Raw genomic sequence first — 1,137,045 nt, forward strand, 5'->3', positions numbered from 1 at the left:
GTTGTGAAAATTGTTCTGCTTATATTCATTCAAATTGCTACAAGAAAATTATTTTCTTGTGTCACTGAGTCAGCCACTATCACTGCACTGACTCCCACATCAGACACTAGCTATCTATCATACTTTAAAGCCCTTTGTGGACAGTTTCTATCTTATTGTCTTACTTACGCCATTCCTGCTCCACATAATGTCAGTCTCATTACTTACCTGCCAAGATAACACTTGCTCTGATACCTTCTCATTTCCGATTTCTAATAGCCCCAAATAGCACAAGACTATTATGAGACCTATATCTGCATATGCCCTCACTCAAAAACTATGTCTGCCCCTCAAACCTCCAGAATAAAGTTTTTCTATCCATTTTTTCCTTTGTATTTGTTTTTTATTTTTGCAAGATGTCTTTTACTCCCTTCCAGTTCTTAGCATTCTTCATTCTTGTCTGTCAGACATGAAAATAAGACTTGCAGAAAAATACTGTTTCTGCTTTCCAGGCCTGTTACTGGAAGAAGAAGCAGGAGAGGACAGCTTCCCTGAGCTACAAAGTGGTTGCACTATTCTTCTTGTATTTAGTCTTCATCAAAGAACAGAAATACTACTTCAAAGCAAAGTTCTGTCTAGTCTTCTATTCTGTCCCTGAAAATGACCAAATTAACAAACAATATACAGAGCTGACATGTAAGTTGAAAGATCTTAATCTTAAATAAAGGAAATCTTCACAGTTTTGATTCTGCAAGGTATATATAAACACAAGTAGCCAAGAGTTTAAGAGTAGCAAAAATTTCTAACTTCAATTAAGTAACTACATCTTTTTTTTTTTTTTTTAATTCAACTTACTGTTCTACATTTACATTCTCCTTTTTGGTTTTCATGCTGAAAGCTCCTTTCTGTACCAAGGGTTTTCTTGTATCTTCTCATTGCATATATATAACAACTTTTCACAAATTGGCTGGTATATATATATATATATATATATATATATATATATATATTTTAACACTCTCTTACATTCATTGCAGAAGTTGCATAGTCCTAATAAACCAAATAAATTGATATGTTGTATTTTGTTCAATTAAAATTCTCAAGTCAGTGTATAAACATGAAGTCGTAAAGTTCATTACAGAAAACAATTGTAATATCCACATTTTACTCTAAGGAATGAGATCACACTTGTGGAATAAAAAAAGGCATAGAGACACTTAATGCTTTATAACAGAAATGCTCTAGATCAGTAAGGCCAGAAGCATTTGTGTGGAAAATTTTACCTACATCACGCTCTACTAATTTCTGTGAATGTATCAGCACAAAGAACTTGAGTCTTACCGTGGTCTCAAGCTGAAACAATCCATTTTCAAATAAAGGGACCAAATTTACATATGGGAAAAAACTGTGGACTTGAAACTCATACCTTCCTTTAAGAAATTAATTTTAAGTAACATGGCAATTGTGATCAGAATTCCTCCTACTGTTTTTTTTTTCTAGAATGCTTATTGTTATCTTCCAGAGGCATACAATATCTATCTGGTGTTTGGGGAAGGACTTCCCACTTCCGCAAAAATGTAATGTTTAAAGCTCACCTTTCCACTGAAGAGGAAGTGACAATGCCCGATAACAGAGGAAAAATGCTCCATTTACAACAATTTTTGTGGCTTCTTCTGAAAGACTACTGCATAAAATGATGAATTTTCTGTAGCACCTGTGTGGTGGGTTGGTGTCTGATGAGGTTTTGGTAGCGGGAGAGGGGGCTACAGAGGTGGCTCCTGTGAGAGGCTTCTAGAAGCGCTCCCCCCAGCTCCAGTTTGGACCCACCTCTGGCCAAGTCCAGGCCAGCTGGCACCTCTGTGAAACTCTAAGATGCTGTTCAGCAAGTTCTTTGTTCGTGGTTCTTTGTGGATGAGGGGAAGAGAGGAGGGGGATGCGAGAGAGCCAACCATGCGGACACCCCGGTCAGTGAGGAAGGAGAGGGGCAGCTGTGCCGGAGCAGAGGTTCCCCTGCAGACCATGGTGGGGTGGTGGTTGAGCCCCTGCAGCCCCTGGAGGTCAGCGGTGGCCCAGCTGTTGCCCTGCAGCCCGCGGAGGGCCCCGGGCCGGAGGAGCAGGGGCCGGGCCCGAAGCAGCCGCGGCTCCGAGGCAGCCAGCGCGGGAGCCGCCTGTCGGTGGGAGGGCGGCAGCCCCGGGAGGGACCCGCGCTGGGGGGTTCTGGGGGGCTGCGGCCCCGCGGGGAGGACTCACGTAGGTGCAGTTGGAGGAGGAATGTCTGCCGTGAGAGGGACCCCGCGGTGGGGCAGGGGAGGGCTGCTGGGGCCCCTCTCCCTGAGGAGGAAGGAGCAGCAAGAGACATCTTGTGCCAGACTGACTGTGACCCCCATTCCCTGCCCCCTGCGCTGCTGGGGGGGAAGAGGGAACAGAGCCCGGGAAGACCGGAGGGGTGTGCGTGTGGGGGGAAGGTGTGTTGTTTTTAAGACCTGGTTGTATTTCTTATTCTCCTTGATGATGGTGGTTGTTCATGAAATTGATGTCATTATCCCCAAGTTGAGTCTGTCTCTTGCCCGTGACCATAACTGATGAGTGAGCCCTCCCTGTCCTTTGGGTCGACCCTGGAGCCTTTTGGTTGTATTTTCTCCTCCCCATCCCTCAAGGGACAGGGTAGCGGTGAGCAAGCAGCTGCATGGGGCTTTGTTGCTGGCTGGGTGGGCTCAAACCCACGACAACCTGTCAGTCTAAAACGCTGAAAACATGAAAAGAGGGTAGGCTCATTGAAAATTCTGGCTTGTATTTGTTAAAAAGTCCTGAGTTTCAGCTACATCTCCTTGGTTTTAATTTCTCTTAATTTCTGGGGAATGATGTTCTCAGGTCTTTAAATGTATGGTAATTTCTCACAGTTTTTTTTAGTCCATGTCCACTCGAAGCAGTCAGCCTTGCCTCATGCCACTAATATCTAAACAAACACTGGTCAGTTAAATATTCTACAGACTCATAAATAAAAGACCCACCAGCATTACTGCTTTGCCATTAAAGTCTACTTCACATATGTCTCAACGCTCACTTGTGCAGGCAGTCCCAAAGGACACACAGATAAATTGGTAATTTTTAAGTATCAAACTTACAGTGACTACCAAAAAAAGCATTTTGTATTCTTTCTGTAGACCTCCTAATTTGTATTGAAGTTTTTCATGAGCAACCACACTGTTCTTCAAATCTTGCCTTAAAACCTGCACCTTTTTAGTAACCAGGTAGCTAGCAACCCATATTCATTCCTCTATAGCATATTAAAAGCATCTGTTTGACCTTTTAATTGCTAGCATTTATTGTGCACGTTTTATATAGCAAGGTCCTTCTCTTATGTATACAACGCTCAAAAAAAATGATGGGATGTGGACACAATATCCAATGGAGATATTTGAAACCCTGGATGCTGAACCGGACAAACAGAGGTAAAAAATGTAAGCTGTTAACAGGTGTGGAGAAACCCAACTGCCACATTTTGCTAGACCGGCCATCATGCCAACAGCAGCTTCTGTAGCAGTATTTTGCCTGAGTACCTAGTGGGACACTAAATTTCCCAATCCCTCCATCACCTGAAGACCTATCACAGGAACATGGTCCCAGAGACAGAGGAAAAGGAGGGGGTCTCTTGTCCATACACTGGGAAGCCCTTTTTAAACAGCACGAACCAACCCATTGGTAAAGACGGCCACCCTTCTAATTCTCATCATCCGCTTCAAGCCCCTGCTGTGGAACCCTCAGACAACCCCAAGGGCTCCCTTGGCCAGAAGCCGTGATGCCCCGGCCTGCAGTCCTGGCAGGACCTGCACCCACGCAGCAGCTTGCCGGCGGCTCCCGGGGAAGCTGCTGTTCTCTGTACCCGCACCTGCGGGGTCCCCTCAGTGACTCCCAGAGACGGGGCCCGCCCGCGCTCCCTGAGCCCCAGCACAGCAAACCAGGGCGGCGGCCTCCGCCTCCCTCACGGCGTGTCCCCCCCTCCCCGCACCGCGTATGCGCCTTACGCCTGCATCCCCCCTCCTCGCAGCACGCTGGCGCATGCGCTTCGCTCCCCTTCAGCGCGGCCCGCGGCCCCCGGCCCCGGCCCCGGCCCCGGCCCCCGCCCCCCCCGCCTGCCCCCGCCCTCCGCCTTGCGCACGCCCACGGCTTGTCTCTGCCCGCTGCAGGGAGGAGGGGGTGGGGCTCGGCTGCGCCGCGCCTGCGCAGCAGGGGGCAGGGGCCAGTCACGCAGCGTGCGCAGCTGCCGCCGTAGCGTGGAGCCGCAGATGGAGCCTCCCCCTGGCGCCGCAGGTAGGGGCGGCCGCCGCGCGCGGGGCGGTTCGCACGTGCAGCGAGGGGGAGGGGGGCGGTGGCGGCAGCGGCGGAGCGCGCCCTTTTCCCCACCCCCCACACCCCCCCTCCGCCGCCGCCGCCGCCCGCCTCGCCACGGCTTCCCGCGGGAAGTCCCCGTCGCTTTTCTCTGCCCGCCGCTTCGCACACGCCGGCGAGGAGAGCGGGCTGGGCTGCACCGCTGCCGGGTGCTGGGAAGGGCCACCCTGAGGGGCTCGGTGCGCCCTCGGCGGGCGGGGGTTGCCCCGCCGGCAGCTCCCGGCGCCCTCTGGGCAGAGTTTTCCCCGCCGCGCCCTCCCGCCCGCCCTCGCTCCACAGCGGCCGTGACCTCCGACGGCAAGACGCGGGGCGCGGCCCTCCGGGGCGCGGCGCCCGGCCTCGCGGCAGCGGCGACACAGTGGAGGTGACCGCGGGGCCTTGCCACCCGGCCTGCTGTAGCCTCCCCGGCTGTGTAACAGCCGTGAAGGCAAAACATCAAGGTTACGCAGTCCTCAGCTTCCTATCGCCAAGATCCTGTCCGAACAGTTACAGCCACGTATCCCCAGGAGTGAATTTAAGCCGGTGTCCTTCCACCCACGTAATGTTCGCTCACCCACCCTCTTCTTGAGGCAGGTGCCTTCGGCTGAGTAAGTTGGTGTTAAAAGGCCAGCCCCCTGACAGAAGGAGCCTAGTGAAGCATTGGTGTGCTTCAGCTAACGCGAGGTGTTGAGACACCCGTCGTCGGTGGTGAGCTGCACCGGTCGTGGCTGTGCACCTCTGTCCGTGTGGCCTGAAGGATGCCAGCCAAGGCCAAGTTCTGTTTCTGATGGAAACCTGCCCTGGGCCTGGCTGTCCTGCAAACGAGGCATTTGTAGACTAATCAAGTTCTGGTTTTGTTAATTGTGTCATCTAAGCATAGATCTGTTACTAAATTAAGAAAATGTTATAAAACTTACCGCTGCATTTCAAGTGGGTGTTGTTCATCTACAGTGTAATTTAGCTTCCCAGTTGTCCTTTGGAAAAAGTTTGTTTACTACACTAGCTTAAGTCAAGCTATCGTGTGTTCGGCTTATAGCAAAAAGGATGGCTCCAAACACTGAAGTTAATCAGCGTTCTGCTTCCCTGTTTATGTCTATAATGACATTGTATGTCCCTCCTAATCCATCTTGTGGTTGTGTGTTAGCTGTGGTAGAACTATTGAGGATGTACTTTTTTGAGCTACGTGCTATGTGACACCAATACTGAGATTCATCTGCTGAGCAGTGACATTGCTTACTGACACCTCTAAATCTGCTGCCTTGTTATCCAGTATCTCTTGCTTACCTCCCCCCTTGCATCAGTCCCTGGCTGTTGAAAACCTCAGAACGTGAACTAAAAGCGGAGATGTCTAAGTGATGTTGTAGAGAAGCTGGAATGATAGCTGCAAGAGGTGTGAGCTGCCCTGATCCTATCGGTAAGGTGTTAACTCAGATACCCTGATGTGGTAGTTTTTAATGTCGTCATTGGTGACTGCTGCTTGGCTCACGTACGAGAAAAAAGAGGGAGGATTACAGTTTAGTAAATTGCTACTTGTGACTGATGCTTCGTTTTATGGTCACAAAACACGCAGATATTCTCATGGGTTTTGCCATGTGGTAGGGAGTGAATATCAAGGTGTCCTCTGAAGCTCAGAATGTGGAACTTGTGAATTATGTCATTATTTGTATGGGAGGAGTTTTTTTGACAGCCACAGTTTGGAAGGAACTGTGGCTGTGTCATTAAGTGATTGCACCCAGTGAATAAATTGGTAGATAAATCTATTGTCAAAAATTTATCTTGCACTGTTTTGCTTTATCCTTCTTCAGAATGAATGTGCTGCAGCCCAGCACTGAAGCTGTTTTTTGTATGCAGCACTCTGTAGGGTGCTGTTTTCAGTAGTTTTCGTGGATTAATGGAAAACTCATTTTCTTTTTAATGAAATTTGGTTATAGCTGTAATTTTCAGATGGTGCTGTCAAAGATTCACAAATGGGTAAAGAGAAAAGTAAGGTTGTTGGTGGTAGCTTATAAACACAACACAGATTTTGTTACCTATCCTGAACATTTTGAGGGTCTTAAAAACAGAGGGGTTGAACACTGGTTTCATAATTTTCCTCCTAGAAATGTCTGTTTCTTACTGTCATGTGGAAATCTAGGTTGTTAAATACAGCAGCAGTATGTAAGTGGAGGGAGAGAATTGAGATTGCAGAATGGTTGTGACTTGTTTCAAAGTGGCATGGGCGGTAAGACAGAGCTAGAAAAATATACTGAAAGGGAAGAAATTACAGCTTCAAAAGACAGAGAGGCAAAAATAATGGGAGATGAAGCAGTGTTGAATTTAAAGGACAAAAATATGTAAGTAAAAGGAAGAACAGTTTCAGCTTTAATTAAAACTTATTTTAGGTAATATTTGTGATTAAGAACAGAAGTTGCCACTGTCAAGAAGGAAGTTGGATAAGAATTACCTTTTTGATATTCCTAGTGTCTTTGACCTGTGTTGGGAACATGAAGGGAAAAGGTAATTGTGATTTCCTGCACTTGCTTGGCAGCACATTTTAAAGAACTGTTTTGGGAAAAGAACTAAAAGATAAAAGATGTACTGGGATGCTCCAGTGAGTTTTATAATACTGAATGTTTTGAAAGGATTTTTTAGAGTTTAAAATCCAGAATAACGTCTGCAATCCTTGTGTTAATGTAACCAAAAGGCTTTCAGCCTTCTCTTCGTGTCAGAACACCTCATGCTCCGCAACTTTTGAAAACACTGGTATGGTCTGGTCATATCTGTGATATTAGTTTCTAAGATCTTCATTAATTTGTGGTATATGTACTGATTGTTCATTAAATACATTGGTACAGAAATCAAAGGTAGGCATTGTTTTTTCTTGTATCTTAATCCTTACTTCCAGGTAAAAAAAAATTGCAGGAAGAATGGTATTTGGTCCTGTTATTCAAAAGCCTTGGTCTTAATTTGTGGTGGTGTTTGTTATTTGGAACGAAACGTGTAAATTTTATCTTGAAGGGAGTGATTAGAGAGCTAAATATTCAAGCTCTCAAGGAGTTTGGGCAGATTTTTTTTTAAAATGAAACTTTTATTTGTGATTTACGTTATTTTCCTTTATGCCTTATCACACAACTTTGAAAATTAGTAAAGAGGAGTATGTAGTGCTGGAGCCACCAATGAGAATTATTTGGCATGGTGGGAAATCTTAGATGGTTAGCATCTCCTCTTGTAATAATTGGGGGGTTTCATGGGTTGTTACATTTTTCTGCATCCGTTCTTCATCCAGATGCTGGTTCTTTGATCTTTCTGTGTAGGTTTTACCTGTTACTCGTCTCTTGTTTCTGATGCAAATTGTTGCGCAGTTCTTGAGGTCACTGCTTAGCTCCATTATGCGTGGTCTGTTTCATTTATATACTTCAGATAATTTGTAATTTTTGCAGGACCTTTGTCTGTTTCTTACTCCAGGTAGAAGTAAGCAGTGAATTCTTGGATGACATCCATGGTTAGTTAGAAAGGATGTGGAAGAGATGAGGATGGTGCACTTGGGACTGGTTTCAGGCGAGAGGTGCGCAGAAGTTTGGGCTTCTCTTGGAACCCCATGTATAGGAATCCAATCATGTCTGTGCTATAACTATATTTTTGCTGTCCCAGACAAAACCCCGAATGTGTATTTGGTTGCTGAAATATGGCTGCATGATGTCTTTAAGTGACAGAAAGTTGTGTTGAGGATTTTACATCAGTTGCCAAGTGAAGCATTCAAAAGCGGAATTAAGGCTGTCTGTGCTATTTTAGTCCTTGACCAGTCCACGGCCTGAGTTGTTACTGACTTTGTGTTTTGTGCATTTTGCTGGAATCCTCATCTGCAGTTGTCAGGAGGGGTTTGAGGTGGGGTGGGGTCATTCCACTTACAGGTAGCTCACATCCTAAGTTTTCCTAACTGACAGGTCTGTCATACTTGAACAGTACTTCAGTCTAGGTGTTAATGAACCTGCATTATTTTCAGCAGAATGTAATGTGCCCTGATGTGCAGTTATTTTTTGGGCCCTGTAACTGGCTTTGCTGTATGATCAAGAGTGTAAAAATTCCTTGTGTCAAAAATCTTTGCAAGCAACTTCAGGCTTGGCTTTACTTATTACTCACTAGATGTATGACCATTTGCAATCAGCGTGTAATTAACAAATAAGTGTGCTTTGTTGGGTCTGCTTTTCCTTTTCTTTCTAGATATTACGGACTTGCTGTAATACAGCCATTGTTCATTTTTAGCGAACAGGCTTGTCAGTATTCTTGTAATCCAGTACTGCCATATTGCAAGAACATGAGCCCCAGAGCAAAATGTAAGATAACAAATTCAGCCAGTGAAAAAGGTGAAAATTGACTTTGAGGTGATGCTAGAATGGTGAGAAGTTAAAGCTTTGGAAATTTTCCCTGGTGTTGTCATCCCTGTACTCCATCTTAATTTAAAATGATGTCAGTAATAGACAGAAAGATCTCAAAATCTGTAACTTTTTGAATACAAAGAAATTTATTCCTATACATTAAAGAAGAAAAAAATGGTTGCTGCGTAGAGAAGCTGCACTAATCAGCCTCTTTTGCTTTTAAATCAGGGTTTCAGGGTATCCTGTATGTTGTTTCACTTGGGTTATAACACTTCTGTCACTTCATGTTGTTCCTTCTATACTTTAAAACCTTAGTAGAGACTAAAGTTCTTAAGACTCTAGTTCATATGCAAACACCTACGTGCAAATAAAATTACCAAACTCGGTAGCATTGCACTTATGCATAAAAGTGTTTGGTCCTGGTCCATCATCGGTGAGTTCACACTGGATGTTTTTAACTGATAAAATCCATTACCTTTAACTGAATCCTGGATGTTTTTTGTGGGACCGAGGTTACAAAGCAGTATGCTGAAACTATTTGTCCCTTTGACCCCATGAACATCTTGGCAGTAAGGGCACAGGAGCCCCCTCACAGACTACAGGGTTGTGCGCTGAAAATATTGATTACATTGATATATGTAGGAGAAAACCTTAGATTTTAGAAACATATATTTTTTTCTTCCCATGACGTGAATGGGTCTGTCTCTAAATTAATTTGTTCCAATGTGTAACTTAGTGTTTTTTGAGTAGAGGTTTTAAGTAATGGGTAATATATTCAATGATACAGGCTTTTTTGATAACTGTTTTTATGATGCGCATACGTGCAAATGATCTCGCATAACGTAAGATTGGTAACTTCTATTTAATACAAAGTGTATAAGCTAGGCAGAGTAAAGGAGATGAAACTTGAGTTGAATGCATTCTTTTTCTGGAGGAGTAGTAAGCTGTAATTGTCTTTGCCTATTCAAAACACTGTTACAAGTACACTAAAATAAATCTGAAATGTTTTTTGAAAAAATTTAATCTCTAGAGCCAACAGTCTGATTGATGAAAGGAATGTTTGCCAGTAAGCATGCAATTAACATCGTGCTGCTACTTCTAATAAAAGTGTGCTTTTTCAGTGTAGTTTTATAATGACCTCATAGGCCAGTATTTTAAAACAAAACTTTGGGATGAAATAGGGTATTTACAGCATAGAAACTATGTTTACTAAGTGATGTAAAAAATAACTGAATCCCTAAAATTAACGCGCTTGCATAATTTAGCTATAAACTTGTTATTTGTTCTCCAGCCCATCTTAAGTTTATACTTAAGTGTTGTTTGTACTATAGTTTGGCATATGGAAAAAAATGAGAGAATGGCTGGTAAACTCAAGTTTAGTAGTCTCATCACAGGTGAAGGCAAGACCTTCCCTCCCAGGAAAAGAACTGTGTTACACTTCTTTAGAGTGGAGATTTTCTTTAAATGTGATGCAAGTTAAAGAATGAGAATTCTACATGTATTTCTTCCCTTTCACTGTAATAACGCTATTACTTCTGCTGCTGAAGTTTTCATTAATACTTTTTCAAGGTCTATTTCTTAGCCTAAAAAAGAAAGGCATCTTGGAAATCTGTTCACTGACAACTGCTTATTTTTGATGGCAGCTGGTAGGAAAAAAAATAGTAAGGTGTGTTTAAAAAAACCGGTAGCTTTCATGGCACCATTTCTGAACCAAGGTCCCTCAAAAATGAAAGTGATTGCTTTAAAATGTTTTTATTTTGAAGTGTATTATATTTTTTGACTTGGATTCTTGAACCTTGGTTGAACTTTCTATAGCATTTTTGCTAGTGAGTAACATAACTGATGTCAAAAATTTGATATTACAGGGACATAAAGAAAAACATGAGGTATAACAATTGCTAATGAAAATATCAAAAACTTAATAAAACTTTTTCTGTTCATATATACTGTGATTCTTACTGAAATAGCTATAACATTTAAAGTACTACTTTGAGCTATTTTTCTAAAATGTGCATAGATAAACCAAACCAAGAAAATCCAAATTACAGGTTATATAATCAGAAATGCATGTTTTGGAAGCTGTCACTGGAATCACTCGACTTGCTTCCTCTTGCACACAGAAGGTATGAGGCTTCTGTGACTATCCAGGCAGACAAGTTTTCAACTTTTTCTCAACTTTTCTGAGTAATCTGTGTCCCTGCTGCCTGAACTCATGAGAGAGGTGAAAGCAGAGCTGTAAACTACCAGCAGGACATAGTGACAAAAGGGTGAGTCAGTTACACGCTGTGTTGAATGAAGAGGGGAGATGATACGATTTTTCTCAGGATGCTCTTCTAGGAGAGCTTTTGTCTTGGTATCCCCTTTTTGTGACAGTCTTCTAATTAATGTGACAAGCCACTACAGTCCCTTTCGTTATTAGGACTGTACAGCAGCTTTGTATTTCATTCTCCTCTTGTCCTCTTAAAGGTCTGCTGCCTACAGCATGGGTCTACGCTGCGATCCTCTCTGTCTCGAGGCCTTCCTGGATCCTGTGGTCAGAGGCTGGGAAGTCAGGACAGTATTCGTCATCTGGTTTCCCAGCTTTGATACGGAGTGAATTTGCTGTGTGTTGTGTGCTGTTCCAGTGGCTGTGATGCTCTCCTTTCTATTGATACATTTATTTCCTGATTTTTTGGGGTCATTTTTTAAAAAGTAATGAAAACCGTTAAACCGAATGGCTGTGGTCCTTGGCCTGCCATGGCAATAAATAGCTTTTGCAGCTGAGGGTTTTGACCAACCACAGAAAACTATTCCAATTGTAGTTTTGTGCCCTACATACTGTGTGCAACCAGAGAACTGTTTCAAGCATTGAGATTTGCCAAAACCTGCAGATTTTATTTCTTAAAAAAAAAAAAAAAAAAGGTCTTAAATGTGTTCTTAGTCTTTTGCTGAGTAGGGATATCTCCCAGTTTAGTAATCTGTCTCTCCTTTCTTTAATTCTTTACGCTGGGCTGAGGTGATACAGAAAACAACTTTTACAAGAGGCATTCCCTTTTCCGTAGTTTTCTCTTCCGTCCCTTTTTTCTGTCAGCTGCAAGCTTACAGCCTCTATACTGGCTGATCTCTGGCTTTAGGAAACGTTCAGTGGTTTCACCACACAGATTCCTTGGCTGTAGCCTTACTCACATTTTCAAGGAGCTAGTGACTTAGATGCTGTAACACCTGCAAGCTTGCATTTGGTTTTAATTCTGGCTTAACTTCTGTGTATATTTTTACAAAATACTTAGGTTTTACTGTTAATTGTATTTAGTCTGCTTTTTGTAACCTTCACTCAATTAGCTTGTGTTCATCCATCTGTCTCTTGTAATATTTGATGGTACTAGGAAATTTCAACAGAATGTAAGGTAAAGTTAGAATGTCAGAGTATTAAGTTACTCTAACAAACATGCCCAAGTTTTGGCTGGCAGAGGGAGAAGGAAAAGCTGCTGCTAACATTTATTTGGCCCTCTGGAAGCTGAGAGGTAGCGTGTTCTTGTTGGTTCACTTTGCAGCCAAAGGCCGTGATCATCTTGAACAGCCTACCCAGAAGGCCACGCAAAGTGTGTGGAGGATGTGAGTGGGAACCAAAGGTATCAGCTTTCAAATTCAGAAGGCAAACTGTGGGAAAACATTTCTTGCTTGTCTACGGATAATTTTATTGATGTTTGGAAGATAAACAGTAGTAGGTCTGTTGTAATGCAGATTCTTCTGTAGGCACTAGTCTGCAGCAAATCCAGTATTAGAATTATCTTAGTGCAGAATAGTGAACTTTCAAAAGGGGAAAAACATACTTAGTCTAAAACAGTAATATAGTGGGGAAAAAGGCAAAAGGAATCGATGGTTTCATATCATGTCTGTCTCATGTTTTTTGATGAAGTCTTGCTTCTGAGCTGTTGTTTCTTTGAAAGTTCCTGCAGAGCTGATTAGGGTGGATTGATGATCTCCTTGCAAGTGCTTATACATTGGTATCAGAAATGCAGTTACTCTGCATGTAAACATGTTTTTCTAACTGGTATCCACTATTGTTAATATTTGTGCCTCATTTTTCTTTAATATTTTGTATAAATGCTAGAGATAGCAACTTCAGTAAAGTGTTGTAAGATCCTTGAAGGAAAATCACTGTAATTGTAATGCAGCAGATAGTTTAGAATCGAGGAGGAATATTGAAATACTTAAGACATTACAATTGAAACTCATGAGTAGATACAGTACTGTCCAAACTGAGCATCTGCATTTGAGATATTTGGAGAGATGGTGTTGTGGGTTTGAGCCCACCCAGCTGGGAACAATGCACCCCACAGCCACTTGCTGGCCACTACCCTGTCCCCTGAGGGATGGGGAGGAGAAAATACAACCAAAAGACTCCAGGGTCGACCCAAAGGACAGGGAGGGCTCACTCATCAGTTATGGTCACGGGCAAGAGACAGGCTCAACTTGGGGATAATGACATCAATTTAATGAACAACCACCACCATCAAGGAGAATGAGAAATACAACCAGGTCTTAAAAAACAACACACCTACCCCCCCCACACACCCCTCCTGTCTTCCCGGGCTCAGCTCTGCTCCCTCTTCCCCCCCAGCAGCGCAGGGGGCAGGGAATGGGGGTCACAGTCAGTCTGGCACAAGATGTCTCTTGCTGCTCCTTCCTCCTCAGGGAGAGAGGTCCTGGCAGCCCTCCCCTGCTCTGACATGTGGTCTTATAAGTGCTCTTTAGTCCTGTTTCCTTTATACTGTTGAACAACTACCTTTGAATTACTGTTGTAGCTCTCATTCTTCATACTGGACACTGCCCTGTGTCCTGATGTGCCTTCTCCTTCCTGCATTTTTCAGCCTCTGTAGGTTTGACAACATGGGACTAAAAAGAGGGAGTTTGCCTGGAGCACAGCTCTGTCATTGGTTCTGGTTGAGCTGGTGTTAACACCAGTACAGTTACTTCTTGCTCTCAGTCTTATGCCCGTTTCCAGCCACCTCGGCCAGCGGGGCATGCCTGGCTGCCCTTCCCAGGCCCTGAAGACTTCTGTGCTATCCGCTACATTTCCGTGTACGCTGGGGTAGACACTGATGTACAGAAGTTAAATGAAGTAATTATTGTAACTCTGACAATTAGACCTGGTAACTCCAAAGTGTAAACCAGCTGAGAAGCACTTCTTTGCATGTGTTTGAGTTAGTTTTCTCTGTTGAACTGGACGCTCACTGTGTGATTAAGTGCATAATAGTGCTGCTGTGATAGGGTTGGGCGAGGGCAATGGGGGACTGTCAAAACTTCTCTTTTGGTGGCAGCTAGCAACCACCTTGCCTACCTGTATCCACACTCGTAGATCAGCTTAGTTTCTGCCTACTCTAAACACCAGTATAACTAATTAAAAAAAAAAATATAAGGGGAAAAAAAAGCCAACCAGAGGCTTAGGCTATAGTTTGAGGCAGTGGTGCTCGAGACACTTACAGTCTTCCCTCTGCTTGTTCTTAGTCTCACACAGTTCCCTTTCCTGGTCCTTTTATGCTGTTATATAGTGAACTGGATTGGAGAATTTGTGTGGGCAGAGGGGAAAGAGCCTTACAGGGATGGGGAGAGGCAGGACTGCAGTAATGCCGGCTTGCTCTGGCTGAAGTTGCTCACAGCAGAGCTGAGGCACGTAGCTTGGTGGTGCTGTTTCCTGCCATGTCACTCAGCTGAACTGACTTGTCCTGCTTCTTAAAAAACATGCGTCAAGTTCTGTGACAGCTTTGTGTTGTCTGTAACAGAATGAGTGGTCGGTACAATAATTGTACTGATGTTCTGCAGAAAGTTAAAATGAAGGATATTTAATTCTAATTATTTTATCTCGGTCATGAAAATCAGAGCATAGAAGCAAATCTAAGCTCTGAGCTGTTTGTGTTTGTCGTTTTTGTTGTATTTACAGAAGACACTTTGTTTTCTTTCTTTTGCTGTAGAATTTCCAAGTAAGAAATTTTTGAGGAGAAAGAGAAGACTTTTGTTCAGATTCTCTATGTTGCTTATTGTAACTGATTTCCTAGTGATATCACAGATATTACTGTTACTGTGTAACCTCATAATGTAACCTCATAGCATTAGTAAACTTTAAAATATGATGAGTTAGAAATGACTAGAGAAGTTTTAGTCTCTGTTGCCTTTTGATCTAGAAGTAACTGCAGATGCTCTGAAAAATAGACAAGTGTTTGAAAGTGGTAGGTAAATGAAATTCTGCTTCTTTCTTTAATTTCAATGTATCACACTTAATTTCTTTCTAATTTTTTTTCTAAACAGCTTTTAAATTAAATGATTGTCACTCAAAATAACAGTGTATCTGGCAGTTTCCGTAATGTCACTATCAGAGCTGATGCTATTCTGAAGCGTAGTATTGACATGAAAGGGTGAATTAGTGCTGTGCTTGAAGAGGAAACCCAGGTATTTAGTGTAACTGCGTTGGACTGTACAGTATTCTGAACAAGTATCCTTTAAAGGCTTTTTAACTCAGAAGCTAAGAAGTAAAAAGTTGTGCTTGATAAATCCTCATCCTGTTTTGAAGAAAGTGGATTTGGAAATGCATTTTCTAAGTGGTCTGTGTTGATTGAGTATTCAAAATCACTAGCTGTACTCAGAATACTGAATTCTGATTTGAGACAACTGAAAGCAAGCTGCAACTGCACAGATTTCAGGCAGCAGCACTTGTTCTTGTTAAGTTGAATTTCTCAATAAAAAAATTCTAGATCCTCCATTGAAGAGGCTTCTTAGGGTTTTTTTTCAAGGAACTGAAGTCTTCCATATAGCAATACAAATTTCAACCTTTATGCAGTCTATATGCAGACCTTCTATTTAGATAGGCAGAAATTAGAATGGGCTGCCAGAATTTTCGGTTCATTGTGCACATTGAGCAGAATAGAAATATTCAGGATAATGCTCCTATTTGTATCTGAGCAATTTTAAATCTTGGACTTTCCTGCCTTTTGATCTGTGTGGTCCTTCCATGGTACTTTATGCGGCTTGTTTGTGGCAGTTTTAGTATACTGGTGTATCTTACATAAACAGTGCTGTGTTATTTATGTAAATTGACTTTCTCTGATGTATAGATAATTTTTTTTGGTTTTTTTTGTCACTCTTGCAGAAAATTCTAAGCTCAGACATGTAGAAAAAGATGTTCTGATCCCACAAATAATGAGGGAGCGAGCCAAGGAGCTGTGTTCAGATAAAGTGCAAGGTAAGAGTCAAATATTACTTGGGAGAGCAGATGTATTGACTTTTGTGCCCTGAATATAATCCTTGTTTTTGAAGTCAAGTAGTCATAGGATTAATATGTATGATCTGCATCTTATCTGTACACTGTGAAACCAGTAGTAAAGTGATAGATCTGCTGTATTGGCTTTCGCTGCTTGGTGATGTGGACTGTTTTCCAAAATTACTTGTTCTCGAGGGTTGTGGAATTTAATATATAAAACTTCCCATATCTTCGTCTAGACTATGTGATGACAGAGCAACACAAGATTTACTATGTTCCTGTACGTAATACTTGATGCTTACATAAACGGAATTGCTTCATTTGAGCCTTCAGTTGGAGCCTCCCTCACTATGATCAATGTATTTAAATATTCCCACATAACCGCATCTTTTCTCTGCCCCAGTATTTTAATGATACATGCACATAAGTGCACACCTGTTATTAGACAGACCTTGAAATAGGATGATGCAGTCCACTTTTGCATATTTTCATTTTCTTTTGAAGAGTACTGGACAATAACTCTTTAAAGTTGGGAACTGCCACTACTTCTGACACCCAACTGTTCATATATTCCTGGAAGAAATCTGGAACTTTTTGAAGTACCAGAAAGATAGAGCTACTTAAACACAGGTTAGCTGAGAATGTTCCTGTATGAAGGATGCAAGAACGGGAAAAAAAGAAATAAAATTAGACCACAGAACTATTCTGTACAAGTGGCTTTCAGCACTTAGTGTCTTGTCATCTAGATCTGTGCTTTCTAAAATTTTTTAATCGCACACCCCACCAGTAAAAAATTTCTGAGTGTGCAATCTGAATATATATATTTATTTGTAAATTATATACATGTACCACTGTTGTACTAGTAAATTATGTACATTATAAAACAGAAAAATAGAAATTAAAAAAGGTGAGATAAAGATGAAATAAACAGTACCTCAAAATAATTTTTGTTATTTATCAACGGTACAAAAAACTTTTTGCTCTGAAAATATAACTATCAATAACAATATTTTATTGAGAGCTATATGGTTCAATATACTTTTCTTTTTTTTAAATCTTTGTTTAACACTTTGCGATACAGCAATTCAAAGATCTGGCTCCAAGTTCAGTTTGTTTCAATACTTGGGTTTAATGGGTGTCACAGCTGAAAAAGACACCTCACAAAGGTGTGCAGACCCCAGTGGAAGAACTGCATCATTGCTTGCATTTACTGAATCATAACATTCATTTTTCAATCCCATCCACAAGTTTTGCAAAGGTTTTGGTGGCAATTGGGCTATGAATGACCATCTTCCTTGATGTCAATCAGTTGTTCTTCCAAACTAATCGGGAGGTGTTGCATGTTTACGTTTTTAACAAATAGGTTCAAAACCCACTGAAACACTCCTTGGAGAGACTTTAAAACAGGTTAGAAAATTCTGTTTCTAGCCTTTTAAAGCGTACAGAGGAGAGGTTTTGATGGGTGACACACTCACATTGTGTTCAGCAACAGAAACAAAACAAACCAGGAAATCACATAACGAGGGGAACATATCCAAACATGTGTTTTCAAAACGCTCTCTCCGTGGCACAGGTTTCTTTTGAAAAGCAGTTACTTCCTCACTCTTTGTTAAAATGCCACCTTCACCTCGAAGGGACACATTAAGTGTGTTTGTTTTTTGGAAATACGTGCTAGGTACCAAACTACTCGCAGCCACCTGTCATCACCGAAAAGGTCAGCAGATTTGGAACACTTGTCTTTTTGTGAAAGACAAACGTGCAAAGTTTGACAGCTCGTTCGAGCGCTTTGCCACCAGGTAACCAGCGAAGCTCTGTGCAGTGCAAGAGATTTTCGTGGTCCCTCCCCAGCTCATCACCAAGTCTGGTAAAGATGCTCCTGTCTGAAGGGCTTGTTTTCGTGAAGTTAACCACATGGATGTCACCTGCAGCACTTTGTGCACTCCTGGCTCCAGCTTCTTTGCTGCCGTAGCTCGCCTACGAGCGACGCAGGGAGGGAGTTCCACCTGCGGTGCCGCCTCTGTGACCCCGCCCTGGCATCCCTTTGCTATTGCAGTCAAAGCAGCCGCCCCATCAGTGGCTACACGGGCACAGCTTTTCCGTAGAACGCCGAAACATTGGGGGTTTTAAAGCAGCCGTTTCCCGTTGAGAATACACCTTCTCCGGTACCTCTCTCCTTCAGCGGTGCACAGAACCCGTACGTTCTTCATGCGTTTCAGTGCTGAAATGCAAACGCTGTAGCCGAGAGAAGTCAGGAACATCCGTACTTTCACCCAGCTGTCCAGCAAACCTCCCACACGGTGCAAGTTGTTCCAATAGCTGTTTCTTCAAATCCTCAGCAGTGTCTTCTACGCATCTTACAACAGAATCTACTGACAAAGGAATGCATTTTAGTTTGCTGCCATATTGTTTTGCACGTGGTATTTCAGCAATTTTTGCTGTGGCAGGAAGAACAATTGTTTCCGCAGTGACATGTGGCAGCTGCTTTTAGGGGTTCTCCAAAAGACATAAAAGCATAGTGTTAAAATAATTTTAAGGTAAGTGGGAAGAGAGTTGGGAATATCTGCCAAAGGGAAGTGGCATCACATGACAGGTAACTTCCAGTGCTACTAGAAGGACTTAATACACCTTTATTTTTCATTTGAATGGTAGTTTAATAATTTTTACTTTGAACTCTATAGCTGTTGGGGAAAAAAAATGAAGAGGAAAAGCAATTACTGTGTTGGTGGTTAGTGAAAGAGGATGTTAGTTAAAAATATTTTGAGGGCATGCTATTTGTATAATTTTTTTCAGGGATTGACCAAAGGGGATGTGTGTGTGTGTGTATGTTTTTCTTCTCTGAACTTTCTCTGTGTAAGATAAGGACTTTGGTTTCAGCTTCTTAATTTTCTGTGGCAGCACCCAGTATTGGAGGTTTTGAGCTGTGAGTTGTGTACCATTACCTTGCAGCTTCTCTATGTTTTAGCCTCCGTGAATTTTAAAGCAAAACACTGTCTTTGTTTTTCCTTTCTGTGAGGTTAGGCAAAACTGTAATTTTTTTCTTCTCTCTCCTGAATAGACTTCAGTTGTGTATCTTTAGGAAAATGAGGCTTGTGGATGCATCTGTCTCCCCCTCATTCCTCTGTTACCTGTAAGCCTGTTACCAGCTTATAATTGTGTGGAAGTTCGAGATGGACACTGAATTATTTCTGATGTAATTTTTATGGTCAAACAGACAAGCAAACCCCATGTTGACATCCCTGTTAAAAAAAGGTGGTGGCATAAGTTCAGCTATTTTTGTTGTACACCTTTTAACCTGGTCTGGGCGGGGAAGAGACCACCACAGGAAACGAAGCTTAAGCAGTTTTGTGAATGGGAGAATTTATCTCTTAATTCCATCGTGAAATTATTCCTGGAGTAAATTTGTCTTTTTAGTACACAGGGATAGGTGTTAATCAGAGTAAATAGGCTACACTTTTTATGCTGTAAACAATTGTCAGCTATGAATATAAACTGTGTAATTAAGTAATCAAAACCGCTGTGATTCGGTTTGTGGGCTACAGAGTGTACACGTGTGCATGAAATTGTGCTGTTTACACTAAGTGGCTTAGCTACTCATGTAACTTGCTCTCACTGTAGGATTTTTCTGCTTTATGTTAATTTTGTTTGAACGGCTCATACTAATACATTTTTGTTTCATTTTGTCTTTAGGAAATTGTTGTAAATGCATTGGTAATATAGGAAATAAAGCTATTTTACAAATACGGGCCTTTACAATTTACTTGATGCTGCTAGGTTCGTGTGTGTCCCTATGGGGAGCCCCTATACATTCAATAGTGCTCTGCATGAGCACGGGGGTCCATCTGTATACAGTCCGTTACCTTAGCCTGCAGCCATACCACCTAGAGCTGTGTGCTTATCAGAGCTAATAATGCAAGTAGTGACAGCCTGTCCAGCACGTGTTCAAGAGTCATCCAGGGAAAAGAAACCCCAAGGGTTAAAAAATAAATAAAAAATAAAGGTTTTGTTAACTCAAGAGGTGATCCTGCTGCCCTAGCATGGTTAAATGGGTAACCCATTGCTGTGCTTGGTTGTTAGCATACCAGAGGGGATGAAATAACCATGAAAATGTGTCCATAGCATAGTTTTTAAGAACAGTTGAGTATTGTGCCTGGTCATGGTTCATTTCACATAGATGATTTAAATTTATTTTGAACTTTTTTCAGATTGTTCCAATATCGTTCTTATGTGTGCTGCATGTTTCTCAAGGATTCAGTACCCCTCAGTTGCAGAATAATTTCTGCGTGTTTAGGATTTTCAAGCACTTTTTCAGTGAAAATGGATATATTAGTAATTTTCTTAAGAGAGTAAACATGCTTTCTGCAAAACACTAGTCAGTTTTCCATGACCATTATGTAAATATGCTTTATTGTATCAATATCCATGCACTGTGTGTGTGTGGAATTGTGGGCTACTGTAGGGAGTATCAAAAGTGTGTAAAAAAACCAAGCAAACAAAAAACCCAACAACATTGTCATACAGGAACTTTTCACTGTGTTTGTACAAACTGTAGCATGAGTTTGTCTGAAATAATATTAAATGCATGTATTTCTGTGTCAGTGTGTCCTTGGCATATAAAAATGCGTGCTTTCAAACTGAAGTAGCTAAAAAGAAATATTTACTTGCCATTGCCTTATCTATTGCTTTTAGGAAACAATTTCTTAAGCAAGCTGTTTTCCTTTAGAATGATAAAGTTTTTGGCTTTAATTTCCAGTTTTAAAATTTAAAGTTGAGTACACTTCTTTAAAGCAAAATCATAGCAGATTTCAGGAACCTGAAGTTAGCATTTTTCATGAGAAGGGTTATCTTTAGCTTATCAATACTTCTGTAGTTTCTGGCTGTGCTGTGCTTTCCATGAGTCCTCTCTGCTCTGAAACTAGGGACACTCACTAAAAACGACCTGCAAGAGCTTTGGTTGATCTTGATCATATCTACAGAAATATTTGTTCCATTTCTTAAGAGCACTTATTCTGCTGTTCAGAGTTACCGGTTCTGAAACTTAACTTGATGAGTTGAAGTGGAGAAGAACTGTTGAGGAGAGAAATACACCAACTGTAAGGATTGTACAGTCAGTTCAGTTTGATTTTGGGTTACTTGGCTTGGAAAATAAAACCAGAAACAGCTGACTGACTTTGACAGGTTGTGGGTTTAGACTCCTTTGAAGAAGTTGTCTTGAGATCTCAAAAAGAAATTACTTGATCACATGAGATCATAATTTTGCATTATATTTGTTGTATATGTTTTCTGTATTTGCTCTATTATAAAGCAATTATGCCCACCTTCCAAAACCTCACAATTTTTTTTTTTTTGCTGGGAGAAGATCAGTCTTGCTACACAGACAAGAGGATTTAGTTCTAAACTTTTTCCTTCTAAATTTTATTGCCTGCTACTGATACACGGTCTGGGTTTGGGCCTTTCAGGGTCACCAGGGACAGAGAGTTCAAATTTGCCTGGATCTGCCATTAGGAAGGTGATGAAGTAAGGGAAACAATTTGTATGATTGAAGACCTGATCCTGCCTGTGACTCTGCAAATAAGAATGTGGCTGTTTCTTATTTGAAGCTTGTTATGGGAGATGTCTCTTCAGCCAAGATGACAAGTTGTTTTTTGTTTTTGTTTTTTTGTTTTTTTTTTAAATGAGAGGGGGATGTTTCCACCTGTGCTGAGTTGAGGACCTTCTTTGGAGAAGACTTATGTTCATTCTGTTGTCTTCAGTGGGAACTGTGTAATTAAAGCAACTGGATTCACATTGCTGAAAAAATTCTTGATACTTGGCAAGGCTTTAAAAAATGGTTTGGAAAGCGTGGCTGGAAAAGGACATTTCCAAGCAGCCACCCTCCTCCCATTCTCCAGTTTCCCCATTAGCCCTCTCCTCCTTAGGGCTCATGTTGATACTTAGTGAAAATGATGGGATGCAACACTACTGCAGGCTTCTCTACAGTTGAGCATGACCAGTGTCAACCAGAGTTTTGATAATGTGCAGTTACTCAACAGTCCTGTCACTGACATTATCTCTGTCCCCGTAGGGACCACCTGCTCCAGACCATGACCCTTGCACCTGACATATCAAGGCCCATAAACCCAAAGAAATTTCTGATGGAACTACATGTGATGCTGCACATTCAAATGCCTAAGCACACCTTTAGATATTCATTCTTCAAAAAAAAAAAGTCTTGTTATATATACTTTCTTATCAGAAATGCAGATAATGAAATGTGTGAAATACTTAGCAGATTTCAGCTTGATGTTACTCAGTGATGTTGCACACTTTCCTTTGTATTGCAGGGCAAGTTCTGTTAATTGGTGCAAACCCTTGCCGAATGCTGGGGGAGGATTAACCTGTTGGAACCTACAGTCATGGTTCTGAGGTTGACACTGGAAGATGCTAAGACTGATAGTAGTGAGAAATTACACGACAGCTCACATTTAAAGATTTTGATATATCTTATTTTCTTGAAGCGAATTAAAATTAAAATGACCATTTGTAAGTGAAATTTGCTTATCTGCTTTGCCTCATTGTGAAAATATAGTTGTTACCGTTCTTTTGTTTGTGATGATCTTCTAATTGACCAAAGCAAAAAGATCGAGTGACCAATAAAAATCAATGAGTTAACATGACAGCTCCTGGTAACTTTTTTTTTAATTAAGCTGCCGTGATCAGAAATTGCTTACATGTGCTTGTGTACATATTGTTCAGAGTTTGATGGAAAGCCTGAGAGGTTACATGGGAGGAATCAGATTTTGTGACTGGAATAGCCTTCTCTTATGAGGATGAAAAAAGAATGCTGCCTTACTACCTGCAACTTCTTTTTTGTGAGAGGAAGGTTAGTATAATTTGAGAATATAGTTTCAACCCAGCGACAAAACTACAGGTGGAGAAAGGAAGAAAAATGTTTTCCTCTGTTGCTGTATTTATTGTCTTAATATTAAAGTACATTGTGCGTGACCCCATGACCCTATATGAAGCCATTGAGATTACTGTTGTAAATGCTGTGCAGTTGTCAGTAATTTAAATTATTTTAGATGTTTTGATAGTGTACAGCTATATTTAGTACTGGTAATAAATTACTACATTGTTTTCCCTGCCTAGCATTTCTCAAGAGTAAGATGCTGAATTTTTATATGATGATCTTGCTTGCACACAGTAGCTTTTATTTTGAAAAAATTATTCAGTGCTATATATTCCCAATGAACACTTACTCTCGTCACATTTAACTATGTGAATTAATACAATCTCTAGAGGGATTATGGTATATTGAGCTTTGCTCCAACAAACTGGGCAGAGAGAACAGCTATATGTAAATTACAGTTTGAAGAAATAAGATACTAGATCTCGTGGTCTTTTTTTTTTTTTTTTTTTAATAATGATGCTTACAGCATTAACTACCCTAAGCTAATTTGAGGGATTTAATAGAAAAGAAATATGAGAACATATTGTGTTGCTTGGTGTTGGAAATTCAAGTATTCTAACTAGTGTTAGGACTTCGAAGAAAATGTTCAGGGAGGGAACTTACCCTATTTGATTACTTTTTTTTCTTCCCCCTCCATGTCATTTCAACCCAGCTGATGACAAGAAATGGGTCAGACTGCTAGCTTTACCACTGCAACTTAGTTGTGTGGGGTTTTTTATTTTTTTATTTATTAGGGAATGGAACAGCTTTTACAGGGACAAAGAGAAATGAAATCACTTTCAATGAAAGAAAGAGGCCTCATTATAGCCACCAACAGCAGTTATTGACAGCTACACTTCCTATTAACAAGGAGCATTTAAGAGTTTGGCTGTTGGATCTTTGGACTTGATCTAATTTGCTAGCATTAATTAGTTTCTTTTGAGCACAGACACTTGGTGCTCACAGCTATAGATTTGGAGGACTAATTAGGACAGAAAATTGAACAGAATGGGGTAAGGCATTAACCTTCAACCATTACCAGCTGGGGCTCTGATAAAGACCACAGAGTCCAAATGCTCCTATTCATGCAAAGAGTACTCTAATGAATATCAATTTCAGCCAGGTTGCTGTATCCTTCAAGCGCTGTCTTAATTTTGATTCTCTTACCTGGTAGAGATTTTTACGTATAGATATTAAAGTGATACTGGTAGTTCAGAGCTCATAGATGACAACCTCAAGAGGTGACTTATGTTTTGTCCAGTCTCACAGTTTGGTTTTCTCAAGTCAGAGATATTACTGGTTTCCAGTAAGATCCTGAATTTCAAATTGCTTTCCCTGTCCAGCATAAATGTATTAACATAGCATAGATTCATTACATGATATTAACAAATGCTGGTTTAAATAGAGGATGCCTGCATGGTTTTGGATTATTGTAGTACATGGTAGTAATATCCATGACAAGAGCACTGACTAAGCTAACTGCTGAAAGTTGAACAATAGGATTGCTTTTTTTTGCAGCTTTTATGATAAGATACAGTTGTTATATTGTGGTGTTAATTTGGTCATCCAGTTTTAGGAGAAAAACTGTTCTTTCAGACTGTGGATTGATAGTGTTTTAACATCTGCAAAATGGAAGTACTTTAACCATATATAAAGAAAGGAGAAAAACGACTGTCCTTTTGTACCATTGGATTATTGGAAGTGTTGGACTTGAAATTAAGATCCAAAGTCATCGGTTGTTTCTACCCTTTAGTTGTATTGCTACTCCCCATCAAATCTGGATGATTGCTTCTCTCTTCATGTGTCTCTTCATGCAACTTCTGTATCTGGAAATTCCTTGCTTAGTGATGAGAAAAGTGTAAAGTCTCTTTGACAGCCTTTTTTCAAACTTGTTTCTTTCGGGAAGGACACTAGCATTAATGTATATCCTGTGACTTTTGAAGAATTGAATCTGTTTGGGCTATGTCTGGTGTTTAGCTCTTTGAGGCCGAGATTGCCTTTTATGTGTTCTAATTATTTCCAGTTCTCCTCTGGTAAACTCTATCCATACAGTTAGGCTGAATAGCTGGTTCCGTGTCTTAGGGTCCTGGTGAGGTCGGTTTGGTGCAAGCTGTGGAAATACAGAAATTAGAACTTGCCTGTAGCTGCTGATCTTGGGGTATTTTGTGGTATTTAGGTCAGTCTTTAGAGAACGACTTTTGCTGACTGACTGTGTAGGGCAGCAGCCAGTGGGTAGAGGAGACCTGGTCAAGTTCTCCCAACAAGAGGGGAAGGCTGGGGTGGTTACTGTTGCAGCCTCTCGGTGATACCAGATGTGTATCTTTCCCTAGGTGTTGTATACAGTGTTTGCTGACTCTTACAGTTTTCTTTCCCAGTGGACGTGTTTTGATTCTAATGTGTCAGTCATTCTTACTGCCAGCAAGTGAAGGCATACTTGGGATACTGTAAGGTTTTTTCTTTCCAGTCATTGGTGGTGATGATAAGCTATAGGTACTGTAGCTTGCGTATTAGTGTCTCTCGGTGCTGTATTACTATGGCGTAGTTGCACATCGCAATGCATTGTTAATGGCAGTGCATGTGACTTATCCTAAATGTTATTTTAACTGCATGTCCTTAATGATGCATTAAGGAGTTGCTTTGCAGTTTTGGTTTATAAACCCCTCTTAGATCCTACATTCAACAGTAACACAGTTAGCACTTTGTGTAAATAAATCTGATACTTTTAAGAGGTTATGCTATATTCCCATTGCATGTGTATAAATATTTATATTGTATATTAATTATGAATATTACCCTGGGGTTACTTTCACACAGAAAATAGGTTATTTTTCAACTGTTGAAGTCAGAATGTATTGTGTACATACCATTAGGTTCAGCAGAGGAAAATAAAACTTAGTTTGGCCAAAAAGTAGCCACTGTGTATTCAGAAATACAGTGAATAGTGAGATTTCAGGTAGCCCGCAAGCAGTGTGTTGACCTTGTAAACAGCATATGATATTCAGGGTAAAGTAATAGGGGAAAACTTCTGTCCGCCATTCTTTAGAAAATGCATAGAATTGGCAAGTGTATTTGACAAAGAAAATTGCTCATCCAAATCACAAAAAAGAAAATGAAGTATTAATTCCAGTTGAACTAAATGGGAATCAGAATAGTGGTTGTAGTTTCATCTAATATACTGCGATTTAATGAGCTAGTGCATTATGAGAGTTGTAGTTTTGATCTCCATTATTTCCTATAGACTGGAGAGCTATACCTGTTGGGCGTATCTTTGGCTCTGCTGACTTGTAATATTCCATGCAGTCAAAAAAAGGGCAGGGATCACAGGCCTTATCAGGCAATAGGGGAATGCAAGTTAAAGTTGAAATACAGTTGGCAAATACACTCACTTTCAACAAGATGTGGTGGTCTAAGTGTTCTTCATGCTTTTTGCTGCTCAGGAAACATCAGTGTGTGTTTAATGAAATCTCAGATTTTCATCCTGTTTTGGGATGAAAACATTTTAAACTTCTTTTTCCATGTGGAACAGTAGTTCTAAAGATTGCTTAGCTTAAATTGGGTTAGCTGTCCCTCAAAACAGAGTTTTGTTGCTACTGTAATTGTTTTCCAATAGTCATCTCTGTGGTGCTGCATAGAAAAAAAGGTCTGTGCTCTGAAGAGTGTTCTGCTTAGGTCTGATGCTTAACAAGGCAGTAAAGGCTACAGTAATAAAAGATCATAAAACACTTGTGCTTGATTGTCATCCCTATGAATTTTATTTTTAACAGCTTATCGCCCTCAAAAAATAAAGGAACCTTGCAGAAAAGAGCACCTGGAGCGTGTGCTGCCTAAGATCAGGATAGGTACCTTTATGTGAAGTGTAAGCATATGACGGAAGGCAAGAAGTATTTTGCATGAGGAATCGAGCTGCAGAGCTAGTGAGAGGATGTGAAAGGGGATGGACAAGGGATACTAGAGCTGTACAGAGCTTTGGTGGTATGGATGAGGCTTTTAATTTATGATCAGGGAAAAAACAATCTAGCTGCTGTATTCTAGATTTGAGAGGGATACTAGTAAAGGGTTTGAAAGGAATCATCTAAGGGGTGGAAGGTAACCATTCTGATGGGATAATGAGTAGGAAAAGAATTTATTAGGAATTTTGAAGAAGATAGTGTAGAAGAGCAGTGCATGGACAGTTCCTTGGATGGATCAAACAGATTCTTCTCTTGATAGCCACTGTATAGGGAAGGAGTTGAAATAGTTGTAGGGAATTTTGGACTTTAATTATGGTATTAAGAGATCTGTCTTCATACCCTTTTCCTAACATGAGTTTAAAGAAAGGTTTTCTTAAGTCTGAAATGTCTTTTTTCACTTCTAATAGTCAAGTTCAGGATTTCCTTGTATGAATTTTACCACATATCATGTCTTTGTAGCCTGCTTCCTTCCAGTCTGTGATCCAGAGTCTCAAAGAAGTATCTAGTCGTTCTTCTTTTTCCCCCTCTTCAGTATAAACTAAATATGCCCTCCAAGCCTCCAGATAAATAATGTTTTAGGGATATTTCAATAGCCCTTTTTGAAACACTAAATCATACAGTCTGCTTGTGTGTGTAAATTCATCATTACACTTGCATACCAAGCTTGGTACAGGTCTTGCTTTGTTTCTTGGTGACAAATATCTTGCACGCTTTCCTGTAATGGGATGCTCATGAATTTGGTGAAAAAGCACTGCAAAGGAGTGGCTTGAGATGTAATCTTACCTGTGGCTGCAGACTGTAAATCTAACCTTTTAAAAGTCATTTTATGGAGATACAGCATATGTTGGCAAAAAGGACTTCTGAATGCTATTATTTAATGTGTGGGAAATGTATAGGAAGTGTATAATGTGCAGGCACATAGGAGAGAGTTGAAAGCAGGAATTCTTGATGCAATCTAGACTGGTCTAGTTGTGCTTTAATAGCATTAGCTTCAGTTTTGTAACGAGAGTGTCAAACCTGAGTGCTCTATAAAATTACCTCCGCTTTGGAGGCTACAAGAAGAGGAATGCAGGGCTGGAAAGGACTTTTAGAAGACACTTTGGGACATTATCTTATCTTGTGGCCATATCTAGTATGCCTGTGTTTGTCCTGTAGTCTGATTAATGTCGCAGATTCTATAGACAGGCTGTTCCAATGCTTAGATATTTTTTACTGTTCAAAGAATGTTTTTTGATTTTATAACTTTTGGGGTTTTCTGATGTCTAAACTAACTTTTCTTTGTCTATCAAGCCATTCTCAGATGTTCTGAGCTATTACATTCTCAGATATTGGACAGATTGCTGGTATTGGTCTGAATCAAAGCAGCGCTTCGAATGGAAGAAATAGGACAATCTGTTTTATCTAAGAAAGGCAAAAAAGGGAAAAAGGGAAAACAAAGGGCTTGTTCAGTAACCATTCTGGAAAACTGTTTCTACTGCTGAGTCCCTGAGATGGCTTAGGGAAGGTGTTAGACCCTGAGATTCCAGAGTTGTTTTCAGGAGCATGAAGAAATTAAAACAAAAACCCAAAAAACCTTAATGCCATGGTGTAAAAAATGATGTTTAAATTTACAGAGAACTAGTACTTTCATGTTGCAGAAAATGATACATAGTAAACAAGAGTGACCACAGTCTGCAACTTCAAAGGCTATACTTTGTTGCCCATTACTTTTTTTTTTTTGCCTTTGGGGTGGTAATTTTCTACAGTGAATCTGACAGCCCAGTCAAAATAATTCTTAAGGCAAATGATGAAAAGTACTCTTTATTTTTTCTGGTGTAAATAATCTTTGTCATTCCTCATCTGTCCTGATTTCCTCCTCTTGTTTCTTTGCTTTGTATTTTCTTTAATGCTCCTTCTCAACGTGTGTATAAACTCTCCAACTTACAGTGTGCCTTCTGTTCACTCTTTAAGGAGCGTAACAGAAGTATAGTCTAAACATTGCTGAAGAAATTGAGTCCTAAATATGGAAAACTGCGTGTTACAGGTTTTGCACAAGCATTAATTTGGCCATGATGCCTATCCTGAGTACGGCTCTAGAATAGTAACTGGAGAAGGTGGTGCCTGACTTGTGTGTCATCCCATTTCCTACCCCAACAATGCAGCTTGCACAAAGTTTGGCTGTGCAGGAAACGTCCCTTCTACTTATTTCCAGATTGCAGAGCACCTCAGGGAGGGAGATATTTGAAAGCAAAAGTCAACGTGGTTGAAGAAACATGGCATGCTGAGTGAGACCCAGTGCAGCAGGGCAAGCACACAGACTGCCAGGGATCAAGTGGGCATGTTCCTTCTGCCTGCCAGGAAGTTCAGGGTAAATTTCTGCCAGGTCATAATGTTTACATTCTGACTTTGTTTTAAGGCACTGCTCTGCGTTACTACCTTAACGTAGGCTTCGACGTATATCTGGTTAATGAACAGAAACTTACCATAGAATATGGAAAAGAAGAATGTAAAAGAATGAGTACTGTTTGGGGTTACATAACCAAAGATCTAATTACTAATTAATTTGTAATTAACTTACTAATCAATCTTTAAGAGGGTACTAACAGAGCTCTGAGCTTCTGTAGTGTCTTTGGGGACTTCTATCCAGTGTCCTACATTTAAAATATTTCATATTATCTACATTTAGTGGTGCTTCATTAGTGTTGAGTAATAATACTAATGGTTCTTCAGCTTTCTCTTTGTAATGGAGGTGTCCTCATGTTATATTTTTGAAAACTATTCCTGATTTAACTAGTTGGAAAACAAAAAAGCACATACATGTGTATGTGGTGGATTATTTTATATTATATACTTAAAACAGCTTGAGAAAGTTTTAAGTCCTTTCTGGGGAATGAGAGTGGTGTAGAAAAGAATCTTCGTACTTCAGCAGGACTATTGTGTAAGTTCATTTTGATATGCTTCATCTGTTGAGTAACTATGAAGCTTCAGCAGTTTTAAAACAGAATATTGTTTGGGCAATCTGTCCTCTTCAGTCAAGTTCATGTAAATACTACTTACTGACTAAGCGTAACCTTTGGAGAAGCATTCATTGTTGGGCAGAGAATACTTAGTAAATTACAGCACCAAAAAATAATTTTTGCACTTCTGTAGAAGGAAGATATTTAACAGAGTTTGCAGCTTTTGCTTTAGCTACATTCGTCCAACAGACTAGTAATTCAGATGAATAGTTCTGGTCTCATCTTTTTGTCTTCTGCTCTTGCCGTTTAAACATCAATTCAGGAAAATGCAGCATGTGATTAATCTTTTTTTTCGCCTGAGTGAAATATGCTGGTTGCAGTCTCTTCTAGATAACTACTTACATATTCAAATATGCATAGGTGTACCTGAATTTAGTTCGTGTCTCGTTACTGCTATTGTTTGTGAAAGGTAAGATTCCATGTTAGATTTTTAAATGCAAAAATATATTCTTGTCTCTGTGGAAAACAGCTGGATTGGCATGACTACAGAATGAAGTTCTCTTTTAAATGATAGCTAGTTGACCTTAGGAAACCAATGCAGCATTTCATAGGAAATTCTATTAGTGCAACCTAATTCTGGTCTAATGATCTTACCTCTGGCTTGTAGTTCACAAAAGTATTTTCACTCTGAGGCATAAGGAGTGGTCTCAGTGCAGTGCAGTTTGTTCCAGACCTGACGTTACTTGTCTCCATTGCCCAAGCGTTTGAGTTGCAACAGCCCGACTTGCCTGAAATCTAATTCAGCCACTCTATTAAAGAGGAGAAAAAAAAAAAAAAATCACCTCTATGAGTGTGTTAAAAGTACTTAAAGGTAATTTAGTTTTTGCATTACCATATTTCAGATCCGCCTAGATACATTTCACATAAAGGGTAAATTGTAAGAGTGACTGTAATTGCTTTATGTGAAGCAGGTGGAATTCCCTAGTTCCTAATGTAACACAGTCAATGTCATAAGTTTGGTGAGAAGGTTGGTATGCTAAAGTTCAGGTTCTGCCATGGGCTCTGGGCATCCATATAAAGAGATATGGTAGCAATGAGAGTTTTGTGTGTCCAAACCCAAACTGATTGCAGAATAACTTTTTACTTGGGCAGGTTTTGTACTAACAGTTTTTCGGTGCTCAAGCCTTAAGCCTTGGCTGAACTTGTGGCAAAAAGTCAGAACGATCACTTAGAGCTTGTTGTATTTCAGGCAGAGGGGATGAATCTGAATGAGAAACAAGTGTCTAGCCCTTCTCTTCTCCCTTCTGCACTCTTTCAAAGCTCTAGTGGGGCAGCAGTTACTTCATATTGTTGCGCAGTGTTCAGAGAAGAGACCCTTGTGAGTGGAGCGCTAGCCTTGGAGGCTTGTGTCAGCTCCTTGAACTCCTCCTTTATGATTTTTTGTTAAGTCATGTAGGATGGGAGACCTTTCATCCCAGTTCTAGCCTGAAAGATACGTCTAGTCTAAACTAGTCATCCTGTTTAAATCTCTTAGGTGGGACTTATCTGCATTCTGGAAGTACCTTGCCTTTCCTCGCTCTTTCTGTTTTGTGTCAAGGCAACAAGAAGGACAGCAAGGTACTTCCAGAATCAGCTTTAGGCAAGACATGTAAATTTCAGGTGGCTAAAATTAGGTAAAGTGAATTCCACTGGTAGTCATTTTTAGTCTCTGTTCACACATGTAAATGAGGCTAAGACCATATACGAAGGAGAACTGTCATGGTCCATGCATATCTGGCATTGCATTGGTGTGCATAAAGCAAGGACGGCTATGCTATGGATTTTTGTTAGGGTCTTTGATCTCCTGCAGAAGCCACGTAGAAACCCTTGGGCTTTGTGAGCATTTGCAAAGGGTTCCTTTGAGCTGTTTTTTTCCTCCCTGTCTCAGGTTGTTTCCACATTGCTTGAGAGTCCCATTGATTTGTTAGTGCCTCCTCTAACGTTAAACACCAGTGTGTCTGCAGGTTCTGTGCAGCTGTGGACTGGCAGGATGGTAAGTGCCTTTCAGCTTTGGTGGAAAATAGGGGAAAGGCAGTTGATGTCTCTTAGTTCATTCCAAACAAGGCTCAGCTGGACACTGGAATTACCAGTTTTAAAATTTGGGGAGAACACTTGGAATCCATTGAAGATGCTTTACTTTTATGGCCCAAATTACTTCCTGTTTTCTTCTTTCACCACTAGCAGCGGGCCCAGACACTAGTGGAAGACTGAAGAATAAATGAAACTATTTTCCGTAGCTAATCTGATATCTTATTTCCTATTTCATCACTTTTTTATCTGTCCCCAAATACTTAAGGCTTAAATCATAGTATGTAGGGGAAAACAGGCAAATAATCCCAACAGTATAAACTTAAATTCATAAATCTGAGACTTGCAACCAGCCTGCTGTACAAGAAAACAGATGCCATGCAATAAATTAATACTAAGCTGAATAATAAACAAGATGTATTGTTGAAGGTCTTTAATGCAAAGAAAGTGATTTCAGACTTTCATATGCTTGTTTTCTGGCTTTGTTTAAATGAGGCCTTTGCATGTGTTTTCTTTATTGTTCTCTTTTGCACACATTTGAGCTTTGTTGGGTGGAGAACTCAGTCCCTGGTTGGGCAGTGGTGATTAACTTACACTAAATAGGCAGCAGTAATGTGATTTGAGAATGAAAAGGATTCATTTCTTTTAAATGAGGGGAAAAAACCCCAAGGTTGAAGGAAATAGTTTACATAATCTGTAAACTAGTTAAGGAGCTGAATATTTATGCAGGTTGAAATTGAAGCTTAGTTGCCCTCTAGGGGTTTTACATTAATACAGCATATGCTAGCTTTTGGGTGGGTTTTTCTTCTTTCAGAATAAAGGTGAGAGAAATCTTTGGAAAAACTTACATATTGACAAATCTGTGCTGGTGGAGGCATGTGTACATCTGCATGCAGTGAGTAAAGCTCATTTAGTTCAGAACTCTGAAAATGGAGGAAAGGTTTTTAGCCGGATTATGTTCTTGTAATTTCAGTGTGCCGGTGGAGAAAGTACTCACAGTCATGCGGTCATAGCAGTGAGAGGTCCCAACTGGGAAAGATCCTTACGTAGAAGTCGCGATACACCCCAAAGAGCTTTCAGTCATAAGTAGACACGGAAGACAAAAGGCTACACGAGGCTGTAATGGTGCTGCTGAGAAGGCCGTGGTGATGGCAGCGTTAAGACCCTCAGTCAGTTTCTGCTTGTGTCCTAGCCACTGAACGCTGCTTTGAGTTCTTGGTGTCCTCAGCAGCCACCGGCTAATGCGCAGGGGTCCTCTGGCACATCTCGCCTTGCAGCAGCTTGAGCCCTGTTGGTGAATCATGCTGTGACTGAACTTGTTAGAGATTAACTTTGTCTCCTTTAGAAAGCAGTTGACAAAAACTGAGTAGTCCTCGTTTGTTTGGGTAGCGTATGCTGTTTCGCAGGAAGTGTCCTCATGCCACGGGAAGAAGCATGGCTCTCCATAAGTAGAAGAACCTGAGCTGATTGCTCTCTCTGCAGAAGCTTTTGGTCCAGAATGGATCTGCTCTGTAAGGTTGTAACAAGCTGCTGGTCTTGCCTTGTTTTGGATAGCCTTGGCCTCATTTGTTCGGTTTAATGTCTCTGAAAAGCTTGAAGAAAATGTGTGTTACTAGCTCAGGGAGGGTGTGTGGCATGGGGGAGTTCCTGATCAAGGGGAGTATCGTAATCACCCTGCTGCTGCAGGCAGTGTGCAGTGCTCACAGCTCATGGAGAGTCTTCCAGGACCCAAACAAAATACTGAGTTGTAGTGCTTTGTCATTTGAAAGAGCTTTTGTGCAGCAGTTTCAAAGATACAGGAAGAGTATGGTGGCTGGATTATTTGCTGTCTGGTATTCAGTCCTTTTTAGGTACCTGGTCACTTTTTAGGTCGCTTACTTAAAACAATTTACAGAAGATGGAAGATAAATCTTACACAGTTAATACCAAATTTCCAGATCTTGCTAAGCTTTGGTGATGTGCTTTCTTGTCACATCCTTAAAACTCGTCTCTTCAAGATCATGAAATGAATAGGGAAGTCTGAAATTCTGACTGCCTATGTAGTGAGTGATGCACTTTCTTTTGAAAAAGCAATTATACATCTTTTATCACACTGTGGCCACCAGTGCAAAGGGTCAAGTTACTCTTCAGTATACAGTTCAGAATATAGACACAGCACAAAATGTTGTGGGTTTGTTTTTTTTTTTTGTCTGAAAAATTGCACTTCTGGTTCTGTCCTCCTTACAAACACTGAGTAGTATCTCATTCAGCAGGAATTCTTCCCACACCTCCACACCAGCATACTCTGAAGGTTAGGAATTTTTGAAAAAAGAGAGACTGAGCATACGCTGCAAACTAAGGTAAGTACATGGTAGCCGGTATTGGCGTGTTGGAATGGTGGTTGGAAAGGAGTGTAGGATGAATTGCAACCTGTAAGGGAAAGTCACTTCCTCTTTTAAAAGAGCACACGTGTATTAATGTTTAATATTGAATCCTTGTTGGAGTGCCCAGAAGGCCCGAAACTTTAACCCTATTCTGTACACCCCATCCCACCCCCACTCTCCAGCTGCAACCCTGAAATCAGTTTCACTTTTGCTTAGAGGATACTTTGGTTCATTCGGAGGAAGAAGAAATAACAACAACAACAATAATAATAATAATAATACCCAAACCTTCGATATTGGAACTTTGAATTAAAGTCGTACTTTTGGAAATACAGTAAATTGAACTGACAGGAAAGAAAACTACCCTGAAACAGCATGCTGGAAATTGGAGCTGGTGTCATGGTGGAATAGCTGTGTGGTTGCCTCCACAGGAGTTACATAAATGGCCTGCTCTATCTCCACCGTGTGGTAGAAGGACATTACTGCTATTTCTGCCAGTCAGTGAATATCTGTCTTTTATAAATAGCGATTTTTTTTTTTTTTTTTTAAAACTTTGGAGTTCAGCTAAGGAATCAGTCACTATGGGACAGAGGGAGGGGGATGTTGTTTCCTTTGATCATCTGTTACGCTAACTTCTCAGCTGTCCCTGAGTGGCTCAGCAGCTCCCGAAGGAGGTGGGAGGATAAGCAGCGGCGAGGCTACTCTGCGCAGCTCAAGCTGGATGCGCTTGTGTGTATAGAAGCAGGCAGTGACAGACAGTAGCCATGGGGGAACTTGCATTTGTTCCAGTTCTGCCTCTTCCAGCGCCTGGTATGATAATGCTTGATGTCAGGGATACTTACTGCAGGGTGGGAGGAAAATTAGATCAAGTCAGTCTTAAAGGAAGCAGTTGTTTAAAACCAGGGCAGTTTACCTAGGTGGCTGTGCTCGTTGGGTGTGCTTTACCTGAAACCTTTTACAGAAGGCAATGCTGTACTTGACCAGAATATTGCTAAAACAAGTATCTTTAGTAGACAAATCATGACTTACCCAAATAAACTGTTTTACAGCAATGTGTTTACTTTGCTTAAAAGGATTTTTTTTGTTTTGTGATTTCAGTGGGAAGAAAAGGAGGTCTGCTTTTCTTGACAAATCTGCCTGAATAGCCCAGCAGATTGTCATCTTTGAGCATTTAAATCTACCTTGCCTGACAAAGTACAGTCACTGTAAAACCTTATACATAATAGTTATGCCCTTGCTATTTCTCCCCTGTCTTCTGAGGACACAACCCTCTTCTTTGTCCTGCTGTGCTCTGAGTGTCTTGCTTAGTCAGAGACAGGAGGACTTGTCTCTTAGCTCCTAAAGAGCTGGGTTGCTGGAACTTACTTCATGTATGTGACACTGTATTGTATTTCTGTGTGTTGGGGCAAAATACACATGCATACAAAAAATGCTGACAAATCTGGAAATCCAGGATGGGACATCAGATCAGGTCAAGCTTGTGCCCGCTGCACTAAAGCTAACAAGTAGATATTTCTCTGCATCATCTGTGCCAAAGCTCCATTTGCTGTTGGAGTCCAAGTTCTGTTGAAATTCTAGTGACTAAATGCATATTACCAATGAATTATGCCTACCACAGCGTTTCATCAGGATTCAGCAGTAGTCAGTTTAAGGTGTATGCTTTTAAAAAATCATCTTTTCTGGTTCTGTGACTACTTAAGGGAACGCTTTCTCTAGTCAAGTTTTATGTGTGCATTCAGAATTCTTATCAAACTGTAAACTAAGTTTAATCTTTCCAACCCTGGTACCCCAAAAGACATTTTGTCAGATCACATGTGTGCAGGACTGATACAGAAATGTGGAATGAGGAGAGCTGACCTGTCCTTGTCCAAGTGGCAGAACTAAGAGCTGCTGAAAGTACCATGAGATTGCATGTATATATTTTTTTTCAGAACTCTGTTTTTTAACTCTGATTACTTTAACCTGGCATATTTTTGTTAACAGTCTTCAGTATTTGTCTATTTTTTGTTAGTTGTACTGATTGGGTTGGCTCGAATTACGGTGTTTGGCTGTGTTCCTCAGTTGCTTGGGTTTTTTTTAAAACAAAACAATTTTTCTCATTCTTAGATGTGCTGCTTTTCAGTTCCAGTCTCTTAGTGCTTACTATGAAATCAGAAATGTCCAACAATCTGCTGTGGACAAGTGTGGGTTAATTGGGACAGACGGAAGTACTTCCCTGCTGTTGCTTGAGATTTCTGGATATACCTCTGACAAACATCCACAATTCTCGGTCTGAATGGGAGCAAATTTTGGACTGCAGAGCATGTACAGTGAGTCCGGTGAGAGAGGTTCCCCCAGTGTGACCCTCTGCATCATACGGGAATGGGACTGTGTCTTCATCCTTCATGACTTTCTTGGATTTCTTTGTCATTCCTTGATGCTCGTTTCTTAAAATCCTTTTTTTTTTACCAGAAATTCAGTCTTTAACGATTGCTTGGTTTGAAAACAACAGAGGCCTAGTTAATGTTTCTGTGGTAAAAAGTAGACCAGCAGCTGAGCAATTACTTCTGTTTTGAATTAAATGGTGTCTGCGAATCCTTACATGTCTTAGGTGTGTTTTCAGAATTGGTGTGATATTGTGGTTTCTAAAAAAAACCCAACAAACAATACAAATGAAAAAAGCAATTATTTTTTTTATAACTTTAGAAACAGAAAGTTTAAATAAGCCATGAATTTCCTATATTCATTTGAAAAGCCCTTCTAAGCCTTGATTTCAGAAAAGAAATGTTCTTGCCAGGTGTGAGCAGTTCACCAATCCCAGAAGCTTGTAATATCTGTGCGTTTAAGAGATGAAAATTTTGGAAGCTGTTGCTTCCAAGTGAAGGTAGATGGCATTTACAGAGCAAGTAACTGGATTGTTCTGAAAAAACCCCAACAAAACAACCACCAACCCCCAAACATTTTTGATCTGTGCAGTGTGCCTTTCCTCCCTACTACTTTGGCCTGTTGTACATCCAGCCGAGGGATACTTTGAGGCCAATTAATTTTTGCAGCAGGATTTTGAAAACTTGCTAATGAAAAAGGTGTCCATGGTTTGACACAAATAACCACACTTGCAATAGTTAGGACTTCAGCAGGACTTAAGCAAATGGGGGCAAATAGATGTTGATGGAATTCAGGCTAGCATATGCCTCTTGGGTATTGGGGTGTTTTTTTCCTCTTTTCTTCCTCCTCTTCTCTTGGAGGCTTGTCAGTTTAGACCCGCTGTGCAAGTGATCGTAAGGGTTTTGAAAGGCATGTGAGAACTTTATGCTTCAAGGTATAAGCCAAGCTTGCAGTTGATAGGGCTTAGGAAGAAACTTCACTTGAGAAAATGTTTTTCTGTAATGTAGACCTTCTGGCACCTTTTTCTGAAGCAGCTATTACTGGCTTCTGAGAAAGATGGTGTGCAGGACAAATGGGCCCTTTGTCAGATTCAGTATGTTATTTTCTCATCTCTAACTGTAAATGTCCCCTGAAGCAAAGTCTTCAGATTTGTTGCTCGGGTATTGATAGCTTGTATTCTTTACCCCAAGGCAATGTGTTTAGACAAACAGTTTCTGTTTTTTTGGGAGATACCTTCCTCTGCAGATTGCCGTTGTGCTATCTGCCTTCCTGACTATTCTCTCCTGCTGTGTGTTCGCCTCTCAATCACAACACAAGGGACTTTTCAGCGTTTCATACTGGAGTGCGAGAGATGCTGTAGTTTATTGGAGGATCCTCTGTTTGTATTGCGTACTTTAAGACAAAGCTGGTGTTCTGTGCAAGGGGTGCACTGGAAAAGATTAGGCAGGAGGGCAGATCTTTAAAAACGTTGAATATCTCTTCCCTAAAATTCCTGGATTCCTGGAATCATCTCTCCTTCCCAGTCCTGTGTTGCATGCTACTGCATCATGATCGCCTGCCCTAGGACAGATGCCCCCAGCAGTATGTTGGAGCTACAAAAGCTGAAATGGAACAGCTTTTTGGGAGGTGGTGATGGGCAGGAGAATGGAAAGTATATGATTATCTTTATGTTATAGCAAATGAATATTTGTGGAGACAAAGTATTTGATCTGGTAACAGAGGTTCACTTGAAAGAATCAAGGTTATTCTATGTCAATTTTCTCTTTGCCCTATATAAGATGCATTTAATTATTTCATGCTATCTTCCTCTACTCAAATTAATCTGTCTTATATATATTGTTGCTCAAATTAGAATAATGCTTTAATCAGCTGTGTTATGCATGCCATAGTAGACTAGAATAGGAAAGCTACTCCTGGCATACTGACGATGCATGTATTTTATTTGTTATTGTAATTTAAAAGTAAAATCAGAAATATTGATTTCTACTTGACTGGAGAGATGATTTAGTTTGAATATCAGACTGATCTTAATCAGGTGAGAATTAATTGAGTTGGAGGTATTAGATATTCAGTGATGTTAACTGAACCGTGATCAATCTACAGAGAAGCTTTCTTTTGTACTGTGTCGGAAATATCAAATAGCTCATACTCTACAATGGAAAACAGTCTTTTCATGTTCATCCTACTACTTCCTTCTGCTCATTAAATGCACCGGTAATCTGTTCTGTGCATACTGAGTAATCTTCAAAGTAATAAGCTAATAAATCACAATTTAATACAAAATTAAAAGCATAACAACTTCGCCATCAAATGTTGGTGAGAACGTTTCGTATAAGTTTAATGTTTTTGTACACATTTTACAAACATAGATTTCAAAATCTTGTCATTGTTTACATTTTAAAGGGAACTGCTTCCTCCTCCTTCCACCATTGCCCCCCAAATCCCCATTGTTACTTGGGCATCTTTTCTCTGCCCAGTGGTAGAGCTCAAGGAATGACCCAAACGTTGGCTGAAACTATTTCCTTTTTTGTGTGAAGGAAAAAACCTACCCCAGGAATAGAACATTAGCTTGGTCTGGATCATGATACAAGTTTTTTTTTTTATTTTAAGAGTGTGATAGCAGTATCATAAGTGTTGAGAAAATATAAATGGTGAGATGACACCTCTGTAGGACTTTCTCTTAAGTAGTAAAATTGTAAAGCCTTTAAATAAACTAGAGCCAGACCTGAGAGGATCAATTTATCTTGATAATGGGGAATATTTCATTTATTTTGTGTACAAGAACACCTGCAAAACAGATACATAATTATGACTGATAAAACTACCGTTCTAATAGTATATGAATTGCGCAACGCTTTGCAATATGAATCAGTACGAAAGTGCCAAGTATTGTCATAATCTGAATCTGCAAAAAATGAACTCTCAGAAATAGCCTTCATGCTACGTACAGTGCATACACTGAAAGTAATAATGGTGATCCCTTGGCATTGCTGCATCAGCACAGTTTTCATGGAGCTGTTTGTCTGGAGGTAAGTCCCAAACATTTTGTGTTCTTCTCTTGCTTTGCACATGGAAAGATTGCCATGTTTGCAGAAAGAAATAATTATCTAAAATTTTTAAATATTTAAGTTTTTTAAAAAATTACTCCTGAATATCCCCTACAAATGTAATCTGCTTGCTGGTTGTTCCCCTTTATTAAATCACAATAGAATAAAAACTTTCTGGTTATTTTTAATGCTTGGGGCAGGGTGTTACAGTTTTTCATAAAGCCTTTCCTTTACGTATATGTAACTGAAACTTCTGCAGCCCAACACACCGATGCCACCATTTCATTTTGAGTGTGGCACAGTGACGAGACCAGCCTGCCTCTGCTTGGCGGTGCAGCAGCGTTGTAGGCTACATAAGGAGCACTTACATCTTAAATGTGCTGCTCTGCTTTTGTTGTCCACTGTTGGTAGGTCTGCAGACACTGAGATTAAGAATGTTAAATTTAACCTTGTCTGGGTAAATGGTGTGGGAGAAAATCCTTATCTTGATGCAGCGGAGCTGTGGCTCTGTGTTATGCCAGATGTTGGTTTGTCCCTTTGAGTCAAAACCATAGAATTTTTATTTTCATCGTACAGGAGTGAATATTTCTTGAACCTATGAATACGTTCTAAGAGGAAAATGGGCAGTACCCTGGCTTTTTGTTTCCTTTTTTTTTTTTTAATTAAGAAGTCTATGTACCAGGACATCTGCTGGTGGACCGCCACCAACATTGTTGTATCTAACTTTCTGATAATGTATCTGATCTTTCAAAATTTGAAAATCAACACTTCAGTGTGCTGATTATTGCATATCCCCCTCTAACTGCTCAGATAGACAGGGAAATCATTTGTTCAGTCTGTATTCTGAGACAGGTGAACTGTTACCAGTTTCACTTTGGTTTCCATCTACTTCCCGTATTATCTCGTAGTAAAGATATAAAACAGAGTTGGGGGAAAAAGATATTAAAAATACTAAAGAAAAACGCTCTTCTTGGATACTATTTTTCAGCAAAGATTTACGTGGACCGTAAAGATCTTTATTTACAAAGATCTTTATTGTGTCAACTGTCTAGCTAATTATCAAAGAAACCTTAATAAAAGACTGCTCTGTAACTTAAAGCAGTTCTTAATCAACCATCAAATATGCTAATAGTCAAGACATTCAAAAATAATTCTTGATACCTCCAACATAATTTGTATAATTCTGTATCTGAACAGAATTATATGAAGACTCAGCATAGGATTTTTAGAAAAAGCAGAAACATGCATGTATGTCCAGACGGCTTTGAAAAGCTCTTTCTTCCATTGTTCTGTGACCTTACGTGCGCCAGGATCTACAAAAGAGCTGGTTTTCCACTTGTTCTCTGTGTCCTGCTTTCTAAAGTAGGTAAGTTGAGATAGGGAGACCCAGTGAAATACTGCTCTTGGATCCTGGGCAGATGGGGATCTGGAGGTGCTGGAGACCAAACTGAGCCGCTTCCCTGAGCTGCTCAGGGCCCGAGATGCTCCATGCTGAAGAGCGTGTCCATGGAAGGGCTCCCTCATCACTGACTCAGCCACAAAGCCGTCATCTCTGTCCCTGAAAATTGCAGGAGCTGAGTGGTCTCCCTGCAGATCACCTATATATGCTAGCATGCCGTGGGCAGCAGGTGAGAACTGGCAAACCCGAATTGCTCTGTATTCAGTACGGGTGTTCAGCGTTTGCTCAGTTGAAAGCAGACCTTCATCTTGGCAAGGATACTGTTTGGCCTTCCGTACTGGGTTGGTTTAGAGAAGGTACTGAATTGCAAGTTGCTTTAGCAGTTAAAATCTCTCTATGTGCCTCTAATGGCCAAAAAGTAATGAGACTTAAAATTCTCAGAACTGTGCCCAAACCTCATTTTGGATTTGCCTTACAACAGAAGCGCAAAGCTTTCTTCGTGAGAGAGTGGAAGACGGTGAAATCTCACCTCAAATCGGTGAACTGGTCAGTGAACTATTTCTGAGCTGTAGCCTCGAGCTTTGCTCAGTGTGCGTCCCCTTAGACACAGCCTATGGCACGGAGAAGAGCCAACCTATGTCACATGTGATGTCATGAACCATAGCTGCTGCAGGTGAAAGAGGGGTCCATAGCCAGTTTCCGTGGTAACTGGTAGGCACCTGCAGTTCCTTGATGCAGTACTGGATCTGTCCTTCTCTGGACATCGAGTGTTCAGTGATGGATGTAGGTAGCTGTCCTGGCAAAGCCTCCTCAGGGTTCCTTTTATGGAGGGCAAGCTTTTTTCCCCCTTTCTAACAAGGCATTTTCACTCCTGTTTTGCTGAACTCCATCCCTCGTTTTGTATTTGTAAATATTTGGGATAACTTTTCTTGTTTGTTTGAAACATTTCTTTCTGTTGTGTTATGATCTGCAATGAATTTGCACACTGGCCCCAATGCACAGCTAGTTTTGCTGCTGCCTGAGGTTCTGTTTGGTTAGCTTGCTGCTTGCAAGGAGAAAGAAAACGTTCTATCAGTCCACGAACTTGTAAAGTTGTGGAAAGCCATTTGCTGAAGTTGTAAAGATTGGGTGATGCACAAGATTTCAAAAGACCAGTTCTGCTTTGAAAGAGCAGTTGTTCTTTGTGTCACGTGCAGTGTGTCAGGAAGGAGGTTCGTCCGAGGGCGAGACCGGGTTCCCTAGCGTTCTGATGACCGCTTGTGGTTGCTGAAGTGTTAAACTGCAGTGGGTTTGTAATCAGATCCTGACTGTTGCTCCTTTTGTGGTATCGTGCTGCGTACCCTGAAGCTTTGGTCTACAACGCAGATACTGCTTGAGTGAGGAATGAGTGGTGATTGTCAAGATTACAGAGGTGGAGATTAATTCTTGGTTTGAGATTGTATCTGGAACTATTGTGCACTATTTGTGAGATTATTCTCCAAACCAGTAGTTTTAGCACTCTTTGTGCTGCTCAACATTGAGATGTTTTGTTTCATGAAAGAGCTGTGAGCAAGTCATAGCATAATTGAAAATAAAACAACATTCTTCAGACTTCTGTAAGGTTTCCAGTAAACGTTTGTAGCTAAATCTGTCTTGCAGCATGCTCCTTATGTAACTGTCGCAGAGATTTTAAAGTGCTGGACGTAAGAGGAGAAAGGGATAATCAGGTTTTGTGTGCTCGTCTGAGGATGCCCAATGTGCTGTAACCTGCTCCTTATTTCCCCTCTGTTGTTAAGCATCAGCAACGTTAAAGCTGGATAGCTGGAAGCAGTTTTATCACTTTGCAACAGCGCCTGGCCACGTACCGAAGTGGGGCCTTCTGCAGCCAGGGAACGCCTGCCACTGCAGGTCGGGTTTGTTCACTGGGACATCACGCCTTTAACTAATCAAGACTGGTGAGCTAACAAGTGAGAGGGCCCTCCTGTTGTCTTCAGTGGTTTTTTTACTTTCACAGCTTCCAGAAGGAATGATTACTATGAAAAAAACCAGCACAGCACTTACGGAAGTGCCTGTAGAGAGCAGAAATCAAACTGGACAAACCATAAGCTTTCAAAGGCTTCTGATGTTGTTCCCAGAAAAAAAACAAAGGACATTTTTAGAAACATGATCATAAGTATGATTTTGCTGAGATACTGAGGTAGCGACATTCAATGTAAACAGTCCAGGAAACAGAAGCAGCATCAAGTTCACCTTTAAAAACCAAAGAAACATTTTGATAACCTAGTAACATGTTTCTCATATTGTTCTGAGCTTACACTGAGTTGTAAACTTTAGCTATCCAGGAGTATCCTCAAAGTTGTGCATGTGTACTTGGATATTTGAGGTCTAAAACTAAAACACGTACCAAACGAGATCTTAGAAATTGGTTATGGTTGTAACTAGATACCTTTGAGCACAGGTTAGCATCTTCCCAACTGGTAATTAACTGGTTCGTTTAAACCCATTTTTTGCATACTTTCATCTGGTACGTTTTCGGGTGGCGTGCAGTGATGTTACTGCTGTACAACGTTGGTGCTGTGTTGGAGCACGTTTTAAGTGTTCATCAAGAATACATTCAAAGTAGGTAAGATGTCAGTTCTTTGCAAAGTCTTGCAAGGATACATGTAGGTTTAGCAGTGTAAGGACGCTAAGCGTCATCATCACTTTCAGCAAATGCTACTTTTTTGTGTAAATAATGTAATCAAAAGCCTAATTAATACAGCCATGGGAAGCATATTAGCATTACCTGGGTCTTGCTTGCAGCTGTTGGATCACTTTCTCCTTAAAGTCCTGCCAGTAATGTCGGAGATACCAGAAGGTGGATTTTGTTCCTCTGAGGTCTGTAATTGATTAATGCCTATTTCAGTGGGCATCTGCTATGAGCAAAGGACAGGATTGCTGCTTTTATAGGTACAAATCTCTGTTTTCTTGTTTAAGTTTTGATTTAATGGAAGTTACGTCAGTGTACAGCATCAACAGTTACTTAGTAGGCAAATCGGAAACTTCAGCTACATGTCTTGAGAACATACAAGGACAGGTACAGGACTGCTACAGTTGGTGTGTTTAACACATATTTTCACATGGTCAATAACCTGCAGGTGCTTGAGGTGCCTTTTTGATGCCCAGCGTGACTACAGTAAGCTCAAAGAATGGAAGTTTTACAAAAATTGCTATTTCTGTAAATACCACATACCTGGTCACTGTGTACAAAAAGTGGAAGATTGTAGTGTGAGTACATGAAGTACAAGTGTGTGGACAAAACAGAATGAGAGCAATGCATTGGGCATACATATGTGTATACACGCCCATACGATACTCAGTGTGCATATACTCAATGTGTGTAAGCATAGTGTCCGTACGCACTGAGTATAGGTAATGTGAATCACCCTTTGTATGATGGAGCATCATCAAGTTTTGATGTTACTGGATTAGCTGTACATTTTGCTAAAGATGTGCAAGAATACAACAATCTCTGTATGCCCAAAATTTGCTGGATATTAAATCACTGCCAGGAGAAGATCAGAAGAGCAGAATTGGACGGAACTCTGGAAGGGGACGCAGTGTATTTGACTTTGTTCTTGACCTGGCTACTGGTTGATCTTGGACAATTGACGCGTGTGTGCACACTTGCTCTCTCTTTTCCACCTGTTAAATGCAGATGATTACTAACCCAGACCCCTTATAACAAAACAGTTTGAAATCTCCTCAAAGGAATTCTTATCTAGAGTTGTTATTTAGTGAAACATCTGTACAAGGTGCTAGTAACAACAGGGCATAATCTTGGTTACTCCCAGTTAAAAGCACGCCCTTAACCATGACTTTGCTGTTCTGTTTCAGTATCTCACTGACTTGTTTGTAAGTCTCAAGGCCCTTAAGACTGATGGGTACTTTCACTTCATTGAGCAAACAGATTGGGAAGAGACAGATCATTGTCTCTCCCCCTTTTATATTCCCCTGGACTTAAATGCCAGAGGTCATGATCCCGGAAATGTAGATGATCGTCAGTACTTTTGTGGGCAATGCTCTTCAGTAGCTATTTGGACTTTGAAGGAACTCCATATCAAAGCACAGCTACAGGCCACTACACAACGCAGCGAAGACAAGCGAGAACGTAGCAGTCCTTGCTGGGGCACTGTCCCGCTGTGGAGTACAGCCTGGCACTCCCAGCGGATAAAGGGCTGGCTTTCTCCTTGTGCTCCCAGGAGAGGTTTTTGAAAATGCCAGGAAAGAACCAGTTTCTTATCTCCTGTCTCAAGGGAACCTTCACAGGAGGCGATTGACAGTGGCATTTCTTTTGTTGCTGTCAACATTACTGCCTTCCGAAGTTGTAGATACAAACATGCTTCGGTAATTTCAAAAGCTTTCACTGTGGAGGAAACGCTGACAGCCCCAGCTTACCTAATTCTTCATGCTGCCTTTTGTTTTGCTGCGATAGGCCTGAGTCAGTATGAAAAGCAGGTACAAGAATCATGGATTTGCTGCAAGAATAACTTCAGAAATTTGTTGGTACCAACAACAGCAGTATGTGTGTGAATGTGTTACATGATATGAGGGGAGAATCCCAATTAAAATCTTGTTGCTAAATGGGTGACAAAGACCTTACAAACGGTATGAGGCTGCAGGCCAACTATGGTTATATTAATAATAATAAATCAGATCTGGTCTATGAGGATTTTTCTATGGAACAGTATATACATAGGAGGATTTTTTTTAACCAATTGTCATTTTTCTAACTGTAATTTAGTGTTTTGGTTTTTTCTCTTTTTTCCCAGCATTTACTAAATGCTGTCAAGAAACTGGTTTTCTTATGGTGGTGAAGTGTCGGCAAGAGAACACAGCACTGAAAGACTGTCTGGTTGGCTAGTAAGTCCCTCACGAGGTTTTGTTGGTTTTTGTTGCATGGCCTATACTAATCTAGAAATGAGTCAGAAACCTTAAATCTTCTCAAAAGGGTTACGCAAGGTGAGTGACTTCAGTGTATTTTCTGAAAATTGTATCTTTGCTTTATTAAAGCACGTGCTGGTCAGGACCCTGACTGACAAGATTTTATTTCTCAGTAAAGCCGACCTATGGCTATAGGCTTTCTTCTTGGTTTAAATGGCGACGGATCTAGATCTTCCAGCCCAGACGCCACGTAGCCCTTACTCACTAGGCTGAACTAATACGTGGGGATGGGGGCGAGCTGTAGAAGCACCTTCACCCCTGTTAGGGAGGCAGGACAAGTTTGTTTTGATTTTGCTTCCTGACCTGTTTTTCAAGTTTTAGTCTTTGTCCTGAAAGTTTCCTGCTGTTGTGAACAGCAATAGCAGCAGCAACGAGGAATCATTAGGTCTTAGACAGGTCAACTTGCTGCCACAGGGGATTGGAACGTCTCTTTTGGAAGTCCCGATTTGTCCTCTGTGCCAGCAGGCTGAAGTGTCAGATTCTTGAATTTCCCGGGGTGAGGGTTGGGGATTTTTTTAATCTGGCTGCAGGGAGCAGGGTGTTGGTTTGGTTTTGGTGGAATGTGTGTCCTGTTAAGCCAGAGATTAAGATTAAATGTCTTTGAACTAGTGACAGTTATTCTCAAGTATTTGGGAACCGATGAAAAAACCGGTGCAGCCAGGCAAGAGTTCAGGCCTAACTGCAGTGAGAACTTGCTGGAGTTACTCAGTTTTATTCGTCTGTGCCTTTGCCTTTTCTGAAAAACAAAGCAAAGCAAAACAACACTACCCAAACAAAATGCTACTGAAAAAATGTTTAGTACTTGAATAATTATACTTAAAATCAACATTATGAGAAAAATTAATTTAATTTAATGATCAAGGACCTACATGTTTCTGTTCGAGACATACTCTTGAACCTGATCCCAGTAGTTGCTTAGGTGCATAAAAAAATGTAGGTGTACTCCAGCAGATTCCCATGCTGAGGAAGGTAACTGCAAATAGAAGCAAATAATTTAGCTGAACTGAAATACCAAATGTCTTTCCCTTTTTCTGCCTTTCCTCTTCATGGCTTCACTGCAGATGCTCGAAAAGAAGTATGCCTCAAGAGAGAGCTTAGTCATAAGAGAATATCATAAGAGAATGCAGAGCAACTCAGCATTTAGAGTTTAGGAAGATTACTTTAACTGCCTACGTATTTTATTATATAAAAAAGGTATTTTATTATTGAAGGCAGGTAAATTTTCTCTAGGAGTGTAAGGAAGATCAGTTATGAGTGTTATTCATGCAATACCTTTCTATATTTTAAGATAAAAACCAGTGTTCTGTATTTGTCTGTCTTGTAGCTATTCTGATCCATCATTCTATGAAGAATGCAAAACAGAGTATTTGAAGCAAAGAGAAGAATACAGAGCAACTGGAATTAAGAAAAAAAGACAGAAGTTTACTTCAAATGTGTAGTTGAAACTTAAAAAACTCTTCAAATTTTATATCCAACTTTGATTTGACTTGATTTAAACAGACTTAAGTCATCTGTGCACCTCTGTGTGGAATTTAACTGAAATTCACAAAACGAGATGAATGGAGAATAAAATAACCTCTGCATTTAAAAGTAATTTTTAAAGTTTTCTGTAGTTAAAGATACAAAGCATGCTGTCACAGTTTGCAAGAGAGTTGCCGAGGCCGGTTCCTCAGTCTGGGCTTGAGGTTTTGTTAGCAATTTACAGGTGGCCTTTTGGAATGTAAAGCTTGGGTCTAGTTATGCTTGACAGGCTACGTAAAAACATAAGAGTGAAGAGTTTAAGTTGTGTTAACTGGTCACACGTTGGGCCTATGTTAAAATTGGTCTCTTTGTCATCTGAAGCTGAGGGTGTTTGGAGCTGCTCTTGGTGCTCTTACGAGAAGAGATGGGTGGCAAATGCAGAAGAGAAGAGCTTCTAGGACCAGTGTGATTTCATGAAAGTGTTGAGTCATACAAGAGCCTGATTGTATTTTTGCCTACACTGTGACTAATTTTTAAGTCTACATTGTCAGAAGAGATGGATGCTCCGTGCCTGTGTGTGGCCCAGACTGACTGTTTTGACTCTAGAGAAAAAAGTCATCTGATCTAGACCTTCCCTGAGAATGGGAGAAGGCAGGCTGAAGGCAAAATCCTTGAGAGCAGTATCGTCCCCTGCTTTCCTCTTTCAGAATGAAGATGATCGTATAAGCTTCCACGCTTCAGGAGCGAGTGAGTGACCACACTTGCAAAATTATTACAGGTAGAGGTGAGTAAACAACAAAACTAGGTGTGTAGGGTTCAGGTCACTTCTTGCAGAAACTAAGTGTAAGCAAGTCCCTGTTAAAAAAGGGGAACACAAAGACTCTTTTGCAGACTGATACTTGAAGCTGCGTAATTGTAGAACTCTCAAATGCATAAATGGCTTCACTAGGGATAGTCTGTAAAACTTTATGTTACTATTTTGGAGTATCTTTTGAAGCACTTTGAAATAAAAAAAATTCTTCACAAGTAATGGAAGGCTGCACTTAGAAAACTTACTCACATGGTAACTTTAATGCCATGATTAAAAAAAAAAAAAAAAAACACATTTGTCTAAGTAGTAGGATTTGTTACTTTTCCATCAGAAAATGCAAAATTCAATTTGTTTATTTTAGTACTGTTTCACTACAAAAGCAGTGTTGCTCTAAAACTATTCAAGTAGGAAATTAAATTCAGACTGACACACGCGTATGTGAAGTACTTAGGTTAACATTGCAGGTCAGTCCTTGCCCTTTATTCTGTGCCTCTTACTGGAATGATCAATAATAATGTTGCTTCTGCTCTTAGGCAGCAGATTGGCTGGAGGACTGGGGAATGCTTGTGAAAGGAAAACTGAGATGGTGCGCAGCGTTCCGCCTTGTCAGGCAAACCGAAGTGGCATTCAGCTCTAAAACTAACCACCTTAAAGTCACTTCTGCGGAATAGTCTCCTGCACATGTACTTGATCTTGGCTCCTTAGCTCAGGCATTTTAGAAAACGAAAATATTCCAAATCAGTTACCGGAAAATGAGTTATTTTTCTGTAGGTGTTTAAAAAAAGAGGATACTTAAGGTAGATGGTGAAGTGTAGTTTAAGGACAGCGACTGTTCTGTTATCCCACTATGGAAATCTGCTACATTTTCAGCCTCTGGAAAGCGAGCCTGGGTGTTTGTAATTCTTGTCAAAAGCCCTTCCAGAGGGGCTTTGGGCTGGAGCGAGTGTTCTCTCAGAGGCAGGTGCTGGGTGCTGCCAGAGGATGTGCCTGCACTGGGGGCTCACCTGGGTCTGGCTCAGGTTCACAGCGCAGCTGGGGAACACCGACAACAGCACCAGCCGTGGGCTGCTCCTTTGCTGGCTTAGCAGAAGGTGTGTTCAGCAGGTGCTGATAACCGAGCTCTGCTGTCCAGCCTGAAAGGGCATGTTCTGAATTAGGCTATCGGCCATTCACCTCTCTCTCCTGACACTGGTGTGTGTGTAAGGCAGAGCTGAGCTTGCCCTTGGCTCTGGCATCATCTTCCTCTGTAATACACCCGTGGCCTTAATGCCATGCTTCCTAGGTCTGAATTCTTGAGCTCACACCTTCCACTCTCTTACGGTCTTGTGCAGTGTCCTGTATTTTAATTGCATTTACATCTTGTATTGAAATGAAAGAATGAGTACTATGAGGTGTCAAACTCATACTAGTAAATTGCTTTCAGTTTTGTTTTTATCTCGGCCTCAACCTCTTCTTCCTGCTTGGGTTAAGAGGAAGCCACCCTAGATGCTCATCAAGCTAAGCAAACAGCAGTAGTATTGACAAAGCCTTCAGCTGTGCTTCAGCAGTGAACTGGAAGCAATTTTGCCACACATTGAATATTTTTAAAAAAGCAGTTCTATTTTGTCAGAAGTTGCTTGTGGACGAGGAGGGGGTATGGCTCTGGAAGCCTGGCTGTCTCCCCCCCTCAGCCCCTCCAGAACAAAGCCTGTACTTGCTGAGCGCAGCCAGCTGGAGGGGGTGCGGAAGGGAGCCGACACGGCGCAGACATGCAGTGCTTCACCTGCCCATCTCCATCTAAACCGGAGGCTGCAGCTCTAGATACTGGTCCCCTAGATGTTTCTTTGTATGTTTTTTCATTTTAAAATCAATTCTGCAGGATTCTTACTTTAGTATTCTGCATAGGAGTAGACAGTGGGTGGCATTAATCGAGGTGCATCTGCAGTGCTTTCCTTAGCCTATTGATGTAAAAAGACGACTTAAGTGGAGGCAGGGACTAAAGCAGGTCAGCCCGAAGCATGGCCACGCCCGTAGCCCATCACACTCAATAGCTCCACAAGTGCGTGTCTGATGTTTTCTCACACGTGACCTCCTTAAATACCACAGCAGCATTACCAAGTGTTTGCAGTTCCAGTTTTAACTCTGCCTGTTACAGCCAGGAGTGTTCACAAAGGATTTCCCTGTAGCCCTACAACTAGCCTGCGCCCTGCGCTTTACCTCCTTTAATGGGAACCGCGTGCTCAGCCAGTTTAAAACCATCTGCTCAGTGTCACTATGGATTGACATTGAGGGAATAAGGGCTTAAAACTGATTTGTCACCCAGCACCCTCGCATGGTGCAGCAAGGCCTCTGCCCCAGTTTCTGCAGCAAAGGGGCCTGTCTGTGCCTCCTCATAGCACTTGGGAGGACTTGGCAAGCACCCAAGCTACCCATTTTTCACTTGATATTCTTTCAGTGTATTAAAGCTCTCTTCAGACTCATGAGACGAGCCCCCTATAAATGCGAGATCTAAAAGGAGGAAAAAGGTGTTACATACTTATTTTAAAAGTTTGCCTTCATAGAGGAAAACTCAGAGGAAAGATGAGTGTCAGTTTGTAATGCACAGGGTTTTCAAAGAGGAGTGGAACTGCCTACCCTTGCAGGCTGAGACATCACCCAGCGATTAATCTGTAAGCCAGAAACCCGTTCTGCCTCAGATTGAGTACAGCCACCCCCTCATTTTACTACTTAATTACTGTATCTTGTAGTTTAAACTACTTTCTTTTCCATCTTAAAATACAATGAAATGAATTCTGCTGGACCCTGATCTCAGTTCACATCACGTTTATTACTGAGTTCTGAGTTAGTGTTGTTTTTTTTTTAATGGTTCAACTGCAACTCCATTAAAATTAGTGCTGATGATAGTAACGAAATGAAATACTTTTGTCCACTGTCCTACAGTTCATACAACTGCAAGTAGCACAGCACTTGCCCTACAGAAAGGGGCAAAAGCATGAGCCCTAAGAAACCAAAACAAATAAAAGCCACCCCAACAACACCCCCACATGCTTTTTTACATTCAAACTACACAAAGCACGAGGACCACCTACCGCCCTGCAACCACTGTTCTTCACAGGGCCTGCCTGACCATCAGCAGAAAACGCAGGCGAGTCCGTCAGGTACGGGAGCTTTTCACTGCCTTTACCAGGCCACAGCACCATTAAGGTGTCTGAGCATAGGAGTCTCGCTGTCTGCTGCAAGTTGGTTTGAAATAAAATTAAATCTGCTTTACCTCACCAGTATAGTTCATATTGTACTTATGTGGGCCTGTGTTAAATTCCTCGGAATGGATTCTGTCTGACTGTAACTCCACCATAGGTCTAGCACTGCTCTCCTCTTTTCCCAGCCGTAACAATTTGACAGTGCATCACAGCTAGTGTGGGAGTTCGCTTTCTTCAGCAGGTCTAGGTCACATAAGAGGAAAACTAATCAGTTGTAAATCCACAAAACCAGCAAGGAGACTTAAAATGATCAGATTTTAGGACTATTTAAAATGAACCATTTTAAATGGAAGTTTACATACGAGTTATCAGCAAGTTAGTCCGACTCTCCAAATACCCAAGTACCTACTCAGCAGCTTGCTGTACGCTCACATGCGCAAAGCAGCAACCTCCTCCTGCCCCGAAAGCTGTCTTCCATTTCTGTTAAATGGAATTAGTGCTTTCTTACATTAAAAATGGCCAAACCAGTGGCTTGGGTGAAGCATTCAAGTGTTCAAAGTTCACATTCAAGTTAATTTTTTGGGGGCATCATTTAACATTTGAGGACTTTGGTCTGTCCTTTGTGCAATTTTACAGTTCTCTATAACAAAACACCCGTGTGTGCACCAAGCACCAGAACCCTTTACTACAGCTGCTTCTGCATGTCAGTTGCTGTCACTGTGATGAAAAGATTTCACTTCTGAAAATGGGAAAAGCACCGTAAGCCACTAGCGGCATGGATTTAAATGACTTTTCCCTTATGAGTCAAAATTTGATTGTATGCCTCGGACCAGCAGATGTTTCGCAAGCCAGGTACCTGCCATCTGGGGCCTTCCCTTTCCGATGTTAGGGCTCAGCCCCAGCAGGGAGTGAGGGGATTGGGAACGCCGCCTACGGCCAGCTCTCCGTCCGGCACCCTGCCCTCCTCGTCTGGTGTCAGCAGTTGTGCAGTCCCTCTCAGCAGACAGCGCTGCTCCCTTCTCCAGCACGGCAAGCAGCACCAAGACAAACAGAGTCAGGAAGTTCAGGCACTGCACAGAGAGGCTGAATTTTAAATTTCCCTGTCACACAGCACAGGACAGGCTGACCAGGGACCTTTGGGCACGGGTAGTCAAAACCACAGGAACACACCACAGCTTAAGGTAACCAAGTCCTTCAGGTTTCAACACCCACGAGAATACTCTTCCCAGAGCACAGCGAAGCAGTCTGCAGAGGATGTCTGGGTTTCTTCCTGAATGGAAGAGGATGAACCTCAAATGTAATTGTATTTGGAATGACATTTATACACAATCAAGAAATTAAAACTAAGTAAAAAGTTTTGTGCTAAAGATGGAAAGGAGGTTTGTAAGTAAAACCAATTTCAAACAAAAATAAATTTATTTAAAATCTTACACATTAGAATTCCTTCATTGCACAAATCAAAGTATTATCATGTTGACGTCTGTTGGAGAATACATTACTTAATAAAAAAACCTCAGTCATGTTGAGGTGGGGAACCCCCAAAAGCAAGTTACATTAGAACTAGACACCCTATAGCTTACGCAGCCACACAAGAAATGTTTTCTGCTGCTTTGTTATTACACAGGTAGTTGGTTCTATCAGCTGAAGCCTAGTGACTTGGATTTGTTTTATGCATATTGGGTTTTGTTCTATTACTTTCCAAGAGATTGTACTCCCCTGAGTCAGCTGTGTTCATTGGTCAGAATAAATTCCAGCATCTGACACCATTTCCATTAATCACAGACAAGCCCGTATACATGAGCAAGGTAATAGAAAGATAAAAACAATATCTGGTGACTGGGAAACATTATTTATGTATGCTGTGCACCAAGACAGTAGAAGGTATCTGGAATGGATTTTTTCAACTTTGATAGACAAACTGAAAGAGAAGACGATGGGCATCACATGAAGTACTCACTCCACACGGAAAAAAGCATCTGGAACCACACAGGTCATGTAGCACCTTGGTACCACTGTTACAGCACAGCATTACTACGGCTATGCTACAGCCATGGCCTCCCCACTTACTTGCAAGCAATTTTAAGATAATTTGCTACTAAACAGCTGTGAAATTAATTTTTATTACACCGATATAAAACTGGATCTGTGAAGTTGAATACTTCACCCACTCACCCACACGTCTGTAAATAACATATTTAGTATTAAGGGTCTTCCTACCCGTTACAAGTTAGGCATCATGGATCTAAAAATACAAAGCATTTTTCTTCAACACATTGAGCAGTCAAGGCATTTCACTTAACCCTGGTGTATTAAGCCAGATATGAAGCAGAGCAGTTTAAAAAAAAAGGCATAAATTGTATTTGTCTAAAAACAATTCTTGGCCTTAAAAGAAAAAAAAAAATAGTACTCTGACACCCATAATCTCTAAAGCGGGCAGCTGCAGTTCACGTAACTAGTTCTCAGTGGCAAACTGAAGACACCGCAAAAATACTTTGTATTAAGTTCTCTCTTATTAAGTCCAATTAAATTAAGGCTTTGTTTCTTTAATAAAAGAAAAGTTAGTAGCCCTCACCACCACACAAATAAAGTCACGGTTCTGGTGCTGTGCAGAGGCGGCACAGCAGGGATAACCGCGCCAGGAGCAGGATGGCTGCAGCAGGCACCGCTGCCCTGAGGGAACTCACCTGCCCACAGCACGAACCGAGGGAAACGGGCTGAACACCAAGATCACAGCGCTCAGCAGCGTTACTTGTGATCCTTTAATTCACAATAAGGCCCAAAATGGCGCAATCTAAACAGGATGGCCTAGGAGTGATTGTTCTCTTGCCACTAATAGAAATCACGATTTTGACCAAAAAAGAAAAAAATCTCACCTACCTTAGTCAAAAATGACTTAAAAACTCATTTCTAAACCAGAGGAATCAAAGTTAGTTGAAAGGAGGAAGGGAGAGAGAATCCAATTCTTCATTTTATGTCTTACTCTGAAAAACCCACTGTCAAAAAATCAGCTTAGAGCTGGCACAAGTTTTAACAGAGGATACCAAGGATTTTCTTGATAACGTACAAATAGCAAACAAATACAGAACTGGATTATTTTGTTTTATTCCAAGAACTCACTTTTCAGTGTAATCCTTTGCAAACGTAAGCCATTCGCAGTACAAGACTATCTAGGCCCCGTGCTGGATTTCTTTGTGCTTATACTAAACCAGCACAGCTTTAACTTCGAGGAACTTGCTCCTGACTTACAGCAGAGGAAGACTAGGCTTTCTGTTTCACAACTAGAATTAAAAATAAAGAACATTTCAGGCAATTTGTTTTCCCTCTTCCAAAGTTCAAGCGTCAAGTGCCTATTCAGAACCATTCTAAAAATGCCTCAGTTCAGTCTAAAAATTGTTTAACTCTTGTGCAGACAGTTTTGATTACACTGATCCAGGTAATCTGCTGGACAGTTTAACAAAGTTGTTTTATTTCTCATTTCCCAAAACACATTCTCATTAGGCTTTGGAGGACTTGGGAATACCCAGGAATTATCTTCCAGAGAGCTCTTTCCATAAGAATGGTGTTCCTGAAAGGTTCTGCCATCAACTGGAATGGGTCTCTCGTCTGTCCATGGTTGTAGAGTCACCCTTTCAGGTGGGATTTTTACGTCTCTTGGCAGAGGGGGAGACACAGCGTTGCAGAGTACTTTATCATTTTGTGAGAGTTTTTTATAGACTACCCCAGATGTCAAATTCAGCTTTGAAATGTTCAAGTCAACACATGGTGCTGGTGAAGTAGCAGCAGCTGAAGAAAGAAAATAAAAAAGATTTTAAAATTACATTATCTAATGCATTGTTTTATATATTCCAAATTACTGCAGTACAGCAGGGATGTTAAAGCCAGTGTTTTCAAGTTTTTCAGATGGTATGTTACTTCAGTAGCTACTTAAGTTACAAACGGAACGTACCAACCTCCTCCATCTGCTTTTGCAAGATGAACCAGAGATCCTGAAATCGCAATGTCTAAAATACACCCACCACCAGGGAACCCTCCCAGCTCCCACCTGAACACAGCTCAGCTGATGAATCTTTCTGACAAGACTGGAATGAATGCTGAAACAGGATCTTCATGCACTTGGAGAAGTCAACCCACTTCAGAACGCTGCTTACTCAGAGCATGCTGCCTCCTGCTCTGCTGACTCTTTTAACAAGTTGAGTTCTCAGGCTGCCAAGAACCTGAATTCTCACTGTGAAGCAGTAAGCGGGAAACACATGGTGTTCACAGGTTCTCTGTGCGCCACTACTGTCTGACCTCTGAAAGTAAAGTAAAGGAACCGACTGCAATGTTCTGCCACCTGAAATTCCAGGGGAGTTTTAAACCATGCCAGGAAGGGGAGGATTTTGAAACAACAGCGTCTACCTGAGAGTGCTGCACCTTCAACGCATGTCTGAACGGATGGCCAAGTACCACCAGGTCAATTGCTTGTAGTGATAAGTTGTATTACATGTAATGGGAGCAGATTAATGATTCCTGCAGTTAAAGGCATTCACATCTTACCGGTAGTTTTCTAGAACAGCTATGAATCTTGAGCATGAACTGTGATTTGTAACTTTAGTGCCTAAGGTGCAGAAAAGGGGAGCCACTGTCTTGGTCAAAGAACACAACTTTTGTCAGTCCCTCTAACTTAAAAGGCAGCACCCAATTTGCAAATGTCGGCCAAAAGCACTTTCCAATAGACACGGTACAGCACTGAGTTTGGGCTCTTTGTGCTGACAGGTGTAAAAAGCAATCTGAGGTCCACAGACCTTTAGAAGTTAAAGAAAACTGGAATCCACTGAAAATGGATTGAAGATGTAAAAAAAAAAAAAAAACAAAAAAAAACACCCAACAAAAAAACCACAGACACATTTGCACATTTGTTGAAACTACCTCCATACAGGAACGGCAGCTAAGGAGAATCTGCATGGTGAGCAACACTGTTAAGATCTCACACAGAGCAATGAACACATTGTGTTCTGCAGACTTTACACACCTTGGGTAGTGGCAACTAGTTTGTACGTGGTAAACCAGCTAGTACTACAGGGATAGAAGGGGAAGTTTTAAGTCAATTCTACCCACATTTTGCAAAGCCAAAATGTTCCTATAAATACAAGCACAGATATATGTGCACTGCATTCGTGAGTGTGGCTGACAAGCAAGGTCAATAGAAGAAATAAATGCCGTTTTCATTTCTGCAGAACCTGTCCACTCTTGGAACTTCTAAAAAATTACTGAAAAAAAGCCTACAGAGCAGAAGGCAAAAAGCCCACTGTTTCCTAATCAATCAATAACGCCTTTTATAGCTGTGGATGTACAACTGCATTAGCAACTGCAGAAAATCAGACTGTTTAAGTGGGAGAAGAGAAAAATCAGTACCTATGTCATGGCAAGACAGAGAACTCCAAGTTACAAACAAGGACAGAAAGACACTACATAATCACATCAAACCTTGACAGGATTAAAAACTGTTTCAGTTCCCAGTTTCTCTGCTGAAGTTATTTGACAAATGTGTCTTAGAATTGTAGGAATACAGACTCACCTGGTAACAATATGGCCAAGCCTACAAAATGTATTGGCAGTTTCTCAGCTAAGTACCAGAGTGATGGTTAATCACTGCTGGCCACAGACAGAGGCAGTGATTGACCTGGAGGTGAATCCTATCATTACCTCACCGAGCCAATCAAAGCTGTCTAGAGACACAATGTCTTGATCTTGTAATGGACAGGGACATCAGTCGCCCACGTACTGTAACCAAGTTCAGTCTTTCACCGGCACCCTCTGCATTCCGAGCACAGGAAATACCGCAGTTGCAGTGAGCAGAAGAGAAAGGACATAAACCCAGTGATAACCAGTCAGACGGACGGTCTGGCCCCACCAGAATAAGAACGCTCTCTCATCAAGCATTTGGCTTGAGGGAAACTTGTGTATGAAACAGAATCTGATCAACTGCGCACAGCAATTATACATGTTTTATGTGGAAATTATTTTCCCCTTAATTGTTTGCCACGTAGCAGCAGAAATAAGGCAGTTTTGCAGCCTCAGTACCTGACATTCAGAAATGTCATCTTGTGTAGCATTTTGCTAGAAAAGACAACTCTTCTGAATGCCAACATAAACAAATATGCAACTATACAGGAATTTCAGTCTACTAAAGTCTGATTTTAAGATGTTGCCAAACGAATACTTTATATATTCTACACTGGGAAAACAGGACTGTGTTTGCAAAAAGATTTTTCTCCCTCTAATATGAAGTAGTTGTGGTAAAAGGTCAAATACGAGTAAACTTAACACCTCAGCCTTGTGCACATAAGCAACACTTGACTGAGAAAAAAGCCACAAGGGGAACAGAATACAGTATTGAAGAAAAAACACATCAGCAACACCTTTATGTGTGAAGTTGACCAGTATGAGACAGAAGCAAAAGCAGAAAATGGGTAGGCTGGAACCATAATATAGTCTAGCTTATCAACTTCAATTGATGAGATTCTGATAAGATATGATGGCTAGTTTCTTTTTAAAATGGTACAGCTTGAATCAACGTTTGTGTGTGTAAGGTCTGTTACTGCAAACACCGACTTGCCTTTCTTGGTCGCTGTTGGGTTTATTTTCAGTTTTCGTACAACCTCGGCCTGCATGTCAGTCACTAGACGCAAATTAGACATTTCTCTCTTCAGTTCCCAATATGCCTGTTGCACGCTTTCAAAACAAAATTTTTTTAAGAAGTTAAATAATTGCCGCCTCTAAAACACCCTCATGCCAATCAAGCATCAACTGTTAATAAATCAGTTTTGCTACAGTACCATAATTCAAAATGAATTAAGCAGTGCTGATAATTACCTTAAACTGGTGGACCTTGGTATATTTTATTTGACTCTTGCATATTAAAATATAACGTATTAACATACTACATGACGTTAATAATTTCAAGTTCCCCAAATGGAAAGAAACATGAAGCACGTTCTCCAATTTCATTATTTGAAACTAACTGTCTTCCCATAAAATTAGTAATCTCAAAGGAATACTTTTAAAAATATATATGAAATGGCCACTAGACTGCAAACAAAGAGTATTAACTTTGAATGCCTTCTGATAATGACCACACATACCATCATATGTTATGATGCTAGTAATGTTAATTGATCACGGTTTTAAATATTCAAATCAAAATCAGTATTTGGGTGTAAATCAGTATTCACACCATTGACTTTCCTACGATGAATTCAGACTAGAGATCAGAGATCCAAACTGAGCACCCACACACAGACCAAGCTAAAACATAAACCATACTGGGTTTGTATTCAAGTAATCTAATTTATGTTAATACACTGCCTTATCAGACAGTGTAAAAAATAGTGACCCAATTCATTCTCTGATGAGACAGCATAATATGAGAAACATATTTAGCAACAGCAGCACTGTTCCAATATTGAAGTTTCAGGTTAATAGCTCATAAGAAAATCAAGAACAAAAAAATCAGAAAAGTCAGCATCACCATATGTTTCTTGGTAAAATTTCAAGCAAAGGCTCACTGAAGGCCACATTTATGTTGATTAATAATTAACTTAGTATGCAAAGACACAAGGATACAGTTACTTCAACTTTAACATTAAATCAATGATTTAATGTGGTTTTGGTGGGGTTTTTTTGTTTGTTTGTTTGTTTTGTTTGTTTGTTTGGTTGTTTTTTTTTAATGCTTAACATTCTACCAAAACACATTTAGTGAGGACAAGTTTTCAGAATATTTCTTTCTTCCTCACTATATTCAACTAAAAGACGTTCATTTGAAAGCAGTGCACTACCTCAAACTACTGTTGAGATGACCAAGAACTATTAAGCTATATAACACGTGGATAAACATGCATATATACAGATTTCTGTCCCTCTCAAATAGCAATTTAGGATCACCTCCGCATGAAATTTATCAGACATGAATGTGTTCAAAAGCACTCTGAGAAACAGCTATTATTCTGTTCCGCAAGATAACACTAAAAGAGTTCCCTTGAAGAAATTAACCTTTCTTCTACACACTGAAATATTTCCCCAAAATATGAACATTCAGGTTCAACAGCTCTGTTAAATAACAGAGGAAGCTGATAGTTTAATAGGTAACGTATTAGGTATCACCAATTCTGATAAAGTTAAATGTTTCAGAACTGATACTTCAACAAGTGCAGCTAAACCTGTGGCCTTTTTACTGCAGACTCCATTTGGCTGTTTGAACTTTTAAAAGATGACAATTTTAAAATCAAGTTGACGTGGCAACCACACTTCATTTATTTGTGTGTTCTGGTCTCAAAAATAATACCAAACAAACCTTACTTATATTGAAACAGAACTGCCCAATATCTAATACAGAACTGGTAAATCCAAGAACAGCTTGGTGTCTGCCACCAGCCAGAAGGAAAGTGCTTAGATAAATTTTGTAACGTGCACTTAGCATTTGCAATTGAAAACCAAGGATTCCACGTGCTTGGAAGTTTATCCCATACTGCCTTCTAACATGTAGTATAAACCTCAAATATGATAGCCTACTGAAATCCACAGCAAAGTAGAATTTAAAGTCATATTTGCAGCCTGCTGACAAATGTGAAGTAATTGCTTTCCAAAAAGTTAGCTAACTGCAAATGCCTCCGTCTCCCATAAACAACAGGATTGATTGCTACAACGAATGTTTCACACAGGGGTTTTTTTCAAGTGTTTTAACACAGATTTTTGGATGGGCTTAGATACTCAGTGCACATTACACAGTCATGATTTACGTCCTATTACAATGAACACTACTCTGTACAAATGCCAATTCAGATGGCTGCCACCTGAACGTCACTTTGTGGAATAAATTTGCTCTGGAAGATCAAAGAGGTAACTGCTATACCTTGAGATAACACCTTTTTTTCCGGCGTGCAAGACTGACTATGAAGCTGCAGCAGAAACCACAAGAAAAAGTGTTAGCTGGCTAACTCTGCAGCCAAGGTGAAAGGTGAAAGTGTAATTTGGGTATAGGGCGTACAATATTATCATCATTACACCAGAGAACATATGAAAAGAAGTATCTGTACTGTTCTCTTTCAATGACTGATTTCCTTTCCCATCTCTACAACAGCCAAGTAAGCAACAAGGAATTGCGCTAAACAATCTGTCGTTATGAAGGACCACTCTTCCCTCTTGTGGAAAATCGCAGAAGTACACCAATAGCCAGAACCGAGTATAAAAGATGCAGTTACTATTTCATTTCTGCGAGACAGAACATTCGGGAACTTTCATGCATTCATGAATTGTTCTTTTGCATAAAGAACCAAGGGATATATATATTTTCTAATACGGTACGCGTACTCCAGGCAGGATAGTACAGGAGTTTAGATCCTTAGATTTATCATAATTATTTGAACGGCTGGAAAATGAGAACAAATGCTTTCTGATGTGTTAGCATTTTTGTGGAAAAATGCTGCTTCTTTTTAAATAGGTCACACAATGACTCCTCAATAATAAAAAATAATCCTTTACAATGTCTTCTAGTAGAAATATTATTGCACTGTGCTAAGTAAGAATGCATTTTCCAACACTAAGCAGAAGACTTGAAGCCATCAGCTATGCAAATACAGAAACGACCCCATATGCAGAATGAACATATTCTATAGCTGGGATGAGACTTGGAAGTTTACCTACCACCTCCTCAAGTCAACTAATTATTAAAAAGCTGACTTTTAAATACAAGATAATTTAATTATCATTTTCTGTACAACAATCTGAAGATGTAAATGTTTTCTTATCATCGTCATCCTGGACTGCCAACAGAACAAAGAAAAAAATGACAGTGATCTTGCTAAATCAGTATATACCTAGACTTTGAATTAGATTATGTAAATTGAAATAACACATTTGAACAGGCTGCAGGAATATTACTTGTTCAAATACCTGTCCCTCAGTAAACTAAAAATAAAACATGAAAGTCACTTGACTTTCGTACCTCTGGACATCCTGCCTTTGAAGGTCTCCATGTAATGGATTTTCGTCTTGAGCCTGGTCCTGCATAACAAAGTGAGGGGAAGACAGAGAAGGAATGAACATATGATTTCAGATCTATCTCAAAATACTGCAATTTAGAAGTAAAGTAGCCTTTGTTTGTGTTGGCTGGAGTGGTTTTCAAAATGGACATGAAGACTTCCACTGAGAATTTCCACTTAAAAATGCTTAAATTGCCAACTTGCATGAAAGCATTGCTCAGCCACCACCATACTCTCTCCCCCCCCCACCCCCCCCTTCTTTTTTAAACAGCTGAGCTCTCAGAATTTGTGATTGTTTGAAAAGCAAAAATTGAGAAAGGCTTTTGACTTCCATTAAAACAAAAGTAATCAGTCTTGTCTTGTTCTTTCCCTGCTCCAGTATATAAAGGCTTTTAAATTAATGCAAACTGTTTCAGTATAGATTTACTTCCACAAGTTAGTTTTATGATAGAACACAATTTATCCCTTGAGTCTGAAAGGCTGCTTTAAAATTGTGCATAGAAGCAGCCTCACTGAAGTTAACAGGACTGTTTAACAAATCAAACATTGGGCTTGCTTCATTAGCTGTGTTTCTGTTAGACCCTCACCTGTGATGAGTTCCCAGTCACATCCCTTCTCTTCCTGTTCCCTTCTGACTACCATTCCCTCTAGCCAAAGCTGTTATGAATTTAGTACCTCCTACTGTGGCTTCATGATGGCCTATATACATTTCAAGCAACTTGTCAACAGAATGTACACGCTGCATCGACTACAATGCAAAACCCAAGTAAGAGTATTGAAAAACAGAAAAAAATAACACATATACTTCCCTAAGGCAGAAAACATCTGAAAATACTAACTAATGTAATTTAAACCAGTAATAATGAAAATACCAGCTGGGTTTGAAACAATGCTGACTTGTCAATGTCCATTGATCACGTTTCCCTATATTTCACCTGACAAATTTTTCCCCTTCTCGAGACTATCCCACCACCACCCATCAGAGATTCAATTTCACAGTTAAAAAAAACCCCAACCAGCAACACAAATAGTTGCACTATATTAGCCCACATTTGAAACCTTGTACCTTTTTATTTCCCATATTAAGCAGTTACCGGGATCAAGAAAAAATTATATTAAAAATAAAAAAAGGAAAAAAAAAAAGAAAAAAAGAAAAAAGCTGTTCCTTATATTTGTTCTTTGCAAAAAATGCTGCTGGCATGATAATTATTTAAACAGTGTCATGTCTAGTGTTCCTTACAACTGCTATTTTAGTCTGTTCTTTCTAGCAACATTCCTTCTCACAATACAATCTGCAATCTTCAATTATTTATATAGCTGCTACTCTATTCTATAGAGCCACCTGAAGACACCAGAACGGCACACGAGTTACAGTACGCCTTCAGAATTTACAAGTTACTGAAAATACCTAAAAGAATTCCAGATACAAGTGAAAACAACCACTAGTAGTCACGGGAGTTAACTAAACACCTCACCTCCAGGTGACGTGCTTTATCCCCACCTAGTGGAAAAAACAGAGACTGAATCCGAGAAGACAATCGATGCACATAAGCCTGTCCCTGTAAGCTAGGAGGGTGGCATGACAGCAGCAGATGTGTAGAGACACGCTCAGTGCTGAGAACCCAATACCCAAACTATATATGCTTTGAGGGCAGCAGGGGAGAAGGACTTTACTTCAGGCTAGCTCTAGTCTGGTCCCTGAATGCCCAGGAGAGGTCGGGGTGCATCTTAAGTAGTTTCATCCTAAAGAAATCCAGTTCCCCCACTCCAGAGTGCTCCGTAACACAAGGCACAGTAGGCAGCGGCAATCAGGAGATTTGCTTCAGAAGTACATTTCTGTAGTAATGTGAATGTGCTCATAAGACAACGTGCCAAAGAAACATTCCCAGATTAAACCAGACCTTGTTTGCAGGCAGGGTGAAGGCCATGGATGATGGATTCTATCTGCAAGTCTTACGTACCCTGAATATTGACTCACTTAAATACTATGTGACTCAAGATTACATAATCATAATTATTAATGGCTGTAAGGAACCTCAAAATTATCTGCCTCTTCAAACACTATCATTTACATCTTTTAAATTTACTGTGTAACTTCAGTGTGACTGCAGAGTCCTAGAGACTGCCACTGTACCTTTGACCATGTAAAGCAGTAAGCATGCACTAGACAGGTTGGGTTTTTTTTTTAAAACTTCATGTATTTTATTACTGTTAAGATATCTCAATTTCTTTTTTGAGATCCTAAACTCATCGATGTGACACTAAAACCCTCACAACAGACCCTTGCCCCAGAAACGGCAGGGAAGGGCACTAAACGAGGTGTAGCAAGATTCTGGAAACCTTGTTTTCCTGACAAGCTGCATGGAACTACCCTGCCCTGCTAGAGCTCCTTAAAGGAAGTTCAGGATATCTTTTAACATAAGCATTCTACTGTTTTAAAAGAAAAAACAAACCAACCAACCAGGTCTTGCCCAAACTTTCTAAGTCCGGCTGAAGACAAATATAGAACACTTCAACCTGATCAGCTACTTTAAGACATTGTAAGGCTTTATTTTCTGTTGTTATATGGACAACAGCTAGCAAATCTCACCTATGGAAGTATAAAATATCCAAAAACCCAAACCAGTCTATGAGAATATTTAAGGTAAATTTTACTAGGATGTTCATCTCTCACTCAATTATATACTTTATATCTCTTTGTTTACCCTTTAATTTGCTTCAACAAGGGATTTAAAATAATGCTTCAACACAGACAAGTCTACTCATACAAAAATTCCTTAAAAATAAAGGTACCTTCTGCTTGGATTTTTGCAATTCCTTTCTGAGACTGTTGCACTCTTGCTTGAGCTTTTCTAGATCCTGTTCCAGACTATGCACTTTCAGGTCACTGCTCAGCTTCTCTATCTCCCAGCTGGACTGAGTACAATTCAGATTTTTCATCACTGTAAGAAGACAAGCAAGACAATTGGATTTCAGCTGCAGTTCAAGAAATGTAGCTCAATATGTAAGGTTTCACTTTAACCAGCCCATGCCCTACAAAAAATTATCCTGTACCTTCTGAAGAAACTGTGGTCTATGACAACAGGGAAATAGTAACCCTGGTAAAGTTGTTGGCAGAGTAAAAGTCTAGTTTCTGAGTTTAAAGTACGAAGCCCTACTTTCCAAGAATGCACTGGAGACTTTACGTACAGAAAAAGGAGGTAACAGCATAAAAAGGCACTGGAAATACAAAAAAACTGTCGATGGCAAACACGCATGATGTATACACCAACCTGTATGCTTCTTACATGCTTTGAAAATATGAGGCTTTTCCTCCCTCAGATTTGTATCATTACATAATTTACCCTAAGTTTTTCCCAAGTGTAATATCAAGAAGTTCCAAGCAGAACTACAAAAGACACAATCAAACCAAAAGGGTAAAGTCTAGAAGCTACATAAGTCGTCTTATTAGACAGAACAAATTCACATGATTTCTATTAAGAAGCAACCTAAGACGTGGCAAATCAGTAGTAGGAGGCTACCTCGGCAGCAAGAAAAGAACGAACATGACAGGCAGGAAACATCAAGTCTTAAACTGCATGGTACACTCACTTCCAGATTCAACAACTTCAACAAGCTTAAGCTACACTGATTTTTCTTAAAGTAGGTACTCAGAACCCACTTATGAGTAAAATTGATTACTAAATAAGGCTTGAAATCACCACATTTTCAGAGCTCTCTATAAACTCTGCACTTGTTACCTCCTTAAACCATGATATCCTCAACAATGATACTATTATTACATATGGTTTGTTCTTCTAGGTTTAAAAACTTCTGCAACTGAAGTAGTACAATGCATGCTTGAGGTCCTCTTAAAGTAATCCAATTCAAGCACAGCAATACTCACAAGCACCCTTCAAATGACTGCGTTTGTACAGAATCTGAAGTCCAGTACGTATCTCTAACTTTACATAGATGGCATTTTCTTCTTCTCTTTTCTTGTAACGGTACATTAATAAAGATCACTTTTTTCTTCCATAGTGTTTTATTTTGCATGCCTATCATCTAGACAGCACTCTTTACAATGGAAGTAACAGAAGCTGGATTTGGGCTTTTGGAATTGCCAGGGTACACCGTTTGCTTCTCTTTCTTTTTTCCACCAGACTCTCTACAACCAGCACCTTCGTACCATTCCTCACTCCCCCCCAGCCCTTTACATAGCTGTTGTTGCCTGCAGCTATAGCTACACAGCATCTTCTTGTACCTGTCATATCCCAACAGTGAAACAAAGCAATATACCAGATCATCTGCAGGTACCAGAGAAAGAGGTATTGACTGGACAGGGTTGATACTTGAACAAGTATGCCCCCACCCTACTCCGAGGAAAGGTGGTGGGGTCCAGAGCTGTACATGATGAGCCTATACACTGTCAGGTTGTGCGTGTTTCTCAAATTATTAAATAACCTACAGTGGGAGAACATGACAACCTCAGATCTTTACCATGGAGCTCCGTGTCTATGATAATAAAATGTGCCTGCCACCACTCATAAGAATGAAAGCAAATACAAGCTCAAGGGACCTCACTGCAGGATACTCATGTCTTCCCTAGCCACTATAAAGGGTTAAACCTCTTCATGCCCCAAGATCATAATATAACCACTAAGTCTAGTCAACCTACATTAACATGAAGTAGCCAAAAGCATACCTTGTTGAGTCTCCACTTCAGTTCTTAGTTGTAACAGCTCTACTTCTTTAGACTGCAACTGTTCATTCAAGGTTTTCAAGGATTCCGCACTTTCTTTCATCTGTTGTTTTTTGGGGGGAAGCCATTTAGGAATTTTTTTCTATCATATCTGACAATTCAACTTTTTTTCTTTAAAAACAAAACAACAAAAAACCCCAAACCAAAACAAGAAAACTATTGCTTTGGGTTTTTCTAGCATTAGCCTAGCCCAGTAAAAAAAAATCTAGATACTTAAAAATTGTTATTCCTACAAAAAGTATTGTCATGGACTTTAAAAACCTAAAGGAGTGACGAAACACACACCACAGATCTTCAGCAAATAAGTCATTCTACAGTATACGTTTACTAATTGTGTAGTACTTATCTGACATGCATTTAAGTGAAGTCATTACTTGAAAAGGCCTACCATTTTATCCAGTTTGCTTTTCAGACTATCTCGGTCAATGCAGGCCTCTCGATAGGCTTGGTATGCCTTATTGACTTGTTCACGTCCAACTGAACTGCATTCCTCTTCCAGTCGGGAGCCAAGCAGCTAAAAGTTTAACAGACATGAGAAATAAGAAGTTTTGTATATTATATTGAGAACTGCAAAATTTTAAAAGTGCAATACTACAATCTGCAACATTAAGCTAACAGTATACTTTTTTCTTAGTTTAGACAATGAATTATTCAAATACATTGATACAGACCAAAATTTTTTACAAAAGTGCAACAAATGCCATCTACAAATTCTGCAGTCTCTAACCATACTTAATGCTTGCTAGTTTACTGCTACGAGTATTTAAAAACCATCCACAAGTCATGATCACTCATATGACAACCCCTTAATCATATTTTTTCCAGGCTCTGAAGATGTACAAAATGTTTTTTAGAAAAAGAGTTTTAAGCATATAAAGACACAACATATAGAAAATTAAGAGGAAAATGAGCGTAACTTTTTATAATGACTCATAATTTAAACAAAGATTTTTTTTTTCAGTGTATTTATGGGAGAAAAGCCAAATCAGAATTATTTTACAAATAACTATTAGTTTCCAGGTCACCACTATCATTACCTGCTAAAGCAAGAGACAAGCAAGGGGGAATATGCACTACCAACTACATTGTCAGAAAGAGGGGAGCAGAGTTAAAATATATTCAGTGTTTATTTAATAAGACAGCAAGAAGAGAAGTCTTATATCAAATTACATCTGTCCATATAAAAAGTTTATGTTTTGACCAAGTATTGCATTATTCGTTTCATTCTGTTTACCCTGCACACTTGTTTTAAATCGTTGAGGCATTTAAACACAATTCAGTGTAGAATGCAACAGATTTATATATATTTTCTTAAAAAAACCAAACCAAACCAACAAACAAAAAAAAACCCACCCCAAAAAAACAGTGACAGAATGTATCTACTTTTAATACTTCCTCCTTTAGGCGTCCTCTCAAAAGAAAGTTTAGGAAAGCAAGCCATAAAGGCAGGAAGCTTCTGACCCTTGCTTTTTTTATTGACCCTCAAAGTAAGTGTACTACTCATTTTAAGTTTTGTACTTTACATTCCGCCCCTCTCCCCAGATAAAGCTATGGAGAGAGAACATAAGCCTTACCAAAGCTTCTGGAAGTTTCCATACACTTTGAAATTTAAAACTCAAAAGGGGTAACACCCCATGTATTTTGTTATCATACAGGTATACTAGCCATTAACAAAGACTAAACGTCAGTTCTATTACTTAACAGTCTGAGCCTTCTCAGTGCCCCTCTTGCATAGAAACATTTTTATGATATTCACATACTAAACCAAAAGTTTTCTCTACGGAAAACAAAGTATCATCTTCAGGACAATTAAGCTGAACCAGGCCAAACTAAAAGACACAAGACTAAACCAGACTGTCAAGGTCATCAAGTCCTGTTTATTTTGATTTTGAGTAACCACGTGAAAGATGTTACACTCAGCATGGTTCAGAGAATATTCAGTCTAGAGCTCTATTCCTATCCCCACCCACCCACTGCAGGACCTTTATATATGTAAAGAAAGTGCTCAGAAAGTTTTACCTTTTGACAGAAAGTCAAATTAGTCACCAAGAATTCCTGAATAAGTGTTTCAAAACAGTATTAAGTGTGACTCAACCTCTCCATTCCAATGCCACAAAATAATACATACTTTGTAAGCTTTTAAGCTTAGGACTAAGTCCCAGTAAGTGTCTCAGCTCTACTCTAGGATCTATCTTTCTATCCTATATTAACAAGAAAGCAATCTATCAAAGTCAAGACCTTCTGCAGTATAAAGACATTCACTACTGAATGATGATACACATTTCGCAATAGCATTTTCTTACATAGGGAGAAAAGCCTGTATCATGGTCAATTTTTAGTTGTAATGAACTTTGCTAGACTAAGGCTATGAGAAACTGCATATAAAACAAATTCCTAGATTCCTTAATGTTTTGGAATTACTGGATAAAAAAACCAGCCAGCCAACACCTCTATGTTAAGCATTGCCTCTTTGTATTTCATGTTTGAGACTGCTACTAGCTAGACCTAGCCAGATGTACTTAACAACCAATTTTCCTTTATGATTTCGGAATGCTGAGCCCAAGAGATTCTTTTGATAGACACCTCCTGGATTCTGACAGTTTAGACCTGCCACCTCACTATCTAACAACACTAAGTCACATGTGCCTAAGTTAATAAATGCCATAAAGAGGCAGATGAAATACAGTAACAATCCAAAGCAACTACATGTCTTTCCGAATCAAAGCTAGTGTCTTTGCAGGGCACTATGGCATTGCATCGTACACGCCCAGTAAGAATCAAATATCCTAGTATGATGTAACTAGTCTACCTGAGGAACAAACTGTGTTTCACTTAAACAAGACATTTTACCAAAACTTTTTAACTTGGACATTATTTTAAGCATGTATTTTAAATACTGAGCCATCTGCTCTGCCATCCAGTCAGAAGCAAAAAAGTAGCTGCTACCCAAAGCTGGTAAACTGATGTTTTTCTTACCTTCTCTTCTAGAATTCTCACCCTTTTTTTTAAAATGGAGTTCTCCTTCTCTGTCTCCTTTAGTCGTTTCTTGATATCTTCATATGCAGTGACAAGTGCGAAGTGTGAGGCAACAGACTCATCTCCACTGTAAGATGAAACAGGAATCTCCCCATCTCTCCTGTGAGCATTGTCTGCTTTTTCATGGTTCAAAATACAGATGTCATCCTCTACCAACTCCTCCATGACAGCTGTTAAAAAGACAGATAGGAGTGCAAAATTTTCACCAAGACAAATTCATCAAGAGTCTCAAGTCTTAAAACCTTCCAAAATAATACTGCAGGGTGTTTCTGTCTAAGTATGACAAGACTGAATAATGAGGAAATATCTTAATCTTGCAGAAAGATCTTGAAATCGATTTGACATTGAAATTACACTGGTTAGAAAAGAAGGATCTTTCAGTGTTACCTGATGAAAGTATTTTGAATACACATCAGATTTATGAACCCCCAAATTTATTTTTATTAAGGCTTACATCATCCTAGAATTTGGCTAGTACCAAACACCTGAACTCCAAAGGAATACTGTATTGTAGTTGTTGCAAGCCAGCACTGAGCAGTAAAAGAGATTATAGCTGCAAGAAATCAACTAACTACTGCTGCTCCTGAGCACAAGTGCCAAATTTCCTTCATTCTTGAATGCAAATACTTATACTTTTCCCAAATGTTAAAAAGTGATCTCAATGTACCCTTGCATTAGTCCTTAAAGAGGCTGCATGAGTAGCTATTCTTCACTTGGTCACAGCAGAAAACATCCTGTTGAACAACAGTTACAGTAATACTTGACTGCAAATACGGCGAGAAGGAAAACAGTCAAAACCATGATCTGCCTCAACATGCATGGACAAAACTGACAATAATCTGACAATAAGAAAAGTATCACCCTAAAACACTAGGCAAATCCACCTGAATAACAAATGCAAAGTAACCATTAGATTGAGTTTTTGTTGCAACACACATCATTTAGGCACAGCAAAACATTCAATAAGGAAACAGCACCTTTAAAAACTCCATATACTTTACTGAACTCCAGGTCTTAAGGGAAAAGCCCCAACAGCATTTTCCTTAATGTTACCAGTTATCAGGAACAAGCTCAGGGATTTGATTTAAAAACAAACAACCCCCCAGAAAACCAAACCTAAAACCAACCAACAAAAAAAAAAAAAAAAAAAAAAAAAAATCAAGATTCCTGGCATTTATATGCAATACTAACAAATGCTATACAGTACCTGATAACATTTCTCCCTTGCCTTAAACAAATTACTGATGCTACTTCTACCAAAAGCAGAACATTTTTCCCCTTGAACAAATCCTTAGGTTCATGATGATTAGCTAATGAACCAACAGAAATGCTGGAATGAAGGAATTCAGCGTAATGAAAACAGTTTGTATTGTAGGAAAAAAGTTATTTCAACAGAAAACTGACCTGATCAGCAGAACATCACAGGAAAGTCAGGCTTCAGTAGGGGAAAAACCCACAGCCACAATTGCTACCTCTACAGTATATTTGCTATTTAAATTCGAACTCCACTTCCATTTGTCTAGCGATACTAAGAGGTAAAGGGATCAACTGCCCTGGCGCTTATCTATGTGGTCAAATTTCGCTCACCGTGCTAGCAATGGGAAAGCAACACGGACTGCAGCATTATGAAGGGCTGTACTACAGCTACAGCTAAACAATGGTGCTGTTATCACATTTGTCTCAATTTGCTGCGAGGCAGTTAGACAACATGATAAAAAAAGCTGTGACAGCTCGTTTGTACTAAATAGACAGCAATGGAGTTGCAACAGTGAAAAAAGACAAGAAAACTACAACCAGAACTGAAACGCTTTTAATGGGTATCTTAAAGGAGGCAAACAGATGCCTTGTATACTGTTTGATGCATTCTAACAAAACAGGTAGCCTAAGCTTCCCTTGCCTGCTGCTCTGCCTCATACTTAGGTAGAAAGAGCCTTGCAAAAAACGTTTGCTTCCTTTTCATTGCAAGAATAACATCACTCCACGCACAAGGTGACCTTGACCAAAATCACTACATCATTCAAACTGCACTGACTGACTGAAGGAGTTGCTCATTTTGTCTTCTCAGACGAGCGTAACACGCTAGCTTTTCCTTGCCCGTTTTACCAAGGGCCCTGCAAGTCTTGTCACCCATCTCATCAAATTCCAAAAGCTTGCCTTCTCAAGGCAACACTTCTCTGAACACTAGACTCAAACGTCATTAAGGAAGTGTCACAGCTTATCATTATCTCTTGAAGAACGCAGCAGATTGTGTGACCTTGTACATAAACACATCTTTATCCCTACACTTTCCTACAGCTCCTGAACTTGAGCATCATGCATTCCTTGCTTCTTGCACACATCAGTTCCACCAGGAGATGGCAATAAGGGAAAACAGGAGACAACATGAGAAGACCAGACCATATTCATTCTGTATTTTGCTAACGAAAACTACTGCCTTTATGAGCTTCCAAAACAGCAAGACCTTTCAAATAAGACTCAGCATATACAAATACAGTTTCATAAATTCAGGTACACACTTAACCTGCACCTACTAAGAGGACTAGTTACACTAACATTTTTTTTACTAGAAAAATCTCATTTAGATCACAGATGATTCAACTCTGTTTTTCTGACACTGCTTGCTAAGGCAGCACTGGCTGCTATTTCTAAGATAAGCGTACATAATGCCACATAATTCAAGGGGCTTGGAATATACATTTTTCTAAATTTCTACACACAAGATAACAGTATCAGAAAGATCCGATAAACACGTTTTTGACTAAACTTATTGGATACTAAGTGACGACAAACTGCCTACAACACAAAAGCCTACTTCTCCTGAGACAGGTGCCCAAATCAGACACCTTCCTCTCAGCTCATCCCTTTAAAGAACCGATCTGATGATGTAATACTTTGAAGGGGAAGTGGCAACACACCTCACACAGGCTTAAATGAAGCAAGTGGGATATTCAGAAGGAATTGTGCAATTTTTAAACTTTTTGCTTCAATTATAAATAAATTTGAATAAATAATTTAAATAATTTTATTTAATATTTAAATAAACAAATAATAAGAATAAAGAAAATTATCACGAAACATGCTTCTCTGTACTGGAAGCTCAACAACCTGTCAAGAAGGGAAAATCACCACAATATTCACATTGTAGATACTTATTTTTATTCTTTCATTATCTCTATTACATAAAGTATTAATAATATCCACACTCTGTATTACACTGCCACAACCACAAACAAGTGTGGTCATTTCAGCTTTACAAGAAACATGACTCAAATCACCATTGTCATCATGCCCAACCACATCAAAACAAAACCAAGACTTCAAACACACATCACTTTCAAATAAAGGGACAGATTTACATAAACTGAAATTTAAATGCAACTGAACACCAACTTACTCAGAGTTTTAGGGCATCACATGAAAGAATAATGTAAATATTTTATTATATTTTATTATTATAAGTTTAGCATAAGATCTCTTCAACAAGCTACAGCATACACAGTTAGAAAACAAAAAGCTGCTGCTACTTTGACAGTTCACCCTATCTTGTAAAGGACATTTCTGCTTTCGGAAAGGAGTAATAATCTTGAAACCAAAAGCACCTTTTCTGCACAAAATAAACAAGCCACTATGATTTCTAAGAGATTTCATGATGCTACTGTCAGTCAGTCTGAAAGGAAAAGTCTTTACATGTTTTATTCTAAATAGCTCCCTATTTTCTCCCATAACAGTTATTCTACAAAACCACACAGTTGCACTTAAAAAGAAACAAACAAAAAAACCTGCAAAAATTGTTACAAATTTATAGAAGAGGAAAAAATGCATTTATCAAATCTCAGGTTAGGGTTGATACAAAATAATTTTAACAGTTAACTCTATTAGTAAACATCAGTCTGTTGCCTGTGCTTACTAAATATTCCTTTTACTGTGTATTTCAGAAAGTTTCACATCTCACAGTCTACAGAGCTACATAACAGACATTTCCTAAGGAAAAAAGTTCTATGACTTCTGTATTGGATAGCTGCATGATGACTCGAAAGTAAGTCATAATATATGCACCACTAACTGCAGTGTACATTAGATAAGCATGAGGAAAAAGTTACATTAGAAAAATTAGAGCAGCATTGCTAAATTTATCTAAATAAATTAATATAATCTAAAAAAGAAAACAAAAATCTCCAAACAGTTTATCTGCAAAAAGTTTTCTGAATTATTTCCAAAGAAAAAAAAATAAATGCAGAGTTACTTCTCCAGCACCTGCTAAGCCCATATCAAAAGGCCAATAACAGATATAAGCTCATATAAGAATAAAACCTGGCTGTTAAACAGTGTGAGATCAGCAGTTCTATAAAGGTCATGGTGAAATGCACAGTTCACCCAGCTCTTTGTTTTGCTATCAGGAAGAAAAAAAAAAAAAAAGAGAAAGCACGCTCACAAATACTTCCTCTCTCCCTAAGAAGCTCTCTCATGCTATTAGAGCAATAGACAGAAACCCTAGAAGACAAAACCTTACAAAATGGGCCGTATCTATAAGAAATCCCCGACTACAGCTGTAGCCTTTAATTTTACTCTTTAAGGACAGGAATCAAAATTTAGTTTCTCCAGTATTATATTACATAATTTGAAAAATATGAACCATAAGCAATAATCAAAGAAGTGCTTTCTGACACAATACACGCATTAGCTTATTCCACAAGTTGTGACTCCTCAAATCTGGCAGTTCCAGAAGGGCTTGCAGGATGGCTCACCGAGTCTGCCCGGGTTTTATTCTGTCTGGCTCTCCAGTTGAAGGCTACACTTGTATGCATTACTGCAATGCCCCAGAGCTGTCACTCTGAAGCACTTATGAGAATTTTGATCTCTCTGGAGTTGCAATTCATGAGATTAACTGGTTACTCTACTACAGATTAAGTGAAAGATTCCCCACTAAAATATTTAAAGTAATATACAGACAAGTTAATGTCTATGAATACAACTGATGTCCATCTCTGCCTTCATAAAGCAAGCTTTACAGGCCCACTCGCCAAACATACCACCTCAAGAAAGGTCTCCCTAATAATTTTGCCTGTGACAAGTAAACATGTTACATTTATACTCTTTTTTTTTTTAGAATGTTCTGCACATGAAACAGCCTATTTAAAATGACTTTAAGGTTTACTTCCAAAAATAAATACATTAAATTAATAGCAGCACTAGTGTTTGTATTAAATAATGTTTTAAAAAAACAAACAACCTGAATACACTGTTGACAGGATGTAGTATTATGTTCTAGCAGGAGTAATTATGTCCACTGATTTTATAAGCATATGAGTTTGAAGAGAAGGCACCATTTGAGTTTTCTTTCACATACCATAGAAAAGAATGATTTCCAGAAGCCACTTCTGTTGTTCATGGATGCTTAATGTAGGTTATAGAACAACTTTAGGATTTAATATATACTAAACATCTTGAGAGTAAGAATGTTTTCCCATTTCTTACTAATGCTTGGCAGAAATATAGCTTTTCTCTTCACAGAGCTTTACAAATACTAGTCATTAACACCATGGGAGGTAGTTAAATATAAAACACATTTTACATATGAGGAACACAGGATGCAGAGGCTCTAATAGCAAACAGACTATTGCACGAACAAATTTCTGTAGTTTGAAATGCTAATCTTACTCTCGGACCAGGAGCAGAGATAGTAAAAGCAGGATTATATTACATTTTTTCCCAGCATCGGCTAGATTCCCATTTACCCCCATCTTTTGATTCGAAAAAGAATAAAACAGTTTTCAAAATATTTCCAAACGTCAAATGCAAATAATTTCAAGATAGTATTTTCCTGATTTTTTTTTAAAGCTACTGAGAGTCTGAACTATTTTACATTGTTTACCTTCCAGACTTGAGGGGTCTGACTTCATAATGGTAGTATGAACTGTCTCCAGCTGTTAATAATAAGAGTACAATTTTTGTACTGGTTTACCTTGCCTTACATAGAAGGGTGCATATATGCATGCAGACAAAAACCCAAACAAACCACATGTTCAAGAAATGCCTTTGATCCACAGGAATACTGAATGACTGTGTTGCAGCCCTCACCTTAACTTCAGAAAAGCTGTACTACTGCTTTTTTCTTTTTTAAAAGACACTCTAGCACAGCAACAAAAACCCCACAGGAATTCCTGCAGTCAGCATCAAAAACTCCACACAGTATATGGAGTGTATGACACATGATGTTAAAACAAGCAAGACTTCCAGTCTCTTTAAGCATCTATAATTTTGCATCTCTCCCTCAGAAATCTTGGGTTCTCTCTGATTCCAGTCATGAACAGCCTGTTCTACCGAGAAAGACAGGGTTTTTTTACGGATACTTGCTCCATTTTTAGAGCAAAAAATCTGCATACACGCATCTCAGTAACTGCTAGCTTTGGCCACTGCTTATCCTTCTGTACGGACAAAGTTCACAGCCCCAAAGTACCCCCTAAGAGTCCCGTACAGCCCCGCAGCCTCAGCGTACTTGGTGCTTTTTCAGAAATACGTCAGCACACCAGCTCAATGAGACCTCCAAATTGCTTTCGTTTTGCTGCCTCCAGGAAATGGAAAGTTACTGTCTCTAAGCTCACAAACCAGATCACTGTAGTTCATCTATCGTGAACATCTGGGTAAGCCAGAGGAGACAAGCAAAATCTCCTTAAGGACAACGGGCAATTTTTCCAATTTCAAGCTTTTTACAATAATCTACTTTCCCAAGAACTAGAAAAATACTAAAAAGCAACTAACAATGGTGCTTGATACATTTTCCTTTCTCTGAACAATTTCATACCCCAGTATCTTCATGACTAATTTGCAAACCCGATGCATCCTCAACATAACGTATTCAGTTTGCCTTTCTCTGGACGCCATCACAACAATCACTTTCCCTGACGACTATCAGAAAAGAGGGGGGGAAAACCACCAAAAGTTGGAGTCAAATTTGCCCTCTCATTATCATATAATCCTGTTTAATAAACTATTAAATTTAATCTTGAAACTAATGAGAAGCAATACTGCCAAAGAAACACAAGTAGAGGCAAGATGGCTTCTCGTTGTTAAACCTTTCTAGCACCAAATACAAGCATACTCAAAGGTTACTGCAAAACCCATATATTCTCATGCCAACACTGAATATTATTTTAATAGATACTTTTTTTGGTGTTCATTTCTTCCCATTTTAAAATATAATCTTTATAAAGAACAACTATTGATGAAAGCTAAGAGGATTTGTTTTGTTTTTTTCAAACCTTCTTTTGTAAAACGAATAGTAGGTCCTACCTCCTAGTCATAAGTTTCCTCCCACTCAACTGAACTGTCATATTAATTAATGTTCAGTAAGTTCACAAGTTTAGTGATAAGGTATTATGAAAGCCTTGTATAATTGAGTTAACTTTCAATTCAACTGGAAACATACCTGACCTGTTACAGCTATTAAAAGGCAAGTTAAACTGAGTCGCACTGACAGCCCTCCATCATCCTACAATTCACTAACTTAACGCCTGGAGGTTTTCAAGACAGGACTGGACAGGGTGCTACATAAGCTCATCTAGGCTCCCTTTTCCACAAAAGGTTGGACCAGATGATCTTTGCACGTCCTTTCCAACCTGGGCTGTTCTATGATTCTATATTCAGGTATACATCTCATTCTTTCGGACAAACCTGGTCATTTGAACCAAGTTCCTGTGAGCAGCTCATAAGTGAGTGACTTTGAATGTACAAGTTACTTATGCTTCACTTCCCTTCTCAAACTTCATTTCTCCTCCCTCAATGTACTGCCAAGTTTTAGTAGCATCTGCACTAAGAACTCCACATAAAACCATTATACAATCATGTAAATAATAGTTAATTAATGCAATTATAGTATAATCATATAGCAAAAATGTAAGACTGATTGCAAAGTTGACTGTGGATAAATCTCATCGTATGGAATATCTAGAAGTCACCCTCAGCAGAACCCACCATTGACTTCTACCAAGCTAGTTAATTAGCCGGACCCTTGTATTAATCCTGCTATCCCATTTTAACAAACTGGATCTTGTTGCCACTGCAACTGTTTTATTGAATACGGACCATCTATCTAGACTGCCTCTGTTTAGAAAATACCTGTGAAAGAATGAAAACATAAATCAAAAGGTAAATCCACACTGCATTTTATCCCATTTACTTCTACCTTTCTGCTTATTTTCTTCAAAATCTATTCTAAAGAAGTCAGGCATCAATAGCATGTACAGCAATAGGTCTCCACTTTTTCCAGGGTTGTTTCCACTTTAAGTAGTCATCCCACATTTAACATTCGCCGGTCATAATGCACAATCCCCAATTCAATTCATCTATTGATATAAGAACAAATGTTACTCAATTTGCAACTTCACGTACAGTTTTTCCAACACCGCAAGATGAAGTTATTCTGTTTCTCCACCCTGAGTACACTAAATGGTTTGTTCATGTATTTGACCAGAAAATTTTCACTTTCCCCACCTTTTAACTGTCATACAGAAAACAGAGACATACTGAAAAGCAAATCAGAATAATTTGCTGAAATTTAGGCAATCTTAAAATCACATAATTCATTACCTGGTTTTGCTGCACAAAGATGTCACTTCATCCCCTTTGCTCTTTTATGCAGCTTTTTACTATTTAATTTTCTCTGTAAAACATAACCTAGCTAGTATTCTGGCAAAGGTCACTTTATACTCTTCTGAACTGAAAACAGCAGCATACAGGACTGGAAAACAGTAAGTAGTTCTAGAAAAAATGTGCAGTTTATTTGGGGAGGAGTTGGCTAAAATCCTCATATAATCTGAACTAGAGTTCACTCAATCTACGTTTTCTGTCTTCTCACTTAACTCAAGAGTTGTTAACTCAAAAATTGTGCTTAAAGTTTGGGGCAGGGGTCTACTGAGTTATAGTACTACCATCTCATAAACACTTCTATCACAAGTTCTTTTACAAAATACCAATTGTTCAAAGAACAAAATGTAGTAGTAATCTTAGATTGGTTTTGGTTTCTACAATAAAAATTCCATGATACATGTGCTAACAGGTAACTGGTATTATTAGCAGCAGTATCATCTGATCACATACCAATATCCAGGAAGGAATGCAAAAGCTCCTAAAACCACTCACTAGACCAGCTTACAGCCCAACCTCCTCTCACTTGTAACTTGCCGGGGGACGGATTTATTTGATGAGATCAGGGTAATTTCCCCACCAGGCGAAACACCAGGATTTAAGGCTATAATTTCTTAAAAGTTGAAAGCATCACTAGCATATAAGACTATCTCAACACTCACCCGCACTCCCTTCTTACAAACCAACACAGCCTGCAACACCTGTATTCCAGTCTGCTCCTGTATTTCACCGTGTTTCTGATTTCTCATCTGGTGCCAATAACCCTGCTTTGTTCGCTTCCTTTGCCAGATTCCCCTGTACCAACGCACAAACTGCTGCTCTAAGAGCCCACGCGGCTTTCCATCTTAACTAGGTGCAGCTCGTTAACTGTTTTTATTGCCCAAGACCCACTCCCAACTCGTTAGCGGTACCTTTAAACTGCGCTCGCCGTCCCTCAGCGGGGCCGCCCCTCCTTACCCTGTCACCCCTCGCCTGCAGGGCGAAGGCAGGCAGGGACATCGCACAGGGCTCCGCCAGCCTCCTACGACACCCGCTCTATTTTAAGAAAACGAAACTAAAGATCGGCCAGAGCCGCCCCTGTCCCCAGGGGGAACGGCTCCTATAACAACGGGGCACGGAGCTGCCCAGCGCCCCGGGCACCCCCCTCCCAGAGGCAGGCCGGGGCCGCCCACAGGCGCCGTGCCGCCGGCAGCCCCGCCGGCCCCCTGCGCCCGCCCGGCGGGCCCTCCCCCGCGCAAGGACCAACCTCCACGGGCCCTGCTCGGGCCGGGCGGGTCAGTGACGGGCCGTCACCGCGCCGGAGAGGCAGCGCCGGCCGTCGCGGTCTCCGCTCGGGCCCCTTCGGGCTCCCATCGCCTCCGGCCCGGCCACGGAACCGGCCTCCGCCACCGGGGGAAATTCCCGGGCGCCAGCGCCGCCCCCGGCCGTTCGAGGAAGTCAACAAACGCCTCACGTGACGCGGGCCTCGGCCCCTCCGGTCCTTGGCCCCTCCAACGGGCTCTCGCCGCGCCCGGAAGGGGAGAGGCGGCTCTGCCGCCTGACCGGGGCAGGGCGGACGGACTACAAATCCCGGCGGGCGAGCGGGCTCCCGGGGAGGAGCCCAGCGCCTCCGCCCAGGCCCAGGCCCGGCTCCGCCCGGCGGGGGTGGCGCGGCTGCTGCTACCGCGGCCTCCGCCCGACCCGGAGGCGAAGCGAGGGCAGCCGCCGGCCGAGGCCCCCCTGGAGGCGTGAGCAGAAGTGCCGTGCTCGGGGCCGGCGGTCCCGCCTCTATAACGCGCTCCTCTGCCGAGGGCACGGATTCGCTGCCCCCAGCGCCTGCACCGTAGGGCGCCGCCGCCAGAAAGCCGCGGTACAAAACCCCTTCCCCCCTTTCAGAGGTACGCCGAGCTCCCCAGCCCCGTTTATAAAGCAATAAAATCGCTGCCTCTCACGGGGGCGCTGCCCTCGTCTCAACGAGCGCGCACGGCGGGAACGGCGTTTCCCCGCAGGCGGGGCGCGCGGCTCGTTCCGAGCGCTCCTCCGCAGAGCGGCGCTTTCCCTCCCCCTATTTTACATTCTTTAAACTATTTCCAACTTCTGACAAGATCACCGTGCGTAACCTCAGCTTTTTCCCCTCACCCAAGTGCAAAGTGAAGCAAGAATAAATCTAAATCACCGTTCGGGACCTCTGTTTCAGGGATAAAACCAAGTGGATTCAAGAAGCCTCATGTACAGCTCCAGGGGAGAGCGGCTGTACTGTTCAGACGAATGTAAAACTAACAGGAGTCTCCGGCTAAAACCCCAAGCAGTTCCCTTCTACGCCATGAGAGCTCCCCGGCCGAGGCCCAACGGGCCTTTTGCGACTGTGCCGCAAAGTCAGCGGGAGCGAGGGGCGGGTACCCGCAGGCGGGCTTGGTCCGTGTGCGGGAGAACATTGCAATACTGAGTCCTCCTCAAAGGCCGAATCGGGGCAGGACCCCGCAGTCTGCCGTGCGGAGGGAACTGTTAATTGGACAAGAACCCGGATTAAAAACCAAAACCACAAGATCTCCGTTAATCGTGTTCCCAGACCTCAAAACAGCTTTTTAAAGTTTTCAGCATACTACCATTATTAATATTTTCACCAGAGATTTAGGTTACATACAAACTTTGATTTTTTTATGAGCCAAAGTAATGTAGTGCTCCGTTTTCAACTGCATTTGAAGTCCTTCTTAATAAAAGTAGCGTCCTTTTAAAGTCCAAAAAAACAACCATTTCCAAGTTAACATCTCTGTGATAATTAATATGGCACAGATACAAATGTGTTTGTATGTCGTTATGTTACAGACCAGAGGTTTTATTACATAAATCAGCATTCATTTGAACTAGTGCCATTATGAAATGCAGAAGAAAAGCATTTAAGGATTTAGAGTATCAAATATGTCCACTATTTTTGTGAATATCATTAATAGACTAATTACCACGTTTATTTCTTTCTATGTATTTAATTTTTAGTCTTTTTCCCCATTAAAAATTCGAGTTGGGATCATATCTGCAGAGCCATTAAAAAAATAATAGCCCCAAGCAATGGCCAATATCATAAAACCTGGTGGTACACATCTAAGACCAGTTTAAAGGCTGTAATATTAGAATTAATGTCAGAATTTATTCCTGTAGTAGAAAGCCTGTTTTTTCTTTGAAACGTTGAATATTTAAGTGGACAACAGTTCATGGTGTCAGTTATCTTTTCTGAAAAAAAAAACACAAAAAACCACAAGTATTTTAATTTCTGAAGACAGAAGAATTAATTTATTATCACCCCATTTGTATGGGAAGTACTATCCATCCAGAATATGGATTAAAAAGCTAATTATAAAGTGTAAAAACATATAGTTCAGCTGCACATGGGCATAAAATGTTTCTGTTGAAAAACTATAGAATGAAAAAAAAAGAGAATGAAATGTACCATTATATTGACAGATTTTTCTTGACACACCATCATGTTGCTACATAGCTCTTTGTAAGCTGTCCAGCCTAGATCTCGCAAGCTACCAAGCATTATTATCTAACCAGCAAGGCATTTCTCCGTACTTCCGTTTGACATCGAATTCCAGCACATACAGTGTAGTTATGCACGTACAGTGTAGTGTCTTGCCAGGCACAAGCATAAGCCTGCAGAACCAGAATACTGGACTTTTAAAACAAAACAAGAAAACCCCACCAAAACCAAGTCCCAAATATTTTCAAACTCTTGGAAATAATTCAACACAACCAATGGTACAGGGATGTGGGCCAGAACATGCGGTGTCAAAAGGCATATCGTTAACTGAAACTACTAACTTTTCAGTACTAAATGCACCCCAGTTTGATGACCTACCAGAGAAGTATGTCCATTAAAGGAACAGATTCCATAGCTTGTTTTCCAGGTTTACGGCAAGACCGTGTGTTTTACTGTGAAATAGAAAAGTTAAAAATTCTATCATGGAAAAAAACACTGATCAGCAATTAAATATAGTTGTTTAGTATAAGCTATATTAAACCAAACCACATCAGACTTTAATCTAGAAAACTGTAATAGAAGATGTAAGATTCAGAAATGTTAAGGCCCCAGATGACAATTACTCTGATGCACTGGAAGCATGCACCTAGAACAGCTTACTCCCTGTACGCTGTTGAATTCTCATGACTATTCCTATTATGTGTGATTTAAATAACATATAATTAGAATTATACAAAATTTTTATTGTATATAATTAGAATAAAATGAACTTGATATAAAAATCAGCACGCTATAAAAAATATGAAGTCAGATTCACTTTGGCAGATGCAAAAGCTGTTTTAAATACACCCACCTATTCATGCAGACTAGCTTAGCCTCCAAACTAAATGTGAGTAATCATAGGCATTACTGTCTCCTCACACAGTGCGAATCCTTGCAAACAAAAAACCAACTCACAGTTGCTGTCCTCAGGTCCTTTCCTGTACTTCACCTTGTACAGAAGCAGCACAAACATCATAAAACACGTCCTGCCCAAAGGTAATGCCTTAGCAGTCTTCACATTCTCTTTGCAATCCTTCTCTACCAGTCAAGGCAGGACACAGAGCTGCATGACAGTAAAAACTTGGAAGAACTAAATACTAATATATGCAATTAAAATCCTTGCCGTGTATTTCTCTGGAGTGTTGATAAAGCACAAGTAACATTTAAATACAAGGGCATTTGCTGACTTTTAGTTACAGGTTAACCCCTCTCTATTACATGAAGCATAAATTCTTCTATGAGAGTAACTATTTCTTTTTCAAGACATATCACTCAAGCTGAAGTATTGAATGTAGTTTGCAAAGTGACAGCATACTTTTTCTTCAAACACCCACTAGATTGAAGCTATTTCTACAATATTGTTTCATCAACTCATCAAGTTTTCAGGCTACTCACAATAGAATTTTGTAACAAATTAACTGAAGTCTTTCAGAGAGAAGTGGCATATACACAGACCTATGCAAAACAGGACACCGCTCCATTAATCCTTCAGACACCGTAAGAGTTGAAGTGCAGAATTTTCCTGTCTGCAGAGTATGTCTTATGGAAAGACAGATGGGAATGTAGCTCTACAGCCATTAAGTGTGGTAAGTAGAATCAGGACTTCAACCAGTATGGGTTTGTTCAAGGTCAGTAGCTAGCTGTAGAGGTAGAAAAAAAGCGAAAAAAACCCCAACGCCAAAACACTTTACAATATGATTTCAGTAGTCCCTAGTTTATGGATTTCTAACAAAACCAAGGCCTGCATTAGATGTTAAAAATGTCCACGCAGTAGCACCCCTGGCAAACTCTGGGGTACACAAAAACACAGGAACAACAAACCCCTCACCAAAATTGCTAAACTTTGTAAGATGTTGGTATTTTTTACCTGGCTATCCTGGCAGGCAGCAGAACATGCTGAAAGGTAAATCTCCACATTTTTGGTGACTCAGGCAGGCAGGCGGAGCTTGTTCCACCCTGCCCATTGTTACAGAGCCTCTTTATGAATGATACAAATTGAGGGATATGATAGCACAAAAAAACAAAATCAGGGAAATAATTTAGAATATGTTTATAATTCATTACTTTATTAGGATTTTTGTTAAGAATTAAAATGCAGAAGCGTAACTGGGCAATTTTATGACTGGCAAAGAGTAAGCAAAGACTAAGAACAAAAGAAAAGCAAAGCCTGCCTTTATTTTCATATCAAAGTGGGTTCATTTCCCACAGTTAATTCTGAGGTATTTTCAGTCCCCTAAGAAAACCATGACTGAAAAAACCCTTCACCAGTTCAGTACTGCGGGAGGGACGGGTGGGGGTGACAATGAAAACAAACACTTTACAGACACTGCAGTAAAAGACAACATCTTTCGTTTGAACCTTACAGTATGTATTAAGCAACTTTATTCCTATTGCCGTCGCAAATGAACTGGGATAACAATTTCTAAAGGTTTAGGAAAAAAGGATTTGAGAAAGAGGTTTAAAACTAGTTCTTACTAGGCAGGGCTTGCTGACTTGGGCGCCAGGGGGTCCTGCGGCGGAGGAGGTTATGCAGACACGTCTCCGCGTGGGCAGGGTCTTACCCAGCGGCAGCCCCAAGTTAAGAAGCTGGCACGGCCCGGCACAGCCGGCTGCAGCAACCGCCGGGCCGGCCGCGGTTCCCCCCGCCACGGGCCGGCGCAGCCCCCGTGCTCCAGCCGCCGCTGCCGTAGGGAGCAGCGAGGCCGCCGGCCCCTTGAGAAGCCCCCGCGGAGGCGGAGCCGGGGCAGGGGCAGAGCCCGCGGGCGGAGCGAGGCCCGGCCGAGCACGCGCCTGCCGCGGCATTTGGCGGGAAACCCGCCGGGCGCGCGAGGCGAGGCCAGGCCCGGCCGCGGCGCTGCTCTCCCTCAGCGCGGGCCGCGGCGCCTGTGGAGGGCGGTGCGCTCGGGCGGCGCCGGGACCGGCTTGTTCGAAGGCGTCTCCGGCCGGCTACGGGCGGAGGAGAGGTGGCGGTGCCCGGTTTGCCTGCCAGCTATGCGGCTTCAGGGCGTCTGCCGCCGAAAGGGACGGTCCCAGCGCCGCGGCTCACCCGCCCTCCCGCCCCAGACGCCTGCGGCCACGTCCGTATCGCCTTGCGGCTCGGCTGTGGCTTTCCTCGAAGCGATGGGCGCTGCTGCAATGTCTGACACCAGCAGCTGGCCCCAGCGCGGGGCAGCCCCTCGGCGGGCAGGGCCCGGGGCGGGCGGTGGAGGCAGCCCCAGTGCGGGCGCTGCCGGCTGCCCACCGCCCCGAGGCCGCCCCGGGCCCCAGCCCCGAGGGTGTGCCGGTGGTTCGGAGGGCGCTGCTCTCATCTCGAAAACCTCCCTTCCTTTTCCTCACCCAGAACCGTAACAGGTTGAAGGACGAAGCGGTTGTGGTTGGGAGCTTAGTGTTTGGTGCGTTTTGGGGTTTTTCGTTTGTTTGTTTTGCCCTTCTTCTGTCTGAAAAAGCCCTTCTGTAAGATGACTAGCCGCGATAGCAAGCTCCTTGGAGGATTTCGGAGCTGAAGAATGTTTTCGGTCACAATGGAGCCATGTATCTTGCTTGGTTCTAATGCTGCTGCCTTGGAATCCATGTTAGTTGAGGTGGCGAATCCTTGCAGAGAACAGCTGCTTTGGCAAATGAAAAATTAAGTCCTGTTAGGAAGACCGTACTTTAAAGAGACTAAAAATATAAAATACTAAATTTTGAGCTGTCGTCATCATCTATAGCTTATGTAGTTGAGGTTTTTTGGTTGAAAAACCAATGGCAAAACTTCCACTGAATTCAGCTGAGCTACATTTCTTTTGTTGTCCCCTTAATGCCTATAGATTTTGAAATGCTAAAGGTTTTGTTCTTTAAAATGGAACATTTCTTGTTTGTACTTAGATGAATATGATTTGTAGACATTTCTACTTTGTCTTTTAAAACTTCTTAAATCTTTGAAGTTGTAAACCAAAAATTAGCCCCTATTTGCATTTGGGAAACTTCACTAACTTTGCTTTTTGTGTAGCTAAAATACTTATGCCTGTTGGGCTTGTTCTAGGTATCAAAAGAAAGAACTGTCTGTTTGAAGCTTTCTACAATTTTATAAATGACTTGAAAAGATTCTTAGAGGTCGTATTTTTACTTTTGTTTGATGTAGCCAGGAGGTAAATATGTGTGTGAATGAGAAGAGAAAGGAAATGGAAAGAGGTCTGTCGGGAACTCAATTGTGATAAACACTGTGCTTTAGAATGGTCAGTCATTTTTATGAAGGAAACAGTGTTCTGAAAGAGAATGTAGTCAACAAAGTGCATAAACTTAAAGACACTACAGCACTGCCGTTCTGAATATGGCGCTTCACAAACTTTTGTACAGTTTTTAGGGAAATGGGTTTTGGATTAGAAAGGAATCAGGGATGAGGAGGGGAGGAAGCTTAGAGTATCACCTGAGTTTTGCCACTGGCTTAGTAAGTATGGCATCAAGCTAATGAAACATTTCTTGTTTTAATTGACATTTAGCTATTTTTACTTTTTTTTCCTACCCTGTTTCATGTATTCATTCAGTACAGTTAGGATATGATGGTGCACATGGGCCAGAGTGAACACAGTCAGATATTTTCAGTATGATAAAGAAACACCTGTAATTATTAGTATTGTGAAATTCATAAGCTGAGTAAGTAATATTTTTATTATCAAGGTAGTAGCTAGCTCTGTCTTAATTTATCTGTCAGGTGTCTCCTAAATTAAAGCCATGGTCTGTCTACTGTTACCTTTAAGGATTACAGCCGAAGAAGGTGGTAAGAGCTCAAATATCTCAGAAAATTCCAGTGTGCTATGACAGCTTCCCGTAGCAAATTGTCCTTGTTGTTTGCTTGACTCCACAGTCAGATTTGTTATGGCTTATTATGTTTTCTTCCCTTGTGAAATACTTTTACTATCTTATGTAACTTCATTTAAATTACCATATAGGTTAATGGCTTACGGGTAAGTACCTAGCATCTTCTGTCATCTCGTTCATAAGCCTTTTTATAGTAAGTCTTTACGTTGTGTGAGTATTGTTATTTTCAGTTATTCTGTTAACATGTAAAAAATACGAGGTGGGAGTTTTCAGAACTCATACTCTGAAAACGTTAAATTATCTGAATTAAAGAACTACCGTATCCTGAGCCATAAGCACTGTCTTCACCTCTTCACCTGTGGAATGTTCTGAACTAGCTGGTGTCTAGTATTTTGTTACTCTTCAGCAGTGTACAATCAAGGTATCTGAACCAGAGAGATCTGTTGGCTGTCAGGACAATGTGTTCTGGTAGCGTTTCAGCTAAGCGAGGAGAGCAAGGTCTGGTCCTGAGCATGCTAACTCGTTCTCATTAGTTGCAACAACTTAAAACTTACATATGCTAATGTGATAAAAGCAGTTAATATTCCGTTACCCTTTTCTGACTAAGCTTTTTAATGTTATTTCAGTGTTAATCCCAAACTGTTCATCTTTTACTTATGAGTATTTAGAATTGGAAATTTAGCTACTTTTGTAGCTAAAGGTCTTCAGAATTTGCTCAAATATAGGCTTTCCCACTGTTTGGCTGTTTCTTTATTGATTTATTGTACAAAATTTAGTGAAATACATTAAGAAAGCATAGGGAAAGGTGAAGAATTTGTGGGGCTTTTTTGCCCTTTTTTTTGGGGGGGGTGGGGAAGAGGTGTTTTCGGGGGAGGAAGTCTATAGGAAGGAAATGTTTGTACTCCTTATTCCCAGAAGTTACTAAGTGGTACTGTGATAAACAGCTGATTTGGTGCTATAAAAAGAATGAGTAATTTTCTGCTGAGATAGTTATGTTAATTAGAGACTGGCTTAGTAAGTCTCCAGTTCAGTGGTACACACTGTAAATGCTTTGTTTTCTCAAGTTTTCCATAACCAATGGAGCTCTTTTCCATTGTTTTTCAATGTTTTGAATATCTTAGCTGATTCAGGAAAACTGTGACTTCTCAGCTCAGAAAAACTGAATTACTTTCTCAGGGCCTTCTGCTGATAACACAAGTGTTGTCCTACTGCTAAGGGGTAGATCTCTTTCATGAACCAGGAGGGTCCTTTGGCGTGGTTTTTCCACCTCTGTTTTATACCATTAAATACTGCTGAATCACTCACAATCTAGGATGACAGTTCCAAAGCCTTAAGTTGGTTAGCATGAAAAGAAATGTGTAGAGATGTCCCAGTCTGCTCCGTGGTGGATCTGCATCATGTTACAGAAGGCCAAGAAAGAGAATTAATTTTGTTACTTTTGGAAGAGTAATCACAATTCAGAATAGATTGATGCACTCCCCAGGAAAGAAGACAGAGAGGTATAGATAGGTATACTGTAGTGAAGGTAGGCTTCGTGTTCTTTGCACTTCTCATCTTTTCCTTTTTTTTTTCTTCTACTGGGCTCTTACATGAGAGAATGCATTTTTGGATGAGTTTCCTGGTAGTCTTGAATGTATCTTACAGAAAAGTAATACAGAAAAAGAAAAGTCTCAATGAAGCCTGGACTTTATATCCTGGTATCAATATACATTTTTGATTTTTTTCTTTTTCCCTGCATATGTGTACCAACAATGTCATATTCTGCAGTTAAACCACTTAAACCAGTCCTGGTTTGAAGTTCTGCCTAACATGCTCTCTAATCACTGCACTGACCTGGTAATGTGGGCAAGCGTCTTTGCTGTCATACTTGATCTCATTTTGAAGCACCAAAGCAATTAATTTTTAAGAGGATTCCTTTCCTCCTTTTGTGCAATATTCTGATTAGCAAAATTAAAAGCAAAAAATGTGTTATAGTTATGCTTCTGTGATAAAAGAAAACAGAGCTGGTTTTGTAAATTACAAAATGAGTGAAACTAGGTTATGTTAAGATTTCGTTGTTGAAGTGCCATTAATGTGCATCTTAAATATCTGATACTCTTTCGGGTGTAAGAATTATGAAGAAATGGAGATCTCAAGAGACTGTAGTGACAAATGTTTTATATGATCCTACGTTTTCTCAACATCTTGTTTTGCCTTTTTTGTTTCCTTCTACACTCTTCATTACTTGATAAGGAAGTAGCTGAAGTAATCTGTTACATACCCACTGATTGACTGTTGGTATCTTTGTTGAATGTTAAGATAAAATGCTTTTGTTACAAGATGTTACTTTTGGATCATAAGGAGAATTAAAAAATAGCCTTACTGATAAGTAAATCTTCCTTGAAAAAGTCTGTTGAACTGGTTGTTAACTTCGGGCTTTTTCATTTTAGAAAAAAATACAGTTCAATGCTTTTTTTCAGGATTAGCAAAAATTTTACTTTCCTATGGCTGAAAGAAATGAAAATTTTGTTTGGATAAAGTGTGGGTTCAGAGTGAAAATGGAAAAAATGTTTAAAATGGGGACTGTTTTCAAGAGATGATGCTATGTAAGTTTATACAAATTAGCCATGATATTGTGAAGTGGCTACTCATCCATGATTTAATGTGTGATTGACTTCTGGCAAGTATTTTCCTGAAGAGTCTGAGTTCCACAGAAGTGGAAGTAAGTATATCTGTCCAGAGCTTCCTCTAGGAAGAGGTTCTGGTAAAAGTGTGCAGATGGCCAAGACAAGATTACAGGTGTTTTAATCTTCACTTTTTGGTTGTCATCTTTTTTTTTCTTGAGATGCAGATACTTACTTTGTATTATGTGCAGAAATATTTTAGATGCTCTGTGTTTTTCTCACATGTGCTCTAGTACGACAAACAAAAATTAGTTGTGAAAACCCACAATATTATCTCAATCACTGTTCAATCTTTACTCTGTTATTGGAGTAAGATGATTTATATCTAATTTTCATCACCAGTGTTATTTTTTTATTAGCTTGTACTTCATGTTGTCTCCATTGATACCTATTTAATATTACTGACTCATGTTTTGTAAGAAGTGTTTGTTAAGGATTTCCAGTTTCTAGTACCAGTTGCCTTTAAGCAAGGATGACTTTTCTGATGATCTAAGACTTGGTATTAGGTACACAGAAACAATAGAAACATGCAAGCCAATTTCATCCTTTTAACAGACCAAACTCTGACCTCCCCACCCCATTCCTGCATTTTTCAAAGCTTTCTATTCCTTGGGGCGCTCTATTCATTTTGCTTTCTTAGAAACTGTACCATTATCTTGTCCATGAATGAATACGTTGAACTCCTCCAAACCTTTGTCTGATGCGCTTTGACAGACAACTGTTCTTCTCTGGAGAACCTTACACCGAACACTACCCTCTCTTAGGCCGTGCCCAGAGCGCTGCTTTTTATAGTGCTCACAGACAAGCCTGTGCCCTGGCTTAGTTTCCAAGCCTGTTTGCGTTGATTCTAAACAGCTGTGGCACTTCTTGGAGCAAAGGTGAGCTCTTGCTTGCCAGCTGTAGCATTGACAGAGCGCGTGGACCTTTGCGGAACAGGAAAGCTTTCCAATTCCTTTTGTGAATTTTGCTTTTATAAAAACGTTAAAAATGTAGAAATCATAAAATGTGCATCTTGCGTGCCAGTGGAAGTTCTTTCCATTGAAATTTTACAACCATTATTTATTTTGAGGTCAGGTGATACTAGGATGATATTCAACTGAGCAAAATTGCACAACTGTGATATTTATGTTACAGTGCTGTTGGATTTTAGTATTGGCAGGCCTTTCAACTCCATAGTAAGAATTTCTGAATGCCTAGGAAGATGATCACGATTGGAAATTTGATAACTGAATGATCTTTATGCTTATAAAAATGCTTTTTAAATTAAATAACAAGCAAATCCATAAAGTCAAAATAAAAAGAGCTAGTGTGTCCTGCCACTGCAGGAATATCAATGAAATGGGAAAATAAATTTGTTAAATTTGGACTTGCTGTCTCTTGATACAGAGGTTTATCACAAAATTCAGATGAAGTTAATATGGATGTTATATTACAGAACTTTGAAAGTAAGATAAGGAATTTATTTCTTCCTCCCGATGCATTTCATGCAGTAGTTGATGGTAACAGAGGTGTGGACAGATTTCCCAAATAGACTACCTGTGAAGGTATGTTCGTTTGTTCCAATCCTTTGTTAACAGGAAGTGCATGATGCATGATACATGATTTATGTGGCTTTGTTTAAAGCTATCATGTTGAATTCCTGGTTAGTCATTGTTACAGAGCTTGCATTACAGCAAAACATATTAACAGTTGTTCCAACCTACTTTAAGGTTGGGAAAATAATTACTTTATACACAAACGACTGATAGAATATTTTCAGGTATGTGTTACTGTATATATGCACGCTTAAAGGTAGGTGGAAATCAGCTTTGCATGTTATGTAAGTATGAACAGACATAAGAACAATGTGCTAATTAGAGAATTTGGGGATTTTTTGACTGGCAAGTCAAAAGTTGAAAAGTTAAACTGTATTTTAAAGTAGATTGAAAGATTCTATTCAAAAGTAAAATTTAAATACAAAGTACATTTAAAAATGAGGGTTATGTATACTTTCAGATAACTGTATGTGTATCTACAGCAGTAGTATGAAAAACAAGTAAACAAAGCTATAGCTTCACTTCGGAAAAAAGAAGGTGCAGAAATAGGATTGAAAATTCTATGATCACAAAGGCAGTGAATAAAAGAACGTGGAACTGTTACTTGCTGAATCTCACAGTACTAGAACTAACTGACAATCAATTAAGGTAGTGGGAGGTGAATTTAAAACAGATAAAGTGCTGCTTTATGCAGTGAGCATGGAACTTTTGGAATTTACTGGAGATTGTAGAGTCAGGTAGTAAAGTAGGTTCAAAAGAAATAGTCATAAACAAAATGACAATTTAGTAAGAAAAGGAGTAGGCAAGAAAGGGCCTTCTGACATCTCTAACCCAACTTTGTAGATGCTGTGCAAGTGTGCTGGGAGGAACTGGCTGGATCTACATGTTCTCCCTAAATGGCATTTCTTTTTGCTACTCTGAAGTACTGCACTAGGTGGACCTTTTGACTTAGCAGGACAGAGTTCTTGCATATAAAACCTTCAATTTTTCTCCCCAAAATATTTTTTTCTACTAGCACTTGCTGGCAACCTCATAGGAGCTTACAACTGGTATGAAAAAAGAAGAGCACTTTCTTTCTAAATTACTTGTAATTTTTTGTGTGTGTTCATTTTTGCTTTTTATAGGCATTTGGAACATCAGTATGCATTTCTTGCCAGTGTGTACTAATGAAAATGTCAGTTATTTACCATAAAATGAAACTCTCTCATGACTGTTGCTTTGACTGCTTTTCAGTGTTTGCAAGAGATTAGACTGTGGGTATAATTTTTCTTTTAATAACTTTATGTTAGATAGTCCTGCACTCTAGTTTACCCAGATTTGTGCCAGAACAAATCAAATATGAAATAGCTGTCTTATTTATTTTGGAATTCTGAATATAAAATAGCTTCTGGATATTTTAAGAGAGTATGTTCTGTGTGCTGTCATCAGCTATAATCCTCTCTTCTTCCAGTTATTCAGTGTATTAGCACTAACAGTTCCTCCGTGGCATGCATGTTTTTCTGGGAGATGTTACTACTTACATCCCACTTACAGACCTGCAAAACAGCTAGCTCAAAAGTGCTGTCTCTTTTGTTTAATATTATCTGAACAATTTTTCAGATGCCCTTAATTTTCAGTAAATCAGTAATGCATTGCATGCTACTTGCTATATTACCCATAGCCAGTGCTTATTTTATACTGATAGAAATAGCAGAATGCTAATATATTTACACAGGAGTCTGCGAGTCTCAATATTCACTTATTCGGGCCAGAAACTGTTGAAGTACTGTAATTTTTGAGTGTTCAGGCATAGCACAGCTCTGTTTGTAGATACAGACCCATACATACATGCATGCCAGTAAACTAGAATTTTGAATGCTGAAATTAATAAGAAATTGCTTTTAAATAAAAATAGTCCTTAGAGATGAAATATTTTGTGCGGAAAGGGGTCTCAGATAATTTTTTGAAACGTTCTGTAGCATTACCGTGAACTTTTGTTACTTATGTGTGGCTTTACTAACCTAAGTATGAATGTCCTTTTTTATTTTTTTTGTTGAGTTTTTAGACTACCATTCTAATTGGAAAAATCTGAAAAGGCCATCTGTCTTGTTATGTCTCTGCGAAGTGTTTGAGTGGTTCCTTTAGGAAGGGTAGTGTGTTGCCACTGATTTTTAGAGCCTCCAACAGATTATTAAAAAGTTAAGGTGTAGAGTGTGGACAGATATGCCCTCAAGCAGAGTCGACAATTTAAATGGTTTTCAGTTTGTCTTAGATTGCCTGAAAGTATTTTTTTCTGTATGTGGGGATAAGTTGAACCTTCAGCCTTTATGCCAGACCAAAAGTATTTTCCAGGTGCCTGGTATGACTTCAGTTTAATTCACCTAACTCATTCATGTATTTCTTAATACACTCATTTCTGTTATTTTCAGACACTTCAGTTCTTTGTCTCGGTAAAGATGTGTACATTCTTGTAAAGAAAAAAAGTCTCTCTTAAAGGAATTACTGTGTTCTTGTCTTTGGCTGAGGCATACCTCACAGTTAAGATTGTGAGGAAACTTGCTGTGCAGCTCTGCAAGAGAAGCAAGACTGCACCAGAGATTGATAGTCCTGTTGACTTCTTTCATAGACTTTTTTCCTAATACCTGTCTGAGAAGGTGATTACCTACAGCACTAATTGGCAGCAGAGTTAACTCCAAATGGGTACTATACATGAGGTCTGTGGAGCATTCCTCCAGAAGTCTTCAGAACCATCTGCTAGTGAGAACTCCAAGATAATGTGCTTCAGGACTTTATTTCAATTTTCACATCCATCTGTTCTGATCGTTAGACACATCTGACCTTCCTGTTGGAGAGGCTGTCTCTGACCAGGAGGGGCGGGGTGGGTGATGCTGCTTTATGTAAGTGTTCAGAGCTCTGACCCCTCTCCTTCTGTCCTCCTCTCAAAACTGAGCAAGAGATGCGTCTTTCAGCAGTTAACACAAACAAGAAGGCTGTGTTTTAATGAACATAAGGGAGGATACTTATTTTCATTCTGGTAGTGCTTTGAGACCAGTATCTAGCTTTTCAGGTACATCTGGTGCTAGCTTTGCTAAGCCGCAGTAAAACTCTACCAGCAGGACTCAACTGCCAGTTTAAAGATTTCATGAGTGCTGGTTAGATTGTGGTGTTACACCAGACTTGCTACTGGGGAGGTGCAATGATCTGCCTGTAGATAAATTATGACCTAATGGGTAGGACATATTCTCAGTCTTTGGTGTCAAATACAAGTGGATGTAAACTTGATCATGAATGGTTTTGTGTTGGATTTATTTTTGTGAGTTTCTGTCAATTCTAGTAGTAATCAGACAGGTACGATGTGATTCACAGTGTGTTGTAATGGCTGCTTCTATACAGATCTGACAGTAGTGGAATAGACATTTTCTCGCCTCTCTTACCAATATCTCCTTTCCATATGGCTAACTCAGAAAAGCTTGTCTGAGCCTTATCTTTACATCATGGCTTGGTTCATACAACACAGCGTGTCACTGACTTTGTACGTAAGTCAAGGCGCTGGCTGGGAATGTGTATGCTGTACAATGCTTCACTTGGGAGAAAATACTTATTTGTAGCACAACAATGTAGTCCCCCTCATTCTGTGTCTGTCTGGTCACATTGTTTATTTATTGTGGTAGATATTTGTAGTTTCTCTGGGCCTCTTATTTAGGTACTTGTGTCTTCCCTCTGAACTTACCTTATGCCTTGACTGTGAGCCTTCTGGAAGGTCTTACTAATGCTTCAATCCTTGTCATAAAAGTCATTCTGTTATGTGACCTCACCCTGTTGCTGAGAATTAGATTTTTTTCCTTCTGAAATGTTCAGAATGCTCTTTGCTTAGGTCGCTGAAGACAGCAACTTTATTACTTTTTTAAAAAAAAATAACAGGATACTCAAATCTTCACTTTGCTGTATTCCACGGGAATGTATTTAGTTCTCATATAGGAAAAGCTGGCTTGCAACTTAAATTCCAAGGGAGCATTACCTATGCTCATTTTATTAAGTTAATGCTAAATTCTTCTCAAGACTATAAGTTGTGTAAAAAGAAAAAGTTGATTAATGTGATTTGCAACACAGCTGAGCTTTTGTCATGTATAAACATTTTTTAAACTGTTAGACCAAATACTAATTGAGAATTTGGGAGAAGAAAATCCCCTTGAACAAGTAATGGAAAAGTTTTGTAGGACTTTCTAAAGGTGTGAACTCTCTTGTGGTTTTTGCAAGTGAATAAACCAGGATAAATTCAACAAAGCCAGGTAACATAGTAGCTTCAGGAGAAAGCACATCCCGGGAATGACTGTCATGAGCAAAGCTCATATGATGCTAGCTGTCCCAAGAAGGCCAGCTTCTGCTCCTCTCAAAGGAGCAGTCGCCACTTAAAATATGGACTGTAGAGAGCGAATGAGGGTGATGGCAAAAGTCCAGCTATTCTTCCACTTGCACATTTCACTGAATTCCTCACTTTACAAATAAATCTTTTGATAAAGAAATACACCTTTGTTCTGACATCTTGAGCCAGAGACATCTCAGATACGAGTACCCATTAGGTACATTTATGTTCCTTATTTTTGATAGTCTAAAGAATAAATTAAGTTCAGTCATTAGTTCTATTAGCTTATATTTGCATTACTTATTTTAAATAAACTATTACCTTGTAAGGAAAGACAATTAAGCAGTTTATTTTTAACAAGAAGTGTTGGAAATGCAGAGAATGAATTAGAGCTGATGGATAGAAACAGCTTATTTTTACTACAAAACTTTCTTGTTCTGCTACTCTCCCTACAGAAGGTAAGTGTATCAATATGCAAGTTAAATAAAAAGTCTTGTTAATATTTCTATATGAAAGTAGATTTATCTAAATGATTGTAAGTAGTTAAAATGTTTTTTTAAAAACACCTTGTCACTTCATTCATATTTTATTCAAGATAGATTATTTTTCTGATTTAATATTTCTGTCGAGTTTTTTTAGATTTAGTCAAAATTGGCACTTGAATAGGTATCTCAGTGAACGTGTTATCCAATATATTTACACTTCAAAATTCAACATTAACTATATGATATTGACTTTTAAAATGAATTTAAAATTCCATCGCTTCAGAAACCTAAAAGTAGGTAAATTAAAGTATCTGTAATAGCTGAAAGCTCATACTATAGTTGTGACAAATTCTATATATCCCTTTCTTCTAAGCATCTCAAAATAAAATTATTAGTATTGCTTTTGCTGTGCTGGGCTGAATGGCTCTAAAGGGTGCACAGAGCCAAAACAAGGGATGGGAGAAAGTTATGTTCCAGAAAGGATTTCCAAATGAACAGATATGTTTAATTTCCCATCAGTCTTTAAGATTCTGTGTGTCCAAGTGTCTGGTAGAACCATACCCTATGTGTCTGCTGTAACTCAAATCCAGTTCCATTCACAGCTGAAGGAGCATTATTCAGGTGGTCTGTGATTTTTGGGGTTCAGATTAGGCTCAAAATTTAGCCTACTTTCCTCAAGAATTGAGGTTCTACTTAACAGCATTAAAGAAAGCATGTCTGGTTTAATGGTAGAACAGCATTTAAGTCAACTTTTTTTTTCTTTCATGTGTCACTCTAGACCGTGTCACTTGAAAACTTGAGATCTAACAGGCCATTCTAATAACGCCTCTTAACTTGTAGAAAAATAACCATATAGACGTAGAAAACAAGTAGTGTCTACCTCTGCTTTTATTCCATCGGCGCCCCATCACTGATTATGACTTCAGGGTCTCTGCTTTTAATATCGAAAGCAAAACTAAAGGTGCTCTGCAGCGTTATATTTTTAATGCATTTACACTGCCAGACCACTAGATGTCACACACCTATCTCTGAATGTGTGACAGCTTAACACCATTGATTGAGTTCTTTATAACCTATTTGTACAGAATTTTTTTGTCTTTTTTTTTTTTTTTTTTTTTTTTTTTTTTTTTTTCCCTAGAACTCTAATTGTCTTTGGAAAAGTGTTTCTTAATGGCAAATATTTCAGTCTTCAGCTGTCTTTCTCACTTGCTCTTTGTTTGCTACCTTGGTAGTCAAAATACTTCTGGCTTGTGACAAACATTCATATGCACTTTAGCGTTACTATTTTTGCTTTCTGTTTTAAGTAATAGCTCTTCCCTTTTGTTGTTGTTTTAGGTGTTTATTTTTGTGAGCATGTAGTAAAATAGGAAATAGAAATTAAAAAACCGTGAACAAACAAAACAAAACCAACCTCAAAAAACCCAAACCACCAAACTAGGAATTCCAGAAGTTCTTGAATTCCCTTTTGGTTGTGGCAAGTGTCTGAAAGTGCTGTCACTCTACTAATATTCCTGCTAGTAAGTTAGTTTTTCAGAGGCCTTTCACTAGTCTTCAGGCCAGAATCCTCTTTCTGTACACAGAATTCTATTTCTAAAACTTTACTGTTGTAAAAAAAATCTGATCCACCTCCCCCAGTGGTTCTTTTCTACTGTCAGTTTATTTTGTCACCTCTTGAAAGGGTAGCATGTTTCATTTTCATACTTGGTACTTCAGTATGTCACTCTTTTTTTTTTTTTTTAATTTCTTTCCTCATCTTGCATAATATATTAACTTTTTATGTCCTTATTTCAAAATCTTTGTTTTTCCTGTCTTCACATTCTTCCTCCTAATAACTTGACATGTTTCTTTCTGAAAGAGGGTTTGGGGAAGTGGTGAAATGAATGTATATAATACAAAATTATAACATAGGAATATTTCTAGCAAGTCAGACTGTTGGTCCACCTTCCCTTCTCTGGTCAGTCATTACAGAGTGTCCAGCAGAGTATATAAACAGTGCCAACATGTAGTAGTGCTTCTCTAGGATGCTCTCGCAGCCTCCAACAGTTTGTAGCTGTCAGGACTTCCTTTACAAGCAAAGGTCTTGGTGGTTCATTTCCAGAAGTTGTTCAGTTGCTTTTGGAGCTTTATAAATGTTTTATGTGATGTGGCAAGGAGTTCTTCGGTGTAACTACATATTCTGTGAAGTATCTTCTTTTGTTAGTTTAGAGCCTACAATGCACAAAAGTTGTTTTATGCCACTTAGTTCTCATGGTAAAAGACAGTGGAAATCATTCCCTATTCACTTTCCAGTTTAAAATTTTAGTAGATCTCTGTTTTACCACCTTGTCAGCCATACCTTTTCTGAGCTAAAGAATTTTACCTAATGTAGTGGTACTTTAAAGTCATTCTTTACCTTGATTCATTGTTGCCTCTCGCTGTCTTTTTCTTTTTTTTTTTTTTTCTCCGTCCCCCTATGTTGTTGTTGTGATTGTGGAACCAAAATGCATGCAGCCTGTAAGATTTGGGAGCACTGGGTAGTCACACATTGGCATGGTGTTTTCCTCTGTTCCATCTTAATAGTTCCTAATACTCGATTTACTTTTTTGATTGCTACTGAGCATTGAACCAATGTTTTCATAGAGCTGTCATAACTTCAAGGTGACATTTAAATGCCAATTTTCAATTCAGAGCCTGTCATGTTTGTAAAGTTAAGATTTGTCTCTCATATTCGTTACTTCTTGGTTTTAATTTACACTGGATTTTATCTGCCATTTTATTGCCCAGTCAGGACTAGAAAGTGAGGGATTTTGTTGGGTTTGTTTTCTGTTCCTTGTCCCTGTGTCTTTCATTTTTCTGGAACAAGTTATTATCTTCATTGGAGGATACTCAGAGATTCATCTCAGTGTTTACTCCCTTTTCCAGGTAATTTATGAACATGTTGCACAGCAAAGGCCAAGCAGAGACTGGTTTGAGATTCCATTACTGAAATGCCGTTACTGAGAAAACAAACCAAATATTCTTTTACCCATTTTTCTTTTTTTTTTTGTCATTGGCTTAGTCATTTGAGGACCCCTGTTCCGTGGAATTTTTACTTGTCTTAAGAGCTTATGGTGAGGAATTAAGTGTCTTTCAAATAACTAAGAAGATTGTATTAACGTGATTTCTTTGTCCAGATATTTGCAGACTTCTTCAGGGAGTTTGAGTGAAAGTAGTAATCTTTCCATCTATATTAATTCTCTGTAGTAAGCTGTGACTACTCCCATCAGCTGAAGGGTCTTTGAAGAACAGCGGTTCTTCAAAGCAGTGATTCAGCAGCATTGCTTAGATCCGTTTTCTCCATACTAGCACCACATATCCCAGCACTGTATCCTAAAACTCATCTGGTACAGCCTTTACACTATCATTATGGATGTTTCTTCAGCCATGGCATCATCTATCCCAGTTACAGAACTTTGGTGTTAAGAAAAAGCAAGAGAATAGGAAGATTATTCTTCTGTGCAAGTTCTTTTGAAAGGGAAAATGGCACTACTTGCACTATGATGTTATGCTGTATGTTGCCACTCTGAGGTCTTAAAATTTCAGTCTTACGCACAGCGGAAAAATCAAGAATCAGAAAATAATCTGAGCAAAAAAAAAAGGAAGTCTTTTGTCTTGTAGATAGGTAGTTAAGTGGGGATTTTTTTGGTTTCTGGATTTTGTTGTTGTTGTTGTGTGGGGTTTTGTGGTGTGTTTTTCTTTTCTTTTGTTTTTTTTTGAGCCTTGTTTGTTCTCTATGCTTTTGAACTGCTTTTTTTGTTTTGATGGGTGAATACTTCACCTGTTGAATTCCTGAAGGCTCGTTTAATTTCAAATGCTTATTTCAGTGGCCATGAGATTTGTTAAGGATTTTGTAAGCTTATCGTCAGAGGCTGCTAATTCCACAAACAAGAATACACAGAGGTAACTCTTAACAGTAAATTTTCTTCAACATGATACGCTTGAGAATCTTTATTCTCCCGTTGACTTAGTCTCTCCAGTTTCAAATCTCTCTTAAGGTGCTGATTTATTTCTTGTAATTTGATGTGGCAAAATGTAGTTCATTAAGAGCTCCACCCTAAAGAGTGGACATAGGTTTTGTTCAGGAACCTGAGGGGACAGGTTTTGGACAACAGCAAACCATTAAAGTTTAGTCTGATAATGCTACTCTCAGAAGGCTTTAATGGAACTTGCATTCGCATCCTACAACTGCGGATCTGGTCTGGTGTGATTAAGCTATGTTCCAGTCAAGGTAAACGTCATGTTGAATAGGAACTGTCAAGTTACAACGCCATCCAAAAAATTCCAAGTATAAAGGTCCATATTTTTGAAGTAGCCATTTCTCTTCATATGGGCAGTGCTTGATCTCTTCAGATGCGAGTCCTGGTACGTGAGTATAGCAAAATCCAAGAGTGCTGTGAATGTGTTGAAGATTATATTTGTTTTCAGATGTGAAACTTTGCTGAAGTTTAGAAGGCAAAAACTTAACAGTCATCCACTTTCTTTTCTTGTCAAAAGGTGGAAAGCATGATCCCAAAACCTATCTGTTCTGATCCTTCTTGTAAGATTTTTCGATCAAGTTGCTAAGATCCAGTTCAGTGCTCTTCTATCAGAGAATTTCAGATAGGCTTATTTAAAGCTGCAAAACCAGAGATCTCAAAAGGATGTGAGATTTTAACAGAAGCCATACAGTAGGATTTGAAAATGTAAGTCGTTTATTTTTGTATGTCTGTTCAAGCAGATTACAGGTATAGATTTTATTATTGTTTTATCAATGGAACGTGTTCTGTTGGAGACTTTATGCTTAGTAAATGATAGTATTTGGACTTGTATCAAATTTAGAAATAGTTACTAAAAAGGTTAACTTTAAATTATGTTATGTTTTGCACTTAAAATTTTTCAGATTTAAAATCACCAGTTTTAATAAGTAGCATCTTTTAAATTCAAAAATTGTAGGAAATAATCTGCATTTTAGCTTAGGTAATGTCATAGCATGCAAGTCACCTGACCTACTGAAACTTTATAGCTAGTCAGAGGCATAATGCTCCCTGAATGATTACATTTTGAGTTGAACAGCGTTCATAGTGGAAGATAGAGAACTACACTGGATTTCCTACAGGTGGCCAGAGTATTCACATTTGGGTAGCTATATAGAAAATTACAGCAGTGTTCAATTCAATTTGTTTTGATGACGTTTTCAAGTAACAGCTTCTAAACCTGTTCAGTATTTGTGAAAGTTCCGATTCTTGATTTATACTGTCAACTTCCACACGCTATCAAACAGCTGTCATCTGGAGGTAGATACTATAAATAGGCAGCTGGGCTCAGTGATTGCTGCTAGACTAGAATGAAGGCTGGAAACAAGATGAGCTAAAGTTGAATTATAAATTAGGAGTAGCACAGAGAGTCTTAAAAAAAAAAAAAACAAAAAACCCCCCAAAACCAAAACAAAAACCAAAGCAAGCAAGCAACCAAAAAAACCCCAAAAAAGCGTACTTAGGAATCAGACTTGGAATGAGAAAGCCACAGAATCAAAATGTACGCTAAACTGAAGGACAGGGTAAGAGTTTATTTCAAGCAGCAGTAAGCTGTCAGGCAGACTAGTTGGGAGTGGGAAGCAGAATTAAGCAGGTATTAATGGGGTCTGAGAAACAAGCCGTGGTGATGTAGTTGCAACCGATCACAAATAACTGGGAGATGGCTTGGATGGCATGTCAGGGATTGACAAAGCCGGCGTTCAGACATACAGGCTGGTCCTTAACTATTCAAACTGGTCAGACTTATTAGGCCTCGCTGGGAAATTTCCTCTCCCTTCAGTAGAACTCCAGATTAAAATGTGTCACCAGCAACATGACCTCTTTGGGTTGTTTGTTTTCCTTGTGATGGCTCTGCTCATACTTGCTTCAGTGGTTCTCCAACTGTCTGTCTTTAAAGAGGGGGGAACCAAAACCAAACTTGGACGTTTCAACCTCTTTGTAGAGCAAGATAATTCAGTTACCTCTCTGTCTTTGTTCCAGCAATTCCTTGTCCTGTTATTTTTTTTTATTTTTTTTTATTTTTTTTTTTAAATATAGCAATACCCCTTTGGCACTGCATCCGATGGCTTTGTTGAGAAACTGGTACTACTGAAAAACTTTTTTACTTGAAGCAGGGCCTGCAGGATAGTGGTAGAGACATTTTCTTTTTTTACCAGTAGCTGTAAGAAAACAATGTGAAGAATTTGAATTTTATATGAATATAATAATTTGGATAGTGATCATCTAGACCAGTGGTCTCCAAAGTGCTGTGTGCACACACCAGGAGGTACACAAGATGATCCACTGGCGCGTGAGGAAAACAATATTATAACTTATAGTTATTTTCTATAAAAAAGGAGCGATTAAGATTTTGCACAAATCTGTGCTGGTGCCCTCACTCGATCTGTATGTCAGGTGGTCAAACCACGTATGGTACACGAGGCATCCTGGGAGAGGAGTGGGTGTTCCACAAGGCAAAGGGGTTGGCAGTGGCGCCCTCACTTGTTTTCAGTGTGTTGCTATGTATTGCAGTTCACCTGGCTGGCTTAAGTGGAATTTCAAAGTGTATTACCTAATTTTAACTACATTGCCGCTCACAAAATGGACAAGTGGCTTAAAAAGTTTCCTGCATAGAAACCATGACTGAAGATAATACTCAGCACAAGCAAGCAACAAGAAAATGGCAGAGCTGAAACTTCTCATGTTCCGAATATGAGCTCTTTGTCAGGCACATGAGATCAAAAACAATGGTGATCTGGTCAGATCTAACAATAAGCTGAGCAAAAGCATTAAAAATTATCAAGACTGTTTAAAATATGGATTGACATCTACTTGTTATGGCAAACTTTGTGCTGAGATATAGCTGGTGGTAGTATGGAGACATTAAAGTAAGCACATTGTTTAGAAAGTAAGCATTCAGAACATGAAGACAAACCTTCACAATTTTTTTCAGCAATGTTTCAAGTTGTGATGCTCAATCCAGCACTTTGTAAATCACAGTGATAAATATCTAGAAGTTTCTTAGGTAATAGCAAAAGACAACATACCATTGGGGAAACAATTGTTCTTCCTGCCACAGTAAAAATTGCTGAAATTGCACGTCCAAAACAATATGGCAGCAAACTAAAATGCATTCCTTTGTCAGTAGATTCTGTTGTAAGATGCGTAGAAGACACTGCTGAGGATTTGAAGAAACAGCTATTGGAACAACTTGCACCGTGTGGGAGGTTTGCTGGACAGCTGGGTGAAAGTACGGATGTTCCTGACTTCTCTCGGCTACAGCGTTTGCATTTCAGCACTGAAACGCACGAAGAACGTACGGGTTCTGTGCACCGCTGAAGGAGAGAGGTACCGGAGAAGGTGTATTCTCAACGGGAAACGGCTGCTTTAAAACCCCCAATGTTTCGGCGTTCTACGGAAAAGCTGTGCCAGTGTAGCCACTGATGGGGCGGCTGCTTTGACTGCAATAGCAAAGGGATGCCAGGGCGGGGTCACAGAGGCGGCACCGCAGGTGGAACTCCCTCCCTGCGTCGCTCGTAGGCGAGCTACGGCAGCAAAGAAGCTGGAGCCAGGAGTGCACAAAGTGCTGCAGGTGACATCCATGTGGTTAACTTCACGAAAACAAGCCCTTCAGACAGGAGCATCTTTACCAGACTTGGTGATGAGCTGGGGAGGGACCACGAAAATCTCTTGCACTGCACAGAGCTTCGCTGGTTACCTGGTGGCAAAGCGCTTGAACGAGCTGTCAAACTTTGCACGTTTGTCTTTCACAAAAAGACAAGTGTTCCAAATCTGCTGACCTTTTCGGTGATGACAGGTGGCTGCGAGTAGTTTGGTACCTAGCACGTATTTCCAAAAAAACAAACACACTTAATGTGTCCCTTCGAGGTGAAGGTGGCATTTTAACAAAGAGTGAGGAAGTAACTGCTTTTCAAAAGAAACCTGTGCCACGGAGAGAGCGTTTTGAAAACACATGTTTGGATATGTTCCCCTCGTTATGTGATTTCCTGGTTTGTTTTGTTTCTGTTGCTGAACACAATGTGAGTGTGTCACCCATCAAAACCTCTCCTCTGTACGCTTTAAAAGGCTAGAAACAGAATTTTCTAACCTGTTTTAAAGTCTCTCCAAGGAGTGTTTCAGTGGGTTTTGAACCTATTTGTTAAAAACGTAAACATGCAACACCTCCCGATTAGTTTGGAAGAACAACTGATTGACATCAAGGAAGATGGTCATTCATAGCCCAATTGCCACCAAAACCTTTGCAAAACTTGTGGATGGGATTGAAAAATGAATGTTGTGATTCAGTAAATGCAAGCAATGATGCAGTTCTTCCACTGGGGTCTGCACACCTTTGTGAGGTGTCTTTTTCAGCTGTGACACCCATTAAACCCAAGTATTGAAACAAACTGAACTTGGAGCCAGATCTTTGAATTGCTGTATCGCAAAGTGTTAAACAAAGATTTTTTTTTTTAAAAAAAGGCATATTCAATCACACATAGATCAATAGAACCCTGATCTACACATCTATAAAGGCAGTCATTTGAAAAGCAAGCTGAATTTTTTTGATACTATTCTTTAGTGTGACATAATAAATCAGTTACAACAGCTGTATTATTTCAACAGGTAAGGAGTATATTTATGTAATGAATAACCAGTATAACATAATTTGTTTTTTTTTGTCAGAAGTATTTGACTTCTGTTTATATTGGTTTTGAAATGTTTTTTTGCAGTGTAGAAGGTCAAGCAGGTGCTATCGCAGTATTGCTCAAGAGAAGAGTGAGAGCTCTTATAAAGTGTTGTGAAATACAAATTTCTAATGTTCTGATTAAGACTGATGATAAGCATGGTAATAGGTTCATATTTTTTTAATTACCATATCCATATTTTTTGCTGTCAACCACTTTTAGACTGTGAGCTCTCAAGATACTTTGAAAAACACAACTGGGGAAAAAAGCCCCCCACTATTCTGGTGGTCTTTATGCCAGAATAGTGGTTTTGTTTTGTTTTGTTTTTTTTTTTAAAAAAAAAAAAAAAGCTAGAAGACTGTAACAATGCGTTTTAAGATACATAAAAAAGTAATTCTATATGCAAATATTTTTTGCATTTCTTTCATATTACTATTTTTTGCATACGTCTTTCAATTTTTTACATGCTCTTTTGTGTTTATTTTCTGTATTTTAAAAGTAGATATTTCAAGTGCACCACTGTAGAACTGTTAGGTGCAAAGGGGGCATCCTTTGAGGTGGAAGAAAGCAATATCTAAAATCTGAAAACTTGGTTAGTGGATTTTGTTAAACATAGTTCAGGCTTATATGGTCACATATGAATGTTATTTAACAAGTGGCCTGTAAAATTTTTTGTTTATGTGGGATGCCCAACAGCATAATTTAGCTAACCTTGAAACTCTGTTTCAATTTCATTCAGTTTGTTAGATTTTCTTTAAAAAGGTAACAAAACATTTTTCTAGTTTCTAATAATCAATGTCCACCAAGTTGTTAGAAAACTAACTCCCTAAGTCAGTATTTCATTGCAAAGACTGTGAAAGCAAAGCACATTCATTGCGCCCACTGTGGACCTCCAAAGGAGGCACTACAATGCAACTCGGTGGTGGGAAAAGTAAGAGCTAACGAGTTATGGTTATACATGAATGAGTTGCTGTAGGTTAGTATGCTTCAAGACTCCATAGTCTGTCAAGTTTCTTGTGCAGAATAGTGAGCTCTAACCATGTTCAAAACTTGCAGCAAAGATTTTGGAGGGTGCCTTTTTTTAACATTAAACTCCCATTTAACATATATGAAAACAGATTGCCTACATTTTGGCTTTTTTTCTTGGTTTTGTAATTGAAAATTTTTTTTTAAGAATTTTAGCTACATGTATGTATTCTTGCATCCTTTGCCTCTTTGGTCAAATCAGTGGCTTTAGACACCTAAACAGGTGGACAAACTTCCAAAAAATCACATCACTGAATACCAAGCTCTCTTAAAAATCAGGTCACAGGTATTGTAATGGGTCCCAGGATGTACAAAGCGTGTCTGAAAGTCTTGTACCACGTACAAGGGGTTGCTTTGAACAAAGCTGTCTGAGTAGTTTTTGAATTTTAGAGAAATGGTACTTGATCTGAAGTTTTTTAACTTTACTAGTGAATACTACTAGTGTTTCAGATATCGTAATATTAGTTTGTAAAAGTGCTACCATTTTTTTTATTTAATAATTTACCAGTCTGGGCTTGCTGTAAAATAGGTTTTTTTTAACATACTACAGTCCAACACCATAAAATTGTATCTATTATCAAAAATACAGAATAACTGTTAAATATGGGATTGACAAAGAACTTCTAAATTACTAATACACAGCCAGTTGCTCTGCTGTGGGAACTGGTTATGCTTTTGTCCCTTTAACTGGAACTAGAACTGTACTTTTGTGATAGCTAAAAGCCTTCTGATTTCCAGCCTGAAGTGATTTCTGATAAATTTATGACCATTTTCTTCTGATGTGTCCTTACATTTAAACAGCTATGCTGCTCCTTGGTGTTGCCATTCAGCATGCATTTATTAGCAAACTAATCTCCACTTGCACTATGAATTGGCATTGCTACACTTACCTCAGCTTCAGGCCTTATATTCTGTGTGCCAGCATAGACGAACATGCTCAGAAAATAAACCCCACCAGGAAACTGATGATTGAAAGCTTTTTTTTTTTTTTTTTTTTAATGACTAATTAGTTCCTTGACCCAGTTCGCTGCATAGCTACGTGAGTGTTTGGGTTGGTAGAAAGGTGCAGGTGATGCTGAGGCAGAAGCAAACAATGATGGGATTGGGAGTAAGGAAGAACCATAGTGTGTCATCACTTTATGCAGGCATAAGATACTTTACTTGGTTCTTATAAAACAGGATTTTCCATTCTCTGATCATTCTAGTAACATTTCTCTGCACGTGTCCCAGTTTAAATCCATTTTTCTTTAGTATAGGTTGCCAGAATTCTGTATAGCTGTATACACAGGGGCTCATTAGTGCAATGTAAAATAGCATGAAGACTTTTCTTACTCTATTGAAATGATCTTTTCTGATTTAAAGTCATGTTTGCCTTGTAGGGTTGCATCACATTGGTGGCTCAGTTGTCCTGAGATTGACTAATATGTTATGATCTTCATTTCCCTAATAGGTTTTCAGTGTGTTAGTTTCTGAGGAACTGTCACAGAACTAGATTTAGGCATAAATAGTTGTGTATGGTGACAGACTGATGTGCTGCAAAATCATCATGGTACAGAATTGCTCCCATAGCTCATTCTCTCTTAGCAGCTCAGGGTGCCAAGATCATGCAAGCCTTAATTTCATATGGCTGCTGCTATGCTGGCTGCATACTCAGCCCCTTCTGCCCACACCTCTTCCCCAACCCTGTCAACTCAGCTCTGGAAGGAATAGCAAAACAGAAAGTTCATTTCAGCATCGGGGAGAAGATGGATTTAAGGGTTTAAAGCTGGCACCTACTTCTGGCAGGGCTGGGTGTTTTTAGGTGTCATAGCCACATACTACTGGCACTGGAAAGTTTTACTCAGTTGTGGCTTTTCTCCTGTCCTCTTCATTTCTCCAGAGTGGACACAACGTAGTGTTCTAGGAGGATTTGGGCATTGGCAGAGGTGAGCACAGAGCAAACTGGGGGATCTTGCTTATCTGGTGCTGGAACTGGAAGTTCTTTTGACCTGGGATGTGCCTGTTTCACCTCTTTGCCTCTGCCGGCAGTGTTCCATTGTCCTCAGGCAGGCTGCGATGACCCAGCCCCAAGTCAGAGCAGCGTTTGTGCAGAAGGCAGTGGGACTGTGGCCATCTGTTATTGGTGGTAGGGATGTTGCTTAGCACGACAACGCACAAACTTTTCAGGGAAGATGTTCCTCTCCTGGTTCCTCTGTCATCACCATGAAATATAGTTTTGATGCCTGTTCATGCTGAGAAAATAAGTAATTTTATCCTCTCCTTGAGGGCATCAAAATCCAATTTGGTATACACTGCTAAGAAGCCTTGAGCGCTGAGCCTGTGTGCCAACCTCATACTTTGTATTATTAAATGTCATGACACTTCTATTACTCCAGTCCCCAAGTCACCCAGTTTTTCCTTTATCATCATTCAGTTCTTTGTATTGACACATGGTTAGGAGGCATTGACATTACTCCTACTTTTTATGCCAGGCAGTTTTCAAAATATTTATTAAGATTGTTCCCAAAGATGATCTTTGAGGAACTCCACTACTAAACTCACTCTAGGGCAGAGGTCTATCACACAGGAGTTGACATCTCCTCCATAGCCACTTCCTTGCTTCTTAGAACGGTAGCATTAATCCCCAATTTATGTAAAATTTCATTGCGGTGTATTACAGAGGTCTGGATAAATCCTATCCTGCTTTTTCTTTGTCCATAAAATTTGCTCTTTTATCAAAGACATCGTCATTCTAACAGGATTGCTTTGGTAGTCATGTCACTTTATCTCGTTTTCCGTTTACCCTCATATATTTAATGGAATTTTAGAGAAATTATGAAATAATGGTCTAAATTTTTAGAGAAATAATGGTTTATTTTCTTCAGAAGTTGTTTTAGATCTTTTGGGCTCTAAGATCAGAGTAATGTGTTTAGGTGGGTAGATCACTTTTTCCTGTACTGTTTGGTGACATAGAAATGGTATAGCAATAGAGAAGTAGGACAACATTAGCTAATGGCATAAGTTAGATTATTCCTGTAATATTATTTTCAGTTATGGTTGTTATATTTCAAAAAGGAAAAATTATTGAAAAAGTGTTCAGAAATAGCTATAAGAATGTTTGTGGGCTTTTTGTAATGTGAGTTATAATGAGAAGCTTAGAAAGCTCAATCTGCTCAATATGTTTGAGTGAGGATTCAGGTGTAATTTGATCAGAGTCCACAAATAGGTGTATGAAAATGAGATTTCTTGTATTTGATGGCCTTAAAAGAGTAAAGAATATAATAAGGTCCAGAAGCTCAAACCTGAAAGTAGACAAATTCAGACTAATAAATAAGGTGCATATCTTTTAACAATGAGGATACCTTTGGAACACGTGATTTAGGTTGTCACTGCTTGGAATCTTTACGAAGACATTTAGTTTTGATTTAATAGGAGGAGATTCTTTGACCTGTATAGGAAGTGTAGTCATGATAATCTAGTTACAGTCCCTTTTGGCCTTGATGGTTTTCTACTTCTCTATTAAAATTCTGAAATATAAAACAAGTCCCTCCAAAAAGCAAAAGAAAAGAAATAAGATTAACCTCTGTTTTCAGTTTGCCACGTACAATGCACCTATCTTCATTTTCTGTACTTAGGAGGAAAAGACCTTACAGAATGAAACCTGCTTGCCCTCCTGCCTTGATAATCTGCAAATGATGGCATTTTATAATCATAAATTGTTGGAAACGCCATCTTATTTTTATAATACAATAAAGTTTATCATTTAGTCAAGATTACTTGAGCTTGAATTAATTCCTAGTCAGTCTGCTTCCAAATGAGCATTGCTTGCTTTGTGCTGTGAGAACTATCAAAATAAAATAGCATTTGTAAAAATATTGAAAGCCACTTAAAAAGGAAAAATGTTGCACTTGTTATGTGTGGGAACCCAGCTGTAGACTATATGGGGAAGTGTTGGGGGTTTTTTGGAGCTGAGTTTTATGGAGAGACAAAAATTCACTGAGAAATATGGGCAGAGAGAGAACAGCAGTGGTGCTGATTTTATCAGCCATACAAAGTGAGGAGTAGATGGGCCAATGCTTGAAGTGACTCCGGCATGAGGATCTCTGCTTTGTTTTTTTTTTTCTTTTTTGTTAATAAAAAATTTGTAAGTTCTATGCTTTATACTTACCATTCAATGTACAAAAGGAAAAAATACTTAATCTTCTGTATTTCTCCAGACTTCATTAGTGAATAATTAAGGAAGACATTTTTATTGAACTATTAGAAGGAATAGGAAAAAGAGATGAATAAGCTTAAAAATATTGCATCTTAAAATATTTCATTCTGTCACTTTCTCCTTCTGTTTTCCCATGTCATATCAGTTGTTTTTGTGTTGCCTGAGCAATTTAAAAGTTGTCATCTCTTGGGGAAAAAGAAGAATGGAGAAATAAACATAGTTTGTTTTGTTTTGAATTTAGGAACATTTTCACTTCAAAAGCAGAGAACTACTGATTACTGTGGTAACATTCCTTGACATTGTGCAAAATATAAAAGTAAGACTGAATTAACTGTGACCTTTTCAGAGAAATCTTTACCTAGATGAGAGAATTAAACATGGATGAGCAGTCTTTGACAGATGGATTAATGGATTGCCATCTAGAAGACTTTTAATACCAAAATTGTTTAAATAGCACTCTCTTTTGAGACAAATAAATTGACAATGTCACTAGCAGAAAGTTGAACTGATGCAATTTCATGAATCCGATCAGAAATCTTGAGGATCTAAGGACACAAGAACAACTGTTTCTTACAGAACTGCATAAAGAGAATACAATATTCTTAGATGTTCAACAGTTATAATTATTTTTTCCTTGACACCTGATTCAAGAACATAAAAAATACGTTATAGAAGACAAGGTAGGCTTTTCCAGTAAGATTCTGAGTGATGATGCAATGAAAGCATAAGTGAGCAGTGTGGTACTTAATCTTGACTGGAATTCTGTGATATGTTTATCTGGAGTATTTTTGGTCCAGAATAGTTGTGGTCATTTATTTGAACATAAATGGGGTTTAGGAAACACTTATTTTAGAACTGTGATGAGGCTAAACATAGTTGTATACCATTACATAATTTCATTCTGCAAGGGCAAAATTTGAAGCAGACAGTACAAAGTTCATCTGGATTTGTCAGTTAGAGCGGATGTCCAGAATGAATACTGCATTATTTTAGTCATTAAACAGGAGATTTAGAAAGCTTCTTGTTTTGAGTTGCGCTGGAAAGAGCTATAAAAAAGAAATTGATTTTAATGCTGAAGATAAGTGAGCTCTTCTGTATAGTATACATTATATAATATTCTGTTAAAGTTGTAATATTGTTGCTATTCCATTCACAGCAGTTTTTATGTGTCACATTAAATCATGCCAAATTGGAGCGTTTTTACAATGATCCACTAGAGGACATAGGAATATCTATTCTATTTTTAAATGTTGAACTTGCTAAATAGTAGCTTATTGCTTCAGCAGGTTTTCAGTGCACTATTTTGCCCTACAGAAAAAAGTTTAGGGAAAATCTACAGCAGCTAGGACTAAAGCATCACGTTAATTGATCTGAAGTATATTCTCAGTAGTGATGTTTTGAAAATAATTGGCATATTGGTACCATACTTAGGCTTTCTTGTTAAAAACAATTTATTAGAACAAACCTTAACCTAAACATGGAATTCACTGTCGCTGTTTCTGCTGCTTTCAATTAAAATTGTTATTAATCCAGCATCTTTTTATAAAAATCACTTATTAAACAGAAGTGTGGGACTTTACATACTACTGTTTAAGCAGTCAGTCCTTGTTTGCTGAACTTAAAAAAAAGTTCAAATCTACCATGAAAAAAGAGTGTTAAAAAGGGATAAAATTAGTATCACCTTAAAAATAAGTTAAATTTACACGTTGAAAACATTTAAATTGCTATTTCTTGAAACTACATGTGAACACAAAAGTTGGGGTTGTTGAATATGTTATTACCAGTAGGTAGGAGGTTTGCAGATAGACTGGCTCACAATAGAACCTGAGAGAGCAATAGCGTAGGACCGAGAGTGTGGATATTCAAATAAATGGTAATGAGATGTAATTCACACTCTTGTAACTATATAATTGTTAGTCTTATAAGGAGGGAAAGTAATAATTATTGTTATAACCAGTACCATTGGTGTGACTGAAGACTTGCAATAAACAGACTGGGGAACTGTAATGCTTTTTCATCTGATCACATTTTGAAGTAACAACTTCAGGATGTCTTGTCCTTCTAGGCGTTTGAAAAACAAGTATGGGTGACTACTGCTTTTCCCTTGTGACTGACTACAAACACCCAAAGATGTTTTTGACAAGGTGGGTAGAATCTGAAATTCATAAGACTTGGGGAATAAGAGAGAAAGGCTCGAGGAAGGAAAAGGAACATTACTGTCATGGGTAAGAAAAAGGGTTGAGACAGTTAAATTATAAGTTTTCTTAAAATGGAGACTTTCTGGGAACTACATATAATATTTATGTAAGCACAGGTAAAAGTCGGAGACCATAGGTTTTGGTTTGTTTGCACAAAGTATTTGCAGGGTTTATGTTATGGTTCCAGAAAGAGTTTCAAAAAGACAAATCTTAGCTGTTCAGAGAGGTTCAAGATTTGATGTGGGTAGGAACTCCTTAAGCTGACTTCAACACACAGGCTGACAAACCAAGAAGTAGCTTTAGATTTTAAGTGTCAGTACAAGTGGCTCTTGAAAAGAAAGCTATTTATTGTTTGCCTGCTTTGTGCTTCTGAACTGATTGTGAACCATTACTTTTTTAAATTATTTTTTAAATGTATTTTTTAATGATTACTTATCTACCATTTATTGAAAATAAGTTTTTTCTTAGTGTATTCTAATTTAGAAAATCTTAAAAATAATAGTAAATTTCATTATATAGTATAATTTTTTATAATATATAATAGATTTTTATTGTATATAACTTTTTATATATACAATAATTTTTTATTACCTCTATTAAGTGCATCAAAGAGTCTGCTCCATGGGACACTGGTAGAAATACACTGAAAGGTAACTCCTTCCAAATATTTCAAAATGTGTATAAATACACCTGACATTATCAGAAGGAAGATGGGAGACTCAAAGAAATGAAACGCGTTACCCAACATTTCAGAAGAGGTCAGTGGCAGTCAGAGGTGAGCCCCACATCCCCAGACTGTCTTAACCAAATGACCAGAGTTTGTTTTCCTTATAGTGTCCTGAAATTTTAATAAACAATTCTAAGGAAAACTAGGGATGAAGAGGAGTTTATTATATTAAATAGGTTTTGTTCCTTTTGGTAATAAGTCTGATCTTTTTGTCAAGAGTCCATCAACGTGGTCTTCTTTACCTTCCCTTTTTGGTAATTAGAGGGGAAAAAAACCCCAACAAAACCTCACTGTGTTTCAGGCAGTGCATCAGGGCTAGGGTCTTAACTGTACTAGCAAAATTCTCAAATCTTGACTATTTACACAGACGTGCTTGGTGTAACATCTCATTTACTTTTTAATTGGAAAAGCTTCTGTAATAATAAATTTAAACGTAGATTGAAGTTAATTTTGTAGCCAAATTTATTAACATACAGTAGAAATAAATAAAGTATTACAGCTAATAGTCACACAAATTGCAGAATGAATTTTTACTCTCTTAGGGAGAACAAACTCATAAAACCAGATATGGACAAAAGAGAAAGTTTTGAAGTAGGCTTTTAAAAATGTTTATGTAATCTAACAAACTGTAAAAACTGGTAACTCTTCATTACTTGGTAACACTGTGACTAGCACTCATAATAATTTACTAAGTTATTTCTGTAGTCTTCAGCTAGTCATTTTGTATCCATGGTTCATGTGGCTACAAGTGTCCTTTTAGTGTGTTTCAGAGTGGGGTGAGTAACTACAAATGGAAAACCTGTTCTGGGATATGACCACTACTTCTTAATAATAAATTCACAATGCTATTGGAAGGAGGAAGCTTCCTGTGGTTGCAAGATCCCTATAACGAAGAATTTTGAAGGAGAAGGCACAGGTAAGATAATAGTTAGAAATTTTAAAGATTCCTAAAGAGTAAATATAAAGTTGTTTTGTTCCGAAGTTAGAAATGTTATTCAGTAAGAATTCATTTTCCCAATTTCACATCTGCTCATCTTGCTAAATAACTTATTGCTACTTCTAATGAGTTAGATTTTTCATTGTGATTTTTATCAGGCTTTAATTTTTGGTCCAGTCTGTATCAATGAAAACAACAGCAGATGCAATTCTTGTTGGGTAACAGCATAGACCATTTATACCTTGAAATGTCTCATTTATCGGTGAAATTAAGTACTTAAAGATCTCTATAACTTACATTAGTTTGCAAGATATTTAGGCAATAGAGTTTTGCCTCATTGCTCGCAGACCAAAAAGCTGCGTTTCGGACTGTAGAACTATGGAATCATTGCCCTGTTAATAAATTGCAGCAGAATAAGCCAAGTACTCTATAATTATTGCTAAATGGTGAAAAAAAGGAGCCTTTTTTCACAGTTGATGCCCAGCCACTAACTGTTTTATGAGATGATATGGCTGGAGATCATATTTCTGCTTTTGGAAACTGTGAGTCTCATGGATACTTAACGATATTTCACAAAATGATGCGATCTTTTTAAAGGAAAGGTGTGCTAAGGTGCTCTGTTGAAACAGTTGTGGGTATGTAAGATACATATAGTCTCTTGTTTATTTGAGGGTTATCTTATCAGAACTTACTTATCTACAACTAGCGTACGTGTGAAATATTTAACCGTTTCTCTAGGAGGAGAAAAAAGTTTATTTCTGATACAGCAGTGTTTTCACAGGCAAGTCAGATGTTTACTTCAGGCCCAAAAAAAAGCTGGTATGCTAGTGCTGTTTTCTCCTGACTGTATCATTTGGTCTAAGAAAAGATTTTCTTCTTACAGAAATTGTTGTGGGTTTGGTTTGTTTTTGTTTTTTGTATAAATATCCTAAAACGATCACAACTGTAATGATACTATTACTATAATAACTATATATAAATAGTATAAAGAAAAAATCCAAAATAAATGACATCTGGTATTGCCACATCACATTTCAAGGTAATGTAAATTACAAAAGCAAGTAAACCTGTACCTTTTAGAAGCCATATCCTTAGTCTTTCGGTAACATTTTCAGGTTGGTGCTGGAAGCAGTGACAGGACACAGGATGGCTTGCTAGTCTGCTGGGCCACCTTATTGTCTTAATAAGTATTGTGTAATGAAAGATTACAACATTTACTTTGTCTCAGATTGTGAAGGGCTAGGTTCTGTGGTATTCCTATGTCACAGGCTGCTTTGTGCAGCACCTTAGATGATTATTTAATTTGTTTATAAACTGTGTGGAGTCAAAAGACCCCACTCAGTAAGAGCTATGATATTACAGAGTTTTTAATCTAAGTCTGTTGAAAAATTGAGGTTGAAATGGCTATAATTCCCAGCCAAACTCATCTTTGTATAAGCTACAGAGCATTTGGAAAGGATGGGAGTGGAAAAGGAGGAGCAGGGTTGAGGGAAGAGAAGCTGGACTTGCTTTGCTTTTATCTTGGCTAGAGATATAGTTCTGTATGTTCCACATGTAGAAGGTCAAATAAGTGCAACTTAAGAAACCTGAACCTCATCTATACTGTTAATTATAAAAGCATTTTTGAAATAAACAATAATCGTAGAATTAATTTCAGTATTGGTAAAAGGGTGTTTTTCCTCTATTTTGACAAGAGTAAGTATTCACAAGTTGTTTTGTCCCAGTGATTCCAAGTGGAGTTCCAGCTGTTTATACATAAACCTTTTCAGTCTCTTGTATCATTTTCTTTGGCCAGTTTTGTTTTTGCTAGATATGGCTGTGCTTTCCAGGGAAATAGTTGACAGGCAGAAACAGGAAATGAAAACAGCTGCTTGACTAAACTCCCTTCTCAAATGCACTACAAATTACTTAAAACTGCTAGACTTCACAACCAGTTTTAGAGCATGTATTCTTGAGGTCTGAGACCTTTTTAGATAAACTCATGAAGTGACTGTGAATTACAGTGTGTAGAAGTGTAAGAAAATAAAACTAAGTGAAGTAACCCTGCAGTGTAATACTACCGATATACTGGAGGCCAAATGGCAACTATTTGTTTTATTTTGCTGTTTTCTTGTCTGGCATTCCAAACAGGCTAGCTATGGTCCAGTTTGAAAAGCCCTTGAAAATACTGTATAGAACTCTGTGTAAGCACATCCACAGGTTGTGTTTATGAATATGTGGACTGCAATCAATCAAACAAAAAGAAAATGAAGTCAGGTCCCCCAAAAGAAAACAAGACAAACAAACGTCCTGAAGTAATAAAAGCGGAGTTCAAAAATCTTTCCCCTTTTGCTTTTCAGATTTCTTGCTGGGCACTCTCAGTAATGACATTGAAAGTGATTAACAGTATTAGGTTTTAGAATATATAATAGCTGTGTACAATTGTGTTTCCTTAGATACAGCTTTGAAGGGCTCAGTTTTCACAAATATTCTTAATACTCTGAAATGTCCTGAGGATAGGCTGCAATAAAAGCAAAAAAGTGAAATTTTAACATTTCCTGTGTGTTTTAAAATATTTCTCCCTGTTACTTGGTATGTAAGTTTTCTTCGAAAAGAGGAATTTTTATCAATAAGGAAGAAATAAATCATAAATAAAATAACCATTTGGTGTTCTGATAGCTGGTTTTCACATAAACAGCAAGAAGCTGCTGTAAATTAGATGTTTCCTGCTGATCCACTTCCTTTTAAAACACAGTAGGAGGGGCATTAGTTAACATTAAGGCAAAGACAATTATCTGCTGACTACATTGTATTAAAAATAGCTAACAGCAGTAATTCTTTGGCTTCTTTCATCGTTGCAGATATGTTATAAAATTAGTTCATATAAACATGTTGGACAGCAGTAAAATACTTGTAAATGATTTCCTGTACGCCAATGTGATCCTTGGCCACTAAAGTAATTTTTAGTTGTGAAGAAACATATGAACGACGTTTAGTATGACTGGTTTAAAATTATTTTCAGTGGGTGCAATGAAAAGAAGTATTTGTGGTAAACATGGAATAAACCCTTTTTTTAACATATATACTTTATATATAAAGTATATATTTTCCTCTTACACTTGTCTTATATCTATGTATGCAAATATGGAAGATGGTCATGTATGATCCATTTGTCCCCAGAATCCTGTTCTGTCCAGATAGAACTCCCTCAGCTACATTAATAGTGTATCTGAGAGAAAGATGAGGAAAAACTAACCAAATAAAAAATGCACAGCCCTTTCTGTTTTGACTTGTGTGTATAAATAAAATGTTAATCTTAAGTATTTGCTTTCAATGTTTTTACTAATGTCAGTTATAGTATTTACCCAATATTTTCATATTCAGATACAATTATTTGACTATTATTCACTTATTTCAAGTAAGTGAAAACTGATAATTTGTGTCCTAACCTCAAGTGAAGGCAATCTCTGCTTAGATCAGTATCAATGAGAGCTGATTTTTTTTTTTTTAGTTCTATATACTTCAACAATGTGAAAACCATTTTTTACAGTTAAAATCATCATTTTTCTTTCAAACAGTGTCCTTCTGAACAGCTATTTTAAATTACCAAATAACAGAAATAATTTTGCGTAAAAGAACGTTTATGCTACAACTTTTGGTTTTTAGTTATTGCCGATAGATCTGGAACTAATTCTGAGACATGTTGCAGAGCTGTTGTTTTAAAACAGCTTGCGAGTCTTGTGGAGAGATAAGAGATATAACTGAAAAAGTTACAAAGTATACATATTTTTGCTGATAACTGATGACGAGACATTTTTGCATTTTGGAAGTATATTTATAATTATAAAATGCAATTTTAAAATTCCTTTGCAATTAATAAAAACTAATTCTGAAAACCAGTTACATTGCTGAGAATTCCAAATGTTAACATATATGATAAATAATTCCTAATAATTCCTCCTATGAGGAACTCCATGTATTTTCAGTACTAAAATTTGAATCTCTTCTTGTTTGCCTACAGAAATTCCAGGTTTGTTAAGGGATGCGGTACTACTCGTTCTGAAGTAACGTACTTGACCTGTATATGAAAAGGAAGACAACTCTTGTCGCAGTTTGTGTATAGCCAGAACTACTATACTCTGTCCACGTGTCCAGTTAAGTGGTTATATTTTATTCTAACTCATTTGATCAGTGAGAATGAGTGAGAACTGATTGCTTTGATCACTCTTGACATGGATCAAGTCCATGGTGGTGCAATTCAAAAGGGCTGCATCCTGTCTGTGCTCTTATTTTAAAATACTTTTTTTTATGTATCCAGTATCAAGGAGAGTCAGATATGGGAACTCATTTTCACATTGTATTGACATTTCTGTTGCTCTGAGGCAGGATGCACAGATTGCAATGCTAGCGTGTTTGTTTTCTGTAAGCCTTGAAGTGGGCCGTCATATTCTTAATGAAGGTCTTGGGTGTTCTTCTAAGATCAGATCTTTAGAAAAAGAGTCAGAGGTACTCCTTTCTGCCTCATTGTGTGCCCAAATATTACATCAGAGATCTGCCTTTCTGAGCCTCAACTGGAGTCAATACAAACTCTGTCTTGTGAATGGAAATTAATTTAGAGAACTGCAGAGAATAATGAGAAATTACAGTCTTACTGTATATGGTGGCGTATGGAAATTATGAACTGTAAGAGTCAAATGAGAATGACAATCTCACAACAAACCATTTTGATTACACAGACCTGGTGTTCCAATGGTAGTTACAAACTTAACAATGAGTAGCACACACTGGAATTTGAGCACAAATACAACATCTGAAATGGAAAAGATAATGCTTGAGTAGGTACCCAATTTGTGTGTGTGCTTCAACCCTTTGATTGCCATGGAAATTTGCTATTGGGAATCTGTAGGGATGTATATTTGGCTGCCTCTTTTGTGCAATTTATTTCTAATTAATTTTGAAGAAAGAAATTTCTGTACCTCATGAAGATGTCTCAGTCTATTGCAGCATATTTTAAAATACAGCATTATAACTCAGTATATGTTATTATTGTTATTCCATATACTTTCTTTTGTTTGAAAAAGAAATATTTTTGCTAATAATCAAATGGCAAATTAACTTTTTTCAGAAAAATAATTTGTGACCTGGGACATTTTTTAGACTCTCTTATGCTCTGTTCCTTTCACAGGCTTTCAAATGTTCATGGTCTGCACTGTCTTTAGACGTGAGGGTATGTTTCTTTTGCTGTTCCCTCCTGGGAGCAGTATCCCAGGGAAGCTCAGAGTTTGTTATATCTTTCACTAGGCTGTTTGGTTCCCATTATATTATTCGTTATTCATTATAGGAAGGCCTTGTAAGAGAAATGCTTTTGACATACTTGAGCTCTCTCAGCTCTCTTCTGTTTCTTCTATTCGTTTCCTCATCATGATTCTTTAGGTCAGACGCAGTAAGGCTACGTTTATATAATCTGCATGTATTAGCATTGAAATGCATCCTTGTGTGCACTGCTTGTAGAGCCTCTTGGGCATGTTTTGGAAGTTGTTTCACCTGTGTGTAGGGGCCGTTTTTGAGTCAAGGTATACTATGGTGTGAAAAGGGATAGGTGCTTTGCACCACTCACCAGCCCCCGAAAGGGATCATGAGTTCATGTTGGTTTTTTTTTCTGTAGATCTACATCTACTTAAAGCAACTGGGGAGGGCTGTACAGTGTTTAAATATTCTGCATGATCTGAAAGCTTTGCTGATTCTTTTGACAGGGTGGTTTTGTATTTATGCGCAGAGGGCCATCCGATTGAAACTAATACCATTTATAAAGCAATGGGTCATAATCTTTGCTTTAAGAGAAACGTTAGACTTGTTTGTTATCTATTAGTGCAGTGTACTTTGAGAATAACCATATTGGCCTAAGACATTTCTTCAACTGAACTTTATTATAAATCTTTTTAAAATGCAGAAAAATGAAAGTTCTCTTTTGGAATATCAAATAGCATGTATTTGACTAAGTTGAATTCAGTAAGTGTATTTTCACATAGTTGAAGTCAGTTGTCCTGAAGGCATTTGACCCAAGGCATGGTCCAGCTCATAAGGACAGAACTCGGAAGAGGAAGTCCAGAAGTGATTGTCTTTTAGGCTTTACCTACTCATACATTAGGTACAGAGTTGTTAGGATTCTGGATTTGTGACAGAGGAAAACTGTAACAGTGATTGAAGTAATAAACTAAAATGATGGAAGTGATGTATCCTATGATAGTAAGGAAGAGATTTTTCTGTTCCTTCATTATTTCTCAGTGTAAATAAACTGTCTCCAAATGTTAAAAGCAAAATGGGATAAAATACTAGCTTTGTTATTTACTACTTGTATTATCTCCTGTGAAAAATTTGGTTTCTTCCAGTGTTTCCTGAAAGGCCTTCTAACAGTTAGAAAATTTTCGTCAAATTATCTTTGTCTTTTGGATGATTCTGCTATGGTGTTACGTTCTAAAGAATCTCTAAAAAATAATCTCCCTATTATTTTTCTCTTTCAGCTTTTAAAAACAACTCTGGCAAGAATAATTTTACTGTAATTTGTTATTCAAAGATTTGTATATCAGACTTTGATCGTGTTTCTTGAAAGTGAGCATGTATATGCAAAAAATTAGGGATAAATTATCTAAAATTTGTTTAGAAAATTGACCTCTTCCCACAAACTCTTTTAAAGAAAATAGCAGCAGCAGCAGCAGTACCAGAAGGCACTGTACTCTTATACATGGTACCCACTTGACCACAGTCCTAGTATAATCTTCAAATGAAAAATGATCTATGTAATTATCAGTATAGTTTAGAGACCCTCATAAAGCACAGAACGCTGTTCAGTGTTGTGAGTGTGCTGCATTCACAGGGTGTTACCTCTCTTTTTTCTACATAGTTTTCAGTCTCCCATTCAATAATATTTTATTTCAACATACTCTTGCTGCAGTTCTGCAGTATCAGATCATTATAGCTACAAATGCTTTGAAAGGCTTTTGTATTTCAGGACACATCTGTGATGCAGGAAAATCTGGGCAAAAACTGTGTGTGTTCCTACCATTGCATTGCTTTGCCTTTCCTAGGGGCAAAATTACTCCATCATGCCAGGATTATCACAGAATGGTTGGGGTTGGAAGGGACCTCTGGAGATCATGTTGTCCAACCCCCCTGCTCAAGCAGGGCCACCAGAGACATTTGCCCAGGACTGTTTCCAGATGGCTTTTGAATATCTCCAAGGATGGAGACTCCACAGCCTCCCTGGACAACCTGTGCCAGTGCTCTGTCACCCTCACAGTGGAAAAGTGTTTCCTGATGTTCAGAGGGAACCTCCAGTATTTCAGTTTGTGCCCCCTTGTCCTGTCATGAGGCACCACTGGAAAGAGCCTGGATCTGTCCTCTTTGCACCCTCCCTTCAGGTGTTTTATATATGTTGGTAAGATCCCCCTGCCTTCTCTTCTCTAGGCTGAACAGTCCCAGCTCTCTTGGCCTTTCCTCATGGGAGATGCGCTCCAGGCCCTTCATTGGATTTTCTCCAGTATGTTCATGTCTATCTTGTACTGGGCAGCCCAGAACTGGACACAGTACTCCAGGTGGGAAAGGATCACCTCCCTCGAACTGTTGGCAGCGCTTTGTGTAACGCGGCCCAGGACACCGTTCACCACCTTTGCGATGAGAGCACATTGCTGGCTCATTGTTACTGATGGGAGAACATTTTGAAGATGGAGATGCACTGGATACTGTTTCCTACCATAGCTCTCTTCAGAAGGATATGCTATATAAGCAGATACTTTTTCACTCCGTTTTCTCAGTAGCATCTTCAGAACCATGATACCTCCACTTTCAAGAGTACTCTGGCAATGGGAAAAATACTGCAGAGCCTTTTGAAAAACAGTTATTTTGTACAATGCAGAATAACATTATAGCCTGTCATAAGATACTTTTCAGAGGATTCTTGGTAAAAGTTGGGAGGCAGGGGGTTTGCATATAATTTTATGCATGCTAAGATGGTACCGAAATAATGACAGGATATAAGAAAGATTGTTTTATTAGTTTGTTTTTTTTTTTGTAGAATCATAGACTGGTTTAGGTTGGAAGGAACCTTTAAAGACCATCTAGTCCGCCCCCCCTGCCGTGGACAGGAACACGTTCCACTAGGCCAGGTTGCTCAATGCCAGATCCTTTGCATTTACTTTATAACATATCTTGGGATTCAGTGGTCAAAAAATCAGTTAGGACACCTGTATCGTCACACTGTCACTACTCCCCTGCTGAAGTGTTATCCACTTTCTCACAAACTCACTGGTACTCAATGAAGTAGAATTGTTTGAACTATTCAAAGAAGTAATTCTTTTAATTAAGCATTACATGACATGATACAATTGCCAACAGGCTTGCTGTATGTTCAAGTTTAAGGTTGAAAACTGAAGTTGTGTTTATTTTTTTTCACAAAGTGTATTTATTGACACTTTACAAAATTTTGGCTAGCTGAAATATGACTGTTCAGATAACTGTTAAAATAAATCCAGACAAGCTTCTCTGATTCTAAACATATCTTCAATTCTCAGTGCATTCTAGCAAGATGCTGAATCTTTGTATGTTTGGAATGCAAACATTTCAGCAGTTAGAAACTACATTTCAACTGTATAATCTTGACTACGTTCCTTTTTTTCAATATTAAACAATGGGGGTTTCATTGTCCTTTGATCCTTATCTATAATCACTTTTGGTTAACATAGTTCAAGTTCGGTGTTGGAAAATTATGTTTTGTAAAGTCCAAGTTGTCTCTAAGAGTTTTTCACTTCAAAATAGTGTGTTTGTCCAGAGGAATATTAGCATGCTTTTAGATATGTTAGAGAACATCTAAAGTATGCTCATTGCACTGTCTCACAACTAAAATTATACTTAAAAAAGAAAAACCTACAAAACATAATAAAGATCAAAGCGAATCTCTTTCCTTCCACCCCCAGGAGTAGGGAAGGGAAAGAGGAACGGAACAAAGTGGATAAAAATGGAATTAAGAAAGAGGCAGAAAGAGACAGATAAAATATTAATGTTAAATGTGAAGGCTTTCACTTCACTGTTCTACAGGATAAATGGTTGTCACCCCCCCCCACATTTTTCAATGAAAAGGCTTTTAAGATTATTTTATGCTACTTTTTGCAATAATTATAAATAATTTTGTTGAGGTTTTATAAAGAAAATATTACTGAAATGATTCTCAAAACATTTCTGTTTCTGAAAACTGTTGTTACTTTTTTTTTTTTCAGATAATTACATATTAGTGTTAAGAAATATTTTAAGTAATACATCACCTCATTTAGGCCGGTCATCTCATAGTAATTTTTATGGCCGCAAGCAGACCTAAGTTATCTTTGAAAATACTTTCTTGATACATTTTGCTTGTGACTAAAAGACAAAAGAACTCCCAAGAGCAAAGCAGAAATGTAAAATGTGAAATTGATACTATAAAATCTATATGTTGTTTCAAGTTAAAAAAAAAAAAAGTATGTTTGAAAAGTGTCTAGTGCTGTTCCCATCTTCTAAAAGGACTTGAGAGTGACTACAGGTATTGCAGTCTGGCAAATTTCTCTTCAGTATTAGAAAAACTGACAGGAGTATAATTAAGGACAAAGTAATGAAACGCTTGGATAAATATATGCTGATGTGATAAGATCAAACCAGCCTGGTTGCCACAAGAGTAAGTCATGCATTCTTGACCTGCTAAATTCTTTGACTCAACAGTACATTGTATAAAGGGCATTTTAAGGAAGTAATTTACTTTGATTTTTTTTTTGAAAGGATTTTTGATAAAATCTCTCACAAGAAAATAGTAAGAAAAATAAAGTAGCCATGAGGTAAGGCTAAGGTTCTGAGAAGGATTAAAAGTGAGCAAGCCAAAATAAACAAAGTTTTAATAAATAGTTTCTTCACAAACTAGGGAGGAATTCTCAGCAGGCAATATGATACACTCAAGGAAAAAATACAGTTTTATGGTTTTAACCAATAGCTGATAGTTTACCCTGTTTTAGTAATTTTGCTACCTAGATTGGTCATTTCCAGGAAATCTCTCATGATTGCCTTTTCATCAGTTTGCTGCAGTAGGACCGCTGATGTGTGTAAGGTACCATTTGATTTTAACCTGTTTTCTAATGTTGTAGCTTCAGAGCATCAAACTGACACTGCTGCAGTCCCGTCTTTCTGACTGGTGCTTTGTTTTTGTCAGTGTCACTTGATGCAGCTCAAGCATTTGTGTCGGTGTTTAGTAAATTAGATCAGAAAAACAGTCCATATCCCCTCCAGCAGAGTGTGAGTGTTTTGTCAGGTTACTTTGCTGATCCAGTTCACCATGTAGCCACATAATTACACCTGATGACATAAGAGAGAGAACAGAGCAAGGGCAGGTATAGTGGCTGCAGGAGATTCCTCCTTTTGATGACAGTTCCTGTTTATGCTTCGTGTTATTCTTGAAGCTGCGGCTAACTCTGAATAGAACAGGTAGTGAAATCAATTCTATACAGTTCAAACTTGAATTTTAGTAATTGCCAGCAGAGATGTGAAGGCAAACGGTGAGAGATTTGTGATAAATGCAATGATGAGAGATATCATAAAAGAGCTGTAATAAAGTATGATACGTCTTTGAGCTATACATTAATTTTCACCAGGCAGTGATACTGGGATCCAGTTCACTTTACCTAAGCTAGACAAACAGACTAATTGGTGATCATTTTAAAAAAAAAAATAAATTAAAAATTACTTGAGCTGGCAGAGTTTTAACTTCATTATGATTAGAAATACTTAAAAATGTAACTGAACTTTATAGAATTCTTGAAAGTTTATGAAACAAAATATAAGCATGCATGATGTATGTATTAAGCATATGAATATTAATTAAGCATGCATATTAATATAACATTTCACATGTATTCAAAAAGACAATCTTCAGTCTTTTTTTCAACTGGATAGTAGTAATAGAGACAGCAAAAGCTGATTAGTTAGCTTAAATCCTAGTCTGAGAGTTATCTGTCACACAGAGGCCTCAACAAAGCGGTAAATCTTTCACCATTCAAATAAATAAGTGAATAAATAGCTTAACTCATGTGATTTTTTTTTTTTTTTTTTTTTTTTTCCAAAAGAGATGTAGAGGTGAGAAAGATGTAACAAGAAATACCCTGGTTCTTTGGTACCTTGATTACACCTGAACATTTTGACCAAAGATGGTAATGGATATTGGAGAAAAGTCATCTCTGAGTGTTTTCACTGTTCAGGTACTCATAACGGATGATTGACAGCCAAAGCATTATGAGCAGTGTGAGTGTAGTGGTCTTTCTGGCTACCTTGCAAGAAGGTATACAGCACACTATCTCATTTCAGCTGGCCCTTGGCGTTGGACAAATGTAGTCTGCACAGCAGTATTTTAGCATGCATGGAAGAGGTCTAGGTTAGAGTTAATAGATCGATTGTGGCTGGATAGGGCACAGTTTCTTCAGAGCAGTGGATTTATAAAGAGTCTCTGGCTACATCTACAAGTCATGAATCTTCTACTTAAATTTAGCAAAACTTGAGTTTGTGAACTTTCTGAGGATAAGATAGGAATGGTTTTTGTTGATGGAAGATCAGACAGGTGCCAGTTCCTCAGAACACAGTACTCTTTCCCAGGTGATCTATGCTACCATTTATTCAGGTCGATCTTTAGGGAAACAGATTTCTTCAGGTTACATGGTGCAAATAATCATTGCGAATGCAAGGAAAGAAGCTATGCAATCTCTTCAATGTATCTTCTTTAACACTATTAGTAATCTGAAAGAAGGAGGTGTTAGCAAGTTTCACAGATGATGCTAAACTAGGAGGTGTTACAAATATTAGTAAACCCAGGTATAATACAGAAGAGCAAAAGGAGGTTACAAATACAGGAAGGAAATAGCTAAAACAAGGAAAGTTTTGCTTAGAAAATCCAAAGCTAATTTTATAGAGAAAAATAATATGAAAAAAGTTCAATATTAGAAGTATGGACAGTAGTAACACTTAAGAAGCTACAGGGACAATAATTGAAGTGCAAGTTGAATATGAAAGTGAACTGGAACATGGAAGAAAACAAGCAATTTGATTTGGGAGGCAAAGTCCCTTCTCTACCGAGCACATAAATCAACTGTATCGTCTTTTGGTATAGTGCATCTTGTTATCTCAAGTTTACCTCACCAATTTTGTGAGCTGGTTGCAAGAGAGGATGCATCACCACAGTGTAGCATTTTTGTCCTGCACGAAGTTAACGCACGGTGTGAGCTACATTGCTGTAAGCAGGGAAATGATAATCCCTCGCTGTATCTTTGAGGCCAGAGGCAGACACAGTACAGCTGTTAATGGCAAAGGGGGAGGCTGTGTCCCATTTTCATTGTTTCAGGTCATTCCCTGCAGACTGGGTCATATGGTGGGGCATGCTGCCAACCTAAGAGCTGCAAAGCATATTTTTCGCACTCATACTCTCAGGTGCTGCACAGCACTGCAGTTTCTCTCCAGCACTGGAAGAGCTAGAAAGAAACTGCAGTGCTCCGCTAAAGTCGAGCCCAAACAAGTGAGTTGCTGGTGCAATGGTGGAAAATGAGAGAAGAGGTAGACCACTGTAATAATAATACATCATTATTAGCTATAAGCATCTTGGAGCTTTCTTTTCTCTGCAAGGAAGAAATGAAAAAACTTTTTGATACTGGAAGGGTTGGCTTGTTGAAAAGAGTAAAAGAACCAGACGTGTTCATGGATATGATTATGTCTACATTGCACCTTACGGGCTGGACCATGGAGCTCACTAAAGCTGCTGTGCCCCTTGATGTGTCTCAGTGCCTTGCATGGTCAAATACAGGACACCTGTAGCATACCCTACAGGCTTAGAAAGGCTTCTGGAGCTCAAGCAACCTACAAATCCGCCTGCCTTTGTATCTCACAACATTGGGACCCTCCTAGGAAGATTCCCATAGTTGGCTTGTCATTGGCCATGTTATGTCACTGCAAGGCAGCTGATGCTTGGCCAATGTATAATTCAGACAGAAGCGTACTCCAGCTTGCTCGGACTTCATCTGTGTTTTCAGTCTGCAGCATGCCCCAAATCTGTCTCACTTAATGACATGTTTATTGTGAACTTTCATATCCAAACAGTGTGGGCCTGAGACAACTATGGGCCTTAAAAAATGGGCTTTAAACATAAACCAGAGACGAAGCCTATATAACATGTCTAACAGATAGCAGAAGAGGACTTAATACGCATTCTCTAACAAAATATGTACTGTATAATAAAATGGAAATTGTCATGTGAAAGGGTACCTGTACAGTTTAACATGAGTAATAGTAAATGAGAAGACAACGTTAGGGTGCTGGAATGTGTGAACTCTTAAGAGACCGTGGATACGTACCCTCCATGCCAAAGCCTGCTGAATGTACTGGAAATCTCTTTTGCTGTTGTCACTAAAATACTCTCTCGTTCCATGTCATTGTGTTGTGTACATATACCCAAACATAGAAAGTTTGCACAGCTATCATCTTCCAAGGGCACTGCCAGGTTTCAACAGCTTCATTTTATGTCATGGTTGCATTCGTCCTTTCTGGCTACAGGTATCTTAGGAAACGGCAGTTCAGTCTGTCTCCTTAGGCACTCTGTGTCCTTCATACCTTCTTCAGAATTGCTCTTGACATTTCAATATTGAAAATTCAGTATATGTGATATGTCGTGTTGATTTCCGCACTTGAGTTGGGCATCAGGAAGAGTTCAATGTTCCTGCCCCAAAGAAACAAAATATTTCAAAGGACTGAGTCTTAAAAAAAAATTTGAAAACAGGAGATGTGAGACAGAACAAATTAATTTTAAAAACAGTGTAATATAAATATTTTGTAAAAGAAGTACATATGCAGTGCACTATTGATAAGCTTGGCAGACAGACATCAACCCTATCATAAAAGAAAAGTTCTAAAACAGTAGAAAAATGTTAACAGTTGGCCAGCTGTTAGTGAAAAGCCGTATCCAAGTTCTAAACACTAAGCTGCAAAGAAGCAAGGATCTTAATGTATCTGCAGCTGGGAAGCTGAGCAGGAACATGAAATCAGTGCCAGCGGGACGTTCTCTCAGGGCAGGGCCCTGTTTTACCATCTAAGCACTAACTTGAAGCAATGTTAGTACAAATGTGGCAAGTAGATGTACCTATTTTTGTCAGCCTTTCTCCAGCTAGGCTAAGTCAAACTGTAGACTAATTGAGTTACTCTGAAATTAATCCTGGCAGAAGAGGAAAGTACAGTGCTACTGGTCTCTGACTGTTTCCACTGGCACTTCCTTAGACATTTCTTCTCGTCCAACCTAGATTAAAAGCTTGAACTTATACAGCATGGTCTCTAATGTCAAAATTTATCTTCCTATGAAGCATTAATGCCTACTGATGCTTATACTAATGCCTAACTGCCTATTAAAATCTGCTAGCATTATTACATCCCTCCAGTCTTCTTTTTTATATTTGTTCTTTGGAGTAGGAGTTGTCTTTGTTCTCTTTTTTGGTACAGCTCCTAGCACAATGGGGCCCTGATCTGAGACTGGTTTTCTTGAGTAAAAAATTTCTAGAGGAGATGTATTTGGAGTAAAAGTTTCAAAATAGACCTATGCCATCTGAGCTTCTGTGCTTCACTGCATGACTCCCATTTTGAAGACAGGGTCAGATTCAGGAGTAAAATAGTTGGAAAGATAAAGTGGGGGGACTATGTGAGACTCTACCAAAAATAAGATCCTCCGTCCATAGCCCTGCAGTCTCTGAGACTGACCTGTCATGTTGTGAAATCATGTACCTTGTGCCAGCCCTCATTCGTGTGTTGAGAAAACACAACGACAGAAGGTTCCAACTGTTTCCAAAAAAAAAAAAAAAAAAGTTTAATACTAAAAATATGTAAGTGTCATGCAAAGATTTGATAATTGCTTAAGTAATTACTTGGTTGACTGAGATACTGTATCATGTACTCAACATTTTGATCAAAAAGTAAATTTCAAAATAAGTAAATCTTGTATTAGTCAGTCAGATAATATAAACTGAGTGACTGTGAGACTGAGAAATACTTAACAGGAGACAGAATTTACTATTATTAACATTGTTTTTAAATTTCATTTTTCTTGATTGTAAAAGGAATTTTTAAGGAATCTCTATTAAAGAACAGGGAAGTATTATGGAGTTGCGTAAGTTCTTATTGATAAGCAAACCTTTGAATCTTTGAAAATCTCTTTTCTTTAATAATTATAACAACTGCCATCCCCAACCTGAAAGCAAAGCTTAACTGGCCCGATGACTTGAGAAAGCAGTTGTCTGAGGAGGCTAAGCAACATATTATTCTGCATTTATTTTAATAGGTATTTACACACATATACGATTTGTAAATGCACAAACTTTCATACGTACGAGCAAAAAGAACAAAAAGACCTCAGCAAACGATACTGTTGATGATTTAAGATTCCATAATCCCCTTTATAACCCCCTAATAGGTGTTGCAGCAAAAACAAAAAAGGAAATTTTCCGTTTTAACCAGGCCTCTTAATCCTGAGAAGTATTTAATCTTTTGGAAATGCCTCGGTGGCACATTTCTGATGGCATGCAACAAAGGTAGTTGACCTGTCCCCTGTGGAGCAAACCCAAGGCAATCTGCCTAATCTCATCCTGGGAATCCAGTATCACTGCAAATGGAGAAATCACATGGGTATTTTTTCAGTTGCCTTGAAATTGCATACACAAATATTATTAAAACAAGCTTTGTTCAGTTCACAGTTTAGCCTTTTTGAAGTATCTCCCATGCCCTTGAAGAACAAAGAAGCCAACTCTAGTTAAATTCTGTCTGCAAATGACTCTCATCCCCTTGAGAGGAAATAACTCGATCCCCACAATGCCAGGTTTCAGAGGAAATATTGGTGCAGTCAAAATCTAAAATAAACACATATAATTGGCAGAATAAAAAAATCCCTGTATTTAAGACATTTTCTTTTCCCATTATTAAGTGTCTTAAGATATAATGCATTTTTGCTAAATTTTAAATACTCAAGTTAAAGTTTTCTGTGGCAGGTGTCTGCCTCAGGCTGAAACGTGTGTAGTTATTTACTTGTTCTGGAAGGCTTAAGCTAGCGCAGCACATCCGTGCCTCACAATAGGTTTCACAAGAAAATATTTTTGCACCTATGAAGAATGTTTACAATTACCAAGGAAACTGTCTTATCTTCACGTTCTGGAGCACTGGTGTAAAATTTGGCATGAGCTATCCTGTGAAAATCTGCCTACGTTTGGCTTGCATTTATAACCTGCTGAGAAAAAAAAAAAAAAACAAACAGAAAAATCTTCCGTGTTTTCAGCCATTAGGGTTGGCAGCTCTCTTCTCCAACGCTTCATCTGCACTGGGTCTGCACCTTGCTTGGACTGAAGGGGCTGAGTGGGACTTTGTGCAATTCCTCCTCTCTTTGACAAGTATTGTGGTTTGGAGAACAGAGCTTGTAGCAGGAGATTATGTCTCTTTTAGTGTCAAAGAACCCCTGCTGATGCCACAGCAATAAAAGGAAAACTGCCTAAGTGGAGCATTAGGAGCTGGATCGGAGTGTTACAAGGATGGGGGCAACGATGGAGCACAGGAGAAGAGAGAGTAACTGAAATTATTAGCCAAAACATGTGAAGACAGAGAAAAGTGGAGTTAAAATGTAAAAATAATAGAGAGGAGTGGGAACAGTCTGGATCTCAGAAAGGAATTATTTGACTGAAGGCCAGCAGGGAATCTCTGCCTGTGATATAGATGTACTGGAAATAGCACCAGTGGAGGATTTATGTTTGGAAAATGATAGATAGGTATATACCTTTGCCCGCCCCCTAGAACTAGTCTTTTGCTCCTGCCAGGGAATAATTCTGTAGGCCGGAGGATGTGCACGTCTCGCCTGCCTCTTGTGGCTGGTTCACAGAAAAGCCATGGCTTTTCACTACTCAAATACTTTTCTAAATTGCATGTCGGAGGTCTGGGCTGTACCTAAAAACTCAAACCAGCTGAGAGCATGTGCATGTGATGTAACTTCTGTTTATAATTTTTACTTTTTAAAAGCTAGGAAGTTGCACTGACTTTCCAAACGTAGTCTTACTGTTCTTTAGGCTTGTATGCATAACATACTTACTTCATCAAAAATTCATCATGGCAAATTTTTCACTGAAACCCGATATGAATCCCTTGTTCTTAGAATACCCGTAAGAGTCTACATGCTTTGTGCTTCTGTCATCACATGTCTCTGAGGAGGGAAACTCTAAATCAGAATATCTAAGGAAAGAGAATATTTGAGACATATTCAAGCTCATGGAGCTTAGAAGACAGGGATATATGTGTAAGCTCAAAACACAGCTGCCTGAAAAATGTTCAGTGATGGGAAATTTGCAAGGACTAAGGACGGAAACTCAGCAAATTTCCCTCTGGTCTTTGAGCTATGCTGCCCAATTTACTAGAGGCCTGGAGACAGGAGTCGACCCGCTCCCACACACCACGTGGTGCTCTGTATTTACAAACTTGGGTTGTGTCAGTAAGCACTGAGGAGTTTCCTTTGCCTTTGTACAGTAGCACTAACTGGGCTGTTATGCAACCTTAATACTTTTTTTACTAATTACTGTTTACCATTTCTTGCTTGCTGTCATTCTAAATAGCGTTGATGTTTACTTCTACATAAAATTACAAATAAAGTTTTGTAATGAAATAGAAAATAATATTTTGACTACAGTTCTGCTAAGTATGCAATGCTTTGTCATGGTAAATGCTTCCCACAGGTATCATGTCTTATGACCACTGTTGCTTAGAATTAAGAAAAAAACAAACACCGAAATGCTAAAAGTCTATTGCAAGATCGGTGGAACATACTGAAACTCCACTCTAGCTAGGATAATTGAGTCGTTGCCATGACTAAGAGAAATGGGATGACTTACTCGTAAATCCCTTGCAATCTTCGTCTCTTGGACATCATAGCGAATGAATAACCATTTGTTTACAAATAGGCTCTGTCATCCTCTGGTAGCTGGAAATCTGTGAAGCTAGATCTTATTTACCTCTTTCTGAAGCCTTACAATAAAGCTTCTGAAAGGTTTCCCTTTGACTGTCTTATGTCACCTTAACCCTTTTGGGTATCTTTTCTCAAACTGTGTGAAAATCTTGAACTATCACTGTGAGGGTTTTTTAAAGGTGGTTTAATTGCAAGCCAGTTTAAGTGACGTAATGTAGCTGCATTTCCTTTAGCCTTTAATTATACTTAACTGAACAGGTTAATTACTTTTTGCAGTTAGGATGTATATTTTTTCCTAAAATTTATAGCTATCAGACAACTGAAAAGTTTTCAAGATAATAAACAATGTAGAGTGCATCCTGGTTATTAGAGATGTTAAACAATGAGAAGTAAACCCAAAGTTTGATTACCAATGAGCACCTAACATTAAGAGGAAACTGGTTTATTCAAATGGTGGATTCCAAGAGAAATTTTAAAAAATTCTCTCCTGTTTGAACGATTTTGTTTTGAAATCTCTATTTTTCAGTGTAGAGAAAATGTTTATTGATAGAAAATTCCTTCTGAAGAACAGGGATTTCACTCATCAAACCACCGCCATCAGTCGTAAAGGCTGTCCTTGTTTATGTTGTCCCTACAATCACATTCCTTTCAGTTGCCTCCTGAAGACAAAATTTCTTTAGTCAAGTATTAGTGAGATAACAAGGAGTTGTATTTTAACTAGTACAAATAACTTGGTTGCTGTTCCAAAAATTCAAGTTTTCATTTTGAAAAAGAAATTATTCCAGAGAATTTTTTTCCCCACAACTCTTAAAATATGTATCAGCACTAAATCAGCACCCTTTCATGGACTCACTTAAAGACCTGAGCTGTGAAATTTCAACTCAAGAAATTCAGAATTCTTTGTACTATGACAAGTAATAAATGCTAATCTTCTTACCCAGAACTGGCCAAATGAGATCTTCCAATATAAGGGTATCGTTTCATCTCTTTAGCGAAATCAATACATGTGATTTCAACTTTCCAGCTTTTCTGAATTTCCACTTGAGGGCATGTGTGGCAAATATGGTCCTTCATCCTGTCAGTTTATATCTCTTCTGTCTGCCACTCATGGATCATAAACTCGTTCTTCAGCCAGTCTGCTGCATCCGTGTCATTTAAACTTAGTCTCGGCTGTCTGAATCAGGCTGCTGTTCTTTTAATACTTGTCCATAGTCAGCTGCACTAATTAGTGACTTTTTGCTCAGATTAATTTATTTTCCCAACATTTTAGAATTGTTTCAACAATCAAGAATTTATTCTATTTTTTCCTTGGGAGACTGCTTTCAATTCTCCTTTGTGTTTGAAGGGAACTTTCCAATTTTCATTGATAGACACTGTTTTTTTCTTGAGGATATTACTTTTTCCAAATGCTGTAGCGTTTCTTGCTTCTAAGTGTTTATCTGGTTAATCCTGAAACATGGCAAATGGGGCTGAGCTAAAAAGCAGGGATGTTTTTGTTTGCCGTCTACCCTCTATTCCTTTCCACATATGGGGGTGTAGGTATGTCTGTATTATACTGAAATATATGCTTTATATACGTTTGTGCTTTATATACTGATAGATATCCATATGTTTAGATGCACAAATACACAGGGTCATCTGAGTGGATTTTTTAAGTGAAAGACAGATTTTTAGCTTTAATATTTTCTTGTCCTCTTTGTTTTTGTGTACACTGCAGTTGTACTTGAAACATACTAAGTATTTCCTGAACAGGGAATAAGAAACTTTTCAACGTGCTATTCTTGCAGTTAATTTGTTGAGAAAGAATGACTGAAAGGCAATATTATCTGCTTGTACCTGTTCAACCTTCCCATCCCTCTGATTCATGACCCAGAATACAGGTTTCTTTAGTAGGAGGCAAATCTTAAATAAGAGCTTGAATGTTCTCTTAAATAGATTGTTATGTTGTTATGACAGGTAAAAAAAATAAATCAGGTATTAGATGTCACAGGACTGTAGAATCACCAGATTGTTTAGAACTTTAGTCTGACTGATAGCACTGCACTGGAAGATGCAGCTATAGAAATCAAAATGCGTATCGAAACAACATTGAGCTATTAGCCATGTTGTTTGAAAAAGTAATGTCTGCTGATCTGCATTTGCTTTGCTGTACCTTATTCTGGATTTTTAAAAAGCCATCTAAGATTCTTAGAGTATTAGACCTTTATATGGGTAGAGGAACATCAACAATTACAGTAAGAAATGTTTTTTACACTGGAGATAAAATTTGTTATTTTGGGCATAAATTAATGTCAGCGTGCTGGGAATTATGAGGAAATGTCGAGCATAGACTAGTTATTGCATATGTATTCAATACTTTTGCCTACTTATTTTCCTTTGAAAAGCATTTGGCACTGGGCACTGTCAGGGTATTGAAGCAGGAGACCTATTGGTCTTACCTAGGATGTCAATTCCTAGTTTTCTTCTAATTTGCTTTAGAAAAGACAGAAGCGCCTAATACAGTAAACACACAAATGATTATTTCAGAGCAGTTATTGTAGTAGGGTTAGCAAAACAGATAACTTGACATGCTTATAAAATCTGTATAAATATAGCCAAGTACGTAAACTGTGATGTTTCTCATTAGAAAGTAATAGAAATGCAAATTGATTTCACGGAAGGCACACAAAATAGTTTTTTTCTCCAAAAATTGTTTTGTTATTGTGAGACATCAGTGTGATAATGCCACGAGAAACAGCAGGCATCTTGCTGTTGCTTAGTTCTAAGAAGATGGGGGTTTTCCCAGTACCAGGCCTGTGCAGATTAATGTACAGGTCTATTATTTCTAATAATAGCTGCTTAGCTCTTTGACTGTCTTCCGGACAAAGCTCTTGCATTAAACCAGAAAACATTCACTAGATTTACTTCACATACATTCTGTCTTCACGGACGTAACCTCAAGCTCTCAAATTTGAATTCTGTTTCTAAACATACTAAATTCTGCTTTGGTGGAATATTGTTTATCTTATGTTCAGCTGTGAGCTGACTTTCATGAGAACACAAGGTAATTTAAGAGCTATTACTGCTCAGGGCTTGAATCCTGACTACTTTTACATGTACACAGAATGATGTGAGGACTCGGGTTTCACATGCTGGCACGGTGTTCCCAGAGGGCCAGAGCTTAAACTCTGGAAACCAAATTTCAATTGAGGTAGGTACAGGTATATCAAAGGAAAGTACCTTTTGGAGGTTGAAAATAGATTAAGTGGCCGATGAAGAAGTAAAAATATGGTCTCTCAGATTGCTATTGGACTCTGACTTCAACTGTTTTCTGCAGCTGAGAATTCTCCTGGTGCTCATACGAAATGAGACAAATAGCTGAACAGATAAGCTCACAGACTATGAGCGAATGTGATTTATTGTATGAGGGACAACATTGTCTTTCAGAGGCAAGTGCAAGAGTTAAACTGGACAGGGAATGGCTTAGCAGTCCAGTTCTTTTCCCTGGCAGTTGAGTCTTGGGTTTCAGAATCTAAGCATTCACTTTAAATAAATTTTCTCTAGCTCTTGCTACAATATCATGTCAAGCACAATTAAATAATGAAATAATAGGTTTTAAAGGCAAATAGGCAGAGCCCAGTGGATCCCAGTGCATTGTGATCCATTGGGTTATGACAGCTGGGACTGTGCTGCTGCAGAATTCAGTGGAGGACCTAGCTCACTGCTGAAGATGGCACAGGGAGACGTTAGCTGACTAACAACAGCCTCATAGTTGTCCTGATCCGGGAATTTTACTTCTGGTTATGTGACTGACACCGTTGTAGAGTACAGACATGCCATGAGTCTTCATGGCAGGATCAAACAAGAGTACTAAGAGTTACGAATTGTGCCTACTTGTAGCAAAAGAGTAGTAACTTTCCTGAAGATAACTGACCCCTATTGACTGTCAAAATTATGAACTACTTCACTGTCAATTAAAGGGCACAAGAAAGGAAACAGACAAACACATTCTAACATATACATGTTGCCTGGTGTCTTGTTTGTTTGATCTTAAATTATTTTATCTTATTTTGGTGTCATTACTGGAAATAGATTAGATTCTAATTGTATCTGCGGCATTATATTGGGGTTTTTTGTTTTTCCTGAGTGCTACTCAGAACCAGATTTTCGAACCTTCTATTTTTCAGGTACAATTTTGAGCACTGCTTTTTCTGCAAGCAAATGATAAAATATACAGATATGCATACAAACCTCAGCTGTATGTGCTAACTGAATACAAACTAAGCACAAATGGGCTTTTACAGATGTAAATTCTATCATTTGCTTGTACAAGTGACAGTGATAAACAACCACACACACCAGTGATTTGCATGCACAAAGTTGAAGTTTAGCCCTGAGTGCTTTTTGAGACCTTGAGTGTCATACCCTGTTGACAGCATATTTGACCTGAGAACATCAGCTTTTTAATGAAAACATTTCCTTGCAACTTCAGTTTATTTTCTTTATATCCATTACCATGTCTATTTATTTTTAATCTGTCATCAAAACATCTGTCTTTGAGTGGTTAGGCTGACTGTTGTCTTCTGCTGAACTATTGCTAATATGCTGGCAGGCATTGCTGTTCAAGTACATTTGCCTAATTTTGGGTCTAATCCTACTGATTTTGAAATTACTGGACATCCTTCCATTGGCTTTTCGATTGTACACTCCTTGGGGCAGGGCCGTGTCTTCCATTGTTTTTTGTGAGTGCAGTACCAGTGATGGTATCCAAGAAATACAAGTAGACAATAACCTATTCTTTCAAGGAACAAAAGGGTGTTCTTTTTGATGCATTCATCTTTCATCTCTCTTGAGTTTGCCATTCAAAGTCAGAAAACGGTTTGCAGGATTTTTCACTTTCATCAATTTCCTAGGTTTTTGCATCTTACAGTCTTCTCATGTATCCTCATTAACTTCCTTCATACTCAGTTGTTCAAATGTCTGTTTTTAACTCTACAGTTGTGGGTAGAAAAATTAAACAAAAATAAATTTCTTATGTTGCTTTTGGAAAAATGTATGATATCCCACTCAGCAAATGCTTCTTTAAAGTTTTTACTAGGCTTTTTTTTTTTTCCTATAGCATCCTGGGAAAGCAGAAATAGTGAAAATGTGGCCTTTAAAATTAAGGAGGCATTGTTAGCTCTAAAGTTTGCATATATTGAAATTATTTATGGAATTCAAAATTATTTTGGAAAGGGAAAGTTCAGGATTTTGTGTTTCTCCTTCAAAGCCCAGTCCTTCATTCCACCTTGTAGTTGTAGTATTGACCTCAAAACAGGTTTATCTGAGGCAAAGACAGCAAAGTCAGACTCTTTCCTAAAGATTAATTAAAGTGATGAAGACTGTACTGTTTACATACATACTCTCCGATTCACTGGATTCAGCCAGTTGCAGATTAGAACCTGAACATAGTGAACAAAAATGTAAAACCCTAAACTCAAGTCCCAGCAGTTGAATAGCGGAGTAATTGATAATGTATGTGTATCAATTTCTAGTTTTAAGAAGATGTAATGAGTTGTGTTTGGTTTTATTTATGCTTAAACATGCTTTGTTTCTTTAATTTATGCTTAGCACACTGGTTTTTACTCTAGGAAATTTGGTGAATTTAAATGTATTACTAATCTGCAAAAGGAACAAGGAGAGAATGGGGCCTACCTCAGCAGGGCCAGAGAGTTAGCAGAAGTTGGAAGAAGTAGTCAAATTGAGCAGTATGCATTAATTTAAAAATTAAAAGCAGAAACATTTTAAGAAAGTAGTTTTATGCATATTGTTTACACAGATACTACCAAATGAATTACTTATCTATTTTCATCATCAAGAAAATTCTCCAGACTTCAGTTTTGACAGTTTTAAACAAAACCCATCACCCCAGCTCCAAACTGTGTTTGCATATGTATGTATGCAGTCTGCTGCTGCAAAAAAGAAGATGCCATTGGCACACTGAGCCCTTATGCTTCTCTGTACTACAAGGGACAGAAGCAGTGAGAAGAGATTGGGAGAGGGGGAAAAAAAAAAAAGCAAGGAAGAAGGGGATCAGTGGAGCTAAACAGCTAACTGTTCTGGGCATTCTCCTTGCCCCATGGCATGTTCCGGCTCTGAGGGTGTTTCCCTAGGATCCCACTGGGTGTATCAGAAATAAGGGCATGTAGGAACCCTCCACAGCATGGAAAATCACGCAGGAGTTAGTGCTCCTAAGACCTGCAGTAGTTCCTACACAACCCTCCTCTGCACTTTGCACAGCAGAGCTGTGTGTTGTGTGTGAGCGTCAGGTCAGCTGGGGAAGCAGAAATGCCTGAGGGCTAAACCCGTACATGTTCTTGTTGTCTCTGTCCATCCCTGTTAGTGGGACTTTAGTGGACCAGTCCTTGTGCACCGATCCTTGGCTGCCACTGGAGATGATGTATCCCTTGTAGAGCATTCTCATGCCTCTGTCTGCTCCTGAAAGTTTAATCTCTGGCAGTGAAGATTTGGCATCCATTCGTATAGACTAATTCTTTTTCCCTTGTTTTAGTGCATTTCCCTTTTGTTGTTTTTGTTTGTTTGTTTGTTGGTGGGTTTGTTTTTTGTTTTGTTTTGGGTTTTTTTTCCCTAACAAATGATTATTATGACAAATTTACTTTTTCCCACCAATTTCTAAGTTAAGTGAACTCAGTGGGATTTTCCTTTCCAAAAAACTGAAAACTAGGTCAAAATTTTCAATTTGGTGTAGAGCCAGGCTTACCAGAGGAACTGAGGAGACTGCAGCATCACCCAGTGAAATATAGATGTTTTCAGATTGTGTGAAATAAATGTCTATGTGGCTGTGCTTCCCGCCTATTCACCTCAGAGCTGTGTTTCCTTTCTTTGAGTCTCTAGGTTAGGCCTTCTGTCTCACCCAGTGGTGTCTTGGCTAACTATGAGCCCGGGCCAACTCTCAGAAAAGCCAGTGGAAATAACTGCTTCTTTTTCTACGTCTCACAATAGTTTTGAGGGGAATAAAGCCTTCCATACACCCTGCAGGACAGATACTTACATACTCAAATCATGATGCTGCTTTGGAAAGTGAGTGCAGGGTCTGCATGGCCATTGCTCTCTTTGCAGTATCTTGGACAAGGAAGGATCAAGCTCTGGCTATGGCCAGAAGAGTTTTATTTGTCAGTTACGTAGAATATAAACTCCAAGGAGCGATGTTCATGTTTAAAAGTCAATAAGCCTAGCAATGCTATTTTGATGGCTCTCCAGAAAAGGAGCTGTAGGAGCTCAGGAGACCTCCCAAGAGTTACAGGATTTTTTGTTCCAAAAAAGGAGCAGAGATAAGTCTTTAAAAGGCTAAAAAAATATCACTTAGGGCTTGAGATGCGCAGCCATTCTTTGTGGTTTTGATACTTGTGAGCAGAAAGGTTAGAATGCAGGGGAGAACTGGTATTATTAAAATTGTGGGTGGAAAGCTAGAAGACAGGATGCTTTTGAAGATGAAGCTTGTAATATATCCATTTTGGGCTGTGTAGAGAATGGTGGAATTCAAATAGTATTTTCAGCTTTTGCTCTCTAAGAATATCCACAGCATGTTTTTATATCCCCGTGGAACAGAATTCTTTTAGGGTAGCATTTATTAAGCATATACAACTATAGATTTTCCGAGAGAGAAAATACCTGCATAGATAGATCTCGAAAGTTACAGGAGCCCCCAGGTTACCGCATGTTTGCATACCTGCAGTAAAGCACCTTAGAGAACAGAAGCAGAGATCGATGGGTGGGAAAATGACTCAATGAACATCTGTGTTAGCCACTTTGAAATGTATCTTACAGAGGGAATTATCGATAAGGTCAGAGTCGTCATGAGAAAGAAACTCTGTTTGCAACTCTCAAGCAAGAAATTAAATAGCCTAGAATGCAAGTTGACAGATACAGTGGTGAGTGAGGCCCCAAGGAGCTTGTGTTGACAACAGGAAACCTTTGATTTGAATTGTCTAAGGGTGGTAAAAGGTCAAAATTATTCAAATGTTGAATGCAGTGGGTAGGTGAATCTTGCATCAACATATATCTGAGGCAGCAGAAAGCCAAATGCTCTGTCTCTCCTACAATGATAGCTGTGTTTTTATAAAGATTGCATATATCCTGCTAACTCGTAATAGCCATTTTTGTACATTTGACATGCAGCACTTTCAGTTTATCCACATTAACATAAATGTGATTGAGAAAGACCTGAAAATACCTTTGAACAAGCATTGCTGTGTAAGTAAGTGTCAATAAATGATTTAGCTAGTTTCTGAGCAGTTAACTTAACTATTCATAAGAAAAAGCGACAAATTGCTCAATGAAACAAATGACCGAAAGAAGAGACATGGAAAGGACATAAATGTTCTTTTTAATCTGCCACTGAACTACTTTATGATCTACAGCATTGAATTTGTGCATGTTTTCCCACCATTTCTAGCCTTATTAATTAGGACTAGAGAGGATTCCCCTGCCACGTGCCTTGCACAGTATTTATGTTGTACTATCATCTGATCACCAAGAATAAGAATGCAAAAATGACACTTGGTTCTAGACGAAGCAATCTTTGACCCTTTCCATCAAATTGTTCTGATACTTGGCCTGAAATTATATTCATAGTGTCATCACTCCCTAATTTTAGTATTTTGAGACGTGAAGAATGTCGTTGGTCTTGAAAGGTTTTCGTTTTGCAATTTAGAACATCAGTGTCTCTGGAATCTGTTTAGTCACCTACACCTGTTTTACAGCACAACCCACAACTGCAGAATGTGCCGGAGCATGAAGCATGTGTTAATGAGTAGTAGTATTGATTTCACCAGCAATATTTTAATGCTGTTTCTCTTGAAAAATGAACAATAGATCTGGGCTCAGAAATTCTTAATGCGTGTTGTACATGGTAACAGTCCATATTCACTAATGTAGTTTATTCTACAGAGAAGCTAAATTATGTGCTGTTTTACCACAGTGAACACGAGTGAAGGTTCCATGCTAATTTTTTTTGATCTGTCAGCACATCTGGAAAGCATTCAGCACAATGTTGTTTTCTTACAAACACCGTCTTCCTGGTGTGGATTGACTTGCCAGCCAGTGAGACTCCCTGGTTTCTGCTTCTCAATGCATTGTCTTCCAAGGCAGTTGCGATACAAGATTCTGGCTCGCCATTCTTCCACCCCAGCTCCAAATACTATTCTGTGGACTTACATTTTGAGTTCGATGGACGTACCAAGGTAGTTGAAGGTACCAAAAACTTTTCATGCCGCAATACCAATCAACTGTTCAGCTCTGTGGCTTGTTGCATTATTACAGTCTGTAGCCCTACTCTTCTCTCCGTGCTTGCCAAAAATATTTCGGGCTAAAAGCTCACGTGCTTCTGCCTGGACCTGAGGAACCTGATACTTGTCAGAAGGACCACTTAGGAGACTGGAAGGAGGTCATAGTTCTTATCTCCTCAGCCTGCTGGTTCAGGTTTCATTTGTCTGTCCAGTTTGTTGGTGCTCCCCTAGAAAGTATGTTTGGCCTGAAGACTGTTATTTCTCTCTCAGAAATTTGTGATGATTATTCAGTCCTTTACGTTAGCCTGACAAAATATATGCTACTTAGGATTCGCTTGAAATCAGCAGCTGGGCAGAAACCTGGTTTGTGCAGAGAACAACTGGAGGCACACTGCTCTGATGGATTCTTTGCAACAGTTTTATCTTTGCAATAGTATTTTAAATCTTTTGCAGCACAAGAATGAAAGATGGGGGAAAGAAGAGAAAAGAAAGAAAGGGAAATTTGAAATTCAGCCAAGTACAAATGTTAGTTCTGACTTTCATGTAGTCTAGGGCCTACCCTTCTCTTCTTGTGTATGATCATGTTCACTCAAACCATCTAAGAAGTTTCTATTAGTATTGGGGGTTAAACTCTCTAGGATTAGAAGCAGAGCTTTCTGAGTCAAGGGCCCCCACCTCTGGAATTAGTTTTCCTTGGTTCTCTGCCAATGTCCAGCTCCTGTAAGCTTCAGAGCACATGGTGAAATGTTTGTATTTGAGTTAGCTTTTCTCTATTTTTAGATTGTTTGGTTTTGCTTTGAATTTTACTTTACAGATCTGGAGATGGAGGATTGAGAATTGTTATTTTCTAACAGGATTATTTAGTATTACCCACCACAGGAAGGTTTCTGTGTCATTTATCAGTAATTTTCTAAGTGTGCGCTGGAGCTCCTGAATGAACTGTATTTTTATTTTAACTTTTTCCAACCTGTGATACTGGAAGTACTTTGACCTAAACTGGGAAAGGTCTTGTGCACAGAATTTTGTTCCTTGTGTGCTTTGTGTGTGTGGAAGGAGGTGGTGACTGTGCAGGCGGACTGACAGGGGAGTGGCTTGTCATCTGTGTGGGCTCCTTGCTTTGCCCTGGGCGGTTCTGCAGCAACGTCCACGGTCTGTACGTGTTGTGCAGCCTTCGTGGCTCTGCAAACAGAACCCCCAGAAGTGCCTGCCTGCAGTTAGTACTGCTTTTTGCTAATGGGGCTAAAACTACATGAGTATCCAGAATGTTTAAATCCTTCCACCCCAAAATGCAGACTATATTTAAGTCATTATAAGTAAATGATTTAAAGTAGTCTAAAGTACTTGATTATAAACTTTAAAATTGTCTCGATTGTCTTACTATTTACCTCCTTTTTAAACATTGATGCCGGTAGTTTCAATAGAAACGCTCCTTATTTGCACCAATCTGAAATGACAACGGAGCCCACAAATACTTGACATGCTTTGAGAATAATTCTAAAGGATCTTTAGAGATGTGTGTTTTAAAAATATAGCTTTGGTGTGTGACAAAGAGGGCTTTTTTTCTGTTGCGAGATTAGCCTTTGCCCTTTGTCCAAATATATTATTGCAATAAGACCTGTTCAGGCTCTCACAGTAACAATCCTGGTGGGGAATAACAGAACCCAAGGCAAGGAATAAAAGGGCATCACGTAGTACCTCATAGCCACCCGCTTCCCAAAGTACCATGGGACAGGCTCTCTCCTGGTGTAAAATAGACCAGCTCCTGGGGAAGCGGCCCACTATGCCTGTGGAGCGGGTGGTTGCTGTTGGAGAGGTCAGTCCATGCATCAGACAGCTCAGGGATAGATCAGATACGTATCCTGATGCTGCAGGCTCTCAGTAGATGTTTCCAGTTAACTTTCAAAGCAGCTGCTCCTCAGGACAATGTGGTGTTATATTTAGAAGTGCAGACTGGTCACCTGATGGTGTCCTGATTTAAGAACGGTTGGGTCTACGCTCACCATTCGTCTCTCCGAAATGAAAAGGGGAATAGCAGAAGAGTTGGCTTGGCTGTGGCGCCGCTGAAGAAATTCTTGTTTTGGTATAAAACACTCTTAATGAGGCTGCATTTTTCCCTACCATGTCTAACTTCAGTCTGAGAAGGGAGCTAACACAGGGAATAAAATAATCGTGTGCGCACTGCAGTCACGACTGATTTAGCACCTTACACGCGATTTCTTTTCCTTTCCCTTCTTCTGTTTGTGCTGATAAAATCGGAGAGCCGGTGGCTGGTACTGATTTAGATTTCCAGCCTGGATTTGCTTTTGTTTTTCTCCTTACTCCGGTTCTCCTTGTGCAGTGCTGCGTGGCGCTGGCAGCCTGAGAGAGAGGGAGCTCCAGTCACACACATACACTCAGACCACGGAGAGGAGATTAACATCAAGGAGCCCACATTTGCAATAGCGGGTGGTGCTGGGGGGGAGGCGAGGGGAAAATAAAATAAAAGCAACAATCGGGTAAATGCTGATCTCTACTCGTCACCAGCACCTTGCACAGGTCTGAAATCGCTTGTTTTGCTTTGCTGTATTGCGCTTGCCTGGGATGTGGAGAGGGGAGGGGGAGGGGAGGAAGGGGGAGGTTTAACTTTTACTTGACATTACCGGGTTATTGTCAGTTCTCCCGTGTTAAACCCAGGTGGTTTCCCCTCGCCCCCACCCCCTCGCCGGGCTCGGCTCCCTCCAGTTAACTTTGTTCAAAGGGCTGCAGCCAGAAGGGCTTGTCCGGGCCTGGGACATAGATAGCGTAAAGTAAATAACCACCACAATTAGGCTGGGGCCGGGAGTTGATCTTCGTGGCGAGAGATCTGCTTAGTTAGCGTTTGCTGTTTCGGGGCGATTGAAGGCCATCGTGCCAAGGACACGCACACACACGCGCACACACACACTCTTGCACACACGCACACACACACACACACACGCTGGATACAAAAGTCTGGAGGATCTAAGGGAGAATTGCAGCCGCCGGATCGGTGCAGCAGCGGCGGCCAGAGCCATGCGTGTCACGGCCTCCTGAGGGGGGAAAAGAGGAAGGAAGGAAGGAAGGGGGAAAAAAAAGGAAAGAAAGAAGGAAAAAAGAAAAGAGGGAGAAAGGAAAGCACAAGAAAGACGCGAGGTGGTGGAAAGTGTTTGCCTGCTTTTGTCTCGCAATACAGTGAACTGGAAGATGGAGATGGATGTTAAGGGAGTTTCTCCGTGCCCGGAGCCCATCCCCCCGGCGGCGGGGTCTGGCGGCTGCCCGCACCAGCGCCCGCACCACCGCGATGGGCAGCCCGCGGAGCCGGCCCCCGCCGCCGACAGCGGCCACCCGGAGCGGAGGCACGGCGGCGAGAAAGAGGACAAAAAGGTAGGTCCGCTCCGCCGCCGGCCGGCCGGCGCCGCGCCCGCCGGAGGGGCCGGCTGCCCGGGGCCGCGCTCGGCGGGGCGGGCGGGTCCGCTCCGCTCCGCTCCCGCCCGGCCGCGGCCGCGCCGCCGCGGGCAGCCCCGCGCCGCCCTTTGTCAGCGCGGCGGCGGGAGGCGGGGGGCCGGCGGCGGAGGTTGTCTGAGGACACGGGGGCGGCGGGGCGGGGAGGGGAGGCGCGGGGCCGCCGCCGCCGCGGGGCCCGGGGCGCCGGGCATTGTTCCGCCCGCCCTGCGGGAGCGGCGCCGCGGGCGGCGGCCCAGGTGCCGCCGCGAAAGTTTACCTCACTTCGAGGGGCCAGCGCCGGCAGGGCCGCCGCTCCCCTCGCCTCGCCCCGGCGTTCGCCCGGCGGCGAGGGGCGAGTCAGCTGGGGGACGGAGCCGGGGCGCCGTGTCCCTCCAGCCCTGCTGTGTCATTGTGCACCGGGGGACGGCTGCTCGCTGCCGAGTGAAAACCTGTGGGTGACGGAGTTCGGCGAGAAATGGGTCAGATCGCATCCTGTAGTGCGGATATGTCTGCCGCTGGAAGAATCGGAAAGTAGGGAGGATGGGATGGAAAAAGGTTGCCATTAAGATAATGTCAGCGGAGTGCATTGATCAGTGCTTTTGTCTGTGGGCACTGTCTTAATTTCCATTCATGTTTCTCGGCATGGGTTCACCGAACTGAAGCCGATGAATTCTGCTGTGTCTGTAGGTCTGTAACAGGCAGGGACTGATAAATGTGTAAGTTTCGTCGTAATACGGTGATGGTTGCAAGGAGAGATCCGTGTGTGCTAGACCATAAAACACATCCGTTTATATTTTATTGAAATCCCAGTAATTCTCTGAATGGACAGATACCCCAAAGCAGATTATAATCCTAGCGTAAATGGAAGAAGAAATGTTGCCATGTACTGGATTTGAGCCATGTTTCTTCAACTAGTTTTACTGTAGTTTGGTTTTGTTAGAAATGTGCAAGAGAACAGTAACACAAGGAAGGAATGTAAACCAGCAATGCAATAAATTAATGCAGCAACGATGTCACACCACATATGTGCATGACTGGAGTTGCAATTATTATGAGAAATGCAAGGTATTTTGAAAAAATGGTATCTTTAACTGGAGACCCCAAGTTTGTGGTATTTACCTCCTATACTTTTAGGTTTGTTACTGTTTGGCAAAATCTGTCCTATTGTTTTAATTAAAAGAGAGTATCAACAACCGATCATTTGAACAGGGCCTGTACAGCTTGATAAGGTGGATAAAAAAGGCTTTATTTTTAAAATGGTAACTGATGATTTACATACTGTGATAGATGAACACAGAATTTCATCTCCCTTGAGTTTATGAATATTTCATTCTGTCATGACGGCATGTTACTCTGTGTAGCTAAATGATTTGTGTGTGTGTGATTGTTTCTAGGATCCCTTTCCTTGCATTGTGACACTTACTGCAACTTAAAATGCTTTTATTTCAAAATAATTAAAATGTAGAGACAAGGTTGCCATTTACACGAGTTGGTTGTGCCAGTGCCTTGAGCATTTAAAAGCCCTGCCATCAGCAGAAATCCACGCTCAGTAGTTGCTTTCTGACGTGCCACACAGTCTGTCTAATGTTTTACCAATCGTGGACATGAGGAAGGCAAACAAGGTATGACTGAAGGTGAATGAATACTAGAAAAGGCCTGATTATGGTGTGGCTAATTAATGTGTTTAGATAACACAGTATTGCACTGTTTTATTCTGTATTTGCCATCATTTTCTGGACTTGGAAACAAAAGTGCTACCTTTTTCTGTCCTCGGTGTAGCCATGCTAAAGTGCTGTGATATATTCCTTTTTTTTTAATCTACTATTAGCTTTTCCAGGCTCTCCATTGCCAAGGTGGTTGCAATGACTAGCTTGTGGTTTTGGGAAGTGCTGTGATATTTCAAACCTCCCTAAACGTATGTATCTTTTTTGGATGCTGTCCCAGGACAACCAGTACTTCTTATTAGTGCAGAGGTATTTCAGATGGCTGGTAAAACAGTGGCACCAGAAATGTGATGAGAAGGGGAAAATGCATTAAAGCGATAGTAAAATCTAACACCATTGTGAAAAAACCATTCCAACCACAAAACAAAACCCAACTATTGCTGGAAACATCATCTAAGAACTTTCTAAATGGATTGAAATAACAGTACCATTGCTTATTTGACCCTTAAACAAACGTCAGAGGCACACTGATGCATCCTAGAAGTGTAAACACTCTATGTGGAAATTGTAAAGGATATTAGAAGCTGATTTCCTGACACCTGTATACTTATGAATTACTACATATTAAGGTTTTACAACATCACATGATTCCACGTCAGGACTTGCTTTTTGGGGTTGTGCTTCAATTGTAAATAGTCTTATATTTTATCACTGAGCTCCATTTCCACTGGAGGTAAAAAGAGTTTTGCTTCCATTTGAATGGTCAAATTTATGCTCTAACAAAGCTGTTTCTTGTCAGTACCTCTAAAAGGATCGTTGCTGAATTAACCAAAGAAAGGATTCTCCTAATTCTATGGAATTTCAGTGGAAGGTACAACCATAGTATGAATTATATGGATATTGGCGGTTTTTTCTGCTGTATGTTAATTTTTTGTTTGTCTTTGCACTTCAATAAAATTGTGAAACACGTGCATAACTTGAAATATATCCCACTGTCTTCAGCTGGGATGCTGACATGCTGAAGTGTAAGCTTAAGTGCTTTGTTGGAAGAAGACCTAGGTTACCTCCCATATATCTATCTGTGTTGAAACCATTTCTGACCAATGTGTAAGAAAAGGAATGATGAAGATTGACTTTATAATTTATTAAGTACTTGGTGCTTTAAAACATAGTTGCCATTTAGGTGGGAGAAAATTAAGGAGAAATAGTAGAGGGTAGGATTTGGAAGACGGTTGATTTTATAAGGATACTGTTGTTTCTCTTAAAGCAAAACACATCAGAAGGTGTTTTTCAACACTCCTGCAATGGTTTCTGTGATTTTAGTTAAAAGCATGTAGGTCTAACCCTATATACAGCAGCACGTTGACATTCTCCAGTATGGCGAAATGAGTGACTGGGGGAGAGAACAATGTGTGATCTTGGCTGTTTATTCCCGGCTGGAGGCGCAGCTGATGCCTGCGACAGGTTGTGTGGGTGGGCCCTCACACCGTCTTGCCACTCCGTCACTTGGTGCAAAGGGACGCAGGCCCATAAATTTTACCAAGCATTCTTTCCAGCTTATGTTGGAGTGGTAGCATCTTTGCAAGGATCGGTGTAGGGCGCACTTTGAGAATTGAGGGCAGCTCTGCAATTCCTTTGCGATTGGTGACTGTGGGTGACATTTGTCACAGCTGACATTATGACCAGAATTTTCCCAGGGGTGGTATGCTGAGTGAGGACTTCCAACCCCTCAGCTACAGCCAGTGTGTTACAGTGTTTCCATTTGCTAAAGTACTGCGTGGCCCCCAAGTCCTCCAAAAGTTGGTCCTAGGCATGGATTTGGTAATGTAATGTTGCATACCCAAATAAAAGCATTTTGTTTTGTTTTCCACTGAGGAAAGCTTCTCAGCTTTGCACAGATCATTTAGCACAAATGATTTACAAGCACACCCAGAGCTTTCACTTTATACCTACATTCCAGATACAAAACCCCCTATGAAATAGCTTCAAGGTGAAGGACTTTCTGTGTGTTTACATGGAAATGTGCACACCAAGGTTACAGCAAAAAGAAACCTATCTGGGCTGGGTACATTGTATTCTGGATCAAGAACAATTTGCCAGCATTTGATATAAGAGTTCTGAAGTGTTTTGTGGGCTTATTTGTCTGTCATTTCCCAGAATTCTCACCTATGATACAGCTGTGCAAGAGTGCTACCCAGGAGCTTCTAGAGGGGAAAAGCTGAGTGCTTTGGGGAAGGGCACTTGGTATTAACTTGGGAATCTGTTCTGCTGTACACGTGATCTGATCTAATCATCAGTCTCTGAAAGCCTTCCACTAGTGTATTTACAGGACTACTGCTATCAACAGTATGATAGTTGTTCACTCACCCTCCACAAGCAGTGGGTGAGGAAGACTCTTTGGGGGCAATTCTTTTTTAATAATTTCTCTTACGTATTTAGTTTTGTTTGGTTTGAAAAGCCATCTGTTACTATGTGTTTACATAGTGTGTACACATAGGAGAAGGCCTAAGAAATGCAGTTTATGCTTGAAGCAGATGGTGGGAAGTTTCTTTTTGGTGGCGGATCACTTCAGTCTCAGGTCAGATGTGCTTATCTTACCTTGGGCAGTTCCATTGTGCACAGGAGAGTAGTTGTCAACCACTGTCTTTTTCCTGGAGGTTTAGGGGTTTTTTTTCAGATAACTTGGACGCAGCCCATTGAGCAACTTGAAGTTAAGATCCAAAAGCTGAAACTGAAATCGGTAGTGGATAAGGAGAACAAGTCTGGAGTGTATGGGACATAAAGCAGAGATAGACGACACCACCAGTTGCTGATGGTAGCAGCTTGTCCTGATAATCGTATAAAATGCCACACCTTGTATTAGCTGGAGTTTCCAAGTGCTGAAGGCTTTGTGCTGGCTGTACTGTGGGCTATGGTCCTGCCAAGATGTAATGCAGGCATGAATAGTCAAGGTCAGGCCGTTGTCTGCCTGGATGGACAATTTCTTAGCCACCCAGAGATGGCAGAAAATTTTACTTGCAGCTGTTTCTATTCTGAGAGTTTGATGCCAGACACAAATTCCAGTGAATCTTTAAAGTGTGGACAGAGCTGGAGAATAACGGGCCTTTCTCTAACTCATTGCTAAGAATGTTTCAGAAATCATTCCTCAGCTCAGCAACATCAACTCTGTCTTTTGCAGGTCCACTTCTAAGCACCTATTCTTCATTCTTAAGCTGCTCCTTACCATGCTGTGGTCCATTATGATATTGGTATTGATCTGCGTAGTTCAGTGTCTTCCTGATGAAATGGTCTGAAAAAAAGCTTATTCTGTGCTAGCACCCTGTTCTTCGAGAGTTCCCAGAGCCTGGTGGCTGTCTAGTGACGAGTCTGTCCCAAAGCCACAGACCCAGGATGTGCTGAGCCCTTCATGTTCAGATGTTTGTCTTGCAGACTCCACAGCTCCAAGGCAGGCTCTAATTCATGGCAGCGTGGGGAGGCTCCCAGGCACATCTACCTGGAATGACTGCCCAGAGCCACAGTGCCTGGCAGGTGCCTCTGGAAGGGATGTTTTGGTCCTTTGTGTTGCTGCAGTGGGCAGCAAAGCTATTAACCATGGTTTCGGTGGGCAAGGCCCGAGGGCCATCTGCTTTGAAGAGAATAAATAAAAAAATTCAGATTAAAAAAAATCGAAAAGGAAATTCACTGTGAACTGAAAGCCTTGTTTTGCAGGCAGGTCTACTTCTGCATTTCCATGCATCTGATGTACTCTGCCTCTCACACTTCTCTTGCCTTCTAGTGAGGGAATCATTAGATGAACCTAGGATTGTGCCTTTATTACAAAAATAAGCAGATGAGAAGAATAGAGAGAAAGAGAGAAACTGTTAGTACCTCAACTGAAGACAAGACTAATAAACTCATATTTTATTAGCCAACAAAGAATCCATAAGGAGAAGAGATATTGAGAATCAGGCCTCATAATTTTCATAGCTCCAGAATTGCTTTTTATCTCGTATTCTGAGAATTCCTTTTACTGATATGGGAAAGAATCATACCTTAAGTAGAGTCAGTACACATTTAATATGTATTTCTTTGCAGGTGACATATTGAGAGTCTGGAATGTAGAGAATAAGGTCCAGCACTGGTTTTATATTTGAGTTAAAGCATAAAGGTGGAGAGGGAAGAATTGACTTCTGCGTTTTGCCTGTGTCTGTACTAAAAACTACACGTGATAGTGCGTATGAATGATTCTTTAAAATCTTGCACAATACTGAGACTTCTGAAAGAAGAATACACCATTTGAAAGAGTTCTCCCCTTAAATAAATTGCATGAGAAATGTTTTGGCAAAGAGCGAACAGCTGTTTAAATTTTTCAACCAGCTGATCAATAAGTGGATGAAGCTTGAAAAGCTGATCACACTCTGACTGGTTCCTGGGGTAAACATAGAAATATTCATTGTAATGCAGAGATTTTGTGAAAAGTAAGTACTACTTACAGTTATTACAAAGTGAAATTAAGTGCATATGTAGTTGATTAGGTAAGAAATCCAGGGACATAAACAATGAACATCATGGGTGGGAGCTAAACAACACACTTGAGTCATCAGAAACACAACCACAAATTTTGTATGCAGAAGACACAGAACTGGCTCTCTGGCTAAAGGCAAATTCGTCTTGGCTGCAGAAGGGTTGCGAGGGTTCCTACTTGGAGGAAGATGCAGCACTGAAAAGGGCATTGTTATCTCCTCTTGAGCAGTTGGGACACTGCCTTGACTCAGATGTAGTGGTATGTGTTCGTGCCTATGTGCTGAGACTGGAAAGCAGTCCTAGTCAGGACTGCACATAACAGCCCAGAGCTTGGCCGATGCATGGCGTATCCTTCCCACTTATGTACAGCTTGTTCTCAAAAGCCCAGTATTCACGGGAATTCCTGTCCAAGGGTTGAGTGCCAGCTTGTAACGAATCTGAGGCTTCAAACAATAGATAGTCAATGAAGCTAGAAAAGAACAATACCCGTGTTGTTGCATGCTATTTCCAGTGTTTTGCTAGATGCTCACAATGTTTTTACACCCTCTCTATCTGTGGTAAAAGCTTACTGTGTCATACTGCACCCTTCTGGCCCAGTGATTCTTACTATACTGAGGTTAAGGTTTACTTAATTGCTCGGAGCTAAGAGGGAAGTACAGTTACTGATGTGTGAAGTGGTACAGTTTTTGTTTGGTTCCATATTTGGTGGTTCTCTGCCTGGCTGTAACCATGCTGCTCACATAGTGACTGGGATTATTTCCCAGCAGCTCGTGCTAGGTAGATTACTGACTAGCTGCCAGTAATAATTATCCAGTAAGGGTATAAAAAGTTTCACAGTCTCAGTAGAGTTATTAGATTCTAACAACCTACTTCGGAAAATACCCAAATAGTAAAGAAAATGGGACTGCAGATGTAAATAGGAAAAATAACAACAGGAGCACTGGTAATAATTTCCATAAAAGTAGTGGTCAGATCAGGTTCTAATGTGATGTCTAAACATCTAGAAGAAAAAAGGACAGGTCTGAAAGATATTACGGATATTAAGTATTCTACAGTAGTTTCTTTGCTTCCTTGCACCTCATCCTTTTTGCACAGCTCTGGAATTCTCTTCTGTCTATGATAATAACCTCTGTTTTGTTTCATTTCCCTACGTTGCATTCTGAGCTATAAGGGGTATATGAATCTTTCCAGAAACTATAGTAACCAGTACATCTTAACTGGGATAAAACAGACACAATTTGGCTCATAATTTGGACAAGGATAGTCATGAACAAAATTTCTTAGACAGCCATGATTTACTAGAAAAAGAGTAATTCTTCCATGCCTAATGGCTTCTGCCATGTGTTTAAATACAGCTGTTATTTTTGTTATACGTTCTATTAGGTGAACACCGATCTTGTTATCAAAGCAGAATAGAAATAGTTTCCTTGACTGGTAAACAAGTATTGCGTGAATAAGAATTACAGACTCAAGCCCCAAAACTTGATTAATGTACTTACTGTTCCTGGGCTTCTGAGTTCATTCCATTGAATACCTTGGCATATAGTTGTAGAGTTTGTTCTTTCCAAAAAAGTTATTCTACACAAGTTGTTCAAAGTGATAATGTGATCAATGACTGAAAATACTGCAGGGAGATAAAGTGAGTATTTCCCCATTTAGTTCTAGACCATCTGCAAAGGATTGTTATCATGGACTGGAGAATGAAAATAAAATGGTGTGGAACCTACGCCTGTTCGGTTAGCATAGGGTCTGTGTTAATTGATTTCAGCAAGTGCCTCAAGCACCACAGATACCTCTTCTTCGCTGTTAACTAGTGATGGTTGTCTCACTGAGGTTATTACTGAGTCTATACACTTTTCCAGGAGTCTGTAGCAGAAAATCCCTTTTTGGATCCAAACTAACATGCTCAAGACAAGTCTTTGTGGAAAGGGAGCTAAAGGCCTAGTATCTACCAAAGATAGTTGTTGTAGCTGTTTTATTTAGTAGTAATATGATATTAGCTGTAGTACAATAAATATGCATTGTGCTTTGCTGACAATTCAAAAAGAGTACGTTATTGCCTTGAGGTAGTTACCATCTGGATCAGACATAACACAGGAAGGATAGCTGCAAGTTCTCACAGACGGGCAGGTGAGCATGTTGTGTAGGAGCAGGATGTAAATAACTTCTCCTCCTAAGGAGAACTAAGAGTGAAAGAGAGTGGCATGGAGGGCAGAGAGGGAGTCCCTGCTGGAAAGCTAATTGAAAACAGCAACTTTTGAATAGGACTGGAAGGAAGGAGTTTGTAATGTTCGTATTTTGAGACGAAAGAACTTTATGAAGTGTGTATTGGGTCCATGTGGAGTTAAGGAAGCACACAACAGAACCTCGCGGAGTTCGCAAAATGCCTATCTAGGCTTCACAGACATTATACAGTGCCCTGGTTAGCCTTGTTAACTTTATTGAGTGTGCTTCGAGGACATGCAGACTTTCAAAGTATGGGAAAGCCACTTTTAATAATTAATTGGCTCACTCTCCTACCTATTGCTTCATATCTAATAAAAGACAACAGCGAGTCCTTGCCAGCGCCATCAGATATAATAATATTTAGGTTAGTTGGGTTAGAGATATGACAGGCTAGAAAGGGTATCCCCAAAGATCTTAGAAGTGAAACAATCCTCATTTTTTGTCCTGTCTTTATTTCTCCCATGACTTTTATATGATGTACTCGTAGACTAAATTTTCCCTGATCTAGTAAGTGATTTCAGGGAGATCAGTCCAGTTTTAGAGACCAAGAAGTGTGTGTGTGCATCTGGTTGAACTGATTTATAACTGGAAGCATGTTTCAACTTTACTGCATGAGGGAGACATGCTGAAATTTCCAAGTGATAAACTGACTTCTGCTTTAAGTGGAGCAGCCACCATCCACACTGTCGTCTACCTCCATGGGCACGCATTATGACACGGGAAATGACACACCATTATCAGATGGCTGTTAAGGTGGATGTAGGGAAATAGTGAGCTTGCTGGCTTGACCTCAAAGACAGCCATCCACAGATGTTCTATAGTCACTGAAGTGTGTGCACTTAAAGTATGCCTGTTGTGTACTTGGGGAAATTTTTGTTTAAACAGAGAACACTTAAGTTTGGCGGAGGCCATGAAGATGTTTCCAGAGGGAGAAGGGAGGAGACCAGCAAGCTTAATGGGAAGGAAAGCCTTATAGGTTTTCAAAAGACCAAGAGGAGCAAGGCAGTAACAAAGGGTCAGACATTCATCCTGAACCTGACTTTACCTGCTTCCCACGGTAGGGAGGCAGTTAATGTGGTGGAAGCTTACTGTCACCTGCTACTGTGGTCTTATGCAAAGCATAGCCTTGTTAGACCTTAAAATGGGAACCGAATGGGCCACTTCTTGAACTTGTCAGGAGGACATACCCTGTGCAGAAGATAAATAAATGATGAATCAATTCTAAGAGAAGTCATGTGGAGGCTAGAAAGTCAGAGGCGATCAAGGTCAATGTGGCTCAGGGAATCTTTACAGGAGGGGTTGTACCACAGGACTGTCATGAGATAATCGTTCAGATCTACATCAGAGCTGGAATCACTCAGTGCTGGGTGATACTGCTCATGGTGGGAACAAGGTTCTGGCTTCTCTGCCTGGTCCGGTCTCTGCAGTGCATGTTCTGCATGTTGGTAAGACTCACCAACCTTCTCTCTTTAGGCACTGTTTCATAGTCATATCCTTTTGCATGCTGTTGCATGCAGAACAGTTACTAAGGTCTTTCTTACTAACTGGTCAAATAATGCAGTCACAGTTATACCTAACTGCTATTGTTTTAGGGTTAGACTTACATCCTCACAACAGGCTGTTTGTTAGATCACACTGTCCCATGGACTGTGGCTTTATTCCTGGTAGCTCAGAACTATCCATTGCGCCCATGTTGTCTGCAGGTACAAGCAAAGCCCATGAAAAGATGTTATTCTGCAATGCCAGTCTGCATGTCACAGTTTCTGTGCATGTTACCTATTGTGACATTTCTTAGTCATACATCTGTGTCTGATGGTAGTGACTGGAAGAGACCAGATAGCCGTAGATAACAGGAGCTTATATATTATGTACTATATGTTATTGTTAGGAACTAGGAGCAGGAAGACACAGTGATAGAACAGTTAACAGGTGCTAAAGCATTACTGTCTTATTTGCTGATACAGGTGACTTGTTTCTCACCTGTGCAAAGGAAAATTATAGATGAATCTGTCGTAGGTAGAACTTTTGCCATTTTTAAGATGCGGGTCAGAGTGGTTGCACCTGTCGGCACACAGTTCTGTGATACCACTAGCCTCAGCATGCGGTGCGGTCCTGGCTTTGTCATACATCATGAGTTCCCTTCTAATGCTGTGGCAGAGACTGCCGCAGATACCCTGAAGACTGTGAGAAGGAGTACAGGATTTCAGCAGTCAGGGTCAGGACCCCTGAAAGGGCGGTGTGGAGATCACTCCAGAGAATTTAAAAGGTGAGGTACCAAATGATAATTATCAAAATGCACTGTGCCACAAGCTACTCTGCGCACAAACAGAAGTATATGTATCATGCAGGTAAAGGCAGAAAATACCAAGTTCTGCTTCCAACCAAGATTTGTTGTATTATAATGGTACATACAATGGGAAAAAAACTTAAGTGCAACAGCTGGGCGAGAATAATAATACATTTAAAAGCCAAAACAATAGAAAATGCATAAATGCAGCGATGGGATCTAGTGATACGTTTGAAATGCAAAGTTAAGGAAAAGAAGAACAAGGCAGTTTATCCATCTTCCTCTGTTGTTAGCAAGTGTGGAGGAATGGGACCTGCTTATATGGCAGGCCACTGCCTGATCTGAAGTACCTGGGGGCACATTCACCATAGGTAAAATACTCTTCAGGTACTCTGTCTGTCCAGGTGGCAATGGATGCCAGGGCAATACTGGCCATAGTGGGGGACAAAGTGTCACCTCTGATCTGTAGTCAGTTACTGTCCCCTTTCCTGATCTCCTTCCAAACCAGTGCCAGCATGTGCTGGCAATGCTTGTGTAGACTCAGGAACAGAGAACAGAGAGCGCACTCTTTACATGAGTATTACTGTATCTCTCTGACAGCAGCTTTAGCATATTAGCATCAGCCCAGATGTGCAAGGGTCAAAAGGACTAGTAAGTTAATAAATTTAAAAAACACAGAGTTTGGAAAAGTGCTTCTAATATGCTAACAACGTTTTTAAAGATGAGCTCTAATTTTTTACTTCAAACTAGGCTAAGGACAAATCTTGTATCCTGCTGGCAAAGGAAGTTCACCACTTTTTTGCAGGCATGTTATATTTTACCTTCTTGAAATGATTTATGACTGAGTAAAACTTGTTATGAGTAGAAACTGCAGGAGGGAGTGGGGGGGTACAGACTGTTAAAAATAATCAAGAGGAAGGTGAATTACTAGGCTCAGATGACGTTGTCAGATGTGCATTGTCAGTGCTCTAGCAATTTAAAGGATTCTTATATTTATGCACCTAGAAGGAGATGCTATAGCATGAATGGGAAATTGAAACTCAATTCTGTGCATTAAGCTCTTCAAGGTCGTAAGAGAACTGTTTTGCCCAGTGTAATTGTGGGAGTAGTTTTCACATATGGAGAAAAAGGAAGGAACATGGACAGGTCATGGTTTGAAATAAATCTGGGGGGTGTAAGTTTGTTAAAATAGCGATTTTACTGAACATGCATAGCCCAAATCTTACTCTATTCCACACAAAAGACAGAAACTCTCTTGATGAGATTTTGTTTGGGATTAGGAATTATCCTGCCTTGGAGCAGGAAAATGCTGTACATCTTCCACTTCGTTCTTGTATGATTCTGTGCCGGAAAATGCTTTGATGCTTTTTAAAATGAAACTGCATCTACACAGAGTTGTCAGATGTACTCAAACTCCAAAAGCTGATATGAATTACCTGACAATTGTGTAAAATGAATGCAACTGTAAGCAAAATTACTCAACTGCAGTCTCACAGTCAGGTGTGCACACTTGCAGGATCAGATGGTGCAATTTCGAGCTTTTGAGGGGGAAGTACCATCTCTCGCTATGTATTTAAACATTGCTACCTCAATGAAACCTGTATAGTTATATGTTCGTGTAGCACTAAGTATAATATTTCAACAGTGTAAAATTGTATTTCCTGCTATATCAAAACCAGTCTTAGAGCTCATTAAAACAAGTGTGCTGGGGATGTCATACCTAACCTGAATCTGCTTTTGGTAGTAGGTAGTTCATATAAAGTGCTAGTGTAATAACTGAACGATGGTTTGAAGCACTTTAAAAAGAAAATGTATTTTAAAGTTGAAAATGCAAACTTGCATTTTCCTAGGGTGATACCTTTAAAGCGATATTTAATTATAATGCAATATTTCAAGTTCCAAGTAGTCTTTTTTCCGTGTGGAAGGTGTGCATAACAATGTCACGTGTTGCTATTGATACTAGAGCCTTGGCCTCCACAACAGATTTACAAGAGCAGAATGCACTGTCCTCTCACTCTTGCAGGAGCATCAGTTTGAAGAGTAACACATCTGTGATAGATTCAGGTTGCTTTTTTTATCAGCAGCCAATGGTGACACTTATAAGAAAGGGCCAAATTCTCATACCTACAAATACATTTGTCAACAAAATATGAGCATGTGAGACAACAATTCAGTCACATTTTGCTTTCATTTTTTCTCTTTTGTGCTAGGGTGTAACTTCCAACTGTCAGCTCTTTCAGCTGAGTGTCAGCCTTTTTATAATTGCTGCAGCATGTCAACCCCTTTAAAATTACCATATGTCATCTGTGTACCATATCGACTGAAAGCACGTGTGTTGGCTTGTTCCCCTTTGCCCTACCTGTGTTGCTCTTGGTGACAGCCAGGTGATTATTTTAGCTGACAATTCAGCCACTGTCAGGAATGCCCCAGGTGTATTCGATGTGGCTCTGCTGAGTCTGGGAAAGTCAGTCAGTCGCAGAACCAGACAGCGGGAAGAGTGGGGCTGGGTGCTGGATGTGCTTGGCAGGCTGGCTAGTGAGTAGGCAGACTTACGGACCTAATCCCTTCCTTCCTTGCTGAATATTTAGACAACCAGGGGACAATGACACTGTAGATTGTGTGATCTCCATGGGAATTTGCTTCTGAGAAGACCTGGCTACAGAAGCAGGAGAATCTGTTTGTCCTAGTGTCTGCCTGAGTTTTTGACTAATGCCATCACTATAGGATGTTAGCACCTTGCAAATATTTAAAAATCTTGCAATAACCCTTTTTTTCCCCGTCCTTGCTGACAAAAAGATGAATGGCAAAGGGCTTACTCATGGCAAACCTTGTGTTAATGGTAATGTGCCAGTGTGTGTCTGGTTTTGGACTGTGTCCGGTGACTGGATCCTGACTGAAACAGAGCTTTTGCTGGCATTTTTCTGTGTCTGACATCCAATTTGGACCTGTACTGCAGAGGGAAGCAGTAGTAAGCTAGTAACAGAGTGCCAGATAGTAAGAGGATGACAAGTCTTTTCCAGTCTTGTGTGAATGTTATTGAATGAGCAGTCAGTGCGCTAGGGGCCAGTGAGCCAACAAATATGTTCAGCGTTCCCACAAAATAGTCTTCAGAATAGTAGGAGGTGTGATTACAAAGGGGAGGCATTCGAAAGCTATAGATAGTGGAGTTAGGCAGGGGAAGTAAGCTGGCAGGAAGGCGTTTTGAAGCTAAATGGGACTCTGTGTGAGCCTTTCCCGCAGTGGCTCTGCCCATCCAGCTAGTGCTTCCCGCTGGCATGGAGCAGCAGAGGGCAGGAGGCTGCCGGCATGCTTCCCTATGGGAAAAGAGGAATGAAGGTTATAGGGAAGTGTCCAGGGGACACACAGACGGGGAGGACACAAAGCAGTCTGAACAAGGGGCATCTCTGCCAGTACCGCAGCTGTAGCAGTGACCGGGGCTGCCTGTGTGTATTTCAGCTGCTTTCACCAAGTTTCTGCCTACAGTTCTGAGGCTCTCTAAGGCTGAATTGTTTGACATTCTCTCCTTTTATATTAGCCATATTACTTATGAATTTCAAAAATTATTCAGTAGGGGATAACTAGTGTTCTGAGATCATGATGGGTCTAGTCAGCTTTCCAGAGAGTACAGCAATTACCGTGTGAATAGAGGTGAACTTGATGGACAGGCCGGGTGGCTGCTCTCTCTAACCCAAGCATTGGTTTTCTTGTGTTTATGTGCAACCCTCTTCTCTGTGATTAGCCTCAATGGAAACACCGTTGTGAGGGTCCTGTTGGCAGCAACAACTTAATAGGCAAAATGGAGGGGGGTAGGTGTCCTTCTGTCTTTTTCATTTTTAATTAAATAAGGCAAAATACACAGTAAGTGAAGTCTGATTTGTGTGAAAATTTGTATGCATGTATAATAGATCTTAATGTTAACGTGGGAAATTAATTTCTTTCAACTCAGTGGCCTGTATATTTGATTTTTAGAATTATTTGCTTCTTTGTAACTTTCGGTAAGTTTCTATTGCAAAATAGTGCCTCTAAATTCCTTGTGAAATACTCAAGCACTTTGTAGACTAGTAGATAAGGACATTGCCTTCTATTGAAAAGTACTTTTTATTAAAATCCATTGGCAGCTTTTCGATAAATTCTTCTTTTTTCCTATGTCAAATGTATTATTACGAGTATAACAATGAACGCTATCATTAAGAAATACCATGCATTTAATGGCCATAATTTAAAACTTCTATTCCACGGGCAACTGTGTATGTGTGCGCCTGTGTGTGTAAAAGCCAGTTTTCATTGGATTTTTGAAAGCAGCTATGTCTTGGAATGAACTAGCAAATATCCTTTGTTTAAACTTAACAATGCTTGTATTTGATATTTTCAGAATTAATTTTTATAGCAGATTTCATTGTATCTCTCTTGTGTGCTGGGTACAATAGGGCAGCTCACTTGCAGCTGAATTAAAATCTGTGGTTTAATAGCAGTTTGACTTGCCTGGGCAATAAACTATCTCCTGCAAATGGAGGTGCTATCAAGATAAAACATGTTAAGTTAATTCTGTAACAAATCCCTGTGTTGCTGATGGAAAATATTGTGGAAGAATTACTCCCTGCTATGCATGGGGGCTTCATGAATTTCAGGATAATGGAGATTACTATCTCTGAGGGGTCTGCTGAAATATACCCTTTCCCAAAGCACTGTTTGAATTCTTCTTGGAAGTTTTGTGGATCAGAAACTGTCTATGGCCTGACTGCACTTTCATTTGCTCTGCTTTAACAAAAGGTCTGTTTTAAACTGACTTTAGGAATTTGGTGAAAAATCCTATGTGGATACACTTAGTTCAGTTAAATCTAGCTAATACAAATTTAATATGCATGGGTAATTTATAGGTGTAAGCTAAGCTAACAGAGTAAGTTTTAAACTGTTTACCTAGATCAGTTTTTAAACAGACAAGGAAAAACTTTCATACAATGCAAGATTGAGAAGATTGGGACTGTTTACCTTGGAGAGGAAATGAATCAGATGAATCAGAAGTGGAGTGATAAAAGGTTACAGGCAATGAAGGTGTAGGCTCCACAGAGCAAGAAATGCTGTTCTACCATCAGGGAAGAACAGGGAGCATTCAGTGAAGATTAAAAGTGGCAAAGTCAAAAGTAAGTAAAAAGAAATGCTGTGCCATGCAGTGAACTAGTTGCTGATGGAACTCATTGTTGCTGGCTATTTCTGAGGGCAAGAGTTTAACTGGACTCCAAAGGAACAGAGAGTTATGTGAAGGGTACGCTTAGGCTTGACTTAGCTGAAGGGGGAGGTTTGAGTGAAGGAGAAGGAAAGAGCTCTGCAGCTTAAGGGTGCAAGAGCATGCTGATGCTTAGAAAGCTTTACTGTATACACTCACCTGTTTATGCAGATAACAAGGGCATCCAATTGCAATGGCTGGGATTAAAAAAACCAAAAAGAATGGTGGAAAAGGTAAATGCCTCTTTGGTTCAAGCTGTTCTGCTTCTGCTATTAATGAGGTCAAAAGGACTTTTTTCCTGTGCCTTTCCTTTATGCAGCTGCTTGTACAATCTTTTGGTTGCAGGATTCTGGCTGGGTAGATCTCCAGTAGCAATTTCTTGTTCCTGTGCAGATTACCACAGTTGTACCCATTTTCTTCCAAAGGCTCATCGTGTCTGGTTATGCCTTAAAAGCTACAGCAAACTCCATTGCAGTCTCATTAAGGAGTTTGAATCACTGCATTTCACTGTTTCTAAGGAGCGAATGCGGCAAATTTGTCTGTAAAGGTGACTGTCTCTCCCACACACTTGAATAATAGGAAGTACCTTTGTCTGGTTACAAGAGTATGAAATAGGACAGGCCTGGAAAACTTTCAGTGTTGCTTAATGCTTTGTTCTTGGGAAAGGAAGTGGGCCATAAGACAATGTGGTTTGTTCATGGCTGTAGCTGCTAATCAACTGAACTGGGGTCCCTTTGTAAATAGCCATGGAGAAGCAGTGCAGGCAGAGCAAGGAAACAAAGATTGTATGTTCTCATCCTGCGGCCTCACCTGATGGCTCTAGTCCCTTAGACAGACAAAGACACCTTGGACACAGTTTCTGGAGGTTAAAGGGGACTACATTTTGCTGATCAGAGCAGGTGAGCCTGGAATCAGGCTCCTGAATTGGATTTGTGGAGGCAACAGTAAAGACTGCAGTGCACAGTTAACCAGCGCTTTTGGGTTGGTCTCAGTTCAGGCTGGAGAGCTGTGTGCTACATGGAAGAGAGATCTAGAAAGTGACTTCTTTTTCATGTGGGTTCTTGCCTTTTTGTTGCTTACTGCTTTGCAGCAGAAACTGAGGGTGTCTGTGCTGTCTCGTGGCTCTCCTTAGTCAGCAACTGCTGCTTTGTTATCTATAGAAGAAGCCTAATCATCTCCAGAGGTAGGCAGCTAGGTTGTTCTGGGACCCAGCTGCTACCTGGATCTTCTGTGCCGCTGCTGCAGACTGCACATTGTGGCAGCCCAAGAATGTGTGCACTCTGCTATTTCTTCTGTCTTATGTGCTCAGCTAACCCTGCCAGGTTGTTTGATCCACACATTAGTTCTGTCACTGTTCGCTGTTTATGATGGAATGAGGTCACAAGTTAAGTCTAAAGCCATTTAATCATTCACTTTGTCTCTATCATCTACCCTCACATCCCACCATCCTTAGTCATGTCGACAGTACCAGTAGACTAGTTGCACTATGGTGGAAGGACCTGACATGCAAATCTGCCATTGCTCGTTATTGTGGCCTGGTTTGTGCGCCAAGTCTTCTGTTTCCCATGAACCACAGGGTTACAGGCTGTTGACAATGACCCAGTCATATTCAAAGGCTGAGAAGTGCCCTCTATGTACAGAGGATGTATTTTTCTTTTATTTTGTTTTGTTACTATTCTGTTGTTCATCACTGATGTAAGAGTCAGGCATTGGACAAGAGACGGTCAAGATTAACTTTTTTCCTACTACTTTTTTCTCCTCCCCTTCATTTCTCCTAGTCCTTCTTTGTGGATCTCTGAGGACACAGCTTCATCAGACCTGGCGGACTGGAGGTAGAGTTGATGGGTCGATGGGGGAGGAGAGCTGGTCAAAAGATTTTTGCAAAGTATTTTTGAAACACTACAGATTTGATCTGATTTCAGTAAATCAAAGACGGGTTCTCACAGTTGCATCTGGACTCATGGCAGGCTGAAGGGAGCCTGTTACCTGAAGGTATTCCTTGCAGAAAAGCCTGATACCCTTGCACTTTGACACTTCGTTGGGTGGAGCCAAGACTTTGAAAACTGTGGATGTCTCAGCAGTAAATGGTGCTTACCTCTTAGATCCTCAGCAGAAAGCCTAGATATTTCAAAAGGTCAGCTAGCCTTGGAGAGGCAGCTGGACCAAAGGTTTGGAAGCTCTGTTTTCCCAGCCCACAGTGGTATGGCTGCTGGGAGGGTACTGGGCCTTCCTGGAGCCCTGGCCCTGGGAGGCCCGGCAGCTGCTCAGACAAAATGATGTGTTCTACAGTCTCGTGGCTACTGCTAGCACAGATGCCGGTTTCCCTCAGCCTTGGAGAAGAGGTTAGGGGCCACCTCCCCCCTCCAAAGCAACAGCCTACAGACTCTCCCAGCTTTATGGCGGTGGCAGCTTTTAAAATTTTATTCTGTTTGTTAAAATATTGCTTCAATCTAAAGGAAAATGAAAGCAAATAGAAAGTAATTTCTGGTGAACATGAACTGCTGTCTTCTGGCTGGCTCCAAAGGGGAGCCTGGGAGCAGCTTGCCACTGCATTGGGGAGCAACTTCTTCCGTTAAAGAGATAGGGCAATGCATTTCTCTTCCCAGCTGGCACACACTGCAGCTCATGCATATGGCTCTTCCCAGTGGAAGCAGAGCTCTCCAGAGGACTCCGGGCTAATAACAGAGTCTAATGAAAGGGCCCCTGGGCTGGGTGATGCCGAGGGTGGAAGCATGAGCCTTACAGCTTGCGTTAGAAAGTCAGGCCCTGTAACTAAAACCTGTAATGATTCATTTCCTTCGTGGACGGACTATAGAAAGGCATGTGTAACGAGCAGTGACGAGTGCTGGGACATTAGTAAAACCAATATAAAACAAAACTGTGCTAAAAAAATGTCAGCAAAGCAATAAAACAAAGGTGATACATGGCTCATTCTACAGCCAGGAAGTTTTTGTCAGTCTTTCTTATGAGAGTATCAATTGTAATTCTGAGATAAGTAACATTAATACTGAAACAAGACTTTTGTGCATGTATACAAATACAGGTTTTAGAGAGGGTGGTAGTTCTAGAGAAGCCCTATTGCACTTTTTTGAAATATTGTTTGCGCGCTAAAATATACTGCAAGTGTGAGAGTATGTCTTGTATTTAGATCTAATGTTATGATGGCTATAAAATGATCCATTTAGAGTAATATGCCATTGGACTCCGTTAATTTTGTGTGTTAGCCTAAAATTTCTGCTGTAGCAAGGTTATTTTTATGTAAATAGAGAAGTTTGGATTGTAAAGTAAATAATTTCCATTCCATATTCAGCGACTGAACTATATTTCTTTTTGACACTTTTGCAAAATGTGTTACACGGGATTAGTAAAGAAATCACTCACTAGAACTTTTATATTTAATCTCACATGGCTATGCTAACTGAAAGAGGCAGTACTATGTCAGAAATACACTGTTTTGCTTGTTTGGAGAGGAGGATGTTACCTATGGTTTGCTTTCTTGTGATTATTGGTTATTGGGAATGCTACCGTTTTGGAGCTGAAATTAATAAAGTTGAAGATCCATTAAGCAGAAAAAAAAATAAAAGAGAAAAAAACATGTGAAAAATCCCTTTGTAGGTAATAATATAGCTATGTGTCATTTTTTAGCTACTGAAATGTAAAGTAGGTAATTGGAAAATGCCTATGTTTTCCAACTCCCTAGGATACTAATAAGCATACTTCTGATACGAACACTGCATGTAATGGTTTTACCAACTCAGCCTGCTGCTGACGTGATACCAGTACCATCAAATCACAGGCCATGCGAAATGTGGTTAGGTGCTGTCCCAGTAAATTTAACCCTTGTCTGTATGGGAAAGAGTCCAGGTGAAAGGTCACTTCCAACACCAAAGTAGCCATTTAATGTTTTTATTTCTTCTAATTGGAAATGATAATCAACGAGAATCATTTATAAACTTGTCCAGAGTAGTGATTCTCTGCTTAAAATGACATCTTCTGCCTAAGGCACCGTAATTGCAATCAGGTTTATGCCATATGATCATAATGGGATTCAGAACTTAATGATCACAGAATCATAGAATCATTTTGGTTGGAAAAGACCTTTAAGATCAAGTCTAACCATTATCCTAACACTACCAAGCCCACCACTAAACCATACCCCTAAACACCACATCTGTATGTCTTTTGAACACCTCTAGGGATGGTGACTCCACCACCTCCCTGGCCAGCCTGTCCCAATGTCTAACCAGTCTTTCAGTAAAGAAATTTTTCCTAATACCCTATTTAAATCTCCCTCCCCTGGAGCAACTTGGTAGTGTCTATGGTTAACTTGTTTTCAGTACTTGGCAAATAGACCTGAGCAGGTTATTTCTCCAATAGGAACTTCATTGCGTTTGCCCTTTTTTTATCCAAGGTTTTGAGTAAAGTATTACCTTCTCTGGAATTAGGTGCTTGAGTAAAACATTTCATGGACCTGCTTAACAGTTTGTCTGTGCTACAATAGCAATTAACGTCTGTGTAAGTAAACTTTCTATTTTAAAGGTCATTAATTTTCTTTACACAATACAGCTCAGATCCTGCTACTAAAATAATTGGGAGCTAAAGGTATTGATTTATGAGGGAGGATTAAAAAGACCAAGAATCTAAAGATTAGCTAAGTGATGCTAGGGAAGGGTGTGATGTAAGTCTTTCTCTTGCTGGTTTTGTTCGTATTGCATATTCGGGTGAAGTTCTTTGGCTTTTGTTTCAAGAGAGTCGAACTAGATGTTCTAGTCATCCTTTCTGGTCTTAAAGCCCATATACCCTACCTGTCTAATTCTTTAAAACTTGAGGAGGAACACGGTTCCTCTTTACATGGAGAAATATTTGACCCTACAGCCAAACCAACGGGGCCAGCTCTGCTCTAAGACTTGGGGGCATAAAGGCTGTTTGGGTGGTGATGCGGCTCCAGTAACACAGTTGTGCCACTACATTGTTTTCCTGGGTCAGGGCGGAGCGTGTCTCAGGCAGCTCTTGTTCCACGCAGAGGCTGCTTTGCAGCGGTGTCTCACCACTGTGTTAGGAGGTCCCTTTTTTCTCTGATGGAAAATGTTCTTAGCCCTGGCTCTCCTTTACGCAGGTTCTGACTCAGATTGATTTGAGTCACCTGTATGGGAGTTACTTTGGTTTTACAGCTGTATTAGGGGCAGCCTGTGTTTCATTAACTTCATGAAGACTATGCTAATGTGAACAAGGGTTTGTAGGGCTGAAGCATTTCTCACTGATGAGATTGATTCAACAGTAATTCCTCTTATGGATCTGTTTTGGATTTGTCTTCTTCAGTTGGCAGCACAATTAGTTCTGTAGCACCTGGAAAATGGTTGTGCATCATACATTACCATCATAAGAATTCTTATTATAGTATATTATTTATCTGTAGCAGTGCCCACTATTTATTGGGGCTTTCCAAAATGTAAGATCATCTTTACTCTGAAGTAATTGCAAACTAAATAAGCAGTAGCTTACCAAAATTTAGAAACTAACCATTGTTGCCAACGAGATCCATAGAGAATATTTGATGGCATGGCTCATAGTACATCAATTAAGAATTGCTGACGAGAATCCAACACAGTAAGTAAAAAATTAATGGAAGGACAAGCAGTGGAGTTTCTTGCAGTATTTCAGTATTATAAAGCGCCATTTCTAAATTAGGGGAGTGTGCTTTACCAGACTTTCAACTTGTTACTGATCCAAAACTGAATGTTGCCCATTAAACGCTCTGGGACAGTGTCATCTTTGTGGGGAAACCACGTGATGAACTCTGCAGGAGAAAACAACGTTTTCTTTGGCAATTAAAAAATAGGTATCTGTTCGAACCTGCGCAGAAGGTGAAGTGTGAGAAAGGCAGAGGGAAACTAGTCAAAAGAGAAGGAGAATAACTGGAGCTGAGCCTCAGTGAAAATGGGATGAGGACTCAAATACCTGGCTTCTATGCTTTTGCTTTTGGTAGTCTTGTGGGGCTGAAACTGCTTGTACGTGTGTGTAGACACAATGCAGTGAGATTGAGATCCCTAATCTGGCACTCCCAAACAGCAGCAATAGTTAATAATTTTTCATCGTATTTTTCTAGAAACTGCTCAGTGCTCTGAATTGTGAGAAACAAATTCAAAAGAAAATGGAGCTGCAGAATTCTATTGCTTAACCAATATTTTGCAGTATACAGGCTTTCCTTTCGCCTTTTTTTTTTTATGAAAAGAAGAGTTTAAAACATCATGTGAGGCACGTCTTCTGATGGATTTGTTTTAGTTTTGTGTAAGATATTTCTGTGGATGAATGTGAGTTCTCTTCCCCTTAAGACTTCCATTGACTGGGAGAAACCATCTGTTTAGGAGTTTTTATGCCTGTTTAATTGATAATCGAGACTGAATCCTGTTTAGCAAATCTGACTTGCCTGTTTGTAAACCGTATTCCCACATTGAACTCTGAAGTATAGAGCACACAGAGAAACGAATTCCTGACCTGTAATAAAACTGACAACCTGTAGCTTCTGCCAGTATCTGTAAGTACAGCCTTTTTCATCATTGTCTAATTGAGGCTTTGGTATTAGAAGGGATGAGGAGACTGTTAGAGCCTGAAGGGACAGTTTGTCTTAAAACGCCAAGAAAAATTCCCAGGCTCCCTAGCACACAGAGTAATATGAGTTATGTTCACCTGTCGGGAAGGGAAATTCAGCAGTTCTGCTAGACTTTGCAGTTCAAATCATGAATCAGGATCCCAATGATGAGTGTGGCTGAGGACTGATGAATGATTTATGAATGACTCCTGCTTTTTAGCTTCTGGAGGAGCCTTCTTTTCAAGCTTTTTCTTCTGCTCGGCCCACCACCTTTCTTTAAGGGAAATGTGCAAGTGAAGCAGAATACCTTGATTATTAGAACTGAAGGTTCAGGGGAAAAAAACTGTATACTGTAAAAGTAGGAATTTGATCATGAGAGGTAGCAGGAATGTGCCTAAGGCTTCTTTCCCTACCCACCCTTCCCCCAAGTCTGTGTGTCTCTAAAGGGCGTGTATGGTGGAAAACTCTTATTGCTGTCTCACATATGCCCTCTGTTCTCTTAGTGTTCCCGGCTGACTCCAGGTCTAACTGATGATAACTGCAGTAGTGCTTTCTGCTGGAAGAAACTGCTGGTCTCCAAATCTTGGTTCTTAGTGTGTTGGGCAGTAATCAAATTCAGAATTGAAAGTAGGGTAAAGACAAATTTTCTTTCTGCTATGGACGTACCTCAGGAGTTGTAGATTGTGAGGCTTCAGGAATTTGAACACACCAGTGGCTGGTCACAGCTGTCTACTGGTGTGCTACTAAAGCAGTAACTTTCAATGTAGTTTGCAGACTCACAGGTTTCTGTTGATAGCTTTTGCAGGTGGCCATTGCCTTCTCTTTACCATGAAAGGTAACTAAAACCATGTAAAAAGCTGCAAAGTTATAAGGAAGCCTGCATCTACCCTGAAAAAATTGTAGGAATCTGAAAGGGTGGGAAGGCTAGGAGGTAGGTGGGTGGGTGGTTGAATGAAGTTGACCCAGAAAATTGCCAAGTAATTAAAAGAGGGAGCTATGGTCTACTCCACGGTCAGTGCAATTGTCTTCAAAATGCATCTGTGCATAGAAGTATGCATGAGGAAATCCTTGCAACTGTAAGCAAAACTCAAATGATTCTCCGTGTTATTTGTTTGAGGGAAGGGATTCCTTTTACTTACATGCAAACTACGTGGCAGGTTTCACTCTCCCAGACTCACACAGCTTCTTCTAGTTGTTCTGCTGCAATCCATAAGGTTCAGATTGCAGCTAAGCATTATTCTTGAAAGCCTTAGTGTTGAAAGACAGGTATTTCCAACTGCTACAGCATAAGTACCGACATTCCTGTTTGAAATGGATTGATTATGTTTGTGCATGTAAGAGTTTTATTTATGGCTGTTGTCTGAAGCATCTTATGCTCTGTCTCACAAACGTGGTGCACATGTTTCAGGACTGAGGCATATATTTGTAAGGATGAGAGTGGTTTCAGTTGCCCATGAACACACAGCATGTGGCTTGGTTATATGGAAGGAGTTTTTGTAAAACACTACTAGGATTTGAATTTAGAGTATAGTAGCACTGTGCCAAATGGGTGATCCTGCCCCCAGAGTAGTTCAGATTAGGTGCAAAAAGGAGGCCTTAGTGCAGAGTAAGAAGGCCCAGGTGAGAGTTAATGTAGAATAGCTATAACTTGCTCCTTCCCCAAGTAGACAAAACCTAGAGAAATTTACTCTTTAGCCATCAGGCCAACAGAGACTCTCTTTCCTTGGATTCCTCCTTACATTACAAATCCTTTGTAAATATTTCCTTTGGCTTTAAATGCAACATTTCATAGTCCTAGATTTTTTTTTCCATCATGTAAATGAGCGCTTTCTTGTAGCTTAAATGGAACCAGTCATGATGCTGGCTTGTTTGCTTGCTTTGTATCGAGAATGTGGTATGAGACCTTTTCCTCATTGTGGTATGTTACTTTCTTTCTTTGGTATCAGACTTTTAAATTTATTTTAAAATCAGAGCAGAATATGGTCTCTTGAAATCCTGGTAGACTTGATGAGCAGTTTTTCTACTTAATCTCAAAGCTCTACTGATGCTTTTCCACGCCTTCATGATTTCAGTCCCAGTTTGGCCCACTGCATAACAAAAAGAAGCATGAAGGATGCTGTAAGTTATATTGGCATGTGGGTTCCCTTGAGAGATAATGCGCTGATTCATCCAAGTCCCAGGGTACCCTGACACCCATCTACCAGGGAACTCCTCATCTGCCTAATGTGGGATTAGATGCTGTATGAAGCACTTGCTTTCTCTTCCTTTTTAGTACATTTTCTGAATACTAAATATCCCTTTCTACACCCACATAGCTTACCTCTTTCATGTTGTTTTATAATAAGTATCCGTTATTAACATAATAACTGCTCAAAGTGACATCTTACATTGTATTGTCAAAGATCCGTGTATTAATATTTCCACAGTTCTGATGCTATGATACATTGTAGTACTGTAATTTTACCAGAGATTATTATTTTTATGTCAAAGATCTGCCTATTCCATTTACATACCATACAATGACACCAAAGCTACTGATAGTGGGCTGTTCTGAAGCTTCTGTAAAGCAACGTGTCAAAAAAAGTGTGTGAAAGCATACCAAACCTCAGAGTGCTTTGATTGCTTCTTGAATTGCTTGAAAAAGGAGAATGAGGAAATTCATTCATGCAACATTTCCCTGTTGTGTATGTATTTGTTTATCTTAAAATTGCTTAGGCCTGTCTTATATCCTGCCTTCTAAGCAATGTGAGTTGGCAAAGGCCAGCACGCCAGTCTTAACTCTATTTTATTATTTATCAAAAAGCCTTTGTATAAAGATTAACTGTGTTTGCTCTCTATTTGCTATTATTTCTCCTCACTGTTCAGAAGTACCCCAAGCAGTTTGATAAGATGATGGAAAGGTTGTCTGGTTTCATTGTTACTCTTCTCAGAATCTCTTGTATCCTCTGGCGAAATGTTATCTTGTACTTTGTTACAGTAATAGTCCTCAGTGATTCAAAACAGGTTTTCTTTTGTCTCCTACCCTAACAATGCACATAGGGGAGACTGTTTGTTCTCTTTCACTGGCTTGCTGCTGTTAACAAAAGCAACACTGGATCAGAAGAACGGCTGTCTTTACACCCAGTATCAATAGAATCTCCTTCCTCCTCCTGCATGATGATAAGGGGTGTGTGTGTGTGTGTGTGTGTGTGTGTGCGAATAAGTAAAATCATCTTGACTCTTTCCTTGCTTTGTAGGCTACAGACTTCCCTTTCCCTCTCTGCTGCAAGGCGTGTTTTGGTGCATGGTTAGAGAAGATAACAGTGGTACTTGTGCATACGTGTACCGTTGCAAGCTACCCTTCTTGAGGTTCCCCAATTCTAAGCCAGAGTCCATAAAATAGTTCTAAAAATATTTACTTGAGATGACAATAGCGTACTTATATGGTTTATGTGGGTAAAACTGCTAAATCCATACCCTCTGTTTACATGTAAAATTTTGAATCTAGGAAAATATTTCATCCAGCCACTCCTTTATTACCATTCACTGCTTCTTGAAACTGATCTTACTGTCATCACATTTTTCAGTCTATAATGAATGCTAAATCAGTGGATATGTTGGTTTAGCCCTCTGTGCTTCATTTGGGGTGGCAGGGAGGAGTTTATTTTTTTTTGGGAAACTCAGGAGAAAACATTTTACAGAAATCACTTGTGTGTAACAACTAGACTCAGCGCTAAGGCAGCTCACTTCATCTTGAGGTTTTCTAAAGAAAACCAAAGGAATGAAGTCAGAGATGGGAAGGGGAGAGAAGAAAGAAGGAAATAGTGCTCATTTCACCCCACAACTGGAGATCCCAGAGACCTGGTCTGGATTGTACTTGGCCTTGGCTCAGATCTTTACTTTGTGCAAAACCATCTCTCGCCCCGTTTTGGGAATGCTCTCACTTCAGAGCTCTAGGTTCTCCTGGGATGATGTTCTATTATCCTGAAGCTCTTCCATCATGAAAACAATAATGCTAATGGTCATAGAGCCAGAAAGAGAGTGAGAGTGACTTGGAAGTGTTATGATTTTGGCTTCCATAATTGTTCTGTACAAAGTGATACAAGCCCAGGTAGAAATAGTGATGACAAATCTACCTCAGAATAGCTTTCAACCTAATAATTAGATCTGTGTCCTCAAAAATGAAAGTTCTGGGTTAATGTTCCTTCCCTACCTGAGAGCAGCGACTTGAAATGAGGACTCTGTCTCTCTGTTTGTCATAAATACTAGCACCCCATAAACATGTGATTGTCAGTGTAGAAATCGTAACTTATAAAGACTATATTCCAAGGTCTTTCAGTGTTTGAGGGGTTTGGGTTGTTTTACTGAGCCATAGTTATTTGCCACATATTACCTGAATTTCTCATGAGCAGTATTAAGATCACAGTGAATCTAAAAGGTATGCAGTAAACCCAATGTCCTCATCCCCCAAGCAGACTTTGACCCGTCCCTGATTGCAGTCTTTGCTAAGAGAGAAAAAAATTTGAAATGGTATTTTGTTGCACTGCAGCACCTACACATGGAGTTTGCCTTTCCATCCTCTGATCTAGTCAGGGATGGCAGGCTCTTAGTTTAAGGACTGTAAGATCCATAGAAATGAAACCCTAAATAAGAGAGAGGAGAATCAGTGCATTTTGTAGTTACTGTAATATATTTATTTGAGCTTGTTCAGTTAAATTATTTATGGCTTTAAATATTTTGGCATGATTTCCATCTGTATGGTGTTAATCATTTCAAAGGGTCAATAAGAAGTACAATATTTTCTGTACTTATTTCCATTCTGACTAATGAGACTTCTTGTGGTATTTAGCTATGCAACAACATACTGCAAGATAGGAAGAGACCTTTTTCATGAAGATTTGGAGGGACCTCCCAGATAGGCAGTTTCTCTAATATGCCTATTGGTTCTCTGGTTTCTCTGATGAGATTTTTGTTGTAATGTGCATTTATGATGAAAATTACAACTTCTGTACATCTGCAGTAACTCTAGCAAACTGCCCTGTTGAGAGTGGTTTGTTCCACAGAATTAAAATGTAAATGAGCTCATTATTTCTAATAGAATAGGTGTTGTACTCCATAATTCTTGCAGTACCTGGCTGAACTCTTTCTTACACAGGCACAACTCTTACTGATTTCTGCAGAAAGTTTGCTGGAACATCATGGACTAGGACCATGCATAGAAGTGTTCTTGTACTGACTTAACCTGCTGGTGAATACTGACTCACCAATTAACTTCAAAGACAAACAAACGAACACCTTCACATTTTGTTTCTCTGCTCAATAATAAATTCAAAGGGGTAGGCTGGACCACTGGTAGGTAGGAGAGGACTGTGATACCGATGCTGGTTGTATTTATTAAGACTATGTTAGGGTGTAACACGGTCAATTTATGTTTTTCCTTTAACATTCTAAAGTGCTTGGAAACAGTAGGTTACTGTGTTCTGTTGATGTAAATCTAAGTGGCTTTGGGGAAAACTGCTTCCCTCTCATCTGTGTCAGTAACCCATTTATTTATTTGGGATTCTGGACTTGGAGTTGATTTTGTTTATGTGCTTTAAGCTCCTGCGAAACAGTGACAAACATTCCGATGTCTCAGTAACTCTGCAGATCTGATTATCTGAAGTCATTACATTATGTGACCTCTCACTTTCCAAATCTTGAATATTGGTGTCTGTTCTAAGAAGGTCTCTGAGAGTGGCTCCAGGAGGAAGATCAACTGCCCCCAAAGTGAATTTTTGCAATGTGGGGAAGGGGGAAAATACTAGTTCACTTTTTCACTAAATGTTTATGTCTCCATCTTCATTATATTAGTTAAAATTAGGAAGTAAAAAGGCTCTTTCTAACCAGGTTTGGGAAACACTGTAGTTCATGTGCTGCTTAAGACTGTACAGAAGAAGCGAAAAAGCTGTGGAGATGAGCTTGTCCAAGTTTGCTGAAAAATACAGTTTAATGAGAATTTTTGCTTTAATAATAAATAAGGCTCTTCTCCTTGAGTCACAGACTAATCAAGTGGCATTTCCAATAGTGCTGCTCCATTGGGCTTCTGATTAGTAGGAGCCTTAATGTGAAAGGATACACTGCATCTTCAGATGCTTGACTGCTGTGAAGTACAGAAGTAGTGTGTCTGTTTTCAGGCAGTGTTAATCACCTATGCTTTAAGGCCATTTGTGTATGGATTAATGCAGCAAGAGCCAGGGTAGAATTGGATCATGAAAATACTTAGGCCTAATTATATATTTATTAATTCATGCCTTTATTGACTATCAGGGGACTTGATTACACATAGAGGCAGCTAGGATCAGGACCTAAACGTGCTGAGGGACTACATTGGGGGCTAGGGGAGAGAAACTCTGTATAGAGGAGTAAAAGAGGAATGGAGCTGGGTTTTCTTCTTGAGATTGTTACTTAGGAAAAGTGAGTAATGTTTAAAGTTATCCCAAGTGAGTTACTGCTGTCTGCCCCGCTCCCGCCCCCTCTGGAAGTGTCAGAATTGTTACAACCAGCTCCCGGCTGGCCCTGGGGTGTGTCTCTAGAAGGGCACTGTTAGATAGCTTTTTGTAAATGTTTAACACATTGTTTTTTCAATAGTTATTATAGCTATTATTTAATATTGTAGTAAAGCAATTTTTATTTTAAGAAAAATACTGTGGAAGAGAGGCTGTAAAACCAGACCTTTTCATCTGTTCTTCCAGAATTTTCCCTATCTCATTACCTTCTTATAATTCTTATGCAAAATTCTATGGAAAGAAAACCCTAACTCATTAAATTAGCTCACTGCCTTCCCCCTTGTAGTTTAGATACTTTTTTTTTCCTTTTTCTTTTCTTTTTTCAATATTTTATTCACAGTCTGCTCAAAGTGATCATACCTCTGCCCTGCTTTAGTTTGGGCTGAAGGAAGCCTGAGCAGGATGATGATCAACACTTCCACAAATGCTTGCTCACACCTGAAGGTGCTCTTTGCTGGGAAGCGTAGGTTGAAAACTGGGAAGGATGGAGGTGAAAGGGGAAAGCACTGGACTCTCTCTAGTAAGTTCCCATGCCCTCCTCTGCGAAGTCACAAGGACTAAGCCCAGCCCTTTCTAACGCTGTTTGCTTTGGAACGTGGCTGTAGCAGGTTTCACAGTCTCAGATGCTGGCTCATGGCAGTAGACAGTTCTTTACTCCAGCCATAATCTAAGCCCCTTTTTCTTTCTGTCTGCTCCTTAATAGTCAGCACATCTTTCACGTGTGCTCCACCTCGCAGGTGTTTTCAATTTTGCACAATCCTTTTACTTGACCTGCTCTATATTCTGAACCTTTTTCCTCCTCTGGTAAATATTAATTATATTGAATTTGGAGCAAACCCATTGTCTCAATGCTGTCTGTGTCTCTGGCTGAAATCCTGAGCTTTCTGCTTTCAAAACGGAGCCTCTAAAATGTCCATCCTAAGGGTGAAGATGGTTTTCTGGTTTGGGGGTTTAATTTTTTTTCCTTTTTTTTTTTTTTTTCCCACCTCAGTTCCTTGAGGTGTTGGTGATATTGAGTAACTTGTAGCTGGGTAAAACTGTCTTTACCACATGGATGATGTGCTGTGATAACCTCAGCTGCTGGCTAATAGATGTGAAAGGGGTGCCTTTTAAACCCAGTAGAAATCTTTGGAGTGGTTGTGGCAGCCAGCAGACACAACCCAAATACAGATTCCTGTAATCTCAACAGACAGCAGCACTGAATCACTTCCAGCAGTCTCTTGCCAATGTAGCACTGTGTGTTTCAGAGGTGGGGGTATGTGCAGCCCTACAAATCCGTATGGCACTGGGCACTGCTGAGTAGCCTGGCATCATGTAAGCAGGGCCCTGAGCCCCTCAGCCCCAATGGAGCCAGAAGAAGGTGTTAAACCTCGGCTGCTGCTGCTCAGTGCGTCCTTAGCAGAAAGGGAAAAGAAACAGAGAGGCCTGAGACTGAAAGAAGTAATCCTGGCATCAGGGTCACAACTGACAGTTTAGACAAGGAGCCTGATCTTTGTTGACCTGGACTTTTGTAATGATCCGTGAGAGCAGAGTGAGCCTGTTTCATGCCCATGCTGCTGTAAAATAGCGCAGGATGAAAGGCACCGACCAGAAATTCTCTGTGTCTTTCCACTGGCAGCATTTTTTCTGTCCATTTTACAGAGGTGTACATGACTGCAAAGCAATGGAAAAAAATTACTTTAGTACACATTGTTGTAAGTGTCTCACGTCTCTGCCCAGGTTGCAGAAGAGAGGAGGAGAGGATTTTAAATTTGGATTTGTTTTTCTTCCAGAAACTCTAAAAGATCAACGTTTTGTACTGTTTATATTTAGCCTAAGAAAACTTCTCACACTCCTATTAGTTATTTTAAAAACCTTTCTGATTTTAAGTACTAACCAGTACAGAATTTGCAGCTACTTTTAACAGTTGCTTTATTGTAGTTTGTCACTATTTTGAAACGGAAAGCTGTATGTTTCAGGGTGATTTCTGTATGAACTTCTGGCTTGCATAAACATGGGTTCAGTCGTGAAACTAGTGTTCAGTATATTAAAGAATTCAGTCTGTACCCCTTTGCATATCTCTTAATTAATATATACCCAACATTTTCGTATTCTGTTACTTGTTATGTGGAGATGTCAGACAGTGAGTTTCAAGACAGCCAGACAACAATAGCTGGATTCATGTGTTTAAGACATGATGAGGTTGGAAGTCTTGGTGGTTTTTGCGTAGTGATTTGGTAGTACTGAATATAATAGTAGAGAGATTTTCTTTTTGCTAGTTATGAGCTTCCATTTCAAAGGTTGGAATCAGCAAGTAATATCTTCTAGTCCTGTCTTTTGTGGACTTTTGCACGCTGAAGAAACACCCTTAGATGTTTCCGTGGTTGAGCTGGGGTTGTTGGGCACTTCTGAAAAGTAGGCTACTTCTTCCTTATTTAAAAACATGACAGAAGAAAAATTTGTGTATAAAGGTGATTTCAGGAAAAAATATGTAGTATTTCAAATAACCTCACTGCTGTTTGTATTCCTCAAACCTTAGGAGAGAATTAGCAGCAGGAGGCAGGCACTCTTTGGCTCTCCTTCTGCAGAGGGTCAGGTGCTGACTGGCCAAACCCCTCTGCCCTGGCTTTCCAGTAATGCTCCTGGTCATCGGTTTCATGCTCCGTGTGTGTCTACCAATTCAAGGAAAACTGTTTGTCCTTGTGGCAGAAAGCATTCTCAAGAGGCTCTTCACCACATAGGCCTTCACGCTTTTGTTTTGACAGTATCTCTTCTCACACTGTCATGTTCTCAAGTCCTCAGCTTCAAGACTCTTACGTAAGGAGTGTGGAATTGAAGTAAATGTAGAGGGCCAAATGGTCCTGACTTGATCAGTCACAGAGACACATCCTGGTCTTGCAAGAAAGCCTTGTCTGAGAATGGCCTTTTTTGCTTTCCCGGGTAGATAAATGATGCATCATTCCCCAACCAGGACAGAAGGTTGAGCATGTCCACACCCCCTTTTGTAAACATACCGTCTGGCAGTTCTGGCTGAGAGCAAGAAAAGGCCCCTGGCGTGCCATCTCCTGCGGTGAAGTGTCCTGGATACAGAGAAGCAGGAAGAGGGTTTATTTTACAAAGGTACAAGCTATTCTGACCCTCTTGGGACTGGGTAACTTCCCACTGCACTTTCCTTGGGGCTGTGGTGAAATGCCATGATCTAGCCCACATGCTTTTGCTTGGAAATCTGAACCTCCAGGCGTGAATAACTTACTGGAATTAATCTTCAGCTGTTGTCCTCCAGTATTCAAATATTAATGTGGCTGATCAGAGTGAGGCAGTGCAACCATGGTGGTCTTGCAAAATAGCACACCACACAAGTGACATTTCCTAACATGAGTCAATGTTTGTTCTTCTGTAAAAGGCGTTCTAACATTTTTCTTCAAACTGCCAGGCTAAATGGCTTGTGCTGGCCCAAACCCTGCGCAACAAACAGTGCATCTGTGCTGAACGGCAAATATCAAGAAGCAGTATCTGAAGGGGGAAGGAGGAGTAATGGAAATGCAAGAACCTCCCCTGGAAGTGATTAAACTTCTGAGATACTACAGGTTTAGCAAGAACTGTCTTTCCTTCTGTCAGCTGTGCAACCAGCATAGCACTGGGAAGGAAACGACGCCAGGGTCTGAATGAAGTGATCCTTCCAGGAAACAAATGACCTGGTAGTTCTCAGAGTAGCAGGTGAGGCAGGGTCACGTTTCTAGATATGCCAGATTTACTTTGTGCTTTGAACTGGGAAGTTTTACGCAAGTTCATGAACTATGACGGTGATCGAGATTTCTTTCAGCCCTTTTACTGAAGGACAAGTGTCACCATGAACTAAATCATCTTGGATCTGGGTTTTTTGTTTCCATACAGGTGGCTTGTGCTGAAGGAGGTTATGGTGCGCTGCTCTTCTCTTCCAACTTACCTCCCAGGTTGCAGGGGGACCTGGGACATATACTTTCTCTTGGGGCTCTGTTTTTCGCATCTCACAGATTTTATTTAGCAAAGTTTTTTTAAGTAACTGACAGAAAGTGCCATGCAAAACTTGAAATCACTGTTTTAAATAAATTTGTGAACAAATCCCAGAACAATACTGTCTGTGCTCATTCGTGAGAAGGAATGCTGTCATAAGTCAATGAGGCTTCTCAGCTTCTCAGATCAGCTTTTACTTTGGTGCATGCATCTCGTATGATGCTAGGATTAAAAATCTCTTTGAAGGAAAGGAGGCTGTACTGTTAAATACGGCCATAACTATTTCTCAAGCATGTAAAATATCCATTTTCTCATCTCCTCTGCAGTGCAAGGACTTTATGCAAGGACAACATGCACATTTCCCAGCAAGTGAAAGACGACAGAATTTCGTAATTCTCTTTGAGCTTCAAGAGAAGGTAGATAGTGGGGCACCATAGAGATGGGTCCAGCTGTAGGTAACCAAATCTAATCTTTTAAAATAAATCTGCATGAACAGAGCAGAGGATGAGAGAGGCACAAAGGAAGAAGTTGCTCCCTGCCAACTCGCTTTTTACAAAAGCCGATTTAATAATACGGTGTGAAACGAACACCTCTGTGAGTTGTTGCACAGACTGCAGGTCTTCCTGTCCGCCACACCAAGCAGGGCCACTTGGGCTAGTGGAGTAACTGGTGGCCCTCAAGCATCTTCCCCGCAGGCTGGCATGAAGGAGCATCGATCTGCTTTACGATTCACTTCACAGATAGTGGACAGAAATCTCCGTTTTTGGCTCAGCCACATGGAGTCATCTGATCATGGTTTTACTTGTGATCCGTCTCTGCTTGGACTTTGGTATTTTCTGCCGTGTTGGTCTGTTCCCACTGAACCTCAGGCCTGAGCTCATTTCCGAAGGTACCTCAGCCAATTGATACCCCTTGGACATAGTCTCAGCATTTCTTCTGCATCCAAGATCATCAGAGCTGTGACTCTCGCCCACTTTTCCACACCATATTGACTCCTTGCCATGGTTTTCTTTGCCAGATTTCAGTGCCAGACTTGTGGATGATCTCAGTCTCCCAGACTCTCAGATCCTCTTTCTCATCCAGTCCTATTTTAGCCTCTCCAGGCCACTCATTAGGAGCCTAAGGAGACATTTCCCCACCTACATACTGTCCCCCTGAACTTTGTAAGTCCAACACTTTTGTCCCTACTACGTTTGGTTCTGAAAACTTTATCTTCCATGTTCCCTGGACCAAGCAAGGGATGTTGGCTGGGAAAACCCTGATGGGGGAAGAAGGTATCCACACTTTTGTTTCAGAGGTTGGGATATGGCAGCATTCACCGTACTGGAATTGCAGTTCCAAGGCAAGCCCTGCTCAGCCTTAGGCTGGAGCAAACCTGCTGGATTGGGAGCCTTGAGGGAGTGGCTGAAATTGCCTAAGCAGCTTATCAGCTAAACCAGCTAAAAGTCAAATACATCTTTATTGACAGTTTTTGAACTGGAGTTTTTCTTTTTTTGTTCTATTTGAGGACTTACACCTTGTCAAAATTCAGGTAGGTTTTTGTTTAGACACATTCCTAACACAAAGGGCAAATTTTTGTGTCTTATTTACTGTCAGACCTGAAGCAGGGAGGTAGTAGGGAGCTGTTCTTGAAAAAGAGCCTTCCCTCTCCACAGCTTTCCCTGTAACCCCTTTTTCAAAACTGCCTACAGTATTATGTCTAGAAACGGTTTCCTCCACCCCAAATCAGGCTGCAGCACATAGTCAATGCATTTCCACCCAGATTCCCATGCAAGGGGGCCAAAATTTTGCAGTTATTTACAACTGAAAATGAAATTTTACGTAGGGAAGTATCAAGTAACCTTGGTAACAAGCAGAGCTGTGCCCCATGATACTCCGAGCTGACACCCCCTCACCTCCCGCCTGTGCCTTTTCTTGCTGCTTTATTTAGCTTGAGGTTTCTTATGATTGAGCCGGTTCCTGTTCCCAGCTGAAGTCAGTGACAAACTTCTTGCTGGCTTTGAGGCCGAAGAGTTCATTGCTTGATAAAATGGGAGCACACTCAAGGGATCACTCAGAGGGTCACAGACCCTGGCTGGCTGAGGCCACTGCAGGATGTTGTGCTGCTTAAAAATACAGAATAGGGTTGGATGTGCTGTTCTGTTTTGTTTTAACTTCATAAATGTCAGTCCATTTAAAATACTCTGCCTTTTTTTTAAAAAAAAAAAAAAAAAAAAAAGAAAACTATAGCTGGAGGTGTTGGAAGCAGGAAGAAGATAAGTTGTTTGATGCCGCACATGGCACAAAGCTTGGGGTAATGAAGGAATGGGTATGATTCAGGTCAGCGTGAGTTCAGGCAGTGAGGTCTAAATAGCTGCTGGAATGGCACAATTTATCATTGTGTGAGAGAGAAGGTTTTGGTTGCAATACCAGTTTGTCTATGATCTATGTACCTTTTGAAATCACAGTGCTTTATTTACCTTAGCAGAATAGAGGTTTAGATATAAACTGAAATATATTTTTTTAGCGCACTAGGAGTTTGGGAGTGTCCAGATATTATGATAATTTTATCTTAAAGTGTGAAGGTGTGGAAACACTGTAAAACAAGGTAAAATATCTGAGACTAAAGTAATACCTTTGTGTAATTCTTACCTGTCATTGGCTATTTCCTTGTGGTGTTGGAATGGGATAGAACCGTATGGTGTTCTTTCCTTGAGGCAAGACTTTTTTTAAGCTAATGTGAATTACCCTGCATTTGCCATAGGCCAAAAAGTTTACATGTGACTGGTTGATGTGAATCAACAGATGTTTAGCAACTGATTTGTAAGTCTAAGTCCTTACTACAGTCATATGTTGTCATATCACTGGCTAATGGCAATAGGCTAATATGTAGGCTTTGGGTTAAAACAGTTAAAAAATATGATTCGTTGAATGTGCAGAAATACATTGAGTTGGTATGCTTCAGGATACAGACTAGGTGAGCTTTTTGACCAATTTAACTATATATGTAACTACATATGCAAAGAAAAAGGAGAGAAAGTATAGCTATTGACATTAGACTCTTGGCTTCTTTTTGATAATGGCTTGTGCCATGTGAAGTCATCACAAGGTAAAATTGAAGCACTTTCCCTATAACATTTAATAGCAGAGAAATTAAAGACAGGGCGGGGAGTGTGTGTGATTAACATAGCAGAATAAAGGAGGATTTAAACATGTAGAATAGTTAACAGAAGAGAATATACTTGCATGAACAGTGATGAAAGAGGAGTGGTGCAGGGCAGAAGGTAGAAGTTAGAGTTGTATGGCTGCAGAGTCAGCTAGTCATGAAGAAAACCTAGAAAAGAATGCCATTGGTAGTGGTTCTGAGGTTTGGTGTTGTTTTTAAAATGTGCTTTCAAAATAAGCTTCTAGCAATGTCTCAGGATTATCTTATTGCTGTCATTTGTATGCACTGTTCAGCTGCAGCTTTTCATATGTGCTGGAACTGTGTGAGCTGGGACTGGGGATGGCACACAGGAGATTCCTGCAGCATTCAAGAGAGGAGGAGACTAGAGGCTTGAATGACTACTATGGCTGAGAAGAAGGAAAATGTATCAGCACATTTGGGAAGTATTCCAGATGGGGGGAAAAACTCTTCCCTCCATGTCAGTATCTGCCCTGTATCAAAAAAGATCTGACTCAAAGGCTTGATGCTGGAAGAGGGGAGGGGATATATGTGCTGCTATATAACTGTGGGTGCTTCTCTGAGAAATTTCTGGAAAGCTTAGGGGGTATGCCAGGTTTATTTAGTAAAAAAGACATGAGTAAGGAGGGAGGAGCCCTGCAACATAGAGAATTTGTCAAAAAATCCATAATTTTGATTACTGAATGCCTGCCCTGAAATCCTACCCGGAGCAATGTTTTGTATTGGATAATGAAGTGTGTCAAAGTTTTTAGGGGAGAAAAGATGTTCTTACACTACTGTAAAAGGTAAATCAGTAAAACTACACTATATAGCAGAATTTCTAAGTTAAATCAATAACCCTACACACGAAAGTAGTGCTTTGTAAGCTGAAAGTGCTCTACACATCATACTAATCCTTTGAGAGTGTAGAGAGTTTAGGAGATTGGTTATACCATCTGCAATATCAGTAAAATAAAGTATTAGGTTACGTATGCCTACTAAGGCAGGCATCAGTAAATAAGTATGTGATATTAAAAATTTGACACTTCTAAGTTGTTCTTTGATAGTGGAACATGTGTATTGGTATGTTGCATTTACCTTTCTGTGTATGTGATCTGAGTGAAAATCAGTCCTCTGGTAGAGCTAACAGGCCACTTTAAGCATTTACCAGTGTGTGGACGAACCTTGAAGATTAGTGCTGTAATAGAAACAGGAGTTGGAGGGCTGACGTTAGTTTCAAGAGGTCTCTGGGGTGACTTATCTGCAGCCAGAGAGGCTGCATTTGCCATTAATTTTTAGACGGTGAATGAGCTGGGCTGAATCCACTCCCTTCTCCCGGCTGCACTATGTCCTAGGGAAGCAATGTGTGCTGCAGGAGGTGTAGTCCTGTCCGGGCTGGCAGGGGGTTGACTGCTTTCTTCCCACAATGTTTATGTCCTTGAAAGTGAAGATTGGGGTTTCCACTGGGTGCCCTGGGGAAATCCAGAGGATGTGTGTAATGAATAAGTACATCCTTTAACTCTGGTGTTGACCAGTTACTGGAGTAGTCTCCCGGGAAGAGAAATTACCAGCTGCTTCTGCGCTCTAACGTTGCAATGGGCAGAGCTGTACTGGAGAAGGCAGAATCAGAATCTTAACAATATCTGTTTTCTTCAAGCTTTACGTTTTTGACTTTTTGTTGCTTGGGAGCAATTATTTACTGCTTTTGGTGCAGTACCTTGGTAAAGGGTCTGAGCAGACACCTTTCTATCCAGTGCACCGCACTGCAGAGACCATCCAGCCATGTCAAGGCTGGTGTGTGCCATGGGCCCATACTTAATGTGGCAGAGGTCCTGTTCCTAAAGAAGCTCCAGGTTGTAGCGCAGCCATCGCCCCATCTGTTGTCGTAGTGATCCTGGAGTTGTGCTTGGCTGAGGTTGAATTGCTGTCTGAAGCTTGGAGTTCTTTCGGTTTTGTACTTTGCCATACCTGTGCATTTTTTTTTCGTTATTCAGGGTAGCTGGCTTTATCTAAATAATTTGAATTAAAATTCTCATCTTGGGTTTCTGTAGTTAAAGTGCGTGCATGCGATGAGAATTGCCTCCTTTATTATTCTCAAAGGTACTCACCAGCTCTAGTCCCCTGAAGGGTTATTGGCATTATATTTGAGCCAAGTATTTTTATTTAGACGATTATACTTACTCATCTACTATAATATTAAGTAACCAGGGTTGATACTTTTCTCTTCCTGTAGCGTACATTTGCTGAGCTAGATCTGCAAACATATGCATCACATTCCTTTTTATTTGATGGGCCTCAGAGTCTAAATTGGGACTTTTGAGCTACTCTTGAACACTGGGAAACCATATGTGGCATTGTGTTGTTTGAACAACATTCAAAACCAGAGGGTTTGTGTAAATATGTAATTGAAAGTACAGCTCAGTCAGTGAAAGAACATGCACCATTGTTCAACCTATGCATGCGTGCAAGTGGGCTGAGAATGGGAGAGAAGAGCTATGGCATTTCTAAATAAGAAGAACGGGAAAAAAGTCTTCCCAGATGGGCTCTACAGAAAAGATCTGCAGAGCTGGTGTCTGCTACTATGTACCTTGGGTTAATGGTGCTGGAAGGAATGAGGCATTTGCAGCCTGTAACTGCTGGTAATCCCAAGGGACTGGAATGGGCCTTCCTGTTTGGCAATTCACTGTGATTAAACAAAACCTGGTGAGAAGAGCCCACTTCAAAGGCAAGGGGCATGTTCCCCATAGGGGGCAGGTAGATCCTGTGGGTGGGGAGAAGTTGTTCAAGGGTATAGATATGTGTGCTCTTATTTCATGAAGAAGCTAAAAGCTTGGTATGTGAAGGGTAGGAGTTGCTTTAAAGAAGGATTGGACAGTGGCAGAGATTCTTGAGCTTCAGAATGTTTGTGCTTGTGTTATAATCCAATAAACAAATTTTCTAAGTTTTTTTTTTAATGTATAAAACTTTTTATGAACTCAAGCTGCCATGGAATAAGGGGCAAGGTCCTTGCATGGATTAATAATTATTTCAGTTTAGGAAATAAAGGTTAGGGAAAAAGTGGCCAGCTTTTAAAAAAGGAGTGGAGTGCCCAGTGAGGTCTCTCTATTGAGTCTGGTGCTGTTCAGCATAGTCCTGAAAGAGATGGAGAATGAGACAAAGAAGCCTCTTGATGATACCAAGTCAGGCAGGATAGATGAGGTGAGGAGGTACTAGGGGACCGCAGAAAGGCCTCACACTACAGAGTGACTGAAGTGCGATGTGGCAGTTGAAATTCAATGTTAATGAATACAGAATAGTGCAGAGGAGGAGAAACAATCCTAAACTGAAATATACAGTGACGGAATCTAAACTATCCCTTGGGAAGAAGCCTTGGGTTATAATAATTGTATAAAAATATCTGCTGAATGTGCAGTAGGAATAAAACAAAGAAAAAACAAAGAGAACTGAATACTAGGAATTATTGGTAAAGAAATTGTGAACAAAAAGGAAGATCTTTATGCTACAGTATAAATGCATGGTACACTTGAATATTGCATCCATCCTTGCTCCCTCATTTTAGAAAGGTTGCGGCAGAAGGGGAGAAGATACAGGAAACATTGACAAAAGATGTGGAGCGACTCCCATATGGAAAACAACTTAACACTTGGGGAGTTTCAACCTCGTATCTGAACAGAAAGAAAACAAAGATCTATCAACTCTCAAGTGGCATGGTGAAAGCAAATAGAAAATGACAATTCACTCTCCCGTACTGTGGGATCCAAGCAGCCTCAAATGAATGGTTAGGTGTCAATTTTAAAACTAGCAAAAAGGAGCTATGAAATTGCCCTGGGATATTGTAGATGAGAAAAGTTCCCATGCTAACAGTGACGTTTGGACATACCCCTTAAAGAAAACTCTCCTGGGGGGTTATGCAGTTCTGGTTCAGGGAACCACCTCGCCAGAGATTGCTGGGGTCTGGGGAGGCCCAGAGGTTGGGAAGCTGGGAGCGGGGGTGGTGTCCTATGGCCGTATGCACTTAATTGGGGAGAAAAAAGTGTAAGTTGTGAGCGTGACTTCCTCAGTCTCTAAGATGATCCTGCCTGGCTGTTCCTGTGTAACTACACCCACCTTGTGCCAGGGTATTGTTTTAAACACATGACAAAATGTGTTAAAATCAATTTGAGCTTTTGGGAAAGGAATTCAGTGAGTGTCCTCGCAGAAGAGAGAGGCAGAAGAATTTAAAAAAAGAAAAGGCTGAGATGAACAAAATGTGTACTGGGTGAAGTCCTAATTTGCAAAGATATGTTAATACTCTTGGAGGGTCTTTTTGTCTTAATAGCTATACATAATACATGAGTATGTCACCCATGTGTGAATAACAGTGATGTTGACGTCTGGCGATAATCTCCAAATTGTGAACATCTTTGTATCCAGGCATTTGCTGTAGCTTTTCAGAGAGACTGAAATGCAGCTGACCTGAATAAAATCTACATATTGAAACACCTGATTTTCTTTTCTTTGAGGGTATTGTAATGTGTGCAGTGTATGTGCTAAATACGTTGCTTTCTAGTTGGCTCTCCACGTAATGTTGGATTGCAACAGACTGCTCTCTGTCACACCTGATGACTAAACCTGTCTCACCCACGCCATGGGAAAGTACTGGTGCGTTGAGCCTTCTTAGAATCAAGCTTTAGGTTGTCCTCAGATTTCAAATCTCCTGTGCACATTTTTTAATATGGCCTCTAACTCAAGAGATACAAGCACAAATGGATTCCAGGCAACAATTAATCAGATAAGTATTTATTTATTTAACTCAACCTATAGAATTACACTGGCAATAGTTTTTTCAGAGTTAGACTTTCATTGAGCAAAAGACTGTCTTTTAAAGACTCTTTTCTCTTTTTCAGGCATCTGCACTGAAACATTCTGGATTTCATTGGGCATGGTAAGAAATTCCCTCTTAATTATAGAAAAAGAGTCAGTTAACAGCTGGCTGTTTTGTTTACCTCCTGACATGTTCAAAGTGGAAGTATGGCTGTGGAAATTAGATGCATTTGATTTATGTTGTGCATTTTAAAACAGGAGGGAAAGACATAACTAAAGCAAGCATACATTGCAACCGTGTGGGACAGTGTTTACTATTGTAATACGAAGAAGTGGGTTAAAGTTGGCTGTAAGCTGGGGCTGAGACGCCATCAGAAATTGTGAAATGTCTGTCTGCATGACAGAGAGAATTTTTTTTTAAACTATATATAATAAACCCTTTTAAATGGTCTTAGTGAGCATACAGTTGCATACTTGATATGGTAAAGGTTGCCTAGCAGACACATGGTTACCAGAGTACGGGCAGGAAGCAAGATAAAGCCAGGCAACTGGGGAGGATGCACTGTGCCGTGGGGGCAAAAGCTTGCAATATAAATGTTGCTGAAATATGAAGTAGTTCAATCTCATTGAGATGAAGGCTTTAGCCTTGCTGGCACAGCTGTGTCAGGAAGGGATTTATTGTATTTTTGTCCTCATTGCTATGCTAGCAAAAGCCCTAGTATATATGAAGTTACACCAGGGGGGAAAAAAAAAGATCTTTTTCCTTGGACAACTTAATTTGCTCATGGAAATGTTGTAAAACTGTACCTGCAAAAGGCTTTTTTGCTAGTGTAAATTGCCTGTGCTTGTATAACTATACCAATAAACGGTTACAAGAGTCTACAAGGACTTACTAAAAAGAAATCATCTGTCTGAAGGTAAAGACAACAAATAAACCTCAGTATAAATTGGCTAATTCATATGACTGCACACGGTAAAAAAAAGTAAATACCAAATCCAGGAATGCCACAAGATTTTGGGGAGTTTGTTTTTGTTTGGTTTTGTTTGTTTTTTTAACCACCCCTCTCAACATGTGGTTGCTTTTTGCCTAAAGTTCAAGCTGAGAAAAGACAGCACCACGTAGATGTTTCTTCCTCCTTGGGCATTTATTGTCTCTGAGGGACTAGGTACTACTGGTGGGGCTTAAGACGGTGAGTCCCAGAAAGCCTTGCGTCCAGACCGTGAGAAGTACCACTTTTCTTGGGCAGTGCTGAGGGAGTCTCTCTTTAAAGACTTCCTCCCACATCTGTATACTGGGCTTGAAGCCAAGCCTCTCCTCTGTAAAGAAACCTTGCTAAAATTTCTCATTTCATGCCCCTTTATGGAGAGAGAGAGAGTGTGCAAGGGAGACAGAGAGGGAGGTACGTGCCAAGCGTATTGAGAGAGCATAGCAGAGTAGGCTCTTGGTTTTGTGCGTTGTTTGAGGACAAGGGGACAGCAAGGAAGAAGAAGGCTTTATATTAATTAGCACCATATTTGCCATTCCTTCCTCCCACCTCAAAAGTGATAAATTCTCCTCCTTCTCCTCTCCAAAACACATCTCTGTTCTTTTTTTCAGACAACTGTTTATGTTTGAGTCCTTTGAACTAGCAGAGGTACTTGAAATAAATGCACTTATAAATGTGCCTCCTGCCAGCCTCTGTCTAGTTTGCGTATGGACACTTAAAAGGGTTGAAGAATATGTCTTGCATATCTCAGAAATATGCTAAGTTCACAGTGGTGGCACCTGAAATAGCTTTATTCTTCCCTCCCCCTTAGAGTACAGTGGAATTGCTAGTGTATTATTTGATAAACAATCACCAATTAGTCATTCCAATCCTTGCTAATTCAGCAACTGCTCTCCAGGGCCTCCAGGCTGCTTGTATGCCAGTTCATGTGCTCACCCCAGGTAGCTCTGAACTGAAGGAGTTTCCTTAATTGTTTTTGGTGTTGTGTCAGTTTAAAAGGTTTTACTGCTCCTTTCAGTGAGCTGGGTGGTGTATTACAAATGTTGTACGCTTGCTGTCTTACCTTTCCCCAGTGTGCTGTTAACAACATGAGTAACATAATCCCGAAACGTAATGCTACATCCTTTCGGTGCCTCTGCACAGGTGGGTAGAAACACCGACTTTGTGCGCCAAATGGAGGGTGGCCTTGCTGCATGAGAGCGACAGGTGTCATGCTGCTTCACTTCCTCAGTCTTTTGTAGTTTGGGTACTGATGGGTGTCTTCATGGATAGCCCAGCCCAGCCCATGGATAGCACCTGCTGTACACCTAGATCACAGATAAATCAGAGCTCATTCATCTGCTGATCATAGAGCGGTGCAGGACAGGAAGATGAATTAGTCATCCTTGATAGATGTTGGAGATTCTTGCAAATTCAGTTGTGCAACAGGCTGTGGATGGGAGTTTTGTCTCTCTGCTAACCCTTGCTCCTTGTTCTTTTGTCTTACAGGTGCCTGTCGATGACTACGAAGTCTGCTACTGAAGCAAGTTCTAGAGGAGATGGCAGACCTATGGTTATGGATCGTTTGCACATATAAATGTTGTTGTGTGTGTCTGTCTGACCATGGTAGGATATTTAATGTATCACAGAAACAAGTTTTGTACCTCCAGACCCAGTGTCACTCTCACCATAGATCCTTCCTTCCAGACATATTTTCACTTATTTGAGTCTTTAAAAAGAAGAAAAAAAAAAACTAAAGAAATGTAACTTTCTATTATACCCTATTGTCATCTTCTGGGGAAGAAGGGAATTTTACTGTATCCACTGTTGTTGTAAGTGGAATATGGTGTACAGCATGCTAAGTAACTGCTCAGTCAAATGTCAGTGTGAACCCAGAAATCCTCAGTAGAGGAAAAAAAATAAATATTTTTATTTTTTCTGAAAGCTTCCCTGTAAAATTCTTCTAAAGATTTTCTTCATGAGACAACACAAGACAAGCAGATGGGTGCCTCTTCACTTCTCAGCCTGGTGGCAGGGTTGTTGGGACTTTTGGCCAAATGCTCTGAAAATGTTCTAAGTCTCCACAAATATGAAGCCTGGTTGTTAACCAGGGATATGCCTCATCTGTGGTGAGCAGGAGACTTGAGTATTCGATGTTTCTATTTTAAGTCTCACTGTTGCCCCTTTATCAGTACCTCCAAAGAAACTGCAAAGACAACTGATGTGAACCTTCTCTGCTCACAGGGTCTGGGCAGAAAGTTGGGCAAAGATGTGCAGCTAAAGTAATTGCTTTTTTTCTTTCCTTTCCTTTCCTGTGCAGTGACATCCTGCCTTTTGAAGTATATGTCATTTTTTAACGTTACACTGCCTGTGCGTCAGCATTTTCATTCTGATTTGTAATTTTTTTTTTTTGTAGCACTCTTAATTTTCAAACATGCTTTCTTTCAGTCCTTCAAATGTGTTGTTTGGCCTTCACGTACATAATCTTTCAGGCTTGTATTGAAGATTGTAGAGAAAAGCTGATACCACAGCATAGTATTTGCAGTACAGTGTGTCGTCTTGTAACCAGACTAAATAGCAAGGCATTATTCACAAGGAGGTGAGGTTATATTGGCTGCTGCTGTGTTCTTAGCTGTTCAGTTTTAAACTGGATGCCTCGGTTTCTTTTTATGGAGTGCCTGTTTACTCTTGTATATTTTTATAGAGTAAAAGAGTGGTGGGGAGAATGAGGGTGTTATGTGCAGTAATGTTATAAATAACCTTGGCTTTCAGGTTATTTGCATTATATCCACTTGCCTGAATGCGTAAAGTTAAACAAAAAAGCCTTAAAAAAAAAAGCACAGAACAGTGGCATGGATAAGAAGTCTAAAGGAATTGCTACAGAATATATTTGTTGGGAAGTATTCCCTACCTAGCTAATAAGCCAGACAGAAAATTGCTTACCCCTCCCACAGCCTCAAACAGATCAGACAGAATATTAAAGCCTTAAAGATGCTGGTGTAAGGAAGAAGGAGGGTTACTCAGCACCCATCACGCTGAACATGGGGAGCATGCTGGGAGCAGTGCTACATTCCCAACCCAGAGACGGTGACTCTAGGGTAGATGACATGATGAAATGCAGCTGTGATGGAGAAGGGAAAGCACACACAGTGTTTGTTGTTTTTCTTGTCCTTTTGCTCTGTCTGTGATATACTTTGGGGTAAATAAACAAGAAGTGCTTACTTTTGAGCTGTGTTGCAATCAGTGTGGTAGTATTTGGTGCAATAATGAGACATCGATAACTCTGCAAACTTCTGAACAAACAAGATGTGGGACAGGGATCCAGGGGAGAGCAGCTGCAGTTCCTCCCACGGACGGTGTGTGGGACAAGGATGCCAAGGTCCTAGTCCTGCTGCTGCTGATACTGGAAAGGAGGCAGACTCCGATTTCAGGCAAGCAAGGACTAAGCCCCAAGGACGTAATACTGTCATTGTGAGTGCTGTCTGAAAGATTTCAGAGTCTGTCTATGTCTGTGATTTTTTCAATGCTGGAATTTAATTTCTAAAGTGTAGTAACACCAGTGCATGCTTGTACTTTTATTGTGTTTTTTATTATGGCTATCATTTACAATTACCCTGCTATCATATTGGCCTCTGGTATGGTTTCAGTAGTCTCCGACTCTCCATCTAAGATGGTGGAAGTGAAGTTGGACCATTTCATACACGCTAGGTTTTCTTTCTTCCTGTCTTTCCTTCTTCCGAAGTGCTGGTTGAGTCAGTGAGATTCTTCTGGCTTGTTCTTTTCTAGCGTTTGTCCTCAAAGGTACCCAGCGTCCAGGTGACCTTTCCTCAGAGTAGGATTAAATAAAACTCCTTGACAGAGCTGCCTCCTTGATGCAGCAGAGATCATGGAAGACACTGTGTCCTGCTCATTTTTCCTGTCCTTCCTGGATTGCTGATTCCAATCCCGTATCCGAATCTTGAATTCCTGAATGGCAGCTGGGACTTTGAAGCTGGGAATTCAAATTCTGGAGGGCTTTGAGGCAAGAAGAGCCCTTGAAGGAAGTAATACAGAAACACCAGTGAATCTGCACGGGTGCATGGCAAATCTGCACAGGAGAGCAGGGCAATATTGGAGCTAGCAAAGCCCCGTGAGAAGAAATGGTTTGGCTAACAGCTCGAGCACGCACTGCAGAGTGCTCCAGCAGCAAACCTCTGCTAGACCGATTGGTCCCATATGCCAGAGGACTTTGATTTGTGGCCGGGTTTTAACAGTGATCTGAGGCTCGTGTCTCTTCTATAAATTCTGTTGAAAACAGAGCTTTAGCTGTGAATCAGTTACAGGCGTAGTTAGTTAATTCAGTGATATATTTAAGTAACACTTTACATCTGGACTTGGCAACCAACTTGAAATCCTCGTTTAAAAACAATAGTAAAGTACCAGAGAGATTATGGCATGATGTAGTCCACCAGCATTTTTTTTCACAATGAGAGCTGATGTTTCAGTGATCTCCCAGCATGGAGAATGTGTTGGAGAAGTCATGAGTAATTGGAAACAAAATGCTGTGAGTGACAGGTCTTTGACAAAGCTCTGGACAAAAGATTACAGAAACTCCAACGTTATGGTTTGAGGAGCAAAATGCTGTTACGGGTGAAAGCTGGGGAGGAGAGTTAGGCTAATCTGCTGGGATAGAAAGAGGCATCTGCAAATTAACTAAGATTCCTGTTTTAACCCATTTATTGCTGGTATTGACAGAGGGCTGGAGCCATAAAGTTGCAGAATCTGTAGTGGAAGTACTTACATAGTCTGTTCAGGAGCAGTAAGAACTACGAATACCTTCAGAGAATTGTAAAGTTTTCCACCAAGTGAGCAGAACAGTGCTAGATAAAGATCAGTGGTGAATAAAGAGAGTAAGACTGAGTGTGAACAGTCAGTCCTGCTGGATCCAGGAGAGCTGCATGTGAGAGATCAGTGGGGATAACCACAGTCAAAACCCAGCTGTGATATTAAGTTGCGTATCGTTCAAGACTACTAAGAAATTGAATAACTGGGAGGGTATTATACAGCCTTTTGTATAAAGCTGTGCCTGTAGTCTCAGCTAGAACATGATGCGCAATTTTGTCCTCCCAAGCTCAAAAAAGACATGGCTGAAACAGGGGGATTGGGAAAAGGGTGACAAGAACATTCAAGAGCCTGGAAAAACTCCTGTCAGAAAAGGGACCAAAAATTTAGCCTCAGAAGATAGAGAAGAGGAGAAATGATACAAGTATGGAGGATACTGAGTATGTTGGAGCAAGAGGTCAGGAACCTGCTCTCTTCTTATCCCGTAGCGTAGGCCACAGGAGAACAGGATGAAACTTCACAGTTGTTCAAAAAGATACTAATTATGACTAATTGGGGAGGTGATATTAGCAGTTCAGGCTTCATGTTGTAAACTCAACTTCGAGATTTTTAAGAGGGGGAAAGGATAGGCGACAGCCGCAGTCCTACAAAAGCCAAACTCCTGACAAATGTACCTCTTCAGAGGGATTGTTACTTAGTTACTTCATGCTCCAGTTTTCAAACTGTTACTTGAATTTTTCCTGATTCATCCCTCTTCTGAAATCCTGTTTACATTCTGTAAGAGGAGTTAATAATTCAGTGTACTGTGCTCATTTACAAAAAAAAAAGCCTTTGATAGAGATGTCTATGCTTGTGCTGTTACAGTGTCTTTCAGCTGCTGTGCAACTTTAAAATGTCTTTCCTAATATGCAGTGTCTCATGATTGTAGTTTGTGTGCTTTGGAAAAAAACGGTGCATTTAATTGCTTGATTAGCTGGCCTGAAGCCACTTAGGTGTGTATGAAACAAATGTGTGTGTATGGGTGTTTGCATGCACCCACAAATTAGTTTATGGTGAAACATGGTGGGGGTTGCTCGGCAGGATACAAATAAGAATAACACGGTGGGTTTCTTTCCAGTGGCTTTCATGACCTCCTTCTTTCAGGACTGTACACAGATGGCTCTTTCCCCAGTGGATCCTAGTTCCCTTCGCACTGTCAGAAGGAAGGCTGCTGCTTTGAGAGATTGTTCCGTGAAGCAGAGTCATCATTTTCCCTTCCGTTCCCTTTTCCAAATATACTGCTCCTGCTCTGGGCCCACACATTCCTTGTGCCATGGCAGTGCACAAGTTGAAATTTCCTAGAGGCATGATGCATCTCTGAAGTAATGTGTCTGTTGATGATAAACTTGCTGGAGAGCATAGACGCTAATGCATGGCCTTAGATATTTTTGCACTTCTTGGAACACGGATATTAATCCAAACATCTATCTGCCCTTTATATTGATTTGAACTATATGGAGACATTGAACAGCTGATCTCAGAAAAGGTCTGTCATACAGAGCCTTCTCTCTGTTTAGCCTGCTCTGAAGAGCTCTCAAGAAATTAGATATTTTTTTGAAATAAGACAAACAAAAATTCTGAAGCCTGATTCTTCCCTCTGACAGAAAGCTTTTTCTTTTTTTTTTCTTAAAGAAATATGAATAAATTTATTAGATTTTTTAATATAAATATTGTTAAGGACTCTCTCAGGCTTGTAAAGAGAGAATTGTTTATTTTAGAATGGTATATTTTTCCAGATAGAGATCAATTACTAAATTATTCATTTTTCCCCTTTCTCCATTTTATTGCAGCTTTCATTTCTAGGTGGCTGGAATGATTAATGGGATGTGCTGGATTAATGCCTTGTGTTTGGGTACTCAAATGATAGAAGCAGTTTTGTGCAAAGCTTTTAGTGTGGGTGCAAGATTGGAAGATATTTTGAAGGCAGCAGATTGGCCATGGCACTTCCACTTCCCTCAATTTAGCCATAAATCAATTGTGAATGGTTTTCCCACAATAATTTTTTATACAGTTTGAACCTGGGTAATGAACATCCCTGTCCTGGAGTGAAATTGTGATTTTTCTAGATCTTGTTGAAGACATGATTTATGAAGGGTGACAATAAAAACCCATTACATTTTCCTCTTTCTTTTGCCTTTCCACCTCTTCTCTTCCTTCCTTCCTTCCTTCCTGCCTTCCTTCCTTCCTGCCTTCCTGCCTTCCTTCCTGCCTTCCTGCCTTCCTCCCTCCCTCCCTCCCTCCCCCCCGCCCCACCTCCAGCCCAACTTCCCTCCCTCCCCACACCTCCCAAGCCCACACCTCCCAAATAGCTGTTACAGTATAATTCTTACATGACAGTGGCTCTTCCTGAAGGAACATATCACTGACAGATAGCAAGAAACAGCAAGAACCTATTCAGATCAAGTAACACTACAATGTGAGCAACTTACTACAGTTCTGAACGTTTTTTCCCCCTCTTACTCTTGCATTTGCTTTTAACATTGCTTGATATCAAAATACAGGTCTGCTTAAAAAGGACCTGTTTAGAAATAACAGTGTGGAATCTTCCATTAATTTTGTCTCTTCCTCAGTTTCTGTATCAAATGCTCAGTTTGAAAGCAAAAGGATACTTTTTGTTTGTTTGTTTGTGTGTTTGTTTTCCTGGCAGTCCTCAAATCTTCTCTGGACTCTGAAGCTCAAGGTAGAGTAATTTCTTCCCTCACTCTCTCTCCCTCTCCCTCCCCATCTTTGCTATTGACTGAAGTGAACCTGCCAGTATGAAGTAACACCGTTGTCTGCTAATGGTGCCCTTTGTACCAGCACAGCAAACCCACTTGACAATCACATTGGAATACTGCATTTATGTATTGTGTAATATTCTGCAATATTGTATTTCTGTCTTGCTTGGCTGGTAGCTGTAATGTTGAGTTGCAATTTATTAGCTCTGGAGCAGAGAGCCTTTCCTTGAGAAGGACCAGCTACGTCTCTCAGGGGCGTTTGGCAAGTCATATGTTAATAAGCACTTTTGTTTTTCATCCAATAATAAATACACACACATGCAAACTCATTTGGCTGCAGTCTGCCTGAAATTAAGTTGCAGATTGTATCTGGCCCTTGGGCCAGGAATTCCTTGTTTCTGTATTAGACAGTGTCTAATAGCAGTTGAAAGAGAAAATTTTTAGAAATCATTTTGCAAGTGACTCTGGAGAGACAATGAATGTAAATCCTTGCAGACTTAGAAAGACTGCAGTCAGAATACTGAGTGAAACTCAAAGTGCAACATCGCAGTTCCTCTCTACATCACAAGCTTCAAAGATTTAGTATTCAAAAGAATGTGGGAAATTGGGTCATTTCTATACAGTTTAAAAAAGATCTGAGGTTACCAACTTTCTTGCTTTAGCCATGCAGAAACTGAGTCTGGATTAGCAGGGAATCTGAACAGGATTTTCCTCTGCATTTAACAGGAAAATCTAATAATTCTGATTTCATTGAACTCAGTGAGTAAAATTCTGCCACCATTGAAATGGATGTCAAAATTTCCATTGGCTTTTGTGAGAATAGGATATCACCCCATAAAACCAAAGTAGAATCTCTAGGTCTTAAAATGCAGTAATTTCTGTCAGGATATACTTATTGTAAGACTTTTTCAATATCTCATTTTAAGAAAAGCAATTTAGCTTTCTTACTCAGAAATAAATTTTCTGCCTTTTAATAATGGCTAAAATTTACTTTTCAGTAATTATCCCTTAGAGTGACATCTTAAAAGATCTGAAGGTAACAAGGAGGTGGAGTTAAGTACTATCAAATAAATACGTGTTTGCTATCCTTCCTGCAAGTAGTTTAAATTTCTGTTACTCATTCCCCGCTTTGTTTTTGGTGAGTAATACAAAAGGGAGTTGCTGTAACACTTTTATAGTCCCTGAATAGTTTTCAGAGTTTATGGGATTGTATTTTATAACTACATTCTGTAAGCAGTGGTGTCTTTTGAAATGGCCATGAAACGTTATAGTAGAGATTTCAAAAAGACAGGGTCTTGGCATGGCTTTCTGCAGGGAGAAGAAATTCCTTTGGACTGTTTTTGAGGACGTCTCATGCCAGGCGATGGCCCCAGAGCTGCCTGGTTTTGTAGGCTGATGGGTCCATTTAATCAGATGGGAATTAGCAGATGTAAGAATGGCCAGAAACAGGTCAGACGGAAAGGCCATGTTGCCCATGCCTGTCTCCAGCCCTAGGAAGTAGTGGGTGTTTCGGTGAGCTTATGTTGATACCTTGATATTCTTTGCTAGATTCAGGAACTTCCTAAGCCAGAGGGTACAATAATAGCATAGCAGTGGCGGGGACCAGGGGGAAGGCAACATCTGTTTTTTCTTTCTCTGTGACAAGGCTCTGAAGGAAGTCTTCCTTTATCCAATTTTTCACAACACCTGTGTCTCAGCAATTACCCTGCTAGAAATTAGTACAAGCTGACACTGCTTTTACAGGGAGCATAAAAGTAGTTAATGCATAAGTTACATGCAAGAAAATCTGATTGGGAGAGGTTGAAGGAAAAGCAGATTTAAAGAGGGCGTAAGATAAAGGGATGCATGGCTTTTTTATGGTATTTTGTTCTTAATTACTCTTTCAGATGATTCCCCCTTCCAGCATCTCAACGTGCAAGGTAAATCTATTATACCCTGTGTGAATGCCTACTAAGTTTGATGTTAATTTCTTTTCTGTATACACTTGTTTTTTCAAACCAACCCCAGGCCAACATTTTGAGTTAGTGTACAATTTGCCCAAGAAAATAAAGTAAGCTTTGGCAAGGAAAAAAAAATTCTAATGGTATAATGGCAGTGTAAGTTCAAAGGCATAAATGATAGTTCCCATAAAGATTATAAGACATTTTGGTAGCAGGTTGTTAACCATGCTACTAGTACGTTACAGAAGTCTAGCTTGCAGTTGTCAGCATTCCAGAGTTTCACCCACTAAGTCATTAATTTGTCCTCATATCTGGAAGATTTAGCAAGCCACTATAGTTTCTTGCATTTTAATTTTTAATATATTTTAAAAACTTGTAACTAAAATGTTTTTTGATAATAGAACCACCAAATACCTGAGATTCCATTTCTTCTGTTGAATACCAAAATCAATTATAGCATTAGCTGTATGTTCAGCTGACGGAAAAGAGAAAATTCCCAGATTTGAAAGCCTGATGAAAAATCAGACTGAAAAATACCATACATTGAAAAATACAGGCACTTTGTTTTCTATGCATGCCTGAAACTGAACATAAAACAAGGTATTGCTGCTTGTCATATGAAAAGATGGACCCCGCTATATTATCTCATAAAACATATTTTTCCAGTTTCTAAGAGGAACAGATTAAGACATTTGAACACCTCAGCTAGACTTCTTAGAGGTTGGCTGGAAGTTACTGAACATATGGCGTTTTGGGTAAACAGAGAGCCACTAAGAAGCTATGAGAAATCTTTCAGAATATATACGCCAATCAAATTCTCATTGGGATCTGACACTATTGCATGGACCTCAGATCATGTAACTGCTGCTTACCCAGCTCTAAAACAGGAAGCAACTAGCCTGAGCTAATTCTTTGGGTTCCCTCTACAGTCATGGCATTAAGGAGGTAAATACATTGCACTTAATTTAGAAGCCTGTGTTGGAATTAAATGGATCTTTAGCTGCTTGTGTCCTCACCAATTATAATAGGAATTAGCTGGCTAGCCTAGGTTACCTGCCCTAACTTTGAATTAAAATATGTTAAGTGAGATGAATCCTGTCTCAAATGCATTTCTTTCCTGCAATGTAGTCCAGGTAGTGTTGTAGTCAAACAAACCAGTATTTGTGTCGACTGACAATTGTTGCACAGTGTAAACTGCATAGAAAAATGTTCAGGATAAAGGATGTCCAAAATACAGGACGGGGAATGAGTTCTGTTGTTTTTTTCAGGGATTTTAGGATTGCAGCATCTGAAAACTGCTGGAGAAGTTTGCATGGTTAGAGCTGCCAGATAGCAATTAAGCCTAGCAACATGGGCTGTTTGCTGTCGAGACTGAAGCATATGAGTTGAGTACACCCTGTTCTAGAGGGAAGTTCATGGGCTGGCTGTTTTGCTTTTGTTGAAAAAAAAAAAATCCCAAGATGAAGGAAAAACCCAGAGTTTGCATTTTCATTTCTTCTTGGTGATTATCACTAAGGCAAGGGTTCGGAGGGACTGGGATTTCACTTGAAGTGGTGTAAGGGCAGGCTGATCTTTGCTGTAAGGCTTGTGTCAGCAACAGTGACCGGCGCTAGTCCTATTAAAGTGTTACTCTCATTGACTTCAGCGGCAGCAGATTTAGGCTTATATTGAGATTTGCTGTTGACAGAAATTGAGATGACAGTAATGAATGTTCTGTTTGTCCAGAGTGTTCAGAAAGACAGGATTTGGGAAGGAGGAGGGAACCTGAAGTATGCTGGACAAACAGAAATTAGCAATATTTAGCATACCTTGCCCTTTCCCCCCTTCAAAAGTAGCTGTTTCTAACAATGAGCTACACGCAGGAATCCTTCAGATAGAGGGATGAATGCTTGTGGGTTTTAAACCACGCTGTTACCAGTAGGCTTACAGTAAAACAAAGTTCTCAGTTAAAAAATCACTATGCTCTGCATCCATACAGGCATATAGGCAATGTATCAAATGAAATTGTTTTTCAATGTCTCTCTCTTTCTGTCATTTTAGACCTCTTTTAGAGGTCTGCTGCATCATGTTGTGAGAAAAGAAATAGGACCTTGGCTGGTCGCTTTCCTTCCCTCCAGTTTAGCAGATGCTAGGGTATCTGTGCTGAAACTGCAGAACACCGGTCAGGTGCAAGGAGCTGTTTGGGTACCGGTGGCCTCTGGTCAATGGTTGCTGTATGCAAGTCACTTCATTTCTGCAACTAAGACAAAGATCTGCAGTGTATCCATAGCATTCTTACCTATGATGCATGATGGATCATCAAAATCTCATGGTATGCCATTTTAAGTTTTTTACATGTATCATGCTTTTCCTGTGTCTGCCACAAAACTTATCCCTTAACCTGAGAGGAAGATAAGATGATAAATTCATAAGGGCTTTCTGGTCTTCAGAATTGGATGCACATCAGCTCTTTGGAGAGGATTTAAGAGAGAGGAAGAACCTGGGGAAAAAATAGCTGATTTGCTTCAGATTATGAAGAGTGTCTAAAAAGTCTTTCCATTACATACATAATGTAAAATACTTTTTTTCTTTTTATTTATCGCCTTCCCTGAAAACACAATAATCCAATCAGCACTAAAAGTTTTTTTGATGTCATTGGTTTGGCAAGCTAATGCACTGTCTAATTTCTTGTTTCTTTCTGGGATGACTGAGAAAATGGCAAAAAGCCAACCTCAGAAGCAACCAATCTCGGCCAATATGTTAGACCCTCTCAATTGGACTTTGGACTAGAATACAGCAGAGATTACTTTTGTGTTGCTGATGGATGATTTCTTAGTCATAGCTCATAGACAGATTTATTTCTGGCCTGTCTAGAATATTTGACATTGTGAATAACGCATTGCAGCTGATATGCCTTGAAGATCTTGCAAAGATGTAAGCAAATGAAATGGATTCAATCCAGCTTCAGTGGCTGAACAATAATGCATGACTGCAACTCTTCCCACAGTATTAGTCTTCATAAAAAAGCCTGCAAAATGCTATCTTCTCTTCTGTCTTGGTATAAGCACTATGAGAAAATTAACTGTACCTTAGCATTTACAAGCATTTCCTTTGCATCCAACTGAGAAAATACAAAACTCCTATTTCTGTAACCAAGTTGGAAAAAAAAAAAAAATACTGAAAACTTTCAGGCTGAAACCAGACCCCGGCAAAATAAAAGGAACAGAGAGGAAGAGCTAACATTTTTCAGACTAGATAATACATAACATCATCACTTGAAGATAGTTGCCTGTGGAACTATTCCAAATATCATTTACTCTTCAAATAGGGTCTTCACTTTTTTTTTCTGCTTAGATCATGGACGATCAATTAGTGATGACTCTCAAAATGTTTCCTCCCTCCTCTTTGCGGATTTTCTGTGGACACATGATATTTTGATAGTATTCCAACATATTCTTAGCTCAGGTTATATTGTGTTTTCATATTGAAAATGTTATCTTCAGGATGTCAAATTCCCTGTTAAGTTCTCTGGGTAAAAGTTTGCCATCAGTATTATGCTCTGCTCACCTTCTTGGCTTGTGTCAAATATGGGATTAGGTGGTGAATCAAGCTTTACAGGGCTTATGGTGAAGAATCTGTCTTTTTCTGTTGTTACCAAAACCTACCATGGCATCAAGCATTCATCTACTGGGAGAAATGAACTTGGAGACAAATTGTTCATATGTCCAGCTCCCAGTTTCATAATTGTCTCTTAGAGATCAGGCTTACCGTAAAACAGCTTGAAACTGATTTGATTAATCCACCTGTCCTTAACAATAATTCCCCTAGTAGGAGGCCAAAGTTGTCCTTAGCTGAGGAACAGAAGAAGAGAGAGACCCATGAAGTTGGAAGTGTAGGCTCATATGCAGATTTCTGGGACAGGACGGTACTCCTGCAAAGATATTGCACAGACTCTGGATGGTAACACTTTGTTATCCTATGTGAGCTGTAAGACTTTTTGTCCTGTTCTCATGCTCCTCTTTCAGAACTAGCTGCTTACCTGCTTGTTGTTTATTGTCTTCTGAAAAAATGTAGATAACACTATCTGGATAGGGTAAAATCCCCCAAACAGCAGCAAAATGCCTGCTGACTTCACCAGAACTAAGACTGCATATGAAATCACAGCTTTACCCTATGGATCACTATTCTTCCATTCCTTCATAACATTTCAGAAGATGGTGTACTCCAAGGAACTTTGTTTTACCTATTGCTAAATGCTAAATTACACAGTAAAGATGAAAAGAGCATGTAAAGGCATGGTTGTAGTCTATAGTGATTATTTATTAATGCTATCATTCATATATATTTCCTTGCCATACCCTTATGGTATAGAGTGATGCTATCAAAGCATAACAGATTCAACTAAGCAAACATTTTAAATACATTTGGGTGATTTTAAAAGCTAACTGCATACTCTGAATCCTTAGTGGGACTGAGACTGAAACTGCTGACCGAGATTAATCAAAGTGCTTACCTTCCTCCCTCACCCCCCAGTTGTGTGCCCTGTAGTTAAAAGTTGGATCTAGTATAAAAAGGCAAACGTTGAAGAGTATGAAAACCCAATAAACTAGATTATGTTAATTTTAGGCTATAATGGAACAAAAGCATACAAGGGATGGGTCAAAATTGTGTTAATTTTGTGAATGAGCTTAACAGGAAGGTAGTTTATTTTTTTGCCGCCTCTGGCATGAATTCACTGTAAACAAAGGAGGGATTTACTAGGGGACTACAATGAGATGTCCCTCACATAGCAGTGTAGCAGTTACATTTCTTTTCTACTCTCGCATGATCTTTGCCCTGCATTGTTCCTCTTGTTGCAACACATGTTTCCCAGGAGCAATGTGCGAGGTTTACCTCCTCTTGCAAAAAACTAAGCATTTTTTCAATAATCTTGAGTTATTATTCCATGATATATAAGGAACGATTTCTATTACCACCAAATCCTAGAAGAGATCCATTGTGAAAAGCTGTTCAAAGCCCAGGGTGAGCTTTTCAAAGGTATGTGCTTTTATGGGGAGTTGGATTCTTATCATCCTGTGATGTGTCTTTGAAACTCTCCCACATGTGACTAAGACCATGTGTGTGACAATGTGCCTAATTTGTGAGTAGTCATAATGATCATACAGTAATAGGCATGCAACTGAGTCTGAGTTTTGTTCATAACTCCAAGTGCCTTTAGCTGAATTTTCAAAGAGGCTGAATTCTCACATCTCCTGCTACTTCAGCGGAGCTGTAGGTGCTCTGGGACTGAAAATCAAGGTACTGACATACTGAAAAATTAAAGCTGAGATGTGAATGAGTCAATCACATATCTACTGTTCATCTGTAAGTCAGACTTACGAACTGGGTCTTAGTGAGTTTAATGGAGGCTGCGAACAGTCTTTCAGGCGAGTTTCAATTTGAGAATTTCCTCCTCTTGTCACCTTATCACCCAAACTTTAGCCTTATGTAATTGGTATTTTCTATTCACTGCTCCCATTTTATTCATTGGTTTAGGCATTTGGTAACTAGAGGTCGGTGGATGTTCTGTTCTTTTTGTTCTTCATATTTCTTGTTTACATGCAAAACTTCCGATCTAGGTTTTGGACGGTCTGTTGGCTGAGCCATAATTACATTCTCAAGGCTGATACTCACTTTTAATACATAGAAATAAAAATTAATAAAACTTTCTATCCAGCCTGAGTCAGCAAAAAGTACTTTTTTCATTAACGTCTGTCACATGTAAATATTCGTACATGTTCACACTTAATGCATGTGAATAACTCCATTAACTTGTTGGGCATACTGGTATGTACAATTCAACATGTATCTTCATGCTTGCAGGTATTTTCTTTGTATTTTTTCTCCTGTTCCAACCTTTATAAATCATGTTATACTTCAAAAACATGATGTTGGCTAAAAAAAAAAACAACGGGGCTTTAAAACAAAATGTGCATTCTTTTTATTTGCCTTCTGGTTTTTGAACTTTTATCTTCAGCTTAGTGATGTTTTCAAAATGCCTCTTTTCAATAATGAAGACTAAGAGCATCTGGGTTTTTTATTTTAAGCAAAAAATTAAATCCTTACATAAACATATCATTGAAGGAGCTGGGCTTTAAGAAAAACACCAAATCAAAAGACACAAAGTAAAGTTATAAGCCAGAGATAGAGAGCAAACAGAAAGCATAAAAAATAGAGTATCTTTTTAGCAGTTCAATGCTTAGAGGCACTGAAGTAAAGTTTCAAGGAACCATGTGAGTTTTTTAAGACAATGTAGTTTCAGGAGTCTCTCATCCTTGCAATGCTTAATTTAGACCCACTATCAAACAGGTCTGAACTTTGCTTGAACAAGAACTTTATGTCTGGATTCTTGCAGGCACTAACTGTTTATTGATGAGTAGGTGGAGGAATTTTGTCTTGTGTGGTTATGTACATTGGCATTTTTCACTGCAATAGCTGTAGCTGTTTGCAGTGCTATCTGCAACCACCTCACTTGAGGATGAATTTTCCTTTGATTGTCGTAGAGGACTCATCGACTGTGAAGAAAACATCAGTGCTTAAGCATGGTCTATTCAAGTATATTCAAAATACGTTATTTTTAGCAGTATTGTTAATATGAAATGTTCCACCAACCAGCTGGAATTATGCAAATCCTAGCACATGCGTTCCTCACTAATCTGCACTCTTGGATGTACTCTTTACATTCATTTCGTTTTATGAATGTCTTTCCAGCATACTTCCCTACAATAGGAGATTGAAAAGCCTGCAATTTTCTTCTTGCCTGATTCTCCCATTGGGTTTTGTTAGTATGTGAAAAAATAAATTGATGTCTTTTTTTTTTTTTTTTTTGTCCAGATTGAGGAGAAAATCAACCTGCCAGCACAGATGAGTGGGGAGAAAAGGAAAGGCTCACAAACTGCAAAAGCTGAGTTCTTTAGGCGGTTCTTTGGTGACTCACTGTTTGTAGTAGAGGTAATTAGGGCAGTGTTGGAAGGAGCTCTGAAGGTCTGAGAAGTTTTTCAATAGCTTGATCTCAAGCCTAAAGCTCGTAAGCTCTGTCAGCTTCACTGGTATCACCAAAATATCATGTGTTTTGGGACAATTTCTAGATGAAAAGAAAAGGAAGAAGTGATGGCTCTGTGGCATTGGCTTGTTTTACATGTGGGTCGACAGAACTTAGACATGGCCTTTGTCATCATCCTCATCACACCAATGTTCTTGCTGTGGAGATAATGCACAACTTCCTTTACACACTTCTCCTTCCCGCTAGGAGAAAGAGAAAACTTGACATGTTTTAGGAAGCTTATGTATGTGTCCTGGTCCTCATGTATTTTGCATCCCTGTTGATCTGTGTGAGCAGGCTTCCAGTGCCTTCTGGCATCTTCATAGGCACAGCTGTGGGAGAGGTTTCTGTGTGGCCATGGTCCACCTGCTGCTCGAACAGTTAGTTTCTTGCTTGCTAGCATGTTCCCTGAGGAGCTGAAGGATTTATCCCAGAAGCGAGCAGCCTCATTTCCCAGTTTGAATTCCCTTGGTTAAATGACATTCTAAATCTTTGTTTTGCCTTCACCTTGTAAGTTGTCCGTTTTAAAGTTTTCTTAGAAAAATTCAATTTTAAAACTTATTTACAGCTCTAGTTCACCTTGTCTCCCTATAAAGGTCTTTTCAAATCTGGTAACTTCAATAATTTGTTGTGTCTCTTCATTTTTGCTGAACTTGTGATTTCCAAATTGAATTGGTACAAGGTTTATTTGCTGCTGCTGTTTTAGTTCTCCGCAATGGAAGATAAAACACAGAGCAAGATAGGATTTTTCAGTCTTTTTCTGACTGGAATAATAAACCAGCTCCAATTGCTGCTAATCAAAAGCTGGTGATACATTTCACATTAAGCCTCCTGGGGCAGAAGTGATCCACCCTGTGTGTTCTCATACACTGCCTAGCACCTTCAGGTCCTGCTCTCAAAGTCTGATGGACACTGGGATTTTTCACTGCAAGATTCTTGCTTTGCCTGAGGCCATCTCTTTCCTTAAGCAAGGAGAGACGTTCAGAGTTATCACTGTGCACAAGAGGTTTCTCATTTCTCTAAGAAACACAAACTTGCAGATCTGGTGGCCTAGATACATGGTCTCCCGTACTGACCTAGAGCTCCAAGGAGTGATAGGGGGTAGGGGTTTATTTATGAATTGCTTCAGTCAGTCCTGACTACTCTAGTTTCTGCTATTTTTTTAATCCACTTAGGACCTGATTCTGATCTATGTTTACTAACACTGGTGTCTTAAACAGACGGAACTTTCATTGAGCTACTGTTTGAAGAAGGCAAAAAGAAAGGGAAGATCACTTTTAGTTTGAAAACTGCCCTAAAACTGACCTTTATTTTGCTAGTTTAACGTTTATCAGTCTTTTGTAAACCTTAGGTATCAACAGCTCAGTCTTAGCTAATTCAAATGAGATTGTTTGATTGAGACCTAGTGATAAGTTATATCTTGACCAGAGCACATTTGAATGCTGATTTTAAGTATTCTGGCATTGGAACTATTTCCTCTGGTGTGATGGTTAACCATAAGTGTTAACCCCATACACTAATAATGTAATACCATGATTGCTTTACAACCACAACTAATTTTTTCTATTCATTCCTTCTACCGATGAGTTTGCATTGTAAAGCAATCTGTCCTGCTTCATTTGATATGGTTTCTGGCTTCCTAATGTTTTGATAGAGTTGCAAAATGTGCTTGTTTGGAATTATTGCTGTCCCCATGACCTCTGTTTCATACTGATTATCTCTTGATATAAGTGATGTTGGTCTGAATAACTTTCAGGCTTGCCTAAACCAAGAGTTTAACTAATTATACCTTAAATTTGTGAAGGGGGAAGATCATAACTCCTTATGAGTTGTGCAAAACAAAAAGATGTATCAAATGATTTTTGGACTGTAGAAACTGAAGCATTCAGAACAGAGTAGAGTGAATGGAAGAATGAAAATTTACATTTTGAAGAATATATGTTTGGGTTTAGATAGATTTCTAAAACACTTCTTCCTCCCTTAGGTTAATCTTCTTCTTTGGATCCCTTCATCAAATTCTGTAGGAAAGAAATAATCTTTTGTCTGTGTCCATTTAATGGCTGGTACAATGAGTCCAGATCATTGATTGGAGCTTCTACGTGGTATTGCTATGCAAACGATAAATACCCTGCACAAACGATGTGCAAGATACATTGGGAATAGCGTAAAACTGCAGCAATACCTCTTTGCTGTCATTGATGCAATATTATATGGCCTCTTTTCACAAAGACACTTCCTGATAGCTGTTTTAAATAATTTTAATAGGCAACTCAAAAACCTGCAAGATTAATACCTTAGTATCGACCAATCAGGGCTTCAACTTCCCACTCAACTGGCAAGGAATTTCTACTCAACTGGTATGGGATTTCTGGTTTTGCTGGGTGTGTTCCAGTCTTAGTGATTTCCTCTGCAAGGTTTATATCCTCCTTGTGGTAAGTGCTGAGGCTCCAAAAGCCTGTGCTTTTCAAAATAGGAATACAGGCGTGTTCAGCATAAGGCAATACATTTATTACAATCAGGTTTCTCGTGTTTCTGAATTACAAACAAAGAATTACTTTTTCCTTTGTTGTCTTGCCATGAATCATGGAAAATTAACGTCAAAGGAGTCGTTCAAGGATTAATTTGATTGCATACATACATGCATACAGAGAGAGAAGGAGAAAGAGGTGTTTATCCTTAAACAGCATTTTCTATCTGCCTTCACTGACAGTGGGTAATACTGGATCATTCAAACAGGAATGGAGGACTTTGCCAAAATAATCCTCTTTTTTTGAAAGATGGAAACCCCTTCCAAACATGAAGTCAACATATGCCCTGAAGCAGATATATTAATTACCCTTAAAAAAATTGTACATCGTAGGTTCAGCAAGGTTCCTACCTGGTGCAGTTTCCCTGCATGGAGAAAAATTCCTCCATACAGCAAAATTTCACCTCACAACAATCTTTTCTGCAAAGTGGTGTTTGTGACATATTGGGTACAATAGGTGCATAGTTCTCGTAGGAAACTTCCTAATCCGAGCAGCTGAGTTGCCACAGGCTAATTATATACAATATAAAGATGTTTCCTATTGTCTTATTCTGTCTATAAAATGTAAGCACAGTCTTAACAAGAATCAGCAGCACATGGTGCTCTTTAGAAGTCAAAACAGTTCCAGCAAATCTGACAATAGGACTGGAGAAATGAAATATGTTTCTGCTGGTGAGAGAGTGTCAGAAAGCGGGGAGTGGTGGGTCAGAGTAAATTGGTGAAAAGAAATATTAAAGAGGAAAGGAGACTGAGGACAGATCCTCTTTGAAACGTCCCACATTTCACTTTGAATAGTAACGTACACATCCCTCTTCCTGATCCCCTTTGCTGTGTCTGGGCTCTGAAGCAGGGGGGCACTCATGGCTTTACCCTCACACACTGGCTGCAGCTATGGGAACTAAGGGGCTGAATTACCTCCGTGGCCCTCTGGCCTGTGTGCCTTCCCCGGAGACCTGGCACATGCTCCAGGCCCAGGTCTCACACTGATGGGGAGCTGGAGGGCACTGGGAGGATGTGGGGCTCCGTGCCTCTGCAGGGCACACACATCTTTCTGAAGGACTTGCTGTCTTACCACACTGTTTTTGTTGCTGCTGCTGTTGTACATAGCACAGGTATCAAAGGCTTCAGGTGCCTTTAAAATGCAACTCAAATACTCTAAAAGAAGGTTTGGCACAATCGTGGACTAGAATTGAAATCCGTTGCAATGGACAAGACTCCTGGCAACTACCATTTTGGTTTCCATACGAAGCAAATGGCTGCCGAGAAGGAATTTAGAGGCAGCAAAGGAAAGAAATACAATTTTTCCATGGGGTCAAGTAGAAATAAAACTGTTTGTCTCTGTCTTAAGAAATGTTGACAGATTTCAACACCCCGAGGGAAGGAGTGGTAGACGATGGATACAGCACAGAAAAACTTGTCTTAAGCAATAAGTTGGAGCCCACCAAAAAGTGGTTGCCTAGTGATGGTGCTTTGTGAGATCCAAAAAAATTATGCCGGCAACTTTAGAAGTGGATTGATGCGGTCTCCAAAGAGAGGAGGTTTTCAGTTTCAGGCAGCCTTTTACAACATGTCTGTCTGTGAGTGGACTAACGTTTGGAGATGGAGGGCGAACTTCACACCATTGGGTACTCATCCAAATCCACACAGCACCAGGAGACGCAAATAACTTTATTTCAAAATGGCTCTACTTTTCTGTTCTACACTGTTTTGATATGCAAGTTTTTGATGGATCCCTGGTCCCTAGCATTTGTTATGGTCCTTTACCTGGGCCAATTACTCTATGTTTTCACTGCTACAGCTGTGCTGGTTGGCACAGCTTTTATTTAGAAAGTGGGAAAATGGCTGGGTCCGTGGCTCAACCTGCTCTTCTTGTTCCTTTATTCCTCCACATGGAAGCAGAGGCAAAGTTAAATCGCAGAGCATCAGAATTCCTGAAGAGCAAAGTGCTAAGGAAAGACTATAATTGATACAGAGCAAAGTTACTGTATGGTGGAGTGATGTTATGCCAAATATTTTTGCCGCATTTCTAAAAGTGGGAGCATAACTTTTCAAACAACTAGGAAGTGCTTACAAATTGCCCAATGTGAATTGCTTTTCTTTGTTTAGCAATATTTAGGAGAACTGAATGGTTTTGCTCGATTATAGCAGTTAATTTGATCTAATGCAATTGAAGTAAATCATGTAGTTAGCCTGATTTATGTCAATTGTGCCAGCAAAAATTTGTTTATAAACCAAGCCCAGAGTGTCTTTCTTTACACCAAAAGTATTTTTGTGACAACTGCTGCTGTGAAGTAGAATACATATTGCCAGGCAAACAACATTTCAATTGTATTTTTGATTTCTTTATGGGTCTGGGTAGGGCAAAAGACTTGAATTATTAATTACAGAAATGTGACATTTTGAGGTAATTTCTTAGCAGATTTGGGAATTTCATTTTTGAAAAAAAAAAAGCTATTATGTTCAAAAGACATTTGGAGAAATAGGATGGTGTTTCCTCACTAATGCATTTCCAGTAAACATGGAGATTTAATTATTTTCAGAGATCTATAATTGTATGCTGACAATTCCTCCACTGAGGAAAGACCACTCTACTGAGGAACAATTGTCCCACATGTGGATGATTCAGAATTCCTTTTGCAAGGGTTTTTGTGGCTTCTGTGGGAATTTATTATGGCATTTTAAAATATCATGTACCAGTCTTAAGTCAGTAACATTTGCTGGCTTGCTCTTCTTTCTCAGGATTCTCTTCCGTTGAATCTGTAGCAATTTCTCAGGGATCAATGAAATTACACTGGTATAAAACTGCTGTGAGAGGAAAACCACAGTAGATGCATGCAGGTATTTTTACCTTATGCCTCTCTATTATCGGTAAAGGCATGCTGTATATTTATATGTTTTGAGTATTTAAAAAGAATGGCTGTTTTTTGATCTAGCTTGAATAATACATCTTGTAATTGTTAGTTTAAGGGTCTTTGAAAATCAGCATACAAACAAACAGCTTGGGTTTCCTGTTACCTACTGCACGTATATAGGTCTTTTGAGGGGCTCCAATAGCAACAACACGCAGCATGCTCCTAGTCACACCTCTCCTTTCCGTATGCACAAAACTGCCATATGTTTCTTCAGTTTCTCTGTCAGCTTCACTGTTCTTGTTTCTGTTAAACGCAGAGCCTGGAAGGTAGATGTGAATTGCCTCCAGAGCAGAGCAGAAGTAGTAAATGCGACCCTCTGAGAGGGAAATTCATTATGTGCAAATGCTGCCCAGTGGCATAAATCAGCCCCTGAGGAGTTTGGGAGGAGTGTTTCACCCTCTCCAGTCTCTGCCAGCACAATTTAAGCTGAGAGTCAGTTACAACCATGTTGTATATATGCTCTTCCTACAGAAATGTTTGGGTTCTTTGTTCCAAGTTGACCGTGTCCCTTCCCATTGAATAGACCAAACCGCGATCCGCTGTACGGACAAATTGAGTAATTTGGTTTCATGCAAGCTTGAGACACTGTCTTCTTGCTCTGCTGCCTCAGTGCCATTCTCTGGGGATCTGTCACAAACCTCCAGCTAATGCAAGTTAGGAAAGCAAAGTTGCTGGCAGAGCTAGTTCCTAGGATTGTTACTATCCCCAAAATCTGACTCCGTCCCAAATCCTAATGATGCAGTTCATCTGGCTCAGGGAAAATACACACTTGGTTATACATAACACAGACACGATTACATTTTCCATTTGGTAAAGTCATAGCGTAGTTCCAAGTCCTCTAAAAATAGAGACATGATTCAAGTTCAAACAAGATGGAAGGATTTCAAATGGTTGCATTACACATAAAGCAAGCAAAGTGAAATTAATAGGAAAAAGCTGGTTTGGGGACAAGGGCTGTGCTCTCTTTTTCTAAGCAAATGCTTAGCTGTGAAGCTGTGTAAATCAACAGTTCCACTGTTGCAAGCAGAAAGAGTCTGGTTTACTTAAAATGTAGGCTGTTGCAGGCTTTACCCTCCTGAAATGACAGAGCAAAGAAACAATTTTTCTTAACTCACTGACCCATTTGTTTACTTGCTGAGTTGCCAAATATGCGTTTACAAAAGATATTTGCATTGGCTAGAAAATCGGTATATATATGTACAGTATCCTTCTGCACCTTTTATTAGGAGAGACTGAGGCTATTTTAATTGCTAGTTTTGCACTTCCAGTCCCCCGTTACCCACAGCAGCCTCACTGACCTCTGCAAAAGCCGATTTAAAATTTAATTGCAATTATTATTGTTTAAGCTAGGAGCAGGTTAATAGGGTGTTCTTCTCGGCCCTGGGTGCAAGGGTCCACTATGCCAAATATCATTTAATGGATAAATAGGAACTGCATCTGTCAGGCCAGGATATCAAAGCCTTTTAAAAGGACAGCAACATTAGTTTTACAGGGAGAATTATTGGGGGAGAGACCTGGCAGTTTGTCCAAGACTGCAAAACAATGCCCGAAGCATATGAGGGGAAGTCCCAGGCTGATTAAAGAAGTGATGCTCCTTAAAAACACTCCTGATTTATAGGTTCAGGAGTTAGGGCAGTAGACTCTTGGGGCTCTGGTCTTCCAAATCCCATTCAGGGATCTGTCCAGGCTCCTTGTGTGATCTCATCTGCATTAGCGATTTCCTAGGCTAGAGGTCTGAGAAGGTTAAATTCAGGTAGGAAAGAGAAAGGAGATGTCTAGGTGTTGTTATGGAGATGAAGCCAGAATACAGGCTTGGTGGGCTGTTTGCACCAGAAAAGTCCTTACTTTCTGCATAAGGGCTTGATTTTAGTCTGAACTGGCTAGAGACCTGGCATTTTCCAAGGACTGAGAAGGAGAAGGTTCCCTCCTTCTCTTAACTGCCTCTGGCGTGTTGGTCTGCATCACTGTTGCCATCTCCCTTTAGGAACTGCAGATCCTGTAGAGGGAAACAATGCACATAAAGTAAAATGTGCCTTACGTAGTTTGTAAAATAGCATATTTGTATAGAGGTAATTAATGTATCCTGTAATTAACAGCAAACATTATACTCTCTGCATAATAAATATCTTAAAATAGGGAATGTATTTCTGTAGTACTGAATATTTGATTTTCCAGAAAGGTAAAATCCTATGCAAAGATTTGAAGCTTACTTCAAAATAATATTCACACATGCTACTCTACATAAGCATTCAAATATAACCAGTGTGCTTTTTGGAGAGCTTATGTACTTTATTTAATTTGTTCTTTCTATTCACAGTGGTTTTGGTGTTAAAACAAATTAATAAGAAAAGCACAAATGTAAATATCCAATTAAGATATCTATTGTTTATTTCCTTACTGATGCACATGAATAAAAACTGTATGAACAGGAAAAAAATGATAGAAAAGGAGAAGAAAACCCCTGAAAGCACAGAGCAGTGTACTGCAGCACACACAAGGTTTCTCACTGTAACTTTAATGAGGTTTATTAGGTTTCTGACTTGTGCCGAGGCTGAGGTTATGACCAAACCTGACTACCTGGTATTCCCATGGACCAGCACTGCTCAGTCTGCCCATGTAATTATCCATTTTTTCTGTCCAACACATCCTTATGGCAACCCAGCTCCTGAGAGCCCCTGAGCTACCTGGAGTGTGATGCCTTGCTCTTTCGGTCTCACCTGCTTGCACAAAGGGTTTTCTGAGCACAGTCAACATGGCAGAGACCACCAGACATCCTGACACGCTTGTAACACAGGCAGTCAAGAGTCAAACTAATCAGAGGTTAGACCTGGCTGTTAATGGGTGCTGAGTCCAAGGACACCAATCGGAGAATGTAAGTGTGGGGAGTCCCACTGGTTTAAACTGGAGGTACGCAGATGGTTGCCAGGAGTTTGGTAGTTTGCAGGGATTCACTTCTTCATTCTTGAAGAACCTGCAGGAAAGCACTGTCCTTCTGCTGCCACAGAGCCTTCGCCTTGCCGTGTGCCATGGGACAGAGCAAATCCAGATTAAAAAAACCCACCAAGTGTCATTCCATTTTATCTTGTCATTTCCTGTCACTAACAGCAGATAATGATGGAATAATTTGTTGCTGTGTTAGAGCTCTAGAGTATTGTAAATTCCCCTAATCTAACTTAGCCCATAGGTAGTTCATGGGAAAAGAACAAGAAATTATCCAATAACTCTCTCTTTTCTCTTTTGTAAAGAATGTTGAACCTGGTTCTGTGCTTGAAAGCAATTAGTTTTGAGGCTGTTAAGAATAAATTGCTGATACCCTAGAATCCTCTTAATTGCTATTCTGATCAATGACATGCCTGCTTAATTGGGATGATTGGCAGGCAGGTAATCCTGCGCAATGCATTTCAATTACTCTAAACAATATATTAATGGCCTGCCTGTGTTTAAGTGGCACATCTCCTGTTGTCTTCTGCCACTGCAAGCTTTCCGTAAGAGATATAAAGAGAGAGCAGAAAGCTTGAGAGGAGATATGGCCTACTTACGCAGCTCCCTGCTTTCTTCCTGTTGTTCTCCCACTTCTACATCACTCAACTTTATCCCAAATATTTAACACAAAATTACTGCATGTGCACTTAAAGACAGAGTATTTCCCAGCACTATGCATTCCCCTGGTCCCTGATACCTGGAAGAATCACTCAACTGGTTGGTTTCTGTTTACACTGGGCTCTTCGTGCTAAGCGGACTGTGCCATTACATGTAGCCTATTCCTACAGTAGCTTCACACTTGATTTTCTAATGGTATAAAAATGTGTAATTGCACAAGCCTGTGGTCTTACTATTAGAAAAGAATAATAATAAGGTATATTAATGTTCTCTTGTTATTAGGGGAGCTCTTTTGAAAAATGTCAGTGTTTTAATGATGAAAGAGATAGTTGTCTAGGAAAAAAAAAAGTAAAAATGCATTTCATTTTAATTAGTTCTAATTAGATGATTAGTAGATTTTAAGGACAGAACGAGTCATAGCGATCTTTAGGGCTAGCTCCACAGGATGTAGTCACGTAAACCAAAACAGGTCCAGCCTCTGATGATACATCAGTGTGCATACAGCAGATATCTACTGCTTACTGGTCATGTAGACCCATTCTTCTCTTAAGAGGGAGGATGTGATTTTCACCTCTTAAGACATCTAAAACAGTTTAAATTGACCATGTCCTGAAGACTCCTAGACTAAAAAGATCCATAGTCTAAAAAGAGAATCGAGAGTGACTAGGTCAGTAAGGTGGACATAACAATATAGATTAAATTAATCCCACTATCTCATATATCCCACAAAACAGTGAAATAAGGAAACCTTCAACAGTACCTTAGCTTGGAGGTGTCCTGAGCAGGGACATCTTTAGCTGGATCAGGTTGCTCAGAGCCCCGTTGAACCTGACCTTGAATATTTCCAGGGATGTGGCTTCTGCCACCTCTCTGGGCAGCCTGTTCCAGTGTTTCACCACCCTTATCATAAAAAATTTCTTCCTTATATCTATTTCATCAGGAGGCAGATATGGCTGTTGTCTTTTTAACTCACCAGAGGAAGAAAAAGGGAGCTGTTTTCCATACAAATGCATGCTGATCAGGAACACTTTCAACCATTTTTTTTTTTTTTGGTAGGAAAACTGAAGTCAGTTGCTGTCTCAGTCTGGGTTCATTCAAACCCCACTGTCCTGCCTCCAAGCAGACTGCCCTAACCCCAAGGCTATTACAAAAAAGGTGACTGTGCAACTGGTATTTGAAAATTCATCCCTGCTTTCCTCATTCTCCTGCGTTACAAATCCTGAACCATGCAGTAGGTGTGTTTATGCAAGAGAGGAAAGGTGCCCTTTCTGTTTCCCCTGCCATCCATCCAGCTCAGCAGGGGAGCCTGTCTCTGGCTCTCCCAGTTCTTATGCATTCACAGCATCAGTATCGCATCCTCCTTCTTAGTGTTGCCAAGTTGCTTGCTCTAGATATAGGATCAGAGTATGGATTTTTTGGACTGCCTCTGTGAAGTGTGTATTTCTTCCTGTGAACAGGGATCCCTTACATAAATCTCGTGTTTGTATTCAACCTGGCAGAAGGAAGGGACATCAGGTTTAGGATTTGCAGATTCTAATAGGGAAGTCTTCATGTCTTCCTGGGTTTTGGTCACATCTTTAGTCCAATATTCCATCATAATTCTTGACAAACGTGTAGCTAAATTATCTGTGCTATGGTTCCAGGTTTTGCTTACCTAACTCTGTCTTTACTCTACAACAATGAATTTGACGTAGATCATTTTGGCTCAGTTAAATTCTGCTTTTAGAAGCCTTTATCCCATGTGAGTAGCTACTGATGTACTATGTAAGTACATAAAGCAATGATTAGGTGACTACTTAGCTTTTCTTTGATTAGTAATAGACCACATCTCTTAGATCTTCAGCTTTATAGTAACAGATAACAACTGTGGTACATATTGTTAATAAACAGAATTTCAAAAATTTGCAAATAGGAAAAAAAATAGGTGGATCCTTTATTAGAGATGTTTGTTTCTGTGCATCTGTTTAATGCATATTTGTTTATGTTTATGCTCTTACTCATGCATTTCCTGAGACGTGATGAACAAGCAAATGAATTGTTTTCACAGCACTTAACATACCTGTAAAATAGGCTCTTTTATGCTATATATTAAAACTCTACAGAATTGTAAAGATGGACTTTGAGATTTCTATGTTTGCTATACAGCTTTGCAGACTTCAGTCTTATTATGGTCTTTATACGTATAATCACTGCCCCAGGGACACCCTTCCTTCCAAGTAACAGTGTGTAATTGCTGAATCTGTGTTTTTAAAGAAATCTTTCTTTTCCAGATCTTTATTTTCCTGACTCCAGAGAGCAGAGTGAAAAGGACAGATGTTGGTTTGGTGACAAGGACAGGAGACTGAGTAGGTTGGAGTATTAATGTGGTTTTTTAGAGGAGCAGAGGAGAAAAGGGAATAGTGATATGTAAGAGTCAAAAATACATAAGAAAAATGTGTAGATCTGTAGAAGATAAAACGAAAGGAACAGGGATGAAGATGAGTTTGCAGTGACGCTGCAGGGAAGTAGATAATGGGCGCCAATGGTGGCTATCTTGGGGAAAGCACTGGGGCACAGGGAGGGCTGGGATCTGGAAGCAGCTGGGGTTCCTCCGGGTGGCAGGGCAGGACCTTGCAGCCAGGCCCCATTCCACCACCCGTGGTCAGGAGCAGGGCAGCTGGGGGGCACTGGGGGCATCAAGGCTCCTCGCTGGGGACGGGACAGGACGAGGTTGGGACAGGATGGGCCATTCCCTGGGGTATGCATGCCATACCCATAGGAGAGGCAGGGAAGTAAAGCAATGTGTGTGTGAAAATGAGTTTGTCTTTGCCTGTCTATCCCGGTGAGCACGACAGCAGAAGAGGTGCAGCATGGCCATCAGCCAAAACCAGTGCTACGCTGGGGGATGCACAGGGACTGCAGACCGTGTTGCTCCCAGGGTAGACACTGGCTATGGTCGGGACAGAAGGGCACCGAGACAAACTTCCGTGCAGTGGGGGAATAGGGCACAAAATCTTTGGATTCACCTTTTTCCCTGCGGTGTTACGGTCACAAAAGCAGACATTTCTTTTGTTTGAACTGCTTCTCTGTATGAGTAGCATTAGGTTGTGTGGGCTGGGTATGTAAAATAAGTGTTAGCCACCAGGATTGTAATTTATGTGCAATTTCCTAGTAGGACACACAAGTGAAGGTGTGTGGGGAGATGGAGACCTCCTCTGTGGACTCCTTGTGGTGTGTATGTGGCGTACCTACCTGATGCACAAGGGAGGGCAATCTTCAGCTATGCCTTTCAATATTCTTCCCTCTGAGGAATGGGACAGAGCTTCAAGTAGACTTTTGATGGCTGTCTTCATGAATAATGCTAATTTCATCATAATACAAAAAGTTTAAAACTTTAGCTTTTGTACAGTATGAAATAGATGAACAGTGCATCAGAAACATCTGTCAGGTTATAGAATAAAGGCTTAATTAGCATTTTTGTGTGGTGTGGAATAATTCATGCTGGGACATCAAAATTTGTCTTCTCAAATGTATGGGAAAAACACATTTTTTGGTCTTTCTTGTTGCTCTCGATAGACTGGTTCAGGCTAGGGGGAGGGAGAACACAGTTGTACTGTGTTACCACAAATGAAAATCTGCAGGGTGCAATGCAGTAGTATGAGCATCTTCAAAGCACCTTACAAATAGGAATTAATACATTGATGTTGCACAGGGATTCTGTGGCCAGGATAATGCTGCACTTCTATCGAGAGTTCAAGAGAGTGATTTTCAAAAGCACTTAAATGACTTTACGATTCTCTTGCCTAAACCCTGTGTTGAGTTGCAGTGTATGTTGAAATACACTGCAAATACACTGAAATAAAGATAGCAGAAAAAAGGGAAGAGAGGAAAGACCTCTATGAATGATCTGAGTTCTGGAAAATCTGTCTCTCTATCACATTGCAAATTCCGTGCATTTTAATTAGTGCGGAGTTGTATGTATGGCAATAGAGAAAGTAGCTGCCTATTCAGTCTAGCAAATGAAGTATACTGCCAAAGACAATAGTTGGAAGGAACAGCTATCAGTAGGAGGAGGATCTTGAGCAGTTCAGAACAGAAATTGAGGTAGTTATTTATTCTCCTAGTCTGCTTTTAGCTCTTTCAGGCATCTCCTTTAGACACTCTGACTCAATATGCTGGAGCTGACTGACTGCCTCTTTTCATGACTAGGCAGGGAACTCTAGTCCTTCACTTTGATCTGTTGAATCATTCCTAAGCTAGATACCTAACATGGCACGCATATATGGTGTGAAAACCTGCTAGGATGTATATTTTTATCAGTGAGGCTATGTTAATTGGAACAAATAGCTGGAAATCTCTAAATGAAGGTTGGATACTTTAAAAAAAAAACTCTTCCAGAAACTGTTAGCTTTATGAAGGAATCAGAGAGTGAAATCCTATGGGCTTGTGTCATGTGAGTAGTCATATTAGAAGAATAAATTGTCTGTTTGGCTTTAAAATGAATATGAAAACCATTGTTAGCTGCTCTCAAGTCTCTTATGTTCCCTGAGCAGTGCATCCTGGGCTATAGGGTCTAAGGAGGAGAATGCAGCATATTCATGGCTCCATTGTGTTAGAGAAATTTAAGGAAATATAAATAATCAAGAATTTATTAACCCCTTGGTCTCACTTTTATTCTCCCTCCCCTTTGTATACTGTAGACACACAGAACATTTTCATTGACTCAATTACAAGTATGATGGGAGGAGTTAATGGGATTTATATGCTTTGTATGTACTTCATAAATTCTGAAGCACTATAATGCATTGAAGTTATAGATAAATTATATGAAGAAGCTGGTGAATTGAATAATAGAAAGAATAATAGGAAACCAGTAATTGAAAAACCTATAAACGCCATTAATGCATGCCCTTCCTTTATTAATTTGTAATAATAATGTAGTGGGTAAATCAATCAAGGATATTACAACAATAGGTGACTTAAAATGTTCTCTTCTAATGAGATTTCTTGTGATTTTATTCTAATTTCACACACTGAGTGAATTGAGGATGGAGTCAGTCAGGTACTGTTCTGTATTATGCTGGAATGATTTTGAGTGGAGCCATATTAGTGTAACTTGGAGCAGAATTTGGCCCTGAGCTCTCAGTTACCATGCGAGGAAGGAGAAGGGAGAGAGACACTCCCTAGATTTGCCTGTAGTTTTCTAATTTGAGATTTGCGCAGAATGAAACCCTGAACCCAAGCGCCTCTGTATCAATGGCTGCATACATAATGCATAAGCCGTTAAGTGTTATGAAGAGTGCTCTGCTTGTTGGGTAGCTGCAGAGTAACATGGCTAACAGATGTTGTGCTTCTAAAGCAGTTGAACTCCTGAGTGTGCTTTTATCTTCTGATCTGCAGCGTACTGTGGCTCCCTCACTAGTGCACACACAAGGCAGACAGATTAGCGTTAATTAGAGAGAGGCTTTGCTCATTTTTCAATGCCAGTTTCAATTTTGGCTAAAGTGAATGTTTCTCTCCTTTACAATTTCAAATAAGGGCATTTTAGTATGTATGTGCGGTGGGGGGGGGATTAGGCATTAATCAGTGATGCTTATGCTTAAATTGGCTGGTGCAGGTCTGGAAGTCAAGTATCGAAGTCCCAAAGTGGATGAAGTCTGGTGGGGAGGGCGGGGAGAGCAAGGCCAGGCTTACTGCTGGCTGTAGGACAGGGGTCCTAAGGGGAAAGCCAGAGGAGCCAAGAAGCCATGCCATTTTGCGTCGTGGGTTCATGAGAAGAAGCATTAGCTGATTATTCCTTTTAGGACATCACTGAGCTTTATTAAAGCATTTTGCATTGCTGCTTGTAATAAGAAGGAAGGGGAGCTCTCTCCACCTTCTGACCCCCCTCCCTCAAGCACCAATGCAAGGGAGGATTTATTGCTTCATTAGCAGCGTGATCACACTTCACAATGAGTATTGAAATATTGGCTTACTGGGTTATTTAGGGAATGACTCTTCCCCCAGCTATCCCTCCCTCCCACTGCCATCACACCCCCACTTTGTTTCGTATGCTTTTGTCATTTAACCATCACAATCAAAATATCACTGTTTCCCTTTCTGTAGCAATAGGACACTGGCAACAGAACAAATATTTTTAGGTTGGCAGTATATTACAAAATTGTAATGTGGGCAGGCTAAACTGAAATCAAAGCAGAACCAAATTCCACTCATTCTTCAGATTCCCAGGCAGACTGAGACATCTTTTGCAGTTCATTGATCTTTTAACTTGGCTTAGAGATCATTCCCAGACAAGGGGAGTACGTTCCCAGATGGTGATGGCTATGCTCTCTGTTCCAGTTGTACTTGTTTTTTTCCCCCACAAGTCTATATTTCCTGTTGTGAGAATATGGCAGGACCTCTGCAATGCCTGCTTTTACCTACCCTCTTCTTAATTACCCGTTTGCAATGGTATTTTATCAAGTGACATAGGTTCCTTTATCTAACGTCTTCCTGAATACATCAGTGATAGAAAATAGCTTTTGCTTTTGCAAAGCAGTAATTGTGGTAGGCTTGTGAGTGTTGCTTTCTTCTATCTTTAATTTCAATTATGTCCTGTTAGGTTTCTGCAGCAGCTGTCCAGTGGTGAGGCTCTGTAGGCCACTGTGCTTTGTCACTTCATGTTGTCATTACGTTTAGAAAAGTGAATTCTCACTCAGCCCATCTACTGCCTGTATGGTTTGAGTTATATTTGCTTACTTTACTGACACAAACACATTTTTATTACTGCTACCATCACAGTGCCGATATACCTCCAAGCTGCAGGGTGGCCTGTAATCTGCTCCGTCTCATGTAGCCTCAACAACATTGTCAGCAGTGCTTTAATTGTAGATGATATTTTGGCCCTGATGCTTGGAATGGACTCAGCTTGGTCTCCATCCACAAAAAAAATTGCGACAGTGTTATTTTTTTCTTTATATGTTAGGAGGCAATTCTCTACTTGGTACTTGTTGGTTTTGTCACGAGTGAACAGTGTTTGATACTACCAGAGCAGCAGTCAGAGAAGCTAGGGTTCAAGGCACTTCTTTGATGAACCTCAGGGGTGTTCAGCAGATGCATATGCTCACTCTCTGAAGTGTCTTCAGAGACAACGTCCTTGTCGGACTTCCTCCATTTGTATGAGCTGAATACTCTGAGCCGCCTACCTGTTTCCCTGTTTTTTCTCTTGGACTTGTAAGACTGCTCTGCACACAGAATTTTACTATCGAAAGGTATGATGCTTGTTTTGGCTCTGTAGTTGATACTTGTTTTGGCTCTGTAGTAATGAATGGAATTATTTTTAGCATTAAGCCAGGCTAATTTGACGGTGCTATTGCAGTTTAACAAATTAACACTTCAATTTGTCATTTCTACCATCTCTTAGGGAAGGGCTTGTTCTGAAGGGTACTACAGTTAGCAGTGGTGGCAGGCACCACTGTCATCAGCAGCAACAGTTCCTGACTCCTCGCACTTTTGAAATGGTGCAAGCATCAGTACTGGCAGCATGTTTTCATAGTATGGGAGCACCTGCATTACGAACACTGAAGCCAGGATGCATTCTTGCTATGGAGAAAGGAATAACCAGGGCATTGCAGAACTTTTCCACTACTAGTATTAGTACTGAAGATGAGTTCTATTCTCATCTATATTTCACCACTGGTAACGCTATGGCTGTCTCTCCCTTTAATTTTTAGGACTCCCTTTATGACCCCAGGTCTCGACACTAAGAAATAAGTTGTGCCAAAGATTCTTTGCTGGCCCTAAAGCCAAGGGATGTGGCACAGTGTGTGTGCACACTGCTAAACTCTCTTGCCTGTCAAAACTTGGTGACCTGATTCAGACATCCTATGGGGAACATGTGGTCAGGGATTAAGGTAACACCCAGAATGGCCAACGACATGCAAGTGCTGGAGCCCATGACCTGGACTTGTTATTTTAGCAGCATAGATATAGTACTTGAGGGCAAATAATTTGTTTGTCTCTAGTATCTTGCTCTGTATCTGGTATATATCAAGACAGCGCTTCCTCTGGACACTAAACAGAAAGCTTTAGGACCAACATGGCTGTTGCAGTGGTCTTTATTGTGTTCCTTCACTGAATCTTGATGATGCCTCTCCAACGTGTGTTTCCATTTCTTGTTCATGGTATGGCATCTCTTGGTTCAGTGCTTTTGTGAAGGTCCAAAAAGTCTTCCAAAACCTGTGTACACAAATAGAAAGTCCAAGAAAGTTTTTTTTCCCTTCCTCTCTTCCTTTCCCACACCAAGGCTCCTCCAAGGGTAGGGCATCCAAATCCCTCTGTATCCTCTTAGGAAAAGGTGAAAGGATCTCATGGGGCATTGCCGGAGAGTCCTGGCCTGGCAGACATGGCACAGATGGTGCTGAGTCCTGTTCCATGTAGGTGCACGTGTGGGTGAGCTTGTAGGGGCTGTCTGCTGCTTTGTCTGCTTCAGGAGAGGCAGATATAGGCAGGCCCCTGGCAAAATGCTGGTCCTCAGTCTACATTTGCCCACCTCCTCCTCACTTCTTTAACTACAAAATTATGAAAGTTGGTGGGTGCTGGCGTGGTTGGCCATGGGACAGCAGATGAGCTGGGCCTGGCTAAGCTCTAGGAGGATCTGCGGGAGCCTGTAGGATGCATGTAATCAAAACACATATGATTATCATGCAATCATAATTTTTGTTGTTTCTGTGGTTGAGAAGCTTGGCTTTGATTTAGCTAGGCCCCGAGCACAACCGTATCATTAATAATCAGGAAACTCTTTTACTCTTTGTGTTTAGTTGAAAGGAAATTTCTCCACTATTTGCCGCATAACTACATCTTTTACCATCAGAGTGTTATTTTCTGGCAATACAAAACTTTAAGAGGTGAATACATCTGAGCCCAGGCACTGGACAGGATAAATACCCCATTTTTAGTGGCAATGATTGGCATAGATACTCATAATTAATATTTAGTTAAAGACATACTGGATCAGGCCTCAGAATAACTTGTACATAAAGGATGCTCTCAGATTTTGGCAAACCAGAAAGTAAGTACCTGTTGCAGGAATGAAAAGAGATCACTATCAGCACATTGTCAGTCACAATGTTTATTTGTTCTTTTTTTTTCCATAACCTTGTTTCATGGATTTTCAGTTTATGACATTTTTTTTCTCACAGTGTGAATGATATGTGGGGATTAAGGCATTAACTCTAAGACAAGGCTTTCCAGTTTCTAAGTTACCTCACTTGATGATGACTATACATGAAGTTTCATATTACAGCTCTTCAATTTGCAGAGTCTCCTAGCTTGATCCTCTTACAGAAGAGGGTTTTCCAGGGGGTTACAGCTGCATCCAACTCTGCTTTAGTTCCTGCCTTTAACAAACATTTGAAAAACTAAGGCATGAATCTTACAGGGAAAACCAGTTCTTAAAGCAAATCCAATCAGGTACTTGTAACACATCCTCCCAAATATCATTTTTTTTGTAGTTTGCTGGTTAATGTGTCAGGTTGAAAAATATTTTAAAAATATTTTAGGATGCTAATCTGTTAGCATGCGGTAGATTTTGTCTGACCTTTGGTGAATTATAATTTTGGATACATAAAAATTCTTTCAGTGGCACTTTATGTAGAGATCATTTTTGAGGCAGAACACTTGAGGTACTTTACTGTTCACTGGCTAAAGAAGGACTCAGGGAGTGCTCACATGGTCGTTCAGTGGTTTGTCAAGTTTCACATTGGCCAGACCGCAATGGCAAACCTCCATTTTGATGTAAGGTGAACCTCAACTCTTCCATAGCTGTAGGGGTTTGTCCGCACAGACAGCTGTCATTCCTTCAGTATCTTTTCTCTGTTATGGCCAGACAAGGAGACAACAGAGTTATCAGCAATACCTCCAGGTAAGAGGCTCTTTGGGCAATATAAAACTTTATTATTCCCAAGAGCTGTGAATGGAAGGGCAAGAAGTGGGAGCTCTGTCCTCAGTGAAGGATTTTGATTTTCCTCCCTAAGCATTCAGCAAGTCTAGCTCAGGATTTGCCACTCAGTTAACACCCACATTAACTCCATTGCAGAAAACTGTCCCTGATTCCTCAGAAAGAAAACTGTATCATCAAATCTGATTTTCATTAATATTAAACTGCTCTCTTTTCGTGAAGTCCAGCAAACTGCAATTCAGTAATGCATTTGTATAGACAGACAAAGTTATGTTTTCCTTTTTCTTTCTTCCTTTCCGGTAGCCTGCAGGGCATGGATCTTTTTTTTTTTTTTAATGTAGAAACAATCCACGATAATCAGATGGTTCTTGTAATCTTTGTGCCCTTTCCTGAGCCATTCCCTGATTACTACAATGTAATTGCATTTGCTTTTATTAATTACTCCTTTTTGCTTGTACTGTCATATTAGTTCTGAAATATTTCCATTGTAGGAGCCATTTAAACCTTCCTCCTTTAGATCCATACCAGATAATCAGGGCAATTTGATTAAAATGGGAGGCTGACTTTTGATTTATGTTTCTTTTTCTAAAATGAGGGAAGAAAGTTCAGGTCATCTTTGAACCACACATAATACTAGTCAAAAATCAGTGTGATAATCCTGACTCCAGTGGTCTTCATCTCAGTACGAACTTAGATCTATTTATCTATGTGTAACTTTTATTCAAAATATGAATTAAAACAATGCAATTAAAAAAATTACCACTGCTCACACAAAATGCAGACAATCATGCTGAAGAATCTGTAGAGACATAAATCTTCTGCCAGTACAGCAGAAATAAAATGTGTCCATAGTTCTCATTAAGAAAAAAGAATGAACAGTGAGATAGCAAAATGTGCAGAGGACATAGCAGTAGTTAGATGGGAGAATTTCAGAGGATACTTAAAAATTCTAGTTGGGTGATCAGCACAGCAGCCAAGAAATTTTTGTCCTGAAAAATGCAGATTAAGGTATGCTTAGAGCTAGATTTCTTCTTTCTAACAATAACCACTTGGGAAGCAGAGGTGGACATCACTGCAGGGAGTTCTGCATGCAGAAATGGTTGAAAGGCAAACACAATACTTGCTTTGGTAGCTTTCTTCCTGTCCCTGGAACTTGGACATTTTTCTCAAACTGTATTGAATTTTTGGGGTTTTACGTTTTCATAAAACTGACTTTATTTTAAAGGACAGTCAGTTCCTGCAGGAGTAAATAGTCTGGGTTTTTACATCTTCATTTGTTTTCTTTAACACATTACCAAAGCAACAGATAGACATCTGAAAAAGTGACTGACTTCTGCCTCTGAATATTTGTGCATTTGTAGAATATATTTCTTTGTTATTATGTTTAATTGTGCACGGTCCTATGTAACCAAGACAAATGATAGTAATAATAAGTACAAATCAGCTTTTCAGACTTGTGTTTATATGTTCATTGTAGTTATAGTACAGTTCAAAAGAGGACTACTGTGATGCTGTTGCTCTTCAGTTTCTATTTAGGAAAGATCTCTTAGCTTACCAATATATGTTGAATATCTGCCTTCACAGGAAAGGAGGATTGTTGGAGTTGTCATAGTGTAGTATCAGATGCTGTCAGAGACTGTAAAAGGGTTATTTTCCTCATTGCCGCCTCTTGACACTGGAGTAGTTATCCGAGAAACAGTATTTCTTGTATTTCCCATTTTCAGGAGTTTTTGAGGAGCTTTCAGTGTTCTGAGGGTGACTAACCCTATGTCCCCAGAGCAGCATGGCATGTGGCTGTGCCTGTCCATGTTCAGCAGAGCAGTTAAGTGCATTCTTAAGTTTAAATATGTGAGTAAATTTAAGTATGTGCTCCACTGCTTTGTAAAAAGTTATGGCTGTCTCAGTCTTGGCCAGTGAAGACTAGTTTGCTGACATCTGGGCAAGCTGCAAAGGCCGGTCCAGCTGGGAGTTGCCATGTCTCCTTTCTGCTACGATTCGGAGGCATCTTCAAGAGGATATTGTGGTTGAAGGACAGCCTCAGAGCGCTGCAGATTACAGCTTTCCCTAGCAGTGCCTGCATTTTCTTCATTATACCTGGCACAAACAATCAAATAAATGCAAACCAGAGAAGCAAAATAAATCAGACAGAAGCCTCAGAGGTAAATGAAGAACCTTTGTTTTCCATTTAAACCTGCTGGATGCAGTAGTCTGTATGCTAGACCTCGGATCTCTCGAAAATGACTTACTCCCAGCGTAATTTGCCACCTGCATTAGACTGAATGAAAATCCATCAGTGAATGGCTTCCAGGTAGAGACTCTGCAACATTTGGATTTAGTTCCAAATTTCAAAGGTCATTTAGAAAATCCAGGTCAGGATTCAGAGCTGAATTTCAAATGTCCCTGAAGTTCATGTTTGTTCAGACCTAAGCCTACTGATCTGAACTAACATGATAATGCACATTTAAAACAAGAACTTCTGGGTTTATGCAGAATCATTTGTTCAACCCTTGGTTACTTTTTTCTCTGTGGTATTATTTACCAGTCACAAGGGCATGTAAAATAACTACTTAATAATTATGAACTGCTAAAGCCATTCATTATGCATTGAAAATGTGAGAGTGCAAATTCTCTAAATTATGTGGAAGTTGGACTGTTGGGAACATTCAGATTGTACGTTATCAAAGTGTAGGCTAGCCTGTACTACATTTGTCTGATATACAAGACAATTTCATCTCAACTTGGATGAGATACAGAAGTGTAGGCTCTGTGGAATATGAAGTGGGCTTGGTGGAGCAGAGGGAAATTCATATTATGTTCAATGTGCCTAGTAAATAATGAGATATTAAATTATAATGTGTTCCAGGAGTTTTCAACTGTATTTTCTCTTCAATCATTTCATTACTCAGAGTCCTTTGTTTCTGACTTGTGTCTTTCATTAGAATTTTAGGAACTGCGTATGTGTGTGTGGAGCTCTGTGAAGGTCCCTGTGGCACCTCCACTGCATTAATTCCTTCAAATAAGGAGATTTGTCTGCAGTAGAATCACTTTTTGTTTCCTGAGCTACAGATTTCTGCTATGGGCGTGAGCTCCTGGTCAAGCCTGTGAAGACAGGCTTCATCTTCGGCAGCCACCATGTATAGCTGGAGCTCCCTTGGACTGTATCTCACTTCCATGGCAGCATACTGCGAATGAGCAGATGTGAACCCTTTTTCAGTGAGACTTGCAGCAGAAGTGTCATAGTGTGACTGCAGGGGTAGAAGCAAAGGAAAGGACTCTTGTAGCCTTATGTGAGCAAGCGTTATCCTGCTCAGTGTTCCTGTCCCTTGGCATCACTGTGTGAGCGTTGGACCAGCAAGCAGGATTGGTGCTTTCAAACAGATGGGCCTGAGCACAGTCTGAGCCAAGGGAAACATGTATGTGAATCACTTGTGGGTGTTAAGGGCAGGATTCCCATTTGATATTCTCAGCATTGGAGCTGAGGTATAAGGGTCCAAACATTTAAACAGCGAAAAGCACTTGACCCTCTTAAAAATGCATGATAGATAGTTTAATTCCTGTTAGTGGGATAGGGAAGGAAGCTTCTGCAGGTAGGCTCACCAAGCAGCAGAGGATGTAGGGATGTGCAGTCTCGTTTGTTACCAATGAGCCAAAGAAGCCCTTGCATGTGAATTTGGGACCAGGAAGACAAATAGGCTTCTAATGTATGGTCTTAGTGAAAATCAAGGACAGACTTTTCAGCTGTTTCCCTTTGATTACTAGGTGTTAAAGTGTCTGTTACAGAAAAGCAAGGAAGGTGCTTTAATTATGTTTCCATAAACCAAGATCCTGATTTCCTGGACTGAAGCCTCAGGGAGCATTATAATGTGGCAATTGGTATGGGCTGGTGTACTGGTTGTTTTGTTTTTACCTTGTGCTATTCAAAGGAGCCTAAAGGTGTTTGATCCCTGGGTGCTCATGACTTTCTTGGGTTTTTTTGAAAATCTCCTGTTTAATGTTCACTGTAAAATAAACCCTGTTGACATTGGCTACGATTATGGTACCAGACTGCAAGAGCTCTCCTTTCTGTGCATCCCAGTCCGGGCACACAAACTAGCCATGCTTTATTTCCATGTGGGATAAGACCTGGCCATGCAAGTACGCTGTTCTCCCAGCCCTAGGGTTTAAAGGACAGGAAATGTGCATGGGTAGGAGCAAAGACATGCTCCAAGGGATGTCCTGCCCGACTAGGCGAGCAGGAATGCAAGTCATAGGTTAACATACCACCACTGGTAAATCCATACATTGACACAGATGCTACTTTTGTATCTTAGTACTTTTTATACACACAGAATTTATCCAAATATGATGCTTATTGAATACCTTGCCATATTGTTTGTGAAAACACTTATTTAGGTACACAGTTATTTTGCTTGCATTCACGTGCCTTTTTTTTTTTTTTGATGTGAGTGAATGGACTGGTATAGATGTATAGTTGTCAAGGCCACAACTGGAACAATTTAACCTAGTGCAAATAAAAATCCAGAAAATATTTGTGGTCTTGGATAAGGTCGCACTTTCAGTGTGGGTCCAGGGTTGACACCAATTAAACTTATATAACAGCAGTAAGACAATGTAAGGTTGCAAAGATCGCACTCCAGAATTGGAAATTCTTTGGTGCATAATGGTATTGTCTTTCACAACAATACATAAGCACACATACCCTCCCATTATCAGCCAATGGCAAATGTGCCCATAGATGGCACTCAGAAAAATGTGACAGTGTTTATGGCTTTTGCAGGATCAGTAAAGTTCATTGTTGTGTGGTCCAAATAGCTCCCTTTGGCATAGCTCTCTTTACGGCAGCTTTGAACAATAAAGCCCTTGTTGGAGGGTTTTGAGAAATGGTAACGTAGTTTGAAAGATGCTCATATAATATATATGTATTTTACTAAATTGAAGCATTTGATAAATTATATAAAGCCAGCATCAGGAAATATTAAATGCAGTTTAATTTGGCTGCTGCTATAATTCAGGTTGTTCTCAAATAAATACGCACTTTTATTTCAGAAGATCTGTATTGCTTTGCTTTGTTGGTAGGAAAATATGCGGCGTTGATCTGAAATGTGACTTGAGAGTTGAAAATATAACCTAGAACTAGCAAAAGGAGTGAAAGAAAACATGCTGGCCTGCCAACCTGTTAGCTTAGCGCCTGACTTACAGATACCCTACGTTCAAAACATATATTTTTGTTTTTTAAATGCAGATTCATGAATGTATCTATTTCATGATTATCTCCACGTCTTCCTCCACATTCAATTCCTTTTCTGAACAACTGCTAACTGTGCTCTTGCATACTTGGCTTGCATAAGCTGGCTTGAATCTTTCATGATAAGCGCTTTCAAAACCTAATTGTATGAAGTTATCTGGAAGCACTGAAACCTTCAGAGAGGCAGTGATACCAATCTTCTAGGGGTAAAGACTTCTCTGCTTGGAAGAGGTTCTTTAGTGCATTGGCTACTCTGCAGCTACCCCAAATCTGCAAGCTGGTGTCAGACATAGTGTGCTTTGTTCAACCTGTGTAGACGGACTATACCATCCAGATTCAGTGCCCTGCTTGTATGACCCTGAATCTTTTGCAGAGAACGGGGAGGGAGTTGCCCAAAGAAGTGATGGTGATGGATGGGCTGGGCAAGTGTTAGTACGTTTTCCCTGGCACATCAAACACAGCGTGTGCTGGGCTGCACGTGCTGAGATGAGGTGTTATGGTCACCCTTGCCTGCAGTTTCAGATGGATGACAAGTTCTCTCTGAACACGTCATGCTGTAATACTCCATCCTGTTTCAATATGGCAAGGAGTCAGATTTGTACGTGCTTACATCTAAATACAAATGAATATAAATAATAGGTGAATATTGTCATTTGATATTCTGTTCAGTGAATTGGTCAATTGATTAACCTGCTGTTCAGTCCATTATTCAGCGTTGTATCACGATGAAGTCACAATTATTTATGAAACTTTGATTAATTTTAAATATGTTCTTGGCTTTAGGCTATCAATTAAACTATATAAAAAGAAGCAATTAGTCACTTTACCTTTTAAGAATTTTTTATTTAAGTTCATACAAAGATTTATTTCTGTCTTGAAAAGACTATAGCTCTATGCCACTGTGTTTATCTCTCTTAGGTTTGTTATTTCACCTACTGTTTTCACTTAATTAAAAGAAAATCCTGAGTACTCGGCACCTTCCCAAACTGGGCTACTTTGGTGTCATCGCCTAGGTATGCATTCAGGCATTAGTTATAGGTAGAAGTGTTGCGAAATGCTGGGCAGTGGTTATTAGCAGGAACGTTAATCTTTATGAGCACCACCACTGAGACTTCGGGCTTTGAGGGCTACCCCTTGAGGTAGTGAGAGAGCCTGTGTTTCAATGATCCTATCATCTCTTCTGGCTGGAGCTTTAACTCCTGGTAGGGCCACTTTAGTCTAACAGGTCAAAGAGGCAAGATGAAATGAAGATCACTGTTTTGCCAGACTGGCAGGTGATTGATAGTTCTATAACTTACACTCATTAGCAAAATAAAGTCAAGCGTCAAAAATACACTAAGGCAGTCACACAAGCAAGGTAAGGGACTCAGCAATTTTTGCAAGTCTTGAAGTGAGTCATTGGTAAAGCCAGGCCTCTATGACAGTCTTTTCTGAAGTTAAGTATGTAAGTAAATTTCTAGAGCAGTAGAACAATAGTTTGAATAATAAAATTTGATAGCGGTAATGAAAGAAATGGACAAACACAAGCCCTAAATCCTTGGAATATGCAAACATCAGTGCTGACAAAAAGCAATTTAAAAATGAGAAAATCTGTAATATATCCAAGGATGCAAGATAGTTACTATTCAGTGAGCATAATTTTAATTCAGAAACAGCATCGTCACTCATAGGCTAAGAGCCAGTTATGACTGTGGAGTTACTCATCAGCATGCTCCGACTGACAACATTGCCGGGCTGGTATCTTTGCAATAATGGCCATAACAAAAATTGAGGCAGTGAAAATATATTGGAGAAAGCAATGAGCAAGCACAATCCCTCTATTTTAGATTAGCATGAGAAAAAAAAAAAGATAGTTGGTGCCCAGTGTCAGAGTTCAGAGTTAGTAGAAACCATTGTTAAATGTGGCTGTCCACAAGTCATAGGAGTCACTGGGAATTGATTTGATTGGTTTGACTTTTCCTAGAAGGAAATTTAGGTCAGCTCTTGAAAACATGAGATGGTATAGATGAGCTGATATTAGAAGTTACCAGCTTTTTTGTTTGGTACGACTGAAGGACAAATTCATTAAAAAAGCTCACCCCTTTTATGATGATGCTGGAAGAACATGAGTGACACTTTGGGATGTTTTAAATTTTTTTGTCAGTGGCAAGAGTAGTGCTCTGCTCCTCTTGGAACTGATGTAACTGCAGTTGAAATACGGTTTTGGGAGCCGGGCTTAAGAGTCGACAGACCAGATAGACCCCAGAGGAGGGTAACAGGAAAAGAGGATTAGAAAATGCTCTTATGGAAACAAGGTGAAGCAACTGATTTGTCTAATTTAGCAAAAAGAGGCCTAAGAGGAAACTTCATCTCCCAAAACATACACAAATGATGGGAAGGAATAGTGAGCAATTGTTCTAACACTGGGACAGTCATTCAGGGCTCCTCATTAGAGGTTTTTGAAAAGTGGTTAAAGGAAACTCTGCCAGGGATAGTCTAGAACTGCTTGATCCCAACTTAATGCATAGAGTGGGGCCAAAACAGCCCTGGAATTCTTTTCCAACTCTTCTTTTTTTATGATCCTAAAAAAAAGCATAATGAAAAGGCTAATCTAGACACAACAAAACCAATTTCCAGTTGTCCCAATTAAAGGAGTCTATGTGTGTCGAGGCTCAGATCCTGTACATGCCAGCTGTGATGTGCCATTGTCTTGTTTTGAGTGATCATATCATAGATGCTGCAACAGCTGTTATTGATTTTCAGAAAAGTGTCTCTGAAGTCTGCATAACTGAGGGACAGAAAAGAAATAAGCCAAAAAAAGCATTAACTCCTCAGAAATACCTCTGAAAAAAAGAGGCAGCAAAAAGTTGTAAACCAAAGGACAGTGCAGTACGAGGCAACATGAGTAGAAATGAAGGGAACGACAAGGATAATTTCATCAAGAAGTTGAAACGGTTGGTTAAGGTGATTGTAGTAAAGTATTTTACCAGCTCAACTACTGAACTTGGTTAAGACTTTGACTGTTCTGAAATTGCTATTATGGCACTTGCTTTACTGGTACAGCAAAAAGATATGATAAACATTCATAAACTTGAGAAAACTTCAAGTGAAGCTCAAACCACCAGGGAGAATGAGATGGCTGATAAATTACTGAACTCTTTGGGAAAACAAGGAACTAGGAAAATCTCGCAGAATTACAGGGAATGCAGCATTATAGACAAAATACCAAAGAATGGAGATGTAAGCAGTCATAGCAGTTAGCAAACTAAGCAACGGTTATACTTCCAGTGACAGGCAAAATCTTCCACATATTCATATAAACCAAAATGAAATAAATGGCTGTGCTGAAGCCTGGATTTTGACCTGGAAAATTAACCTGTCAACTGATTTTTCACATGAGGGTTAATCATCGGAGAGAACATCAAATGGCTTAAAAAAACCTTCATACTTTTTCTAAAATCATGTGACAGATTTCTTTATAAATTACTCCGAAACATCTTGATGTGTCATGGTGTGCCAATAAAAATAATTTTATCAAGGTGCAGCGTGCACAGCTAAATCAATGTAAACTTGAGTGAATGATTTGATAATAGATAAATGTCAACCATGGGTGTATTATCTCACCTCTGGTATTTGACTGGTCATTATGTGGAAAAATGTAGGTGGATACAGCACAAGCACTGTATGACTCAGAAGCTATACTTTGGAATTAGTTAGATTTTGCTAGTTGTAGAATTCTTCCAAATGGCAAAAATCCCTGACATATAGTCTAAGACTGCTCAGCATTATAAACATGAGCTAGTTATCAGTCAGGTGTGAGTAAACTAGAGATACTGCAGCAAGAACCCCCCCAGGTCCCAGCTCACATGTTATTTTAGGAGGCAGACCGTACAAGCAGTAATGCACATCCTTTGCGGTAGGTTATGGGTCAGTACAGGAAGTGCTGTCAAATAGCTAAAATGTGCTTCCACTTAAAAGAGACTTGTTTTTCAAGGATCTACGACTGGAAGGCTAACTTTACTTCTGATAGAGAAAGAAAGTGCCTTAAAAGGACTAGGCATGAAGTGGAATTAATTTATAACAAATACCAAAAAAATTCATTGACGTTTTCAGATAATTATGCTTTATCATTAAAGCTATTCAGAAAAGAAAATGGGAAATATTTCCTGGGAATTGTGAATCAAGGCAGGGCATCAGCCATGACAGCTGTGCCATGGGGCAGTTGGAGGAGCACAAGAAAAAGGCGCACAAAAAGAATGTCTCTAATTGAACTTTATGCAGTGTGGGAAATTGTGCAGTATTTAACAATTCTGGGAATATGCAGAAAGCTGTCCAAATCCAAAAAAACCTGGCAAGGCCTCATTCTGGCCCTAAGCTCCTTTGGATGGCAGAGGAAAGAATCATCCTGGCGTTTAAGGATCTCTTGTGCATCTATAGTCCTTGCAGCTATAAAAGGTTTGTGTGCGGAATATAACTATTTCATCACTGAGTAATATATTACAGGGGGCAACTAGCTATTACTAGTTCATTTAAGAAAATACTTTCAAAAGGCACTATGTGCCAAAATTGCAAGACTAAATATATTGTATTGTAAAAAAAGGCATTAATGATTGCTTCCTGGAAATGAGCATTATACATTTCAATTTGTCGCTACAAAGCAATGAAATTTTCAGTACACTCAGAAAATTGTATATTGTCTATGTAGTGAATTGAAGACTTTAGAAATGGATATGGGTGTTCAGTTTTTATATCCACACAACTGTGGAAGAACTAGGGAAAAACACCTGCTTTGACTTGACTCCTGAAGGAAAATGCTGATGCAAGATTGCTAACTAAAAGCAAAAGAAAAAAATCACACACAGACCTCACAACTTGCTCAAATGTGTTCAGCACAGGCTTCCTATAAGCTACGAGAATCACTCAAGTGCTTGTAAAAACGAATAGAAAACTTCACTAGCTTCAAATCAGTGCAGGCTGGGCAATCACAGGCTCCCTTATCACTTCCAAAAATGACCTGCTTAGAGTAAATTGAAGTGCTTTGATAGTTCAGATAGCTGTACAATTCGCATGTTCAGAGTGGTGATCACCTTCTAATTTAAGCACTTAAATTAAGAGCTTCAATAATTTTAAATTGCTATGTGCCACTGAGTGGCAGACAGAGACTCGAGTGCTACAGTATTTTGAAAACACTTTGGTGTTCATAGAATCACAGAATGGTTTGGGTGGAAGGGACCTTATAGATCATCTAGTTCCAATCCCCCTGCCATGGGTAGTGACACCTTCCACCAGACCAGGTTGCTCAAAGCCCCATCCAGCCTGGCCTTGAACAGGGAGGGGACAGCCACAGCTTCTCTGGACAACATGTTCCAGTGCCTCACCACCCTCACAGTGAAGAACTTCTTCCTAATACCTAATCTAAATCTCCCCTCTTTCAGTTTGAAACAGTTACCTCTTGTCCTATCACTACACTCACTGATCAAGAGTCCCTCCCCACCTTTCCTGCAGGCCCCCTTGAAGTACTGGAAGGCCGCTATAAGGTCTCCCCGGAGCCTTCTCTTCTCCAGGCTGAATAACCCCAACTCTCTCAGCTTGTCCTCACAGGGGAGGTGCTCCAGCCCCCTGATCATCTTCATGGCCCTCCTCTGGACCCACTCAAGCAGGTCCATGTCTTTCTTATGCTTGGGGCCCCAGAGCTGAACACAGCACTGCAGGTGGGGTCTCACCAGAGTGGAGTAGAGGGGGAGAATCACCTTCCTCAGCCTGCTGGTCACATTTCTCTTGATGCAGCCCAGGATGCGACTGGCTTTCTGGGCTGCAAGTGCACATTATTGGCTCATATTCAGTTTTTCATCCACCAACACCCCCAAGTCCTTTTCCTCAGGGCTGCTTTCAATCCACTTGTCACCCAGCCTGTGTTTGTGCTGGGGATTGCCTTGACCCAGGTGCAGGACCTTGCACTTGTACCTGTTGAACTTCATGAGGTTTGCATGGGCTCACTTCTAAAGCTTGTCCAGGTCCCTCTGGATGGCCTCCCTTCCCTCCAGCGTGTCGACCGCACCACACAGCTTAGTGTTGTTGACAAACTTGCTGAGGGTGCACTCAATCTCACTGTCCATGTCACCAACAGAAATGTTAAAACAGCACTGGTACCAATACCGACCCCTGAGAAATGCCACTCATCACTGGTCTCCACTTGGACATCAAGCCATTGACTGCAACACTTTGAGTGTGACCATCCTGCCAATTCCTGATCCACCGAGTGATCTGTCCCTGAAATAAATGTCTTTCCAATTTAGAGGCAAGGATGTCACGTGAGACAATGTCGAATGCTTTGCAAAAGTCCAGTTAAATGGCATCAGTTTCTCTTCTGTTAATCAACCAACACTGTCAGCCCATCATAGAAGGCCACCAAATTTGTCGAGCACGATTTGCCCTTACTGAAGCCATACTGACTGTCTCCAATCACCTCCTTATTTTCCATGTGCCTTAGCATAGTTTCCAGGAGGATCTGCTCCATGATCTTGCTGGGCATAGAGATGAGAATGACTGGCCTGTAGTTCCCTGGGTCTTCCTTTTTTCCCTTTTTAAGAATAAGTGTTATTTTTCCCCTTTTCCAGTCAGCAGGAACTTCACTGGGCAGCTGTGACTTCTCAAATAAGATGGATAGTGGCTTAGCAACTTCATTTGCCAGTTCCCTCAGGACTTATGGATGCATCTTATCAGGTCCCATGGACTTGTGCACCTTCAGGTTCCTTAGTTGGTCTCAAACCCGATCTTCTCCTACAGTGGGAGGTTCTTCATTCTCCCAGTCCCCGCCTTTGCCTTCTGCAACTTGGGCGGTATGGCTGGAGCACTTGCCAGTGAAGACTGAGGCAAAAAGTCATTGTGTATGTCAGCCTTCTCCACATCCCAGGCAACCTGGACTCCCATTTCCTTCCAGAGAAGGCCCACATTATCCCTAGTCTTCCTTTTATCACCAGTGTACCTCTAGAAACTTTTCTTGTTGCTGTTGACATCCCTGGCCAGATTTAATTCTATCAGGGCTTTGGCTTTCCTAACCTGACCCCTGGCTGCTCAGACAATTTCTCTCTACTCCTCCCAGGTTACCTGTCTTTTCTTCCACCCTCTATAGGCTTCCTTTTTGTGTTTGAGTTTGTCCACGATCTCCTTGTTCGTACACACAGGCCTCCTGGCATTTTTGGCTGACTTCCTCTTTGTTGGGATGCATCGCTCCTGAGCTTGCAGGAGGTGATCCTTGAATATTAACCAGCTTTCCTTGGCTCCTCTTCCCTCCAGGGCTGTATTGCATGGTACTCTACTGAGCAGGTCCCTGAAGAAGCCAAAGTCTTCTCCTGAAGTCCAGGGTAGTGAACTTGCTGTGCACCCTACTCACCGCCCTAAAGATCTTGAATTCCACCATTTCATGGTCACTGCAGCCAAGGCTGCCCTTGAGCTTCACATTCCCCACCAGCCAACAGGTTGACCTCCATGCGCTCCAGCTGGTCATTGACATAGAGGGTGACATCCCCTCCTCGTCTCCTCTGCCTGTCCTTCCTAAAGAGCCTGTATCCTTCCATTCCAACACTCCAGTTATAGGAGCCATCCCACCATGTCTCCGTGATGCCAATAAGATCATATCCCTGCAGGCATGTGCACGCCTCTAACTCCTCTTGTCTATTCCCCATGCTATGTGTTCTTGCATAGAGGCATTTCAGTTGGGCCCCCGTAAAGCTGACTTACTGGCTGGGGTGGCTGGAATTCCTTTGTGCTGCTCTTCAGGTGCTCTCCTGCTGATCTGTGATCCCTCCCCAGGCTCTGGGCATCTATTGCTGGCACTGGTATCAAACCAGTAGGAGCGAGATGGATTGAGGTTCCCCTCCTCTGGCCACTTTAGTTCTGCTAAATATTTTTATTTCAGGGATTTCAGAGAGGGTTTCTATAGTCATGCATGGAAAATGGACCAGCTTCCAAGATTAATGTAGAAAAGTAAGCGACTTCATGTTTTTTAAAAGTCAGAGCAGAGGAAGTCTTCTCTGGGGAACGTACGGCTCCTAAGCCCACACTTGGTCTTTTCTCTGAACTGTTTGACCCATGTCCTTGTGTGGGCTGTGGCAGAAGGTAGAAAGAGAGGTAATAGCGTTTACATGGGCATCAAGACCTTTTCTGTCTATTTACTCTCCTGAAAGAGCCTGTCCAGGTTAGATTTGTTTCCATGAGGCATTTCTGCTTAACACCTACTTCTGCAGAAGCAGCTAGGAATGAAAGCTTTACTGTTCTTTGAATGGTTCCCCACTTGTGGGTTCTGATATATATATATTTACCCGGCTGCAGGTTTGTTCATTTGTTATTTTGGATTTACTAAGCTTCAATTTGATGTCAGGGAAATTCTTCCTGTGTGCTTTTAACTAGCCCCATATAGCATTTATCGATGAAATGCTTTGCTGAAGACTGAGCTGACCTGTGAGTGGCTACAGTGGACTTTGTCTCAGCAGGTAGGAGAAGTGCAGAGCATACGACAAAGACCCTCACAGCCCCACAAGTCTGTCAGGCTCTAGATGTGGGGAGCAGGATTTTTGAGTGTAATAGGAAAGTCATACATCAGAGAAAGTTATTCACACCTGCTTGGGAGGAGGTGCAAGTCTGTGGACTAGGAAAGCACCACTCCAGCCTCCTGCAGTGCAGCTGACAACAGGTCCTGCTCTTCAGGCTGTAAGGGGAACGGACCAGGGAGCAGCAAACTGCAGCCTCCAGAAAGCTTGCAAATGAAACGTCAAGGATTGAATCTTACCTGAAGACCCTAGGAGAAATTCACTGGAGCTGATACCTTGTGACCTCTCATTTAGCAGTACGAGACCAAAATTAGGCTCCTGAGAGGTAAATGTGAATAGTGTCTTTCCCTTACAGAAAACGACAATCTTGCTTACAGAGATTTTATTATTGAGGCTGCCACTTTAAATGCTAATCACTATTTGCAGACTCATTATTGCTTCAGACTGGCCTCTTCAAAGGAGTGAAGGGGTATTATGTCTACTAGCAAAATCTGAACTGCTTTGAAAATCCCAGCTTGAAGGTACAAGGTCAGAGGCCAAAGGTGAGTTCAGTGATTGTTTTGCCAAGGTCTTTTTCAGTATCTGTGTCTCTGAGTACAGTCCCAGCCTATACAATGATCTTGTGTTGGCATACCTAAGTTGGACCCAAGGGGTGTTTCTGACATCAGACCAACATCACACAGCTGGAAGAGAACTGGCTGTTTCTCTGAAAGAGCTGCAATAAGCTGGACAAGCACGGAGTTGCTCCCCAGTACACTGTGCCGAAACAGCCACTGGTTAAACAGGGAATTTAGAAGTGCTGATGTTAAACCTATTAATGCGTCGTACTGGATGCAACTTTTATGTTACAAGGAAAGCTGGCCTGCTTCAACTGCAGGTTGTATTTCTACCAGCCAAGTACCCTGGTGTAGGATTTGGCTTAATACACTGCTGGTATTACACAACTGAAACTCTTCTATACACCAGGTGAAGGACTTGGGTCTCCACTGGATCTCTGCTCTTGTTTGATGGTCTTTTTTGGTTGAACTTCAGCAGGTTGTGTAGGTTGAGTCGTGGCTTTTCTGCCTGCAATCTGAACAGCCAGATTAAATTTTAAACTAACCTTTCCCTGCGCCACTCCTGTCTACTTGAATGGATTAACACTCTATTTAAGTATGGTAAAACTGTGTTGAGCAATTTATTCCATTTTTAATGAATATCAGCTCGCTTTCCTTCTTGTTTTTTCCAAGAGCATACTTTTTTTTTTTTTTTCTTGGTGACAGATCCCAGGAAGATCTGGTTTTCCTCTGTATTTCAGCTTTTACTGCAATATTCCAGACCATTTGTAGTTTGGATTTATGAGTGTGAGCTTTTCTCTTCCACACACCTGACTTCCTGAAATCCAGTGCTAAGGTGTTTAGAACTACTTGTCTTAGAGTTGCATCTGCTGACTGAAGCTTACATTTCAGGTTGTGAAAATTTTCGTACTCTGCCTTCCAAAGTGTTGAAAGCAGGCTGTGAACATTTTGTGAACAGCCATGCTGATGCTTGCAGAGAGGTCAAGGCTTTTGCATGTGGTTGAGTCTGGTGGTCAGCCTAGGTTTGTCACTTGTCTGTGACGTGACAAGAAGGTGTTAGAAATCACCTAGTGCACACTTAGGGAGTTTCTGCCCAGAGTAATTGCGGAGACCTGGAGATATGCTGTGAGGCATCAAGTTTTATATATTTCAGTTTTTTGGGGAGGTAAAATCTAAATTCATTCTGAGCAGAAGTAACAGGTTTACATCAACATGTTATTTGAGAGGTTTGGGTATTTAGGGAGGCGTGTTGTTAGTTTCCCCCAATTTTCTGGTTAGAAGCCTGAAGGTGAGTATCTGAGAGGACTGTGAAGCTTGCAGATTTTGAAATAATGGTGTTGCTACGTTTTTGATGGCATTTGCCTAGGAAAAGGAGACAGGCAGAAATCAAACTGTATTTCTTTGAGTGAAATTATTAGCCAGTGCTTGGGTCACAGTTAGGTTGCTTTCTTGTTTTTATATAAGGAAAAAGCAGTAGTCTTTGTCTCATCCCTGAGTTTACGCTGGCTTTCTCTAATGTTTCAATATGAATTTATATTTTAACCCATTACAAACTTTCATTTCTTGTGTTCTTTCTCTATTAATAAATTTCCATGTGTTCGTTCACCTATTCAAATTCTTTTTAATGAAAGTTGCTGTCCATAGAAGTAATTTTTATAAGAATATATTAACTTTTATAAGTGATATCAGACAGTTACTTCGCAGTTCAGTTTTGATACCACATCTGCAAATGCTGAAGGACAGTGGATATACCTGACTAGCCCTCTCACCAGCCTGGGCCTGAAAGACTTGCATGTAATGGGAGAAAAGACTAGCATTTTTTTAAAAAAAGTTTTATAATGCATTCCACAAAAACAGTTTCTTCTATTATCTTTCCAAGTCCGCTAGCCTTGTCTTTTACAAGAAGCATGCTCAGCTACCTTGTAGAGTAGCCTTTTAATTTTAGGAACCTCGTTTGAGTTTCTCAATAATCCGCAGTAAGTGCACAACTGTCAGGACAGACTTGTACCTCTGTACACCCACGGCTCTGTCTGGGTTTTCCCAGGGATGTGACTTTGTCATGGAAACTGCACTCCTTACCAGTAAAATTGTGAACATATTTAATTTCCTCATGGGAAGGAGAATAAAATTAATTCCAAAGCTGAAAACGTTGAATGGCATTCCCAGACTCACCAGTGGTTTATATAACAGAATCTGTCAGTTCAGAAAATTCATAACCCAATCTCTCTTCATAGTACAAGCAGTCTTATAATTTAACAGCATAAGAAAATTCAAGAAAGCCAATGTGGACACCCCTGTGTTTCACTGCAGGAAAGAATTATAGCACAGTTCTCAGGAATTCTATTGTGCAAGAACTAGCAATAGCATATAAAATACTGGTATTCAACTAACATGCCTTTCTTTTACACTGTGTCTCAATTGAATGAAGGAAAAATACCCAAACACAACTGTACTGTATTTTGATTATTACAAAATCATGGTTATGTTTTCCATCAAAACAGTTTCAGTAAGTGTATATCACAAAATCACAGAAAATACTGTTCCTATAAATAAAGATAGCAGCACAAGAGGTGTCTGAGTCAGTGTGAAGAGTAACAGGGTTTTACTGGCAAAAGGGCGATACTTTGAATACTCATAATTTATTTACTCTATCTTAAAATTTCAGCCCATCAATTATACATGAAACTGAATACCACAGTATAGGAGGGGACAAAAAGGCAAGTATTAATTTCCAGCTCTAACATCTCGGTCTTTAAACAGGACCTGCTCCTTAGCATACTGGTAAGACAGATGGATAAGTGTTGGTAGATATGAGATTTATAGTTTGACATTATTTAACTTCTCCGTAACTTGATTGTACTAGTGCCCTTGAGACGCATTTTTTCAGAAAGTCTGATTTTTCTACATTTATTCTAGTATTGGTATATTGAGAGTTGTTAAGGAAATTGAAGTCCCATTTCAGGCTCCAGTTCAAGAAAGCATTTAAGTAATGCTTAACTTAAAGTACGTCTTAAACCAAATCCTAATTAAGAAAGGAAAAAAAAAAAAAAGGAACCTTCAGAGGGACTTCCCCACATGGTTAAAGAGCATGGGGTTTTTGTTAAAGCGAACTTAGAAATGCTGCCTGTACCACAGCCTCAAGAGACTTGTGGAAAGGGACATTTAAAGAAGATATTACCTGTCCAAAAAGCCTGTGTGATGTGGTGAAGGAGGCCAGGAAACTCAATTCAAATTTTGCAGCAGAATGTAGAATGAACTGGATTTATCATGCTTAGGGGAAGTGCTTTGAGACCAGAAAAAAAGGTGTTTTGCAATGAGAAAGAATCATACCTCAGCTCCAAACTTATTGGGCAGTTAGGCGTGTTCCCCCGAGGCATCATGACATTGGAGGCCTTGCTGAAAAGCTAGAGAAAAGACCTTGTCTAAGGATGAGTGGAGAGACTTCCATCAAGCTGGCAGTTAAATCCCTTGTAGCTTTCTGTCACTAGTAATGCTTCCTCTTTTAGTAGCATGGTCTCTGCTCCCTGTTCTGGAGCAACTTTAGGGGGTTATATTAGCAGGTAATGATTGTTTTAAAAAGCTTGCCTGGTACAGACCCAGGTCCTGTTAAAGGACTTGAAAAAAATTGATAGATAAGTATCAGATTTGGTGCTGTGGAGCATAAACTGTATTTCTGGTTTTCCTCAGCAGCATGATACGCCTTTCTGTTTTCAAAGTAAAACAGTACTAAAAATATTTATGTCCACCTCACCTTCCCCAATAAATTGAAAGCTGCATTTACAGTAATAAACCCAGATACAGTTATTTTCTTCATACAGGTCATCTTCCTTATGAAAATTCATTCATATTCACCAGGAAAGTACCTTGTGGCTTTGTGTTTTGTCACCTGGTGTGATGCATGCAAGGTAAAAATCCACAATTTCACCTGTGAAGACACTCAGATGACCAATAGTGAGGAAAAGAAAAGTAACTTTCTGGCTAAGTAAGCTCAGTTTCCTAGTTGTTCATCAAAGATTTAAGGAAGAGAAATTAAAAGTAGCCATCAAGAACAAAACAGCTATCATGATGACAAAACCATTTCTCTGTTCACTATTTTGGATCTTTAGGGAGATCAAAACATATCTAAACCCCAAGGCTGGTCAGAGAAAAGAAACAAATTTATCATGTTTAATGAAGATTCCCCTGTGACAAATTCAGCACTGCAAAATTGGTTATTTTTCCATATGACAGTATAGGGAAAGCTCAGACTTCATAGCTTTCTTGATTAGTTATGTCTCTATATTTCAGCATATGAATGAAAGTTTTAACAGCCTTATAGAAAATGTATAAATGGATCTATAGTGAGTCTAAACAAACACACATTAATATGTAGCTAATGACAAAAAGGGCTTTATGTGGTAGCAAATTGCGATTAAGCAGAAGAAGGTTGATATTATATTGATATTGCACTGCACAGTTCATTTCGCCACTTCTTATTTTAACTTTGAGACACTTATAACTTCTACTGGGTACTTTTTATTAAGTTTGTCTGAAGAGGGCAGCCTTTCCTAATGCACTTGGAATTTTCTTAATTTGGCAAGGTTACTGTACACTAAACAAATTCATGCTTATGATCCCAAGTTTGCCTCTCATTATTGCCTGTGTTTTCCTTGAAGTCTCTTCCCACGTATATTTATTGACCAACTTCAAAAAATTTTATTTTAAATATTTGACCTCTCTGCTAAAATACAGTCCAATTTCGCTTCCTCTGTATGCTAAATGAATGGAGACTTGCTGTGATATTTCTAGAAAGAAATTTAAAGGGGAGGTTATTAGGAGATTTCTGAAAATATGGATGATGTTTATTCGTACTACAGTCTAGAAGTGTCTTAAGTACTAAGAATGCGTGTGAATAAAGGAGGGAAATATCTGTCCCTTTCTGTTGTCAGTTCTCTCTATCCTTCATGTTTTCCATCCTGAACTCCTCTCCAGGATTCAAAAAAGAAGCATTAGCCTGAACACAGAGAGAGTGATATTACTTTTTCTTTTATTTAATGCTTTAATCGTAAGGAAACATTAAAAAAAATAATCTTACAGCAAATTCATGCATTGCAATGTTACCAGGAAAGATGAATGGCTACTCCACATTTAGCAATTAGCATGATAGATTTGAGGGCTCTTAGAAGAATTTATTGCCATGGTGTGCCTTGATCACAGTCCAGGGAGGGCATTTGAAGAAGCCGGGATGTTACGTTTTCACAGTTATTGCTGCTCTATACCCTATCTTGCGTCTCTCCTCTTGCAGTCACAGCCAAATTTGAATGCCCATCTCACTGTCTGTGGTGTTGGGATTTAGGTTGCATGATAGGCCTGGGGGAGGAGGAGCACAAGCTGAATGCAGGGAGCAAGCACAGGGGTTTCAAACAAGGAGGAGAACCTAAAGGCTTATACTGGTAGAAGAGGAAGGTACGCGGAGAAAATAGGTGTAGGATTTCACAGCCTTTAGATAGACAAGCATACTGTTGGCAAAAGGGTATTATCTGGATTACTAGAATCTCTCTACAAAAGTCACATCCAACACATTGCTTAGGCAGTAACAGTGGTAGTGTGGATCCTGTGCAAAACAGGCAGCTAACTGTATTCTCTGTAGAAATGTCTTCAACAAAATAAGATTACTTTATGTACCCAGGAGCCCAGCAAATTTGCTGTAGGGCTTGACAGGTAGTAAACCTTGTACCACTTCACAGTCACAGCAGCTGTCACCCACGCTAGTTATATTGTGCTAGCACTGACTACAGTCTAACTGCAATACAATGTCACCCCTTCAGTTTGTCAGCTCCTTGTCTCAGCTGATGATCAGGCAGTATCAGTGCTAATCTAGTCAAATGCTCCCTTTTTTTACTTCGGTAACTTCACAGGGTTTTTTAGGAAAAAAGTAGAAAGACTAATTTTCCCTCTGTCACTAGGGTTAAAGTAGGAAGTAATTGAATTTCTTCCTCCCACAAACTTATTATTTAATGCTGCCAGGTGTTTAAGCGACCAAAACTCATTGCAACCTCATGTCGTTGCCTGGCTTGCTCAAAATCTTATCATTATGCAGCTATTTACCTGGTTTTATATTCCTTGAATTTTTCTTGCTGTGTTCACTGATCTGAAAACACCCTTTTCCTCCTACCTTGGCTTTTCTAGAGCAGCCACTTGCCCAGAAGGCAAGGCAGATTGTTTCAGTTCCTTCTAGCCCCAGACTCTCCCAATGACTGGACTGCTCTAAAAAGTATGGGGCTCCTTCCTCTTCCTGCTTTAGCCTTGGGTTGCTGTGAGCAGAAATTTCATTGTCTCCCTACTTAGAAAGCGCTCAACTCTACACATCAGAAACAGTTGCATGTTTGTGCTATGGTCTTCTAAGATGTCAGATCCTCTCCCTGCAGGCCAAAGGCCCACTAGCATATTCTTCCTAAATCCTCTAAGAAATTACACTTTAATTGTGTTTATATCAGCATTTTCTCTTGAGACAACATCTAACTGAATTTGATTACTTGTTTTCATTTTCGTGACTAAACTTGGGAGGGAAGTTCATCGTCATGCTCTTTGCCAGTCACCAGTACTCACTGTCTCTCACCCTCTCCTCTATTTAATGAATATGTGGCTGTAAAAGGTGTGGAGGATGGATTTTTGAGGTTGTAATGAGAAGAAATGTACAAATATTACAAATAATTCTTACATTTCCAATACATCCCTATTGTGAAATTGGAAATGTGACTTTTTCCTGCCGCTACTTGGGAATGTTTTCAAAATTAAGTTGTAAAAAATTTGACTAAGCTTACTGCATCCTGGTCTTAATAATTTAGCAGGAATTGTCATAATCTTTCCTGAATGTCTAATTGCCTTTTGAATACTTTAAAAATTTGATTCTTCTGAGAATGACTCATTTATGTAGAAAATAGCCTTTTGTTGTTCACTTTTATCTGTCTCACCATTAAAGAGATCATTAGAGTACCTCCTCCACCTTTCTGATTGCTTTGTTTACAAATAAAGATTTTTATTTTTGTACTTTCCTGAACCTTCATTATTCATGTCCTTGCCTCCCATACTGAAATACATGTAAAATATTCTGATTAGTACATCTACTGTATACCATGTTTTGCTTCAATTTCTGCACTCTTGTCTTATCAAGGCTTTTCTTTGTTCTGGCTTTATTATAACCTTCAAAGTAAGCATAATTCCAAATTCTTATTATTTTTGGTGAACATTAGTAAAAGAAGGAAAGATACACACACACCTTTAGGAAAGCATCCATTGTGTTTGTATTTGCATTTGTTCCTCTAATAATTTTTGATACTTTCTATAGTGTATCTCTGAAGGTCTTCTACTCAGTGTCAGTCTTCTGTGTGGTCACTTCATTATCTTTTAACACCTCAGACCTGGTATTACTCAAAGATTCTGGATCACTTTCCATATTTCTGCTTTTTTAATGGGACAGTCATCTTTCTCAGATTAGCTGCCTGAAAAAGAAAAGCTCTCACCACAAAGAAATTCTTTTACATTCCTGGTGTTATTCATTTGTCTCAAATAAACATATACCTGTTAATTCCATTTTTGCAAACCTATGCAAATTTCTGAAGAAAGCCACATCTTTCAGTCCCGCAAAACTAATCCTGTTCCACTGTCTGCCATAACCAAGACTGTCTTTTTTGTAGTTCATTCCCTACACTTTCCTGTGCCCCAGCATTTCATTTACTCAGGAAACAGGGGAGAATCCAAAGGACAGAAGAGATACCATATTGTCTACATTTAGCCCATATGCAGGGCTAAACTATAACAGTTGCTCTATCACCCAACGACCCCTCACCAGCCAGGAAAGGGAGTCAGGAAAAGGAGACTAGACACATATGTTGAAGGGAAAACAGGTTTAATGAAATAGCACTAACAGCAACAAAGATATACAAAGTTATACTCAGCCAAATGAGCCTAGAGCAGTCCTCAGGAGCAGGAAAAGGAGAAACTCCATGCAGAACCCCAACAGGAGTCCCACAGGAGCTCCCCTTCTTCATCAAATCTTCCCCCGCTATAATGCCCATGACATTATGGTGTGGGCTACCCCTGTAGCTAACTCAGGTCAGCTGCCCTGGCTGACTCGAAACTGCTAATGGCCTGCCTGGCATGGCTGGGCTGGGATTCTGTCCCAGCCAAACCAGGACACATATGTTCCAAGTTCTTTTGATAATTCATCTTCTATTTCATTGTGCATTCTTTCAGTAGGGGTAGATGTCTGGGTAATATCAGTACAGTTTTGTTCCCTGACTGGTTGTTTAAAGTTGCTGGTAATATAACATTGCTCAACATAATACTATACTTGCTTCCTACCTTACAGCATTTTTTCCACAGAAGCAGCTGCTAACTTTTAAAAATCCACTTTCGGACAATATTATCTCTCATATGGCTGTGATGTGCTCCCCTAACTTCTCTGTAGTGCTTGGGAGAATTCTTGACCTCAAACCATTGAATGTTTCCATATTCTCATTTTTCTTTTTTTCACTCAAGCCGAGATGATTTCTCCTCCTTATTGTGTGTTTCCAAGTCTTGTGACTTTCTTACAATTTTTTAATTGTACATTTTATGGGATAAAGATTCCAACTTTATGTCAACTCCAGCTGGAAGACTTAAAGGTTGTTCCTTAATCTCTTTGCAGTTTATCTTCAAACTCTCTGGCTTTGGGAGAAAGTGCTGACTGCACAGCAAATCATTGTTTATGTAGCATCTCCACAGAGATGAGAAGTTCTTTCACCATATTAAAATTCCTGAGAAAGACCTTGTTGCTTGTCACCAACATTAACAGTTGTTCAGCTTGTTCGTGATTCAAGCATGCTGCACTTCTGTTGGCCCATGCAAATGTGAATGTAGAAGGCATTAATGGCTACAGTATTGAGGCTTGAGCTTGATCAGCCAGTTCTAAGGTAGATGTGGTTTGAGATGGGTAGTGCAACCTCTAATATCAGTTCTTATTCTGTTTGTGAGATATAAAAGGCTTGTGGACTTCATCCCCTTTTAAAGATACACTTTGAAATTTCACATACATTAGTTGTTAGTTTTAACAATCAAGTAGGACATGGGAGGTCATGAAGTGAAGTTTTTGTTTAACACAAAACTCCTGGTTGGTGAGTGTTAAGAGAGCTTCTGGAAAGAGGATTTTTTTCATCCCTGGCTTTGTCCAGAATTTTTTTACTTCCACTGTGCCAAAATATCTATATTAAATTGGTGAACAGGAGTGGACAAAGAGAAAAAAAGAGGGAATGACAGTGTCATGACAAGCCCTACACCATGGTTCAGAGCCCATGTCAAATTGCGAAACTGTCAAGAGTCCACTGTTCGGGTGAGTAGTAGATGAATTATACTACTTTTGGTAATTTCACCTCAAAAATTATGAGTCACTGTGCTGATGACCAAGAGTAGACAGTGGATATAAAATGCGAGTGAGTACCTTGAGTGAGTGCCTGACTTCCTATAAAAATGTCTACTGAATGCATTTTCTTCATCAAAGGCCAAACCCACAGGTTCAGAGAGATGTACTCCTAAGCTTGACAGCTCAGTCAATATCTCTCCTGCTCTGTCTCTTGCTGTCATAAAATTGATTTCCGTAAGCTAGAGGAAGTAATCCCTGATGACATCGTGCAACAGTCTTAAGGAAAGTTTGTTTTTTCACTGCGCATGTTTTCCTACACAACTGATAAATTTATCTCAATTACAACATACTTACAAACTTTACCGCTCATAATTCTGTTACATTTTATGTCCTGACCATGTATCCAGATCAGCTGCTTTTCAATGCTTTCTTCTTGATTTTATACTTTAATGAGACAACATATTTGATGCTTCTCCTGCAAAACAGTGATGTCACTTTGACATATGCTGCCAAGCTAGCTGAAGAATGAATCATGTGCCCTTTGCATGGAAGAGACCATACTGTCATGCCACGTACCGTCATTCCACTGCTGTCAACATCACTACATTTCATCTCCTAACCCCGTGATCAGCAATATTCACCATCAAGTGGTAAAAACTGCTGCATAGCTGTAATGAAATGATGTTCCTGTTATTAATCTAATTGTCAATCTTTTCTGTCTTCAATTTTCTGACCAAAAAAATAAATAAATCCATCTCTCTGAAATTTCATGGTGTTAGTCTCACTAGAAAGCGGATAGTTTTCTAGGCAGTTCTGGAGATTTTTAACTGTGAGGAATGAGAACCTAAAAATTAGTTTTACATGTATGGTATTGAAGAAACCATGGATCTTTGAAGTGCTTGCAATTTGTTTTGTCTTATGTCCAGTGTGGCACTAGCTATGAATTTCCAGCATAGTATTGGTATTGTCAAAAAATGAGATGAGGTTTTGAAGAGAGCAAGGGGTCGTGTATATTTATGGCACAGAGGTGAAAATGGCTTAATGGGTGAGCGGCACATCTGTGATGAAGAGGAGTCAGTGGGGTGTTTTTCCCCATGGATCCCGGTCTGATACCAGATTGGAAGCACAGAGAGACCCTTTCCATTGAGCTGACTCCTCTGATCCGTTGAGAAGGCGTCTGTGAGGAAGAGGCTGTGAAGGATCTAGTGTCATTAAGTGTGCAGAAAATCAGCAAGGCTTAAGGGTGTCTGGAGCCAGACCAGAGGCAGGGATGGATTGATATGTAGGCATGAAGTCTATGTTCTTTCAAGAGATATTACTGGTTCAAATTTCAGACTCTCTAGTTCCTCTAAGCACTATTTTTTATCGGATAGAATCAGATAAGTGGTCACCTTTTCTATTTAACTCATATATTAATACGAGTCATTTAATAACTTGTCATTTTCTATACTGCATTGATGTATAATAAGCTCAGTAAGTAAAAATAAATAAAACTTAATACTTCAAAACCCAGCTTCCCACCCCCATCTGCTACAGTTAATGGCAAAAGGACTTCATCCACTATTTGTTTCTGGAGAGTCATAAAGGACATACATAGCGGCCTTCCAGTACTTAAAGGGGACCTACAGGAAAGATGGGAGGGACTCATTGTCAGGAAGGGTAGTGATATGTTGAGGGGTAATGGTTTCAAACTGAAAGGGGATAGATTTAGATTAGATATGAGGAAGAAATTCTTCACTGTGAGTATGGTGAGACACTGGCACAGGTTTCCTAGAGAAGCTGTGGCTGCCCCCTCCCTGGCAGTGTTCAAGGCCAGGCTGGATGGGGCTTTGAGCAACCTGGTCTGGTGGAAGGTGTCGCTGCCTGTGGCAGGGGGGTTGGAACTGGATGGTCTTTAAGGTCCCTTCCAATCCAAACCTTTCTGTGATTCCATGATGACATTATAGCCCTTCATAGTATGAGAGGTTAAAACTTTATTTTTCACTTGTGTTTCTCTTCATAAACTCCTGCTGTGAAATAAAATAAAATAAACAAGTGAACCCAAAATTCTGTATCTGTCAATAAGCAGCCATTGAACATTGTTCCTTTTTAACATAACATTACTGGTTCCTCTTTGCAAAAGTCACTGATATACAAATCTCCATGACAAAAAGCAAGCCAACTTCAAAGAAAGAACTTCAGTGCCTTAACATCTTACAGTGTTGTCAGATGCCACTATTACTTTGTTCAGCAAATTAATTTTCAAATTAAAGGAAAAATCAGGGAAATTCCATAGCAAATAATAGAAAAAAAAGTAATCTAGATATTGGACAGTGCAAAATATATCCTTAAGTTTGTTGTCATTCTTTGCATAAACAGCCTGACTCTATACTCTTTAAACAATCAACATCTCCAGTAACACTGATGAGCAAGATACCTACTGAAAGCCAGCAAGATCTTAGGACAGGAAATTGAAAAGCCCAGGAATTGGTAGTATATCATGTAACTATAACTGTATTCTCAAAGAATAATGGTTTCAATATGATTGTTTACTATTATCTTCAATTTACTTTCATTTTATATTTTCTCTATTTAAAGTAAAAATCTTTTCTTGACCAGCCAAAAAGTTCTGACTAAGTCCTGAAAGTCAAGACAATACTTCATGTCTTTGCCAGCGAGCTGCGTTTGAAAGATTAACACAGTTTGTAGTAGTTCACAAGGCAGTTCAAAAGTACCCCCATTATACAGCAAATTTGCTAACATAATAACCCTTTAAACCCTAGAAGAGGACAAATTGCCTGAATCTCTTGGTAGAAAGGAGAGCAGGGAGTGTGGGTAGATTTAATTTCACCTAACATTAGCCGTCCAAAGCTAGATGTCTCAATTAAACTGGCTGCTTATCCTCCAGTGAGCGGATAGAAAGAGACAGGTACTTCTAGACAGTAATTCATCCCATCTTAAGTTACTTTTCCAAGCTAATGGGATGAATTGCTGTGCCCATCAGAGGGCTTTAGAAGTTTATTTGGCTGTAGAACAAGTTATAAACTTTGGCTTTGTCATCTGAATATATACTCTTTTTTGCTTTTAGAAATATTGTAACAACGCTCGTAACTCCTCAGTGCTCTGCCTTTCTTTCCTAATTCTGAAGTGTGCCCTTACATTGAAGCTGTCTTGACTGAACAAGAAATTATTTATGGACTGTATATAATCTTGGCTTGTATTGTGTATAGTCACTAATAGCCTTAGACCATAAATGAAATAGTAACATATCTTTTCATGAGCTCTCCTGTTAAGCCATACTCAGATTTCCATGTATTATCCTAAAAGTTTTTTTCTGGCTTCTTGCTATGTTGTTTACTGTGTTCACTAGTAGGAATCTTCTGAGAAAACAGTTTTCCTGTAAACTGCATATAAAATAGCAGCTTTGCACATAGACTACATCATTTGCTCTTCTTTTATCGGTGCCAATTTATTGCCATGAAACGTACTTGTTTCCTGCTCTTGCTGGGATTTGGAGGCAGTCTGGTGTTTCATCAGCATTCCTCACATTCAGGCTTGAGTCTGGTTGTGTGCTTGAAGCACAGATTTCACCTGAAACTACATCAGACCTTCTTCTCTCATACAGACTGGTCTAGGCAGCAGTGTGCAGACCACCAACTTCCCTCTCTCTCTTTTTTTTTTTCCCCCTGTAACTTCTGTCTTCGATACAAAAACCCCACACATACAGTTAGCAGTTTTATTGCCTTCAGAAGTACAGGTGGCTATAAAAACTGTTGTACTTTTCTAAGGTTTTCAGCAGACATTCATTGGTCTTAAAGCAACTGGTGGTCACCTGCGGCTGTGTGAACTTAACCTCTCTTCACAGGTGGGAGGAATAAGGAGGAAGGACAAGGACATCAGGAACATCTTGGACAAGGAGGTAATTAGAGCAGTTGGTCCTAATTAGCTTTTAATAGTTGGGGAGGGTTTTTTGTACCTACATACAGCTGAGACACAGCTTGCAAGGAGCAGAAATGAGCTGGAAAGGTAGAAAGGCTAGATACAAAATTAGCTAAGAGTGGGGACTTGCTAGGGGCTCTAGGAGAGCTGCTAGGTTTAGATGTTTCAAATGATGCTGTCAGGGTGCTCTGCAAGACCAGAGAGGGAGTTTGTGGTCAGGACTTGTGCTAAGGTGCTAGTTGTGCCAGAGGGAGAGTCCTTAAATGTCCAGTGTATGTGCTGCTTCTTTCTCAAAAGGAAGAGTGATGAGGAAAGTGATTTTAACTGGAGAAGCAGATGTGGCTTAAGGAGCTAAATGCAGGCCGTGTTCTGTTTGCTCTGGTGAAATGCCTAGTGAAAATGCAATGCCTTGAGGTCTCCTTTGTGGCGCAACCTGTAGGCGAAAGCTGTTAATACAGAAGAGAGTGTGGTCTAGCTTGTGATCTCGGCTGCTAGGTGTGAAGGGTCATGGTCCAATTTCTAGGTGCTTGTCCAATTTCTACTGATTGCAGTGAGATAGGAGCGAGCATGTGCATGTATGTGTGTGTGTTTGGATTTCATGCTTTTTTTTTTAAGTGATCTTTCTCAAATATTTTTAACTGCTGAGACAAAGAGGGGATATGGTTTGGCTTCCAAGTTTTTTCCTGTTGCCCCTTGGTAGCTGGGGATTTTGATTGCCTTGGAACATCCAAGTGTTCCTACTCATTGGTCTGTGAATGGAGGAAAAAAAAGCCTGGGAGGATAGGGGAAATAAATGCTGATATTAGACATTTTATGCTACTATTTTTACAATTTTTTTTTAAAGTGCCTGCCTCTTCATCAAAATGGAGGTCAGCTTCTAAATACTTCTGAGGCTCTGGGCCTTTTTTGTTTCTAAAGTTAGACAATAGTCATCTGCCTTTGTCTTTGGAGGTATTCATCTGCTGGCTGCCTGGCCTGGAAAGGGTTCTTTTGTTTCTCTGTAATATTGCAGTACTGTCTCTCTGTGGCATATCTTTACTTGGGATGCCCTTGAAACTGAGGTGGAAGAGTTCAAAAGAGTGATTGCTGTGGAAGAAGTGTGCCTACTAGAGGTAAAAAGGTGTTGGTAATGAACCCAAATCCTGCTGTTTATGTGTTTAGACAGGAAGAATATGCAGTTTTTATTGGACAATACTGAAGGCAGATATACATTGTATGTATATTAAGAAAGGTGCATCGTACTTGTGGAAAGGCATCTTGCTGGAAAACAGCTTCCAGATGCTTCCAGAAAAACTCTAGCTTTCTTGTTATTCAACTTGTTATTCATAGATTGACCAGTCTTTCTTCTGAAGCAGATGGAGATAGTTTTCATAAGTTTTCATAAAGCTGAAAACAGCGATGTGTGCACTTTGTTTTTTCTGAAGTTTCTGTCAAAAGAAAGTGTTATTCTGTTGCATGGTGCATCTGTTTATTAAAAAATGCCTGCCCTTCTAACAATGTCTAGTAGAAGCTAAATATACTACACAGTAATGCTAATAATGAAATTTGTAAAATAACTTCTCTTTGATGGACTAATGCAAAAGCAAAATTACAGCAGTGGCTGTTTCTTATTAGTGAGAATGACATGCCAGCTTTAGAATACGTAATGATGTATAAGCCCTAGTGGTTATAATTGGCATAGAAATGTACTATATCCTTGGGTGTTAAAAGCCATAAGCTATTTATTTTCATACTTACAAAGAGTATACTACATTGTGGTATAAATCTTACATGGATTGTCTTACTTGCAATTTTTTAATATAATTTATGTCCATATGGTTCAAATATGAATCTGTCCTCCTATTAGCATCCTGCTGGTGACATAATGTACTGATAAATTAGTATCTCATGTCTGGAAAGCCTGTTTCAATTCAGATCTCAGAAGCAGGTAACTCAAATCTACCTGATCTTCCTGATACAGATAGCCTTGTTGTCACAAGGTTGCTGTAATATCTGAGCTTACACAATATGGTAGGGATAGACTTGAAAGATACTTGGCTATTGACTGTGGTGTCTTGGGGATTTTTTTGAAGTACCCAATTTACATAAGGGTGGGGTAGATTTGGAGGAGCTCTATTACACTAGGCTCTAGCCTAAACTAGGAGTAAATGGTGTAGAAGTTAATGGTATAAAATAATTTTGAAATGGGGGATAATGTGTTCTACTAGACACCACATGGCATTGATTCTTCTGCAATATGAAAGGCAGTTTGATTATAAGGTCTGTGACACACATGATACGGAAATATGATATGGATATGAAAGTCCATAGTCTTGTCTCTTTTCTTAGTGCTTCAGAAAACCAATATAGGGAAATGGGTGAAAGAAGTATAGGGATAAATCATAAAGACTGTTGTTTCTTCAAAAAAAGTTGGTAAATAACTAATGTCATCTATTACCTATTCCAAAAATATCCAGGTTTCTTTCTTGAGTAAAGTGAAGTGATTCTGAAAGCACAATTTTGCTTTATTTTCTGAGTTAAGAACAGCTTCTGTAAAACTAGTAGGAAGTATGGAATGAAACATCACTATGAGTTGGGGAAAAATATAGATATAACTTGTCAGAACAGGCAGACAGACCCCCTTAATGATGCCTTTCTGGAATAAATGTGTATTTAGAGCATGTTTGCTTAATCTGAGTAAATTTCCTGGCTGAAGGGTAATTGCAGCCCCAGTTAGGTTAGGGCTCAGCATTTAAATGTGCAGTCTTTGAGAAGTTGAGGTGAAAACTGAGGTTCTGAGCTCCAAAGCTAAACGGAGCATTGGTAGAAAATTCAGCAAACTTTCACCTCTGTTTTTAATGTTATTGTGTCGTATTTATGGTTTCTTGAGGTTTTTGTTTAGGTTTTTTTTTTACTATGGAAGTTTACATGGTTGAGATTGATGAAGCTGACTATGCGTATGACGGAGATGTTGGTGAATATTTGACATGTCTATCTCTTATTTTGCAGAGAACTACAGCCAACAAGACTTCTGGTGCTCCTTCCTACAGCAGATGGTCCAGTTCACAGCCCCATCAGGTAATATGCCCTTGTCAAAAAGGATATGAAGCTCAGGTTGACACGTGCATACTTTTAAAATGAATCTGTGAGGGGATCTGAGAGTGTTATCTACCTGCATTAGCTCAACTAGGACATGCTGATCTCTGAGGTTGTTGCAGGATATCCTGTGGCAAACTGTTAGATGCAGTTGCTGCTCACAGAAGGGCTTGTACAGCTGTGACTCCTCTAATGCAGTAGTGCCTCTCTGGGGGTTATTGGGGACGGTTATCCTTTGCATCTTGTCACTTAAGCTAGAAGTGTGTTTGTTCTTCTGGCAATGCATAAAGTCACGTTCTCCCGTGCTGCTCCCTGCCCCAATATCTTTGCAATACTTAAAACAGCTCAGTTTTGAAGTGGTTATGATGGCCAACATTTTCAGGAAAACTGAAATGCAGACTGAAGCTGGAAAGCTGTTCAGTGATAGCTTGGAAGCAATATTATTGTTAATGTTTTTTTGGTAAGAATTTAAATGTTATTCAGGGTTTCTGTTACTTTATCAAAACCAAAAAGACTACTTTGACTATAGACAAGGATGTGGCTTGCTTTGTAATCAAAGAACAATGTATTTCAACTAAAGCAACTTCCTCTTTAAAAACTACAAATGTCTGTTCAGTGATTGCAGTAATGTTGCTTTCCCCCAGCCTCTACTTTTGCTTCTTTCTGACCTCTTCATACTTTCACTTCCTCTTAAAAAACAAAACAAACAAAACAAAAAGCAAAAAAAAAAAACAAACCCAAACCAAACAAAAAACCCAAACTAAAACCCCGAAGCAACACACCCCCCCCTGCTACCCTTGACACTATGAAAAATGTAAGTTACACTCATGAGCAAATCCTTGATCTAACATACTGGATTTCTGTTTGGTTTGGGGGTTTTTTTGTTTGTTTTTGTTTTTAATGAAGGGCATGTGTACACTAAGAGATGAAACTTACGATAAGCTGAGATTGGCCTCAAAAACTGAAGCCAAAGAAATTGTCAATTTCATTTGTGTTCAAATTAGGATGGGAAACAAGGTGGCTAAATGCTTTATGGGCTGTTAGCTACCTTTTTCACCATCCTTACAGTCTTAATAGTTCGGCTTTCATAAAGTATTTTAAGAGTCTTGTGCCTCCTCTCCATAGAAGATTATGTTATTTTTACTTGCTAAGGTTTCCATGTTTTCTTTTTCTTTCCCTTTTGGAACATTGAATTTTCACTTTTGAGGGGTGAAAATGAAGAATATGTAGGCAGAAGATTAATTCTTTCCAGTGGTTATTGCTTGCCTCGTCCTAGGGGATCAGATGGTGAGCAAGAAGTTCATGGAGTATCACTACATTGTACAAGGCTGAAACAGCAATCACTTCTCTTTGTGTGTCTGCAGTTGCCCATTAACGTTAATGGGAGACATTCCTAAGTCGGGAGGAGATCATTCTAACAAATCGTATGAAATGCACTTTACACTCTACACACTTGATTTCCTTTTTGAGGAGGGAGGGGAAGATAAGTACATAATAAAGATTGCTCGTAGTGTTACAACCCTGTGAAATCATTAGCGGAGTTGCGGGATTAACTACCAGGAATGTTGTTTGAAAGTATGTCTAGACCATCCAACATCTGCAGGAAAAAATTGTTGTACTGTATTAAAGCATGCCTGTGGTAATTTTCTTCCACCTATGTTGTACCCCACATATTTTAATCTCATCTTTTTTGTCATTTACACTCTAATCTCTTATTATTCATCCTCATTTATTGTAAGATTTTGTTTTCTGTGTTTTGGGTCTAATAAGCTTATAAACTTGCCTCATGGATTTTACAAATACTAGTCCCAACTGTGAAGCTGTATAGCCGTGCTGTGGTTCAGTTTGGGAGATCTCAATACTGCTGTGCACTCTCATGAGCTAGGTGGCAAAATATTTGTATTGGATCAGAGATTTGTATTCGGCTTTCCAGCTTGCCAGCCTCTATATATAGTTTATTTAAACATTTTTTTGAAGATGGCTTTCCAGGGAAGAAAAAGATTAAAGTTCAAATTCATATTGTCTGCATTTTCTTCAGTCTCATGCAGTGAACCCAGTGAAGGCTTTTCCACATACATCTTACAAGAACCCACACAGAAACCTAATAGAACTACATGGCTGAGACCTTTGATGCATCTAAGAAATCTTAAAAGTTAAATTGATTTTTCTCTTTCCCTCCCCCAAGTTTTCTTTTTTCATTTTCTCTATCTGTGTGAAGCTTGAAAGTCCACTGGGTGAGAGATTTGAGGGGATTCTGCAGGTTGGGTCAATGAGTCACTGAAAATAACAGATTTTTCACTGACTTATTTTGCTTTGTGCTACCCAGACATGCTTATATTTTGTATTGGATAAGCTGAAGCATGTTTAGCTATCTCAAATACACTAGCTGGGGAAGGTTTTTAATAAGTTCCTATTAACTCATTGCTCTCGTGGACATGTGGAATTTGTGTGCTCAGGTTTTTTTGATGTGAGTTGTTCAGAGAATGGTGTAGTGTGGTGTGTTGTCTTGCTTTGTTTTGTTTTTTTTCCCCTGCCCCTTGAGCATGGGAAAGTATCTTGTTGCAGGGAAGGTGTCTTTAAAACTTGATTAAGAGGTTCCTTCTGACTGTCATGGGAAAGAGGTATTACTACCTGCTTTAAGCTAGGTTGTGTGGGTTGTTTTTTTTTTCCAAGCACTTCACTTTCTCAGTGTCAGAATAAGAAGCCAATAGTCTAGAAGGCTGATCTTCTTTTGGAGCCAAGGAATTAATCTGTTAAAGGATTGGGGGGCAGGTGGGGAAGCCAAACTAAATCTCAGCTTCTGAACTGGCATCAGTGGAGCTGTGCTGGACCTCACTGCCTTCAGATGCACTAAACTGGCTTGAGGGATGGAATCAAGGAGAAGATACGAACTGACGCTAATGACCTGAAATTGCCTATGCTGATGTTCTTGGCTAGTGGCATCACTTGATGTGTGAAGAAGTCTTCAGCAATTTTGTGTGAATCTCTGAAGTGAACTTAGTCCTTCTGTGGTACTCTGAAGACTGTGTGTGCTTCCTGAAGTGCAACTGGCTATTACTGTTGATGAAAATGGAGGAAGTGGTGCTTTATCAGGCATGATGATATAGCTGATTTCTAACATGATGCTGCTTTTGCTGAGCAGGATGGCAGCCAAGGCAGTGTCTTATAGTGATCCATGTGTGGGACAGTCTGTCTCATTAGGAATCATAAGTACATAGGCAGGGTGGGACACAAGGCACTCAATATTTTAGCTCAGCTGTCCCTAGAAGCAGTTTTAACATTAACAATTCATTCGTTACTAGTAATGACTTGAGAACTAAGTGCTAGGAACTATTGGGGTGGTATAGTTAAAGGAGATGTAAAAATGAAGAAAAAAATAGATTCGTTCCTTGGAAAAACCAGAAGACATGCAGTATTTCAGATGCCAGCTTAAGGTTGAGGCATTGAAAGAAACCAGAGGTGAAATGACCTAAGAAGAATGGTACAACAATCCTAACTTGCTTGTGTCTACAGTTGATGAGTCAAAAAGTGAGTAGCACCTAAACAGATCTCACAAATCCACTTTATATGCAAGCAGAAGACAGTGATACCTTCCCCCTGAATGACTGATATAGACTGTCTTTTTCTTCCTTGTGGACATACTAGGGAGCTGGTAAAGTCCAACAATTCATTTGATCCCCACTTCTGGCTGGCATCTTTGTGACAATATTCCAGGTCTCTTGCACGAGGGTTGTTAGCTAGAGTATCTTTAGAGATGCCTAGATTGTATTGCTTTCTAGAAATATATGAAAGCATCTTTAGTATTAGGTGCTAAATGAGCCTGCAAAATAATTGGTGTGTCTTAAATGCCATTAAAAATAATATAAAACATTTCAGCATCTTTCCCCGCCCCGTATCTATTAGCAAACCAGTAGCTTATGAGCTAATGAAGTTAAGATGCAGAAAGTAAAATGGTGTCCAATGGGCTGCAGGGCAGGAGGGCTCTCAGCTAAACTTCCATTATGTTCCTCTGTCTGGCTCCACTGCTACTCTGTTACAGAATTATTGCTCTGGCTTTCTGCTGTTGGCAACACAAGCTTCTTGCTTTCTTGCAGGTAGTCAAAGCTTTGGCCATTACCGAACTTGGCATCGGTGCCTTAATTAAGGCCAGAATGTGTTTCTTCTTCACTCTCCTGCTCTTTGAATATAGAGAAGTACTGTATTTTAGTACTCAGTGGTTAGCAGTTTTCTTGAAGGAATTGGTACAGACAATGGATGTTGATAAACATTCAGTGTAGGATCTAAATTCTAAATAGGCCAACTCCTCTACCACTCCATGGGATAGTTTATAATACAGCTTATTCATGATTGAGATGATGGAAATACCAGCCAAGAAGACAGAAGCTAGGAAGGGTGATGTTACAGACTTGTGGTAGCCGTTTCATTGAATTCCAGGTTAGAGGTTTCAGTGTGTAACTTGGCTCTCTTGCTTCCTGTGTGTGTGCCCCTGCTTTCCCCTTGCCTTGTTTTTGCACTTGCATTCTTCCTCTATAAGAGTTGGAGCAATAGTGTGTTGCTAAGCAGGTAATTATACATAGTTGTTGTTCAGTAGTCTCTTTCACAGTGCATGCAGTCAAAATGAACCTTTTGATCGATCGTTCAGCATGACAGTAGAGCATTTATTTGTCTTTAAGAAGCCATTCCAGGTATGGCTGCTGGTAATAGTTGGAATGGTTCAACCAGTAGTGGTTGGGATTGTTGGAGCCTGCTTGTATCCAAAACAATAAGGATCTGCAGGTGGAATTCATCACTTGTCAGAGCAGGAAGGTGGATAACGGTGAGTTTTCTTTATGGGATCTGGCACGTTACCTGAACACAAAGGTTATTGAAGCGTTTGTTAGCAATGGCTCAGAAGATGAGTTCCTGTGAAGTGGCTTTTCTTTTAAACTGCTGGAAGATACCTAGTTCTAAATACCATAAAGATTCCTGTATTTGGCTGTTTTGAATCTTGTTTGGGTGTTTTTTTTCCCCCTTCAGTGCCTCAGGTCTGACTTGGAAAAAGTCACTATTGAGAAAGTCACTGTCTCCCTGATGATGCAGCAATTTGCCTTTCTGCTGAGCACTGCAAACTTTAAGTGCCTGTCCACTAGAAAATGTACTTAGAACACCAGCAATTTTCCCAGAAGCCACTGAACAACTATCAAATGGCAACAACATCCCTTCACTGTTGACCTAGGCTTGAGCTGCGGCAGTCTGCTCATCTAAATGAGAGCAACTTAGTCCAACTACTGGGGTTAAACCTTATTATAAAGGTCAAATGAGATCTGGCAACTCTCCAAAAGCAGGCCAGACAACCCAAGCAACAGAAATATGTTACTGCCTCCTAGCACTTGGCGTATAACCAAAAACCTGTAGCAAAATTCAGTGGGCTTAATCAAAGTTAATGAGGGAAATTTGTCAGTTTTGCAATAAATTGAGTATAAAATCCCTGAATACCTCCTTTCCATAATACATCTTTTTCAGAACTATACATACCTCTACATCGTACATCATCATAGTTCTACACCATTTGAACTTGGTTCTCATTGTGCTTTGATCGTAGTTACATTTGGGTTTAAGTTGTCTTTGGGTAAGCACATGGAATAAAATCAAATATGGAATGTAAAAAAACACTCTGAATTCTTGAAGTTTTTTTGGCATGTCAAATGGACTCACTGAATTTCAACAGGCCTGTGTTAGGCTTACCTTAGGTAATTCATTAAACTTGAGCTTGGGGTGGAGGCAGTGCCTTGCAGAAGCAAGTTTAGCTAGCTAAATACTCATTGCAAGGCATGATGTATAAATTATTACACTTCTAAGTTCACTAGAGGATTGGAAAAATAAAATATCTATGGTCAGTACTCCAAGTTTGCTGCTCTTATTACATCTATAGTAGATGCCATGTTATGCATGTTATAGCTTTGTGTGATTTTTTTTTTGTCTACTATTAATAAAGATGGACCTGCATAGTAGGTAGCTAAGTCAAGTACAACCCTGACTACTACATGCTGTTTTTCTGTGTCTTGCCTCTTGTAGCACTTGCTCATTTCTTCTGCTAGAGGTTGCTGTTTTCTTCCAGTCAACTGGAAACCCAGTGTTAAAGGCTCTGCTTGACCTCGGAGTTTGATGCTTCCCCGGTAAAATCTGTGGGCCACTGCTTCTAGCATGATGCTTTTGGTAAGCCATCGTAAGGGAAGATTGAACCTGGCATCTGTGTTTTTAAAGCAGTAGGGATCTGCTGCCTGTGCTAACAAACCCAACTTCACCAAGGTCATTGGCAAGGGCAGAGCAGACCTGTTAATCTCTGACACTGCTATGCAACTAACAAGAGAGCATGGCACACTGGGTTGGCTACTCGGTTAAATGCATAGGTACAGCAAGATGTGTAAGCTATTTTTATTGTATGAAGGTAACTCAGCCAAATGAGACCCAGGAGCTGCTGTATCTGTTGCCAAGCAAAGTACAACATAAACTTAGCTTTGAAAAGCTAAGATGTTCTTGAGCAAAATAAGAAGGGAACTAAAAAAGGAAACTGATTTCTTCTGGTCAGTGGCAGAATATGAGTAAATGTACATAGTGTTATTCAAAGGTTGCTCATCCAAGTATGCTACCTATTGTGTTGGCAAAATTGCCAAGCAGCCTGCTGAACTGATTGTGAAGCTGTTTTGTAAGCTGCAAGCAGGAAAAGACCCTGTGCCTGGTGGGAAGCAATAGCAGTAGATAATATCTAACCCTATTCATTTTCTCACTGCTTCTGGAGAAACTCTTTGTATCTGATAGCATCGGTAGTCTTCATCCTGCTATGTTAGCAGTTGTGTATCTTTAGAAAGAAACTAAAACTTAATTTAAAAGCAAGGCTTATGCTTCATGTGTTAGTGTACGTGACAAAATGCAGGTTAACTGTCCTCTGCGAACTATATAACTGGTCCCCCTAGACTGCTCTGCAGGTTGGAGATATATATATCCCTCACCTAACATGGGATTTGGGCATTAGTTCTATTACACAACGACTACTGAGTTTAGTATTAGAATACTTAAAAGTCTGGAAGGTGCATGCTTTACAGAAGTTATGATGACTTAAGTCTTGGTAAACTAATTATGCTAGTTTTCTGAAAAGTTAGGTGTAATTGTCATGGAAACATAAGAGAACTCTTCTAAGATGCAGTAGTGTGTTTTCTCTTCTACAAGTGTGAGGAAAATATAATGGGTTTCCTTTCTCAGTCAGGGATACCATTGGTATTTTGTTGCACTTTCAAGTTGAAGTTCAGCAGATTCCATCTGTAGTCCGTCTAATCTTAAAATCAGCATGCAGGGAAAAAAGCTTGTGTTCAAAACGGTATTTCTAAACAGCTGCCATAATGAGATTTTTTTCTAGACCAGTTAACTTTTTTACTCTATTTACTTGTTATGTAATTATTTTTGATGACAAATACCAAATGAGTATATTATGCTAAGTGTCTGCTCAGCATGTTCAAGTTTGCCTAGAGAAGTGTGTGTGCTGGGAATGAGGGGAAGTAACAGCATTTGTGATGGCTTCCGTAGACATGAAACGTTTCCAGAAAGTATCTGTCAGCTGCACTTATTTTGTCACTCAGAACTATTTTTTTCTAGAAGGAGAATTTTGTAAGACTTAAAAGGACTGAAACCAATAGGCTTCTACTACTTCTAAACCAATACAGTAAAAATTTTCCCTGTGTCACATCTTGTATTGCCACTGAAAGCTGCCCTCGCTTTTTTGGAAACCTCACTTCAAAACTGTGGAGAGTCAATTTGAGAACTTCCTGGAATGTTCCTCCCATAACTCTTTTGCCTGCTTTTCTTAGTGAATGAGGCTTATTGATATTCTGTGAATGCTGACTGCTCCCTATAAATTGGCCTATTTTGAATGACTTTGGTGAAGAAAGGGAAGGTACAATTTTCATGAACCTTCCAAAGTTGTGAAGTTTCTGCGTGAATTCTAAGAGCACAGCAGAGGAGAGAGGCTGGTAGTGCCACACCAAAGGAAAGCGTGAGATCACCTTGATGAGCCGTAGGACAATTCATGGGGGAGAATGATGTTATGGATTTCCTAACAGTGGGGCAAAAGACTCAGTTGTTGGTGTCTGTGCCTTTTCAAGAGCAAGACTAAACTTTTTCTCCTGTGCAGATGTTCTGGTTAAGGGATAAGCTCACCCCAGAGCTTAAGGGATAATTCAATTAAAGTCAATCAGCTGCAAGACACATGTACATTCACTATCAGGCTTAATTAGTTTTGTTGTTACACAGCTACACAGTTGAATTCTAACAAAATTCTGTATTGGATTGATTGAATTCAGAACTCTTTAAAATCTCTGAGTCTTAAGGAAACTATCTCCTTGCTGCATCTACCAACATAATTCCTGACTTTTGTCAAGGTTCAGGTCTTGTCAGATAAACTTCAGATAACACTGTTTAAGGCAGCACATAATCTTACAGCGGGGTCTTTCTGTTACACTGTACTATCCCTGATGTGTGCGTGTGGACTAATAGAAAAAATTGACAAAGGATTTTACACACGAACATCTTGCCTCATGTTCTACTAAATATGTCATTTGATATCTTCTACTGTAGACTTCTTGGTTTTGACTTTGCTGTGATATCTTCTAAAAAGAAAAAGAAGCTGCCAGCAGACGATGTTTTAACACTTGTCAGCAATTTGTCATGATTCTTCTTACTTTAGATTTAATTGTTCTTAGAATGAACAGTTCACAGGGATTTTGTTTTTTTTTTTAAATTCTGCTTTCTGGTTAATGCAATCAATGTGATACAGAAGGTAATTAGTATGACAAGTTGCAGCCTACTACCCTGTCGTTTCCCCCTGCTTTCTTCAGTGTTCCAATGTTTTTAAAGATGGGAAGATAGGTGGGAGCAGAAGAGTTTAAGTTATTTTTAGGAGACTTTTGCCCCCCTGTCCTATTAGTTAAAAGTAACAGATGGACTCTGCTCTCTGTGCCTCTTGCCTTTCATACTCCTGAAGCCTTAAACCTGGAAAGGAAATGCAACCAAGAGACCATGGCTGGATCTACCATCAGCTGCACTAACAAAGGAGTTGATGGTTTTCCAGAGCAAACATTAGCTGAAGGGTAGGGCTAACCTTCGGAGGAGAAACAGCTGGTGTTGAGCTGCGTCCAGGGCCAGGTCTGGCATTGGGCTGGGGGCATGTCTAGGGAAGATGGTCAAATCGGGGCTGGTGGCATAGAACTGTTTCTCTGCCTTTCTAAACAAGGTCCTGACAAAATGTTATCTAAAACCTTCCACCTTTCCTATCTTTCACATGAAAGAGAACCAAGCAGGCTGATGGATTGTTTCAATAATCTAAATTATGATCATTCTGCTTGATAATTAACCATGCAAATCGGAGGGAAACAATTGATGGATCAACAAAAATAGATCTGCAGGCTACATTTGGGGTAATAGCTGAAAAAGATAACTTGGTTATAAAGATAGGTTATGCTTTGTAATGAGAAATGACAGGGGATTTTGCTGCAACTGTCATGGCAACTTTAGAGCTTCTTTATATAGTCTAATTAAAAAATGTATTTACCCCGTAGCAATGAAATTGCAATCTATGCATGAATCATAAGAGCTGGAGGTGGAAAATACCTCTTGAACATATGGACCAGTTCCTCAACAGATACAACTCATTTTAACTCAAAGTCAGAGAACAGATATTTTCTGTCTTCAAAGAAGGTCTGGTTGTCCTGGGTTGTTTTCTGAATGTGGACTCTAGGAAGAGTCGCCTTGTCTAATCTTGGAGCTGGTCTTTGCTAAGAATCTCATTAATTGGAGATCTCAGTATTTCAGTTTTGCTTCAGCAGTTTGTGAGCTCTGCTGCCTACTACATGACTCTGCATAAGCTTTAATAGTAATTGAACATTGGGAAAATTCAGTTATATCAGGATGCTTACTAGTCTTCATGTTTCAAGGTACAGATGACTTGCCTACTGAGTTAAGGTCTTGGCTGTGCAAGTACTCCTTTTTTCTTCAAGCTATGTTGGTAAATGAAATCAAACTGTACTTCTTACGAAATGACAGATTTTATTGCCATTCTGTGTTAACAGTGAATCAGTTACTGGTTAATGCTAAGCAGTGGTGGAAGTTATCTGAAACACATGAATGTGGTACTAGAAAGAAAATGAGACTTTTATATTGGTAGTTGAATTCAACATGAGGTTCAGGGTGATGGTTCTCCCAGCATATCTAGAGATCCTCTGTCATCCTGAAGACCAGCTTTTAGATTTAGAGGGAAAATCTTGGGAATTTCTTGACATGTTCCTAGCAGAAACTACTTAGCTTCCCCAAATTCGCCAAAGCTTGTATTACTCTATTTTATCCATAGTTTGGTATCCTACTGAAGAGTTCCATTTCCAAGGTCCATGATGGTTATCTTTAGTACCCTGCACTACTTCTAGTGTCTGAGAACATTCCATAGAGTGACCATCACCCTAGCCATGAAGTGGGCTATCAGCTTTGACTGGGATTATTTTAATAAGCACCAGAGTTTCATGCATTTGGGGGATGGGATTGTAAAAAAAGCCAAGGGCCTACAAATAGCTTTGAGGTATTACTCTAAGTTCACTGATGTTGGAGGCCAGGACCCTAATTCCAGTCTAAATGAAGTATTTGGCTCCTCTAAGAAAGAAGCTGAAGTAGGGATAATGTAGGCAAAGAATTGGATAATGCAATTCTGTATGAGCTTGGCTTAGATTTTTTCATAAATCCACTGTATTTCTTGTTTCAGCTGTAGTGAATGTGAAAGATAATTATTAATGTGGCAGGGGAAAATTTGCACAGGAGTACACATTTGAATTAAACCTTCAAAAATGAAGGAAAAGCCACTAACAGGCTGTTGAAAAGGCTGAAGTAGTGAAAACAGAAATCCTGTAGGCTTCAATGGAAACATGAAGTTGTGATCAACAATATAAGAGCTTAACTCCCAAACAAAATGAGCAGTTTTGTTGGTTTCTTTTGCTATTAAGTGTGAATGGTGCTCAAATGGGGAAAGCATCTGAACTGCACTGTGTGAGTGACAGTGCCTTATGGCTGAGATTGATTTGAATCCCTCTTCATGCAGGTTAAAATGCAGTTGTTAATTGGATAATGGCAAAATTAAGAAGGGAAAACTAGAATATTGTGTGCGGAGTGCTAACATACCCATCCAAAACTTGTAGAGGAAAATAACCTGGCAGACTTATGGCACACAACCTTTCTTTTTGTAGTTTACATTTGTGGGCAGTGAAAGTGGTAAGCAAAATCGTGCTCCATAACCATGGCTGACTGTCAGGAGTGGAGGGAAAAAATGTTGTTAATCCTCCCAATGACTTTTAGATGTATCTCCAAAGACTAGACAAAGCTCTAAGTCACTTAGAACAACTGAGCTCTATTGTCTCCTGCAGTACAGTGCTTGCTTATCCTGGTAAAGATCAACCTCTGCTTGTATCCATCTAATAGGAATATATTGAATCTTGCATGGAGTCCAAGCAGGACTTTGATCAATATTGCACGCACTTTATTTGAGGACCTACAGCAGAGGCCCTACACTTAGAAAAACAGTTGAAGTAGGTCTTGGGAACACTTGACAGAATACATAAACAAATGATGTTATGGTCTCAGTGGAAATCTAGCTGTATTGAACTGAAAATAGACCATACAAGGAGAAAATTGAAGAATACTTAGTCCTTGTAGTAGGACACCCTGTGCAGTAGGCCAGCAAGCTCTGTTTGGATTCCACTGGAAAATAAAACTGCAACAAAACTATCTCCCTCAAAGAATGTAGTACATCTCCCCATACTACCCTGTGAACGTCCAAAGGAGGAGTTTCTCTGTCTTACTGAGTGAAGGGTACTATGACTATCTGATAATAAAAAATTAAAAGCATGAATTGGCCAGAAGAGGACATTGTAGGAATTGTTCATGAGGTCTTGCACTTCTTTAGGGGGAAGCATGAATCCTAGGGTTAGTTTACAGTTTGGCAAAATAAATTTATTACCCCGGAGCTTTAATCACTTGTGTTCCCTCTTCTTCTGGGCAATAGGACAATGCTCCCATCAAATTACTACTTATTGACAAACTGTGGGTTGTGAAGCATTATCTGAGCTGGATGTCATCTATTTGTTTGTATAACTTTCTGCATGTTGATTTTTATCTAGGAATGTTGTGCCAAAGCACTTACTTGGAAAAGTAACTATGGAAAATTAAGTGAAAATAGCTTTAAATTCTGATTTAGGCCAACATAAACAGACAGTTCAGAATGAAAGGCTTTCCATGTCCTTTGGCTACTTGTTTTCAGTTCTAGTAGCAAGGCTAAAGTCTTTTATCACAGTATGATAGTTGGGCATCCTTTGTTTTCAGTCTGTTATTCAAATAACTAAATTGCATCCTGAGGTAGATACTTATTTTATCTTTGAGTTTTGTTCTTTTTAATATCCAGAGTCTTCTCCTACCTTCTTCTTAGTCTTGTTTCTTCTATGATGTGGTTTTCCAGATGTAGGATCTGAGAAGTTTTATAGTTACCAAGCAATAGTGGCAGTACCAGCTTTTGCAGCACAAGTATTAATATGAAATCCTGCTTGTAATAATGATTGTAAAACTGCTGATATAGCGTAATTAAGAAGTATGAGAAATAAGTTGTAAAAGGCCATATGTTTTGACTGGTATGGGAAGTGTCCATGAACTGGAGTGTTCTCATGTCACAGTTAAGTGGTTACTCTTGTGCCAGAACTGTTTCAGTGTTCCTCATGTTTAAGGTTACAGTGATTATCTTTTTTGTCTTCAGTAAGGTTTTTGGGGGTTTTTTAGGGACTCGCAGGCTGTACTTTTTAAAAAGAATTCCTTATGTACTTTGCCCTGTTACGATGTAGAAGCATCTGCAGAATTCATTTTGAGTCTTTTAGTCTTTCTTCCATATTGACCTTAATAGGATCTTTCTCAAGAATCACTCTGGTTTTGTCCCTCAATACAATCAAACTGTCACAATTCATTGGGCTTGCTCAAGAGCCACAGGTAAGCTAAAACTATTGGTTGAGCTTGCTTAAAAGCCAAAGGTAAACTAAACTGAAACCACAAAACTTCCAGATGCAACTTACACTTTGTCACTTGTCTTGGAGTTGTTGAATATGATACCTGTCTCCCAAAGAAGTGCTGGAGTCATATATATCAAACTTGCACCAGCAAGGATACTGATAAAAAACTTTTCTGTAATTTAGGAGTGACATAAGGGCATCTTCCGAGGGAAGGTGAGCATCTGTCTGAATTCTATCAAGGAACTGGCAGACTCCTAGGTAAGAGTGGTATGAATCCTGCAATATACTTGGCTTTCAACATTAAGAGTCTGACTGGAGTCCTTCACTGAAGGTGCCTGAAACAAACTGAAAAAACTCACTGAATCCTCCTAAGATGAGGAAAGGTCATTCTGTGGATTAATAAGATGTTGAAAGGGTAGGAAAAAATTACCCTTTTTCATAGTAGGGAAACGTTGCCATTGAGGTGCAATTTGGATTGGTTCTTGTATTCCTAAATGCTCTGAAAAAGTGTGAGATGGTACAATTCTAGCAAATAAAAAGTGCTTGGGCAGAGTAGGCTGAAAGCTCGGCTGCACTGTGAAAAGTTTTAAGGGTGTATAGAATAACAGCTATGTGGAAAAAATTAATAGAGATTCCATCTCCTGTGACTTCTCAGGAGCCTGCAAGGCAGTGATCAGGCAATCTGTTCCAGAACAAAAGGAAGATTGTTCTCATGGAAGGAATAAATAATATAGGGGGCTCACTGCTGTGCGGTATTGTGGATGCAGAAAGTATGGATAGGTTCAACATGATTAAATGAGGCCTAAAAAAAAAAAAGTCTACTGAGGTGTATTCAGCATAACGATGCATATCTAACTCTTGGATCTGAAAGCTGTCAATTTAGTAGGGGTCAGAAGACAGGATTACCCACTCTGGAGCAGTATCAGTCCAGGCTTGCACTGTTTCTCGTATCTTTTCCTGAAGTAGTTGCTACTCTCAGGACTGGAGGAGTGTAGGACCCACTTAGACCTTTACTCTGAATTGTTACAGCTGTCCTGTTGTTACTTCAGTGCATGTTGTGTGTGATGTATCTCAACAGTGAAGGCTGTGTTAGGTTACAGAGAACAATTTTCATGTGTAGGGCAGGCTAGCTCTTCCAGTGGCATATTGTATTTGTGTCAATGCAGCAAAATGAGAAGTAAGCGTCACACAGACAAAGGCTCAAGCAACTTAAGGTTTTCCATGTCAAAGCCACCGATTCACACACAATATTTATGAAGGGTAACTGAGGTAAAGTCAGCATTCAGAAAGTGCTGAAGAACTTTGGGCTCAGCTTGCTAAGGCCTCTGGATGAGTACTGGGATGCTGCTCAGCTTTGCTTTCCCTTGAGCTGGTGCCTGCAGAGATTTGCCAAACAGCCACAAACTCAGGAAGAGGGGGGGGAATGCCAGAAACTTTCCAGTGAGTTTTTTCTTGCTTCTTTTTGTCCTGCAACTTCTTGTGGTTTCTCACTCAGTTAAAAAATTAACTGTAAGCTGGTTTCTGCTGATTTTTCTAGGAAAGCCAACACTCGTGGTTTTTTTTCCTGAGCTGAGAGATGCATTTGCAGCTGAACTAGCTCTTCAGGGAGGCCCATTCTAGTGTCTGCCACAAGGCGGCAGAAGCATTAAATCTTAAAATACTTTCAAACCAGGCCATTGATATGTATCTCCATTTATTAAAACCATGCTTTGCAGTATCTATAACTGCTTCTGATGTATACAGATGATTGCGGAGAGGGAAATTTTGCAGGGGAGAATCTGAAGCATCGAACAAGTTTGTACGTAGTGGAGTTTTACTTGGCATTTTGACAAGGTGTGGGGAAAAAAAGTCTGTTATAAAAAACGTATCAGCAACAATTAAAACAAAGACACCCCACCCACCCGGCACCAGTCATGTGACAGTTTCCCACCCGTTGCATTTCACAGTTACCACTTTTGGTCACTTTCCCTTTGTAAAGGCAACTTTAAAGTCCAGATCAGTGACAGTGACACATTAACATTGCAGTAATTGTGTTTTCAAACATGCCTGGCTTCCTGTTCAGCTAATATGTTGCTTACTCAGCTGCTTGTGGTAATTTAGAAACGCAGCATGGCGTATTCTTGTTTTTCTGGACTACCTTCTTGGTGAGGATGTGGTCTGATTGCAGTGTGATAATTCTCTTAGAGGAACGCTATAGAGAATTCTAAAAAGCGCGAGTGGTTTAATTGAGTCTGATCCCTGCACAGCGCTACTGAATGCGAATGAAATCCCACTTGCATCCTGGTGAACAGGGTATTGAAAGCTTGATGGTGGTTGATTGTATATGCTTGTTACACTTGGTAATGCACGTGAAAGAAATGGAGAAGGGGAGGCAAAATTCAAAGTGAACCCTGGTATTTTGTCCTTAATTTGGCCTGCTTTGCTTAAGCATGAAATCACATATGTCAGAAAGGTCACTCAGTTATCTGAAACAACTGCAGCTCAATACATACCTGGGCATAATGGAATTTATTTGAGGACATGGTGTCATCCATAATGTCAGATGTCCTAGCTGTTACCATCTGTGTCAGACTTCATCTAGCTGACTGTAAATACATATCCTCTGCTGCATGCTTTAGACCACTAATCTCTGTTAATGTAAGTTAGTTCATGTGTTGGAATCCACTTAAAAGAGAAATTTCTTCCTGACTAAAAATATATGTGTAAGGAAAATCTCATCTTCCTCTAAAGGGATGCTGCAGACTATTGTATAAAGATGTATTACATGTTTAAATTACAGATTATGACACTGCAAAGGTGCTTTCTGATACTCTTGCAGCAATCAGACATACAGTCACGATGTTCCTGCGCCTTAGTGGCTTACAACTAAAAGGAAGGGAAAAGGGATTTGATAGCAGATCTGCATTTCTATAAAACACCATATTGTTTCACTGTCATTCTGTATGCAACCGCGAGTGCATATCGCTGAGGGCAGGCTTCCGCTCCCCCACTTCTGCTGCAGTGCCCAAGCAGAGTAGTGGAGATTGTGGAATGCAGTGTGCTGAGCTACGTGGGGCTTGTAACCTTCATATGCTACAAGCACTGTCTTTATATTTCAGCAGGATATTGAGGACATGTCTTTATGCAGCCCAAGGCTTGAATTTGGGATCACATCATCTAGCTTCTGCTCTAATTAGTTTTTAAGTACACTGGACATTTTCATGTGTTAATATCCAGTGAGACTGGATACAAGGTGGTGAGTAAATATAGCATCAGTATATTTGTTATTTCTTAGGTACTGTGTATATCAAGGCGGTGTTACACCTACTTTTAAACAGGGAGATTTTTGATTTTTGTTTCAAGCTTTAAGGAAGCTTTGGATTGAAAATAATCATACATTTCTAGTAAAATAGTTTCAATAAAGGCCAGTTTCTGACCTAAAATTATTTTCTTCTCACCTTTTCAGATTAAATGCAGCTTTAAATTTTATGTTGTTATTTTCATTTTATTCATTGTGAAGTGTTAAAAGAGAGAGAGCGCCAAAACAGTTTAACATTCAGGCTCTCTCCTTTGCTTTGCACTTTCTCATGCTTTCATCAAGTGCTTCCAGAAAAAAATAATCTATACTATGTGTTGTTCTGCCATAGGCCTTACATATCGGTAAATTGTCTCCTGTGAGAGAGATCTGTTCAAAACACTATGAGGAGAAAAAATAAATACATTGTATACATAAACTGTTTAATGTCCTGTTAGAACCAATAAGATGTATGTTGTCCTGTTAATCCAGGTAATCACATAACCTTTTTGGCAACTGACCTTTCTTCTGCTGTATTTAGGAGGGTTCTTGCACATCTCAATGCTGCACAGTCGTGCATGTTTGGCAGATGGTAGAGTACATGTCTTACTGTTCACACAGGAGCTGCCTTACACTTGCTTCTTCTGGTGTTGCAGTGTTTTATCACCTTCTTCAGTTAAGAATGGCCTGTCACACGTTTTCTTTCTCATCGTGAATAGCCATAACAATTTTAGCTGCTATTCAGTTTTGCCATTTGACTGACTTCTGTGTTATGGAAATAGTGTGATATGCCTGAGTTCCCACTTCCAGGTAAATCACACAAAGACAAGGGAACCCAGTTTACTGTAATGATACTTCACATTTTCAGATATCATGGCTGAGCAAATGGTCCACTGCCTTGGTTGCAGTGGTGGTCACTGAGGTAATGTCTGACAGATTTTTTTTTTTTTTTTTTCAGTTCCCAGGTGCCTAGATAATAGTCTGTGATAATGATGTTATTGTGTGCTTTTTGTAGTGAAATGGGCGATTCCTACTATGCTTCAAAATCTGCCTATTGCTTAGCCTGGATATCCCAGTGTGCTTCACAGCACTGCATCAGGTCTTGAACAGTCGTGGCTGAGGAATGCAATGTATCTTTAGAGCCTCCAGAGAAATGTTTCTATTTCAGAATGACTTCCACATACTTCTGAGAAACTTTTTTAAAAGTGTTTTATGGTCTATAGCCAAAGTGTTTTTGTCTCACTATGTGTAACACTGAAGTATTTTTCAAATCACCTTGAGAGTTAAAATGTTCTTGAGTGTCAAGGGTTTTTTTTCCCCACAGTGACTGACTATGCAAGTGGAACTGATATAAATTTTGCCTTGTATATTTCTTTTTTAATTTTTATTTTTTTCCCTAGCTGTTAGCTTGAAGTGGTCTGAAACTGTTTTTGTACAACAGTTCATGTTCTTGTTCAGATGCTATGCTTGTCTGTTACAAGACTTACAGGTGTCAGCAATATATCCCTTGATAACTTTTTTCCTTGTGGTTGTGCTAGCAGTAACCTTTAAAGTCTTCTCTGTCAGTGATACTTCCTATGCACAACTTCCCATTCTTGAAAATGATTACAAGTATGGTGCAAGTTTAACTGCTTGTCAGATTATTATTTTTGTTTTTTTTTTCCCATTTGGGTGATCGTACGTTCCCTCAGGAGAAGTGACCCTGACACAAAAGCTCTGGACACTGAGAGCTGCAGAAGTGTATGCTGGAAGGTCCCTTTTTCCTCACTGAAGAATGACAGGACTGGATGGCTTTTTAGCACAGTTTCAGTGAGACCCAGCTCTTCCTGACTATTAGACAACTGCAGCGTAGTTTGCAGAGTTGAAACTTAAGAAGAAGTTCTTACAGCTTGTAAAGCTAAATAACCTTTGAATTTACTCAATCTTTTTAGGGAAAGATATGTGTTGTAATGCTGATACCTCTTCAGGTAACACTGTAATCTTTGGGTGGATAGCAAGCATATGGTCCCCGTACATAGTTCTACTCTTCATCAGAGATTAATATTGTTTTTCTTTTATCTTGTGTTTTACCTCCCTGGCTGTTTCTAGCAGAGAGGTGAAGCTGTAATTCTGATCTCCCTTGCTGTCTCTGGAGCCACTTGTGTTATCTACTTTGTCCTGCTACACATGAACACGTCCTTGATATTGATACTAGCCTGTGATGTAAAAGTGCTCTCATGCAAGAAATATCTGGGCAGAGCTTATTCTAGTTGCAAGTGAAGGTGCATCTAGAGAGGAAAAGCAACTCTTGGCCTTATTGCTCTCCAGGCAAGGATTGTGTTTCAGTTGGATTTGGGGAGATGATTTATTTATTTTTGGCTAATATTTATATATGATTCTGCCTTCATATGCACTTTGGAAACATGATTCTCCTGAATATCTGAGAAGACATATATGCTGTTGAGTGATGTACTTGCATAGAGTTTCTAGGAATTACTGGTCCTTCTCTCTACTGTTAAAATGTGCAGATGGTTTTGACAAGTTTTGACAAACTCTTGTTATAACAAAGAGTAGGGCTACTCTTATTGTCCCTTTAACAATTCAAAAGATTTGAAGGGTTTTTTTCTCTTCTGATCAACAGATAGTCTACTGATGAACATGTCTGCATATTCATCAGTCTGCTCTAACACAGATATTGTGTGACATCAGTTGTTGTCTTTTGTTGAATGTTTGCAGCTTTTTCAGAACTCTTGATTTCTAACTTCTAGCATGTCTGTAGGAGCTGCCTTGTCTTTCCCTCCCATTTTATGTTTAGCATGTGTTAGAAGCAAGACAGCAAAATGTTCTTTTTTTTATTCTCTTCCCGTATGTGTTTTGTGGTCCCTTTTCAAATACCTTCTGAAAGTACAGATTCTGGAAAACTGGCTTCCCGTTTTAAAAATCTGTTCTATCTTCATTCATGTGATTCTAGTGACTGTAAATATAGGTCTTCCTTTTATTCTTTGTTTTTTTTTTTCCTCCTGTTTTATTGCTTTTTTTTGGTCCTCTTTAAATATGAGGTGGTGGGCTGCATGGATGTGTCTGTTCTGGTCTATTTCTGATGTACAACCTGCTTTGGCTTTCTTCTTTAATATGTGAGATGTCAGCGTAGCACTCCAACAATATGTGAATATGTGCTATATTGACCTCTCTGGTTGGGTTATGAAGATCTGATCTTGCAAGTATTTAGAAATATACTTAATCTTAGGGTCCTGAGCAAACTTACAGGCTTGATTGACATTACTAGCAATCAGGGCTTGTCCATGCATATGTTCCTGTTGAACACAACTTTTTTCTCTCCCTTCCTGCCCCCCACCCCCAGTTGCTATTTCTAAGATACATACCACTCACTAGTTAAATAGCCTAGCTTTTTAAAGTAGACCAATTTAACTTGAGGACTGAAATCATGGCTCTTCCATGTGATCTAATTAAGAGTTTGCTGACTTGGAAGACAGTATTTGCCACATAATTTTTTATTTCTCATATAGTAACCTTGAAGTTATTGGGGTTATATTAATAGCTGTAGCAAAAAGTGAGCAGTATCAGTACCCTACACTGTTCTTTTGATGTGATAGTAAGCTGCATTAGTCATAAATGCTGATCCTTGCAAATTAGTATTTATTCACAAGCCTCTCAGTTGCTCTTAAGTATTTACTTTTGGGGTATTATTGACTTCAAGGAGCATTAACAAAATTATGATTATCTGTTGTTTTAAAGGCTATGAATGTTTAGTACTTCAAGCAGAACGACATTGATTTATACTTGAAATCACTGGTAATAAAAGGGAACATGGCACTTGAAGATATGCTCTTACTGATGTTTCCCTTGGTAGCTCAGTTGGAGGCAGAATTTTTCTATGGTTGTGCATTTCTAGGGGTCTCGAGTGTAAACTAGTTGCAAGGCTCCACCCAAGCTTCCTGTGCACCCATTAGATAGAAACAATGCTTTACCAGGTTTTTTTCTTTGTTGAAAATAGGTGATAATATGAAATGGCACAAGTGTTCCAAATTTGAACTATTATGCAAAGAACAGAACAATGTGAATGCCTTAACTAGTGCCTTACTTCTGTTCTTAGTGCCTGCTGTCCTAGTCCATTGGACTACTATTATGAGTGTTGAATAGTTACAATAAAAGAAAAAATAAAAAGCTGTATGTTTCTAGACCTATTTTACAGCTGAATGACACATTTCTGGGCAGATAAAAGAAAAAGGGTGATTGGGCAAACAGTCAGCATGGATTTACCAAAAGTAAATCATTCCTGACCAACCTTTTGTGGTAAAATCACTGGGTCTGTGGACAAGGGAGGAACAGTGGGTGTCATTTACCTTGATTTTAGCAAAACTTCTGCCATATTGGTGTGTCCAAGTTAGGGATGGGTGGTTAACTAGGTGCATAAAATATATCTGTTTGGATGATCAGACCTAGGAGCCAGATCCAGGTAGATCCATGCCTAAGTGACTCTGAGTGGAGTAGTACAGGGGTCTGTACTGGGACCTGTCCTGTTTAACATTTATTAGTGACTTGAACATGATGGAGGACACTCTCATGTTTGCAGATGACACCAAACTGAGGAGAAAGAGCTAATAGGCTTGAGAGCAGGACTGCCATGTAGAAGGACCTAAATGGGTTTGAGGAATGGCCTGGGAGGAACCTTCTGAAAGTCAGCGAGGGCAAATGCAAAGTCCTACACTGGGAATGAAGGAGCCTTGCAATGACACCAGCTATGGCTGCCTGGCTGGGAAGCGGCTCTGGGAAAAAGGCTCTGGTGGAAATGGCAGCAGTCAGGCCAGCAGAGCAGGTTGTGCAGTCAGTGTCCACACATGCATCCATGGATATTTTCAAGACTGAACTGGATAAAGTCCTGTGCAACCTCATCTGAGCTCACAGCTGGCCCTTCTTTGAGCAGAGTTTGGACTAAATACCTTCTGTGGTTATTCTGATCAGAATTTTCCTATGATTCCTATGACTTTTTGCAATGAAATCAAGGTCCACATGAAATACTGTTTACTTCCCATAGAATATTTTGGAAAATGCTCTTGTTTATTTAGGAGCCTGACAATTTTGATTTAAGATTCAGGAAGAGTTATTTAATCTCTCCAAAGTAGTTGTAGATATAAATTTCAAATGCAGTAAGCCTGAAGTTTAGTATATTGATGAGTACAATGAAAGTGAATTTATTAACCTGAGAGTAATCTGGCCAGTAACACAGTAAGATGTGCATTATAATTCATTCAGGTTCTTCCACAGTACTCATCATCACAGTGCAAACTGTACTTAAAATATGCGCACAAGCGCAGAAGGAGCATCCAAAGTTACCTACTTTCTTATGAGCTTAGAAGTTGACGTCTGCTTTTGTGACTGCCACTACGTCTGCCACTTAGGGACCATTTTGCAAAACATGCTGCTGTTAGGGTTAGGTTGCTCATGGGGTCTCTTTAACAGTTAACCAAGACAATGCTTTGTCTTGGTTAATGCCTTTACCTTGTCATAAATCTAGGCTTTCATGTTTTAGATAAATCTTCTTGCACATTTCACTTAAACTAGTGAAAATTAGAGACATCTCAATGAATTTGATGTGAAATAAATCAGAAACTTGTCATTTTTTAGTAGAAAGCTCCTAATGTACCATGTTAGGTGAAATTCAAGAGCCTCATTCTTGAAAAATCTATGGCGACCTGCTTTTTAAAGTGCAAGTTTACTGACAGTACAGTGACAAAATCTTTAACCCCAGTATCCTCTTACAGCTTCCCTCAAAAGTGTTAACACTTTCTATCTTAGCAGTAGACCTGCTGCTAATTGTATCAGCCTTGCAGTGGATGATCTAGTAGCCTAGCTAAGGTTCTGATGGCTAGATCTGAGACTGCTCTCAACAATAGGCATATTTTCAGGACATCGGTCATTATCCAGCGTGAGCTAATTGGGTCTTAAGGGCATGACCGCAGTGAAGATGATGTTCATCAGAAGGGCATAATTCAGTTGCTCATAGCTGCTTTCTGTCTCTATGGGTCATCCCACTAGTCTTATATGGCAACTTTATATAGGAAATTTCCTATAAGACTTAATCCTGATCTGAATATATTTACAAGGAGGTTCTGCCCCCAGCATTTCTGCCTGTCTGTTCTGGGTTAGAAATTCTACATCTCCCATGGGAAGATGCTTGCTTCTTACCCATACACAATACTGACTTTTTTTGGTTGCCCGTGCACCCCAGAAGGTACTGTACAGTATGGGAATGACAACTTACTGTAGCATCAGCCTGAGTTGTTAGGGGAAATAGCATTAAAATATCTTAATGTTGGAAGAGGGTTGATTATCTCTCTTAGACACTTCGATATATTTGTGCAAAAAATTGACAGCCTGTAGCACTAACTCATAAATTTAGAAGCAGGGATTTTTTGTTTTGGTTTACTCACTGCATAAATCAAATGGAGCCTTTAAGAAAGTATAAAAAATAATGACGCTTCCACTGTTATAAATTTTCTGCTGCTAAATAAAAGGAGAGAAACTCGATATGAAACATATGAAGATACAAAATGATAAAAGCAGGTTCTTGGCTCTAGAAATTGTTCCCAGTTATTCCCAGCACTGGGGATTTATTCCTAGGTTATATTTCACCCTTAAGTGTGTGGCTGCTGTTTTTCTTGAAACTGAGATCTGCCCGCTCATCTGAGGGCTGATTTTGTCCCTCTTGAATTTTAGTAAGTATATGATGCTCTTGTAGCTGAATTTTACATGGCTTCCTGTGATGAGCATTACAGGCTCCTGTGAGAAGAGATATCGTGAGCAGCTGAAGTTTGGCAAGCCCCAATGGATCCTGTTAGAGATCAGAGGAGTAACCCACAAGCAAGGACATGGAGTAAACAGCGATACATCTGTCAGCAGACAGATGATGAAATCTGTGCTCTCTATATGGTTGGGGATAAAAGAAAATATTCGCATCACTATTTCACCTACCTTGCACCTCACAGCCTCTAGTAAAAGAATGGCCACACTGTTGAATATAGACTGCTCCACTAATGAGAGATCATGTGATGAGCGAATATATAGTATGGGTATTGGCACGTTGGGTTGCAGTGTGTCTGCTTTGGCAGTCTGTGGAAAAAAAGGGAGCAATGCTGTCTTTGTTCAATTAGGTTTTCTGTACCAGAATAAAGCAAAAGTCAAGAAATAGAGTTGTTCAATGAAGAGTGCAGTAAGAGAGCTCAGTTTTCACTATTAAGACACTGAAACTTTTGTTTTAAAAATGAAAAGTATATAAATTGTTTTGAGAGGATGGAAAGACATCTGATTAACATTTATTTTCCTAACTAGTCTCACTTATTCTTTTTTGTTTAAGAGATTGGAATTATGTCTCCTTTTTTAATTCTGAGCAGTGAAAATACGAAAAGAGAACTGAGAGACTTTATAATTCTTTTTTTTTTTTACAGTAATATTTAGTCAAGGACCATACAGTAAATTAACAAAACTTAACAATTGGCATTTCATTCTAGGCATTGCATTATGTGTGAATGTAATATCTTTTTACAACAATTTCTTTAGACTAGTCTAACTCAAAGTGCTCCAAAGAACATAACTGAACATGGAGAACCAGTAACTGGTCCTGCTGGTCCTCCTGCTAGCTGGAGGAAGTGAGCAGAGATCCTGGCACACAGATGCCTCTTGGTAGACTGAGCTGCTGAAAGAGGGTGCCATGCTGCTCAGTTACACTCCTACAGCCAGGAGTACTTTTTTCTTCTGAGCAGACATCAAGTACATGCTAATTCGGTGCTCGATACACAGGTTGGTTCTTTCAGGGCTGGTTTTAACCTTCTTTGTAAATAGAGAAACTCCTAAGACTGGGCCTAGAAGCATTTCTGGTGGAAATTACTTTTCCTTCTGGCATTAGTTTTAGGTCTGAACTGCTTGGAAAAAGATTTGTTCCAACCGCAGTTGAATGCAGAGTGTATCCGAGGTTGCACTTATGTGAGCATTTTTGTTCAGAGAGGTAGTGCAGCTCTGAAGCAAGTGTGCTAAACCTCCCTGATTATGAGGCTCTGGCTTGATTCACAGTGTGACTCGGGAGCACATGGATTAGATCCTGTTGAGGGCAAAATAAGCTTGGATGTCCATGCTAGGTGTTCAAGCACGCTTGCTAAAACCGGAACAGGGGTATAAACATCTGAACCAGAGAGTGGTAGTGCATGCAGCTTGGGGGGGGGGGGGGGGGGCGGGGAAAATTCGAGTTCCACAAGTGAGGCCTCTAGTAGCCTTCTTGGATTGACGCAGAGCTGGAGGCCAAACAGATGAAGCTATGAAACTGATATTGCCACACCAAGGTGGGATAAAGCAAGACCCAGCATCCCACCGATTGTCTTCTGTGGGAATACTGAAGTGTAACTCAATAGCTGGCTGCCAGTTCCACACAGGGAAGAGCATACCACTGTAGATTTAAAGCTCTTCAGTTGTGAGAGTAGTAGCTGCTGCATAAAAATGTATATCCAAAACATTCATTATGGCACAGATGGATGAATGGCACTGTTTACACTTTCCTATTTAGTATCTGGGTATTTAGATTATTTTACAGATGATCCAGTCCTTTAGCAAGAGTCCCTAAGGGTGTTGGAGGATCAGAAGGACGAGGGAAAGCCCTCAGTTGTATTGACTGCTGTGGAAGGCTCGGAAGAGCCTTGCAGAGATGTGCAATAGACTGTGGATAGAAACAGCACAAAGACTTAGTATGACCATCCTGGCCCTGTCAGGTTTTTGGCCGGATACTTTGGTGGTGGTGCAGAAAATCCCACTTTGGCTCTTCGTGTCCTTAATGTAGTTGATGGGGTTTAGTAGCTGGTTCTTTTTCACTGTCTGAAGAATGTGATTTACTTCTGGGACAGGGGTTGGGTTCATGTGGTGCCACAGTTCAGCCATTGGGAACTGGAGGTGCAAGTTAGTTCTGCACGTGGGTATAGGGAAGTGCTTAAACCTGAGCCCTGGCTAATTTGCAGTCTGGCTGGTCTGTTTGCGGAGAGCAGAAGCCATCACAGTTGCGTTTTAGTGTGGCTCTTCGTTCGTGTCTTTCTGGATCTTCAGAACATGCTGAATTTAGTGTAGTTACTCTCACCAGTGTAATATTGTCTTAGGAAAATGTTTTTTAAAAAATTGAAAACTTAATTGTGTGAGAGAAGCTTTCAAAAATAACTAAGAAAAGTGTTGTATTTAGAGCTGTAAACTAGATTCTATTGTTTTTACTCCCAAATATTGATGTCTGAAAAATTTCTAGAGATTAATGTTCTGCAGGATATTACACAAGATCTAAAAGTAATATTAATGAAGAAAACACTGAATCTTTCTGTAATGGGAAACAAGGCTATAAAGATGTTATTTTTGAGTTACATTTGCACAGCTTTTACCTTTAAATGGAGAGCTAGCTTGTGCAAGAGCTTGAATGCAGTGTGTTGTCTTGTAAGTAATGTGTAGACATGTGACTTCAGTCCTAGCTGCTTATGCACTGGTAAATAAAATATTTACGGTAACTTTTTTTAACATAAGAACACACTTTGAATTTTTGGGGTTGGCCTCAATTGTCCACGATGGATCTTCTATTTGAGGTTTTGGTCTTCTGCTTATTGCTTTTCTCAGTTTAATCAGGAGCAGCAACTGGTATGCTGTAATGGGTTTGCATGGCAAGTTTTTGGTAGTGAGGAGGGTTACAGGCATGGCTTCTGTGAGAAGCTGCTTAGAAGCTTCCTCTGTCTGATACAGCCAATGCCAGCCAGCTCCAAGAAGGACCCGCTGCTGGCCAAGGCCAAGCCCATCAGCAGTGGTGGTAGCACCTCTGGGATAACATGTTAAACGGAAAAAACGTTACTGTGCAGGAGCAGTTGCAGCCAGAGCGCGGAGTGAGAATGTGTGAGAGAAACATTTCTACATCAGTGATGACAGAGAGGGGGGGAAGGAGGTGCTCCAGGCGCCGGAGCAGAGATTCCCCTGCAGCCTGTGGTGAAGGCCATGGTAACACAGGCTGTCCCCCTCCAGCCAGTGGAGGTCTATGGTGGAGTAGATATCTGCCCACACCCCATGGAGGACCCCATGCCGGAGCAGGTGAATGCCTGAAGGAGGCTGTGACCCAGTGGGAAGCTCACGCTGGAGCAGGCTCCTGGCAGGACCTGTGACCCCATGGAGAGAGGGGCCCAGGCTGGAGCAGGTTTGCTGGCAGGACTTGTGATCGCATGGGGGGCCCACGCTGGAGCAGTCTGTTCCTGAAGGAGTGCACCCCCTGGAAGGGACCCACGCTGGAGCAGTTTGTGAAGAGCTGCAGCCTCTGGGAAGGACTCATGTTGGGAAGTTCATGGAGGACTCTGTCCTGTGGGACAGACCACAAGCTGGAGCAGGGGAAGCATGTGAGGAGTCCTCCCCCTGAGAAGGAGTGAGCAGCATAAACAACATGTGATGAACTGACTGCAACCCCTGTTCCCCATCCCCTGCGCTGCTCAGGGGGAAGGAAGTAGAAAAAATCAGGAGTAAAGTTGAGCCTAGGAAGAAGGGAGGGGTGGGGGGGAGGTGTTTTTAAGATCTGGTTTTATTTCTCATTATCCTCTGATTTGATTGGTAATAAATTAAACTGATTTCCTTAAGTCAAGTCTGTTTTTCTTGTGATGGTAATTGGAGAGTGATCTCTCCCTGTCCTTGTCTCAACCCATGAGCCTGTCATATTTTTCTCTCCCCTGTCCAGCTGAGGAGGGGGAGTGATAGAGTGGCTTTGGTGGGCACCTGGCATCCAGCCCAGGGTCAACCCACCGTAGGTTCATTACTTTATTGAGATGCCATGAAATCCAGAATGTTATGTGGACAAGGAAACATACATTTATTGAATGATGTTTTTCTGCAATCTAAATTTAGAAGAGCTGACCATGCCTTTCACTGTTTTGTACATCTGATGACATCAAAGCATGAAGGGTGGAGTCTAATATATGAGGCTTTCACCCAGCAGTAGCCTGCTGGAGTCCAGCTCCACACAGTCATGACCACATCCAGTCTTCTACCAGCCAGCTGAGGAAGAGAGACACTGTGTGGTGTCAGTCTAGGCCCTTCCACAATGGATGTCTGCTTCCTAGGAAAGAAAATTTTGGAAGTTTAATTGGAGGAAGTGCCAAATCAGCCCAGACACCAAAAAAGCTACAAGAGACGGAACAGCAGTGGGTCAGTGCAATGCAGTTAGTGGCACTGCTGTCTCTGGAAATACTCTTTACTCTCCAGGAGTGTGAGTAAAGGTTGCTGAGTTTTTAAAGGAATTCTGTAGATGTTTAGTGGAGAGGAAGGTTGTTGCTGATAATGCTGGTGTGGGTAAGGAGATGGCTGGCCAGATGGCTATCTGACACTAAAAGGCAGATGTCTGCCTCTCTTGTTTAAGAGTCTGTACATGTCTGTAAGATAGCTGCAAAGAAGGACTGCTTTTTATAAGCCCACTTGAAACCACCTGAGAATGTCAGTGTGATTAAATTACTGATGATGTTATTCAAATACAAAGAAACTTTTTTTTTAATTAATAAAATAAACTATGAAGCATAACCTTCTTGCACACATATAGTAATTTGTTTGCAAAAGTGGTACAATGAGTACAGCTGCCAGATTATGTTTGTTCAGTTAAAGAATCCTAATATTTTGATGCAAGCTCAGTGTGTCCAAACATGGATCTGGTAGATCAGGAGGCACTGAGGCTAGAGATGAATCCTGTTGCCGTGAGTGCCCCCTGTCCACAGGGCTTTTAGGAAAAAGGCAGTCTTTAAATAGCAAGGATTTCAAGTGATGTGGGATTTATGAGCTAAAACCTATGCTTTGAGTTGCGCTTGAAGACAAACTGATAGCCAGTGCATTTTGAGACTGTGCGTTACTCTCTGCAAAGGGCTGTGCAATGCTGACATAGCACATCCTGATAACAATTAGCTATAGCTGTACTAATTGCATTCCTGTACTGTGGGGGAGCACAGTACAGGAATGCAGTCCCATAAGTTGTGCCTCACAACTTACAAAGGATGTTAAGGTATCTGAACACCTCCAGAGGAGGGGCAACAAAGGTGAGGAAGGGGCTGGAATGCATGTTCTCTGAGGAGCAGCTGAGGACACTGAGTTTGTCTAGTTTGGAGAGGAGATGACTGAGGGGTGACCTCATTGCTGTCTACAGCTTCCTGAGGAGGGGAGGTAGAGAGGAAGGTGCCGATCACTTCTGCCTGGTATCCAGGGATAGGGTGCGTGGGAATGGCTCAAAGCTGCATCTGTCAGGGGAGGTTCAGACTTGACATGAGGAAACGTTCCTTTACTAAGAGGGTGGTCAAATCCTGCAACACGTTTCCTTGAGAAGTGGTTGATGCCCCATGCCTGTCAGTGTTTAAGAGGCATTTAGACAATGGTCTTAATACCACGTTTTAACTTGTGGTCAGGCAGTTGGACTAGATGATTATTGTAGGTCACTTCCAGCTGGATTGTTCTATCTTCCTACCTCCTCCTTTCCCTATTCTGAGATGCTGAGGAAATCTCCGATGATGTTTCTTTGCAGCCTTGCACTACCACAAGGCGTTGAATGGGTAATCATGTCCCAGCCTAGGAAGTGGCTCTGTCACTTTGTGGGAAGGAGGCATATACTTTCTTATGGAGGTGAAAGCTTTGGATTGTCTTTAGGTAATTTGACAATCTGAATAAATTTGCAAAAAGTCGGTGTGCAGTTTTTGAAAGTCGTCTATGTTCATCCAGTTTAACTGAGTTTCTACAGCGTGACAAAAACCTCACACATCTGATAATAGCTGGGACTGGCCTCCTCTGGGACCCACACCATCTCCTGCCCAGGCAACATGTCTCCACTCAACCTGAGGCCTTCAGTTCATGACTGAGCCATGTTGTAGGTGTGCCTGTCTCTGACCCTGTCTCCCAGATGGGCCTGGGACCTTCACTGCAGATAAGTGCTCTCCTGGATGGACCCCTTAGCCTAGGTCATAGCTTGTCATGCATAACTCTAGGCATAACACAGCATAACTATAATCTAACTGTTCCATGCTCTGTGTCCCCCATGAGTCGAATAATGATGACACTGTTATTTGCCTGAAATGCCAGGGATTTTTTAGCTTCAAAAACACTTTCAGTGGCATATATCACAAAGGTTACAAGTGGAAACAGGATTTTATTTTATTTTGTTTTATTTTTCTGAATCTGTTTCAGAGTTGATGCTTACAAGCATTAACACAATGCACATGTGCAGCCAGGAGCAGGATGATGCATTCTTCAGTTTAGCTTGAAAAGACATCCCTTGCAGTCTGGCAAAGGCAAGTCATGCAGCTGCAGAAAGTAGCAGCAGGAACTGACAAAGCAGTCCCTGTTTCCCCAAGAGTGAGAATGTGGAGAATGAGGATCAGGACTGACCATACACAAAAGAAGAAGAAGAGGTGTGTGGTACCATGGGGTATTTTCCAAATCAATGATAAGCATACTTTTTTGCCTTCAAAAACTTGCTCCGCTGTGCTTCTTGGCCAGTGATGCATGAAAAGTGCTCTCGTGCCTGCCCTGAGCTTGCACTGTGTGCATGGAGAGCTGAAAAGTGGCAGCTCCTGATGATACCGCAAGCCTGGAGCCCTTCCAAGCACAAGCTGTTTTCACAAGCAAGAACACCTGGGGAAGTGGAGCTGAGGGAAGAGCAGAGCTTGTTCCTGCTATAAACTTGCAATGGAAAAGAGAACCAGAGCGTGCCAGGGCATGAGTGGCGCCTTGAAGGTGCAAGAGCAGCAGGCAAGAACATAGCCAAAATGGACCAGAGGAGCCCTGACAAAGGGCTGTGCTCAGTGCTACAGAGGAAAAGCAGCAACCCCTGGGCACAAGAACCACCTTCATGGAGCGTGAGCATTGGGCACCTAGGCAAAATGGCCCAAAGGAGCCCTTGCAAGAGGCTGTGCTCAGTGCTGCAGAGGAGGGCAAAAAAAACCCCATGGGACCAGTGCCAATCTGCCCCAGGGTAAAAAAGCCTTCCTCCCTGCAACTGCAGGGTATGAGAGGCCATCTTTGTCATCTTCATGGTGCATGAGCAGCAGGCATTAACTTAAACCAAAATGGACCAGAGGAGCCCTGACAAGTGGTCATGCTCAGTGCTGCAAAGGAAGGCAAAAAGCCTCAGGGACCAGTGCCAATCTGCCCTGGGGGAAAGTTCCTTCCTGACCCCAGAGCTGGCAATCGGCTGTTCCCTGAGCAGGTAAGCAAGACCTGCCTTCTTGTCCCACAGGCTGGTCCTGGCCCCCAGAAGATGCCTAACCCCTATTCTTCCTCAACCTGGAGCCATTTCAGGGGCTTCCAAGTGTGGCCATATGTCCCCACCCTGATTGACCTTGGGGGCAAGAATCCTGCACGTGCCTGGCAGGATACCAGTGGGTGCTCCAGAGCACTGGGACCCCTTGCAACATATGTGCATCCCATTTCTTAGGGCTGCTGCCCCAGAGGATGAGGACAGAGCACTGCAGTGCTCCTCAAGAAGGCATTCCCTTGGTCTTGCCATGGGGGTTGGTGGTTCTTCTCATCTTCTAAGGAGCTGGCATCTGCTCCCCAAAGATTAAAGCAGGATTTCCATCCATCAGATGAACTTTGAATATGGCCCCACAAGGAGCTGGCTTTGCAGTGGATGACTTCCAGCAGCCTCGTCCAGCCTCCAGTATTCTTCCCTCCCAGTAATTCTACCAGCTCCTCAAGGACTTCTTCTTGGATGTCTTCGGGTTGCCTGCCAGGCAGGCTGGCCACGGGCAGGGGAGGATGCCCCCTTTATCCTGCCCTGGGGCATTGTGATAGCTGTGTTGATGGGTGGTGGCACTGTGACACAGGGGGTGACGGAGCCCCCCACAGCCCTGCCCAATGACCCTCTGCAGAAGAAAGTGCATGCTGTTTTCTGCCAGCACTGAGCAGGACAGACCACACTCCAGCCATGGGGGAGACAGAGCTGTATCTGCATAGCCTTTCCCATCCACATTAGGGTCCCTGATCCCGCAAAAAGTAGAGAGGACTGCCTACCTTTTGAGCCTCCTCTTTTTTTTTTTTTTTTCCTAGTGAGCTCTTTCAGCAACTGTGCAAGACTTAAATCACCCCACAACCCACCATAATCTTCCCTGTTTCCTTTGAAAAACGAACAGCAGGTGCCCAGCTGTGGTTTCTGATTATGGCTCACATGGTCATGCATGCACGCACCCGTACCTTCTAGCACTGGGAGAGGTTTTGAAAACATCGGAGCTGATGGGAGCTGGATTTTCCCAGATTGAAGTTTTGGGACAAGTAAAAAATCCTCTTCCAAGCAGACTAAGAATAAAACTTCAAAATCTCATATGAAAGGTCTACTTCTCCCCCTGCTCCCACCCTCTTCAGAAAAAAAATTAACCATTTGTTTTCTAATGTTTGGTTTTTTGCTTCATATAAGACAACACAAAAGCTATGAATTGCATTCTGAAAAGGTCGAAGTTGTTCAGTTTTACAGGAATGTTTTATTTTGTTTTTTCCTGAATGAAACTTGTGTTTCCATAAGTGCTATTTTTAACAAAGAAGAGCTTTCCCATTGAAATATTATTTTGGAAAATGCTGGATTTATCAACAACTCATATAATCGTTGCTCCCTGCTATAGATAGTGGGACTTTTTTCCTGAAGTTGTGTTACAAAAGTCCTTTTTAATCTGTAAGTTTTACTCATTAGTAAAATTAAATTATAGCCAAAAATTAAATGCAAATCACAGGAGAAAACTAATCCATTATCTTTATTTTGCCTAAAAATACCCTTTCAACTAAGTCTTACAGGTTGTTTTGTTGTGCTCTTGGGAATGTTCTTTAGTTGCTGTTGTTTATTTTATGCTCTGAGTTTAGATAATATCAGGATAATGTACCATGTAAGTCAAGGAAATAATCTTAATCTTCTGTTTGGAATATGACAAGTGTTTCTAATTGTAATTAATAGCTCCTATATTAAATAGTCAAATTAGCTTTGACTGTTCAAGCTAGAAACTGGTTTCACATCAATGACATGAAATTGTTAGGCGGTCTTTCTGAGGATCAGATCATCCGATCTGCCATTAGGCTCTCATTTCTTTGGTCAGATTATTTTCTCAAAATTTCTCCCTGTATGCATGATTAAATCCCACTGAATTTCTTGTCAACTTGAATTTGGTTTCTTAGGTGACATTAGAATTTTAGCAAGGTTTTAACATCTAGCTAAAATGTTTTTCAGTAGCGTTTTAATCCATTACTTCATAATACCTTCTATTGTACAGCATCAACTACATGCATTGCAGTTTCAAATGCACATGTCTGTCCCAGAATCTTGAAAGCCCTTGGTTTGCAAGTGTCTGAACTTCCTCAGCTAGCATAGACTTACATCTTTGCATGCGAGCTACCTGGTTTAAGAGCAGGCAAGCCTCCTGAGCCTTGCCTCCCGCTCTTCCCTGGGGCTGTATCGTGCAGCTGTGGTGCAGGCTGTGTCTGCAGGTAGTGCGAGTTAAATGGAGCTCAGCAGCACCTCACCTTTCTTTTTTTGGGTGGCTTAGCACAAGACTTCCTCTTGAGCAGAAGTCCATTGTTTTCTAAAAGGCTTAACTGATGTCTATGTTGTTTATGTGAAAATACAGTTACTGACTGGCATCCACCCTTCCAGAGAGATGCTGTAAAGTTTAAACTATGGAGCAGACTGATAGCCCCATCTATTTTTCATTTCCTTTGTTTTGGTATGGGTGTTATCACCTCTTATGGAAATATTTCCTTTTCTTTCTCCAATTGCAAAATCTTGATTTATTTTAAATGTGTTTTTTTCAAAATATATTTGTAAGTCTCTTTCTCTTCTGACCAGCTGTAGGGATGTTACTGGGAAATTTCTGAGCAGCAGCTTAGTGCGTTTCCAGTTGTATTCCACATAATGAAAGCTCCTTTACCCACAAACTGTGCCACACTAAATGGCAGTGGTGCTGGTGGGTTGGAATCTTCTGTGGTGGGTTGTGGATGGGCTTGTTGGATTGCCCTAAAAAACTAAATTTATAAGTGGAGATGCTCCTCTATATGCTATGATAGACTCTGCTAATGAAGGGCTTGGGTGAGGTGCCTTCTCTGTAGCTTGAGGCAAGTGCTGTATGAGAAGGGGAAGCAGGAGAAAATGAGGAAAAGCTTGCTGCAACTAATGTTTTGCTGTGAGCATGTTTGCAGTATTAAAGGAAATTCGTTTTTATAGCCTTGTTAGTTTTAACTTTATCGCCTTCAATTCAATTCATAAACTTAGAATGTCTTATGTAAATGCAAAGCTAAAAATGCCAGTAGTGAAGAACAGGCGAAATAGAGTTATCCATATAATTTATTGAAAGAATGTAAACAAAGATGAATGAATAGACAGACTGCTCTCATGGGGACGAGGGGAAAGCAATGTCAAAAAATGTACACTGCATGAAGCCATGAAAAGTTAATACAGCATAATGCAACAAGGTCTGCAGAATATTAGGTGAAGCCAATTACTACTTTTAGCCTACCATGTTTAATAGTGTGTTCTGCCCCGTCCTCTCAACTAATTCACTTGGGACAACACAGACAGGGTCTTAAAGAGGCTACAAGATGTGACTTTCTTCAAACAATTCTTCCATGTTATTAGCCGTAAAAATGATTGCATTAAGGTCCCTGAAACTCGGAACTAATGTTCAAAAATTTCACAAAACTTTTACTATCACTTGTAACTAGAGTGGAGAGAGCCTGATGTTTCAGTAGATACCTTGACCAAGTTTGTGTGTTTCACTTACACTTGTTTGATCCTTAGAAGTTGTGTCCGCAAAAGCTGTGGGGTGGAGGTATGGAGGGGGATTTTTTCAGTAATTATTAATTTAATAACTGGCACTGTCACAGCTTGATTTGAACATATTCCTTCCCCTTGACTTACACAGAGCTGAAGCAGCACTGCAATTACTTTTCTGTATCTCCTATGCTGTTAGTCCTAACACGGCTGTAGTTCACGATGGAAATCCGTGCCTAGAACTGAGCAGGCATAGGGTCAGCGCTGGTGTTTAAAAAGTGCGAATCCATGCGGTTGTAAGTAGACAAGGCTGAGCTTGTTAGGTCCCTTGCTAGCCACAGATAAGCCAGTTGTGGGGTGGAAGTATTTTAGCTGTGCAAATGTAGTGCTGTTCCATAAAATCTGCCTCTTGCTTCTGTGAGGGTTCTGCTAAGTGATCCTTCTCTCTCCAGCTTTGCGTGGTGGGCATGGGGTATGAATAGCAGGCAGAGATAGAATACTAAGGCTTTTATGCAAGTCCTTCAATGCCAAGCTTTTAATTAAATGTGTTTCATACATTCTTTAATCTATCTTACATATTTTGGCTGTGATTTTCATGGCTACCTAGATAAAGTAGCAGGTGATGACATAGTAGGAAGGAATAGCTACTCTTTTCCCAGGAAAATCATTAGAAGTTGGAGGAAATGAACTCTCTCCCGTAAGTTAGGGAAAAAATATAGCCAGTCTGCAGCTTTGGTTTCAGCTTACAGCCTTTATCCACTGGGCTGATATAAAGACCGTGTCCTTACCCCACTTTGGTTGCCTTTGTCTGTAACATTAGTATAGGGTGTAACTATACAGCCTTCTCCTGCACTGATTTGAAAATGGACTTGGAATTAGTCTACGTAGGGCTAGATACATGCTTCAGGTTGTGTGGGTTTAAAATATTTTGCTGAAATGACTCAAGAGCTTAGTGGTTTGTAATGCTGGGGGCATTTATGGCTAAGTGCGGGACATCTCCAATATTCATGAGAGGACAGCAGCCCCATCATGGGACAGCGTAGCAATAAAATGTTTTTTATTATGGCTTTATAGCTCTCTTGAGATAAAGACCTGGTAACAGAATTTGTGACCGTTCCTTCAAACGTGTGCATGAGGACATTATGTTTCTGCTGTTTAATTTCAAGCACTGCTGTGAATCTTCAGTTTAGAGTATGTAAAGATTTTCACAGACATGGATAAATAAACAAATGCCTCTGCGTTCAGTAGAATGGGCAGCAAGTCCTACTCTTTTAACATAGACACATTAGAGGTTTCATGGCTGCTGTAACTTTGCTAGGAGGCCTGAGGACAAAATTCCCACCAACTTCAGCATGAACTGTTTCCATAGATGCTTTCACTGAGAGAAAGTCTACTCTGAAAGGGGATCTTTTACTGCTAGACCCACAGATATAGTGAGGTGCATAGAAACAGGATGTGTTGTAGCCAGGAGGAAAACTTATATCTGCATTTTAATGTTTTCAGTGTATGCATTGTATATAGCTCAGAATTTATAATTAAGTCACCATAAAGCTATAACTTTGTAACATTTGGACCTCACCTTTTAAAATGTGGAACTTACCTTTAATGATATCCAAATGAGCAATACAGCACAAGAGCCTTTGCTATAACACAATAAAACTTTTAGCAAAAATAGAAAAATAAAAAGTCAACTCATCCTTGTTGCCAATTTTGTTAAAGGCTATTTTTAAAACAATGCAGATTAAAAAAAAGAAAAAATTGGGGGGGGGAGTCGAGGAAGGAACTTGAATTTCAAAAGCAGCAGAGGAAATATTTTTCAAAAGCAGCAGTGGAATCCTGCCGAGGATACACACTACACATCCTGGTTGACATAGAAATTGTCTACTAGCAAAATTTTGGGAGCTAGAAGTAGAAAAGTGGAGAAGGACATGCAACTAAATGCTCATACATGTGTAGTGTTGCCTCCTTGTTCTCTGAAAACCACAGAAAAATGCTGGAGCCCCTGGACTTGATATAGTTCTGCAGTTTTAGTTTTTTAATATGCACAGATGCAGTGGTGGGATTCTTGCAAGATAGCATGTTTTGTATTATTCCCAGCAGTTGCTTAGCATGGAAATTAAGAGCATCTACTTAGTCAGCAAACCTGCCACAGTGGTGCAAAATGGAAATCTTGATCCTTGTTTATCTCTTGGATGGAGAAATAACTCCTTCAGCAGCCTGAACGAATGCTGCTTGTACTGTCACTGTAATGCGGGTGAACATGTGAGGAGGTTGTGTTCTGTGTAGCATGTTGCCATGATCGTATAGAAAGGATAATGTGATAAATAGCAGATGACTGATGATTTAGCAATAAAAACCAATAAATACATAAAAAGAAGATACTGTATAGTTTATTGCAGTTTTCTCAAACAAGAAAAGATATTGAATTTCTTTCAAGAAGGATCTCAAGAGCCTTCCTTAATGCACAACCAAGGCCAAGCTCTTGAAAGGCCCATGTACCGTATAATATGGCTAACAAAGGAAAAACTGTGCAACAAAGCAGGGGAGGGGCTCGTATTGACTGAATGTGGACAGACTGTGATTGATAGTGTTGCCTTTTTTCCCCTTTGTGTGCTATGCACAATAATTACTGTAGGCAGAACCTCATGTTTTAATATATTGTACAATAGCCTCTCTTTTGATTGAAATTCATGTTCATTTGATCTTGACAGCAATGCAAAGTTGGTTTTTCCCAGTAACATTTTTAATAATTAAACAAGCTATTTAAAGCTTGGCATTTTCATTATATTTGCACCAGTGCTATCCATTATTCTGATGATCCAGTGATTCTTTATTAAAACAAAAAATATTACATTCAAACATTAAATGTCAGGCATAATTCATAAATGTAATGAAAGTCATATCTAGCTTGGAGATGCAGGCCCCTCATGCACCTCAGTGGCCAGAGATTGCAGCATCCTTTTATGCTGGGCCACCTGGGTGACCATGGATACGCTCCTAAACCTGGTGGCTGTTAACCCTGGCATTCTCCTTCTGGAGAAGATTCTCTATCGATTTTGAAAGTAGTCTTTTTGTGGATAGAAACTAACAGCAATGCTGCATCACAGTATTGTTGAAGTTGAAATATCTGGACTGTGATAGGCTGGGCCTGTTATCCTGGAGGGGCAAAAATGAAAACTGAAAAACCTATTTAGTCACACTGTGGTTTAGGTGAGACTGTGATACACCTTCTGTGAAATGTCATCATTCCAAGGGTTATATGATGTAGAAATATCACAGTTTAAGTTCAGAGCTTAGACTTAGCTTAACTTTACCCACTCCATATCCTTACCCTTGGAAAATACCTAAGAATGTTTTCTGTAACAAAGGTAAGGAGTCAGAGAATATTAATTTCTTATTGAGCAAGGAATATTGGTAAAATAGACTATTGTGGCCGCTTCTCTTCTGAGCAGTACTTGCTTTTTGTAAAAAATCTCCATCTGCTTGGACTCCTGCTGTAGTTCAGGAAATGTTACCCCGTCCTGTGCATTTGTCCCTATGTGGCACAGTCTCTCTGACTGACATCCTGACAGCTAGTGAATTAGCAATACGGATGAGCCATGAGCCTCTTCTTTGTCCTGATGTGTTCCTGTGGCTGTAAAGGGCTTTGTCCAGCTGATTCACTTCAGCGACACAATCCCAGTATGGTACGTCTGTGACTGTTTGCCATCTTTATCCCCTGTCATTAAGGGGATGGCATACTCATCACCGCTGATCAGGGTGACATCTCTGTACTCTAGACGAATCTCCTCCTGTGCTCTGCGACTGCTCGCCCAGAGATGAGATCTGTTTGAGGAAAATATAGCATTTTCCCCTCATTTGTTTTTTCACAAACACACTGTTTTTGCCTGAGTTGGACCAGTCAAAAAGAAAATGTCAAATCTTGACTTTGCCGTGAAGAAATCCATGCCAGACGGAAGCTCACCTGGGAGGGGGGCAAGGAGTCACCTTGTGGGAAGGTAATACATGCTTTCCCAGCAGTGGAGGTATCATTGCTCCTTCCCCGCATTGTTTTTTTTTTGCCAAGAGGATGGAAGGGTTGGAATTAATATGTTTTCAACCTATATGGAGTCCCAAAGAACTGGAATCAGACCAGTGGCATCATCTGGTATTATTTACAAAGGGCAGCAGCTCTTGGGCCGTTTCCTCATCTACCCCCAGATATTTAATCTCTTCTGGTGTACAGAAATGACATGAAATGACAGCTACCTAATATTCCAGAGCATAACATAAAATAGAGAGTAGGTACTAATAGGTACTATAGGCCAACTGTATGTGTAGATTATTTAAATGATTTTTGGGAACTTAGAGATTTTCTTCAGCAGCAATTTGTGGACCTCCTTTCTAGCCTGTTTCTCTACAGATGGCTGGATATATCCAGAGAGAAATCTGGGGAGAATTGTGTCTGCTCCATCTGAGATACAGTGCTTTCCTGGGGTTCCCAGGCTGGTTTTACACTCAACTCTTTGCTCAAAGCTCTGCCCACAGTGGCAGCCTTCCCATTAGTATCTGGCGTGCCAGCTTGGACAGTGGGTTTGGAAGCCCATGCCTGTGGGTCGGACTGTGTGCGCTTCTTCAGAGTTGCAGGAAAGCTGAATCTCAGGAGTGTTTCCAGAGGGGTTTTAAAAAGGGGACAAGGTTCTCTTTTTAGTACATGGTCCTTTTTGTTGCTTTTTATTATCTTTCTGTTATTTCATTTAAAAGGACCCCCAAAGTTTTGCTATGTTTTTGTTTAATAAGGGTAAAGCCATTAAGACAGCATTCTGGGATATTATTTCAGTATCAATGTTGCTGAAGTGCATTTTTCAATTTAGTCTGACTTTGAAGCCATGGGAGCAACTTTGCATTTGAATCCAATCAAGGAACTCTTGATGTAATAAATGAAACACCAGGGAAAAATCAAGGGTAACAATTGTATTTTCCCCTTTTGACTTCGGATTTTTAATGGGAAGAATCATTTCTGAACATTTTGAGAAATATTAAGTCTTTCCAGGCGAGCGTGCTTTTGCCTATTTGTTTTTTATGTGTTCTTGCCACATAACAGTGGGAGATTTTTAACATACAGCTGAGACTGAAATATAAGCTCCCCTAATGAGTAAGATATATTGTCAGTGTCAAGTCAAATACAATAAAAAAATGAGTGAATAATATGTGTACAAAAATGTACCATATGCCATTTCATGATGATTTTTATTATCATACTTACTCTTAAACTGATGCCACAGGCAAGCAAGCACTTCGTACCTTGTGAGGTTTTTCTTTGAAATCTCTGTGTGTATTTTATTCAGCTGATGCTAATCTGCTTCTAGTTCAATAATGTACGTATGTCTGTGCATGTCTGTAACGGTATGTAGATACATATGTGCATGTTGTGAAATTCATATGACAACATAATATTGCTTGGTGACAGTCAGTGTCTCTGTCTTTTTTCTTTCTTTTCTTTTTTTCCTTCCAACCCATGTACTCAAATTGAAATGCAGGCTGTAACCCAGGCACAGGCCAAAGGTTTAGTATCTTCCTGGGAGGCTACACCACTCTCCAAGCTTGCTTACTCACTACAGACACTTCGTGTCCCTGCACTAGGAACCAAGAATTGGTGAAAGCAGCACCTGAGCCCTTACTTGGTTTTACTGGTAAAGCTCTTATTGTCATTGATGGGAACTGCATGATGTGTTTAAAAAAGAAATAAATTCTGATTTTGGCCTAGTTTTGTAACTTCATTAAACTTTCTGGTGCTCAGAATCTCGTTTCAATCATATGCAGGTTTTAGCCTGGCTTATTCTTCAGCTAAAATTTACTGATCTTTGCTGGTTGAGCAGGGCTGTGATTTATTATCGTTTTTCCCACCCCACCTACTTCTTCCCTCCACTGTTCTACCCTTCCCACATATGTTTCTTCTCTTCAGGTCTTTATTTTTTTTCCCCAGTTTGTTTATTTTCTTTCCAGCATGCTTACACACTTTATTGGCTGGTTTAGACCTTCAGAAATTTAACTGAGGGGCCTTATTTGAGTGCCAAATGCAAGATGCTTTAAAGAGTTTCAGTTTTGGGAAGATATCTTGATCTTTGGATAGGAGCTCTGTAAAGAGGTTGTGAACAAGGTAGCCCAAACTTCTAGTCATGTTAACACTGCTTTTAATTTAGTGAGTTTTAAATTAAATACGTTAAGATGCCATGACCAAAAAAATTTCAAATTATTTTCACTTATATTGAGTTGAAAATATTGAAGAACCTTGCTCTAATACTTCCTATATTTACAACTACCGTGTGAGGTTCAGCTGGGAAAAACTTCTACCCAATGAGAACTTTAAGGTTCAAGAATGTATGAAATTCTGACTGGAGAGTGGGGAGGGGGGAGAAATGCAGCTTTAACCAGATATTTCTGAAATGATTTAAGATTACTATTGAGTGGAGTGAGATATTATTTTGGTTTGGTTTGGTTTTTTTTAACCTAGGTTTGTGTTACGCTTGCGTACGAAACTTAAACCAATTTCCTCTCTTTGAGCAGTTGCTCTTCAAAACCCACAAAGTGAGTCCTGAGTTGAAACAATGGTTAGAGCATCGTGGGTCTAGTTCCCTGTCCTGGGGTCAAATCATAATCAAATTGTATTTCGTTCTTGACTTCTTCAAGGTTGTGTTATCAGCCATGGGTTTCTTTTTAAATGAAGGGATGCCTCTATTCTACTGAGGCTGGATCCAAATGAAACTCAATTTTCCATCTCAGTTGTCCAAGTGACACACTTAGGGTAGTACACAGTGTATGTAACTAAACATAAGCCTCAGGAGATATCAGAAAATTCTGTAATATGGACTTGAATAAAGCAGTAAAAAGTCATATGATGTGCATCAACCTTTCTGCATATAAATAAATAATGTGTCCTGTTACCAGGCTGTGAGGCTTCATTGTGCCGCAGTTATGGGCTTTTCCTGGCCAGGGGGGAAATAAAAACGATGCCTCTATAGAAAAAAATTATGGGAACATGTGTGAATTATGTATGGACGTTTCTAAGAGTTCTGCACTGTCCTAGGTTAGTGTAGCTGTTCCTTCCCTTCTTGTGGAAATGATGATTCATGCAGGGGCTGCAAGTTGAGAAACTAAATCATTTTAAGTATGTTAATAGAATATTTGTAACAGTTGTGAAATATGGGAGGAAGGGTAGAAGAATGAAACAACGAACAAAATTATTAAATAAAAGTGTAAAAATATGTAATGATCAGCCACTTTTACAGCATTCCCAGAGATTCTGCTTGAATCACTTGCTGTGAGATATCGACTGTTATGACCTTAGGGCCTGATTCTGTAAGTGTTACATTGCTGCCATAATCCCACTGACTGCATTGGCATCACTTCGTGGAAATCTTTCCAGCACCTGGCACTTAGTATCCCAATACTGAAATGTTAAAGTAATATTAAAGAATGACTGTAAATGCTATTTAGAGTGTATTCATGTGCATCTGCGTATATGTCTGAAATAAGAGACAGAAAAAGCAAGAACTATTTTGAATCCTGGGTGAGCAAGTATTTGCTCCACTAGCTCCCTCCATTGTTCTTTGCATTCATTACAAAAATCTTGTGCCATGCATCTGCAGTTTTATAAAAATATTTATATGATGCAAAACTTGTAAGTGCTATGGCATGCTGTCTGCTCGTTTCCTCATTTCCCTGCTCAGTATTTTGCTCATGTTCACATTCAAGAAAATGATTCCAGCTCCCAAGAGGTGAGATTGAATCAGAACTGCTAGATACTGTAAAACATCAACTTTTCTGTTCTTCTTTCTTACCATATGGATTTCAAACCTTTAGGTTCATGATTTTACATGGTTCATTGCAACCTTGAGGGCTAGAAACTTAAACCTACTTGTATGGTATTTATGTCAGCCAAATGGTGTGAGGCTTGCTGGAGTTAAAAAACCAAACCAACCAACAAACCAAAAAAAAAACCAACCCTAACCCACCGTAGATTCACAAGTTCATAATGTTAGAAAAGAACCAGTTCAAATACAGAATGCCCTTTCTGTAGAAATATTAACACCTGAACTATTTAATCCCAAACTGGAAACATCTTGGGCTTTTGGGTTGTCAACTGCTGCACTGTAGTTTCGTTTTGGTATTTAATACAGTGTCTGTGCAATCTTTTTCTTAATAAAATTTTGAAGAATGAGAGCATTTCTGCACAAAATCTTGATCTTTTTATTTCTGGAAGATAGCATTTCTCGAGAGAAGTTCAGTAAGATTATGTAGAAATAAAATTAATCAGCTCTAGTGCTAGGACTTTGAGGGGGTTTGGTCAGCCAGCTGGTTGACACCTCTCAAGAAGGTGAAGCTTTGTGGATTTATTTTAGCAAATAAAAGAGAGATTCACTAACCTTCAAAAAAACAACCATCTCACTGGTGGAGGGTGAAAATGTCTGCTTAAAAGAATAACATAGCTGTAGTGCGATTTTTAATGATAAAGGCTACATTAGAATGCACCCTCCTGTTGCAATATGTTACGTATTATATCAGCAACAGTGAAAATTTCACTATATGCTTCCTGTGATATAGAGGATAAACTGTCCTTTATATCACATATGAGGTTTGTGCATACCTCTGACCTTTTAAGTCTTGCTAATCAATTCTCATCCATCAGGGTATTCACAAATTGCTGTATGACTTAATAGAGAGGGGAAATTCTCCTCTCATTATACACAGTACAAAAGGTTTGTCTCCCCCTGAAGCACGAAGGTACTGCTGGAGGCAGGTTACTGAAATAGCTGTACGAGTGGACTTGATCTGTTTTGGCACATCCTATAACGCCAGCATGAAGACACAGAGAGTCATCGTTGGGTTCCAGTGTCACGTTAGGCCACAGCAATGAATGATGCCTAAGTTGACAATTCTGCAACTATTGCTGTCAGCGTGGTTCTGTGCTGGGAAGATTTGTGAAAGTCAGGGGAGCTATACCAGTAAAAAGGTAGAAAAAGCCAACGGTGAATTATATCCATTGAAGAGTATTTTATTTGGCAGGGGATGAATGCCTGTCTCTAAGTGCAGGATACCTCTTGGCACCCAGGGGAGTGGTGGAAGTCCAGGATCTGCAATAGTCTGGCTGTGGGAATCTGACTCTGCAAATGCTGTATGTCCCTGTAGGGTAAAGGGCACCTACATAATAGTAATGGGATGTGATGTTAGGAGAAATTCAGGATCTTAGAGGAGTCTGCCGTTAGTACGTGTCCATAGTGTAATACTCGGAGCTTTGACTTCAATGGCCTGTGTTGCTCTTGCGTGGCATGCTTCATTTGGGAGGGAAAAAAACCTCACTCATAAAACAAAATAGTGCCCTAATTCTACAAGTTCCTAGTGCATAATCAGTCTACATGCAAGTAAAAAGCAGCTTTTTCCCCAAGAAGTATTCCTAAATCTGTTCGTTCACAATTTTTGCAGATGTTTATTTGAGTGCAAGCAACACAGTGTAATGAAACAAATGAGTTGGAAGTGTCAGAATGCCCAATTATACAACTCACTGCCTGTCTATGAGGCTGAACAATGGAAACTACTAGGCATGCTTTACTCACTTAACTTCGTTTAAACTATTCTTGGCATCCATTAATGCAATAACTTCTGTGTGGCAATTAACAAACTGTAGCTATTGGAGACATTCATACGGCATGCTGGGGGAGGGTCGCGGGCTGGGCAGTTAGCTTTTGGCTGACTTCCTGGTGGACCTGAAAGGAGGGAGGAAAAGATTCAATTCTGGGTTTCTTCTCTCAAATCTGAACAGGAAAAAAGAAAAAATCCCCATAAAATCTAAGTAGGAGTTGCTGTTGCTCCTCCCAAAAGGACCTAAATTCTTCTCTTTGCCAGTTTATTCCTTTAGCCACTGTCGTAATTTCCTCTCTTTACTTTCTTTCAAGTCCTGTGTCATAGAATAGATGGACAAGGGAAGCAGGATGTCATTGTCAGGGAAAAGTTTGGAAGTGAATGGGGAGAATCAACTAGAAAAATGCAGAAAACCTCATTATATTTAGGAAGAGAACAGCTGGAGTAGTAACTGCAGCTGGACCATCAAGGGAATGGAGAACCTGAAGATGAAAGAGCCAGTCCTAAGCTGCACACTAAGGAATTTTTGAAAGAATAAGCTTGATCTTATGCTCTGAAGGCAGCCAGGCAGGGCCTGTTTTCACAGACATTGTTCTCATTGACTTATATTTAAGTTTTCTTTGAACAGAGAACACAGATTTGAACCTATCTTGTTCAAATAGATGTATCTTTTATATATGCAAAATGTCACTTGACTGTAAATTATTTCAGTCTGCGCTTTCTCCACTGTCTAATATAAAGTGGACTGAGACACACATTATGCAGAATTCTGTATGATTGTTAATAATAGCTGGCCGGCCATTCTCCTACAATTTTATGGCTTAAAAATAACACTCAGCTGTTCTGGAACAAGAGGCCATTGGAAAGGGGTGAGGGCAGAATCTTTCATAACCTCCGAGTGGGAACAGTAGCCGCTGATCTGTTGGCACAGGAATTACCCAAGCCTATTATTATTCTATAAAAAGTAAATTGTTACTACCATATGTACAGACCTCCGTTTGGCGGTGCAGAATGAGAACAACTCTTTCCTGACAGCCCGTGCTTGTTGTAACTGTGTTGTGTGTGTCATACAAAGGAGCTTCTTGGGGATGGAGGATAACAAAAACCACTCATGAAAGGATGACCACCTACCGTGTGTAACTGCAAGGGCTCTTCCAGGGGGCGTGTCCTCCAAAATTCCTATCGGCAGTAAAACAGTATGGCACCTTTCTTACTTTTTTCTAGTGGAGTGCAAGACATGACCATACTTGGGGGAATCACGCTTTTAGTGGCCAAGCCCACAATCCTCAGCCCTGTTTAGTGGCATGTATTCACATGGGAAGCAAGAGCAAATGAAGGCGTACAGAGCTGAGCTCTCTCTAGACAGTTGGGGCATTTGACTTTCCTAGCTTCAGGAGAACATTAAATGTCTTTTTCATAATAAAGCTTCATAAGTGTGTCATTTTGCTTAGCTCAAGGCTGAAAACCCAAACCCAGGTCCGTGCTAAAGCAACCACAGTTGTCTTCATGTAGGCTAATAGTATGACTCGGCAATTTTTGTGTCAGATCACTGAACGCTTTTTCCTTGGTGAAACTGACTTCCAGAGAACCGTTTGCAGGAGTAATTACTAGTAACAAATAAGGTTTACAAAATTGGATCTTAAGTCACCTGAAAATTCGGACTGTTTCATTTTTGTAAACTGTGCTTATATTTTCTAGACGTATTTCTGGAAACTGTAAAGTGTAATAGATACATGGCAACTCAAAGGTAAAAGCATTCAGTGCCTGCAGTCTGCTTCTGAATAGCGTTGCAGGAATATGTGTTTGTGCAGGGATGTCACAGCTTTCCTGCAGAATTTGTGTGTCTCACTAGATCATGGATGCGTAAGAGTAATTGCCTAATTCTGCAACTTGTCCTTATACTGGCGTGGGGTGGGTTTGCTCCACTGGGTTCTCAAATCAAATATATTTTAAGTGTGAGGAAGTGGCTCTTTATGTTCACATACTGCATGAAGCGCTTAATCATTCATAGCTGAAAATTAGCTGAGTGTGATTATTCACCAAGGTACATTAACAGCAGCTGGTGTTTTACTGAACTCCCACAAGAGAACAAAATACTGGTCCAAAAGGTATGCAGAGCTTTTATAGTCTTCTGGGTAAATACCTAGTTGAAAATGGACCAAGTCTTCCTGCTTGCACATTTACTGACAGAGAAAGTCTTGTTTTCAAAGCTAAACTGAAGGATGAAAATGTTTCTTGGGCAATGTGGCACAGAGGCCAGCCCAGACCACTTCTATGGTCTCCATGCCTCTGATTCTGGTCTGAAATGGTGCAAACACTGCATACCTGCTCCTTGGGGAGGAAGAGAGATTGAGCTTGTCACATTGTCTCCTCTTTATTCCAGAATAGAAGCCAATTATTGTTGTGAACCGTACTCATGCCTGTGAATTCTGCTGCGCTCCCCTCTGCTGCCTTGGTTGGTGTACCAAAGTTCAGAGAAGATGCTGTGAAGACATCAAGCACTGGTCTAGTGAGCACTCGTACATTTTCAGAGAGAGCGCTGGTCTGCCAGAAACTCAAACGTGTTAATATTCCAATCACACTTATATTTCATAGTTACAGTGAAAGTTGAAAGAAAAGAAGGCTGTAAAGGAGAGGTCATTCAGTCCATCTACCTGTCCCAAGACAGTACAGGTACAACCAATATATTTCAGGCAAATGTCTATATATTTGTTCTTAAAAGGCTTAAATAATGACGATCACAGGATCTCTGCAGGCCAACTCTTCCAGGGCTTAGCTATCCTTACCATTAGAAAGAGCTTTCTAAAGTCTAACCTCAATCTCCCTTGCTGCCATTTCAGCCTACTTCTACAAGTCCTGCCCTTAGCTAACATGGAAAAGGGCTCATTTCCTTTCTCTTTCTAGCAGCCTTTTTCTATATTTGAAGATTGTTATAGTGTCTCCCTTCAGACATCTTTATTTTTAGACTAAACAACTTCTCCCCAGCTTTCCTCCAAGGATAGGTTTCGAGACCTCTGGTGATAATTCTTTTCATCTGAACTCCTTCCAGTTGGCCTCCGTTGTTCTTGCATTAAATACTGCACCCAAACCCGGCTGCAGTATTCCAGCTGCGGGAGCCTTACCACTTCTTAGCAAAGCAGAAGGTTTACTTCAGCTGTCTTACAAGCAGCCCTCCTGTTTATATATCCCCCTTTGATATTTGTTTTCTCCCAAAAGCAAAATATTCAGTTAGTGATCCATTATGATTCCCAAATCCTTTTCTGAAGTAGCTGCCTCTCCAGTTGTGTCCTGCCTTATATCTTTTGTCAGCTGCACAGATGTATATATGTATATGCTGTTGGAACATTTCATAGTCTGCTACTTCATACTTGTTGAAGTGCATCCTCATTTTTCCACACACTTTTTTTCAAGATTGCTTTGAGCCCTAAATCTCTGCACTAAAGAATCTGTTGTACCTTCCCAGCTTGATACTCTCTTCAGACCTGGTGTTTTATCTTTCACCATACCAAATTATTAATGAAAATGTTGAAAAGTCCCAGAATGAAAACAGGTTCCTGCACTTAATTCAGCTTTCCTATTTGGCAGTGAAGCACTGCTTGTGCGATTTTTCAAATAGCCATGAACCAAACTGAACAGTTTTGCCTAAACCTTAGTTGTCTTGTTTATAATAAATTTGTGAATGAGCATCAAAAGCCTTATGAAAGTCAAGACCAAGTACAGCCACTGCTTTTTCATTCTCCGTAAGATCCATCTTGTCATGGAATAAAATTGTTTTGTTGGGTATGTTATGTGAGTCATTTGTGTTTGTTTATAGCTTTCCTTGTCTGCTTAATTACTACTTGCAAATAATTTAATTTTGTTCCGTATCTTTCTGGGATTTGAAGTTACACTGATTAATCTGTAAGTCTACTCAAGGTATTTGAAAAAGTGAATCACATTTTATCAAAGTCTCCTTCAGGTCATTGTCTGGATACATATATGCATTTGTCTACCCATCTGCTTGCATTTTGTTATGTATATGCTTGTCGGCAGCAGGATCTGTGCTTAACATGTACTTGATTTCCAGTCCCAAATTTCAAGGTACTTGTCAGCTAGTCACAAAATTTGTACTGGCTGGCTGGCCTCCATCTCTGTCTACCTCTTGAACCTGGTTCATTCAGGCTACAGGGAATGATTTCATTTTTCAGTGCTTTGGGATAATAGGCTTCTCCTCCTTAATTAGGCAAGAGAACTTCTGTTCAGCCCAACTAGGATGAGAAACGGTACATAGTTACAGCAAGCAGGTTTATGCTTGTGAATCTGTGATACGTATTCTGTCTTGGTTTTGCACTTCATAAATGTATGTGAGTGACTGAATGACTGAAGCTTTTAAATCTACCTCTTGGTATTTTCAAGGTCCCTAGTGTGTCAGGATCTAGCTATAGCAGAGATTTGTTCCTGCAGCTTTGTTCTTATGGCAATATAGCTGTCACTTCGACAACACTTTGACTTCTAGAATTTTTTCACCATCTTCCTCTGGTGTCCTTAGTTGTACTAAGTGATTACATTCTGCCTTTAGTGACGAGCAGAGTTTAGACGTAATTCCTATTAAAACCCAGCCTGTCTCTCTGTCTTTTGCACTGCTTCAAAATAACAAAATCAAAACAACAACACCGTAGCAAACTCCACTTTCCAGTTCTAATCAGGAGCAGTGCCTGTGCCAGATCAGCAGCTCTTAGTTTTAATAGATTCATTCAGAAGCTTTTCCTTTCTTTGTTGGGTTTGTATATTTTTTCCAGATTAACTGATTTATCTTCCATGTTTTATAGGGTGCGTCACTAGCAGTGCCTACTTTTAAGCTGCTTAAAGCTTTCTGTTACAAAAGATGCTTGCAGCCTTTCCTTTGAGGAGTTCCTTCTTTCTCCTGTTTGCAGCGAGTCATTGATATGCAGCATGAACGATGCATTTTGGCTAAGGAAATGCCCTTTGTTGTTATTTTTTCTCCTATTCCATAGAATGACATCCAGCTTGTCCTAAGATACCAAATATTAAAAATTGCTGCCTCACTTTGTTGCCTTGTGTGCTCCAAGAAGTGCTGGCAGCCCACAAAAATCACAATGCAGTTTAAAGCCAGGCTCTTGCTTGTACTACAAATGCAAAAGTGGAGAAAGGACTATAAGTCTCAGGAAGGCAATGGATTGATTATAGCTAAGTAGTTAAAAAGAACTTCTGCTTTCCAGGGAGCAGAAAGAAACTGTCTCTCCCAGTGCAGGTTTAAAGCAGCGTGTTGCTCAACCTCCTTCAATGTACCACTTGAGGATTAGAGCTTCTTGAGATGTCAGTGAGGCGACCTGGCTCCTCCAATCATACCTCATCTTAGAGAAAAACCATACCAAGCAGAAATGTCCAAAACTTCATCACATGTTCAGCCCATGCACTCTGAAAGAGAAGGTCCAGTGACAGCAGGCAATGGTCTGTACTGTCACAGAGGTGGCTGAATGCAAGCCGCACTGGGCCGTTGTAAGGCCAAGCACTGGAGATGTTGGACAGGCCACCTTTATAAGCTGAGTAACAATTTCCTGAATGTGGCAGAGTAAGGTGGCTGGGTGATTAGATGTTTTGAACCTGATCCATGTTACTGATGCAAATGGATCCTTGATGCTCTCCCCGACAGGCGCTGGCTCTCTGCAACTGCTCAAAATGACCTTTTGAGTCATCTGATGCCTCATGCACCCAGAAGCCAGCCTGCCCCTTCTGTGCCTCACCTGCTAAGTCTAGTCTGGTGCTTCTACCTGAGCAAAAGCTGTTGCTAATTTTAACAGAGGCCCTGACTAAAACCTATTGCTGTGTGATACTGTGGAGGCAGGGTTTTCTGGTGATTAGTCTTGCCCTTTGATCCTATCCTGTGTGCAAGGCAATATACACTTCAGTTCCAGTGCATGTTCACATATGTAAACGTTGTGCATGTGAGTCTCCAAGTAGTTCAACCAAAGTTCAACTCTGAATCCAACCAAGTAGTTCAGCTCTGAAGGTAATGGTTGCAGAATCAAGCTTGTTATCATCAGTCCTTCCATTGTGTCAGGTGAAGCAAAAAAAGTGTTTCCATTTAACTTCTCCTTCCATCTGGGATGGGAACAAACAATCCACAGTGAATTCTGTCTCCTTCCATTCTCTCTCCGTTCCCCAGGTATGAGTTTCCTTTTGTTGTTGGAGGGAAGTTAAAAAAGCCCCAACATGTTGAAATTGCTACACTTCAAGGCAGAGTGTTTTGAGAAACTTCTGGAACCAGCAGAGCTATCACCAGTCTCCAAGCCCTGTCTCACTGCATGGCTGGAGAGGACCATAAGGGCTTAAGGACCTGCCACCTGTGCAACTTCAGGGTAAAAAAGGGCTTAGAAAATGTTAACGTACATTTTAGCAGTGGGAATATCCCGCAGAAGAGAAATCTGATGCAACCTGGTATATTTCTTAAATATGGATTCTCTGGCACAAGTGACTCTTTTTCAGTGTTTGCACTACCCTGCTATGGGTTAAGAAATACAACGGCAATTAACATAGATGCACTCTGATAACTTGTTGTGCATCAGTGCTATTAATATCCATCTATCTTTCTGGCTAGTTTCGAACAGGAGACAAAAATAATCCTCCACAAAATGCTGAGGCAATACCTTGCGTCGTAAACTGCTGTAACTGTAATGAAATCAGCGTTACACCACTTTATTTTATGAAATCTGTTTTGTCAAGCTTTTGACAATGCCCCTCTGTTATCGAGGGGGGTAGGTGGGGGTGGATACCGTGTGTCTTGCAGTGGAACACAGCCGTTGCCATTTGTGTCTCAACTTGCCCAGCGTTCACACGTCTTTGAATTTCCTGGCACTTTAACTTAGACGATAAATGTAGCTTTCTTTTCTTCTTGAATCAGACGTAGCTATTTCCCAGCAATGATAAACCTGAAGAAACATCCTAAAAGCTAGATATATACATGTCTCTTTCACATTTATTGTGGATGTAAAATACTCTGCAAAGAATATAAGCTGCTGCCAGGCATGTAGCCACAAGATGGGTGTTTTTCTCGCATATGTATCCATTTCCTTTAACAATGAATAATGGACTTTATATTTAAAAGTGACGTTTCTATGAATGTGCTAGATTGTGCTGTATTTCTTTCACATGAGTATATCCCCATCATGGCAAACTTCTCACAGAGCTTGCCTTGGGGGGTTTTGTTTAAAGTAATGTTCTTTAATGAAAAAGAGCTGCTGAAATTTGTCAGCTTCTTCCAACATGATTGCACTTTGGTGGTGGTTTAAAAAAAGCTTTACCCACTTTATGATCTTCATGCTTATTCCAAAATCCCGCTTCATTTTTAAAAGTAAAATGATATATATGTACACACATATTATCAAAAGCCCTAAAACTGCCTTGGACCTTTTGCATGAATAGTCTCATTGAAGTCAATGAGTAATAGAGGTAGACTTCAGCTGTGTGCAATTTTTAAGCTCAGGCTGTGGGGTAATTTCAAATATTACAAACAATTTGCAGATATACACCTTGCATGGCGTTTTCAAAGCCAGCAATATGTTTTAAGGACTTAATATCTGATGAGAAACGGATGACTGATACAGTGTTGCCAGTAGGTGGTTTTGGAAATTATCAGCCTTGAGTCATTGAACTACAGACATCTTTGTAAGAGTAAGGGCAAAGAATGAAATACCCTTGTACTTGTAAGGGTAATGGCAAGTGAGTGTGCAAGTTCTTGTGAGTTTTTAGTTTCTTGTGTTTCCCTTGGGAGAAGTTAAAGTCCTCTGGCACTGGGTAGATGGGAATGGCAAACCATGTGGCTGTAGTGGTCTGTGATATGCAGGTTCTTGATTATTTGTTTCCTCTTCTCCAGGGAGCCGTAGAGAAGACTAACTCAAAAATAAAATTTATTTCTATAACGTCAGCTCTCCTTTACCAGAGGCAGTAAAGGCCTGGGTGGCTGCAGTGCTGAAAAGTGAGGAAATATTTAAAGAGGGCAGCTCAGGCCTGGTGTGTCTGCTGCCAAGGTAGACATTGTAAGCCCTGCTGGAGGCAAGGTGGCCTCTGGGGTGCTGCTAAGGTGTGTTGGAGCTGGTCTGGGGGAGATATACCATCCTGTGGGGCAGCAGCTGCACTCCTGCAGCCCAGGCTGCAGAACTGTGCTCATGCAAAGCACTGATGAAAGAAAAGGTCTGCTTGGGCAGGAGCCCAGCTCTGAGCCAGCACCGGTGGCAAAGATGACCTGAGGCACAGTGATCTGGGAGCAGCTGGAACAAAACTTACAGGTGACAAGTGCAGGATATGCCACGCATTGTCCTGGAAAAAGCTTCCTAGCTGCAAGCAATGTGCTGTGTTTACAGACAGTGGGTTTCTGTGGTTTGGAGGAGATAGTGGGCACTACCGAGTATTCAGGTCATTTTTGAATCAGACTGACTGCTCCTGTCTACTAAGTATCTTGGTGGATCGTGGCAGATATAAGTTCAATAAGGTCATCAGGAATGATAATTTTGAAAGTGTATGTTCATTTATGAATTCTGGTGGAAATCTGAAAGATGTACAATCCACACACCTGAAGAATAGAAATATGAAGCAGAAATATTCCCTCAGAGGCTTACTAAGCCAAACATTTCAGGCTACATCTGATTGCCCACTATGAGAGGGTTGCTGTGTGAGCCTTGCCAGGAAGGACCTGCAGATCAGATGACCGTTCCTGGTACACAAACTACAAAAATTAAGATACCGATCCTCAGCACGTCCTGACCATCCAGTCACTCACTTTTCCATACCAAAGATCAGCATCTGTTTTCCAATGACAGGCCTTGCCTTATTGCTCAACAACTGTCTCAGTTACTTGACAACATCATAATGTGTCCCTAATAGTTGGCTGCAAAACTGACACTTGGCCTCCCTTTCTTACTCCATACTGTTTTAGACAAGTGAGCATTTCCTCCAGAGCCTGGACTTGTTTTTCTGTAGAGATGCCCAAAATTTCAACAAACAGCCCTGTGCAGTCTCAAATAGTTCAGTGAGAAAACACATTTTAGAGGTTATTAGATAAAGATGAAACCTGTAGGAACTCTGTAATCTATGTAAATTCCTCGTCAGTAGGAGGAAAATTCTTTCAATGTAGGAGTAGGATTTCTCCAAATTGATACTCCCCTCTTCCCTAATAAATATTTAAGAATGTAAAAAATACTAAAGTCTCAAAACAAAATTTCAGCTTGTATCAGAACATGCCCTGAAAGGGTAAATGAAGTTAGAAAGGGCCAACAGTTTTGTTATTGATTTGTATCAGTTATTATAGTGATGGATAGCAGAAAATGAAGTGGTGCATGGTCTTGAGTGGCATCTGTTCCTCTTTCTAGTTGCTTTATGTTGTTTGAGCTTGCTATTAGCTCTTCTGAAACATTCTCAGCTTGTTGGGAAGATACTTTGTTATTGAGTGATTTCTTTTTTCCCTCCTGCAGCGAGATGTCCATGCCAGCTTATTTCCCTACCCAGTTTGGAGTGTTTTAAGGTGGCCGGAATTCTGTTCTGTTACTGCATATGAGGACCAGTCAGGCAAATGCTTCCCACACAAAACCATTTCTAGACTAGCTGGTTTTGTAACTCATGTATAAATGTCTTGCGGAGCTCTCTGGAAATTTTTGAATTGCAAGTAACATACAGACTGAGTTATTTGGTAGTTGAAGTGTGACTAATACTTGTTTTACATAGTTCAAGTTGATGATTACAAACTTTGAAGCTTGGATGAATAGAATTTAGTACCTAATACTCTGCAGAGCTTGTTTTCATTTTACATTTAATAAATTGATTTTTCTTTTAATGGATTCTCTTTGAAATTTATTTTATGTTTGTACCAATGCATAGACTTCACTATTGCTATGTTGCATTACCAAGGGCAATATGAGTTTAAATCACTTTATGATAAAACTTTGCATAATCTGCTCATACAAACTAATTAAATGTCAGGTCATTGTAATACAGAGCGCATATTATCACCATGGGTCACTAGAAACAGCAATTAGTAATTCCTGTGTAATCCAGTTAAATTCCAATTAAGAAAAAGAATGTCAAGTCAGAGTTTTGTTCCTAATTCCTAGTTTTTATAATTTTGTACAGGTTTATGGGGGCACCACTTAAAAACACAGCTTCAGAATTGGTTTTTAATTTAATTTGATTTGATTTATACTGCTCAAGCATGGGTCTTAGGTTGTTCTAGCCAATGGTCATATGAGTGACTTGTACTTAGAAATTAATTAACTTTAGAAAGTATACATATTTTTAATATGTTAATCCTTGACTAGCTACACTGTTATTTTACTGATGGATATTTAATGGTATGAAGGACCTCTGTATTCAGCTTTCGCAAGCAGAAACAAAAGAAGTGGCTGGTTGTTAGGTGAACTATGCAATTCACACTGTAATAAAAAATGGAAGAGTACAACAGTAGAAAGGCATGGAGGTTGCTACACCCTGTCTTGTGTGAGGTAAAGACAAGTGAGAAAACAGGAAGGGGTTTTCTTCCACAGCTAATTCTGCCCTGGTGGGGCAAGGGGTCTGTGCTGGGGAAGCACCAGCTGGTGCTCTGTCAGGCGGGACATCCAGCTCACCCCCTGGTTTGAATCGCCCTGTGCCTCAGGGAAAATGTACCGCAGGATGCGTTGTCTTACCCTGCCATGTGTGATCCAGTTTCTGCAGCCAAGAATTTATCAGCTGCGGTCGGTGTGCCCTTACTGTAGTACTCAGTCTTGCTGTAAGTGTTCTGCTGTCAGAGCGAAATCTCTACTGCTACAGTCCTCCTGCTATTGCTTTTTTTTTGTTAGAACTCCAGATAAGAAGGGTGTGCTCAACATTAGTACCATCAGCTTGCTCTCTATATAGGCTTTATAGGCTTTTCCCTTTAATTTTCCTAGATATATTTGGAATCAGTCTTCTTAGCATTTGCCTTTCTTTGGTTAAAACCTCATTAGGCTCCTATCATATTTCAAACTAAATAGAATATCCTGACTAAAATGTCAGTGACATTCTTATAATGGCCATGTCTGAAAGAAGCTAAAATACTGGTTGTAATTTATTTATATAGCATGTAAAGGTCGTAAGTGATTTAGAGAGAAGTCTAAAGACAAACAATCATTCTGATCATGTAATGGTATATCTCAGATTATCTCAGCTTTATCAGAAGACTTTTAGTTGGTGCAAGCAGTGTCGAGCTGGGTTAAAAGTCACAGCGTGAAGACACCCACCATTCCCAGCCCTGCTCTTTAGTACTCACCATATCTGCACAAAAACGGTCACTGGTTTCACTGAATGTCGTATGAGACCTGTTGTGCATTGCTTTCTCAGTAAAGAAGTCTATTGAAATCACTTTGAAATCCATTAAAGATGAAAGGAGCAGCATATTCCAGGGCACTTTTATTTAGATGAAACTTGAATTTAAGTATCTGACTTCAGCTGCCAGGTTTAAAAGAGTTGGACTTTTTTTTTTTTTGTCTTAACAAAGTGAACATTTGAATTCTAAATCACAATCAGCTAAGCCCATCACTGCCAAATTAGGGATGACAAGTATACCCCGCTGTGCATAGTTTCAGAGATGTTTTCAGATATGAATTTAGCTTTCAACAAAGGCATGATTTCTTTGTAGCTTTCCTGTCACATTCACTTTGTAGTACAGTAGTCACTGAGCACTCACAAATAAGTGGTTACCCCAAAATAGTGCTTGTGCTCAGTTTATTAGTCTGTGCAATACAGCTGTGTGTTGGTAACCCATAATATTGCAAAATACCGAAAACTTGAACTGCAGAATCAAATAGACATAGAGATTAATCAAGTGCTGTGCTAATCAATTTTTCATATGTAATTAAAGAAAGTGTTTTGCTTTGGAAAGTTGCTGTAAGAGCTGCAGATTTCCATTCCCATCCCAGCAGACATATACTGAACCCAAGAGATCTTGCCCCATGTGGTACTTGGGGCTACTGGGCATCAGAGAGAGCTGGACACCTGGAACTACTGAGTGTGGAACGTGGAGAAGGCTGCAATACACATACCTCTTATTTTCTGCACTTAGTAAGTATCACACAAGGCTGCATCATTTTACATCAGCTGAGATCCTGGCCTTATATTATGGAGAAAAAAAGGAGTGTTTTGAAAAGAGGGAGAGACGGACCAGACTTATGAAGGACCTGGAGATGGGAAGCTGGCAGGCTACCAGAGCAGTCCTTGCTTAAGTGGAACTGTATTTAAGTACTGCTGTGCTCTTTGCTATTGTTTCACAAAGGCAATTATGCTGAGTTCATTAAGACGGCATCAAAGACAGAGAGCTCCCACCATCTATTGTACAAGCATGGCAGCAAGTATGCAACTGTACTGTTCATATGCGGAGAGAAATAGTAGTGGGTATTTTGTTTTCCCACCTTGCAGCCTAAGTTCAACATAATTTATAAACAATGAAATCAATGAAAAATTTGAAGAATGTCTCTGAAAATAAGCCTGCTTTAGAGTAATTATGTCTCAGTGTCGTTAAAGGTTAATTTGGGCAATACGGAAAATGGAAGTTTACTGTCTTTATGTATGTTACAGACCGTGGCATCAACTCCCTTCCTGCTGATGTTGGCAGAAAACTCTAGATGGTTTTAATGCTCTGGGTTTGGTTTCTAAATATAGTCTTAGATCACACCTGCCCTGCAGTGACAGCAGGAGTTCCCAGTTTACCTCCCCTTGTTGGCCTAGGTACTGTAGCAGTGCAGCTGCAGCCACGCATGACTCGGCCCAGGGAGTGAAAATGCAGGTGGCCCTTCTGAGGAAAGCCAGCCACAACAACTGGAAATCACACGGCTGTCCCCCTCCCCTCAAAATCCCTCAAAGCTGTTTAATTTTATGATAGATATCTTTCATATTTGCTTGTGACTTTGAATCATGTGGTTTTCTACTCATAAGGGCTTAAATGTTAGCTTTTACTAAAAAATTTTTTTTTTTTCCATGCAATTGCATAATGCTGGAATATGAGGGTTTTTTTAAGAGAAGACATCAAATGGTAAAAGAAAAGTGCCTATTTAGTGGCAGTGATGCCACTAGAGTGGGCATCATCTGAAAGAAGGCATGTTTTCTCATGGGCATTTAAATGTTTGGAGATCTTTAGTTATGAAAGAAGTCCTGTTAAAGAATGCATATTGAAGTGACTTGGTCTACATGGGAATGGGAATGTGAATGTGAATGAGGATAAATTTAAAATTAAATTAGCTGTGAAACTAGAATGCTTTCATCACTGGTAATGGATGAGTCAAAATAAAGTACAAATATGCTTAAGATCTGATAGGTTAAGTTTGGCTTGACCCGTAAGTGTAACAGTGTAAAAGCAGTCTGGTCTCACTTGTGTTGCACAAGCTAATGGAAATGCCAGGATTAATTGCCTGTGCACCCAGATGATGACATGAAGCTGCTTGTATACACTTAGCAAACAAAAGCTGTACAGATGTTTCTTCTACAAAAGCAGTACATATCGTTGTACCACCTTACACAGCAAGAAGAAGGCCACTGTTCTTGGTTTCTGGAGATGTTACCACAGGCACATCACAGACACTCCCTGAGTGTCCCCCCCTTGATGTGATATTTGCAAAAGCTGCATGCCGTATGTTGTGGTCTATGTGGGTGCATTTAGAAAGCAACATGCAACCGTGCAAATATAAAGCACAATTGGTCTTTTCTGAGCATGTGCCTGTATGAATTCACCATGACTGACAGAACTAGCATGCTGCTTTTTCAAATGTTTTTTTTGAGGGGGAAGGTCTGTAGCTATATATGGAGGCACTAGTGAGTACTAGTGTAATAATACTGATACAAATATACGTTGCCTTTTGTGGACAGCCAGCGGAGTTGCCTTTGTGCAGACCAGTACTACCTCTGTGCCCATGGAAACAGCAGCCATTGAAGAGCAAAACCGCAAAATTCTTGTGCACATTAGCAGGAACGTAGAGGGAATGAGATTGTGGTTGCGATAAATCCCTTACCTTTTCATATTCCTCCCATTCACTTCGGTAAATGCAGAAGCGAGAACTCCACATTCAACTTGATTCTACATCTGTTCCCTTCTTTCTGCCCCTGTAGCTCTGAGGCACTGGGCTCAAATGTTTCCTGCTAGGATACTGCATTCCCAAATACGCTTTATGCAAGCTTTCTTTATAACCACAAAACCTACGTGTTGGTTGGCGGACTCTGGGAATGTAGACTGCCTCAGCATAGGAAGCTTCAGGTTGCTTCGGTCTGAGAGGCGAAGCCACGTCATGTGCAATAAAGATACTAAAAATGCTTCCTTTCATGGCAAGCAATGTCACTGCTTGTGTTTGCTCCTAGAAAAGCAGTTAATTTACACTGCCCTGCTTTGCTTTCATAAATGTAATCTATAGAAGTAATGATAAGCCAAGCAAGCTCTAAGGGTCCTGGCACCGTCAGGCTCTTTAGAATTCATTGTAGCAGGGGAGAACATCTGCGATCTGAAACCTCAGGAGGTTGGAACGAAAGACTATTCTGTGTGTTTAACCGGCAATGAACTATTTTAAAATGCCTCTCTTATTTGTTAACACTGAAGAATGATAATAAAAAGGAAAATGTGTTCTTGTGTAGCTTCAGAAGACACTAGGCCATTTCTCCAAAATTCTTGTTTCTTCAGCTATGGCTTCTTCCCTCATCCCTGACTAAGTCTTGTTGATGACTGTGACATTTCTAGTGGTCTGGATATATGCTTGCGCTGAGGTCCAAAGTCCTGAATGTGTGTTGAAATTGTTTGGAGATTCAGAGAAGGTCATCATCGTGCTGTCTGCCTTAAGTATGTGGCAGTGGGCAACCTTCCATTATATGTTCCACCAGGGAAAAATCACGCAGCCCTCCCAGTGACTGACAAGAGGCAGTGAAATCTCATCGCTTTCTGCTCTCCATCACCCTGCTTCAGCCCATCAGCTAACTGACAGATGGTACTTGGTCCTAATGTGTAGCTGCTGGGAGATTAAAGAACAACTCTACAACAAAATAAACCCATAGGACACAAATAGCTTTTAAAATGACCTCAGGAGATGTGTCAGTCAGCACGCAGTATGGGATTTTCTCAGGTAAGAATTGCATTTATGGATTGTGTGTGTTGTTTAAACTGCAAAACACCCTACTGCCAACCATTTGCCCCACTGTTTATTCCTGAGATGAAGGAGGGAGCTGGATCTAGGGCTCCCTGTGTCCATAAACAGAGATTATAGATCTATTATTGGTATCTACCTGTCAATATTGAATGTCTCTTTTTAAAATGACACTGGCTAAGTTTTATGTGAACTGGAACAGAATTCTCCTGTGATGTTGATTACAACACACACTGTGCACATTTCTTATTTCCAGGAGACAATGACTTAAAAAGTTGTTGAAGCAGAGAGAAGCACATGGACCTTGGTATAGTTTAATGGCAAATCACATTTGTCAAAAGGGCAGATACAGGAGCCTCACTCCAAGCAATTTCTATAACAAAACATGGAAGAAATCTTGACCCTGGACTCTGTGCTTGCTGATCTCAGTGTGGGAGTTTTGCTTGTAGGGGAGTGACGGGATCAGTTCTTTAATATGAAGGGCTTTGCCATGGTCTGCCTTTCATGCCCTTCCCCCAAACCCCAAGGGGAGAATTACAGCCTACGGTTTTGGCTTTTTTTTCCTGTGGAGATGAGCAGAAGCCCTCAGTAGCTTTGTAGTGGATTGTGCTGCGGTGAGGCACCAAACTGGTGTGTATGCAGCTTGCTTGTGTGCAGGAAATCAGCAAAGTGTTTCCTGTGGACAGCTTCCTTAACTGGTATTAAATTCAGTAACTTTCCTCTTAATTTGAGGGTGGCTGATTTGTTGTACCACTCAAGTATATAGATATTTTGGGGGAACAAGTCTTTCACGGGACAGTTTTTTCTTTGTTCCTTACATGGAAGAGACCACGGCTCTGTGTGAGATACAGGCCTCAAGCAAGAGATGTTTGACTACATCCAATGCAGGCAAGGGGAAGAAAAGAGTTGAAATCAGTGTGTTTGCAGGTGAAATCTCAAGTGCTCACAGGATATTGCACTAAGCTTACCTATGTGCTTGGCTTAAAACCAAATAAGCACTTTGATTGCTCTGGAGTGATTTACTTTCAAGAAGAAAACCTGACTAGTTTTTTGACTATCAAAGCTAGTAAGGACTCCTTTAGAATTTCCCATTTTAAATTTGTTTTTTTTTTTTCTTGATTTAATTGCCTATGCACTTGTAGACTGTGTAGCACAAGGCAGTTGTGAAAGGTGAGAGAAAGAGGAAAAGAGCTTTTGCAGTGGCCGGAGCCACTGAAGAAGCGGAGACAGGCTTCTCTTTAGTTACAGCAGGAAAAGCTGGAGAAGCTCTGCTGAGGAAATTAAAAATTGGCCGGGCCCAGTGTTTCTATCTTGATCCTTCAGTCAAAGCAGCCAGTCCTCTGGTGTTAGATCTATAAAGAAACACTGAAGCACCTTCAGGGGAAACCCACCTTCTCTGACAGACAACCAGTTGCCCCTCAGGTCACTTCGTGAGAGGGGCAGCGCCTCGGCTGAGCGTTGCTCCCTTGCAGCCTTCAGGCCCTTCTTGCTGAGATGTGGCTGCCCTGGACTGTGGACGAGAGAAGGTGTTGGGACAGGGACACGCTTGTGCTACAGCCTGGTTACTGTCTGCCTCTCCTGTGTAGGAAGCAAGGCCTTGACTTTGGTCTAAGCAGTACTGGCAAATTTATAAGCAACTGAAAGAACTCTGGAAAGGAATTATATGTGATTTCATCTACCATGACATGCTGTAGAGAGTTGAATTATTAAAATGCATGAGAATTTTTCTTTTGAGCCAAATCAGAAGCTGCAACTTTTCTCTGATCTTAGGCCTGGCAGTAGGTCAGATTTTTGCTTTCAGCGTACAGTAAGTACAAGACATTGCTCCACCTGCTTTCCCTCGGTTTTCTGAGATGGAGACTTGCCAGGTGCCTCCTCTTTGTGGCTGCCTCTAAGTGCTGTGGTTGTGCAGGCTGCAGCCTGAGACAACTCCACATGGCTCAGCAGGAGTGGTGCCCAGGGGCCGCTCCTGCTGGAAAAGTGGTTAGAAAGTGAGCTTGGGCAATTTTCATTGGAGTTCTTAGGCACAGGAAAACAGACTGAAATGTCTCCTCTTTCCCAGACTGTGTTGGCTACTAGTGAAGAGCAAATAATGCAGAAGATGACCGGTGAAGTTGCTGTGATTCCTACCATGGAGTAGAAGGTACATTTATGGTACCCTTCAGGCTTTACTGTTGTGTAAAAACACAATTGTGACTTTAGCTATCAAGACCAGATCTCATCCCTTAGGAAAAGACTTGAGGAAGCTGCTCAGCAAAGAAGCTATATTTCTTGGGGTTTTCATCAGGTTCCTCTTAGTAAGCAAGTGCTCTCTTGCTGAATGGGCGGATGTTGGGTTCCAATAGAGCCAAATGAACATAGGGGGGCCAAGACTCACTGGCATGAAGGGCTCATGCTCCTGGCAGGCTCAGAGATATTTTTCCCTTATGTAAACACTCTGCTCCCCCTCAGTACTCCTCATCCCAATTTCCTGGCACTAAAAGGCTCATAAAATTGTGCTGATAAACAAGGCACCCTCAAATACTGCCTTGGTGGCCATCAGTGACCATGAGAGACTTCATGTGTGGTCACCATGTGAAAATATATAATTTCAAAGAACTGCAAGTATAATACTTCCACTGTAGCTGGAAGTTTGACAATTTACTGGAGAGCCTCACACACAGCTACTGCGAGCTTTTTTGAGAAATGCCGCCCCAGGCACCGCTCATCTGGCTCTTAATTTCCTCCTTGGGAGACAAGGTGTATGTGTGTGTGAGGGAAGTTGTCAGGACAGCCTATTTAAAACTTCAGTGTAATCATGAGCTGGATGAAACTTTCAGCAGGTTCCTGCAGAGTGCGCACAGGGAAGGAGTGTGAAGCGCACACAGGCATACACATACCCTTGGTGGGCAGAGCAGCCTCTGAGACCTGAGGGACGAGCAGAGCTTCTGGAGGCAGGAGGAGCCCACCCAGCCCTCCGTACTGCAGTGTGAAGCCTGCCTAGGTGGTTCAGGGAAGCTGATGCAGGTCATGATTCTATGCATAGCTTATGCTGTGTATGGAAAAGCCCCTCCCTCCCAAATTAGATGTGTGCTCTTGGGCAGCGTGGGGTATCGGCAGGGCTTCTGTCTTTGTGTTTTATCTCTGAGACATTGAAAAATAATTGGAAAGATGGAGTTTTAGAAATCTTTAAAGGCGCTTTTTTTTGCTATTTTGTATTGAGGATTTTGGAACAAAATTGAAGCCTTTTCTGTTGCATTGTTGTGTTCCCAGAAGTGGTGATTAGCAACCGAGATAAGTAGCTAAGGCTTTTCTGCAGAGATACTGTTCTTGGAAGCAAGGCACAGCTATTCCCACAGCAGCGCTGCCTGCTCAGTCCCTGCTGCCCAGTGCTGGAGCTGAGACACCATTTTCATTGCATCCTTCCTAGCAAATCAGAAATAGGAAGTTGGATGGTTTTATCCTGTAACTTGTGTATAAGAAGTAACTTCTTTGTCTTGGTTTGAAAAGACAGGTGTCTGTGGAGGAAGGCAGGAGCCTCCCTTGAAATGGAGAGTGCAACCCCCTTCCCTCCAAACTATTATAATTTTGAAATTAACGGGCCTTCAGGCAAAGATATGGGGAATAGGAATAACAGTTCTTTACTAATATATGTATATATATATAACACAAGGCAGGGAAAAACAAACAACCCACTGGTTTACACTGACAGAGTCAGGAATACAACCTGACACCCTGTTAGGGTGGCAGTAGCAGTCCGATAAGATGCTGGCTGCAGTCCTCCTGAAGTGATGGATGTAGTTCTGTGGAAGCAGCAATCAGGTAAAAGAGTCTGGTCTTCCTCCGAAGGTCCAGTGGTCGGCAGGTAGCTCTTGTCCTCTGGAACTCCAGTGGGGGGAAAAACTCCTCTGGGAATCCAGTGGAAGAAAAGGCTGCTAGGGTGTTCAAAATCTCCGTTTTTATTTGGCATGGACTGCTTGGCTCCTTCCTCCCCCCCTCCCCGGGCGGAGCATTTCACAATGGGATGGGGAGTCGTGAGGCAGTTCCTTGAGGGGCCATTAACAGGAGATAGTCCAGGAGCGAGTTACCGATGGGTCAGGCGATAAGGCGTTGTTGTGCCCAGTAACAGGAGATAGTCCAGAGGGGGGAGGCAGGGAGCACCGCCCCACCTGGTCTCAACAGCTCCTGAAGATGGTAATAGAATATATTTTTTTTTTCTTTTGGCACATTTTACACTGTAACCCAGGACATTCTTCCTTCTGGCATTAAGGTATTTTCCTTTATTCAGCATAAAGCACTTCAGTGGGTTGCTGAATTACTGTTAGCTCCCACTGGAGAGTACATGAAGTATATTCCTTGTGAAACAAAGTTGTAACATGCTGTAAGCTCCAAAGCACTGATGCAATATTTATGTTGTTCCACGTTCTATTGGCAGATTTAAGCATAATATTGTAGACTGGCAGAGGGCTGTTATGATCTAAACTCCTTGATTATGTCAGTGTTTAATTTTAAGTTCTGTTGCACACAGCAATGTATCCAGTTACATTTTTGTGTATGATCTTTCTTCTAGGAAGCAGAGCTATTGGTGGTAGTGACCTAGGCTGAAAGGCATAGAGTTTTCTTCTCACTCAGAGTAAACCATGCACGGTTTGGGCTCTGTGGTCTCAGTCATTTATCCAAAAGACATGTTTTTTCAGTGCAATGGCAGGTGGCATATCTCTCACTGGTGCTATGTTATCTGTAAGTCCGACACTGAGATCCCATTATCCCATTTAATTTGGAAGCATGTGCAAGTACTGTTAGGAGATTGAAAATGTAAAAGACCTTTCCTCACAATGCCTTCAGTTTTATGCCAGACTCATTTTTGATTTACGTTATGCTGGCAGAACAGAGTAGCTGCTTCCATCCAGTTCCCTTGTCTTCTCCTTGATAAGGTCCATCAGAGCTAATGTGCACTGCCTGCGTCAGTCCTCTCTCTGAATAATTAGTTGTTCATTTTTGAATTTACTGTAGGGTGATCTCAAATTGGCTTCCTCAGTCCACAGTCTTAAGAGAGTACTGGAAGCTTTATGGGTGATCAGTACCTATGAAACCGTTACTTTTTGTGAAACACTCAGCTCCCGCTTAAGCATGAAAACATCTTGATTTGAAAAGTTGTGTACCCATCATGCTTAGCAATTAGAAGGAGTTTCATGGGTAGTTTTGGTTTCAAAACTGAGTTTCTAGAAAACTGTGAGACTTGCTGATCTGAGTCTTTAGGTGCTACTGAAAATCTGTATATGAGCAGTTGCCTGTTCCTGTTGATGGTAGCTGTGAGACTGATGGCTGATTTGCATGCCTGAAGGTTATTTGTCTGGTATATAAAGTAGGTTGCCCCAAATGGTTGGCCTTGTCCTATAAACTGATGAATTCCTGTAGAAGACATTTTATCTTGGTTCCATAAGTAGAGATTTCATGTAAGAGAAGTTGGGTTATACATCTTTTTCCGTTGTGCGTGATGCTCATCTAAGTAGTGCAGCCACAGCTTCAGTCAGAAAGTGCACTTATGTTTTTAACTTTAAGGACAAGTAGAAATTTTTGCTGCAATCCTTAATGCTAAGAACATCCTTGAAAACTTAATTGCATTTGTGATAATGTAAGCCCACTCCATAGAAGGCATTTTATCATTTTAGTTCACTATAAACACAAATTTGTTCTTGGCAGATAAATATTATTGTGGCTGAAATTTATCCCAGCTGACTGAGGAACTGTAGCTTCCCTGTGTGGCCAAGAAGAAGTCTATCTAATCATGTCTTAAGTGGGCTGTAGCACCTTTACAAGCATCTATCACTGATTGCATCAGCCACTCTCCTAACTTAAGTACTTTGATCCTTAAAGTTAAGGATGAACGTAGACCTGAGGAAGGCTCTATTTTTTGTTGATGAACAGAGCTAAAATGCTTACAGTCCAACCAAATGCTTTTCATTCCTTTATTTGTTGCTGTGGCTGTCTGTGAATGTCTCTCTTCCTTTCTGTTAATGAATACAGATGTGCAACTGCCTGCACCCATCTGGCTTTGTTCAATAAATGTGCAGGCACAGACGTTTAAATCAAATATTGATAAATACAGCCTTTAATATGTAAATTTGTCTTGTAAATGAAACTATGTTGCCTGATTTTTTTCATGGAGAGGCATTTCTGCCGTGGTGATACTTTTTTTGATTGCCATTGTATTGTCAACAGTGGAACATGTATTGATGCTTCAGAGTCAGAGAGGTAGAAACAGTTCCTGAAATATATTTGGGGACAGGAATAAAAAAGGTAAAAGGAATTCTTTGGCCATAATAATTCTTCTATTTTGATAGCAACTTCTTCCTCAGCCAAATGTCTTTTCAGCAATCAGAGACTTAATGTGCAAGGTGCACTAGAGAAGTCCTAAATGGTCCCAAATAACATCTGCAGGACTGCTAGGCAGGAGAGCATTAAAAGGTGCGTCTATGTGTGTACATGCAAAAAAAAGCGAGTAATAGTAGCCCCCAGCTTTCAAAGTTTATAACACTCTGGAAATAGTGAACTAAAGCCCTGCTGATATGTTTGACAGGTCCTTAATGGGGTTATAAAAGACCTTAAGGTGACTTGCAGTGGGGGAGACCCTAGCCAAAGGTTGTAAGCAGAGATTTATCTCTCAGGGTGGTTTGTGATCAATTATCACACTTATTGTTGATTCCAAGACCTTTGGGACCTGTGATTTAAAGATTTTTTTTAATTTTTTCCCTCCTTTTTTTGACAAGAAGTTATTAATCAGAAAATGTCTAGTGGAAAAGCAGGAACGAGTCAGCTTTGTTATTTTCACAGGAGAAAGTTGCAAGTATGGCTTTAGAGACAACACTGTTGTGTGGGTGTTCAAGGAGCATGTGGTGAACTGACTGCATGGCTATGCACGCCTTTTTCCCCTTTAACTGCTCCAAATGTATTTTATTTTGGTCTTTTCAGAAAACCAGGTATAAAATGCATCTTACTGCTGAGAAGTGTGCTAGTAAAAGCATATACTTTTACTTTTTCACAAGTTTGTAAATATACTTTAAATTGCATTTTTTTGTTTTTCTTCGGTTTGCAAAAGTTTCTGCTGATTTGGACTGCTCAGGATGGAAAGAACTCTATTATCTTCAAGTATAGGATATTTGAGTTCCTCCTCCCCACTTTCCTTGTTGTTTTTTTTTTTTTTCTTTTTCCTCTGGAAGCCAGTTGTAATGGATTATCAGGTCTGCAACTTGCTTCTGGATTATTTGATGCCCTTTGCTACATAGGAAACGCTTGTCCATCTAGTCTTGTTTACTGGACAGTCAATTGAAATTGCAGCTCTTGTGGTACATCAGGTTGAAGATTTTAGGCCAGGGAAGATAATAAGAGGTGAAACTTTTTTTTTTAAACTTACGGTGTAGTCTCAGCATACTTTATCTGGGGGCAAAAGGAGTAGAGGTAGCTCCTGTGTGCTCCAGTACCTCCTACCCCATGACTTGCTGGCTCCTGTGCTGTACAGATACTGTTACCTGTGAAGTTGCCTTCTAAAAAGGAAGAGGCTCATCCCCAGGAACCACTACTGATAGGTTTCTGTCAGGGCTCAGCCCTGCCACTGCAGACGTACAGCATTTGTTAATGTTGCTAAGGGGAATTTTAAGAGGAATTAAGGTAGAGATGTAAAACTATAGGGTATGTGTAGTTACTCAGTGTCATAAAATGCAAACTTAAGCTATTCAGTCTGTTAAAATACTTTGGTTTCCTCATCTGACCTCAGAACTTTCTATGGAGAGTACTTGCATGTCACTTAGGGCATTTTTAGTATCTACAGACATGTCAGAAATTCTATTAGTTTTTCCAGAGACACATATGCAGAAATAGATGGCATTGTTTCAGTGGTTTATAGAAAGATTACTGGATTAAACTACCTTTTTGTCTAGACAGACTTCATCAGTTGCAGTGTGGTATGAAAGTAAAACTGGAAATGTATTAAAAATCAACATTTTATTTAATGCTATAAATTGTACTTCAAAACAATTTAAATGACATTGCCATTATGTACGCAAATGCAAGGAGCAATGTCAATAAGTTGGAAGCTCTGTGGGTTGTATTTTATGCTTTGTACTGTGGTAAAGGAATGTATCAAAGAAACCTTTCAAATATACACATATGTGGTAAAAAGTAACACTATAAAACATCAGGATTTGAAATACTTGCAGTAAGTGCTCTGTGGGATTATGCTGCCTTCATAAAAAGGTTGTCAGCACAAAGAGACTAATTCCATCCTTAAATTAGCTAGCTCAGGGGAGCATGTTTTGGTACTGAGTGGCAGGGCTTGTGAATCACTCCTGGAACATTTGCCCTGTATGTGGAGGAAGAACATGGTCCATAAAGTTCACAATGGGTCTGAAAAGCAGAAATGTGTGTTGGAATCCTATTGCGCTCGTTGGCTAAACCCAGCGGTGGGGAGCCTGTGGTTCATCAGCTCTGCGTTCATTTAGGAAAAAAAAAAAGGGAAAAGCACACAGAAAAAAAAAAACCAAACCACCCGCACATGGGGGAAGTTCCTCTCATCCTGAGCCCTTTTTTCTTCTGTTTTCCCACAGGTTTTATTGTCATCCTGGGCAGAGTCTTAAGCTTTGAATTTTACATAAATGTTTTCTAAAGAGCGGTGCCCAGATAGAACGGGAGAGGGAGCGTGTTTCACCCTTCAGGTTCAATGTCTTCCAGATGCCAGAGCCCGCACCCAGCACTCTGCAGGCTCCCAGTACCTCCGGGTGGGAAAGGCATCTCCTCCCTTCCTCCTTCTCCCCGCCCTGGGCATATTATGGCTTGATTAAACTGTTCCCGAATCCTTCAAGTCCTTCAAGCTTTTACCTCAGAAAGCACAGCTCTTGTGAGGGAAGACCTGCCGTTCCCACCAGCACTTCCCAAAGTGCATGGTAATAACCAGAAATGTGAAACTTCCTCCCATTATACATCAGAGCTTTTTCCTAATTCCCTTAGAAAGTAAGATCACTCTTGCATGCAGGGAATCAGTATTTGATCAATGTTATTTTGTTTCAAAAAAAAAAAAAAAAAAAGAGAAAAAGCGAGACTCTCCTGGAAAGTCGATTGCATTCTACACTTTGTCCTGGGAAATAAACACCTACCTTTACTGTGTTGTTTTAACGCTGCTTTTAACAACTTGTGCACATGCAAATACATATTAAGCAATACTATGCCTGTTAAGTAGGTGTTCATGAGCTGTGATAAATTACTTTTAATGGCTGGCATTTACCTACTCCTTCAAACCTTCTGTGATAGGCTGCTGCTATGGGAGAGACGGAGCTGAACTTTGTGGGTGCAGAAGGCCCAGCGCCCGGCGCAAGGAGTTAGAGATCTCACCAGATTATTAAGAGCACCGGACTCTGTGCCTCCTGTGCTTTCCGTCTCTCTCTGGCTGGCCTATTGCCATTTTCATGCCAGTCTCCATGGTAACTTCTTTCGGGATAAAATAACAGAAATGTGAGTTAGCTGCCTGCCCACAGGAAAGCTGCGATGGTCCCGGTGCCAAAGCCCTGGCGAGACGCAGCCCCAGCACACGCATTCCGGTGGGGTTAGGCAGGTTACAACAGCTGCTTCCAGTTAAAGGTGAAATCTCTCCTTCCCCGCTAGACTTGTTGGGCAACATCTCCTCAGCCCTTCTCTCTCATGTTTGGAAACTTCCCCCTGTAATTCCTCCGTGGATTACTGTTCCCCTCCTGTTTGCAAGTTTGCGTGATTCATTTTACATTTTAAATGGCTTTGTCAATAAAAGCTTCAGTTTTCAAATGAAACATTAGCTGGTAACTGGGGAACTGTTACAGGAAAATGTTTACTAACAGTTGTTAGTAAATTAATGAGTTTGCTGTGCCACAGTGTACATAGGAAATGGCAATATAAAAAATGATTTAGAGAGCCAGGCAGTTTATTAGGAATAAAGCACCTGAGTTCTGTCCTTCCCTTGGCTGTTCGAGTTGTGTGACCTTGTGAGAAGTCTCTGTCAAGTCCTGTGCCTCTCCTTCCCTAAATGTCAAAAAAGCAAATCGTTACCACACTCTTAAATGATTCTGAAGATTATGGATGAACTGCTGTCTAAGTGGGGCCCATAGTGGCACCACCTGGGGTCTTCAGAAACGGATGTTCGTTTTTTGGTGCTACATTAGGAAGTGACCTGTGTTTGAATTCCCACATAGTCAGTTGTAGTGGGAAGTAGAAGTAGAGGCTCTAGATGTTTAAAACACCTTTTTTTCTACAAAGTCTTGTAGATTTCTTGCAAGTGTATTGCTTTCATTACCCTTTGTTCACAAGAAGCATCAGCAGAGATCACAACCCTGTTGTTCCAAGCTCCCTACCCAAACCTCCAGAGAGATTTCCATGAATGACTCAGGCTAATTAGATGAGACAGAGACATGTTAGGAAATGTTATTATCCCATTCTGGAATGGCCTGTATGTCACACATGAAATGTGATAGACTTGGAAGGTGAGTGTGAGGTTCCTGACACTCTTCAACTGAAAAATAACCTCCCTCTTTTGGGGTTGTTGGGAGTTGGGGTGCTTCTGGGGACAACAGCTTGCTTAGTTTCATATGAAATCGGTGTCTTTAAAATGCCTGTTTTCCTCTTTGCATTTAGAGCTGGAATTCTTCTCAAACAGCTACCCCTACCGTCTCCCACAACATGAACTGAAGTTACACAGATCCTCCAGCAAAGTCAATGAATTAGGTAGCTGGTTTGAAAATGTTATTGTCTCGAGAACCTTTTGTTATGGTATATGGAAACAATTCACAAGTGGAGGGATCTAGGCACCTTTTGTCCTACTTTCTTGGTAAAGAAGGCAGCACTTGAAGTTGCATGTCCTTGGCCAGGTACCATAACCCTTGCACACCTCAGTGCACAGCCTCGGCAGGCCCTGTGCCTGGTGTCGGACGAAAGGGTGTATAACAGGTTATCATAATTCCACTCATCATCCCCAGTGCCCTTCATAGCAGGTATTAGTCAAATGAGGAAAAGGGGCAGTGAAGTAGTCCTTCGCGGTCCTTCTCATATGCCTTCTTTCCCACAAGGTAGGAGGCAAAGCCTTTGAGGTGACCCTAACAAATGGGAGCGTGCGTAAACTCCTGTGGGGAACTTAAGGAGCCTTTCTGCTAACCGCTGTCCTCTTTTTTTCTTGGGATGCCTTCTGCTGAATCTCATCAGAACTGGAAAGTATTTCCAATAGGGATGGTATAATAAATCTGGTGGTTTAGCAGATGCTGGCCTTACGCATTCTTCCCTCTTGTGCTGAGTGGTGGGCATTTATTTAAAGTGTTGGTGAGGCATATGGTATTATTTCATCCCAGTGAAATAATACATGGTATCATTAATTGTGGGTTGTTGACAAGATTTTTGTGGAAGCAGTGGAAAGCTACATTCTGCTGTGTGGAAAAATTTAACGTATAAATAGAAAACAGAGCAAGTGGAGGCTTTCATTTTGGCACTCATGCAAACAGGTGAAAACAGATTTTGAATGCAAATGTGTATAAAAATAAGGTGTTCAGAATGAATAATTTAGCTTCCTGTGGGAGTGTATGAAATTGATCATTTGCTCAGCATCCCCAGTTTGGAAATTGAAGCTGTGTGTTCTATCAGCCTGACAACATTGCATGCTCCTTGTACATCAGCATCAAGAGGCAATTGTTGGTCAGAGATCATTAATATTTACATGTGCAGGCCAAATATAGCATTTGGTTTTTGAATTGGCTTCTTCATGGTAACTCTGGACAGATTATCTCTGCTCGGGGTGACCTATGCAGAAGGGAGTCATAGCAGGGGTAATCTCTCCATTCTCCATGTTGCCCGTTAGGGAAGTCAGTTTCATTTGACAGCAAAAAGCTGGACCCACTCCCAAAGCTGCTGCTCCTGTGGAAGGGCCATCTCCCTGCTGTTGCTCTGGTTCCCCAGCTGCGATAGCTTTTCTTCTAAGAGAGCCCTTCCCCTTGAGCAGTACCGTGGAAATGAAGTTTGGCTCTATTCTGGCAGGTCTCTACAGAGCCCAGACAGATAAATAATGTCTCTGGGCTTGGCCTTTCGTGGTTTAGTTCTAGCCGTAGTGTGTCTGGCCCACCAGATCACTGAGTCTTGGAGAAATCTGTTAGCTACTGACAGAAACTACTGATGACGTTGTGGTAAACACGGCTGTCTCCTCACGCTCTGGGCAGGAGTCCTTTTCTTGCAGATTTCTGAAACAGGGTGATTATTTGTTAATTTAAAAATACAAACAAAACTGATACTGCTATCAACATGGGTGAAAAGAAAATAAATAAAAAACCTTGCAAAAGCTAAAAACCATGCTATTGCCCTTCATATTAAAGACAGTTGGCTTCTTACAAACACAGAGCAGGGGGTCTATTGTTCATTTGCTTGTTTCATTCAGAAGTACACAGACATTTTTTACAACTGTACTGAAAGTAGTAAAACCCTTTCTCAGGGTGTTTGCGTTTAATCAAGTGTACGTGTTAGGCAGACGAATTTATTGATGAGCTAAGTGTTTCAGGCACTATTAAAGTTCCTGTCAGATTTTGTACCTCCCTCCTGTGCATCCTCCTTTTGCTGGAGAGGTGTCCTGGAGCTGTCGTTTTCCGCTTCTCCAAGTGTCCTCCTTGGAGGTACACTCTTGTTTCTCCTTGCCCGTAATTAATGGCATGCAGTACTGTTTGCAAAATAAAAGGACTCTGAGATCACCCTAGCAGTTATTTACTGTCACCCAGTTGCTTTACTTCATTATCCGTTTCACCAAGTAACGTCTGTGTGTGTGTTCACATGGAAAAACCTACTTGTCACCTTTTTAAAGTTGGTGTGTGAATCCCTGTGCATAATGGTCACTTGTCCTTGTTCTGCAGCTTATAAATATGCCACTGGACACAGGAGAAAAATGGGTACGCCCTCTTGGGATGCAAACCCTGAGAGAAGAGCCAGTTGGTGACTGCTCTGAAACTTTCTGCTGAACACTGCTAATCCAACTTCCATTTCTGCTTTCCTGCTGCTGATGCTTCTGCTACTATGGGAGATGTTGCTGCTTTCTGCTTCATTATACTTCAGGGCCTTCCCTACTGTCTTCGGATCATTCAAGGATACTCAGCAGCCCCTCCCGCACCCCCAGGCAAATAAGTAAATAAAAGGAAGAAAACCGATTCCCTTCTTCCATGACATAGAACTGTCTGGTTAAAATAGCAGTATGTGACACCACTCTCCTCCATCATCTCCAGAGTGATTGAGTGATCTGCTGAGAAGATATTGGTGTAGAGCAGGAGCTCCGTTAACTTGTTTGGCTACTGTAAGTGACCAAAGACGTAAGAGGCAAATGGTAACACTACTGCATCCTGTATGTAAGTGGCCAAAGATTGCCTGTGTGTTTATCTTCATGCCAACTGCATAACCTAAAGAGTAAGGCACTGGGAAGCATTGTAGTCTGAACTTAGATTTAGGACCTCGGGGGTTGAGGATTAGGTCCCGTTGTCCCTCAGGGTCACACAGTTCCATAACAAGTTGCTCAAACTCGCTCTGCTCCTGTTTCCCCACTGTAAAATGACGATGGTTGGGCAAAATACAGCTCATGCTCATCAGATCTCCTAAAACCACAATGTATCTTTGCTGAAGGTAACTATTTCCATTTGTATTCACATTATGGATTTTCTTAATGCATATTTAGTATTTAATATTTTGAAAATAATTTCAAATAGATAGGTGCTCTACATGGAAAAGGATTTGCATACAACTCAAATAAAATCTCTATTGCAAATGATAGGATATAGGATTTTAGAAATTAGAGGTAGTGGAGATTTCTTACCTCATTCAGTATAATACGCTGACAGTGAGGAATGTAAGTCTGCAAAACAAGTTTACAGGGGATGATGTGTTTTGCCTAGACTGTGGTCATTCAATTTGCCAGCATTGTTTAATGCTTCTGCACAATCTCAATTTTGCTTTTAACCCAGGTGCCTTTTGTTGAGAAGAGTCTGCATGGCACTATTTACATCCAACAGAACTTTAATAGTTTTGTAAGATTTCACAATGGCATTTGACAAATGTGGCACTAAAATTCAAATCTGTTATGTCTGCCGAGTTCCCGTCATCACATTTTGGAGGCAGGGGGAAGAAGATCTGTCGAGTATAAGAGTGATTGTTATGATTTCTTCCTCAGTGATCAAGCTTCCTGGAGTTGTCAGTTATTTTCCTTCGTAATTTTAGCGTGGTTTTCTTCCCCCTTTCTGACTATTCTCTGCATTGTTTTACAAAGAAATTACTTTAGACTTGAAAGTGTGTGTTTCATAAATATCATCTGATTAATTGTCATTTGCTTTACTTTGTTCCTTTAGTGTGTCCTCATGACTTTATAACCTGAGTAATCTTTGGTGCATGCTCAAAACTCATTTGCTCCAGTTGACTTAAAACTAAGTAGATGCTTTAAAGGCTTTGCAGCAGCAAGATCTCAGTCACCAACGGCTTGAGAGATTCATTAGTTAAGTTCTTTAAATACCATAAAATGCATGTTAGAAAGCCTATCCATAATCTCTCGTTTGGCTAGGAGAAGGTTTTTGCTTTCAGTTTGAGGGGATTTTTTAAATTTTCCTTTCTCCTCTTTACTTCTTTGAAAATGCTTGGTATTTCTAAATGGAGCACTGTCCTAAAAATTCCACTGTCCTTGAAAGGAATTTTCTGAATTCCCCTGTGTTTCCATAGCAGAGACACCCCCTTTATTGCTGGTTAGGTGGCACTTCAAAGCTCTGGTTTGTGAAATTGCTGGTTGGAAGTCACACAAGAATTTTTGTTTTAAGTTAATGGGAATCAGAATCAGATTTGGTTTTTGTCAGATTTTAAAATTAGAAAAACCCACACCAGCAAGACCACGAGCACTTGTTTCATGCCAGCCAGTTTTATGATGATGTTTCATCTTTTAGTTAGGAGTGGGCATATGATCTACCACCCTGTAAGCAGCTATGCAGTAAAATCCAAGAAACCAGTATTTCCTCTCTTCAATGTTCTGCTCTTACTTACACCCCTGCTCCCAACACTAACTTTAGTAAGAGTTTTAATGGGACAAAAGATTTGTGATTTGACTCGCTGACTTTTAGTAATATTGTTTGAAAGAGAAGTATTGAATTCTCTCATAGCTAGGATTGTCCTGTACTTTTTATGATGAAGAATAGACTTTTCTGAACCATCTGTGTAAAATTCATGTTGTGGTAGTTTTACTCAGCTTAAGCAGATCTACCTTCCTCTGAAGAAAACTGTGCATTTGAATGGCTTTGTGGTCAATGGCATTAGAAAAACAGGTTGTCTTGGAAAAATACATTTGCCAGTGTTATGTATTGGAAAGTGATTTTTCCATCCTTCCACTCATATTCCACTACTGATGAAAATTACAGCTATTAAGTTAGTCTGCTTTGTCTCAGCCCAGCTAGCGTTTTACTGGATCAGGATGAATATTTCTACTTGTCTTTTTTTCAAGGAAAAATACAAGTAGAATCTATTAACGTTTTGCTGTAACAAGAAGCAAGGCTGCTCTTCCTTTAAAAGTGATCTTCGCATGTTGCTATGCAGTCAACCATAATTTCCTCAAAAATGAACGTATTTTGGAAGCCAGATATGGGTTTCCTTCTACCTTCTTGCATTGTCTGGAGAAATCACTGTTGTTGCCAGTGGGATAGAGAAACCACTGTAGCCGGGAAACCGAATGGGTCTTTACCTGGGGGGGGGAGGGTGTTAAGAAATGCTAGATTTCCCAGGTTTGAATAATGTAACCAAGACAAAGCACGTGAAAGCAAAAGAACTGTAAGAATGTTAATATGGCTCCAATTGCTGAAACATATGGAGCCAATCATTGGCATTGCCTCAACACAACTGGGAATGGAAATTAGCATTTTTCTCTGAGAAATATGGGATATTTTTCCCTACAGTTTGTCTAATTTTTGTGGCATTTTTCTTGTATAAAACAGGGATATTTTCAAGAGCAAGGCAAGGCATTTTGCCTCCAATATTGATTTCTGGTCTTGTTTTTAATGCCTTAAAAGTAGGAGAATTATGTGCAAAGCAAGAAAAATATGAAGAGGACTTAGTATGCGGTTGAGCCCGTTCCCTAACGTTGACATGTTCTTCCTGATCCTACCATGGTGCACACTGAGGGAGGAACTGCTAATAGTTTTGCAAAAAAACCATGCTGATACTTGTACAGTGGTACCCCAACAAGCTGTAAGTTTAAATTATATTTGGGTTGCAATGCACCTTCCTTGATCTTTAACACAGATCTGTATTTCAGTTCAGTGAGGTGATGAGTCACTTTTAAAAATTGGACTTCTTAAAAATAAAATTTAAAAGCTTTTAAAATCTTAGATTTTGATCTTAAGAATCCTTTAACAGCAAAACCGATATGGTAATGTCAAAAATAACTGTGCTTCAAAGAAGTGATTGCTTGATTTGTGCTCTGAGGTGAACTTTCCTTGTTCTGCCTCCTTCATTCCTTATCTTCTGATTTTAGAAGTGTTCCAAGTGGAGAGAGGGGGGCTTTTTTCCCCTGTAGCCCTGTAATTCCCCTGTAATTTTTAAAGGAGACATTTTTGCTGTTTTCTTTTTCCTTTATAAAGAACTTTTTCTAAAACTTTACTTGTTTTTTATTGCTATATTACTATTATTATTATTATTCCCTAATACAACAAGTACATATTCAGGTTTATGCATAGTGACTTAAACAGACATAGAGCTGTTTGCTGGAACATCACCATGGGTAAGCACCAGCAGTTTAAGGACGTGTTTTTTGGTAAATATAGTTAATATCTCTCGAATCCTTTGCCTTCAGTTGGCAAGCTCCCTATGTTTCTAATAAAGCAGGTCATCCCTGACATGACTGACAACAGCACTGGAAATACTACTTAAACTACTTTGTGTAAAACGATGAAAGAGAATTCATATATGATATATTTTCTTTCTTTCGTTATATTCATTTTGCCATTGTGTCAGAGGGGAAAAGTAAGGCAAGAAAAGAGGATAACTTCCATTTTTTAGTAATTTAGATTCAATTTCTTTTAAAAATCTATTTAAATAAAGACTGCACATTCCTTGTTATTTAAAATTATCAACTGAAAATGCCATGCGTTTTGGTAAGCAGCAGACATAGTTGAGTGCTCACCTTATACACAGCTCCCGTACACACAGCGACTCAGTGGGCGGTTTCTTTTATGAACTCTGTAGTATCTTCGTTGGTTAGACTGGAACATTTCCAGGTTTGAAACAGCTCAGAAGAAAATTGCGACTGGGTTCAGTTACATGGAGTGCAAGAACTGGTCGGATTGTCTTATTTATTTATTTTCCCTAGGTGGAAAGAACCAGTTTTGTCAGAACCGAAGCGTTTATAGGAACATAAGCTTTTTTGATGAAATGTTGCCGGGAAAGAGCCAGGTAGAATTTCTCATAGAAATACAGTGCTATTGCATGTGTAAACTTGAGGATGTATTGAGTATGAAAAGCACTAGTCAAGAGGCATCCTGCTGTGCTGCTTCCTTCCCTGCTTCCTGGCAATAAATGGCTTAATGGCTCTGAGGTCAAGGTTGCATACAGGCTGTTAGCCTTCACAGTGACCACTGGATCTGTCCTCCATGAGCTATTTTGAAGCTATTTGTACTTCTGGCTACCAAAGCATCTGATGGCTGTGAGCTGCACAGCTTAACTAGGCATTTCCTTAAAAAGCTCTTTCTTCTGTTGGCTTTGAGTCTGACAAGTAGCTTCTTTGGGCAACGCCTCATCCTTGTATTTCTTGCCACTTCTCCACATCACTCCTGTTTTCTTTAATAGAGCTTTATTGCCATGTTCTCCAGGTGTTGTCTCTTTCCCAAAGTGGAAGCTGTTTCATGCCTCTGATCGCTTTTGTTGTCTCCTCCTGTAACTTCTCTGTGTTGTGTATGTGGTTATCATGAGATGAGGTGCCCAGAGAGCCAAGCATTATTTCAGTTGCAGTTGCAGCAGAGCATAACAGGGCCCTTTCTGTTTGTTCAATATCCTTTCGTAAGTAATTTCTAACGTTCTGTCACTCTGGAGGCCATCTTTCTTTCTAGCCTAGGGCTCAGCCTCTCCACCCTGGGGACCTCTGTGCCAGTGAGGTCTGAAGGGATGGTCCCAAGGCACCACTGTTTGCCAGTGACAAAATTCTGCTTTGGCATGAAATAGGCACCCACCTTCCCGTAGTGAAGCTCATTAAAAACTGTAGATTTGCAATCATGTTCCTCAGTTTTTTATGTATCCCTTACTTTAATAACCCTGATGATAATCTGAGCCCTTCTGAAGAGTGAAGTGTTGCTGATACTGATTTCTTTGTTCCTGCCCTCAAACCCAGACAGTTCTCAACAGCACATGGCTTTTAATGACATATAAGAAGGGAAACAACTCCCATTTAATGCCACAGAAAAATGTCAGATTTTGAATAGAAAAATAGCGTTTGGTATTGGGTTTGTTTTTTTTTTTTTTTTTTCCATTTTGTTTTGTTTAAACATGGATGATCCTGACTACTGAGGTATGAGGAGAGGAGCTGTGTCCTATCTCCACTTTTACGCTTTTCCCCTTACCAGCAAAGTATCTCATTTTCCTGCAGGGAGATAACAGCTCCACTTACCCAAATCAGTCAGAGTGAAAATGAGAAAGTCAAACTTGTAGGGTTCTTCAGCATGTTTCTGCATTTTATAGCACATTAACATAAATTAAGGCAATGTTTTAGTTACCAAAAGAGTCCTCTCATGGTTCTATGAGGTTTAGATTTGACTAATTATAATTTCAGACTATTTTTCTGCATTTAATGAAAGTTTTTCCTCCAATCTGGGTCTATTGTTATGTTTGGTCTCTTGACGAAGTACAATGCTGAAGCAATGTTTTCATTTTATAAAATGATTACTAAATGTGAAACATTTCTTTCCCCAAAAAATACATATAGGCAATTTTGTTGAAGGATACCCCAGAAATTAATTTGAAAATACAACCCTTTGATATTGGTAGGTTGTTCCACAAATAATGGCAGGGAAATAAGTAGAGGTAAGAAAAATGAAGAAAACTAACCTTTAAATTACTGTTTAAATTCAAATTCTCAGCTTGAGTAAAACAAAACTGCTGTGCTGAAGTGATATGATCTATTTTCACTTAAAACTATTCTATCTAAATCAGCGGAAATAAGCTATTTGCACAAGCTGGCTACCAGGGTATTACAGAGATTGTCCTAAGAAAAACAGCTACCTTGTTGATTCAACAGTGGGGCTTTAATACTTGATAACTAAAATTAGCCAAATAGTTGATGTTAGAATTGCCCAATTTATTCCTACTTTCAGTGAAGTATGACAAATCGGAGAAGGACTGGCAAAATCTGGATCCAGACTTCTCCTAAATTCCAGTATTTTGGCTCCAGAGCTCTGGGTTGGAACACTAAGTAATTTTCTTTCTGTTGAAAGTGGGTTGAAGCTATTTCCTGCAAAAGGAGAAGGATGATGGAACCCTCTGAAGGTCTTGTGCAAATGGCATCTGACCTTCACGTGGGAACTTCAATGGGTTGGTTGTCAGTTCAAATGAAGAGGAACTTTCCAATCTGCTGTAAATAAACAAGAAAGCATCAAAGGACTTGAGCTACCACAATACAAATGCCATGCCCTATATCTCTTGTATTGATTACATCATTCTCTAAACCTGTGGACATTTGACACCTCAATCAGCTTTCCCAAGTTGTGCATCAATTTTTTTTTTGTCATAACAACTCGACTTCCAGCATAGATACAGCACAAATATAGAAAGGTGCTTCAGCAAAAATGCTAGAAAGGCTTTACAGTTTACATTTGGGGCAAGGGTCAGTAACTCCTTTGATATTTTCTTTTCCTCTTTCTGCATGGTTCATTAAATTCCCTGAAAGGATGTTGCATGTTTGCACATAAATGAAATAGCGATAACAAGGTCCTATCACTTAGGACTAGCAACTAGTTTAAAAAAACCCAACAAACCCCAAACCCCTCCTCTATTGAATGGGGCTATTTCCACACAAGTAGTGTCACAAGTGCTTTTAAGTCTTTGTAAGTCCACCCTGTAAGAATATATAGCACTAGCGAGTTGCACAGACCTTTGTTAGACAATTAGTCTATTTATTATTAATTAATTTAATAATAATTAATAGGTAATGTAGGTCACATTGTTAGGTATTGATGTATCTAGTGTTTAGTCTCATCATTGTGTTCATGGTACAAAGCAAGCTGAAAACAAGGAGTTTTTCTGGCTCTTAAAGGGCAGTTGCTGCAGCTGGCAAGAGGTGTTGAGGAGTAGCCTTGTGAATTCAGCATCTGTGACCCAGAGATTTGCCAAGTCTACTAGTTACTATACAGTTTATAAGGCAGAAATGATAAATTCACATTGTCTGTGTCCACATCTCCTTTCACATTATTTAAACCAAATTAATGTAAAAATACCATATTGCTAAACATTACAGTAATTTCTGTTTTATAGTTTGCAACCTGCTTTTTTTTCCCGTTTTGCAGAATTTTTCATGTTTTTTGCTCCAAGGACTCTCCTGATAACATTATTATTACTATTATTAAAAATATTTAAAAGATAAATATAATTATAAATACTTAATGAAGAAGTGGGGTTTTTTTCTTTATCAACAATTCCTGCAAACATCCATCTTTACAGAGAAGGCTGGTTTGTAAATAGTTTTTTTCATGAGAATTTATCACACCGAGCTAATACTGATGTGGTTATTGGTATACAGGTTTTTTTACACCAGCTCTCACTTAAAATGTTATGCTTTTTCAAGCAATTTTTCAGCATTTGCCTAAAATGAGCCTTTGCTCTCTCTCCTTTCTGTGCTTCTCAGGCCTTGAAGGAAGTAGGACCAACCCAGGAAGATTAGCAAGGTCACTAAATCTGAACTTGGGCAAGATCAGAGCCAGTGCAGTCTGTGTTTATTCCTTCCCTTCAGGATTACAGATGCTCCTTTCGCAGCTAGAGTTCGTAGGACAGGGGAACTGATAAAGATGGGAAAGACGGAACAACTGAGGAATTTTTGCTGTGGTAACATAATCCCTAGTACAATCCTTAATTATATTAATGGGCTTTAAAAACAACTTGTTTTCTCGCTGCCCAATGAGGACCTTACGTAATATTATCACATTGAACTCCAGCCGCTCGCTGCCTAGAAATCACAGGATGAGTCAGTGCAAGCATCAGGAAAAGTCATTGAGTTCTGTTCTCCTCTCTAGTCTTACGTGGTGATCTTTAAAATATGACCTTGGAATTTGTCTGAGTGTAAATAAATGAAACTGGACTAATAATGTTAGTAGTGCAAGTCCATTTTAGTTCAATTCTGCAGTAAAAAAACCCGTTTGAGGTCTGCTGCCTTGCCAAACACTTCAAGGGTGAAGTAGATTTTCTAGTGAAAAAGCTTGACTTAAGGAAATAGGAAGAAAGGGGAGGAACTGTGTAATTCAAAAGTGAAAACATTTTTTCTTATTTCCCATTCCTGCAGTCCAAGCGTATTTTAATTCTGTTCCTCTTGCTGCTTCTTCCAACTGAATTTCTTCCTTGATTTTTTAATTTTTTTAAAAAATTCTCTCCTTTCCTTAGACTCATTGTGCTTTCTTTATTTGGTAATCGATAGCTAAAACATGAGATGAGTTGAGCTGGATGAGGAATAAAAAAATAAGTGTGTGTAAGAGGGTTTTAGGAGGAAAGGCCTTCAAGCAATTTTACTAATAAATATTAGTTTTTATTTGTATTGCATTCAGGATAAAGGAAAAGCAGAACGAAAGAATTCTGTGTTTGGTGTTTGCTAAGAAAAAAAAGTGTGCTCTGAGGCATTGCTTGCTATTAATGACTGCTTAATTTTGTCTGTCTTCTTGCATATTGATAATATTTATTAAAATAATAACCTTTTCTTCACTGTCCCTTCTGCTCCAAATAGTATTTTTGACTAGATGGTTGGTGTCGGTGTGGATTTGGTAGCTTTAAAAATCAGAGAAGTTAACTGTTACCTTATTTATTGTGATATTTGTATATGAATTCCTTAGTTCACACAGGTTTTATTTTGGCAATGGTAAGAGTCTGGTTTTCAGCGGTCTGGCTGGCTGCATAGTTCTCTGATTGTCCTCTGTTGTGTCTGAAGTTTTGAGGATGCCTTCTTCACCCTGACGTGACCCCAGGGCAGGGAGTTGCTCTCACTAGTAACTTCCCTTGAGTGTGTTTCCCTTAAGTGACAGTCTGCTTGGAACCTAATGAAATGTAGAATTGATAGCCAGAGCTGATCTATATAATGCCAGCTCTGTAACCCAAGCATAATCTAATGAGCTGATTAATTAGCACTTTTTAAGCGTCTCTACTGTTGAGGTGAATTAAATGAAATGGATAAGCTCTCTGAAATGTTTGCCTTTGGAGTCAAAAGAAGTACATGCCTTGGTCCCACTAAGCTTTCTTCAAAGCAATTTTCCAGATTTGAATTTCAGGTGATGTAGAACTTGTAATGGTCGCTCACATGCATCTGTACATGAAAGAGATGCCCACAGAGATACAGGCTTATTTGGTTTACTCCATTAAATATTTCCAGTACCTGTTTCTTCCAGAATCATGGAGCTTCTTGCTCAGTAGCCATACCTGGCAGGTTGTTCCTGACAAAGCTGGTGGCAGCTGTTGGAGACATCCAAACGTGCAGCCCTAGGATTTGAGAGAGGAAGTCAGCAGAAGGGTGCTGGGGCCAGTGGTTTTAGCCGTCCCGGTAAACCTTGATTCAGGGAAAACCTATTTTATCAGCTTTGGTTGGATATCAGGCTGCGATCAGAAATAATCTAAGTACATGTTTTCTTTTGGCTACTAGTTCCTTGCTATGGTTAGTTTTCTGTCTCAGGACTTGAGCAAGCAAACAAGATCTTTTCCTGTTATAGCTGTGCATGAATTCTGCTATGGATCATGCAAGTACGAAGACTAGTAATTATATGTTGGAGACGAGTCATAAAGAAAAGGTCCTTTCAATTTTTTTGTCAGCCAGTCTTAATATAAGAGATGAAGCAGGAGGGATTGGCTAGTTATGTTGTTTAGGCTCTTGGATAGGAAATGCAGCATGGAAAATTACCAAATCTGGCTGCTTGTGAACATGACCTCTGCCCACGTTTACGTGAAAACCAGGTACAACGGACTTTGTTGGGTTTTTTTTAAGGCACTGAATAGATGCTTGCACTTGATTATAAGAAAGAAGGATGTTAATGTGAAAGGACTTTTCTTTATGCAAGCATGGGTAGTGATGCTCTGAGACCCATGACACTCACTTATTGAAGAGAGCTGAATGTGTAGAATGAATAGATGAAGTGACCAAAGGTATGCTTGCTTTATAATGTTTTTTTAGGGTAGGATGTCTAATCAAGAGCTGTTTCGATTGACAAAGGTATAGTGAGAATTGTAGACTTCCTTGATAGAGATTGTAAGTCTAACTGAAATTTCTCCTGTGTTAAAAGTAAAGAAAAGTCTAGAGGGGTACTTATGGATCGTTTTATCTTAATCTAACATGAAATGAAGATTATATTAAAAATTTTTAAGTGAAGAATAATATGTAGTGCTCACCAAATATTTAGAATTGTGTCTGCGTGTGGAACAAAGCCAAGTTATCCCAAGAGATCTGGTGGTAGTGGTAAGAGTAGAGTCAGTTTGCCAAGACGTCTGCCAATTTTTGATTATCTAGAATAATATTAGACTGTCTGTTTGACAGACTTTTGAAATTTTTTTCTTTCTCAGAATTGTATTTATATTGTTTTTCAAAAGGAATTAGGTAGTTTTCCCTATTTCTGGAATTAAAGGAGTGTGTGGATGGCTGAAGACCCTGGCAGCCTTCAGAAGAAAATCTTTTGCTAAAACCGTCTAATACAGGGCATGTGCCATTTGCGCACTACTAACAGCATCTTAATGCTTTCATTTTGAATTGCATCTTTTCCAGTAATCTATGGAATATCTAGAATGTCTAAAACAAGTGGGTTTATTGTAGTAAGAGCCACTAAGATGAGCATTTTTTTGCAGGACCTTGACAATTATTTGTTTATGTGTATAGTCACACATCTTACATGAAGCAAAATACATCCAAAAATCATCTGGCCTTACTTGAAGGTAGTCTTGATAATTTTTTTCCAGGATCCCCAAAACTTGTTTTCCTTCTGCTTAGTCTCCAGATTCTTCTTCTTCTTTGTATCTCCAGTATCTCCCATTAATCTGTTTGGATCGCGAGGCTTACAGGTCTTTTCCACTCAGAAAACTCACCTTTAACAATGGTTTCTGGTAATTCCTCCTTTTTTGTTCTCTGCAAATTAGCTGGTGGAGAAATGAGAATCTTTTACAGTTGACCTCTATAGTGTATTCATTATTCTAATTAGTTGGAATCATTCTATGCTAATTGTTCTTGAGATTATCAAATGAGTGCTTCCAAAAAGGGTGCATGATACATGAAATGGTCCATGTCAGCAAATGGTTGTTCAGTGCGTAGTGGCAAACTGGAACATTTCACAAAGACAGTCCTTAGCATGACTTCATTCTCTACATTGCCTGGGGCAAGCCTATGTCTATTCAGTGACTCTGGTGGGAACACAGTCTCACTAGATTAAACTCTGCTTTTGTAAATACCCCCTCAGCAGTACAGACCTCTTTCATTAAATCAATCAGAATTTGTCAGTTGTGGATGGACAAGTTTCTTAAACATTTGCAAGTCAGCTTTCTCCTGTTTCTCACAGGGAAGTGCTTATGCTCCTATTTGAAGAGGAACCATTTAGCCATCTCCAGTGAAGTTGTTATGTGGTTTTGGCACCTTGCAACAGTGCATGAAGCTCACTTGTTGAGAGGCTTTTGGGGGGCAGAATGGGAAGTATCTATCTCTAGTGAAGGCTTTGGAGTTGACAACATGAACCCATCCTTGCTGTTAGATATGGGGGCAGAATCCTGGTGCCTGGGAGCTGGGGTTTAGGGAAAATACCTGAAAATCCTAGTGCCTGGCCCAGCTATGGCACTTTAAATTGCCGCTTCTTCTAAATTTTTTTAATCAGCTGTTCTCTTATTAGAATCAGTCGGCAGCAGTTTTTCTTCTCCTCCTCCTGCTTTCCACTGCTCTGTGAAGAAATGTGTGGCTCTTAGGGATTGCAGGGAGCAGCTAACAGAGCAGTCAAGAAAATTCTTCATATTATTAAGAAATGGGGAGATGGCTCTTTTGCCTGAAGGTAAAACTAAATTTGAGCAGCAGGGGGCATGGAGAGTGTGAGCATAACTGTGAGCTGGAAAGCTAATGTCTTCTCGCTTCTGCACCTTGTTCAGCAAGGCCAGAGGGGAGTTTGAAAGTCTGCTTCAAGTGTGCTGGATTGAAGTACTCTTTTCTAAATTTCCCAGCTATAGGGGACCTGATTTTTCAATGAGAAGTGGGCAGTGCTAGGATGAAATGCCCATTTGCTACCTTTTTGTGAGTCACAATGTCATGTGCTTTGAAAGAACTGTTCCTATAATTATACCTGTATCCAGATGTTATTCAGACCCTTTAGCTTAGTAGCCTAGAGCTCTGCATGCATCTCAGCCTGTGGTCTCAGAGGAGGCCGGTGCCCTTAGGAGAAGGACTTGCACCTTCTCTTACCCTCCTGCTCTCCTCTTAAGCATCCTTTTGTACACCTAATATTTTTGAATTGGTGTTGCCCCAAACAGAGGCTTGTAGAAAGGATTTTAGCCCAAAAGGCTACTGGCAGATTATTCCCTCCGTTGTCCCCTAAAAAGGATGGGATTCCTTAATATTCTGATTCATTTGGAGCCATCCTCTCCACTGCTGAGGGAGGGATGTGAAGCTTTTCTGCCACCATCCCTTTCAGATACACTGCTGAAAGTGCCACTAATCGTGAGGAAGAATTTCCCCTTCCTTCCGGCTGTTGCTCAATGTTTCTTGGTTTGCCCTGGGTTGTGCTTTTGGCTGGTATCATTGGGGCCTTTGACTGGGAGCTGCGCCTGCATTTCCTTGTATCTGGAGGCAGTTTTGGAAATAACCCTGCCCTGCCCTGCCTCCATTATCTTGGCAAGGCACATGGCACGTCCTGTAGTCTGTCACCAATTTGTCTGCACCCAGAGCTCCTGGTTCTTCCTATGTTTCTACAAACACCTGGATCACACGTTGCAAAATGTGGGATCACTGGAAGGTCCTGTACCTTCCTCTGCTTCACTGTTGGACCCTGATGTTGCTTCTGCAAGTTGCTGAAAATGTGAGTCCCTGGGCCCAGGACAGTATTTTTTTTAATTTTTATTTGTTCTCACTTCCGTTTGCTAGCTGGGATCTGAGTTCCTGAGCTTACTTTCTTAGCTATAGGAAGGCAGCAAAGCACAGTTGTGTTGTAGACATGCAACTTCAGTCACAAATATACTGTGTGTCCTTTCAGACTTGCATCATGAGCAAAAGAGGAGAAATAACTCAGGGTTTCTCAGAGAGGGCTAATACGCTGCCACAAGGTCTCTGAGGCATGGTCACAGCTGATTTTTACCCATTTGTGCCCTCATCCTTGGAGGAAACAGCATCTTCTGTCCTTGACAGCAGGCCCCAGGAAACGTAGCTTGGGACTGTAAGCATTTTCCTTTAACTTTGATGTGATGAGCACAACAAAGTGCTCAAGTCAGTTTTGAGATTTTTTTTTAGATATGAAATAATCTGTTACATGCTTGAAATGCTGGTCTGCTGAGTCCGCACACTACCCTGTAACGTCACACATGCATGAAAGGTGATCTGGGGAGCTGGCAGAGATGTGACTCCTCACCCTTTCTCCACTGGGCCCAGTCATCTGGGAGGAGAAACTCCATCAAAGCCAGTTTGTGGTTTTTTACCCAAAATGCCCCTATGGCCTATTACAGATATGTGCTGGGCAATTGCAGAATGGCTGCAGTGGTAAAACCAATTTTTGTTTAAATAAGTCCTTCTATGTGTAGTGTTACATGTGAATGTTATTAGGTAAGCAACTACTTTAAAGTAAATCAAGTTCAAATCAAGCAGTCGTCTTGAACGTACCATGTGCAGTGTTCTGGGGAGGTGAAATGAGAAGATTGGGTATTTAAATTGCACAGCAATGTCACAGATGTTTACAGTAGCAGAGGACCAATATTCCTGGTATGATAATGGTTTTTCAGTTATTTCATGTTGCTTAGAAGTGGTGAAACAAAACAGTAATCCTAGGCTTTTCTTCTTCTTCCCTGTATATTTTATTTCAAGGGATAGGATCATTTCAATTGCTATGGAATTTGCTTGCTGTAAGTAGTATTGAATGCAGTTAACAATTACATCATCTACTCCATGCTGTATAGACCTTTTGACATGGTTTTATTATTGCCTTATAATCAGTAAGATTTGCTGCTTACTTGAGTGTGGGAACCAGAGTTTCCTTCTATTTGGCAGACTTTATTAAAATCTCAGGACTATCAGGACCATAATAAATTAAGGATGTACACAGGGAATTTGTACAAAGATACATAACCCTACATGTTATTAACTACTAATATAACTTTTGGATCTCCAAACTGTGATTTGTCAGTGGTGGTCAGTTTGCACAGGGCTTTGGGGTTCACCTATAGCAAGATCTTTCAGTGAGGCATGTGAAGGTATGGCACATTATGGAAAGCCTTGAAGTTCCCTCGTCTCTTCTGAGCTGACCAGAGGTTTCATGGCAGCCTTCAGTGAAGCAGAAATTATTTGTGTGTGTACCCTTGCTGAGAAGTGGAATTCAGGATTTCACATCTGCTTATACATTGTATAGATGTACTGAAATTTCAGTTAAATGTTTGATCTAATTTCATGGTGGTCAGTGATCAGTGGTAAAGACCGTCAGCGGACCATTGGCCTGAAAGTTTGGGACTTAGTGATCTGAAAGCCATTCTGCAAAACACAGCCTTGTTCTGAATGAATGTCAGAAATGCAGATTGCGGTGAGGGATTAGAAGATGTTGCCTAGAAGCTAATTAAATATCATCTAACTCTTCAGAATTTTTTTTTACGTATTTGTCCCATGAATGTACACTTCAATTCCTGTCCACCTGTTGGGGGTAAAGAATTGCTTGAGGCAACTCTTGAGTGAAATTTTATTTCTCAGCATTTAAATTTCTGGAACCTTTATGTTTAAATAAGAAACTGTGTTTCATAAAGGTGTATGGTTATAATACATAGGCAAAATATGTATTATTACCTGTCCTGTGCTTAGCTTAATTTTTGTGTGTTATACCTGCAGATCTTCCTAGTTTAGGATTCATTCAGAAAAAAAGTCATTGAATTGAGAATTTCCAGTCTTTCAGGGGCACCCAAGAGACTTAACTTAAAATTGGTTTCTTTGTGATGATGTTGTGTTCCAGGATTTGCAGACAGAAGTCTGTTGTTTAACCTTACTCAAATTAAACAATGCTGTTTAGCTTGATTTAGCAAGATTTCTAGCAGGAACTGTTGGACCACTATATCACAACAGCTGTCAGATGCTCTGTAAAGATAATTACCCCCAAATACTCGGTTGACCCTGTAAATTAAATTTGGACACACCTTTGAAATATAATTGGCCACACTAGAGTTAACTTTTTCTCTGGTAAAATGTCATGGTTTTGCCAGGTGCAGGGCAGAGGAGGAAGCAATAAGGGGGGTAATAGGGAGAGTGGAATTGATTATAACTGGTAAAAATTTCAGATGATGTAAAGCTCTTTGTAGAGGGAAACCAGTGATTAAAGACCTGGATAGTTCTACCCAATTGACTTATACTCTAGAGTGGTGTTCTCCAAATTACAAAACCAATCAACCACCCTAATTGCCTTCATTCAAAACCAGTCACCAGTTTGATTCTTTTACCAGCCAAATAAGACAGCATAAATCAGGCAGCAAGAGTGTTGGGGAATGCACGTTTGGGACCCAGCCAGATCTTATGTAAACCTAACAATAACCAAGTATTAAATCCATGGCTAGGAGAGGCTTGCCATTCTCATTTTGGTGTAGCATCTCCTTTCAGCTTTCTGCAATGCGGTGAGTGTAGGACTGACATGCTCCAGATCTGAATGTGGACCCCAGCTACAATGGTGTGACTTTACAATGGCTATGGTGTAAGTGAGGGCCGGACAGGGCCTTTACTTTGTAGTGTCTGCTTTTATTAGGGTTTTTCTGTAAAAGACTCTAATGGGATTTACTTTGCTCCCATTGAATCAAACTGTTACTGACATTAGTGAGAGCAAGTTCAGGCCCTAGTCAGCTTTTCACTGTTGTTGTAAACGCATTTGTTGGTTTCTTTTAGTGGAGTGGAGCTAATTCATTTTCGTTTTCGGCATGCATTCTCTTTGTCTGCTTTTGTGTGCGTGTTCTATTTTTAGGGGAAAATAAAATATTTCCTTATTTTGAAATCTGATCCTTTTTCAGCATGCCTGTCACCCATTAGTATGAATGGGAATTGGAGTTGTATGGCAGCTTCTGGATCTTGGACACTTTGAATGACTATGAAAACAAAGATTGCACTGTGCCTGAGGAGCCTTTGCTTGGAAAGAGGACTGAACTGCTCTCTAGCTATCAGTAGGACTGAATGCCCATTAAAAATTCTCCAATCCTGATCTGATTGTCTGTTTAGGAGGTGCAGTCACAGATAGGCAGTAAAAGATCTTGCTGGGCAGACAGCAGTAGTTAAAAGCAAATAGATTAGCTAGATGCTTGAAGCAGAAGAACAGAGAATGTATCTGCCACTGATGGGGCCTTGTAAGAAGTCTTGGAACAATTTTGACCACTGTACGCATGAATCTAATGTGAAGAGTCATGACTGAATTGTCTAATATGAAAAAGGGGGAAAATTTCAAGAATTTAGAGAACTTTCATTTCTTTCAAATGTGAACAAGAGGACAGCATAGATGATTGACAAAATGACAGAACAAACCTGGAAAGGAGGTACAGAACATTTCACTGACACATGAAAAACTGTGAATTCCATGCTGAACACTTTACCTGTTCCTCTTTCTAATTCTGCCAGTAATAAAAGAACATGGAATCTGATTTCTGATAACATATAAGGGCATTTCATAAAAATAAAGTAATGCTTTATGCAGAAAATATTGAACTTGTGATACTTCTACAGAAGGATACTAGCTGTGGCCACATTGTGGCTATTATGACCAGTACCTTCTGCCTTTACAAAGATTTAAATATAAAAATAATTAATTCTTAGGTTTCAAGATACTTACATATCTGAAAAAGAATCCTCTGCTGATGAATAGCATTACCCAGCTTTCCAGGTGTTTAATACTGATTGTTTTCCAAGTTCTTGAGTAGATTACCTCTAAACTGGCAAACAGGATACCAGATTATAAAACAATGGCAAATATTTACCATAAGTATCTGAAAAAATGTATTTCCTGTTGATGAATGTTTTCTGAAATAGCTGGAAGATATGCTCTTTGACTTCCTTTGGCTGTTAAGTGGAGGTAAAATGCACCATTCTGAAATAATAAAGAACTGAAGACACAAGGACAGTTGCAACCAGTTTCAAGTAAGGGGACATTGTTATAACCTATGAATTCTGGTTAATTTTATGAAATTGCTGTATCATTCACGGCTTCATATCTAAAGGTATGTCATTCCTCAGCTTGGACAGGGGAGAGAAACAGAGGGGCATGCTTGTGTTGGACATGATCGCATGTTCAGGACCTGATCCAGAAGGAAGGAAGCTAGCTACAAAGCAAAGGTTATGCATGATTTGGTAGAGAAGTCAAAGGAAGGGCAATAAGGACTTTTTTAGGAAGGTCTGACCTAAACGTAGACAACACTTCAGACTGTTTAGAAAACTAAAAAAATTTATTGGCTATCCGTACAGTCCCTTCTCAAGCTTGTGGGCCTGCCTGCTGGCACCAAGGACATGAACTGTGAATAGGATAACTAAAACTATGAGGAGGAGATATCCCCGTGTTATTAGAGGATGCACAGGAGGGAAGTTGGCCCACTGGAATCTGATGATGACAGGAGAAGTAGAGACAGTGAGGTTCTACTTCTGTAAAGAAACATAGAGCTTCTGGGCTGAAAGTGAGCTGAGGAAGCCAACGAAGGGAACAGGAGCCTCTTCTCCCAAGGGTATCGTGAGTGCCTGCGCAGAAAGCCCCTAGGGCTGGGGTTGGCTCTGCTTGAGTACAAGTATCCCGTTCACTCCCGCAACTTTCTCATCTGAAAGCCAAAATGCAGTGATCTAATGGAAGAACCTGGAAAAGAGCATTGGAGCCTGATAGGGATGAAGCAACCCTTCCCTCCCCGCTTCATATGCCTAGGGGAGTGTGGAGAATTTCTTCTGAAAAGCAGTATTGTGAGCTGTAAGAGGAAGGAATTGAGTGCTTCCCCACATGAAATCTAATTGCATAGTAAATACTTTTTCCTTCTTTTTTGACTTGTCCCCTTTTTGTTATTTTCTCTTTGCATCTCCTGATTTTCATTCCTTCATAGTCTCTCATTTTTCTTCCATTCTGATTTCTTCTGTCATTTCATTGTCCTGTCTTCTTTTGCACTGATTTTGGAAAAATATCTAAATAATTTTGCTAATTATACCAGTACTCCAGTCTCTGTGCCTTTCTCCTCTAAATGACCATAGTCTGGCCCACGTACCCCATCTAGCCATGCAGAGGTGACTCGTTCCCTCCCCACATCCCAGAAGTGGAGAGCAATGAAGTCTGATGTGGGGTTTAAAGAAAAAAGCCATAGGTGCATATATTCATTTCCTCCTGGCAGCAGGCAACTGATTCTGTGGAAGCAGCACTACATGAATAAGATTGTGTCCTGCCAAACCTTGAGACGATCTCAGCTACTTCTCTTCTTAGAGGGAGCAATGTATGCAACATATTGATCTTTCTTACTCCTCAGAAAAATCCCTGCATTTTTACAGTGACTGGTCTGAAAGATCTGGTTTTGCAGGATGTGAACAAAGAATCCCAGATTTCAGTCTGCAGGCAGATGGACCTTTAAACAAAAGTCCCTGCACAGCAGGGACATCTGTTACAATTTGTGATCTGCAAACTTTAAGGATACTCAAAATTCAGCTATGGGGCTCAATCCTTAGCTAGACCCAGCAGGAGAAGTAAAAGGCAAAGTCTGTGTGCGGTGAGATTTACTAAGAGCTGAAACAGTTCTTATAGCAAACTGGAACAATGTGAAGTTAACCTCATGTTATCCAGAGCATGGCTTGGACATATTTTCTTCCACTTCTTTATCCTGACTTAGGAGGTGGGGACAGTGACAAGCAGCTTGGTGGAGCCATTAGAGGAGTACTGTACATTAGGATGATATTTTTTTAAAATAAATCATTCCTGAAACTGTGCCAATGGCAATTTTTCATTCACCCTGTGGACGAAGGAGACAGCCCAGTTGTTTGCATTCACATTTAATACTTTCTACATCTTCTGTTGGGAGTTAAAGGGTACCAAATGATTTTGACACTAGAGTCCAGTATTGGAGACTGTAGAACTCCTTCTGCCCTACTTTAAAACAGGCTCATTAGCTGGTGAATGGTACATATTTAGGACAAACATAATTTTCTATTAAGTTCCAGGAACTCATTTATTCAATACATCTTTTCTTTAACAGTTTTTCAAGGTTTTCTGGAAAAATTCTGTGACACTCTTCATTGCAATGGTCACTTCTGATAGTGCTGCTAACATTTGTGCAGACATTACATGATATTTTAAAATGTTAATTATTAGTTTGGATTTTTTTCCATGAATGGTTTGTACTAATACGGGATAAGGGTCATTTAAGACAGGACTGAAATACTTTGCCTTATTTGTCACTCATTAAATGTGTCTGCTTTGTTTTCATCAGCTTAATTCTTTCGGCAAATACTTCTTCATCTGCATTCCTTGCAAACATTAAGTGAGAGATTCAAGGCACTTTGGTTAGATGCTCACAATGTGTTTTGCTTGGACTGATAGGACAAACATAAAATTCGTAGGACTGTGTTGCTGGCACACCACATGCTATATTTTAAAAGAATTCTATCTATCTTTAGCCTCCCTGTTCCTCATACTTTTAGATATGAATTAGTATTATGTTTATAGAAGTTCTGAACTAATATCTGTGAATATATTCCCAAAAAATCCAGAAGGTGCAAACTTAAAGGCAAGCAGAGCCAAAGCAATTTCTATTTCTTCTTTCATCAAATATTTAGGAGAAATATTTAGATATTTTAAGTTCTGCTTGACAAGTTTCCCTTAATATCTCAGACTCTGCTATCCCTAATTGCTGGTGTCACAGCTTTTCTGCAGTACTGCTCATGCCAGCAAAGGCTTGGAAAAGCCGTCTGTAATTCAAAACTTTATTTTGAAATTCATTTCACAGGGTATACCTGGCAAGAAGTCAAAGTGCTTCACTGTGTGGTATTTCCACTCTCTGCGCTACATAACATGGCTATAGCTCTCCTCGCTCTCCTTTCAGTGGCTGGCTTCCCCCACCTCAGATCTGTCTCCACATGATCTGACCTTTTTCATTCTGGGGTAGAAATGTGGAACCACAGTGTGAATATTAATTTAGCAATTGAACTGTGTTCTCCAGCTACAACATTTTCTCCCGGATGAAACAGGCAAAAAGAATTGATTTTGCATCTGCTTCTATCAGACTGATACTTCATTGCACCCCCTTGGAAGAAAAAGTAAAGAAGGAGATCTTCTACTTGGCTCCTCTTGTTTCTCCCTAGTTTAAGATAACGTTAAAAGGAAGAAACTTCTGTTGATAACAAACCCAGAGTGACTTGGCCGTTTTATGACCTTTAGGGAACATTCAGTAGAAGAAACTTACTGTTTTTCACAGTGGCCTATAGTGTTTTTTATCTATTGAATAGTTGATGTTCGGTGGAGTGTCCCATGATGGTATAGCTCTCAGTATTGCTTAATGTTATTTGTAGATATCATTAAGCAAGAATAGTGTTTCTCTATAATCCTTGAATAACAAAGTCCCTGTGGAAGTGTTGTCAGCTGTTCTCCTGTCATTTTTCAAATTTCACTCAGGTTTAGTCATCTGTGGATTTTTTTTCAGATTATAACCTTTTTCTTCACTGATACTTGAAAAAATGGTGACAAACACATGTTGCTTTTAGTAGACTTTAACTTGTCCTGGGAAGAAGGAAAACCCTAGATTGTGCGTTCATCAGGAAAGTAGTCAATTATTAAGTGGAAGGAGGGCTACCCCTGGGTGTTTCTGTTTGCCAAATTGCAGTAAGATATCTTTTTCTAAGAAAATACTAAATTCTTCTAAGATGCTAATAGAGTGTGCTTACAAGAACATGTTTGAGCGTAAGCAGCAGCACGTCTGGGTTTTGTAGTGACACTGAAGCATGTAATGGTGCATTGCAGATGGCTTCCTCTTTGAAACCCTTTCCACGGTGTTGCTGCTCACTTTGGGACTTTAGAGTGAATTCTTCTTCCCCAGTTAATTTCCCCCATCCTTCCAACCAGGACAATCTTGTGGCTGTTTTTCTTTCTTATAGTAATAATAATAATAATAACAGCAGCAATAATTAAGAAATTAGAATATGTTATACAATTATAATATGGAATATATTATAACAATATTAATATTATATAACATTGTATACAATTAATGCAATATGTAATATATAATGTAAAATATATTTCGATATATAATATGTAATAATAATAAAAATAAATGCAAAATGAACCTTAGGGAAACTGCACTGCAGCCTATACATTCCAGTTTTAGTAGTAAAAAAAATAATCCACAATCTCTCTTCTCAAGAATATTATAAATTTATGGATATCTTTCTCCACATAACTCAGTCAACCTTGAAGAGTTAAAAAAAAAAGAGACAAAAAAGAAAAGCTCTTAAAACCAGTGGTGATGTCTGTGCTCCTTATTGGAGGCAATTAATAAAAGTAGATTCCTTCACGTCAGGCATTTGGATACAGAAGCTTTGTTGGTCATTCTAAACTTCAAAATCTTTTATTAGCTATTTAAACTTGTACTTTCAATTGTTGTTTGTTTCCTGATAGTCAAATTATAAGGGTACAAATTTTCAGGTGAGGATTCTTTGTATTTTGACCTAACTTTAAACCGTTAACAACATCTAAATAAAGTGAAAAAGTTTCGCCAGAAGTGTGTTTGCACACACTTAGTCTGCAAATTCTTGACTTTTTAAAGGCAAATGTAAGTGTTCAAGTACAAATTACAAAACCATTTGTTTTCTTTCAGTCATCCTTTCTCATGCAAAAATGTGGATTTTTTTTTAAAGGTACAGAGAATGGCTCATCTTTTGAACAGTTTAGCCCTAATAGAAATGAAGTAGAGGTAAGAGCAATGCGTGTGTAGAAGAGTATTGAAAGAAAAAGTAAGTCAGTGAAATACTTCAATTATTTGTTCCTGTTGTTGAATCTTCTGTCTGTAGACCTCAGCTGCGGCAATATTTCCTCCAGGAAGTAGGAGACATAATGGATGTGTGTGTTTTTTCCAAAAATGAGTTTATTAAAAGAAAAAGGTCAATAGGGCTTCTCACAATTTGCAACACCGATATGCACAGAGGCAATGTTCTGCCAAGCACTTACAAACACTATTGACTTCCCTTAAGTTCAGAAATTTTGCATGATGTCTGTATTGATTGATTTATTTAGTTTTAAGTAAGGAAATACACAAGGGAGAGAAATGAATAATCTGATGATATGTTTTAGAGATTAGCATAGTGGAATTCTCATGTAAAGATCAAATAGGGCCATATGCTCCCTCTGGTTTTGATTGCTGTATCACAGTGATCGATGCGGCAAGGCTGTATCAGACCATTAACCATCTCTTGTTCCATGAGCCATTGCTAAATGCTTCAGAACAAGGTGCAAGATATCCTGTAGACAGTAGGAGTGGAATATGCTGCCCAGAGAGTATTAATCTTCTTAGCCTTCTTTTATAGTCTGCATCATAAAGATTTATATCCTTTTAAAACAAACAACAAAATCCCCCCTTTCGTATCTAAGTCTCCGGCTTTTTGTTCTTGCAAAGAAATACAATTTTTGTCTTCAGCGCAGGATCAATTGTGTTAGATATTTAAGCCTTTCAAATGAAAATCTGTGTATGACTAGTACTACAATGAATCCTCTGGACTTCAGTAGGCTTCCTCCTGTGCTTACAGCTATGCATATGCGTAAGGATCTTCATGCACAGGGACCTCAACATCTAGAACAAAATGGACATCCAGCACCGGAATGGCATTTCCTAAAGTTATCAAATTTTTACAGATTAATAGTTAGCAGAATCTTGCCAAACTGTATGATTCTGATGTTAAAGAAACAAATAAACACTGTCTTTTGCTTCATCTAGCAAGTTTGCTATCCTTTGATCAGGTAGATGTGATCCATGAAATCAAACAATTACTTAAAATTTGTCTTACCATAACTGAATTCTACTGTATTTATAGCAACTATATTCCTGTGTATTTTTTCTTAAATTTGCGGATACAATAAAATATTTATTTTTTTGAGTAAAATGTTCTGCTTCTTAAAAATAATTTTTTAAAATAAAAATATTTTTGCATAAGCTAATTACATAGTTTTGCATTAACTACTAATTTCTCTAGAGTTTTTTATGAATTAAAATGTTTCTGACTCAAATCAGAATTTTAGGCAATAGCAAAAAAAAAAATGTATGCATATTCTGTCTGTTTGAACTATCTACCTCAGTTAAAAATTCTTATTAGGAAAATCTATTTAGGAAATACTCATTTTCCCGTATCCTGGCCAACATAAAAGAGAGAGCTGTAAAAATAGTTGGTAACCTCAAATCTTGGTGTTGCTGGCGTCTATTCAGTGTCCATTTAATAATTTTTATTTTGTTAACAGGTTGAAAATGTCATCAAATATTTCAACAGTTTATCTCTGACTATTCCATTGTGCCGCAGCATCTGCAAACAATTTGGGTATAATGACAGTCTACAACAGAAATTTCTAAAATTAGATGAGTTAGGGGCATAAATATATTTAGTTTTTAGAATACAAGATAAATTTTTTCTTCCATATTTAAGCTGTAGAACATTATATTTTTTCCTGTGCCTTTCTTCATCCATGTTACATAAAATCTTAGCAGTGGTCAGTTAAAAAAAAAATTACCTTTTTCTCTGAAATAAATGTTTCTTGATGATTCTTTTTAGATACAACATTTCTACAGACTATTCAAAAAGTTGTAACAAAGTCTGGTTTTAATCTCTACGAATTAAAGAATAGCTTCACAACATTTTCCCCCCATGTAATATACACATAGATGTATAAATGTAAATATACATAAATGAGATGGATCAAAGCTCTATTACTATGATTCAGCTCCTCAGATCTACTTTCTCTCATCTTTGCTTTTGTATGTGCTTTAGCCTTCTTAAATCCACCAAATTCATGGTTCTGCTATTAGCTTCCTTAAAAAATTACCCTGCCAATAGATTTAAGCATCATTGAAAATATCCTCTGTATTCTGCCTGTGTTCTTTATTTCACTTAATTATGCTTATGTATATGTATGTGAATTACTGGAAAAGCCTCTCTGTGTCTTTTGTGGTGATTATTTCCAGTTATAGTAGCTTTCATATTCATTATATAACTGAAAATGGACCAAAAACTTGATTTGGCGATTAGGTGATTGGTGATTGATTTGGTGATTTAGGACATTACTGTTTTATATGAATTGACAAAAGATGTCATACCATCTCCCAAAGGGTGCAAAAGAGGAGGCAGTAAAATGTCTGTTATAGAGAGCAGGAAGGAGTTGTGGAAGTTTGAGTCAATAAGAAGCCCAATTCAGAGCTAATGGTGAGTTTTGATCTTCGAAATAATAGTTTGCCTCTTGAGGTGAAAGACCATCCTTTTTTTCCAAGTATAGTAGGCGAGATTCTTTCCTTTTCTATCTATACCTATTAACTTTCTGTCTTAGTATCTACGTAACAGTTCACTAGACACTAAAAGTTGCACTTAAATAATAAAAAAGCTCTGTATAGGTGATTGGAGTTTTTAAAAAACATTTTAAACTGGACAAATAATGTATCCCCAGAAATATTTTTTGGCCATTTTCAAAGAGATTTCCACCAGTCATTCTGATAGATAGATAGATAATAGGGTAAGTAATATTGTAAGCTTCTGTACAGATCTTGTTAATATTACTGTTTTTTCCTGTTTCTGCTGTAAGGTTATGACACCCACACGTGTCAGGAAATACAATGTACGACTGAATATGCTATATGGCAAATTTTCCTGAAATGTATATTCTAAGCACAGAGCTGCAGAGACTATCTGCTGACATAGAAATACAAAATTCAAAATATACCTTCTAAAGGAATTTCTATGGTAACTGTATTAGTTTAATTTGCTGTTAATCCTCTAGCATTTTTGGACCACTGTTCTTATAGAGTGGTAAGAAATTCTACCCATCCTCAGGCTTTGGAAATGCAGTCGTCAAGTCTAGAAAGGATTTGACTTGAGAAGTGGAGGTTTTAAACCAACTGGGAACAATGTGACAGAAATCTCCATCTGCATTCATTTCGTGTCTAGTCTTTTGAGAAGTAGGCTCAAAAACACAAAACAGAAAACACAGATGAGACAGGATAGCATCTGTTTATCCTCAGACCCTCCTGCTATGGTTTCTGGTCATCTTCTCTCTTGTCCTCAGTCTCTATTCCTCATCACTCATCTGGTTCTTGAAGCCTGGACATGACTGCTGTACTTACATTTTGAAATATAGATTTTAACGTTTTAACAAATGTTTGGGGCTAGGAAAGGGGGGCTCCAGTTACAGCAGGCAGAAACACAAAATAGAGGTTTTGAGCTTTCCTTCATTTTTTCCCCCTCTTTTTGCCTGTCAAGTTTATGATGTTGAAGTTCAATAGGAAACATCTGAGTCTTCTTCATACCATTGAGCACTAGGGCAGAAAAATCCCTTAGACTGAGCTGCACTGGGTTATTCCCCTAGCTGTCAGTATTTCCTAAGTAGAGAAGTGCAGCCTCACACGCCAGGCTCTGAGGAGCCTCAGCTGGATTTCCTCTCTCAAGAGTCGATGACTTCTCTCATTTGAGCACCCTCCAACAGGATTCAACAGATCTCTGCTTTCCACTTTGAGCCCCTCAATGTGTAATGTGTTGGGGTTATTTTTTCTCAGCAGTGTAATTTCATGAAAGCTGAAGCTATTTTCAGACCTGTGTGAGTTTTCCTTACTGCAGTTAAGTTATTGGCGTTTTGTTGTTGTTATTGTTGTTATTTTGGTTTGTTTACCAATTCATAGAGTATAAAATGCCAATCTGAAACACTTGTGGCACGGCCAAAATGCAAGTCAGACCATAAAACTCCTGATCATTAGCTGATAAGAATAAAAGGAGTGGTTTATATTTTGAAGGAAAGGTACTATGAGGGGAAGGTTACTTGTTTGTATTCACATTGATACTTGAAAGTAAAAGTGGTTTTATCTATTTAGAAACATTTGATTGACATTATCTAGAAGGAAGTTTTCTTTTATGATCTGGCCACATGATAGCGCTTTGTGTACAGTAGACCATTATGCAGGAGGGAACCATGTTTAAGTCGAGGAGTAGTTTCTAAAAGCTTTGTCAGGGATCTGTTTACTTGTACTCATGGTTTACTTTAAGTTCGTGATAGTCCCATTATTTTAAATGCTGTGCTGACCAAGCCGGAGAAGCTTTGCATGGTCAGACCTTAGCACGTGTTACCTCTTGCTGCTTTATTCCTTCATTTAAGATATTAAGCATAGACTGGTTTGGGTTGGAAGGGACCTTTAAAGATCACCTAGTTCCAACCCCCCTGCCATGGGCAGGGACACCTTCCACTAGACCAGGTTGCTCAAACCCTCATCCAGCCTGACCTTGAATACTGCCAGGGAGGGGGCAGCCACAGCTTCTCTGGGCAACCTCTTCCAGTGTCTCACCGCCCTTGTAGTGAAGAACTTCTTTCTAATATCTAATCTAAATCTATCCCCTTTCAGTTGCAACTATTGCCCTTCGTCCTGTCACTACGCTCCCTGAGAAAGAGTCCCTCCCCACCTTTCTTGTAGATTATTCACTAAGTTTTTAATTGACTAAATAGCATTTTTGTTTGTTGATGCCCATGTCTCCTTCCTAGTAGTTTGGACTACAGGATTGTCAATAATCTGCAGAATTATTTGGATTTTAATAGCCTTTCATTGCCTTTTTTTTTTTTTTTTTTCCTGGGGGAATAAAATCAAAACAAAGCAAAATCCCATAAGCTCTTGTGCCTTAATACACTATCTCTCAGGTATTTCTGTGGTCTTTTATATTGGGAATTTTAATGTCATTTTTCATTGAGATTTACTCATTTTTTAATGAACTGCATAATCTTGTATTGATGTATCCTGGAAAACCAGTCTTTGCTATACTGAATTCAAATACCTTATAGTGAACTTCCCAGTTATAATTTGCTTATCCCTTTTAATAAATTAATGATCTCTCTTCTCCAGCATGAGTGCCCAAAGCTTAAGGGAAGAAAAAGCAGCCTTTTTAGGCAACTCTGTAGCCTTGTGTGCATGTTCTTCTGTTCTGTATTTGATTCTCAACAGATATCTGGGACAGTTGAAACTGAGTGTGAGTATCCTGAGAGCTGGTCTTGGATACATCTTCTTATTTTCTTCTTCTCTTTGTAGTTCATTCTGCTTTCTCCTTTATTTTTCATACCTCCCACTGAAGTCACAGAATGGTTATACTGACTATTACATTTCTAATGGATTAGTTGAGTACTGGAAAAGCCAGAGGATATTAGCCTTTTCACATTCAAATGTGTCATATACAATATATGTGGTTCTATGAATATTTAATATGAGTGAAAGGCCTGTCTGAGAATGATTTCACCGAGTAAGAAATCACTTTTCATTTCTGGATTTACTGGATATCCAGTTTGCTTCCTTGCTTTTTAAAATGTTAATTTAGCATTTTCAAACAAACTGAAATGTTTGGCAAATCCTGATCCCAGTAACGAAATTCATATTGAGTTTTTCTTTTAATTTTAAAAGAGAATTTTGTTTCTTGGATTCATCTGACATTTTCTTCCTCCCCCTGTGTTCCCTCGGTTGGATCTTTAGGGGCTGTCTTGCCTGTAATGTCCCTCAAGTGATCAAACATGTTGGCTCTTAACAACTAATGAGAGTTCAGGCATGATATTGAAAAGAAGTAAGCTATAATTTTCCCTATATTACTTAATTCCATAAGCAATGTTGTTGAGTTTCAGATTGTTATGTTGGAAATTATAACTCCATGGTCAGAGAAAGCAAGCTGTTTTATTGTCAAGGGAGCAGGAGCCTGTTCCCCAATCAGCAGTAAAACAATTTATGGGAGGAGTATTTGTTTCCCCAGCAGAAAATAAAAACTGTTTGCAGGGTATTGTAGCTAATGACAGGATGGATAAATCATGCACCTGCAGAACTGCTGGTATACAATAGATAGAACATTGCAGGAAAGAAATCATAGCTTTGATAAATGTCCTAATCCCACAGTGAGGTTTACAAAAGCATGCAGGACCATCCACAGGAGTTAGCTGTAGAATGGTACATTGGGTAGCTTTGCAGGATTTATGGAATTCTTCCCAGTGGCCAAATGCATTTCATAACTGCATTGCATTCAGTAAAGCAAGCATTTTGTGGATGTGAAGACTTGTAATATGCATGTGATGCTGGAATCAATGCTTTGCCTACTGCAGCTGAGGGAAGAAACCTGACTTTTTCTCATTTGGTAGAATTGTAGTAGTGATGTTGTGCCACAGACATTTTTTGGTTATTCATAAGCATCCCTCTTCCCTGGTATGTGAGTCTGGATTGCACTCACTGGTTAATGTTTCAGACTTGCTTAAATTGTCAGCCAGCTGTTACTCTTGGGACTGTCTAAAAAAAAGTATATTGCAGATCTAGTGTGAGGAAAATAATTTTGTATCTGAGACAGTGGTTGATTTATTGTTCAGGGAGTAATTCAATATACATGTAGTAAACAGATACATCAGAAAAAACATTAAGATACTGCAGAACATAGTGAAACATACCTTTGGGTACTGTAAAAGGGGAAGGAATTCAAGTGTTAATGAAATAATTATTTTTCTTCCTGAACTGTCAAAAAATAATGGCTTTCACAAAAGATGTTAGCTATCTGTAAAAAGTTCAAATTTAGCCGATAGTTAAATGCTAAAATCAGTCATTAATCAGTAAAGCTCCTGAACTTGTGTTTCAGTCAGCAGCACATAGGTCCACATAAAAAAATAAGGCATAGGTAAAAGTGGTTTGTTGACCTATAGCAAAACTAGTACAAGAGCCCTCTCTACCTGGGAATGTGATCCTAGGAAATGCACTGATCGCATTATGTTTTTTTTCAGTTTTTGCAGCATCCCTTTGTGTCCTCTGTTTTACCAAAGGAATTATGCAAGTCCCAAATACTGCTGTGTAGCTTGCAGAAAAGATTTCAAGAGAGACAACTGTCATACATGAGAGAGGAATTCTTAGACCTTGTAAAAATTCTGATCCAGAGATCTGCCAAGATCAGACTGGGTATGATGTGTTTTGTATGTAATCAACAACTTTCCTTAAGATTAGTGTTCATCCTCAGACTTTCTTATCTGGCATAAATCCTCCCCTTCAAGTTCTTTGCCGCTGTGTCTCGTGTGCTCAACAGCTCCTGGTGGAAGAACATCCTTTTCTCCAGTCACTCCATACAGATGAGCTGTATGAGCATTCATAGGAGTATCGGACTGAGCGATTATTTTATATGGGTGACTTCTCTAGAAATCAGAACTGTGCGAGCCATCTACAGCAGGGTCTTAACCATTGCTATTTTGCCAGAACTTACTGGGAACACTCAGATCATGCTCATCTTGGGTTAACATGCTTCACTACTTTAAATTATAACCTTGGTGTTGTAAAAAAAGGCTGGAGTAAATTTTACAGATGCCAATGTGTTTTATTTTCAGAAAATAATTGCTTAATGACCTACCATTACAAGGTCATAGTCAATGTCTTTCTGAGGTTGTTATGACTTAAAATTCACACAGTAGATTGACTAAATAGCATTCTGAACAGAAGAAACTTTGATATGTCCTTATTCTTTTCAAAGTGGAGGAGGCGGAGGAGGAAGGGAGGAGAAGGGGACTTGGAGTCAAGATAGTCACTGTGTTCAAACCTAAATTAAAGGTTTAAACTAGACCAGTAAGAATCCCTTCTAACAACATACATTTCAATCCCAGTTTACTTTTTACAAATAACCTAACAAAGATAAACAAATGAAAAAAATATCCTTTAGAATGTCTCCTTTCACTTTTCCTTCTGTGAGAGGAAGATGTACAAATGAGCAGTACAGGAGCAGGAGTGTCCCCATTCCCTATGGCTGGGTACAATATGGGTAACAAAACCAATACAGTTTTCTCTCATGCATGCAAAATTCCTTTTCTTATTCTGGAGAAATCAGTTTGAAGCACAGGAGCATTTCTTGTGACTTTTACTTGGTGTTTGCACTGAGCTTGCCTGCTCAGATGCTGGTGGTGGTAATGCTTTTTGGGAGGTGCATGTATGCAGGAGTTGACTGCAACGCAGCGATCCTTTGCCTAATGAACCATCAGGTAACAGCAACTTTTGATTACACGCAGGCCTTCCACACAGGTCACCAAGAGACTTCAAGGCTTTTATCTGAATTGTCACTAGCCTGTCTCTTGTTACTAATCCTTCGCCACATGGTACTGATGTGGAAGGTAAGATGGCAGAAAATGAGGCTCTTCATGGCCTCTTCCTCCATCCATGAAGGCCTTCATTTTTTCAGCTCCCATGCTCACTCTCTGTAACTACGACAGCAATGTTTCATACTTTGCCCAGGAAAAAAATGCTCTTATGATTCAAGTAACAGTTAAAAGTACAACATGAATTACAGTGTTGAGTCACTGGAAATGACAGCAATTCTAACCAGAAAAGTGTGAAAGCCATATATTTTTGTTTTCAAGGCATAACTCTGGGGAAAAAAAATGAGTGGCACACTTTTTCTAGAATTTTTTCCTTGAGAGTTAGTTAGTTTGAGACATATCCTAAAAAGTCTCTCAACTTAGCATTCCTATTGGGCCCCAGCTCTATGTAATTCAGCTGTGCTAGTTGTGTCCTGCAGGCCTGAGTCCCCTTCACCCTTTTGGCTGGGGGACTGTTGAGCAAAGCTAGCCCACAGAGAACATTCCTCTCCTACTTACTGGGAGCAGGCAGATGGATCGTGCTCTTGGATCTACTGGATGAGCTATAGCCTTACATGTATGCCGAGATATGAAATATAGCCTCATCATTTCTCTGCGGTTTCAGTGGAATGCTATTTCTCTCAGTTGATCCTGTTTTTCCAGGTACAGTATATTGAGTTTCAATCCCATGTCTGGAAAAACAATGTTTCTCTTGAATTTGGTCATGTCTCTAAGTTTTTTCATAAAGGTTATGAGACAAACTTGATAAACTCGAAATCTGCAGTGGCCAAATATTAAGAGCTCATTTCTTACTGGAACAGATGGAATCTGGTTCTAGGCTGTAAAAGATTTGCAAGCTATAGTGAAAGATTATGTTGGGAAAAGTAGCAGCACAAAAGTCCTCTGTCCTGCTATTAAAAAAAAAAATCTGCAATATCTTCCATGTTTAATTTTCATAACAACTCAAAAAGAAAAAAACAACCACCCTCTCTCTCCAATTTCATAATTACCACAATCTTTAAGGTCTCTCAGGTGGATTTTGTGATGAACTAACTTCAGATTTGATTTGCCAGTTTCATATTTTCCCTGAGCAGGAAAGCAAATGCATGCAATAATGTTCCAGGCAGCTATCTTCATTTTTGACTTTTCCAGGTTATAGGAAAACTTTGATTTCTATGGGAACGGTAGTATTTTGTAAAACATCCAAACTTTTAAGAGCACAGGACTGTGCTTTGCATCACGGTCTGATCCAAATACAGGAATAAAGAGTTCCTGCAAGCAGTATCTCCAGAATGGCAGTTTCTCTACTTGGCCTTTCCCAACTCATGTAATCAATTTGACATCCAAAATAAGACATGTCAAATCCCTTGAAGGGATAGGGGGAAGAGGGTGGACACTGTTTCAAACACACTTTACGAAAAAAAACGAGAAGATGCAGTTGAAGACAGAACCATTCTGTAATCAAAATCCAAGGGACTGAAGACAGTTCAAATTATGTGGGCTAAGAAAATGACATCATAGCTCTGGGAAGTTGCTTTTAAAAGATGAGGTATTGGGAGTCCTAATTCAGATGTTATTTACACCTCTTTAATCCCACTTGTCTTTTTTTTTTTTTTTTTTTTTTTCAGTCAATGCAAGCAGAGAGGTAATATAAAGCAGAATATTTGAGCCTCTCATCTTTTGGAGTGCCAAAGCCAATAATAATCACAGCATTTTGGAATAGTTGACAGAAGGGTGTCGGGTAGATGTAGTCAGTCTTGCATTTGACGTGATACAGAATTTCAAAATTAGCACACATTTTCCTGTTAGTTTACTGCATGATAATGCTGTATTGTGAAAGAGTGGAGAGCGTGTGTGATGGCATGAAGACTAAGTCTATGTCAGAACTATTTATGTTGCTTAATGTCCTAGTCAAATGGTGTGCTGTACTCACATACAAAAAGGAAGGAGTGGCTGCTACTTCTTACATCTACTACTACTTTTCACTGCTTTAAAAGTTGGAAATGTTGCATCAGTCAAAAATTTTGCCACCATTTAACGTTTTCACGGTGCTTTGAAGATAAAAAGTGCTCCATAAATACTATGTTCTATTTTTTCCACTTCACACATCAGCTGTTAAAAGAACTAAGAACTGCAAGCAGTGAAGCTCAAGAAATAGTAATAATACTAATAATACTTTGCACTTTGCTCATGCTTACGTCCAAAAATGTTCAAAACTTTTACAAACATGAGGAAAAATTTAGCCTAGAAGTTTTGAAGTAAGATTATCCATACTTAGAAGCCCAAGAAATTACACACAGGGAAAAAAAGGTTCATATTTTAAAATATGCTTAGACATGTAAATTTTACTGATCTCAATTTTAGATTGCATTGAACTTTTAGGGTATAAAGGTACTGGACTGACTTATTAAAGGAAAATAAAATTCTCCCCTAGCTTTGTAATACTTGTTGTTTCTAGCAAAACATAGCAAGGAGGGCAACACCTCTTTTTTGTTGTAAACTGATAATTTTCTGCAGAAGTTTTCTGAGAAAAGCTGATCAGGTTGCCCCAGAAGTGGCAGTGGTGGTCTACCATTGACAACCTAAGAGATATAAACAAGACAGGGTTATGGGAAGCCGTGATACCTTTTATTGGGGTAACCAATAGAGTTAGGGGGAAATAGATGCACTTTCAGATCCTGAATAAAAGCCTGTGCACCACAAGACCTACCCGTTTGTGGTGAGTTTATCTTTGCTGGCTGCCAGGCACACACCCAACTGCTCTTTCACTCCTCCTCCTCAAGAAAACAGTGACAGAAAATAAGATAGAAAAGCTTGTGGGTCAAGACAAAGATAGGGAAATTACTTAGCAATTACTGTAACAGGCAAAACCAGACTCAACTTGGGAAAAATTAATATATTGCCAGTTAAAATAAGTTTGGATAGTGAGAAGCAAGGACAAATTAATACAATACCTTCCCCCTGCCCCACCCTTTTCCCAGGCTCAGCTGCACTCCTCCATTCCTGACCCTGTGCCCACTCCCCAGCCCTAGTGGCACAGGGGGATGGGGAATCACAGCTCCTCACTCCTGCTCCTCACACTTTTCCCCTGCTCCAGCATGGGCCACAGTTCCTTCTGGGCATACCCACCTTCTCCAGCATGGGATCCTCCACGGATCCTTTCCTGTACCTGCTCACCAGGGCTGCAGGGGAGCCCCCTCACCCTCCTCCTGCTCTTCCCACGGAGGTGCTCACGGGGATGCTTCTCACTCGTTTAAACTCATTCCTGGTCAGCGTTTTGTCCTTTCTTAAACATGTTTTCCCAGCGGTGCCACCACCTTGGCTGCAGGGCTCAGCAGTGCCTTGTGGTGGGTTGGTGGGAGCCGGCTGGAACTGACTGTGTCTGGCACGGGGCAGCCCCAGCCTTTCCTCACAGAGGCTGCCCTACACCTTGCACTGCCAGCACCTGGGCACCTGTCTCTGGTGCACCATCTGTCCCTCCCAGCTATCCCAGTTGGCCCAGTGTATTTCCCACAGGTGCCTCTGCACCGAGCTGTCAAGGCTGCAGAGATGCGCAGTGTTTTGTTGTTCAGAGGACACCCTGAATTCAATACGTCAACGTTTGAGGTCCCTGAACTCACATCTCAGCTCCCCAACCACCCTAGGTTAGAGCCGTGAGGTGACCAGGCTGTCCTGGGACTTGGTGGCTGGCTGGCGCTGCAGATGTCTCTCTTCTCTGGCTGACAACCTGGATAGCTTCAAGATTTCAAAGCCAATTATCCCGGGAGTGTCTTCATGTATTGACTTTTGTTTTGTGTTGTTTTTCTCTGGAGGTAAGCCAGCAGAAAGAAAGAAGCTTTTATCATGTCAGAAATGGTAGCCTCTGCTACAACGCCATTCAGAGCAGAGGGCTCTTCTTGCAGGGACCTCCCTCCCACAGCTGCCCAGCCACCCCGAGGGGAGCGGGGTACGTGGGGTCTCCCTTCTTGCCTCTGTGTCCCTGAATGGGTAGGACTCCTTGTGCATCCTTGATGGTCTGAATGGCTCACCATTTCTCATGCACCCCCCATGAGGTGGGAGCTGGGTGGAGGAGCAGAAGGGGGGCAGGGGCTCATCTCTGTGCCTGGATTTAGAGCCAGGGCTGAAGCATGCCTCCAGTTTGGTGGCAGATACAGGAATGTGTTTTGTGTGGCACACAAGTAGGAAACAAAACTTGGTCAACAGGCAGAAGGTTGTTCAGCATCTGAGGCAGGCTGTTGTAAAAGCTGGCTCATTTTTCCTCCTGTTCTCTAATACAGGAACAGGTATTGTGCATGTTTGTGTAGTGCTAATAGCATGTCTCTCCTTACTCTAGTGAAGCTTGCTGCTGTAGTGAAAATAATCAGTTAACAATTATCACAGCTGACAATGCATCTTCACATCCCATCAGCCACAGGTATTTTCCACTGGTCCACACAATGCAGACCCATCAGAAATAATAGGAAGGAGCAAAGCTATTGTTAGGATACAGCAGCTCAATATTCACAGAAAATTCGGCTGGGAATGAACTCCTCAAGAGGAGTTAATAAGCAGCCACACTTGAATACCTGATGTTTATAAAGGGGAGAAATGTACATGAAGTACATTATGGCTAAAAACCTACTTGATCTGTCTGGAACAAAACCTAGCCTTCATCTCTCATGTAAAAGCAAGTTTACCAGCGCCCAGAAAGAGAGATTTGTCTTTGAGCAGTGATCTGAAAGATAAGTAATACGTCAAAGGAAAGAAAACGCAGTTTTTGCTCCTTGGGGAAATAGGGTAAAAGGAGAAGGGAAAAAAAAAAGGAAAAAAAAAAAATTAAACCCCTTCAGTTTTTTCCTAGCTGTAGCCATAGCCTCTTTCCTTTCATTTGTCATGATTTAAATTCATACAAAAAGATTTATTTCAAATAAGTCCCTTTAACTATAGGGGCAGATTTTTTTTTTTCCCTAAAGCCTTTTGTAAGAACAAAGTAACCACTTGTCACACACAGTGACTAATGAGAGTTTAGTGTGGGTTTTAGTGTTCATTCATACGCTTTGTGTTCAGCTAGTCGCAAGTTAAATCTTTAGAAATCACACTGCAGGAATCCCTCGCTTAGGGGTGGGGGTGGGAGGCGAATCTGTCGAGATACTGAGAACTGGTGAGCGGAAACTGCTCTTTTCAGGCTTCCTAATCGGAGGCGCAGGAAATAAACACATGCAGGAAGTCATTTGGCCTTTTCTTGAACTTAAAGTTTATACAGCAATTGATAACCGAGGCAAACTTTGTGTACTTAAACTTTTGAAAATTAAATGAAATAAGGAGGGCATGTTCAGCCAATGCCAGTGTGGCCTGTAGTTTCTAGTACCAGCTTGTCTAAATACAGTATTAAAAACTGGAAAGATTATACAGGGTATATATTTTTATAGCTAGAATGTGTCCTTGAAACTTTTTTTATGTCTTTGTCCCCTTTTCCTTCCATTTCACTAATCCTCTCCCAATGAAACTGAGCTGAAACATTGAAATGAAACGGAAAGTCATGTTTACAAAGCTGTTTTCTCTGCTTCTCCATCAAACTCTGCTCTTTCATCCTTTCCCTGACCTTCTCATTTATCTTGTAAGCACTTTGGGGTAAGGATGGTCTTGGACCATGTGAAACACCTTGTTTGATGGTGGCCCATATTGATATTTGGTTAATGCTACATGTATCGTGTATAAAAGTTATCTTTGAAAGGAGGGTGAAAATAAATGAAGCATCATTCTTGAATATAGCTTTTGAAATTGATAGCATCAATTTACTAACAGGGACATTTATAAGAATTTCTAAGAAATATTATTTGTGTTTATATTTCTCAAGCTTTTGCTGTATGACTAAAGTCACTGTGAATTTAATGCTTTAAAAAGAACAGTTTCAGGTTTACAATAATTACAATGAGTTCGTGTAAATTTGCATGGGATATTGAGAACACCTTTGCCAATAAAAAGGAAGGGAGCAAAACCCAAATGCAGACCAGAATATGGAGAAAAAAGTAGATTCGTGTGTCTTTGAAGACTAGCCTAAATATCTGCTAAAAATGCATCCACTTCTAATGCATTTTCTACTCTTTTTGAAAATTGATTTTTTTTTTCCTGCCCTCATAAACCACCCCTATCAGTGCAAACATTTATTAGGAATATTTTTATAAAATGAGGACTAGAAGCAGAAAACTGCAGTTAGAATACAGTAAAATGAGAGAAAGCCAGAAACAATGAAAGTGAATTACACATCCATAGTCTGAGTTATTTTCAGACAAAGTTATTGAATTAAGTTAAAAAAAAAGTAATTTAAGATTTTTTTTTCTGCTGCTTTTTAAGTAATTTGAAAATGTCGTGAAGTTTCAGAGTCTGGTTAGACAGTTACATATTTGAAATGTGGAAGTAGCTTTGTGGCGGCTTGGCCTTACCTAGTCACTACATGGGATTTCAAGACTTCAAGAAATGTATCTAAACATTGGCCCCAAACTGCCATTTACTGTAAAATGGACATAGCTGATCAGGAGCTCAATAAATGTCAATATTTAGTTAATTATAATAGAAAAATATGGAAGTTTCAACTATTAATATTGCAGGATTGTACCCTGTACACATTTTCAGAACATCCCCTTATCTCCGTGACTTATCCATTGCCCATTTGATGTACATCCCAGCCTGAAGTCTAACAGTCATCAGTCTTTCTTTTGGGCATTACAGTGACAGCTGTTTCACTGGTACCTTTGAAGGAATCAACTTTTTGCTTTTCCCAGTTCTTTACAGGAAACATTCACGTTTGTTCCCAACTGTGTGGGAGTATGTATATGTGTAATGATGATATGTAGCTGCATTGTTTGTATTCTACCCTAAAAGCTATTTTTACGCTGCATTTCTTTCTTTTTTGATAGTCCAGCTCCACAGTGAGAACGTACCAAAACAGTAAATCGAGAGTGACCATGAGCCCTGGCTTTAGCTCCCAGTGGAATAGCAGCCAACCTGCTTGGAATACATACACCTTTCCAAGAGCAAGCTTGCACTACCAGTCTCATGCTAGCTACACCTACTGTGCTGGACATCCTGCTGTAAGTAATTATAACCTTTTCTGCAGTTACCTGAATAAGCTGTATGATTGCCTGGGAGGTGGAGGCGCTCAGCGGCTGACAGTTCAGCACACTTCACCCGTGCTTTTTGTGTCCCATGGAAGTCAGGACAACCATAACTCTAGAAAATACTAGAATGAGTCTAAGACATAAATGAATGTGCAAGTTTCATAGCTCAGTAGAAATACATATATTTTTATATATTTAGCAATCCTTCTCCTTGCATGAAATTACTGTTGTGTGCCTGGGTTTCAGTGTCAGGGATGTGAGCTGGAAAGCACTATTATTGATGGCTTCTTTTCTGTTTCTAGTGAGTCTGTTAGATGAATGAATTATTCTTTCTATTTCAGAGATTTTAAATTATATGGATGAGTCAGTGGAGGCCATCTCTTCTCATCATTAGATTTGTTAATATTCGCTACTTTATTGTTAATGTGATCAGTAGTGAACATGCAGTCTTGTTGCTAAGCAAAGACTACTGGTCTTCTGTAATGTGCATGAACTGGTGGCCAAAAAGAATGAGGAGGGGGGGCTCACTGTTGTTGTGTGTTTTAATTTGACAACCATGAAAGGGCCATAACTGAAGGCTTGTGGTGGGTTTTGTCATATTCCTGTAGCAGACTGCTTATAGCAGAGCCCTTTCATTCTTTTAGTTTCTGATTTTGAAAAACTCTGAGAGAGTTAACTGGGGAAAACCTCGTTAGTGTAAGCAATCTTCCTTTTTTCCCACTCTACACTTTGTTGTTTTAATGTTTGGATTTGAACTTAGCTTTGGATATCATTAGAACTTCTTAAAAGATGTACTATCTTAACATCCTGTCATGTGTATGCAATGAAGTTTTGCTGTCCTACAAGGAATTCCAGTAGGAAAATAGGGGAAAGTGCAGCTTTTACTATAGAGGGGAAATTGTGCTAGGCAATCTTTTTGCAAGTTCTCTGCGATTTGATTTAGATCTTCTGTCTTACCTGCCAACAGGTTTTTGGCCAGAAGTTTGGGTTAGGAATTGTCTCAAGCATTAACATGGTAATTGAAATAAAGGAGGGGAATAAATTTGTAAAATCTTATCTCTTTTCTGAGGTGGTGAGGTCTCAGAATGAATTAAACGTCTCTATGGATTCTGCTGTTTGCTCAATTCCATTATGGTGTCATTGAAAATGATAAAAACTGTTTTGAGGGTAAAAAAGGTATTTGGCATTGGAAGGGCACACATATTTTCCTTGTTTGGAATAATGGCCCAAAAAGAGTTCCTATATAGCTTAATTTAACTTAAACTGTGGATATTCAAGTCATTAACTGTTCCTCAGCTTTAATCATTTAGAATTAACACTACCCTTTCTGTAAGTCAAGCCTTGACTCTATTAAGCAAAAGAGCATGCAAGAAGAATGCTATGTATACTTCCTGTAAGATGGTTTAAAAATGGAGACGTCTTTGTACCCATGTGAATTAAAATATCAACCAAGGCATGGGAGTCTTTTTTAGGCTAATTCATAGTTCCTCTTTCCTTTGTTTAGACTAAAGTTGATGGTACCTCAGCTGGAATTGCTTTACCTGTACAATATTTGTTTTCATTGAGCACCTTTAATATGTAGTTGTTGGAAATGATACTTCAACGTGGAAGTTGATCTAGCTGATTGCTGGAAAGTAGAAATTTCAGAATATCCAGAGTTGCATAAACTTGTACAGATTGTTTGATTAGTCCTGCCCTCAGTGTCCCTGCGTTTGACCGTTTAGAAAACTTGGCACATTTCTTGGCTCCTGCTCATCTAAGAGGCTCTGCTGCAGTGCTACTCAGCAGATGACCAGACTGATTTCCTAGGCTGGTGGTAAGAAGCTGTATCGGGTTAGCTGCCATTGCAGTGCCTACCTCTGTGATCACATACTTTTTCCATACCTTCCCTATTTCTGCGTGCTCTGGAGGTGAGTCCATATGCAGGGCCCAGGCAAGGCACTCCGGCAAACTCAGCTCCTCCCTCCTGCAGCATCATATGAGGATCAAGCTTTCCAAGGGAAAACAATGCCTTAATATTTCCTTGAATATCTGTTTCAGTGTCTATAATAAAGTTAGAATTAGTCTGGTTCCTGTTTCTAACTTAGTTTTGTTTAATCTGGGCACAAACCAACACTTTTATGGCAAACGACAACAATAAAAGCTGGATACGGAGAAGCTCCTTTATTTGTGAATCTTCTCAGTGTAACATGCTCAATTGGGTATCTACTGTGCTTCAGAGGATTTTATTTGCCCTCATCTGACACAGGTTCACCAGAAGAAGCTGTAGGTTTTGTTGCTATATGAAGCTGTTTCTGCAAAACCTCCCACATAGGATATGTCTAAAGATCGTTGTAGTTTCTTGACACTTTGGAGGCTAACAAACTTATGAGCGCTTTGCCAGTTCAAGGCAGATAAATGTCAGGGAGTTGGATCTGGCCTTGAAGTACTTAAAGATATTAGTCCCTGGAGAGAGAGCCAAGAGAAAAGTTTTGGGTTTCTCTACTGTTTGGAGAAAAGCTGAAGGAGACAAAAAAGATTCATGTTAATTGGGCCAAATGTAAGTCAAACAAAAAAATCCTCTAATTCATTTTTTTTTCTAAATGAAAGAAAAAATATCATACAAACTGCAGTGTTAAGAGACCCTTATGACTCTGGCTGGTCCTGAGAAATACGTCTGAGCCAAAGGTGGCATTTTTATTTTGTTTTATCTGAGAGCACACTCTGCATCTCTCTTCCATAGTGCCATGATCGTTGATTAAAAGGCAGTCTTTCCACCCTAGGAAAGAAAAGAACAGGAAGCTTGTTTAAACAGAGTGATTTTTCAGCTCTTGGAGTTATCCAAGGGAAAAAAAGGCTGCATATCATTCCAGTCAACAGTGCAATGCAGTTTTCGAACAGACAAGAAGATGCTAACTTCTCCTAGCTACACTGGGAGACAGGATGCCCTGTAGGGTCTGTGTATACTAATATGAGTGATAATGTGGTAAATGGCCCTTACAAAGTATGTCACGACTTCTTTTTGGCATTAGGGGCTAGAAATTCCCCTGGCATTCACATGCAGAAGCTTGTAGCTAGAAAAATACAGCATGTAGTGCTCAGAATAGGAGAAGACACCTAGCCGTTTAACATGCTTTTCTCTTGAGCTTTCTTCACACAGGGAAGATATAAAGGAAGATAAAAAAATAGTCAAAGTAATTCTGATTATCCCCATTGGGCAAGATAGGAACAGTCCTTTGAGCACTTTCACATCTGTGCAGTTTTGCTACCCATGCTTTTTCCAGTGTCTCAAAGACTTACTTAATTTCCCTTTCTCCACATTTTGCTGGAAGGATGATAGAATTTCAGCAGATTAGAAAATCTTGTCCAGTGAATTAACTCTAACAAATGACTACTTAGATTGTGCTGTAATTTTAAAGAAGTACATGTGTAATGTGGGCAAACAAAACACAGATCTCATCTGCTTTTGACTATTTCAGCTGAAATTGTAAGGGAGTCTCTTACATCTTTCTTGAATATTCATGTAGCAGTCACAGATATCTGCCATGCTTATGTATGCAGAAGTTGGTCCTTACTTATGAAGGAATTTGGCAATGTGATACTCTTTGATGAAGCACACAGTACTGTTTCAGACTGAGTTGCCTTGCAGGGTTTGAAACCTTTGTTATAGGTCCATGGGACAATGAATTCAGTTGCATGTATTCATTTCTTCATATGCATCTGTCTCTATGGCATATGTGGTGCCTTTGCATTCCTTATCTAGATCTGCAACTCAGCATATGTAAGACTTTCCACTAGAATCTATTCTGCTCTCTAACGGGATTTGGTCATGCTCCACTAGATCAGTGACAGCCTTCAAAGCATGATTGGTTAAATCTGTAAAGTTATTATTTGGAGTTCCACAGATAATGTTTACAAGCTGTTACATCTGAGATGTCATATGTGGATCAGACAATCAGTTTGCTTAGCAGTACTTCTGTCCCTATTCCAACAGTCTGTCCCCAGACTTCTCTCTGCTAACTTCTTTAAATGCGTGATTGCTTCTGAAATTATGCTGTTAGTGGGAATGTGCAAAGCAGAATTAAAAAAAAAAAGAAAAAGTGACACAGAGCTTTATGAGATGCTACTGGCCTTCTCTCACTCACTTCTCTGAGCCTTAGTAGGATCTCAAATCTTTACTCTTAGGAATCTTAAAACCCAGTAGAAGGAGCTATAGCTCCTTTTACACTTTCCCGCTGACAATCCTTGGACAGAAAAGCAGAAAGGGAGCAAGGCTGTCACTGTGGCCAAGACTAATGGAAGGTCCTACTCACTGTCAGCATGACAATGCAGAGTCCATCAGAAAAATTTCCAGTGGCAGGTAGGTAACCCTCATTGCTGATGACAGAACTGCAGGACTGCAATGTTGCACAGCTGTAATACTTTATGTAAACTGTTTTGATCATTGCCACACAAATCAGATTAACATCTGTACTGAGCTCTCAATGACTGACTTTTTTAACAACTTATTTATATACTTTTATAAAATTAGAAAACCTGCCATTTTTATGTGATTAGATAATACAATATTTAGGGACCACCTGGGAATGTGAGGTGCAGTTATTAATTTGTATGTATACATATATATATCTAATGGCTAAATTAATAGTTTGTATATACATGTTTATGTACACAGATCAAGTTTTTGGCTAAAATCCTTGCAGAATGACATAGGAAGTTTTTCAACGCAGGGCTGGTCTTGGATGTCAATCTGTCAATCTCTAATCTTCTGATGTGATCCTGTCATCTGAAATGTAAACCTAGTTAGAGAACACTTCTTGTAAGAGTAATATCCTACTCAAAATCGGTTCTATAGCACAGAAATAAGGCAGACAGAAGCAATATACTGATACATGCCAAATTCTTAAGATAGACCATAAATGATGTGACCATACGCTATAACACAAAGATAATGTTTTAAGAAGCAACTTCCCTTAAAACCAGGGAGTATTCATTACATATAGTGTGTGTATCCTGTTCAAAACAAGCCTTTATTTCTCTAGAAATACAAGTAGAATGGATCAGCACACCAATTTATTTTTTTTTTAATACCAAGATTATTTTTTTAATACCAGTGAGTAATTCTGTTGCACCTCTTTTTAGAGAATGAGACAGTGCTACGAGTTAAATGCTCATGCAGTATAATACTGTCCTATGCCATCACTAATTTCCAATATATCTGTTTAAACAGAAGCTGTCACTTTCTAATCTGGCTTGAGCCTCCCGCCTGATTCATTTTGTAATGTCACGAATAGTGGATAGTGGATTCATGGAATAGAGCTGGTCTGATTAGAGATGAAGAAACTTCCTTTTACACATGCATATCCTTATAATCAGCAACGATGGGAAAGGAAATAAATAGTACAGTAGGCATGAACTGGAAATGTCTCTGTAAGAACCTCTCTATTTCACCTGAAGTTCTGAAATCTGTTTTCTTTGTCCTTAACATTAACCCTTTCTTACCTTCAAGTGCCTTTCCTATAAGATTGATCCCTACCATTCTGCAGCCAGTATTTCTTTGGTGCTACTGGCCATTGTCATTATAATAGCCACAGGTAAAAAAAAATGGAAACCTGTCCAAAGAATCATACACTATTGAAAGACCATTGAGCAAAATGTCTGCTGTGTGACACTTCGGTCACAGTCTTTCAGTATATAAAGTGTAAGAGATATATTTTGATTCTCTAAAGATGGTGATCACTTTTCAGAGTACTGTCATAGCCCCAGCTTCAGAAGCCCACTAAGTTAATCTGAGGAAAGCTCAAGTGTGGGCTGGAGAGAGGTGGGAAAAAGAGTTCCCAACTAGGAGGAAAAAAAAAGGTTTATCACCAGAAGCTATTTTTTGTAATTGCTGATATGTTCCTTATGAAAGAAGTGAGGGAGCAAATGAAAGAGGCAGTCATTAAAATGAAAATGGAAAGGATGACATCTCTGTTGCTGGGTGTCAAGTTGTGGTATAAGAGAAAAGCTGTGCTGGGTAGGAGGAAAGTAAATGAAGAATTGTGGAGAAAGGAATATTTTTAATTGACAAGATGTTGTAGCTATCAGGTGCAATGAGTAACTTAGTGATCAAGTACAAATCCATATGCTAACTGCTGACATAAACTATTTATTCTGTTTATCTATTACCTCCATCTACAGGAACAGAGCCTCAAAAACATGAACTTATTAGGCCGCAAACGTAAAACACATTTTCACTGTGGCTTGGCTTCTTCGGAGAAGAGAGGGTGGAAATTTCAAACCCCCAAACAAATATGTCTCTTAATTAACTTTTCTCACCATCTGTGCTTACTTATAGCTGAGGCAAGCGGTACCAGTGACTTGTGAGATTGCTTTCAATGCTGCCTCTTTAGGCCAGCTTTTCAAAGCAGCAATCACATGCAGTTAATTCTGATCAGATCAGCTTATCAGCTCAGTTCATTGTAGCGCTTTCATAATCATTCGTGTGTGACAGCCCATTAAAACTTGGCCAGGCCTTTAAAAAAAAAAAAAAATCACAAAATCCATTAATGTGTTTTACATTCAGCCTTTGAGGTATCCAGCATATTTGTTTTGTGTATTAAGCTTTGAAATTGAACTTCTATGAAGAGGTGTAAAGAAAAGTCACCAGTAATACAGGACTTTAGCCAAAGTAGTTTACTGTATTTTACCTCAAAGAGTAGTTTTATTTGAATATACATATATGATGCTGTGACAATTGTATTAAATGCTGTCTATGGCTCTGCTTGGCTTCCGCAAAGGTACAATGCTGTGGATGCAGCTAGTCAGAGCTGGGAGGGCTAATGTGGAGTGTGTGAAGGGCCACAGCCCATGGGCGGTTCAGGCTGACCAAGTGAGATTTTCCTTTCTGGAGGACTTTTAGTGGATGGCAATTACTGTTTGAAGTTGACTGCCCTGGTCAGAAATGGCAGGACCTCTCAGAGTGGAGAGCACTGACAACGCAAAATGTTTCAGCTGACTTGCAGCAAATATTTTTCAAAAAGTCTGGGGAAATGGAGAAGAACCACCTAAATTTGAGTTTGGAGCTGTTTGATTTCAGAATTCTGATTTCTTTGTGTGAATGTTGTTTTAATGTTGGTTTTTTTTCCTGTACCCACTATTCATTTACACATCACATATTTTATAACTTGTTATTCTTTCTCCACAGATTAATTCAAAAATGTTGTGGATTGATATTTGTTGATGTTGTTTGTAGATTTGTCTCTAGCTTGTATTTTAAAAAAAATATCAAATTTTCCACAGAATATTTTTTCTGAACTTTTAATATTAAAAAGATTGAAAAAAAATCCTCTGTGTGTAACTGTTATGCACTTATTTTCAATAAGAAGGATTTCTTTGTGGAAAATATAATTGAAATCTTTGAAATGACCAAAAATATATATATAGGTATATACCCACAACATTGGTAAAATACGTACTACTGAGAAGTTTCTCATCACCTCCTAGTGCTAATAATGTTGACCATTTCGGAGGTGGGAAATTTTTGTTTACAAACAGACTCTATAGGAATTTTCTTGATGATTCTGTGTTCTTATTCTTGTGTATAGAAGTGGCAGATACATGTAGGAAGAATGTATTTTTGAATAGGCTTGAAAAATACAGATGCTGCCTTTTTTCTTTCTTTCTTTTTTTTTTTTTTTAAAGAAGGGAAGAAAATTCCCTAAATTTAGACTGTAAAATAGACTTGTAGGAGGCAGTAAATACAGATCTCAGTAAATGTCTATAATTTACAACTACAGATATATAGCTACCTATACATATCTCTATGCAAATTTATGTCTGCATCCATGTATGTGTGTGTATCTCTATATATGTATACACATTCTTCTAATGTTTATTTTGGTTTTGGCTTTCTGCTTTAATTTAGCAAATAGGAGGTCTGTGGTTCTAATTTAGCTTCTCCATCTCATTTTCAGTGAGCCAGACAGGTTGTCTTTAGGATTTGTTAGTAAAGGTGATGAGTTCCTCCAGGCTCCAGCAAAAATCCTGGTATTAGGGCTTGAGAGTAGATGCTACAAACTGCCAACCTGTCACATGTTTTGGAGACACCTGACACTTTTTGAAAGATTGATTATTTCAAAAGGCCACCAACTGTGTTGCTTTCATTTTATATAAATAACATGCTCAGGAGACTTCCTTGTTGTATCGTAGCCCCCAAGGGTGAAGAGTTTTGGACTAGTCTGAACAAATACTGCTTCAAATAATTTTGCCGATGTAGTTTTTATCTTCTCTGTTAATTTTAATTGGGAGTATTGATTTAAAATAACTCCACCCAATTTAGTGAAGGCATAGGGGATGAAAATTTTCCTTTTGCACTTAGACCTACCTCCTCACCTTGAGGTTTTATTTGCACCAGTTTTGTAAATGGGTTGATATTCAACAGCACTGTCAATGATGGCTTCGTTTTACAAAGGAGGCTGGAAGAAATGCATGTCTTTGGGAAATACTGATTTGTCAAAATTGAAATGTTCTTTTAATGAAATTTCAGATTTTTTATGCTTAACAAATTTCAGATCTTGTTGCTTCACTGGAAGCCCAAATGCTGACCAAAGATCATTTGTCCCTTGCTGTTTTCTAGCATGTTCCACCAGCAATTTAGACACTTTGTTGAGAGCACGTGATATAAAAATGACCAAAATCCTAGAGTTCCTTGCATGGCCGTGATTAATCTGCTAAGCAATCTGAATTTTGATCTTTGTCACCTTTGTTGAAATGTTTGCTGCTGCTTTTGACTGAGTTTCCTTTAAAAGAAACACCTTGGGAGTTAATGTGATCTGTGTGTCTGTCTTGGGACTGTTTTCCAGTCATTTGTCTACTTTTGGTGAGTGTCAAGATGAAGGCTACCGTGGGAGAACTTACTCTGTGTTGGAGAGAGTGGATGCATTGTGTGGAAGGTGTTCCCAAAGGACACATGAAGGAGGGAGCTGTAGTTTTTGAGAGGGAAAACAGAAATCCACAAGAAACCAGGCTTTATTTTTTTCTGCTACTCAGAGAACAACTCATCACAGTGTGCTCTTGGCTTTTTCCTGGATAAGGACTCTGTTGAAATCAGAATTGTATCAACATACTGTAAAAGAAAATCCCTGTCCCAAAGCATGTAACTAGATGGGACAGAAAGTAGGAAGGGAAGCAGGGGCACTGAGAGAAGGGATCCTACCCAAGGTCATGCAGCTGTTGAAGGAAAAGAATGGCAGTAGGCTTTGGTTTTCTTTAATTCCAGGTTCATGCCTTTTCTGTCAAACCAGGCTTTTTTTTCCCTGTATTTTTCCAAGTATATAACCAGGCAGTGTTTAATTTTGTTCTAAAACCTGAAGCTATAAGGTGATGGAGGTGTTTCCTGAAGACCAAAACTTCCAGCTGAAAGCAGGTATGTTAGTTACGTTCTTTGTTTTTAAGCAGTTTCTCTCTTCTGTGCTGTATCAAGCCTCATTAAGGATTGACATTTGAGCTTTTGGGAAAAAGAGACATGCTTCCTGTGACGGCATCTCCCCCCAAGGCATCACTCCTTTTCTTCTTTACTTTTATTTTATTTGGGGGCTGTCAGTATTTTAGTATAGTTTTTCATTCCTCTTTATTACTGCAAGATGGACTGCCTGGATTTTGCCAAATAGACGACCTTCAGGTTTCACAAGGAGCAGAATATTTTCCATTTGTCCATTCATGTGCAAATAACTGTCTTTGGGATACAGGCAGCTTCCATGCAAAAGGAAAAAAATCGAAAGGGCCTGGAAATAGCGCAAAGACCTTTGTGGAGATTCTCAACAGTTATTTTCACCTTTTGCACTTTTTTCTCATCTTTTTAAGCATTAGCCCTTTGACATGGTCAGGTGCTAGGAATCTCCTGGCACTAAAAGCAAATGTTCTGTTGAGGCTCTGTCCTTCTGCCCTGGTGACCTTCCTTGGACGTCTGCCAGCATGGTTCTGATGAAACCAGTGCCACTGCAGATCTCTCTGCCAAGCACTTGCAGTCAGTAAGAGCAAAACTCAGCCTTTATGTTCAGTATGGTCACAAATTCTTTACAGTTGGACTTGATGATCTTAAAGGTCTTTTCCAAACTAAATAATTCTATGAACAGTGTTAAGGTTGTCAGGAGATCTAGGTTGCTGTCTGTTCCAACATATTCACTTCTATTCCATGCTAGGTTTTAGTACTGCGTCTCTGTGTGGTCTTGGAAAAGATGTATCCCCACATCTTACTTTATTTCTTCATTTATATCATATAAATGAGAAAGTTTGCCCACAAACACTTAGATGTGCAGCTGATTTTTTTTTTTGTATTGTCAATGATTTATTTTAAAAGTAGGCTCTCAGACTTCTAGAAAGCACCTCAATTTGTGCTTTGTTACCAGGGTAGTCTTTCTTTGATTGAAAACTTCCTTTCTTCAGAACCTGCAGTAGTAGAAATCCTCATATTGTATAAAGCTGGATGAAAGGTTGGATTGAGTTGTTTTCCTACCAAACTATAAAGTGGTTTTCTTTTTAAATCCTTCTTTCCATTTGGCTGCTACTTAATGTCTTTTGTCTGCTTAAGGAGGACAGGTGCAATTATTCACCTCTGAGTCCTGGGAAAGAAATTGTAATTCAGCATGGACTCTTAGAAAGGAATGTAATTCACTGCCCCACATACAGTACATTATGCAGGTCAAACAGAATTGTGAAAGCTGTAGCAGCGTCAAGGAGAGCATACGATGAACAATGCTTGGTACCAAATCAGGCTGTTTATCTTAATACTTTATTTGGAAGTAGAAAAATAAAATAATTAATTATAGATTGAAGCTCGGTAGAATTGTCTTTTCAGTCTTTTAAGGACAAAATCTCTTGGCACTGCTACATGAGGAAAAGGATGCATGAGTGTTCTCCAACTAGTCCATTGGGATATAGATTTTAAAGCAGCGGTAGTAGATCTGTCATTAGTTAGACTATTTATTTTTTTTTTTATTTTCTTTTACTGTGATAAAAATGGGGGACATGACTTCAAAAATGTAGCACAGAATTTGTTCCTGAAGGGAGGAAGTTCTCACCCTTTCCTTAAAGAGCAATCCTGCCCACCATGGCTTTAAGATCCTCTGTCTGACTACATAGAGATTTCAGCCCAGAGTGAATATATTCAATAGATATTTAATAGATTAATGATGTAAGAGATCTGTTTACAGAACAAAATTCTGCACTGGGTAAACTAACAGAGTTTCTAGCATTGGTCACTTACAACTGCAGACCAGCTGTGTCCCAGCATAATTATTGCTTGAGAATGATACAAAATGAACAGATTCAAAGAAATTTAGTTCAAGTTTCCAGACCTTTTTTCTCACCTATGGGGAAAATAAGTCAGGTTACTGTTTATGTTACCGTGGATAAGTCTTTTCATTGCAGTCCCTGTTTTTACTTGCTGATATGTTCATGACACTTGCACCTTTCTGGGAAAAACTGCCCAGGTCTGCTTTAATCCCAAAGGCAAGTTGCCACAGAATTTTGAATAGAGTACTTTCGTCTGCTTCATAGTCAAAGAAGTCGGATGCACATTTCCCACCTCTTTTGAAATAAATAATTTAATTGCCAAATCTTTTCCTCCCCTAAATGCAGGACTACGATTTATAGAATAGATGCCAGGATTTTCAGGCCGTTAAATGTTCATGCCTCACCTCCCCATGATCAGTTAATTCAGGAGCAGAGAGATAAACTTGGTGCTTTCCAGTAGAGGGTGTGTTAAGCAGATGTTTGGTCATTTTGATTTTTTTGAAATGCAAAATGGAGTAATTTTGTGATTTTCTGCCATGGCTTTTTTATCCTCTTTCTTGCACCAGAGGAGTTAATTCAAGGTAAAAAGGGCAATAGAAAGAGGACAAAGCATTCAACTTGTTGTTCTTACAACTAAGTATTCTACAATAGGCAAACTGAATATGGAAACTGTATCTGCTTATCGTAAGATGTATAATTCTCTTCAGAGAAAATACAGACTGCTGTGTAGATCTAAAAAATGCTCAGAGTCTGGGAATAAACAGCTGTGCTGCTGTTCCAGGACTGAGTGTACTACATGACAATCACTTTGTTTTTCTTTAAATGTTAGGGAAGTAGAAAAAAAAATAAATCACATAACATTAATAAAAGACAGCCAAGCATGTTAGCGCTTTTGTGAAGGCTATGTTGCATGGCTTCGTGAGTAACTGCTTTTTAAAGGGCAACTAGCATTGAAATCTTGTTAACTGACTAAAAAGAAATCAATTGGTTTGAAGGACTACATCTAATATTGGCATTTTATTTGAAGATGTTCCATGTGAACAAACCCTTTTTCCTAGTCTTGTTAAGATCTTTAGGGGTGTTTGCATTGGTGATGGTTATTTTGCAAGCTGGACCACAGGAGGTTCCACATGAACATAAGGAGAAACTTTTTCACTGTGAGGGTGACAGAGCCCTGGAACAGGCTGCCTGGAGAGATTGTGGAGTCTCCTTCTCTGGAGACAATCAAAACCCGCCAGGACACTTTCCTGTGTGATCTACTCTAGGTGGTCCTGCTCTGGCAGGGGGGTTGGACTAGATGATCTTTTGAGGTCTCTTCCAACCCCCAACATTCTGTGATTCTGTGATTATGTGGTCTCTCTGGGTAGGCAACTTGCATGATTAAAATAATTTTTCCTTTGTTAAGAAAAAAAGGAAGGGGGAGAGGATTTTTTCCTCTGAAAAAGGAATGATAAACCCACACAGAAGGAAATTGCCAATTAAATTATGTTTTTGGAGAAACAGTTGAACTGTCTATAAACAACATGTCAAATATAAAGAAAGACAGGAAAAAACCAAATACAATCTCTTTCAGCAACAGTGAACTCAGATTGTTACCTTTAACATTCTTAAGGAACTTTGTTTTCACTATATTCAAGTCAGTCCCAAAAAACCCAACATCCTACCCCAGCAAAAAATCAGACCCAACAGACATGTCATTCCCACTGAAGGAATGCTTTTTAAACTGAGCTTATACATTTTTAAAAGTAAAGGGGAGGAATAAAAACATCTAATTTCCTACACCCAAAGTGAAAATACTTCATCCTGATTTAAACTAAAGTGAATCAAATGTAATTCAAAAGCAGAGGTAAATAAGGCTAGCAATCACAAAGGGATGAGTTGCTTGTCCAAACAGGGAACTGGAGGAGAAACTTGAGAGTCATCCTGCACAAATTACATAGCTGGAAGGAGAAGCCTTTTTCTCACTTTGCATAATACTCAATTTTGTGAGGAAGGGAAGGTTTCTTCAACAAAGTGCTTACTACAATGATGTCCAGTGATGGCTGTAGTATCAGCAGATCTGCAGCTGCATATGAGACTCCTTGCTGATGTATTGGACATTTATAATGCAGCTTCCAGTCTGAAGAGGTGATGGTCTGTATCGCTGCACAGAATGTCTCCCACAGGTATTTCACTTCTGCTTTTCCTTCTAAAAAAACCCCAAAGTATACGCTTGCTCTTCCTGTGCAGAGAATACAATCGGACAAGCTCTCAGATGAGGAGAGGTGTTGAAGGCCCATTGGCCTCAACCAAGACATTCCTTTTTCAATTCATTGATGGTCTGATGAGCAAAAGTAGCTGAAGGGTGTGCTTGACTCCGATGTGGACTTCTAATTGATGTACTTAAGTCTTTATTGTCTATTGTATCAATACACTGAAACAAGCCTGGTTCCTGTGCTTCTAAAAAGAGGCAAACTGGCTTTCTGAGTTTTGTCCTGACCATGTTGCTTTAATCACATATATGTGCTGTTTTTTTCTGTCTCCTTCTGGCTTTTCTTGAGATCATGGGTGAAAGGAAAATACCTTTTTCACATGGGACAAAGAGGTTTTTGGGGTTTTTTCCACTATTTTCTTTCCTGTGTGTATTCTTTCACAAGTGAAGTGAATCCCCCACCTACCTGTGGGGATTTTAAGAGAATAATCTTTTAATGTGGAAGTGTTTATGTTCTCATTAAGGGGTGAACATAACATTGATTTCCTCTACCCTCATCCAAAATCTAATTGCAAACTGTAGTGGCTGAAGATAAGGCTGCTCACCAGGTTTAATGGTGTTTTACTACTTTAATTAGTCTTTGGGTTTAAGGTGTTTCGTGAGAAGAAAAGGGCTCCTCAATAGTTGGGTTAAAAAGGCAGGGAGAAACAACAGCCGTAAGGGCACTTTCCCATGTACTTGAGCATGATTAAATGTAGCAGGGGGTTCTTCCTTCACTGAGTAAATTACCTTTGTCCCACGTGTATATTGATATAAACTTTAAACATTTGACTTTGCAATATATCTCAGGCTGCTTCTTTTGCTGGTCAGGGTCAAGAGAGAAATTCATGAATGCTGACAGGAAATCTCTTTCTAAGTATAAGGAATAGGTATCCAGTTTCTCAGATAAACAGAAGATTAAAATTGTCAAATTCTTTGTGTGTTTACTTTTAAACAACGCACACAGCAAATGAACCTTTTCAGCAGTTGTGTATCAGTGATTCAGATGCTACATCATTTCTCTAGTGTCATGGTAAAAAATCCCTTGAAAAATCAGCCTCTCTGTACAAATTGTTTCAGCCTGGTACAGTGATTCAGAAAAATGTTGGTTTGGGTTATTTGTTACTGTTTTAGAAGCCAAAAGATCTGAGCCTTCAAGAACTCTACCTGACATTGCCAGATGCTACTGAAGTTATAGTCGCATCAGGGTGCCATAGGGTTTTAATCGGAAGAGTGTGCATTTCTTTTTCAGTGTAGGAAATGGAATGGAATTCATAAACTTTTTAATTTTCTCTCCTACTCTTCCATCTCTATCCATCTTAACATATTTTTATTTGTAGCATTATGACAGATTTAAGACCAAAGCTGAAACGTAAGGCATAAATAAATGAATAAATGATCTTTTTAATCCAAATGTAATTCGTTAAAATCCATTCAAAGTCTTGCCTAATAGGCTAACCTATATTTTAATTCTGAAAACCTTATCCCTTGTATCTGGAATTACTTTAAACCATTTGGGACTGCTAAATGTTGGATATATATATCAAATAGAGTATTAATATATTTATATTTTTACATTTTAATTTATTAATACTGGACCAAATACGAAGTTTCCTTGAAGTTTAATATTAAGACAGCAAAAACTTGTGATGTGCTTTTCAGTCAACCTGAAGCCATCTTCTTGGATCCTATTTTTATAACAACATGACTAACAGTTAAAAAGAAAATGAAATGGTTCACACCAGGGTGCATAAATTTTTAGGTACTAAAATGAGACCAAACCAGCTCTAACAAAACACTTTCTGATGTATTCACTCAGTCTATGCCATAGTCCCTCTGCTTCCTGTGGGCTTCTTATGAATTTGGGGTACACAGCCTTCTCTATGGAGGTAAGTAAGATGGGATTTAGGCCCATGAGGTTGTGCCATCTAGTGACAACTCACCCCACAGAAGTCACCGACTACCAGGGGGTCTTGCCATGGCTCTCATGCCACCACCAGTCTACACTGGTTCCCAAAATATCATAAATGACATTTGCTCAACAGCAAGCTTTTTATCTCAGTTTCTGAGTGAGAAGTACTTCAGTGAATATTCTTGTTCATTAACTACATACTAGTTTTAAACATTTGTTCCATTTTAGCCACTCTTTAAGCATGCTATTTCTAGCTCTTGCTCTGAATGCACTATTTTATAACGATGGTGAGCAGAATAACTGTAGTCATATCACTAATAATCATCTTAACCAATCTATTGTGTAGCTGAACAGATCAAGTTAATGCAGAGTGGACGGGTTTGGAAGCAGTTTCCCTATCATAAAAATATAAGACCATTCACTTGTACTGATTGATTCAGTTTTGAAAAAAGCAAATTGCTGATCTGAACAGAAATATATGCCAGTTAGAATAAATATTGGCCTCAATGAGAGTTATTTTGTTGGAGAAAGGGATCTGATATCCAGGAGACTCTTTAGCTATGGTAGTTGTTGAGTATTGCTTATTCAAGCAGTAGAATTGTTGGGCTGAAGCAGGGAAAGTTTATTAGCCCTGCCTTGGGCATCAAACTATTGGATTTCATGTAATATCATCAGGTTTATAGGAAATATTTTACACCTTCATGAGTAAATGTGAAATTTTGGGCATCGGGAAACTATATGAGCATTGTATTTTTTATACCATTTTCCAAAGAGTGCTTGGTTCTCAGAGATGATATTGGTTTTATTACAACAAGCATTATTTGTCGCTCTGTACTGTTGGTGCTTATTTTCTTTTTTTAAGGAGAATATAAGAACAAGTGCTGATATAAGGTACTGCATAACTTTGTTAAAAAAAAAGGGGCGGGGGGGATGGGAGAGACCTGCCTCAGACAGATGAAAAATGCCCAATATGTCAAGGAAAATGTATTCCCTGATGTCATTTCATGCTCCACAGGGGTCTGTTTTCTTGAGTCCAGTGTAAATGCATACTCTCAAGAAAGCCATTTTCTGCTTAATGTGGAAAAGAAGAATAAAGCATTTTTTTATTCTACTATTATACAATCTTGTCAGGAAAGAGAGGTGGATGAAGAATTACAGTCTTCAGAGATGGCATCAAGACTCCCTAAACACAAACCTTACCAACCCTAGTCTGTAATCATGTCAAATTTCACAAATTAAGCAAGACTGGATTCTGCTTTGGACACCTCTAAGGAAAACCCATGATACGATAGGAACTAGCATGCACAATTCCTTAAGCAGTTCTCTTTTTCCTCTGAGTGAACAGTGATGAGATGAATATGGAGAAAGTATGCAAGCCCTCCCTTCTGTTCTCTGGAAGAGGTCCTCCACCACCCCTCCCAGCTCCCCAAAATTAAAGCTTGCTCTGACCTATATTTTCATACTTAGTATTCCCTGTGCTGCATGCTGGAGAGCAGGCACAGAGCAGCACTGAGAGTTCATGCACCTGCCTGCAAAGAGAGGGAATGCAAGAACAAGCTAAGACAGGAGAATTGATCTCATCAATGTCCTGGTGGCAGACATGTAGTGTTCAGTTCCTAAATGGGTCTAAACAAAAGTTCCCTGTGCCATTTGAAATGTCGTAGGGGTTATCCTTCCTTGGCCACAGTGCTCTGGAGGACCGCAGGTCTCCTGTAGGTTTTGTGTGATACCTGCCAGGCCTCTGTGGTTGCCAGGGGTACTCTAGGGCATCTCAAATGCCACTAGGCAGCTATAATTAGAAAACTTAATCAAGCCCTTAATTCCTAGGACTGCTTTGCCAAATATCTAATTTTAGCTGTCAATGATGCAATGAGTGGACATTTCAGATGCTGCAGAAAATGAGAATTGTCACCATATGACCCACCAGATCTGCCAACCCGAATGAAGTGCTCAACAAACTGTGAAAAATTCAAAGACCAGCACCTGTAAATGGGAGTGTACACCCAAAAATAAACTTAATTTTGGCTAGTCACTTTCCTTCCATGGAATTTTGTGCATCAGATGGGAGAGTGCTGTGCAGTAGTAACAGCAAATGAACCCAAGGAGGGAAAGAAAAAAAATGTCTTCCTGAGATTAATTAGTGTAGACATTAACACCATTGAATATTTTGAAGAATCCTTAAAAGACTCCAAATCACATAAAATGGAATCCTACAAAGGATTTGCTTTCATTGTAGGTCAGTTTAAACCTAAAAGTTTGGAGAAAAAACTTCTTTATCTTGGTAGTATTTTATTAAATAAAGTCTATAAATAAAATTGTAACATAGCAATAATTTTCCTGGAGTACTGCATGATAATTAATTTACTAGGATGGGTGGGGAGAGAGGTAGTAACACTATTCATTTTAACAAGCTGCCTTGATAATACTCTGCTGCATCACTTCCAGAACGCATAAGCAGTAATGTTTGGTATATTTCTGAATGTGATTAGGAAATTCACCTTTCATTTCTGTATTTGCTCTTAAATAATATGAATATAAAAATAACAGTATTCCTGCAATTGGTAAAGGAGACAAATGCATAGTCTCTAGGGAATGGCATCTATGAGAATGCTCCCATGGAAAATCCTCATGCTCTTCTTATTGATGCAACAGTTAAAATATTTTCATGTTATATTCCATCCCCATATGGTTTTCTTCAGTGTTGTTTTCTCAGTTGATGGGAGGGAAATTCCCTAGACACATTTTACATAATTGCTTGTATGGTTGCTGTTGCTTACATTTGTTCTGTCAATTGTGGACAGTTCTTATTTCCAACTATTTTGTTAGAAGTGTTCAGAATGCTTAAAAATGCTGGAATAAAGTGTATTTAACACAACCACCCACTTGCAGAGCTCTACAAAGCTGGAATTCATCCCTCAACTCTTCTCTCAGCACCCAGCTCTGTCTCATGGAAATACCTTTACTGTTTTCCTTTACTTACTGTAACACTTTTTTGAATTTATTTTTGTTAATTTTGAGAAATTATTTTGGTAGTTGTGGAGGATACATTTTCACCGTCACATTTTCAATGCCAGGAATTGTGAGGTTTCCTTGCACTTCGGTTGACAATGATTTTTATATTAATTAATAAAAGGATTCTGTAGCATCCTACAAGCATTGGCAGTTATCCTCAGTATTTCAGTGCGGGAACATTTCTTTTATAGCTTGGAAGAAGTGTTGTACAGTGAAATTAGATGAAGAGCATTACTGCGATTGGAACGTGTTTCTTAATACCACTACCTTGCTAAATGTACAAGAAGGTATTACTCACCCACATTTTTCTGTAGCATTTTCTCCCATAACAGAATGAAGCAGTAATACTTGCCATTAGCCATCCTGATGTTTTGAAACTAGTATCAGTTCTGGGGCAGCATTAAACCCATGTGCATAGAGATGATTGCCAGAGGTAGGGATGAAGGTGGCCTCCCCACATGGATCTCCCTGCAGTATTTGGGATATTTTTTCCCCAAAGTGTTTGATCTCTCACTTTGAAATTCGAAGTACAAAGTCAAATGAAATCTGACCTGGTCAAGTAAACTATTTTTTCAATACACTTGCAGAAGCCTCCACAAATTGGATCTATGATTTAGAGAAGTTACATAGGTTTTTGGTTTTGTTGGATTGGTTGGTTTTTTGTTTTTTGATTCCAAAAAGTGTGCTGTTGGACATATTAGAGGTGACATGAGGGTGAACGCTTCTGAAGCATGTGTTCTGCAAAGACTTATTCAATACATTAATCTTTTAAAACCCAAGTATCCTGTCTTGTAATAAAATAAGATGACAAATCTCATAAGGCAAGTTGTTTTATTTGGGCTTTCTCCATTTACTGAAAAATTACTTGGTAAAAACTACCTTGAAAGTCAAACCAAAAGCAATAGATTGTGCCTGTAAGAAATCATAATGTTCATTATGTACACAGCGATGTGGCAGAGGAGGAGAGCTGAATTTTTAGTAGCACTGGATGAAAATTAAAATAATCCTGGGTAAGTAATATGTTGCAAAGTGATAGTTCAGTAAGTTTGAAACTCATTTGAATTCAGCAGTGATGATAAGTGAGATCTTAACAGAATATTTTAGAGTGGCTTTTCAAGTCTGTAATCTGTAGGACAGAAAGATTTTTATTTGATATCTGAATAAAACAAACAAATAAAGTTTTTGGCTTTCTTTTTATAGGATGAATTTAGAACACTTGTCCAGTTTTGTATGTTCCCCTAACCCTTCACTGGGGAAATAGTCTGTCATTTATTCCTGGTTTTCATTTCAGATTTTTACATTCTGCTTTTAACACAAAGAAGGTGAGAAGTAAATCTAATTTCCCAAGTGATTTTGTTTTTCCTCATAATGAGAAATGTATTTTGTAATGTTTCAGACGATATAGAAATCAGCTACAGATTTAAATGGCAAATTTCCACTTTCCATTGATATGACAGCTGAAAAGCCTCCTTTCCCTGCATATGTGGACATCGTGCCATCAGTCATATAAGCAGGAGGTGCTGTACTTGGGAGGATTGTGGATTTGTTTGGTTTGGTTTTGTTTTTTAAACTACTTATAATAAGCCATAGTCATCTATCGGGATTAATTTTAGGGTACAGAAGGAGAAGCACTTTCCATTTGAGCTCTATTTGCTGTAAATAAATAGCAAGCTGAGAGCTACATAAGCCAGCCACAGCATAAATGTAGTTTGAAACTAAATAAATATATAAAGGAAATAGCCCTCAGAATTTGATGATGAGTCCTGATCTGATGCCACAGGAAGTTTAGAGCATTTATAAATGTTTCTGACAATAGTTTACCATCCTAAAAAGAGCAAGTTATCTGCCCCAGTATCTGTTAGACACAGGACGCCGAAAAAATGAAGAATATTTATTTGGTGAAGGAGAGTTCAGTGAAGTAACCTTAGTTTTGCCTGCTGTTCACCAGTAATGTCATGACAGCGTAACAATTTTAACCAGTTTCTTAAATACTGTTCTCTAGTATAACTCCCCAAATATGTACATTACCATTTTTTCTAGCCTTTGTTTTCTTGCAAGTAGTATGGATCTGCCAGTTTATGCTTCCCTTCTTTCCATTTTGAGGCATTTTCCCATGATGTTCTTCAAAGGGCAGAGCTAAGGGTGTGGGGGTTTGGCTCAGGTAACTTGGACAGGATTGGAAGTTTCTGCCAGCAAACAACTCATTTGCCAATGGGGTGGCTTCACTTGTTCCCCATGCTTGGACTCCCTAGTTCTCTTGAAAAGTTGCAAAGAAGAGTGTGGCTATATCTCAAAATATTACCTCAAAGAGGGTCTGATTATCTGTGAGAAATTACCCTGTACTTGCTGTTCTGTTTTGTTTTCACAAATTCAGAGCCTGGGACCCCTGTGCATATAGTCAGGCTGCCTCTGAACTGGGGAAGAGAAAAAAAGGCCATGCTTGCCACAAACAAGTTCTGGGCTGGCACAAGAGACAGCAAGCAGATAAAAAAAGACAGAGTAGTGCAAAGAAGCCATGCGATGGTGTTGGTAGGGGTTTAAAACAACGGGTGGTGTGGGAATGAGCAAAACAAAGGTTTGTTTAATCCAGTTACCTCTTTTCACCGATGACAACACAGATGACTAAGACATGGTATGGAAGCAGGGCAAACTTGCAATGCCAGACACTGCTGCTCTCCCAGCCTCCGAGAGGTTGCGCTTGAGGCACTTTCTGAGCCAGAAGCGTTGGGTTTTTTAACTACCAACATTTTTGGAGGCATTGCAGCAATTCTAAGGAAAGATAGGAAGAACAATTGTTCTCAAAGATTTTTATGGAGGGCTCCTCCCTTAAGCAGTTCCTGTGAGGGACAGCTGGAGGGAAACATGTGTTTTTGACAATTTAATATATGGTTAGTGGGGACCAAGATTAAAATTGCAAGTAGGAGCTGACTTACTGGTACAAAATGAGAAAGAATACATAATTGTTGCATATGAGAGCGAGGGTCTCCTTAGAAAGACAGATTGCTGTTGTTTCTGGTAGAAATGAAATTATTCACTTGCCTGTATTGAGATGCCTCTCTTTCCTGTAGAGTTTGAAGCGGAAGAGGCACTGCTCCAATCAGTAAGGGCTGTAATAGCCCATTAGATGTACTGAAACGGATGTCAAACTACCTATGGGCTGAAGGGTTAGGAACCAAAGAGCTAAGATGGTAGAAGGACTCAAGTGCCTTCTGCCGTTTTACTTAAGCTGCTGCTAACTGACTTGATACCTCTCATCTGAACAAACACTTGAACTGAAAATATTTCTGTCTTTTCCCAGTGAAATGTTTCATTAGTTATCAATAACTCTTGGGTGTGTGTACAACCACCTTCACGAACAAGTTGAAATCTGAGGAGAAATATTTTTTTTTAATTGTATCATTTAATATTTTTTTAAAAAACCCCTGCTTATTCCCATGATATTTTTCTGAGTAAAATTGAAATATAGCAAAGTCTTTGTTTCTAGGACAAAAAGTTAGGTTCAATTTTAATTATGTCATCAGGACACCTGGACTGCATTGTCAAAGTATGAAGACTATCAATATGCATGGAGCACTGTCACATTAAGTAAACGTTTCCCAGTACCTCTGTTATCTTCCTTCTCTTTCTTTTTGAAGTAATATAATATTCAGTGAGGTAGACAACTGTCCGTGCTGGTAGGTATGCAAAGGAAAAGAATTAATTTTTTAATTTAAATTTGAGTTAAAATAAATTTAAAAAATGCACAATTAAAATTAGATAGGAAAAAATAATACATTAATTATAGACTATAGTTACTCTCTATGGGCCAGATTTTGGATAAATCACTTTGCAAAACAGGCCATATATTCTGATCAGAATTTTGGTCCTTGGCAGATAATAATCTTTCCTTCCTAGCAGGTCACCAACAAATTCCATATTTCCATCAGTTCAAAAATGTTTAGTGCTCTATCGGTTAGCTCTCTCTCGGTTTGAAACACATACCCAGACATCCCAGGGCTTCAGGAAAGACTAAGTCAAATTCAACCCTAATGCCCTGATCCAGGTGCCTTGGAGAGTGGTGGAGAGAAGCTCTTGGCCATGCCTGTGAATATGCAGGACCACCCAGACAGGCTCAGGCCATCTCAGAGGGCAAAGAACAGGCTGTTAATAGGACCTATGTAGTGATCTTTCCACTAATACGGTTTTCAACCTTTGGCAGTGTATGAGTTCCTTATCCCAGTTACATGTGAATCACTGTTTTTTGTAACTGCTGATGGCCTTAAGATTTTTCAACCATTCCATGCTTTTGGACTATTCACTATCTTCTAGCAATGAGTTCCATAGTTTATTTATGCTTGCTAGGAAGAAACATTTAATTAATATTTTGATGGTTTTTAACCTGTTGCCTGAATGGGAAATGATGTATTCTGAGTATCTTGCAGAGGTCTGACTAACATTAAAATGGGAAGAGGATATGTTATCACACAGCAGAGATAACCATTTTGTCCTTTTCCACAAGCTAAACTTAGGATTTCTTGTGGTAACTGTGTAGTCAGGAGCTATATCTACTCGCTCTCTAACCAGCTTTACTGGCTGGGGGTGAAACCCAGGGCCTTGGATCAGACTTTAGAAAATCCAAAAAACCCAAACTATTTCACTAGAATGATAGCAGAATCATTTATTTGTAGCACAGAGCATAGCTAGTGCATTTTATTTTGAGATGCTGTTTATAGACTTTAATTTTTTTTCTGTGAGACCCAGCTTGAATTTACACTCTTAGTGCTCTTTAGCAATAATTAAAATTTGTTTTGTATAATCTTAGCTATATAATCAGCTAAAAGAAGCAATGAATTTCTATAGCTTCTGAAGTTTGAAAAGTTATTTCTTTTGGCTAGTGGCTATCTGCTATTAAATCACTTCAAAGCTTTGGTATGATCCTTCGGTATGGCAAATACAGGATATTTTTAAAAGAAGTTGTTTGGAGAGTAGTAAGAATGATTACTTTACAGAAATACAGCTTGGGTGAAATTTGTGCTAAAATAAAATTGATTACCCTCTTCCTCTTGAGGAAAGATGAAAACTGCATTACTCTTGGTGATCAATTTAAGTGACCATTTCTAAGAAACTTATTCTTTATTAAATTTCTTAAGGACAAGAGCAACAGGAGTAGTTGCAGAATGTGAAATGAGTCGCTCTAAGAAAAATTACGAAGAAAGATGGAAACTATGTGTTCATTTGAACCAATACAATTTCTGAATAACTTCTGAAGCTGATCAAGTTTCTGTGAGTTTATTGGTTTAGACTGTGGAATGAGGAGATTAGGATTTACCTCAGACCTTCCCCAAAATGGAAGTAAAAGTTTTTGTCTATGTTTAGCCCATATCCAGGGCTAAACTGTAACAGTTGCTCTATAACCCCATGACCCCTCACCAGCTAGGAAGGGGAATCAGGAAAAGGAAAGTAAACCCATGGGCTGAAGTGAAAACAGATTTAATGAAACAGCACTAACACCAAAAATTACTATGCAGCTGTCACAATCAAAAGGAGGGCAGTCCTCAGGAGCAGGGAAAAGCCAGAGGAGGAACAGAAGGAACCCTAGCAGGAATCCCACAGGAGCCCTCTCTCCTCAGTAAACCCTCACCTTTTATAATGACCATGACATTACGGTGTGGGCTACCCCTGTAGCTCACTCAGGTCAGCTGCCCTGGCTGACTTGAAGCTGCTGATGGCCTGCCCAGCATGGCTGGGCTGTGATTTTGTCCCAGCCAAACTAGGACAGTTTTTAAACCCAAATCAAAAGGACATACGAGTTCTCAATTCTGCCATATTAATCTGAGTGTTAAGAGAATCCTTTTTTCAAGGAAATTTTTCTACAATATATCTGGGCTTACATTTGAGCAATGGCTTATCTATGCATGAAGCAGGAGCCAGTCACTGTCAATCAGCTGGCCTGTACTTTCTTGCTGCTGTGCAAGGCAGCCAGCAGGAATTCAGCAAGATCTGGCTGCTCAGCATCCAACTTGCCCTTGGATGAGGTGGGCTTGTAGGATTTCAGTGCAGGCTGCAGCTCCTGCTATCTCACTCAGCACTTAAAAGTGGGTTGTGGGGGAGAGGGTTTGGAGAACAATGATCATGAACCAGGAAATCAGGAAGGGATCTGATGGGAAAGTGGAGGAGGACGTAGGAAGGCTGTTTCTCTTTTACAGGATATAAGCATGTTGAGTTCTTGAATTCAAGGTCGTACTTGCCCTCTTAAAAAAGATGTGTACATATGCAAATAAATAAAAATAATGGTCTCCTTATATTCAGGTAAAAATAGTAATTTTACTTTTATGTAATAATTGAAGCAGCCCTTCTGCTATTAATGGAGTAGCTCCATATTAATATATCTGAGTTTAGAGACCCTAGCAATATAATGAAACGATCTTCCTATTGAAGCATGGCAAACATCACTGCCCGGAGATTCCTGACTTTCAGTGAGAAGGAAATTGGGCTAGCACTGTGCCTGCACTGAGAGGGATGCTGGTCTGCCTGACCCAGCACTGATTCAGTCTTTTCAACTTCAGCTTCTATGGTACCTTGAAACCTTTGCAGAGTTCACAGCCTTTGTTCCTGTTAGGAATCCTTAGGCCAGCTGTTGTTATGTGCCAACTTAAGGGATAAGAAACCAAATCTACCTTCCAGGGTCTTATCTTTGCCTGTGTTCCACAAAAACTGTGGTCATTGTCCTGCAGAAAGGCATGAATGCAGAGTCATTACTTCCTCACTTGAAAGATTAACTACATATTACTGCCTAGTGCAGCTTTTTTATTTTCTCCTTACTTTTCAGTTCACATGCAAAACTTTGGTTTTGATCAGTTTGACAAATTCAAACTCACCCTGTGTGGTGGTGTTTATTGCAGATTTGACTAGAACAAGGTACTTAAGACTGGCAATATTCTCGTATTACGTACACATTCAAACTTTTTACCTGTCTTAAGTGCTTATTGCTTTTATAGCATTTCTGGCCAGCCATTACAGGCACCTGGTAATTCCATATATTTCTTTTCTACATAATTCAGGTAATCCTCAATTGCTGCACAAATGTCAACACTTGACTTGGGTAAAAGTAACTTAAAACACAACCAGAAAGGGGCTTTCTGTGGAAACAGTCATGACTGTAGGATTGTACCTACCCCATGGTCCAATTACCTTGTCAATGAGAGAAATACACTCTGAAGAAAGAAATGGAGATTAATATATACAGCCAATGTCTGAAGATCAATATAGTCTTGGATCCATTTCAGATTTATTAAAAATGTGGATAGCACTATGGATGTAAAAGGAATTTGATAGATAGATAGATAGATAGATAGATTTATTCATATTTTCAAAACTGATAAGCAAATTTGATCCTCAATGCTTAGCAAGAGGCAATTCAAAATAGTTTGATTTTTCTAAAAGTGCCAAGATACCAACATTAAAGATTTGGTCTCTTTTGGGAATTTCTGATTGAACATTTCTCCATAATCGAGGAAGAACCAAAAAAAAAAAAAAAAAGTCAATTTCTATGTCCTAGTAAATTTCCTGGTCTCAGGAGCTTCCATGTTATATATACTATGATATCAAGAAATAAATGAGAACTATCAGCTGAGGGTGAGGGTAAAGTGGGACAGACCGCAAAACTGCACAATAGGGCTATGTATTTTTGCTGGATGTGTATTTGTGGTATGGAAAAAAGTCATCTGATAACGGTTGCCACCCTGACTCAGGTATTCTATTCGTATCCTGAGATAAATGAACAGGAAAATATTTCAGATGCCAGCCTTAATAATACAATACTGTTATGCTCTGCCTTTCTCACTGTCGCTTGGTTTTTATATAGTTCAGCATAATGAAAACACCAGCAAAACTGTATGTGTTGGCTGTCCAGTGTGAAAACATAGTTGACACCTTAGTCAGACACATCACAAAGGAAAACTGTCTCTGAAGGTTTAGCAAGAATCTCAGAAGATATTGCTGCTAATTTACACAAGGCAAAACAGCACGAAAATGTCTTCTTTAGGGAAGATGTCCCAGTGTTGTCCCAAGACAACAGTGGAGAATCTGTTGTCTTTGAAAAACAGATGTTATGCAGGGAACATGAAAGACAACTGGGAAAGCGGACCAGACTGAAAGATTATGCAACCATACATTGCTGCAAGATAGAAGTCAAATGCATTTGCTTTTTGTTGCTAATGGAAAAAGCTTTAGCGTAAACAGGAAAGTCACGTAAAGGGGTAAGAAGCACAGGTTTCTTCCTCAGTAATTCTGTGCATTAGGCAGAGCAGACTATTGCATTTCTTGTACTGGAAAAAAGAAGGACAGCAAGGGCAGTCCAGTCACAGAAGATTGCTGATTTGTGCAGGGTTGCAAAAATAATGGCAAGTCTGAAACTGAGCTGGAATTTGTGTGGCTTTAATTCATCTCTAGTTTCAGTCAACGGGGACTGTGCCTTTCTCAGCATCACTCAGTGCTCAGTGGCTAAGCCTGCAGTGATTCCAAGTCCCTGTCACTTCAGGATTTTGCAATCATAGTTCTGTTTTGTGCTAATGTTCATTAACCCCCCTCTTGGATAATATGAGTTCTCAAAAGGTGAAGCTTGTTATACATTTAGACACATCCTAACTATTGATTAACACACTTTTGTACTCTAGGAAGTCTGTTGCATTGCAAATGTACTGCAGGCTGTATAATCTACTTTCTGACTGAGGGAGAGAAGTAAAGGCTCTCTCCCCCACCCTTCCATCCTCTGCCTTTGTTATTTACCAGACATCTTAAAGTTCTCTTAAGCTAAGACTGATGACTGCCCTTAGACCTGGAAGAGTGCCGGATCCTGCAAAAAGGCTAGCATGAAGAAACACTCAGGAAAATTTGGTACATTTTCACTCTCCAGCACTTTGGGTTTTCAGTTCAACATAGACTTAAATTGAGTCCAAACCACTGCAGATCTGTCTCTTTCCAAAACAGCTTCTTGCCAACATCTCCATTTGAACCATTAAGCATTGGCTCTATATTTCTTCCTGATCACTATCATCTTAGCTAGGAGAATTACACACCTTTCTCCACTCAGTTTGACAAACTTCCTCTTCAAAACTGCCCCTGGAAATTTTTGCCTAAGACTGTCCTTCCTCTCTTGCCCTAATAAGAAAGTAACTTGTCTTATGTTTTTATCCTTCAACATGCAACCTCTACGATTTCCCTACGACACTAGAATCCTTCCCCATAGTTTGTGGAATTGTATCACAAAGTAGAAGTTCTTCGCTGTATGCTAACAAAACCAAGATAAAGTATGAAAACCTGGCATGTTTAGAAATGTTCAGGTTTTCTGAAGTGTTAGAGAGTATTGTTAGGTTTTTTTTTCAACAAGTCCTAGCAGGAAGTGTCCAGTGTATTAGCTACTCCATGTTGCTATTGGGTAGGGAATGGATGCGTTTCAAATCCACCTAAATGCCTGAGGTGATTGTCATCCCTTCCACCCCCCGCAGTATGATAATTTTCACACTAAAAGCAGTAATTTACTACATTATTTCTAACATCACATATTTCTGTCCTAAAGGCTGCCAGCCCCTGTCTGTAATGTTACCTGGTGCTATGTAAAAGTGCTACAGATGAATAAAACTGATTGTCTCTTTGTAATTCTCTCTGAAATAGTATTTTGTATCCTGGTTATTGCAGCAATGAGAGAAAGTCTGGCTGGTTAAAACTGTCACTGAGAAGAGGGAAAATTGCGCCTAAGTTTTAGAGTTGCTGCTGCTGTTGTCTGCAGCAGCTGCAGCTCTAGCAGAGTTTACCTCTGTGGGTATCTAGGAAATGCTTTGTGTTGTGCTTGTGCTCTTTCAAACAAAACGTTGAAAGTTTCATTGATCTCCAAATGTTTGTGCAATACTTTTTGCCATTATTATACTCATTATAAACGTGTTGGGAAGTCAGGTAGGCTTCTTTGGCATGTAAGTGTGAAAGGGGTTAAATCAGCCAAATTAGATGCCAGTGATTGAAGATATGCAGTTGCCCAAAATGTACACAGAGGTACCCTGGAGTGGGTGTCCAGATGCTTTCTGAAAATTCTCCATCATGTATCTGTTTAGGAAATGGAAGACCCTTGTGATTCTGGCACCAAGTATGCACAACTTCTCTTAGCTGGCTTAAAGTGAAGTTAGTTTACAGATGAAGTAACATCTTTCCATTCAGGTGAACAATAAACATTTTGGTAAGTTTGCCAAAGCTAAGTTACCAAAGTAACCAAGTATAGTTACCACTTTAGATAACTGTAGTCCCTCAGATTTCTTAATTTCAAGGCTAGTTTGGTCACCTGGTCTTTAATTTGTACATGATGGAGACCATGAGCACTCCTTGAAGGGAATCCTATTTAATGCAAAACCAAAGGCCTACCGTAGCTGTAGATGAAGCCTTGCCCTATGCAAGATGAATGGCACCATTGTTTGAGCTGATGTTGACTGCTGTGCTATGTGTTCCAGCAGTGAGATCACAGCTGACCTCACTGAAATGTTAAGCTCAGCTTTCTCTAATTTATGCTCAAGGAAGTCACCTAAACCAAAAGCAAATTTAAGTCAGTTCTGTCTGGTCAGGGTCCAGAACTGTGACTAGCACAAAGAACATGCAACACTTGTTCTTTGACACAGGCAGGATTTCTGAAGCTCTTTGCTAGTCAGCCTAGCTATCTTTCTGGTATAATGTGGCCTCAAAATGCAAAGCAAAAAGTGGGCCTTGGGCTTCTGATGTCTGAATACAAGTGTTTCTCCTTAATGTCATACAATACATGAAAGGAAGCATCAGGAAGGAAATATACCCTGTAGCATCATTCTCAAGGGAAGGTATACTTCCACAAAATGAAAATAAATGAGTTGGTATTATGATAGTCTAATACTGTGATGTTATGTACAACAGATGCATTTTTCTGCTAAGAGTTTAATCCCTTCAGGCCCATTAAGCAAGGGGAAAAGTTTAGAAGGAATGCTGTTAAAAGAAGACATTAATGCACCTTTAAAAGAAAGTAGCTGGAGCACAAATCACAGGAGAAATACAGTACAAAATAGTGAATGAAATATTTATACTTTCCACAGAAGCTGAGTTTATGCACTTGAGGGAGAAGCCCTGTTGAGATGGGTCTTCCTTTTTGTTCTGTATCTATTTTTCCAATTGCTCAGACACAGCTGTTGGTTTCACAATCACTCTGAGGTTTGATTAGATTAGACATCATAGGCCTGCCTGCTCAGCCTGGCCGATGACGCACAGAAAGTTCTAAGCATATAGTTTGGGTAAAGGAGATTTCTTTCCATGTGCTTCAAGACATATATTAGTGGGACTAGATCAACCTTCCTGTCTTATTCTAAACAGAGCAAGTTAATATGTGATATAATGCTTGTATATGTTCATGCGAAATCTCGCTTAAAGGACAGATATGCAGCTAGACTAACTTGGCATAGGTTCACTGACATATCCAAGGCCCGTGATTCCCACATTTATATACCATTACTTTTAATTGTATTTCTTCAACATGAAGCAAAACTGAATAATAAAAAGCTATGAAAGCTTTTTGGGAAGACTTTCCAAAGCAGACGGAGGAAGGTGCCTGCTTGAGAATAAATTGGTCTTTGCGCCTTTCAGAACCCTCTCTTTCTCTTTGGAATTTGACACTGAGATTGCTTATACAGGACCAGTCTCCTTTTAAAACAATTATTTATGGTGACTAGAAGAACATTCTTTATTTTCAAGTATCTTCTAAAAGAAGAGAAAATTCAAAACCAATTTTGTGCTTTGTATTCTAAAAAGGGTTCTCATGTTTTCTCTGCATGGCTCATTTCTTCCTAGAGGGTCTTTTCTGAACGCCACCCTCCTATTCAGTCTCATTTATACTACTGGCATTCAGCTAGCTACATCCCCTGCCAAAACTACAGCCGTTGCCCAAATGGAAAAGTGAAGAAAAGGTATTGTTTGGTGGGATTTTTTGATTGGTTGGGTTTTTTTTTTTAACCTTAATTTACTGCGATTTGTAAATTTGATATTTGATATAAAGGACCAAATGATCTTGGCAAGGTGTCCCTCTGTGTTTCAGTTTCATGAACTGGTTTTAAGCTCACAGTTTTATGATCTGATATAATGCCTTCACCTGCCTTTTTCATAGCTTTTCATTACAATACACAGATCTCTTGGGTGTTCACATTAGCTCTTTCATATGGAACATTTAATACTCTTGGCTTTTTTTTGCTTAGGAGTGGCCTTCTGTTTTTCAGATTTTTTATATTTATTTTAATAAATAGATTTAGATTTTTTAGAAAAATCCAAAGGTGCAGAGCTGCAAGGCATATTTCACAACCCGCAGAATGAGTAAGCATCTAAACTAATTGTCCTCAAGTAATTTTACAAGGAGTATGCTTTGTGCATGCCTATTTCTTAAGCATATATAAGTATATAAGACTAAGCTGGACTGGACATTAGAGAATATAATTTGCACAGAAAGTCTTAAAATTGTAGCCCTCAGGAATGGTTTAGGAACATGATCAGGGGCCTACTGAATAACATTTTTATTTGTAGTGTCAAATTAAGAGCATATGTAACAGTGAAAACCATTCCTTGAGAACTGTCAAATCTAATCTTTCTTTGTTTTGCTGCATTAATGAGTAATCGATATATAAAGAGAGGAAATGTAGTAATTCCCCCTTGAAAAGATCTTCTGCTCAGTATTTCAACAATATTTAATACCTATGGAGCTTTTTTCTTCCTCAAAATGTGTTAAAGATGTGATCTTATTTAATCCATCCATATTTAATCCATCCAACACTCCACTGAGACTGGTAGTTATGTACTACTATTTCTGTCTGAGAAGGAGGAGAGGGTGGGTGACTTAGGTTGCTTCATTAACTTTTTTGTGGACAGGATAAAGAGGCACAGTTGGATCCCATTTTAGAACTAAGGATTTCCTGGGTTTTAGTCTTCTGTTTACACAACTGCATTGTGCTGCTCTAACTTGAACTAAGTATTCCCTGGCTTAGGGGACCAAGGTGTTGTAGATGTAATCAAGATGTCCAAGCTTGCATATCCAGTAGGCACACTGGTACTTTGCTGGCTGTTACACGAAGCCTCCTGAAAATCATTTGGTGTTGTCCAAATGTATCTCGTAGTCATGGATCCATTGCCTACTGGTTAATTTAGGACATTGTGTTTTCTCCATAATTTTAAATCAAAACGCCGTAAGATACCGAGCTTTGGTAATTTACTGTATTGAACTGAAAGGTGCTTTGAGACATTTGCAAACGTGCATTGTAAGGACAAGGTAGCATTTTTCTTGTTTACTTCTTCTTAGAACTTTTTGTTTTCTGATATTAAGGATGCTTGTTCAGGGTGGAACACAGGGATTTTATTGTGTAACACCTGTTAACAAAAGAGGGACTTGATTAATTTCCCCACTCATAGTGCTGAGAATGTTCCCCTTTGTTGTCATTTTCTCAGGGTTATTACTCATTACCCTTATTCATTCTGCTTTGATAGAGGTAAATAGCTTTTAATTCCCCCTGCCCCCAAACCTTCTTAAAGTTTCCTTTGACAGCTTGTTGTAATTATGCCCCTCATTGAAGACACAGTCATTATTCTCTGTTGCCCTGAACAAGATTATTTAAGGCTCATTTTGGATTTACTTTGTGCATATATGTTAAATGTATTTCCCCAAAAAATAGAAAATAGCAATATAGGGGCAGTGTGAGCCAGTGGTAAATGTGATACTGATCACAGCTTGTTTGTAGTTGGAGGTGTTTCAGTGAACATGAGCAATGCCCTTGTCATTACACTACAAAAAAAAAAAAAAAAAAAAAAAAAAAAAATGCCAAAAGGATACAAGCAAGAAACTATCCAAGCTTGCTGTAAAACCTGTTATTGAGTAATTGTTACATACAGTTTACTGTTGAGCTGTCACTGTATCCTCAGCTTTAATAAAATATGAGGCAATATTTTTTTTTTTTTTTGCTGTATCAGTAGTCTTCTTTTGGAAGGTATCCGTTGGCATTATGAATGTTATTCATAATGTTATAATATTGCAACGTGACATTATTACATCCTCATTTTCTCCACTTCAGCTCCCCAGACATAACTTACTTGCCAAAATTAACAAGTTCTTGGGAGCATCAAGATTCTTGCCTTGCCACGGGCCTTATTTTTACTGAGACATCCCAGTGCTGAAGCATTTAACGAATAGCTCAGACCATTCCTGAGAGGCAAGGAAAGAGGGCACTGGTTCTTCATTTCATGTCTTCTCTCCTTTCCCTTACAAAAGGGTGCTGCTTGGTAAGGCTCTGTTCCTAATTGCTAAGGCTATTAATTCACTGACAGACCAGACAGCAGGGGTAGTTCCAGAAACATAACTTTGCCCTTAAATGAACTTGAATTCACTTGAGTAACTGTAATACACTAGGGCTCCTGCCCAGAAAAAAAAAACACCACCACCCTAACACAGTAGTTATATACTTGCTTTATTTATATATATAAGTAATCATATTTAAATTATCAGCTCTTGTAGAACCTGCAGTCACAGATTTTCTAACTATGTTGCATGTCATCTAAACAGACGCTTTCATTCGGAGATAGCAGGTATCTTTTCCTTATGTTCTTAATTTTGTCTTCTTGCCTCCTCCCTTTTATGTTAGGAATTGATATGTTTTTTGGTATTCTAACAATCTAGTTATTTTAAATTTCTAGTTATTTGAAAACAGTAACATGATGCAAGGAACGCTGTAGAGATTTAAGGGAAACATTAGTTACTTTACAAATGAATAATGAACACTAGTTCCTAGCTTATCATCAAGAGTATCTTCAGCTACACATTCATGTTATGAAACTCTTTGCTTTATGGCAAACATATTCCTGATGGGGTGAGTTTTCAAATACAGACACCGTTTTGCCTGTAAATAGTCCATACAGAACGAATGCATGTGCATAGATTTTTAACTGGTTATATTAAGTTAAAAAAAAAAAAAAAGTTTGTATAACGACATATCTCAAGTAAGGCGTGTCTACCTTTTTACAAAATCTGGGTTAGACATAGGTGGTAGGTGCAGACAATAGATATAGACTTACAAAATGTACTTGTATAATTTACTTATTCCAATTACTTTTTGCTTTGTCTAAGCCACAGAGGGTCAACAATTGTGTAAAGATGTATATTGGAGGAGATCATTGTTGTTGAAAACGAAGAGGCAGAATAAGGATTGAGAAACAAAACTGGGAGTACTATGGTGGTCTAACCTTGACACACTTGTGTTTGCTGGCTACTTCCAGGGTCCATGGTGTATTGCACTTGCTGCCCACCTGATATAGACCTCCTGTGAGCAGCAGTTGTTTACCTGGGATTCCTGGATGTCTGCAGCAGAGGCTGCCAGAGCATCAACAAACCCCCTGAAACAGCAAAGAAGTAGCTTGCATCCACAAAAGGTGAAAATCCACCCTAGCTAGCAGATTTGGCAGATCTGCGTTTGCTCTAGAACTTGTATAAGTTTACTGGTGAACTGTATAGCTACACACATTATGTGTGTTGAGACATGTAACTTCCAGATGTACATATGAGTCTGTGATTTACAGTAGGGTCTGTGTGAATAATTACAACTGTTTGCATGCACACAGATTTCTACAGGATGCTTCCAAGAATTTTGAACAACAAGGACACAGAGCCAGTGCATATTTCAAAGATATCATCATCTATATGTGTGTTTCTCCTTGCTTCTGAGTTCCTATAATTTGGAACAATCCCAGTCCAAGAAAAAACCCTGAGAAATAGTGCAAATAGTGCAGACTTTTTATCGTAATGGTCTGCACATGCCAAATTTAAATGTGCACACAGATGCCACTGAAATTGAGATAGATCCAAACCCGTCTCATGCCTTTAGCCTAACAAATACTTTCTCATTTCCCAAGAGAACATGAAATCCCCCACTGAATATGAGAGATTGTACCTTAAAAATTATTTCAAGTGATTATATTTATAGGCTGTTTATGAGACTCATTACTATGTACATGAGCACATAAATGAAATTAGCCTCACAAGAGGCGTCTATCCAAGGACACACAGGATGTCTGCAGTAGAGCCAGGAACCAGAAGATATCTTCCAAGTTTAGTCCAATATCTTAACCACAATTCTATTTTTGCTTACTTCAGTCCCAGTGTACTCCATTAGCGACCAGAAATCTTCAAGCAAAGCACTCTGCTCTGTATTTCCAAACAAGATCACGTGTGGCTTGCGTGTTCCTCCCCATTATATTAAGAATCTCAAAAAGAATATGCGCCTGTCATATGCGCCTAGTCATCAGTCAAGATCACTACTTCTAAATGACTGTAGCAAATAGCAAAAGGAAACAAAAGGCATATGTAAAGTAAGATATTACAGATCTCATGCTTCTGCTATAAAGAAATATCCTATTCACAGAAATCCATTACCCAATTTAGTATGGAGGGGATAATCTACTGTGGATTTTAATCCTTTGGAGTCTATTTTAGCTCTCTATTTCATAAAATTATTGTTCCATTCTCTGATAATTTTGCAATTCAGTATCACTAATTTTATATATAGAAAAGGATTGATGGAAGTGCTTATTGTTAAGGTTTCCCATCCTTTCCCATTAAAAATCTTTCTTTTCAGTTGCTGTATGAGTAGGATTAAGTTTACTGAGCAAGAAGATTGAGGTTAGCATGCGGGTCCAAGGCTTGGAGCAGTACCTGCCTGCCAAGGCTCAGCAGGTCTCTCGGCTGCCAGGGTAGGCATGGGGCTTGCTGCTGCAGTTCAATGGGCTGACCAGAGAGAGGAGGACAGGAAGGTCTTCTTGCTACTGATCACTCTGTTAGCGTTGTGGTCGAGGCCTGTTTGAGAAGGAGCTGCAGGTTTTAATGTTGTGGAGGAGCCATGGCAGGGATGGCTTACCTGAAACCCCCCAGTTTACATATGAGTTAGGACCAATAAGTGTATGTCTCCTGGCAGAAGCCTGGGCTTTGAGCAGGACTGTGCTATATGATGCACAGTATTCTGAAAATGTAGGGCCTTCCTTAACTGTGCACCAAAACCGAGTGCTGACTTTTTAGTTAATTTTGTATGTGCCTCAGTTGCATACCTGTTAACTGGAGACGAACATAGTTCTCTTATCTCCTCAAGTGTTAGGAAGATAAATTTACATGTGTTAGAATCTGTAGTGAAAAACACCTGCTCGAAGGTCTATGTAAACATTAATAATTCTGCCTTCAGAGCAGAGTTTGAATTCTGTACAGTACATATGATATGGCATTAAAAAGTGATGATAAAATAAAATATGAAATATTTTGTCATTCAACTAACAATGCCCATCCAACACTGAGAACAGGGCAAGGGGCCCTCACATTAGAATTAGATCTAATTCTGCAGATTTTATTTTAATGAAGATTCTCAAGGGGGTAGTTAAGGTGGAATAAGCAGTCTTAATTCTGGTACTCCAGAAATTTTAGCTATTTACTTTGCAGCATGGCTTTTAATATGCTTTCTGTTGTGTTACGTAAAGCGACTAAAGTGGAAATTTAGAAGCTCCATCAGGCTAACGTAGAAATCCTAGTATTATATTCCAGAAATCCCAGGCTTGGTATGACACCTCTTCCCCAGCCAAAAGGCATTGGTATTCGTGCTGGCAGACATGCAACAACCGCCAGCTCTGAGGAGGAGGCCCAGAGCTGGGGACTGAGCACTGAAGGTATAGTGGAGCCACACACCAAGCAGAGCCACAGGCGTTGTGGGTCCTGTGGGAGCAGGAGCGAGTGGCAGGGAGTGCAGCTCGCAAATCCACTGCTGGAAGGGGGTTTTAAAAGCTGGTTCAGGAAACGGTTGCAATGTGTAAGAGAGAGTTCTGCTGAATCGGGTCAAACTGCTTCCAGACAGTCCCGTGGGACCAAAATGTGCAAAGGCACACTGTCATCTACCGGCCTACTTGGATCATGGGTTATGTGTGTGTAAGTGTTTGTATATAGAAAGCCGTCCATCATTTCAGTTCAGAGATGGTCCTTTTCAAAGCAGCACGTTGAAATTTAGAATCTGTTTTTGTTCATCTTTACAGGAGTTACAGCTAAGTATCCATATATCACCTGATTTTTCTTTGCCTTGCTGGTTAGTGCTGTTACAAGGCTAGCTCTTGAATTAGTTTTACTGCGTTTCCTTCGTGCAAGGAGGTGGCAACTAAATTATTGCATAAAATTAGAGCTATAAATACTGTGAAGTCCATATACTGCTCTTTGTAATGTTGAAGAAGTGAATGACTTGCTCTGACAGAGAAAGCATGGGATCTCTGTCACCTTTCTCTTATAGCCAAGAACTTAATAATAGAAAAGACCAATTCAGAGAGGCATGCAGAGAGGGTCTTTCATTTGCCCTATCGTTCTTCACTACTGTTTCCTTCTACTTGATCTCTCACTTTACGCCTAAGACGTGTTTCTCTTGCTGTTTGAAGAGTGCTGAGTAGAGACTGGCTCTTATCTAATATTATTTAGTGTTAACTCCCCTTTTCCACTCAGACTGCCACAACTGCTTGAGGGTCATGCGGCTGGAAATGAGAACGTGTGCTCCACAGGCAGTCAAGTCACTGAGCTGGCCCCAAAAGTGTCTGCTCTTTACTGCAAACAGGTTGGTTTTTTTTTTTTTCTTTTATTGCAAATAGAAATCTCAGCTGCCAAGAGAACCACCTGCATATAAGCATGCAGGTAGTGTAGTGATGACTGCTACATGGTACACATTAGGATTCCAGTCTGAATGATGCAGATGTTTAGGGACTTGCAGTGGCTTTAAGGTGACCCAGAGTTGCTAGAGTGACAAGGAATTGGGACAGTCCTATGGGGCATTTATTAATATTATGATACATTGGAAACAAGAGCTAAGAAGTTGCTAAGAGCTGATATTTGCAGCTAAAATATGTAATGCCTGAAGAAATGCAAAAGCAACCCTTATTAATACTGGCTTTTCCTAGCAGTAAACTTGAAATATGATGATAGTCTGTAAGCGTGCAATGCCTCTTTCCAATTAAAAAAATATGCCTAGTACTATGTCTAAGCAGGGGACAAGCAGCTAAGGACAGCATGTACGACTAAAGTAATCGGCACAGTGTCAGATGAAAAGGAATCAAGAAAATGGTTGATGCTATGCTCTTGGCCGCAACCCTAACTGAACCATTAAATATTTAATCGTGTCCTGAAGCCTCGTTAACTTGGGGTTGGTTGTTAGACCAATGGAAGAAGCAAAGTGCAGAATCAAGAAATTTTGACAGAACTGTCATAAACACAGCGGCTTTAAAGGAGACAAAACAAGAGCTTGTAGCGTGGTCCCAGCTGTTGAGACAGGAATTATGAACGTGCAGAGAGGAAACAACCAAATGCATCCCTCACTATCTCCTGGCTGTTGCTCAATGAGGTAATCGCTTGCCTCTTCTCATACTCAGTACTAAAATTTGTTTGAAAGACATCAAGGAAATATGAAGACTGCAGATGGTGTCTGGAGATTGTTATATATCATTACACAGGCACAAACAATGTTAAAAAAGCATTAAGGTTGCAAAGTCAAGTGTTCAAAAGGTATAAAATTACAGAGTAATGGTTGTCTACGCAGTTGTAATGGGCTTCTCTGTGAACACTCATTATCTTTTTATTATTCATTATAATTATCCCATTACTTATTAACCTTAAATGTGGGATCACATGGAATTTTCCCCCTCGTTCTTTTAATTTAATTTATGTGTGAAAAAGGTTTTAGCTTTTGAAAAAAAATAATCTGAAAATGCCATCCCATGGCATATTGACAAATGGATTGTCAGCCAGGTTGAAATCTTTCTATTTATCACAGAGACATGGAGAGTCTGGCAGCATTAGATTTTAATCGTCTATGTGGACCAGTGCTAGAAGGGGCTGGATCACTTTGCAGCTGGGCGTAGATGATTTTTGTTGACAACAGAGGAGTGGTCAATGTCAGGAGCTTGGGGTTTATGGCCAGGATGCAGAGGGGAAGGGCTGTCCTCCTCTTTCCTCATACACATCTCTGCCCTCTTCCATTCTTACCCATTCTGGCTCCTCTCTTGTCCTGTCTAGCCCCCCAAATCAATTCATCTCTTCTTAACTACCTCGTTGCCATTGCTGCTGCTTTTTTATTCTTAATTTTAGTCAATTCTTAATTTCATGTCCCATTTTGCACAGGTAGTTCCAGCTCCCCATTTGATTTTTCTCCACTCTAAACTGTAACACTTACTCACCCTCGGCTCCTTTTACAACACCAGTGCCTTGACGTTATAGTCCTCGTCTCGCCCCATAACCTAGGCATATCCCCATTTTATTCCTCCTTTTGTGCTCCCTCCTCCACAGCTCTTCATCTCTGTGAGTGATGGGCAATACCCCAACAGCACAGCAGTATCATAATTGCAAAAATAATGCAGTACCCCACAGTACTATCAGAGTTAGGTGTCAGTGTCTCCTGTCATATCTGTGATCCTTGCCTCCTGCCGCGCTGCCAAGGTGAGACTGGTGGTGCTCTGGGCAGCTCCTGTCTGCAGAGGTCTGCGGGACCAGGGAGGGAAGCGGGTATAGAAACTTGAGGGAGGTATTTGCTGAGCGTGCAGGGACTATGCAATTTCAAATGATTCTCATTTGGAAAGTTTTCACAAGAAAGTCAAAAGGCACATCCCTAGCAGAAGGACTCACCCCTTTGGCCAAATTTCAGGTCCCTCTTCCACATGGAGCAAGAAACTTTGCCTTCCTTTTGGCTCCTTCCAGCCGCTGTCCAAGCAGAAGAAGAAGCTGGATGAGCTTGGACATTTTGGCCTACATTCGGCACCACTTTATTCCAACACAGGAAAAAAAAAACCTTGTATCTTTCTTGAGAAACAAGAAAAGGACAAACGGTTTGACTGAAATTTCTCACCATGAACTTGAAGAGAGGATGTGATATACAGGATGGAAATACTCAGCCGAAACGGTAGAGATCTGACAAACCAGCAGTTCACTCAAATGGAGGTCTGATATCATGGGAAATGTCAAAGCCCCATCGTGACAGAACAATAGTGGCCCTGCTGATAAAACAGTCCAATAAGGTGACTAGCACAAAGAAATATCTATCGCTAAAATACAACTCCCAAATTAAATGAAATTGTTTCTTTTTTTTTTCTCCTACCACCTCTTCAGAGTACAGAAGCATCTGCCTTTGCTTGGTGAGAATGTACAAAATGGCCAAACCACAAATTATCTGCAAGCTGAATTTGTGTCAGTATTTCAGCTGGAAAACTGAATCAAAAGATTAATACTTCACTCCTACTCGCTTTTAGTGTTTTCTCCTTGTCATTCTCACCCTGTTGTATGTGAGGTGAGAAATCTTTGGCAAAGACTGTTTTTATGTTTTTAAGCTGATATATTTTGCTGCTGTAAGATCCTGAAAAGAGAAGCATGTTGATGTCAGGGGCATGCAGCTTGCGATTGTGAGGAGAAGGGAAGCTGTGTGCATTTATACCTAGCAGAAACTTCTTTAAATCCCTTTGTTGAAAATACATCAGTAAGAAGTGAGATTGATTGGATCTTCAGTTTATGAGTCCCAGTTCCTTCCCTATTAATGAACTTAGTATCTTCACCTTCTACTATGTTTTAAACTCCCTAACTGTACACAATTCTGCGGAGGCACCATTATTTATGTGTTTGTGGCACGCAGTGATTTCTCCTCCCATCTAGCGGGTTGGATTTACAAGTTAAAAAGAATAGCTTAGTGGTATCTTTTTTTTCCCCCATGAATATTTGGTTCTGCATTCAAAGAACTGCAACATAAGTAAGAAAACAAGTGGAGTCTAAAGCACCTGTGACTGAGGAATCAGGGCAACAAAAAAAAAACAATGGAGAAAAGGTTAAGAAAAGGAAAGTACTTGTGCTGGCAAGAAGGGGTTAGGTGGGGACAGGAATGAAGAGGAGACAAAACGGATGAAGGATTACAGAGTAAAAACGATTTGGGAATAGGATGTTAGGAGAGGTGAATAGGGTAGAACAATGGGGAAGAGTGTTTGCTGAATGTGAATAGAAATCATTATAAAGTTTCCACCATCTCCTAATAAAAATACAGTAGCCTTGAGTCCCTGTGCTTTATTAAAAACTCCATCTGGAATATATAAAGGAAGGCAGGCAAATTCTCAAAACAGATAACTTTTAGATCAAGGAAAATGTAGAGAATTGATGAGATTTTTTTGAAGGCAAAAGATATTTGATGAACAAGACTGAAGAAAAGATGCACCAGGGAGGGGAGGAAGGAAAAGATAAAAAGTGGTAGCGGAAAAAAAGAGGGAAGATTTGAGCTGTAATTAGCATTTGTCTGTTTGCAGGAAATAAATGATCTCTCACCCTAGGAATTTCTCTGGTACAGGAAAGTGGCAGTCCTAAGTCTGTTTTTGTTAGATGTCAGCTATCACCCTCCCTTTTGTTCTGGAAAGTTGACAAGTATGGATTGGGAGGTTAAACATTTCTACAGTGTGCTCTGTTCAGAATGGGCTTGGTACTGTTTAATGGACAATGAGCTATATTGCAGCTGACAAAATACAGGTTTCCTGAACCAAATATATTCAGTTCAATACATTTTCTTTGGTTATGATGGACAGTAATCTGGCGTGACATAGGGTTTCATTTTGCACGGCAGGTTGCATTGGTTCTGTGGTAAATGGAAGCTGTCCATTACAAAAAAAATGCCATTATTCCTATAAAGGAGTGAACTGATTTGAAAAACGGAGAATTGGTTTGAGTCACCAGCTTACCTGCACATGGAACTTTTTACCCAACTCCCAGTACTGTACTTCACCATTTGCTATGCATTTTCTCCCTATCTGGGTGAGACAGAATTTGAGAGCCGGAAATTCCCCCTCTGTTGGGAATTGTTATGCACAATCTTTTGATTCCATATTTAGTGGACACTTAGAATTTTTCTTGTAATGTCACGGGGAAGCTTTACATGTTGATAACAAGGCACAAGAGGTCCTAGTAAGTGTTTTTATGTGCTTTCCACTTTACTTCCTGATTGCATTTAGGTGAGAAGGAAAAGAAGAGCGTTTTGTTATGGCCGAAGATTACAGTTTCTCATAACCTGTGGTTTTTCTTTATTTATAAAATTCTTCGGACTGAATAGACTCAGAATTACTGTAGGGCTTACGAGGGCAAGCTAAAGTGCAGATTGCTTTTCCCAGTCATGAATTTCAATTAAAACCAAACAACTGATGAACACATTTCCCTACAGACTGATTTAAATAGTGGTATTTCATCTACGTAATTCCTAAACAATATTTTCCTATGTTTGTAGAGAAGAAAGAGAATTTTTGTGTAAGATATTTTTGAAAACACGTTAGAGACCTTTTTTTTAGACTTTGATTTTTTCTTTTTCAGGGAGACCATGTAGGGAAGTTTTTGTTGCTGTTGGGTCAAGGCAGAATTTGTATTAAAAAATTAAAAAATCAAAATTTGAACTAAACTGAAAAAAAAAGGTCATGTTTTGAGATTTCATCAAAACCATAACATTTGCAAGAGTTGTAATGAAAAATTATTTTTACAAACAGTTTTGAATGAAGTTTTGGGCTAAATTGCAAGGGTAATGCCATAATTGTACTGTGTTTTAGAAGGGGGTCTATTAACAGATGTAATAAAAATTATTAGCAAAGGCTCCTTCAGGCCTTATTTACAGCCAGCATTAAATGAAGAGTTCTTAGTGGGCAAATAAGCCTGACAGATATGAAAGAGACAAGAAGAAATGTGTCTCAGCTTGCTGGGGAGGATAAGTATGGAGAAAGCAGAAAGTATTACATTCGATAGTGATGGAATGTAGCCTGAGATGACCCTCGATTCTTGCCTATTGTTAACTTTTTCCCATGCAAAAAAAAAAAATGCCACAGCCTATGAATTCTCTAACAGCAGCTGTCTGGATGGTGGAAGAACAAAGCTGTTTACATACATTATTACAGATTTCTGATGATTTATTGTTTTGGTGCCCTACCAAAATCAAGGTTCCCCTGTGGTACTGTGAAAACATAGAGATCGTTCTTGCCACAAAGAGCTTCCAGTCGAAGCTCATGAGACAGAGCCAGAAGGGAGGGAGAAGGAGAAGTGGTTTCTCCAAGGTCACAGCATAGGTCAGAGGCAGCACCAGCAGGAAAACAGGCCCCAGACGTCTAGTCTTTCCGGGCTTACGTAAATAGGGGCATTTACCAGTGTAATTGCTCCCAGGTAAGAATGCCCACACGAGGCGTTACCCGGCTGTAACTCTAGCTGTCGAGGATGCTGGTGCAATTACATTAGTAAACATTCCCAGGCAGATGAGCCCCTGCTTCTGGGCTTTAACTGCGATAGCCCCATTGCAAGGAGACCTTCTGCCAAGGAGTGTTGTTGGAAATTTAGCTAGAGGAAGGAAAGAAAAAAAACAAAACAAAACAGTCCTCACTTCAATTAGAGGAAAAGATAATTCCTTTCAAGTTGAGAGGCTCGACTCCTGCTGGCCTTTGTTCTTAAGCTTACCCTCGCTGTAATTTCATAGAGCAACTTGAATAATGCCAGTTTGTTCTGTGATTACCCTCAGCTGGAGCACAAAATTAATATCTCACTAAGTAATTCAGTACATGATGGGTGAACATTTAGTTAAACATGCCCTAAAAAGCCAGGATTTTCTGTGTTTGCTGGAACTCTCTCAGTGACAATTAATTGCCTATGTTCTTATGTGTTTATGAGCCCCAGTAAACAGGCGGCATATTTACGTCTCCCCAGTACCTTCAGAAATAAACTTCCTTAAGAAAAAAATCCCATGTTCCCTGATTACAATCTGATTTTAAGTAAACAGAGGGTGGGGAAAGTGACTAGTAAGCAGGACTTTGGAGGGAGGAAGGTGGGAAGTGGAGAATTTTCTCCCTTTGAAATCGTGCCACATCTAATGCTGGTAGTTCCAAGTTAATATGCTGCAAGAGTGAAATGGCCTTGGTTAGTCCTCTTGCAGTTTAGGGTTTGTTTGCCCTTTTTATCCTAAGAGTTTTGACTCAAGAACAGACACAATATTTTACTAACTTGTGATATGAGGCTGGTATAGAAAATACCTCCTTGAAAGGCATGTCTTCTAATCTGTGCAAAATCCTGGTTTTCTGAAAACCCTAAATTATTGGTGTGGGATCCTATTTAAGGGTAGTGATACGCTACAGCAAATGTTCCTCTCCCGTTTCTTCAGGTTGCATTTCTCTACCATTGCACTGCCTCATGAACCTCCACCAGAACTGAAAGGAAGTACCAGTCCTTTTCCCCATCAGTCGTATTTGCTCTGGCCTCTACCATGTAATGAGGGTTTGTGAGGAGAGAGGAACCCACTGTTCTTTGCAACAACTGGGGCATCGCTGCTGACTGGTCGTGTTACTTCTTTTCTACATCACAGAATGAATTAACACTTGCAAAGCATTCTGAGGTCCGTAGGAAACAAGACCGTAGACAAAAGAATAAGATAATATTATTTACTTTGGTTGTATCCATTAACATCTGCAGAAAGAGGACTTTAACGCCTAACTTTGGGCTGCCTGTACATCTGGCTGCACGTTTCAACTGCTTGTGCAGGTAAGAGATTCTATCAGATGGAAAACACTATTTGGTAGCAGTGAGTGTTCACTGTTGTTCAATTTTTTCCCAAAATTTTTCACTCTGCTGCTGTCTGAAGATTTCCTTTAGGACTGGTCCTTTATGTAAAAGCAAACCAATGGAAATACCTGAGCCAGAGTATTAAGATAGAAGATGATAAAGTGAAAAATAATGAAATCTAATGATACATAGACAGCAAGCCTTTGCTGTTATCCAAAACGTCATACATTAACTTTTTCAGATTTACTCTGGGCTATCTGCAGCTCTGCCTAATTCTAGACTTTGTGGTGCTGTGATGGTTAGTGTTTGAAGTGTGGAGAGCAAACCTGGCAGATTTTTCATGCAGGCAGGAGGGGTATGTGGGGGGGGGGAAGCCACCCTCAGTGGTGTTTGGTCTCTTGTGAGAGGAGGACATCTGAAAATGGTGGCATCCCCCACCTCAGGGAGATTTTGTCGATCCCAGACACTTAATGCCGTTGTTGTTAAGCTAAGTGTTTTTTTCCTCTGTGTTTTTTTTTCCCCAGTGTCTTTTTTTCCCCACCTCCTCCACGGTTATCACATGCCTTACTGATGGTTGCACCAAGATATATCGCTTGTTAGAAACTCAGTTAGCTATCCTTAGGCAAATCAGCTTGATTAATGAACTATTAAATAGCAAGATTCTGTGTTCATCAATAGAGTTTTAAGGTACCTGGACTGAAGGAGCTGACAGATCTAGAAATAAAATCGGTATTCTTCTTGTAACCCATTGTAAACAAGCTGTCAAGCATCACTATGGTCTCCTTTGAAATAGTTTTAATGAGTAAATAGAGAGAATAAAAGCAGAAAGACAGTGTCAAAAATGTAAGCCCAAGATAATTGTTGTTCTTTTTTTTTCTTTAACCTATTATATTGCTTTAGGTGGTGATAGCTGTATTTCCACTGCCCAACAAGCACATTTTCCCTAGTCCTGACTTAGACAATTTTTACATAATTTTGTCAAAAGTTAATACTTCTAGAACACATATTGCTGCTTTTCAAGAGCAAGAGCTAGAAAATATTTGAATTGCTCCCTGATTCTGATACCTGTGACTTCAGAAGGTTTTCACAGGCTAGGTAAAAATCTTATTTACAAAACCAAACCAGAGAAAAAGTAGATGTAGAATTGTATTTTAGCAAAGAGCCCTTTAGTCACATTCTCCTACTAGATGTCTGCTTTTTTCTTTTAACTCACATTTTGTGAATGAAGAAATCTGCATTTTATGAAAGGTAAAAATACATCCAAGCCTATGTAATTTCTGTACTTCAGGCAGCCAGGAGGTTTTTTTCCTGTCAGTTGACTCTGGGTTTCTTATCCACGGCTTTGGTTGTTGCCGAGTTAATATCCTTTGGCACCTGCCTTTGGCTGTATTTGGCTGCCTGATTTACAGCTGATCTGTTCCCATTTATTTTATTTCATTTCTGAATTTCCCATTGAAGAGAACCTTATTGCTCGCCTGTCTTATGAATCTCCCCCCAGGTCGGTGACACGGGTGGCAGCAGCTCCTTCGCAGGTATGCTGGGACTCAGCTCGCTTGCTGGATTCCCGTGAGTGGGCCTGGCTTGGGCCTGATAATGAGCCTCCAATAGGAGGAAAAAAGTTGTGAAGTTTTCTCGCTGTTGCTCACTGGGATCGAACAGCTTGTCTTTTCTTTTGAGGAACATTTATACTTAACACTCGGTAGGCAAACTGCTATTTCAGTTTGCAAGTGGATTCGGTTATTCAAATGCACAGGCCAGAAAATGAAGGGGATTCTATTTAAACAGTGTGCTCCCGAGTCACAGATGATCTTTTTGATGTCTGTATTTTGCAAATGGAATTTTTCCATTTTCCAGCACTAGCATTTGTTCAGAGGCTGTGTGCTATCTAAATCTGCTTTTGTGGCTGTTCATTTGCATTTTTGCTATGCTATATTGCCTCCCATCTTCTCCCTTTGGCCCCCCACTCTTTTATATTGAATTCCTATTTCTGCTGCCTCCACTCTATCTTGCACCTCTGGAGGCTCAATCATGTAAGGTGCTGTGCACACGGAACAAACAGCAGAGACTGCTCAGCACCTCAGCAGGATTATAGGTGAAAAGGGAAATCCAAACCATCTGCATATTTAAGAGTTTTGCTGGGAGAGAGCATGAGGAAGACGGAGCTGTTGCCCACTCAGGTAACAGTCTGGGTTCTCCTGCAGCTCCCGACCTTTTCCTAGTTGCAAGAACTGCTGGCGCTACTGGCCAGTGTGTCTGATGGGGGTGTGTGTGTGGAAATAGTGTGTCGAGATTTTATGGCTCGATGTGAAATACTCACAGTAGTCAGGTGACATAGCCAAAATGGTCCTTCCTGGACTTAAAATAATGGCCACAGCAAAGTTTGCATGTTCAGATAGATCCCTTGGTCAGAATGTGCTGTTTTCTGCTTCCCTAGTATTTCTTTTTTTATTTCACCCTGTACACATAGGTTCTTTCTTCTCCCAAATCTGGTTACATCCACTTCTACAAGCAAACCGCTTAGCAAGAAAAACTGCATTAATATCCTGAGGGAAAAGTGAGAAGGTGGGGAGAGAAGAACAACAACTTAATTCTGGCAGTTGAAAGAACAATCTGAAAGTTGTCAGGCTCAAAGTATCACGTACCGTCAAGTAATCACTGCTCACTTCTGCAGATACCAACCCTCAAACAGTCTATTTCACCCTCGGGGAAAGCAGGAGGGGGGGAGAAAAAAAGATTGTAAGCAAAAGTATCACTGGAGTGTCACACACTACCATGAAAGACAGTGTATTTAAAGCTGAGCGGCAATATAAACTGTAGGGCTGGGAGCTGGGAATTACAGGCTTCTCCTCCCATTTCCTCTTCATTCACCTCTGCGGAGCTTCCGAGGGACCATGCAGTCCTGGCCAGTTTGGACTTGAGTAGGAACTGAAAATACTCAATAGTTTACCCAGCTGGGCCTTTCTTCTGAATCTGTTTTGGCAGGTTTGGAAGCTGGGGCATTGGTAGTGCTCCACAGTGCTCTTCTGGATGGGCAAGAGCAACCGGTTAATGCCCATACAGTGCTCTGAGAGCAGTTTTTCTCCTGAAACAGGGGGCAAATACCTGTGTAGGCATAGCATGTTGTTCCCACTGTGTGGTACAGGACTAGTACCTAAATATCAATAATTAGTAACTATTAATGTTTGCACAGTGTATCTGTAGTATGCCCAGATACACAGGCAGTATTTTGAGCACGTGTCTGGCTTCCCGCACTGCTCATTTCCTTCAGCTGCTTTCTTTTGCCCGTGAACTAACTGGCTATGGGGCAGTTATAGGGTTCCACAACAAACCCCCCTGCTTATGAGAACAGCAAAGTGCCAGAGTAAAGTGTGATATTTCCATGTTCCTGTCATGTGCAAGCACGTGCCCGCAAACCAAAACACAGCTGGCAAGTCTAATTTTAGCTCTACCAGCCTTGAGAAGTGTCCCTTTAAAGAAATTCTTTTTATAATTTTTTTTTTTTTCTGAAGCAATTTGGTTGATAATACAGCAGCTGACAATCCTGCTGCAATACTACTGATGATTTAAATAAAAACAAAAAGAAACTGCTGCCCCACGTACCCCCCCCCCCCCCCCCCCCCCCCCCGAACTTGTAAATAGGCAAAACCAACGTAGAAAGGCCCAGGAATTTGATGACGTGTTAAAAGGAATAAGTGATTAAAAAAAAAAAAAAGAGAAACGCTGGGATTTGTGTACAAGAGGAAACATTTTGTGATTCACGCACTTTCTTCCTGGCGATTTGCAGTCCTGCTGCAAGACACACTCTTCCTCGGAGTCCTTTGGAAGGATAACCCTTTGGGCGGATAACCCTTTGGGCGGATAACCCTTTGGGCCGGCTGTGCTGACACAGGTCCGGCACGCCCGGGGTGGGTGGCAGGTGTGCGGTGCGGTGCCGGTGCCACACCTGGACCCGGCCGGCTGCGGGGCGGGAGCCGGGCTGCTGCTGCTGGTGCGGGGAAGGGAGCCGCGGGTGACTTTGTGGCTCTGTGGTACTGCCATACGCCTGGCTGGAAGGCACCCCTAAGCCAGGCCGGGCCAGTTTCCTCTTTACCCTCTTCCTCCATTTTGTTCCAACTTTAAATAAACCAAGTCTTATATAAGCGGGCTAACAAAGTATGTATTTAATATGTCTGGCCTCGGGTCGCCTCTTCGCGAAGTGCCGGATGACGGCACGGAGTAGTCTGAGGGGGGCCGGGGCCGGGGCCGGGGCGGGGTGGGGGGGAGGGAGGACGACGACTTCCCTGCTCGGCGACCAGGCTCCGTGACCTTCCCCTGCCTGTGTCTTTAAAATAAATAAATAAATAAATGCGTCGCGGGGCTTCTCTCCCCCTCGCACACAGCCCGCCCCCGGCGTTAGGATTTCCCGAGTCCCACGGCCGCTTTTCGGCGCCCCTGCTCCGGCGGGGCGGGGCGGAGCGGAGCGGGGCGGAGGCCGCGGCGGCGGCGGGGCGCGGGGAGCCGCGGGCGCGGCGGCGGCGGCGGCGGCGCGGGCGGGCGGGGGCGCGGAGGCGGCCGCGCGGCCTGCGCCGGCCTCCCGGGGGAGCGGCGCGCCGAGGTCCCTCCCACTGGCGGCGCGGCGCGGAGGGGGTTTGAATGAAAGACAGGACGAGCCCTGAGCACCATGTCACTCCGTGAGGGAGGCAGCAGCAACTAGGCTGGGGAAGGCTCTTCCTTCCCACCCCCCCTTTTTTTTTTCTTTTCTTTTTTTTTTTCTTTATTTTTTCCTTTTTTTTTTTTTTTTTTTTTTTTTTTTTTTTGTTGGAAGGGGGGTGGGTGGGGAGCGAGAGGGGAGGGCTCGAGAGCGGGGCGAGCCGAGGAGAGGACGAGGAGAGCGAGGGAGCGGGTGGCTCTGCGGCGGTTTGGAGTTGCGCCGCGTTCCCGGCTCCTCTCGCAGGACGCTCCCCCTCCCAGCCGGGCAGCGGGCACCGCCGGAGGCACGCTGCTGCCAGCGGGCAGGCGGGCTGCTCCGCCGCGGGCAGCCGGGCAGGGGGCTTCCACCCACCCAGCCCCGCGCAGGCACCCCGCTCGCAGCACCCCCCTCCCCTCCTCACACGCGCACATATATGTGCGTGCGGGCGCGTTTTTGGCCGCGCTGGAAGTAGCGTGCGATAGGCGACGAGGAAGTCTCGGCAGCCTCCTCCGTCGCCCGCGCTGTCAGGAATAGCGGCGTGAGAGGAAGAAAGGCCCTGGGGCACTACACCCTGCCAACGAGTTCCCTGCACCAGCCAGAAGGACTCCAGCTACATGGGCAAACGCCTGGACCAGCAGCCAATGTACCCCCAGTACACCTACTACTACCCCCACTATCTCCAAACCAAGGTAGGGTACGGCGGGGCCGGCGCTGGGCGGGTGATGGGGAGCGGAGCGGCGCCAGCTGCGGGCTCGCTTCTGCTCTTCGGCGATTTTTCCGTCGCTTCCTCGGGTTCGGTGTCACGCAGAGCCGAGCTGGTAGGCAGACAGCAGGCGTGAGAGAGGCAGGAAGGTTACTGACTGCCCTCCCCTTCATTTCTTTATTTATTTCAAAAATTTTTTTTCTCCAAGGACTGCTGGCGTCGGCTAATTCCTTTTATTGTTTGGGGAGACCGGTGCGATTAACGCTATCGTGACAGCGGGCAGGTAGTGTGTTTATTATGGCATGGGATGAAGATTGCTCTGGACAGCATCAGGCACGAAACACTGTTTTGGTGCCTCTTCGAGTGATCTCTACAGTTTACTCGGAGCTTAAAAGCATTTTGCTGTTAGAAGAGCTGTCTGTGGCAACTCAAACTTTTAATCAGCTGGCGAGATGCTGTAGAGCTTGGAGGAGAGTGGGGAGCTAACACTGTAAATCTGGTGGAGTTTGTTTCAGTGCATTGCGCTGCTTTTAATATTTCATTAAATATCGAGGATGATACAGCTGTACGCTTGAATTTAAAAGGTCTAGAAATACAGGGAGGCTACTTCTGGAAAGCGTGTCCAAGTGCAGACTCTTCCTTTTTCTTTCTTTCTTTTCTTCATAATTTTTAAGATGCCAGCAGACTGGAAAGCAGGCCTGCAGCTCTTAAAGACGCTGAGTGAAGTCAGTGCTACCTGGCCATGAGTTAGTTAATTAAAGCTTTATTTTTCTAATGCCATTGTATAACAGTCTGCTCTCTGAAAAGAGTTCCTGTGTGACCAAGGGACAGTAACAAAAGAAAGCCCTAAACCGAAAGTTTGCAACCCTTGTTAGGACACTATATTTAAAAATAAAGAAGAAAAAAAGATTACTTTTCTGAAGTGTGACCTCACAGTCACAGATTAACAGTTTCAGTCAAAAAACGAACATCCTTTGAGGGAAGGGGGAGCCAAGTAGGTAGGGTGCACACACGTGTGTATGGCACTGCGGACTCACACACACGTCGTGCTTGTGTGGCAGATTTAACACATGGGACGTTTGACGTGTGCGTCTGTGTGTGGTGAAGTGCCACGGGGGAGGCTGACTTCTCCAGACTTTGGTTTGAAGCAGATTGATCTGCATGCAGTTCTGAAAGGATAAGTTATATTTCCTTGTTAATAAAATTACTTTCCCGTTAACGTTTATAGCCTGACTTACCGCATTCTATAAATTAACTAATTGTCAAAACTGCGGTTCGTGCTGGTTGGAGTTGCGATGACACCAGAACCGCTCAATACGATTACAGCTTTGCAGTTCATGGCAGGGTTACCTCTCGCTTCTTTGCTCTGCTGTTTCTTTCACTGTATCAAGCAGATTTTTTTTTGTATAAAATTTAGCCTTTTTTGATTTTCTCTTTTGGAGTGATTTTTTTATCGAGTGTTTTTTTTCTTTCTTTCAAGGTCGATCCAAATTGCATTTTACCTTTGTGACCGTTTAGTGTGTATGGTTGCCGGTGCAGCAGCAGCCGGTCAGTAGCTTGACTGCAATATTGCCTGTAGCTTTAACTGTTTGGGGGATTGGGGGATGCAGACTGATGCTATTCCTCAATACCTGGCAAGCCAAGGACATGAAACAATTGATGGCGTTTTTTTGAAAGAACAATAGCCTCGAGTATTGGAGGAGAAATATTGGACATTCCATGGCTTTTACTCACGTAGCTTACATTTTGCCAGTCTATAATTTTTTTTTCCTTTTTTATTCATTTTTTTTAACGTCTGTAAAATAAGCTTTTTGAGGAAGTTAACCTTGTATTAGAGCTCAAAATAGTAACAATAGCTTTTCCATACTGTGTCTTTTTTTAACCCAATGCTTTAAAAAATAAATTAAACACACTTTTATAGCTGGTGTATAAAATTATCAACCCTGTGAAAAGTCATGTGAGTTTGTCTTTGCACACATGCACTGTTACTGTAAGCACAGGTAAAATTGCAAATCAGTGATACGTTTTGTACGGCATTAATTTTTCTTATTTTCCTTGCTTCACGGTTAAGTGCATACATAAAACCTAAATAATAAACAGATATACGCATGCATATATATACACATGCGTACAAGTATTTCTCTCCTATAGACCTTAGGAGTTTAGAGTAGTGCAGACAGGCAGCATCTGGATTTTGTTACCTTAAAGCTAGCCATCAGCTTCTGGGACATTTTAAAGCAGTTAAATCCGTTGTATGTCTAAAGCTAATAGTCAGGTAATCAAATAATGTTGTGGTGGAAAGCTGTATCTTTTATCATGCCTAGTGGAGCAACACATATTAATAAACCCCTGTATGATTCCAGCCGTCCTGTGAACTCCAGCTTTTTATTTTCCAAAAAACTGCTCTTTGTACTGAGCATGGTAGGATTCAGCTCTACAGAAAGAATGTGTTTCTATTCTCATAGTCATGCATGCTGAGGGGGGATGCAGTCATTTGTAATTAAGAAAGAAATTCTAGGCTTTCTTATGGTGATTGTGTACAGCTTGTGAAACACAGAGCGGCAGCATATTCAACGGGTAAAGTTCGGAAATTCACGTTCCCTAGCTTATATGGGTGAAGCGTTGCTTTTGCCTCACTTGTTTGGTGAAGTTGTCTCGGTTCCTCTTTGAGAAGTATGGTGTTATTGTACATCGTGCCCTTCTCACGGGGGAGCATGGAGCTGTGCAAGATGTCAGTCTACCGTCTATGTGTGTGTGTCTTCTAACATAGCTAGTGTGTAGTTGTGCATAAGTGGTGTCAATGAATAGCTGTATGGGTAATGGGATTATAAATAGAAAAAATGGATTCCATATGTTTGTCTGATTGCTTTAAATTTTTAGCATTTTGTGGCCTTTTGTGGAAAATGAAGAATACACTTTTATTATTCAGTTCACTTGTGCTGCTTCATTATCAGATGCCACTGCTGAAGCTAAAACTGTAATTGCAGGTTTAAACAAACTTCTTGTGATCCAAAAATGAAAAGTGGGGGGATGTCAGTTTTTAAGAGACAACTGCAAGGAATTAATATGTCTCTTAAGGACAAGCACTGAGTTTGAGGAAAGACGTAACCTTATTTTTCCTCATTTTGGCATGACACTGTCTGACAACTGCAGTTTGAAAGTACAGTGTTAGAACTTCTTCAGGCAGATCCTGAGTAGAGTCCAGTTGTCCTAGCAGTTTATTTCAGAATAAACATTTTTGGTTACATTTTGGTTCTAAGTGAAGGATAGTCTTATGTTCTTGCTGCAAAGAATATTGTGCAGAAGCGGTTCAGCCCATGTATATCTGATGAGAATCTGTAGTAGTTTTTATATTATTTTGAGACATTAAGTGGCTTTCCTTAGTTGCATCCTTGCTGATGGTATAACTACTCACACAACTGGTTTACAGGAGTATGTTGTAAATTCTCGTATGGACGATAATGATGCCAAATCTTGCATTGTGGCCTGAATTTCTTTAGTTTCTTGCCTGCCAAAGCAAATTCTTGTCTCTTTGCCGTTTTGCACAGAGGAAAACAAAACTCAGCACCATGAAATATCAGGTAGTAATGATGGGAGGGGCGAATATCAACTGAACTATTTGAAAAAGTCTCTTTAATTTAGTAGATGCTTTGTTTTATCTTTGTCCTCTGCAGCTTATGATTAGACCTAGCACTGGGGTGAGCTTTCCCTGCAAACAGTCTACTGAAAAAAAACTATCACTTGGGTAGAGAGGAGGAGGTGCCTGTTACTTGCTGACAGGAATTTAGTTTACGATCGCCGTACCTGTATTTGGGGTAAAAATATGCCGGTTTAGCAGTTATTTCCGTGTGGTTTGCTTTTATGCATTCCCCAGATATTTCCTACCTATTAGTCATGGTTCGGGTTTGGTAGTTTTAACTCTCATCGTGTTGATTCTGCCACGCAGTCGGAAGGCTGAAATACCCTGAATGGACAGGCAATGTTTACTGTACCCACAATACCTCTTCGTCTCTGTATGCCTGATGTGTATGTGAACGCATGCAAAAGGAAGAAGTGTGATTTCCCAACGCTTGCAAAATACTGTCTCTGTGGATGTGAAAAGTGTGCAGACTGGCCTGCAGGAAACTGTGGCTTAATGAGCTTGTCCATGAAGTGACAGGTACATGCCCCAGCTGAGGAAAAAAACAATTGGGAAATTCAAACAGGTGTATTCAGGAGAGTCTAAGCTTGATAAAGTCATTTTATCGGTACACGTTTGGGTGTCTGTATGTGTTTTGTTATGTTTCCTGTTTCCCATTTTTAGGGCATCGTTTGGCATGAAGGAATTGGGGACCTCTTTCAGTTGCATGCCGCAAGCACGCCTCCCAGCTCACTCAGTCAGCCTCTTGTAGAAAGCGTACTTTTGGAATTGGCACAAAGCTATTGCCTCTCTTCACCTTGTACCCACCAATCCCATGCTTTTTTGTCACTCACGTTTCTATTTAGCGAGTTTACCGCATTCCCCACTTTTGGCCATCTGGCCGTACAGAAGGCCTTGAGGAAAGCGTTCCAGATACGGAGGTGCCTGACAGGGCTTCTCTGGCTGGTAGTGTTCGGATTGTGTTTGGTGCCTGGTGTGAAGCAGGGGTCAGGTGTAAGGAGTAATTCATCAACCACACACTGATTTCAGGCCGCATTTCCAACCATCTGCAGCTTGGATTGCTGCCAGAGCTCAAAAGTCTAGCTGGAGCCCATGTGATCGTGCCAAAGTAAAGGCAAACACTTGCAAATAGAGAAATGCATTTCTAGGAATGAAGTTTGTTCGCGCTAAGCCCCTGTTCGATGCAGTACGTTGCAGCGTGTTTTAAATGCCTTCGAGAGCTGCCCAAAAGAAATACAGATTTGTTTAAATGCCATTTAAAAATACTTAAGCCTGGCTGTGGTTTTGACAGTAATACTAGTATCTTAACTAGTATTTTTCTAGTTGCTTTAAACAATAAGGAAGATAAAAGTTATGTTACTCTGAAAAATGCAGAAATAAATGAACTCGTTTGTTTTCCATTACTATTTGACATCTATCCTTTCATGCCTGAATAAAAATACTTTTGTTGTGGTAACGGATACCATGATATATATATTAAAATGCTGTTGAATCTCTTTGTTGATATTTCTTTCATGTGTTGCCTCAAGTCTGTTTAAATTAAAAACAAACAAACAAACCAAACAAAAAAAAACCCCCACCAAACTAAACCAAAAACCCCTAAAACTGTGGGAAAGGAAATTCAAATTTTTACTCTTTCAAACATCTGTGTATTACTGCTTTCTACAGAGATTTATTTTGCAAGCAGATATTTTACTTCCATAACAAAAGATGGAAGTTACAAGCATCTGCCAGATTAGGCTACATAGATCTTGCTGTGGTGAGTGCTGTGTGTTAATAGTTTAATTTAGAATGCCTTTTGCAAGGTGCCCCTTCAAAATAAAGTACAATGCTTCAGAAATGGGCTGGTTTGTTTTTTTTAATGCATGGGGGCCTTTCAAAGTAAGCATGATGGTATATTTGCGCTTGCTTTAGTTCAAGTATCTTGGTAAAAATCATCAAAGTGTCAGTTCTTTAATTTCCATGAATTAAAAACGAGATAAGAAAGATGTATTCCAAGTGGGATGCCTGAGTTCATTTCAGGTCTTGCTGTAAGTAGCCTGGATAATGTTCACTTTGCATATAATTACAAGCAGGGTTTTTTAATTTTTTTTTTTTTTTTTTTTTTTTTTTTGGTGTAGGGGAAGTGGGTTTGTCACTATCTGTGCTCCAGGCAGGGACTTTGAGATCATTTGCAAACAAGCCCATTTCGGAATGTCCAGGAAGAGAAGCAGATTTTAAAAAATGAGTGGGCTGGGTTTTTTATGATTTTTTTTTTTTGGTTTTGTTTTTCTCAAAGAAAAGTCTTTTAATGTTAGAAATTTTATGTAGAGGAAAATGGTTAATGTGTCTCCAGAACTTGCTTCCAGTGCTGCATTAAAGTTGTGTTTTGTAACAGTCTCATCAGCTACAGCTGTATGTGATTAAATAGTGTAATATCAAAAGCATGTGTGAATGAGGGCTTTTATGATATAGTTGTTCCATACCAAAGACTGCAGATGGGCAGAGAAGGGAGACAGAGAACAGTGATTTACTCAGATATTGTTACAGCCTATATTGTGAGTGGTTGTGTGGTGATGTTTTGCAATTGCTTTCCCACTTGTATGGGCAAGATTGAGTGGTGGAGGGAAGTTTAGAACTAAATGCTTTTACACAGAGCGCTACTCTAAATGTGCAGGGTATCAGCCTGAGAATGGTGTCTACTGATGCTGAATGACATACCAATATTTTAAGTAGCTGATTAACAATAATATTATTGAATAGAAGTTATAGCGAGAGGGATCTGTTGTGCTTCCTTTGAAAAATCAATGAAAGAGCTTCAGTTGTCTTCAGGAAGGCAGAATCAGGCCCACAAAGCACATACTGTTCTCTGTGGCAAAACTGGGACAGCTGAACAATACGCAGGTTAAAAAAAAAAAAAAAAGAATTACAAAAGAAACAAGAACTGTCTATCAAAATGATTCTACATTGTACAAGTGGGTGAGGACATACTTCATCTGATATTTAACAGCATTTTTGGTTTTCTATGGCTATAATTTATATTTAACATTATTTATTCTAATTTATAATTTTAGAGAATGAGCAGCAAAAACCAGATGCTCTGTCTGTCTCTGCCCCTGTTGAGATATGATTTATATGTAGTGGAAGTCTAATTGCCATAGGAGATGTCTCACATGGAGCTCAGTCCCTGTGATGAAGATGAGCAATTTCTGAGAGAGAGTGTGTGTGGTTAATCCACAAAAAGTAACTGATAGAATGGAGAGCGGGTTTTGCTTTTATTTATATAATTCTTAAGATTAAAATTCTGTGTAGTTGTTTTGAAATTTGAAACGAGTCAGTTTTCAGCATAGGTCCTTTCTGAGGACACAGTGTCTCCAAATGGAGAAGTGAAGCAAAGGTAGCTTGTCCTATCTGTAGTCACAGATTGGAGGCTCCTCAGCCATGTTGAATTCCTCAGCCATGCTGTCTTCTTGGTTTTATTGGTTTATGGCAAAGTCTAATCTCTTCTCCTAGAAGTTTTTATTAGCTGAAAGACTTTGACACTGTCAAATAAGAGAAAAAGATGATTTCTTCCTACTTGTGGATGCGAAGACTTTATTTTTTTTTCTTGTCATCCTTGTTGGTTTCTGTGTTGGCTTGCTTGCAACCGTGGTGGGAATAAATTCCCTCTCTGCTTATTTCTGGTAAAGTCAACTTCAGTATCAAATGTGGTTGATTATTAAAATGTAAATATTTACTTTTTAAATAGTGTTTCATTTGTGGTAAATTTATGCAGATGAAATTGTTTGGACAGTTTTTCTATAAAGGTTCCTCTGTTAATTGTATTGACTTCATTCAGATGCAAATGAATGAAATAAACCACCTGACTTATAGATCATAGTAGAAGCCAGAAGATGTGTGAGATTGCATGTTTACAATGTAAAGCTTTCTGATATTTTGTTCCTCATTGGTGTCTCCATGACATATGTTTTATGGTTGGTACCATGTGGTTGATGATGATTTATGGGCTGTCACGTAGTGGAAGTGATGTCACTCCTGTGTGATTCAAATTTATTCAAGAAGAAAAGTTGTTGAACAGATTTGTATCCCCACTCCCCAAGTATAAATCAAGCAGCAGTTTGTTCTTATTCTCTGAGTTTGTGTTAATAGTCTAAATCCTGAAGCTGCACTTAAATACTGCGCTGCAGAGCATGGCAGAGAAGAGCAGGAGAGTCTTACGGGTGGACCAACATGATGTTGTTTTATTTAACTGATGGCTCATTTGGCTTCTGTCCTATTCCCTTCCCCACCCCCTTTCGCAGCCCTTCCTCTGCCCAGCTATATTTAGAGACCAGCCAGGCTGAGCCATTCAAAGTTCAGTATCGGCACTGTGTGGGAGCCTGACCTTTCCGCATTCAGCCCTGTGCCGATGGGAGGTGGCAGGATTGGATCAACCATTGAGTCCTGTTTGACTTGTCTGCAAGAAACTCTCTGGTTATCTGAAACAACGTGCAATGCAATCTAGTTGCCTTCCTGGGTGAGAAGCTGGCAACCTTAGCACTGGGGTTACTGGAGGGTGGGAGGCAGATTGAAGATGCAGTGGATAGGGCAGAGGGCTGTTTTGGATGTGTGGTGCCAGAGCTGGCAGAACCTTGAGGTGGTGCATTGGTGACCTGTGAGATAAAGGGAGATTAGGGGGCTTTGGATGGAGGCGTTTTGCAGAGGAGGAGATAAGGGAGCCTAGTGCTCCACTACATCACAAAAGGTTTTTAAAGCTAGGTATCCATAGTTACAGCAGGAGAGTTAAAATCTAGATTTCAGGGACTCACCTGCTGTAATGTCCTCCTTCCCTTTAAAGAAGAAAGATTTGGATGTTCTTAAAGCTGGAATGATGTGCCTGTGTGAATTCCCTGGTGCTCAGAGAAGGACCTGTTTAAAGTTTGCTCTATTTTCCCCTCTTCTAATTTTTCCAGCTATGGAAGAAAAAAAAAAAAAAGACATTGCAATTCTTAGCCATATAAGGGACTTGTTAGTTTCTTTATGTGGTTAGGAATTGTTTCTCCTTTTGGTCTTCAAAGGCTGTTGCTGCTGAGTTTGCTTTAAAGGGAAGGAACTACTTCTTGCCTAGACAAAGGTTGCAATCCTTTTTTCTTTCTCACATCTCTGACCTTTTATTGGGGGACATGCAGATAAATAAATTCTGCTTGTTGGTATCATGCAAGTTGATGGATGCTCTTACAAAGAGAGAAGCATAATGGGAAATGCAGTCTTCATTTCTGATGTCTCATTTTATAGTGATGAATTTGGTTTAGTGCCAGTTAGTAAGTACATGACCTTTTCCCTACATCTTTTGATTCATGACAGGGGGTGTCAGAACTGTGTTAGTGATCTCTCGTTTCGGCTTTTAACAAACTATGAAATATTAAAAATGAATTAGGTCATTTGGAGCTCGACTAATGTGTCTGTGATGCAGGATGGTGATTTCATATTAATGAAGGATAACACACAGCGTAAAATAAAAAATTCAGATTTCTGTGAGCGCACAAACAGGAAGGACATAATGCTTCTAAGTCAGAATATTTTATCTTGAAAATGTTACCTTTTTAAGACAAACCAAACAAGGTATTTTGCAAAGATGGTGTTATTGGCAGCATTTGTTTAGTGTTCATTCTAGAAAATTGTATCTGCCTCTCAGACTAATTAGAGCTAAGTTTTTCCAGTGTATTTACTTTAAGATCAAAACTGCCAACAAGACTTCTTTTAGTATCAGCTGAGATGTGTCTACACAGCTGTCTATGTTCTGCTTAGCTGATACACACAAACCAATAATCTACCATATGTACCTAAATGGTATAATATATACTCGTTTCCTGTGCAAATGACACTTCTGAAATTGTTTAGCAGAGGGGAGACTGGTGATGAAAAGATCTGTGAGCAGGACAATGAATAAGGTAAAGAATAGGACCAGTAGCTCTTACATGAGTCCCTGCCTGGTTTTGCATTCACGAAAAGAACCTTTAATACTGCTGTATACCTGAAAGAAATCAGAAGAAAGTCAGATCATCGCAGTCCTTCAGATGTTTGACAAAGCGTGCAGTAGGACTTAGTAAGCTGAATGTTTTACCTAGGCTGTACTAAGCTGACGTTTACTGTGTCAAGGTAAAGCTGCACTAAGTACTGTTAAACAACCCTTCATGAAAACAAGCATAAAGGAGACATATTGCTGTGGCCTTTAGCAAAGCATCTGGGAGCTTTCTGCCTGGGAGAGCATAGCACTCGCTGGATTTTGTGTTTGTGCTCTTTGTATCTCTTTGGAGCTTTTGCATTCTAAAGAAACGTGGGTTGATCCAAATGTTTCCAGTAAAAGTGTCCTTTTCGGTGGTGCTTTTCCTGAGGGTGCCGGCTGGTAGTGCAAGATGGGATAATAAAAAATCTGGCTGATGTATGGTGACTCTAGGATGGCAGTAGTGGTACACGCTGATCCCACCTGTCGTTGCCTCGCAGATACAGGTGTACAATGCACAGAGTCATCTTGAATTTTGAGATTATGGCTATAATTCCCATCTCTGGAAACAGCTGTGAGAAAGCCGTAGACTACTGGCCCTCCAAGACATACTTGTTATCTGTGTGATTTAGAAGCCTTGCTGGCCACTCAGTTTCTGCTTTATATCTCTGCCGTTATACAAAATCACTGTAATTGTATACAGTTGTCCCTGTGTAACATGCAATTTCCTGTAGCTTGAAAAGCTTTCACCATAAGATTGTCTAAACTTAATAGCATAAACATTAATTTACTGTGTTTGATGGGTTATTGGGAGTTTTTAGCGTGCATAAGTCTGGCAATAATTGTGCTGGACAGAAGAAACAAGTTGTTTCCTTCACTTTCTGCCCTGACTTTTACTTAGATGGATCCCTGGTGATGGTAGTACTTAGTGTGTAGCAGTCACTTCAATTTTCACTGGGCTGTATAAAGATTGATTAATCTTCAGAGCCCATTCTGAGTGGTATCCTAAACACCTTATTTGCTTGTGTAATGGCCGCATGCAAATAATGGCCTCAGCCTCCAGAAGCCTGTACCGGATTATCAAGAGTTTGGGGACAGACTTGTGTAGCATCTACACCTTCTCTTTTTCAGGCAGAACCTGGAGGTGGGGAATGTTGTTGCTGCTTTACAAGCAAATGCAGTGTGTGAGTGGTATAAGAGCAGAGGCAAAGCTGGGAAAATAAAAGGAAAACATTTGCAGAAGGTAGCATGTTAATCTCTGGTTATCCAGAAGTGCTGAGTGCCCACAACGCCAACAGATGGAAGTCTCAAAACCCTTTGAAGCTAGACTCCGTACGACTCCCAGATGAGGCATCCAGCATTACGGAGCACTTGGAAAAATCGTTTACCAGAAGTGAGCGTCTGAACCAGCCTAGCTGATTCAATGTTACACCTTCCAGCCCTGGAGCCTTTCTGTTGGGGAAGAGGAGAAATGAAGCAGGGTAAAAGGATGCACTTTGTGGAGGAGAGGAATTCCCCATTGTTTCAGTGTTGGGCAAGGTTGTTGCCTGCAGTTCTAACATGGTGCCCAGGTGAAAAGGGTGTTTGTGGTGTGTGACCTGAGGGGCAGATCAGGGCCCAGTTTGCACTGTTGTAGAGATTCAAGTAGCGCTTGGCCCAAACTTTTCCAGAAGACATTAAAAACTTACTGGACACCTGCATAAGGATACAAAGGACTACTTCATTTTTTCCAAGTAACAGAGGGAAAAACTCTTTCAAATAGTGCCTGTGCACAACCCCCGGTGTCACTGGTCCTTGCAGAGCTTCCTGTCAGGCACTGATGGCGAGGATATTTGAAATGATTGTTATGATTTGGTCAACATCCTGTAAGGACTGGGTCTGTGTTAGAGTCCTTCAGGATAATTTTTCCAATCTACAACACCCTGATAATCTGCAAGGGAATAGCAAGGAAGTTATTTATGGGTAGGTGATAGCTAAATAGTAGTTGACAGATACAGATCCATCGGAGCCAACTGGCTTGGGTTTTCTCGTGCCTGACGTTGTGTGTCTTGCCAAGACTTATTTTAGATTTTTTTGTTGTCGTTACTTTTTTTTTTATTCCTCATCTTGGCTTGTAATATTATCATATGTGCTTCCCTTACTGTGGTGTTGGAAGTAGTTGCGTTTTTAATAATTACATCTTGTTTGACTCAAAGGTACATTGTGGATGGGAGAGAAATAGATGATAGTCCCGATGCTGATAACTTCTTGTGTCTCAAGGGTTTTGTTTTTAAATCTGTGAAAACACTATAAACAAGGATGGTTTATTCATGTTTTTAAAGCTCAACAAGGAACTGTGCCAATGGCCACAAAGATGTAGATTGTAATTTTACAATGTGTGTTGAGGAAAGAAGTGTGACTGCCATGCTCCAACAACAGTCGATGAAGTAGACTGCATTTATGCTTCATCTCACCTGGTCTTTTAGCAAGGAAGTAAATTACTAGTTGTTTATTATTTCTTAACCTTCAGTGGGTGACTTCCTTTCTGTGTTAGTCAGCTCTTCTTCTTCTATGAATTTTATTTCCTTCCTCCTCTCTCCCACATTCTCATTTGCTTTCAGGAGAGATTGTCAGGTAAGTTCATGCCTTCTTTTTAACCAGCCTAAGTGGCAGGGAGGCGATCCTATGCTTAGGTGACAAGGACAGACCTTGAAAAGGCTGAGGCAGAAGGTGTGGGTGTTGTTAGCATAAAATGAATGTAAGGAGAGCCAGAAGTCTTATTTTTATTCCAGATTTTGTCCATCTTTTGTGATTTAGCAAATCTACTTCTTTACTGTTTTCTTTCAGTTTTGGAATTTTTACCCTTGTTTTGTTTTTTCTCATCCTTTTAAGAGCTCTTCTGGTTCTTCTTTTTTCTTTCACCTAATGCTTATGTATATGTCATGGTGCTTGTTCTGCCATTTGACCATCACAACTTTTTTTTTTATGTAGATACTGCAATTGTGTTTCCTAAGCTAGTCATACTCTTCCCCTCTTTATTTTTTTGATGGTGTTTTACTGTTTGCAGACTGCCTCTGACTCTGCAGTTCTGTTATGCTGAGCTGCATACCAAACCAGGGTAAGATATAGTCCCTGCCTGCAAGAGTTTGAGCAATGTAAATAAGGCAGTCTCACAAAGGTGGATAGGAACAGGAACGGAGAGAAGTGCTTGGCGGGAGGTTGCATTGCAGAGCAGTGGCGGGACCTGGATGGTAGATGGTAACTAGGGTCTCTTGTTTACCCATATACTGTGTGCTACTCCATCACCTTGGGAATGAGTCACTCTACCTTCCCAGTTCATGCGTTGCTAATTTTTTTCATTTTCTTTCCTAATATTTACGGTTGCAGTTGCATGCATTCAGCTCACAACTACCTTTACTCTTCTCTGGGCTTTGATTTCTCCATCTTTGCTGTTTAGTGGTCAGTCTCCTGCGCGTTGCTGTCTGGCAGATTTCAGGTGTTGGCAGCAAAGTGGAGGAAGGTGTGGTGTGGTTTTCTGGAGGTGACTGTGTTGGTATGCTGGCACTTCAAGAATACAGTCATAGCTGATGTTCCTGGCTGGCTTAATGGGGAATGAAATGGGACTGGATAAAAGAGCAAAGCAGCCGAGGTCAGTGTGAGACAACAAGTCTATTCCCAGCAGATGAGAGCTCTAGAAATATCATGGTGTGCAATAGCTGGGGGCTTATGCTTGGTGAAGATTAGAGTTGGTACTTTTTCATACTTGCTTCCCATTTTGCTAGGGTTGTAACATTGCATGAGAGCCATGTTTCCCACAACTGTTCAGTGGTTTTAAAAAGTAAGTACTGTGGGGGAAAGGGATGTGTATGGCTTGCACTTCAGCAGGTTGGCTGCTGATAAATGTTAGGCTGGAATTTGAAAGCGACAGTGGTTTGTACAGTAGCTTGGGGCCTCAGAGTCAGAAGTGCTGGTCACCTGCAGCTCCTATTAACTTCAACTAGAACCGTATGTCCTTTGCACTTTTGAAGACCAGGAGCTCCTTAGGGCTTAAATGTTACCTTTTTTTTTTTAATAGCAGTTACAAGCTGACAGGGAAATCTTCTCTCACTTTTATTGTATTTTTCTTAGAGGGGGAGAAAAAGGGTGTTGGGACACAAAGGGAAGAACTTTTTTTTTTTTTTTTACAGCAGTGACAGAATGTATTTCCAAAATCAAATACTTCTGTACCTCTTACAGGTAACACTTCATATTGTTAGTAGCATAATAATAATGATTTAAATAACTATATTGTTCCTTTGCCTTTGGCAACTGAGATTCGATGATGAGGATGGACATAATTTCTTCCCTTTATTTTTGTAATTTTTAAAAATCTTATGTGTTTGAGATGCAAGGGCTGTCACAAAGTGATTACTTGCTTGGACAAGGAGAAATGTGACAGAAGCTTCTCTAGCAGTTATGTGGAGTTGATTTTTATGAAACATGCATTTTGAAAAATACTCATTGCTTTGGTCTGCTACCAGTGCTCATGGTTATATTAGGTGGCAGGAATTTATTATTCTTAAAGGTACATTAGTTCAAAGGGATCTAAATTTTCAGTATGTGTGTTTGTACCAATTTTTATCTGCCTCTAGGTTGTAGAGAAAAGCTTGAATGTCTAACCTAGGTATACCTAAAAGGCTTGAAAGTCACACAAAAAAAGCAGAATGCGGTCTTGTAAAAAGGTTGGGATTACCAGGGCTCCCTGCATTTAGGTGTAGGTTGCAGTCCTGAGTATTTCTTATGTTTATAGACTGAAGTTTTGGGGTTAACACTCAGCTGATGATCATTGACTTTCTTAATTAGACATGTATTTTGAAATTCTGGGTTTGTGTTTCGCATTGCTGCTGAGTGCTGCTGTATCTGTTGCTTACTCAGCATTAACAGTGGGAATATCCACAGCAGACATCTAGAGGAAAAACCTGTGCCTGATTTGTTTAGTTGGTTTAATTTTCCTCCCACTCTTGTTGGTAGAAGTGATTTACTGATAAATGGGTTGCCCACGTTGGGAGACTGAACTTGTGATGAAGTGCCCAGTCCTGTGGGCTGGGTGTGCTCGCAGCTGAACATCGCCTTGTGAGCAACTCTGGTAGAACCGCAGCACTGCATACATGGTGAGAAATTATTCAGCGGGAAAAGGAATGGCAGAATTTGGCCTTTAGGAAAGAAATTTCATTTTGTGAGCGTATTAGAAACGATAGAGAGTTAAGAGATGAAAAACTGCCACTACATAGAAAAATAATACTGTTTCAATTTAAGCCTTGGTTTAGTGAGTTTGCCTGGAAAGAAACTTGTTCCTGTGGGCATTTTATCTATTTTTTCTTTCTCTCTTAGGGTTTTATACTGCTGCCCATCACTGCAGTATCTGAATGCTTTCTATATAGAGACTGATAGCAACTTTGAAGTCCCCAGTGAATTCTGCAATCTTTGGCACATCTTTCTTTAGGGGGCAAGAAAATGTTTGGTGTGATTTTTTTTCAAATAAAATACTAGCCTTACTATTATAATGTAAAAATAAATAAGGTCGTTTTAAAAAATTATTTCTTTGGGAGATGTTAAGTGTGTTGTTTTTTTTTCTTCTTCTTCTTTTTTATTATTTTACTGAGGTTCTGGGGTACAAGAAGTGCCAGTGTTAAAGTCAGAATAGATTACTGACTTTTAAAAATGTGTTTTCCTAAATGTCACATCAAGCAGATAAGGGACAAGTTATCTAATATCAAATGTTACAGAGATTTTCTTTTTTGTTCAATGTTATCTAGATTGTTTGAAAAACATTCTAATAATATTTACATTTTTACAGGTGATGCATACCAGCTCTGTATCAGCTCATGAGAACTGTTAGATGCAGTCTTTTATCTTCAAAAATGATTCAAGTAAAAGTAAATGTTTAAATTAATAGAAAGGAATAAATTCTTAAAACTAGCAAGATTACAGTGAGAGGATTTACTCACTGATTTGGATATTTGATTCTGAACCATTTCAGTATTAGTCTTGTATGGCTAATCTATCTATCCAGCTATGTAGTCTGTTTAAACAAGGTACTTAGCTCTTCCGAAATAATTTCAAAGAGAAATAAAAATAACATCATTGTTTTCGCTATCTGTCATTCCAGTCTGTCAGAGAAATACCTTGATTAGTTTATACTTAGTTTAGATGCGTGGGTGTCTTCCTTGGATGTGAACAGTAAGAAATTTTTGAAGAAACTCAAGTTGTAGCAATGAGTCCTGTGGTTAATTCAGAAGATGACTAGTGCTGTCATCGTTTCTTTGTTGTTGCCTTTTTTTTTAATCTCATGAGATTGTGAGCTCCAGATATTAGAGCAAGCTTGTAGGCCTACCCTGCTGCCGACATTTATGAGTGCCTCCAGTAGCGTCCCAGTGAAGATAGATGTTTCTGGTAACTTTTGACTGGGAAGTGATGCTGGTGGTAGCTAGAGTTGAAGGTAAACCACTCAAACAGTCATGGATTTGAAGTAGGCTGTGCATTTAGTGGGCAGTTTGTGGAGAAGGAGGAATTCTGGTAGAGTTCAGGAGAAATGGGGAGAGCAGGCAGGATAATCTTTCAGTGAGAAGTTTATTTCCTTGATGGACTGATAGTATTTTGTTAGAGGGGATATAGTGTTAGAAGAGACGTCGAGAAGTCATCCAGATCATCTTCCCTTCCTCAGAGGTGAAATGAAGTGGATTTACATAATCTCCATCAGACACTTCTTAGTGGCTTGTGTTAAAATGAGACACAAGGTGAGCGATGTGGCTGAGGAAGCTGCTGAAGCCCTTACTCTCTGGTTAAAGATGTTCTGCTACCTACCCAGGTACCTCAGCCAGTGTGCTAATAATTTTATACTGCCTTTATAAAGGCAAATTTGTCTAATCTTTTATTTTTGTCCTTCAAGGAGGGCCTGTTTTCCCTCCCCAGTAAAGAAACTTCATTCTGAATAGCGTATATGGAGGTGAAGGAGCACACTCAGCTCAGGGGTGACAGCTCCATCTGAAATGTCTTTAACTATTATTTTTTTACAATACCCTTTGTTTTTTGCATTTTTCCTGCAGCTGTTGTTTTAACTTCACATAGTTTTCAAAGGCGTTAAACATGTATTATCACATGCGTAAGTCACAGTTTTTACCAGTGGATTCAAGAAGTCAGCCTGTATATTCTTGTTTCAAAAGTTTAGCCTTATCTTATTTTTTGCTATTGAGTGCCCATTAGGTTTGGTGGGAGCTACTGGGTGCATAGTATTTTTGGAAATCAGGCCATTGAAATATACTTCAGTTATAAATAACTGTGAGCTAATTAGGTTTTAAAGCGGTGAAGATTCACAACCGAAGTGCATCTTTCTTGCCTTTCACTAGTAGAGAGACGAGGTCAACTTGGATGATTTCCTCGCTGGTGTGGATGGTGCCTATGTCTCAGTACGTTCTTTGAGCAAGTTTCTTTTTTGAGGACTGTGAGTCAGTGGGGTTTTGAAGTGGATGAGTCATAGACAAACTAGCTGAGTGATGGTTACCAAGTGGGTGGGGGAGGCAAGGATTGTATTCTGGGAAGGTTTAAATGCAGACAGAGGCCAAGTCTGGAGGTGAAAGAGGCCATAGGATGAAAGGAATTAACTGATAGGAAGCACTGAACCTGTGTTTGACACTGGCTGCTCTTTGTGGTTTGCTGCAGTGATGCGCTTCCTCATGGCTCAGTTTGATGATGCTCCTGTGAGAAGGCTGTGCCTCTTGGAGAGCAGATGTCCCCAGTGAACAGCAGCTAATCCCGACAGATAATAGAGAAACAGTTACTTTGCCGAGAGTAGTTTCTCTTCAGGAGTTAGACTTCTGCCCAAAAGAATTCAGGCTAGTCTATGCTTCAGCCCTTTCATTCATACAGAGTGTAAACCTTTAACATACCCTCTGACTGGGACAGGCAGCAAGTGCTCCTGTGCAGAACGTATTAGTGTGCCGACCTCAGACAGTGGCATATTGTATTGTCTGATGAATCTTCTTGTAGGGCTTAGAAACAAGAATGCAAACCACATGAAAATACCCCGTTCTGGATAATCCTATTTACTGCTTGGTAGAAGACCAGAACACCACTCTGGAGCATCCCTTTTGTGTGTTTCTCATGCGTTCCTGCAACTCCTCAAGTTGTAATGGAATTTGAAATGAGATTTCCCTTGAGGTGTGAGGATTTTTTTTTTATTACGCAGTGTTTTGTAACTCAACAGGAAACCAGAAAATATGACTATGTATCCTTGCCACCAGAGTTACTGCTGACCACATACCTCTGTTTGTTAGCAGATGGTGACAGAATCTGAATTTTTGGGATACGTGCAACATTTTTGTGTGTTTTCTTAGAGTGGAATAGCAGCATAGCTGTCCATCAGAAACCTTTGGAAGGGCCTGAAGAACAGTGGCTTAGCAATCAAGCTGCTTGCAACCGTGGCTCCCGTTCCCTTCTTCCCAGTATGTTCAGATAGCCCAGCAGAAAGAGTAAAGTAAACACTTCAACTGATAGTATCCTGGAGTTTTCAGAAACTGAAGAAGGAATCTGTGGTCACAAGATTCCAGCTGTCCTGTTTCCTTTTCCAAATGAAAAGGCTTTTATCAGGATAGCATATATAAATATTTTTCAGTGCAAGCTCAAGTAATTCTAAAACTATTTTGATTACAATGTTTGTATTCCCTTGATTTCGGTTCTAGAAAATGTGAGGTACTGAGCTGAAGGCTGAGAGGCAATCCGATATCCTCTCTATAACAAATACAGAAAGAAATTAGTCCGGCCTAGTAGAACAAAGAGAGAGCCAATGGCTGAAAGTTGAAGCGAGTAAAATTCAAGAGATGACACAGTGTGTGTTTTGAAAGGTAATGGTCACTTACTGCTGGAACAGATTGCTGAGGGGTGCAGTAGATTCCTGTATCACTTGCGGTCTTTAAATCAGCATTGGGTGTCTTTCTCATTCATCCTCAACTTGCTGTGTTCAATACAGGGGTTACTTCATGCTATTTGATGGCTTCTGTTATGCAGATGGTCAAACTAGATCATCATAATGTTCCTCCTGGTCCTAAAACGAAGGTGCATGAGCTGTGGCTGCTTGTATTATCTGAGTAACAAATTCAACTGCTCGTGGTAATGGAGGACATGCAGAGCCAAATCTCAAATTCAATCTAAGTGATGGGGAGAGTAGATGTGCATGTGAGAGACACCTGGCTTCGCTAGCTTCTGTGTTACATTGACCTAGATTTCCTTAGAGTCATGCTCACTTACCTACACCCTGCCTCTCACTTGGCCCATTCTGTTCTGGGGATTCTCAATGGTGTAAGTCACAGGCTGAAATGGTAAAAGGAGGGAGGATTCAGGACAGATTAACAAAGAGAACAATATGTAGGAAAGCATGACTTTAAGTGCCCTCAACTTTGGGGCCTTATAGCATTTCTGACTCTTTGGCATATAAATTGCATCAATTTGGAGTCCCTCATGCATCAATAGATTGGGTAGAACAAGTTCTAAGGGAATCCGAGTGAGCGTAAGTGGGTATAAATTACATTACCTTCCAGATTGCTTGTGAATTTGGCCCAGATTCTTTCCTTTATTTTCATTATGTCAACTTTGTGCATTGGCATTATGGTCTTTTCAGCAACTGGCCTGACAGCTAATGAGTTCTTTCTACGAACAGTAAATCAACCAAGTCAGACAATGCTGCTCCGTGTAAATACTTCTCTTTATGTTCAGAGTATTCAGCATCCCATTAAATTTTGAACAGTGTGCTAGTAGAAATGCATGTGGAGAAGTACTGTAAAAAATGCTGATTATTCATAAGCCACGTGGTTTCTTCTTTGCTCCCCAGCTTACCATGTTCTGAGTCTTGGGGAGAATTAGAAGGGGGTTAGACAACATGATAATGCTGAAATATAAACTGCTGTGTTGAAAACAATAAAGTCCAAATGGCTTCAGGAAGTTTTTTCAACTTGTGCCTGTTTGTACTCCCCAAAATTGCTGCAACAAATAAGATTAAAAGGGAAAAGTCAAGAAATAAACTTGTAACGCTTCCATTTTTGGAGAGCTGAAACAAAGGAAACTTTAACTGTAGTTCATTAGGAAATAGAATAGAGTTTTCCTTTTATTATTGAATGGAAGAAAAATTGTATTTGTATGTTAATTAAGTTACAGTAGAATTTGCTTTAGGAATAAATTACATGCTATGCAACTTATTTCATCTCTTGGTTCGGAGTATATTGCTAGAAGGCTAGATCTATCCCAGATTACAACATTGATAAATATTTCTGTACCACTTCATTACATTTTAGAGAATTTTTTTTCTTCTTCTGATGTTGGCACTTCAGCATTTAAGAAGCCATGGGGTAGGTAGAGCAAGGAATTTCTGCCTGGTTTCTTCTGCCTTGTTTACCGTACTGTATGAACTGAAGCAAAAGTCACTATTTTGTGTCTTCCTTTTCTCATCTGAGATCGGTAAGAAGCCTATAGAATCTTATGAAAGATGTTCAGAGATACAGTTGATGTTTTTTTTTTCTTTTTTTAATATTCTCAGGTGGTGGGAGCTATATAAATGCAAACTACCCATATTATTTCCTATCATATAAGATTTTCTATCGTGCTTCTCCTCCAGAATCCCTGTGTTCTCTTGAATGATGAAATTGCAAATGTTCCATAAATGTCAGTGCAATTTATTATCATCTTTCATTCAGAGCATTACAAAATGATTTGTAGATGCAGGTGTTGCTAATGATTTTCAGCCACCCTCCTTAAAGACCGGAGAACATAATTGTCCCTGTTTCTGTAACAAGGGTGAAACTCATTAACTAAAATGAAAAGGCCAGTTTTGAAGGTGAGTCTGGGTTGCTACTACATCATCTTGTGGGTCTTTTAATACTTTCTTCTACTTTGTCAGTTATTTTTGCTGAGAATCCATTGGCTGCAAAGGAGGTGGGAAATTGTTTTATGTGCAGAAGGATGCTTTAGATGAAAAGAAGGGAATAAAGGAGGAAAAAATAATGCTGCTTGGCAGGACTAAAAAAGTATGTTGCAGTATTTAACGGTGGACATTGCGGCTTTGTCATGTAAAGACTCTTAAACCTCTGTTTACCCCTAAACCCTGTTTTAACAGTTTCACTTGCAGTAGCTTGTAGATTGCCTCTGATTTTGGTTCTAAAAAGTTCTTAGTTACTAGGAGGCGTTATATATAGCTCTTATTGTGGAGGGCTTGAATAGGATGTGTGGGGAAACATTTCTGGCCGTATTTCAGACACGCTCCTTTGTTAAACTTCCTGGGGAGGAAGTTGCCTGAGAAATCAAAGCTGTAAATGGAAGTGTACCAGAGGCACTAAATGGTTGAGAATATAGAAGTCTATAGACTTGACCCCTTGTTGGTGAGGACATTGGATCAAAGATCCTGGTGATAGGAATGACATATATATCAGTAGCAAAAGGACAATATTCCCTCTTTCTGCAGGACTGAGCAGGTGTGGTTGGTCCTGGTTGCATAGAGGTGCACAGATTTAGCATTTTTTTTTTCCCTGCAGCCTCTAATGGAGGAAGTACTGTAGAGCACTAGCTGCAAATTAAAACTTTCTTCCAGTGGGAGAAACCCTTGTGGGAAGGTTGGTGCAGTCATGTCAGCTCTCTCCTGGGGCAAATCCTCTTAGGCATTACTGTATAAGGGGATGCAATTTGCAGCCACGTGCCAGTGGGAATAAGTCAAGTGGGGTGGCTAAAGTGGCCAATGTCAAATGTATTTCAGTACAGATGTGGTTGTGAGATTGTTGTTGTTCTCTTTAAAGTGAAGCTGTACGTATTTTGCTTGTGGCAGCTCTCTGAAGGTTCACTGGCTCACTTCTTATTTGATTTTGATTAAAATCGACGTTTCTGCCAGCCTTAGTGGTCTCGGGAGTGAGATATCCGAGTTTTGATTCCTGGATTTGATCTCTTAGCATGTTATATGGTGCAGGGAGTCCCAGCCTCCCTCTAGGAGGAAGGCAGAGCTTCAGATCTCTGTGCAGCAACCCTGTTAGGGGTGGGGTGGCTTTGATGGGCTCCACAGGAGGTGCCTTTTACTAGTGATTGGCTGTGGAAGTGCACTAAGCAGGCATTCCCAGCAACCTAAGCTTCCCAAACACAGGACAGACATGGTCAGTGCAAGTCTCCCATCCCTCCCTGATAATCCAATTTAATATTCATTTGGACAGATCAGGTCTTGTGCAGAATAGTGTACTCTGTGTCCTAGGTTCACATAGACCTTTGTGTTTCTCCAGAGGCTGAGAGCAAGGGGTGCCAGGTAGTCCTTTCCTCCACTGATCAGAGATGAAGATGGCAGGTTGTGAAGTTGTTGTAAAATTAGGCTGGGATCTGAACAGTGCGTTGTTAGTAAAACATGTTCTCTATTAAGAAAGCTGAGGCAGGCTTAATGGCTTAGTTAAACTATCCAAAGGTTTGTGAATTAGTAAATGTGCACTGCTAGACCAACTAATTTGTTTAATCTTGAAGAGGCAATGTTTGTAGATATTTAAATCATCTTAAGAAGTGGCTGTCCAGAGTCATGGCAGGATTGTGATCTACGCAGTGCTGCAGACACAGATCTGTTCCCTTCCTTCACTGCAACACCACTGAGCTCTGTAGAAAGTGAGCACATTCCTACCATGCTGCTGTCTCATGGTTATTTAATTCAGTCCTAGTGCTAGAGGTAATTCTGTCCTTGCTGGCAGCTGCTCCTTCCCTGGTGCAGGCATTTGCTTTTGTGTGGCTACCAGGTGAATCAGGCTAGGGAGCAGATCTGGCTGAAAGCTAAGGCATTCTGTGTTGTTTTGGTTTGGTTTTTTTGGGTGTGTGTTTTTTGGTTGTGGGTTTTTGTTTGGTGTGTTTGTGTGTGTGTTTTTTGTGGTTTGGTGTTTTGATTTGTCTTTTTTTTTTTTCTTTTTTTGTCCTTGGGCTCGCTGAGCCAGCTCAGCACATGGCCAAACAAGCACTAGTGCTGGCACCCAAGAGGGAGTGGGAACAGCCAGCCAAGGGAGGTGGCGAGGGCAGAGACAACTTGCACTTCGGGCAGCTTAAATTGGTGACAAAACTACAACCTGAGTTTACATGCCTGTTTGTGTAAATTGAATAGTTTACTGATTTCTGGCAGGAGTTGTGTTTGGGTTTGCTGAGGTCCAGGGACAAAATGTCAGAAGCTTCACTATAGTGACTGAGTCTTTCAGCTTCCTGTGTGATTCTTTGCCAAATTAAATAGAGCCAGAAATCTCAGCATCAGCAGCTGTAGGGACTTAATCCCACCCAGATCCAGATTAGCCATGGCACATTCTTGTAACCGTAGGCATGACAGCTTAGTGTAGACAGCTGTTCTGATAAACTGATCTGGGAATCCTTCCCTTGGAGGAATGTTTGATGTGTGTTGGTCACAGAAGTTGTTTGGAAAGTTATGGTGAGACAAACTGGTAGCCTTGATAGCAGTTGCATGTTATTGTCAGTGTTGTGATGGCAATACCACATGGTTACTGAAAATGACATGGATGGCTTCACTTCTAAGTGCAATGAATTTGTATCTCTACCTGAGTTATATAGATACAATGCTAGTACTTGTCTCCGTGTGTTGAGGGCAATGCCTGTTTGCTCGTGTACTAGAGGCTTGACACAGAGACACAACAGGTGTAGAGACGGACAGCTCGCTTTCTACCCTGAGCAATATTCTTTTTACAAAGATTTTCTTCCCTGCCAGTTTCACTCTTGTGGCCTGTGTTGCCATCACTGTTGATGGTGCTGGCTGGATATTTGGTGGGAGGGCAGGGATGACTGAAAACTAGAGGAATGTGGTGATGGTAGACAAGGACAACTGTTGACTGGGTGAATGGAGGTGACACCTTAAGTTTGGAGCTGTAAAAGTGTGTCAGCTTGGGTAGCTGCATGGGTTGAGCTGCAGACTTTGAATCCTAAGGGTTGGGGATTTCAGTACCAGTTAAGGAAAAAAACATGGTTTGCCACAAGAGTATTTTGATGCTAGAAGTTCATGTGGGTTCAAAATGAGAATGGATAATTTCATCGCATAGAAATCCACTAAAGATGCTAGTGGATTTTCCTTGGAATTGCCTCCAAAAGGCTGTCTGTGAAGTGCCAAACCCTCAAGTTGTTGAAGGCTGGGAGTGTGGTCAAGGGTGGTATTTGTAAATTTCCTCTGTTCCTGTGCTCTTCTCTTGGTATCTGCTTCTGGTTATTGTTAAAAACAGGAGTAGGGACTAGATGGACTTCTGCTGTGACCCAGCATAGCCGTTTTTGTGACTTGAAGGGAGAATATTGTTAGAAGTATCAGAGTCCAGTAAGCAGAGTATTGTAACCATAGGCATGATAGCTTAGTGTAGGCAGCTGTTCCAATAAACTGATCTGGGGATCCAGCCCTCATAGGAGTGTTTGATGTGTGTTGGTCACAAAGTTGTTTGCAAAGTTATGGGGAGACAAACTCATAGCTTTGATAGCTACCTTGATAGAGTAAGTCGTCTGGAAGGAAACCCATTATTTTCTGGGCTTTGCCATTAGTGTGCTGTTCATCTTGGGACAAGTTATTTCATCTGTTTGACTCGACTTTCCTGTTCTCCTGTCACGCACCCTTTATCCATGTTGCCATTTCAGTTGTCAGCTCTGTCAGTTGAGGACTTTCTTAGGCTGTACTTGCACAGTCACAAGCGAGGCAGCGCGTTTCAAGGACTTACCTCTGCGCTGCTGGAAGTTCTGCCTCTCAGCTGAAATTTGGTAGCCGACTGTGAAGGCTTTATTTTCATTGTGGATATAAGTTAAAGCAGGTTAAATTAAACCATCCTAAAGCATTGCCACAAAAATGGTTTATACTAACTTTGAAATTGTAATAGGTCAGGAGCACAGATGTATCAGGTAAGATGGGGTAATGTTGCAGGGTGTACTAACTCACTGGCTTCCCATTGTGCCAGTGTGTCCCCTATGTTCTGCACAGTGCTTTGCTCAAAGGAGCTCTCAGTCCGTTTTATGTCACTACTCACTATTCTAGTAATAATAATGATAAATCTGAATAGCAAAATGATTCTGCTCAGATGTTCAACCTCTGCTGCTCCTTTGATTAAGGAAAGATTTAATGCTTTAATTTGAGACATGTTGTGTTAAAGAATGGAGAGCTTTGATTTGCCTGTTTATAAAGGGGTGCACTTCCTGAGCAGAATGGAAAACATTCTTTGCTGGTGAAGGATGTTGAAAGTACAGGCACTCCCTGCAGCTGATGAATTTGTTCTGGACTTGTGTTTATCAGTACATGTTAACAGAAAAGAAAAATGTTGAGGTATTGTTCCACAAACAAGGTAGATATTCCTTCCTGCCCTTTTGCTGAGACGGGTGCAAAACCTGCAACTCCATCTGAGTCGTTTCTTGATGTTAGGACACCATAGTGGCAGGATTTCTTTCTTGGATTGTGGTTTGTTTTTTTTTTTTTTCTTGATGTTCATTCCTTTCATTCGTATTTTTGTCAAGTGACTGTATCTAACTACAGCAAACATCTTAGAATGGTGTTTTTATGGCAAATAATATGCTTCTTAAATGAAAATAAATTTTACTGTATTAGAAGATAATTTGAATTGCAAATATAAGACTCCCAAATCAAACACCAACAAATTCCCCTGATGGTTTGACTTCCTGGTCTTTTTTGAAAAAACTTGTGGCTGATTATGATAGCAAAGACAAAGGGTTTTTTCTCCACTTTTTTTTCTGAGGGAATAGAAGTTGAGTGTGTATTGGAGAAAGAACATTTGTTATGTAAACTATTGGTCTTTTAGCTACAGTTTGGCATTATGATTTTATCAGCTCTGTAGAGTGTCACTAATATGATGCAGAGCTTAAACTTGCTACTGTCACTGTAACATGTGTTTCTTCTAAAACTATTATTGTCAGCCAGCTACTGAAGTCCAATTCCACATTCTAGCATCCTGTCTGAGAAAGCTAAGACTTAGCTTATCATCCTCTTGGCACAGAAAGGGATGTGGTTTTGAGCTCTGTAGGGTGCAATCAGAGCTGAGGAGCGCTGTTCTCCAGGAGCAGCACATAAGTACTGAGTTTCAATCTGCTTTCTCCTCAAAACCAACATGAGCATCCCTGGCTTGGCCAAAACTCAAACCAAGAATTTTCAGAGTTCTTAAAAGTGGGGGTGAGATTACTACAATTTGAAAGATCTGGGGACCATTACGGCTTGAGCGGAAGGAAAGCTTTCAGTTGTGCTGTAAAAGACTGGCCGTTATTGCCAGTTTTGAGAAGGTGCAGCATGCCTGTCCTTTTCCCGTGTGCAAGGCAAGTTGATTGCTACAGGAGTAACAAGCCATAACCCTCCTCAAGTGCTTTTGAGAGTCTGGCACTGGACTACACTCCATAAATTGGAAGTCTGCAATCCTGGCTGGCCCTGGAGAAAATACGTTGTGTATTGTAGGGTCTTTGTGATCTTTTCCCCTTTGCACACCTTCACAGAATCAGGCACAATCCAGCCCATTATCTGTATGTGGGAATTTTCACTATTATAGACTTATAAAAGTTTCTATTAGCAATTCTGATTTGGAAAGGACAATTGGAAGCTGAAAGAATGGCAAATGCAACCTGGATATAACTTTTTGATCGCAGAACCCAATTAAATTTGTGGTTTTAAAGTGCATGTAACTCCTGAGTTCAGCTCTAGTACTAGATTTATATTATTTCCTGAAATGAAAGTCACTGCAGACAATTTCCAGAGGAGCATAATAATGATCCAGTGAAAAATGAATCCAGCTTTTGACTTTTTTTTTTCTCCAACAGAAAGAGAATCAATTTACTTTTATATTGGCTATTCTTTTAATGCTCAGTAACTTTCCTACATCAGTGACTTCTTTTTTTCCCAGATATCTTCTTAATTAGTGCTGCTGGTGCTATACGGTGTTAGTGTGCATTTGTCTTGAGAGGGTTAATGCTATAGCACTACTATATATTTGGGGAGAAGGAGAAAAAAAAAAAAGAGAATATTGGTTGATGAGAAACCTTTCTTATCAAATATACTATTCATAAGCGTACTTTTCATGAATAATTACTATTCTGTGAGCCATGTGTTTCTTTTTTTCATCTTGTCAGGGTCCTCTGCCTAAAATGATGCCTGATCAGTTAAGGTAAGGAGGAACTTCAGGTATCAGTAACCATGAGTGCTCTGCACTGAGCTGCTGTCTGGCTCAAAACAGTCTTCATCCTTTTGGATTATTATTAGAGGCACTTAAGTTTTGGACTAGCGTATTGTATCCATGTCTCATTCCTAGTTACATCACAGGACAACTTTGTCTCACAAGGAGACTGGGATCTTAATTCTGCTGCTTCTTGGGGTTTGTGGCACCTTTTGCTCTTCCAGACCTCTAGGAAACAGAACTGAGATATGCCAAAGATGAAAGCAAGTGTCCCTGTCCTCCTCTTCACTCCCCTTACCGAGCTCTTTGCTGTGGAGTTTGCCAAGTTTTGTGGGTAGTATGAGGTTTCTGATCTGTAAAGTGATATAGTTGAGAGCTTTGGGGAAAACCATAAGTTATTCTTAAGGAGAAAGTGACTACAAATTCTCTTTTCCATGGAAAGAAATGAAGGTGGTGTGAGAAGTCTTACTGCTATGGCATTGATCGCTTCATCTTTTTTTTTTTTTTCCTTTTTTTTTTCCCCCCTACCTTTGATTTCTGGCTCCTAATTTTGGGGACACTCGCTACCTGTAACATTTATCATAATTAAATTTTTGTCCAGCAAGACTGTGCTCTGAAAATGAGCAAGAATCCAAAGTGCAAATGTGCTCCCTTGCTGCTACCAGTGGACTTGCATGGACATGAATGTAGCTGATTTTGTCAGCTACCTGAGGTTGGAGCAGTGCAACCCATTCGGCATTCACTTTCTAACTCCACTTTCGAACTTTACTCAAGCTGAGTAAAGCTCTGTCTGGTGTGTGTGTGTGTGTCTGGGTAAGTTCCAAAAATAGGTGCATCTTCATATTCTGTCTTTAGTTTGAATATGAATTGCAGCTTTGTTTTCAGCCTTTGGTTGCTGCTATCTGAATGTTTTCCCAGATAAAGCTAAGGTACTTGTGAAGTAGAAGCATATTCAGTTTTACTTCTTCCTGGACTTTTTTTCCCATCCTGATCTGAGCTCTGTCCGGAGACAGAGTTGAGGGAAACGTACATAGTAATGTAGTTCTTAGATTATCCTGGATTTGCAATAGCCACGGACTCGGGGGATGAATGCTGTCGAGAACAAGTTTCAGCTCAAATGAATGTTAACTGAAGATGAAAATCACTGTGAAGAAAAAGAACTGTTGCCACAAAATCAAAACAGCACATCCTTTTTGAAGCCTTTGGGAAAGCCTTTCTTCCACAAAAAAAATCTTCTGTGAATCAAAAAGATATCCATTAATTCCTGTTATCCCTGCCCCATTTCATATTAGAAGATACCTTGGCTATGACGATCATCACCTTTATTCTTTCTCTGCTGTCTTGACTGAATACAGAGTATGACTCTGGTGTGGTCAATTTGGTCCTTATTTCAGATGGAGAGGAGAGGTGCTCGTCTGTGTCCAAAATCAAAAAGCAAAATATCCATCCACCTGAACTTGGTGGTTCACTGAGATCTCACAGCAATGCTTTTTTCTGCAAGCAGCTTACTCAAACTGATGCTGATTTGCTGAGTAAAGGTTATTGTATCTCTCAGCATTGCTTAATAGAGGGAAAATTCATCAGAATGAAGACCTGACCCTAAATCAATCTATCTTTTTTTTTTTTCTTTTTTTCCTTTTTTTCACTCTAAGCCAGTTTGGTAGTTGACCACTTTGCACCTTGGAAGACCAGTAAAGTACCTTGTGGCCTCTCCACTCAGAGCGAAGCATGAATCACAAAACTGGGCTGTATCTCTTCATCTACTTTTTTCAGACTCTGGAGAACAGCGTTGCGCTTCTCGTGCTGATTTTGAGCTGAAGTTCCTATCTGGATAATGTATCCCTGGATATATGGTATGTTGAGCTTGTGGGTCTGGTCTGCTGCAATGAAATCTGGGACCAGAGGAGTTGAAATGGATACTTGTATGAAATCATTATTACTCTGACAGACTCAGAGAGGTAGACGTTCAGTAATGGCTTAGACAAAGTGTATTGTTTAAAGATCATGTTAAACCAATTCCTCCAGGAGGGCTTGCGTTTTTATGGAGAATGCTGTCCAAGCAGGAAAGATCCGTTCTTTCTTAGTCCTACAGAGTAATTGCATATCATTTTGAAACTTCAGTCTGCTTCATATGTTACTCTCCAGGTCAAATACCTGCAAAAATAAATAATATAGTACTTTTTCCATCAAGATAGACATGTTTAGAGGCCTTGTTTCTAATCAGATATTTTTTGAAGCCTAGTTTTATACTCTGAAATCAGAGTAGTAGTCTTCTCCACTGATTCACAATTTTTCCGAAGCAAATTTAATAATTTTCTTTCTTCTGCTAAACTTCAAAATGTAGTCCTGCAGAACTTTTAGGCTCTCAAGGTGGAACAGTCACTTTGCCTGGAGTGACATGGGCCAACTGGCTTCAGGGTTAGTGATACAGAACTTCACCATTGTGCTGCTTTGCCATCAATCTGCTACCAGTTCTGTGAGTGTGTGTCTAAAAGTCTTCTCTGTGCATTGGTGCTTATTGAGAGAAAACCATATACAACTTGTCTCATTCTGGATATTTATTTTCTAAGGATTGCATCTTGGAGGAAGAGTTGGAAATTCTCTTTACAAAGGATCTTTGATCCCTAGGATCATGATTGATAGGAAAAAATGTGTCCGCATTTACTTCAAAATCCTCTTTCTTTGAACAAGAATATCCACAAGCACAACTTTGCTTGAGATATACAGACCAGGGAGCAGAGAGTCAGAAAGTGACTTGGTCACTGTTACTGGGAATGCATCCTTTGTATTTCATATTTTCAGAATGTGTTATAATAACTTTAAAAGTTGCTTATGAGTTTTTCCCCAGCTTGTACTTGGAAATTGGCATTTCTGTGTGTAGGAAATGACCAAGAAATAGAGTATCCTGTCAAAATGTTTTGTATGCGAATAATTAATGTCCTTACATTCAGTGTCTTGTATGAACCAGAATGATTCTCATTTGCACTTGCACAGACACACAGACAGGCACACACACATGCATTGCTTGTGAAGTTATCCGTTTGTAGAGATGAAAGTTGTCTTTGCAGTCTATGGTGTGCCTTAAACCTCTTTATTACCAAGATGTAGTTATAAATAAGGTATCAAATTTCCTGTTTGCCATTTTATTTTCTTGATACGTGAGCAAGTCTGTACGTTAGTTCTGATTTGTAGGCTTTCTTATTTGTAGAAGTGGGTTTTGGCAAGACTGTGTTTCTCTCCAAGGTTCTAATGATGTAATAATACATTATTTTGCATTACGCGGAAGTGTTTAATTTCTGATTTTGCTGCTCAAAGTGATAGGCATTTGGTGAACTGTCTGTGCACGAGAAGGGTTTTCTCAACACATTGTTTAAAGGTTTAGTTATGTTTTGAGAGGTTGCAGTCTGAACAGGGTTTGCATGATACTGAAGATGTGCCCGGAGAAAACCTTTATTTTCCTCTGAGAGTTTGATGCTGTTGGGTAAGTAGTGTAGCACATCAACACGGCTGGCTCTTGCCATGCTAAAGGAGTGTTCCAATTTTAGCTTAGCCTTAACTGATCTTAAACCTTCATCACGTCTTCAGTGCTATATAATAGGCACAGCTGAATGGCATGAGGAAGGTTATGAATTGGAGTCCCCAGCATTGTTGAATCTTATTACAATGGTTAAGAATTGTCATGAGAGTAAAAACTTGAGGTTTAAAAGGAGATGTGTTTGTAGGTAAAAATGATGCATCATCACTGACCTGACAGTCTTGTCTACTAATGTCTCATTGTGCTGGAGAGGAAAGCCTTCATATCCCACTAGCCATCTCCTGAACACTGTTCTCTTCCTTCCGCTCACCCATTGCCAGTGATCCTTATGAAAAGATAGAGGGCTAGGTTGTGGTGGTTTGGTTTTGGTTTTTTTTTGTGTAGGTGTGTTTGTGGTTTTTTGTTTTGTGGTTTGGTTTTTTTTTTTTCTTCCCCCCCCATGGGATAAAAGAGTATGGTATCCGACTCCCTTTTGAGCCTCAGTGGAAATGGGCTGTCTGAGTTCCGTTCCAATACAATAAATCATGAATATTAGAGCTCCTAAAATAGGCAGCTGTGTGTGCATTTCTGCAAGAACTACAATGCTTACAAAAGCAAAGCAGAAATCTGCTGAGCTCTAAACAAAATGCTTTCTTCCTTAGGAGATGTTTCAGAGTACAGGTATCTCAAACAGGTGGGAGCAAGGGTTCACCAGCTTGATATTGCCATTGGTGATGCTGTTGCTGGGAGATGGTGCTGGCACTAGGAGCAGCATTCAGACATGCAGAAGAAGAGATGTTTGGGCAGCAGTTGCATACTGCTGCTGCAGAACCAGTGCAACAGTTTGGAGAAATCTTGATTCCTTTTTGAGTAAAGATGCAGTGGTTACAAATACATAACCATTTGCTAAGGGCCTCTGTGCTCCGTTTGGGTGGTAAGTCGCATTTGAGCCAAACATAGAAACCCAGCAGTTTCTGTAGAACTGTCTGTGGAGTGGGATGCCACACAAGTAGCCCCAGCAAAATCTGGCCTTTGTTGCCAAGAATGTAATGAGGAAGAAATGTTAATTCTTTTCATTTTCTACATGCATCTTCAGCTATTAGCAAACAAAAATATAGGCATGAAAATGTGTATGTCTTTGTTGTGAAATCTTTGCTTTTGTAACTGTTTCCTCATACTGTAGAGCAAAGTTAACAAAAAAAGTAGTTTTATGAGGCAGTGGTTTTCATGTCTAGCTTTCTCAAAACAAACCTGAAATAGATAAGTGTACAGCCAGAGTATGATTTGCAAGCAGTATTAGAATAAAGATAATAAAGAATGACATTTCACTGTAAGAACTCAATTTAGTTGCATCAATCTTAATGCAGTGTTACCTTTTCTGCATTTATAGAAGTAAAGGAATACAGCGATAGTGGCATTAAAACCTAGATACTTCAATGTAGACAGCTGCCAGCAGTATCCAGTCTTCATTAAGAAAACAACTTGTAGTATTGCAATAAATTATTTTTTAATTAAGACTTTTCTGTATCTTTATCCTTCTTGGTCCCAAGGAATTGCTAAGTTAGTGGTTCTGAAATACAGGGCATATGAATAATGCAGCTTTACAAATAAGAAACGTGTGCAAGAAAAATCATTAGATTACAGTATCAGTCTGTTGCTGAATGTTGATTTAAACAAGTGGATGCTGTTCCATACATTTCTTTTGAATTCCTATTATTTTAGTTTGTAAACTTTTTGAGGCAGAGATACCTTGTTTTGAGCTTGTCCGGGGAGCACAGTTTTGACTTAGACTTGTCAGTACTGCTAGGTAAAAAAATAAAAGTTTTTGAAGGGAGGGTGAATCACCAAAAATGTGAAAAGTAATGCAAATTAAAAGTGGAACTTGAACATACCACATTTCAAATTCTGTTTGGACTTTGGTCCATCCAGATCAAATGGTAAATGGAAACTGTAGTGAAAAACAGCTAAGAAGAAATTCTATGGACTTTCCTAAGCACATTATAAAGATACAAATACAATGAATATAATGAAGTAAGAGAGCAGGGTTTTAGAATGTATTTCTAAGAAGTAATCAAATGGGATTACTCAATAGCTGGTATTAAGCAACCACTACTGTCATTCTTAACCACCTACAAGTGTAACTTTATCAAGAGTTTTTTACTGTATGTGCTTATTTTGATTTACTTAAAGTTGTGATGTAATACCAAAATACTCATAATTTAGGCAGGGGATTGTTCGTTTTATTGGGAAAAAAATAAAGAAAATACTGTTGATTTGCTAAAGTAAATGGGTGTTATTTTCAATCAATACCTTTTAAAGAAACTTCTAATCAATTCCTGTGGAATCTAAAAGTTCAGTAATATATAGTTTGTCATGTTTTAGGGCCACATTTTTGTTTCCTGAGACTTCTTGTAGAGGAAGAATAGTTATCAGAGGATAACACCTCTTCTGTGTGTTTCTAGAGTAGGAACAGAATTCCTGCTTTACCCTATTGCAGTCTTTCCACTGCCTTCAAAGGGACTTGGATCAGACGCATAAATCTCTGCTCACTTCTGTAGGCTATTTGAAGGCATTGCTATAGAGTCAGGCTTCTTCCATTCATAATCAATTCACAGGATTGACGGTATTTGACTGAAGAAAATGATCAGCGATACCTTCTGGCAAAAATACTCCTCAGGGTGTCATTATCTACTTCTCATTATTATAGAGGGCAGGAAAGGAACAGTTGTGAGCATCAGTGGTGGTACACAGACCAAAGTTGTTTACACCTTTTCTGTGACTGTGGAAGGTGGTGTCAATTTCAAATGCTCTGACCAAACCAGGAGCCGTGTGCCTGTGAAAGGCAGGAATGTCTCTTTCCATCACTGCTGCATCCTTGAAACTTTCTCTCTGCCAGAGCTTCCAGCTCCATATTAGGCATGACTGAGCTTGTCGGGTCAAGGGGCAGAATTACCAAATGCATTAGTACTGAGGTCCATTTTCCAACTTTTGGAAGTTCTCTTTATCGGTGCCTTGGTTTTCCTTCATGCGCTCCCTCGGTAATAGAGAAGCTGTGGTCTGAAATCAAAGGAATCTGACCCTATTCATAGCAGGTTGTTTTTTCTGTCTCTTTTTGCTAATGTATGCTTTTCCAAGGCAAGTGAGAGAAAGATGACTTTGCCATTGTGTGCATGGTTTTAAAATGGTTCAACAAAATTATTTTTCAATTCTAAAAATATATTGCCAGCTCTTGATGTAATACACTGTCTTTAACTGTGATTCTTGTCCTGGCCTCAAAGTACAAAGAGCTAGATTTTCAAAATTGGAGGTGTCCAACTGTGGCATTCCTCACACTGGCCAGTACCTAATCACAATACCTCATGCAACAGGTGTATTAGATACAGCTGCCCAGAGATACCATGGAGGTCGGAGCTGTATATGTTTAGGATTTAAGAAATGCATTAGTGAGTGGCCCAGTTGTCAGCATCTGGCTTTAATTATCTTGTAGAAACTGTTCTGCTGCCCTAATAAAGTTCCCGTAATAAAGGGGAACTAGAGGGAGAATGGAGGTAGTATTTAAAAATGGACTTTAGATTGGCTTCTGAGTGGAAGAAATATCCATGTGTTTTTAATAAAATTTAAGGGAAACGTTATCAAAAGTTTTTAAGGTGACTGTATATCTTCCTCCTCTCTAGCCCCATCAAACAATAATTAGGAAAGATTCTATTTGGAGAGATGGGGTGTTACTCAATGGGAATTGGGGTGATGGAGGGGTGATTTTTGCCTCCTGTAACACTTCCCTTCTTATCACCTTCAATTGTTCTTTTTGTACCTATACAACAGTGGGATTTTCTTTACATTAAAGTAGGGCTCTTTCTTTTAACTCTTCACTCTCACTGATACTTCATCTTGTGAGGTTTTGTTTCTAACCATTAGTGGCGATGTTGTGCAGCTCTTTGAGAGCATTTTGTGAGGGCTGCCTTAAAACACAGGTTGGTGCTATTCAGAAACACTGTGAACACATGTGGTTTTGGTTATGTATCACATAACTGAAGTTATAATGAGGTTTGACCATGGATAAATAGAGACTTCTGTGGTCTCTTATAATTTGTGAATTTGTCTAACTGGTGTAGCAAACATCTTACTTGTGATAGGTCTACAGCACAGTTCAGTGAAACATTAATAACCCTAGAAAAGAAAAATTTCATCATTTCTTCTTCCAAATATGAAACGATTCATATGTCTCCTGAGTAAGGTGTGTGTGGGGTTTTTTTTTGGAATTTGTTTTGTGTTTTAAACTATGAGACTACATGGGTACAGGGAACTCTGTTCCTACAGCCTCATTGTAAAAGCAGTTTTATTGGAAAGGAACATTACGTTCTCCAATGTTGTCAGTTTGGGGAAAAGTTTCAAGGTAACGTGGGGGCGATAAGTGTGGAAATCACATTATTTGTTTATGGGACTATAAAAGCTGAATGAGAAACTAATTCAGTATGGCATGTTGCTTTTTCATTTGTGACTCTTGAAGCGTTGGTCTGTAACATCAGACAGCACAAAGTCAGCATCCTTAAACTAATTCTGAAACTGTTTAGATTTGTAGTGGAATATGCATAGAAAACGTACATATAGTGACTCACTGGAAGGGGTAGGAGCCTTTGTCCTCCAAATTTGAATTAAATTTCTGCAGTTGTGTATAATACATAAGCTGGACAGACCTAAAGCCTTTTTGTTTTCCTTTAACACCTTTTGACTGAGAATGTGAAGTGCCACAATACCTGTTACCTTCTATAATTGCTGCTTTTACACATTTAACAAATATGTCCCATCAGATTTGATTTTTCATTTACATACCGTGTCCTCTCTTGTGAAATTCCTTTCAGTTTAGGTACGTTACTGGGACTGCACTGGGGTAAAGGTGACAAGAACAAAACCCAAAGTCTCCCTGACTGAAAGATCTGAATTGAAATCTCTTTGCTTGTGGTGATTTCTGTCTTTCCTGGCAAACTGTTCTGTTCTGTGAGCTACTATTCTTTTTATTAGAATCCCTTCATGATGAATATCACATTCTGTGATTCTGTAATATACTGGATGCTGAAGCTCATTTCCCTTGATGATGTTTCCCTTCCTGGATAGTCTGTTACCAAAGACTTAAGCAAAGTGTGTGAGTGTGTGTGTGTGCAGGTTGCTTGTCTCAGCATCAAGAAGTGTCTGGATGTGAGCTGTCAGCATGTGAATAATGATGCTGTTCAGCCAGTGCCACACAAATAGTCAGTGACTGACTTCGTCCCCACATCTAGCCCAGCCGTAAGTCCTCCTTGTCTTCCTCAGGTCTCTGCAAGGAGGGTGAGGGCTTTCTAATCATTATTGAGTCTGAGCATGTCATAGCCCAAAGCAAATGGGGTAGAGGTGGGTGATAGCTTTGCATTGCTTCATCTTGGGCCTCAGTCTAATTGCAAAAGGGTTACTAAAATGCGGTGCTGGGTAGATCTAGCTAGGTCCTTGCCACATGTGCTTGTGAGAGTTTGGCTTTAAATTCTACAGTAATACAGAGATGTCCTTAAATAGCACTGAGGAGCCTTATAAATTAAGGATTTGTTTAGCCTTTCATTGTTCTAAGGAATCTGCAATTATAGCATTGGTTTGTGCATGAATGTATACTATTAAACCAGTTTTAAAAAACGCATAGTGCTTGGAGAGCACTGTTTTGCAAAGTTGAAACTTGGCATTATGAATTCATTCTTTAGCATTTGAGTGAAACATGAGGAAAGAGTGCAAGTCTGTCAGAAAGTAACTCCTCATGGTCCTTCTTTCAGCTATCAGAAGTAATGGGATGCCCTCCTTTCCTTCTGTGGTGATTTAAATTATTTTCTTGCTTTAAAGATTTGATAAAATTCTCAGGATGCCCCTTCCAACCAAGCAGTCTGTCCCCAAGTCCCTGCACAGGATCAAGTACAAACTCCTGACAGATCCACTTCATGCTGAAGTTTGCAGGCGCCTTGTTAAAGCTAAACTGGAGCCAATACGAAGTCCTCCATCTCTTGGGATTAACAGGCACCCTTCAAGAGTAGGGGGGCGGGAAGAAGCCCAAACTACTCTTTGTTCAAGCTTGCCTCATACACCTTCACCTTTTGAACAGTTCTTACTATAAGCAAATTTTTATTTAAATTCAAAATAAATTTTCTAGTTAGTCATGTTTTAGAAAAAAAAATCTTAATCTTAGTGGAAAGGAGTCTGATCCCCTAAAGTGATTATATGTAAAGTACACATTGGGTTCTTTTCATTTTGCTTTGAATTTTCGAGACATCAAGGAACATTTCGTTCCCATTCCTAGGCTTTTATGTACAACATGAGGGCTGGAAGTATGCTTTAGGAAGTGAAAGCGGACATTCTTTAGATGATCATTTGTTTGGATGAGCTGGAGTTTTAAATAAAACATCAAATATGAGAAAATAAGAACTGTCAATGTTGTTATTACCTGAATGCAGTTCAGATCAGCAGTGTTGAAAAGTTGTCATCTGATGGTTACAAGATGGCCTGTGACACAGAGCAGTTTTCTCAGAGACAGGTGTGTATTAGGTTGATGTAACAAAATTGCTACCTGCAGAAAGATAGGCAGAGCTGTACTTTCATTCTTCATATTAACTTCATCTGTGATGAGGTTAGGAGACCATTCTAATTGTGAAGGCAAGAAATACTGAGCTATTACTCTGCGGAGAAAAGAGTCTGCCTGTACTGAGAACAGACCAAGCTAGTAAGAGTGGTTTTGCTGGAGTCTCCTTTGGAGGCTTCATTCTCCTTTTAGCCCGTTGCGTCAGTTCCATCAGAGAATGTAATTCTAGCTTTTTTATCTATTTATTTTTTTATTTTTTGTGTGTCTGCGTTGGTTTGAAAAAACTAAATTTGACCTGCTGGTGTGAGTCAGAAGTAGTTTTGGTGTCTGCTTAGGCAGAAGGATGTCTAGCACTTGGCTGAGGCTGACTGGACAGAAGAGCTTTTAATTCCTGTGCAAGTACGTGGAGACCTGGCACCCGCTTCCAAGGGCAGCTGGGGTCAGTGTTACCACACACATGCTCACAGATTGTTCCTCTCCTGTAGCACAGCAATACTTGCAATCCGTTCAAAACTTACTGATTTCTTCTTTTAATTGGAGAATGTGCCTGGGGATGTGTATGCTCCTGAACGCTGTTCCTATTGTAGGTGAGAGCCTTATAAAAGTGTAGGGAGTACAACTAATTCCCAGTGGAAGTGACAGGCAGAGGAGGTGAAGCATCTCAAATCCTGCATTCAGCATGGCAGAATCCTGAATTTGAACTCAAAACTCATGAGTCAGTCTGGAGCTTTAGTCAAAGAACTATTCTTTTGTCTCTTGCAGTCCTTCGTTTTCAAAGATGTTCCTGTTTAAATGTGTCTTGACCATGTACAGGTGACCTGTGAGGAACAGGAAATCAGAGCCTCAAGATGCTCTGTTATGCTTTATTTCAAAGCCTTGACCTTTGCAGGATGCCTTCTGAATGACTCTGGCTATCTCTTTTCCTTTTTGAGCCCTGTATGGCAGATCTTTTGTCATGGGTTTCCATAAGTGAGAGCAGAGAGGCTGTTGGCAAACCTTGTGCCCTTTTAATATCTGCTTGAACATATCTAAAGCAAATGAGGGAAATAATATTTATGTAGCACGGTCATGAAATCATTAGCAAGCTGCCTGGCAAATTAGAATTTTTAAAAAAGGGAAATTTAATGAAGTAATGACATAGTTGTAGTGTGGTTCATATCCTCCTCCTAGACAAGCATTCATTATAAGCTTGAGTAAATATTAGATATTTATCACATAGGATGTTAAATATTTAAATTTTCCTGTAACAGATATATATATTCCTGCCTGGTGGGCTGCTACTCCATATTGAATTAGAAGGACAAGTTTCTCTTACGTTGTTTTCTTGCTTAGGTGTCAAATTGTAATATACAAGCACTGAACTCATTGAAAGTAAGATTTTGATATTGTAATTTTGTGGTTAAGTGGCTACTTCAAGTATTAAGGCTTTTTATTTCAAAAGGATCTTGTAACAGCCTGGTCCTGAAGAGTCTGGTCAGTGGCAACCAACACCTGCAACTGGTACTGTAGGGTAAAGGCACAGAAGTTGTTCATTGGCTTTCATGGAACATTTCCCCTCTTGGCATTTGGCATAAGGACTTTTCTGGAGCGGGATGTTAATCAAGCATACTGTGAGCTCTCTTTGGCCAAACCAGCCATGGTGTTTCTCATAAGTATCCGTACATCCTAGCTGCCATAGCATTACTTTGCAAGCTTATACAATGAGTGTTTGGGTGACAGATGCAGGTCAAGCTCCGATCTAAGAGTAAGTTTTGCTTGGGTAAATTTTCTGAGGCTCCAGGTGTGTTGTATTTCCCTCCATTAATGTTAATGTTATCCCTCTCATGGATTTCTAGTCTTTAGGGAAGAAGCTGCAGGTGATTCCTACAATTCTTAGCCATGAGGCAGTTGGTCCAGGATAGCTAGAGTCATCACATTGCTCATTGATTAGCAGATCTTGGTAGAAACTTGTAGAGTCTTGTAACTACAAGTTTGCTTGGGACAGTGAAAGACTGTGGAGCCAGAAGGAAATTTATTATTACACCTTGTGTCTGCTTTGTAACTGTGCCACCAGCTGGAAGGGAGTTTGAGGTATTCAGCATAAGAAATGGCTTACGCTGAAATGGGATTGGCAAAGTAGAATTGATTGTGTTATATGTGATGCCTTCAGCAAAGGTAGTCTCATGTTATCTCTCTGTTATCTTCATTTTTTTTTTTTTAATTTCAGAAGACATACACCAGCTATTTGTAATTTTAAATGCATTAGGAAGCAGTCAAAATAGTGACAGCTAGGTCAGAAAAACAGATGTGTTCCTCCATCGTAATTACATATGATAATCCTCTCCATTGTTGTTATTTTAAAGGAAATTATACTGATTTTAAATTAGTCTTTGATTTGTCTTCTGTGCAAGAACCACAGCTGAGTTATCTGTGCCTTAGAATTGACAAAACTGCACTGTTTGTCATTCGTTTAGTAGCAACTCAGCAAAGGCAATGCTGTTCTACAGCATAACTGTATAAATCAAAAACTAATATTTGCTACCACCTTTTAAAAAAGTTGCTGACATATTAGAGAGATGCTAAATGAGCCTTATTGATGTTTCATTCTAATTAAATACAAGGTAAATCCTCAGTAATTGCACCTTTCATTAAAATGTGAATGTGTGATTTGCAAGCTTCCTGGCGCTGCCCTTTAAAAATCATCTGAAAATATTTTATTCTGGTGGCATTAAGTCACTATAGCTTAGCAATATATTGGTAACTTAATAAGCTGCTGGCATTTGTTTTGGAGAAATTGTCCTTTGTATGCAAAGCTGTCAGACTGCTTGACTATATAATTCTTTTTCATGTGAAATAATACGATAAGGTTATCTGTATCGAATTGGATGCTTTACCATGACCTGTGCTTGGGATCTTTGTGGAATTGCTTCATGCAGAAGTATTGTTTGGTGACAAACACGCCAATTCCTTTACATCCATCTATCTGATTTACAAGGTAGACCACCTACTTTGTGCTGTGCGCTTAGGACGGCGTAGTTGCATGTTGTGAAATGGAGCCGGCACCCTGGTTATTTTTGATGATTTTGGAATGAATAAATGTTGAACTTGCACTGTCAATACTGCAGGTGTGTTTATGTCTCCTACAAAAGCCTGACACAAGCCGGTTTGTGGGAGGAGGTAGGGAAAACTTACATTCTTGCCTGCTTTAAATTAGGATCTGTATTAACGATTTAGACTATTGTGTTATGAGAGCATCGATTTCATCTGTTCCAATGATTCCTTTTAATGAAATTGTTCAAGGCTCAGTTCACCACAGAGGAGAAGCTGCTGTCTGTGTTATTGGAGCCAAGTTAAGGTCACAGATCTTGGCTCTTCCATCATGAGAATCGTTCAATAGCAAACATGGATGGGCCAGAGAACAATTTTGAGCTAATTCCATGATTGCTTTGAAAGCAGTGGTGAAAAGCACAGGAGTTAATGAGTCTCTCCATTACTTACCCATTCCACCTAACTCAGCAAGCCAAATAAAAAAACCCCTAATTTTCAGCTGAAGCTATTTTTTTAACTGTCCCTAGAATAGACCTGTTTCAGCTGAGGAGGCCTGCCTCTAGTGAGAGAAGAGATCAAATGCTTGAAAGACTGACGATCCTGCTTTCTGTTCTCTTGTCTGTCAGTGGCCTTGAGGAAGTCGCTTCATATTTATTTCTGTCTTCTCATTTGAAAAGGTGGTATTTTCCCACTTTGAGGACTCTGACTTCATAGTGTTTGAGCTGCCTGAGAAAACACAAGTGCAATTAACTACAAAGTATTCCTATTGGCTAGCACAATTAAAATAGTGTTTCCTGTTCCTTAATGTACTTGCTATATGTTACATGTAAATAAAAAAAAAATAGATAAAAGCACCACCAAAATGCACCAAAAAACCAACCAACCAAATAAAAAGCCAGTCCAGATCTTTTCTGTTTCTTCATATGATGTGTCTGACAAAGAGTCCTTTGAAAAGAAAGCTAGGCAGGGAGGAGCTGCGTGAGTATGAGTTATATTGATAAACTAGTCTCTAAAATGTTAAGGAAATAGTTTTCATCCCATTAAGCATACGTGTGATTGAATTGGAAATATGTTGCTATAACATGTTTTGCTATATGTATGGATATATTTATTTAATGTAATATAATCAGTATCTATAACAACTATAAAAAAAGATGTAAGCATGTGTGCTTGTGTACTGATAGATAAAATTTAGTAGGTAGGATAGTAACTGGATAGGGATAATAATATACTTAATGTTCAGTATGCCCTTGAGCATCACTTCCCACTTCAAAGACGTTTCCATAGGTTACTGCCCCGTAAGTATCTTTATGGTGGCAAACTCGGAAAGCCTGCCTTCTAGGGCATCCTTTGTGTGTTCCCTAGGTAGCACTGATAGAAAGCTAATTTCCTTGTTTCCATGTAGACAAGGAAAGCTGCAATTCAGAGTGTTTTGTCTGGCACAGAAGAGGCAAATGATAGTAATAATACTTACCTGTTACATAGCGTATCTCGAACCATTTGATCTAACTATGAGTCAGGTGCTATCAGAGCATACCAATTCCTTATATGTTATCATGGCGTGAGTACTGGATGCTTCCTGGGTCTTGGAGGACTGCTACATTGTGTTCAAGGATGAAAACAGAGGCAGCCAAAATTTAGGGCTTTCATAAGGTGGAAAAGACAGGAAAATAATCCAGGATTATATGCTTTGAGAAACATGCTTTCAGCAGATGGAACTCATTCCCAAAGGCACCCGAGTTGTGCTCTCACTTATTACGCTGCAGACATGGATAGAGTTTAGAGATCCCTTTCTGCATAGCACGGCTGGGTTGTGATCCTGCCTCACGCTCCAGTCACAGCCCTGGCAGGAAAATGGGCAGCGGTAGCTGTTCCAACTTGGTGGTCGTAGCTGGGGCATGGGAGCTCACGTGGGCTTATCTGGAGGTCCTGTCTCCTGTTCTCTGAGTGTTTCTGCAGTAGCTTACCACTTCTTTATCATTTGTCTGTCTCTTGACCTATTCTGATGAGAAAAGTATCTCTAAAAAATTCCTCTGGGAAATACGCTGAAATGTCAGGAAAGCCCAAAACCCCGAAATCTGCATTTTTAAACTGTGGCTTGTGGTCAACTCTGAGAATTTGAAGTGATCATCTTACCCTTGCACACACTTCACTTTCAGGAATGTGCAGCCTTAACAGTTGTGTGGGAATGACTGGAGGGGAAAAATGCCAAGGAGGAGGCAGATAACTCCTGGACCAGATTTTGTATCTTAACTGCAGCGTCACTGATGTGAATGTGATTTCTAGTCTCCTCGTCTGGTCTTTGTAAGTGATGTACGACTTCTGCTTAGGCTGCTTTGCATTTTTTTTCCCTGATGCTTCCAGACTCTGAGATGCGAAGAGGTCAGCTCTGCAAGGAGGAGCTGACGTGATGAGATGCAAGTCCTGAAAATCCTTTTTAGTGATAGTGGGCAGGAAAAAATTGTTTAATCGGGGTCAAGGCATAAGACTAGGGCTGGAGTATATGGAGGCTCATGATTACTGAGTGCTCCTTAGAAATAATTCAAGAGCAGTGTGGGGGAAATAAAGCTTTACTGGTCTGGATTGCCATTCACCTCCCTACCTTAAAGTTGGCTTGCTGAAGTAGGACAAAAAGGCTACTTAAACTTTGTGGATGTTCTTCTGTTGCCTGGCTATGTAGTCATGTGTTTGAGTTGGCTTAAAATGTTAGTGAATGAGCTAGGAAAATACACAGACTAACGTATTTTGCAGAATTTACAAGTAACAAAATCATCAGTCCTTGATGCATGGCCATAAAGAGGAGCTGAATGCCCTATGCTTGTTTTAGTCAGACCTGCTGAACTGTGGAAAGTGATTTACTGCTCTTTACTTTTTTCAGAAAGTCACCCTACATAGTAAGAGTTGTTTTCCTTATACCACGGTTTGTCAACAAGTGCTATGTGCCCATCAAAACATTTTCTAGATAACAATGGAGGCAGAGATGCCAATAAAGGTCTGTGAGTGTCTGCATGTGAAATTTCTATATTAAATATATAAGGAACGTTTTGCTTAGGATTTCTGAAAATTAAGGTAAATATGACCACAGGATTCACACCTCCCTGGTGGAGTGTTTAACAGTGGTAACAAGACTTATGCTAATTTACACCCTTATTCTTGGAAGTAACTCTTCCTACTGGTGCTAAACTGTTGTAGCTCCCCCTAATTTAGTGAGAACCTAGAAGATGCTCAGTTCGGCTAACCTTGGTTCCAAGCGCTCTGTGGACTTACTCCTGGTAGAGTATACCGTAAATAAGTTGACTCTGAATGACCTACGTATCTACTTCAGATTGCTGCTTTTTTTTTTTCTCCAATTTGTGATTTTTGCGGCATCAGTCTGGCAAGTTTCGTAATGCTAAGTACTCTTAGCAGGAAAATAATTACAGAACAAAGTGAGTAACCAGTGATATTGGAAATGGAGAGGGAGGAACCCCAAACAATGGCGTTTAAGGAGCAAGTGAAGTGTGCGTGATAATTGAGAAGTAATCTATCTCGGTAGAGTTTTGCGCTGTGGAAATGCATCAATAGTTGCTTTGTTAAAAGCTAATAACTGTAACTCATTCAATTAAACTGTTACATATACGCTTGTGTATACACATGTGTGGATGTGATGGAAAGCATAAAATGCAGTAGTCTACAGCATGAATCTCCACGTGCGCGAATTTAGGACAGGACAACCACGGCTTGGCAGAAACCAAGTTAGAGAAGTTATTTCCAGTGAAGTATCTTTTTGGATCTGATTTCTCAGGTCCTGTTCTTAGTTAAAAGCTACTTCCAGGTGTTAGTATGTGGCCACTTGGACTTTGTACATGGGTTTTTTTTTTCTTATTTACGTGAAGATTGTGGCATGCAGAGAGACTTGGAGAAAGATTTCTGAGGTGGAAATGCATTTCCAATGAAATTAGCGCTCTCTTCATTTCTCTGCTTGGAAATAGGAAGTTTTTCAACTTGCCCTCTGTATTTGGTGCTTCTTAAGTGGGAAGGGAAACACCTTAATATAAGAGTATAGGTGTTTGTTATCTTACATTGCCTTGCTGAGACCTAAATTTTAGTTAGATATCTGTTTTGTAGAATTACTACAGCTTCATAAAATAGTCAACTATTTTAGTTTTCTCTTAGGCAAATGTTGAATTCTCCCTAAATACACGAAGAGGTAATGTATAGGTAATGAAACCATGTGAACATGGCTTATATGATCATCAAAGACAAACTTTTTTGTTAAAAATCCTGATTTATTGAAACTGTATTGCATTGAATAAACTGTTTAACGATGCATACATTTCATTCCCTTTTTCAATTTTGTGTTTATTGGTTTTGCTGTGCTAGCCTGTGTTATGCTCTCAGCAATGCTGCTTGCTCATTGTACTTTTTTGGTGTTCTTCCACCAGCTCTAAAAATCATATAGTTCATCCAAAACAGTAATTAGGAAAGAAAAGGCTGTGATCAGCATTACTTGAACGTGAGATGTTAAAATTAGAAACTGCACAAAAGTCTTCTTCGTAGATCATCAAAAGATTCATCGTATCAGGTGGTGCTTTTTTTTTTTCTCCTGTTGTTGAGAGGGAAGAGAAGTAAACCTTCTTTATTTCAGTGTCTGGCCTGGCTAACTCTAGGATTTGCATGTGAAGAACATTTCAAAGAAGAAACCAATCCTGGCAATTACTACAAGGGAAAAGGAGGGAATAGAGGCCAATGAAACTGTGCAATAAAGGAAGGCAAAATGGAAATGGAGGGGATATGTAGGCTGTTGGTGAAGTTTATGTTCCGTAAAAGAAAGATGCAATGGAAATCCATGATGGGAAAAGTGGTTTGATGACATAAAAAGCAAGAGTTGTTTTCTTTGAGGGAGATCATCAGCTGAGTGAAATATTTATACAGAACTGCCTGATTTAAACCAGGACAGGACCTGTTCTTTGAACTTCTATCTCTAATCTTAAGGGAAAAATCCATTTCCATCACTGAAAAAAACAAACCAGAACTCTTTAACTATATTGTGGGGGAAGTCAAAAGACTAATATTTTGCTGGCAAACATTTTAGTAATGTTTGTAAACTATATATAGATTCTTGAGTCATATTTCTTAAATAATTGCTAGGCACAATTTCAGTCTACAACAACTTATAAGAGATATTATGGAATTGGAGTAGAGATGAATTCCTTACAGATGAAATTACCAAAATAACGCTTAGACCACTTTACTGTATGCATTTAAGTTAAAATTTTACCTTAGAACCTCGCCATAAAGCACAACATGGCATCATTCATAAAATTATGTTGATTGATAACAAGCTTTTAAGAATACATCTTATAAATCTGTTGGATTACACCAGTAATGTTTATGTAGAAAATATGTTCCAATACAGCCTAGACTTTTAGGAGACAGAATTTGTCTGCGTGTTACTTTGCATGGGTAATACTTTGACTTCATTATTAGCTGGCTGATGATACTGATGTTCTCAAACAGCTAAATAGATTCAGTGCATTACAAAATGTCTTCCTATGGGATATTCAAAGGACTTAGATCCAGCCTTGATTGTTGTTTTCTCTGCTTACTCTGTGAATGAAAATAGACATTGCAGATCTGTGTGAAAATTATAGAAATCTCTGGAGTTCAACCTTAATATAATTGGTTTTTTTCCCTTTTAGTCACCCAGTGCCATTCAGGTGCTAGCTGATTTTAGATACCAGCATTGTCAAGCACCAGATATTCCTGTTAAATGATTATTCGGAAATTTGATGACAAAAATGAGCTGCCTCTTGCTTTACAAACCCCAAATGCTTGATACTTCAGGAAGAGAGCTGCTTTCTGTATGGCAGGCTGTCCTTTCCTGGGCGTGTTATTCTTAATTTGTAAGCAGCTGTAGTATGGAGCAAAATACCTTAAGATAGCAACTGGAAGTTGTTTTTTAAGCTTTAATGAGGTGGAGCTTCTTCCGTGACTGCAAATGCTATGTTCAGTATAGGGGGCTTTCCCAGTGCCCTGGAAACCTGTGACCCCACCTTACCTCTGGCAGCCTAGGCAGGCCTGGGCGAATCTGCACCTAGCTCCATCAGGAATGCTCGCATGCTGCACTAGGTAGTCAATCAGCAGGAATTCTCTTGAGGAATGATCCACCAGGGGAGTATTGCATACTGAGACCAGGAGAATAACAGGCATTTGGGAAGCAGCACTTTTATAACACAGCTTTCTTATGATCCATCATAGAGCCTAACCAATGGGACTGTAGCCCTATTTTATGTCTTCCTGTAGGATGGAGATATGTGTATATTTTGCATTCTAAATAGCTAATTCATGATGGTTCTACTTGCTTTTGTTTTCTTGCTTCCTGGTAACTGCCACCCCCCCAGATAAAAAGCTTCCAAGGGGGTATTTCAATGAAGAAAACAAAACCCCACTCTTAGATAATAGCCTTTTCTGTAGCGGAGTGTCAATTGTTCTTAGTTTATATTTGATGGCCCAAAAACTGATCTCTGTGTAAATGCTGGAGGCTGGCATGTTGGTAAGGTCTAGTACTGCACCTTGGCCCTTGTGTGTGGAAACCAAGTAAATCGCAGTGAGTCTCAGGGCATCTCAATGAGTAATGATTTGTTCTGGGTGGTACTGGTGAAGCTCATCTCTTGAGTTAACGCCAGCATTGTAATGGAGTGGTGATGATGACAGCATCAAATGTAGGAAGGAGTGTGACGTCTTCTCCTCTCTGTTAGCTGATCTTTCTGCCTTTTTTTTCCTCAGCATTAGCTGCAGTCCTCTTGCTTGTTGAATGATGTGTGTGTGATATACTGCTCTGCTTCTTGCCTGCCCTCCTCTGGCTTGAGTATCGTACATGACTGGTTCACGCTAAAAGGAGTTCGGTCCAGAGGAGAGATGGTCCTGCTCCTCTCGGATCTCTGCTGTACTCTGTCCTGCTTTGTTCAGGGGCTGAAGGACGTATGGGCTAACTCCATACCATGGACGGAGTAAAGTACATTCACTGCCACACTTGTAGTAGATGATACTTGTTACAGGGAAGGGTTTAAAGGTTTGACATGTTTCTAGCAGCTTACTGGGTTACTCACAGCCTTTTCTCCGTAAGGAAGCCGGAACGCCCTCCTGAGTTAGGCCAGGGGTCCCATGAGCTCAGTGCACCATCTCTGCTGGTGGCATGAGCCTGACACTGGCCTGTTCCTCCTGTATTGCCCCAGCGTCTGCAGCTGTTTGACTCGGCATGAGAGGGGGGACATCTCTGCTCATTGCTTTTTAAGTGTCTGCTTAGATTTGTTGTCCTGTAGTTTCTTAGGCCTTGTACAACCTGTTCATGCTACCTCCCAGCCCGGCCTCTGGGGGCAGCAGCTTCCAGCAGCTTCCCACTCCAGTGTGAGGTTCTCTTACATGTTTCCGACTGATTATTTCCTAGTTTCCGCTGTTGTCTCCTGGTTGGTAGCATGACGGGGTTTGGGAAGTAGCAGTTCTGCATTCACCTCTTCCATTGCCCGCACAATTTTTGTAAACCTTGCTCTTATTACTGCTCACCCCCCTGCTAGCCGTCCCCTCTCCAGATTCAGTTGTCTCAGCCTTTTTAGCTTCTCATGATAAAGGGCAAGCTGTGTGGCCAAACTTCAGGCAAAAAGTCTGACTTAAGACTGTTTTGCTTTAAAATAGCTGTGTAAAATTAGGCATCCCAAGCACTGGTCTGAAGGGACCGGAATAAGTGTCCTGTTTTTCAAACTGCTAACACCCAGTAGTTCCTGTGCAATGATTAGAAACTGCTGAATCTTCAGCAATTTTGAAAATTAGGCCAAGGATTTAGTTGCCCGAGGGTGGTATTTTCAAAAGAGTATGGGTTAGGCCAACACAAAGTGCTTGTAAGCACCTTGTTTCAGTAGCAGATTTAAGCGTGTGACTTTACAAAAGCTGAAACTTTTCTTAAAAGGATAGTTATTTAGTTGTGTAGAGGGGCGGATGGGATTTATGGAAGCTGAAGTGGGAAAGAAAATGCAAGGTATGCATACTTTCAGGTGCTGTATTGTTAGAAATGTTAGCTTTTGAGAAATATTTCTGAGTAGACGTGGAGAGCAGCCAGTCTGGGAGTTTAATAACATGGTTTTGATCTGTAAATGTTATTATGCCATGGTTAAAAGGTAACTATATTTTTCTTGTCCAGTAATCACTGCTGGCTTAACTGCGGTGTATTTCCTTTCAGAACCGTGTGGTTGGTTACAGCAGAAATGAGCTATTGACTGGAATCTTATCATTTATCTAGACTTCTTTTGGTTATTTGAAATGTGCCTGAGAGGTAATAGGTGGCAATTTGCATTCTTTTGTTCTGTGAATTTTACCTGACAGTCTTGTCTACAGGCTCTTTTGTAAGACTTAAAGGAACACTGGGGATGGGAGGAAAAAAGCTGAGCAAAATCCTGACCTTACTGGTACATATTTTCGTGGCGTCAAAATTCTGCCAATTTAGAAAGGTTTAGCTGAAGCAAATGCAGAAACGGGAAGGAGCACAGCTCATCACAAAGAGGAAAAAGCAAGAAGTAAATTCTCACAGCGAGGTGGTTTTGTTTGTTTTCTTTTTTTTTTTTCCTTCTCTGCTATATTTCCATGTAAACTGATTTCTCCCCTGTTACTTTTAGGATGATTCAAATGAAAGACAAAAATTCCTGTCTTCCTGAGACAGGAATTCCAGGAGTGTTTTGTGGCGTTTTTTTGTTGTGGGTTTTTTTTTTTTTCCATGTGCATATGAAAATTCAGAGTGTGTTCTTTGAATTATTTAAAGAGACCGTCTATATGAAGACTTGCCTATAATGGAATCTCCTAACATGTAGTTTAGTTATTTAAAAGGGTATTGGGTAAAAGATGTATGGCAACAGGATCTCATTAACAAACCAGATTTGATTTGAAGCCCTGATGCAGCTGTTGACAGCATAATTAAAATGATTAATTTGGAGTAGAAGTACTTTGAACTAATTTGAAAAAATGGCTGTGATCTTGACCATACATCTGACCAGTGTTAGGCAGGTACGTCGAAATACTAAGAGGAAAAAAAACGTGGATAAGTGTTTTAGCTGAAGAAGGGAAGGCTTTGTCTCAGATTCCTGTTTTTTCAGATGTCAAACACTTCCTAACAAAAAATGAAGACGGTAAAAAAAAAACCAAACCCACAAACCTACAACCAAAAAAAACCCAAACAAAAAAACCCCCATGAAACAAAACCCGACCTAAACATATGAACAAAAGCAATTACATATGATTTCTTCCCTAAATCTCTAGGGATTTCTGCATGTGCTATTTTGTCACAAGAATCATATTTAAAATCGTAATTAAGACACTAAATAATATTTGCATTTAATTCCATCTGTTTTCCTATTCTGAAATGCAATTGACTACATGTTGTTTGAATATATATATACGCACACACATATATATATATATATACACACACACACACATATATATATATATTATATATATAAAAATTTAAAAAAACCCCACGTTTATTTTTCCCTGCCTGGATCATGGCGGGAATTTCAGTTAATGCCTGGGGCAAAGTGCCCTGCAAGGATGTTTGGAATTCCTTTGCTCCCCATAAAGGAGATCTTTGGAATCTGTAAGAGGGTTAGAAAATACGTGGTTGTTTTATAACAGTTGGCTTAGCTTCTATTAGTTCCTTTATTTTTCTGTTATAATAATTAAATATATTTGATATGCTTTAATTATATCCTAAAATAAGAGCTGGGCTGTGTTTTCTAGTTCTTAAACAGGCTGAATTAGTCTGTCTTCCTGTTAATGTCAACTGTGGCAGATGCTGTATTCTCATGGACGCTGTTATATATGTGCATTTAAGCTTAGATATGTAAGCTTTCCTTTTGATTGAAGGTTTTATATCTCAGCATTTAATTGCTGAAAACTTTGACATGGGTGCTATTAATCATTCACACAAACTGTGTTTTGCAGTTTATGTGATATTAACCTGGTCAAGCATTTATTTTTATACTGCTTCATACCTTTGTGTAGGCAGGGTTTATAGGGCTGTAAGGTGCAGAGAGAAAACTAAACCGGGCAGAAATTTAGCTAGACAAAGTATTCAATTCTGTAGTCTCTTAATGTTTTTGTATTAAAAGTGCATGTATGTTTAGAGTAGATGTTTGATAGTTTTGTTGGAAATTTAGAGCTTGAGGACTTGCTTGTGGTTTTTGTTTCTCTCCCCTCGGCTTCTAACTTCATAATTGCTTTTCCTTACTTCTTATTATGGTAAAGATAAAATGTTTTTATTGTAGGGGAACCAAATGTTTTGCTTTGTAAACACAAAGCTGCACACACACACACACTCTTCCTGCAAAATTATTCTCGACACCGGTGCTTGTCCCATCTGCATGGGTGTCAAGGCATGACTGGACCATATGTGTAACATCCTTTTCTGTTAAAATGCGCGAAGAAGTCGCCAAAGCAAGTGTGCGGTGCTCTGTTCCATGCTCCCAGTTTTCCTAGTCCTTCTGCCTGAAGTTGAGGCCAAATGTACTATGTATGCAAGCAGTTTTCTTTGCTAAAGTTCTGTTGTGGGATACTGCCTTAGCGAGGGTAACCCATGTATTTTCTGACAGGCTAAATGCCTGATTAAAACATGTTAGTTTTTCTTTACGCATTAAAAAAAAAAAAAATAAAAAAAATAAAAAAGCATAACAGCAACAAAAACAGCACAACCTCAAACCAGCCGGATTTCTTCAAATGATCTGCTTTTTTAAATCGTGGACTGACCTTTGGAGTTAAGCCTCTCTGTGGTGTATAAATAAGTGGTGACCAATTACTCTTGGGAAGAAGGAAGTTTGATGAATCACAGGAAATAGTAAATTATGTGGATTCCACATGATTCCCAAGGTTGAAACAACTATTTTTTTCTTTTCCCCCCTTGCACAGGGGCCCTAAAATATCACCGATGGGATGGTAGGCTCCAGTTACTTCTGGAGGGCACAGTGCGGGGAGTGAAGAAGGGAAAGCAGATTTCACAGTTTTAATCACACAGTGTAGGTAAAATTTGCTCTCTTTGTTTCGTCCCTGGAGGGTGGAGAAAAACAATCGTGGTGTGCTAAAATTGTTCAAAAGCATACCAGCTATTTGGGGACAGAAAGTGATGGAAGTGGGGCCTTTAAAGAAAAAAAAAAACCTCTGCAAGGCATGGCTGTGGTGCTGATAACCTATTAAGTTTTACTCTGCTGGTCTCCTGTGATTTAAAGTTTCAGCCTATCCATGAAGTGGTAGTAATATAAATAGTTAGGGTGGGGAAGGCTGAAAATACTAATAGCAAATAGTCTCCAGGATGTGAGAGCAAATGTGGAAACGGAGCCTTTCCTGGTCTGCTCTGTCTCTGTCTCTTTGCTGGTATTCTCTTGGCTTCCTTGTCAATTAAACTAATTGGTGCTGAAGATATTTCCCTAAAGGAGATCTCATACTAGGGCATTTCAGGCAAAATCATTTGCAAGACTTTTAATCTAGTCAGGATATATTAATAGTATGCAGGTTTTTTTATGCGTGAAGGGAATGCTCTGAAATTGCTACATTGTTCATGGTCCATATAGCTAGACAAAACACTCGGCACTTACTGTCTCCAGAAAATGAAAGTTAATTTATACAGCGTAGCAACATGCTTTGTTGTGGAGCCACATTAATATAATATAGTTTGAGTCGCAGCAATTTTTACTATTTGATTTGGTCTTTTTCATAACAAAAGTAACTTTTCAATGTAAAAGAAAGAATTTCCATTTCCTTTCCCTCTTTTTTTTTTTTTGGTTTGTTGTTTGTACATTTTACATGAGTAGGTCTATGGCCTTTATTTTGCTTGAATGTCTGATACCTGCATTGTGCCACTAAAGGTTTTCATTCTGCATTTGCCCTACCGTAGAATTTATTTGTGGTGTAGGGTAATAAAGTTTCTTGGGAAGAGGGTGCCAGAATGGTACTAAAAGTGGTGTATCTAGCAGGAATTTATCACGCCTTTGGGACAGTTAATTTAAAAAAACCAAACCCCCCCCCCCCAAAAAAAAAAAACCCAACAAAAAAAAAAACCAAAAACAAAGAACACCCCAAAAAAAACCCCAAACAAACAAAAAAACCCAAAAAACCAAACACAAACAAAAAACCCCCAAAAAAACCGAAAAAAACAAACCCAAAACAAAAACCCCACAAATGTCTTAATGAAATTACAAGCAGTTAATTATTTAGATGAACCTTTGTGAAGTCTGTTTTGGTCACAGAATTTCATTTTTTGTGTATCCTCAAAGACATAAATTGCTATTTTCTAATAGCATTACCTTACAAATATGACTGTGCTTGCCAGAGATGAACTCTGCTTGGAAGGGCCTCTGTGCCTAAGAGAGAGCCTTGCTGTGATCAAAGGCAACTGTAGGATGAATACCGTTTCTTAATTTGAAATGTTTCGTGCTATTGGCATGTATTCCTTAGTCCCAAGGACGGATGTGATGCTTTGTAAGAGTGAGATGGAGTCCATATTGTGCAAAGTGTACCGTGGCTGTGCTCATGCGTATGCTGTCAGGCTTACCTCTGTGAAGAGCTCCAGTAAAGGCTTTTAGCATTGACGGTGTGGTTGGAAGCTAGGTAAGTACGTTTTAGTCACTGCATGAACAGTGTTGAGAGCACTGCAGTTTTCCACAGGGTAAATGCCTGGGACAAATGCGATACTTGTGGTAGCCTTAAAACTGTTCTCAGTTCAGGCATCTTTGGGGCACAAGTGAGCTGCAAGGTTTTCATGCTACCACACCCCTGGGATGCAGCAGAAAGGAGCTAATGTGGAGAGTGGCATCTTGGTCTAAAATGTAAAAAACCACCACAGCTTTAGCTCGCTCGGAGGACCTGAATTTCAGACAGTTTGAGCGTGGCTCTCAGGAAGACTGCAGTTCCCACCTGGGTGACTTGCCAAGAGCACCGGAACGCTGACCTGGCAACACAGCACTTTTCCTTTTAGATGAGGTACTTGGCTTAGATGCCTTCTGTTGAGGGACACTGAAACTGTTCTGACCTGGGCACTCACCCGTTGAGTTACCTGTCATAAATTGGAGCAGTTGAAGTCAGGAAACAACAGTGATGTAGGATTGCCATAATTACCCACCGTTTTTTCAGAAGCTCATTTGTGCTTGGGTGCTAGCACCACCTGGGGACATCCACCCCAAGTGATGTACAAAGTGACCCAAAGGAGGACTGGGACAAGGAGTGAGATGCATTACCTGTACAGCTGGATGTATGCAAGGCTTTCAAAGCTGTTGATGAATTGAAAAATTTATTTGTATTGAACAAAATAAATGTAAAGCTTTCCATCTTAGTTGATGATTATTTGCCCTTTAATGTAAGGGTGCTTAGATCAAAAAACTCCACCTTTTCTGCTTGGCTTCTCCTGTGTGTTGCTCACTTCTGGGTTTCTTTGGGTTTTTAATACTTAAACAATGTCAATTTCAAGTCAACTGTTGAAAGACTTAGTGAAAAATATGGAGAAAAACTTTGCCATGTTATACATTAAATATTTCAGTTAATATAGAAGCTGAAACCTTTCTTTCACTGTAACTGTCATCTGAGTTTGAACCATGGATAGTTTCTGTTTGTATTTCAAAATACAGAATAAGTTTTCCAGTGTATTTAGTATTGATTTCCTCTCCCTTCTGAAAGTGTTATGTGCTTATTTTTATTTGGAGTTGCAGGTACATGATTAGCTTTCTAGAAACCATGACTCAACTTAATCCAAGGTCAGTTCAGTTTTCAGGCTTGCTGGGGCTCTCAGCGGGCGTTTAAACCAATTTTCACTGTGACTGACTGCTTGGAGAGAGTTGCAAGCAAAGCTGGGCAGGAAGTTACAGAATACCTCTTCTTCCAAACTTAAGCTTTTCCTGCTCAAGTGCTTACCATTTCAACAAAAATCTTTATGCAACTATTTGAGGTGCACGATGAGTTTTCAGTTGAGAGAGAGGAAGAGTTTCCCCATTGTAGTCACTAACACCTTTCTTAGGGGAGTCACCTGCAGAGAGGATGATCACGGCGCAGTTTCCAGGTGTTTTCCAAGTTGGCTGTATTCACTGATTTCTGGGTTTCCTACACCCAAGCCAACATGTTTTCCATCTCTTAGATTGCTTCCATTTTGTAGAATTAAATATAAATTTATTCAAGAGGGACGGCGCTCTGACTGTGTGGATCAGGCATGTACCATGGCACACACAGCAGAACGACCTCTTTTGAATCCTTCTGTTCGTTTGAGGAGTCTGGAAAAGAACTTTATTCCAGGGTGGAATGTCTGGTCGGTGACTGATAGGGAAAGGATTTAATGGAGGAAAGGCATGAGTTATGTTTTCATGCTAACACCACCCCCACCAAATACAGATGCATGTTAGCAATGCCTCTTTACTTATGTGAATAGAAAGGATATCTAGAAATTTTTTTTGGGGGGGGGGGCGGGGGGTGGGGAGAAGAGATGGAGGCAGAGGCAGGCATCTGTGCGCAAATGCCTCCCAGCCACTGCCCTGCGATGAGGCGGTTACTGAGGTGCAAACCTGGCAGCACAGGCAAAGAGTTCTGAGCCAGACTTTGTTCCAGTTTTGAATGCTGTTGGGTACCAGCAGCTCACAAATGCTTTCTGTATGGTGGTCTTCCTCATGAAGATCCATTGCATTGGTAGTATCAATGACGTCTCTCTCAGACCAGGCAATATGTTTGTACTAAAGAGTGTTCTTCGTAGCCTGTTTTCTTTGAAAGGCAAGATTTTGCCTTGTAAAGGAGCAAGATGAGTTGTAGGAAGGGAAGTGCATGTATATGCAAGTAGGGAAACTTACGTTTTTGTTCCCTGGAAAAATATTTGCTGCAAGTACTTTCTCCTGTTTCTTCATCTCGAGAGGCTGTTGTCTCATGAAACTTGAGAGTTGGAAAAGGAATTCCCTTGTATCTTCTTGTAATGGGAAAATGTGTGGTTGCCAGCAGACAATTTCTTGGTGTCATCTATTCTAATCAAAATGTTCTATCATTGGGCTGTTTTCACAAGGAGTCTCATTTGGCTCTCTTTCTCCTCTTGGAGTAATGACAGCATCCTTTCATTCCCAAATGACACCCAGAAGTCCCCTGCTATTGAGAGTCAGACAGCAGTGTGATGGCTGTGACTTTCACACAATCTGATAAGTATTCATAAGTCTCAGGTTGTTTCTGCTTAGCTGGCGCTTATTGAAAAGTGGCCACTTACAGCAGTGAACTGACAAAATGTCTTTGTAACCAGAATCCCTCAGTCAGTTTCGATGGGGAAAAATAGTGAATGTTCTTGTCAAATGGTTTAACTTGATCTCTACTTCTGGCCATGCCTCACAAAACAGAAGTCATGCAGTGAAGGGGAAGAGAGCACTTTTGATGTGTGTATTATCTAGTCTTCTGCCATGGTGTGAGAAGTGCTTTAGCCAGCTTGTCTGTTTACCCAGCTAAAAAGCAAATCAAGGTTACCCATAATTAGAGATGGTTGAAGAAGAGGGTGTTCAGATCTGAGTCTGGATTACAGGCAAGCTGCAGTTTGTGTTTGAGGCTGAATGATCTTGTCTGGCTTCAAGGGCACTGAAACTGGAGATGTGCGATTCTCGGGAGTATTTTGGCCTCAAATGCCAGAAACGCACGGTGTGGTGTTTATAACTTCCTCATAAGGAGAAGAGAAATTTTTGACTCGGAGTTAGCCCCCAGTAGCTGATCTAGAGAATTTCACACTGTCCTCTCTGTGAAGCCATTGTTTAATATTCATTGCCATGATATGTGAACTCCGAGGAGGCAATGAAGTGCCCTTTATGAAAAAGAGCAGGGAGCTGTTGCACCAGCCCTGATCTTTTGTTATCTATGGGAAGATCCTGTAGAAAAAAAATTGTGGCTTAATTGGAACTCTATTTTCTGCCACCGGCTCTCTTTATTCTCTGCTCCTGGATGATTTATGTGGATCACAGGAATGTTTCTTCTCTGTTCTTGCCTCCCCGAAGAACTAGGATTTCATCAGTAAGGAGAGCAGATATAAACATTCATTTACTAGATGAGTGCATCAGATCGCTCTACTAGATTTCCAAAAATCTAATGCTGGGATGATTAATTATGTTTGAGTTACCAACATCACAGTAATAGGACAGAAGATTTGTCATGAACGTGCTGTTTAGGGCTCGAGAGTAAAGGAGAAGAGCATGAAGACTTCCTGCCTCCCCCTACCCACCCCAGCTATTTGAATGGTTACATATTTACGTCTAAATATGTGAGCATGGTCTTGGAATGCTAAAAGCAGATTCTTTTCAGGTTTACAGATTAATCTAACAAAGAGGGGTTAACAGTCAAATAGATTTGATGGTATCTATCTAAATGCCTTTTTACATAATTTATACTTTGCTAGCTATAAAAAGATGCTTTGGAAATGATTCAGAAAGTCCTCCAGGAATAGTCCCAATCTCTGCAGCCTTATTAAATGCATACAGGCATGTCTCCCAGTGAGAATCTCAAGCTGTGAAAGTCATTAGAATAATAAATTAAACTTCTATGTATACAGGCATTTTAAACTTCAGGTGAAAATTCCTTATATACCATGTTCTAATTTTCAACTCGAGGGCTAAATAAACGAGGCTTTGGAACTGATCGGTGATCTTCTGCAAAGTTTTACGTGTGTAGTGAATCACTGGGCTGCACTGGCTCTTGAAACATGTTGCAGAGCTTGAGATGTTAATGCCTTGACTCATAGCACTGCAACAGCTAAAATCTAATTAAGGGGAATAGACTATTTAGTGGTGAAAACTACACAGCTCATAACAAAGTGCATGGTTTCTGTCTCACTTCTATTAATATTTTAGCCAATCTTATATTGTAAAAGGGACTCCTTGCATACATGGTATAATCAGGATGGCAAATGGATATCATCAGGTTTTGCAACTGGAGAAACATCGCTTAGAAGAATAACTCCAAGAATCTGAAAGTCAAGGAGCCCATGGAAACAATACTTTCAAGGAAAAATCTGAGACTAGTACCTCCATGAATCTGCAATTGACTCTGGATGAAAGGCTAACTTTGTGTTTTATTATCGACTTTCCAAAAACACCTTGCGCGTATTAGATTGGTTCATTTGATGAGTGTATTTGCTTAGATGTTTCAAGGTATTTATCAGCCAGTTTATGAAGTGGGAAGAACCAAAGAATATACTTTGTGTTCTGTCAAACTGATGTATCTAGAACCACTAGAATTAGCTACTTGACCTGAAAAATTTTATCTAAATGTTCTCGATTACTTAACGCATGTCAGAGTACTTGTCAACGCCATGCATGTGAGGGAAGGAGAGGAGCACAATATGCATGAAGGAGGACAAATACATGAGGAAAATAGTAAAAGGGTTGGAGAGAAGTTTGCAAGTGGGTTATAGTCTTTATCTTCCAGTAAGAATTTGCTATATACCTTGACTAATTGATATGGAGTGCTGCCACATAAATTTCACTAAAGTCTCTTTGACTTCACTAGAGAGAAAAAAGTATTTTGTAGTTAGACAAAAGTTGCAATTTCTTCCACTTTCAGAATTCTGATTTTTGTTGGAGTAGGAGAATTCAGTTAATGACATTGATCGCTGTGAGCTGAAGGACGCTGCCTAAAAGCTAGGGAGTGGAAAAACTAGAATTTCTTGATTGTGCGGGGTTTTTTTTTTAAATATCTGGAGGTTATGATTATGGAGGATGCTGGATCCTCTGATTAGAGATTTCTTTCTTAGTTTATACCTTAGGCTATGATTGCCAAATAAAGTATTTTAGTCAGAAAGTCTGGCAAATGAAAATTAAGAAGGGATACAACTTTAACTGGAATCAAATGTGTGTTACTGGCTTCAACCACAGCTAGAATATCTTCACAATGTGTGTGTGGCATCTAACTATGCATGGGTTGAGTAACTTAATCAAGAACATTTTGATTCTCTCATAGAAAATGCAGAAACTGTAAGAAAAAAATCTATATGTAGGAGAGTTTTGAGGGGGGGAAAAAACTTAAATACTTTCCAAATAATAACATTGAATCCAACTCCTGTTCATGCTGCCGCAAAGTAATCTGTAGCAACAGCTGTGGCTCAAACAGCTAAAAACACCGAAGCATCTATTTCAATGTGAATAAAAATAGACCTAAAAATGCTTAGTCTGAACCTAATTCAGAAACTAATCCAAAACAAGTGTATTCTGGGAATTGGCTGTATTTAACAACTGGTCATTTTTAGCATTTCATCAGGCTACAGTGTGAAAGAAATTACTATAAAAGTCCTGAAGAACCTAGTCAATCACAGAGCAGAGGTGGATAGAACAAATGGTAGCAACTGGTGGTGTTTCCATTGATTTCAGTAGACTCTCAACTCATTGTCTGGTGACTATTTGCCCAGACTCCTGGGCTCCTTTTGGCCTGGGTGAGCAATAGCAATAATGACCTTAGCCTGCATTTGTTTTCCCTGACACAGAACTTTCAGGATTTATGTATGTAGCATTTTTCACACCTTCCTCTCATGTCTGGATTAAAATTAGCGTCTGTGGAACTCTATTTTTCTTCCCCAAAGTCTTTGGGAAACATCCATCTCTTAGCATACCTTCTGTCTACATTTAGCCTGTATCTGGGGATAAACTATAGTAGTTGCTTTGTCACCTGATGACCCTCACCAGCCAGGAAGGGGTATCAGGAAGAGGAGAGGAGACCCGTGGGTTGAAGTGAAAACAGATTTAATGAACACTAATACCAACAAAGGTATATACAGAGTTATACTCAGCCAAATGAATATACAGCAATCATCATCAACAAGAGAGCAGTCCTCGGGAGCAGGAAGGAGGAGCTCCACAGGAACTCCCTCTCCTCAGCAAACCTTCCCCCTTTATAATGACCATGACATTACGGTGTGGGCTATGCCTGTGGCTAACTCAGGTCAGCCGCCCTGGCTGCCACAAAACTACTGACAGCCTGCCTAGCATGGCTGGGCTGTGATTCTGGCCCAGCCAAACCAGGACACCTTCTAAGAGCGATAGGAGCCACTTGCACATTGACTAATTGCACCATCAGCAGCTAGAGGGAAAAAAGAAAACATACGTTGTTTCTAGCAGATTTCTGAGTTCCGAATGTGTACAAATGCAGTTCCTCAGCACTGAGACTGCTCATCCAGTCTGAAATTCAAATTCTGAAGGACAATTGCAGAGTCAAGGGGTGATGCCCACGCCTTCAATCAGCCTGGGCAAAGTTGCAGTAGTGAATACTGTGTATTGTTTGCATTGCTTATTTTCAGAGTTTGTCTTGCATGTGGTTCCCTTGTTTTTTTGGATGTTGCAGTGCAATGTCCTGTTGGCATTATCCCTTACAGAAAGGGAAATGGAAATTCTGGGTCACATTTGTTCTCTGTTTTACGTCCTCTGTGCTAGAGGAGAGTTAGGGCTTAGGAGATACAGGCTTTCCAATTCATGCTCCTTTCCTGTGCTTGCCAGAGCAGGTTGCTAGAGCATGTTGCTTTGGCTGCTGTGTTCGAGTTGGGGCTGGAAGTCAGGGGAAAGCACTGAAGACTTGACCTCTGTCTATGAAGAATTCAAAACCCAAAGGGAATATTCTTCTGGGAAGCAACAGACTGAAGCCACAAAAACAGTGTCTACCCACAGTGGCCTCAAGTGACTTCAGAACTCCATTCCACAACTAATTAGAAAAGCCTGAGGGTGGCCCATGTTGATGCTTGGTCCAAACCTGTGGGCAGCAGTTTACAGGAGGAAGGTGTCAGAAACAGTACAGTGGCATTGAGGGCTGTGCTCAGATGATGTACTAAGCCCCACTCATCTCTTCAGGTATGAAAGTCTTCTCTCCTTGCCCATCAGCTGCTCTATTTCCAAGAAAGACAAAGAAGAGAAGGAGATTTTTGTAAAGCTGTTTAACAGCATGAAATGGTGATTTCCTGAAATGTCTGGAACCATACCTTAAGGAAGAGAGAACCTGCAGGCAGACAAAGATCCCCTGCATTCTTGCTGTATTTCAACAAGAGGACAGAAACAGGCTTTTGACAGGTAGTAGGCAAAGTTTGATTAATTGATTTATCTATGGGAGATAGAAAGAACTGCAGCAGTCAGCAGTCTGCTGGCTTATACCTCCCTAATATAGTTCTTTGCAGAACAGAGCAGTCAAATGATGACCACATTTCCCCCCGCCACTTTCTAATGAGTTTTTGCTGAGCCTGTAGTTCTACTAGGGACGTGCTCCTGGTTTGATAATTGATACACAGAGTCTAACCTTCCCAGGGATGGATTTGTAAAAGAATGATTTACAACCAGACTTAGTGTTTTCATCATACGTAGCATGCCTTTTGAACTGTGGACTCTTTATTGCTACTGTTACGGTTGAGAGATCTTCCCATATTTCTGTCCTTTGGTTGCCTTTAGTATACAATATGTGAATTTTAGAATCAAAGTTTAGCATGTGATTGGCCTGAAAAGTTAACTGCTGCTTAATCATGAGATAAATCCAGCTCCTCCTCCGTGTGACTAACAGATGGATACATCCACTGTGTCATGTTAAAGGAATAATTAAAAGCTTTGTTCACATGCAATATGAAATGACCTGCTTCGAGATATGCTGTAATTTGTACTATTACTTTAGATGGTTTTGGTTTTCTAAAAATAATAAATGACCCTCCAAATAGTAGTTGGCCAGAGGCATACAAGAAGCAATCCATAGTGTATGGATTTGTTCAATGGCATTTAAAGGACCTTGATTAAAATTCAGCCCAGGCTGGAGTGATGAGAAGACTGTTTACTGAGGGCTGTTTGAAGTCGTACATTGCGCTGCAGACAGACCAGAGGGATGCACAGATTGAAACGTTTTACCTTGCCTGTCTGAATCCGGCTGTCAGGAGCCGATGGCACTCTGCGAGAGGTATCAGCATTCTTGAGCGGTTTGACTGCTGCTTCTTACGAGTTTTAATTTTCATTGTTTTCAAGTCAGTGTCTGCATAAGCTCAGCTTCAGAGATCATGGCAATAACAGTCTTGTTAGCTGGATCCATGTGTTTTCTTGACTACTACAGATGCTACGTTTAGATACTTCATTTTAAAGTAGTATGCATTTGAAAGTTTGTGCTGTAAAACAGACATCACTTTATTCCTCTTTTCCCTTAGCCCCATTCAAGCACATCTCCATGTGTCTCTGAAGAAAGATGAAAGTATTATTCTCTCTTACTTCTCTATCTCACTCTCTGACTAGAGTATGTAAGTACCATAGACAAAAAAAACCCCACACAACAAAAAAACAACAACAAACCAAAACAAAAAACCACCAACCAAACCCAGAAAACCCCACAAAAAATCCTGCATGAGGCAAGCACGATGTCCAGCCTCCCTATTGTTTTATATTGTGGGTTTATTTGTTTGGTTGTTTGTTTTTGTTGTGTGGTTTTTAAATTTTTTTTCAAATGGAGAACCTTATTTTTTTATTTATCATATGTTTGATACTGATTTTTAAATCATATGATTTAAAAAAATAGATAATTTTTTTTTTGCTTGGTTCTGGCTTTTGACTAGGTTTCAGGGTAACAACTGTAAAAGGACTTTTCTTGTTCTATATGTATGCTTACTCATAAGCTGTGTCACCTTGGGAAGGTGAGATGCAGGTGGTACAAAAGCATTTAAAAAAAAAATTGGTTTATAAAGTTTGAAGAGTAAGGTTTCCCTTCCAGAATGAATCCTAAATAAGAGGAATGCAAGCAGGGTACATCTTTCACTGTTAACACAGGCAAAATTTGCACTATCTTCAAAATGCTTTCTCTAGTACTTACCCACTGCCTTCCTTATGAGTCCATGGAAATGTCTGTTTGATATATAGATGGCACTGGTTAATGGAAATTATGAGAGTGAAAGCATCATTAATAAATGAATGAAGTAGAATGCAAAGTGCCGTGCTGTTCAGGGTAAAAGGAAAGAGGAAAAAGAAATTCTGGCTAATAAAGGAAATATTTTTAAAGGGCGTTGATGAAGACTTTGAAGCACCTGACTTTGTATTTTATCACTCAAGGTAATTCTGCTGGCCTGCGGTGCCGAGAGCTTTGCTGCTTCTGCTCCAACTTGCTGCGGTGTGAACTGACAGTTTTGCTGTTGTGATGAGCTCAGATGCCTCTGCTGGAAGTTTTCTGGAAGTTTTCCCTTTTGCAGGTTGTCAGACATTTGGATGTTTTGTCAACAGCCAGTGTGTGTTATCAGCCTCTGGTTTAGCTAATCAGCTTCTGAATGTGCTGGGACAAGTCATGCTTGATTTGGGGTATCTTTTGCGGTTCTTGTTTCCTGTCTTGAATGGGTTTGTGCAGCTAACAGGTGAGTGTAGGAGCAGGGGAGCCAAACAAGTGTGGTCATGTGGATGTGCAGTAGACAATCAATTAATTAATTAATACATGAGAAATCATTGTGATACTGATTTCTCCAGTATCTGCTGGAAGTATGTTTGGCAGACTAAGCTCACTTGCTGAAAAGGGGTAGGAGTTGCTTTTAGAAAAGATGGGACTCTGAGAGCTTATTCATCCTGGTTTGTGCGTTGCACTTAGATATAAGCAGATACTCTAAACTAACATGGTCTCATCCATCGTTAATCACCATTCCTGGATCTAGGCCATGGAGAAAAATTTACCTGACATATCAATATTCCTCTCTCAGCTTCAGGCAGGGTCCTTATTACAGGCTAGGCATTTTCATTAAACAACTAGCTGGATGTATATTGTGAATAATAGTCATTTACTAAAGTAAATTATGTGGGAAATGGAACACACTGAGATGATTATCTATGAAGTTGGGAAAAATAAGTAAAGCTTGGTCCCAGTTTTGGGAGAAGTCATTGGTATCAGTTTAAAACTCTTAATTGCTGCTTGTAAATGGTTATCACTAGTTATTACCCATTTAGAAAAAGTAGGACTGCTGACATCTGAAATGGAGCAAAAAGTGGCAAGTAATTGAGCCTTGAGGGACTCCTTGTCACTTAGGGAAGCATAGTTGATGTTTGTATTGCAGTTTATGGGTGCCTGCCTGTAATGAATGCACTTATGGTTAATTATTTTTTGGTCTAACATTTGCTGAGCTATAATCAAAACTCATCCAGAGGTATAAATGATCACGAAATGTGAGGGGCTGATGAGCTAAAAGGGTTCATGATGCTGCTCAACTAGTGGTGAGCATCTGAGTTGCAGTCTTGTGAGCTCTAGTCCCTACATGAGAAACGTGTTTGAGGTATTCCTTTACTGTGTAATGCAGAAAGCTTCTAGGCTGAGGCTTATTTTTCAGTGACTTACTGGTGTAGCTAGCTAGTTTAATAACTTTAGTCCGAGAACTTGGCATGGATGTAAGCAGAACTGACTTAATGCTTTTTAAGGAAGCTGAAGCATCAGTCTCAAACAGTAGTTTAGAAATTGGTAAGGCAACCAAAAAAGACACAGGTGTTCACCTGATGTCTCAAGGTGGGGAGGAGGGTAGCAACATAGTTAAAAGTATTTTTGCTTTTTTCCCCAAGGATGCAAAATTTACCGTCTTATACTCTGTGCATCTGGTAGTTTCTTAGATGTCCTGCCTAACGTTTGAAGCATGTGCAGTATTGCTAGCAAGCTTTAAAACCTTTAGTGAATTCAGTGGAATGTCAAGTGACTGCAAAGTGACAGCAGAGACCTCTTGGACAAACAGGTGAACAAATGCATTGTGCAATGTAGATTAAGAGTTCAAAAATCAACGTTATTTGCACTTTGGGTGGGTGGGGGGCAAACAACAGGGAGAGAAATGTGAAAGAAGTCGAGGTAGCTGACAAACAGGAGCAGAGTGAGTAGTTCTGGTAGAAACCAAAGCAGCTTCATCCAGTGGCAGGAACTGTGCATTTAGCTTTCTATGGGTTAAGTGATCTAATGTACCGAGAAGCCATTTCCCAAAATGCTGTTGCAGACAATAAGGAGCACTGTGTCACTTGACAGCTAATAAGGAAGCAGAAAAATCTCCTCCTACCTCTGATGCTTTGTCTGTTAAGTCTTCAGCTGTACAGTGGAAACACTTCTGAATGGTACAGATTCATGGTATTTTTGCACTGCAACATTAATGGTAGTGTTAGCTGCTTGATGCTAATAAGATAAACATGGATACAGTGTCTTCAAACTCTCTTACAAAATGCAAATTAGCTTCCTCTGAGGTCTTTGTTAGTTCTCAGGCAAGCCTGATTTGTAAGGCCTTTGCTCATGCCCTGTGTCATAGAAACCTTTTGAAGAAATCTGTGCTTCATTTTTAAACATTGTGTTTTCTAAACTCTTTTTTTTCTGCACAAAAAGCATAAAACCAAAAGGCGTTTCCAAAAAATTGTTTCAGTTAACTCCTTTGCATTCTTAATCTTGAGTGCCTCAAGTATGAAGGCCAGTAGAGATTTACTCATTCTTCCTTGTCTAGTTTGCTTCACGCTCCAGATCCCTCTGACACAGGTTTTTTTGTGGCAACTCTTTCCCCTTGCGTTCCTTTGACTCCCAGTTGCGTTACTAGGTCCCCATCCCCGTCTCTTCCATGAGAATCGGTGGTGCAGTGTCTCTCTAGGTAGTTAACGCAACAGTACCTTTGGACAGCTGTCCTTATTCCTTGTTGTAATGATTAATCCCTGCTAAGGTGAAGGCTGTGATGAGGTTTGACTGATCATGAGTACGTGTTGGGTGCACATCAATGCATAGCTGCCAACAAAACTCCAGAACAGGGACTTGCAGGGTAATTCCTGTTGCCTGTGAGCTGGTACTTATCTTTCCTTGCTTTGGATCAGTCTACCTGTAAGTCTTGTCAATAGGAATCATACTGCACCTGTAATCTATTTGAAATGCAGCATAACTCTGTTTCACAAGGTAAGAAAAATAGATTTTCAGGGGCAATCTGAGTAGAGGACATATACAAGTATGCTCATTGCATTCCCCTAGAAGGCTGGTAGTTAATCATGCACGCAACATCTGGCCTGCTGAGACACAATCCACATGTTGTTTGTGGCCTGTAATTTCACTTTGTATGGTCTAATGCAACATGACTTGTATCTCCATGTGGGTACTGCTAAGGTCTAGCTTAGTGTGGAGCTTCCAGTGCTGTATGGAAGTTATATTTGGCCTGAAGCAAGCAAAATTTTTCATATCCCTTTGCTAGACCAATGTATACTAATCCTGCATATAAAAATTACTCTGTACTGGAGCAAGTAATTCATCTGGGGACAATATAAGAAGTATGATTTTGGGCAAAGGAATACAGTTATCTTCTGCTCTAGTTTCCGTGCCTGTATAGGTGTTCACTTGTGTCTCTGAGATCTTGTAAAGTTTATAGATATAGTAGTTGCATGAAGAGCAATTTGGGATTGAAGTTGTGCTTGCTGAGTACTTGATCTGTGGTGCAAGAGAGCTGTTGGATGAAGCTGGTCAGTGCTGTGTTTGTGCTCAGTACAAGTGAACATCATCTATAGTGTGGCTGTCACTTAAAGATAAATTTATTTTTTTTTAAACTAATGTTGTGTAAGAAATAGAGGTAGTAAATGATAAACCTTTGAGCATACTCCTCTTCTGTGTGTGCTTTTGAAATGTAGTTTTTGAGTCTTAAATCACCCTAACCAGGGTCCTGTATGTTCTCGACGACAAAGCTGATTGCATCAGGAGAGCTGGATCAGCTACTACAGGGTAGCAGTGTGGCAGAAGGTTGTTCCTGCATGTGTGACCTTACTGCCATGACGGTCTTTCAAATTGATCTGTAGAGGAGGATTCCTCTTTCTTTACGGGCAGATTTTAAAAATCAATGCAGGTTACGACTTAAATGCTCTCTGGTTCAGCGCTTCAGATGAGATGTAGAGTAGGGGGACAGAGACTAACAGAGCCAGGAATGGGTAACAGCTTTTAGAAAATGTGATATGGTCCTCAGTGAACCTACTGCCGAATGTAAGCTGGATGGAAAGTATGGGGGAGGAAAAAATCACCTCAGCCAATGCTTTGTAAAAAGCAACAGCTTTTCATGCCACTAAGATATTTACCAAAGTGAGAGTTTGTTCAGGCAGTTTGATGTGGCAGGACTTGGGGCAGGTAGTAAAACTTACACCCTTCAGTTATATTGTTGTCTTGCCCAGAATTATTCATCTGACAGTCAGTGTTGGTTTTTATTATGGAGTAGCCACAATCCCATTGCAAGTTATGATAACATCACTGCAGCGAGTGGCTGTATCAGCGCTGCTAGTGGAATTCTGGCTCTGTACTGGTGGCTAGAAGGAGGACGTGTGAAGGGCTGCTTCTGTCCAAGACACTCTGAGCTCTGAAACGGGTATCAAGCACTTCTTGCTGCTCCAAAGGCCACCTTGAGTGAAGCTCGTGCTTATACGTGTTGTCAGGAGTCTTCAGCACTGTCAGGAAAAAAAAAAAAAGCAGCTTTCTAGTTAGCTCAAATTACCTTGTTCTGAGTAAATGAAGATTAAAAAAAAAAAAGGAAAAGAAAGAAAAAAGGCTGTGCTGTCCTTGTTATGACAGATCTGGCTGTCAAAGGCAGTTCTGTTGCAGTGCTGCCCTGCAAGGCAGCTGCAAAGTCACCTGGGTTGTTTGGCTGCGTTGCTATCAAAATAGTGTTGTGAGAGCTTGCAGCACTTGCTCAAGTAAGTGATGTTTCAAACAGGCTACCAGTGAGAGCAAGGACAGCAGCCCCAAATACTATACTAAAAAACCACTTCTGTTACTGTGTTTTCCAGCTCTAGTACTGAAGGGGTGTGGCCAAGAGGGGGACACTATAGCTCTTTGGGCTCTAGGAAACAGCATACCTAATGCTATATAATGCATAGTTGCACTTGCTTTTAACTGTCAGGGCATTAGGAGGGTGACAGGCAGATCAGGGCTTCCCAGGTGAGGCCACAAGAGCTGTGTTAGCGTTTCAGTGATGGGCGGCGAGGGCTGAGGGCTGGTGTGTGCTTGCAGAAAGGGATTGGGTCGGTAAGTGGAAGCACATGGTGCTGGCTGGCATTGCTGCTCCCCGTGTTTGTAGTAGGATAGAGTTTCTAAAGGATTAGATAACATGCCTGAGCTCCATGGCATGCAGTTTTTAAACTGTGTTTACAGTTCAGGAGGTACTGTGAGTAGAGATGATTATGTCCTTTAAGTGCTGTTTTTGTTGCAGCTTCTGTGATAAAAGGAGGCTCTGGTGAAGACGTTTTTGCTGGCAGATACATATTCTCTGAGCAGTGGCTGTGCAAACTTTTGGGGGATGGGAGCAACCTACAGAGATACCTCAGCACTTCCCTTTAATAAAGGCACATCATTAAGCCATTTCCTGCACATCTGAGAGGCTGTTGGAAGAGCAAGATGGTATTGAAATGAAATTAAAGAACTGCTTGATTTTTTAAAAAGTATTATGTAATTTAATCTTTTTGGAGTATTACTGTTTCTGGGGAAAAATAATGTAATGAAGACAGCAGAATTACATTGGCTCTATGGTCTGACTAACTAGAGGGAGAAATTCCAGTCTCTGCTTTGCTTTCCCCTTCTGAAAATACAAAATATGAAAGGCAGTACAAATTGCAAAATTGTTTTAACGTGAAAACTATTAACGTGACTGATACAATCGCTGTTTATAGTATAAAGAGGCCTTTTGCTGATGTGTTCTCTACTGTGTGTATGTATATATGTTGTATACATTATGTAGGCAGAAATATACATATCAGTATCTATATAATGTATCCATTATATTCTTATGTAATGTGCTGTAACATAGCATAATGGAAATAAAACAGAGGAGAGGAAAATAAAGAAGCCAATTTAGGCCAAGTGAACTTCATTGGGTCTCAGACTAGTGCTGGGTACTGGGCAGCGGCATGTGAATGGGGCAGGCACTGGGTGGCTGCCAGAACTGGCCTGATGGGCAGGGTGGGTGTCCCAGGGGTGTCCTAGCATGCTGCTTTCTGTGTGGCTGGCCATCGCCACTGACTGTGGTGGGGACGCGTGGGTAGGGACATCTCAGATAACCAGCACACTCCCTGGAGAAGAGCTCTTAACAGTATCCCCTTGTCTCTCCTCAAGGCAAGAATGACACCTCTGTGTCTCCACTCTGTAGTGGGGATCATGAAGAGTTCTTCTGGCTCTTTTGAGCAGAACAGCTAATATGGTTTTGATGGTAAAGATGAAACAAGTTATTTAGATTTTTGGTGATGTTTGGAATTGGAAGATCTTACTCACCACCACAGCATTTCTGTTGGTATGTGAAGAACCCAAAACTCGTGATAGAAAGATGTTTTAAAAAAAAACCCAACAACTTCAGAAAATCCAGACTTAACTGTACAGCTTAGAGTATTCAACGGAGTCCTTGTGTGACCTTTATTCAGCAAGGAGGTGGTCTTGCAGCACTTTACTGCAATAGCTTTTTGCAGCATATTGCTCAATATCATAATGGCTGCAGAAGAGCCAAAACACCATGCTCCTTCTGTTGACTTTAATATTTTTTCCAGAGTTCTGAGCCAGCTGCATCTAGCTGGCTCTTTCTTTTTTTTTTGTAAAGGAGCTGACAATCCCACTGACTTCCGTAACAATGAGTTATCCTCAGTTCATTTGTATGTGGAAACTACACAGCAAAGGCAAGTCGTGTCTTTGTAAGTCAATACTGAGACATGGATGAAATGATTATTTGGCATCCTAAGGATATGAGAGGGGTGGGGTTTTTTATTGCTGGTCTTTGAATTGAAATGTTGAAAATATCTTTTTATATGTGAATGTGGACATGGTATGTGCTGGATTTTTATCTGTCACACTGCATTTTACTGCTTTCCTCAGAGAAGATGAACCTCTAAAAATGTTTTATCTGAGAAAAGGTATTATTTTCTCACATAAAAGCCTTACACTTTGAATAAATATTAATGCTTCATGTTCAAAACTGTGTTAGAATATGCTGCATTCTGTTTGCAATTTATATGTATTTTATCTTCAAAATGTGGGTATGTTTTTGACTGATTGGTAAATGCATGGCTGAGTCAAATTGCTGGAAGTATAAAATCAGAAGAAACGAGTCTGAGCTCAATCCTTCAGTTCTTGTCTCCAACATACTTGTTTGGATTACAGATTGGAGTGAGTGACTTTTTAAGTTATTGATCCCGAGGCAGCTCTGTGCTTTTGCTGGTGTTGAGCTGAAAGGATGGGTCAGAATTAGCTTGACATCATGACAGCTTTCCATCAGAGGACTGGTTTGATTCCAGGTGCCAGATGGAGCAGACTAAAAGTTGCTGCAATTTTATAACTCACTGGTGTCATCCTGCTGCTGATGCTCAGGGTTTGCTATGACAGCACCTATGCTTTCTATGCTGTCTGTGCTGTCCAGCTGTGGGGAATTGTAACCAAGGGGGTGGTAATGTGTCTTAGCAATAGATGCTGCTTGGGAAAAGTGAAGGTGAAAGAATTCTCAAAAATAAGAACCACCAGAATACATACAGTAGTGAGAGGGTTTGTCTTAACTTCACATCTTAAATTACCAACATCTCGGTGTGGTCTGAAACCATAGTTCTTGCATGAGAAAAATGTCCCGGTGTATAATCAAGTTAAATTAAGTGTGTCTGCACCTTTATAGGGAAAACAGTCATCACAGCATCACATCCCATATGAAATGCAAAGAACTCAGCAAAATCAAATCCGTGTTCTTTACAGTTATATTGAATCATCTGAGTTAATCTGCAGAGTCAGATGAAGTGCATGTTTTAAGGGAAAACAAGTTCCTTGGCAAACACCAACTTGCTGGTAGGAATCTTCTAAAGGAACTTTTCAGAAGTCAATGTATTTTCCCATAGTGTAATGATATAGTGTGTCAAGACAACCATTAAGTAAAAGGATGAAGTGGATTTTGAGAAGTTTCCCATATCTGTAATCTTTTTGGGTCAAAGAAAGCTTTACTTCTGTTTCTCTCCAGTTTGAAGAATGACAGCCAGATTTGACAAGTGGCACTGATAAAACTGTGTGCTGAAAACCAAGCATAAAAGATATCATGGGAATGTTGTTTATAGTTGTTCAATGGTTTGTAATTATTGCTGATTTTTTTAAAAAATAGATTTATTGATGAGCTGTCTTGTAAATTCACCATGGAAAGTTAAGGCAAACACTTCTTTTTTCTAGCTGCCTTCAGTCGTATAAGTAATATTCCTATTGATGCAATACATGGCAAAGAAAGCCTGGCTGCATTTCTGATTTCAGGAATGGAATGAAACAATGGTTTTTAACCTAGAATGAAACATTACTTCCAACTCCTAGCGTTCTGTGATTGGTGTCTCCACAAACACAAATGAACCACACCACTGATGAAGCAGGTGCTGTGTTTACCTGTTCCCTTTTTCTCTTGGCCAAGAGTATGTATAATAGAATCTGTATAATTGTGGCTAAAAGGTTTTATAAGCAGTTCCAATATCTGAAATAAAAAAGTAACTGCCGAAAAGCATACCTGCCTATACATACAAGATTGCCCATACAAAGTATGACTTGGGAGGGGAATATCAAGAAACAATAGTAGTTCAATAAAAACAGCAGAAGTGCCTGTTATTGGGGGCCTATTTCTGTTTTGGTCAAATACATATTATACTTTTTCCATATTTTGTGTATTTTGTCTTTTATTTGCCATATCGGAAATACATGTAATGGAATATATTTTTGTAATGACATTTAGCATTTATTATTTTGGATCCACTACTATATGATCCCTTTTATTTTTTAATCATATTTTTCTAATGGAACTAGATATAAAAACACAAAGAAGAGAAGTGAAGATATACTCTATGGTTCAGAAACTTCATAAGAAAGGACTGATCCTACTTCCCTTGTCATTTGCTATGATGTTGATGAGTGCTGATAAAACAAAAGTGATGAGACCAAAAATGGAAATACGTGAATCTTCAATTTTAATGAAACTTACGCTTCAGATCTGTTTTAGTTTGAAGTCTTTTAAGAAATAGTGAGTGTTTATTGCCTCTGCCTCAAAGAAAACCCCAGCACCTGAACTTCAGCTCCCTTCCCTCCTTGCTAAAGTACACTCTTTTCCTTTCCACCCTTCTCCCTTTCTTTGCTTAAGGCTATGGTTACAGTAGTTAATTTTTAAAACAGGAAAATAGAGAATTAAGTAGAATTACAGAAAGACGCCTTTGTACTAGGTACTGTACAGTATAGTGTTTAAAAAGTCAGAAAATATGTTAGCAGAAAATGCCTAGACTGTAATTTAGATAACAACCCAGACAATGAGCTAGCTTGTTAATTGTAAAGGCTGGTGGAGAACTGCCAGTTAGAGAACTCGTCTTTTTATATCCCACTGCTCCTTGCAGCTCTGCTAGATGGTGAATGACAGGACATGAACTTTTTTGGTTTAGACTGGGCTTTTTTTACCATTATTATTTTTATTGCCTTGATTTCTACCAAAAAAAAAAAAAATTACCCATGTATCAGAACAGTTGTCAACTGAACTTTTATAAGAGTAAGTAATAATCAATACTGTGAGAAAGCAGGCAGGATGGCTGGTCTGGAAAGCAGGGTAAACAGGGTCCTACAGCCCAAATGTTGGTGCTGTAGACATCACTGTAAGTGCTCTTCAGACCAAGTGTGCAGTTCGCAAACAGTGAATCTCACCAGATTGCTCATCTGAGAACTGTTGCTGAAATAGCGGCTGTGAGGTATGCGAAGTTACAGGCTAACAGCCATCAAATCGTTGGTTTTTTTTTTTTTTGAGCCACCTTAGAGTAGCTGCAGTGATAGAGGGGCAAAATAGGAGTGCCTCTTCGGTCAGGCTGTTCAACAGGTTTGTGTCCTGTCTCTGGTAGCTCCTGGGTAAGTTTGTTTGGGGAAGATGAGCCCTGCAGCACTCCAGCCTTCCCATCTCATTTCTGAGCGGTCACTGGATGGGAAGATGATGTGACAGGCTGGTCCCCCCACATTGATCCTCAGCCTGTCTCTGTGCTTTTAGATGACAGATTTTGAGGAGCAGAGATATAAAACCTGTTGAAGAAGAATAAAAACCAGTAACTTCTGAGCTCCCAGCAAAGAATTTAAGTATAACTTGCCCATAAACTCCTTAAGTAACTCTATTGCTTCTCTGCAAAATATTAAGCATGTGGTTAAAGTATTCTGTTAAACGAGGGGCAGTAAGAAAGGAGTAATAGCTCTGGTGGAGATGTGAGCTGCCCAGTTCATCTCTGAGGGGTTTTGGCATGATTGCTTCCTGCTCGTGGTTTAGGCTAGGATTTCTTAAAGAATTGGAGGGAATTAAGCGCAGGACTGTCACTGCATTTCAATGGGGTTTGGGTGTCTGATGCTGTAAGGGCTAAGCTCACATAGAATGTCACTAGTCTGATTATATGATTTCAAACTGGTGTAGTTAAACTGATGCAAAGGACTGTATGTGTAAGTCTAAGTCAACATTTATAGCAGTTTGGTTTAAATCAATCAGGATAAAGGTTTAAACTAAGGTAAAGTAAGTCACTCTTAAACTGAGCTGTGGGTATATTTGCTAAAATTTAGTGCAGGTAGATGTACTGTAGGTGCACAGATAGGGGTTTGCATTTCCTGGTCAGACCAGCTTAAGTTGCCTGGGTTTTCGTTGCTGGAACAGTGTCAGTTCCACAGAAAACCCTCTGTTTGTATGCTTCCACAAGCTGTTTAGTTTATTTTGTAGTTTCCTTTTACTTTGCTCAGTCTTAGAATTTTGTCTTTCATTTACTGTTCGGCTTAAGGAGTCCAACCATTGGGCCTAGACACAGTGTAAGGTAATAGACAAGGTAGCCACTTTTGTCTTTAGAGAAAGCTGAACCATCAGAAGGGCTGGACCTTTGTGTTTGTACTTTATTGTCTTCTTGACTCTTTGTATTAACTCATCTCATCTTAAAGTTTGGTAACACTTTTTAAAATTTACACTTACAGTTTTGGAAGGTAAGTGGAAAGTCAAGATTTGTATGCCCCTACTGTAGTGCAGATATTGGTGGAGAGTCTCTGTGTGTGCGCGCACATGTGCTAGTGCCAAGCTGGCTACTTGTGGAATGAATTTATTTGGAAAGGGATCTCTTCAACAGCTGGTGGTTTCCTCTTTTGACCCGTGCTGCTTCCAAAGAGGACTCGAGATGGTTTAGTGGTGATGAATTGGCAGACTTGTCACTAAGCTGTAAATCTTGAACCTGCCTTGCTGTATTGAGGTGTGAACCCGAGAACTAAAGGAGGTCAGCATTTTAGACTGCTGCTGTATGTATAAAACTCTTAAACCTTCCTTAGTGAAGGAAGTACTCTTAATAATTTTTCCACTTTTACAGTCCCTTCACTATTCCAAAATTATTTGGTTGACATCCGTATTATCAAGTAAATACAATTGAGTTGAAAACAAACCACTCAAACAACAACAAAAAACCCAAACACAAAACAAAACAGAAAAACACTGAAGTCAAGTCCTGAGTATTTTTGTTCTGATAGGACTTTTCATTTTTTCTACCTCCAGGACAGATATAGAAGAAACAAGAACTCTCCCTTGTTTAAATGTTTCTTACAAAATAATGCTAACACTATTTAGTGTTATTCTAATGTTTCCATTAGGAAGATGGATTTCTGCACAAGCTCCAGGTTTTTAGACATTTGATATTGTTAGGCTGCATATTCTTCCTACATATAAAATACTTTTTTTTTATACTCCATATACTTTACCAGATTGTACAAGGGACTGTCTGCCTGGCATGATGCAACCTTAAATTACTTCAGCTCATTTTGAATGAGCTCCTGGGTTTGTGCTCACTACTGCAGAGCAACTAACTCAGGTGCGAAAAGCAGTTTAACTCTGCTATTAGGCTTAGCCTGATTATGACTAAGCCTTAGCTTTACTACTTCTGGCTCTGCTATACTGGCTATTTTGCTGCTGGTTATTCAGTCTGTGTCTAGAAAAGATGAAATGAGGAAGGGCTGAAATGGTATGTTGTATTGGTTAACATATTTAAAAAAGCTGCCCAACTTATTTATTATAATGTGACCACAACATTTTCACCTGATTTGTAGAAATTAAATGAATTACATGTTCAGTGGCTAGTGTATTTCCTTGAAATATATATTATTGAAAGTCTTAGAATCAAGCAACATGGAAGAGTATTTTAAAAGCCCTGTTACTAGCTACTGAGTAGGTACATGCGTACTCCTGTGGAATTGAACTGAATGAGGAATTTTAAACTGAAATGCTTATTCATCACACTGAGTGTGAATCCTCTTTTCATGATAGAAGTCCAGCAGATTAAAATCACCCAGAGAAAGGGTGGATCTCAGCAAGCAAGAAGATTTGTCAGGGTTTTAGCAGAATTTCGCCACAGAAGGCTTTGCTCACATGCAGTCCCGTTACTTCAAGTACAATCTACTCCAGCTAAAATTAGCATATATAATTGAATAGTGCTAAAGGCTGAAATAATTTACACTTAAGCTCGTAACATTTTTGTAACACTAAACGAATAGAGGTACACACATAACCCAAGTAAAAACACCCTTTGGGCTTTATATCTCTCCACCCTCTCTAATTAAACAGACTTCAGAACCTGGTTTGAGGTATTAGGATGACTGAAGATGCTTATCTGGAAATCCTGCAGATTTCTGACACTTAGTGTTGACCTCTGTCTTTGCTCTAGGTTTGCATATAGCTGTTAGATAGCTCTCTTGTGCACTACTCTCCTATCTGATTTTGAACAACCATGGAAGTGGCAGAATATGTGACAATAATGATGTTCATTTATAGAGCTTTTCTACCCAAAGATCTCAGAAGTGCCTAAACCCAAGTTACTGTTCTCATTTTGCTTAAAAGAAAGGGAAGTCCCTAGTGACAGCTCAGTCAAAATCACCCAGCCAGCTGATGACAGTGTCAGAAATAGTACCAAGGTAGCCACATTCCAAACTAGGACCTAACTTCTTGGTCCTCTCTATGTTCTCATGATAGATGTTCACTCAACATGAGCAAGGAGGTCATAAACAGATCACAGATCTGCGCACCCTTTTTTACCAAGGATCTCTAGTGTCTAGTAGCATCACATAGGAGTTTATTCATTCAGTGTTGTAGTAGTATGGCCCAACTTGGTTAAATTCTGGCCTTTTTGGCCCAGTTTTTGTGGTCAATGATATTGTTTGACACTTTCCAGTGTACATTTTGTAGTGCTGTATGCAGAGTTTGGTTTCTACAGCTGAATCTTTCCTCAGGAAAGCCTCTATTTGCATGCTTAATTTTTAATCTGATCTCTAGTAAATTAAAAAAAAATTAATTTAAGCAATGGCAGACCCTCCAACGTGCATTACAGGCAAGCTGAAAGGAACGTGTCTGGAGAAGGCGGCACAACAACAAAACTTCAGGTGATTTCAAGGGGCTGGGTTTTGTACAATTTGCACTTTAACCCCACTTTCCAGTTGCACCTTATTTGCCTGGTAGCTGAGTTATTTTAATATGACAGAGAACAGAATCTAGAGCAGAGGTTGTGATTGCTGGGCAAATATGAAGTATGCGTGCTTTTTCCTGGAGTGAGTGAGAGCTGCAACAACTCAGCAGGTAATTCAGCTATCCCCAGGGCTTGACCTTGTGTTTCACATCAGGCTGTAAATTTTTGTTTTGAGTCTAGTCTGAATTTTTTGTTATTCTTGTTAATTTGTTAAGATGCGGTCATGTGTGAGGTGCAAGGAGATATGAAAGACAATCTGGACTCAGGCCTGAGAAAGCTTAGCCTTAGGCTTAGCTCTTGTACAGAGCAGCAGCAGCTGGGCTCTTGTACCTGCATGGGGCTCTAGTGGTGTTATTCTGGACTCCGTTTAGGCACGGGAATCAACTCCATGTGATTCTTTTTGTGGGGTTGGGACCAAAATATATCACTAATATAGGCAGACTTTGGGAGACTCCAACAATGTTTTGCCTTTTTTTTTTTTTTTTTTAAAAAAAAAGAGGAAAAAACCAAGCTAGTAATTATCTGGTGGTGTTTTTGTTCTTCCATTTTGCAAGAAAACTGTGTTGTTGCTTCAGCCCATTCCCAAGAGCAGGAACTTGCTGCCTCAGAACTGGATTTCAGCGAAGCTGCTTCTGTTTCTCTTCTTCCCCCAACGGGGGCGGGGGGGATAGCAAGCAGTAAGAAGTGATATTGTGTACAAGGCTATTACACTTTTGTCTTGGCCTGCTTAATGTCCTTGACACATACCCATTTCACCCAGTGACAGCCAGTATGCAAATTGGCTAAAAGCTCCATTAGGTTGTTCAAGGCTGGGGAAACCCATCTGTCAGTGTCTGTGACACAGCCGGGCTGGAGTCTCACGTGGGAATCTGTCCTTGAGATACCCAGGCAGCTGAGTTTCTTCTAGCCTCTAGTGTTCCCAGAATCAAAGGAAATTGTTGTATGCACTTCTTGCTGCAGCTTGTATTTTTGCTGTTCCTTTTCTCCCCTGATCCCTTCTTAGAAAAGCAAAGGCATAGAGCGAGAATTGACAGGGAAAAATGTGTGTTACTTTTTAGTTGCTTTTCCAGAAGTGAATAATTACGTATATTATTTGTGGAAAAAAAAAAAGAACAGTAGCTATTTGTTATCCTAAAAGAACAACACTTTATAACCCTTTTCCATATTTTCCTGTGTGATCTGCTGATGACAGGCATGAGGCGAGTATTTCAAAAAGGCTTGCTGGGGATCATCTGTAGCTGACATCTGTGAGCGGACCAGAAGTGCATGATAACCTAACAAAATACCAAAGAATGCACCTGTGAAAGACTTTCATTAAGAGGATTTGAATGTGGGGTCTGGAACTGAGAGTTGCCCCTGCAGAGGCAGAGAAGCACAGCTCCTGCACATAGGTTTGGGAGCAGGCTTGAGTCTCTTCTCAGCTTGGCATCCCCAGGGAAACATTCCTGCGACAGCCACAGTGCTTACTGTTCATCTGTTGAGGGAAGCCACTTACTTGCTTTTTCTGCTGGATGGAGGTAGGGCTGCAGAGTGGCAATTTTGATGTTTTCTGCTTTCTTTCTGAGATCTCAAAGACCTCCGTTAAAATGCTTAACCAGTGAAGCACGCCAGGATGGATGGTACAGAAGTAGTCGTTAGCCTGTGAGTGCTGTGGTTAGCAATGTTACAGCCATTTGTAATGCGAGACAGTGACAGCAAAATAGTTCAGATTTTCATTGCATTAAAGCAAGAAGGCTAGGTGTATGCCATTGGAAATAGAGCCTTTGAAAATTTGTAAGGTCTGTATTGACAGGCCTCCCAAACTCTTTATTATTTCCTGCTGGTGTCAAGAGTGAGCCCTGAACACAGAGTATCTGGCGCAATAGCTACTGTAACTTCAATGCCCAGCGGTGTTCAGATGCGTGAGGTAATTATAGCCTTCTCCATAGCAGATGCTCTGTTCTCCAGTTTGGCACTGTCCTTCTTTAGCATGCAAATAATTTTCTCTAACTAAGCTGGTGGCCATTTTGATGATACAATTATAATTTTTTTTTCACCAAAAAGTCAGTAATTTGTTTTTTATGGGAATGCTTATATAGCTAAGAGAGTGGGATTTCCCTTTATTATCCTGTTGAGGAAGAAGAAAAGCCCTTTTGATACTACTGTGTGGAGACTGATAACACTAAGAATTAATGTGTTGGTATAGCCAGGAACAGAATAAACTTTATATTTCCAGAAACAGAAGTCAGCAGTTCAGCAGTAACTCGTCATTGCGAAGTGCAACTTACTCAAATCATGATGTATTCTGCTTTTTGTGTTCCAAACCCGGTCACGTAATAAGGAGGCTTTTAGATTAGCATATTAGTTAAAATTGCAGACATACGATTTTACTTCTCAGTCTTATGCTCCCAATACTTCTTTTTTCTCTTGAGGTAACTAGACCTTGCCATAGCATGTAATTCCAACTAAAAAAAAAAAAAAAAAAAAAAAAAAAATTGGGTAAGAGATGGTATGTGCCTTTTTCTAGAAGTTACTTGTGGCTGGATTTGCACAACCTTTGCTCTCACAGTTGAGTATATTTTCACCCCACCCCAATTATTTCAGTGCCTCTATGAGTAGCTCAGATTTGCCAAGGGGAGCAGAGGGCTTGCAATCTTGCTGGAAGCCGTTTCTGTATTTATGTTTTTCTGGCTGTCTGGTCAGACTGCCACATCCTAATGGGAGACAAAATGTAATTAAACTTTGGTGAGCTGAACAGCTTGCTTTGAAAAGAGGTGGACTCTGCTTCATGTGACAGTGAATCAGCCCTTTAAAAAAACCCCAAAACCCCCCCAAAAAAAACCCAAAAACCCAAACAAACAAAAAAAACCCACCAAAAAATCAAAAACCTAAAAATGATAGGACATAAATATTTGGCCTTGCCTGTGCAGGGGGTTCCTGTGTGTATGCAAAGCAGAAGATGAGCTGGGTTTTTCACATGCATTTAAGGAAACTGGGATGCTCAAAGCCATTAGGAACAAAGAACCTGCTTTGTCCTTGCCAAAATTTTGGGTTTAATATGAATTCCGATTTGAGGAGTGAATAGTCCTCAGGGCAAACTCTTCCTGAGATTGGCCCCATATGCAAAAGGGCTGAGGACCTACCCCAGGGAATATCTTCTTCAGCAGAGGAGGAGGGAAGTGCAGAGCCTTTCTCACAGCAGGTCCAGGGCACAAAGGCCACTGCAAAGCATAGACATGGAGAAAATGATGAGACCATAAAAAAAACAACCCTCTGAGACTTGCTAAATTTTTGTGGCCTATTTACTAAGTCCTGAGAAATGGATTTTAATGTTAGTGAATAGTCTACAAGCTTGTCAGTGGAGCAGCACAGGGGGACACCGTTCTAAAATAGCTCTAGCAGATGCCACAATAATACAAGTTCTCCCTGCATTTCTCATTTATTTCTTGCTGTGTGCAGTTTCTTACTAAATCTGTTCCCTTGGTAAATGCAAAGATGTTCTTGCCATTGGATAGAATAGCTAAGTGCAATTGTCACAAACACTAACTAGCTTAACCTTCTCATTGCATAGCTACTACTGCTGTTAAGTATTTTCTGGGCTAACAGAGATCTTTGAAATGAGTTTTAAAGGGTTTTCTTTTTATATACACAGAACATGGCTGTTAAACAGAGGCAGCTTGAATAGAAGCTGGTTTAATGATAACAACAATAGTGTCAGTTATTTGGATATACTGTCGGTTTAGAGAGGGAGCCCAGCCATCAATGGATCACTGCAAGGGAGCTTAGAAAACAGAGAAAATTAGCGTGCTAGCATAAGCAATGCCACCAGATCCTCACAGAGGATAATTATCCTTCTACTTCGCTTTGCACACAAGTGTTAACATTGGTACTAAATGTCAAGAGACCTTCTATCCTGCCAACTTTACCTTCCCTGAAGAAAGGTTCTCCTTTCATATTCTTAATTGCTTTAAATTCAAAATATGGTGAGTTGATACTGATTTGTAAGGCATCTTGGTAATTGCTTACCAGCCTTGTTATGTGACATATTATTTATTTTAAAACTTATTAATTGATACAGAGTACCAACCCCACTGTCCGCATTAATTTCTGAGAGTTTCCCCTCCAGTGCAAAATGATGGATATGAAGAAGCAGTCAGGTGCTTCTGCAAGGCAGTGGGCTTCAGCTGAGCAATGCCGCGCTAAGAGCCTGGTGACCTGCATCCCCTTCTTGACGGGGGACTGCTGTGCGTCTCTGCCTAGTGTCTCCGTTGGTCCTTGTGTGTTAGCGCTGTCCCTCCTCGGTGACGGTGAAAGCATGACTGAGCCCTTAGACCGTAACCCTGTGGGAAGGTGTCTGTCTCTTGGGGTGCGTGGGATGGGGAACGGAGCTGATGTTGTGCGCACCTCATAACTGATGCCACGTTGTAGCTGATAAATACAGCTAAGGCACTCTTTAAGCCCTTGGCTCCTGACAGCAAATATTGTGGGCTTAATTTGGATGAAGTGTTGAGAGTTGTTTGTTATTGTTGCTTTTTTGTTTTGTAGGGGTGTTTTTTTTGCTGCTGTTTTTCGAAGAAGCTGAGCTCATTTTAAAAATCTATAAATAGGAATGACAAGATTACAGGGAGTGAAAGTAAGCTAATTTGGATGCTCGTTTCAGTAAGATCAGCTACTGCTTATGAAGATGAGAGTTTGTCCTGTCCTGATTTCATTAATGAATGTTGTATATATTTTAAAAAGCTCTGATAAATAATGAAATATTTCAAAAACCACTTGAAATTCGAAGTCGTGAAATTAATCAGAAACAGTCACATAATTTTATTAGTACTTTTGTTAGTATTTTTTCAGTGCAGTGGATAAAACCCTGGTGCCTGGATTCTTGACAACGAATAAATAAAAAACCCCCCTTAAACCCATCTATTGTCTGTGAGCATTTCTTCCTTAATTTTCAACTTCCTCTTTCTTTATTGTTCTGTTTGTAATGACTCTGGGCCTTATTTTTGTTGCCAGTAGTTTGATGAATGGCTTGAAAGGAATCAATGGCGATGGATGGCCTTGTTTGCTCCTTAGCCGTTGTGGCAGGGGAGGGGGTTTTGGGTGTGTTTGTCTTTAATTCCCTTTTGTTGGCATAAATGGTTCTTATTAAACATCAAGGTCAGTTCACAAACTTGGGATGTTGGGTGAGAACTGCTAATCCAGACGTCCTTTTTTTAAAAAAAAGATGTCTTTAAATTGGGACTCAAGTGTAAACTGTCAGAAATGTTAAATTATGATCAAGTGAGTAGCTGATAAATGCTATTTTAGCAAGTAGGCTACTAGCCTGTGGGGCTGCCCGCTGCCAGGGTGTCTTCAAGTAAAATGCTGTGGCTAATTTTAAAAAAGCTCAGAACATTTTAGGACCAAAAATAGTGATGTTTGTAATTAGGAATGCTAAAATAGAAGCAGTCAGATCCCTGGGGATTTGCAGAAAAAATCTCTGCCTCTCCCTACCTTAGGTCTGCTGAAATTGCTGTGGCTTCAGCCTGTCCAGGGTGCTGCCTTGGCAATTTGTGGCCAAGCCAGTGCCTTGCTTCAGGGAGAAGTCATCCCTTCTCCTCAGCCACAGGCAAGCTGCTGCATCAAGAATAGATGAGATAGTCGAGCTGAGCTACAACTGAGCCAGTGTGGTGATGATAAGCTTAGAAGCAGGTTGTCAAAGCTTTGTGTAAGTTGAATCATATTATCTATAGGCACTCCTGTTGTGTGTATGCTGTGTAGTGTTATGCAACACCGTGACATATGTCTGGGGTTTTGTGTATGTACGAAGGACTATTCCTGCTCCCCTTATGCAGGAGGAATAAAGGTCCTAAATGCACTGATAATTTGGCTATGCTTTCTTTATGTGTGCAGACTGCGATACAACTTCAGCAGATTTAATTCTACCCTTCGTTTTGTTTGAATTAGCAAACTGACTTAAGTAAGTCTGATTTTGTGTGTCCTCTGACGAGGTTTTGAAAAAGAAGGGCTATGGCTGCGTTGCATGGCTGTTAAGGACTGCACAGTTTGGGAGAAAAAAAGAAATATGACCTGGTGTTTTATTTTCCAAATCTTGCCATTCAGCCTATAATCAGCTGCACTTTAGTAGTGCAGGAGGGAGGGATGTGGCCTGCAAAAGAGTTGGTAGTACTCCTGGCTGAAATGTAGAATAATGGTTATCAATGAGATGGATGCACTGAAAGGTTTGTGTTATCTGTACAGAAGGGTGCTAGATAAAATAGGCATCTGGTAACATAGTGGTGCCCGATTAAAGCAATTTGTCTGTGGCATAGACATGAAGTAATTTGATTCAGGCCAGACTGGGTTGTGAAGGAGCATTTTTAGAGGTGGTCATCTCTTTGACTATGCAGAAACATGCTAGTAACAGATGACATGCCACAAGAAGCTGCTTGTGTAAGTGTCCTTTAATTCTAAACTGTAATGGAGATGGAAGTATTCAGACTCCACCTTTAGAAACATATTGTATTTCCCTATTTATGTTTGTTTCCTATCATGTGATGAGGTGCAAGGGAAGGTGCTGCTTGCTAATTTTAGCCTTGCAGATTGTCACTGCAGAAATCTGGCAGTTAACGCTTCTGGAGGGTAGTGCTCTAAGGAAACCGGGCTATACTGTGTTTCATCGTACTCAATGGCATTGGAAGGGGGAAATACTTCAAAGTCTTGTTTTCCTGGCTTGTCTTAATGTACTTTTAGCTTCCTGCAGAAGAATTACTAAAGGCTGTAAAAAGTATTAATGAGAAAAGAAAAACTGTTTCTTTGCTGAATAAATGGAGATGGAGAAATAGAATGAATGCGTATGTTTAACTTCATAGCCATTGCTGTAGTTCTCAGAGCTGTGGTACTAATTGCAGGACTCACTTTGTATATTGATCCTCACCTGTACTTGCCCATTTCACCATCAGAGCCCGAACAACTCCTCTCCTTCCAGATGCTCTGAGGCATCTTTATGCAGCTGCTGATGTTTAGGAGGGGGGAGGGAGAGAAAGGGAGGAGGATGCCAGGAGGCTGCTTGTGGCTCAGTAACCCTCAGTATAGAGACCACAAAGGAACTTTTAAATTGTGGTCATCCTTGCCAGACCAGTGGATTGTCAAAGGTGGTCTGGCTACAGAAGCTTTTTCAGATGTGTTTGAAGTGGGATGAGGTCTCGTGTGGGGGCAACCAAAGACGGGGGCAGGGAGACCCAGGCTCTGTGTGGCAGCAGAAGGGTATGGCAGGGTCCCTCCCAGGGATGATGCCATGTTGCTGCATATATTTCCTCCTCTGTAGTAGAGTTTCATCTGTTTGGGGTGGTAGGATGAGGGAATTGTAATGATAAATGGATCTCGGTGGAATATATGATAGCGTGATAACAGGTTGTTTCCTTCATGGAAAGACATTTTCCCCTGCAAGAACTACATTAGCCCAGGGTTCAAGAAAGGAAATTTAGTGGCAAATTGTAAACAAAATATTAGGCATATGAGGGATAACACAAATATTTAGCGCTAGTAGAGTTACAACATATCTATATTTTTAGTCTAGGATTTCCCTTTTTCTCTTTTCCTTAGGAGGCATCTCTAAGAAGAAACTTTTTTTAATATAGATGTTTGTTTTTCGAAGTGTGATAAAAACATCTAGCACTTTTAATAATCTAACTCTGTATTTTGGCACATGCATCACCATGTCAACAATGTTTCTGTTTACTTGCAAAAAGATGTGATAGTAGTCCCCCTGACTGGGTGACTGCCACCTCCTCATGTTTTTGAGGATTATCCGTGTAAGACATGGGATATGATATGACAGAGGTTCATATAAAATATTCTGAATGGTAGGAAGAAGGTGGAAAAAGAACTACTGCAAAATTTTCTTTGTAAAACGAGAAGGGGTGGGGGGTGGGGGTGGGGGGGAAACAGCACCAATTACCTTTTTCCTTTTTTTTTTTTTTTCTGGTGGCAAATTTAAAATAAATGGAGTTTTATATTTTTCTTTAATATAAAGTTCTAAAACTGATTCCCACAAAGAGATTTTTAGAGGACTAAAGTCTAAGTGAGTCAGATCATGGAAGAGGCAGGACCTTTGGTATGTGCTAGGTTAATGGTCCACATACAACCTCTGGTTGGGAAGTCCCAGATTGAAGGGTCTACTGGGAATAATTGCTCCCTGCTTGCATTTCTTATGCTATTTCCCCAAACACCTGTTATTAGCAACTCCCAAATGTAAAGCGCTCTGCTAGGTGGGCTTTTTGTTTTCCCAAATGCAATGTCTCTTACAGAAAATAATTGTTAGCTTCTGTTATCAGACTCTGTTAATTCTGTTAAAGGAAGTTAAGGTTATACAGTCAAGGAGTCAGAAGTTACGAAATGTTGGACCTCTTCATGAGTCTGTGCAGTCTGAATTTGGATCCTGTGTGAGTAGTTATTACCGTGTGGTCATTTAACTACTTGATTAGATATGTTCTGCTTTCCATGAGACCCCAGCCTTTGCAGAGCTATTTAGTGATAGTTTAGTTCCTCATGTTGTAAGTAGGATTCAGTCCTGCAGCTGTACTAAGACGCACTTTGGAGACCTGCAGTATTTGTGCTGATGTCTTCAGTGTTCTGTTGCAGTTTTAAGGTAACTGAACAAGTTATTTCTCAAATTTTCTTAGGCCAAATTCCCCAAAAATTGAGGCTTAAGTTGTAGTTACCACTTTAAATCTATTATGTATGACATTTTATGTCTGAGGTTGAACCTAGATACTCTGAGTACTGCTCTGAGCACACTGCCAGTTGGGAGCTATGCCTTGATGTGACTGGGGGAGTCAGATTGCCTTTCCCATTTTAACAAGAAGGTAAAAAGTCTTATTTGTTATAACTAGGGATGCATTTAATTAAAAATCTTGCCAAAATTGAACTTTGATTATCTGATAGCAGCTGGCAGTGGCAGTAATTGTGTAACTTTTAGTCTCAGAGATTTTTTTAAAGATATGCCGGTTTTATTTTAAATGACTGAGAACCAGACTGTCTTTAAAATCTTGCTGTTTATTCTTGGACTGTTTCCTTAGACTACACTGTAGGTCTTCAAAGAAGCTGAGGAATAGGATTTTCAGCATTTCTAATTCTTTTAACCCAAAGATATTGCATTAGTGTGAATACTACTGCTGCTGAAATCTTTGTGGAACATTGTTGTTTAGTAGCAAATAAGCTAAACTTGAGGTCAAAGCAGAGTGTTCTGTTGGATTTTACACAGATGCATGACGAAGCAGCTGAGTCCCCACATTGCAAGGCTCTTTACCTCTGAGCACACAAATTCAGGTTCTTTGTATTGTTACACACAGTATGGAAAAAGTGCATGGCACAAAGCCCAGAGTGGTTTAGGAGAAACATCTTCAGCTGAATCTGTATGTTAGTAAGATATTTGCCTCATCATCCGCCACCATTTAGCAGAAAATGATGATGATTTTAGGGACATTAGGAAAGAAAGTTGTCAGGATGAAATCAAATTTCTGCACTGGTTATAAACCATTCTAAGCATATCAGGTTAGGTTACTTTTACCAAACTGCAAGCTCATTTTGTATGGATATTTTAATGGAGTCAACAGTTCTGAGCTCATGATATCAAATGATATTTGAAACTTTGGACAAGCACCGAAGCACAATCCATTGTTGAAGAAATGGTAAGAGACTGAGAACTTATACCATAGTAAATGTAGATCCATTTTTCCTCTCCCCTGCTCCGAGAAGTGCTAAAAACCAGAGATGGTGGAAACATTGAAGAAAGAAGTAGGAATTAGAAGGGAAAGGACTTGCTGAATAGTACTGGATTACAGTGTAAGAAATGATGGGTCTTTTGTATATCTAACCAGCAGGGCAGGTGTATGTGTATTCAGATTCACTGATTTTGAAGCAATATGGACATTCCAAAGTTATTTTTACTTTTTTTAAAAAAGTACATGATTTTTATTTACCTTCTAGCAAAAACACATGCCAAAATCTCACTAGGTACTAAGAAATAGTTGTCATCTTCCAGTAACTTGAAGTATTACAAAATGTAGCAGGAGAATTTAATCATTCAGTAGTACTGTGGATGTTCCCAGGACCTTTAAGTCATGACAACGAAGTGCGTGCTGGGCAGTAACTGCTGTGGCGTCTAGTTACACAGGTGGTCGAATACCCCTGCAGGTGGGCTGATCAGTTTGGACCTTTGCCTCAGTCTGCATTTGGTGTGAATGTAGGATGTATCTTGAGGGTTTAGTGTTCATGTTTCAATTCAGCCAAAGGTACGTATCTTATCTTCCTGGTAAGAGTATGAGTGGAAACAAAAATGTGGAAATATTTTATCTCATAGATTCAGAACGACAGCAGTGTTGGGTTTTTTTTACTCATGCACAGCATGCTTAAGTAAATTTATCCTCAAAACCAATATCACTTACAGAAAGTTGAAATGTAAGGAAAAAGATAGAAATGCCTATAAATAAATTGAGTGTCATTCTGAAAATTTAAAAAAAAAAAAGAATAAAGAGGTTCTCTAATTTTTGCTTTAATTGACTAGTTTATTTAGTGAAATTTGCCTTAGGTGGATTTGATTTATGTCTGGAAGAAAACTTACATTTAGGTTATAGTAGATGCTTGTTAAATCAAAGAAAATTAAATACGATTTCCCACACTACCTCCCAAGTCTGCCACATGAAATCTGGAGAAAGACACCAGGGTCTACAGTAACAAAGTGGAGAGTGTTTATCTGTGTTCAACTTCCTTAGCATATGAGTTTAAGCACTTAGTGACACTAGCTGAAAATGAAAGTGCTTAAATCCCAGAACGTGTCATGGCAAATCTTGCTGACCTTTCTGAGTACCCAGTGTTTTGTGTGCTCCTGGGATGTTGGTAGTGTGATGCTCAAAGCTGCCTTTGACCTGATGAAGGTCTGGAATTCATCTCATTACCAAGTACCTTTAAGGCTTGCAGAGACCCATTCCTTCAGTCTTTACATGGGCCCAAACAGTTTCCTAGCTCATCTATAATGGTGACTTCATTGTAAAGCTCACCTTCTCATACAGACAACTCATTTTAAGAATATGGAGAGGTACCTAGAATGGGACAGAGAGGTTGCTAACGTGGGGTTTCAGATCCAGCTGCCTGCGGTGAGGCCTGTGTGTAGCCACCCTGGCTTCTGTGCCTCCCTCAGCCTTTCGTGGTACAGTATTCGGGGCAGTCAGAAGTGCAAAGGTGCCCAGCACCACCTTGACAAACTGTCTTCACAGGCTGACGCCTGAATCCTAACCACTACTGTTAGATTCTTGTCCTCCTTACTACTGGAAGGCTTTCTAGCTGTCCTTTAAGTGACATTACATACATCAGTCTCATGAGATAGGAAGCAGAAGAGAGAACCAAAGTGGGGAGTTAAGTGTGAACTGTAATGACTTGTACGGGAAATTTTTTAAAAGCTATTTGCTATCATGAACTTGTTAGAGGAGCTTGAACTGGAAGCAAAAATGTGGTGAGGTTTGTGATGACTCATATCTTCTGTGGGCATCCTCTGACTCCCAACCTGGGAGCGGTGTGTTGCTGTAGCCCAACAAGTCCCAAAGAAAACATGAACTCCAACTGTTGTGAAATGCCCCAAATTCTGTCCTTATGGTGTCACACTGTTATCTTTGGGACAAACCTTTCACAAATTCTTGTGTTCTGCGGATTCCTTTGGCCACAGGAGGGGAGGCACAACTCATCTTTATATAGAGCTGGGTGGAGGGGGCAGAGGTTCCCCATACACATCTACAAAAGATTGTTGTAGTAACATGGGGAGATGATGGGGGCCATCCCTAGGGAGCTTTGCCACCAGTGATTCCTCCATCCACTGCTCATGCCAACAGTGGCAGATTAATTCTTGATTCTTCCATAAGAATGACAAACTGACTAAACTTGGGTTGGATTTTGAGAAACCTTTTTGGCTGGGCTTTCTTTCTGCAAAACGAAAACACATCTGCTTCTGATCTCTGCTCACCAAATACTCAAGTGGAGAGGAAAGAGACGATATCGATGTTTTCGTTTTGTTCTGTGCTTTAAGTTTGATTTTATGTGATGGGCTTTTATTATATTCGGGTTCTTACACTACTGTTGATCCAGTGGTATGTGTGGACTGTGTATAGAAAAGCAGTGCAAAAAGCACGTGCTTCCTACGTCTCATTTCCAAGATGCTTTTAGTCTGCCATATGTAAACAAATACCCAGAGAGTAAATTTAGTTTCTCAGAACCAAAAATGTGTTTGTTTCTGCAAACATTTGGAAAGTTAAGTATCAGCCTTTTGATCTGCATTTTTATTCTTATCCTTCAAATGGACTGACAACTCATCATTGTAGCCCCAAAATCAGCTACATAGAAATGTAAACACAATGATTTCTGCTGAAATTTGTTATCCCCCCCCCCCCCCTTTTTTTTTGCCACGAAGTTGTTGTATCACAGATAGTAGTTGCTGTCATATTTTGATCTGTGCTCTAAAATATCCTTATTAGGGGAATTGCAATGTTTTATTGTCCAGCTTGCCCAGATTTAGTATTTTTAAGATCTAGATTCTGTTCACATTTTGTCTCAGTACATCAATAAAATATGAATAAATTGGATAATGAAGCAATAACACTAATTTATGTCAAAGAATATAGGTTATTGTTTACGAGTTTGCCAAAGTGCCAAAATACTTTATCTATAGAAAGAATTCTTCCCCCTTGCTGAGAAATAAATAATGCCAAAGGAATGGTCTATCACACGAGCCTCCTGCCATGAAATGAATGCGAGGAGACAAGGCAATGAAGGTTATTTCCCACTCTGGAAAATATTTATGTGGTGACACAGCTCTTATTCCTAGTCTTTGGCTTTTTAGTGCTAAGGACTAAATTGTACCCTCCTGTCTGAATGCAAGGAGCCCTAAATTCAGGGAAGCTACCATAGTTTAATCCAGAGCAACAGGCAGGCCACAGATAAACAGAAGATCACTTATGAGGGATGAGTAGTTTTATCTTTGGTATACCAACATGTAGGGAGGAGAGGGTGAAGGGCTGAAGTTGTCGGCTTGGCAGCCTACAGCTCTTTAGTGACCAAAACCCAGGGGGGCAACGATGACCACGGTGTTCTCAGTCTGCAAGTGATGCTCTTCAGCTCTGTGCCATTCCCTTGTCTTGGACTGGTTTTTCATAGGGCCTGTTCATCCTCAGGTGAGATGACTGTCAGTCTCTCCTTATGATATGTGCTCTAATCCACTTTATTATTATTTAAACTTCATCATACTTCAAAATAAGCTGCTTTCCACCCAACCAGTTTCCTTTCAAGTATCCCATTGGTAAGGTGAGAAATGGAGCAACATATGGATTGATGTATTTTAGTCTGCCATAGTGGAAATAGAAGGTACTGTGATCAGTGAGAAAATTTTCAGCCTTCTGGTGCATGTCACCCTGGCTAATGATTTAGTGCTCTTCAAGATAGCCAAGAAGAGTGAATTGCTGTTGTTTTTTGGTTGGTTGGTTGGTTTTAATGCAGAAAACTGTATAAAATGAGACCTACTTTGCAGGTACTGTCCAAGAAAGGACTTCTTCCTCTTCCTGTGGATGCTTTGCTTCCTATGTATTGTCTACCTGTAAGTGCTTATAAAGTGCTAAAAGCTGGGCAGTCATGATTTAGAAGAGAAGTATTCTGGAACAGAGAAAATTGAGTCAAATTGTGCCTCATCTCTTTGGACCTCTAGTGCTTTGTGCCTGATTCAAGGGAATTGTAAGCCCCAGGAGTATTTAGCCTACTAATTTCAACAGCTTTGTGTGTGAAACAAAGATCTTAAAGTATCTTACTGACCGGTCAAATCCCAATTTTAATCTGACTGTTGAATGACTACTGTGCCTATTGGAGCACTAGAGGGTTGTTTTTTTTTTCGTAACTGTCATTTTTTCACAAGTGTTTTTTTTTTTTTCCCTATGTGAAAAGAAAGGGTAAGCAAAACACAATGACACCTTTTTCCTGTGGACTAAAGATATAATTTGGAATAGAATGAAAAAACAAGTTCAGCATATACAAGAAGCATGAGCAAGATAGCACTGTATTTGAATAAACCTAAGTTTGTTTTCAAGTAAAATAAAAGTAATTATTTTTAATGAGAAAGCTAATTGGATTGGCATTTTATTTAAGCTTTAAAATTATTTCATTTGTTCAGTTTAGATACAGAGTAGCAAAATCATTGTATACAGAAAGAATTAGGGATAGCTTTAGTTGTTAAGTTAAATTTTAATAATATTTTCCCCATCTGTAAGTAATATTGCAGTCCTCAGTAGCGTCTTTCATCCAGTAATCACAGAGCATTATATTAACCTTGAAAATGTAAGGAAGAATCATTACAGATTGGTAAACTGAGGCATAAGGAATCTAAATGACTTGCATGGAGTAGCACAGTTAATGTAGTAGCAGTACAGAGAGCGTAACCCAGCAGCTCTGACTCACTGGTCTTCTTGTATCCAGCAAATCACTTTTAAAGGCCTTGGAAGGGATTCGGAGAAATCAAAATCCTCTTGAGGTGTGTTCTGGCTTTCTTGATTGAAAGAACTGTGATGGAACAGACTTTGAAGCTTACTGTCCATCTTCATTTTCTGAGTTTACTTACATTTTTACATGCCGTTCCTTTACAAAGGGAAAAAGCTGCTAGGTGGTGGGTTGTTGTTTCTACAGAAACAGTCCAGGAAGCTTTGTCACTGGGCAGAGAAGTTAGAAAATCTGTTCACTATTACGTGTTTGTTTTCTGTCAGATGTCTAGGGAAAGACTTAACTATGTAGGGAAGCATTCAAGAGGAGCTCTGTCTTGCAGGCCTTTGTTGGCCAGATGGGAGCTAGACAATAGTCATGGCTGGATTCTGGGCAGGTGAATGCCTTACCAACTCAGGGAGAAAATTATGACTTGAGCTCCCTTGATTGCAGCCTTTCTAAAACACATGAGGCTTCTGTTGCCAACTTCAATATTCATCTTTTGGTCACTTTTCTGCTCCACCTGGCTATGGATGAGAAATACAGCTTGCCTTTTGGTGCTGCTCCTCACTGAGGAAGCCAGCCGAAGACAGAATAGTTGATATGGCTTTTGTCTAATTACTTTTATTGTATTTGCCCTATGTCTCCATTTCCTCTTCCACTGTGACAATTATCTTTTGCTTATTGTGAGATTTGCCTTTGTCAGCTCCAAAATCCCATCAACAGGCTGATAAGTTGGTGGCATCTTCTCATCATTACTGTAATTTGCCAGTAAGAACACTCGAGCTCTCAAAAATTATTCCTTTGTACAGTAGGGTTTAAAGAGAACAGTGCTTTGGTAGTGTGAGCTGTAAACTGAAATTTGCACGACTTAGTTATATTTACTTTGCCTTATTTTATTCTCAATCAGGAGCTAAGGGAATTGTGTAGCAATTGGGCTCCAAGAGAGATGAATCTAGCAGCTGGAAAACACTGTTCAGAGTGAAATGCATAGTGTATGTTCACAATTGCTTAATGCATGTTTTAATGCAGGACTGTGTGCTGGACTCTTTTTTTTTTCTTTTTTCTTTTTTTTTTTTTTAATATAAAATATGCACTACGATAGGAAGAGTCAATGTATTGGTGTTAATGGGGAATCTTTCCAAGACCTTACTTTCGAGTAGATAAAAGAGTACAAATTTTGGATAGCCAAAGGTGAATACAAACAAATTGGCTAGTCCATTAACATAGCTGTCCAGCTGCGTCCTAGGCTCTCAGGCCACTCCAAAACCACAAGCCCGACCGCCTCAGAAGCCTGCCAAGAAGCCAGCTGCTACTAATAAAGCAGACTCTACAACTTGGCATCTGGGGCCTGTGATTCCCATCCAAAAGGAATTGCATGTGAAAAATATTTGAAATTTGTCTTTTTAAGTAAAGTTTTGCTTTGGAAGAAAAATGCTTTAGACTAAACTTGCAACAAGTGAAAAACTACGTGAGAGTACTGTGGTTGCCATGGTAAGATAAATACCGTTCTTATGTAAGGAGGCTGGATGTTGGAAGATGGAGTGTTGTTCATTTAGTAAGAAGGGGCCTCTGGTTCAGCATTTCTGGGTTATTAAGTAAGAAAGATCAAGGTATCTCATTATTCATGCTTAGCTGTGTGCACTTGCATGGGACACTGTTTCAGAGAGCTCAACGGTAGGGTTTGAGCACAAGGGTGCGTTCCTGAGAGTGGATAAGAATGAAGCACATTAATTTCTCATTTTTAAGTAATGAAAAAGGAGAGATTTCATTCATTTTTCAAAGATGAAAACAAATCCTATTAGCCAGCCATGCTAAATTGATAAGCTGCTTGGAATGGTCTACAAACCAATTCATTCCCCCCAACTCCCCATTGAATAATGAAGCATAAGAGTTGGAAAATGAGTTGGTTGCATTGGTTATTTGAAAAATTAATGGCAAAGCCAGCTCTGAATTCCAGCTCTCTTTTGAAGTAAAACATGCAGATTTTGCCTAATACTATTTTTCTAGTGCTGCAGGTCCTGCGCTCGGTTGTGTTGGCAAGATATCTTTCCCATGTTTCTACAGCTGGTGTCAGGGTGTTTTGAGCCACTCTGGAAAGCGATGCTCCTGATGGCTCTTATGGCACAGAAGTGCTTTGCCCCCAGCCATAGAGGGGGCCAACATCAGAACAAGGCACAAATTTCCTGGTATTGTGTGTGCAGGGGCTCCCCAGGCCATGCTTCACTTTGGCATCATCCTAGATCCTGTAGCAAGTGGTCCATATCTGGGATCGTCATCAAGTTGCCATTCATTTCTTTCACTCCAGTTATTACGTGGAGATTTACGAACCAGACCCTTTGCTCATTTGGAGGCAAAATGCATACTTCTGCCATCAGTCATACCCTCATCGGCTCAGGAAACAAGAATTCAAAGCTTTCTTCTGACCTGAAGCTTTTAGTCTGGCAAACAGCCAGGTGTCATCAGCCCTAGTACAGGCAATTTTGTAATCTTTCTGTGGATGGTATTCTGGGGTATTGGATATGCATGGGAATTACTGTGGGCTGCAGTGGCTGAGATTTATTAGTGAAGAGGGTTTGGACCACAGCAGTGCTTGCTGGTCTGAGAAGATCAGCATCCTCCAAAGTGGAGTGCGACTGCCTTTCTGCTCACCCTTAAAGCATCTCCCAGGATGCTGCAGTGAACCTGGGCATCTGTGTATGCCCATTGTCTGAGCAGCTCTTACTTGAGAGACCACCTGTCTTAATGGCCTAATTCTCTGGGTGTACTGAGGACTTTTATTTTTTTTAATAGCTGTGGCCTTAAAATCAGTGTAAATGTAATTCATGTTCACTTCTAGGTCCCCTTTCTGCTGGCCGAGACGGATAAAATGTCTTAAGCTTACATTAGAATTAGGCCCCCAGTGCTTTCCTCTGTGTGAGGATAAAGATCTTATAATAGAATGAAAATTGTTCTTTGTATTTCAGAGGTATATTTCCACTTGTTTTTTTTCTTGCTTATTAGGTTGGTGTGAGAATAGGCCATTTACTCATTATCCCCTGTGAAGACATATATAATAATAACAACAATTAATAATTAAAGTACATAGAACTTTATTGGCTTACAGAAAATTCTCTCCTTGCTTTACATCATTTATGTGTGTTCAATGTGTATGGTAAACTTGGAGGTGTGAGGTAAAGCAGTAAGAATGTTACCTTGACTTTTTTTTTTTTTTTTGACTTTACCTTACCAATGCTCAAAATGTGCAAGATTACCACAGGACATTTCCTGAGCTCTTGATGTATTAAAGCCAAACATGTACTATACAGAGTCCCATCTACCTCTCTACCACGGCTCTGGAGTGCCTAGAGATTTAAATATGCTTTCAACCAGCATATTTTAAGATGCATGTGTCTATGTATTTGTTGGAGGCTACTGTTGCCTGCAGTTTTACCTAGCCACACCGTGGCTGTGGTGTAGTGTTGATTTCTAGGACACATCTATGGCGCTGGGGCTCAGTCAAGTTCCCTGTGCTGGTACTTGGGGCTGCTGCTTCAGCTCTCTATTTCTGGGAATGACATTGAAGCTCGGGCAAGTGGGGATTACCCAGTGATAAAATGTGTGTGCAGAGAAATGTGATCTGTATGCGTTAAGTGCTTTTGATTGTCAGCAGAAGCATCTACACAGATACTCAGGGAAGGAAGCTCATTGCCCTTTCTCTTTTATTGTAGATGAGAGTGAATGTCATTACTTGCTAGCATGACGATTGCATTGTCTATTAAACTGAGTTTTCCTTTTAATAGGTCCTACTTGTGTCACATTACAACCAGACTAGGTTGCAGAGGAATTCTGATGTCCTGACACATAATGGTGTGTTCCCATTCTCCTGGATTAAATGGGAGAAACTGGGAAGAAGGAGGGAAAAGGCAGCAGGAAAGGCATTGCTGAAAGTGTGGTGCTTTATGTATTTCGTTGAAGCCTCTGATCTTCACCTGTCACTGGTGTTCCCCTTATGTTCTCCAACTTTTTTTGGTTCAAGTAAAGGGACTTGTTTGAAAGAGTTTAGAGCTACTAATTTAAAAATGTCCATCTATTGAGGCTCTGATTCAGTGTGCGCATAATTATAAGCAATAAAGTAGGGCCACTGAAATGAAAGGGGCAGTTGATTAGCATGATCAGAATTACTCAGACTTAAATATTTTCTCTGTTCAAGGCCTAAATGCAGAATAAGTGTATTAGAAGTCACTAAAGTGTCATTGCTACTATAATGAAAATTGCAGATGTTTTGCTTTTATTAGTCCTTTAGCACATCATGGTTAACTTAGTGGTGGCCCAACGTTTACCTGCTGTTGTAACCATGCGTGCTGCTAGCAGAATATGCCGATCAGCTTGTGGAAATGGGATTTCCCTCCCCCCTCCTCCCGCCCCGCAGCAGTTGGTTATGTTCCTGGAGCTCTGACTCCAGTTCCCCCAGCTGCACAGCCAGAGCCTTGGCCCACAGAGTCCTCCAGCTTGCCCAGCTTCTCCCCTAGATCTCACCTTTTCTGCATAGGTCACAGGGGTGACAGGACACAGCCTCCTCCTTCCACCACTCCTCTGTTCTCCTGACAAGCACTCTGTGCTGTGAGTAAATATGCTGATGGTCAGAGAGCCAGGGCTGGTTGCAGCGGCTTAAATTCCTTGTTGTTGCCACAGATTGGAAGTGCTAAGGTAATTTTTACAGTATGCAATGCATGTGTCTTCTTTGAAAGCATGTATTTACCAGGGAGTTAGGGGAGAGTGTCGTTTTTCCCTGTGAGAATGCCTCCCTTTTTAAGTGACATTTCTCAGTTGTGTGTGGTTTGTGGTTGTTCAGAAGTGGGTAAGGTTTTGAGAGCAGGAGGTCTTAGCCTTATCATCTTTTCCAAACCCTGTTTCTCTGTTGTGAAAGATGTCCGTAATGACGGAGTCTTTTCAGGCTGCTCTGTTTTTGTGGGTATTTTCCCTTCTCCTCAGACTCTTTGCCACCTGCCTGCACATGTACTGGCTGCTTCTCATTTTTGGAAAAGACTAACTAGGCATCTGACATCAGCTTCCATTTCTTTGGCTAGATATTCTTATTTGTGTCTTAGAGTATTCTTAAAGCAGACTGTATTAAACTTCTTTTTTTTACTACCACTTGCTCCTGAGTATCTGTCATTTCAGAGATTTATTTTGTGATCTAGATAAAATAGGCTTATAATCTAGCTACTTTAATTCCAGATGAAAAAAATAAAGTAAAATAATGCACTACATACCCATGGCTAACTCCAAAATCTCAGCCCCATTCTGTGTTTTGAAAGGCATTGCTTGTATGGGGTGTGTGCACATGCTGTAGGAGAGGGTGGCTGGAGGCGGTCAGGGAGGGCAGGACAAGCATGCCCTCAGTGCATGGCTCTGGAGTTACCTGGGTAAAGCACAAGTCCTCCATGCTTTGGTTTTCCAGTAACAGCCTTTTTGTTTTGTTTTGTTTCGTTTCCAGCAGTCCTATGCACCAGCTCCCCACCCCATGGCTCCTCCCAGCCCCAGCACAAACAGCAGCAACAACAGCAGCAACAACAGCAGTGGAGAGCAGTTGAGTAAAACCAACCTGTACATTCGAGGCCTTCCACCCGGCACCACTGACCAGGACCTTATCAAGCTGTGCCAGCCGTAAGTGCACTTAAAATAGTCGATGTCTTTGGGCAGGAAAATGTCAAAGCTGGCTTTTCAATTTACGCTTATGTATGTCCACCAAAAGACATCAGAAGCTGCCTGCACTTGAAGGTTAACCGTTAGTCCTTTAGTTTGAACAGCTAATTAATGCCTGTTGAAAACCTTCTGGTCATGAATTTTGGGGGATAGAGGTGAAGGCCTTCACATTGACTTAGGTTTATTTTAATCTGGTTTCTTTTGTATGTTAAAAGGAGAATTTGCATGGCAAATAGAAAACCTAACTAATGAGGGATTTTATAGTTACAATGATCTGTGAATCATAACCTGGAGCACAACAAGACATAGGTGTTCCCACCTCAGTCATTTATCACATCTTTTGATTGCTGTGTCACTCATTGCCAGGTTCAAAGATTGGGAAGTATGAAACCCACTGAAGGTGGCTTTATAGCAAACATCTAATTAACTGCAGTTCTAGTGAAAACTTCTGATGTAGAAAGTAGCACCTGCAATCTCCCTGTTTATCTTGAGAGTCATGTTCACCAGTTGTACTGATAAATATCAGTTTTATTGTGTTTTATTCCTGTTGAAACTGAAGAGGCAGTGGAAAGGAGCTCTTTGCTCCTCATGCATCATCAACAGAATTGTTTCCTAAAATGGTGCACCCTGTTATCCATCTTCTCTGGACTGAATGTAGTGGGTGATAGGATAAGAAGTGAGAACCTGATTAGATTTCCAAATTCTAGATTATTATTGATGGTGTGGGAGGGGAATAATTCCAACCAGAGATCACCTGGGTAGAATTTAGGATAACACATTTTTTGTGTTGGAATAAGAACATGGAGAGATTTGAAAAATAAAAATCCACACCTGTGATTATACAGAACTGCAGAATAGTCTATTCCAAAAGACAACAGTGTCTCTGACATTTTTCATCACAAATCAGCCTTTCAAATAGAGGTCAATAAATGAAGTTTGGTAAAGTAAGAAACAGTCTGGGGCTGATCTGCTGACTTGAATCTGAATGTCTGTTGTTCTGAAGCTTGCAATAGGAGTAACAATTTAATGGGATGTTACAATTTTATGTCATTCTGCGTTTAGTATTTTGAGCAAAAGTGCTGAAAGACTTCTCTAAATATGCTTTATGTGGACACGGCTGGCCGGGACTGGAACTAGCAGTCTTACTATCTGAAGTGATTACTGAAGTGATATCTGAACTTTAGCAAAATTACATGAGCTTGAAACTGTTCCCTGTGACTCTCTCCAGCTAAAACTGCTACAGATAGAACTGGCTCACTGTTCACAGGAGTATAGCATGCTGGTGATTTTTCATATTTCATGCAAGCTGAATCGCTAGTGTACCTGTCTGACATTTGTACAAACTACATTCATTGACACTTCCCGCTTGTGACAGTCACAGATAATCCCAGTTCAAGGGCCAGATCCTCAGTAGGTATAAATTGACTGTAGTCTGCTGACATTCAAAAAGCTATTTTGCTATACATCATCTTGTGGTCTGACCCTTTCCAAGTTCAGACAAATGCTTTCCGCCAGCCGGTCAGGAATGAACTAACTATTCCTAGAGGAGCCTTATGGCTTTGGTGCTTAGTGCTGCCGTCATGGTGTGAAGCTGTGGTATGAGCAGCACTGCTTGAATCGTGACGTTCAGAAAGCATGTCCCTACCCCTCGTCTGTGTATGGGAAGTGCACATCAACTGAGAGCTTCCTTTTGGCACTGTGGCAAAATTTTTAATGCACTCCACTAAACTTAATCTCATCTATGATTAGAGGGCTTTGTCTTGCTATCATGGAGTTCCTGTGTGAACAGATGCTCCTTAAGAAAAATGCTGACATTCATTTTGCTGATTTTCTATCCTTTGGCTGAATGGAAGCGAGGAGAAACCAGATAGTTGTTCTGTCTTTTTTCAGAATATTGAAAGTATTTATCAAAGCAAAAGAGAAGACAATATAGGGAAACTTAAATATCTCGTAATACAAGTTTTTGTTGTGACAGCGTGTGGATTTTTAAAGTAATGTATGGCAAGACATTTTCTTTACCTTTGCAGAGGGTTACATAGTGGAGGTGGATAAAGGTCCAAATCCCTTCTCCCCCCCATTCCAAATGCAGTATACATAACAGCAATGTGCTGCTGTATGAGCAAGATACACATTTGTCTCTTCAGAAATGATTGTCTTTTAGCTTACATGGCTGGGGTCTCACCATGTGTTAAAGACTTCGTGTGAACAGGTATTCACAAAGCAGCAGAAGGTGCTGGCTCTTAGGTTTCCTGCATAGAAGCATTAGCATAATTTGCTACAGGTTTTGAGGTGAAAACCTGAATTCCAATCCATAAACCGTATTATTATTTTGCAGTACAAGATTTTTTGAAGAGGTGCATCTAAGGAGGGTATTCCTCAAAGATGGCTTATGCTCAGGGCACTGGTTCCCCCAGGCTAGCTTCCAGTGCCTAAAATGAGCCTTTCTGAACCCATTTCCTCTGCTTTAGCGTGTGACAAGGATGCCAGCAGTACAACTGTCACTTGTAATGTCTGACATTTGGCAGGTCTGAGAACATTATTACGTTCTAAACCCACAATATTTCTCTCTCGGAAGTAGAGGGAATGCTGGAAATGCTTGTGGTTATGTACATTTATCACAGCCCATGCCATTTCCAGGTTTGTTCCAGCAAGGAAGCCACCTTCTAAGTGATGTGAATGTTTTTTATTTAATTGCATTTTGCTGGGTGGGTTGTGGAAGAGAAACCCTTTAATCAGAATTGTTTGATGAAGCACAGGGCTGTTTTGGTGGATCCTGCCTGCTTTTCTGTATTTCTGCTGTGTGTTTTTGGGTGGTGTGTATTGCACGCTAAACAGAAAACAGCAGACTGGAGTGCCATTGATGCTTGAAGCGCAGAGTCCATTACACATGATGTCAGACGTTTCTGACAAATGTTCTGACACTATCAAACCTTTTATCAATTTAAGAGTAACCTTGTCACAGTAATCTGCCAAACTGTTCATATAACTAAAGGAAAACAAGTCATCATAGGCTGTACAGTAGCTGAGTAAATGAAAAAAAAAAAGCTACTGGCATATTTTTTTGTGTGTGGTTCTGATGCTCAGTATTTGATTTAATGTGTCCAGCAAAGTTGCATGAAATTCTCTTTTGCAGCAAGGGGCTGTTCGGTTGGTGCTGTATCTTTTGGGACTTTATACAATGACTCTGTCAAAGGTTACATGCAAAAAAAAGGAGTCAATAGAAATGTTTAGCAAGCAAGAATCTGTTGTTTGTCTATGTATGTATCATCTTGATTTTAATAAACACTGAGTAAAGGAACTTCCAAAAATGGACCTTGGCCTCTTTTAACCTTTCTTGCATTTTTTTAAAAAAAGAAGCTTTATACCCATCTGTGGTCATATTGATCATCAGAACTTATTAGTCTAAAATTTTTATTTTTAAATATTAAAATAGTAGTAAATATCACATCATTAGCATTTATTTCTCTGAGGTACACAGTCTCTGCTGGTGTAGTGGTACACACCATTATACATGTATCTTCCCAGTCAAAATATGCTTTTCATTAAAAGGAAAGATAATTAACCTTAAGATGTAAAATTACACATTATAGACAGAAAAACGTGCATGATGTGTCACTGTGCAAGCAAAATATAAATTATTATCTTTGACATATTCATAACCTGCCACTCTAATTTTCATGCATGGTGTTATTTTTCATTTAGAAGAATTCCAAAATTCTCTTAAGAACATATACAGTTGGCTTAGTCTCCCTGTTGGTATACTGGACACATCGCATTCTTACTAACGACATCCTGGTGGAGATAGATTGAAGGAAATCTAATGCACAAATTAAACATTTGAGCTTTATTACTTGAAACATTTTTCATTTCAAAAACTCAGAGTCTGTCTCTTGAGATTTTGGCCTTTCTGTCTGTGTTTCCTTACATGTTTGTACTGAAGAAGAGTTAGGCCCAAAATTTTTCAAAAACATAAAATAAGTTTTGGAGAAGAGAAAAGGAATTTGGGAAAGGATATATAAAATACCTCACCACCTCCTATAATTTTGGAAAGAAAAATTGGCTTAAAACCCCTGATGTTTGACTTAAAAAAAAAAAAAAAAAAGCCTGTGCATTGCACAATTAAGACATTGGCATGTATTCAGACGATAATCCCTGTCCATCTTGATTCAGTCATGAATTTTTCATGCCCAGTCTGTAGTCTGAAAAGAAAGCTACTTAAAATTTCGGTGTCTGATAGTTTAAACTTAGTTAGGTTTTTGTCCTGTCTTAGTCCTCTTCCCCTGCATCTATAATGTACCTTCAGAAATCTTTTTCCATCTGCTTTGTACTTATTTGGATTAGTTATCTCATCACCCTTCAAGTTTTGATTTCTTTGTGGTCCAGGGTAAAATTAAAGGACTTAATCAAAACACCAGTAAAAAAATCTAAACCTAAAGAGCAGCAAGTCTGTATGCTGCTCAGGCTGACTCTTGAGGAAGATGAGACAGAATCTCTGAGATAAATGGTTTTCCAGGTATGGGAAGTCCCTACTGAATCATGATTGTCATGAGTGTTGCTTTCTCTGACTAGCTTCTAGATCCATGTTTTCTGCAGATTACTCAACGTTTGGGGTTTGTTTGGGGGTTTTGGGCGTGGGTTTTTTTGTGTGTGGGGTGTTTTTGTTTGTTTGTTTGTTTTTCCCCTGAAGGTATCCTGATCCTTGACAAGTCATCAAGTGTGAGATTTTAACCTCTCATTTCAATCTGTATGTCCTTGGTTTTGTCCTGTGGAACATCTGAATAAATATTCAGGCTGCCACTGTTTGGATTCTGCTAAAGGGCTGTCCCCAAGGATAATGTAACTGAGGTTATTAATTGAAAATACACACATTACTTTGCTTAAATCCTAGACTATTTTTGAAATGAACTGTGTGCTCCTTTTGCCCCTACAGAAAACTGCTGAGTTCATCGAGGTTTCAGAGGGGTTCAAGGTGCCTTTCAGGACAGGGTCTCTTGTTAATAGCTGCAACAAGTACAACATTTTCAATTACATCAAGCTTTATAGCAAGCTTGTGATGGCCATTTCTGCCACGTGTTAAGAGAGCGAGAGTTTGACATTCGTGGCTATTTTTATTTTGTTTTTCTTTTGTGAAAATAACAAGTCCATATTACACGAGAACTGATGAAATGAAGGTATGGGGAAAGTAAGTTCCCCTCCTTTCCTTTTTTTCTGCGTTAAAATGTTAATTAAAAATAATTGCTGTGACCTATACGTAAAAAAAAAAGTTGGACCAAAACAAAATCTCCCTAGTGAGCTCAAAATCAAAAAGACCAGAAGAATCACTGCAGTAAATCCTGTGTTCTACAATGAAGTCAGACCAAGTTTGTACCCAGTGTAAACTAGTGTTCTTATCCTGGCCCTGTTGAAGTCAAAACCCAAACTATCTGAGACTTACGTAGTGGAGGAATGTTAGCCTATGTCTGCTCCTGTATTTTTAAGAAGTAATCTTGGAGACCTAAAGGAATTTATTGTGTTCTGTAACCTTGCATATGTTAAAGCAAGGTGCACTGTGGCTTCAATATTAATTCAAACACAACCACATAATCTACATCTCTCCTGTAATTAATATCAGCTGACACCGTTGCTCTCTGATATAGCAGAGACTAAAAGGGCATGAAGGTGGGAGCTCTCATTTGGTGGGATTAGCTCATATAGGAACCATGTGGCATCATATAGAGTAGTTTCTGCGTAAGTCTTTTGGATGTTTTGATTCGGTGTATCCTGGTAATATGAGAACTGTGAATGGCTCTGAAATCTGCTGAAGAGATCAGTCTTCGTGGGAACGAAAGAAATGTCCACACTTGAGGGGAAAGAAAAAAAAAACCTCCAAAATGCCTGGATTTTCTTTGTTATTCCAAGTAAAATTGGGAAAACAACATCTTAAGAAGGGTGTACTGTTGGGCCAAGCACAGAAAAGGTGACCTGCTGGACTAAACATACTGATTAAAAGCAATGAGGAAACTACAACAGTGTCTCTCATTTCTTAATGTGTGTGTTTGGACCACAGAAAAACACACTGATGTGTTAGCTTGGAGATTTCTCTATTCTTCTGAAGTTCTTTGTATCACTGACTTTTAGGAAAAGTTTGTTAAGAGGGGTGGGAAAGGGAAAAGAAATTAATTTCAGCTTAATACTTTAAAGTCAAAATGTCTTTGATCGGGAACCAGATGGTGAACATTAAGGATGCGTAACGTAAACATAAAAACAGAGGAACCTAATGCTGTGGAGATAATTTGTTAATTCTTGTGTGGAAGACTTCTTCATAGTGATGATGCTCATTAATGCTGTTACAAGCATTGTGGGGTTGCTCTCTGGGTCTGAAATGGTACAAGACAATGAACTTGTGTTTGTCTGAGCAACATCTTCGTTTCTGAAATCAGTTGATTTGCAGTTTTGCACTCAGTTATATAAATATTACATCTTTGCAATGTGTAAATATGGCATGGATGTGCATAGGTTTTTTTTCTCCTTTACCTGATATAATTAAAATATTGTTTGTATAGTCATTCCCCATTAAAATAATCTCTAAACATCTTCCGTTGTTAAAAACAAACACTAAGGTTGCCCCGGTAGGCAATGAACCAATCCTCTTCTTACCTAGCCTCTTTCAACAGGGAAAGCAAAGCTGTAGGTCAGCAAATGCCCACAGCACTAGAGAGCTCCATCTGGGATGTGAACATTCTCATTGACAGGAAGAAAGGCAGAAAAATAATCTGCGTAAAGTAATAAAAGAGCACCTGCACTCTTCTCTGTTTTGAATGTGCCCATCTTTTCACTGGAGTGTGACAGAGTGTCAGTGAGGGTTTCTCATCTCCTTTCAACTTGGATGAACCTGATTTAATGGAAGATATGGGAGGAGGAAGGGTTCTTAGACACTGCTGCTGAAACTTTCTTCTGAATTTTAATTAAAGTCCTTGGGAAAAAACCCCACACCCCACAACAAAACAGAGAGCTCATAACAGACATATTGAGGCTTCTGTATTGCTGTGTGAAGGGCATGACCATAGCAGCCACTTGTTTTGCTTACTGTGCAGGAGGGGTGTTGAGATAGAAAGAGGGCAAACACACTTAATGAGCTGCTTCTGACCTGTTCCAAAATGTGTGTGTTTCCAGTCTTCCCTTGTCCTCTTTCTTTCTCCACTTCTGCAGCATATTTTGTGTGCAGCCAGTCAACCGTGGCATCACCATCCATCTGTGAGGCTATCATCCCCTTATTGATGTCAGCATGTAAGAGTCTGAAAATGCTCATGGCCAAAAACTGTACAAAGGATAGGCAAACTCTGCACCATGCATGTCTGTCAGACAAATGCCTGGTTTTGTAATGTGAATGTTGCTCTGTGGAAGGGCCTTCATGACCATGGGATTCTTGACAGTCTGAATTGTATGAGGTTCAACAAGGCTAAGTGCCAGGTCCTGCACAACAACCCCATGCAACACTATAGGTTGGAAAGGTGCCCTGTGGAAAAAGACCTGAGAGTGGTGGTCGATAGCTACCTGAATATGAGCCAGCAGTGTGGCCAAGAAGGCCAACAGCATCCTGACCTGTGTCAGGAACAGCGTGGCCAGCAGGAGTAGGGAGGTGATCGTGCCCATGTCCTCACTGCAGCACTGGTGAGGCTGCAGCTCGAGTACTGTGTGCAGTTTTGGGCCCCTCACTGCAAGAAAGACATTGAGGTGCTGGAGAGTGTCCAGAGAAGGGCAACGAAGCTGGTGAAGGGCCTGGGAACAGGTCTTATGAGGATGGCTGAGGGAACTGGGGCTGTTTAGTCTGAAGAGGAGGCTGAGGGGAGACCTTGTTGCTCTCCACAACTACCTGAGAGGAGGTTGTAGTAAGGTGGGGGTCAGTCTCTTCTCCCAATTAATAAGCGATAGGACGAGAGGAAATGGCCTCATGTTGTGCTGGGGAAGTTATTAGGAAAAAATTCTTCACCAAAAGGCTTGTTAAGTGCTGGAACAGGCTGCCCAGGGAGGTGGTTGAGTCACCATCCCTGGAGGTGTTTAAAAGATGTGTAGATGTGGTGCTTAGGGACATGGTTTAGTGGGACTTGGCAGTGTTGGGTTAACGGTTGGACTCGATGGTTTTAAAGGTCTTTTCCAACCTAAACAATTCTATGATTCTGTAAAACTCTGATGGTCAGTTTCTGCTTTCCAGTGAGGAGGCTGGTTGATGCACTGGTGGTTTGACAAAGGGTCCTTCACTGCTGTACTTCGAGTCATCGTGTTTGTTTTTATTTTTTTTTAATGAGAATAGTGGCAATGAAGGTTCTGGTTATGTTTGGTGGTTCTGGTTTGAAGCTCATCTACGTATTTTTGATTTTGCGGTTTTGGTATTTGTTCTCCTAAATTCTGTGGTGTTAAGTTCAGTGAGTCTTTCTGATTTCTTGTCCTTTGACAATTGATGGTAGCAGTCGGAGAGCAGAACTGGTGGCTATATTACTTGTGCAGGCAGTGGAGAAGGAAGTAGGAAGTTCTCTGACTGGGATGTGGTTTATACTCCTTAGGAGTCATGGGCTTTTGGGAGAGGGTGGAGACACACTGCTCATGTTCTTATATTTGTGTAGCAGAAATGTTTCTGTAACCTTTCTCTGTAAGGTATGACATAAATAACATTCTGATCTGTTTGAGAAATACATTGTCCTAAAGCTTTGCTGGAAGGAAACAATACCAGCTATGCTTAATACCACCCCCCCACCCCCCCATCCTTAAAAACAGGGGTAACCTGAACACTGCTTCCAGCTGATGGCAAGAACCTTAGAGCATGCCTGCAGTTTCTGTACAAGGGGAAGTGGCAGGCCAACTTTGATGGCAAAGCTATTGAATATTATCAGTATGAAAACAACAATGTCATTGTGTTCAGCTGCTAGACTTTCCCATACCGTTCCAAACAAGCATCGACAAGAGCGCTCTGTGCTAAGCAGCGTGCAATGTCCTTCATTCCAAGTATTTGGTAACTTCCCGGAATTATTTGTGTGACAAGCATTGCTGCTAGATTTGTGTTAAAAACTGGAAAGTCTTTAATTTTTTTAAAAGATGTTCTCTAGAGGAGGAATTTCTTAGAACTTTTGCAACTACGTCAGAGGTTTTATGTCTGCCCTGTTATAAAACAGTCAGGAAAGATGGAATGTTTTCAGCCTAATTTTTAAAAGCTGTTCATCTGACACAGATCTGAAAAGGTTTTTTCTTTCTTTGGGCATGTATTTTCTGTGTCCCCGTCATGAGCTCTAGGGAAAGTGGAGACCTCTGGATTCTGGTTTTCTTGGAACGTACCTAGCCACAGCTCTGGGGGCAACCCGAAATAAAATAAAGCAATGTGGAAAAATATAGGTCCTATTCTGGAATAAACTCTCTGCCAACAGACACCCAGCCTCATAAGCTTCATGGAAGCACAGCAGTCTGTTCAAATAGCAGTTATTGCAGGATCAGAGCCATGTTATTGTTTCAGTGTAATACAGGTAATAAGTGCAGCATTTATGGCTATTACTGCCTGGTGATCACATAAAAAAAAAAAAAAAAAAAAAAAGAAAAGAAAACAGACATGCTTTCCTTACTTCAGCTTTCCAGTTCAGCATTTCCATATGCTCCTGGGGTTATAATCCAATTATGAAACTTCAATTATTTTCTGTAATTCACTGATTCAAGAAGAACATTAACTTTTTAGCTTCTTTACAGTAGAGAACTAGTAATTAAAAGGGATAAAATAATTCACAGATTCATAGAACTTAAGATCCAGAAGAGACCAAGGGACGGTCTACCATTATTTTCTGGTTGATTCAGGTCCTTAAATTTCCCTTATTTGCTCCTGGACTGAATATAGCAATTTATTTTGATGTAAGGAGTATGTTTCAGAAAAAGCACCCACTCTGGGTCTGAAGATATGAAAGAAGCACCAAACCTACCACTGTTGCTAACAGTTTGTTCCTATTACCTGCATTACCTTGTCAGAATTTTTGACCCACTTCCAGATCAACATTCTGGTTTAACCTGTTGGTTCTTGATGTAATCAGATGAAAGACCTTTCAGATTCTCTCCCTCAGTCCTCCTCCCAGATGTACTTACGCACTATAATCAAGTCGCTTTTCAGACTTTTTTCTTTAATAATCAGAAGAGATGGAGTTGTTTTAAGTTTCTGATTATAAGACAGTTTTTCCCAGCCTTTGGATAATATCATCAAGGACTGCAGGGGTCATTTAAATGTTTTTAAGACTAATTACTTGAGGTTAGAAATAATTTCCTCTTCGTGTTTATGGAGATGTGTTATTATGTATAGTTTACGTAGCCGTTTCTGTTTGTATGTGTCCTTAAGTGGATGAAATGTACCATTCTAACATCTGTGTTCCTAAGCTGGAGAAATGATGTTTGAAAGCTGCCGTAGTGTCCTAGCAGGAGGTGCAACGTGTGCTCTGTGGAGATCACAGTACATTGGTACTGGCAATATGTCAGAAGCAAAAGATCATCTCTCCACCTCTGAGCTTTTGATTACCTTTAATTGTAAGTCAGGTGTCTGTCCATCCTTGGCTTTGAGTAATGAAAACCCATAGAATGAGATAACTGAAGCACCCTTGAAGCTTTATTTTAAAAAGCAAGGAATTTGGCTCTAAGCCATACCTAAATTAATTTTGTAGAACTTAATTTCTCTACTAGTCTTTAATGTTTCTTATCCCCTCTGCTTTACTTAACACCAAATTTAGGATTGTCAATTGAGTATGGTTATAAAGTTTTTTTAATTACTCTACAATGATTTAGCACAAATATTTCAATATAGTTTATTAAGTGCCTTATGAACTGCTTAACAACTGAATTCCTGTCACATATACAAACATACAACCAGTTCAAAGAGCTGAAGGATTCATATAGAGCAATCTCTTGACTCTCAGAACAAAATGAACTCAAAGCAATTGCTTCTAAATGGTAAAGGAAAACTGGTGGCTATGGTGGAACAAAATGGAATATGGCAGTCATTGATGGGGTTTAAATCAAAGCAGGGTGCTATACTTATGCCATGATTTTACTCATTGCCTAATGTAGAATTGGACTAAAGACATGATTGATTGCAGGTCTTACAGATGCAGCAGACAGGCAATAATGATCCAGCTATTAAATACTATCATCACTTTTAGGTTGTGAACAACACTTCTAGTTGTTCCATCTCTGTTTTCAGTGAGTAGTAAAAAAACCCTGGCTTTGTTGTAACATGGATTTGCAATTGTTAGTTCTTGTTAGGTTCCTGTGTTTGTTTGATGGTTTGTTCACTTATATATAGTGAAACAATAATTTCTCTTAATCACAAGACCACATCACTTGTCCCTGCCACGTCCCTGCTATGCTGTTCCCACGGTACGATGGGGACATGGGGCTGCTGTTAGGCAAGTGCTAACAGCTGTGTCTCCCAGTGGTGCTGCGTAAGTATAGCTCTACCAGCCAGCGTAGGAGGCATTTCATGGTGAGGAAGAGGTGGGTCAGAGTGGCGAGAAGAGTGACTAGAATACATTGCAACTCCGTGGATGATGTCTGTCAGTACAGTTTAGTGTGTACTGGGCTAACTATGTGGAACAGACTTAAATTCCTTGTCCTCCTTCATTCTTCTTCCCATTGCCACCCCCCCCACCCCCCCCCGCTCCCTTCTTCCCTAATGCAATCCTCCTCTAAAGAGGGATATTTCTGCACAGCAGTCAGGGTCATCATTTGCTTAGTAGGCGCTGGTTAGCGGTGCAAGGGTATTGATGAGAAAGCTTGTGTTAAATCTCCCTTTGGAGGCTGAATTGTTACAACTCATGTACACGTGGCATTTTAATCTCTCCGCAAAGACTACTGAAAGTGATTTTTAAAAGACTGTGCCACTAGTTAGTAGCTGTTACCAGTGTGTGAGGCATGGTCTCGGTGGAGAATTTAGTAGCCCTCGTTTGCACCTGGAGTCAAAATGTCGCCAAGTAAATACATCTCTGTCTTTTCAGACTGCCAAGTCACAGCAGCACTGTGTAGGACTTGGGATGCTGAGCCTGCAAGAGGGATCCCAGCACTCTCAGCAGATTCCCAGGGCTGGTCACTTTTTTCAGCCAGGGGACCTGCTGCATCAGGCTGTCTGGTAGGGACTTTGAGATGAGTTTGACATGCTGAGGGCTCACGGGCTTCAGGCCGTGTGCAGCAGTAAAGTGCTCGCCACCTCCTAACGAGGTAGCCCTCTAGTCCTGCTATCAGGAGGTCTGCAGCTGGTCTGCTTAATGGTATTTGGTAACAGTATGTGCAGTAAAGCATTCTCTCCTGTTACACAGAAATCCACTAATGCTGGCATCAAGAGCGGTGGGTAATTCAATCACACCCACAAAAATGATATTAACATAACATTAAAGAGCTGTGTAGACTAGCAAAAGACAGGAAATTATGGAGTTCAGGCTTGAAACTTTATCCTTAACTCACCCATATTGTGCCGAGGTATTTGGAAATTTCCATAGAGCGTGTGATTTTATGGAACCTACAGTGGGGTGGATTGTCCTGTTTGTCTGTGGAGGATTTCCTCTGCTAACATCAGCCAGCATTAGTGAGAACTATGTAAAGAAATCCTGGCACGATTTACAGAGCGTAGCTGGACAATGTGAGCTTTAAATATGAATTTCTCAGCTTGGGCAGTTCACCCACCCCAGCATTTCTGAAGTGCTGCATCAGGTGTTAGCTATGTTGATTATTCTCAGATGAAGTTGCAGTTCAGTAGCTAAGCCCCTTTCCCAATTTCAGTACTAATTTTTAGGGTGGTTTTTTTCTGTTCAACACTCACTAAAAATTTTTTGTTTTGTTTTAAATTACCTTTTGATTTAAAGACATTTCTGCTATTTATTTGAGATTTCACTGGCACTAAGATGAATTATACTTAAAAAAAAAAAAACCCAAAACCTCTATAGCCATCTTTGGGCCTCATTCATATTTTTCCTCATTTTTTGTCCTGCTGAAACTGGTAGTGCAGCTCAGTAAGCAAGATTAACTTCGTCACATAAAAATCCTTCATTGGAAATGGAAGAAAAGGCATTGATTACCCCGTCTTCTTCCTTGTGGCTTCTAGTCCTCCATTGTACCTCTCTGTACCAGCAGGGACAAGAGAACTTCTTGCAAGGAAGGAGGCAGGGAGTCAGTTTACAGTCTATCCACAAGATGTTTATAGAGAAAGCTTAAGCTGTTTTGTGAGTACAGTCATTTTATTTTACCCATTGGGATCAGAGCCATGAAGGGCTATGTGAGGAATTGTCTGTCACTCCAAGGATGGGATTCCCTGCAATCAAACATAAGATGGCAGAACTCCCAGAGACGGTGAAGCCAGCAGGTACACTGCTTGCAAAGTACTTGAAACAGCAAGAAGTGCAGCACCCAGGTATTTTCTCACATCTTCAGTCAGGTTTTGCAGGCTATGCTGAAATGCGATACCCTGATACCAGTGCCTAAGTAAAACCAATGTGAACTCAAGCCACATCTGATTTAGAGTTCATTCCCATGTGGCTCTGGGAGAGAGGGTTGTTATGTGGGGGAGATTTAAAAATTTTAATCTAGTGCAGTGGAAGTAAAGAGTGACAGAAACCAGCAAGAATTATTTTAGTCTCATAATAGCTCATTTGGAGATTTCGTATCATATTTTCTGGAGATGATGGACTCTTAGTACGGTTAAGCTTTGAGGTTGTTCTGATTTTCCTCCTGTACACTTTCTGCGCTGGGGAGGAGTGCCACTGTGTCTGTCTCTGTGGTGAACAGGATGGTCATTAATGACCATGCATAGAACAGTAGGATGGCTATATCCTAGGGGAAATCAATTTTCTGCAGAGAGCCAGGCTTGTAAAGAGTAGAAAATTTCCACTGAGAAGGGGAGGGGGGGAAGGGGAGCCAAAACTGGCAGAGCAGTGATTAAAAAATAGAAAGGCTTCAAAAGTGAGGGAAGACTCAAAAGGCTTTCTGTTCAAGGTGTTTTGTTTTTTGGATTTTTTTTTTTCCCCGCTTTCAAACTTGAGCAGATCTTGAACCTGCTAATCTTAGAGATGGGAGAGAGAATGGCCTTCTGGAGAAGCTCTGGGATGGGGGATGTGGTAAGGCTGGGGCCAAGTCTGCCTGGGGTTTAGAAAAATGGTGATCCTTTTTTAAAGTGTGTTTTTCTTTTAGACAGAGAACAAACATGCAGAACTGAATTGGTGCTGTGCATTTAACTACCTGAAGGAGCATCTATATTATGGATGCTTCTGAGTTTGAGCCATGCAGTGAAACCTGGGACTAGCTTAAAGCCAGCTGAGGTAGCTCCATGCTCTCCTGCGGAACCAGCGTGACTGTGGCATGGACGAGTCCTTCTGTTCCTCATTGTGTGTGTGTGTAGCTGGGAACGCAGACTAGGGTCATTTTCTTCTGCCATGCTCTGCTCTTATGCATTTGTGTCTCTCCTCTGAATCAGAGAGTTTCACTGTGGCAGTAGGTGTCTTTCTCAGCTTTGGATGGCGCAGTGGCTATGAAAGTCCTCCCCCAAACTGTAATGGTTTGCTTCCCTCTCTTCTTTTCTGCTGCTTAAACCTTGCTGCTCATTTGCAGACAAGCTGGAGAAAGCTTGTTTTCCCTAGGATGCCGTCATTTTACTCTCTTAACAAATTTTGAAAAAACTTATTTCACAGGGGAGATAAGGGAACTAAACTGTAACTGGTGTTAAATATCATCATTCAGATAACAGCTCTAATAAGAGTAAATTTGCTTAGACTTTGTAAGTATGTTTGTATGTTTATGTATCTTAAAAATGTAAGCAGACATAAATCTTTACATCTCAAACAAGAGGATGATTCTTTTCTGGCTCTGCTCAATATTAAAGGCTAAACCAGAGATAAGATAACATTCCCATAAACATGGGAGCTTGAACAAAGGAGCTGTTGTCCTGAGAATGTGGGAATCAAAAAGAAACCAAAGTCTGAACTTAGGAAATTGTCTTAGAAAATGGAATGTTGCATGTAGAGTAACATTTAATGGCTCTCAGAAATTGCAGAACAGGGCAAATCCATAGGTCTTTCTCTCAGTGGTCTCTGGAGCAAGCTCAAAGAAAGCGAAGGGCAGAGGCATATGGGAAATGAATAGCTGGAGTGGACCTTTTCTTTTGCTTTGCTTCTTATTCAAGACACTGGTCTTTTGAGAACTTTCTTGAACAGCAGAAAGGGAAAGGGTTGGAAGCTCCTGTGGTCTGAGTAAGTGGGTGGAAAGAGTGCAAATGCAGTTGATGAATGAGATGTTTCAGGAATGTGTAAATACATGGCCTGATACTGCAAGTGCTTCGTTAATGAGAGTAGGCCATTTGGTGCATTCAGGACTGTCCAGAGTATGAATTCAGTTGTACATAGTTGTAAATATTTGCAGACTATACAGCTCTGTTTCTTGTAGAATGTGTCTGACTCCATGAAGACTGACTGTGTCCTTTTTACATTGGTTTTGTGCTTTTCCTGCTACTGATGGGATATTCAAAAAGCTGTCAGCTTGGGCCTAGAGATGATAACTGTAAATTTTGTGTTACTAATTTTTAAACTCAGCAGATTTGTCAGATTATGTTTTGGCTGCTGGAATATAATTTATCTGTATAGGATATACTTGCTGTTTATGTTTGTGATAGCAGTAGTAAAGTGAGGGGTGTCAGCATTGGTTTTTCCGTAAATCTTTAAATCCAGCTCTTTTTATAAATGAGATAATAGAACACAAGGTGGATTTGTTCGTTGTTACTATATTTTTTTTCTTTGCAAGGTTGTTTTGTGGCACCCAAAACATGCAACTGCCAAGCAGGTTTTTTTCCCTAGCTGAGGATGTTTGCTAATATTTCATGAAGATGTTGCCCTTGGTGTTGCCAACCCTCAGAAATTTATTGTGAGGTTCACAATATTTGTTTCTTAAATCTTTAGATCCTGAGGCATGTGATAAGATGGGAATCTTGGCTTTCCTTTTTTAAAAAAAATGTGGGTTTCTCTTCTTCAAGGCTGTAAAGAGAGGCATGAAAATACAACCTGAGTCAATCTCAAAGGCTCGAAATATATAAGCAAAATAAAAGGAGATCTCAAATGTATTTATTTCTTAGCTATTTTTTAGTATCAAAAATTGAAACTTTCATAACTACTTTGGTGTATTTGAGAGCAACAGGAATTGTCAGTACTATACTTCTTGGCCAGTTACAGGAAGAATTGTGGGTTTATCCCAGTGAATCACAGTTCTCTCTCAATGTATGCACAATACTTAGAATGAGTTCTCAGTTTTTCCATGTGTATCTTTATATTGTTTGAGGATTGTGTCTTTTTTAATTAGTTTATTTGAATGCACCTGAAGACAGTTATATACAAAAGCCTTTTCTTGCGGGCTCCCACGCAGCTGAAGCTAATTTGCTTCAAAATCTAGTATTACTGATCAGATTTCAAGATGGACTCACAGTGTTTTTCAGTGAGTCTTTTGTTTCTGGGGTAAAATTTCTCAGCAGAAAAATAAAATATTTAAATTCTTGCTCCTTCCTCCAGATCTGCCCATGTATATTTCAGAAAGGATGGGCTACATAGCACATCTTTTTTCATAACTCTCTATCTGGGGTTCTGCCTGGCAGGATCAATCAAGTGTCCTTTTAAGGACAGAAGACACTAAATATATAAAGAGCGTATTTATTTTGTGAATCCCGTGGCTTGTCTAACCCCTTCCTGGTCCATGTTGGCTGTTTCTGGGTGCAAGCTGAACTACATCAGAACACAGCAGTTGTCAATGTTGGATTTTCTTCTGTAGGAGACTCATGGCCAAAGTGTCCAAAAAGCCTGAGGAGTTTTTGGTTGACTAAGATTTTGTTTGTCTTTAGCTCAGAAGTGCTGACTGATCAGCAGAGGTACAAGACGTGCCAATTGTGCTGTATTCCCTGCCCCTTAATGTTATCTTACATTGTAATGTCAACACTCGAAGACAGAAAATAATGAGGCAGTTGCTCCATTGGTGTAAATTGGGGCAGCCCATTGAACCCAGAAGGAGGGCACCACATTTCTGGAAACCAAGAGCCTGATGCAAAGTGCAGATTTTAGTAAGCTCTCCCTCTCCAAAGATATTTACCAGCCTGACACAGTGAGGATAATATGTTCAATTATGTCCATCTTTGGACAATAAAGAATGAAGAATTAATTGTTTAATAGACAGGGGCTCTAAACTAGATATCTTTTTAAACCTATGTGTTTTTTTGTAACAGGTGACTTAATTTAATGCTGTATTTACTTGCAGGTTTTTAAAGCATTTTGAAAACAAAACAAAGTTAACACACAATTCATAAATTATGTATCTATATTGCATGCTGGGCAGCTTCACCTAGTTTGAATTTTATTGTTGACAAAGCTGTAACTTAAATGAAGGTTTTGGAGAATACCTGCTTTGGGACCCTCAGGAGTTATGGTGAGTTACCAGCAAGGACAGTTTTGTCCTCTTGAAACTAAGTACTGTAGTAGTTACAGGCCTTGCACTGAGGAAAGCAAAGCACTTGCTGATTGGAAACATGCACTTGCATGTCCCGTGTAAGTCTGTTTACTGTATCAGGGCTGTAAGGAGGACTTTCCACACCAAACAAGCACGTTAATTTATGAGCCTACAAACATACTTTAACCTTAAGAAATGTTGATCATCCTGTTTAAGTTCAACCGGGCTTCTTAGATGCCTGAAGTTGTACACATGCGTGAATATTTAAAAATATCATGGGCAAATAGCTTATCGAATCCATTTTCACACCCTCTCCTGAGGCTATCTGTGTTACAGAGTTCCCCAAATAAATGGACTAAAAAATCTTTGCTTTTAAAAATATACTTGGTGGAGCTAAGTAAAATTCAAAGAAACCCAAATCCAGAGATATTCTGTCACAGTCCTGGGCAAGCACTGTGAACTTTTGTCCATGTAATTATTAAAATCCAAATACATGCTTTTGTTGTTTCTCCTTGAAAATTTCAGGCAGAGAAAAATGTGCTTCTCTGCACCACTTTTGTCAAAGTTTAGCCTTTGGAAAATGAATACAACTGTGACATTTCAGCCCTGGAAATAAAAGGATTAAAATAAATATATTCAAGAAAAAGAAGCAATTCTGTGAGGTAGTTCCTGAAATATGTATTTTGCAATGTAAAACTCCTAAGAAACAGTTCCTCTCAAAACTATGTTGTTTCCAAAGACATCCCAAGTACCTGGATTTGTCCAATTTGTAAATAATGAAATGGGAGCTCTGTGAACTCAAGAAGTCTCACTCACACATTTGATTCAAATGGCCTCTGTGTGAACTCTATGAAATGCTTTAGCTTTAAATTATCACTTTGAGTTTGTGGTCCCTGGTGGTAGCTGAAGTTCTTGCTTTTTTCTTTAATTTCTTTTTCTTTTCAATTCTCTTTCTTTTTTTGTCTGTTATTGGAGAGGAACCATCTGATTGAGACTATATATGTGTTATGATATATTTTATGATATGCTGCAGTCATTGAATTCTTTCAAGAGTAAATTGTTTCAGTGAAATGTCAGAAAATCTGCACAAACTGAACACTCAGAGTTCGCTTGAATAATGAGGCTATTGTTAAATGATTGAATACTTTAGAGATTAATGTCATGGTATGCTGGCATGCTGGTTTATACCAACTGTAATTTAACAATGAATCCTCCATAAGTAAGCAAGGCTATGAATGAGAAATCAGATACCAGACAGCGCAGCAAGAATGCAAGAACATACAAAGTAAATAAATTTTACACGCAGGAATGATATGTTGGGGGCGGAGTTTATTTCCACTGTCTCTGAAATAATTGATTTTTTGGATAGAAGAGATTCTTCATGTTTGAAGATCTGCATAATTTTTTTTTCCTATGTCGGTGTGTCTACATTTAGCCTGTACCCAGGGCTAAACTGTTATAGTTGATCTGTGACCCGATGACCCCTCACCAGCCAGGAAGGGGAATCAGGAAAAGGAGAGCAAATCCATCAGCTGAAGTGAAAAGAGATTTAATAAAACAGCAGCAATACCAACAAAGGTATACAAAGTTATACTCAGCCAAATGAATATGCAGTGGTCCCAGTCAAAAGGAGAGCAGTCCTCAGGAGCAGGAGGAACCCCACTCCTCAGCAAACCTTCCCCCTCTAGAGTGACCATGACGTTACGGGATGGGCTACCCCTGTAGCTAACTCGGGTCAGCTGCCCTGGCTGACTTGAAGCCGCTAATGGCCTGTCTGGCACGGCTGGGCTGGGATTCTAATGCAGCCAAACCAGGACATAGTGAGCAATTTCTGTAAAAAAAAAAAAAAATTTCCCCTTGTTCTTTGAAAATTAGGTATGCCTGACATTATCATTTGTGACAGGCTACAGTAAACCACATCTCATTCTGTGAAGGGTGTCAGATCACTAAGCTGTCTTCCCAATAATGCATCCTATCATTATGCAGAAAATTTAGCAGCGCTGATAAGTATTTGCAAACAAAAGTTGCATTTTATTTTTTAAGACATCTGAATTCTTGCAAATATAGAGTAATTAGTAGTTGAAGATTTAATGATGGCCCAGAAGAAGGACTGAAGTGTTCTGCATGAAATCATAGTTATTAATTTGTGCATGAATTTCATTTTCCGTACTTAATTTAGCAACTGTAGAATATTTGGCTAATTAATTATTAACACTGGTTATTTGTCATGACGGAACTGTGAGGGAAAAACATAGCTTTCTCTCAAAGCAAAAATATAAACGTCACAATTTTAATTTAAATATGATATACAATAATGTAATCATGTTTTAAATAGTCTTAAATAGCTTCAATATTCAAACGTACACATATAATATGAGTATAATATATAGCACTAATTCAGAATAAACAGTGTTTAGAATAAAAACTGCAGCTAAAAGCCAAGTGTCTTACTTGCAACAAACGGGAAAAACACTGTAAAATGTCAGGCTTTTATGGGGAATGCCACTGTAGGAAGTCGCATTTTATTCTGTCTTGGGTTTCAAGAGTGTGACAAATCTGTAGCCTTATTATAAGCACTGTGAATAGGGTTTGAGCTTGTACATACTGAAAGCAATGAAAAAACTGCCTTTGATTTCTGCAAGTGTTGGATCAAGCACCTTAATTTCATTTAGATGCAGAGAAAAAATTGTTGTTTTTTTTTTTTTTTTATTTTGAAAAGAGCGGTCTACAAGAAAAGATACCTTTGAACTACTAAAGTGACATACTACTTATAAGTCTGAAAGTTCAAGTTCTTTCTGTTTCCAGAAATTTAGTATCTGTTTTACCTGGCTTAATTTCCCAAGTAATGAAAACAATTACAATAAGTCTCCAGAGCCTGTACACTTTCATCTGTGACTATTTTTCCAGAGGTGAATGTGCATATGATGTTAAAGTGTATGAATGCAGATTAGTTTGAATAGGAGGTAAGACTATGTCTTTTGGTAAACATCTGCGTTCTTTTGTAAACACATTTCTAACTTGAATGTGAGACACCTCTATCGTTTTAGTGAAGATGAAGGCGAGATGCGTTCCTGGGATTTAATAGCAGTAGATTTTAGGGACACTGGAAAGGAAAGCTAGCAGTTTAACATCATAGGGATTTTTTGTTTGTAGGTGTTTCTATACACATTTTAAGAATTTTATTTACAGTATTCTCTGCCCTAGGTTGTTGAAATTTTACAAGAAGCAAACTTCAGTAAAGCTACCAAGTTTTCCATAGCCTTCAATAAAAGAGCACCGAAGGACTTATACAGCCCTGGAGCAGCTGTATTTAGAGCCCCATGATTTGAGCTAAATGGTGCTTGCGTCTTCTTCTGAAAAGCAGGATTTCTGAATATGATCTGTAAATGCAGTGTAAAGTAAATGGCCATAATCTATAATGGCCTGTTAGGTTCTTTCCTCCTAACATGGAGATGTTATTCAAGAGAGTGATGTGATCTTGGGTTTTATTTGTCTAAAACAATAATAGTGTTCATAGGCATATGCATATAGTTCTTTTATGGGTTTTGTAGCTTTTTTCCTCTCGTACTTCTGAAAAATATCTTTTCAGTGGACACGGGGCGTTGGTGAGTACTAGGCGCACGTATGAGTCAAATCACTACACCCTTAGTAGTAAATATCTGTACCAGAAGATATTATTGAATATTCAGTGGTTCATCAGCTTGCATTCTCTTGAAAATTCACTTCTCATAGGTGGCTACGACATTCATTACTGTCTGCTTAAAACTGGGCTCCTAGATGTGTTGCTAGGAACAGGAATACATGGTCTGAGTTTCAAAATTACTGAGCAACTCCAGCCATTACAGACTTCAGTACTAATGATTCAGGAGCCCTTCTGAAAGTCCAGGGCCATTTTAGATATACAACCAAATGATTTAAAAGACAGCCCCCCCCCCCCTCCCCCCCCCTTTTCCTTTTCTGTGATGTTTTTGAAGCTCTTGGACAAGTTTTTACGCTTAAATTGCTGTACTGCCTTATATTTACTGAAGGAATATTTTTTTGTATACTTGACACCCAGACTGAAGTAAGTAGAGAAGACAGAACGGCTGAATGTTTAAACTCTTACAGAAGTATTGTCTTGTTAATCCAGTACGCTGTAGGTTCCCTGCAACTACCTCCTCCTGTTTATTCCTCAAGCCATGCTCCAGTCTGTGAAAATAAAAGGTGCTCTGAACAGCATGAATTTTGTTGCTGTATTTTTGAGTGAACAGAAGAGTTTAATCTTAACTTTTCCTTTTATTAATTAAAAATAATATACAGAGAAACAACAGCAAAGCAGCTCAGTCTTTGTTAATGGATAGAATAGTACTGTGTGGTATTTTTGAGAAGAGCATTGAAAATGTCATGCAATAGATTTAAAGCCCTGAAATAATCATGCAAATCAGAATTTTCTTTGAGTGAATTTCCCTTTTGTGTGTATTTGGATGTGTCTTAAGTTCATGTGGCAGTGTATTATAGGAACAACATCTTTCCAAGAAACCCAGCAGCAGTTCCTTCTGTACTTTAGGCCTTCATAATCTGGGGCTTTTTTTTCTCCTGAAATCCATGATTTCCTAATAGAGTCTGCTTTAAACAAAATAAACCCAGTTATGCCATTTATATATTAATTCACAAGAATGAAAGAGCCTCAGAGTTGCTTATCTAAATCCAATTACTGCTGGTCAAATTCATCCCAGTACAAAAGTTCCCAAGATAAAAGCATATATTACCTAAATGCCTAGAAATGCAGACTGTTTTCAGTTGGGTGAATTGTGCTCTGAGCAATGCATGAGGCCTTGAGTGAACCCTAATGCTTGAGATATAATTATTAAGCTCTGAACCTGGAAATTACGTGGTAAATCCATTGGTTTAACTAAGCAAGGAAGAACTCTGTACACTGGTTACTTGAGTTTAAATCCCAAGTTTCACGTTTATTTAAAACAGAGAAGCAGTAACTGGAATTAGCAAAAGCTGTGTTTTTTAGATGCCTGTGCATCTCCTGCCTTGGAGATGAGGATGGCGGTGTGTGTATGTAGCACCGAGTTGGGCGAGTGGTGAGAGATTCGGCCTTTGGCCATTGATGGTCATTTTGTGTTACAGAACTAGCCATGGCCAGCCTGAAGGTTGGTCTGAAGGACAGAATAAGACATACCTATCCCAGAGGCTTTTTTTTTTTCTGTAATGACACAGAAAACCTGAAAAGTTTGAGTTGCCCCGACCGATCTGGTCTCCCAGGAAATCCCTTGTTTGACCCAGCAGTTCCTGGTGGCACCTGTCCCTCAGCAGGCTTCCCACTTTGGTGTATTGCCTGCCAGCACTGGGGTGAGTGGCACCTGGTTCTTCTGCCTTGAGCTAGTCCCCAGCTGCATCTCTCTCGCTTCCTAACCCTGGTGACCCGTTTGCCTTCCCTACATCCCTAGCTTCTCACAGGCAGAAGTAGGAATGGCTCGAATCCTTTGTGTGCCACGAGACAGCAAATTCCCATCAGCTTGAGGTTGGTGTGGGCAGTGGGTAAGGTTCCTGCATCTTGCAAGTGGTATCGCTTGCAGCTGAAGTGCTTCCTTCAGGAACTCTCCATTTTAACAGCAGTTATTTGATAACTTCCCAGGAATGACCGGGTCGAGCTTTGTCTGCAGCGGAAGTGCTGATCGACCGCCTGCTTGTAAGCTCTTGAAGTGACCTATTGGTACTGCAACTTTGATGTACGTTAAGGGCTTATTCTGAATTGCTTGCATCTTTCCCGAGTCTGTTGAGTAGTCAGAAAATGTGGGGTGCAGTGGGATGGGGCACATGAAAGTGGTTTTTGACATAGGTCTGTAGCCAGGAGTGAGCAGGGAGATTGTTTCTCTGTGCACAGCACTGTGGGGTCTTCCCTTAGTCCTACCCTCCATGTGGCATGGTGTATTTTACCACCATTTGTAGGTGAAGTGTTTATAAGTGAATCTTGTAATTTTAATAGCAGATATCAGATGACTTGAATGGTTTTACCCCAAACTGATGTATACAAAAGAAAGTAAGAATGTTTATGTTTGAAAGAAGGTGTTTCTGCCCTCAAATTAATGTTCTCTCAGAACACAGAAATGGCTGGGCTGGGTCAGACAGTGTTCTTTTTTCAGGAGCTGTGGAGGTGCCTGACGTTAAAGGAGAGACAACATACACTGATACTACTCTGGTATGCTCTCCCAGTTTCTGTCAGTATGTGACTTTCAGGGCCACAAATACGTCTTTGCTTTTAATTATTTGCCAGATTTTCCACCTAGAAGCCATCTGATAGCTTTTTATAGAGATGCACTTTGTGGGGCATCAGCATGGGCTGTGGCAATGAGTTCCACAAGTAATTCTCCGTTCTGGGGAAGTGCCACCTCCTGCAGTTTTTAAACCTTATAATTTTCTTGGCAGTCCTTATGTATTATGAGAAACAATGAAGACAGCTAGTCAACATCTCACTGCACTTCTTTAATGAGCCAAAGTCCTAGCGTGTGTAGTTGCTCTTGACATGGAAGCTCTTTCAAATATCTGATCACCTGGTTTTAAGTGAAAATTATTACATAGAAAAACATTAAAACCTTAATTGAATATAAGGGATTAAAAAGATTTTTTAAAATGCATGTAAACAGTTTTATTTGTGCTTACTATGCATTTAAATAACACTTCAGGAAGAATGTGATTAAAAACAACATGTTTGTCTGGAAATCTTTTGAATAGCAATTTCAGTTCAGGTGTTTAGTACATACATTCTTGAGGTAGCCATCTCACAGATTCATTATGTCTACTGCGATGCAGTAGGTTATCCATAATGATACAGTCATTGTGTTGAAGAGTTGGTAATAAGGCATTGAGATGAACTCAGTGCCACAATTATTTTTTTCTGACCCGAATTTTTGATTCAGAATCTTCGAAAGTATACTACCATGTACTGTAACTTAGGAGGAAATTAAACAGTGCTCACGTTTTCTCATGACAAGCAAACCATACCTGGTATTTTTTACATTAATAATATCAGTAGTGTGTAGAACAGAGGTGTGCAGGCTGTTGAATTTTATAGTAGTTTCAATTTAAATATAAGGAAACAAGAGGCCAGCTCTTATGATACTCTTTACCCTTATTTCTGTGGGTGTTCACATTGAAGAGTATGTTTTTGGTACTTCTGGGTGAATCAAATCACAGTGAAAGGTCACACAAAGAGAAAGCCAAGCAACTTTGGAGAGGAGACATAGCTTGATATCACTCTCGGTGCAAGCAAGAAAGAAATATGACTAAACGTGCGGGAACAAAATACCGTTGTGATTTCATGCAGCACACAAACTAACATTCTTCATCAGAACTGATGTTCTGATTACTGTAAAATAATTACTTGAAATATTTAGGAAAAGAGTGTCCAAATTAATTCCAATTACTTTCTTGTGGTAGTGCTCAGAGTTCATAGCAGTAGATTAAATCACCTGTATATGCCTAATTGCCTCTAACAGTGTTTGTTATTGTGGTGCCTCTTACCGCTCTGTCTGGTTTTGCAAACGTGAAGGTGTGCTCGTAACTTTGTATGTGGGAGGAAACCTCTTCTGAACTGAACCCAGTTACAAATCTCTAGTGTAACTAAGTGTTTGCAGGATCACAGTATGTAGCAAATAACTCTGGGGAATCTGTAATGAAAGCAGTGGAACCACAAATGCCTGTCTCTGCTGGCAAGAAATTTTAACTTTTAGCTTTCACGTGACTTGGATGAAACAACATAGCAATTCATTAGGAGTGGCTGGACTGAAATGGAGGCTGGGTGTAAGTTTTTGTTGGCGGAAGTTTAGGTAGGGGTTGTGTTTTATTTGAGGTTGTTGTGGGTTAGCCGCTGGTTTTTATTGGATTCTTTTTCCATTTATCTGTCAGAGGCCCTTTACTGTAGAAGATAGGCATGTTTTTTCACGTTTTTCATGTATTTGATTTTAAATCTAAATAACTCACATAAATGAGGATGCACTGCACGGGCCAAATTTCCTGCTGGGTGAGTTGGCCCACTGAACAACCATAAATCACACTGGCAGCGAATTTGGCTTTGCCTTCTTAAGATATATGCTCTAATGTCTTCGAGGCCAAAGTCAACTTCAGGTATTACCATGAAGAATTATAAAATTAAGTGGAACATAAGTGAGTATAAAGGCCCCAATTCCGGAAACACCTGAGGTTAGAAAAGCATGTGATCTCATGGTTAGCATTAAGTCTGTTCTGTATGTGTTTGGAGTGGAGCCAGCTATGGCAAAATAGACCTACATCTACCTGCCTGTGTACCTGTCGTGGTAGAGTGTACAATGGATTATGCCTGCCTTCAGAGCACAAAATCCTGCCTGTCTACAGAGCCAGCAAAAGAGGGGAAGTATGTGGAAGGGAGGAAGGCTTGTAAGATTATTTTTCTTTGGTTCTTAAAAGATGGCTGAATTGGGGCTTAATTTAGATTGCACAAACTGTTAATGCCTTTAGGTCAGCTTGCTCTCCTGACTGGTTTCCTCCCCAAAATGAGAGTCAAATGCAAACAAGTGCTTTTGCAGGTTCTTAAGGAAAGGAAAAACAGCGAAATGGACAGTCTCACTTTCCATCAGTCATGAAAACAGAGTAAAGAGAGATGGAGAGACAGTGGCTTTTATCTAAAGCTGAGTGGTTACATGTCACTCACAGTGTGGAAACTTCAGCTGAGAACTTTGTCAGACACAAAATTGCCTCGAATCTTCTTTGCTGGTACTAAAGAGTATGTTTAGGCACGCTGTTCACAGTCTTTGCTGTTGGTGTTGCTCCCCCTTTATGAGATATTTAAGTGTTTGCTGGCTTCCAGACTGAAACCCAGAGGTCCGTTTTCCCCTGTGAGTGATGATACCAAGTCTTTGGCTGCCTGTCTTTTTTTTTGGTCTTTTTTGGGTTTTGGTCGTCTTTTTTTTTTTTGGTGGTTTGCTGAGTATGTTTATAGACTGGTAGGACAGAGAGGAGCATGCCCTTGAATATGTAGTGCAGTGCTCTAGCTGTCCTTAGAGTCCTTTTCTGTATAGTAGGTGGTGTGAGTTTCCTCCTGAGGCAGAGAAGGGAATTGAAGCAAGGTCTTCCACATCCTGGTTTCTGGGCTTCAAGTAGAAGTCACTAAGACTAAATTTGTATTGCTGTTAATAAAGATTAACCAAATAAAAATTAGTCTGCCATACATTTCAGTGGTTTATCTTTTATGGAAATACGTCCTTCATTAATGATGAAAGTTATGTTCCCTGGAAAAGTCTATCAGAGTGTACCAGTAATGCTTTTTTAAAAAATCTGGGAAGGGACAGTTTAGAGGAAGTTCTCTTCAGTGACGCAGAGACCAGGACGTATTAGTGACTTGAGAAAAAAAAATATTTTCCTTATTTTCCTGAAGTTTTATATTCAGCCATAAATGCCATCTTCGGTGATCTTTTACCAAGGTTTTATGATACTTACTATTAAGTCTGCATTTTTAGTCTTAAACTGTGTGAGGTAAAGACTGATACCTATTTTATGGTCTAGTTGCTTAGTGCAACAAGTTATAGCTGCCCGAATTCCCTCTTCATCATTCTGAGTCTATCAAATTGCAGTGCTGTGCCATGCTATCTATGGGAGGTGATATAAATTCAAATAGGTATTAACATTGATCTTGGAAACAGCTAGGAGATGCACATAAATCACAAAGTTTATCCAAAACAGAAGTTTAGAACGTATATGTGCAGGCGTGGATTCACACATGAGCACAGTTGTGTGTTCATGCATGTAAAAAAATGCCCATAAATCCTGCATTGTTGTTAATTCTGGAGGAATCTGGTCCATCTGTATTAAAACAAGCCCTGTTTGGCAGCTAAAATTAAAAAAATATATTTAAGCACATGTAATTAATTTAACTAAAGAAACCTCTTTACTAGTGCTGGTGTCCTAAAATCCTTACTATAATCAGCATTTATGCTGGCAGTGCAGCACAGTGACCAGAGATGGACAGGGCATGGCAAATGGCCGGTGCTTTTCAGGTGAACTCTAAAGGTGTTTGTTGAACTGCAGTGACAGAAGGAACCTCTCCAGGAGTATCAGGCAAACATTTTTAAAGAGCACTAGATCTCTTCCTAGTATATATGTGCAAAAATAACTATATATGTTATTAAAATTCAGTAACATGTATTTCTGGTTTTTGTTTTCTCCATAGGTATGGGAAAATTGTATCTACAAAGGCAATTCTTGACAAAAACACAAATCAGTGCAAAGGTACGTGCAAAACACCCGCCCCGCGAGTTCATTGTCTGTTTGAATGATTGACTGGTGGCTTGACTGCCAAGGCTTTGGCTCCAACTGTGTAATCAACATAATGTACGGTGTATTACAAACATATTTAATAATGCCAAAGCTTTGAGTTGTGTTTCCAGTAACATTGCTCATTAATTTTTTTCATTAACAAACAAAATGAAAATCACAAATCAGAACAAGTATCAAATTGCTTCGGCAGAGAAGTAAATTACCTTCTAACCACATAGTGCTGTCTGATTTGAATGATATCATCAGTGATGCAAATTGATTTCCTATATAAAAATGAGAAACCTCTGGGAAAAGTTTCCCAAGCAAAACCTGGTTTAATTTTTCTATTTTTGTGAAGTGTTGGCCTACGCTGTTGGAAGAGGAAAATACTCTTTATGAAACATAGATCCACAAGTTGCAATATCAAGATATAAAAATGATTCTTCTTCCAGTTTTATGTTCTTAATTTTTCTGCTAATGTATGAAGCGATTTTTTTAGTGAATTACAACATGTTTCGTCTGTGTGTATAACTATGTATATATTCTAGATAAATATTGGCTAACATTTCTAGTAGTATCTCAGGACTGTTCATTTACCAGTCTGAAGAGCCATCGAGTCTATGAAGGAGAAGTTCTGCTTTAAAATGACTCTGTAACTTTACACTAGTGATACAGAATCCTTTTGGAGTAAGGATCTACTAAAGTGGGTTCTTCTGATAAGAAGCACATTCTGGACAGCATTTCTATATGAGTTAGTAAAAAGAAAAAACACTGCGATACGGGAATATGTCATGAGTGGCCAGATAAAATGTGAAGAGAAGCAGCAGATTTGGGAAATTACAAGATGGGGCAAAATCCTTCGAGCTGTACCAGTGATGTTCTTGCAGTTTGTAGAAATGTGTGCCTTTACTTTTGTCTGCCACAACAGTAAAGGCACAGTGTTCATAAGCCACTTGATAAAACTAGGCTGGCAGACTGCAGTTCTAGTCTTACGAAACTCCACCAATCCCATTGGTCACGGACCATCATCAGAAGTGGTAGTGCCATGCGTTTGGTGGACATGCGTTTTCTTTTCTTGGCGCACTATTCCATCAGAGCTCTGATAACATCGCTCTGTATTTCTTTGAATATTACACCAGGAACAAGACCTGGTTTGGTTTATTATTTTTTTTTTTTTTTGTGGGAAGACGGGCTAGACCAAGTGGAGAAAGCTCTGGCAGGGTGGCTGGAGGGGCAGAGGTGAGTCCTGTGGTTTCAAAGCTGGGAGGATATGGATGTGTCTGCTGCTGGCTGCTGCATGGCCAGGAGATTTAAGTTTTGGAGGTAAAGTGCGGCATGAGGAGCTGTAGGGAGGGGGTGACTTGCAGCATGATGGGGCTACAAAGGGACTGAATAGATCAAATTGGCTCTGGGCTAGTTTAACAAGGAGGAAGAGTTCTGTGGTGGAGCAGAAAAAGCTTTGGAGTAGGAGTACTTGGGGTAGGGTTCTAGGGCAGGAAGGAGTTTGGGCTTAGGCCTAGGAGAGCTGGAGGGGCCTGAGTTCCTGATGTTGAGGGTTGACAAGTAGGAAGTCTGTGGCTGGTAGGTTGGGCTTTCCCTGAGGCCACTCTTCACTGACTTACCCTCCAACTAGGACCTTCCTTTGGGAATAGAGACATTTGGATCCTTGTCCCCCTTCCCACTACCATACAAGACTGAGATGTTCTCTGTTCTCTCATGAGTCAACACTATCCTTTTTTCATGCTTTTTCTGAAATTTGTCGAACTGAAATGGCAAGACACATCAAGCAGATGGAGTTGGAATTGAACTGGGCTGTATGTTGAATAATGAGATGTCCATGGGAGAGAGAAATGTATTTGTGACCGCTGATCTTGGTGGTCTGAGACCACTGTATTGTCACTGTAGGTGCTTCAGCTGGGTGCCTAAAAGTTTGTGGAGAGAAACTGGGGGAAGCTTGCTTGATGATTGTTCTTAACGTTTTGTTTTGTTTTTAAATGCATGTTTGACTGATAACCACTCCACAAACATGATGCCGTGTGATCAGAACTTCCTTCTGTTCCCATTGCCAGGGGTGAACAAGGAAAGGAATGGATCTGTTTGTGAAACACAAAATGTGAAGTGAAAAGATTGTAAAGAATATGAATGGTAGAATTTTGAAGAAAAAAAATATCTGGGTTTGGTGTTCTTTACGTTGAGTTAGCTTTGAGATTATTGTAGTAGGGTCTCTATAACAGTGAGTTGGAATTTTGTAAAATACGCTGTTGTGTTATACTGTAGGGCAGAGATATTTATTTGTATTTTCAAAGATGGATCTTTATGACATAAGTGGTGCCATTGAAAGATCGTAAAAATTATTGAATTTATTAACAGTATGCTTAACAGTGGCATAAAAAGAATAGACGTTTTGCTGCTTTAAATGCTGGATATAATTTCCTACCTCTTCAGTAAGGCTGCCAAAAAAAAAAAAAAGCAAAAAAAAAAGCTTCCCAGGAATCAGAAGTGGAAGGGACTTGAAGAGGTCAGGACCTGCCTTGGGGCAGGATCAGCTCTAACCCACTGCTGAGGGGCGTTTCTGTAACCTTCGCTCAAAGGCCTCCGGCAGTGGAGATTCCTCAAGCTCCTCAGTCAATATGTGATAGCGCTCCCTCTCCTCGCTATAATGAAGTATTTCCTAATGTCTAACCCAAATATCCCTTGATGCAATTTAAGCTGTTGCTTCTTTTCTTGTCCCCAGTGGACATGCAGAACAGTTTATTCCTTTCCTCTTGACACAAACATATGTATTTGAAGACTGCTATGTGTTTGCTTTATCTTTTCCTTAGACTAAACAGTGGTCCTTTTTCCTTAAAGGAATTTTTTTTTTTTTAAGTTTCTGGTTATATTGCACTTTGCTGGTCTCTCTCTAATTGGATTGCTTCTTACTTGGAGACCTTAGTGCTAGGCACAGAATATCAGATGGCCTAAATCTTACCATTTTGAAAAGTGTGGAGAGGCTATTTCATTTGTCTTCTCTGTGATCACATGACTCTCCTTGTTGTGGTTTAACCCTGGCTGGCAACTAAGCCCCATGCAGCTGCTCGCTCACTCCCCCACGGTGGGATGGGCGAGAGAATCGGAAGGGTAAAAGTGAGAAAACTCGTGGGTTGAGATGAAGACAGTTTAACAGGTAAAGCAGAAGCTGTACACACCAGCAAAGCAAACCAAGGCATTCATTCACCACTTCCCGTGGGCAGGCAGGTGTTCAGCCATCTCCAGGACAGCAGGGCTCCATCACGCCTAACGGTTACTTGGGAAGACAAACGGTTACTTGGGAAGACAAACGGCATCACTCTGAATATTCCTCCCCCTTCCTCCTTCTTCCCCCAGCTTTACGTGCTGAGCATGATGTCACATGGTATAGGATATCCCTTTGGTCACCTGGGGTCAGCTGTCCTGGCTGTGTCCCTCCCAGCTTCTTGTGCACCCCCAGCCTCCTCACTGGTGGTGCGGTGTGAGAGGCAGAAAAGGCCTTGACTCTGTGTAAGCCCTGCTCAGCAGCAACTGAAACATCCTTGTGTTATCAGCGCTGCTTCCAGCACAAATCCAGCACAGCCCCATACCAGCTGCTATGAAGAAAATTAACTCTATCCCAGCCAAACCCAGCACGCTCCTCTTTGTTGATACATCCCTGTAAATAACTATGTGTACCTGTACCTGAGGCACAAGGCATTGCATGAGAACAGCAGTGCTGATTTATACTAAGAGATGCTCTGCAGCCCCTGGTTCTGTTACTCTTTTCTCTAGCACTGCTGCCAGCCAGGCATTCCTTATTGTCTGCTCTGCTCTGTGCTGTTGCTTATTCCCTCCTAAGGCTAGTACTTTTCGTTTGTCAATATTGAATTTTATCCTATTTTTTTTTCCTGGCTGCTCCTTAATTTGCTAAGATTATTCTCAAATCTTAAGTCTCCAGAGTGCTTGCAGCACTTACCTCTTTAGTATCCTCTTCACAGTTAATAAATGGTTTCTCTAATCCAGTGGACAAGATAATTTGGAAAAGACTGAATAGTGACAGACCTAGGGAAGACTTTTGAGGAAGCAGTCTCAGTACACCAGGTAGTGCAACACTGAGCCATTGAGAACTTTTTTTTTTTTTTAAAATTGGATCTGCTAATCAGTTTGGCACCTACATCACAGCAGTCTTAGCTAGATTGTATTTCTCCCATCTGCTCAAGTTAGGAGAGACAACCAAGGTTTAACTGAAATATATAGTACTTACCTATCCATAAGATTAGTTACCTGCTTCCATATGGAAGCATGATGTGACATTATTTGTTTTTGCTAAATCCATACTACATGATACTAATCGCCCGTTACCTTTGAGTGTCCATGAATGGATTTATATGACTGTTTGCTCTAAGATTTTACCAGAAGCTGAAAGTCTCTCTGATACTCTGGGGCCTACATCCATTCCTTTAAAAAAACCAAAACAAAACAGAACAACAAAAAGCAAAGAACAGGCAATTTGTGTGCTCCTTTCCAGTCTTATGGATCTCACTCACTTTCTGCAAAGTACAAGATATCTTGTTAAATGAACACATCATCCTGTGGTGTGTATCCAGTGCAGTAGGGTGGATTAAATTCAAGATGATAGAAGAAGTTATCACATGATTGGAGATTTCGGATTCTATTTCAGTGTCATTTGTGTGCTGATGAAGGTATAGAGTAGAGCTGAAAGTGTAAAATAGTTAGTGTGGCAAAGAAATTATTTCAAATACCCCATGTATTTTGAATACCCCGTGTAACAGCAGATCTGTAAAAATAGGTTTGCTTAGGAAGAAGTGTTAGGTTTCCTCTTAGAAAAGCAAGGAAAACACTCTGCAATGAACTTTTAAGTCGTTCTCCAGTATTCCTCAGTTTTTCAAAAAGATACCCACTACATTCCTGTCATGCTAAGGAATAGTGTTATCTGAGGATTTCTCCCTGGTATGAATTAAGCTGTCGGGTCTAAAGTAATTGTATATGCTGCAAGGGAGTTCACTAGGGAAACCTTTTGATGTAACCTCTCATTTTCAGATTGCTCTTTGTTGGTGGCATAACTGCTAAGTGAGGCAGAGAAGAAGCAACAATCACCCTGTAATAGAACAATATATAAAACAAAATAAGCACAGTCATGACAAAATGGCCAGAAATCACTGAACAAAGCAGGGAACAATCACATATGGAGAATAATGAAAAACAGACACATGATTCATTCAGATGTTCAAACACAAAAACCCTAATGAAGAAGTCGGAGAGTTTTGGCTGCTTTTGCTTTTTCCCTTTCCCTCCCCTCTTTCCCTCTGCCCCTTGCGTATTTCCCTTCTGGATCTACTGTATTTGCCAATTTAAAAAGTAGGGGAAATGAAATATAAGAAACCATTCAAGAGAAGCGTTAATCTGAAATGTGTAGACTCTTCTCTTTCCAGCCCTTGCCCCCCGCCCCCCGCCCCCCCCCCCCCCCCCCCTCCAGACTGGCTTGCCTTTGATAGACCTACGTGCTTAGAGCTGAGGGAATGAGTAATGGTTGTTTCACAGTACAGTTTCCATACCTCATAGCAATGGAATACAGAACAGTTAATCTGCCAAATACACAAGCCCATTTCTTAGAGTATGAATTACTGTCATCTGCATCTGCCCTTGCAGACACTTTAATTGCATGCATGCAGATTTACTTCCTGGTTTAATCAGGAGCTCATATGATTTTAAGCATTTTGCTAGGACCTTGGAAGATAAGCACGGGAGAATGACTGAAAGTCTAAAATCCCACCTGTGGGAAATTTTTTTAATAAATAAAACCTATGAATCACAGTAATGTGTAGGAGACAAACACTTCAGCTGCATATTCTTCATTTTATATATATTTTTTCAAACCATGCGTGACTTGATTTGTTGAATAGGAGTGTTTGTCTTACAGAAATGTGGCTAACATGATGAGGGGAACTATAGAGACTCTATTTATAATTTTAATATTTCATTATGACATTTTTCTTGTTGAGAAATGTTAGCAATGATCTATTCATTTTTAAAATACGGAAACTGGGGATGCAGATATGCAGTCATTAGGATTGTGGTGGGTTTATGGTAAAAAAAAATGCCATGAGGTCATCTGTGTTAACCCACCATATATCACATACAATTTTATTTCTCCAGTTGCCTTGCTGTTTTTAGACCAGGATTTGAAATTTACTATGACCTATTTTATAAATTGAGAGTTTATTTGTGTAACAAAAATGGGATACCTGGAGGCTTACTGTAAGTGGTGGAGAAAATGGAAATGGCATGATAAAGTGGTGCTTCGTATCTCCCAGAAGGAGGCTGTCCTGCCTTGTGTCAGTGGTGCTGCTCATCTGCTCAAGTTCACCAGCATTCCTAAGTACCCTAATGCATTGGAGCTTAATAAGCTGGAGGCTTCAGCTCTGGTGTTCTGATAAACAGAGCTTGTAAGCCTGTAGTAGATACAGCTTGGTGTGTATGTTAGACTACATTCTTTCATAACTTAAAATTTTAGAAAGTAATTTTTTTGCACATATTCTATGAAGTCTAAAGGTTACTTGTGATCATATGAAATTATGCAGTTTTACTGTATATTTATTAATTCCTATTCCTCTTATTCTTGAGATGGCACAATTTGGTTGTGACTAGCAACATGAAGTCTATGTAAAAATAATAAGCTAGTGAAGAAAGAGCTAAACTGCAAAGAAAGCTTTTTAGTTAATAAATTGTATTTATTTGGAATAAGCTCAAATTGCAATAACTGTGCTGTGTTATTTATGATTCTCTGAATTGCCATTTTGAGAGAGAAAAAAAAAATCCAGCCAAATAGGTCTGTGCCTGATCACAGACTGTAAACTGTTCACACTAGGAGGCCATGCACAGTGTGCTTCAAGGGGAAATGGATCTTGCAGAAAGTAAATAATTTGTAAAACAGACGTATTTAATTTTAAACCTCTAGACTTGTGTAACAAATAAATCAATCTTGTTTTTGATGCTGGGATAGACAATAGATGTGGTGATCTTTTGTGCGATAGTTTTGTTTGTTTTTGTTTGGGTTTTCGTTTGTTTGTTTATCAGCTCCAAAGTTTTATGTAAACAGTGGCATAATAGTTCAGAAGGTATTAAAAATGTAGCAATATGGAATATTTTAATTCATCAGATTTTCTGACAGTGAGGCATTTGTGAAGGCTGGATAGATGCCAAGTGTGGGCAGGCACTCAGCATGTTTTATCTATGGCTCTGCTGACCCGTCTCACTACTGACCTGCAGCAGCCCCAACTAATCTGGTCATTCTGGTCCTGGGTCTCTTGAACAGAGAGCCCAGACTATGCGGAGTTGTCCCAATTCTGGTTAGCAAGCCAGCTAATAAACCCACATCTCCTGAGTTAGAAGGACAAAGACTTCAGCAGTGTCATTAAATCCCCATTTAAAAACAGTAAAAAAAAAAAATCAAACTTGCCATAATAAGTTTTTTGATAACAGGAGATACATTTAAGCATTGTGAGGTTAGTTGTTTAAAGTTTGTAAGTGTTTGGAGGTTCTTTTAGTTTGTTTTGTTTTTTGAAACCTTAGTTTCACTCCTGTGGGTTTTTTTAATAAGTAAAGGTTGAGATTTTGGGTTTTTTACTGTTTAAATTAAAAAGTGATATTACTATGTAACCACATGAGACTGGTAGCCAAGTCTTTAGGAAACGTACCTAAAGGAGATATCTAAACACCCTAAAGGCAGACATACATCAAAATAAATTTAAAAGAATTGCCAATAAAAAAAACCTTGAGGTTGTTCACTCACCAGTGAAGTGTTGTAAGTTTACACCCTACCTTATCAAATGGAAGCTTGTTTGATCTGCAGGCTCATGAACTATGATGCTCTGTAAATCTGATCATTTTAAGAAGTTTCCAGAAACCAGATGGGAGAAAAAAAGAGTGCATGTGTAGCTATCCCCTTGAACTTACAGATGATGTGTTTATGGATGTTTAGGTAACATAAAGATGCAATGGCACTCAGTGGGAGTGAGTGATGTCGTTGGGTGAACTATTTTCCTGGCACCTGTTGGGTTGGCCAGCAGGCGTTATATGTATCTTGGCAAATAAGCAAGGGTTTTGCAAAATCTATCTTTAGCTTGGAGGTAGAGATTCTCCTCTTTGTATATTTTTGAATGCTTTCCACATCTGCTGAAGTGAAATAGGAAAGGGTTTGATGAGTCTTGCTGAGCAAGTCATCATAGCTGGAGCATGCCAGCACTGGCTGCTGCCCTGCCGTGGTGAGGACTTGGAGACGTACCTGCCTCCACATCTGCAAACTGTTGCTGCCAGTCAGCACACGGTCTTGACTGCATCTAAACAGTGCTCCGTCTCAAGCAAGTCCTCTAGAAATTGCTTATTGAGTTTAAAGCCAGGCCCTCTACAGAGGAAACTCCTTTCTAATTAGTTCCCAAGACGCTTTCTTAAATGGCTTCTTTGCAATTAAGGAAAATGTTTCCCGGGTCATTATCTTTTCATAAATGAACTCTTGGCCTAGCAAATATTTTCTGTAAGGAGACTCAAGATCCTCAAGTATTCTGTGACATATCTAATCTATGATTATTGTTAATTTACTGCTTCCAAAATTTGCAGGCCCATATCGCTGGCAAATAATTGATTTAATTTTGTTTCCTTCCAGAGAAATAAAAAAGTTAAATTTATTAATGCTTTGATTCATTGGTCTGCATAAGACTTTGCCAATAGCTTGGCATGTGTTTGAAGTGCGTTTTGGGACCAGGTAATGTTAGTAGGCTCTTAGTGGTCTCGGCAGACTTGGAAATATCTATTTCATATCACAGAAGTAAGCGAAAATAATTTTTTTTCTCTTTGAATAGCAGCTTGTAATCAGCTTTGTTGCAAGCTTCCTTGCAACGCGTTAGCTTTTTCAGCTGTCTTGCAGTACCACTTTGCTTAAACATTTTTTCTCTGATGCCATGATGTAGCACCTTTTGTATCAGTAAATCTGTTTGGCCTCTGGTTGCTTGAAGGCAAGTCACATTTTCTAAAAGTGGTGGTACTCTGCTGAAAAGTTGGTTTCTCGAAAATCTCTAGACCTTGAGTGCAGCAGCTGACCTGTGGAAACCCCCAGGCAGAGGCAGAGGAGGACAGTGCCCAGCTCCTTAGTTTTGCTAGAGCTGACTCCATTATGTGCTCTCAGAGTATACAGCATATGCAAAACAAATGCTTACTTGATATAGCGACAATTTGATAATAAATCCAATCGACAGGCGCTTATTGAACATGGGTACTCAACAGGAACCCTTCTGAATCAGATCTGTTAATTATAGTGGGCCTTCGCTTCTGCGGTATGCCAGCAATCAGAGAAGTCACCGTTTGCATTTTCCCCTATTAGTACACGTCCCTGGCTTTTGTTTAGAAGAGTAGAACTCTCTTACCCAAGTGAATTAAGTAAATGATCTCCTTCTTGGTAGATATTATACTGTGAAAGTAAAACACTAATAGAATGTGCCATCATTTTTATTAAATCTGTCTTTCTGGGTATTTGAGGGCTGCCTGTCTGGAGAAAGCGTAGGATTGCTAGAGTAGGAATATATGTGCAACACAGGAGAAAAATCATAACCTCTGGCAATAAAGATGTAGATCCCTCAACGCTGAACAAAAACCCCACCCACACCAGTTCTGGGGAAGGAACTGGTGGGCATTATTAATATTACTCCATCTGTTTAGGTTATGGTAGCCATACAGCAGTAAAACTCCAGGTGCTAATTGACAGTACAGAAAACAATTGTACTCTACAAAAATTAATTAAAACACAGCCTTGTCCTGTGGACTTTGCAGCCCAGGACTTTGAAAAAGAGCGGGTTCCACAATTCATTTAGGTACTGTGAGTAATCTTATGACTTTGAATGGAGTCAAATGTTTTTTTGAAATACTGAATTCTCCAAAAGAGAAAACCCCAAACCAGTCTTTCAGCTCTCCTGAGAATAGTCATACATTTGGATAACATTTAGTGAGTTTTTTCAACCCGGAATGTTTTGAGGAGAGCTAGATTTATATATGAGAAAAGGAGGAGGCCATGTTAGGGTAGAAATGACTTTCCTTCTTGATGAAATAATTTTTGTCTGATGGGGTCTCACTGGGTCCTCCTTGGGACCAATGATTGGCTGATGTTTTCTTCCATTAGATGGCAGTGGTGTGATATGTGGTTACTCTGGACCGCCAAATTACAAGTTAAAATTAAAAAATTACAAATAGTTCAAATTTTCTTTTATTTTAAAAAACCCCATGTCTTAGTTTCATTTATAATCTCAGAGTCTCTGAGCTTCCAATTTTTTTATTTCTATAGAATTTTATAACTTAGTTGCCAGTTTCAAGGAAATGTGCCAGAGTACTGGGACTTTTAAATACAATCGAGTTAAATATTTTCAGAAGGCAGCTATGTAGAGGAGAGAGTCAGTGCTCGCACAGCAGGAAATGCAGTGTGGGTTTAGTTTTCCTCCATCTAAAGTAACCACAGTAAATCACCACTTGCTCATCTATGGTGGAGCTAGAGATTGTACTGGTTTTACCCAAAAAAGAGTTTGGGAGGGAGATACGAATATTGGAGGGGAGGGTGGAAGCAGTAAGGAGTGCTTGGGGTGGGGGGTTGAAGTTACTGCAGTGAGTTGTAGTATCACACTTATGATAAGATATGGGCAGAAACAGGAGAGATGGGGCTCAAATGTATAAGACAACAGGCTTTGTTCACGTCATTGCTTGTAGAATATTCTGCTTTATTCTGAACAAAGGAGAAAACCAGAATTATTTTTTTTTATAAGATCTTTCAGCCATGTGCCCTTGTTGTTTGTGATATTAGTCATGGTGGTGTTGTTTATTAACTTATTAAATATGGAGCAGTAAACACCATTTATTTTTAAATGAATTAAAATGGACTTGTTGCCCTTCATGGGTTTTTATTAATTGAATATTTTTGCTAAGCTGTCTGCTTTCAGGGCAAAGGTTGCAGCCAGGAGATGGGGGTCAATGGGACCTCCATTTAAATGGCATGTTATCGCTATGTTAATTGCCAGCATTTTTAACCAACCAAGCATGTCATTCTGCAGAAAGTAAAGGTTTTTGTGGTCAACCTTTAATCATGAAACAGCAAGAAAAAGTCTGAGTGACCTGGTTTGCCTGAGGTATCTTGCTTGCTCTTGTCAGTCACTTCAGCTCACAGTAAATTGCAGGGTAAATTCCACTTAATTGATGGAACGTATTTTTAAAAAAAGCACCAAAACTGAGGAAAAATCAGTGTTCAAAATTTTAGTGCTTAATTTTTGTTTGTTTTTTTGCACATTGTATTAGTTATTTAATTTAAAAAAAAAAAAAAAAAAAGGATTTTATTTCTGGTATCACACAGAATCACAGAATGTTAGGGATTGGAAGGGACCTCGAAAGGTCATCTAGTCCAACCCCCCTGCCAGAGCAGGACCACCTAGAGTAGATCACACAGAATGCGTCCAGGCGGGTTTTGAATGTCTCCAGAGAATGAGACTCCACAACCTCTCTGGGCAGCCTGTTCCAGTGCTCTGTCACCCTTATGGTGAAAAAGTTTTTCCTTATGTTCATGTGGAACCTCCTGTGCTCCAGCTTGTGTCCATTGCCCCTTGTCCTATCATTGGCCATCACCGAGAAGAGCCCGACTCTATCCTCCTGACACTCGCCCTTTATGTATTTATAAACATTGATGAGGTCACCCGTCAGTCTCCTCCAAGCTAAAGAGACCCAGCTCCCTCAGCCTTTCATCATAAAGGAGATGCATCACGCCCTTACTCATCTTTGTGGCTCTGCGCTGGACTCTTTCAAGCAGTTCCCTGTCCTTCTTGAACTGGGTGGCCCAGAACTGAACACAATATTCCAGATGAGGTCTCACAGATAGTTGTTGGAGAAGAAAGTTACAAACAAATTTAAATATGCCCTGAGTTTTGGAGACAGATACATATGTATCAGCTTGAGTGAATTTGAGTTCTTACATCAGAAAGAATTCCATAGCTACTGCTTGCCATGCTCTCCTTTCTTGGGCTGTTTCTGTAGAAGTATTAAAACAGTTACATTTAAAGGAGAGGGGTGTAGGCCATGCAACAAATCCTTCTGAGGCTGCTGGGATTAATAAGTCTCTGTTTTGTGACTTTGCTGTCTGTTGTCTAGTGTCTAGTAATGAAATTAGGTTTTTGCAACTTCAGGTATTTGAAATTGCTACCTCTGTCAAATTTGCTTAAACAGGGTCAGTTTGTTCAAAAGTTATGGGGAAGGAGGGAATGACAGGGAAATGTATGTAGACATTTCTGCAGTATATTCTTTGCCTTGCTTTTTACTCCTTTTATAACAATTCCTAGAGTTCAGTTTGCCTTTCTGAGCAAATATGGAGCTGACATTTCTGTGGACAGTTCAAAGGGCATAATTTTATAATGTGAAACTTGAATTTTCTCCCATGTGTGTCACTACATTTATCTACATTTAATTTCTTCTGTTGGTTTATTACCCAGTTGCTTAGTTTAATAAGGTCTTTTGGCAGTTCTTCGCAGATGCCACCTCTGTTTTGTCTACTGAATAATCTTGTCATCTCACTATTTAGCCTCTTCTTGTCATTTGTTGCATCAGATTGTGCAGATGGGTCCTGGCAAAGCTCCATATGGAAGTCCATTGGTGCCGTTCCCCTCTTATAAGAAAGACCATGCCTTCTACCCTCTGTTTTTATCTTTTAACCAATTGTTTATCCAAGAACTTTCCCTCTTAAGCCGTGGCTGCTTACTTTCCTAAGAAAACTTCTGTGAGGGTCTTGTCAAATGCTTTTCGGAGATCCAAGCAGAGTATATTAGCCAGATCACCCTTATCCACAGGCTTGTTGACCTTTTCAAAGAACTCCAATAGGTCTGTGAGGCAAACGTACAAAAACCGGGTTAACTCTTTCCACATATTGTATTTCCATTTAATTTACTTTGTTTCTGCAATTTCTGGTAATTTGACACCAGATTTACAGGCCTGTAGGTACCGGGATCTTTTCACAACACTGCTATCGCGTGTGCCACCTCCTGGTCCTCAGGTACCAAGTTGGTTTTAGAAAAGAAGCTGCACACCACTTACTAGCGTGTGTAGTCAGGTATCGCATCCTGGAGCTCTTTTCAAACAGGGAGGGTGAATACCATCTGTTGATGCAATTTGTTAGTGTTCACTTTTGTCAATTTGTCCCATAACCTTCTCTGTGGTCATTTCAAATTAAGAGTTGCATCTGTTCTTCTGGGCTTCCTAAGCAGCTGCTCTCCGAAACAGCACCGGAAAATGTGATCTTTGCATTATATCCCATTTTGTCCAATCTGTGTAGGGATAATTAACGTCCTCTATGAGCACTCCACTTTCTGCCTTTACTGCTTTTCTGCATCTTCCTGTGTGTATTGCGGTTGGTGTTGCCATTCTGATGGGCAGTCAGGAGCAGAGAAGTAGCTCTCCAGTAATGCAGAACTACTGTTCTTTATGTTCAGGGCTGGGATTTCAGTTCTTGGGCTGGATTTTCAGTTCTTGTAGGTTGTGTGTTACTTTCTGCCATGCTTAGCCTGATCACTTCTCCATCACCAGCACGGCATGCTCTGTGTGTGCCATACATGTTATATCTTAGTGTTATGGTGGTCCGCTCGTTGCCTCACTTTCACAGTCTTTCTAATACATTAGCGTTTTCGTACTGTAGTATGTATTGCAGTTCACCTATCTTATTTCTTATGCTTAAAACAGTTAGGGAGCTACTAGTATTTCAGTTGTGCTGTCAGCCCTGTATTTGAGTGACTCTGTGGTTACTTTCCACTCCAGTATATCCCCTTATGTTCTCTAGCCTGTTGTTTGCAAAAGGGATGGATCTAGTGATCATCCTCTGATTTTTCTCTGAGGTTACCAGCTCCCCATCTGTTTGCCTGGTGAGAGAGATTGCCATCACTCAACCTGCTCCCTCCTTCTGCTTAGCTCCAAGTTCTAGAGGGTCGCTTTCAATGGAAGAAGATACAAAGTCAGCAGCAATCAGTGGGGAAGATCCAGCACAGGATCACATGCTGCTTCACTGCCTGAATGCTACCTTCAGTTGGCAGCTGCCCTAATGCACTTGGGCCTGCGGTATGACACTGCTGAAATATCCTCTGTGAACCTCTCCATCGTCTCTCTTAGCAGGATTTAGCGATAGGACCCCTTAGTGATAGAACAAGAGGAAATAGCCTCAAGTTGTGCCAGGGGAGGTTTAGATTGGACATTAGGAAAAAATTCTTTACCGAAAGGGTTGTCAGACATTGGAACAGGCTGCCCAGGGAAGTGGTGGAGTCACCGTCCTTGGAGGCGTTCAAAAAACGTGTCGATGTAGGCCTTCTAGACATGGTTTAGTGCCCGTTTAGGGCCAGCCTCTCCAGCCTATGGAAGTCCCTCGGGATAGCCTCCCTTCCCTCCAGCCTGTCAACCGCACCACACAGCTTGGTGTCATTGGCAAACTTGCTGAGGGTGCTCTCAATCCCACTGTCCCTGTCACCAACAGAGATGTTAAAAAGCACCGGTCTCAATACCAGCCCCTGAGGAACACTACTTGTCACTGGTCTCCACTTCGACATTGACCCTATCTCTTTGAGTGTGACGATGCAGCCAATTCCTTATCCACCGAGTGGTCCATCCCTGAAATTAGTGTCTCTACAGTTTAGAGACAAGGATTTGTTGGGACAGTGTCGAATGCTTTGCACAAGTCCAGGCAGAGGATGTCAGTTTGAAAGGGTTGTTTCTTCGTTTTCTTTCTATGCAGGTGACCTGTTTGACCTCCTCTACTGTTGCTGCCCTGAGGATAAAAGCTAGAGTTTTCTCCTCCTTCCATGCAGTCAAACTCATGCTCCTGTGGTCTCAGCTTAGCTCTTGGAAACGTTGGGGCTCTTCTTACTCAAGAGTGTAGAGGGAGAGACTGGTGAGGATTGGAAGACATACCATTTAAGAGAACATTCACAAAACCAAAACAAAATAGGAAAGTCACTGTCTGTGAAGAAGTCAGTGTCTGGTATTAGGTGAGGGGATAAAATGTGTACACAGTGCTGGCAGCAACAATAAATGAGGGGAAATGGGCCACGATTAAATTACAGGTGAAATACGAGTGGGAGTTTCTGACTGCTACAGTAGCAAAGTTTTGGCACAGGAGGTGGAGCAAGCTCAGTTTTTATGATGGGAGTTGTGGCACGAGGCTACTTGAGAGTGGGCTGAAGCTTCAGTGGCCAACTACTTGTCCAAATGCATGCACTTATTTCATAGAGTTACCTCAATATTCTGAGTTTGGTGTCAGGCGAATATTGTAAGATGGAGCTTTTCAGCGCATTGTTTCATTCAGCTGCTACAATAACCTAAATAGCTGCACCTCCACAGGGAGCACTGGGGAGGGAGCTGGGAGACATACTCTCTTTAGAGCTGCTCTCTTTGGGGCCATTGCAGCTGGTGTGGGAGCTCGGCTTTGGTGGACGCTGGCTGAGGGCTCCTGGGGCTGTGGTATGCTCTCACACGCTCTGCCACTCTTCTAAACAAACCTGTCCCTGGAGAATGCCTCCTGGGGCAGCTCCTTCAAGAGCAGAGCCCAGCTCTTGGGCTAAAGGGGAGGGCAGCAGTCTTGCTTGTCCTTAGTCAGCTGACGAGCTGCGTTGGGGTGCATGGGGATGGAGAGGGGAACTACGGTGGTTTGCTGAAATGCTGGGGAACAGGAGCTGGAGGAGTGAAGTGTGGCTCTGTTATGGTTCATCTCCTTCCAAATTATGTGTGTGTTTGCCGGTGTGAGCCTAGAAAATGTCTTTACGTTTGCACATTAAAGAAAATAAAATCATTTCAAAATGGTTTTGTCAAATTAACCTTCAAAAGCCTAGCAAGGTGAGCTCACTGTGTTTTGGGAGTGAGAGTAAGGCAGAAGAATGGCTATGAAATGCTCATTATTTTAACTGGAAGTTGAGACTAGCACTCAGTCATTTCATATTAATAAGGCTCATAAGAAAATGGAATTTTCAGATTATGATTTTAAAGCCCCATGTTGCCACTGTGTTTTAGGGAAGAGTGGAAGCACATGTTGCCCACAGGAGTAAGTGAAACCAGAAACTTCATTTCAGTTTAGACAGTCTTTACTGACACTCTGCTCCTGGGTTTGGCATTCGTGGAAGGGAGAAGTAGAATGTTAAAGGGGAGAAACTTTCCCATCAGCATTTGGTTTGAATTTACATATAACTTTTAAAAAGAAAGGTAAAAAGGAAAAAAGTACCATTATAATTTCAGTGTAGGTCCACTTTAACCTCAGAAACCCTAGCTGTTCTTTAAACCTCCCGTATGCCTTTCGTTCTATATGCTTCATCAGTGTCTCTGCACTGTTATTTTACTTTGGTAAATAAGGATTTCAATGGAGAAAACTTTGCAATATAGAAATGTTTGGATTTGCATACAGAAAAGTGTTCTTTATTTATTTTATAAATTAGATAGCTCCTTGCATTACTTCAGAAAACAGAAATAAGATCTTGTATTATAGCTTATCTCTTCTCTAGTAGAGGTCCACACTGTAGATTGCAGATTCAGTCTGTGCTGTTCAAGGTGTAAGAAAATCTCGGAGTTAGGGTAAAGAAGGCCTTCAATTTTAAGACCTCAGTTGCCCTGTGCAGAGTGGTATTATCAAGGAGTTTGTGATTTTTTTATATATATATATGTGTGTGTATATATATATATGTGTATATATATATATATATACACACACACATATATAAATAATGTCTGTGTGTGTGTTGAACTGCTTTTAGCAGTTGATGTATCAGTCCATCTCATAATACCTTGCATCGTTATAAATCAAGAATTGACAGTGGTAAGCGTTTAGATGTAAGTTATTCAAGTCACAATTCATAAATAATAATTAAAAATGTAAGTTTGGTCTAGTGATTAACTTTCCTAGGAAAAGTAATTTAATTATGAATTACAAAATTATCATGGACATTTGATATTGACAGTAGTGTTCAACTCCTTAACATTTCCATTTTGCATGTGTCCTGAATTTTCTGCATATAAAAAGGGCCACCTTAGGATGTGTATATTTAGCATTAGATGCATGTTGAAGCACAGTACTGAAGAAGGCTTTGAGTCTCACTAAAATCACTCTTGATAAAACATTTGTCAGCTCTGATGCATCCTGGTGCTTCAAAGTTCATTTTAGGACAAAGGATGCGTAAGCTCACTGTTATAGGACCCACAAATGCTACTATTTATACTGAGTCCTACACCTCAGTATTTTATTTTATAGTACTGTTAGAAATATCAGAGGCCTGAGGATATATTTGAAAAGCTTCCTCTCTTTTGTGATGATGTAAAGGTAGTGTTCACAAGTCTGATGTGCTTGGAATGAATTTGGTCATTACGGCTAGACTGCGTGTCAAAAATGTTATCTCCATCATTTCAGTGAAACCCTGACTACATGCTTGAGATGGTAGCCTCAAGGAATATGTATAGCACTCACGTGGAGGGGACGTGATACTCCTGATATTTATATTGGCTGGCCTGCATGCTTGTTTTAAACATATCCTATTTGGATCTTTTGGATCACTTTTCAGATTTGGTGCTGAGTCTTCAAATATTTGTCAGCTGCTCTCAAAAGTGAGACACAGAGGCGTGCAATGTATTATGCTCACATGCCTGAAAACCTATTATACTTTTGAGAAAACAATACATTGCTTTTCCTGATAAATGCTTACTTGCTCTGCTTGCACTACTGCACCTGAAGCTGTGCTCTGATCATATCCTATGATTCGAGTACAGTTAGTGGATTATTTTGATGCGCAGTTCTGCAAGCTGTTACTTCTATGCGTATGAGTGTGAATATCTCCTTAAATTATTAAATGGGACCGCAAGATGAGTAAGGACTTCTGGAAAGCTCAGAGTTAATGCAGAAAAGAGGACCTTTTGCTTTGCATGCTTCTGGGAGGAAAGAAGGTATTTTACACCAACTGGCAAAGAGCTTACAGGGCATACTTCCAAACCTTCAGAAAAAGTTTCCCACAAAGACTTTTTTTTTTAGAAGTCATGCTGCAGGAATTAAGTTGGAGATATCACTGACCGAAAGGACATTTTTTCTGAACGAGCTGAGAACCAAAGGAAATGACTCCGGGGTTTGAAATCCTTTTATTTCCTCTGTGGAAGATATCTGTGCAGCTGAAACGAACCATTCTGTCTGGCTCCAAGCCAAACTTTATGGGAACTGAGATTAGGAAGTTCTATGGTCAAAACAGCCATTGAACAAATTGCTTCCAGTTTAAAGCCTCAAGTTTCCTGATAAAGCTACAGCAGTTAACCCTTCCTCTTTTTTTACTTGGGTGAACGACCTGCCCGTTATTAGGCACAAACTGTTTATCCAGGTCTGGTCCCTACAGTGCTCTCAGAATTGCCTGCAAAGCATTTGCTGATTTTTACTTTTGAGATAGGCAGAACAAAACCCAGAAAAACGTTAGAACAGGTTCAGGTGACGTTTCCCACTTAAAATAGCAGGAAACTGGTATAAACAAGAAATCAGATTGCCAGCTGCACTGTGGCATTTTCATCTTGCAGCCCTTTTTGAAAGTCTGATTTGGTTTGTTTTATGGTGGGGTTAGCTGGCTTGCTTGGCCTTCATGAACTAAATGAAGAGGCAGCAGCAATAGCAGTCGTGCCTCTGAACTGCCATATTTACTCCGGGAAGTGCTAAAACCCAGCATGCTGTTACTAGAGCACCAAAGCTGGTCTCTGAATTCTGTGGCATGGGCCAGCTAATCTCCAAAGTAACAAAATACTTGAATTAGAATACTGAAAATCTACATTTTTATTTATGGATTTCTTACCTTGTTGCCTTCGAACTGGTTTGTCAGTAGTGGGTAACTGCATGCTGAGGAAGGCCCAGAAGGGTGGCAAAGAGAGTCGGTGCTGGAATTGGGAACAAAGTCCGGGTGTGCTGATGCATCCTAACCCCCCATGCTTGGGACTGTGTTGGGTCAGCCACTTCTGCCACCTGTGTGCCCATCCACACATGCACAGGCCCATCTGTTTTCCATGTGGGCAGTGCTTCCAAGCAGAGCTTGGCCGACACAGGCGTAGGCTGTGCTGTGGGCAGTTCTTGAAGAGGATGTTGGTAATTGCACTGCAGTCATAGAGATGTGACAAGATGTAGCCGCATCGGCTCTTTCTGTTCCCTCCAGCACTGGTCTGTTCCCCAAAGTAGATATACCTTTGTGCGTAATTTGTGTATCATGCATTAATGCCTTTCGCAACCTAAATTTAAAAGTCCTAAATCTTAGACAGGTGTTTCCATCATTTTACCTGAGAGACTAATTCCCGAAATAATAAAACTCATTATTAGTAAGGTTTTTTTCTTTATACTCAGCCTAAATTTTCCTTTTCCTAATTTAATCCCACTACTCTTCATTATCCTTCCTCCCCTACCTCTGGGCACCACACTAATTAATTCATCTCCCTCTTTGGTTTTTGCTTTTTACCCTTCAATATTATAGTTCAATGTTAGAATGCATTCTTCTTTTCTTGTATTTACTCAGCTCAACAGATATATTTTAGCTCCAGCAATCTTTCCTTGTAAAACTGTTCCTGCTGACCTCTTTTTAATGTTATTGTTCATCAGTGAACAAACCCTCTGGTTTCTTTACAAATTGCTGGTATGAAAGTGATCAGAACAAGATGCATTACCCCAGGTAAGTGTGTGAGTGACATTTTAAATTGGGAATTTATACATCAGTGCCCTTAAACCGTTTTGGTTACTTTCTCTTCGGCTTTTTTTTTTTTTTTTTATTTTTTAAAGCGGGGAGACTGACCATCGTTTTTATGATCAGATTTGAAATCAAACCAGAGTCTGACACTTCTTAAATGTACTTAGGGAGTCCAATTTAAAAAATATTTAATGCATCGGTGTTTTTAATAATTTGATGATTTTTGAAATGTGTTATACATGTGGGTGACCTGATATAAACCTTGAAAAGTCTTTCCTTTTCAATCAGCACTATTTCTGGAATGGTTTCTGAACATTGTGAAGGCCCTTCTTTCCTATTCTACCCATTGTTGGTAAAAGGAATAATCAGACTTTCTGTTCCTTCATGACATTATCTCATGTATTTGTAGACAGCTATCACATCTGCCCTCCCTTTTTATTGTTTTCCTGTTATTGTCTGTGTCCTAGACAGAATTTGCCAGCGCAGCTAAGCTTAAGCAGGTCATATCATAGAATCATAGAACAGTTTGGGTTGGTAGGGACCTCAAAGATCATCTAGTTCCACCCCCCCTGCCATGGCAGGGACTCCTCCCGGTAGACCAGGTTGCTCAAGGCTCCATCCAACCTGGCCTTGAACACTTCCAGGGATGGAGCATCCACAGCTTCTCTGGGCAACCTGTGCCAGTGTCTCATCACCTTTGTAGTGAAGAACTTCTTCCTTGTATCTAGTCTAAACCTGCCCCCTCCCAGCTTCCAACCATTACCCCTCGTTCTGTCACTACATGCCCTTGTAAAAAGTCCCTCCCCAGCCTTCTTGTAGGCCCCCTTCAGATACTGGAAGGTCTCCCCAGAGCCTTCTGTTTTCCAGGCTGATCAAGCCCAACTCTCTCAGCCTGTCCTTGTAGGAAAGGTGTTCCAACGCTCTGACCATCTTGGTAGCCCTCCTCTGGACTCTCTCCAACAGATTCATGTATTTCTTGTGTTGAGGACACCAGAGCTGGACACAGCACTCCAGATGGGGTCTCATGAGGGCAAAGTATAAGGGCAGAATCACCTCTCTCGACCTGCTGGCCACACTTTTCTCGGTGCAGCTCAGGAGGCAATTGGTTATCTGGGCTGCAAGCGCACATTGACTGCTTATGTTCATCTTATCATCCACCAGCATGCCCGAGTCCTTCTCCGTAGGGCTGCTCTTAATCCACTCATTGTCCAGCCTGTGTCTGTGCTTGGGATTGCCTCAACCCAGGTGCAGGACCTTACGCTTGGCCTTGTTAAACTTCGTGAGGTTGGCCTGGGCCACCTCTCAAGCCTGTCAAGGTCCCTCTGGATGGCCTCCCTTCCCTCCAGCGTGTTGACCTCACCACACAACTTGGTGTCGTTAGCAAACTTGCTGATGGTGCACTCGATGCCACTGTCCATGTCGCCAACAAAGATGTTAAAAGTCATTAGTGAAACAAATGCTTAGTTTGTTATTAGTCATCTGAATCTTGACCAGACCATCATTTCTTCTATTCCTTCTTCCAAAAAGGGCACCTAGGATAATTTTTCTGTTTAAAAGTCCACCCTCCAGTTACAAGGGAGACATCAGTATTACCAATCATCTTAAACAAAAAAACCCCAAAACCTAAACAAACAAAAAACCCAAGCCCAAGGCCCAGATGATGCACAAATAAAGTCTGGAAAGAGCATGTCCTTGTCATCTCGCAAATACGGTATATACCACCATAAAAAGTAGGAATTGTGTGAGCTCTGCCTGGAAAAAAACAAATAATTTAGTAGAGACACTGTCTGTTAGGACACATTGACCAGCTCCTTCTGCAAAAAGTCCTGTAAATTATCATTTGAAAGTTCCACAGGGCTTTATTTTTCTATTAATAATTCTATCAAAATATTATCTGTGGTTTTCTGTCACCTGACAAAGAAGAAATCCTCTCTGGATCATGTTCCCATTGGAGATTGATTAGGAGGAAGGGCCAAAGTGTGCGAAAGCAGTGATGATACTACTTGGGCCAAGGAAAATTGCTGTAGGCCAATAATAAATGCCAAGCAGGAGAACTAAGAATGAGGAGTACTCTAAAAGGATACTCTAAAGTAATGCATTTTTAACCCTTACCTTAGAGGTGATGGAAGACTCCTAATTCATGCAACAGGAGCAATTAGTAAGCTCCAACTGGAGAACTGTCACGAATAATGGACTACTGTTAGCTGGAGAGGTTGTAGTTAATAGGCGTGTGAAGTGATTCTGCAGTGTCTGTATCTAAATGGATCAGCAATAGGACTAAATTATTGAGTCAGAACTTTTATTCCTTAAAGCAGTTTAATGAACTGAAGATCTCCTCACAGGATGTCTGTTAGTCTGTTTTGAGATCCTTTCATGGAAACAGAAGTTACAGGAGGAAGGAGGAAGAGATTGTCCTTTATCCACACTCACAGAGGGAAGTGTTGGCAAATCTAGGATTATACCTTCTGAGTTTTCTTTGCTGTCCCAAGTGCATCTCACAGAAGTCTTTGCAAGTGTCTCCAGGAGCTGAAGAATTCATAAACCCCATTTAGACTAGAAAAAGACTGCATCAATGGGTGTAATTAAAAAAACACAAAACAAAGAATCCTGGCAATTGAAATGTAATTACTGAATGATAGATATATAGCATGTATTTCAAAATCCTGCGCAGTAAACCTGGGTTTAAAAATGGAGATGGCCCCTTTAATTCCATGTTTTTCTTATTGCACAGTTGTAGGGAATGTACTTATTTCTGGCCGTGCAAGCTACTAGAGCTATTATGAAAATTCCAAATTTATCTGCTAAAAATATGCAGCAGTAGCCTTCATGCAGGTAATAGCTACAGTGACTTGGGTAAATAAAAATGTAGTAGTAGTGCTGGATAAGCACTTAAAGATATGTTCCCATGTGTATGCTTTTGAATTGATAATGAGTTTATTGTGGCCATACATCTTTGTGGTCATTCTCCATTAATATTTGCATGCAGCGAGTTTCACTGCTGTCAGTGTTCATGGAAAGTACCGTTTAGATTAGCATGAGACACATTTAGTCTTGGAAGCAGAGTATTTCATCAGCATTTGCCATCAGAAAGCAGGAACCTGGTTTTAAATTTAAACTCTATGAGCTCAGCACTTCACTTTTTCTAGAGAGAATCAGATGAATTGCTGAATGGGATGTTACGGAATGACAGGTTTTTGATAGTTAAAAAAAATTTCAGACAACTGTATTTCCTTTTAAACGATTGATTGGAATGCCTATGTTTTCCTGGAAAAGCTTATATATATATATATATATATGTGATGTAGGAAAGTACATAGAACTTGATATTTAAGTAGGCTGCTTTTTTGCCTACTCGTATAATTGAGTTCTGAAATAGTGTTGTCATAACAAATTGCTTTAAATTATTTATTAATATTATAAATATGTGATTTGCATAGCTCCATTTTTTAAAAAATGTGTTGTTTTGAACAGGACATTTCTGGAGGGCTGAGCTTGAAGAAATTCGTAATAAAACTTTGGTGAAATGTTTCAATGGTGCTTATTCATTTACAGATATGGCAATACATTTTTCTGATTTGTAAACACCTTTGAAGAATACTGAGTTTTCATTTGAACATTTGATAGTAAAAACAATCATTCTGTAAAGTGTTGATTTCCCGGGTAGTTTAAATCGCCACACGTGGCTGTTTTGTACATGGGAAATACTGTGGCTGTGTAACTGTTGTGATTGAATGTGGGAGGTATAAACTCTCTTAACCTATGATTATCTTCTTATCAGATCTATCTTTCAAAAAGTGCAAAGTTTGCAGTAGTTCCCATCAGTGAGAACTTTAGTTTCTCCCTCCTTCTCCCTCCTACCTGTTTTTTTGTAACTCTTGATCTGATTTCCTAATCTATTGTTGCAAGCAAAGCTAACATAAACAAATCCCACAGGCATCTCTGTCCTCGCATTTACAGCTTCTAAATTGCTATTCCTTCATGGATAACTCTCTTCTTGAAACTACCCAGGCAGAGGTATTGCCAGTGGAAATAGAGTCATTCTTCCAATGTCATTAGTTGCTACATTGGCATGAAACTTGTTTGGTAATAGAAATCCTCTTGGTGCTCGGAGGTGTAAGATCCTGCAGAAGGATTGAGGCAGAGCTGGTGCTGCCACCTTGCATAGTAAAGGATTAGAAGTGACAGCCAGCTCTTCCCTTGACTGACTTAAACAATCGCTATCAAAATGAGTATAGTCGTGCTGCATTCAGTCATTTTGTGTGGTAATATATGCTAACACCAGTGATGGGATAGAGGAGATGGTGTTTTATATTCGTTGGCCTATGTCTGCTAGTCACTTGTTTCCCATGCTGATATCTCCAGTAATGTTCTTCATGACGAAGCTTGTTCCAAACATCTGAGGTACTGGGGAGAGGGGGATGGAATTCTCTTTGCGGCACTCTCCATGTATTTTTTTCGAGTGACAAGTTGTATAACTTCTCTCTGCTTCAGTGTTTCTCCATCTGGTATAAATGAAGATTATCTGTCTATCTTGGATTCCTCCATGGCTTGCATTGCTGAAGTACCTCGCAGTCTTCAATGTGTTTGATCTCCCAGCACCCCAGGATGTGAGAGAAGTACCACTAGTTCCATTTCACAGAGTTTTTCAGAGAGTGTGTGGTAGAGAAGATTTTTCCAGGTCAATGTTTGCAATGAGACATTTTTCCCTCTGATTGACCATATGTAATACCCAGAGAAGTTGAAGGATCTTGAAAGAAACATTTGGTTTTTATTATCCTTCTGGGTGAACACATCAGTTGGGTGGTTGAGTTGTCTGACTCTGAACTTACTGCCTGTCTTAGCCAAGGCAGGCCCGCTTACATTATAATCAGGACAGCCTTTTAGGAAATAGGCTGTGACACTGACCGCACCGCTCTAGGTATTCCTAATCTGATTAGAGCTAGGTGGCCAAAGGTGCTGTTCGCACAGTAGCCTAGCCTCTACCTTTCCTGGACTGAAGAAGATCAAGACCAGAGAATGAACATAACCTTCCTTTTTGTCTGGCGGATGGTGCCTAGTGTAAGGTTTTGGTAATGTTTAAAATATACCCAATGTTGTGTTTAGCTTGAATTTAATAATTAATGAGGTAAACCAAGTGCAGGATAAAGTAAGTGTCTTGAATTTGGCGCACAACACTGACATGTTTTACAGCACCAGAGGGGCTCATGTGTTGGTATTACAAACTTAGAGGAAAGATTACTGTCTTCGCGGTTAGAGTTGATGCTTTTATCCCCAAACAATTATATGTTGTGAGGTGTGTACACAGGAATGAACTTGCCCTGATTCTTGTAGCAAGCTGTGAAGGAACTGGCAGGAAGGAGCCCCAAGGAAAGCGAGGATTGTCCTGAGAAGTGTTGGGGATGCTCCGAGTTCTGTAAGGAAACAGGATCTGGACTTGAGCTCAGCCTTCCAGACCTCTTTTTCCCTTTAACCAGCAGATTGCCAGGATAAACACTTTTGCTTTTGAGACACTGCAAGACAGGACAAAGTCCCAGTACAACTTGTGATCAGACGGTTTCCCAAACTCGCTGTACTGTCACTAGGAAGCACAGATCCTAATTCAATATCGGCGGTGTCTCTTATTTCCTAATGTGTGGAAGTGGTTCAGGGCAACAGCACTCCACGCTTGTTCCTCTTTTCTTCCCTCTGTCAGCAGGCAACAGGTATGTGACTTGTTCTTGGTTGGTCTTTTCAAGACATTCGTGACTTATGGGACATGTGTGTCTTTTGAAGATACCTGTACTTTCTTGATACTCTTCAGATTTGTCCACAAAATTGCAATTAGAGAAATCTATTTCGCTGCTTAGTGTAGGCTTGCATTTGCAGGAGCTATTTGCTCTGTGTTAGTGCAGAACATTCTGATATATGTGTTTGTACAGACAGATTTATTTTGGTTTTTATGAAGCCTAGGAAAGATTTTGGAATTGCCCAGGATATAGTACTGGGGCTTGTGCCTGTTACTGTTGCATTGCCCAAAGTGCATCTAGAAGAAGATGCTGTAGTTCAGGGATTGCTGTTTTTGTTCTTGCTCAGGGTGAAGCACAAATACACATCTGTGTCTCCTGTGGTGTCTGCACGGGGTGATCCCAGGGCATAGAAGGACGAGTGTTTTCAGGGCCCCAGTTTACTCCTAAGTCTGTTCAGTGTGTGTGCTGTGGGCTGGTGCTCAGCCTTCATTTCCTCCTTCCTGCTAGAGTCAAGGACAAACTCCTGTCTCTCAGTACATTAAATGTGTCAATGTTTGACATAAGCAACCAAAAGATTGATGAATGGAATGTGAAGCAGCTGGTTTTGGGGGTGTGTTATCTTGTTACTGATAAGCCACCATTTTTTTAACAACAAAACCTGTTTCAAAGGTGTCTTTTCAGTGATTATTTAAGGTATTTTAAAAGAGGAAAAAAAGTTCTGTCATGAACACCCATAGTGACTTGTCCTGGGGGTCACTGTTTCTATGCGACCCTATAAATGTCCATCATTAATGACTTCTAATGAAGGTGCTAGAAGGGGATTTGATACAGGCATTTCCAGTGGTTTTTTTATAAAACCTTAGCAGTGGTAGAGCATTTGGAGGTCAAAGATACTGTGTTCTGCTCTGAAGCATGAGAGGACCCTTCTCGGTGTTCACCTAGGATTATAGCCAGAGCTCTGGGTGTGGAAGGACCATTCTGAGGTTTCTCTGTTGATCTGGATTCTACTCCTTGCTCTGCAGAAGTGAATGCTTGGCCACCTTCTAGGGTGCAGGGTATGGAACCCTAGCTAACTCGCTTCCTCACCATTCCTTCCTCTCTGCTCTAGTAAACCCTGCCTGCTTTTACAGAAAAAGTAGCCCACTTCAGCTGAAATTCTGCAAAATTTTCCTCTAGAAAGGCCTTCTTAAATCACAGCCTAGTATTTTACACCTAGAATGGTCTTTTCACCCATCTGTCTTTGTATAAGCCTTATATTTTCTAATGTTTTTATGTTACGTTTTTATCAGAAACGGTGTGAAGGGCTGAAATTGTGGGACTACTGATGAACGTATCACAGTAGGATCTTCTTTACTATCAAATCTCTTTAAATATCCTCTCTTACTAGTGGCAATAATTAATCATTAGGAAGGGGAAAATCTATTTTCTAATTATTTATTTGGCAGGAAGCTTTTTCTAGGAAGATAAGTAAATACCAAAGGAACAGTGGATTGAAAAATATTGTGCAAAGTTTATGTAAACAAATTATGCAAAGATAAACAAAAAAAATCCAGAGTGTGGGCTTTTGGCTCTTGATTAATGAGTTTTTCCGGTGTTTTGCTGGACAGGATCACTAGGTTACGCCATGCTGTGTACAAAACCCTTCTAAGGCTTTGTGCGTCTGTTTCTGGAACTCTCTCACCCAAGATATGTTTTTATTTAAAAATCCTGATGTGTATCAATAAGTGCAGTGGGCAAGTAGGTCTTGGTGTAACTTTGAGGTCATTGGAATCATACCAGAGTAGACTTTGGTCCCAGCATCTCTTCTCTTGCAGATGGCCACCCAAGTGCAGTAGCAGTGTATTCATAAGTATGGATGTTTGTTTTCGTCTATTTTTTTGGGGAAACTTAACACTTGTTGAGCTCATATTGTGTTGTGTGACAGAATGAGGCAAATGCTCCTTATTCAAAGGTGGTGTAGGCAATAGAGAGTGATTACATCTCTGTTCATAACATAGGGCAAACCAATTTCTGTTCTCTTTAACACTTCAAGAGAAAAGGGATTTTTTTTTTTTTTTTTTTCTGAAAGCTCCAGGACTATCATCTGAAACTTACACGTTGTTGTGGCCCTTAGGATCATTTGGACACACAGTTCAGTTGAAATGATTTCTATTTAGCTTTTATTTTAAACCACAGACTTTTATTTTGTCTCCAGAACCTAAAGTGCAGTGAGAACCTACATCATGTCACAAATAAACAGGATTAAACCTAAGGAAAAGAAGAGACTCCAGTGACTAAATCAGGATGTTGTAATTACGTATGGCAGATACATATGTTTAGTAGTTTTCGGGTTTGGAATCCAGAATCTGGTGGCAAGGATAATGTAGTGGTTATTTATCAGTGCTAGCCCCAAATGCTCTGTTACGCTTACATCTCACATTAAAGTAACTTGTAGATTTGCATTTTCAGCGTGTTTTGTGTGTTTGTTTCAGTTCTTTAACAGTGCAGTGATTCAGCTATCCTGAAATAACACATGGATAGCAGCTGTAGGAAATCATGCACAAATTTTATTAAGCACTAAACTCTGGAATTGCCTTTTTCCACTACAAATGCACTGACATCTGGGTCAGATCTTCTGGTTAATTCCAATGTGCCTGACGGTGCAACACACAAACAAACAAGAGGGAAAACAACACAAAATGCACAAAAGAAGGAAATAGAAAATCAGTGTTCCTTGTGTTTCAGACACTGTACTCTAGAATATCTTTCACATTTTCCTAAAGAATCTATCTGAAGGTCTGACTTCTAGAGGGGTTGACTACAGAAAGTCAGTATGATAGAGCTGGCTACTACTATCATGAAGTTTTGAGGTTTATTATTTTCTACCATTCAAATTAAAATTGCAGAAAGTTATGTGCGGAAGGTAAAAGCATGTGTCCTCCATGGGTTTTGTTACTGGGCATTGGAAATAAAAGGGATCAGAAATGATTCTGAAGTTTTATGAAAGCTTTTACAGTGAGAGATGAACGTAATTTCAGACTAACAGACAAAGCAACAGAAGTGCCAGCTGAGTAATGACTGACTGTCTAAATAGCCTAAAATTTATATCTATACAAATGTGTTTGATAAAATTGAGATTTGTATGTCCACTTCATACATAAGCTTTTGAACGCTAATCTGTCTTTTAATATACAGAGCTTAACATGAGAAAAACGTGTGTGTCCTTAGAAATGAAGAAATACAGCAATGAAATGTGCAGTAGTTATAGTTCTTCAGCTGGTAGTTAGCTTAATATGTATAACGTTTCATTAGTTAGAAACCATATTTATTACAGGCTTCAAATTATCAATGACAGGTAGGTAGTTTAAACCTGTTGTTGTGAGAGATATTCGATGTAATTTTAGCATAAATTCTGCCGTTTCAAGTGAGATTAAAAATGGGGCTCTATAAAAATAATACTTATAGAAGATAAGGTTGGTAAGAATTTATGTAGTAGATCCACCTGATCTTAAGGCAGGCTTGACAATCTCTAATTTATTTCCTTAAGTTATTCCTACATTCTATCCCCCAAAAGTTCCATGACTGGGATTCCTGAACATTCCCAGGCAATGCATGCTATGCTTACCCACAGGTTTTTTTTCTGATCTCTCATCTATTTTCCTTGCTGTCTTTTTAGGCTACTGTTCCCAATGGGAAAAATAGTTTTACCTTTACACATTGCAGCAACTGTTAATTTGCCAGAGGACTGTTATCCTGTCTGTCCTCTGCCTTCTCCAATAACTGACCCCAATTATTTTAGTGTTTCCTCTTAGTTCATACTGTCTAAGCTTGTAATTATGTTTCTATTTTACTCTGGACTTAACCAGTTGGTTATGAAATGTGGTTTTCATAAATGTGCACAAAACTCCAAAGTGAAGAGTCGAAGGATTATTTTAGTTGTTTTTTGCACCACTTTCGTGTTCACACATTTCAGTAGTATCTGCTCTTTGGTGCTCCTATGGCATCATCTTTCAGTTTGCTAGCATTGTGAACCCCAGCATGTGTTTTTCAAAGCTGTTGCCAGGCGATCATTCCCCTTCTTAGTTAAAAGGATGTCCCCAGTATGACCTAAGTATCATATTAGATTACTTTTGTTGCAAATCTCTTCTAACCACTTTTAGTCTTGCTATCTATATGACAAAGTCAACAAAGGAAGGAGAGAGGGAGTGAAGGCTTATATGAGTGAGTTACCGTAAGGCAACAAGTTCTTGCATGCTCCTCAGTGACTGCTCACGTCCACACACCACTCAGTACGTTGGGGTAAATGCAAGTTATTTATGAGAAGAGGTGACCTTCAGCAAAGGAGCAGCAAGCTGCTTTGCATATTTCAGGGAGTGAGAACTTGCAAAGAGGGTAGCCAAACAGATGATGGATGGTAATTTTTTCCTGTATCGCTAGTTTGGTTTCATCCTGAACTGTAAGAAAAACTAGTTAACTACGTTTTAAATACAAAGGCCTTTATAAGCATACCATATAATGAAAAGGTTTCTCATAAAATTAAAAATTGTAATGAGGAATTTTAAAATCTGAATTATTTTTGTTCTTTCTATTTGTTAGTGATACTTTTTGAGCAAACTGACTTCAGGGCACTCAGAAATTTTCTGGCAGTAAGGAAAAAGAATCTTTCTATTTTTAATAATTCAGTTGAAATTTTTAGACATCCAGTTAAAATTACTTGGAGAGGACTCCACAGTCCAGTTTTAGAAAGTCATATTTGAGCTCTGCGTCTCATTTTAAGCATATTTTTTCCTAATGTGCAAAAGAAATTCAGAAGCGTGTTTTCAAAGAGGGGTGAGGGAGAGAGACATCTGATTGAATCCCCCAAAGCTGCACACAGTAAAGTTGCAGGGATGGCTACAGACAGATCTTCCCATGCAAGAGATGTTTACACGTTCTCTGTATGTACAAAGGGCTATTGCAAGTGAGGTAAGTGATTGGTTTTGTGGTTAAGCAGCTAGTTTGGAACACCTGTTGTGATATCTAAAGGGCCTTCGTATGTCTGCCCAAAGTCCCATTTTGGAGATTTTTCAGTGAACAAGTATCTTTTGGCACTGGCGATGCCACTTGGTTCAGCTGCCTGGAAGCTTCTGCTTCTCACAACAGTTAACTCAGAAGTGCTTAGAAACTAGTTGGGTCTACACGTACTTAGTATTTAGTGTCAGTGCACACACAGACATTCTGGAAATGCAATTACTTTCTATCCATGTGTGGGTTTAATGAGATTTCCGAATAGTTCAAGAGCTCATTTTTTCCGAGATGCTGAGAGAAACACGAACTCGTTCATACAGTACTCTGGATTGCTTTACCTAAGCCTTTCGCATTCGTTCACCATCTATTGATGTGCAGTATGAAGCAGTGGACAGTATCTAAGGAGAGAATAAGAATATCCTTTAATCGAGTAAAAAGTCAATAAGACACATTTTTAAAATGAGCCCGAAGGCACAGGCTATTTTTCATAAGCTGTGATCTTTCTTCTTTGGTCCTCTTTTCTCTCCAGTCGGGTTTTGTTATTAAGCACTGTGGCTTTTTAATCAAAGCCCGCAGTTACCCAGAGTACATTTTTATGCTGGCTCTGGCCCAGGCGCAGGCTGCCGAGGCTGCACATCGACAGAGAGACCAGAGAAGCGTTCCTCAACTTGGACCTTTTGTCCCAGCTTACTTCCTGTTGACCGACAAGTGGCCCTTTGCCTGGCTTCTTGTCAGGTTGTTCACACAGAAGAGAGTTCAGTGTTTCTAAGGGCAGCAAAATCTTGAAGCAGATTAAAAGTAGTATGTGATGCTCTTGGAGCAAGAATGCCAGCTTTTTTTTTTTCCTTTGTGGGTTTGCTAAAGGAGAAAGGTCGCAACAACTAGAGAGTGCTTTGGTATGCTGGGGTGTAATTACACTCCTACTAAGGAACAACACAAGATATTTACTGGCTGACTGTTCTCTTTAATGGCAGGGCTGAATCCCTGACCATGTGTAAAGCCTCGTGAAAATGTACTGTTACTTGTCAGAATACGGTTGCTACAGCTCTGTTGCAGTATGTCCAGCATTGTGTTTAGTAGCTGGAGGAAGGAACTATAAATGGATGTGTCCTTTAATGCAAAGCCTGTAGTATGATGTGTTCCTCATATTATCTGTAAAATCTCATTGTCTAGCTCACTTCCTCCGCTACATACATGTGTGATACATGTATATATGCACATATGAATATGCATAATAGTTTTAGTGTTTATCATAGGAGTGGAAATACAGTTGTATCTGTAGCAGTGCAAGGATGATACAGGGAGCCCTGAAAAGGTAATTTGTGTCCCAAAGCTTTTCTCTTCTCTTCAAGCTATGTGAGCTGGACTAGAGAAAGCCACTGCTACTCCCTACAAACTTTATAGGCTTTGCCTTGCTTTCTTAGTGCTTATGGCAGAGAGGAAAAGTACTGTAGTGAAAACCTCTCTGTTCAGTTAATCCTGTGCACACTGTTCTTCTGGCACACAGGTATTTTACTGCTGTCCTGAGCTACTAGGGATTGATATGAATAGGAGATTCCTTAACTACCTGGCCTGGAGGATGAATTAGGAGAGTAAGGTGAAGGCTTACAGGATTAAGTGAAGAGAAGTAAGATGCAGCTGAGCATCCAAACCACGCGTCCTGAGAGCAGGCCTGTGGCATAGCCTGCCGAGGGCACTGGCAGGGACCCTGCTGTTTGGGTCACCTCACTGAACACAGCGGGGCATGGGACACGAATACCTGTTTGTACAGGCAGGGGCGGCAGGAATTAACCCAGCATTTGCAGGCTGAGCTCTCAGCCTGCTAAATAAAGATGGATGTAGTTCCAAAAATGGTTGAAGGGTTTTTTGTGTATGTGCGTGTGATTTCAGTGACTGAAAGCTTAGCTTTTTCAAGAATTTCTTAGGATGCATCCAGGTAAAATTCAATAGGAAGGAGCATGCTTGTGTGAGGTTTAAATAGGAAGCTGGCTCACAGCAATACAGAAGGAGGTTATGAGTCCTGGTGTGTGTCTTTCTCACTAATTCCTCATTTCTCTTTCTGCGTTCCTGAGGGACTCCTTCATATCATGAAGCCTGTTTGACTTATGACCTGAGACAGATTTTTTTTTTTTTCCAGCTCAACAGAGGTGAAAGGCTAGGGCAGTATCCCACAACCAACCTAGCTTCCACATTTTTTCCCAGTCTTAAACACTTCAGTGCTTGCAGATAATTTTCCACTGTCAAGATACCTGCTTCCAATGGCTGAGGATAAGGGGAAATTATGGGGTTAATTAAACATTTTCATAAAGTTTGCACAGAAAATCATGAATAGTTGTTAATGCTAAATATTTTTTTTAAATTATGGGGGAAAATATGCTGGTCACTTTTCTAACTGGAGAATGCCATTAGTTGTTCCTATCATTTATCAATATAATTTAATTTATTGCTGGCATTTTTTCCCCTCTATACATTTCTGGTATCATTGTATTTTTAATATCATGGCTATCAAATTATTGTAAAGAGAGGGAACTAATGCTTTATGCTTATAGGAACAAACATTATTAAATATGAAAAGTAAAAATGTCTTTCACTTTTTCCTTTTTGCTGGATATGGGTATTTTGGATGGTATTTGTTCCACACTACTTTCCCCTTTGTAAAATACTTTTATATTAATACATAGCTGATCTTATTATACATGGAAAATGATCACTCCCCCAGATGTTGGGACTCAAGAACCATGTTATTTAGAGCCAGACCACCTATCCACACAGTTATTTCTCTGATTTTTATGTCATCTTTCTGGTTTTGGCATGGGCAGCCAGACAAATTAGCCCCCATTAGTCCATTTTTTTACCTCAACTTCTGAGGTTTTAGGTGCCTGAGAATCACTGTGAAACCTAAGTCGGTCTGTAAAGTTGTGCGGCTAATAGATCACATATAGTAAAAAAAGAAAGGGCCAAATTGTTCTAGAAATACCCAGAGGTAAAAAAAAAAAAAAAGGGGAGGATTGGATTGTGAAATGGAAGGCGAGAGAAGGCAATGCACATTTTTTGCTGGGAATGTTGGGGTTTGTTTTTAATCTTTGGGCAAGACCAGTGGGCACCAGTGGTGACTGCAAGCTGAGAAAGCAGCAGGTCTTTTCAAAGTTTGAGTGTTAGAGGACTTCTTCAAAGTTTGTCCATTTTGAAGGACTACAAAGGAAGCACAATGATATCAGAAGTGAACACAGTTAAGAGGAAATCTTCAGTCCAGCCCTGGTGGTCACAATACTGAAAGGTTGGTATGAAATGGATGAGGAAAGAGTACGCACGCCAATGGCACAAGAGCAAAAAGCTGCTAGCTCCCAGATGGCTGAAAGGACAAATGCTCATACACACACACAAATAAAATGTTTCTTTGACAAGGTGTGTTGGATTACACCCAGGGAAAATTCCACACAGCCTTAAAACAAAAAAGAAAATCAATATACTGTTTTACAAATATATTTTTATTCCCTGATTTCAGCAACTTACGTAAGCTGCGTGTTGGGTGCCTGGCTTGTAGATACAAGCAGCGATGATATATTAAATAGCTGAGTTTTTAAAAAAACTTTGTTTTCTTTTTGACATAAGTGAAATATTGAAGCATCTACTGGCAAGCTTGTTAAATTAGTTGCTTTTTATTCGATGTCACTGGTGAAAGAAGAAATATGTAGTGCAGACATGTGCTTGAATGCTCAATAAAAAAACTTTTAAGGTGGTGGGATGTTGGTCACATTGCTTGGCCTTTTGGGCCAGTTCAAAACATCTGCAGATCTCAGCTGAGTTGTGTTTTTACCGTTGGATAGCAAAGACGATGTCAATACAGAGTTTGAACTAACGGAAGGGCTGTTTTCTTGGCTATCATTAAAAAGCCAGGAATGTGGACCATTCCCAAACATAAATGTTTTTTGTCTGTAAATATTTCAATTATAAGTATATGTAGTTACAGATACCTATCTTAAACAGAAGACCCTGAAATTCATCCCCCAAAATCTCTGCACAATTATTTTGGATCCAAAATGGGTTTTTTTAACAAGTTAATTTATTTTTGGAAGATGCATATGAGCAAGAAGTGTCAGCTGGAACAACACTTCCATGAACTCCTTTAGGTTAGAAATAAGCTTTTGCTTAGTACTTTCCTATGTCCATTTAGAGTGCTGTTTCAGTAGGTTTTTTCCCTTCGAGGTCCAACTGCTCTGTCAGCTGCAGTCAGCAGTGGATTCATACTCTTGGATGAAACGGCAAAAAATGGGTTTCCCATCTGTTAAGTCTTTTTGAGGATTTCTTCACCTAGTCTGTATGGGGGTGAACCCAAGATTTTTTGAAATGGAGATAAGGGAGAAAAAAAGGTGTGTGTGTGTATGAACAGTGCTGCTTTTTCAAATCTGAAGGAAAGCTTGTGTGTGTGAAAATATCTTTTCCAATCATCTGTTGGTCTAATAAAAGGTATTTTCTCTGTACCTGCTTCTCTCCTGTCCTTCGCTTGGCACCATTAACAGTGTCATAACCACCAGAAGGAAACACTCTATCCAGACAGCTGGCTGAGAGGTGAAAAACTCAGGTTGGAGCTCTGCATTTGAATCTGTCCTCACCCTGACCTCTTCCAGCCCCCCAAGGATGTCCTGACCCTCAGGCTGCTCTGCCACACTTAGCCTTGTTGCAACTTCAAGTAGAAATTACAATGTGGAGGTGAAAGTTCTGTGGAAACCACTATGTTGTTTTGTGTTAATTTAAATGGATTGGATTATTTTTTCAGAGGAAAACTATTTGTCTGGCAGCTTCCCAGTCTGTTCCACTGTTGAGCCTGCAATATTTGTGTCTGCCTTAGGTACAAGTTGCAGCAAAATGATGAATGCCTTGGCGAGTCGAAGCGTTGGATTATGTAGCCCAGGAGAATGAATGCGCTTGGGTCCAAGGCTGCTTGCAGGCTGCGCTTGTTCTGAGGAAAGCCCGAAGCAGTCCGATGTAGTCTGCAACTGCAGTAAGAGTGTAAGACTAGAAGGAATTAGAGCAAACCAGTATGAAGTTCAGTGGTCTGGCCTAGAAGTTTAGTTTAATGAGAAGAAGTAAGCATCCAACTTTTAGACATGAGTTGAACACCAGCACTCAGCAAGTTGTGACCCTGACCACTGGAAATTGTGGGGCATTAAAAGATAGATACTGACTCCACCAGGAAGCAGGAGAAATCAAAGTCTTGTGAGCAGGAGCATCTGGCAAGAGGTCATAGTAAGATGTAGGAAAACCTTTGATTTAGAAATTAAGTAGCTACAGTAACTAGTATAAACACTGTAAGACAGAAGGTTTGTGACTGATAAGAGGATTAAAACATTGCTGTGCCGTTAGATGTTGTGCACTTCCCATCCTCCTCCCTTAGGTGAAAGTCGCTCTGTAAGCCAAGACATTTTGGTAGTTACCAGTTGAACATTAAGAGGAACATGCTGTCAAACGTTAACTCTAAATTAAGATGTTTGTTACATTAAGCGATTATCTCTTTAGGCATATACCCCCAAATGACTATCTATAGAGAATCTTTTATAAATAATTCTTTCAGAAAATGATAATGATAAAGTGAGTTGTTAAGGAAGAGAGGACAAGGACTCATTCCCTGTGGTGATGCCTTGTTTATTCTGAAGTGTATAAACAAATGGTGTGATAATTTCTTCTCTAGAAGGAAGGCTACCTTCAACATCCAGTTTCAACCAGGTTTTTCTTTCTGTTTTTTTTCTAAGGCTATATAAAATTCTCTCTTTTATCTGGAGGAATAATCACAATATCATAAGTAAAGCTGTATATAAACTGATCAATAACTGGGGATTCCAGAGACTTAATTTTTTCCATTTTTTTCTAAGTTGTCTTTCCTTTCAAATTCTGCTGTGCCAAGTGGAATGCTGTGCTGTGATTGATCTGTCTCTATAAACTAGTTCATCTTGTATAATACATCTGCTTTCTTTGCATCCAATTCATTAGGCTTTTTGAGAATACCTTGGGTGAAATGTTGAAGGGAAACCATACGTTTAGCCATACATGGCCTATATGAATGCAACATAATTTCTTGGGACGAGCATATGGTAGGGTTCCACCAGTCCTCTCAAAATTGATCTAGCACTACTGCAATAGCTTGTCCCAATGCTGTCAGAAACACCTCCTTTCTGATACAGAAAAGCTATCAAAGGTATCCTATGTAATTTCTAGCCTGACATATCATGGCCACAAGATCCCGTGATGTGCCATTGTTCCATTTCATTTTCTTTAAGTAAGTGGGAAGATAAAAGATCTCCTTAAGACTGAGATCAAGCTAGTTTTTCTAACAATATCTCAGATGTGCTTTACTGAAAACCCTGATTTTCTAGAACTGAAAACACAAAACCTCAGAATCTGATTTTAGCTACATCACTGTAAATTAGAACCATCTCTCGTGTCCTCTGTATTCTCCAGGTATACATTAAGATCAGCGTCTGGTCAGTATATTTCAATTTCAAATCTTCAGTGTGGTGACAAATTAATTATAAGTAGATAAGCTCTGATTGCCCATCAAGCTTCAAGTATAGCTTCACAGTTTTCAGCACTTTCACTGACATATCTGCTGACACAACATGTTGTCTAGACTCAGTGGGCAGTTATAATAAGAATAACATGTTAATTAGTGTTGTAGGGGGAAAAAAAAGAAGGGGGGACAAATTTGCTGCCTCAAATGAAAATAATTTAAAGGGACTAAGAGTGTGAAACTGTCATCAAACCCAAATGAAGATGTAACCACAACAGTAGTGTGTTATGATAACCATAGTTAACAGAAACTGCATAGGTAAACTTGGCAGGTGAATGTGGTCTATTTAAGTGGTAGAATAATGTAATATTTTAAATGTACAGTTGATGCTAATGTATGATTTTCAGCAATTTCCAGAATGCTTTTTATGATCAGAAAATGTGTTTTGCCTGTCTTACTAGTTGCACAAGATGACTTTAAAGTACTTCTAGTCTGGTGCAATAACATTAGTCCTTTGTGTAGCACAGTGTCCTACAGTGTGCATAATGACAGTGTAGTTATCATAGCTGTTAACAAATGGGGCTTAATGGTTGCTTCAGTCTTTATGACTCAGGCGAGACCCTTTAAAAATTGTACTGTAAACTCATTAGATGTAATTTGAATTGGAAGTTCTAGAAATAGATGCTAGCTGATAGACTTTGTTGATGGTCATAGAGCAAAACAATTAATCCCTAGTTTATTTATCCTAGGGGGTTGGTTTTGTGCTTGTTGATACCTCACTTGTTTCTTTCTCTGAGCACCCATTAGGGTGTTTTTTTTTGAAGGGAGGCAAAAAAAGAATCTATTTTGTTTGCATAAATTCAGTTTGAGGAGCTTAAAACACCTGGTTTTCAGTTCTGCTTGCTGCCAGCCCTCAACTGTCCTGGTAAACTGTGCTTTTTCACAGATGTGAGGCAGACTGGTACAAACATCTGTCCTCTTAGTGAAAAATCGAAGCATTAGATCAGTGTTGATGTCGTTTTTATTTATTTTTTTTTCCTTGAATGCTAGTAAATAGTGGCTGGAGTTCATGTGAACAAGGATGTTTAGAACAATATGTTTTGGCTGCCTGACTCTCAAAATGAGGCAATGTGTAATTCACATGAACCTTCTGCAGAAGTTTCTGGATCACATACTAAATGCAGTGCTGGCCTCACAGCACAGAGACCCTGCTTGAAGTCCAGCTTGCAGTTCCACATAGACTCATTTTTTCCAGGATAGAGCTCTTTCCAAGAGCACAGAGCACAAATGAGTAGTTACATGATGTTTGGCTCATCAGCTGTTCAGTCTTGTGATAGAGAAATAGTTCCCTTCCAACATTTGCCATTCTTCTGAATGGAGGTGCTCGGCAGAGTCACTCAGTTTTGGTAACAACCAAAAACATCCCCTGGCCAAGGCCATTAAAATGTTCTTTGTGAAGTATGCAGAGTATGGCCTGGATGAGCCAGGTGCAGTCACGTGAGCCAAGGGGTGGGTGTAAGACACTAATTAGGCAAAACAAAATCAAACACAAATTTGGAGCGCTGTATGGGTCAAAGCCAGTAATGTCTCCTGCTCCAGCAGTGATTTATGGCACTTCCTCAAATATGAAACATCTGGGAAGAGAGATCGGTAAAGTCCCTTCAAGAAAGCGCACACAAAAGGATGGTGGAGGAAGGCAACATGTATGAAAACTGCCAAAATCTTGTATAAGTCTTTTTAGCATTAAAAAGAGCAAATAAATAAGTAAATGTTGCTTCCTTTCTCTGTAGCCAAACGTAATGTAATGCTTCTGGTGGATAAGGTGATTATTTTATTTTTCCCAGATAATGAGGACTCATTTGGGTTGATCCTATGGCAAAGCACCCCCCCAAATTTAAGCCCCAGCTCCTGCCTGATCTGTTATGTCATTATTTCCGTGCACCCATTGTTTTACCACATAGTACATTTTATTTGGTGTAGTGAGCCTTTCTGTTATGATACTTGCTGATATGGAACATATGATATTGTGACTAGTCCACGTTTTCTGTCATATTTTGCTAGCATAACCTTGCAAGTGGTATGAAAGGCTTTTACACCTGTCAGAAAGGCTTACTTAACTCATATGTTAGAGCTACTGGAAAACCGGCTTGCTGAAATGAGCTTCAAATTCAAAGCAGCATATTGAATTTTGTAATTTATTTGTTCACAGTACAGGTCAATTAATTTATTTCACAGTGATGTAATATTTAATATTTGAAAAAATAGATAAAGCATGGCTGAGAAGCTGTTCTCTGTTCAGCTGAGCAAAACAGCAAATGTTTCTCCTGTTTGCAGCAAATACAATACATGTCATATGAATAATACTATCCAGTGAATAATAGACATGCTTGCTCAAATGGTTTGGACTGTATTGTTTTTCCTGTCAACAGAAGATTCCTTAACATTCCTTATTAAAAGGCACAGTACAATTAAACAAACAAATAACTCTTTCCCAGACAGGAAAAATAAATAACCTTTCTGGGCCTCCCAAGCTTAGATTGTCATGCATATTTTAGCCATACTTCTTTGAGACATGAAATATATCTCCCTTTTGGTTTATATGAGGCTTTGCAATGTGTGGCCCAAGCTTGGTATAAGCCTTTCCTTTACCCTACAATGCAAATAATCAATGATTGTTGGAGCATCCTTTTTTTTTTTTTTAATCATCTTTTAAAATAGCACTCAAAGAGGTAGCATTATGTGCTTAGTCAGGTTCGTTTATTGCAGTTCCTCTTTTGCCAAACCCAAACATTAAAAAAAAACCCAACATCAAATCACAAATAGTTAGGAAAACAAACTCTTGAGTTTGACTTAGATAAGTCACTAGTACCGAGAAAGCTGAGATGGAAGAGCTGCCAACAGTAGAAATCCAGTGGTTTTTTTATAGCAAGAAAAAAAAAAACCAAGCTAGAAATGCTTGTAGGTCCAGTGGTATATCCTGTGGAGTACAGACAATAATAGAATAAGGACAATAAATATATATAAATGATGTATTATAACTGGAATACAACCTGTAATCTCAAATAGTAGCTCATCCTTGTACACATGTTGACACCCCTGGCCTGGTCTTGGTGCATTCTCTCTATCAGATCCCATATATTATCCCTTCCTGAAGAAAGTCCGGTGGAGAGACTCCCTTACGTGTTCCCCAGCTGCCTGGTGGTGCTCCTGCCAAGATAGCTGGTAAGGCTTTGTTCCTAGCAAATGAACTAGGTATTTTCATCCTGGTTTTAGGGTAACTATTTAGCGATGAAATAGAGCAAATACATCTTTCAAGGGTATTTGTCTTTACAAACTTGTTAAGGTGAACAGTACTTCAGTTGCAGTCTTAAATGTTGATTTTGATGGCCCGATTTTGTTTTTTTTTCTGAATGAGTAAATGCTTAGCAGTTTGCTGATTGGTCTTCATGCATATCCCTCCTGACATTCATGCCAGTGCCAGCCTATATGAACTCTGCCATTTTTTCTGCTTCTTTACTTTCCAGATTCATTTGTGATTTGCATTTTTTGTTAACTTACCATTAACAGTATCTTGTTTATGTTATCATTACTGTGTGTGAAGTTTTGAGGCATGCCTGTGTGATAGTTGAACTGTGACTTTGCTATTTTGGCATTGAATGTCAAACCTTACCTCCTGCTAGAAGGCTAAGCTGATGTTTACATAGTATCCCATTTATCCATTCTTTATAACAAAATCCATGGTAGTGTCCTGCAGGAGGCAAACAACATCTTTTGCTCCCATGCCTTTATTTCATTGCTTCAGTTTGATAGCTGATGTTAAGACTTGTGGTTATTTCTCATAGGAGCCTATGGCATATAAATTTATGGAGTTCCTACAAGTGGGCAAACAGCAGCCTGGACCAAAATTGGCAGTGGCCTGGCTGTGTATGCTACCTGTGGCAGAGCCCCAGGAACCCATATTTTTGGTGCTGTGGCCAACAAGGTGTTCAGATGAGCTAGAGCATGGCTACTGCAGGGAGAGGTAGAAGGATAACAGGGCCCTTTCCACATTGCCTTTCAAGACAGTAAAAATAACAAATAGTTTATGCTGTTCTCCTTCCACAACAAGAACAACCCAGCCATGGCCCCTCGTGTCTGCGACAGCAAAGGTCTGATTTGCTCCTGATCAACCTTCAGATGCCTCTGCTTGTATTTGAGTGAGCAGTGATGGAGGCTGTCAGATGCTATCAAAAACTGATTGAGTTAATGAGCTTGTTTTGCCACTCAGTAACTGTTCTGAAGGTGAAAATCTGGTAGGCACATGAACTTCTGCACTCTGAAATCCAGTCCACTCTTCCCTTAGATATGCTAATATGGGTCATCTATTTTGTCTGTCGCCAATAATCAGAATCATATAGATCACCTTTGATTTGCACACTGTTCTCCTCCCTTTTTCTTCGAGGACTTATTTTTGAGGTAGTAACGTTTGCTTTGACTTGTTCTCTTTCTCATGCAGGTATCCTCGCTTATCCAGGCTTTCAGATGAACCTCCCTGGAAACTATTTGAGGCTGTAGCTGATGTGTTGCCTTTCGTGTGTCATATAGACAAAATTGTGTTGTGTCAATAGTGACTTCCTAAGTTCTGAACTAGCCTAAGAGCACTGAAGCCTGCTCTTCAGTTCAGCTTAGATTTCTCTAGTGATACCAGATACTCTGTTGGATCCTCCAGCCCTCTGCTATTGCTTTTGCTAGCACTGTGAGAGAGTCAGGTGTCAGGTTTTGCTTAGCTTGATTTATAGTTTTACTAATCATAAATTAGACTGCTTATGACTCCTTTGCTGTCCTGGGGAGGTGGTCTAATACATAAATACATTTCAAGTCATATGGTGGGTACAGATATGGGGAAATGATGCTCTGCTGGTCAGCTTGGTCTTATACTGAGTAGGCAGTGGTTACCAGTGTCTAGCTTGCCTGTTGTTATCTCTACTTCGTTGTCAACATCCCCAATACTACACTGAAGTTTCCTGTTCTAATTCATTGGAATTTGCCAATGAAAAATTGTAGAATTAATCTTTAAGATCATCATCACAGTCATCTTTTAGTTAGTAACATTATGTAATTGCCATTTTCACGTGTTTTGAAAACTACCTTCGAGCAATCAGTTGCTAATAAGTTCCTACAAGACGAGAAATCTTCTTTTAGAAGTCCTAATTAATGATGCTTCCTGTGAGTGGTAACCATCTTGTCTTTTTGAGTAAATTGTATTTTTATTTTTGTTTTTCAGTGGCTTTCTGTCTGCTTCTCACTATTAACTATTGCATATTCCAGGAAGAGTAATTACTCCAGGATGAGATTCTGTTTGTTTGATCCTTTCATAACCTTTTTTTGGTTTTTACTGATGCAGCCATGGTCCAGATGTTCCAGAAATCTCTTTCAGAAGTTGTTGGTACATCCTCAGAGATTTTGTTTCTTTTCAGCTTTCAACAGGAGTTCATGCTTGCCAGTACAGAGTCTGTTACTTCAATACATTCTGTGCCACACATCCATCTTTCTGTGTTGCTGCCTAGTGTAACTTTTCCTAGACAGCCAGAAAGGTCTTTTTTTAATTATAATCTACCCCTTAGCCCTGCATAATTTAGATGTCATGAACAGGAGTGAAAGCCTAATAGAGTATTACAATCTTTCTGCAACATCATGGCACAATCCTAAGGAAGAAATTTATTTAAATGAAATACGTGTGATATGTACGTGTATGTGTGTATATATATGCATGTACCTAGCTGAAAGACATTCTAGGCAAATGTGGGGGTTTAGAGATTAGTTAAATCAATTTTTGGCCATGAGTAATCGAGTAACACATCTGTATTTTTGGGCGGGAAAAACTTTTTCATTTTCTTATGTTGAGGATTTTTTTATTATGAGTCTGATTAACCGAAGCACCTAAATGCTGGTTTTACTCTTAAGTATGTGCTTAAGGACTTCTGCTTTTGGGAATCCTCGCTCCATGGAAAAAAAGCTGATCACACAGTATTTTGAGCTACAAGCTTTCTGTGAAATAAGCTGACAACAGCTCCTTAACCAGTTGAAGACTAGAAGCACAAGCCTGCATAATCAGTAATGGTCCTGCTTTTATTACAATGAAACTGCTGCCAATAAGTGAGACTGGATATTCAATTTGCCAGCTGGCATCTTCCCTTCCCCTCTGAATTTTCATTATTTTTACAACAATAACAATAAAACTTTTTGTTACCGTAATGCTTTGCATCCGAGGAGCTTACAGGGCTTTACAAATGCACAATGGTTAATTGGATTAGTTACTCTGCCAAAAGGTAAATATAAATGTATTATTCCCATTTTACAGAAGAAGAAATTGAGACAGCAAGAGGTTAAATTATAGGAAGGTCTGCAGGCTCTTTAGCATTGGTGTAGTGAAGGGAATAAAAAGGGTAAGCTCAACTGATAAATAGAAAGGGAGATAAGGTAACGTTCAGTCTTTGGCGATCTAGGACAATCACTGAAAACCGTGTCTTTCATTTCACCCTTCAATTTGTAGCCCTGTGAGCTGGACAAACTAGTGCTTCCTTTCTGAGAGGAAGAAGAGTAGCTCCCCCAAAGGGGAAGCTGAGATAGAAATGCTTTATAGATTTTTTTTTTTTTTTTTAGCATTGTTATTTTTGCTAGGAAAGTGGATGTGGCTGATAAAGTTATGATGTGAGTGTAGCCAAAAGAAGAAAAAAGGTCCTACTTAGGCTGTGCGAGGAGTGAAAATATTTGCAAGGCACTTGCTGGGCTAACCTGGGCCTGCACTGACCAGTTTCCCTGGGCCCTGCAGCTGTATTGCTTCCAACACCCAGTCTAGCTCGTTCAGAGCTCTTTCAGGGATCTCTGCACACTCCTACGCCATGATGTATATATACACCATCAGGCTCGGTCGTACCGAGGGCACTAGTGACCTCCAGCATCAAAACAGCAAACCTGGTGCTGGTTTTGCTGTGACTGTAATGCAGTCAGCTGTTATTGATCCCCTGCTGGGAAAGAGGCTTTGCACATGTGAAGTTACTGTCATTGTCCTTTTCTCAATTTACTGCCCTTGCCTGGCACAGAGAGATTTGGAAATTTATGTGTGTTGTGTATGAAGCAGGTTATTGTATTTTAGATTAAAAACAGTAGAACTGTCCTTGAAAGGGTACAGCCTGGGGAAGTAACAATGAAAATGGGCTTAAATTATTTTAGTTAAGAGATTAAGGAAATTGCTTTGATCTCCTGTGGTAATGATGAACTTCAGCAGATAGACTTCAGATGAAGTCTGTAATTCTTTCTTCTACTTTCTCTCGGTTAAGTAAAAGACCACCAAAATCTACAACATGTGGTTTCTGCATTTGTATTTCAAAGAGAATCTCATTGAGGGTGAGTGAAATGCTCGTTAAATCGAGCGAGCTTGGTAGATACAGAGTTATTTCCACTAGCTAGCTAATCTGTTGAGCATCAGAATGATTACATCTGCGTCTATGCAGTGAGTTGTTTGTTCCTTGGTGTATCTATATCAATCCACATTTGGTTTTGAGTAATAGTACATATGTATTATGCAAATTTAAGAAGGCACTTCAGGATTTAGTGCAGTGCTGCGTACTAGGAGGGGTATGTAGTCAGTCTGGTAAATTACACCAACTGAGAACTTGACCTCCTATTTTTATTTAAAAGTTATTATGCATACATATAATACTGTGCATGCTTGTATACTCCACCTACTTTATAAGGGAAAAAAAAACTAAAGAAGAAGGGATTTACTGGTTTTAATTAATTCAGCTTCTTAAAATATACATAGTAACACATTGCTCTAAAAAGATGTAAGGGAGCAGAAGAATTTGAGGCAAAAATGTGCATGCTTTCCAGCTTTTCATTGTATTGGTTGCTGTGGTTTGCCTGCATGACCCAGCTGTAATGAATGGAATCAAGCAAGAGCTGTTTGCCTGAGCCTTTCCTATGTGCTAACAGGAAGAAGTAGTGGTGACAGTCGTACCCTTCATCAGCATTGGGAGAGAACAGAGAGGGGAGGGAAAGAAAGACCAAGAGCAAATGAGAACAATATTTGGCCCAGATTAGTTTTCTTGACCAAACACTTGGTATTTTTGTTCCAAAGGCCCCTGGCTCACAATGAAAACGAGCTAATCCATATTAGGAATTCTTTCTGGATTTTGACTGGAAAGTGTTTGGTGTTGAATGAACACGCTTTGAGAGAAGCTTTTGTCCATGTTGTGTTCTCATTAGCAGTGTTCTCATTAGGGGAGCCTTGTGATAAAAACGGGAACATTGCTGTAGTTTTTATTTATTAGAACTAAAATCCAATGTGCAAGTATCCCTGATTTTTTTTTTTCTTTCCTTATCCATCTATGCCATGCCTTGCATGAGTGCCTTGCTGCCCTGTCCCTTCCTCTGTGTACAATCCCAGCATGAGAGTCTCGCCCTCCTTCCCTTCCTTTCTTCTCCCTTTGGCACATACTGTGAGCTGGCTCTTGCACCACACTGTAAGCTTGATGGTGGCTGAATAGTAACATTTGCAGGGGGAAAGTTCACCCTGCCTGGTTTTAGAAACAAAACTCCCAGTTTAAAAGTTAGTTTCTCTAGACTGTATATAACTTGCAGTGAGAAACTCCTTCAGAAGGTGGTTCAGAAAATTAATTTAGCTTTGGTGCTGTGAAATGTTTTATGGAGGAGCTGCTTTCCATTTCCACTGACACATGAGGTATCAGGGGTTCCCATCCTCCTAAACTAGTCAATGTTACCTGAAGCTGGGCAGAACTGAAGTTCAGAAGCTGAGCTATCTTCAGCTGTTCTCTAGTGAATAAGTTTTCTCCTGTAGCAACCATACTTTGAGATGCAAAATAATAATCTTCTAATACATGTTCCTTCAATAAAAATCAGTTAGTTTAATTGTGATCAGAAACTTCCCAAGGCTCCAATTCCATCTTGAGTGTTTTCTAGCTGTGTTTAAGGGACAGAAGCAAGCGCCTGTGAAGCAAGTTGCAGCAGGGAACAGTTGCAGCAGACAACCAAAGGCTGACACAAGCAGAGTATTGGCTTTCTCACACTGCCCTAGAAAACCCTAGACTGCAGCATCCATCAAGGCAAGGTTTCAGTTTCTTTTTTCTGTGCCCTTGGCCCTTCATCTGGGACCAAGCTGTACTTTGGGAGGGTGTTGATAGCAAAGCCCCTCCTGAGGCTGTTAGAATGAATCTTACAAAGTTGGTTAGCATGTTGGAGTGTTAAAAAGCTAAGTACAGCACATTACGGGCCTAGTCTTGCTTGGGATATGGGTCTGGACACTTTCAGGAAAGAAATTTTCCATTTAAGTACGTAGTACTTTCTGTTTCTGATTTATCTAGAAATTCTGGCATTTTCTCTGTCTAAAAGTCTCATTAGTAGGAAGACTCATGATATTTTGGCAAGTTTACTTCCAATTTTGGATAGAATCTGTAAGTACAGAAACATATTGGACAAGAAAAATAATGGATGTAGTATACTAACTTCTTTTTTTTTTTTTTTTTTTTAACTGAAAAAAGCTTCAATTCCAAGCAAAGATTTGCATTACTTTCCCCTTTATTTCTCCCTAATTTGTTCCTTTGTTGCACTACCATTTCAAAACAGACCTTTCTGCTTGCTTTTCACCTTTTTTCAAAGCCCTTGTATTCTGTACTGGACTCCTAAGACATCTGTTGCCTCTGTAGTTTTCCTGTTTCAAGTTTAGAAAGTAGTGGGGTTTTTTTTTTTGAGAGCTACCATTTCCATCTTAATAGGTGAAATTAGCAGACAGGGGAAATTGAGGGCTGGAAAGGCTAGAAAAACAGGCTAGGAAAGAGGAGATGATGGAAGAAAACAACAGAAATACATAAAATGCAGTAAAGGAAAGATCTGTTTGAAATACAGCAGGAAGTATGGGAAAAACAGAAAGTGTGGGTAGAAAAAGCAAACAGAAAAGGAAAAGAATGCCAGAGCATGAGGTCTTCACTTTCTCCTTGCCTCTGTTAGTATGATTATGTATTTGCTGGAAGCATGCAGGGTTTTATGGAAACATCTTCCCTGTTGTCATCCCTGGATAGAATGATTCCTTTGAAATGACTTATAGGAGTGGAAAAGTCATTAATTATGCCATCTTACTAGCCTATGCAGGAGTCTTCCTCCTTTTAAGTTACCTTAGAAGAGCAGAGAGAGGAGGAGCTGGAAAGTGAAGAATAGGAAAGATCATCTCAGGGCTGGAAAGAAAATGGACAAGGCGGTCTTGAAAAGAAACAAAAAGAGCAGCCTGCCACAGAGCTTCTTAATACAAATATGTCGCTAAAAAAAAGGGAGAATAGATTTGTGTGTGATTTGCTAGAGGAAGTAGAGGAAGGTCAAAAAAAGAAAAAAAAAGGCTAGCAACTTTTAAAATTCTCACTTTCTACTTTACATATATAAAAATAAAGTGAAAACTTAGATGCAACACTCGAATTTTTTTTTTTTATTTTTTTTTTTTTTATTTTTTTTGGTGTGTGTGTGCTTGTTTAAATGGTACAGTGGCCAGGAATTGTTTGTTTCAAGGGGATCTGCTTCACCTCTTTGTTCTGCTATGGGAACAAGTCTCTCGTACTGTTTGTGTCTCAAGAGCCATGCCAGAAGTCTGCAGTTCTTGTCTTCCTGCACAGAACCGTTTTACTTGGCTGTGAGCATGAAAGCTCTAGGGAGGCACTGTCTATTAAGGCTAATTCTGTTTCAGCCTTATCCAATGCTTTTTGTCTTTTGTGTGGCTCTCTTGCACTGTGTAGTTTGGCTGTAGTTATAATCCATGTGCCTCTGGCTTATGAAATGTTGCGCTGGTTCAGTTGCTTTCCAGTGGCCATGTTCCATATGCTCTTCCTCAGCAATTCACAGAGTTTAAATGTATGCACTGATCTAATCTGACCTCCTGCACAGAACCAGCTAAAGAATTTTGTGCAGCAATCCCAGTAAATCCAGGTTGCATCCGACCATGGCTGGCACTGACTATGAAATGTAGCAAATGGGGACAGTGGACATCTCAAAGTAGGTTGTGCAGGAAATGGGGTTTTCAAAAGCTCCCGAGCATCTAGGAACACACAGCACGGTGCTGTACTGAGTAGACCTCTTCAAACTAGCATTGAAACTGGTGGCATGGTGGTGCTCTGCTAGATCTTTTTATACTTGATGAGAAACAGGCCTAAATATCCTGGAAGGGCCATGCTGTTAATGCACTGCTCTGTGCCATGTAGGAGTACTACCTGGTTCAGTGCTGGTGGGAAGGTCTGTCATGGATGCTGGTGTGGAGCAGAAAATCCCATTGATTTCCAGTGGCACTTCTAGAAGTGCTGCGGATTTATTGGAGTGTTTCTGATAAACCCTCTTTAATTGGCTTCTTTTGTGGTCTGCATGGGTTGTTGCTGTTGCCTCTGCTGCAAAATGGTGATTTGTATTATGGGAAGTCCTGGAGATCCCAAAGAAAACCAAAGTGCTGTGGTTGTGCATGCTCTCCACACATGTAGTGAAAACCAGGCCTTGCCCCAAGATCTTACTGGAAAAGGCACTTTTTTGTGATGTTCTGCAGAGAAACAGCGTATATTGGGGGAATGATTTTATTCAAATTCTTAAGAGGATACAGTGATGAAGAGCTTCGGTGCTACACGCAGTATCTGGGATGATATCCAAAAAGCCCAGATGTTTAGTCTTCAGTGGCTTCATTTTAAGCTATTAAATGTGGAGTTTATTTTTTGGTTGGAAGCTAACTTTTTCTCAGTTTTCCTAGTGTACACTGAAATGTTGACTTTCCTGAGGGAAGATTGATTCTGTTGGTTAGCCTGTTAGACAAGTGCAATGCACTTGTGCCACATGTATGCATTAGCATTGGAATCACATGATTTGCTGGGCATTTCTTTTTAAAGGGTTTTCATTTTCATTATCTGGGACAAAAATGCCTTGACGCAATAAATGCAGATTTCTGCAGTGACAGAATCACTGATAGGAGGGTGAAGTGGGCATGCCAAGCTAGACGTAGTTGCAATGTAGACTAGACTAAGGGAGGGAAAGGCTGCCTAATGCTGTAGCCCGTCTCCCAGTATGTCACACCATCGTGTTTCGCATGAGGTCCTTCATCTGCCTCGTTCTTGTTTCTATATAAAGGCAAAGAAAGGCTACTTCTTTTTCATGTAGAGTGTTTGTCCCAGCCATCTAGGGAGAAAAATTAAACACTAATAAAATGAGAGAACAGGATGGTATGATTTCCAGAATGCTAGAAGGTTTCCTCATTCCAAATGTCTTCCATGTTTGTTGCTGAACCTGCTATTGTCTTTCAGTGCAGGATAGAGCACTAGGGAGGGTGAGGCTGTTACGCCTCTTGACTGGATATGAGAGTGCAATCCCCATTTCCTTCAAAGTCTCCAAGCATGGTGTATGAGGGAATCTGCACCTCTGGGGAGTGATTACTTGAATTAGACACTTGCCACCCTGAGAGGTAAGAACACGAGGACTGTTTTTCCCTTTCCCAGCTGGATATAGTGAGCAGGTACGTGTCACCCTCACCCCCACCTTTTAACAGTGAAAAATACACCTGCTGTCAGGGTCATATAATGCAATATCATCTCTGTGTAATAGAAATACCCAGTACAGGATCTTGTGATGGTATTATATACAGAAATACATGGATATGCCATCTCCTGATTCATGTACCACCTGCCTGTGTCACCTGATGGAAGCTCTGGAAGAAAAAGTCCCAGGTCTGCCCCAGAAATACAAAATAGTGACTAGAAAGGCCTAATGGTAAAGTAGCAAGCTGCTGCCAAAGCTGACATCTCTGCGTAATGGAAATGAGATGGATTGCCTTTTGTGGACACCCTTTTAGTCATGGGTGCTGAGTAACTCTGTGTTTCCCTTAATTTTTTCAGCCAGCTAGTACCTAATCATCTTCCTCCCCACATGTCTCTCTGCTTCCAGGGTCTAGTGGGGGTATGGAAAATTGCTTTCCTTTGCATTTGTTATGAAAATGGCTTTGAGAGCAATAGGACAGTGATAAACCAATCAGCCTGCAAGTTTTGTAGTACAATATTTATGCTCTAAGAAAGCATAACCATGTGTGCCGGATATTCCTCTGGCTAATTCTTGCTGTTGACAGGAAGCAGACATTCAGTCTCAAAACATTTACACATCTCTGCATTGACAACACCGACATGTATTTGGCATCTGTGTAAGAGATGCGCTGCAGTCCCTTTGACTAGTAGCTGTCTTGCCTGCTATAGCGAACGTAGGCCAAGTGACCAATAACGTACACATACAAGTGTGTGAGATTTCAGCACCGTTTCTTGAAAGACTAAAAAATAATTTTTATGTTGCTGATTCTTTATTTCTTTGATGTGGTGTATGACGATGCTGCTGGGCATTTAAAACATCTTTTTCTCTTTATGGGCATTTTGACTTCTTCCTAGACAAAATACGTTTGCTGGGTTTGTGTGTCCTGGCAAAACTCCTCCCTGCTTTCTCTTTCGTTTTGGCTTATTTGATGTACTAAGATGATACAGAAGCACTCTCTGCAAACAAACTCAGATCATGCTACAGACTTGAGCATCTCTCAGTCATTTTATGTATGATTTCATTAAAAAATCTGGGGTTTTAAAAAATCAAATATCCCTCATGAATAAGAGAAAAATTATTATATTTGAATTGTCCTCACTTTAATTTTTAAAAAAGAATATTTTAGCACATAAATTCTCTCTCTCTCCCATTTATCTTCTGTTATTAACCACTGAAATGCACACCTTTCTCTAAATGGGCGTCATGGGCTGAAAGTTGTTCTCTGCTGTATATTTGGCCTTTCACTGGCAGTATGTATCAATGAATTTGCTCTTTATTTAAATGCTTAAGGTTCTCCAGGGATCTTAAACAAAATGTTTTTATGTTCAGAAGGTGCCTGAACATTTATGAAGAGCTACTGAGGATAGCCACTACTGATATAGCTCCTTGCTGATATTATCATTTGAATGCAGGCTTGGACATGTCAGTCAGCATCATTAGCAACACCCACCTACCTCTCTCTTTCTTAGGCACATACCAGATTTCCCATGTCATCCTTAAAGATACTGTTACCAAAACTCTCTTGATACCTGCTTTTTACAAAAAGTTGGGAAGCATTAGGCAATTACAGAAAGGTAGTTAGGTGATCCTGAAGACTGGATTGTGAGAAACAGGGAACAAACAGTAAAATCATCTGCTTAGGAAGTAATAGGAAAAACTCTGCATGGGAGGTTGGAAGCTTATCTGTGGGGAATAAAGGAAAAAAAGATTACAGAAATATTAGGTGGTCTTGTAAGTGCCAGAGTGAAAAACGGGCAGAGCTGTGAAGGCAACAAACATGGTACAAGGATATATCAGGTGAGATCCTTCCAGTAAGTAGAGGGTAATGTTAGAGAAATTATGTGAGTCACTGGTGTGACCCCATCTGCTTATCTACTGTAGGCTTATAGTCATCCACTTCCCAGAAAGACCCAGGATGCCTCTTCCAGGCCCATATTTGTACCTCCTCTCTCTACCATCTGTGTGAAGGCTTGTTGTGGACATGAATTTCAGTGTGCAAGAAGCTTCCTACAGAGTGGCATTTGTGCGCAGGGGATTGTACTTCTCGTTTGAGCTCTTGATGCCTCACAGTCATCATCCAGGTGGCTTCAGTATGGCCTCCGGATAGCATCTTTCATCATACCTTTGTGGTGTGTGACTGTCGTGTACTGTACCAGCAGGTGATTTTAAATGCAAGCTGACAGTCAAAATAACGCTAAATAGCTACCTTAAGGCATAGAAAGAGAGGAAGAAAGAAAGAAAGAAAGGTGTTCGCTTAAGATGAAAACATATTATTTACTTGATTCTTTTTCGAATGTTTGAGGTACCTGATTTGTAGTGATAGGAAAAATTCTACAGGTTCAGAAATTCAGATTAGATTAAAAGCCAGCATTTCAACCACTTTATCTGCATCTTCCACTTACCTAGGTTGTAGAACTATCTTGAATCTGAAAAGTTGATTGGAGATATTGAAAAGAGATTTTCTGATGTGATTTCTTCTGCTTTCTTCTCGTTTTCTTTCTCAGCCTGGAAGACTAATAGCTATTTCTAACTGCCATAATAATAGCACTTTTGAACTTCAGGATACAGATAATGTGGTAGATATATGACAAGAGGCTCAGAAGGTGCAACTGGTATTTAACCACAAAAGGATCTATTGCAAAACAAAATTAACACCCTATAAACAGTGATGGGCAATATAGCTATAATATTATAGGGATGCTTAAATTCCAATTATCTGAAATACCTTGTAAGACCAAAATCATTGGGCATTGAATCTACACAGTATCTTTAACATGGGTTTTGTTCTGACCTGTGTGTTGTGGCTTATCCTGCTCTGTGCTGCCCATCTCTGCTGTGCCTCCCCTACATAGCACAGGTGTAACATTGGTTGTGACCACCAACCGTTTCTTGAAAGCATGCTGCCCTCTTGCTCAAAAGGTCATTGGTGTTTTAGCATTATGGTGATCGTGGTATCAGGATCCTTTTCTTAGTATCAGAATCATGAAATATTCAGAAGGTATTGCTCATCTCTGCCTAAAGCTCCAAGATATCATGAGTGTTGATAGGTTGGAATAGGAGCTCTTTGCATGTTATCCAAAATGTTTATCATAGCAAAGGTTGACGTGCCAGAATTGGCCAACTGGCATGAAAAAAACATTTCACTTTCTTGGGAAAGTGCTATCACTTTGCTGCCTTTTAGAAACTACAGTTGTTTTCTGAATTACAAGTGGTTTGCATAAAGAACGTAAATTGCTGTGCTCTTTATCACTGCTTACTGTATGACAAATACACAGTCCAATTTTTCAAGTGTGGTGTCTTGAAAATGAATGTGTATTTGAAATGAAAACCATTTCAGTACTTGAGCATCCTCCCTCTGGAACAGGCTGGATAATAACATGTTCATCACCTTGGGTTATTTTAATATTTCCTGAAGCCTGCACAAGATGCTTTCTATTTGCTTGTCAAAACACACTGAAATGAAAATTATTTTTAATAAAGTGCAGTAATCACAGTGTGATCACCAAGTGCATCTTCTCTTGTCAAATTGTTTCTTCCTACTTGCAAGTATTTGTGGTTACTTAAATGTTATGATTGCTGAGCAATCCAGTGTGGGGAGGAAGGGAATGGAATATGGATACATCCTCCTTTGTCTTCTAGAATAGTATCATTGTTTAAACCTAATGTTGGAAGAGTTGACTGCTGAAGGACTTCATTTTTTCACCCCCAGTATTTCATTGCTGGCTGTCTTCCATAGGTACTGTACACTGGAAGTAGTGCTCCCATTGATACTCTCTTTTGTCCATATCTGTCCATAAATGGCTGCTGGAGTGCTGTGACAGATACCAAGCCTGAAAGGTGCATGACAATATTAACATTTAGTTCTAACTTAGTCCATGAGAGCACTGGACTTAGTCTCATAGCTTCTTAGGCTATATGGTCTTTTGGTGAACAGCTAGTGGGTAACTTGCTTAGCTTCGGGTAAACTGAGGTCCAGTATTTAGAAGAGAAAATTGCTTGTCTACACAGGCACTGGGAGCTTTCAGGGATAATGACTGAATGATTGGGTTTTAAACTGTTTCTGTACACCAGGTTTTTCACTCAAGTTGCTCAGCTCTAAAATAACTGATGGACAAATCTCAAGAGATTTGGTTTCATATCTTACCCAAACATTATCCAAGCTAAGTAAAGCTCTGGAGTCTGCATAACTGAGCATGAAACCTCAGAAGAACAGACTTTCTCATGAGAGTGTCAGTGTTTCCTGCTGACTGGAAATACCAAGAAAATAGTCTTTCTTGTGGTATTTTGGAACTTCAGCATCTGGACGTTACTGTAATCAGAGAGGAAAGTGAATATGAAAAATAATTGTTTAAAAAGTTAACCCTTTTTCAATTTTTGGTGTGAGATTCCTTTCAGGTTTTTCAGTGAAGCTCTTAATTGATACCTTAACTCTGTATCTGAAAGTAGGGGGTGTTAATCTGAAACTGCAAGTTCTGACTATTTGGTTCTAGGTACTGCAAAATATTATCACTTGTGAGTCACTGAGTGTTTCTTCAGTCAAAGGAAGAAAACGCTATTGTGTCCTTCCCTTCCTTTTATGTAAATATGTAACTAAACACGGCTCTTGGAGTACTTGTTTTTTAGGAGAACATTCTGCTTTCTTCAATCACTGCTTCAAGTGTGAAATTTAGCTCAGCTGCAGAGCCACAATGAATGTCTCATGCTAAACAAGTATGGTGAAAATAATGTTAATGATTACATTATATAACTAATAGACTGATAAGAAATGTTATGGTACTAAATAATTGTAATATGACATCATACATTGGTTTATATGGAAATTGTAGACGTGAACTATCCTGGTATTTAAAAACAGAGTTAATCTTCGTTTTGGATTTTGACAGTGAATCAATGGGACTTGCAGAGAGAGAATCTTCAAAAGTTAAAGATGGAAAATGGTGTTTATCTCTTGTCCTTCTGCCACTGCGAGATTTACAATATATTCTCTTCTTTATTCAGTCCATATTTAGCAACTTGAGCAATGAGTTTTCCATCATTGTCTTTGTATGATTAATCCAAGTTCTCAATGTTAGCTTAATACCAGGAAATATTTCTCAACTTCCCTCTCAGTTTACTTTCACCAACGTTTTCATCCTTTGACAGGTCCTCCTGAAGTCTTAGGTCTCACTGTTTATGCTGGTCATGTGCTGCAATTTGGTTGCCCATAGGTACTCACTCAAATCTAGGTTCACTTTTAAGGCCCCAAACATTTGGCATATTGTTTGGGTTAATCAAATAGAGTTCTGCCATTTGCAAAATCTGGATTCTTATATTTGTTCTCTTTCCAGAATTTTCTCCGATTTGCCAGTCTTTGTGGTTCTGAATTACCAGGAATGCAGAGTGAATGTTAAGAGAGGGTAGTCAAGTGCAATATCATTTTCTTGATACATACATTTGCTAAATTTGTACTGCTCACCCCTCTTGCCCTTGCTGTTGTTATTGCAACCATATTTCACGGAGAGCTGTTGTCAGTTTTGAAGTCTACTTCTGTTCTTTCACTGAATATGTTTTTGGAAGGATTACCTTCCAGAAAAATACACATACATATGCATATACATAGAGTTGCTTCTTTATTGTGTGAGTACTTCTTTCCCACATACCAAATTTTATAGGTTTCTTTGTACTGTTACCTTTACTTATTGGACATTGCAAAAATGTTTGAATGTAGTAACATTTTAAAATAAAAGAACATATCATCACGAGTTCCATACTTCGGTTTTGCATGTAAATAGTATCACTAATTGGTTCTGCAATTAATAATAACCTGCATTCATATACACTCTGTTTAAATCAAAGTAATTGAATGTTCAAATTAAGAATGTGTTTGCAAACAGATGTCTAAAAATTGTTTGTTAGTTACCTACAGTGCTGTTTTCTCTGGTTCTGTTGTTATAAATGGGATTCAAATAATGCAAGAGGCAAAAGAAATCACCACAGGAACATAATCAAAGTGACAGTTTTGTGCCGTATTTCCATATCAAGCTAAAGCAAACAAAAAAATTCAGCTGTATATGCGTACTTAACAATGTAGGTGTGTCTCTGGGGAGTGATCTGAAATGAAAGGACTATCTTTTCTTTCTCTCATTTAAGACTCTCCATTTCCAATTATTTTTCTAACTATATATTAGCTGTTTTAATTAAAAGGTGATGATTCACCACTTTCTGGCCACTGAGAACTTTTTTATCAAGTAGAGGTTTAAAAATAGTGAGAATGTAGACTATTTTACTATTACTCTGAGCACTTGGAGCTGTAGGAATATTTAAGCACAATTTGAACGATGAAAGAAAAAGCTGTTTGCAGTAATTTTGTGTTCAAGGGTGTTTCAACCTCTTTGCTTGCTAACTCTAATTTTCCAAGGCTTACAAGACTTTAATTTGATTCTTTGTCTAAGCATAAAACAGTGTCTGAAAATTGTATAGTAAATTTCTGGATAATCATTTCTGTGTGGACTACCTGATTGTCAGAATGAATACTGCCTTTTAAACGACACTCTACATAAGTACTGGGCAAAAGTGAACTTCTCAACTCATATTGAGTTAGGTTCTCATGAAATCCAAGTGATTTTATCTATGTGTGAAGGAGAAAGGTCTTAATTGTGTATATGTATTAGTGTTTGTGTAAAAACTTTGTGCTAGTGTCTCTAAATGTGTGCATGTATGTCTACAGATATGTATGGTGGTGACATCATAAAGTGAAAAAAAAAAAGATATTTGCCATAACTATATTTTATTTCATCGTTTCTCAGCTCAACACATAATTTTAACTGCTGCCTCTTCCTTAAGCTGGTATTCTTCTCCCTCATCACAGCCCCTTTGGGGAGTGATTTTCAATTTCCAATCTCTAAGTAATGTTAACAAAACCATTACTGAACAAAAGCAAGGACTCTCTTAAAATGACTTTATCCTCCTTTTTGTCCAAACAGCCCCTACGCCTCTTGAAGACCCAACCTGTATGATATGCTCAGTCTTGTCGGTTCTGGATTTCAGATCTGATATATTGAATTCTAGACGGCCAGAAACAAGGACTGGGAACTTCCTTACATTAAAAAGAGATTGTATCCCAGTGAGAAGCAGAGTTCCGAGTGGTCTGGTACATCAGAACTAGAAAAACAGGTGTAGGTATTGCAGGATTGTTGTCATTACACATCAGCAAATTTGGGTTTATCTTTAAAAAGAAAATTATCCACTATTAAATTTTACGCAAAATCTACACAAATTTTGTGTTGCCAAAAAAAAAAAAAAGTGGGTTTTTGCCACAAAAAAAAGACATTGTGCCAAAGTCAGACACTCAAAGGTGGGAAAATGGCAGAGCTGGAAGCCCTCCTTTGCTGTAGCTTCCCTCAAACTCCCATGTCAGCTGCTGGTACAGAGGGACCTGCAGGAGTGAAAGTTGGGTGAAACAGCAGTCAGTCAGCATTTCTCATCTGTCAGACTGGATGTGTTCTCCTGTTGATGCAAAGATGTTAGCTTACAGAAACAAAGCATTAAAACTTTTGATGAAGTGAGTTTGTTGACATCAGTGAGACTGGAGGAATTCTTCAGTATGTGTGAGCTCCCCATCACTCTATTTACGTACTTTTTTTAAATAACAAGATTAGTTACCAAGGCACATTAGTCGAATTAACATATAGGCTCCCTGCCAGTCTCCTGGCTGGGTCCTTCAGCTGCCGTGTGTGTGTGTGTGTGTGTGTGTGTGTGGAGGGGGGAGTTGGCAAATGCAGAGTACTAGTTGACTTGAATTCAAATGATTTAAAGCAGCACCTGGTCAGAGGTCAGACATGATGTTTGGCCTTGTGACAGGGTGAAGCTGAGAGCTCACCAGGCCGAGCTTATCCTCCCTCGTTCGTTATGGCTTCTCCTTTCTCAGCCCTGTGCTGGAGGTTACTTCCTTTGCAGAGCTCCACCTTAGCAGCATGCCAAGGCGCTGTGCTCCTCGCTTCTGGGAAAGCACACTTCTGCACTTCATTTTTCTTTCGTTTATTGTATTTTCACCTGGGTCGTCAGGACAGAGCTGGGATGGGTGCAGAGCTGTGGCTGGCTGTGTGTTGCCCTTTCACACCGCTTGGTGGTGGTGGGGCCGTGGGTGACTTGGTTCAGGGGGAAGCACCAGCAGGAAGGAGGGAGCTGCTGTGAGGACGTGGGGCTGTGCCGTCAGGGCAGGAAGGAGGGCAGAGCCAGGCCAGTGCAGGTGCCGATTAGTTCAGCAGCTGTGACAGCGCCCTTTCCAATGGCGTCAGCAATGACGTCTGCCGATGGCGAGTCTTCCATGCAAAAAAGTGCCGTGGTGTGCTAGCTGTAAGTACTGATTGGGGGACCAAGCTTCCAGGATGCCCTGAAACCTCTGTTCCCATTCTCTTCCAGTAACTAATGCTGCTTTCAGCAGTGGCAAAGGAGCTGCCTCAATTCTCCAAAAAGGCAGCTAGGTCTTCGCTCCTGTCACTACACAAGTGGAGCTCCCCAGAGGCAGACTGTGAAGCCCACGTGCGCCAGTGGGAGCTCGCCTTTGCTGTGTGCCACCGCTCCAGCACTTTGCAATAATTGTGGGAACCGCAAGTGGCAGGCAATCCCTTAAATTATTTGGCATTACCCTTAAGTACCTGATCAGTCCAGGGCAATTCAGAGTTTGATGTCTAAGAGCTCTACACACCTGCAATTGCTTAAATCCACAAAATTGCACCCATAGGTATTTGCAGGCACAAAAACATTGGCATAAAATTAGAGACCGTTTCCTAAAACCTGTGCCTAAATTTTGATGATATACTATATGAGGGGTTGTTATTTTGAAATGGATTTGCGGAAAGCAATTGAAAATCTCCAGGCGTCCCATCTGTGTTTAAAGTAACAACAATAACAAAACTTTAAATTAGCATAGGAGATTTAAGACATTTCAGGAAAACATTGATTAAATCTGCCAATGAAATGAATGTGTTTGGCGAGTGACCTAATTAGTGTATACTTGGTTCTTTTTCACTGCACTGCTTACCACTAATTGCTGTTCTGCTGGTCTTCTTCTGACAAGTAAGAAAAAACAAGGATGAGGGATTTGTTGAGGAAATAGTGACATTCAGTTTTAATTCATTTGAACCTGCTGCCAAGCTTAATTATGGAACTGAGAAACTGAGACTGGGAGGCCCCCAGCCGTTTAGGTTATAGGAGACAGAGTTGTTTAGTGTCTGCCAGTGTATTTGGGTAGCACTTACTGCAGCTAGCTATAAACTTGTGCTTGCTGATGCTTAGCTGTTTTCTTTCCCCCACAGGTACAAAAACACTGGTTTTATTCCTTAAATTTAATTATTTAGCTCTAATGGCATCAGGCCAAAACAAAATTACAGGCATTTTATTTCTTAGAGGAAAGGTTTAACAATTAATCTAGATAGTCGTGTCTTGGGTTTTTTTGTGTGTGTGTTTGCATGTACAAACTAGTAATATGTCATTCTACAAAAAAACCTTGGGATTCTGGCATACTTGTTGTAGCACTGGAGTGCCAAAGTCACCCTCAGTGTAAGTGCACTTGAGCTGAGGTGCTCACGTTAGTGATAAATTCAATTCCCGTCTCTCGAAGCAGCAGGGGATAGTATAGCTTTGCCTATTTGTATTTGGAGCTCTTAAAGGAAAAGGGCAGGATGCTTCATGAAAAAAGAGGAAATAGTTTTGGTTTTGGTTTCCTGTGGTGGTGATGGATTCTTGTGAGTAGTGTCTGAAGGTCCCAGTTTAGAATTTGAGTGCGTTTTTTATGATGTTCTGTACAATGACTGGCGGAAAAAAAGTATAATCCCTTGACCAGAATGTTTACAAGACAGTGCACACACGAGACAAAAAGAAGGACTAAAAAAAAAAAGCGGTGGAATTTGAGGCTAGCGGAGGGCGGGGATGGTGGGACTTGCACTTGTTTTTAAAAGAGGAAAAAGAAATGTAGACGTTTTCTTAGAGCAGCAACATCTGATTGGCAGACCCTGGTCTGAATCCCTCCTGGGAGATGCTTCCAGCCAGCCTGCTGCCTTTTCCCAGGAGAAGCCAAGGAGTAGTCATCTGAGCAGGGGTGGGTGCCTGAGCAGCCAAACCTGCCTGTGCTGCACCTGCCAGGGCAGCCCCAGCAGCCTGGATCTGTCAGCGGGGCCGGAGGGGAGCACAGCCTACACCCACTCCAGCCACAGCCAGGGCAGGAGGGAAGGACTCTGGGCACAGGGAGTTTGGGGATTCATTTATGCTGTGGGGAGAGCTGGAGGGGATGTTCCAAGATGAAACTTTAGCTTCTGTGGGGACTAAACTTCATCTACCCTGGAAAGTATATAAACCAGAACAAAACCAAACCCCAAAGAAACAAAAATCCCAAAAACCCAAACAAAAAAGCCAGCAGTACTTTGTTAGTCCCTGAGACCCAAAAAATGAAGTGAGATTATAAACAAATGAAATATGTTAGTGTAGGTCACCAACATAGGCTATAAACATCTACATGGAAGAACATAAACTGTAGAAAAAGGCAGCGTGCCTGGTTTTCTGTTATATAGCATTGCAGGGTTCTTGTAAGGATACTTGAATGCTGAAACAGCCTGGGAACTTGGCTTCCCTTACGGCAGATTGATGTTCTTTGGACGTGTTTTCAGCCATGGAGTGATTTTGTCCTGATGTTCTGTGTGTGGTGGAGAGATGTGTCGGGAGCGGGGAGGGCCAGAAAAAGATACTTGGAATGAAAATGAACTTGAGGGAAGTAAAACGAGCAGCTTTGCAGTGAGGCTGGGAGTAGTAATACTTGAATGCGTAACGGGCAGCTAAAGATGCAAGGGTTTTTTTGTCTCGAGACTCTCACTGGATCTCTGAGATGGTTATATAGCCCCTTGTGCCCATTGAATAGATGTTTAGAAGATATTAACGGACTGCTGTTAATCTTCAGTAATGCACTATGTTAAATATAGCTGAGCTCTATAATACAACACCGGAATATTCTTACACATTCTGATTTATATTTACAAGTGGTTCTAACTTAGATGTGAATACTTACCATGCTGTCTAGAAAGTTGTGTTAGAAATCATTTCCTTTCTATTACTGCAAACATGAATCCTGCAGTGTACACTGATGATAAAAATCTAACCTTATTATTTGTTTTTAATGCCAATATTAAAACTTTTGCATTTTCACCTCCTAGTTTTTGAGCATAAAGGTGGTGAGAAATAAAAAGAAATTTAATCTCCTGAGAAGAGCACCTTGCTATCCTAAAAAATAATTTGCTCTGTGTTTGATCCAAGCCATCCCCTGACATCCCAAGGCATTTCAGCTTTCCCTCTTGGTAGCTCTGGCTTCTTGTCAGGATTTCTCATCTAGCAAGATGGAAGCTGCATCCAATTGTATCTCTTCCTTGCTCCCAGAAGCTGCTCTCCCAAAGGGCAAAGGCATTGGAGAAATCCAGGGAGGACTCTTGCTCTGTTGTAGCATGTTTTTTGGTTCAAAGCAGCATCACTTCACTGCTACTCTGCAAAGCAAAATGCAGTGTAGAACAAGCTGATTTAAAAATGGCGTGCTCAGTAGCAATAAAAAGGGAAAATCAAATGGGGGATTCTGAGCAGGTTAAATATCCCCCACCTCCCCAAGTTGACCAAACTCCAGTGCACTTCTTTATGGTGATGTTTGTTAGATCTGCTGTCCCATTGTACGATTGTTTTAGGCTTTCCCTCAATTTGTAGTAATGCCCTACCAAAAAATTCACACAAAACAAAACAAATGAAAAAAAACCAAACAAACACAAAACTGAGGGAAGAACAGAAAAGTTCAGATTTTGACTTTGTTATCAAAATAGTGCTTTTCACAGTCTTCAAGTAAGTAAGCAGCTTCTTTAACAATTTTGGCTGGGTTTTTTTTCCTATTTCTTTTTAATTTTCTTAAAACTTTGTGAATGGGGTTTAAGCAAAGAAAACAAAAAAGTCCACATGCACAAAATTCTTTCATTAGTGGTCTAATCCCTGCATCGAGCAACACATACATACCAGAATAAAGAGATGTTTATAACTTGGGGGGCAAGGTGGTCACAAGCATGCACTTTTATACCTAGATCTGGTGTATAGAGGAGGGCAACGAGGCCTCCCAGGAGCAGGAAGGAAGGATGGCAAAAGAAATAAAAATGGATACAGCAGGAAAGCATGTCTGTGATTACCTCCTGCATGATGTGTATTGACCTAGTAAATGGAGATGTCTGCAAAGGAGCTGCTATGCTATAACTGTGCTTGTGCTAATATTATTAAAGCTTTCAGGCAGTTCAGGTTCGTCCGTATGGCTTCCCAGGGAGATGCCAAAGAGGTGGCCCCTGGCCTCAGCTTGTCCAAGCAGCACGTGCCTACCTGCACTGTAATTGCTTAATAAGATGTAGGCTGGGGTTTTCCCTGGGTAGATTGTGAAATATATGCCGCTGCCTAAATAGGTGCTTAACTCTGTTGAAATCTTTATGAGCAAGATACTTGAATGCTGTTGAAGATCAGAGGTAGCTCAGTGCTTAGAAGTTGTGAAAAGTCCATTCCTGACTCTCTTTGCCCTCTGTATCTTTAGGAAAATAAAAATACTTCCAGAGTTGTTGATATCCAGTAGGGGCTTAAAAGCACTGGTCTTGCTTGAACATACCAGTCTTGCTGGTTAAAGGAAGAAAAAATGGAGAGGGACGAAGAGAAGATAGGAAGTGACTGGCTGATTAATAAACAAAACTAATGCGAATACTGAGGAGTAGGAAAGCCACTTAAAAGCAGATGGTTATCCCTTGCCAGTCGTTAAGATCTAACCTCACTAAGCTGCTGTTCAGATACCCTGAAGCAGTTCCTGGTAGGGACCTGGCCCTTGTTCCAGCAGAGATGAAAGGGATGTGGTTTAACCAGGCTGTGACTTTATTATCTTACCATCTTCTAGAGCTATCTGGCAGTGACTTGTAGAGCACAGGTTGTGATTTCTCCCTTGATTGCTCCCACCTGCTGGAAGACTGCATTCCCTGCCCCTACACAGATGGTTCCAGCCTGCCACAGAGGTCCACTGCCCTCCTCTTCTGAAGCTTAAGCCTCAAATGGGTTCAAGGGACAGGGAAAGGGTCTTGTTTTAGTGTGAAACCAGCCATTGCAAGCTGTAGCTTTGTATTCTAGGGAGGACAGTTCTGCTGCCTTCTCTTATGGAAGAGATACGGCAGGACTCCAGAGCACCAGAGCCCTGCAAGCACGCGCCGTCCTGTTCCCCGGGACATTTTATCTGTTAGGAGAGGCAAAAAGCTGCCTTCTTTCCCCCTCTGCTTCATACTTTCCTGCTTTGAACTTTGAAGGTTCAGGTCATTGCATTTCCTTAAGCTCCACTAGGGAAAGGTGTGAGAAATAGAGGTGTGATGGCTGGTGGTGGTGGTGGTGGCAGTGCTACTGGAAGATTATGAGACAATGTGAAAGAATGAAAAGGGTTTCCTTCTTTATAAAAATAAAACCTTTATCTATGCACATACACATGGATGATAATGAAAATGTTTATTTATCTGTTTATTTTTCAGGTTATGGTTTTGTAGATTTTGACAGTCCAGCAGCAGCACAGAAAGCAGTAGCATCTCTCAAAGCAAATGGTGTGCAGGCACAGATGGCAAAGGTAAGAGCAACCATGTTATTACAGGATTTTCTGAGCTATTGCGTTAAATTTCCAAGACTTTGGTTTGCTCCTATTTTTCTTAAGGTTTTGGATTGCTTATTCCAATTGTTTTTTTGTCCTTTGGCTCCAGCACCTTATTCATCCTATGGTTTGTCTGTGTTCTTGAGAGCTGAGTCTCATGTGATGGGTTCTTGAGAGCTGAGTCTCATGTGATGGGTTCTTCTCTGATACTCTCTCTGCCTCTCTGGAGGGGGCTGTAAGGTGGAGAGTGCTGGCGTGGCAGAGCAGTTGGAAATGCCTTTGTGCTGACTGCAGTGTGAAAGAGTCGCCTTTTCTTCGCCTCAGAGTTGTCTTCATTTGCTTTCTTTGCCATGGAATAGTTATTCTTTTCCGATGTGCCTGGTGGACTTCTCTGAAGGAGTAATTGACAACATAAGGAAAGTTTGTTTGATCTACCTCCATTTGGCTTCTTCTGTCTTTTTATTTTGAGGATGTAAATGGAAGTGTAGCAGGTCGCTGAAAGAGTAGTTGCTGGAGGTTGTCTGGAGGTGACAGGCTTCTGTCTTTCAGAGAGGCTGCAGGAGCCATGCTGTACATCTCTTAGCAAGTGCAGTGAGCTCAGATACTCTGGTCCTGGAATTGTCCTTTGTCACCGAGGAAAGGGGCTGGTGGGGCGATGGGGTTGTGGTGAATGTCTGTCATGTGCTCCGGCTGTTGCCTTTCTGAAGGCATAATCATGTGTCTTTGGGCTCCAGACTGTGTCGGGCAGCAAAAATAGCTGTTGCTTTGTGCTTTAAAAAGGCCTTGTTGTAGAATCACAAAAAGCTCTTAATACTACCTGATTTAGTCTGTGCAGAAATTATGCTGGCCTAGAGTCACAAACAGTAAAAACAAACAGGTAATTACAAAACCAGAGGCGAATCAACTAAAATCACTACATTTGAAGATTCCCATTTAAAGAAATGCTGGTGATTTAAACCTTTGTTTTTCACCAATATCATGCTAAAAATGTTGGTTTGTTGTTTTTTTACTACAAACAAAAAAAATCTGTGGTGGTAAATGAGGTTCTTTTGCCTTCTACTGAATTACACTCACTGTGCCTTAAAGTTACTGGATGTCATCCATGTATTTCTGTTTAACAGTGCCCGACAGTGTTAGCTATGGTGTTTTATTGGCTCTTAGTTTTTATTGACATGCGGTGATAAAAAACATTGGCTTCAAATGGATAAAAGATGGAAAGCTGAAGAATGCGAACACCTATGAAGGACTGTGCTATTTTGTTTTTCAGAAATACTGCATCTCTTTGTTAAAATATAGGCGATTTACTGCATTAGTCAAGCTGTGAAAAAGAAACCAAAGACAGGAGATAATGTTTTGTCCTACTGGTTGATACCAAGTAGCCATTTCTGGGGAGGAGTAAATAAATCTATAACAAAGATTTACATAGAACTATATAAATCTATAACATTGTCAATTTAAAATTAGAGATTTAAAGATAGGATTGAAAGATAAATCTGCATTTGCTATTCTCATGATTCAGAACAGCAAACAATTTTAGCACTTGCATGAGTGGAAATACCAAAACAGAAGGTGACTTAAAATACTGTGTTTTGGATTGTGCAATATTTTAGGGGCTAAAAGCAAAGTCTGATGCTTTCAGAGTAGGAAGAGCTGTACCAGCCACTGAGGTTTGTTTTCTGGGGCATCTGTGGCAGGAGCAGTTTTTTGCCCTGTGTGATTTTGAGGTGGCTGGTGTGTACACATTTGTTTGCATAAGGCTGACTGTATTTTTATTATTTAGCTGTGGTGCCTGAAATCCCAGATAGGTTCTTTTTAGTGCATTTGATAGTTCAAGATAAATATACAACTGACTTTTCCTATCTCGAAAAAAATAGAACTATTTAGAAAAAACAAGGATTCAAAGGAAATTGAGACGTCTCTACACAAAGTACCTCACATTGCTGAGAATACAGAAGCTTTGGAAAGCAAATCTATCTGGAGAAACATGTTGGTTCTTGTACATATTGGAAGCCAAGTTGCATAACAGGACTGAAAGACAACGTTACCTGCCCGTGTCTGAAATAACAGTGAGGGCTCAGAAGAGGTTTGAAGAAAGAGGCAGAAGAATTAACTAATACTTCTGGAAGTTTATTCAGAGCAGTTATGTTTCAAGAACTGCTTTAGTTAATGGTGAATGGTAGCTATCAAATTAAATCAAAGGAAAAAGTGTAAGTGTGAAGAAATTACCTAAATGTTTTGCATGCCATACCTTTAAAAATACAGTCAATATACTGTATCTTCTGGTCTGCATTACAAAGCAGTGAAACTGCCCTGTGTAACAGCCCAGGAGAAGACTGTAACCTGTGTTCAGCGAACGTCTCAGTCCAGTTGTGGATGCTTTTGAATAAAGGTGAAAGAGACGTCAGCCAGCTTTTGCTATGCACTGGCCTTCTCCAGTAGCGAGAGAAAATATGCTGAAGTGTCGGTATAGTCTGTGATCTTTTCCTGGAGAGAAATCTTGCTCGGAAAGAGGAGTTCTTTCTCAGTTTTAACACAATATAATTTTTCTCATAGAAATCCAGGAATCTTCTTTGAAAAACAAAAAGCAGAACTGAACCCCCACCCATGTTGGCTAGCAGAAGTATCTTGTGGATATTTGAATAAAATATACTCATTTTGTCGATGCTTAAATACAGCCACCTCCCTCCTTTTTATAGCATTTGGACACCCTTTTTGGCTGATATTGTTTTAGAGTGCTGCCTCTGGAAGAAGGTTAAACTCTGGTGGATTGATGCGCCGAGTCTCATCATTGTTGGAAAACTTGCACTGTCGAGGCTAATGCACCCCGTAACCCTACACAAGGAAAAACATCATTAAACGTGTTTGAATCACTCCTTTTGTTCTCTTGGATGCTGTTCAGCTTGCTGTAAAGTAGTCAGGAGAGGATTTGGCTGAGGGAGAGGAACGACAGTATTATGCCTGCAGAGGCAGCGGTGGCAGCTGGGAGGTGACATCTCATGGGTCCATGGGTGGCTGCCTGCTTGGTGGGACAAGGATCCTCACAGTCTTCCACCCACGTGAGATCTGTTTGAGGCTCTTGTACACATGTGTGTTGTCACCTTGCCTCTTTAGCACTTCCTGTACATAGGTACCCAAAGCAGAAGTTTTGACTACTGCTGCTGTCCTTTGTCCAATGAAGTTCATCTAAGTTGTCCGTCATTTTCAAAATGATTGCTTATTATCAATTTTATTTATTGAGAAGAATTAATGCTGTGGAGCTGCTGAGCGATGGTTTCTCAGCTGGCCTGGCTTATTTTACTATGTGCTTCCTGCTTGCCTTTGGAAATAACTCAGACGTGCAGATTCCTTTGTGTGTATGTAGTGCCTGCTCGTCCAGGCTGGTAGAGTCCAGGTGGTTGGTTGTTTTTGTTTTCCTACAAAAAATGGCACAACCGATATGCCACTGGATAATCTCACAGGAATTACTGATTTCTGTGTCTCTTTGTGCTAGGGACTACACAAACATGACACAGAAAAGACAATTCTTATGTGCATGATTTATATTATCAGTTTGGGTTTTTCCATCTTCTCCTTCCCTGCATTTTCTAGAAAAATGTCATAGAGAGAACATTGAAAACTAGTGAGGAGAGTCTTAGTAATATGTGAGTTGGCTCAACAAGTAGGCAGGCAAGCTAGTACAGATGAAGAACGTATCAATGTTATAATAAAATCTATAGCCATATGTATTCTTTGGTTTTGCATTAGTCCTTCACCCAGAATTACATATTCATGAGGACACTTTTTAATCTGCTTTATATGTAAGCTTTTAACGATGGTGAGGAGTCTAAATCACCTGAAGAATCAAAGAAGTTCTGTTGTCTAAATAAATGTGAGCATCTGAACTTGAGTCAGCCTGAAGTTGGTGGACTGTGCAATCAGTTTATACCTTCATGGACATTTTGTGGTCCTCTCTACCATCTTTATTTCCAGTTCTAGTCTGCTGTAAGATTGCGTAAAGTGGAAGTTCAGGCAAAGGTAGATTATTGCGGAGGGTATATAATAGCTTCTTTAATATCTAGCAGCCCATCAAGAGTGTTGAAACAAACACATTGACCAAGGAGGTGTTTTCAGTCCTGCTGTTACTCCAAGTGCATTTATAAATATCAAAAAATGTATTTGATGATGCATGTATTCTCTGGGTTTGCCTTTTGTATGTATAATGCATTTAGACTTCCTCAGCACCTGTGTGAGAAATGTGGACATCGAAGAAATATTTAATTAGCGTTGACAGTTCTAAGTCCAAGGAACATTTCTCAACCACTATGCTGCAGTGATTGCCATCCAGAGGGTGCACTGAAATAGCTGCTTCTGAAAAAGGACTGTGCCAATAGGCTCTGATGTGTTTTGCTCAACAAGGGAATTACAAAATGTGATTTTGCTTCTTGTGTGATATTTTTTTCATCTCTCCATCATGCAGAAGCTTAAACACAGGGAGTAATCACCATCTAGGTGAAACATAAAAAGAAGATGTTTCCCACAGAACAAAGCCAAGCATAAGAGCTTCTGAAGAGGAACGGAGAGCTGGTCGCTCTATAGTTAAATAGACAGTTTTTCTCCAAGGACCAAGGAAAAGGAAATCCCACTAAAGAATTTTATTTATTTTCCAGGCTTTTGCTTAGGTTTCAGGAATTGCTCTGGTATGAGTCAGCTGACCAAATAAGTCCATTCTGCCTGCTCATTTTTCAGCTTCGTTTTCTCTTCTTTTTTAAATGACTTCCCTTTTTTCTTTGTTGTAGACCAGTACTTTAAAGGGCTTTTCTTTAAAATGGAAACAGCAGAAAAAGAAAAGACTGTTCAATGAAAGCCTGTTTTCCTAATTTTTTTTAATCTAGTTTTTTGATGGAAAATTGTAATTCTCTGTATTTTGTGGTTTAAAAATTAATGAAAATACTTAATAAAAATGCTATCATTACAAAATATGAAATATGGCCTGAACACCTAATACACTGAACCCCATGAGTGGTTTCTTAATTCATAATTGAAATGTGTGCAAATTTTAGCTAACCAGTCTTCAGGATACTGGTTGGTTGTGTTTTTGGACAATATTTGTGGATAACAGCCTTATTGACTAAGTTAATTTTCCTTTCGATACTAAAGCAGGATGCTAGGATTTTTGGAGTTCAGTATTGAAATTGTCAGGCTTCGTTTTAATCCAGTTCTTTAACTACCTGATCTGATCCCCCCCCACGCCCCCCAGCAAACTGTTCTATGAAGTCAAATATTTGTATTGGCTTTATAAAAGATTTTCTTCATTTGCTGCTAAAGCAGGAGCTGGTGACTCTGGAAACCCCAGCATGCTCAGCAGTGTAGGAGAATCTGAGAACTGTGCTGTGCTGACGCTGGCCACCTTCCACGTCGTTTCTGAACGAATTGCACAGCCAGGCGTGGGCTGCTGCTTCACCAGTTGTCAGAGATGTTTGGCACAACTGAGTGTATGTGTGTGAAGCGCTCTGCAGTGAGCACTCGTCTTCCTGAAATGTTATCTCTCCCTGAGTTTATGCACAGTGCATACTGACTGACCAATACTGACCTGCATCATCGATAAAAAATCCTGGGTTAAATGACAATGAAAAACTACAGCTATGAGGGAGTGAAAGGTGGTTCAGCTTAGATCTGAAAATTACAGTGCTGGTGTCTCTCTCCTTTGATTTCTTTTACCAAGTCAACCATACCAAATAACCACAAGCCCCAAGTTTCATATAGTGCCACTTATCAAAGCCATGCCCTCCTCATCATCTCTTGCCTGCTTACCTGTGTTGTTGTTTTGCATAACTATCTTTCACTCTTGTAATGGTGAATCATTGTTTCCCAGCTGGAGCTGGCCCTTAAGTGCAGTTTTTTGTAAATATAGGATATTTTTCCATTCCTTAAAGGATAATGATTGACACATGGAAGAGATCTAAACTACTTGTTTATATCAGATTTTACCACAAAATTTCTTAGGAAGATATGCCTTTCCAAACCTGGAAGGTTTTTTTTTTTTTCCAGATGAAGCACTGTCTAAATTCAGGATTCAAATTACAGATGTGCTATAGCAAAGTGCTAATTTTAAATTTCAGAAAATCTACCGTAGCGGATTACTGTGTCTTAATGATCTTCCTAGATAACCAAGACTAAAGCAGTGAGCAGCTTTGTAAAAACAATGATGGATTGGGGTGATAGCAAAGACACATTACATTAATGGCAGGACTTCATAGTCTCATCTAGCCTGGAAAAGTTCATGCTTGTACCCTAGCTAATGTGAAATCAGCTTATGCTCCCTGTTACTTCTTCCAGATGCACATTCACAAGACAACATAGAAAGCATTAGCTGGAGCCATTCTTGAAAGAACATCAAGTAATCCTGGGGATATTAAAATTCAGCTGTCCCTTCACACTTCCATGTATTGCTCCTAGAAAGATGTAGGTCAGTATGAAAGGGGGTGTGCATTGGCAATGCTTGTACCGCACCTGACAAAATTATACACAAAAATTTCTTTGGGGGTTTTCAGAAGTGCTTAACTTTGCATAATTCTACGCTCTAGAAGTGAATGAGACTTTGCTGTTGGTTAATGGATAGGAATTAGGTCAGTGCTAGGTTCCTTTGTTCCCAAAAATCTTAGCTCAGCACCTTTCTTAACCACTAAGTTAGCTTAGAAAATCTTGCTGCACATACATGTTTATTCTCTAGCTATCACCTCAAATAGACCCTGCCATGGTATTTTACTTCCCTTTTCAAGTGCTTCTTTAGTTTCTAGATTGACTTGTTTTTTTCTCGTACTGTAACTTCGTCTAAGATTAAAACATTCCTCTGCCTTTGAAAATTGCAATGTAAATAATCAGTAAATGTATCCACCTTCATGGTACTAATGCCCTGCACCACAGAACAGATGCTGATAAGTGAAAGATGTAGCCAACTTTTAGGCTGGAGAGTAGTGGAATTACTGGGTTCTTTTCGGGTTATGAACTTCAGCCAAACAAGAATTGGCCTTTTTTCATAAATACACATTGTTCTTGGGTTTCCTCTGACTTGGAACACATTTGAATTGGTAATAGTACAGCTGAAATCTACAGAGCTTTGGCATTTTAAGCCAGAGAGAAGAATGGGGCTCCCTATCTTTAGCACTCACATAGCTATACATCTTGGAAGCTCTTACGTACTCTTTGCAAACCCTTTATGTTTGCAGAACAGGAAATCTGAGTCCTGCAAATGAGTTAAACACTGGAGTCAGATTAATTCTTTTTTCCCTCCATACTCGGGAAACTCCAAAAGCCCCACGGAGGAGTTATCCGACCACAGCTATGCATTTTGGGAATCTGCAGCTCAGACTGAGAGAAACAATGTTCTAAATTCAGTGAGAGCATCTTTATACTCACCAGGAAAAACCCAGTGCACTCTGAAATGATCAAAAAACTGTGGTTTTAGAAAATATTACTGTGGTAGAGAATGGACATAGCCTTTCTCTCGGTGACATATCGTTTAATCATGTTCTTCTGTAGCTCAGCATGAGGACAATACTTTTGTAAGGTGAGAACAAAAAATCGTATCTAGCATGCTTCATCGGGAGAAGGAGGAGATGATTCACATGACCACCAGTGGATGAATATGTGCATGCTTTTTGGGGTACCACTTAGTCTGGACTGAGACACAGACTCAACAAAGCAATGTGATTTGTGTGAAAATCAGGCCACTTTCAGATTACTTTGTGTGATGTGGAAATCAGGCGTGCAAACTTCAGTAATGTTTCTTTTGAGTTAATGTGAGTGCCTATGTAACAGCTCATCAGCCTGGAAATACACAGGTGCATATTCTGACAATAAACACAAATCTACTAGTAATATGTGTAGATAGTCCCTGTGCACGTATGCATCCCTCTTTGAATATCTAAATGTTACTGTATTAGAGAATACTCTGCTTGTTATGTCCTTATTAATGAATGTCTCCCATTCAACTGAGATGTCTGAGTGGTTTGGCTGTAATCTAAATAAATTTAGGTTTAGATGTAATTTTGTTCACCAATGAATGATAATTTCTGTTGCTGGAAAAGCCCCTCTATTTTTCCATTCTATAAAATTATCAGATTAGGCTCTCCTCCTGATAGGTGCAACAAACTGAGTCATGGTGGCAGCTCAATGAATTTTTTAGTTCTTGGACTTTCCCTTTATGTATTTTGCTCAGAAAGAGAAGTTATGTTATGAAGGGTTAAATTCTGTTTGTAGTCACATTACAGTAATTTTGGTGTGATCAGAGTAAATATAAGTGATATAAGACTGTAAAACTGGCCATATCGGGCCAGAACAAAGGTCCCCCTGACATCAGATTCTCTTTCTGATAGTGCACTATAGCGTTTGCCAACAGAGGAGCACAAGAACCAGACAAGCATCTGAAGATACTTCCCCAGGGTACTTTCCTAGCCTCCAACAATTTGCAGTTTGGGGGTTCTTGAACTTGTATTGAGTAGCCTTCTGTAGAACTGCCTCCCCACCCCCAAATAAAGAATTTATTCTGCCTTTTTTTCCATGTAAAATTTTGGCAGCACAGCATCCAGACATAAGAAATTCTTCAGTTTAACTATATATTCTTCGAAGAACCATCTCATTTGCTTGCTCTAGACCTTCAATGTTGATTTCATTGATTGCTTGCTAATTATTTTATTAGAAGAGACAGAAGGCTTATTGTTCCTTGTGAATCTTTTTCATGACACGATTTTATAAAATGCAATCTCATAATTTCCCTTAATCCCTGTTCTTTTTCCACTTTAAAAAAGATGTGCCAGGATGGTGATGTGTAAATAAGGATGTGGCTTTTACAAGCAACGAGCAGTTGCTAAGTAGTGAACATGAGGCATCATAAAGTCTTTTTGTAATACACAGCTGGTAGGAAGCTGAGGGTCATTTTATATCAAGATGCTGGACATGAGGTGAGTATTGCTAATGGTGTGTAGTGCTGCAGCCTGGGAAATGGGAAAATGGAAAGACAGAAGAAGGGTACATTTGGCTGGTAGCAGGTATTTTGTAAGGCATTCCTCATTTTGTACAAGGATAAATGCACATATCTGATTAAACCTAGGAAGATCAATTTTTTAAGTCAGAACTGTCAGCTTTAGAAAAATGTACCCCAGAAATAATTGAAGTGTTAAAAAAATGTGTCCTAACTATTCCTTTAAAACAGCAACTGAAGAAAGTACAACCCCAAGTATGAGGACTTATTTTCAATGTTGTGTCAAAAGGAAATATACCCCCCAAAACACTCACATCTGTGTATAAATAAGGCATTAGAAATGCCTGCCTTAAATTCTGAGCTTGTTCGATCCCAGCTTTCCTTAAATCTTAGATCAGATTAGTGTCTGTCATATTGCTGAACAGTACCTGAAACTAAAATGCACAGGGGTACTTCAGTAGCACCTGGCAAAGGTCTGCTGGCAGAATTGTCCAGACATTGATCCACTGGTGGCATTATTGTGCACTCAGTGCTTGGGCATGATGTTACCAGCAGTGCTGCGGGACGTGCGTTCATATCTAAAAGGAGGAAAGGACTGCAGCAGACCTCTTGCTGTGCAGATGAATCCTTATTTAGGAAGGATCTATATTAATGTGGTTCTGCTTTCCCTAGTGCTTGTGGAAGAAACTGACCCTTTTATGAGCCCTAGTGCAAAATGGTGGACACATGGGAGAACCTAGGGACCTGAAATTGCCAGTTTCTCTAGCTGTGTAGGCAGAAGAAGTACTCGTTTAATTCCCCAAAAAACCTATACAAAGGTATGTCCTAGGGACCTCTGGGAGGTTTACATCTACCAAAGACACCTCTTACACTGCAGTAATGGAGGTATAACAGTTATTTCCTGTACTACACCTCATAATTTTGCAGTCTCGAAAACCATAGAGAACAATGAAAACTTTGATAACAGCAGCTGTAAGTGCATATTTGTACTTGGAAAAGTTGGACCTCCCGTGGGTGAACACAGAATTAGACTGGATATGATATTTGATAGGAGATATATATTTCACATGTTAGAATGGATATGGCTTTGTTTATCTGGGTGCCAGTAAGTAATAAAGCAGGGTGTGTTCAGTAATTACCACTCATCTGCCATCTGCAATCTTGATGATACTTTTATCAAGATTCAAAAAGGAAAAGAAATAGTGAAGAAGAGGGAGTATGAGATGTTTCATTGAGTCAGAAAATTTTGGAGTTGGGATGGTTAAGGCTTGGTGCTGGAAGGCTTGACTTTGAAATCCTCGGAACAAGTGGATATACCTTTCTGAGAGTTGGCACTGAAGTCTGTGACTCAGACATCATTTCTTCATGTGGTTAAAACATTCTTCGTTCTTAAATGCAGCTGATAGATAGGTAAAGAAAGAGAAGATGCCTTGAAGAAAGGTTTCCCCGTCTTCAAAGGTGTCTCTGCCACTTTACTATCCCACTTGTTTAATACACAGTGCTGTTTCAGTGCAGTACCACAATTCTGTCTCTCAGTATATGGACATACGGGGTTTTAGTGTGTGCATGCGTAGTTGATAAGTATTCAAGTAACTATTTATATAAATTTATGCACAAATTTATAGATTATAATTTAGAAATATTCCTGAGAAAATTGTATAATATAATGCAATTATCATGAGTAGCAAAAAGTATTACAGTGATATTTTTATAGTATGTACTGTTAGAGTGCGATTATTTACTAGTAATTCTTCTAAGCACTGGGAATAAAATGCTGTGTGTTTTTTAGGAACATGCTGTAGAAATAGGAAGGCAATTGGAGGTAAATTAAATCTTGGTCACATTCAACCAGTATTTTTCCATCTGTCAGCAAAAACTGGCAAAAACCAAAACAACAACAAAATTGTAAAGTCTGAGATGAGATTTAGTGATTTACTATCTGCTTTAACTGTGCCTGTGGCTTGAGGGTAGCGCTACAAAGCCTCAGGGTTCCCCAGATATTTCCATAACTTATTTGTCCATTTTACATAAAAGGTTATGATCCCCCCATTTGTCTAAACATTTTCCTAGTGACCTACTCCAATTATAGCTTGTTATGGAAAACGAGGACTATCATTTATATGGCCGTGTTGCTTTATTATAGCGACACAACATAAAGCAGCATGTGGAGTCAGTGAAGGGAGGGTCTTTGCAGCACCTTAGCTTCCAAAAAATCTTTTCCCTCCCTTAAAAACTGTTCAGCAGTGAAAGGTCACCACTGCTAATAGCATGACCTGGTTCGTATCAGACAACCTTCTTATTATACAGCACATTTCATGTGGTAGAACTGTGGCTTTGGTAAAGGAGCTAGAACCAATCCAAACCAGGTGGAAATCTGGCTGTAACGGGGTGGCAGGGGTCTTGCTGCTTTGCCCTCTCTCCTGGGGCTGCTGGGCCTATGGTGATGGAAATGTTTCCCTTTCAGAATAAAAATTCTATTAGCTGAAATATGTAAAGGCTCTCTCTTGTATGACCAATCTTCTAATTTCTCTTGAACTCAGACTTTCTATGTTAAAAAGGAGTGTTGGATGCAGACTCTGCTTTGCTTTGCTTGAAGTTCAAATAAATAGTTACATCTTACATAATTGTGCTGTTGCATGCTATTCACTTCTCTTGAGTATATAAGTAATTTCCAGATTGGTTTATGGGAGTACATTGAAGAGGCTGGACATTTTATGTCAGTCAGCAATTAGGTTAGTTACCAGGATACCTCTCTGCACTCCTATAAGTGACTATTGTACTGGCTTTCTTTGATCACAGGACATCTGGGAAGCTTGGTACAGGCTTATCTAAAAGCCATGGTCTGACAAAGTAGCAACTTAGGCACTTTCCTCCTGGGAGCATCGTCTAGTACCTTATCCTTTATACTGGGTTTTATTAAAGGTTTCTCCATTCCTTTGGTGACAGGTCTTTTGAACTTGTAGTAGTTGAGACCTGAGACACATTATACTGTGATGAAAACCTCTCACAAAACACAACTCTTTTGAGTCACCTGGTCTTAATGGCCCATAAATCAGATCAGGCAGTGGGTGATACCTGTAAATACTATTTATTGCCTGGTGCTGATATTTCTTTGATAACCCTTTCCCTTATGTGTTATCTTTCACTTAATATTTTGGAAATTTTTCGTAGTGATCTTTGCCTTCGCAAGTGTCTTCCCTTCTGTAATGTCCCCCTTTGTTCCCATGTGAGTGCAGTCCTTTCACTTTAGTCTTTTCCACCTCTGTCAGTCCACATGAAGAATTTCTAAAGCTGAATGATATCCCATTTGCATCCTTCATTTTGCTATTGTAAATATACCACATTCTTTTTAGGACACACTTAGAACTATCCTGTTGCAATTACATGAATTTTGAATCTGAGCTGGCTGGATGATGTACAAGGCAGGCAAAGTCTCTCTTCTGGGAGAGACCAAATCTTGTGATATTCCAATAATCAATAGCCCTTTTCTATACCTTTTCTGCTTACAATCCACCTTTCTTGAATGTGGTTGAGCAGAGCTGTGCACTGGTTTTCAGAGAGAGTCTTTGCAATGCTGCAGTACCATCTCTCAGCTGGGCAGTACCTTGCCTAATATGTATATTTTTGGATATACATAGAAAGTAAGTTAAAAGTATGTGTTTCTAAACTTTAAATGCTTTCTAAAATGCTGCATTTCATAAAGAAAAGTGGAAAGGAGACAATTCCAGTAGAGGGTAGATGAGTTTCTAACATGCTACATCTTGGTATTTTTGCTCCAAGGAATATTTACTTCAATCATGATAAAATCTCACATACTTTAAGAAATGAGGATTATGTTTGATGGGGTTGGCAGGCTTTTATTACATTTAAGATTATTTTTAAAAAACAAAACACCCCACAACTTTGTATTATCTATGCAGATATGTCACTGCTAAAGTTTTAACATGAAGATAGAATGGTGAGAATTATAGGCCTGAGTTACAGATCTGTAAGAAGCAAATGGGTATTTTACTACTTCTCCTTCCATGTTTTTGTTTGCTTGTGGTTTATTTTGTTAGAATTATTGTTCACATAAATATCATGTAGAGAAAAGCCTTGAGACATGCAAAACATGTTTGTGAAGAGAATGATCTACCCATTTCAAATTGGCACTCTGGAGAGAAGCACTGTTGAGATACATTTGTGTCTAACACTTGTTTTAGACAACTGTGAAATCTTGCTGTCCCTATATAAATATCCAGATGACAAATTCATGTACAAGTATTTTTCAGGGAATATCAAGTTCAGTTGTTTAAGACAGAACTTGATTTTTGTGAGCAGGAGCAAATAATCTGGAAGTTTGGATGATTTAGATGACCCTCAGCCTTGTTGGTACTGCCACTTCTAATCATGTTTAAAAATAAAATTGCTCAAAGTTACATAGCAGTGATTTGTGGTTCTGAAGTTTGCCAGTTTAGAACATTGTGGTGGTTTGGCCCTGGCCAGATGCCAGGTGCCCACCAAAGCCACTCTATCACTCTCACCCCCTCAGCTGGACAGGGGAGAGAAAATATAACAGCAGGCACGTGGGTCAGATAAACACCGTTTAATGAAGCAAAAGCAAAACAGAAGATCTGATTCTCTCCTTCCCATCAGCAGGCGATGTCCAGCCACTGTCTGGGAAGCAGGGCTCCGGTACGCATAGTGGTTGCTCCAGACGACAAACGCGAAATGAATGTGTCCCCCCCCCTTTTTCCTGTTTTCCCCAGCTTATATTGCTGAGCAGACGTCACGTGGTATGGAACATCCCTTTGGTCAGTCTGGGTCAGCTGTCCTGGCTATAGCCCCTCCCAAGTTTGTACCCACTCCCAGCCTACTGGGGAAGTGTTGGGGAAACAGCCTTGGTGCTGTGTGAGCCCTGCTCAGCAGCAGTCAAAACACTGGTGTGTTATCTAGCTGCCACTGCACAGCACGGTGAGGGCTGCACCTCAGGCAGACCCATTACAAACATGGACCTGTATTTTTGACCCAAAGTTAGCAGATGTATTCAGCATTCAATACTGGAATACGAAGTCTTCTGTTAGGAAGATGTGTTGGATTGCTTCAAGATTTTGACATCCTGCTTCCCTAGCTGATATTCCACCTATGTAAAATACTTTGGTGCATCATCTATGCTTATTGTCTTCTTTTGCAGCAGAAATTTGATATATTGGAGGGGTTTTGATCCACATGTGATCTCTGTTGATCTTTTCATTTTAGTTCCATTAGCACTAGTTCTTAATTTTTGTTTCAAAAAAAATAATCCGAGGCATATGTATTTGGCCAAAAAACCCTCAAATCTTTGATACTGCTCTGCTTGGTCATCGATAATAACCACCCCCACTTAACATATTGGTTAAAAAAAAAGAAACAAAACAAAACAACCCAACACTCTTTTTTCTTTAAAAACAAACAACAAACATTGGTTTCGTATAGACCTTGCTTTTATTTTCACCTGTAGCAGCACAGTGCAAGATTTTATTCTGGAAGAATTTAGGAGTGAGAGGTTTGAGTTGCCTTTAAAACTCAAGTCCCTCCTAGAGGAAAATAACCTTATTAAATCATTCTACAAAATTCTTGTGTCCATCAGCGAGGTCCCTGCATGCCTACCGTGGATAGTTTGAAGCCCAAAGGCAAAGCTGAGATAACAGAATCGTGCCCAGAGGTCAGCTTGACCCATCAAGCTGGAACCGAAATCTAAGTCTGGCCTTCTGGGCAGCTCTCAAATTATCAGCGGCAGTCAGTGATATGCGCTTTGGCCTGCTGAATCCACGAACCATCTCCCTCACAAATCTGAGGAGTTGAAAGGAGATGCAACTGAGGCATGTTGGAGCCTAAATCATAAGTAAGGTCCCAGCAGTTTCTTCAAGAGTCACTTTTGAAAGAGGATCACATCTGATTTGGGTAAGCAGTGTACATTAAGGCAAATATTTCAGCTGTTTTAAGCCATCTTAGAACTTCCAAAACAGTCTTAACAAAGTAGAAACCCTCAATTAATCTGCTTGCTGCTGTTTAGAGGTCGATAGCTCCTTACAGCTGCAGAGTTTAAAAAAGAAGCCTTGTTAACCAAAGCTGGCCATTCAGCACCCTGTCACACCATTACAGTTCACTAAGTTCTGTGTTTTTCAAGCTGGGAGAGTAGCATCAAGAGTGTTATTAACTTCTGCAGCTCACTTTAAGTGTAATGATTTTGTTTCTACATGGTGATTGACAGATTAGATCAGGGACCAACTGTGAAAAACTAAAGGTTCTGACACATCAACAAATTATTTCAAAGTAGTAAATTGGTGGTTTATCCTTCCTTTATTGAAGGATAAACTACCTCAAATTGCTGCATGTATTTTCGGAGAAAAATATGCACGTTGATGGTTTCTGAAAAGTGGCTGATGTCCAATAATCTGTTCTTCGGTCAAAGTCCTGCAGTATGCACAGGTTTAATTTTAGTGGTCTGTGACGAGTAGGCCACGTCCTGGCTGAGTACTGTGAATAAGTACATAAGTCATTTTGTAAATAAGTGATTTAGATTAAGAGGTATTGCATTTATTTAACAAATGTATTTTCTATTCTCCTTCATTACTTGAGCACCAACCTTGTGCATAGCTCTGTATATGGTACAAATTAAAACCAGTGCTTGCAGTGAATAAAATACTTACCATAGGAGAAAATATTGGCATGCCTTGGCCAGAAGTTGATTTCAGACATCTTGTTTCTGCTTATGTGTATATGCACGCCTGCCTGCCTCACACACGTGCATTCAGGGAAAGAGAAATGAAAAGGTCAGATGCCTGCTATGGATATGATCTTTGTTCATCTTGCTGTGCTGATGAAGTTTTGTTGATTGAATGTAAATATGCCTTAACTCTTCCACAGCATGTGCATCAAAGAGGACATTATTATAGAGAAGACAGACATTTGTCGGAACAATGGAAGTAATACTGGATGTGCAATACTGTTTAGAGGTGGTGCATAGTGGTGTCTGGATATATTTGCATCTAAATGAGCTGAGTGTTTCTTTTCATACAGCTTTGATTTACCTCAGTTGCTACAGGTTTTTATTCCTTCTGGGATTTGGGGAACCGTATTCCCATTATGCACTCATCTTCCCTTCACATACTGTCTGCCATCTTCAGTCAGTGCCACCAGATAAGTATGTATAATAAAGATCTTTTACATCAGAGCTGGTTACTATGCTGTCAAGCCAGTTACTGTGTTCTGGGCCTCATACAGCATTTATTTAAGTACTGCTTCTTTTTTATGTTAAGTATTGACTTATCTGAACCTGCTTCAGTATTATTAATGTTTATGAGAATGATTGGATGATAATGCATAGTTCCAAATTTTTTGTTTTAGAATTGTTTTGAGGACATTGATTGTCCGTTTATCTTTGCCTCCAAAGAGCCTCAGCAGCCCATTAACCAGCTTCCTCACTCAGTGAGTTTGTAGATTGTGGTTGGATGTTTCGCATATGTCAAGATGCTCCATTTGCTACATGTGTCACTTAGTGTGGGTCATCTAAGCAAAACCATTTCTTGGCCCAGCTCTTCTCTTGGTTGCACCAAGTGGCACTTTAAATTGAAGTCACAGTAAATCAATTTAGATCTCAGTATAGTGCTGATGTATCTTAGAAGGTGGTAAGAGCTTTAGCACTTCAGGAAAATAATGTAGAAAAGCATTTGGGAAGCAAAATTTGTAAATCAAAATATGAAGGCATGGATGAGCTTCTTGTGCTGCACATTATAAGCTTTTGCTTTGCATTAGTGCAAGATCATTTTCAAATCCTCCTTTGCATCAAATAATCATTCACAGAAGTTTTCTTTGCTGTATTCTGCAGATTATGCAAAACTTTCTGAACTATATCAGCATTGGAAAAGAGGAGGCTATCATTTGTTGGTCATTGTTACTTAGATTGCAGTACCTTCCAAGAGGCACTAGACACTTAACAAAGACGGAGGAAGGTCCATCCCATCCCCTAAGGACTGTATGATTTAAAAAAATGAAGGCAAATACACAAGGTAGTAACAGAGTTTTGTGTGTGCTCTTCTAATGAGAAGCAGAATTATCCCTGCTGTCTTTGCTTTTTCATTCCCTTTTGTCATTTCAATGAAGGATTTCCTGTTTCTATTCTTACCTATTTAACCAGATTTTGTAGGCTTGAGTCTTATGATGTTAATGTACATTTCCCTTCAGTGAAGCATCTCCAGTATTTCCCTTTTTGTTCCCTCACCAATTCACTGGGACAGTCTTATCCTTCTGACATGCCTAATGGGTTTTGTCAAGTCCTTGGTGTAACCATGTTTTATTTCCATGAGTAATGAGATACTGTGGCAGGGCATCTTGTCCTGCCCTAAACGAGACATGCCAAGCCAAACATGAAATGGAATGCCAAACGTTATGTCCTGTGTGTTTGTCAAGTGTGTGATCTATTTTTTAGAGACCCAACTCAGTACACTGAAATATTTTACTACTTGTGAACTTTAGCTTCTGTTAATATGATTGAAGCAAGTGGAAATGGAAATTGTCAGGGCAATTTAACAAAGAGAGCCTGTAAAACTCATTACATCCCAGGTAGTAAAATCACTTTAGAAGGCACATTCTTCAAACTTGAGCTTTATTCAGTAAACTGCATTGGTGCCTGACCTTTTAAGAGCTTTCCCTTCCTTGAGAGGGAGGCGAGGGAAAGGCCCTGTTGTTCAGAGCTACCTATCTTAAATTATAAACAGCAGCCAGACTTGACTCTGTGCTTTAGATCACACAGGATGACAGAGTGTGCAACTGCTCCAAACAGACAGTTAAATGGCCAGCTATTTAGATGAGTTTGATGTGTATTTCATGTAATTGTATACTCCATAAAGCAGTAAAAAGCCAATGTTGTGTGCTGGCTGTATTTTAGCACAAAGTAAATCAAGGTATCAATCACAGGTTTGTAATTCAACTTAATCTTTTCAAGACCCGATGCTTTTAAGAAGCTTTAGATTGATACTACACAGTGGATGTGTGAGGGTTAACGTTACTTTTGGGAAAATAATTCCTGTTATGTCTGTATCTAATTTGCTTAGCAAGTTAAATTAGGTTGTGGAGAACTCTCCGGGACCATGGCTGGGTTTCTGCTGCACTGGAGTGGAATCATGCCCCTAAGTGTGCCTCCCTCTGCACTGTCTCCAGGCTGGTGTAAATGGCTGGCTTTCCCTGCTAAGGTTGTGAATGAGCTGTCAATCCAGTCTAGATAGCAAATTTTTTCTAGTTATAAATCTTTTATTCTTCCAATCATGCATCACAAATTTTGATTAGTGGAATACATGAAAAACAAATGTGTCGTGGGCTGTGTCTCGACCAGTTCATTATTTCTGTGGTTTTCCGTTTTCTAGCATCTAAACAATTATGAGCTGCAGGGATTGCATTTTCTTGTAGCTATCTTCTGCCTTGCTCATGGGCACAAGTCAGTTTGCTCATTAGTGAGCCCACACACTCAGGGTTTAGTCCAGCAGCCTTTGAAGTATATGGAAAACCTCCCACATATTTATTGGGTGTCAGATCGGACATTTAGTGCACATTGTGGCATTACAAGGTTTTGTCTAATTACACAATAAGGCTTTTGCCTTATCTACGCAGTTTGTGAGATAGTATTACTTATGGGAAATACGTTAGAGCTGATTGTGGGAAACTTTGAAAAGAGAGCTTGCCTGCTCTGCAGTTTTCATGTTGTTTCATGTATTTTTTTTGCCTTTAGTGCTATGCATTTTTTATTTCTCCTGGATCTGTCACCATCTTATCTAGAGGTTTCCTGAACGTGTTTAATGGAAAGTTGATAAAAGACATAAATGAAAATAAAAGAAGGTTAAGAAAGGATTGAGAGTGAGGAGTAGAAACTAAAGAAAAGGAAACTTTTCAAAAGAATAATTATATAAAAAAAGAAATAAATACTTTTGGGTTTACTGTAGGCAGGAGAATTTTCAAATGCATAAATGGTACTGCGTGCTTCATGCAGAGAGGATAGTCTGGTCCTTAGGTGACAGATAAAAAGCTATGTAAATTCACAGCACTCCTGGTAAGATTCCTCCTTGTGTACGTAATCCACAAAAAGTTTGCCAGCATAAAGAAATGATGGGAGATGGTTACACATACAGGTAACTGAACTCTGCAGCAGGATGTTTTTCCACAGAGAAGTGCTGGTCTTTGTGTATAAATTGTTTCACATCAAGTGGAAGATGGTAGTAGCCCAGATGTAGAGCCTAAGATTATTCCTTTTTGAAAATTTGGCCTTTTCTTATCCAGAAAAGAAATGCTCCTTGCTTTCTAACAGGTGAGATTTATTCCATTATTCCTATACATCTGTAGCATTTCCTCTTCCATGTTTAAATTCCGTTTTCCAGTGTGTGGCAGCGCCTTAGGTTTGTAGCATAGAAAAGACAGCATTTATAGAAGAAACTTTAATCTTTCTGAAGATGCTGGGATGTAAATCATCTGCTGTCCTGTGCACAGGAATGCAGATGAACCTTTGATTGTAGATCTATGTGGTGTGTGCTATGATTTTCTTTCATAAATGCTCTCTCTCTTTTGCAGGCAACAGAAATAGGGATAGCTGGGAATATGCTCTGTTCCACTAATCAACTTGCAAACTGTCTGCTGTAGCAATATCGCCTTAATATCTTTCTTTAGTGCCTGGGTGTTATGCCCAGCATTTAAAAAAATACTTAAAATATAGCACAGTGTGTTTACTATCCATAGCCAGTTAACCTATAACTATTATTGAGGTAGGAAGTAGTTTTGAAAGTTTACGTTTCTGTAAGCAAGATTGATGTTCATTCAAGGGAATTTATTTGAAAGTATTTATTTAAATAGATGGCTTGCCTCCATTTATTAGAGTTGATTATTTCATATAAAGCAGTTTTCCAAAAGTCTTACTGTAGAACCAGCTACAAACTACCTGTGGTTTCTGCAAACTCCACTCCGGAGCTCATGAAAATAATCATGAATTATTTTATCTTAGTCAAACATTTTTAACCAGCAGTATTTGTTCTGTCATTTCTGAAATGTCAGATTTTAAGGCTAATTATTTCGTCTTTGAAAAAAACAGTTAATGCTGTGTAAATACTCAGTTCAGCAATCACTCTCTCCCTGCATGTTCCTCTACTTGACATGCAGGTCAAATGGTGAAGAGAAGAAGGGGAAAAAAAGAAGAAAAGACTGCATTTTGGAAACAGCACTGTGATTGAATATTCAATCTCATTCTCTATTTATATGCTTTGTCACTATTTTCTCAGCTTTTGCAATGCTATGGTTACATTTTAATTTCTGGTCTTTTTTTTTGCCCATTTGCATTATTTTACATGTGCTGTCTTAAGTGTCATCTTCTAGTTAAATGCTTTATTGTTGGTAGCAACTGAATTATGAGTCATTTACAAGCCATGTCTGGATGGGCTTAGCAAGAAAAGCCTTCCATCTTTTTAACAGGTTCTGTGTGAAATTGAAAATGAAGCCCTAGTTCAGAAAAATGGTTTAAAATATGCTGCAATTATAGTACTGTAATTGATCATATTTTTGTTCAGGAGAAGTTGAGCTTAATTAACTGTGTGTTTAAAATGAATTATATGAACTGTTCATCAAGCTTTTTTGTCTATAGCTCAACTCTCTTCTAGCTGCAGCTTTCTGATGTTCAGTTCACTCAGAACATGGACAGAATGAGTTCCTGGAGAAATACCTACAAAATTGCCCCATAAACACAGCCCCCTTTCTAATGAAAGGGACTGAGGCTGTCCTTGGGGCACAGAGTCATACAGAGTGAGACTAGTCAGTGCGTTGGATATGATCTTTCTAATAAATTGTGTTAGCTTGAGTTGCAGTTTTGGATGGTGACTTCTAGGTCATGGTGTGTAAGCAAGAGCTAGTCACAGCCTTGCCCACATATTTAGACTGACTGTGGGTCCTCCACAACTCGGGTGAGAGAAAATGTATTAGACTGTATGTGCTTTAACTACCTGGAGTAACAGAAAAAGATGTATTTTAGAAAAAGGATGAGGAAATCACATTTACCTAAGGCATTTAGTACCCAGCATAAAATAAAACGGCATGGATCACGATTCTTGGAAAAAATTTTTTCCCAGATAGATGGTAGGTATATTTAAAAGCATAAGACTCAGACCTGTTTGTCTTCAGATGGCATGACCACATGTATTGGAAAGCAAATGCAGATGTTTGATATATATACACCATTTTGCTGGTCACCTGAATCTATCAGTAGCAAACTGAAATTATGCATAGATTTATTGTGGAAATGATAAGTAGTCATAAGGAGAATACCTACAGTCACTCCCTGACGTGATTTCCCCTCGTATATTTCACCAAAAAAACCCATGTTGGCAGGAAGATATGATCCCTTGTTAAGCTATTTGGTTTTATAAGCAAATCACTCATATTTTTATGTTAAGTCACTGGATGTGTTTCTTTTGTCTTAGTGCTTATCCTTCCAAGTCATGGAATAATTCCAGGATATGATTAATTGCCAGTAATTCTCACCGATTTTAGTGGGATTCGAAAGCTTTCAGTTCTTCACAAGATCCTGTGTAGAGTGAAAATAGGTCTTCTATATAAGTATGTGTATATGGGAAGCTAGAGCTGTATTTGATAGAAGTAAACATTATTGAGCACATTATGTACAGTCCTGTTCAATATAAACCCGTTTTCTGCACTACACTTCCTATTTTGAATAACTCTTCTTTCTTTTTCTCAGTATTGCCCATATTTTTTTTCTGAAATTATGTAAACACCCAAGCAGCAAGAAAGACACATTGAGAAAATATAACAACTAGGTGCATTTTTGTAGGCCTCTCTCTTGTTTTCATGCAGTGGAATGTAAAGGATTTGTTTAAATTGTAAGCTATGGAAAGAAGAAGAATTCAACAAAGGACGTTCGGGAAGCCTCACAGCGAACACAGTGACACCTAGAAAGCATGCTGGTGCCTTCTAGGGACTTGGAGAAAAGAGAAAGTATTTTGCCTCATTGCAATAGCAAGCAGTAGCAGGTTTCTAATTTCCTACAAAAATTGCTAAATTTCCCCAAAAGTATTTTCAATGACAGAGAGAAGGTACTTAAATCTTCACTTTATTTTATGATTAATTGATCCAGTAACTATTTCTGGAGTAGCTGTATTTTGAGTAAAATGTTAATCAACATTAAGGCAGCTTGGCTAGCTGCATGGTGTATCTGCTTAACACTTGCTACTTTTTGATGGCAGTTTCCCTCTCTAAGAGGTTGCAGAGTTAGGGTTTGAGTAAGCTGGAGAAGTTTCTGCCTGGTAGGGTATACTTGATACAAACAGACAGTGTGCAAAGCAGTGCTTACCATAGTGCTGGCTTAAAATATTCAGCCTGTAGATTTCTGGGGAAAATTTCCAAACGGGTAACTGTGTCATATTTTCTTTCAAAACACTTATTTGTTTTCTGTAAACAAAGAACAGCTTTTGTATAGGTAGTTGAAAGTACAAAGGGGTCTCTTGGCAAATCATTCATATTGTTTAAAGTTGCTAGTTAGCATTGTAGTTCTTTTCCATAAATTAGAAGAGGAGGGTTAACCAAACTTCTCATGTTTCCTGCAGCAGGGAGCAAGAAGAGTGCTGATTGTCAGGGGCAAGGACCCCATTTGATACTTCTATTAATGTATAATACCTTATGTATTACTCAGTAGTGGAGAAGGGAAGGGGAGAGACAGATGGATGGGAAAGGAAGAAAAATTAACTTGGTTTGTTTACTTCATTAGAAAGGTGGAAGACAGGCTTAACTCCTCCCCAGCTTCTGTAGGTTAAATGATTATGGATTTCCTTCTGCTTGTCAGTAATGATATGAATGCCAGTGTTTTCCTCATGCTTTGTTTCTGGTGACACACACATGTCAATCAGAAAGTGAGTGGCCCTGGTCTCAGGCCACACAGTGGGCATCCACACTGGGGGCTGGCAGGGCAAGGACTGCAAAAGGTGAGACTCTGGCCCAATCCAGAGAAGATCTATAAATGTCACCACTGAAAAGGGCAGCTGATCTCTCTCCTCCTCGTTGAGGATGTTCATCTAGTTATTATTTTCTCAGGGGCATGACTGTGTCACCAAGGTGCAGCTCATGGTATGGGGTGGAAGCTGAGGACCTTCAGAGAGAGGACTTTCTTCTCATTCCTCACCGTGTCTGGATGAAGAGCTGTTGGTTTATTCATTCAAAGGGAGTGTCTGAGTTTGCACAGTGTGACAGTGCAGGTAGGGAAGGAGGAGACTGCCACCCTTCTTGCTCTTGCTATTCAGGGGCAGGCTGCTTGCACGCAGGCTCAGAGCAGGTACAGGGTGACTGCTGGGCTCCCCACACCCTGGTGCCCTACAACAGTCACACAGGCAGGAGGACTGGACTTCAGCGTCCCTCTGTCCTCCTTTGTTGTACCTCTGTAGTTTGTTCCTAAGCTTTTGTAACAAAGCTCTTAATTAGCCTTCTTCTAAGGGCTCTGAGTCTGACTCTGCTGCTCATGAAGGGCTCTTCAGGTAAGTCAAGTGTGGGATGTTCTTCTGTTCTGCATTATGATACAGCTTGACAGCTCAGGGATTTCACATACTGGCATGGCAAACGCTTTTCTTTGTATGTATCCCAGGACTATTACTCTTACAAAGCGCTTTAAATGTATTTTTAAAAAACACAAGGCAAAATGCTTGTCCAGAGGAGCTTGCACCATGCTGGTGTTTGCGGATTAAATATGTACAGTGTGCAGCTATACTGCGCTAGTGGCTTTTCATACTGAAACATTCAGGATTCTCCTGTGATAAAAGCTGGTGTATTGCCTGCTTCCTTATATGTTTCTGAATAGGGCATAATGATGTTGAGGATGTGACCAAGAAAGCCTGCAGCTCCAAGCAATCACAGTGTTACTTTGCATGAAATTAATGGACGTCATACTGAAAGATGCATATGAAAATTTCCTATGTTACTCAGACCTTTTAATACACAATACAACATTCCTCTTTAGCAAAAAACCAAAAGGTATTTCTCATACCACCTGCCTTCTGGGCAGTAGCCCTATGTCATTCCTGTTCAGTAAAATTTCCCAAACTGTTCTCTGGTTGAATGCCTGTGCAGAGATGCATGCAGCATGGGTACTGCAAAACAGTACCACGAAATTCCTGAAACCACAGGAGGCCACATTTTGTGTAGGAGCAGAATGGCTAGTCATCTTGTCCCCTTGATAAACTTCTCAAGGGCTGCTAAAGTGGCAATCCTCTGTCCCCAGTTTAAAAACTGCTGCTCTCCAGGCTAGGGATTAGCTCCAGCTCCCTGGTATACAAGGTACAGGTACTGTTCATCTTTAGTTCCTATGTAGTTTAGAAACTTGATTTAATGAAGACAAGTATAAAGACAATGTTTGTTGACAGAGGACTTAATATTGCAAAGGATATTAATAGAAACATAGAAGGCAGAAAAATGAGATGAAAGGGAAGTCAAAGGTTGGAAAATACAATTCACATACAGTGGATTTTTCTGTTCATGTATATTCCTGAATTCCCTTTCCCATTTTATTCTGTTTTATTCTTTGCTTGGGTTTTGCTGGTTCGTTTTCACGATGAAGTATGTGAAGAAGGGCCAGATGGTTATAGTGTCAGGATTGGTGGCAGAAAGTGAGTGAATCATTTTATAATATGAACAAACTTCAGGTTCTAGCTGTTTGATCTCAATAATTTTTTTCCTAGATTGGAAAGCCCTCTATTAAATTTCTGTTTCCCATATGGATACTCCTAGGCTGAGATAAAGTCACCTCTAAACCATCTCTTTGATGAGTTAAATAAATTGATCATCTTGCATCTCACGCTGTGAAGCAAATGCTTTGATCCTTTCATCATTCTTCTTGCTTTTTCCCCTGCAACCAGTCTAGTTTTTCCAAGTCCCTCTTAGTGTGGAAGCACAAACTTGGACCTCACAGTTCCTGTATTGTGAGCCAAAGGCAGAGAAAGTGTTGTACTTACCCATCCCGTATCTCCCCTTCATCACATTAGCCTCTTGGAGCAGGACTGTAGTAGGAATTCATGTTCATCTTGTCATTTAGCATGACCTCAAGACTTTGTCAGAGGCTCAGCTCACTCGAGCTCACCACCTAGAAAAATGCTCTTTATTTCTTATTCCTAGATGAAAGCCTGTATGCTTTTTAAATAGCACATTGTTTCATTATGTGGATGCATGAGAGAGCACGCTGATGTCAACTTTTAAATCAGTTTGATCTGGAGCTCTAATGAGAATAAATAGTTTTTCTATTTCCACTGAAACCAAGGAGTGACAGGGGAAAAAAAGAAAAATACTTTTAGATGCAAGTGAAATGGGAAAAGGATCATGCATAGGATTGGTTTGATTCTGGGTTGGTTTGTTTTTTTTTTAAAACCAATCCATTAATTCTAATAGCCTAACTTGGAATATTAGTTTCAAAAGTCAGAGTTTTGGCATTATTTTAGATGGTTGTTTTGTGTTCCCATGTTTATATAACAGACCTCATGTAACTGAGTATAGAGGGGGGAAGAAAATCCTTTGATCCTTCAGCAAAATGTTTTTATGTAAGTAGCCTTCTCATGGTGAGTTCTGGAAGTCTGGACAGATCATTGTCCATCTGTTTTTACAACTTTCTGTGATCACCGTCCAGCAAATGCTGTTTAATCTACAGAGAATAAACACTTCCAGAGTTGACAATGTGCTTCCCAGGTGCCGAGGGGGAGGGTCACACAGCCAGGCTGTTCGCTGAAATGTAGGAAAATAGTCATCCAGAGAAAACAAATATTCACAGAGAGCTTAGGGAAGAATCCCATCCCTTTCATTTTCCTTTCTTTTTAGAAAGCAGAGATTCTCTTGAAAGGAAATATAGAGGTATTGGTAACTTGTCTTGTGCTGGGTGGGCTAGTGCAAAAGGGGGGAGAGATGCCAACGACCTTTAGAATCGGTAGCTCCTTTTTTAAGATTAAAAGAGTGCGAAGGAAGTGTGTGTTTGTGCAGAAGGCTAATGAAACAAATTCCCGTAACTGTGTTTCCATTTGGAGCTCTGTTGATTGCTGGAAGAGGGATCGGAGGCCCAGCGCTGTAGCATGGAAACGAGCCGCTGGTGTCTGGATCATGTCATGGCAAGGCGGCTTAGTAGCTCTGGGGTGCTGCCCTCATTCCTGCTGTAACCTAACATCCCCTCCAAAAAGTAACACAGCTAGCAGGTAGCTAACCCTCGTTACTGCTCATGGCAAGTACTGTGCCTGTCTAGGCTACATTCAAATTAGAAATTCTGTACTGGTTTTCTCACCCCAGGATAAGTTCGCAGGGTTTAGGCTCTCTGGCTCAGGATGCAAGTATTGTACGTATGGTTTTATGTTATGGTAACAAAAAGACATATGCCACTGGTGCTGCCCTAACTACAGCATTGCTAGCTTCTTTGTATCTCACACTCAGCTGTATGTTTTGTGTGCCTTTGTGAGTGTTTATATTTCTGTTCACAGGATTTTCCTTCATGGAAATGTAAAGGGCATTACAAAACCAATGCACCAAACTTCCTGTGGTGTAATAACCTGCTTCAAATACTCTGTGCTTCTGAAATACCCAGAATATCCAGGATTCTCTCCTTATTTTTTTTAACAGTTCTTCTCTCTGAAGAATACAGGAGCCTGTGCTTCCTGGAGAGTTTATTCCCAAAAATCTTCAAGTGACCTCAGCTCCAGGCCTTTTTTGTGGGATTTTTTTGGGATTTTTTTGGTTGGGTTTTTTAGGGGGTGGAGTGGTGGTGTCTCTTTCTAAGTAAGTGCTTAATAAATTAGATAAGATGTGTATGGGCCTACCTTTGGGACACATCTGACTTCCCTGACATCCCTCCATCAATCATGTCACCTGTGTGCAGCAGAGTTCAGATGGGGAAAAGGGAGAGGGGATGAAGCGATTTGGCTTCTTGACTGCTTCTTTGTGACCTTTTTGGATGGAGTGTGACAGATCTTTACTCTTGATCGGTCCCCAAGTACGTAAGAATAAATCTTGTCCAAACACATGCCTGCCTCTGTCTGTGGCAGTTTCAAAAGCAAGTTGTCCTCTGAGCTGGGATTCCTTCTGTGTTTTCTCATCCCATATTTAAGGCTTGGCAGTTTTAAAATGTAAGTAAAAGTTTCCCATCTTTGCCTCTAATCCATAAATATCACGTATCATCTAAGCTGCTGAAATTAATCAGTGTAGTGAAGAAACCACATACACACCCCAACTGGCCTTCTTCTATGGCTGGACTAGGCCAACAGCACTGCCTGCCAGCAGTATCCATCGCTGCCAAGTGAGAGTCTACTGGAGAGCAGCAGTAGGTTCATGAAGTATTTTGCCACTACAGGTCAAGCAACTGAATATGAATATTGGCAGGATCACATTGTAAGGGCGTTATTTGATGAGAGCTGGTCCTTCTTAGAAAATTACTTTTAAAGTGAACTGTGGAGCTAGCTCGGGACTTGAGGGTCTTGTGTATCTGACTGAAAGAAAATCTGTATAAACTAACAATAGCCAACATGAGATGTAAAAGCTGGGAAAACTCCATCCCCTGAACGTGGCTGAGTCAAGTTCAGGGTCAGCACACTTGTATTCTGGACAAGAAGAGTCATACCCATTCCCTGCTACCTGTGAACACCAAACAACTGAGGTTACTGGGATTTGGTTTTGTTCTAATCAAAGTGGGAAATATAACTACTTTTTTGTTTGTCATGCCTTAGGCTACTTAGAACTGCATCAGCTGTTTCCATCTTGCTAATTATCTGTAGTAAGGAAGGATAATGAAAATTTAAAAATAATTTCTGCTGTCATTTTGTTACCCATATGTATTTTTCTAGCCTGTCATGATTTCCTGTTAATCTAGAGGATATTCTCTATTCAGCAGTATGAAGTTTAAAAACAGTAATGATCAAAGATAATTTGTGAATTACATCACTTCAGAACAGACCTTTGAGGTTTAACTGTGAGGCTAAAGTCACAAGGCACTGGTTGTGACACAAGGTGCTTTATCATCTGCAGAGCTTAAGTTCTGTTTCTTCTTTGAAAGCCAGGAGATGCCTGCTGAGAACTGGTTTATGTCAGGTTGACCTTACCAGCAAGAGACACTGTGAGCAGAGGTCTTTAAAAGGGGTGCTGATGAAACATTTATTTGCCTCTCTGTTACTGATAGTACTTTGAGACATAACCTCCTTGCAGAACTTCATTAGGTTCATATAAGGGTAAAGGAAAGAAGAGGGGAAAACTACTTTGTCTTGTCAATGCATATTATTTAGATTTAATATCTAAAGACATACATATATGTGTATATGTATGTATATATACATACATACACAGCTCTAGAGAGAGGACTATTTAACCATTTTTTTACTAAATATTTTTAAATGGTAAAATGCTTGCCAGAATTCAGGGCTCTGGCATAGGCTATGAGAGCCTCAAAATACTCTGAAGCATGGCACATAGTATTGATTATAGAATCAATATCTACATCTAATTCAGATTTTGGTCCTTCTCTCTGGACTGTCAGGGCATAGGTGACATAGTGGATACTAAGGTTAAGAGGTGACATAGCCTACTGGACTCAAAATTTGGGATAGCTGTTCCATGCTCTCTTGCTGGCCTGCTCTTGACACTTGTCAACTCATTTCTTCTCACCATTGTGTTTTGGTTTGATACTTTTTGCTTTTGGACACTTTCTCTGCAGAACATTGCAGAGCAGCGGTGTTCTTGGCTTCAGCTACTGTAGCATAAATAGTAGTGAAGAGAAAGAGAGAAGCACTTCTCTCTGGTTGTTACTTAAGTGTTGTTTCCGTTGAACACTAGGGGATACTGTGGCCAGGTTGACTTGAAATTTGGAAATGAATAGAAGGAAAAAGGGCTTTTCTCAAAGTGATCCCCCTCCTCCCTCAGCATGGTGTGGATCCTGCTGTTGGAAAGCTGAACGTTAGCTTCCTGCGTGTGATGTAGCTGGTGGCTCTGCTGGTAATACACCTGCTTAAGTACTTTTTGCTGGACCACAGCCTGAACAAATTGTGAATTCCTTGTCCTCTTGTATCTACATTACTATGTCCTTCAGAGCTGTAGCAAGGCATTTTAGTGTCCAGGATAACACCTTGTACTTGGCAGCTCTCCTCCTCCTCCCGCATGGTCTCCAGAGTGTCAGCACCTGGGATGGGGGAGGCTCAGGAAGCAAGTACCAGCCGCAAGGCAAGCTGCTGCAGCCCACCTGGGCGGCTGCCTGGCTCCCAGCCCTGCTGCTGACACTGCTGCATTTTTCTCCCCTCCGTCTTCATTTAGAGATAAACACACATGGTCAGGGAGGGCATGCTTTTGCCATTTAAAAGGGACTGCTTTTGCCCCCTGTGTGAAAAGGTTTGGGCAGTGGCCAGGGGCAGGCCGCTGGGATACTCCCACCACCCAGTTTGGATGCTCCTTCTGTTCCTGGCCCTGTCTTCCCACCAGAGATTTCCCTGCCCTGCCCCAAGCCATGCTTTTGTCAGTGTCAAAAACTCCCAATCTGCTTGTATGCAGGCCCTGCTTCTGAAAAGGAACTTTTATGTGGCATGATTTTATACATTTAGACTGGTCCCAAATCCGCCATTATAGTTGATCCATTTATACAGAAGCCCCATAACTCCTATATTTTTGACAGTAAGCCCTTGTAGGTATGTCTGCCTCCAGGAAAGCCTTTGAGATGATTGAAATGTAATTAAAAAGTGAAGACCAGATGTTTCTTCCCAGATTATGTTTTCAAGATCACAACAGTCCTTTCAAAAGGGAGGAGAGGGAAGAGAAACAAGAGAAAACCTCTACTGCTCTGCTTTAACAAGGGAATTTCCTAAAGAATATACAAGAAAAATCTGGATTTCGTTCATTCTTTGGTTTTTTTTTCTTCCACACTGAAGTTTGTAAGCGGCTTGAAATGGTAATAAAACAAAGTGGACTTTCTGTTCCATTGTGCAAAGCCAGCAGATGTGTTTTTCCCCAATGCACCTGCTTTGTTGCTCAGCCTTTCCAGAGACGGGAAGAAAAAAGCTGATTTTTTTTTTTTTTTTTTCTGGAACAGTGCTTTATTAGTATTTTTTTTTCTGTATTTTACCACAAAGAAAATGTTTTCTTGGATATACTTTTGAAAATCTTTCATTCTGTTCTATGAAGGCAAACAGAGATGTGGAGGGGTTGGGGGAGAGAGCCCACACAGATCAAAAGCAAAAAGGAATGTTTGAATAGGTACAGATCCTTCATAATAAAACTGCCAGGAAACATGTAACAGTAATGCAATTATGGCATGGAATTGGCAAATTAGACAAGATCTGCTCCTGCCATCTTTAAACAAGCCACTTCCTATACAGACAAAGGATGGCTTGATAGGTTGAGGCTTCTTCTAAGTATTTAATTTTGTTCTGTGGTCTGTGTTTTATGTTGTCCTTTTACAGACTTTGATGACAAAAAGCCCTGTCAAAAAAAAAAAGATTTTTTCCAGGGGGTTATGATGATGCTTTGTGTCTTGTAGGTAGCAAATACATGGGCAAACTTTACAGGTATTTGCTTACTATCTTTATAAAAGGTTAGGTACAGATATGTTATTTATCTTACCAACTTAAGCTGACTTTTAGAATTCAAATGCTACTAAATGACCTACAAACCGATTCAGGACACGCTAAGTCTACTTTGTGCCCAACAAATATGTTTTTCATTACTCTAGGCAGCACACACATTTGCCATGACCATGAAGGAAGGAGATCTTGGTTAATGGTCACTAGGACCACATTGCTGTAAGTTCTGTTGAAAGTGGGACCTACAACAATAGTGGGTTTTTTTCATGGGTTTGGTGCTTTTCAGGACATGTTCATTGTGAAAACTATTATGTCATTCATAAAACCAGGTTTGGTAGTCTTTTTTTTTTTTTTTTTTTAATAAAAGGAAATTATTAACTAATCCAGTTTCACACCACGAGAAGAGTATAAATACTTGAGTAAGTTTTCTCTGGAAGTAGCAGTGGTACTTCCACAGAAACCATGAAGAAATTTTTAGCAACCAGATCAGTGTGGTGTTTTCTTAAACTCTTGCTCCAAAGCGTTCAACATTTCTGTCCAGACCTGGGGGCAGTAGTGAGCAGCCAACCTTTCTATCCCTAACTAGACTCGTTGAGGAGTGAAAGATGTTGTATACTACCTTCTTGGACACTGCTGCTAAGAACGATGCCAGAGTGAGGCAAGGGGACTAGAATGATCTCTGATTCTGAACTCCTCATTCACTTGCTCATCTTTAGATCAGCATAATCCTGTGAAATTCAGTAACAGAGAGAAAAATGGGTCTGTTGTTTTCAGCTGGGCAATGTTTGCTGAGCTGAGAACTGTAGGGCTTTGCCCAAGTCTAGCATTCAGGTTGTGTCTACAGTAAGAAGCAATGTGGACTAATGGGATCAGATCTGCAGAGAGAAATAGTGCTGCAGAGCTGACGTCCACATTGTGCATTTCAGTGGGGTTTTATTTCACACTAGTTCTTGTCAGGTCCTGTAAGGACTTCATGTTCAGTATTTCCCAATACACTTCAGAAATACAGCAAGTGTAGTCCTGAACTGAGTTTCTGGGTAAATTTAATCTGAAGAGACCTTAGTTCCTGTGTTCCACAACCACTCTGTGATATGGACCAGCACATGGCAAGTGGGAATAATTAGGAAATTTGCATCAAAGACACATTCCTGATGCACACTGAAATGCAAATGCAGATGCAACCTTAGTGAGCTTCGTGCTTTTTATACTTGGGCTACTTTGTACCTCTTGGAAGATGTGAAGGAAAGAAGTGAGAGTAGATTAGGCTATGGGAATAATTGCACACTGGGTAAGTGAGAATCAAGGCTAGTAATTGCCTTAATTTATGTTGTAAATAATTTCATACAGCCAATATCAGAAAAAGAGCTTATTAGAGCAAGTAGGTTGCTTTATAAGGTTAAATGGAAATACTGGATTGTCTTTTGCCTGTATCGTTACCTGTTCACTACAGTGTAGATGCTGTTTTTTAGTTACGTGAGCCCTTGATGCATTATTGCCCTTTGGAAAAAAAACTTCTCCTCAATATATCCTTAGAATATTGCAGGATGTGCTGTCTAGAATAACAGTTATCTAAAAGCATGGAGAAGAAAAAAATGTGTAGTGCCTGCCATTATGTCTCTTTGAATGTGGTCTGGGATGAGGACCCACAGGGTTCAAAGCATGGTGTGATACAGCCTGAGCTAAGGTGCTAAGTGCTTATGTTGAGTAGCGTTTCAGGCTCATGGACTCAGGCATGCAGGGGGGATTTAATGTACATTTACTAGAGGATTGTTGTAATGGTTTTGTACCTTACGTTTTAAGGATTTGGGGAGTTTTGTGAAGAAGGAAATGTTCAGGTACTGAAGTGTGGTTAGGCGTCCTGCACACTGCCAGGGCTGGCCAGTGGCAGAGAAGTAAGCAGAGTTATGATGCCTTTTTCCTCTGGCCTCCTTTCTTAAGTAGACTAAAATTCTTTTGCAAATTGTAGCTATTTATAAGAGATTCTCATCTGGGCTGTCTCTCCTTAGATTTGCTATTGTGGTAGTCCCCTGGCTCCCAAAAACTGTGCTCTAATCAACCTCATTGACACCTCTATAATTAAATGGGGAGACAGGAGCCTGAAGAAGTAGGAAAGATGATAAAGTAACAAGAAGGCCTTCAAAACAGCTCAGAAGTCTCTGGAGCCGCTCCTGACAGAAGAAGATTGGCAATTCCTGAGTTCTCAGGATTTAAAAATAATTAGGGAAAAAGAACTAAAAATCAGATATTTGCTTGTTTTGTAGTGGTTGGCTGCTACACATGTTCTTCCCTCGGTGTTTTATATCAGTGCTGTAGATTACCATGGTGGAGAGTATCGCCGTAGACGTCTGTGTCATCTGGAGCTTCACTGTCCTATCTTAGAATGTAAAATATTTTGAAATGTGCAAAACCAGTCTGAACCTCCTCCTCCCTCTCAACTCTGGTTGTTTCTGCTCTTCCAACTTATCTCTCTCAGCTTATTCCTTCCTCCCCAGCCTCTTTAAGTCCCAGACACTAAAATACCTGCTGAACAAATTTTTATTATGGATTGGAAAAGAAATATTTTTCAAAGAGTTGAGGGAGAGAAGGGGTGCCCTTTGTTAAATTTCTGACTGATTTGAGAAATAACTAGTTGCAGATGCAGTTTTAATATCTTGTTTATTTGTAGTAGATCACTCAGAGGGAGGCTCTCAGTTCCTTTTTGTACAGAACACGTTGGGTGATTGAGGACAAAGGGCATTGTGGGAGGGCTTGGTGGGTCTAGTTGCAGAATCACAGAATGGTAGAGGTTGGAAGTGACCTCTGGAGATCATCTAGTCCAACCTTCCTGCTAAAGCAGGTTCACCTAGAGCAGGTTGCAGAGTCCTCCTCCAGCGGCGCTGTTGGAGCCCATGCGTTGCTGTGGCTTCTTGTCTCTTGCTTCCTCCATGACTGCAGAGCCCTGCAGAAGCTTCGACTGCCACTGCATGGAAGGAGACATGCCTCCAGTGGGGCTGCATATAAGGACAGCAGCTCTGCTTTGTGACAGTGTATCAAAATCCTTCACAGGTACCATATGGAAAAACAGGATTGTACTTGACTGTCTGGCCTGGTTTTGTTTTTTAATGCTTTTGCTGCAATTTGGAGAAGTCCTCAGCAGCCTTCCTGTGAGCATGCTGCCAGAGAAGAGTGTGAGTGCGTGTGTATGGAGGGTGCTGCCAGGACTGCCTGGCTTCCCGGCTCTGCTCCTGAGGGGTCTTCTGCCAGTCTAACCCTGTAGCCTGTCCTCCTGGACTGACTTCAGCCGCCCAGGCTGGGCCATGTTTGTCCCTCTCACAGTTTCTGAGCTTCAGTCTGCTGAAACTTTGTTTGCATGGATATATGGGCGCTATCTTTCTGTCCTTACATGAAAGTTTATATAGCTGTTTAGTACAAGAGGATTCACTCTCTGATTTTGAATTCAGAATTTTGGTAGTCTGTGCCACAGGTTGACATCGGTCGCTTCCAGACTTTCCTGGTATCCTTTCCAGCCTTCAGACTCCTGGTTTCTGCCTCTCTTGGGACAGGGTTGTGCAATTTTTCCATATTTGGATTTGAATGCCCCGAGCAGGAACACGTGTTGGTGATTATCTCAGCAGGTCTAGTTTGGACTCAGCAGCTGCAGCTCTGTGCCACCTGGGAGTACCATAAGTGGGTGACTGTCATAAATGGCAAAAACCTTGCTTAAACCCAAGCAGTATTCTCTGAGTACCAAAACACTTTAGAAAGGACAGTTTAAAAAAAAAAAAAAGGGTGCGCCTTCTCCTTTAAGTTTTAGAAGGCCAAATTCTTTCAGACTCTGTGGTCTCTGCCATGAACAGCACGTGAAAATGACTTCCTGCTTCCTCTCCCCTTCCTACCAAATTTTTTTAACTGCAGTTCTCCCTCTCAATCTCTAAACTTTCAGTACTTGCTGATGTGAGCTTGTGCTTATGCACTGGAAATGAGATACAGGCCCCTCAAAGCTGGTCACGCTCCCTCCACCATGTGTCTCAAGATGGCTGGTTTGAACCTTGGCTTGTGTTAAGCTTTATCAAGGTAGTCAGGAGGTACCTCTGAATCATTTACTGTGATTTTACAGTTGTGACTGACCATGTTACATGTGCTGTTCACAGCATTATTCCCCCCCACATCTCTGTGCCCACTCTGGACCCAAGACTTCGTCTCCTGGAGCTGCATTCTAATGAGCAGGTTTTTTTCTGATGAGACCCATGTAGCATTGATTTGGGCTTGGCCGGTGATGAGGTTAGTGATTGCCAGCCTGAGAGCTGCCGAAGGAGGACTATAAAATGAGCATAGCCTAATGAATGTACAGCACTTCTGCAGCCCATGGCAGGATTTTCAGTGTACTGAAACACAGGTGTGTTATTTGTCTGCACGTGCTATGTTCATTACCTGTATAAGATTGCTCACAAAGCACTTCTAAGAGCTTTCAGAGAGAAGAGTTTAATTCAGTGAGGAAGTTTACTTTAGAGAAGTAAATTTTGCCAGAACAGTGACTCAAATCTTTAGTCTGCTAAGAAACTTTAATGAGTGTATATTTGTTTACTGTGTTAAATTATTATACAGTAATGGAAGAAAATAGGAAATGACTCAGACTGCAATAAAAAGTACTTTTTTCCCAGTCACAGCAAATGCATTACGTAGCAGTTTGTGGTTTATAAGTAAATAAATAATGAAAGATGCTCTTCCAAATAAACCTGCTTTGGTTTGTGATGTTTTCAAAACATCAATGCAGGATAAGTATCAATAGGTAAAAGTAAAGGGAGAGACCTTACAGAGGTGAAACACAGGCAAGCTTTGATGATCTCAATTTTATTTTGTTTTATTTTATTCCTGTACTTTATGGTTTGCTCCTTTCAGAGTTTGTATCCATTCTCCTTGTTTATGAAGGGTTTTTTTTTGGTTTGATTCCCCTGTGTTTGCTTGCAAAACATTACCAGTAAGCAGAAACTAATTGTCTGCACCGTACAGCTCTCTTGGGACTTCGAGCTCCTTGAGGTTGGCTTGATTATATTTCTGGTTTTCTTTCCATTTTCAGAAAATTTGACTGTGATTGCAAAGGATTTGTGTAGTAGCCATAATGCATTTTATGTGACAGAAAGAATATTAAGATCCCAAAGCAATGGAAATTACTAAATGCTTGCAAAGGACAATGAGTGGCTACTTTCTGAGGTGAAAGATATGAGTATTATGATAAATAACATATGCTGATGTATTAGCAATTATCTCTGACTTCAGCATAACAGAAGATACTCGCCCTGTTCAATTTATTTTGCAATGTGTTGTGTGAACAAATTATCTTTGTCCTGATCGTGTATATTAATCTACACTATCACCTGACGAGTTGCTGTGTTCTGTGTTGAAATCACAGAGTCACAGAATAGAAGGCGTTGGAAGGCACCTCTGGAGATCATCTAGTCCAGCCCCCTGCCAAAGCAGGCTCACCTCAAGCAGGTTGCACAGGACTGCATCCAGGCGGGTTTTGAATATCTCCAGGGAAGGAGACTCCACAGCCTCCCTGGGCAGCCTGTTCCAGTGCTCTGTCACTCTCAGAGTAAAGAAGTTCCTCCTCACATTGAGGCAGAACTTCCTGTGCTCCAGTTTATGCCCGTTGCCCCTTGTCCTGTCACTGGGCACCACTGAAAAGAGCCTGGCCCCATCCTCTTGACACCCGCCCTTTAGATATTTATAAGTGTTGATAAGATCCCCTCTCCGTCTTCTCTTCTCCAGGCTAAAGAGCCCCAGGTCTCTCAGCCTTTCCTCATAAGAGAGATGCTCCAGTCCCCTCATCATCTTCATAGCCCTCCACTGGACTCTCTCCAGTCGTTTCCTGTCCCTCTTGTACTGGGGATCCCAGAACTGCACACAGTACTCCAGATGTGGCCTCACCAGGGCAGCGCAGAGGGAAAGAATAACCTCCCTCGACCTGCTGGCCACATTCTTCTTCATGCACCCCAGGATACCATTGGCGTTCTTGGCCATGAGGGTACATTGCTGGCTCATGACCAATTTGTCTACTAGAACTCCCAGGTCCTTCTCTGCAGAGCTGCTCTCCAGCAGGTCAACTTCCAACCTGTACTGGTGCATGGGTTATTCCTCCCCGGATATAGGATCCTACACTTGCTTTTACTGAACCTCTGCCCAGCTTGAAATATGTTAGGTGAATTTATCATGAAAAAAAAAGGAAAATAAATATGTTAGGTGAAATTGTTTTCCGTGAAGAAATTCTATTTATCAAGACCCTATACTTCTAATACTTCACTGCTGAAGTCCTTCCAAGTGCAGTTTTCTGAATGCAGAATCAAGGAAACTTCAATTCATGTAGGCTTTTATCAGTTTTCAGTATTTTTACCTTCTTCCTCCTGGACTTTAAAAACTTGTTTTGCATCTCTCTTATTTCTGTGTAGGACCCTTCATTGTGGATCTCACTGGACCACCTAACCTCACTTCGCTTTGCCACTTACAACAGTAGATAAATATGGTGGTAAAAATGGTGAGGGTTTTTTGACCTTACCAAAAAAAAAAAAACCCCGACCAAAAAAAAGCTGTAGAAATTTATTTAGACAAAACCCCCTAGAGCTTCCAAAATGTATTTTAATAATGAAAGAATGTGTTTTCTTCAGAACAGTTAATAATTCAGAGCTTGGAGAACTCATTTATGTTTTGGTGTCTTGGCTTCAGTCCTGTGTCAGTCTGATTTGAATCAGGGGCTCTAAGGAGGGTCTTTTACATGCCAGGTGATTGTCCCCCAAATAAAATTATTGTCTGTCTTTAAAGAAGCCTCTCTCATTCTCTCTCACCCAGACTGAGAGAAGCTTCTCTCATTCTCTTACATCCAGACCTTTGTATGAATAATTGAATAATCATTGGGGCAGTCCAGGAGACTAAAGCTATAGCCTGCTAGGTATCAGGGATGTAGAGCCTTGAACCCAGAGCTCCTGCATACTGCTGGAGAAGCCCAGAGTCCCTGTGGGACCTTGTGCTGTCAGATTGTGCCATACACTTTAATGTTCTTTTCTGGTTTCAGCAAAGGCAGGATAATCTGTCAGCTGTTCTTACTGACTGGCACTCTTGTTCCTCTGTCGAAGAGGCTGCATAGCCATCGCTGTATAGGTTTTCTTACTAATATTCTGTGTGCTGTAAGACATACTACTTAGTCCACAGAGATACCCTGTTGCATTCCTGGCTCTCAGGATTCCTTCTTTTGTACAAAGCAAAAAATAGTTTATTCCTGTCGTAAACAATGTCTGTTGTTTATCAGCAGCTTTGATTAACTGAGACTGTGCAAAAACCTACCATCAAGCCCATTTTGTTTATAATTAAACCTAAGCTCATTTGGTGGTCAGGGAGTCTGAGTTTTTGGGTTTTTTCTTTTTTCTGTACTAACTCAGTGATAATGATAATAATGGTAATAATGAGAATTAATCTGTGCGTTCTTCACTGAAATTCATTTAACCGGTGTAAAGAGCAGATATGGAGGTTTCAGCAGATAAAAAGCAGAAATGCTAGAGAGGGGAAATTTGTGTTCCCGTAACGAGAGGCAGGTGTCAGAGACCCAGCACAGAGTTCTTGCTATTCAGCTTGCAGTATGAGCTGTGGACCTTCTGCGTGAAGCGGTTGCTTCGCTGAAGGTAATGGCAAAACTCTTGTACATTTTGATCCTATTTTCAGAAAAACTGGCTCTTCTGCACCATCTTGTGTCGTTTGATCCTGACCTTAACATGGACACCATGGAGACTTTATTATTTGTGTTAGAGTAGTGATGGATTGGACCCATGACTCTGCTAGGGTCTGTAAAAATCAAAGGAAAAGAGCAACCCTTGTCCCAAATAGTTGAAGAGATTGAGGCTGGAGACAGCAGGTGATGACAGACATGAGATAATACTCATCATGCATTAGAGGTTGTCCTTGTACCTGGATGTTGTGGTGTCTTCACTGCTCTCTCTGTATGTGGAGAGAGACAGTTGCAAAAGCTTGAAGCCTTTCAAGGTTTAGGCAGGATTTTTCCTGCTGCTTGACGAAATGGTTTGCATTCTAAGAATAGTTTAGTAGGAAGAGAAAATCCTGGATTTTTAGGCTTTGTTAACTAACATTTTCACATAACTCTGTCAAATTACTCAGCAAGAAGTGAAAATGTCAGTAGTTTGATATTTGTTTACACGGCATCTTCCTGCCAACACTATTTCTCTCTATACATCCATTAATAAATAAATGCCGCTTGGAGCTGAGGACATGGTAGAGATCAAGCTTGTAAGACAAAACCTGCCGATCTCAGCCCATTTTGATTCTAGTCTGCCAGTTCTGTCCTGTAGCTGGCAAGTGCAGAGTTACAATGCACAGGACAAAAGGTAAAGGGGGCTCTAAAAGAGCTACTGTCCAGTCGTACCTACTGCTGCACTCCAGCTTGGACATAGGCCTAGGTTCATTGTGCATCAAGCTGCAGGTGGAGTCATGGTGGAGGCGGGTCTGAGTGTGGCTGGGTCAGGCTGCCCTACACAATGTCCCTGAGCCCGGCCTAGCCTGGTCCTCTTGTTTTCACATCAGGACAGCTTCACTATGTTCTTTTGCTCTCACATTACGGAAAGGGCTATTTATTACTATCAGCTCAGGAAATGACCTAATGTGGCCTTGTAAGGCAGAATTAATTTGCAGTGACTGGCTGAAAGTTGGTTGTCTTTTAACTTAATAACTGAAGAACTATCAGCTTCCTTTGAAGTTAACAGCAGTTGTGATGTTGAAATAGAAATTGTCTTAGAGGAAAGCAAACTTGACTTGATTTGGGTTTGCAGTATGTAGCGTTTTTCTCAGTGGAATAAAGGGAGAGGGGTGTTTAGCTGTAAAACAAAAAGCATTCCTTTTGTGTTTAAAGAGAACTCTTACTACGTTGTGCCTTTTCAATGCAAACTTAGCAATGATGTTTTGCAGTGAACATTCAAGCTGGAAATATTTAAAATGTGACTTGTAAGTTGTGTGTTTTTTCATAGCAGGGACCACACACTGCAAATAAATGCAAGCCTATTTTGGCTGTGCCGCACCTTACGTTGGGATACAATTTTCTGCAAGGTGTATGAAGCCCTGTTTTAATTGTTTTTTCCTTAATGATCAGAGGAACGACTCAGCTGTAGGATGAATAAAGGATTTATTGCTCTAGATGCAGGGCTTGTTTATTATTATTTTGTCTCTTTAAGTTACGAAAACTTTAACAAATTGGTCATTTTAGGTTATCAGTGAACAAATCATGTGTATGCATGTGAATGTGAAAAATATAGCTGTTTCTAATTTAAACTAGAGTTTATTACTGCTACTGGATCTGCTTCCTTGCTGCTAATGACGTTTTAGGGATCCTCATAATGTAACAGCGTGAACAACCTTTTGTCAAAATAAGGCCACTCAGAGTATGTGAAATTGTGGATACTATTTACATTGTTGGTTTAGTGCATTTAGTTTTCATGAAGGTACTGGATGATAGCCTTTCAAATTGAAAAGCACTTACTCCCTAGCACATGTAAAAACAGGATTAAAACTCTTTCACTTCTACAATAGTGGCTTTAATCATATCCCACTCATTATTAGCCAAAATGCGTTAACATCTGATAGTTGTATGGCACTGTGAAAGGTATAGGTGGTTTCCTTTCAGCTCATGTTGGGCAGGTGTCCATATCAAAGAAGACCTTCATCACAGTGAGCACAAACATACATGCTCCTGAACGAGTCTGAGGATGAAAGCACAGGGAAATGGAGTTCCCCTGCTGCCGCTGCCAGGAAAGGTTTCCTTCAAACAGCATTATCAAAGCAGCCTCAAAGGGCGAAGAGTTACAGTGCAATTAAGGAAAAGCAGAGTATTTCAAATTTTAGTCAAGGTTTTATGAGTGCTTGACCGCATGTGCATGTATCTATCCATCTGATAAACAACATGGACAGGTGCATAATGTATTTGTACTTATGTCAGCATTGACTTTATATTAATCCATCTCTCACAGGTCATTTTCTGCCATTCCAATTCCCCAGGCAACCTTAAACAAATGCCATTTTGCTTCTGTCAAGTAGTCAAAGACATTTTTCCTTCCTTTCTCAGAGAAAGAATAGTTTCTGAAAAGATGATGCCAAACCCCTTTCTGTATTGCTTTCAATCCCAGCCCACTGAGTAGTGATCAAACGTGTTTATACCCAGTAGCCCAAAAGTATCAACCCAAGGATCTGTCTCATCAGCAATTTTCGTATGCATAGTTTTGTAAGAAATGTCATACCTCTGGGATCGGAACAGGTGAGAGTATGTGATAAATCATGCCCTTGATGGGTACAAATCAGCCTGGCTCCACTGAATTGAATGGAGATTTGATTACTACAGTTCTCTGTTATGTGCACAAGGGCCCTAATTGCTGGGAACTTTAGTTTTCTGTGGAAACTTAGTTTTCTGTAGCATTCAAAAGACATATGTAAATGGCAAGGTCTCTTCAAGGAGCTATGTTGCTAATCTCATTTCTGTTTGACTCATAAAGTTAACAAGTTAGCAAGTATTCACAAAGAGAGTTAATATAAATATCTGAGCATATATTCCATTTTATTGCACCTTGATAGAAATGATCTCATAATATTTACTGTCCATCCCAGTCTGATATTGGAAAGAGTTAATTTGAACATTTTGGTCAAATTCTAATTCGAGTAAACCTGTTATAATCCCTCTGCTGTTTTCCTTAGGTAAAGTGTCACTCACTTCTTATCCAAACTTGCTGTTTGATGTTGCTGGGCACTGTAAATCAGCCAGTTCATTTTCCCTCCAAGGTGGTTCTGTTTCAGCCGTAAGTGAAAAAGACAAATGATTCTTACCAAGTTTTATGAAAAACAGAACCTGCCAGTGGAAAAAAAAAAAAGGTATCTCCATATCATTAACTTGATTGTTTGTTATTCTAACTATTGTTGCGAGTCCTTGGAACTATTACTCATATCAAATATGATAAATATACATTAGTATTGTAAATACAAGCTCTATAACAGTGATTTGTTTCTTAACATTAGCTTTTCCTCTGTACATTTATAGTTTACTGTTTCAGCTGCTTATCTACTCTCTACTTCATTGCTATGGTTGTTTATAACTCTACCCCTTCCCCGTTTCATTGGAAAATAATCTCATACAAGTCTAAACTACTTTTACTGTTTAAAATAAATTAAAAAAAATAAAAGTCATTAGAAGGCAAAAAAAAAAGAAATGGAGATATAGCTTTATAGCTTCAAATATTTTTGATATTCTGACATACATTATCAGAGATGTTCCACCTTTTCTTTGGCTTCTATCTCCGCTTTCTTGTGCAAACTTCAGAAGATACATTTTTCATCATGTTGCATAAATTTGCCAGTGAGACCAGATGTACAGAAAACTTTAACTTTATTAACTAGCTGTGGAAAGACTCCAAATACGGTGCTATTGCATAATTTAAAGTGGGAAGGAAAAATACTAGAATGTCTAAAATGTAAACTTTTGTGCCTTGTTCCAAATAGCAGCCTTCTTGAAATCCACAGGAAGAAAACCCGTGGTGCTGTGATAGCTAGTGGGTGCCTCAGTGGGGGTATCAGGTTTGCTGTTGGGACAGGGTTACGATGTGGCAGCAAAGTTCCTTGTCTTAGGTCCCCTGTGTTGGTTCCTCTGTGCTGTTCAGGATGATGGAAGTCTCACCACTGTTTTCACCTGAACTAAGCTACTGTCTCAGGTTTGGCATGTGCCCATTGCTGTCTTTCAGAAGACTTTTCCCATCCAGTGATCACTTCAGGAAGAAACATGAAATTTAGTGGTCTTCATGAGATTCAAATGTACAGGTTTGACAATAGTAACATTATTTGTATGTTTTCAGAACTAGTAATTCAACTTTCCGTTCTGGTCAGATAAGAGAGTTCATGTCAAGCTCTTCAAGGAGAGAATAGAGAAACCAAATGGCATAAATCTACCACTTACTGTTTTAACAACATGTCGTGCAGTATCAGTTGTGGGAATTTAGGAATATGAAAAGCTTTCACTTCACACATTGAGCAAATGTAGAAGATCCAAACATACCTGCCAGACCTTGGAGTCAACAGACCGCCAGAAAGAGCATGCGGATGAGAGGCTTGGTTCTCTGTGAGCAGAACTTTGAAATGTTAACTTCTTTACCCCCTTTAAAGTATAATTTGATTTTGCCCTTCCATTAAGTAATCAGCCAGATGAGTGTTCAAAGCCTTGTGATTCCTGTTTATCAAGTTGAATTAAATGTTTCTGACCAGGTTTATCAACTAGGTATGTTTTGATCAAATTATTAGTAACATTTTTAGTGAAATAGTAAGTGCACTGGACGTTTTTCTTATTGGTCCAGTGGAGGTAGAATAGGCATTTACATCCTTTGAACATGAAAAGCACTTCGTTTCGGTCCCTGTTTGTTATTGTGGAACATGACAGTTATCTGAAGAAAACCAGCAGGATTTAATCTGACAGCCCAGTAAGGGAAGAGTGCCACCAATCTAATTATCCAGTAATCTAGTCAGAATGGGAGTAATTCTAGGCCTTTCTCAGTCAGTTAATGACATTTCCCATGCATTAGCAACTGCACATGCAGAGCTTTTAGGGATGAGCTCTTAGACCAGTGTAGCCCATGGTAGACACAAGAATAGCATCATGTCATTGGCTTTGTTTGTTGTCAGGTTTTTTCCTAAATTATGATAAAGTGTTTCTGTTCAGACTTGTTTTCACTCTTTGAGATAACGTTCTCTTGATAATTTCTCAGTTCACCATTAGCTATTAACTACAAAAGACACTTTTTAATTTTGGGTGTATCAAGATGGAGTAAAAGGGGTATCATCCTCTGCCATTGATAGTATTGTCAAAAATTGTCCTACCTCCATCCTTTTTTTCTTCTCCCTACTGTCCCATGATAAACTGAGGGGCATAATGAGTTAAAAACAAAGCAAAACAAAACACTTAGGTTTTAGCCAAAGATTGTCAAGTTATCTTCAGGCTAGGTGTCAAACATCATGACATATGTATGGTATAGAAGGTGGGTTGGAGAGATTATTCAGGGAGAGAAATTAATTTAGTTTGTGACAAAAGGTCAGAGGTTTGCATTTCTGCTTTTGTTGTTTTTTATTTAACACTGCTTAAGGCTTGATTCTACTGTTTGCCAGTTGTGTGACAGGCACATTTATCCTGCCTGTCATTTCTCCCCCCTGCATTTTATTGTCAAGCCGGGGGAGAAATTATTTCATAACTCGGTCCTCAGAGGTATAACTTGCCAGTCTGAAATATCTGCTTTGGATTGCAAGTAGTTGGGGCAAAAAATGCTGATCCCTGAATGTTTCATCATTTTTTGCTAGGCCAGCAGACCTTGTGCTGTCATATATTTATTTATTTTTGTGGTCCCACCCACTGTTCTCATAAATGGGCAAGATATGTTATACTCTTATTTCAGTGGAAGAAGAAAGATATATTCTAAATGTGTGCCTTTCCTACACTTGGCATCTGAAAGAGGATTCTTGAGGGCTGCCAGAATATATTTAAGTGCTTGCTTAGCTTTCCTTGTGACAGCAGAAGGTTTGAACTCCCTGAAAGCTTAGACATCACCGAGCACCTTGTGGCTTGGTTAAGTCCCTGTGGGACTGCAACGGTTTGCCTCTGGACAACATCACAGTACATGAACAAGACACCCATATATAAAGCAGAAATAAATTTCAATTAGAGGAAGAAAAAAAAGAAAAATGCATGGTCAGATCCCTTCCCTAAGCCTTGCCTAATTGGAAGAGCATTAATACACCTGATTTGCTTCAAAGACTGCTCCTTGAGCCAGGACAGTACAGAAACTCTGCCTGGAAAGCCAGGAATGGGGTTTCCTCCTATCTCTAGAAAAGACCTGATTAGTAAAATATTTGAAGTTCGGTGGTCTTCTCATTCAGTGGGCTTTAAATTTGGTCTCAGCTCCATCCTGAAAATCGCTGTCTCTCCATCCAACAGTGACATAAGAAGAACGCTTTGGATCCAGACGTTGTAGTTCAGTTTGATTTCTGCTCTATCTGAATTCCTTTCATCTTTCTCACCTTGTTTGGATTAAAGAGGTTGAGCTGAGTGAAGACAGTTTCTGCAGCAGCAGTCCGTACAGACTGCTTTTACATTTTTTTCCAGCTTTCTTGTTACTTGTGTAACTCTGGGTGTTGTCACTGACAGCAGGAGCTGATTTAAATAGAGGAGCTGGTTGTTTTCCATTCCAGTTTGACGGGGAGGTGATGGAGGTCAGAAACGAAAGAGTTGGCATCAGTGATGTGGATATTTCAGAAGGGCAAATGGCTCCAATTAAAAATAACAATAATTCCTTAAAAAGATATGCCAATGTCTCCTTTGAAACCCTAGTGACTAAATAGAAGTCAACAAGGAGGCATTACGCTCCATAAGGGAGATTGGGAAGAAATGACCCTGCGAGATGAATTGAGCTAAAATTCGTGCCAAGTTTGGCATTTCACTTGCAAATGAGTACCAGATCCGAGCTGATCTTCAAAAACGCATTTGCAAAGTTCGAAAACAAAGTATGTAAGAGCCTGCTTTGCAAAAGCATTGGTCCTTTATAAATTTTAACTTAGTGGAAACAGCAGTTACACAGCACTTCCAGGAACTGAAGGTGCTGCCATTACCTGCCAGGATCTTGTTGAATCATGTAACCAGTTGTTAATATGCCCAAAGCAGTTATATTTTTGGAACGAGTAGCAATGAACAGCAACATATTTAATATGCAAATATGGTTCTTGTAAACAGCGTTTTCTATTCGGGAGCCTCAGATCCTGCTTTTCTAGGTTTTTGGTTTTTTTTTTTTTTTTTTTTTTTTTTTTTTTTCCTGGTCAGAAGTCATCTGTAACCTTGTTGTGGTTTGGCTGGGACAGAATCACAGCCCAGGCAGGCCATGAGCAGTTTTGAGTCAGCCAGGACAGCTGACCTGAGTTAGCTACAGGGGTAGCCCATACCGTAATGTCATGGGCATTATAGAGGGGCAAGGTCTGCTGAAGGGAGAGAGCCCCTGTGGGGTTCCTGCTACCCCTCCTCTGCCTTCTCCTGAGGACTGCTCTCCAGTTGATTGTGAGGACTGGATATTCATTTGGCTGAGTATAACTCTGTATATTTCTGTTGGTATTTGTGGTGTTTCACTTCTACCCACGGGTCTGCCCTCCTTTTTCCCCCCATTCCCCTCACTGTCTGCTGAGGGGTCGTTGGGTGATAGAACAACTGTTATAGTTTAGCCATGGGTACAGGCTAAACATAGACCTACCTTTGGAAATAGCAGTGAGATTCTTCTGAAGTTCTTTGGGAGTCTTCTTTTGTTGATATTCTTTAACAAAGTACAATGGAATTAAATTTCTACTCTTGGATGTGATACTTATGTGCACAATTTACTTGTGTGATTTACTTTTTGAGACCATGAAACCAGCATATCGCAAGAAGCAGGACTTACTGCTTTTAGAGATTTGTGCTTCCTTTTGAGTATTCCTGGATGGATAAATAAGAGTCACATGCTTTGCTCAGCTTTTTTCTTAAAAGAACTTTAGAAAAGTAAAACTACCTCAATCTGCAGCTAGGGGACTGTGGAACCAACCTCATTAAGTAGAAAAAAGCATCTTCATACTTCATCTCGAGAAGAGATAGGAGAAGTGAAAGGCTTCCTTGTCTTTTGTGGTCCATTTTAATTGGTTATTTAAATTGTGATTAATGAGTGAGATGTTGAGACTCAGAGCATCAGTTTTAAAACTCCTGCTTAACAGTGCAGCAACAATGCATAGGTATGTACAAACCTGAAGGTCCTTTCACAGCTTTATACCTTGGGTCTTAATGTTTCTCCAGTGATGTTCAGCTGTTTGTCAGCAGACACTCTGATTTCAGTGTTCAAATTAATATCTGCTGAATGAGCAGTGCTTTGCAAAAGTTGAGCTTTGTATCTTGTTCATTCTTAACCAGAGGCCCTGCTGCTGTCTAAGGAATTTCCCAGTGACAAGAAGGGCTTTGTGGAAGGAGTAAAGGGAAAAAAAGACCTTAACTGACGTAAGGGAATTATCAGTCTGCCTTTCTGTACAAGGAAATAACTGTGGACTTTGAACTCTGGAAAATGATGATGGGGTTATCGTTTCAAATCTTGATGTAATATATAGGGCCTTCCATTTTTATCCAATTTTTAACTTGTTTGTTTTGCTTTGCTTTTTCATATTAATAATCTGTGGTCACATTTCTGACTGATTTCATCCATGTAGACGCTATGGTATTTCAGTTTTTATTTTTTGCCCATCAAGTGGAAATAATTTGGGATTGAATTACAACATTTCTATTTAACCAGAGCACGAATTCCAGCCTCATTTATTAGTTTAGTTTTTGTCAGACTTGCTCAATCCTGCTGCCAGGCCATAAATACCAATGCTACCAGTAGTATTGCTCTGTGTGAAAATGTTCACTTTCCCTTCTTCAAGATCAGCTGTTTGGCTGTCTTTGTGTACCTAAAGTGGTACAGTGTGAGCAAGCAATGTTGAGAGACAAAAGTGTTTGTGGTCTGTGTAGTATTAATAAGACCATAGGAGGAGAAAGAGGCCCAAAGAACTTAAATCACTTGGTTGAGGCCATTATGTCAGGGCTTGGCATTATAACCCATCTTTTGACTCCCAGTGTAATACTCGGGTGCCACACCAGTCACAGGCTTACACCTTTGCTGCATCCACCTGTAAGCTTTTAGTGTCCAAAGAGATGCTGCATATAAAAGTGTTTATTCCAGGCAGCTTTTCAACACAGCACTGAAGCTACCCCAATAAGCCTCGGAGGTTAGTTCTGAAGAGGAGGTCTTGCACCCATATCCAGAGCTGAAGCTGGAAATGTTCTGAACGGTTGTTTTTCTTGGGTTTTTCTTTTTGTTCTGTAAGTGGGTTTATTTTTACTAGAGCTCTAGCTAACAGGACATTAAATCATTGATTCAAAATGTTTAAAGAAAAATATTGAAGTAAAAGAAAATACTACAGTAGACAAACCTAAAAGGTCAGCACATACCACACAAAATGCTGTGAGTATTGGAAATATGTGACAAAGTCAAACTTCGCAATGGATGGAAAGAATGACCTTTTAAGGGTGCCCTTCCTCTGCGCTCTATGTTCTCCATTTTGACATCTGCAGCCTCATCTTCAGGCTGTCCACTGCCTATGGTTTCTTCTGGTATTTATATTATTTTTCATTCTTTTAAAAGGACTTAATGTTCTTTCCTTCCTGTTTCATAATATGCTTTTGTTAGCCATTACTCCATTTATTTCTGCTTTTACTCCCTTCGTCTTTCCCGATTTTTAACAAATAGCTTTCTTCCTGGTGTTTCTATGTTTTCCATCTCTGTGATCAGCTTTTTTCCTTCCCTTCATTTCGCTCTACTTCTACCACCTATAAGCTTACTTTTTTTCTTTTGTTATTGTCCTGTCTTAATCCATTCTGAATCTAGAATGAAGGCTGTGCTCGTATTAAAATGCAAATAATTAAAATTTATGAAGTTGAGAGATTGAGAAAATGAATTGGCAACTAAACTTTCCAGAGGTGAATGAGTAAAGAGCTAAGAATTTAGATATTCAATACTCGTAGGCTGCTAGAAAATGAGTTTGCTAAATGTACTTGTCTATGCAATCCTCTTTTATAAGCCTATATATTTTACTCTGTCAATTTTCCATTGGTTGTCTACTATTTACAAACTTGTAAGTTTGTAAAATATGTAGAGTGCAAAGCTGTCATGTTGTGTTTGTGAGGCAAAATATTTTATCCTGGTCAAAAACTCTGTAAAAGAAGTTGAGAAGTCAGTTTAAAGAACCTGAATCTCTCGATGTGAAATCCTTGACTTCAAAACTTGACAAATGAACAGTAAAAATATGATGTAAAAATGCATATTTATTGGTCTTCTGTGAGTAATAGATAGAATAACAGATTTGGAAGAGAAATTACTATTTTTTTCTTAAATGTAATATATTCTTTATTCTTCTACTGTGAATCATTCAAATATGCTAAACATTTAAATAATACAAACAGAATTATTAATACCAGTGATTATCACCCCAGGTTAGCTATATTGCATAAACACCATTTTTAATACAAATTGAGGTGGAGTAACAATATCGTGCAGTCTGTATTTTGGGGGAGATGCTGTTTATGTTAGCCAGGCTTTTCTGGCAACTCCCTGGGGACTAGCATCCGAAGTTCATGTTGCACCCTTTCAGCAGACACGCTTAAGGTGGGGAAGAGTGCCAACCCTTACTGGAAAACGCCCTGTCTCTCTCTCCTGCTAGCTTTCCTCTTGGGGAGCTTGTTCACCAGATTTCAAGAAACTCATGTGATAAGCTGAAGTCTGATTTTTCCCATGGGACAGTAATAATAATGTAGCTCGGGAAGAAGAAAGATGGAAACTGTGTTGACCCTTGAGACTGTCCTGAATACATCAGTGCTCGAAATAAATGGAGCATTTCCTATTAAGGATTAAGTATTGTAAATGTGATGAAAGACTAGACGTGGGTCATAAAGGCAAACAATGACTTGGATCCGACTTAATCATCCTTATTTCACAAGACAGTCAGTCACCTGTGCTGTTCTTTGAGCTCTCGGGGTGTGTGAAACTCCTGGCATTAGTTACTTGGTGAATCCAGGCAAGAGGGAAGGGTGTAGGTTGTTACTATGGTTCTCCAGCCATTTACTCATCTGGCAGCCCCCAGCAGGTTGCTGAAATGTCAGAGATCTTTGGGCATCTGTGAATTAAAAAAAAAAAAAAAAAAAAAAAAAAAGGGGAGGAAGAAAGATCCGGTGTTCGAAATTCCACAAGAGATCTTTCTGCTCATTTGGCAACTTGCAGGTGGCAGCCTCAGGAATCTGCTTTGATCCCTTATTGCTCATGAGCTGGTGTGCTGTGACCCTAAATAGAATCATTAAGGTTGGAAAAGACCTCGAAGATCATCAAGTGCAACCACCAACCCGACACCACCATGCCCACTAAACCATGTCCCAAAGTGCCATATCTACATGTTCTTTTTAATACCTCCAGGGATGGTGACTCCACCACTTCCCTGGGCAACCTGTTCCAATGCTTGACTACTCTTTCAGTGAAGAAATTTTTCCTAATATCCAATCTAAACCTCCCCTGGTGCGAGCAAGTTGTTCTCTTCATCTCTGATCAGATGGCCTGCCTTGGTTAGAGATCCAGTTTGCATAAAAATACTCCCTCAAACCATCTACTTGCCTTGTTTTTTTCTCCAACTCGTCTGTGTTGCTTTTGCAGCACTTGAAATCCATCTTCTGCCCTGTAAAGGACAGTGAATAACCACGCTTCAGCCTTGTGCCGGGTTGGTAGGTGGGAGACCTCTTGAAGACACTTCTGTATCTCCACTAGCCCTCCTGCCACTGTTTTCACAGGCAGGCTCATTACTGGGCATCTCTGTGCTAGCTATGCAGTACAGAGGTAAAAGGTACCCTTCCACAGCATTCTTTAATTATGGTACTTGACAAAAAATACAAATATTAATTACCGAGCTGTTTTTAATGGAATATATGTCTGGAATATTGAATTGAATATACTGGACCTCTCAGGATCCTTGTTTAAAACAGAATGGAGGCATCTTGATTACTGTTTGAAAATTTTTATTGCTGCATCAAAGAAAATGTTATCAATCTGTCAAACTCAGTAACAACTTACTTGGATCAGGTACAAATATTTCTTTTGCCACAGATTTATTTCCAAAGTCAGACTAGGCAAAGAGTGAGACACTTTTTTTGCTGCCATCATTAGCACAGCCTCCTTCAGGACAAATTGATTTAATATATGGAACAGTAGGGTTGTACTTGTTTTGGAGATATTTTAACTGCCTTCAGAGAGGGGAGGGCTATCTGAAAACAGACACGATGGAGCAGTATGTACAAACACGTCGTCCACTCCCACTGCACTGCAAGGCATGCTTTCCACAGACAAATTTTTTCATTGCTTGCATGGATGCCGGCTTTTCCTAGGGAGCCATCTCTTGGAACACATTAGTAGAATGTGTTAGACTACACCATAAATAGAGTTAGCACACAGTCACGTCCAAATGATGGTTTTCTTAGAACTGAAGAGAGAGATCTGTATTTGCAGGCACAGCACATGAAAATATTTTTATTCCAAGCTTTGTCAACTCTCCCGTCTAATTAAAAAGCATACCTCTCTAGGTATAGAAATTTGAATGCTTTTAGTTCTTCTTTTTTTTTTTTTTTCCAAATGCCATCAGCATTCAAATAGCAATTTACAGCTCAGTTCTTCCAGCAGATGTCTTTTTTTCCTGCAGATCTCATTTAAGAACGTGTTCTGCTGGAGGAGATCTAATGGGACACAGTTCTAATACAAAGATTTAATTGCTCTTGCTTTCAAAGTGATGAGTTGGCTGATTAAGTTATGGAGGCTAGATGGGAGAAAATGGGACACTGTTGGCCAGAATTTTAAATTTATTTTAGATATCTAAAATGCAAATAGGCTTGTAAGGAGATTTTTAAAAGCAGATAGGTACCTAACTCCTAAGCATGGAAATTGCATAAAAGAACTGACCCAGAGTGCTTTCTGGAAAATCTTGGGCTAATGGTATGTTCTGAATTTCTCTCTCAGATAATTCAGCCTCTTGTGGGAGGAAAGAGTGTCCAAAACTGCAAGTTTTAGTTGTCTTTCTTGGCTCTGTTCACTATAGCTATGAGGGTTTTGTCAGGTTCTTAACACCCTTAAGAGCAATATCTAATCTTGCACAAGATTTATAAGGTGCATATGTATGCTTTCGGGGCCTGTCTAGGCTATCTTTAATGTTACAGCTTTATAGAGGAATTACTAGCCCTTAATCCAGCCCTGAACTATTGAAAACCAGGTTTTTTTATCTAAGCCTTCTATTATCTGCACCTGTGTTTAAAATAATTTTCCCAAGAGGAGTCTAAAAGCAAAATTGAAATCCACAGGAGGTATTTTTATACTAAGAGCTTAATAATCTTTGTTATGTGTGTTTCAAACACGTTGTCTCAAGGTAGTTGTCTTGTTAAGAGGTAAACAGGTTAATTTAAAAAAGTTTTAATTCCTTATAGCGTTTTTAACTAAAAAAGTTAAAAGACCAGTTTAATTGTTTCGAATCTTAATCTGCAAGACGGCACAGAAACACAGTGGCAGAGGCGGGCTTCTGATTTTTATTCTCTTTAGGGCATTTTGGTGTTGTCTTTTTCATCAGTAGTACCTCAGTAGCACTCTAGCTGTGAGTTTTAAAAGAGGGATATCAGGCTAACAGATTGCAAAACCTTCTTAACATTTGTGTGGGCATCCCACAATGTAACTGCTGGCAAGGATGAGCCTCAGGCTGTAAGATGCTTGGGCAAATACCCCGTCTGATTTGATAGCAGTGCCTGGTGGTTCAGAGGAAGAAAGGTAAGCTGTGATTTACAATTTTAATTTAATTTAATTTTTTTTTTTATTTAGCCCTGAGCAAGAGAAGCTAGAACTGCTTCAGCCATGCAGAAGAAAGACTGGCTCTGAAAGCAGCATTTGGAATGGGTCTGGGATGTTCAGCCTTGGAGTAGTACTGTGGAGTGAGAAACTAAAGGCTTATTGTTAGCTTTTCCTCCCTTTCGGCCCCACTGGGCTACCACACTCTTGGCACAATCTAAGCATTGCATTATTTTTCCTGACATGAAGGCACATTGCTCAGCCTCTTTGCCTTTGGTCAGTTATCAGCAATACAAAATGATGCCTTTGTGTAGCAGTTTTGCGAGGAGGAGTAGCTCTGGTCAATATTTCATAGATTCATTTTATTAGTCAAGATCTAAAACCTTCCCTTTTTTCTCCATGTATGAGGGAGGGACACTGGTTCCACAAAAGACTGGTTCTCGCAAGACAGTAGGACATTTATGTAAAACCCAAATTTAAATCTTTGAGAACTTTTCTTCCTTCCTTGTTTTGTCTGGAACTGGAAACAAAAGGAGCAAAATTCCCCCCCAGAAACAAGTACAAAGACTTTATGGAGCAGGCCATACCTCTTGAAAGCTTTCCATTTCAAACTGCATCTCAGATTTTCCTTACATGCATGGAAACCTTGCTGTCTTTCCATGGCTGCAAGTGAATGCCATTCAAAAAGAATGGGCTGAGTACTGGTAGTACAGAGCCCTTGCATTGGCACAGTGGCTTCTCCAGCATTTTTGCTTTTTGGTGAGATTGTTTCACATGCTCTTTATGATCTTCCGATTTGCAACACTTTGGAATTACACCTGGGCAGGCTGCTGACCCTCTCTCTCCAAACTAGAGCATCAGAAAACTTTTGTGAAGTAGTCTCTTCTCAGCATTTCTCCAGTACTCTTCCAAAAAGATCTGAAGAAGTTTTACAAAAACTTGGGAAAGTGTTAAAATTTTAGATGCTTCTCTCACGCTGCTTATTACAATACGCATCAGTAAGAGGGGATTTATCAAACAGGGCACCCAGAAGCTATTCTAAGATCTGGACTGAAACATTGTCTGGGGTTAACACATGCCAGATTCACTGGACTCTATAGTAACTCAGGCTTTCAAACAATGAATCCGTTTTTATTGTCAGTTCTGCTACCTGCCACATGTGGTTTACTAGCTCTGAAGTTAAAGCTTGCTCTCTTCTTCTGCCTTGGTTGTCTGTGACACACAGTGGATTGGAAGACAGAGGGGATGATAGTGCCTAGCAAAGAGCAGGATACTGTAGAGGTGTGCATAGGAAAAATGGAAAGAAGAAAATGAGTGGAAAGTAAAGAGAAAGAAGGGGATGAATGAGGCCCAGACAGGCTCTAAGTGTCCAAGTGAGGAGGCTGTAGAGGGAGTTGGAGCCTGAAAAAAGAACAGTTTGGTATCATCTGCTTCTTGATATCGATTGCTTTGAATCTGTACAAAGATAGAGCTTAGCCACAATGCAGAGGGTGAAAATAAGGTCTCTGGCAGTGAATTTGAGCAGCTACTTTTCTGAATACCGTTTAAGATACCAAGAAGTATGTAAATTGGGCATGTGAGACTAACAGTGTGTAATTGTTGTTGTATTTTAAATTCTCTTCCCAGACCTATGTATCTAAAAAAAATTCCTACCCAGACAGAATGGATTGGAAGTGTTTGACTAAACCAGATGTGACTGCAGTAGGATAGTATTAGAATAGTTATTTGTAGCTAAAAGGTGCCATTAATGCTCCATAAACATTTGCTGGTTTCTCTTATAATTTGGAGAGGATAGTATTTGGTCTACAACAGGCCTTTCTCTGACATTTTGTTGTCATATTCCAAGTTAAAATCAAGTTAAAATCAATGTATTTTCTGTGCTGGTCGTGGAACATAGTAGATTTGTAGGAATTCTGCAAGTTTTGACCAAATCTGTTTATGAGCCTTCAGAGGAGTAGTACTGTGTAAACCTGAGGCTTTTTGAATGAAAGTTAAAGGATGAATTTCTGCCTCCATTGAAGCCAAGAGAAGTTTTACCACTAGTGTCAAAGGCGCTTGACATTTCCTCAAAATGGGCAAATTTAGTCTATATCAGGGAGCTGAGTGGCTTCACACTTTCTACACTGTAAGATACCAGAATGCTGTGGCTGATATATGCAAAGGTGCTTGAGTATAAAAGAAGTTTGTTCCTATTAGGTGTTCTCCATAAGAGCTGATTTCTTCTGCCTGTCTCCGACTCAGCTTCTCAGTCCTCCAAAGCAGACCTTTAGGACTGTCCTTTAGGAGATATTTAGGAGTATTGCTGAAGAAACAACTTATATAAAAAATGGGCACAGGCAAGGCAGACACTTAAGTTTAATTTTTTCACTTATGTGCAGATTTTTTTACTCATACAATTGCATGCAGACAAAAGCTGCTGTACATTTGGAGATGTTGATTTTGGTGGATGTTGTAAGGAATTTTCAGAGAAGCCCAGGACCTAAGGTTAGGTCCTCCTGTCATTTTACAAATTTTTACCTAATGGAATGAAAAATTAGCACTGAGATGGTAAAATACAAAGGAAGATTTTTTCAAAGTTCTTAATTCAGAGCTAGTCACTGGGCAGGTGACGTGATGTGCCAGCCCTAACACCAAGTGGGCTGTCGTGCTGCTTGGTGAGAGTCTGGTTCCCCAGTCTGGTCTGGGCTTTCCTCACAAGAGGATGCCAACCATCTTTGCATCTGCACCGCATCTTTCATCCATGAGTGTGAGTTTATAGATATCAAGATAGTGGGCCATTGGTCTTCATGGATTCAGGTACTGAGATCTATTCTACTAGCACAATCTTTGTAGAGGAAATGACCTAACTTAGAACAGATAATGGAGAAGAGTTGAAAAATACTGACAGCCATCAGCAATTAAATGACACTAGGAAGAAAGCCTGTGGCTTTTGGAACTTATTTGCAGCATACCTAGAAGTGCATCTGCAAACGTGGCTGAGAGAATTTTTGCCCATCTTTGCTCTGGCTGACAATCTCTGTAGCAGCCTAAGGCTCCAAAGTAGATCCACATGGTAGCAACCTTTCTGTGTAAGCTGTCTGGTACCAGTGAAAACACAGTCCTACTTAGGTCAATTTATCGTTGATTTCAAGTAACTCCTAACTTTATGCTGTTGCCAGCATTTGGACCCTTTAGAACCATGGTGGGATTAATCGCCAGCTGATCTGACTTCATGTATGTTCATTTTAAGGGGAGATGAGGTCTCCTGAGGGAGATGCTGATCAACTTGTGCATTTGATGAAGGAAGGTGTGTTAAGAAACAAACTATAAAGGCTAATGAAGTGAGAGAAAAGGGTCAATAATATGATAAAGCTCTGAAAGTATATACAAACTTCTTCTAATCCTGCAGGATTTCAGATCACATTGTGCACAGTTTTACATGAATCTTTATGTTGGTGACATGCATCCATCTTTGTACAGGTAGACCACAATGTTTTCAAGGCACAGCATTAACTCTCAGTGCTTTAGGCAGATGGAAAACAGTACTCAAACGTAAGGTATGCAGGGATCCAAAGTATGAAAACTGGAATTTAGCCATGAGATCAGCTTAGCCAGATACCTGCCTCTCAGAAAATTATCTTTGGAACATCAGTGGCATGGTGTGAACCTGGCTTTCTGAGTCTCAACATTGCACTTGCATCTTCCAAATCTGCTTAGATGGAAAGATAAGACAAGATCACAACCTGGGGTGTTCAAATCTACTATTTTAATTTTTTTTTTCTTCCCCAAAGCAGACAAGGAACTCAACTGTCCAGGCAACAATAGGGTAGTGATTATAAAAAAAAACCCAGAAAGAATAAGGCACTGTAATGTCCAAGCAGAAAAGAGGAGCAGCACTGAGAGACGAGCAGTGCATCTTCTGCGGTGTGCCAGCAGCAGGCTTGCTGTATTGAGGGAACGCTTAAAGGCGAGCTGCCTTCCTCGTGGGGAAGGTGCGCAGGGACAGTGGGAGTCATGGTTAAGTGTAACAAAGATGGAAATTAGGAGGAAATTCCTTTTTAGCACATTTAGCATGCTCAGCCACCTTGCGTGGTAGGACTGCCGGGGACAGTAGATGGATATTAATAGGTGACATTAAATAATTGCCAAATGTAAATGCAATTGGATGCCTCTCTCTGCAGCTGTCTAAGTGTTCATTATGCCATAAAAAGTAGGTTTTTCCCCTCTGTGGGTAGAAAGCATTCACAGTAGCAAAATTAAATTTACATGAAAGATAAGAAAAGATGAAATAATTTTTAAGTCATTTTTATTCTGTAATTTTATTGTGAACAAATAAACTGTGTATATCATATTGGTTTTGTCCAAGTTTACACTAGATGTTAGATTATTTCAGAAGATGAAAAGAGTCAAGGGTAATAATGCAAGTCCCTATTTATAAATGTGTTTTGTTGAAGTCTGACATAAGTACATGAAGGTGAAAAATCGGTAAATGAAGAAAACAGCACAGACATTCTCATAATAATTGTGGTTCACATAAAAATTAATTACTGGAGCATCTTGCTTGGTCACTGACTGCATTCAAAGTTAAGTACAGCCTGTAGCTTGTCTGTAAAAATCAAATGCTCTTTTTCAGAGTGTTAATGGAAATCTGTTACTCATGGCTGAGGGTGCACAAGTGATGCTTGTAAATAAGCTTTGGCTTTTCTTCTTAGGGTTGTTTGGGATTTTGAGAGAGCAAAGCACTCGTTCCTGTTTGATAATATTCTAGTTCAGTGAGAAGCATCCTTGGGGCCTCAGCAGCAAATTTATTCTGAAAAGCAAACTTAGTGCATAAATTAGTCTGTTTAAATATCTAAAAAGGTTTTGATTTTCTGACTCCCCTATGAGATGTGATTTCTGGCTTTACCCAACTCTCTTTCCACAGCAGACTTTTTCCCCCCAGCAACCTGTGTCATTAGCTTATCAAAAAACCTAGGGGAAGGTTAGGGGTATTAACAAAGAATAATGGATGGCCTTTGAGGTACCTTTTGTTTCTCTGACATAGTTCGATGTGTCCATTCCTAGAGTAATCTTGACTGCTTCTGGGTTTCCAGTGGAATAATTAATCTGGGTCACTGCTTTTAGCAGCGTTTTGCTTCTCCTGTGTCTTAAAGCCTAGAAATTTCTGGATTCTTTGACACATATTGTTTCATGTATACTATGATATTACTTAGAACAATCTCATTTGTACTTGAAATCAGATTTCGAGGTTTAAATCCATCTAAGCTTAAGTATTTGCCCTCATTTAAAGATTTATGTCCTTTCTGAAACAGGAGAAGTGGTTTCAGATGCTTTTGTCAAGTGGCTGATATATGCAGAAAGATTCAGTGTAAATGGCTGGGTTTCTCAAGGTTGCTCAGAAATTGCTCTGTGGTCCTTCAGGCACTGACATCTTACTGTATTGCCACCATTTTGGCCTAGTTTCAGAGATGGTAAAGGGCACACAGCAACCAAGTGTCCCATACAATTCCATCACGTTTGTAACGTTCTTCTTCACAAGTAGAGTCCAAAAAAAAAAAAAAAAAATCAGGTAAGTCTGATCCTTTCCAGAGAGGCATTTTTCAAAGTCAAGCTTGAAGGGCAGTTTAAAACCTATGGGTGATTTTGATCTGTTGCTACGTGTATTACAGATGTTCTGCAATGAGATTAGCTCTGATCTGGAAGCCACTACCTGAGCTGGTAGCCCTTATATGTCACCCGCCTCCATAGGGGTCCATCAGTGGTGACTGATGCACCACTTCTGCTGGAGGAGACTTGCTACCTCTTCTCTGCTATCCAGAGGTTTTGTGCTTCCTTGGAAAAAAGGCCTGAGCTTGATCATGTGGTTAAATTTGCAGCTCTTGATGGAGGTGCTGCAAGAGGTATCACGGTAGGTCTGGTCTGTAAACCAGGATGTTCAGACCAGCATATCTTCATGGGGAGACAGCATCTGTACATTGAAATTACAGGCAGGGAATCCTCGCTAAATCCTGTGCCCAACGTCCTCACAACGTGATCCTGGGTCAAAAATACTGCCTTCACATGCTCTTGAGCTTCGTGCAGTCACTTATCTCTGCAAGATCCTGACAGGAGCTCCCCATCCTTCACTTGGTCTCCAAGGTACGTGAGGAGGAGGAGAGCTGTTCTGCTCTCTCCTTACTGCCTGGCAGAAGGAGACGGCACAGCTGCCCCGCCAGGAAGCCCTTGTTGGGCCCTCCGTCCCCTCTGCCCCACGCGGGTGGGGACAGTGCCTTCAGGGCACCTGCTGCAGGGTCTCCTCTGCTCCCCTGTGCATTCTGTGCCTCTGCACCACCAGCGCTGGCACACAGCAGTCAGGCTTTCTACTGCCTGCCTTTTCTCCACTCTTCCCTTTTATTATACAGCTTTCTCTTCTTTATGTTCCTTGTTAAAAGCAGATTTATTCATCATAGAGTCACTGTCTTTTCTTTGTCCCAACCTTCATTTATTAACAAACCTTTTCCATCTCTTTTCTGCCTGACATGAAGTGTTTGTAAAAGCCTTTCTTACTCCCCTTAATCCATTTGGCTATCATGGACTCCCCTTGCTTTTCTGGTACTCTTACTTTCCTCACACATCTTAACTGATTCTCTGTAGTCTTATGTGGATCCTCTCTATTTCCAGTATACCTACTTTTTTTAAACCCTCAGAGTAGTCCCTTGTGAAGACCCGCTGGCTGCTCCTTTTTATTGGAATTTTTGTGTATCACAGGGACTACAACAGATTGTGGTGTCTTTAGCATGCTTGTTTTCTGAGCAACCGTGACTGCAGAAGGTGGCAGAACGGGGTTGGATTTTAATCACCCTTTTGGAAGGAACAGGCTATATCCCTCCTGCCCACAGGTCCACCTTTCAATTTGCAAATTAAATCTAGTAATAAGGGACAGATTAAGCAGCATCATGCCTGGGTGCACTGATGTGAGAGGCTTTCAACGTGCCTGTGTCTTTTTTCTGAGGCACGTAAGGGTATGGTATGCAAATACAGAAGTACACATAACAAGGTCCCTGGGTTGGATTGCTCCATGCAGATTAGATCTTTTTTCTGTACTTACCATTTTGTGAATGCACACACCTTAAATGTCCTGTGTCAGCGAGTTCCGCAGTTTAATTATTTCTGTGTAATTGTTTTGGATCTGTTGCCTGATAGTTTTATGTTATGTTCTCTACCTCTTTAGAGAGAAACAGGGCATGACCCTTCTGAAGTTACCGTCTCCATGCTGTTTAAGATTGGATTGGATTTTATATGCCAGCAGGTCATTCAGTCTGACCATTTTAAATAAATACGTAGTATCTTAAAAAAACCTAGTGTGGTGTACGCACATTTTACTTTAAGCATTTTGTAAGGCAGGCTGGCAACATTCCTGTCTTTGATTTCAGATGTTAGAGGTGTGTAGCATATATGGGAAGATACATAGAGATATATTTTCCTTCTGATAACAACAGATATTTTAGAAAAAAGAAGGGCATCTTCTGTCTTATGCTGCAAGTGAAAAACATATTCAGCATTAACTTGACTAGCGTCCACAGGAACATCTACTGCAAATGAAGTAATAGGTGAATATTGCAGTGACCCATGGTGATGAGTAATGCAGTATCCACCCAGTAATGTAGCAATATAAAGGTATGCGAATGAGGCATGAGGCTGTGTCCAGCGCTAGAGTGTCTGTAAGCCCTAGAGCAATGCAGAACAACAGTTGGGAAACCAGAAACACCTTCCAAAAAGAACATGTGTCAGGCCCAGGGTCCTGGCCCCAGAGAAGGATTCCAGATGACTTTCAGAAATGAGGTTATTGCATAAGTGCATAAAATAAGATGCCTGCAAATGCATGTGGTCACCAGAGCCTTGTGACTGGTCATTTTGTATCTGTCTCCTGCTAGAGGCAGAGTGCTGCTTCTAAAAGCCTTTTACCTCGCTGTCATTTTAAGTGGCAAGTAGGCAGAGTCGAGTCACGCTCTGAATTTCAGTAATAAGGTAGCAAAGTGTCACGACCTGTGTTCCCTTTTTATTCCCTCTTGTTCTGAAAACCCCGTGAGTTTATTAGCAGTGCTGTTCTGAAGGGAAAGCAAACGCCAGGATCAAAACTGCCTTGTCATGTCCTTGTACGTGGTGGGAGCTGAGCTCTGCCGAGGGCTTGACAGCGAGACCTGCTGAACTGCAGTGGTGCTTGTTAAGCTGCAAGTGTGTTAAGATACTGGTAGCATCAATTCCTCCACATGAGGTACTCACTTTGCACATGAGGGAATAACTCATGCGCAAGACTTTTTGGCATAGATATTACTGTCATGGTATTAAATAAGAGAGAATATGTAGGTGGAGGCACTGGGGTAATAAAAGAGTTTTACAAAAAAGGAGGAGGAACAGGAATCCTCGTGTGGATGTAATTTGTTAAAAGCCCAGAAATATTGTACGCAAGACAGCGATGTTACTGGCATGCAGGGGAGCTGGCTCAAGTGCAAGCAGTGCAGCTACAGTCCTGGTACTATCTGGAAAGGAAGGAAAGACTTTTGGCTGCAAACAGAGTTGAAAATGCTTAGTGGGTAAAAATTCTAAGCATAAATAAAAATAGGCTTACGTTCAGACTTTTAGTAATAATTATATTAAAATGACACAATTCATTAAATAATGCAATACATTCACATCTCTAAATACACAGCAGCTGTTCACTTCTGTCAAACACAATTCCTTTAGGGACTGAATAGGGAAGAGTAACATGCTGGCTTGCATGGTAATGTCCTGACAAGCACTAGGATGCAGCCTGCCCCCAACATTTACTAACAAAGGGGTATCTCTCTGCCAGCACTGTGTCCTGAAGGTGCCCCTCTGGCTGGTCAGGAGATGCCAGCTGGACAGGGTAGAATAGGGAAGGAGTGGGTACAACACAGGCCTAGGAATCATCCTTCTCAGGCTTTGTAGAAACTTGAGTTTTAAAAGATGTTTCAGCCTTAGGCTATAAGCAGATGAATTTGGCAGGCTGTGATGTGCTGGAGTTGAAACTTATAGGAAGATTTTATTTTAAAATAACAAAAAAACAAAACAACAACAACAAAAAAGCTTGCCAGGTGATAGCTAGTTGAGACAGGGAATTGTCTGAACATAGTGTCGTCTGTCTCCAGCCTTTGGTTATGGAAGTCATATATCCCTCCTGCTGCCAAGCTTGTAATATGTAATAATTGATCTCAAAAATTTATTGATGCACCAGTTAACCAGCCAGTAGTTATATTTCCCATTGCTTTCTAAACAGAGGACTTTTCTTTCACATCAAAACTGAGGTGATGTTCAGATAGTGCAGAAAATACAAGTGTCTTACCAGCAAATGATAGGCATTTGTGAAGAGCCCGGCTGTGAGTAGAATTTGAGTTGCCATTGTTGTCATCACTTGGTTACTTACAGAAGATGGTGAGCTGTGTGTCTCCTTTACTACCATACTTGATTTGTAGACACCCCTGTGCATCAAGAAGTGTAATTTGGCCTTTTTTTCTAAGCATGGCGAGAAAGTCTTTGTATCTTCTACCAGTCTTTATCAAATTAAAGTAATTATATGGAAATAAAATCTATTTGCAATAGAATACTGATCCTTGAAGGTATTATCTTTTACTTCTGCATCTTACCATTTCAACCATCTAAACTTACATACGAGGCCTAGCATTTGGCACAACAGCATTTATACATAAATTTATACATGTTTTACTTGTGCCAAACTTAATTTTCAGATTATATTGAATCCAATATTGAGAAGCACATAGTCCCTCATGTATGCAAGAAGAGAATTCAAGGTTAAAGTTGGCTCTTGAAGCCTCTTTGTAACAGCATCTGTAGAGAAAATAGCAATAATCTACAAAATTAGAAGCCCAGAGCTTGTAATTTCCTTGTTCCTTTTCTGTCACTATAGTTGTATAAATAGATCATGGTAGCTTATTTTTATTTGCTGGTGGTGGATCTGGAGTGTTTGTCACCTGTGCTCTAATATGACTTGTTGTTTATACTGAAGGTTTTTATCTTGGTAAGGATTTTTCTCTCTTGTGCTTCATTTGGGATTATTTTCCCCTCTTCATTGTGGTGTTATTCAGGCATGAGCTTTTCATTCAGGATCATAACATGGGTTTGATAAGAACACTCTAGAGAATGAAATTCTGACATGAGAAGAGACTTTAAAAAGAAAGCCACGATTTTATTAACTTGTAGACTACATTGTGTAGCCCAACATTTGAAGTTTAAAATGGCTCTGTGTATTGGTGAAGTGGAGCATAAGCACAGGTGTATGACATTGACAGGCTTCTCATTTGGGTAGTGTGTCGTTATCTGCTGCTGCTTCATACCAAACAGGTGAGCTTACCCACTCTTCATATCCCCTACATGCTAACTAACCAGTATTCAGAACTTTCACCTTTCAACTTAACATCCCCAAGTCTCAGTCTCATTGACTTTGGAGACAAGGAGAATAACAGAATCACAGAATGTTAGGGGTTGGAAGGGACCTCAAAAGATCATCTAGTCCAACCCCTGCCAGAGCAGGACCACCTAGAGTAGATCACACAGGAACGCATCCAGGCAGGTTTTGAATGTCTCCAGAGAAGCAGATACAACCTTACTACGGCTTGCCAAGGGTTAGCATCTCCCCTCTTTTAAGTCTTAATATGGATTCTTTTCTCAGTCTTTTGTTTATCTGGCTGCTTTGTGCCTTTACCCCACACTGAACTCGTCATGTAGGTGAAATTGTACTTAAGTGCACTTAATAAATGCAGGGCTTCTAAATCCTTCTCCTTTCTGAACTATATAAAGCCAGGCCTCTGGAATGCAGTGGGAAAAAGCAAATCCATCTACAGGTGTCTTCTGGCTTAATGGGAAGGGGAAAAAAACAGGGTATTTGCAGTCCCTTTGTTTATCCTTTCAGGATCACAGAGGTTGTCTTTTCTCTTTTGGTGAGATTAAGCATTTCCAGAGGTTACAGGAGTAGGGGTGCTGCAGGTTATATATTAGCATATTTCATGTCCAACAGAGAGCTGGCTTTGCAGTAGGACTTTTAACTCTTTCTGTTCTAGAGCCACTGATAGAGGTTGTCTGAATTTTTGAGCCTCTGGATTTATAAATATTTTACACATTGTGCTATCTGTTTATTGCTGGTATAATAATTAAAAATAAATGGTTATAATTTAATTAGTTCCACTCGGTTTTGTTTGTCCTGAAGGGTTTATTTTAATTTCTATTCTCTCCTGCCTCTTTCTGCTCATCCAGTTGCCACTGCTTTTCCCCACATCCTTTTTGCACAGAAAATGGTATGGTGCTGCTCTCCACCCTCAGAGGGCTCTGGACCTTCCTCTCTGACTAAGGAGGTACTTTACAGCCTGTTATCTCCTGTCTGTCTTCACAGGTGGAAAAAAAAAAAAAAACAACCCAAATCCTCCAGAGAATAGCTCAAGCTGTGGGCTGCTTATTCAATAGGTAACAACACAATGCTGTGCAGTAAAGGCTGAGTAGCTAAATTCAAGCACCTTCACTGAAAATGTCCATCTAGCATCTTTCCTGATAGAACAGTGACAGCCCTTCAAATTTCCCTCGTATAATTTGTACTCTTTGGTTGACTATAGTATTGATTTGTGCATCAAGTATGATTTAATCTTTCTTCCCTCCTCTTCTTAAGAGGTTTTGAAACCCTACCTGGAGTCTTTTTTAGCTTTTGACATCACAAAGGGAAATGTCAACACATAACGAGATAAGTTTCAACGTCACAGAAGACTGGAATAGAACTTTCAGGAAAGATGGATAGAGGTGACACTTACCAAAATAAATTTAAAAAAAAAAAAAAAAAAAAAGAAAACGAACAACAAAAGTAACAGAACCCTTCGTTTTTAACATCCATCCGTCTTTCTGTTTGGCTGTTGCTGCATTATAGTATTTATTAGAGTTTGTCTTGCTATACAATGGATTGCCAGAATCATGATTAAGAAGCTTATTCAAACGAATTAAAAATGTTTAAATGAAAAAGACCCGGAGAAGTAATTGCCAAAATTTAATCAAGGATTTAATTTGTAGCACAGACCAGCCAAATGGATTTTGCCATTTTCACTGCACTGTTTGTACAAGGAAATTAAAAAGTATAAAGAGTCAAAGACTCAGCAGTGTAACCCTTTAAGAATATTGCAATGTGCTCACTTATTCTCATTAGCCGTATTATATCAAACTTGTTCCTCAGGGCTTGCAGTTTGCAAAGCCAGACCACAGACAGTGGGGAAAAAAAATGATAGCATTTTTTCCAATGTCATAAATTACTGCCAGCACACATTAGATGATTTCTCCACGCATTGCTGTAAGCATTTCAATGGTAGGTTAAATATCCCGCTTCTTAATGCCACTTAGTAATAAATGCCCTCATTTTAGCATGTCATCTTTAGCTGAACTGAAATAACTGAGACTAAGGAGCTGTCAGGGTTTGAAACCGAAACATTTCACTTGCATTTACTGCCGAGAAATACATACATGGCACCATTATGCTGTCTCTGTTTCATTGATGATAATAAGGTATCATCAAGCCTGGCATATCTGTTTGAACATGTTTTGCAGAAGTCTAATCATTAAGTAATATGTATCCGATTTCATCCATCATTTCCACACAAAGAGCTGTACAATGCAATTGACAGAACAACATTTTATGAGCCTTGAATAGCTGGAGCAATGATTACTTCCAAGTAGCATATAACAGACCCAGAACTGTGCTCTAAATTACAACGCTGAAGGGGTAGGAGGAAAGATGAGAAGTCCCTGCTTGTGAGGAGGAGGCTGAGATCAAGCGTACATTTCTTTCCGCTTAGTTGTAGTTGAATTAAACATTCAGCAGAGTGCCAAATACTCAGCCTTTTATTACAGGCAGGGAGCGAAGATGCTACTGCAGCGGCGCGCTGCTTTGCAGAGCATACAGCAGCAGTCAGGATGGCCCTCAACTGCGGGTGAAAGGGTTCAGTAGCTGTGAACTTCCTTTCTTCTGAAACTGCTGACAAGGATGTCAAAAGAGGCAAAATGAAGAAAAGATGTGAACCGCAATTTGCCACATTATGAATGGCTTCTAGCTAGCCCAGAAGAGTTACGGGTTCTCCCCTAAGCTGAAAATAACATTAGTGATTTAAAAAACGGAGGAAAAAAGCTTCACATTTAGTACAAACCTGAGGTGAATCATACCAACTGTAATAACACAAAATGGCAGATAAGCGTGTAACACAGGGTGCAGTGCTGCAAGACTGTTCCCTTACTGCAGTGAAAAGGATTTGGTGTTTGTTTACAACTCAAGTTTAAAGGAAATATGTCAAGTCAGTGAATTCTCACCCGTATGTCCTTCAGAGAGATAAAGGTGATCTTTACTATTTCTTCTTTTTTCTTTTTTTTTTTTTTTTGCTCCTGTAGCACCTAGTAAGTATTAGTTTTATAGCAGAGGTGGGCTCAGTCTCTTCCCACAGAGGATTAGTGTTTGACACAATAAGATACTTTCTAAAAGGAAGGAGCCTTCCTGTAAGCAGAAGCAAGAACAGGCTGTGGTTTCATCTGTCCCTGGGAAGTCCTGCTCTCATGTCCGGTGTGTTGGAAAAGTAGGGGAGTGGAGCTTTTGGAGAATGAAAACTTTCTCTTCTTGAGATCCTTGAGCTTATGAGCTTGCTTAGCTTGCTTCTGCTCATAGTTGTTTCTGGTTTGCATGTTGCTTTTACACAGTTATCTTCACAGAGCACTTTAATTTAAGGAATCTCTTGCTTGCTCAGTTACATGGTTGTAATTTTATTTGCACAGCAGAAGAGTTGCTAATAAACAAAGTTAAGGCTTTGGAAAAGGAAGGAGTCCAAAATCCAGTGATTGGGTTCCAAATACTTGAATTTTTTTCCTTACCCAACCTCCTGAGCCTTTTAAGCGGTAAATTATGCAGCTGCTTCTCTGTTTAAGTGGAAATTAAAAAGGTCACTTTGTTACATGAAATTTGAGTTAAATTCATGCATGTGTTTACTTCTCGTCTCCCTTTTAGAGACATAGCTTTTTATAAACTGTGGTTACTATGCAATTTAAAGAACAAATACTCTTTTGAACAAATAAAAGCAAAAACATAATGGTATGAGGTATCAGTGGATATTATCATTCCACAAGTAATGTTGTTTTCACATTTTATTCTAAAACCGGTTTCATTTGCTATTGCATTTCACCCACACAGATCTTAACATTTATATTGTAGAATTGGCTGTATGTTGATACTGTTTCCGGTTGATGGAGCCCAATTTAGTGTAGCTGCTTTCCGTAGTCATAAAGGAAAGTGACTCGGGTCACTTTTAGATTGTACCTAAACCTGAAGAACAGCCACATTTTCCTTTAGTATTTTTGCTGCTTGTTTGGGAATCTCTGCTCTACTAGGATGTTTCAGGAATGCAGTTATTTGTCCAGGATTATTCTGAATGCCCAGTTTTGAAAATGAGAATGAATAAATCTGTCCCATACTTCTTCATGGGATTTCCTGAGCAGAAATATCTGTGCATGGGCCATTCAGCCCATGTGTTGTGGGTTTGAGACATTGAGGAAAATCTTGGACAAACGGCCTTCCTTTTTTTTTTTTTTTTTTTTTTTTCTGTTGTTGGGGTTTTGTTTGGGGTTTTTTTGTTGTGGGTTTTTTTTTTCTCCCTTGACAAAACTTCCACCAGAAAAATAAGGCACATGCAGAGAAACAGGAATTCATGGTAGTCCTGGTCATTCTACTCTTAGCATGAGAGTCATGCAAGAAGAGAACGTGGTGACTTCTGTGTGAATTGTGTATCCCCCAAATACCTTTATTTTTATTGGTTATTAATAGAGGTAAATAAAAAGATACAGACTGTGGAAAAAAAGTGGGTTTTTTTCTGGTGACACTGTAACAGAACAGCGTTGTGCAAAACCTCTTCCATAGCCTGGCTTTAGATTCTTAAGGGGCCCTGGTCAGGACACTACTGGTTTTATAACCAGCAGGAAATAAAACAGGGAGTTGCTGCCTTGACCCAAATGGACTTGCACAGCATCTCATCAGGGAAACAGCTGAAGAGGAATGTTTAGACTGATAAGCTTTTAGAAAATATTTCTGGGAGTGCACTTTTTGAACTGGTGAGCAGAGACAGTCTGTCTGTATCGGGCACTTGTCCTCCTCCTTATCATGGAATTTACTATTAAAAAAAACCCTACCACCACCTCCTTGAGCGTGGAGAGAGCCTTTCACAATGCAGTTTCTCAGCAGATGACACTCTGGAGTCATGCTGGAGGTAGTAAATGAATAAAGCCGTTTAAAAAAAAAAAAGTGAATAAAGCTATAGCATCTCAACTATGTTAGAGAATCAATCATAGGCTTGAGCTCATTTGTTCCACTAGAGTGTAGTCTTATAAGAAGAGAACTGCTTGTTCCAGAAAAAAGTGTGAATAATGTGATAAAACAAAATGAACTGCAGAATATATTCTAGCCAGCAGCCAAGAAATTATTCACACTGACAGATATTACAGGTACAGTACATTTTCTGTCTAGAACACCACCTTCTAGTTTCTCTTAGCATATGCATTATGGTTTCTGTTTTCCTACTTTCAGTATAGAAATGCACCTGGCTATATGTATCTGTTTGTGACACGCTTTCTTTTTTGTATATCATACATGGTAGTTAAAATAATCATTCTTTAGTTAGAGCAACTGCCCAATTATTCAAAAATATTTGGCTGTTTTGAAACTTTGAATATTTAGGAGCATTTTTTTTTCTTCTGTTTTTACTTTGAACTGATGCACACACATGCACATTTATGTTTATAGAAAGATGAATAGACACGTGGGCCAAAAGAGTAGAATCGATGTGGTCTGAAGCAATAACTGTATGGGCTGCAATTTCGCTTTAGCTCCGTTAAGGAACTCATGATTTTCTGCCCCGTTACTTGGGGTGGTTTCTACTGTATCGCTGTACATAGCACATAGCATAATATGGATCTAGATAAATAAATTCCTGTATTTAATCCTCATCTTGCATTTCTTGAATTTGCCAACACAGTGTTCTATAAAGTAGTTGTGCTGATGACAGCTTAGCTTTGTTAGGTATTGCAGGCTTTACCACCAACTCATGAGTATCGATATGTGCAAGAGTTGCCTAAATTTTAATTAGGTTGCATCAAGTATTAGCAGTACAGCCCACAATAATAGGACAGAAAAATGACATGGGAGGAGAAGGAGCCAAGGAGGAGTTTGAAAGGAAGAAAAAAAAAAAAAAAATCCAGTCTGAAAATGGGCAGACCAAGGGGAAGAAGTTAAAGGCAGGGGAAGGAAAATAATTAGTGGTACACACATGTAACTGTACTCTTCTGCTTATGGGTGCTGTGTTTAAAAAATAGCATGTTCCTTCCACTTCCTTCTCTAATTGTATTTGCAACCTGGAGCTTCATTTGTATGATTATTTGATATGTGATTGTTGTTTTGCTCTTGACACAAGGACCTTCTGTTTTTCTTCCTATGGAGGATTTTGTGCATCCTACGGAATATGTGTATTATACGTAAGCAGCTGCTAATCATTTATAAAAGTACATTTGAAGCCATACATGAAAAACTAGGGAGTTTGTCAATACCGGTAAGTCGAACTGATGACACGAGTCTGTTAGAACATTGCAAATTGCTTATTTTTTAAGTCATGGATGTGATTAGCATGAGCACCTTCAACCAGTGATCAGGTTTAAATGAATATGCATTTATAAGTCAATTCGTTGCTTTTACCCCAAGTGTACTGTGATGGCAAAATCTTTCAGGATGCTGAGAAAATGGATTTATTCCTTTACTAAGTGGACAGAAACATTGTTACATTGATTACACATTTGTAATTTGCCCTTCACTCTTGGAAGTGAACTAGCAGACACTGGTTTCATGTTTCACTCCACAAAATGTTTTGTTTGGGTCTGATTCCCTTTGAGAGCCTGACTGGAGAAGAATGAGGTAATGCATTTTGAAAGTACATCACTGTATGAGGATTTTCTTTATGCATAGCTTCTTTCTGAGTCAGAAGCTTATTCTGGCGTGAGTAGCTGCTTATGCCGTGTCCTATAAACTGTGTCAACTGAGGACACACCTTTGAGTAGTGGAAAGCAGAGAGTGTGGTAACAAAGGACCACAGTGGGTTTAGCTTAACGTATGGGTAAGCCTCCATTTAATCTCTGAAGCCTGCAAAAAACAAACCAGTGCCTTAACTCATTGATATTCTATGTATGTGAAAATCAGGTTTTTCAAAATCACCAATGGACAGCCAATATGTGTTATGCCATTGACTTGATACTGGCAGAGACAAGCAAGCGCTTTTAGTAATGTTATGTGTAGGGCTATTGCTTCAGCCCAGTCCTCCTGATCAGAGCTGCATGGGAGTTCTCTTCTAAATGGCAAGGTAGTTGACATATTGTGTCTCAATTTAAGCCCCATTACCATTCATTAGACATGCTCCTTGTTAATTATTTTAAAAAATAAATGTAAATAACGAGTGTTAATTATACCCTCGAGGCCATTGATGTGTACCATGTTGGCATTTCATGTTGGAAAGGCTTCCTGAAATTAGAATAAAGAGCAGTATAATGCAGGGAGGACGTTTCAGGAAATATTATTGCTAACATAATATTTTATTATAGCAATTTCATCAATTATAAGCCTTAATATTTAAATAATATTTTATTGAGAATCTGTTATGAAAAGCATTTAGGTGATTTGCTACCAATTGTATTTCCCTCTGGATTTGAAAGGCTTATTTTGTTAAACGTGGTTTTCAACCAGCTATAACATCACACAGTGTTTTTGGGGAGATTTCTGTACATGTTCAGTTGTGAGTTTGTGTCCTGTCACTTTTGAACATGGACAGTTTTCTAGAGAAAGGTTATAATTGTCTTCAGTTCCCCAGTGTTGTTCCTTCTTACTGTCTGCTCTGTGACTTCACTGGATTCCCCAATAAGTTTTTTTTACTCTTAGCCAAAAATTGCTTCTTACCTCACTGTGTGGTCAAATAAAATGGATTTGTCTGGCAAATCAGTTTGGATTCTTATCTTATCATCGTTTTCTGGCATGGGATGTCTGAATTAAAAAAGAAACCAAAGAGAAGCTACATAAGCTGTGCGTTTCAGGTCTATTTTTCTCTCTTAAGGCCATGTACTGTGTGATGTGCATTGGGTTTCATTCCTTTTCCTTAGAAAAATTATCTTCTCAGTAGAGTCTGTAAGGATAATCAGATGTACACTTTCAGATTCTCCTCAAAAATAATTTTGGGTTGTTAAATTTAGAGCATGTTATGAGGGAGAGCTAAGGCAGATGTTTGTTGGACGCAAAGTGTTGTAATGTGGAAGGATAAAACTCCGCACCTAGATCTGACTCAAGATCAAAGAAGGAGTCTGGGGTTTGCTCCAAACTTATCCTGGTGATAATTGCTGGATCCAAACCCTCAGTCTGTTGCTCCTTCCCAGGATTCCTTGGCCATGCTGCCAACTGGGCAGTCAACTGGTGTTGTCTGTGGGTGATACGTGTCTGTCTTGACACCAAGAAAGGCTCCAGCCACCCAGTCATCTGCTCTAGGGAGTCTCCAGCCAGTTTGCACCATGGCAACATTTTTTTACAGTCAAGAGACAGTTAGATATTCACATCTGTCTTCTTCACGCAGGGCATCCCTCACACTACTGGGCAGTTGCACTGCCAGGAGTAGCTGGCATCAGGACTTCCTGTTTGTGGAAGCTTCTTCTCTTGCCTGCAAGTAAAGGTCAAAAGAAAGTGAAAATTAATGTCTATTGCTAGAGGACACAGTGATGAAAGAAAGTGGGAGAGGGAGAAAGAAAGAAGGAAAAGTTTTTTCTTGTGCTTGAGGTGGCTGTACATAGAGGATTTTCTTGTAACTCCTGCATCCTCTCCTGATGGCACATGCAGTCCTGCAACAATATATTGCTGCCTTCTCATGGTGTCCATATGTCACCAGAAGACTTCAATACTGGCCTACCTACCTTCCAGCTCACACTAACTCAAAAGTTAGGCAGATTGCAGTTCAAATCAGAGTGCATTTTGTGGAGCTGCATAGCTTGCACTAAATATCATCCCTGACGCTTCCAAGCTCTTGTGGATAAATATGAGGTGTCACTTCCCCTGCAGATCCCACTAGCAACAGCTTCTCTTCCCCCAGTGCCTGAGGGGCTCCCTGCACAAGCTGCCACCTCCCTCCACCTCTTCCTTAGCCTTGCTTTTACATTCAGACCTGGCAAAACACTCATGAGGAGCTGCAAGGCCGTCCTCTGCGACTCAGCAGGGGTCTAGCATCTTTTGATTCTTGGGGTGAATGCAAGGACACCCGTCTCCCAGTGACTGCAGATAATGCATCTTTTATCTCCCGAAGCTATCCACATCATATTACAGGCTGTCTTGGCTCATTTGAGAGGCAAAAAAAAATTAAAATCTTCCTCTTCAAATCACATTGTGGCTTTCCATTACTTATTCTGTGCATAGGGCTGCAGTGATGCTAATAGATACCTCCGTGAGATACACAGAGTGTAAGTCTGCAGGGCCGAGTCTGGGTGCTGCCGATAGTGCTTTGCTCTCACAGGGTATTCTGAGAGCTGGTCAGCGTGCCAGACGGTGGCATTATGCCGCATCTCCTACAAGAATGTAGACATGAACTATCCCTCTTGGATTTTGTGACCAGGGTAAGGACATGATAAACTGTATGCTGAGGGGTATGTGTGTAAACTATGTGGAAACCTGTTTTTCTAACTGACTGGTCAGATTGTGTATTGTCCTGTGATCTTTCCATGAAAAATAATCACAGGGCACCTTGTCTGACTCTTGACAGTGTTATTGTTTGTCCTATATTCAGTAATAATATAAGGAAATTGCAAGTAATTTTATCTTGTATTTGTAAGGAAGGGAATGAGGGGTGTTTTAGAAATTTGGAGCTTTATATAAACTGCTTCAGGCATTCAGATATGTTCCTTTTGCTGCCTGGAGCATTCTTTACCCCTAAAATACCCGAAAAGTAGCAATGGGGGGTGGTGGTGGTGGTGTGGTAAAGATATGCCCCTGTCACTACTTCTGTTGGTTGTCTCTGCATTAAGGTTGAGATTGAAATTAGTTAGTTTTTAAATCTATTTAAAAACATCCACAAATGAATATATGAGAAAATGTTGCCCTAAGCATAATTTTATGACCCATACATTTTGAATATTTAAAGCAGTACTAATAAAAATAAAGCAGTGAATATTCTCAAGGGTTTAATTTTGCTGGTGTGTGTTGATCTGATGGTTTGTGAGTTTTACTACATTTCATTAGGGAAATTTTACCAGAGAAATGGAGTTGAATATACAAAATAGTTTTTCCTAAATTGGCAACAGGAATCCTCAGTAGAGCTTGTTTACAAGTACTGATTCACTTGAACACTTACTTTATGAAGAAACATTGTGGAAATAATTTTATTGCCTGCAGTACTTAAGCTGGAAAGATAGAAAAAGACTTAGTGAAACAGTCTTCTTTTGGATGGGACTCTTTCAGTTCCTTACAAATGCTCTGTACATTTATTCATGTGTTGGACATTACTTTCCTATCCATCAATATAGCTTGAGATAAGTTCAATAAGCTGTTCTCAGATATCTTCACTGAATTTTTATTAATATTGAAGTTTGAAATAAAATAAATTCTGTGAAGTCAACAGCACCGAAATTTTACTAAATCTCAGCCACAAAGGAGAAAACTCTTCCAAGATTAAAAACACTGAAGGCAAGCACGCCCTTTCCTGCAAAACTTGAAAGTTTGACTAGACACGCCTCTCAGAAAATAAACCATGTTAGTATTACCTAACTTTCTGTTCACAATGCCTTAAGTTAGTAATCTAGCTAGAGAAAAAGCCCATGCGTATGCTTTCAGACTCCTCGAAGACAAATAAGAGATGCAGTGCTTTTAAAAGAAAATTGTCCTAATGCTGAAAACAGTAAGGGGAAAAGTGTCTTTTCTTTCAAAACCAATTTGCGTTATCACTGGATTAGTAATTTATGCCTTTTTTTTTTTTTTTTAAATTGTTTTCATTTTATTTGGGGTTAGTTTTGGTGTTTACTGAATGTTCTCTCCTCTAACCCACACTCTAAAATTTGGAAGCAAGTTAGATTACTGTTTACTCTCCCTTGGAGAATACTTGCTTCATATTTCCTTTTTAAGATAATGGAGGAACTCTTTGAAGTGAAGCATTTCGTTGAAATTAAGTATTCTGTGGGGTGAGAGAGTGATTTCAGTCAGTGAGAGTTGAAAAGAAAAAAATGTGGGGTTTTTATTCAAACTTTTTTTTTTCTTTTATTTTCTTGGTCTTTTATCTTGGTATTTGAAGCCTGACTGCAACCAGGTATTGGAGAAATACATTTCTGTGTTCACACAAGACTTCTTTTCCTGATTCCAAATCCAAAGAGATTTGGATAGACGTTTAAACAACTCCAGACATTTCAGGGCTGACTTAGCTTTAATACTTCTGTCACGTTTCTCTACCTCTTCTATTGTGTTGACTGATGTTTAAACTGTTATTAGAGGGTGTTATGCACTATACTCTAGCAGTCATGTTTTACAAGTTTAATGAAGACCAGGCAGGATAAATTTTTAACATGGCCTATTGGATTGAATGGAAACTTCAGTTTCTCCCTAAGTCCCAACATGAGATAGCTTTACAATGTGCTGAAACTAAGCAGTGCTTAACAAGGTTGGACCTGCTCCTCGCAATGCCCAAGTGAGCTATAAAGCAATGCCAGTTTGTCATCTTTTACATTCGTTCCTTTTGTTAGAGTTTAGTTGCATTGCATTTATAATATTATGGGGCTAGTAAAGAGAGCCATTTCCAGTTTGTTATTTGATAAAGGGATTTGATAAGCAAGAATAAAATAGCATTTAGGTAAAAATTTGGGTTAATATAAACAGGAAAAGAACAGCAACCAGAATTATTTAAACAAGTATAATTTATGTGAGTATACTTTAGAGTATAATACCATCTACCAGTGAAGAGAATGTTGTGTCTGTACATGTCTCTCTACACGTCTGACTGCAGAATGTGACAGCTACGTTTCAGGTTGCATTTACATGTAAGGGAAAAGAAATGTAAGGGAAAATAAAGTATTGAGTATACCAGCTTGTGTACAAGATGGATTTTGGACATTTTGACCTGCATATTCCTGTAGTTCATCTTTCCTGGGGTTTGTTTTTCATGGTTGAAACTTTTGAACAGCATAAAGCGCACATCACTTTGGTGATCTGAAAAGGAGGGGATACTCCTTCTGCCGTGATCTCATTTTCACTTTAAAAAAGGTGGAAGTTACCATATTTGACTGGACTGTTGTCCACTCCAAGGTAAGAGCAGTTGCGATGAACTTGGCCAAATGCAGTAGTTCATCAGAGTGACTGTTGGCAGATGCTTAAGGAAGAGGCATAAGCGCTGTGAAAATGTAGTAGGGTATTTCTCTAAGCGGTATAGTAATATGCTTTTTTGTAGCTAGGAGGGGAATTTTATTTCTGTAAAATAAGAAGAGAAACACACAACATCTTAATGATTGAAGATTTCAGTTTATACCTGAATGACTTTAGACTTTTAAATCCTAATATTGCTGCGGGAAGACAATTTTCTGTAAAACTTCAAAACATCTTTAATTGTTCTTATTCTCTACTCTCCTTTTGGTTACCACTTTTTGACAAGGAAAGGAAAAAGCAAAGCTTACCCACACAGGAAACCAGCGAGTAATAACAAAGCATATAATATGATTGTTCCTAAAGAGCCGCCCCTTACTTATGATGCTAGAGTCTACATCCTTGCATATGCCCTAGATGTAAGGAAGCACTAAATGAGAAGGAGCCTATTAATAAATAGAAATGTTATGTGGAAAAATTTGTGTGTTTGTGAGCAGCTACCTCTTTTCACATGTGGTCCTTCTAAAAGTAATGGGCATCCATAGTATTCATAGATATTGGTGCAACAGATGGCTTTTTGGACAAAACTGGCCTTAGAACCTCACTTAATTGCTCTGCATTAACCCTGAAATATCTGACTGAGTGTAAGGTTTGACTTAGTCATGGCAAATGATGTAGTAAGGGAGGGAGTGTATCACCGGCACGCAAAGAAGGGCTGCTAGTACTGGCAAATACAGTCTGCAGCCCAGGAGTCTGTATCCAAAAGCGCATAAAGTATAATCATGGTTTGCATTTTAGTGGAATTGTCTTGAGGACAAGTTTGCTTTCCCCAAAGTTTTCGTATTGAACTCGAAATTATGATCATTAGTGGTAGCACCTACAGTGCATCAGGCACTTTCAGGTACAGTTCTGATGCGTGCACTGCCATTGTGAAGTCTAGCATTATCAATATTGCTGTTGTTTGAAACAGTGCTTCTTCATAACCAATAGCTATGGGAATGGAAATGAAGGGATAATATTTCATTAGGCTTTGAGCCACGGAAATGGTGACTATCAATATTCTTTGTAGTGTTTCCCCCCAGCTAACAACAGTGGAAGCTGAGTAAAGGCAGTGTGTTGGACTCTACAGGTCTCAGTACTCTTAAAATCATACCTTCCTCAGTTATGATATTGCTCATTTTTCAACTTCATATTTGGTTCTGGAGAAGTGTTACAAATAAATTGTTCAGCTAGTCTGCTGTTGGTGGGATGACCAGTTTGTGCCCACTTTCAAATGGGGAAGTTTAAGGCAGGTGCATTTTTTTGGAAGTACATTAAAAGAACAATGTTGTTTAAGCTTTGAAAGCAAGAAGTCGCTGTGGCTTCTCAGAAGACGATGGGGGCAGCCTGGTGCCATTGTCACTCAGCTGCTGGCTTTGTGGAAGGATTAGGGCTTTGTTCTACTCTAAGGGAGACAGTGCTCTTTCCTTTAGAAAAATGTACTGTGTCTACTTGCATTATTCTGTCTTCAATCTTAAAGGGGAAAATCCTCCTATAAAACATAGTTGTAAAGGAGATGACTAAATAGCACTTGTTTTTTTAACATTGTAGCCAATGACTGAAGAAGTGGTGTAACACTGGTGAACAGTTAGTCTCCTGTCCTCCCCGAAAGGTAGATAAAGATGACCATAGTATTTGAGATAAAAAGAATATAGCTAAAAGAATAAACACTAATTTTTAGATGTCTGGTTGTATTTATTTTTCTGAGTTTTTGAGTTTGAGTCTGTCCTTGTTATATCTGGATAATATAAGAGACTGTTTAAGGTAAGAATTGCCCTTTTTTGTTTTCATTGGCTAAAATAATATTGTGTTTCATTATGCTATATCATTTTTATATGAAGTAGGGCTGCATTGCCCATTTCAGATAATACTAGAAATGTTCTGAACCCTCAGTCATTCTTTTGGAATGCAACCAGCCACAGACATGCTAGAAATTTGGCTGGTGACCATTCAAATTACAACTCCAATTTTGTACTTTGCCATATTTTCTTGGGCAACTGCAGGGCCCTTGCTTACTTTCTGAGCAATTCTGGGTTTTTTGTCTGCTGTCCCGTCAGGAGATTTGAAGGAGAGCAGTAATAATACGAGACAGTTGGGATCCCAGTTGTGGTGATGCTCAAGAATGTCTTCAGTCTTGAGAATATTTTTGGAGAGAGGGAGTTGCTATGTGAAGACACGTCAGGGCTGGGGGATGGGTCAAACTGTCATAGACAGACCTCAGCTGCGGTGGCCCATTTGGTAGTGGTGGTGGCAGATTAGATAATCATTGGTTTAATAGGCCATACAAATATAATTCATTTATCCATATCACATTATTTCTGATGTGTGCCTGTCATACTTTCCGTGCACCAAGTCCTGTAACCAGAATTCCAGAATTGGAGCAAGGAGGCAAAGTGGTTTGTGCTTTTGTTGGAAGACCATGAGTAAGAGTAAACAAGTGTCTAAAGCAAGTGGTAGACCGTAGTGGTCTGTAGAATACAGAGAAGGAAACAACTCATACTGTGTTTATTGAAAGCAATCAACCAGAATAGTTTAACTTGTAATGAAATTGATTTATTTGGATGTCATTTTCTATCTGAGAACTGGGGTATTTGACTGTGTCAAAAAAAGGAGTGTAAGTTTGGTGAACAATGGCTGCAGGACTGTGAATCAAATGAAACAGATCTATTCTAAAATATTCAGAGGTTTATGTAAAAATTTTATATATTCTCCATGTAAAGTATATTTCATGGCCAAAAGCACTGAGCAAGATGGATCTTTTTTTTCCTAAGTCAAAATGGAGCACTGTGTCAGTTTAGACAACAAAAACATTGCACGCTGCAGCAAATACAATGATGTTCTCCGATGAATGCTCTCAATTCTAATTTTACTAGTCTATCTTTATTTTCATTTCTAATTAGTGTAGTCATTGTCATAAAAAAGACCCAAAAAAGGCATTTATTTTATTTTTATTTTTTATAATGAGTTTACAGGTTAGTGTAATGCAGAAGTATGTATACAAGAGTATAGCCTTTCTCTATAGTTCCTAACTGCCTTTTCCCAAATAAAATGTAAAGCATGGCAAAGTTTGTTTTAAATACACTGGAGAAAAGAAGAGGGACCTGGGTGAGGTTTTGATGGAGCACTCAGCAGCAACTGTTGAAAGTTTCCAATGAAACATTTCCTGTTGACCAGTACAATGCTATAAAATGTAATAGAAATTCCTTGTCATTATAACTAGCTGGCCTCCTGAATTCACAGCATTATACTGGGAAGCCGAAGTGCCACTATGCCACATGTGTGGCTTGGTTCCTCCACCACTGCCTTTTATTAGTGTTCATGGAGTACTACGCTCTAAAGACTGCCTTTCTTGCTGGGAGGGGGGAAAAATGAGGTCTCTCAGCCTGTAGGAGAGGCTTTCTCTTCCCCCTCTTTCTTTTTCTTTCTCTTCCCCCTCTTTCTTTTTCTTTCTCTTCCCTCTCTTTCTTTTTCTTTCTCTTCCCCCTCTTTCTTTTTCTTTCTCTTCCCCCTCTTTCTCTTAACTAAGGACACAGTAGAGGAACACAATAGAGGAACCTCTCAAGGAGGTTCTTGCTGCCATGTAGCATCTCGTTTTTCAGAAGCCTATAGAGATGGTGTGAGCTTCTGGGGTCCTGGGTTTGTCCATACATAATGGTGGCATGAGGAGGCAGAGGGAGGGCTCAGCATCCATGGCTGTACTCTCCCCACAAAAGAGGTACAGCTTGCGATGCAGGAGTTCTGACTCTCCCCTACTCTCTTTTCTTAATCTCCAGCCTCACGAAACCTCCCCCACATTGGTGCATGGGGAATTGGGGTGCAGGGTTTTTTTCCTTCTTTAGCCTATCCTTTAAGGCCACCCTAAAAAAGGAGCTGATTGTGATGGCAGCCTTCTTCATGAAATCTTCATTAGGGAATGGGTTGAGGCCATCCATCATTTCATGGGAATCACTGAAACGGTGTCTGGCAGCCACAGCACTGGCTCTCTGGAGCTGGATTGAAACTACAGCCTCAGGGAAAAATGTACTTTCATCCTTTTTACCCAACAGCACCCCCAGCCCCCCAATTTTTACATAGCTTTGTCAAGCAGCCGATCGCGCACTGAGGGGAGTGGATGTTTTATGTGTAGTTGAATGGCAACTCTCCTAGGGCTCTTAAGCATTTAACTCATTTTTTCTTTGGGAAGAAAGAAAAGAAAAGCTCCAGATGTTTTGAGTTTACTTTTCTGGAATTGGCACATTGCAGACAGCTCCTGTGCCTCCCTGGGGAACAGGTAACCACCCAAGCAGTCCTCCTGCTCGTGCAATGGTCAACTCTTGATAACTGAGGTACAGAAGGGAGTTTCATAAAAGGAGCATTACCCACTTTTTCCCATTAATGTCTTTCTTTTCCAAACAGGATTGTCTGAAGGGATTTTCAAGGCTTTTTACTTGGGCAGTATGTGAGACCTTTGTTAAACTCAACTCAACTCCACTTTCACTGCCAGCTGTCTTAGGGATCCCTGGGGAACTCTGTGCACTGTAGCCATGTCCACAGTGTGCAGATGTTGTGCGGTGTGGTTGGAGTCACTGCTCATGCATGCTATTCTGTGTCGCAATGCACAGTAAATCCAAAGCATTGAGCCATGAATGTGTCACCCAGATGATTTGTGCAAAACAATAAATCCAGCATTTATTGTGTTGGGATTTACATGTGGACATGTCAACTGTTTGTAAAGAACATATAGAGTATTATGTTCCTAAACTGAATTTACCAAGTATGTGTAATAGTTACAGGCATAGATTTCTCTCAGAAAAATTCCTGGATAAAAATTGTTGAAGTCCACACAGAAGGATAATTTCATAAGGCATGGGTAGAAAAAGTAGTGTTGATGTCACCGATGTCATACACTGGGTCTCTATTTTTGCTTGTCATTTTCTTTAGGTTTAATTTGTATTATTCATTTTTGCATCAGCAACTCAAACAATAGTTGTCTTTCAAGAATAAATACTTGCTGCAGTGACAAAATTTCTTTAGGTGAAAGTGCTGCTTCATGGAAAGCATATTAAGTTGGAGTAGACTTTTTTTTTCATGAAGGAAGTGACTTGCTGTAGTGGATTTTTATACATTGTCTATAATTGTTTTCAGTTGCAGGTATCACATTTTCCACAGTATAACATATTTGATTATACTTGCAGAAAACATTTGAGGTGTTTTCCTCAAAATTAGTAACTAATAAAAATGACAAAAGAAAAATCCCATGCCATTAGAGTTTGTTACAGTAGCTTTCATGAAGGAAAGACATTCTGGCTTTGCCTGAATTCCTGTGAAACTAAAGCTCTTTCATTGGACATAGCAATTACTCTAATTATAGTGCTGGGGATTTGGATTGAAGCTGGTCTGCTGGGCTCTGCCTCACACCCAGCACAGCCTGTGTGTGCTAACTTCAGCTGAGAATACTCACAGCCGGAGAGAAACTCTGGGTCTCTGAAGTGACCTTCCTTGTGATAAATACTTGTCCTCTGGGAGAAAAGAATTGAGTGGAGGAAGGAAGGAAGGCAAGGAAGACGGGGAAATATTACTCTCTGTCTAGCCTAGACATAGGGAGGAGGATTGCGCCTGGTGCTGAGCCATCCCTGCCCTTTTCTGTGCTCCATGGCCAGATAACCGTCCTTTGCTTCTCTTACAGCTTGCCTTGCTGTATGTTGGCGAGGTGGCAAGGGGAGCTGCAGCTATAGGAATGAAAGACTGCCTATGCAAAGTGGCAGCGGTGCCACTGGCATTGCACTGAACAATCCCGTTTCACCATGGTAGGCATCTCATTCCTGTTCATTTTGTCAGGGAATGGAGGAAAATGAACTCTTAGTTTTCTGATTAGTACCTACATTGAATGGGCACTGTCCGTGTCTGTCACTCATCCCTACCTTGCTCAGGAATGGAAATAGTAAGTGAGGGTGTCAGTACTAGTAAACCAGGAGTCCAAACTGGATACCACATAGTAATGAGAAATATTTATGACTGGTATTCAAAATGAAGTTTTGACTCTTTTTTTTTTTTTTTTTTTCATTGTGGAAGAAGGAAAGACAGGTCTAAAAGCTGTGCTTTTTCCCTGAGTTCAAACCTAGAATGGGGATGTCTTTTTTTTTTTTTTTTAATTACTTTTTCCTGGTAATAAGTTACGCACATTCATTGTTAGTGCACACCTTTCTGATGTATGAGTGACAGCAGCTCCACTTGTTTCTGAAGGCAGGGCCCTAATTTCTTAGGGATGTGAACTTCAGCCATCACTGAGAAATACAGAGAGCTGCACAGCTGTGTTGTCACCTGGTGTATCACCACGTTGCCCCTACCATGCTGAGTCCTTCCTTGCAGTGCAGGGAGGGGAAGAGAAGGTGCTTGTCCCTACAGCAGATTCAGAGTGGGTAATGCCAGCAGTATGAAATGAGACTGGTGGTCTGGCATGATGGGCTGCACTTGAAATCACTGGGATGTAATGTGCCAGTGTTATAAGGAATCCAGAAAATGGTCATTTGAAGGCTGAATTGCTGTTGGCTTCCTGAAGTAGCAGCAGGTGTGTTAGTGAGGGCTCTGCTTTCTTCCCCATCATCTGGTGTCATTTTTGCCTGGCTGGACAGTAGTACTGAGCTATGGATGTGCCCAGGACCTGGTGGCACAGGCTCCAGGCTGCCAGGTTGTTGTGACAGCACAATTATGAGTGCGTGCAACTGTGGCAAGTGGCATCAATTCTGCGGTTTCTGCCACTGGATGTCAGGAACAGAAAATTGCATGAAAACCGTAGTATGATTGAAATTGCCAGGAACATTTAAATTACAGAATCACTGTGCTCCCAGGCTGTAAAATTAAATGTTACTGCTCACTGGAGTAATTGAGTTGAAATGGCTTGCAAGAAGGCACTCAAGTAATTGTCACTTGGAGACAGTATTGTCTGCGTTCAAGTTTCCATATTCGCTTTCTGGATGGGGAAGCCAGTACAGTGCTTCAGGGACATCCATCAGGAGTGACGAATCAGCCAGGCTAGAGCACTGAGCCCAACCTCACCTAAGACGCGCCACAGTCAATGGGAGAGGGGAATGCAAGGATGAAAAGATGAACAATTTAACATGCAGAAGCTCCATGTATAAATGAAGTTCAGCATTTTGCAGCATCGGTGCAGATCAATGGGGATGCAAATACAGTGGTAATTCAGGCAACTTGAATGTTCCTGTAACTCAGCCACCCATGGTGCAGGCATATCAGAGAGCGGAGCCAAGAAAGGACGCTGCACAGTTAGCTGCAATGATATTGTTAACACATCGTTCCTGAGCACCAGAACTAACAAAACTTAATTTCCTGCAGATTTCTGTTGGAAAGTTGATTGATGGGGAAGTTTCAGAAGCTCACAAGATGTGAGTGAAACTTTTTCACGATGAAGGCATTTATAAGGAATCTCTCCTGAATACTCTGCTAACAAAACATGAACACATACTACGTTTTTTCTTACAACTGGGGGAATTTGCTTGGTCTCTCATCTCCCTTTATGGCAAAAGACATGTAGAACTGTAGTTTATCTTTGAAAACTTCAGCTTTCTGTTGGGTTTGGCAATAAGTTGGCATTGTGTTAAGAAATTACGAACACAGACAAACAGCATGTTTGCCTCATATCCCTAGGAACTAGGATAACTAGATTATCCCTAGGATAAAACAGCCACTGTTTACTGATAGGAGATGGGCATGAAGTCTACTTTTGTTTTTCTAGTCATCTTCCAAACATGGCGGGGTAAAAGAAGACAAGTGGAAGTGAAAGTGTGTGTGTGTGTGTGCACATGTGGAGTGGAGCACACATTGGTGAGGGAGGCCATTCCCATGGAGCTATTCCCCCATTCTCTCTGGCATTCAGGTAGAAGAAAAAGCTCACTCTGAGCTGTGGGTTGTCTTCCACTAGAAAAAAAATCTGGGAAATGAGTAGTTGTGGTTCCTAAGAGCTTAGCTGAACAGGAGCAATTGCTCCATCCAGTTGAGAGATGAAGCAATAATTAGGTGAAAAAAGAACAATGTAGGGCATAGTTAGTTGGTCAACTAATCATGCTGCAATGCAATGCATGAACAGAGGGAGCTCTTGAATGGACATGAGACTGAAAGCAAGTCAAGGAAGCATTGCAGTCACCTTGTGGAAGATACCACGCTTCCACTTAACATTGCATTAGCTAAGCAGGAGGGTTTTGAGTGTGGTATTTTTCTTCCTATTTCATATCTGCCCAAAGTGCTGATCTGTCTTTATCTCTGTGTATTGATTTCTCTGTGCTCTGAGCCCTAAGTAACAGTGAATCTGCCCTTCTAACTTGTGTTGATGTATTGCGTTGGGAACTGTCTAAAATCAGATTTGAGAATGACACGTATTAGTTTAAACAGTTTTCTCCCATCAGCGACACTGATGAGACTGAAATGTTCTTGCTAGCCAAAGGAGAGTAAAGTGAGCAAATTCTACCTCAAAATTGTTTGCAGAGATTTTTTCTGATATCCTTTATTCCTCATAACTAGATGGTTCTGCTGTCTCAGTTAAGCAGCAGTCACTGATGGAGAATAAAAACTTTCCTCTTTTTCAGTAAAGTGCCTTGAAAGAATATGGGTTAGATTCAAATGCTTGCTGCTTTATACTGTTCCAGTGATGTAAAGCAGCTGCTAACTCACCGTAACCATTCGACTGAACTGGATTTACAATGCTTTGCATTGCTGTGATGATGCAAGGCAGCTGGAAAAGACCAGTGAATCTTTTGCTTTAAATGAAATAAAATACTTTGATAGTACAATGCTACTTTTATCTGTTTGACATTTGGTTTTTTTCTTCAACTCCCTGTTTATAAAGACCAGATTGTGCCCATGATTGCCATAATCTGAAATTAAAGGGAATGTTTATGGAAAAGAGTGCTCCTCAAACTGAGGAAGAGCAACAGAATTCAGCTGTGGGAGACACATGAGGAATAGCAGCCTTAAAGTAACAAACCTGTTTGAATTAGGATGAAAAACTATTCAACTCTTGTCAGGGGACAAGTACACCTCTATTAAACAGGTGTTCTGTTCATACTGTCTCTTGGCCAGTAGTTGATCAATTGATCCTATTTGCTATCATTACAAACCTTTATGGTTTTTTGTTGGGGTTTTTTGTTGGTTTTTGTTTTTTTTGGTTTTTTGGGGTTTTTTTACCAAATCTGTGCAACTCTATCAGTAGCCACAATTGTAATTAAGGGCCTAATCCTGCACATTGCATCCCCTCCTGCGCAGGTACAGAGCATTGCAGTTGCTTTCCTCTGGAGCTGCCTTGTAGGATCTGCAGGAGAGCTGGGCCTGTCTGGATTGAACTGTGGCTTTCTAAATCAGAATACATACCTGTTATACCAAAATATTGGTCACACCTTTCAGTGAGAAAGTTCATCTCTCTTGATTTTTTTTTTTTCTTATGACTGTATATTCTTCCTAGCGAGACAAATGTGCCGCATTTTGGGGGTTTTGCAGTTGAAGAAGTAAATAAATTTCTCTCCCTTTACTTACGTGACCTGTTTAGTTACTGTAAAAAAAAAGCAACAAACAAGTTAAGGCAAGCCAGCATAATATTTTGGCTATGAATGAGTGAAAAAGTAGACTTTTTTCCTTTTAAAAAAAAAAAATCCTGTTTGCTAGTGAGGAACGGTGATGGTGGAACGCCTGGTGAGGATGTGTAGGGAAAGACATGCCAAAGTGAGCTGCCGTTTAACAGAAAAGCCTAAAAAAATGGCAAAAAGGAAAGTAGTTGTGTCCTGTAGCTGCACAAAGAGGTTTGTGTGGTGTTGTTTTGTTTTCCTGCTGACATGTTTGTGCACGTTGGTTTGTCTGAAAGGCGAGCTGGAATGCGCCGTGATGAGCTGCCCTCTGCGCGGGCAGCACGGCACGAGAGGGCCTAGCAGCAGGTCTGGCGTACGGTGATTGATCCCTCCATTTAGGAGGCATAATGCCTTCTGAAGCAAAGAGCAGATCAAAGACTTTAATGATTGACAGCAATTTATGCCACTTTTGTTTTTAATTCCTTGACTCCTGACACTTTAAGACGGGACTTTATAAAAGAAGGATGCCGTATCCTAGGGTTACGCCTCCTTTCATAACAGGGAAAGCTGAAGGAGCTGTGGAGACCGATACCCAGATTTCAGATATATTAGTTTTTATTTAAATCTGAGGTTCAGAGGTTTGTGGGCATGCTGTTTCTGTTATTAAATCATTATTCACCTACCTGGGGGGAAAAAAAGCCAACAATCTTACCAGGAGTGCCTCTATAAACATTTCTTACTCTCTGTAGTGTAAGGCTGGTATATTAAAAATTCTTCGAATAGCTGACCTCGACAGGTGTTTTATTTGAGCAAACAAAACAATAAATAGTAATATAATCCCTGTGGAGCTGGCATTAGATTTTGTGGGAAATGCATAATTTCCTTTACTAAATGTAGGAAGCTGTACAAATTTAATTTCTTCGTTTTTGTCATTAATACCAAACCATCCTGGAGCTCTTTGCTCCTCAAGGCTGAGGTCCAAAGCCTGTTCCACACAGTTACACAGAGGGTTTTTTTTTTCCGTGGTTTGTGTTAATGTTTTTCTCTCCTTCATTGGTGCAGATGCTCTCGAGGGTGTCTGCCAGCTGGGGCACAGCGTAGAGCAGAGCAGCTCAGCAGCCCTTTTGCCCTGGGAGCAGGCATTACACCATTGTGCTTGCAGGAAAACAGCAAGCAATCTCTTTTCTGAGTGATGCTGGATATGCTGCAGCACTGCGCTTGCAATCGGCTCCACTGTCGGTCCCTGCAGTACGGTATAAAGCAATTATTGTACTTTTGGCTCCTTGCTTCTGGAAGGCCTCATAATTTAAGGACTGGAGTGTTTGTTTGTTAGTTTTAATCTAGACCGTATGTAGGTTGCTGTTTTAGTGGCTGTATTTGACATGTTGTGGAAGGATGATGTCTACTTAAAAGATGCCCTTTTCTGAAAACATTTTGCCATTCCTCCATGCAGCAGAAGCCATGGTGTTGTCCCAGGGACTCCAAAGAGGGGGATGATTTCCTAAATTATTGCCACTGCCATACCAGGTGAGACAGGGGCCAGGCAAGAGCCAGTGTCACGATGTACGTGAAGCCTTGCAAGTTCCTAACCCAGCCTTCCATTTTAATGGAAACAGAGCAGTCCTGAAGAAACTTGAGGTCTGAAATGTAAGTTAATTTAGGCTCTTTTCTATGTACTATATAAAGCAGTGATGAGACTGATATTTTCATTTTCCCTTATATATGAGTAAACACCACTGTTACATTAGTAAAAGCTACTGCTGCTCTTGCATTGCGCTGACAAAAATGATACTAAAGGGATGTGATCTCCAGGTTAGGTGGACCAGCAACCCCACCCAGGATGGCAAATGCTGCCTTTTTATGCTTACTATAAAGCATGAGGTCCTGTCCGTTGAGAGATGATGGCTGAACTATGGAAGCCATTAGAAACGCCCATCACTATATTTTATTGTTCTCATAAAGTTCTTGAATTAAGAGCCGCATTTTAAGCATCATTTACTGTTAACTCCTCTATTAACTATTTATGTATCTTCAGAAAGAAAGTGGTCTTCTAGTGGTTCTCAGGGGGTTTGAACTATGCTTAAATTCTGGCTTGTGAATTCTGTTCAACTTGCTAGGAACAGAAATATTTCCTAGCTTTGAACATATTTTCAGAAGAAGATTTCAACTAAGTTTGGTCCTCTTTGTGTTGGAAAACTAATGAATTTGGTTAAAACCATATGAACATGGGAGTCCAGCAGCCCAAGTGTTGCTAGAAGTTTGACAGTGTTAAAAAATGGGGAAAAAAACCCCAAAACACTAACGTTTCTTTACAGTAGAGTGGGCACAAGTATAAGATCCAAAACCTAAACCCCAAAACAGAGGGCTATTTTTTCAAAAGTAATTCAAAACAGCATTTGGTACATGCTTTCCTGATACTGGTTAAGAATGTTCCTTACTTTAGGTATTCTTTAGAAGCTTACGAGATTAGTGATGTGCACTCTTTTATTGTTTCTATAGCCTTTCATCCTGGGATTTACAAACAGTATTGTTCTTTGGCTTGTACATAACCCATCCCATTCAGCATAATTTGATGTTGAACCTGCTTGGCCAAGTAAATATTTACTCTTTGGTTTTTATTGTTAGTTCAAACTTAGGTAATTAACAAAAAGCTTCAATGAAGTGGGACCAAAGCTTAGCTATATCAAAAATTTCCAGATTTACTTACACATACAGTATTTAGAGCAAAAGATTAGGAAAGATATTCCTTTGCAGCTTAATTTTGGTCCTGTTGGTGATAGAGGTTTTCCAATAGTTAGTATAAGTTAGATCAGAAAAATGGTCAGCTGATTAAGGCATCACTGATTTATATACTAGAAAAAACTGAAACAGAAATCCATTTATACATTCATATTTTCTTTTTTTATTTGCTGATTATTTTGTGGGTTTTTTTTTCTGCTTACTGACTTAGAAATACAGGTTCTGGTGTTGCATATACTTTTCAGGCCATATCTGCATATTAGCGGTTGCTTATGACAACTAGCTGTTCATCTGCCCCACTCTGAGCCTTGCACTCGTCCCTTTAACGTCATCTGGCAAGGAAAGGCCAGATGCTCAAAACCACAGGGGATTGCAGGGGGTGATATTGAAACCTGTATGAGAATGAGATCTGAAGGGACAGTACCACTTTAGGATGTTGCAAGCAGCTTCTAGGATCAAGCTGGAACTCAATTAGGAATGAAAGCAAACATAACCCAAACTGTTAGTCAAAAATTCTTGGGCTGACCTTAGATAGCAAAGTTAAATTTAGCCTAGTCATTTAGAATTACTTCTTCATCTCATTTCCTTCTCTAAAAGGTTAAGCATAGACAGTTTGAGGAAAAAACTTTCAAAATCAGACACATCCCTCAGGCTGGGGTCTGCAATCCATACAGTCCTCTGCCTGTTCACATGGGCTTTAGCACCAGGTGCAGGTGCTAAAGCAGAGCAGTTTTGGATTAGGATAATTGAGGTCCCTTATGACAAATAACTTAAGCTAAAACATCTCTTAAATATCTCTCATATATGCTGGAGGAAACTTATGTCATGAGGTACGTACTCCCAAATCTCCTCCTTTCTGCCACTGTGTCCCAGTGCAGCCAGGGAAGGTGAAAAGGCTGTTATCTCCTGCATGGTCCGAGGGGCTTGCTCTCCTACACTAGTATTCAGTTTAACCAAATACTGCAGAGAAATATTAATATTTCTGTTGTGAGCCTTAAACTTTAGTAAATGCTTTTCTTTCCGCAGTGTGCAGTCTGGACAATGCCTGGAAAATATTCAGGTTTTCTTTTTTCTTTTTGGAAAGCGCAGCCCACATTAATGGCCAAAGCATAATTAACAGATAAAGTGAATAATTCAAACTGTTCTTAAAAGTCAGTTTGAAAAATAGAAAATATTATGCTTGCAAGCACTGTGTTTAAAATCAGGGAAGTCTTTTTCCTTTTACTTGAAGAGCCAGAGTGGAACATACAAAGCCAAGTGTATAGTGCACATCCAGACCTCCAAGGGGTGGGCATGCAGACATCTGAGCACATCCCTCTGCCTTTGTGCACAGTTCAGTCATTAGCAAGTAGCTTTAAGTGCAACCATGTGCCTTCAGCTCCAAATGCCCAGTATTATTCAACTGCAGTGATACCATTTTTAATGCAAAGATTTGGGGTGCAAGACAGAAAGTTTTAGTTTGCATTTTTAAAAGAATCCTGGGGAAATCTCTGCAAACCCAGTCTTTTCTCCAAAAGGGTACTTATTGTGTAAAAATACTGACCCATTCTCTAGAATAAGTAAGATTGACATACCTGTGAAGGTGTATTTGATCACACTGCAGAAGGAGAGATGCTTAGTTGTACTACTTGCCTGTAAGCACGGTTGTGTTATTTTCCAACAGCACAAAAACTTAGCCTAAATAAAGATTGGTTTTAAGATATAAAGGTTATCATTATATTTTAAAGTGTTTGCAAACTAACAGATGGAAAAAGTTCAATCACTCTAAATTATAGGACAAGGAAAGCCCCGAGTTGTCTGTAAAAGACAGCTTTTGCAGCATGACTTGAAGGTGGAAGGTGTTGAACTCTGTTGGACTCAGCAAGGGGGATGAATTTCGACAGTGATCCCTTCCCGGAAAACCTCTTGTCACGTCCCCTCTTATTTATATCTTAAATCTGTCGGCTTGGACACCACAGTTTGTCATAAAGAAATTATCTGATAGGAGTAAGATGGTTTCAGGAGGGCAATCCAAAACACTTATAGGACAAAATGCTGTTGAAAATGTTTCTTTTACTTCTGGGTGGAGTTTTCCTGATGAGATGGCAAAATCTGCTAACAAAGTTGCATGTTGAAAAGCTTAGAGGGCCCCTTCCTTCTTTTTACTGTCCCCAAGTGAGTATCAATCAGTTCCAATCCCCAAACAACTGGCCAGCTGAAACTGGTACAGCCCTTTTCTTGCTGGGCCTGTTTTCAAGGAAAAAGTTGGGATTTGCCACTGCTTTGTTGCTTAGAGTGCTTGACACGGAGGCAGATACCTCCTCTGCCCACGCTGCTGATGGCCACACTTCAATGGTGGCTGGTCCGAAGCCTCTGTGGCTGGGAAGCAGTTGAGAAATGTGATCACAGTGGCAGGGTGCGGGGATGTACTTGTGTGCGGTCAGCAGGCAGGTTTTCCTGCTCTCCTCACTTGGCATGGGTTAGGTATTCCCAACTGAGCATGTGAAGTCAGAATTATGTGCCAAAATAGTTGGATTTCAAGAGCAATCATATTGCGTTTTGTCAAGAACTATAGGGATTGAGCAGTACTCTTCAGCAAGGCTTTGGAGGCTACATTTTCATTGCCCATAACAAAACCACCTCAGTTTGTACAGTATCAAAGCATCTTTTGCTTTAACCACATGCCTTGTTTTTGTCATACTCTAGTCTTCCCTCATAAAGTTGCTTTCTTTGAGTTTGTTTGATGTAGACGGGAACACTCACACAGAATCCCACCCCCTTTTTTCCGTAATTAATTTTGTAATCTTTAATGTGAATATCTCTTGTTGAATCTTTCAAACCCACTTCTGAAATACCTAATCTTCTTCACCAGTTTGGCATTGCACTTTCTTCCATTCCTTTCCAAAATATTTAGAGGAGGAAAGGGAACAATTTCCCCCTCTTGGGGAGACAGTCCACTCATTGCTTTGGGGAATATTTTGGAATAAACAGATAAAGTTTGCACACAGAATTGAACAAGCTAAATAATAGTCTCAAGACTGTTTCATTCAGTTTTGTCCAGCACCAAGCTTACGATGAATCTTGTGAAATCTCTGTAGAGTAGTCACTGTTCCCGTAGTTCTTACTCACACTTAATTTTTAGTCTGTTAATGGCTTTTCTTCTTCTGTTTTTTGAATACCAAAGGAAGCATGGTAGGTGGCCCAATAGAAAAGTACTTGGAAACAAATACTTCAGCTGGAGAAATCAGACTGGTGTACACTAGCATCAATTGATAAGATTTGGGCTTCTTTGCCTTGGGGTTGGTGAGACCTGTAGATATTAGAGGCGCAGTTGTGACCCTCCTGACTGAGGAGGAGGCAGAACATGCTGTTACCACATCAAAGAGGATTGTTTTTAACTGCTGTTTGCAATGGCTCGGTATGTAACGTGGCTGGCTTTGAGCTGAGAAGGGTTGAGCACTGGTTACCCTGATGCAGTTGGAGAAAGATGTAATTTTGCTGAATCTTGGAAAGGTGTTGTCTTCTAGCCATTAGGAGCGGTGCTGTGCATCTGCTGGAGAATGCGTAGGAAACATATGTAGAGCATCCACAGGTTTGCTGAGGACTCGAGTTGTTTGTTCTGGTGCCACTGTGCAGACACAAAATGCAGCCCCCTCAGTGAATAGTGCAGGAAGACATTTTCAGCATGAAGAGTGACCATATGCAACTAGCATTAGCGAAAACACCCACCAAAATTCTGAGTCCTGTGCTTTGAGTCCAGAAAAATGACACCCAGGGCAACAAAGTCTACTTGGGCACAATTTGGTGGGTGGCTTGGGAGAAAAACATAGATTGTATTTCTGCCTCTGAAGGTGTTTTGTTTGGTGTTGATGGAGAAAATTGAATTATATTCTAACAAAGTAGTAGCGATAGCTGAGGTTTCTGTGTTGGGGGAGGGTTAGTACAGTATGCTAGTACATTTTGCTTTTCTGTTCAGAATATTAGTGTTGTTGTGGGTTTTTGTTTCTCCCTTTCAATGGAGGAGGTTGACGGAGAGGTTAGATACCAGTTCTGCCTCAGTGATTCATTAAAGCAGAGCTGGAGGAACGGAAGTTGCCCTGTTCAAAGGTGTAAGGAGTGTTTTATTGTTCTGCATGGTGCTGTGAATGCCAATGATTTTGCAGCTGTGAAAAGGGCTCTTAATGAGTTTCAGCATTTTAATGTACTTCAAGTTCCCAATTGTACAAATTTAAGAAGCTTAGCAATTCAGTATCTCCTGAATAATAGCATTTATTTTATACTCTAAATACACTTGGGGAAGTCTCAACAATATTGCAGGAAGTCTTGGTAATATTGCGGCTCCTTCCCAGTCTAACAGCTCTAGAGGACCTAGTTGACTTGAACAGTGGAATTGGTCATTTAAAAAACATGCACACACAATTTTTGATTAATGAGCCCCATAATAAATCATTAATCTTTTTTGGCTCAAAAAATGATCTGAATAGTTTTCAAAGTAGGAAGTTACATATGTTTTCCTAAACTGTCTTTATGATACAGTGCATGCATTTCAAATTTATCATCTTAAATTTACAGGAAAAAATAGCCTAACCTAATTCAATTTTTAGAAAAACAGTTCAAAACTCTGAACTACTACATTACTAAGAGGCATGTGAAGAAACATCTAGATAGAAGTACTTCCTCTTAGAATAATAAAAGCACTGTAAAATGACCGTGTAATAAGTGTCCTTCTTCCTGAAGGATCCCAAAGTGCTTTTACACATTTTCTGTAGTAAATGTGGGTCATTCACCCATCACTTGAATGAAACCAGTCTTTACTGGCTGCACTAAACAACACTTTTTATAGGAAGGAAATCGCAAATAACTCTTGCATTTGAAACTCTAGGGAGAATTTGAGGTAGGCAGATTGTAATTGCCCAACTTGGAACCGGGCCAGAAGACTGTGATTAATATACCCAGGCTGCACTTTAATTGTCCCAAAGTAGTCAGAGCCTTGGTTTCAAGTGCGCTTTGTCTCTGAATAGTATTTCTTTTTCTTCATGTTAATTTTGGAGCTTATAGAATGGGTGGCAGGTTTAGCAGAATTGAAAAGTAGGGAAATTTTTTACTTGCATGGTGATCAGCAATATTGGGACATTGCAAAGCAATTTTCTACGTGTATCTCAAGTCACAGAAGCTGGTTGTATATTTTGTTTTTTCTTCCTATGACTTTCTGATTTGGTTGGCTCCCTCAAAATATTTTACCCACATTTCATTATTTTGAACTCTTGAAGTATTATTATTTCAGGTCTTAAAATCGATAGCGGAGTAAATGCAAATGGCTCTACTCCTTAACTTTTCACTTTCTCTGGGAATCGCTTGATATTTCAAAACAGCATAATATCTCAAAAACCTGAGAAAGGCAGCCTAGCAGGTTAAGTTGATTGATCTATAAAAATAAGGTTATGTAACTTGAAACTATTTCCTTTAAAAAGCAAACAAGCTGCAGAGGCTGTTGATGCTTTTCTCTGTGGAGCCAGCCTCATCCCCTCATCCCTGGCAGGGTAAGGCTGGGAAGCCTCTGAATGTCAAATCCCATCCTGAGGCTGCTGGATGTGCGTCTGTCTGTCACAATCACTGATCTGTAGATCCACAACTGAGTCAACATCAGGCTGAGACATTACTCAGTGGGATCCAGTGGATATTTATTTTTCTCTGGGGAACCTGAGAGCTTTTAAGGGATTTTGTGTAGATAACAACCAATTTCCATGTTTAGAACATAGGGGTGTTTTGGGGGGTTTTCTTGTACGTACCTCACAGAATACATGTAACATTAGCTTGGTCTGTTGACAAAGTTGTGCTGAGCAGAAATTTCTCAGGACTGCGAGCTATCAAGTTTGGTCCCTTAGGTTTAAAGTGTTTACATGGCTTGTAAAAAACACACACACGTCCACAGCTGTATGTGTTTTACCGTGAGCCACCAGGAATCGCTACAGTTGTGATGGGAACTTCACAAGCAAACTGGAATTTCATAGGCATCCACTTAAAGGCATTGTACATGGTAGCTTTCAGTCCTGCCTCCTTTAGGAACAGCTGCCTTTTACCTTCTGAAAAAATGGTTGAAGTTGTTTCCCAAGTATTGGGTGATTTTCTGCTTACGTCATCAACTGCTGATATCGATATCAGCAAGCATAAGCATGGCAGGAGGAGTGTGCCTCTGACAAAAAACTCCTAATTTACATGATAAAGTGGCTTTCTTATTCTAGTTCTTTGCCCTAGTGGTGCAGTATTAGATAGCTGAGAGTTTAAGGTGTTTGGCTTGTAAGCCTTCAGCTTTTCTTTTCACTGGAACTGGTTTGGAAACAAGTTGTGAATACAGCACCTGGAAGAGGTAATCCAGAAGACTGAAGTTTTCAGTAGTTCAAGTTCCTTTCTTTAATGCTGTCTTTTTAGTTATAAAAAAGATTCTGAAGCCAGGGCAAACCAGCTCAGATCATTTAAGGACCAACACAAGAGCCAGATCCAGCTTTCAGCGTCCTAGGAGGAGACCCATACCACTCCCTCTACACCCTGCTGCAGATTCTCTTTTGCCTTTAATTCCCATCTACTGCATCCAAAATGCCTTCTCTATAATTTCTTTCCATTCTCAAGGAATGCCTATGTATCTTGTCTCCCATTTTTATTACTGCAGTAAGTTCTTAGAGTTGCTTACGATTTATAAGCGAGAAAGACGATAATAACATCATTCATTTGTTGGATTGATACAGCCATCACTTTTTATATGAATGGTTTATACACGTAAACGAATAAATGTCAAATATGGTTACATGCAGATATATTTAATCACAAACAAGCATACCACCAGTTAAGCATATTAAGTGACTATGTATAGGGATATCTCCTTTGTATACACAATCACTCACACATATGTATGCATAATTGCAAATGTGCCTCGTTTTTTGGAAGTCTGGGTGTAGTCGCCTTTACAGAGGGACATCTGTTTACCCATATCTTCAAAATTGAAAGCACGCTTAAACTGGCATGCACTTTTATGCGTGTAATATATTTTGTTGTTACGTATGTAATAGAGCTGTACTTACGTACTTAAACACATCATTCCCATGCATATACACACACACGGGCACATGCATCTACAGATATACATTCACCACAGCTGAAATACTCTATAGACATAAGAAGAGCAAATAAGCACAAGCCACAGAGAGCTTAATATTGGAATGCTAGTGCTTTTTTCTCACATGCCAGCTTAGTACAACACAGCAAATAGTTGACACGCAAGCAGTCACAGCCAGTTGTATGCTAGGCAGGGCAGCCAAGTCCAGATTTCTGAAAACAGAAGGAAAGGCAGAGTTACAGGGCTTGGAGCATTTCCTTCTTCTGTTCCTCCTCCTCACAGGGACTGGTCACATGTACGCAGGTTCAAGTATTGTGCTCTGTCCTGAATTTCAACTTGTAGTATCTTTCAATCTCTGCTATACTGTTCTCTTATCTTGTGCCGTTCTTGTACAGTTTGCCTCCTGGTCTCTTGGTTATGAAGGAGCTGAACTGCGTGAGCTTTTGCAGATAGGCACCCTTCATGCAGCAGTGCCTCTGAGCTTGTCCTCGCTGCCCTATGAATAGCCCTGTATTGCAGAGCTCCTGTCCAGCCACCCCAGTTCTGCTGCCTCTCAACAGTGGACTGCAAACAACTATGTCCCTTATTTCATTTAAAATGCCAGACATCTTTGCTTAACAGCCTCCTCAAAGCTCTTCATTTCTGCCACAAGGACAGCACATGTTCCTTTTCCCATCAGTTTCTTGAGCAGAGGGAAATTCTTTTTCTCTCCACAGCAGCATGGGGCTATGGCTTCTCATGGTGCAACATAATTTGCTTTATAGCTCTGTCTTGATCTATAGTAGGTGGATAGAACGGGCCATGTTGTCCACCTTGCTATACCTATTCTAATTTCAGAGTGGTTTTCTGCTTTCTTCTGCAGAAAATTGTTGGCTTTGTCTTTTCTATGTGAATATGCAACTGGAAACATTCACTGGCTTGGAAAACTTGAGTCAGCATTCGCTGCTCAGAAAACTGCACTTTTCTAGCTGATATGGAAGGTGGAAGCAACTAATGAAAGGTTTGTAGGAAAATTCTCATGAAGAACACGTGCTTTCCTCGGTTTTGGAAAGTAAGAGAGTTCATAGACTCCTTTCTTGTTCACTCCTCCTATCTTGTACAGACACTATGTTCTTTGTAGGTAGAAAAGCACAGTTATCTACATTTAGCCTGTAGCCAGGGCTAAACTGTTAACAGTTGCTCTATCACCCATGATCCCTCAGCAGCCAGGGAGGGGAATCAGGAAAAAGGAGAGCAGACCCATGGGTTGAAGCAAAAAACAGATTTAATGAAACACCACCAATACCACCAAAGGTATACAAAGTTATACCCAGCCAAGTGAATATGCAGCAGTCATAATCAACAGGAGAACAGTCCTCATGAGCAGGGAGGAGCAGGAGAGACACCAGCAGGAGCCTCACAGGAGCTACTCTTCCTCACCAAACCTTCCCCTTTATAATAAGTGTGACATTACGGTATGGGCTAGCCCTGTGGCTAACTCAGGCCAGCTGTCCTGGCTGACTTGAAACCGCCAACAGCCTGCCTAGCATGGCTGGGCATTCTGTCCCAGCCAAACCACAACAACAGTAAAATTGCCTTTTCTCTTTGCTTTCATCAACTGGCAAGAAAGAACCATGTTTCTCTTAGTGCTCTCTCTGTCCTTGGTTTTTTTCTTGCAATATTGTAGATTTGTAGTAATGTCTACTACTCTCCCCATGGCTTTCCCCAAACCTCTAATGTGCTGCTTAGATCCCGATTTTTTGCCTACACAAAGCATAATATACCCTTCAATAATGCTTTCTTCCCTGGTGGTGCTGTGTTTTTTGTGTCTGGGAAGGGCAGCTTTGACACTTTGCTCATCTACCTCTCCCAAGCAGGCTATGAGGAATGACAGATGCCTGGCCCCTTTTCCCTATCTTTTTCGTCTGGAGACTGATGTGATGTCTATTCTGCTGCTGCTTGTCCAGTGGCCACCATGGGTTATTGATTTGTCTCGTGTCATTGCTATGCTTTTCTTGTTCATTAGTTGTAGCCTCTGCTGCTCCCCTGGAGCTGGTCACAGCCCCAGGTTAGCTGAGGACAGAGCAGGGAGAGAGGTTGGTCCCACGTCTCCCAATCCCTTCTTCAGGATACCTGCTGTCTAGGCTCTGCTTTTTAACATTGACTGCAGCTGTGGAGCAGTGGACTTCTCTGGCAGCAAAACCACGGTGGGATAGTGCCAGCACTGCTGGTACTGCAGCCTGGACAGCATGGGAGAATGCCTGTTTGATTTGGCAAAGAGGCAGGATTTTAGCCCCATCATTAACCCGTTTTCGTTGCTTTCCTGACACTGGACCCTAATCTCAACTTCATTTACCAGGGCAGTCTCGTCACAGGGAGCAAGAGTTGCTCTGATGAGTGCTGAGGAGAGCACAGACAGCTCAGCTGCTTCTGTGTGGGGAGATTCAGCAGTCGTAATCACAGCAATTCAAGACTGCCTTTTTGTTCTATTTTAGTATCTTTTTTAAATAAAGCAAAGTTTCAATTTCATCACTTACTAATAATATTTCCTCATTTTCATCTGTGGGGGTGGAAACGGAGTATTTCAAGGCCTTTTTGCTAACCCTCTGCTGAGACTTGCTGACTCAGCACTAGGAATTCCACAGACAGGGAGAATATGGTATTGCTGTGTCTGTCATGCTTCTGAGCGATAATCATCCCTTGTCACATTTGAAACATGACTTGATTGCCTTTTTATATCTGATACACTTAGGAAAAATGTATATATTTCTGCAGTGCATGTTTTGTGAGTTGTGCCTGATCTTAAATGGGAATGGTATTTTTGTCTGTGTTAAATACAGATTTCTCAAAATAAAACTGTCAAGGCTGTGTTTTATGGTGGAATTTGTTTTCCTTAAGCAGTATCTATGTAGATTTTTTTCTTAAGTTTCTGTAGTAGTTAAAAGAATCCAGACTCCCTGAAAATTGATGCATCCTCAAGGACCAGTAGGTTTCCATTTCTGGCATCTGCATCAAAATGAATAACTGTTCACTAGCAGTTTGTATGGACTCAGGCTAAGTAGACCTCAACCTTTATCCCAACAGGAATTCCCAGACAAAAAAATTCTGACTTCATTTATAGTTTATAGGAAGTAACGTAAAACATGACAAAAGAAAGCGTTCCGTTTTCTTCACAAGCAATCACATGGGATCTGTGTGCTGCTTGAATTCACCTTTGGGTCAATAGGTCAAATATTAAAAAGCATTATACTGTCCCAAAAAGTCCTGTTAAAGCTTCTAATGCTTTCCCAGTGCTGATAATTTACTGCCGTTAATAGCTACACTCTTTTTTTCCAGTGCAAGTGTAGACAGTTAAATGCTAAGGCTTTGAATTTTACATTAAGAAATCTGAGTTTGCTGACTTAGCCCCAACCTAGAAAAGCTTCTGAAGAGAAATGCCTCTTATTGATCTACAGATAGATGCAATATTGTTAATAATTTAACCCAGTGTGTGTGTATGTAGCATTTCAAATCATGTTGTCTTCATTTTGCTGGCAGCTTTGAAAGGAAACATTAAAGGCAGACAATAAATGCATGATAATCATCAGAAGAGATGCAACCACTTGGGTTTTTGCATCTTTATTGATCTGAATATATTTCTGAAAGTGTTTTTCAAGCACAGATCCTGATATTGCCATGTATGACCAGTGAAAATTTTGCTGTAGGACTCAGAGAAGGCTCAGGCCATGACAGAGCAAATACTCTCTCCTTAGAGAGAACAGTTGCTAGGAATAGAGGACAGAAATTCCTAAAGCCACCCTGGGCAAGTACTGTTTACGTGTGCATGAAAACATCTCATAACTTGTGCCTCTGCTGCTTCATTATGATGTCCTGTGGCCACTGCAAGATCAGATGGTAAAACCCTCCCCTTTGCCACACTCCTGTTGTTTAGAAAGTCTCATTGCTTCCTCTTCTGAGCTTGAGGAGCAACGTGCAACCTCTGCTCTAACACCTGGCACAGTCTCCACAAAGTATGTAGGAGGGGTTAATCTGTAGGTTGATCTAAATGCTTTAAATCTTCATTTTGAGGAACCCAAGTTTTTCCTCTACAATGCCAGATTCTGTCTGCACTGAGCAAGTGGTATTATTGTATCCTGATATAGTTTAGGGAGAAAACCATTTATTTCCATTACTATTTGTAATCCTTTTGATCCAGTGTTACTGTCATGAGAACAGAGACATTCTACTTGAAACTTTGAGGTAAGAAAGTAGTGCAGCCCAGTGAGCTCCAGGAGTCACCAGATCATGGCTTGAGAGTTGCCACCTTGACAAATGTAGACTAAAAAAGCAAGATCTAGAAATTTTGTAATAATTTTAACCATTTACTCTAGAATCTCCATTGCTTTCTACACAAATCCAGCTTTTCAGGATCTGTTATAATAACTTTCCAGATTTAAGTTTATGCAAAGCAGAACAGTAGAATTCTTGAAAGGGTTTTATGTTGTCTGAGTTCTATCTTGAAACTCTCTGTGTTTGTCAGGTGTTTGGGAGTATTATGATTTTAAGTAGAGCAAAACTAATCGTAATTTTCTTTTTCAGGTATTATTACAATTGGATATTTTTGCACTGAATATTTTACATTTTAAAAAAATTGCATTTCAACAAGTCAGTGTCACTGGCAACTGCAGATCTCTTTAAAAGAACTAAAGTAAGCAGTGCTACTAAATACTTACTGTTTGTGTGTACCATGGTTTTCAAATTGATAAATAATGACAAGAATCCGTGATAACAGGATGGTTTTTGTGCATAATTCTAAGATCTTTTTTAAAAGCACTTTTAAGTTAAACTGTGTAACTTAATTTTATTGATTTAGTGCATACGTTACTTTTAGCTTGAATTAGTTTTCTTTCCTCTGTTACTGATAATGGAAAGTTTATACTGCAGCCTTATTTCATGCTATTCCTCTGCAAAACAAATAATCTCTTTTGTGACCTCTCTGTGTAAGTATATCCATGCATATGTACAAATGCACCCTTTCTGTGGGACAGTATCACGTACAACACAATTCAATGAGAATGTGAATAGTAGGAGTTAAATTGCAAGGTTCGTTGATTCTGTGGAGGGGCAAAGGACTTGACTCCTGTCTAAATATTGGTAAGAAAATCCTGGAAAATATATGTCAGTCAGCATGTCATTAACCCAGTGTAGCATAAAGCAAATAAACATACTTGATGCAATATTGTCTAACATGCAGTAGGACACTGTGTCTTAAGTTCACTAGGACACAATGGCAAATCAAAATAAATAGGTAAGGTGTTCAACTTAGATTGCAACTCATCTGGCGAATCAGCTTTTTGCTTCCAGAGGTTGTCAGTGAGTTTCTAGTTTAGGGTTCACGGCTAGGAGATTATGTAGCATTGTCAGAAATTGTTGTAGACAGCCTTCAGATAATCTGAGGTAATTAATTGATTCTTACTTAACAGCAATATAAATAGCAAAGCAGTCGTTAAAACATTGTGAAAGAGAATATGGAGGCAACTGAACACCTTCAAAGGTAGAGTGACAATGATTTTTGCAGAGGTTGAGCTACCATTTAGGCTGCAGTTGTGCGAGTTGGAATCTGTGGAAATTTATTTCTAGGAAAACTAAGAAGTAAAGAATTCTAAATATCTCACCTTGTAATGGAAGAAGTATGAAAAAATAGATTTTTATATCAGTCTGTGATAGTTCTGGTTATGATTGTATTTTGTGGAAATACAAGGTGGTACCATATATCTTATACAATGCTCTGAAGGCAGCGACCATAGCAACTCAAGTCCATATTTGTCAGAAAAGATGAAGGGCAAATCAAATCACCATTGGCAGATGAAATGCATGATGGAAGGTTCTGCAGCAGCTCTGTGCTGGACAGACCAATAACAATTTGGTTCCAGCAATATTTAGCTTCTGTAAATGCTGTGCTGTCCATGAACAAACTTAATTAAAAGAAAGTTGAGTCCAGCTTACACACCACAGCACAGTGAGAGTTTGCACAGTGAGAAGAAATCCTGGGCATATATAAACTGTGAACTCCAAGTTCATGGTTTTAATTAAAACAGTGCTTATAAATAATACTGCACTGTGGAGCTCATACAGATACTTTTGTTCTTTTTCATGGTATTTAGGAATTTGCTTGTTTGCAATTTTTTGACAAAATTTGGTAGAGTCAATTTAGGTTATGCCTTGTTTAAGAAGTAACTGCAAGCAGAATGTTTCAGTGAAGGCACAGAAAGGCTTTGTGCCTAAGTCACATCTCTCTTTTCTGGCTAGATGATCCTGGGCAAAGGATTTCTAACGGCAGGAGTTCTTTTCTTGGGTCATTATAAAGCTCAGAAATGCTTAAATTTACTTATGCAAATAACAATAAAATACTTTTTAAAATCATTGGGAAAATGCTTTTCTTCAGAATAACACTTACTCCGTGTTCATGTGCAGAACCACTGTGTCTTTTCAGAAAGTGTCCTGGTTGTCGTTAACAGGCTTTTGACATGACATGTTGACAATCAGGCTTATACAGAAAATGCATGCTGCAGGTTTACTTTTAGCTATATTTATAATGTTTGATGGATTGGGCTTAATTATTGCTGTGCAATAGTTGCATAATTATGCTGAGGCCAAATCTCCTGCAGCGCTATAGAAAAAACACATTGCTAATAAATTTTTAACCCTTGTAGTGTAAAAGTTGTGCAGGGTTGGGTACAGAAGAAAGATAATTTATGAAACATAGTCAACACTCAGTCTAAAAAGGCACAGTGACTACTGAGAAGTAGATGTGACAGGATGAAAGAGAGATTTAACATCCTGAGATGTTAAATCTTTATGTATTGGAGCCTTTGGAAGGCCATCAAACAACACACAGATTCTTTTGAAGGTACCTAAGCAAAATAAGCCTCTTTGAATACCCCAGTGTCCTCTGCTCTTCAGTACTTTCTCTACGGAATCTTGAGTGTTTAGACACAGTCTTGGTTGAGGAGATAGCTAGTGCTTGCAGCAGTGCCTGCTGTCAAGGACTCTTGACAAGGTGGCCAACATTGCTTTTACCAGTGTCCTACTGTATCTGTTGGATTATCAGTACTTAGTGCACTAATAAAATCCATGTAAAGTTTAGGCTTTCTGTGCAGTCTTGTAAGCCTTTTGGTGTGCTGCTCAACAAGAGAGTGAAACTAGCCAGGGATCAATAGTTGACTGGCCATTGATTTAGCTGTCTACGCTGTTAAAAATGTGCCCACACAAAGGGAAGCAAATAAGCCAGTAAAAAGTCAAAGGGAACCCTGGCAGCTGCACTTGATTCATTATGTTCACCCTGTGTTACTGCAGTGATGGTTCAAAATATGTCATTAGCAATTCTGAAAGGCTATATATGGTCAGGACCATTGCTATGGCAAGTGTTTCATGTGAGTTGGTTTGTTTGTTTGTTCCTTCTTTTTATAAAAGCAACCATAATGTGAAAAATCTTTGAAAGCAGGGCTACTATCACTTAATTCAAATCAGTGCATCTTCATTGGTTCAAAAGGCACCGCATGGACGTACGTGGGCAAGTTCCCAGTCCCCAACCAGTGCACAGAACCCCTCCCTCCCACCCTTGCTAAGAAGGAGGAAGAGGGTTTTCTGCCATCGCTTCTCTGATACCAAGAGGTGGTGGAGTTTGGGGTGACTTTCTTTTAACTTTCACAGCACCAGCCTGTATTCATCCTGTCTAACTGTGGTAACTAAGTTAGGAGCATCCTGCCATGCTTGGATAGGTAACTGAAGAGAGAACCTCTCAAAACATTACTTGCAGATGTAAGGTATTAGATCTGAAGTTAAAACACCTGAATTATAAATTCGGTAGCTTACTCTGTCTGAAAACCAGGCATCTTTTACATATGCGCAAAAACATGCCACATTAGTGTGAAAAAGCAGCAGGAATAAATGGAGAAACAATAGAAAACTGGGGAAAAAAGTCTTTTAATTCAGATTTTTGGTGTGTGAATCCAATCAAATGCATATCAAATCGGCTTTCAAATGAACGTCTATTTCAGATGTCCTGGAAAGTTCTCATGATCTGCAGTACTAAAAAAGTAAATATTAAATAATAAAAGAACAAGAAGAGATATTGAACATGAATCTACTGAGGGAAAGTATTAGATGCTTCCTCTAAATTTCATTTAAGCTCAGTGGCTTGTATAGAATCCAGTTTAGAAATAATCTAATAAACTGAAGATGTGACTGATGCTACCGTACAACTACAGTTTTCAAAATACTGAGCAAACACTGGAAAATTTATTAAATGGTATATAAATGTTTCCATATAAATGATCTGGTTTCATATAAAAGCTTCCACATAAATGGCTTTTTCCATAAAAAATGTTGAGGGGAGACAGAAGTTCAACCCAGATCTTTAAAGGAGAGAGGAAGTTACATACGTAGCCTTAAGATCTGGGCAGTGGCCATTAGGCAGAGTTGAACTAGTTCGGGGAAAATACTAATGGAGAGTGATTTGAAGCTGGGTCTAAAATGTTCAGAAAGACAAGACCATGCTTCTAAAGGTGAGCTGTAATATTGACCTGCGTCAACGTTAATATGATGAAGTTTCAATTTATTAAAGACAAGAAAAGCATATGCTCTATTAATACAGATATTGATTATATCTTTAAAAACAGGAGTTCAGATATCAATCCACATACAAAGTTATATTCCCAGAATAAGTTCAGAAGATAGAAAAAGGAATCGTTTGAACTGATAATCAGTGCTTAGCCTCCTAGAGCAAGCTGCTTTAAGGGAGAAATAATTTAGGTTGAGTAAAAAAAAAAAAAGGTACATAGGGTTCCCAGATAAACCAGCCACACTTGGTTTCCAGCCCTACTGAGATTACAGGAGGTTCCTGTAATTGAGTTCCTTTTGGGAAAAAATAACATAGCCAAAAACTGCCCGCCCCTCCCTACACGTGTCTTTAAAGAATGCATTACTAAATGTACCACGTAAAGAGGCTCAGCCTCTTCTCACACCAGCAGGAATTGTCCTTTCAGCTTTTCATGTGTTGCTTCCAAAGATTATCTCAAAGTGGGAGGGAAAATCCCATCTGAGTGTTGTCCCTTCTTTCAAAAGTGTCTGGGAGGGTCCAGCAAAGCAAATAACAAACTTTGAGTTGCAGCTCACACTCCGCTAGGTTTTATCCATTTCAAATGCTGGTGGTGTACTGTGTTTCAAATCCTCTGCATTATAACCTTCTTTTGCCTTCTTGGCACAGGCCTTGGGAGCTGAGTGACCAGCCCAGTTCTTGCTAAAAGGCAGTGACAAAATTTCTGGCTGTTTCCCCAGTACAGCTGCTCCCAACTGCTGAACTCCAGAGCCTTGCAGCAGGATGCCTACTGCTCTGAGCTAATTGAAAACTTGGTTTTGACATACTGTTATTTTGCAGTATTCACAATTTTAAACCTTCCTAGCTGTGTTTTTGACCAGTTTGGAAGTGTCTTACCACAGGCACCCCACCAGACAGAATGGCTTAACTACAATGTATGCATGCAGCTAATGCCTCTGGCACCCACAGGCCAGAGCAGCTGAGGTGTTTGGGCTACAAGGATGGTGAAACAGGCTGGGGTGGGAGCAAAAGGAGTTGCAAAAAGCCCTAAACTTGTCTGGAGAGGAACTTCAATTGTCTTAATTTCTTTTTTTGTTGTTGTTGTTGGCTCATTCTGTGGCACTCCGTGTACCCATGCAGACTGGACACACCAGGACCCCAGAATGAGCACAGTCTAGGGTGTGAGGCTGTGTCAGATTTTCAGAGGGTTGGGGCTGACTGGGTGAGTTCACCCTTGTTTTGCTGGGGCTGTGGTGCAAGTGCAAGCTGTACATGGGAAACGTGACCCTCTTTGGGCTGTGAAGTGGGAGATCTTGGGCAAAATGAACTTCAGCCAGGACGGCCAGGAGCAGGCTTTTGATGGTGCCTTGAGGCTGCGCTTGCAAGTTCGCATGCCTTGACCATGATCCTTTTGCAGCTGGCACACACAGCAGGCTCCACAGCTGCCTTCCTGCTGCCTTCAAAAAGCTGCAACTTCGCCTGGTCTTGTACGCATTAATTAGCTGCGTTTGGCACACGGGGTCTGGGAAAGGCAGAGGAGCCATGCCACTGCACTGCAGCGAGCCTTCTGCCGCCCTCAGAAGCTCCCTCAGCGGCCTTGGTCGTGCTGAGGGGGACCTTCTCACACGTGGGGGTTTAAACCAGGGAGACCACCGTGCTTTGGGAAGACTGTGTCAACAGGTGTGTTATTCCCCTGTGGTGCAGGACGAGCCTGGTGTCCCTGGTGGTGGTCTGGCGGGGAAAAGCGGGACAGGGACTGCAAAGCCCAGGTGGTGGTGGGGGCTCTACTTGGCTGCTGGCCCCTCTGCAGTGGCTCTAAGTCAGCAGCCGCAGGGTGTCCGAGGCACAGTGCTGTTGGAGGTGTTTGTGGGGAGTGTGTGGCTTTCTGCCACCCCACCCCTTCTGGTTTTTTCCAAAATATTGCAGGCATAAGAGGAAAATGCAGTTCTGAAGTGACTGTGAGTATCACACAAATGACTTTCAGCACACTCACTGATGGCTGTGATGACAGCAGGGCCTGGAAGGAAGTAATGATTTTAAACTGAAAGAGAGTAGATTTAGACTAGATAGAAGACTTTTTTTTACAATGAGGGTGGTGAAACACTGGAGCAGGCTGCCCAAAGAGGTGGTAGAAGCCCCATCCCTGGAAACATTGAAGGCCAGGCTGGATGAGGCTCTGAGCAACCTGATCCAGCTAAAGATGTCCCTGCTCCCTGCAGGGGGGCTGGACTAGATGAGCTTTAACTTTCTGACCCAAACTATTCTGTGATTCTATGACTGGTCGGGCAGTCCAGTTTGGGACCAGACACAATAATAAACAGGATTTTAGCATCCCAAGGTGGGAAGCAGCATTTTTTAACACTAGGGAAAAGCCATGGAAAGAGTTAAATGAACCAGAGGGGGCCTGGGCCACACTGCAACCTTGGCACATGATCCTTCACTGAAGGCAGAAACCTGACTGTCAGTTACTTAGGATTATGAAAGGCTAGTAATTTGTGGGGTGATTGGACTTACGGTTCTGGTTAGGCTCATCTTGTCAACAAATAGGCACATTTTGAACAGTAAGACACCTGCCTTTCATGCTGAAAAGCTCAGCAGTTACGCTGGGCCAGGCAGAACAAGGAGCATGTGTCAGCACCTCCACACTGTAGAGGGGATCTCTGCACAACTGGAAAAGCCCCAGTGCCAGAGGCTGGGGGGGGGGGCAGGGCGCAGGAGCGAGCCTGAGAAACAGGGGCTTGTAAGTGTGGGTGGCCGTGGGGTCTAGTTGTGTGATGGCAGGGCAGCCAGGCTCCGTGCTGCTCCTGTAAAGCCTGCTCAGCTCCAGGCTTCGTTGCTGGGAAGGTATTTCATCCTGTTTCAGTTTGTGTGTGAGATATGGCTTCTGTGGGGTGATATTTCTCTTTAAAGGAAAGGGGTATTTCTCTAAATGTTATATTTGTATAGTAAGGAAAAATAATGTGTAATTTCTTTCCTTTCTTAGAAAACACTGTTGGATTGTGGAGGTAGCATGAGTGGCCTCATCTGTCTCTCTCTGCTTGCAGCTCTTATTTATCACGTTGATAAAAGATAGGCTTGGTAAATCCTTGTGAGAGAGTGACTATGGCCTGCTAGTCTTTCATTCATCCTCAGAGTGTATCTAAACTTTCCACGGATATTTAAAACAACGGCTTTTAATCTCTAACACAGTTAAAAGGCTTATGTGTTCCTGCTCCAGAAGTGAGACACACTGGCGGTGTTTCTTACTTATTTTATTTGTTTGCCCCAGCTTGAAAACCAAGTAGTCGAAAGAAAAGTTCTCATTTTAATATTATGCGGGACTGAATTGCTTCAGTGGAAGCAAAAGCTCTTGTGCAGTTACTGATGCGTAACTCTGGTTTTTTCATATTAGTCTGTCCTTTGGCTACGGGGAATCTCATCTGCATATTTTTTCTAAATGTTGACAAGGTTCATCAATCCCTGAGCAGTGATTGGTTGATTAATCAAAGTCCTTAACCAATCAATGGGTAGAGGTTTGCCTAACAATGTGATTATTTCTGAAAAATTGTGCCTATTGGAATTGCAGACCTTTCTACTTTGATTTGCTTCCATAATGCCTCTGCTTTAACCGCCTCCCTTGCTCATATTTTCAGAGTACTTAGTAACAACAAAGATGCTTTGTAACTCCTCTATCTTTCCTTTTTCTCTGTGGCCTGTGTGGGGGGAAAAAAAAAAAAAAAGGTAACAAGCAGTAAAACTTAAAAATTGTTTGCATACAGAAAAGGGTAAAAGCACGGGAAAAAATGAAGGAGACAGAGAATGTTTTGGGATTTTGTTTATTTTTCCCAAAGCTAAAAGTGTGATCTGAAGCTCTTATTCCTCTGTTTTCTTTCCTGCGTTCCCTCCAGGACAGTTTGCATGATTTTCCTCACATTGTTGATACTGTACCAGTTCTGACCCCTCACTAGTATATTTTGGTTATTGGAGAGGAACTAGCTTTCAGATCTGCATGAATGTAAATTGAAGTGAGAGAAGGGAAGATGACTGGAAAGGGAAAGTAATTTTTTCTAGATTTGGGGTTTGTAACTTCAATTTGCAGTAAGTTCTCTGTTCACATATGTGTGGTTTTCCTCTCCTCTCCCCCATACTATAATGGCATGGTAATAACTGGGTATATTTTTATGGACAGCAGCTTAAAAATGTGCCTACTTTGTTCTTCTATTTCTGTTTTGGAAAATAGTGGAGAATTCAACCTGCTCGGTAATGTTTTGTTTCATGAGGTAATGGGTCTGGAGATGCAAAGCTAGAATGCCATGGGTGTTAAGCAGTGCGTCCAAAGGCAAGTGTTCACAGCTCTTAGGTCAGAATCCAAATTATTGCAGTAGAACAGTACTACACGCCTGCTGATTTTGGACCATTTGGGGTATCCATTTGCGACTTTCCTTCTCATCCAAAAGGGCTAATATTTCCCTTGAGCCTGGGATAAAGGGAAGCTGAAAACTTTCTTTGGCTTCTGATTCTGGTATTTAGCTACGGTAGACTTTGCTTAATAATTCTTGTCCCTGCAAAGATGGGGTGTGTGAATCACAGCTTGAAATTATTTCTGCTTCCATTTTCAAGGCCTTGAATGTGAAGGCAGTGATTGAGCAGACATCTTGCTTCTGTCCTGCCTTCATACATCTTCCAGAAATAGGATGTGCGATTCTTTGTGTTTGACAAGACACATCTGCACTGATTTTAATGGAGTGTAATTTGAAACTAGTTTAGTTAAACCAGGGCAGATGGCTGCAGGACTGTGTGTAATTTCTTCGGTGTAAGGTTGTGGTGCTGCTGCAAGATTATTAATCTGGTTTTAGGGCACCTCATAACAAAAAATAAAGGTAATAAGGTTGTCGTATAAATCTCAGTGTTGAACAAGTACAAATTAATTCTGCCCATTAAAAGTGTAATGAAAAAGAATCCAAAACTCTGTTTCAGAAGACTTCATCAGATTGGCTTACTGCACAACATGAAGATTATATCTTATATATTTGGTTATTAAGCATTAGCTAAAATTATGCAGTCATGCCAGATCCCATCAGGCTTGCACTGACAGGTGATCATATATTATGCAAAGCTAATATCAACGAAAATGGAACCAGAGCCATGAAAATTTGCAAGGGTTTAACTAAGTTGGTTTAAGTAATCAAGACCTGGTTGTCTGTAGACAAGGTTTTTATTTACTGCTGTAATACGCTTATTTTACAGACGGCATCTATGCCTCTCATGTTTCTTTGCAGTAGTTCAGCAAACAAGAATAGAAGTTGGAATGGTTGCCAAAATGTAAAGTTTAGTCTAAAAATCAAAAATAGAATGAGAAAGCTGACTTCAAATTTCTTTTCCTAATTATTCATACTACAAGCTTTATTTTGTAAGATATTTTAACTCAATCTGAGAATAAACATATGAGCTATCTCACCAGGACCTTAGATTGAACTGCAGAACTCCCCCCTGCCTAGTTAGGTCTTGTTGCACATTAGCAACACAGACATTTCTGAGGAGGAAGAAAGAGGCAAAGATACTATGGAAAGTGTTCTCTGTTTTCAGCTAACCTTGCTCATGATAGACTTGCTTAAGCAGGACCAGAGGAGGGCCATGGAGATGATCAGGGGGCTGGAGCACCTCCCCTGTGAGGACAGGCTGAGAGAGTTGGGGTTGTTCAGCCTGGAGAAGAGAAGGCTCCAGGGAGACCATATAGTGCCCTTCCAGTGCTTAAAGGGGGCCTGCAGGAACGGTGGGGAGGGACTCTTGGTCAGGGTGGGTAGTGATAGGACAAGGGGTAACTGTTTCAAACTGAAAGAGGGGAGATTTAGATTAGGTATGAGGAAGGAATTCCTTTCTGTGAGGGCGGTGAGACACTGGAGCAAGTTGCCCAGAGAAGCTGTGACTGCCCCCTCCCTGGCAATGTTCAAGGCCAGGCTGGATGGGGCTTTGAGCAACCTGGCCTCGTGGAAAGTGTCCCTGCCTGTGGTGCAGGGATTGGAACTAGGTGATCTTTAAGGTTCATTCCAACCCAAATCATTCTGTGATTCGATGATGAACAGGTTGAATGGGAAGTCTGCAGGCTGGAAAGCACATCTGCTTAAAACATGTGATGAGTTTTCTTTCTTTATTTATGTTAACAGTGAGCACATTTGTGGAAATCATGTTTTCTTCACAATCTGTTTGTTAAATTGGGACACAAACCCGAGAATGCTTGTGCATGAGAGTAATTTTCTATAAATGAGTACTGTCACTGAGTTCAGTGAGAGCAGTCACGCACAGAATTAAGCATATGCATGAGAGTTTGCAGAAATTTGGCAAGTATATTGTCATCATGAACAGATTGCCCAGCTTTGCTTCTAATGCAGCTATAAATTCTTGGCTTTGTCCTATTTTGAGTAGCCCTCATTGTAGGAGCCATAAGCTGTTCTATTGTGCTAAGCCTAACTGACGATATTTCTCTTATTTTGTCATAGCAACAAGAGCAAGATCCCACAAATCTATACATCTCAAATTTACCCGTTTCCATGGATGAACAGGAACTGGAGAATATGCTGAAACCTTTTGGACATGTCATTTCCACCAGAATATTAAGAGATGCTAATGGAGTCAGCAGAGGAGTCGGCTTTGCCAGGTGAAACTTTTACTTTTTTTTTGATTCATGCGCATTTTCTGGCTGTGATCCTTTGCAAATGCTGTCTGTTGCATAACTTTGAAGCCTCATAGCTGTGGAAAATGCAGAGCAGCACCTGTATCAGATTGTATGTCTGTTCTTTCCACTGAGCTGAAGAATACCAATGCAGAAGGATGTTCATTTCATTGCTCTAAAACTGTAGTTCATTGTATGTATGTATATGTGAATAAAAATCACTAGGAATAGTGAGCTATCCATGCAGTATCAAGCTTGGATAATAATGAATGTCCTACAGCCAAAAGCACACACTTGGTGAAGAAACTGTTTAAATGTTTAGCAAAGATTTTGCAACAGGAAAAAGCAAATTTAGCAGTTGGAAGAGCAAAGGGGAGGAACTATAAATGAGGAAATGTGGCTTCCTTGAAAGCTGCAGGGAACTCAAGCCTGTGAGAAGAGCTTAAGAAGAAATATTTGCATATAACAAGCCCTGTCGGAGTAGTCAGATATTTTAGGCAGAATGGGCAACATATTATTACAATGTACTTCATTGTCATACAGATAGACAAGTTCCCATGTTTACTCTCAGGGAATATTTACATAGATTCGCTTCAGCTTGAAACATTCTTAAATCAAATCATTTTCTTTTGAATAAGAGCTATATATGGAAAGGCATTGAAAAAGCAAATAAGAAATTTGCAATTGTGCTGTAAATCGGTCTTCAGCTTCAAAAGAAAAGGAAAAAGAATCCCAAATCATTGTTTCTACAGAATATTCATAACATTGTGCTTTGTAAAGGAGGCAAAAGGAGTTCGTCATCTTGCAGATTTCTTTGAAATACACCGTATCTTGGTATATCCTGGCACTTCTGTTAGTGTCGTAACACCCCTAAGTGAAACGGGGTACTGTATGATAAAAAGGTAGCCTGCATGATAAGTGACACTGTAGTGTTACCTTTGTCCTTGATGTGAAAGATCATCATGCGCAAAGAATGTCAAGATAATATTTTCTGAATTCATATTAAAAAAGGTAAAACATTTGTGCTGAAAGATGACACACTGTTCCTTATGCGTTCTTGCAAATAATATGAATTTTTCTAACTCACGAAATATAGATTAGTGTAACAGACAGATAAACTTGCACTTTATAAAATTAACTTTTTTTGGGGTAGTGTATTTAATTATGTAACGTATTTCAAGAAACCCTTAGCGATCTAAAATGAAGGTTGAGTAACTCACCATGCAAATGACAGAAGGGTAGAACCTTTGCTCCGTCAAAGTATACAGCTGATTGCCCATTGACTTGAATCAGGCCAGAGTTAATCCAGGACTTTAAAACCATAGCTGAATGCTGATTCTTGTGCTTGCAGAACTATCAATACAAGATTTAATTACATGACCATCTGACCTTCTTTTTGTAATAAAATACTATTTGGTATCTTATTCCTGCTTGTCAATCCAAAGAGATTAATTTGTTAGGCTGTGCTTCTAGTCATGAAGGTTTCATTCTAGTGTACCTACAGTGTGAGCACACGGTGAGTGGGTGTAAATACGGTACAGGTAGGGGATGGCAGCCTTATTTCAGTCCAGGTAAGATTTCAGAAGTTCAGATCAGCAACCCATGTGGTGATCCTGGCTATTGTACCTTCTAACCTGGGGCCTTTTATCCCAGTGTATCTTGCTTGCTTGTGGATGTGCCATGCTGCTTAGTATAGCTCTTAACTGAGCCACAGAAGCATGAGAGAAAAAGGTGCATATGCTAAAATGATGCACCATCCAGCAATATTGAAATTTTATGTTTCAAAGTTATTAATTGAGCTCTATGATGATTAAAAATAACTTTTTGAATCTGCCCAATTATGTGAACAGTCAATCTCAAAATAAGTATATTCAAAAAGCAGTCGGAAGTAAAGACTGTGGTAGACAGCTATTGTCAGATTTTTCTCCTAAATGAGTGTCATTAATTTTATACTACTGCAGGTGGCTACTTAATAATTTATAACCTGGGTAATTTCAAGTGTTCTTGGATCAGAATTATCTGAGTAATGTCTGGCCGTATTAGAGTTCAGCCTCCTTTAAAGTACGTACGCACAAGGCTAGCTCTTTTTTTTTTAAGCTGTGAAAGCGTTTACTCTCTTTTGCATCCCTAAAAAGCAACTGGACAGATTTTCCCAAAACTTTCCAGAGCATTTCACCATGGCTTGAATGCAACTGTGCCTAGGTATGCCTCAGGGAAGATGTTGGGGAGGAGAGTTACAAGCAGAGGGCCAGAAAAGGGAAGCTCTAGACCCCAACTATAGCTCCACAGAAGTCCATGCAGTTGAAAGAGAACTGCCATAACGTCTGGACACCCACCTTTGCTTTGCCCCTGGCCTGTGCTTTGTACTTCAAAACCATGCTACATGGCTCCAGGCTGTCCATGGGAGCTGGCATTCTGCGGGGATCATATTGCTGTTGTCATTTAGTAGTGTGGGGTTTCTGCTGTCTCCAGCAAACAGAAGCTGGGACTAAACATAGCCTATTGTATAGCAGAGAGAGAAATTAGGCGGCGGAGGAGGAAAGAAGTAAGGAATTGGGAAAAAGAGGCAGTGCAGGTGAGAAGCTTTGAGTTCTGTTGTAAGATTGTATGTTGAAAGAGGGAATGACACAGTGTTGTCCTCACACAGGGTTTCATCACAAGACTTAAAATTGTAGGTGTTTCTCTTAAATCCCTGTTGCTGGGAGTCATCTAATGACTTCAGCATCTTAACTTTCATTTAAAAGTGTAAGTGATTTCCTAACCATAGTCCTTCATCCTCAAAAAAAAACCCAAAAAACCCAAAACCAAACAACAGAGGAAAAAAGCCACGGAAGACTTTTTTCAAGATACAATTTTGAGTCTGATCTCTTATGATTTGTGTTTTGCAAGCAAGACATTAGCAATGCTGGCGGTAGTGTGAGTAAAAAGGAGATCAGAGGAAGTGAGTAAGTGAGAAAGTCTTTGAGGGAGGCTGGAATTACTGGATAGGAGAAGGTACAGAGAGCATGGAGGGAAATATTTAGCTTCATCCTGAAGGTGTGTTGTCACTTAGAAAGAGGTAACTCTATGTGCTGGAAGACCTGGCTTTCCACACGCCTGTAAAGGGTGAGTTCCAGATGTTAAGGTGGGAGAAGATAAATAACACAATCATAGTGGAGCCAAAGCAGCAGTGCTGTTCTGCTAAATGAAAGGGGGAATATTTCGAGGGAGATTTCTGAGGACCAGTGACAATGCCACTTGGAGGCAGAGAACTGTCAGCAGCACCAAGGGATAAAGAACATCCAGGCAGTTTAAGGATGCATTTGTGAAGAGGGGAAATGCTTCGTTCTTCCTTATTCAGGGATTTAATTGAAGGCAGTTGGAAAGGTGCTATAAATTTAGCTTGAACATATCCATCATCTGGGATGGTAGTGCAGGCTTAGATATTATAAGGATTATTCCTACTTTCAGTCAAAAGAATGATCTGTCACATCCTACATCTTACCCAGGAAATTGCTTTATAATTAGATATCTCAGATGAAACTGGAAATCCCAAACATGCCCCAAAAGGCTTTGTGTGATATCTGTAAAATATTCCAATGCCTGTGGTGATAAATTTCCGTTGAAAGGTCTCCCTGGAAGGGAGATCACAGCATTATTGCAGGGTGCTGGGGAGGTCTATGGGAGTATGTTATCTCAGAGACCCTCGCATTTCCATCTGGCATTGCAACCTGGACCAAATTTCGGTAGACTCAGTACATCCCTAAGAAAATTCCCAGGCATGGAGCTGCATTTTCAGGGAGAAGCAAACTCCAGAGAGGGACAGGTGGGGCAGGATCCCAGGACAAGTATCAGTGGGAGTCCATAAAATGAAAATAGATATGAAGCCCTTAAAGACAAAGAGGGAGGAATAAGGAAAGTTAGGAGCCATCAGATAATTTGGCTGAGCCATTTTCATAATCCAAGCCCGAGGTACTGTAAGTTTAATTGAAGAACTCCCTGGGACATGGAAAAGGGGACAAGGAGGCAGTGGGATATACTTTGGGGTGGGACTTACTGATACCACTAAATCAATTAAATAAAAATTGCGTTTTATAACCTCACAGTCAGATACTATTCAAGTATTGTTTAAGTATCCTCCCTATAGAGATAGTAATAGTAATAATACCGTACATACATGTACCACACTCAGCGGAACAGCGGAGCAAGCATTTTATAGGTCCTTTTAAATGATAAAGTACAAAGAAAGTTAGAAACCACTAACTTTTTTATTTTGTTTGCTGTCTTGTAACTTAAAACGACCTTGCAGGATTCACCCCCCAAGCGACATTTTACAACGAAGTCATAAGCCTCTGAAAACAGAAATTTATGATGGAAATGCTGACAGTCAGACAGTCAAGTATTGCACTGCTGGCGGGCACCAGTATAATGCTTAACCTGAGACTGTGAAGACAGTAGCATAAATCAGCCTGGGTCTAGGTGGAAATGACTGTTTGTTCTTACTGTTCTTTTCCTGTAACATGAGAAAATTTGTCCAACACAAACTGTCATAAAAGAATGTTATGATGCTGTTCCCAGCAAATGACCAAAGTCAAGAGATTCTCAATTAGCTGTCTCTTATCATCTCAGAGCAAAAGGCAATATCAAGCAGATGCTTCTGTCACTTTGTTACAGAGCTGGGGAGTCTGAAGTGAGTCATGTACCCACTTTGTCCTTTGGAGTTTGGGCATCATCCTTATCTTTTCCGTACCTTGTTCTTCTGGAAGAGCTTCCAATGGGATGCTTTTCTTTGCATGCGTATGTTTTTTATTAAAATTATCTCCTGTTTGTCTGCATTTTCCATGTCTTAATTTCAATCTTTGGAAACAGTATTCAACTCAGCAACTGAAAGAGAGCAACAGAAAATGGGAAACAAGATTTTGAGCCCCCACAGGAACATTATTCTATTTATAGAATTTTTGCATGGATTTCAGCAGAAATGAGTGTGCTCCAGTTTCCACTGAATCGAAACAAGAGAGCCAAGCCTTTCATTTATATGGTCTTTTCCTCAAAGGAAGCTGTGCATCGTTCAGGGTTTTTCAGGATAACATAGGTGTCATTTAGTTATATTGGATTTCCTCTGAAACAAAGGAGTTTCTCAATGGAGAGCACTAGTTCTGTGCAGAAATGCTCACTCAGGCAGCTCAAAATGGTCACCTTGGCATAATGGGTGATGCTGCAAGGTGTGGACCATCTCACCAGAAAAGAGGAGTCCATCCTGTCCTCACTGGAGTGGTTTCTGCAGATTTTGTATATTCATCTGAGACAATTTCCTGTTATTCATGCAAACAGGACTGAACATGAAGAGTATACAGGCAAGACGTGTTGGGAAAAGATATAATTTATGAGGGCTGAGGAGAACTTGTCAAAATTGATATCTCTTCCTAGGCTGTAAATGATAAAGGGAACGTTTTTCCCAGCATAAAATGGATTCAAACCAAAAAAGCACAAACATCTCAAAGCAATCTCTTGCCAGCTGAAAAGCTCAGGATATAAGATATCTAAGTCAGTTTCAGGAGAGAGGAAAATCACAGGTTGCCGCTGTATCAGGGTCTTAGAATGCCTGGAATTAAATTAGCAAAATAAATCACATTGGTGAACATATTGCCATAGAAGGATGAAGAGAACATAAGGAGGTACTAAGAAAGCTCATACTAATCAAACCTATCTTGCAACTTTATCGTATTTAAGATGTTAAGATCATTTTCCCTGACCTCTTTTATGTCACAGGCAGTTGAAGTACTCCCAGTTACCCGATATTGAGATAATAGTTGTCTTTCACTAAAATACAACTTTGAGAAGTGATTGAAGACATCAACCAGAAAAAAAAAAAAAAAAAAAAAAAAAAAAAAAAAAAAAGCCACCTCTTTTCTATCTAATGTGTGCCAGTGGATCATCTTCCTTGCAATTAAGTGTTTCTGCCTTTCTGCCTAATTTCTCTTTCAAATTTATCTGGTTCTTGTCAGAACTTTCTCAGCAAGATTAAAGTACTTAGTACCTAGTTTATTCTCCCCACAAAGGTACTTAGGCAGTGCTGTCAGACTGCCCCTCTAGTCATCTTTTTGATATGCTAAAGAAACTGAGTTCTCTGGTGTGTATTCCAAATATGGCCTCAGTTCTCTGGACTCCTTCACTGTATAGTATTGCTACTACCTACCAACTTCCATTTTTGCAAAATGCCTTAAATAGTAAAGAAACATTGCCACCCAAGATTTATTATTCCGGCTCTTACAAGAAAACAACAATGTTCATATGCTGATCATAACATAAATTTGGTAGTAACAGTTTATTCTTTAAATATTTACTCTGGATATAAAAAATATAGTCCTGATTCTCATTTACATTAGTATTATTATTAAGCAAAGTGACTATAGGGTATATGTAAACCAAACCCACATTTTACCACTAACTGATAATTACATGGTACTGAATATTTCTCCTGTAATAATTATGTAATTGTTATGTTATTCCTTGTACATAAATTTTATTAGGTTGTTTCTTGACACTGCATCAATCTTTATAATAAGCATGTATAAGAGCTTTAGTTTTAAAAAAAACTTTTTTTTTTCATGGTAAATGTTCCCTAGTGCTTGTAACAAAACATAATGAGTACTTTGGAGCCACAATGGTCTGTGGAGAGAGTAATGTACCATTTTTTAAATGATCTAAAATAAATATTTAATAGCAAGACATGAACTTCAAATTATTTGGTTGTGATACTTGCTTAAGCACCCCCCATTTTTCTGTTTTTTTTTTACTAATTGAATTGAAATTTGCAAACTGTGGGTAGAAAAAGAAGATAAAAAGTCTTCCTTTTCAGATTTTTTTAAATTCACTTCCTTTCCAATCAGGTAGGCTATAAACACTCTAATTACTCGTATTTGTGAACTTTACGACTTAGTCTTCAGAACCTGGAGATATATGGACACAGGTGAAAAATACCAAAGATATTCTACAACAGAGGAGTGCCTCAGCTTTTTGAAGAAAAAGTAGGTAGAATTTATTAGTGTGGACCTAAGCAAAGTGTATTTTTATTGGTCTTCTTCCCAGGTATGGCTAGTCTTCATGGCTGGAACAAGAAGAAAAAGAGGAATATCTGAATTGATGTGTGCAGATAGGTTCAGCTCATGGGTGGGCACCTGCCATAGACATTGCCACCTAAGTGGTTGGTGTTGATCAGAGTTTTCACTAAACTGAAACCAGGGTCTTGTGATGGCAAGGATCAGACCACTTTAGCAATAAGCCTGGTTATTCTATTCTCATTCTTCATAGTCAGTCAGTGAGCTAATCATCCTGAAGAATGAAATTCGAAAACATTATTTTTGGAGGTGTCCCTGCCATGGCAGGGAGGTTGGAACTAGATGATCTTTGAGGTCCCTTCCAACCCAAACCATTCTATGATTCTATGATTTCTAAAGAATAGGTATTGTGGACAAGCGTAAATTACAATTCGTACTTAGGTGGCCACGGGATAGATGCTGCCCTGATTAGTTAGCAGCTGCCTGGCCAGCCTCGGCATGGCCAGAAGGAAGGTCTACCCCACAGGCACACGTTGCAGAAAGCACCTGGGGACTCAGATAGGGGAGAAGAAGGATGGATGCAGTTGTTACTCAGCAACACATCTGAAGAGAACACGTATAGACGGCTTTGTCTATTGTGCTGCCTTTTCAAACTGAGTCGATAATGCCAGTGTCGGTTTCAAGCAAAGCGTGTGCCAGATTACAGATAGCTAGCAATGGCATTTGAGAGCCGTTAATTGTGAAACTTGAGAAGAAAATGTGCACATTCTTTTTCAGAGTGCTATTCGAATGATGGCCTTTTTATCCGAGAACACTGTGGGTTTCACTTTTATTCTCTTCCCACATAAAATGCATGAAGTGCACTGAGTCTCTTTTGCTTGGCAGCTTATATATTGCATTCTTTGCAGGGACTGCTTTGGCTTGTTAAAATGTACCCCATGTATTAAAATGAAATTGTCACTGCTGCGTGGTGCAACATAACATGGTTTGACACCAAGTGCCTGCAGCTACAGAAAACAGACTTTTATTGCATTTATTCTTTCAGAGACAAGAGTCTCTAAAGACTCAGTGCAGACATTCACTTAGTTAAATCTGAATGAAGCCAAAGTGAACAATCTAAGTTGCTGTCTATGTGTTTGTAAAAATGGCCCAGCCCACATGATATGCAGTGATAAAGTCTGGAAGGGACAATTTTTAATAATTCCACCTGAAACAAACTGATGAAAGAGTTTGACTTGCTCAGAGAATTAATCAGGCAATCAGGATTTGTATTTTTTTATCAGTGGTGGTGGGGTGGTCCTTTGAACTCTGGCAAACTTGTATCCTGGGAAACAAACTGCTGTTCTATGTGAGCCACTCTTTCCCAAAAACATGGGACAGGAAAGGTGGTGGATAAATTCATTTAAAAAAGATCTAGACTGGTGAGAAGTAAGCTATATGTCTATCAGTGGAGTTATTTTGGAGAGAGTACCTGGAGGTAAGCACTGTTGTATGGAAGGAGCACTGAGCATGTATTTTAAACAGAATTTTTCTAAGAAAAACAAAAGCAGTATGGTTTTTCTTTTTGCTTGCTTATTAGCTTTCCATTTTTTTCTTTCCTTTCTTCAAAGTTTCTATACCCACTCTGTAGCAAAGTCAATTGTTCTCTGGACTAGTGAGCAGTCAATTTACAAGACCTCAAGGAATGGTGGATTCCCAGATATGGTGTAGCTGTGGTTTGGGATTTGACTAGTCGCTTTGCGTTCTTTACAGTTCCTTCAATAATATATGTACCAGTTCACTGCTAATGCTTTAATGTCTCAATGCTGAAAGTTATCTTGTAGTCGTATGAGATGAACAGTAAGACATTTCACTTACCAGTATTACATGTAAATTTCTGTCTTCACCCAAAATTTGGCTATGTGTTGTATAGGCATACGTGCATTGTCTGTGGTTTTGCTACACAGTCGGTCTTTGCAGGTTATTTTTTTAACACTGTAATCCTTAATAATTGTTGCTTAATCCTCTGGATTCTTCTCCAAATCCTGTTTGTTTGTTTGTTTTCATGCTATTTGATGTTATTTTGGGTGCATAAGGAATCTAGAAGCACATCCTTTGCCTTTCCAAGCAGCACATGAGAACATAAAGGATGTCCCTGTTCAGGGTGATCCCCTGGAGCCAAAAGGGGACTGTTCATTGACGCTGCTGCAGCTCACGCACAGCTGGGCACAGCTGCAGGCTTTGAGAGTGGCAGGTCCTTCTCACAAGCCACACCATACCATAATAAGCTCAACCAGTTTCTCTGCAGAAATCAGCAATAACAGCTTTGAAGATTTCTCTCAGCGACTGTGCTTGTCCTTTGCTTCTCCTTTTGTATTTTTTTTTTTTTCTGACTGAGAGCTTTCATAACAGTCTAGTAACACGTCTTGCCTCTACCCCCATCCCACTCTCTTTTCCAGAATGGAGTCTACAGAAAAATGTGAAGTAGTAATTCAACATTTTAATGGCAAATATCTGAAAACCCCACCCGGTCTACCAGGTAAGTCTGGCCATCATTATGAAATTTAAAATTCACTGAAGAGTTTAAAATACAGAAATGCTGGAATTCATGTTGAGAGAGGCTTATATTACTGGCCCTGCTAAGAGGGCATACAACTTCCCTGGGTGAAGCCTATCCTTTATGACTTATAGCAACTTCTTCCTTGCCCAATTTTGTATTATTCAAGCATTTATGCCTGACAGCAGCAAATTTAAGTACATATAAAAATCATGTTGTCACACTGTGTTTGTTTCTTTTAAATGCATATACTGTGTGTGACTTTTTTCCAATTAGAGCAGAGGCCACATAAGTAAATGCCCATGCTTTTCTAACAAACTAGTAATATAACTAGATCAGTAACTACATTATAGGGTAAAAAAGCCAGGATTTCAGGTTATAGTAACTTTTTAATCTTTACAGTTACTTCTTAGTGTTATTAGTTACTGTTACTAGTATTAACAGCAACAGCTGTTAATACTGACTGAGGATATTTCAAATATGAAGTGATTTTGGACCATTTGTACTTGCCATAACGTAATGAAATCCTGCCGTTTTCTGACAGTACCCGTAGAATACATTCATTGGCATGTCTATGCCACATTGAAAGCCAAGTTCCAACCAGTATCTTGTTTTTGAAATCTTCAGCTGTCATCTATGTGGCCATCAACTGTTCAAAGTTTAGAAGAATCAGTTGCCTGATTCTTAGTGCTTGACAAGACCTCCCCGAGGCCACAGATCTGCAAAGATTTCTCACTCAGATTGTCTGAAGAGCTATGTTCAATGAACAGGAAAACCTTGCAAGAATTGTCTCCCAAGTTATTCTCTTTTTCTTTTTAACTTCCATTAAACTATTTCCTTTTTTGGTTACTTTCATTAAATTGCTCCTTATTCTTTGCCTGGTTCTTTATGCAGAAGATACACTAAATACTCTAATTAAAAGAGAGCCATCTGCACAGCTAGTGTGTGCAGTAATTGAGTGCTGCAATGTACATGTAAATTTTAGTCAGATCACCTTCATGAAAGAGTATAAAACTTTTAGTACAAGCTGCAAGACTCCATTTTATGTATTTCTTTTTCAAAAGTAGTCACTGACAATTTTTCTCAACAACAACTAATGAAGTATACCACCAACTTTGTGAAGTACAACAGACTCGGTCTGTGTAGAGCAATGGGCAAAGCATCATAGGCAGAGACCTTAAACCTTTGGCATGCCTTTCTGTATGCATACACTGAATTCCAGTAGTAATCTGTTTAATATCATAGCAACACCCAATGGAAAGAGTGTGAATAGCAAGGAATCAGTAAGTGCATCTTTGTCATTATAACCCTGCATGCTCCATGGTCACATTTCCAGTTGTCTCCGAGAGGAGACATCATTTGACCCAGAAATAAAGTAGATTATTCTCACAGTTCCTGCCAGAGACAAAAAGGCTACAGGGTAAAGAATGAAAGCTGGGCATTAAAAATAATTTTCTTTTTTTTTCTTGCTTTTAATTTTTAAATTAGTCAGGAATATACTGGCTATTCAATGTGAACGATGTGGGACATCAAAATGGGAGTCTTGATCAGATAGTATCATTACTTACTTTTGTTCCAAGAGATACACTGAAATTGGATTTTAATGGTTATAACTTTTGCTGCTTTCTCAGTTAAAGGACATGATTATTTTCCTGAAGAAGGTGTCCGTGTGGGAAAATTGTCTACTGTGTTTCTCTTGTGATTGTGATCAGATGGCATTTAGTTGCAAGGATGAGCTGGGAAGTGACTATTTTAGGAGTTTTCATTTACCTGAGAACTGATCAGATGCAGTTAAAGCATAATGCAGCTTGGGCAAAGCCACTCAACCAGTAACTGAACTCACTTAACTATGCACTAGATGTCTGTAAGATCCCATTTAGTCCTCCATTTTTGGAGGACAAACCTTGTAGCTCCAAACACAGATAATTGAAATTATCATAGGGTATTTGATCCGATAAAAGAGAATATTTGTGCCTCATTATTAGAGTAGGGCACCCTTTACATCCGCATTGAAAAGATTTTTTGCATTTATTCGCCATCTTAAGAAACCAGAAGACAAACATGATCGCTTGAGTGGCTGGGTTGATTCAAGTGATACTTGGCCACTCATTTACCTTTGATCCAGTGAAAAAACCCACTTGATCCTGGTTTCTTCATCTTGGCGTAGATTCCTGTTAGAGCTTCTACTCAGCTTATACATCTGTACTCTGAACCTGTATTTAAGCCTCTTAGCAAAGATAGAAGCATCTTGCTTTATTTCCCTCCTGGCAGTTGCTTATCTTGCGGCATGGAGAAGGAAGTCTAGTGTACTTGGAAAATCACAATCAGAGCCTGAAAATTATCCTCCCAGCATCCCAGTAATTGGAATAGAAAGAAAATAATCTCTGGTTAGTGCTGTGTCCTCTTTATGGATTTCAGTTAAAGAATGAGGAACTGGAGAACATTAGTGGAAGTATGCAACACTCTCTGTTATTAATCTCTACTGCTCAAAGACATGATCTTACTGTGACAGAAAATTAGTCAATCCTTTTAGGGTTAAATTAAATTGATTTAGGTTTTTCAGCTGGATTTCTTTCAGATGTAGCAGTGAACTGGGAGGGTTTTACATTTTTGTGAACATCTACTTTCACCCAAGCTCTGATGTTTTGGTTCATGCTTGCCAGCTAATAGAAGGTTGCTGGTCGAGAAAGAAATTGGCCTCGCTGCAGGCCGTTTTGTACTGCCCTGGTTCCTGAGGCAGTGGGATTATGGACCAGACAAACCGTTTCAGCAGCTAGCTTCCATCCATACAGTCTTCCCTAGTTGTGTTCCCTGAGATGTAATCCTAGTCCCACAGTGGGATGTATGTGTGTGGGAATACCATGTCTGTAGGAGAAGGTGTTCATATGTTCTGGGGGTGGTTGTGCCTGGTTACCAAGTCACAATGGAAGAAGGACTGGAGTAGGTAGCTTTCACGTGATACTGAACAGCCCGTCAGAAAGCCTGGGCACGATGGCTCTGGCTTTCAGAATGGATAAACCATGGTCCATGGCTTAGTTATATCCTCCCAAAGAGTTATCTCAAACATTCATTTTGAATACAGAGCTCTGTCCCAACTAGTGTTTCCTTGGCAAATGAGATGCAAATTTAATTTGATGTATTTTTTTGTTTGTTGAAAATGGGATAAAAATTGTAGGAGAGTCACTGTGGTGTATCTGGACATTTGAGCCTAGCCAGGAATCACTCATCTAAGCTGACCCAGGCCAACAATACAGCAGGAAAGGGTAAAGCTGTGATGCATCTGCAAGGAGACGAGGGTGCACAGGGCACTCTGGAGGCTCTGGATTCTATATGTTCCCAAGGCAAAAATACATAATTCCTTGTTTGACTTTCTAACTTCAAGTGCTGTCTGTTTTTTAAAAATTGTAGAGCTGACCACTCTGCTTTAATGCAGTGACGATGTAAAGGTTATTTTCTGACACTTGAAACATTTTGCTGGTCAGATATGTAATGCCTAGGTAAATTGAGCAGTATTGCGTCTATGTTAGTGAATTATTATTGTTATTATTGTGCTTCTCTAACTCCTTGGTTCGTTCCGTTCCAAAGGGAATTGCTCCACTGTCCTGCTTGCTCAACTAATAAGAATTTCATGATGTTTAGTCTTAGATATACAGTACAAAATAATTGTTTGTCCCACAAATAATTAGTTAATATCTTTGCATTTCTTTCAGACTTAGAAGGTATAGTCATCTCCAGAAATGTGCAAATTCAGTGCTTGGCAGATTCCATGTGAACTGCATAAATACTCTGAGTAGCTTGAGCGATTGTTTTTTTAGTGGGTTTTTTTGTGGGTTTTTTTTGTTTCTCTTTATTAGCACTGCTTGTCTGAGACAAATAGATGAGGGCCTACTGGACATATTTTCTTCCTATACAGAGTGCAGCCCCACATGAAACTAATTGTATAGGCCCGGTATTGCCACTCTGAAAGAGAAGTCAGCAAGTGAATGTATCAGACTATAGTGCTGTACATCCCCATCAAGATGCAAAGGGCACTACTAATGATGCAGGTAGCTCGCCCTCAGTCTTTAAGTGCTGCATCTCTTTTTATGGGTGAATAGGAGACTTTATGTGAAATCCTGCTAATCTGTCACATTTTGCAATCACTGAATTCAAGTAATTCCTAGCTTTTCTGTCAGTGACAAATTGATTTCTCTTTGGATGGACAAGCTTAGGGTACAGTCTGCATAGAGTTTTTGTTCATCTTCTGGTATCCTTGGATGTCTTTAAAAAAACTTCATTTTCTCTTTTTGATTAAATGCAAAGACTTAATGAGTTCTTACTTTTCTCTCTGGAATTTCACAGGAACATGCCTCAATTGCGGTAATTATCCTCTGCTGATATGTCCATTATGCTCCCTCACAGCATTTTCTAGTCATTATAGTACTTCCTAAATTTTGTTTGCTTTGTAAATACTTTTGGTTGTCAGAGGACGTTGGGCCAATTCCTGTCTCAGGGAGAATTTCAAAAAAGTGAGACACATGAATGCTGCAATGCATGGTCAAGAATCTTCCTGTTTCATAGTAGCTCTGTGTGGCTTTTATTGATAATTTTAATGGTTACAAATATCTGACAAAAAGAAAGAAGGGAGAAGTACAGTTCTTGTGGCATTTGGGGGCTGGCTTTTACTAGAGCAGAAACTCTTAAATAGAAAGGAATTATCTGCAACAATACAGATGTATTTACAAATAACTCGTATCATGCTTTAATCATTATTGGCCATGAATTTTTCTCTTTAAAAGGTCCCAAGCACTGCATTTTTATGGATTCATTTCACTAGAATGAATGAATAGTTTGTGCCTCTCTCCTTAGTTTAAATATTTCTCTTAGGTCATCTCTTAGATTCTCCATCCACAGAGAGTAAATTCAAAGACTTAATCTTTGCTTCAGAGAAGCAGACTTAGAACATTGAATATTGTATTCGGAGCAACATGTTTTCTAGGAGATTTGGTCATGAGAAAACAGTATTCTGGTTGAGGGTTAACTATGCAATGTATAGTAGCAACATTTTCCACTGTTTTTCTCTTAGTAGATGAACAAACGATATCTTGTTTGTCATTAGTGATGCTATAAATTGTTTTTCTGAATGAAAGAATGAACTTAAAATGTTTTGTTTGATAACTCTCTAGCCCCTTTCTTTTAGTTTGGTGCTTTATCTTTTTATTTAATTGTCTTTTCATTTATACGCATAAACCACTGAAAAACTCTCCCAAAACTATATTCTTGGGGAGCTTACCTCGCTTTCTCAAGGTAAGTAATACATTACTATAAATATTCATGTCTTTCTATCTAGCTCTGTGTATATATGTATATGTGTTTGACATTTTAAACAAGACAAAATAGTAGCGAAATGTAGAAACTAGATATCAGGTTGTAGTTAGCTTGAAACATCTTTTGAGTCCTATAGAGAAGTTAAACAGAATAAAGGATATTCTGCTAGGTTTAGTTCTAGTAATACTCGGTGGAGCTAGTTTAAAAAGGGGGTTATCTTTTACATATTGTTATCCTCAGAAATTATCTTTATTCAAAAACCCCAAATTCCCTCACTTGTGTCCTCAGTTCCTTTAAATATATGATGTTAATGTTATCTGAATCTTTTATATTGTCTACCTTCTAAGAATTCAGTTCCGTACATATTTTCGTTGTTATCTACTGACTGCAGTATATAAATCCTTCCCTACTGTATCAGAAAATATGATCCATGTAAAGACCTTTGTAAAAAATAACTGGTTAACAATTTTTCTATTTCTTTATCCTGTTTCCAATTCCTGGCTGTCATTTTTTATGGAATCGCTCTTATCTTTTGCTTTTTGTGCTCCACAAATGCATGTGCTCAGCTCATTGTTAGCAGAAATTTCTTCTACATCTCAAACCCTCTAAACATCCTTTTAACTTCTCTCAGCTTCCAGTCTTCATCTTTGACAGACAGTTAAAATCTTTAATTCCTTCTGTTACTGTCCTGCCTGAGCCCTGGTTGCCTGAGTCCTGGTGATGACCATGAGGCCGCGGTAACTCCTCCTGCTTTGGACCTCAGGTGCTTCCCACATCCTCAGCAATGTGCAGGCGGCAGTCCCCAGCTCAGGTCTCTCTGACAAACTGTGCAGTGCAGAACAGGTTCTGTGGACCTGTTGTCTGGGTCATGTCGGATGTTAAGAGGTGCCTTGGTGGTATATGCAGCTGTCAAAAGAGACTGTCCCTAGGGAAATAGAGATTAATTTAATTTTTTGGACATCACGTAATGGTTAGGATCATGTAGACTTTGCAGGTGATGGTCATAAAGATGGACTTTCTAACCAAGAAACTACAGAATGGATACTGAATTAGTAGAAAACAGAAAACCCTTTGCTTAGAAAGCAATTCCCTGTGGCTTTGTTTACGGCTTGTGCAGACTTCTGTGGTGTGTCCAAACTCGTCAATGCTGCATGTTCTGCTCTCCCTTTTAGAGCCGTGGCTGTCACACACCACCAGCAGAGGCTCCTGGCTTTGTCCTCCTTCTGGTGCTCGTCCAAATATCGCTTGTAGTTAATCCAGCCTGTACTGACTCTTCAGCCATGTATCTCCAATAAGTTGTGACTTCAACTGAAATCAAGTGTTTCTTGGTCTGTCTCTTTCAAAGGCAGCCTTTAAAAGTCAGACAACATTTGTGTTGCTTCATGGCATTCTTAAGAATTTCAAATGTGAAGTGTGTCATTTTGTATCACTGAACAAGACAGGTTTCTCTGTCTTTAGGTCCTTTTTTTATTTCTACAGAATTATGTTTAGGTAACCTTCAGGTGTCCTTGCTGTGCTGGCATAGAATCATAGAATCGTTCAAGTTGGAAAAGACCTTTAAGATCATGAGTCCAGCCATTGACCTAATGCTACCAAGTCCAACACCAAACTTCGTCACTAAGCACCACATCTACATGTCTTTTAAATACCCCCAGGGATGGTGACTCAACCACTTTCCTGGGCAGCCTCTTCCAATGCTTGACAACCGTTTCGGTGAAGAAATTTTTCCTAATATCCAATCTAAACCTCCCCTGGCGAAACTTAGGCAGTTTCTTGTCATATTGCTTGTTACCTGGGAGTGGAGACCAACAACCACCTTGCTACAACTTCCTTTCATTTGTATAGATGCTTCAGGTTTCATAGCACACATCTCCATGTCTTGCCGCAAAGATCCATTCCAAATTTCCTAGGTTTCTTGGATTTTGAAAATTATATCTTTTTTAAAGGCAAGGGATACTTTCTGGGGAAAAAAAAAGTCTGTCTACTCAGGATTTGATCTCATTTCCATTTAGCTCAAAGACTCCCTTTGACTGGGAAGATACAGAATTAGATGTTTACCCAGTAAATCCCAATAGCTAGTATGCACTTATTTCTTGGAGGAACGCGATTGAGCTGATTTGTATTTCAGATATTAGGTGGTGTGTATCGGTGCTAAATCATGTAGTTTGGATTTGTCCAGGAATTTGTGTGAGAAAAGGCAAGAGTGCTGACATTGTCTAAGTCCTGCTTTTCTAGAACAAAAGGTGGTGATGATGAAGATAGTCTCAAAGATACGATGTGCTACATATTTACACCTTGTTTTATTTGAGCTTGTACTGGTCTGTAAGTTGTTGGGAAAATAACCATATCTTTTTGTATTTTAAATAACCGTATTATAAAATACTTATTTTTAGAATCTGGCTGTATAATTAATAAGAAATTCTTTCACAGGGTTTTTTTTTTATTGTTTTGTAACTAGAAGTAATAAAAACCACATAAGATCAGTTTGTGGTATTGCAGTAGGTTAGGTCGCAATGTATAAAACAGCATTACTGCAGTTTGGATTAAGATCTTTCACTTGGTTTATAAGATTGAAGTTAGAGGTTAGAGAACAATATGGCATATAAATGAGAAAAGATGATTCCTTATTTCTTTCTGTCACGGTATCACCTGTCATATCTTTCATAAGATTTCTGGGAAGTCTGCAGCATAAATGGAGAATTGCAGTCCTTTTTCATTTGTAATATCCAGTGGTAATGAACTGTGCTACAGTTTATCTAAACTAATTTTAATATATACATTTTTTCTTTTAGCTCGAAGTGCGTTTTTGCTGTGAAGAGTGACTATGTAAATCTTCTAATTCAGCAAATCCATTCCCTTTGTATGCAAGGGCAGATATATTTGCTTGTGAACAAAAAAAGTCTCTTCTGTATGTTACTGCTGCATAACCAGTGCAGCTGAGAGCGTGTGCACTGAATTCTGTCGTGCCTCATACATCAGCGGAAGTGTCGACAAGTTTCTGGTCTAGGGACAGTGCTGTTCCTTGGACGCACTTGTAAAATCCAAGACGAGACAGACGAGTTACGCAGGTGTTATGGCAAGCAAAATGTATGAGCCAGAAAGATTCACAGCTTGAATTTCAGATTGTTTAGGTCTAAAGGGCTGGCAATTTAAAACAAAGGAAGACAAACAAATAAAAACATGCAAACCAGAGCATGAAACAGTGTGGAACATTGTAAAGTCATTTGTACATGATTCAGATTTCAGGGAGGAATTCTGCTTTTGCATCAACTGTGGCCAGCAGTGGCACAACTCCTGTTTCTTCCTTTCCTGCATTACTTTATTAGTCCCTTCAGGACACTTTAAATGATGGAGTACATCTGCTTTGCAGGCCCTACTGCTGCAGTATAGTTTTGTCACACCTGAGCCAGCTAGTTTAAAACTCGTTTAAAAAGCTAACTTGAGCAAGGGTATCAATCTAGCTCAGCACAGACTAACCACTTGAGCTTATAGTGTCTTATGCTCAGTAATATCCAGCAAGTGGTTTACATGATCTTTTTTAACCAAGGAAAATTATTTCCCTCTCAGTCCTTTCATAGAAAAATTCTTTCTTTCCTCCTCCTTCCTCCCTCCCTCACACTTTTCCACTTGCTTTACATTAAACATTTTTAAATATAAGTATAGAGAAGTTTCAGTCTGAACCTTTGCCCTGTAAATTCCAGCTAACCTGAACAAAAAAGTTTTATTGAAGCTTAACAATATACGAATAGATACTTTTTGACACACTCCTTGGGGCATCCGTATTTCAGCCAGAAGTAGGAGCCTCTGGGACTGGACTTTCCAGATGTCCCAATAAAATTGGAGCATTGATTTTTTCACACGTTTTGGAACACCGCTGTAAATCGGGAAATGTCCAGATGATGTGTGCCTGATCTGTGCTGCCTGTGGGGCTCAATGGGGACATGGCAGCTGCTGCCTTTGAGCACACTTGGGTGGCTGACAGCCTCACAGAGGCTCTCAGATGGGTTTGCTCCATCAAGGCTAGTATATGGAAGGTTTTGTCCCAATGCATTTTTACTGGCAGAGCTTGCAAAGAATTAGGTGTCTTGAAAGAGAGTCTATGTATCTGAACTCCTGAGTGCTTTTGTGGACGGAAGTCAGCCTGTGGGTGTTTGGTGTGTCCTTAAGCATTTTGGGAGAAATTTAGTGATGATGCTTTTAGAAAGGGCTGTGTAGCAAGAAAGGGAGTGTAACAAGAGAGGTAAGGCACATAAAACAAGAAAGGAGTATACGGGGTCTATCCTCCCTTCCTGGTCTTGCCTTTCTGCCACTTTCCCTCCCTCAGTAAACCTTTCTGTGCCACCAGAGGAGCATAGAGGACTCTTCTGCAGGGAGCCCACCCTGAGAGTGTGAAGTAGCGTGAAGTGTCTGAAGTAGTGTGTGAAGATCTTTCCCTTTGTGATTCGTATGGACAAAGTAAGATGAGCAGGATCACGACAGAAGTTTCCATGTTTTGTATACCAGGAGCTTCTTGTGTAATTGAAGTCTCTCTCTCCCCCTTCTCCTCCTCAAATGATACTGCACAACAGAGGAAAGCAATTCAGCCACAAAGCACTAGGAAAGCAGGAGGCTAACTTTTTTTTTTTTTTTTTTTTTTTTTTTGGTCACAACAACAATGTCATTATGCTGGTCAGCAGTCCTTAGCAGCTGTAAAAACCCCATTTCTTGGCCATTTCTGTTAGTCTTTCTTGTTTGAATGGCAGCATTTGATCACAAGATCATAGAACAGTCTTTCCCAGGCTCAATCACTGGAACTTGAAAGAGGGGCAAAACAGCTTACATTTTACTAGGACTGCCTTAGTGTCTATGATGTGTCTGCAATTTACCTTCTATGAAGTAAGAGACATCAAGAGGGAGGGGAAAGGTGTTGAATGTCTGATTCTACATTTATCCTCTTTGTAAAAGCTCATTAAAACAGCATTTTATATGTAGCTTTTCCCCCACTACCTTATGTATAATCCTCGAGTATATTGTATTTTCAGAATTGCTGCAGTTCAACAAAGAAAAAAGAAACCAAAAAATACGAGAGGAGGAGGAAAGGAGTAATTTAACTTTTTGATTGCACGGATATGGTATGAGAAAATACTTTTCAAAGGCCAAGTTTTACAAGCCTTACTTCACATAAGACTCTCCATTTAAAAAAATACGAATTTTAACCACAAAAAAACCCTAACAAAAGTAGTTTGAGTGAGAGGTGTATCTGTCCCATTAAATTATATGGATACTTAGGTATTGAAGTCTCTTAGGCTTAGATGAAACTGTCGACCATTAATCAACATTAATATAACCAAGTGTATGAAAATTAATAGATGAAGCCAGACTGTCAGACCTGGGAAATAAAACTGGTTCTTTATCCAACAAAAACAACTTGGAAACTGAAAGCTTCTATTTGTCACACAAGAAAGATCCGCTCAGGCTCAGGAAAAAGATCCACCCTTCCTTTAAGCCAAGAGTTTCAAAAAGATGCTAATTATATTGATTTTGATAGTGGTTTTTGTTCAGCAGATGTTTTTCTCCTAGGAAATACATAAGGACCACCAACATACTTCAAACAGACCCCTAAAAAAGGGCAATCACCACATAATGGTTTTCAGTCACCACTGACGGGTCTGAATCAATGGCTAATTTGTTATCTCATTACCATTTTTCATGCATCAGATCCTGTACCTAGCAGTGAACATGAAAACCTTTCTGCCTGGTTGCTGCACATCTTCTAATAACATACACAAACTTAATTCTATTTATTTTCATGTTCCTAACCTTCTGCAAGGGAAGAGCAATACAGGCAGAGACTAGCAGTAGCTGTTGTGCAAAATTGCCATTGTAATTAGCCCTTTTTCCAGCAACACAATGAATCCCAAGCAGTCCAGTCTCAATCAGAAACCTGTAATAGAGCCCTAAGGAGGCACTGTGAAAGGCTTTAGCCAGCACAGGCACATATAGTAAAATTAAATGTGACTGTCGAAACTTACAAACGCTAGTTAAGAAATCAGAGTAACTCAGTTATCTAACACAGCTGACAGATTCCAGCAATGGGTCTGTCAGCAGTTTATGTACACTAAGGGGGATGTGGCAGAGAAAGTTCAGTCAGAGGAAGAGATGACACCAGGTTAGTTAGGATGGCAGTCCTTCCACCAGACCTATGAGCAGAGAGATCTTTGTTAGGTACCACAGTGGAAACTCCACAGTGCATGCTTTCTCTGAGAGCTGCAGCTGTTAGAAATACTGTATGTTTGCTCTTTTTTTTTTAAAAATTCTTATTTTGTTACATTTTTTTAGTGTTTTTTAACCTGCTGCTTTCTTGGTAAATGCAAACTTAACCTGTACAAGCAGCTACTCAAAGAACAGCTGACTGCATCTCACTTTCCTTCCTGCTGATCAACTTGGAGTGAGTATCTTGATTAATAAAATGGTTGTCCATCACACTTCCCTGTTCCCAGCAGGCTTAGCGCAGTGTGCCTTCCCTGCAGCTAGTGTTGCCTTGCTGTCACCGTCTCTTTAATGCCAGCATTTCAAAAAATTCCTCTATGGAAATTTTGAGCAGCCTCAGACGCACTGAACTTCTTGTAAGTACAATCCTGCATCTACATGTCCTGTGCCTGCAGCACTGGATCAAACACTGTCTACATCTTGTCACTTATCTGCTCCTGAAGGAAGGGGGTTGCTGGCTGATGACACAGCACAGATTCCTCCACTCTTGGTAGATAGACTGGACACCAATGGCTTGGACCTAGAGCCTATCCGCTGCTGTCCATTTCTCAATGCAGAGTCAGAATTGCTTAATGTTTTTCAATGTGACAGATTAGATAGGGGAAACCTTCTGTTGTCTGATAACCTCTTTTGATAACAAGTTTGTGTCATTGGAGCTAAGTCTCCATGACAGCTACTTGTCTTTCTTTGTCTGTTTTGCTTGGACTTTTTGAGCTGTGATTTGTGTGAAAGATGTTGACTTGAATATGCCTTGCATTGTTGATTTTTGTAGATGAAGATACAGCCTAACAGTCTGAGAAAACTTGAGTTGTGGTCCCACCTGTCACACCAGATTTTCCCCCTAAAAATGTCGTTGATGACCTTGATTAAGAAAGGTTTCTTAGCACATATTAAATAACCCTTACTAAAATTTTAAGAACATGCTTGATATTTGTCCTAAACTGCAGTGATCTTCCAAGTCTGAACCTTCTATTTAAAGAGTAAAAGAGCAGCTGGGTGAGAGAGCAAAGTTCATTTTCTAACATCTGCTGAGGTTTTGAAGGACAGTTTTGAATCTTTTTCTTAAAGACAAATGAAAGTTAATAATTTTAAATAGATCAAAATCAATTTATCTGACTTATTTGAACAAGCTAGGAACGCCTCTGAATCACCCTATTTATAGAGGCATGTTGTCATCCAGTTACATTAAAAAGCAGTTCTGTTCTTTTTATACTTTAAATGCTTTGGACATTTTTGTTTGTTCAGTATGCATATCTGTTTCCATTCCTTCCAATGTCCCTAATACTTGAGCATTTTACAAATTAATTAACTCACAGGATAATGTAACGAGTAATCTTTGGCCATTCTTTATGACAGGGAAGGTGAGACCAAAGAAGGGAAGATTTGCTTCGTATCATGTAGGAAGTTTGGAGTGCTAAGAATAATAAAAATAATCAATGCATAGCTTTTCCATATACTTTTTCACTAGCAGATCTCAAAGAAGTCTGGGTTTTAATCCTACATCTTAGTTCAAGCTCATTAACTCTTCTTAAAGTCAGATTGTGTTTGGTTTGATGGTTTTGATGGGGTTTATTTTGGTTTTAGAGATTAGAAATCTGTTTTCCTAGGTAATCCTTTTTAAGGAATTAAGTTTCCTGATATTTTTCCGTTATGTGCCAATTTTTGAGACCACTGCTGTCTGCATCTTCCATCTGGATACTGCTTTTAATTTGTTGGCATGTGTTTTTTTGCTGAAATACCTGTGTCTTGGAATTAGATCTCATCTGAGCTGGATGGGGAATTGAGACAGGAATGTTAACATTCACATGCATCAGTTCATTTTTACAGGCTTCTGCAATTGATCTTAGCTCTTAGAAAAGGACTCATGTTTCTTTCAAAGAGGATATCCTTTCGCTCTTGTGGCACTTTAAAGGTCTGTGCCTAATATCTGCTAAAACCAAAATAACAATTCCTTAGGTATTTCCTGTTTTCTCTTGTTAGGAACTCTAAAGCAACTATCAGCTTAAAACAGTTCCTCCTCTTCTGTGCTAGCTTTTAAAAGTTGCATCAGTCTTAAAAACAGCCAGTTCTCAGCACATTCCCTTGCATTCAACGTCCTGATAGAGTTTTCTTTTGCTGTTTTGTCTTCAATTTCATTGTTTTTTTCTGTGTGTTGAAATTTCTTCGCTGCTTGTTGCCTGTTTGGAAATCTCAAAGCTCTATTCCAGACAAAAAGACAGTCTTTGAGAAGCTGAGTCTCCTCCTTTGCCAAAATTAGAAACATACTTAAGGCTTTTGTTAGATCCTGGTTTTAATTTCCTGGTTAAAAGACTTCCCCTCCTTTTTTTCATAATGCCTTTTATTTCCCCACCCCAACCCCCACTTACTTGCCTTAAAATTGGTTGTTCATTGCATAGTAAGATGACAGTTCTGAGAATGTCTTTGGCTTGTGAGCTCACAGGAAGAGGATGCTGGAGAATAGGCACTTAACAGCATTATCACTGCTTTCCCATGGCTGTTACTGCTTGGTTGAGAGAGAAGATTCTAATCTACTCTATTTATATTCTTTGTTATGATTATTGGGGTTTTTATTGTATAAAAATAAAAAGGGGCAATTTTGGAGCTCTAGATTGTAAGTAATATCATTTTAACAACCCACAGATTTTTCCTCCTGAGACTCTTTCTGATTGATTGGTTGTCAGAGTTCAATACTCTCTGACCAGGTTCCTTCAGATGTTTCACATGAGAAGAGTTCAATATTTTAATACCTGATTTACTTATATAAAGATATTTGACATTATGTAGGATTGTGGTTTAGAAGAGTAATACAGAAATAAGCTGAAACTAGAATATAAGCATGATATAGCAATTATTATATACAGTGGAATCACAATAGAAATGTGATTCCCAGGGCCGGTCTCTATATTCTTCACCATCATGACACTGAGTATTCTCAGTCATTGGAAAGGAATATGTGGCTTGAAGCCAGCTCAAACCTATTGAATTTTTCCAAGTTTGTGTGTTAGTTGTCCATATTTTATACTCAGACACTTCCTCTGTGCTGGTCTGGCTGGCTCAGGAGGACATTCACGCCTTTTGGATTAACTCAGGAAAGTCCGTTTACTCAAGCAGGTGATCCACGTAACTGATAGTGCCATTTATCTAAAACAAAGGTCACTTTGCTGTGCCCTTTGTGTTAAGCTCAGTTCAGCTTTCCTTACAAGGCTGCTGTCACCCCCTACATTCTTCCCTGAGCTTCGTGAGCACATACCTCCTCTGTGCCCATCTCCTCTGAGTTTTCTTCACTGGCCAACACCTCGGCCTCCTTGGATCTTCTACCCCATCTCAGACCAGCACTAGGGATCACTGGTGTTGCACAGTGAGTTTAACACGTTCATCACATGAATGACCAGCCCTCTTGCCTGGACACAGTGAGGGTGAGAACATACGCCAGTGGGCCCACCCCCATGGGTTCAACTCTGACCTTTGCTCCATGGAGTCCACCCCGTCATCGTTTACACAGGCACTGATGGTGACTCACGTGCCAAAGATGTAATCCCAGATGTCCCTCTTAATCCGTTGCCTTTCCTTGCCAAGCTGAATGATCCAGTCCATGTCTTGATGAAGTGCTTCTTTGGCATGCCACCCAAAGGACAGCAGCCTCTTCTTGTCTGGATCCTGCTTGCTCCAGGTCTTTTTGGAGACACGGCGCATCAGAAGGCTCTGATGGCCATTGTGATAGTAGCCCGGGCATGTGGCTGTCAAAGCTGCCTCTTGATATCATGAGCCACTTCACTGCCTTACTTCCTGAGTCCTGCAGAAACGTAGACCCCTGCTGCTGGCCTACAACTTGCCAGCCTCCTCATCCCTGTAGTGCCAAGGAGACTTGGCAGCTGCCAGTCCTGTCATCTGTCCTACGGGTCTGAGGCAGCAGGAGGGTTTAATGTTTTAATACCAAATTTGGGTATTTGAAGTTAATTAATGTCACATGGGATTTTGATTTAGAAGAGTGATATAGCAGTATGTGGAAATCACAACGCAAGCCTGATGCAGCAATTGTAATACACATTTAGAATATTGAATAACAGTACTAACCTGATTCCAAATACCAGTGTCTATATGCCCCACCATCACAAAGAGGGAGGTTTTTTCCTAATTAGAAAAGCCTCAAACACGTATTGAATAAAAAGCAGCCTGGAAATTTTTAAATAGCCTACATAGTGAGGCATTCTTACTATTTGTTTCCTAATAGTTTGCATTCTGCTGCTTAATTTGTAAGAACTAATGTTGTGGGGGTTTTTCCACATTAAGCTATGGCTCTCATTTTAGCCAATACTTATGAAGGACAAATCTTGTACTTCACTAAAATTGAGTCCTGAAAGTTGTTGGGGGAAGAGGAGAGCCTACATAATGCCGGGAGCTATTTGGAGATTCAGAGTCAAGGACTCTAGGGTAATTGTGTGTGACATTTCAGATCTGAGATCTGTCTGCTTCAGGAAGAGGGACAGCTCACTTGAAACATTTCCCACTATCAAGGCTTTTTCTGGCTCCATCAGGAGTTTCAGGTTTAAATGGCAGTTCAATCAAATGTATCTTGTGCCATCAGCATGTGGATGCCAGCTCAGGCATGCAGGGACAGGTTGGCTTTCTGTATGCTGTTGTGAAGTTACACCAGGATGTAAGGCTGCATGGGATTAATATAGCATAAAATACCATTGCTGTTGATTTCTAGGCTGAAGTGAGGCAAAAGCAAAGCCACTATAGTTAAATTTCTGTTCTCCATGCTAAAAAAAAAGGGAAAGAGGGAGCAGACTCGATAAGATGTGAGTAATGCAAACCATATATACATGAAGCTATCCTAACCTTTGATATACTTGTAAACAGTTTCTGTAGAGAGCAGGGGCAGCTTTTAAAAAGTAGCAGCCAAAATGTGAAGAGCAGTGGGCATTGTGCATCCCATTTTCCATGCCATGGTGCTGGAGCCAGGGGTGTCTGATGAAATGTCATAATGGAACATTTGAATGCTTTGAGCAGTTGAACACAGCTCAGCAAAGCAGAGCTGAACTAATGTGGACTGCCTGTTTGCCAGTAAACAGGTAATTGCCCTCTGTTGTGTAATTGAATTTTCCTGAAGCTAAAATGTACTTTGGTAAAGTCCACCATGAAAGCGTGTTCTGCTTGTGGAATCCTGTATGGAGGGGATCAAATTATTGGGGGGAGATAGGGTGTCTGTTTGATACACAGATAAGGCTTGAGGTTAAATTGTTACAAAAATAATACAATTTCCACATATTATGCAATTCAGCTGTTCTTACCCAGAAGGTTTTTCATTGCTGCTGCTGTTATCATTAGTGATCTGTTCGTAGGTGGGTTAGAGTCAGGGAATGTTATTAGGCCACAAAAAGTTCTTTTGTTTTTGCAGAACAACCTTGCAGCTGTATCGTTCATACGTGGTTAGTTTGCATTTCTTGGCTACCAGCCATTCTAAATGGTAAAGAGCGTAGTACTGGACAATGTGAGGTTTTTGTGTTGGGTTATGTTTTGGTTTTTGTTTTGGTTTTGTTTTTTTTTTTTAAAAAGGAAAAATCAAAGAATCTTTCTGATTCATGTTCTTTCTCACGAGGCTATCATTTCAAAGGCTCGGCATGCAAGTTATGTCATCATAACCTTCTCTGTTCTTCTTGACTTGCTTCATGAGCAATTTTCTCGTGGAGCACAGGCTGGATAGTCTCAAGAACATTCTTACTCTTTGAAAATAATAAAAATTTTCTGACTCCCTGAGGTGCTGTGGGCAAGGTTAATAATTCCTGTTTGTTGATTCCTTCATAATCACTTTCTGTTGGGCATTACAACCTCACTCTTATTTACAATTCTGGAATTTGTAGGCTGCAATGGTGAATCAAGCACAAATACATGACTCCCTCATGGGTCTTGCCAATAAAAGCTGAAGAGCCTGAGCAGGGAATCTCTTGTCTAGTTTTCAGATGTCCATTTGGTTAAGATGCCTAAAGTTAAATGCCCGAAGGTAGTTTTCAAAGGTAGAGACCACCCAAAGTTCCACTGCTTAAAAAAACCTCAGAAAAATCATGCTCTAGATAAGGAAACAGACACTTTTAAGAACAAAAATATGGGATGGCGGGGTTCTCATAATTTGCTAATTCCTTCATTTGGTTAAGTACCTGGAAGGAAGATGAGTAAATGTTAACGGTGTTTCTGGAATTATTACTGTCTCTACTTGGTATGGGTAAAAGCACTGGTCCAGAACTTTTTTTGGATTGAAGGACAGCCTTGGTTTTCTGTCAGCCTTCAGAAGGTTTTGAAGATTATCATATCACCACCTTTATTATTAGAAACACCATTCTGTAAGTTTGCTGTGAAGACTTTGGTTTTTGGCCTCATGGTCTATAAGAGGTGTTATACCATGGTATGGAAACACACTGTAAGACAGTCCTAAAATATCTAGAGTAATATAATGGTTGTTCATAGAGTCCTGATTCAGATGCCAGCAGCATATTTTCTTTAATAAAACCCTGTCCTTGTAAGGAAGTAATCCATCCCTCAAGTCAATTTTAAAGTTTCTTGTTCACTTTAAATATTTCATTACATTAATTTTTCAAAACAACAAAACAAACATTCATCAAGTGAAACTAAGCATGTCACGCTTGAATCTGTACATCTGTTGCTCTCCTGCTGCTTTCCTGCATAATTCATTTTAATACATTTAAAGTGTACATCTCATTAAAATTCCTTACACACATTTATGTATACAGTTTGCATTAAAAAGGAGAAAAGGTGGGAAAGGGTTTTATGGCAAGGAGATTCATTAACATGACTGTTTCTCTTTTTTTCCTTATTTTTTTAGTGTATTGAATGTATACCTGTGCTCTGCCTCTAATCACCTACCTCAGCATACACTGTCATCTTTCTCCCTAAGTTTAAGTATGAGTCATTTCTATAATGCCATTAGAAATTTCCTTCAGGATATTTTCTCTTACTCTGGATGTCTTTGTTCCTCTTAAAGTGCATACATCCTCTTTTCTTCATCTTCTTTTCATCACTTCACATAATTTATATACACAATGTGTTCTGTGCATCAGTCCTCTTCCTGGCCAGGAGAATATCCATCATTTGCTCAGATGTTCTAAAGAGTTCTTGTGGGCTGGCTGCAGTGTTGAAAAGGGCTTTGATTTTCAGATTTTATTCAGTTTGTGGTTTCTTTTCCTCTATCGATACTTTCAATGATTGCAGGGTTTGGTTTGGTTTGGTTTCATTTCATTTGTTTTAGCATTGTGGGGTTGTTTGTATTTCTTTAACCAGCTGTAGAAAACAAGTCAGTCTGGTAGCTTGAGGAGGCAATCCTTTAAAGTCAGTGACTTCTTATTTCAGTGACTGCTGAAATTTGTTCTCTGAAATCTGTCATAGGTGTTTAAGATTATGTGATTGTTAAAAGCAATCTCATAAAGTGTTATCATAGCTCTTGACAAGTCATAACAAGAGCTTATAACTGCAGAAGAAAACTCAAAATATTTTGAAAGGAAAAGGAGGTCCATATTTGAAAAAGAAAAAAATATAAAATGGTAATTTGAGGAATAAATGAACATTTTATGTAAGGTGGTGTATGGTTGTGTCTTCCTGGTTTCTTTGGACTTCCTCATTTAGCTTTTGACATATATTGGTTAGAAATCTCATGAAAGGTGTATGATAAATGACATTTAAAAGTGAAATACGTAGTGATTGTCTACTTGACTAACCTTTTTCCTTCTTAGAAATAAGAGTTGAAATACTCTTTCTGGAAAAGTTTATTCAGTGTTTGCATTGGAAGCTCCTCTGCTTTCTGGAGATGATAGTCAGTGAGGAAGAGATTGAAAGTCATGTATGAGCCCTTTGAAAAGATTAGGTCAGGTGCATTCAGTACCATGGCTTCGTTGAAATTGAGTAACAGAAAACGCAGCTGTGAAGGGAAAATTGAGTTCCCTTCTGAGCAAAAGTTAGTTCATTTTATTCAGATTACCTAGTTCAAAATGGGCAGCATGGGTTTGGATTCAGCAGTGTGCAGGCAGCGCTGTCAAGTATAGGTTATGAACTATGCGAAACGAGCTCAGCCCTGGAAGGTTGTGGGTCGGGGGGCAGCTGAGCTCACTGGTAATACTCCCCTTGCAGTTCAGTGAGATTTTGGTCTCTTTAATAGCAGACAAGCACAGCTTTCAGGTGTGGACTGTCGTGGCATTAATTAATCCATGTTCAACGTTGAGAGAAAGAGGTATTCGCATGGCCTCTAAACCTGTTGTCTGTGTTGGCCCTATATACACGTGTATGTTGCTGGGCTGTAGAGTAATTCAGTTGTATTATTATGGGGTTTTATCTGGTGTATTATCTAATCCAAGCTTTTATGTAAAGGCAACAACTGTTGCATGTTACAATGACAGAAAAGGTGGAGATGGGGAGCAGACTTTGAGGACAGTGGGCTGCAACAATTTATCTTCAAAAGGTCTTAGCAGTAGGAATAACTGATGTGAAATTTCCTTGTTTGTGCTTTTCCATTGCAGTCAAATGTGCAGCAGGGTTTTGCATGAAGGGTGGGAACCATACCATTTGTTTCAAGGCGTTTCAGCTACTGGAAGCATGTGAAATTTGAGAGCAGAGTTTGGTTCACAGGTTGATTTTTCCCAAGTAGTGCTAGGTAATTTCATATGTATTCCAGTGAGATTAATGAGTGAGAATCCTGCAATATATCTTAAGTGACTCAGAATGACAAGGCAAATAATGTTTTCTTACAGGCCGTTTATTTCACAGATGTCTACAGTTTGCTTTCTTGAACTTTTCTTTTTATGTATCGGATACAGAGCATTGTCTGGGGCAGACTGGGCATCAGTCTGATTGGGTGATTCTGGTTTGCTGCCACAAGCACTAACTTCTCTCTGGCTGCTGTGTTCCCCTCAGCTGTTCCTTTTTTGGCTTGTGTGGCACTGCATAAAATGAAATTGGGACAAAAGCTACCAAAACACTTTCTTATTATTTTTATAAGGTAGAAAAATAAACCAAAATAAGTTTCTTACTCAGAACTACTAACTGAACACCTAATTAGTCTATGAACCCAAGTGATTTTATGCTTTTATCCTCTCACTACTCATCTTCCATTTGTTCTGTTGGACCACCTTTATTTAATTTCATCCTAAATTACCTAATACTTTAATCTCTTGATGTCAGAGACTGGATTTGTCTCTGGTTTGGAAAGCTACCAGAAAAGTTAGGCTGGGAACCGTCAAGTGCTACTGCAGTGCAAGAAATGGTTGATTAGACTACAGTCAGGTCAGTGGTTTGCTCCTGATCAAGAGAGAATTTCATGCCCCTCCCCTTGTATTAAACTTCAGTGATGTGTAGCATACTTCAGTCAATAAAGAGCATTTTGCTGCTCATGACCATTGGAAATAATACATGATGCTGCAAGTATTGATCAAAGAGCTGTACTCTGTTAATCCCTCTGCTTGTAGCAGTGTTAAATATTTACAGATTCTCCCTTAGTATCCTGAAGAGTGTTTTAGCCCTGCAGAGCATGCTGAAACTTTTTGCTTAATACGTGTTTTACAAGTATTTTCTTTTTTTTTCCTCTTTTTTTCAAGCACACATGCATGACAAAGCATTATACTATGCTTGCACCAGTTTTAAAGCTTTATTGCATTAGTATGTTGTGAATGTATACATTGATTGGGATGATGTAGTAATTCAGAAATAAAGAGGATGCCTCAGAGAGAAAATTCATCAGTGCCTCATCTCCAAGTGGCTGACTTACAGTAAGGACAAGGAGAGACTAGCCCTGTGCGGTATTGTGAGATTGAAGATAACAAAGATGACGTGTTCATATCAGGTTTATTTATCCAAATATTCATGAAATTCCTGGAAATTATGAGTGCTAAAAAATGAGTTATTTCCCTGCTAACTGATTGTTTGTGATACCTGTATACCCGTCAAGAAGTCTCAGAGGTTTATAGCAGAAGATACAATGAATCGTGTAGGCTTTCTGTCTCCTGTACTTGTTCATTGACCTCATGTAAATGTAATCATTTATCCTCAATTTTTTATACTAATATATCAAAGGCAGACTGGATATTGTCAGACATGCAATGGAATTCGCTCCAGGAAACCTTCCTTCCAGTGGTGAGGTGACAAATGAAAAAGAAAATAAAAATGGATTTTGCAATTTAAAACATAGTGTGCTCAGGGAAGAATGCATAGCCAGGTATAATGTGATATGATTCATTTCTATATATGCAGGGAAGAATTTTACACAAAAGCTTTATGGGAGAGGTACAGGATATTTAAAGTAACATGAAATCTATTCTACATAATGGTGCTTGCTTTATCTATCATAAGCTAGAAGAAAGGTTTAAATACTTGTGTTTGCCTTCTTATCTTTCAGTAAAACGTCACGTTATGCCTCATTCCATTACCTATTTAATCATCCTTTAGACCTGTTTATGTGTTTAGAGAGGGTTGGTAGAGAGAGTAAAACAAAGTGCACACACGCTTCTCTCACTAAATGCCTGAAGATCTTGTTCATGCTATGTTAAGAAATTACGTTTTAGATATCTACAAAGCTGGTGCAAAAGAAAGTGCTTTAAGTTGAAAATTTTACATGACTTTGAAGGATCTCCTGTTCTTCTACGTGGTCAATGACAAGTGGATTTTGATGGTTTGAGCTGCTGTGGTGCTCCCTAAAGATTTGGGGCATGTTTTGTTCAGAGTTCAGGTTTCATCTGAGCACAAACATAAATATCCAACCTTCAGATCCTTAAAGTATACAGTCTTAAATGTCAACATGGATGTTAGAAGGGACAGAGCACTCTTAAAAACCTACTCTTTATGTAGTTGATTTTGTGGGGTGGAACTGTATGAAAATCTGGCCATTACTGGGGACAGGGCTTAGGAGACTTCAGGGGCTGATGGTGCCACAGAGTTGTGAACAACAACTGCAGCTTCCTGTTTCTTCCCTCATGCCTGAGGATACAAGGCTGTTCATATGTAGGACCCATACAGGGATACTATCTGTCAGATCCTCTCAACAGATTAAGAAATCTATTTTCTCTCAGCAGTATTCAAGGTACTGTTTTCCAAATACCAGTTATTTTAACTTCATTCGTTTCTCCTATATGACAAGAACATCCCCGTTTCCCCAGTAAAGAGACTGAGGTATAGATGCAGTGAGGTGATGGGTAGGAGTGATTGATACCTTTTGTACTCCGCATCCTGCTCAGATGAGTTCACGTGGCCTTCCAAAAAACTCCTGCCCTCTCTGTGAAATGCATGGGGAGCTGAAGCCCCTAAATTTTGCCCACTGAATTGCTGACACAGTTGCTGTGTAGTCAGTGTGAAAACCTCCCAACAAGACTCTAAGGCCTAGACAGAAACAGAACCCAAATCTCTAGGTTTCTAAACCTGAACCTTAGTTTTGACACCAGAACAAATGTTTGTTATCCTCCTAATCTCTACTGACTGACCCTCAAAATAGAGTATTAATCTTGGGATTAGTGAGAACTGATTTTAGTGCAAGTGGGTAGGTCCTATGCTTTTTGGAGCATTTCTGTTTAAAATGTACTTCACTGATTTTTATTGGGGTGTTTTTATTCATGGCAGACAGCTGTATCTAGATATGTAATTTATTGGTTTGTATTACATTTTCAAGCTGATTTTTCATCGTCTGTATATGTCTACATTTAGCCCGTACCTGGAGCTAAACTGTAACAGTTGCTCTATCACCCGATGACCCCTCACCAGCCAGGAAGAGGAATCAGGAAAAGCAGAGCAGCCCTGTGGGTTGAAGTGAAAACAAATATAACGAAACGGCACCAATACCAACAAAGGTGTACGAAGTTGTACTCAGCCAAATGAATATGCAGCAGTCACAATCAACAGGAGAGAAGTCCTCAGGAGCAGGAGGAACCCCATCAGGAACCCCACAGGAGCTGCCTTTCCCTAGCAAACCTTCCCCCTTAATATTGACCATGGCATTATGGTATGGGCTGTCCCTGTAGCTAACTCAAGTCAGCTGCTCTGGCTGACTCAGAACTCCTAATGCCTGCCTAGCATGGCTGATGTATGATGCTATCCCAGCCAAACCACGACAGTATGTAAATCAATTGCGCTGCCAAAGTTGGGAATTGAACTCCCAAGGTCTGCCTAGCAATCATGACCAGATGTATCCTCAGGTGAGTTGACTGCATCTTTAAGAGTAATGATTCCACACTGTCTGTGCAGAATGGGAAGTTCACTCTTATGGAAGGTACAACCACCTCTTGTATCCTCCGTAACTGCTCATGGGCATACATCAGCCAAGGTGGGCTTCCATGAGTGAGGAAACCTGTCTCGTCTCTGCGTACAATGGTGTGTTTTGCTATGCAGATGATTGACAAAGGATTTGAAGCTTGACATTTCTCCTGAAATATTTCCTAATGCTCTAGACCATGACACAAGGAAGTGGCCCCTGCCGTCCCCTGCTGTGGATTCCAGGTTTCCATGTTTCATGCATTATATGCTCAAATGATAAAGCAGTGGTTGCTGCACTAGTAATCTGGATGGGATAGAATTATAGCACAAGCCTTACAATCAGCTAAAAGTGTTCTTTAAAGTACCTGTATAAATACATTTATTTGCATCATTTGTTTGATATGTTTTCTATATTTTGGTGGTAACATGCAATTACTCTTAGGATTTAGTGAACTGCTGAAGCAGTTGCAAACTGGTACCCTGTGGTGAAACTGAACTGATAACAGAGAAGGCCCTGTAGTGGATGGCAGCTGGCAAACCTCATGGGGAACAAAATAATCGGCGATTCCTCATTCTGGAGGGAGAAGATTGCTTTAAAAAAAAAAAAAAAAATTATTAACTTAAAAATGTAAGGGATGCACTAAATCATAAAATTAAGAAAAAAACCAGAGCTGAGTGGAACAGACTAACAACATGTGGAAGCGTGCTGCAGAGCATAAAGTACAAGGGCATATTATTTTTTAGTTTGGGAATACTTGTATGAACAGAGCTGTGTGATGAAGAGCTTGTAACTTTTGTAGGTGGTTGTTTAGCAGAGTGTATTTGCCGGAATATCTGTTCTTCACAGCAAACAGCTCTTTTGTACCTTGTAAGCCCATGTGGCCTGACAAAGGTAGTTTTGTGTCGATGCTGAGTGATTGCATGCTTTCTGGGTCATTCATGTTAACGTTTTGATTATAGTGGTGAATTACAGGGGATGAGCTGTAGAGGCTGTGATGTTATGCTGGAATGTACTAACTCAGATGAAGAAAAAAAGCATTTCTCTAACTGCAAAGCTTTGAGACAAAGCGAATCACGTAAACGGGTAATCTTTAAAGCAAAGTTTCTTCTCTGTATTCTGGTGGTGTTGTCAGCCGATGGCCTAATCTTAGTGTCCTTCAGAGTTTGCTGTGATCCAGGGAAGTCTGTATGAAATACTAGGATGGGCTCAGTGATGATAAGGTATGAACCCTTATGAGACCTCAGTTTCCCTGATAACTCTGTCATGTATTGGGAAAATATACTTGATCCTGGAGAGCACACAAATGAAAATGGTAAGGAAGAGAGAAGGGTGTAATCCTGCACGGATGAAAGCACTTTGCATTATAACCAACTCTGTTCTGCCACTTAACCACCACCAGGAGACAAAAGACAAGAGTAAGTACTCTGCTGTTAAGCCTAAGTGTTATGTCTTGATTCTTTTCTGACAAAAGCACTTCAGACTAAGTGCACAGCTATACATTAGGCTTGAGACTCCCACTCAATTTGGAATTTTTACACCTCAGTGCATCTATATGCTGACTGTATCTGTGCTGGATGACAATAGTTGCTACTCTTTGTTGGACAGTGTACAGACCTGCATTATCTGCCTCTAAATGCAGTTAATTCAGTGTTCCTTTAAAAAAGCAACAAGTAAAACCCCAGACCTATCTTTGGCTTTTAGTGAACTGTATAAAGCCTGAAATAAATCTTCTGCTAGTCACAGAGGGCAAACTCACCTTCCTTGAACTTCATTTTTAAGACTTATCTACCTCAGGGATCTCTGTTGCTCATTCCCTGCCCCTTCTATGCATAGAATTTCATTGATCTCGATGGGATTTCTGTGGACTAGGCATCATCAGGATATACAGCGGAGACCTGTGGTGCAGATCAGAGATGCAGAACACGGATTGGAAAGAAAATATGTGCCAGAAGATTGCCTACCAAGAACATGTAGTTAGCTTTTTACACGGAGAGTGGCACTGAGATAAATTTAAGTACAGTGTAGTTTATGTTTCATACCATTTTCATGCTTCATTTATCTATGCCTCTGTGAATGCCCCAGGTCCCCCTCTGCTACCTTGAGCTGTAGGCTCCCTGTTTAACATTTGCTGAGATGGGTATCTGTGGCTATGAAGCATACATGCATATAGTACAGTGTGTAAAATTCTATGTGTAAGACGAAAGGGGCATTCTGTATGTGTTTTAATAGTTAGGAGAAGTATTTCTTGGGGTCTTGGGCGGGGGCGAGACACTATATTCTGAAGGTAGTATCAGGTGCTGGATTGACCTGCAGCTGTTGTGTACTCTTGCATTGTCCCACTAGTGCTGCGTCGAAGCTTTGGGGGATTAGCTTTGCAGCAGTGCAGGTAGGGAGATATTATTAGAAGCATAAAGAAATAAGAATAGAGCTGTCTTGTTTGTAAACTGGAGAAAAATAAGTGGCACTCTGCTGTTATTTCAGCCGAATAGTTCTTCTCATACTCTGCAGTGCCTGGGGTGTTTTCACAGAACAGTAGGGGTGGGCAGGTGCTCTGTCATTCTTAATGTAAAGAAGTTTTTCCTCATGTTGAGGCCGAACTTCCTGTGCTCCAGTTTGTGCCCATTGCCCCATGTCCTGTCACTGGGCACCAGTTTTGACCTGATTATTTTAGCTTTGGGTGTCAAATTTAAGGGAGAAGCCGTCTCCTTCCGTTGTCCATGTTGGTGTACACAAAATGTTAATAAACCAAGGTCAGAGGAGCTATCAGGGCTCTCTTCCTTGTATTGGTGTTAGTCTCTCAGTCTTCTCTCATATAGGCTTCAGCTCTCATTAGGCTTTTTTTTTTTTTTTTAATTTAAATTGTTTTTATCTCACATTGCCAACAAATCAATCAGAGGAGCCATCCCTATGAATACAGAACATCCATGGAGGCCAACATTGATTTCTCCTCAGCTGCTTCTTATTATAAAGTTCCCTGGTGTGAGGAAGATGCTAAATAGAAGCTAATAGACATTACATTTCACATGCATTTTCACATTCTGACAAATACAGTTTGGGGATTATTTTTTTTTTCCATTAAGAATTTAGCTGTTCTTTCTTGAAAAAGGTTAAAAAGTGCATTCCTCCTATTCTCTTTTCCTGTGCTGGAGAGTAGAAACTTGCACAGATATTGGGAGTCATTATTTGTCCTAAGCAACAGAGTGTGACTGCCTTGCGATGATTGCTTGCATGGTAGAAATATTTGTATTTCCTGCTGTGTTAATTGGTGTTACTAGTAAAGTCTGGAAGACAGGTATTTCTCAGCTACCAAGAAGTCACTTGCTACCTGGTCTGATTAGTAAAGAGAGTGAAAGCCAGCCAAATTATTTTAATGGGAGTTTTAGCTTTTCCAGAAAAAAAAAAAAAAAAAAAAAAAAAAAGAAAGAGATTGCAGAAACAAAAATAGACCACTTAGAAACTTGCTACTTGTTCCTATTAACACCTTGCTGTCTGTTATGCATGAATTTGTGAACTACCATGAGACCAATGGCCAGTGTTGTGAGGGGCAGCTGCATGAAGATAAGGAAACCCAGGACAAGTAGACTTGAGGTTCCCTTGTTGACAGTGAATGTGGACTGCTCCTTTTATGTCACTGTAAGAAGGTGTCCCAAGTCATGCTTCAACAAAGCCAGCTTACCCCTTTGCCCAAGCAGCGCTCCTTGGTTGAGTGTTCTGCTTACGGTGATTGTTACAGTGGTTGTAACAGTTAAGCAACTTCCTTCCACAGTTACACTTTCCCCTCACCTCTTCTGACAGCTGGGTGCCAGAGATCCCCAGCATGACAGAAGAGTCCCAATGGGCGCTGCTGTCTCTCCTACTTCAAATTTTTTGGAAACAGGAAAAACCCCACCTGTCCTCTGTGAGGAAGAGCTGTTGGCTCACCACCTTTTCCCACTGCAGCTGAAATTCTTGCTGCAACTTCCTCTCTAGCATCTCCTTTAATTCAAAGAAGGGTCAGAATAGGCTTGTGAATGCATCAGGAACATGTGAAGACAGCTTTCAAACAGGTCTGTTCATTTTCATTCCTCTCTCAGCTCCTACGCTGAAGGTAGTTGGTTGTGTTGGTTAGACACCAGAATCAGGCCTGCTGGGTCCAAAAATCTCTTTGGAATTTTCAAAAGGGTTTTTTTGTTTTCTTTTTTTATCCCACCTTAGTGCTATCAAGTGGCTACTTCCTAAATGACTGTATGTAGGCTGTTGGCTTATTTTTATCCCTGTATGTGTTGGTTTGCCATGATTAAGTCAACCTAAGCATTCTTCAGATGCTGACAGCTTTGGAATTTAAACATAAGTTGCTTCTAGGAGAAACAAATCAAACTTGCATTGCAGACCTACCAAAAAGCACATTAATATATATTAACCTGAAAGTTCTTGGTGCAATAAATTGAGAGGTTCAGCAGTGCTTTCAGCAGTGCCATATCCAGAGATATTTAAATTAATTTTGATTTTAAATTTAGTTTCTTTCCAAATTCCAGGCCAGAGCAGCAGTTACCTCTATTTCAAGAGTTTTTAAGGGAAGCGTCTGCTGTGCTGGACTGATGTTATATAAGAATAGGTGAATGGCTAAGGAAAGTAAGGGACTGACTGTTCTGAAGAAGATCAGGCCTGGGATGTGGATCAAATCTGAATGTCTTTTGTAGGTAGGGAAAATTTGGCGATGGTGATTTCTGTCATTATTTTTGTCATTCACTCATCCGTATGTTGAGGATAGTTTCCACAGACAAGTCAAAAAGAGAGATTCACTAGAGTCTTAATCAAACTCTTTATAATCAGATTCCCTTTTTTGTTTTGCACAACAAAAAAGGCTGAAAGGAAGCCTTTGCCCTGAACTGTCATTCACATTCATCCATCACCATGTCAGAAATAAGATCTGTTAAGCTAAAGGATCAATTAATCTGACTGTAACATAGCCCAAACGAAGAAGAGAATGTCCTTGTGCGTAAGCAGCTTCACTTGGTATTGAAGAGAGCTGATACACATACCTACACATTCTCTCACCAACACACAGATGTACACATGCACACACAAACACATGCATTTAGTGTATAAGATCAAGGTTCATTTTGCCTTTGGCTTTGGAAAATTAATTTGGTTTATAGCAGGGCCAGTTGACATAATACTGGCAGCATAAAGTGCCCTTTGCATTAATATAAATCAATGACATCAGCTCCTGCCATGTCATTAGCAAGCAGCCAACAAACTCAGATTTTCTTAATCAGAAACACTAACTTTCATATGTAAAGCACTATTGCCTTCTTTCTTAGCTGCTTTTATGATTTAACTGTCCTCTTTCTTTTCTACCTATTTTTAACATGATCAGTATATGAAGTATATTGCTGTCTTTGTAGAGTTGACAGCCAGAAAGGTTAGAAAAGATCACATCTCACTCCATTTCAGTAAGCACCTCTATGAGTAGCAATTCTAATCTTCAGGCTCAAGAGACTGAATTTAGTCACCAGAAGCTGAATGAAGAAGCTTAATCCCACTACTTCACCTGGTCTCCTCTCATAACTAATGGAAAGAAAGAGGCATTTTTAATTCATGTTTCTTCTTGTCCTAAAGTTGGTTATATGTCCCAAGTCACCAGTCTGCTCTTTTATCTCTTAATTGATTATAAAGGAATCCTGGGAAAAACAGCTCACATGTAGAGGTCTGTAATGCCTGTGTCTGTTTTAAGATGAAACAAATCCTCCACAACTGTGGAAGTTCAGCACTATGAGGGAACTTTGCGTACTAACCGTAGAGCTGATGTCAAAGGGCATCTTCGTTCTTGGTGTGGTTCCACCATTTTCTCCATGTATGCGTAGTTTCTTCTGCAGCATTGTCCCTGCCTCTGGAGAGAGGACACCTCTAAGCGGTGTCCCTAAGCAGGGTTTTCACCAAATGAGTGTGTATATAAACTTTATAAGGAAACATGGTATTACTAGATGTAAAATATAACAGTTGTCCCTAGTGAAACCTGCTTAGTTTGTTTTATTTTGGCAGATTCCAGCAGAAGCAGGTAGCCATCATCCTGTAGCATTATATGTTCCTTAGAGAAATCATTCTGAGAAGCCACCCCCATGCTCTCTACTTCATAGAAAATTAATTCTTTGGTTGTACCTACAGTAAGTATTGGGCTGGTGGTCTAACCAAGTTTCTCTTCAACAAAAATTTGATTCGGATTGCACAGAGCAAGGGGAACAGCAGCATTGGTTTTCACAGGTCTCTTAAAAAGTTGTTTGGAAAGGTGCTAACCTGCCAGTGTGAGAGAAAGGCAACTTGTTCAATGTTAAGGCTAAATACTGAATGCAGCAGGATATGAGAAATTACTTGAACTGCGGATGGCACAGCACAATCTTTTATTACAGACTTGGCTGTAATGACTCTCTCTTGCAGTTCATTTTGGCATACAGATGAGACTCCCCCACCTCCTCCCTCAGAAAGCCAGTGTATAGATGAGCATGCTGAGCATAGTCTAGTATCACAAGTTACAACAAAATATGCGGTAACACAGCATGCTTGGCTTGAGGTTGGTAGTTTTTCAGCAATAAACATTATTTACTTTGTGCAGTGAACACAAAAACCTTGGATTGAGTTGTAATGTAGTGCTATGGTAATAGTGATTGATTCACCAGATGTCGTACTGTAGGTAGTGCCTGTTACCAGTATCAGATCAATAAATACTGGGTTAGCACACTTACAGAAGGTGGTATAAACAGTAAGGAATATCCAGGGTTATTATTACATAGGCAAGTTTCCTTTTATTTACGTAGAAAACCAAAAGTATTTAGCGGCATGGCTTAAAATGCAAAAGACAGAAGAGCAGGTAGCTATAAGCCTTATTTTTAAAGAAACTCATTTTTTAACTACTTACGGATGAGACAAAACATGACATTTATCGGCTTCAGAGAAATCTGGGTCTAGCCCAGCCTCATCATTCTCTCACAGTTCTCAAATGTATGTTATAAACAGAAGTAAACACCTAGGTAGAATTTCTTGGTATTTATATCTTTGCAAATACAGCAACTCTGCTGCAGTGTGGTAAGATGTGTCAATTTAGAGGAGTTAACAAAAAAAGAGCAAGAAATGTTTATATGCACTATGTGTTGTTTTCAATTCATTTATGTGCAAATGGGCTATTCAAAGGCTGTATGCATTTCTCATTATATTGCCTCTCTAATTTAGATTGTATACCCTTTGTGGCATAGATATTATCTTGGTATTTTCCAAGACAGTACGCACACAGTGCCACAACTATTCTAGTAATAATCAAATAATCACGTACTGAGTCTTTTCTTATTTCTGTGATTCTTAATATACAGATGTGACAGAATTAATAGTTGACTGTTGAATCATTCTGAATGTTGGTGGGTTTAGGGTATATGTATGTGGAATTTAAGTCCTTGAATGTGTGCTTAATACTTCACTTTTGTTGTTTCATGAGAAACACTGGAAATGATAGGATTCTTTGTTCAAATTTAATGTTAGAGTTAGTTCCAAAGTGCAAAAAAATGGAAACAACGGTCTGTGAAATGTGTTGTAACTTAAGAATTTTGTTTCATAAGGTGGGTTAAAATACAATTTCAGTGTTTTCGTATCCAAGAAACTCTGAAGCACAATATATGTCAGAAACATAAACATGAAATGTTTTAATGAAGACACTGAGAATAATAACTAAAAGAAGTATTTTCAGTGAAAATGGTGAGAAGAAGGACTCACAAAGAAAGTATCAACAACAGCAATGCTGAACTTCAGCTGCTTTGATCTAATTTTCATTGTGTCACTCAAAGCAGGAGAAGTTGCAGTCAAAGTTGGATATATCTAGACAAGGACACATGTTATAGAACTCAGAAAGAATTGACAAGCTCTAAAAGAAGTGCTGATTTTTTCCCATTTAAAATCGAGAAAGAAACTTTTAAGTTGAAATAACAAAGAAAACTGAGAACAAGGGCAGAAAACTTGAAGAAAAAAACCAAACCAACCCAAAAACCGAAAAAACCTTCACAAGACAACCCAGAAAACTTGGAACCAGACAAAAGTGCAGGATTTTATTTAATTCCCAAGCATTTATTTTTCTGTCCAAAGTGACATGATTTCATGACATTTCTCTCCTGAATGAAAATTGCGAGAAGTTCTTACATTATGACCAAGCAGTCAAACCTCAGATATTTCAGTGGTCCTGAACATGAGTTTGAACTAACTTTCATTTGGGCTGTGACACCTTTCTCTTAGTCCATCTGTACTGTAAAATGTGCAGTCTTTTTTTTTTTTTTTTTTTTTCCTGTTTTGTATGTGTCTGGAATGCAGAAGTGTCTGTAAGTCCCCATCACAGTTCTCCTGATCCATCTTTAAAATTCTGTTTGCAATGACACTACCAGAAAATTGACATGAGTTATATTATTTGTGCATAAAGAACAGTGCCAGATATTGTCTTAGGTTTCTGTTGTTTCTTGTTTCATACTTCAGTAGTAAACACTTTGTTCATTGCTTGCAGGGAACCTAATACAATAGGCTCCCTTGCGTTCCAGTAATTCAAACCCATAATAATGGTGAGGGTGATGATAGGATGTTCAACCCAGTATGCCAGAGTATTATAGGAATGAAATGGTCCATTTATGCCTTCGGAGTTTGTTTGGTGGGTTTTGGTTTGTTTTTTTTTTTTCTTTTCTTAGCTTTATTCTGTAAGTGGAATCATAGGGTTATTGAAACATGAAACTACTTTTAGTCAAGATTTTTACTCTTGATTTATTGAGTGCTGTTAGACTCAAGTCAACCAATTAGGTAGTCAAGAAATAAGTGTAACGGAAAATAAGATGTCACCAAATATGGAGTCATTCAGTGAAATAGGGAAAACTGTATTGGTAGGAAATTGGATCAGAAGGAGATTACCAAGTGAGAGCTGATGTGAAACGTGCTAGAACACAGTGTTGTAAGGATAAAGGACCATTTTGTTAACTTGCTATGTGATAAAGTACTGAAGCATCCAGAATCTTCAAGTACCACACTCAGGAGAACTGGAAGAAGGAGCCAGCAGAGAGGAATGAGATGAATATTTTAATTTTTGGTTTTATGCTCTGAGTTTTGTAAAACATATGCGTTTTCATGGTACTCAAAAAATGGGAACTTCCATTGTATCTAGCTCTGCATATGTGTTCCAACTATAACTAAAATGAAGTATGCACATTTCAGAGACCATGTACTTTGGAAATGAGACAGGTGCTGGCAAATGTCCTAAACTATGTTCTTGATTCCTTGCTTACTCTCAGTTGTGCGTTTGCATCCTTACTAAACAAGGAGGAAAAAATTGAAATGGCAGCTATTTGAGATGAGGAATACTGAAACTGTTGTACAAGTTACTTTACACACACTTTCTTTTTAAAATACGAATTGTAAGAGGAGTAGCCGATGCCATTATGTAAATTTGTCCTTCTAACAGTGATTTCAACCAAGTAAAGACAATATAGTCAGAATTGTGTTTGATGGATTTGCATAATTGCATGTCTGAAAGACTTAAGTGGTAATAACCGTTGTTAAATTACTTTGTAATATGATTTTTTTGAAATTCAAACTGAAGTTTCAACAATTACTAATTGAAGGGGCTTAACTAGGCATGACTATTAAAAACAAACATGACCATTGTCAATCTGATCTTAAAACTGAAATCGTATGATTTTCCTTGATTAGCTTTGCTGGCTTCTCGCTTGTCAACCTTGCCTTATTTAGTTCCTGGGGCTAATGTTCACATGTTTATATTGATCTCCAGAAAAGCCACATAAAATGCTGATCTGAAGATCTGATGAGATCCAGCTTTCAGAAAATAATTTTGGCCACATGGAAATGAAGAATGCATTGTAGTGATTTTACAGCACGATTCCTATTAACAAACTGAATAAAACCATGGGACTCTCATGTAGACTGAGTGGGAACACTTTGCATCATATGGTAGTTCTGTGCATCTGAAGATATATTTTATTCAATATACCCCCTTGATTTTGAAGTGACTGGAAAGACTGCAGAAAACCAGAGGCGTAGAGGAAGTAGCCATACATGGTATCACCATGCCTGAATCGTCTGTCAGATGCCTGGCACAGTAAATTGGAACACCCTCCCCTGGGGTGGACCCTATGTCATTTCCCTCTTTTTGTTTATTACAATAATGCAAGAGAGGGCAAATACCAAGAATGTTTCTACTAGTGGGTCATTGAGATCCTTTCATGAGTCCATACATATAAATGAATGCAGTCCACTGCAAATGATAGTGTTCAGATAGCTCAGAAACCATAGCAATTGCATTATGTACACAGAGGCCTTATGGACAAATAAATCTCCTGCATGTCATATGCTAACAAAGGTAGCAGGTGTTGAATTTGGAAAAGAGGACCAAGTGGCAAAATATTAATAATTGAAAAAAACAGATGGATAAATTTTTAAGCTACTTGAAAAGCACATTTGCAGAATGATTTTCATTTCTTTCTCAAAAATTTTTCACAAAAAATCTTTAGTTTTCTTCCTAATGGGGGTTTTCTTTTTCTGAGTATAACTTGCATCAGTGTAGAATAGTCCACATAGACAGTAGAGTAGGAGAGTAGGAGAAGCATAGCCATACCAGCATGTGGCAGAAAATTGCTTTCTGAGAGCTGGATTCCTTCAGAACCTCAGATTGCAAAGGCAGGAACTGTGTGAGTGCGCTTGAGTGCACGCAAGAGGGGGGAAGTCATTGCATATCCTCTTACCAGCATTTATTATTTTTAAAAGATAATGAGTGGCTAAAGGTAAAGTAGAAGGTGGCAAAAGTTTTAGAACAAGAAAATGCTGTGTTGAGGTGGGTGCTCTGCGTGGTTTTAATTATTCTGATCACGTAGCCTACGTTATGTATTTATGAAATATCCCAGGCAGACATGCCAATTGAGTTAAACCCATTAACGATGAATCTTGCAAGAATCCCTACAGCCTCCCATCACTCAATATCAGGCATTAAGATTGAATATAGGCATCAACATAGAAGATTACAGTCTCTGTAGAACCGACACTGGAGAACGGAGACAGGCAAGTCATCATCAGGCACAGAATTCTTCTGCTCAGAATAATTGCCTATTTGCTCTGCATTCCAGCTCTATTCCTTGGGCTTAGATCTCCAGCACATCTAGTTAGAACTTGCAGAATTAATATCAAGTTTCCTGTCACCACACTCATTACTTATGTCAGGGGAATTCAAGCAGGAAAGTCAAAAACATGTTTTTAGAGGCTATTTCTTAAGGATTTTTCTTTTTTTGTTGTTGTTTAAATAGAAACCTGTCTGTTAGCATGTCAGGTTATTTCTTTAAGCTACACCAGAAAGGACATCTGAATAAATTGCGATTTTACAATACAGGTATTGTTGCTTGAAGATCATTATTGTGTTATACTTTCTACCCACAACTGCACCTTCAAAAAAAAGAGACTTTAGAACAGGAAAAAATAGGTTGAATAGCAGACTGGATGTGTTCTCGTTAGACTTCTTTTTCAGAAGACTTCTTCTGTTCTGAGTCTTAGAGCATGGGAGCAATGCTTTGAATAATGTACCAATCCAAAAACAAGCTTAATTTGTTTAATGTAGCGCTAGGAAATCTCGATGGGCCTTTGTGTAAAGAATGACGATACACAAATGGCATATTGAGAATCTTCACTGGAAAAAAAAATTGTCTCCTAGTAGTGTAGGATTCTGGCAAAGAAAAAAGACAATGATCCTTTAAACTTTTAAGTACTGTTCTTTAGAAAGCTGACCTGCTTTTTCACACATTTATAAACGGAGTGGTGGATGGACATGGAGTGCCGTAAGACCAGTAATGACATGGTCCCACTGACTTCAACAGATTTATGCTGGCAGAGAAAGACTGAAAAAGCAGTTTAATTCTTCATGCAGAGTAAATTGGAGTGAATTAATACAATCCCAAATATACACTCAGAACAATTTCTACTACAACCTGCGTTGTTCCAAAGAGTGTAAATGCTGTTATGGAAAATAAATTACTGGACTTCGTTGGTCACTGCCACTGAAATTAGTGAGTGTACTGGAATACTTACTACTTCTCTTCCCTTAACGTTGTGATGTTTTTTGCACACGCATATATGTCGCTCAAGTTCTAGCCATTATTTCCTCTCTCTATCATATAAAAATGTAAAGGATGCAATTTTCATTTCTTAATTGTTATCTCCATGATCTGCCTAATCGTTAATTAGCTAATGGATCCTTGCAGTAGAGTAACAATACCAGTCAGTATTTGACAGAAAAATACATGTATTCTTATGCTGAAGTCTTGTTTTGTCCTCACTCAACTGTTTTCATGTGGTGTATTTATTTTAAAGGTTAACATACACAAAATAATTATTAGTTCCCAACGTAATTTTGAAACCATCTTGGAGACAGTGTGCATGAAGCAGTTCAACACAAAAAGTTAAAAATATGAGTTGATTTCGCTTCTCTACGATCATTGATCTTGGCTTTGTTGTTTTAAAATATCATTCTATATGTTATTAAAGTGAGGGAGCTTCAGATCACACAAAAATTTTCTGGAAAATAGATTTTATATCAGAATTGGAAATGAAATGAAAAGTAATGAGTAAAGAAATTAGGTTAAAAGGCCAGAAAACCCATTAGAAACTCTATGTTTATGTATTGTCCAGGAAATCAAATGTCAGGAGAAGACATTTGTGAAATAATTATCAATCATTTAAAACAAAAAAGAGGCAAACAACAGAAGCCTACATTTTTATATTTCAGGGACGAAATCCAGGCTGCTAAATCCATCAATAAGGCAATTACACAGCATTACTCTGATTTTAAAAGATGTTGAACAGTCACAACTCCCGTTGCGGTTGCGCTCCCAGTGGCTTTGCTGGAAAACTTGACTCCCCAAACATCGTTTTCTGTTCAGAGGTAGCACATTGTTGCTGAAGTGAGGGGAAAGGGGACCATTGAAATGGCATTCAGCAGAGTTGGCACAGCCGTTGTATGCAAGCTGAACAATGTTGAGAGTAAATGTGGAGACCTGGGGATGGACTGGGCCTTGCTAACAGGAAATGGGCTTTACAAAAAAGAACATTGATTGCAAAGCAGCGAGGCAATAAATGCAGGGAAGAAAATGACCCTTCTGTTTTTCCTTCATGTTTCTCTTACGCAAGCATACAGATTTGTGCATGCTATTCTTTAAGGCTTTGGTATCTTGAACTGTCTCTTTACTTGTGCCTAAAGCTGTTTGACATAGGGACATGGTAGGAAAATCCTGGAGGTTTGCAAAGGTAGGTAAATTTTGGATAATCAACTGTACTTTGCTGTTCTTGAAATCAGACTGCAAAACTTCTTGAAAGTAAACAGGGACGAGTCTATGTTTAGCTAAATTAAATTTTATTAAGTACAGACTTATTTCTGTCTGTCTTTGCAATAGCATCATCTTTGGCTTTATATGAAGATGACAGGGACGTGAGCACAACCTGTTAGGTGACATTGCCCTCTAGGGATATAGGAGTGTGACCTTGGAATAGCTAAATATTACAGTAAATCATACAAGTTTGTTTGAAGCGTTAGATAGCTGCTCTTGGACTGTTCTGTTGTTCTGTATTTGATAATTTTCCACAGATACCTGGTAACATTCACATATATAGATATATGTACACATTATGTGCAGAGACACAAACACACACAGGGAAATGTATATATGTACACCTGTAATGCAATCCAGACCTTATCGTTACAAACTCAGTTGTCGTTGGTGCTCTAGATCAAACTGTCCTCTGATGAAGCATTTTAGTGACATGATGGTGGCATTGCAAACTTGGATTAGTGAAAGAGATCTTCCCTGAAACAGAGTGAAGTGGGAAATGGGGCTGAGAAAATAGGGCACCTAGGCAGAGTTCTTTGAGAAGGGTTATCTTATGAATAAATATTGCACAAGAACTCAGGAGGTCTTTACTCAGTGACTGTGTGACACTGGACAACTTGCATTATCCCAGTGCTGCAGCTCATCTCTTTGTGAAACAAAGGAAATACTTCACTGCCTACTGGGAGAATGAATTCATTAGTGCTTGTGAGGTGTTTGCAAACAAAGTCTCTGATAAGCATCATAAAAAACCCCAGCTGATCAAGTATACAAAAAGTGGCAGCAGAAGTTACCTTGAAGGAGCATGGCATGACACAGCTTCAGAACTACATAAGCATGCTCGTACCCTAATCCTGAAACACTAGTAAATGTTGCATAATGTAAATATGAATAGTTAGTTAGTATGAGAAGACTCTCCTACAACAGAATTATAAAGCAGGAATAAGACATACAGGATTAAGCTTGTGATAACTCTTGTGTTCATTTTGTATGCTAGGTAAACACAGTAAAAACTGATAATAAAAGCAAGTTAGTTTGGTCTAAGCTGACCGTTTCAAATAATTATATTTTTCTTCTAGTATTGTAAAGCAAGTCTTCGTGGAGCAAATGTGCAATATTATTCTGGCTTGGCACAAATGCACCCTAAAAGCAAGAGCTTTTCCCCAAATGCACTTTCATCTTTGCATATCCAGGGGTAAAAGCAGCCTGATGCGAACAGGCTGGGCTGAGTCCTGGGTTACCATGATTGCATCTGACGTCACATGTGCTTCTATTTCTGTCCAGGAAATACATTCTGTCCAGGCTAGTTAAAGACCACATGCACAACCAGTATGTTTCCAGGAAATCTCGTATCACTCTGTCCCACTGAATGTGTAATTTGATAGATGCACATTAATTATATGGTGCACATCCAAGTAGTCCAGTTCTCTGGGCGCCTCAAACAGAGGTGGAGACAAAGAAGTCTTGTATTTTTCATCTCATGCTTTACCAGCAAGTCCATGCTGGCCTATTCAATAAAACTTCCTCCACCATTAGCATAGACTCTTAGTATCACTGGTTATCTTATCTCCAGTGTTAGAATTTCGTGCTTCTCCATTTGGAGCTGAGTTTTAGAGCCTGAGGCTCTGTCCTCCCCTGGGGTTAACAACCCAAGAAGTGGAACTGTACTGCATAGGAATAACAGAAGTGGCTTAATGGCAGCATTTTTAACAATTATTTGTGGCTCCTTTTAGGATCAAGAGTTAGCTAGAATCCCGATGCTGAATAAAATCTAGATTTCCAATATTCTTCTCCTCAACACTGCTATTAAAGGTATAAATAATCTGTTTTCTACCATGTTTTAGAGTTACAATGAAGTCTCCCAAGGCAGTACGATATTCTACTGTTGTGTTAATCCTGTGGCATTAATGCTGACATCAGTGTGTTGTGGTTCATTATCCGGAGATGTTATTTGTGTGCAGATCCTAGCTGAAATATTTGGAAAATGTTTAAAAATTTGGGTACTATTCGTGCTTTTGTTACTCAGTCTTTACCTTACCCTTCGTTTAAACTTCATTGTTCCTCTTCTGACCATCCTCAGGACCGTGGGATTTTTCTTCCACCTCTGGATCTGTACCAGAAGACGTTCTAGAAAAGGTGTTCTCCCTGTCACTTCAGTCTGTTTGTCTGTCACCTGGTTGTAAAGTTCAGTACTGAGCTGGCCTTCTCATGGCAGGAGAAAACCGTGAGGTCTCTCCTAGGCCTGCCACATTCCTCAAAGCAGAAAAGTTGTTGCCCTTTAATTCTCACTCTGCTGTGTTTTCAAGATTTATTAGCAACATGGAGTGGAATTTGTTCTCTGTCTGCAGGGAAATACTATGTTGTAAGCAATAAAGCTGGCAAAAAGAAAAAAAAAAAAAAAAGAAAGAAACTGAGAGCCAGATTAGCATCTCTGTTAACAGAAGAGTAAAAAATATGATCACGTTTGCAATGGACTCTTATTAAGCTGGTGGAAATTGCAACCCAGAGGTTATACACTTAGTCCCTGACAGCAGAATGTTGTCACTCCCTGCTGGCTGATTCATGAAATCATTTTCTCTGAAGAAAATTGCTGCTTCACATCAGCCGGACACAGCTTTTATCAGGCCAGTCTCTGATGCTGCTCTTTGTGATCACGCTTTGAATAGAGTTGCACACAGACTCATGATGCCAATGTGGCTGCATCCACATGCTTGTAAACCAAGGAAGGTTCCCACCCAAATGGGGACAAAACCTTAAAAAATGATTGGATTTTGGTGTCAGAGCCTGTTACTGTTTCTCATAATGTAATTTATCTGGAAGAGAGGTCCTTGATTCTCATCTTTCATGTAGTCATCTCTAATTTTATCTCCTCTGGCACATAAGTGTTAGATCATCTATTGAGTTTTGAGATAATCTTTTAAACCAACTTTGGTAATGGAGCCTCGGTTTTTTTGTCTGGAGGAAACTAGTCACCTCAGTTTCATTCATGTCTTGATGCCATACAATTACTCTGAGACCATCCACGGACTTAGTGGATTCCTCATAGTGCAATAGAACAGGTCTTCAGTCTCTGTTTTCAGATAAAAATGCAATTTTTATGACTTCTGTCATTCTGTTTGCTGTAGACAGTGATATTTAGCCCATCCACTTGCTTTTTCAATTACAATGTTTTCTTGGTGCAGTCTTTGTGAAGGCACCTATTGTCAACCAGAAATGGAGAAGGACATGAGTTGCATTTGTTCTTGTGTAAAGCTAGAACAAGGGCAATTCAGAGGCATTCATTCCCCTTCTCTTCCTGTTTTCACTTCATTTTCGTAAGGTGTTTTTCTTTGACTATTTCTATACCTTTTTTTTTTTCTTTTTCAGCTATTCTTTCTTGTTGTGCTTGGCTTGCTCCTGCTCTTATTATTCCAGTATTTTTAACTGAAAGAGTAGAGGGCTGATTTTTACTTCATCAGTCTTAGCATTGAAATCATATTTCTTTTGTAATTTCTGGACCGAGGGCAAAGCAGGATCTAGCATGACCTTCATACAACCTTCGAGATATGTATTACACAGAGTTAAAGAAGATTAGGCTATCACACTGTCTCTAATATGTAAGTTTCCTTCCTTGTCTACCCACAGCTGAGCGCTCTGCAATTGAAAATTTCAGAAGAGTTTAGTGTTATCTATTTAATATTCTAGGATATTGTCTCAGATGGTAATAAAGGAATTTTAAGCTGCAAGGTTTAGAATTTTCCTTATGTCACAGCACGTTAGATTTAGTGTTGGTATCATCAACACATTTTCAAAAGAGCTAAGAAGTAGCTTGCCTTGGGAAAAGATTATAATTTCACTTTTTTGTCTTTCCCTTGGATAAAGTATCATCATAAATATATGACTTAATGGAAAATTCCCAGTGAAACCACCGTGCAGTTTTCTGTCATGGAAATCACAGGTACAATTGTGCCTTGAAGGCAGAGACTTACTTTAAGCTAGTGCGAAGCCTCCATGTCCTGGCAGGAGCTCCAGGTGGTGATAGGCTTCAGGGGCTTGCTGCCTTCTTGCCCTTCAAGGAATTGGAAGCCACTGAGTAATATTCTTTTTTTCCAAGGCCCTTTCTTCTTTCCTGGCACATACATGGCAGTGCCACATTTGCTCCCTACTTGCAGGCACTTGGTGAGGGGAGCAGTGACGTTCAGTTCAGTAGCACCCAGCAAAGTCTGTCTTGCAGACTCAGAGCTTGGAAGTTGCTGTGAGGAGCAGCCAGTGCACTGAATTGGAGCTGCGAGGGGTTTTGGTGTGTCCCATGCATGCTGCATGGTCAGCAGTCCATGCTCTGAGCTGCTGCTCGCCTCTTCTGTTGGAGAGAAAAAGGCAAGGGGTGTCAACGTCCTTACTTATATGTTGTTTGTGAAGTATTCCCTCACTGCCTTTGGGCCTGTTTACAGGAGAAGATGGTAAGAGCACACAGTGAGGTTTTGTGGTACACAGTAATTATTCTGTCCAAGGTATTTAGTGTGATTTGGATATTCCCTACCACAGAGAAATGAACTCCTGCCTTTAAGAAACCGTCACCGTCTTATAAATGCTTTCTGTTGTGTAACCTATACCCGGCCACGGTTCTGACACACTCAGGGTCAAATCCACTTTTTAAAGGTCTTCCTGCATTTAAGTGAGGAAACTGGTGATGCTTTGTGTTAGCTTCTAGCAAACTCGCTCATTTTAGGGCATACACATTATGTCTCTCAGTGAATGCAGAAGAATAAAATGAAAGAAGGGCAATAACAATAAAAAGAATTTCCCATCAGCTTTTCCTTCTTTCTCACAGTAGTGGCAAAATTATATTGCTCAGCTATGTTTTAGCTTATAAGTGGTTGGAGTTTTTGCTGCTGCACGCAGTAGTCGTTGGAATGTGTGTTAATTAGAACTGATTTAAATAAGAGGATTTTCATTAGGCAGTGTGAGAAAAAAATCTGAATATTTCTGAATATTTTTAAACTATTGAACAGATTGATATCTGGTTAAAAATGGGGTTTATTTTTTCATTTACACAGGAATATTTCATGCATCCACAGTAATCAGTGCTTTTAGGAATATGCTTTTTCAGCTCTGATATCACGAAGGTCATGTTACTACTTTGACCGTGCACAGGGCACCTTTACCTAAACCAGATCGTTTATCTTGTTGTAACAAATTTCTACTGCTACTCTTTAACAGGCTATGAGTAGAGCTGCAAATGTTAGCCTTTTATATGTGGCCACGTTTTTGTTGCAGTGACCATTCACAAAGACACAATAGATGTGTCTTTCCTCACAGTCGGTAAACAAAATGTAGTATTTAAGCATGTATGTCTGAATTATATAAGCTAATGGTCATAACTGAAGCATTTTTTACTCATACAGTTTAACACTGAGTTACATAAACTCTTCTGGACATTGATGGTATACATATGTTGGAGTGTGAGCAGCAAAGACTCAACCATAATTAGTCAAAATAAATATCTGTGTACAGCAATTATCATTGTCATTATGCTAGTGGAAAGAAATCATTGTATTGACATAAGACATTTGGCCAGGTTTCCTTGTTTATATTGGAAATGTATGTTTGAGAATAATTTTCTTTTCTCTAGTGTTAGTTCTAGCAGTATCACACAAACAAGGGTGATGTGATGGTGATACTAAATAAATACTAAATAAAAAGTAAGAAATAATTTAATAAAATTAAATTTAAAAGAAATTAATTCAGTACTTAAAAAATAAAGAAATACTTAAACAGTGACATGAAATAACCTTGTATTAGCAGCGCCAGAATTTATTCTTTGTACTACATAAACTCCGATCGTTTTGTCTCTGGACTGTCAGTCCAAGTAAATTTTTCTTAGTGGGATAATAGCAAAGTCTCTGGATCAATAATATTAGTTTATGAGAATAGTAAAAATAGATTTTATAGCAGAAGTGCAGAGCTATTGTTTTGGGAAGCAGCTTCGAATAAAAGCTTTGCATTTGCTCTTTTCTCCTGAGACTACTAAAGAGAACGCTAAAAAGTGAAATGGGTGACCACAGAAGCAAGTAGGGTCACCCATTACCAGGGATTCATTTTATTTCCATTAGAGGGGAACTAGAAAGCATCTTACCCTATTTGTACCTGATTTTCCATTATAAATTACGGTACATGAGATCATTTAAAAATCGCTGAGCGTTTCAGATGAAGCTGACTGTTGCTATTCCTTAATAATTGAACAGTAAGAGATACAAGATCTCCATTTTCATCCAAACAAAGTAACTTCTGAGATTATGGGAGAGGGAAAAAAGGTATATGAAGTACAATCTTCCTAAAAGCTCATAGGGCAGTCTCAGAGTGGGATTTGAAGAGTGATTTTGGGTTCACGTTTAGAAGGTGAGGTTTTTTTCAGTTGACTTCTACCTGCAGATGGGAGTCCTGGGACCGCATGTCAGCTGGTGCACCTTGGTACAGGAGCTTTCAAGTGCTACACCAGTATGAAGTAAATGCACTAAAGTCAGCGTGCTGCTTCTTTAGGAACATGATATAACTCAGACCTCTTCTCTAGTTCACTGCTGCAACATATGAACTTTCAGCTTTAACGCTTGTCTGGAATGAGGGGCAACACAGTAAGACAGAAGAACCCCACTGTGTATTTTTTTGCTGAAAACTAGTTCCTGCTGATGGGCTAGCAGTTTTCTTGACTCTCTTTACATGTTGTTAGTAATATGAAGGGATTGCAGCTTTAGGTTTAAAGACCAAATAAAACACTAGTACCTGTAATTTTTGAGTGGTGGCACTGAAAAAAAAAGTTCTGGGAGAGAAAACAAAGTTTGTAAGAGAGACTCAAACATAACTACTGTAGTATTTAATTCTAGTTCAAGTCATAGGCTAGAAGCCTGTGCTATGACCCATTGAAAGTATTGAAAGTGTTCTCATACAGCTTCACTGGATCTTGCGATCTTGGGTTGGATCCAGATCACTCCTAGCTCCTTGTCGCACATGGAAGAAACGTGTGCCTGTGTGGCAAGTCTTGGTCTAGGAATTCACAGTGAAAAACAGTAAAAAGTTTTAGAATGCTTTCAGGAATATTTTTTGAGTTTGGCATTTTTTTCATCTCACTTGGAGGAATCAGCTCCTGCCCAAGTATGAAGTCTAATGAGCTTCTGAAGCAGTAAGCCAATGGCATAAAAATGGTAAAAGCAACACCCTTTCCCCCCCTTTTTTTGATCATAAAAGTCAGAATCCCAGACAGTAATTAGCATTTGCAAAATCTATACAAAAACATAAAAAATATTTTTTATTGTTTTTCTTTGAAAACTGTTCACACTTGTCAGCTATTGTCAACAGAGAGAAGCTCTTGACAGGGGACCATTGCATTATCTTTATTCTACTAATTACTTGTATAATTTCCAGAAGAGCTATATAGGCTCTTCTTTCTTCAGTGTCTTGCATAGCTGCTCTGGCATGAGAGAAATACAGGGAAGCTGTGGCATAAGTTCCAGACAAAAATTCTTCAAGCATGGAAAGTTGGGTTAGTTTCTTAAACTTTCACTTTTTAACAGTGCAAGTGTGAGGCTTTGCTTATTTAACAAAAAAAGCTATTTTATATCTGCTTGTTTTGGTATGTGTATATTCTCTATCTCACAGATAATATGTGAAGTGCTTTCAATGACTTGTAACCAATATTGCCCTTCAAAATATGATACTATCTCAGTTTTTTGGTACATAGCTTTTTCCAGTGAGGCAGGAACCCAAGGGAGTCTTATCAAAGTGGTTTTTGGAGGAGGTGTTAACCCAGCCAAATTCTGATTTGCAGTTAGAATTGACACATTAAAACAATGTGCCCAAAATTTCAGTTGCTTATGGGTCCTGTCTGAAAGTCATGGAAAACACAAGTTTAAGCATAGGTGCATGAAATGAATTCTGCAAACTGATGCACATACTTAGTTGGTTTGGTTTCACATTCATTCAATAAAAGGACCCCCTCTTTTGCTGTAAAGGCTCTTGGAGAAGTTTAAAAAACGCAAATTAAATGACTCCTCAAAGACCCCACTGCCTCTTCATCCAACAGTTAAAGGTTGTGAAAAGCTGTCATGGCACTGGGCGCAAAGGATCAACTACAGCTGATATTCTTCAGTGTTATGCTGGGGGCCTCCAATAAGGCAGAACTTTGCTGTATCATCAAGTTTGAGGAAGCTGCTTTCTCTGGCAAAACTCACAGCAACAGCAGCTCTGCTCTTGCTTGCAGTTACCTCAAATTTAAATTTGGCTGAGAATTTCTCTCTGACTTCTGTGAGCTCTGGTTCAGGCCTTTTGTGTCAAAGAAAAGGCAGAATCCAACATTAAAGTGCAGTGTATTATTTAATTAGTTATTAATTATTGAACTCTTTAATTCTGTTCTGGATTTGCTCTTCATTCATTTGTGCTTTCCAATGTAGACTAGCACTAGAGTTGGTTGAGAGATGGAGTTTGTTACAATCAAAATATATCGTCGTATTACAACATTTCAGAACTGTTTTAATACTCCATTTCAGCTTTGCTATTTTGGGTGATTTTATTTAAGTTTCAATACCATATTGAAGCATCTGTTTCTATACATTATCTCCATAAAATAATGTTTTAACAGTTATAACAGTTTCTCCTTATCAGCAACGTTGGAATGGAGCATTTTAATAGGCCTGAATCATGTACTCTCAATCTGCTCTTCTGTTGAAAATTTAAAAATGAAAATAGTTTTTTGCACAAAATCAAACCGTAAAATGAATGTTGCAGTTTCTCATAGAAAGGAGACTCTGCTTTCTGATCTGCTCTAACAAGTCTTTATGGGGGCTTCTGCAACAATGTGATTAATTATAACTTTTCTGTCTAGTAGCTGGAATGTTTGCATCGATTGCAACAAGATGTGGACCACGCTTCACAGTTGGCATGATGTTTCTCCAGCATATGCATATAGTTAGCTGTTCTACCTGCTTCAAGTAATTTCTGTTTCACAAAATAGAAACACTGACTTTATGCTTGACACACTATTTCTCCTCTGGGATTTATTTTTCTTTTCTAATACATTCTTCCTCTTTAGAAATAATTATACAAAAAGATGAAAGAATTGCTTCCCATTTCTTAAGACAAAGAGGTGAACTAGAGATAATTACTTAAGCTATAATACAGTTTATCAAAAGTAAATCACTTTTTTTTTCTTGCTAGCCAAACAGATGTTTGCTTTTTAATTGTTGCTTTGGGGTACTTTTCTGTTATGTAAAGCTGTTTCCTCAATTTCTATAATTAAATTGTGAAAGTGGTATGTTGTAGAAACTAAAATTCGATGTTAACTCATTGTTTTGCTTTCATAATCAGCTGTACAGGTCCACTGAATATCCTGTAGTTAAATTTAACTGTAAACCTACTGGACAAGTATGCTGCATATTGCTTGACCTGTGTAAAAGCACTGGCTCTTGCAAAAACACTGAGCAGCATTTGAACATGTAATGGTGTGCTTTCATTATACCTCTATATGGGTGTATATGTTAGGGTCTGTCCTGTGACATCACATCCTGTATCATCTGCCTCTGGGACAAAATGTATTACTGTGTTCCTCAACAAGTCAAGCATTCCATGTGGGATAGGATAATGTGTTTATTTGCTTCATTACTTACACTTTCCTTACTCATCTAACACCTTGTCCTTACGTGTCCTTTTGTCCTTTCTTGTCACGTACCATCTTTTGTAATTCCTCATCTTCATTTTCCAAGAGCAGAATAGCTGTGGTTGTGTTTTAAAATCTTCTTTGATTTATTGCTTGTTTATGACTTCGGGATGAATCTGTGTGACAGGACTTTCCTAGAAGGCAGTGGACTCACTAGAGCAGAGAGTGGCTCTATCAATGGGGTCCTGAAACTTTTAAAATTTTAAAGCTTACAACAGCAAATTTCCTTTTGTAAATAAACTCTGTGGGTTCTATAAAGACCATAGTCCTGCTGGGTACATCCATCTGAGCCCAGGTATAGAATCAGAACTTTAACTTGCTCTGTTTCTAGAGCTTTTGTGTCCCTCATGTCTCCCTCTGAAATATGGTATGAGTAAACAGGTTTGCTTACAAAGTGGCTTTGATGTTACTGTAGGATGGAATTTTTCTTAAAGTCTAAAAAGGATTGATCTGTGGCAGGCAAAGGGCTTGGTTCTTGCAGTGTTTCAATCAGATATTCTGTGTGATTTGTACATGAAAATGTTATCAAAATTTGGAAAGGAGTTAAGAACAGTATTTATCAAAGCTTTATCAGTTTGGATGCTTAGTGTAATTGTGAACTTAGTTACTGCTCTGCTCCAGTTTTACTGTGGAGGAGCATTTGCCAAGGCTGAAAATTAAATTAATCCAACTTTCTCATAAAAACATACTTCAAAAAAGATCATTGACTGTACACTGACCATTCACTAATATACCAATGACTTTCTCATAATTTTTCTTCACATTAACAAAATGAAAGCATTTAAAGACCCATATGAATGTTCACAGTGCACTTGTTGCTAGGCTGTCTACTGGAAGTGTTACTTTCATTTTTGAAGAAGATTAGAAGAAGAGATTAAACTCTTCCTGACATGCTGAAAAATATTCTGTCTTCAAAAATATTCATAGTGAAAGCAGTTGAAATACATAAATGCGTTCTTGTTATTACTTTTATATATATATAAAATTCTTGCCATTGCTGGACAGATGATGCTATGTGACTGAATCTGAAGTTGGGAAGGACAAACTTTTCTCAGTAACTCTTAAGATAGAGAAAGTTTCAGAGCACCTGAAATAATGAAAAAGATTCACTGAATACAAATGACAGCTTTCCTCTTCCTTTATGAAGCACATGCTCATGAATATATACATTTTTGCATATGTAAAAGCTCAAGTGTATCTGCCTTCCGATGAATGAAAGAATAAGGAAATTATGTATTCAGAACTAGCTAGAAGTTTGCTTTTTTTCTTGAATTCTCCAGTTGCTTTCCTGAGATGGAACATTTCTAAGAGGCTGCTAGATTGGAGAAGGGGACACTGTTATCCCCATCTTCCATCTGAAGGTTTTGTCCTATTTTTAAATACCGGTGTTGCTTTTGGTGATACTAACAGCCTTTTGGAAGTTTAGTGCTGTCTGTCTGCACGGTCAGTCCATCTAAAGTAGTGAATCATGAGAAGCTGATCTCCTAAGAGAACTCCCAACAATATTGACAGGCTTGACTGGCATAAAACCAGTCTCTCTCTTTCACCTCCACTAAAATTCTAGAGTAAATTCAGGGCCTGATTGAAGAGAGATAGGGCTTTAGCCATTGACTTCCGTGGGAACAAAATTTGAACACTGGCAACTACTGCCCTCTAGTCCTAAAGCAGCCCTGAATATCTTGGCAAATGCTGTTTAGAAGCACTATCAATTTGATCCCACTTCCTTCTGAGGACTGAAAGCCAAGTTCAGGCCTATTTATGTCTTATTAGCTAGAGCAGGCTTTGAATGGGAACTACAGCAAGCGTTTAAATCTTCTCCTTGAAAAATGTGTTATGGCTTAATGAACCTTGTTCAGGTTAAAGCTGTTATTTATTCTTGATATTTTTATACTGTATTATTTGTTACTGTCAGGTAGAAGTCAAAGAAAGAGCATTGCCTTCTATCTTGAAGAGTTTATCAGGGTGGAATAGACTGAAATTTTTCTCAAGTGAATCAGTTCTCACATTTCTGACAGGAAAATACCAACAGTAGATTTTCCAGATATGCTTGAAAATACCACACATGCTCAAAACTTTGAAGATGTCAAAACCATACAAAACGATGTGCTTATCAGTTCAGAATATGAACATATACAGATATCCAAATTACATTTTCTATTAAGTCAGCAATATAAAAGGTGAGAGAAGAGGCAGGGTCAGAGGCATTTATTTTCAGTCAGTGTGTTCATGCAGAGGAAAAGGAGAAAAGTAAAAATTCAGTCCATAAATTGAAGAATGTCTGTCTGGAATGGAAAAGAGCAAAAGCAGAAAAAATTTCAGACTCCCCTTTTTTCCGTCCTCCCCTTCTGAAGTATTTGGGGGTAAAATATCCCACTTCTGCTGCAATCCTTTGATATTGTTCATGTAATGTTAATATTGTTTGAATAGTTCCTAAATATTTTCTTTTTTGATTAATAACCGTAGTACCTAATAGTGAATTTTTTCATTGTCTGAAGTAAATTTATTATTTTGAAAGCACTTCTGACATTTCATGAAACCATTGAAAAAGAATGCTGCTTAGAAATAGTTTTGCTGACATAGTGGAGTAGGAAATGCTCTTTCTGGTATCTTCCATTATTATGTATTTGATTAGTAAGAATGATGGTACTAATGTCAAATATTTATGTGTATCTGATCTTGCAAAGACTAGAAAATCTTTCTTACAAGGGATTTCAAAGGGACTGAAGTAAACCAGAGATATGAGGAGGTCTATGTACTTAGAGCAACATGTTTGAACTCCTAAGACTCTGTTACACTCTACCTTTTGTCCTGAAAGAAGACAGATTATTAAATTGATTTCTTTATATTTTGAGGTTGGTTACCATAGTTATTTCTGTGTGTAAACCTTTAAGACCTACACTACTGCAGAGCTAATAAGATAATTTTCTGTCTTACTGGATGTAATGTGCTACGTGCCTGTGGTTTTCAAAAAAGAAACACCAACAACCTAAAACCATCTTATCTGGACTCTGTCTTCCTGTCAGAACATTTTCTTTTGATCTTCTTGCTTATGTTAATGTTGAACAACACAGATCAACTATTTTCTAAGAATTCCCCTCAGTTTGCTTGGAGGAATATAACCTCCTGTGCAGGAGTTTGCCTGTGAAAGGCATGGTACCATTCTCCTTTTCCATCTTCTTCCATGCTTCCTGAGAAGTCTGTACAATGTTTTTTTCACATTTTTTCGGGGGTTAGGGTAAAGTTATTTGGCACTTCTGTTCAATTTGAGTCAATTCAGTTTAGGAAGCCCCAAGTTAACAAATAAGAGGTTGTCAGATGGTAATGCTGGATACTGGGAAATCCAGAAATGGCAAGAGCCTTCCTATTTGTGGTTGGCTTATATATAGAGAGGATATGTAGTAAACCAGATAATTTCCTAGCTTGCTGAACCACATCATAGTATATGGGCTAGTACCGCATTTGTACGTTAGCAGATGATCATGGCATGTGTAAATATCCAATGTGCAGATTGTTTTTACATGCTTATCCTAATGGTATTGTATGTTGCTTGATAGTTATTCAGTGCTTAAAACAAAAAGCTTTTGAAGCTTCAGATGTGATGTTTAATAGGTCTTTTTCTAATGCTGTCTTAGCACCTGCTCCTCCCTCACAGTCACATCAAAGTGAATTGTAAGTAACCACTCTGAAATCATGCAGCATCGTGCTGTGGAGTGAAACTGGTGAAGGTGCAGGGCAGTCATCCCTGTAAAATCTCTCCATCTGCAGAAGGAATCTCCATAGCCACCTGGATGCTTTTAAACCTTCATTATTTTAAATTTAAAATGGTTGGCTGAGCATTACTTTGACCAAAATCTGATACAATAATCGAAGTCAGAGGTGGGAGAGGACCTCTGGGGTCACACAGTTGAGCTTTCTGCCAATAATGGATTGTTCCCTGCAGTTCAGTTTCTAGTGACCTTGGAAATTACTAGCCTGGTAAAATGGTAATGAAAAAACAAAGCTGTTAAAGCTTCAGAAGTAGCCAAAGTGATGCTGTCCCATTGAGAAATTGTGGTTTTGATGTGAGATTCTCTGTGTGCATTGCTCTGTGGTTGCAGTTTTCAAGTGATCGTGGTTTTAATCTACACTTTCTGACTCGTTCTGAGCCGGCTGTAACTAAGAGGTTGGGGGAGGTGAGCTTGTTTTGATAGTATTGGAACTTATCTTATCCTTCAACTGTATCATGATTTTTATTACAAATAAATAAGTCGGCAACTTGGCTAACCCCCCTATCGCAACATTTGCTTTGTGTCCCTGCATTTTTATTCTTTCAGCATTTCTGCCCTCCCAGAAACAGGAAATGAGTAGGAAAAAAAAAAAGATATTTTGTGCTTTTTTCCATTGAAACCCCTGGTTAATTAATTAGAGCCTCTACTTGTCATGCCTGGAAACCCAAAAATTCCTGAAAGGATTCAGATAATTTTTAGGTTTCTGTGAACCAAGCCAATATTGGTTTACTTCTCTGTTGATGTAGGCAATAAATGACAGCCCTGACATGTACCTAATGAAGTGGGTAGAATTTGGCCCCTCTTTTAAGAAGGAGGCAGCAAAGGCAAACTCCCACAGGCAAGCTAATTACAGTTTGGACTGAAATATATTTTAAGAGGCTGTTGAAAGCTGGGTAGGTGGGAAGAGATCCCAAGACACAAAGTTCCCTTCCTGTTGTACCCATTTGATGTGTGGTAATTTCTTCACTAGGGGGCCCTATTGTGAGCTGCCTTTTGGGGTGTGCAGCTCTGTGAATATCCTTTCTTCCTGGGACTGCGGCCCCCCGACTATTGTATTCACACACACCAGATCTCAGTTGGAGAGGAAAAGGGTTTTCTCAGCTGCCAACTTGCTTAAAAGAGGAGTTAAGAGGAAAAGAAAGCTAATTGGACTGTGCTTGGCAAAGGTCTCTATTTTATTCTGTTTATTCAGATTTGTAAAGTATTGAGTGCTGAGAAACACAGAAATAGTGAGAACACTTATTCCTTAAACAGATTCTTGCAAAGTTTTTACAATAAAAACAGAAAGCTGCTTTAGTAAAGCAGTGTTTATCCTTGCACTAATGCTGGTCATGAATACGTGTCTAACTTAGCTGGAACTAATGCCTGACTCTACTATTCCACTACAGCAACTTAACATTCTGCGTAGGCTGATTATTTTTTCAACAATATTTGCTAAATTCTTTTAAGGGCTGCCAGTATATATTTTTTGAAGCTTAGTTAATAAGAACAGCTGCCAGTGGAGTCAAGGCTAAAAGAGGCAAAAAATATCTGCAGAAGGCAAGATTTTACTTCAAAGATCAGTATGACAAAGCACTACTGTTGCTGGTATAATCACTTTCTTTGGGGGGGATGCTAATATAGACTGGGTTTCTTGTCTTCACAGCCCCCACTGAGCCTTTGCTGTGCAAATTTGCTGATGGAGGGCAAAAGAAGCGCCAGAATCAAAGCAAATACACACAGAATGGAAGGCCGTGGCCCAGAGAAGGAGAGGTAAGTGCCACGCGGCAATTATTTTCCTGAGGTTTGGCAGAAGTCAGCTGCAGACCTGGAGGTCTATCTTTCAGGGCTATGAAGAAATCAGATTGCACACAAGATACAATAGTTTCACACAGAAAAAGGTATATAAGGAGGGGGGAGAAGAAGGCTTATAATACCGTGCAGAAGAAAAGAGAATTTTAGAGCTTGGTGTCGAGCTGTGTGCAGCCTTTTCCCACTGCAAGCTCTCTGTCTGCAGCCAGGCCTGAGCCCAGTGTTCTCTTACTCGTGTGCCATCTGGACCTGTGGTGTACCTTTTGTAAACCTTAAGTCAATTTACGCTTAAGCAACTCAACAATGTTATTTCGTCCGTATAGTTCCTGGTGATAAAACATTGTCAGGGAATAGGTGGGTTGTTACAAAAGGGAGAGATGCACTTGCACATCCAAATGTATGGTTCATGTAAAAGTTTTTCAAAAGCTTGTCTGAGCTGAGCTTTTCATTCTGTCCAAGACAAAACTGTTTACAGTAGCCTTGTGTACAACGTTAAAAAAAAAAAACCTAATGGTTGCTTTCTGCTCCACTGCACATAGTCTGTTACCAGAGTTTCCTTTCTGTGTACTTGCACATGAAGTGACTCCAAATGTGGGTGAAATAAGAAAGGAATTTATTTTACTCTTCAAGAGTTTTATTTACTCTGCTTGAATGTTATTATGGGATAAAGACACTTGAATAAATGAGGTAGGTCTGGTCATAGTACCTTCTTATACGTGATTATAACTATGAAAGCTGAAGGACTTACAAGTACTTCTATCCTAAACACCTATTCTTTGTGTTTATGATTTAGACTTCAAGGAAAAAAAAACTATGTTGCTCAATTGTGACCCACAAGAATACATGTTGGTGGGGTGGTTTTTTTATTTTTGTTTTGTTTATTTGTTTGTTTGTTTGGGTTTTTTTTTGGTGGGTTTTGCTGTATTTACTTCAATTTTGCAAAACAAATTAACAAGAAAACTGTTTGGTATTTCTAAGTTACGTGTTTCTAGAGGGTTTCTGCTTTTTTGTAACTACTTGATTTTGCTAGCTGGTATTTTTCAGACCGGTAGCTTATGACATATATACTCTAGGACAATTAGTCAGCTCCTAAAACAAACAGAAAGGCCTCTTGGAGGCATAAAAATTTCTCCCTCCAGCAAAACGGTTATTGTACTGTGTTCCAACAGCAATGCTCCAAAATATTTTTAGCTTTGTGGGCTGAAACTGCCGATGTGGCAGCCACATTTGCTACAAGAGATTGCAGAAGTCTCCAAAGGTTCATTGCAGTCTTTTATGTTGTACGTCTCAAAAAATAGAGGTGTCTTCTTAGGAGCCATTATGGTTTGTCATGTTAAGGATCTGCTGAGGAACAAGTTCCCAAGAAGTACATCAAGCAGTAGACTCAGGTCATCGTATTCAGAGCTTTGAAAAACAAAGGTCTGTATATAGGAGACAATAATAAACCCTCAATAAGGTCAACAATCCATATTTTAAAGACCTCTAAAATCCCTGTTTAAATAATAAGTGCCATCAGAGCTATTATCTCCACTGTTCTGTAATTCCTTCAGTTCAAATCAATAAACAAGAGAATATAAAGTTAAAGCCACCAAGCCACCATTATGCCTATGGCCTCAGGGCATCAGCTTATTATATCGTACATAGTTCATTTGCTGGTAGTAGAGTGGCTCATATATGGCCTAGAGGGAGGGTGTAGTTGGTGTGTTTATATTATCAGCATTTAAAAACTAGTTTTTAGTGCTGGGAGACACATTCCTTATTGTTGTTTGCAGTCAACTACAGAGCTGTTTTCATGGTATAATCTACAAATGTGGGAAGATTATAAAGATAAAACCTCAGAAATATTTCAGGCTAGGAATGTGCTCTGTTTTCTTAGACTCTCTTTGCTCTTCTCTTTTTACTAAAAGCTGGTTAATACCTTGCTGCACATTGGATATTTACTACTGAAAGCATCAAAGACAAGAATGCATGTTCTTTTTTAGGGTCACTCATTTATTGGATTTCTTCCCCACAATTGTTAATTTTCTTCTTTCCAATGTAAAAACCTGCTGTATAAATTACTCTTATATTTTATATGCAATAGAGTTTTTTTTAACTTTGTCCTTTAATGATCTTACTGTAAGCATGATGTACCATTCAGTTGTTCTCTGTGTAGCAGCCCTCAGGTAACCTTCCTACAATTACTAGTGTCAACTTTAATTTCTTTGAAAAACAACAGGCAGTGAGTAGCGAGAAATAGTAGATATATGACAACTGTCATAGTTCTGATTATAAATGGGGCCTGGAAATATTCCCTGCACCTCTACTTTTTCTTGGTTTCTTCCCCAAAGCAAAGCATTAAAATAGTGTCCAAGAGATTACTCTCTCAGCATTTCTACGCTGGACAAATCCTATGGTATCTAGACCAGGATGTGTTTGGCTATTGTTCAGATAAGCCTGTGCATTCTTGAATACTTACGTGAAGGGCATTTCTAAAACTTCTGAGGTTTAACCAGCATTAACACTGAGCGTGCATGAGGATTACTGCTCGGGAGGGCAGACCCCAGAGAACTGGCACTAACAGTTCTGTCACTGGTCTCAAATTTGAGCATGCAAAGTAGAGACAGGCAGCTGTGCCCAATACTCTGCTGTAGGGGGAAATATCAGGAGATTTAGTGGGGAGGGGCAGGTTTGCTGCAGTGTTACCTTTCTGGCCAAGCTGTTCTCAAAGGTTTTGCTCTCTTTTGTGGAGAGCTTCTGCAGAATTTTATAAGAGAGGATTACTTTTTTTTTGGTGAAGTTTTCAGGCCGTATTGCAGAATGTAATAAAAAATCTTATTCCTGTCATACATTTTTGTAGATTACTTCATAACCATGTAGAAATACTTCAGTTGTTTGTTAAATTGGTTTACCTTTTGAAGTCAAGTCTTTAGGAATACACTGAATTTCTCTAGGGCTTTTTAGGGGGTCTTTTTGGTGCTTGGTTACTTGGCCAGTTGTGACCAGGGAAGAATGCCTGACCTTGAATAGCACTTTGTAGTCCTTACCCTTCCACTCTTGTTTGAAGCCTCAGGAAATACTCAGTAGATTTACTGAGGCATTTGACTGAGGATTTGTGATGGCTGACCGGTTCTGGACTAAGGAGCCAAGAGCTTAGATTACTGATGGCTTTGTAAAAGGCTGTCAAATTAGGCATCTGACATACAGATGCATTAAATATACAGTGAAACCTGCAAATGTTGGAAATATTTGCCGTGAAATTCTGACTTAATAACTATCAAAATTTCTGCACAAAGTTCAATTATTTTTTTTCAGGCTAGTTTTTCTAGAGTCACACTGGTTTAATTCAGCCCTCTGTTTTGAAACTTGCCCTGACAAGATGATATTGAGATGGTGATAGAGACTAATCATATTCAAATTCTGTCTGTAAAATATTTTATTTATCTCTAAATTGGAATTGACAAGTCTAGAGGTGGGTGACATATCTAAACAAAAAATATTCATTAGCTGAAAATGCATCTGGGGAATCAAGAGTAGCTACAAAATGAGATCACAGTGGATTAAAACCTGAAACTTAAATTTTACAGCATAATCTTTTATTGCCGATTCACTGAAACTTTGTTTTATTTATCCAGAAATAAAATCTTTTGATATGTGTATTTAAGAGAGGATTTATTTGAAATCTATCTGGTAGAAAGGGAGAAATCTCATTTAAACTGAAAACAAATGAAATGCTTTGCATCAGCCCAAAGTTTATTATTGTTTACATTCCTCTAGAAAGAACAGTTCTAGAAATGGTAGACTTTCTATACGTGGTCAGCCCAAAATGATTTTTTTTTTTTTCCATAGTCATGGTATATTGAAACCTTTTATACTTCATTTGCAAGTTTAAAATTTAGACCATTTAAATATTTGTGTTGTCTTTATTGCAAGAGAATATCACCATTACAGTATTGGTACATATATCACAACAGCAACATGCACCGCTGAATGAGACCCCCTCTTGTCATTGAATTTGGTCTGATGTCTATAATGATATTTAGTAATTGCCACCAATAATTCTTCTATTGATTGCTTTCTTCCTTCTGTAATCTGGGTTACATTTTTGTTTCTAAAGCTGAGAGGTTAACTTCCTTTTTCTCCCCTTCCCTCGTTTCCTCCTCTCCTTCTTTCTCCTTTGTTTTCTTTCAAGATCAGTTGGTAAATGTCTAAAGAATTAAATATGGTTTTAATTCTTTCTTAAAAAAATAAGATGACTTAGTACTTTGGGAATGTTGCTTTTGTTAACAGTTTATCTTTTTATCTGCTATTCATTACAATTTTGTCTAATGCAAACAGTAATTTAGAGAGAAAAACATACAATAGGTAATTTGAGAGACTTCCCAAATTTTTGTGAAATCAGTACCAGCGAAGGGCTGAAGCAGTTGATCCTTGTGCCAGTCGTCCCTTCTTTACCAGCAGTGGGCATTTAGAAATTATTAGATCTGTGCCAGGCCCATGTATAACTTGGACATAGATCTCTTCTTATGCTTCCAAGGAGATAGGTACTACTCATTTGTGTTCCATAATCATCAGTGTCTAGGGCTGATGTACCTTATACCTAGACAAATCTTTTTTTCTTTTCTGTGGGAGACAATTTCCAGGCGTGTCCAGATATGCAGTAGAACCCTCATATGCAAACCACACACAAAGACATTTACTATATATTTAGCGTGCATATCGTTAGACATTGGTCAGTATTTTGCATGCTTACTTTCAGCAAAAGCTTAGTTTAGCAAAGAGAGGAATTGAACTTGAAGAGAAGCCTACACAGAGGGAGAAAGTAGAAGGGCAAAAGTAACAGTCATGTAAATGAAAAGACACAGAGCAATGAGTTAAAAATTCTTCATGACACAAGATGTTGTCATTGTGGGCAACGTTTTGAAAAGGTGCCTACATGGCAAAAATACCAAAGACCAGTTTAAATGGTTGTATTTTGAGCTTATAAAGCACATAGAAATATTTTAAAATAATGACCTATATGAAATCACTGTCCCTGAAATTAGGATTTTAAAGGGGCTGGCTTTACTCATAATAAGGGCCATGGTTTGGTTAAGTAGAGTCAGGACTGTTCCTGCTCTCTGAGATTAGTTTTAGTTTTCATTTTGGCTTTCAATTTTCTTCTGTGGTGAAAAATATTATGCCATTTGCCCCAGGGGTTTTCTTGCAGTTGGATTTTCCTCCAAATTCTGCTGCTAAGACAGTGTTTTCACATGCAGAACAAACAGATGTTGGAGATGGGGAGAAGGACATATCTTTTTCTGCACTCTGCTCTATCCCCAACAGATTATTTGGTGAGCCGTCATTTTCAGGAGTGCTGCAATCTATCCCTGGAAGTCTTCCCATCTCACTGTAACATACACATCTAGTGTGCAGATGTGATTGTAATCCACAGCTGAGTTAACACTGGATCAGACTGATGGCAAAACGGGTATGCCAGATCCCCAAAAGCAGATGGTTCATAGGCCTGAAGATGTCAAGGTTAAATATATGAATTGGCTGTGGACACAGAGTAGTTATATAGTATTATATATGTCTCTGTGGGGAGAGTATTACCCTCTTCTTTTTTTTTTTTTTTTTCTTTTTAACTTTTGTAAACTTCAGCACTTATCTTTTAACTCATCAGATGAATTGAAGTGGGAACAAAGTGACTCAACCCCAAGAACAGGAGCTGCGTAGATCAGACTTCCAGTCCAGTTCTGTAGGACAAGAAGGGTTTCTTGTAATTCATTTGGGTATCTGAACTTGTCATTGTGTTTATCAGCTCAACCTCTGACCTTCTGAGGTTCATGAATCATTTCTCAAGTTTGACCTCAATATTATGTATTTTTCTCTCCACAACCACTTTTTTCTCGGAACTTGCAGCTGCTTAAAGAGCACACATCACTGGGATGTGCTCTATTTCTTTCTAATGCATCTATATAGAGCTGTCACATTTACAGTCTAGATTTCTCTTCTATAAAGGAAAGGTGTTTTTTATTCAGAATTAAATTCAGAAATATTTCTAATAATGTGGAATATTACTGACAGAACTGTTGAAATAATCAAAGGAAGGAACTCTGCCAAGTTAACGTCACTGGTGACTGAGCTTATTTTATTAAATCAGTATTTTAAATGAATCTCATTTTGGTTGTTGGTTTCTTCCCCCTTCTCTCTCTTCCTTCTTCTAAGTGTTTCAGTCAGAGTATCTGCTGTCAGGGCACAAGGGATCCTTGTGTTGTGATGCCTGGCAGATATTAGCAGTGGCAACAAAACAAGTACAGGAATTTCAGTGTTGAAATTTCAATTGATTCCACTGTAGTAGCCAAGAGCACACCCATTCCCATGGGATGGCAGTCCTCCAGCATGAAAGGATGAGGGGATGAGTCAGAGATCGGGAAGAGAGACTTTTCTTCTGGTCTAACTGCCACAGTGGTTCACTGCAGAAATCCCTTGAGTCCTAGGGTATAACCTTATTTTTGCAAATCTCACCTTAAGGAGGAGAAACCCAGGGAGCCTCCTGCTTGGAAAGCCCACCACATCAGTGGATTCCACCCCTTTTTAATTTGTAGGCCTCTCCGTTTTTTTCCAGTGGGACTGTGGCTTTCTGCACAGTGAGAAATCCTGCAGTGACAGCAGCCTTGCTTTGCACATGTGCTCCAGCACTAGGCATAGGCTGGCCAGAGCAGGTTAGAGGAGATGATGTGGAATATTCATCTCTGAGATAGGCACAGGACATATTTGTACTAGGTTGATATTATGCTGAATTTTTGCACAGTTGCACACAGTGAGGGAAAGACGTGTGCACTGAGAGTAGGTGGTGATAAGTTGGTCATGAAAGCTGCTTCACAGCAACACAGAAGATATCATGCAACCTAAAATTTGGTCATTTATAGGTAATTATGTTTGCTGGAGCACAGATGCTGGGCTGATAAAGGTGGTGGTTGTGAGAGTTCACAGAGATTTGAGAGAGAGATAACAAACACACCTTATTTCACATGATATTGAAGATGTGATCATTTTTTTTAATAATCACTCCGCAACTTAATCATTTCTTTGAGAGATTTACAAATCCACTTGACATAAGAAGTGCAAATGTGATGATCTAAGAATCTTTTTACTGAGGCAAATGTGCTTATTTATGTTCAAAGCATAACAAAAAGAGGGGAAAAAAAACGAGAAACAGAGCACCTTGTCTTTGCCCATGGAAAATTTTTCACAGTAAAGTCTTGAGCAAAGGCCTTCAAATTTCCTGGGGGAACCCTTGCCTTCTAGAGGCTTTCTGATATTTCATGCACTTTATTGAAGGAAAGAGCTTAAATTGAAAGAAAGGTGTAGACTGGGTCTCTTGTTATTAGAATCTCTTTGTTCACTGATGTCAATAATTAGAAAACTGCAGCAACAAAGTAGCAAAAATCTTCATTCCTTTGTCTTAAGTTGAGACACTTTGATAAAAATAAGTGATAAGTAAACACACTTGGTTTAAATAGTCTTTTGAAAAAATCAGTATTTTAAACAAGCTGGTTTTATTTCTGCATCACGTGACATCCTGAACAGACCAGTCGAGTAATCATTGAGAATGATCTTTATTTATTATTATGTGTGAGACTGATAACAGATATCTCCCCCCCCCTTTTTTTTTTAATACTTTAAGGGATTGCATGTTGAAATTTTGAGGTGTAGGTTTTTCATTCAGTAGCTGAGTGTATGTCCATTATCCAGCTGAGCAGCATAAAGATTCTGTTGTTCAGTTGTTCCTTCATAGAAGATTTATCTGACAGATATTTTCCTAAAGCAGTGTTCCATCATCAGTTCCACACTCTCAGGTGGCATTTCATCAGGACGTGTCACTATCAGGAGAAAGAATAAGATCCTGTCCTTCCACTGAAACATGGGCAAAACAGTGGGTGAAAAGACCTGGAAGGAAATACTCTTCAGCCCTACAGGGGACTGCTATAGAGAATCAGCCAGTGCTTCAGTGTGGTTAATACCATATTAAGCACAGTGACAGCTATATTCAGTTCTGTCTTTGACAGAATATGCTGGACCTCTATCGTGTGGAAGTCTGAGGCCAACCCTAATATTCTGTGTTCGGTATTTTTGGAATTCCTGTTTGTGTGCTATGGAGGAAAGTGCAGACAATTTTCCAGTAAGTTATTATTGCTCATCAGTTTTTGTTCTTGATGAATGAGAATGCTTGAGACCATAAATCTTTCACTGGTCCAGGCTAACTGTTGCCTCTCCTGGGCTTCCAGCCAGCATAATTTTATAGGGAGGAATTACACAACTTGATGAGAAAGAAGTAAATAGTCCTCTGTTAGCTGCTGTTTAAGGCTACTCAGCTGTGGGGGTATTAGCAATATTACTGGGCGTATCGTAGGTGGTGTACCACATGCACGTATTGCCACACACGGTGTTGTATTTGTCTAATGTGAAACTTTCATTTACTGACAAATGCAATAGTGATATTTATAGTGGTCGCTGCTGAAGTACTTGAACAGATTCTGGTAATCTGCCAGCATGAGGTATGGATGTGGAGTGTGGATAAGGAGATGAGTGTCTAGCCTTCCGTATTTTGTACTCACCAGGGCCACAACAGTGTCCTTTATTCCTAGTACCAATAGTATGTAATGGCCATGATGCTAGTGTATAGACAACAGAGTATGTGAAGTTTTTCTGCATGCACCCACACGCGGATCTCGGGCATGATGGAGTTGGAGGGCAAGCTGGGGTGGGGGTCTGTGCACAACCGAGTGCTCAAATATCCATGAGACAAGTAACTGAAAGCATCGTAAACGCGTACTTGCAGGTCTCATGTGGACACTGAGCATGGTTAGGGCTCCAGTGAAAGAGCTGCTGCAATTTATCCTTTCTGTACCCGCATTCTTATTTATGTCAAAGAAACTGAAATAAGAGCAATTGTTCATTTTCCCCTTTCCTCCCAGCCATCCCCCCACTTGTTGCCGCTTTGTCCCCAGCTCACACTAATACAAGCTGTGGGATATAGTGAGCTCTGACCCAGGCAACTCTTAAGGACTGTGAGATCAAGAAACTCACTTATTTAGAGAGCTTGGATCTCTTATTTCCCAATGAATTATAAGGGATTTTTTTCTTAGTCTTGAGTATATGTGTGATGAGATGTTAAAATGTCAACACCTTGAATTACAGGGAATATCTTAAGTTATTTTAAAGTTTTTTTGAAAATTGTTAGAACTAATTTTTCCATCTGTCTAGGGCTTGTACATACTATTTAAGTTGTCTTTACCAGCACAGGAATATAAAAGAGAGCAATAAGAAATTTTACAAGTGTTGAAAAGAGAAAGGAAATTAAGAGAGGATTTTTTTCTCTAAAATGTATTGCAGACAAAAAATGTTTATGATTTTAAATTTTTATTGGCTCTTTCTTGGGATGAACTGTATATGTTTCCATTAGTAATTAATGCAACCTTACCAAACAATATAATATGCTGAGAATGTATAAGATATAAGAATATAAAAATAAGTTAAGTAGATCATCCCTTATGATTTCTAGGCAAATATATTTTTTGCATCAAAACGAGGAGTGGTTTGGGGTCACCCTAAATTTGATTCTTTGACATTTTAAACTTCCAGAAATAGCTGATTTTATTTTCCTTTGTATGAAATGAATGAATTTTTAAAAAATAGCCATGTAATCTTGATCTTAGTCTCCTGAATTATCTTTTGCTTGGGAGATATTTTATTGAAACAACAGTATTTTCAATAAGCAAAGCATTTGCCCTAGCATCTGCTTAAAAGAATAATGAGAAAAATATACAAATTTAATAATGACATGAACTATTTTTTTGGCTAGATAAGGTAATGTGAAGCCTACCCTTTTGGATCAGAAATTAATTTTGGCCTCTGGAAACTTGGACCATCTCCTCTTAGACCGGTGTGCAGCTGCCGGGCTAACCTGGCTGCTCCAGGAGTGCTGCCCACTCTCTGCCTGATCGTCACCAGGGCATTTACCCTGGCTGCTCACCTGCCTGCATGGGAACCAGCCAAGCCCAAATGCTTTCCTGACCTGTCTGAGCAGCCATCTGGAAGGAGGCAGATGCCATTATTTAAAAGTACTTTAGTAGATGGGTCCAGGGGCATTAAAAGCTCCCACCAGGAGTACAGACCCTGCTGCATGGTTGGTAAAGCACCTGTCCTTGAAGCAAATGCTGCTGTCTCCTGTCTCAGGCAACGAGCATATGGTCTGTGTGACAAGCGGAGAGAAATACAGTGCCTTGGGGTGCAATGGTGCCGTGGCCATTTTTCAGCTGCTCCCAAAGAGAGACCAGCACCTTGAGTAATGGGGATCCTCTCGTCTCTGCTTCTAGCCCTACACAAAGGGAGATGTCTCATCTCCTAGTAGTAACTTACCTTGGCAAGTATTTCACAAAGGGAGGGGAAAAAATAAGGAAGACAAAAAGTCAAAGCAAATGCAGTATGTGGGAGGGGACATTGTCAGTCCCACATCTCAGAGTAAATGCTGAGGAAAAATCTGGTCCTTCCTGCACAGCCCCAACTGCTGTCTTGGAGCATAAGGTGGAGCAGGAAATTTAGTCTTCAGCCCTGCTCTTTCCATGCCTTCCCTGCTGTATCTGTGGATATGTCTGCTAATGGTGGCAGTGATGACTGTTGTTAACTAGATGCTGTTTTGACACTGCCAAATCCTTTCTCACAGGTCACCATCATCTTGGTGGTGAAGGGCAGTTGAAAGGCTCTGCATAGCCCATTAACAAATTCTTTTGCTGTCTGAAGTATTTTAATAGCTTTGTTTAAAAGCTCAAGCACCTTTTTTTTTTTGGTTGATCTTTTCTACCTCACAGCCCACTTTTTGTTTCTTATCTCATGGTAATGTATTAACTGTAAGTATGAGTGGCAGCCGAGTGGCAGTCCGGGCAAACTGGATGGCTGGGGTTATGTGGGGTGTGGCCTTTGTAGGAAAGATGAGACTCCTTCCTGAGAAGCTCTCGTGAAGTTGTCTTTAGAATATTCACCAACTACCTATCTCACAGGCGACAGCGGGATTTGGCCCTGTCATGTTCTAGTGAGTAGTCGGATGTAAATGCGTTGATTTCAGTGGAGTTATTAACTAATAATGGTTCAACAAAAACGCTGTTTGCCCTAAATGTTATGGAGAGATGACAAGCAACATACTGACTAGATCTGGTTCTCAGGGGTCTCTCAGGCAGGGGAGGTAGCCAGTCTGCTCATGCTGCTTTGGACCATCTGAGCTTTCCTGGAGAATTTAGATTTACATCTAAGTTGCATTGAGTATTTATTCATGTTGGCTTAGAATATGTTTAACGTCTTTTTTTTTTTTTTTTTTTTTTTTCCTGCAGTAATAGTAAAAATCTGTTTTTCTTCCCTAAATATGTGCAGGCTGGCATGGCTTTGACTTATGATCCAACAGCTGCTATACAGAATGGGTAAGGAATGCATGTTTTCTCATGCCTTTTTAAAAATTATTTTGAATGCCATCTTCTGTTTTCTCTTTCTGTGATGAAACTTATTCAGAAGCAAATTCATTCAGTCATATTTTGTCTGAAGCATGTAATTCTATATTGTCAAGTTCTTCTTTTAGTTTCCCTTTTGTTTTTATGCCCTCTTGTTTGTAATATCCATTTGAATGGGAAGTTGTTTTTCTTAATAGTTTCCATCTCTATTTGGCAAATGCTAGTGGATGTTTTTTTAATCTCTGTCGGTCATGAAATAGAAACCAGTAAAATTTCCCTTTACTGACTTTGCTTTTGTTAAAATAATCATTGAATATTCCAGTGTATTTTGGATAATAGAGCTGTTACTTCATCTGGGGTTCTCTCTACAGGCTGGCTGGCTTCCATGGCATTGTCTGAATAGAAATGCCGAATAGGGAGAAAACCTTAAATTAGTATGTAAGCAGATGGGATTTAGGGGTAAAATTCTAAGCAACGCTTCTTTATTTCTCAACTACTAATTGCCGACAGGAAGAATTGTAACTTTTTTTCAAATTTAGCAGAGAAGGTTGCGTCACCATATTATTTACCTGCATCATTACATTTCCAATTATTTAATGAGCTAGAAAAACAGAGCCTTGAAACCTAGCTATCCTTTCAGATAGATTAACAACAATTTGAAAAGAAACGTTTTTGTCCCTGAACTCTGAGAGTCACTGTTTGATCAGAGAGATGTTTGATATGATTATCAAATTCCATGCACACTGCTGTCTGTGTTCTCCAGCTGAAGGGGAGAATGTATTGATATAGACGAGAATGGGTTTATTTGTTAAATATTTGTTAGGGCGCTGCTAGATGAAGCATTTAGGAAAAAACTAACATTCCCAGTAGTTTTTTGAAAAAAATCAATAACAGTTAGTATACTTTGCTTAATTGCCCTTTACAAGCAGTAGCTTTGTAGGGCTCGTAATATTCACATGCTGTGGAGGAAGCGGCCAAACCAGAGCAACTCAGAAAAAAGAGGGGGTTTGCAGAGTTGTGATTTCAGAATCCTCTGGTTCTGTTTCCCTGTTCTGGCTTCCAAAATGAGTCTTTCTTCTCTATCGTAATACTTTTCAGCTGGTAACACATTGTAGGCTATAAATAAAACCATCACTAGTTCATAATCCACCAGTGTTTCATCCAGACAACTGGCTTTTTAATTCCTGCGTGTCAGTTGCATGAATGTTTTGGAAACTGTAATTTGAAGGATCCTTTGAAATTAATACCATTTTACTTCAAGAATAATTTTTTTGAAATTTTGAAAGTTATCTCAGAATCAGACATTATTTGTATCAAACTGCACCCATACTGGTACTCAGGTGTTCAGGCTGCTCAGGTGGTTTGGTCACTCAATTGTTTGAACATGCTGTCACTGATCATTGGGAAAAGAAACAGTACCTAATGGAAAATTTCAGCTCTGCAAATTTTTTTAAGTGTTCTTCTATTTGTAAAGAACAAAATAAACTGCAGCACTGGATATCTCTCTAGGAGTGACAATTAATTACCACTTTGATATGTCTCTTCTTTCTAGAGTATCAAAATATTTTCAATTTCGTCAGGACAAAACCATCTCATTCAAAATGCTCTTTTGGTGAGATCTTGACTATATATAGTATCATGAGGAGAAGCTCTTACTATGCAGAAAAATTGTTTTGTCCACCAAAAGTTACACAACTGTTGTTCCATCCTTTGGTTACATCTTTAAAATGCTGTCACCTGAGGATCACCAGGACCTTTTGGTTACACAGGTTCTTTTTAGCCCCCCCGGCATTCACTTAATAGTCTCTACATATACTGTTATTACAAATTTTTGCTGTTCTTCATAAGCCTCCTTACTTGAAAGTACAATAAAAATCTAGCTCATGGATTTTATTTTAGAGAAGTCCAGGAGCACTTTGATGCTTTGCTTGTAAAATGAACAAATGTGATTTGTTGCTCACTGACACAAGACACAGGTATCATAGCAGGCGTCTGGCCATGGTGAAAGAGAGTGAAAAGCTCTTAAGCACTATGAAGTAAACCAGCATAACTTCATGTTCAGTAAAGAGATGTTAGGCAAACAGTGCTCTACCTCACAGTGAGGACAGTCTGGAAGAGAGCACAAAGCTGCTGCTTGCAGCCCGCTTGTGTTGGTGGTATGTCCATACCTACCCTGTGGGTAAAATGCTGCATAATACTTCAGCAGTCAGGTGTAGCAAGCCATTAAGGTTTGCATGGAGCAGTGTTACCCAAAGGTCTGTAAAACAAAGACTGCTTCCTTGCAGGAGGCCTATTCAGAGCAGTGATCAGGTTAAGCGGGTGTTGACCTTGCACGCAGATCAGGACTTGTTGATGTGCTGTGATAAGCATGAGCCCCTCAGTCCTTTGGGTGCCCGCTGGCATGGTGGAGCTTAGTGAACTGAGTCTGGACATGGGAAAGATACCCAAACCAAGGTGAAGATTCAGGTGATGCATGATTACCAGTAAAACTTAAAAAGAAAGATTGACTGCACATGCTGACATCTGTTAGAATCCTTTATAGGGTTGATAGATGCATTTTGATGCACGTAAATTGCTAAATCCATGCCGGATTATAGGGAGGATGGAAGCCTACTAGACAGACATGTCTCTGCAGGTGTCACGGGGTGGTATTTAAAATTCACAGTTCCTTAAGAGGCATGGATTATATTAGGTTTTGGGTTGGGGTATAACCAAACCTCAGGGGAGATTCTGGATTCTTGTATGCTGTCCAGATTAAAAGGTCAGTTCTCATTGCTCATGGTGTAGTACTATCACTTTTATTACTGTATAACTGTGTATTTGCCTTGAAAATCTATAGTAGGAATAAAACAAAAGACAGCGAGAGGCTTTCAGTAAAAATAGCCAGGATTTTTTCCCCACAAAGGAATAGATAATTTCCGTCTGAGTCTATTACATTGTAAAACTTGATTCTGCATTTCATTATATTGTTTTTATGCCCATGTAACTCTGTTTAAGCATCCAGTGGAGTTACATCAGCGTAAAACTGGTATAATGGAGTGGAGAATCTGGCCCATAGTGTGCCATACCATTGCAGTATGAGTTACTGAAGACATGGTAACCACACACTTAAGTAGATAGGCTCTTTTTCCCTGCCAATCTCTGTGTGCCTTTTTCTGTTTTATAATCAGCCTTTTCTGAATTGCATTTACAAAGGTACTGAGGTTTTATTTTGGGGAGTAGTGTGCGTGTTGTAATATGCTATTGATTTTTCAATTTGTGGTATTAATACTGTTTTAGTGGTTTAATGCACTCATACGAAGAACAAAATAGAGCTCTTGTACTTGCACTGTAAGGGTGCTCATTTGGAATGTTCCCGAGGCTTGAGTCCTCCTTGCCATTTGACTAACATTGCGATGTACTGTATCAGTTTAATATCTGATATCTGGGGGACTATACTGCACATTTGCTGGCCAATGGGCTCAATATTCAGATAGGTCTTTTTCATCGCAAACATCTGACTATGTGGCTTATTGCAACAGAAAATTGCTGCCTTGATAGCGCTTGGTAATACTGTTACATTGTGTGAGCCCCAGGATACTATTTATGAATCTAACTTTTTCCGTACTGCCCGCAGGCACGAGGCGTGAGCAAATGGTGTTTATTGCAGTGCAAATAGGATCTTACTCTTGTGCAGATTCTGTGTGGAAGCTTTCACATTCACCCATAGGATGGGAACCATATGGATTTTTTTTTCCTGTTTTTTGGCAGGGAAATAGCGACCAGACGCTACAGATAATGCAGTCCCCAAATGTGGAGGGAGGATTGATGTAGGAGGAGAGTATGTGCTTTGTCTGTTAAGCAACAGAAATTGTTCTTAAAGCATTGCCTGTGTGTGCTTGATGATGTACTGGGAATGTGGTTCTTTTTACCATCTCTTAAAAACATTTCTTTTAAGTGGTTTATAAACCCCTCTTCAGAACCATCCAGGAACATCTATTTATCTCCTAGTGATGAGTCTTCCCTGTGCTTAGGGTATTGGGGCATGCTGAAAAGGTCTATTTAATACAAGGGCAATGTCCATTTTGCCTCACCCGTGCCACCTGCCTTTCTACGCTTTTGCTTCTAGCATTGCAATTGCAGCTGAGGAGCAGGGACACTGCTTGTGCCGGCAAAAGACTGCACGGGCCGATATAAGGATGCAAACTGCATGTGTGGAAAATGCAGCTGAGCCTTTTGGAGCGCTCTCCTTAGACCCCACAGGTCAACTACCACAAAGCCTGTAGCTCTCAAAGTACCATACCAGATACTGTACATTTTAATGTCAGGAAACATGGGGGCATAAGTGAATATATTTAAAATGGGTCAAAGCCAGTATAATTCGTATCTCTTTCTACTCCTTTTTCTGCTTTACATATTCCGATGACTGAGAATCCTGTATTTCCTTGGACTTAACAACTTGCATCTTCGACCTCATTTCACCCCTCCCTGAGCCTAAAGGAAAAAAAAAAGGGGGGGGGGGGGGGAGCCTAAAATCAAATATGGCAAGGTCAGCAGCTGCAGATCTTGTTGGGATGCTGTGGGATTTATACCACAACAGGCCACTTTTGCATTTTTGCTCCTCCTGTCTTTTATTAGGTACCCAGCATGTAACTTACGCCAATTACATATTAGGACATTAGCTTCTTTGCATGTAAAGGGAATTTGAGCATCCATGTCCTGTGAAAGCATGTCGAGCCCTCTTTGTGAGCAGGCCCTGCCAGCGTGATGCATGGCTCCAGCACTGTGGCAGGTTAAGCATCCTGTGCCTGGGGGGCGCTCTGCTTGAGTATGTCCCCAGCAAAGTCACCCTTATCCTTACCATTCCACTGTACTTCATGCATGGCAGAGATAGCCACATCCTTTTTTTAGATCCCTTTGGGCACAAGTGATGCTGTGGCAGGAAGACAAGCCTTTGTCTTTGGGTGTAAGGGATTCCTGATTGCAAAATGTTTGACCTACAGGCTGTCACAGTGACTCAGATTGTTAAACTTGATTTATTAATATTAAAATTGAAATTTATGAACTGGATTTTCTCACATTGTCATTTGCTGTGTCAGATTTCCTTTCTTTCTCTTCTTTGATGCTCTGGTGCATAATTTTCACAACGTAGCTGAGTATCCTCGTAGTATGTTTTATTTGATGCTTATTTGAGAGCATTCCAAACTGCAACAGATAAATGGTGTTGGCAGGGGTGTTGGAAGGGCTGTATTTTTCACATTACCAGAGTGTATATTCTACAAGCTTATGTACTATTTAGATAACTGCATCTCTAAGCTGAAACTGAAATGGTTAGCTGTCTGTCAAGTTCTTGGCTTAGCACACGTTTTCTGTATATCTGGTAGTATTTGCTGGGATTTATTGGAGAGTTCATTCCAGAGAGTCAGCACTACTTCCAAATGGAAAGTTGTTTCTCTCCTGCACTCGTATTTGTCCAAGCAGTTCGTACACAGCATGAGTATGAGCACAGCATCAGTGCCAGGCTGATGGATGGAATGAGAACAGAATGAACAAAAATGTGTTGTTTTCCCAAAAGAGTTTTGTATTTATACTGTCCTTCAGTTTAAGATGTTTATATGTATTTCTATACGTTATATATTTTACCCATAGACTATTGTGTCAGTCTGCCATTGACTGTTTTCATTTGCCACCTGCAGCATTTCTTAGTTCATTCATGTAGCAACAGTATAGCCAAAGTGATTTCTGGTTAACCTTGATCTGGGAGAAGACCCCTGTAACAGGGCTTAGATAACATGTGCATCATGCTAATGCCATAGATGAACCCGGTTAATGATATAAAAATCCTTTCTCACACAATGTTGTGTGAACTTAATGTTTGATCCAAGCAGTAGGATACAAATACCTCTAAGTTCTCATAATAGGATATATATAAAATTGGGCAAAGGCATCGTTTTAAAATAGTCTCTGTGTGAGCATTGTAAGGGCAGATAAATGTTCCTAAAATAGCAATGTATTTCTATTAAACAAAAAATCACTCAGACGCCACCTGCTGCTTTTGGCATTTTAAAATCTTTTTGGAATAGAGAGAACAAATGATTGCTTCTCTGTCTCCCTCTCCCCTCCTAACTTCGAATGTTTCCGCCCAACCTTCAAAGACGGCAGCCTGTTTTTCTGAGGCTATTGGTTGGATGAAGTCGGTGGTTGTTTGAGCCTGCATGCAGAATGAATGCATCCAGTCTGAACTAGACTGATTAGTACTAAATCCGGGATGCCAGGGCGATCAGGAAATGGAGCACTTGTTTAAACACCAGTAATGATTTTTTTTGTTGCGTGGCTCTCATGGAAAGCTACTGTTGATTGCCTCAGTGTGGGGAGAAAAAAACCCCAACGTTAAAAGACAGGGAGTGTAATCCACCTCACTGTTACAGAGAGAGCATATCTGCAAAATCTTCTGTTACTCGTAAGATAGGTGCACACTATGTGAGAAGGATTTGTATGGGGTTTAAATTGGACAAGAGAACGCTGCACAGGAGTGTTTCTCTCGGAGTCCAAAATATCAGCATTTTGACATCTGTAAGACCACAAACATTATTTTTTTTAAGCGATTTTATTTTTGTGACTTGCAGTTAAAACTAGAAAAAGGGTAAATGCAAAAATCTTTATGAGCACACACATATTAAGTACTTCCACAATCCACAAGTAGCAATATTTTTTCCAAGTGATAATTTTATCAATAGTCATTAACCCACAGGAGAGTCGAAGGAATTTAACATTTATTACCATCAACCAAAGATAGTGCAACTTTTGTTCATAGCATGCAAGTGGAAATAAAGCCAACTATATCTGAAATTTTCAGTGCTGCCAGGGGCATTTAGGCTCATAATTCCTGATATATTTCACCAGAAGGTGGGTTTTTTGCTCTCTGCCTAGATGAATATGAAAATTTCAGCCAGAGTTTTTGTAGCCATCCCTTAATAAAATAATTCAAGCATGTATATGGAATGTGTTATTCTCAGCACTGAAGCATCAAGATCTGAAAAGAAAACAGCACTGCATGTAAAAATGAAATCAGTAATATTGTCTTTGATATTGTAAGAAATTTCCATTCACTAGCTAGCACTCTGGAAAATCAGCTGTCTTTGCATTTCAGATAATTACTTCTTGTATCGTAAAGTTCTATATTTGTGCTAGTTGAAGTGAAAAAAATATGCTTTGTGTAAATATTCCTCCTCCTTTCGATTTTCAAGATCTGTTCAGTGAAGCCATCACATCTTCTTTATTGTGGTTTTGGAAATAGACGAACATAATTACCTGTGTAGACTCTTTCTGTCTTTGCCTGGAAGGCAGTGAATTAGTCAGAGCCTAGCAGTCGAAAGGTTCAAAAAATCTTGCTTTTGTTCTTTGTTTGCAGATTTTATTCCTCACCATACAGTATTCCAACAAACCGCATGATTCCACAGACATCAATCACGCCATTCATTGCTGCTTCCCCTGTCTCTACATATCAGGTACGTCAGATTTGCGCTTGTCTACTATGTTTCCCAGTTAATTATGTTTTGGATGTGGATGAAGGCAGAGTGTATACCACAGAAAATTGTGTGAGTGCTTGCGCTCTTGAGTCATACTTTAAACAAAAGGCTTTCTAGTAGTATTCAGGTATCATTTGGCTTAGGGGTTTAAGTGTTTTCTGCATTCTTTACACTAGCAGTGAATACCACCTTAATTTTTTATTTCAATCAGCTTCTCAAGTAGACAGCATTTTGCTTCTTTTGCAGTTGACAACAGCAGAAGCTTATCATTCTTAGTGAAATGTGTTGTCATTTGGCTCCCCTTCATTAGTAAAAAGGATTTTTTTTAAATGCATTTGTTAATAATTTATGTTGACTCCATCGTATTTTGACCTTTTGACCTCAGCTATGTTTGCTTCAGCCACAGCATCCTTTAAAAGCACTCATCTTTGTCCAAAAATCCCTGACAAAGCGAGTTACTTGAGGATAACTGTCCTCATATCCTTCTTTAGTCTCCCACACGTTTTGTTGTTCATAATTTCTCTTTTCAGCATATCCTTCCCATATCTCCACTGGGAAATTATTGCCATGCTCTGGCCTTCTGAGATGGAAGTCAAAACCAGCTTGCATAGTTTTATTGTTAGCTGTTCTCTGGGAACATAGCACTTCGCTCTGAAGCTGGTCATTGGCTGTACATTTTCCCATTGCATTTACTTCTGTGCTCTTCCAATCCTGAGTCCTACCTGAGATAAGCTGCCCAAGTTTGCAAAGCTGCATGGTGGGTAGTGTGTAATGTTAGGGTTGGTTTGTTGGTGTTGGGTTTTTTGAGGTGGTATGATACTGCCTACAGGTAATTTTGCAAGGTTGTGCTTACACTTCCTGTGTTTTAAACTTGATCTTCTTGTCATTTTCTTTGACTTCTGTGTTAGTTAATTTTAGATGGCTGTGTAACACTTGCCAAACAAAAGTTGTTTTGATGAGATAAATTCAGTAAGTTCGTTAAGTGGCATCACCAAAGAAGTGTCAGTGCCAGAGACAAACGAGTGCAGCTCACATGCACTTTTCTCAGTAGCAAAGCTGGCTTAAGAGTAACACCTCTTCCCTCTTATTTAAGCCACTGAATTCGGGCCACCCAGCCAGTTATTCACCACACTGCTCTACAGTTCACAGTTGCTCACTTTTCCCATCCTGACTTGTATCGGTTCATGGTTTGGTGCATTTGCACCAAAACCATTAATTTTTTTTTTAACTCATATCATTCTCTGTAGATAGTTTGCAGTGTAAGCCCAAAGGCATTTGCCTTGGTACAGAGAAGAAACTGCAAGGGTGCAAGAGTGAGAGCAATGAACAGCAGCAAGCTGTAGCAGCTGTAATGTATTTGAATTAGCGGGGATTTACCACAGAAAATTTTGTAGTAGAGGTGTGTTTGCATGTGTGTGTGCTCGATTTGGTTCTAAAGATGTTTCATTGAACTTGCTTTTCAACAAAAAAATCTACTTTGATAAACTTCAACGAGTGTGGAAGCACACAATTATACAATTAATTCTCACCACTTGCTTCATGAGCGAAATCACAGGGCATCTGGAGAATCGGGACCTTGTAGCTTACTCCTAGTCATCCCTGTCCATGCTCGGTCTGAGAGGCCACATGCCCATCTCTTGAGCTTGGGGATAGCTAGTGAGGTGCCCACTGATGGCTGTAGCACAGCTACAGTTTTTGTGCACTTGCTGTGCATGGTGGTGCTCAGGATGATGCAAAAGGAAGCTAGGATACATAGTCCTTGGGGCTGAGTCTGGGTTATGATAGCGTGGGGGCCATTCACACTTAGCACAGGAGGAGTTATGGCTCAGAGCTGCCACCACAACTGTGCAAGCACTCTGTAATGCGTTTAATTGTTAGTAAAATTGGTATATCCGTGGAGTCTCTTACATGTCAGTCATGAGGCAGAAAGACAAAAGACTTTGGTGAGGCATATAGAGTTCTGGTGAGAATGGACCCCATGATGCCCAAGGTAAGAGCTGATCCTGGGGGGCAGAGACATCTTAAGCCAGCTTTGCCATGGAAGCTTCCAATTAGAATAAGCTTTAAAAACTGAATTAGTTCTGCAGTTTTTACTGAAAATGAAATAAATCATTCAGGGATCTCTGAAAATATTATACCTTTGAAAGTTCATACTGATACTTTTGAAAATAAATTTTGAACATTTTATGTCTCCTGCACTGTTGGTTGGATGACACATTCATGATTGTATCAATGGATGAAAGCAGACAATACAAATGGAAAAACAGGACAACATGGAATATTGCAGACTGCTTTATGCAATAAAATGGTGTGGATCATAGAAGTGGTGCAGTCGCTCAGACTTCTGACTTTGGTAGAAAACATTATGAAATGAAATTTGAACACTTTTTGCTTTATCAATAACTTTATGAAGCATAAATTAATTTTGCATTGTGTTGTATGACTTAAGTCTTTTGCCAAAAATAGCTCTGTAGTTGTAATAGAAAGAATGTTTTCAAGTAAATCTTTTAGTTCTATTTTAAACTTTTCTGTGCTAATTAAAAGTATTTGATATGCAGGTCCAGAGTACTTCATGGATGCCTCATCCGCCATATGTTATGCAACCAACAGTAAGTGGATACTTGCTTATATCCAGCTAAAACTGCTTACACTGTAGCCTCACTCTGCTTGTCAGCCACATTAAAGTCCTGGGTCATGTAAAAGCAACCAGCTGCTCCCTTTGACAAGAGCCCTCCACTGTAAAGGTTCTACTTCTTTAAGGACCACCATTTGATTTAATGAAAAGGGGAAGATGGGTGATATGTTATCTAATTGCATTGATTATAAGAGAATAACAAGCTCTAAAGTGTTGCTTCTGAAGTTTTACTTAAGGGACTGCAAGATAACTGCATTCCTGCATACTTTGAATTGCGAGGATCAACACATTACCCCTCCCTTACAGGCTTATCCATCAAAAAGGTCCTTTGTAGTTGTATGTACTTTAAAGGCTCCTCAGTGCCTCAGTAATGCATTTCAAGTACTGGAAAAGGGTAAAGCACAGCTGTCTTACAGAGTCTCTGCCAAATCTGAATCTGCTTTGTGATTTGGCCAGTCCACTCCTTTTTTTCTTTTTTTCCCCTGAGTAAATTGTCATTCTTCATCAATTTAGAACTACTGCTTAAATATGCATTACACTTCTACCAACATTCATGAGAAGCAGTGCAGGTGATTTTTTGTTTACCTCACAGAAAAGTTTTGATGCACTTTGGCTAAATATTAGCGATATACCAGAAGGAAACAATGTACTGAATCCCAGTATGTACAGATTGCTTTAGTTTCATTTCCTACCTTTGATCAGTTTCTCAGATATGGATCCACTTAACAGTGTCATTAATCAAAATTCGAATGTATACTCCACAATAAGCATCAATACACTGACTTGTATGAGGAAGGTAAAATTAAAATCAAAGTGTATAGTTTAGGATTGTTTGTTATTCACGTTTGTGTTCAAATATTTTGACTTCATAATACGAGTAACCTCTTGTAGGAGTTAGCTATACAACAACATGTATATAATTACACTACGTATGTGTTCAGTAGCACAGGACTCTCATCCCAATTTGAAGCCCCCTTCCACATCCTTCAACTCTTTGGGTACAAGTTCTTCAGTTTTCTCTCACCAGGAAATGATAGTGGTGTGGAACTGACTGTCTCCTGGAAGCCCAATTCCTACCGCTGCAGTGCTGCGCCTCTCTCCAAACCCTGATGGAACTTTCCATGTCAATGGAGTAAAGCTACTGCTGCGTTCCTTGTAGGGAGACAAATTGTATCAAACAAACTCACCGTTAAAATCAGTCCTGTATTCTAATATTTGGATTTAATTGCAGATGTGGAATTAAAAACATCTTAGATGTGTGTATATGAAGATTATCAGACTTGTGGAACCCAAAGGATCTCTGACTCTTGCAGAAAGACTCCCTTTCTAAAAGGAAGACCTAAGCACTTTACCAATCCCACTTTTTGTGTATATGTGTGTTTCTTTGACAATGTTCAGCAAAGCATTTTCCTGCAGTACTAGAAAAGGTATTTTGGTGTAGTAATTGGATGTATTTACCCCTTAGTAAAGGGCTGTGAAGAGAAAAATAACTTTTATAGTGAGTGGCACCTTCAATATGCCAAGTTAAATTCATGTTCATTGCCAGACAGACAGTTGTGTCAATGAAAGGATGTGTGCTTATATGTGGAAAAGCAGAGGAACAGTGGGTAAGTTCTGTAACATTTCAGTTCCAGTGTCATTGCCATTGTGGGTTACCTCTATGTGTTGTCTGTAGCAATCTCAGTCTCTTGACTGAGAAGGGTTTTTCCCATGTGTTTCCCCAGATTATATTCTTAAATAAATGGACATGAGGCATTTAGTACTGAAGAAGTATAAAAGCTAAAAGGCAGAACTACCATTCCCCTGGTTTCATTCAGAGATGAATTTTTTATTAGAAATGTCTGAAAAGATGTCAGAGAACTACTACACAGAGGACTCAAGAGGCATCAGAATTAATGGCCTGATTTGAACGAAAATAAAGAATCTGTGTCCATTGTAAGTTTCATGCCTAACTATAGAGACTATTCTAGGCACCTCCATAGCTTAAAAAAAATTAATAAAAGGTTACAATACTTTGTCAGAATTTAAGACATGAGTTTAGGTAACCCTGTGAGCTGAGGAAACTGGAAACTTTCTAATTTGGTTAGCTTTTTGTTTCTTCTTGTAACTTAGTTTGTCATGTCATTATCTAAATTGCCACCTCTTTAATTCATAATATTTTGTGAGATGATTGATGGTGGCACATGCTGTCCCACTGGAAACCAGTGCAGATAAATATTACATTCCCTTTTCCCCAGGAAGGAGGACAGTTTATTAAGCCTCTATTATTCTTTGTGAGTAGAGATGAACTCATACAGAAAGCACAGTTTGAATTGCTCAAATGCTGGTGGTTAATTCTTTGTTTTGATTGTAAGTATCCACTAAGTCATGTTACTGGATGATTAGCTTTTCATTTCCAACAGAAAGTCCTACTTGATATTTATGTATAATTTAACACCACGTAGTGTCCCTCATGACAGAAAAATAGGCAGGACCATGCTGTACGGGAGACAAAGGAGGTTTTTCATTCAGCGGGCTGCACACGGACAGGACAGTTTTCTCCCAGGCTGGCAAGCTTGTCGACAGAAGAGAAGGGTTGTGCTGCGTGGCACTACTACCCTGTGAGATGCCTGCCTCTTCTCTGCCTGCCCACCTCATCTCCTTTGCCACCTGCCTGCCCACTCATTTAAATAGCATGCTCTCTCTTCAGTGATATCTCCTGCAGTAGGCTGGCATGCCAGACGTGTTGCTCATTTATTTCCTGTTTTATATTGATTTCAGCCACATTTTCCTGATGTGTGCATTCTGTATCTGTTTACTTGGTGGATTTAAAAAAAAACCACTATAGTAAAAGATTGTATCTCCAATTCCTTCTGTAGCTTTTTAACTACAACCAGATAAAGCTCTGACCCTATCAAATAAGAGTAACATATATATTAACTGGAAAATATTTGTGTCTGGTGTCCGTTGCTTTCCATTCCCCAAGCTTGTTTGTCTTCTTACTTTTGTGATCTCCTTAAAAGCAGATAACAACCAAAATGGTATTGTATGAGGAATGAACAGTCAGAAAGTTTTTTTCTGAATGGGAGAAAGTCAGATGGACAGTCAAGGACTCTGCAGATATATCATAATTTACTCATTATTTTCCCTGTAACTTTTAACCTTGATATCGTAGGTCGAGGCCAATGAGCAACTGCAGATACAATTTTAAAAAGGTTTCTATTTTTTTTATCAGTGATATTTGCTAGCCTTATACTAAGAACCATGGGAAATTAATATCAAAGAGGTTAAGGTAGCATTACTATTTCAGAATAAATAATATTAAAAATATTCTTCTGCTGGCATAGTTGGGTCACATTTGAAAAACCTCTCACATCTTTGTGCTTGCATGACCTTCAGGATTTTGGAAAACAGGAGTCCTGAATCATGTGAACGTGATGAAAAATTACCATGAGGCTCATGTGTGACTCAGACAATTTTGAAAAATGTATTCTTTGTGAATGGAGCTTTCACCACTTTTTGACCATATTGAGTGCACCGTGTCCAAGTAAGAATGCCTCATATTTGCCAGTTATGTTGCTTTGCCACATATCCTGGTCTTTCTGACTAGCTGTAATGGAAGACAAGCTCCAGAATAGTTACGACAGTGTGGGTTTGGATTTATATTGGCATAGCATTTAATGCACTGATGGAAGTCTGGGCTCTGGTTAGTTAACTACAGCTTTCAAAGTGTGGTGCTCACTCATCCCTACTTGAAACAAGTCTTGTATTTCATTACTGCCTCAGGATAAGGATAGATGGATAGTGATGACAGAATCAAAACATAAATGGGATAAGAGTTATTCTGGGGATTTATAACATTTGCCATGTTAGTGTGTTTTTCCTGTAGTCCCTGAAGACTGTTTGATGGTTTAGGGAAAACTTTGAAAAACATGTTGGTTAAAGTCAATTCACATATAGATAATCTTCATTTTTAGTAACGATGACATTTGTGTAAAACTTTTTGATTCAAATCTTTATTACAAATTATACATGTACCTTCCTCTCTAATTTTTTTTAGTGAACCAACAGAAATTCTCTACCCTAATACTGTATGTGCACACTGATTTTACACTTACACTCTTTTTATTTACAAGTAAAACTGTGACCGTAAGTAATCACCGGGTACACACAGATAGATGCTCTTGTCAGTCTGAAGTAGTTTCTGCATAATAGCTGCAGAAGGAATATGCCAGTGTCAGCATGAAGGGTGAAAGCAGAGCAGCATATGGAAAAGCCTACTGTTGATAAAATGCATTGGAGAGAACTTCTCTTCTGGACATTTCTCAAGCCCTTGCAGCCCTTGTAGAAAGGTCAATGTCTTAACAAACGCCCGTATTATTTTTTTCTGTCTTCCTTCCTTTGGCCCATGGCTGAATGTAATCTGTCTTTACAACCATCAACAAAAACGTTTCTTATTTCATAAGCAGTGTAAAACCCCTACTTTGGTGAGAAGCGAGGCTGAGTAAGGACTCCAGATTCTTGCCTTTTGATTGTTGTGCGTGAATGTAGCATAAAAAGTACAAACTGTCCAACTGAAATATATCAGTTTTCATTTTCTCACTAGCGACTCTGTTGTTTTGGATAATACCCAAAATACCACAGCAGTTTCAGTGTTTTGATTCCTGCGTGCTCAGACAAAGAAGTTCCTTGTGCTCCATTCGGTGTCCCTCTCCCCAGATGGCTTTCTCTACCTCCTGTTTGTGCTCTACCTTTTTAGCAAATAGAGCTGGGAGTCCATCCTGCATTTGACTGTTTGAGTGTTAAGGGAACAAAGTACGTCCTCTGCAGACAGTTGAATCCTGCCTCCAAGATGAAATGTGAGAGTTTGGTTAGCTGGTATGAAAAGTAAACAGGAAATAATCCTTAGAAATTGGAATCTCCAGCTAGTCTTTTAACTTTTAGCTGTGTATTTTTAAGAGATCCTTTGAACATGAACTTACTTGAACTTTTAAGGCTAAAGAGTTTAGAGGTTGAAATAACTAGCCAAATACCAGTGCCAAAGTTCTCCTGAACAATTTTAATTCCAGTGTTTCCCGAGGCAGAAAATCAAGGACTGCCAATTCTATAACTCTGATAATCAAGACGGTAATTGGCAATGTTCCTTTGGGACAGGCAGGCTCGCATGACGTCATCTCTGCCTGCCTCTCACCCAGCACTGGCCGTATATAGATGTTATCTCAGTGCTCCTGAATGGGAAATTTCAGATGCAGCTGAGCACACGCTTACCAACCCTTTTTAATGCCATGTGCCGTTGTGTTGAGGAGTCTACCCAGGACAGCAAAGCAGTGCCCAAGCTCAACCAACTCACACCTCTAAAAGGAAATAGGTGTAAACAATTCACCCAAGATCCATCTCATACTCAAGTGTAGCGGTTTGTACATTTGATTATACAGCACTTCTGGAATCATGTCAAAGTATTACTGCAGTCATTTGTTCTGCTGTTGTAGAAATTAATACAAATTAATATGAATGGCATAAAAATATATATCCAAGTTAGATTTCCAGCCCCTTTTGACACTCTGCTAGAGCCCCCTAGTGAAACTGGACACTTTTTGTGATGGCAGCAAGACACACCACATATGGATTCACTTAGAAAACACGGACGGGAGATCTACAAGCATTTCCAGTAGACAAGCCCTTGCACTTGAGGAACTTGTGCTTTGCTGTTTTATCCTAAAAAGGCTTAAGAGTTCTAGTAAAATCTTCTCTTCTTTCAAATGTTCTACAGATAGTGTGAATACTAAATGGATAAACCATCAGTCTAAGATGTTTTTAAAGACATTTACATTAGTGGAAAAAACATATATATATATATATATATATATCATACAAATCTATAAATGTAAATGGAAAAGGTGTTTGGAAAAGAAGGCTGACACTGAATTTGAAAAGTACCCCAGAGATTTTGAAGCCAGGAAATTCTGGTTGAGGTTATGGAATATTGATTTCTTCTTAATAGAAAAGATGCAACTTTAACCATCAGCCTTCATTGTTAAGAAAAATCTTAACACAACAGCAGTTTAAAAGCAATAAGTTTTATCAAAGGGGGCTATTTTTTTAAAAGGTAGTTATTAATCAATAGACATTAGAGTACCTTCTGTGGAAGAACGTAGTGCATTTTAAAAAAAATCAATCTCTAATTTTCTACAAAGCCTGTAGTCTGTTTTAACTTTTCCAACTTCATGTACATCAACTAAGACTGAAAATCACTAGTATTTTATTTAGTTCATGTAATATATGTAACATCTCTGGTTGAATGTATATTTGAATTTATGTCAAGTTTTGAATTTACACCAAGTCGAAAACCTGAACATGAATTGTAAGGTTCGTATGTCATGCTTGCCATTTTGAGCAAAAATTCCTCATTTGTTGAGCACTGGTGAAGTTAGTTATTGTCCAGGTGTTAGATCAATAAGTGAGCAGAATGTGATAGGATCAGGAGAAAGCAATGGACTGCGTAAGCACATGGTATTAATTATAAGCCAAGGGTTAGATAAATGAGTGTGCAGAAAGTAATGGGTTCAGCAGAGTGGTGAATTAGGTAAGCATGTGATATAAATTTGTCAGATGATTTCTCAGTTTAGCTCACCATCAAATATTTTGCCATGTGTATTGCATTATGGATACGCATGCATACGTGTGCTGTGAACTAGGGAGGAATGTGATACACGTGTATTACAGGCCTCTAAAATTTATTCTCCATCATGGACCATCTCTTATTTTTTGCATGGTAATGTCCATTGTCTTGCAATTGATGCTAATGTTATCCAGCCTCTGCAGTGAGCTCTGCTACACTGGCTTAAGCAAATCAGGCAATATGCATGTGGTAAGTGGGACACAAGCCTGCTTGCAACACCGATGATCATATAGTGCAATTGTTGAACGTGCAAGTTCTGTGAGAGTGGAAAGGCAACAATTTTCATCTCTTACAGGTAGCAAAAAGGTTTAAATAAGCTCTGTGCTCTAGGAGCACTGAGGTTTCACACAAGTTGGTTACGAGGCTGCGAATGATGTACTGTGGGTGCCTGCTGCACACAGTAGTAGGTCCCTTTCCCATGATGGAGATGTAGTTCTCCTTTCCATAGTGCAGTTAAGGATAAAGAATGTTACTGCAGGACAGTTGTCCAGCAGAAAGTGATGTGGATCTTCTTTCAGCTTCCCAAACCCCATCCCTGCACTGCAGAAAATTAGCGTTTCCATTACAGATGAGGCACTGGGCAGCTTTGAAGAAGGGAACAACCCTATGAATGCAGAAGAGTGTTACTGAGGAACAGCTGTGTTATACAACTAGAGTAATGCAGGGGCAGCACTGTGACTATGATGACTCCAAAATAAGAATTATAGAGGCTGGCACAACCTGTCAAAGTTGTAAATGTGAATTCCTGATAGTGAAGGATCAATTCAAATTTTTAGCTATTGCCAAGATGTCAGTTTATATGCAGCTGAGTAGGAATCAAGGTGTAAACTGTGAAAATAGTTATTGTATTACTTTTTTGTTAAATGTGGTATTCATATGGGCTTTTGTCCCAGAGGATTTAACTGTTATTGGAAGCAAATTCCAAATGGAAATCGTGCATACTTGTTCAGCTATAAATCTAATGTATAGCTATATTCGTCCTTGCTGGAGCTCCTTTTTTGACCTGAGCCTGCCTTTCTGGTTTCAAAGGATGCACACAGGCTTAGAGCACTTAGTGACAGATACTTTTTCTTCTACCACTAATCTGTTGTGTGACCTTGGAGAAAACATCTTTCTTCTCAGCCTCAGTTTCTCATTTGTCTTTTTTCAGTCCCATCTATTTAGATTATAAAACTGTCATACCACTAAATAGCTTTTACTAGGTGTTTGTGAAAATTCTGGTGGAAAAAGGGCCTATCTGGACTGATGCCTCTAAACACAGCCTCACAATTATACTATTAACGTGTAGGGTTTCCCTGTTAAATATTAAAATGAGCCTATCTTAGCTACAAAGGGAAATATTGAATCTGATTTTTACCGGTACAAATCAAGAGTTATCTTCGCTTAAGGAGATTGACTTGCATAGGTGTGAAACAGTGAGAATGAGAAAAGAATCACGCCTGCAGCTATAAGTTGATGAAGGAGACTCTGGCACCTTCCTAATCCTTAGAACAAATGCATTCCTATAAATTACCATTGTGTTATGCAAGTGTCTTCAAGGGCCAGTTTACATCAGTAGGGGAAACTGGCTAATCTATATATATTACTTATGATTACATCATGATTTATCTAGTGCAGGAGTTGTGTAAAAATTATAATAATGTACTCTAAGGACTTAGTGACCGGTTTATAAGACTCAGGATTCCTGCTGTATCCAGGAACCACACTATATAATCCCTTCCAAAACTTGATTAAATAATTTGATTTTTTGCCTTTTGATAATCCTATCAGGAGGTTTGGTTCAGAACACCTTTGTTCTAAGGCTTAGCACTGCATTTTTTATTTCCAACATAAAGGTACTCCTATTCATTTTACATCTATCTGTTCTTGTCAAACATTCTCCCCTGCCTTCAGTACCTCTTCTTTCTGGATGTTTATCACATTAATTTATAGAAAAAAGTCTTACCTGCGTCTTCATTTTCTAAGCTAACCATGTCAATATCACTATGCATTTGCAGTAACTTAGGATTTTGTACCTCTGGCTGTGACAACGACCCCCCTTTGAATGTGTTCCACTTTGTCTGTCCCAGAAAGATTAATTCAATGCTCACAGTATTCCAGCCTTTTTTACAATAGCATTAATACTTACTTCTCTTCTCCGGGAATATTTTGCTACATTGTAAGATAACATCTTATTTCCCTTGTGCATGTGACTGAGGTAATGCAGTCATCCTGTAATTCACTGATATACCTAGCTTTTCTCCTTCTTCCAGGTTTCCAGCAAATACTCCTTTGTTATAAAGGAAACCATATATTAGCCTAAATGTCTTCATGCATTTGCACATTGCTCTGTTTAATCCATTCCTTCCTGTATGGTAGTTCAATCTGCCACTTTACTGAATATCTCCCAGCTTCTTAATTTCCCCAAATCTTATTATTCAAGAGCATTATTAAAAATACTGGATGAGACCAATTCATATGGAGATTTTAGTGACCCTCCCACTGAAGTGGTATAGCTTGTCTTTTAGCATGACCTGTTGTCATTTCCTCTTTAGTTAATTCTTTATCATCCCCAAAGTTTAGTAGTTTCTGATGTAGTACTGCCTGAAATACTTCATTGACCTTCAGAGAGCTTAGATCTGCTGCATGTCCTTTGGCTAGAAAATAGGCCATTTTATTTTAAAAAATGAGGTTAGCTAACTCTATCTTTGGTCTATCTATGTTCTATCTTCATTAATATCCTTTAGTCATGGCCACTGGACCTGTACTTACGTGTGTCAGCTCTTCCGTTGCTCTGCAGTAGAGACAATCCAGTCCTGGTTCCTCATTTCACTTGCACCCCCATCTTTAGTTCAGTGACTTCTCTGTATTTTTCATCTCCTTTGACTGTATTCATTCCTCTGTCCAAACTCTCATTCTCAGAAAGCTACTTCTGCTGTCTGGTGGCTCATGTGGGAGATTGAGGCAGTGTCCTTACTCTGCCTCAAGTTGGGGCTACTTCTGAAGTACCTTTAATGTGTACCCCACCCTCACTGCATGGGGAGATCAGCTCTGGGTTCTGTCCTTGTTTTCAATTATCTATGTAAGAAACCTTTTGTTAGGTGTTTGATATCATTTGGAAAGTCTCAGACTTTTAGCGAATCTTACTTCTGGCCTCTGGATGTAGCTCTTTTGTGTTCTTTTTTCCCTTCTGTGTTCATTCCTGATATACTCATTGAGGTGTCTGAGTACGTGGCTGACTAATTAACACCCCTTGACTATGTACTGGTGAAGCGTCTTAATAACACAATTATTTTTAAATTATTTCTGCAGAGACAGTGCTAAAAGTTGTGGGTTTTTTTTAATATGAATGCATAAATGTACACTGTGATTTGAGATCCTGGAAGTTAGAAATGTCCAAGACTTCATAAGTAATAGCTTATTATTGAATGTAGTCAAGTCTAACAGTATTTGCCATTCATTTTTTACTCTATTAGATAAAATACTTTCTTTTCAGTTCAACTGTCTTTATGAAGAATGTAATATTGACATAAGCTTTGGAGTACAAAGGCAAATGTAGATCAAATCGTGTGTATCTTTCCTAAACTGATTTCAATCCTACTGAAGTGGAGTGATTGCTTAATTACAGTTTTCAGGTTGTAACCTTGTGGCCTTGTTTTCCTCTCAAACGGGTGTAAATTAGGAATAAATCTATTCTAAGTCCATGCATTCAACAGGCTTCTTGTTATGATTATGATTATGTTATTGATTCATTGTTATGAATCAATGGTATCTGCAATGTTGTTGAGAGCATAGTTTCAACATCTTTTTTACATATTTGCCAAAGCGAATAGTGAAATGTAATAGTATAAACACTGAACATTCTTTGTTTCATAGTGGATTGATGAAGTATGAGTTGTGTAACACAGTGACAGGTCAGCAAAGTCTGAAGAATTTTGAAGGAGTGTCAAGTTGCTATTTAGTGAAACCACAGACTGGTTATTTTTTAGACTACCTGCCAAAGAGAGATGCACTTCCAGTAGGGTAGGTTTTCTTATCCAATGGCCTATTGTCAAAAGGAAGGTGGAAATTAGGCGTTGAAATTTCACTTCTTCTAACTATGGTTTAAATGCAATTTGTTATTTATTACTGACTACGGCCTTGAGCATGCTGAACAGCCTTCCCACTCCATACCTTTTAAATAAGTTACCCGGGAGGTTTTGTAATGTTGCTGCAGGACTTGTGGCCCAGGAGAGCCCCTGACTCTAACATCTGTCCCAAATCCCCGATGTAGTCCTTCACTACTCTGTTTTTCAGAGCGAGCAATCAAATGAAAGTTACCTTTTCTCTACACGCTGCAAACCACACACACATCCCAAAGCAGGAAGACAATTGGGTTCCTTATTATCAGATGTCTACTTCCACCTACTAAAAAGCTGTATAACTCACAGAGAAAACACATGTGCAGAGTCCTCATCCAGGACTCAGTCCAGGATAACTTGAATGATTTCTTCAGCTCCTAGCTGAGGGTCACGGGGTTGACACCCTGCTACTGATCTCCATGGTGGGACAGAGAGGGTTGCATATGATTCACACAGCAAACAGCCTGCTTCCAAACAGCCTTTGTACTTTTCCAGTACGACAATCTGTAAATCATTATGCACCCCCTCTTTGCCCAGTCCACACAGGATGTGAGTCTGTGTCAGCTCCCAGCTTGATAGCCTTCCTCTTTAGCACGATCAATAAAAAATTCCTGCTTGCAGCTTTGAATATTGCTGGTGTATCGCCTGCCTCTAGCCAAGAGGGTGGGCGTCACATTCACAGATGTCCCACATCAGATGAAGTTGAGGCTAGAGGCATATTTTCCATTGGCAGGTACGAGTAGAGACCTGCCATTGTAAAGGTGGTCCATCCATAGTGCCACAACTGCTCCTTGCTAACCCCAGGTTCCAGTGGGCCAGGAGCACCAGCAGTGTTTCAGGAAAAGCATGGTTGTACGCACTCCCACTGATATTTCTTCCTACTGGCAGGCCGTGTCATTTCTGTGGAAAGGAGAGGATTGCTCTAGGTGTACTTATTTTAAAAGGGATTGAAGTGTTTGATGCAATGAGTGTTTCCTGGTGCTTGTCACAGGTCTTACTTCAGGGAGAAGATAGGGTGGACATTTGACAGGAGGAGTTTGAGTGTTTCTGATAGGCAAGCAAATGCAGCACCCTTTCTCCCTTAATTGTGTCTGTGGAAGTAGCAAAGCTGTATTAGCTCCCTCGCTAACTCTCACTCCAAGTTCAGCAAGCAAAGCCACCCACCGTGACAGCTAAAGCTGTGACAGGCCGTGTCTTCCCCCAAGAATGGCACAGGAATAACAAGAATTTGAAGGGAAAGATCTGTGTAATTCCCCTGGTTTCATGCTGCCTTCTACAGGCAGTAACACCCAGTTCACATCTTCAACCTCCACTTGATATCCAATTTTATGACATTTCAGCGTAAGTCTTCACAGGTGTTCAACACTGGGCAAATTGGTTTTAACAGGAGGTGAGTATAGAGCCAGTCTTAGGCAGTTGCTTAGAGGAGGGTGATGGTGGGAAAATGATCTTTGAAAGGTACTGTTGCAGCTGCCAAGAGGGAGTTTGGGCTCCGTTCTCAGATTTGGACTCAGAACAGCAAACATACCTTCAATCTATGCCACTGTTCATGGTAAAGGCAGATGTGACTTTCTTGGAGTACCTCCCAGAACCTCCATACTAGTTTTCCCCTATCCTTCGTTTTGCCTCCACTTTCCAAGGTAGTAAAGCCAGACTGTTTATCCTTGGGTGACAAAGTTTGTTTTGGTATAACACTGAGAAAGAAACCTTTTGCTGGGACTTCCCAGGTGATGTGCACGTCTTTGAGACCCTGGGCTTTGCACTTCAGTGGATAGTAACCACAGAGGTTTCGGCATGGGGAATATAAATAGGTCAATGTATGTAAATGCCACCCATTCAGAAAAAAAAAGTATTGCAGATGTTTGTGCTGTAAGCTCATGGTAAAGATTTTGGAGTACAGCTTGTGGAGTATCAAGTACCGTAATCTAAGAGAACTTCGTCTCATGGGGACTGGATGTTCATCTGTGTTTATTTATCATTCTTCCTGGAGTTTTACATGCCATTCAAATCTGTCTTCCAGATAAAAGTCAGTGACACAGGTCATTGCTTTGAGAGTGTGGGCTATGGTGATTAGCCATGATCTGTTTGTGGTGGTATCTGCTTGCCTCTCCAATATGCAATGTATTTGAATCCTCTCTGAGCCTCTTTTCATCATGTTGTTCAACAGACAAGTAAAAGAGTAAGTAGGAGCATGCCATGAGTGCTATTGTGTCAAGTGAAGTATGAAACTGTGCCTTGCTCTTTCTGTTCATCTTCTTGGCCAAGCTGGGACAATATGTAACTGGGTATTATGCCATATTTATTATTCTCACAGAAGAAAAGGCTAAGTTAACTCTTCTGTTCCGGTAAAATTCTTGTGGATAAATACAAATGACGGAACTCTTTGAAGTTAATAATTCCAATATCCAGTATAAGTTGTAGGTGCGTCACAGACATCGCTTTTGTACGTTATATGTGCCAAAGGACAATAGTTTTGCTCAAGTGTGGTGGTTTCCCTCTGAGAAGTATTTTCTGTGTTTCAAAGAATACTATCTGTCATTATGACATGCTCCAAAGTGGAAGCCAAGCCAAGCAATAGCAGAATCAGCAGAAAGTTAGAATGTGTGGCAGACAAAGACTTAAAATCCCAGGAGAGTCTTCTCTCAGGCACCCATTTTTACCCTAGATATCATCAGTTAATTAGTTGCTGTGAAGTCAGTGCACACTAATGTGAAATTGTTTAGCTTCGCTGTGAGTGAGTTTGTTTGGCCAACCTCTGACTTAGGAACTACAGTAAATGTCATGAGCTGCAGCAAGCTATTCAGGCCTTCTGTGGTGATCTGCTTAGACCCTGAGGCAGCTGACCCATAGGTATACCCAAATAGCAAGTTTATAGCAAATACGCCTGACCAGAAGTGAAAAGATGAATCATCATCTCTAAAATATAAGACAGTTGCCAGCAAGTTAAAAAATTTTCTCTGCAGAGCTAAGGGACTTGTAATGCAACTTCCTAAAAGTGATGTATCAGTTCTGATGATTGATATAAGGCTCTAATTTTGCTGAAGGTTTTCAAAGACTTATGAAATGTTTCTGAAATATTCCAATAATTGATGTTGTACAATATTAAAAATCCTGCCAAGCTGTCTAATTAAATACAGCCATAGTTGCTTCTCAAAACCGAAATTAACTACTTGGTTTGACGTATTGTGAGCCCTCTTACACAGGTGAATAATTCAAGCTCCACAAGGAGTTTTGGTCACCTTAGTTTCTCAGTTCAGTGGATCTGCAATTGAATAATTTCCTCTTAATGGGTGACTTCACTAAGTGGTTTGAAAGTAATTAGCAAACCCAGTGGATCTGATATTGAAGTGTATGATCAGCATCTTATCAGGAGCTACTTATTTCCTGTGGGAAACTGCGATCAACTTCTCAACAAATTCAGAAGGCAACTTGTTGCTCCTTCTTCTAAAGAAGCTAATCGAGGAATGGTTGCACCATCCCAGGCATGTTTTGACTTGTGATGAAGTGATCCCAGCTGATTTTAAAGGCATTTTCAGAAAGTCTATTTTTTATTAGTATTGGATGTTTTATTTGGTCACTTTTAAGAAGGAGGTAATTGACTTCTTACAGACACAGACTATTTTTTATCCACTAATACATTTTATCTTTGTGCATAGCTATTAATGGGATGTGCTCCCACTCCAGAGCAATTCAGATTGATTTTGTTTCTGCCTCAGAAATATATTACAGTAGACCCATAGTATATAAAAGTGCTCAGTGTGTTGAGATGAACTAGCCTCGCAGTATTTGCAGCTTCTAATGGGTTCTCAGTACATTTAGAGAAGAAGTGGTGATTGATTGCCTGGTGCTCAGGCTAATTGATATGGCACTGAGTTAGTCAGAAGCTCTCAGCTCCATCAAAATCACACATGACATTGCACCAGTGCCTCTTAATATTGACTGGGTAGTTCATATGATAAAAGCAGCATGTTTTGGAGGAGACTTCCAGAGCTGAGTGAATCTGCCTTCAGCATCAGTTACATTCTTTCCAGAAAGGCTTCCTGCCTGGAGTAGCATTACTCCTCTGTTGGAAATTTTTTAAAAGGATGTTCTCAGGTCTGTTTATTTTTTATGGGCTTGGATGCGGTCACTGAGATCCTGTGAGATCAGAAGAATGGAATGAAAGTGGCCACAGATGACACTTGAGCTATTTCCACAGCTGGATGCACACCAGCCAGAGTAGGCGGTCCTCTGCGGATGAATTAGTTCGTTGAAGTACATGATACAAAACATCTGTTACAATGAGAACAAACAAAAACAATGTGCCTTTGAAGACTGTGATTTGTTGGGAGCTGTTTGCAAGGGTGCTGAATGAGGCAGTTGTCAGCAAGGAAACATTTTCAGGCTTGCCCTTGTGTGAACTAAAGCAAAACTACACAGTAAAAATACCTAAATTCAATCAAGCGAAAGACCTACTTTTCCCAAATTTTGTTACTCTTATTCTTGATATGGCAATGGGAGCAAGAGAGACCTTCTGTGCCAAATGTTTTTTATACTCTAAACCACTTTTGATACAATGGTATATTTCCAGCTGAGTGGCTGTAAAAACTTAGAAGCTACACTGCTACAGTAACTGTTATTCTGTCAGTCGTTCCCCACACTGCTTTATTACCAGCTGTCTTGAAGTGCAGTAGACGTTTTTCATTGTCACTGCCACCTAATGACAAATAAAACCTTCAAAATGGTTTTGCTCTAAGGAGTACCTCACAGCTCCTAGCCAGAAGTAGACCTTTCACGTCACCTTAATGAGCAGAAGTGATCCAAATGTTCCCACCTCATTTTACTCTTATGAGACAGTTACTTTTGGCTGTCTTTGATTTTTTTATCACAGTTGAGCTGATGAGGAAGTACGAATATTAGATATTTTTGGAGTAAACAAACATTCTGTGTGTATAAAGGCTGAAGACAGATCAGTCGAAGCCAGGTGTTTATCAGTTGTTACAGGGCAGTATTGTTCTTGTAGACTGTTTAAAGAAAATGCAATACTCCTAACACAGTCTGTTAGCCATGGTAAAGATGAATTAGATGCAGGTATATACCAAAGCATTGGTTCCTCTCTTTTTTTTTTTTTTTTTCCTAAAGTGAGCATACTAAGTAGCACACAGATTTGGTAGATAAAAACTGTATCCTATATGCATGATAGAAAAAGTCTACACTACCAAAGGATGCTCCCAAAGAGGGTTGGTGCCCAGTCTGTGTGTGCACATAAGGTAGACAATGGTAGTAGAAGAAAGAAATAGAAGTTAATACTTTAGATCAAGTAAGTAGTAGGGTTATGTGATTTTGGACATGGAGATCCTTTAGTTCTTTCCCTGCTGATGGCCCGCTGTGTCTGCACAAGGCAGCTACATTTGTTTTTTAAAGGCTTAACAACTGAAACAGTAGGTCTCAGGGTGAGCCTGGGCCATTGGGAGACGGTGTCTTGCCTGGCTTTGCATCTGTGATCCAGTGGTGGGTGTCAGGAGAGGTGAGAAGCTGCTAAGGAAGCAAAGTTAAACGAGATTCTTGTTTAGTTCAATTGATTCTAGTTTATGCTTTCCTGACGAGCAGGGTGTCTGTATACGTAGTCATAGTTTATTATAGCTGTACAAGACAATTATGTTAATCTTACTTTTATTTCCTAATATTCTTTGATCTCGTACACATCAAAGATGTAAAATTTTAGTCTTGTTGGTAATTAGCTAGAAAGCAAATATGTTGTCTGTCAGTACAGAGGATATAAAGCACAAGAAATTGTCCTGGGGGAGTCTAGATTCTAGTCTAATTTTTTTTCTCCTCATCAGATTTTTATTTCCCTTTCATCAGTTGCCTCAGCCATTAAATAAATGTACTGGAAGTAAACTTCGCCATTGTGAAATTCATTCAGCTTTTTAAACTACCTAGTCACTCAGTATGTATCCTCAATTGAGGAAAAGCAGTTTGGTACATAAAACAAAAATGTACATCAGTGTTTCCCAAACTTGCAACAAACCCTGGCAATCTGTGTTGGCAAAGGTTTTGCACTTGCTTGCTGTTAGCTTTAAGCAAGCCAGGGCTAATGCTGTGCACAGTTCTGATGTGATTCACCCATTATAGTCAAAGGCTTTGATTCCTAACTTGTGATTAGTGCTCTGGTCAAGAGCAGCAAATAAGTATATGCTAAATTATTTGGCTCTGCAGTTGCTCTTCGAAGCTGTCTTTCTGGAAGGAGAAAGCACACAGGGATTGTTTTACAATTTCTGTAGCGAATCTCTGCATCAGTACTTTATGACTACAGCTGGTGGATTTATACATTGCAATTTATTCTGGGGATTGACCCCTCCCCCCCATTTTTGTTCATGAAATGCAAAGAGATCGTTATCTTCATAAATTTGTTTACTGTCCAAAACTTTTGTATGAATAATTTATGGCAACATTTCAGCATAACAGTGCGCATAACAAATATTTATTAGATGGTTTCATACTGGAAGTTATTAGACTTGCCACCTTCCTGTTTCCAGGTTGGTTGTCCTTATCTTTATTAATTACTTCAGCTTCTAGACAAGGTGGCTGTCTTGACATAAAATAAGATTTTATTTCTTGATTAAACAAGTCTGCAGGCAGCCATAGGCTGCCTGTATGGCAAGTACTGCAGAAAATAAAAATAACACAAAATTTAAAGTTGGATTGTAGGAAAAAAAAATATCACTGATTTACAGTCTGAATCTGAAAACAAGAGCAAAATCATCTCTGTTTGGGATTATTAATTAATGACAATCTGCCTGTGGTATAAAAATCTATTGGATACCTGCATAGTAATATACAGTTTGGCATCTGTCTCTGAGAATTAAAGCAATGTGAAAACCTGGTAGCATTCAAGTCTGTGGCAAAAGTCTAGTTGATTTCAGTGAGGTCAGGATTTCAGGCCAAATTTTTCAAATTCACTAAACTAAGATCTGTATGTTAATGTGGTTGGATTGTGAAGGTTTTAACCATTGAAATTTCAAAGAGCTTCTGCTAAAAATTTGTCCTCATCTAGTTCTGCTAAAAATTTGTCCTCATTTAGTTCTGATTTTGTGCTTCAAGCTTGTGCGTTTCTCCATTACTTCACTGCGTTTATAATCATTTGCAGTGGCACAGGGCTGAAACACCACAAAACAGGGTCTTTCATGATACCGCAGTTCCTCGATAGTAGCAATAGTACCACAAAATACCACAAGAAATACTACCAGAAAACCATTTCATGTACTTTTCAGTCCCACAAATGGATTTTCTGTGTGCCTGGAAAAGCCACTGCAGAAGAGAAATATGTCTGCCAAGAGGTTGGTCTCTACTGGAGTTTATCAGAACATCTGCTGTTAGTTATGTTGTGTCTTTTGATGTAAAAGACAAAACAAGGGTTTATTTGGTTTTTGGAGGAAGGGGTTTCACATGGAATCAAGATTCACAAGCATGCAGTGCACAGAGTCCAGCCCTCGAGTCCCTGTCACTCTGGAATTCATTAGAGCACTCTTTTTTTCTATCCAGACAGCTCTCAAGAAAAGATGGGAGTATTACCCATTTGCCTATCATCTTGTCGCTATTTATCTTCCTTTGGATGTTTCTTGTTTCCTTTTCCTCTGAGGCTACCCTTCGCTTCTGGCTAGGACTGACAAGACTATTACATATATAGTACTCTGTGAATAATAAAATTTGGCTTTGTGGGCAGAATCAAATAATAATTCTAAAACTTGTCTTGAAGTGGAAATGTGCAGGGGGAGAGGGTAGCGACATGGAAAAAGTTGTGAAAATGTTGTTTTGACTCTACTCCAGGAGAGAACGTAGGGAGTGGGTAGAGGGTGAGAAGAACAAAGACAAAATATCTATAATCTTTCTGTTTTCATTTCTGGGTTATTGAACTAATTTTGAGCTTTTCTTCAAATTTAGATAAATTCTGAAATGACATGTCATTTTGAAATATGGTGGAAACATTGCATTTTGACAGCTTCATTTTTTTCATTCTTTTGGTCACAATTATGTGCCAAGTGTGACCTGAATTCACAGGATGTTTTATTCTCCCTCAAAGTGTTTTTTCCAAATAATTTACTGTTCATCACAGCAATATGTGTATACCATCCAGCTGGCCTTTTTTTTGCTAGCTTATACTATGATTTATTCCTCCAAAGTATAGGGGTCTTCCTACCTTCATGTAAAAGACATCTCCCTGAACTCATGGCAGACTCAGCTGCCCCATCTGTGCTTCCCAAAAGGCTGACCATCCAGTTTGGGTCAAAGACTCACTCTGGTACAGTAGTGGGCCACCAGCTTAGTCTTCTCTGGCTGCAGAGCAAAGTGCTCTACGTCATCTGAGACATTTTCACAGCAGTATTTGGTAGTAGGTGGTTTCTAGTCAGCTGCCTTGTAGCCTGAAGAATTGACTTCTGTTGGGTAAGTGTAGAAGTACGGTTTAGAAAAGGACCTTGACAATTCTTGAACTGCTCTATCTTGGCTCATCCTTAGGACCTCTGAAGTTAGTGTTGACTGCAATGATTTGATTTCTAGATGCCAGAGAAAATAAAACAAACATAAAGATTTTTTCCAGAGAAAAGTGAGCACCTCTACCATATTCAAATAGCTGAAAGATATTCAGGAAAGCAGCCCAGAGAAATATCTTTGACTTCAACCTAAAATCCTGCAAATCAGGCTGTGTGTGGAGGACACAAAGCCATAAAGGAGTAAAGAATGTCTTCATCATATGTCAGGATGATCTGACTGCTGTTCTTTCACATGGGCTTGTATACAGTGACTGGCAGGAAATGGTGGTGCACAAAAAAGCTATAATAAATCAAAGCTTTTTATAGAGATTACTGCAGCATGTATGGATAAATGTGAACCAGCGAGACTTGCCTAATTTACTCCAATAAATCCATACACATTAGAAAACTGAAGCAGCAAGCTTGGACTTCATTTGCCAGTGTTGCTTTGGCTGCTTTTTTGGCTACATTGGTTTATGACAAGAGGCTGCACTCGAGCAAGGAGCCCGATTCTGAGAAATGCAGAACTTTCTGCATTCATCTGCTTATGCAAAAATTGACTAATGTTTTTGAGTAGGTTGAAACAGATTATAATTTTACGCAAATAGCAAGAGGTTGCCATCTATCAATGTAGAGAGAGGTAATAATAAAGTATTTGGTCATTCTAGGCATTACTGTAACTGGGGAGCTGAAAAAGTGCTCTGTCATCTGCTTTCTGCCTTCATTTAACTCATATCACCAGAATTCCTCTGAAACTAGTAGCATGATGGGATGGATGTGGTCCATTCATTAGTGTGGAAAATGAACTCCTTTGGGATCAGTCTTCAGTGGTTAACAACTTTTTGATAAAATAGAGTGCCCTGAAAAGACATGGTAGCAATAGGCTGGTGATGAGCACCCTCCGCAGACTGGGCAGCATGCAGGGCAGTGACTGTGCAAGCCCCTTCCCTCTGTGCCATCAGTGCTTTTCGTCTGGGAGATACCCTGTGGAGTGCAGTTGTGGGGATGCATTCCTCCAACTTTTGCAGTCTTGGGGAAGGTTGTTGGACATCACCAATTGTGGTAATGTATTTTTGTGATGAGAGTTTCTCTGTGGGTAGCTGATGCCTGAACATAACTGAACAGCTGTAGCTTGGTAATGACTTTCAGTCCTAGCAATGACCAAACCTGGTGACCCAGCACTGAGACTCCCTATTTTGTTACCAGTCCTCTGAGCCGCTCTGTTCCCTCCACGTACTTTCAACTTATTTAACATGTTACAGCTGTGCTCACTGCTATACAATAGTTAAGAGGACTGCCAGCATTTCCAGTATGAACTCATATTTTAAGGATAATAACTCAGCTGTAAAAATGTGCTCCAGGCTGAAACTTTATAAGGAAGATCTCAACCCAGGAGTGACTTTATCTGGACAAAAAAAAAAGGAAAATATATCAATTTAGTCATTCTTAATCAGTAGTGATATATTAAAAAGAAAGTAAGTAATCCTTGCTGGATCACTTATTTACTTTGTCTTCTTTTTAGCTTAATAATAGCCAAAATCTACACCTTTTTGAACTTTTCGCATCCACTTTTTAGACTAGCTGGACCACTTGCACAATGAAGTTTTACTCACAATGGTCAGTTTTAAAGTACTTTTTCTCAATGTTTTCATCTTCTTTTAAAAGACAATAAAATATGAAGCATGATAGACTTAAGCTAGCCATTTTCTGTTATTTACTTCAAATCTCATGCGCAGCATGAACCAAGAGGTAAAATGTTTCCTTTTCTTGATTAATTTGGCCTGGACTGTGTGATCAAAACCACCTGTTCTCTTCAGACCTGTAATGGTGATGACCCAGGCTGTACCCCCCAGTCTGAACGCTCATGGACTTGGGAAAGTTTAGATGTAGATCCAGACCCATCCCAGAACTCTGATAACAGACCAACTCCTGGGTCCTCTACATGTCACATAGTTTGTAAAGCACTTAGAGGTCTTTGGTAGAAGGGAGACTTATAAATGACAAGCATTTATTGTAATACACAGGGTGGTTTAGTGGGAAGGACTTTAAATTAAATGAGAACTTAAAATATCACATTTTTAGTTATAAAATGTGTTCACCCTCTATAGACTCCTATTTATGGACTATTGACACAAACTGAGGGCATGAATTTGATTTCATTTACATCAGTTGTACCCTCACTGGTACTGGATTTAAATGTGGTTACCTTTTAAGTGCATGCTCTGTGTGCTTGCTGCCATTGGCTTTACTGGCTTCTTGTGGTCTCATGCCCTAGGGAGTTTTTAGGTAAGGACACTTTTGCAGCTTCAGTTTCTCCAGGTTGTGCCTATATTATCAGTTGTTGAAAACAATGGAAAAGTGCACAGGTGTCACTGAGGGCATCATCCCAGGATGGTGGAGTTGTCCAGGTGCAGCAAAAGCCACATGTTGGCAGCATTAGGCTTGTACAGAGTCATGTCCAAGCAGCAATTGGTCTGGTTAGAGTCAGAAAAAATATAGTTAAAATCTGTAAAGGCAGAAGAGAGGCGTAGGCTCACATTACTTTTTATGACAAAATATAAGGTAGGAAGACACTATTGAAAATCTGTGCCTCAGTCTTGGTTTTGAGGTCTGTCACAAAGCTGACACTGCCAGGTAGCCAGTCAAAAGGACATATCCCAATACAGAACAGAGTGGATTTCACCCATAGCCTCCCCTGAGGTGTTAACAAGTCCAGAGGATGAAATGCGATTTGGGATCTGGGGCAGGGCGTTTAGAGTGTAAATGAGAGGAAAGGCAGGGCTGGAATAGTTTCTTCCTGTTACTGTGTGAGAAAGGGCTTTGTTTAACATAACAGATCACAAATGTAACAGAACATGACAGAGAGACAGATTTCTGTATTCATCCTCTCTAATAAGGAGACATTTCTAGATTTCAAGATCAGAATGAACCACTGTGATCTAGAACTAAATACATAACATGTACTGTGGCTTAGTACAGGATTTCCCCTGTCTATCAACTTCAGGTCTAAAATCTGTTATTGAACAGAAGCATATCTTTAGAAAAACATCCTCATCCACTCAGGGTTTGATTTCTAGCATCTTCTGCTATCTGTCTTTCCTAATAGGCAGGATAAGAAGGATTTTTGAGAAGATTATGTGGATATTACTGCCCCTCATCAGCCTTCCAGAACTTTTAAATTTGGAAAGTGGGATGATGAGAGAAAGGACATAATTTTCTCACCCTCCATACCTTTAATCTTCTTTTCTGCAGGAGCTGCACAAAAAGGAATTTAGACATAGGCAGCAGATGACAGTGCTGCTCTCATGGAGGATGGACATTGGGTTTGTAGCTGAATTTTGAGAGTGATGCAGCAACATGAGCCTCAGCGTTTCAATGTGCCTCTCTCCCTGGCCCATGCAGCTGGATACCTGGTTTACTTGGCAGCCCCTGCATCAGCATGGCTCTGAGGGTGCAGCTCAGATTTGGGCCTAGTTTAGGATTTAGCTCTAGTGTTCGAGAGGTACCTTTGGCTCAACATTGCAAGGGCCACCATGCCATCCATGAGCAACTGTGTGAAGCATTCTTACTTGTATTGACCATCACTAATAAATTCTGGCTTGGAAGAGCCTATCTGAACTTGGAGGGAGACATGCTGATATCTACCCATCCCTTGACCATTCTTCCCATTGTCAAGGATTAGGGATTTTACGGAGCAGCACTCTGATGTCTGCCACCCTGGCACCTCCATGTATCCCCTATCATTCAGTGATTCCACCTCACTTTTCTGAAAGCTGAAGATGTTTCCATTTTAGTCTGGTTGTGGTTAGGTCCTTCTAGTGTTGTGGAGTTAACGCTATACACAGCTATGCTGTTTTTCTTTGGCTGAGGTTTGTAGGATGTCATTGTGTCATCCTACCTCTGGTGGATACAGAGGGCTATATTACCCACCTGCTTTCCTGTTGTTTTTTTTCTCTTGTTGGTAGCCAGTTCCTCAGCATTTCTGATGTCTCTGAGTATCTGTATTTGTCCTTCTAATGAGTGAATCTTTTCTTCCAGCACAGCCGCTAGATTGCAGCTCACACAGCGCGAGTCCCTCCTGGTTTCAGGCAGGAAATGAAACACAGCACATCTGTTACATATCACAGCTTCTGTCCTGTCGCTGGCTGTTGTAGTGTCAAGCTAGAAGTGCATGTAGAAGAAATGTCACAGACATTTCCTCCCCAAACCCAGTTAGCCACTCTCTGTGCCTGGCAAATAACCTATGTACTAAGTCTTTCCAGGAAAGCGGAGATCAACAGTGCAGTGTCTCAGACATTTGGTCTGATCCAGTGTCTGTTCTCATGACTTCATGGAGACACACAGACAGGCAGGGCTGTCTCACCTTGCCTGTAAGGCTTGAGACCCCAGGAGGGCCAAGGTCCTACCACATTAAACACACCATATGTGCTCTTGTGCAACCAGCCTGCTCTGCTCTTCTACATCCAAGTAGAAGCTCTGGAGGCAAATCTTGCTGTTAGGCATTTTTCTTGTATTTTGAGCATATGTCCCTGAGTAAAATAAAGTAAGTGTTTTCAGCCAATAACAGAAGCTCTTGCTCATCGTTTATTAAGTGTAAATAAATAAGAAGTTTAAAAAACCTGTCACTGTTGCTTTTAGTTACTTTTGTCATAATAAATCTGGGACTGAGAGTTTCAAACATAAAAAAAAAAATTATCAATGTGTTGAAAAAACAATGTGGGTGTAATAGAAATCGCAATATCATTTGTCCTCCTGTATGCAATTATAAGTGTGTATGTATGTGTATCTATATATGTGAGATCAGACTATCAAGGATGCAAATACGACATCCTTTCTGAAAGTTTCATTAGAACCCAGTGAAGCAGGGAAGTGAAAATTTAGGCTAAACAGTGGTGCTGACTCATATTTTAATTGTGCTGTTTCATAATTTCCATTTTGCACCTTGGTAGAACTAGGATGTTCTATCAAGTCAATTTTCACACCTGATTATAGGCATGAAGGGAGGGAACACAGAAGAACTGTTTGGAGAGGAAGTATTATTTAGATTTAGCTTTAATCGATGAAACTCTATTCTAATGCTGAGAAAAGCTGGTCCACAGGAAAGAGACTCTTGATTCCCATTTATTAGGATGGCACACCAGCCACTGGGAGACAGTGGATGTAGGAATTAGTCCACATCAGAAGGTATGTATAAGAATATAAACAGAATGAAATTTCCAAGCACAGCGCTTTAGCATGCATCACATACTGATTAGGTATAGATCAGGAGTTCTGTGCAGGAAATAAAGATTTGTTTTCACTAATAGTGTCAAGGTTTTGAAATCTGCGCTTATTTTGACATGGAATAAAAAGACCTTTGGACAGTTTTTGTGAAATCTGATAGGGAAGGGGAGGAGAAGATTTATTCTATATATTCCAGTGGTTATGTCCCAGGCAAATCACAACCTCTGTGTTTCCTCCTTGTCTTCTAGGGATGCTAAGCCTTATGTGAGTGTTGTAAGGATGCTTTTGTTAGTGGTAGCTGTTCTTGACGGAGCAAAAGCACTGTAACGTGATTTGGATATGTAAAGCCAGTATACAGCCAAATGCACTTACAAAATTAACGGGTAGGAAAAAAAAACACCCAAGAAAATGTGATTTCTTGTTCCCCTCTAGAATATGTCAGAAGAGGGAGTGAGAGCTGTCTGTGGCTTCTCTACCTGCTCCAGCACTTGTTGGAACAAATGCCCCACTGCAATAGGTCATTTCCTAACTGCTGTGGGCTCTTTCCTGTTAGCAGGCCCCAGCAAAACTACCCCCATTTATTCAGCCACATAACACCAGTAATTTTATTTTATTCCTGGAGCAAGTTGGAAAAGGGTATGAAAACTACTGTTTCACTCAGTCTAGAGAGAGCATATGGGCTTGTGGTCCAGGCTGCATGTGCAGACGGTAAGGGCAAAAATATAGTATGGGGCTCTCAAATGCTGCCTCAGAGTCCCTGTAGCAATTCACATATATTTTCCCTTCATAAATATTGTCCTTTTGTTCAATGGCCTGTCTCTTGTGATCTTAGTTTGGTTGGAAGGATTTCAGTCACTGTGCAAAAGTCTCTTTAGGCACTGAGTGACACAGGCAACTTTTTGTTTGCAACAAAAATGCTATCTCTTTTTAACAGATAGCAGTATACTATGAAACTTACTGGGTTTTAAACTCTAGGAGCATAAACTGCTGACATAATATCACAGTGGTGCCCCCTGATGTAATACATTTATTAACCAGGATCAATATAGTTGCAGGTATTGCTTTATTTGTGCACACAGCTACTGATACAAAACTTTGTACTGCATCAACTGCATTTTCTTTATCTCTTGATGTTCCCATTTCTATATCCTTTTAATCTGCATTTATACATGTAGGCTAGTTTCTGTATATTATGAAAAGCTGTATTTCAAACCAGGAGACAGGACATTTAGTTAAAGGCAAGAAGGACAATGGGAAAGAAACCATCAAAAACCTTGGCTGTTGTAGGAAAGGTGGTGCATACACAAAGATCACCTTTGATCTTTATTTACCAAACTATATTTGGATTCTTAAACCTTTAAGACCAGTTACTTCTGGGTAGTAACTCTCTTGGACCTATGACATATATTTTCATCTGAGGAAAGAAGTTCACAAACATACAGAAAAAAAAAAAAAAAAAGAGAGAGAAAGCGAAAGCAAATGTGTTCATGGCTTCAGGGAGATTCAACTAAGGTATGAATGTGATGTCAGACAAGAATTTGAATTTATGCCCAAGATTAGAAATACTACAGTATGAAGTTGTGTTTTAGTACTTGCCGCAGAAACAGGACTCAAAGTTGGTGAACGTCTGTATCAGGTTTTGCCCATTCCAAAGTTAAAGCTGCTTTAATTTAGTGCAGGGTTTGGGCTTCCTGCTCACTTCACCCCATTTTTAGCAAGCTTTTAAATTGAACAATGTAATGAAATCAAATCAAATCCTAAGGTTTGCAGAATATACATTATTAGCTGATGTTTGCTAATCTTCTTCCCTGTACTCAAATTGTGATTTAATCTCTGATCAGCTAATAAATGCCAAAGCAGTTGGTAACTTTTCATTGAGAAAGGGAAAATAGGTTTTCTTGATTTTGAAGTATAATCAGTTTTAATGGAATATCAACAAGTATTCCCAGCAAAGTTGATGACAGAGGGCAGAGATGATTTCACAGCTACCTTTAATCTTCCTACTATAGTCATGAAAGTTTGGCCACTTAACAGTGAGTTCAGAGTACTTCACCAGGCTCACTGCTCTGACAAGGGGACCCTATTTTTTCTGCTGTCTGTAAGAGGCAGCCCAAGGAGGGATGACACAAGTCAATCTAGACAGAACAGTATATCAATAGAAATATGGTCATCATTTATTCAGTATGCAGAGAGACTACATTTATCTGCAAAAAAAGTATGCATGTTGGGTTTTTTCATATTAATTCTTGATAGACATGTCTGTCTGATAAATATAAGGAAAGTCATCCTTTCACTCAGTATAATAAAACCTCAAGAAACAACATGTTCTCGATAACATAAAGACATTCGTTTGGTAGTAAGGTAATAACTTTCCAGATGGAATGACCTGGTGCTTATATGACTACACAATGTGTCTGTAAACAAATTTGAAAAGTAAGTTTGCTGCAGTAATGTTTATTGGCTTTACATGGGCCAGTATTTACAAAGCAGAATTTGTAAGTATGCTTAACTTGTTAAAACTTCCTAAATAAAGAAAAAGTAAACTAAAATAAGCAGATGCTTACTGTAAGCTTTAAAAGCTATTTATTCAGCTGGTATTTGTGCCTTAAGTCCAGTATCAGTATTAGAACACTGGAATAAAACAGAAGCCTTTAATACAGTTCATTATTCTAGAAAGCTGGAGCTAACTAATCCTTCTTCCCACTGGCCTCCAAATGCGTCTCTCAACCAGTGAACTCTTTGTTCCTAAAGCCCCTTAATACACTTTTTATTTCAGATGTCACTTTCCCACCGTTCAAGGAACATAAGGTGCCATGTGTCATTGCACCAACATAAACTTTATTTCTGCTGATGCCTTTTGGTAGTAAGTAAGAGATAGCTTACTTATAATAAACAGGCTGCATTTAGTGCCCTTTCTGTCATTTTAGTTTGTTGCCGTACAGGGAGTGTACCGTGTTTGTAGTTGATAACGTCAGGCTTCTTTCTTTGTAAGTGATAGACGAGAAAATATTCTGAAATGAATATATTCACTTTCTTATATGAAAGGTATGCCCATAGGGCTTAGAGCATTTTAAAACAGCAAGGTCTTTCAAATGAAGTGAAGAGGAATTAAAGTCTATATGTCAATGAACTTATCTTGGGTTTATTGCAGTGTTGCAAAAATCGTGCATTTTCTTCTGTATCATTGATTCCTTGCCATTTACCCTGTTAACTGTAATGTCTTTTAAAGCCACTGTAGCATTGACAGAATTGTATGACAAGTCATATGCCAAGAATGTCTTGCCAAATTTAAAAGTCATTATAGTAACCAGTTTCTTGAAGGAATTACCAAAAAACCTAATCATGCTGAGGTAACAGGGCAGACCTAAATAACTGGCAGTCCAACTACTTCTTTTGGCAGACAGTGGCAAAAACCTCATCATAATTTCTTCTACAAGTTTTTTCAACTAAGCTGGGCCTTCAGTAGTATTATGCTGTGCTAAGATGTCTCTCAGTACAGTTTACAAACTCAGTAAAATCAGACATACAAACAGATGAAGGTGAAGAATGTTTGCTGTAGCCTTTGCCAGTTGCCAAGTGGGTGTTTATCAGCAAATACCTATTATAGGCTGAAAAGAATCAAATTACTTTTAATGTGATGGCAACATCTGATGCAAGACATTGTTGTCTTCTACAGCTAAATAAGTTGAACATGAAGGGACTTGACAGCATGTATTATGAAACACATTATGGTCTGGAGACTGGGTGTCGCCCTAACAACCGGACAATATTTCCTTAATTAAGTATAATTTTTTCCCTACGTGATCACAAGAGGATTCTGCAAACTCTGGTAAATGAATGGTCTGGCAAATGCATGTAATTCTCTGCTTTAGGTAACTGTCAGCTTCAAATGAGTTAAGCTGTCTTAGGAAAGCTGCAAATACTTGATTTGTTTTCCCAACTTCTTTTCCTCACATATTAAACAGCATATGTTTAGAGACTAGAATAGATGTATTTTCTATTTTAAAATAATACGTTTACTGTCTCTGAGCAATTTTTTTGTCCTTGATATATTTCTCTCCAGTCCATATTTTTTTTAAAGTTTATTTGCAAAACCTGTCTTGCTTACTTACTTACTGAAAGACATTTGCTATCAGATTTTTCCACTGTGTGTCTGGCACTTGCGTTTGCTACAGTAAATCATAAGACTTCCTTCACTGCTTCCCCTTCTTCATTTCCAGGTTCCTGAATTCATACACAGGAATAGCTATCAGTCTGTCACATCTGTAATCACAGCAAGTTCCTCCAACCATACCTTTGCAATAAACATCTTTGCAAAGAAAATTTGGTATTTTAAGGCTTTGGGACATCCTAAATTAATTGCAGCCATCCTAAATTAATTGCTGGCAGTGTGGGGCTCCATGAAGCTGTGGTGTGAGTGTGACTTTCTGCTTAGCCCATCACACATCACAAGTGGGAGCTCACCTTGTCTGTCACAGAAAGCCCTGAGGCAATTCTCCATCTCTAAGCCAAAGGAGAAAACTGCTCATAGAGGGAACTGAGTACTGTTTATCAGTTGACAAATGTGGTTTGAGCATTTATGGATTGGTTCAGTAAAAATGCTGTTTTGTGGTGTGGATCATTCTGAGCATAAAGCTTATGATTTCTTACCGTAACCAAAATATGCAGATGGATGTCCAAGCCTTATGACCTTGTCTGGCTGCGTGGTATCCCAGGCTACTGATTTGGAACATACAGTAAAATCGGCATTTTCCTTGGGCACGATGCTACTTCACACCCTTGCACCGAATCTGCTATGCAGGGACTCCCAAATGGGCTGAATGAGTGTATGTCCTGCAGATTTGCTTTCAGACTTTTTCAGGAAAAGGGTAGATTTTTTTCCTGCAAAAAAGAGAGGAGCAGCATGAAAGAGAAGAATGTCATTTAAACAAGAAAGAAGGACTTTTTGAATAAAGTTTTAACTCCACTATGCTGAAATAAATTTTGTGGTGAAAGTTTGTGATTATCTTGATTTGTAAGGGCATGCACCAACAAGAAGGTTAGCACAGTGGTAGCTCACTAGAATGAGTTAATCAATGGATTAATCTGTGTAAACCAGTGCAAATTAATACAGCCAAGAAAGAGGCAAGAGGGTTCACAAGTGTTGCAGGTTTGATACTTGCACACTGATCAGCTTGTTTTATAAGCATTTATTTGGAATAATGACAGATATTCTGTGGAGGCTAGTTTCTGTAATTTACCAAATTTCTCAAGGGAAACGTAATCCACTATGTGACATAAAACAAGCGTGTATGTTTTTCATATGCCAAGAGTATTACAAAAAGGACTGACCAAGCTGAGTCTACCTCCTCTTTACCATTGCATGCAAGTAATCAGTTTGCAGATACTGCAGAATCTGTCGTTCTCAGATAGAATATGCATAGGCAAAACTTTGCTGGAAAGAGAAAAAATTGAATTGGTACTTCCCCAGCATTGTTTATTTTTGTTTATTTTATAGAGTCACAGAAAGGTTTGGATTGGAAGGGACCTTAAAGATCACCTAGTTCCACCCCCTTGCCATGGGCAGGGACACTTTCCACTAGACCAGGTTGCTCAAAGCCCCATCCAGCCTGGCCTTGAACACTGCCAGGGAGGGGGCAGCCACAGCTTCTCTGGGCAACCTGTGCCAGTGCCTCACCACCCTCACAGTGAAGAACAACTTCTTTACATCTAATCTAAATCTGTCCTCTTTCAGTTTAAAGACATTACCCTTTGTCCTATCACTACATGCCCTTGTAAAAAGTCTTTCTCCAGCTTTCTTGTAGACTCACTTGAGGTACTGGAAGGCTGCTATAAGGTGTCCGCGGAGCCTTCTCTTCTCCAGGTTGAACAACCCCAACTCTCAGCCTGTCATCATAGGAGAGGTGCTCCTTCGCTCTGATCATCTTCGTGGCCCTTCTCTGGACTCACTCCAATGGGTCCATGTCCTTCTTATGTTGAGGGCCCCATAGCCGAACAGAGTACTGCAGGTGGGGTCTCACCAGAGCGGCGTAGAGGAGGAGACTCATCTCACTCAGCCTGCTGGCCATGCTGCTTTTGATGCAGCCCAGGGTGCAGTTGGCTTTGTGGACTGCAAGCACATGTTGCCAGGTCATGTTGAGCTTCTCGTCAGCCAAGACCCTCAAGCCCTTCTCTGCAGGGCTGTTCTCAACTCATTCTTCACCCAGCCTATGCTTGGGATTGCCCCAAGCTAGGTGCAGGACCTTGCACTTGGCCTTGTTTAACTTCATAAGGTTTGCCTGGACCCACCCATCAAGCTTGTCAAGCTCCCTCTGGATGGCCTCCCTTCCATCCAGTGTATAGAGCGCACCACACAGCTTGGTGTCATCAGCAAACTTGCTGAGGGTGCACTGAATTACACTGTCCATGTCTCCGACAAAGTTGTGAGTATTCAGATATGCAACTGAAAATTTGGTATCTTTTGCTTCTAATCAGATCCTTGGAGATGCAGTCACATAGCTCTACATAAATGTGAGACAGACACTTAAGAACAGGTGTGCCGTGGGTTTTGGAACTGGTTTATTTTACATTCTTATTTATAGGTGGATTGTCAGTAATCTCAATGGAAAAAGTGTCAGTTTTCCTTTTTTTTTTTTTTTTAAGAAATATATCCATCCACATTTTCCACACTTTGTAGCAGATGTAATGTTGTGATTGTGCAAATTTGTAATGTGTGCACACAAACATACGTATGCACAAAATAGAGCTATTATTTCATATTAAGAAATAGCTGGAAATATCTCCTTATTTCACTATCTGCGAGAAAAAGAGCAGACCATTCTTTCTGATGGCTTTCTATAACCAACACAGGAAATAGCATTTTACACCATATAACTGAAGAGAATCAACACTTCATTAAGGCATGAAGTTACCGACATGGGAGCTTGGGGAGCGAGAGAGCAAAAGCAAGGAATATGAATGGCAAAGAAGCTTTCTTCAAAGCTTCTCTGGCATGTCTTTTGTTTCATTTTTGTTCAAAGTCTTGTTCTTGCTTTAGTTCATATGCTGTTTGTTATTAATGTCTTTGTTTTTCATGCAGAGAAGAAAAATGCTTTTAAATGCTGTGTATGTGTTTTAAATGGGTGTCACTAACAAACTCACTGTCAATAGCTGGTCTTACTTAATCAACTATAAAATGTCATTAGTAAGGGTTCTTAATTGAGACTGGAAAAACCCAAGATAATTACCATAATAGGTTGAAGATCTTAGAGACTGGGTTTTAGAAGTCAGAGAAAATTTGGGACATATGTGTTCTGTCTGTAATATTGTTCTATATAGGATATGGAAAAATAGAAATGACAGACATTTTGCAATGTACAGTAGCATTCAACATAGAAAGAGCATATGCATTTGTTTGTCAGAAGCAATGAAGTAAAAAATGATACTTAATTGGAACTGACATAAAATGGCCTCATTAGTAGTACAAATAATATATGTGTGTAGCTTGGTTGTCAATAGGAACAAAACATATTTCCTCTGACAGATATATTAGTCTCTTTTAAGATTCATGTCAAGTTTTCAGCCAGGTTCACTCGTTTAGAGAATGCTGCTTTCTTTGTTAAAGTGGAATATTGATGTGTAAATGGTGTGTGTTTGAAGGGTGCTGTGATAACACCAACGATGGACCACACTATGTCAATGCAGCCAGCAAGCATGATGGGCCCTCTGACCCAACAGATGAACCACCTTTCCTTGGGCACAACAGGAACGGTAAGATCATAGATTATACTATTTACTTTCTATATTGCAAAACATTTATTGCTTACTGAATTTCTCAAGGTTAATTTATTACTTGTGGGTTTTCAGTGCTTCACTTTTTTGCAGTTTAATACTGCCATGGTTTACCTTTTTTTTCTCCATGTCCAGAGATGTTTGGTGCTATCCGGCTAAACATATCAAAGTGCCTTTCATCAGGGCCCAAACATGATGTACAACGCAAGCAGTATCCTCATATTGCTATGTCATGAAAACATGTATGTACAAATATATTTTTAAAACCATCATACAGTCAGCATTAGGTATTATAGAACAGAAATGACAAAGAAGTATGAGTAGTAAAACAGTAGGACAACAAAACTTAAAATACTTAGCAGAAATTATCTGTACTAATTCTCATGTAAATATGGAAGTACTCCTTTATCAATTTGCTTTTTAATAAGAAATTGATTGCTTGTCAATGTACAAAGTTTTATACTATTGGGAAATGGGAGTTCTGGCTTCATGGTAGGATCCACTACTCTCTTCTAAATCATAGCAGCCAGCCATACATAGTTTGCTCTAAGCTCGGAAATGTGATTTTGGGTCAAGGTCAGCTGTGTTTCCAGTATATTGTATTTAAACATGCATATTTCAATAATTATTTTCTCTTTAAGCTGTGTAAGTCAAACTCAATTAACTCGCCCAGAGTCAGAGAAAGGCAGAAAATACTCTTATTAGAGATTATTAAAACAGTCTGAAAAGTTCCTAAAATACAACAGCCTACATACAATATATGGTGGTTTGATATGTGAATGTGCGCACACTGCATGTACACGTATATTTTTCTGAAAATGCAGGAATAAACATTGCACTTTCATGTCTTTAGCCCACATACTCTTTACATAATAATTACGTGAAAGATCTATTATGCACTTACAAATTTTTTTTCTATTTCACCTCTGAACTACTTGATACTTTTCTATAGGAACACAGTTTTCCAACTTTGGTTTGTTTTTTTTTTTTTAATTAACTAAGGTACTGAATAAAGTTGTATCTGTACAAAGTTATTTAACCCACTAGTTTGGGTCTTCTCTTCCTCTTCCTGATCCTTTTATCTTCCTCTCCTTTTTTTCTTATCTGTTGAATTTAATTCTAACTCCAGTGTCTTTTCCCCCTTTTTTAAAAAAACTCTGTTAAGATATGAGACTCTTCTATTTATTTCTGATGAAACTTAAATGTGATGGTTTATTGTTTATTCCCATTATTTTAAATGTTACATTCAATAATCAAAAGAAGTAGGAGTTATATCTCAAAGTTAATATCCACATTTTCCCCCTCCGAAGAAAGGAAATTGAAGGAAACACTTGGACTAGTGAGAATTTTTGCATGTGTAATGACTGTGATTCAAAAGTGTGTTTAAAAATTAAGACAAAGAAATGGAAAATGAATTCTGGTTGTGCTGCTGGGCAGCTTGTATGAATTCTTCCTTCTGTCTATCATTTTCATTTCCATGACTTTTACAGACATTGTCTTCTGTGCTCATTTTCTCACAGTCTTAATGCAAGCTAGAAAATTCCCAGCTAATATTCTCTTCCAACTTGAGACCACTATTAAAATGCTCATAGTAAACAAATCCATTTGGGGAGGCAGGGGAGGGACTCTGAAAGGCAGTGGGTGATCTAGTGGGTGATAATAAGATCCTAAGTTTATTTTGCTGCAAAGAAAATCTTTCCATACTTGTCCTAGCTCTTTACAAAGTCTTATCTTTCAAGGCCATAGCATTCCCTGATAACTTCTTGAAATACGTTCAGATGTATACCATATAGGTTTATGTTTGCTATCTTTAAAACTCCTAACTCGTTTACGGAAAACCTGAAGAGCAAGAAAGAATGGGTGTCACAATATCCATTGGCTTTTCCGAAATCTCAAATGACACCCTTTTTTTTCATATACAGGATTTCTCTTTGGTAAAAATTCCATCAGCACCATATTCAGTTAATGTCCTCATGCAAGCAAGGTAATCATGGAGGTCATTGGGAATTCCTCCTCTCAGGAATTAAAGGGAGAACTTCAGGATTTGAGCTACCAGTAGCAGTTTTGTTGGATGTATCCATCATGACTTCAAATTGAATCTTTCTAATGTGTTCTGTTACAGAAAAAATGTGAGGGAAATGGACAACCTATTTAGAAATATGATTTATTTAGAGATATTTGTACTTCATATATTCTGGAGTCTGAATTTCAGTCCAGAGAGAGCAGCATTGAGAGCATAAAGCCATGATGAATTCAGCCAAATCCAAACCATGCGTACTGTGAGTAACTCAGCAGGACTAAGTTTTATGGGAGATAAGACATAAACTATACATTTCTGTTACGAATATATTTTTTAATTTTATCCTTAAAATTGTGCAACAGGGTGCCATAAAGAGCTACCAGCTATCTTGCAAGAAACCAGCCATATATTTTTAAGCAAATAAGCCAAAAAGTCACAAATGATTCTGCTCGGTGTGGCTGTAACTCTGTCCGAATTTAACTTAAAAGCTTGCAGTATGCAAAGCACTTTTTATTAAAAGGCTTTTATACATTCACTTCCTTAGACAAACCATTTTGCTAATTAACATAACATATTTTTAAGCCAAAACAGAACTCTGTGGTCACTTAAGTGAGAATTGACTTCAAACCCACTTCCAGACTTGCCCAATTCAGGATGAATGTTAGGTTTCTAAAACAGTGCTTCCAACAGAAAATCTCTTCCCTAGTGAGTAAGCTAGAGAAATAGCATAAGGGCCTATGCATGCCTTATATCTTGTGGGAATTATTCTGCCTTTTGATGCTTTTAAAAGATTAAAATACTCTGTCCAGGCTGAAGCCATTCCAGAGGGGAAACCTTTTACAGAGGAGCACTGTTTAGCACTTTGGTGAGGCGAGTTACCTGAGTAAGAGTGGCCTCTGCCAATTCCTGCCTCAAAATCAAAAATTGGATTTAAGTTTTGACCTCTCAACCCTGAAGCACACATTAAAACCCCATGGGAATTTGAGGGGCAGCTGCCTCCATCCCTGCTTGCATTGATCATTTAGTCACCAGCCCAGGGCGGGCATTTCTGGCTAAATGCTGGCAGGGGTGCTTACTTCCATCTGGGAGCATCCAATTCAGCAGCCAAAACAGAGCAATTTTCCTACAACCCCACTCACAGCCAGCTGCCTTCCCCTTGTGCTATGGGAGGCCTTCAGTTACTGGCCACAAAAAGGACAAGGAATTTTGTTTAGGAAACCATTTGCCATAATAGGAGCAAGAAGTTTTCTTTCTCTCCAAAAATCCCAAAGAATGTGCATATAATTTTATTTTATTATCTTTTTTTAACATTCTTATTTCTTATCTATTATTGAATTGTCTGCATAAAATCAGACATCTCTGCTATGCTAAGCACTCTTTAATCAGGTGGATGCACTAAGGCTATCAAGATGCCAGGCCAAGTGAAAAACTGCAAATCCATCTTTACTTGATTTCACTGCTGACCTCATGAAAACATACAGCTGCAGCAAATATTCCAGGCCAAAGGATGGTAAAGCGCACCAGGGGAAGAGAGGAGGTAGTGATCTGCAGTTCATGGCAACTTGACCCTATGTTCCTGTGCTGTGAGATAATTTTGTACAACATTTGCATCTCCCAGTTACTGTGCTTTGTGCTCATCCACCAAGAACAGAATTCCTTTCTGCCTTTATGAAAATCAGATTGATTTATGCCAGTGAAAATAGAGTTTATGTTACTGATGAATTGAGAGGCAAGTGTGCTGCTCTGATCCCCTCCCCAAATGTCCCTGAAATCTTAAGCAGAGGGTCTGCCAGAGGGGTGATTTCTGCCATATTTGTATGTATATTTCATACATATGTCTTCACTCAAAAAGAGCAGAAAGCATTTACACGGGTGCACTGGCTGTGGGCAAATATGTAAAGAAAACCTAAGCGTAAATTATGTCAAGATTACAGCAAAAAGGTGAAAACTCTGAATATTCTGATTAAGGCTGACAACCCAGCCTCGGCTCCTACAATTGTATTAAAATGAAATTTTAATGCTGAGAGGCATAATGTGAAGACAGACAACTGGGTTTAACCTTGAAATTTTTCTTTTGTTTACTAGTTTATTATTATTTGTTACAGTAAGTCTTGTTTTTCCCATGTAATATTCATTTGCAGTTAAGTCTGCTATTAAAAAAGGTACCATAGAGGGAGAATAAAGTGAGTGAGTCTATAAGGGTAGCTTTGAAAGAGCAGCATTAGTATGTGTTTAATAATGTATGGAGGCTGGAATTGTTCCATCATCAGCCTGTCATTCAAAATGTTTCCGATACAGCCATTGATCTGACATCTGTTTCGTGGTTTAATAAAGTTGTGATTGATGCCTGAGTGGATGTAATACAAAAACCTTTAGAAATATAAAAACTGAGCAGTCTGATCACTGCTTTCAGTCACTGTTGCTCAGCTCCCTTTTACTGTGACACTTCCACGTTTGGCCGTCAGCAGCAATAATCCACCTCTTCAGTGGAAAGAAGATTTGCTGTGTTCTTTCTCCTCTGCTGCTCGTTCCTGAAGGAAGTTTTCTGTTCTGCACTTTCTTGGTCCAGATTTCTTTCCCCTCCCTGCTGTTAGCATCCATTTCTGATGCTGCTTGGGTTCCAGTTTCATTCAACAGATTAAGGCAGCCTTTGTTACTCCTTATTGGCAGGGAGGTAATTCCAGCTTTTTTTCCGCTCTCTTTTGGAACTGCCTTACTGTAGGCTTGTTTCATCTTAAACCTTTGAGGCCTACACCAATGGGAGAGTGAGTACAAGCCAGGTTTTTTACTAAAACTGCTAACTCAACTCTGCTGCTTAATTGTTCTTCACGCTTCCAGATGGTTCACTCAGCTTTCAGTTTCTCATTTAGAAACATAATAGGAACTTAGAAAATTAGTTCTCCATTGCACTAAAAAAAAAAAAAAAAAAAACCAACAAAAAAAAACGTAAAATAAATTGTTTAATTGTTCTGGATACCTCTGTATTAAAAATGCAGTGAGGTGGAAGAACTGCTTTGGCGTAATGTAGGATTCTGTTGAAACTGCAAACTACCCTAACTCAGCTTTCCTGGTGTGTAGTATCACTAGAAATCTCTCAATGGAATAACAGGCTTGCTATGCAGGTACATCAGTCTTATCTTTCACTTTGTTGGTTCTTTTTGTTGCCAGCAGAGCTTGATGATATCTCCAGAACCATTCAATGGAACAACAAGCTTGTTATAAGTTTTTTATCTTTTATTTCCTTTGGATGCTCCATGGTCACCAGTGGTTTAAATGTCACCTAAAGGCCTCAGCAGAATAGCTGCATTGTTAGATAGGGTTGGGTTTTTTTTTCCTGTTTAATCTGCAATTCTATTTGCACATACTACAGCTACATCATCGCATCAGACATCATCGCATTCCCTTGATGTTCAGATCCTTGTTCAAAAAGCACTCTCTGTTATTCTAATTGTATGTTGCAAGGTCCCTGGAGAGTTGGAGAAGTAAAGTTTCTTTGCAGCTTTGTGCTTTTCACGTTATCAGGTTTTAATCTTAAAGCTCTTTTATTTTATTTGTTGACTGACTGTTTCAGTTACTGTTTGTGTAGAAAATACAGGACTGAACCCATTGCAAATGACATTAGCTTAGTTCAGGCTGAAACTACGATCATCCTTGTCCATTTACTCAGACAAAGTCCAAGGCAAAGGCAAGTGATTAACAATATGGAGCGGTCTGGGGCAGGAGAACCATTTAAGGAGAAATCGTTCTGGTTGGAAGGGAGAACAGCATAAGCTCTCTTGAGATTCACAAAAAACAAATAGCTCCTCCTGCACCTTCCTTCCCAAACAGCCTCTTGAAAGGCAGCTCCAATTTGCCTGATACATAATTTGAGATAAAAAGGGGCACTCAGTACAACTGAAAAGCATCAGATTCCAAGTAGTCAACAAGGAACAAATAACATTTTGATGAAGCATTTAATCAATTTGCAGATTTTGCTGCCACTAAATATTGTTGAGACAAATAGGTTAGCAATCTTAAAAAAATAGATTCAACGTTTGCAGGTGCAGCAGCAGGGTGGAAAAATTCTTAATTTGATGGTATAGGCCAAACACCTGGTAGGGTGAACAAGGAAAGATGTGATTTTTCCCTTTTTGGACCACCTTGAAGTCCCACAGAGTCTTGTAAGAATTGAGTTGATCAGCCCTCATGTGGAGGAGGCTCTTTCTAATCAGCTGTCTCAGCATGGGTTCCACAGTCTACATTTGACCATAGCTATGCTTAGATGGTATTTTTGAATGAATAGAGGTTACAAAATCCCATTTCTGTAGTGTTCCCCCTTCTCTTTTGAGCTCAGCTTTACTTTCATACCATTTGTTGGTAGTGACTTACTGTTTGCCTTTATGTGCAAGTGTGCCTACCCTCAAAGCAACTGCCTGCCATAGACAGAGAAGGGGAATGTAAAAGGAGAATAAACACAGATCGAGGGAATTCCATTTTTGGTTCAAGCAGCCCTTCACATGAGCTCAGCGTGTCAGTAGCTTTTATTCTGTGTTAAATTTTACCTTCACATGACACTTCCACAAATGAACAAGTGCTTTTGTTGAGGACTCCTTGCCTCTCTTTGAGGTATCAGCTGCTGACTCGAAGTGACATTAGCCCAGATTCCCTTTCAGAGGAGGACTCAAGTCCCTGATTGTGGTGGTAAAAAGTTAAATCAACACAAAGCAACAGCGATGGATTGGCAAAGCAAAAAGTATCAACCAGAAGATCCATAACCAACACAACTTCATTTTCATAATCAGGCAAATGTCATTCATGTAATTAATTTGCAGCTGACTTCACATATCTGTGAACTAGAAGATTTAGAGGCTTATTTCTCCTATGTTTTCTTACGTATAGCTGCTGCAGTTCTATTTTGTGATTTTTTAAAGTGCTACCTAGTGGTACTTTGAAGGACAATGGGAATGTAGTTCAAAGCTACCGCTTCCAAAGCATGTTTGTTATTTAGTGATAGCCATGCACTGCATATAAAATCAATTTTTTTAATTTTGCAATAGTAATAGAAACCAAAAGCCATAAAACTTACATTATCTGGCATATAGTTGGTGGTCTGCAGCGTATACTCCCTTAAAAGGCTCACCTTTAGTCATACTCCAATAAATTTTTGTTCATATGTCTGCTAGAGACAAACCAAGATTGTGAACTTGTCTTTCTAGCTACTAAAAACCCCTAAAACCTTTGAATATTAAGAGGAAAAAAGTGTATGTTCACACATGTGCATGTGAAATTGTGCTGATGCCACAAATGACAGGGCAGGTTTTGGGGAGAAAAGATTAGTTTAGTTTGATTCGATTAGGCTTTAGTGATTTGTATAAGATTCAGCTGAAAGAGGCTCTTTATTAACAGACAGGGAAGTAGAAAAGAGGAACAAATAATAGGTTAAAAAGAGCTGAATATAATTCTAGGTTTGAAACATCCTGCCACACCTACAACTGGCAAACTCAATAAAAGGTGGAAAACAAAAGTACTCTAAATGTCAAATCTGTCATCTGTATTTTCTTGATGTGTTTCTCTTTTGTAAATGTGTTTTCTGTTTTGTAATCAAGAATGTAACTCTTTGCCTTATTAGAATGAAACTTGTTTTTATTGTCCTGCCTGTGTTTAAGGAGAGTCAGGTGATTCTGACAGAAATGATGAATGTGGCTTTCCAGAGAAGTAATGAATCCAAATCATCAGTGGTGCAATCTCTGTGGGGCCTCTGTAATGCAAGACAAGTTTGAGGATGTGGTCATGTGAAAAGCAAGGAGTGTATCCCAGAGGTGGTGCTTCCACAGGTCTTCTCTGCCAAGAGCTGAGAAACAGTCCTGTGGTCATGTCTCCACATGCTACAAGTGCATGTAAGCTAAGCAAGAAGTCCTGAAATCCTTGAAGGGGCTGTATCCTCAATGGAAAAGAACAACGTGATAAATTATATTGAAGAACAACTAGTTTCTGCTAAGTACTGTTGCAGTCCTTCACACAACATGATTTCTGTCTAAGGTGAAGTACTTGAATTGTATGAACTTCAACCACAGATGTTGTAAACTTTAGCTGAAAGAAAAGGGCATGAAGGTGACAGACAACAGTAGCTTATAACACAATGTAGGTATGTGAAGGGCATCCAAGGAAAGGAGGAGATGGTTTTGATGGTGCTAACAATACAAATAAGAATCTGAAAGTAAAATAGAGAAAGCATAACTTGAATCTGTTGCAGAAATTGGTAATATATTAAGAGCTAGACTAGTGTTTGAAGTGAATCATGGAAAGGTCATTGTTTGGGATATCTAGAACTCAGCTGGGCCAAACACTTTAAAATCCGCAGGAGTGACTTGCAGGTGTTGACACAAAACAAGAGCAATGGTCTAATAGCCTTTTTTCATCTCCAACCTGTTTTTCATTGGAGAGAAACGTTGTTATTTCAGTTAAAAGCAAGTAATAATAATTTAATTTGTATTTTCTATTAGTTTGAGTACTCAGAATTCAGGAAATTTTAAAAACTTTTAAAAATATTTACTGACCATGATGTACCAAGACTCAGAAAAGAGCTGTACATCAAAATAACATTTTATTTACGATGTCTGAAGTTTACACAGCCAAAGAGTAAACATATATTCCAAGTGACCATTCACATATTCACTTAGAAACAACATTTGGAAGCAAAAGTTAAGACTGACTCATTTCAACATGTGTTGTGTGGATTAGTAAGTATACTGCGTGCTTTTGGCTTTTTTTTTTTTTTTCCAATGGGATGGATACATTTTGTTAAGCAAAATGTTTCTGCTCTGAGCAGCAACCTTTGAATTACATTCCCAGTGTTTTCTCACAGGGAAAACTTCATTTCCAGGGGCATTGGGACTTCAGGTTATAGATACTGACGTGTTTCTGAAGGTGACACATTGCCACATTATTGAAAACACACACAATGAAAGTGAATTTATTTTGAAGGATGTTAGGTATTTTTCATATTTTATTCACAGTGACAAAAATAACCTGTGTGTTTGGCAAAGGCCTAGGTCTGCAGATGCTCACAAAAATAATATTCTGTTGAATCTCACTATCGTAACGTATCCCACTGAACTTCCATGCACAATGCATTTCACAGTTAATCCACGTGTCTTATCAGATGGTTGGCAAGCTGGTAGCCCAAAGGTTTGAACTTCCTCTAAGACAAATTGCCAGTGCTTTTGAGATATCTTTCTCACATTCATCCAGAAAGAGCAGCCTATTCAGTGTTCACTCATTTGTGAAGCAAGGTTAAATGAAGAAGTTGAATGTACAGTCTTCGTACACTGTGTAAGACACTGGCATCCTGTATATACAGTGATTTCATCCTGAAGTTCTCAAAAAAGGGTAGGCTTTGTTCAAATGATTTACAATTCCATAGGGAGCTGCTGATGGCTATAACCTCTGTGCCCTCAGATGGTATTTTATTATTTGTGAGTTATGGGTGATTCTGTGTCAGAGCTACAGCACTGTAGAATCCTCTTGCTCCTAAAAGACTCAGTTTGGGAGGAGAGTTCTGCTATAACTAATATTTACTATGAAACAGCTCAGTCAGCACATTTCATTAAACTGTAACAAGGGGTTTGAGAGCAGCTGCATTGAGTGAATTTGGGAGTTTGCTGAATTGAGTTGTTTTTCTAGCAAGGTAAATGAACTGTTGAACACAGCGGATTTCTACTGGGTGGCAGATGAGCGCTGCACCGTGTTGAGTTGGGTCCAGGGAGCAATCGTATCTCAAAGAGGCATATCCTTTTCTAGTCCCCCTGGAGGACTGCTATGTCCTTTGGGATGCATTATGGCTTTTGAATGTGACAGTCACACCTGTATGCTTCTAATTTTGCCTTTTTAATTTTAGTAGTTGTAATATAGCAGCAGCCAGCTTCTTAAGAGTTTAGTATCTAAATGTCCAAAATATTGCACATTTGCCAGCCTCAATTCCCTGTTTTCCTGTGCAGGGGTTTCACTCAAATCAGTGTAATATTTCTATGGCGCAAACTGATTTCACTGATGCAAAAAATTGATGTTGTTTGTGTTCTCTGGCCTGCCAACCACTGTTGTATGCAAGGTTTGCAGCATAGACCAAAGAAGTTATAATTTCCAAAGTGACTTTTTTTTTTTTCCAGCCACTAAGGCACCTGACTATTCCTTCCTCCCTTACTGTTTACTCTGATTCTGCTCTGCTGACAACCCTTCCCACCTAAAAATCCTGCACGGGGCTTAAAAATTGGTTCTATTTGTTCTTTTTTCAATTACTGTTTTTGACAGTGCTAATTGCACTGACAGAAATATAAGTGAGTATTTGGCTGTGATGTTATTCTCACAGATGATTTTGCCTAGTCTATACACAGAATCCAAATTGGGGCTCAAAATTTTAGTAGCCAAAGGTAATCTTCTAGCAAAAACTATTTTGCTGCCTTTCTTTTAACGTGGAAGTCCTCCTAACTAGCTGTTAGTAGGGCTGATTTCCTGTGAAGATAACAGATTTTTCTCAGGAAATTTCATTTTCTTGTAATAAATGGCTACTTCTTCAAAGTTGGCCATAATTTGATTCGTTGTATGTTATTTTAATTGAGGCTTTCTACTTTTATGTAATGTAAAGGATATTATTCTAGAAGATTAATCATATTACACAAAGTTTATTAGTAAGTAGAAAATAATACAAGTAGCAACAACTTCAAATTTCCTTTATGTGTTATGTGACATAGGGAAATAGTAGAAACAAATTCCATTTGGTCTATGGACACTGGTTGAATAAGTAGTTTTTATTATTATATTTATATAGTTTGTGCCTGAACTATTGAGAGCAGAAGACCACTGACCTTCCTGAAATTTCAATCCTATATAACAGAGTTGGAAATCAGAAAATGATTGATGGAAAAAGTTAAAGTAATTAACCTGCAAGAGAAGGCAAAGAAAAGAACTGATGCATTTCAAAGCTTATAAATCCACTTTTCCTTTTCATTAATTTTTTTTACAAATATCATGAGCAGCATTATATTTTCTTGTGTTTCGAAAGGGGAAAATATGGCATCATCTTGAGTTTATTTTTAATATTAGGATTTTTACTTTAGTGCATACAGTGTTGGATATGTGTTCCAAGGAATCATAATATATGATTGCAATTACAAGTCAGGCACAGAAGTGTAAAGGATTAGTGTCTCTGGCCTATAATTATTCCATAGAGATCTTTGCGGGCAGAGTTAGATCCATTGCAAACTAAGAAATTGCAGCACTTACTGTTAGTTTGAAGCACATCTTTTTCAGGCAGTTCAGTTTATGTAGCTGTGGAGTGTCTTTGGAAATATTTTAACTGCATCTGTATGTATCATGCAGATTTCTGCTAAACGTTTCTTCTTTCTTTTTTTTTCCAAATTACAAGTGGTACAGGAGGGAATCTATAGCATTTGCTATTCCTCCCAAACATAACAGGACTCCAGTCTTTTGAGAGGCATCCTGAGGTGGAAAACAACTGACAACAACAGCAGCACCTATATTGCATTTTGTAGTCCCAGAGAGCTTTAAAAACATTAATTAAACCTCATAACACCACTTAAATAAATAAGCAAATTAATGCGAGACCTTCAATTTCCTTTGAGGAAAATGAACTCCATGCGGTGTAGTCTTTCTTACAGCGTGAACAGCATCTCCTCTTCCAAACCTGGGGATGGCTCAGCTGTACTGCTAATGCAAGCAGGACGTTTGAGACAAAGCCCAGACTCTCGGCGCAAGGGACTGCTATCAGCTGTTCCAGTCATGACAGCTGAACTAATTGGCCTCTTCTTCTCAGTAAGTAAAGAGTAGGTTTTACCAGTTCTGGTTAGCTTGGACTTTACTCCTTACCTCTTCATTGTGTCTATGTCATGAATGTCAAATACATTTTGGCATTTGTATTTCCTTGAGTTCACTGGCAGCATGGACAGCTGTGTCTCGGTGGTTGTATTTAACAGTTTTAATCTCAGTCTGTTTTCATCTTCATGCTCTGTGTAGTCTTTCTCATGAACCTTCACAACAAGCAAAAATTTGCAGTCCTGAGGCTAGGATGACAGTTAAGCAGATGCTGTTTCAGTTCACAATGACAATTCCTTCAAGGCTATTAGGGGATATTACAGCTGGACAGGCTGGCAGACTAACCCCCCCAACACCCCCTCCATCCAAAGATTAAATTCATTGTCCCTGACATCAGCCATTAAGTGAGAGGAATCTGCAAATGCTCTTATTCAGCTTCAGGAATAGCCAGTTTTACACTTTCTAAATATTAACTCTGCTAATTTGTATTTTAAGAGTGAGGCTTGGGAGTTCAGTATAACACTCGTATGTCAGCAGCAATCCTTCTTTGTAAGGTGAATCATGCAAAGTGCTATGGTTTTAAAGGTGTTGATATTAAGTTATTTGATGGAAAAATGGCCACTTTGTCGTATCTGTCATATTCTTGGACAATAAAATGTTGTGCAGTTAGGACTTTCTCCATTGCAAATATTTGCACAGCACTTAAATCTTTTTTTTTTTCTTTTTAAGTGTAAAAGGAAAGCAGAAAGGGAACGTTTCGCTGATCCATGAGCACCAATGCAAAGTGAAGTTGTCTGACCTTTCCAGCCAGTCCATGTGCCAAAGCAAGAAATGCATCAAAGAATCAGAAAGGACAGCCTAGCCTAGAAATAGGTATTGTGCAAGATCCTCCTGAGAAGAGCAATTCTCTGACTGGGCTGCGGTGTTTGTAAGAGGCCAGGCTGGTTTCCCCCATCCTGCTTGCCTGTACAGGCTGAGGTGCATTTGCACAGCATTTGTTCCTTTTCACATGAGCGGAGCAGAGGGATCAGAAAAGTTCACTGAAAACTCCTGTTAGGGCCTGTGAGGAATTTTTTTTTTAAATATACGCCTTTGAGGAAAGCTAAAGATGATTGAATTTCAGTTTGATACCTGTAGATGGGCTTTCTCAGCTGTGATTCTTATATTTTTCCAACGCTGTACGTTGCGTCCATGCCTTGTCACCAGTGGCATTTAAGAGAATACATTTCTCAGCATTGCCTGCTGATGAAAGGAAGCGTCAAGATGTTTCCAGATTCACAGTCCTAGTGTTTCTTGTTACTATTCTTTTATAGCAGGTGGGGGAAAGTGTTAACAGCCTTTTCTTCTGTTCCCCAGGTGGATCTATCTGAAGCATTCCCAAGTATCTGTAAAGAAGCAGTGGTGTCCCATAGAGGAAAGCTAGATGCCCTAACATAGATTTGGGAGAATGCACGAGACTGGCTGTCCTGCAGGCCTTATTGCTTGTTATAGTTTTGCTGTTATTGACAGTAATATTTCATTAATCTGTCACATGGAATTCCATTTCAGAGGAAGTAGTATGTTAGAATTTTTGTCAGTTCTAATGCCCAGCAATGATTTATAATATTCTGTGAAATTAATATATTATTAAAAATATGTCTACAGCTCTGACTGCGTGTTATGACACATTCAAAGGATATTGTCCTCTCTTAGAACACCAGTCTCCAGGCTCTATTCATTTCATTTGCCATTTGGAACATGTATCTTGTAGCGTTTTCAAGCTGTAACTATGCAGCCATTGAAAAGGAATGAAAAAATGTTTCTAAAATTTGTATTTCGGTCAGGTGTAATTTTAGAAAAGCTCTATGCCATCAGGATTAAACATGTAGAAATTGCATATTCAAATATTCAGATATTCCAGGGTGTCCTGCAAATTGAGCAGTGCGTCTTTTGGTTTTTTTTGTTTTATCTCCTTTATGATGAATAGCTCACTGGTCTACAACATTTCCTTTCTTTCGGTTGAAATGGTTTTTAAATGTGCATCACTGCAAAACTTCCCTTAAAGCCAGTCTTGACTGGGACTTTTCCCTTTTTAAGTTTCCCTTTTCCCAGCCTTGCCTTTTCTTATCTTGAATTTGCCTTTGGACCAAGACTTAGCCACGTTTTTGAGCCGGATGCAAAGTTTCACAACCCCTCGATCCCTCGGTCTGCTCCCACCCCAGGGAACCACAGCTCAATCTGATGGTATAGTAATGTGTGACGGACATGGTAATACATTGCCTGGATGAGACCTGACAGTAGTTTGAGAAATATGACAGTACCTCTGCCCTTGATCAGGCTTCCCATTTGAAAGTTTTCATTTTGGTAATTACATCCTTCCCAGATAGTAGCCATAGTCATTGATCACCCTAATATCATTATAACTGATTCCCGTAAGTCACCTTTTAAAGACACTTTCTATGGTTTCTTTCCCCCCTATATCTTCTTCCTCTGCAGTCACAGGATAAGACTTTTTCTGTCTACCCTTCTTCTGATTGATTAGAAATGCCACATACTTCCTTTACGTATGGCCTGGTAATATACACATCACATTTCTTCCCTTGGGATCTTAATCAGAACAAGTAATGGCCTTTAGCTTTTGTCATTAGGAAAATGGAAAAGCACCATACCCAATCCATTAGAAATACAGCATTGTAATATGAGCTTATAGAGAAATGGCTGTGTGCCAGCAGACATGGAGTGAGTTTACCTTAAAGGATTTTTGAGTAAAAAAAAAAAAAAAAGTAAGTCACCCTTTCTGTCTGGCGAGCAAACGTTTTGAGCCATAACTCATCATGCCTGTCTGTCAAGCATTTTGCTGTTGCTCCTTAAGTGCTGTTTGGACAGCTCTGTCATATAAAGGGCATTCATAAGGAGGAAATATGGGTGTTTGTACATGTATTAATGTCTTCCCGAGTGTTGATTCCCTTCATGGATTATCCTCCTCATATTCCATCTCCTATCAGAATTAGAGGGAGGGGAGGAAGTTGGGAAGATTTTGTTACATTTTGCTTTGCTTTTAATTTTTCACAGAATGCACTAACCTGAAAAAATGTAACAAGAACAACCATTATGGCATACTCATCTATCAAGCTTTTTACCTGAGACTGCTGCTATGCTTTTTTTTTAGCCCTGCCTAAAACTTTTTGCAATCAGTACACTGAGAGTGAGGACAAGATTGATGAAGAGGGTTTTTTCCCCACTGAAGTGATTTGCTTTTCATTCGTCCTGGACTTTATTAGACCTAAAAAATAATAAAATTCGTACTCCGATATTTGTACTTACATTGTCCAGAACTGTAAGAAGGTGTTAAAGCACAAATCCGTACTGATTGGTAATTGTATATAATTTGAATGTATATGAGCTGACTGTCTCCTTTGGAAAGCTAGCACTGAAGGAATACAAAGAACAGCCTTGGAATGCTGCTAGTCTGCCAGCACTAAAACACATCTGTTTTACTGGTCCCTTCAAGCATTGCTAATGTGATCCTGGGAAAAGAAGTACTAAACACACCCATAAGCTGTATTAAATAATGTCTTATGGTGAATGGGTGCTTGCTTAAATACACCTCAGGTTTCCTAGGTCTTAAGTTGCTTACCCTGTACAAAGAGATTCAGAGCTGAAACATAAAGCTAGCATTCTTGGTTGCTCCACTTATGGTTCCTCAGCTGTGATGATCACACTTTCCTAACAAAATAGAGCGTCCTAGTGCAAGGTAAAGAAAATAGTGCAATGAAATAGTGTGAAAGACATGCAGTAGTCAAAAATGGGAGAAATTCTAAAGGGACCTCTGTAAAACAGTTTAGGGGGGGAATTAGTGATTAGATGACAAAACAGGTAGGCTTAAGGAAAGGAGAGAGGACTCGTTTTTAAAGTGTTGGGCATTTTTTTTCCTTCTTTCATTTTCTATTTTGTTCTTTTGCTGAGTTTTTTACTTTTTGTTATATTTCCTCCCCGCCCTTGTCATTTGAATGAAACAATGACGAATTGGGAGAAGTTTTGTGTCATTTTTACCACAAAGTAAGTTTAGGACTTCAACACTGTAAGCAACTCATTACATGGCAGACAAGCTCATGACATAGCGATATAGTCCAGTCCACTTAGCCAGCACCCTGATGAAAGGCAAGATTTCGCCTTTGGTTATGCAGCCTTGGAGCTGATGCAGTCTGATGTGTCTCAGATATCGATCCTCACACAGCTGATAATTGACATAGGGGAACACTCTGTAATATTCTTACTCAGTCACACTCTATCAGTAGGGCATTAACAACAATTTTAAGGGGACCTTTCTCCCATAAGAATTTCAAGAGTTTGTGAAAAGCAGGAAAAAGAAAGCTCTCACAAAAATTGGTACTATTGGCACCTTCCAGAGCCCTACCATGTAAGCAAAGTTAATGATCATGTAAATATATTTAAACATTTTAAGAGACCACTTTGTATGCTAATAAGAAGCAATATTTTGTACTGTATTATGTTAAAACATAATACTTTAAATGTATTGAAGTTGACACCAGCCATTCAAGGTTAGTGTTCACTATTATCCCCACCCATTCCAAATACGAACATGGCTGATCCTTTTGCCCAAGTTACAGACATAAGAGCTGGCTGAGCAACATCCATGGTTTCCAGTTTGTGAAAAAACTCATGTTATGAAATTTAGTTTCATTCTGATTCATCTTTTAAAAAGTCAAAACAAAACAGAAAGATTCTGCCATGAGCCAGAAATTCCAAACAAAAATTAATTTTCAGAAACAATGGCTCGTGGTGTTTCCAATACAAAATACACTCCGCAAGATCCTGACAGCTGCCAACCAATTTAAACATCCCTCTCAGTTGCTGTCCTGCTCCATGTCAGCTTTCAGGCAGCAGCTGCAAAGCACTCCCAGGATTTCATGTTCCAGAGCAGCCTCACCATGTCCGGTGCTTTGGGCAGGCTTCCAGATCTCCGAATGAGTCAGCTTACAGATCTGCTCCCAGTCGTGGGAGCCAAGTCAGAAAACCCCAGGAACGTTGCTTGGTGGGATTGTCCTGGAATTAAAGTAGTGCAGTGGCTCGAAGACTGAACAGGGACTGTCAGTTCCCAGGTGTGCAGGAAGAGGCAATGATGTCCCAGAGCTTCACCTTAGACCTAGATGGAAGTGGGGCTCTCAGGCCTTGCAAACTCCCAACTCAACCACCCCAGCTCTGTGTTGAGCAGCCTGGAAGCCCAGAGTGTGTGTTTTTCAGGACATTTGGCCAGAGAAACCTGTCAGCAGGCTTATTTTCCTTGCGTCCTTTGTCATAAGGGCCCAGCATTCCCCAGAGGGAATGTGTTTCCCCCTGCCTAAGCCTGGACTTGCATGTTCACCATCAATACAGGAAGGCCAGCTTTTAAGGCATCCCTAGTGCCATGGTTAGCTTCCAGTGTAAGCCCCAACAGGAACCACAGGCGATGTCTGCAAGGTGTTTTGTGCTCACTGAATTGGTAAGTTCTCCTCCATTTCTAAATGCAGGGTACTTGTGGACGTTTCATGAAGTTTTGAGATGATTTCTTCTCTTTTTTTTTTCTTTCTTTTTTTTTTTTCTTCTTTGTTAAGCCAGTGATAACCTTCTTTGTGGTTTACCAAATATTTTGGATTCTAGGGATCTTACAAAGGACTGAGCAGTACCATGCTTCAGCTGCTCTTAAGAATGTCCAAGGTGTACTTTGGTGGTGTAATGCTATTATCTTACTACCTTATGTCTGTTAGACATGACTGCATTTTTGTGCAGGAGATCATGAAATTCCTCCTGCTTCTAGGATAATTAGAAATACTACTATGTGGGTGACTTTTTGTGTATTTCTACTGTGCTTGGTTTTTTGTGGTTTTTTTTTTTAGCTTGTAATTTTCCTTGCTTTCATCTGCTTCATTCTTGTACAGTTGGCCCATGAGCTGTCCACTCTTATGTCTGGTCTGAAAAAGCAAATGGAACTTGTACGTGATTGATGAGCAACTGTTATTTAACAAGCCTAAGCGGTTCTCCTATTGTTTTAGCAACTTCATCCGTACAGTAAGGACATTTGCACACAGTAGACTGCTTCTCTTTAGACTCTTCAAATTCATTGAGATTTAATAGCCTCTAGAAGACATGTTTACCTCTAGAAAGCAATTATTTGTTCGTATGAATAGATATGTTACGAATAACAGCTTAATGTGCTCATGTGTTGAGAGTTTCACTGACACATTTATTTATTTACTTATGTTAAAAATATTCAAATGTACAGATCAGTCTTCTTTTCATCTTACTAGCAGCCATTCATCAGGGACTAATTGAAAGAATTGTATTCAGAGGAAATTCCTAAGAATTTCCAACCAACGGGGTGCATAGGGTATTTTTATGTCAGAAAAAGCAGTTATAATTCTGATGCATCACCCCTTTAATCTTCAGTAAACAGGAATTGAAAGAAGAATATAGATGTGACAGAATCTCACTGATTACAGACCCTGGCTGACCAAGACTGATGCAGTATACTCTTTTGTTATGATACGGTTACTATGCCCTGTTTTTATATAGGGTGCTGCAGACTCATGCACTAACCCGTGCTCAAAAACTTGCCCCAGAGATCTCATAGTATACATTCAGAGAACAAGTACGTAGAGGGTATTAAAAAAAAAATTTAAATTCCTGTTTTGTAGAGAAATGAGTAAGAAGGGAAGAATTAAGAATTGAAAGTACAAGTCACCAGAGTCTTAATCTTTGTTTTAAGCATACGAGAAGTCTTGCTGTCTTGCAAATGTATCCATCAGACGGATGGCATTATTCAAATTATGCAAAAAAGCAGTTTTCACATCTTGAGGCTATTCATGTATGTAGACATACATGGAGACTCAGTCTACTTTTCTGTACAGCCTCCATGGATCCCTGCCTTTAGTGGAGGCTTTGCCATAAGGAACACAAGAGTGAAAATATCATGGGCCTAGGTACACTGACATGGACTACAAGGATCATTGGCACCCTGAGGTCAAGTTCCATAGCTGCATATAAACTGATAAACGTAATATGCACAAGTTGTTATAAAAAACTATTCCTATTACAATTTTCGCTTGCCTTAAATGAAAGATACAATCAAAATGAGAACTTAATTTTCACATCTTGATGGGTTTTCCTCCATTTTCTCCCTTTTCAGACATTGGTGAGATATCTGAAAGTGATTTGAGACTCACCAAGTTCCTTTGTAATGCCAGCCTTTAGACTCTAAAAGGTGGTTAAAAGTGAATGAGACTGTTTTTTATTTATCTCTTTCTATAGACATTCCTGGAGTGCTGTTTGTATTTACTACAGTTTTTACAAACGTGGGATTTTCTGTGCTAGTGAGACCATGGTGCACAGCTGTATGTGGTAATCTGACTGTTCTCACATTTGTTACTCTAAATAGTCTTTATCTGGTTAGTCCTGATTGCTCTGCTTTAGTGGCAGGCCTGAATTTCTGAAATAAAGAAAAGACCTGTTAGCTGTGGGGGGTTTAGCTCATCTGCACTGTTTCTTCTATACCTTTGTATTACTCTGATTTCCAAAGGCAGGGATTTGAGAAGGATGCTTAGAACTCCTGAAGAGAAAAGGAGATTAGTTAGTAAATATAGTTCTTGAAGTTATTATTCTCTCTACCTTGATTTAACTTGCTCAGAGAATTAGGTAACATCTCATTAGGAAGGTTGAAAGGGAAGCGATAGCTGGTGTTCCTAAATGCGTTTGTATTACTGAGCAGCAGGGAAGGAAGGTTAAATCTTGTAAAGATTTCTATTCTCTGCCTGAACAATGAGTGCAGTGGCCCAGTGATGGGATTCTCTTGAATGACAGTGCTATTCTTGATAGGGCTATGGTAATTGTGTGGTAAAATAGCATTATATTATTATATTTTAGGCCAGCCTGATAATTATTAGCAAAAATATTGTAATATATGCAAAAACTCTGTATCTTTTATTCTCACATTCTTTAATTGGGAAAAACTAAGATTAATAACGGCCATTGAATAGTTACAGGATTGAGCTGAAAAATGAGAATGCTTCTGGGTAGCAAAAGATATTTGAAGTTTAAAGTAAAAACTGTGGCAGTTGGATATTCTATTTCATTGAACTGCCACTGGCACTGATGAACTAGATGGTCCTTTTCTCTTCCTGAGTTCCTACATCTCCATGCCAGACTATGGGATAAGAGGACACAGCAAGACAATGTTCTTTTCTATTGGAGAACAGGGTATTTTCAAATGAGAAGGTGGAACCAGGGACAAAAAAGCAGCAGTTTTATTCTACATTTCATTAAAGTTATAACCACTTCACAATGGTTGAAGAGAGATGCAATTTTTGTTCTTTGCAGGGAAAGAGATTTGAAAGTGGGAGGGCAGGTTTCCTTCATGGAAAAAAATAAAATATAAAAATGAATCAAGCCAACAGTCTCATTTCCTTCAGTTTTCCTGCAGTGCAAATGTTTTCACATAATTCTGTTAGTGATGCAGTGTCTAGACTTCTCAGATGGTTTAAAAAAAAAAAAACACAAACAAACTCCGGCATTAATTCTGAGAATCCTAAAAAGTTAAGTCATTATCACTGTGCTATAGCTCATGCAGTGATATAAAACCACAAATACTCACTGAAGACCAGACTCTGGAATCCTTGCTCATTTAAGACACATGGGTTGGCATTTACTCACGTAAGATCCCATTTAGTCTCCCTTCAGCCGTCTGCTGTGGTGTAAATGTTTACCAGCATATGCTGGTACAAGGCTTCTGCAATTTGGCTTTCACCTTGACTGAAAAGGCTCTGTGCCATCTCAGGAGCATGCAGGTTGATGAAATAACGAAAGCAGTCTTTGAATCTTGCAACAGATACACACTTATGTAAAAACAAAGCGAAACACCAGAAAGCAGCATTTGCACATCGATTTTATGAAAGGCCTCTTCTTTAACTTTTATTCCTTGCTCATTGTCCCTTGTCCTTAGTAAGCCTACTAATTCTGAGTAAACGTTGTTCAAGGTTTCCAAATCTACTGCAAACTTACATGTTAATATCTCATTTTGTAAATTATTTCTGATTTTCTTTATACCTGGAAACTTGTTCAATGTTGATCAGGTCATCAACTGTTGTCAGTCTGTAAAACCTCACAGTACTCATAGTGGCCAAGAGAGTTGATATATCCAGTAGCCACTTTCTGATCACAGCTGTGTTGTTTTCTAGGCAGCTAGGCCTATAAATAGAACTATACTTCAGGGCGGTTTCTTATACTTCCTGTTAATGATGACCTTCAGAATTTAAACAATGTGTGGCCAAAGTCTTCTGACGGTGTAAATGAAATTGTTTGGTCTTACAAGGGGCACTCACTCTTTCAGCCAGTGTCTCAGTTGAAATTCAGTAACTAATAGCTGGTGTGAGAGCTGTTTGCTGTGTGTCTGGGCTGTTACGTGCTTGCCTGACTCTGCATTATCCTGGGCCCAAGAAAGGCAGGCCAGAGGCTTACTAGGGCAAATGCATAAACGGACATTACCTGTGCCATAGTCTCTATGTAAAAGCTCCTGCAAATTCCCTACAGGTCGCTCAGCTCCACCTTTGATGGGTGAAATGTATTATCCTACTGTGACATGCTTCCTCACTCTGCCTGGTGCAGGCAGCTGCCTTCCTCCTGTTTTCTTCTTCCCAATGGCTGCCACCTTTATGGGTTTGGTGTTTGCTGCAGGCTTAACAGGAGTCTTGCTGGAGCCAGGCTGGGATACCCCACTGTTTGCAGATCTGTAAGAACTGATGTTGCTCTCTGAATTAAACATCATCCTTCTCACAGTTTCATTTAACTCCTCAGCCCACCTCCTCATTTGTTTGTTACCTCCTTTCATTTAACTCTTTTTAGTCACAGAGGGTAATGTCTGAAAGGAGAGCAAAGGTGTAAGTGTATATTACTACTCTCATTTTCTAGCTATATATTTTTTCACATACTTTAGCAGTTTCAAAAAGGTAAAAACAAAAATCCCATTGGACAAAGTGTGAGTAGAATTGTTAATGTAGCATATAGGCTAAATTGGTGGCCTACGGGTGTGGTCTGAATTAAGCAGTCAGGCATTGTAAAGCATGAATTGTATTATAATACTGCTCATCCTCAGTGCTGAGAACATGCATTCTGTATACTGTATGAAGAAAATAACAGTTTACAAACAAATTAAGAGAACAGTGCCACCAGCAATGTCTTTTTTTTTTCTCTTTCTGTAGTAGAAATTAAAGCTTTTAAAGGATCAGATCTCCAAAAAAGCTCCCTTATACCCTCCAGATCCTTCATCCATGCCTGTAGAGTCACTAGTCATTTTACTATCAGAAATAAGCAGCTTCTACTTTTAGACCCACAAAGCCCGTACAGTTGTGGAAGAATGAACAATGTTTTCATCTGCCTTGTACATACTTTGCTGAATGACTGGTCACATTACAGCTCAAGAATCTTTAATCCTGATGGAAACATATGACAAAGAATTAATGGATCTGGATTTTTCAGATTCTCTCATTTCGGTGCTTACATTACTAATGTTTAGTGGAATTGGCTTGGTACTGCTAAGCTGAGCATGTCAGTCATGCTGTCTCTCACACGTACGTTAGTGTGAATAAAGGTAAAGAACTTTAGTGAGTGTGGTTCATGGAGAAAATAAATCTCAGTGATGGTCTTCTGACATAGATGTCATCTTTGTTTGCCAGCTGCCTACTTCCAAGTTGTGTTAGTTTCTTGAGGTAGGTGGGAAGCCATATGCAGACCATGTACATCTACAGGACCTGTGGTCCCCATGGAGCTGCATTGCTACAGAGTCCCTCATCTGAGGGATGTCCTTAGAGCAGAATCTTCATCCTGGATGGTTCTGAGCAGGGTAGATATAAAATGTTAAACTTTTCTTCTGAGTCTCACAATTCTTTCTGAATCTCTTTTCCACCTTCCAGCGTGGGCAGCCCTCACTCCAACACATCCAGAGCACACTGTTTTACAGAATAGCTAGGTAAAGTGTCTGGGAGACCTAGGGAGAGACACAGACTCCAGTGGGCTTAGTGTGTACTGGGTATAGAAGCTGCTGAAAAGCAGTGTTCAGGAAGCTTTCTGCTAACAACCAACTTTGAGTATTCCTGACAAGAAATTCAGCTCTTGCATTATCCAAAGCCATTGATGTAAGTATTGACACTGACATTGTGCCCTAGCACTGTGTAATCTTTAATGTATTTATCCTGTGAGATCAGACAATTAGGATTATGTAGTTCATAAAGGAAAGACATACATTTGAACTTGATTGAGCTAATGTCAGTTACAACAAAAATTAATCTGCACTCTTTTTTCATTATACTGTTAATAAACAAGATAAACTAAAGCAGCTTCTCAGCTCTAGGCTTCCCATGGTGAAAACAGATCCAGCAGGGCAGACACTCCTGAATTCATGTGGTCTCAGCTGGGACTCCCTATGCATGCGAGGGGACTTTAGATACTTAAGACCAATTGTGTATCTCTGAGAACTAAGCCCTAGTTGTCCATTATAGTTTTGTAGTTTTTTACAGAAGCCTCAATGGATCCTTAAGTGAGAGTCTGGAGACTGAGAATCAGTTCCAAGCCATGATAACATGTTTAATTTTTGACCTTGTTACTCTCTTCTGAAATGATGAGGGTATCTTTACATTCATAAAGATAAATGCATTAAATATGTTTGGATATTCCACTGAAGGGTGCGATGTGTCTACCCATAATACAGACCAGTCTGCTGCTTGTGGTTAAGGGCTGGTTGTTAAGCAGCAGTATTCTGTAGGATTGAGCCTTGGTTAACTTTTACTAGAACCAAATTCTTTGCCACAAAAACTGTGACTTCATTTATGCCACCAGTGGAACTAATTTGGCCCACATAATTTGTTTTAATTGTAGAGTTCTAAATGATTTAACCAAAAGGTTGAACCACCATTACAGTGGACATTTAGACAAGCAGAATATGTTACATACAGGGGAGATGTCACATTCCTACAGTTCTTCAGGGAGTCTGGCAAGTAACTAGATGGCTTTGGTCTCCAGCACTGTAAATCACCTGCTGTTCGGCTGAATTCAGTTAAAATTCATGCGAAAAAATTAAACTGGGAGAGTATGGGGAGGTGTGAGTGTCTGGAAAGATGAGGGCAAGCAGGGGTTGGCCAGGGCCACCAGTCACACTCAAGTCAGCAGAACAGTTTCCGCTAGAGATTGTGTAGCAGTGAAGGAAGCAATGTGAAGTAGTCATAATTAAGATCAGGATCTGCCTCATGAGGAAAACCATAACAATAGAGGTAAGCAAAGACACCAGTTAATTCCCAGGCAGTTTCAATTGTTATGCTACAGAACTCAGTGCCAAAGGATTTTGCAGAAAGTGGCCTGGTCTGAATTAAAAGGCAGTTGAATAATTTGATATTTGTGTATCACAAATACACACTCATGTTTGCATGTAAGGTAAGATAATGGCAGACAACTGCATCTTATACAAGTCTGAGCATTGATCTTCTGCTGGGTTCAAGGAACAGCTCAGAAGTCCAAGTTGAATAAGGCCGCTTTATTCTTTAAATTAACACTTTAAATTAAAATCTATGTATGTTTGTCCACGTGAAGCTAGCCTGTGTAGGTGTTTAAAACTCTTGTAGATATTTGCAGAACTATAAGAATGAGTGCTTCAGGTTAATGTTAAATATTGACACATTTAGACAATGCTACACAGCAGATGTCGTCCCAACATGTGACGGCAACAGTACAAAGCAGAATGAATGAAGCGGAAGCAGCTCTGGAACACCGTGCTGTAACATTCTCATTAGCTCCTAATCCTTAAGGCAGGAGAATAGCCCAACTGTACTGGGTACAATAGGGATATTCGGCCTAATGTCTTTGGTGGGTTAGCATTAATAAAAAAACTATTGAATTCAATTATCGTTCTGAAGAACAAGGAGAAGGAGGTGCAGAAAAACATGGCCTGATACAGGCACACAGGCACTGGGGACACTCCTGTCTCTTTGCTCAAGTTAAGGAAAACACTGTGTATTTTAGCATAAATACTGTAATGGTTTTCAACAAAATATGCTACTCATATTGCAAGTATACATTCTGTGTCACCTATGTTCGTCACAGATTTTTTTTTTATATAGAAAACAATTTCATTTAAGTATTTTTTTTCTTCTACTTTAATGAAGCCTTCAGAATTTAGCTGTCAGTTTCTTAAATATGCTGTTCTCATTTCCTAAGGCCTTTCTCCAGTATTGCTGAAGAAACAGCACCCCACTATGCAATTTCATAATGCGTGTCTGTGACAGGCATATCAGACTGTCCAGTTAGTTTAGAATTGAGGTAAGAGAGTGCTTTAAATGTAAATTTTACTGTAAACAGCAGAATAAAATCTTGCAAGCACTTCCTGGCTCTGACAGGAAGCAAAGCTATATTTAACTCATTTTAAAATTCATCAAATACATCCTGGGCTGATTCAGATATTCAGTGTGTCTTTGAAGATAACATGTAGTGGAAGTGTCATATAGTCAGTTGTGGGATTGGGTACATTCTGAGATTCTTGTCAGTGAAGACATGCAGTTAGGACTGTATTGTAGAAAGAAAAGTACATAATAGATCTGACAACTTAATATTGATACCTTATTTGAAGTATCTGTTGCATTCAGGTCAACAGCTTTTTAAGAAATTCTGTATATCATGAGATTAGTGCCATACCAATGGCAAAATACACATGCAGTCATGAATTTTTAAAAAAAAGATTGTCTTGTAGTGCTTGGGAGAGACAGTACTTTAGAGAAGGTTAACACAAAGTGTTGCTGTAATAATAATTTGAAGAAGTTCCTAAATGTGTAGAAAAGATCCCTGGATATTAAGAATAAACCATAAGAATTTAGCTAGGGATTCTGTGTACAACAGGAGAAACTTCCAGATATATCTTCCTCTTCCTTTATGTTTCCTGTCTCGGATTGCACCTCCCTGCAGTTTTGTATCCCTGTAAACTGAACTGCTGTTATTGGTAGGGTTAAATATAGACAGGAATAAGCCTGTCAAATTTCATGCTGCTTTTTTTCTAGGTGTCATTACATAAGATCAATAAGACTCCAAAAGATTGCTTAGACTGTTTTTGTATCTGTAACCACTATATATACATGCTGCTATCATGTCTCTGTTGGTTTTTTTGTAAGTACAAATAGGAGTCTCTCAATTTTAGAAGCCATGTGAACAATAGGAATCTATCAGCAAGACGTTTGCTATTGCCTATATTCAGATATGACCCAACTTGGAAGTTCAAGATTGTGATTTTTAATAGCTAGGTAATTCCTACCATTTCCTAAAATCCTTAAGTAAAAGAATAATAGGCTTTACACTAACCAAAAGTCTCTGAACAGGAAATAGAAACCATCATGCTTCTGATATGGTTTTATGCATCTTGACTGTGGTTTTCTAATGTTCATTTGCCTTTGATTTGTTCTAGTACATGACTGCTGCTGCACCTATGCAAGGGACCTACATTCCCCAGTACACTCCTGTGCCTCCAACAGCTGTCCCTATTGAAGTAAGTTTATCTCCATCCATGAAAGTAGAGTGAAGGGGTAGCAGAACTCTTCTTGCACCTGTTGTTTTAAAGGGGCCTAAAGTTACTCTATGGAATGGTGGCTGGAAGCTTCAGGCTTTTAAAATTAGGAGTGCACATTTCTTTCTCTTTTCTTTCTTCCTCCCCCTGCCCTCCCCTCCTTTTTTTTAAAAAAAATTTATTTGCAAGGGCTGTTGTTTTGTATTTGCTTTGTTGTACAGCAGGACATGCAATAAAACATAAGTGATTATGACTATTTTTTCCCCATGTACTTGGGAGGGAGATGGGAAGAGACAGGAAAACAAACCCAGCAGGCAGACCACGAACCCAAAAGAGATTCCGAGAAGATTGCAAGAGGGTTTGATGCGGTCCTTAGCAAGTATAGGTAATTGCTGAAATATTTAGCCACCAGAAAAAGTGATTGAGCAATGGAAACCTTCCTCTTGTATATACAGACATGGAGGATGCTGCACTGACTGAGTGCTTTTCATCCTTGAGGAAGGATTCGCTCCCTCCCTCCTTGGGGCTGAGTCATGCTGATGACAGTCTAATGAGTAAGTATTTACTCAACCCTGTAGACCACAAGCTGCCGGGAGAGCGTCAGCTTGGCCTCCACTTCTGGAAGCTTCATAAGGGCCGCTGAGCACAGCAAGAGGAGGGAGCCATGGCATCCTCTTCCGTGTGTGCTTCTCTTTGGTGCTACCCTCTTTTATTAATAACTTCTCCCCTTCTCTTGGGTAATGAGAGGAGTGCCAGGGTCTCTCTACATCTGTCTTCAGCTATGTGGACTTTGGAGTTTGTGCTGTTTGCTACTCTGTGCTTTGAGGATGCTGTCTTAGTGGTATTGTTGGTATGGCTCCACCAGCAGTCAAGTGGACTCATCCTGGTTTCTTCCAGTTCTTTGCAAATACTGAGGAGAATCCCAAATGAGGTCCCACAGGAAAGGCTGCTACTGTTCTGTCATACCAAGCTGGTTGTGGTTTTTGCCTCAGGATAAATTTGCACTAAACCTTGTTTGTTTACAAATGGGCCATGCTGCCTTCTTACAGTTACCTTTCTTAGGTATTAAACTGAGCAGATGCAAATCCAAATTAAAAGAACATGGTGGGATGGAGAGTGGCTCATACAGCAGTACTGTCTGCATACTGTGCTGACCAGTGCGAATGAGAAATTAAGTTGATTCTTCCTGAGCCCTTCCTCCCCATCACCCGCTGGTATATTCATGCCTGCTAAAGTAACATGATGTTGTAATTAACTATTGTAATAATCAAAATATTATCTGAATATATAGCCTGTCTTGCTCTGATCCAGTGAGAATGATTATTGTTAATGTTTATCTGTATTCATGTAGCATCATGAACCAGAACCCTAGTGTGCTGGGTGCTCCACAAGCAGAGACCAAAAAATCCAGTCTCTGCCCCAGAGAGCTTACAATCTGAAGATGGGATGGACAAAAGCAGAAGTATAAAGACAAGGAAGTAGACAGAGAAAGATAGTACTGACAGTCTGTTAAGCAATAGCTATGAAGAATTTCTGAAAAATAAAACTAGTATTTTTAACAGATAATTTAAAATAAACTACCTGTTGTTTACACAGGACTCAAAGAAAAACAAAGCAAGTGCTTTGTGCTCCCTCTTCTGGCTCTGTTGTGTGCAATACAGTTCCCTGAAGAGACCTGCTGGTGTTACTCATGTGACCAACACACCAAGCATAAAAGTAGAGGGAAGAAAACAGGGCTTACTTTGAAAGTGTACAAAAATACTTAAAAATAGTATTATTCAGACTGTCTAAATAGAATAAGAAATAGTGCATAATGTTAAATTCATACATATAATCTTTTTTCTGTTATCTGTTTTTTTGGAAACATATAAATAAAACAAAACTTCATTGGAACTTTGACTTAACAGATAAAAGTCTTTAGTGTAAAGTAATTTTACTTTTGAAGGGAATATTCTTAAAAGTAGTGTGTACAGGGGAGCAATATTTTTCTAAGGTGGCTAAAATTCTGTTGGACGTGTAGTAAAGCACACAGCGGTGGGCCTAGATTCTGCCTTTATCACATTGCAAATCAAACAAAATAAATGTGAACTCACTGTGAAGTTGGGATAGGTAAGTGAAAATTAGAAGAGCCATGCATGTGTTGTAAAAAAGACAAGAGGTAAAATCCAAACTCACAGGGTTTGCCTCTGTCTTTGAATGGGCAGGGAGCTACCCTCAAAGGTGGAGGTGTTTTCTACTGCAGCCTGTGAGAGCAAAGTACTGCAGGGGCTGGTATGATAAGGAAGCTTCTTGTTGCTGGATTAGCTCTCTAAAACTGACGGAGTTTGCTGTGTTAGCATGTGGTTCTGCTATATCAAACTGTCTCGACCTCTAAAGAAATAAAGGAATGGTGAGCTGGTGCTCAGCTCATTTATCTAATACATGTTTTTCATGTTCTCATTTCATTCCCTAGGGTGTTGTTGCTGATACTTCTCCACAGACAGTAGCATCTTCATCACAGGACGCCAGTGGTCAACAGCAACAGATGACAGTGGAAACATCCAGTGAACATGCACCTGCATATTCTTACCAACAGTCTAAGTAAGTAGGCATATGCGTTGTAACCAGGAGGATTTGTTTCTTGATTATAGCAGGCCAAATTCTGCTCTCCATTTCAGCAGTATAAATTCTGAGTAGCTTCATTAAGTTCAGATGAATTCTGGATATATAGCAGCGTAATTAGCGAAAGGTTTTGGCTGATGGCCTCACCTTGGCAAAATGTCCTTGAGTTCCTGCCTGCAATGATATGCTCTCTAACTGTCTGCTGTTTTTCTGGACTCAGAAGGATCTTAACAACTGTGTTAACAATCATCACACTGGGCTAAAGCAGCATCTGGCATCAGGTTAAAAAGAGAGCTTAAATTTTACAGTGGTGAAAATATTGGTATGGTACACATGTAAAGGTTTCTTTCTGAAAATGTAGCTAATAAAGTAGAATCAATTGCTCCAAGTTGGTATTTGTGATTGTGCAAAACTGGTGCCGTGCAGACACTGAGTGGGCAGGAACTGTAAAGGGAAGAAGGGATAAGACAGGGATGGGGAGAAGCACTGCTCTGTCCTTCTCCTGTCCTCTGCTCCTTTTGTTTACTTCCCATGGAATACCTTGGAAAATTCAAAATTTATACACTGACAGCTGGATCTAGAACTGCTGAAGAGTCCCTTCATCTTCACAATAATCCTCAAACACTCCTCTTTGCCACAATAGAAGTGGTCCTCATGAAGGGAAAGTTATTTAGCGACAGGGTACTCACCGGGACTGATGAATGTTGAACAGATTCTAGGAAGGAGCTGAAACCCAGTCCTTTATTTATACATGTATATTGAACAACAGCCTCACTGTGAAAAGAGAATTACACATTTCTTATCTTGGGGAAGGAAGCAGACAAATAGCCAGACAAGAAATATCTTAGATATGTCAGTCAATGCATCATGACATAGTACCTATAGAGGCATTAAGATACGAGCTGGTATAGGAAAGATTAGAATTATACCAATCTGTCAATTGCTTTACTTCATTTTTGACCTCTGGAAGTGGAAGATGCATTTATTTGTCTAACGTATGAGTAATATATGGTTTCAGATCACACAATGTCCCTTTTTGACCACCGTAAAACATAAGACCTCGTAGTTTCTTATGTCATGCACATCTTTGTCTATATGTACACATCACAAAAGCAATTGATCACAAGCTTTTTATTGATGCACCCAATTGGTGACACAGTCTCCAATGTGTATCCTTTCTAGTCATCAGTCTCTCTAGAACTTTTAAATAAATGATGGCAAAATACTTACAGGATATATAAGTGTACAAAGAGAGAAATATATGTGACTGCAGTGTCCTGTTGGCTTGTTTTGATGACTGTCATCTGTAGGGGGTTGGACCATTCCTGTGCTCTGGTTCCCTTTTGCTTAAGTCTCAAAGCAGAAGGACTTAGATTCAGAAGCCCTCATAAGGTAGCCGTCATAAAGTAGCTGTAAGCAGCGGATTCTGGCATTTTTCCCGTATAGGAGGGAACTACATTGCAATTCTTTATTGAAATGGGTGCTGTGTTTCTTGCCAATGTGGTGAATTCCCACCTTCTCTGAGAATGAGCTCCCTCATGTTTCCTTGTCAGCTACTGCCTTGTTGCAATGATGGGTACACTTCTAATAGCACTGGCATTTATATTCAGAGGAATTTCTTTCTTTTTTAATCACACAGGCAGATCTACTACAGATTTTTTATCATGATTATTTCTTTTTTTTTTTTTTTTTGAAATGTGCCCTCTATTTATATCTGCCAGTTGCAGGCAGAAATGCAAAGTGTGCTAAGCTGTAGAAGCAAATCAAAATATACACGATCTCTGTCTTAAAAAAACCAACTTCTGCCAGAATATTTCAGTAACCTTTAATATGAAAACAAGTGAAGTTATTATGTAGTTCAAATATTTTATTAATCTGCTTTTCGAAGGGCGTATTTATTAATAGCAAGCATCATGCCCAGTATACAACAGCTGTTTTCAAAGCAAGATGAGAGGAAGTAATTAACATGACCGGACAATGATTTTGTCAGATATAGGCAAAGAAAAAGGCAGACACTATGAAATTATTTCATAGGAGCTGATCAGTCAGGAGAAAAGTTACAACAGTGTATTTCATAATATTTATTTTCTTTGCAACAATCATGAAATTGCAGGCAACGAAGGAGAGGCAATGTACTCAGAATGAACTGGGTGGTATAAGGACTCTATACTCTCTTTGTAAGTAGAAATAAACCATGAGACTTAAAATTTAAGTTCCACTTTTTTAATCAGCATACACGTTCTTTTATTTAATGTGCTGTCTGCTGTACTTGAAGTTCCCATCCATAGATGTTCAGAAGCGATAATTTCATGTCAAAAACCTGGCTACCTATTGTGTAGCCATGTCGAAGAAACAGCCCTTAGTTTCTGAGCAGTGGACTCTACTTTATGAGGAAATCACCTTAATTATTTTAGACCCATACTCCCTTTTTTCCTTGTAAGTCTTTAATTTTTCAAATAGAAGTGTGAAATCTATGAAGTGGAGATAAATGGAGATCCTTCCCCCTGAAAAATGAACTCTCTTACCTCTAAGCAAACCTCTGACTCGTTTAAATGTGGAAAGAATTACATTTTTCTGGAGCCTTTTGTGGGGAAACTCAATGCCAGGTTTGATTAGAGAGTGTGTGTGCTGTGACTCTTCAGTGGAATTGGTCTTTCACATGTATGGTGGCCACTTCACCCAGAGGGGTGGTAAAATCTCAGGAGGTGAGCATCCAACTTGAGTACTCCTACCAGAAGTTATGCATAGAAAACCCTAAGAAAATAATTCTTGCTTTCCACATAAATCTATTGTCATATTCAAAATATTAATTTTCAGGCTTCACACAATAAAAAAGTCCATTGGTAAATTTAATATTTAAAATTGGAGCTAGTTTTATGTTTATCATCACAGACAAATAGTTCTGTGGTATATGTTATGTCATTAACATTCTTCACAATTTAACTCCTAATACTAAAATTAATTTAAAACTAAGCAAGGCAAAGGCATTAGTGCTTGCAAAAGGAAAGGTGCCAGATTTTCTTGTGTTGAACTTCGGTTGGAAAGGGATTTTTCCGATGCAAGCTTTGAGGACTATATGAAAAGCAATAGCTAACCCTTACTGATAGACCTAGATATGAAATAGCGTTTACATGTAGGTTCTATGTCTCCCCAGAGATCTCATACAGTCTTGCTAAGTTTAATGTGACATATCTTTAAATGACACGAAACCTCAAAAACACAAAATGAGAGTTATCTCCTCTAAGAAAAAGGTTGATAGTTTAGCTTAGTCTCTGTGCTAAATTTAGAAAGGTTTGACACTATATGATCAAAAATTACATTTTTCTAATTAACATTATCTTGAATGATTTTAATAAGTTAGCTGTAACTGGCTCATTAAGCAGACGGCTCCACAGTCTTAACTGTTTTTGCTATCAGAAAATGTGTTCTTTTTAGCAAATTGGATGCATCCTTTTATTGTAATTTTATCCTTCATTTTATTAGTAGTATCAAAAATAAATAGTGCCACTTACTATTATGAAAATTTCCACTCTCTTATTGTATTACTCTTGAAATATTTGCACAGTGTTAAGCCATGTATTTGTCTCATTTCAGTGTAGTTAGACTGCCCATTAAGCATAGCATTAACAAGAGTAAATTCATCTGCTTAGGATACGTTAACATCCCCAAAGCAGGAGTTCCCTATTTCTGCCTGACTATTTTCAGCTTAGTGGTAGTATCGTATTTGAACAGCTGCAAAGTTAGTTTAGCTTGGATAACTATTAAAGGGAATTGGGTGGAAAAAAAAGGAGAGGAGCTTATTTTGAAGTTGTTTTGACTTAATGACCACTTTAATTCAATTGTTTTTACAGACAATAAACAGGACTGAAGAATGTCGGTCTGAAATCTTTGCCTTGAATGGAGAAACTTCACTGAACAAGAAGTTGGCTTCCAGTTTGCACAGGCGTCAAATGAATGCTTTTTTTTTCTACCTTTCCCAACGAAAACAAAACAGTGTTTTTATGTGCTGTGCAAATGGTTCTGTCATGTAGTCTGACAATTTTATTTTTGCTATTTTTTTTTTTTAACTAAAGGAAAAACCCAGAGGAAAAATGCTGGGTTAACATTTCATCTGGACGAACATTTGAATTCAGAATTTACCTGGAGGTGTAGCTAGATTTTTTTTTTTAACAGAAAAACTGATGATGTCAAGAGGGAGCAAGTTGCGATGAAAACCAATTGTCTTCCTCAAAAATTAAGCTACTCTTTTTCTCTCATTTTATTTTTTCTTCTTGTTTTAAATCTAGAGTGGTTTTTTTTGGTTTTTTGGTTTTTTTTTAAAGAAATGTTTAGGTAAGGTTTATCTTGAATCTTAATTGCCTTAATTTTAAGGACGTCAAAGGCTCTCAAGGCAAGCTGTCAACGTCTTGTTAGAAAACCTGAGAATGAATTGAAACTGCTCACACCGGTGCTGGTGCAGAAGTTTAATAGACTGTTTTTGGGGTGAACAAAAATAAACTGTATAGTTTAAAAGAAAATGATTTTCTTCTTTTGAAGAAAAGTTGTTGATAAAGGAACTGTGGCAACTGAAAGGATTGGAAAAATGCTGGGACTTTTATGAACTTTGTCTTAAGTGTTGACAGAAAAAAATTCTAGAAGGCTAAAGCATTTTACAGTAAAGTTATTGAATTGAGAAAAAAACTTGCTGCATTATAGAGAATGCAGGGTTTTTTTCTTGCAGAATGCAGATTTTTTTATTTACAAAGCGTGATCGCTAGCGAAAGCATTAGTGCTTTTTATCTGCAGTCTTTTTTATGAGCTTTAAGAAGTTTTTAGTCTGCTTTGCTTGTCACATTGCAAAAACCTAGCTTAAGAGCATTAAAAAAAACTTAAGTAGATAGGAGCTTATGGTCAAAAAAGTGCAAAAAAAGCAATAGATAGAAGAAATTGTTGACAATTTCTGTAGTCTTTCCTAGTTGTGAACAAATGCAGCCTATGGATGGCCTATTTTATACCAAAGATGAAGTGACACCCTAACGCAGTCCAGAAGATAGAGGTTTTTTTCTTTTTTTATCTTTATTTGACCTACATGGCCGGACCAGTTCTTACTTTCTTGTTTGTTTAAACTATCTTCCACTGGTGTTTTACATACTGCATATGTTTATAGTGGAAATTTCAGAATAGTTGGTATTAGAAGCTTGTTGATGGTGTGCTTTGAAGAACACTCCAAAGCAAGGGAGAGTAGGTTACCAACTAATCTGTCCACGTGGGCTTTAATTTTGATGAGTTTTTCTGTTAAATTGCCTGATCTTTGGTATTTCTACTGAAACAACAGTCTTCCTTCTGAAGTCCGACATACCGCAGATTCATTTCTTCACCTCAGTCTTTGTCATCGTCCAGCATGCATAGCCACCTTAATTCTGCGTTTATTTTTCAGTGATGCGTTTGAATTGACAGATAGATGCAAGAGAAAGCAAACTTGATCTTTGTTCTCATTTTAGCTCTCCCATATAAGCAGAAATGTTGGAAATGACTTAGTATTGTCATGCACGCAGGAAGTTAAAAATTATTCTTCTCTGCTATGACTTCTGTTGTCTTAATATGTTGGCTGACAATCACTAATTAGTATGATTAGGCAAAAAAAGACACTAACTAAATTGAATCCACTGAAACCTGTTTTAGGAATCACAGTTATTTTCCCTAGTGAAAACTTGATTATGGCCCTTACTTTTTTCCAAGCAAACAAACAAACAAGATAAGAAGCAAGTCAAAAGATGATTTTTTTCCTTAAGGAGCCAGAAGAGAAGCAGCATTTAAATATATACATACGTAACGCATATATCTATATGTAAAAATGAAACCAAACATTTTTAAACTTTCCTCCATCCAGAAGAGAGGGGAAGCTTCATCACATTTATTGTGGTGCATTAGAGACAGGGTATCGGTTAAAAGTAATTAAATGAAAACGTATATATTGGATCAATCTGATTCAGCTGCCCAATTCTGAAAAGAGATCTGTGTTTCCCTAACCTGACTTTTTTGGGGGAAAGAACACAATTATTTTTTTAAATTGATAAAACAAGATCGTATTTTTTAACATGGTGGGGGGGAGGGGGTTTCCCAAGTAAATGGCTGCTAGATATGCAACATGGAAAAGAGAGAAATGGGAGTTCACGTGGTTCTTCACCATAGGAAGAGGGCCTGATTTTCAGAATGGTAAAACTTCTGCTCTCTCCGGAGTAGTTGTTGATATTCAACACTTCTGAAAACCAGATGATGCCAAAGTAAAAGAACATGAACATGTTTTCAATTCAGAAAAAAAAAAAAAAGAAGTAACTTTTTCTGTTTCACATGCTGTCTCATTACTTGATTTTTGAGAGTGGCACTTGAATTTTTTCCTTGGATAAAGGTTCCCTCTTTCTTTGGAGGGCATATGCGGGAAAAAAAAATTGATCTAGCCTTATTTTCTTCCTTTATACACGTACTCTCTTTCTGTCTCTCTCTGAATTCTTTGTACAAATAGAGATAACCCCAGGCACAAGTCAGTTAAATATGAAATAAACACGTTTGTTTTTGTGTTAGTTCTAATGTGACACACAAAAAGTCTCATTTATTATCAACAATGAGGCTACAAGGTAGCTACCATGTGGCTGATGAATATGCTGAGGTACCTTCTTGTTTCTGTTCAGAACTCTGCTGCTTTATTTGTACATTCAGAAACATTTTTTTATTTTTTTCAGAAAAGTTAAACAATCTCAGTGTTTTTTATTAAGCCAGACAGGCAACACGGTATCACGATGCCTGTCACTTTAAAGTGTTTCAAGTGCATTCTGTATTAGAATTCTTTCCTTTTTTCCCATGCTATAATGTTCAGTAGAAAAAAATCAAAAGAAACAAAGCAACGAAGTAGAGGAAGAAGAAGAGGAAAGAAAATGGATCCCTTAAATACAAGCGATTGTCTTACTGTTTCCCAAAAAAAACGCAGTGAACTGGTACTTGAAAGACTATGAATTATAAACAATGTCAGCCTTAAGTATAAACAGTGATAGATCATAAGGTAAGAAAAAAACTTATTTGGAACATACAAAATACTCAGAAAATGGTAACTTATTTTTAAAAGTTAAAGATGAGATAAAAGAGAACAATGGAAGAGCAACACACTTGCTGCATGGGTGTTGTCATAGGACAGGAATACTTTGTGGCCTCTGAAATCTAAAACTGGTTTTCTCTATGTTCTGGCTAATAAGATTTTTTTGAAGGTTTGTTATTATTATCTGTTTGAGTTTCTGTTTTCCTTTTTTTTTTCTTTTTTTGAAGACCTGAATTTGTAAAGTCAGTATCTATGTCTGTCTTACCAATTTAGCTTTAAATATCAGGAGGGTTCCTGAAAGGTTGCAGAGACAACTCTACAAGTCTAAGGCAATGGTGCCTGGCCCAGAGGTCTAGGAGTTACATCAAATCCATAAGCTGAACTGCGTATGTACTTTCCATCACACCTGAATTCTTGTAAATAGTCAAATCTGAATGTTCAGGTTTGGTATTTTTGTTTTTACCTTAAAAGATAAATACAGAAGGGTTGTCAAAAAAATATGAATTATGGCTAGAAAATTCTGAATACTTGGGCTCATCGCTTAACATTGAGAAAAAAAGATTATACGGTGGAACCGAAGAGAGTATTATATTTGCAGGTGCTGGCCCAAGTGTAGATCAGGGCACTGAAATGTCTCACTGTTCCCAGTGAGATTGCTGAGGGACTCTTCTTCCTATCTGGCTCTACTGCTGGTTTTGTAAGCACTTTTCACCTGTGACAGTCAGGCCTCAAATTGTGAATGTCCTCTTATTGCCTTCCAGTGAAACAGACTCTTGAAATGTCCTTAGCTTGTGCTTACTTGTATGGTTCTGTTTACCAAGAGACTGCCTTGGTTGTGTTGATCAAGAAATCCACCGTAATGCAGAATGAGGCGTATTTGAGAGCAATTGCATCACATTGTATCATCTTCTGCTGTGGATGCATGCCCAACTGTGGAACATAAAGGCTGGTGATCAGAGAAGTGAGGGCTTAAAGTTTCAATGGGCAATGGGCTGAAGCATTCAAATGGATTTTTACTCAAGTAAAAATCAAATGAAGGGTATTATTTATGTATGTATGTGTACCAAAACTCAGCAAATTTGAGGAAGCCTGCATTGTAATAAAGTTTATTTTTAATATGTCATAGTATTTGGATCTATATTATGTTGTTTATGGTACTGAAGGATGAGACTGATACTAACTGTTTAACAAATTGCCATGCTTCATGATTTTAAGCTTGATGGTGTTCCTCATGCCACTACATTTTAATGCTGAGGTTGACATGAGTAAAACAGGTTTAGACAGACTTGCTGAACTACACCTATAGCAAGAGTCATGCTAAAGAGTGATAATGTGCTTAAAGTAATGAATCAATCCATTTTTAGTGATGAGACCAAATGTGGTAGTTGAAGATAGTAATGTTTGATACATGCATGGTCAACATTTCCTTTCAAAACTTTATTTAACATGAAATTGGTCCGGATATAAAAGAAGTGCCCTAGGGTAAGGGATTTTCCTGGTCTTTCTCGGTAGCCCGCATGAACTAAGAAAACAGACACGGTGTGATGGAAACGCAAATAGAAAACAACAAAAATGCTGACATTTGGTGTATTAGTCTTTTCTGTTTAATGACAATTGACTCTAGTAACGATGATTCCTTTCATTTCTAATACACATACACACAACCGTGCATACACACTTTCTCAGAAGGAGGGCTGAGTGAGCAGCAGACTTCTCCTCTCCCTCAGTGGAGCAGATTTCTAGAGTCTCAGCAAGCAGCAAAGATGCAGTGTAAGGAGAGTTATTTTCCCCTCAAAAAGAGCACCAACTTTTTCTGTATTGCTCCTTTCACCCAAATAGGCTAGAGCGCTGTATGTACCCCAGAGATTTATTCACCTTTGTGCCTCAAAGCAGGCAGAAGAGACCCTTTCTCCCCCCCTTTATTGACATATTCTTTGTTAAAATTAAATGGAAAATTATGAAAGAAAAGCTGTAAAAATAATAAATCCAAGTGTTGGTTTAGCTTTCCATGATGAGAAAAAATCTTGTGTTTATTTCAGTTGTTCTGTTCAGTTGTTAATTTCCCAACAGGGACAGCTGAGTTCTTTCACCTTAATAAAATTGTGTAATGAAGTGAAAAATGTCAGCCTTTGACAGGTTCACAAATCCGTTTTTCCTTGTAGGGCCGAAGCCTGCAAGGTGTAAGCACCTTCCAATATCTGGATCTGTTGTCCTTAAGAGAGTATCTGCCCAACATTAACTTTCTGCCTATAAGTGTCTTTCTCTTGGATAATAATTTTATGAATTTGGTGAAATTTACAGTCCAGTTATATTTTTAAATGCCCAAAAATACAGCCTAGAGAAGAGAACGTGATGTTTATGTAACTAAAGTATTATTAAATATGCTGTATTGCAGAGTGGAAGAAAATTCTACTATCTTTTGGAGGCAAAACAATTTTATGTAAGACCAGGAAGCATATAGAATTCATACAGGAATTTTTATTGTTTTCCTTTCTAAAGGAGAATTAACAGATTCTGTCTGTATGAAAAAAAATCAAAGCAGCTTTGAAAGCAGATGAACTTCCTATCAAGAAAACATGCACCACACAAATGGGACAGAGGTTCTTTAAAGCCCTTACAGACCTCACTGTAGCCAAAATGTAGAATACCGAACCTCTGTGATACATTAAATTATGAATCTTATTTATATGGGCATCTGTGTGCTGATGTCTCAGAATGTCTTTGAAAGATCTGTACTGCTATGATTTTATTTTTTTTTCTTATGTTTTCCATTTGTACCACAATCCTAAATAGCTGCCATTTTCCCAGTCCTGGGGCTTTCTGTAGATCAGTGGATGTTAGGTTTAAACTTCTGTTTTCTTTGATGAAGCTTTCAATAAAAAAATAAAGAAAGAAAAGAGCTGGGTGACTCTGTGTTCTTGTGGCACCTTTCTGCAGAGGCTTCCTGAGGCCATGGCTGTTGTGCTGAGCACAGAGGAAGCGGAAAGGCTTTGCAGCAAAGTCTGCCTCCTCCGCATCTTCACTGAATGGAAGGAGAGAATTGGAGAGACAGGATGGCTCTGTTTTCCTGTCAACAGCACAGTCTCCTGCGTGTTAGGAGGTGAAATAGAGGAGAAAGTTTTTCTCACACCAGGACTCAGTGTTTAATACTAATAGGTATCTGCTGTCCAGGCTCTCAGCTGTGCACCTGCTAGAAGAACATTGCCTCTGTTTCTGAGGCTTATTTTAAAGAGTGATTTCAGGGCAAAAGTTACCACATGGAAAACAGAAAATCTTTATTTATGGAATAACTACAACCTAAGCAGTGGTAGTGCAAGCTATACTCCATCTTGAAAGGGAACTGGAAGTAAATTGCCTCCTTGTCCACATCTCATAGGGAAAGAGAAAGCTGTTTGGTGCACTTCCTCATGGCTGCTTCAGTCAGTGGCTCTCATGTTGCCATGTGCATTCCTTCCCATGAGTGGCAGTTCTGTGACAAAGGCAAGGGTGGGCTGGAAGTGTCCAGTAACTCTCCTCCCCAGCCAAGGAGCTTTATTCAGAAGTTGGAAATCACTGGGTGCTCCATTTTGCCTACCAGGAACATGGCTGTCTCCTTCAGCACTGAACATCTTGTGTGGGTTTGCCTGCACACTTTTCATTATTTCTGTCCAATTAAATATCTATGGGTGAGCTTCTCACTCCCTTCAGCCTAATCAGGAAAGCCGAAAGAAATCTTTAGGTGGAGGAATGGGAGGAAGAAGTGGGTGAGAGGGCTTTTTTCAACTGCACCTGTGCTGAAATGTCCATTGCTGCTGGCTGTGATGATGGTGAGAGACGGAGGAAGGCAGGAGGGTGAAGCTGCAGCCTACCTGGCACTCTGAGTGGTAGCTGAGGAGCCTGGGGAGAGCGGCAGAAGGTGGGACACTTTGTCCTACCAATGCAAGTGCTGGCAAGGTGGTTTATAGCTGATGCTCTGGCATCAGGTTCAGCTTTGTCACTTCCGGGATTGTTCCATTTCCAACATTGTTCCACTTCAAATTCTACTAACAAGAATATCACTAACAACTGTGTTGTTAGTGGTTTTGGTTTTGTTGTCTGTCAGTCGACTGTCCATGTACATACAGAAGCAGGCCATACAGAACCCAGGGTTTGCATCATCGTCTACAGAAGTGCAGGTAAGAAGGCTTTCTCCTCTATCCTCTTGGTCCCACCATCAGTGTTAAAAAAAAAAAAAAAAAAAAAAAAAAAGTTAATTGGTAAATTATATGATTGTATTTAACACTAAGTCCCCTATCTATACTATAGAATTAAAATAACAAGGACAAATGGGCCTTTGTAATGTGTGATGTATATTGCTTCCAGAGGGATGCAGTAGAGTTTATCGGCAGTGCGCATCTGGAGTGGAATTCCATGACTTCCATGCGGAGAAAGCCAAGCGCTCTGGTTGTCACTCCCCACGATTTCAGGCAGAGGGGAAGAAAAAAACCAAAACAGCTGGTACAGAATAAACTGAGGATAATTCTACACTTACCAGGTTTAAATACATTTTATTCGTATTATTTTGGGTGGCCAGAGATTGCAAATGAAAAGCAAGGTCTCATTGTGCCGATAATGATCAGCAAACACAGGCAAAAGTTCAGGAGCAGACAGCACTGCAGGAGAAGTTACTGAAAGTGGCAAACAAACCAAGATGCAAATCTTAAGTGTCTGCCTAACTGTTGGTAAACTTGTAATGTTTCTCTGTGCCTCAGCTTCTTGACCCGTTCTGGTCAGTCTGGTCTTCAGGAGAAGACTGTATGCTATGCAGAAGTCTCCATTTGACTTAGCAGAGCATAAGCCACAGTGATAATTAATGGCCAGCAGAAGTGATTGTGAGGCTGCACACAACAGGGGATGATTTTGCCAGGCAAATAGCAAGACTGCCTGGTAGGGAACGTGCTGTCCAGCATATCCACACAGACAGGCTGCAACAGCCCACTGTAGCATGCAAGGCAGTCATGTTGATGGGAAGCAGGCAGGAGACATGCAGCTCTCCACTTAAGCCCTCCCAGAGCCTGTGAGTACAGAAAACACAGACATGTTCAGCATGGTTTGTTTAGCAATGCTACAATGTTCCTGAAAAAATCCGCTCAGGGGGAAAGATGCTGTGACCAAACCACTTCCTTCCTTTAAAAGTTCATCCGTATAAACCTCTGTCAAAGGCATGCTCACTTTTATCGGCTTGCTTTGCACTGGTACATTACTGAACTTATTTGAAGGGGCATAAATGATAACTAAATAATTGACTGGCTAGGGAAGAGTTGAAAGTTGATCTAGTTAAAATGATGTAGCTGGTTTTTAAAGTTGAACAGGCTTGCGTTTATAGTGTGGCTAGCTGAGCCCCTAAGCTCTGCTGCATTGAAATACTGCTGAAAAATAGAAGTGTCTGATAAAAGACAGTAGGCATGATTTACACCTATTATTTGACTTATTTCACCATTTGTTACTAGTCAATATATTCCATATCTTGTGTGGAATTCAGCCATTGATACATGGCAAACTGAAAATGGTGTCAAGCTCCTCGAATATCATTCCTGTGTGATCTAATCCCAAATTTTTCACTCACAAATAATTTCCTCCTTATTAACAGTTGTGCTACACCACACAGCAGCCCACTAGGATGCTCTCTTTGTCAAGCAGAGCAAATTCTACCCAGTGCCAATCTCATATGAAATACTCTGTGGTGGAACTCGGGCTCCTCTGAGCTTCCACACGATCTGATTGTTTTCTAGTTAATCTTAGTGACATGCAAAGGAGGTGCTTGGCCACCAGGGAATCCTTTTTTAGTACAGAGGAGGAGGCAGAAGCAGAGCAGTAGACAGATCTCATCAGTTGTTACCAAGACATAGCAATCATTAGCTGGAGAAAACAAAGGAAGAAGTTGTTTGAAGAAGCTAAAGCAACAGAGAAATCAGAATTCTTTAAAACTTCCCTCACTCTCTTTTTCTCTTTCTCGGGAGACATGCAGAGCCAGCCAACAGAATTAAAATTATGTATGTGCGGTCTCAGGTGCAGCATGTGGCTATTGGCATAGCTAAACATACGCGTGTGTTCCTGTTCATAGCCACTCGAACGCTCACCTGAGCCTTATCATCCACTGCACAGTGAGCAGAACTAAGCCATCAGGAGAAGTGGAGATCTGATCCAACAGTTCCTTTCTCCATTTGCACTGCAGCTTCCAGCAGTGAACAGTTGCCTTCTTAACAAGCTCCCCGACAGTCTGGCTTTCTTGCTGAAGAGCTGAGTCTTGAAGAGGCCCAGAAAGTTACCACTTTTTAAAAAAAAAATTAAAAGTTCAATTTTTGCAGTGTGTCTTCCCTGTTTCTCAACTGTATTCTCTTCTATTATGTCCCATGCATGCTTCCAAAAGAGCAAATAAATATTTGTTAGAGTAACACACAGAGGACCCAATCTCCACTGGGTACCGTGCAAACACAGAAAAAAGAAATGTTCTGCTAGGCTTATGAGGTGAAGGAAAAATGATCCACTTAGTCTATTAAGTGATGCATATTTCTGCTAGACCCTCAGTCACTGATGAGTACAGTGGGCTTCAGTATTACTGGTTACTTTTCACAGCAATAGCTGGCTATAGCACAGAGCTCAAGGACTGCTTTCCAAAATCCATTTCCCTTTTCACATACTGACTGTACTATGAGGGCTTTGGGATGTAAACAGCTGTTTGCAGATGACATATCTTGGAGAATATCCAGTTCTCTCTTTTTCCAGAAGAAAACATGCTCGGAAGAAACGTCTACTGCTGTTTAGTAGTTTCAGTTGGGGAAAGTGCTGCCACCAAAATAGTCTTTAGGAGTATAATTCACACCTGTGCAGACCTGTATGGTTTGGATGAGATATTTCTTCAATCAAAAAAACCTTATGTTGGAGGCATGACTGGCCTTTAAACGGTGCTAAAGCTTTGAGCTTGCTCTGGCCAGTGATAAACGTTGTGTATAGCAATGACCGAGATGGGATGCTCAAGGCAGGGTTGTTTCTACTACACAAGACAACTGAATTGCTTTGTAGAAGAGGGCCTCACCTAAACATGACCTCGATGGGAACCTTTTTTCTTTAAGGACTTGTGCAATGAGTGAGCTAGCCATAAAACTCTCCCTTCTTTTGTCTTACTTTTGTATTAGGGGCAGGGGTTGCATTAGAAGTGTTTCCTGCATTGACGTTTTCTCCTTGCTTTCCCTTTGAACACAGCCCTTTTGGTTCTTACTATATACTGGCAACAGTGTCTGCCCTCCACACGGAGGTGTGAGAGGCCTCTGGACACATCAAGGACTTGCACATCAAGGACTTCCCTGGGTTGTGGCAGCAGTCCTTCCATTTGCCAGCCCTGGCTACTTGACATATGTTTATTACTTTGATACATTTCAGCTCTTGTAGCCAGCTCCTGACAGAGAGTACAAGAGAACAAGTCCTCCCTCTTGGACACCCTCTCCACCAAAAAAAAAAAAAAAAGGTGTCAGAAACTTCCTACAGTTGTGGTGATCCAGGATCAGGGAATTGCAAAAGCAAAAACCTCTGCTCTTCAGCTAAATTCTAGTTTATCTTATTATAACTTCCTTCTCCTCCCAATCCACTTCCAGCTCATTTATCTGTCCCATCCACATATCACTTCCTGTCTGACATGTAGAGTGTGAGCTTTCTGAGGTGATTTCCATTACTTGCCTACACAGCACCTAGGAGAAACCTTCGAAAAGTACCCAAGACGTGAGTGCCACATTATAACCACACTGGATTCACTGCTGGAACTTCTTTGGTTATTTCTTCCCAAAAAGTATTATTTTTTATTTAGGCTTGGAAAGAATTCTCATTAAAAAAAAAAATACAGATTTGAGCATCAAAGCTCACTGTGATAATGTAGACTGTTTACCTGAGAGAAGCAGTTCATCTGCTGAGTAGGAGTATTAAAGGCTGTAGCTAACTGGACAAAAAGGGGCAAAACCAGACAAACTTTGAAAAAGAAGAGGCAGGAAGTGACCTTCCCTAACTCAGAAGAGACTTTGCAGGATAGTGAGGCTCTGCCCCATTTTGCCTCTCCTTTGAGGCAGCTATAGTTTAGGAGGGTTGAGAGAGACCAAAGATGAGCTGCCTCGGTGAATGAATTAGCAAATTATTTTGATTAATTCTGCACACAGATAAAAGGAAAAGGACTGAAGCAGGATGGATGGCTGAGGTGTACACAGCCTGTGAGGGAAGAAGGGAACTTGAATGTGAGATAGCAGAACATCAACACCTGGCCCAGGAAAGGCTCTGCCTCACTGCGCCACAGTCAAACATTCACTTTGTCAGTAACAAGGGCTCAGAAACATGGGATGAAAAATTTTATAGCAGGATTACTTTTCCCAATAGTGATATCTACAATACCCAAAATAAATGATTTACAAAATAAAGCCCCAGTCCCTTTCCTCCCTCAGCTACTCATTGCCTGCCCTCCACCCCCCAGCACACACAGCCAGACATTTCATCGGCACAGCTACACCTGACTATGGACGTTAGTAGAAGTGCAGCAGGAGAGACTGCTGCAGTCCTGAGTATTTCAGACTTGTTTCTCTTGACTTCCTCAGTATCATTCATATCTTAGGTTGGTAATTTTCTTTTCCAAGAAAGACAACGCAGAGGTAACTGAGTTTAAAATAATAAAGCTTAAAAAAAGAGCAAAAGAAAACCATAAATTGAATTACTGTAGAGAGTAAGGTATAACTGCACCCTAAAATTACTTACTTCCTAAATTAAAAAAAAAGAAGAACTAAACAAATTACACACTTTAGGATTCTCACTTGTGTGATAAGTTTGTTTACAGGCTAAGGTACCGACCAGAGGCAAGAAAGATGGCTGCTTTCAGTCCTCTGCAAGGTTCTGCTTGCCTCTGCCTATTGTCAAATGCTGTTTAAGAACGGCATTGTGCTGTGGATATCAATGTATGTACATCTATATAAACAGACCAATGATAATTTTGTGTGATAGGGACTCTCTGAAGCATTACCTACAATCTCCTTTAAACCATAACCCATTCTCAGGACTCAAATGAAAAAGCAAACTGCACAGCCAACAACCTATTTCTTTCTTCCTGCAACACTTTCAGTAATAAAAACTGCTTGGTAGCAAGGCATATGTGTAAAACGTGCCGGTACATTTGATCCACCTCACTGCATGCCAGTGCAAACTTGAGATTTTGTTCCCCTCATTTTTAATGGCTGCAGATGCCATTTGGTGCAACAGACACGGCAGAAAGATACAGTCTATGGAGAATAAAAAGTGTGCAAGTTCAAGTCGCTAGACATGAAAAATGATCTCTGTGCAGAGGTCAGAGAAAGACCTAAGTAGGGGAATCTTTTCACCATAATAAGCAACAAAAAACTTCTAGGTCCTCTCCCATAGCTTTATTTAAGAAGCCCCTGATTGTCCTTTCTCTGCAATAGGCTTAATTACTCCTTTTGTCTGCACCCTGCAGCACTGTCTCCACTTCCCACAAAATGCAGATCTATTCAAAATACTTGGTCTTCCTATAGGTATTGAGCACTCAAAACACAGAAAGCCAGTAACAGCAGAGTGTGTGCTAGCAGAGCTTGGTCCAAGGAGGCACAATTCCACCCATGGCAGCTGGCTGCTCTAGTAAAACTCTCCTGGGCTCATGAAATAACTGACATGAAAGTGATGTTTGGAGCAAGAAACGGAACTCATTTTTCAATTGACATTAAAGACGAAATTATTTTAGTGTCAGCTGATACTGCCCAGGCACATTTTAAGTAATTAAGGCTCAGAAAAAGCAATGGAAATACCTATGAGGTGTGTTAAGAACGAAGCCAGAAGCAACGTGTGAGAGGTGCCAGCTGAAGGAGTCCCTGTGCTGAATGCTACCTGTAATGGGAAACCTTGTGGAATTAAACCACAGAGGGAACAAGAGCAGCCCAGAAGAATCAAGCATGGAGGAGCCTAGATTATGCATTTGAGTATGGTGCGAGGACACAAGAAAGACACAGGTGATTTCAGAAGTGTGATACATGCAGTCGTGTAAGTACTCTGTGATTTTGAGATACCGAGGAAAAAAAAAAAAAATGCTACTGTATATCCCCTCATGCCTCAGCTTTGAAACACTTCTGATCCCATTCCTTCACTCTCTGTTTGCTAATACAGCATCCATATGTGACTTCGTTTGGGTTTTGTTTGTTTGTTTTCTTATTTTGTATTCTTTCATGATGTTAGATTTTGCTTCTACATCCAATTACAGGGTTTGGAGGTTTTTCTGGTGCGCTTTGGTCTTACTTTTTCCATGTTATAGTTTGCAACATTATAATAACTTGAGAGATACATTCCATTATGCACAAAATCAGATGACATTCCTACATTTTTACAACTAAAAATCACTGAAAGAGAAGTCAGCTTGATCCAGACAATAAGCATATTTTTTAATATGGAATCCTGAAATCCCTGAAGGATTTTTCTTTTATATCTTCCTGACTGTTCTTTAGGCCCCAGGTGAAATTACAGTGGTTGCCCTTTGTTAGCCCTAGGTAGAAGTGGATATCTAAAATTGCAAGACAGATATATCCCAAGTTATGTATTGTTGTCTGTTGATTGTCTAAATACTTCCCAGATTACCAGACGCTACCTGCCCCTGCTTTCCACACTACAGGTTTGTGCCACTACCTATGAGCAGAGTTCATTGCTGAGTAAGGATGTGCAGCAGCACCCCAGAGAAAAGAGTGCACTGCAGCTGCAGGTAATAATGCACCTTTATGAATATGCAAAGAAATCACTGAGGCTAAAAAGCAACCCATTTCTCTGCTCCCCAAAATTGTGGCACCTGCCCATTTACTGTCAGCTTCTTCAGTCAGATGTCGGTTTGGGTGAGTGTTCATAAACAAATTGTCTCCAAATGACTTTTTCAAGGTTTTATGAGGAAATGAATCAGCTCGCTTGTTAAATTGCAGTTCTATTTTATGTTCAGGTTTTCTTATAGCCACTAAGAGCCCAGTCCCCTTCCCATCATAGAGAAAAGACAACATTCCCAAGAGCTACAAAGGGAACATGAGCATATTCACAGTTTTGTAATGTGTTTGTTTTTCTGTTAAGATCTGCTTTTTCTAAATCTTTGCTATGTTCCTGCTGTAAGTCTTCAGAACACACTGCTTTCTTATTTATTCTTGACAGATCCTGTATAAATTTATAGCTCTGCATCAAGAATAAGCGTCATTAATCATAGTAACAATGCACATCACGGTCTTCCAGGCATTCACCACTGAACTTGCTGAACTGTCCTACAAATGAACCCCCCCTTTCCCAGTAATTAATTCTGAGCTTATGCAGAAAGCAGGGAGCTTGGTTAGAAAAAGTGCAAGAAAAAAGGTCATTTTCTCCCAGTGGTTTTGGTGGGTAATGTGTGTGGGGGTAGTGTGGGGAAAAATCTCAGTTACAGGAAGGCAGAAAGATGGAACTATAGTTATTGCAAAAAGGTATCATTTCTGTAATAAATGAAAGTTTGTTTTTGAACAGCTCCTAGTCAGTCAAAACTATGGACAAAGATTTTGCTAAAAATGTGCAGAAGTTGTTCCCCAAAATAGCCATTGCTTTTGTTTAGCTTCCATTCTTCCAACAACTACATTAGCCATTGAGCACAACTTCCTTTTATTTATTGTCTATTTACATAAAGGAAAGAAGTAGCAGGAGGAAAGTAATCTAACAGATTAGAGCAATGGACAGTAAATCCAATTCTATACCCAGTAAAGTCAATAAGAATTATTCTGCTGAGTTCACTGGATAGAAGAGACAGCCTGTGATTCAGGCATTGTAATGTAAGCAACGAGAAACAAAGGAACACAAGAGAAAAAAACCAAGAATTGCAGAAATAAGGCAATGGCAGAAACAGAAGTCATACATCATTTTAACCCTTTTTTTTTTTTTTTTTTTTTTTTTTTTTTGAGTGAGCTTTGGGAACACATTTTGACAACAATGAGTTTCGGAGGGCAAGAAATACATTTAATTTGCCAGCTATAAAGATGGTTTAACCACAACTTAAGTAAGTCCTAAAATCTTATCCAAGATTTTTCTCCCTCTACATCAAGAAGAACTTCCATTAGATTAGAACGTTATCTCAGCAGGAGTGGGATTATTGTTTAGTCATATCACTTTTCTTCCCCACTGCCTTTCCATCTGCTTTATTGAGAGGGATTGATGGCTGTCAGGGAGGTGGATGGAGCCTTGCAAGAGCCTGAGAAGAAAACGAAGAAGTGATATACGACCACTGAATGGGCAAAGGGTAAAGAGAGCCTGAGGAAAGGAAAGGAAGGAAGAAGAAGAGTAGGTGGCATGTTTGCCTCATCTGCAAAAGCTAGTTATCAGCTGCTATATGGACATGTATTTGTGCTTATTCATCTATGTACTTACAGTCTCTGCTTTCCAGGGTATTTTCTTTGTGAAACACAGAACCTTTGACAAACTTCCCAGCATTTTTTGAAACATCCCTGATTATTATTTAGTTAACTGACTGAAAATAAGAAAGCTGAAATAGGTCAAGTTACCTTTAAAAGAACATGAACAAGATATAATGTCACCATTGTTTTTGTTTCTCTACAACAACACTCTGTATTTGCTACCTTTATTTCTTCTCCATGGAAGCCTTAAAAATGTTAGGCCTGATCTTTGGTCTTCATTGTAACTGTAAATAAACAGTTACAAGTAATAACTCTGTATAAAAGAATATTCCCAAAAGACTGATTTTTGCATAAACTAGTGAAGAATTAGACCTCAGTCTTGTTGGGCAGACTCCCTCGAGCCTTAATCTGTTCTGGTGTGAGTGCTGTCCTTGAAGATAAAAGCTTTCTCTTAGAAAGAAACTAGTCCATTTATAATCTTTTTTCTTCAAAAACTAAAGGAAATTGTGAGAAAGCCAGCCCAAATTCTTCAAATTAAACATGAAGACTGCCTTCCTATGCCTATGTAGCAAATATTACTCCCAAATAATGTTTAAAATAAATGATTGCTTATTGTTGTCTAGAAGCCCATTTCTATCCCAAGAACTGCATCTACTGAGAGAAATGGAGACAACTCATGCCAGATGAAGTTGACAGGTCAGAAAAAAAATAATTCAGCTGGTGTTCATTTAAATATTAGTTCACTGTAAAAAGGTTCACAATGAGATACAGACGTTGAAGATGTTGAAGATGTTCTCGTAAATCTGCAAGACTCCAACTCATCTACCTCAGAGAGAATCAGGGATGGAGACAGACATGTCAGTGAGTCTTTACATTTTTACATAACCCATTTAAGATTTTGTGGTTTTAAAAGCTCATCAATGACTGCTGATCCATATCAATCAGTGTGACAGTCTGAGACAGTCCAGGTAAGAAGCTTCAGGTTTTGCGACAGACCGGAACTGGTTTTTTTATGAACACTGTGGCTTCTAGAAAGCCTATGGATCAGACCTTCCTTCTTTTCAGCTTTTATTCATTCGTTCCTTATTTTAAGGCTACCTGCACTTTATTTATTGATACTAGTGGAGCTTCTGCTGACTTCTTTCCACCAGATGGCACCACAGACTGTAATCCATAGACACTGTCTATATGTGTGTGTATATATATTTGTATAAATGTATGTGCACATGAACATAGGCATAGGCATGTACTTGTTGGTGCAAACTAATGAGTGCTAGACACCTACAAACCTCATCAGCTTTACTTGTCTCTTATTCTGCCACAGAAGGAGGAGAAAGACCAAGTGACACCCGGCATTGAGACCATGCTGGAAATAGTGCTTCTATATTTGACACATTCATGGTACCGGCACTCTGTACAATTTAAAATAAAGATGATTAAAGAGACAATCCATATTATGAACTTTTACTTTCTAGCACAATTTATGGCAGCCAGCTTTCTTCTGAATTGCATTACCGGCTGCATGGTCCTTTTTAAATTCAGTTCAGTCATTGAAGTATTAGTCCTTGGAATCCAAAATTGAAATCTTTTCAGACCAACCATTCCACATCACAGTATGGGCTGTCTACCCAATGCTTTAGTAGAAAATGGAAAGGGAATGCTTTTTCTATCCTAACTGGTTACCTTCCTTATCTTCATTTGACTCTTCGATGATTTGATCAAATGCCTTCGCTGTAAGAATATTATAGAGATCTGAAAGATGAGCAGAAATGAATAATGAGCACAGAAAAATCATTTTAAAAGAAATGGGCAAATAACACTCATAAAATTTTCTTTATAATGTGGGCTATACATTTAAAACGCACTTGACAAATTTGATTGTTACTTAGTTTTCTCATTTTTTTTCTTAATTAATTCTCAGTTGTTTAATTTTGCTTTAGAAACAAAACTTCTCCTTGATCTGAAGAGTCTTCAGTGTGTTTTGTCAGCTGACTGCTTAATGTGTGAGGTCTTGTCTTCATAGATAGGTGAAATAATATTAATGTTTTTGAAAACAGCTGTACTTCGTTGTTAGTGTAAAGTCCTTGCTCGAAGTTTCATCCTTCAATGTAGATTAAAGTTATGTGGCTATCCTTTGCAAACACTTTATTGGATCCCTAAAGTCTTTTTTGGTCTGTGGCTCATTTCCAAGCTATTTTAATTTCTGATGTTTTCGTAATTCCTAGTGGTTTTCCCTCCATGCTTTAAAGAGCTATCTTAGCTTGTGCTACTATCACTACTTTGTGGCAATTCTTGTAATCTATCACAACAATAAGAGGCACCACAGAAATTATACAGGTTTAGGTAGTGTATATAGATTAAAAAGTAGTGTTTGTTGCATTTTTTCTTCATCTATCAATTTCCAGGTCTTCCTCCCTCCTGATTAGGTGTCACAATGGTGAAACTGCCCTCCTCTCACCCTATGCCTTTAAAGCATTGATTTCAAACCCTTTCTGAAATGGGCAGGCACTTGCTGCCTCCAGTTCCTGCTGAAGACATCTTCAGCCTGTCTTATTCTCCAGTCTTAGCTGGAGACTAAGCAATCCTAAGTGTTTTGAAAACTTGCATGGGAGCCTCCAGGAAAAAAAAACGTATTGCTGATTTATGATGGGTGTCCAGGAACTATCAGCAAAGGAAAGGAATAGTGATTGAGTTACCGCCAAAGTCGTAACTCCAAAAAACAAGCCAAGAGTGTCCATTTGGATACCCTTAATGGTAGCCTAGAGAGTGAAAGAAAAAATGTAATTCCTAGAATCATTAAACCTGAACAAGGCTTTTATATGACAGGGAAAGCTGCTCTGCATTCAAAAGGCTGCAATTTTGGCTCATAGCATACCAGTGTCTCTGCTCCACACAGTACCCTGGAAAACAGGCTCTGCGTACAAGATCCTGAGCTTGGTATCCACACTGCAGTTGTTAAGCTCCAGGTTGAGCCTGCCTCACGTGACAGGCATGGTATATAAACTGCAGCATGTGTGAGAGACAATAAATCATGCCCTTTGGAAATACTGCAATAATCAATGATCAGGAAAGATAGATAGTTGACCAGGGAGAAGTGTAGAAATTGGTCTTAGGTTGGTACAAGGGATGGACTGAGATGCTTCTTAATTGTTTTCTTCAGTCATGAGTGTAATTTCTTAAAAGTATACTGTAAAGTACATTTTAATGCCTCATCCTTTCCTTCTCTTTGTTTCCCCTTCTCACTCCCTATAAATGTATTGGCTTGTGGGCTTGATAGTACTTAATTTGTACATTTTTGCTTAATTTGATGAGCTGTAAGTGCTCTTTTAGCCTACTGTGAGTGTTCAATAATCTAAAGTGGCTGTGAAGTATATGCTGCTTTATAGTGCTTGATTAAAACAGAAATAATGTATTATGAAATCCCACTCAAATGTCTTTACTGGATCACAGCTATCCCTCATAACGCAGAGGTAAAAACTTGGGTTGATGATCTATTTTTTTCACTCACTATCAGCCTGCATTAGTAAGTGTGATGAAGTTAAAGCAGTAACCTCCTCATGGTTCTCTAGGTGCTTTCTATTAAGGTGCAATTCTACATTTCAGTTTAGTGGAAATGTCCCCATCCCTTCAACTGTGCCTGGCCAGTCCAGAGCTTTGATAACTTTTGGGAGAGGTTCCTCTGTTTCCCCATGTGGATTAAGAGTCTTCTCTCAGCGCCTGTTTGAAAGCATAATTGATCATGATGGCAAAGTATTTTGGACCTTCAGACACTTCTTTTCTTAGGTGAAAAAAAAAAAAACCAACCAATTTGTTTTTGAAGGAGGCAGCACAGATTATTTTCTAGATTTGTCTGTATGACTTTTAAGTGACAATGTTTTCCCTACCCTCTCCCCTTTAAGTCTCCCCACCCTGATGCAGAAGAAGCACTGCTAGAGGTGTGACTGCTCAGACCTGACAAAAAAATGCACACCAGCAAACTGCTGAGCAGAGCATGATAATACCATCCTATATACTATACATGAGGAAGGATTTCTATGTGCATTACCTGCAAGGACATATTTCCTAGATAAGGACTCCCTACTCCTCCTCCTTCCCCCTGTTCTATGCTTTGCTTTTTTTTTTTTCCCCATTCACATGGTCCTTAATATCAGGATGCTCTAACCTACTTTTATTAAGAGATTAAATGAAGCCAGAAAGCTCCAAAACAGTGTTCTGTCTCATCGACCTCCCCTCCAGGCTGTGTTCCGTAATTTCTCCTGCTGTGCTGAATTGATGCTCCTCTCTGTGTGTGAAATAAGCAGTTGCTTCCTGAGAGGAGACATGCTGCCTTCTGAAGTGCCCATTCAGCACCGCAGAGGACAAACTGTCTGGCAACAGGGGTGTGATTCAAGGGCTGCAATATATGGAAAAGAGCAAAAGGAGGGAGGTGCAAGGGAAAGAGGCTGGAAAACAGAATGAGGAGATAAACAGAAGAAATGGGAGAGAGTCTTAGGTTAGGGAACAAAGGCTAGCGAGCTATGAATGTTAAAATATCAAGAATTTTAGTGACGGAGCACCCAAAACATAGCAGGTTCTTTCAGACAGATGAAACATGCCAGGTAGCACTCTGCTGTGAAAATAGGTCCCCTGAAAGCAGTATTACATTGCACTGGCATGTATCTTTTATTTTGACGATTGATTCTATTGAATGATAGAATACCTGAAAAAAAACAACAGGAAGGTGGCCTTCCCTCCCTGGACAAACAACCCCAGCCCCTGCAATGTATAGTATCTAGTAGATCTGTAGCTTTTTCCCTAAAGAATTGTTTTGGTGCCTTTCCGTTTTATATAATACTACAACATAGTAAATATAATAGTACAACATATTAAACCATATTCCTATTTTAAAATATAAATCCCAGATTTTCCTAGCTCTTAAGATTAGTGTCTAATACCTCTTTGCCAACCCATCTTTCTCACTCCACCAAGTCACATCAGGAAAGTATTTTGGAGAGTCAGATTGCATTGATCATGCAGCTGGGACATGTACAAGAGGACTGTACTTAGCCCAGTGGACTGCTGCACAGACGTAACAGAAAGTCTGGAGAGACAGGAAAGGTTTGGTGTTATTACAAGTCATCATTTTTGCATCAGAGTGGCTGAAGAGCATGGGTCTGAGCACAACAGACAGTCCATGCCACTCATGATCTGCATGCACATGTCTGGTTAACTGCCGCAGTTGAGAGTGGTACCACATTGTACTGTGTGACCCTCACTGGACAGAGGGACCTACATCCCTTTTCCATCACAGTTTCAGTAGCCTTGGCCTTCCACAATGTGAATACCATTGCCCTCTCTCCTCGCCAAGGTTAGTTTGCCTGGGCAGGAGCAGCTCTGGTCCTTGCTGCTTCTATATTAGTCTGCAGCAGTTCCCCTATCTTGGCCCGCTGATCTCTGATATCAAGGTAGATCCTTTGCTGAGAGAATCAGTTTCAAAATAGGGGACAGCTTTAAAAAGGGAGATTTTACAAACCAATCTGGGACTTTTTTTTTTTAGAGCTGAGAAAAACCCAAAGCCCTGAGGTTGTGTCTCCTCTAGGCATCTTTTGAAATTGTGTCATTTGCAATAATTTATGGAAGGAAAAGCTGGTTGTCAAGAACCGAGATTAACCTCTGAAAAAGCCACCTATAAATTATTGAAAAAGGCCCCTGCGGTTACAAAAGCACTATAACATTAGCCTGACTTCGGGATTTACTACCAGAACTAACACCTGGATGCCCTGCAAGCTATGCCACACTGTAGGTAACAGCCAGTCTTGCTGGCTGCCTATGGACTCCCATCATCCCTTTTCCCAGGCAGCGGGTGTCACCCAAAGCAGCCCCATGAGCTCAGCATGAAAAAAATAATGCCCAGAGCTTGAGACCTTCTCCAGCAGCATGACTGCCAAGTATGATGTTGTGCCTGATCATCATCAGCACTAAGCATGCTCAGCAGTGGCCCCACCCCCCTGCCCCTTATCCAGAAGGTTCTAGGCTATCCCTAGCCCAGCAGCTGCCTCCATTTCTGTCTTGCTTGGTGTACACAAGCAAGGTGGCACTCGCATGCTCTCCCTCATAGTGAATTTGTGCTGTGCATGAACACCACTGTGGGCAAGGAGGTGGGACAGAGCATGCAGCTCCACCCATCAGGGCTGTGCAGAAGTCGGCAGCCATCTCTTGCTGTCAGGGCAGCTTCTGATGGCCTCTTGTCTTGCTGGAAGATATTCAACAGGGCTGTGCTGAATTTCACGCAGATTTGGGGGATTAGTGAATATGGCAGGAAAAGCTGAGTCAATCCAGCTGCGTCTGCCTTTTCTGGAGAGCTAATCAGAAGTGCTTGCAGCTGATGAGGGGGCATCCTGAGGTTATATGTAATTCCCTTTATCTGGGTATGGATGCTGCCCCAGGAGAGTCTGGCTGCATGATGCTCTGTCATAGGGTCATCGTTCAAGTCCAAGGAGTACAGCAAGGTGGCTGAGAAAGGAAATTGTAAGTAACAACTGCTGGTTTGAGGAGTGTGATCTGACTCATTTGGCAAGGTGGAATTAGCTTATGATTCTTCAAGGGTAGTTCATTATCATAGTCAGCAGTTTCTTTAGCGTTCTTGATGTGCGGTGTCATGTTTGCTGTTGCTGCAACTTTACTGGTGGTTTTAGGCTCTGTATGTACCCTTTACTTTGTTATGAAATCCTGCTTTTAGCTCCTTTTATTTTAAGCTTTGTCAGTATGGAGTTCTTGGGCTGCAAGGTGCAATTGTGCTGTGACTACAGCCCATAGATAAAGGCAGTTGATAGTGTGTGACATTCTCCCTTCATCTCCCAGGAGCTGTAGAGTAGCTTTGCTGTTCTTGCCCTTCTTCATTGCTCCTGAGCTCTAGAGTGTGTCTGTAAGGAGCACGTTTACTGATGATGTGTGTGGACTTCAGTGTGAACTAAAATCGTGGAAAAAATGATCAAGAGACATCTGGGAAATCACTGCCCATCATCTTCGCATGCTAGGCTGCGTTGTGAATGCTAATAGTGTAAGCAAGTCAGCCCAATAACTAGGTAATTTCTGTTAATCTCTATTAAAATTCAGGATTCTTCTATGCAAGCGTAGGACACTTAAAAAAGGAAGGACATGTTCTGCCTCTGTTGTTAGCTCTTTGAGGGACTTCTCGTTATATTTCTGTGCCTTTCTGTGACTTAGATTTCCCATTTCTCAAGTGGTTGTATCTGTTGATCTCCCCAAAATGTATGGTATTTTGTGAGTTCAATAAAAAAACCCCTTTGACTTTGCATATATATTAAGAGTTTCCTTAGCTGACCTGCAAGCCAGCTAATCTCTGCAGTTTGCACCGTGTGTTTCCTTGGTGTGATTGCAGCCCTGGCCTTTTGCATGCAAGTACTCAGACCGTCTAAGTACTCACTAGATGTGAGATGTTCAGAGCTTCTGCAAATCCCCTTTGAAAATGTAGCCCGCTGTGTTTTCCTTGAATGCTTCAAGACTCTTTTGTTGTTATTTCCTAAATGATGTGATGCTGCTTGGCCATTTGAAGTGGCACACTGCTTTCAAGCATGTAAGACTTTATGTTGTTTTTTTGTTTGTTTTAACTAAATTCTTTGAGAAGAAGAACAGGAAGGAGGCAGCTTTGTGAGGTGAGTAAATGATAGCTAGCCCAGTTGTGGGTATGGGGAAATAAGGCTGTATGCACAAACACACGCAGGGTAATAGTCTACTTCAACAGTAGGTTCCCTTGCTAATTTGGAAAGCCATTCCAGCTCTGGCTTGTTTCCATTTCAACCTCAAGCTGTGAATAAGGAGGGGTTTTAAGTTGTCATTTTGTTAAAGCCAGGTTTTAAAACACAAGAGGGAGACATGAATTACCAAAGCAAGCAAATCTGTGGAAATAAAACTCTTCTCTGATATGTAATTCAACACTGACAGCCAATGCAAGATTCTACTTTCTTTTTTCTTTGGGGATTTTGGTTTTTGTTAGTTGTTTTTTTGTTTGGTTCAGGTTTTTTTTTTTTGTTTTGTTGATTGCAGTTCTGGGGAAGAGCTTAATGACCAGAACGCTTGTTTTGGCAGCTGAACATGTTAAAACATGACTATGCAACAGGTGATTTGATTTCAGGTAAAGTCAAAATGGAGGTAGTGAGTTAACTAACTGTAAAATATTGTATTGCGGGATTCGTATTTACATTTTTCAGTACCTGAGGGAACCATTTCTGGGGCTAAAATAAAGTGTTATTTTGTCTTTTTTCATGGTATTTTCTCTAATAAGGAAATGGAATCATATTAAAGCAGCGTATTGCAACCCAATGTATGACTCCTTGATGCATTACAGAAGCCTGGCAGAAAAGTCAACCCCGTTTTTAATCAAAAACTTAAAATCAAATGAAGGAAACTTCTGAGTTGTGAACTGATTCTTTAGAATTTTCTCTTAAGATCTAAAAGACACAACTTGGAATGCAAACTTTCTCAGAAATAACTGATAATGGATGATTCCATCAGCATATAAGGCAAGGCCAATTACTCCATAACAGAAACCATACCTTCAACTGGTATAAACTACCATCATTTCATTAGCAATAGTGGAAGTATGCCAGATCATCAGTTGAGATTCCTGGCCTTAATTAGCTAAACTAGTCGGTGCATGGTTATAATTCAGTATTTCTTAATGAATGAACTGACAACAAAACACATAGCGTGAAAGTATAGCCTAGACTTTCCTTTCTGTTTCAGACAGAGCACTGTTATTTTCTGTCTGCTTTCCTGCTTGTATACTTTCAGTGCTTCATGTGAACTTACACCGAAAACAGGCATGCAGGCCTGCCCTTGTGTAGTCACTGGAGTGAGTGGAAGCTGTACACCCATGTCTGAGGATAAAAATGCCCCATGTTTACTTAATTACATTGCACTGTCAACATATTCAGTAGGATATGCTTCCTAGAAATAAAACACACGGTAAAACATGGTCAGTATGCATGAAATTATGATATATGACTGCCTTTGAATCCCAAGGATGCTGCAATATTTTTATAGGACTGTCATTTTAATGTAAAATCAATTTTTATACAAAACAAATGGTGCACAATTGCCTGCCTACTTTTGAGCTATTAAAGAAGAGGAACATACTAACAAAGTTACCCTCTGAACCAATGTCTAGCACATCTCCCACTAAAATTAATTTTCAGCCATCTTTTCTTCTTATGGGTGCAGCCATACAAGACTGTCTTATCAGAATTTGAAAACATATAGAGACATCTAATTTTCACAGACCAATGTGAAGTAATAAGCATTAGCTCTCTGTCCATCCCTTCTTCATAGTGTGCATTTTGGAGAGTACTGTATGGGAGAAGACAGAAGAGGGATGACAGGTTTGTGTGTGTGCGATTGTGAAAAGCTTAATTCGTTGGTGTTGTGCTTACTTTTATTGGAGTCTCTCATAGAAATAATGAGCAAATGAGGATGAATAAATGCAGCTGTCTCTTGTAATTCTGAACAGGAATACTGAGAACAATACATCAGTTGCAGCTGCATTAATGAAGCCTGAGTTCCTACAGATTTGGATCTTGCATCCTCTTCACTTCCCTACCTCCACATCAGTCTCCTGTTGCAACACTTGCACGCCTTCCTGTTTCCCCAATTGTGATCTTACTATCCTGTTGTGTAACCTCTCTAATCTATCCCCACTTGGGCCCTTCAGATCTGGAAGTCTGTCATACTATGGCTGGGTAAGAGCTAAATGTGATCTGAATGGCTGCCTGGTAGATGGGTGCCAAATGGCCAGCCTGTCTATGCTAACTAACCTCTCAGTGTTTCATCAGTGGTGTCCATCTCCCTGTATGAACTTCCCTTCTGCCCCTTTAATGGAAAAAAATCAACACCAAACCCTGTGTGTTAAAAATACATACTGCTACTTTGAGACTTCTGTTTCACTCTCAAATTTGGTAAAGTTAACCAACAAGTTCAGAAATTATTAGCTGTCATCTGTTAAACAACAAAAATACATTGTTTCCCTAAAAAATCTAAGCAAACAGAAAATAAGAGAAAAATGTAAAAATCCCCTTATTTGATTTTAAAAAAACACCAAAAAACCCTAAAACAAAACAAAAAAGAACCCAAACAAGCAAAAGAACCAACCAAAAAAGTCCCCAACAAACCATCCAGATTATTTGTTTTCAATACTCTTGTTGTGGTTGAGGAGTGGGTGGTGGAGGTGGTTGTGAAGGTTTTGGTGTTTGTTTTCTTGTGTTTTGGGGTTCTCTTAGTTGTGTGGGTTTGGTGGTTTTTTTGTATGGGTTTTTTTTTTGGGGGGAGGCGGGTTAGGGGTTTCCAAACTGAAAATGTTTGTTTACACCAAAGTGTAAGGAAGCAGCTCCTTCAAGTGCATGGTGTATTCCTAGATGTATTTGTCTTAGTTGAAAAGTGAGTTTTTCTTTTTTTCAGGAGAGTGGTACAATGAAACCACTGAGGGGAGAGGCGACAAGGTATCACTCTGAGGTAAAGATGCTTGAATTATGTTAGCTTGTACTGTTGCTGCAGGAGGAGGGTAGGAAGATGGGATATCAAAGAACTTGCTGCAGCACTGCTCTCAGGTTGAGGGAGGAGGCAGGTCTCTGCACCTTTGAAATTTTAACTTAAAGTTACTTTGTCTTATTTCAGCAACCCAGTTAATACCAGAGAAGCAATGTGGAATACCTGTTATGAATCTGGCACATCCTTTTAACTTTGGGTAACTGAGACTATATTTATAGTGTAAGACACAGAGGCACATCCTGGACATTCCTGAGTGCACGGGCTGGGCCTAATAGGTGCTCCTCTACTCCCTCAACCGATTCACTGGTGAGCAGGACTGTTAAGCACAAACAATATACTTCAACTGCCACTTATGCATAATCTGTGCACACTTGAACTTCAGGTATTGGGTATCTACTGGTGCAGGAAGGAGACAAGGAGGGAACCCATGGAATTTGAAGTAACCTTGGAGTGTGTCGGGGCCATGAAAGCAAACCTTGAGAGATGCTTCAGTACTATACCTGAAGTATAAAATGTGAACACTGAAACAGGCTGAAAAAGCATCAATATGTCAGACTGAATTGTGAGGAATGAGTGATACTCGTCAAAAAAAGCATGTTAGGGTGTTGATTACAACACTAGACAATTACAGCTAGCCTAACTCTGTGGATTGTATGATTTAAAACCAAATAAAAAACTTACCCAGAAACAAGGCCCCCTATCAAATCAGTGCCTATTATGACTTCAAGCCACTCTTAGGAGCAGTTTGTGAATGAGAGCTAGGCATGTATTGCAGGCTGCGTAGCTGCAGGCTTCTCTCTTTATTTCAGCTATCAGTCTGTCTCCTGAGATTTATCTGGGAATCACAACTGGCATTGTGCTAGGCAGGAACTGAAGGATAAATAGTTTCTACAGGTGAAAAGTTACCATTTCAAACTACTGCAGTTGCCACGAAAAAACCTGATATGGTGGACGTGAGTTGTCTGAACTGCATTAAGACACGGTGTAACAATGCACTGACAATGTGTCTAACTTTGCCATACGTATGGTGAGGCAATCTGAAATGGACTCGTAAGATCATATCTAAACTGAAGTATTACTTCAGACTCACGTACCAGTCTAAATCAGAATCCCTTGGAAGTTCAAAAAGTTGAAATATGTATTTTTGGGATAAAACCAGGTTTGGATAAAACAATACTTTTCTGTCTCAAGGTCCTACTCTTGCAAACTCTTCTTTATTTGCAGCAGCTCTGCTTTAAAGTGGCTCTTTCATTTTCTGGATTTCCTTCTAGTAAGTGGTGGAGTAAAAGCCTAATGTGTACTCTGTTTTAATTGTCTGCTCAAGCAGACAATTAAAGTAAAACATTGTACAATGAAATTGTACTGCAGCAGAAGTACAAGGTGTGTGGTGATGGGGAATCAGCCTCTGAAAGTCTCAATCACTTCAATGTGAAATTGGTTCAGCAGAGTAAAATGGCTTGGGGCAGTGTGGGAAGGACCAGAGCCAGTGAGGATCAGAGCCTGTGGTGGTGAGCCTTTTCTCCCCTTTCCTCTCCCCCCACTCAAGTAATTCACTGATTATAGCTAGGGCTTTTATCTTATTTCTCATTTCTGCTTGTATTTTTACCTGCAATTACCTTTCAAAAAGATGTTGCCAAGAGCTTCGTTATTTCAGTCCCCTAAGCACTGCAGAAGAGCACGGGAAAAAGTCTTGTGGTGCATACTGACGGTTAGTAACCTTTGCCAGGTCTGAAGACTAAGCAGTGCAAATAACTGTCTTTTATACCACCAACACATTGTCTCTCCTGGTGGAAATGTGGGATATGAATGCATGATTGCCTTTGCTGGCTATAGCATATACACATATATAACTTGCCTATCCAAGTAGAATATTAAGCAACCCTTGCAAAAAAAGCAAAATGAAAAAAAAAAAAAGTAATTTAAGTAATTCGGGGAATATTAGTAACACCTTCAAAAAATAAAGGCAAAAACCTCTGCTGTTTGCAACACTAACATTCAGTTTTACTGAATCAGTTATGAGTTGTACTGCCCTTCCATCTCACCTTTAGGATAACAGTAAATCTTGCTTGGCTAGTGAGCCACTATCACCTAAAAATAGCCTGTATCTGAGTGGGAAATACATACAGCTCTGTTCTCGCAGCCTGCCTGTGAGACTTCTGTCAACCTATATCAGATTCCAAGTATTTGGGTGATTTCTTACATGAAAATGTGAATGCCCTTGCTTATATTTGAACTGTCTTTTTGTGGGGTTAGAAGTGGCCCAAGATTTAATAGAGTAGACTTGGCCCAAAGCACAAGTGTCCTGAGCGATAGGCCAAAGAATCAGTTTTGTGCTGAGATGATGCTATTAAAGACAATTCACAAAGCAGACATAATGCACAGGTATTTCTAGATCCTGCTTGAAATGTAATTGCAAATTCTTCCTGCAATGCTATGAATTTCTTGAAAGAGTCATCCTGCTCTATCTCTCTGTACTATTGATCTGTATTTCTATCCCTTTGGTCAGATAGAGGGAACTTAAATTGGAGATTGCTAGTAAGGGATTTAACAAAAGAACTGCTTCAAGATTGCCACTGTGGGTCTTGATAGCATAGAAAAGGAGATTTAACCTAGCAATGTCAGCTATTATACATTGCTGGGCTAGTGTTATCCTTCACTGAAGAGGAAGATGCTAAGCTAGATTTTAGAGAAAGGCAGTGTGACTAGCAATTTTATCATGTTTAGCAGGTTACAGTAATCTTACCCACGCTACAGAAAAGTATTGTCAGTAATGCAGTGCTTGAACTTTTGAGTTAGCTTTTAAATACACTACGTAAATAGGGATTTTTGACTTTTTTTGTAGCAAAGATTCTGAGGTAACATACTTTGACTTCTGTACAGCAGCTGTTTATCTATACCATGTTGCTTTACTAAATTGCTGCAGTATTTGTTTATCAGCTTTGTTAAAAGAAAAGGTGGGTTAACCTGGGTATAGTACTGCACAAACACAGCCAGATTATTCCTATTACCTCTGCATCAAACATCAGCAAGCTAATGGATTTGCATGGTACTGTGCTGTGCCACCTAAGTCCACTGGGTCTCTTGTTCTAATTCTGGGATCTATGGCTTGATGCTACGTTGCCCAAGCAGATATGACTCAGATAAGACCTGAAGTAATAACTGGATTGGTTTTGGCTGAAGAGGATGTTGTGACCCTCTACTAGTTAATGAAAACACACAGGATATGTTCTTGCTTCAGTTTGGTGTGAAAACAAATACTGAAATTAAAAAAAAAAAAAAGTGAACACAGTATTGTGCAATAGCCAGCTCTAAGTATTAAGCTTGTTCAGAGATGGAAAGAGCAAGATGTAGAGGCAGAAGTCCTGGGCTTTTTTGAGCATATCAGAGGCAGGTTAAAGTTCTTGTTTTTTCAAAGCTATGTTGTCTCTGAGTGCAGAAGACGTACTACTAATGTGTATTGCTATATCATACACTAAGATAGTAATATACATTATCTGGAAACACATAGAAGTCTATTAATTCTAACCTAGGTGCTAAGCCATTGGGTGATGATGCTTCCTAAGTTGCCTTAAACTGTTGCAATGTTTCATAACAGTGCAAGTGTCTGTTCGATACTTTTCACTGCTTGAAGAGTGGAAGACGGTCAGTAATATTTCTTCTTACAATATATTATTAAAGAAGCGCCTTCATCTGACATTGAGAGGTTTGGTACTGCAACTTTAAAAGGACATTGCCAATTAACAAACAATCTATTTCAGGTTGATCTTAGATAATCTAAATGATAATCTTTTCCTAAGTATGATACAGTTCAGCTTTTCATGCTTTAAGATGCAGATGATGTATTGATGAAGACAGTGGTATATAAACTGGATGTCTTCAGTGCAGATGTTACAAACTCCTACCACCCCCAATAGCTTTAGAAACCATAAAAATAATTTTTATTTTCAGCGTATGTTGTTGTGTCTTTTTTTTAATTTTATTTTGTAACTTTCCTATAATGTTGAAAATCCTGAAGTCAAAACAGTACTCTTCAGTCCTGTTTCTGACTTATTGATATACAGATGATCCAGGCCTGCAAAACATTTAAATACAGGTTCAAACCAATCTCTGTTCAGGAAAGCACTTAATCATATGCTTAACTGGAAGGGCAAACATAAGTTCCATTTAACTCAAACTAACCTTACACGTTTTCCACAACCAAAACCCAAGCTTTCAATAATTGCAATGATTTTGCAAAGTTTGTTTTGCTTGGAGAATTTGGCACTCTGGCTCTCTTCTTTGTAAACATAAGCTCATTGAATTCCCTGAGATTTTAGAATAAATGCAAACAGATACATTTGGATGGGACTGGGTTTATTGGGTATTCAGAACAAAGGAAGTTTTCTCTATCATTTCTTGTTACTAGAGAGATGGAGATGTGTTTTCCAGAGCCATGCCCTGTGTGACACAGTGGGTAAGGCATTTGTGAACTCCAACAAATCTCTGTGTGTCAATAAGTAGCGGGTAGCTGCTGAGCCAGACTACTTCTACAATACCTCAGAAATCATTGGACTGGGCCATTAGAAAGTGGAAAAACTTATCTCAGCATTTCCTTAGTCTCTTGCCTGTCACAATTTTGTGAAACACAGAACCAATTAGATGATTAGCTGATGGAAGGGAAAATACGAACAGAAAATTTTCCTCGCTCTCCCTGTGTCCCTCTCCTTTTCTAAGACAGTAAAAGATACTGTGACTGGACTTCTGATCTTGAAAATAGAACACTCACTCTGTACCTTACTCTGAGAGGCTAGTGGCTTTTCAGGTCAAAAAGTAAAGCATGAAGCATTTAAAAATTCCAGTCCTACTATGCTAGGGTACAAATCATGTGCTTAATCATCCCACATTAAAGATGGTTTGATTCTGAGCTAGTTGTCTTAGCTTTCTTCTAGGGAGATAGACCTTACAGAAGCCAGTGCAGCTCATCCTGAACCAAGCTCTGAGAAAGGCCTGATAACTCACTCTGGAGGCACCTGTTTATCTCCTTTGATAACAAAGGAGAGCCTTGGAAGACTACACTGCATTTTGAAGTCTGGCTTGAGTTATTCAGATTTAGGTGGGATCCTACCTTAAGGTAATCAGAAGAGGGACTGTTTTGCTTTTGTATTTTGAAGGAAATGACAGATCATGGAACCACAAGTGGGTTTGTACTCTATCTGTATTTTAACTTCCAGAGTTTATTTTCTGTAAGCTGTCCCCAGTAGGTGATACCAGTATTCATTACTACTTGGAGTTGAGAAAGGAAATGCAGGCTAGTAAGAAAAACTTTGCGAGGCAGTGACTTGGTTGTTTTTCCCCCGATTGCTTTGCATTCTAGATAGGGACCCATCAATGTTCTTGTTTCCTTATATCCATTTCATTTGGCCTTGGAAAATAATTGCACACGCAGCAAACTTTGTCAACAATCATGAAACAACTACTTTGGATCCTGTGGACAAGATCTAGCATATACTGTTCCTATAAAGCCAATATAAGCAGCAGAGTCACCCAGGTGAAGGGCAATCCTGTTGGAGGCATTCACCGAGTGCAGCTATAGAGCTTATACCTATTGCTGTAAAGCTACAGGACAAAAATGAGAAAAAATATAGCCTTCCTACGACTTCATAACCTCCAGCCTGCTCTTTTGGGCCAAGGGAGCTCATGACAACCTGACTGTGAGCATTGAGCTGCTCTGCTTTATGGCAGTCAAGAAAACTTACCCACAGTGAGCTTAAAAGCACAAAATAGTACCTTTGCATTTCTTCCTCTCATGTTGCTCAGCATGCACCTGGGCAGATCCCAGTGTCATATTAGCAAGCTGATTTGTTTTTACTGTGCCTTTTCCATGAGAAAACAGATGATTTGAACCTCCAGGGATCTTAGCCTAGCAGCTTTCATTGAGGGCAAATTCCATGTCCCTTGATTTGACTGAAAAGGCAACATTTCTTTTATTGAGGGTGAGAGGAGAGGAAGACCTTGTCAGTTTTTCAGACAAAATGAGGCTCCCAAAGTATAAAGGAATTGTGGGATTTATCTTTTTATTTTATTTTTTAATTTGCTTTTTACCTTAGGGCACTTGCATAGTACAGAACATTAGCTTTGTGTTTTAGCCACTAGGTGGAGAAAGCAAGCCTTCTGTAATTTAATAGCGTTTGTAGTATAATGCTATTCTGACCTAAATTCCGTAGATATTTTGGAGCAGAAAAGTTCCTTTTTTTCCTGAAGTACTTCAGAAGGTAGAATAGCAATGAAGAGTGGCTAGCTGAAACCTTGCTGGAATTAATTTTAAGAAAATGCAGTAGAAGATTAGTCTTGAATATAAAAGCAAGTATAACACAGCCAGCCTCAGGTAGTCTTCTGAACTACAATTCTGATCACTGTTGCTTCTGATGCCTGTGTTGCTAGGAATGAGGAGTTGAGCTGCCACTGCAAAAAGGTTGTATGCAGAGGATGGGCATCTTCGCTTAGAGACAGGTCGCTCATCACATCTTCATCAGGATAGAAAGAAGAAGAGTGCATGTCTATGGGTAGTTTGTGGTGGCACTCTCCTGTTTGAGGGCGAGATGGGAATTATTGTTTCAATGCATGTCAGAGCACATACATAAAATTTAACAGTCTCTGCTAGGAAGGTTGGAAGACATTTGTTTTGTCATAGTTCAGTCAGCAGAGGCCTCTGAGTGACGCCCTTCCCCAAGCTGGCATGGGTGGAAGTTGATCCTGATTCTCTTGTCTTTCAAAACAGTGTCTTGACTACGAATACATACATTAGAAGGAGATAATGACACTACTGCAGATGAGGTCTGAAGAAATCAGAATGGTTTTGTTTTGTATTTGTCAAAAGGGATCACTGCAGTATTCTTTCCTATATGTATATATGTGTGAATGTGCTGAATTTTATCCAAATAAGCTGTTAATTCCCGCAATCTGCCCTGCTGCCCCAATCTACTAGAATTATTTTGTCTGTGTTATGGAGACTTCCCTTGGTCTAATTATGAAAGGATTTCAAGTGTCCATGGGATAGCATGCACATGTTTTTGGTCAGTGTAATTTCCTATTAAAGAAAAAGTGTCTACCTCTGTATTTTCTGAAATCCCTCTCTGGGCAGCAGTGTGTTTCTGTCTTGAGGATTGACAGAATCCTCCAATGTGAAAACACAATAAATCTGTGCCATCCCTGTCCATCCTAATCATATCCTGGTCATGCTACCCAATTTGGGGAATGACTTGACTGCCTATAGCAGCATCTATTTCAGAGGAAGGGCTGTTTTAGATGTTTTATATGCTTACAACACATATTTTTATATCTATTTTGTCATAACAAGCTAATATTGTGGTTTGTGTTATCTTCCACCGGTAACTGTGGCCAACTGGTTCCTAAACTGAACCTGTCATGGCTGCAGCACCTTGTGCCTTGAATCATGAAGATATACTTAAGTTCGATCTTGACCTAGACTCAACATTGGCTAGAATCAGTTTCTAACGAGTAGCCCTGTCCTATGCAGTAAAATGCTGCAGAGAAGTGGTCTGAAAGAGAATGCATGAATGATGCATCTTGACCAGTGAAGTAGCAGTCAGAACTATTTTTCCAAGTCATTTACAGTCTTTCCATCTGTTTTGATCTTGCACTCCAGTTGAAATGAGATTATTTGCCTGTCTAAGATGCAGCTGGGGAAACTCATTTTGCAACATGCAGTGTGTGATGAATTCCTGCAGGTGAAAGATGACATTAAGATAATGGAATAGAGAGAGAGTAAAATAAACTAACTGGTGCTGCGTTTATAAACACCTTTCAAACTAAGAAGAATTCTTCTTTAGATAGTGTCGACTTCAATGGTCATTGCAGTTGTTGGCTGGTTTCCGTCCTAATTAAATCTTTCCAATACAGAGCTAGATAAACACATTTAAAACCATAAGGATCTTATTGATGGTCATTCATGCAGCTCATTGAATGATGTCTGCAAACTGTTTGGCTTCAGTTTTCTTTCGTGGTCCCTATCGAATGACCTTTTCATTAAGTTTGGTATTTGTGGATTTTGTGTTACTTTTTTTTTTTTTCAATTGGCCTCTGTACAGTTGAAGGCATGAGTTTGATTTTTGTGTATGTGATCTAGGTTAAAGCTGAGTTCCACCTTTCTTAGGTGTCCTGCCCATATCTGATCTTTGGTGGTCTTTCTGGTTTTCACGTATTTACTTATGAAGCAGGAAAAAAAAATAATCACAAACCACTGGTATTTCAATCAGTTAAAACTCTTAAATCAAGTCAAGTTAGCTTTCTCTTAAATTATTTTTCACTTTGAACCACAAGAAATACCGTACTGTTGGATGTTAAGCCTCATTGATAGATTACAGCTGTAATAAGTAATTTTCTTGACTTCATGATTCAGAAAAATACGTGGATTCTGTAAACTAGTTTTTCTATCAACTGAAGAGTTTGTATATGTACTGCTGGACCAACTGCTAACCAGACCCCCAAGAAAGTTTGATTTGTGGGTTGGTGACTTGTACTGAGCCTCACTGATAGAGGAAGTTCAGAACTTATGAAACACTATGCAGAAAGAAAAGGAATGTTGAAGCATAACGTAGAGCAAAGCCAGTATCTGAGCCACGGTTACTGCTTTGTCCTCATGGGTTGTCTCAGCTCTAAAGGGAGTTACAGAATGTGTGTGATCATTTCTTAGAGAAGAATCTTGACTTTTCCATATCTTTCAGAATACCTGTAGTAAGCAAGCTGAACACACATGCTGCCATGAATGCAATCTGATACGGCCCCTGTTGGAGGCAACATGAAGAGTCCTACAAACTTTAAAACAAGGCAAATGGGGATCTAAATGCCTGTTAGATTTATGTGGATTCGGGTCAAGTTTGCCACAGCAGCTACTATGTTATAAAGGCAAACACATATGTTGCAGAGATGTGGAGAAATCAGCAGTTTTGAGATAGTGATTGAACCCATAGGAAAAATTATCTGGGAAGATGAAGGCTGTTTGATCAGAAGAGGAGGAGGCTACAACATAGCTGTAGGAAGAAAGGAAGGAGTCTGCTTTGCTTTTCATTTCAGTGACAGGTGAGACAAGAACTGGTGGGCTTAGATTTCTGGGAAATTGATTTCTTTTCCAATAGGGAGAATGCTAGCTTTAACAGTTGGTGAGCACCGGGATAGGCTGGGGAGAATATATTTCTGAGTACACATTAAAGAATTATTTCATGGGAATGATTTGGACTAAATATTGGGTGTTCCGTCAATTTACTAGTCTGCGGTCACTGCAACTGTAGAAATATGAAATAAATTTCTAGAGAAGAATACTCAGATTTATTAAATGTAATTCAGTTGATAATAGCATGCTAACCTTGTATCTCTTGGACGATGATTGCAAAACAACAATTCAGCTACATTCTGCTCATGACTATCCAGATTCAGATTCTGAAGGACAAGTTATATATATGTATAGGTTATATTTATACATGTACCTATGGACAGAGGGGAGCATGGGGAGCAGAAGAGATTCAAAGGGCCCACATTTTCTGGGTACTCCTTCCAAAAGAGACAAAGAATAATTGAGCACTTTGTTCTTACACCACCATGCCTCCCAGTGACAGAATAAGAATCTCAGCTACGAGAGCTCATTCTTCAAAAAATGTAACTCCCTACAGAATGTGATGGCAGTCCTTAAAGTTGCAGATGAAGATTGAATCTTAAGTATAATCAATAACTGATGTATATTTTCAGAGATGTGCTCTTGATCATACCTGAAATAAAATGGCAAACTAGCATTTTCTACAAAAATATTTTTCCCAGGCTTATGTTCTACACTGATAATGACTATATAAATACCAACAGTGAGGTTAGCTGAGAAGAATTGATGTGGTTGAAAATAAATATTAAATATATTACTGACTTTAAGCTCAGTCATATTTATTTAGTAACTAACAAATTAAACCCAGTGGCCAGTAGAAGATTATTGGAGATTGTTTTAGTATGTTAGATTAGTGCTCTCTTATAACTTATACCACTGTAGTGCCTGGGAGTTTTTGCTATGGAGTAAAATCTCATACTTCCAGATGCTAAAAGCCAGTTTCTGCACCAATCTATTTAGTGTTGCATCTTAGATAACCCTCCAAATGCAAATGAAGGCAAGGATGACGAGTACATACAGTGAGGTAGAAGCCCATTTCCACTGTGAGTGATGGGTAAGTTGAAGGCTGCAATGAGTGTAAAAGGTGAAGAGAAGCAGCTTGGATTGGATTCGGTGGGGTAAGAAAACCAGGGGAGGAATTAAAGGAGATATGGAACATGAGATGAACAGAAAGATGATCTAAGAAAATTATCTTTGTACGGATAAGGGTAAGGCAAGGCTGTATTTATCTAGGCTGGAGGAAGACATGTTGAAAAGAATGTGGTGGGAGATAAGAGAAACTTAGCCAGCATTTTAAGTAGGTGATCAGAATAGGGCCTACCACATCTTAGGTTCTGCAAAGAGAAACTCATTATTGGTTGTCCTTTTCAAAATGAGGTTCAAACGGATGTACTGTGAATATTAATAGGCACGTGCCCAATTTTAAAAGTCCATGTTTTCAGTTCAGTCTTTTGGTACTTGTCCATTTAAAAGGAGTAAAGAAAAACAAAATTCAGGCTGTTGGCTAATAGTGTTAAAGATTTCTACCTCGGTTGTGGTTGCAGTGGAGAGCATTCCAGCTAAATCCGTATCATTGTGTGGGAAATAGCAGCCAATTTGCTCGTCTAGATTACAAGTGTAGCTTTGTATTCCCACATGATTGCAGCCTACCCTGGACAATTGGGCAGTGTTTCAGACTGGCTGGCAGTAAGCAGTCAGAATTCAGATTTTGAAGCCTGCTTTCTTTCTTTATCCAGACTGGTTACTTTTTCAAGCCCTTGCAGGGGCTTTTTCCCAAAAGGGCAATGTTATGCAAGATTGCACAGAAATAAACTTCAACACTGGCAATGCTGTCATCACCTGGATTCAGCATAATCTCAGGGGAATGGCCTGGTAATGGAAGTCTGTGCACTGAAATCTGGTTGGGTTTTTTTTTTTTTTTAATTGAAAGAGGCATGCATCTTATTTATTCAGAGAAATAGCAAGGCATATAAGATTATCAAGAGAGCCTTACATAGTCCTGATATACTAAATCACCCTTGTAAGGATGTCTTATTCTGTTTGCATCATCACAGTGAACTACAGTAGAGGGCTGTATATTTTGTACTGCCACTGTATCTGGGCAGTGCCAGTGCAGAACTGGCCAGACTTTGTTCCTGACAGGTGGATGTAAAATTCTAGCTGTGGAGAATTTGTTTGAGATTTTGCCTCTATCTTCACTGGGAGTAAGGTTTACCTTTAAGGAGAGATTAATTTCTTAGATGAAATACCTTCTCACAACAAATGGCTGCCACAGGCCTTGCCATGCAGCAGTTGACAGTACTTTATTGTTCTGTTCACAAGACCCTTCATTCTGAGGGTTTTTTTTTTAAGTACTTATCTACTTTGGGCCCCATTAAGTACTTTACTGCAATATCGAAGATGGCATTAGTGATGGAATTGTTTGAGGAAGTGTAAAATAATTAAAAACCTTATCCAGATTTTATGTCCGACCTTTACCTTCTGGAGCCTTTCCCTTCCATAATTAGCTGAACTTAGAAGGCCATGGGAAGAGGATGGTTCTCATTCCTTCAACTGACTTGTCAAAAGACTGCCATTCCTGACTGGGTGACAGAGAGAAGTCAGTGCAGAACATACAGATTTGGTTTAGCCCTAGATGAAAAGGGAATATAGAACTGAGCTTTACTAAAAGATAGATATTGGAGGTTATTTTTAGGAGGTCATGTTTGTTGTATGCAGTTCATACCCACGCACTAAATAATTACTTAGTGTCCATGAAGTTCAAGACAAGCTGAAAGCGCCTTGCAAATACTAATTTCACTTCTCCCTTTGGCTACATTTTAATTTCAGTATTCAATGGGAGATTTCCTAGAATTAGAGCAAGTAGTGAGTTGACCAGTGGTCAGTGGTCCAGACTGGTTTATGCATGTACCCTATGACGCGCGGATATGTCAGTAGCAGGTTTTTTAGGAGTAACTCTAATGTACAGGAATTGGGCAATCTGTTTTCAAAAAAAAAAAAAAAAAAAGTAGTAGAAGTCTTTCAAAAATGAGTCATTGCTTCCTTAAACAATGTGTTTTATCAAACCAGGTTTTGACCTTTGCTGGTGTTTGCTCTGGAGTGTCAAAGCACTTGCTAGTGCACTGAACTCCCACCGCCTGCTGAAAGTGCAATGCTGTACCTTATATGTTGTTACCAAGGTAAGCTAAACAGAGATGCAAAACAGAAACACAGTTTTTATAAACACCATAATAAGATCAAGATACATGCTTTCTGGTAAAAATATAATTTGAAGCATAGAAGCATTTGTATGCCTAAACTTGTGTGGAGTCCTAGCACAAACATTTAAAAAGCACTGAAAATAGTCAGTGTAGGGCTGTTCAGCTTAGAGCGTATTTATGTATGAGCAATGTACCTAAACCTTCTTTGTCAAATAATTTTTGGTGTAAGTTTAAGGGTATAGAGCCAGGAGGGACTTCAGAAAGTTTGCATGAGAAATTCCTCTGCCCTGATGCAGGATGAGTATGCCTAGCAGCCCTTGGACGTATCTAAAAAAAATAAATTGTAATGGAAGAGACTTCTTATAATTTCTTTTCCCTAAATAATGTCGTGATTCTTGATTATACTCGGAAGCTCAGAACTTTTCTTCGTCTGCCCACAGTAGCATTTGATCTTTCTCTTTTTATATACTGGAAGACTTTTGTAATGTGTATTTTTCAACTATACATCCTCTTATTCTCTTCTTTCCAGAGAAGACTTCTTCAACAAATCAATCTACTTTTCTTCATTGGTTAGCTTTGTAGCACTCATAACCATTCTTGTTGATATTTTCTGCCCATCTTCAATCTATTATGCCCAAAACTGAATGGAGTGCACCAGACAAATTTCACCAACACTACATACAGTGCGCCAGGAGAAGTGATGCCATGTTCTGGCTTCAAAATATATTTATTACCTACTATAGTTCTCGAGCTTCTCTTTTGCTGTAGAACAGCTTATGTATTTTATCCCATGTCTAATACTTGATCTGTCCTTCCAGCATGTAGTCCTTTAAATTTGTTTTTTATTTACTTGTGTTTTTTCAATCATATTTAGTTTTCAACACGATGATGAACCCTACACTTTGCAGTCCCAGATATTATCATTCCCAAATATATAAGCATATTCTCTCATACCTCATCCAGGTCATCAAGAAAGCATTGAGTGGTATCAGGCCTAGAATAGATCCCTTTAATAACCAATTTGGAAGCCAAAGCAATCACTTTTTCACACACTATATGATAATTTAATCTATACTTTATTTCAGAGATTGCTGATGGAAATGCTATGTCAAAATCAAGATCTATTGCATCTACTGTTTTTTAACCCTCACTCTTCACCCCAGCCCCAAGGCAGTTACTGTAGCATAGGAGAAAATTTGGGTGATAGGACATATTTTATCTGGAAAAGTCTAGGTCCTCTGAATAGTTATACCTCATTTAAGAGTATTTTTTCCTGTAATAAAGATAATGCTATAATCTCAAGAGCAAGTCATTGCAACTTCTTTATGATGACTTTTCATGATTCAGAAGATTGTCTTCAATGAGGTGGGGTTTTTTTATTACATTTCTTTCATAAGTGTGTTTCAGTGTACTTCTAACTTCAGAAGCTTGTAACCAGTGGTTGAGAACCCAAGAGGTTTCTGCCCTAGTTCATGATATTTTGTTTTCTGGGATCCACATTTAATGAAGTGTTACAATGCAAACATCTTATTTTAAGTGCTTGAGAGTAATAAGTTAGAGAAGTTCAGGCTGCCAATAGTCAAACTATGTTCATCTGTAAGTGCTTTAATGGTAAGTACTTGGCTGTACCATTGTCTGATTTAAGATTTAAGTTCCAGGAACGTGTCAAAGTACTTCTCCAGAGTAAATCTATATTTAGTCATGTTGTCTTAAGCAGTTGGTACTGAAAACCCAAAATAATGCCAGAGGAAGTGTTAGAATAAAAAGGATACATACTGTTATTCATGAACTAGCATAATCAATAAGCTGTTGTTTACAGTGTGACTCCATAGGGTAGGCAAAGTGACATGTTGCTTTGGGTAATGGAGCAAACCATTGGTGATGAAACAGTTTCAGCCATTACCAGTACTCTCTGCCCCTGCCAAGTACTAGACATGTCTACCCTCTTGCCGCAGCTATTTCTACTACTAGTTTTACTATTTCATTAGTGCTTAAGACTATGCTCCATCAAATGCAGCACAAGATGAGCTCAAATTTCTTGGAATGTGTCAATGTAGCTCGTTCCACCCTCATCTGGGACTCAAAGGGGGCTGGTTGAGTTTATTATAGTCTCGTTTCTACTACCCATGCATTCCTTCTGTAGTTGTGTTCCTCTGAAATGAAAGTCCATGAATGCAGAGGAGAATGTCACTGACCTTCACTGAGAGGTCACACAGGATGTTGTAAGTTGGTGCCGCATTTTTATTTCTACCCTGCTATCCATGCATGCAGAATGCTTTTGCATTTCCTCTACCTTCATTATCTTTATTAGCACAGTTCCTTTTTGCTGCAAATAATAAAGTCACAAGCCAGTAATAGAATTTTTTGAACTCATTGCACAATCTTTGATAACAATTAGGAAGAAGCAAAGGTGACTTCTCTCATTTTCATTTGTTGTACTGTACAAACTCATTGTGTGTGTCAAACAAATACAATGGCATCTGTTATCACAATACAATGATAGATATATTTCTTTTTTCCAACAAAGTTCACATGCATGCTTTGACTGTTTTTTTTTCTCTCAGGTTATTTTCCTCACCATCAAATGTTGTGTTTTGTTTTAATAATTGAGGGGAGGGGGCAGGGAGAAGGAGATATTAACAGTCTTTTCCTAGCACAGTTCTTAGCACTAAGCACACTCCTAGGATAGGAAATGAAATCAACTTTAGCAACCTTTTCAATGAAAGGCTATTATATTTACATGACAAATATGTACTGAATAGACAGTATACACAAGTTCGGTCCATTGTCATTCCCAGAATACATAAATATTTTCTAAATACAAATGTCTTTGAAACCAGTTGAGTTTGGCAACATCAAGGTACACGTACTCTGTCCAACAACAGGAAACTAGGCAATGCTCAAGCACTGGATCCTGGGTTGTTGTCATTAGCGCCCTCGCTGCACCCGTCCCCACCCCGGTTCTGTTTTGGGCCACACAACTTGGCTCTCTTGGCTGCTGCGTGGGTACAACTCTGAAAGAGCACACTCGAGGGACTGCCCCCAGAAAGGTCAGTGGATAAGGCTACCATAGGTCTGGTTGTGTTTTCCCATGTGATCTGTTAACGCAATCCCAGCTGACATTACCCCTTCAAGCATCCTCATGCAACACATAACTTAAGCTTCATGCTACAAACTCTGATAGCTTACAGCACAGTCAGTAATCACATCGGTCAGTCTGAAGAGTCTGAAATAAAACTACTAACAGGTAATTATGTCTTAGGGCCGTGGAGACACTAGAGGGGACTTAGGAAGAAATGCAATGTAGTTTGCACATAAGCAGTTTGGCCACAGAGGGATTACTTATAAGCGGAGTGGCTGTGCTCCACTTATCAGGTGTAAGAAAAGGTCTCTGTCTCTTTTTGTTTTATTTCTAATTTTTTTTGTTCTTGCACACTTTCTTATTTTGTATTTAACAACCTAGGCACAGTCATAGATGTCTTCTGTTAATTACGATTTTATCACGCACTAACAAATCTGGGTTGAGAAGCAACCTTTTATCTACTGGCATGCTACTGAAAATATACCCCTTTCTGGTAAGGGGAAAGTCTTGTATGCTATTTCTTGTAGGCACAGGATTGAGATGCGGGAGGCATAGATACAGCCCTTGGCTCTGCCACAGGTTTTCTGTGGGTTTCTGAACTAATGTGCGATCAATGCTCAGTTATCTGTGGGTGCTTTGAGCAGTCTGAGGTTTAGTCATACCATGGAAGCAGAGATACTTGAGCTTTCCCCTTGCCAAGCCAGCACTGAGCAGCCCAGACTTGGTAGTTTTGGCTCAATGACCGAAAGATACAGCTGTACTACCTTCCCAGCCAGCTTGGGTCTGTGAGCAGTTTAGCCACATTGTGTCTGCAGAGCACAAACTAATAGCCCTAAAGGCCTAGGCTCATTTTGTGGAGTCATCAGGAACACTTCAGTACTGCATTTCTATTTCCCACAAGGACCGTGGCTGCACAGAGGCAGTTCAAAGCTGGCCAGGCTTATTAAGTGCCACCTGAATATCTCTATATCATGCAGGAGTTTCCAAGAAGATTTATTAGCTCAGGTCCAATGCCAGTCTAATAAATTCATTCATCGGCTTGTCAGCATGTCTGCTTGTATTGTGGCTAAAGCAAGCACCTTTTTCAGCAAGAACTTTTTGAACTTGACATGAATGTTCTGGTGAAAAAGGTATCACAATTTAGCCTATGGTGTCTCTGTGCTTCAGATTGCAGCTTTCTGGTTTCTTTTCTTATGCTATGTGTGTGCACTGCAATGGGACACAGTAGGCTTTTTAAACGGGATTTATCCTGCCAAGTTGCTTGGGTGATTTCTCAGTTCCTGCAAGTGGTATGGTGAAATAGTTACCAAGAGGCTGCACTACCTCTTGCTTGTTTGGTGCAAGCTCTGGGAATTTACACGGTATTAACTAATCTGTGACAACTGCTTTAGAGAATACTTCTACCCTCTGAGATGGCTTACTGCTGTTGTGTTAAATGATAAGCCACAACAGATTGCCTCCTGTTTACTGTAGATGTCGCGGTTTGAGGCCGGGCCGGCCACTAACAAATGACAGATGCTCTCTACTAACCCCTCTCCCCTCCCGAAAGGGAAAAGGAAAGAGAACAAGGGAGAGAGACTTTACGGTTTGGAAAAGAAAACTAAAACAGCTTTAATGAAACCATAACAATAAAAGAAAAGATAAGAATAATAAGGAAAAAATGAAATATATATAATATGTACAAATATATACAAAACCAACACCGAACCCAGCTCCCCCACCCTGATGACAACATGTCACCACCACACTGCAGGGCTGGTACTCAGGCAGTCCCAGGCTGGACATGGCAGCAGACAGGGACGGGATGCAGGAGCTGGACTTAGGCACTGGATTCAGGGATGCATGGATTGGGATTGACGACAGAAGGACAGAGTCCTCCTCAGATGTCGGCCATCGAAGAAGAGAGGAAGAGACGAAGAGAGCGAGACCCTCGTGATCTCTCAGCTTTATACTGAATATGACATGTATGGGATGGAATACTCCGTTGGTCAGTTTTGGGTCACCTGTCCGGTTCGCTCCTCCCTGTAGATATGACCCTTTTCACTCCCGGCACCCCAACACGGAGCACAAGATTCAGCAGTGACCTTGGTCGCTATAAGAACAAGTATAAGCAAGGGCCTTTCTACATCCCATTCCTTGATACGAACTATAAACATCAGGCCTTATCACTGCGAGAGGCAGTCACTGTCTGGAAAAACAGGCTGCTGTTTCAGAAAGTGCAGTTAGTTAGAGGAGACTTAACTGAAATGTTAAAGCACTAAACCAGAATTAGTTCTGATTTAGCCCAAACCAGGACAGTAGATCATACAGAGGTACACTTATCATGGAGTAGCTCATAAGTTGTAAACTCATATCCTAGGTTCTTAGGCTATGGCAGGTAAAAACCTCTGTTCTGTGAAATGAAGGACAAGTGGCATTTTTTGGTATGATTGTTGACAGAACATCTTAGGAATTTTGTAAGGAAGTGGTCATAACAGTTGAGTTTTTTGAACACTTAGTGAGAAGAGAAAGAACATAGTTGTTCCTCTCAAATGTTTGTCTGTTTTCCTCATACTTTAGATCAACTGTATTCTTCAGAGCATCTCAGAAAAAGTTAAGGGAAAAGTCTACAATGGAGCTTAATGAAATGATATTAAAGGACTTCTGGACATGACACAACACCATCAAAGTAGTATTCTATTTGTATTTTCAGGAATTAGTTTGAATAAGCAGACATGCTGCCTTACCCCAAAATCTTTATATATTTATATTTGTAGGAAGAAAGAGAACATGCTATTTAACTAAGAATAGATGTCAGTTAACACCTGTGCAGCTGATTCAAAACCTAGTGGAAAGCTGTGAAAACCTGGAATTTTGACTCAGGCTCTTGAAGCCTGAAAGCTCCACTCATTGACTCTAGAGCAGAAGCAAGTAGAACTCTATACATTATTACACTTAGAGATTGTCATGCCTCATTCAGCCAGATATAAATACCTAATAATAAACAAACATGCTTAACACAGCATGAGCAAATGATGAAGAGGAAGTAATTCATTCAGATCTATGGGCAGGTGAGGTTTATTTGTAGAACACGCTTGATTTGCTTCCAGGTGGGTTTGTAGGAAGAATTATAGCTCTGTGATGAAATGTGTGTCCTGGAAAGTGTTATAAACACACTGGTACAACTCAGAATCCACAGTAATTACCTCTGTCCTTCAGCAAGCTGCACTGGTGTCATGACACTACTTCCAATTCCAGAGTTAGCTGAATAGCTCTATGGCAGTGCATTTAGAAATGTAGACATGTCCTAAGAGGACCATCTGCTATGTTCCTCCATGTGCCTGTTTAGGTTCTGCAGTAGGAGCTGCAGCCAAAGTAGTCACAACCTGAAGCCTACACTTATATTTCAAAATCAATTTTTGTGTTTTAGTTAAGTTTCTAAATATTATTTGAGGGTTTGGAATGGGATCTGTGCTCTTAGCTGAGACAGGTCCTTTTGGAAATCCACTCCTAGAAAATTAATTGTATGCCTTGAAATGTTGAATGTTCAGTAAAGCAGATCCTGTTAAGCAAGACAATATTTGCTTGTTTTCCCAGGAAAAAAAAAAAAAAAAAGAAAATTTTTCTATCCCTTTGACTTGTTGTATTTAATCTAGGAAGAAATATTTGGTTGAGTTCAATGCTGAGAAACCTGAAGTAATCAGTCTTGTTATCATTTGCTCATCCAATAATGAATACAAATCAGAACTATATAGATTGTCATAGGAATTCATGTTTTTCTGGTGTACCAAGGCTGAACAACTTTGATTTAATTTCTCTGTGTTTAATAAAACCACAAACAATGGGTCCAAATATCAGATGCAAAGTGCTGAGAAGGAAAAAGAAAAGGCAGCGGAGAGTGGGGGTGCAGTGCGGAGCACGGGTTGAGGCCAAAAGAGAGAAGAGGAGAAAGGAAATACAGTGAAGAGTTCTCTGAGATATTCCACAGGTGAAAGTGCAGGGCAAATGGAGGGCTGTGGATGTTGAGTTAGTGCCTCCTGTCATCTATGGAAGTCTTTACACTGACTTAAATAGATACTGAACAAGGTCCTACCAGAATGAGTTTGTGCCTCTGTAGAAATGTCTGAAGCCAAAACAAAAATAATTACAGTACTGAATGGATTACATTGGCTGACTTCTTTAGTGTCTAATGTTCTTTGGCAATGCTTCATCCTGATTATTCCATCTGGAGATAATTGTGTGATATCATCCATAAAATTAAAACATAAATCAATCCAACTAGTGATCAGCCCTGTGAGTTGCTGTTTAAAAACACACATGGAAATCTAGCGCTCCCTGCCTTTTTAATAGGATGTGTAAGGAAAAAAAACAGTGAAGTGTCAGGACAAAATAAAATAATAAGCTGGTAGTTGAAACCTACAAGTCTTTCACGAGCTGTAACAGTGCTGTCAACACAACACATGGAAAATAACAGAGAAACTTCATTTTACCTTATACTTTAAATAAACTTTTAACAATAGGTAATATTTGATCTTTAAAAAATTCCTGTATTTGTTGGAATAATGGCTTCAACTTTGTATGGCTGCAGTGTAGTTGTAAACTGCTGACTTAAAGCAAGTAATCAATTATTAGCAGCTGAGAAAAGACATTCCTAATGGAAGAATAATTTTCTTCTGTAGGGCTGGTAAAGTAATACCATTATGCCAATAAAATCCTTACACCCCCTTTCTGCCAGGAAGGCCATTATATTGCTTTATGTCATATTAACATCTACCAAGTAGTCTTTGAACCATGAAGAACTAATCTAACTTATCTTACGTTGTCTTGAAAAAAAATTATTAGCAACGAAGATTAACACATACACATTTTGGCTATTAGCAGCTGACTTTTGTTAAGAGAAGTTCAAGGGGTTAACCTAGGTCATATTGGAAAAGGCCATTTAGGAGATTAATTTATGCTTTATTTCTCTTGTCTCATTTTGAAAGTTTTAGGAGGTGTTACAAATGGAATCAGTCCAACAATCTTCCTATCTCTAAAGTAACTGTTCCCATCTCTAAAGTAACTGTTGTGTTTTAAACATGATATGACTTGATGCAAATTTTAGTATCTTTATATTATGCACACAAATGTTTATGGAAAGCACGCTTAGTTCTGTTTTGGGGAATGTTTTACTTGCTTTCCCGATGGTAACAACTCTCCATCATATGAGTCTTTGCAGAAAGCAAGCAGCAGAACATTATGAATGAAGCAGTTATCCTCAAATGTTCAACTGAATCTTTGTAGCAAGTTGTGCATGCAGTGCTTAATCAGATGTTTACTGCAAGACAGGTGCTACTACCTTGATTTGTTCTGAATATCAACCTATTGGGAGAGCAAAGATATTTACTTGAAGGTTCTTTGAAGGTAGATAAGGGGCAAGTTATTACCATCCTTGAATAAGAATTGTACAGTTTCACATCTTCTCCATAACAAAAAACGTGTTATAAATAAAATGCAAAATATACAACATGAATATGAAACTCTACTATATATTACTCTGAGTTCACTTTTTTATGATCTGCATCTTGTTTTATCTAGATATCAGTCTAGGTCAAACTCACACTAATGCTTTATCAGTAGATATCAGTGTACAGAACTTCTAGGAAAGCTAGAATGAAATGGGTTATAGTGTTTCCTCAGAAAATATGTTTGCTGTATCTGGAATGTGCTGTTTTGGCTTCTTCCTTAAAAAGAAATTGAATTAGCAATCACATTTAATCCATTTAATATTACACATATTTGATATACATACCTATTTTTGTTGGTACAGGCTTTGTATCTCTTTCTATAAATATATGTATTCAGTGTATTTATATGTTGTCTTTATACTTTATATATATATGTATAGACACTTCATTAATAATTTGATAGGATACTTATCTAAATGGAAATTGCAGATAAGATCATTTCACCTGGAAAAGAATAGAACTTAATTCTTACGTGATCCTGAAAGTCTTACAAGACATCCTGTTTAATGTGGTAGAGGAAAAAATAGAAGAAATGTGCCTTACTGCTTCTAGCAAATGGTTTAGATGCTTCTTTACCAATCTTCTTTGACTATCTTATGATTAGAATTCAAAGATTGATTTTTCCTTTGAAGTAAAGTGAAAAGATGAGAGGGAGGCTGAATCTGTCAATCCCAGAATAGGTTTCCATAAAAACAGGTAAGAGACCAGGAGAATTGGTAGCTGGAGAAACAACACTGTCAGCTCAAATGTGTTTGAAATTCATTTGATGTTTGCAGTTTTGATTAGAAGTTGATATCTAATTGTCAATGTTTCAACCATGTCTGTCACTCTGCATATTGTCTGCATTCGGAGTTTGTTAATACAGTACTGAGAATATGCACAGCATTCAGCTCAATGGGTAACTGCAGAAGAAAAACTTGTGTTCTCTTAGTACTTAAATAGTGACTCAATATTAGAAAACGTTGCAGTTTCTTTGAAATTAGAACCAGCAAAATCCATTATTACAGCAAGAAAGAAGAGTATTTGATGTGAGATGACATCTGCTTTTAGAGTTACTAGACCATACCCTGAGGAAAGAAAACAAAATAGGAGGGACAACATCTCATCATTTTGCCATGTGTCTTCATCATGCTGCTTGTTTTTCATTTCAAACTTGGCTCAGGTAGATCCTAAATACGGAGGCAAATCCAATTGCTACATGCAATAATGCAGTTAAAATCTCTAGAGGCTATAATGCCGCCTGTGTAACTAGCTGTACTGCAGATTTATCGAGCTATACCTTTGAGACCTGTGAGAAGGTAGCTGATGTATATGGCTTCATTCCATTACATGTCTGGGCTGATGAGTCATTTAGAATGTAAGAAAATGAAGAAGGGAAAGCAGCTCTGCCATCCGCTTCATCCTCCCGTGAATGCTGCCTTGCCCCTGTAGAACATTACTTGGAATTTTGAATGGTTTCAATCCCCTGGCTAGTAAACCCACAATAATTTCCTACATGGAACTTCTCCAGAGTTGTTCTCTTTAAAAATGTTGTCTCACACTCAGCCAGAATGTCACTTTGTTTAGCTTCATTCGTAGCTGTTTACTAGCTATAACCCCCTTTTGGTACTTAACAAGTTCTTTTTCTGATGCTTCTAGTTGCCAAATATTTATAGACTACCATCCAGTCCACCATCTCTCAGCCTACACTGGCAGGTAGGTAGTAAGTCGAAGGTGGCTCAGCACAAGTTTAATGCTCCTGCCGGATACGTTCAGCCCTGTATTTTGGCAATGGTTTCACTGTTGCTATAAAGTGCTTGATCCTAACCTATTGGGATATGTTGATTTCTATGGGCATTGAGTGAGGCTTGTACCAAGGAACTTTTACCACCTTATTTTGTGCTTTCTGCAACTCGTATTGTTATGGCCTTTGTTGATGTTGTTGCTCACTTGAATTAGAGAGAAGGGAAGTGGTCAAAAAATACAGCTTTGTGCTTTCCTGTAACATGCAATTATACTCTGCTAGTTTGCCAGAAATTTATGCTTTCATTTTATTTGTTTGTGACTTGCATTAGAGTAGCTGAAAGCACTGCCATTAAAAGTGGGAAGCATTATATCTGGGACTGTATGAACATCTTGGAAGGGGTCATACTTACCTTAAACAATCTGTGACATAAACAAATAGGTGGAAAGGGAGTGGAGAGGGAAGCGGAAAATGAAAGCCAGTGAGGAAACAAGATTTGCCTGATGTGCATGGGATTTTTAGTTATACTTAGTTAAAATATATTTTGCCAAGTGTGTGTATGCCTTTTACTGAAGTCATACATGTAATTTTTATGGAAGAAGAAAATTAGTAGTAAAAGAAAAAAAAAAAACCATACAAAACCAAACACAGAAAGGATATCAAGTTCCTAGTGAATTTAACTGTGCTACATAATTGGATGAAGTCTATTCATTCCTCTCTTGGATAAACCCTGTCATGGGGTGAGTAGAGCCTATTTCTCCTCAATGTTGTGTCTGCCAAATTCATGAAACTGAGCCTCCTTTGGGGGAATGGAGACAGCAGAAGTGCTGACACCACAGCTTCCTCCTTGCATTCTCTATGTTCAGATGGAAATAACATTCTGTACTCTTAATAGCCCCATTTCTTACTATGCAATGTAACAAAATAAGCTGGGCAATTTGTTTACTGAATTTTGGTGTGTACATCTGTAAAAGTTTGAATAATCAGTGGGATCCTAGCCTAAAAGCATCTGACTTTCTCAGTGGTTCAACACTGCCTGTCCTCTCATCGTTTTACAAATATACTTTAATTGAAACAGGCCACACCAGGGTGTGCATTAATGGGCTGCTGTTGTACTGCTTGAGTGGTAGAAGGTAATTGGTCTCTGGTCCAGTGCTTCACAATGCTCCAGAGGCATGTGCCAATGGTCTGTTAATGCACACCCTGTTGTGACACTGCTTAATTAAAATCTTAGGATATCAAAAGCAGAAAGGTCTAATGAAGAAGTTTCTTTCAAGCTGGTAAATACAACTGTATGACATATTAACTGGTATAATGTATGCTGGCTGTTTCTGGCCTGCAGAAAGCTTAGTCAAATCAATGAATAGAAATGGAATGCCTACTGGGCGATGTATCCACCATGACTGAAATTTGCAGTGCAATAACCAGACTTGTGCAGTCAGCTCCAAATTATTTTGGTTTTTTTCTATGGATATGTTTCTTGACTGGTGAATTTGAGCTTTATGCTATCAAATGATAATCAACTGCATTATGAGGTATTTTGTAATGTTTTCCAGTAGATGGATTTTAAATCAAAAGACTGATTCAAACTTGGTTATGTAAAGATACCCTTTTCCCACTCATTTTCACTGTGTAAGTACTTTATAAATGAATTGTTTTTCAGATCTTCACCAGGAATGTTGGTTTGAGCGCTGTTCTTGCCATTGTGCATTACACGCTTTCAGTATTCTGACTGTCAAATTATGATCACAGACATGCCATCTACAAAATGAAATTCAAGTGGGGGGCCTTTTTACTATGCATTTTCAAAAGGAGACATACAGGTTTTGGGTTTGGTTTTTTGTTTGTTTTTGAAGAGACAAGTGCAACCTGCTGAAGGTGTTGCTGTAAATGTAAGTGTGCTTTTATGAGCTAGCCTGCCAGATGTGTGTATATTTCTGCTAGGTATCAATCACTCTTAAGGTACAGATTCCTGTCCATCTTCCCCTTTGTACGTTCAGTCACACAGTCTAGCTGTCCTAAGTCCAAGGCAACTTTAAATCCTGCAGGGACAGCCCTCAGAAATGGAAGCCGAAATAACAACATACAGAAATCTGAAGCCCCAGACATAAGCTTTAAACTATCTTGAATACTAACTTCATATAGTTTTCCTGGTGAGGCATGTGCAATTCTTTACTCCCTTACCTCAGGCAGCCAAAGAGCTACAACGTCTTTTCAAAATTGTTCCAGGAAAACTGGTTTTGAACATTTGGTGGTTATAATAGGCCTGCCTGGATGATCCACTATAGGGTAAGCCAGCCTGTACCGAGCTTTATGCTGTATGGTTAAATTTTGTCTGGTATTGAGTAGTTTAAATCCTGGAGAAATCTCTTTAGCTTACAGTATTCTTCAGCACAGTTCTAGCTTAAGTCGCTCTTCAGGAAAAAAAAATATCATTTTCAGATGATTGTTTATAATATTTGTAAACAGATAACCATGAAATTTCTGGAAGGGTTATTAGCTATTATGGTTTTTAATAGGGAACTAATCTGTTTGGCTTTAAAGAACCTAAAATTGCTGAAACCTGAATAAGACTACCTGAGGAGATCCAGAGGAGAATGAAATGGAGGCTTCATTTCAATTGGAGAAAAGAGACTCACAGAATTTGTTGTCTACTTTATTCCTTGGGAGCATTATCTCCACCCTCTGCTGATATCTGCATTCTTTCCTATGTAATTCAGTAACATGTAATGTGGCTTTAATCTCCTGTTCCCTCCTGTCTCTGTGCTGTGAGATGAGAGAGACAGATGAGCTCGGAAGTCAGGGGGCAGTGGAGCTGCAGCACACAGCTGTGTGCCTGTCAAGTCTCCTCAGCCATTCATTTGATCATGCTGCTTTCAAGGCCTATGGAGATCAAAAAAACCCTGTACACACCACAGATCCCTAGGGAGACAGCAATTGAACCTAGTCAGAGAGATGTGAAATGGAGGAGAGGAGGTCTTCTGGGAAAAACAATTTTAGGCCTTCTGCTGGTGCAATAAGGTCTTATCTAATTTGAAGGGGTTTGCTGGTACGGTTATGCTGGTAGAACTGCGACAGCAAATCCTGCTGTGGGCATTATGGATTATACTAGAAGGAATCCTAAAGCAGTTCTTAAATGGAGTGATCTGTCCTTTCGTGTTTCTATATAACTGTGTTTATTCAAAAGAATTTGCTGAGCCATATTATAAGTGTTCTGGCACATACATTTAGATGTGGCATAAGCCTAAATAAGTGGGGAAATGGGTGTGCTATGCATGTACTATCTGTAAATGCAGAATTTTCCAAGCAGACTGCCTCCTTCTGCTGCCTTTTGTAGGCCTGGGCAGCATGGAGACATTGGACAGATACACAGACTCAGGAAGAAAAGGGAAATTTCACAAAGTTTTGTACCCTGGCCAGCTGAAGTGTAAGGATTGCCCTTTCCAGTCATGGTCTTACCCTGCAACTAGATTGTTACCTAAACATATGTTTTTCCCATCCATTTTTTCTCCACAGTGGCAAATTAAAGGCGTGCTTTATGCCTTTAGGAAAAGATGTACTCCTCTGTACGTGGGAGCTCTGCAGGATGCTGCATAAAGTGTGTGCCAGATCTCCTTCTCGGGCCATTTGAAATCTGCTGACATGGGGAAGTACCACATTACAGCTCATCCTGGGCCTTTTATTCCTCTCCTTTTCTCTAGGAGGAATTTCTGTTCTTTAAAGTCACATTATATGTGTGCTTTGGAGACATGATATCTTTTCCTGGTTTAGTGTTGTGAGGTGGTTTCTGTCAAACTGCACTGTGTTGGTTCTGATTGTCTAACTTTTGTTTCTCTTTATGCTGTCCTGATCTTTTCTGAGCCTTTATCTTTATTTTTAAACCATATCCCAGCAAAAGGTCTCTGAGACAAAATCCAACTTTTATAAATTCAGGCCTTGTTCATGCCTGCATGTGTACATACGTACAGGCAGAGGCATAAAGCCAAAATAACTCTTTTCATTCTTTATAACATTTATTTCAAAGCTGTAATACAAAGCTGCAGCTCACACATATGGTCTTCCAAAGTTTCATGTTAATCTTCACATGGAGGCATGGGTAAGAGAGACAGGGAGGTACTGGAGAGAGTCCAGCATAAGCCTACTAAGATGATTAGGGGACTGGAGCATCTCTCGTATGAAGAAAGGCTGAGAGGCCTGGGGCTCTTCAGCCTGGAGAAGAGAAGACTGAGAGGGGACCTTATCAACACTTACAAATATCTAAAGGGCACGTGTCAAAAGAGGACAGGGCCAGGCTCTTTTCAGTGATGCACAGCGACAGGACAAGGGGCAATGGGCACAAGCTAGAACACAGGAAGTTCTGCTTGCACATGAGGAGGAACTTCTTTACTTTGAGTGTGACAAAGCACTGGAACAGGCTGCCCAGGTTGGTCTCCTTCTCTGGAGATATTCAAAAGCCGTCTGGACGTGTTCCTGTGTGACCTGCTCTAGGCGAACCTGCTTTGTCAGGGGAGTTGGACTAGATGATTTCCAGAGGTCCCTTCCAACACCTACCATTCTGTGATTCACAAGCTTACAAGGAGTATGATCCTTCAACAGAATCACAGAATTCTACAAAGTTAGTAGATCGGTGTTGTTTACAGCCCAGTGCTTTTGACACAGAGACTTAGTTTGGAGGAGGAGGAGCATCTTTGGGTACTGTAGCCGGAGAAGCTTCTCTTGAAGCTGCCTTGTCTTGCATAAAGTCTTTGTATCTAGATGTCAGTAAGGTAATGTATTGCTGTTGTCTGGCTACAGGGCCTGTTCTTTTCACACTCTTCTTTAAATAAGAAGGGCGAAGTTATTTTGTTCTGAGTAAAAGTAACATTATTTCAGTGTTGCTAGGATTAGGTGTGTGGTACTTAGTGAAATAAATATTTTCTGGTTTGGGGTGATTGTTTTTTTAATTCGCTTCTCTGGGATATAGCTGTCATTCCCCTGTGTTTCTTCCTTCCCACAAGTAGGAAACCATGAAGGAACCTGGTATTGTGGCTTCCTTATGCTTCTCTTTCCACCTGTTTCATGTTTCTTGGTGTTGGTGATCTCTTATGATGTCAGATCAGGCTTCTTCTACGCCTCAAGGAATAGTTCCTTCTGGCCCCAGATACCATACCAGAAAAACGGTTGCAGGAAACCACAGGGTGTGTTAGTGTCTCCAAGGCTGAGAGTCTTGGGGCTGTGGAGAGGAGTGGCTTATTCAGGTGCCTGCAGGGCCAAGCTTCTGGGGTTGAGCACTTGCTGTTTTGCCCTGTGGTACTGACAAGTTCAGGCAGAGACAGTGATGAAAGAAGAATGGAGAAGGCTTATAGTCCAAAGGTCTAGGTGGAACTACTGGCCCAAGTTTCTTCTCCACTGACCTCTTGCCCTGTTACAGTTGCTATGGGATGCTAGGGCTGGGCAAACTGGTACAGAACTGGTAGGTGGGGTCCAGTGTGTGTGTGCACGAGCTAAATAAATCATAGGCGAAAGGAAAGCTGAAAGCAGGGTGTTCAAGACTCAGTCGTCAGTGCTCTGGAGAAGCCTGAAAACCCTGTTGAGTAAGCACAGACGGGATGTTTTTTTCCTGGGGCACCTTCTCTAGAGCAGTTTTCAAGAGTGATCTAGTAAAACAATATGTGGCTAAAATTCTAACTGGGAATCTGGGGGTTAATACACAAAACTTGGCAAGAAAAATAAAACACATGGATTTTGGAGTAGACCAAGCGTACTACACTTCCCTGGTTTGTTTTGTGTTATTAAATAACTTCTCTACTTGCATCCAAAAAGTAATCTTTCAGTGTTTGTGTTATATTATCAGAAATTTTGAGTAGTACATTCTCACTTGTCTTGTCCCAGCCTCCCCCGTTCTGCTTCATGTTCCCTTCCCCCATCATCTGAATGTCACTGTCACTTGAACACTGGGTTTTCCTTTGATATTTTCTCTTGTTGCTGAAGCACACAATAGCCATCTAGACAGTGAAGGAACATAATGGGGTACACTTTCAGCACGGGCAATTAGATGTGCAATTCTCATTAACAATAACAGGACTTGCACTGGAAATTTTCCTCTATAACTCTACCAGCACAAAGCCTTTCCCCTTATGAGCAACAGATGGGTTTTCCATAATGGCTCATTACCTCCTTGCTTTGTCATGTTGCCAGAAATAAAATATAAAGTTATTTATGGTTAGAGAAAGATGCACAAGTCACTGTAGATCATTCCTTGCCATATTTTATAGTTTATCTAGTTAGTACTTTAAGTCTCAGGACTGGGAAGTTTCAGGAGATGACAGAGCACTGCCTGAGAATTAAGATGAGTGTCCTTCTGTCTGGTTATTTATCCTGATGGTCTTGCATCTCCAGCATGATTCTATGGTCTCCACTGGGACTGGTAATTTTGGTATTTCAGTAGAAAAGAGGCCATTTCTCAAAAGAAGTTTTGTCAGCTGTGACAACCTGTTTCTGTGAAATTTCACTACTAGGGGCAGAAGGCAGCACTGTTTTACCATGCATCATAAGTTTGAAAAGGTAAACAAATTACTTGATAATATTCCTTATTTGAAATTGGGGAGAAGGGGATCATTGCTTGGCATGTCAGAAAGAGATGTTATTCCTCTGACAATCAGTGGTGGAGGCCAGGAAAGAAAGTCATTCTGATGTGGACACTGCTTTTATTTATACATATTTCACATTATTAAACTCTGTATATTGGAGTTTATACCCCGGATGTACCCATAGATTCACTATTATCTCCACAAATCCTTGCTGAAGACCTGCTCCTACTACAAATGTGTTCATCTGTCACCTCTCGTAAGTAATATATTTACAGTGACTAATATGGCATCCGTGTTATTACTTAAGACAGAAAAGAAGATGATGGCAAAATGTAAGATATTGTTTTAACACTACTTACATTAATACTTTGCCCAGAAGAATCAAGTGAGTTGATCCAACCACATCTGCGAGTCCTCTCTGAAGCGTGTAGGTCTCCTAGCATGTTGAGGGATATGCTTGTTTGGAGGTCCTCTTGCTTCCATTCAGGAGGGCATTTTAAATATATTTAAATTCAATTGAGATCAGTCCAACTTCATAGAAACATAGAACAGTTTCAGTTGGAACACCAGTATATGTTTAAGTATTTTCCTGAATATGGGTAGTCCTAACCACATGTTCCTGGACTACAGCCTTAGAATATAGGCCAAAGATTTTGTTTTATCTTTAAGCTCAGGTTTTGCTCCTTGTTAAGGAACTATACAACCCGAGGAAGTTCAGTGACGTAATCCCAGTGGCAGAAGGAAAGCAGGACCTTTTGTGCTAAAAAGGCAATAGAAGTATATTGGAGTGTGATTTATATATAAAAGTATATTGGAGTGTGATGTGTGTGTGGCCTAGCAAGACTATGGTGGATCCCAAATGTTTACATTTTCTAAAATAGAGCCTGCATATTTCATAGATTGGCAAATTCAGTGACCTATTTAAAGATTCAGTGAGACCTTTCTCTGATTATAATCAAACATGCTTTCTGCACATGTTACTCCAAAATGCTGTAGTACTGCTGGGTCCCAATCTGTGGGAAATGCCTTGTGCAGCTCATACAATGTGTAATATGTAGATCATAGGACTGGTTTTGTGTCTTCTCTCAGTGCTGATTAGCAAGCGACATAAAAAATGGATGGACAGTTGGTAATGCAAGTAGTTTGTGGCTGAATACACTGAAATAATCTCTCTTCCTATTGTTTATAGAAACGATCTCTTGAGGTTCACACTATGCTGAAGGGTCTGGCCTATGGACAAAGAGAGGGGTGTAAAACTAGATGCCATCTAAAGAGGGTGCTGTCTGTTCTCAAATGACCCATCAAGAGCTGATCCATGCCAACCTGTTTACCAGCTAATACTGGTGACAATGCAAGGTACTACTAAAATAAGAAGTATGAAAGAAAGGAAAAGTGATGTTTGTAAAAACAAACGATCTCATTCCTTTATTGAAATTATGTAATCAGATATGTTTCTAGAATCAAAATTTGTAACAGTTTTCAATATCTTACTGTCAGCATGTTTTTCTCTTCATTACCTTTTTATTTATTTTACTGTTCCTTTAATCAATGTACATTTTAGTTAATTTTTTTCCCCCCCTCAAGTTTATAGCTACTGAGAAACGTGAACGAAAGGTTAATGCGAGATTTAATGTTTTGTTGTTCTGGAAAAATTTAAGTTCCATATCAAGTTGTTTTAAGCATCAAAATTTAAACAATTAAGTTCGACCATTATCTTATCAAGTTATCAAGGCCACTTTGTCTAAGCTTTTTATATGCCCAAGGTAGATGATCTGTCTGAAAAGGCCATTTTCTTACTGTTGAAATATGTATTTTGTTCACTTCAGAGCACACTTTCTTATCTTTACTCCTATTCCACAATTCCACAATTTTTGGAACACGTTCTTGTGGCAGCTTCCGCTGTGTTTAGCAAACGAAAAAAAAAAAAAAAGGAGGCATATATTTGTTTCAACTTCTCCCAGTGTATTGGCTGCAATATTAATCAGCCTCACAGTTACCTTGTGTCACCACAGCTTGAGAAGAACATTGAAGCATGATCAAAGCCCTCTTTGGCCTTTGGATTATACTTGCAATTCATTATGTAAGAGCATTTCACAACGAGATTTAAATGCTGTTCCACACAGGAGAGAGACTATTTCTACATTAATATATTCCCCCTTCTTCACTGTGGAATTATAGTAACTTAGAAAATGCCAAGTTTATGTCTGTTTAACATTCAAAGCACATGTCAAACTGTTTAAAAAAAAAAAAAAAAAAAAAAAAAGTGTGCCTGCTCTGGTGCATATTTAAAGTTTTTGAAACTATCCCAAGAAAAGACCACTGATTTTTTTTTTTTCTTTTAGTTTTATTTCACAAAGCTTGTTTATTAGCCACCTGGTGAGCATTACTGCACCTACAGCTTGTCTTAATAAATCATTGACCATTTGGTGCTGCTGAGGCTACTCAACCTCAGGTTTGCAAGGCCTGCTTGCCTGAGCAAAATAAATGAAGGAAATTGCCAGGGGAGGCAGTTAATAATTGTGCATGGTATTTTAAAATCCAGATGCAGTAAAGTGGAAGCTTGTAGTGCTGCCCCCATCCTTGCTGCTGCAGTTACTATAGCAGCAGCAGATGCTGACTGGATGACTTTAAAGTATTAAGACAAAAAATAATGCCTAGGGAGGATTTTCTTGTAGGGAGAGGCATGATACCTCAGTTTGGGACAAAAACCATATTGGTAGGCAAGTTTTGCTGGGCTTTCAGAGGTATTGTGATCACCTTGGGGAAACTCCTTGATCCTTACTCTCAAAACTGAACCCAAGATTTTATCACACAGGCAAGAATGGGCTCAAACAAAAGGTCTGTCTATTAAGTCAATGTCACGGTTTGAGGTTGGGCCGGCCACTAACAAATGATAGACACTCTCTACTAACCCCTCTCCCCTCCCAAAAGGGAAAAGGAGAGAGAACAAGGGAGAGAGACTTTACGGTTTGGAAAAGAAAACTAAAACAGCTTTAATGAAATAATAACAATAAAAGAAAATAATAAGGAAATAATGAAATATATACAATATGTACAAATATAAACAACACCAATACCGAACCCAACTCCCCCACCCTGATGACAACATGTCACCACTACACTGCAGGGCTGGCACTGGGGCAGTCCCAGGCTGGACACGGCAGCAGACAGGGACGGGATGCAGGAGCTGGACTTAGGCACTGGATTCAGGGATGCACGGATCGGGATTGACGACAGAAGAACAGACAGAGTCCTCCTCAGAGGTTGGCCATCGAAGAAGAGAGAGACCCTCGTGATCTCTCAGATTTATACTGAATATGATGTATATGGGATGGAACACTCCATCAGAGTTGGTCAGTTTTGGGTCACCTGTCTGGTTTTCTCCTCCCTGCAACTGCGACATTTTTTGTGCTTGTGACCCTTTTCACTCCTGGCACCCCAACATGGAGCACAAGATTCAGCAGTGTCCTTGGTCGCTATAAGAACAAGTATAAGCAAAGGCCTCTCTGCACCCCATTCCTTGGTATGAACTATAAACATCAGGCCTTATCACTGCGAGAGGCAGTCACTGTCTGGAAAAACAGGCTGCTGTTTCAGAAAGTGCAGTTAGTTAGAGGAGACTTAACTGAAAAGTTAAAGCACTAAACCAGAATTAATTCTGATTTAGCCCAAACCAGGACAGTAAAGAACAAGGATATTGAGAAGATGAGATTCAGTATGACAGTGTGAATGGACATGAATGCTGTTTGGAATTGACTATAAGACTGTACCTACCACATGCCCCTGTTTTAGCATGGGTGGTGGCAAGCAGTTCAGTGAAGCGTTTTGCTGCAGAAAGGTCTCTGCAGAAGAGAGGTAAGTCATCACAGAGCTTATCACATCTTTTACCCATCAGTCTCTTGCTTGGTGATCTTGTCTGGAGGAATCAAGATAGTTTACTTACAAAACACTGGCAACAGTTTTATGGAAGCTGAAGCAACTGGCCTGCCTTCATCCCTCCCCCTAGTCTTTTATTTGACTGGTGAGTGGGTGAGGAAGGGTTGATTTCAGAGGAAAACTCTGATAGCTAGAGCTGGAAACTGCAGGGGGCTATTCTGGCCAGGTCGATCCAGTTGAAAGGCTGAGGCTTAAATCTGGCAATATTTCATCTTTGGATTTGGTGTCACTAACATCAGGTATCTGTTTTATGCATAATCATATGTCATTTGTGCAGACTGAGACACAAGACATCTTGGTTACAAAAAAAAAAGCTCTTTCACTTTGTGGCATCTAGTTACAGCTACAGTAGCTGTGTAGATACATACTCCTTCAGCATTGTAACAAAGCAGGCCCCAAACGTGGTTTTTAAAAGAAAAAGGGTGGTTTACAGCTGTCTGTGCAGATCCACCATGCTCTACATTTCCCTGCACACTGCTCTAATCTTGCTGTTTCAGCCTCATTTGACCCTGTTCTTGTTGCTCAACCCTGCAAGTCCAATACTTCTTACAAATGGATCTAAGTTCTAAGACATTACTTCAGCATGAGATGCAGGTAGCCAACACTTCTTAAAATTTGACAGTTGGGTAACTCTGGCCATAATATAGTTGCGTATTAGATAATTCTCCTCTCCTTTACTTCTAACACTACTGCCAAACTGCAATACATTTGTAACAATAATGACGCTGTCATAGGTATTGATCATTCCTCAGAGAGCTTTATAAATTTGTGATGAGTCTTCTGATCCTGTGAAGCCAAGTATTTAAAGATCCAGGATGCTGAAGATGCTTGTGCTCATGTAACTGATACAAAACTATGTGGATTTGTCTTCTTTCCAGCCCAATGGGAAATGATATTAGTGTGTAACAACTTGTTGGCCAAGATCAGAAGGGACACAGGCTGAACAGCCTGAGACCTCATAACTTAGCCATGTTTACGCCTGACATTACTGTTCAGCTGTGAAGACAATTCAGCAGCATTAATTTAAAGCACAGTGTGAATTAATTTGAGGGAGAGGGTGGGGAAAAGGCTTTTGAAGTATTCATTGAATAGTTTGTGGGAGACAAGATGGCCAAACAGCTGGAACAAAATGGATAAAAGAGGTAAACTCATTTTCAGTAGCTACTGTGGGAAGGAGATGGGGAGTTCAGGTTTACATTCAACTAATTGCCTCTGTGTCTGGTCTTACGCTCGATATGAGGGTATGGTTAGTAGTATGGCCCTATTTCAGTCGTATATCTCTGTATCCAAAAAGGAGGAAGCCTGTGCTATTTTATGAGAAGGGCTGGTTATAATGGTGAAGCTGGAAGAACAAAATAGAGCAGGAATGATCTGGTTTTCTTTTCTTGAATTTTCCTTTTCATTTTTTATTCTGTTCTAAACTGCTATTCGCCATGGACTTGCCACACGCAGCAATGGTAACTAGGAAAGTGCGAGCAGAGGCTACAGTCCCATTTATTTCTCTGGAAAATTGGCATGTGCCTGTGAAAGAACGTACTCCAGGCCCTATTAAATGCAGTGTATTTTAGCTTTTGAAATATTTGAATTATATATCTATTTATGGTTTACAAAGCAATTCAAGTGTAGTTATTTATCTTGTTTACAAAGCACAAAATAATCCCTGAAACACTCAGAGCTGTATACATATAAAACTGTAAAAGTTTCTGAGCTCTTACAAATACACAAATGTGCCAGGAACTTATATGTAAATATATGCCCTTATATAAATTCCTTGTACATGTGCCTTAAATCCAAAGGTAATTTTTCTACATTGTGTGAAGTAGATATCATAGTTATCCTTTCATGTGTATAGTTTCTTTTTTAACCCATTTAGAGAGAAACTGTCTTAAACACTTTGACAAATACTAAATTCTCTGAAATTGTTTGCCTGGAGTTGGTTGGTTAGTTGCAGCATAGGTGCCTTGCAATCTGAGTAAAACTACTGCATTGTCACGCAAACCTCAGGCTAGTATCTGATATTTTATATTAATAATGCGTAGCATGTAAAGTTACTTTAATCTGTAGGTCTCAGTATTATAAAGGTGGTTAAATTATTTCAGTTACAGAAGTTAAGTGGAATGCTATGGTAGCATGGTTAGGAAATTGTGCTATTTGGGATAGAATCCATATCCCTGTTCCTAGTGTTCATCTCCAGGATTTTGGTGGCTCCCTTACAGTCATTTATTGGTTTAGGGTTGGGTCAGCAGACCTCTTCTCACTGATGGTTCTGTTACTTTTTTGCCAACTTGTCTTGTTTGCTTTAAAATGTCTGAATTAATATCCACTTATTCTACATTGAAGGAATTGAAAAACTTACTGTGTTTTTCATAGACCAAGAAGTGGAAAGGGGTATGGACACTGAGCTGTCTTTTCATAACTGCAGATGGCCTACCCAGGTGAGGGCTGATTTACTCAAAATCAGGGGATGGGGGCGGGGGGAGCAAACTCTGCTTTTCCTTGCTTTCAAAGTGTTCTCTAGTGAAAGGAGATCAGCTTCTAGGACAATCCCCTTGACACTTTGCAGGTGTGCTGAATTTGCTTACGTGAAAGTTACAGGAAAAACATGCAGTTTTTTAAAAAAGTTGATTTTTAAAAGGTGTAGACTGTATTTAATTTCCTCAGTTGCAGTCAAAGACTATACACCACCACCCAACTCCAGAAGTCTCAAATCAGAGTTAATAATTTTTCCAACACTTTTTTTGGTCTTCTGTTTGGAAAAAACAGCTTTGTTGAATCAGAACCTTCTGTCAAAGCTTTCAATTACACTTAATTTGGGAAAACCTCTACCTAAACTTTCAATGGTGTTGACATTGCTGGGAATAAAAAAAGTTAATATTTAATTTTAAATCAGTATTTCAGTTTTTAATATAAATATTTCAAAGTTTATGCCAAAATGAAACGTTTTACATAGGGAAGCAATGTTAGATCAGCACACCGTTTTCCCAAGAAAATTCTATCCTGTTACAAAAAATAATCTGGTTTTTGTTTGGTTTTTTCTTTCAGATGGAAATATAAGCAAATATTCAGCTACTAAAACTGTTTCCATAACAGAAGTTCTAGGGTTTTTTATAGCTCTAGCACAAAGTTAGATGTTAATTAAATCAGTGCATACTGACCTTTAAGTCTGTTGCTCATCAGGGTAATCCTCAGTTACTTCAACACAATGCTGTTATACCGACCACAGGGAGTAGGGGCACTCTTTATTAAGTCTCCCAAGGATGGCTGTACAGGTGTGCACCATGCATATCCTCCAGTTATGTGGTTTTCTTATGACAATATAAAGAGTTTTCCAAGGTGGGAAGTGAGCAGCGCATCTATTTGTACATCCTAAGGCAGTTTAGCCCAGTGCTTTCCATCATCCCAAACCTTCTGGTGGAGTTGGAGCATGTAACTTAAATGACTTCTCAACTTTATTTAAAGATGTCAGACAATGGAGAATTCACCTCATTGTTAAATAAGGATTTGTTAGTTATTGTCAGTACTAAATTGTGTGCAGTATTTCCAATACACACCGTCTGGCTTCAATTTGCATGCTTTGGATTTTGTGCATCTTCATCATGAGAAATTTTTTGCCCATATAGTATAAACCACAGACAAATAAATCTCTTTGTTCTGAAAAGCTGATTTTAATTCTTTCGCCATATAGTGGCTGTTTTCTGGACCATTTCCAATTTGTTACAAGACACTAGCAAGCAGCGGGCAAAATTTGGTACTCGGCATATGTTTACTTAGTGCTATAGCACCCCATTACAGTAACATCAGGAGGTCAGCGGATCTCTTGATTGCAACTGAGCTATAAGGTCCTGCACCATCCTCCGTTCCCTGTGAGTAAGTGTTCCTATGCATTTTGGCCAGACAGAAAGATGCCCTTCAGAACTATTCAGCACAGCTGTTCAGTCTAAGTCAGTCCTTAGCTAGCCAGGTGCTGAGCAGAAAAGTTCTTCCTTGCGCTATTACACAGAAAATGTCGTGTAGTAATAATCTACTTCCTCCATAACAAATCAAGTGCCTGAGTCAGAGAAACTAAGACTTCCTTTAACTCTGAGTAACTCTCAGAGCTACTCCTGCAGGACCTTTCATAGCCAGCTGTGAATTCTTTGGGCAGAAATTGGACAGGAACAGCTGTTGAAACACCTGCTATGAGGCTTTTGATCTCTCCTACTACAACAATAACTTTTTGAGGCTTTGAAAGTTTGCTCATCTTGAGGAGAAGCTACAGCTGAAACTTCACTGCTGTCAGGGCTGCTGCAAGGTGAATATGTTGGAGTAGTGGCACGGTTTCCATAGGTGCTTAAATTAAGTTTCAAACTGTTTAGGGTTATGCGGAAGTAAATATCTCTGGATGTTTTCCCGCAGTAAATTCTGGGCATTATCTACTCTTCCAGGCTGGATGGTACCCTGTTTCCAGTCTGCTTTGCTTTAAGGACATAATTGGATAGTTGTTTTGCTCCTCCTCATAGTTAAACTGTGCTTATTACAGGGCCAGAGATTTGGAGGCACAGAGGGTTGTTGCTCTACATGTTCTGCTGCTCAGGACAGATGGAGTTGTTGATTCTGCTTTAGACAAAGTTTGGTGCTGTTTAAGCGATGCTAAGTGGTAAGAACTCTTAGTGCCTGTATGCACCTGAGCTTGCATATGTTCTTTCTTAAACAACCACATCCATGGAAGTATGAGAAGGATGGTTATGATTCTTAGCAGGGAATTTTGACAGCTGCTTTAACTCTTTTGAGCCTTAGGAGTTGAATAGCTGCTCCAATTAGTCTGATATAAATGGAGGACTTGTAGTGGGACACTAATCCTGTGTGCAATTAATATTTCTGTCATGTATTAGAGTCATCTCCTGCTTGATTTCTCCTAGTCTGGGACCAACAAAATATTGATGTGAGCATTTGTCATATGCACTACAAAACCTCATGCCATTCTTTGTATATACATTTCTGCAACAGTGATGCCTTGAATCCTCTAACTTGCATTATTACGATGCAAGGGTTAGAATTTTAGTTTTTGACGTAATTGTAGCTCTAAAGGTAGGAAAAAAAGTTTCAAAAGGGGAAGAGTACTTATAGATCAATAAGCAAAAACTGGAACCAGTAGAACTTTTTCTCTTTTTATCTGTTCCTGAACTGCTTGGTATCTGAGATGGCAAAACAAAGACAAGAATGACTGTGTAGTTTCTAAAACTGAAATCTCCTATGGCTTCGCCCCTCTCTACTTATAAATTAACATATTATTGGCTGGTAATAAATCCTATCATTCCAACAGTAAATAACCTTTTAATGAACCAGTTAGTTGTTATGAATAACTGACATGAAAATTACGTGAGTCACAAATTGGTTTTATAACATGCAGCTGGGAGAAAGGTGTTTTGGGAATGCTAATAAAATTTCTCTGTTATAAACTCTGGAATTCCAAGAATGCTGGAGGGTTTTCTGCACCATCCCTAGTCATTCAGTAAAATTCAGGTCTACCTTGGACTGGAACCCTGACTGTGGAGAAACACATTAGTCTTTGAAACATACATGATAAAGTTCAGCAACATCTCCAGCATTCAAAATGATATAACTTGCTTAGATAAATACTCCTAACTATTTACATAATTTTAATTTTATGAGATGGGATTCTCATGAACTTAGTTGCTTGTGAAGAGTGGTGTTATTAGAGCTTGTCACTTAAGTTTATTTGAAACTGATAGAGAAATGAGATTGGCTCATGCGATTTACCCTGACACTGTTTCTGCTTTATTCCCAAAGCAGATCTTTCCTGGCGCCTCTCAGGGGTTCAGGCAGAATTGGATTTTGTTGCCCTAAAGTCAAAGGGCAAAGTCCTTCCAGTCATAGCCAGGGATAGGGTGTAAGATGAACAGAGATAGGAAAAAATAGGTTTATTATTCCAGCTTTTGTTGGGGAAATGGAGCAAGAGGATTCACAAGTGACAGTTGCTGCTGTTGGGGTGGGATATCATCTCCCTGCGGTAACTGCTACAACTCTTATCCTAAAATCCTTTGGCAAAACCAACTGCCTTATTTCTGCCTTTTGTGATCCTGTCTAGGCAAGGCAGAGGACAAGGCTTTTTCTATGGTGCTGCTTCTGTACCCAAGCAATTCTTTCAATTCTTCTCTAGCCTCACTGTGTAGCAGGTTACCTGCCTATTGCTTAGATAGTTATTTATTTTGTCTGTGCCTGGAACTATCTTTGCCAGGAGCAGGTGAAGTAGGGCTTTCATCAAGGGGAAAACCATTTATTCTAACAAGCAGTCTTCACAGCTTCATTAAGGCAGTAAGCCCTCTATCAAAAGTTGGTTGCAACAAAAAAGTATGATCTTGTGCCAACTTATCACATCAATGTTTTCCATTGGTGTCATTCACCAGAAAGTCTGTTGCTAGCAACAACAAATAAAATCCATTTGGCCGTGTTAATTTTATAAATTGTGCTAAAAAAATGCATGACCTATTCTGGCAGCTATTGTGTGGTTCTAGGACATTCTGGACTGTGCAAGGTTTGAGTATAGATTCAGAACACATCTAATATGAATTCTCGTGCTTTCTCAGTGTTTCTGAGGCTAACTTTTAAAGTTAAGATCTGGCAAAGCTAAAGAGTTCTGTATATTTATAGAGCTGGAGACACTTGAAGACTGGAATGGAATTTCTAGGGACCCTGGTGAACTGCCATTCATTGACAGCTTTTAGGAGCAGGGTAAGAAGCACTTCTGAGCCCTAGGTAAGCACACTAGATCTAGCCTTTGGGATATGATAAGATAAGCTAGCCTTCCAGTTCTAGCTGGAGTATCATAAGAATCTGAGTTCTTGGTTCAGTGCCCATACAAATCTTTTCTAATCATTTTGGTAATGTTTTTCCTGTCTGATTCTTTATTATAAACTGAACAATGTCTGCATAGCATTGTCACAGTGCGTTCTGGTAATCACAGAAAGGTTTTCTTCTGTGCTGTAACACTTAGCCCCACTCCTGTCAAGCCAACTTCCCCCCACGCTGTTTTTACTAAGCCTTTAGTTGAGGCTCACATTAACTTAATTTCAAAACTAAGATTAATTTTGACCAAGGAAATAAACTATTTCCTTTTGAAAATCTGAAAGAAAAAAAAAAGGTGGCAATTTTTCAACCATGAAATGTGCATCAAACTTGATGTTCCATTACAAATCTTCCCATGACCTGTTTTTGTAATACTTCCTAATAAATAAAAAAATCACAGGAAATTCCCAACCAGCTCTAACATAAATTAATATAAATTCCTGAAGGAGTGTGTGCTAGAATCTGGCAATGCTTAACACTAAGGAAAAATAATGTAAAGGAAGATGAAAATACAGAGGCATAGATGGAGATGAGGATGAAATAGTTGTGTCAGATTGGTCAATGGCAAAAGAATACATGAGAATTTCTTAAATGTATTCAGCATATATGTGTTAGGTCAGAAGAGTGTGAATGCCAGGAGCTCTTGTGGCATTGATATCTTGCATTGGCAGGTTCTTGAGGCACTGGAGGAAAAAAAAAAAAAAAGGGGCCTTTCATTTTAAATCAACCAGTTTATTTTCAGCCTATGTTGCCGTGGAATTTGATGCCCCATTATGCTGAGCTCTGTAGCTTTACGTACACCAGACTGGACATAGTAACAAAAGTTTCCTTGCCAGGCTCATTTTCTTCGGCGTGTATTTACATTAACTGAACATCTGTCACTTCATACTTTTCACTAAACTGAGCTGTGTTCTCCCAAATGCTGAAAATATTGGTACCTGTAAGATAATATTAATAAGTGGTAAGCAGAAGCAGGCAAACTTTTCAACAATATGTGATGTAAGGAAGTTTATGACCATAGCAGGCAATGTAAGCAAGTTTATATAGAGCGTGAAGGTCATGCAAATCTTTTACTACACCTATAATCCAAATACTCCCAAATAAGTTGATTTGAGTAGATAGTAATCTAGATGTCTGTTAAAACTCATTATTTGCCTTATGAACAAACATTTTGCAGGACACCACATTTAAAAGACTTGTTAGCCACCTCTGTTATGTGATAATGATGGACACACCTAGTTTACTTTATGTGACTTACTATGGCACTGTCAGAGAAGGTAAGTTTCCTACTCTTCTTGCCTTTAGAGTTCTAAAATATTAATTTAATTCTTTATTCATATACGGTACTGTTTACAGGTCTCGAATAGGTTTTGAAGTCAAAGTTGCTCTTTGTTTTGAAATAGTTCAGATAGGTTCTGGACAAATATTTGTGCCTTAGAACTGTCTGTGATCAACCATATCATGTTAACTAACACTTTTGAAGGCTAGTTTGCTCAAGGATGTTGTAAACAACAGCTGTCAAAATGCCCATGAGACAAGGAATCTATTTTGGTATTATAGATGGAAAACAGCAACTGAGACTACATATGTATTTTTACTTAGTTGGTTCTCTTTGCAGAAGAGAAAATAGCTTTTCTAAAGCCAGTGGAACAATTCTATGGATCAGCCAGGAACAGCCAGGTCTTCTTCCTGCTAGCCCTTTAACTTGTTGGCCATGCATCCCTACAAAAGACCTAACTTTAATACTACCTTGACTACTTCCCTAATTAAAGCTGTGTTATAAACCTCACTTAACTACAAGGCAATTAACCATGCTGGAAGTCCATTTTTTCTCTAGGCTTTGAGATCTGCTTTTGAATAATCTAAAGACTTAAAGGAAGCTTTGTGTACCATGTATACTGTATGCCTACTCAATTGCTATTAATACAAACTTCTCCACAAAACCAACAAAACTTCCCTAACTTACTGATAGGATAAATTGTGAACTTTACTTTTTTTTTTTTGCCTCCAGTACTCATTTAAAACAGGCACACACAAATGAACTAATCAAATTTTTAATCTCGTCTGACTCCTACTTCACTTAGCAAATGCAAGATACTTGATATGCCTCACTTATTGCACAGTAACCAACCCACTTTGAGAAATGCAACTACGCAAGCTGAGAATTAGGACTCATTATGCCTTTGCTGAGGGCTCATTAGGATTGCATGCTGAGGGTGCCATCTTAATTAGGAATGAACCTGACCACCTGAAAGTAATTCACACTGGCAGCCAACTGTAGTATTTTCCAATTTCTGATTTGTCTGGTTTCCATCTGCCAGCTTTATCTTAGCAGTGACTCTTTCTGTTGACATCAACAATGATGTTTGTAATAACATGAATTGCATCCTGTCTCTTGGGTGCAATCAAGTTAGACAGTTCCCTTTACAGTATGATTGTGACGAGGGGGGCTGCTAGCTATGGGAGAGACATGTCATCATCTTGATCATGAGAGACATCAAGTATATGGCAAGACATGCAGTAAACGACCTTGAAATGTAAAAATGCAAACCAAAATCTCCTGCTGCTTCTAAATGAAAATTAAATTAACAAAGCATGCCCTTACAGTTTCTGCCATCATCACAAGTACACTGAACTGGTGCATGAATGGCACACAGTATTATACTTCACTATGCTTCCTAGGATCTATTGGCACCTGTTTCAATGATATCTCAAAGATCTGTGTTGATGTAACCCACCAACCAAGCAACTGGAACTTTAACTGGAGTTTTATTTTTATGCTTGTTGTATACCAGTGCAGTCTCAGGACAAAACAAGATGGGTGGGTGCAGATGCCATGCCAGGACAGTGATGTAAGTAAGCCTGCATAAGAGAACTTAGAGAGAGGTTCAGGAGTGTGAACAAAAGTAAGTGACATAGATTCTGAATGAGATGCAAAAAGGCGAAAAGGATGGATATTTCCTTCTTATTTTCAAATAGAACATGGGCCTATAGATATGCTGCTAGTCTGTCAAATAAAGAAAAAAGATTTTTAAACTGTTCATTTAGACCACAGCAAAACGCTTGATTGTCAGACTGTACTGCATGCAGACACATCTTCCTCACCAGCCAGGCTAATAGGAAGTGGAAATTGCAACATCTTGAATTCCATTGAGACTTGTTTAGTTTTAGCTCCGATACAGTCATTTACTGCTTTCACGTAGCCATGTTTCTTGAAAGTTAGGGATTAAAAATTGAGACAGCTTTTGCCATGTTGTGCGAGGTTAATGGAATGGTTTTCCCAAAAGATCTTTTTTCTCCGATTGCTTCTGAAATTGCTATTAATAGGAGAATTTAGTATGCTGTACTTTTTGGCGTGTTGGTCATTCCTATTGAATTATAGTACTTTGTCAGGTATTTGATGTCTTACCTGTCACGCTGGGACTTCCAGCGTGGTTTGCCTATACTTTCTATATCTGCAGTGGAGCACAACAGTGGCTTACAACATGAGGATGAGAGTGCTTGTATAAAATATCTCCTCCAACTGAAAGAATGGAGATATATTAAATGGAAGAATGCTTATAGACAGAATTTGGTTAGATTTCTGTGTTCAGATCTGCAGAGAGGTTTTACAGCATTTCCACATACTCAGTGTTTCTTGAGAACTGAACTCTAAACCTGGACCAAAAAAAAAAAAAAAAAAAAGCAACATTTAACTGTCCCTAGGTATGTTGGCTTTACTAATGTTCTGAGGTTGGAGCCAGAAGGAGTAGAAACCTAAAATATTTATCATATCTTTGGGCATTCGGTGTCCCTCTCTAGCTGACACCCAAGCACTCGATGCCTACCTAGATCATTTTGCACTGTGTTTATGGGGATGACTGATGGAAAGTAAGGGCAAACCATTTGAATGGCCACTATAGGGACAAAAAAGTCTTTCAGGTTCCATACTCCTAGGATTTCCCGGATGATGTTCCAATCTCCACAGCAATCAACAGCCACTGTACCACCACAGGCCCAGACAGGTGTCTTTAGAGCCCCGTTCTACTCTTCTCTATTTGTTCCCCACCATGCCTCATGCTGGGTTGAGACAAAACACAAGTGTTTCTCACTCCAGCTGCTAAGATTGTAAACTGTTTCATGGAAAGATCACACTTACGAAATGCTGGCTTTCAAAGATAAATAGCTGTGTGACTGCTTACAGAAAGCAACACAGAGCCATTTTCCTCATCATTCTCATGCCTAGTGGTTGGTGCACTGTAGAAAAGACAAGTAATTTAGGGGCATTGTATTCCCTAGTATGTGTATTTCATATTGGTAAAAGACAAACCCCAAGGCTAAGGAACTTAAGGTAGATTACTGTAGTTTAAGGTTGACTGCACCTTCGTTGTTTTTTTTTTTTTTCTGGGTTTGTTCTGAATTTGGATACAGTTGAATTTCTAGTGCTGACTTTGTATATACCAATAGATTCACTCAGTTTTTAGTTGCTAATTTATTTAAAACAACAGCACCTATGTCACTTGTTAGTCTAAGCTATTTGCTTTGAATAGATAGGTTTTTCAATGTCTGAGAAGTGCTTACTTGACCATCACCCTCACTGTGACCCACTCCTGTCTGTTTTGATTAATTAACTTATATGCAATAGTCTATGCTGCTATTTATATTCTTCCCCTCCTCTCCCCAGAGTTGCACCTCATCTCTCTTTGAGTGGGATAAGCAATAGAACAGTGCAGACAAATGTTTACATAGAGAGACTGAAGTTGGCTGGGGTTCCCGACTCTTATGGAGAAAAATTCTTGCACATTGTGTACTAGTGGAACAGAGCACACAAATACTGTATTTTGTTGAAAGCAAGCCAGTTATAAGCAAGCATGAACAGTAATGATATAAAAGATCACCTCACTTAAGCTTCAAAATTAATATAATCTGCAAAACTGTTCACAAGCTGGAGTAGAAAGCCACAAGTAACAAAAGAAATCTCAAAAGAGTATTCACTATTTGAACATGACTGTTTATGGTAAAAAGAATTAGAAAATGTCAGAGAAGCTTTTTAACATTTAAAAAAGAACTGAAAAATGTGAAGAACTGAAAGAGTTCCTGTCTATTTCTAATAAACTGTAGCATCCCAGGATTAACACACATAAATAAGTATCAAGGTGCAAGGGATGAGGCAGTTGTGGTTTATTGTTGGAAAAAACCATAGACAGTCCTTTAAAACATAGAACTTAATAAGAACCACAGGCAAATCTTAAGAGAATTCTCCGTAATGGACCGTTGCTTCTCCTTGCCCAGGATAAAATCAGTCAGCAAGTAATTACAACGTTAATCCCAATACATAGATACTGTTGCCCAGCATGAGCCTCTAGAACTAGTTTTAAACAGCATAGGTTGAGAAGTCAAGGCCTCTCCATAATCAAGAATGTATCTAAGGTAATGAGCCAAAATCACTTTTATCTGTTGGATACATGATAGCTATTGGCGTTGTTCTAATCCAAGCTGTTACATCCCTTTTTCCATGCACTTGAAATTTCTTAGGAATTGAAAGCTGAAGATGGTGTAGACTGGAAAAGCAAGAGATCATCATGCTGAGTGTAAAAGGATATCTAGTCAGAGATTCACTACTGGTAGGCACATTGTTATAGTCCTGGCAGTTTTAGCACTAGAACTTTAGTACTACCCACAGTGAGGGTGTGTTCTGCTAGTACCTAAGTATATTTCTGCTGCTAAACATTTTGTTCATTTCGCTTTAATTCTTTCATTTACTGGCAGCTATATAATTTCTACAACTCGAGAGATGACAGAAGATTTTTAGTTTGAATAATTCTGGCACGTAAGTATAATCCTGTGTGGAAAAGAGGTTTATTCTCTGTTGGGAGGGATCCTGGGAGACAGAATTTCTAAAGATTTTCTATCATCCTTTTGCAAAACAGTTGTTGGGACTTGAGTTTTGCATTGTTCTTTTTTTCTACTTCAAGTTCTAGCATTGCGTTGAGCCACTGACTATGTCAGGAATTGTAGCAGTTTAGCCTGCTTAATACAAAAAGCTTATCAAATTTGCTAATACTAAATATATTTAATTCGTCTGGCTGAAGTAATTGCTTCTGTTGATGCAGTTGGCTCCAGGTCAAAATGTGCAGTTGACCATCATATCCTTCCTTGGTCATGTTCATGTCTGTTTTCTTCTGTTCTTGATGGCCTGCTCATAGAAATGTGTACGAGTCCAGGAGCTGCAATCAATAGATGGTGAATGATGAGGAAGTGGGCAGCTCCTGTTGTGTGACTGCTTCACTGGGATGATGCTCCCAGTCAGGCATGATGCTGAGAGCTGGCCCCTATAGCACGCTCTAGCTGGGTCAATGTCAGACACCATAGATTAGAGCAGCCTGAAGACTTCCTTTACCTTCTAGGGGAACAAAAGTTCTGGAGGGATAAGCAAGCACAAAAAGTAAACAGAGCTTTAAGGAAACAAGACTGAATCACAGAATGGTAGGAGCTGGAAGGAACCTCTGGAGATCATCTAGTCCAAACCCACTGCTAAAGCAGGTTCACCTAGAGCAAGTCACCCAGGATTGTGTCCAGGCATGTTTTGAATATCTTCAGGGAAGGAGACTCCACAGCTTCCCTGGGTAGCTTGTTCCAGTGCTCTGTCACTCTCAAAATAAAGAAGTTTTTCCTCATGTTGAAGTGGAACTTCCTGTGCTCCAGTTCATGCCCCTAGCCCCTTGTCCATTCACTGGGCACCACTGAAAAGAGCACGGCCCTGTCCTCCTGACACCCACCCTTTAGATATTTATAAGTGTTGATAAGGTCCCCTCTCCATCTTCTCTTCTCCAGGCTGAAGAGCCCCAGGTCTCTCAGCCTTTCCTCATAAAAGAGATGCTCCAGTCCCCTCATCACCTTAGTAGCCCTCCACTGGACTCTCTCTAGTAGTTCCCTGTCCCTCTTGAACTGGTGGGCCCAGAACTGGACACAATAGTCTAGATGTGGCCACAGCAGGGCAGAGTAGACCTGCTGGCCACACTCTTCTTCATGCCTCCCAGGATGCCATTTGCCTTCTTGGCCACAAGGGCACATTGCTGCCTCATGGTCCACTTGTTTTCTGCCACAACTCCCAGGTCCTTCTCCAGAAAACTGCTCTCCAGCAGGTCGAACCCCAACCTGTACTGGTGCATGGGGTTGTTCCTCCCCGGGTGTAAGACCATACACTTACCCTTATCGAACCTCATCAAGTTCCTTTCTGCCTAGCTCTCCAGCCTGTCCAGGTCTCGCTGAACAGCAGCACAGCCTTCTGGTGTGTCAGCCACTCCTCCCAGTTTTGTATCTTCAGCAAACTTGCTGAGGGTGCACTCCGTCCCTTCATTCAGGTCATTGATGAATATGTTGAATAAGACTGGAACTATTACTGACCCCTGGGGAGCACAACTCAGCACCACTGATCACAACTATGAGCTCTGTCCTTCAGCCAGTTCTCAATCTGCCTCACTGTCCACTCATCTAACCCACCCTTCAGGGCCTGTGGGTTTGTGAGTGTCTAGCTTGCCCGAAAGATCCCCAATCCAATCTTCCTCAACCAAGGGGAATCTTCCTTTCTCTAGACTTCTTCCCCTACCACCAGGGTCCAGGATTCCTAAGGGCCAGCCTTACCAGTAAAGACTGAGGCAAAGGCAGCATTCAGTAAGTAGCATTCTCCAAATTCTCTGTCACCAGGGTACCCACCTCATTCAGCAGCATGCCCACATTTTCCCTAGTCTTCGTTTTGCCACTGATGTACATGAAGCCATTCTTGTTGTCTTTGATATCACGAGCCAGATTTAATTCTAACTGGGCCTTAGCCGCCTTTGTTGCATCCCTGCATACTCTCACAACATTCATATATTCTTCCCAAGTGGCTAGTCCCTTTGTCCACCTGTTGTAAATTTCCTTATTTGCTTCAAGTTTTTCCAGAAGTTACTTGCTTATCCAACTTACTCTCCCTCACACTAAGTCTTCCTTGGAAGAACTTTTCTGCAAGCAGCTCTCTCAAACTTCAGATTGTCTTCAGTATAGCTTAGGGCATTTTTCACTGTCAGTAACGTACCCAAGAACAGAAATTCCTCAGACTTGTTGATGGGGTCCCTTGACCAGGTGCTTTCTTTTGCATAATTTGTCTCTGAATTTGCACAGTGCACAGTCTCACAAGCCTCTGCATCTTGACTCTGGGTTGTTTCTTTTTTTTCCATGAGCTGCTCTTCATCTGTCCTCAATCTCTTCATCTGTTATACCTCCTAAAATGGCAGCATTAGTATGGGAGACAGTAGCCAGTAGCCAGAACAAGCAGTGCCCTAGCTGGCAGGCTGTTTTTTTCCTGTTTAGAATTACCTTCTCTTTTAGCAGTCCTTTAGTGAAACGCTCACCTTGAAAAGAATGTAGATTATAACTAGAGCTCTTACTTGCATGGATCTTCAGGGTGCCATACTTCTCCAGTAACAGATGATTTTTTGTCTTTCACTACAGCACTTCAGTTCATTCTGAATAAGGTTAGTCAAAACTTCCCCTTTGTTTCATCAAGATCAACTGAATGTGCCTGCTGAAAAGCTTTTCAGGAGTCATGCATTGACGTCTGTTTGGGGTTAGTGCTGGAAATCAACAGTTAGCCAACAATTTGTTGTAGTACCCTGTGTAAGGTGGGAAGTAGGGAAGACAATGCTTACATAAGAAATGAGAAAAGAGTAATAGCTAGAATGATAGAAAAATAAATAAGAAGCAAAATATATAACCTTAGAGAGCAATGTGGAATTTCTTTCTGTTTCTCTAACTTTTCTTTTTATGAGGCTCTAGTGAGGTATACACAATGAAATGGTTTTGCAACACAGTGTAGAAACCTAAAAGCAGGCTTGAATGTTTGATGTTGTTTCCATTTGGAAGAATTCAAGGCATAATTATTCGGTATTATAAAACCAGAAACCAAGAGAATTTGATAGTGTTTGCTTTAGGCTCTGTACTAGAAAATAGTCTATCACTGGCTTGGTACTGGTTTAGTGCCCTTTTTCCTACTAAAACCAACAAATTTAAGCATCCTGAAAACGCTGCACTTGACAGCTGCAGAAAAGACAGCGCAGTAACACCAAAATGGATTAATAATTAGCAGCTGTTTTCTACAGAGAAAGCAACAAGCAATGCAATAGAGATTTGTGAAATACTTTCCTTGACATTCAGCTTTTAGATCTGAGAATGAGACCCATGTAAAGACTCAAATGGGGATTTTTTTGTGACTTGTACCTGCTCTTCAGGAGTCGGAAAGGAAAATGGACCGTTTGCCTTTGCAATTCTGCTTGTCAGTGTCTGCACACAGCAAGTTGATGTGAACTATTTAATTCATGCTAAAGGCAGACTATGCCTTTTATGACTACATTATGTAATTCAAATATACAGGCTTTTTAGCGGACAAAATTACGGACTGTTTAATATTATCTTTTTCTGCCCCAAAACATTGTTGTAAACGTAGCTTATTTCATCAAGCTCTCTTTCAAACGATAATTTTTGGGAGATTCTGAGTATTTTAAGGTGAGATTCTTCCTAACCCATTTCTGAATCAGGATTTGATCAAGTATAGAATTGTGTTTGCTGAATATAAAGTGAGATGGAGATGTGTAATCACAAAGAGCAAGATCATCTATAAACTAATGAAATATTGTAAATCACATTTTTCTGGTTTTATAAGCTCAAAGCTTTAAGCTAAAATTGTAAAAAAATATTTTGAACAGTAGACAGTACTGTGATCATTCATACATTTTGTAAATGTAATGTGTCAAATTCATCTAAATCCTATTGACTTCATTGGAGTTACAGAAGGCTTTGGAAATTAATTACAGTTATAGAAACACATCTTAAACTGTTGCACTCATTTTAAGTGTTAATTTGTTTTAATTTTTATTGGTAGTTTTGAAAATGCTAACACTTAAACTGCTTCAGTTTTTCTGTCCTACTACTTTCTTTTTAAAAATTGGCTTCATTTATTTTTGCTTCTGTACTATCAAAAAAGTGGGAGGATTAAGGAAGAGATGGTTATTCATAGCTTTGTGAGTATGGGCAAAGAGGAGTTTGGCAGTTCTCTTTCAGACCTCCCTGTCAGACCACATATTGTAAAAGTAGTCTGAAATGTATCCAAAGAAGACAAACATAGGAACTGAAATTTTAACTCTTATTGGCAGTGAGATTAGTAGACTCAACACAGACTCTGGGTTTTGGATATATTTTTCTTGTTTTTAACTACAGGGGTAAAGCAACTAATACAGCTTCAATTCCTTCACCCTCTGTGGTATTTTGCTTTAATGCTGGAATATTTTGCTCTCGCCTCATAATTGAAAGAGCTCTCTGATGTAAATTGGAACTTGTACTTATTTTAAAAGAGTACAGTAGGTCTGCAGTGCTGTGCACACATGCATCTATGTATGTAGTCCAGAGTGCGCTCTCTATGTTCAGTTATTAGGAATGCGAGAAATCTACGTGTTTATACCGTGCCACCTTTTGGAGGGTGCTTAAGTAAAACAATGTACTTTTTCTTCAAAATTACTGTCTCAAGATCTCTTCAAACAGTTTACTTTGGTTGACCTTCCAGGTGGAATTGGTCGTTTATTCTGTGCAGTGGATTTGTAAACAAGCAGGGAAAATTCAAGCAGTAAAATCTGTGAAAGCCGTAATCATGCTACGTATAGTTGCAATTTGTGTTTCTGTGGTTTTCTATCTAAATCTGTCACAGAGGTTGTACAGCTGAGAATTAAAATCTGCCCTTTTAATTTATTCCCGAACCTGTTGATCCCAAGATTGGCATATTTTCCTTCTAGGCAGTGGGAAGTAGCAACAAAGGCCAGGAGAAGGAAGGGATTGGGACACACTAGTGAGCAGGCAGCAGGAAGTGGCCGAACAGCTGTAGCAGGTGGAATGGGTGGCAGCAGTTAATGGAAGCAGAAAAAAAAAAAAGGAAGGGCCAGGCTGCCAAGAAGGTTTCAGCACGACAGAAAGGATTTGCATAGACCAGTGGCTCCTGTCTGTTCTGTGACTGAGATGTACTTGAGAAATTTGGCGTTGTGTTTCACTTCACTGAGCTCAGCTCCTCCTTTGTCCTCCACTTGGAAATTCCTGCTGTGTCTGTGTCCCCAGCCCACCCTGTGGCTGTCGTTGCTATCTTCAAAAAAAGGCCAGAAGGGACTGGACGTGGCTCCACATCCAGACAGTGTAGCTCTGGCTAACTTTATTCCCTTGAGCTCTGTTTCTTACCAATTCTAAGTTGCTGTCTCAGCAAGGAGAACCACATATCTCATTGGGAGCTGCTAGGAGAGACCATGGCTTTATCTGTTTCCTGTTAGTCGATTCTTCTGTACTGGATGAAGATAGTGCTGGCTTCCTTTACCCAGCACATGCCCTGCTCAGAAGCTGAGTTGTCTCTTTTCACATCTCAGGTGCCAGACTCAGTCATGAAGAAAGCGTTGCTACAAAAAACAGGTGTCTTGCCACAAGCAGGTAATGACAGACATAGAATATATCACAGCAGCTAATGTCAGAAAAATTAGCAACATAAATGCAAACCATGGCATGGCAATGGCAAGCAGAGAAATAATTTTATCATTGCTGCTCCTGATGGCAGAGACACTAGCAACAAAATTCACTAGGCTCGGCCTGCCTCTCCTTCTCCACAGCTGTAGTTTTCAGTAATTTCTCCATATCAGCTTTTTGTTTCTGTCTCAAGAACTGTAAATAGCTTCAGTGTGTGAGTTAAAACTCTGGGTTGCACTATAATGGCACTTCCCTTGATTTACAAGCACTCACTCTGAGGACTTCACTTACCACTAGATCAAGCCAGAGAGTCTGCAGCTTCTTAGAACTTTGTTTGATTTAGTTCTATGTGTTGCATTCTCTCCTCTCCAGTCCACCTGCACCTCTTCTCCCTTGTTGTCTTCATTCTAAGTCCCCCACTGATACTTCACACAGATTTGGTATCATGTATTATCACTGTTCACTCATAGTTTGTTGCTTCAACATCCAGCAGTGTACAGCCTGGAGTTGTACATATTCTAGAGAATTATATCTGCATTCCATAGCTGCAGCTGAAACCCAGTTAATAATAAAGCTGTACTGATTTTGTTTGGTCTTATAGAAATACTGTCATTTGTCATTGTCTCTTTTGATCTGACATAAATGACAATGCTATTTCTTGGGAAACATCATACTTTTTTGTGTCTGGATTTTCACCCAGACTGTAGTTCTTACTTGTAATACGTGATCTAGTCTCTGTTAATCAGTCCCAGCTATCTGAATTGAACTAGGCAAAATGATGGACAACTTCTGTTCTTTAAAATCTGACATTTAACCTCCCTTTATCTCCGTTTGAAAAAGCACGAGAACCTACTGACAGAAGAGGAGGGAGGGAAAGAAAAGTTGTTTGGCTCAGAGTTTTGCTCTTTCTCAGTCAAGCATTGAAAACTGTTGTCCAAAGTACGCTGAGAATTAGGGAACAGCAAATTTGTGCAATTGAAAACAGTTATGTAAATTGAGATGCCAAATTTCCTGTGACAGATGCAATATGAATTCACTGTAGGGCAAGAACTATCATTAGAGCTCCCTAGGAAAGGAACTAGAATAGCAAAGTAATGATTTTAGGGTAATATGCTGATGTTATTTGAAAGCTGGGACTGGGATGCAAACATTTGTGCAGCACTTTGTTTTATGCAGTCCCTTGTTAATGCATCTGGTATTCATTTTAATACCACTAATCCTAATGGATTCATTTAGTACTCATGCGGATGTCATATGCACTTCCTGTAGGTGTTGTGCTGTGATGAGGTACTGGTTACTGGACACTTAAAATAAAGTGTTACCACATTTTCTTTGATTATGTAAATTTTTTCATAAGCTGTCACAATAAAATTCTTCCTGGTGTATGTTAGCAGAAGCAGCTGTATGTGGAGACCATTGTATCAGCAGTATTTGAATAATGTCATGGCCGGGGGATTCAAGTCTAATAGATAAAACTTTCAGTTATCCTGGCAGTAAGTGGAATTCAAAACTGTTTCAGAAAAGCAATCTTGGTTGGGCATAGGGATAGAGCAAATGAGCAGGTTTTGTCAAGGTGGCAATTTTTTTTCTTTTTAAAGGAGGCAATCAGTCAACATTCACTTTATCCAGAAGAAATTTGTTTTCTGGGCTTTGTGTGGAGCAAGGATAGTGAGCGGGGCAGTGGGGCACTGTCGTTTGTTCAGCTGGATGTTTGCTTATTCTTTCTTCAGAAATTGGTTTGCCTATCCTATAAGTTTGTGAAGTTTGTAATGGCATTTATTCAAGAATAAGCGTTGTCTTGAAAGCCTTCCAAAAGCCTTATTTTATAAGAAAATAAATAAGGGTTGCAAAGTGATTACCTTAGGAATGTCTGACAGAACTAGATCAGAATAGACTGGAACATTTGGCTGTATGGTTTGAATTATTTCTAGACTTCGAAAAGTACTTGTTTGGTAGAGCTGTGGCTTTTAACACGTGGGTTTGTCTCTCAAATCACTGCATGTAGTTTAAAGTCAGACCTATTGAAATTCTGCTACTCCTTATCCCCACTGCAATAATAACCCTCCTAAAAGAATGCTTCATAACGCTGTCCTTTTCCAACATGTCATTATTATAATATCCAGTTCGATAAAAATTCTCACCAAGATCTACCAATGAATGGGAAGAGTAAGGCTTCTGATCAATATTGGAATAACACAGATTCGGAATACTGCATTAGAAGCTGTGTCTTAGACACTTTAATCTGATTCAGCTTCATGTAATTTTTCAAGCTTACCCTTTGCATCCATCTCTTTCTGGTAGAAATGTAAGGTAGTTTTTTTGTTAATACTTTTGTTAACATTGGTAGCGCATAAAAGCCTACTGAATCCTGCCAGCATGACAAAGTCCTCTAAAAGGGTCAAGAGAAGGTAGAAGCTTGTTGTTTCTGCTTTTCATATCTTCCAGCAATTGCACAAGCTTTTGGAGGAGACAGGGACAATTTTCAGAAAGGCTGACATAAAGTAAAGTTATTCTGGCATTGTATCTTTAGCCAGAACTAGGGAAAAATCATGTATCTCCCATGGCATGAAAAGTCCTGGATGCATCTATGGCTACAGAGGCGCTTTTTTTGGTGGCTTAGTTTGTCATGTAGGAGGCGTATAACTTGCAGATAGCAAAACTCTTTGTTGGCAACTGGTATGTGTCTGTCCAGCAGGAGTCTCTGGGAGCATAGCTGCGCTAGTGTACCTAGAGTTGCAGAAACCCTTGTAGCAAGAGTGTGAGTGTTAGCAATGAAATGCTTTTGAAAGCAGGACTTCAAAACCCACATACTGACAGGAGCAACCTGCAGCTTCCCAAGGCCCAAATCACCATGAAAGACTCATTCCCTTTAAACGTCCACAATACTGCTTATATGAAACAATACTGAGTGTGAATTCTACTTGTTTGTCACTGTGTCACTGCTGAGAGCTGAACCAAGTTATCATTCATGCAGCCACCCATTTATGTGTTCAGAAAGGGGAGTTACATGGGGTCTTGCAGGACTGAGATGAATAGTTTATGTTCTCTCTGGTCATGCTAGCTTTCTGAGCCTTTGTTCTTCCACAAGCTCATAGAAAGCTGGTCCTCCTGAAATTTAGGTTTCACCCTTGTACTTTGAAGTCATAAAACTCGGACTGCCTTTTGTAATGTCTCTTTTGCTAAATTAAATCATGCTGTCATCATGCTGATGACATGTATAATAATGCAGATACAGCAGCTGATGACCAAATCAATTACATAATCCAAGTTAATTGACTCCTGTTGATTTGGGAATAGTAGCTTTTCTTAGTATGCTATGCCTCTTTCTTACAGAATTCCCCTTCAGGGTAACGGATGAGTACCACTCATCATTTTCTATCTGTCTTTTACTCCCCTCTCCAACTCTAGTATTTCTGTTACTCCATGTTAAAATATCAGAAAGCAAATATAATGTAAACAAATATCTATGGAGACATCTATGGCTTTGTATAACTGTTTTGTTACTGCGACCCCTACCACCTCTCCTCAAATAACACCTTGAATGAAGATTACAGTCTGTACGGTTACATTTTCACATGAAGGAATATGTTATTTTCCATGACACTATACATTATTGTAGCACTGAGATAACAAGATATTATTGCCTCTTAAAAATCACTTTTTACCTCTAGACTACTTTTCATCTTCTTAGCCCCCTAGAAAATAGCTGAGGTTGTGGATGGAATTTTTCATAACTCATGTGGGTTGTACTGTGAGAAAGGAAGCATTGGAATGCGATTTCTCTCTTTTTTCTTCTTCTTTTTCTGAGTTACACCTTGGGTTATCTGTTAATGGGCTGTTGCCAAAATTAGTTTTGACTTAAAATATGTGAAGTTAAAGTAATTTCTCACAGCTGAGTTTTGTCAAAAGTATTTTGAGAGAAGGGACCTGACTGTGCCTCTTACGTCTTCCTTTCTGTTCTAATCCATCTGTGAAAGTGATACCAAATAAAGGTTCTTCCCCATCTTCACTTACTTGAGAGCCTCTGAACAAAACATTATTTCCATAGAGGAATTCCCACAACCGAACATGGATTAGTTTCTACGTGTAAATGGTCTCAGATATTTTTGCCACCTTCAGGGCTTGCTGTGTCATAAGAATGCTGGGCCCTGACTGATAGATTTCCTTCGCAGGGCTGTGTTTCGGTATTATGTCCTGATTCATGCAGATAGAAGAAAAACTATCGTATTGTCAGTAAATCCTTTTCATCATAGAGTACAGCTTCCCACTTGAGGTATGTCACCCTTCCTTGGAAAACATTACCAGATTCTTACAGAGATAAACAAAAAGACGTTAGTTGTTATATATTAAAAAGACTTGTTAGCCAAATACATTCAGACCCCCACAGTACCACTCCTGTTTATAGCAACTCTAATGTTACCAATAAATTTCCATTCTCAGGACAGTTAAAAATATATTACTTTTCTTGCACTTAATTCTCGGCATTATCAACTCTTCTTACTTAGACTTTCAAGAGACCTTTTTGGATGCTCAGTTCAATGCTAGTTGTCCTTGCTTCCACCACAAATTTATCCACGTAGAATGGACAAAATACATTATTAACTATCTGTAATATAGATTCATTACACACTCTCATCTGGACCTGCATTGTGGACCAAGTTTGATAGTTTTTTATTGCACATCTCTTTTTTCTGAGTATCTTTTTCACTTGTCTGCTCTTCATATAGCTGAACACCAAGGCAAGTTATTGACAGGTATCCAAACTTTGTCAGAAGAGAGAATCTCTGAGGACTTCTGGCTACTTCAAAGGCAGCATTTACAACTTGCTGCATGTGATTCATGGAGTTTCTTTAAATAAGCTGCTATGTAGTATTTTAGGAAATAGGATCAGTCACTAATCATCAAAAGGAAACCACAGGCAGAAGATCAGGCAAAGACTGGACAACTCCTTTGTGTTCTAGGTTTACTATGAAGATCATACCACATACATGTGTCTTTTGACTGATGTAACTTTTCTAGTACTTCAAACAGAATGTAGTATCTGTATTTATTTCATAAAATTAGGTGCCTGTTTAAGCTGTTTTCTCTGGTGTGTATTACATAACACTTGTCTATAGATGGACTTAGAAAAGTTTATTTTAATCGCAGGAAAAATACCTATCTTCTTCAGAAAAAGTTGTATTGTTACTGTTGCTTAACCTATTCAGGAGTAACAACCTTTGGCTTTATCTGTTAAATAAGGCAGAATTAGTTTTACTACTAAAAACCTGTCAGAGTAGCAACCTGCAGCTGAATGCTACTGCTCACATATCAATGGTCTCTACTAAGCTGACTGAGAAAGGCAGAATTGAGACTAATCTTAAGCATTCCTCTTCTCTGGTACTCAGATTTTCAGTTCCTGTGATTGTTATTGTGGTCTCAGGAAGATATAAATAGATATGATGTCAAATAGCTATGAACTATCTGAGCAATTTTTCTTCCAGACATCATAATCTTGCTGCTATCCATTCTGGTGGCATCGGGAGTTTCCTGGTTGTCTTCACCAGGAAACAAGTTGAAAACCTTTTGAGCAGCATAACTGTTGAACGTAACTTTCATTAAAGCTTTTAAATCCCTAGGATCTGAATTATATCCAGACTATGGTGTGGACAGCATAACATAACACGTTCATCATACTGTTCACCGGACTGCTGTGTGACCAAGGCAGGACCTTGGTGTTTGAGGTGGTTTGGTAATTTTGATGTGCTTGCCAGCCACTTCCAGCGATACTTTGCATTTCTTTTTCTCTGTAGCAAGAACACATGTACGTATGTGTGTATGCATGCATGCATTTCCAGTTTCACCTTCACAAAATACACTTATTGCAAAGGCAACCTCACAAACCTAGATTAAGAAAGGATATTAACAACTGATGCTGTAAAGCTGGCTGCTCTCCTTCATTACAGGTCAGCTGGGAAATTATAAGAACTGATTCATTGCAAACAGATGTGTTTATAAAAAAAAAAAAGCAAGCTGTATTGGCATATATCCATTGTGTGCCAGTAAAAGCATAAGTATGTGCTAGTCACCAGATCTGTAAGTCAAAAATGTAGTACTTTAATTAGCTTTGGGTTATATCTCTGTTCCTAGTTTTAGGATGCTAGCGTTTCCTGCAGCTTAGATATTTCAAAATTAGAAGAAAGCTCTCAGCCCAACAAAGCAATACAGAATGTGGAAACAGATACTAATCTTACAAATGTGACTAGTAATATCTATTGCTATTGTTAATGTAGTTGGTAGCCATAATTTTTTGAAAGAACCAAAAAACTTACATTGGTAATTTTTCAGTCCTTATTTGAGAAGTTATGAATAATTAATATTTCACAAAGAAAGCTTTCCTTCCAGGACTTCCCAGGAATTTTACTTAAATGGGTGTTAATTTAAGATGTAAAGGTGAGGCAGGAAAAAAAACCAAGGATATGACCAAAGCATGAAGTACAGCGTCATATGGAGGTTATTACAGTTGTACTGATACTGGGAGCAAGTAGCTGTTTCAGCCTTGCTCTGAACCTGGACTGATTGGATTTTTTTAATCAATTAATATGGATAGAGAATGGAACAGAAATAGCTGTGCTACGTAGACTGATAGTAAAATTTTGGTTGTAAATTATCTCTGAATATCACAGAGTCTAAAATCTTGCTCAAAGCAGGTCTAACAGCTTTGCCTATGGCCTTGTTCAGTAAAATTTTGAAAACTTCATTAAATTATTTCAGAAAGAAAAAAAAAGTATTTGAATCAAAACAAATTTATTCAGTAAAATTTGTTATTCCTTCTGAAATTGTCTGGTTTCTTTCATAGTAAAAGAGAAAATTTGTAAGCATTATCTCATCAGGAAGATAATTGCCTTTATTTTCTTCATGTTTTTATTTTAAAAGTGAAAAACAAACCTCAGCAAAAAACCTCAATATTTCATACAATAATCTCTTTGTGTTTTACCACCTTAATTCAAATAGAACTGAATTTCTTCTTTTCCAGTTAGTTTTCCTGCCATCTTGAGAATTGCCAAGCAAAACCACTACAAAAAAACCCGAAAACTTTTATTTCAAAACCAACATTGAACGCAGTACTTTATATATTATAAAGAAGACACAAATAACTACACACATGCTTTCTTTGCTTTCACTTGTAAAGAATGGTAAATTAAGTATAACGAAAGCCTGAATGCTTTTCAGTAACAGGAGTATGGTTTTTGACCATAGATGTCTAAGTCTGTTTTTAAGTAGACCTATACAGAGCAGTCCGTGTTTTGAGTTAAGTGTTAATTTTTGCTTTAGCATTGAAAATGAGGTACTTGCAGGAAAATTATCCTGGCAGATTGATATTAATCACAGGAGGTCGATATGGTTGAAGGGAAGTAGACACTTGGAAGCATTTTTGTAAGCTTGCAGTTTTTTGCTGCTTGAAGGTGTGGGAGTGGTGAAATGGTGCAATGCAGGCTTGCTAAGGGGAGCATGGAAAATAAAACAATCTCTCCCTTCCACAGCAAATAGTAGGCTAGAATGTATTTACTAATGCCAGTTCAAGGCACTGGATACAGAATTAGGAGCCTGACAGACCTCCAAAGCTAACTTCCAGGTCGGGACCCCTTCCTGGCACTCGGAGAGTCTCAAGCTGGAATCCTTTTTGATGATTCACTGGGATGGGAGTAGGGGGGTAAAGCATAATCTATTCATCCTCCACTCCATTCGCTCATGTAAGTGACAACCAGATTTTGTTCTGCCTGGTTTCAAAACATCCAAGTGCTATTTTAAATTTCCGTGTTTGGGGATGCGGTCTCTGCACAATGGCATCTGTGTTGAACTTGTTGCTCTGTATTCGTGACACGTCCAGCTGCATCCTGTACTGTCATAGCACAGGTCACTAGTGACTGCCAATTAAAACACATTGCTTGTGTTTACATACTGCACTGAAATGTGCTGGGATGAGATACTGAAGTTTCTTCACTCCTGAACTGTAAACTGTAAGGGATTGGTATGCAGAAAAGCACATAGAGTGCACTTCTGAATGCTCAGGTATTTTTTGTAAGATACAGCACTGCTGCAGCTCTCTGTCACAGCTTTCCTAAAGCACAGGCTCCCTTGTCAAACTATGAAGATGGCACCCATTTTCTACAATGGTTTCCCTGCAGTCACCACTTTACTTTGCTTATTCTTTGTTCTTTCCCATATTGTACAAACAAGCCTTGAACACACAAGATCCGACTGCAGAAAGAGTCCAGAAAGTCTGCTGGTTTCTTCTGGTTTTGAGGAAACTATTATTCTCCTTTGATTTTTATGACCTGGTATTGAAGATTCAGGAACTCGTTTGTTATTTTTCCTTGTTGTTGGACCTAAGTTAGTGGAATATCATTTTTCCTAGGAAAAGTGCCTTGTCTTGGATGTGTTCCCTTGGAAAATAAACTTATGCTAGTATTTGGCAAAGTTGGAAATAGGATGGCTTTGTTCTGAGAATTTTTCATCCTTCGATATCAATAGAGATTTCTTTATTGGTTACCATTTGGCAGAAACTAGGGATTATTCTTTCAGGCATGCTATCATTTTTCTTAGAAGCTTAACAAGCTATGTCAGCTAAGCCATTGCAGAAGTTTTTTGGAGTTTGGTTTAGGTTTTTTGGTGGTTTGAGAGACTAATTTCTTCTTACACTGTTGTGAACATAGTTGGCCAGTTTTCTCTCTGGTATCTCTCCACTGAGACCAAACTCTTTCTTTTCCTCCCTCCATTCTTCCTAGTAGATTGCAAGAATTGTATCAGACAGTAAATTTATGGTGGTGTTTTCCCAGTTTGGAACATTTTGGCCTTACTTAAAATATTCCTTTTCCCCGTTTAGCCTACCAGCACAAGGAAAGCTAATATACTGCCCTAGTTTGTAGGGCATTGGCTTCTTCACAAATTCTGTGATGGGATGATGGAGTTGAGAAGCGCTCCTCCCTGGGAATCCATTACTATCCAGATGTGTCTCCCATTGCCAAGAGCATTAACTGTCCTCTCTTATTAGATCACAATAAATAATAGGGCTGAAATGAAAAGGTGAAGAGGAAAGTAAATATCTCTACAATTTTTTTAGCACATCAAGTACAGCTGTATTTGTACCATTTCACTTCATATCACTAGCTTTTTTGTTGTCAGTTTTACTAAATGTAAGGTGCATGGTGACAATTTTGACCCTTTCAAGATAAAATGGATATTTGGGGCTTCTGTGTTCTTCATGTTTTAATCCTACTGGATGGATTTGGAAATTTGTCTGTGATTCAAAGAGGACGCCAAAGCCTCTTATTTCATTGTCTTGGGAAGAGGCATGATTAGATTATTAACCATTAGCAAAGTAATTAACATTCCCACAATGTCACTTTATTTTAAAGTCCTCCTATTCAAATTCCATGCGAGTCAGATTTGTTTCTAATCCATTGCTCCAAAAAGTACGTAGGAGAAAGGAGTGAAGGAAGCCAGCCAAGAAATATTGGGCTTGAATATTATTATTATTTGAATCTAATTATTGTTCAAGGGGTGACATAAAGTATGATTGCATATCTCTGCATGTTAGCTCTAATGTTTTATCCTAGTTGGTAAGTATTTCACATGGATGTTTAAGTTTTTCTCTACTTCAAGGAGGTAAGACATCACTTTCTTCTTTAGACATAGTCACATATCTCAGCGTCCATTGACATCTTACCTGCAAAAATGTCTCTCTTCCAGAGGTGGTCTGGTCCCCCTCCACTGAAGGTATAACTTTCTCATAAACCGTGAACACTATATTCAGAAGGTAAATTCATTGCTGCAATGCACAGCTATCATCATCTTTTTTCTCTACAAATATCACACAAACAAAAGCAGTGAGCGTGATTTGAGAAAACCTTGCCCATTTTAGTAACAGCTGATATTTGATAACAGTAGACCAGAAATTATCTGCTGTGTGTAGTTCAAACAATTATAATCTTCTGCACATAAACAGAAGGGGCGTGTAGTTGTGTTTGCCAGATGGTCATTAATTTTGACTATATAGCACTCATTTAATAGTACTTTTATTAAGAAAGTGTGATTATTGGCTTTTAAAAAATATTTCATAAGCTTGCTAAATTTTCCTTATGTCGTGTGGATCAGCTGTCAAGTCCCCCTTCTTGTGTGTGTCAACACTATTCCCTCCAAGTTTTCGGTGAAAGTTCACTTGGTTTGCTCTCTCACACTACTCTGGCTCTAGTAATCTGAAGGATTTCCTTGATCAACACTTACTCCTGATAATAATTAGCTCTTCTATTTATCTCAGATTGCGTACATTGGTGTGTTTTCTCTATGCTTAGAAAATTCTCCTCTTTTTGAACTGTTGCTTTTGCTTGTTAGCCAACTACTCCTTTTCAGAACAACACTAATTACCTTGCATCTCATGACCATTTCCAAGACACTGCGTAATAGTTTTCTTTGATTCTTTTGTGTCATTGTTTGGTTCTGCCAAAGTCTGACAAAACATCAGAGCTTTAAGGAAATTGTTATTAATTTTTCTCAGCTCTTCAAAGCTGATGTCTTGCAAAGCAACAATTACTGGTACACAACTGGACCAAAAGTACATTTGAATTTTATTTACAAGGGTAAATAACTAAACTGCTGTGTCTCATATTCTCAATGGTGGATACCATGGAGAGTCTGTAGCAGATACCAGTATGAAGGACATAACTATATCTTTGCATGAAGTGGGAAGAATGGGATATAACCACAGATAAAATGCTTTGGCCATAACTTAGTCCCACAGTGTTTCATGAGATTTATTTGCATCTATTCCTCTCTTAAAATCAGAAGATCAGGGGATTTGGCTTGTAAATACATAACGTTATAAGCAAGACAATCTACACCCCCTCCATAGCTCACACAAGTGGAGCCTTTCACTTATGGCTGAGTCAGTATATATAGAGCTAAGCAAAAAGATATTACTCCCTTTGAAAAAGGAGTGTTATAAAATGAAGCACAAAATAGCAAGGCAGTAAACATCTCCCTTTAACACAATCCGAAGCTGACATGAGATTTTAAAAGTACTCATGTATTTAGTCCAAGACTTTCATGCTGGAAATAAAGTTTCTCTCGTGGTCTATGTCAAAAGTTGAGCTTGAAATGTTATTTACCTGTATCCATAATTTATCGGTTGAATGATCAAAAGTAAATTTAAATAAATAAATAGAACTCCAAAACCCCCACTTTCTGTCTGTCTGTGTTTTGCTTTGCTTAGTTTTTTTTATGTCGGTAGGTAAAGGGAATTCTTTTACAGATGTTGGCAACACAGTAAGACATGTGTGATAAAACTAGATGTGGAAAATTGCAGCATAGCACAGAAAGAGTGAAATTGGAAATTGTTTCTGTGATATTATGCTTCCAGTAGAGTAATATTCCATATGAGCCTATTTGAAAGCTTTATTTTCATTGTGCAGCTTTTTAGAATGAATAACACTAAAAATTTTGTTTAGGTATTTGTTGTTGTGAACAAACAAATATGTGAACTTATTTGAAGTTGTTACACACTGGATGAAATTAATAAAGGCATTGCTGATGATCAGTATAAAAAGTGTAAAAGATCAGAGAAAAAACTTTCAGGAAAATTAATTCATATAAGGCACTTTTTTTTTCTACTAGACACTGCAAAACATTTGACTGTTCTGAGATCTCATAAGTAGGGTTAAATTTAATGTGCATTCCGACATTGATGCCACAATCATTTCTAAAAGGCGATCAGCTCTACACGGCTCTCAAAGGGACACAGGGACATGATGCTTCATGCAACGGCAATAGCTTTGTCTATACTAAGTTTTTACTCAGGTGATGTCTAAGACGGCATTGGGAAATTCCAGAGAAAACGTTGTCTTACACCACCACTATCTTCATCCTGAACTTGTATATCATGTAGCTGGATGCACTGTGATGGGCCTGGCACTCAATTTCCCCTATTTGATATGTCATAAAAGCAACATCAGGCAAACGGTATGGCCGAAGGCCTTCCTAAAGGAGCCCAGACATCATCTGCTGGAAGAGCTGGTGGGATGTATGGACATTTACAGCTCAGACTGCCAACAAGAAGTGCTATGGGCATAGGAAGCACAGGCATGGCTTGTGCCAGCCTTCAGCCTCTGCATGGCCTGGCCAGCTTAGGTACGCTACAGAGCAGTCTCTCTTACAGGAGCTGCTCTGTGCCAGGAGGAGCCCAGTACTGATTTGGCGAACTTTTAGGACAGCCTGTGCTGCATGCCCTGCCTCAGCAGACCCAGTTTTTGAATTATGAGCCTAGTTCCTGAGTATGCCTGAAAGTGCTCATCCTAACATGAATCCAGGAATTTTATTTCTTGTTTTCCTAGGGATCTTACACATAGTGGTACTATGCATCACAACTCCTATATATGATGCATTGCTGGCCTTGAGGGTTAAGAAAATTCTGCTTTGCTGGGAAGAAGTTAATATCAGAGTTCTTTACCCACGTAATACACAAGTGTTCTGTGTAGTATCTGTATTGTGCATACCCATGATTAGGTCTGGGCCAGGCAAGCTCAGAAGTCAAGAGGTTTTGTCAAGAATCAAGAAGCCTAGGATCAGACCAAGACAAGGCTCAATATCAGGAGACACTGAATTAAAGAGCTGAGATAAGCAGGCAGGTGTATAGTCATATGCAAGAGGCACAGAGGGTAATTGAAAGCAAGTGTCAGAATTACCTTCTGAACATTACCTTTGGCTATATGTTGAATCAGTTCTCTCAACCTTGTTAGACTACTGATTGCTGAGGAATACTTGGTTATTACATGACTTGGAGAAAGAGAGGTGTTTTCTTCACTTGCATAAGTGCTTTGCTCAGTTGTGGCAGCACAGGTGAGGAGTTCCAGTGATGAATACAAACAGTGGTGCTGAGCAAAATGCTTTCAAAGCCATACCTAGCACAACACACCACTGCGCTTCAGTGTGCAAACTGAGCCCTTCTGTCCCAGAGTGAGCTCTGTATACTTTGTATATAGAAAGAACTCATAGACCCTGTTTGTTTTCACATTTCCTGACTTCTGAGCAGTCTTATTTCATAGCCATGCTATGGCTTTGTTTGCTTGCTTTATTAGTAGTTTTAGTGTGCAGTATGTCGATTTTTATAAAGAAGCACCTCAGAGTTCTTCAAACCATTGTCCATGAATGCAGTTTTCTTGTCACTTAGTACTGAGGCTAACTGGCAGAGCTGCCTCTTGGCATCATGGTGTCTGAAGTCATTGTTGGCAGGAATTATTTTAATCTCTTACTCGAGTGAAAACACAGGATCTAAGTTACTGAGGAAGCACTAAAGACATACTGAAAAATGTCATGCTCAGCTTAAAAGGGTGTTCTGCAACCCTATGTACCAACAAGTGAAACCACTCTGGGAATTGAAAAGAAGAAACAATTGACAATATTATTGTGGAATCCAGCATGGTTGTTGCCTAAGGCTAAATATGAAACCCTTGAAAAAATAGGCTGGTGTATAGAAATTATAAGAATAATATGGGAATTATAAATATCAGAGGGGAAAAGTAAAGTTTGTTTAGGAAGAAGCACAAAGCACCTCAGCTTCTGGAATCAAAGGCTTATGTTAGAAACTCAGCAGTCTGTGAAATTTGTAGGTCTTGTTCGATGGAATTGACATAGCAAACAAAACAATGTTGGCTGTTTTCTTATTTTATTTTTTTTCGGTATTAGATAAATAGTTCCCAAAACTCTTTCCTTGTTACTTTCCAAATCTTTGATGAGATCTCTTTTTTGTGAGACAACTAGAAGAAATACTAAAAGACAAAGTATGGAGAGATTTGGGGATAACTTTCATACAGAACTGAAACTGTCCTGTCCTTCTCACTGAGAAGTGAGAGTAAAAGTGCTTAACTTAGAAACATGGGTAGAGGATGCTGGAACGATTAATGTGGAATTGAAGTGGCAATTCATAAGTGTGTGTATGAGATAGTAAGTGTTTGCAAGAAATATACGGTACCTTTCATATTTCATCTTTATATGAGGTGTTGAGGGTGGTAGAGTCTGTGAGGAAGCATGACTAGAGTCTACTGCTCTTTTTTTTTTTTTTTTTTTTTTATACTGGTGTCCTGTGTATCTTTCAGCCAGTCACACCTTTTCAGCATGTTTTAGTTTCACTAACCATTAATAATGTCACACTCACAGCTTATCTTTTTTCCTAATATTTTATAGAATGGTTTGGGTTGGCACTATCAAATCCTGTGAGCAAAATTAGGTAGACACTATGCAACACTGGGGGAATTAGAGGAGTGCTGGTACAATGAGCGCAAGAACTTACACTAGGACACCTGTAGCCATCTCTTTGTAGTTAGTCACATTAATTTGTCACCAAAGGAGCCCCAAAAACTGGAACTTCACACATCGTCTCTATGGGAGATTCCGTCAGCACAGTTCAAGTAATGATATTTTTCTAAGGGAGCTTGTACTCTATCAGTTAGAGGGCTGTTGAAGCAATAAGAATTAGCTTCATGTGTCTTGAGGCAGAGAGTTTGTCTTCCTTTATAGCCGAATAGTGAATAGAATTTTTTTTACAATTACTGTGGATAGCAGAAGGTGGTATCTTACATGTATTTGAATTAAACAAGCCTTGTGGGACTATAAGCAGTCTATCCACTATCTGCTTAATTTAGTTATTTTATCTGCTTCTCCCTTGATTGTGGAAAGTGTCTATCTTTGACTTGAAAGCCTGAATCATTCATCATTTTCTTAACCCTGAACTCTAGATTAAACCTCTAGTAGGCACTAGTGGTAGATCTAGAGAAGTAGTGAAGAATACTGGTTGTATTACAGCTGGGGAGAAAATAAGTATTTATTTGAAAATTTTCTGGAGACTTTCTGAGATCATTCTAGAAATACTTCCTTGGCAGTTGGGGTCATTGCAAAGACCACAGTAGCACTGCCATAGTATCATCCTGGTTTGTATGTTATACGCTTGTTCTTAAACGAGGCTGGTGGTTGACTGAAGACTACAGAGATTAAAATTTCTCCGCAGAGCAGTAAGAAGAGGGGTGAGCATCAGTTAACTCTCAGTGCTCCACCAGTATAAATCAGCTCCATTTTGAGATTTTCTAATCCCATTCAGGATTCAGACATTTCTGAAGAATGCTTCCAGTTGGCAACAGTGTCAACTGATGCTAATACTGTTAATAGCACTGTTGATGGTTAAAAATAAGTGGATACTAACACAGCTCCCAGGGATTATAGGAGTAGGAAACTTCAGAATATGTATATTTAGGTAAACTTTTGATGGGAATTCAGAAGCACATGTGCTTTTCCAATGCTTATCTGAGCTGTTCAGAACGTTCAGATCTGATAAATTTTGTAATCTTCTGAGGACCTCCATTTAGAAGAGGTGCTGTGGAAATACAAGTAGATATCATGTATTATAGTTCTTTCCAGCTCTCCTGATTCGTGCTGTAATAAATAATCAGTCCTCTGAACACTTAAAAATATGGAAAAAATTATTTACTGCATTGAAGAAAGTTAAAGACTTTTAAAAGGACCTTTCCTATATAATGATGTGGTGCTTTTTTTTTTTTTTCATTATGTGAAATAGAACCTGGACAGCACTGACCATGTATTGACAGCCACTTTTAATCTTTTCTAAGATGTAGTTTAACTACTACAGAAAAGAAAAGTACTTTTTTTTTCTAGCCCAAATCCACCGTGTCACTCGGGTCCCCAGGGTTAGTATTCTCACTAAAGTGATGGTATAACAACAAACTTGGTAACATACAAGGATGGAGAAAATAGTCTGTACTAGGAAAAGGTGAAGAATGAACTCTATCCTTGCAGTATCCATTCCCCTAGAGGAACAAACTTTTATATGGTTCATAAAAAAAGAGATATACCATCCAAAGGGTGCTATTGCTCTTACAGAGATTTAAGGGGTTTCTGAAGTAGAGACAGAAAAGAAACGAGAATTTAGAGTATGGAATGGGCAATTTTGAAGCAGTGACTCTTGATATAGCCTAGTTGGGGGAGAAGGCTTGGGCTGAACTTAATCTTATTCTAAATTTCTTTGTTCATGCATCCAAACCTCAGGAAAGAGCCGAGACCCGACTTAGCTTAGCATGTGGACTATGTTTTAAAGAGGAAGTGAGAGGTAATTGCTCACAGATGGCATGGTGATCTGTGATATTTGGAACTGTAGTACCAGCTTTGGGGAAGAAATTCTCAGTTCTCTATAAATGTTCAGTTTCTGATAACTCACATGGAATTAAATGCTTTCCAGAAGCAAGCTAACATTTTTTAAAGGCTAGAATGAAAGTTGTATTCCATACATCCACATCACACTTCTTGTGAAACATCTTAAGCGCTTGAAAACAAACTCAGATGACACCACATGCTAATGCAACTCCAGATCCACTACGGTAGCTCATTTCAGGGTGGAAGGAGAAAGGGGATATGGAGATTCTCCTCTGGGAAACAAGGCTTCCTTAATGCTTTTTTCCTGAGAAGAAATACAGCTGCTTTTAACCCAGGGACTCAAAAAGGCCTATTTGCATGGCATAATATATGTGAATTGGGGTGGTCAGATTTTGGGAGGCTAGTTTAACTGACTCTTCAGCATGCTGCTTTGAATAATGTAGACAGTGATGATCCATGATCATGAAAGGATGCATTCAAGTGTTACAACTTGTTGGTGGTTTTGCCTTGCTGCCTCTCCAGCCAGCCCTCTGTCAGTTCTGAGCCATGGCATCCAACTCTGGTGCCTTTCAAAGCAACAGACACTGCACAAAATGTAGAAGGTGCTGTTAACCTGTCCTGTGATGTATAAATTAAGAACCTTGACTTACATTTGTTACAAAAATAGTAATTTATAGCTGTAAGCACTTAATAATGCCAAAAACATTTTGTGGATTAGGTGGAATGAATAAACCAACAACTCCTGTTTTGCAGAGCGGGCAACACAGCTTTCACAACAAATTACTTCAGAGCTTATTAAAAGAGAAAACTGAACTTAATTAAAGGGACAGGCAACTAGAGCCAAGAGTGAGTGGGAAATAATGCCTCTGCCTATCTTTAAGCAAAACAAAGTGATAGTGGGAGTAAAAAGTTAGTAGATAAATAAAATGCCAGGAGAAGGGTCAGACTTTTCCTAGGTAACACCTACAATTCATGTGTAAGACCTCTTCTCTGTATTTCTGACTTAAGGAATAAAATCCTAATTCAAAAGCGCTAAATTAAAAAACAAACAACAAATAAATTTTTTAGTTAAAATCTCACAAGAACACTGGATTGGAGAGAGGAAATAAATATATCTCTTCAACTCTTAATATGCTTTTTCCTGTCTTCTTCAGCTCAACATACTCTCACAAACCCAGAATAATACGCCAAGCTTTTGAAAAACGCAGCTCAACCTATCCTGTGGCAAAACACATACTGTTGTGTGTCAACAGGAAAAATGGCTTCTATTAGAGTGAAATTGTCCTAAGACAGAGAGCCTACTCAAAACATAAACATTTGGTTTCCAATTGATGGGCAAGACCTTGCTCAGATCTTTTTTCGTTCCCTTCTGGATTTTTATTTTTTTAGCACCTCCTTGGTAGTTATGGGGCTGTCAACACATGCCTTATAAATGTTTTCAGGACTCTGTAGTTCATCTGTGTGACAACTTGTATCAGTCCAAAACTTGACTCAACAGGTCTGAGCCTTTGACTTTGCACTGCCCTGCTGCTGATCTCATAATTTCACAAAGCCTCCTAGGTTCAGTTGGCACTGGGGAGTTACAGTTTACATTCAGCCTTGGTAGAAAAAGGACTTTTGTCAAAAGTAGGTGTGTTTGTTTTAATAAGTTGTGTTTCGTGTTTTCCTACATCCACTCGCTTTCAAAGTTAGTAAATTTGCATGAATTTTCATTCTAGGATCATTTTATTTAGGGCTTTCTTGTTTCTCTGAAGTGCTGAAATCTTTATGCTTCCCTGAACAGTTAAAGTTATTTTATAGAATAGTACAAGAGTATAATAGAACAAGAATAATTTGTTGCAGACATCTGCATATTTATAGTTTACAGTAACTTTTATTATCTGCACTAATGCATAAAGTCATTAAGATCTGAGGATATCATTCAGGGATCTCTCAGGAATTTCACACATTCAGATTTAAATCATGACTGTCATTCTTTCAGTTCCTAATTCAGTGTATGTTCCAGCTTTTTACTAGCACCTACTATCACTGCCACTGACTCTTAATTTTTTAGTGGATTCCAAAAGTAATTTCTGCATTTGCAATATTGCTTCTTATTTTTTTTTGTATCGCACTGCTGGGGGCAGGGGGAAGAGGAATTATCTATTTTGATGGTAGCACAGCTTGTCCAGGCCATTTCTAGTTCAATGCACAGCCCACTGTTGAAATCACAGCTTTACAGATTCTTTATATACAAAATCTTTGAATACATTTCATGTAGAATGGTACAGTGATTTCTGTTCTGGGCATGCAAAGTGATGTCCAGGGCCTCCTCGCTAGTCACTGCTGATTTGGTCAGTTTATTTGCACTAGGAGAAACCACTTTAAAAAAGGATGTGACATACAAGTCTGAAAGAGATGAGACTGATAAATGAGCTATCTTCTTCTAAAAAGATCTGACATTTGAACACTGCAAAATTTGAGGCAACTATCTTCTGTTTCACTCCCTACTATTTCTACATTTTCAGTGATTTACACCTGGTCTTCCTGTGCCAGTGGATTCAGCAGGGTAGTGCTCCCAATTAAAAACTGTCACTAAGAAGTGGAGGCGGTGCCTGGCTCAGGGCAGTGAATGCACAACCTCAGGTCTCTAGACTGGGCTACAAAACAAGGAAGTTCTTTAATGTAAAGTACAAACAATGTAATATATCGCAATGCAAAGCTGCTTAGAGTGGTATTTCTCACTATCTCACACTGGCTTTCTAGGTATCTGGAACATCTTCCTGCTGTCACTGACAAGAAGGAATTTTGCCAGTGGCATCAACAGTAGACAGTTTGCTTCCTTTCTGGTGTGGAAATCTGTCCAACAGTATCTTGTGTTTCATATAATGCTTTGTCCTGAAAAAGCCCTTGAGCATTTCACAAACTATTAATTCAGTCATGGTTTTGCCATAGGCCTTGGGCAAAGCACAGCCCATTGTGGTTTTTTCTCCAGCATAAGGCAAGCTGAGAGTTAATCTGGTGTTTAGGTTCCTTCTTGCATCCAGTAAACACTGCCTGGGGAAAACACAAAGCCTCTAAAGGTTTAGGAACCAGAATGGTCAACAGAGAATTGCGTGTTTGGTCTAATAGCACAATGCAAAGCACTGCTGCGTTAAATCCTAAATCCTACCCTCTCCATCCATACAACTCTACAAAGAAAAAATATTCCCTCCCTAGGAATTTCATCCCCCAATATCTTTTTTGTAAAGTACCTTGCCTGTATCCAATCTGTCAAAACAGAAAGTGAGTCATGGTTTTCATTCAAGTGTAGGAAGGTAACTCTTGCAGTAGGACAATCTCAGTGCCTAGAACACTGATCCAACACGGAGGAGATAGTGGTTGATTTTTGTCTTCACCTGACTGGTGAAGACATCCACATCTTCCAAAACTGAGCACTCCTTATGGCTCTTGACCATACTCCCCTCCCTTTTGTTTAAGTTCCACTTAATGCAAGTGTGTTGCAGATTCACTGGCCCAGTGAGGGCGAACATGATACTTAGTGTGGTTTGTTGGACACTTATCAGGGAAAAGAAAAGGACTGGGTTTAAGTTTGGAGAGGGTTTGTGTTTTACGGAAAACAGCTATTGGATTAAGTACCTGTGCTGACTTTGCAGCAAGACCTGGATCTTGGAACTTTGTCTTGCCTTATTTATTGTAGCCATTAACTAAAGAAAAAAATTCTTTAATGTTCCTCCACAGGCAGTGTCAAAACCAGTGTTCTCTGCAGCGTGTTATGTATTTGGGGTCTTCTGAGAATTAATGTTTCCAAGAAGCCTGGCAGATGGGCCTGATGGAGATCATGATTTTTAGGATTACAGTTTTGATGTGGCTGATGTTTAGGCATGAAACACCTCCTTTGAATGTGTTTCTAAGCAACTGATCCAACTTCACCAAAGAAGTTTGATCTTCTCACTTCAGAACGCAAACCTAGATCTTTCAAGCCTCTGACTAATATTGAAGTACAAGGTCACCCTTTCTCTCCTGCTCTTCCTATCCACAAGTTATGTCCCTAGTAGGACATGGAGCTTTTTAGCTGTTAAGGCAACACTATACCAAAGGCAGGATATTGTATCTGTTTGAAATGTCAGGAATGCAACTGTCATAGATAATTGTGTGAAAAGTGCCCTGGGGCGTCTGATCTTTAAAATGGTTGTGATCTTGATTTTATGCCTATATTCAAAAGATGCTATCACAAAAAAAAGGCAAAACAAAAACTGTACACATGCTCCTGCCCTCTCACATCACGTTGGCAGGGATTCAACACTAACTTCAGCCTTTCTCTTGAGACAGCCACACTGGTTTTTGCAGCAGGAATTTCAGGAAAGAGGAACCCTATAATTCCAGGCACAGAGTAGTGGCCTTGAGTACACTTTGTGCTTTCACAGAAGATCCCATTAACATTAATCAGCATTAGGGACACAGGAGCTAAGGAACAGTTCAACAGAGAATTCTAATTTACTGTTTAAGAATCTTTGTTGGTTTTGATGTCCTTTATTTTTTGATGTTGGGTTGGGTTTTTTTAGGAGAGGAAACAATGAGCTATTCCCAAAGAAAAGTGAAGGGATGATAGTGCTTGCAGATCTATCTGAAACATGAGCACCCGCAAAACAGTCACTGAGCTGCACAAGGGGGAATGCGAGGCTATGCATCCATGGCTAGGGGATTCAGGTGAGCGTGGCCGGTCCTGGACTCTTCCTTCAGGAATTCCTTTTTCTGCAGTTTAAACATACATACAGTCTTGGGAGCCCAGACAGCAGTATCTCAGACCTCTATGTTTCTCTCCTCGTGATGGGATTATCATAAAACTCTGCACAGGAACATGGTAGCTTCTGAAAGGGTGAAGTATGCTTTCCTATCTCACACACGCTTTATCTGGCTAGGCGCTTTTCTAGGAGCCCAGAAGTTTTGTTTGGGTCCTATAATTTCTAAATAAGGCTACCATTTGATATAGGAGAGCTCATACTATTTCTTTTCTCCAGCAGCTGCATCCTCAGAAGTGAATCGTGCTCACTTGCTTGAGAAAAAAACCCACAACTTTGTAAGCATCTACTCTCAGGACAGGATTTAATCCTGAGGGACTTCAGGCATCTGCCCAACCTCTAGTTCAAGGCTTTAAGCCCCAAAGAGATGCAGGATTTCAGACAGATCCTGGCTTTAGTGTTTCCTGTCTCTCTAGAAAGCTCCCCTTGTATCTTGATACCACTAAGTTATCATTCTGACTACTGGTCATTTATAAGGGATTTGGTACTCAAGCCATGAGCTTGGTATTTATTTTGAAGGGGCAAGCATCTAAGCATGAGATGCTGTAGATTTTTTTACTTACATGCTACTATATCTCTTATTTTATCTACCATATGTAACTTGATATATATGATTAGAGCAGTTATGTAGTAGATGGGACTTTTGCCCAATGATTTCATGTGTGACTGTCAGAACGTGTGACTTAAACCCTTGCAATATCTCAGCTTGTCATCTGTTTTCTTCAATACCCTGCTGCTTATCATGCTTGGGTCCTACTTCAAATTTTCAGTCTGCATCGCAAGCTGGTTTAGACAGAGACCATCTTTTCTGTGTTTGTCTTATGGTTGATACACAGTGAAGTTCTATCCTTGAATCATAACTAGTAGCAATGCTAATTCTCCACAGGCAGATGCTGAGGCCACAAAGGTTGCTGGGGTTCAGGTCAGTTGCCTTTAAAATTTTCTTTAATAGGAACTGAAAGCACTCTGATTTTGGAGGAAAAAATTCACTTTATAGGATAGTGATCAGCATTAAAAATTATGTGTTGGCTGAGAAATAGATGGAATACCTTGTCGCCAACAGTTTTATTAAGTCTCTTGTCCCCGTGCTGGTTAGTATATGCAAATGCAGTACAGCACACTGTAGTTCCGGTGCCTCTCCTTGATTGCTTGTCATTTTATGTGGCAAGTCAGTCTGACTCCTTCACTTTCTCTGCAGTCATAGCTTTAAAGAACTGGTGATGCATCACCAGTGATAACCTCAGCATCGTTCCAGGGAAAAGCTGTCAAGATTTTGTTTTCACCTTCTTCTGACTAACTGTGACTTCAGGGCATTTTACAGAACTTTGGTGTTTATTCTACTGATTAGCATCAGGATTTACAGTGACGAATAAGTGAGTCAGTCAGTAGTGCAACCATCTAATAAGCTTTTCCTGGGTCTGCCTTGATGAGAGTCAGAAAAGTATGAGTGCAGTGCACCCTACAACTGGGAACTAGTCACCTTATCTGAGAAATGATCATCTTATTCTTTCAGTAAAGGATTAGTTTTGATTTGTCTGTGCAAAACGAACTGCAGTATATATTCTATGGAATTTGTGAGGTGGTTAAACTGAAATTTTACTGCTTGCTTTCTAGTCAGCTTGCTTTGTTTTACCTGAAATTGAATAGTTTAAATGTTCTGCTGTGCTGTGTTCATGGTAAAGACATTAACTGTTTATTTTTTTTTCCTCTTCTCCAGTGCCTTCTAGACTTAACATCTTGCTGCAGCTTTGCTCTATTTCCCCCCTGTGTTCCAAATACCTCTGTGAAAGTGTGTTGGGATTAATTCTTCAAGCTTCTCAGATACTCTAATTTTGTCTAGAATACACTCATTTTTTTCAGGCTAATGAATCTTTTTTCCATTGATCTCTTAGTTCTTTCTCTAATTTCTACTGCCTAGGCTGTGAAGGTGTTTTTCTCTGAATAGAATTTAATCCAGAGTCAAGACAGAATATTAGTGTAAATCTTACTGGCAAAGCTTCTACTTCCTTTAACCAAATTTTGTTTAGGTAAGAAACAATAGATTAAAATTCTATGTTGCATTTAATCTGCACCAATGCCATGCAAACTGACCTGTAGCAGTCATGTAAAGTTTTGACATAGTCTACTGTTTTACCTCATGTTTATAAACAATGAAATTAAGTGCCAGTTATGGCAAAAATGAATAGTTGCACAGAAAACCAAAATAGAGTAGTGTAGTGCATATACACTGAAAAAAGTAGCAAAATAGCAAAAGAAAGACTATAAGGGTGTTGAGATGTGAACTGGACAGGAATTCAGAGACATGGAAGTCATGTATCAGTTATGTAACTTGTAGTGGCTATAAACGTTTGCATATCAAAGAGTGGCTGTTAGTAGAAAATTATTTCTCATTATCTTTGTATATTTTCTGAAATCAGTATAAAGCAGTTACAAGAACTTATTATCAAAACAATCTTGCTGATAACAATAGATAGAAGGCTTAGTTAAATAGAGTAAGAAAAAACACTCCTTTAGTCCTATAAGCAAACAAAATGGTGGCTTATGGTTTTCCTGCTGAAGAATGAAGTGTTCTACAGATAAGCTGACGTAACTTTTTTTCAGAAACCTTAGTTTTCAGTTCTGATTTCTTAAAAGGAAAATAGCAATTAGTATAAAATGTTAATAGAAGAATGCAGGTATGTAAGGGAACAAACAGCAGCTTGCTCAGGTGGTCAGTAATCTTTGAGTTATTGAGCAAATGAGAAAGATGTGTAATATGTTCTGTGCCTTTTTTTTACCTAGACTGATTCTTAAGAATGTTAGCTATGTAATTTGCCATAAAATAATACACTCCGCATTGGAGCCTGTGATGTTTTTAGCAATACCCTACTTTTTCTCTCTGCTAATATTTCCTAGACTCTCCACCACCTAGATCCTCATTAGTCACTACTGCAAGAAAATGAATGACAACCGTCATTTTGTGGATTTAGAGTTCCACACACTTTTCTGCACAACTGACTTCACTCATTTCAGAATTTTCAAATCACTTCAGTCCAAATGAATCTGCCATTTTTGTATTTATTTAATATCAGTTTTGCTGAATTGTGAGTGGAATGAATGGTATCAAAATGTTTAGCTTGTCATGGTTGGAGGAATTTTCATATTTTCCTGTTGTTATGACACTCTTGTCTGTTTTGTTTTGCTTTCAGCAAGTGTGCATAGTCCTAAACTTCTGAGTTGTTTGTAAACTAAACAGTTGTTTCATTTTTAATATGTTTAAACTGTTGTAAGCTTTAATTTTGTTTCAGGATTTACATCCTTGGACAGAAATTAAGGACAGATTGATGGGAGGACTGCTCTCCAGTTTCAGTTAACCCTTCTTAGTATGCAGATTTTTCCTCACTGCTTCATATTAGGCAAGGGCCAGTGTACAATGCAAACTGTGAAAGTACAAGAGCAATTACTCATGTTACACAACAGTGACTTTCTTACCTAGGTATTTCTTCATGAGGACGTAGTTGGGAACAGCTAACAGAGTAGCCAGTCCTAAATGGATCGCAACATTACTTGTGAATTAACTCCTGAGGCAGTGTCAGTTCCCCACACAGCATCTTAAGGCAAATCAATGCACAAGAGTTTCTGCTTTGATGTAGCAGCCTAAGGAGAAGTGAGCAAAGTGTGGTAGCCTCAGTAGCTCTCTAAAACTAAAACAATGCTGTTCATGAGTCAGTACTGAACAGCACTGTTATTCTGGTAATATGTTGGAGAAACAAGGGATTAATCCCTGTTCTCTGCAAGGCTAGCCACTTGACTGGGACAGATCTTTTCAATCGGCGTTCCTGTTGGTGATTAGGCCTTCTTAGAAAGGCTTCTGACTAGCTCTTCTTGTCAGGAAGCAAGTTAAAGAAAACGAAATGTGCTCAGAATGGTTTGGATCTGTATGTATACCATTCTAATCAAGATTTTTTCCATGTTATGTATGTTGAGGCACTACATCAAGGGTTCAGAAACAGAGGGAAAAACCCCACCTGTGAACATGTAGACAGAACATTCTGATTTTTTATTATTTTTTTTCTCTAAACCATGGGTATTTAAAACTGACAAATTTCAGATAGTTCTGCCTAACTGGCAGATGGCTAGAGAAGAACATGATGAGGAACTGGAGCATGAACAGAAGAAAGAGAGCAGAGTCTCAAGAGGAAGAAAAGGGAAGAACCTTCTCTTAGACATCAGTAGAAGTGTGTTGTTCATCAGCAGGAAAGTGGAGAGGACAAGTGGCTTTTGGTCACGCAAATAATTAAGTAGGAGGTCTGTACTGCAAGGCAGATCTGAGAGAGACCTGTTTAAGGGAGTGTGTGTCAGTGCTCAGTTAAGAGCTCTTTGATTATTAGAAAGTGTGCAGGCTGTGTCTGGAGTTTTCACTTCCAGCTTCAAAGCACATTCTTATTGGCACAGAGGAAAAAGAAGTTTGTTTTCAAATCAAACCAAAACAGACTTTTGTAGTAAAAAAACCCACAATTTGCTTATTTACTAAGAAGGCACACACAAATCTATTTAGTTTGAAAATGGAGACAGGCTCTTGACTACACTGTTACAGCCTACCAATTGCTGTCTTAATTGCTGCTACCAGTTAGCTTAATTGGGAAATCAACTGTTGATTTACACATTTTATACATTTGCATACATAAACACACAGCCTTGATTGATTTTTTTAAAAAAAAGATGTCAGAAAAATACCTAGCCACTTTGGTGGTTTTGATTAACTCTCCAGAAAGAAAATTACCATCTGCAAACAAGAGATGGACTTGGACTAACTCATTAATGAAAATTACTTCAGACTGTAGGACCTACAAACTCAGGAAGAACTTAGATTTTCATAGTTCACCTAAACTGCCTTTTCACTGAGTACCTATTACTGTTTTCAGGCTTCTCTTGTACGTTGCCTCCATGGCCCTCACCTGCTTCCTCCACTGTGTCAGGAATTTACTGCTACTCAGATCGAGACATCCACCCAGCTGAGCAATCTAACCATGTCCAGGAAAAGTCCAGTAGCATTCCCTTCCAGATGTTGCTTTTCACCATAATTTCTCTATCAAATCAGGCCTGGCTTTAATAAATGGGTTTTATTTCTTCCCAGTAATTCCTAAATTGTTGGAGAGCTGCTGCAAGCTTGGAGGAAGCTGAACAGCACCATGTTAAGTCCTGCTGAAGTACAAATACACAGTGTCAGTCCTATGCCCATATACAAGAATAGTGTGTGCATGAGGGAAAAAAAACCTGTTGACAATGAAGGTTGAATATTTCCAGAGCCTGCGTTTGAACTAGCTTTTTTTTTTTTTTTTTTTTAAATGAATATCTGAAGCAGTGTAAATCCAAGTGATGGAGTGGGAACACAAAACATGCTTCAGGACTTTTTTATGTGTAGGGATTGGATGGTTTGTTCAGAAGACTAGGTCAGAGAGGCTCAGTTAGAGGATTGACATGCTGATACAAAAGGGACAGTGTTGCCTGCTGCACTCTTAGTGCTGAAGGAGCAAACTGGTCACTGAATTTGTTTCTCATGTGTGAACACGGTAGTAACATAGGGGAAGTTTGGGAATTGCTGACTGGTTTGAAGTGTGTGTTGAAAGAAAAACACTGGTCTCAGAAGCTTAGATCTCAGCTACTTTGCTTTGTTGCACACAATTATATCACTTTTATGGAGAGTTTGATTGTAGTTCTAAAAACACTAGGTTACTACATAAGAAAACTGGATTACACATTTCCACAGTAGGAATCTTGCTGCTGAGACCGGTATTTGCTCAAGTCCATCATCATTTAATTGAAGAGCTTTATGCTCCTGAAGAGAGACGAATTACTGCTTTGAAGAGCTGTTCTGGCAATGAAGAAAATACCAATGATACTGCTGGCTAATTATTTTCAAGTCAATGGTAGGGCTACGTTATTACTGCAGAGACTGAAATGCAGTGTTGAAGATGTTGCATTTACTGATGAGAAGCTCTTCATTCTGACAAAGAAGTGGCTTGCTGGCAGGCAAACTTGTCCTGCTGCTAAAGGGAAATTGGTAGTGCTGAAAGATTGTTTTTTAGACCTTCAAGAGGGATAGAAAGCATTTTAGAGAGTTTCTTTAAGGCAAACTTGAAAAATAAAACAACAATAAAAAATCCTGCTCCAATAAATAAACCAGTAAAACATCCCTATTAAAGCCCACTCTCAGAGGCTTTTTTTGAAAAGCAGAGACCCTTGAACATCAGTGGAAGTTTTGTATGTTTTTAGGGTTTATTCTTCAACCTTAAATTTGAGTTTGATTTATTCTCAGGAATAAATAAATCCTCTATAAGAGGACTGCAATATAGCATTTTGTCTTAAGTAGTGTGAGAAGGGAGGACAAGAAAAGGAAAATGAGAATACCATGAAAATAATATTACAGGTTTCAAGGGGGACACCGACAAGGGAGAAATAGGATGAAGAATAAGAAAGGATGATATGGATTAAAATGTTATATGATGACTGGTTTGCAGGTTGAAAAAGTTTGAGGTAAGAGGAGGGGAAGAAACAGCACTTTAAAGCACTAGCAGTAAGCCAGAGAAAGTCACACCTGTAGAGGATCTGCTGTCATATTGTATATAATGGCTTTGAATAGATTGATTTTTTGGTAACACATGTTGTAACATTTCAACCACTGTAATTTTAAGCATGCAGCTGTGGCTGCTTGCATTTTTTTGAGCTTTCTGGGTTTACTGAGGCATACACTAAAGAAATTTTCAAGGACATCCACACAAGGATCAGTTTATTGTTATAACTCGTGAAAAGAGAGGCATGTAAAGAAGGCAGATATTTTGCAAACCACTTTGTAAAAGTGATTATTCTGCCTTTCAAATTACTCACCAACTATCCCACTTCAACAAGAGTTTGCAACAAGAGTGTCTGATTAAAACACTGTGCCTTTATTAGAAGTATTCAGTCTGTAACAATACCAGGGCCTCCAAGAGTATCCAGGGGATACCTTACCAATACGAAAACCCCAGAATTGTCCTTTGTTGAATCTTCATTACTTTTTCCATTCTTCAAGCTTCACAGAATCTGAGCTGGCTTTGTTGCTAAACATACCTCTAAATGTAATCAAACTTAGCCTGGCATAAAACAACTGCCAGAGCACCATAAATAAGTATGGTTTTCTTGGCTAATTCAGTGCAGTATGCTTTTTTGCTTTGAACAATATGTAAAGGAATGTTACACCTCCTTTGGGTAGGAGAGAAACAATTGGTTTGACCACGCTGGCATGGGCAGATTGAGTACCTTTTGTTATTTCCCTAAGACCTGTATATTCAGTAGATAATTCATTCCTGGACCAGATTGCTTTTCTTGTACCAATCCACATACCAGGATATCTTTTAGTGAGCCAAAAAGTCCCCATGACATGGCTTATTGCCCTTATTTGCCTGATTGTTTAGACTAGAAAGGCTACTTACGACCTAAAATGAAAAATGTCTTTCCAGGTATCATTGCCATTTTTAACTGTCTCAAATGGTTGAAATTTAGAACTAAACTTACACTTTTATTCTTCATACTTTACTGCTTAAAATTTGTATTCACTTTATCAAGCTGCATTGGCTTTAATATTTACATGTATTTTATTATGTGGTTCTCCATTGCCAATGGCTAAGCTTCTAGATTAATAAGCCTATAAATTGATAAATTTCTGTGAATAAGTTGTTAGCCTGTGACTTAGTTACATTCAAATTTTCCAAAACTTATCTGATTGAAAGAGCATAATTTTTACAAACCGTTTTCTAGACTGAGTAGTCAAACGGAAACTTTGCCTACCATTGCTACTACTACATTACTTTTCTGTCATTGTTTTCTTAAATAGGGTAATGAAAGTAGCAGAAATTACTTAATGAAGAATTAAATAAACTGTTTATAAATTATAATTATTTTTTTATTTCTTGTAGCTCTTAGTCCTAAGATGGACCAAGTACGTGGTTTCCTGCCATCTTAGGACCTATCTTCTGTTCTACATCAGGTTGACCGTTTCTACCCTGTAGCTTGCAGGCAGTATGTTGCTTCTAGTGTTGGTCACAGCCACGGGGAAATCGAAAGTTAAAATGGGAAAGCTTGATGCCCGTAACACATCACATCCACCTTATTGCTAGTACTGGATCCGTCAAATACTCATTGCTGCAGTGAGCCATAAGTTCACCGTGGGTTTCAGTCACTAGAGGGCACTTGAACGGTTTTCACACATACTGTCCAGTAAATGACAAAAGTACATACCAAGCTCTGTGGGAGTGCAGACAGCATATAAATATAAGTGATGCATACAGCTTTGTATAAAAAGAAGACTATAGAGGAGAAAAGGAAGATTCCAGTGTGTAAGAGAAATGAGTAAAAAGTAAAACCATTAGGAATGTAATGGGAAAGCACTGATTTCCTAGCTAAAAATGATGGAGAGAAATTTAATAATTTTTTTTCATTAAAACCATGAGACAGATTTATCTGGTACTATAAAGAAAGAGGTAGAGACAGGCTTTGTTTTATCTGCACTTGAGGATTTTTAATTTCTTGCCAGTCTACCTGCAAAGTCCATATTGTGTTTCCTCTCTGAATTACCTTTAGTTGTTTGTGACCACCAGGCTCAGTGTTATGGATGAAGTCTTAGCTGGATTGAGGTTTCTTTGCTTTTTGAACTAATTCCTGCTGGGAAATTTAATTAAGATCTTGAAGCTGATGTATACTTTGGTTCACAGATAAAAGACATATTTACCTCTTCTTTTTCCTACTAATTACTACTCCCTTTCACAGTGCATTTCAGTCACACAACCTTTACACCAAAAACGCTAGCCAAAATCATGGTTCACACCCCTCTAATTTTCATTTCTTTATTAGAAGTAGGGTTTCAGTTTCTAATTTATTTTTATTTGCCAGAATGCAGAAAAAAATATGTTCCCTGTAATATATATAAGTTTATGAATTTCTTTAACAAAATCGAAAAAGAGATCAGTTGTAGTCTTTAAGGTCAGTTCTGAGCAAAAGGGTCTCTGAAGTGCACTATGTCTCAGAAATACCCATTCCAGTCTGTTTCTTGATTCAGACTTGTTCCGGATTGGTCTGTAATAGCAGTTAACTGTAGTGAAGACTGCTCAAATATGAGAGTTAGCTAGTGAGGTTTCCTGCCTCTCTTGGCCATACTTGTCATGGTATAGGAGGCAAACACAACCACACTATCTGTGCAGGGTAGATCTGTACAAAGCTGAAGGCTGTAAGAAATCTTACTCCATCCTGCGTGTAAGCAGTCCAACTCATCATCTAAAAATCAAAAAATTCTTTGTGAATGTCCCAGGATCACAAACTGGCCCTTTAGATAATAGCCTAAAGCAATCTTTCCAAGGAACAAAATCTTATAGAATCATAGAATGATTTACGTTGGAATAGACCATTAAGATCGTTGACTCTCCAACCGTATATCTTCCTACATAGTGAAAATTTTGGAAGTGCTACCCTTTTACAACTCATGGAAAGCTGGAGCGCTCTATTAACTTTGAGTCCTAAAACAGTCCCAAGTAATTACTACACCTAAAACAGGTAAAGGAAAATAGAAATGTGTGTCATTTTTCCAGACTTTCATGTTTAACAAAAGATGGTGGCGAAACAGTTTTCAAAAACAGAGTATCTAGAAAAGTGTCTCCGTATATCTGTTGCTATTTGAGAGACCCCTGGAAAAAAATGACCAATGTTTTCCTGCTGAACACCTTAAAAATGAAATAATAGTTGAACATATTTTAACTTATGCCATATATAATTCAGTCATATGGCTTCAAGTGTTGTTGTACTTTTCCAATTATGCCTACCATCTAACATTCACTTTTTCCATTAGTGAAATGCTAGATATTCCCTTTGGCAGCTCTACTTAAATCATTTGGGATTCACATTTGTATTTTCCTAGGGTGACGCATTCTACTTCTAAGACTGATACTGAAACTTGTTTTGCATCTCTAATTGTTGCCTTATTTATGCTGTAACCCCAGGATATAAAAGACTAGACACTGAGCTGATAGCATTGAGATGAGTTGGAGTATCTCCACTGAATTTAGAGAGAATTTCTCATCTCAGTGAAGTAAATGGGAGATTTGTCCTTGACTTAGGAAATATCAGGATGCTACTCAGTGAATTTATTCAGACTGACAGCAGTGTAAATGAAATTAAAATATGGCTGGTTTGGGGCTGTGGAATAATAAAGAATGCACCAAGGTCACTAGTTTTACAAATCTTACCAGGTGGATTGTGCAGGCAGGTAAACAATATGAGCCATAAGAGAAGATGACAGTTTGGGGCCTCAGACTTTTCCAAGCAATTCTTGGATTACTTTGCAGTTTTCTTAGAAAACAATGTCTTTCTCCAGTGGGATCTGGGATGTTAACAGTGCTTCCCAAATGAGATAATTAGCTGCATTTGTATGAGTTAAACAGAATTTAAAAAAAAAAAAAAAAAAAAAAAAAGAATACTTAGGGCACTACTAAGGCTGGACTTTTTGCTTTCTGTGTTTGCAGGTTGCTGTTTCCAGAACACTGTGAAACCATGGAAGCTTTACCTGATTAAAGTCCCTCTCTTTCTCTATTGATTTTCTTCAGCCATGAGATTAACTGCAAGTCTTGACTTCTAGTCACAGTTCGAGAAATTTGGTATTGGGAGTCTTACTTGTTGAATTCATTTAGCCTCTATCATTGGAACATCATCATAGCCCAAGTGAAATGTAGGGAGGGACCTCAGGTTACTTTGCTGGTCTTTGGATCCGAAATCTGTTCACAAAATTTTCCGAAGTACTTAAAACTTCAACAGAAAAGTGTGTTTTATATTTTTACCTCACGCCTCCGTTTAATTTGGCTTGCTCATTATGGAGAAAGATTTTAATCAGTGAAGTTAGTGAACTGGCTAATCTATCATTATTTTGCTTTTCATTACCCTCCAAGCTCATTCCTGTGCAGCTCCAGTATATTTAACTAAAATGAGGATTTAGCATTCTAAGGCATCAGCTTGTAATGATTCATTATTTCTAATATATTCAGTTCATACCAGATAATTTCAAAGTAAATCCTTTTAACTAGTTCCCTCCAGTGGTCCTTATTTGAGCATTGTGCTCAGAAGGACTCCTAGAATCACTATCCAGCACAGCATCTCAGGGAAATGGAATTTTGCCTTAAAAAGAAAAAGCAAATTAGTGTGGTTTAATGAGGTCTGCTCCAAGTTCATTGACTCCTTAAGTTCCCAACTATATATAAGATCACTGTCGGTCCCTATATTTACCACATATTTCTTCATAAAATGTCCTGTTTGTTGTTATGCAGTGAGAACTTGCGCCTCTGGATTGACTTTATTCAAATATGGAGATGAACTGATAAAAAGTAGGTGCACGGAAATATAATCCCCCCCCCCCAAAAAAAAAAAAAAAAAAAGTAAATTAAAGATATAGGACTTAAGAGAAGATTCCTAAAATTTCCTTAATTTTCACAGATTTTTGGATTTCTGGGTGGTATTCTGGATGCAAGGTGACTTTTCTGACAAAACACTAGAATGATAAAATAATCAAAGTCATCCCTAGGTCACCCCTGTGCAGTTGGATAACATTTAAGAATATATGGCTTGTTTTCCCTCCCTTGGCTGCAGTAGAAAGGCTTGACTATTCCAAAGGATTCCAAGGTAAAATTCCTCTTCAAAAGAAAAAAGAAAATACAACCTTGGTTTTCTTTTAGATAACGTTGTGGGATTTTTTAGGGACTTTTAGCTGGTTTTGCCATGTTTGTTTTGAGGAATTAAATTTTTCTGAATGTTGAACATTTTGAACAGGTTCTGTAGCTAACTGAAAGCCATTTGTAATTAGTGCTTTTTGTCAGCAAATGTAGTAAATGGAGAAAACTAGATGGAGAAAGATTAAAATCTGTGACTAATGGACACAGTAGATGGTCAGAATTGTGAGCTTCCCAAGTGTCCTCTCAGCCCAGAGCTTGTCTAAATCCTTCAAATGTCTCTAACAAAAGTAACCTGCCTTCTTTTCGTCTCTTTCTCTGACATTGTGTCAGTGTTATTTATTATGAGCAAAATCTATAGCTATGGTGGATTTAAACCAGAAAATTTAGGTTCGTATATGACACGTGATTTATTTTGGAGGGAATACGGACCTTTGTTCTCCTCCCATGGAAGGCAGTGACAAGCCTGCCTTAGCATTCTTTTGTTTAGAACTGAAGCCACAACTGGGATGGTTATATCCATCTTAGTGAACTGGGTTCCAATGAAATGAGCTGTTAGATTAGTCCAAAGTGCAAAGGGACCATAGAGGTATAAAATACAGCAAGTCTTCAGTGTGCGAAGAACTAGACCATTCAAACAATAGAGAAGGTGTAAATTTTTTTCTTTTCCTCATTCGTATTATGAAGTATTTTACTAAAGCTGACAGGGAAAAAAAGTGCGATTTTATGAATATTTCTCAGTAAGACCATAGGATTTTTTTTTTTAGTCTACTGAAAAAGCCAGTATCTAGATGGCTATGGCAGCTAAGTGGGATATGGGAACTGCATATTCAAGTCTTTGCTCTACGTTAGACAGAAGAGGAAGAGCAACCTAGATCTTCTGCATGTCAACTGGGTGACTTAATCACTAATCTCGGGTGTTGAGCCACTTTTAAAACTCTCTTGTGAGCACTCTTCAGCTCGGTATAGCTAAGGACTTACTGTGTCAAATTAAAGAGTTTTCTTTAGCCCACAGAATAGACTGCTCACGTGGGAGACAGTAGGTGCTTCTTTAAAACATAGACCTTGAACCACATCTCTTCCAAGTACCACATAATTAATTACACCAATCTGCACATTGTTAATTTTAAAAATTTGCTTCAGAATTTTGCTGCTGTCAGCAAAGCTTCACTGGAAGCATTACTTACCATTGGTCAGGGGGTTTGCTTAATGGGCATTTTCCAAAGTAGAAGTCTTTTGCTGAAAATGATTTCTGAGGAGCTCTATTGAATGGAAAAGCAAGCTAGCTGCTAAAACAATTCCATTCGCTCCTCAAAAACTTTTAGAAGCAAATTTAAAACTTGCTTTTGAACCACAGGCTGTCAAGTAATGTATAGTATAAATATTAATTAGAGAAATGAGAGTATCTTTTAATTAACCATAATTTCAAATGTTGAATGCAAACCCCATTTTAGAAGTGCAGCTTCTTTTTTGTTGTTTTTTAATTGTTACCTCTGGCCCTCTAAACTTTTTAGTAATCCAAATTAAATCTTTCCCAAAAGACCTAATTAGGCCTTTCCCAAAAAAACATAGCACAGAAATGTCAAGAATAACTTCTGCAATATGTTGAGTAAAGGACAAACACCCTTGTCAAAACAGGATACCTGGTCACAACCACAGATCACTCAGCACACTCCCTTCACACACATTGCTGCCCAGATTAGAGATAGCCAGGAAGTGCGTGTTGTTTACTTGGAAGCTGGCATGAGAACTGCACTGATGTTCCAGCTCGCCAGGATGGAGAGGGGACGTAATAAAGAATGCAGCAATAATCCACAACTTCCCTCCCTCGTCTTCCATGACTTTTTGACCATTAGCTTAGTTTACATTTAACAATGGGGGGAAAAAATAGTCATGTTGTCCCAATCTTTTCTTTTTAATGGGTTTCAGTTTAGCTATGCTTACTTGGGTTGGTTTTTGCTGTGTTTTTTCTTTCTAATGTTAAATTCAATTTCTTTAGACTCTTTCCTCTGTCATGTAAAATGTTGTTAGTTAGTGCTGCAGGCTCAGGAGACCAGCATCCTGTGTTTGGAGTTAGGTACAATGGCAGTGACAATCTGTGTCCTCTGTGACATGATGGCAAAATTCTGTATGAATTGTTCCATACATTCTCACACACAGGCTATGAGTTTGCTCTGTAGAAAATGCTGTAGGCAGAGAAAAAAACACAGCCTTACAATGGCCATGAATATAATGTCATTTATAGGGCTGAGTATCAAAGATTTTAAAAGGTAAGAATGCCCTTGATGGTCACTGCTGTGTGATCTATTACTGTTCTGGGTTTCTGGAAGCTCAAGGGGAACACAGTGTCCTGGATAAGCAGCCTTTACAAAAGTTTTTCAACGCTGCAGAACTGGACCTAATAATACTGTGCTGTTACCTCCTTGTGCTCCTGGGTTCTGTCTTTTTAATGTGTTACCAAAATCACCCAAAACCGCGAATAAAAAAGTGTCAGGAAATTTTTCCTAGTTACTATGTTTGCACGGAACAAAGTGAACAACAAGCCACAACACGTTTGAAGGTAGAGAGATATAAATATTTGGAGAGTTAGTAGTTTTTCTACAGTGGTCATTGAAAAGGAAAATCATGCTTCATGTTAAAAGATACAGAATACCAGTAATGACAGTCCTGTGGACACAAATCCACAAAGCACATTGATGAATGACTAAAATTACCAAGCCATCTAGAAGCTGGCACAGAATGATGCAAATAACGTGATAATGGAGACAAATTTTCAGCTGTGAAAGCTCTGACTGGAGCAGGCGAGTTTTTTAAAAGCTTTCCCTTCACTATTATACTGACTGGACTCCAGCGGGACACGCGATCCGAAGTCCTAGGGTCAAAAGTGTCTTAGCCCATTGACTTGTGGCGTTAGAAGATAGTCTGCTTTAGAAGTCCCATAATACTTCTAGTTTGGCCAGAGTTAAATGGCAGAGGGAGTTGTTACAATGTCAGATACCTCACTTCCTAGTTTCTGACACTAGAGTTGAGGAACACTAATAAGGTACAAAACCCAGGGATGCAATGTGTCTAATGGGGCATATAAAGCTTCAGCAGAATACAACAGCTCGAACACAGAATGTTCAAGACCTAACTATTTTTTTTTTGTTTGGAGACTTTCAACCCAGACTATTCAAGTATTGACTTTTTCTTCTCTTGAGGAATCTCAAGGAAAATATTAAACAAATGTCATCTTCTGGGCTATAATTCACAGGACCAAAATATACGTTAGAAGTTGGCTCACTTTGGGTCGAAAAATACTAATCCAAAAGCCATTAAGTCTATTAAATCAGCATTTATAGCAAAAATGTGCCTTTATACCCTAAAATATTACTCATGACAAAATGTATTCAAATCATCTTTTGTGAAGATAAGGTTTCAAATGTGTCATGTAGATACACTATATATTTCGGTTTGTGCGGTGTACTTTCTTGATTAGGCAAGCAAGGTGCCCTGGCAGTTTAATGTTCATTAACATGGAAATACTATAGGGGACAATCTTGAAATTGAGTTTTAGCCTGATCCAAAGTGTGGACTTTGTGGGATTTCCCGGCTTTCAACTTGTACATCAAGGGACATAAAGGAAAATTAACTAGAATTTACATGTATTAACTATTCTGCAGGCAGCTGTAGTAAAACTGAAGACAGAATCTCAAAGCCAACTCAAGTCTGTGTAAGTGTGTCTACACAAGAGATTAATGTGCCTTAAAAGGGAATTCAGATTAACTGTGAGAACAGAATACGATTCCTAAACTGGTGATCTAACTACTTGCAGTTTGTACAGGAAACATGTAGTTACTTCCTTCGGTGTGTAATTAATGTGACCCAGTCAATCTGGCATACTAAAAATTGTTTCTGTAACAGCTGACTTTTTAACAGCAGATTCATAGACAAATTTCTGAAGGTTTCTTTGGAATTTTTCTGTTTTATTTTTGAAGACGTTAAAGAGAAGCAAATTAATATAAAGCAGACAAAGAAATTTTGTATCTCCATCATTTGAAATGTACATTTTCTTGACTTTATTACCAAGTATAACCTGCTCAGGTTCTTCTTTGTCTTGAAGAGCTGCAAGACATCATAATGGGTGGATAAAAGCTGGGTTTGCAGGACCCAAGTTAGAAAACATTAATGTGCTTCTTTGTCTCCTTTTGATATGATGATGGGAAAATGTGTAACTTGCTGCATGTGTGAGGCTGTAGGCATCAGACATCAGGATCAGAAAATTATGAGGCCATCCTAAAGCCACGTTTACTCACTGAGTAGTGAATACTTTGAATATTTTCTACTCAAATTCTGAAGTATTGTAGAGACAAGAAATCATCCAACTCTTTTTTTCAAATCACTGTAGAATTTTCTCTACTAGAAAGGATACTAGTGCCTGTTTTGGTTTCTTGTTGGGTTTAGGGTGTTTTGTTTTGTTTTGTTTTGTTTTCTTTTAGCTTAAAGGCAAAACAGGATGAAATACCACAGCGGTTGCCATGCAAATACTACTTTTAATTTTGTTTTATTCTGATCACAAAGATTTTTTTTTTTCTGTAAAAGTGCTTTAAAGCTTCTCTTTAAAATGCGTGCACGTGACTTCTATCCAAATTGGTTATTTTTGTAAATTAACTTTAATAATGTGTAGGAAGGGGGTTGGTTTTGATAAATAAACCAAATAATTCTTCTAACAGAAAATGTCTCTTCACTAACTATCAATGTATTCTGCCTCTGTACCAAATAACAATTCCCGGAACAAGAAACATTGATTCTCTTATTTAATTAGAAGACTTGTTTCTCATGGGCTCTCATGCTGATTTATGAATACCTATTGTTCTTAATTTAACTGCACATTCAGTTTTGCACAATAGAAGACATATACACTCTGGCCTTGGTTCATTCAGCATACATACAAGACCCAAGCTTCTATGTGTTTTACTGTTAAGCACATATTAGATTCTTAATTCTAGAAACACTTGGGCTGCAACAAACATAATTTTATCAAGCAATAACCCAGGAATTCTGTGAAGAATACAAGGGGAGGTCTTCTTTAAGTTAGTGAATGCCACAGAATCTATAAAAAAGAGTTTTTTTGTTTCAAGTGTTTTAATGGGAGAAAATTTAAATAAGCATCTAAAACTTCAGGGGCTAAATTCTTCTATCACTAACAGTGATACAAATTCACTGAATTCAGAGCAAATATAATTACGGAACAGCATTTTTTCCAGTATGATTTGAGCTTATTGGTGCCTCTTAGGTCTGCAACACTAAACATGAAATCTTCTGAAAACAAAGATGAGGTACTGGGGTTGGGAGTGTTCTTTACCCCTTCACTCACCTCTTCATCCTCTTCCCTATTCTTTATTTCCCTCTTTCTCTCCTCATCTCCCCTCACTGTTACACTGTCTCTGGTCCATACAGGTGGAGGTATACAAAATAAGAAGCCATTCTGAAGTAGTAAGTACAGTTTGAATCTTTAAAAAGGTGTTTGCAGTTGAGGATGTCTTTCCAGTAAGCTTTTATAATTCTAGATAATTTGTATGAGGATCAGCTAATGCTTGTCTGCTTCTTCAGGGCCAGTATAGATACCTTTAAGCTATCAAGAGGGAGAAGAATATCTGGAAGATGATTTAAAAATCTCAACTTAGTTTAAATCTTTGGTGTACAGACTTTTGTCAGCTTAAGTTGTAAGAAGCAGCAAAGCAAAAATCATTTTGAAGGAATATAGGCTTGGGTGAACCATGCATGTCCACCCAGCTCTTTCCAATCAAAATGCTTTTGATACATCATATACATAATCAGAGCCAGGCACAATTTATCTGTTAAAACACTCTTTGAATCTGAATTTTGGTATTTCTGTCAACACATCTTACTATGTCTGATCTACTTGCACATGAGGTGGCTCTAGGTTATCATATTTTCTTTACCACCCTAGTTAGCTTCAAGCAAAACTGTCATCTCAAGCAAGTTCAAACTCATTCCCACTGTTTTTGATTGCAACATCCACAACTGAAACTTACAGCCTTTCTGAGAGTAATGTCTGCTTCGGGTTCCCCAGACCATTTTGGTACTGTGGTAGTTGAGAAGTGACTTGTGGATTGGTCATCTGATAGAGCCATTTTGTCCAGGTAGATCCTCCCAATCTTTGCCTGAGTGGGGAGTTAGATCAAGCAATGCAATCAAGCACAGTTTTCACATACATTAGGAAAAAGGAATACTGCAGATATTTACGTAAAATGTTAAAGGAATTTAACTCATTTCATCAGAACAGAATCAGAGTCTCCTATGGAAATCATCTAGCCAGCTTCTTTGCCAGTATCATTCCTGATAGATGCGTCTCACCGCCGATGGGAAGATTGTAGAGCTTCCTGCAATCTACTGCAGTGTTTTACTTTCTTGCTGTTAGAAAGCTCCTCCCAATGCTCATCCTGAATCTTTCTTATTGCACTTTAGACTGTACTAGTCACCAAGAATGGATTTTCCTTTTTTTTTTACAGCAATAGCCTTCTGTATATTTGAAAACTTGTCAACCTCCTCCACTCCACTGCAGTTCGTTCAATCTTTCCTTCAAGGTTATGTTTCCAAAATCTGTTTTCCCCTTTCATTATTCACAGTTCTTGCATTCAAATTTGAACACAGGGGTACCACTTCACTCAGCACTCATATAGCATCAGCTGAAAGAAACTGGAGGGATGGTTTCCTATATCTTGAAAATTGGTTTATGTATGTATCCCAGTATTATATTCATATTTTTCTTCCAAACAGCATGACACTGTTAACATGGTTTCTGAGTCACTATAAACCCCAAATCATTGCTAAAGAATCGTCATCTAATGAGCTGCCCTTCCTATTAAATTATAGTCATACAGTTAATTATTCTTACCTAAGTGTAGATCCTCAAATTTATTTTTAGAGTTACATCCTATTTTTTTAGGTCATTTCTTCAGTATGACATGATCATTTTGGATTCTAATGCTGTCCTCTAAGGTACTCACAATTCTTCCTAGCTCCATGCCACTTGCAAATTTAATATGCACATTCTTATAATACATATTGGTCAGAAAAAACCCTGAAGATTCTTCCGTAATTGTAAATTATTGCTGACTTATCTGTTCATATGAATGCTGCTGATTTTTCTTTAATTGCTGGAAGTTCACTAATTATGAAAATGTTCCTAAACAGGGTTTAATGTGGGTTGCATATTGATCTAGAATTCTAGAAGTCCTGAACTGCAAGTCCAGGTTTTTACATCAAGTTATTTGCGAAAGTCCTGTATGACAGAGTCTCAAATGAGGTAGTATTTTAGTTCCATTTTCCTTCTAACATCATTACTTTAGGCATTCAAAATTTAAACCAGTTTGAACTGAATCCTGTTCTTTTACAGTTTCCAAATGGACACCAGGTTTTTTTGCATGAAACTAAAAGTAATAATTCCTATCCTCCACAAAGAAGCATTTTAAGGATTTCTGGTATTGCAGTTTCAGCAGGGACTTCACTATTAAATGTAATATGGTACGGGAGTGATAACTGTTACTAGACAATACTGTAAAAATTCTTCTTGCGTTTTGCTGATTATTCTTTCCAAAACAACAGCCTATCCATGAGTTATGATCCACTTCTCTGAATGAATGCTGTTATTTGTTTTAGAAATCTGCATCTATTTAAAACAAGCCTTAGCTCAGTTTGATTTACTGAGCATTTAAGCCCCAAAGGATGCATAGTCAATGCATTCCATTAAAGAATAGATACACAAATCTACTGACAATGGCCAGAATTTGCTTATTGCTTGTAACATTTACAGCACAGGTCTGGGCATTTGGGCCTTCAGCTTTTGCTACCGACTGTCAGTAAATTATTTAACCTTTCTCTACGCAAGTTCCCTTAGCTGGGCATTTTACCAGCCTCAGAGGGGTATTACAAGATTGAACCAAGAACTGGCCTTTTGAGTTCCTCAGATAAAAAGTGTTGTCTAAGTGCCAACCAGTACTAAAAATCTAGAGGGACTGTGCTGACATTTAGGTTATGGTTCTCATTTTCCTTACTGTTGAGCTTCACTAGCTTCAGCAGTTATTTCTACTATTCATTTGCAGACAGAAGAATCACATCCTTTGTATTTTAAGGGGCAAGGAAGAACTGGTCTTCCAACAGATCCATTCTGCCAGTGAGTAAAAAATGGGCTAGCCTTTACTCTTTGGCTTCCTATGGAGGAAGAAGTAGTTGTAACAAAGTATATATATATTCCAAACATATTCTTGTTTCATTTAAGAAATAATGTCCATCTTGGAGGGGAGATGGAGGTCAGCAGGGTCAAGGGTAGGCCCTTCGTTTTGAATACCAGTGCCTTTACTCTGCTGCATTACCTTAGGCTTAGGAACGGTCTGCTGAGAAAAAGACACCGAGGGCAAATTTAGCTACGGTTTTATATGACTCTTGCTTTCTGCATGGCCTTGTGTAGCAGAAGTGAACGGCATCTCAAGTTGTTTTCCTTCACAGCTCCATGCTCTGATGGCTCTTTAGGAAAAATACTCAGGAAGACAGTCAGATCACCCCTTGGCAACACATGCAGCGCTAGCAGTTATAGCAAGTTAAGGCCTCATTTGAAAGAAAGTTACTGGTATTATCATGCTATTTCTATGTCCCTCAACATACAGGTTTTTTCTCTTCCAAGATCACATGCTTATTAACTTCAGATTCCTGGCAAGGTTTCACTTCTCATCATCCACTCCAGGCTAAAGGTATATTTTCTTTTATGCTCTTTCTGATTCTTCTCATAGCTTCTCCCTTCTTCTGCTAGCTGTATACAAGCACCTTGTAACTTCCCCCTGGAGCATTGTCTAGTCGTATTGTAGAAGAACCTAGTCAAGCACTTATAACAATAAGATTTGCTAAAAGATTGCAAGGTGTTTGGTTTGTTGGGTTTTTTTAAACAAAGTTTGGGAAGCAGTGTATTGCCTTCAGCCCTCAGAAACTTTTGGATAAATTTGTATTATTTTTAGGTTTTTTATTAGGTCATTGTTCTTATGTTTCCACAACTTAGGAAAAAAAAAAAAAAAAGAAGAAGAAAAAAAAAAAACAACCACAAAAAAACCCGCTCCAAAACAACAAATAGAAAAACATGAAACTTGAGATTTTATATTGGACTTCAGATTCCAGCAAGTGGAAAACCAGCAAATGCTTCAATATTAACATTATAATAATGTGCTTTTGACAGTGCATTCTTCTTCTCAAACGCTTCTCCAGTCAGGTCAAGTCATGAACCCTTTCTCTTTTTACTGTATATCAGATCAGTTAATATTTTTTAGCATTCTTTCAATTGTACCTCTTAACGCTGCCTCATTTCTACCTCACACATCATCACACAAATATTGTTGTCTGTATCAAAACTAGATCATATATTATTTTATTTCTTTATAAATATATGTGATCTTGAACATGATATAGAATTTGGAAACAAGAACAGCAACATGCCTTCTTATGTACAAGCTATGAAGGAAGCTGGGGATGGGGAAGTAGAGAAACATTTCCACGAATCAGAGGGAAATTTTTCAATAGCTCACTGTCAAGTTTAGCTGTAAAGATTTGTGTGTGTTATTTGATTCATCAAATGCTGCTGCCATTTCCTGTAGCTATTGAAATGTGTGATTTATTGGATAAAGGCTAACAACATGCTCATTTATATAAACATATTTAGTACTGCAGTGGGTCATTTTAAATGGTTCTGAGTTAAACCAGGATTTTTTTAGAGGCAATGAAATATATGGCTTACCTAAAGCATGCAGTCTTTCCAAAAAAGTTGACCAAATATTAATGAAATTTGTTGTTTATGATGAGTTCTAAACAAAAATATCAAATCAATCATTTTTAGCAGCTGACATTCACAGACTCAGAGTCATTGTCACTGACAAACAGCTAACTGTACTAAGTTCGAATTACCAAATAGTGAAGATTTTCTGTTCTCTACAGCTCCAGCTAGACCAACCACAATTTAATTTTTCTCCAGGCAGAAGACATGTACCATTTAACAACCTATGAAATAACTACAGTATCCTAAAGGAATGCCAATATTATGCACAACATAGTAATTATGAATGTTACAACTGACAGGATTCTATATGTAAATCCTTTATTAGTGGGACAGAATCTATGCATTATTTAAACTAGCTATATTTTCCACCTGTTTACTGCATACTTCTGTGTTATTCTGTGTTAAATTGCAATAACATCTGATTTTTTTTGAAAACACAGCGTTTGCCTCAAAGAAATCAGGGAATTCTTACTTCATGTGGAAAATCTTCTTGATTCATTTGAATACACACCAGTAAATTGAACAAATACAAGTAATCTCAGTGTCCCGAGAGACTGCAAGATTACCAGACAGAAAAAAAAAACGTATTGACTTGTCTCAGCCTGATTCTTTTTAACCTCACCCTTCGAAAGCATTTCTCATTTCAAAAACTGCTAATAAATGCAGTTAATGACCTTGCTTCAAATTAACTAACAGGGAGCCCTGGTTGAAGAGTCTAGCTCATTTTTATCATACGGAGACACCATCAGTGACTTGATTAGTCTTTGATAAACCTTTTTAGGATTTAGAAAAGATGAGCAGGATGACACAAAGGGAAAGCAGTTGAGTTAAACAGCAGCTCAAACAGGGGAACTGTAACAGCCAGTATCAGAGGGGACTGACTCTGCAGGCTTTGAGAAGGGCTTATGAAACTGCATTCACTGCACTGATTCTCCCATCCACTGAGCTGTGATTAACACAGTTCCATACGAAGCTGGGGAAATAACAGGATTTAGTAATATCTGCAAAATGTATTGTTCTGAAGGAAAAATAGTCTAGTTTGGCTGGTGGGTCTAGGGTAGGTGCCAAGATAGCTAAATCATCAGCGCTCAGGCACTCCTGGGAAAGAGTGTGGGAAGTCCCCTGATTTTATACAGTGTGTTAGAATAGTTCTGTTTGCATCATGTTAAAGTTGAATAAGATACCATCTGTGCTGAGTTTTATATCTTATGACAGGAATAATGACCATAATTAGTCTGTTATCAGCTCCTTCTACTCATAAGAGACATGAAGATGGGTACCACAGCAAAGCAGGCCTGGATATGCGCCCAGTTGTGGCTCTCACCTTCAGAGGTTCAAAAAATGCAATAGGATTCTGCATAGATTGGAGGCGAGAAGCAATGCTCGCTAAGAATTAGCTCAAAATCAAAAGAATTAGGAAGGCTTTGAGAATAGTAACACGTTTGGAGCTTGTTCCTACGGTAAGAAGGCATAAGCAGTCACAGATTACATACATTAGAGTAAATTAAATATGTCCAGGATTGGTTTTGAAGCCAAACGGCACAGAAGAGCCTGTCCATGCTGCTGAACTCTCTTACCCTCCAAATCAGGGTGGCTGCATCCAAATTGCCTTTGGGAATTATCCCTGGTCAGTGTCAACTTCTGAACTGGGCCCAGGACTTGTTTGTAAGGTGGGCTGTCGGCCTTGGGCCAAAATTGTGCCTGGAAACATGAGAACCATTTAACAATGTTGATTACTGAGACACAGTGTCCAGGACTGTTCCTGACACTGCTTAATTTACAGATGTAGATGCAGCCTCTGTGCTCAGGTATGGCTCTCCTTGTGTGTCCCCTGTGTGTGACATATGAACCATGCCAATTTAAAATTTGATATAGAGGTAGAAATACTGACCAGATCAGGTACCAAAGGATAATGAAAATAGGTACAGTAAAGAGTGTTAAACCGAGGCAAAACCCATAGTGTAAGTTACACCTCATGTACATCCCGATACACTCTTTCTTTCTCTGTCTTTCTAGTTTGGGGATTTCCATTATTATTAGCTGAACTGCTAAAACTGTTCCTGAGCGTATATTTGTGGTTCAGAAGGTGCTTTCCCAAACGCCAAAAAAAATTAGTGAAAATCATACTCTCAGTATACACCTTCACCTCCCCAAATTTGTTACTACAAACATCTCACCCCAAACCTGGTTTTGAGTTCCCCAAGTACTTGGAAACCAAGTTCACCAAGCTGTAGCTTAGCCCATGTATCAGTACATAGAAATCGTGATGAGACAGCTGCATGAACCTCCAATATTGCTTTTGCTGTTGTTAATTTGTTTGGGTTTTTCTGTTAATTTAAGTAGTTTAATTTTAGTAAATATCTGGCACATGGCTGAAAAGGGCAGGGTGATGTTAGTCAGAACCTGCTTAGGTCCCTGGGTAGATAGCTATGTTCACATGGCTGAGAGCCCAGGGCCTTGCAGGCAGATGGTCCTAGTGGCTGAGCCATCTCTGCTGTGATCAGTGGGTGAGAAGGCAAAATTCAGTAGGCTTGGCTGGCTAGGAACAAGTAAAGGTGTCTGAAGACCGTCAATGAAATAACTAGGTGCCTTGGTGGTTGTTTTAATCGTGTAATACAGAGGAAAACTTGGCATGATAGATTCTACATCTTACTGCTGTGTGTAGCAGAGAGGTACAAAGCGCTGTGACAATAAAATCTGAGGGGCTATAGGGAAGAAACAGACAAAACTGTGGGAGGAGGACCAGGTGGTCTACAGTAGCAGGACATTACTGCCTTATGTAAAGCAATAGATATATACACTTTTACTGGTACTGGTCAGCTTTATTAAAATGAGATCTCCCTTGAAAATTTATACCACGTTAGTTAATGTTTTAAAACTCTATGAAAGCATTAGCAGAGAGTTGTATCAGTGAACACATGCCTAAATAACCTTTGTGCTGGCAGGTATGTGGTGCTGGAACTTCGAATATTGCAAAGAAATGGAGGACTGCCCCACCACAACATCCTGCCTCTTCTAAGCATGTGAACAACCTAAACAGCAAGAGGCTTGTGTTGTTCAAGAGGCAAACATATGTCCCCTGCTAACGCAGACGGGAATTTTTCTGTTGTAGGTAATTCTGTGTAATTCCCAGACTACAGTAGTATCTGATGTATCCCTGTTCTGAATCCTATACTTCTATTGGCACTCTTTTTCCAGATGGGATACTGAGGCATAGGACACCCACAATTTGCTTAAGTAGTATGGACCATCTGTACCTAAGCAGGAAATGAACTGAGTCTCCAGAGCTCCAGAACAAGGCTGTCATCATAGGGTCATCTATTTTCCCTGTGCCATGATGCTTCTTGTGAAATAAAATGCCTTCCTCTGTTCCCCTGGGAATCTAGTTCTGTGTACGGAATAAATAAAACAGTGAAAGCAGGAACAGGAATAATTTTCTTTCCCTTTTAAGTGTCCGCAGGCTAATTTATTCTGTGTTCGTATTTCACTTTTCCCTATCTACCTTCCACATTTTCTGTATTTTCTTCTACGTTTAAAACATGCTGTCTCTTTCACATGTCATTCTTTCTTAACAACATAATACTTGACATAATCTGCCCTCTGGATCCTTTCTGTGGTGTAATTATATTATCTTTGTTGTTATTGATTTCTGTTGCTAGGGGATGAGGTTGTGCCACTTCTGGCCGGTTCTTCTCTGCGATTCAGCTGTATTCTTTTAACTCTTAAAGATTTTCCTCCTGAGAACACTGAGTGCCAAGTTTTGAAGTCATACAAAAATGCCAGCAATCCCAGAGGATGATTTTGTCTAAGGAAAGATTGCAAGATTTAATTAAAAAGTAGGAGAACAGAAAGCAATTGGGAGAGATTCTGATCTTAGCTGTTCCTTTCTGAGAGCAGAATTTGGCCAATGAACTTTGATTATTTTTTTTCTTTATCCCTGCTACATTGTTGTTCAAGTTTGAATGCTTCCAAGTCAAAATATTATAGGATTTCTTTATCAGTTGCACACTTCCAATTGAATACCTTTTTTATTTTTTTTTGAAAGGGGCATGCCCTTTTGAAACACATAAATTATTTTTGCTCTTCGCAGAGTTTCTGCTTTTTTATTGAATCTACATTCCATTTTCTCTGCAAAACAGAAATTTGATTCCATAAAATGAAGGGGCTGATGCAGAACCTGTAAGATTTGAATAAGAGTTGAAACCAAAGGGAAGGGTGAAATAGCTGAGGGAGGCGTTTTAAAACAAAATTGCTTCTTTTAATGTAAACTGGGATTTGTTTTCATCTGTTTGTTTCTTTGGTTGGTTGGTTTTTTAAGGAAACTTGAGATTGTTATGTGCTGTGCTCCTGGGTGAGATTTTCGTATGCTCTTGGGATAAAATCTATAGCTTCAGACTTCCTGATTAAACTCTCACGATCTTACTGCAGCATTTCATGAAGTACTTTGACTTCTGCCTGCCTCTCTGAGAGCCCACAGTATCACTCAAGGATTATGGAAGTTGGCAGCTCAGCTACTGTGGCCCACAAATGCTTGCTTGCTTATCTATGAGGGGCCAGGTGGGAGCAGAGAGACTACGCCAGACCCTTGTCCCTGGTCTACTTCAGCTTGCTCTGGGCTTTGCAGCTGTCTGAGCTGCTGAGCCCTGGTTGATAACGCTGTGAGGTTGGAAAGGGCTGCTATAATGTCATGGCAGAGTGCAGAGCACTGGCAGGTTCAGAAAAGAGCAAAATATAATAACAGACTATTTAAAAGGGTTTTTAACATACTGTTTTATTGTATCTTGACTATTGTCTGCTTTCCTTGCATGAGGCTGTCAGACTCCACCCAGTATGCAGTAATTTTAACACTTGAAATTCTGTAATTAGCTACAACTAATTTGATATGTAGCAGAAAGTAAAAGATCCTCTTTCAAATCTTTTTCTTTGTTTGCTCTTGAAATTTGGATGTTACAGAGGTGCCATAGGGAGAGATTTCTCAAAATTATGTTCCCTTGTACAGAATAAACCTCCAACTTGTAGTGAATCTGCTATTAGAATCTGCAGTTATATTTAGGTCTATGTCTGTGTTTCTGGCTTGAGCAGGGAGACGTGTATCACTTCCCCTTACCTAAGACCACTTTTCTTGTAAGAACTACCTTTGTGCTTTCTGTATTAGTATGCCTTTCAGCCTGCTCTTCTCACTTTGCTGATGAATATGTAGGTGAAAACAGTAAATTTATCTGCCATCAAATTGCATACAGGCAACATGGAGTAGCCTCAGAAAGTGACTTTTGAACATTTAAACCTAAAGTGTTTGCAACAGATGCCTTTTCTTATTATAATCTAGCATGAAATGTGTCCTAAGCTGAATGTACTTGTGGTAAGGCAAAATGCACTACTTACAGCTTGCATGGTTCTCAAATGAATCGCGAGCATTATGTCGTACAGTGCAGAGTCCCGCTCTGTACATACATGCACACATACACACACACTGCTTTCCTGTAAAGAAACACTGACTTCTACATCAAGTCACAGTATGGCCCAGATTTGAAAGCTGGATAACTGTGACATGGCTGGGGTACCTAAAGGATAAATCTATAAACACTATCGTCTCATTGCTCGCAACCCATAAACAGCAAGAAGCCAAACAGGCACTTTTATTTTTTTGCCTCTGGGAGTTTTAATGTTCCCAAAATCTTTCTGTCTGCCTTATGCAGTGTAGACATCATGTTTGATCAGCCAGCCAACACGGGAGGTCGTATGTTCTAGATGCATGTCCTTTCCCAGATACGTGTGTATGCTACATGTGGTAGAAGGAAACTGGTACTGAGAAAATTATTCATGAAGCCATGAGGGCACACACAAAAGAATCGGTGGGCAATTTTTATGTGAGCAAAAAGATGATGATGTTAAATGCTCACAAGCAGAGAAGGCGAAAGCAGAAACGTCTGCAGAGGGCTCTGCTTTTTTCAAACACAAACAGTTGAAGAGTAAATAGGTTGTTGCTTTTATTTTTTTTTTTAAACCTCATAAGGCTGAAGTCTCATTTTCTGTTAGAAGCTCCCTGTGGTAATGCCAGCCATCCTTTATGAGTCCTGCAGGAACAATGTCTTTAGTTACAGCTATCAGAGACAGGTTTTCCTCTGCCTCCTCCTTCTCCTGCTGGCAGAGTTCCCAAATTGGATCCATTTGGCTGACAACTTGCTCACCTAAGTCAGCCGATGGTACACAAAGGCTTCCCAGAGCACATGGCTCCAATCTTCCTCAAGGTGAGAACAGCTCAGTGACAGACACAGCACTCAAAGTCTCTCAGCACCAGGGGTGAGCGTCTGAGATTCCCCCTCACACTAAGTGGAGTCACACACCAGTTCCTGACACAGCCTGCAATGAGGATGTGCTCCAGCTGCCTGATTAGTACTGGAGCCAGCCAAACAACTGAGTACCTACCTGAGCTCTTTCTGATCCTTATGAGTTTAATCCTAAGCAACAGAACATTTTTTCCTAAATTTAATATAAGATATAAATCATGCTAACAAGTGACGTGCGTGGGAGAAAAATGAGGTGAAGCAGAACTGTTTGCGTATTTGTACAAAGCTGAATTAATCTGCTTCAGTTGCATTTCTGTTTAGAAAGATCTTGTTTGTTTCAGGTCAACCTGACAGTATAAACATAACTCTGTTTGCTGATGCTATAATCTGAGTCTTTAACCAAGCCTTTTGAAGCCGAACTTACACCCTAAGCACTCTTGGTGATATATCTGTTACCTCTTACAGCTTAATTTACACTCATAGTTTATACAGCAACTGGGAATTTTTAAAATATGAAATCTACATCCCCGGGTAATCCACTAAAAACACTTATTTACAGTGAGAGCAACACAGAAGGGGATTACTAATAGCTTTCCTTTCCCAACTACTGCTGCAGGCAGCAAAACAACAGAATTAAATTTGGCTTTACATGCAGTCTAATTAGATGATTTCAGGATTACTGACTGTCTCTGGCTCCTATGGCTATGAATACATAAAATTGGTCAGTTCTGCAGTGTTGCATTTGTACTCCTGCCACTGAATTAGCCCAAGGCATGCTTGATGAGGTGGGAAGAAAAGGACTGGAAGGGAGGGAATTAGGAGTCAAGGGAAGGATGTTGGACAAGTAGGGTTGATTGGGATTGGTACAATTCCATTGGAGTCAGTAAGACTGCCTTGGTGATGACTCAATATAAAATTCGGCCATAACATTTGGATCCAAGAAAAATGATCTCTTCAGTTCTGTGGAGACTGAGCAGGGTCACTTATTGGTTACTTTTTTGAGCATTATCATTCCCTTTTTTGAGGGCTTCTTAGGGGGGAACTTTTAGCATGATACCACATGTTGGTAGAACCAGCCTGCTTTGCACAGGTTCCATACCTGGAAGTAAAAGCAGTCATTTGTTTTATTGTAATCACATAGCTTGCACGGTGTACAATAGTTTCAATGAAAGCTTTGTAAACCCAATCTTTGACTTCACTGAAGGAGGCAAAGAATTCACTGAAGTAGGCAGTATATGCATTTGGATTACATCCTTGGGCAGTTGCTTTGCAGAATGTATCTATGGTCTGATTTGGAACCCTGTGGTGTACTCAGCATTGTGGAGAATATGTATGCATGCAGTCTTGTGCTTCACAGTAATTTTGGAGAGGGGAATCTGTCAAAACTGTAAATGGTTTTATTTCACTTTCTCAGCCACCTGCCTGCAACTGCCCAGCCCCAGTCTTGTTCCCGTTTTGGTGGGGTTCAGTTTGCTGTAGAATCCTGATTCTATGAGAAGTACTGAAGTCCTCCTGCCTGAGCAGGCAATGGGAGTTGCTAAGGGGTACGGTTGTTTTTTTTTTCTCTGTGCTCTTTTGAGCACTTGGCATTACACGGAAGGCATTGACCTAATCATCAAAGACCCAGTCTTCAAGCCCTTCCTTAATTTCTGCTCAGTACTTACTCAGGCAAGGATCCAGTTGACTTCCTTGGGTTCAGCCTCAGCAAAAAAACAAATTAAGGACTTGGCCTCAGGTCTGATGTCGTACTCTATTTCCTTTCACTTTAACTATTCATTTTACCAGGCAGTAAATGCACTGGAGAAGGTGGAGAGCGCTTGTTTTGATGATGAGTCCTTCAAGGTTCCAAGCATTCCTTTTTTTTTCCCCACAACAAAAAGTAGATGTGAGGGCTTGAGAGAGCTGTGAGGAAATGCCAGCAGTGTCACTAGCATGTAAGAACCAAGTGAGGAAAATGGTACTAACTTCTTTGAATACACAGTATATAAGCAGTTACTTGAACAACTGATTTCTCATAAAGACTTTGCAGCCCTCTTTAGAAGTCTTTATCTTACCTGCTGCAGGTCATGATGGCATTTCCTGGCTCAAAGAGGACCGCAAAATGCCACAGGATAAGTGCTGTTTCCTGCCCTGGTGCACCCAACACTGCCTGCCATGCCCCCAAGGGCAAGCAGACTTTGTCTCTCTGTTCTTTGGAGATACATATATATGGGTTTTGTAGTGGACAAGAGATCACTTCTTTATCACTGTTTTTTGATTCAATTTATTGCCCAGTTGAGAATGAAATTGTAATCCAAAGAAATTAATAATGTGAAGTGCCAACTCCATTTTTCCCTCACTCTGTTGTCAGGGAGACTTAGCTGACTCTAGGCTCTCTGTTTTGAGGTCAGAGGCTTAGGCATGAGCAAAGCCTCCCTCAGGCTATGCTCCATTCTTTCATATTTAGTCTCCAAAGAACAAGATGGAAAAAACCTTAGCCTTCTAGATCTCCTGCTCCCAACTGCTTCATGAGCACTGTGAAAGGGCCTTGCCCTTTCCAATTCAAGTTATCATCTCTGATTCAAAAGACCAGACAAATGTGTGATTGTTCCATAGATATGTCTGCTTCAGTTGAATGTCATTACTAATACTGGAATGTTGTCAGAGTAGATATCCTGTAGTTTCTTTGAACGAGATCCATTCTGTCTGTGCCAAACGTATTGGCAAACACACAAACACACACAAGTATACACTCATGCAAATAGTTTTGTGGAGGGTTCCCAAGCAGCATAGCTGCTTGCAAATATGAAAGATAGCTAAGGAAGCAGGGCACACAATAATCCTGAGCAACCTCAACAGATGATGTTACTGTAGATCTTAACAAAGAGTGGACAGTGATGAAACTCTCTGGGTCCCTCCACAGAAGTGACACTTGTCTCTATGAGAAAATAGTTCACAGTCCTACAGCTCGGTGAGTGAGGTTTGGAGAGATGTGAAACTTCACCTCCCCTTCAGCTGACAGGTTTCGGAGTGTTTTCAAGCTGAGTAAAATATTCACAGTCGCAGACCTTTCAAGTTTTTTTGGTGTGAAAAGTACTTTGGTAATTTCAAGTAGGCATGAAACAGAATCTATAAACAAAAAACATGTGCTCTATAATGGATTGTCGCAGTACTATTTTTCATGTGTTTGAGTTTTGATAGGAAATGCACTAAGTGGCTTTAGTTACCTCATTGAATCTGAAAGTCCACATCCACTGTTTAGCAAGGTGACTAACATAAGTGAAAAAACACAGGTTCTGTTACCTTACCACAGGCAGAGACAGACAGAAACAAATTCATCTTAACATAACCTCAGGAATGCACAGCTTTGTTATTTTGTTTTTTGTTCTGTGAAAGAGAAAAATATTTTTCTTAATTACTCGGCCACAATTGAAGCTCAACTTCTGTGTTGTTTTTTGCAAAGTAGGTCTCATTAATGTCACGAGCAGTGTCACAGCATACAGGCAGGATCAAGTGTGGAGCGTAACAGCATTCTATTTCTGGGAGCACTTTCAGACACAAAAAAGAGCAAAGCTTTTGTGGGTTCTTCTATTTGCAAGCAGCAGCCCATATAGCTACATCGCTTTAACTTGTTTGCAGCAAACAGTAGAGCATTGGAAACTCTCTGAGAAGAAAAGAGTTTTCAGTTTCTCAAACATCAGTGTTGCTTTTACTAAAGAGAGGCAGGGATCATTTCTGCAGTTCTGTGCTGGGGTTCATCTTTTATGGATTTGCATTTAGCATAACCATTCTAGCCACATTACAAAGGGAATTTTATACCACACAAAGGTTGTTGGGTTCCTTTCAGAAGTGTTTGTTTGCTTAAAGCATACGATGCCTAAAGGCTGTTCAATGCCTAACTTCCATACCATATTCCCGCCTCTTACTTAGTCTTCCAAACTTCATAACTGAGCATCCATGCCTTATCTTCTAAAGGCCTCTTTCAGTGGGAAAAGTAACTAGAGTGGCTTTGTGCTCTTCATTACAGAGCTGTCTGAAGAACGCTCAGATCTTTCTTCTTGGCTTTACCTGTTCTCTGCCTTGCACTTTTGCAAGTGTTTATTGTAAGTGTTTCAGCATGCTTAATTTCAACGTAACTGAGAAAAAAATACTTTGCTGTCTGAGAGTTTGGAGAGTGCAGAGACTGATAGCTAACAGCCACCAACAGCCCAGACCACTTATTACGTATGTTTTAGAACAAAAAATGAAACTCCAATTAGGAAAACAAGGCTTGAATTTTCCAAGTTAGTCTAAATAACTATGAGAAATAGAATGCTCAGCCTCACTGAATATACTAAATCGCTTTCTACAAACCTCTACTGTTAGACAGTCCTGGTTACTACCCACAAGCTCTTTGACACTTAAATCATAACTATCAAATTATATTTCACTTTTTTGACAGAACCACAGTAAAGTACATGATCCTAACAAAAAGAAAGGCAGGTGAAGTATGAAGATACAGCTAATTTTTACCACCTGGAATCAGAGAACTCTTTTCTTATGAGATTTTTATGTGATTTGGGGCCACTGAAGAAATAATAGTCGGTAAAATTGAATCAACACTCATTAAATCCAGTAGTCTTCATGCAAAATAAGCTAAAAAATCAATGACCTACACAGCTTCTTTGTTCTGCTCTTTGTGATAACTGCTTTCAGGATTAGGAGAAAACGTTTCTCTGGGTAGGTCAATATAATTCTCTAAAGTTAACTGAGCTACTCAGAGACTGAAATCTGCCCTTTATGTTTTGAATGTTAGTGGCTCAAGTTTTAGTCTGGAAAGTATTGGTAGCTACCACAAGGATTTTCCATTTGCTTATTGCTGCCATATCTCCTAGCCCACACCAGTGATAAGAATAGCATCTGATAGGGCCAGGCTATGACTCTGAGGTCTGAGCTTGACGAGGAGCTGTACCACAGGAAAAGCCCCGGGGAGAGTTCTGGCTGCCTCAGACAGGAAATTCTCCTCAGCAGTGTGTGCTGCAGTGACAACTCTGCAGCCAGCACGGTCGCTACATGTACCATACATCCCACTGTCAGCCCAGAAGCCTACGCCTACTGTAGCCCAATGTGGGGAAATCCCAAAGCTATCCTCAGCCTAAGGAGAGAGAAAGTCCTTGCAAGCTGTCAGAGGTCATCCAGCAGTACAGCCATAAAATTCCATAGAGGAAGAATCGGTAAAAGCAGTGGATGAAATGGACTGTTGTGGGATAGTACGGCACACCAATATTTTTTAAAAATATCAAGCATATATACTGGCATTTTCCAGATGTGGACTGCAGAACAAATATAATTTTTAACTGATAATGTTAAAATTAAAGTTGCCACAGCAAGATCTCAACCTTTCCATTCTGACTACTCTAATTCACAAGTTTCCAGATGCTTTCAGTGTCTCCTCCTCCTTTAACACTCAAATCTAATCTCTTTAGAGGATCCAGAAGGTATCTGGGTAATAGTCTTTAGTGATGTGAGGTGGTAGAGAGGCACGTGTATTTACAACTTCATGACGTCTTCCTAAAGCAGAAATTATTACAGCCTATTCCACATCAGTAGTTTAGATGACAGTACCAAACTAAAGGATGTGGGTCAAATTCTTCTTCACTTGTCAATGGGAGGATTGTCTATAAAGAAGAAAGCCCTTTGAAGGAAATGAGCAAAATCATCAGCACTGGTGAATATAGAGTGGGCAAACACATTCTCTCATGAAAATTCATTTTAAAAGATTAAATGCCCTACATACATCAAGGTTGATGTCCATTAATCTAATCACAGAGTACAAATCATTTCAGTTGTTAACCGGTTAGGCATACAGGAGTTATTTTCTTCTGCCTCAGCACTGTAGTGTAGTTTATATGCCTCCTCTCCAAACTTGCTTCTTTTGTTCTTGCTACTTACAAATTCTGTTTTAAACTAACATATTTCATCAGCTACATCCCCTCCAAAGGAATTAATGCACAGCTGGAGCAGCTGAGGTAGTAGGACAAGCAATAGTGCGAGAGGAAGAGACTACATTGCAACCAACAAGAGGCCTGTATCGACAGGCCCAGGTTGCTCAGGGCTTTGTACCACCAGATCTGCCCCTGCTCTACTGCTTAGTTATCCTCATAGTAAAATTACTTTCATTATATCCATGAAAAATTACCTCGTTTTGGTTTATGATCACTGTCCCTCATTCTGCATCTATTCACCTCAGCAAAGAGCCTGACTCTCTGTTCTCAGTAACCTCTGTAGGTACCAGGGGCAGCCGATCCCCTGAAGCCATCCGTTCTCCAGGTTGAACTAGCCCCACTCCCTCAGCCTCACCTCGTCGGTTGAGTGCTCCAGCCTTGGCTGCCTTGGGAGCTCTCTGTTGAAGCCACTGCAGTTTATTGACAACTTTATGTGCCAAGGGGCCCGGAGCTGAACCCAGTATCCCAGATATGGTCAAGTAAATGCTGAGCAAAGCGGAATAACTGCTTCATCTCCCAGCTGTGTTCCTGCTGACGCAGCTCAGGGTGCTCTCAGCCTTCATTGCTGCCAGGGGCCTGCTGGCTGGGGCTCACCCAGATGTCCCGCAGGACCGCGAGGTCCTTCTCCTTAGAGCTTCTGCACAGCCAGGCAATCCCAGTCTGTTTCCTGCTGGGTGTTAGTCTGTCCCAGACACAGGGTAGGGCATTTGTCCTGGCTGAATTTCATGAGTTTCTTGTCAGCTTGTTTCTCCTGTCTAGGTCCTTCTGAATGGCAGCCCTGCCCTTGAGCACATCAGCTGAGCACACCCCCATCCCATACATTTCATGTCATTGCAAACTTGATGAGGGTAAATTTGTCTCCTTCTCCAGATCCGGGACAGACCGCTGAGCAACTCCACTTGTAATCACTTACAAACATTTGTGTGTAACTGTTTTTCCATCCGCACTTTATTAAAAGCTAAAATTGTTGCAAATGTTGTACTAGAAAAAATTTTAGCAGTAAATCTGTCCAAACATGATGTTTCCAGCAAACTCCTTGCAAGATGGTCTAAAGAAAATAAAATCAGGCTGCCAAGTTGTTCTGTAAGGCAGCAGGAATTGATGGAGTAGTTTTTCATGTTATTTTAGTATTTTCATATCTAACAAATTTATGGGGCTGGTAAGAAGTGACTTAGACTTTGGTTATGGCTTAGCTCCAAAGCAGCTCCAGAAACAAATATATAGGAGTGCCAACATGCCCAAAACTGAATCAAAGACCTATATAATGAAAAGTATAACCTAGGTGCATGGCAGGCCACTGTTCAGGGAGCTAAAATTCACTCTGGTCTAATTTTATTTTTGCTTATCTTTGAGCCCAACTCTCTGATGCTCATGTGGCCATGACCTCAGAGTGTGTCAGCAGGGTATTTCATTGGAAAAAGCAAAATGAAACATTCTTTCAAGGTAGGATTTTTTTTTCTCTACTAAAATACACACACACAAAGAGGCAAAATGCCAAAAATGTCATATTTAAAGCACAAAAGATGCAGAGCCAGAAATTCCCTGGCTTCATTAGAGGTGTGAATATTGCTATGTAGTTTTTACTCTGAGTTTTGGCTCTGTTCTCACTCAGTTGTCGTCTTTATTCATAAGCTCAGAAATTTTGCTGAGTGTGACAAACTCCTCTTTTGCTGCTGCAGCCAAAAGTACTTTCTTCTGGTTTAGGTATATTGCTTGCAGATCTTCTCTCTGACAATAAGTTCTTGTTCATTTGTTGGCTTGGTTTTCCTGAAAGGATGGGACAGGTAAGCTTGTGAAGAAATGAATCCTTCCTCTTAACTCTTCCATACTTTTTGAATTTGCCATCTTATCTGCATGAATAACAGGTTAGCTGGTAGGGTAGTTTTTCTTTTTTTAATAGCTTCAGGCAGAATTTTCTGATTGGGTCCTGCTATTCCTGCTTGAGTGTCTTTCAGCTTCAGTGAAGCTCTCTGAACTTGCATACCATGGGATAAAGTGCCATGTTAGAGGTATCTGGCTACCCTGAATGACTTGGTCTGTACACATAACTTAACTGAGCTGTGAGCAGACACTAGCTTCAGAAATGGAAGCAGCAGAGCTGCATCAGTCCAGTACTAAGCCCAGACTAATTAGCCACCCTAAGAAGCTGAACCACATTACCTAAACCTTTTCAGCATCTTAGATCACACATTGTTTTTCCTCCTCTAAATACATGGTATGGCTGCTTGATGTCTGAGCATCACTCTTGAGCATCACCTCAGTGTGCCCCCATTACCTGTGACTAGGGAACATCCTCCTGGCCTTTGTAATAAAGACTCCCATTCTTAAAGCCTCTTTGCTTTCGGCACCTCTCTTGTCTTTGGAATCAGCGTGCTTAGGTAGCAGGAGAGAGACACACTGAAGCCACTGTCAAAATCATAACAAAAACGGCTCTGTTATCTGTAGATCTGAAGGGGAAAAGTATGACACCTTTTAAGGAGAGAACTACTACACATACAGTAGCAAGACTACCTTTCCCAGAGAGACTTGATGCAATACTATGTGACAGTGACATAGGATTTATTTGAAGATGTCATAATCACAAGTTTTTCAGCTTGTACACTCTGCCTACAAGGATAATAATGACGGCTGAGCCCAGCAAACTTCTAAAAGCCAGCTGCAAGGGTGGCTGATGTTGCTGCCTTTGTTTTGGTGCTTTGAAGACTGTCATTGAATTTTTTGTGTCAGCTGCTTTCTTCTGATAAAACCACTGTTGACAGAATTAATTTGAGGGTGAGCAGATGAGAGGAAAAGAGGACCAATGAAGGTGATATCCACCAGGGCAGTGGTCGCTCAGGGTTGCAGCTTTCAAACAGGGTCCAAGAGGCCTGCTCTTCTCTGAACCCGACTGGCCCATCTTCCATGCAGCCATGTGAGCTGACAAACAGCGAGCCTGCAGTATCCAAGTTGCTGTCAGTGCTGTTCCGGTGGTTCTTCCATGCAGACTTAACATTTTACTGTAGTAAAGAGCCTTAGCCAATGTCAATAATATCTGGTTAATGCATATTTTTGCAGTTGTACAGCAAAATGCAGCAACATACAACTAAACTGTTTTTATTGTTTATCTAAGAAAGCTCAGTTTAGATGCAAAATCTCTTCTTTTTAAGATTTGGTCATAAGTTTATCCGTCTTTCCAGATGACATGTGAGGTGCCAAAAGGCCTTGTGACTTTTTGAAGTCAAAGACTGGGTTGGTGTAAATTTACGTTGTCCATTTGGAATTAATGGAGCTAATGTGATTCTTGCTAGCTCAGGATCTATCCCTGAGACTCAGCAGAGGATTTTACTCCAGTTAGAAACATCAGGTGTGTTACTGTTGTACTTCCAAGTTGCTTGTAAATAAGCTGCAGATGTTAAAACATTCCTGATTTGCAGTGTCTGAGTGTGAGGTCTGGATATTATCCACTGTGTCTTCAGAAGTAGGGTAGGAGGAAGAGAAAACTGGAGTGTCTGCTGTGCTTATGGAAAAAGAAAATATTACTGTGGAGAGACTCAGCAAAAAAAAAACAGAAGGGAGAACATAGGAGTGGCATAGGAATTTTGTGTCCATTGATGTGAGAGACTTACCTTTAAAGAAAGTGTTTAGCTTGCTTATTTAGTACAATGTTACAGTGGCAGAAGCAGACAGCCTCCAGTTTTAACTGATTATCTCTTCTTAAAAAATATTTAGGATGAGCAGACACACTACTTACTTAAATACTGCACAGGATATCATTTATCAAAAAGAAATAGATGCCATTTGGCACCTCCTGTAATTGCTATGATGGAAATAGCAATACATAACTGTCAGAAGAAAGGGTGCCATACTTTTAAAAAGCTTACAGCTATTTTATGTGTTTCTAATGGCCAATGAATAAATGGTATGACATACATTTTACATATCTGTGAAGTAATGAATTTGAGATTAAATCATACATAATGGTTTTCAGGTGCTAGACATGTTTAATAGACTGAGGAAAAACTTGCTTTTGATGGGAAGTAGGAATATAATTACAAGTATGTGGGATAGTTCCTTCTAGCGTTGGAACAGGTGCCCAAGGAAGTGCTTGAATCACCATCCCTGACAGTATTTAAAAGACGTGTACATGTGGTGCTTAGGGACATGTTTTAGTGGGGGACTTGGCAATACTAGGTTAACTGTTGGACTAAATGATCTTAAAGGCCTTTTCCAACCAAAGCTATTCTGTGATTCTATACCTGAAGAAAATTATTTGGCTCCAGCAGTGGACCCACCCTAATACATGAAAAGCAGACCTATAGCACTCATCCCAGATGTTTAGTTCATCTTCTAGATGTCCAGTTGTTAAAAATGAGTGCTAAATATCCTTAATTTTACCTGATCCTGCTGCTGCTTGCTACTATAGTCTTCAACATGAGCCATTACAATGCACACATGAACACAGCTGAGCATGTTCATAAATGAGTGATGACGAATTTTTTCTAAAAAAAACCCCAACAAAACCAATTATATGACCTTCTTCCCGCAAAAAAAAACCCAAAACCAACCAACCTCTGTTCATCAGTTAGAAGTATTATTCAAATGCTAATTAAAAAAAAAAAAATTCTTCCAAGTGAAATTATGTCTGATTTTTTTACTCACTGGAAGGAAATGAGATAATCTTTAAATCATGAAAATTTTTAATCGTTTTTTAACTCTTAAGAGGAAAGTGCATTTTCTGCCAGGCAGATGAATCTTCCATCAAAGAATTTCAGATGTGATTTTTTTCCTAATGTAATAAGACACTATGCATTTTGTCCTCAGTTCTCTGGAAAGGATCTCAAAGAAGCAATTAATATCAAACTGAATGAGTGACCAACCATCTGCCAATTCCAGTACATTCAATACAACCGATGCTTTATTCAAATACAGAGTCGGAGTACAGACTCACCACTAGAAGAATTGATTTAGCTCAGATGGGAAGGCAAGAATGATATGTTAGTACACATACAGTGAAATCTGCTTGTATAAGAATTTGGTGCGGTAAAAGTCTTTTTCTGCTACAGTGAAGGAGAACAGATAACAGGAAACTTCCAGCATACTGCAATGTGTAAGATTCAAGGCAAGACATACTGAATCTTTACTTGTCAAGAAGTTGTATCAGGAAGGGGAGGAGCTGCCTCATTACAGGAGGTTTTGCTGTTTAAACTAAGATATTCAGAGATGTTAAAAGGAATAAACACTTAAATTTATTTTGGTGGACTTGGGCAACATAATCCTCAGGCAACACTTTACCCTCATGTTTGGACACCACAGAAGGCAGCTGCAGGGACAGGAAGCTATCCAACAAAGGGAGAGGAAATCCTGGGTTGTTTGGTTCAATAGAATATAAATGAAGAAGACATTATAATGAATAAGGAATCAGAGCTTGCAGAAGACATTTTGTGTCAGCTTCTGACTGCTGATTTGGTGACAGCCTATAAATCAACTGCAAAGTCAGCTGGAAAAACCATGTGAGGTTTTCCGCAACCTTGGGAGAGCCTATAGGTCTACACTACATTTTTCCTCAATTGGTGTACTTAGCTGTCAGGGGGTGGGTTAGAACCTTGTCTGGAAACAAGAGCGTAAAATACTCATATGAATTACCATTTCTTTATTTACACAGAAAGTGTCCTCAAGTCACTGTGCAGATGTGTAGTGAAGTTAGTGGAAATGGGATTTCTCAAAGTAGGACTTTCACAGCTGATTGTAGAGATTCTAGGTTTTGATAGAGAAAATCATAATAGTAATGAAAAGTAAAAAGGGTAGTTCAGAGAATACTTACTTTTCCTTTTTTTTTTTTTTTTTTTTTTTTTTTTTTTTTTTTTTTTCCTGAAAAGAATGCTACTTTGCTATGTAACATGGACAGAAATCAGGAAGGGTCATATCAGCCAAGCTTATCCATACAGCATGGAGTTCTGGCAACAGGCACAAAGCACTCAAACTTTCACAGAAGTGAAAATGCTAGTTTATTTATTCCTGAGACTATTAGAACATCTCCTTTGATATTACACAGAGCCAGTCATCCAGAAGAAGTTGATTTTGGGTCATAACAGCTCTAGGATATGATTAAGTTGCAGTTCAGGACTTTTACAAGTAGAGTTTGAGAATAGAACTTGCTTCTTGACCCAAATGCTCAGACCTTAGGATTAGCTATGTATCTTAATTGTTCACCTGTTGATTCTTATATGGAACAACTACAGAAAAAACAGTATCTGCACACTTCAGGTATCATAGATAGCCAGTCCTTCCTCCTGAAAAATGATTCTAAGGTCAGCTGTTCAAACAGTGCATGCTTTGCTTTTGATACAAATTGAAACTGATTAGCAGCATGTGAAAATGTTCTCTAGCAATTAAGTCAGTGTTCATATAGACAGGCACATTCCAAGGCTGGTATAGCAGGTTTTCTGTGGTCATCTGTGGGAGACCTATGTATTAATTTTTAATTACATAGTAGTGCTTAAACTAGACCTTTACCTGTTACACTTTGCATTTCACAGGTCAGTGAGGGTTTGTTTAAAATGAGGAAAATAAACTGAGGTTAATTTTCAATCTTATTGATTTAACCTGGTGTAGAGGAAGGAGGCTTTCTGGGACTGAATATTAACTGCTTCTGTGTAATCTGACACTCTTGCTGTATCTGCCATGTCTTTTTACATACTGCTTCTGACATTTGTCAACCTTCTGAGCCCGAGGAAGTGAAACTCGGTGAACTTCAAATAATTCAGATTCCTTAGCAATAATTATGCTTGTTGCTATTTTCTGCCACTATTGCGAAAAAGAAGTGAAGACATCTAGAATGGAAGCTTCTTGCTCCTTGTTCAAGGTTCTTGTTCCTTGCTCTATCCATTCCATCAAGCGGCACCTCCAAACCATTCTGCAGATAATGGCACTGTGGGAAAGTTAGTTGTAGTTCTTGATATTAAACTTTACCCTGGGTACACCTATCTTGGACAGGCAGATCATTAGGCCGCTTTCACTTATACTAAGAATCAAGTCAAAATGCAAACTGGATAGATTTCTCCTCACCAACTTCTTCCCAGTAGCAAAGAGCTCTATGTAGACTTTAATGATTTGGCTGCCTGCTGAGAGATGTAATATATGCAACTGTCTCCCAACGATCTTCTGCCCTAAAAGATACCTTTTTAATTTCATGCTTTTCATCGTTATGACACCTAACATGAAAGTAGAAAGGACAGGAGTAATTTTTTAAGGCATTTGTTATTGCAGATGTTAAACCCTTAGAGGCCTTTGTAAGTTGGTATGCACCTAAATACATGATCAGACCATCAGACCCTGTGTATCTCAGGAACTGCTGGTGTATCGGCTGCTAAAGGCTAATCTTCATTTAAGATACTCTGATTGCAACCGAATAAAGTGAAAAGGTATGACTCTCAAACCCCCTACTACTCAAAATGTCCTGTTTCTACACCTGCTATTATACTATTTTTTTCCAAGATTGATAAGATTAAAAGATGAATGAGATCTCAAAATTGAATGGTAAAATGTAGCTTTATGAAAATTAAATTTTTATTTCTTCCTTATAGCACTAAAGTTAAAAATTATTAACCTTATATTTGTAATTCCCTTATCTGAATTTCCAAATCTGTTATGAATCTTTGTTTAATAAAACATTAAAATCCTGTAGCTCCTTTAGCTACAGTGATGCTTAGTCATTTCATTTATGTTGTCTCAAACTAAAATAATAAAAAATAGAAACTATTTTTAGAAAATGAACAACTAAATACCCCTGGTAATCCAGCAAAATGAAGTACACTACATATTTCTCAACAGCCATGAGTTGTAAGATATAAGATTTTACTTAAAAAAAAACCCCCACAATTTATTTAAACAATTTAAGATATTTAATAATAGTATTTATTTTATACTTAACAATTGTACTTAAGTAACACTCTGTGACTACTACTTCCTTTTATGGACTTTGCCTCAGGATTCTTATAGTAGTATTTCCCATGATTATAGAGTATACCTTTATGTGTTTTTAGTGTTTCTTAATCCCTTTTTAGCCCTTGTATTTTGCTTTTTTCTCTAATTTTTTTTAACTAAATGTTTTCAATGGAAATTTTCAATATTTTTGACACTTCTGCAAGTTTTTGATCAAAAGTATTTGCCAAACTTTGTAGAATACTTTCAGTTGCCTTATCATTATAATTCTTTGATGAAGTCATTATTCACAAAAAAAAGAAGATGTTTCTGAGTTCCTCACAAAGACTACATTGTAGATAATATTACAGAAATGCAGAGAATAATTTGGGTGAACTTGGTGATCCTGAATGTTCATTAACAGAACATAAAGACTAGAATTGTTTCAATGGGCTATATGTAAAATGGATCTCTTGGTTACAGTGAGAAAATAATAGCAATATTATTTCATTGCAAATGGAAATACCACTGCAGGAAATGAGAAATCATGCAGACAAATGATAAATCAACGCAGGAATGCTTCACTGTAACAAAATGATGAGGCTGAATACATTTTGAAATATTTCTTTTTTTTTTTTAATTGAACCTTGTGGTTACTGTTTCACAGTCAATACCACAGAAAAGACTATACAGACTGTATCTGTATATAATTTGGAAATGCAAGCATTCACTACTTATTTTGCAGACTTGAAAAGGTGAAAAAAAAAATTTTCAGGTGTCTCCTAAAGGAATGTGTTTTCCGCTGGTTACATACAAGGTTATCATGGCAAACTGAATAGCAGAATTTTAAGGTGATTAACAAATATATTACAATTTGTTTGCTGCTTCATGATATGCAGACTGATTGTAAAATAAAGAAAAATAAATCACAGTTGCAATCTCCAGTGGAGCACAGTTGTATGTTCGGTTTCTTCTGTATTAAGGTCAACAGCATCTGAGAAATTGAGAGAATGAAAAAGGGAAATGATTGCCTTTCGGTCTCACTGCAGAACCCCTAGCCAGCGTATGAAACATAGTTTGCCTACTCTACTAGCATTTACAGGGCTTCGTGCAGTATTTGGCATTATAATAATTTGGTTTGGGTAGTCGTTTTCAGTTTATGGTACCATTTGTGAAAAGATTCCGACTGACAGCTCTATACAGTGAAGTTCTTTGTTAATTGGTCCACAGAAAATCTTTAGCTGCTGATGCAAGGTCTCCAGAATCGCCACCCTACAGAACTGCCTGGGGGAGCAGGAAGAAGAATCTCATTGCCTGCAGCATTGCTGGGATTAAAGATACTGATAGTCAATGTTGTGTAAAAATCTTCAGTGTGCATAAAAGGAGAGCAAAGCATTAAAGCAAAACATACCAGAAATGGTATATGCCTTAACAAACCTGGTTTTTTGAGTGAAAGCATTTTGGCTTCAGTGTGAACAGTAGTAAATTACAGCACAAAACTCCTACAAGAATGTTGTAGTTAGCAGAAAGGTATTTATACATTGATTTTTAATGCCCAGGGAATTCATACATAAGATTTAATTCACAAGCCATTGAACAATTGAAAGTTTGAAAACTCATCGTTAAGGTCCACAATCTTACTTGCCTTGCTCCCATGGATGTTAGCAGCTTCCTCAAATTTTTTTAATCTACATTGTAGTAAATAGTATTTTTTGATCAAGTCTTTTTCAAATACTTTAACTAGTCAGCAAATTTGAAAAGAACATTGCACTTGTACTTCTGCAGAAAATCCATGAAGGGATCAAAGTGTGTGTGCGTGTGTGTTTGTATTTTTGGCTGACTCTTTTTGAGCTAAAATTAGAATGTCAGGATGGGTCCCTGGGAACTAATCACTAATAAATTCTGGTTCTGTGCATTTAGCTCTGACTGATTGTCCTGGTTTGGCTGGGATAGAATCACAGCCCAGCCATGCTAGACAGGCGCAAGTCAGCCAGGGCAGCTGACCTGAGCTAGCTACAGGTGTAGCCTATCCCATAATGTTCATGGTCATTATAAAGGGGGGAGGTTTGCTGAGGCAAGACAGCTGTGGTGTTCCTGCTGGGATACCTCCTGTTCATCTTCTGGCTTCTCCCTGCTCCTGAGGACTGGATATTCATTTTCCTGAGTATAACTCTGTATATCTCTGTTGGTATTGGTGTTATCTCATTAAACTCTGTTCTCACTTCCACCCACGGGTCTGTTCTTCTTTCCCTGATTCCCCTTCCTGGCTAGTGAGGGGTTATTGGCTGATAGAGCGCCTGTTACAGTTTAGCCCCAGGTAGAGGCTAAATGTAGGCACTGATATATCCTTTGAATCACAATGTTATCATGCTTTTTTTGTCATGTTTTTGCTGTGAGATGGTGAAAACTGAGGAAGGAATGTGGGTTTTCTGTTTTGTCTCATAAATACTGAAAAACTGCCTGTCTCTGAACTACTGGAAGGCAGAGAATATTCTAATAACTATAAAATCATCTTTTCTACATAACCACAAGTTTAGGGGAAGTTACATCTTACTCCTTGCTTTGAAACTTGATTTTTGGGGGGTGTGGGGGAGTAGGGGGGCAAATCTTAGAATGAGGGCAAAATTACAGATAATCATGAAAACTGTAGATGAGGCATTGTTAATGTATGGTCTCCAGGAGTACATATGAATGAGGAATTATGCGTATTGAAAACACAACTGTTATCATTACATAAATAATTCATGCAGTTTTGTGGTGAGCTTTTAATTTCCAATACCTGTGTATTGAGAGTTACTAAGTCTGTGTCTCTTGAACAAATCCCAAAGTAGTGGAGGCACTGCAGAGTTCAGAGGAGAGCTTCCAGAAGCTTAAACAATGTCAGACCTCACCGATGCCCTTTCCAGTCATGTGGATAGTGCTAGATTTGCTTCTGGATACAATTCAAATATAGCTGCCTGTAGAAATAATGCAGAAACACACTACCAGTGTTTGGTTTTTAGTCTCCTTGTGACCTGGACAGCTTATGAACGTATTTGGAAGCCTAATTAAAATAATGCCTTGAAAAATGTCACTAGATTTGAACAGAGTGAAGACATAGTGACATTTTTTTGATTTAAAGACAAAGCAAATTGGGAATCGGAGTGAGAAATTAAATCCTCTCTTTATTTGATGGTTCCCAGGGATTAAAATGAGCACATAGTGGAAATGTTTGGAGAAGTCTCAGTTTTCCATTCCTCCTTGTGTATTGCAAACACTATTATACAAGAACCACAGGTAATATTAGCTCTAGGAAGAAAATGGCTGACTGTTTTCCAAGCTAGCAGCAGAGTATCCCTTGCACTGCTACTGGCTGGTGAAGAAGACCAAAGTGTTTCTAACAGCTTGCAGAAATAGCACTGCTTTAGTTTAGAATCAGGACAGAGTATGCCATTCCCTATTTATCCACAACAAGCATCTCTATTAAGATTGCAGTACTTTCTATAGAGCTGCAAAAATGTGTTGATATGTTGTAAGTCAAAGTGAGATGGAGCTCACTGTGTGCTCACACAGGATATTGCTTCCACCAAAGCCAAAACAAAGCTTGCAGTGACTTCATACACGTGAAGGATTCAGTTCCAGCTTCTGAAACAAACATCATGAAAACGCAAGGGAGAGAATATAAGGGCTGCATAATAGCCAAGTCCTGAATCAAGTTGCTAAGATCAAAGAGAACCTCTGACTCTGGCCAGCCAGCCAACAGTTTGCCGAGAAGTAAGCAGTTCTTCCCTGGGTTAAAGCCAACAGAGCCTTCTCCCATGTCACCCCTTTGAGGAAAGGAAAAGTGGATGTCTGTGTACAGCTCTGTAGCCTCCATAGTGAAGTGAAAGCAGGCACAGCATGATGCAGTGTGTTTGGCTGTGAGAGAATGTTTGTATACATGACCCACAACCACCAACCTCTTGAGATTGTCTCCCAAATGTATCTATGTATTCATATTTTTTCTGAAATAAGGATTTCTTATTTAATATCATCAACATAATATATGCAAAAACATGAATACACACAGTTTACTATATGCTGAGGAAGGAAATGTTCGTTTTGTACTCTGTAGTATCCAAGATAAACAATCATCTTCTACTGTGTTTATAAATACCAATTAAGGCTTTCCACTGCCTGATGCTCTAGCTAGGACCTCCCATGCTTACCTTTCTACTGACGTATTGCAAAGCAATTTGTGTTTCTTTTATGATACTGTAACAGAGTTAAGGCTTTGAATTGGCTAAAAGTAATCTTGAGGAAAAGGTTGATGTGGTGGCTTTTTTCATTCTTAAAACTGCACATTAAATTTAATAGCAATTAAGATCCTTGTGATTCATCTGTATTATTCTTTCAGAAATAACCACTGTGTTATAGTTCCATATCCTATCAGCTCTATATTTTACATTTCTGGTTTTGTAATCTTGAGTACTAAGAAGACGCTGGGAGTGCAAGAAAAACTTCTCAGAGAAACAGCGTTCACCTCTTTTGGAGGGTTGTAGGAATGTTGGAGGGATTTAGTAGTGCCTTTCAATCAATGCAGAAATAATCGTCTTAGTGTGATCCAATTTGACTATATGCGTTTGTATTCTTTTGTGATTTGAGAATATCTGGAGAGATGTTTTTCTAGGAGGCAAAGGTAAGCAGTAATACGCCCTTTGTTAAGAGGCTGTGTAATTTACGTGGATCAGTTTCAGTGCGATTAGCTTAAATAGGAAGGTGCTAGCAGATACTGCCTGTCAGTTGTCATTTATTACATAAATACACATAGTACAGAGATAACAGAAAGGAAATCTCCCATGTTTTTCTTTAGTCTTAATGCCTAAAGATTTTGAAGGTAAAATCCCCCCAAAATGCATTGTAACCTTTTTCCAGTTCACAAATGAGTAGTTTGTTCTCCCAGACAGGCCTAGACAAGCTACCTAGTTATGTGTAATTTATCTCTTGAACTGAATTCCATGTGAGCCTTAAGACCCTCTTGTCTTTTTCCTCTTGTGACTGAGGGTCTATGAAGACTGATACAACTTGAAGAAAAGAACTGGCAAAGCAGTACCTGCTGATAGCTTGAGCAATCTCTGTCTCGGACATTAGTGTTATACCCAGGAACGCCCTTCACTTGCATTTCAGCTTTTGTTGCGGTTGGAAGTAATGGCTGCTCCTCAGGTTTCAATACCTACAATGTGGCGTTTGGCTTCCTGTGGTGAAGAGTGAATGAGTATGAAGAGAGACAGCTATGGTTGATGGTAGCCACAAGTAAATAGGCTTTTCTGGTGATTGTGGCCCCAGTCATGGTTTCTGAAATGCCTTACAGAGAGTAAGTATCCTTGTTATTTCCCTTTACAGTAAACAAGTCTTTTTTTCCTCCATAATTGTTAGAGAAAAACATAATTGATAGAGATTAATATATTTATTGACTGAAGTCACAGAAATTCGGGGGGGAATGGTGTGAATAACATTTCCTTATTACTGCCACAAATGTAAGACTTGCATGTTCTCATAAAGCAGTACAGATGGAAGGAAAGCAGGCCATGTCTATCAGCAAGATAACAGAAAAGGAAAGGGGGCATTCCCACTATTAAGTTTGCAGTGTTTGGTTCCTTGAGGCTTTTTTCATATTAATTTGGGGGTTCCACAGTCCTCCTGATGTGTCTGTCATGACTATTACTTAGTGGTGTAAAACTTTATATTATGCATATAGAATGGCAAAGCTCTTAGAAAAGAATGACCAGCAATATATAAACCCCACCTTAAATACATTGCTTGAATCAAAATCACTTGCATGTAAGCATTAGCTGGATAATACAACAAATTGCTGCTCTCTGTAAGTGTTAAACCAACCCTAGGAAATCTTGCACTGTTATGAAATTTTTTGATTTATATTGGCTATTAAGAAATATTAAAAATCTCCAACTATGCAAAAGTGCACTATAGCTGGAGGGGATCTGGAGATGCTCATATTGTGAAGTGAACCTTTATGAGAAAAGTTCTTCTTTACTTGACAGCTGCGTTATTCACCCTATGATATGCTTCCAAAATATTTCGAGTTGTAGATTAGCTGCACTGCTTTAATTACTAAATGCAGGCTTTTTTAATCAACCATGCTTCTAATGCCTGAGGAATTTGCCCAATCCTCTGGTAAATGTTAAGTCTTTGTTAGTAAAAGGCATTTGAAGAATAGCTCAGTAGTCTGAGGGCTAAAGAAAATCCATATAAAACAAAGATATATTTTCATTTTTCTAGTTCTGCATAGGAAAAAAATGCTGATATGCCATAAACTATGTAGCTTTCTGCCATTTTTCTAACCCTTGGGGAATGCAGTGCAGAATGGACACTTGTTCAGCCACTAAAACTTCTTTTCAGCCTCACAAAGACTTGGCTTCCCAACCTGATGAAAACATTCTTAGGGGTTTATATATAGCACTGATTCTTTAAGCAGTATTGTTTGGTGACAATAATAACATTGTTTTAGTTTCTCAAAAGCTCTCTTTGCAGCAGTAGTTGAATAGTCGCAGACTAAATGCCACAGTACAGTCTTATGTGGTGTACCATTTTTTTCTGCACCCATGGATGTAGAAAATGGAGGTGTTGGTTTCTCTCACCAAATATATACTGTTTCATAATATCCATGGGCATAACAGTATTACTGCAGGAAATACACCTTCACAAAATGTGAATACAGCTTCATGATTTGTAAAATAGAAGGAGAACTTTTTGGGGGGAAAACTCCCAGCTGGTATTTGTTAACTCAGATTTATTGAAGTCTTTCTTTTGTCATATGCCACTAGATGGTTTGAGGGAAACATTCTGGCACTGTCATTTTATCCTGGCTCAGGATTCAACTTCCTAGAGAATTTGACAGCCTCTTCAGTGATATGAAGTCAATACAGAACTTGAGTGCTGTTTCCCCCACCCCATCAGGGTGCTCTCATTTAGAAGTAGACTTCTTTTCACTGCAGTTTACACAATAGAGTATTTGAAGAGCTTTTAAGGATTTTTTTTTTCTACTTCAAACATTAAGCCTAAGCTTCCAGAGTGTCTCTGGATAGACAAGCAAAAAGAGTCCTTGATTTCCTCAAGCAGTTTAGCTGCATATTTGCTTGGTATATGTATGTGGTAACTAAACTCATTCATGTAACAGTAATTCATAAATCAGGAGATCTCTAGGTTTGTAATTTACTGGTTAAAACCCATTCTTGTAAAGCTGCCATTTTTCTTACCCACAGTTTTGAGAAAACCCTGTTCTCCCAAGCCCAGTTTTACATTATGCTTACAGATGTAGTATAACCTCATGTAATTGATACAGTCCCCTGTGACATGTTATAATATAATAGGCCAGCTGGTAAAAGTGAAATAATGAAGAAATGTAAGTAACTGTTGATGTCAAGATAGGACTGATGTGAATGCTGTGCTCTGGCCAAATCCCAAATTAAAGCAGAAATCACAGTCAGCTGAGACAGGTATGGTTTGAAGCAGCATTCAAAATGTTAGCATCCTGTAGTGACGTGCAAAAAACTCACTAGCTCACAAACTTTCAGAGGCACTGAGGATTCTCAGCACCTCTGAACAAGGCCCCTTCCCGAAGAATAATTTGGGGTGAAGCCAGAATGCATGAGAAAAGCTACTTTGCAGAAATCCCTCAGCAAGAACAGCCGTGCAGTTTACATCAGTCTCAGCCATACTTTCTCAGAAATCAAATTATGTTAAGACCTAGGCTCTTGAGGATGTGGGCAAATTCTTACAGCAATGCTCAAGAAACTTTCAGCCAAATCATATCGATAAAAAAGAGTTGTACTTGCTTGATTGTGCTGAAAGATACAGGATGTGCACTGGCTAAAAATCGCTGTAAGATGCTTATCACACCTGACCTCTTGGGAAAAGAGCTATACTTGTATGCACAGCTGGTCAAAATTCCTTTTTTATAAATGTTGACTTGAACACAAAAATAGTGGAGTTACTTGTCCAGAATATTCTCGAAAGAAGGAGGGGGGAGTTTGTTACCTAAAACAAGAAATGTTTTAGGAAAACTTTTTAAGAAAAAGAGCCATGATCCACAAAAAGCAGCTCCCCCCCGCCCCCCCCCCCCCCCCCCCCCCTTTGCAAACATTCCTGGTTAATTAAAAAAAATTCCCTTTTTTTGTTTGCTTTTGCTTTTTTTATAGTGTTTTGACTTTGAACACACCAAGTTCCTTACCTAGCCTAGTGATAATGCTACCAGCACTGTAAGTTAGAGCAGCCCACTGGGGACAGTAACTTCTATTGTTTTTCACTTGGTGTTTAGAAACAACCTGAGACCCAGAATGGTTGAAGTTTTGCAGCTTCTTTGGCCTCGCTCCTGTGCTAGTCTTCTAAGGGAGCAGCTTGAGGTTTCACATACAAGTTTAGCATCATTCTTGCACTATGGGAAGTTCTCTAAGAGGCTACTGAGTTACTCTTACATTGCTGAATAAGTTCAAAATGTGACCTATAATGTTTGATGGTAATTTGGGTACAAGTGAGTTCAGGAATGTTATTTGGAGTTTAGAATTTTATTCACTTTGAATTCAACAAATACAGGCTCTGTCTCTTTAATACTCATTTTGTTCACACTACTTGTCAGTGGAAGTAACCAAGTGATTCACATGTTCAAATAGGCTATAGCTTCCAGAGATAAAATTTTGTAAGCATTAAGAAAATGTAACTAAGTCAGCAGTGGAGTATCCAAAGCACAACTTACTGATGTAAATGTTATCTTCCACATTCCTCCATTTCCAGATGGAATAAGGTGGCCAGCAAAGAGCAGAAATATCTTAAAAGGGGATGTTGGAACAGACTTTTTTTTTTTCAGATGGAAAGACAAGTGAATGGCCAGGCACCCAAAGCTGCATTTTTATGGCCAAGGGGAGGGGAGAATACAAAGAGACCTTAGGGCAAAGGGCAGTCTCCAGTTAGTGGCTAGTTTATAAGGGAAAAAACTTTTTAGATGCTCTTATTACTAGAATAGGGGGAATAAATGAGTATGTTGAAATGAATATATTATTCTCAGTCAGCTCTGTACGGGAGACAAGGAGAAAGTAAATGGAGATGTTGTCAAAGTACAAAATTATAAAGATGACCTTAAAAATGTGCTTTCTTTTCCCTTCCTGTCACATAAATTCCAAAAATCTGAAAGGACAAGAATAGACTGAGATTGGGAGGGGAAGGCAGAAGCCAACTGTGCATATATTTCCGAAGAAAATTAACACACTGAAGACAAGACAACTTGAGAAAAATCAATTTAGATTGTTGTTTTAATCTTGATGTCTATTTTTTTCATAACCATCAGGCAATTGCTTGGCCTTCCTTATTATAAAGCTATAAAAGCCACTCAGTTTATGAATTGAGATGGGAAAAAAATCAAGACAGAAAATAAAAAATGTCACCCTCAAATTGTTCACACATGACCTAGAATAAATCCTCAAAGAAATCTAGTTTTAAATACAGCACGGTAGAGAAATTAACAAAATTAAATACAAGAATTCTTCAGTTCTAATGATGTGCCTTTAAGGGAAAACTGCTCAGCTTACACAACTAATTACCTTCTCTGTGTAACGGAAGAAATATTTACCTGCCTCAACAGAATTTATCAATTGGATCCTGATTCTGATTTTATAGTCACATAAATGGTAATTTACCAATGAACATTTTCACTGGTAAAAGGACAGAGGAAAAATGTCTTTTTTTTTCAAAATAGAGACTTTCACAGGTGCAAAGCAGCAAGCATTAGTATTTCCTTAATAATATTTGGCACCACATGAAATTATAAATAGATGCCCATCTCTCCAGATTCTCAAGTCACTACTGAAAATAGTGGTACAGATAAAAGCTGTGTGTCATGTTTGGAATAGGTAGATTGGGCTGTTAGCTCCACCTGGAAATTTTAAAAATATATAACCTTAGTGTAGCAATATTGCCTTTGCACTGTCTTGACAATACTGTCTGGACTTGAGGCAGAATTTGCCTAGAAATGCAATCAAAACAGAAGTTTGCATCTAAAGAACCAGAAGCTGTGGTTCAAATAAAAAGGAGGCCAGGAGTCTTCCCTAAAATTTTCTTAAATAAGAAGTCCAAAATGCAGATGAATACAACAGAATCTCTTTCTTGTATAAGCAGTCCAAATGCAGTTGCTGGTTGCTTCACTTTTACCTCTTATTCCATTGCCCTTACTTAGAGATGCAGAAGCTTTAGTACCTTTGAAGCAGCTGCAGCTTCTGTCCTTATGTCAGAAGACAAAAATATTCTGCTCTTTGAGTCTATTTCTGTTCAGTTACAGTAAAATTGGTGCTGAAATTAGGGATTCTGGTTTTCAGGTTACTAAAAATAAAAAATCTGATAAAATTACATCAGCTATAAGTTTCCTAGAGTCAAAATAAACATACTTGAATAGCAGAAAATGACACATTTCCTTTAAAAGGTTTTTCTGGAATTCACCTTCTGTTCACATTATCTGCTGCACGGCATATATGTCTCTTCCTGTTCATGCTCTCTGTGGTTCATATGTGCATTGGTAAAAGTAGTATCTTAAATGGCTTTTTATTTGTGTATTAAACTCCTTGTGGGCCCATATGTACCGAATTCTACATGAAGTAATGGCAAATTTTGTATATGTTTTCCTCCTGCCTTTCTGCCTGTCAGGTAAAACAGCTCATTTTTTGCTTAGGTTTACACAGCTACCATTCAAATAATCATGTAAAAACCTGTTTTCTAAGAATTTATAAAGTACTAACTATTTCTAAAAACAGACACTAAGAATTCACTGATTATACCACTAATTAAAAAGAAATCTTTCTCCTGGAGCTGTAAATAATTCATTTTGTTATATGCCTGGGAAGTATACAGTCCCTTTTTAGGGGAAAAGACTTGGAGTTTATTCTAAATGCTACAAAGGACAGAAAATACAATTAAAAATGACATTTTGATCATTATCTCCCTTTCAGATATGGTATGTAAAAGAAAATATATATTTAGTAATGGATCATTTCACAGAAAGGCTTAAAATGTCATTGCTAACCATATTTCCTACCTTTGCTCTGTGTGTGTAGATAACCACTTGTTCCATTAGCCACCTACACACTACCAAAGCTTTAAGCCCCCTTCTCCAGGTGAAAGGATAATCCAGTGGATAGACTGAAATTTGAATCTGATGAGCAGCTTTGCCACGGACCTGTATCTGGTGACCTGCCACAAATCCCTTATCGCCATATGCAAACAAAAGGCTGTAAATGCTGCAATGTTTTAGGTCTTTTCTGTTGGGGTCTGGCTTGTGCAGACTTAACAGGCCTAGTTGTGCTTGTGGGACACCTTACCTAAAAATAACCACTTTGAAATATGGGAACATTCAATCTGGTAAATCAGGCGAATTCAAGTCTGAAGCAAAACACACAAAACAACTTGCACAGGATCCCTCAGTACCCACTGCTTGATCTGCTTTCATTCCATTGTGCCTACTAGTGTGATTGACTCCTGGATATGTTTCAGCATCTTGTTTCCCTGACTGTATGTGCTGTCTGCTTGCTGGACCAATCCTGAAATCTCACCTTGAATGGAATAACTAGGTCTCTATCTGGACAAACTTAGCAGCTACATAGCATTTGAACAAAGATCGTTCCACTGGGCAAAATGGTCCTCTGGTATTTGTCCTCCAACCAGTCTGGTCACCCAGTCTGCCATTCCAGAAACCATCACATTGTCACATGACCTCCTGCAATAGCATAGAAAGATTAATGCTTAGAGAATCTTTAAAAGGTTTTTAAGATATCTTGGCCCAAAAAAGGGACCATGAGGGACCTGGAGGAGAGATGGGGTCTTTATACCAAATTTCCTCATGCTACGCCACATGAGATAGGAGAGTTCATGACTGTGATATTGGTCACCTACAGGGATGTGGAGTGGCTTTCATCTAGAGGAGTTTAAAATCAGCATAGAAATTAAATGTGATCTATACTAAGGTCCAAGGAGGGAAACTGCCATGTCGAGCACAGGGCACACAAGTATTGTGCATGGCACGAGCCATGTGCTAGAAATGCCTTTGACAGAGGAAAAATGGAGGTGGGAGGTGTATAGGACACTTGTGGGGCCAGAGTTTGTATTAAGTACTGTGCAGTGTGGAATTGACCAGCCAATGCTGGGTGTGGCTAAGCAAAAGCAGTGACAACATGAGCTACTCTGGACCCCTTGACCAAGGCAATGGGCCCTCTCATAGGTGAAAACTGCAAAAAAGGGAAAACTTATGAACTTCAGTTTCCCAGTACTAGAATTACTAAACACTAGACTATGTGGGTGATTAAATGTTCTGCTAAACCAGGATGGATTTAAACAAGACCATAAGGTCAGAGTCCCCATTTTGTTACTTTTTTCTCTTTGCTTTGGCTGTAACATCTGCTGCACTGCATCATCCTGCTAAACACATCAGAACAGTCAAGACAATGTTTCTTAAAAAAATTCTGTTGTCATTTCATACTAATTTCCTGACAGGGATGAAGCTAAATTGGTAAGAAATTTTTTTAAGGAACATCAGTATTTGGCAAATAAGGATGCATAAAAATAATTGAATATACTATACATTTCACTAGAGCAGGCTTGAATAGTTCCTGCACTAAATTACATATGTGGATCCCGCTGTTTCATATGAGATCATCTCAGCAGGGATGACTATGGAAATGCAAATTTACACTGCTGCTGCGTCCTTGCAGATTTTTTACCCTGTGTATCAATAATTCGCTTAAGGATCTTGGAACAGTTTGCTTTCTTTCTTAACATTTAGCAATTCATACATTCTGTTCTCCAAATTAGGTAAAATTATTTAAATCATAATGGTCTTCTCAATATCTGTTGTGGGCCTCTTCTCACTTGCTGCAGGAGGCTTCAGGTTTCCCTATTTCTCCTTTGTGCAATGTATGAGTATGTCCACCACTTCATCTAAAATATGGAGGGTATTTTGTGCCAACAGTCTTTCAGAAAAATGGCAAAACATTCATTTTTCATATAGTCTTTTGTTTCACTTTAGTGTATTTAGATGCTTTTAGGCAGAGTCAACACAAGTGACTATTGCTGTTCATGCAAAACCCTACAGTTATTCTGCCATCTATTGTTTTTACAAGGCTTCTTTCAAAATCACTGCAAGGTATGCCAATGTAAAGACTGATGAAACATTTTCTATATGAAGGTGTTCCCGTTAGGCTGACTGATAGATTTGTTAAAAGACAGCCAAGTTTTTGCTTCTGCAAGCTGTTTTCACCTTGTCTCACACAGACTATCATAGACAGATTGACTCCAAGTATGTAACTATACAAAACTGGCAAGCTCCTAATTGCATTAATCTTTGTAGTGAAGTAGCAGAAAAATGACCAAGACTGGTCTGCTAAAAGTTGGAAAAAAATTTAAATCTCCTCATAACACTGTCTTGCTTTCTTCTATTAGAAAAATCCATCAAAAAGGAAGAAAACTTTTTTTCCTATGAATTTCTTTGGTGATTGACTTCACAGCCTAAGATGCAAGGTCTTGCTCAAGCCTTACCAACATTGGGGTCATTTGGAGGGGCTTTTGATATTGCAGACTTTCTGGTATCCAATAACACTGCACCTTTTTCCCTCACAGGAGGCACTGATAGCCTGGCTCTACCCATTCTTAATGGAACAGTTAGGAACGTAATGTCTCTGAGACTGCCGTCAGTCTGCCATGCTTGCTTGAGCATATTATTGGGAACTGGATAGACAGATAAATACAGCGCTTAACAAGTCACATGAGAGTAGGTACCTTACTAACAATGGTAGAAAACAGTGGTGCTTGTAGCTAGACCAGTCAAACTCACATTTTGGAGCATACCTGACTTTCAAGGGTTTGTTAACTTTCTTCCGATTTACTGTAAGACTTTCATACATACCTTTATCTGATTCACAAAATTCAATTGTAGAACCAATTTAGGGATGTTTTAGGAAAAAAAAAAAAATCAGTCATTCAAAAATGTAAATTGCACTTGGATGAATTATCTTAATATAAATTGACCTTTCTGTTTTCTCTGTTCTTTAACTCTGTTTCTGAGGGTAAAGTCTTTTGGTAGTCACAGTGAAAAGGATAGCACATCTGTGTGGCAGTGCTGAAGGTGCTTTTAGCTTGAAAGTAGTGGTACGCCTTGAAATGAGATACTTGTGGGAAGTGTGCCTGGAGGCCTGACCAACTGAAGCATGCTGCTCTGGGCTCCATTAGCTGTGGCTGTGTTTTATCGTAGGTCAAAGAACAAGAGGAAGTCTAGTACAACGGAATTTCTAACCATCCCAAGAATAGAATGGGTTGGATGTTCTCCAGTCAAACCATTTTATTTTTTTTTGTCAGAAAATGGTGACTCATCACATCTGGAATGATTTGTGGAACTCTGTCAGTTTTAGCAAACTGACAGCAAACCATAAGGAGGTTTTCATCATTTCACGCTTGTTTGCTTGGCAGGAGGTTGTAGACCCCAGCAACAGTCACTTCTTCAGCACCATGGGACTTCTATGGGTTTTTATAGCTGCCAGGAACTCTCACAGACAGTTGGAGGCCAGAAGCCCAAGAAGCCTTTGGTCCACTTGGAGTTTGGCCCACTGCTGTGCAGCCAAGAGATCATGCTGGGGGCCTCTCTCTGGGCTTTCATGTAGACACTGTTGAAATTTTCCAGATATAAATGGCTTTTTTTTTCCCCTCTGGAAAAACAGCTATTTGTGTCTATACAAGTAAATTACAGATACTTTGAGTAAAAAAGAGAGTCAACACATTTCTTTCATAGATTGACCTACATTTAAATTTAAAAAAAAAAAAAAAACAAAGCCCACCACAAATTCTCAACTCCAACATTTCTTTCTGCCCAGAGCAGTCTTTCTTCCATATTTGGGAGAAAGAAAGGTTGAGACATTGTTTTCTCAATGGTTTTTGATGATGGCTTATGTGGAAAGTAGAACTTAAATAAGCCTGCTCTGTGTACAAACCCTACTCTTGGACACCTTTGCCAGTGAGCTGGAACACTGTTTCCCACACTCCTAGTCTGCTGCCTCACCCATGGACACTTAGGGCTTTGTCATTTCTGACTCCCTGTTGTTATCCTAGGAGCTGGTCATTAAGCAAAAGTCTGTCATGGTCTCCAGTTTCAGTTTCTTCAAATTTTTGAAAAATCAGTCATGTTAGCTATTTGGGAACTTTTCACTTTCATGGGAAACTATTGAAATTTCTGGGGTTTTGATCCAAAGAAGGAAGAAAAAAGTCTAGAATTTCCTACAGAGAAGAAATGACAGCTTTTAATGTGGTGTTCTCAGGAATATCCTTGCTAGAGGCCACAGCATTGCAGCCTTGGGAACAATGGGAGCTGGATAGAATAACTGAAGGCAACCTGAAGGGTCTGTTTTCTGTGATGTCATTTTAATTTTATCCCAGAACAGCAGAGTGCTAATGTCTTGACAGCCAAAATTACAATAAGATCTAGCTGCAATGAATTCAGGGATGCAGACTTGCCTGCAAATCATAAGAGGTGTGTGTTTTGGATGCAGTCATCTATACTGCCAAACCCTGCCCACATGTTGCACTCTTCTCACATTAATGTTTTTCAACTGTTACTTCTATTAAGAAATAGCTGCCAGAAATTACAGAAACGAATTTTCAGAAATGCTCTGCTTTTTCTTAGATCTCATCCCTGCCACACCCTCCACAACAACCTGTTGTCACCTTTTCCTTCCATAAATGACTTGGAATAATTAGAGCTTTTTAACAAATCTGAAATTATCTGCTTATCAGTGAATGACATTATAGCTCTTCAATAGTGCTTGTTAGCAGGGGGATGTTGATTAGTTGATCACACAGAGTTTCTTTCCTTTCTCGATCTTGGGAAATGATCCCGGTGAGATTAAAAGTACATTGAACATGCTATTTTCTAAAAAACAGCCCTTTGGTTCCATGGAAGGAGAGTTGCCTCTCTCGCTGTGCTGCCAAAGCTTTTCCTCTATGCTTTCAAATTAGTATGAGTCATTTTTGCAGAGAGCTGAGTATCTGTCTGCCAGTGAGGCTGCAGGTGTCGGGTGTTATTCCCAAAGTCCTTTTCACATTCCCTGCTTGTTGTTGTGTTCTCCCAGCACTGCTCATGCCTTTTTGCTTGCTAGATTGAAACATGCATTCAGTTCTTGCTAGGCCTTTGTTGCAGGGAAGCATTGATCATGGTCTTGTTCAGTAACCTCTGACACTAAAAGTGTCTGCATGTTCTCTGAAGCAACTACAAGCTTGAAGGGAGAGTTTGCATTATATCAGCTGAAACACTTGAAGAACAGAGGCAAGTCCTCATGCATGCAAACCCTTCTTCTGGTCTGAGGTAGAAGCAGCAGGCAGGCTCACACAGACTAGTATCACTTGGCCATCATGGCCACAAAAATACCACTACTATTATATTGTAATGTTTTCTGTAAAAATGCCAAAGAAATAGAAAGCTGGGGAGGGGTACTTTAAATTTTTAGTATTCTGCATGAGAAACAGTTCCCCAAACTGAAATAACTTTGTTTGGCATTTTTCCTAGATTTGCACTTGCACAAATCTGACTCTAGAGTGAATATGATCGCTTAACACGGTCACAAAAGTATTTATCAGCAGGGATCTTTAAGATTGCCTTCCTCTCACCTTGTTTCAGTTGTTGGGCCATATTCCCTCAGCCCTGCAGAACTACATTTTCCTTCCAGGCTGAAGGCTGTTTCTCTGGTGTCTGTTCATATCCGTAGTAATGCCTTTATGTTTGCAAAATACTAGGACCAAACATAAGACTTTTCAGTTTATAAATAAGAGCAAAATCTATTAGGCAAGCAAGGAAGCAAGAATTCATCATTTAAAACCCAGGTTAGAAAGAGAGGGTATAAAAAGCTGCTTGAAACTGTATCCTGCATTAAAAGGAAAATGGAGCCTGTCACTCCCTGGATTTTTTTTTTTTTTCTCTTCTGCAAGAAGTGGGCTTCAATACAGGGGTCGTATTAATTACTTCTTGATTTCAGCAATCTTAAGGCTTGCCTCTTAATCTTACACGAATTATCTTAATTCTGTCTGGAGACAGGGGAACAGAGGCAGGCAGCTCTTGAGAGAAATTGAACCCACCTCTCAAGAGAGGATGAATAGCCCTGTGTGACTGTCTTGGCTTGCCTTTCTTCAAGATAGCTGAAGCTAGGTGAGACAAGGCCTATTTCCCAAAGTGAAAACCTAGATTTTTTTCCCCATCCTCCCTTCCTATTAATTGATCTGTTTTTTCTCTGAAGTACTAAAGGAAAAAAGTGGATATAGAATCAGTTGTCAGGATCCCTGCAGGATGATGCCTCTTTCCTTACCACATATACATATATTAAAAAAATTAAGACAAAAACTCCTGCAGTGATATTATACAATAATCTACAAAAAGTTCTCTACATGTGGCAGAAATAAAATGCAAAGCATTTATCCCTATGTTGCAAAGGGCCCTAGAACTGCAGTAATCAACAATTTATACAGCCAAAGCAGCATTCTAAGAGACATGGTGTAAAGCAGAGCCAGACTCTGTGGCTATGCAATCCCATGCCTGTGGTAACTTTGATAAAGAGAGGAAAATGGGAATCATTTCTTCACAAGGAAGTTTCGATAGTTCAGTCCTGGGAATTCTAGTCACCAAGGCAATATGGCTGAAGTGATCTATATTTTTTTCTTTTAAAGCCTAGAAGAGCATTCTCCATGCTGACAGAACCAGTGGGGCACAGGGAGGCTTGTCCCTTATTTACAGTTCTAGTTTATAAAGAAAATGATAGGAGATAAAGTTCCTTTTTAAGGCCAGCAAAATATGTTCAGAACAGTGTACTTTGAGGGGAGTCTTTAAGTTCCCAAAAGTTTTCACCACAGTGTGTCCTGATCCTAAAGTGAGCTCGGGAGCAGTGGCTCTTCAGACTGTGTGGAGACCCCCTATGTTAAGTTCCTGTATGGGGTGCTCTCTCCAATGCAGATCACATTGCCACCTAGCCATGCAACTCTGCAAAACTGTGTCCAGTCAATACACAGTAACAACATTTATTGAAGAAAAATGCAGTCTTGCAGATCCCATCGAAAGACCGTTTCCTTCAGCCTTTATCAGAACTGGGGAATGACTCATTTCAGTACTGAAGTACAGCATACTCTGTACCTCACAGGCACCTAACCACTTTCTAGGAGCCTCAAAACCCACAGAAGTAATTTCTGGGTAAACCTTAGTCTGGATGTTTTGAAACAGATATTTTTCCCCAGTATAAAGGTGCCATTTTTCATTGGTTATTCTACTCTACCTTTGCATTTCTCTTCCTTAGAAAAGTCTGTAACTGCAATAATTAAACTGATGTTTTTAAGAATAAATTTACCTGGAGCCACTTCTACAAATATGAAGTCATTAGACTTTGGCCTTCACTTCAGATTTTGCCAGGAATACAGTCATCTACATTCAGCCAAAAAGAAAACCATCATATAGAAATACTATCCATCTCGATGGAGTGATTGGACGTTTATGAGTTCTGGGCCAAATCTTGTCTTCAGTGATTACTTCATGCCACTCTATTCACTCTAATGAATTTGATGTGAAGAGAGGAGCTGATAGAAGCTCAGTTTATGCTTTCAAGCCAAGAAGACAGGCAACAAATCCAAAGCATGTTGATTTAATGTATACTGACAAAGCTAATGTTTCGGCAGAAAAAATCAGTAGCGTGCCTAAGCGAGCAAGACTAGTAAGCTAATGTGTGCATGGTTCAGTACAAACAATTGCACCTTATACTGACAAAATATAATTAGCAGGAATAAGAAATCCAAATTCTGGTAAATAAACACTAATGTTTGTTACATGCAGGAGCTGTGCAGCAACAGAAATGGAAGAAAAATGTTATCCCCCGAGATGCTCAGTACTAGTCTTGTTAAGTTTCAAGCACTCTGATCACGTGAAACATGCAGATAAACCTAGCTGCGAGCATCTGAGTAGTCACACAGAATTCTTAGCTCTATTGCATTTTCTCCAAATAGATAATCAAGGCTAAACTTGCAGCTTCTTTACTGGCTGACACTGCACCTAAGGTTCTGTGTGTGTCTGTCTGCGGAGGTGGTTAAGGACTTCCAGAAGGCCATTCATGGAATACAGGTGGTGAATATGCTCCTAATTCCAGGCCCTCACTTAAATGCCTGGATTAGAGTGGAAATAAGGCCAACTGTAGTCTTTTCAGGAGGCTATCAAAAGCCAGATACATGTAGTCAAGAGGCAAATGTCATGGTGCCCAAAATAGGTGTGAAAAGCACAATGAGATATCAGTGTATGTGACACGCCCTTGAAATTTTTCATCCAGAAACACAACGTGTTTCTGAAGAGGGGAATAGTGCTGGAAAGCAAGGCTGCAAAACTACATGGCTAAAAGTAATTAAACTGCTGTGTGGCCTGAAAGGCATTTGGGAAAGAATTAAATGGGAAGGCACCACTCAGGGATGCCTTAGTGTTAAATTTGAAGTTATACAATTGCGCACGGAAGGAAAATAGACTCTGTAAATCTCTTCACTATAATGGGAACACATGTAAGGGTCAGTTTTCTGGAAGCTGGTCATTTGAAAGTCATTCTGATCTGCATCTTCTCATCTGATCTTTACTTCTCCTTTGCTTCCTGAAACGCATGAAGTTAGTTTCCTAAATAGAAGATGGATTAAAAGCTCCAAAAAGCTGGTGTCACTTGATTTTTTTCACTGGTAGATCTATTGTTACCTAGTCATCATAGGAACGTAGGAAAAATTAATTAGGAAGGGACCCTTGGAAGTCAACTGATTAAACTACTGCGCAAAGAAATCTAATGAAAAAGTTCAGAATTTCTAACTTCAAAATCTTTGCTGGGAGTGGCATAAACCGTGTTCTTTGATTTCGGTCACTCTGGTTGGTGTAGAGACTGAGGAAAGAGATTTTTAAACCACCTCTTTGATTTTTTTTTTTTTTTTCCTGTATTTTCATGCTCTTAGGTCTGCCTGGCTCCCACTGTAAACAGAGACCTCTCTAAAGTATGTTTTGTTAATTGGCTGCGAGAAAGAAAATATAGTTTTAGTATTCCCTACCCCGCCTGCATCCTTTGTTCCATTTTAGAGGAGTGCCATTACAGTGGGAGCTGAGAGAAGAGCTCGAATAGGGACATTCTTACAACTTGTGCTGATGGGGGAGGCTCGTTTGCCTAGTCCCACAGTACCTTTCAAGCTAAAAGACCAAATGTAAACCTTTCTTATGTCTTTTGCAGTACTCAAAGAGACAGTACAAAGGACCCATATATTTAGGTTTCAAATAACCATGTTTGCTAATACACAGCACCCAGCTGCATACAAACCTGCTATCTGGAGAGAGTTGGAATCCATCCACATCTGCTGGATTTCACATTGGCACTTTATGTATCTCTCAGAAAACCAGTAAGAGGCATGTAAAGAAACGAGATATATTTTCCAGTTCAGAATTTCTCTGTAATTAGAAATATTTCAAGGCCTCTTTTTCTATTTCAGTAATTTAAAATGGAAAAACTCATCATAAGCAAAAGGCAAGTGATTTTCAATCTGCATGTGAGACATCATTTATCATTAGGAGCTATGAGAGTATGACCATTAATTTTTTCCCAGGTCTTTCATATCTTGTATTTTTTAACTCACTTTTGTATTACGTTTTTGAATGATAAAGTGTTCAATTCACTGGTTAGGGATTGTTCTCAAAGTCTTTAATATAAACTACATCCATACAATATTGAAGGATCTGACTTAAATTAAATCTACAGAAGGAGGGATATTCAAAGTTCTCTATTTTTATGAGTGTATCATTCATCTTCATCTGTCACGTCAGTGTCTATCTGTGCTGTAAGACTGTGCACTTGTCCATTCTAAATTGCTTAGATATCCTTGAAAAGCCAGAAAAAAATCAGAAGCAGTGAGCATTTTGTCACCAGCTTCATGGTGCCCAGAATTCAGCTTTTAATGTAAGCAGTGCTACTTACATGGAAGTCCCTGCTCAGTCACTGGAGAAAATTAAGTATCAGGTGTGAGAGACTATGGAAATGATGCTCACCTTAGTTATGCAGGTGTTAATCAAAACTAAGCTCCATGGATTTAAATGGAGGCACAGCAAGGTCGATCAGCTGCCAGAAAAGAACCAGGTTCATTAAACGCTAAGGAGGTGACTTCCACCAATTTTCCAGATGTTGCATTTTCCTGTATCATTGCAGGGTGAATGGGAAGCTATAAGCAGCAGTAAATAACAGAAGAGGATATGATAAAGTAGGGGGGAGGTTAACTGTTACCTTCCTGTGAGTTGTTTTCCTTCTACACATTGCTTTCCCCTGCAGTTGGTTTGCCAGCCCACAGAATGTTAAGCTGTTGCAAGACACGCTGTTTTAGCACATCTGTCAATTCTTCAACCAGTGTTTACTTGGTGCACTGTATACGTGTTACGGCTTCCATGTACCATTTAAGGAGGCACATATGTATGTATATGAACTTGAAATGTTGTTCACGGAGACTTTCAGTGGTCTTGCACTTTTGGAAACACAGTAAATCACCTGATATCTGTGCACCAAATTTTGTACGAATTTGCTCCTGGAAATACTTTTCATACCAGAGTTTTAGAACTGAAATTTATCTGTGATCAGTTGGCTTGTACAGTGTCTGTCCACTACTTAGGATAGTTGCATAGCACATACACTCTAGAGAACATTTACATGCTTCTGATGCAGTTTAGAAACAGATTGTCAGAACTAAGTATAATCCAGTATAACTCATCACTAGCAACCTGGATAATTTTTAAAGCTTAAATACTACTTCCATTTCTTAAAGTGCAAAGACTTGACTCACTTCACTATGCCTTATGTCATGGAGAAATGTGATCATGCATAGGTCATACTACCTCAGCTCACAGTTACAGGAGCATGCATAGATACACATCAACAGTATCCTTAAAAAATAGATGTGTCTCACATGCTCTTTTAAATTAATTTATTAATATTTATTTTAGGAACTGTATTAAGACATTTTATCAAGAGGTTTGGACTTTTTAATTAAACCAAATAAAATTATATTATTTTCTTCTTATTTGTGCTGCTGTAACTCCATTGCTCTTAGCGTTCCAGCAGCCAGTGCAATTCAGCGGACGACTTGAATTTTTTTATTTATGTTCATAATGTAGTTATTGTGACATTTCATTTCCATTTCCCTTATTCCCATATGAGCTATCATGAGGAAATAAGTTCAGGGCAATACCATTTGGTCATGGCATATCTAAGAGATCCAAAATCAGTAACTAGAGGTGAATTTTATTTACTATTCCCTTCCATGTCACTGTCCTGCAATGGACACGTGTGGGTTTTTAACATTCTGGGCTGGACAAGGTTGGGCAGCTCCTCTCTCTGTTAACAGCTTTCAAGACTCCAAACCTCCAGCAAACAGAAATGTCCAATTGCAGAGCTGTGTCCTTGCTGCACACCTGGGGAAAACTCTGCTTGACTTTACTGTCTGCCTCCCCCCAGTGCTTCTAGGAACACTGTGCAGCGAGGTGACTAACGGGCGAAACGCTCTTCTGGGAAGAGTTAGCACAGAGCATAAGGAACCTGAAAAGAATGAACCCACTGTGTTGTTGGGGGGTGTGTGTGCATGAAATTCAAACCAAATGTCTTACAAAATTAAAACAGGTTTGCAGAGAGACCTCCTCTGTTAAGATTGTAAGCTGATCATGTTCTGCAAACAGAAAGAGATGAAAAATGAATGCCGTGGACCCCACAGATTCATAGTCACCTGGGAACTTGGGCATGTGTGAAGCTTCTGACACATAAGTAGCTGCACTGAGGTCAGTGCCCACGATTAAGCCTCTTCCTGAATCAGGACCTGCGTGTGAATTATTGGCTTAGTTCTAATTCTTGCCACATGGGACTACTTTTAAATCTAAATTCATTCATTAAAGTTTATAAGGTGCATTGAGATCTTCCAATGTGTATGGCAGTATTGAAATGTTAAGTGTCATTATAACTCATACTTGCAAAAGCAGCTGAAGATGGATTTACTTTATGTGGCAGGCAGTAATGGCTCACTTGGAACAGTTACACTTTCTATTGGGTAAATAACAGGAGTGTTATAAATTGTAGCAGTGATATGTTTACATAACAGACGGTAACCACTCTAGAGGAGCCATAACAGTCAGCTTAATAATATGCATTTTGAAAATGATGTAAATATATGTATGTGTGAGGAAGCAAAATGGCTGTAGGAGGTAGAGAGCTGACGGTTCCTGGTAAATATTGCATGATTTCAATGCTGTGTTTTAATGTTTTTATGCAAACATGTCCATCCGGTGGCTTAACACTATAGCAGAGCAGAAAAAGGGTTTTATTCCAGGGACTCTTGCTAATGTGTACACCAGTGCTATTAGATGCACTGTAGATGGGCTATACAGTGGGCTGCTGAGTTTGCAGGTCAAACAGCGCTGCTGAAACCTTTCAGGCGTGTTTGTTCCCCAGGATAGCTCCCTCCATCTTTTCATCCCCCTTTTGGCTGTGTACCTTCGCATAAGCTTCCTCACACACTTTAAAAAATGTGACCACTTCATTTCTGCCAAGCACGTTGCCTGTCCTCCATCTGCACAGTGCCTCAGGAGAGAAAAAAAGTCCTCCCAGATTTGTTCTCTGGCTCTGTAGCATTTACCTGGCTGTTTCAACCTTATCTTGACTTAAATTTTAATATTCTGGGTAATAAAGTTCTAGTAGGGAATGTTGCTTTATGAAAGAGCATGAAACCGTATCTTCCATATACTATAACCATGCTGTTAATGGTTGTACTAAATACGTGTGAGGAGAAATAATGTGGTAGCATTAACTGTAAGAGTGAAGTCAAATTCTTGATTGGAGCTACTTGGCAAGTGTTTGTGAAACATTTTTTCAACAAAAGCAAAAATGCCTTTTTGACCAAGGGAATTTTTTTTCATAAGAAAAGCATATTTTGATCAAAATCATTCATTTTGGAAAGGAAAAAGGAGAGGGAGCATACAAATAAACCTCATCTTAATTTCTAAAAAAAAAAAAAAATTAGGAGGAAAATAAATGAGTTTTTTATTTTCAAAATATCCTGTCAAAAATGCTCACATCTATCTGCTTTATTCCATAGCTGTGTTGATACACCTACCATTACGTAGTTCATTTAAGAGCTTTCCCCATAATTCTTCCACCATTTTAATAAAAATACCCGGGCTGTATCACTCTCACTCGTTTCCCCTTGTGTTAGAAGAAATAAAAAAAAAGGACACTCAAATAACTTTTTAAGTATTAAGGATAAACTAAGAACACTTTAAAACTTATTTTTAGATTTGAGCCTATTTTACTAACCTAAAATAACAAGCCTAAAGACAGGAAAATCTGTCAACAAGGAGGTCTGTTAATCCCTGTGCTGCGGTGGCTGTATGACACACCAGGAGAACTGTATTCTTACAGTTTCTGTAGAGTAAGAACCATACTGCTCTTTCCATATTTACCTGGTTTCTGTTTCTCTCTGTCTGTGCAATTTGGGGCCCCATGATAGAAAAGGTTTTGTGTGGGGCAAGTCACATGGGAGCCCAGAAATCAAGCTGCCTTTTCAAATCTGAACAGTGATCTGCGGGGACACAGCTGCTGCACATGGGTCTCTCGGTGTGTGCCACCCCTTCAGGGGAGCCCTTCCACTATGAGGGCATGACAGAAAGCCCTGAGGTCTATGGAGGAGTCCTCTGGTCCTCCTTGCTCCAGCTGGCACAGAGAATGTGATTCCTCCCCTTGGGTCATCTCGTATGACATGTGAGGAGGGGGAAGTCTGGTGCAGCTGGAGAAAGGAGCTCTGGAGGTGTAATCCATTGACAAACTGGGATCAGTTTGTCAACTATGGCTAGCAGTAAAAAGTTGAAAAATTTTCTTGGGGACTGAGGGGGGTGTTCCAGTCCCCCAAAGCTCTTGTATATCCGGTTTATTCATTAGGCATCTCCTTTTGCCAGAGGATGAACCTGGACTGCAGCTGTAATACCCACTTGCAGCTTAGCCCCAGTGCATGTGCCTTCTACCTCCCTCCTGCTGTGTGACTCTCAAGTCTCTTCCTCTACATCTATAGCAGGAAGCCAAGCAAAAGCCAGAAACAGAAAGGTCTGGGCATGAGTCCTGTGTCAAAGCTGAAAGAGAGGAGCACCTTTGGACATTATATGGCTTTCCATGTTCCTAACAAGGATTGTTCAGAGTTAGAATAAAATTCATTGTAGGGTTTTGGTTTGTTTTTTAACTTATTTGCCTTCAGTAGTGTCTAGGAGCTAAACAGATTTCCACCATTACCTATTTCAGATATCTGTTATAATACTTTGATCTAGATTTATCCATGATTTTATAAAGATTTTGCTTCCTTGAGGATTCCCTTCCCAAACTACAAGTAATATCTCAGTGTTAGAGTACAGGGCAGATCTAGAGGTTTACTGTTGATTAGATGAAGCCTAGGGGTGGTGGGAGTTTGGATTTTATTCTTATCTGTGTGTGCAGCAACTGGGTTAGGATGAGGACACGCTCAAAAGATTGATTTTCTTTTCCTGTAAACACAATGGAGGGATGAGACTTTTCAATTACAGAAAAAACACACCCTGCCATAACAGGATCCCCACCCAGTCCTTGCTCAATCCTTTTGATAAAAGCCCATGTTGTGGGCAATACAGATCGCTTTTAGATGAAGCAAACTGGAGAGGTAAGGATGGGGAGTGGTCTCTGACTTGCAGTGCTGTACATTCTAGTTTTAGGAAAATGTCTAGAGACTGCAACTTGTCTTAGACCAGCAATTGCTAAGGGCTCTGTCTCATCAATGCTCAGTCCAGCTGCCGGACAGGGACAGTTTCACTTTTCATATAAAATGGTCTTAGCTCTTCCCAAGTGCATGATTTTAATCAAAATGTGGTATCTACAATATATCCTTTCCTCATTTATTTTGCAACATCCACTGTCATTAAAAAAAAAAGAAGACTCACAGGAAACATTAGGGGAAAAGGCAAAAGTACAAGAGTTTCCATCAGCAAGACACTGGGAAAGTGACAGAAACACAGACCAAAAAGGAAAAACTAAATTACCGAGCAAATCCAACTGATATGGGTGGACATTATTCTTCCTAAAATCAAACAAAATGTCATGGCAGCAGCAAGGAGCAAGATGTAGAGTGTGGTATTTTAACTGGGCTGATTTGTGATAGACTTACAAGACTTGCAGAGAGACAACCCAAGTGACAAGTAAATTTTAATCAAGATGCAGGTCTTTCTCTTTCCCTCTAAAGACATATCATTAGCCCAAAGATTGACTGTTTCTTTCATTTTCTTATTCAAGGAGTAAAAGAAGCCAGTTGGGAGAAAAGAGGTGGTCCGTAAAGTAGGCCAAGTTCTAAAAATTTGGATTTTGGACAACATATTTGGGAGCTTTAACCGGGTGACAAGCTGTTAGAAATTTTTCCCCCTTGTCCCTCAAGGTCCAGCCCAGTAACTCCAATTAGGTTGCTCTGAAGAACAGTTTATCATGACCAGAGAATCCCCATCTTAGTATCTAGTGAGGAGTGGTACCTAAACACTTAATCTGAACACTTTATCTCCTCTCTTCCTAATACCCATTTTGTGATGTTGACTTGATTGTAGCCCATATTTTGTTTGTAGTATTTTTGGTTGGGAGTTTCAAAATGTCTAGGCAAGTCTGATAGTTCTTACCACTGAAATGCAGGGTTAACCGGGAGTTGTAACTATTTTTTTTATTAGCTTCAGAAATCTGGTCTTCTATTTTTCCATCTGTTACTGATTTTTTTTTAACAGATTTTATTTTTTAAGGCATGAAAAAGACAAACATATTTTATTGTTTTTTTTCACCTGCTGAACCTGATTAAAAAAACCCTCTTTCTGCACAGAATACACTCAGCTGTATTCCCCACTGTCGGTGGGGAACTCTTCCGAATCCTCATATAACAGGAGATAGATTTAGTGTATAATTCACATTTTGGTATGTAACATGTTTCTCTTTCCAAGCTGTGGCATTTTCTAATAATTTTGGTGACAGTGTTTGTCATCAAAAGAAATATATGCAGTACTCGTATACATATGTATACACATATGTATGTGCTTGTAATTCTAGTGTGTGAGAGATCATGGTGTTTTATGGAGTTCCTAGACTATATATGCTATTTGAAGGTAATGACATCTGCATTGTCAAATTCGAAAAGAAAGTGAGTTAACTATTGTGACACCAAGGGAGAGTTGGCAGCTGAATAACTAAGTAGTTCCTTGCACGCCAACCTGTAAAAGGGCAGCAGGGCTGGTGTGCTGTGAGGCTGAGTAGGACCCTGTAGTGGTGCTGCTTAGTTCCTAAGGTATCTCCACCTCTCATTCCCTTTCTTTATTTCTATGTTGAGTAAGACATCTTCAAGTTTGACTATTTCGTCATCTTCCTTTCAATTTTTAGAGGCATTTAAATAAGTCCCTTTTGAAGAAGCTCTTTGGCCTGGCTGCAGGAATTGTTCCTTAGAGGAAGACAGCCAGCAAAATACCCTAGAAACAAAAGAAGAAAATGAGAAAAACAGCTCCAATGGGAATGATTTACAAGCAATCTCAGTGAGATTAGCAAATGGAATGAAAGCCAAGTCTACAAAGGGAGGCAATGCAGAAATGAGACACTGATTTCTGTGCAAGAGACACTGTCCCAGAATTTGGGATCAGCTCAATTGAGCAGCAATAAACAAACAAACAAAAAGCAACAAAGCTTACAACGGTTGGGACCATAAAAAACTTAAAACCATTCTGAAAGCCATATTAATACAAAACCAACAGGAGAAAAAACAAAACATTTGAGTAAATTACAGTATACTGCACCTCATAAGAAAACTGCCCCCCCCTGCTCCCCCCCAGTGTCTAACATGAGTATACATTATGGTAGCAAACCTCTTTAGTACTGGCTGACCATACCTTGGTATTTTGCAAAGCAACTTACGTGCTGGGTCTTGTTTCTGTTAAGCTATTTCTATTAGTCAATTCCTATATTTGTTCTCCATCCTTATCCCTTCCTGAGAAACTTGGCCCTCAGATCCACGTATTCTAGTCAACTCTCGGAAGATGGTTTGAAATCTGCCACTGATTTTTTTTCCTTTCTTTTTTTTTCTTTTTGGTCCAAAAAAATACTGAAACTAAATTTTTTAAGGATAATGTATCACTTATGACAAAATTTTAATTGGAAAATGTTTTTCATTTCCACGAATTTGTGGTCCAAGTGTGAGAGTAATAAATTTTTTCAGTCCAGGTTTTAGTATTTCTTGTTTGGAAGAGATCACAGGGTTTTCCAGATTTAAGGTTTTGGTTTCCTGGTCTGTTAAAAGAACCTGATAATGGATTAAGACTAACAGAAAACTTGTTCTAGGCCACTTGGTGTAAACTGTGAACATGAATGCATTTATATTAGCAAAATGCAGTCAAGCCATCCAAAGCAATATTTTGTGCAGCACCATGATGGTTACTTTTGAGCTACCTTATTCTGTTCCAGCTCTGGGCCCCCTGCACTGCATTCTGTTTTACGGAAAAGATATGACAAATTCAGGCTTTGAAAATTTTGCTGAGTTTCACATCAATTATGTTCCAGATCAGTTTTCTTTTCACATTAGTAGTCACTGCCCTCTAATTACTGCTAGAGCTCACGCTTGAATAGCGATTTGCCCAGTCCCTACTTATAATCATGTAGCCAAACTCCTTAGTTCAGTAAAAACAAAAAGCCAGATCCACAATCAACAATCAACACACCCATTTTGTATTTTAAGAACAGATTGTTCCATGCAGCGAAGCACTATTCATGATGGAATAGCACTGAGGCACGTCCCACACTACAAGTTGGGATCTTTTAACTAGACTCCAGGGACTATTATTCCCTGGCCTGTTTTTCTATCTCAAGGGCATGGCAGAAAGTAGTTCAGCCTGAGAAACCCATGTGGCACCTCGCATTCATTGGCAGCTTTGACACTTTCACCTTCAAGGCCAAAACCTGCACTGTCCCAAAATCGGTCCTGACTTCTCAGTTGAGATGTTGTCTGCATGCTGGAGCTAGCTGACAGATTTAGGACATAAGGCATTAAAGGCAAACAAAATCCACCTTGTTCAACTTTGCTACTGGACGTGTAGTGAGAGAGCTAAAAGCAGTCACCTAGGGAGGTAGGATGGAGAAGTCACTGCTTCCTAGCCTCATCCCCAATCCACTGCACTCCAAAGGAGCTTGAGGAATAGTGTCAGGAAAACTCACTGCGGTGCTGCCAGAACTCAATGTTTGCTACAGAAAAGGGCCTTTGGTCTGTAGTTCTGCTTCAAGCCAGGAATGTATTCACTCCAAAAGCATTTAAATAATTTTTTAAGGAAGAGAAAAAAGATTTTTTATATTGTGAGTAAGAGGGTGCAGAAAAGTGGCAAAGAAAAAAAGAAAGGCATAGAAGTTAATTAAAAATTATTCGCTGCATGAAGAATTTATGTAATATACACCTAAACCAGAACATTCACAAGAAATCAAAGCATGGATTTCTTTCCTATTCAGAATAAAATTCTTCACTATAGAATGCAGTAGCTGGAATCCCTAAATAACTGAATCCATGTTGGAAGAGGTTTTTGAGGTTATTTTGAAACAAAGGGAAAATAATAAAAATCAATAGTTTGGAAAGACTTTTCCTGGAAGAGAGATACACCTTTTAGGGTATTCATGATCCAGCGGGACAAGTACTTCTACTGCTTTGATAAGTGACATTTTTTGCTGCTTCAGAGCCAAAGGAAGAGCCACTTTCCAGAGTGAATGGAGCTGAGTGAATCACATGGTCTATGGCAAGCTCTGGAGTGCTTAGCAAATGAAGTCATCCAGACAGGATTAAACAGAGTTATGTCTCTGTAGCAGAGCTCTTGTTTACGGAAAATGAGTTCGAGCAATTGGCTTAGCCTAAGCACATACTGTTCTTTTTTACCTAGGCACATAACGGCTTTCTTCAATAAAGTAGTCCTGTCCCAGGCAGCAAATGTTCCTGGGTTTAGCCCACAGAGGTGGAGCTTGGGGGAAGGAGGCTGGCCTATATGTTCCTCTGATTTCCCATAGCCTTGGCAAGCTCCTCAATATATACAGCAGTCTGTGCTGCTTTTTTTTTCCTAATGAAATCCTACACTTTTTGAGGTCCCTGTATCTTTTCCAAATGAAGCTGCCAAGAAACACATGAAGGATATATCAGCTGCAATTAGAAAATGGTGTTTTAAAATTCTGTCGGTATTTTAAAGTATAAATATTCCTATTCGTATGCATCTAAAATGCATAAATACACCAGCTGTGAGGTTTTTCCTTTACTTCAGCTTGTGAAAAATTCCAGGAGATCAGGAAATTTAGAGCACAAGAATGGCTTATTTTTATACCTATTTCCCTTGTCATTTCCTTTTCCTATTCCAGTCCCTCTGAGAAGAACTAATTAACTTCAGACATTTTCCACGTTCATTAGTATCTTGATTTAAAAAAAAAAAAAAGGCAGAATTGTTTCAAGACTGGTATTTTATGCCCAGTAGACTGTGATAATGTTGCCTGTCAGAGTGCGGCAAATAGAAGAAGTGCTAAAGATGTAAAATCTGTGAATGAATAAAACTGTTAAATTTTGCATCTGTATCAGAATGGAACAGATGCCATTACAAAACAGCAGGTTGCTAAATAAAATTTACTTTAAGAAAGCAGGTTAGTGTCCATAAAGGGAAATGTGAATGTTGATGCTGTTGGAGCTAGTTGCTGGGAAGAGCCTGACTAGCACTTTTTAATAGCAGAACAAGCTACTGTGACTTCAGCAAAACTCTTTAACACTATCAGGCATGTAAGGAGTCACTAAAATGTCACCTGGACTATATGCCCCAACCAGAGAGACAGGAGTGCCCCATCTGGATGCCATTCGGGGAGTTCTGGACCCACAGGGCATCTGCTGCTGGTACTGCCGCATGCTCCTCTTCTCCCTTTCCCTCCTTCCTTCTCTTCTCCTGCCATTTAGAGATGCCACAGCCACCCTGCCATGAGCACAACCAGTCACAGAGGCAGGTGATGGGGAGGAGCAGGGTACATGTTGGGGGTGAGAGCTGGTCCCTTCATGTGTATGGTCTCCTAGCTTCTTTTGGCTGGCTGGGGATATTGCTCTAGTCCCAGAATGCTCCTTAGATATCTGCTTGGATTTGGGCCTGATGCTCTGATACTTTGCTTCTTGACCTCAGTAGACAAACACTAGGTCAGTAACAGTGTAGGAGTTACTTTTGCTGTGTACATAGGTTTCCCTGTTGTTTATCACTGTATTTCTGTAGGCTACATTACATACCATTTTTTCGTTATTAGTATTCCTAGTGAAAAATACTAAGAGGTTCTTTTCCACTGCTCTTTTTCTTTTTTAAAACTGAGGGGACTGGAATTTGCTGAAGCTGTCCAGACAAAATTGTATATGGTATCCAGAAGCCCTCAGATGGCATAAGACCAAGGTAGCTGGTTTTTACACCAATTCATCTTAATTCTTTGAAAGTCCAGTGTCTTTCAAAGATTTGTCAAATGATGTAGGGTGAATATTAGACACTGACCAATAGTGTACATTGGAGGAACTGCAACAAATTTTTGGTGTAGGATTAGAAAAGCCTGTGCATCAGCAGTATGTCACATTTCTTCATGCTACTCTCTGTATTCTTCCCTTGCTGTGCTGAGCAAGTTGTTGTAGAGCCATCAGTTCTCGCTAAACCGGCAGCAACCCTGCTCTGATCCATTTACCCCAAAGGGCTCTACAGTCTCTTGCAGTGACAGTTGCCCAGCACAGACAGGTCTGACACTTGTTTTTGGTGAAGTTCCGCCAACTTGCTCTGTAACTTCTAGCTGAATCTGTTTTTTCCTATTATTAGGGCTTTTAAGTTGCCAAGCTCAGACAGCATTTCAGAGTTAAGGTTCATGTCTAAAGTCACGTACAGTCAACGCTGAAAGGGTCTAGTTCCTGCTTGAATAAAGTGACTAAATCTTTAGTAGCTCCACCTCAACTACTAAAGGTAGAGAGAGAAATAAGAAGGAAGGAAAATAAAAGCATTTGTGCTGTCACCTCAAAAATAAATTGGAGAACCTTTCATAATTCTTAAACTGGTCTCCTCAAACCTCTGTAAGGTTAGAGAGGCTTTTTGGTTAGATGCTTTTAGTTGCCAAGCTGTTGTTTCTTCAAGACCCCCATCAGAAAATTCAGTGTACTGTTACATGAGGGATTAAAGTTTTCTTGACTAAATTACCAAGAAAGTTTACAATGGCCTTCAATGAATGCTTGCAAAATATTCTTCTGGGGGAAAAAAAATCCCCTATTTTTAAGGAAAGGGCTTTGCATACAACTGCTACATTGTAAGTTCAGGCATAGAAAAGAGAGTTTTGAATGCAAAATTTAATACAAGAAACATAATAGCTCTTTGAGTTCTCGATAGGCACAATATGAATGGTGACTTTCTTATCTTCATCACAAACAGCACTGTTACAGCCTCCACCTCTCAGTCACGTTTGCTGAAGTAATTTAGTATCTGTTATCATGTTGCTTAAAAGATTTCATTACACATAGAAGACAAATCTGAGCCAAGTATCTCAAGCATCTTTCAGAGTTCGTAAGCACAATACCTTACAGTAGAAAGCATTTCAATGTCAGAGTGCTGCAAAAATCCCATGCTTAAGAATGCTATGTGTAGGACAGTTCACCTCAGAAATTTTGTTTAGCTTTCTAAAATAACATTTTTCCAATTATAATCAGCTTAATTCTTCAATCTCCTATACTTAAAAATACAGGAAACAAGAATTAGACAATGGATAAAAGAGCTCATAATAACTAAAACAAAATTTCCTCCCATGAAGTCAGAGATCTGAACCCTGCAGGAATATCAAAGTACTGCATATATTTTCTGTGAAGTAATCTAAATATTTTAAAATACCATACAGGCCTTTAAAAATAAATACCTTACTTTAGAGCGCTGTTCCTCCTAAAAATATTTTTAAGAAACACAATTTTGGTTTTGGTTTCTATATTGTTCAAAATACAAAAAGAAAGTCTGATGAAGTAGAAGCCAGAAAACAGAGCAAACACTGTAGTGTTCCTGTAGAAAAGTAAACAAACAAACAAACAAACAAAACTACTGTGGGGGGTGATGTACTGAGCTATCCAGGGCAAGACTGTAACGGCAGTGAAGGGAATCAGGTATGCCACATTAGGAAAGGGAAATCAGATGTAAAGCTAAGTTAATCCTACTACGTAGACTAAAAAAGATAACCTAAGCATACATGTGCATTCTGTCTCTGCCACACATCTAAGGATTTCAATGGTTGATTAAGGATTTGGGAGGTTTTTACATTTTCATGGGTCTGCTGCTTTCTTGGGGATATAAACTCTCTCCTTGACAGTATACTGCATATGAAAGATAGATGTTTGCAAAAAGAAATGCCAAAGGTCCTCAAGCCAAGCTTAGAGTTCTGCATTTCAGTGTTGTGCATGGAGCTGGTTGTACAACACTCGCCCTGCTCTAATTGTTAGTGATATCTATGCCTGTGCAACAAGGAAGATGGAGTGATAGAACCATGGCACCTTACGTGAAGAAAAGATGTCTAATATTTTTGAATGTTTTCTAAACTGTTGAATAACAGCTGAGACTGTTCTGATGGCACAGGTGCCTTTGCAGTGGAAAGATCAGCAATAAACGTTACCCAAAACATTCTGATTACTGCAGAAATAGCTGCAGCTGAATCTTGTGAGCCTTTTGTCTCATGAATTATGAATTTGGGTTTGATCCAGCTCCTACTGAAGTCAACAAGAGTCTTTTCATTGACATTCAAGAGAAGCTGGATATAGATAGACCTACAAAGTCAGTAGTCTTCAAGCAAAATTCCTTTGGCTTCAGCTGGAGAAAAAGCAGCCCTAAAAGGCTGTAAATATTTCAGGATGGAGTCATATATTTGTGCTGACACAGCAGTTTCTTTTTAACTGGACATGAAGAGCATTTCAGCCAGCTTCTGGATTTTATCTGGTTAGAGCAGAGTTTTAAAATTGACAAAATAATGTATTACAAGCGACAGAAGTATTCCTTGCTACTATGGGTCAATGTGAAACAGTGAGAAGGTATTACAGCTTCTGAGAACTTGCCATGTGCCATGTTGATGGACATTCATGAATGTCTGTGTGTTCTTGGGCGTTAACTGCAACTCTAGATTTGAGCATTTTGGCACATCCATCAAAAGTCAGCAAAACTCTAATTCACCCTTTCTTGGAGTTACTGCATGACTGGACTTGTGTAGTGTGAATGACTGATTCAGAGAGGCTGAGCCTCCTCCCTGTGCTTGAGAGGATTCTTTAGAGAGCCATTTTCTGTGTTTGCTGAAGTTTCCTACAGAGATCAAATTTGTGAAGTGAGGCTATTACTAGAATTATTGAAGGGGGTAGGAGAACCTCACAGATCTTCGCACCTAGAAAATTGCTATGGGATTCAAGTTCTCCAACAGAAGGACATATTAGGAGTGGCCCAAGAACAAAGGTGTGAACAGATGTCTGAAATCTTCAAAGAGACCAGACAGGATTTAGGTAAATGGACACTGAGCTACACACACCTGAAGTAAACACACTGTATGGTGGAATAGAAGTATATGCATGGTGGGGATGGTGGGAAATTCAGTTACCCCATTAGAAGATCTGACATGTGTTTTGCATTGACTGATGTTAATGAAGCAGATTATACTCTCATGATTGCCCAGTAACTCTGCCCCTGCCAGTGTATTCGTGCATGCTAGGTCTGTGTGTGTAAAAAGGACATTTTTCTCTATCTTTCTCCAACTTCTCTTCCCTTCAGTGGACGAATCTGGCAGGTGGTTGCTGCCTTTACCTCTGCTTCTGCATGACCTCTCCTGAGAACAAACACCATATGTGAAAGCTTTCCCCTGCAAATTTTTATAGCTCTACTAAAAATATTGTACGCACACACTTAAAAAGATGTCTTATCAGCATAAAACAATGTGGAAGCCCTTTTAGAGTAAATTACTGTACGAAAAACGAATCCTTCCTCTCTTCACACAACATCAACACATACCATTATTACGTATGTGTTCCTGTCTTGAGTCAAACCACGTGTACTCTTACATATTGAAATGTCTGTACATTAGGCAGTTACTTACTTTGAGCGGCTTCAAAAACTACAAGCAAATTTTTAAGCACATTCTGTGCTTCATCCTTATGTCTCAGTTCCTGTTATCCATCATGCCTGTTTTAAAATAGGACGCGTTTTTGGTACTGCAAAGTCAACAGTGCTGGAAAGTTGGCAGGTATGCTTGTTTAAACAACATTCCCAAGTAGTCTCCTGGCAGGTGTTTCCAGAGTACTTTGAGCACAATTCTTTGGATGGGATATCTGCCAAAGTACATAGCAACAGGGGAAAAAAAGTGTTTTCCTTGTACCACAGTTGGGACAGTGCAGTGTTTTAGATGCTGCACTGTGCATCCATTTCAGGAGCTTATTTTGGCACAGGGTCAGAGCCTATACAATGGTAAAAATACACAGCATCTTCCTGCCAGTTTAATGCAAGTGAGTTCCAGAATACCAACTGGTAGGTTATCTTCCTGGCAGTGGGCCAACCTCTGACATGCCTCTTGCACTGATCTAGTCTTTCAGTGATATAGAAACCCTTCACCTTAGAACTCCTTACCAGAGGCCGTCATGCTGCAAGGGTTTCTGCAAGTTCAGAACAAATGTTCATTTCATAGCTGGCCAAAAGAACAAAATGGAAAGGGTGGGTGAGGCAGGAGAGGGACTGGAGAAGCCTTGTCTACCTGGCACTGATTTCTATTACGGCTGAACCTAGCTTTGCTTAATTGAAACCTGTCCTGTAGATTTGAAAAACACTCAACTGGTTTTATAATCCTTCTGGCAGCCTGTCCACTTCTCAGTATGTGTTCTAGACCTAAAATTACCCTCTGTATTATCCATGCAGAAATAGTCTCTTAGATATGTATACTCACAAATGCTTTCTGACCTAAAATAGAAACAGGTACGTGGAACAGTAAACAGACATCAAAGGCTAAAGGAAACATTAACCGAGCAATATGCTGTTTTGAAATTTAAACTTTAATGCTATGCTGAAATAAGCCGTATTCAAAGACATGATCACTGCATGTTTGGTTGTTAAATGAGTACTTAGTAGTCTAATACTAGAGCTGCAGCTGCAGGTGACCTGCACTCATGCAGCCTTGGCACAAGTTACTGAGAGTGCTATGTGGCACAAAACTGGTTTCCAAAATAAGGGCTTTCATCTCAAATCCAATTCTAGCTCTTGTTTATAAAGAAAAAGACCCGGTTCAAACCAAAGCATTTGCATGTTCCTGGGTGTGTAGACAGGCTAATACAGAAGTTTCAGATGTGACCTATTCCAGTCACTTCAGAACCTTTCATCATTGAAGCGACTGTGAAAGCATCCATACTGCCATTTGTTTCATTTGGCGGTTACTGTGCATGTGACACAACTCCATACCACCTCCTTACTCACCCACTTACTCATGCCTTTACTCACCTGCCACACTGACTATATAGTGGGCGGCCAATACCTTCAACTCTCTCATTTGTAACTTCTGCAAGTTGGCACAGGTGCAGAAACCCATAGTACTCTGTAAGGTGTAAATAACAACTTCATGTGGTAAATACCACAGGAAGACAAGCAGTGTGGGCACTAATTTTTTTATGTTTAGTTTTGTAAAAATCTCTATTTCTCTATTGAATTGTCTGGCACAGAATTTTCAGGTTGCCGGAGCAGGCTGCCATCAAATCCAGCTGGACTGGCTACAAAATGTGTGGATTGGCAAGGGCGGTCCCTTGTCCTTTGTAACTACCAACCTTCCTGTTTCACTGAGCCTGTCCTGTTTCCCACCCAAAATTCACCTCAGCCTGAAGTAGAGGCAGGATCTTCTCTAGGGGCTAGGCTTCTCTAGCAAGTTGCAACTCCACCTGTCTTCAAAACTAACTTCAAAGCTCTCCTGTTGTGAATATTTTATAGGTGACTATTTCCATTAGTTTTATTTGCCTTTTATGTGCAAGTAGAAGGGGGAACTTGTTTTTATTGTTGTATCTTATACAAGTTAGAAAGCTTAGGCGTATGCATGTGGACAGGGACACTGTGGGACTAGGCACTGTGCAAACACAACAATAACACAGGCAGCCCAGCATCAGATACACTTCCTTGTCTGGGTGTAAGGGGTGGATGAACAGGGGAGCCTGAGGACACAAGTAAACACTACAGAGTGGCAAGGTAGGTCTGAGCACCACTGCTCTTATTACACTATGCCATTATAAGCACTGCAGCAAATGAAAGTTTTCAGCAGGCTCTAGAGGAAAAACTGACTGTCCGAAACAGAGCACAAGTCATCACTTCAGGGGAGCTCAGACCTGATAAGATACTTAAATACTATTATTTTGGGGGAGAGTTTAGAGTACATTTTTTCTGATAAGTCACTAATAAATTGTTCTGCATTACTTTGTGTAATAACTGTTTTAAAGAATGAAAAAAAAAGAAAATGTGCAACTAATCCAGGGGAATCAGATGCTCATTTCCTAGTTTTGCTGTTTGACTTACAAAACCAATTCTCAGTGGTACACATAGATACTTGAGTATTACTGGGGCGTTACAGACACAGTAGCTAAGCATCCTTTTCTCTTGCTTTGTAGACATAACCTAGTTATCAATCATTTGATATTCTCAGAGGGTGACATTCACTCTGATGCTGGCTCTGTCACTAGGGAAGAAAGCAGCCCAAGAAAATAAATAGAAATGCTTTAAGTCTGGGTGAAGCAAAATTTGAGTGAATACCTCCAGAAATGTTTATAGTGTTTGCCACCCTATGTTGCTCAGATTAACAATAGAGTAAAGAATACTAGTACTAATACTGCTCACGAAAAAAGCTATATTCTGAGTCGTTATTGGAATCCTAAGCATTTCCAGGTGTTGTTCATGTTTTACAATAGTAAGGATGGAAATTTTCCCAGCCTCCTTTTCCTTTTTTTTTTTGACTTTTTCTACAGTTGTGAAGGACACTAGGCTGACAAGCCTAGAGAATACTAATTTGTCTTGCCACAGACCATATACGGTCCTGATATTTTGGCTTTTCCATTCCTACCCATGATCATATTTCTTGTTTGTCTTGATTTCTTTATGTTGGAGCTGCCTGCCCTCTCCAGATAATGGAGTAAGGGCATCATCGTTTTCCATATAAAACCAACTTATTCCATTTAATATTCATAAACTCACCATGGACATCAATGTGAACACAATCAGTTCCAGTGATGGTAAGATTTTCTAGTCACTATCAACATAGGCCAGATAAAGGCTAGTGACCTAAAAACCTCAGAATTACTTTACTAATCCTGTAAATCTCTGGATTCCCCAACTGGAAGGTGGACCTGCTGCATCTGACCAGTGGTCAGGCTGACGGACATTCCCTTTCAAAGGAATAAGGAATTTTTGAATGAGGCATATATTTTCAAACAACTTGCCTTTCATTTCTGGGGTTTCCTGAAAACTATTACTTTTGAAGAAGCTTGTTTTAGCTAGTAAATGTCCTGTTGGGGAGGGTGCATCATTGGTGTAGTTTTTCTTAAGAAGAATCTTTAAAAGTACAAGATCTCACAGATTTTCATTAGTCAGAGCCTTGGAGATGGAGCTTTTGAAACTAAAACAGAAATTTTGGAAGAAGGCATTTCAGAGATTTTCCAAACCTTAGGGGATGCTGACTGCTATTCCTACAGATACTTTGTGAAAGAGGAATGTTCCTGAATATTTTACTTCCCTTGCTGTTCTGGATGTAACTTTACTCCAATGCTGGCATAGCTTTCTCTAGAGTGGGCAAAGGTCTTGCAACCAAAATGGAATTTTTGTGTGAGTATGGTTACAACATGCTTCCTCCAGAGAACCCGACAAGGAAAACAGGGAAGAACGTGCTGAGCAATCAGTGTGGGTTTTTTTTTTTTTTTTCGCAAAGCATGCTAACGCTTGTCATCCTCTTTGAACAATCACTTCTGAAACTTGTGGGAGTTTATCAGTAGCACTGCCAAATTACCAAGGATTCAGTATTAAATCAGCTGTTCAGATGGCAAAGAAATCACCACATCTTTTCCTCTGTTGAGTGCAATGTACATAATAATTCAGTGGACATTTTCCTGTAGAAATTAGAAATCACTAAAAGCTTTAGAACTAAATGTTTTCTAAGCCTAGCTGAATCGTCACCAGGTTGCTGAGGTGGAGCCAGCTTTCTGATTCCTGTTTGTTTGGAGCTGTGTCTAGGCATGGCTTCTAAATCAGCTTACCAGCACACCTCCATGGAAGAGATCCTCTGTCTAGTATTTCTCATCAGCATATGCTACTGTAGGATTCAGCTGCCAGAGACCCAAGTATCAGCTCTGACACATCCCATTTCCTTTATTCATCTCACTAACTGAAACATGTCCAGAGCTCTACCCTTTGGATTTTGTGACCAATTAGTATAGGTGATAGAGAATATCAGCTGGCTGAGTAGTCTGTTCCATTGCAAGGAACACAGACTTGGAAATCCCAGCCTACACAGGACAGAAATACGGAATAACAAAATTTAAACATAGGAAGAACAAGAAAGAAGTAATACATTAGAATTGCCTATTGGAAGGCAACCGACTTTCTAGGAAGACACAAGGACAAGGCTAGGAAGACAAAAGAGATTCCAGATTCTTTGGAAGGGTGCTGTGGCCAGGACTCTCAGGAAAGGATTCTCAGTGAAGACACTAAGAGAAGATGATGTATGTAATGTAGGCTGTTTTCTTATGGACTATTGTCTTCTAAGCCTTGTCGATAAGGCATCTCATTTTAAGAGTTGTTACAATTTTGTTCTGTTCTGTGATGCCATCTAGTTCTAACGATTCCATCCTTCCTTTAAAAATAACTGCAGGGCCCAAGAATTTATTTCTCAAGTCAAAATCTGAAATAATCCTCAGACCTCTATATGCAAGCAAGACTTGCTAGGCTTGAAGTGATCGCTCCCTCTTAACATCTTAAATACCAGAGACAGTCAAATGATTGTCCACATTTTCTTTGAGAAGAAATTTAATGATTATAACGCAATAACGATTCAACATTTCCTTTTGCTTTGTAACACCTGTTACTAGTTCAGTGTTAATTCTTGGCTTCTACCTTGCTGAACAAGAGTAGTGAATGCATTTGCAATATATCCTACCCCTTCACATATTTTTTTTTTTGGGGGGGGGGGGGAATACTGTAGCAAATAAATACACTAATAACATTCTTAGAAACTATGAATTTTAAGTTCATATCAGGGTTCATCTGCAGAAAAAAAAATTTCAACTTATGAAACCTAATTTTTAGACAAGATAATCTGAAGCAGTCATGTTTCAGCAGCTTAGATCATTCCATCTCAGCTCAAATTGCCATGCAACTGAGTCATTGTACCAGACCATTGCTATGCTTTTAAACTAGCGCTGAGCAGAGTCAAATAAGTTACTGCAAATAACTGCTAGTTGTTACTCTGCCACAGAACAGGAAAAATACTCTGTGGTCAATGTATCCAAACCAGACTAACCCACAGCCTTTGAATTTTAAGTATTGAATATCCTTACCCAACTGTCTGCAAATGATGCAGTCACTGAACTTTGAAAAGCGTATGCATCGGAGGAAAATTGGAAGGTGCTCACAGATTTTTTTCCAAAATGTTTATTTCATTGAAGTATGTGATTTATTGCAAACGATTTACCAGTTCCCCTAATGAGAGAGAGGAAAAGAAAAGTCATACAACAGCTTTAAAATAGAAAATACAAGTAGCATTGGATGTTTTAGGCTACAGCGTAAGGAAGAGATTTGTGCACACAGATCAGGCTTCAACTGGTGCAGCAAACCATGTGAGATGGAATTCATAACATATCACTTCAGTCATCTGGAAAGCAGATATTTAATGAAGCAGCCTCAGTTCACTCTGTAGCCAGTGGCAAGTAGGCACCTCCTGAGGAAAATCACCAACTTCAGATGAGTTGAATACTCCTCCACACTGATTACAGAGGAAGCCTCAGTAACCATCTCAATAGCTCAGACAACTATCTTTCAGCAGGTTAACGTTAGGTGAGATGAATCCTACTCACAGAAGGGCCTAGCTTCCAGTCAGAGCCAAAATTATGGGTCAAAGTTTATTGTGTGCAGTAAATGCATTTACATTATGCAAACAGTTCTTTGTTGCACGGGTCTCTGGATGGTGAGGGCCAAATGCATTCGTGACCTGGTCGTCCTAGCTCTGGAGTGGTTCTTGCTCTGCGAAGCACAACAGCCCTGGGGCTGGCAGTGCTGGGAAAGAGCAGCTCAAGGAACAATGGACTCGTAGCTGAGCTGCGCACAAATGAGGAAAGGAAGCCATTTATCATCGCTAGGCCATAATGGAGAGCTACTTCCTATTAATTAGAGAAACATAGAAATTGAAAAAAAGAAAACAAGAAACTTACGTAATATGATCTCAGAGCTGGCTGATTTGCTAATGTAAAACACAGGGTGGAAAAAAAGGCTGATAATGTGGAACAGTAGGGCATGACTGCTGATCTCATAGAAAAAACATGCGGAAAATACTATTCAAAATACGGGCAAAATGACTTCATGTGAAAGGCAGATTTCTTCTCTTCCAGTGGGCAGAATGTTCCAAAGGAACCTGCACGCATCTGCCTGTGTGCTCTTTCCATTAGCAGGCCTGCAGACAGCTTGGGTATCGCAGGGCCAAATGGGCAGTGTTTGGTTCATATAATGTGTGTATCTTTGTTCTAGATTACAAACCTGTTGGGTTGCAGCTGAGATATTTTTCCCACTTGAGCCCTGGCTGTAAGGCTAGGAGCATTTTCTGTGGTTTTGAGGGTTTGGGGAGCAAAAGGAAGTTCTGTATCGGATGCGGTTACTCATCTCTCACTCTCTAGACCCAAATAGTAATGGAAGCAGAATTAGAAGCAGGATATGGACAGCCCCTGTTCTTTAAAACTGAAGTCTGGATCATGGGCAAATGACCCAGGGACACTCCCTACTACTTCTATTTAGTAACCACATACACTTTTTATTATCTTTGTAGCAGTTTTGATTGACTGAAGAAATAGGCGTTCAGGTAAATGACACCATTAAAAAAACAGTTTACAGGGAAAAACTCCCCTTCCCTTTTATGTACTGCAAAGAAGGTTTAACAGTTATTGTTCTATAATATGTTGTACTAAAGTAGGAGATGTCTAGTATTTTGCATGGAAGGTGGTGTTCAAAATCTTTAGTAGCTTCTGAAAGATTAGGAGGAATTCCTCCATGTGCTTCTGAATCCTGGCTCCCACTATTACACACTCAAGCACTACACTATTTTGCTATTATTGGCAGGAAGACGAGTTTGACAGGGGCTGATCAGAGGCTTGAGAAACAAAACTGTTGGCCTTTGTTTCTCATGCTGTTTTTTCTGCCCTCACAAAATCTGTAATAAGCCTGGGCATTGAATGAGATCCCACACGTGTTGAGAAATGAACAGCTAATAGAGACCCCAGATGTGCCTTTGGAGGTGAACACGGTCCTCTCCTGAACAGGCAACTCTCCATCACTTGAGCAGAGGTAAATATGCCACATCAGCACTAATCACGGGACCGCAGTCACCTCCTTCCTTCCTAGCAAACTTGTGCTTCCTATCTATGTATTTTTGGAACGATCAAAGCAAAGACAAAACTGAAGTTTTAACCCTTTCCTGATACAAAAAACTGTGGAGTCCTTTTAGTCTAGGAACTAGGTGCTTGTTTGAGCATTGGTGTATTATTTTGTCTTCAGTTGCCAGTTTCTCCGACACCTGGTGTTACAACACAAAGGCACCTTTTAATTCTTTGACAAGCCCAGTAGATAAATGAATTATTTTGTTGCTCATAACTGTTACATGCACTATCTTGCCTTGGTAGTGTTATCATCTGGCTTAAGCTAGTGCGTGTCATGTAAAAGCAACTAGGAGTACCCAGTTTTAGGCAACAGTATTTTTGTCAGATCAGGCACTGAGCTGACTCAGATGTAGCTTACATTGGCTTTTGGTTATTTTTAAAGAGCTGTGCAAATGCCATGGCAACTGACCCAGGTTAAGAGAGACAGGTTGGGCATTACTAAATGAGGTTTTGAGCTTTTTAGGGAGGTTCACTGAAGAATAACCTGACCTCCATATATATGGCATTCAATCAGGCTTTTAAAGATATTTTTTCATTAAGAAGATGTTTTTGTACAATTTCTGGCCTGAGGCAAAACAGTCGTGGCATTTGCAAAGGCTCTAAAGATTTTTAATATTTGACTAGCCCCTATCACTTCAGCAAACAGCGTAGGAATGGCATAAGGAATACAGAGTGTATCAGGAGTTTGTCTTTTTGTTATTCATATAGGAAATACACAGTGCATGATAAAACTTTATTCTGAGTCATCACATTTACCAAGAATAGATCTAAGAGCTGCAATAGTCCACAATGGAAATCAGCAAGAAAGGCAGGAAAGCCAAAGATGACACACAGGCGTTTTTTCATGCTACAAGGTCTAGAGCTAGGAGCTACATTGTAAAAGGCAGATCTGTAAAAGGCAACACCTCCCCACTTCTGTTTAAATCTAAATTGAGCTGGAAACCACTGTCTCATAAAGAACTGAGATGCCATCAGTAAAACTTTCTCTCTTGGAGGTGCAACATGTCCTGGATACTGGTGTATTTTTACTGGGTAGGTTTTAATCTCTATTTTGGGGGAAGAAAATTACATCCTGATACAACCCTTTCAGACAGGTTGCTGCCTCCTGACATAGAGCACTGGGCAAAATACTATATTGCCTACATAAGGAGGTTTTTGTAACATAAATTGTGCCCCATGTTTCCCCCTAAGAAAATTTTCTTTGCTCTCTCTCATTTTTAAACCAGATGAAAACGTGCCATGTACCTTAATATAGGGTTGAAATCTTAATCCCAGTTTTATGAGGTCTGTGAAACTAATACGTATTGTGCAATGTGGGAATTAATCCCAGGTGAGCACTAGGCAAGCCTGGTGTCTCCCACAAGTACGTGTGTGATCTGTGTGTTTTCTAGTGTGTACAGTGTATTCTGTGTTACAATTTGACGAGATAAAGACAAGTGGAATGTGCACACTTAGTCAGTTCAAATGATAGTATTTCCTAACCCACATCACCAAGAAAGGCTCATGGCTGAGCTGTTCAGGCTCATTCCAGTGAATAATAGCTTTCAAAGAAAAAATGAACCATAAAAAACAGCAGAAATCCAAATGTAATTAGAGGCAACTTGTAATCTTTCTGCCTTTAATTACAGCATTGCAATTGTCCTTACTTCAGAGAGAGAGCTCCTGGGAGAATTTTGCTACTGGATTGTTTGGGTAAAAAATATTAAAACTTGTAATTTTTTGTCCATTTCACTCTTGTGTGGTTTCTTCCTTTATCCTAAAGACTGTCAGGTTCACGTCTTTTTAATGTCATTGTCTGGGAACATGTTAGCTGTGGTATGGAAGTGACAAAGAGAAATTGAGGGTTTCTGAAACCTTATGGAAGAATTAGGAAAAGCTTTAAGAGAGCACGGTCTTCATAACTGTAGAAACTATTGATTTATTATTTTCAAGGGAAGTTTTTTAGAAAGTACATGAAACTAGTTTTATGGAGTAGGTTGTATTACTTCATCTCTTTTGACCTTGGTGGATTTTACATGTTTCTCCAAATTAGATCTACCCTCTCTCTTTGCTCTTCACCCTTCATATCCTTTTTCCAGGATATGTTTCTCTAGTGGCTGTTTTTGCCCTTTGCTAGATTGTCCATATTCTGAACAAAGATCTTCTCTTTTTTTCCCCTCTTCATCTTTTCTCTGTTATTTTGTCTTTCCTTGCCTATAATAAGATGCTTAATCCTGTCGGTTTTTTAGAAGACACTGTTGTGGGTATACTCTGGCTGTCTTCTCTAGGGCTCGTCCTTCCATCTTAGATGTCTCTCTGCTCACCAGATCCCTTCCACTGCTTCATTTAACTGTGAGCGTGGGATTCACTCATCTAAATATATGTGTCCAGAGGCATTTCAATGCCTTAGGGTATTCCCTAAGGCCTGTTTTGAAATCTTTCATAGGGCCTGTATCGTGTGAAGTTTACTTAGGTACTCTGAGACATACAAATAAGTTCAATTTACAGACTGTGTTGAGGTAACTGAATTGTTTCTATTTAGCCCCTCTTCTCTGGCAAAACAACTTATTCTATATGACAAATATATAGTCTGCAGGTACAAGGCAGCCTGTCAAATGGCTCTTCTCTGGCATATAGATTTCCTGGGGACCTCCAGCTCTTGTCCCCCTTGAAAATTTTTTGCACAGTATCAGCTTCTGATACTTAAGAGTTAAAGAAAGATGAGTAAGTCACTGTGCCACATCAAGGTTTATACCTTGATAAACCACATTTACCACTGGCATATTGAAGAAAGACAGGCAAATTATCACCCGTACTTGAATCCACATCCCGGTTTACCTCACCATACTTTTTCATAGGACATTTGACAGAAGGAAATGCATTTGGAATTTTATCCCACTTGTAGCACTGAATCCTTATCTCTCAGTTGTGATTTTCACTTCCTAGTCTCTGATAACCATGTTTCTTTTTACTTTTCCCATATGAGCTCCAGTGAAAATGTAGCCCAGTCAGGAGTTTTGGGTGCAAGTCTGGATGACTGAACAAGAGCACCAGGTCAGATTCTGATACCTTCTTTATTGTCCTGGATAGACCCTAACTCCATACAGAACCTCTAGATCAACTGTGAAGCTCAGCACTACTTCAAATAAATAGGACTTTGAAAACGGTGGCAACAGCCTAATTCTGAACCCACTAATGTCTTGAGACACTCCAATGAACTCAGTATAATTCATCCATGAATTTGACTGCCCATTTTCTTTTCTTTTCAGGGTAAATATTTGACCTTAAATGCCAGATTATGAAACAAATTACAGAAAACGTGATGTTTTTCTGAGAAACAAATCTGATGTAACCATAGAATGTGCCTTGTCAGTCTGGACTCTGTCACCCTGAGATTTTCTTATATCTGCAAGTATTACTGGAAGAAGTCAAAAGAACTGACCCTTGGGAGCTCTTTCTTATGGGAAACAAAATCCAGGCAACACCATTTTTCTGAGAGGGTTGAATGGTGCTTCCTAAAGACATTCTTGAGTGAGGTGGGAAAACATCTGTCTAAAAATTGGTTCTTTTGCCAAATTTTCTATCTCCTCCTCAAAATCTTTATAAAGGCAGGCTGAGAAATCTGTGGGAAGTTGTTACCAGCAGTAATTTTGCCTAATTTCCTCTCAAAAAAGTCCATCCATTTTAGCCTAATTGCCTGCCTTCAGACACAGCCAACATTTTGAGATATAAGTTAAGATAATGAACATTGTTGTGCACTTAGCCAGGTATATAATGTTGTTCTTGTACTTGTGTGTGCAATAGGATTCCTTCTTGATCTCTCCAACCATTAGCTTATGCCCTGAAGACAGCCTATGAAAAGAAGTAACATTTTTAGGTCATAGCCTGATCTTTTGGGGTAGTATCACAAGACAGTAGAAAACAAACACTTGGTTGTGGAGACAAGTAGTCAGGTTTCCTTCTGGGTTTCTTTTTTTTTTTTTCGTTTTTTATGTAATTGTGAAGGATTAACCACTGTTTTGTCAAGCATTGTCAAGCCCTTTAATACAGAGTCTGGGAGCTTGGCTCTTCTAAACGGTGTTAGCAGAAGGCAAGCATGAGAAAGTAGAATTATTTTTTCTTGACGTAACAGCCTACTGGTAACAAAACAAGAAGTGTTTAAGAAAAAAAAAAAAGAAAGATTTAAATGAAAACAGAGTTAGCAAGACTTCCCATAGCAACATGAGGAGCTGAAGTGAGCCTGTCTCTGTCCCCTGCCATGCAGCAGACCACTGGTCTTACTTGGCAGCTTGGCAGCCACTCACTGTAACTGAGCATCTCCCTACTTTGCCAGGTGGCCAGCAGTCAGTCAGCCCTGTGTGAGGAATGGCTGAACTGTATCTATTTGGAGGGTTTGATAACTGATCCATTTTGCAAAAGAACCCAGAACCGTCAGCGGAAGCATTTATAAAGCAACCGGAATCACTTTTCTGTAGTACTTTCCCAGAGTTCTGCTGCCTCACAGCTCTCCTAGAACACTTTTCCCTCTCCTCTATCTTCATTTTCTCAGGTACTTGGTAGCCACCCTAAAGTCTATTGTTCAAAAAAATTCTTTCTGATTTGCAGGGGGTTTATCCCTGCACACATGCCAGAAATCAGTCGCCACTGGTGGTGAAAGACTCCCTCTTAACTGCCTTTTAACCCTTTCCTTAACTAGGGCTTTAAAGCATAGAGGAGGTACGAAGAACCAGGTTCAAATCTTTTAAAACAATAAAGAATGTAACTTTGCTGGGAAAAGAATCTAAATACCTCAGTTACAAATACAATGATTAAGAATCAACAATACAATGATTAAGAATCAACAATATTTTTTTAACTACCCTAATAATGGAGTTAGGCAATACGATTCAGCAGGAACTTCTATGTCATTGATTGTTGAGTCAAAAACCTTTCTATGACAGATCACAAAATGGTTTTCCAGCATTTCCACACAGCTGGAGAAATAATCACACAAGCAAAAGGGCAACAGCTGTGAGATTTTAAAGTCTTACCAGGAAAGGAATTCTGGAAATGTAACAGACATTTTAAAGTCCCCATCATCTGTCCAATCCCTGCCCGCCCCTCCCCCCCCCCCCCCCGCCCCCAATCTCTCTCCCTTTCTTGCCTACATACGTCTTAAATACCAAGTAAAAGAAATTACTGATATGGTAAGGTTGTGGTTTCCAATTTTATATTATCTGATACTTGCAAAAAATCTATCCATAAATAAAAGTAGAGCTCTGTCTTAGGGGTTGGATGTCTCAGCTTTAAGTGTTAAAGTGTTCCTTAAAAACCCATAAAGTATGGACACTCATTTGAGTCCAGTAATTCCAGGCTGTGTTGTGAAGGACAGAAAGGAAACCTTCAAAACTGGAAGCGCACAGCAGCCATAGACTTTCAGTCTGTCAAACAACCGAACATACAGCTTGCCTTTTTCAGCATACTCCTAAGTCTCACAGAGAATACTGCTTATGTTCACTGTGGAATGAGCAATTTCTCGAGCAGCAGAGACTATCCTCGGTCTGAGAGTTTGAATAATATGGATGAACTGCAGAAAGAGAAAATGAAGTAGTGGACAAGTGCAAACAGAACAGTGATTTTAGGGGCAATTTTTTCAGGGACTTGCTCTCTGTCTTTGGGAATAGTTTGAGTTTGTGAAGATTTTCTTGAACATTTCTAGTCTAGACCTTTTTTCCTCACACAGAAGGGATGTTATTTTCAGATTTTGCAAATATTTAGCTAAAGCAAAATAAGAGTTTATTTAGTGCACTTGAACGCTGTTATGTTTATTTCACATAACATATACATACTATAATGCAGAGAAATACTGACCAGCATATATACATATCATTCTTAAATCTTGCTTTTACTTCTTTGATTCATTATGAAGCAGCTTTTCACTATGGGTGCTCAACTTACTGTCTTCTGTAGGTACAATCTCTGCGGCCACCTGTAACGATAAACTCCTCTTGACCTCAATGGCATCAAGAATGTGTTAGGTAGAATCAAAGAACAGCAAGCACTCAGAAAACAGGAATACAGAGCAGATGGCAGTCTCATATTTACAATCTGAGAATCCACTGGTTTCATCAATATCATATAAATAGGTAAATTTACCTAGTGGTAATTTTGTCATGCCTAAGTATGGGGCTGCAGCAATGAAAGATATATTCTGGAAGGACTTAGCAGCCCCATGTAGGGACAGATTCTTGGAGCTCAGTTCCTTTGGGCCATTTCAGTCACAGACTGTCCAAGATTCCTGTTGCTCTCATGGGTGCCGAAGTGGGTTTTGTTTTATTCAGCTGGAAAGCTTCTTTCTGGTTCGTGCATGGGTGCTGGGGCCTTTGAAAATCTAGTTAGTTAAGATGTTCAGCCCTTCTGAAAGGCAAGCTTGTACTGCAGTGTTTTGTATGCATACTCATACAGGACAGAATTGTGTGGAAAAAATCTCACTTAGCCAGCACAGCCTGTTAAAAACCTACCTACAATACAGAGGTAGGCATAGCTATGCCAAAGAAAAGGGTGTCTTCTGATGTATTTCGCGTCATGGGGCGTTATACAGAAGGTGTCCACTAGGAGGCTCTGCCAATTAATCCCCGTTAGCCCAACTCTGGTTCAGTTCTGCCTTGCAGGTGAGCTCCTACCAGGAGACGAGGGTTGGCACCTTTTGCTAAATGTTCAGAGTACATCGAATGGCTATAGATTTTGCTAGAGTGTTAGTGAAATACCTAGAAGGGAATTCTGGCTTAATATAAGTTACCTCACAGTTACTGCAAAGTGTGTCCACTCAAGATCACCTCATCTTGTTCGTCTTCCTGTGCTCACTGTCAAGCAATGCAACCACCATCACTTCTACAATGACAAAATGCCTACTAGGAACTATCTAGACAAAGAGTCACCTCAGGCTGAATCAAAGGCAAGATCAAAGTGTGTCTGGGGACACTGTTTGAAGAGCTGGCCAAAACATTGTCACCACCCTTCCTCAAAGATATACAGCCCTTATTGATTGAAGTTATGGCTGACTCCTCGCTAGACTTGAATGACCAAATTTGCAGCAATCCTCAGAAATGCTTTCTCTCACCTTCAGCTCACTAGGAAACTCTGTCATTTCCTTGTAGATGGGCATCTCACCCCAGTGATTCATGCAGTTGTCACCTCCAGCCTGAAATCCCATAACGGGAGTGGAATATGAAACCTGTGAATGGATCCAGAAGGTGACTGCTGATTTTTCCATAGTGTAAGGTGCTTTTAGCACAGTATGTCTGAACTCAAGTCCCTCAGCAGGCTTTGACTTTCTCTCAGTACCTGTTTACAGCCCTGGCCATAATTTTCAAAGCAACTGAAAAAATGTCAGGGACAGCTGCATACCTCTGATGTGCTTTAGATCAGGAGGTTCAGGAAAAAACGTGTGAGAACTACTCACAATATGAATCTGGTTTTGCTTTACTATGTCTGCACCTCTTGCCAAGGTAATCCTGCTATTGAACACTCTGCTGGATTCTGATCATCTTAATGAAATACTGCAGTTTTCCCTATGTGATTGGGTGGGGGGTGGGGAGCTTATTACCATGTATGGCACAATTCAACAGCTGGTTTTATTCCATAATCGTTTCATCCTTTCTCCCAGCTTTCCCTAACCAAAAAAAAAAAAAAAAACCCAAACAAAAAACCTTAATGAATGTTGATCTCACAGAGCATATGCAAAGAATCCCATCCAGGCAACCAAGGACTTTGCTATGGGTTTTGATGTCCTGTGGAAGGTACTCAAATAGTATCTTGTTCTGTTTAGGATTTAAGTCTTAGTAGCTCATTTTTTCACCTTCAGGCTCTTTCCAGCTTTGGTTACTTTTATTTCAAGGGAGGCCACAAAGGTGTCCAAGTACTCTGAGTTTTAAAACAATTTGAATTCAGAAGTTCTATGAGTGAGGCCTTCTGAGGGCAAAAGTCAGTTCAGGTGGTTTATTCACTTGGCTATCTGTGGAACACAATTTGTTTCAAAATGTTTAGATACGGTGTTCTCTGCTGTGTCAAACTCAGATTATAAGTTGTTAAGATATTGTTTCTTATGTGAAAACGAAAATGTTGGGATTAGTCAAGTAAAGAAAACTGTTTCATTTAGAATGAAAACATAGGAGGGTGGAAGGAGGGAGTATTTATAGATTGCTTCTAAAAGAGTGAAATTGTTTAATATTTTAGGTTATTTTGACAAGTGACTAAATCCAAGAGAGTACAGGACAAACCACTGTAGAGAGGGTGGTTTCAATACGATAGTAAAGAATGTGAATAAAAGTAAACTAAACTGAAAAGAATACTCCGTCAAAATGCATGTTTTTCTTCAAAAGAGCAGGGCAGTAAGGGTTGACACAGAAGGCTTAGATGGAAGAGAAGATACACAGACTGTTACCGCATTGAGCGCAAAACTTCAACATGCATGCAAGAGTGTGTAAATTGCATAGCAGAAATGCCTTTGGTCTTCAATGTATAAAACACCCTTGAATCAGTATCCCTGTCACAATCAAATTCATGGGCAAGCTGACTTGCTTCTATCCTTTTTCAGTTTAGAATATCTTGTAGATCTGAGGTCCATGGTCAAAGGTTTTACTTGGCTGTATGGACTAGCCTCAGATTTTGGAGACAAGCTTGAGCCTAAGTTGTGAAGCACCAGCTGGGAAACAGGGAGATGCTTTGTATTAAACCAAACAATAGACCTGACTGGAATTCGTATGACACAAAGACAGTTGTAAATTTGTGGCTAACACAGATTTCTGTGGAGTGGAGGATTACAAGCTCATTCACACCAATCAGGGATTGCTGCCTTGGTTGTTCGTATAGCAACAGAGCAGTTGTGTGTCTGTAAAGCTCTCCCCCAGTTTCCCTTTCCCTCACCATTCTGGCTGCATTCATTTCTGGCTAAGGGACACATATTGGCAAAACAAAACCTTGATATGCTTTGGGACAACGTCACAGCCTAAACTGAACATCTGATGAATGTAATTAGTTCACAAAGTAGACGAACTAAAGGCCAGTAGAAAATATGTATTTATGTATGAATGTCAATGTTTTGGGAGTAGGGTCTCCATTTTGGTTCTGTGCATTCAGAGAGTTGGGCCCATTCAAGGTCCCTTCCGACCTGGACTGTTCTGTGGTTCTGTTAGTAAATTAATGGTTTGCTCTCTCTCACGCATGTCACAACTGCAAGAAGAAATAATCATTCCAAACTACCATTGTCATAGAAAAACTGGGTAGGTAGGCAGGCAGGCAGGCACATCCAGTACAGACATTACTTGTAGGAGCCATTCATGGAAAGAGCCATTTTCCCATTCATAGTGATTATTGCTGGGGAGAATGGGCAGCCCAGAGAGTTTAGACAAGGCATTTAGTGTGAGATTAGTTAAAATTCACACAAATACTTCAGCATAAATTTCTACATCTCTGAAGCTGTTTGTCCCAAGGCAGACCCCATGAAACTGAAGCCATGGCTCTTCCTTTCTGCCATACACAGAGAAATTTCTACAAGAAATCCAAATTTATACAACTAAAAAGAGCCTGGTACAAACGGCAGAGTTCAGAAAGAAGAAAAGACTAGTCCAAACCAAGAAAGCTAAAGAATCTCACTTTCCTAGTAGCCATGGATTAAAGAAGTGTTCTGCCCTGAGCCTGCAGCCAGTGACAAGCAGCAGCCGGAGATAGACAGATAGACCTTCTGCCCACACTTCTCCTACTATTCTTACACTCTTTCAGAAATTCCTGGAATTTATGGCCAGAAAGGACTATTAATTAATTTAGTCTGACCCACATTTTTTTATTCTGACTTACTCCAGTAACTTGTGTTTAGTTGCAACACATCTTCTCAATCTGAAGAAATCAAGAAATGCAGAATCCACCACTGTCTGCACCAGTTTGTTCCATGATCATTCATTCTCATAGTTTTTAAAAGAAAGTATGTAATTTCAAAGGCATCTCCTTTAAGCTTCCGGACATTGGATATGTATGGGGTTTTTTTCATGGTATTTTCTTCAGATGAGGGTCATTAATGGAGAGATATCAGTCTTATTCTAGGTAGCCCTCTCCTACTTGTGAAGGTGACTTCCAACCTGAATTAATCTGTAACAACATAAGCCAGGAGTAAAGCTGTCTCACCATGTCCATGGAGACACAGCATTGGTTTAACTCAAATAATTAGTTTTGTATTTCGCTTAGCACAGAAGACTCTCCCTCATCTCCTTCCTTCTGTAGAGACCTTAGACATTGCTACAGTACAGCTATGACCACAGACATGTCATTCTGTCCCTCACCATTCATCCAGCCTTGTAATACTATCACTCTTTAGGATAGTAGCTGTACTTTCATTGTTCTTATATTTATTTTTGTACAATAGCTAGCACCACTTTCCTGAACTCATTTATATGTCTTTGTAACAGTGAACACTAATAACTGATGAGAATGCTCTGATGAGAACAAGGAAATGCCACTGTTCTTCCATCTCTGCAGGTAGGAATATAGGGTAGTTCCAATGCTTTGTAAGCTTTTCAAATCTAACCACTGGCCATACTTTTCACTTACATATGATCACCTTTATTGGATGTGGTAAACATCAACAAGAAAAATAACTTAAGAAAACAAGCTAATGTGGCAAGTTGCTTACAGGTACCTATGTCATTCTTTCCATCTCCAGGTCTTCTGACTAATCTTTCAAACCCTGCCACAAAAGCTGTTGTGTTCTTTATAGCACGCATAGCAGGATAGCAATAACAGTCACCATAGTTATGCCAGTGCTTCTAAGACCCAAAAAGCATGTTTTCTTTGATGAGAAAATTGCATTATTTTGAAATTTTTTTTAATTAAAATCTGGAGAAGATTCTTCAGGACAGTCTGAAACTAAACTTCAGTGGTTTTCTAATTATTCCTCCATTTGATTGTTTTAGGGGCAAAATGGGGTGTGCAGCAGGAAGACAAGTGGCAGTAAGAACAGAAAGAAAAACACTTGAGAAAATTCTAAATACTTTAAAAATATTTTAATGGAAGATGCTTAGGGAATTAAATATCATTCCCTTTTTAACCATACAAAATATATATTTCTTTATATTTCCTAAAAAATCTTCACCAAATCTCAGTCCTTTCTGATGTCATGGATAAGGGGAACTCCTGGGGAATATAGGACTAAGCTGGTTGATCCAACATATCCTCTTAGAGAAATCATAAAGAATCTTTCTTCTGCAGCTTCTTCAGATCAAGGAAACCTGTTATATTTGCTGCTTCCCTGTTTTCCTTCCTTTGTGGAACAGCAACACAGAGGAATCATTTCTCAGGTGTGTCACAACACATTAATGCATGGATCCAATGGCTATAGCTTTCACTGAAGGAAAACAACATTCCTGAGCAGCTGATCAATAGGAATTGCTTACACTCCCAGCATGAGAGTTCTTGCTACCCAGTAAGACTTCAGCAGTTTAGGATCACTGACATTAGAAATTATAAAATCACACAGAGTAAATAACAGTAAAATAGTTACAGTCCCTGGCAAAAAGTTTACTATTTTGCTTTAGTATTAAAAGCAGCACCTTGCGAGTTGAGCTAAAGGAACACTAATGCCTTCATCCTTTCCAGAGAGATTCCTACTGAATTCTGATTGTCCAATGTAGATTGACATTAGCAAAAATAAATAAATCCACAGCTCGCTCTCTTAAAACACTGATTTAGTCTATTTGGTTTTGATTGCAATTCAGGAACCTCTGAGAAAGGCAAGGTTTGTTCAAGGAAGAAGGTTGAACACCTTTGAATTTGACCTCCTGTATTTTATTCTTTGCCACAGCTCAGAGGGAAACCCAGTCACCTGTGGAATTAACTGTGCAAACCAAATTGCAAAAGTGCTTGAACTTGAACACTAACCTTATTACAAATATCAGCCAGTTTTAAACAATGCATTTGTGCAGTGCTCCATCTGAACAAGTCATATGTGTACAGCACTCTTCTCCTCCAAAGGAAGGCCAGATGGCACTGTTGCAAAAAACTCTTGCTAACTCTGCTAATCTGTGTGTGTAAACTGGTAGTTCTTGAAGAACAGCTTATTGACACTGGTGAGCCATTTCTTTCTAGTTCTCACCAGTAAAAATTGTTTTCCTGGCTGTAATCTCTCTGCAAAACCATTGTAGGTAAGTCTGCTGCCACAGCAATCAAACAAAATATTGTACAGCGCCAAGACATTATGCTACAAATGACTTCTCAGCACGTAACTCACCAAGAACATCTTTCCACCCAGTTAAAAAGGGGTGGGACTTTTTCTCTCATTTCCCTTGGCAGCCTCTCCGACAACTCTCTCCCTAATTAAAACAATTCCATTGCAGATTATTTTGCCTGGACTTACTTTACTGAGAGAAATAGTATATACTAAGAGTTTTAAAGCACATTTGGAAGGTACTGTACGAGAAAGAAGAGACAAGCAAAGTAAAAGGCAGGACAAGGTGTGGTTTGTGAAAGGAAAAATAAGCTAAATATCAGCTTGTTCCCAAAAAAAACCAGCAGCTCACAGAATTTTAAAATCTGCTCTTTTTTTTTTTTTTTCTTCCAATTTTAAGGTAGGGAAAGATTTTTCCATTAATTGTATGCATACCCATACTGAAGTATTGCTGTCAGCTTGAACAGTCTTTTTGCAGTAGATGTACAGACACTAACTCTCCCAGAAAAGGCAATGTACAACTGAAGGACAAGCTTCACTGACTGGAAGGGGCTCACCTCTCCCTCTGCCCTGTGGTACTGGGGATTGTTCTGCAGAGGTTGCCTGGAGTGCGGTTATGATGGCTCTGGAAGGGGTGCACAGGGCTGCAGTGCTGTTTCTCTTGAGGAAAAAATTCACCATCATGGTTTCTTACAGAGTTCAATTCTTCCCTTCTTTAAGGACTATTTCATCTAGACAGTAAATATACTAGTCCCTTAAATGGAAAAGAGAGTCCTCATGCACTGTGATAAATATTTATATTACTTGTGCATGTACTGTAATGAAGCTGTTGACTGGATAAAAGCCTGAAGCATTTCACTATGGCACAGTGCTAGGGAACTTGTGTTTATAGAAAAGCTGGTATGTGGAAAGAGTTAAAAACATGACGTTGGTAACAAAGGACTTCACTTTATCCAAGTACTTCTCTGCCTACTTCCCGATTGCTGGACAGTGTCACACATAGTTATGGGAGCTTCACAGTGCTGTTGTATGGTGAAGCTGACCCCTTAAAAATGCTCCCTGCCCCTTTCATAAATGTGAAAGTATTCTAAGTGTCTTATTTTCCAGCAACATGGACACAAACTGCTGCTTGTTCCTTGCAGAATCTTTTTTGAGTGTGTTGAAATCTTGTATCTCTTGCCTATACTCACATGGTAACTGCAGTAACCGAACTGAGAAGTCACCATAAGTAACCACATGAATTTATTCCTCTTTCCTTCCTTACACAGCCTAACCTACATGCCTGGTAGCTTGATGTGACAGGTGCTGCTGCAGCTGTGGATTTTCCCAGGGCTCTGTTCTGATCTGTGAAGTCTGATAGAGTCTTTTTGCTCCTGCTGCTTTTCTAAGCACTTAAAAAACAGCTGTCATTATCAGGCCTCTGAAATGAAATTTAGATACATGAAGATTTCCTTCATCCAACACAATGAAGTTTCAGACAGACTCTGTACAGAAACTGCTGGTTTCAGAGACTGACAACAGCCCAGGAGCACTGTACAGCATTGTGGAGGAGTGCTAGGTTAGTAATCAGAGGTCGCTGATACTGCTTAACAGTGACCACATCCACCCTCTGCTACTGATAGTGTCTCTTTCTACATGGCTGGAGAAGCAACTGTTTATACAAATAATCTTTATCACACTTTTACCAGGAAATTGCTTAACATGTATCTGAAGCTGAGCATGTTCAAGTTGAGCTCATTTCATTTCAAGCCAACTGCTGTTTCTATGCTGCTCAGTAAGCATAACCCATTCAATTTTAATTTTGTTACAAACAAACAAACAAATATAACTAATAACAGATGCTTTAGAAAGATTCTTGTTCCTAGAGCAAGATGTTTACCAAAATCCTTTCCAACATCAAGCTAAGAGCAAAAACTGTCCTAAAAACTTTTGTGAGAGCCTGGGGAGTGCTGTGCTCTGTGTACACTGCTGTCCTCTCCTTCAGACAACCGGTGTTCTGAGCCATTCAGTGCTCCACCAGCTCTCACTTGCTTGGGTCAGACCTTGGCTTTACACAATGGCAGAAACATAAAAATTATTGCCTTGCAATGGCTTGGCGGTACACTTTTATTTGTTAACCTATCTCAGTGCTAAATCTGTTAGAAGCAACCCACCAGCCCAGAAGCAACTATTAGAACGTATGAGGTCAAACCAAACAAGGAGGTTTTTTAGAACATGTTTGTTGAGTTAATACTAAATAGAGGTGGCCATGTGTCTCATGAAATCAAATGTGGTCACAAAATGGAGTTTTCTACAGACCTAAGGTGTCTGACTGGCTACAAAATGTAAGGTATGTAGGAAAATTCCTGAAAATTGCAGCTGGCATTGATCTTACCCATATGACTTAAAGCCCTTTTTTAAACCAATGTCAAGAAAGCAAGACTATACTGACTTCAATGGGACAAAGGTCTGGCCTTAAATTTTCTACATATAGTTTCAAAAATATCTAGAAATGGGGCTAAACCAGGACTACAACCCCAGACGCCAAAGCTTTGAGGAAGTTTTGGTTGGAAGACAAGATTTGCAGCTGGGCTTTGATCTGAATGCAGCAAGCCCAAACCTAGGATGATATCTCCTGTGAATGCTGAAGAAAATTGTGTTTGGATCCAGATTCAGACGTTACAACTAGGGGCCCATCTCCTGAAATGGTGTAGATGAAGGCCAGAAATGTCTGCCTGCTGTAAAAGCAGGCAGAAAGCCCCCCACCAGCTGAATACTCTGAGCAGCCTGGCTGCCTGTGTGCAATAGTATCAACAGGGCAGGGGTAAGCCCACAAGGAAGTCTCTGTGGTAAAATGGTTTGCAAAAGCTGAAAATAGCATGCATCCTTTGTAGCACAACAGCAGAAGGTTATTCTGTGGCTGCTGCAAAACAACCTCTAATTCCTGTCTAGGGCTGCAAATGCAGCCTTTGCAAAATATGTGTTAGGCTTTGAAACCAAAGTTCACACGGGTTCCTGCTTATCGCATGTTGGCTTACACTCTCTTTCAGCACCTGCCTGTTCTCAGTTGTCACCACTTCTTTCACACCTGGAAACTCACGTTCTATGATTGGCACCAAGTTACAAGTAGTAAGTGTGATGTTAGCACACCCCAGATGAATCATGTTTGATACTGCAGATGTCTTCTTAAGACTCATCAGCATGCACACTGCAAAGAGAATGATGTTTGCACCTGAAAGACCGTGTAGAAGAAAACATACTAGAGTTATGAAGTGCAAATATCATCTAGGGTTCTTTCCACCTGGGAAGTAAAGTATGCCTTATATACCCTAATACATAAGTCTCATCCACACTGTGGGGTAGCAATTATTACTTCCCTGTCACACATGAGAAAACATGTCCACAGAGGTATGAGTTATCCCTCATCTTGTCATAAGTCCCTTCATGTGCCACACACAAAGATCAATACAGAAGTAAGAATAGATATACATCCTTGTCTGAAAATTTTCTCAGTGCTGTAAGAATCTTTAGGTCATAATGATCACTCATGAGAAAAGAAACTTACCTGTGCTTCCTAGGGGTCTCTTTCTCCACCATGCATTCGAGCTGAGGATCTTTGAGCACATCACAGGGAGTAGTGTGTCACTTAGGCTATGAGAATCACTGTGTTTTCTTCAATTCTTAGAAAGCTCATACGGCTCCCTGGAGAGGCCACTGGCATGCATGGTGCAAATGTGATAATTTCTAGCTTGAGTGGGTTATTCCAAAGCAAAAAAAAAAAAAAGTTTTTTGCAAAAAATAGCAGGGGAAAGAAAGACTTGCATCCTTCTAGTGGTTACCTTCAGTGGAAGATCAGATACACTTATGGCTACTTCACTGCAATTCAGTGAAGTGAAGTTTTACATGCCTATATAGACATATACCCCAGGCAAAATGGTACCTTGGTCTCTTCATCACCTCCATGAGCTGCCTGCCTTCTGGTTTCCAGTAAAGCCCCTTCAAAGGCATGGCTTCCTTTGCCATGAGGTGGGTGGACAGTAAGCAGAAAACAGGAAGGCAACAGAACTTAACTCCATGCTCCATCTGTATCATGCAATATGACCGCAGCTGCCCCATTTGTCACAACATGTGGAAGGAATTGTGACTTTGTCCTGGTTTGGCTGGGATAGAATCACAGCCCAGCCATCCTAGGCAGGCTCAAGTCAGCCAGGAGTTAGCTACAGGTGTAGCCTATCCAATAATGTCATGGTCATTATAAAGGGTGAAGGTTTGCTGAGGAAGGGATGTTCCTACTGGGATACCTCCTGCTCGTCTTTTGACTCCTTCCTGCTTCCGAGGATTGGCTATTCATTTGGCTGAGTATAACTCTGTGTATCTTTGTTGGTATTGGTGTTATCTCACTAAACTCTGTTCTCATTTCCAGCCATGGGTCTGCTCTTCTTTTTCCCTGATTCCCTTTCCTGGCTGGTGAGGGGCTGTCGGGTGATAGAGCAACTGTTAATAATTTAGCCCTGGGTAAGGGCTAAACATAGACAGACTTTCAGGGGGTGTTCTGAAGACTTCTAGAGCCTGTGTACTACATGATTGGGCTGACAGCCGTGTCTGGCTTGGTATGGGGAAGGAAAGGAACAATACTTGAGCTGTCTGTATAAATTCATTCTTTGCTGGATTTTTATTGTTCTCACTGACAACATCAAAACTAATCAATAAGCAGCAGATAGATATCAAAGTTCTTAAAGAGTCCAAGACATCGCTCAGTCAATCTTTTTGGTGTAGAAAGGCAGTGATGAAAAGCCTCTTGTCAATGATTATGTGACTGTGGCACCAGCAAACTTTAATCACAGTATTCAGTGCTAAAAATCATGTTTACTTCTTAAATTCTTTTACCCACTGCAGCTTAGTAGGGAAAGAAATTCGACAATGACCTAGTAGGTGTTTTAGATTGCTGCTTTTTTTTTTCTTGAATCTTTATGGGTTTTAATAAACATGAGATACCATGTAAAATCTTCCACAAGAGCCATGGAAGATGATCCATACAGGATAGGCAGGGACATGTACACCAGCATTCCTTTGAGGAACACAGCAACCCAAAGCAAGTATGTCAAACCCTGCCAGTGGGGGCTGCTGCCCAGCAAGCTGGGCAGTGGGCTGAGAGGGCCGAGCAGCAGTGGCACCTGGCAGGACCTCAGAGAGACTAGAAATAGCAGCAAAGAGATTGAGAGGACTCGGGAACTGGAAGAAGCAGGTGAGAGAATGCCCTGATGGCAGGGGGGAAGGCAGGACAGACAGGAGATGCTCTCAGACTGAAACATCCTGCTACAGCTCTGGGTCATGGTAAAAGTCAGCTGGTGTTTTAGCTTCCAGTTTAGTTACACAGAAGACAGGTCTTCAATGCAGTCAGCATAGGCTATGGTAACCTTGACCTGAGTGCGTATGTAAGTTAGCCCAATCTACCTTTATCACCCCTGGGTCTTCCAGGGAGTGTGTCAAGCAAGTCTGGGCATGTAGCTTGGTGCAGCATTCAGCTGAGCTAAGGATCCAGTCCCTGGGAAAGGTGGAGGAGCTCACAGCCAGGGCAAACTGTAGGGCAGCATCAGGAGACGTTCAGCACTCTCATGAGACAATTTGTGCCCTTGCTGCAAATTAAGCACATATTTGCAGTGAAAATAGGATCTATACTCTGCAATATGCAACTAAGCCTCACAGCCAGCTCAGAGAGGAGTGGAAACAGGTTCTGTACAGGAGGCTGATCTCATTCTGCAATGCTAACCCCAGTTGAGCTACACCCTGCCAGCACCACACATGTATATGATTGCACTGGTAGAAAAAGTGGATTTCAGTGCCACAGCTTTTTCCAGGGCTTTACATATCAGCTTATCAGCACATCTGAGAATAACTAGAAGAAATTGTTGAGGGTGGTAATGGAATGGAGACCAGCCTGGGCTGGGAATCTTCATTGTGGTTAACAGGGCAAATAAGAGATGTAAAGTATATTATGCCACTCTCATTTTGCAATGCCGTTTATTCTGGGCTTGGACTAAAAGACACTATATGAGACCTAGAAGTTTTACCACTGATAAATTAACTGAATGTGAAACTAATAGGAATTTCTTCTGAATTAAATGTTAGTGTGCACACAAACATAAACAGACACACTTTTGAAAAAGCAGCTTGTTAAGTATAACGGTACCATAGTTTGAAATAGCAGTAATTGCAAAGATGTTTAAAAAAGGATTTATTTTTAAAATAGCAGTCTGCAATTGACACACAGAGGAAAAGTCAACGGGAATAGATTAAAACACTCAGAACAAATAAACTGAAAGAAAAGAAGGAAAGGGATAATGGAGAATAGGAGAAATAGAGGAAAGGAGGCAAAACAAAGGCAATGAAATGAAGAAAATGAAGATGTGCTAATTCAGAACAGCTTGCCATTTAAAGGAAAAACATTCAAATCTTACAAGAGTAATGTCATGCAGACAGCTGTAAATTACTTTTCATTTGTGATGGAGATTACCGAACTTAATTTTTCCATCTTTTCTTATTTTTGAATCACAGTAAAAAGCCATCAAAATAAGGTTGAGGTGAATACCAGGCTAATATTTATGGCAAGCAAATACATGCATCAAATAGCAAGTACTATAAAAGCTGTTCAGAAAATTCAGTGTGACTTCAAAAGGATCTCCTCACTCACTAATGAGCATCACTACACTTTTCTGTACCTCATCCCACTCCATTGCCTGGCTGTCTTGTTTACCTCACCATAAAGCCTACAAAGTCCTCAATTTCTAAGCAGGTCTTGTATTAGCTAGGCAGTGATCCCTCAGGACAGGAGGGCTCCAACTGCTGCATGATTCAGAGATCAAACTGTGGTAGCACTGGACAAGATGTCCTTATCTACACTTCAAAGCATGTGAAGAGACAACAAATATTCTCTCACACTCTCATCGATCATCGGTCTCAATTGCACCTTGATTTGTAGCAGGCAGGAAAATTACCAAATCACTTTCTCCAGCCATAGGTCATCAGAGACACAAAAATGTTCTTACAGACAGGGTAAAGTTGAATGAGAAACGTTATGCACATTTATATAGAAGTGAGGACTGATTTAAAACCAGGAATGTTCATTTGTTCCCTCACTGCAGTCAATGTTTTGACCGAGAACTTGGGGACTTGACACTCTAGAAATGCCAAATTGACACAGACAGTGGAGTCAATCATGGATCTTTTATTAACTGCAAAGCATCTAATTCTGAGTTACGTTAAGGGCTATTTATAACACTTCAATATTGTAAAAGGGTAATAAAATGGGTGTAAATTGCACTACAGCTTTCTCTAATAGCCCCTGTATTGTTATAGAGATGCAGAGAGCCTTGAATATCACTGAGGTTGTGGATTAACAACCTGTCCCTGATCCTTGCCAAAGTCTTTAATGCCCCCAAGGCTTGTACCCTTCACACCTACTGAGAGTTCCAGGTGAGTCCTATGTAATTTTCACTGCCCACTACTAGGCTTCAGCCAGGAATTGAAACTATTGACAGTAGGCTGGCTAGTCTGGCCTGAGTTGGGGAAGGGAAACGCCAGCCCAACATTCAGGGCTGGTATGATTGCACAGAGATAGTCTTCCAACTTGGGGGAGGTCATATCAGCTGGAAGATGAAGGAGACTGTGTTCACAGCCTGAAAATGGAGCTTATAGGCCAGTTTGGTGATGGTCTCAGTCACAAAAAAGGAAAATGGAAAAAGTGAATTATATTAGCAGAGTTATTTGCAAGCCACAGTTAGCCTATTTGTTCCAGGGTCAGCTCTGTTGGAACAATATCCAGCTCCCAAGGCATTCTGGATCCTCCTGTACTGCTTGCTTCTGACCTCTAAAGCACAGTAGCCACCTCCTGTGACCACAGATCATAAAGTTGCTTTGCAGATAAAAATCATGAAACCATGCAATTCCTTCCCGAGAGGAACAGCTGTGCTATTGCAAATACATTTGTTTAAAGATCCTGGTCAAATGAGCCAGTTTAACATCATCAGTGTACTGCATTCCTGAATGATCTTCTGCTTGGTGGGGTGGGAGAATACTTTCCTCAGTTCTGGGGCTTTGCAGTTGAAGTATTGGGATTCTTTCAGATTAGATTTAGGGATACGCTCTATGATGGATTCACAACTCCCTTTTGTTCCAGTGGGGAAAAAATGAAACAGAAGGGACTCTGTGTTACACTACTTAGGTTCTTTGAAAGCTTCAGATATTTTCTGAGGCTTGGCATCTAGTGTTCAAATTATTTCTAATGAAGAGCCTAAACCAATAAGCTTTGATAATAAATACTACAAATTATGTGGTAATGGAGACAGGTTCGACGTGTAACCATATTTTTGAACAACTTAAATTATCTCCCAAGTATATCTGTAATAACTTGGTTCCATGTCTTTTAAAAATGCCACTTCATCTAGACTCAGTTTTACTTGTTCTTTGTCCATTGTTAAGTCAAAAGATAGAGCACACTTATGGAAACATGCAAGGTATTTTCCCAGCTTGGATACCCATTGTGAGAAGCACAAGAAACTGAAGAAAACAATGTAAAATTCTCCAAATGTCCTCTGCTTTTGGAAAGATGGAATGGAATTCTTCATGTAAAAGTTTGTGTGGTGAGATTAATGGTGCTTCCTGCAGGAACCATACCTCTTCTGACACTAATGCACTTCTGCTTTTACTGTTGGGGGTATTTATGCACACACAGTAAACACAGAACAAGTCGATTCAGTGAAGCTTAAAAATGGTTGATTTGCATCATAGCTAAAAGTCAGAGATCATGTGAACAGCAGTGCCCTGAGTCTAGTGCTAATTTGAATAATATCTCAAAACTTTATTTTGCTAAGTGTCATTCAGGAGACTTGTACAGAAAGCATTACTAAGATAAGTCTTGAAGATAACATTATTCTTGTTGCCTCTGATGTATGCAGGAGTTGATAACAAGCTGACTGCCTCCTTCTGATGGATGATTACACACAACAGATGTTTTAATTTGATTATATCTGAGAGATAAGCGTAATGCTGTGTTAAGTCCAAACACTTTTTATGAGTCTTTCAAAACATTTTGCAATGAATGTAACCTTTTGTAAACGTCCTTGCTTGAAGCTGTGTGTATTCTCATAATGGTGCAAATTATTAGTAACAAGTTGAAAACAGTGACTATACAAAAGAAAACTGCACTTAATAGTAGCTGTAATTCTCTGCTTTATGACAATCTAAATTAAGAGAGAAATATGATGCAAGCAGTGATACAAGGCACAATAGCTTAACACTGCTCCAAAGAGAACTATGTTCTTCAGCAAATGATGCACAGGACAGGCAGAGCTTTTATCAAGAATGCTGAAAGCCCAATACTCCATGACAAGCACCCTCAATTTGAAAATTAGCAGGCAAATGTCAGCTTTGTGAACAGAGCACTGCAGGGAACCGAAGTTTTGGGATGCAAATAATATAGGGTTACAAAATTTGACTTCGATTTAAACTCAAATGCTGAAATTTCCCTCAAAATAAACCTTTTCCTTCACTGCAGTGAAATCAAAGTGTTGTATGTTGCTCCTGTGTTTTGGTTTTATATGTAACATGGAAAGAATAAAAAAAAAATTTGAAACTAATTGTCTGCTTCAAAATAAAAAACAATCTGTGTCATATCAGATGTCAAAATGGGACATGTCAATTTTTCAAACCAGACTTCTGTTTTTTCTTTTGAAAGTAGTTATGACAAAACTTAGTCAGTCATCAATGTCTTCATTTTCCTTCAACTACATATTCCAGTTATGTCATTAATAATTTTGTTAAGGCAATATCAGCATACTATGTACCCAATTGCCTTGTTTCATTCCCATGAAAAATCACAGGCAGTAATTGCAATGATTGCCAGTCAGTAAAGCATCTTGTAGCTTACATTATATGATGTATACAATTCAAAGAACATTTTCTTTAGGATGCACATCATCTAGCATCAGACACCTAGAAAGTAGATGTCCGGGCTAACTATACTCTCTGTCATCAGTGCATGTGTCTAGAGGTTTTTAAAATATCTAGACCCCTCTCCATCCTTTGATGCTTGAGGGAAGGTAAGTGAACTAAAATTTTGTTGCCACCATAATGGGAGTTCTGTTCATCCAGCCTTTGTCCTCCATCCTTTGGTCTTTGAACTTGATCTGGGACTAATCTGCTACAGTCAAAAAACTGAGGCTACTCCTTTAGATGGCAGGAAAGGTGCTAGGTTGTCTTGGCCATCTCCTGGAACCTCACTCCAATATTAACTTTTAGACAACCAAAGTAAGGTGAGATGTCTTCACCCTAAGCCACATATGCAAGCTTTATATAGGCTTTAATATTATGTTGTGTTAGTGCAACTGTGTAGGCCTTAATTCTGAGTGGATCTGGGAAGTAGCTGCTTGTGGGATTCTTAAACAAAGCAACACTGGAGCTAATAAACTAATCCGAATAATGGTTTACTGGGCACAACAGCAGTTCTTGGCTGTGGGTAGAATGATTTTGGATTAAAAGTGTATGTTGTGCACAGTAAAATGACAGGTTTTAGTAACAATGCAGGTTTTGTGGGAGCTTGAAAGTGTTCTTCACATAAGAATAACATAGTTTGCGTGGGATTTCAACAGAAATACAACACTGCAAGCTGAGAAATGGTTGGAATATTAAAGAGGGATCATTTGTACTCAGTAGTTTTTATGAACTGCTTTAAAAAGCTGTACCTAAAACTGCAGCAAGAACCACTTAGCTTGCCTTCACTAGGAGGCCCTGAGATACAAGAGGTACTAGCTTGTTTGTGTCCTGGGTATCTCTTTTTAAGGCTCAGAAAGAAACCATGATATTCAGTGCTTCAATATCTTGCCTTTCTGAGTAGCAAACTGAAATTAGCTCCTTACCCTGTCAGGCTGGAGTTAATTATTTACAGCTTTAATCTGCAGCTCTTCGAAGCAGACTCTTACCTCAGTTGCGCTGAGGTTAAATATTCACAGTTTCAGTCTAGAAGTAAGTAATAAACTGCCATCTGCAAATAGGGAACTGGGAACTATGAACAAGGAAATGGAAAGAAATGACCAGCTTAGTCTTGTTTCATATATTTTTGTTGTCCAGGAAATCCTGATTAAGCTGCATTTGGGCCCTAACAGGGAAGCTTATGGTACTCAAAAAGGCAGGACGTGGGCTTTTGTTAATAAGCCAGTCTGGGACAAATCTGTGAACTGAACTGGGGTTTCCTTCAACTTCCACATTGACTTTTAGTGACAAAGTTACTCCTCCACTGAGGATACCCAGGTAAGATACATTCCTTCTACCCAAAAACTTTCTAGTTGCACCTACCACTCCTATGGGCTCTCTGAAAATCCAAAGTGCAGCTGCAGCACAATCTTCACTGCATGATGTGTCTGTGGAAATAAAAACAATAAAAACCTGGTTATAGGGAAATATCAGACTTCTCAAATCCACTTGTAGTAGACTCCTCACTTACTGGTTAACAGGTGCCAGATCACCTCATGTGAGAGAAGAGGGCCTATGATGCCAGCCTGAAGTCACAGATGTGACAATATTTGGGACCTGCACGCAGCCTTCCTTAAGGCCTCCATCTCCTGCAAGCCCCTCTCCTACTGCCAGACCCCGTACAGTCAGAAGGTGGTCACATGGGAGAAGCAGCGTGGCATTCATGTGGGAAGAGAGAGATGCAAGTGAGGCAGAGGCCATCTTGCCAAGTCACGCCTGGGTTGTGGCAGGTTTGAGTAGTAACATTAAATCTGTATTTAATGACTTTTAAGCTACTTTTCATATTGGAATTTAGTCACAAAAAAAACTAACAGGAGAGTTCAGTATAAACAGCCAACTTTCTAAGCAAACAGCAACTCTTTGGCACCTGCAGTTTGACAGCTAGAAGGAGAGAAGTGTATGCAGCATACAGTATATACTGATGGGGGTTGAAAAATGCTTTCATTTAAGTGGATTACTGAAAACACAGCCAGCTTCAAGCACAGAACTGGTGCACAGGAACTGATAAGAACACTCCAGTCTGTACTCAAAGGGGAGTCCAACATATTTCTTACCTCTGGAAGGTGGCAACTGTGTTTGAGTGAATCTTGACTGCACTTAAAGGGGCTGGGGGAGAGGAAAATGCTCTTGGAGAGGTTTATGAGAATTTGCAGCATGAACTGGGACTGCATTGTGAAAATACGCATTTAGGGTATTTTTAAAACTAAATTTACATAAAATCACAATGAGATTGTTCTATGTGTGTTATAGGCTAATTAAATGCATTATGCAACCATTTCCAAATTCATACCGAGTTGTTCTGGGACATTCAGAATCTGATTACATATATTCCCCCTGAGGGCTTAGTCCTTTTTCTGAAATAGCCAGATCTGTACATCTAACTAGTGCTGTAACTGAGACAAAAGCAAATCATCAAAATTTGAACAGACACTCTCAGCTTACCCCCATATGTATTAGTTTACCTTTCCATCAATACCCAGCCACTTCACTCACAGAGAAAATGCTGTGAACAAAAAAAAAAAAAAAAAAAAAAAAGTGCGTCTTGAGAACTGCTGGCTCTGCAACAGCTGGATATATATTGGCTGAAAGCTCAGGCCTTATTCAGGTTGAGAGTCTAACAGTTCCTCTGTGTGGTCCTACTCCCTGAACCCTATGTGCAACTTCTCCCTTCTGGAGAAGGCAAGATCACTGGTAAAAGCTACACCTGCTTTGAAGGGGAACAGAATTGAACTTCACCTGTGTCACATATGCAGCATTTGGGGCCAAGTGATGTGTATCCAGTCCATTAGGAAGCAAAATGCAAAAAAGAAGAGGCAGGTGACAAGTTGTCCCAGTCAGCTTCAACATCTGCAAGCTGAGCGTCCAGCTAGTCTGTGAACATTTCCTGTTACTACCCTGACTTCAACCTCCTCTGCCCCCTGCTTTAGCTGCTCTGGGGCGTTATGTCTGTCCTTCCGATACCAGTTGTGCAGAGAGGGAAACAGGCTGCAGCAGCATCGACAATGCCAGAGATACGGATGCAAGGAGGAGCTCTGGGAAGACCCCCATGTCCCGAATGACAGGACTGGGCCCTTGTCAACTCGTGGGGAGAAGGAACCGTTCAAGCTGGCGGTCTCCCGTCGGCCTTGAGCCCCCTCGCAAGCCACGACGCCGCTCCGGGGCCCCGGCCGCGCGAGCGGGTGGCTGCGCCCCGTCCCCGCCTCGGAAGGGAGGGAGGCGGGCGCGGGGATCCGGGCTGCACGTCGGGGCTGGCCCCGGCGCGGTTGTGGTGGGAGAGCCAGACCTGAGAGGGGCTGGCCTCTGGCAGATGATTGACACCAAACTGGGTGAGGTTTCATGTTTTTTTTAAAAAAAAAAAAAAAAAAAAAAGGAAAGAAAGAAAAAGGGCGAGCACAGGGGAGGGGGCGGCTGTGGGAAGGGGGAGAAGGAACTACTGTAAGAGTAAGAAAGTCCTGCCCAGCTGTTTGCGAAGTTTAAGATTTCCTGTTTCCCCTGCAGCGCCGAAGTGAAGTTTTCAGTGAGTCACCCGCGGTCCCGAGCCGCGGAGCCGCGCAGCCCGCTCCCCCACCGCCCTGCCAGCCCCGCCGCGGCCTCCCCCGCTGCCCGGCCGTCCCCCGCGCCCCTCCCGCGGCCCGCCGCCTGTGCCGGTCCGGCTCCGCGATGACTCCCCGTCTGCCGAGGAGCCTGCGGCGGTTGCTTCTCCGCGTTTCCCTCTGGGTCCTCATGGGCAGCTCGGTCCCCGCTCTGCTTCGGGGTAAGTGTGCGCCGGCCCGGCGCTGCCGCTTGACAGTTGCTGGGGCCGGAGGCAGGAGCGGGGCAGGCGGCAGGCGCCGCCGCGGGATGGGGGAACACGCGGTTGCTAGGAAAGTTTGGAGGCTGGAAACATTTCGGGAGGGGTGAGTGCGTTTGTTTATAGCCCCACTGGAAAGTAAGCGGGGACGAAAGCACTGGGAATCTGGGGGTTTCTTGGCAAAAACTGAGGTCCGTCCGCGGAGGGAAAAGCTGGGAGAAAAAAGAGGATTTGGCAGGAAATGCAGCGGGGTCTGGTCCGGCCGGGGGAGCCCCGAGAGGGCAGTTCGGGAGCTGACCGCTGTCCGCGGGGGGAGCAGCTGCCCGGCCCCGCCGTTGCTGCGGCAGCTCCCGCACCTGGTGCCGGGCCGCACCGAGCGCCCGGGGGCGCCGGGCCCGGGGGGCGCTAGGCCTGGGGAGGGACCAGCCGGCGGCGGCCCGCACCTCCCGCCCCACTCGGTGCGTGCTTGCGGGTGCAGGATCCAGCCGCCGGCGCAGTTTTTTGCGATGCCTTCTGGGGTGGGGGCCGGCTCCCCCCGCACAGCCGCAGGGAGAGGGGCTAGAAGATGCCTCGGGTGCTACAGGGCCGGCTCTCGGAGCCGAGGGCCTTGTGCGTGGCCGCAGAGCTCGCTGCCGAGCGGACCGGCGGTTCCTTACCAAAAAGTTGTTTTACATGGGAGCTTCTGCCTGGAGCGGGATTAAGCCGAGCTTGTGAGCAGCTGTACCGAGAGTAGTAGTCATTCCTGTAGCGCTTAGTGCTCGTGTGGCTCGATTCACTTTTGATGACACTTTACATCCCTTACTCCGTTTTTACCAAGGCATCCTTAGATAGGTTTTTGAGGCTGTGGCTTGCAGTGTTCTTCATAGGGCAATTTGGAATATACTAAGGGCTTAAAGGGCTGCTTGCAAAAGCAAGGTCCCTGTCCTGAGGAGTTTTTGGTCTCCAGCCTGTCAGTACTGACCCACATATGTGAACTAACGTTTGTAACTGCAAGGTTAGGCCCTAAATCGTGTTGCAGCACAACTGGTGACCCTAACAAGAGAACATCAGGTCACAGCAAAACTACGTCTGAAACAGTTTTGAAGAATTAAGTACATTTCTGAGATGTCTTGTGAGATCACATGTTTAGTTTTAGTCTTCAGGTAAGATGTGCAGACACCAGAGCTTCTACACACCTTGCTCTGTGCCATCTGATTCTCCCTTGGGGTCCATTCATGGTCGATAATGATCTCAAAATTGTTGCTAAAACGTAATAACATAAACTAGATGGCTCTTGTATAGCTGCTGCCAATAGCTATGTACAGTATGAATAACTTCATGCTTCATTAATAATCCTGTCAAAATCAACAGGTTTTGCATACCTGCAAAGTTACTCATGGAAGCTTAGGGCAGATGAAAAAAACACTTTAAGAATAAGACACTATGGTGTCCCAGGGCGCAAAATGATGTTATTTTAAATTTGAGGTGTTCAGCTTCTTGATTTTGATGTCTATTTTTATTATTTCTGATTAATATAAATCATGCTCAACTAGTGATGGCTTTTGTTTTGATCCCAGCCCAAATTTTTTTGCAGATTGCTATCACAAAAAGCTTTAAATGAAAAAGCTCCACTTTTATTATTCTTGTGTCATTTATTGTTATGCTTTTTTTTTTTTTTTCCATGCAACCAGTGTAGACAGTCTAAAACTACAGGTAGATTTAAAAAACTGACATAGCTTAAGAGTTTGTTCTTCTTTCTTGTCGTAGGTCCAGTGGGGAAAAAATCTATAGATTGGTTACAATTCAGCATTTTTCATATTGATCTTCATCTATGCCTTACAGTGACTAAAACTGAGTAGATCTGTTGTCAGATAATCAATCCTATAGCCCCAAAAGTTATTTTAATAATCACCATAGGATAATCACAATAGGATTGTTATTGTGCATATAACAGGAAGAGTTGGTCAGAAAACAACAGTTCTGTGAGGGCGGGAAGTGTGAGGTTTGGATATTGGTTGTTACTTGGCCTCAAAATGAAAACTAGAGTTGCCAAATGTTTGGGGGAAAACAAAGCAGAAAAAAGAGCTATCTTGCTTTGTAATAATCAATAGCTCAGCAGTTCAGAGAGAATAAGGCAGGAGAGATACCAGCCTCAGGAGAGCTCAGTTCCCAGGTATGCTTACTAACCAGCTGGCTCCTGTTGGTGAAGAGGTTAATAAAGCCCCAGGTAAAATTTCACAGCAAAATTTTAGACAGTAATGACATGTTCCCATAAAGATTCTGGACAAAACCACAAAATTGTGAGCAGGTCCAATAGGAACTGTCTACTTTGAAAAAGTTGCTCTCATGGCCTGTACTACACACAAGTAATTGAAATTTTTTCCATAGAGTAAAGGGACAAGGTATGATTTTTTTTTGAATTATTGTGAATGCTATATTGAGCATTTAATCAATAAATGGCAGTGCAAACCAGCAGTTGCCCACTGAATTTGAAGCTGCTGTATCCAAGTGAATATGGATCTGTAATTTATCTTTGGGGTATGAAAACCAGAAATTTGTTCCTTGGAGTAATTGTTATAATAATTGTTCATTTCTGAACATCAGGAACTTAATTCCTCCATTCAGACAAACTCTGCTTACATTATTGTCTCCTTATTTTTTAAAACCTGTATCACAGTCAGTTAATTTTATAGTAACAAAACAAAATTGAGAGCTTCAGGTATTTGCAAGAGGGAAGTATGAGAACAAACATCTTCATAACATGGTGGAACATGTTTGTAACATGATCATATCTAAAATTTATTTCTGCCCCCCATTATAAATGACAAATTTCCAGTTATTTCAGGAGGGAAATAGGAATAGAATAGAGATATTACTGTATTTTCTTCTATTTGTGGGGTATCCTTGAATGCTAAGACTTTTATACCTGAGACTTTGAAAATCACTTTTATTTAATTGCTATTTTGAGCTCCTTGGTATTAACGCTCTTCTGTAATATTCAGGTGGTGGATTCCATATGGGAATGGTTTCTAATAAAAAATTATGAGCCAGATCTTAAGCTGCTGCGAATGAATATAGTTCCATTAGCATCAGTAGAGTTACATAGAGTTATAGTATCTAGGTTTCCTGAAACAATTTCAAAAGTAATTTCAAAAAAAGGGCAACGGAATAATGCAGATTTTTTCACCTTCATAGTATTTTTTCCCTTGTATTTTATAAACACTTACTATTATATGACCCACATTTAGCCAAACAGCATTGCTTCAAAATTAAATACTCCTTTCTGGGATGAATTGTTACAGTTTCAGAAATGTGGTATGCAATAATGGTGGCTGATAAAAATTGTCATTGTGACAAAGTTAATTCTGAACTCAGGAGCAAAGATGGTGTCAGGCTTTTACCAGAAAGAAAAATCTTCATGGTTTGGTTTTTAGAGGGTTTTGTGGCTTTTTTTTTTTTTTTCCCCCAGGGCTAGGCTTTTAGAAAGTTGCTCTTTTGTGGGGAGAAAAAAAAGTATAGTATCACCGTAGCACCAGTTGTTGGAGTTTCCCATGCTTATATTTCCTCTGCAGGATATTTTTAAGATGATATGTTTGCGTTTGTGGCATAGGAACTTTTTTTTTCCTTAATAATGTATGTCTGTGCTATATGCATTATGCTAGCATTCCATTTGTATCACTGTCACTCCTTTGACCTCAGAAGAGCCATGCCTCACTTACGGTATAGCAAGAATGAGCAAACCCAACTGGCTGGGCCCAGTTTGTTACTCTCTTGGATTTTGCATAGCAGGGTGCGTTTGTGTCAGCTAGGTATGAAATATTATCACTAGTGCAATGACATATTTTGATCTAGAAGTGACCCATGCAGTCTGCATGCTGGCTGACATGGCTACAGTTGAGTGCTGGTGGTATAGTGAAAGTCCAGGCTTCCAGCCACCTTTGTGGCCCTGTGGTCCTGGGGTCAGTAGGAGGCAGGTGAGTCATTACAGTTCTGGTCTGCCCATGGGCCCCACAGCCCCTCTGGCACCTGGTGAGCTGAGGAACGAAGGGATGTCCTGAGGCAGGTCAGAGACCAGCAGTGCAGTGTCTCCTTTGCCACGTAGGAGCCCTTTGACTGAGGGGAAATTACCAGGTAGGCACATCCCAGGGACATTAGCTAATTTGTATTGCCAGAGCATTGCAAACTCAGTAAAATGGACTAAGATATCAGCCAGTTCTGTGGGGATGTTGGAGGGTACAAGGGATTTCCAGCATGGAAAAGTGGAGACCCAGTCCTGTTATGAAAACGAAAGTTGGCTGAGTCCTTGTCTAAGAGATTTAGTGCTGAGATTTTTGGTTTACTTAATAGGTCTTTAGCCTTAAATTTTATTTGACTTAGAGAGTTTTTTGTTTCTTTTTTCCTTATAAGATAATGGCAACTGGTTTTTAAACTCTTATAATCAAGAACAAAATAAAAGGTCATGACAAAATACTTCTGCATTTTATAAACTCTGATCCTGGAAGTCTAAAATAGACCAAAATAAATCAGAAAGAATATGCCTTGTTTTTGACAGACAAGTTATAAGTCCTTTTGAAGTTTAACTTCACTGACAGATGGAAGTGATAAGAGTTGTATTAAGAAACAGTGGAGAAACTTCTTCCTACAGGCAATACTTGCTTTTACAGCAAGGAGTGGGCATACACACTGAGGCAGGACATTGTAGTTAAGGCAGATGCCACTGATCTGTGTGCCACTGTAAGCAATGAGTTGATACTAAGTATTGCAAGATTGGTTTCTCAGTGACCTAGCTAAGTCATCAATGGTTATTTTTCATACTTGTAATGGGTTTGCGTGGCAAGTTTTTGGTAGTGGGGAGGGTTACAGGTGTGGCTTCTGTGAGAAGCTGCTAGAAGCTTCCCCTATGTCCGATACAGCCAATGCCAGCCAGCTCCAAGATGGACCCGCCGCTGGCCAAGGCTGAGCCCATTTGTGACAGCGGTAGCGCCTCTGGGATAACGTGTTAAAGAAAGGGGAAAAAACGTTACTGCGCAGGAGCGATTGCAGCCAGAGAGCGGAGTGAGAATGTGTGAGAGAAACATTTCTACAGGCACGAAGGTCAGTGGGGAGGGGGGGAGGAGGTGCTCCAGGCTCTGGAGCAGCGATTCCCCTGCAACCTGTGGTGAAGACCATGATGAGGTAGGCCGTCTGCCTGCAGCCCATGGGCAGTGGAGCAAATGACTGCCTACACCCCGTGGAAGACCCCACATTGGAGTAGATGGATGCCTGAAGGAAGCTGTGAACCCGTGGGAAGACTGAACCGGAGCAGGCTCCTGGCAGGACCTGTGGACCCATGGAGAGAGAGAAGCCCACGCTGGAGCAGGTTGGCTGCTAGTGACCCCACGAGGGGACCCATGCTGGAGCAGTCAGTTCCTGAAGGACTGTACCCCATGAAGGAGACCCATGCTGGAGCAGTTTGTGAAGAACTGTAGCCTGTGGGAAGGACTCACACTGGAGAAGTCATGGAGGACTGTCTCCTGTGGGAGGGAACCCCACATTGGAGCAGGGGAAGCGTGTGTGGAGTCCTCCCCCTGAGGAGGAAGAACCAGCAGAAACAGCAGTGTGATGAACTGATCGCAACCCCCATTCCCTGTCCCCCTGTGCCACTTGGAGGGAGGAGGGAGAGAAATTTGGAACAAAGTTAAGCCTGGGAAAGAAGGGAGGGGTGGGGGGAAGGTGTTTTAAGATGTGGTTTTATTTCTCGTTACTTCTCTCTAAGCTGATTGGTAATACATTACTTTTTTTTTTTTTTTTTTCCTCCTCCCCAAGTCAAGTCTCTTTTGCCCATGAAGGTAAATGCTGAGTGATCTCCCTGGCCTTATCTTGACCTATGAGCCTGTTGTTATGGGTTTTTTTCCCCTGTCCAGCTGAGGAGGGGAAGTGATAGAGCAGCTGTGGTGGGCACCTGGCATCCAGCCAGGGTTAACCCACCACAACAGTATGTCTTCATTCTGGCAGAGACAGACATCAGCACTGGCATTGATTGAGCACAACCATTTATATCCTACTGCCTGAAAGAACACGGGTTTAGTTAGTGTACAGATGTTTAGGGTAAGATATGTAGAGAGAGCAAACCACTTCAAACATCATCTAGTGATTAAAAACTCATCCAAAGTAGTAGTTAGAACTAATAAATCTCATCAGGAGTTGCTTAATTCTATTTCTGCTGGTGACAGCATGCCATTGTTTGTTTGCGTCCTTTAACTTCCAGGGACTTAAGCAGAATTTAAGTTGGAGCATGTATTAAGGGGTCTGCCCTCCAGTCCATGTGGATTCCTGAGTCAGGGACTAATGTCCATTTGTTTGTATTGCTGCAAAGGTCAGCAACTGTTTCAGATTTTAGGAAGCAATAACATTAGCAGTGGCAGGGAAAATACTAGTTGCTGATTTGTCCGTGTTTGTGCATTTTTTTTTAAATATGCCATTTCCTTGCTCTTTCTCGTGCTCTGAATGCCATTGTGGTTGTTACAGCTGGAACTACCTGTCCTTTTTTTCATAAGGGTTTTAAAGCCTTTTCACCTCTGGGAAGATCATCTGGGGAATGAGTAGTTTTCCTTTGTTCAAACAACTGGTATTTAGCAAGAACTTCCTGCTGGCATTCATCCCTGAGTTAATCTGGTTAGAATTAGAGCTGGTTGAGAGTTTTTGACACTGGTTTTCATGGGAAAATGCTGATTTGTCAAAACTGAAACAATTTGTGGAAATGTACCAATTTCCATTAAACTTTCATCAGGAAACCTTTTTTCTCCCTAGTCCACGGTGAAATTTCTGATCTAGAAAGACAGAGAGAGAAAGAGAAATAATAATTAATCAATAATTAGAATAATCCTGATTGAGGATGGAAGAAAGGCAGGATCAAGTGCCAGGATCAGGTCTGACTCGTAGAATGCACATTTGAATCTGGAGCTCCCCCTATCTGCTCTCCCCAGGATATTGGAGGGCTGTCACTCTCCCGTTCATGCAGGCACAAACACCCCCACACCCACCACTTCAAATAATTTTGGTTTCACTCTGATTGTGAGTATGAAAATGTATGAAATGTTACAGCACTTTGTGGGGCAGGAAAAACATTTTCCTGACAGTGCTTTTTAGGTTGACCTGTAGCCATGCATTCGTTTTCTCCTTGGGTTTGTTGGGTGGGAATGGTGGTGCTCTGAATGACTAGTGTCTTCTAGTCTTTGTTTCATATCATAATAACAAGCTGTATTCAGAAATTTCTGTCATGCAAAGGAACCACAATTTTTATTACTAACAGTCCTGATAGTCTGATTCCAGGATTCCAGTTCTCCACTCACCCAGAGTAGTATTTTGGCAAAAATTTGTCTGAAATGAGTAGATTTCAGGAACAGATAGAGGAGTCTGCATCCTTCAGTTTACAACTGAGCAGACACATCACTACAATGACACTGAGGGTTAACGTTGTGCCTTTGAAATGATAATCTGTAACCAGAGGTATTAGAAAGCATGTCTTCTATTTCCTACATACCTTCTGTTTGTACCTAAGGACTTCGGTCCGCACCCTCAAAAAAGCTGTTGCCGTGCTCTGTAAGTAGACAACTGAGATTTTAAAGTAAAAAAGAAAGACTTATCAAGCAACCAAAGCCCTAAGCTCAGCCAGTGATTTGAAAGTCGCACCACATTCTTTCTTGCTTGTTTATAGTCACCAGTAATACAAGTTTTGAAAGATAGCCTTTGCCCTCTGCAATTGATCGGTTCCTTCAAAACATTGCGTTGGTATACATGTGGGCTTCATTTAATGCAGCATTTCAACTCAGTTAAAAAAACCGGTCTATGCAGAAGACATTAGAAAATCTATCTTGTGTTCCCAAGGTCGTGGTGACTTTGTCAGGGCTTAGAGACTTCCTTCTGTTAGAAAAGCAAGTGAATTTGAACAGTACATGCTCAGAGAGCAGTGAGGTTTCACAGTCTTACTCCTTGCAGCAACATTTTCCAAGTAAAGACCCAAGTGTGGTTCTTATGTGCCTGGGGCACTTTAATGGGCCTCTTTAAAAACTAGCATTGTGCAAGTGGAACACATGCAGGGCCAGATTGTCAGCTGGCATAAATCAGCTTTACTCTGTTGCAGGCAAGGAACCTGCCCTGATTTATACCAGCTGAGAATCTGGCCACAGAATAAATAATAGGCAACTGTATGTTATGAGGCTGTAATTCCCTCGAGGGGGCTTTTGTGATATCAGTCTTACGGGAGCCAGAGTGATCTGGTTCTCTTTCTTGGAGCAAGAGAGTAATTTGACTGCAGTATTTTGAAGTCCTCAGAACATTAGGAAGGAGAGGTTTCAGGCAGTTGAGGGAAAGAAGATGCTTCCAAACTTCTTGTAATGTATCATTGAGGATTTTTGCCCAGGAAGAATCATGGGAGGATAATTCAGGAGGATGGAGATGAATAGATTTGGGTTAAGAGTCCCCAAAAAAGAGAAATGTGTAAGAGGGATGATTTCTCATCAAGACCAGGCCTTTGCTTTGAAAGCATCCTTATACATTTCCCAGGCTGTATGAAAACTGAAGCTTAGTCATCACTGATAGTGCTGGTGTAATTAATAAGGAAGCAAAATGAAGAGTGGGAAATGAGGACTAAGGGGCAAACTCCTCATCAGAATGTGGATGTGGTTTTTAATTTTGTTTAACATTTCACCCAAAAGAGTCATTAAGTGAGCTGATACTCATTCTATTGACTTAGCAAGAAAAGGGAGTTCTCCAGGAGTTAAGCTGTAGTTCTCCTGGGTCTAAATATTTTAGATGTGAGATGCAGGTGAGGCACCTCTCTCAGGTTTTAATCCTGCTGTGGATTCTGTGGCCCAGAATGGGAGTAAGTGCATCATGCGTATACGTCACCTGTTGGCATGGTTAAGTGACGCCTGGGGCTTTTGGATGGTAATGTGATAATTTTGTAGATTGCATCTCACTAACTAATATAAGCACATTTTTAATGTTGCTGTACAAGAGAGTGAACTTTGAAACAGACCACAGACGATTACTAATGGATTATCACTTCTGGTTATTTTCGGGGAAGGAAGCAGAAGCAGCTGTCCAGGATTCTTGTGTGTCTTGAGGTGCTGATCTGATCTGATCCTTGAGGTCTAATTAGTGGCTCAGATACTATTGACAACTCGCTATATAAAGCTGCAGAACAGCGATGGCTTTGATAGCACAGCTTAGGGAACAGTTTAAGAAAGGTGCTCAAAGGGAGCTGAAATTTCTTACCATTTTGACTGCTTCCCCCCGTTTTTAGTGTTACCTGGCTGTCCTGACCAACTTCCATATGCTTTGGGAGCTCTGTGGCTGGAGCAAATCTGAAGTCACAGTTACATCCGGACTTGGCATACTTTGTGCACTTAGAGTGCTCCGGGACAGTAGTGTATATGAATAACTTCTGTCCTTTAAAGTGAATTCTTGGGGAAATATGCTAGATGCAACTACACTTTTTTCCCTTCCCAGTTTTTTTTGTCAACTGTCTAGTCCCTTAAAATATTCCTTCATTAGACAGTTGGTATCCACAGTGCAGTTTCAGGCCGCTACTAAAGGCATGTCTGTAGCTACACGTTAGTTTATTTTACTTCAACTCAGTGTAAAGCTGTTAATTAACATGGAGTAGCACTTCTCTGTTATCCCGAGCAAGACATTACATAGGCTACTTTTTTTTTTACCTTTTATGCTAAAATGGGCTGCGTTATAAAAATATACACAATTAAGGATGTATCTTTTTCATTATGTTATCAATAGTGATAAGATGAAAAGTCAGTAAAATCACATGCCAGAGTCAGCATCTGACCAGCACTGAGTTGTTTCGGGAGTTCATTTGATAGTTGGTCGCTTCCTGCTCTCAGGATGTTCCCCCCTTCAGCTCCATAGCTGTCTGAAGTTTTCCTGTGACATGACTGGATAGTGACTTCAGGGTGTCTCATTCTTGAGAAACTCATAGAAAGAATGCAGGAATGAAGAAGTAAATCTTTGTGTGTTTCACTAATAGGAAGAATTTAATGAGGTTTTGAACAGCACAAATTTGTCAAGGAAACCATGAAGATTTCGAGAGAAGAGCTGTCATATGCAGGTGGTGGTTGATCCTTTATTTCCTTTGGCTGGTTCTGCCTGCAAGCATGCAGCAATTACCCTTCTCATTTGTCTCCTGCATACAAGGAGATCTATGATTCTGCAGTGACTGTGCTGTGGCCATTAGCCAGCTGCCCTGCTGGGTACCTTCTACCTCCCCACAGTTCCCATTACCAATTTTTACGGTTGCATTGCCTCCTTTTTGTACAATGGTTAGAGCCTTTGTCCAGAAACTGGGAGGCCCATGGTCACGTCACTCCTCAGCCTGAGAGTATCTGAACTCCATCAGTGATGGGCTCTGAGAGGAAAGATCCTTGCTGGCTGAGGCTGGGCAGGGCTTTAGAGGAGGCACTCTGCAGAGCAAGGGTTGACGTGTGTGCGGGTGGTCCCCCGAAGCATGTCAGAGGAGAAGAAAGCCTGTTCCCTGATGGATTTATTCATTATTCCAGCCCCTGCAGGGTGACTGATACTCTCTCCAGGGAGTTCAGAGCTCAACAAAGAGAGACTTTACATACAGAATCTTTTTTCCCTTTTTAAACTGAAAACAACCGTTTCTCATCCTCCTGAAAAGATCAAAGAGGACCATGTAATAGTCATGACTTCGTAAGGCTCTTTATTGAAGCTTTCACAAAGTAACTAGGTCAGCGATACGTGCTTCTGGGCTATTGAATTTCCCTTCTTCCCCTTAAGTCTGTTCTTCCATTTCCTCACCCAACTTTACCACAAGGGAATGCCTTAAGTCAGAAATCTGGGTAGCTGATCTTGTTATTGCATTTGTAGTATTCTCATCTGGTATGCACAGTGCCAGGCCATCAGGCTTGCAAAGCTGGCATAGCCCAAGTTTGCGTATAAACAGCAATACCACATCGTCTGGTTCTAACTAAAGCCATATCTGCTCTCTGTTTGCCTCTGGATAATAGAAATAGGAAGACATTCAGTGGGAAGAGATTGGTGAACTCTTCTGAAAAAGGGAATACAACCAAAAAGTATTTCTTCATCTTTTTCTTTCTCCAGCAACTCCTTTCTTACACACTCTTTACTTCTCACATTTTATTCTTTTGCCTTGAAGTTCCTGCCTAGCTGGGGGCTTTGCTGTTCCCACTCTTCCCTGAGGCCACACTGGTACCATGAAGCAAGAAGCAGCCCAGAGCTTCCCTTATGTACATGTCCCCTGCCTTTAATGTGTATAAAGGAAGAGGAAAATGTGATTCAAATTAAATCGCCAAAATCCAGGAACATGGGATTCAGAGAGAGGACTCAGGCGTATCCCATGTAGATTTTGAGTTGCTAAAAAAATAGGCACTTGACCCTGAAAGGAAGATTTCAAAGTATCTGCATTAGGCATGAGAGCACCTCCTATATATGTTGGATGGGATTAGGGACTTGATCTTTTACATGGGAGGAGGCGGCGGCAAGACTTGTTGGTGACTTATAACTGAGAACAGCTTTTGCATCTTGACCCATGGTTAAAGCAATGAGCTAGGAAGTGAGAGTCCTGAGCTCAGTCTCTTAGTCTCTGGAGACCCAAACCCAGACCTCCAGCTTCCCACGATTTCATTCATTGTAGTTTTGATGCCTCCCTTAAACTTCAGTGCAGTTATTTGTATCAGAATTTCCATAGTTTCAACTAATTCTGCTTAACATGGGGCAAAAAATTAATGCATTGATGTGTTCATTACAGTTTCTATAGACAATTATAGAACTTGTGGGAAATGAACAGAGATTAGATTGTTTCAACACTGGTCTATTGTGATTGGGAAATTGAGGTTCAAAGAGAGTCATAATGGCTGTTATTTGTCTATTTTGTATAGTTAAAGACTTCAGAGCATCTAGAAATTGTCAGCCTCAAGTGCCCTGCCATATTCAGTAAGATATAATTAGCACTTTTTTCTCCCTTGTTTTTCTCAGGTTAAGAGGCTGTGTGCTAGGAGCTGCCAGGGAATGGTGAGGCTCAAGGAAACTTTGGCCTAACTCCTCCCTCAGTTGTCTATGTGCATATTATTTACAGTTTAGCCAACTTGCCCTTCCCCTAACTTGGCTTTTTTGTTCTGGTGACTTGTAGTATGATTGTCAGGCATGTACCTACTGGTGGTTTGAAGTCAGAAGCATAGTGGCCTTCTCATGAGTGAAGGTGGGTAGCAAACGCTAGAAGCAAACCACTAATTATTTGAAGTATCTTACCCTTGAAAGTTAATGACAAGGTACATTTGCCACTACCGTAACCACATACGTAGAAATAGAAAGCACTGAGACCTGTTTTTACAAGCTGTTGCTTAGCATGAGTAGTTAAGACTGCCCGTACAATCATCACTCTCCCATTTAAAAGGTGGATTTTGTTTTAAGTTTCCATTTTGTGCTTTTGAAAGGGACGTGCAGATAGCTTTGAGCAGAGCAGTAATTTCCACTCGGTTGTCCTTAGGCCTGCAGTAGCTTAGAAAGGAGGTGGTACTGTTTGTTTAGGGAACCATACTGCCTTTTTAGCATTTTCAGATAAGAATTTAATGTTAATGATTGCCTGTTGCCCTTTGAAAATGATGGACTGTTGTGGTTCTGAACATATGAAGAACAAAATAATTAGGAATAGTACCTACAGCTGCTGTTCCCTGGCTGGATACAGATTTGGTCAGATATGCAGACAGTTTGCCATGCCTTAGTAAGACACCACATGTCACAAACACCAGTAACTGGAAATATTTGCCTCAAGGCAAATGTAAGATAGTGCAACCTAGCTAAATCTGCCCTGCCAGAATGCTAAACTGTGTGTAGGAGAGCTCATGTGAAAGTTTACCACAGTTAGTTGATGAAGAATAAGGTGTTAAGCTGTGCTAACTTGATATTTTAGACTCTGCAGGGGATGAGATTATGAAAGGTGAACAAGCATCTATTCCAACAAATGAAAACTGTAGGTGAACTAAATCACTCCAGAAACAAGGTGTGCATTTTTAACAAACAGGGTAATTTCATTATTTGAGCCCTACCAAGGGATGTGATGGACTTCCCAATCCGAATCTCTAAATCAAGACAAGGTTTTGCTTGTTAAACGTACTCAGAAAAGTTAGGGCTTTGCAAAACTAGCTGAGTGGAATGATTTCACTTGCAGAATGCCAGACCAGGAGTATCATCCCAGCTCCTCCTGGCATAGAGGTCCTGTAACCTATGAATCTGTGATGCAGCAGGTTACCACCACCAGGCTGGTATCACTCATGTCCTTCTTAGAATTAGGACTAGCATCTCCAGAAGTAGCAAACGGTTAAGCTACTCTGCTAACTAACCTTGTGAAAGGGTATTTCAAACATGCATGAGTTACAAAATCTTGCATCCAAGGAATTAAAAAAAAAGTCTCTATTCCTGTGGAGCGTTTACCTCTGGTATAACCTAAACTATTACTGCATCTGGAAACCTTGCAATGGTTGTGTTTTGTGAGAACACTTTTTAAAATGTACTGTGTTCTACATGAGTGCAGTGTTTGTGAAAAATGCCAAAGTGACAGCTTTAGAGAATGAGCTGCCCCTGTCACTGAACAGTTACACCAGAAACCATAACAAAGCATGCAACTGGCTCCTGATGTTTAAAGGGATGCTGAGTGGTTCAGCTACTATGGCCATGTTATGCACAGCCTCTTCAATGAGAGTTGTTGAAATAGTATTTTCTTGATATAATTATTAATCCACCTGGCATTTGATTAAAATGATCAAAGCCTTTCACAGAAGCCCTTAGACATCCTGCAGACTTACTTGTTTCTACACTTGAGTAAGTGCCCTCCAGATCAAGGATGATGATGTGCTATGACCAATATCCAGAAACATTCAGTGACTCTAAACTGCTAAACATCAGCTAGTATAATTTGACATAGCAGCACTCAGAAATCGCAGATTAGCATCTGCTGAAGATCTTATCCTATTAAATTTAACTAATACATGTGACAGCAAAAAATCTTCTGTCCTGTGATAGCAGGATGAGGAATGTTATGCTGTTGCCAGAAATAAACTGCACCATTTAGAAGTTCATGAAGTGTCATCATAGCTTGCTTTTCGTAGTTCTCAGCTGTTAGAAAAAACTGTTGAAGTAATTGGATAAAACTAGAGATATTCAGATGAAAATTAAGAGGCAAGGTGTGCTTTTGAGATGGTTGCTCTTCTGTTTCTGCTGTATCTTTTCCCAGCTTTCTCACAGAAACAATTCCTTCAGTAGAAATAATTGTTTTGTAGACACTTAATAAATTTCTTCTTTGCAATGTTTCTTCTAAACAAGCTTGTAAGTGTATAAATTGTCTTGGAGTGGTTGTGAAAGATTATGGTCTTGAGAATTATTTAAGATGTAGCTTGAGGACTGAAATAGTGGGTTTACAGAAACAACGACTGTATCTACAGCAACTGGGAGGGGAAAAACCTAGAAATCCAAATCTGTGTGTACATTTCAGGTCTACAATTTTATTCTGCCTCATCATAAACGAAGTGTAAGAGCCTGCAGTCTCTCTCACATTTTCAGGCAGGTAGGCTAAACATTTTAGACTGGCAAGTTCCTTCCCACTGAGCTGCGCCTAATGTAGGGATGTCCTCATCTTACACTGTAGTGCTAACCCTGCTGGGGGCTGGCTGCAAGTAATGAATAATGTATTGTTGTATGAAGTGAGAATTTTTGTACTCTTGCATGCAGATTTTTTAGTGTCTGGGGCTAATTCTTTTAATCTGGGGATTTACCTACTGGACAATGCATGTATGCAGAAGAGACTGTCCTTAAAATACTCAGTTTTATAGTACAGTGAATGAATTCTTCACATGTGATTTAGAAGTAACGGCAAAGACAAGGACCTTTCATTGAACTTTCAAAGGATGTATTTAAGGATGAAACACCTATTTCAGAATGGGCAGGTTCCACCCATGGCTTTTGTTTTCCTTTCAGCCCAGTAAAATTTTAGCCTCAAATAGAAATGAAGGACCTGATTACTCTTTCCCTTATTTCAGCAGGATGGTATTGCCAGCTAGTGATTCATAGTCTCAAAGATAACGGGGGGGAGTCACTTGCAAATGCATTAAAAGGAACAGGTAATACCTGGGGAATATGTCAGCAAATTTACCTTTGGCAGATAAAGGAGATGTTGCTTTGTTAGTAGAGATACTTCTTTACCAAGAAGTCTGGTAACTAACAGCATGCCACAACGGTAGGATTTCTGCAACAGAAATCATCAAAAGAAAGTTTTCCTAAGGTTGAATGTTATTAGAAGTATGTATTTTTATGCATATGCCCTTTTTTCAATACTCAGTGTATAATTCCCATTAACAGTTGTGGTAGTTAGATGCATCTATCAAGAAAACATATCCCCAGGGTATTAAATTCTGTTATTCTGCTTCTTTGCATGTAACTTGACAGAGACAAATATAACGATCCAAGCTACTGAATTTGAGAAGGATGTGAATTTTTCCTCAAATCCATTCAAAGTGATTTTACTCCCAAGGGATTACGTTTGAGTCTAACTTTCCTCTGATTTACTATTTTAGCCGAGCTGATGGATTATGAAAGAGAGTAATTTCTTTTTCATAGTGTTTTCCTGAATCTGTCATTCAAAACTTGCTGTGTGGGGACAGAACCGTTCATAAACATTATTTTCCTGGAGGAAAATGGCTTCTCACAGTAAAAAGGAACTCTGAACAGAGCTTCCGCGTAAACATGTTTGCCCATCAGTGACTGACAGAGAAGCCTCTGTGTGTGCTAAGGATGTGGACTTGTTAAATGAGGCTTCTTATTTGGAAACAGTTTTTCAAATAGACTAGGAAGGATGGGTTATATTCAGGTCTAGAGAAAGAAATTGCATAGAATTCAGTTTTACCAGAATCTGTAGGTTATATTGTAAACTAGTACCAGAGTAGGAGCATCCTTTGGTCAGGGGATGTGCCTTAACTTGAATTCCAGATCTCTCAAATATTCCTCGAGTTCAGAGGTCTTCAAAAAGCTAAGCAAAATGAGGTCTTTTATGCTCCTTACATTAGTAACTTGTCTTTTTATATTAAGTTTAAACCAAAATCCTGAAGTCTTAAATTGTGACTCCAAAGTTTGCACCCTAAACACATCCTTGTTTTTGTTTCATTTCCTTGTTTGTTTGTTTATGACTGGAAGGGAGGGATAGTGGCAGTGAATGCACTTTAAAAAAATCTTGTTAATACCCTCCTTTTATCTGGAAAACCAAATATTTATAAATCCCTCTGAATCATGTAACTGTGTAACGATTGCAAGTTTGAAATCAGTTATCTGGTTAATCCATTTAAATGCATATTTTGAATGGGCAGCTGTGAGTCTTTGTGTGCACACAGCTTCTCACCATACTTACTGGTGTGTTATAAAATACCGTGGAAATTCTGATTTAGTTCAGTAGCAACCTGCATACACACGTATAGTTTCCTGTTGTACGATATAGAGACTCTCGCCATACAGAGCCCATCCTTGAGTCAAGTGGGCTTAAGAGCTGTGGCTGAAGGCAGTTTGCTTGGTCACTTCCAATCCTGGCTGTATAAGTTGCTGAGATCATGCTTAAAGAATGTGTGGGTCCTGGTCAGAGGCACAAAACATCCCCTAACTCATGACTTGAACATGCTCCAGCAGTTGACCTAAAAGGTGCCCTTGTGAAGGGCCAGTGCAGAAGTGCAATATAGAGTTGTGTGTGCAAAAAGATAGAGGAACTTTAGTTTCAATTCCTCTACCTAGATAAAAATAAAACACTGAACAGCAGGACTGCAATTTATGTACTCCAAACCATGCCATTGTACCTAAAATCTTTTTATGTCTTACTTCTGCTATTTGTGCCCCTTGTGCTTCACAATTATGAAGTATTTCCTACTTGTGAATGTGACACTTAAACCGGTATTTGAACAGATGTAGCCCATTCCAATTACTGTGTTACATTTTGGGACTGCTTTTGATTATCTCTTTTTTAAAAAAAAATTCCAAATCCATTATTTAGGTTTGTCTTTGTTTGACTAAAGTTTTGTTCCTTGGTCCACAGGATCTTGCTTCCAGCTTACAGAAAAGGAAGTGTAATCAGAATCAGGCCCTTTGAGATCAGAGATGAGAATTACAATTCAGCAAAAGTTTCAGAGCAAAAGGTGAAACTCAGGCAATACTTTTGTCTGGATTTACAGAGCATTTTCCCAGACTAGTGGTAGTTTCAGGTAAAAGTTCATCAGACTTTCCCCCTGAAACAAAACAGAATCGGGGTGACTGGCTGAATTTTATTTTTGTGTTCACATTACAGATCTTCAGTGAAATCAGATGTTTCACTTCAGACAGAGGATATCTGTGCTTCACAGTACTATCTGTCCCTTTTATATAATCCTCTCTCTTGAAAAAAAGTGTATTCTAAAAACAAGACTGCTGTGACTCTTTCAGCATCCTGTGAAGAGAAGACATCTGCTAGGTCTGTGTACTGATGAGGAAACAAGTCACAGAGAGTAATACCTGTCTCCTCAGGTGTCTCCCGTAAGTGTTAACTGACTTGAGACACCTAAAGCACTTTTTCTACACTTCAGAGTCAAAATAACCTCCCATCTGCTTTCATAGTGGATTTAAATAGCTACAGGCCCATCCTGAGGAGCCTCTGCAAATATTTCTGGGGAGAAATACCAGTCCTTGGAGTGCTCCCCAAAGTGTCATAACCCATATGGATGAGTCCTAGACAAGTTCCAACTGCCTTTGCTGTGACAATGCCTGGCAGAAGAGAGTTAACTGCAGAGCCCTTGTTTCCTCTCCTGGAACAGCTGTGACATCTGTCTGGGGGCAAGTAGCATTTGAAAGCAGACTTCCCTCAGGTTGGAGACAGCAGCAGACAGCAGGTCCCCCATGTCCCTGTCACAGTGGGCAGCCTGGTCTTGCCCCAGATGTAACTGCAGCTATAGGTCCACAGAGACTTTTGTCTACCCTCAGCAGAGCTGCTGCTGTTGAAATATGCGTTTTTGCGTTACCCTAGCCGTGGGTTCCCACTCCTCATATCACATTCTTTATTGTGTTTGTGTAGTCAGATAGTTGTCTAGACTGGAGAACTGTTCTGGGTCAAACTGGCCTTTTGGAGGGGGAGGGAGGTGTGGTAAGGTGCTGTCTGATTCCTCTGTGAGAGAGGAGTAAGTGCAGTGAGGGATGTGAACAAATAACCAGAGCAGCGGAGCAGGACTGCTGTTTTTTGCAAACTGAAATTGTTTGTGCAGACGCTTTTTTGTACAGCCTCGCTAGAGAGAAATGGAAAAGGGAAGATCTTTTGTGTTCACAGTGCTTAAGAAACAAGTTAGTCATTTTTCTTAAAATGGTCTGAGGACTTCTACATGAGGCAGACAATTGTTGTTCTCAAAATATATGTTTCCTTGCATCAAAAAGGAGCAAGTTTAAACTTAAGATGTCAGAAAAGGTGTGTGAGTGTGAAGGAGGCTCTGCAGTGGCATCCCCAAAGGAGGGATCAGCTGAGGGGTATGGAAAGCTGCGTGTGGCAGGAGCCTTTCAAAAGGGAAGATGTGTATGGCCTTATGACTCCCAAAACCTGTCAGGAAAGTCTGTCCGTAGTTTTAAGGGGACATTACTAAAGCAAATAAAATGAAAAATAGAAGCATGAAATGGTAAATACAGGAGTGATACTTTTTCTGATTTGCTAAGCAACCTAGCTGTATCAAAGGGAACCTGGGGGAGTCAGACAAAGTTTGAATTTCCTGTTTTGTGTGATTTGTCACAGTCTTAATATCTGTACTTCATTTTCGCTACTTTAAAAAGCAAGCAAAAATCTCCCCCCAAACTAACATGTTTCATGACCTTTCCTGGAGGTTTTTGTCTGAGACCAGAGAGGATTTGCAAGTGCCTGCCAGTCTCCTGAGTGAACGGACAGTATTAATAAACATCTGTGTGTTTGTGTTAACTCTTCATAAGGCACAGCAGCTGCTTTCAGTATTACTTACACAGTCTCCTAGAGTCCAATGGACATACATTTAGCAAGAGTTTAACTGTAGCAAGAGTTAACTTTTGCTTAGCAAGAGTTAACTGTAGTTTCAGCACAATTTCAGATTTGGCTTTTTGCCACCTGAGTTGCTGCATGCTGCCAGCATAAAGATCAGTCTTTACATCATTACCATTTTGCATTGGGAAGAGATGATTTTCTGCTGTCTTATCTAGCCTTCCTTATTCCTGCTGAAAATGCTGCAGGTAGATAGTCAAGTAACATGAAAGCTTTTTTCCACTTACAGAATTCATACCTCTTGAGTTTATGATTGATTTAAAAGTAATGGAGTAAACCACAACAACTTTGTGTATGATAATTCTCAATTCTGACACTGACTAGACTTGTTCCTAATATAACCTATACTGAGGTAAATCAGCTTTAAAAGGATTTGAAGATCTACATGCAAAGCTGTAAAACCTCCACCCCTTTAAATTAATCGGTTAAGCTTATGTGGTGATGTGTATATGCCAGGACAGCACTTAGTTACTTCAAGCCGTTCCGAAAGTTAAGCAAAACAAGGCCATATACTAAATATAAGTAAAGCCCTGTAGGAGTGTCATTTGTGTGTGTTTGGCCAAGCAAGTATGTTACTATTTTTGATTCCTGTGTGGCTTTGGTTATGCGGTGGCCTGTGGGAGCTGAGGGCAGGGCTCCATCTGCACAGCGTGCTGTGTGGCTGCCTGCTCTGGTGTGCTGGCTTATCGCTGTGACAACAGTTGTCTGTGTAAGGGAGAAATAGGAACTGTACCCATCTGCCCACCTACTGTGTCCACTACAGGTACCACAAGTGTAATTCCCCATAGGAAGGACAACAGAGTTTGGCAATACAGTGTAGCAGGAAGCTCATAATGCTTTCGAAGTCGGCCTCATAGATCCTAATGTGTTCTGCTGCCCAGAAGACGCAGTCACTTGCCCTGCAACATAGACTTCAAAACTTCTCTGTTTCTTCCTACCTGTAGCCTGTCCAGTGAGGATGCTGTTAAAAAAGCAGACAAGATTCGTCTTTGTGTTAAGCAGATATCACAAGACAGACACTTAGGACTGCTAGTAAGTAATAAAGGGATGCCTTTAGGTAAGCAGCACTGATACCTTAAGAATATAATTAATTTTTTTGTGATCTCATGGATCTTTCAGTTTGTATGTGGTACTGGGCATATTCAGCAGCCTTGCAGATAAACTGAGGAGCCAGGATGTGTCTCTATGGAATACTTCACAGATAATAGAGATAGCTTGGCCATAATGTTATTAGAAAATGTCCTAAAGTACTGTTGCACCTGTACTGGGTGGACTCCTGAATTTTGATGTTGGAAAGAGTGAGTTTAATAACTAGGCCCTTGAAAATAGGGTTGAATGACTCTTTAAGATGGACATTCCTCATTTCTCTTGTAGTAAGAAAGGTAAAGGGAAGAAATATAAACTCAACTTTTGGAGGGAATATGTGTCTCTTTCAGGGCAAATGATTCACCTTCCTCAATGCCATTATGAAGAATGAAGAGCCCTGTCATATTTTGAAGTAGGTTGGTGGTGGTGGTGTGACTGTTGAGGGAGTAGAGAAGAGCATGTTTCTATAAACAGGCTTTTTTAACTAGCTGAAGGGAGAGGTATGGTGGGTTCAGAAACTTCATTCAGCCTACTTAGAAGATTCAATTGCATGGTTTTGTTCTGGTGAGGCTCTGTAGCTGAGAGTGAAGGCACATTTGTGTTTTTCTGAGTCAGAATTGTTCCTAATTGTGTATGTTTTAAATATTGGGAGGTTTGCCACAGAGGCTCTTCTGTCATGAAAAAAAATCTTTGCTTCCTTCTATATCACAGAAATAACTGTATAATGCTTGAATGACTGCTGTCTGTTTTCAGAGCATGTAAGTTGGAAAAATAATATTTGTACAAAGCTGAAGTGTTTATACTCTTTCAGCTCTGTTTCAAATGAAGTAATGGCAGCTTTCACTGAGTGGGCAAGAATACAAGAGGAGGTGAAGTTGCACGATATCCTTCTTAATGGACAGGTCAGAATTAGCTATGCAAATGTCAGTTCTGAAGCAGGAATCATGCTTGTTCCAACAAAGCCGGAAAGCTGTTTTTCCTAATCTTGTGAACCAGATGAGCATTGATGTAATAGATACTCGCTGTATATCTAAAATCACAGGAGTTAACCACCAAAGACAGCTTCCAGTAAATTCCAAACTTAATGCATTATGCAGTAACAACCTAGACCCTGTAGTCATAGTTGAATAAATTGATCTTCGTGTTATATCACATACGGTTCTCCAGTGCTGTGTGCTGTTTACCAGCTGTGTTAGGGAGGCTGCCGGTTAAAGTCAGGAGAAGATGAAACATCCCTTTGCGTACCCTATGGGAAGCTATCATTTAGATTTTTTTTCAGCCTTTTTGCCTGGAGACAGTATTCTTTTGTTCCGCCTACCATGGAGTGCTAAACAGTGGCCAGAAAATGTGGAAGAGAGCAGCAAGTTAAAAATCTACAGGTAAAAATCCATCTCATTATTTGAAGCATCACAATAATGTTCTTTTTATTCCCTCTTTTCAGAACGTGTTCACACTTCCATTTTAAGTGCTGAGCTGGAGTCTCCTCACACCTGCACTAATGTCAGTCAGGAGTCACAGCAGCAAGCTCTGTTTTTGGGCATGTTTGAGGCAGTTCACTGCCATGCCCTGTACCAGTGAGAGGAGCCCAGCCCATGATTAAAACTGTCAATGCTAGCTCATTTTGGAAGTAGTGGATAAAAATAGTGTTATTTTAATGCTTTAAATCAAGAATGATTTTTCTCTTCAAGATCTCCAGCTTAGTGTGCTGTTCCCTCCCTTATATTCTCTGGTCATGTCCCTTCCCCCAGCTCCTGCCAGATTTGATTCTGTTTCTGTGTCAGTGCCCGCAGCAATCCCTAAAGCAACATTTTGCCAGTTCCACTTGCTATTAAGAGCCAGGCACTTCCACTGCAGAGGCAAGTTAAATGACGTTTCCTAACTCCTGCTCCTTTTCCTTTTGTCTTCTCCTCTGCACTTACCTTCCCCGACTCCTTGCTTGCTGGTAGGTGGGAAACAGCCGTTTCCCACATCTCAGTGCAGTCCATAAGTGGCCTTCCCACTGTGAACCAGTTCTTCTGCTTTGGCCTTCCTTCAGCTGGGAATGGCCGTACTACTTCTGCCTAGGTCTAGCTTGTCAGAATAGCTTGTCTAGTCTGCCCTCTTCTTTCCTAGCAGACTTCTCAGTCACGGCTGAAGAGCAGGTCATAGCCCACACAAACAGCTCAAAGGCTGTGGGCCCCTCTGGACTGTTCTTTCCCCCCATCACGTGGAGGCTGCTTTGTCGTAGGATGGGTTGCAGGGCTGTGAGTGTGTCTCATTGGATTAACAGTTGTGTTGGTGCCATCTGATAGGCGTGACTTGCATTTTTTTCATATGATTGGCAAGAGCCATTACGTGATAGGGAGAAGCCGTGACATGCATCTCCTCCAGGTACTTGACGAAGAAGTGTTTTTTGGTCTTTATCCTTTACCCAAGGAATTTATTTTGGTCTCTAACTTTTGTAGAGCCCGATGAGGTTTGATCAGGCATGAAAGCAACACAAATGTCCCAACCAATTTACAAACAAAAGTGCAATCGGTACACTTAAAGGCGTATCTTTAAGTACTAAGGCAGCTGTTGTGCTAGGCCAGAAGGCTGAGGATCAAAAGGAAACCTAAGAGGTGAAACACCTTTCAAGGGGAAAAAAGGGAAGTAAGTTGCTAGGGGCAAACCAGGGTGACGTCAGTGATCTGTAACTATATACGATACAGATCAAGGCAGAGAGATTCTGCAAAAGAATGTCTAGGAATGTGCTTTTCTGGAGTCCTGCCACAAGAACAGTTAAATAGCTGGTGAGCTAAACATTTATGGAACCTCTTTTCCTCTGACATATTTTAGTTGTACGTAAGTGATAACTCATATTTGGCTTTACAGAGGCTGGTTCAGCACTGTTGATAATAATTTGTTGTTAGTCTTAATGGAAACCATCACAAAAGTCCTGTGCCCATGGTAATCCTACCAAGGTAAATCATAGTTGAGATAAAGGACTGCAGCCTAAAGCAGAGTCCAAGGCAGTATGAACTACGTGAGTTTGTACTCGCCTAGTGAGTATGGGAGTATGTATCACAGAGTGATACTCCATTTCAACTCATGATGGCATTAAGCTCAGAATTGGCAGCTGTAACTGAAAAATTAAAAATACATATTCCATAGGGTTACCGCTGCAGGTGTTGTCATGGGAGTTACTAGGTGATCTGCAGTGTTGCCAACTCGTGTGATTTTATGATGAGTCGTATGATAGCTGAAATTTTTCTTGAAGATCAAGCTCTTGGACTCTAGTGATTTATTTTCTTTTTATCTTTTGAGAATTAGACAGTAATTCCAACCCTCCTGCTTATGGCCAAAATTTCAAAACATGACTCAAATGCACTCTAATAGTCCAGGCAGCAATGGCAAATAAAGGAGAACCTAGCAGTTGTTTCTTCATTGGGTTTTGGGGTTTTTTCCTTCCTTTATTTCCATTATCTGTCTGTCTAGTCTTGTGATTTTTGTAACTCATGATTTTTGAATCTTTGGGGTTGATTATGGTTCTATCTGTTCTTCCTTGTGGTACTGCATTAAACTATAATTAAGAATAACCATCAGGATATATCCAGGTCTTAAAAGCAAAACTCGGATCATGCATTTTCCTTGACTCCTTCCCTCCTGCAATTAATTCATCAATATTTTTAAGGCAAAGAATGTGTTTTTGCATCATCACCTCTTCACTTTCATGATACTGGCAGTGTTGCCATCACTGTCAAGGTTCTGCTGAGGTTATAGATTGTGTGCTGGGGGTGGTAGGCAAAATAGAAAAAATGCTGTGTTTAGTACAGTTCCTGGCAAAACCTTTCTGTTGGATGAGAAGGTAATACAGCTCGGATGTTCTTCATAGCTGCTACTGTGCTTTCCAGCCACTGAGATATGATGTCATGGAGCTGTGCTCTTTGGGAGAACAAGGACAATCTTCTTCAAGGCTTTCTGATAAAGGCATCCCCCTCCTTGCAAATTTCTATGATGTAGTGAAGTGAAGTCTAATTCAAGTCTGTCCCGTCAGGTGGAATTATTTCACAGCAGCTGAGTAGTTGAGTTCCCACCCCAACATCTCCCTCAGCAATTTTTTTTTTTGAAGGATGGGACCTGTCTGCTCAGCAATGCTATATGTGTACATGTGCTAGAGGCACTGGATGAGAGAAGAGAAATGCAGTAACAGTATTTTACAAGATAGGACTAAGAGGATTTCACTGCTGTTTCTGAAATGCATCCTAAGACTTTTAAATAAAATTTTCCAGTGTAGATATTCCCAAAAAGACAGCATGTTGGTTTGGACTTAATTAAACGTTATTGGCTTTTCAGAGTTCTGTAATGATAATAAAAAATAAGAGGAAGTTAAACTGTAGCCTGAGGCCTCAGTGGAAGTTACACATCTACAAACAACAGACACAAAGCAAACAACATGAAGACAGTTAATAGACTTTGGGTGAGGCATACTGTTTATAAGGTCCTGAGAAATCAGAAGAAAGACCTGAGCTGTAGAGTAAAAGCGTTATCCTGCAAGCCTAGCTCCACTAGAATCCATGGAGTTGGTATTTCTTATGTGGCTGCTCTGGTGTCTCTTCCGTAATATCCAGCCCACATGTTGGCTTGCATGTTCCATGAATTTTAACCATGGTGACTGATCGATGCTGAACTGATTGGATGAAAGCTTCAAAGCCAAGAAGCCACAGTCTTTTATTCGGAGCCCTCTCTGTGGACAAGAAAGCAAGGAAAGCTAGAATTAGGCTTCCTGTAGAAGTCAAAATAAGAAAACTAACATTAGAACGTAGGTGGCAAAACTCAAATTTTAGGACACAAGCACACATTTTAGGATGGCTCCTTCAGATGTGCAAATCTGTGTTTTCTCTGTTGACTTTCCTATTATATCCACTTTTTTTTTTCATGCAAAATGAAAGGTTGCTTCTGTGCACACTGTTCAAGTGACTTTGATTGTCTGAATGGGAGAAAACCTTGAGGAGTTGGCTCACGGGGTATGAAGTGTGCAGCAGGATAGTCAAGCATTTTAGAGATTCAAATGACTACAAGAAGAGGTGCAGTCTTACTGGTTGCGAACCACTCATTGCTTGTGGGCCCCTCAGGGAATGAGTGAATACGCTTCCCTAGGGAAGAATCCTACCAACTTGTCATTCTCCAGGCAGGATTTTGTTGATTAGAGATATGTCTGAGTTCATGTGACTTGGAAGGAGACCAATCTTTCCTGGATTTCTCAGTCCTCAGAGCCTAGTAGCAGGCTGTGATCAGAAGAGAGTGATGTTGAGGTTCACATCTGACTCCAAATTTCATCTCAGGCTCTTTGCAGAGGTTGATTTCAGCATCAGCCTGATGGAGGAAAACTCAAACTTGGCTTTAGTTTGGAACTAGATGGGTTATCGCAGTGGGCAAGGCCGAGCTGTGTTAATGAACAGCACACCAACACCTGCTAGAGCAATGTCGCAGTATTAGGGAAGGTAAACTGCAGCCTCACTTTAAATCAGATGCTGAAGCATGGAAGAAAGTTTGACCACCTGGGCAGTTTATCCAGCACCTTGAACTGCCAGAGGCATAGAGAGGCACTGCCCAATCAACCTCTATTAGAAGAGTTTTGTGGGGAAAATTCAACTGTAGTCAGTTCTGGAAGTCCTAAAACCCCATTAGCTTTTGCCGTTAATTTAACCTGTTGAGAAATTAGCTGGCCCTAACTACCCAGCCTTTTGCTAGTAATTGAATTAAGGCCTACCACTGTAACGTAGAAACTTAAGGTTTGTGACCTTACAGTTGATTGCTGCTTTCCAGATAGGTTTTGGTATTTTTTTCAATCAAGTTGCTTGGTTTGGAGATCCCTCCTTGGAAAAGGTCCAAACATATTTTCACCCATTTGTTCCAGTGGGTGAGCCTTGGCAGAACCTGGCGTGGCTGGGAACAGCACAGCCCTGCCTCTCAATGAACATAATGTGCTTGAACCAGTTTACCTAAGGACCCACCTTCATGTGGCTTTTGCCTCCAGTGCTGTGGGCACTAGAAAGGACTATCGTGTCTGTGGCAGAGGCATCCATTACGACACAGCTGCCAAGTAAAACATGGAGCCATGTGAGCTCAGAGCTGAAAGCGGTGTAGATGCAGCTGAATTCTTTGCAGTTTGAGCAGCAGATGTCTTTCCCTTGTGCTCAGTTGTGAGCCTCTTGGCACCGTGCCACAGGTTTCCTGTGTGAACTTGGGTGAGTCACTTCATCACTCCGTTCATATTTGTCTGTATTCTTCATCCAGGCTTTTAGGACCATAGATTGTTTCTTACTGGGTGGAGGGACAGTACCTCATTATGAGGTTGCTTTGATCATTACTGGAACCTAGATAAATCAAGACAGTTTCTCTTCAACATGTGGTAAATAAGAGGTACCATCCAGAAGAGAGAATCAATTTGCAAAATGATCATAGAATCATAGAATGGTTTGGGTTAGAAGGAACCTCAAAGATCACCTAGTTCCAGCCCCTCTGCCATGGACAGGGACACCTCCCACTAGACCAGGTTGCTCCAAGCCCCATCCAGCCTGGCCTTGAACACTGCCAGGGAGGGGGCAGCCACAGCTTCTCTGGGCAACCTGTGCCAGTGTCTCACCACCCTCACAGTGAAGAATTTCTTCCTCATATCTAATCTAAATCTCCCCTCTTTCAGTTTGAAACAGTTATCCCTCACCCTATCACTACTGTCCCTGACCAAGAGTCCCTCCCCACCTTTCCTGCAGGCCCCCTTTAAGTACTGGAAGGCCGCTATAAGGTCTCCCCGGAGCCTTCTCTTCTCTAGCCTGAACATTAACACATATTATATAGAACATTAGATTCAAGACCTTTTGAGTTCCTACCACACCTACTTCAATGAGGCTTCTGCATGGCTTGTTGGAGTTGTTGCAACACAAATAATTAAGAACAGAAATGTTTACCTGGGGCTTAAAATTCAGCCAGCCCATAACATACTGGCAGCATTCTCCACTCGAGTAAGCGCTCCCAGTGAGCTCATTGTAACCCTCCCCTCTGTGTAGGAGCTTCTTCTATACCATGAAAATCAATGGGACTTTTGCCACTGATTGCAATGGCAGTACCAGAGCATACTAGGGATGAAAAGAATATGTGATTTTGATGAAGAGGGAAGTCTTTTCTCTCAGTCACTCACAATGGCTCAGAAACCCGTTGAAAGTGTTAGCAAGAGGCCTTTTTATTTCCATCTGGAAAAAGCATGTATATTTAATTCCTGTACTAAAATATTCTAATGATAGTAAATAGTGAAATTCTAGAAGGAAAAAATTGATTTCTCAGCTAATGGAGGAGAGAGGGGGAAATTACGAATCCCTAGTTGCCTATTATCGGTTGACTAGCAACATTTGGCCACAGAGAGCAATATGTGCACAGTTTTAACATGCGGGTGGCTACAAGAGAAGGGCTGTACTATATGAAGCCCAGTAGCTCCTTAAAGTGGTTCAACCTACTTTTCCAAAGATTATTACAGAGTGAGTCAACCTGAAACTATTGTAGGTAGTCTGCTCCACTTCAGATAGTCGCATATTCATTTTAGCTTTAGAAAAAAAGTTTATGTTGGCATTTTCTGTTCCTTGTAGTCACGCTGGCTTTTCAAAATAGTTTTTGAACTAAAAATATGTTTCCTGAAATTCATACACTGGGACAAAAAAATATCTCTTCCTTACTTCTACCACACTGAAGCAGATGGTGAGTACTAAGACTCGGAACAAGTAAGCAAGTAATTCTTCGGTGCCTGGGTGCAGAAATGTAGCTGTTGGGTCAAAGTAGACTTCTACAAGACAGAGTGTCATTGCGAGTTGTTTAAGATCAAGAAGTCCCCTTGAGTTAGTCCAGGAAGACTCCAGCAGGGGATTCATGAGCTGCATGGATGTACTGTTGCATTTCCAGCTACAGTGTCACCCGCAACCTCTGGCAGACCATCTACCTGACGCTGAAAACCAGTTCTGGTGCTGTGTTTTGCTATGTGAACAGTAATCACATTAGGGATAACACTTAGATTATGCCTCAGGTTAGTAAAGACAAACTTGTAAAACTCCTCATGATCCATCTCATAATGATGTCACCCTTCTAACATGCATTCCCACTATGGTATCCACAGTTACTTTGGCACACAGACCGTGATGCAATATATTGTACATGAGGGGCAGATATGCTACCTGTGAATAATGCAAATGGGTGACTGCAGAGTAGTTACTTCAGTGCAAACTGGACTCAGAATAAGCTTGATTCTGCAAATTACAAAACAACTTTTGCTCCCTCTGAAGTCACTAGGAGTTGGTTTCACTTTTCAAGTTCACTTTGATTAATCTGGTCTTGACACTGTGGCACTTGTCCTGTTGTAAAGAAAATTGGTAACTGAAAGATCAAATATTTTCTAATTTAAGGTGGGGGGGAATGTTTGCTACTGCTGCAAAACTTATCTTCATAATGAGCAATAATGCAATCTGATAATCTACCATTATTGTGTTTCCTTCTCTTTTTCCTTAAGCTGAAATTATGTCACCTGTAGACAGAAGTAAGGAAAATGGCTTGCAAATGCCGAAGCTATGCAAATTTTGTGACATTAAAGTAACAACCTGCACAAACCAACACCAATGCAAGAGCAACTGCAACATCACCTCTATCTGTGAGAAGAATACTGAAGTCTGTGTCGCTATATGGTAAGTTATTTCTTCATACAGGTGGGGAGGAGAGCACACCCTCCTTCATCATTACTTAGTATTTTCCTCAATTTCTCTGATATTTCAGAATGTCCCTGCTATCTCACCAGGCTTTGCTCTCTGGCTACCAACTCGTATCTGTGCTCAGCATACTGATTGTTGCTTGAGGTTAACAACAATTCTGATATGAAATGTTCTGGGGATTTTTTTCTTCTAAAGCAGTTCTGTTCCAGTTTACACTGTTATTAGAAGAGAGGTATGTTTTTGCTCAAACCATTAAGCTGCATCCACACAGAGGACTTGGAGTAGAAACAGATTTGAGAGTCAGGGAGGATTGTGGTGGCATTTGCTGAAGACAGGCAATTCACTCTCAGGTTTCAAAGTGAGCTAGATTGTGTAGGTCTATCACAGGAGGCTTATTTACCATGTATAGGTAGAAATACTTTCTTCTAATGGTAAAAAAAAAAAAAAATTGTGTTGTAGTGACTGTGATGTAGGTGTGGTGCTTTTTATATAGCAAATGTCTAGGTTCAAAGAAATCAAGAGTATATGAAAATGAGTTGTAAGACTTTTTTACGATTTGTTGACTCTCAGCTTGTATTCCAGTCTAAAAACTGGGGTTTTGCCCTTCCAGAAATGGTAAGCCAATCCTACCAAAAAAAACCAGAAACACTCTTAATGAGTTCATAAGTGGACAAAAGGAACGGAACTGAGTATTTGCAACATAGCTGCTGATTTAGGCACGTAATTAGAACGACATAATTAATTCATTTATTGAAGGATTAGTTGTGTCCATTGACTTGAAAAGCTGTTCAGCATACTTGGAAGTAGACACTTGAAGTGCAGGATCAGCCCAGTGTGCTGTTCCATATTTGTCCTTTAGTAAGTGGTCAGTATCTGTTATTGCCATACAAAGTGCGTGTAGTGCAATTTAAGATACATTCTGGATTTTTTTATACCAATTTATCCAAAAGGCAAATGAGTTGAGAACTGTATTTAAGGTACTCTTTGCCTTTGAGTCTTGTGTCAATGAAATGAAATCTGTGGATTAGGACAAAACACAGGAATATGGTCCAGATTATCAACTGTGAATATTTCCCTGACAGCAAGGCAGCTCTAGCTTGCACCAGTTCTATGGTTAGTATTGTGGGTTTGTTTTTTTTTTTTTAAATTATAAGGATAGCTCCTTCAGAGCAGAAACTGTGCTGATTGTAGGCTTCACAAGCAAAACAAAAAGGCTAACTCAGTAGGAATTCCTCAGATTTTGAGGAAATAATTCAGTTTTTTATCATAATTTCCCATAGATTTTTACTGTCTACACAGTAACCACAAAAACCAAAAGTATGTTCTGAAGTTCACAGCAGTTCATTGAGCATTAGCTTAATAATTCTGGGTGAGATTTTCAAAGGCACTCATTGGAGCTTAGTGGTAATATGATACTGGAATAGCTGTGCAATTGTACAAATGCCCCAATGTGAGGACCCCAGACACAGCCAAATTTACCTCATTCAGGAAAGCTGGAGAACAGCATCTGATACTCTTTAAAATCCATTTGAGTTCTCAAAAGAGGCAAATTTTGGGCAGGTGCAGTCCTGTCTGCACCCTTTGTAAAATATTCCTTCTTTGATTTCAATTTTCTCCTTTTCATTCTTAGGAGGCAGAATGACGAAAATGTGACATTAGAAACAATATGCCATGATCCCCAGAAAACACTGTATGGTCACATGTTGGATGACTCCAGCTCAGAGCAGTGTTTGATGAGGGAAAAGAAGGAAGATGGGGGATTGATGTTCATGTGTTCCTGCACAGGTGAAGAATGCAATGATATACTCATTTTTCCATCAGGTAGGTTTAATAATTTACCCTGCACTTCTAGACTATACCTTGCAAGTAATATTAACTATGTCATACCAATGGACTTTGGAATCGCATTTTGTGGAGGAAAACTTCTAGTGGCAGGAGCTATTTTGGTCTCTTCTGACTCTTGCAGAATCTCAACCTTTCTTTTCTGTGTTCAAATGAAATTTCTTCCTCCCATGCTGTCCTCCTTTTGAGGTAAGTCTGATACTCAGCTCAAAACATTGCACTTAAAAGTTGATGAAAAGAAAGGTGAAAGCAAGATGTTTAGAGTTGTTCTGTTGCCACACCAAAATGCAACATATGCTAATTACATTATGCCGTGTTTAAGGTGTTGCCCCTTCTAAAAGGCTGTATTGCCATAATATGACATCTGTATATACAGATACTACTGAGTAATGTGATAGGATGTGAATTTAAAGTCAGCTTCTGTGTGTTGTAACTGACCATCTGCACTTGTTTTGTGGTGGGTGTGAAGTAGCTAGAAGGTTCCTTCACTGATGGGTATGCTATCTTATGCTTACTATGGCACAAGGATGTGTATGTGAGTTCAGTTAAACCAGTGAAATCCGAGTATAGACCAAATCACAAGTGCATAACCTGTCCCCATTCTACTTCATGTATGCCTATATTGACTGCAAATACAGTACAGGCAGTGCAGGTGTGTACGGTGCTGGTGGACCTCATGCAGCACACACAGATGTGCATGTGCATGCACATGCCTCACTTTATTTTCTCCTACCGGCTGGATCCCACAATGGTTCTTTTACTGAGACAAAGTCAAGTCTCTTACAGGCAATTGTGAGGCCTCCTGTGGAGAACTTTGTGTTCACACAGTTCCAAATCAGTATGGCACACAGAATGCATCCTTATCACCTCTAAGTTCCTCAGAAAAGGATGTAATCGAATCCTTGTTATCTGAGATAATAAAGGGTTGGGTCATTGTTTCCTCTCCTGGCAAACATGGTGCGTGACTGCACTGAGGCAGACAATACATGAGAGGCTACTAGCTCTTGCTTCCCAGTCCTCCAAGAAGGCTAACAAGTTTAGGTTGCAAAACACACCAGATTAGCCAAGAGCAAGCTAGAAGGTCTTTGCTTCCCTTTGCCCAGGCTATCCATATCTGGTGCTGCCTCCTCCCCTCTTCCTCATCCCTTCCCCAAGCTTGATTTGAAACCAGACAACGTGACTACTGATCCATGGTTGTATGAACAACCCTTACTTGGGTTGGCTTAAGGGAGTTGGGGTAAATTGATATTGATGTGATCACAGGTGGTAGACCCAGGACCTAATTCTAACAGATTGCCTTGATTTTGTTGAAGAAAATGTGTTCCCAGTGAAAAGGTCTTACTCTGTTAGCTGTCTGGAGTTCCTATACAAAGCGAACCGCACCCTTGTGGATTTTGGCTAATTTGTTATACATTAGTCATGTTATAGCTGTTTCTCCTGGAGCTGAGTAGCTGAATACAATGGCTCCGACAAATGTGTATCTTCTGTGTGCACATTTATGAAAATTGTTCTATAAATTCAACACCAAGTGCCTTCATTCCTATCAACTCTGCAGCCTCCCTCACACTTCCAGAGCAGCCTAGAAGGAGCTGTAGTATAAATTAAAACCCAGTCTTTTTTACCCTAATTCCTTTCACTCTTCAGAGTGGAGCTTTTCCTTCTAGGACATGCTGTAAGCACTCTAGGTGACTCGTGAAAACTGTGCCCTGCATTCACATGTGCTAAGTGAATAACTCCAGATAAAAATTGAAGTAGTGTAAAACTTCAATTTGTAACTTTTCCAGTTCATTCACAAACACAAGCATTAACTCCAGTTGAGAGGGGGGGAGAATTGAGGCTTTGTCATTCCTTTTTTTATTGTTGTGGATTAGTGTTTCTTTTAAATGAAAACAGGCCCTTTGGGTTGCTTGCCTGGTTAGCCATGGCAGGAAGACAAACGATTTTTACAGTATCAGACATGCGGTTTCCTGTCTGTGTTTAACTTTGAGCAGAACATCACAGCCAGCTGGTCCACGGCTCCTCCAGACAACTAGATAATAGCCTGTAATAATTTTGCCTTTGGAATGACTGTCATCCAGATCTATTCTGTACGTTGTTCTTGCCTTTTTTTTTTTCTCTCTACATTTCTTGTACACCAGAGCAAGAATTTTTTGCAGTGTTTCTGCACATCCTATAGTTTTAGAGAGTGGACAAAAGCTGCTCTAAAAAAGCCTGATCAAAAGTGACTGTACTCATTTATTAGCAGTAACCGAGATGATAAAAAACATTGTAATTTTTCACTTATGTGTTGGGTTTGTGTCTGGCAGGGTTTTGGTACCAGGGAAGGGGGTTACAGAGGTGGCTTCTGTAAGAGGCTTCTAGATGCTTCTCCGGCTCCAATTTGAACCTGCCTCTGGCCAAGGCTGAGCCAATCAGCATCTCTGCAATAACATATTTAAGAGGGGAAAAACCTGTTGGGCAAGTCTCTTTCTTTGGAGTGGAGGGTAGGAGGAGGATGTGAGAGAAACAATTGTCCGGACACCCAGATCAGTGAAGGAGGAGAGGGGGAGGTGAGCTAGAGCAGAGATTCTCCTGCAGCCCATAGAGATCAGCGGTGGTCCAGGTGTTCGCCTGCTGTCCGTGGAGGACCCCACGCCAGAGCAGGTGGCTGTGCCTGAAGAAGGGGCTGTGACTCCGAAGCAGCCCACGGTGGAGCAGCCTGTTGCTGGGAGAATGGCAGCCCGTGGGAGGGACCTGTGGTGGAGCAGTTCGTGGAGAGTTGCAGCCCCATGGGAAGGACTCAAGTTGGAGAAGTTCGTGGAGGACTGTCTCCTGCAGGAGGCACCCACACTGGAGCAGAGGAGGACTACGAGGACCTCCCTCCCTGAGGAGGAAGGAGAGGCAGAAACAACTTGTGACGAACTGACTGCAGCCCCCATTCCCTGTCCCCTTGTGCTGCTCAGGAGGAGGAGGCAGAGAAACAGGGAGCAGAGCTGAGCCTGGGAAGAAAGGAGTGGTGGGGGAAAGGAGTTTTTAAGACTTGGTTGTATTTCTCATTATCCTTGGTGGTGGTGTTTAAGTTAAATTGATGCTGTTTTCCCCAAGTCAAGTCTGTCTCTTGCCCATGACCATAATTAGTGAGTGAGCCCTCCCTGTCCTTTGCCTCGACCCTTGACCCTTTTGGTTTCTCCTCCCTATCCCACCAAGAGGGGGGTTAGGAGTGAGCGAGTGGCTGTGTGCTTCTTTGTTGCTGGCTGGGTGGGCTTAAAGCTCAACAACCTGACAATCACAGCCTTTCCTTTGAAACGATTGCTATAAATGATCAGTGTTCTACCTCTTCTTCCTCCTGGGTGCACACTTAAGACAGACCAGATTTAGTTTGTTCCTGGTGTTTCTGAGGTAAAAAAGAAAATTGTGGGTAAGGCAACAAGTTCTAATTTCCACCAGAGGTTAGTCACTACATTTCAGTGATTCACAGCTGAGCTATTATTGCTTATAGAAGAATTGGTTTGTAGCACTGTTGGCTTGTATCAGCCTTGACTGTGAAGGGTAAATCTCCTGACTCCATTTTTAGACACAAACATCTAAAGGTTTTTAGTAGTGGGAGGTGTTGTGACTCACCCAAGGGTGGCTTTGGAAATGTTCGAAGTAGCTACATCCAAATCAAATGCCTGTTTCTTGTATTTCATTTCTTGAAATGCCTGTTTCTTGACTGGTTTCATTTAAATTGCCAATCTGCAACTAAGAAAGACACAGTCAGGCATGTGTCTAAACATGCCTGTAGTTCTACTGTGTCAGGGGGCCTCTGACCCTGATTCAGATCCCTGGCATTTCAGGCCACAGGCAGCTGGTGGAAAATACTGTGTGCAGAATCACTTCAAACAATGTTCTGTAGTTCTTGGAGGAATAATATACAGCAGACAAGTAGCCATTGCAAATCTGACTACTCTGTTTATTTTTTAATCCCTCTCTTTTTTTGCCAAATAAAATTGTGGGTGACTGGCCAGCAACTTACACCCCTGTGGTGGAAAAATGCTTCTCACAGCAAAACTCAATGCCAGTGTGTTTTAATTATTTTTTATTCAAATGTCTAATGTCAGTGTTACCACAAGACAAAGCCAGGGAGCAAAACTACTGGAAAAGATTAGCCAAAATCAGGGGGAAGAAGGCCCTGGCTGGCTAGAAGTTGGCTAGGTGGCAGACTGGGGCCTGTTCCTGCTGTCATGGAAAAGATGAGTGCAGGACTGGACTACGAGGGTTTTTTCTTCCCTGATGTCTCGTTGTGTCTGGTGGATCTTCTGCATCTTGCTTCGCTGCCTTATGTTTTGACCTGTTGTGATGAACCAGGTTGGTTTGTGGCTGTTTGCACAGTTCCAGGCTTCCCCTTGTTGTTTGGGCAGCTTTGTTCCTCAGCCTTCCCTTCACCACACCATCTCCCATCAGCCAGTGCAAGCATGACAAATGCCTAACAAAGTTCTCCTTTATTAACAATCCTAAACTCTTTGGCTGAGGTCAAGGCTTATTTACTCAAAGGGACCAAGTAGGACTGTGGTCTTTCCAGCCTCACATCTGACCCATTCTCCATGGGCAGAGATGACCAGGCACTCATTCTAGCCAAGGAAATGGGATACTGGCATGTTACTCGTTGCATGACCTACCTGCTATGCAGTGCAGCTTCTTCCTGTTGTGCAGGCTCATTCAGACATGTTCATTCAGCAGCATGCAAAAGGGTGACCCCAGCACTGGAGACTGCAGACAGGAAAACAAATCCTTTAAGTACTGCAGTTGTGATCCTGGGTATCAAGTTCAACTCCAAGCAAAAATACAGAGATCTCAAAGTTTGGAAATCGGATTTGCAGACCTGTAGCACAGCTCTGTTTGGTTTAGAGTTGTTTTATTCTAATAACTTACATGGTGATCATTTTCCGTGCTCACCTGTCTTGCTTTGCAAATCTCCATGCAGCTTGCAACTGAGGTGCCTGTGGGTTGTTCGGGTAGTCTGTGTTTATTCCTCATGTACTGCAAGATGAGCTCATTATTTTGGGGCATTCTCACAGCACCTGGTTGTAACATGGGAGAAACCTTTAGCAACAACAATGTATACAAGTTTTAATGATTATCTGAATCATCCAAACAGTTGCCTTGAAATATCAAAACTTCAATGATAGAGATGACTGACAGGTCAACAAGAGTTTACGAGAATAATTAAGCTAATTGGAGAAGTGTGTCAAGGGGGGAGGTTGTTGTACTGCTAATGATCTTCACATTGATCATGGTTTTACTGAATTTGCTAACTGAGAGTGTAAGAGACAGAAGTACTTGATTAATCAGCTGTAGCTGAGTCATTTGCCCGAAAGAATTACAGCCTATGGATTTGCAGTGTGTCAAGTGCTGTGATTGCTCACTGTGTACAGTTGTTACCTGGGAGACCTGGTATTGTTCTGCTGCCTGAATCACTGCAAGCATGCCTGCGTGATGCCTTGTCCTGTGCCCAGATCACAGGAGATATGGATAATGTTGTAGAGTTTCCTTAACTTGGTATCTCTCACTTGTCTCTAACATGTTGCCTCTGTCTTTTCCTTTCTTTCTCTCCTCTTCCTCTCCTTACTAGAGTCAAAGTGTTAGTGATTTTACTTGCCTACATAGGAGAATCTCAGACTTAAAAGCAGACTTAAGATCTGTGCAGAAACAGCCACCAGGATGTAAATACTCATGTGATGAGTTGTCCATTGCTCAAGGAACAGCAGAAGGGAGATGATTACAGCTGGACTGCTTCCAAGTGGAATTTAACAAAGGCTTTCATTAATCTGTTTTTCTGTTATCCAACTAACATGTTCAGAAGGTAACTGTCTTCCAGCTGCCCCGTAAAAGAGGTCAGTAGCATTACTTAACATTGCACAGAGCCTCTCACCGCTTGTATATTGGCATTGTTCTCTATGTTTCCTCTTAGGTATTTGCAGCCACAGAGTCCCACCCAATGCCTGCAGCTGTATGTAACCAAAGGAGAGGCTGTCTAATACTGAACGTCTGATTCACTTAGTGGGATAGAAAGGAAATAGACTGGAAAGACGCGAAAGAAGCCAAAATTTTGTTTTGCTCTGTATTATTTATATTGTTTGCTTCCTAGGAAAATAACCATGCAGAGCTCAGTTACAGATTTTTGTAAAAACAAACTAGGCAGTGCTCTTCCAGTCTGGTTGGCATATTTGTTACAATTTGCATCACTTGAGAGCTTAATAAGTGTGGGAATGTGGCCAACCTTTTATCAGGTTGTCATGGAAGAGACTTTAATAATTACAGACAGAAACAAACTGTAACTAACACTGGCAACATAATATTTTGGGAAAGGTTGGAGGGGTGAAACTCAGGCTGAGAACAAAAATAGTGGTTAATGTGTGGCATCTGTTGGAACATATTGAAACTGGAGATATTGATTTGTTCCAGAAAACCACCAGCAAACAGCAGCAGGCACTGAGTTGTGTAACTGAGGCATGTATCACAGAAACACAGTCACATCATGTAAAGTTAGAATATGTTGGCTTTCATATCACTGAGTAGGAAGGTTCAGCTACGAAAGTCAAAATGTGTGAGAGATGCCATGTACAAACAGTGAAGTGACTTGTTAGAATAGGAGAGATAAGAAGGGAATGCATCCAGGGGTGGGAGATTTTAAACAAATGGGTGCTGTGCCAGCAAATCAAGGAATTACACTTCCTAGCCAGCATTGAGGGAATAAAACAGCAACAAAGTGTTCTGTCTTAGAGCTTAAGAGTTTCTTAAACCTCCTGGGTGCTGAATAGCATACTTGGCAATCAGTTGAAAAATAAAATTCTGCTTACAATAGATAAAATATCCATTACATCATTGCTGCCCAGCCTTTTCACTGAAGTAAGCCATCCAGAGGCAGTCAAGTTGCCTGCTTCCTGCCCCCATGGCTAAGATGCAGCCATTCGCATCAGGTGGTGAATGCATATGCATGACTCTTCCAACATATAATACATATAATTGGGTCATGTAACCTGGGATTTTCCCTGGGCATAACAGAGATGTCTTGAGTCCTGATCACCTGATCGTGAGTAGTCATGTGCCAAGGCCAAAGCTAGTGGCCCCCAAGGTCAAGTGAGTAAGTTCCCCACACCTTTGAGCCCAACATCCTTAGGGCCCAAATTCTGAGCCATGTGGATGGCTGCACTTCAGAAAGACAGCTTTAGAAACAGTCTCTAGAGATGGCTTTAGCTTGTCACTTCTGGTATTTGAGTCCCTATAGCAGGCCAGGCAGACCTGCCAATTGCCAGGGCTAGTGCCTCTCCAGGAGGCTGCTTCAGCACATACAGTTTTGAATACCCTGGCAATACCCTCTTTAGACTAAAAGATGAAGAAATACAGCTCAAACACCAGTTACTGGCCTTAACAGACTTCATCTACCTAGTCCAAAAAACCTCTTGTCAAATTAGGAACTGGCTGCAGGAATTTAGCTTTCAGGAAAATCTACAAGAAATGTCAGGGTTAATTTTCCACTGGATAGCAAGATAGAGTCCACTCTTTTAAAATCAAGTAATCTCTGTCTTCGGCCATCAGATGATTCAGCACAGAGCTGAGGGAGGGGTGGAACTGATTTCCTGCCCCACAAAACTATTAACTTGAAAAAAAGTTCTTCATCTTCAGCAAGGATGGAAAATTAAAATGTTTCCAAGAAACTGTCAAGATAAAAAAAAAAATGCAGGTTAGTTTGAGGTGCAGCTTTTGAGTTTCATTATTTCCAAGTATTTTGTGTCAGGATCAACCATTTTCCTAAGGAAAAAGCTCCCCACCTCCATCCACAGGGGGAAAAGTACAGGAATGTCAGAAGCAGAGTTTCTGTTTTGAAAACCAACATTTCCCATCTAAAAATGTTTTGCTGAAGATTTCTAAGCCACTTTAATTCTAAAAAGACCAAAATCGGGAAGGTACACGGACACTGAACTACAGAATTTCATTGTCCCTTGAGGATTCTTCAATAGAGAGAAACTAAATTACCCCAAACAGCTGCTCAGAGTGAAACTTCATTTCACTGAAAATGAAGCATTTTATGGAATTAGTTTTAGTCCAGAAAGTAGTGCTAAAGAGATGGGCAGACTTTTCTATATTTTATTGCTGAGTGTCTTGCCCAGAATTGGTATGCATGTAAGGTATCAGACTCACATTTTGCCTGATTCAGAATAATCAGAGATGAAAAGCTCTTTCCTGAGTCAGAGCAGGACTCGAACTTGGAGCTGCTGCACCCCAGACTAGTCACCTCACTGGTGGGGATTCAGCACTTGCATCTCTTCCCAAATTGCAACTTTTGAACAGAATTCTGTTTATGCAAAAACATTCAAGAAGTGTTAGTTTTCTTTCCAGTGTGGAACTGAACCCATACTTTGAAAACTCAGAATTGCTGCAAAATGGAGTTGTCCTCCAGTCAGCTCAAAAGGCTGCTTTGTGTCTCAGGAGCTTGCAAAATAACTGGATCACAGTCCTGGGTCTGGGCCCATATTTTGTGACTGTATGTTTCTGGGAGTTTTTAAGACACTAGACGAGCTTGCAATACATCAGTGTCTATATGTTTAACTTGAGTTCTGCCAGTAGCAAATATATTCTTGCCCTGATGTGTGACTTTGACTAGCAGTTGAATAGGCAGCATCTTTAGAACTCACACAAGCAGCAAACAGCACTGAAGTAGTTCTGTCAGTACTTGCTGTGCACTTCTGCTGCCCTGTGCATTAACGTGGGTCCTGATTTTATTGTCATTGTTTTATTTCTTGTTTCCAAAGTTCAGTGACACCGAAGTTCAATCAAAGGCACCCAATCCAATCTAAAAAATTTGCAGGCAAGGCGATGTTGTGCTTTGAAGCTTCCTGACTGAACAGGGGCTGTACAGTGTTTCCATTTTCCTTGGCACCTGAGCTCTGTTCCCTAAGGGCTTAGGTAGTGTTAAGGGTTGTGCAGATGGCTTGTGCTTAGTTTAAACCACATACAGGAAGCTTTCTTTTTAGTTCAACTTCTCTATTGTTGTGCTATATTAATAGGCTCTTTTGAAGCTTAAGAAAGGACCGATCTGCCTAAATAATAGTTCTGGGTGGGGAAAGTTATTTAGGAGCATGATCGCAAAACCTGAAAGGCTGTTTCGTTTAACCATTTCCTTGCCTGCCTGTGCAGCCAGGTTTTCCTCATTCCGGTGCTCAGAAAGAGTAAGCTGCACTCCCATTTTTGAAATTATGGGGTTTGAGTCACAGGTATTTATTTATAAGAAAATGAACATATTTATTCTTAGATTCCTGTAGTCAAGCCAGAAAATGTTGGCTAGCCACTATGCAAACATACAGATATGCTCTGAATTTTGATCCTGCCCTGACTTTGTACACAGATTCAACAGAGGAGTACTCCAACCTTAGCTTGTGCTGGAAAGGCTGATTTTGTTCTGCTCATGTCAGCAGTCAAAATCGAAGGCAGTTTCAGAAGTGCCTTGGTCGAACCAGCCCTCTGGGCCACCAGCTCCTGGCTGCTGCTGTCCCCTTTAATTCCACTGGCAGGCAGCTCAGTCCCCTTCTAAGCTCAGGGTTCAGCCTTGTCAGTCCTGACAGTTCTCCCTGTTGGGTGCTCATTCTTGCACTTCCCAAGCCTTGAGTGGGACTTGTCTAATGTTTTAAAAACTGAAAATGAGCACATCCTTCGTCCCTGATGCTTTTAGGTGGGGTTGTGCAGCTGTATGCTTTTCACCCCTTGCCTCCCTACTTCCTCCAAGGGACGGTGCCAAAGCGGATGTGCCACTTTGCAGCAGGGGTGCAGGACAATACAGTGCTCAGGGGAAGTGGCCAAACTGCTCAGCTTCTGCTTTGATGTAAAGATTTTTTTCATTCTTTTTCAAGTGACATTTGCAACATCAACAGTTTCTCCCTTCCACCCAGAAATCCCCTTGCACCGCAAGCAGAGCTTTCCCTTGTGCAAAAAGAGGAAGAGCCAAAAGGGCTGTGAAGTCTGCTGGAGACTTCTCCCCTTATGCCAAAATAACACAGCCTGCTCTAGGGAATTATAAGAATGATTGGAGACCCTCAGACAGGTAGCCATAACAGTCAAGGAGTGGCAGTTTTGGGTGAGTTTCTTCTCAGTTAGAGCTGAACATGCACCCAACTGCCTCCAACTGCTTTAACTCATGGGAAGAAATTTGAAAGAGAACTAATGCATTTTGTGGTTTTTTTATCTGAAATTTGTATTTCAAGTATCTAGGCTACATATTGCAGCTCTGTGGCAAAGAAAAAGGGCTTAAAGGGCCCTAGAGAGGCATGTTCATCTTTGTTAAAAAGTATACCATATGATATAGATGAGATGTTACTCAGCTCTGAAAGCAGAGTCCAGACTTCAAGCATGCTTTTCTGTGGTTGAGAAAAAAACCAGATCCCTAAATGTTCATCAAGATTATTTCATCTAGCTGTTACATACCACAGTTGTATTCATGCAGGTGTGGCCTACTTGCAACCAAAACTCCAAAAGAGCCATGCCACAATGTAGTCAGTCCTCCTCCACTGAGGTGTTTTCCAAGTTCTTTATAAAGCAAATTTTCTGAGAGCAAAGCATGCACATGGGAATAAGCAATGCAAATCATCTGTTTACTGAAAGTGACATTGGACTTTCTAGACATATTCTTCCAGTAAGTGCCATAAAAAAAACTGTGGGGTTTTTTTCCCCTCTTCAACGTGTTGAGAAGCAGAAGAGGTGTCTGTAATCTGTGATGAACTTCTAAGTATTTAGTTTAAATGTAAAATTTAAAAAAAATAAAATTTACCAACATTTTGTTGCCAAGGGAAATCACTTGAGAATAAGGGTTTGTGGTTTGCATAGGTGTGGAAGAAAGGATTGGCTTAAAAGGGATTGGCTTAATTTTGCATAAATGAAGGAAATTAATCCTTTGTATGTTCTGCTAGTGAATGCTGCTGACCTATGCTAGCTGGGAATGTCAGTGCTAGAAAGGCACTTCCTCTTCCTTGAAACCCTATGAGAGAGTCTGAGGTTGAATTACTTGCTCTACATCTGGTTGATGAACCTTTCAAACAGAGGAAGCACGTCCTGGTTCAAGAGTCAAGCCTTCTTTCAAATAAAGAAGAATGTACTCTTTAGATGTCCCATCACCTGCCTTTGAATAGCTGATGGCTCCTGCTGCTTGCCAGCTAATGCATTTCCAATGGAAGAGTGATTACAAGTGAAATTGAAGGGTCAGAAGTATTGCTTGTTCTAATTGTAAACTCTTTTTCCCCACCCCTTTCAGCATTGCACACCTTCATTTTGAGAGGCACAGGGGAAACAGAGGCTTGTGGCTAATGTAGTTAGTGGCAACTTCCCTTCAGAGCTTAATAAACTTTTCCCTTTCATATTGACTTATTTGGCCCAATACACAGAACCTCTGTCAGTGCCATTGCTGTAAGCATCCTCCAAAGCGTCGTGCTGCCAGCACAAGTCACTTGCTTAACTCAGGTGGCAGCTTCAGTTGCTTTAGTCCTTTCAGGGCTTCTTCCAATCAATCCCCCTCCCTCATGAAAAAATGATACAGTGCATTTGCTCTGACTCAAAAGGAAGAAATAGTCTGGGAGAGTACATTTCCACATGTCTGATCAAATCAGGTTCAGATAAACGCTGCCCCTTCTTCTTTAATCTATCTTCAGAATAAAACTATTCCCTTTTAACTGTTTATCATACTGAACTAGGTCACTTCTAGAGGTGACAGGGCAGCTGTTGCCTCTGGAATAAAGTTCTGTACTGTTCCCAGAGCATGTCCCTATTCTAGAATATGTCCCTATTGTTGTTCTGTTCCCTATGCCTATATGTTCCACCTAAGAATAGGTTAGTGTGCGGACTGTACCAGCGAAGGAGCTTGGAGTGAACCATCTACCTCTTTACAACAGGGCAGCCAGTGTACAGCCAGCAAGTGACACAGAGAGGATGTTTTCATTTACATAAATCCATGCAAAAAGTACGAGGAGGTGACAATAATGATGTTTCATACATGCCTGATTGTGCCTCCAGGATTCAAACACCTGTGTACATAGATCAAAGTATGAGAATGAGTTTTGGTTTTCAGGTGTGTATGCAAGCATACATACTGTGCCTGTATATTAGCCCACGGTGTGTGTGCAGACGGGCTTCCTGAAGATGTGTTTACGTGGATCCCACTGAAATACACTGGATCTGGCGTGACAACCAGGCAACTTGGGAATTTACATGCTGCATCGTCTATTTATTTATCAATCCAATTAGTAATTACTAATTCTAGTAATTACTAGTTAAAAGGGCAGATCTGTCAAGAGTACCTTGACAGAGTAAATGCAGGAGACTTTGGCTATTGTCTTCAGCAAAGTAAAGTTGCATCCATAATGTATTAAGAGCCTGAGAGAACAACAAAACTATTAATTACTTACATTAGGTTCTTGCTCATTCAGTTCTGGCTTCTTATAAGGAGATAGGGAAGTCCTGGTAAGTGGAGGCCTATATACAAAACAACATTTTGAGGTAAGAAAATACTGATAATTTTTATTACTTACTGTCAGTGGAGGAAATAATGTATTGCACTTTGGATAGAAACTGTAATCATTGACAGCCTCCTTATACATAAAGCTATGATATCATTTAATATGCCCTACTTCTGTTCTTTCCAGATGACCCCCATAAACCAGAAGAGAAAGATGAAATTTCCAAAGTCACAATCATAAGTCTTGTCCCGTTACTGGTGATTTCTGTTGCTGTGATTGTTATCTTTTATGCCTACCGCACTCATAAGAAGAGGAAGCTGAACAAGGCATGGGAGAAGAATGTTAAGCCTAGGAAACATAAGGACTGCAGTGATGTTTGTGCCATTATGTTAGATGATGACCGCTCAGATATCAGCTCTACTTGTGCCAACAACATCAACCACAACACAGAATTGCTGCCCATTGAGTTGGACATTGTTGTTGGCAAAGGAAGGTTTGCTGAAGTGTATAAAGCCAAATTGAAGCAAAACACATCGGAACAGTATGAAACTGTGGCAGTCAAGATCTTCCCCTATGAAGAATATGCCTCCTGGAAAACGGAAAAAGACATTTTTTCAGATGTAAACCTCAAGCATGAGAACATACTCCAATTCTTGACAGCCGAGGAGCGTAAGACAGATCTTGGGAAACAATATTGGTTGATCACTGCCTTCCATGCTAGAGGAAACTTGCAGGAGTACCTCACACGGCACATTATCAGCTGGGAGGACCTCTGGAAACTGGGTGGGTCCTTGGCCCGAGGTATTGCCCATCTGCATAGTGATCACACACCCTGTGGTCGCCCCAAAACGCCTATTGTGCACAGAGACCTAAAGAGTTCCAACATCCTGGTGAAAAATGATTTAACCTGCTGTCTCTGTGACTTTGGGTTATCCCTGAGACTGGACCCTTCTCTGTCTGTGGATGACTTGGCTAACAGTGGGCAGGTAAGTTAAAAGTTTGAAGAGAGGGGGAGTGTTGTACCAATTGGTGTGTCAGTTCCTGGGGTGAGAAGAGGAAGAAATTCTATTTTGCTGTGTTTACTTAAAAAATCTTAAAAAATTAAAGTGATAGTGTTTCTAAACAAAGAGGCTCTAAAGTTAACACTAAAGCAAGTGAGAAGTGTGCAATGAAGGTTTTGTTATGATCAGAGAGCTGCATATGTATACGATGCAACCAGCCTCTTTATACACTTTTACTAAGTGTGTATGAACTTGTTGGCTACTGTTTGGGGTGCTGCTGCAATGTACACACATATATACACATACGATAAGGATGTGCTTCACATTGTGAGGCTGTGCCACAGTTTATGTGCCTGATGGCATTACAGTTCTGTGTGAGTAGGCCCACTCCTCGTGTACCTCAGCATACATGAAGTCAGTCTTCCATCCTTGAGAGGTGTAAGCAGATAACTAGAGCGACAGACAATAACTTTAAAACAACAAAAATAAGCGTGTTTAAGATTATGGCACATTTTCCAAATGCAAGCATCTGAAATAAAAATAATTGCTGTGGTGTTGCATTTTCAACCAAGTTACATGGATAATACTCATGTACTTCACAAGGATGCCAGGAGGATGCTTATGAAATTTTTGAAGATTAAATTTTTCAAGTAAATCTTTAAATATTAGCTCTTCTAATGAAAATTCCCATATAAATTAAGACCATTTGTTAACTAATTCATAATTATTTAATTATACATGTATTTTTAAATTTATATTTTTATACATAGGTCCCATCAAAGCCTGTCTATTTACACTGACTTTTACTTCACATGGAACTAATATTTTGGTTTAGAACATTTTCAGGGACAGTTCTGCAGTCAGCAGTGCTCTGCTGAGTTCACAGGAGCTTAGCTGTTGTTTACGTAATGAAGATCTGTCTTTGAAAGTCTCCTTACTGAGAGGGAACTGTCCTGATCTCATTTTGAGAGGGTTTATAAACCAGCACAGGGAGTAATGATAACCAAGGAAGTTGTATTTAAAATAATACAAATACCACTCACAATTACATATCATTTCTCTCTGGCATGCCACACCGTTTCGGGAGATCGTACCATATTGTAAGTCATAGGACTGGTTCTATTTGAAACAAAGTGAAAACAGAGTGTGTTAGCTTAAAGCTAACCCATATTTCAAGCTGATTTCTCTGGCATTGCTCACAGACACTTAGAAGTAGGAGGGTAGTGTTGATACTGCCACTTCTACAGTCCACACCAGCACTGACGACAAAGTACAGTGCTGCCCAGAGCAGGTTACTGCTTTGGAATTGATGTCCTTGGGCACTGGTGCTGAGGCCCTCTGTTTTACTTTGTTTAGCTTCACTGAATCTGTTTGAGGGTGACCCAGCTAGTGTCATTCTTCTCTGTGACGAGGAGTAAGATGGTGTGAAGTGGCTCCACTTCAGCCTCCACCTTGGTCCTTCCTGGCACACAAGCACCACCACTCAAATTCTCCAACATGCCAACTTCAGTGCTGCAGCTTTTGCTAAAGGGGTCTTGCACCAGGATTTGCCTTAGGCATAATTTCTAAACTTATACTTTGACTCAAGCCTTTCCCACCAGGAGGTTCTATCTTTGAAGGTGTATAATGAAGCTGACCCTGAAATAGATAAAAGAGTGTAAGTATTTTACCATTTCTCTGGCCAGCCTTAGTAATATTCAGGGCAAGCTGTTGGGGTTACAAAGCCATCTTCTTTCCCATCTACCCAGCTACCTTCTGTATCATACAAATGTACCCATTATTGACCATACAGTAACAGTGCCTGTAGTGACTGGCTGGAAACTGTCTTTTTCCCTGTTAGAACCTTTGCAGTCTCTTCGGTTTGGCCACCCGCAGTGGTTAATGCTTGCAGACATTACTTAATGCAAGTACATAAATCTGGACCTTTGTCCCATTGTGTTTAAAGGACTGGTATGTGCCAGCAAGGCCAGCAGTTCCTCACCTCAGTAGCATCAGCTTGTAACAGATGGTCTCCCTAATCAGGTAAAGAGAGATATCTACTGCCCTTCTGACTGCCACACCTCAGGTCACAGACCATCCTTCTACAGCTTGAAAGAAATGTAAGGTGTCCAGTAAAAAAGATCCAAAAGTCACAAAAATTGTAATGTACGACAGGAAGAGTGGAGTAGAAGTTTTGGAGAAGCGAGAGCTGAAACCAGACTGGTCTTTGCAAAGAGAAAGCATATCCAGACTCCAGAGGGGCAGATAGCTCTGAATTACTAGAGTTTAGATACCTAAAATGCCTTTGAGAATCAGGGCTCGGGTTTTCACGAGATACAGGAAAAGTATCTTTGACCCAAAGACCTAATAACCTAAATGCAGATAAAAGAACACAAGCAGAGTGGAACACATGATAAATCCTAAGCAGGATGGAAATGGGATTGATTTGATACCATTCTTCAAGTCATTTTAATTTTTCTCTGCATTTCCCACTGTACTTTTTAGCCATAGGACTTGATCCTCCATTGTCCAGCAAAGCTGCAGAATAATTTTCACTGCTGCAAAGTCAGTCTGAAATGCCAGACCAGAATAGCACTTTGTGACAATGTTAAGAGTCTGTATTTAGGCACCGTGAACTCTTGTTAAAAGCAGCAGGATTTGGGGATGTGGCACTGTGAGCCATAGTGTACAGGTAACCCTTCTTAAGCGTCTGATGGGATCTGCTTGAGGAAGAAGTTGTATGTTGGGGAACAGATTGGGGGGTAGGAACAGCCTCTGCTGCAGAGTTTCCATACATTCATATTCTGTAGGAGGGGGAGATGCTGGTCAATTCAGTGGTGCTGACACATAATTGTCCCAAGTACCCATTCAGTCGCTCACATGCTTGGCCTTAAATTCATCACAGAGTCCATGTAATACGGAATTTAATTTTGGGACTGATCACACAGGTTTGTTTCTGTCTCTGTTTATAAAGGCTTTGATCCTACAACCATTTGGATATTTTTGACACTGAAATTCTCTGCTGTTGCAAGGTCCTATGACAAAGCTATGGCCTTGATCTTCCCTGCTGTCTTCTTATGGTGCACTGCACTTTTTGTGGAACTTTTTCCCATTTGCCTTGAGCCTGGGGTGATGAGACGTGTTTACAGAAGCTTGTAAAATGGATGTCGTAGGGCTCTTTCAGGGACTGTACCTTTACTATGTGGCTGCCTGGAATTGCAGACCCGGTAACTGGAATGATCTTTTGCAGTCCTGCTTGCTGCTGGGCTTTGGAGTGATTGCTGTGCTTCAGGCTACGAATAGTTCACTTGAATCTCATTTGAATGTATTTGTCTCTGTGATTAACCAGTCTCCAATTTGAAACTGTCTTTGCCTGATCAAAGACTTACTATATTTGCAGTTTTTCAGGGGGGATAAATTTTTTTATACCTACCCTGTGAAGTTTATCATTTGAGAGCAACTGTTGAGTGATCCAAAAATTCTTCCTTAAAGCCTTTCTCGCGATAAATCCAGATATTTAAACTTTGCCTTCTGTAATGCAAGCTCATAGTCTAAATCTCAGCAAAGCTGCTAAAATCATTGCTGAAAATTGCTCAGTATGAATAAAGTTTATGAGAACAGCTTTTCAAACAAAGGGGCCGATTTTTGGGTTCGATTCAAATGTGTGCTTCTGCATTCAGTGTTTGTTTATTTGCTTTCTTCTGCCAGGCCTGCATTTACCACTTTCCTTTTAAGCCTACCATGAAAAGAAACAGCTAACACTGTAATATGCAGTGCAAAAGAATACAATGTGTTTCTTGCTCATCTGAAAGACAGTCAGCGGCAATTGCTTCAGGCCCAAAGGGCAGAGTTTATCTGTGAACAACTGAAGAGTGAGAAAACTTGTTAGTGTCAAAATTATTTGCTTAAGGAACTAAAAAAGGCTTCTTTTTTTTTTTTTTCTTTACCAAGGGCGGTGCAAGTAAGTTGGTAGTCAGGACAATGCCAGATTCCCCTGGCAGCAGAAAATATGACCTGTGCCAAGTATGGCCTGAATTTTTGGATACATGTCAAATGGCACCATTTCTGTGAAACCTGAAGTTAAATCACAGCAGAATCCAAAACATGAATTACAATTGTGGCTCCTGAGCTCTCCCCGATCTCTTCTCCTGTAGGTTGGCACAGCAAGGTACATGGCCCCTGAGGTTCTGGAGTCCAGGATGAACCTGGAGAACGTGGAGTCCTTCAAACAAACAGATGTGTACTCCATGGCTTTGGTTCTCTGGGAAATGACATCTCGCTGTAACGGCATTGGAGGTAAGTGCCCCTTTCTTCTCTCTGAAAGTATGTTTCAACAGACATGCTCTTGTGGTTGTCTGGGGAAGGGATGATTCTTTTTAACTCTCACCAGTTGTTCTAGTGTACCTAGATGCTATAAATTAACAGGCCTTCAGTAGTATGAGATGCACCATGTGCATGAGCAGGCTTGGTGGGCAAGCACCTGAGAGCGCAAGAAAATTGGTTCTCGATTTGTGTAAGGATAAATCTGCTGTTAGGTAGACCCCTTTTAAAGATAATTAATGTCTATTTTTTCCTATAACATCCTGAGTAGCCATGGGTTGACTCAGTCTGGTTGACCTTCCCCAAATGATTGGAAACATAAGACAATTTGAAATATTAAGACCAAGAAGTAATAACTGACTCCCATTTACTTTCATGGAATGTTAATTCTGAAACCTAATGACGGCCAGTTATGTGTCACATTTCTAATTGATCGTTTCAGTAAGAGCCATCATAGTGATACAGAAACCTTCCTGCTTTCCCAAAATCCTCAGCTGCTGCCCATCATTTTGTGATGTTGCAAGATCTCATCCATATGAGAAATCAAGGAACGTTTGTTGTATGAAGTGCAGTAATGAAATAAAAATGATTGGAATTGACTATCAGAACAGCTCCAGGAAGAGCTGTTGTGCTTGTTCATAATCAGTTTGTTCACTGAAACAAAATCTCCCTTTCTGATTTGCCTAAAGCTGCCCCAGAATTCCCAGTGTGCAGCACTGGTATGTGCTAAAAATCAGAAAAGTTGCTGTTGAGATATCTGCATTACATATTGCCATGTTTGAAGACTTTCACCCTACTTCAGGGACTAAAATGAGACTAAGTTACATATAAAATTCTTCAGTCTGCTAGTATTGTCTAACGTTCATTCTAATAAAAACTGCTGCACAGTCCAGGGCTCTCATAGGCAGTTTAAGGAGTGGGGCTGTAAAAGGTAACATGCCACTGTGATTTGATTTGTTACTTTTCTTCCAAAACCACAGAAGCTCCCTTTTCATCGAACTTGGCATGGTTGCATCTCAAAGGGCTGCCACAGAGACAGGACAATCTTGCAGGCTAGAGCGCTACGATATGGGGAACATGGTGTACAGGAGGGAAACCAATGTCCCATGGGAAGATGTGCATAGCTGGTCCTTGTTTCTCTACTAACATCCGTGGGATACCACAAGGGTGTCCATGGAGGTCTCTGAAGCCACTCTGCACAGTGGCTGTGTGGCTGCATCATGGTGTCCATGTGCAGGCAGGAGGAATGCCTCTACCTCAGTCTCCTCCTATGTCTGACCAGCATTTGATCTTGCTGGGTGGGCTGGACTGTGGGCAACAGATTTGCCCCTTTTTGCACCCTGCCAGGAAAGCTACAAAGCAAGTATGTGTGCAAACAGCTAGTGTTAGCATAAAAGCATGAAAAAAAATTCTTTTCTAGTCAAACATTTCAGGGAAAAATCATTTGGTGCTTCAGGAACTGAACCTCAGTCTGGCTTATTCCAAGGCAAACCTATCTACATTTAACTGTCGTGGTCATGCCTGTTTCTAAACGCATTGGCACAACCTCAGCCTTTCATTAGCACTTTGTAAATGTGGCGAGGAGATTTAAAACCTGAAAAAAAGGATCTTTGCCCTGTCTCTCAAGCTCTCTCTGTTTCTTGCATTTGGGCACTCACCTTATTAATATAAATATGAGCTGTGCACTGTGGAGTCTTTTATCCTTGCTGATGCCTGAGTCCCTTCCTGTTCATATTTGCTGAGTACAGTGAAACAGAGATTGTGGCAAGAGCAAAGCTTATTGCTGCTGTTCTCAGAAGACAACTGCCTAAAAGAGGATGTAAATGGAGTTTCATAAGGAAGGAGAATCACCAGCGTGTTTAGCTAGAAGAGACTGACCCATTATAACCTTGAGAAGAAGAGCTGAGGTCATTTCAGGAAAAAGAAAGATTTCTCTGGCCCAGCATCCCCTTTGCTTTCAAGGTGGAGCTTAACCCCCTCCCACATCCTGATTTTACCTATTAATTTTATCCACAGTCATCCTCATCTCCAGAAACACAGTTCTGGATTTTCTTTCCCTGTTTCATTCATCTTTCCAGCAGCTGAAGTCCCCAGCAAAACCACAGGAGTACTTGGGCAGATCTGTGGGGGGTGGAACTTGGGCTTAGTGTCTTCAGCCAGAGCAGTTAAATACAACTCCCAGGATGTAGCTACCTTAATTTGTCACTGGTACTGAGCTGCAGCAGCATTGCACACTTTCTCTCATTTCCTTCTTAGATTTTCCCCTGGTTTGTGCAGTCTGGCTATCTCTGCAACCAGCTGGTGAAATACCCTTACAGTGATTCATGACTACAGCTCCCTCTCTGCTTTCTCCCTCCATCTGTCACTCGTGAGACTCCCTCCTCTCCTCACAGCCTTCCCGAGGAGCTGCCTCCACTCACGCAAACCCCTTTTTTCTTCCTAAACCTTTAGGGACTGAGAGAAGTGACCTCCCAGATAAGCTGGAGTAGGCTGACCTGATCGCAGCCAGCCTTTCCAAAGGAGCCTAAAAGATGCAGGCACCATCTTTGCAGGGCAGGCTTGAGTGTGGTGTCAGCTCCCTGTCGCTAGAAAAACCTGTGGCAGTTTAGAGGGCAGGACTGCCAGTCTAAGCTGAGACAGCGGCATTAGCAACTTTAATTAGGGAGGGAAGCATGGGGGGGTGATAATTGCCATTCAGCCACATAAAGGTACAGTGACTTACTTCTTTTACAAAGGGAGCTCTCAGGATTTATTTGATAGCATGCAGGTGTTCAGTGAGTGTGGGAGGCGATGGAGGCAGGTCCTTTCACTACAGCAGCTTTGTCAAACACAGTCTCCACGCTATGCCAGGCCTTTTCAGTCAGCAGACATTTAAACAAAAATACCCAGCAGCATAATCCATACTGTGAGGCTGCTGTAGTAAATAAGCAGGTGGGGATCGGCTTTTGAGAAAGGCCATGCTGTTCATTGTTACTTTGTGGTACTAAATATGGAGAAGCTGAAATGGGGCACGAGGGAAAGGGAGACAGAGGCAAAGATCGAGTTTGACTGATTCTTCACCGGAGTATAATTTAAGAGGCATATTTAGAAACTCAGCAATACTACTTCAGGGAGAACTTCAACTGCTCCACGCTGCTGCTAACTTGGTATTTCATTCAGCACAACAGCTGTGCACCAGATGCTGCACATTGCAAGAAATATAATTTTCATCTCAACCACTTGCTTTCAGAGCGACACAGCTTTGGCGACTGAGGCAAGTGTAATTTCTCTGACAGCCTGCTATAAAGAAAAGAAAACCATCTGTTTTGTATCAGAGCTGCTATGGGTGGGGGACTGTTGGGGGTTGCAGGGGAGAAGGAAAGGAAAGTGAACTTTTGGATACACAGGGTTGGTGAAGAGGGTAAGAGAAACCCCTCAGAAAATGGTGACATTGCTCGTGCACTATTGTACTGCCTGAATTGGTGACTGGCTTTCATATAGCAGCAGGGCTTTGTTTAAAACGGCAGCCTTGCTTTACCAGAGCTGTGTTTAATGTGAATAAAATCACTGATTAATCTTATGCTTACTTGGAAAGAGTCAGCCAAGAGCCACAGCTTGGTAACTAAACATTTGTGCATCCTGTGCTCAGCTTTCACTGTATTGTCATGGAGAGGTGACAGTTTCTGGCAGCAGGGAGCATTTTGATAGCCTGTACAGTGGGACTGTGCCTGTGCATTGGGCCCTGAGGTGGGTGCAGCTGGGGCCTGATTTAACCCTCTCCCTCTGTGGACCAGACCCCAGTTAGGGCACATTTGCACTGTGCTGTCTTGTGGTGGCATATAACCCCAAGCTCGTACATCCGTATGGTGCAGCATCACCCTGTGACAGTAACTCACGTCCTTGAAATTCTGTATATGTCGCCACAGTACTACATGTAAGGTAGCAAGTGCTTTCCTTCAACAAGCCCAGGTAGTAGTAGATCACTACACTACACTCCGTGTTGGGTGCTGATGTGCTCTGTGTTCCTCTGCTTTCCCAACTCAGGATCCAGCACACAGTGACTAAGCAGCCTGTAACCATACACTGATGGCAGAGCTTGTGCACTGCCAAATCTTTCTAAGGGTGACTGTGTCTTTGATCATCAGTTGTGAAGTCACTTAAAACATGTCTATGCAAAGGAAACTCACGCTTCTCAGCTAGCATCTGTATTCTGAAGGAACAGAACAGGGAAACCTAGGGTAAATGTGAAGTAAGCATTTGACAGTTCCTCAAACTTTGTGAAGAAACGGCTTCTGAGCCTCTGCATAATCGCTTTCTGCATTGGCTAAGTAGATCCACCGCCCAAATTCCTGTAGCATGAAGAAAGACACAATCTGCACACACACAGAGGTGGGTGTATGTGCATGAGCTGTCACAGTATCTCCACCATCAATTGATTTATCCCTTCTGTGGCCCCCTGTAAACTCTAAAGGGAGAGGACCTAAAGGTTCCCGAACACAAGCCCACTGCTGTGAACTGTGCTCCACAGTTTATTTTTGCTGGCCTTCTTTCACCTCACTCCTGCTTTGATTCCACAAATAAGTCTTCACCTTCCAGCATGAGAAGTTGTCCCACAGAAGTCAGCAAGACAGATCAAATGAGGGTGTGTTGACAGGGCTTGTGGATATGCTGTTCTGACCCAAAGGAAGAGAATCTTGCTGCAAGGAGCTTGGAGTAGAAAAAGATCACGAGTGAGGTGTATTTTTCAGGGGAACCCATGGCAAATTTTTTCAAACCATTCATCAGTAACAACAAATAGATTTTCAGTAATGTGTCTGGGGCTAAAAAGCCAGTTCCAGCCTTTCTGAGAGTTATGACCAGGCCAGTGTCAAAGGAAACCAGAGGTACAGCAATTATTAGTGCAAGGTAGCTCACAACCATAAAGATTAAATGCTGGAGGTTAAAGTTGAATGAACCCTGCCATTACTGAATGCTAAAGGTGCTGTAGTTCATGGTACCTGAGGTATTTATGGTACTTCAGCCAGTCAGTCTGAAGACTGATCTGAAAACAATCAAAAGAAACATATAAGGCATGAAAAATAGATTCAGCATCTGTATACAGCTGTGCCCAAGCAGCTAGGCACAAACATCTTAACCTACCTCAAATTGACATCTGTTACATCTACTGTAGCACATCAACATGATCCATGAATAACCCCAGCTATTACTGCAAAATGTGCCTGACACCTGAGATTCCACAGCATAAGGATGATTTACTGTGAGAGGATTCAGTGGGCTTTTCTTTCTAAGGGAAAGAGAAGCAAGGTAATAAATAGCAAGAAAATGTTGCATGCTTTTCAAACTGAGGGAAGGCACGACTGTATTACTGTGAAATTATTACAGCGAATTGGCATCTGACTTCAATTTCTCTTTCTTTACTATTAAAAAAACAAATAAGAAAAAAACCAGCACCAAAACCAAACAAAAAACCCAAACCTGAAAAACCTATTCAGTCTTTTCATTTGGAAGAGGAATGCTCGTAGCAGAGGAAGAATTTCTCAAACAGGGAAAATGTATTACAAATCTGTCAATTCCCTGGGAGGGCTTTCCCTTCCCCCACTTGGGCCATCTCATGAACCTGAATAGACTTTGGATTAAGCTCAATGGGAAGGAACAGGTCAGCACCACAGCACCAGCTTCCCTCTGTTGGACATTCAGACTCTTCTGACTCCTCATACTGCAAGAAGATGTCAGAGCCTTGGCTGATGTCTACAACCACTACCGTAATCAAACACTTGACTGATGGAGATAGTGTGGGAAATGGAGTCTAGGTCATGCCATCTAATTTTTCCCAGCAAACTTCAATATTTTGGTTTGCTTTGGAAGTAGAGGTATCTGCTTCGTAATCATTGTGCATCTGCTGCGCAGGAATCCAGGTCTGACCAGCAAGATGGCAACTTCCCAGTTAACTTCTAGGACTGAAGTCTTGCAAATTTACTTTGGCTGGGTAATCTCTAACTCAGATTAATGTGAGTGAAACTGGTATGAATTCTTGTATGGGAAAGAAAGAAAAGTGGACTGTGGCCCTTGAGTCTTAAAGTGATTTACATATGAGAAGATAGGAGTTGTGTTTCAGGACTATAGCCACTCTCCAAGGCATTGTGTGGAGAGAGGCCAGCACCAGATGGCTCAGAAGAAGGAGAGAGCTCTGCAGGAGGCATCTGCAAGGTGATCTGCTGCACTGCATGCACAGTTGTTTGCAGCTGGATCTCTAAACACTGAACTTTGAAGCACAAGGTTTAATATCCCCTCCAAAATGTTATCATATCTTAGCTATTCTTTTTAAGCATTAGAAATTCACTCTCTTTTTCTGTAATCTATAGTCTTCATCTTGTGGCCATCACACAGAAATGAGATCTACAGCCTGACTCTAAGGTTTTAGAGAAAAGTCCACCTTTTCTGTTCAATACTACCTTGTTTTTATCATGAGACATGACAATCAGAAGGATCTGACCAGTGTTTTCTTGTTCATTAGTTATTTTCAGTATTTTACCGTATGACCTCTTAACTTGCTCTCCAAAGGAAATAAAGCCAAGCTTTAGAGGTTCTTCCCATTTTTCCTGGGCCTTTAATCATTGTTATCACCCTTCTCAGAGCTTCTTTTTACGCCTTGAGAGGAGTCAGCAGCACTGGGCACTGCATTTGAACTTTGGTCGTAACATTACACAACAGTACTGTGTCTCCTGTCTCGTTCATCTCTCTTCACACATCTTCTGGGCACTCACATGCATTCTTCAGACTGCCTTGTAGATTACACTTCAGTTTTTCTTGCCCTCAATTAATTCCTAGAAAGAAGTAGGAGGCAGCAGAACAGGCCAACTTCATAAATCTTTATCTAATACTAGCAAGTCATTAGGCCTGTGAGTAAAGTCTCCATCTGTTCCCAAAGAAACCACAGCATTTTCTACACTGTGTCAGCATCTACTGTAATATTTCCGCTCTCAGAGATTTCTTGAGTTTTCTCCAAAGGTCCCATATGTCTGCCTCTTCCTTTCTCTCTCCAAAGAAAAGGAAAGAAAATATGCAGCATGCAAAGAAAAACTAGAATGGCAGCAACCCCTTCAGGAAGTTGTGCCCCTGCATCGTGGGCCAAAACTGACCCATTTTGGGAAAGAGGCCTAAAATAAGAGCAGACTACTACTTTCTACAAGGGAACGTGGGTCAATAATAGCATAGTAGCTTCCAGCGCTGCTCCTTGCTGTATCTTTGTCCTTTTCAAGCAACTGTTTCCTTCTAACAATCTGGCATATTAACATCTGTCATGACCTAGATAGAATTCAGTTTATATTTCACCTGTGTGTGTGGACTCCAGGGGACCTAAGAGGGACCATAGTAACCAGTTCTTGCAAGCCTGGCTTGAGCAAAACTCACCTTGAATCTCCTGTGTGTTTTGCATCAGCACAGACTGAAAGGCTCATGTACGATTGTAGGTTACTCTGCTGCTCTGACTGTTGCTAATATTATTAGGTACTAAAGGGTTTAAATGAAAATTATTTAGTTGGCTAGGAAGAAAAAGGGAGGGAGGAAGCGTGTGGGAGAAACACATTTGAAACATTTTTGAAAATGCCAACCGGCTTTGCTTTGTTTGGAGCTGGTCAAGCAGAACAGTGGCACTGAGCAGCTAATCAGTAGCTCCTACTCCTCCAGAGAACAGCCAGCTCCCTTCACACTTGGCACCAGCGCAGCACAGCTGAATACCCTTGTGTTTGCTTATTCTCTTGGCAGAAGTGAAAGAGTACGAGCCCCCGTTTGGCTCTAAAGTGCGAGAACACCCCTGCGTGGAAAGCATGAAGGACAATGTCCTAAGAGACAGAGGGCGACCTGAGATCCCCAGCTCCTGGCTTAACCATCAGGTAAGAGCACCACAGGTGAGCAGCTGGGAGCTGCACCGCACATTTAGCTGCTGCTTGAAGCCTGAGCCTTAGCTCAGTGCCCTGCTCAACAGTCTGGACCTCTCTTTTGCACGGATTACAGCAGAGTCAAATGGTGACACCGGTGCTGCCCACGGTTCAGACACCACAGTGCTCTGCACTGTGCTTACACCAAAGCCCCGGGATTTCTGCTGCCCACCGGTGTAATCTAAAAGTGACCAAAATAAAAAGATTTGAAAACTGAGACGCGACAATCATCCAGACAGCCCAGCCACAGAATAATTAGGGCCTTAAAGCACTGTGTGCAGGCTCTGAAAGGTCAAACAGAACAACTTCGCACATGGGCCCCTTCAGCAAAGAAAACAAATCTCAGTACTTTATCATGGAGACCAGTCATAGTAGTATCCCAGTTGTTGACAGGTTTAAGAAAATAGGAAATGAGTCTTCAGCAAGCCAGTCTGTTTTTATTCAGGTTGCACATTAGCAGTCAGTTTCCCTTGCAGGTCGTGAAGCACTCTGTCAGCTTTCCCCATTCACAGACACCATAGTTGCACTTCTTAGGCGATAGCAGATTTCTCAGTAGATGAAACTGAATGGAAACAAGCCAAAGGCATGCATTTCTTCACCTTTGCTCTGAGCAGTTTTATCAGTAGAGATAAAATGAGAATTGTATCAGAGAAAAAGTGAGGCTTGGTTGTTCCACTTGTCAATGAAATATGTTGAGTGGTCTTTACAGACAAAAGGAAAGCATCATGGCCATTTATAAAAGCCCAGAAAACAAAGATCAGCTAGTATCTCCGTCAGGAGCAATGTAATACTCCTTTTTCATTCCAGTGGAGATGTTAAAACCATAGTCTAACACCTAATTAAGAAAGGCCAAGTGAGTGGCCAAAATCAATCATCTGTCCAACCAAGAACAAACACATCTGCCCCCGATGACTATGGTAGAGTGCAGCCTCTTCCTGGAGCACAGGGAATTGCTCCTTATGTAGTTATCTGTGATAAGCAGGGTTATTGAGGAGGGGGCTTTAGCTGGGGAGGAAAGCTGTATTTTGAGGGACACCTGTATATCTGATCTTAACAGTACTAAAAAGCCCTTGACATTTTTAGGAACCAGCAATACAATCACCTTCTAAATGGCAAGTTGAGCTGGCAAGGAGAGATTACACTAATGCTCATCTTTATTGAAAAGAACTGGTTGCAGAAATTTTATAAAAAATGTGGATGAGCTAGTAAAAGACATCATGAGTTGACTGCAGTTGTTTGTTTTCCATGAAGGCAAAATGAAGTCCAAACTGGTAATACAAATGTGGTACTTTAGAAGAGCCCAATTAACAAAGCAGAAAAGAATCCTGATTCAGATAACTTGGGAGAAGAAAGTTAGATAGTAGAAACTGCTTAAAGTTAGGAACAGTGTGAGAACATTTCACAGTATATTCAAAAGACATGGTCTCACATGTGAAAAAAAATAAAGTAAAGAAAGGTAGGAAAACAGAAGAATAACAGGAAGATCTGTGGTCAGCCAAGTTGAGGATAATCAGTTTTCTCAAGAGCAAAAGGAAATCTAACTTAGTACTGATCTGATGCTGGATATGAAAGAAAGATACTGCTGATGCTAATACAAAGGCAGAAGTGGTCAGCAAATATTTCTGCTCTGCATTTGGGAAGAGTCAGATGATGTACATGTAAAAGAAGGTGATGAAGGCCCTAAAAGCAGAAGTCATTGGCACTTAATGCAGTCCTGGGGCAGTGTTAGGTGGCCCAGAGACTTCCCTGCATTCAGGACAGGCTGCTCCTGCAGGCACTGCATTACGTGGTGTTAGAAACTGGAAATATCAGTGGTTGTGCCTTGGAGAGAGGTGTCCAGGAGCTCATTTCCTGCACAGCCAGTCGTAGTGGCAAGCGTAGGTGTGCCAGCATGCCCAGGGCACCTGGGCAGGGAAGGACTGGGCTTGGGATCCGCATGGTGCTCAGGCACAGGGCCAGCCCGCAGCTGCTCTCGTGATGGCAAGGCTGAGTGTGCTGAGGGTTGCAGCTCGAGGTACCGGAGTAGAGCTGTAAGATACACTGTGAAATGTCATCACCTCTGGGTTAGGTAACAAGTAAAATGATCACAGATTTGGATCTAGGTGTCGTGCACTTGACTTCAGAGATTTCTTCCCTGCGTCAAACTCAGACCTCAGTCTACCCCCAGTACAGGGCACCCCACCAAGTGGGAGGACCATGCCATCTGCACTTGTGTGTCACTGGGGTGGGCACAGCCGGCTCCAGCAGGGTTCAGCTGAGAGTCTAAGGCAGGAAATGGAAGCCTGATAACATACAGGACATTTAATGGAGGTGGATTTAATTCCCTTCATCTGAATCCCTTCAGCATTTCGCGTTGCGTTATCTGAAGTGCACTGACGCATCAGCTTCCGCGGGGCTGTGACAGTTTGCAGCAGCTGAGAATCTGCTTTGAACTCCATAGAAGTTGCTCTTACTATAATGGCTCTTCCATATTCATTTCCTTCCTCTGCAGTCATGTTTTTGTAATGAACTCATTATTCATCGTGATAAAATTCTGGAATGGATTTACATATTACAATTTTTTCCCCTTAATGAGATTTGTTGCACTATTGATTTCAAGTTAATGTTTAATATTTAATTTAATTTACTGCTTGTAATTTCAATGCCAGCAGAAAACTAATGTTATTTGTATACAGACAATAACATTCTGCTATTAACATTGACATCAGTCAACATCGCCAATTAGGTAAATTATGCAATTAATGCAGTGTTGTGAAATGTTATTTTTTTAAATAGGAAGTTTAAGATAAATCCTACTTAATGGGCTTTTAGTGTCATAAAGCAAAGCACATAATTTCCTGGCAAATACCTCATGTTTATAAAATGCATTACAGAGATGCAACTGTTTTTTGCTCCTGTAAACATGTACATCGGCATTGAAATGAAGGTCAAATAGTTACATCTGTGAGTGACATGTGTTTAAGTGTTTGTGGGACTGTGGCCCATATTTGCACATAGATTTAGTTAGTCTGCAAGGAATTCGTAAAGGGCTGATGTAGGGCCTGATATTGCTGGCAATCAGAATTTTGTTCAAAAAACCCAAACAGAATTCAGGCACGCAAAGGCATGGGTTGAGGGGGAAGTGATATTATCCAAGAATTCTGATTGTATTTCTTTTTTAAAACCCCTACTTGATTCTATAGCACGAGTCCAAAGCATCATTTTTCTTGTTATAAAGTATCAGAACATATGCCCAGAAATGACAGTGCCAACTGAAGTGCTGAAAATATTGTTGTAGCGCTTTAAAAAAAAAATAAATTAAAAGCATGCCTCCCTGCCAGTAGGAGCAGAGCCCATAAAGCACCTCCAGGACACACGTGAATAACCCAAACTTCAGAGGCCACTAAAGCAACTCTTACACGCACAGGCTTTGGTCGTGACTGGCCCCATCACGGCTGCTCTCTCTGTGCTCTCTGCAGGGCATCCAGATGGTGTGCGAAACCCTTATTGAGTGCTGGGACCACGACCCCGAGGCCCGGCTCACGGCGCAGTGCGTTGCGGAGCGCTTCAGCGAGCTCAAGAACCATGACAAGCTCTCGGGAAGAAGCTGTTCGGAGGAGAAGATCCCCGAAGACGGCTCTGTGACCACCACCAAGTAGTACGCCATGGAGAGCTCCGAAATGGAGGGAAGTTGCTCCTAGATGCATTCACCTTGGCAAAGGAAGAAGTCTCGATCGCTGCCTTGACTTGCTTCCTGGAGGACTGAGGCTGTCACTACTCCCTTTAGGCTCCGGCTCCGGACAGGGAGGTGCATTCATGGGAAATAAAAGCCAGGGAGTAGGTGTCATACTCTAGCATTGGCTGCCGGCATCACGGCGTAGGAGGAGCTATGTATGTTAGCACTTCCTCAGGAAATGAGATTTGAAAATAGCCAATAACATTATGCACTTTATTAATGCCTGTATATAACTATGAAATTGCTAGGTTTATTATATATATACACATATATATGTATAATTTGCATGTATGTGTATATGTATATATATACATAACTATAAACAGCCATGCTCTGAAAAAAAGAGTTTAAAAAAAAAAAAAGTGCTCCCAGGAAAGTACTGGTGCATTAGCGATCCCTCCCCCTTAGGGAACGAGCCTGGGGAGACTGGCATAGCACGACACCAGTAATTGTGCACTAAGCGCTCTGCCAAAAAGATAGGAATAATATGCAATAGGAAGATGGCTTTCAAAGCATGTGCTGTAACCACCCCGCTGTGGCCCTGCAGTTCACAGTTGCAGGAGCCGTCCCACAGCAGACAGGCCCACTTGGCTTTGCAGTTGTACCTACACGGTCCTGTCTGCAGCACGTTTTGGAAGGTTCAGGGATGCCTTTGCCTTCTCACTTTAACCCCAACGCCCTCACAGTGTCCCAGAATGGGAGTGCGAGGAGGTTTGGTCCCTCCCACATGTGTGTTTTGATACAGAGGTCATTAATGTTATATGTTTATTGGTTTGAATTCATGCTGCTTGCAAGTAGGTTGCAAAATATCAGCAGGATGAATTTTCTCCTCCTCCCATGCCCACCCCCCCCCAAACTATACAAAACGAGACAGGGCCAGCAGTAATCCAAGCAGATGTTTTATATTTGCTGTGCATTCTGAGTGCAGGCAGTACCCCCCCCCCCCCCCCCCGTCTTCCTTTTACCTTGATTGTGTTACTGTAAGAACAGTCATTTTTTTCCCTGTACAGCATGTCTAATTGTTTGACACACAACAGTCTGACTCTGTTCCACACTTTCTAGAGAAAAGTAAGAGACAACAACTGGTGCCTTTACTTTTGCAAAAGAACCTTGGAGGTGAGGGAAGCTCTGTAGCATTAGGTTAATGGGATATCCTGCCGTCAGCAGTGCTTGCATATAGGGCTGCCATCAGCAAGTCAGCAATTAACAGAAAAAAAGAAACAAACCAAACCCCAAGAAAGACAATTTATTCTAAACGGATCCCTCAGACATTGCTTACATTCTTTGAGTTCTCCAAAATGTTTAAGACAGTTGACATCACATTGGGCCTATATAAATGACAGTGATGTGTTTAATAAGTGCTAACAAATTTTGTCTTCAGGAGTTTTGCAGTGATTTTTCCACTTTTTTCTTCCCCACAGCATCTAAGCAGGCCTTCAAAATTAGAAATTCAGCCAGCACAAACCAGTCTTACAGATGTATCTCGTGCAATTTATTAAACACCTTTGACAGATAAACATCGATATTTCTGTAGAAGATGTTGCTGTGTAAGTCAATAGGAATCATGCTTATTCAAATAGGAGTTAAGATTTATGATGACAAATATTTTATCTGAAGTGGTTTTGTATCTGCTTTTATTTTTTAATTAATTTTAACCAAACTACTCAGAAATATTTAAACAGAGTGAGGCAAAACCTCAACAACTACAGTGGAATTCAGAGGATACTATGTCAAATTTTAGGGGGGGTGGGATTGTTTTTGTGAAAAAGGGAAGGCTGGCAGAGGTGCGGGGTTGTGGGCGGTGGCAGGGGGGCGCACTGGCCTCCAGCACCACACTGCTCCCGCACCCCCTCAGCTGCCCAGAGCAGGGGAGGGGGACTGTCATGGCTCGTTTCTATTCCTCCATTCACGCTGAGGGTCAAGGAATGGCCTCTGGTAGTTCCTGACAATACTGACATTTTTATGGGGTTTTTTACTACTACATGTAAAGGAAAAATTTTATTCTTTTAAGGAATATTTCACCTGTACATCGTGTATGAAATAGGAATGTGAACAATATATACTCTTGTATATCAAAAGTTTCAAGCACTTAACTTGCTTTGTAAACAGTGTTGGGTTGTTTTGTTTTGTTTTGTATAAATCAAATGTTTATTGGAGCAAATAAAATAACACCGACTCAAGTTTGTCTTTCATCTCTAGAGCATCCAGAACAGGGAGAGGGTTCTTCCTAAAATGAACCCTACCCTAAAATGCTTCAGGCCCATTCTGTCCCAGCAGAGGCTGGAATGTCATGCTCAGTGTGTCCCATGGCCTTTGCATGTGTCTTCCTCCCCCTATCACCATACTGCCCTTCAGCAGAACAGCACTAGCAGATACCGAAACTTGCTGGCCCATGAGCCCCTGCACTGTAAAACCTTCACGAGTCTCAGGGGAGGGAGAACAGGGTTCACAGCTGATGCTCCTGCTTTTAGGTTGCTCAATTCTCAGTGCAGATAAGGCCTTAGTTAAACCTCAGTCGTATTGGTGCCAGTATTAAAGTGAGCCAGAAGACAGCCCACTAAATCTGTGTCACTGAGAAGTGTATGATTAATGTGCTTGTGCTTTACACCTACTGCTCTCCACTCAGAGCTTTCACCTTATTAAACTGATACCCCTCCCATGGAAGACATGCAGAACACAAGCACCACATAAACAAAGAGTGAGATACCTCCCTCTTCTCCCCCCCCCTCAAATTGCCCTGAGTGTGATTTAGGTTGAATCAAAACCTTTACACAGGAAGCACTGCCTGGTGTAGGCATCTGAGACTCTCCAGGCATAACCCTTTTTTCAGGGAATGTATTTTGGTGCCAAAACCTCCACCAGAGCTCATGCTGGGCTGCACTGAGTATCTTCTTTTGAAACTCCAAGTGAGGATCCCCCAAACAAGGCTCCCAGGTGTCTTCATTCATGAGTCGAGCAGAATCACAGAATAACTGAGGCTGGCAGAGAGCTCCCATGCAGGCTCTGTGCTCCACTGGTCATCTGCTACAGGCTTCTCTTCAAAACAGGCACCTTAGCTCAGGTTGCTCAAGACCTTGTTGAATTTTGAATATGTTCAATGCTAACAATTTCACAGCCTCTCTGGGCACCTGGTGCTCCAAACAGAGCAACATACATAGATGATGTCAGGTGTGCTGCAAAGCACAGCAGCCACATCTAGTCTAAACTTGCCAAAATGGGGACTATGAGAAGAAGGCCCTGTCTAGGTGCCCTCTCAAACAGAGAGCCACAGAGAGCCAGCTACCCTCTGCCCCATATTACCAGGCTGTAAATCAAGCTGCACAGTGAGGATGCTCTGCAGCCAGCTGAAACCCCCCATGGAGGGGCCTGCCGCGAGCATTGCTGCAGAGCTGCTGTCGAGGGTGCAGCCAGGACAGGACCCCGCCAGCTGCCAGCACCAGTCTTGCTGTAGTTGCTCTAAAACTGAGGGATGGTGGGATGCTCTGCAGCCTCCCTCTCCCAAGCAAGTATCACCAGTGCAGCCCTCCCTTCGCTCCTGTTCCTTCAGCAAAGGCCAGGTACAAAACAGCGCTCAGTTTGCCTGCGAGCATGCAAAGCCTCACTGCCCACACCTCTGTGGTTTCCAGCAGTGCCCTGCCCCGCCCTAGGCAAGCCTAGCATCACTGTGGTTGACCCTCAGTGTTTGCTGGTGCACTGGCGGCAGTGGCCGCAACTCACCAGCCCCCCCCCCCCCCACACACACTGGCTGCGTATTGCCGAAGAGCTTCAAGCCCTGAGATCATGTTTACACTGGCTCAAAGTCTCAGTCCTTTTGGCATCACAAGGTAAACAAGTGTTGCAAAACCAAATATAAAGTGTATTAAGAAAATGTAGCAGGCAAACTCCACAGACCTTTCAGTCTCGACATACACAATATCCTTGAAATAAAGTACACTCTATCCTTTTAACTTTTTTTTTTTTTTTTTTTTAAATTAAGGCTTTTGCCCATCTTTCTTAACCTAAGTATGGTAGTCAGCAGCCTTTTGTAAGCAGTTCTTAATTAGCATGGCAATCTGTGTTTTATCGCCAAGGTATACAGCAAGGGGGCTCCAGCTGTGCAATGCAGAAGGCAATTCTTGGGTTTACTACTGAAAAAGGCAATGATTTAACCTGGATGGCAAAGTTTCCAGGTGCAGATGCCTCTGCGTTACCAGTTCACGTCATAATTGCCAGGACAGTGGGGAATTTACCCTCTTCTACAGCATTCCCAAATGCTACTGGAATAGACGTGAACAATACTGGAACAGGCTGGCCAGGGAGGTGGTAGAGTCACCATCCCTGCAGGTGTTCAAAAGACATATAGATGTGGTGCTTAGGGACATGGTTTAGTGGTGGGCTTGGCAGTGTTAGAATGATGTTTGGACCTAATGATCTTAAAGATCTTTTCCAACCAAAATGATTCTATGATAAAAAAAAAAGAAAAAAAAAAATCATGACCCAGCTTCTGGGGTGGGGCAGGTGGGGGAGAAGAAAGACATTTATTCTGAATAATGCTCCTGGAAACAAACTGGGCCACATGCAGAGCACCTGCAATATTGTCCTCTTGTCAAGCCAGCTGTGCTGGGACCCAAGGGCTTCCTTTGCTTCCAGAGGAACATTGATTAATTTATTTCCTGCTCCTGAGCTCTTTCCCTCCTGCTTGCTTTTTTTTTTTTTTTTTTGGCATTATGTTTTTAATAAAATGCTGCCAATGGCAATTTTTCCCTCCGGCCACAGAGAGGATGGAGTGAATTCTGTTCCAGACTGTCTGCTTGTTGTTCCTGAATGCAGTTTGGCTGCATTCGTTCTGCTTATTACTTGGCAAAAGTTCATGCAAGTGGGTGCACACCATGTGTATGTTCAGACGGCTCTTGCTGGGCCGGGGGGGGCGGGGCACCAAAAATTCCAGTCTCATCCTAAGCCACTATAAGTAAGTGATGCACCTCACTGAAGGATTTTGGTGTTTGTGGGGCTTTGGTTTGTTGGTTGTTTTTTTTTTTTTTTCAGGCACCTGTGTCCTACTGGGTTATATTTCCTGACATGACCCACAAGACCCAGTTGGCCTGAGCCCATGGTGTCCCAGCCTGGCTGTCCAGAGCCCATTTCCTCAACATGCCTTGACCTATTGACCTATTTTTGTCCTCCAGCTGAAAGGCCTTGGTCCTGGGCAGTAAACTGACTGAGGAAAAAAGTCAGTGGTTTGTTGAAATATGGCCAAATTGTGAGGCTTCTGGGAGGACCAAGCCCAGGAAATAGATTTAAAACTGTTGACTAATGAATGCTTTGAGCACCATCTAATCACTTCATGAAGAGGCAAAGGCAAAAGGCAGTTAGTAAATTATCTGCTGCAAATTATTTGCTCAGTTATAATGGTCATAAACTAATCTCTTCAGACAGTTGCATTTACGTAGCTAAATTCTTAAAAAAATAAAATGGTAACCTCATCAAGTCGGCATGATTAACCTCCCACTGCTGAAATGTCTGTTTTGCAAACGTGCTGCCATGTGAAAGCAGGTAGAGCAAAGATCCCTGGCATTTCTTCCCAGGTTAGCTGTCTCGTGTGTGTCACAGCTATTAGTACGCCCCCCCACCCCCACCCCCCCTCCCCCTTCCTCCTCCACTGTAGCAAGACTTTCCTGTGGAAGAAGAAACAAAAAGCAATTCACCTTGTTCTCTTTTCTCACCTATCCGTGGCTTAAAGCTCAGGCCAGTGCCATCCCCTGCCTGCAACTCCTCTCCTCCCAGGCACCATGGGATGCTGAAATGGGGGCTGCACAGTGCCCTCCCTCCTGCCTCCAGTTTTGGATCGGGGTGCAGTTCTTTCTCTCCTGAAAGCAACTCATTGTATTTGTGTTTCAGGGCAAGACCTGCATTGGATATCAGGGTTTAAGGATTTAGCTCAGCCCTGCATGACCTCCATAAGGGCACCTCACCATTGCTTCTGGTCAGGCTGGAGCTGTGCCCTTCCTCCTGTGTGCTGCTCCCACCCAGCCCTCTCCTCTCCCCAGCAGAGACCATCCCGACTGCCAGGGTCTGTCCTCTTCCAGACACAGCACCTGAGTATACCCATTGCATACACCTGTTTAATACATCACCACTTTGCTTGTTGATGGCAGGAGCCATGCACAGGCAGCAAAGCCCAAAAGAAATACAAGGCACACATGTTTCTAACCAGCTTGCATGGAGACGGAGGTCAGATCTCCGGCCAGGCTTGCTGGCTTTCTGCTCCAGTGTGAGTGGTTGCATGAAGTGCCCCAGACCAGGGCTGTCTCCTCAGTTTTCTGAAGGAGAGGACAACCACACCATCCCCTCTTGGCACTTCCAGGGTGAAGTTTCCACTAGTTTATCATCCACCTAAAAGTGACTTGCATTACTCCCACCTTCACCTTTGACGCTCACCCCATCACCCCAATGAATCCCACGCCCTGAGCCAGGAATGAAAATACCCCTACAACAGTTCCAGCCCTGCTGCAGCAAGGTTTTGTGCAGTGTACAGCTCAGGCTCCTGCCAGTGATCCTTTGAAATATCCCGGGGTTTGCAGAGTGCCTCAGCCACCATCTGGCTGCGTGTGGTGTTTAAGGAAGTGCTTTATTTAGGATGAGCTAAACTGACATGGGATCTAGGATGTGTTATCAGAGCTGTATGATGAACTACAAAAGTGGAGGTCCGCACTGCCCCCCGCGCCTCGACAAAAGTCCATCCCGGCACTTTCCATCTCTCACAAAGCGCTCTGGAAATAGACTGCTTTCTATTAGAAATATGCCAGGGTCTTCACACTTTAACCTTGCTGGAGACCATTTAAGGTTAGAAAATGTTTTAGAGAAGATATTGATTGCATCTAATTCCTGCTTTTACTTGAAGGTGAAAACTGTCTTTCTAGTTCTCAAACAGAAGACAGTGTAAACTTTTCCTTAGATAAACATCTGTCTGTGGCTGCAAATGTTTAGCTCTTAAAGGCTGGTCTTTATCTACTGACTTCCTTACACGTGTATGTGAATGCTGAGAGGACCTCTGCACTCATCTACGAAGACTGTCTATGCTATGACTACTCAGTAAAAAAAATATTATAAAAAATATTTATATTAAATTGGGAATATATCATTTGGCAATGTATAAGAAATGCCTCCCCAGGGTCAGAAGTGCCAAGGGTTGTTGCTTCAGAGACTGAGATGAAAATACAAGGCTTACTCTGGGCTTTTTCAGTGCATCATTGCAATGATTGTTTGAGAATCGTTTAAAGTAAAACATTGGTTTTTTGAAAAAGCAAAGTCTTTTATAGAGTATATGAGTGCGTGGAATGACAAAAACAGTGGTTCATCTTTGACTAACAAGACTAACCAAACGCTGTCAGAGAAAGGATCCAGTAAAAGAAAGCACAATGTCCATCTACTGACACCACCAATAAAAATAACTGTGTGGTGCTACCAGCAAGGAGAATTGTAGCAGCACATGGGTTACCAGACAGCAGCACATGGGTTAACAGACAGCGTATTCAGGAGTAACCCATCTATAAGAGAGGCACTTAGCAAGTGAAAGATGATAACTGGTGATACTTGAATCCAGCCTCATTTCTGGAAAAGCGAGGTTTCCTCCTTTGGTGAAATTGAAGCCAGGGTACCAATTCTCTTCAGCCGAGATAGTCATTTTCCGTAAGCCATCCGGTGCTCCTGGAGGCAGAAGAAAGTAGGCCATACCTTTCATTAGCTGAAAGGTTTTGAACAGGACATAAATCTCATGCCAAGACTTCTAATGTTCCAGTTGTTAAGCCTTGTACACTTTCGCACAGCCTTGCTCATATGCTTTGGTTACAACTCCTCTTGCTCATCTAATCCCTGTGTGAGAAGCAGGAGTGATATTTCTGTAACATGGCAACACCACCGACACTTCAGCCTCACCACTGAGGAGGAGATTGCAGAAGCAACTTGCAGAGGATTAGACTGAAATTTTCGTTGGAATGCTTTGAATGGCATAGTGAAATGCTCCTGTGTTTTAAGGCATTAAGGGTGTCTCCCATTAAGCAGCAGGTAGTTTCACCTGAATAATTCTGGAAAGGACATGTAAACCTTATTATAAGGGGGAAAAAAAAATACAATTTCATTTTAATGTAGGAATGTTAACATTAATTTTCTTGTCTTGAAATAATTTCTGGAATGATTGCTTAAAGAATCAAATCTTAACAAAGCCATAGGAAATGGAAGAAAGAATTTAAATTAACTTACTTCATCCATTTATAAATTGTTTAGGTTAATCACAGTAAACCAAACAGGATTCAGCCATACTTAAACACAGCCTTTGCCTAAGTATAAACTGTTTATTATATCCATGACACACAACCAGACAAAATTCATTCCTGATCTGGGGAAAAGGTTTTATTAGCTCTGGAGGAAAACATTTTGGCAGAAGAAGGGTCACTTTTCAATGTACAACATTCTCAGGAAAACTATCCCCAGAGTGAGCGAGCGATGCAGCAGGCTCTTACCGTCTTTACCACATCAGCACCTTGGCCTAGAATTGGCTCCTATGGCAGGGCCTGCCCTTCCCCGGCGGGAGCGGCGCTGCGCAGGGAGCCACGAGGGAGCCTGAGCACGGCAGCGATCGGGCAGACAGCTGACGCTGGCAGAGATGAGGCTTACCCCCTGTGTTTTCATGGGATCGCGTTAAGACCATCCCTTCGCCCCACTGTAGCACCGCTGAAGTCAATAGGTTTGACTTCAGCAATTTGACCTTTTATGACTAGGGATTATAGGCAGATTTTTAGTATGGACAATGTGTTTTTCCCACCAACGTATGGAGAGTGCTCACAGACTAGCTTAAAGACTGCTTGTTCTTTTGTTTACATGTCTTCACACTAGTGCTAATAATACAAACTATTTGGTTCAAAATCACAGCAAGAAATACAATGCATTTTCACAAAGATTTTTGCCTTTCCATTTTCCAATGTGCATTTTGACAATCCTTGGTAAGTCTTGATCGGCTAGGCTAGAACTCTGTATTTTTGCACTACTTGTCCTGACGTGCAAAATCAATCATATCAGACTCTAGAAGAGACGGAAATTTATTTTGTGGACAAATGCATGAAATAAGCTTTGGATACAGGGTCAGACAGGTCAAATGATGATATTCATTTTTTTTCAGCTCCTTTTCTATATGCGCAACCAATGCATTAGCATTTGGAATGTACGAATGCTATACAGCAAATGACTCCTCTCGCCATCATAGCAACACGTTTCTTGCTTGAGCTATGCAATTTGGCAATAATAAATTAACCTGAGGATATTAAATGCTCTGATGAATACCCTGTCTATGCTGGTGACTCTATTTTGCTATACGTTACAAATTGCGTTTTTAAATAACCGCTTTAATTGTCTTCAAGGAGCAATTAAAACGAAACAATAGGTACTGTGAGCTGTATGTAGTGCTTTCACTAAGACAACGAATATGGGTGAAGGGCTTCTAATTGGGCAGGGGGGAGGAGCTCTTTTTTTTTAATGTCTTACGCAAATATCTCCTACATGACTGTCTCCTCAGGCTCAATACTCCAGGACCAGTGCAATGTCTTTGTCTTCCAGTTCTAAAGAAACTCAGAAAACTAAACACAGAGAGTGTTTTTTATGAAGAAAACCATAAAAACCCAGAAAAGAAATCCCTAGAGGAAGAACTGCTTGACTGAAAAGTTGGCTGGAAAGGCCAAAATATTTAGTGCTTGTTTTGTTTTATCAGTCTTCTCTCTAGCTACAATCAGGCAATAAAAGCTTAATTCTCAAACTAGCATGGGATAAGAAAAGAGTGGAAAACACTTAGTATATTGTAATGTTTCAGCCTGAGTGATCTGGATGAAATTCATCCTTGCAATCGCAGAACCATTCATGCTTGTCTTTGGCTACTCTGACTCTCCTCCATAAAATGGGAGTACATATCCAGCTCCAAATCCAAATGTACATGCCAGCCACATCATGGCTCTGTACCAAGGCAGGACTTCAATGCTCCTGCCCCTATCCTCCCCTTCCCAGATCCCTGCTTTTTCGCAGAGTCAGCACCATGGCACATGGCCCCAACACGCCTTTCAGCACCCTCCAGCCTCAGCTCCATCCACAGCCAACCTGAGGACCAAAATCTCAAACTGTGACACGTCCCAGTGAGGATTTCTGCAATCGCAGAGTTTGCTCCCATGTTGCCAAAGGGGCAGAGGTAGTGTTTACCATTTGAAAGGGGACGAGAGAAGCTGGGGAACCCATTCCGTTCCCTGCATCTCAGGAAACATGGTGGGAAGAATCAAACTATTTGAAGACAACTGGAAAACAACGAGAAGAGGGTAAGAATCAACATGGATTTTCATGATTTTTTTTCCTACAGAGCAGTAGCTCCTGTAAAATCAAGAAGATACGGTAAACGTCATATGTCTTGAGCTTAGAATCACCTCAAGTGATATTATTATTAGTAAACTAGGGAAATGTCTAAATTCAAGCACATAGTGGATGCAAAGCTGGCCTGAAAGATATAATAGTTACTATGTAGATCCCTAAGAGGTGTTGAGTACGGTTCCACAGCGACCAAGTCTAGCTCCTATTCAGTGTTTTAAATAATATCCTAGGTGATGGACAAAATTATATGCTTATTAAATCTGCAAACTTTATCATGCTGTGAGAGGCTGCCAAATGTGCTGCAGGACAGACTGACAATCCAAATCATTCCTGACAAATTGAATAAATGGTTTGAAAAAACATGATCCTCTTTAGTGGGAACACTTACAAAGGAGTATTTAAGTGTACAGATATCTAACAGGGAAAAGCCATATAGAGCAGTTGGCCAAAGAAGCCCTAGTGCTCCGAGTGGATCACAAACCTGACAAGAGTCAGTAGTGTCTGGCTGTTACAAAAGAAGGTGAACATCACACTGTGATGTATGAACAGCAGTGGTAGCTGAGAGCCTGCCTCCCTTTTAAAAACTGGTAAGGTTTCAGAGAACTGCTCTGTCTTGTTTTGGGCAACAGAATAAAGAGAAGACTTTGAAACATGGCCTCTGAGGAAATATGGGAGGGATGACTAGAAAAGAAGATAATTAAGGGGAAATGAGATAGTCATCTTTGAATATGCAGAAGTTGCAAAAAGGAAAAAATATGTGTTGGCCCTAATCACGGTGGATAGATCAAACATAGCAGGGAAAAATCTAGATTATCCACTGACAAAATCTCATGGGAAGGCTGCAGGATGTCCAGCATTCTTGGTCATGAATTATAGACTAGGCAAATGTTAGACACTAGTTCCCTGGTGTCACTGATCCTATCTCAGGCTGAAGGTCATATCATCCCGATGACATCTTGAGATCCTTTCCTGCCACAGGGGTTGCAGTTCTATGTTTGGTCTGTCTCAAAGGTTGAGTTCAGGGTGGTCAAGAAGCTGGAAATTTCGTTCTATGGGAAATTCCAAAATGTGCTGGGGCACAGGGGCAGGACATCCTTTTTGTAACTCACCATAGAACATCGATATTTCTCATGGAAGGGAAAACGTAAAAAAAAACCCAGACATTTGGATTGCTTCAGGATAAAATCAAGCCTAGAAACTCAGCATTGAGGTCATACAGCTTAAAAGTGGCTTACATGTTCCTGACTCCAGTTTTAACCTTGGTAAAGAGCGAGAGTAAGGAATCACTGCTCAGCTGAAGGGCTCTGGGTCAGGAAGTGCATTTTTCATGGCACCCTGAGTTCCCCAATGCTCAGCTTGGATGCTCCAAACACACCAGTGTCATCACGGGTTACATAGCATGGAAACAGATTCCCATCTCTATTTAGGCAGGATGACAAGAAATGATCACAGGTCTGCCTGTATTCCATACAGTCCATTGAAATCCTTTTTTTTTTTTTTTTCCCCCCACAGGAGGCTGCCTGAAGCAAAGCAATATTTTCTGACAAATCATTTTTGTCTGAAAAAATCCCAAGAAGTTTAAGTTCCAGTTCCCTCCTTTACCACATGTGAGACGTCCAGGAGTGCTCTTCAGAACAGACATCCTGTGTGTGGCGCATGTTGGTTACCAGAGGACACACCAGGAGATGGAGCACACGACTGGGCAGTGCTGCTCTTTGGCTCTGTAACACCAATTAATATTCTCACTGTTCACTGCCTACAGCTTGATATAACAGAGCTGGGGGATAGAGGCTTGGACCACTCACCAAGTCTGCTGCCCAGCTAGGGTTTCCTTGCTGCTATGCTCCAGCTGAGAGGCTCGATCTACTTTGGTGTTTGCCACCAAATTTCTTGGCTGGCTGACCTTATATGGCATTTAGGCTTAGCTCATACCCTGCTATTTATGCCATCATTATACTTAGCCCCACAATTTTCTGTTTCCCAAGTGTTTAGTGCATCCTACCTCCAATGAAAAAAATCGTGCAGCTTTTTTGCAAGTCCTCAAAGATTTTGCACTTTGTTTGACTGAGTCTCCCCTGCCACAAGCTCTTATAATCACCTAATTTTTCATGCATGCCAAGCTCTAAAACTTCCAACATAGCTTCATCAGCAAATTTCATGAACATATGTCTGATCTTTCCGAAAGGGTTAGTGATGACAGTATGAAGCTAGATTAGCCCAGAGTCAATACCAGTACTTGAATGGTATCTTCCTTTCTCTGTCACTCGTTTTCATCTTTCACTTGATAGTTCTACCCATCTTACATTTTCCATCCTGCTTCCTATCTTATGTAGGTTTTCCCAAATGATACCACATTGAATACTGTAAGAGTCCAGCCTAGAATTTTTTTTTTTTCCCCAGAAAGCTCTCTGGTTAGCCTAACACCATCTCCCTCTGCTAAGCCCATATCGCATTATGTCCCATTTTTCACTCACTGCTATTTCCTGGTAGAGACCCCTTCAACAATTTTTCTAAAACCACAGTGCAAGTTTTCACAAAAATAGAAGATTTAAGTTCCTTGTGAATCTTTCTTCTG

At 39.9% G+C, this 1,137,045-nt stretch overlaps 4 protein-coding genes across 4 annotated transcripts; 3 read left to right on the forward strand and 1 right to left on the reverse strand.

The window, feature by feature from the left end:
- The first annotated feature begins 4,226 nt into the window (after positions 1-4,226).
- CMC1 (C-X9-C motif containing 1) lies at positions 4,227-47,406 on the forward strand. The gene is made up of 4 exons (XM_086468664.1): positions 4,227-4,290; positions 15,826-15,918; positions 45,778-45,868; positions 47,274-47,406. The coding sequence occupies exons 1-4, from the start codon at positions 4,266-4,268 to the stop codon at positions 47,386-47,388; spliced, it is 324 nt and encodes a 107-aa protein (XP_086324790.1). The 5' UTR covers positions 4,227-4,265; the 3' UTR covers positions 47,389-47,406.
- Positions 47,407-53,504: 6,098 nt separating this feature from the next.
- Positions 53,505-79,118, reverse strand: AZI2 (5-azacytidine induced 2). Its single transcript, XM_086468663.1, has 8 exons — positions 79,086-79,118; positions 69,137-69,366; positions 66,549-66,674; positions 66,104-66,203; positions 64,213-64,361; positions 61,383-61,441; positions 57,999-58,114; positions 53,505-55,183 (listed from the first exon to the last, which is right to left on the reverse strand). Exons 2-8 carry the CDS (start codon positions 69,359-69,361, stop codon positions 54,795-54,797), a joined length of 1,164 nt encoding a protein of 387 aa, XP_086324789.1. The 5' UTR covers positions 69,362-69,366; positions 79,086-79,118; the 3' UTR covers positions 53,505-54,794.
- Positions 79,119-143,409: 64,291 nt separating this feature from the next.
- Positions 143,410-853,237, forward strand: RBMS3 (RNA binding motif single stranded interacting protein 3). Its single transcript, XM_086467847.1, has 16 exons — positions 143,410-143,589; positions 251,696-251,764; positions 361,212-361,385; positions 506,066-506,235; positions 533,924-533,982; positions 597,098-597,189; positions 706,054-706,211; positions 715,702-715,781; positions 768,070-768,176; positions 779,607-779,653; positions 787,071-787,167; positions 789,747-789,797; positions 821,953-822,063; positions 848,379-848,459; positions 850,930-851,057; positions 853,192-853,237. The coding sequence occupies exons 1-16, from the start codon at positions 143,410-143,412 to the stop codon at positions 853,235-853,237; spliced, it is 1,650 nt and encodes a 549-aa protein (XP_086323973.1).
- A 210,632-nt stretch (positions 853,238-1,063,869) lies between these two features.
- TGFBR2 (transforming growth factor beta receptor 2) lies at positions 1,063,870-1,124,013 on the forward strand. Its single transcript, XM_086468015.1, has 7 exons — positions 1,063,870-1,063,963; positions 1,092,664-1,092,835; positions 1,094,490-1,094,680; positions 1,107,346-1,108,145; positions 1,112,294-1,112,435; positions 1,120,203-1,120,330; positions 1,123,834-1,124,013. Exons 1-7 carry the CDS (start codon positions 1,063,870-1,063,872, stop codon positions 1,124,011-1,124,013), a joined length of 1,707 nt encoding a protein of 568 aa, XP_086324141.1.
- Positions 1,124,014-1,137,045: the final 13,032 nt, after the last annotated feature.

This window comes from Leptosomus discolor, chromosome 7, assembly GCF_034619465.1.
Source record: "Leptosomus discolor isolate bLepDis1 chromosome 7, bLepDis1.hap2, whole genome shotgun sequence".
Taxonomy (NCBI): domain Eukaryota; kingdom Metazoa; phylum Chordata; class Aves; order Leptosomiformes; family Leptosomidae; genus Leptosomus; species Leptosomus discolor.

Bases quoted from the DNA above. Each gene is read 5' to 3' on its own strand.
- TGFBR2 (XM_086468015.1), top strand. From the start codon at position 1,063,870: ATGACTCCCCGTCTGCCGAGGAGCCTGCGGCGGTTGCTTCTCCGCGTT. The intron at 1,094,681-1,107,345 runs GTAGGTTTAATA...TGTTCTTTCCAG, and splicing joins TATACTCATTTTTCCATCAG to ATGACCCCCATAAACCAGAA. The intron at 1,108,146-1,112,293 runs GTAAGTTAAAAG...CTTCTCCTGTAG, and splicing joins ACTTGGCTAACAGTGGGCAG to GTTGGCACAGCAAGGTACAT.
- CMC1 (XM_086468664.1), top strand. From the start codon at position 4,266: ATGGAGCCTCCCCCTGGCGCCGCAG. The intron at 4,291-15,825 runs GTAGGGGCGGCC...TCACTCTTGCAG, and splicing joins GCCTCCCCCTGGCGCCGCAG to AAAATTCTAAGCTCAGACAT. The intron at 15,919-45,777 runs GTAAGAGTCAAA...CTTTTTTCCCAG, and splicing joins GTGTTCAGATAAAGTGCAAG to CATTTACTAAATGCTGTCAA.
- AZI2 (XM_086468663.1), bottom strand. From the start codon at position 69,361: ATGGAGGAGTTGGTAGAGGATGACATCTGTATTTTGAACCATGAAAAA. The intron at 58,115-61,382 runs GTACGAAAGTCA...TTGTTTTGAAAG, and splicing joins CAAAGGCAGGATGTCCAGAG to CGTGCAACAGGCATATTGGG. The intron at 55,184-57,998 runs GCAAGTCGGTGT...TTCTTTCTTCAG, and splicing joins CCCAACAGCGACCAAGAAAG to CTGCTGCTACTTCACCAGCA.
- RBMS3 (XM_086467847.1), top strand. From the start codon at position 143,410: ATGGAGATGGATGTTAAGGGAGTTTCTCCGTGCCCGGAGCCCATCCCC. The intron at 715,782-768,069 runs GTAAGTCTGGCC...TTGTCTTCACAG, and splicing joins AACCCCACCCGGTCTACCAG to CCCCCACTGAGCCTTTGCTG. The intron at 848,460-850,929 runs GTAAGTTTATCT...TTCATTCCCTAG, and splicing joins CAACAGCTGTCCCTATTGAA to GGTGTTGTTGCTGATACTTC.